The sequence below is a fragment of the Dasypus novemcinctus genome, chromosome 5, assembly GCF_030445035.2.
Source record: "Dasypus novemcinctus isolate mDasNov1 chromosome 5, mDasNov1.1.hap2, whole genome shotgun sequence".
Taxonomy (NCBI): domain Eukaryota; kingdom Metazoa; phylum Chordata; class Mammalia; order Cingulata; family Dasypodidae; genus Dasypus; species Dasypus novemcinctus.
Window position 1 is genome coordinate 21,356,051 of NC_080677.1, and position 1,078,236 is coordinate 22,434,286.

General features: G+C 40.7%; 2 protein-coding genes, 2 non-coding genes and 2 pseudogenes across 10 annotated transcripts; 2 read left to right on the forward strand and 4 right to left on the reverse strand.

Moving 5' to 3' along the window:
• Positions 1-12,152: 12,152 nt before the first annotated feature.
• On the reverse strand, positions 12,153-12,316 carry LOC111763160 (U1 spliceosomal RNA). The gene has a single exon (XR_002796076.1). It is a non-coding gene; the product is annotated as a U1 spliceosomal RNA (small nuclear RNA).
• A 58,945-nt stretch (positions 12,317-71,261) lies between these two features.
• Positions 71,262-73,229, reverse strand: GPR141 (G protein-coupled receptor 141). The gene has a single exon (XM_004454253.5). It carries the CDS (start codon positions 73,223-73,225, stop codon positions 72,308-72,310), a length of 918 nt encoding a protein of 305 aa, XP_004454310.1. The 5' UTR covers positions 73,226-73,229; the 3' UTR covers positions 71,262-72,307.
• Positions 73,230-256,580: 183,351 nt separating this feature from the next.
• LOC101425021 (Golgi-specific brefeldin A-resistance guanine nucleotide exchange factor 1-like) lies at positions 256,581-267,515 on the forward strand (annotated as a pseudogene).
• Positions 267,516-342,450: 74,935 nt separating this feature from the next.
• On the forward strand, positions 342,451-901,605 carry ELMO1 (engulfment and cell motility 1). Of its 7 annotated transcripts, none has more exons than XM_058296771.1 (23): positions 342,451-342,661; positions 438,709-438,858; positions 466,135-466,175; positions 467,163-467,235; positions 501,772-501,822; positions 510,554-510,723; positions 521,555-521,590; positions 533,090-533,189; positions 540,392-540,543; positions 542,413-542,491; positions 546,953-546,997; positions 548,045-548,095; positions 550,802-550,924; positions 552,271-552,402; positions 605,737-605,841; positions 635,396-635,504; positions 723,267-723,403; positions 853,615-853,778; positions 861,910-862,022; positions 872,013-872,120; positions 881,169-881,251; positions 893,996-894,073; positions 900,195-901,605. In XM_058296771.1, exons 2-23 carry the CDS (start codon positions 438,781-438,783, stop codon positions 900,393-900,395), a joined length of 2,229 nt encoding a protein of 742 aa, XP_058152754.1. In that variant the 5' UTR covers positions 342,451-342,661; positions 438,709-438,780; the 3' UTR covers positions 900,396-901,605. The 7 variants fall into 7 exon arrangements, with proteins under 7 accessions (XP_058152754.1, XP_058152756.1, XP_058152755.1 ...); XM_058296768.1 differs by lacking the exon at positions 342,451-342,661 and adding an exon at positions 342,845-343,626; XM_058296770.1 differs by lacking the exon at positions 342,451-342,661 and adding an exon at positions 343,050-343,438.
• On the reverse strand, positions 784,001-784,132 carry LOC111763161 (small nucleolar RNA SNORA38). Its single transcript, XR_002796077.1, has one exon. It is a non-coding gene; the product is annotated as a small nucleolar RNA SNORA38 (small nucleolar RNA).
• On the reverse strand, positions 868,226-869,621 carry LOC139438946 (synaptonemal complex protein 3 pseudogene; annotated as a pseudogene).
• Positions 901,606-1,078,236: the final 176,631 nt, after the last annotated feature.

Consider the following 1,078,236-nt stretch of genomic DNA (forward strand, 5'->3'; position numbering starts at 1 on the left):
CCGCTTGACGTCCTGAGCCCTTTCTTGCTTTCCTTTTTCTTTTCTAAATTTTTATTGAGAAATAATTTGAGTCTAACAAAAACGAAAAGCAAAAATAGTACAGAGTTCCACCCTTCACCCAAGTTCCTTTAAGGTTAGCCCATTAGCGGATTTTGTAATCTTGATACAGTGATGGAAAACAGGGAACCAACATGGATTCCATACTTAACCACTCTGCCCATCTTTCACAAATCTTGCCAGCTTTTCCAAAAATGTACTTTTTCTGGCCCAATATCCAATCCTGGATCCCACATTGCTTTTTTTTTTTTTTTAAGATTCATTTTATTTATTTCTCTCCCCCCCCCCCCCCCCGCCCGCCCCAGTTGTCTGTTCTCTGTGTTTATTTGCTGCGTGTTCTTGTCCGCTTCTGTTGTTGTCAGCGGCACGGGAATCTGTGTTTCTTTTTGTTGCGTCATCTTGTTGTGTCAGTTCTCCGTGTGTGCGGCGCCATTCCTGGGCAGGCTGCACTTTCTTTCGCACTGGGCAGCTCTCCTTACAGGGCGCACTCCTTGCATGTGGGGCTCCCCTACGCGGGGGACACCCCTGCGTGGCAGTACTCCTTGTGTGTATTAGCACTGCGCATGGGCCAGCTGCACACAGGTCAGGGAGGCCCGGGGTTTGAACCGCAGACCTCCCATGTGGTAGGTGGATGCCCCAACCACTGGGCCAAGTCTGCTTCCCCCACATTGCTTTCAGTTTTCATGTCTCCTTTGTCTCCTCCAATCTGTGACAGTTCCTCTGGATTGTCTTTCATAACCTTGACACGTGTAATTTTTATTTCCTTTCATTGATTATATTATTGAAAGAATTTCTGTGAAGAATCTTTTGTAAAAATAACTTTTTTTAAGGATATTGTCCTGTTTGCCCTACAGATTCTATCCTTTACACTTATTTTAATGTCTAACATCTCTTTTGACTTGCTGTATTTTTCCTTGCTTGGGGGATACAGTCCTCCCACTTATTGGGTCTGTTATATGTGTAATGTTTGACTAGAGGTAACCTGCAGCAGGGATTATGTTTCTTGTGAGTCCTGGTGGCCAGGGCTGTGTAAACACACCTGGGTGGTGAGGTACTATGTGCCTTTGCCCGGTCCTTGGGTATTTCGGGTTCCAGACCTGCTTTATGTCAGTTACTCAGCTTAGGTTTCCTGTTTCACATAACAGTTGAAAATCCATGCCGATATGTATGGATGGTACCATTCTGGGACCTGAATTTCTCACTCATGACTTTTTATCCTCATACAGTTCCATACAGATGGCAAGCTTCCTTGCTTCCACCCCTAAGCTAGTGGGAAAAAAAAAAAAGTTTCTCCTCTCACTCCAGAAACAGGGCAACTTGTCTTACTTCCAGTTGTGCACAGTCAGTTCCTGCTGTGAATGTGGACTCTCCACCCTGACGATCATGGGCATATGGGGGTGCAGGTACCGGAATCCCAGACCCACCTGTTAAGAGCTGTTCTCCATTCCAGTACCCCAGTGAGACCTTTCTGAAGCCATGCTCAGAAAACCCTTGGGTTTTGATTTTCTTCTTTGTTTCCTTGGCCTAGACCTTTTTCTTCTCTATTTTTCTTGAGCTTAATTTAAAGCTTTTGAAATTAAAAAAAAAATGAGTTATTTTATTCAGTTTTTCCACATGTTTGGCATTAGACTGGGCATCACTCTGTACTAGCTTGGTCAACCATGTTAACTGGAAGTTGACCTGCTGAATTTTCACCTCAGCCTTGCTTCTCTTAAAAATCAAACTTCCATCGAGTTTTCTTTCTTTTCCTGCAGTAGATAATTTTTGGAAATAACTTTCCAAATTTTCTTCTGAGGCTTTTCTTCTGAGTCTTTCTTTACTACTTACCTTTCTAGTAGTCTAATTTCTTTTGCCCTGTTGCCTATGTGATGCTGCTTTTCTCTTCACCCTTCTTCAGAATAAAGTCTATTCTATTTTGATTGATAAAATGAATGGCTGGCTTGACCCTGGAATTTTTTATCTATATTTACTGGGATAGAATTCCCTAGTAATTTCTATACCTAGGGGACTTGTTGTGGGCCTAACTTCCAGTCCACTTCCCTGTTTATAGCACGATTTCATATAGGTCCCTCTATTCTACTGAGATGGCATCTTTTTTACTACCTCTATTTCCCTGATTTACTGGGAAAAGCAAACTATAGCTATAACTCCCAATATCCCCTACTAGAGTTCTTCCTGTTTCTGCGTAGCCTGGGAACATACCTCCCAGAAAGCAGTGAACCATTAGCAGGTTGTCCTTCAATATGTGTAGTTGTTTCTTGATATTAGGCTAAATGTTGCTTATCTAATTTCTAGAACCTACTTCACAAGTTTCAGTGTTTTCAATCCAGCTTTGTTCATTGGGTCCAACACAAAACTTCTGGCAAACCTCTGAGGAGCCAAACTTTTCCTTTGGACCCAGAGTGACAATACTGGTACCACTAACTTTCCTCTTCAGGAACCAGCGGCATCAACCATTCAATTGAACCAAAGAAAAACAAGATTCAATTTACTGCCCATATGACCCTGGTGAAATAGCAGTTATAGGAAACTGTTTTGTTGTGTTTTGTTGTCTTTTTTTTTTTTAAAGCAACAAATGATGAAGTTAAGGAGTAATAAATGACCTGCCTGAATAGAATAAGGGCTTATTCAGAAATCATTCTGTAGGTAATTCTGCTCAAATATTCGATCCGCTCCAGGAATGAAGGACTTTTTACAAAGATTCATCATGTCCCTTTATCCTATGGTTGCTTCCCATATGTCAACCAATGCGCAGCAGCTGGAAATGTTTTTAAATGAACATTTTCTTGTTAACTCCAAGAGATGTTATTGTGCAGGCACCTATAGGAAGAGTTTGACAAGTGCCACTGATTTTCATGCAAATATTCCTTGCAAATTCTTCCCATAATGGTTTTGATTTTTAAGGCAAAACATTGTTGTACAAAAAGAAGTTTCAGTCTATACTGAAATGAGAACAAACATTTACTAATCGATAAAGACATGCAAGGCAATAGGTGGAAAGAGGTTTTAAAGATCATTCCTTCTAATTACAAAAATATTGAATGTTCTGGCTTTGGAACACAAACATGATGAGCTTTTGATTTGGGTCTGCCCAGAACTGACTTCAAGGACAAATGCACACTGAGAATGAAGGGTTATAAGAAAATATGTTTATATTTTATCTTAGGAAAGGATAAGTTATGAAGTGCCAAAAGGTCTATGATAGATGTTGCCCTGAAGGGGCCCCGCAGCTTGTTTTGTTCCTTGCATATATTCGACACTATTTTTAGCGATCCAGGTAAAGTGATTCCTTACACACTGGCCTGCCCTTTTATGTGCTCACACAGTGCTATCTTCAGTGTTCTCTCTCCCCCTCCCCACCATGTCATAGATCTTTTAGAAACTGTTTAATTTGCATGTTCTCTGGATCTCTAAATATATCTGAATACCCAGAGAAGAAGAATGGTGTTGCAGAATTATTTTTACTTGACTCTCTTCTCCTTGAAACCCCTTCTGAAACCTAGCATCACCATTTGTACATAAACACTAAAAAATTAAGTGGCAAATTAGTGCATTTGGAAATAGCAGATATTCATAGCATATTTATGAATGCCTTCATGAAAATAAGAAAAAAACCTGTTTTTACATGCAGGCAATCTAGGGTAGGGTTGTCCAGGTAATTAGGTAGACTACAGAGAAAATAATGTTTTAGGGACTTACTTTAGACTCATCATTTCTGCTAGAGACAGAAATAAATTGTCTTTTATCTAGGAGACCTTTATAGCAAAATTTTTTTGTTAATTTCCTCTATCTCCTTTAAATTGAAAATGCCAGATTCTGAATTCCAATTTTAAATGTCACCTGAATAATAATAATACTGCAGTAGATATTCTCTTTTCTCATTGAATAATGAAAACTCATAATAATAAGAACTTATACTGAAAGAACCTATTATTGTTGCAATCTATTGGGAACTACAAGATTGATAGATCTGGACATGGAAAAAAAGTCTGTGCAGATTCTGAGTCGGAGCAAATCTCCTGGTCTGAAATTAATCAGGAATAGACTTTGACCATGTCTGCCTTCTGGCCCAAAGATTCAGAGAGTTGCAATAAACCAAAACAGTAACCATCCCTCAGCAGTTCCAGCACTGACTTTAAGGCACTGGAGTATTATTTTCTACCCATCACTGTATTTCTTGCTATAATCATTAAAGACTATACTTCTTGATAAAAAAGACAACAGGAAACAAAGGCAGATGCCAGAGAGTGGAAGAATTAGCTCATGATATTCTCGGAATCATAAGCAGTGATACAGTGGTAAATGTTTAGAAAGCAGCTCTCTTGGAAAAATGTATGTAGATAATAAATTACTATAATTTTTTTGTTAGAGAAGTTGTGAGTCCACAAAACAATCATGCATACCATACAGGATTCCCATATATTGCCTCACCAGCACCTTACATTGTTGTGACACCTCAATAACAATTGATAAAAGAACATCATCATTATATTACTGGAATCTACAGTCCATAGTTTATACTTGGTGTATTTTTCCCACAGACTATCATATTATTAACACCATGTATTAGTACTGTATAGTTCCTGAATGTCTTCATATTTGTACTGTTAAATTATTATAAATTTTATTGCTATCAATGATGTATAGCATATGTACAAATAAAATATGTAAAACTCTATTGCAAATTCCATACAGCCAATTAATTTTTTCCTTTATATAATTAATTTTTTTTATTTTTAAAGAAGCTTTAAATCACATAAATGTTACATTAAAATATAAGAGATTCCCATATGCCCCAATCCCTCCCCCTCCCACAGTTCCACACATTGACAATTTCCTTTATTAGTGTGGTTACATTTGTTACACTTAATGAACTCATATTGTATCATTGCTACTACTAACCATAGACTACATTATAGTTTACACTTTGTCCCACACAAAGTGGGACAAAATATACAATGGCCCATATCTGTCACTTCATATATCTATCAAGTATGGTGCTAATTATGAGTTCAAACAAATGGGTCAGAAAAGCCATGTGTGAAGAACTTATAAAGGGGTCTAATTCTGTTACGCTGGGAAGCATAAATTCCAAAGTAAGGTCCACTAAAAGGGTGCTGAATTCCTGAGCCATCTGCCCTGCTTATAGTTTCTGGATGTCTTGAGAGCCCTCAGGAGCCCCACTATTTGAGGCACTGTTTCCTGTGGCAATCAATGAGATCCTGCATAAGTGTAACCTCTAAAAGAACCTCCCAACTCACTTTGAAAACTCTTAGCCATAAAATCTCATTTGTGTTTATCATTTCCCATTTTGGTCAAGGCTTTTTTCCAGATGCATTGCTAGTTGGCACTTAGTAATAATCCCTTGGTGCCAGGGAGGTTCATTCCCAGGAATCATGTCCTACATGGTGGGAAGGTAATTTGTTTATATGCTGAGTTTGGCTTAGAGAGAGGACACATTTGAGCAACAAGGAGGCTTTCAGGAGAACTCTTAGGTAGTATATAATACTAGCTAAGTTTCAGTTTCACAAGAAAAGGTTCATAAGTACAATCACCAATGTCAATGTCCTGGCACAATAGTCTGTCTTCCTTCACTAGACATTGCCTTTGCACTTGGGGGATTCTTACTCTCCTATTAGAGAATGTGGCAAAACTCCCCAGAACTCTCCACTCACCGAGACAATGTCCCATGAACACCTGAACTTATGCATATGTCTTAGAGGCATGCCCCAGGTGAACCCTTCCCCGTGCATCCCCACACCACTGCACCCCACACACATGATCCTCCCCCGCCACTGTTGTGACCCTTCTGTGATCTAAAACCTCTCCAAAAATGAAGTCAACAAAATAACCAAATAATATTAATAAGAAGATGAAATAATAATTTAAAAAATAACCAATAAATGCAAAAAAAAATTAAAACAATTTGAAATAATAAAAAAAGTCACATAGAGAATACAGGTGATTCCCATATACCCAACATCCCCCCACTTTTCCCCACTTCCTTATTAATAATATTTTACAAGTGGATGGTACACTTGTTAAAATTGATGTACAAATATTGAAGCATTGCTACAAACCACGGTCAATGGTTTACATTTTGGATCATATACTTTAATTGGTTTTGACAAAATATGAAGGGGCCTATATTTGTTACTGCAAGATCATGCTGAACAATTCTAGTGCCCTAAAAATGCCCTACATTCCCTCTATTCTATTCTCCCCTCCCCCCTCCTCAGAACTTATGATAATCATTAAGTTTCAATTTTTGAAAAAGATTCATAGTTATTTGCAATAATATTGAAGGCTTGATATATTGGTCTGTTTTCTTGTCCCTCTAATTGAGAATATAGCAGGACTCCCCAGGATAGGAATTTAATATTTTCTTGTTTATTGTGTGGGTCTCCAGCCACTGATATAACACACTATGACAAGATGAACACTTACATATTCACAGAAGCATGCTCTGTTGCACCCTATCCTGTATACCCTCCACACCTGACACTCTACACCAGTAACCCTCCCCTGCCATATTTGCCAAAAGAACATTTCCATCATTGTAGATTTAATCACAGACCTGCAAATCCCCAGAGTTAATCTTGTCCTTCCCTCAACTCTTCCCCAGTCCCATGGATAGTCCACCCAACTCCCCCATCCTACTCCCAGTCACAGACCAGCACCACTGAACCCAGTCTGATAGAGGCCTAATATCCAGCATATATAAAGAAATCCTACACCTCATAAATAAAAAGAATCCATTTAAAAATTGGGCAAGAGATTTGAACAGACACTTCTCCAAAGAAGAAATACAAATGGCTAAAAAGCACATGAAAAGATGCTCAACATCACTAGCTGGTAGGGAAATGCAAATCAACACTATAATGAGATACCATCTTATATCCATTAGACTGGCAGCTATTAAAAAAACAGAGGACTACAAGTGTTGGAGGAGATGTGGAGGAAAGAGAACACTTAACCACTGCAGGCAAGTATGTAGAATGGTACAGCCATTGTGGAGGACAGTCTGGAGGTTCCTCAGGAAGCTAACTATAGAACTGCCATATGATCCAGCAATCCCACTGCTGGGTATATAACCAGAAGAACTGAGAGCAGGGACACAAACAGATAAATGCATACCCATGTGCCAAAAGTTGGAAACAACCCAAATGTTCATCAACAGATGAATGGATAACCAAAATGTGGTATATACATACAATGGAGTATTAGTTGTAAGAAGGAATGCAGTATTAACGATATGGGATAACATGGATGAATCTTGAAGACTTTATGTTTAGTGAAGTAAGCCAGGCAATGAAGGACAAATAACATGATCTCGATCTCACTGATACAAATTAAGCAAATTGGGCAGACTCATAGAGCAAGAGTCTGGAAGAAAGGTTACTAGTGACTGAAAGGGAGTAGAGGGGGTTGAGCCAATGCCCATATGGACAAAATTTATAAGGTGGAAGGGTGTGGTTGGGAAGTGGATGGGCATGACAGTGGTTGATTTTTACAGAATGCTTTCACTGATTTTTGTGAAACCCCTATATCCATAACCAATTTATAGTCACAATTCAAACATGATTTTCCAGATTGTGAATATGAATAACTTTACTATCTGATTCAGGAAAGAAGTTGCTCATGTCATTGGTGAACATGTGTAATTCCAACAGGAATGTTGGTTGACATTTTTGTTTATGTTAATGAGCTCGACAAAAATGATATAGTGAAGGGAAGTGTCTGTGGCTCAATTAGTTGGGCTCCTACCTACCATATGGGAGGCCCTGGGTTTGTGTCCTGGGGCCTCCTTGTGAAGGCAGGCTCACCCACATGCTGTGGAGAGACACCGGTCTGCAAGCACTGTAGACAGCCAACTCAGCAAGGTGACACAACAAAAAAGGGAGACAAGTAAAAAATACAGAAGAGCGCACAGCGAATGGACTCAAGAGCAGACAGCAAGCAAGCTGTGTGGGGGTGGGGGGAATAAAAAATAAACAAGATACAGTGAAGATGAATGCTGGAACTTGACTCATTCAAAAATGAGGTGAAAGACTTGCTGAATCAGATGTTAGTTTTCAAATACTAGAAGATTTTCTCAGTTTTTGTGCTGTTATAGTGTACTATCTACAGACATTACACATTTTTTATTTTAATCTGCTTTACCAATCAACAAAGCAATAAATCAAGCCCTAGTTTGTAACATTCACAGAATTCCATGGTATAAATATTCCTATCACGACTGATTTCAACTTACTTATTATCAGGATGCCACTGAACAAAACAACAACAACAACAACAAACTATGCACTGGAACACATTAGATAGTATTTTTACCATATAGATACAATATAAATAAATAACCTCAAGACCATAGAAAATAATAAAGTATGATAAAATAAGAAAATGATGATTTGGAGGATTCATTACCTGTGTTGTTAATACAAATAATCTAATTATAAGGTATATAATTTAATTTATTTTTTCTTTTTTAATGAATAGAATTTGATTTTTAGAGCAGATTTAGGTTTACAGAAAAATTGATCAGATATTTCCCATATCTTTCTCCTCATCCAAAGTCCCCATGCTCTCCAATTTTAACATCTTGCCTTAGCGTGGTATGTCTGGTACAATTGATGAACCAATGTTGATACATTATTATTAACCAAAATCCATAATTTACATTGGGACTCACTCTTTGTGTTATACAATTCTATGGATCTTGACAAATGTAGGATGTCATGTATCCATCAGTAGAACATTATATAGATAGCTTTACTGCTCAAAAAATCCCCTGTGCTTAACTTTTTCATCCCTTTCCTCTCCCCTAATGCTTGTCTCCTCCAGTCCTCTGGCAACCACTGATCATTTTACTGTCTCTATAGTTTTTATTTTTCCAGAGTGTCATATAGTTGGAAGCAGGCAGTATGTAGCCTTTTTAGACTGACTTCTTTCACTTAGCAATATGCATCTAAGGTTCCTCCATGTCTGCAACCAGCTCATTTATTTTTTTTAATAAATCAATTTGATTGATACATATTAATAAAGCATACAACTCATCCAAAGTTTACAATCAATGGTATTTGTTAAAATCACATAGCTGTGCATTCAGCACTTCAATCAATATTAGAGCATTTTTATTAATTCAATAATAATAAACAAAAAAACAGACAAACAAGAAAATTCTTCACCTCTCAATTCTCTATGCTTTTCCTGTTGTATATAGCAGTTATTTCTGGTTCTTCTTGTACATTTATTTATTAAGCAGTTTTATTGAGATATATTCACATCTCACATATCATTTCTTTTAATGATTTAATAATAGTCCATCATATGAACATATCACAATTTACCCATTCACCAAATGAGGAACATCTTGGTTTCTTCAGGTTTTTGCAGTTATAAAAAAGAGTGCTATAAACATTCATTGTGCATACGAATGTCCAGTTGTTCCATTCATTGAAAAGACTATCCTTTCTTCATTGAATTGCCTTTGCTTCTCTGTTAAATGTCAGCTTCTGGTCTCTCTATTCTGTACTATTGATCTATTTGTCTATTCTTTTGCTAAAACCACAGTCTTGATTACTGAGCTTTGTTGTAGTCTTGATGTCAGGTAGTGTCAGTTTTCCACTTCTGTCCATCCTCTTCAGTATTGTGTTGAATATTCTGGGGTTTTTGCCTTTTCTTATAAACTTTTGAATCAGTTTGGCTATATCCACAAATTAATCTGCTGGGATTTTATTGGGTCACATGGAATCTATAGACCAAATTGCTGAGTATTGACCATAACAATATTGAGTCTTTCTTTCCATGAAGAGACATATCTCTCCATTTATTTAGGTCTTCTTTTATTTCTTTCATCAGAGTTTTGTAATTTTCCAAATACAGATCTTGTTTTTGTTAGATATTTGAGCCTAAATATTTCTGTTTTCTTGGTGCTAATAAAAATGGTATTGTGTTTTTAATTTCAAATTCCAATTTTTAATTCCTGGTATATATTAAATCAATTGACTTTTATATATTACCTTTCTATCCTGCAACCAACCCTGTTCTAATCTCATATTAATTTCAAGAGGTTTTTAGTCCATTCTTTGGGTTTTTGTAAATAGTCAATCATGTCATGTTCAGACAAAGAGTTTTATTTCTTCCTTCCCTATTTGTATAACTTATTTCCTTTTCTTGTCTTCTTTCATTGGTTAGTATATCTGGTACAATGTTGAATAGTGGTAGTGAGAAGGGACATCCTTGCCTTGTTCCCAGTCTTAGTGGGAAAACATCTAGTCTCTCACCATTACATATGATGTTAGTTGAAGGGTTTTGTAGATGTAACTGAACAAGTTGAGGAACTTGTTAGTTTGCTGAGAAATTTTTTTTTTTACCATGAAAGGGTGTTGGATTTTGGTAAAAACTTTTTCTTCATCTATTGAAATAATCATTTTCTTCATAACCCTCTTTATGTGACGGGTTGCATTAATTAATTTTTGAGTGATGAACCTGCCTTGCATACCTGGTATAAATCCCACTTCATCATGGTGTATAATTCTATTTCTTTATGGCTGGATTTAATATTTTACTCTTTTGTTTAGAATTCTTGCATCTATGTTGATGTTTTTCTTTCTTGCAATATTTAATGTTTAGTAATGGCTGTGATTAACACCAGCTAGTGTAATTCCTGAAAATTAAAAATTGGCCCTCATAAACTGATACAAACTGGCTCTAGGAAAACACTGGGTAATAATCTCAAATAAACTCCAACATGGGGAAAGAGATAGGAAGACCATTAGTAACAACATATTATGATTGCAGTATGAGTTCAGAATATTAGAAAATAGTGGAAGGAGTAGATATCTGACCTCTGACGAGAAGAGCAGCACCAGATGGCTGCCATTTCATGGTTTTATTTTTAATTAATAGACTTTATTTTAGAGTAGTTTTAGGTTTACAGAAAGATTTATCAGAAAGTACAGAGTGTTCCCATATTACCACTCAGACACAGTTTTCAAAGTGCTTTCAATCAGCAGCCATGTGTAGCTGAGTAAAATCAAGAAAACTTAGCACCTTATCATTTGGCAACTAAAAGGTCTAGATAAATCTATGTTCACGCATAAATGAAGAAATTTAACAAAGCAGCAACAACAGAAACTCAACATGAGGCATACGGGGGGGAGTCACCAATAAAGAAAAAGCAATACTGTCTTCATGAATCAAAGAGTCCTTTTTTACTGACAACCATTTTAAGCTACAAAGTTCTCCTTTAGTGTTGCTTTAGTTGAATACTACACATTTTTATATTATAGGTTTCTATTGCCTTTCAATTAGATATATTTTATAATGGGCTGTTTAAAACTAAATTGTTTAATTCTAGATATTTGAGGCTTTCTAAGTGTTTTGTCATTGCTGATTTTCTATTGAACTCTGTTGGAGCCAAAGAACATATTCTGTAAGATTTCAAACTTTTTAAAACTACGAACATTTGTTTAACAACCCAGCTTATGGTATATTTTGGCTAATCTTCTATATGCATGTGAATAGATGTGTATTTTATAGTTATTGGATGTAGTATTTTACAAATGTCATTGAGGATAAGATGATTGATATTGCTCACATCCTTAGTGAATTTTTGGCCTAGTCGTTCTATCAATTCTTTGGAAAGGAGATACAGTTTCCAAATAGATGTAACCCTTTAAATCCAATATATTTCTCATCTTGAAGGAGATTGAAGTATATTTTGACAGATATTAATATAATCACTCCAGCTTTATTATGCTTACTATTTTCTATTCTTTTATTTTCAATCTATTTATTTCTTTATACTTAAAGAATACTTATGAAGAGTATTAATTGTTTCTTGTTTTTTATACATTTTGCAAATCTCAACCTTTGTCTTTTCATTGGAGCATTTAGTCCATTTATATTTAACGTAATTACTGATATGGTTGTATTTAGGTCTGCCAAGTTTCTACTTATCTCATCTGGTTTTTGTCTTCTGTTCCTTTGATGCCAATTTTATTTTGTCATATATTTTTAGTATTCATTTTAATTCTGCTATTGGTTTCTTACCTATATCTTTTTTCTTCCTTTATTTTTGTTTCTTTTTATCAGGAAGAGTACAAACACAGTCCCCCACTACCACAAATTATGCTGTCAAGTTTCCCACATTTGGGGAAATCACAGGGGTCAGCACATCTGGAGTGCAACGGATAAGCCTTGCCCTGGGAAAACCATCTTCATGATCATGGTATCTCTCCTGCCAGGTAAATATATCTATATCTTATAAACATTATTTTTACTGACTAATTTAGGAATTAAATTCTGCATGTACAGCTTATCCCTCCCAAATGAGAATTAATATTGGATTAATGTAAGTAATAAATTTTACTCAAAAACTGAATGTTGTAGATAATAATGTCAGTCTGGTACCAAATCTGAATTCTGCTGCATTACTTTGAACATTTTTATTTAATTGTTGTAGTAGGAAATTAACTTACTTGACTGGACCCTAAGTGAAAATTAAAATACCTCATGGTATGCAGCAGCCAATAAAAAGAGATGCTTTTTAAATATAAAGATACAGGCAAATTGAAGGTCAAAGTATGGGAAAAGATATGATGTAAAGTGTAACCATGAATAAACTGATAGGAACAACAAGTAACATCAGGTGTGGATAAGGGGATTTTCAAATACTTCTTTTAGGAGCATAAATTGATACAGCAGTTCCATTTCTTAATTCTTATTTTAAAGCAACACTTTCCTGTGAGTTCAAAGAAGCATTTATAAAGATGTTTATTCCAGCATTGTTTATAAAAGCAAAGGCATGTTAACCACTCAAATGTTCAACAATGGGAAAAACATAATTTATCCATCTTATTGAATATTACACGGATTACGTACTATTATCATACTACAGAATAATATATATAATGTAATAATATCAAATTACCACCAAGTTAATTTAAATGGGAAAAGCAGATGGCAAAGTGTTATGGATAATATGACACCATTTATGAACAAACAAGCCCCTGTACTCCAAGTCCTGAATATTTCTCTAGAAATATCTATATTTATTCATTTTTCACTCAGTATTTACTAAAAGTCTCCAATGTACCACCATTTTATGAATATAATTATTATAAAAATCTAAATGTTATGTGCATTTAAATATATTGAAAGTCCTAAAATACAGACATAACAAGTAGCAGTGGTTTTTATCTAGAGTGGTGACACAGATTAGGTTATCGGTCAAATGAGTCAGCTTTATGTGTACTATTTGGATGTTGTCACTGAAAATAGTCACGTATTACTTGTATAATTAAATAATTAGAAATAATTACTAATGTCTAATATTATTTATTAGAATGAAAATTATAAGCAATGTAAATCACCACAAAGAGAAGATGGTTAAATTAAATGATATTAATATTAAAGGATTATTAAAGGAGAAGCATACAATGTATACATTGAAAATATATTTTCGGGAAACGGACTTTGGCCCAGTGGTTAGGGCGTCCGTCTACCACATGGGAGGTCCGCGGTTCAAGCCCCGGGCCTCCTTGACCCGTGTGGAGCTGGCCCATGCGCAGTGCTGATGCGCGCAAGGAGTGCCGTGCTACACAGGGGTGTCCCCCGCGTAGGGGAGCCCCACGCGCAAGGAGTGCACCCATAAGGAGAGCCGCCCAGCGCAAAGGAGGGAGCAGCCTGCCGAGGAATGGCGCCGCCCACACTTCCCGTGCCGCTGACGACAACAGAAGCGGACAAAGAAACAAGACGCAGCAAAAAGACACAGAAAACAGACAACCGGGGGAGGGGAATTAAATAAATAAATAAATAAATCTTAAAAAAAAAAAAAGAAAATATATTTTCAATGTCTATCCTTGGTTGATAAAATATTTGTGATCTTTATTTGTATACTTTTCTATAGTTCCCCTAGTTTGTGCAATTATATTTATTTTATAATCAGAAAGAGCAGTAAGTATAATTTTTAATGCATTTTCCTTAATATTTTACAGTAGATTTGATTTGTCACCAGCTCTTTTCTGAAAATTTAAACTATTTTAAAAATAAAGATCAATTTTAATTTTATCTGGTTTTCCTTATTATTTTATTTCCCTTACTAAACTTTAACATATCTCACTTTTCTGAGTACTGCCTTTTTTTCTAAGCTAATAAGAATGGTTTTCATAGACCTTTTGAAACTACTCTGCCTTATCTTTTTAAAAATTTTTGAATTGTATTTTTTGAAGATATATAGATCACAAAAAATGCTACATTAAAAAATATAAGAGGTTCCTATTTACCCCACACGCTACCCCACCCCCCATTTCTCCCACATCTACAACCTCTTTCATCATTGTGGCACATTCTTTGCATTTAGTGGATGCATTTTGGAGCACTGCTGTACCACATAGATAATAGTTTACGTTATAGTTTACACTCTCCCCTGGTACATTCAATGGGTTGTGGCAGGATATATAATGCCCAGCATTTGCATTTGTCCCTGCAATATCATTTAAGACAACTCCAAGTCCCAAAAATGCCCCACATCATATATCTTCTTCCCTCTTCCTGCCCTCAGCAACTACTGTGGCCACTTTCTCCACATCAATGCTACAATTTCTTCCATTACTAGTCACAATAGTTCTATAGTAGAATACCAGTAAGTCCACTCTAATCCATATTTTATTCCTCCATCCCTGTGGACCCTGGGATGGTGATGTCCACTCCACCTCTATATCGAGAGGGGGCTTAGATGACTCATGGCTGATGGATGTGATTCTTCTGATTGCACTCTCAGTTCCCTGGTGTGGTGGTTGACCATCTTCATTTCCCTGTTAGCTGATCTGGGTAAGTCCAACGAACCAGAGAGTAGGAGTTGCAACTCTGCTGAGGCTCAGGACCCAGCTGGCACATAGACAGTCCAGAGATTCAAGTCTCCTGAGTATACACCAACCCAAGTATCAATCACAGGTTCAGTAAAAGTGACAGAAGATGCATGTGTAGAAAGTTCCCATCTGAGTCCAACTCCATCACACTGAGAATGCAAATTCCAAAGTAGGGTCCACTGACAAGGCACTGAACTCCAGAGCCATCTGCCATGACCGTGGAACCTGTGTGTCTCAATAGCACTCAGGAGAACCAGTACCTGGGGTTGTATCTACTTTGGCTATCTATGGGATCCTGCTGAGGCATGCATAAGTGTGATCCCTCTGATGATCTCCCAACTCTTTTTTGAAGACTCTTAGTCATATAAACTCATTTGTCTTTACTATTTCCCCTTTTTATTCAAGGTTTTTTTCCTACTTGCATCACCAGTTAATGATTGGTAATAATCCCACAGCACCAGGGAAGCTCATCTCCAGGAGTCATCTACCATGCTGGGGGGAAGGTAATGCATTTACCTGCTGAGTTTGGCTTATAAAGTGACCACATGTGAGCAACATGGAGGCTCTCAGGAGGTAACTCTTAGGCATCCTGCAGCTCTAGGCCTAGTTGAAATTTCATACCCTGCCTTATCTTTACTAGACAAGTCAGTGTTTTTCCAAAGATGCTTTCCCCTCAGTCTTTGATATGAAAGTACATACATAGACTTTGACATAGGAAAATTTGGGTTTAACCCCTGATTTTGCTTTTTATCCTTAGTGTGGCCTAGAACAAGTTATATAACATTTGTAGCCTTAATTTTCCCATCCTCAAAATGGGGATTGTGGTAGCATGTTTGTGAGATAAATAATCTAAATGAAAGAGAGGGATGAATGGTGAGCATGGCAGGTAGCAAGTGACTCTTCAACCCTGTTCTATTTTCTTTGATGACTTCCTTCTGAAACAGAACCTGATGATCACTATAGAATTTTAAGAGATGTAAGTTATCCTGACTAGTATGACTGCTGAAAGCAAATTTTCTAATAAGAATTTAACAGAAATTCATGTCATCCTATTAGACCCTAATAGACCCCTGATTCCTAAGATGCTAAAATTCTTGACTTCTCAGAATCCTCAACTACTGTTAATTTCAATGAAATCTAAATCACCTCCTTTTAATTTTATCATATTCTGTTCTAAGCCCTTATATAAATTGTCTATTTGCATATTTTCATAAAAACAACCCATAACATTATTTGTTTATTCTATTGTAATTTTTTTTTTAAAGATTTATTTATTTATTTAATTTCCCCCCCTTCCCTGGTTGTCTGTTCTTGGTGTCTGTTTGCTGCGTCTTGTTTCTTTGTCCGCTTCTGTTGTCGTCAGCGGCACGGGAAGTGTGGGCGGCGCCATTCCTGGGCAGGCTGCTCTTTCTTTTCACGCTGGGCGGCTTTCCTCACGGGTGCACTCCTTGCGCGTGGGGCTCCCCCATGCGGGGGACACCCTTGCGTGGCAGGGCACTCCTTGCGCGCATCAGCACTGCGCATAGCCAGCTCCACACGGGCCAAGGAGGCCCGGGGTTTGAACCGCGGACCTCCCATATGGTAGACGGACGCCCTAACCACTGGGCCAAAGTCCGTTTCCCTCTATTGTAATTTTATAATTAAAAATATTTAGGTACAGCTTCTCTGTACGTCCACTAGGTGGCAGTGTGTGCTACTAGGGTGGCGGTTGAGAAGCAGTGCATTTTGAAATCAAACTTTTTTGACACATGCTACTTCTCAGACTCTGAAGCTCTCCTGCTCATAGTAGCCTGGAGCAGGAAGGATATAAAGAGCCCTTGGCTCATATTCTAGGACTTGGCATTGTCTTTCCTGCTGCCTATCATGTTACACCCAGTTCAAAAATGACTCCCCTGTTTGTAAGATGCCCCATCAAGCTCTGGGGTTTAGAGCTTCCCATGTGGTCCTGCAGATCAGGCTTTCCCAGTCTGGGGTGAGCAGGGTTTCCTAGCAGCCTGACAGCATTTTATAGGGTAAGGCTGATAAATCTCTGGCACCTGAAACTTTGCCTGGCCTCCCACTTCTGTCACAGGAATTACTAATAGATCAGCCTCAGAACTTTCTTCAGCGCAAGTCCAAAGGCTTCTACAGAGGAGCCGCATGGTATTAGAGCTGAAGGCCCATGCCCAGATGCTCCTAGGACTCCAGCGTGAGTCTGGAGGTAGCTGTTGCCTGTCAACTAGGAATAATCCCTCCAGGTTCAGTCCTGGACTCCTTGTCCATTTTCTGAGCACAGAGCAGGGACCTCTCTCCTCTAGCGTTAATGTCACCACTTCCTCTGTGGTGACGTACAAATGTCCAAGACTTGTATTTTGCTTTCAGCCAAAATTTGGCATTTTTTCATTAGTATCTGGTTATACCATAACAAAAATTTTCTGCCTTTTCAAATTCCTTTCCAATAGCATTTCTATGAAAGCTCAGTAGTAGAAAAATTGTTCTTGTATAGTCAAAATTTTAACATTTCTCAGGAGTGAACTTAGGATTTTATTTGAGTCTGGTATTCCCAAATGAAACTCCTGAAAGAAGCAAGTTGTAGTTCCAGTTTGGATGATATTTCTACTTGAGACATCTGCCATCCAGAGTGGGAAAGGAGACCTATCAGAATAGCAATATCAGGGGTACCGAGAAGAGAGGAAGAAAGAAAGTTTGATGATTCATGGTAATTGATTTTGCCTTTTCCAAAGAAAGGCATTTGGTTTTATGTTCCTGAGTTGAGAATGCAATCTAGCAGCCCTGCCCAGGATCCAGCCTTGACCTTGGGCAGAGGAGCAAGCTGTTGCGTGATGACAGCGATGGCAACAAACACACCCAGTGACAAGGTGATGTCACTAAGGGTCACTGCAGAGGGAGCAGCAGCAACTACCAGAAGAAGTGGTGCCCAGGCCCCAGCCCACCATGAGAGAAAAAGGAGTCATCACTCGCTCTCCAGAGACCCAGCCACAGCGACTGTTGAGAGTCCCCAGGCGTTCTGCCAAGAAAGTGTTCCCTGTGTGGGAAATAGCTGCATTAGGGGAGCTGGCCTGTGATAGTGTCTAGCTGGCAGAGGCTCAGCAAGACCCTACCAGTTTTGTTCCATTGTGATCCAGGAAATACTTTCTCTAATTATTTTGAATTTAATATTATGTAGAAGAAGAATATTTATATATTCCTATGGCCTTTAGAGGGCAGGACGCTGTTCCTCACAATGTACACTGGTGACAATTACACAGAAATAATTACACAGAAATTAGTTCTAAATTCCTCTTTACTTTAATGTGATATATAACTGAATTGGGATTTTTTTTTAACAATCCCATATTGCAATTTTTACTTCCTCTAGCATGTTTTCAAAATTCCCTTAATCTACACAGCTCTTCTCAGCTGAGTGCCTGTGAGAGAATTAAGCCCAAACATTTATTTTAGTGCTCTAGAAAAACTTTGTAACTCTGGTATTAAAGAAAGTGACAAATCTAGGAATGTGACTCCTGTTACTTTCAGTCCCTATGCTTTAAGATTAGACATACTTTGACCTGGATACATAAAAGTCTTCAAAATAATGAACCTTATTATTATAGGGATTCTATTTTATTTCTGATTTTAGCATAGCCTGGTCTTTTTTGTGCCCTTTCTCTTGTAATTCTCAAATTATTAAATTATATAATATAGCACTTAATTATATTGCATCCATTTAGTATCATTTTCCCCCTAATTGTTTCAACTGTACATGTAAGTAGACTGTAAACTCATGTAGGCAGGAATTTCTAAGCATACGTTCATTTTGTTGACCAGTTTCTAAAAACTCACATTTATTCAACAAAATTTCAAAAGTGACCTCTACTGAGATTTCCATGGAGGCAACTAGACTTCAGTAGCTCCTTGAGTTCTGTGAATTATTTCTTCCTACTATTATAATCCCTACTGAATTAGGCATTACTAGTTTACTTTGAAGGTGTTGCTTTAAATTTAGCCATCTTTATCTAAGCATTGGTTACCCATATCTCCTGGTAGATATGAATTAATTAAAACAATCTGGGATGTACTTTGGAATGTGTGGAAATTATTATTATAGAAAATATTAATACAGAAATCATCACATTATGGAAATTACAGGTTTACTTTCTGTGCTGGGAGTGTTTGGCAGGTGATGTCCCACCCCATGGGCTCTATTCCCTTCCCACAGTAATTCCAAGACAAAGAGAAGCTGCCTCCTTGAGTCACTGGCAGAGGTTTTAGCTGAGCTGCATGTGCAAAGAGCAAATAAACCTTTGCTGGGCTACACTACTGAGATGTGCATTTCTTTATTACATCAGCATGTTGTAGCTTACCCTGACTACCAATTTATATAGAGAAGTGTATTTCATCAGGGTAAATAGAAATAAGGAAAAAGCATTTTACATGAGCCTTGGTCAGAGACCGTAGGCAGAGACACTATCAGAGTACTCTAAATTCTCTCTCTTCTTTGGCATACAATATTCCACAACTTTTTTATTTCTTTGAAGTGGGAGTATGTTATTTTCTAAATGTTATACTATAAAGATCAAATTCTTAAGTGTGTTCGTGCAGCTCAAAAACAAAAATATATTAAGGAAAGAAAAAAAAAAAACACTCATCTAGGTGCCAGATACACTTGAAGTTTTACTTTTGGTTGTGTTTTCTTTGTATATTATAAACATTTATTTAACTTGCTACAGTTTGAAGTAAAACCTTTCCAAAACATTTGCTCAACAAAAATCATTAACAGGTTGCGGTGTAAAATAAATAAATACAAGTAGGCAGGAGAATTAGGAAGCTTTATAGTGGCAAAAAAAGTCTTTCAGTATTCTTTGACTGGAGGTGGATGATAAAGAACTAAACTTACCCATAGCAAAAAAGAAAAAAAAAAAAGTATAGCTCTCTATGTATTTTCTGTATATGTATATGTGAAATTGAGATCAGATTTTATCTGTTAGATTTGTATTTAGCTGCATGTTACATGAAACTGAAATAATAAGGCTTAAAGTTTAGTATTTTTCTCAGGGTATAAAGAAATATGAATGTAGGCAGTTCGAGGATGGTGCATCATCCACAAAATATCATCCTTCTTGTGGTTTCTCCCTGGGGTTGCCTGTTCTCAACAACCTTACCTCTGAGTAATTAGCCAGAAAAATGTGCATCAAATATGGTGCATTGGGGTGGGGTGAGGGGTATGTGGGAACCTCTTATATTTTTTAATGTAACATTTTTTGTGACCTATGTATCATTTTAAAAAAAGACAATTTAATTAAAAGAAGAAGAAGAAGAAGAAGGGGTAAGGATATAAATGGTCCCTATATCATAAAAAACTAACAAACAAATACAGTGCAGTAAGTGCGTGCTGGGGTACTTGTCAGCAGCGGGGGTGTGGGGACTTGAGGGAGAGAAGAGGCTTCCTGAGAAAGTGGTGTTTAAGGTCACTCCTGAAGGACGAAGAGCGCTTTGGAGTCAGGCTCCCCCCCCCCCAAAGAAAGGCTTGTCAAGGTGTTGACTGGAGAGGGACCATGCCACTTTAGGAAAACCCAAGCGATTTGGTGTAGCCGGGCCCAGGTCCAAGAGGTGGCAGTGTGGGCAGAGCGGTGCAGGGTGGGCGAGCTGGGAGCAGGCCCTTCAGGGGCCTTGCAGGCAAGGCAGCCAAGGAGGGGCCTCGGAGGAGAGGGACCCAACCGTGCGACCGTGAAAGGCCTGTTTGGCTGGCGACTGGAGCATGGGTGTAAGGAAAGGGGCCAAGACGGGAGCCCAGAGGTCTAGGAGGCCACCAGGGCAACCTAAGTGGACATGGAGATGGTTTCAAAGGATCCTAAGGAAGGAGTCGACAACAAATTCCACCAGGAAAGGAATTTAAGCTTGCACCCCCCGTTAGGTATATTTGCATATTTCTAGATTACATAGAGCTCCTTTTACTAATAAATTATATTTTTCTTTTTTTTTTAAGGAGGTACTGGGGATTGAACTGGGGACCTCATTCATGGGAAGCAGGTGCTCAACCACTGAGCTAAACCTGCTCCCCTTCTCTACATTTTTAAAGCTCACATAAAAACTGAAATGTTAAAAGGTTAGGATCTACCCATAAGCATCATCCTTTAGATAATTGTGCTTTTTTTTCATATTCATTGCTAGTTCAAAACTCTATAGCCTCATTGAAATATTAATATTAATAATATTATTATTAACTTTTGATGAGAAATGTGATTGAATAAGCTATGCTCTTTTTTAAACCCAGGCTTAATATTTTGTGACAGAGTTATTTAAATGTCTCTTTCTAAGTTTTAAATTCACTACTGGGACCAATCCAATGTCCACAGAGAAAAGGTGGCATTGGAGTGGGAAAAGTGGACATGGTGGCTAATGGGTATGGGGAATGGCAGGAAGAGACGAGATGTGGAGGCGTCTTAGGGACTTGGAGCTGCCCTGGATGGTGCTTCAGGGGCAATCACCAGACATTGTAAATCCTCACAGGGCCCACTGGATGGAACGTGGGAGAGTATGGGCTATGATGTGGACCATTGACCATGAGGTGCAGAGGTGCCCAGAGATGTACTTACCAAATGCAATGGATGTGTCATGATGATGGGAATGAATGTTGCTGAGGGGGGAGTGGTGGGGCGGGGGTGGTGGGGTTGAAGGGGTCCTCATATATATTTTTTTAATGTAATATTTTTACAAAATCAATTAAAAAAATAAAATAAAAAGCAAAAAATAAATAAATAAATAAATAAATAAATTCCCTGCTGGAAATACTTCCTCATAAGCATAAGTCATTTACAATGAAAGAAGTACCTCATTGGCTGTGCTTACTCTATCATGATACTCATCTTTCAATATCATGCAGAAAATTTGCAAAGGCTTTTCCTGAAATTACTCGGTAACTTTTCATTATTGTAGGAAATGTGAATTGGTTTTCCAGGTGAATTAATCAGGAAGTTTTGCATCTTTATTATTTTTAACAAATGACCTAAAAAAAAAAAAAGAAAGGATTTTTTTTTGGAAAAAAGTTGAAAACAGATTCATAAATGTAAACTATGAATCTGAGATTTTTTTAAAGAGTGCAAGTTTGGGAGCATTTATTGGTAATGTGCATTTTCAGCATTAAAATCACATTAATTATAGAAACATTTCAAAATATCAGTTTTCATAGAGGTCTCCCTCATTATTGTGGATTGTTTCAAAAAGTAGTAATTTTCACACTGATTTAAAAGATCACTCTAATCTCAAAGTGACCGATAATGACAAGTTACTTTTCAAATGTATCTGCTAGATATGAAAATACTGACAATTACGTGTCCTCAAATTGAACATTTTCTTTTTGCAAAATACAAATGAATGTATCCATGAAAGAACCAGTGAAATTATATCTGGGACAAAATATTTTTGTAGTTACTCTCCATCCCATACAAAGCATTGCAAAGATTCTGCTTTTTCAAGGTCTTTTGTGTGTTGTTGGTTTTGATACATTTACTCTTGGATGATATTAATTATAACATGACACTCGTATCACAGGGGTTAATCTCTGCTGGTGTGGTTTGACACCCTGGGGCACCGTAGGGGCTCTTGGCCAACACTATGAAACACGTGAAGTAAAGAAAAATGATGTTCTGTAACCATGGGCCAGTGAGTTGTTTCAGAGCGGGCACACAAGCCTGCCAGCATTTTTAACAATAATACTTGGCTTAGGATTTCTACCAGGTTTTGCTGGTGCCCCAGGGTGGGGGAAAGAAGGAGGTTAAGACTGGCACAAAGTTGGACTGTGCTTACCTATGATCTGCCCACTACAAGGGACACCCAATGGACCTTGGCTCCCTGGCGTCTTTGCAGTGCATGCTGGTAGTGATGAAAGACCTGGAGACAAAGTACATCTTGTGTGGCCCAGGGGTGGGAGGACAAAGAACTCTGCAGTTGAGAACCTTTTCAATGCATACCCTTCACCTGCTATTGCTATATTATATCCTTTGCCTGAAAATATGCTGTTTCCTGAGCATAAACTGTTGCAGTTCTGTGAGTCCTTTCAGCAGTTGAATAAACTAGTTAACTTGTAATGAACGCAACAAAATATGTTCAAAACAGAGTAACCAGTAAAGGATCTATTGTGGAGCCTGCCAAGTTATGAAATTCCCACTCTTCACTTTGAATACACAGACGTACCAGACTTGTGCTCCTCTAGGAATCCACTGAGGACACAGCTGATGATCCATTTAACAGACTTTAGTAAAGCATGATAACTTTCAGATTTTTCAGATAAGAAAATAAGCAGAATTAGAAATGCTTAACTTTTTCTTCCTGTAATCTCATGGGTTATTTTACACACATTGGAGATAGTGGACATAAAATTGAGATATCCAGAAGAAACACCTGGGCTAGAGAAATGGGTTTGGGGATAATCAGCATATGAGGGGTATAGGAGTAGAGCAGGTACTCAAGGAAAGAGCATAGTTTGAAATGGTGCAGGCCCAGGAAAGTGCCATTAACATCTAGGAACACACAGATACAGTGTGTGTTTCGTGAAGGGGCTTGAGAAGGAATAGTCAAAAATCAGAAAGGTAGGGGAAGTGGGGAGTGAATGTAGCTCAGTGGTTGAGTGCCTTCTTGCCATGTACGAGGTCCCATGTTCAATTCCCAGTACCTCCTGAAAAAAAAAAGAAGAGCCAGGAGGGGAGATATCTGAGGTATCAAGGAAAGAAATAATCTTAAGGCAGCCACATGAAAATTGTCATGTGCTACAACAGTGGTCAAGTAAAACAAGGAACAATCCAATAAAATGTTGCTCCTTTGGACTAAGCAACAAAGTTGGCAATGTTGGCCTTACATGAATGTTTTCAGTAGAATGTTCTGGGTAAATCACTTGAGGACAGAATGTAACATCAGGAAGTGATGACAAAGAGCATCAACAGCTCTTTCAAGTAGGTATGAAGGAAAGTCAGAAGAAAAGGGACAGTGGCCAAAAGAACATGGGGTGGTGGAGGGCTTTTCTTTCTTTCCTTTTATAACGATTAGTTCTTGAGGAGCTGGAAGGACACAAGCAATGGGAATAGTCTCAGGTGAGAGAAGGGGTCCTCCATCCAGCATGACTAAAGAAAAAATATAAGGCTCTACATTCTGTTATTCTTTGTTTTGCTTAAATACCTTACACTTTCCAGTGACTTTTTTGGCATCTTCATGCAAAATTTTTTTTATGACAAGTATCTTGGAAGATTCCTGGAGTCCAAACATGCTAGCATTTAAAGATTTATATCCACAGGCTATGTTTTTATTCAGTTAATCCCTATGCCCAGCTATTTAAAAATTTCTCTAAAATGCAAGAAAAAGTTAAGAGATGAAATATCTAGTTGATGCTCTTATACACACCCCAGATAAGACTAATATATCTCATTTACAGTTCCTGTTGAGTCAAAGTCATTTCAGGCTTCAATGGAAAGAAATCTACACATTCCTGCCATATTTAGTACTTTGGCCCCTCAAGCTCCTGCCTTTTTAACCCATGTTTTATTCTATGAGGTTATAGCTATATTAGTTTGTCAGAGATGCCTTCACTAACCTTTCATTTTATGTTTATACTTTTATTTTGTGATGGAAACACAAATGTGTCCAGTAGAAAATAGTCAGCTGGGCTTACTGAAGGTAGTATTTCAAATCCATGCCTTTTATCTTTTGTCTGAAGAAGAAAGTGTTATGAAATTGATCAACTTATTAGTTTATGCGTTTACTGAACAATTAGGTTTTATTCTAGAGCCTAAAGACACAGAGAAATATCATACAGTTTCTTCTCTCCATGACCTCACTGTTTGCTGGTCATAGCACACCCAATGAAAGACCCTATAAGAAAAGCATGATTAGAAGTTCAGGGAAGATAATTAAAGAGAAGGTCCATAATTCAGTCTCTGATAACATGGGACATCATGAAGGTCTGATCCCTGAGCCTTTTCAAAAGATAATGGGCGTAATTAATTACCCCCTTCCTCTCTCCATAAAGAATTGGACATGAGACTAAGAGAAGGTAAGCTGGAGCTAAGCGCGTAGCATCAAGTGAGGCATTTGGGGATGAGGGAAAGACAGGAGGAGGATGAATTCAAGGTAGCAGAAACAGTATGTGAGAAGTCCTAGAAGGAGGAGAGTGCACATGGAAATATGACGAGTCTGGGAAGCGAGCTGGGCAGGACCACAGAAGGTGTTGAAAGCAAGCTAATGAATTTGGGCTTTAAATGGAAACAGTGTGAAGCTTCTAAAGGTTTAAAGCAGGAAGATGTAAAACAGACGGATGATATAAAAAGCTTTCAATTTTGGGAAAACCATGCGGATATCAATGTGGCAATTGAAGTAAAAGTTGTTGGAAAAGTGAAATGGTGAGTTGGACTATTGCAGCAAGGCATGAGGGCTGGGTTTAAGGTTCTGAGTGAAGGCTGAGGCCATAGATAAGCAAAAGAGACTATTGAGATATCTGGGGGCTAGTATCAACAGGAATTGGTGGGTAAGCAAGGAGACCACAGAAAACTCCTAAGTTTCAAGTTTAGGTGAATGAATGACTCCTTTTGCAAGAATGGGGAGTGTAAAAGGAGAATCCTATCTGGAGGGAAGATCCTGAGTACCGGATGTGGGGATGATAAAATGGAAGAAGAGGACTCATTACTGCTTTTACTGCTTTTGACAGTCAAACCAGGATGATTGTGAGCCACAGATATGGTTAATCTCCAGGGAACAAATAATCAGGCAAAATTCTTTTTGCACAGTAGCACTGGGCTTGAATAAAGGTATATTCTGGGTCAAACTTGCTCTAGGTGATAAGCAATTGTGAATAAATAAATCTTATTACAGTGATGCTTCTCTCGTCAAACTCTTCACCCACAACCCCCCCCCCCCCCCCCCATTTTCTGCCACACACTCTATGACCTTGGGCAAGTTTCGTAACCTTCCTGAACTTCAATATCTTTATTGGAGATAATAATAGAACTTACTTAATGGCTTCTCTGAGGATTTAATAAAACATGTAAAAGTCTTAGAACAGTCTCTAGCTTGTAGTGAGCTTTCAATAAATGTTACCTATTGTCATGCAAAGATGTTCACTCTAAAACAGTGTGATTAGGATTCCTATGTGGAATTCCAGTCTATCTAAAACTTGCAAAACCATATTTTCACAAAATTTCCTATAACTGTGCAGTAAGAATTGATTGGGAGATGGAAGAGAAAGAAAGCTGGAGAAGGGAGAGGAATTACATGACTGAAATGTTTTTCAGTGATAGATATTGATATTCTTTTATACTGATGATTTATTGATTGATTATTATATGAGAGAAAGAAGATTTAATTACAGCCACATGTATAAAGGATGTCTTAACATTATTATGTCATCTGAAACAGAGCTTAACCCAGAGAATAAGAAAGTAGATCATGAATATCTATGGCACGTAGTTATATATTAAATTCCTGTGGTCCAGGCCAAGATAGAGTAATAGGGACCAGATTTATGCTGTGACCTAAAACAACAAAAAATGGGCAAAATACATGTAAGTGGTTTCCAAGACATTGGGCATCAGACAAAGGAAGACAGTGATCAATGAGAGATGGAAGCAAAAATGAGATGAACCTTACAGTTGCCCTGCTTATTGCCTTATGAGAGTTTTACACTGCAGCATAGGGAAAAGATATCCAGGATGAGCCAGGCAGAATCCCTTGTTTCAAGATGCTAAGGATCCTCAAATCCAGGAAGACCAAGGCAGCTAGAATTTGCAGGACTGGGTAACAAATAGGAGACAGCTGTGTAGCGAGATAAATCCAGAGATTTACAGAGAGCCCCCCTGAGTATTCAGCTGAGTATGATCAGCCTCTGCATGTGAAGAAACTACCCAAAGCTGGGGAAAGAACAATATGAAAGGATTAGTGGGAACTGTGCCCAGTGTTCACAGACTCAGGGATAGTAAATATTCCCACCAGTCAGATTTAAGAACTTCCTGATTTACAGAGCACTGGGCTTGTCTAATAAATCTTAAAAGCCACACCTTAATGGATCAAACAGAATTCCAGAAGAAAATTCAAGAATATTTATAGGAATACAAAAATATACAGCACCAATACATGTAAAACTTACAATGAATGGCATTTAGCTAAAAATTGTCAGGCATGCAAAGAAGCAGGAAAATGTGATGCATAATGAGGAGAAAAATCAATCAATCAAGACTGATAGATACTAGAATTAGTAGACAGGAGCATTCAAGTAGTAATCATAACTATATTCCATATATACAAAAAGTTAAGTAGAGATATAAAAGCTTTTTTTTTTTAATGACCCAATCAAACTTCGAGAGATGGAGACTACAATGACTGGGATGAAAAATACAGTGGATGGGAATGATGGTAGATTAGACATTGCAGAAAGAAAAAAAAGATCAGTAAACATGAAGACATAGCAAAATAAGCTATACAAAATGAAGCACAGAGGAAAAAAAAATAACTTAAAAATGGAAAAGCACAGGGCTAGCTTGGAGAAAAACTTCAATAAGCCTGATATATGTGTGATCAGAGTCCTCGGATGAGGCAGAGAAGAGCCAGAAGAAACATTTGAAGAAATAATGGCTCAAATCGTCCCAAATTTGGTGAAAACTGTATACCCAGAGATCCAAGAAGCTCAGTGAATCCCAAGCACAAGAAAAATTAAGTAAATTATACCAAAGCATAAATTACTCAAAGCAGTGATAGAAGAAAATCTTTAGAGCAGTCAGAAAAACAGGAAATGTTATATATATAGAGGGACAAATATAAGGTTGATGGCAAATTTCTCACAAGAAAGAATACAAGTAAGAAGATAGTGAGGCAACCTTTTTAAAATATGGGGAAAAAATAACTGCCAATCTAGAATGCTATACCCAGTGAAAATATAGTTGGAAAAAAGAAGGTGAAATAAAAACTCCCTAGAGGACGCAAATGTGTATGTTGATCTCATTTTGCTGTGTTTTACAACTCTTATTTTATTCCTAATTCTTCTTAACTCTTTTTTTAATTTCCATATAATGATGTTTGCTTTTCTCAATTCTGACCTCCATGTCCTTTGCCATGTTTCCACAATGTCTCTTCTTTTTTATGATGTTTTCAATATGACCTTCATTTCTGAGGTTTTGCTTTTCCTTGTGTTTTTCAAGATTTTCCAGTTCATATTTTACTGCCTTCTGTTTTCTTATCATATCTAACTGAAACATTTTCTCTCTGCCTTTTTGCCTTTGTTTCAGAGACAATTGTTTCAAAAGGGATTCTCAAATAAATTTTTCTCCATGCTTTCTAACCTATTCTCTACCCACATAGACTAACCTATATAAACTACATCAACAGAATTTCTTGCCTCCTAGCTTCTGGATTCAGGCTATAGAGAACATCCCAAAAATTGCAAGGGAGGAAGGAGAGTGAGGCTGTGGTATTTATTCTATTGTCTTATTTTCTGAAGTGTTGCCTTTGGATGTGTGCATTCCTCAATCTAAAGTCACAGCTTCTTTCAAAGAAGCCTTCTCCACATGCTTCCCTCCTTCCAGGTCCTGGTAACTGCTCCCTCCCCTCTCTCCAGGTCCTGGTAACTGCTCCCTCCCCTTGCCACTTCAGGCCTGGAGGTACTAATAGCACGGCTCTTAACTAGTCCTATATTACTGCACAATGGTTTGTGGTTTCCCAGTGTTGTACCCTACATTTATCCCTGGTCCTTTAATGAAGCCTCCGTTGAATTATCATTATTTGAGTGGACCATCTGTTTCCTGATGGAACATTTTTGATTGAAGATAAACAGCCTGCTTGAGTTGCTGACATCCTCTTTTTGAACCTGAAGCATTGAAGATTCTTGGCTTTCAGTATTAATGAAGTAGGCAGGTAATTTGTTTTCCTTGTAGTTCCAAAATCAAACAGTGAGTGACCTTTTAAGCATAACATTTTATTAAATATTTATTTGCTATCAGGTTGCAAAATAACTGGTCAAGAAGAGAAGAAAATGATCGGGGATTAGTAAATCAAAAGAGAAATTTGTTCTTGATCTGGATAATGTTGAAATCCACTCTGCTCTCCAACTTGATAATGATCATACTAGAAGATTAATATTTGCCATCATCTAGATTGAGAAATACTGTGCACAACCCTCTCTCAGCCCAGGTTTATAAGGTCACTGCCTTATGCTTTGTTACTTAAGCAGCTCCCATCCTGAGCAGAAGGCTCATGAATAAACAACTGATACTTCAGGACAGAACCCCAGATTTGGCTCTGGGGTTCTGTCTGGTTTTCCCCTTGGCTATCTTAAAGAACAGTTTTATTTCTGGCTAGATATTAGAAATATAAAAACAAATAAGTACCATTCCATGCTCTCAAGTATCTCATGGCCTTGGGAGAGGGATTTATGTATAGACAAGAACTGCATAAAGACAAATAGAAGACAGTTTGACAAGGGCACTAATAGGTGTAAGTGCATATATGTTTGTCAGGCATCTAACAGTAATGCCTGGTATGCTTTCCTATGCTATTTTGATTATTGTTTTTAATTTCATTGTTTGCAAAACATTTTGGAATGCAAAAAAGGTCCAAGGGTAATACTGAAAGGATTCATGCAAATATGGAATGGAATTGTGGGCAGTACATGGAGTCGTAGAAGTGGTATTGGATACCTGGAAGATGGAGACTGAAAGAAAGAAGGAAAAGGTTAGAGGACCTAAGAAAGTCTCCGCATGTGCCCAAGGTCTGCCAATTAATGAATATCAAGGGTTCTGGAGTAATTCTCTTTTCTCAAATATTCTCAAATATTTTAAAAGATTCTCTCATATTTATGCTTTTCTGGATTTTCTTGGCTTTTGATTTCTGAGTCAATTGAATTGTTGTTTTGCATCTGGTGGCACCTGTTCTTTTTTCATTCCACTTAGCCCAGACAGACATGTCTGTACCCATCCTCTTAAGCAGCAATAACTCAAAGCCATTGTTGGTATAATGCTTTTGCATTGCAGCCCTGCACAGAACAGGAAGCAACTCAAAATACAGTACATGAAAACAAATGAAGTATTTAATATCTTAAGGTGTGCTTGGTGGTCTGCCTGAGAATCATTTCCTTTAGGTCTACTTTTTAAAATGTTGCAGGCACTTACTCTCCCTAGTAATATGCTTCTCCAGCTCTTTTTAATCACTGAGTCCCTGGGTTCCTTCAAACCACCTGGAAACAATGCCTTAATTTTGGCTACTCAATCAATCACAAAGAGTGGTCCCTTCTACTCACTCATCTGGACTAGCTGGAGAAGTTGACGCAGTCCTCTCCATCACAATGTTTCATCAAAAAGCTTCACTAAACTAAGAACAGTTTTAGCCTTCAGAAAAAGAATGTTGTCATTCCTTTAACGGTCTCCTGGAGCTATGACTTTCAAATTATTTTGACCATGCATCACTTTCAGTGAAATATTAGCATATACCCCCCCCTTTCAATATATGTTTATTCATGATTTATACCCATGCACTCATTCTTGATGATCCATTTATTAAATATCAGTAAAACGAAATTACTTTATTTTTATACAAAATAAATAGAAGCAGAATGTTCACTATTACTGATTTTACATCCCAATGAATTCTTTTGCACAGAGCCACTTAAAGACCAGTGCTCTAGAGGAAATGTATCAGCCCGGGGAAAAAAAATTTCCACATGCAACAGGTATATGATATTTATCTTATGGTCTGGTGTACTTGAGGTCCTGGGTCATTTCTCTTATAGGGAATGTCAATTTTTCTCCTTTTCAAGTAATTTACTTTATATTTCTGCCTGATAGACCCCGTGGAGAATCATGTGAAAATGGAAACTTGGAAGCTTATCTAGTCCTTACTTCCGGTTTCTCTGGACTTTTAAGAGATAAAGGGAAAGAATATTTCTAGGATCAGAGATGTGAGAGCAAAGGAGTAGCGGGGAACATCAAGGGGAAAACTCGGGAAAGCTAATAGCTGTGCCGACCAGAGAAATCCAGCATAAAGAACGGGGTTGAAGTTGAGTCTGGAAGGGTTGGATGAGGCCAAGTTGGGTAGAGCTAGGAGATTAAACAAATTCTTTAGTTAATGGAGAGCTGGTAACAGTTTTCTGATGACAATCAATCCGCATTATCTTTTCATGGAAGAATAATTTTGGTGACTCTTAAGAGCAGATAATTTGAAAATAGTTTGAAATCACAATAGCACACTATCAATTGGAGTGATTTTGTCACAATGTTGGGGACACTGATTACAAGGCAAGTGAGTTAGGCATGTCTCATGAATAATGCCACATATGAAACACAGCATATCCAGGCAACATATGGTAGTTAAAGCAAAACAAATTTCATTATAAAAAACTAACTCAGAACTTCCCATTTCAGAATAATTTTGAATAAAGTATACCCTGAATGCATGGTGGGGTATAAAACAGACAACTATTACTAGGAGGAAGAAGAAGCTCTTGATCTGGGCTCTATATTCTTGATGTGTCCACATGTCAGGCCAAAGAGCCTTTATCATTTGAAGGATAACAGCCATCTGAATCAAAAAGAGGGTCAGGACAGTTGTTAACATAATGATAATCATAACGTAGTTCATTACAACAAACTCCCAGCGACTGAGGTCTTTGTAGAACTCAAAGCATCTCCGCTCTTCAGAGTGTCTTGGATCCATGCCATAATGTAAAAAAAAAATTGGCAAAAAAATGAGACTACCCACCAACCAAATAATAATGCTTAAAACTATTGCATGGTACTTTTGTAACCATTGTCTTTGGAGTTTTTTAAAATAGATGAGTAATCGGAGTACAACGATGGTCACATAGAATACAAAGGAAAAGTACATATGACCGTATACTATGCTGCTAACCAGTCGGCAGGCAAAGGATCCGAATTCCCAGACAGCTAAGATGTAGTAGCTGAGGCGGAAAGGAAGGCTCACCAGCAGGACTGAGTGTAGCACTATGATATTGGTGACAATACTGGCAAATATTGATTGGCTTTTCCTTTTGAACATCATCCGTGACATCAAAACTGTTCCAGCAGTGCCTCCAAACAAAACCAGGCTGTAGAGTATTATCAAAGTCATCCTACAACGTGAGTCATAGACGCATTGGTCTATGTTAGAGGTGTTAGGCAAAGCAGTTGTATTGATCATCTCCATGAAATTCCACGAAGGTCTTAGAAGACCACAAATCCTAAACAAAACATTTCACAAATTAGAATGGAGATATTGAAACTATATTGCAATTGTGCATGCATAGTATTGAATTTTGCAATCCCAGCCAATTCTTTACAAACCTGAAACTATGAATAAAACAAACATTGTCAGAGGCTCCACTTAATTATCCAGATATAGAAAAGAGACAGAGATGAGTGATACAAAACACCAAAAGTAGCAAGTTTGCCTTAATATAAAATCCAGAACTCTGCACTCAAATATTCTATAAGCAGATAAGTGAGGGTACACATACCAAGCCTGGAACTGGCATGAGACAATTTAGCAATAGTAGTAACATGTAAGAAAGAGCCAAACACTTAGTAATCAAAATAAATACCATTTTAATATAACGTTTTTTAAAAAATCTAAATTCATGCAAAAGAATTCATGATTTAAAAAATAGCAAACTTTTCAATAAAGACAGGATCAGATCAGTATACACCCAGTCCATATTCATGGCAAATCTCTAAAGATTTCTCAGGCAATCCTATTTGGGATAGCATAGAAAAAAACCCCCATCTATGTCAAGTATAATTATTAGAAGAAGATATATCAGACTACATTTTTGGGGCAGGGAGCAACATACACTTATTACCTGCACCTTTTTCTTCTTAGCCATGAGTCCTTTTTCTGGACCAGTATGTTGCATTTTGGAGGGAAAGTTGGTGTTTGAGGGCAGTTTCTATTTAGGTTTATTTGTTAGTTTCAGGTGTGGGAGGTTATGGGGCAGTTAGGGTAGAACAAAAAGACAGAGCACTGACAGTTTGCTACCCTGAATAAGTGCACTCTGCCAGTTAATTGCTGGAGGAGCATGATGAGTCACATGGCTTCTTGGAGCTTTGACTGTGAAACAGGAAATGTAGCACTGCCTATATTACAGGGTTGTTGAAAAACGAAGTGAGTTACCAAGCATAAGACCACTATATAACTGAGAAAAAAGCCATGCAAGTGTTATGCTTCCTAAGGTAAAACAATGGCAACAAAAAGACCTTATTTATCTCTTCCTTCTTACTCTCAGTATAGGCCAATACATAGTGAGGTCATGTAAAATTATTGTTGTATCAATAAGTATTTAATAAATACCTGACAATTAAAACAAATAGTTCTCAGACTTTTGCTTTGCCAGAACAAGACCCAGCCAACAACATCTCAGATCTCCCTTTTTGGAAGGTTCTATGTCCATTTTTCTTAAGTATCTCCTACCTACCTAGCCAGAGGCAGGATATGTTCATTTGCACATGAACAAGAAGTTACTCACAGTGGAAATCTAAATATCTTGAAGTTTTTCTTCTGCTACTACTGTATCTTTGTAGAATAGCTAAATTTTGTGTTTTTGAAAACTAATATGGGACCTGGCATATTTACTATCCTTAAATAAGATTTTATTGCAACTTTAAAACATAATCACAATGGGAATCTGGACAAATAGCAAGATGGCAGCAGAGTAAGAAGTTCTTAGAGTCAGCTCATTGTACAGGGAAGTTAGTAATCACCAGAGCTATCTAAAGCACCTGTTTGGGGGCTCTAGGAGACAAGAAGCACATTCTTTTCATCCTTGAAAGAATGGAAGGATGAGACTGCCCATCTACAGAGAAGATTTGTGAGTAGAACACTCCACACTGTGGAGACTGTGTCCATCCTCCAGTGGCAGCACAAGCCACCTCAAGAGCTATTCCAGGGTTGGCATTGGAAGTTTCACTTTCCAAAAGCAGGGGAGGAAGAGACAGTTGGGCACCAACTTCAGCTACTGATTAGTAAATTTGGTGGCTAAAATGTAATTCTAAAAATCGCTGAAGATTGAAACTGACCAAGTCAGAAGGAAGCCAGTAGCCACCATTTTAATTCTGACCCCAGTATGAGGGGAAGCAGGGAAGACTGAAAATCACAGTGCTGGTAGACTGGCTTCTTTCATCCAGATGGGATTGCACCTCTAGCCTAAGCCACAGCCCCACCTCCAACAGGGAGAAAACTGGGGGAACCTGCACCAGCCTTGCCAGGTAACTGCAGGTACATTCAGCTGGCACAGACTGAATTGTTGGAAATCTACCAGGGCAACTGCTGTCATTTTGGACCCACACAGCACAGATTGCTGCCCACACCTGCAGTTACATCTCCACCGCAGGCAGGGGAGGAAGAGGCATGAAGCATCATCAGTCTCACTGGGCAACTACAGTCTAGGTCTCCAAGACTGGATTATTACACATGGCTGTGGCTCTGTCCCTACCCCTGGCAAAGGAGAAAGTTGGGAGAAGCTTCACTGGTCCCTGGGGCAATGTGGGCAACTTGAGTCTCCACAGCTTACAGCACCAACTACATCCTCAGCTTCTACTACATAACCAGCAAAGGAGAAAGGCAAGAAAGCCCTAAAGAGAGAAACTGCACCCAGAATAAATACATCTAGTAAGCCAGATGCCAAGATAACAACAAATTACAATCCATACCAAGAAACAGGAAGATATGGCCCAGTCAAAGGAACAAGGTAAGCCTCCAGATGACATAATGGAATTGGGACAACTAAGCATAAATGTTCAAACAACTCTTCTTAATGAATTCAATGAGATGGCTAAAGAGATTAAGGATATTAAGAAGACAGTGAGTGAGCACAAAGAAAAATTTGAATATATATAGAAATTGTGCAATAAATGATATTAAAAATGCACTGGAATCATAACAGAATATTTAAGGAGGTAGAAGAAAGGATTGGTGAACTTGAAGACATGGCCTCTGAAGGTGAACATACAAAAGAACAGATGAAGAAAAGAATGGAAAAAATTGAACAAGTTCTCATGGAACTAAATAACAGCAAGAGATATGCAAATATATATGTTATAGGTGTCCCAGAAAGAGAAGAGAAGGGAAAAGGGGCAGAAGGAATATTTGAAGAAAAGTTCCCAATCCTATTAAAGGATATAGATATCCATGTCCAAGAAGCACAAGGTACTCCCATTTGAATAAATCCAAAGAGACCAACTCCAAGAACATACTAATCAGAATGTCATATACCTAAGACAAAGATAATTCTGAAAGCAGCAAGAGAAAAGCAATGCATAATATATAAGGGATACCCAATAAGATTTCTCACCAGAAACCACAGAGGCAAGAAGACAGTGGTATGACATATTTAAGAAACTCAAAAGAAAAACTTCCAGCCAAGAATCTTATATCTGGCAAGTTTAGAATATTCACAGACAAACAGAAACTGAGTGCTACAGCCTGAAAAGAAAAGACAGGAGAGTCTTGGAAGAGAGTCTAAACATGAAGATTATATCAGTAAAAGTAACTAAAAGTCTCAAAAGAGTGGTGAAAATAAAATATGACAGATAAACCCCAAGGGTCAAATGGGTGAAATAAGTACTGCCTTTATAGTAATAACATTGAATATAAATGGATTATATTCCCCAATCAAAAGCTACAAACTGGGGGAATGGGTAAGAAAATATGGGCCATTTATATTGTCTCTGCAGGGGACTCACCTCAGATCCAAGGATACCAATAGATTGAAAATGATAGACTGGAAAAGATATTCCACACATGCAGTAACAACAACAACAACATCCAGAGTAACTATACTTACATCAGAATAAATAGACTTTAAAAGATGCTAATAATGAGCAATCTGTGGAGAAAGTTTGGAAAAAAATTCCATTACAATAGTGACTAAGAGAATAAAATATTTAGGAATAAACTTAACCAAGGAGGTAAAGCCCTTATATTCAGAAAACCGCAATGTATTAAGTCAAAAAAGACCTAAATAATTGGAAGAACATTCCATGCTCACAGATTAGAAGAGTAAATATCATTAAGATGTCAATTCTACCTAAATCAATATTCAGATTCAATACAATCCAGATAAAAATTCCACCAGCATTTTTAAAATAAATGGAAAACACAATTATCAAATATATTTGGAAAGGTAGGGATTCTAAATCTCCAGAAACGTCTTAAAAAGGAAAAGTGAAGTTGAAAGACTCTCATTTCTGGACTTTAAATCATATATATTACCTAACTACAGTGGTAAAACAGCATGGTATTGGCATAAAGATAGGCACATAGACCAATGGAACTGAATTGATGGTTCAAAAACCAGCCTGTCAAACTCATTCAGCTCAGGCAGAACAGTCCATTCAACAAATGGTGTTGGGAGAACAGGATATCCATAGCCAAAAGAAAGAAAGAGGACCCCTATCTCATACCTTATACAAAAATTAACTGAGAATGAATCAAAAACCTAAATATAAAAGCAAGAACCATAAAGCTTCTAGAAGAAAATATAGGAAAAGATCTTCAAGACCTGGTAATAGGTGGTGGATTCTTAAAGGAGGTAAGAGACAGATTGAGATGAACTACTGATGCTTAATGTAAATAGGAGTTTTAATTAACTTTACTGTAAAAGTTTGGAAATGTATAGGGGTGGTGGTAACACCTAATGTTGAGTAACAGATAGTTTATAAATGGGAATGTGGCTGGAAAGGGCACTCTAGGGATGTAATTGTCAATTGAAAGAGAGCTAGAGAATAATCCAGGGACTGAATAACACAGTAAACCTAGAGGTAGATGAGAATTGTGATTGATGTACAAATGCAAGAGTGTCCTTTGTGAGCTATATCACTACTGCAGGGTATTGGAAATGTGGAGAAGCTGAAGTGATCTATGGACTGTTGTTAGTAGAATAGTATAATATTCTTGCATCTATGCGAAAGATGTTCTGTGTTGGTAATGAGGCAGAATACAAAATGTGAGCCAAATGCACACTTTGGATGTGGTAACAATCAGATGATATTATCTGTAACAAATGTTCTACCACAGTGTGGTGTGTTGGTAGAGGGGTGTTGTATGGGAATTCTGAACATGTGCATGATTGTTTTGTAAGTTCACAACTTTTGTAGTACAAATACATTTAAAAAGTAATACTAAGGTGAGTTGGGGAAAATACACCAAATGTAAGTTATGGACTATAATTAGTAGTAAGATTTTGATGATATTCTTTCATAATTTGCAACAAATGTCTCACAACAATGCAAGACATTGGTGGTGGGTTGATGTAGGGAACCACTGTATGATGTTATGCATGTTTGCTTTGTAAGTTCACAACTTTTACTATACACTTACTCTTTATGTATGTTCATGTTTAAATGATATAAAATAATAATAATAATAGGGTGTGTTGGGGAAAAACACACCAATTGTAAGATAATTTGGTTAATAGTAATGTTGTGAGGATGTTCTTTCATCATTAGTTAAAAAGGTTTAACAACATGGCAAGGTATTGGTGGTAGGGTGAGGTATAGGAGCTCTATGATGTTTTTGTAAGTTCACAATTATAACTATATACGTATTGACTTATTCTTTATGTATGTTTGTGTATGAGTGATGCTTCAATAAACTTTAAAAATCATAATTACAATGTGTAATATATATAATATGCAATACTTGTAAGCTTATTGTATGACAAGAGTTTTACATCACTTTATCAACAACACATATGATAGTGATTTAATTTTAAAGTTTTTGGCAGTGCTCAGGTCTAAGCAGACAAGATATAGTTTGTAATTATTTTAAAGTAATGAAAACCCAAATTATTTATCAGTTTCACAATTTAAATGGAAAAAATAATCTCCTAAGGAGATGCGACAGTTACCATCATCATATACCAGCTGGCTAATTAAGGTTGTCTCCTCAGCTGTAAAACTGGAAATGATAACCTCTACTTTGCAAGATTTTTGTAAGAATTAAGCCAGACTGCACATATAAAGAAACTAACAGAGTCCCTGACATATTATAAGTCATCAAAGTGTTAATGCCATTTCTCCCCTTTTAATATACACAAAGATAATTCATAAACACAACTCAAGATGCTATTCTTTTTTGGTTTCCTCTCAGAATTGTCCTATGAATATTTATATTTTAGGGGTAAATTCCTAAGGGAAAAAGATGCTCACTTTTCCCTCAAGACTTCTCCCTATGACTTCACTCTCTATCCCACCCCCAAACGTATTCCCCAAACACCTGAAATTTCTAGGTATTTTTCCTTTTTCTCATTAAGACCAAGTACTGAAATTTCTAGATCTGCCCTTTACCGGGAAACAAATGGCTTCTCAAACTACTTACTTGCTCTTTTCCTCCTTATGATTTGGTCCTGGTAGAAATTCAAGGCACTGTGGTCCTCTGTAGATTGTCTGCTTCAGCACAGGTACTACGAGCTTTTCATTAGAACCAAGACTTGGCTACCACCTCACTCAAGAGAAACCATGACTTGAATGACAAACTAGGAAATAGCTCGTTTTAGACTGAAGGATCACCAAATGACCTAGATAAAACCACTCAGAGGAAGCCACAAATAGATGTTTATCTCTATGGCTAGTCCTAGGTAAAAAGTTTCATTTTCACTCTAATGACTGCTTTGCAGGAATTTTTCTATTAAAAAGAAAAACTTGAGTTACTTACAGTGCTTTTTCTTACCAATCGTTTATGCATTACCCAAAATATTTCACATTCAGAGTAAGAATGACTCAGGGGATTGCTTTCTATGAGATTTTCATCTTCTCTGGAGTATGCTCGAAATATTTATATCCCTGACTTTCAATTTCCAAAAGTTCTCTTTCCTTTACTAGCTACCATTTGGAGATATGATTCCTTTGGAAGCTTAACCATCTGGTGATATAACTTCAAAGAGAGGACTCATTTTCCTCAAGTCTAACATCAACCTTCTCTCTTCTGGGCCTAATTTCATAATCATCTTGAACTGTGCTAAGACATCTACGGATAATTTTAAGGAACTATCAGGCTCAGTACATGTAAAGATACCAAAGACAAATACACCTTTAACAGTTGCTGGTGCTCTCAACACCAAATGATATTACTCTTCAGCTGCAGGAATTCAGAAGGACAAAAATGCTATCACTTGTAATATAAGTTCTTCCTGGCTCGCATTTAGGTATCACCTGATAAAATTCTCAATTGCTTTTGAAGAGAGTATTATCCCTACCTATGCCATCTGCTGCACAATAATCCAACAGTGTCTATGGCCACAGAGATATAAAACAACAGAATCTAAATGTAATGGAGCCATATGCTTAATTATTTCAAGAAAGATCTCAATAAAATATACAATTTCAAACTCATTACCAAAAGCAAATTCATACCAACTCATCTCAGCTGGAAATAATTCACCAGTTTTAAAAATCCTTCCTGAAGTCAACTTAATTTAAAAACACAAAATCAGCATTAGAGGCCTGGTTTGGACATGTTATCTGACAGTCCTCATTTTTCAGATAAAATATGTTCCTGGAATCTGCAGGATAAAATATGTTTCCATAGAAACCATGCTATATTCGGGGTTGCTTCTCTGATGAAGGACTAAGTGGAAATAAGTTAGATGTGACCAGCAATAGAACTTAAAAATAAAACTCAAATATATAAAATTCAACACTATGGCTAGCACGCAAATTAATTATCACATTAACAGCATAAAGATTTCAAAGTACTGGAATGTGTGTGTATTACATTTACAGCACAGCTAGAAGAATGCATGTGTTCTATATTTTTCCCCCTCTGTACTCAGAATTCAGCTCTTTTTCCATGGGGAGTGCCAAGGTTTTAAAGAAAAATAACAAAACCTTATGTGAGAGCTTGGAAACCATTGAGTCCAGAAGAGTTAAACCCTCATATTTCACAGACGAAGCCAACACAATTCAGTTTGTTTAGCAAATCACCACAAGGCCCCGAGTAAAGTAGGAACTGATATAGATGAGAAACATGGCCACTGTTTCAAGCCTTCATTCCCACTGTACCACCAAGCATATGGTGCAAGGAACTTGAGATAGTTCTTGTGAGAAACATTAACAACCGGGGGCTTAATTTTTTCACCTTCTCTGTGATATCTGTAATCTTATTTTTGGAACTGACCTTAACCTTTAAATAGAACTATTTTTTTAGACCCTAGAGAATTTAAATTCCTCTTTAAATGTAGTGCTTTAGTTCATCCTCAAACCATTAAAGTAATCCATTGCCATCGGTGATTAGCCTAAGTTAATTTTCAGAAGTCAAAGGTAGTCTGTCTTCGGCATGGGGCAGGTTGGAAGCAGATGCTGCGGAGGTGGCACCCTTCTAGGCTGTTTGAGATTGGCCATTGGCTGGCAACCTGTCCTGTGCCCTGGAGAGAATGGAGTGGGGGAATCTTGTCTTTCTAGCCATGTTAAATTGTTCTTATAAAATATCCTTAGGGAAATGGTCAAGAAATCTGCAAGGGTTACTCTCAAACCCATTAACAGTCACAAGTCATTTACCAAGAGTTTGCAGTGCCATGTGTGGTGGCCTGTTTTGTCCAAAACACCCAGGGACTGAGCTGACCAAGACACCGGAGAGAGGACTGGGGGTTTTGACTTCTCATTCTGGGCACATGAGTTCAGATCCTCTGTGTTTGTGTGTCTCTGTGTCTCTGTGTGTGTGTTTCACTCTGGTCAACAGCACCTTCTTCCAGGGAGACATAATATTTGAAGTGAGAAGGGTGAAAGAGCCCACACCATTCCTTCCCTCTGCTGCACAGATGAGGAGATGGAGGTGCAGGAAACTGGTCCCCTCCTCTCTCGCCTCCCCAGGAAGAAGAGGACACAGTGCAGCATTGGAGCTTTTTAGGTACTGAGCACTCTGAAGAGCACCAAGCAAGCATGTGGCAAGTACTTTTACTTGTATATTTTTAAAAACCTGAATTAAATAACCTCTTACATTTATTTGCCAGTAGAGATATTGTCTCAGAAAATGAAACCAAAGTTGATACACAAAGCGCTTGGATGGGTGAGAGTCATAGACATTCATCTTCAAATATGAAAAACATATATCATGGCCTGACAGGGTGAGCTCTATGTTTGCTGAAAGGATAAATGATTTTAAATGGGGAAAGGAGGATTAGGATTTTTTTAAAAGCTTCCTGACAAAAGCAGGGAACGATTTATACTGGCCTAGAAATCCCTCGGTTATATGTGGCCTGTTTTTGCATCAGTGTCTCTCTGCCTGGAGGGCTTCTCTCAGTTCCACCTGTCAGGCTGCCTCTTGTCATTCAGGGCTCTGTGCTGATGACACCTCCTCAGGGAAGCCCTCTGTGACTATACCATGTAAGGTAACTGCCCATGCACCATCACAATGTCCTGTTTGAATTATTTGCATATGATTTCCCTCCAGATGTTTTTATTGCTTCATTATTTGTTATGGGTTTGTTATCTGCCTGTCTTGTTTGCTGAGATGTGCTATCTTCAGCACCTCAGTTGGCTTAGCCTCTGGCTTTGTTTTTAGATCAAACAAGGCATCAAACCTGGCATTTCAAATCCTTAGTCAATAACTTGTAAGTGCAAACAGGTTTGAGAATTAGCAGCTCCTGGTTTATTTACTACTTTCCTAAGGATATTTCCTTAGGATTGTTTGTTACTTCCCATTGCCCAGAATAGTTCCTAACACAAACCAGGTGCTCAACTGGTACATGTTGAATGAATGTAGAAAGGTGCATCATTTTTCTAACAGTGGTTCTGGAATAATCTTTCCTTTAAAGATAATTATTTACTCCTCTTTAATTTCATTCTTACACGTCTCCTGGGACCAAGGTTGAATATGAAAGTTGAAAGTGACCTTAACGAGGTTCTCTCCAGTCTGAGTATATCATTTTACAGAAGAAGGAACTGGGGTGTTGGGTGGCAGCTTAGGTAGAGGCCACGCAGATGGTGCATTTTGAGCCTCCTGGCCTGCTGCTGCTTTCTCGTGCTGCTGCTTGAAGTCAGCATCTCCAGGCCTGTCTTAACTGGAGGCTCCACGATTGTCCTTATTTAGAGGACCACATCTTTTTCTAAATCCAGAGCATGGGTATATTCCAATAAAACCAAGAGGAGACATTTTGTTAAACATAAACTTTAATTTTCCTAACTTTCCTTTTAGCCTCAGCTCTCTAAATGCTTTGTGTGAAGCATCTCTTATGCCTGTGGGTGCCAGTCTGATGTCAGTACTGATAAAGCAGGGTACCTCTTTGGAGATTACTCTGCAGTATGGCTTAACACTTTTTTTCCTCTTCTTTATTCTGTTCCTCCATGAAAGGAATACCATGTTATCTCAGAGTACAGGAAAGGAATGCAGGATTCACACGGGACTGAAGAAGGATGGGTAACGTGGATCAGTAGATGAAACTCAACTGCTTTCCAAAATGAGAATTATCTTAGAATTTTAACATCCAAAGAGATTTCAATTAGGATGTGATTAGCAGTGTAGCTGATTAATGTGTTAAGGACTTGGTAACCATTCACAGAAAAGAAAAATAGCTTTCTAAAGGGTAAAATAGCTGTGCTAGGATACACGTGTGTGGAGAAATGGCCGGAGGTTAAAATGTTTCCATGACAGGCCAGAGGTTAAAACGTTTCCATGACGCAAATGAGGGTACAGAACTTAGAACATCAGGTCCTTTCAAGACAGAACACGGTCCTGAACAACCCACGACTGTTTGCAGAAAGAAACATTGAGCCTTGCCCTGCATGGGAAAGATATGGGCGTGATTACTTTGGCCAAATGTTACCAAAAGAATAAAAAATGGCTATACTTCCATCCCTGAGATATTCAATAAATAGGATGTGGAAGTTTGGGCCGAGGCTCTTAGTCCTTAAGCCTTTGAGTTCCCTGTTCCCACCTTTCCTACTTCTTGTGTCTCTTTCCTAAGTTCTGCGACGCCTTTTATTTGAGCATTCCTTATGTAGAGCTGGTCTCCACACACACGTGTCTGTCACTGTAAGGCTTTAAAAGGCTTTAAAACAAACTTTAGAGCAGGGGTTCTCAAGCTTTTTTGTTCTATGTATCCTTCTGCCAGTCAGATGAAAACCACGGGCCTCTTACTAAGTCCATGCTGTAGTGTGTATTATTTAATACATATATCATACCCACACCCACATGTCCCCACAAGAATGGTGTTTTCTTAAAATTTCAATTCCAGCTCATGGACCCTTGCTTAAGAACCCCTGCTTTAGAGCAATGCTTTTCAAAGGTTATTGTGCTTAGACATCACCTGAGATGCCATTGACACGCGGGTTCTGCATTAACAGGTCTGGGGTGGAACCTGAGATTTAGCATTTCTAAGGTGCTCCCAGGTGAGGCTGAAAGTGCAGGCCCATGGACCACACTTTGAGTGGCAAGACTAACACTGCCCCCTATGGTAAGTATGTGGTTATTTTAATTCACTTCAATTAAATAAAGTTGAACAATTTAGTCCCTCAGTCACGTTAGTCACAGTCCAAGTGCTCAATTGCAGAGTTATAGTAGACAGTGCTGCTCATTGATGACCATCTTGCAAGAGAAAATAAAAATTTATTAAATAGTTCCTAATCCCCATGATCTCGTCTCATTCCTTTTCTAGCTGTAGGCTGCCAGCTTTGATTTGGAGAACAGCAAGCATTGGTGAGATGAGCAGGTATTTGGAACTGGAGGAGATGGGGTTGAAGAGAACCAGGGAGAAATGTTGTTAGGGGAGTCACCGAATAAAGGAAGTGCAGGAAGGAGTGATGTGCCTGATCTAATATTGCTGAGAGGACAAATAAGTCAATGTTTGTAAGCTGACCATTGACCGTGAAGGGACAAGGAGAGTAAAAGGGCAGTAGCTGGAGGAATATATGAAAAAACCAAGGTTTTTATTGAAGGTGAAAGATTTGTGCTTATTTACATGATAAAATATGAAAAGGCATATCTTGGGTCATAAAGGGGAGTGGCCACTGGGATATTTCGGTTTTCTCAAGTCATATTGGGCCCTGTAATGACTTAGTTCATGCTTTAATAATCAAAGAACTCAAATAAATACCACTGACCATCAAGGACTTCAGTTTCCAATTCTAAGAAGCAGATCTCTGCCTTCAAAGAAACCTCACATTTCCTTCGGCTAAGTAGGAAATAATTACTTTGTCTTTATTACAGGAGTATTCCCTCTCTTGCAGGCTCTCTTTAGCATAAAGAGCAATTCCACAAATCACTTTTTACTCAAAATCTCACCAGACCCTTAAAGATAAACCTTCTTTTCAAGGAGAGGTCAAGCCCTATAGGATTTTGCTAACTAAAATCTGACACCTTGTTCAGAGTGTGAGAAGCAGTTTTAATTAGGTGCACAGACCAGCCTCCTTTTAATGGAAATAAAACTTTTTGAAATTATACTTAATTGTCCTATTATTAGTAAATTAAAAAAGATATAAAAGCTTATAGCACTTGATGGGCAAAGTCAATTACAATTTCCCTCTGCCGCTACAGAGAAGGCTATTCAAGGAGAACAGCATGCATCCAACCCCAGGGCAGACAAATCTTTATTTCCCCAGGGCAGTGTAGTCCCTCTGACACTCTCAGAATATTGCCTTCTTGGTTGTTCCAAATTGCTAACACCATTGCATCATTGCATTTATGTGGTCACAAAAGCAGCTGACACATTACTTGAAATGGACCATTGTGACAAGTGGAATTGCAGAAGTTTGGGCTCAGATTGGTACAGTGTGACTTTGGGCAGGGCTCATTGTCTTTGAATCCCTGTAGTTTTAAAAATAGGTAGCATGCAAGTTTTCCCTGTCTAAAGGATTTTTCTTTTCTTTTTTAAAAAGAGAAACAAAATGCAAAACTGACAGAGACATCAAAAGCATATTGATTTCATAAGAGAATTGTGCTATGCTAACTCATGCTCCCAGCATTCTCGAAGATTATGGCTGGGATGTTTTTTTTAAGGAATTAAAAAATCTCTGAGCTTCTTATGATTAATTAATGGATTTTAGTCCCAAGAGTGTTGGCTCACCAGGCGTTTGGGGGTGTCATAATTAAGACTGGCTTAATTACGGTTAGTGGGGAGAAAGACTGAATCAGGAAGGATGGGATTGAGAGAAATGGACTCCACTCAAGGGGCTTGGCCCACAGGACTGGCTGGGCGGTCCAGTGTCAGGTTCAGAGAGAGTAACAGACTCAGACAGGCTCAACCTGGTGAGAAGGGCAAGGAGGCAGGAGGAAATCCAGGTGATGGGTATAAGCCAAATGCATGTAGGTCGAGGCAGTGGACCTGGCATTGTGCTCATTGCTGTAAGGGACCTGTGACAGGGCAGTCAGAGGTTCAGGTGTTGCTTTCAGCTTTAGCCTGCATCAGAGTGACCTCGGAAGCGTATTACCATGCCACTTCCCAGTGGTCTGTGGGTGGAGCCAGGCATCTACGCCTTGACCAACTACTGCAACTGATCTGAGCACCATTCTAAGAAGGGTGGAAGCAGTCCAGGATAGCACACAGAGGCACATAGCCTAGAAAGGAAGCTGGAGTTCTAGAGAGGAAATTGAAGCAGAACCATGGTGTTATGGACCCCACAACAGAAAGCATCTAATGCTGGGGCCAGGAGGTGTGCTTGCCACACACACACACACACACACACACACTGGCAAAAAATTCCTGTCATGCTTGCTGCTCTGATCATGGGCTTTGCAAGAGCTAGGATGCTAGAGACAGGGCTGTGAGGCAGATGCGAACGGAGAGAAGTGTGGGGTGTGGGAAAGCACCGCATCTGGATTAGCTTCATTGTGGTTTGTAACCAAGAAAGTTTGCCTTCAAGGAATACAATGCCAAAGCAAGTGTCTTGAAGGAGATGTGGGATTATCCCACATTACAGGAAATCCAGGGTGGATGGCTCCAGAGTAGGGTATTCTTTAGCATTCAGTAATGGCAGATTCTGAGCTGGTTTCCCTGAGCTCCTTACAACGTTCCTTTCATGACTTCAGAAGGGCTACTGTTGCTTCAGTTTTCAGAGCCTCACAAAACTTCACTAGGAGATAGAAAAAGCAATGGTATACCTCTAATGACTTTTTTTATCAGGGAGGAAACATTTCCTGAAGACTTCCAGCAGACTGGACTTCACCCTTTATTAGCACATGGGTAATGTATCGACCCCTAAACCCATCAGGGAAGGGGAATGGAATGACAAGGACTAGCCTAGACCCATCATGGCTCATACCCTATGGCTGGGGTATGCGGCAGTGAACGAAGAAGGAGGGGGACCGTCTCTGAAGCCAACAGTGCCTTCACCTTTCCTCCTAGGAATACAACTGAGGGAATTCCCAAATGCCAAGAATGGAGCCATGTAGAATTTACAGCATGAATTCTTGACTGCCTGTCCATTATCAAATGATGGCAGTAAAATTATGGTTGAATAAGTAAGTCCTAAATATAAGTCAGGGAACTGCCAGTCCTACCCCGTCTGCCTTCCCTTGACATGCTGATAAATCCCCAGCACACACCCTCCTGTGCAGGGCCTTATGGCCTTGCCTTTGCTTCAGCTCAGCCCTTAGTTTGAGATACATTATCTCTGTGAGAAACATGGATAACAAGAAACAAGGGCGGGGGATGTTTTCTCACTTTCCCTTTATGAAGCAATAGAGTCTTCCAACCTTTTCATTTCATTTGGATCAAGGCTCATCTCAGAAATTGCACCTGTAACATTTTTCCTTCTTCAAGGGATAAGGTGTTGGAAAATGCTCTGCAAGGAGAGTTAGTCTGGGTTTTGCTTTTGAAATGATAGGCAGTCATGCTTTTCTACAAGCCCATGAACACTTTTATGCCTAATGGTTTCCTGCAAATCACGCCATTTAGAAACATATAGATGTCCTGGTAGATTCCAGCAGTGTTTCATTTTTCATGATTAATTTGCACTTTTTAAAGCTACTAGATAGGCACAGTAAGAACATCTTAATTGACTGGTGTCTTCCTTCTTTCCCTTTTACTTGGCAAAATTAAAATAAGGAAATTAAAATGTGATCTCAATATCAAACAATTTTAAGCTCGAATATTCCAGCACAGCCAGGTCATTTTTTGTTTAGGGACAAGAAAATGATACTATAGAACAATTCATCAGTTTCTAGAGTTTCTGAAGGGCAGAAGTTCTGATGGCTTGACTTTTTTTAATGCCAGAAGACTAACTGTTAAGAAAAAATATAGAATAACAAAACCATCAGTGCTCAGATACATATGTTGATAAGCTAGTGCAGCCACCTAATCTTACCATGAGAAATCAGGAGTCAGAGCCAGAAAGGTGAGGAGCCTTGCCCAAGTTCACCTGAATTAGCATGTAAAGATAACTCAGCTTCCTCAGGTTTAGATCTTGGACCTGTGCTGGCCAGTACGGTAGCCAAGAGCCCCAGGTGGCTACCAAGCACTTGAGACCTGCTTGTAGTATAAAGTACACACTGGATTTCAAAGACGTAGTATGGAAAAAGGATTGAAAAAACACTATTATTTTATATTGACCACAGGTTGAAGTCAATATTTTTGAGGTATTGTGTTAAATGAAATATATTAACATATTTATGTTACCTATTTTCCATTTTTAAATGTGGCTACTAGAGAATTTAAATTTGCAAAAATATAATTTGGATTATATTCCTATTGTACTATGCTAGCATAGATCCTCAGCTTTTTTAGTCCCTTAATATCAAATGAGAAGGGTAGAGCCATTTCTTAATTGCTTTTGCTCATTGTTTATTCCTTTGAATCAAGATGAGATGATCTCATGAATCAATGAAAACAAATCAAGTAATCCACCGCCTACTGGTTTCTGGTGCAGATGATAGTCCCTAGTCGTGCTGAAACTCTGTTTTTGCCTGGGAAAGGTGAGTTAATTAACATTACTGAGAGGTTTTTGGCTTTACCTGGGGGGAAATCAGATTTAACTGATTAGAAGTCACCAGTGTCTGTTTTCATATTAAAGCAATCCTTTCTCAACATCCAAAAGCATCTTAGAAAGAAGTACTTTTCCCTTGTCTTTTTTTTTTTTTTTTTTGCCACCATCCATTACTAAAACTTTTCTGTTTTTCCAACTAGAAACTCTACATTTTAAGCCTTAACTCCCTTGCAGAGCAGAGAGAAGAATGAATTCCCAAGCCAGTTCTTGCTGGGAAATGGAACTACTGTAAGACAAGGTGAAGGAAATTCTGTGCCCATTCAAGGCCATTCTCTGTAAGCAAGAGAAACCAGACTTGGCTGACTTTAAACAGAAAAGGAAATGTTGGAAGGCTATAGTTGGTTTGTTTATAGAACAGCTTGGAAGGTTCAGAACTAGGTTCTGAAAGAAGACATGAACACAAGGCAACCAGAACCACACCTGGAATCAGGACGCAGAACCTGACCTTGAGGCAGCAGACGGCGTATCATTGAACACCAACCAGCTACTGCAGCCTGTCCTGCAGCCACTGCTGACCCTGAGCACGGGAGGATGAAATAGGGTGACCAGCTCATCCCTGTGTGCCTGGGCCTTCCAGGTTTTAAAACAGAAATCCCACATTCTGGGGAACCCCTCAGTCCCAGGCAAGCCAGGACTTTGGTCACCCTTCCCCAGAATGAAGTCCCCTCCATCCCTGCTTCTTCAAGTCCCCGGCTTCTGCATGCAAGTCCGGGGCACCGATGTCCTGCCGCAGGGGGACTGGAGGGACAGAGGCTGGCCATTTGTCTTCCTTGTGGCAGGGAGACTCAACTTTGGGTACAGAAGTAGATCTCTCTGGAGTAGCTTCAGTTAACTCCTGCACATGGAACACAAAGGTAAACAACCACAATTGACAGGAATTAGGTGCTTCTCCTTCAAAGGTGGCATGGTCCTGTGGAAAGTACGTGAGCTTCACTGTCACGCAGCCTTGAGAAAGACACTTAGCTCTTCTGTGGCTCATTTTCTTAATTTGCAAATTGGGAAAAAGAATACTTTCTTGAAGATTAAATGAGATGATGTAAGGAAAGCACCTAGCGTATATTATGTGACCAAAAGATATTTGCCTTTCCCCTTCCTCCTTTTCACTTCCTTTGCAATCCCTTCATTGGACTCTGATATCCCTACTGCAGAAACTAACCCCATATTCCCAGCCATTATTAAAATTTAAATTATTTAAACTTACAATTAAATAAACCATATTAACAACAAAAGTAAGAAATACTTAAGACTCATCACTTACTAATTATTTTACTCTTATTTATGTTCTTGAAGTCACTTGTGCCATTGTAGCTGCATGTTGGAAGTTCTAGCACATCCCTTCTCAGCACTATTCGGTCACATTAATAACTTGAAATTGGTCTAGAGGGAGTATTTACATCACAGGAATCGGCAAATGCTATAGGTCAGGGCAGAATTTATTGGTTTGTTGGTTGTTTAGACTTATGAAAGTGATAGAGGAAATGATAATAAAGCAGATTAAACATACAAATGTGTCGTATCTGTAGCCTTTACATTGTGACTAGCTTTCCAGCATTTGACCTCTAATAACCAATTCAGCAATTGTCGTAGACAAATATATGAAATTCTAATACATGACTTCAGTTGGTTCTCTCTTGTCTTACTTGTTAATGTAAATGGTCATATCAGTTAACAGTCACGTCAAAACTAAGCTCATTCATCCATTGCAATCACAGGTTGATGATGGATATGAGTTCGGCAAAAATCAAAGAAATATTCTGTGAAACTCAATTTACTACATGGAATTTACAATCAAGAGTATTATATATTTTGTTATTATATGTAAATTGGGTGCTACACATCCATTACATGAGCAAAATTTATAATAAAGTTATGTACATATACCTATAAACAAACATGTTTTGAGGAGTCAGGGGAGGGAGGGAGCCAGTTATTAAACATTTATTAGTAATCCCCTGCTACTCTCCCTCTGTGGGGAAGTGTTCTGGTTAACACATGATTTACCTTTATAATGACCTTATTTTCTAAATCAAAACAGAAACACATGGTCTAACAGATTTAATTTCTGAATCATAGAACTTATTTTTTTGAAAATGCTTACATCAGTTTATAATTAATTCACATTTAGTCTTCATTTCCTGGATTGTTTTCATTGAAAAAAAAAACTCATGAAAGTAATACACAATTCTACATACATCACATCATTTAACACATCACTTGGCTATTTGAATTCAACATGCCTCAAGGCAACATACTAAGTTACAAAAGCACCAAACAGGAAGAGAGAATTATATTGTTTCTTTGTTGTTCTGTGATCTTGGGCAAGTTACTCTGAACATCAGTTACCTCATCTAAAAGATTCAATTAATAATACACATCTTTCAGGGCTCAACCCTGAGAGCCCTGAATAAATCTTCAACAAGTATTTATTGAGCCCTAACCTGCACCTCACACTGCACAGACTAATAAGAATGAAACAGACATGGTCATTTTCCTCAAGGAGGATACAGTTTGGTAGATAGATTGATTGAAGAAGAAAAAACAAAACATGTAAAATGTCAAATACGGTACATTCTCAGCTAATTTCCTTCCTCTTCTCCCTTTCTGGGATATCCAAACGATATCCTTCTTGCACTCTGTTAGGTCCTAAAGAACGTATAATTTTCCCATCTTCATCTTTAACCTTTTTAATACACACACAGAGACACACAAAGTTGGGTAATAAAGGTCTTTCTGCTGCAATTGATCGTCATTGGCCTAATGAAACCACAAAGAACAATTACAAGCAGAAAGGAGAAATTCAAAATCCATTTAAGTTCAAGAGAAGGTAGAAGTCACAGTGTTCCTACAGATGCTGAAAACTCTATTTTCCTTGTTTCCCTGTAACAAATTTAACTCACCCCAAAAATCTTTCATGGTCAGAAAATGTTTGGGCATGTAACGTCCCTTTCTTATCCTCGAATTCTAGTCTAGTCTTGTCCAGTCTCATCTATTCTGGACCTCAGAGGTTTTAGATGACAAAATCAGGTCCCCATCTCTCTCTAGTTCCCATTCCTACCAACCCATTCCCAGAAGCAGCAGATGTGGGTTGAGTCCATGGGAAAACTGACCTGTCTCCTGCCCTCAGTTCTCCTTCGTTTATGAAATAAAGACATTGTCCCAAATCTGTGTTTCCTACCCTAAATCATATTGTTGATCAGTGTGCTATCTAAACTCTCTGTAGCCCCTCAATGTACTCTCATCATGGGATATTAACCATTTGGTCTTGGGGGATGAGAAAGGAAGGAGTAGAGGGCTCTTACTGCTAGCTCATCAGTCTACACGCAGCCTGTCCAGAACGAGGTGTAAATAAGCCTTTGTTTCTGGCAAGGTTGACCTATTTTAGTCCAGAGAAATTGAAGAGTGGCTCCTCTCCCCACTTTAGCTCTTCCAAATGAGCAAAGAGCCTTTGTTCGTAATCCTTGGGCTAGCCCTGCGGCACTCGTTTCCCTGTTAGATTTTCCACCATTGCCTTTTTATCCCCCACACCCTCCTCTGGAGTCATTCTCCAGGACTCCTTTTATTTTCTTTGGTCATGGGCAGAGGTTGCCAGGCATTCAAATTCTGCCTGGTTTCTGCTGGATTAAACTGTGAGGATGAAGGAGGAGTTGAAAGAAAGAAGCTCTTGCCTCTTACTTTAGGATCAGGCATCTCCAAGACATTTTCACATCTAAGAGTAACCACCTATTTGAGAACTCTGCTGTCATTCTAAGACCCCCGTGTCTCTGTTCTACGCTTGGACTCACATTGCTAAAGCCCTCTCTTCTGTCATCCAGGCTTGGTGATTGAATTATGTACCCCTTTGTAGCAGTTTGAGATTATTTATGAATCCCCAGAAGCAAAAGATTATGCTTGAAAACTAATCTATTCCTCTGAGTGTGAGAGGTCTTTGATTAAATTACCTGTTGAGATTAGGGTTTTGATTGGACCATGTCAGTAAGGTGTGGCTCAGAGTGAGTACCTGTCCCCTCGGTGGGCTGATATAAACGGATACTCTCTCAAGAGATGCACAGGAAGAGAGAGCTCTGTCATGCTTGATCCTGGGGCCCCGAGGAGGGGTGAGCATTTGCCTGATAGCTTATAGCTGACCTTGTGAAAAGAGCCGAGACTGATACAGAAGTCCTGAGAGACAAGCCCTATGCCAGCCTCTAGATGAGACAGGGCAGAGGCTGGGCCATGGAGCCTCAAGAGGTAGAAGAAGCCCAAAAAGGAGAGACCTGGCAGAGATCAGCCACCATCTTGCTTCAATACATGGCAACTGACTTTGGTGAGGAAGTAGCCTTGAATTGGACTCTTTGGAGCCTTGTAATTGTAAGCTGTTACCCCAAATAAATACCCTTTATAAAAGTAAACAGATTTCTGGTACTTTGCATCAGCACCCCTTTGGTTGACTAAAACACCTTTCAAAGACATGCCCTTAAAACAACAATCCTGTGGGTATGAACCCATTTATAACTAGGACCTTTGTGGAGTGCCTCTCACTCATGAAGGTGGCACAGCTGAATCGGTGTGAAGAGCTACAGTCCTTCATAAGCAGAAGGAATTTGGACACAGTCAGAGAAAGCCAAAGGGAGGAGGCCCAAGCTGAATGTTAGTGGAAACCTCGCCTTGTGACGGGAGGCAGGGGCAAGCCGAGGAACCCCAAGTATTGCGACAAGCCATTCTGGGGAGAGAGCAGGGCCTCCCCCTGCTTGATTTTGGACTTCTAGCCTCTGAAATCATGAGACAATAAATGCCTGTCATTAAGCCAACCCATGATGTGATACTGGTTCACAGCACCTGGCAAATGGGGACAAGACACTGGGCTTGGGGTCGCCCAAGTCCTGGTTGTCCTGCCACATCCTTACTGTACATCCTTACTGTGGGAGTGAGGAACAGGCAGGCCCATGCAGGAGGGAACTTGGTGTAAGGCAATAAAAGTGTGCCATGCGTTGTGTCTTCAGCTCGCCAGGGCTGTTGTCACAAAGTACCACAGGCCAGTTGGCTTAAACAATAGGACTCTCTTTACTCACACAGTTTTGGAGGCTAGAAGTCCACCATCCAAGTGCCTGAATTCTCATGATGGCTTGCTGGCAATCTGTAACTCAATCTCTTCCTCTCTCATGTGGCATCTTTCTCCCCCTGCACCCCACCCCCAGTCCCTCCTCCCTGTGTTCAACCTTCCTCCCCACATGAGGGCTGCAGTCTAATGATTTAAGGCCTGCCCAATTCACTGTGTCCTTACCTTACCTAAGAACATCTTTAAAGGTCTTATTTACAAATGGGTCCACATCCACAGGACCGGGGTGAGGACTTGAACATGTCTTTGTGGGAGACCTGAATCAATCCATAAAACCAGGTTAGAGCATCAGGTTAGCTGCCATGCTGTGCAGTCCCCAGGCTCCAAGATGGACTTTGACCTATGTAAAAATTAAACTGTGAACAATAATAAAGTACCATGGTTTGCAAGGATTTGTTGTTGCTTCCCCCCCTATAATCAGAATGTTCCACTTCAAAATCTGGGATTAAAAAGCATGATCCTGGGGAGCAGATGTGGCTCAGTGGTTGAGTGCCTGCTTTCCACATGGGAGGTCCCAGCTTCAATCCCTGGCCCTGGCACCTGATAAAAAAAATTTTTTTTTTAAATACAAGGTCCTATTTCTCTTAATGTTCACATTATAAAGACAAAGACCCAAATAGGCACATTGGCAGAAAGTCAACTTTTATTCTGGAATTCCTTCCCAGGTAGTTCTAAGAATCTCAGGAGTGTCTTACATTCCTGTATTACATCAGTCCTCCCTGATGCTTGTGTATGGCTGGCACGTGTCCAAAGAGCACAGAAACCAGCTGTCACCATCACAGGTGAGCCCTGTGACTGGTAACTGCTGGACACGTGGCTTCAGGCCCTGTGCCCTGCGGGGACTGCTGTGCTGGCTGACGCACCGTGTGCAGTAAGCCGCCATGATCCCACAGCCCAAGGAATCACCATGGTAACCAAGGTCCAGCCTTCCTTGGAAACCGGGGTGCTCTGGCCATCTTTTTCATGTGTTTGTTGCTACTGCTGATCCTGCAAAGTTTCTCTGCCAACAGACACGGGTGTTCCACTCTCAAATATTATGCTTGGTCAGGGGTATCCCACAGCAACGAGAACAGTAAACAAAATCCAACTGCTTCGGGCTCAGAGATACCAGCTCTCAGAGTACCTACATCAACCCATTCCCACACACACACAAAAAAGATAGAAGGAAAGATTATTGCATCTGTATCAGAAAGAGTTATGGAACCAGGCACAAATTGTGTCTTAACCCAGGCTCCTCTGAGAACGTCAGGCTCTGTTTCTCTCTCTAGATCACCAACCTAGAGGCCCCTTGTGATGATGAGATTCCTCTTTCTCCGTGGCCCCGGGGACTTTTCTTGGTAGCCAGTTTCATTTGCGGCCACTCCAATCCATCAGGGATGTTTTATTCCATGACTTTAAATCTCAAAGAGATGATACTTGTGCTCCTTTTCCCTTTCTCACACAAAGCTCCTTGGCTCCTAAAATAGTTTCTGCAGATTCAAATTGATAGACAAGGGTCACACTTCACCTAACTTTACCCAAGATTTCTAAGTCCTGGGTCCTCGATGAGCCAAAAAGTTATGACACATTCTTCTCTTAGAATGGTTTCTTCCAGAACTTGACCTACAGAGATTTCTTTAAGAGAGGTCACTCCAAGATCATTTGAGGGCAAAAAGCTTTACTCTTATAAACTACAGTTCTCCACCTTACAAAAATATAAAACCTGGTTCTTCCAAGCCAGGAGGAAAAAACTACGTTAGAAACTTGAGGTTTGATAGGTTGCACCTATCATGAAATCTTTTTTGAATCTTTTTATAGTAGAGTTACGACTATAGCACAGAAGTCATCCTCAGCCTCCAGCCTCTCTGGTCTTACATGTACGTATTATATGTACATGTAGCACATCAGACACACTAATACTACCTATAAGCAGTTGAAAGAATCCTTGAGGACTCCACCAGACTACAAATACCTTCCAGGCCCTTCAACTGGCAGGTGATTCAAATGTGGTTTCTATGGTCATATATAAAGATACAGGTAGTTTGCCAAACAGGTATTTTGTAAAATATTACCCTGCATTCCAACATCTATTCATACAGATGGCTTAATCGGGCTCCTCTTTGAGAGCTCTGCCCAAATGGTCTTGGGCAGAGCTGGCCTGCAGTTGAATTTTGGAAATAGGCCCATTTCAACCTCGCTGTCCTGACCTCCTGCTCTTGCACACTTTTCTTCTCAGTGCCCAGCCCTCTTTTACTCAGAGCCCAGTGCTCCAGTTTCCTTGCACTGATTTTCCATCAAAGACTTCCTCCAGAGAGGATTAACCTTCTTCACACTGAAAGGAAAATTACTTGTCAGGCTCAGGGCTATTTTTACAGTGACCAGTCAGAATGGAAACAGGATCAAATAATAACCTGTGAGGCTCCTCATCCTCCAGGTGATACTTGCAAACTCCCAGGTATCTTAGAGTAAGGGCGAATCCTCCAGGCTTTTTGAAAATTAAGAAAACTGTATTTCTTCTAAAACACTGTAAGTGCCAAACTTATGAATAAAATAAAGTAAAATAATAACCACATGGCCCTGTGTTGAGTGTTCATGATATAAGGATTGTTTAGAACTGCCCCTGCTTTTGAGGAGCTCAGGACATAGTAAGGTAAGGAGATAAAGCAAATACGTAACAGCGGTGTACCAAGTGCCTCCAAAGCAGCTTGTAAAGGGCTAGTGACTAGAACCACAGAGACCTAGGGAAGATGGGGTCAGCCTTGTGCCTGGGAACACCCTGTAGACAATTTACAGTCCCACCCAACTGTTGACTGGCTTTGACACAGGTGATGACATCCCTGCAGTAAGAGCTAATCAACCCCTTCTGGAAGCCCTGATTGAAAATCAGGCCAAATGCTGTCCCTGCTCATGACTAAAGAAGACAGGGCTTCCCGCTTCTCGGCTCCCCCAGGGGTGCCCCCACACCCCCCACACAGAGTAAACTCCCCGAGAAGATGTGCTTCCCACAGGGGCCCAATTAATACCCTCTTATCTTGTCCTTGAGTATCCCAAGTTAAGAACTTCAGTTATTTGTCCTTGTACTGAACATGCTCAGGTAGGCACACCTGGGAAATATTTTATTTAAGGAAGAACTATCAAAATGGAAGAACTGTATGGAATGTGTTTACACTTCAAAATTCAGCCTTCCCTGTGAGGTTCCTCTAGTTCCTGCCCTCATTCTAGCTGACAGCAATCGTGTGACTGCCTCCTAACTGAAAATCACCCCCTATCTTTATCTGCAGCATAGGGTTCATTGTCCTTAAACTTCCAGCCCTCACCACAAAAATCCCCTTTTGCAAATAGGAAGAGATTGCCACATGATCTATATTATTTCCTCTCTGCTTTTATAATAACTGTGTACCAGAGCTAGCCATTTCACCATAAAATTCACCTTGTCCAAGATTCAACAGATTGCTTTCTTAAACTTTAAAATATTATCTAAGGAATACAAATTTAGTATTTTAAAGTCCATAGGAAATAAAGAGAAGTAGCAAAAAAAACTGCCCATCAGAGTTAACTATGACCACAGTTAACATCACCATGTAAATCCTTCCAGATAACTTACATGCAAAGGCATAGACGCACTGTATTTGTCATCTACTTATATTCCCTAATAATATATCTATGTCATTTTCCCTAAAAATTCGACATCATCATTTTTCGGACTGCATAATTCAACAAAACACCTATGTATAATGTGACGAGGTTGCAAATATGAAGGAAAGATCAACTCTTGTAGGAATGACTTTATACCCCACCCCCCACCCACCCACTGCTCCCACGTCAACAACCTCTTTCATCATTCTTTTGGATTGTAGACAACTTTGAAAATATAGTGAAAACTTTGGTTACTAGGCCCTGAAAATGCATGTATGCAAGTTGACATAAATAATGGCAAACAATTGCAGGAGAATTGGAGGCCTCTGAAGTTGAAACCAGAAAGGTAATTTAAGCAGGAGAGTGACAAGATCAGACTTGCTCCTCTTTGACCTCTAGTCCCATATACATCCTTTTTCCATTCCAATAACTTTGTGTCCTAAAAGAGAAAAGCAATCATATACTATAACTTCTAATGACTCTGTATAAAAGTGATTTTTCATTTAGGATGTGATTTCATAAAATAGAAACTCATATATACTATGAAACATCTTCCTCTCAAACACTTAACACACATTGCTAAGTCTAGCCCTGTTTTATCCATCTGCTATGTATATTCAAGAACTTTTCCCTTTAGCTATCGACATCCTCTATAAATATTCATAGAATATCTACTAGAGCACTCTGCCAGATAAACATAAAAAGGGGGGAAAGGGCTGGTTCTTGCTCTTGGGAGAAGTAAAACCTTTGGAGAGGTGACAATTCTCTAACAATTGACCAGTTTATCCTGGCTGGTAATTGTCTCAATTCCTCGACAAACTTCAGCTTTCATTGAGGGAGAAATTTGACTTTATTTTCTAGTTGTTTTTTGCTTCCTTATGCTTCATTGTTACGCTTCTTTCCTCTAGTAACACAAGATTTTCCTCCATCTGACTGGCATGGGGCAGAAGCTAAGTGTTCAGCCACTGAGACCTGGATATAATCACATCTCTTTCATGTTCTAGCTGTGTGACCTTAGGACAGTCAATTAACCTCCTTGAATCTCACCTTCATTACCCAAAGTAAGTGGATTATAAGACCTATACAAGTTTGTTTAAAAGCAGTACATAAAGATTTTCAATAAAAGAAAACTCTTGGTACATCAATGAAAAAAGGAAACAACATCAAAACAACAAAATTACAAGATCAATAATCTGAGAACCATGAAGCATTCCTCCTGGGCAAACAACTAGACTATATTTTCTGGTTTTCTTTGTAGTTAGATATGGCCATATGACTGAGTTTTCTTGTGGATGTTGTTGATGGGCATGACTTCATAGCTCTCCATACTGTACACATTTTATTATCACTGGCCAGGTAAACAGCATGGAAGATGGAGTTGAAGGAAAAATTAAACTGACACATCATTTTTATGTGGCATAACCTAAATTTTACCCCACTCAAGGGGATATGGCTAGTCTAGAAGCAGTAATCATCAAGACATAGCAATCCACTTCCTTCCCCCAGATAGCTTCCTCATCTGTGGCTCATTGTTTTTGCTCTTTTTTTTTTCTTCTCGATGTCTGCTTGTTGTTTGTCTTCTTTAGGAGGCACCAGGAACCAAATCCAGGACCTCCCTTGTGAGAAGTGAGTGCTCTACTGCTCGAGCCACATCCATTCTCCAAACAGAAATTTTTACTACAAGAAACTTTGCAAAGAGACTGAAAACTGAGGAGGCATATGCACTAAGAATATAAAATAGCATGTTTCATAAGGGGAAAAATCCAAATCAACAAATCGAAACATTCTCAAGAAAAGAGTCAAGAAACATTGTGCTTGACAATGAAATCCAATCTATGAAGAGAGAAATCCAAATTAAGAGGGCTATCTCCTCCAGCTCAGTTCCACATTTTTCTTTAGTAAATGGATGGCTTCATCTATTTATTATTATAAATAATAATCAGAAAGAAAGAAGTTTTAGGGTTTAGGTTTTTATACCAAGTCAGCAGGGAGGAGGAAAAGTTTTTAAACAAAATGCAAATGAAGAACATAATTCCAATAGGAATTACCCAAAGAAACAGAGGACTCTTCCAGATAAAGTAGCTTCTCATGAATCTCAAAGGAATTTTAGACAACATGAACTCTCTGAAAGAGAGCTCAAGAAAATGCATAGCTTAAGTAAATTACTATTATAAAGTAGAAGAAGAAAAAATGAGTTCTCAGATCTTAGGAAAGAAATGGAAGACAAAAAATTTAAATACTCTGAAGATGAACACCACATTAGAATCAATAAAAATGGATGAAATGAATGAAAATATCATTAAATTTTAAAAATGAACTTGCTTAAGGAAATCATACAAATAAAGGATTTGGAAAAGAATAATATATAATATTAAGAGACTGTAATAGATATAGGAGGCAAAGGAAATTCATATTATTGGTAGTCTGAAGGGCAGAATAAAATGAACAAAATTCAAATATATAATAAGGAAAAATCTGAAGTAAAACTTGAATATGAAAATTGACGCATACAAGCTCCAAGGGAAAAGAAAAGTCCTGAACAATAAATACTAAGCTTTATCCCAGTAAAGCTATTGAAATGATAGTTTAAAAAAAAAATGCATACCTCAGTGGACAATATTTCTTTTTCAACTCACACACAAGTCACACAGAAGTTTTTGGAAAATTTTAGATTGTTCTTACTCTTCTCCACAGCAATATTCAATTCCAGGTAAGGTACAACATTACCTCCAAAGTTCTGAGGGGATATGGAAAGTTACTCAAAGATTTTGTGCCCATTGAGGTGGTTCTTCAGGAATAAAACCTACTGGCTATGCCTACACGGCGTGTAAAAGTGGCACATTAGCACTTAATGGCCATCGTTTCCTTAAACAACCCAAACACTTATTCCAAGTAGAAGAGTGGGCTTGATGGACAAATACACTTTAAGGACAAGTTACTGACTTCTCCCAGATTGCCAACTCCAAACTCCACAGAGACCAAAGTTCTGGAGGTGTCAGTTATAAATGCAAAAGCCAAACATACTCAAATATGCAAGAACTCAAGGAATAATGTCAGATAATCAAGTTTCATTAACCAAAATGATAATTAAATGAAGACACTTTTGTCAAATGACTAGTCATAATTGTTGAATCTATTTCTAAAGCTGTAAGTAGCTGAGCTTCTGGAGTTGAACTGCCTGCATTTACATCCTGACTAGGTCACTGATTAGCTGAGTAACCTTGGTCAAGTTCCTTAACTTCTCCATTCCTCAGTTTTCTCACATGTATAATGGGGATAACAACATTGTTGTAAAGATTAAACAAAATAAATTAATGCTTGAAACAGTGCTTATTATTTATAAATGCTTTAGGAAAAAAGGAAACAATTTGATTGCAGAAGGAAATGTAAATATTAATCTTGACCAAATTTAGCACTAAACTGACTATTAAAAGTTGAAATATGGAGATAAGTAAGTAGCAGTAAGCGTAAGTTTGATAATTTCTTCATCTACTATTACCTGGCATCATTGGATAATATCTGAAGATGAGATGGAGAGCACAATGCCACAGTGATAGAAGCATGGACACTGGAGCCAGATCTCTTAGTTTCAAATAACCGCTCTTCTGCTTACTGCTATGTGGCCTTGGGAAATCTGCTTAACTTACATGTGCCCTAGTTTCATCACCTGTAAAGTTGGAATACTATCAGCCCTTAAGTCACAGAGTTTTGGAAGACTCAATTAAGATCCTTTTCACACTGATTGACACGTAGGATTTGCCTAATAAATGCAGGCTAGTCCTGGCTTGCTCATGCGACCTATTCTAAATGGCAAGAAGAAGCCACTTCCATGTTATGTTTTCAGAGATGCTATGGAAAACCATGGCATTGCTTTGGAGTCAGACAAGGCCCAGAGTTGGAGCACTACCTCTTCCTGGTCCCTGCATCCTCCACTTTTCTACATGCCTGTAGAGTGGTAGCCTTGCCCATCTAATATACAGCATTTGATGATAGATAAGAAATCTAAGTCTAGAAATGTTAAGTGCCTGACCAAGGTCAAATAGCTGAAGGCAGAAGAATGTTTCAGCCTCAAGTCTTCTGACACCTAAACTCTTCCCAATGCACAACAATGGCATTTGTAAACAAGTCCCTTAAATCTTTAAGGTTTAATGCTTAATTATCTAATATGGCAGAGATGTATTAATATTACATATTGCTACATTTTGTTAATTCAATTCACTTCCCTATGAGTTCCTCTTTCTGAAAACCACCAATGATAAGAGAAAAATTTAGCTTAAGACCTACATGTTTACTATGCGCAAGCCACTACCCATATGATATGCCTATGTCAGTCTGTTTTTCCCAGGTAATCTCAGAGAAAGTTTATAATCCTTCTCAGCAGAGTGCTCTGGGCAGACAATGCTTTTCAAGTGGAATAGGTCCTTGAGGTGAAAATGTTTTGACTTCCTGAGCATCTGATCAACCCCTCCCTTAATATAAAGGCCTGAACGGGATAATCTCTCTCCTCCCTTTACTAACATTTGTCTTTTGTTATAAATATTATAAATATTTATTTATAACATTTAAATATTTATTTATAACAAAAATGTCTTTTGTTATAAATATTTAAACATGATACAAATCACTGAGAGAGCCTCTGTCCACTTAAAATGTCCTTAACAATTTTGTCAAAATTATTAAAAACAGGAGCACAAACTGTTAAAACCTAAGATTTATTCTTGCTCTACTAGGGCAATTCAGAAAGTCAAAGAGAGTAGTTACAAACCCATCACAGATTTATAGAATTTCTCCAAGAAAATAATTTATCATCTCTGAAAGAATAATTTTAAATTCTCCAAAAGAGAGAGGAAACTATTTTACAAAAGAGAAGAGCTTTCCAAAGAAACCTGGATATGATATTTTTATCGGAATTTCTGCTAAGTTGTTCATTGAAGGGCAATTTGGATATGTATCTGCTCTGCTTCACATCATTACCAGTATTGGCAGGGCACCATCTCCATACCTTACGTCACCTCCCTTGAGATCTGGAGCCAAAATAAATCCCTGTCCCAGGCAAACAACACCATTTGGGACAAATAATCTTCTCTTTTCCTTTACTAATCAATGCTGAGACAAGTAAAAAACTTAGTTGCTTGTTCCTTGAAATAATTGTTCTCAGGGAAGTGGACTTGGCCCAGTGGATAGGGCGTTCGCCTACCATATGAAAGGTCCGCAGTTCAAATCCCGGGCCTCCTTGACCCGTGTGGAGCTGGCCCATGCGCAGTGCTGATGCGCGCAAGGAGTGCCATGCCATGCAGGGGTGTCCCTGCATAGGGGAGCCCCACGTGCAAGGAGTGCGCCCTGTAAGGAGAGCCACCCAGCGCAAAAGAAAAGTTCAGCCTGCCCAAGAATGGCACGGCACACAGGGAGAAGCTGACACACAAGATGACACAACAAAAAGAAACACAGATTCCCGTGCTGCTGACAACAACAGCAGTGGACAAAGAACACGCACGCAACAAATGGACACAGAGAGCAGACAACGTGGAGGGGGTGTGGGGGTGTGGGGGGGGTCGTGAGGGGGCCTGGGAGGGTCTGGGGGGAGAAGGGGAGAGAAATAAATAAAAAATAAATCTTAAAAAAAAAAAAGAAATAATTGTTCCTGGATAAATAAGTCTCAGTTTTGTTTTCTTTTTTTCTTTTTTCCTCAACTAGTTGCCTTTATTGCCTTGAAATTGCTTTTTTTAATAGAGAAGATGTGGGTTTATAGAACAATTGTACATAAAATACAGGATTCCCATGCACTGCTCCATCATCAACACCTGCATTGGTGTGGAATATTTGTTATAATTGACAACAGCACTTGTAAAAAGTAATTATATTCAACCTACAGAACTCTTTCATATTTCTTGAAGGGCAGGTTTCTTATTGGCATGCTCTCTTTTTTTTTCTTTTTTCAATTGCATTGGTACTTTATTTTTTTTTTTCCTTTTATTTTTTGTCTTTATTTTTTTAATGTTAACATTCAAAAAATATGAGGTCCCCATATACCCTCCACCCCTTCACCCCACTCCTCCCCCTAGTCTCAATTTAATAGCTTTATTCATCAAGACTAACAATTTATTGATCCAAACTAACATCAAGATCTTTATCTCACTGAGTTCACCAACTCAAAGTTCCTACTTTATTACCTTTGCCCAATCACAACCATTTACTACACTTTGAAACATCCTTTTTAAAATTATCTGGCCCAGGCTCTAAAACCTTAGGGATATATCACTCCAACTTTCCATTTTGAGACACAGTTCAGATTCCATCATGGGCTGGCTTTGCTTGACCAATACATATTCCTGGTGGTATTTGGGGAGTTATTTGACACAGTGAATCCTCACCAAAAACTCTCTGAGGGGTAGATGTATGAAGTTCTGAGAAGTCCAGAAACTTGCCTAAATTTCATATGTTAATAAATGGTAGCTTGAGGATCCAAACTCAGTTCTACTGAAAAATAGAAATTCATTCATTCACCGATTCATTTTTTTTTTTCAACAAATTCTTAGTCACTATACTTTAAGTCTGGGCTCACCAACAGGAAACAAGGCAAAAAATTTTCAGCTTTTATGAAACTTTAATTCTATTTAAGGAGATCTGGAAAAACGCATAAAGAGAAAAGAATAAATAATATAATTTTTGAAAATAAGAAATACTACAAAGAAAATCAAGAAGTAGTAAAAGACTTCTAGATAGGGAAATCAGGGTGGTCTTTTCTGAGGAGGTGACATGAACAGATGGGGTTGATATGAAGGACCCAATCATTTGGGGAAGGGTTCCCCAGGCAGAGGGAACAGCAAATACAAATATTCTGAGACCAAACTAAGAATCAAAAAGAAATTGAGTGAAAGGGAGACAGGGGTCTTATCCTCAAGTTCATATTTTAATCTGAGTAGGATGGAAGTAACCAAGGGGGTAGCAGCAGTAGGAAAGATAAGATGGGTTCAGGTAAGGGACACATTTTGAAAGAAGACCATTGTTACTGGATAATAGAGCAGATGTGGGTGTGGATGAAAGATTGGTCATCAATATCTTGCCTCTTGCTCCAAGTATCCCTTCCATTTTCCCTGCTTGTGAAACTGGAAAATAAGCATCATAAGTTCAAGTTTCTGGAGAGACACTAGTGGAGGAATAGCCATTTCTTCTAGAATCTGGTCTGTGATCTCTCTCTCTCAGCAACCTCTTCAAGTACACAGTCACCTGCAGTGCAGGGCGCTTCCCCAAGGGCAGCTTCCCTCTGCACCCCAGAGAGCAATTTCCAGGCATAAATACGTTGGGCAATTTTTCTCCATAGACAGCTTTCTCAGGCAACCTTGTGGGTGGCTTCCCAAAGAATTCCACCAGCACAGCACCTCAGCCAAGGTCTCAGTTATCCAGCGGGTCCCACTGAGCCCTCCCCTGTAAGGTCTGAATTTTAGCCTGAGCAAAGGCAGCTGAGGGGAAGAAATCAAGTGTTCTGCTTCAGAAGACTTAAATGAAAGCTGCTTATTGTAAGTAGAACTTTTAAATTGGCAGTTGGATATGCATGACTGGAACCTAAGAAAACAAGACCAGAAATGTAAAATGGGCATGGGGGACAGGGATAAGCGTGAAGAAAGCATTTAAAGTCACAGAACTGAATGATGTCTTTTAGGGGGAAGTGGAGAGAGGCAGAAAAATTGCTAAGGATGGAGCCATGTGGCTCTCTAACATTTAGAGGCTGGGAAGAGGAAAAGAAACAGCAAAGAGATGAAAGACAGAGGAAAACCAAGAGTGGGTGGTATTTAATTATTAAATGAAGAAAGTATTGCAATAAAAAAGGGAATAAATGCTTAAATTGTACAGAGTTTCTATTTGGAACTGATGGAAAAAATTTGGAGATGGATGGTAGTGATGGTAGTACAGCATTGTGAATGTAATTAACAGCCCTCGAATATTAATTCATATTTGAATGGGGTTAAAAGGGGACATTTCAGGTTGTATATATGTTACTAGATTAAAGTTTTAAAGACATAGGACTGTACAACACAGTGAACCCTGATGTAAACTGACTATAGTTAATAGTACAATTAGAAAAATGTTCTTTCATCAACTGTAACAAATGTACCACCTAATGAAAGGTGTAAAAACTTAGGTGGTATATAGGTATTTTATGCATGATTTTTCGTAAACCTACGGCTTCTCTAATCAAGAAAAGAGATTGGTCACCTATATCATACCTTATTTTGAGATTAAGATGAGGACTCATCATTATCCTTTGGATATGCAAATTGTTCTCATTAATGACCTTGACAAGATTGGTGTGGTAGAGTGAGAGGCAAGAAAACCATGAGAAGAGTCAAAGGAAAGAATGGGATCTAAGGAAGTGGAAATATAATTTGGACAATTTACAGAAGAATGCAAAGCAATGACGTTTATTGGAAAATATGGAGTATAGGGGGTATTTTGTTGTAGTTGCTTTTACAATCTATTTTACACTGATGTGGATGGTTCAGAAGGAAAGGGAGAAGATAATACTGCAGGAAAATGAGAGCACAGCTATAGGAGCAAAGTCCTTGAGCAGACAGAGGGAAATGGGATCAGAGAGCAAATAGAGGGGTTGGCACAAGTGGATATCTATAAACCAACAGGAAAAATTATGATTTTATAATTTTGGAACATTTTTATTTTTTAAAAATTATCTGCACTGATCCTTTATGCCGGTGTCTTTTATTTTAAATATCTTAAAAGATTTTATGGTTTCAAAGTATCACTGTAGAGAAAATCCATTTATATTATGTGCTATAGTTGTTCTGATCATTTTCATTTAGCTCGATAATCTGAATCAAATATGTGAGTCCTCATATTTCCTAATAATTCTGCGTGACTTTCCTGGGCAGACAGGATATTATCTTGGTCATGTCCTTCTGTGAACTTACCCACAATACAGCATATCACATTTTCTGTCAGGTCTTTTTAAAAACGTTCAAACAGACCAACTGAAATAAACTTTGTTTTGACACATATATATAACAATTAAATTGCAGTTATTCTTAATCTCTTGGTAGCTATAAATAATATCTATCAATAACAATTAATAAAAACCAAAGATATCATGTCAGTATTTACAGAACAATTCAGTGTGTGTTGACTTCTTGAATGTCTACAACCTCAGTTTCAAATACAAATTTACTTTGTAAACTTTGTCAGTTGTTCGAGAGTCTATATGCCATCAGAGCTTACTTCACCTGTAGCAACAGCAAATGTAGACTCTTTTTGCCTCCTTGATATGCTGAGATTAGCCAAAGGGCCAGGGCCCTAGACACTTACAGGTATTGTCAAGAAAATATTTATCTTTTAGCACAACCACCATCCTGTAAATCTCTTAATTTTATCGTATAATCAGTGTTTATTATATATCTGTTATGATATAGTACAAATAAAGTGAATTATATAAATATATTTCACAGTATAACATTGAATATATATAAATATTTTTTAAAGATTTATTTATTTATTTCCCCTCCCCTCGCAGTTGTCTGTTCTCTGAGTCTATTTGCTGCATGTTCAGCTCTCCTTACGGGGCGCACTCCTTGCGCATGGGGCATGGGGTTCCCCTTCGCGGGGGACACCCCTGCATGCCAGGGCACTCCTTGCGTGCATCAGCACTGCACATGGGCCAGCTCCACACGGGTCAAGGAGGCCCAGGGTTTGAACCGCGGACCTCCCATGTGGTAGATGGATGCCCTAACCACTGGGCCAAGTCCGCTTCCCTATATTTTGTTTAATGAAAAACTCACTGCATTGTTATTGCTCTTCTCAATTTCCTAGAGAGGTAAAGATTTAATTAGGTAACAGTGCTTCTAATTTATGGACCACCAGGTTACTCACGGGTTTGACGTTGGATGGAGGAGGTCTGTTCACAGGGACAAGGCAGTTTCTTCACCCCAAAGGCATTCTTGGTACACAGGGTTGGTCACTTTATACAATGGCATTAATAACAATGAAGAAGAACCTGAAGATCTGGTTGAGGTTTCCTTGATCCCTATACTCTCTCTACTACCCTTAGGCTGTGGAACCTGGGAACTGTTAATCAATTTTCCTACCTTGATATTTAAGTGAAAACCTCTAACCACATCCAATAATAAAGAGTTGCTGAGAAGAAGCTACTGACACAGTTCATAGGGAAAATCCAGGTCTGGCCAAGCTCTTTTCACTGAGGAAATAGGAAAAATAAAAATAAAAAAGATAATTTGGGACAAAATAACCTCAACTACTCAGATTTCAGGTAAATAGCACATTTGAAAATAATTTCTGAAGGAGACTGAAGGAAAATTTAGACAGTATTGATCAACTTTGAACCTTGCATAAAATTCAAAATATGTGTTTCCTATGGTTCACGAGGTTAAATGTGAGTTCATGTCATTAGCTTTGATTGAAAAAATGGAGATGATGGAGAGGGAGGCAAAAATTTTATTTAGGAAATTTTAGGAAATAAGATTGTTAAAATAAACCTGTAACAGAAATTTAAATACAAGGCAGAAATTCAGAGGTGGTATGAGAAACAGAAGGGACACTCCTTCTTTGAATAGATATCTACTCTCTTCCAATTCCAACTGAAATTCCCAAAGAAATATTAAAATGGGAGTGGAAGGACATGGAACATGAGGTCAAGAAGCTAGGGAAGGCTGCCTTCTTGTTGAAAGAACCATGGAAGAAAAAATAATTGCTAGATTCAGAATTTAAAGGATCATATTCTAAAAACGTTTAGGATTTGCCAGCTACTCACCACCTGAAAAGATTATTTGGTCTTAAGGTAAGTAAGAGTGGCTCTCTATTATGGGATGAATTGTGTCCCCCAAAAAGATATGTTGAAATCCCAGGAGTAGGGTTGTTAAGTATGGCATTAGGCAAGTTAAAATAAGGGTATAGGGCAGAAGTGTGGGCCCTCAATCTGACATGACTGGCATCCTTAGAAGGGAAGAGAGAAACAGGCAAGGGGAGAAGACAGCAGATGACCACAGGAGCAGAGGATACATTGATACTGCCCAAGTCAAGAAACACCAAAGACTGCCAGGCCCCACCAGAAGTCAGGAGAGAGCCACGAAACAGACTCTTCCCTACAAGCTTCAGGGGTTGCAGGGCCTTTTCAACACCTGGTTTCAGTCTCTACCCTCCAGAAATGTGAGAAGATAAATTTCTGTTGTTTTAAGGCATCCAGGTTGTGATACTTCATTACAACTAATAAACAAGATTTACTCTCCAACCCAGAGAAGACCCTTGAGCTTGAGAAGCAATGACTTGGGGATGATCAATCCTGAAGTTGCAAGAAGCTCCCCCAGAAGTCCCTGTTTCAATATTTTGCATGCTTACAGTGTTCTTTGTTCCCAAATTGTCAATCAGAATCTAGTAGGCATTGCCCCAACTGTTTTCTGACATTTAGGCTGTGAAAGGAGAACACTGGATACCTTCTTAATTGTTTTTATTTTATGGGTAAGCTTTTCCCTGCCTGGCTTTTGTAGTATTCAAAATTTCTCCAGGATATGTCCAGAAGTAAAGTCCTTTCCCTTAGCTTTTCCTGGTACTCAGTAGCTCCTCTTGATGTAAGAATTGAAGTCTTTCTACATCTCACAGTGGGATTTTTATTTTTTATACTTTATCTTCTTCAATATGCCCAGTTCTTACCTATTCAAGTTCCTATTATTTATATATTGAGACTCCTAATTTTGACGCCAGTATCTTTTTATCTTTTTGTCCTTCATGTTAATTGCTTTATGTCCCACCTCTGAATCCTGAGAGAATTCCTAAAGCTAGTTTTCAAATGAACGGATTTTTTTAGGAGCATCCCAACTGGTAGATCAGCCTCTACTTACATGGTCTATCTCCCTCCCTATATATTTTTTTATCCTTTTAAATATCAAAACAAAGTTTTCTAATATTAGTTTGATTCATTTTTATAAGTATACTGTTTTATTAAATGTTCCTGAGGATACAAATTAGAAAATTTAATTTTTGTACTTTGTGCTTGAGGTAAGTCTTTTTCTAAGGGCACACTGGTTTTCTCGTTTGATCTATTGACAAAGTTCATGTGTCTTCTGATATTTTTCCCTGCCTCCTTTTTACAAGAAACTTCTCTCATACACATGTACACACTTGCATACACACTGGCCTTCTGCTAATTAATCTTTGTGCCCCACTGCCTCCCAAAACACTATTATTATTATTTTTTGGCCCAGTGTTTATTATATAATTTTTTTTTTACAGCAGTAGAGTTTAAGACAAGAACACAAATGAAATAAAAGATACAAGTTCACTGCATAAAAACACTGAAAACAGGGTTATGTACTTCTATGATCTAATAAAACATACAAGCATAGAAATACCCCCTTGGATCAAATTTAAAATCTCGTTCATTTAACAGTTATTTTCTGAGCACCTTCTATGTGCAAGGCACTATAAAGTCCCCACTCTCATGGAGCTTACGTCCTAGTTGGGGGAAGACAAAGACCAAACCAAACAAAATAAATAAAAACATAGCAGGTAAATGGTTATGGGGGGGAGGGAGGGACATTTGTGTACACCCCAAAGTTCTTTTTTGTTACCCCTGCCCCACCCCAAATTCTTAAGAGCAGCTTGGGGCTGGGTAAAGGTCCTAGCTCAGGAAAATATATGAATTCTAAATTAAATTTTAAAAATTACTTTTATAGATTACAAATTCTGGTCCAACTCTGAGCATTTCTAATTTTCTAATTAGAAGCTACACTAGTAAATACCTTGTGACTATACTATTGGCATAAGGCCCCTCTTTGTAGCATGAGTGCTAAAACACTATCAAACATACTAAAGTCATGAAATTCTGAAAGGTAAAGGACAAATCCAAGAATGCAATAACCAACTAGACTTTGTGAAATAAAAAGTATGTTGTGTTTGCAGAATTAAACATCACCCAGAATGTTCGCTGGCTGTTCCTCTGTACTCTCTTGGGCTTGTAATTCAATAGAACTGTGAGAACATGAGGAGACTTTAAAGAAGTGCTGCTAGGAAGGCAGGTGAAAGTTTGGTGAGTGTCTCCTCTGGACATTGAAGATGATGTTCTACTGAGAACTAAAGGGGAAATCATTGACTCTCTCTATTCTCAATTCCAGAGGATTCATCTCTTGCATAATATGGGATAAACCCAATCACAGCTAGAGAAATTTGTCTAAAATCCCTAGTAAGGCGTGGTCTCACAAAGACATGCAATGTGTCGGTCTGATGTTGGCACCTGTATCTAATATTGAGCTGAATGCAAAAGCTACAGATACTGCTTATAGGTGTATTGTGTTGTATTTTAATACCACAAATCATGTTGCCAATGATGACGTGATATTCCAAAAAAATGAACAACCCTTGATAAACTTCTGAGGAAAAGAGAGTAAAATCTTTCCTCAGTATCTATGATAGCTGTATTTCTGGAACATTCAGAAGAATAAAACCATACCAAGAAAATACTCTACGTTTATGAAAACTGAACAAAGCCTAACTAACTTCTGTGATTATTATGAGCAGATTGCATACTTCTGGCAGAATATTCCAATGCAGAGCAAGACCTGATAATTATTTATTGTTCAGACAGTTGCATAAAAGATAAATTGTCTAGTCCCTGGCTCAGCCATCAAATGCCAGTAGTATTCTTATAATTGTGATATTCAGACATGGTCCTATTGGCCAATGTCATACCTCCACCCCTTCCACATGAGGTTTATTTATAGAGCATAGAGCCAATGAATGGGCAAACTGAAATAGTTTCTTTTATTTAATATTATGGAATGCTACATTTCTATATTTTGGTTGCTAGTCCTTATAGGCCCTCAAGAAATAGGTCCTGTATTATACTATATAACAATACATAGAGGAGCATAATTGCCTGAACTGGACATAACCAAAATCTGGAAGAGGTTATAATACAATCAGTAAGTGAAAAGACATTATGATAGTAAGATATAGACATATAAGCATTGATTAAATTCCCACAAATAATTTTTTAAATTCAAAATTATTTTACCATATTTCTTTTACTTTGTTCTCACAAATTTTATGGGTCAGCAGGAGAAAGAAAAAAAACTAAGAAAATAAATGGAAAATGAAGACAAATGAGAAATAATAGAATTATAACTTTAAAAAAGAAAGAAAATCTGAAACAGGAAAAAAATTGGGAACAAGTCATGTATGCAAAATGCTGCTGCTTTTTATTTCCAGAAATGAATCTCTATGACTCAATAATTTCAGTGACCATAGAAACTTACAGGTGTATTTCATATTCATCTAATGAATTTATGCACCCATAAATGGTAACAAATTAAGAAAAACCTTCAAATTACTAAAGGTTTACATTGCTGAAAAAATTTTCCCTAGTCCATTCAGTGCTAGTCACACCATTAATTGCTTCAGGTTTTCTGTAACATTTGATATGATTTGATATAACATTTGATATTAGACCAGTTCATAGGAACTTTCGAGAGTTTGAAACCTTGAGAACAATAGTAGAAGTATGAGCAGAGAAATAAAACAACAAATAACGAACAACATGCAAGGCATAATCTCACCATTAACAGAAGTTCTTGAAAAGAAAATCACTAACATATCAACTGTCACAAGTTATTTAACAAATATTGGAAAAAAGCTACTCAAAATTGGAAAGAAAATCTAAATTACTTAACATTTTAGTATTATAATTTTATTATTGTCAAGTATATTTATTCATCCATTCCTCAAATATTCTCAGAGGAGTTTCTTCACATAACCTGATTTAATAGAGACTGAAGTAATGGTGTATCTTTATACTTCTCAAAAATTCGTTTTTAAAAGAATTTTATTTTTTTATTTAAAGATGCATAATTTTAAGCATGGAAAGGAACTCTAAATTTAAGTGTAATGCTCTGTCTCCAAGGAAAATCTAAATAAATCGTGGCCCAGGATGTCTAAAAATTCTCTCAGGTGACAGAAAAGGGAAAAAAAAAATCTCCCTTTGGGAACTCATTTTAAGGACTAGCAGCTCATTGGTCAGGAATATTCTCTAAATTACAGTTTCACTATTATTTAGATTGTTCAGTGAACTTTTAAAGTGATTTTTGGAAGGACAGTAAAATGGTGATATTGAGGAAATTGATTCCCATGTCCTCAAATTTGACCTTACAAAGAACTCAAACTAGAAAATCTTGTTATGAGTTCTGTTTCTCTTGATTTTTAGATAAGTTATTTCCCATTGAAACTATGATAACTAACAGCAGCTTCTTATGGAACCACCTTGCTTATCTGTTTTGGGCAGGACTGTGAGTTGAGTCCTAATGCATCCTAATGCACCTAATGCACCCAATGCAAGTAGAGTTTGTATTTTCAGAGCTGGATGGTGGATATGATAACCTACCTAAAGTCAGGTGGAGTGAAAGAACTAGATAGGTGAGTACCAAAAAATCAGAAGGAGTTAATAAAACTCTAGAAACCTTTAGTCTCACAGTGCCTTGAGGAGCCAAGCAGATGTTTTGTATTGAAATACGATGCAGTATCACAACTCCAGGTGGATCAAACATCACTGATCTTTGCATAGGAATCATTTAGGGATCCGTTGGGATTGAACAAGGACTGCAATGAGTGTTCTTGGCATTTTATAGGCCATTCGTTTGGCTGCATAAAGATGTACTTTTCATCAAGTCGCAAATCAACTATTCCTACCGCCCATGTCCATTCTTCACTCCCAATAAGGAAGTAATCCTGAATATTGTAGTTTATGGCTAACAACAGAAAAGGCAATTCCATAGGTCGATTGTCTTTTGCTTAAACCAATGGCTCCCTCCAAGAACAAAGAGCAGTAAATCAAAGCAGCTAATTGCTGTGACACTTAAGAAGATTTCATTGTAAAATGCAATGTTATTGTCACAATGACTTGAGTGTGCCACAACATGCAAATAATAGAACCGGAAGAACTGATAGGGAATGAAGCAAACAAGGATGACTCCTATAAAAAACAGGTTTTTCAATTGGGCCCAGAACTCCTGGTGGGATAAGAAGGAATGGCGTAGCTTCCTCACCATTGATACAATGATGAAAACCTGAAAGACCGAGAGAAACATTGCAATGGCTATAACGACAGAGGCTATCATATAGTTGATGACTTGCACGTATTCACGAGCTAGTTCCTTGTGGAATATGAAACATTGTTGGTCACTGTATGCCTCATGCGACCCATACTGGGAAACAATCAGGGGTACCACAATGACAATCACCAGCAGCCACATGCCAGTGCTAGCGGCCACGGCATGCAGTTTTCTGTAGAATTCCACTTTGTCCTTGCGCTTGAAGAAGATGAGGTACCTGATGACCAGAATCACCATGTAGAAGAGGAACGTGAGGTACATGTGAATATGCAGCATGGCACTCACAAATTTGCAGAAGGGCAACCCAAATGTCCAAGTCTTCTTGACCAGGTAGATCAAGCGAAAAGGCACCGTCAGGAGAAATACACTATGTACCACCACCAGGTTAACGACAGCGGTGGTGGTCACAGAGCGGGTGTTCATTTTCACCAGCAGGAACAAAATGGAGATGATGCCCACCAGTCCTCCAACGAGCACTACGCCATAGAGCCTGGTTAAATGGGGTGTCAGTACAGGATTGCACGAGGAATTCCTGGAAACATTGTTGTCAGCCATATTCCAGAAGCCACCTGAAAGAGATAGAGTGCCAGTGTGACTGAGCAAGTTCCACAGAGCCTTGTTTATATTTCCTCCATGGCACTGACAAGGTGGCTTTGCAGTTTATCAGTTGACCTATGTAAACCTTATGTGTCTTAAGAATGGCGATCACATCATATGTTTATATTCTCTGACCCTAAAACACAACAAGCCATTGATCCTTTAAACTTTAATAAGTTAAAGACCTCTTTGAGATGCCCCTGGAGACGTGCATATATGTACATGGACAAACCATTTTGTACAAAACTTCAGGAGGATTTCAGACTATCTGAAGTTGATACATGGATACATGTACGGCAGTAACCACTGAAAAAGTTTGCAGGATGGATGGAAAGATAAGTGGATGCATTAAGTATGCAAAATATTTTTTTCCTTTAGATATGATTATCATTCTCTAATTCCAACTCACCAGCAAATGACCCAGGAACACTCATATACAATTGATTTTGTAGACTGATTAATTTGGCAGAAAAATCAGTTGTCAAGGTTGCAGCAATCAATAAAAGGATATATCCAAATTTTTCATTATATTATCATCTAGCAGTAAGGCCTTGGCTAAATTCTTCTCATGGTCCCACTAAAAATGCAATATGTCTCCCAATTCTCTCATCCCCTACCCTCAAATGTTTTGCAAAGTAATGAAAGAGCCACCAACCACATGTAAACTAATATCATTTCTTCTCTGAACTCCTGAAAGAATCCTCTCCCAAATAATCCTGTGGCTTTCTAATTTTTTTCCGCATGTAGCCTTAGTAATCTATCTATTACTATATTACTATTAATTAATAGGCTAACTGGGCCATGTCACTTTCCTATTTAAATCCCTTCCATGGATTCCTCTTTCTTTTAGGATAAGGATCAATATCTTTAACATGTCTTCTGAGACATAGTGTGATTTTGGTTACATTGGCAAAATTTGATCTTTTGAGACCCGATTCAGGAAATGATTCAGAGAATTTGATAGATTGGATATGGGAGAATGCAAGAAAGGTAAGTGTCTTGACCACTCCCAAATTTAACAATTGTGTGATTGGAGATCTGTTTCCTGAAACCAGTAGGTGTGGAGGAAGAATACAAGATCAATTTTGCACTCAGCACTTGACCTTTGCAGCACATTTGCAGCTATTCTTATTTATTTTTTTGAATATGTCTTTTTCTATTAGATCTTAACTCCCTAATGTCAGAGATTGGGTCTGTTCTGTTAATCCTGTCTCTGCAGCCTGACTAGATGGCCTGATAAATAGTAAATTCTCCAGCACCCCTTTGGTGACTTACGGCTGTCTTTCTAAGAGATGGATCTTACTTATTTACCCCTTACATTTTGGTCCTGGAAATGTTCGTGTTTACATATCTAATGACTTCTGACTTAAAATTGCCCCTTCCATGCCCTATTTGAATATTTTGAACTTCCCAGTACAAAGATAACTTAAATCCCTGGACTCAGTCAGACATCCTGTGGCCAGGTCCTCCACCAGGTTAATTATCACCAAAGTCACTCTGGTGGGCCAGTCTTCTCCCAGTCTAAGCATCCCCCTCTCCCAGGTACCTAAATGTAACTAAGTCTGGAGCCCCTGGTAACTAGAATTAATTGGAAACAGTGATCATTTTTGGCTTTTGAAAGTTTAAAACCTTGACGGATGAATGCAAAGAGAACTTTGAGGTTTGGAAATTCTCATTATTTAGAAATCAAAAGAACTTCTGAGTAAAATATATGCAAAAATAAGAGTTCAGATTCAAGGAAACATTCATTTCCTTCAGAAGAAATTTGAAAACAGAATGAGGTGATACACAGTTGATTAAAATCAATTGTTGACTGTTACTTCTGGCCAAAATGAAGTAACAGGGACAGGATTTACCTCCTATCAGAAACAACCAAAGCTAGGCAAAATATATAAAACAGTGGTTTGCAAGACAATGTATATCAGGCAGTGAAGGACAGTGTCTATGAAGATGGAAAATCAATGAGGTCTGTCCTTACTGTCTTTAGAGAACTTCCAGGCCACTGTGGCAAGTAGTGGGAACAACCCAAAAACCATCCTCAAATGTTGGACAGGGGAGTGAGAGCCCAGTAGACCATGGTAGATAGACCTCTCAGAATAGAGCACCAGAGAGGAGGGCACTGCACAGAGAGACAACTTTGAAGTTCTGTGGAGGGTCCCCCTTAAGTATTCAACTGAGTACTGATCAGCACATGTATGTGAAGAAATTACTATGAGGCTGGGTTAAGAACCACCCAAAAGGATTTCAAGTAAAGTGTCGGTGCTCACAAAGAGCCAGGAATAGTGCTCTGGTGTGACCAGAGTGGAAAACCCCAATATTCATACAGTATTGCGTAAGGTAGACAGAAAGTTCTTATCTCAGTAGAAGGCAATAATTAACTCTGGACCAATAAGTGTTCTAATTCCACCTAACATAACTTTAAAGCAAAATCTCAGGATATTTTTAAGTGTATCCCATCATAAAGCTAAATAATATTAACAGTGACACAAAAATATTCAGCACTCAGCACAATAAGACTCAATATTGCTAAAATGTTAATTCTTCCCAAAGTGAGCTACAGGGATTGGATGCAATTGCAAACAAAAACCCTACCAGGCCTCTTTCTAGAAATTGATAAACTTATTTGAAAATTTAAGTGACCATGAAAAGGGCTTAGAATAACCAAAATGATTTTTAAAACAGAAGAACAAAATTAGAGGTCTTATTTAAATGCTATCAATATTTTCTATAAAGCTATAATAAAGACCATGTGATTTTAGCATAAGGAAAGACATATAGAACAAAAAGACAGATTTAGCGAGAACAAAAATGGACACACACAGCAAGTAATTTTCAAAGAAGATGTCAAAGTATTCAATGATGAAAGGTGATGGAACAATTGGATATTCATGTGCAAAAAAAAAAAATGATCTTTGATTTTACATCACCCCACATATAAAAGTTAACTCAAATCAGATCATAAAACTAAAAGGAAGAACTAAAATTTAAATCTTGGAGATGAAACTAAGAGAAAAATCTTTGTAACTTTGTTTACAAGCTTCTGTTCTGCAAAACAAACTATTAAGAAAATGAAAAATCACACCCTGTACTGCGAAAAAAAGCTGCTATCTGCCTGGCCAAAGATTTTTATCCAGTTTAACTCTTCCAATCCAATAACAGAAGACAAAGAACCCATTTTCTAAATTGCGCAAAAGATTTGAACAGACATATCATCAAAGATATGTGAATGGATAATATATAGAAGAAATTGTCCTCATTGTCAATGGTCACTAGGGAAATGGATAGGAATAAACACAAGACACCATTACACTCCCACTAGAACATCTAAAAGCGAAAAGACTGACAATATTGATTAATGGAAAGTACATCCAACAATTGGAACTTTCATACATTCCCTGATGGAATGCAAAATATTATAACCACTTTGGAAAAAGATCAGCCATTTCTTATAATGTTAAACATCCATTTGCCATTGTGCCCAGAAGTCCCACTCACATGTATTTACCCAAGAAAAATGAAAACATATTTTCCTCCCAATAATTTGTATTGAATATTCATAAGTACTTTACTCATAATAGACAAAAATAGAAAACAATCCGAAAGTTTTTGACTGTTGAATATGAATAACCAAAACATGGATATTCATCCTATATAACATTACCCGAAAAAAAAATTAATCAACTACTGATACACACAACGACATCAAAAGCATTATTCTAAAGGACGCATTTTCACTGGGGGTGATATTGTCCTCAAAGGGGCAACAATTTATTCTTGGTATGTGAAAAATTCCTACTCTTTGTATGTATAAAGCAGATATGGATATAGTACATACACAGATTTATGCTATATTTTTCATATTACACAGCAGCTAACAAAATATTAAACTTCCATCCTGGGGAAGGCCTGCTACTTATATAAGCCATGCTTAAGGGAAAAAACAAACAAACAAACACCAGAACTATATGCCAAATCCTCAATCTTAATACTCATACATATGAACCTTAGCCTAATTGTAAGTAATTCTTAAGAACCATTGTCTATGAGGTGCAGAGGTGCCCAAAGATGTACTTACCAAATCCAATGGATGTGTCATGATGATGGGAACAAGTGTTGTTGGGGGGGGAGAGGGGGGATGGGGGGGGTGGGGTTGAATGGGACCTCACATATATATTTTTAATGTAATATTATTACAAAGTCAATAAAAAAAAAAAAGAGTTATCTTCTGAAAACCTCCTTGTTTCTGAAATGTGGCCTCTCTTGAAAGCAATCTCAGCAAATAAACATACTACCTGTCCCCCTATGTAGGACATGACTGCTGGGAATGAGCCACCCTGGCACCAAGGCATTTGGAAAAAGACCTTGGACAGAAGGGGTAAACATTAAATAAAAAAGAGTTTTATGGCTAAGAGATTTCAAAGTCAGTCTGGAAATCACTCCAGAGGTTACTCTTATGCAGGTCTCAGACAGGTTTCACTAACTGCCACAGTAAACAAAGCCTCAAACAAGAGTGTTCCCAAGGCCTCCAGGGATGTCCAGACACCAGAGGCAAGGCATGCAGCCTCATGAAATCAATACTCCATGGCGGGCTTATTTGGAAATATATGTAATCTATTTCCCAATATAACAGTTACACTCATTTATAATTCCCCTACTCATGATTCTTCTACTCCTTTTATTTGGGCCTATAATTTTCAATGTGTCTTTTAAGTGTATTTCTTAGAGACTTAAATCTTTAGATTGTTCATATGCTGGTTGAGTCCTGCATTCCAGCAGAGAAGCAGCCTACTCCTACTCTCCAGTTTTTGGGTTTGCTCTGGACAATCAAAATGATGATGATGGGTAAGTCTCATCCCCCAAAACAAGGAGTATTTACAACTGCAAGCAAAATAACTCCTTCTATCTGTCCCATAATATCTAAGTCCCCTCTCAACCTGAAGCAGTCAGAGCAGACATCACCCTAAAGGCCTCAAGATTAAGGAATGAACAAACATAAGGAATGAATATAATCATGAACCAAAGTAGATTCATTGTTATCATACTTATGATCTTGTGTTAATGGAAGAACTTGAAACATTGATATAAAGATAGTGGTTGCTAGGGGTTCAGAAGGCCAGGGTAATGGATGGAACACAGGGAATATTTGGGGTGGTAAGATTCTTCTGTGTGATAGTGCAATGACATTATACATTTGTCAAGACCTATGGAACTGTACAGCAGAAAGTGCAAACCATATTGTAAAATATAGCTATTGATCAGCAGCAATTCTTCAATATTGGTTCATCAACTGTAACAAATGTACCAAACTAATCTAAAACGTCAATCATAGGGGAAACTATGTGTGTGAGTGTGTGGGTGTGGGGGGGGGGGGTTTAATGGAATTCCCCATGCTTTTGGTGTAATTTTTCTGTAAATGTAAATCTAAAAATTCTCTCAAAGTCTAAACAAATTTCATAAAGAGCATGCAAGAATTGGGGGGTGACAAATGTTTTATATCATGTTGCTCACAACTTTTTTGTTAAAGCTTTCTGGTTTATACACTTAAAATTGAATTTAACTGTACGTAAATTATATGTCAGTAAAGCTGATTTATAAAATTAATAGTAATCAGATCCCAGAGATTCTCTGCTTTTGTGAGCATGGAATACAATCTCAAAGAATTGTGAGAGCTACTTAATTGGACATTTTCTGTGGGGTTCCACAAATATTTGCCTCGTGTTATACTTGGTCTATTTGATGTGCAATCTCTGTACTTGCCTTTTTATTTTTCCCCATAGAAAAGTAGTTCCATCAAGTAGACATGAAATTACATTGTGTTGGTATCTGAGTCAAAGATGGACGTGCCACTGTAAGTTCTGCTCCTCATTTTCTTTGGTTATTGACCTTGTATGATGACCTTTGGGGAAAAAAATAGCAAAATGAAAATGCAAATCACTTGTTGTGAGTCCTCTTTCTCTTTTTAAGAAGCCATGACCTCTGACATTCAGATACAAGAAACACAAATTGAATGTCTTCCATATGCCAAGTACGATACTAAATGCTTGCTTGTCCATTGTCTCATTTAACCCTCACAATTTTTTGAGCTGTGTTTGTACTGTATTGAATTTTAGTGCAGAAATTGAGCCCTAGATGGGACAAATTACTTGGCCAAGGTCCCCAAAGTTACACACACACACACACACACACCACACCACACCAAATTCTTCATGGTGTATCATGGAAAAGCAAGTTGTGAGTCTCCAAGGCCCAAGTCTCTCTCTTTTTTTTTTTTTTTTAAACCATTCTTTTTTTTTTTAAGATTTATTTATTTATTTAATTCCCCCCCCCTCCCCTGGTTGTCTGTTCTTGGTGTCTGTTTGCTGCGTCTTGTTTCTTTGTCCGCTTCTGTTGTCGTCAGCGGCACGGGAAGTGTGGGTGGCGCCATTCCTCGGCAGGCTGCTCTTTCATTTCACGCTGGGCGGCTTTTCCTCACGGGCGCACTCCTTGCGCGTGGGGCTCCCCCATGCGGGGGACACCCTTGCGTGGCACTGCACTCCTTGCGTGCATCAGCACTGCACGTGGCCAGTTCCACACGGGTCAAGGAGGCCCAGGGTTTGAACCGCGGACCTCCCATATGGTAGACGACGCCCTAACCACTGGGCCAAAGTCCGTTTCCCCCAAGTCTCTCTTAAAGTAACGAATAGAGAATAGAGAATTGGTACCTCTATTCTGAGTTCATGAAGAAATTTGTTTCCATTCACGTTTGTTTGCCAATATATCTTTAAAGCTCTCTTTTCCTTTTTTTTTGTATTTCTCACTTTCCTGTTCCTTTTATTTAGTTTGGTAGATTCTATAGGTTAGCCCATACAACATCCATTCTAACCTACCCTCCTGTACAGAATTTGTGCAGCTGGTGTGCTTGCTCTTGACCTGGTTTGCACTCGTCTGTTGCACTGCTTCAAAGCTTGTAGGCAAACCTGAGCCATTGTGTAGAGAGAGTGGATCACTTTGTAAGACAGTAGTGCACATGTCTGGCTCTTCTGAAACAGCTATGGCAAAATTCTGGCACCAAAACCACACGTTACAGGTTTCAGAGAGTAAGAAAATCAGTGACATTTCTGGAATTAGGTTCATGGTGTTGATGAGTACTTTCCTAAATTCATGGTTCATGCTTGTATAGCATTCAAGCCCTGTTCTCAGACATTCCCAGAGAGTCTGTAAGCTGTTACCTTTTAAAAACACATTCTGCTTAAAATAGATAAAATTGGTTCTGTTGCCTGTGACTAACAACCCTAGTAGACCTAGTTAATTCTTAGCTCTCCTTCAAGAGCCACTGAAACCTTACTTCCCTCAGAAATCTTTCCCTTATCTCTCCGCTCTCAATTGTGCTCTGTGTCATTCCTCTCTTGCTCCAAAGAACAAACAGTGCTTGACTCTCCTATGGCACTTAACATATAGAAACTTTATTATCAGTTTACACTTCTGCTTTCTAAACAAGATGGTAAGCAGGGTAGAATCCCAGGGTTGACCTGGGAGTGGAATCCTCTTTAGTTGATATTTATATCCACAGACCTTAATACCTTTTTATTTAATGCAAATATACTTATGAAAGGTAATATACACATACATGAGAGCACAATTATACATGTACTGCTCAATGAATTTTAACAAAGTGATTGCACATTTGAAATCAAATCAAGAAATAGAATTATTGCTATAACTCCAGAATATTCTGTAATATCCCTTCTGAACAGTATTGCTCTCACTAAAGGTATCACTATCATGACTGCTAATACAAATAGAATAGGTACCTCTATTCTGAATTTCATTTAAATGAATCATACGCTTAATTAGTTTTTAATTTAACTTCTTTCACTCAACATTATGCTTTGTGATTCATTCATGTGTATAGTTGTCTGTTTATTCTTATTATGTTTTATTGTTCCACTGTATGACTATACCGTAATTTGGTTATCCATTCTATTGTTAATGAACAATTGTATTATTTCCAGTTTGGAGCTGTTACAGATAATGCCACCCTGAACATTCTTACACATATCTTTTGTAAACATATGCATACATTTCTTTTGGGTATTTAGGTAAGAGTGGAACTAATGGATCATAGGGTAGGTGAATATTCAGGTTTAGTAAATATTGCAGTTTCCAATATAAATTCTTACTAGCAGTTGATGAGTGTTTCAGTTGCTCTGCAGTCTCAGAAACACTCAGCATTATCTGTTCTTTTCATTTTCTCTATTTTAGTTGGTGTGTGGTAAAATCACATTGTGGTTTTAATTTGAATTTCCCTGATGAATCATAAAGTTGAGCACTTTCTCATGTTTATCAGGCACTTAGATATCCTGTTCTGTGAAGTTTCCTTTGACGTCTTTTGCCATATTCCCATTTAGTTGTTTGCCTTTTTCTCATTATTTCCAGTAGTTCTTTATGTAACTTAGATATACTCCTTTGTTGGATACCTGTGTTGCAAATATATTCTTCCACTTTATAACTTGCCTATTTGCTCTTTAATTGTGTCATTTGGTAAACAGAACTTCTCATTTTTAATATGCCACAATGTGATCAATTTTCCTTTGCAGTTAGCACTTTGTTGTTGTTCTGTTTAAGAAATTTTTCCTACTCAAAGGTAATAAAGATAATAATACCCTGTAGCACACCCGCAACCCATGTCTCAGGTTGTGTACTTATCTCATTCCTAGTTTTCTTGTTTCTTAATTAAACTATTTACTCCCTTGCCTGAAAAAAAAAAAAGATAGTATCCTGTATTTTCTTCTGCTTACCTATTTTGTTTTGCTTTTCATTTTCACATTGAGATTTACAATCCATCTAGAATCAATTCTTGAATGTAATATAAAGTAGGGGGCCATGAGTCTCCAGTTGATTCAGTATCATTTATTAGAAACACCACCCTTACCCTCCACTAAATTACAGGATCAACTTTGTCATAAATCAGGTGACTATGAGTCCATATTCTGGATTCCATTCTTTTCCATTGGTCTATCGATCAATACATGTCAATACCACACTGCCGAAATCACTGGTGCCTTATAATACTTTTTTATACCAGGTAGTATAAGTCTTACAGCTTTCTTCTGAAGATTACCTAGACTATACTTGATCTTCTGCATTTCTCTATAAATATTAGGATCTGCTTACAAAAACTCCTATTTTTTTATTTTGCCATGAATTTGTAGATCAATTTGTGGAGAATTTATCATTTTTCAATACTGAGTCTTCTAAACCTAAACATAACATATTCCTCCATTTATTTAGGTCTTTAATCTGTCTCAATAATGTTATGTAGTTTTCTATATAGAGATTGCATACATTCATTTTTATATTAATTGGGATAATCATATGATTTTTCTTCCTTTGCCCTTGCATGGCTGTAATAAAACCCATTTTGATGTGATATGTAATTTTTCTTAACATATCACTGAATTTGAGGTTATATATATACACACACACACAAATACAGGGCTATACATTCCTTTAACCACTACTTTAGTTAAATTCTCCAAGTTTTGATGTCATGTATTCATTACCATTCAATTCAAATATTTTCTAATTTCCATTTTGATTTCTTCTTTGACTCATGGGTTATTTTTAATAACATTTAAAAATTTTTATAAAATATAGGTTTTCCCTAGTTATCTGTTTTTAAATTAACAGACTTGATTTTGTGGAACAGTTTTAGGATTACAGAAACTTGAGCAGGTAGTACAGAGAGCTCCTCTCATCTGCACACATTTTCTCCTTTTATTAATATCTTACCTTAGTGTACCAGTCAAAATGCTCCAGAGAAACAGAACCAAGTGAATACATGTATTTTACTTTGAGGAAGTGGCTCATGTGATTGTGGGGTCTGCTAAGTCCAAAATCTTTTAAGGCCAGGAGGCAGGCTGGAAATTCCTGGTAAAACTGATATTGCAGTCTTCAGTCTATAAGGGATGCCAGCAGGGTAGAATCTCAGAAAGGTGTTGATATTGTCGTCTTGAGGCAGAATTTCTGCTTCCTCTGAAAACTTCCATTCATTGCTCTTAAGATCCTTCACTGATTGGATGAAGCCCACACACGTTATGGAGAATAATCCCCTTTACTTAAAGTCAACTGGTTGTAGAGATTAATCATATCTATAAAATACCTTCACACTCCATTTATGTAACTTTTAAATATAAATAAATTTATAGAGATGGAATTAGATTGACCAATATGTGTGGCAGAGGGTGGATAGAGGAATTGAAAGTTAACTGCTAAGGGTGAGTTTTTTCTTTCTGGAGTAATGAAAATGCTCTACTATTGATTGTGGTGAGGAATGCACAACTCTGTGATTCTACTAAAACCCATTGAGTGTAGACTTTTTATGGATTGCATGGTATCTGAATATATCTCAGTAAAATTGCTAACTGAAAATATCTTCATAGCAACATCTAGGCTACTGTTTGAAAAAACAATTTGAATATCAAGGCCTAGCCAAGTTGACAGTACCAATTAGTATGTACATTAGTGAGGTACAATTGATACGTTATTACTGATTAACAGATAATAATTTACATCGTTTCACTCTTTCTGCTGTACAGTTCTATGAATTTTGATAAACATCTGTCATGTATCCACCATTACAGTGTCACACAGAAGAGTTTCACTGCCCTAAAAACCCCTGCACTTCACCTACACATCCCTCCCTACCTCCTCCTAAACCTCTGGCAATCACGGGTTTTTCTTTATCGCTGTAGTTTTGCCTTTTGCAGCATGCCATATAGTTGAAATCTCATAGTATGTAGCCTTTACAACCTTCTTTCACTTAACAATGTGCATTTTAAGTTTCCTCCAGTCTTTCCATGGCTTGTTAGCCCATTTCTTTTTATCATTGAATAATATTTCTTTGTACTTTTTTAATCAGTCACCATCTGAGGACAGTTGGTTGCTTCCACTTATTGGCAATTATGAATAAAGCTCTATAAACGTTATTATGCAGGTTTTTGAATGGACATAGGTTTTCACCTAGGAATGTAATTGCTGGATCATATGGTAAGACTGTATTTGGCTTTGTAAGAAACTGCCAAACTGTCTTCCAAAGTGGCAGTACTATTTTGCATTCCCACCAGCAGTTAGTCAAGTTCCTATGACTCCACATCCTTGCCAGCATTTGATCTTATTAGGTGTTGGAATTTTAGCCACTCTAATATGCATATAATGGTAGCTCATTGCCACTTTAATTTGCAATTCCCAAATGAAATATTATGCTAAGAGTATTTTCATATGCTTATTTCCCAATGAAATATCTTCTTTGTTGAGACGTCTGTTCAGAACTTTTGCCCATTTTTAAATTAGACTGTTTCTTTTCTTATTGTTGAGTTTTAAGAGTTCTTTGTATATTTTGGATAGAAATTCTTTATCAGATATGAGTTTTGAAAATATTTTCTCCAAGTCTGTGGTTTGTCTTTTCATTTTCTTTACAGTGTCATTTTTCAAAGCAGAAATTTTTCTTTTTATAAAGTCCAATTTATTTTTTTCTTTCATGAATCATGCTTTGGTGTGATAGCTAAAAACTCATCACCAAACCCAAGGGTTCCTAGATTTTCTCCTAAGTTATCTTCTAGAAGTTTTATAGTTTTGAGTTTTACATTTAGGCCTGTGGTCAATTTTGTGTGAATTTTTGCTAAAGATGTAAGATCAAGGTCTAGATTAATTTTTTTGCATGGTGGCGGTCCAGTTGTTTCAGCCCCATTTGTTGAAAAGCCTTTTCTTTCTCCATTTAATGTCTTTGCTTCTTTGCCAAAGATCAGTTGGTTGTATTTCTGAGGCTCTGTTCCTGGGTTCTTTATTCTGTACCATTGATCTATTTGTCTGTTCTTTCACCAATACCACACTGTCATGATTACTTTGTTATATTTTTGTTATTGATGTCTAGATTAATTATCCTCTGGTTAGAAAATATACTCTAAATGAATTCAATCCCTTGAAGTTTTTTGAGACTTGCTTTATGACCAAGCATAGGGCAAATTTGGTAAACATTTCACATATATTTAAGTAGAATGTGTATATCATCATTAACAGCTCTAGGTTTCTTTATCTCCAGCTAAGATTTAATTTAACTGTATTGTTCAGATCTTTTTCTTTCCATTCCCTAATCTTGTAGCTATTAAGAGTGATATTTTTAAGTCTCCTACTATTATTGGAGATTCGTGTACTATTCTTTTTTATTCTGTAGACTTTCACTTTTAAGATCTGAAGCTATGCTATTCAGTGCATAGATTTTTGAATAATGATATATTCATTATAAAACGTCCCTTCATATCTACTACTAATTCTTAGGTAAAGTCTACTTTTTCCTTACACAAACCAGCTTTTTATTGCTTAATGTTTTGTATATTTCCATCCTTTTACTTGCAAACTTTATGGTTCTTTTATTTCTAAATTGTCTATTTTTTTTTTCTCTCTCCTCCCCCCCCCGGCCCCAGTTGTCTGTTCTCTGTATCTATTTGCTGCGTGTTGTTCTTTTTGTCTGCTTCTGTTGTTGTCAGGGGCACAGGAATCTGCATTTCTTGTCGTTGCATCATCTTGTTGTGTCAGCTCTCCATGTGTGTGGCACCATTCTTGGGCAGGCTGCACTTTCTTTCGTGCTGGGCTGCTCTCCTTACAGGGCACACTCCTTGCGCGCGCGGGGTCCCCTATGTGTGGGACATCCCTGCACTCCTTGCGTGCATCAGCACTGCGCATGGGCCAGCTCCACACGGGTCAGGGAGGCGGACCTACCATGTAGTAGACGGCGCCCTATCCACTGGGCCAAGTCCGCTTCCCACCAGATAGTTTGGTCTTGCTTTTTAAAAAAAATACACTGTAATACCTCTGTCTTCTAATTGACCTGTTTACTCCATTTACATTTGATATAATTTCTGATTTATATGCGTGACATATCTTAATATCTGTTTTCTATTTGACCCAACCATGTTATATTCCTTTTCTCTTTTTTGCCTTCATTTGGATTATTAAAATATATTTTATTATCCCATTTCCCCCTCTACTAATTTGTTAGTTACGGATTCTTCCACTCTTTTTTTTCATTGGTGGTAACCCTAGAGATTATAACATACATTTTACTTATTATAGTTTAATGCAAATTTATTACTTTTACCACTCCCTTCATAAAGCTGTGACTTCAGAACATTTTAATTCCAGTTACCCTTCCTTCCATCTCTTTTATTATTCTCATACATTTTAATTCTATATATGTTTTCAGTCCTATACATTATTATTATTATTACTTTGGACAGTCCATATTCAACAGTAGTTATTTATTTTTTCTGCCTAGTTTCTGATCCTTTGGACTTTCTCCCTTCCTTTGTACCTGTGTTTTCAGCTGGGATAATTTTCCTTTTGCTGAAGAACTCCACTTAAAATTTCTTTTAGAGCACGTTTGTTAGGGTCAAATTCTTCTATATTTTCTGTATCTGAAAATGTTTATAATTCACCTTCATATTAGAAAACATATTTGCAAAGCATAGAAGTCTAGATTGGCAGTTGTCTTCTCTCTGTACTTTAAAATTGTCTTCTGGCTGCCATTATTAATATTTCAGCTGTCAGTCATGTTTTAGCTTCTTTGAAGTTATGCCTCTTTCTTTCCCTCTTTGTATGTGTGCTTAAGGTTTCCTTTGCTTTTTGTGTAGTTTTATGCCTAGGTATTTTTGTTTTATTTTATTTTACATTTTATTTTATTATTTGGTCTGCATTTCTGCATTTTTATTGCTTAGAGTTGATGCTTTTAATCAGTTTTGGGGATTTCTCAGTATTACCCCTTAAATATTGCTGTGTCCCACTCCATTCTTTTCTCTTAGACCACAATTACATATTTGACAGACATTTTCACTACTTCCCTTTTGTCTGTAATTCTTTTTTTCTGAATTTCCTATCCATTTTTTATCTATTCTTCCATTTGATTATTTTCTATCATTCCTGTTTAGTACTCCTATCTTTGATTATGCCTAATCTACTGTTCAATGTACTAGTGAGTTTTTAATGTCAGATATTGAATTTTTAGTTGTAGAATGGCTATTTAATTCTTTTTATAAATTCTAATTAATTCTTGTGAAATTTTCTCCTCTATTTCATTTTTCCATCTTCTCTAATTTCTTAATTATTTTAATCTACGTTTTTTTAAAGCCTTGTCAGGAACATCTGTGGATCTATTTATGTTATTTAATTTTTTATCTTGGTTTTCCATTATTGGTCTTTTGCCATGTCTGGTAATTTGTTATTAATTGCTAAATATTGTGTTATTGTTTTGTTTTGTTTTTTCCATTTTTTTCTTCTTTGTTTTCTTTTAAATGTTACATTCAAAAAATATGAGGTCCCCATATATCCCCCACTGCACCCATGCCACCCCTCCCACATCAACAAACTCTTCCATCATTGTGGCACATCCACTGCACCCAGCGAATACATTCTGGAGAACCACTGTAGCACATGGACAGTGGTCCACATTGCAGTCCACATTATCCCTCAATCCAGCCAAAGGGGCCAACACAGGACACACAACGTCCATCATCTGTCCCTGCAGCACCACCTAGGACAACTCCAAACCCTGAAAATGCCCCCACACCATATCTCTTCTTCCCTCTCCTGACCATCAGCAGCCACCATGGCCACCCTCTCCACATCACTACTACAATTTCTTCCCTTACTAATCACAATAGTTCCACAGCAGAACACAGGTAGTCCACTCTAATCCTTACTCTATTCCTCCATCCTGTGGACCCTGGGATGGTTATGTCCAGTCCCTTTCTACATCAAGAGGGGGTTTAGATTCCACATGGATGATGGATGCAATTCCTCTGCTTGCAGCTGTAGGTGCTCTTGGCTCCCTGGTGTGGTGGTTGACCCTCTTCACCTCCCTGTCAGCTGGTCAGGGTAAGTCCAAGAAACCAGAGGGTAGGAGCTGCTAGTCTGCTGAGGCCCAGGGCCTGGCCATCACATGGACAGTTCAGAAATTCAAGTCTCCTGAATATACACCAACCCAGTTTGTTGTTTTTTTAAGTAGCATATCCAAACTGTGTTTTTTCCCCATGCTTCATGATTTTCTCCACTAGAGGGCAGAGGTGGATCAGGGATTACATTGGGTCAAGGCTCATTCACAACCCTAGATAGGCTATCTCTGGTTCTCCTTGATCCTCCTGTGTTTTTAAGCAGAGCCTAAAGTATGATCCATTACCCTTTCTTCTGATGGATCTGTGATGACCTCAAATATTTGTCTTATAAAACTACTGAAACGATTGTTGTTTCTCAGAGGGTTTTTGGGTTAGGGTTTTAGCCTCCCACTCCCTAAAAGCCCCAGAATTCAGTTAAATACCCTTGCAAGCCCGTGAAAAGTCTGAATTCTCAGCCCCTTCTTTAGTAGTGCACGAAATTTTTACAGTCCTGAAATTAATTGTATTTTTAATATGATAAAGATAACTCCCTCTCCTTCACCATATACAAAGATCAGTTCTCTTAACTAATCCTGCCTAGTAGGACATGAGCTCTCTCAACTCACCTGCTTGGGGCATTCTCTCATCTCACATCATGCTTTTCTTATTTAATTAATTCATCCAATCATTACAGATGTAACAAACACCTACCATGTGCCAAATAGTGAAGTAGTGCTCACATTATTTTTTTCTACCAAAATTGGGTGTGATATGGAGTCATTGAAAGATAATATTAACTCAAGTCTCCCAAACATTCCATCCAAATAGGGGGCCTTCAGTTCTGTAGCTTTTCAAAGTGTGTGTGTGTCCCAAAGCTTTGAGCACATTTCAGAAGGTGAGCCCGAATATTGATAAATCCAAACTCTTGTCATTTAAACTTGATATCCAGGGAAGAAATAGAGCATCTCATCTATACGAAGTTTGTATATATTTCTTATCTGTAAGCGTTTATTAGGTCACATCTGGTAAGTTCTGGATAGAACCCACTTCCCAGGCATCAGCTGTGCTTGTCTTTGAACACAGCGACTGTGGGCACTGACTCAGCTGCTCCAGGTCCTGGCTGTGGTGTTTGCCTCTCAGACCAGCCTGTCAAATCCCCGCCAACTCACCGCTCCCGGTGTCTCTCAGACATTCTCCAGGCTTTCCCACAGTCTCAGGGACTGTTCTCATTAGCAAGCTATTATTCTGCAGTGAGGCCTTGAGATCATTTCTGAACAATCTTGGAAATGTTTTGTTATTTTGTGTGCGTGCTCCATGTTTTTTGCCATGAGGGCATTTCCTTCCTTAAGCTTTGAACTTTATGTCTTGCACAAAAGTTTGAGATTTCCTCCATTCTTTGTGGTCCTTCCACTCTAACATACGTAGAAAATAATAGATTAGGAAATATTTAACAGTCTAGGTTCAAGTGAGTGAGCTTATTTTGGTGAAATCCATGCTGCCACTAATGGCCATTGAAGTTGACCACGGTAAGGAGAAATTTTTCCTTGTATCTTGCCAGTTCCTTTCCCATTGCCTTGCCCTCCACCTCACTCAGGCATTGGTGATTATTGCTCACAGCTGAGGACTACCCTAATGTCATAAGCGAGACAGGGAAGTGAAGTCTGTGTCTGATAAGGAAACCATGGCTGAGCCAATGTCAAAGTCCTGCCCTTCAGAGTCCTACAAAACGGTGCTAAGCAGGATCGCCCTTACGAGGGGTAGACCTCAGGCCCCAGGACCTCCTCCTAAACAGAAGGGCGGCTAAAATCAACTTTGGGATTTCTCACTTCATTTATTAAACAAATTATGTCACTTCAATTGTCTATTGAGTAGTAGACAATTAGTGGAAACTCTGAGATGAATAAAATGCATCCCTGCATTTAAATTTCCTTCTGTCTGGTAGGGGAAAAAGAGGTAAATAAGTTTTGTACAGGAATATGTATGGTAAGTTAAAAAAAAAAACAAACTACAGGAATCCACAAAAGGGAGTAGGTAGGGAAGCGGCTGTGGCTCAATCAGTTGGGTTCCCGTCTTCCGTATGGGAGGCTCTGGGTTCGCATCCCAGGGCCTCCTTGTGAAGGCAGGCTCACCCACAGGCTGCAGAGAGCCACTGGCCCAGTTGCCACTGAGTGTCACCCAGCCCACAAGTGCCTCAGAGAACCTACTCAGCAAGGTGAAGCAACGACAAGGGAGACAAGCAAAAATGCAGAAAAACATGCAGTGAATGGATACAGAGAGCAGCCAGCAAGCAAGCCACAAAGGGGGAAGGGGGCAGGAATAAATAAAAAATAATAAATATAGACGCAGAAGAATGCACAGCAAATGGACACAGAGACCAGACAGCATGCAAAAAGCCACAGCGGAGGGGAGATTTTTAAAAAAGGGTGTAGGCAATTTAACAGAAATGATAGTGAAGAAATAAAAATGTAATAATGGACACTTGGGCACAGGTGTGTAACAGGTGCCATGCAAAGTGCTGGATCTTGAAGGTTGTACTAAAGTTGCAGATGGAGAGAAGAGGAGGTAGGACACTCCACGTAAAGACAAGAGTTGATCAAAGGTATGGATGCATGTTCAGGGAATTGCCAATGTTGTAATGTGCTTGGAACATTGGATAATGCATGTCAGTGGATGAGGCTTACCAAATATGCAATATGTTGCCTCTCTGAGGGTCTCCTATTTTATCCTGAAATTCTGAGAGATGCAAGGAATTTTAGATTATCAAGTGACATTTTACTATTTCAATTCAAAAGATTATTTGGTCAACAAAAATGGGGAATGACTGGAGGAAGATAAGACAGAGTAATTCCAAGTTGAAATACTCTCAAGGGTTAGTGCAAGCTGGAATCACCTGGGAAAATTATCTCCCAGACTAAACAAAGATTAAAAGCTTGGGGTCGGGAAGAAGTAGTCCCATGCTTCAAATACAGCCATCATCAAGTGATGACATCTTCATATCAAATACAATGATAGGAAGACAAGGAGAAATCACTCAACATTTTAGGAAAATGTCACTAAAGAGAGACACCAGACTTCTCAGGCTAAAGAACTAACAGACTAGTTAGCTCACTGAAAAAAGCAAAGAAAAGCAACTTTAAATATAATTCATGCCTTCAGAGAGAACAGAGTGATATGGAAAAGAATCTATTACAATTTTTAATGAAATTAAAGATATACTGAACCACACAATTTGTGAATGTGTGAGAATGTTCACAAGCATTCTCATGGATAGAACTAAAAAGGGCAAAGAGATGGAAGTTTGTGTTTTTTTTTAAGTTAAAAAACACCTCGGGCAAATCAAGAAGTTCCAACATCATCTGGTAAAAATTAGAGGAGATGGTAGAAAGAATGGAATACTCAGAAAAATAAGTGAAGAACTTTTCCCACACGTGAAAAAAAAAAGATCACATCTTCATGTTGAAAGGTCCCACCCAGGCTGAGTTGAATTAATAGAAAAGACTCACATTTAGGCACATTTGGGTAGAATTCCAAATCACAAAGAACATATCCACTTGGATGTCTAAAAACATTCAAACTTATATCCAAAAATGAACTCCTTTCTTCCCACCCCACCTCCAGACACACACATAAACTTGTTCTTTGCAAAGTCCTCCCCATCTCAGACAATAGCAACTCCATTTTCCATTTGTTTGAGTGAAAAATATTTTGTGTTACCCCTTAGTGTCACCTCTTCTTTTTTCCTCAAAGTTCATCTATACCCCATCAGCAAATCCTGTCACTTTTTCTTCATAGTTATCTAAATAGTGACACTGGACCAGTCTTTTTTCTATAAAGGACATTACTGGGACAACTGGTGAAATTCTGGCAATCTGTAGCTTAGAAAATAGAATTGCATCAATGTTATTTTCCTGATTTTGATTATTGTATGTGATTATATAAGAAAATGTCTTGTTCTTAGGGAATACATACTGAAATATTTAGGGGTAAAGAGCATCACAAATGCAACTTCTCAAATGGTTCTGAAAAAATTTAGTAAGTATACATGGAAAATGCAAAACAAATGTGGTTAAAGTTACAATTGGGGAATCCGGGTGAAGTGCATATTGGAGTTCTTTGTACCATACTTACAATGCTTTGTGTAAGTGTACAATTACTTCTAAAAAATGACAAAATTTAAATAAAACACAACTAGGTTCTGACTCCTCTTCACCACTGGCATTGCTATAACTGTGTACATTATCTCTCACCAAGATCATTATCATAAACTCAGTTTCCCCTTCTTTTTTCTTGTCTGCCCTGATCTATTCTGAACTCAGCAATGAGAGCGACCCTTCTAAATATAAGCCAGAACATGTTATCTCTCTTCTCAGAACACTCAATGGCTTCTCAGTCTTCCTCAGAGTCAAAATCAAAAGTTGGAAAATGGGATCTAAGGCCAGAAGGGATTTGAGCCCTTCCCCCCACCCCATCTCTTTGATCTCATCTCCTCCAACTCTCTCCCTCCTTGATTCGGATTCCAAAGTAACAAGTTGACTCCTTGCTTCTCCACCAGAGGAAGCTCCCTTTCTAGAAGGGCTCTCCTCCAGATAGCTGCCCCTGTGTTCCCTCACTCCCTTCAGGTCTCTGGCAAAGGTCACTTCCTCAGTGATGCTTTTCCTGACCTTCTTATTTAAAATTTCAACACTGTGCCTACCTCCTCTCCCCCCCCACCGCCTTTAGTTTTATTATTCTCCAGAGCGCTTATTGTGCCACACCAGATGTTTTTACTTGTTTGTCTTCTTTCTCCTTCCTTTAGATTTCAGGCACCCTGAAGATGAAAAGTTTTGTTTTGTTCACTGCCTTTATCTCTTGTACCTGGAGCAATGCTTTGCCTCCAGTAGCTTTTCAAAAAATAATTCTCAACTGAATGAAACCAAACATGCTAAAAGAATTCTTAGAAACAAGACAGAATTATCTATAAAATCTATAAAATAATTAGAAAGAAACTGGCATCAGACTGGTGGACATATTGGATAATAGGAAATAATCTTAATGATTTTGAATTTGGAATTCTGCTTTGCACCAAACTAGCATTCTAGAGGGAGAGCAAAGAAAAGGCATTTTCTGATACATGAATACATAGAGTTGACCTTTTTCGCATCCTCCTTGAATTACTATTGTATATTCCAACAAAATGAAAAAGAAACCTAAAAGGAATTTGTGGAATACCAAAAATATCGTTATGAGCAAAAAATATAAGTGAAACATAATTAAATCTAAAAGCAATGATCACATAAAAACCAAAACACCCAATGATTTCAACGTGATGGGCATTAGGGAAAAAATACGGAAAGGTTGTATGGCTAAGATTTCTGTCTTATTGGGGGAGTTCAAAGTTTCTATTTAACTGCAAAGAAACAAAAAATATGAATTTAAGCTCTTGATGAAAATCTCAAGGATATTTTGCTTACGACAATGAGAGGGAAAAATGGAGTCTGGTAAATCTAATCCACCAAACAAATGCAGGAAGAAAAAAGAAAGAAAACAGGAAAACACACAAGAAAAGAGAAAAATTTAAAAAAGTGTAAAAGTGAGTCCAGACATATCTAAAATCATACCTAATATAAATGATTTCTATTTTGTTCTTTCCTCCACATACAAAAAAGGATTTATGTCTATAACTCTGTGAATATCCTAGAAAAATAAAAACAAAAACAAAACAACCTGAACAGTATACTATAAAGAGTGAAATGTATGGTATACAAATTATATCTCAGTCTAGAGGTTATTTACACAAAGAACAGGACAAGGGGAGACAGAGAAGTTGTATCTGGACCAATGAGAAAGGATTGGGAGAAGCAAGATTGACAGGTCCTTCGTTCAGAGCAGCCGTGGGGCATGTGAAGGCGGGAAGGGAACAGAGCAGTGAAGCAGGACTCGAGCACGCCCTGGCCGGACAGCTCAGTGGCTGCCATGCCCAACTCAGGGAGTCCTGGGTGACTGACCCTGCTCAACGAAAAGGCCAACTCCCTTACACCTTCCTCAGGTCGTTTCTCCTTCCTATTTGCTCCCCTTCCGTCCCTGAATTCACTTCCTCCTGCTTCACCCAAAACAGTCCGATTCAGCTTCCTGAGGGAACCAGCATGCTCCACCAGAGCTCCCTGTTCCAGTTCCTTCACAGCACGTATTCCTGTCGTCTCACACTTCCTTGCCGTTCTCCATACCTGCCCCTGCCCCCCAAGTTCAAAAGATCCACAAGGGCGGCCTGAGTTACCACTGTATGCGTAGGGCAGGCGAAATACCTGTTCCAGGGGTCGGAAGACAAAAATCCCAAAGTCTTAACCTTTGAATAAACCTATAGAACATTGTGTGCAAGCCACTCATTTAACTGAGGAAGAAATTGCAGCCCCCCAGGCGACCTGCCTGAACCAGCACAGTCAGGGCTAAATCTCTGGTCCTGTGTTCCAGTCAGAACTACTCCTCTGACACAGAACTAAAATAGGAGGATTCCAGAGGCCCAGAGAGATTAAGGACAGCTTCTACACAGCACAGCAATTCATTCAACCCACACCATGCTCCCTCCTTCAGAGCCAAGACCAACATCCAGCGAGGGAAGGCTGTTGAAGGACAAATGGCTTCCCTGCCTTTGAAATGAAATACACGATTTTATGTTTGCTGAAAACAAATAGGGGTAGTCATTTTAATCACTCTGGGAAAATCAAGAAGTCCTTTATGCAAAACATATTAAGAAAAGACTCTGGAATAACAGCTCCACATTGAGGACTACCTCAGGATAGCTAAAAAACAAATCTGTCTGAAAATATCAGAAGCAGTGTGGGAAACAAGAAAGAAACATCAACGCTAAAGAAATCCATTTGAAAGAGATATATGCCTAAGTAGCATATTTTTAAAAATGTTTCCTTTTTTTCATATTGCACTCTCTTGCATTCATCTTCTTTTGTACATCCTATTTTCTGAAGTTTGAAAGGAATCTCCGGGGTCTTCAACATTTGTTAAAAATGCTTGCTTAGGCGGTTTCAAGTAAAGTAAGATCTGCAGTCTTACTAATAAAAAAAAAAAATCAATTTCAACCAAAAAGCAGCATTCTGAGTTTGACTTATTATTTCTCCAGTCGCAGGAGGAGTTAAAAATTGTCCTTGACTTTATATCTTGGTGATGATACAACTTTTGTTTACCTTATCTGTTTAAGGAAGTGAAAGCTGAGGTCCAAGGCCCATGCAGTGGAAATGCAGAGGCAGTTGAGTTACAGAGTGAGAGCCAGGCTGGTGCTCTGTAAAGAACCCAAGCATGCTATCTCACCACCTGCTTCCTCCCAAACAAAGGCAGTCTCAGAGTTCTTCCCATTTCAAGGAGGGAGTCACACAAATCAGAAATAACCATAGTTATTCCAATGGTATGTGGCTTCTGATCCTCAAATATGTTCCCTATCTCTTAACTAAAAATCTTGCTTCAAAGAAATATCCTGTTGCCCAGGAACTGTGTTCCTGGAATTCCCGAGTGCCCAGTGCCACAGCGACCTTCTTGCAACCTTCTTCAAATGATCTGGCCTGCTTAATCCTCAACTCAAAAGACAGAGAAGCAACATGTAGGATAGTTCAGGAAGGAGGGCTTCAGACAGACCAACCTTGGTATTCAGCCGTGCCAGTGACTTCCTCTCTTCCAAGCCTCTGAGTAGTCCAATGAAGCACAAACATATAAGAAAGCAAGAATAGGATATCGCTAAAGGAGCCCATTTTGCACATTTTCATTCCACATGATTCATATTGAGTGTGTTTCAAGAGTCTCATGGGTGGAATTTATTCCTCACCCCTTCAACCATTTCTTATATTTTACCATCTGCTTGGTTCATTCGTATTCTCCATTATCTTCTTTTCTTCATGATACATACTGGACTTTTATTTCCTTCTCTTTTTCCAGTGTTTCTGTTTTATTATTATTATTATTATTATTACAAAACAGCAACTAAATTGAAGAAACTAAAGAAAAACTATATGAACAGAATTTTCTACTCCTAAATATTTTAGTGTATTCTCTGTTTGTGTCTCTCTTTGCATCTCTGATTTAGAGTTATAATCACCTTGTACCTTAATTTTTGGCCCATACTTTGACATAATGATATATCCAAGTACTTCGCTTTTGATGGTTCGGCAATTTTAAATAACTGCCTAACATTCCATCAAATGAATGAATGTCTCCACCACTATTTAACCAAATTTTTAGGGATGACTTACTATAGTGATAAATAACCCTATGATAAACATTTTTGAGAATTAAGTTTTTTCCATATTTCGGATTTATTTCTATAAGATGATGTCCAGGAAAGAATGCGTCATATAACATGAAAATATCTTCAATATAGATTCATAGTGCCAAAATTGCTTTATATTGACAGATATTAAATATTCATTCATTTTGTTTTTAGATTTGGAAAGCATGAGTGAATATTTTTATAATTTTAGAGTAGAGAAAGTCTGTCTAAGCATGACATGAAAACTGGAAGCCAAAAAATGAAAATATTATTGTTTCACTCCTTAAATAAATATTCATTTAAAGTCAAAGTATATTCCTCCTTTTTGGTTTAGGTTATTCATATCAAGTAGTTTTAAAATATTTTATACAGATGATATCAGTCAGCCAGCAACATTTACTCACTGTTCTTGGAGGCAAAATTATGAAATGAGCAAGGCATAGGGGCATGGGTAAAAATATTCTCAAGTGACACATTGTCTTTCAACCCACAGTGAGTCAAACTGACAATCTAAGAAAATTCTCCTTGAAAATCTAAAGCCATTCTCCTGTTCTAATCATGCCTACTCTTCATGTCCAACTGGAGTCCTGGAGAAATAAGTGACTTCTGTCTTGGGACCCAATATAATCTGCCAACAAGTTAAGATGCTATGGCCAACAGGAAACATGAAATGGAAAATGATTTTTGGAAAGGTTGAGACTTTTTAAGGGAAAAGTGGAATTTTATTTGGAGAATTGGCCGACATATTTGGTGGGAAAACATCATATCTCCAAGGTGACTGTATAATATGAATTCATGCAGAATATTAAGACCTTGCCCACGTACAAGCTACTGAGAAATTATCTGGGCAAATCTGTTGCGCCTCACCCTTCCAGGTACTTCTGAGTATATATGTACCCATCAACAATGATGTGAGTCTTTTCCAGCAGGTTTTACACAATAGCTACTAGGTTCTAGATACCCTCCTCGATTACTGGCACCATGATGGATGGAAATTTCATCTACATTATTATTCCAAATATCCAATAAAGAAATTGAAGCTCAGTAAAGTTAAGTGATTTCCCAGGTTCACTCAGGTTACGAATGGTAGCTTTAAATGTTTCAGCTGCTTGACTCTGAAGCCCAAATATTCTGTGCTACATCACAGAGCTGGGCCAAAAAAGTCCTCCTCTGTGGGGAAAAAAACAGTCATTCCTTCCCTGTTTCACCCTTGCTATCCTTCTGAGGTGAGGATTCTCCTAGAGAGTTGGCTCTTGTTTCACTACTGCACTAATTTTTATCTCTATTACTAGTAACTGAGATATTTTCAAGGCAATTAATGAGCAATAAAAGAAATAGCAAAAGACTTGGGGAAATGATTAAAATAGGCCCACTAAATATTCCCAAGAGCCAATAAGATTTTGAGAAGCAGCTCATAAGATTTTGATGCAAAAAAAGAGAAAAAGTGCATTAAAATTTTTATCAAAATTTATTTTTTTCCAAGAGAGTCCTGAGCCCTTTTAAAAAAATTTTTTTATTTATTTTTAAAAGATAAATATATTGCACAAAATGTTACTTTAAAAAATACAGGCGGTTCCCATATGCCCCTCTCCCCACACCCCCCCCCCCCCCACTTTTCCCACATCAACTTCTTTCATTAGTGAGGTACATTCACTGCAATTGATGAATACATTTTGGAGCACTGCTACACTGCATGGATTATAGTTCATGTTGTAGTTTACACTCTCCCAGCCCATTCAGTAGGTTATGGAAGGATATATAATGTGCTGCATCTGTCCCTGCAATATCATTCAGGACTACTCCAGTCCCGAAAATGTTTCCATATCACACCTCTTCTCTCTCCCTGCCTTCAGCAACTCTAATGGCCACTGTCTCCACATCAATGATGTAATTGCTTCTATTGCTAGAGCCACAATAATTCTATTATAGAATACCAGTAAGTCCATTCTAGTCCATATTTTATTCCTCCATCCTGAGGACCCTGGGATGGCGATATCTATTCCACCTCTCAGTTGAGAAGGGGCTTCGATCCCATACCTGAGCTTTTATCTTAATTAGTTCTCACTTTGTTACCCACAGTCCTTCACTTCCTCTTCTGGATTCTGAAAATCACACTGAAAGATGCAGATGGCACAAGAGGCTGGCATCTGTGCCTGTTGCCCTGTGGGCAGAGAACCTGGATGAGCAGCTGGGGTGCAGCCATCACCTGGCTGGTCCAGGACTGAGCCACACGTGCATTTTCCTGACTCCCTCCACCTGGCTCCTGGCTCACCCTCCAGCCCCCTCTGGGTCTCTAGCTTCCCTGACCCTGTCCATCTCCCCTCACCCTTCTTACAAAGGTGCCTCTCGTATATATATGGAGAAGGGTGAGTTTCAACATTTTTGAGGAAAGGGGCTAAGATGCTAGGAGAATTTTGGTCCTCTACAGAAGAGGGGGAGGACAAGTGTGTCTAGTATTCAACAGAGCATGAGATCCACCACACCGCTTCTTTAGAAGAAGGTACTAACTGTGAATGTTGTACAAAGGAAGACGTGGCAGCAGATATTCAAACATGGATCAGAAAACTTCTTGGCAAATTTTTGTAGAGAAAATTCATCACTGAATCTGGTGGTCAGCTGAGAAAGATGACCATTCCTCAGATTCTAGGATTTGACAGGCATATCCTACTCCTTTTCTTAGCTCAATTTTTAACTCAAATTTCTATGTTCAGCTCAAACAGAACTATCTTGTGATGTTTTTAGCTACCAAGCAACCAAAAGCACTTGTTTCTGGGCCCTGGGTTCACTCTTCAGCCTCTCAAAGTTACCAAATAAATATTCTGCCAGCTTCTCTGGAATCTGGCCACAGAATTTTCCTCAGCACTTGTTGAAGGCGCCATAAAAGAGAATACTCAAAAGGGGCTTAGACCTTACAGTTCAATGAATGACTCAAGGAGAAAGACATTCACAAGATGTGTCCAGCCAACGACACTGATTTTGTCTAATCACTTTTCCCCTAGACAAGGTCATTTCAGATGAGATGTTAGGATTACTGTTAATATTCTATATTCATTTATTTATAACTACCAACTACTATGTACAGTGAAAATAGAAATACCTTGCCTTTCCCATGTATTCTAGATAGGGTGATTATAATTTTAAATAATCATCAGAAGGACGATGCCTTAATTGAGCCCTCCGTCTCTGGAATGCCAGACCTGCTTGGAAATTTTCAAATACAAATTGGTTATACTCCACACCAGAGAATTCCCAAATTGCAAGAGGAAATAAAGATCATCCAAGGAAACTCCCCATGTGCAAACAGTAAAGCTCACTCTTCATGCTCTATAGTGCTCCCCACCTTCACACACAGAACTTACCAGGGCTGCCAAAAATAAGAGGTTATTATGATGTTACAATCTAAGCAAAGGTTTGAGCTTTATAAACTTTGGAGAAAAAAGTCTAAGCCAATCTTGATGCATTGCATCTTCAAGTTCTATGCCGCTGGTGAGGATCTCAGGTTAGAGGATCTTCATCTTCTCTGTCACCTGTATGATTTCAGAAGAGCTGAGACTTATGTTCATCCTTCATTGCTGCACATGCTGTTCAGGTCAAATGTTACGGCAGCTCCTTTTGCCTACCAGTGGCTTTTACATGAAGTTGCATGATGGTGTCACTCTGTGTGCTTAATCAAACTCACCAGCAGAAAAAACTTTCTAAGCTACATTTTTCTCTAAAGCCCCTATTTTACCCTGAATCACTCTTCTTTGCCTTCATGCACTTAATACAATGCCTAACAGTACATATGTATGGTTTTTGCGCATTTATTGACTGAATTCCTCAAGAAACTAGAATTTTCATGAGGGCAGGGGTCAAGACTGTACAGTCCATCCTGTGGGTGTAAACCCGTTGCACAGAGAATCTTTCAATGAGGCTATTTCAGTTAAAGTGCGACCTACCTCATTCAGGATGGGACCTAATTCTATTACTGAATTCCTTTATAAAAGGAATGAATACAGAGAGAGAGAGACAGAGACACAGAGAGAGAGAGAGACAGAGGCAGAGGCAGGGACAAGGGGGCAGGGGAGGCATGGAAGCAAGAAGCTGAAAGCAATGAAACATGGGAGAGAAGGGAAAGACCAGCAGGTGCTGCCAGGTGTTTTGCCATGTAGCAGAGGAGTCAAGGATCCCTAGCTGGTTGTCAGGAAGAAAACATCTCCTTGATCATGCCTTGATTGGGACATACTCATAGCCTCAAACTGTGGAAATTCCCGTTGTGTAAAGCCAATCCATTTCATGGTATCTGCTTTGAGGATCCTCGGAAATTAAAACAGAAGGGGACATGGCAAAGCTATGAGATTATGGGACTGGTTTCCTGGCATATTTATTACCTCTGAACAATTGTGTTCAATTTAATATACAAATGTTTTGACCAAGGGACAATGTAGACATGAGTGAGCTACGCAAAGAAAAAGGCAACACAGTCCCTGCTAGGCTTGTAAACAGCACAGTCAAGCAGCTTATAATTTATGGAAAGAGACAGATGCATGTAGTAAAAATGCATGAAGGTAGAATAAGAGGATACTGTGAAAGCATGGTGGTGGCGGGAGCACAAACATAACTGAAAGAAGGAGGAATCCAGGAAGGCTTCATAGGAGAGGCTGTTTTTGAACTAGAGCTGAAGGATGCAAAGGATTTGACTGACAGAGAGGGGATGGAGGAAAAAGGAGGAGAAAGAAATATCAGGAGGGATTGGGGGCAGAATAGCATAAACCACAAAGGACAGACACCAAATGGGGGAAGGTTTTTTTATGAACAACATGGTCTTTTCCATTATGGTATGACCATGTCAATCAGCAAATGTGAAGCCTCCATGTAAACTTGGATGATCTAATTCTAGTTTTTCAGAGTTATCTTTAATCCAGTGGTGGGAGAGGGGGGGTGATTAACAGTCAGGGAGATATTTGTATCTCTCTTTGTTTGATTTTAGACTAGAGGAAAAACATAGCTTTTCTCTTTCATAGATTTGAAAGCAGCTTCTCATTCTTCCTACAAGTCCTCATCTCCATTCTCCGGGCCGCATTCCCTACTGAGAGTTATTATGTATTTAAGTATTGAAACAAACCTTAACCATATATTCAGACACATGTAATTAGGAAGAAACATCTGTAATCAGATGCACACATGGTTGGATATGGCCTGACTCCCTTTTGATGATATTCATCATGGAAAATTGAGGCTTGCAGGCTGGAGAACATCCCACCTACCTTCGTAGACACCTAATAGAGAGCTCGGTCCTAACGAATGGCCATTATCCCCTTGGCCAGTTACACATCTCTAGTCTGTAAAGGGAACCCTCCCCCTTAATATGTAGATATAAAGCATTTGAGTTGAATATTTAGCTAAAAACTCAGCAATCTTATGACCTCTCTTGGAACAAAAGATATGTAGGTAAATAAGTATAGCTGAAACCTCATTTAGAAATAGAAACTCCTAAGAGGGAACCACAGAAAATGAAAGAAAGTAAGCATTGTAGTATACTGTTTTCTTGAGTTAACAGAGCTACCTTGCCGAAGAAGATACAAGTTACCACTTTGACTCCATGACACTTTTGTTCACACTTTCCTAATTTTTTTGACTATACTTATTGTTCACACACAGAAAAATAATGAAATAAGAAACATTCTGTCCTTTGATATGCTATATTTTCCATTCATGCCCTCGGCATTAGTTATTCTTCTAATCTCTCTGTCCATCTATTCCCTATCAACACTCATTTTTCCTGTGTCCCAATTTCTCTCAATGCTAGTTCACACATGGTCAGAAAAAAACATCCTAATCAATCCCTCATGCTACAAGTCAACTTTCACCTCCTCCAAAAATTTTCCATTATTCCTCTCAAAGAGAAATGATCTTTCCTCCCTAATAGTTAGTTGTATTACTTTTGTGTCACATCATTTCAAGTTTTGATTATAGTTATTAATTTAGCTCTTCCCTCCCCTTAATAAAATATAGTCACCCAGAGCAGAAACTGTCAAGTTACTTTCAGTTCTCCCCACACATTCTCAGCAAGTCTTAAAACTGTTATTTAAATGATTCATTGAAAGAATGAATGATGCTGTGGACAGTTGTGCTTGCCTGCCTCCCCATATTCCATTTCTGCCTTCTCCAAAGTCTTCAATTTCAATTTAGGATCTATGTTACTTGGAAGATGCTTCCATTTCTCAGCTCCAGGTATGTGATTCTTAGCTTAGGCTATGCTGAGCAGTACATTTCATCCCCCACCTCAGCCCCAATCACAAGTATTGGTCCAGGGTGGACGTATGAGCTAAGATGATCCAATCAGAATGAATTTCAGGACTCTCTTTGGGAAAGCTGGACAAAGGTCAATTCTGTTTTGGATAGCAGAATGTACATATTTGAGGTCTAGAACACTGATGTCATTTTTCTGCTACAAAAGAAGTAAAAATAATAAGTTCATACCAGTTAATGATACTAATACCAGTGGGCATTAGATGTTCCAGTATCTGGTGTTAGAACTGGTGCTTTAATATGGAAGAAAACAAGAGGGAAAATCCCCTATCAATTTCCAAACCATCAGATTCTGATAAATTGAAAAAAATTAGATTACTGCTGAATCAGATTTTCAATAATCAAAATTCCATTGTTTCCTTATCTGTAACATGGGAAATAATAATGAGAAAATTATGTAAAGCATCCAGCATAGGGCTGGACATAGAGAAATCACTCCAGAAATAAAAATAGTCTCCCTTTCTTTTTCCTTCCCCTCTAGAGGTATTTTTCTTTAAGGAATCTGAAATATATAGGTGGCCTATAATTCTTGTAGTAGCATGTTTTGAAGAATTTTTGAAAAGACAGATAATACTCAGGAAAGTAAATTTATTTTCCAACTCTGGTAAGGATGAAACTAACCCAAACCAGGACTCCTTTGGTTTTCTGAAACTCTTAGTGCTTGAGATACAGAATAATGGGAAACCATTGCAAAGGACGTAGCAGCTTACATCCTGTTTCTACACACGATAGTTACAAATCATGATGTAACGGTGCTTGCTACACAAATGGCATATCAAAACACATAGGTAAAAAAAACTCTTGTTTATTTAGACCATACCTTTACAGTAAAAAAAACAGTGCTTACTGGAAAATGAGGATAAGGGGGAAAACTCCCAATTTACTTTTTGCAAAATTAGTTGGATAAATTCAAGTTAGTTTAGCTTCTTTCTGGATTATTCTTCAATTTGAATTGCCTAAGAAGTTGTTTAACTAGAAACTAGTTACCAAGAGTTCCAAATTATTAAAATATTCTATTACAAATCTAATTTTAACACACCAGAACCTTCTGACTATAAGATGACATAGTAACTGCCCTTTACCAATTTACTATTTATATTGTTACAACATGAGGTGCACTCACTCTATAATTATTGTCAAACTCTCAAAGAAACTTATAGGAAAATAGAGTCCTTTGGATTCCAAGTTAACTGGCCACTTTGATCAGCAAAATTGTAGACCATCATTCCTTCAACTACCATGATTAAACAGAGTAATTAACATGATATAGGACAACAAAATCCTGAGCACTGAGTAGTAACTTTGCCACTTACTGGCTGAGTAAATCTCTTCACTTCAAAGTATTAGACCACTCAGCTTTATAGAGGATAATAATAATATGCACCCAGTCAAATCCACAAGTCCTCAAGATAGTAAAAAGGCTATCACCAGAGCTTGCTATCAGAAACCCTAGCATAAGATCTATCCTTTGCTATACCTCAGAAGAAAATCTAGAAACCCAGGTCCAGAAAAAGAAAAAAAAAGGTGATGAAACAAAGACAGGCAAATAAGAAAATAAGATAAAAACCATTGGCTTGGCAACCAAATAAAACTGTATTTGAATTCCGATCCCATTACCTATTTGATCTTAAGCAATTTATTTAATTTCCCTGAATTAGTTTCCTCATTTATGCAATGGAGATTATACTATTAATAGTGAAGAATTGTTGAGATGGTTAAATGAAATGACAAACAGATGCCCAGGATAGAGGCTGGCACTAGGGGGTTCCTAATAATGGTAGCTGAAATTACTCAGAATGTTCAAATAGAGAAAAAAGGCCTCTGTCACATAAACATATGAGTGATGGGTATTTTTGCAGAGTGAATCAGAGGCTCTTAGCAACAACACTGGAAATAGTCTACATTTAAGGTGACAAAGCAATGCAGATAACAAGTTTGAGGATTTTCATCAAGTAATAAGGCTCAAGGCAGTTCAGGGTAGCATTAGAACATGTGGAACAGAGGAAAAGAATTTAATGACTCTAGACAGCAAAAGAGGAAAAAACATCTGAGCAAGACCAATTAGATATTCCTTGGACACATTGCTAAAGTTTTGTTTGTTTTTTTAAGTTTATCTGAAAGGAAGTTTTTAAATTAGCATTGGAGTCCAATGGTATTTTAATTGAACTTTCTTATATGTAATAATGTTTAACCTAACTAATAATATATGTATATATTTTTGGTAGAGAGCATTATTTGCCCAATTCTTCACTTCTCTCTGTATTCATTCTCTCTGACATGTGAACACAGTTCCTCCCATTGCAGGAGCAGGATGTGTTTCCCTGCTCCTTGACTTTGTGGTTTGCTATGTGACTTTCTTTGGCTAAAATACTGAGGTGGAAGTCACCACATACCAGTTTTGAACTTAGTCCTGAAATTATACGAGTTTCCACTCATTCTCCTATGCCTATGCCTTTATCATGAGACAAGCATCCTGTGGGAGATGAGAGACACATTCAGCAGATCCCACACACAGGAGCAAGCCAAGCTGAGGTCCCCAGAGCCACCCAACAGAGCTCAGCCAATAAGCAGGTCTGTGAGGCTACACGATTGCCCTTTTATGCTAGTGAGTCTGAGGATGGTTTATTTCATAGCACTTTGCTGGCAGTAGCTAATGAGATACAGTATTCTTAAGAAGGGACTTGTTTTCTAAATTACTGTCCCCAATTGCTTATTATGCCTGGCCTCCAGAAGGGCAACTACTCTTTACAGTTTCCTAGGTATCAGGTTTGCTTGGGGGGGAAAAAATTGGCCTTTGATTCATGATCTGGAGAAGCAGAGGCAGGTGTGAGGAAGCTGGAGTCTATGGATGGCCCAAAAATAAAAATCATTAAATAGTCAGAATGGCTCACCATTGTACTCTTCTTCCCTTTGCTTCTTTCATAGTCTGTAGTATCCTCCCCAGGCTATCTCCCTCCCCAACAATCACACACTGAGACCCTTAACTGTCAGTACTGCCCTTCCTCCTACAATAGCATATACCCCCTATTAGGACAAGTGTACGGTACACAGAGATGGATGTCATTGTTATCAAGGGAATCCCAGGTGGGAATCCAACTACCCTCTTCGCTGTCCTGAAAGTCAGCTCAGTCCCACAGTGACAGCCCCTGCCCCACTATTTTCCTTGGTGCTTCTCTGTAGGGCAAAGCCAGTCTCCCTGAGACCTAGATTGTTTTCATATTTTACTGCTAATGATTAACAAACAAGAGATGAGGAATATTGATCTTAAGAGAGAATGACAAAACTTCAGAAACTTTAAAGTCCTAATTCCTGAATTGTTACCAAATGAAGGTATCTTTTTGCATTTTGGGGTATCTGTTATCTATTTTTATCATACAGAAAGGACTGAGCTTTCTAAAGCTCTGCCACTTCTGGTTGCATTTAATCAAGTCTTGAGACTGCTATTCAAGCAAATCAGTGTACTCTTGTCTTGAGTTGAAAATTTTTTAAAGGACATGATTTTTTAAAAGGAGGAGTTAACCACCTTTAAAAGGAGGAATGAATCTGTGATGATAAAATGAAGATGCCAACATACCAAGTAGATTTTTGGAGGCAGTCAAGTCTTTCCATACATTATACCAGGTAGGTAAACATTTCGTCAACCCCAAATTTATCTGATCCTAGCCCCATGATTAGATTGTTCTAGAACCTTCTCCCAGATTACTCAATGTAGGTTCACTTGTACTTCAACATGTCTGTAGCCAAAAAGATGTTAATTTTGGTTGTTTATTAGATAACTTCAAGAACTAGGGCCCTAATAGTTGATCAGTGTGTCAGTAATATCAGCTCATCAAGACCCTACCCAGACCTGCTACATCAAGATCTTGGTAGTAAGGTCCAACAATCTGTATTTTATCAAGTTCTCCAGGTGATTCTTAGCCATGTTAAAATTTGGGAACCAATGATTTAGGTCACTTTGAATAAGTTACCTCTCTGGTCTTGGCATATTTTATAAAAGGAAGAGGTCCATCTGGATAATCCAAATGTGTCCTTGTAGCTCTGTCATTCTTCAGTTTTAGTCCCAATAATATCAGTTTCTCTTCCTTCCTTTGATTTTTCTTTTTGATTGATGGTTTTGCAGATTATAAAGGAAGATTGGGAGTGCCAGATCATGTGGTGAAGCATGCCACTCACCTTAAAAAAACCTAGAACACCATTAGGAACAATGAACACATATTTGATTAGGCAAGTATGGAATTCTGATGATTGGGAGAAAAATAAATTGTCCTGCTATACACATAGGTAAAGAACAATTAAAACTTTATAGTTAGAACAAAGATGCCATTCTATTACTCACTCATAAGTACTGTCCAGAAATAATGACCATCAGAGTCACCCAGACTGTGGACTTTACATACCATTTCCACTAATAGGAAACAGAGCTGCTTGATAGGTAAAGGTGGAGGGAGGGTATAATTATAGATTTACAAAATGTAATAAACAATCAACAAATGCAATGTACAGACCTTGTTTGGATCCAAACCCAACAGTCCACCTGTGATGATTAATTTTACATGGCAACTTGGCTAAGCTATAACATCCATTTGCTTGGTCAAAACACTAGCTGTTGCTATAAAGGTATTTTGTGGATGGGATCAACATCTTCAATTAGTTGACTTTAAGTAAAAGAAGTTGCCCTCTATAACATGGGTAAGTTTCATCCAATAAGGTAAGGGCCTTAACAGTAAAAAATGAGACTTCTGAAAGAAGACATTCTACCTCAAGACTGTAGCATCAACTCTTATCTGAGTTTCTAGCCTGCCAGCTTGTCCTACACATTTCAACTTGCCAAACCCCATATTTGTGTGAGCCAATTCCTTAAACTAAATATATCTGCATCTACATCTACATCTATATATCTATCCCATTGCTTCTGTTTATCTGAGGAATCCGGACTGACAATACCCACTGGAAAAAAAATGAGGCAATCAGGAATATTTGAGCCATCACTGGCTATTAGATGATATTAAAGAATTATTTTATGTAAGATACTAGTGGTATAGTTACTTTTTAAAAAAATCTTTATCTTTTAATGATACATGCCAAAATATTTATGGCTGAAATAGTAGTATGTGCATTAGTCAGCCAAAGGGGTGCTGATTCGAAGTACCAAAAAGCTGTTGGCATTTATAAAAGGTATTTATTTGGGGTAGAAGCTTACAGTCACAAAGCCCTAAAGCAAAAGTTACTTCCCTCACCAAAGTCTATTGTCACGTGTGGGAGCAAGATGGCTGCTGACATCTGCAAGGGTTCAGCTTTTCTCTTCATCTTAAGGCTCCATGGTACCAGCTTCTTCCAATGTCAGCTGTAGGCTAGGATAAGTCTCATCTTTCTCCCAGGGCTCATTTCTCTTTGGGCTCAGCTGAAACTGTAGGCTATCAGGCACATTCTCTTCCTGAGTCTTCTGCTATGTCTACGGAGCTATCTCTATTCTTCCGTGTTCTTCTCCTGTGTATCTACTTCCCAGGTCTCCAGCATAAAAAAAACTTAAACTCTCTCCTCTGCCATGTCATTTTCTTTCTGAGTTCTACTGATGTGGCAGAATTAAAGCCTTAACCATAATTTAATCAAGTAAAAAGTGAAACCTCTGAATCTAATATAATCTAATATGCTCAGACGAACAAACCTGTTTATAAGCATAATCCAATATGCCTTTTTTGGAATTCATAAATAATTTCAAACTGCCACAGTATCTCTGATTTTCTGCAGTTTTCTTTAAAATTATCCAATGGTGGGGGGATGGGCAGTAAATCAAATCAGAGCAGCCTTGAATCTGGTAAATGTAACTGGTTGTAGCTAGGTGATGAGTACATGGGAGGTGCATTGCTCTCTACTGTGCTGGATGTCTCCAATTTTCCATAACGACATTTTTAATTAGTAATCTGAAAATAAAGAATAAAGGCAGAAAACATCCCCCCCCCCAAAAAAAAAAACACCAGTGCTAAAAATAGATATGTTTCCATTTTCTATTGTGAAGACTGAAGTATAATTAAATCCAATGCCTCCAAAGGAAACGTTGCCAGTGGGATTCCCTCCAGACATTAAAGCACACTTGGTTTCTCTTCTTGGGACTTTCCCTTATTTTGCTTTCTGCGGAGATGGCAGCATGAACAGAGAATCCATAATAAGAAACAAATGCTGAGAGAAAGCTTAGTGCAGGCATGCTGGGCACACAGCAGGCATCCCTCACTGTCCACTCAATAAAAAATGCTCAAAGCACAAGAAAGAGAGGCAAGATGACAAATACGCACACTTTACTTCCTGCTGCCATGTTCCCTGCTCCTATCAGTGCCCAAATTTCCCTGACACTTAAGTACTTATTTCAGCCCATTAGGAGTTACTTGATTGTCTGATCTTTACCTTTGGAGGGAAACATGGAGTTCAAGACTGCTTTTTGCAGGTGCTTCTTTTATCCATGCATTGAATGAGTTGTGTCGGCAAGGTAAAGTGACCTTCTATCAATGGGTGTTTTTAAAAAAGTGAAAATGAAACCTATAAGCTCTTTCTCATCTTTAAAATTAGTGAATTAAAATGCTGTGACATATGTCCAGGGTGCATGGTAATGTTTGGATATACTCATAGTGGCAACAATTAAAAACCACAGCTGGGGGGGTACTGGGTTCCTGGCCAGTGGTGCTCTGTCGTGGTCCCTAGGGGAGCAGCGACAGTCTCCCAGGTACAGTGGCGGGGACCGGGAGGGAGTGAGGGTTCAACAGTGAGCCCCTGATGCTAATGACTATGCTTGTGAGCTGATAAACCTAAAATAAGAACAAGGCCTAGAGCAACATTGTGCCTGGGAATTTCCTCCTGTCAGCCTTCATGTTACTCAAATGTGGCCAGTCTCGAAGCCAAACTCAGCATGTAAATGCAATGCCTTCCCCCCAGCGTGGGACATGACACCCGGGGATGAGCCTCCCTGGCAACGAGGGACCACTATCAACTACCAACTGATGATGCAACTGGAAAAGGACCTTATACGGAAGGTTCAATGCGGATCAGCAGAATATCCATGTCTACATAAAATAACATGACTTTAAAATGCTGTTTGACCTAAAGTAAGGGGGAAATGGAAAGGAGAAATGAGTTTATATGGCTACGAGTTTCTAAAAAAGAGTCTGGAGGCTGGCAGAAGGATTGCCCTCATGCACAACTGAGCAGAGTCAGAGAGACAGATAAAGCAGATACAACCCCCAGATATTGGTTCCTTTGAAGGCTAAAGAGACCCATGGGAGTTATGGTCATGGCCGATGGGGTTAACTACCAGGTCAGATGGCCCCTCTTTGGAAATGGTGTTTATGTGTGATGAATCTGGACTCAGATGGGATCTCCCTTCATAAGACTTTCATGCTAATGTGCTGGAGGTGCAGTTAATGTTGGGGTTTAAGATATATTTAGGGGATTTGAATCTCTGGACTGACAATGTGATAGCCAGGACCTGAGCCTCAACAGATTCCAGCACCTACAATCTGATTTATTGGACTTTCCACACTCAGCTAAGATGGAGTTGAAGAAGGACAACCACCACACCATGGAGCCTAGAATGATTACAACTGAAAATGGGAGGATTGCATCCAGCATCCATATGGAATCTGAGCCTCCTCTTGACATAGAGGTGCAATGGACACAACCAATCCGATGCCCACATAGAAGAGGTGGCATTGGATTGGGAAAAGTGGACATGGTGGACGATGGGTATGGGGAAAGGCAGGAAGAGATGAGAGGTGGAGGCGTCTTTGGGACATGGAGCTGCCCTGGATGGTGCTTCAGAGGTAATCACCGGACATTGTAAATCCTCACAGGGCCCACTGGATGGAATGGAGGAGAGTATGGGCCATGATGTGGACCATTGTCTATGAGGTGCAGAGGTGCCCAAAGATGTACTTACCAAATCCAATGGATGTGTCATGATGATGGGAACGAGTGTTGTTGGGGGGGGGGAGAGGGGGGGTGAGGGGGTGGGGTTGAATGGGACCTCACATATATATTTTTAATGTAATATTATTACAAAGTCAATAAAAAATAAAATAAAAAATAAAAAATAAATGCTGTGACAATCTTCCACTGCTCATTAGAGTGGAAATTGGCACCATATTTTGAGAAATCCAATTTGGTAATGTGTGGCAAGTACACTAATAACAACCATGCTCTTTGAGGCAGTAATATTCCTTTTCTAGATATTACTAAAAGCAGTATCAGGACTATGCACAAAATGTATTCATTATATGCAAAGACGTTTGTTAACAATAGGTTAAGAAAAATATGCTGTACCTATATGACCTGCTATGCCTTTAAATGATGTTCATGAAGAAACATTAAATGAACTAGAAAATTCCTATGATAAAGGAGACAACACTGTATCAGCACTATGACTGATCTCTACTCTATAATACAAATATGTGTATTTATTGACAGTAAATTGCTTTGAGAAGTTGGATCATGATTGATTTTTACTTCTTTCTTTGAACTTTTTTTAATGTTTTCCAAATATTCTGCAATAGTAAAAATACAATTTTCAAAATCATAAAAATATTTTAACCTATTTGTTCTTCTAATATTTCCCATCACAAAAAAATGTCCAATGTTTCTGAAATACCTGATGCTAATGACTTTGATGACAGATACAAAAAAACAGTCTTAGATATATAGAATAAATGCTATGACTTTTGCATTTATACATAGTGTTTCTTGGCTCAGTTGAAAGTATAACTTAATCGCACCTCCATCTCAAAGGCATTTGTAAGGATAAATGAAATACTGTAGGTGAAAGAACATTTATAAGCCTATAAATTCAGTTTCCTTTTTATGTAAAATGTTGAGAAGGCTTGGGTGAGATACCACCCATGAATGTGAACTGCATTTTATTAAGTGTTGTAAAAAATGGGCTCTTGAAGCAAAGTATTTGGGCTTTGGCATCTTGGTGATGATCTAACCCGTTGGGTGTCCCTTACATAATGAAGCCAATGGTTAAGCAAGTAAAGGACCCTGTCAATATCTGGTCACTATCTTGCAGATGTCTCTCTGCTCCCATTACCAGTTCCTGAATAATCTGCCCTTTGAAAGGAGGGACACATGACTTTCTTGAATTCATTCCTCGCTGACATGATATCATTATTCATTTTCCCAAATCTTACAAGGTCAGCTTTAGCTCCCTAAAAATGGCAGTGTTAGATGGAATTTCTCATTGTTGCCATCTTGTTAGTACTTCTATTAAAATGTAGAAGAAGAAATGCATGTTCTTAGTACAAAATAATTTCAAGAACAACAATTATGCTTACCTGAAACAAAGTCTGCTGTTTGGCCAACTTTTTTACCAAGCAATTTGTCAGGAGACAGTTTAAAAGAAATGCTGACAGAATCAGAGACTAGATTCAGAGCTCAGTTCAATGACTAAATCATTTCCATACCTGAGTTCAACCATTTTCCTCATTATACTTAAATGTGGTCACTTAAAACGTTACATCTTTAAATCTGCTGGAGTGTTGTGATGGTTTAAATGAGCTAACATCTAGATCCAAATCATCTTAGAGGTTATAAATTATCTTAGCAGTCACACCCTCTAACCTTTGCTGCAATTCAGGAATTTTTCTTCAGTATCCTGTCATTTACATAATCAGGAAACCTCAATTAGAGTGGGATGTTTACCACTTGATCTAGATATTATGTATTTGAAATTGAGCAAGTGATTTGAGCTCTCAGAGCACAAACTTGCCTTGTTAATAAAATGGGGACCATAGGAGAATCTATTTTGTGTGCTTCTTGGGAGAATTTCAGTAATGCTACAAAAGTATGGTACTAAATGTGTTCAATCATGATTCTAAGCATTGCATTGAAAAAGCAGTTAGAATCATCTTGGCAAGCAGCACATGTTCAGTGTTACCATGATAGGAGAGGGTCTGGGAGGTTCAGAGACCAACTGTCTGCCTCCAGGGACACCATCACTAAAGTTAGACTACCACTGAGCAATCCCACACAGGTGTGACCACAGCTATGCCAGCTCCACCACCAGGTCTTTTAACAGGAAGAAGGTAAACAGAAGAGGAAGAGGAGAGGATTAGAGAAGCACAGGAGAGAAGGATTAAGAGGAAGAGGCACTGAGAGTTTAAGAAGTGTAGAGAACCCCAGAGGAGTATAGTTCTCAGAATGAGGGAAGCAAGGAGAGAAACACCAAGATAAGAACTCTTCACAAGAATCCATGAACAATCATTATGATTTACATGAAAAAAAAAAAAAGCTGTAAAAATTAGACCTTCAGTTGCTTATAGAGAAACAGTGGTGTGAAGAATGAAGAACATGAGCTTTGGTATCAAACCCATATTTTTCTTCTTTTATAGTCACTTTTTCCATGAAATTCAGCAGGGTGAGCACCAATCAAGTAAATGCCTACTTAAAAGCAGTAGGCATCATGGTGTTCTGGCTGGCCCCTCCCCAACCCCTCACTGGTTTGGTGCACAGCCAGCCCATGCTCCCAATGTGTATCGCTGGATCTCAAGTTCCAGAGGCAGCACAATAACCCTCATGCACATCCTGGGAGCATGTATGCATGGCCTGATCTGTCTAGTGGTGGCCAGAAGTACTTGCTGTCCTAGAACTTAGCCTGCATATAGAAGGCAGCTCAGAAAGCTCTCCACAGAATGCTGTGGGAGACTACTCAAGTTGTGCTGCCTGAAACAAGGGACTGCTGGCTGTAGTACATACAGTGCGGTGCCTGGGACCATGACGAAACTGTACCCTAGGAAACAGGGAACATGTGAGTCCATGTAAATGGGGGAATTACTAGGGTAATCATGCAGGCCTAAAATAAGACACATGCACAGAAAGAACCAAGGAAGTCCCTATGCTTTGGCTTTGAGCTATTCTTTAAACTTATTGTATGGATAAGCTCTGAAGGAGAATACTCACAGAAGTCGATCTGCAAAGACTGGGAAAAGTGTTTTCTATTTTTCTCCTCCTCCTCCCCCTCCCCGCCCCCTCCCCCACCTCTCCCCCTTCTGCTCCCTTTCCCTCCACCCTCCCCCTTCCCCTCTTCTTCTTCTTCCAGAACAGTGAGCAAGCATGTTGATTACAAGGAGGCTGGTAGGACCCAATGAAGGCAAATTTGAGGGATTTTGTAAGGGAGAAGGAATTTCTTCTTTATCCTCTGCCTATGCAGAGGTGACTTGCTTTGATTGGTCCTGAGGAATTGGTTCTCCTCCTCCTTCTCCTCCTTCTCCTTCTTCTTCTAGCTCCCGATATTCAAGGAAAGTTCTGTCTTAACACTTGCTGGATACAAGCTTAAGAAACAGATGACTTAGAAACTAAATTCCAAAAATGACACAGTAAAATATCAAAATGTGTATGTTTCAACAAAAGATTACAAAATATACAAAGAAATAGGAATCCAAGGCCCAGGCAAAGGAGGAAAAGAAATCACAAATGAAGATTAGAAATCAACAATGAGGAGACCAAATCTAAGTCATTCCAGATAAATACTTTTTATAAAAGGTACTGAATATGCTCAATGAGATAAAGGAAAATAACTAAAGAACAAAGGAACCAAAGGAAATCAAGAAAGTAATAGATAAACACAAAGAAAATGTCAATAGAGAGATGGAAATTATGAAAAGGAAACAAACAGAGCTGAAAATCAAATAACAGATATTAGAAATTCTGTACAAGGGTTCAGCAGCTGATTGGGCCTGGCAAAAGAATCAGAGAACTTGAAGTCTGAGGAGAATTGAAATCATCTAGTCTGAGGTAAAGAAAGGAAACAAAGAAGACAAGTGAAGAGAGCCTAAGGAATCTGTGGGACATTGTAGTAGTTTGATATGGTTATGAATTCCAAAAATAGATATTGGATTATATTTGTAATTGGGTCTGTACCTGGGTGTTATTAAGTTATGATTAGGGCTTCGATTGGGCCACATCATTAGGGTGATGAGTCCCCAACGTTTGGTGGGTGGGGATTCACAGATAAAAGGCATGGCAAAGGACAGAGTTGAGGGTTTTTGATGTTGAGTTTGATGCTGAAGGCTTAACCTGGAGCAGACACCATCAAACATGCTAATATAATTCTTGTCGGAGTCCCAGAAGGAGAAGAAAGAGAGAAAGGGGCAAAAAGAGTATTGAAAGAAATAGTGGCTGAAATCTTCCCAAATTTAATGAAAGACATGAGTATACACATCCAAAATGCTCAATGAACTCCAAACAGGATAAGCCTAAATAGACCTACACCCCACCATGTAATAATCAGGCTGCCAAATACCAAAGATAAAGAGAGAGCTCTAAAAGCAACAGAAGAGAAGCATGTGTTACATATAAGGGATTCAGTAAGATTAAGTGCCAATTTCTCATTGGAAATAATGGAGACAAGAAGACACTGTCAAGATAAATTTAGGGAAGTGGATGTGGCTCAAGCAACTGAGCTCCTGCCTACCACATGGGAGGTCCCAGGTTCAGTTCCCAGTGCCTCCTGGAGAAGACAAGCAAAACAGTGAGCTGATGTGGTGGACTGATGCAACAAGATGACACGACAAAGAGGAAAAACAATGACAGAGACAACAAAGAAGGGAGCAGAAGTGGCTCGAGCAATTGAGCACCTCTCTCCCACATAGAAGGTCCCAGGTTCAGTTCCTGGTGCCTCCTAAAGAGATGAGCAGACAGAGAAAGCACACAGTGAATAGACAGAGAGCAGACAGTGAGCACACACAATGAAAAGGGGGGAAAAATAAATAAAATAAATCTTTAAAAAAGAGATATATTTAAAGTGCTAAAAGCAATAAATTGCCAGCTAAGAAATTTATATCCAACAAAACTCTTTCAAAAATGAAGAAGAAACATTTCAACCAAGAGGACAATGTCAGAGGGTCCACTGTGTTGTTGCCCCACAGAATTTTTGAACAAAAAATAGCAGATATACTTATATCAGATGATACAGACTTTAAAAGCAAAACTGTTATTAGATACAAGGAAGGGCATTACATATTAATAAAAGGAATGAATCACCAGGAAGAAATAATAATCATAAATATATATGCACCTAACCAGGATGCCCCAAGATACATGAAGCAAACACTGGCAAAACTGAAGGGAAAAATAGACAGCTCTACAATAATAGATGGAGATTTCAATGCACCACTCTCAGCAATGGATAGAACATCTGGGCAGAAGATCAATAAAGAAACAGAGAGCTTGAATAATATGATAAATGGACTAAACCTAATAGATATATACAGAACATTGCACCCCCAAACAGCAGGATATATATTCTTTTCAAGTGCTCATGGATCTTTTTCCAGGATAGACCATATGTTGGGACACAAAGCAGATCTCAATAAATTCAACAAAATTAAAATTATACAAAGCACTTTCTCTGACCATAAAGGAGTAAAGCTGGAAATAAAGGGAAAATTCACATATATATGGAGATTAAACAACACACTCTTAAATAATCAGTGGGTCAAAGAAGAAATTTCAAGAGAAATCAATAAATATCTTGAGATGAATGACAATGAGAATACAACATATCAGAACCTATGGGGTGCTGTGAAGGCAATGTTGAGAGGAAAATTTATAGCCCTCAATGCTTACATTAAAAAAGAAGGAAGAGCTAAAATCAATGACCTAACTACAAAACCGGAGGAACTAGAAAAAAAAACAGCAAACTAATCCCAAAGCAAGTAGAAGGAATGAAATTTAAGATCAGAGCAGAAATAAATGAAATTGAGAACAAAAAAATTAAGAAAATTAATAAAACCAAAAGTTGATTCTTTGAGAAGATTAACAAAATTGACAAACCCTTAGCTAGACTGACTAAGAAATAAAGAGAGAAGATGCAAATAAATGAAATGAAAAATGAAAAGGGGAACCTTACTACTGACCCCACAGACATAAGGGAGATCATAATAGGATACTATGAACAACTTAATGCTAAAAAACTAGACAATGTAGATGTAATGGAAAAATTCCTAGGAATGGACAAATAACCTACACTGATGCTAGAAGAAATAGAAGACCTCAACAAATCAATCACAAGTAAAGAGATTGAAACCATCATCAAACAGCTCCCCAAAATGAAAGGCCCAGAACCAGACAGTCTCACAGGTGAGTTCTACCAAGCATTCAAAAAAGATTTAATACCAATCTTACTCAAGCTCTTCCAAAAAATTGAAAAGGAAGGAACACTACCAAACTCATTCTCTAAAGCCAATATCACTCTAATACCAAAGCCAGATAAAGATATTACAGAAAAAGAAAATCACAGACCCATTTATCTAATGAATACAGATGCAAAAATCCTCAATAAAATACTTGCTAATTGAATCCAACAACACATTAAAAGAATTATCCATCATACTCAAGTGGGTTTTATACCAGGAATGCAAGGCTGGTTCAACATAAGAAAATCAATCAGCATAATACACCACATTAATAAATCAAAGAAGAAAAAACACATGATCTTATCAATTGACACAAAAAAGGCATTTGACAAAATATAGCATTCTTTCTTGATAAAAATACTACAAAAAATAGGAATTGAAGGACATTTTCTCAACATGATAAAGGCTATATGTGAAAGACCCACAGTTAATATTGCACTCAATGGTGAAAAACTAAAAGCTTTCCCATTGAGATCAGGGACAAGACAAGGATGCCCACTGTCACCACTGTTATTTAATATAGTGCTAGAGGTTCTAGCTAGAACAATCAGGCAAGAAAAAGAAATAAAAGATATTCAAATGGAAAGGAAGAAGTAAAACTTTCACTATTTATGGATGATATGATTGTATATCTAGAAAATCCCAAAAAATCTGCAACAAAGCTGCTAGAACTAATAAATTATTTCAGTAGAGTGTCAGGATACAAGATCAATAAGCAAAAATCAGTGGTGTTTCTATACACTAATAATGCACAATCTGAGGAGGAAGTCAGGAAAAAAATTCCATTTACAATAGCAACTAAAATAATCACATATTTAGAAATAAACTTACCAAGGATGTAAATTCCTTGTATTCAGAAAACTACAATGCATTGCTAAAAGAAATTTTAAAAAGACCTAAATAATTGGAAGAACATTCCATGCTCATGGATTGGAAGACTAAATATCATTAAGATGTCAATTCTAACCAAATTCATATACAGATTCAATGCAATCCCAATAAAAATTCCATGAGTGTTTTTTAAGCAAATGGAAAACACAATTATAAATTTATCTGGAATGGTAAGAGGCCCCGAATAGCCAGAAATATCTTAAAAAGGAAAAGTGAAGTTGGACGACTCTCACTTCCAGACTTTAAATCATATTACCTAGTTACAGTGGTACAAACAACATGGTATTGGCATAAAGAGAGACACATATACCAATAGAACCAAATTGTTGGTTCAGAAACAGACCATCACATCTACAGCCAAGTGATTTTTGACAAGCCAGTTGGGGCAGAACAGTTTATTCAACGAATGGTGTTGGGAAAACTGGAAATCCATAGCCCAGTTGGGGCAGAACAGTTTGTTTAATGAATGGTGTTAGGAGAATTGGAAATCCATAGCCCAGTTGGAGCAGAACAGTTTATTCAATGAATGGTGTTGGGGGAACTGGAAATCCATAGCCAAAAGAAAGAAAGAAGACCCCTACCTCACACCTTATAGAAAAATTAACTCAAAATGGATCAAAGATCTAAATATAAAAGGAAGTACAATAAAGCTCCTAAAAGAAAATGTAGGGAAACATCTTCAAGACCTGGTGGTAGGTGGTGGATTCTTAAACTTTACACCAAAAGCACGAGCAACAAAAGAAAACATGGATAAATGGGACCTCCTCAAACTTAAACATTTCTGTGATTCAAAGGATTTCATCAAAAAGGTGAAAAGGCAGCCCAGTTGATGGGAGAAAATATTTACAAGCCACTTATCTAATAAGGGTTTGATTTCCATTCTATATAAAGAGATCATACAACTCAACAATAAAAAAGCAAGCCAATCCAATTAAAAAATGGGCAAAAGATTTAAATAGACATTTCTCCAAAGAGGAAATACAAATGGCCAAAAAGCACATGAAAAAATGTTCCATATCACTAACTATTAGGGAAATGCAAATTAAAACAACAATGAGATATCATCTAACACCACATAGAATGGCCATTATTAAAAAAAACAGACAACAATAAGTCCTTGAGAGGATGTGGAGAAATAGGAATACTCTTTTACTGTTGGTGGGAGTGTAAAATGGTGCAGGCTCTGTGAAGACAATTTGGTGGTTCCTCAGGAAGCTAAATATAGAACTGCCATATGGTCCAGCAATTCCTCTACTAGAAATATATTCAGAAGAACTAAAAAACTATGACATGAACAGACATCTACACACCAATGTTCACAGTGGCGCTATTCACAATTGCCAAAAGATGGAAATAACCCAAGTGTCCATCCACCACTGAATGGATAAACAAAATGTGGTATATATGTACAATGGAATACTATGCTGCAATAAGAAGAAATGAAATTGGGACATATGTGATAACATGGATGAGTCTTGAAGACATTATGCTAAGTGAAATAAGGACAAATAATGCATGGTCTCAATAATACAAACTAAATACAAATAATAAACACATGGAATTAAAACCTAGAGTAGAGGTTATAAGGAGATAAAAGGAGGGTTTAAAGGACTATGGATGCTTAATGTACATAGAAATTTTAATTAACTTAACTGTAAAAGTGTGGAGATGGATAGAGTTGATAGTAACACATGGTAGTGAGTAGCAACTGGTTTATAAATGGGATTGTGACTGAAAAATGTAGTCTGGGGAAGTAAATGTCAATAGAAAGAAAGCTAAAGAATAATCTAGGGACTGAATAACACAGTGAACCCAGAGGCAGTTGAGAATTGTGGTTAAGAGTACAAGTGCAAGAGAGTCCTTCTGTGAGCTAGAGCAGATGTACATCACTATTGTAAGGTGATGGGAATATGGAGAAACATGGGAAAACTACAATTGGTGTGACCTATAGACTGTGGTTAATAGCAATACTATAATATTCTTGCATCAATGCCAAGCTGTACTGTGTTGAAAATGAAGGTGCATGGAAAAATGTGCCAAATGAATGCTATGGACCATGATTGGCAGTAATTGTCTGATGATATTATCTCATAATCTGTAACAAATGTTCCACCAGGGTGTGGAGTTTTATGGGAAATCTACACATCTCTATGATTGTTTTTCAAGTTTACAATATCTGTAACAAAAATATACTTTTAAAAATAATAGTACAGGTTGGGGGAAAAATACACCAAACGTAAGATAAGGAATATAGTTGATAATAATATTTTGATGATACTCTTGCATAGTTTGTAACAAGTGTTTCACACCAATGCAAAGAGCTGTTGGAAGGATGATATATGAGACCCCTGCGTGATGTTATGAATGTTTATTTTGTAAGTTTGCAATCTTTACTATACAGTTATTGTTTATGTGTGTTCATTTATGAGTGAAATAGTTCAATAAAATTTTTTTAAAAAACTAGCAGAGCAATCTTCTGCAAAACTCTAGAAAAGAGTTAAAAAGTTGCGGTAATTGAGTGACGAATCAAGAAAATGCACTTTTAAAAGGTTAGGAGATGCTTGTGTTGCCTGGCTAAGTGTGGAGCCACTCATGCTCCCATTGTAATTTCCTGGCGCTGTTCTGGAGAAAGGAAAATAACCCTCATACGTCTGGATATAGGTGTCAAACTATCTAGTGGTAGCCTAAAAGACTGAAAGGAAATTTGCCTCTGACTTGCTCTTCCAGAACTTACAATCCAGAAAGAAACAGCTTGTGGACAACTAAAGCAGAGTAAGAAACTAATAAATTGAAATAGTCTGAGGCAAAGGCTTACAGGCTTTAAGACATAGAAAAAAGCTGCTAGGATATACTAGTATGTCCTCAAAAAATATTAACAAACTGAATCCAATAGCACAGTAAAAGAATTTTACACCATGATCAAGTGGAAATTATCCCAGGTATGCTGTCTGGTAACATAAGAAAATCAGTAAATGTAATACACCACATCAATAGAACAAAGGAAAAAGCACACAAAAATCTCAGTTGATGCAGAAAAGACATTTGACAAAAAACAAAACCTCTTCCTGATAAAAATACTCAGAAAACTAAGAATAGAAGGAAAATTCCTCAACACAATAAAGATATATGAAAAACTCACAGCTAATATTATACTCAATGGTGAGATTGAAAGCATTCCCTCTAAAATCAAGAATAAAAAAGGATAACCACTGTGACCATTGTAAATCAACATTGTATTGATGTTTTAGGCAGAGCAACTAGGCATAAAAATGGGAAGGGAGAAGTCACAACTTCCCTTCCTGCAGATGACACGATCTTATGTATAGAAAATTCTGAAAATTTCACAACAAAGCTACATCAGCTAATAAACAAATTCAGCAATATGGCAGAAAACATGATCAACACACAAAAATCAGTAGAGTTTCCATACACTATTAATGAACAATCTGAAAATGAGATCAAGTGAAAAGTGTCATTATCTATAACAGCTAAAAAATTAAATATCTAGGAATAAATTTAACCAAAGATATAAAGGACTTGTACATGGAAAACTAAAAAAAAAAAATTGCTAAAAGAAATCATGGAGGACATAAATAAATTGAAGGGCATTCTGTGTTAATGGATTGGAAGATTAAATATTGTTAAGATGCCAATTCTGGGAAGCAGATATAGTCAAGCGATTGGACTTCCAGCTGCCATATGGGAGGACCTGTGTTCAATCCCTGGGGCCTCCTGGTAAAGGCATGCCTACTCAGTGAGCCAGGCCCAAGCAGCAAACCAGGCCCAAGCAACAAGCGAAGCAGCAAGATGATAATGCAACAAAAGAAAGACGCAGGGGAGAGTCAAGGCTAGATGCAACAAAAACCAGGAACTGAGGTGGCGCAAGCAACAAGGCACCTTTCTCCACATTGAAGGTTTCTGGGATTGAATTCCAGTGAAACCTAGAGGAGAAAACAAGAAGAGAAGACAAAAAGAAACAGACACAAAAGATCACACAGCAAATGCACACAGAGAGCAAGAATAAAACAGCAGGGTGGGGGGAGGGGTCAGGGAAAAAAAAGATGTGAATTCTACTCAAAACAATTTACAGACTCAGCACAATCCAAAAGAAATTTTCAACAGCCCTCTTTGCAGAAATGGAAAAGTCAATCATCAAATTTATATGGAAGGGTAAAAGACCCCAGATAGCCAAAACCATCTTGAAAAAGAAGAACAAAGTCAGAAAACACATACTTCATGATTTCAAAATATATTGTAAAGCTCTGGTAATCAAAGCAGTATGATACTGGCACAGGATATATGGACCAGTGGATCAAATAGAGTTAAGGATTTGGCAAAGAAGTCAAGTCCTCTCGATGGGAAAAGAATAGACTCTTCAATAATAGGGGCTTGGAAAAACTGGGCATCCACATGCAAAAGAATGAAGGTAGAGCCTTCCCTCACAGCATATACAACGGTTAACGCAAAATTCATCAAAGACCCAAGTATAACAACCAAACGGTAGAACTCCTGGGAAAGAAATGTAGTGAATTATCCTCAGGACCTTGCATTACCTAATGGTTTCTTAAACTTTATACCTAAAGCACAAGCGACAAAAGAAAAAAATAGGTAAATGGTACTTCATCAAAATTTTAAAAGTTTGTGGGTCACCGGATTGCTTCATGAAAGTAAAAAGGTAACCTACAAAATGGGGGAAATATTTGGAAACCACATATCCAATAAGGTGTTGATATCCAGAATATATTTAAAAATACTGCAACTCAACAACAAAAAGACCAGCAAACCAATTAAAAATGGGCAAAGGGCTTGAATGGACATTTCTCAAAAGAAGATGTACAAATGGTCAGTAAGCTCTTGAGAATATCCTCAAAGTCATTAGCTATTAGGGAAATGAAAATCAAAACCACAATGAGATGACACTTCATATCCACTAGAAGGACTACTATTTTTTAAAAAAAGGAAAATAACAAATATTGGAAAGAATGTTGAGAAATAAGAATACTTGTTCATTGTTGGTGGGAATGTGAAACGGTGAGCATCTATAGAAGACAGTTTGGCTCTTCTTCAAAATTTAAGTATAGGATCACTGTATGATCTGGCAATCCCCCTTCTAGCTATATACTCAAAAGAATTGAAAAGAAGGTCTCAAACAGATACTTGTACACTGATTTTCACAGCAACATTATTCACAATTGCCAAAAAATGAAGCAACCCACATGTCCTTAACAGATGAACAAATAAATAAAATGTTTTATATATAGACAATGAAATATTATTCAAACTTTAAAAGTAGTTAAGTTCTAATAATCTGACAACATGGATAAATGTTGAAGTCATCGTATTCGGTAGAATAAAAAAAGACACAAAAAGACAAATACTATATGTGCTCACTGATATGAAATAATTAGAATAAGCAAATTCATAGAGCCAGAAACTAGAATACAGGTTACTAGGGGATGGGGACTTAATGCTTAATTGGCACAGAATTTTTATTTCAGATGGAAAAATTTTGGAATGGGTGGTAGTAATGGCAGTACAACATTGTGAATGTAATTACCTCAAATTATATATTTGAATGTGTTTGAAAGGGGAAATTTTGGGTTGTATATGTTACTAGAATAAAATTTTCTTTAACAAAATTCAACATAAGATTGTGAACGTTAAGATAAAGTATGAACTATCACTAATAGCATCATTACAATAATATTCATTCATCATTATAACAAAGTTATCACATAAATACAAAATCTTAATAGAGAAAGCTGCACATGCAGAGAGGTATATGGGAACTCTGTATATTCTGCATAATTTTTCAGTAAACCTACACCTTCTCTAATAAAAAGTAAATAAGTAAATAGACAAATGGTTAAATGAATGAGGGACGGGTCAAGTCATTTCCAGAGATACGAAAGTTGAAGGACTTGGTCACTGCTAGACTGGGCCTACAAGAAATGATAAAGTTTCTGTGGGTTGAAAGGAAAGGACATTAGATAATTGACTGAAACCTCATGAAGAAATAAATATCTGATAAGAATAATGGCATGGGTAAATATAAATACCAGTACTATCGTATTTTTGGTTTGTAACTCCACTTTTTACTTTCTACAGGATCTCCAAGGCAAATGTATAAAATGTAATGATAAACCAGTGGTTTTGGGCTAATAATGCATAGCTGTGTGATTTTGAAAAGATGGGGGTACGGAGGGGTATAGAAACAGTTTAGGTATATGCTATTGAAGTTAATTTGTATCAAAGCAAAAGAGATTGCAATTGATTTAAGATATTAAAATTAAACCCATGATTACCAAACAGAAGTTATCAGAGAATATGCTAACACATGGGGTCAGAAGGTAGACAGGTTTCCGGGTGTAGGGGCAGTTTGACTATGGAGAGTCAATGTAAAACGAGTACACAGCACTCCTGTGTGGAGGGAAGGGAGCATCTAGTCACTGCAACATTGTGAATTTGATCAGTCTCCCTGAATGGTTATGCTTTGGAGGGATTAGGATGGGAAAACATACATTTCATGCATGTTTCCACAAAAAGAAGAAAGATAAACCAAAGAGATAGTGAGAATTAAATGCAATACACGATTCTGGGTGAGATCTAAGAATGAAGGAAAAAAGACTCAAAAGGACATTATTGGGGGAAGTGGACATGGCCCAATGCATAGGGCGTCCGTCTACCACATGGGAGGTCTGAGGTTCAAACTCCAGGCCTCCTTGACCCGTGTGGAGCTGGCCCGTGCACAGTGCTGATGCATGCAAGGAGTGCTCTGCCACACAGGGGTGTCCCCCGCGTAGGGGAGCCCCATGCACAAGGAGTGTGCCCCATAAGGAGAGCCGCCCAGCACAAAAGAAAGTGCAGCTTGCCCAGGAATGGCACCGCACTCATGAAGAGCTGACATGGCAAGGTGTCGCAACAAAAAGAAACACAGATTTCCGGTGCCACTGATAAGGATAGAAGCAGTCACAGAAGAACACACAGTGAGTGGACACAGAGAGCAGACAACTGGGGGAGGAGGGGAAAAAAAAGAGGACATTATGGGGACATAAGAAAAAACTGAAATATAGAATATAAACTTTATAGCAATATTAATTTTCTTGAATGGGGTAACTATTTAAAGTGACTACTTAAGCAAATATCCTATGACTATCCGTGTTTGTAGGAAATATACATCAAAGTGTTGTCTTCAAGGACTAGGACTTGTGCAGCCTGCTGTCAATTGTTCAGAAAATAGATGGATAGATGATAGTTAGATAGATAGATAGATAGATAGATAGATAGATAGATAGATAGATAGATAGATAGATGATAGAGAGAGAGGTGCTAGAATGATATGGCTTGGGTTATTTGGAATATGTATTATTTTGGCAACTGTCCTGTAAATTGGAAACTATTTTAAAATTAAAGTTAGAAAAATTATACCAGAAAAATACAGACAATAGGGAAAAAGAGAAAGAAACTTACATGTCTATATTGTCATCATCATAAAACAGGTCTTAAGCCATGTATAATAAATGTTGTAATAGAAATAAGTATAGGTTGTTGTGGGAGAAAGGGTAGTGACACATAATTCTTCTCAGAAAGGTCAATAAAAAAAGATTTTGAAGGGAGAAAAGGAAGTAAACATTTGACTAATATTTGTTGAGCAGCTACTTACTCTTGCCCCTAACATCGGGTGTTTATTTGCATTCTCTCTTCTTAACTCTTATGATGACCTTCTACGATATGAATTATTATCTGAGAGTTCAGTAGTTCGCTAAGGGCACATAAGTGGCTGAGCAGGAAATTGTATCCCGTTCTATCAAACTAGTAAATGCACTATGTGAAAATGCTGAGTCTTAAGGATTTGGATGTAGGTTGACAGATAAAAATAGAGGACACCTGATTAAATTGGAATTTCAGGTAAACAACAAATGATTTTTTTTCATATTTCAACTGTATATGTCACCTTAACTTTTACAGCTTTTTATTACTCTAATAAATGGGATATACTGATGATTCTCCAGTGCCTACTCAGATTTATTCTCTGCCTTTCTCAGTCTTGCTCTGTGCCCCAGTTTGCCTGCCCTCCCTTCCCTGGAGCTGTACCGCTTGATCTCTTTTCCAGGTTTACATTTAGCTCGGGACACTGGGATTCACTAATAGGTGACCAGAGGATGGGAGGAGAGAGATGCCCCTGAAATAGTGTTATCAATGCTTGGAGCAAAAAACAGACTACTCATCAGAGCTCCAGTCATAGAAAGACTTAGCTACTTACAGAATCATACCACCAAGACAGGGGAGGGGTAAGGGAAAAATGCAGGGCCAAATGATTCTTTTTGGGTAAGTATCCTATGCAACATTTGGGACATACTTATATCTTTATGTGCAATTCTGATTTAACTGAACAACCTGTATTTTTATTTGCTAAATCTGGTAACCTTACTCATGTGGGATTTACCAGGTTGAGGAGGCAGGCAGCCGTGACTATGGGTGAATGGGAAGGTTAGCATTACACGGAGTTAATTCATTCACTCCTGCACTGTTTTTCTTCTTTAAGGTAGGCAATGCCATGTTGAGGAAATCCAAGTGGTCTCAAGTAGGATGGATAAGCCATAGTAACAGAATTACAGACAAAATAGAATCAAGGAGGGAAAATAATGAACCGCTCTTACAGTCCTAACCACTCATTCTTCGATTAAAAAAAGGAAGATTCTGAAGTACAAGGCATTTGCCCACTACTAAGTGTCATACATAGAACTCCAGGGCAGGACTTCCAACACTTGTCCAGGGGGTATTTTCACAACACGTAGGAATCATGCTATTGACATGATTCCAATAAATTCTTGCAACAAACAGACAATGACTCTTTCTTGTAGCATTTGTCTGCATCAAATTCAATACACAAAATGTCTGCAGCTGTGTTATAAGTCTGGCAAGGATAAGATTGCCAGATAAATTACAGGGCAAGTTTTGTAAACTCACAACTTCTACAATAGTAATAATAATAGAGCAATAGAGCAGGCAACCAGTTAAATTTGTATTTAAGATAAATAATGAATATTTTCTTAGAATACCTATGTGCCAGATATTAAATGGAACATAAACTAAAAAAAATTATCATTTATTTGAAATTTGAATTTAACCAGGAGTCCTATATTTTGTTTTCTAAATGAGGCAACTCCATGTAGAGGGTAAAATAAAAGGGGGAGAGAGTTGAGCTGATATTAATCAATGCCTCTCAAAGGTCTCTCCCTGGATCATAGAAACAAGTGTACCCCCCATTCCCTTCCCAATGACCCCCTCTAAAATATGGAAAAGAAATATACAGTCTACCATTTTCTATTACTTATTATTTGTTTATATTTATTATTACCATTATGTCACAAAATTACTAGAAGATATTGGAAAAGGGGGAAAGGAAAAAGGTCCAAAAAAATACTCATGTGTTCTCTTCCATATTCCATCTGGAGTGCTTGGAGGACATTTTTAACTCACTCGGTCACAAGAAAATCATGAGACTTATTTTACCTAAGTCAGTAAAAGGCACTCTTAGGAGTCTATTATAACAATGTCCAAGCAAAATGGCATCATTCCATGTATCTACGTGTGCTTTGTGGTATAAAGTAAGGGTACAAATCCTGGTTCAACTGGAAGGATGAATTATAAATATCTAGGCTGAAATTAATCAAAGATTTCCTGGAGCAGGTGAGTTTAAACTAAGCATGTAGGAAGGGAAGAAAATACACTTGACTCTTGTAAGAGAGAATATCACCTAAAGGGACATCTTCATAGAAATATATGGGGGTTGAATATACACACCAAATGTATAAATTAAACTATTCAGAACATGATTTAATTAATTTTCATGAAAAATGATCATAGATGTGTTATTTAACTTCTTAAATAAAATTTTATTGAAATATATCATACATACATGTACATATATAAACAATAATTATATGTAAAAGTTGTGAGCTTAGAAAACAAGCATGCATATCATCATAAATGGCTCCCAGATATCACCCCACCACCAACACTGTTGTGAAACATTTATAACAGACTATGAAAGAGCATTGTCAAAATAATACTACTAACTATAGCCCATATCTTACATTTGCTATTATGTTTTCCCCAACCCAGTTTTATTTAATTTTAAAGAGAAAAGTCATACAAATGCACTGATGTCAGTTACCCAGGTAAATTTGTGTTTGTTCTGAATATTTGCAGAACAAGAGTTTCTGGTTACTTGAAAATTCCTTTTAAGTGAGAGTAGTGGCCAAGCATGGGATTGGAGGGGTACAGAGTAGGACATCTCCCACAACGTGCTTCATCTTATCTTTCCATCCTCAAGACACAAAGTGATCTGAAGTGGTGGTGGTGGATTACGTTTCTTCCAGTTGGGACAGTAAGTTATGCCTTGTTGATGGAGGGAGTTAGGGTGCTGATGCTGGACATGCAGTGCCCCCCTAATGCTATGGGTCTGAATTCCAATTTCCACATTTTGGCAGTTTGATATTATTTATGAATTCCAAAAAGAGATATTATGTTTGTAAACTGGTCTTTCCTCTGGGCGTGAATCCCCTTTGATTGTAGTAAATTTTGAGGTTTCACTTTTACTTGATTGGATCAAGATTAGGGCTTTGATTAGTCCATGTCATTAGGGCGTGCAGGGTTGAGTCCTCGCCCCCTTGGTGGGTTATATAAACGGATGCCATTTTACACATTTTCATTCCACAAGATTCATACTGATGCTCAATCAAGAGCACAGAAGTAGATAAACATACAGAGAAGAACAGAGGAAGAAAGACAGATCCATAGACATGGCAGAGGCCCTAGGAAGAGAGATGAGCCTGAGTCTACAGCTGACCTTGTGAAGAGAACAGAGCAGCTGAGAAGCCCTGAGACAAGCCCTATGGCAGCCTACAGCTGAGACTGGAAGAAGCTGGGCCCCCAGAGCCTTGAAAGGAAGAGGAAGGCTGAACTCTCACAGCATCACCCACTACCTTGCTTCAACCCATGGCAACAGAGTTTGGTGAGGAAGTAATTTTGAGTTGAACTCTTTTGGGCCTTGAAACTCTAAGCTTCTACCCCAAATAAATACCCTTTATAAAAGCCAACAGATTTCTGGTTACTTTGCATCAACACTCCTTCTGGCTGACTAATATACAAATTCACTCCCAAACCCTGATTTTAGCAAAAGTTAAACTGTAACAACCAAAGTTATTCTTATCACATAATCTTACTTTGACCAGTTCAAAAGCCAGTCCTCGGATCTTTTTATGCCCCAAGGCTATGGATTGAAATATCCATTTATTAATTCATTAAAATTGAGAAATAGGGTATAGCAGAAAGACTGTGGGACTTAATGCCAGAATCTTAAAGAATGTAATTAATTATCCAAAGCACTTTCAAAAGTGTGAGATACATTTTCTTTAAAACCCAACTTGATTTGAGATTTCTGGCTACTTATAATCTAGATCAGGGGTATGCAAATTATGATCCAAGGGCCAAATCTTGCCTGCCACCTGTTTTGTAAATAGTTTTATTGGGACACAGCCAAGTCCATTTGTTTACATATGCTCGATAGCTCTGTTTCTGCAACTATGGCAGTTGAGTTGTCCTGACAGATAAGGTGTTGCCCACAAAATCAAAACATTTACTATCTGGTATCTTTCAGATGCATTTAAAAATATATTTTTAAAATCCAAGTTTGCCAACCTCTGATTCTAGATAAAAGGATTATTTTCCCTTGTAAAAGGTAAAGTCAAAAGCAATCCATTTAAAGTGATGGGCAGAAATTTGTTATGTACTCCAATGGTGCCAACAGCATGGATGAGCAGAGAACAGCACACCAGACTGAAAGTTTATATAGTTAGTAGTCAGTTAGATCTGGCTTCAAATCCCACCTTATGTGATAATCATAGTTTTGAGATTGTTGGAAAGATAAAAAGCGTAGTATGATGTTAGGACACAAATTAAGTGCTCAATAAAGGTTTAGTCTCCCTTCTTTGCCCACCTCTCCAAAATTCACATAAATATCAGCTTCTTCCTATACTTTGTTTCATTTCAGATGTGAGAAGGAGAAAAGAAGAGCCATTCTTCTGAGGTGATGATAAAAATGAGACAAATTAAGGCTACTGCATCATTTTGTCCAAGCATAGACAAAAAACTGGCCTCACAATTCTGGAAGCTAGAAGTCCAAAATCAAGGTCTTGGCATGGTCAAGCTTCCTCTTAAAGGGGAGAGTGTTCGTGCCTCCCTCCTCCCTTCTGGTGGGTGGCTGGCAATCCATGGCATTCCTTGGCTTGTGGCAGCATAACTCAATTCCTGCCTCCATCCTTACATGGCCATGTCTCTCTCTGTCTCTCTCTTACTGTGTCCAAATTTCCTCTCCTTATAAGGACATCAGTCATACTGGATCAGGGCCCACCCTAATCCAGTTTTGCCTCATCTTAACTAAGAACATCTTCAAAGATCCTATTTCCAAATATGTTCCCATTCACAGAACTGGGGATTAGGACTTGCACATGTCTTTTGCAGGGACACAGTTTAATCCATGACACTGGCCCATGTGTCCTACTGCAGCAGCTCCCCTGTACAGCTTGCATACTGCTAAGCATGGGGCTCAGGACATAGAGGCTGTCTCTATGAGTATTTTTGAAAATTCTCTATTCCTCCTTCTCTGGGAATGGCCAGGGTCTCTTAGAGTTAAGGCCCTGGAACAGCCATTAGTTATATATCTGGGCTTCACCCTTAAGTTACAATGTTAGGAGCGTGGGATGAGAAAGAACCATTCACTTACCCACTAGCCTTCATAATTGCTTGAGTGCAATTGTTCAAATCACAGAAGCCCAGAGTTCTAGCTAAGACCACTGGAATGGAATCTTCAGGGGATCTGTGAAATTGGGGATGTTCACAAGCTGTTCAGTTAATAGTGATAGGGATTCACCTTGAGAAACACTGTCTTAATGTGACAGTGCCAGGTTCCACCTTGTTTATCCAAAATCATCTACATTGAAGACTCAGTGAGGAGTCTTCACCTTCTGACCTCTCCATCTCAACTGATCTCCCTCCTCCCTAAACCACCACAGGTGTCAAGATCTACAACTGTCAAGGCATGAAATATGGAGGCTGTGGTAGGAAAACTCAGGACTTGGAGTTCACATTCACTCTCCTGATCTTCAAGACTAGCGGGGTGTCTTCAAACCTTGATTTCTTTATTTGGAATATAAAGGTAAAACGGTCTCAAACCTGGGCAGGGACAGAGTTTTTTGGTGTAACCTAACTCACCGCATCTACAGGGAAGCAATTAGCAATCTTGATAAAATGCTTTAAACTTAAAAATAAATAAATAAATAAACCTTTAGTATTAATACCTATCCTACAAAACTAGCTATCCCCCAAATCATGCGACTAATGACCTTTATTAGACACTCCTTTTTCTTTTATATACTCTAACAAAGGCTATCTTACCACTCATTTTTTTTCTATAAATGTCTCTGCCAAGAGCAAAGTCTTTGAATTGACCTGTTTTAGATCTCTTCCTATGAAGTAAATTTGACACTAAACTTTCAAGTTCTCTTAATTAAATTATTTGTAAAAAATAATAGTAAATTAGGAATTATTACACCTACTTCCTTTTTTTAATAAGCCATAAAGCACTTGACAAATACAGATTTTCATAAAGACATGATATATGCATTTGTTTTACCAGATAAATAAATGCATATTATATGCATTTATACTTCCACTTAGAGTATAGTCTTCTGGGCAGCAGAGGCCATAAACATCTTTGACTATTTCTCTATGTATATCTATTTGTAATAATGTAAACAGTGAAGTAGGGACAATAATCCCTACTGCACCATTACATTTTTTTCAAAAACTTAATTAAGAGGACCTTATAAAAGGCTTATGTCAGATTTATTTCATGGGAAGATACCTGAAATAGGGCCATTTAACAATTCTGCTCTTGACAGAGACATTTATAGAACAGACTACATATATATACGTGACATACGGAGATAGAGAGGTAGAAGGCAAAAATGAAGGTGAAATATATTTTTATTTTTGTCATTGTGTCAGTTCTTGCATCTTGTGTCCAAATCCCAACAGAGAGGCTACTTTAAGCTCATCCCATGCATAAAATAAAGGCTACATAAGATGTGGTCACTGCTATGCAAAGAGATCATAACCTAGTAAAAAGATAAGACTTGAACTAAAATTTTACCTTTAGTGCAGGGCAGCATATGATGTACTGTGTGACTGCCATTCTACCATGAGATGTAAAGAGAGAGAGAGTCCATCTGTCCATATCCTGAAAGCCCCTAAGAAGTCACTCTCCTAGGTCTGTTAAGTAACAGTCTACAAAGGAGCATGGGGTGGTGGTGTTCTAGCCACAGTTCACCATATTTCAAAGAAGATGGCATGCAGTGTATGTGAGAAAAGAGATAAAACAAAATGGAGTTACTATGGTTAAGAGATTGAAAATGGAGTCAAGATTATGGATGTAACTGTGATTGAAACAAGGAGTCTAGGAATATTAAATGTTAGTTGGAGAACAGCTGGAGGATGATATGCTGGGAATGTATAACACTGATTTCGGAAGTAGATGAGGATTGTGGTTAATAATATAAATATTGGGATTTTAAGAATGTAGTAATATGGGGGAAATTTTACTAATGTTATTTATGGATTATAGTTAATGACAACATTGTAATGTTTTTGGAGCAAAAGCAGAGTTGCTACTACAGTAATTCTAAAAGTTAGAAAAAATAAATATGGAGTTAGGTTTTGTGAGATATGAATACAATTAAGCATTTTTTCTCATATTCATTTTTTTCTCATTAATAAGAAGACCTTGACTATGTCATTCAACTAATCTGAGTTCATCTGTGTATCTTTCTGAATACTAGAGAAACATGAGTTGGCAGTTGGAATAGGATGAGATAAAAAGTGCCTGAAAAAGAGTTTTTAGAAGTAATGTTTCTGTAACTTGTTGAATTGCCTTTTTCTGTTCTCTCATTTTTGTAGTTGTTAATAAAAAAAGAGAAAGAAAGAAGAAATCAGGCAAGGAGAATTACATCACAGATTCCTGTAGGTCCTGGTGGGGGTCATTTATTATGCTTTCATTCCATTCTAACCTGGTGTCGTGGGTTAAATTGTGGTCCGCCAAAAGTTATGTCCACATCTGAACCCCTATGAATGAGACCTTCTTTGGAAAAAGGGTCTTTATAGATGTAATTAAAGCTCTTGGGATGAGATCATCCTGGATTATCTGGCTAAGCCCTAAATCCAATGACAAGTGCCTTTAGACAGAAGAGACACAGAGACAAACCGTGTGAAGACAGATGCACAGATTGGAGTGATGTTTCCACAAGCCGAGGAAGAGGCAAGGAAGGGTCGTCCCTTAGAGCTTTGGGAGGGAGCATGATCCTGCTAATCCCAGAAGTATGAGAGAATAAATTTCTGTTGTTTTAAGCCAAAGTAAAATAAAATAATTAAATAAAATAATTTTAAAAATAAAATTGTAAAATTATAAAATAAAATAATAAAATAAAAGTAAAAAATAAATAAAATAAAATAATAAAATAAAATGAGTCAGGAAGCCCTTCAGGAGGTTACTCTTATGGAGGTCTCGGCCAAATATCACAAACAGACAAGGTAGCAAAACCAAAAGCAACAATGTTTCTGAGGACATCTGGATGCCAGAAACAACTAGAAGATAAAGGAATAGCAAACTCACTTGAAGATATTTGCAAAGCCCCAAACATTTACCACTCAAAATTCTTTACAAACAGCTAATGTAAACTTCTTTGTCTTTAAAAACCTTTGCTTGGGAGCCCCAAGACAAGACACAGTTTCTTTTGCCACCTGAATCTGTGCTCCCCCAATTGCACTTCTAAGACCCTCAAGTAAATGCTTTTGCTGCCTTGCAGCTCAGACTGGTCTGTAATTTCTTGACATGTGATTGGAGAAGAGCAACATGTCCCCTAGCAGCTGATGGAGGGACAAGTTGGAGAACAGTGAGAGAGAATGCAGGAAAGGCACGTAGTGGGATGTGCTCTGACAACATCTCAATATTTCCAAACCAGAGCTGTCTGGAAGCCAGGCTAGACAAGCAGCTGATTTTCTTTTTCTTGTGACTCCAAGAAGTGAAGAAAGAATTTCTCATTAGGGCAGAATCTCTCTTTGGTCAATAAAGAACATTTTTGGCTAGACTTTTAGCAGTGTAAATGGATGTAAATGCCCACTCATAGTTTTGAATATGCTTCAGACCTCCACGGACCACATTTCCATTCAATGGGGCCTTCCCCTGGCCAGAGAAAATGATGATGAACTTGCTTTTGGCATCTTCTGGCTGGGGCTTAACATAAGAAAGGGAGAAGTGAACTCACAGAAGAGAGGGCAGGGCGAGGAAGCAGCTCCTGCTCAGGCCTGAGGAGCACTGTCCCACCAACCCAGGGCTAAAGTGAGAACGGGCTGTTGGAAACTCGGGGAAGGGGAGTACCCTTGCCTCTAGAAGTGAGCTCTAACCCTGAGCTTCACGTTTCCCTTTCGTAATTTTTTAAAAAGTTGTCTTCAAGCCTTCACTATTTTCAGGGGTCATTACAACACAGTGGGTGGGCCAGCCACCTGTTTTTATAAATAAAGTTTTATCAGAACACAGGCACGCCCCTCTGTGGACGTCCACGGCGTGGTCGACGTCGTGCTGTGACGTAGGGTTAGGGCGTTGCGCGTCTCCCTGCCGCGCCGTGCAGTCCCCTGCGCGCCGCAGAGCGCAGAGCGTTGGCGTGGCCGGGGATCAGCCGCGCTCGCTTGTTTGGAGTAACGCGTCCGGGAGAGGTGGTGCCCCGTGAGCTCAGGGCAGCAGGGTGTTTTCACTGTCAGACCGTGAAAGCGTGCCCGGAGAGTCTCAGAAATCCTCAAGGGAAGAGTTTAGGCCTCCTGTCCTCACCAAGCGAGAGCTCGGATCTTGAGAGTGGGCTTTCTACTTGAGGTTTCAGTGACGAAGATTTGGGCTTTGGGCTACTTCCAAGACAAATATCAATCCTAGAGAGACTTAGTGAGTCCTCGGCACAACAGTAGAAGTGTTGAGCACATGGTGCTGTTTAATATAAAGTGACATCGCACAGGCTCACTCTGTAATTACATCTCAGTAGAATGGTGCGATTTCCCCTACAGCTCCTACAGCTCGGAGGTGCAGAGGGAGTGAGGAGAGGGGAACAGGTGGGGGGGAAACTCTTTCCCAGAAAGGCTGTTTCAGGCTAACACCAGATACATCCAGAGCTGTGCTGACCTTTAATAAAAATGTCTTAAATTTAAAACATTTTAAAATCTTAACCTTCGAAATTTTTTTTAATTTAAATTTCCCTGGAGAAGTGAATGAGGAGGAAGCCGGAAACTGGCTATTTTAGCCTGGAATTTTAAAGAAAAATGGAATCATTATGGGGAAAGAGGGGAGATACATATTGCCTGTAGCTGGGAGGGATCCCCGGAAAACAGTGCTTGGGCTTCAGCTTCATCAGTTGGGAAGGCAACAGAGCTCAAACTTGAACTTATTAGAGAGCAGAATGGTGTCCTAAATTCTATTAGATTTGACTTTTGGATTCCACCCCCAAAAACTACCTTTTTCCTCACATTTATGTAGTGTTCTACCAAGAACAACATTCTACCTAGGCTCAGGATAGGATGGTCTCAGATGCTGAGGGGGTGGCTATCCATCAGTAAAACTTCACTCTCCAGTTATCCCATTCCAGAGGGTAGATTACTGGCAATTTATAAAGATATCTCTCTCTCACATGTGAATTAAATTCAACAAACTGCACTTACTTTATAAAAAGTGACTTAAACCCCAGGAACTGCAATCTTTAGTTGACCAACTATTTTGAAATCATTGTTACATCCAAGTTGAAAAGAGAAGCAATCTTTGGATTTAGCAACCACTGTTTTTCAAAGCATTTGGGTTCCAAGGCTGCCAGGATCTTTGACATATAATCTCAATGTCGGTATCTTCATCTTTACTTTCATTCTTTCATTCATTCATATATACATTCCAGAGATGTTGAGTATTTACTATGTGCCAAACATTGATCTAGAATGCATAGATGGAAAGGTGTATTCCCTGCCCTTAAGGAAATCATACTTTTGAGAGGCAAATCCTGCTGAGATTCAATTTGATTATGATGGATGAATAACACCACTGTCATTCCAAAGCAAAGTCAGGCAACAAGAGCATTTGGCAAATAATTTGCTGTAACTCATAAACTGACATTGAACATACTTTCCAAAGTAATATCTCAGGAATGTTTGACTAATGATTGGATTGTTTTCAAGATTATGACATTGAAGATCACTGACTTGCACATATGCATTCTAAGTTTTAAAAGACATATACTCTGACATAATTTTAGTGATAATGTACCATGTCTCTTGTAGTGCTAGCACAATGGCTTACACGTAGTAGGTGCCCAATAAACATTTTATAGGTTTATTGAATTTTAGGATTGGAAAGCACTTTTAGAAATGAGTTAGTCCAGTGGTTCTGAACTTAATTTATTTTGGACCACTTTGAAAATCTGATATGACATTTATAGACATAGTCACATACACTGAAAACTTTGTATATAATTTCAGAGGTTTGTACACAATTTTAGGAGCTTGGTGGATCACTCTTTTTTGTAGGTTTTAGATTTATCAAAAGAATTGGTAATGTGTTAACAATACCAATAAAATTTATTTTGCATCAGGAGAGACAACTGAGTTAAAAAAATTAATGTGTGTAAAGAGCTAACTGGATTAGGCTCAGAAGAAACAATAAATGTGAGACATTGTTAAGTTGATATATAGCACCCGAACACATTTGGAGTGGCTGGGAGTCAATGCAGTTTCTTTCTGTTCCTTCTCTTCCTCCTCTTCCCAGCTTTCCAATTCATCCTCTTTCCCAGCTCTTTCTCTTCCCACTGATTCTTTTATTGAACTTTTTAAAATTGAAGTTTATCATTCATATATGAACATACATAAACAATAAGTGTACAGTAAAAGTTGTGAACTTACAAAACAAACATGCATATCATCACACAGGGATCCCATATGTCATCCCACCACCAACACCTTGCATTGTTGTGAAACATTTGTTACAAACTGTGAAAGAGCATCATCAAAATATTACTACTGACTATAACCCATATCTCACATTTGGTGCATTTTCCCCCAACCCATCCAGTTATTAACATCCTGTATTAGTTTTAGGCACTTGTTATAGCTCATGAGAGAATGGTCTCATATTTGTCCTGTTAACCACAGTCCATTTTGCAACACAGGATTCATTGTGTTTTACAATACCATGCTTTGTACAATCCAAAGTGAACTCTCAGAGGCTTTCATTTTCATCACAGAGTTATGCTGTTCTCGCCTCAGTCAATTTTAGAACATTTTCCTTTGTCCAAAAGGAAAAATCCCATACCCACTTATACTCCCTATTGCTGTCCCTTATAATTGATAACAATATCTTCTTTGCCATTGCAGGAAAAATATTGCAATATTTCTGTTAACTATCACCCATAAGCTGCATTAGCTGTGATTTTCCTGTGTATCATCATATTCTTAATTTTTGTAAAGGAAGAACATTCTTATACTATTAGCCACAATCTTCATCCACCTTAGAGGATCACTTTTAAGACCTCCATCTTCTTCCTTAGGGTGTTCTACTCTAGTTTACAACTTCCAGGTTATAGTCAAAAATCATTCCTTAGAACACAGGTTGGCAAACTACAGCCCACAGGCTAAATATTGCTCGCCTCCTATTTTCATACATTTTGTAAGCAAAGAATGGTTTTAATATTTTTAAAAGGTTATATTTTCAATGGTTATGTAAATGCCTATGATTGCTATCAATTTTGTCTCTTGGATTGCAAAGTCTAAAAATATTATCTGGAATTTTATAGAAAAATTTTGCCAAGCCTGGCCTAGAATGGTTAGATAATATTTGTCAAATAACTCAGCCAATTACTAGAAGACTGCATATGAGAATTTTACCACCTGATTCTTAATCCATGGACCTTCCCTTTACTCCTTTTGATTGATTAAAATATTGATTGATTGATTTAAATCCAGTTTAAAAAGAAAACCAGGGTCTATAACTGAGGTTGTGGATTATTTACTTATTTTTTAAAACTTTGCAATTACATTCAGTTCCATGGATTGGAAATGCATAACTTCTTGAAAGTAGAAAATGATGGTGTAGAAAGAATTTCACTTATAGTTATTATTTGAACACATGTTGTCTTTAACTTTTACTTATGAGACTTTCAAAGTTATTTTAAGATTGCACCTGTCATATAGAACTTTAAAAATAGAATGTAATGCCTGATTGCTATTGATTTTTTTCTTCTATTAATTTGGGTTGATGGTTTCAAACTATACATGATAATATTTTTTATAATCAAATACAAATGAAACATCATTTAAATGCATTTGAACAATTTATAAGTGCAATGTTAGATCACTTACAGACTTCTATGCTAGTTTTAGCTGGAGTATCCTTTTTGACAGATTCTGAAACCATTTTTGTCCATATTAACCGCTAATAAACACTGAGTTTCATCCTCAAAGTACTATGTTCTACACAGGAGAAGAGCAATTATTTGTGCAAAGGAGCCGTTGTGGTCTGAGTGAATAAACCTGCTTTTCTAATATTAAGGCTGTCTGAAAATTCTGTAATGACAAGTTTGACATGCATTCTTTGTGCACAGTTTTCACTCATGTGCCCATTTCACCCCAAAGCCTTTTGCACATACCTTCAGAGGCCAGATTTTTCAGGGGAAGGAGACGAGATGCACAGCCTGTCTGACTTCCAAAAGCAGATCCTTTTCCAACAGCAAGACTTATGTGGCACTTACATGGACTGTGTGCATTTAAAAAGGCTGTGGATGGCTCGCCAAGCAAAAGGAAGCCTTAAGTTCCTCACAACGTCAACAGCAACCACAAAACCTCAAAAAACCATTTCAAACATGCCAGAGTTGACAAACCGAGCTCTTCAAGATAAGCAATCCAAGTTGCAAAATTACAGGAACAACAACTGTCAAGAACTATTTATTATGGTTGTATGACTACTATAAGATTCAATAATTTTAATATATCATTGAAACTGAATTTTGTAGAGAAGGAGAAAACTAGACACTGCAATATTATTAAAAACAGAAAGAGGAGATAAATTGTGTATTTTGTTTAGGGTAAAATAATATATATAATTTTTCCTGTAAGTAAGGAGAAATGTACAGAGTTGTTTCAGATCCTATTGGGTAGGGTTCCCGCTCTTATATTTTAGTGATTAGCTCAGTCACTGAAAGATAACATCAACTAAGATACAATGCTATAATCAGCTGGTTTACTAAGAATTAAGAGAATATTTAAAGCCAGAGTCTGTTAAAGTGATGGAGGAAGGGAGTGCATTTGTTTATAGCCGCTTGTTTTAGTCTCTCAATATTATCTCCAAAAGAAGTTCTACACAAAGATACTGTGAGAACATTGAAAGAAAAGTATATTCTTCAAACTGCTCCAACTTGCATACCATTTCAATACACTATAAATTAATATTTTATGATTGCTGTAATAACTTTGCATAGCACATAATTATGTTAAGTTTGTGTTTAAAATGCTTATTTGTTAAATATTAATATTGTTAATATATTCCAACTTTTTGTTCCATTTTCACATTTCTGTATTTAAAAAATCATGGGAGTACCAAATTAGAACTGGTGGTGGATTCTCTCTACTCTAAAAAACTCTAACTAGAATTATAATTTTGGTAATTTCTATTGATTTCTGGTCTCCTTTACAATGCTGCAACATTTAATATTTTAGGTGAACTTTTTATAGTTCTTTTTTTCACTTCTCTCATTCCACACATAATATCATAAACGCATCTGATTATCCTTTTTTGTATGTGTTAGGAAAGAATTCTACACCTGAAAAGTCTTCAGTTTCTGGAGGTGTACGTTCTTTTTCTTATAAGAGGGAGTTACACATTTCAAAATAACTCATACTAGAAAGATTACAAATTTTAGCAATAAAAGAGAGGATTGTTGTAGACAAATCCACCTGCTGAGAAAATTCGAGTACAAAACTTACTGATCTTAAGGCCTTAGAATTGTTCAGACAGTGAGAAATTGAAGGGAAGTATAAAAATGTAAACTGAGTTTTTAATTATGCTTTTTTCTAAAGTCACTGCTGATTGACAACCAAAACTGAGCGGCAGAGAAATTGAGCCAAAAGTGGTGACTGAGAAGCTCATAAGTGAAGAATGCCAGGCTTAAGGGACAAAGTTGGAGTGCAGGGATCCCCAGTACTTTGAATCCCCTCAAGTTTTCGGGTGGGACTCCTGAAGAGCTATACGTTAAGAGAAGGCATGGATTAGAAGTAAACTGTCACAAAAGTTGAGGCTCTATTTCAGATCAACAGAATGGGTTAGGTAATGAGATAATCATTGAATAGATTAGGCGATTTGCCACCCTCCTAACAGCTTCCATCTCAAAGGAAAGGAAATACTCTTTAGAGGGCAATAACACTTTCCTGAGCATCAAATTCACTTCAAATTTTTATATACAATGTCCAAAATTGAATAAAAATTAACAGGTGTGCCAAGGGATGACTAAAAACCAAAACCATGAGAATAAAAAAGAAAGTAAAAACAAATACCCAATAACATACAGATTTGTGGGTTATCAGACATGGACATTAAAATGACCATGACTCTTAGTCTTGGGAAATGAAATAACAATACAAAGACCTTTAGAACTAGAATCTATTATAAAAATTAAATGGAAATTCTGAAACTGAAAAGTGAAAGAGCTAAAATTACTCATTTGAGGGGAACAAATAGAAGTTTAGACACAGCTGACAAGAAAAATGAGAGAACTGGAATAAAAGTCAATGAAAAATATCAGATTGAAGCATAGAGACAAAAAGTATGAAAATTACATAAAATCTTAAGAAAGAAATATAGGACATACGGAAAAGGTCTATATGACTATAATTGGTGTCCAGAAGAGAAAGTTAAGTATAAAAATACTCTATGACCCAGCAATCCTACTTCTAGGTATACACCTAAAACAATTAAAAGCAGGGACTCAAACAAATACATGCATGCCAGTGTTCATAGCAGCATTATTCACACTTGCCAAAATATTGAGGCCACCAAAATGTCCCTCAATTGATGAATGGATAAATAAAACATGGCATATATACACAATGGAATATTATTTAGTTGTAAAAAGGAATGATGTTCTGTTACATGCAAAACATTAATGAACTTTAAAGACATCATGTTGAGTGAAATAAGCCAGACACAAAAGGACAAACATTGTATGATCTCACGGATATGAAATAATTAGAATAAGCAAATTCACAGAGTCAGAATTTAGATTATAGGTTCCCAGAGGATAAGTTGGGGATAGGAAATAAGGAATAAAGGCTTAAAATGTACAGTTCTATTTGGAATGATGGAAATGTTTTTGGTAATGGGTGGTGGCGATGGTAGCACAACAATGTGAATGTAATCAACAGCACTGGAATATAATCTGAATGTACTTAAAGGTGAAATGTTAGGTTGTGCATATGGTACCAGAATAAGAGTGGGAAATCGTACCCAATTTGAAGCTCATCTGGAACAAATTTGCATATGGTGTTTGTGAACTTCCAGCTTTCACCTGTTAAATCCGATGTGCAAAGTAAACTCTGGTTGAACTCTGCTGAAGATACTAAAAATCATCTTAATCACCTAAAAGGAAAGATTTCCAATATTGGAGCCCCATGTAAGAATGAGGCTGGTAATGATTCCATGCTGAATACCTAAAGAGCAGGAGAGGGAACACTGAAGCATAGAATTAGAGTGTTAAAAGACACTCACTGACCCTGGAAAGCCCTGTCCAAATAAGCCCCTAGTGTCTCCTTGCTCCTCTTCTGACAGCTCTGCCATTTAAAGCTATTCATTGTTCACAAATTAAATGTCTTTCTATACCATCTCCCCACATCTTCAATCCCCCTCTTATAGCCATAGAAAAGAAGTTTAAGCCCAAATTCTCTCTGAGTTCTGCAAATACTGGATGATGTTTATCTTATCCAATCTGAATCTTCTCTTCTCCATGCCTGGAGCTTTGGTCTTTTACAGTATTCACAGGATGTGGTTTTGAGTTGCTCCATCCCCCCACCACTCTGCTTTCAGTATCTTTCACTTTACTTAAGTTCCTCCTTCTTAAAAGTTAACAGTCAGAACTATGCCTAATGCTTTCAGTATGAGACGATGTCTCTCTCTTGTTATGTGGTGCTTTCTTTACCTGCTGTCTACAAGCCTCATCTTCCACCATTCCCTTGTGTTTGGGGATGCAAGAAAAGACCCTTGCATTGATATATTTTTTTAAGATTTTATTTTTTATATTTTTTATTTCTCCCCACCCCCTCATTGTTTGCACTTGTTGTGTCTGTTCATCTTTGTTTTTTCTTTAGGAGGCACCAGGAACCGAACCTGGGACCTCCGATGTGCGAGGGAGGTACCTACGCACTTGAGCCACCTCTGTTCCCTGCTTTGTTATGTCTCTCATTGTGTTTTTCTTCCTGTGTCTTGTTGTGTCATCTTGTTACATTAGCTTGCTGCAACTACCTGCTGTGCCAGCTCACTGTCTTCTTTAGGAGGCACCAGGAACAGAAACTGGGACCTCCCATGTGGTAGGTGGGAACTCAATCTCTTGAGCCACATCATCTTCCCTGAATTGATCTTTACTAAACTTTACATGTTCCATGAATCTGACCTATGCTCCTTCATTCAAGAAGGAGGGGGTTGCTAGGGTGACACATGAATTTTTTTGGAGACACCTCAAGTCCTTATTTCCTATCATCAAAGGACTAGAAGCAAATCCTCTGTAACTCCCAGGAAATATAGTTTCATGGTGCCACCTTTAAAGCAGAACTTCTGTTGTTTTTATTTCCTAGAAGCAGAACAGCAACTCCTGCAATGTAAGAAACTACTGTCCTATGGAGAAGAACTGTAATGGAATTTTGATTTAGGCAGCAAGTCTTAGAGCATGGAGGCAGAATCACAATTTTCAAAATATTTATTCATCACTACGTTTCAAACACACATTGACTAAACACACGCACTTCTCCTCCTGCCACCCCCCACCCCCCGCACACACACACACCAAATAGACCAAGTAATTGTCTGACCACCAAACAAGAAACTTTATTCCAGGTCAGCACCCAGTTAAAATAAGCTTCAGCCATGCCAACCCTGTTAACATAAACAGTTTTGGCCCTTCTCTCTTGACTATAACCTCAACTTCTTGCCTCACCCTCCATTTGTATTATATATCTACCTAGCTTTTGGCTTTTTTGGCTTTGTCTCCTTTTAGAGGCCTTACGCTTGCAGAATTGGCATCCTCATTTCCAGGCAGCCCCCCACCTGATCAAGCTTAGCCTAGAACTCATCGCCAGTGATAGTTTCCTTGGTTACCAGCTCTCGCCCCTTAAGTAAGAGGTTCAGAAAGTTCCTCCAAGAAGGTCAGCTCTTGTCAGAGTAAGACAGGAGACAGTTACGGTGGGTGTTTGCTTTAGAACCCTGAAAGTTTCACTGTCATTTTAAAAATCCCATGGCTTCCTATTTACTTAACCCCTAGGTCTCCTTCCTCTGTTTTAGAGGCTGCATTTCTGGAGTGCATTTCTTCTCAGTGGATGAATTTATTAATTCATTCAGCTGTTCATTGCACCAGTCATTGTACTTAGCGTTCTTCCAGAAGCTGCCTGTTAATTTGGCTCTGCCTTTCCTGGGGAACTTGCCATCTGCCTGTGCAGTATCACTGAAAGACCCCTTCATGCTGGTCAGTATCCTGCTAGATGCTGTCTCTGTCTTCAAATTCATCCACTTTGGTATACAAGTCTTCCCTCTTACACCCCATCTCTTATTCACTGTCATTCTCAAGTTACACACTAGAACCTTAAATTATCTACCATAATAAACTCATTTGTGGAGATTCAATATCCTTATTTTGTGGACTCTGTAAAATAATATGGGGGTCCACGAAATTAGAGAGTAGAACTTCCCTGTGACTGATTCATCAATATTTAACACAATAATACAAAACACATTGCATATGTTTAATAAATGGTTGCTGGGTGAGTGAGAGGATGAATTAATGGCTTTTTGATGTGCCAGGCAGATATTAAAAATTTCACAAATTTTTCTTATATAATCCTCATAACAATCCCATGGAGTAGGAGTTGGTTTCATTTTATCAATGAGGAAGAAAACATAGAAATATTATGGTTATTTGCCCAAGACCATTGTTAAAAAATGTTATAATTACTTGGTATTATGTTAGCCAGAGTTCCTGAATGGTATTTATAAACGTACTAGCTAGCATTTATTGAATATGTATGTCTTCAATACATACGTTCTTCATGTTTTCTTATTCAGTCCTGAGGGCAACCCTGTGAGAGAGCGCTATTATTATGCCCATCTTATGTATTCTTTATTGTCATTCTATGTGTGAAATGACAGTCTAAGGAAAAGACATCAAACAGTATCTTTCCACTTATACACACTTCTCTCATGGCCAATCTAGGAAGTAGAGTGGACAAAGAACCCATGCTTCTGCTTTCCTGGAACAGTATTACTCAGAGCAAATAAAATCTTTAATGTCTACAGTTGCTTCTCTAGTTCCCCATTATTAAAAAAAGAGGCATCTGAATGACTAAACTCTCCTGGCTAAATTAATTTGAATCTTCATCTCCAATTAGTGGTAGTGGACAGGAAAGGACCACAAGATTCCAACTTGCTATTTAGTATCAAAAAATTGTTTTCTTTGACCCATTTTCTCAGATGATTAAATAGTTAGCTAAATGGGAATTGATTTTTTAATAGGAGGACCCAACCGTGAATCAGGCTCTTCTAACTTTCATTATTCCTGATTTTAAATGTACTGCCCAGATCAATATATTTATAAATTGTTTTCAGTGATTGACCCTCATTAATCTCTACTTGCCTCTTATTCATGTACAAAAAAGTAAAGTAGGCACCAAACACCATGAATCAAAAGCTGTCATAAGAATGAAATTTCCTGTATATTGATATTTATGGCAGACACTGCTAATTACCTACCCAGGCATTTCCCCACTTTTTCTTTTCAAATGGGATGCAATTTTGTTTGGTTGGCAAAGTGCCTAGCCCTGGTCAGTGAATCATGGTTACTCTAAGCCAACTTTGGTGATGCACTTCTCCTTTTCTAGTAATTGATTGGTCTAAAGTTAGTTATATGACCCAGCAAAGCCACTGGAGTTTCATTTCTGTTTTTTTAAAACAAAACAAAAAAAAAAACAAAACAGCAAAGAAAACTCTCTCTTCCTTTTGCAAACTTAGTTGAGTGAAGATAAGCTGCCTGGAACAATGGATGTGGTCATGCGGGGACAAATTTAAGAATCAGTCGTCAACGTGCTGAGGTTGGTATATCAGATAATAATTAAAGAGCTGGGTCTTTGACAACATTAGCTGAGTGACTGCAAAGCCCTTCTCTCAACACAATGTCTATCTCAAGACGTCTTCCAGTGTAAGATGATTTAAGTGTTGGAATTATTTAAGGGACATTTAGTTATACTTTCTGTTTCTTTAAATTAAAAAATGCTGTTAATCAATATAAAATGTTTCTAATTGCAACTGAAAGGAAGAAAGCAGAGTTTTGATCCTAGAGAATCGTTTAAGTTGAAGAAAACTTTGCAGGTGCTCTGGGCAGACAGTCAGGGACTTCCATCACAGCCAGGGAATACAGCCTGCCTCTGGTCACTGGGCAAGTTCCTTAACCTCTCTGCACCTCAATTTCTTCATCTTTAAAGCAGAAATTTATGACTTATTTCACAAGATTACTGTGAAAAGGAAATGTACATATCACACACCTGGTACATAAAGAGTTGCAGGCGATGGAGAAGTGCTAGTTTCTTTAATTTCCTTAAATTATTGCCCCCTGATGATGATGATGATGATTTAGCTGAATTTTCATTTTATGACCCAGGCTATAAGAAAGGCAGGAAAATCACATCTCTCATTTTTCAAAGAACTTCTCTGAAGGGCTTTGCTATGCACATCAACTGTGTCTTTTTCATTGATGCTACTCATTTCAGTTTTTATTGGCATACTTCCTGGGTAGTGTCCTACTACCTGTGTACAAAAACACAAACGAGTTTGGAGTATCCCCATCAGGCTAATTCTACTAGAAATCTGTATAATAAATCAGCAGACATATAAGGTATCTGTTGTGAAATTTCCCTGTTTTTCATCTTCATTTCCTTCAGCATTGGTTTCTAGAGAACTCAGGATTCCAGGAACCACACCTTCATAGAACCAGGCTTAATATAACCAGGCTTGGGCAATATAACTTTGCCCAAGTTATATTGGTCACCTTCTTTAGACTCATTTTCTCTCATTCCTACTAACTGTCAGTTCCAGTGATTGCTTTAGTATGGTTTCTTCAAGGTGAGTATATTTAGAAGAGTCAAATGCTTTTAGCAACAAAGGAGGATTTCCTTCAAATGAAGTAAAATTCTGATAAAGATTTTTATTCATACTTTGTATACCTTCTTCTACTCTTTTGCCTATAGGATAAAGTTCAATGTATCTCACTTTGTATCTGAGATCCTGGCTCTCTTTGTACTTCCTAGATCTGCCTGCTTGATCTCCAATTACGCCCCAGGTCTGACAACAACTTTGCTAATAGCCAGACCTAATTATTTCCTACTCTCCAAACAAATCATGAACTTGTATAACCTGATAGCTTTTCTCAACCTTCTAAAAGTATGCTCCCCTCACTGTCCAACAGGAAGACTTCTATTAATTCTTTTGCTTTGTAACTGGCTTTATTTTTAGAGGAATTTTAGCATTACAGGGAAACTACAGAAATAGAGTTCCCATTTAACCTCCTCCCTCCACCTCCTATACAGTCTCTTATCGTTAGCATCTTGCCCTAGAGTGGTACATTTGTTACAGTTGTTCTGCCAATACTGATATAATATTATTAACTAAAGCCTATAGTTTACTGTATTGTACAGTTTCAGAGGTTTTGACAAATACATAATGTCACGTTTCTACCATTGTAGTATCATGCAGAATAGTTACGCTGACCAAAGTTTGCTGTGTTCCACATACTCATGCCCCTTTCCCTTCAGCTGAACCTTTGGCAATCACTGATCATTTTACTATCTCTATAGTTTTGCTTTTTCCAGAATGTCATATAGTTGAAATCATATAGTATGTAGCTTTTTAAGATGAGCTTCTTTCACTTTAGCAATTTGTATTTAAACTTCCTCCATTCTTTTCGTGGCTTGATAGCTCATTTCTTGGTATAGATGAATAATGTTCCATTGTATGGATACCTCACAGTTTGTGCATTCATCCACCAACTGGAAGACACCATGGTTCCTTCCAAGTTTTTGGCAGTTGTGAATAAATCTGCTATAAATTTTAGTGTGCAGATTTTAGTGTGGACCTAAGTTTTCAACAAATGTGGGCATCTAGGAGCACTACTGCTAGATCATATAGTAAGTTTTTATTTATTGAGTAACAAATTGCCAGACTGTCTCCAAATTGACTGTACCATTTTGCATCCCCACTAGCAATGAATGAGAGTTCCTATTACTCTGCACCTTCATCAGCATTTCTGTTGTCAATATTTTGAATTTTAGCTAATCTAACGGTACAATTTATCTTATTTTTGTTTTAATTTGCAGAACTTTCTTCAACTGGACTACCTCAGTGAGGTGCGACTCAGGCTGAGTTTCTGCCCCTTGCTGGGTCTGATAAGAAAAGAGAGCTCTGCCATTTTTGATCCTGTCATGTGACAAAAAGGAGACACTCAAACAGCTGAGGACCTAGGGAGGGATGAGCCATTTGCCTGATAGTTTATGGCTGAAATTGGGAAGAAAGCGAAGCAGCAGAGCCTGAGAGAAGAGGCCTGGTAAGAGACAAGCCCTATGCCTAGTTGGCCTCACCTGAGCTCTAGGAGATGGTATGGTCTGGAGGGGAAGGCAGAAAATAGGCAGGGACGGCCTGCCATCTTGCATCAACATGTGGCAGCTGACTTTGTTGAGAAAGCACCTCTTATGGTATCTTGAGCTGGAATTTTCATAGCCTCAGAACTGTAAGATTTTACCCCAGATAAATGCCCTTTATAAAAGCCACCACAATTCTGATACTTTGAATTGGCAACCCTTTGGCAAACTAGAACACCTAGGATTTTCTCCTATTTATCTTCTAGAAGTTTTATAATTTCATATTTTACATTAGTCTATGATTCATTTTGTTAATTTTGTGAAAGATGTAATGTCTGTGTCTAATTTAATTATTTTTCCTGTGGATGCCCCGTTGCTCCAGCACAATTTGTTGAAAGATTGTACTTTCTCCATTCAATTGCCTTTGCCCCCTTACCAAAATCAGTTGACAATGTTTGCATGGGCCTACTTCTGGACTCTCTATTATGTTCCATTGATCTATTTTTCAATTTTTACACTATTACCCCACTGTGTTGATCACTGTAGATTTATAGCATGTCTTGAAATTGAATAATGTTAGTCCTTCATATTTGTACTTTTTCAGTATTATTTCAGCTATTCTGAGTCCTTTGCCTCTCCTTATAAACATTAGAATCAGTTTGTCAAATACTTTCTGTTATTTTAATGGAGATTGAACTGAATCTATGGATCACATTGGGAAGAACTGACATCTTAATAATATTAAGTCTTCTTATCCATGAACATGGAATACCTATTTCAATCTTCTTTGATATCTTTCTTCAGAGTTTTGTAGTTTTCCTCAGATAGCTATTGTATATTTTTCATTAGATTCATACCTAATATTTCATTTTTGGTGCTAATGTAAATTACACTGTATTTTTTATTTCAAATTCCAATTGCTTATTGCTGATATATAGGAAACCAACTGAGTTTTGTATATTAACCTTGTATTTTGCATTCTTGCTATAATCAGCTATAGTTGGATACAAGAGTTTTGGGTTGATTCTCTGGGACTTTCTACATAAACAATATATCTTCTGTGAATGAAGACACTTTTATATCTTCTTTCCCAGTTTGTATACATTTAATTTCCTTTTCTTGTCTTATTGCATTAGCTAGGACTTCCAGTATGATCTTAAATAGGAGTCGTGAGAAGGGACATCTTACCTTGTTTCAAACTTAGCAGAAAGCTTCCCTGTTGTAAGTGGGTGAATAAATGCATTCACAGAGCAATGTTTCTATTTTAGACAGATATTAGGAAAGCTGAAATGATAAATACATCTTGGTTGCTTGAAAGGTATATGGTGTCATAAATATATATGATTTAACATACATTTTATCACAGAAATTCATATTCCATAATCAACAAGTATGTCAGATTCTCCTTGGTTATTTGAAGACTTCATTTCAAGACTGCAGAAAAGGAATGAGAGTTACCTGTATCCAACTGCATATTACTTCCCCAATATCAAAAAAGAGAAAAAAAAACATTGAATGCATTTGAAATAGAATGTAAAAGATTAAAGAATTCACAGGAAGTTTTAATACCCAAGGTCTTACAAAGGAAGCATGACAGAAGAAGTCATTTAAAAGTAGAGGTGATGTGCTGTGAAATGAAGTGGACTGATATGCTATACTTAGTATAATTTTTGCATTTCAGCTCATCCTACTGTGGGATTATCACCCTGTCACTGAAGTGATTCTCAAAAATGACATGAAAAATACTTCCTTGGTTTAGACAGATTCTTTTGTTTTGATTTTGCAGAGTTCTTGTGTTTTTGACAGATCTAACACTCATTTTTCTTGCAGATTTAAAGACATTTTAAAAGGTTACAATATCTTATAACTACCTTATTTTATGAGCCTCTTATTTCTGAATTTCAAGTTGTCACTTTTTTAACACATACACATATATAACTAAATATTTATAGTTTTAAGTTTATTTAATAGATAATACAGCCACATGATTCAAAATTTGAAAGATACAAAAGGATATAGAGTGACAATCTCCTTTCTAACCGTTTCTCCGAGCAAAACTGTTTCCTTCTCCAGAAGCCATCAGTGTTATCATTCTCATTCAAAAGATTTTTCCATTTTTGTTCCTTCCCTTCATCCCTCCCTCCCTCCCTTTCTCTATAGGTACATGGTTTTCCATTGCACAGATGTACTATAAATTATTTAAAGACACTCCTATTAATGGGCATTTATGTCTTCAACTTTATACTTTTGCAAATTCCTATTAAAATTCTTCAGATAATGTTCCTTATATCATTTTGTGGGTGAGTTGGTATGTTGAGTTCAAGGATTTCCAGTTAATTAAGGAAAAATAAGGCCATATTACATATTAGGGACATTTGCACTTTGTTTTTTAAATGAAATACAAATAATTTTCTCAGTTTGTTGTATGACTTTTGACTTTGCTTATGGTACTTTTTGCTTTGGAGAAAATTTAATTTTTACATACTCAAATTTATCCACCTTTTCCTTTATGGATTTTAAGTTTTATGTCCTAATTAAAAAGACCATCTTACTGCATACATAATTTCTACCAGCACTTATATGTTTGCATTTTTAGTTTGAATATTTTTTGCATCTATATTTTGGTATGAAATGGATCTACTGATCCAATGACTTTTTTTACAAAAGTCTATCCATTTGTCTATCCACATTATTTTTGAAGAATTTGTCTTTTCCCTGCTAATTTGTTATCTCATGTTTATCATATATTGATATTCCACATACACTTGCTTCTTTTCCTAGACTTTAATCTTATTTATCAATTTGTTCACATATGTTGACATTGCCAGACTATTTTAATCAAACAATTCATTATAACTCTAACATGATTTGGTAGAGCCAATTCCCCTTCATTAATTATTTTTTTAATCCCTATATGTTATGGATATCCTTGCTAACTTATTTTTTCCATTTGAACCTTAGAATCATATTCTTTACTTAGTAAATATTTTTAATATTTGCTATGCTCACTTTTAAATGTATAAATTAATTTAAGGAGAATTTACATCTTTATGATACTGTGTCTCTACATAATAACACAGTATATCTTTGCTTTGTTTACATTTGCTTTTACATTATTACAGCACATTTAAAATTTTCTTTATAATGGTATTTATCATGAACATAAAAGCTTATTCCTTGGTGTAGTAGTTTCTATACTTTGGCACCTACTCCCACCACTTCTAACTTGCCCATACCACAGAGGAGGTCAAGCTGATGATACTCCCAAAAAGCAGAAGTATTCAGGAAAGACTTGGAAGGCAAACATAAGTAATGTGAGGTGACAGCTAGACATGGGGAGATCAAATTTCCATGGAATCTGTGGCAGAGGTGGTACCATCATAAATATTCATAAGAGATGAGGAGTAAATGGTGGCAGCATTAGTGTTTCCAGGAAACAAACAAAAAATTTCACACAACTGTATCAACCCTGCCTGTTTACATGATTTTTATTCTGAGTAAGTGACCTTATGAACAATGGAACTGAAGAAAATAAACTGCATAATAAAGCCTTTAATTATGAGCCTCATCTTCAAGTCCCCAGAGAACCACACATTTTTCTAAAGATTTCAATGCATTTAATGCAACTAAACACACTTCTGAAATTATATAATGCAGAGCTAATGGGCTGAAAATTTTACAAATGGCACACAAATGTTAAGAGCTATTATGATTATCGTTGTTCTCACTATAATGGCGTTGCAATTATTGAAGAACCATCATAATAAACTATCAATTTTCTCTTTCTAAAACTATTGAATAGACAATGTTTTTACTATATTATTAAATGCAAAAGAATTCAGGACATTTTATTTTCACATTAATTGCCTTATTTCTCTTCTTATTTTATTTTTGTTATTACTTTGTGACACAATAACTACTTAGAGGAAATCACAGGTAATATTATTTCCTTGAATCGCAATCCTTTCAGACTGTTTACTTAAAATAAATCCACTTACTCTCCTGGCTAATTCAAGGTAAAAAATTCTGGGTAACACTTGTTTCTAGAACATTACCATTTTGCCTTAAGAATAGTGGTACAATGCCATCTACTTGTTACTTTGGAAGATTACTTACTGAAAACATTACTTGTTAAAAAATTGTCACTAGGAAATGGGGGCAAGGTGATGGCTGAGTAAAGCATTCCAAGAGTCATCTTGTCCCACAGAGCAGGTAGTAATCTAAACAGAATGATCTAAAACATCTCTTTGGGGGACCCACTAGTCCAGAAGAGCATCCTGCAATATCCTTGAAAGAATGGAGGGAGGAGACTGAGACTGCCCATCTGCAGTGAAGATTCCTGAGTTGAGCACTCCAAGCCAGGGAGGCCAGTGCCCATTCTCCACTGGCTGTAGAAGCCACCATCAGAGCTATTCCATGGCTGGAGCTGGAAGCTCCATCTCCCAAAAATGGGAGAGGAAAAGATGGTTGGCCACCAACTACAGCTACTAATTAGTAAATTTGGCTGGCTAAAGTATATTTCTAAGAACAGCTAAGGTTTGAACCTGTCCAAGTCAGAAAGAGACCAGTAGTCACTATTTTTACTCTGTCTCCAGCATGAGAGGAAGCAGGGCTGATTGAAAAGTCACAGCGATGGTAGAGACTGGCTTCTTTCCACCCAGATCAGATTGCAGCTCTAGCCTAGGCTCCAGCCCCACCTCTGGCAGGGAGGAAGCTGGGGGGACCTGCACCAGCCTCTCTGGGCAACTGCATGCACTTTCAGCCAGCACAGACTGAATAGTCCAACCCCTGGGGCTCCATCCTTGAACCCCAAAAGGATACTAGAGGAGTTGTGTTTCCCTGACCTCTCTGGGCACTTTCAGCCAGCACAAACAGGTTTGTTGAATGTCTTCTATTTCATCTCTACCCCTCTGCCCCCATAGAATAGGAGGGGGCTGGTTTTCTTCAGCCTCTCTGGGCAACTGCAGATGCTTTCAAGCCTCACAGACTGGATACTCAGACACCTGTAGATCCATCCCAGCCCTCCAATAAAATAGGAGGGGAGCTGTGTTTCCTTAGCCTCTCCAAGCAACTGCAGGCTCTTTTGGCTTGCACAAACTGGTTTGTTGAGTGCCTATTAATCCATCTCCACCCCTACCCCCCAAAAAGATAGGAGGGGCCTGGTGTTTCCTCAGCCTTTCCAGGTAAAGAAAGAAACTGCACACAGAATAAATACATCTAATAAGCCAGATGCCAAGACATCAACAAAAAAATTACAATCAATACCCAAAAACAGGAAGATATGGCACAGTAAAGAGAATAAGAAAAGCCTCCAGATGACATAAAGGAGTTGAGATAACAAATCATAAATGTTCAAACAAATTTCCTTAATAAATACAATGTGATGGCTAAAAAAAAATTAAGGATATTAAGAAGATGGTGGATGAGCACAAAGAAGAATTTGAAAGCATACATAGAAAAAGAACAGATCTTATGGGAATGAAAGGCACAATAAATGAAATAAAAAATACACTGGAGATATATAACAGCAGATTAGAGAGGACGGAAGAAAGGATCAGTGACCTTGAAGTCATGGCCTCTGAAAGTAACATACAAAAGAAGACATGAAGAAAAAAAATGAAAAACTTTGAACAGGGTCTCAGGAAACTAAATGAATGCAGGAGATGTGCAAATATGCAAGCCATGGGTATCCCAGAAAGAGAAGAAAAGAAACAAAGGGGTAAAAGGAATGTTTGAAGAAATAATGGTAGAAAATTTCCCAGCCCTATTGAAGGATATAGATATCTGGGTCCAAGAAGTACAATGTACCTACATTCAGATAAATCTGAATAGACCAACTCTGAGACACATACTAATCAGAATGTCAAATGCCAAAAATAAAGAGAGAATTCTGAGAGCTGCAAGAGAAAACTGGTACATAACATACAAGGGATAAAATAATATTAAGTGCTGAATTGTCATCAGAAACCAAGAAGACAAGAAGACTGTGGCATGATATTTAAGATACTGCAAGAGAAAAACTGCCAGTCAAGAATCATACCTGGCAAGACTGTCTTTCAAAAATGAGGATGAGTTTAGAATATTCACAGGTAAACAGAAACAGAGAGTTTGTAATCAAGAGACCAGCTTTGCAGGAAATACTAAAGAGTGTGTTACACACTGAAAAGAAAATACAGGAACGGGAGGCTTGGAAGAGATTCTTTTTTTTTTTTTTTAAGATTTATGTATTTATTTATTTCCCTCCCCTTCCCGCTCCCCCCCCCCCCCCACCCCAAGCCAGGTTGTCTGTTCGCTGTGTCTGTTTGCTGCGTCTTCTTTGTCCGCTTCTGTTGTTGTCAACGGCACGGGAATCTGTGTTTCTTTTTGTTGCGTCATCTTGTTGTGTCAACTCTCCGTGTGTGCGGCACCATTTCTGGGCAAGCTGCACTTTCTTTTGCACTGGGCAGCTCTCCTTACGAGACACACTCCTTGCACATGGGGCTCTTCTACACGGGGGACACCACTATGTGGCAGGGCACTCCTTGCACGAATCAGCACTGCGCATGGGCCAGCTCCACATTGGTCAAGAAGACCTGGGGTTTGAACCACGGACCTCCCATGTGGTAGGCGGACGCCCTAACCACTGGGCCAAGTCCGCCACCCGGAAGAGATTCTAGAAATGAATATTTTATCTGTAAAAGTGACTGAAAGTGTAAAAAGAGTGTTGAAAATAAAATGGATGAAGTAAGAACTGCCTTTACAGTCATAACATTGAATGTTAATGGATTAAACTCCCCAATCAAAAGACACAGATTGGCAGAATGAATAAGAAAATATGAGCCATCTATTTGCTGCCTACAAGAGACCCTCCTTATACTCAAGGATACCAATAGATTGAAAGTGAAAGGCTGGAAAAAGATATTCCATGCATGCAATGACCAAAAAAGCTGGAGTAGCTATACTTATATCAGATGAAATAGATATAAAAGCAAAATTGTTATTAGAGACAAGGAAGGACATTATATATTAATAGAAGGGACAATTCACCAGGTAGAAATAACAATCATAAATGTATATCCTGAACACAGGAGATTGTCAAGTATGTGGTTGAGAGTATAATGTTGAGAAAACTTTTTCAAAAATATAATAAGGAAGGTTACCTATTTAAGATGCTTAAAGGGGAGAATCTGACACAGGACAGGCTTCTAGGGAGTATGTGACTGCTCATTTTATGATAGTGGGTTATATCATTGGATGGAGATCCATACAATGAGAGTGAAGGTGTACCCACATCCTGGGGAGGACTGATGTTCTCAAATAGAGGAAATTGTATCTCTCGAGAGAAATGGTAGCTCCCAATGCATTAGGTCAGTTGAGCATGTCAAGCCCTAAACATTGTTGCAAGTATCTCTGAACGTGGCCCTTCAAGCAATGAAGATTGATGGTCGCTGTAGGCCCTGAGGGGAAGGGGAAAAAGGTATTGAGTAGATGGAATCAATGTAACTGTGGGGCAATGGAAGTGTTCCACAAGATTATGCAAGGATGGATATAGGACATGTTAAATTACACCAAAAATGTATAGGGGCCTATAGGCTAAAATGTAAATCATAATGTAAAACATAAGATAACTAAAAATCTAGAAAATTTTATAGTCTAAAATATAAACCATAATGTAAACACAAGTGTAACCTTGTTTGAAAGCTATTGTCTCAATATGTGTACATCAGTTGCAGTAAATATAGTATGAACATGTAAAAAGAATATTGCTGGGGAAGGGACAAAGTGTCATGTGTTGGATATGTGGGAGTACTGTATATTGTATATATGAATTACTGTGATCTAAAACTTCTGTGAAGACAAGCTTAATAATTAGGAAAAAAGAAAAAGAAAAAGAAAAAGAAAGGGCATAGGCACTGAGGAAGAGATAGAAGATATTGCCCTACCAATGTGCATACAGGGCAACACTTATTGCAGTGATGGAAGGCAAAACATCAAAAACAAAGCTTTTACATTTTTAAATTTTTGATACCCCAATTTATTTTTACTTTAATTTTTCAAAATTACTATGTATTCTATATTGAACCTTTAAAACCATCACTATATTCCATTTTACTATTAATGAAACCTGGCAATATATTAGGCTTCATTTTTGAAGAAGTTTTGAATCACAGAGATGTTCCACAATGGCAGGGGAGGAATACTAGGAATACTAGGAATACTGGTGTGGGATGTTATTGACAGGGGACACATGGTTGGGAGGGAGTTCTCCAGGGCATATATCCAGGGTACATAAAAATGTTTGGATATTTTCATAGTGGTTACAGTTAAAAACAACAACCGAGGGAGTGCTAAATTCCTAGCCAGGGGAGCTCTATCACATTCCCTAATAGAACAGCAACAATCCCCCAAGTGCAATGGCAAAGACCAAAAAAGAAGGAAGGTCCAACAATGAGCCCTTGATACTAATGAATATGTTTGTGAGCACGTGCGCCTGAAATAAGAACTAGGCCTGGAGCTGCAGGGTTCCTAAGAGTTACCTCCTGAGTTACCTCCATGTTGCTCAAATGTGGCCAGTCTCAAAGCCAAACTCAGCATGTAAATGCATTACCTTCCCCCCAGCATGAGACATGACTCTCATGGATGAGCCTCCCTGGCACCACCAAGGGATTACTACCAAGTACCAGCTGATGATGTAACTAGAAAACGACCTTGAATATAAGGGTCATTTCAAACCAGCAGAATATCTCAGCCTACATGTAATATCAGGTGTTAAAAATGGTTTTTAACCTTGAATAAAAGGGGAAAATAGAAAGGACAAATGAGTTTATATGGCTATGAGTCTCCAAAAAAGAGCCAGGAGGTCATCAGAGGGGTTGCCCTTATGCACACCTCAGCAGGGTTCCAGAGACAGCTAAAGTAAATACAACCCCAGGTATTGGTTCTTCTGAGGGCTACAGAGACCCACAGGTTCTATGGTCATAGCAGATGGAGTTCAGTGCCATGTCAGTTGGCCCTACTTTGGAGTTTGTGTTCCTGAGTGTGATGGAGTTGAACTCAGATGTGATCTTTGTTCACAAGCCTCTCTTGTTACTTTTACCAGACCTGTGGTTGGCACTGGGGTTTAGTGATTACTCAGGGGACCTGAATCTCTGGATTGTCCATGAGACAACCAGGCCCTGAGCCTCAACAGACTTGCAAGTCCTACCCTCTGGTTTATTGGACTTACCCCAGCCAGCTAACAGGGAGGTGAAGAAGATCAACCACCACACCAGGGAATCAAGAGTGCCTACAATGGAAAGCAGGAGAATTGCATCCAGCATGTGGAATCTAAGCCCCCTCTCGATATAGATGTGGAGTGGACATAACCATTCTAGGGTCCACAGGATGGAGGACTAGAGTGACCCGACCCGCGGATCAGTCGAACCGAGACCTGAGGGAGGGAGTGGGAATGAAAAAGGGACAAGAGACACAAAGAATGGAGGTAAGACAAGATTCTGATCAAGCCTCGTTTATTGAGGGTCAGTCAGGGGTTATTATAGCCAGGGATGAATGAAGTGATACATACTGACAACACATGTGTCAGTAAATAATTGGTTAACTAGATTTTGATTCTCGTGCCACACGCAAGTGCAGATGGTTATTTGGCAATGTCCGGGAAAGACTTTCGTGCTCTTTAGGGAATGCCTAATTGGAGCCCCAGGGAGTGTCGTAAGAATAGAAACTTAATTGCTTCAGCGAGGGTGGGGCAACAGAAACTTAACCGGGTTAGTATCTAAAAATAGCGCTTAGCAACAAGATGACCAATACAGCACCTGTGCCAGAGGCAGCTTCCCACACTAGAGTATGGATTAGAGTAGACTTACTGATATTCATGAACTATTGTGATTAGTAATCAAAGAAAATGTAGCATTGACATCAAGAATGTGGCCATGGTACCTGCTGAGGGTAGGGAGTGGGAAGAAGAGATGTGATGTGGGGGCATTTTCAGGACTTGGAGTGTACTGCAAGACCCAGTCTCTGGGTGGTACTGCAGGGACAGTTATTAGACATTGTGTGTCCTCCCATGGCCCACTGGGTGGACTGGGGGAGAGTGTAAACTATAATGTGGACCGTTGACCATGTGGTGCAACAGTGCTCAGAGATGTATTCACCAAGTGCAATGAATGTCCCATGATGATGGAGGAGGTTGTTGTTATGGAAGGAGTGGGGTGAGGGGGGTGGGGGGTATAAGGGGACTCATATTTTTTTAATATAACATTAAAAAAAAATAAAGACAAAAAAGAGAGAAATTGCTCTATCCGCCCTTTATTTAAAATGGAGATTTAAGGAGAGCAGGGTTTTCACAGAATGACCTTTTGTTTTCTCCTGATGGAGATGAGTGGAAAGACATGATCTTTGGGGGGTGTATAGGGACCTCATATTTTTTTATGTAACTTTAAAAAATTAATAAAGATAAATTAGTTTTTTTAAAAATGTATATGCATCTAACCAGGATGCTCAGATACATGAGGCATACACTGGCAAAAAGTAAAAGGAGAAATAGATGTCTCTACAATAATAATTGGTGACTTCAATATACCATTCTCAGCATTTGATAGAACATGTAGTCATAAGACCAATAAAGAAACAGAGAACTTGAATAATATGATAAAAGGACTAAACCTAATAGACATATACAGAACATTGCACCCAAAAACGGCAGAATATATATTCTTCTCAACTACTCATGAATCTTTCTCCAGGATAGACCATAAGTTGGGTCAAAAAGGAGATCTCAATAAATTAAAAAAGATCAAAATACAAAGCACTTTCTCTGATCATAATGGAATAAAGGTAGAATTCAACAAGAGGCAGAAAAAGGAAAATTTCACAAATATATGGAAATTAAACAACACACTCTTAAATAATCAGTGGGTCAAAGAAGAAATTGCAAGAGAAATCAATAAACATCTCAAGACAAATGAAAATGAGAACACAACATATCAGAACCTATAAATGCAGTGAAAGCAGTGCTGAGAGAGAAATTTATAGACACCAATGCTTACATTAAAAAAGAAGAAAGAGCTAAAAGCAATAACCTAGCTACAAAGCTGGAAGAACTGAAAAAAATAAAACAGAGTAAACTACTCTACCAAAGCAAGTAGAAGGAATGAAATAAAGATCAGAGCAGAAATAAATGAAATTGAGACCAAAAAAAGAGAGAGAGAAAGAACTAGCAAAACCAAAAGTGGTTCTTCAAAAAGATTAACAATGTTAACAAACACTTAGCTAGACTAACAAATTTAAAAAAGAAGATACAAATAAATAAAATAAAAGACCAAAATGGGGACATTACTACTGACACTACAGAAATAAAAGAAATCATAAGAGGATACTATGAACAACTGTATGCAAAAAAACTAGAAAATGTAGATGAAATGGAAAAATTCCTAGGAACATATAAAAAACCTGACTGTAGGAGAAATAGAAGAGCTCAGCAAACCAATGACAAGTAAAGAGACTGAAACTGTCATCAAACCAATGAACAGCCCAGGACAAGATGTTTACATAAGTGAACTCTACCAAGCATTCAAAGATTTAATACCAATCTTACCTAAGTTCTTCAAAAAAAATTGAACAAGAAGAATGTTGCCAAGCTCATTCTATGAAACAAATATCACCCTAATACCAGATAAAGATATTACAAAAAAAGAAAATGACAATCCCATTTCCCTAATGAATACAGAAGCAAAAACTTAAGAAAATACTTGCCAATTGAATCCAACAACACATTAAAAGAATTATTCATTATGATCAAGTGGGATTTTATACCAGGCATGAAAGGGTGGTTCAACAAAAGAAAATCAATCAGCTTAATACACCACATTAATAAATTGAAGAAAAATCACATGATCCTTTGATTGACACAGAAAAGGCATTTGACAAAAATATAGCATCCTTTCCTGATAAAAACACTACAAAAGATAGGAATTGAAGGAAACTTTCTCAATATGATAAAGGTCATATGTGAAAAAATCCACAGCTAACATTATACTCAATGGTGAAAGCTGAAACCTTTCCTGCTGAGGTCAGAAACAAGTCGAAGATGCTCACTGTTGTGATTGTTGTTCTATATAGTGCTAGAGATTCTAGCTAAAGCAATCAGACAAGAAAAAGAAATAAAAGAGGCATCCAAATCAGAAAGGAAAAGGTAAAACTTTCATTATTCACAGATGATACGATCTTATCCCTAGAAAGTCCTGAAAAATCCACAACAAAGTTGCTAGAGCTAATAAACAATTTCAAGAGAGTGTCAGGATACAAGAGCAATATGCAAAAATCAGTGATGTGTCTATATACTAGTAATGAAAATTGGAGGAAGAAGTCAGGAAAAAAATTCCATTGACAATAATGACTAAAAAATAAGATATTTAGGAATAAAAAGGATGTAAAGCACTTGTGTTCTGAAAACTGCAATGCTAAAAGGAATTTTAAAAGACCTAAATAATTGGAAGAACATTCCATGGTCATGGATTGGAAGACTAAGTATCACTAAGATGTCAATTCTACCCAAATTGATGTATAGATTCAATGCAATCCCAATAAAAATTCTACCATTTTTTAAACAAATGGAATACACAATTATCTAATTTATTTGAAAGGATAAGGGGTCCTGAGTAGCCAGAAACATCTTAAAAAGGAAAAGGGAAGTTGGAGGGCTCTCACCCCTGGACTGTAAATCATACCTAGCTACAGTGGTAAAAACATCATGGTACTGGCATATGGATAGACACATAGTCCAATGGAACCAAACTGTTGGTTCAGAAACAGACCCCAGGTGGCAGACTTGGCTCAGTGGTTAGGGCGTCCATCTACCACATGGGAGGTCTGCGGTTCAAATCCTGGGCCTCCTTGACCTGTGTGGAGCTGGCCCATGTGCTGATGTGCGCAAGGAGTGCCGTGCCACGCAGGGGTGTCCCCCGCATAGGGGAGCCCCACGCGCAAGGAGTGCACCCTGTAAGGAGAGCTGCCCAGCACGAAAAAAAGTGCAGCCTGCCCAGGAATGGCGCTGCACACACAGAGAGCTGACACAACAAGATGACACAACAAAAAGAAACACAGATTCCCGTGTCACTGACAACAGAAGTGGACAAAGACGATGCAGCAAATAGACACAGAGAACAGACAACCGGGGTGGCAGGGGGAGGGAAGAGAAATAAATAAATAAATAAATCTTAAAAAAAAAAAGAAACAGACCCCACATCTATGGACAAGTGGTTTTTGACAAGCCTGTCAAATCTGCCCAGTTTAGGCAGAACAGTCTCATCCACTGCTGGGTTCACTATATTATTCAGTCACTAGATTATTCTCTAGCTTTCTTTCAACTGACATTTACATCCCTAGACTTCCACTTTCAGCCACAATCCCATATAAACCAGCTGCATTAGTTACACTCACTATAATGTTTTACCATCAACTCTATCCATTTCCATACATTTACAGTCAAGCTAATTAAAAATCCTACATGCATTAAGCTCAATACCCTTTCTCAGTCCTCGTCCTAACTCTTAGTAACTTATGCTTTGGTTTTAACTCTTTGTATCTAGTTCATATTAGTGACACCATACAATATTTGTCCTTTTGTGTCTGGCTTATTTCACTCAGCATAGTGTCCTCAAGTTTCATCTATGTTATCATATGTGTCCCAATTTCATTTTCCAGCACAAATGGTGCTGGGAGAATTGGATATCCATAGCCAAAAGAAAGAAAGAAGACACCTACTCACACCCTATAAAAAAAATTAACTCAAAATGAACCAAAGACCTAAATATAAAAAGCTAGAACCATAAAGCTCCTAAAAGAAAATAAAAGAAACATCTTCAAGACCTGGTGGTAGTTGGCGGATTCTTAGACCTTACACCAAATGCACAAGCAATGAAAGAGAAACTGGATAAATGGAACCTCCTCAAACTTAAAAACTTTTGTGATTAAAAGGACTTAGTTGGGAAGCAGATTTGGCCCAACAGATAGGGCATCTGCTTACCACATGGGAGGTCCAAGGTTCAAACCCAGGGCCTCCTGACCTGTGTGATGAGCCGGCCCATGTGCAGTGCTGATATGCGCAAGGAGTGCTGTGCCACACAGGGGTGTCCCCTAAGTAAGGGAGTCACACGCACAAGGAGTGTGCCCCGTAAGAACCACCCCATGCAAAGAAAGTGCAGCCTGCCCAGGAATGGCATCGCACACACAGAGAGCTGATGCAGCAAGATGATGCAACAAAAACGAGACACAGATTCCGGGTTCTGCTGACAAGAATACAAGTGGGCACAGAAGAACACACACAGCGAATGGACACAGAGAGCAGACACCTGCGGGTGGGGGCAGGGAAGGGGAGAGAAATAAATTTTTTAAAAAAAGGACTTAGTCAAGAAGGTGAAAAGGCAGCCCACTCAAATCAAAATGACAATAAGATATCATCTCAGACTGCATAGAATGGCCATTATTTAAAAAACAGGAAAAAAATGTGCTGAAGAGGATGTGAAGAAATAGGAACACTCCTTCACTGTTAGTGGGATTGTGAAATGAAGCAACCTCTGTGGAAGACAGTTTGGCAGTTCCTCAAGAAACTAAATATATAACTGCCATATGATCCAGCAATTCCTCTACTAGGAATATATCCAGAAGAACTGAAACCTGTGATGCAAACAGACATTTGTATACCAATGTTCGTAGCAGTTATTCACAACTGCTAAAAGATGGAAACAACCCAAGTGTCTATCAACCAATGAATGGATAAACAAAATGTGGTATATACATACAGCTATGCTGCAGTAAGAAGAAGTGAAATTGGGATTTGATTGCATTAAACTCAGGTGAGATGCCTTTGATTAGATTACCTGTTAGAAGTAAGGCTTTTAGCTTTGACTACCTCAGACAGTGTGATCCAGGTTGAATCCCCACCCCCTTACTGGGTCTGAGAGTCTGATATAAACAGACATTCACTCAAGAAGACACATGGGAAGAGAAAGCTCTGTCATTTTTTGATCCTGCCATGTGACAGAAAGAAGTCTCAAACAGCTAAAGTCCCAAGGAGAGATGAACCAGTTCACCTAAGAGCACAGCTGAGATTAGGAAGAGAGCTAAGACTGATATAGGAGGCCCAGAAGGAAACAAGTCACATGCCAAGAGAAAGAAGATTTCACTTAAGCACGAACCCTCAAGAGGCTGGGTCCATGGAGCCTCAAGAAGAAGAGGAAGCCCAGAAGGGAAGGCAGAGACCAGCCAGAGATCAGGGACCATCTTTCTTCGACACATGGCAACTGACTTTGATGAGAAAGCCACCTCGAGGTGGATTTTTTACAGCTTTATAACTGTAAGCTTTTACCCCAAATAAAAGCCAACAGATTTCTGGTACTTTGCATCAGCACCCCTTTGGCGGACTAATACAATTACCTAAAAGCACTTCACATGGGCTAGGTGCTGCTTTTACGCAGAAAAATGAGACATGACCTCTCCCTAATTAAGTAATTAATGTTTATTCCTGAATTTGGATCATAATAGGAATATACCATTTCAAACAAATACATGGCTTTTGTATGTTTGTTTGACTTCAGTTAGCTCAAAGTAATTTTAGTAATATTTGCATAAACTAACATATTTAGTAAATATGTCAAGCATTTGCAGATAATTTATTTGAACTAAAACATTTTAACTTTTTCTTTTTAAATACGGGTGTAATAATGAAATCCAAATAACACAGAAAAAAATGCATCATAAAGACATCAAATAAAATAAAATGAAAAAAGAATAAAATACATTTGAAGTTGATTAATGCTTTTTAATAAGCTGATGAAAAATAAGAAAACATGAGCAGACCAATAATCATAGAAGAAATGCTAAAGGTAGGCAAAAATACATGCCCCCCCCAAAAAGGTAACAAGTCCAGATATGTTTAGAGCATTTTATTTTAATAAAATGTATTTTTAGAGAACTTTTAAATTTATATTTAAAGAAAAATTACACCAAAAGTATAAGGAATTCCCATATAAACCCCCACACACACCCATGCACACATAGTTTCCCCTATTATTAACATCTTACATTAGTGTGGCACATTTGTTACAAATGATGAACAAATATTGCTCATTTGTTAGAAATGATGAACAATATTGAAGTATTGTTCCTAACCAAAGTCTATAGTTTACGTTGTGGTTTATACTTTGTGCTGCACAGTTTTAAAGGCTTTGACAAACGTATAATGTCATGTCATTGCAATATTATACAGAACAATTTTTTTTGCCCTAAAAATACCCCATGTTCCACCTATTCATCCCTCTCCCACTCTTCTGAACCCCTAGCCACCACTATCTTTATATCAGTGCTATAAGTTCTTCCATTAACACAGGATAATCACTACAATAACAACAAATCTACTTTGGTCCATGGTTACACTCCCTGCTTACATTTGGTTTTACCTCAATCTTGAGGGATTTGGGATGATGTCTGCTTCAACTGCTTCAGGCTGAGAGGGGACTTAAATATTGTCGGGCAGATGGAAAGAATTGTTTTGCTTAAAGCTGTAGATACTCCTTGTCTTTTGGGATAAGACTTGTCTATCATCATTATTTTGTTGGTTGTCCAGGGCAAGCACAAAGACCTGGAGAGTAGGAGTTGACCACAACTCTACTGGGATTCAGAGCTCAACTGCCCTATGAACAATGTGAAGATTTAAGTGGCTGAGAGATATATTTAACAGGTATATTGAAAATTATAGGCTCAAATAAAAGGAGTAGAGGAAGCATGCATAGGGGAATTATAAATGAGTATAACTATAATATATTGGGAAAACAGATTATCATATATTCCCAAACAGAACTCGTCAATGGGGCATTGATTTCTTGAAGCTGTGTGCCTTGCTGTTGGTGTCAGGATGTCCCCAGAGCTCTCAGGAACACTCTTATTTGAGGCTTTGTTTACTGTGGCAGTTAGTGAAATTTGTCTGAGACCTGTATAAGTGTAAGCTCCAGGGTGATTTCCCAACTAGCTTTGAAATCTCTTAACCATAAAAACTCTTTATTTAATGTTTCCCCCTTTTGGTCAAGATTTTTTTTCAAATGCATCACTGGTTAGTTCTTGGTAATAATTCTTTGGTGCCAGGAAGGCTTATCACCAGGAATCATGTCCCATTTGGGTGGAAGGTAGTGCGTTTATTAAAACTTCAAGGAAGACATATGTCCTGTGACTTAACCTTGTTCTAGAGGGAAAAAAGTACTTAACATCTCATTATAGAAGGCTAGCAAACCTATCATAATTCTGATACCAAAATCAGAGGATGAAAGCACAGAGTTATCACACCACCACTGTCTGCCATATGCACAAGAACACACACACACCTATAGATCAATCTTTTTTTTTTTTTTTTTTTTTTTAATGGAGGTACTGGGGAATGAACCCAGGACCTCATTCAGGGGAAGAAGGCACTCAACTACATCTGCTCCCCAGTGACAGTTGTTTATTTCTTTACTTGTTTGCTTGTTTTTAGGAGATACCAGGATGGAACCTGGGACCTGGTACATGGAAAGCATATGCTCAACCACTTGAGCTACATCCTCTCCCTAGACCAATCTTTTTAATGAGTATAGACATAAAAATCCTAACCAAAGTATTTTTAGTTTGAACACAGTAGTGTATTAAAAGGATGATATATGATTACCATTGATATTTTATATAAGGAATACAAAGATGGTTCAATATTTGGAAACCTATTACTGCAGATTACTACCTTAATAAACTACAGAATTAAGAAAAACATGATCATAATGGTAGATCCTGAAAAAAAATTCAACTTGTACCTGAGCAAAATTCTCAGTAGATTAGGAATAAAAAGAAACTTCTTTAATTTAAAAAGGATTTGCTTATAGAAATTCACAATGATGAAATATTGGAAGCAGTTACATCAAAGTCAGGAGAAATACAAGGATGTCTATTGTTATTAGAAGGCAATGAAATAAGAAAATGGATTTTTAAGAAGAGAGAAGAGGTATAAAGATTGAAAAGAAATGTTTTAAAAGTTATTGTTTTCACATGATATGAATGCCTATCAAGACAATTCAAGGAAATTACATGGAAAAGTATTAGCACCAATAGTTTTAAGAGAAGAATTACCCGAATTTTAGCTTCTTCATATACAAGCAACAACCTAAATAGAAAGTATGATAAAAAATGGGGGCATTCTATGGGGACAATAGAAATAAAACTGTACGGAACCCAGAAACAAACACACCCAGAAATGTAAGCTTAGAAAAAACTGTACAAAGTTACTGAAGAGCATAAAAGAAGACCTGACATACCATCGTTCTTCACGAAAAGATTGAACTTTGTAAAGATGTCAATTCTCACCAAACAATCCTATAAATTCAAAGTGATTCAAATCAGATGTCCAATAGTATTTTTCTTGTAACATGACAAATACTGAAATTTCATCTAAAAGAAAAATACAAAAGTAGTTGATTGTACTAGTTATTTCTTAGGTACGTATGTCTGTCAAAGTTATCAAATTGTAACACTTTAAATATGTGCATTTTGTCATATATCAATTATTCTTCAATTAAACCGTTTTTTAAAAAACTGAAGGAAGGAAGGGAGGGAGGCAAGGAGAGGGAAGCAAGGAGGGAGGCAGGGAGAGAAAATTGGTGACACCAAGTACACACAATCTCTTAAGGAGTTTGGCTATAAAAGGAAACAGAAAAATGTTGTAGCTGGAAATGAAAGTGGGGCAAGAGAGGATGTGGGAGTTTTGTTTTTGTTATGTTTAAGCTGGGTGGAATAACAGTTTGCCTGTAGGCTGATGGGAATAATTCAGTTGAGATGGTAAATTTAATTATGTGGAAAGGTAGAAGAAACATTGCTGGGCCAATGTCATTAGTGCTCATGAGGGATGGGAAATGGAGCACAAGTGGAGGAACTGGATTAAATAAGAACAGGAACAGTTTATCATAATAGGAGCAGGGTGGAGTGTATGGGCTCAGACACATCGGTCAACATCATGGTGGCAGATTGTGAGCAATTGTGTCACATCCCAGCCCAAAACACTCTCAAGGAGCCTTGTTGAGTTTAGAATAATAACCAAATCTGGCTGGTCCTAGTCTACTTTTCTGACCCTACCTTCTGAATCACTGGACTCCAGTCACACTTTGGCCTTCTATTTCCTACCTCACCTTGCCTGAGTTTAGTCCTGCCGTAGGAGATTTGCATTTCCTGGTCCCTGTGCATAGAGTTCTTTCTGCAGATCTGAGCTTACTGGCTCCATCTCGTCCTCCATCTCGGTGGCTACTTCCTTCAGGAAGACTTCCCTGACTACTTCATCTAAATTAATTCCCACAGCCAGCCTTCTTCAATCTGTTTATTTATCCTGCTCTGGTTTTGTTATAGCACTTGTTAGTATTTGGCATTTTCTTGTTTACTTGTTTGCCTGTTTATATTTTTCCTTTGCCCCCTAGAAGTTTAGTTCCATGATATCGAAGAGCGTGGCTGGCTTGCTCATCACTGCCTACCTACCCAGCACCTAGGAACAGGGCCTCACTTTCAGCAGCTGCTGAATGTGTTTTTGTTGAATAAATGAGTGAAAATATTTCAAGTCAGTGGGGAAATAATACTGAGAAAATTGAATATCTATAAAGAAAACAATATAAGTAGACTTCTACTCACACCACATTCAGGATAAATTCCAGATGAAATAAAATTTTAGAAGAAAGTAGAGGAGAATATTTTTATAATCTAAGGAGAGAGAAATTCTTTCTAAAGAAGAGTCTGAGCCTAGAATTCATTTTTAAAAGATAGATAAATTTCACCTCGAAATTATTTAAATCTGATCCTGAAAAGATAGAAAGATAAGAAAATCATGGTTAAAGATAAATTAAAGTCTGGGAAATTAAAGACTTCCAAATTAATAAATAGCAGATTAATAAAGATTGCACAAATATATTTAAAATTATCATCCAATAATTAGGTAAGCAAAGAATATTCACAGGCAATTAACAGAATAAATTGAAATGACCAGCAAATACGGAAAGGTACTCAAGTTCATTATTAATCAAATGCAAATTTACATATCAAGGCTTCTCCCTCACAATGGAAAATTTTTAAATAATTAATAATGTGCAATACTAGACCATGGGTAGATAGTTCATTTTTACAGTGCTAGTGTACATACAATTAATAGAGTATTTGAGAAGGGCAATTTGGCAATATCCATTACAAAGTTAGATATGCATACCCTTTGAAATAGCAATTCCAATTCCAAGAGTCTATTCTACAAGTGTGCACAAAGAAATACATATAAACAGATATTTTTGACAGTGTCCAGACACTTCATTTATATAAACTCATTGAATTAGGCACTGCTCTTCTCCCCCATTTCACAGTTAAAGAAACTGAAGCATGGAGGGGCAAAGCATTTGGCACAAGCTCACTTATTTAAGTTTACAGCTTGGGTTCAAACTCATGCCAATTAGGTATAGAGGCTGCATCCTTAACAATTATTCAAAACAATGTAAAGACCATCAGTGGAGAATGGTTAAATAAATTATGGAACATCTAATTTATAAAGTTCAATTTTTTGAAAAGATGTGTTTATGTGCAAAGATCCCAAAATTATGCTATTGAGGGAAAACAGTAAACCACAGAACAATACTTATAGTAGTAGGATCTCGTTTATGTCAAACATTAAAACCAAGAAATGTGTGTTTAGGTGCATTTCTCCATTATAGCCATAGAAAATTGTCTGGAGTCATATAGACGATGATATTGGGGATGGGAGGAGATTTTCCTGGTTTTCTCCATGGTTTTCATTTGTTGGTTTGGTTGTGTTTTTTTGCCTAAATTTTTATAGGATTTTATTAGCAAATATAAAATAAATACACATAATATATAAGTAGAGTTTTAAAATAAAATAGCATCCCTTGTACCCACCAACCTGCTTTAAAAAATAGAACCTGATTCCTCTGAGGGTTCCTTGTACCCTACTAAGCCTGTTACGAAATCATCCCAGAGGCACGGGGATAGATATACATGCCCAGGTAAGTGATTGCTTTAGATTTATTATATTTTATTTTCCTTATCATTACTTTCTTTTTCTCGGGTAGGTGTGAACTCTATAAGAAATGTGCATGTGGTTTTTGCAATTCAATTTATTGTCAAAAACAAGAGCAACCCATTGTGCCTCTGCATTCACATTGCCACATCTACAATGCCATGGTGATGGTTGTCTGTTACAGGAATTTGGGGAAAGCTGCAACAGAGCTGACCTTCACTCCAAGCATGTTAAGAAAAAAAACAACAAGCTAAATATTGTGGACCTGTGAGACATTGCATGGTATTTACGTTTTTAAAAATTTTTATATTGCAATCCAAATGGTGTGATACAGAAAACCAAAAAGATACAATATGAGAGTACTGCAGATTTATCTAGGCTCTAAAGGGGATGATTATTGACTTTCAGATGCAGAATTGGATGTGAGGATTGGATATTACTTAGGACATAATAGATAATAATCAAGACAAGGTTTTACCATAGATTCAGAAGAAGATATATCAAGTGACCACCAGGATGTTGTCAGGCTCCTGCAATTCCTGGTATTCAGCCACAGTAGGCTGAGCAGAGCTTGTGGCTACTTCATCACCCCTGATGTTCCAGAACAGCGTTGGGACAGCCACCAAGCAGCTAAGGCACCCACTCCCTACAACCTCCCAACAGCCCCTCGGGATACTCAGAAAACTGAGAAAGGGGTGCTGAATTCACTGCAAGAAGGAAAGTGGGGGTTAAAATGACAATAGGGAGCTGTGTCTGGGAAGAGTAGAAGTTAGATTAGGCAATTCCAAAAATTTGGATATTATAGTAAACACTGTATTTTGCTTTATAAACTTATCCAGGATGCTAACAGTTTTGGAAGCCATGGAAGCGATGAACTGGAACTTGCAAAGAATCATTTAGAAGTTTCATGGGGAAATAAGTCTGGAAATTTTTGGACAACTGTATTAGCCAGGATTCTCTAGGGAAACTGAACTGACAGGACATATTTGTAAATAGTGTGAGATTTTACAAAACTGTCTCACATGACTATGGGAATACACAAGTCCAAATTCTGTAGAGGAGGCTGCCAGCCAGGGACTCCAGTGAAGGTCCTTGATGAGTTCCCCAGGAAATGCTGGTTGTCTAAAGTAGAGATGGAAATTCTCTCTCTGAGTGCTGAAATCGCTTCTCCTTTTAAGGCCTTAAACTGATTGGATGAACATATCTCATTACTGACAGAATATCCTCAGTTGATTGTAGATGTAAGCAGCCATAGATGCAATCAACTAGCTGATGATTAAAATCCATGAAATGGCTTTGTATTATAAATAGCCCAGTGCTTGCTTCACCAAATACCTGGGCATCACTACCCAGGCAAGTTGACACATTAGCCTAACCATCACAACAGCTAGTCATTAAAGAAGGTTTAAAAAATTCTCTTCTTCCAGAGGTCAAAGCCTGGCAAGATAAATGTTTTGGTATATCCAATTAATTTTGTTAATGTGGTGCAGGACAGCATGGAGTTTATCTGTGCAGAGTTGCTCATGTTAACAGTGGTGGTAGTAAGAACTTTGGGCAGAACGTTTAAATCTATTAACTTTATATTCACATGATCTGCGTAATCAAAGCTGTTTTGGCAGTGGGAATTATTTGGTAAAATGTAGTAGTCACAAAATGACTCAGCCAAAGCTAACTTCCCCCCAAAAATGCTTCATTAGGCCCTGGGTTTTTCTATTCAGAAAAGTAGCATCCAACTGATATCTGTGTTTAAGGGATATTAGACTTAGCTATTATGAGATTACCTAAATGGCAGATGAGAGCAACCATTTTGCTACGTGGATGCCAGCTTGTAATGATAAAAGTGATTTTTGTTCTGTTCTAAACGGATGATTTTGCATTTATGTATGTAAAGTCCTCTGGGTAATGATTACTGAAGGAGTGGGCTGGTAACTGAGCTGGGACCCGTAGGCAGAGGGATCCTCAGCCAACCAATAGGAAGAGGGACCCTGAGCCAACCAACAGGATAAGAGAATTTTCAACCAATAGGATCCATTACCTTAATTAACAAACAACTAGGGAAGCGGACGTGGCCCAGTGGATAGGGTGTCTGTCTACCACATGGGAGGTCCGCGGTTCAAACCCCGGGCCTCCTTGACTCGTATGGAGCTGGCCCACACGCAACGCTGATGCACACAAGGAGTGCCCTGTCACGCAGGGGTGTCCCCCACGTAGGGGAGCCCCACGCGCAAGGAGTGCGCCCCATAAGGAGAGCCGCCCAGCGCGAAAGAAAGTGCAGCCTGCCCAGGAATGGTGCCACACACACGGAGAGCTGACACAACAAGATGAGGAACAAAAAGAAACACAGATTCCCATGCCTCTGACAACAACAGAAGCAGACAAAAGAACACACAGCAAACAGACACAGAGAACAGACAACCGGGGGGAGGGGGAAGGGGAGGGAAATAAATAAAATAAATAAATCTTTAAAAAAAAACAAAACAACTGATCAACACCTCCCATAAACGGCCAATCAACACCTCCCAGTTAGGATACCTTATTTACATAAAATGCTAATCTAGTCTTCAAACCCTAACCAATGCCCTGGTATGGAACCAGTGATTGACCAATCAGAGCATCACAACTGGGGACCCCACCCCCAGGGGTGGTAGCACAATGAACCTATATCAAGCTTAGCCCCAAAGCCCTGGGCATGCTTTCCATCTCTGCCTGGGCCAGAGGAACATCAGGCTGTGATGCCGAACTGAGCCACAATGACAAACACCGAGCCATGACCCCAAGCCAAGCTGTCCAACTCCATTTTCACCCCAGGGACGCTTCCACCGGGGCCTCGGCCAGGCTTGTGCCTCAGCACGCCCTGCAATATCAGGGGGTGTTTCCATCACTGCCCTGACCAGGTTCAAGCTGCAACACTGAGCTGTAATCAAATAAACATTTGATTGTACTGAGGTCACATTTCTTCATTCTGAAATCCGTCCAAACCAAAGAATAAAATTTGATGAAAACAATTACATTTGTGACCAGTGTCACTTTGCTCATGGATGTACACACCAATATTTTGCTCAGTCAGTGCTAGGGGAGAAGATTGCAGAACCCACAACCAGCTGCTTCGTGTGAGGCTGTCTACTTCCTCACACTCTGTTTAAAATGGCGAAAAAAAGGGAGGACTGATGGTGGGGAAATGAGACAGAGGGAAAATAATTGTCTTGAGAATGCTTCTGGAATGTTTCTACCTAAAAACATGAAAGTAAAGTCCTTATTATGAAATTTCTTAAGAGTCGGCTTAAAAATTGGATAAACTCTTATTTTGGGACTCTATCAGAAACTCTAATCCCCCCAAGAAGTGCACTGTTCATGATTTTAACTGTATACAAGGAACTGAGATAAACACCCCAACTATATGTGTACTGCACATCAGCTTAAGAGAAAGTAAGAGTGGAAATTTTCTTCTATAGATACGCTTAGCAGTTTAGATAGAATATATGAATACTGATTTTCTTAGGTATACATGTATCACTCATTATTTAGTGAAGGGTGCTGGATGATTTGACAATTGCTGTGTGAGAAAATGTTCCCCAGTGTTATGACCCAGATAGGAAGTTTATGTCCACAGAGGTAAAAAATTAACCATTACTTTTTAAATTCCCTATATTCCACCTTTAAAGCTGAGTAAGTTTTCACAATTCGTATGATTTATAGGGGGTAAGGGCATTTTCCCCATTTTTAAACACAGTTCAGAATCAAAATTATGTGATTCCTATGTTGGTTCTAAAATAATATGACTCTCAGCATATGATACTATCCAAGAGAGAACAAGTATGTGAAGAGGAATGAAAAATAAGTGGGCACTTGCTCTTCAGAAAGATTTACAACATTACTCTAAACTGGATATTCCGATTTGGAAGAAAGCCTTAAAGAGATTATGCCAAGGTCCTGTATTCAATGTTTCAAATATACAGGTGGGGGTATCATCGCCTGTTCCACAGCACATGTGGAACATGTGTATCTGACACTTGCACCTATTCTGCACATCCACACACAGCCTACAACCTGACACCTTGGCTTTTTCACTCCCAAAAGTGGTAATGGGGGAGCAGGTGTTGCTCAAGCAGTTGAGCGCCTGCTTCCCACATGGGAGGGCCCAGGTTCGGTTCCTGGTGCCTCCTAGATAAAATAAAAACAAACAACAGGGAAACGGACTTTGGCCCAGTGGTTAGGGCGTCCGTCTACCACATGGGAGTCCGCGGTTCAAACCCCGGGCCTCCTTGACCCGTGTGCAGCTGGCCCATGCGCAGTGCTGATGCGCGCAAGGAGTGCCCTGCCACACAGGGGTGTCCCCCCGCGTAGGGGAGCCCCACGGGCAAGGAGTGCACCCGTAAGGAGAGTCGCCCAGCGCGAAAGAAAGTGCAGCCTGCCGAGGAATGGCGCCGCCCACACTTCCCGTGCAGCTGACGACAACAGAAGCGGACAAAGAAACAAGACACAGCAAATAGACACAGAGAACAGACAACCGGGGGAGGGGAGGGGAATTAAAGAAAGAAAGAAATAAATAAATCTTAAAACAAAAAACAAAAAAACAACAACAAAAAAATTAGGGGAGCTGATGTGGCTCAGTGGTTGAGCACTGGCCTCCCACATGCAAGGTCCCATGTTCAATCCCCGGCCCCCCTGACCCCCCAAAAATGTGATACTGACCCATGGTACATATATATACTGGGTTGAAGAGTGAACCCCAAAATTCATATCCACTTGGACCCTGTGAATGTGACTTTATTAGGGTCTAGGTAAATGTAATCAAGTTAAGATGAGATCGTGATAGATTAGACTGGGCCCTAAATCCAGTATGATGTTGTGCTTTTAAGAGGAGGGAAATTTAGACACAGAGGTAGAAATGCACAGAGAGAATGCCAAGTGAAGATGGATACAGAGATGGGAATGATGCACCTATGAGCCAAGGAATGCCCAGGTTTGACCAGCAGAATCTAGGAAAGAAGCACAGAACAGATGCTCCCTCCAAGTCCCCAAGAAAGAACCAGCTATGCTAACACCTTGACTTAGAACCTGTAGCCTCCAAGACAATAAATTTGTGTTGTTTTAAGCTATCCAGTTTGTAGCACTTTGTTATGGCAGCTCTAGGAAACTGAGACAATGTATGTCTGAAGCAATATGAGACTGTCAACCCCTGCTGTGCTTGCTGGGGTGAGCAACTGTCCGTCAGGCTATATTTTGAAAATGATTATGCTATTTTTCAAATTTCAGGTTTCCCCATTGGCTTCAAAGAAGCTAGTCTCAGAGCTTCAAGTTTAAGATTGAGTCTAACTGGAAGACTCACACTTGCTTTTAAAGCCCACTTTTAGGATCTTTTGGGGTGTCAAACAATATCTGTCTACACCAGGTTTCAAAGTCTGGGGAGAAGGTATACTATAGTCTTCACAGTCCTGTATCTTTCAGTGAGTAAGTACAAGGAATATTTTAGAAGGCATCATTCATAAACAAATTGTTAGGGGTTTGCAATAATTAAGCTGTAGCTCAGTTTCCCCTGATATGCACTGGGAAAAGGCTAACCCCATCCCCCATAAGCCTACATGTCCAAGGGCGTGGCACTTTCCCACAAGTTAAATAAAGAAACCACACAGAGACGGGAGTAAAGGGAAAGGAAACCTTCCCTACCTATATATATCAGAGAGAGACAAAATCCCTACAGAACAAAGAAACACCTGCTCCTGCAGCATGCCAAGAAACCTTAACTCCCTAACCCACTATCTTCTTGTCACTGTCAGGGAAAGTTTTCACCTCAACGGCTTCCTATTGGTCCCTGCCCCTCACTCGGACCCTCAGCCCCCTCCCACCATCATTTCCCCACCTGGGAAAGTTCTGTATAAATTCAAGTCCCCCCTCCCAGGCCTGTTCTTCCGACTCCCTCCGTTGGGAGAGCCTCTCAATAAAGCTTTCTTTGTCTATAGTCATTTCAGTCTCCATGTCCCAGTAAGTCCCAGTATTTTCTCCAACACAAATTCTGATCATTTTGAAGATCTTCTGAAATCCCGTTTTGGGTTTTTAAAGGTGAAGTTGTACCAAGCTATGATTTTTCCCAGCCTGGACTCCAGGGTAGGCGGGACACTCTTGTTTGTGCTTTGCCACACTGCTGCTGAGATTTGCCGGCCCACCAAGGGTAGTCACACGAGTGAGGAACATGGCCCAGCAGGGACTGGTGCAGAGTGGAACCAATGTGGTGCTGGGAAAGAGCTCTCAGTGCTAAGATTTATGAAGCTTGGTACTTAAAAGAAACTTCCAGCAAACTCCTTAGTGAACTTTTTGACTATACCTAAAAGGCTTCCACTTGCCCCAGCTGTAAGAGATTTTCAAGTCAAAAGGCACAAATGCCCCGAGGATTAGCACCCTAGAGGGGATTTGTGTGGAATCCTCAACAGATGTATAAGAACCCAGTACGGGAGCAGGCTGCCAAGCTATTTTTCAATTCACTGCGGTGTAAATTTGCCCAAAAGATAAATCTTTCCAATGCCATTTTAAGGAGGATGTCTGTGAAGCCTGACCACCTCCTGTTTTCTCTTTCTTACGCTATGTTCTAGGGCCAATTCATAGATGATTATCTTGTTATGGTTTGCTGGAAGTGCAATTAAAAATAAAAATCACCTATCTAATACAGAACGGGTACTAAAGCCTTCATTGCCTTCTTTAACTCAACATTTGCAGGCAAGGAAGTTTCTCATCCACTTAACTGCTGAAATTAATCTGTTACTCAGTAATATATGATTCCATTAATTTTTAGTAGCAGCGGAAAGGGACTGGGACCCTCCTGTAGTGGATTACCTGATTGAACTGACTAGTAATGGATGTCCGGGACCCTTTGTTGAGATTACCCCAAAGCATCAGGGAAAAGACTTGGTTCCAGTTCAGTAGCCTTACACAGAAAGCACCTGATTTAGGTCTTAAATCAATGCTGTCACCTGAAATATTTTAAATTTGCCCACTACTCAGAAAGGGCAGATAAACCTAAAAACATTTGGAAAGAGAACTGACCATTGTTTGTGATACTTTAAGACAACCGAGTGGGGGTGGAAAATCATTGAGTTGTCTACAACCAGCACGGCTTGGTGGTTTTAAAATACTTCCTCTTGCTGAGTTTCTGGTAGTCCATGACAAGAATCCTTTATGTAAGATTGGACAGGCCCTTTAATTCTGGAGGTAGGGGGAAACTCTTTTGTAAGAATCTGTGGAAAGAAATAAAAATAAGACAGTATCGGAAGTTTCAGAGAAAATGATCTGGTCTCCACCTACTGACAATGAGCTGCAACACTGTTCACCAGATACACTTTTTGGAAGTTCTTGCAGCATTTCACACTAGGTTCTTGTCTGCGTGCCTGTGACATGGTGGTTGAGGATGAGCAAGTCAACAAGCCCGTAATAACAATGAATTTTTCAAAAATCACCTCAACAAATATGTCATCACTGAACCTCAACCTCTTTCGCACTATTTAAAGTGTCTTCTGCCAGGACAAGGAATACCTGCACCATCAAAGAGAAGAAAAAGTCATGGCTCTTTTTGTGTGTGTGAAATATTACAGGTAACACAGGCCATAGAGATCCACAAACCAAACCCTTTTCTCTCTGAAAGCCTTGTATGATGCCACCAAAGCCTTCAGAGTTGCCTGTGGGTAGATGTCTCCATGGACACGAGCTGTGTGCCAGCTGCAAATGGACGTCTTCGCATTTCACTGGCCGGTGGTGACCATCTTCTCTTTGGGAAGGTTTTAGAGATTATATACCCCTAGGGAGCTGCCACCAGCCCCCCCGGAACCCAAGTGGCAACAGCCATGTCTTGCTCTGTGATGGGAAGCCTGAACCTTTTGAAACCACTTCTGCAAACATCCCCAAGACAGAGAGAAAGCATACTGTGAGGCAGGTCTGAGGATCTAGCCTTCTGCAATTTTTGAGATTGCAAAAAGGCATCACATGGGCTAGATTGCAAAAGAGAGGCAGGAATGATCAGAGATTTGGGTGCTAACAGTGCCTTAAAAGCTGTAGTAATGGAAAAACTGAAGAACATACCTGCTAAGGAAAATGTGATCACCACAAATATTGTCATGAAAAAAGCATTGCCCACACTGAGTTGTAAGAATAAAATTTGGAGAAGTAACCGCTTATGAGTCTGTGTTTCAATAAAATCTGACATTGGCTTGCCAGAGTGAGCAAGAAAAAGAGACTTTTAGACTTTTATTTTACTGCAAAGGCAACTGACATTTATCTAACCCAGCATGAATCAGCTATATGAAAATACACAGAAATATTCCTCAACAAGATTGAGCAAGGATAGAGGTTACCATGTGGTCAGAACTGGGACTTTTAAGGTATGGGAGACACAAAATTCCTAAGCCTAACATCAGTGACTGTGTTTGCCAAACACATGGGTGCAGCTAAACGTAACGTAAAGGGGGAAGCTATTTGGAAGAGTCTTATCACAACTAAGCATTCCATCTTGTATCTTGTGGAAGCATACTCAGAGATGGAAGCAGATAGAGCAGATGAAACTCAAGTCATCAGGGAACATTCTTCCAAGCCAAAATGCCCAGTATATGACTCTGGAGAAGTGAAAGACTATTCCAATGTAGAAATATCAGGAGGAAAAATTTTTAAGAAATTTTTCTTAAAAATTTTTAAGAAAAAACACTGGATTTTGTGAAAGATTGAATTTTTCAAACTGTTTGAATGAGAGGACAAGCATGGGAATGGGGAGCAGATGGAGAGGGTGGTAATGGGTTGATGAAGGCAAGAGGTATGGGGTTGGGATGATGGTAGGGATAGAGAAGGGCTCAGTGAACCCTTTCAATAAAGAGCCAGAGAGTAAATATTTTAGAATTTCCAGGCCAGCCTCTGTTGCAACTACTCAACTCTACAAGCCTAGCACAGTATTAGTTATAGACAATATGGAAATGATGAATGTGGCTGTGTTCAATATAACTTTATTTATAAAAACAGGACTTGACCCAAAGGGCTGTAATTTGCCAAGTCCTGCAATAGCATTTGAGAGAAGCAATGATAAGATAATTCACAGAGAAAGAAAAAAGACTAAACAGATTCTATGTTACAAATTGTGATTTTTAAAATGTGAATATTCATTGATGACCAAGCACTTCACTGGTTCCATCTTCTCTACGGTGAAGGGTTCCTAGGCAGTGAATATGTCTCCAGAGTAGAGGGTTCTCTTAGTATGCAGTGGGCGAGGAAAATGTTCAAGATGTTGTTCCATGTATGGGGTGTTTAAATTTAATGACAGTGAAACTTTATTGTCCATGTTCACATACAGTGAAATAATGTCTGGGCAACATCTGCAACAATGTTGAGAACACTACAGGTGGTTATTGGCATTTTAACAGTCAGTAAAAGACAAATTGGGTCTCTGTCTTTGGGTTTCCCATTTTAAACAGAGAATAGTGGTCTGGAGAGAGGAGACAGGAGTTGGTCAGTAGACAGTTCAAAGGCAAAACGTGTAGCCTTGATTTTAATCTTCACAGTTTGCAGAGAGTGCTTGTTCCTGCAGCCTACAAAGGAGTCACTCCTGATTCAATTCCCAGGTTCCCCATCTAGATGCAGAGACCTGAAGGTAATGCAATAATGTTTAATGTTAAGAGGATTTTTTATAATAATTCCCACCCAAGGCATCCAAAGAAACTGTTGTAATTTGCTAAAAGGTACTGGGAGCAATATACCAGAAATGGGTTGGCTTTTATAATGGGAATTTATTAGGCTAAAAGCTTACAGTTCTGAGACTGTGAAAATGTCCAAATCAAGGCATCATCAAATGAGATGCTGTCTCACCAAAACTTGGCTACTGTCAATCCTGGACTGCCTGCCACATGGCAAGACACAATGGCGGCTCTTCAGTCTGCATCTCAGCCATCTTCTCCAGGCCTACTTTCTCCCCGAGTTCAGCTGTGGGAGATCAGGTACATGGCTCATCTCTCCCCTCTTCTCTGGGCCTTGCCCCTTTCAGCCTCTTGGGGGCCTCTTTCTGTAAGTTTGCCTCACTAAAATTCCAGCCTACCTCCTCCAGGACCTTCCTATTAGCATCTTGGTTTTCCATGTTTCTGCTGCTTTTCTCTCTGTGTCCTTTATGTTTCTCATGTATGAAGGATTACAGCAAGAGTACAAGACTCACCCTGAGTCATGTTTCACCCACCAAAATAATTCATTAAATCCAATCAAAGAGTCCCTTACCCACAGAAATGGATTAGCTTCAAGAACATGATCTTTTCCAGGATCCACAAAACCTTCAAGGTGCCCCAGAGCACAACATGAGTCCTGTTAGCAACTGCCTCAGGATCAGGTTTTCCTGTTTACATACTTGACTGACCTGAGATAAGCTAAACACCTTCATACCTTCCCAACCTACCAAGTGTTTAGTATTGACTGGGTACAGAACTCCACTAAGACCCTGATGAATGCCAAGCATCTCCCTGATGAACACCAAACATCATGTCTTAATAAACTGAGATGCTGAAAGGATGTATAGTTCATAGAGTCTGTTGATGGTGTCCTTCCTCCTTATTAGCTAAAGTTTAAACATCCACCATACTCAGCTTTTAAAAATAGTCAGTACAGAAGATCTTTTTAAGATATCTACACCCAGGAGTTGTACGTGAATGTGACTGTTTCTTAAAGTCTTTATTTTGTCCTTCATTTGCTGTTTGTTTATATTTATTTGCTGTGTCTTTGTAAAATCTATCTTCTGTGTATCAGTTAGCCTTTGCTGCATAACAAAACTTCCCAAAACTTAGTGACTTGATTCACATGTCTGATGTTTGGCACACTGGTTGGTCCCATGAGTCTCAGCTGGAATGATTGGGATTGATGGGGTGATTGGAATCTTTCTCCACATGGTCTCTTATCCTTTAAGAGGTCAGGTTGGGCTTGTTCACATGGGAACAGATGGATTCCCAATTGCAAGAGTTGGCAAAGTCTAAAGTCAAAGCACTTTTCAAGGCTCTGCTTGCTTTCCATTGCTAATGTCTGTTGGCCAAAGCAATCCCATGGCCAACATTACAGAGGATTTAGGTGAGGACACAGGGAGATACTAACCAATCCTACCATATACCTCATTCTAATTTGTGTGGACAGTGAATGCTCACTATGGTTAAGCACAGACCAGATGAAGTTCTCCCTAATTTAGCTGATCTAGGATTGATATCGGTGTAAACCAGAGCAACTACAACTTCCCATCCATGTCTGTATTACCACTATTCATACTTTTCTAGGAGTGGCAGAGCAGAGCAATTTTAGTTCCAAATAATCATCACCATTTCTGAAAATATTAAATTCAAAGTTTTTTAAAATCATGGCTTTAGGAGTTATATTGTTAAAAGTCACAAACTCAACTCAGGTCTTTTGAACTTTAATATACAAGTACCATTTTCATGATTTTTAAAAACATACTACACTGAAATAAAAAGAACCTGTGTAGGAATGCTTTGTTTCTCTTGAGGTTCCTTCTCTTCCTCTGCTTGTGTCCCCTGTGATATCTGGAAGGGCTAACATGTTTAATTTGGGATTTTCACTCTTCTGGAGCAGAAACACCTGAGTTTCATCATGGATCATGGAACAGGGAGAGGTCCACCCCTTTCTCTTCTACTTATTTACTGAATGTGGCTTTTTAAGTATGAGCCAACATATTTCCCCAGGATTACTTTTAAAGCTTTTTGGTGATCTCGAAGTCTTTCCTCAGTGGATTGAAAAAAACACATGAAAAGATGTGTAACATCATTAGATATAAAGAGAAGGCAAATCAAAATCAAAACCATGAGATACCATTTCACACCCACTAGAATGGCTGCTACTATAAAAATACATAAATAACAAGTGTTGGTGAGGGTGTGGAGAAATAAGAGCACTAGTTCATTGCTGGTGGGAATGTAAAATGATGCAGCTGCTGTGGAAGACAATTTGGCAGTTCCTCTGTAAGTTAGGTATAGAGTTACCACACAATTTGGCAATTTCACTTCTAAGCATATATACAAAAAAAATTGAAAGCAGGTACTCAAAGAGATATTTGTACAATGATGTTCTGGCATCATTATTCACAGTTGCCAGAACAAGGAAGCCACCCAAGTGTCCATCAACAGATAAGAGAAATAAACTTAACCAAGGACATACCAGGACCTGTATACAGAAAACTAAAAAAACATTGCTAAAATAAACTCAAGAAGACTTAACTAAATGGAAGAAGATCACATGTTCATGTACTAGAAGACAAAATATCATTAAGATCCCTATTCCACCCAAACTGACCTACAGAATCAATGCAATCCCAATAAAAATCCCAACAGCCATTTTTGCAGAAATGGAAAAGACAATTATCAAATTTATTTGGAACGGTAAAGGGTCCTGAATAGCCAAAAAGATCTTAAAAAAGAACAAAGTTGGAAGACTTTCACTTTCTGACTTTAAAGCATATTACTTAGCTACAATGGTAAAAAGAACATGATACTGCATAAAGACAGACAGATTGACCAATGGAACCAGGTTGAGAACTCAGAAATAGACCCTCATATCTATGGTCAAGTGAATTTTGACAAGGCTGTTAAGCCCTCCCAGCAGGGCCAGAACAATCTATTAAACAAATGGTGCCGGGAGAACTAAAATCCATATCAAAAAGAAAGAGGATCCTTATCTCACACCTTATACAAAAATTAACTCAAAATGGTTCAAGGACGAAATATAAAAGCAACCACCATAAAACTCCTAAAAGAAAATGTAGGAATACATCTTCAAGATCTTGTGGTAAGCAGTAATTTCTTAAACCTTACACCCAAAGCAGAAGCAACAAAAGAAAAAATAGATAAATGGGACCTCCTCGAAATTAAATACTTTTACCCCTCAAAGGGACATTATCATAAGTATAAAAGGCAGCTGACTCAATGAGAGAAAATATTTGGAAATCACATATTCAATAAGAGTTTAATATCCATGATATATAAAGAGATACTTTATAACCCAACAATAAAAAGACAAACTACACAATTAGAAGATGGGCAAAAGACTTGAATCAACATTTGTCCAAAGAAGAATAAAAATGACAAAAAAATCACATGAAAAAATGTTCAACATCACCAGTAATTAGGGAAATGCAAATCAAAACTACAATGAGATATCATTTCACACTTATTAGGATGGCCACTATTAAAAAGTCAGAAAACTGTAAATGTTGGAGAGGATGTAGAGAGATAGGAATGCCCATTCACTGTTGGTGGGAATGTAAAATGGTACAGCCACTGTGGAGGATTTTTGGACAGTTCCTAAGGAATTTGAATATAGACTTGCCATGTGACCCGGCAATGCCACTACTTGTTATGTACCCAGAAGAACTGAGAGCAGTGACATGGACAGACATCTATACACCAGTGTTTGCGGTGGGATTATTCATAATTGCCAAAAGATGGAAATAACCTAGGTGCCCATCAACTGACAAATGGATAAACAAATTGTGGTGTGTACACAGGATGGAATATTATGCACCAATAAGAAGAAATGAAGTTGTGAAGCACACGACAACATGGATGAAACTGGAGGACCTTATGTTGAGTGAAGCAAGCCAAACACAAAGGACAAACACTATATGATTGCACTATTATGAACTAAAAATACTGTATAAACTCATGGAGTTAATAATTAGAACATAGGTCACCAGAAAATAGAATGAGATTAGAGAATGGAAAGCTGAGGGTTAATCTGTGAAGAATTGTTAAAAAGGTTGTTTGTAAATCTTTGGAAATGAATAAAATGGTAACAGCACATCATAGTGTTTGTAACTAGCAGAGCTATTATACAGGTATGACAGTGGTTGAAAGGACCTTAGAATTTCCCTTTACTTCTAGCTTTACTAGAAAGAAAACTAAAAAATGTAACATACTGTATAACATAGTGAAACCTCATGTGAAATACAAATACGGGTGATATTGCATATATGACTGTTTTTACAAAATATAAATACAAATAAACTAGAGAGATTGCTGTTATGTATAGCAGAGGAAGCACAGAGAGATCAAGAGGTGGTGAGTTTTTTGTTTGTTTGTCCTTTTTATTATTATTGTTGGAATAACAAAAATCCTCTAATAATGATTGAAATTATGAAAGCACAGCTATATGATTATACCAAATATACTTTGTTTGGATTTATGCTTATTAATATGTATTAATAAAATTGATTGTTTAAAAAAGGCACTGGAAATAAAGCATAATATAGTATAGTATTTAAAAACAAAAAACAAAATTAAAAAATCTGAAAAAAAGATTAATAGATCAGCAAACTGTGGTGTATACATGCAATGGAATGTTATTTGGCCATAAAAAAGGATAAAGTTTTGATACATATGACAACATGGATGAACCTTGAAAATACCATGCTGAATGAAATAAGCCGCATGCAAAAGGACTAATATTGCGATTTCACTAATATGAAGTAATTTGAATAAGTATATCCGCAAAGTCAGAAGCAAGAATACAGGTTACCAGGGACTGGGGTAGGGATAGGAAAGGGGAATTAATGTTAATTGATACAAAGCATCTGTTTGGGGTGATGGAAAGGTTTCAGTAATGGGTGGTGGCAGTAGTAATACAACTCTGTGATTGTAATTCACTTCAATGAATTATAGATTAGAATGTGGTTAAAAGGGGAAATTTTAGGTTGTATATATTTTACTACAGTATTTTTTAAGCCATAGAACGATATAACATATAATGCAAACAGTGAATCCTAATGGAATCCACAGACTATAGTTAAGAGTCAACTATAGACAGTTTTATCCATCTGCCCCCATGGGATCTAAGGCCCCTCTCAATGAGAAACAGAGTAGGCATCACCATCCTAAAATCCTCAAGATTGAGGAATGAACAAGTATAAGGTGGGAATGCAACTATGGACTAAAGTAGAATTATTATTATTCTAACAATGGACAAACTTGAAACATTGATATAAATGCCATGGCCACGAGAGATTCTGAGGGGAGAGAGAGGGAAGAATAGGCGCAACATGGGGCATTTTGGGGGCATTGAAATTGTTCTGAATGACATTGCAATGATGAATACAGGCCATTATGTATTTTGTCAAAACTTATGAAAATGTGTGGTGCGATGTGTAAACTATAATGTAAGCGACTGACAATGGTGAGTAGCAATGCTTCAATATGGGTTCATCAATTGTGACAAATTACCCCACTAATGAAGGATGTTATTAATGGGGAAAGTGTGGGAGTAGGAGGGGGTGGGGTACATGGGAGCCCCCCTATATTTTATATCTGTCATTTATGTAATCTACAGTTTCTTTAAAAATAAAATTTAAAGAAATTAGAACAAATAAACCTCCATAAGATTCTGATTCCAGCCCCACACCTAACTAGGGCCCCACGACAACCTGTCAGCCCGAAACCCTGAAAATGATCTTTTAAAGATCATTTTCTCTTTCAGTTAAATGTTCCACTGCTTTTAGAACCCAATCTAAACGGTATCTCTCAGTCCTGATCAGTCTTTATCGGGACGGAGGTGGGGCTGGGATGGGTGCTTCAGCTATGGAGATTCTCATGAGCAGGAGGCTCACCAGGACTGCCTCCTCCTGCAGGCCAGGGCCTGTCTCAAGAGTGGTATGTGGTGTCTCCCAGCATCTGGCGCTGACACTGCACTAAGCCATGGATGTATGCCGAGACTTCCACCTTCCTCCAGCCGTGACGCCGAGGCACTGCTCTATCTGTGAGTCACACCAGAGCCCGGCCAGAGGTCTCCGGCAGTTACATGACAGTGACCCCGGCAAGCTTCAGACTCTCCTCTGGATGGGATCCCAACAAAGTTTGGTTTAGTTTGAGTTGACTTTAGTATTATCCACAGCGATGTATTCTTTTTTACTACCTAACAGATTGTAATTCACCACTCTTGTGTCCTGGTTTGAACTAACATCTTCAGGGAGTGTGTATCATGTTCTAGGATGCTCCAAGCAAGGGTCAGCAAAACGTGTCTGTAAATGGCCGGATAGTAAATATTTTAGGCTTTGTGGACCATCCCAATTGTCTCAGGACTACGCAACTCCGCCATTGTAATGTGACAGCCATCCAAGGCGCCATAGATAATGCAGGAATGAAAGTGCATGACTGTATTCCAATAAAAGATTATTCCCAAACACACACACACACACACACACACAACTTCAGGCTGAATTTGGCCTGCAGGCTATAATTCACAGACCTCTGCTATAGGGAAAAACTGTAGTTAGAGGCAGAGTTCTAGAGCAAAGCAAACGCTGAAGCATTTCTGGAAAGTGTAGTATAAAATCTAGTTTCATCCATCTACAGATTGTTAAAGCTTTCAAATCTTGATCCAATTGTTAAAACTTTTTAGGCCACCCAAGACAATCACTGTAGCATGGCTACTCTTACTTCTCATCCAGGAGAGTTGCAGGATTGTAGGTGTTGATCTTTTGAAATTCATCTGGGGAAAAAAAAAAACCACATCTCTCTGCATTCTGCACCATCACTATCTTTGAGCATGTAAAGTGTGCTGAGCCCCTTAGTTGAAACTTTTACACAAGAACATTCTTGTATTTGTACTATTAACCACAATCATCATCCACTTCTGGGGTCATCATGTGATTCAGTCCCTAGATTATTCTATAGCTTTCTTTCACTTGACATTTACATCCCTAGACTACCCTTTGCAGCCACAATCCCATTTCTCAACCAGCCATGTTAGTTCTATTCACTATAATGTGTTACCATCAACTCTACTTCTATACTTTTACAGTCAAGCTAATTAAAAATTATGTACAAATTAAGCATCAGTACCCTTTCTCAGTCTCATCCTATATCCTAGTAACCTATATTTTGGCTATTTTTTTTTTTTTAAAGAAGCTTTAGAATACATAAATGTTACAGGAAAAATACAGGGAATTCCCATATGCCCAACCATCTCCCCCTACCACTCTTTCCCACATTAACAGTATCTTTCATTAGTGTTTGATTACACTATGTGTTTGCTCTTCATATTAAGTTCATATCAGTGAGACTACACAATATTTGTCCTTTGGTGTCCTTTCGTGTCTGGCTTAGTTCACTCGACATAATGTCCTCAGGTTTCAACCATGTTATCACATGTATTCTAATTTCATTTTTTCTTATGGCAGCAAATGTATGTCACTATTACAAGGTGGTAAGAATATGGTGATACATGGGAAAATACAATTACTATAACTTATAGACTATAGTTAACAGCAATATTATAATATTCTTGTGTCAATGTCAAAGAAGGTACTATTAATATATTAATGCTAAGAGTCAATAATAGGGGGTATGGGATTTTTTTCTTTCGGACTAAGGAAAATATTCAAAAATATACTGAGGTGATGACTGCAACAACTCTATGATGAAAGTGATAGCCACTGAGTGTACACTTTGAATAGAATATACAAGATATGGGACAGTATAACATAGTGAACCATGTGGTAGAAGATAGACTGTGGTTAACAGTACAAATATGAGAGTGTTCTCTCATGAACTATGACAAATGTACAGTACTAATACATGGTGTTAAAAACAGGGGGTGTATTGAAAATATATACTGAATATACACTATAGGCCATAGTGGTAACAGTCGAATGATATTCTTCCATTATCTGTATGAAATGTTCCACAACAGTGTAAGGTGCTGATGGAGGGGTGATGTATGGGAATTCTACACATTATGCCTGGTTGTTTTGTAAGCTCACTTCCCTAATAAAAAAATATATTAAAAAAAGACTTTTACCAAAAAAAATCTCATTTGAATGTTGTTCCTAACACTTTCCAAATTTCTCTTTTCACTTAGAAACTTCCATCTGTTCATCTAGTACATAGAGGCCGTCACTGATTGTTCTCTTGGTAGCGGGGAGGCATCGAATCTTCAGGAATTTGCCTAAGTGACATCTAGGGACCTTCTGTGATTGCCTTGGGGTTTTAGTCAGCTGGAAAATCTTGAAAGACACTGTGTTCTGGATGGGTTTTAAGCTGTAAACTCGCCCATTTTAAATTCTGGGATCTTGTTAAAACATTAAACAATTCTTACCTTAAGTGAATCATTGAAAACAAAATGGTTTTATTATAGATCAGCTTTCTAAATACTTTTACATGTTTACAGATTTTTAAACCTATTCCCTGATCAACTTTCTAGGCCCTTCCTCAATATATCCCCAACAGCTCCCCAAAAGAGCAAATCTCATTTAAAAATATCTGTACCACAGACATTTCAGAGAAACTTATAAGAGCAATCGCATTTATTTACATAACAAATTTTAGAGGAAAAGCATTCATTTATTACATCAGAGAAAGTTCTTTCACATTAGAGTCACCTCAGGAGTTCGGCAGGTGGCTCTTTGCGATGCTCACTCCGACCCAACCCTACTTTAATGATCTAGCAGAATAGTCCCATAACATCTGCCAAGGCAGCAAACTGGGGTGGGAAATCTTTGCAAATTCCTATATGAATTTCTCATCTCATAAACAGTCCAGAGTTGCTACCATAAAATTAACAATTTCCCTAATGGCAAACACATCTATGCTCTTAAGCTCTTGATCAGTCATAAAATCTTAGCAAAAAGAAAGAAATAACACGAAATGAAATGAATTCCTATGAAATGAAAAATTAAGACATAAGCCCACCCGATTAATACATAAAACACACCTGAGTTGGGTTTCCAAATTACTCATCAGTCCACAGTTCCCCAAGTAGTGGCATGCACAAACTTTGCTGATAGTAGCAGCGCCCCAGATAATTTTTTCCCCTACATCAGGGATCAGTCTCTGCAAACCACTTCAGTCTACTTTTCCTTCTGCAGTGAATTCTGGAAGACTTCTTTCTATCTCTTTGGTCCCTCTTTCTTTCTTTACTTAACAGAAACTTCACAACTTAATTCATCTACTGTTACCTTTTTAATTTCCAAGAACTCTCTCACATAAACAGCTCTGAATCCTCTTTTGTTCATGTTTTCAGGGGATTCCTCCCATTAACTCTGCTTCCTTCTATATTATTTCTTGTGTTTTCATGCTCTTGGGGCCTCTTTTCTATACTATTGGTTTAACTTAAAATTTTGAAGGTGTTGAGCTATGTTCCTATTTTGAATCGAGGGTTTAGCTTAAACCACCATTGATCACAATTCTAAATATACTACTATTCCAGGAAGAATTTTATTCACCTGCTTGTGATGAGAAGTCCTGTGTATGGAGTAGAGGTGTCTGTTGAGAGGAGGGGCTGGGTAAGGGGCTGGGCAGAGCGCAGGTGGCTCGGCCACTAGAATAGGGTTCTCCATTCCTCCTGTCAGTCAAAGGTTTCTCTGGGAATCTCTGTGACAGAACTTTGCAGAAACTCTTATTTTGGTTTTATCCTAGGGGCAAAGGCTGGCATCTTTTCCATTTTTAATGCCCAACTGTCAAAAGTCCAGCCTTATTTCAGCCTCTGCTCCCCTTCTTAGTTCAGCCCATCAACCTCCCTGGAGCTCTCCCCTGGTAGACAGCGTCAGCCAGGAAGAAGAGGGACCCCTGCTGGCCCAGTTGTTTTGAATGCAGGTCTTTAATTGCTTACCCTGATGGTGGCCTGCAGAGCCATCTCCTTGTTTGCACTGGCTGACTCTGACCTTAAAGATTCTCTGGCACTCTTGAGGCAAGAAAGATTCTGCACTGAGAAATTTTTCTCTAAGCTGCGTTTTGGGTTTTATTTTTCAGCTCTGATTCCTTCTTCACTCCAAGGCCTCCAGATTTCTGCCTGAACAATAGCACACTTTATTTTCCGTCATTGTTGGGGTTTATTTCTTCTAAAATACATTTTTCAGATTTGCCAATGAAGTCTGGGACAGAGGAGGAGATAGATGCCAGTGCTGCCTTCTCCAATTTAAAATAGAAAGGTATTTAACCTTCAAAATGAGCTCGTAAAAATTTTTTTATTTAGAAGTAATTTCAAATACACAAAGGTAGAAAAATAAAAATAGTCTAAGGAACATCCATATACTTTTTTACCAATATTTGGCTTTTATTAACATTTTACCCTGTTTTCTTTATCCTCTGTATGTGCACACACACAGATTTATTTAGTTTTTGCAAACCCCAAAATGATCTTTTAAAATATTATGATTATTTGTTAAGAAGAAGGAACTCAATTGAGGCTTAAGAACTATCAATTAACTTGATCTAATTTCAAATGTGTAGGAAACTCTGTACTAAAAGGCTTTTATCTGTTTTAAATATGCCTCAACTAGACTTTGAATGGCATCAATTCAAGGACAGTAGTTTGCTCATCTGTGTTACGGGTGTCTAGTGGTGTCTGGCAGATACATTATGCACTCAATGTATGTTTGAATTAATTGAAGTAAAAGAGCTGAGATTCTAACCAAATGAGCTTGACTACAGAGCTTAAGTTCTTTTCATCACACTCCCCTGTTGGAGCTATGATTGTTCTTAGACTTAAGACACCACTCTCCCAATGCATTAAAAGGAAATTGCATTCTTATGCAATCCCCTTCCTCCAGTCCAAGCTTACCCCAAGTGATCACCATTGTATTGATTATATTCAATAATTGCTCTAGAGTTTCCAGCAGTGAGTTCTAGAGACTAGAAGCCTAGAGATGACAAGCAGCATGTTTCAGTGATATTTGTCTAAATGCTTCCTATTTCTTCACAAACTTAAGAAAATATTCAGTTGGAAATATTAACTAGACATGAAAATGTAATGTTAGGAGGAACAGCTCTGGAGAAAAGCAGGGGCAATAGGCTTAAGCTGAGTCTGCGTCCAATGCTGGAACTGAAGAGTGCCTGGTCATGACTACCAAATAGTGCTTAAAAGACATCTGTCTGCATAATTGACCTGTGCTACGGCTTTTGCTTGGGTTTAAGAGGAGGAAAGAGGCTGTACAAGCAAGTTCATATATATATATAAAGACTTAAAATGGATTGATGGACTGTAGCTTGAAGTATTTCCCAAGACTGAGTCCATGGACCCAGTTGTAAGTCCTGCAGAGAAGTAGAAAGCAGAGGGAGAAAAATCGCATTTTATAAGGAACACTCTGAGACTTGGGCATGGGTTGTGCTGCTTGGATTCCCAAACAGTGACATATAACACTAAGTATGAGTATGGCCCTCACTTCTGCTCAGAAATAGGCTTATCATCATGAGTTCCATCCTGAGAATTAATGCATTGATGATGGGCCACAGAGCAGCGACACAGGATCCATGGAGACCTTGATACCCAGCAGGAGATAGTGGAAGGCCAGTGGATATTTGTGAAAAAAAAAGCAGCAGTGCCAGAAGCAGGTGTAGCTCAGTGGTTGAGTGACTGCTTCCCATGTACAAATTTCCCGGGTTCAATTTCTGGTACCTCCTCAAAAAGTAAAAACAAAAAAAAAAGCAGCAGTGCCTACCTCTTTCTTGTAATTATTGTGAACACACCACGAGCATCCCTCAGAACTCTTGTGGGTAATGCAGAAAGTGGACTTCTCATGGGCCTGAGGTCATGTCCCAAGAGGTAGAACGAGCCAAAATTAATTTAAGAATTAATGTTAAAGTAAGCTCATTTACCACAGGCTGTGTGGGTCTTTGAAGATTCTGATTTTGTTTCTTTGATTTCAAACCTTTCCCCTCATTCCTAATATCTAATCTGGTTAGGTATAGTACCATAGCTTACTTAATAGAATAGCTCTGAAATCTGACTGCCCAGTCTAGACACTCAATTTTGCATTTGCTGGTTGAGTTCCTGCCCTGGGTCTAGGCGGTTCACCTTTCTGTGCTCACTGCATTTACCTGCACAGCAATATCTACCGCAATGCATCACTGTGAGGATTCAATGAAAGAATGGATCTTGTGGACCAAGAAATTACAGGCCGAGCTGCAAGGCAACAAAAGCACTTATTTGGGGTCTTAGAATTGCAATTCTGGGAGCACAGGTTCAGGTAGCAACCCAAACTGTGCCTGTCTCGTCTTGGGGCTTCTAAGCAAGGATTCTTAAAGAAAAAGAAAATTACATAAGTTGTTTGTAAAGGATTATGATTGGTAGTTATTTGGGACTTTCCAAATGTCCTTCAAGTTAGACAGTTTTCTGAATTCTTTATTTTGTTGGCCCAAGGCATCCAGATGCCCTCAGAATCAGTGTTGCTCTTGGTTGTGCCCACCTTGGCAGTTTGTGATATCTGGCAGTCTTATATGAGAGTGGCTTCCTGCATGTCCTCCCAACTCCATTTTAAATCTCTGAGCCATTGTAACTACATTTGTTTTATCTCTTTTCTCAATGTAAATACAGAATCAGGCTCTGTCCACTGTAAGCAATAAGTTAATGTTAGCTGTGATTATTATTGGTGTTATTATCATCATCACTACTACTGAGTTCATCATCCTTTGGGTCATTATATCTACTTGTCCTATTCTGCTTTTCATATTCTCAACACTATTATTTTTGTATAGACTTAAGCTGTTTTCTGAAATAATCATCTGTATCCTGAGACCAGTCTCTCGCTGTGCTTTTCCCTTTCCCCTTTTTTTAGTCTATTTTTTATTGAAGTACATCATTCATACATGAACATGCATAACTAATAAGTGTATAGTAAATGTTGTCCTCAACATACATTTAGCACACATTTTCCATACCCCCCATTTTCAACATAGTACATCTTGGCATTAGTGCAAGAATTTTATAGCATTGTGGTTAACCACAGGCCATAGGTCACACCAATTATATTTTTTCCATGCTTCTCTGTATTCCCACCACTCTACAATAGTGATATATATCTGCTCTAGCTCACAGAAGGACACTCTTGTATCTGTACCATCAACCACAATTCTCATCCACCTCTTAGTTCACTTTGTTATTCAGTCCCTAGATTATTTTCTCTAGCTTTCTTTCAATTGCCATTTACTTCCCTAGACTACTCTTTTTTAGCCACAATCCCATTTATAAACCAGCTGCTACTCACTATAATGTGTTACCATCAACTCTATCCATTTCCACACTTTTACAGTCAAGTTAATTAAAACTTCTACATACATTAAGCATCAGTATTCCTTCTCAACCTTCCTCTTATTTCCTAATAACCTATACTCTAGGTTTTAATGCCATGCATTTATTCTTCATATTTAGATCATATTAGTAAAACCATGCAGTATTTGTCACATTGTGTCTGGCTTACTTCACTTGGCATATTGTCTTCAAGATTCATCCATGCTATCATAGGTGTCCCAATTTCATTTCTTCTTACTGCAGCATGGTATTCCATTGTATATATAAAATACATTTTCTTTATCCTTTCATTGACTGATAAACACTTAGGTTGTTTCCATCTTTTGGCAAATGTGAGTAACACTGCTAAGAACATCCATGGGCAGATGTCTGTTCATGTCATAATTTTTAGTTCTTCTGGGTATAGTCCTAGTAGAGGAATTGCTGGATCATATGGCAGTTCTATATTTAGCTCCCTGCAGAATCACCAAACCATCTTCCACAGAGGCTGGACAATTTTATAATCCCACCAACACTGAAGGAGTGTTCCTATTTCTCCACATCCTCTCCAGCACTTAGAGTTTGTTTGGTTTTTTAATAATGGCCCTTCTATGTGGTATGAGATGATATTTCATTGTCGTTTTGTTTTGCATTTCCCTAATACCTTGTGATATGGAACACTTTTTTCATGTGCTTTTTGGTCATTTGTATTTCTTCTTTGGAGAAATGAATATTTAAATATCTTGCCCATTTTTCAATTGGATTGCTTGCTCTTTTATTGTTGAGTTGTATGATCTCTTTATGTAGAAGCGAAATCAAACCTTATCGGATATGTGGTATCCAAATACTTTCTCCCATTGAGTGAGCTGCATTTTTCACTTTCTTGATGAAGTCCTTTGAATCACAAAAGGTTTTAAGTTTGAGGAGGCCCCATTTACCCATATTTTCTTTCATTGTTCATACTTTTGGTGTAAGGTTTAAAAATCCACCACCTACCACCCAGTCTTGAAGATGATTCCCTACATTTTCTTCTAAGAGCTTTATAGTTCTTGATTTTATATTTAGGTCTTTGATCCATTTTGAGTTAATTTTTCTATAAGGTGTGATATAGGGGTCTTCTTTCTTTCTTTTGGCTGTGGATATCCAGTTCTCTGAGCACATTTTATTGAAATAGACATTTCTGTACCACCTGAGTGGGTTTGACAGGCTTGTCAGAAATCTCTTGGCCAGAGATGTGAGGGTCAGTTTCTGAACCATCAATTTGATTCCATTGGACTATGTGTCTATCTTTATGCCAGTACCATGCTATTTTAACACTGTAGCTAGGTAATATGCTTTAAAGTCCAGAAATAAGAATCCTCCAACTTCATTTTTTCTGTTTAAGATGTTTCTGGCTATTCAGGGCCTCTTACCCTTCCAGATAAATTTGATAATTGTGTTTTCCACTTGCTCGTTTAAAAAAATGTTGTCAGAATATTTATTGGGATTGTATTGAATCTGTATATTAATTTGGGTAGAATTGACATTTTAATGATATTTAGTCTTCCATTCCATGAGCATAAAATGTTCTTTCAATTATATAGGTCTTTTTAAATTTCTTTTAGCAATGCATTGTAGTTTTCTGAATACAAGGAATTTACATCCTTGGTAAGTTTATTTCTAAAATATTTGATTCTTTTAGTTGCTATTGTAAAGGGAATTTTTTTTCCCTGACTTCTTCCTCAGATTGCACATTACTAATGTATAGAAATACCACTGATTTTGTGTATTGATGGTGTATTCTGACACTCTACTGAAATTGTTTATTAGCTGTAGAAGCTTCAGTGTAGATTTTTCAGGACTTTCTGGATATAGGACCATATCATCTGTGCATAGCAAAAGTTTTACTTCTTCCTTTCCATTTGAATATCTTTTATTTCTTTTTCTTGCCTGAGTGCTATAGCTAGAATCTCTAGCATTATACTGAACAACAGCAATGACAATAGGCATCCTTTGCTTGTCCCTGATCTCAGTGAAAAAGCTTTAGGTTTTTCCCCATTGAGTACAATGTTAGCTGTGGGTTTTTTTCATATACAGTCATTATCTTGTTAAGAAAGTTTTCCTTCAATTCCTATCCTTTGTAGTATTTTTATCAAGAAAGGATGCTGTATTTTGTCAAATGCTTTTTTTGCATCAATTGATAAGATCATGTGATTTTTCTTCTTTGATTTACTAATGTGGTGTATTATGCTGATTGATTTTCTTGTGTTGAACCACCCTTGAATGCCTGGTATAAAACCCACTTGATCATGATGAATAATTTTTTAATGTGTTGTGGATTCAATTAGCAAGTATTTTACTGAGGATTTTTGCATCCATATTCATTAGAGAAATGAGTCTGTAATTTTCTTTTTCTTTAATATCTTTATCTGGCATTGATATTAGGGTGATATTGGCTTCATAGAATGAATTTGGTAGCATTCTTCATGTTCAGTTTTTTGGAAGAGCTTTAGTAAGATTGGTATTAAATATTCTTTGAATGCTTGGTAGAACTCACCTGTGAAACTATCTGGTCCTGGGTTTTCATTTTGGGACACTGTTTGGTGGCTGTTTCAATCTCTTTACTTGTGGTCGGTTTATTGAGGTCTTCTATTTCTTCCAGGGTCAGGTTAGGTTGTTTGTACATTCCTAGGAATTTTTCCACTTCATCCACATTTTTTAGTTTATTGGCATAAATTTGTTCATGGTGTCCTCTTATAATCTCTCTTATTTCTGAGGGGTCAGTCGTAATGTTCCCATTTTCAATTTTTATTTCATTTATTTGCATCTTCTCTCTCTTTTTTTTTTTTAGTCAGACTAGCTAAGAGTTTGTCAGTTTTGTTAATCTTATCAAAGAACCAAATTTTGGTTTTGTTAATTCTCTCTATTGTTTTTCTGTTCTCAATTTCATTTATTTCTGCTCTGATCTTTGCTATTTCATTCCTTCTACTTGCTTTGGGATTAGTTTGCTGCTCTTATTCTAGTTCCTCCAACTGTGTAGTTAGGTCATTGATTTTACCTCTTTCTTCTTTTTTAATGTAAACATTGAGGGCTGAAAATTTCCCTCTCAGTAGTGCCTTGGCTGCATCCCATAGGTTCTGATATGTTGTGTTCTCATTATCCTTCATCTCAAGATGTTTATTGATTTCTCTTGAAATTTCTTCTTTGACCCACTGATTATTTAAGAGTGTGTTGCTTAATCTCCATATATATGTGAATTTTCCCTTTTCAGGCTTCTTGTTGATTTCCAACTTTATTCCTTTATGATTAGAGAAAGAGCTTTATATAATTTTTATCTTTTTTAATTTATTGAGATCTGCTTTATGACCCAACATATGGTCTATCCTGGAGAAAGATTTATGAGCACTTGAAAATAATGCATATCTTACTGTTTGGAGTTGCAATGCTCTCTATATTGCTGCATTCAGCTCACAATAGGTTGGCTCGAAGGGAAGGCAACACAGAAATAAAGGTAGAGACACAAGAGGGGAGACAAACCTGGGACCAGGGGACTCACAGCTTCTGGAACTGAGAGCCTCAACCCTAGTTTTCCAATCACATTTATTGGGAAACTATCAAGCAGCTGTTTGCTATCTGAACTGCAACATCATTTACAATAACAGGGAACAACTGTAACATTTAGCAACTGCTACATTTAACAGGTGTAACATTTACAATAAGAAACAGGTAAGCCAGTTTCCCACAACACTATGTGTGTATTAGGTTAAGTCCATTTATCATATTATTCAAGCTCTCTCTTTCTTTATTGATCTTCTGCCCAGATGTTCTATCCAATGCTGAGAGTGGTGTATTGAAGTCTCCAACTATTACTGTAGAGATGCCCAGTTTTGCCAATGTTTGCCTCATGTATCTCAGGGCATTCAGGTTATTGTATATACAATTATATTTGTTATTTCTTCCTGGTGAATCACCCCTTTTGTTAATATGTAATATCCTTCTTTGTCTCTAACCACTGTTTTGCTTTTAAAATCTATTTCAATTTTTAGGTACTGTTACTGATACAATCATCATTTCTAGACTCTCATCCAAGCCTCTCTCTCCTGTCTTTTCCTTTCAGGCTTTAACACTCCCTTTAGTATTTCCTGAAAAGCTGGTCTTTTTGTTATAAATTCAGTTTCTGTTTATCTGTGACTATTCTAAAATCACCTTCATTTTTTTGAAAGATAATCTTGCCAGATTTTTCACTTGCAGTATCTTAAACATATCATACTTCTGCTTCTTGCCTCCATGGTTTCTGATGAGAAATCAGCACTTAACCTTATTGGGTATCCCTATATGTTATGCATTGCTTTTCTCTTGATGCTCTCAGAATTCTCTCTTTGTCTTTGGCATTTGACATTCTGATTAGTATGCATCTCAGAGTTGATCTATTCAGATTTATTCAGATGGGAGTATGATGTGCTTCTTGGACTTGGATAGCCTTGTCCTTCAATAGGGTTAGGAAATTTTCCACCAATGTTTCTTCACATATTCATTCTGCCCCTTTTCCCTTTTCTTCTCCTCTGGGACACCCATGACATGGATGTTTACACGTTTCTTGTGGTTGTTTAGTTCCCTGAGATTTTGTTTAATTTTTTCCCATTCTTTTCTCCATCTGTTCTCTTGTATGAATGCTTTCAGAAGCCATGTCTTCAAGCTCACCAATTCTTTCTTCTGCCTCCTCAAATCTGCTGTTATATGCCTTCAGTGTATTTTTATTTCATTTATTGCACCTTTCACTCCCATAAGATCTGCTATTTTTCTATGTATGCTTCCAAATTCTTCTTTGTGCTCACCTACTGTCTTTTTAATATCCTTAATCTCTTTAGCTAACTGGGTGCAGTTTCTCCCTTTAGGTTAGGGCTTTCTTGTCTTTTCTCCCTTGATGGTTGTATAATAGGAGCCAAGAATGTAGTTGGTACTGTAAGCTGTGGAAGATGAAACTGCTCACATTGCCTCAAGAATTGATGAATCTTTTCCAACCTTTCTCCTCTGCCAAGGATAGGGACAGAGCTGCAGCTGTGTGTAGTAATCCAAGTTGCACAGGACTAGACTGTTTGTAGTTTACCAGGTTAACCTTCATATCCCTTCCTCTCCTACCTGTAATGGAGATGGAGTTGCAATTGTGGGCAGGAATCTATGCTGTGTGGGTCCAAAATGTCGATAATTGCCCAGGTAAACTGATGTAGCACTGGTCTCCCCTCCCTTCTGGGGATGGGGATGGACCCTCTGGAGTGCACAACAATCTAATCTGTGTAGGTCAAACACACCTGCAGTTGTCCTGAGAGGCTTTGGGTATACTGCCCCTTCTTACTTTTAAAGGGTGGGAATGGAACCACCAACACTCAACATTTCAGTCCTTGTAGGCTGAAAGTACCCGCCATTGCCTGAAGAGGCTGAAGAAACACCAACCCCTTCCTACCCTACTGGGTGGTGGGGGTGGATCCATGGGTGCTCAACACTTCAGTTCCTTTAGGCCAAGAGTACCTGCCATTGCCAGAGAGGCTATGGAAACACCAGTCACCTCCTATCTTAGTAGGGCATGGAGTTGGATGCACAGGCACAGCAGTTCTGTCCCTGTAGGCTCAAAGTACCCACCATTGCCTGAAGAGGCTGTGGAGACACCAGACCCCTCTATCCAACTGCGGGTAGGGGTAGGTCCATAGGCATCCAACAGTCCAGTCCATACAGACTGAAATTGCCTGCCATTGCCTGGAGAGGCTAAGGAAACACAAGCCCCCTCCTATCCCACTGGGTGGTGGGGGTAGATCCACAGACATCCGAAAGTCCAGTCTGTGTTGCTCAAAGTGCCTACTCTTGCCTGGAAAAGTTATGGGAACACCAGCCCCCTCCTTTTCTATCGGTAGGTGGGGGTGGATCCACAAGTACTCACCAATCCAGGCTACTGCAGGGCCAAAACACCTGCAGTTACCCAGAGAAACTGGGCAAATATAATCCCTCTCTTGTCCTATTGGGGTTGGGGGTGGAGCCATAGGTGCCCAACATTTGGGTTTATGTAGGCCAAAATCACCTGCAGTTTCCCAGAGAAGCCGAGGAAACCCAGTTCCTCTCCTATCTTATTGGGGTACAGGGATGCACCCCCACATGTCTGGCTGTTGAGTCTGTGCCAGTCAAAAGAACCTGCAGTTGCCTGGAGAGTTTAGTGCAGGTCCCACCATCTTCCTTCCTTCCAGAGATGGGGCAGGAGCCTAGGCTAGGGCTGCAAACCAATCTTGGTGGAAAAAAGCCCATGCTTAACTTCATTAATTTTCAGCCCAGCTTCCCCTCAAAATGGCTACTGGCCCTTTTCCAGCTTAACAGGTTCAAACCCTAGCTGTTCTTAGGGTTATACTTTACCCAGCTGAGTCCACCAATCAGTAGCTGAAGTTGGTGTACAACCATCTCTTCCTCCCCTGTTTATGGGAAATGGAGCTTCTATCTCCAGCCATGGACTATCTCCTGAGGCAGTTTGTGCTGCTAGAGTAGGATGAGTACCAGCCTCTGCAGGATGGCTTGCAGTTTCCCAGAGAGGTGGTGTAAGTTCCCCTACCATTTTCCCTGCCAGAGGTGGGGCTGGGATTTAGGCTAGAGCTGCAATCCTTTCTGGGTAGAAAGAAGCCAGTCCCTACCAACATTGTGATTTTCAACCAGCTTGCTTCCCCTCATACCAGGGGCAGAGTTAAAATTGTGGCTACCTGCCTCTTTCTCACTTGGACAGGTTTAAACTTTAGCTGTTCTTAGGATCATACTTGAGCCAGTCAAATTTACTAGTCGGTAGCTGAAGTCAGTGCCACACCACCTCTTCCTCTCCTGTTTTTGGGAAATGGAGTTTCCAACTCCAGACACAGAATAGCTCCTGAGGTGGCTTGCTCCACAGGTACGGGCTCTACTTACAAATTTTCTCTGCAGATGGGCAGTCTCCTCCTTCCATTCTTTCAAGGATGTTGCAGGTTACTCTTCTGGTCTCCTGGGGCCCCCAAACATGTGCTTTAGTTAGCTCTGGGTGATTACTAACTGCCCTGTAGCAGGAGCTGACTCTAGGAGCTCCTTACTCTGCCACCATCTTGGCTCCACACCCCTCCCTTTTCCTTTTGATAGGTAGACCTGTTCATTTGCCTATTTATTCCTTAACTCTTAAGTGAAATCACTTGCTCAACAAATTTTTTATTGAATGCCTACTATATGCTAATCATATATCCAGAAACTGGGTGTACAGCATTAAGCAGGCTGCTCTCAGGAAGCTCACATTGAAATGGTAGAGTCAAACCATAAAACAAACAGGTAATTTCATGTTAGGTCACATAAGTACTATGAAGAAAATTAAAGCAAATAAAAAGTATAGAGATTTTTGAGGCACCAAATGCTGATGATTGAACCCGGGACCTTGTATATGGGTGCCAGCACTCAACCACTGAGCTCCATCTGCTCCTCTGAGTAGGTTTTTCCATTTGTTTTGCTTGTTGTTTGCTTTTGTTTTTTCTAAGAGGCATCAGGAGCCAAACCCAGGACCTCTCATGTGGAAAGTGGGCTCTCAACTGCTTGAGCCACATCCATTCCCAGATGACGTAAGTTTAAATAGAGAAGTCATGAAAGACACCTCTATCAAGAGGCCAATCTTTGCATGCAGTGAGGAACCTTCCCATGAATAAATCTGGAAGAAGAGAATTTCAGCCAGAGGAATCAGTAAGTGAAAGTAGAGGGTCCTTCATCTGTCCAAAGAACAGCATTCATTCAAAAAGGGTCTTTAAGCACTTATATCTATCAAGCACTGTCATATACTGAAGATACAAAATGCAGGTGAGGAGTACAGGAACCAGATGCACCAGAAGAGGTACTCAGGGACAGATAACCAAGGCCTGATAAGGACGTGAAAGAGTTTTGGTCTTTGTCCTGAGAGCAATGGGAAGCTACTGGAAGGGCTTCAGGAAGAGGGTTGACATGATAAGATTTTGATTTTTAAAACACAGTGGGGAGAAAGCATTCTCAGAATAGTGGTATAAAGAGAACTGTGGACAGTCTCCCCAACAAAATAACCATACCTCATGAAAATTATTTTTTAAACAACCACCATTTAAATTCTTGGAAAATATACTAAGGACACACAGCAAATGGATTCAAGAAAATCTACTAAATCTCAAAAGAACAGCAAGATTCTATGGCTCAAACTCCTGCCCCCACCACCCACTCCATTTCAGTGTGATGGAAGCTGCATTTTGGTAGGTGTGGCCACAAAGATGGGGCCTCACTTTCGCTAGCTCCCAGGATAGGGCTATATTTTCTCCCCAGGATCGGAAGGACACCAGCATTTCTCGTCCCTCCCCATTGCACTGCCTGCCCCATCACCATTCCAATTTGCTAAAACTCTCTTCTTGGTAATCACAGCCAAGAAGTTTGGGGCCTATACTCACAGGACAGAAGCTCTAATTCAGAAATGGCAGAATGCAAATTCTGATCCCAGTTGCACCCACCCCAACTCACTCATAGGGCAGAGGTTCCTGGGAGAGGCAAGCCAAGAAGGCCACCAGTTACTATCTGACCATAGTGCCAGGCTATCATTCCCAGAGAAGTAAGCTGCTCTTTGTACCTCCAACTCTGGATCAGTGATTCTGTCCTGGGAGGATAAGCAGTTGGTAAAAATAGAGAGCTCAAGTATTAATAGCTCTTCCTATGGAGACTGACTTTATTTGCAACAAAATGTAGGTAAGTCCAAACCTAAAAGCACTGTCAAAAATAGTAGATATATTTCTGGTGAGCAATTAAGAGAAGGCTGGTAGCTCCTTGATAGCAACAAGTTAAAAGGTAAACCAGCTAAAAGTTTAAAAGAGAAAACTAGGGAATAATACAGCTAAGGAGAGACCTCCTGGGGTGAGGCAAGCCTCAAAAACTACTCCTGCAAAGGGGCATGTATGTAAATGAACTTAACTGTATCAAAGACCTAGATGTTGGAGGTAAAATTATAAAACTCCTAGAAGGAAGCAGAGCTGAAAATTTTCATGATCTTGGATTAGCCAACGGTTTCTTAAATATGCTACCAAAAGCACAAGCAACAAAAGAAAAAACTGGTCAATTGAACTTCATCAAAGTTAAAAACATTTATGCATCAAAGCGCAGTCAAGAAAGTATAATAAAGACAAACAACAGAGTGGGAGAGAAAATTTGCTTATCGAATATCTGATTCAGAACATATAAATGACTTTTACAACTTAACAACAAAAAGACAAACAACCCAATTAAAAATAGGCAAAGAATTTGAATAGACATTTCTCCAAAAAAAAAAAAAAGATATACAAATGGCTAATAAGCAAGATCATTATTTGTTAGGGAAATGCAAATCAAACCTCAAGGAGATACCACTTCATACCCACTAGGTTAACTATGATAATAATAAAGGTAAATGGAAAATAACAAGTGTTGGAGAAGCAAAGGAGAAATTGGAATGCTCATGCATTGCTGGCTATAATATAAAATGGCATGGAAAACAGTTTGGCAGTTCCTCAAAAAGTTAAACATAGAGTTACAATGCAAACCAGCAATTGTATGTCTAGGTATATACCCAAGATAGCTGAGAACTTATGTTCACATAAAAACTGGTAAGAACTCTTCATAGCAGCTTTATTCATAATTACCAAACTGGAAGCAACCCAATTGTCCATCAACTGATGAATGCAAACACAAAATGTCATAAATACATGTAATGTATATAAAAAGGACTTAATTACTGATACATGCAGCAACACATATAAACATTAAAAGCGTTATATTAAATGAAAATAGCCAGACACAAAAGGCCACATATTGTATGATTCCAATATGAAATGGTTATGAAATGTCCAGAATGAACAAAACCATAGAGATAGAAAGTAGATTAGTGGTTGCTAGGGATTGGAGGGAGAGGGGTATTGGTACTGGGGTATTGGCTTCTTTTTGTGATGATGGAAATGTTCTAGAATTAAATAATGATGATGATTAACAATATGAATATGCTAAAAACCACTGAATTGAAATTTTTCTTTAAGTTTTTGGGTAAGGTTAGGCAAAACTTTCTTAGATACAATACTAAAAGCACAAGAGACAAAGAAAAAATAAGTTAGATGAAAATTACTTTGGGGCATGATAAGGATGTTCTAAAAGTAGATTTTGGTGATGGTTGCACAAGTCTGTAAATACACTAAAAGCCATTGAATTGTACACCTTAAATGGGTCCATTTATGTTATATGGATTATATCTCAATAAAGCTGCTAAAAAATAAAATATGATGGAGACTATGGAGTGGAGAAGAGATGGAGAAGTTGAGTGATATGTGAACCCCAATTCAGAAGCAATCCCACTAGTGTAAGTGAAAGACAGTAATGGTAAAGAGGAAAAGATGTGACTAGATTCAGGAGATATTTAGTAGTAAAATCTGCAGAAATATGAAAAAAAGCATGGGGTTAAATGAATATGAAAGTGAATATGATATTAAAATAATTTACACTAATGAGCTCTTCAGAAAAATAACTACCAGATAAACCTAAATGAATGATGGGCATCTGCTCCACTTTCTACATCTTTCTTGATTGCTTTTAGACAGCAGCAAGAAAGAGACCAATAAGACAAGTCACGGTTTTCTTGCAAAGATGAGTTCCACACTCATTCTCAGGTTAAACCAAAGGGATTAAATCTGTAGATGTCCATTTAATCAAAGTAATGCTGTAATTTACTTATAGCCTTGTAGTCTAGACTGTGTCAACTTTAGTTCCATCAGCAAATTTTGTCCTTTTAATTTATGGCTTTCCATTTAATTATTGATTTCTTTACAAAATAAATCTATCCCTTGGGATCATCTAATTTGAAAGCTGTTTTATCAAATATCATTTTAAAACCTAATTTTATGAATGTTTTTAGAATTATAATGCCTAGAGAGAAAACACTTTGCTGAGCCAAGCATAAAAAAATACTATTTTTTAAAAATCTACTAGCAGATAAAATTTAATTTCATAGCTGATGGTTGTAATTCCTTGATTTTGTATTTTTGAAGTCAAAGACCCAGTTTTAGTTATCTTTTTATTCATCAGTGATTTTTTGTTTTGCTTTATACATAGTTCTGCTAAGTGGGTGCTGAATTCAATATCAATATAAAAACTAATGCTATTTAATCTCATAAGCTCTGCTATGTGCATATGGAAATTTCAAAACCTGAAAATCAGCTATCTCCAGGACAGATAGCTTTTATGTTCCAAAAAATACTTTTATAGCTTACAAAAGTATAATATAGCAGGGCCAGTTAAACTCTAGGTAGGTAAAAATCAGAAAAAGGGTTGAATACTAAAGTAAGGAAAGAAAAGTGTAGACCCTTTACAGGAAACCCTCTGTGAATTTTTTTAGAGCGATACATTACACATTATAGCAAAATATAGCCTCTTAAGTAGACTCTAAGCATAGCCAAGCAACCATGATGGGTCGTTATACTGGCTAGAGTGAGACACTACCTATTGCAATAATAACACTTTGGCTTAAATCATGCTACATATCTTTCTTTGTCAACCAAATTAAGTTAGAGGGTAAAGAGAACATTACAGTTATACTATGTGCTTATGACAGGGCTTGGTCCCAACTTCATAAATGGATTTCTGACATTTAGAACACCAAAAATGCCAAGGTGGTGTTTTTTTTCCTCATTGGTACTATTGGAAATAATAATAGCAACATGGTTGACTCCAAAAACGGCAGGCCAAATTATTACTGCAAATAAAACATGAAATGTCCAGGTTTATAACCAAAAAAATTGAGATAGTAGAGCAAAGGAGTACAGATGAAAAATGTTAATAATTATCACCACAAATAATACTAATTGTAAGGGTCCAGTAGCACAATATATGCATGGACGTTTAATATTCCAGTCTGGTAGTGTCATGGAGGGGAATGGGTATTTTTGTTGCATGCTTTCATCTTGATATTCGTTTTTGGAAAAGTGTTAAACTTTGGCTGCAGCTCTACAAACTAGTGGTCGACGTGATTTGATCTTAGAGGAGCAGGTATTGCAGAGCCTGATAAATTGCTTTCTAAGATATAGATTCTGGTGAGGGATAGATATTTAGAAAGATATATGACACTATTTCTGGAGTGCTTCCTGTGCATAATTACTCCTTACAATAGACGTATTTTTTCCATTTTAAAAATGTTCCAACAGAGAGGTGTATAACTGTACCAAAGTCGTACAGGGGCAGACTAGGAATCCAACCCAGGCTTGTGTGATTCCAAATCATGTGCTTTTTCAAAATTATTATGTCATGCTTTGTTTCACACTACTAAAAATTATATAGGAAATGTTTACTGAGGGTCAGTGTGTTTACTCTTTGATTACAGGTTAATGTTTCAAACATGATTTCACTTGAGGTAGGCTCAGAAAGTCGAAATATTTAATATTTTCGCGTTTGCCAAATCCTAGTGATTCTTTATTGACCATTCAAATGCAATAATTTGGAAAATATATCTTTACTCTTAGTTCTTCTAATAAAAGTGCATGGGAAGGAAAGAGCAATATCTTTTTTTTTTTTTTTTTGAACAGATGAAACAACTGAATCACAAAGAATTCAATGACTTGCAGGTCTCCTTAGCCAGTCAGTTGTAAAGCCAAAATTATAGTTCCTGCATCTGAGTCATGCCGTTTCTCTAGAATGCACCTTACCTGAAGAGCCTGCAATTGGCTTTTGTTGTTCCACTGCTCAAAAATCGAGCTTCTGTGACTTTAACCACTGCTTTGCCCTTCAATGATGGTCTCCAAGGAGACCAGGACGACGAGGCTGCTTTGTAGTAATAGTTCCTCTCTTCTGATGTATGGTAAGACCATGATGGATCTGGGGCAGCGTGGGTTTTCTTCTTAAGTGGATTGTGTATGTGTGTGTACTTGTTTCTGTTTTTAATAAAGGACAGTTTTTGGCATAACATGCTGGCTTAACTTCAGTTTAAAAAATATGTCAGTTTTTCAGCTTGTAATTTAAATGATTCTCCAAAGATGTAAAATTCTGGTAAAAAGCCATGATAAAGAACTCGAGCCGGGGTTGTCCTTGCACAAATACCTGAGGCTTCCAGGATAAGACCAAAGCACTTTGCAAAGCAGAATCTATTAAAAATTCAGCCTTCTTCTGAACATCTGTATATATTGTGAGAACCCAATGATCTGTCTCTTGGCTGGCCTTGCAGAGAAGAATATGGATTCTTGCCCCTGGGTTACGTGGCTTTCCCAGTAAGAAAGTAAGGCACCAATCCCCCGTACTGAGCTACCTGGCCGTGATGTGCAAGCAGGACAAAGACAGCCAAGAAATTTAGGTAATCCTTTTTCCCGTGTGATTAAGTGAAAACAGAGCACACTTAACCAGGTAATCCTGACACTGGCTACCTAGACCCTTAAAGCCTTGATTTCTCTGTCAGTAAAATGATCAACAATGGTGATTTTGAGGGCTGATGTGACGATTTAAAGAAAAAACAAAACAACACATGTATGTATGTGTGTGTATATATATCCCTTAGCACAATATTCATTCATTCATTGATTCATTCATTCAAGTACACAATAAATATTGGTTTCCTAGATTCTTTTCATCCTGCCCTCCTTCTTTATCTCAACCTGATTTTTTGTCCACATATTTGGGTTATCTCTGAAATTCTGTTTTCAATTTTGATTCAGACTTTAAATGTATTTTGGTGGCTTAAAGAAATCATCATCTCCTCTCTTCCATTAGAAAAATAATGACTTAGATGTTTCTGTCAACTATAAGCAACATAAATCCCTTCCAAGACAATGAACAGCAACAATCGGAGGGTTTCCGAAGCTGATTATCTTGCCTTGCAAGGCACAAACATGAAAAGAAAAATAAAAGAGGAGAGTGAAAAAGCATTGCCCCGAATAGGTTCTGCTTTCCTAAAGCTTGATCTTTTCTCCTGCAGTCGCATCTGCTCATCTGCCATCATGTTCCTTCATCTCTGGATTTTTTTTAACCTTTATATTTTGAAATACATTCAAACACAAGACAGTTGAAAAAAAAAATACAAAACCCACACAGAGAAATCCAACATACCCCCAGCCAGATACCCAGTACCCACACCCAAAACTTTTCTATGTATCTATGTATTTATCTATCCACCCATCCATCCATCTAATCTATCCATTATCTATCTAATCATCTCTCCATCAATCTATTTATCTATTTTCTAAAGATTTGAAAGTAAGTTGCAGTCTGTGGTTATGTTAATAACTAAATTGAGTTGGTTGTCTTTCTGTCAGAGTCAAATTATATATCCTAGAAGATGAGATTTTTTTCTATAATCTTACAATGCCTGATATGACAGCACCAGACAATCTCATTTTTGTTCTCTGCCACATACTGTTCTCTTTAAGTTAAGTACTTTGAACACCTTCCCCAAACATTGCCAGCCCCACAGCCACCAAACAGTTTGCCATCTTAGTTAACTCCTGGCTAGCCTCAGATCTCCACCAGCTGCTAAGGAAAAGTGGATTCCCTGTTATATATTCTCAAAATAGCTCTATGTTTCCTCTAAACCCTCATTGTAGTGTGCAAGCATATGCTTGTGTGTGTAGTTATTTGATAGTTATCTAATTTTTCTATAATAGCATAAGAACCAGAATGGTGACATCTGTACCTGTTTTCTTCTCATCACTAAACTCTGAGTGCTGGACCTGGCAACTCATAGGGACATATTCATTTGTTAAATGAATACAATATTGGTAATGTTCACCAAAAAGAATCATTCCCATAGTATTTCTAAGCCTCATCTCCACCCACGATGATGCCAAATAAGCCCCCAAAGAAGGAATATTGATTGGAAATGAGTAGGATAGTCAGGGTCTTAAGAAAAATCAAGGATGTTACTCAGGTAAGTCATAGTCAATGCTTTGATAGGATTTTATAATTAATAGACTTTATTTTAGACAGAAAATTTGGACAGGTATTAAAGTCCCCTTATACCCCCTCCCCTGCATACAGTTTACCCTATTATTAACATCTTTCATTAGTGTAGTACAATTCTTACAATTAAGAATTAAGAACCATTATTATACATTTTTATTAACTAAAGTTCATAGTGTACATGAAGGTTCACTCTTTGTGTTGTGCAGTTCTATGGGTTTTGACAAATATGTAACGTCATGCACCCATCATTACAGTAGCATGCAGAATATAGTCTTATCACCTGCAAAATCCACTGTGTATCACCTATTCATACCTCTACTCCATCCCCCATCCCCTGCCAAACACTGCTCTTCCCATTTTCTCTATAGTTTTGCATTTTCAAGTATGTTATGTAGTTTGAATAGTACGACAGCTTTTTAGTCTGGCTTCTTTCAGTTAACAATGTGCATTTAAGTTTCCTCCACAAAATTTGATGACTTGATAGTTCATTTCTTTTTATCACTGAATAATACCCCATTGCTTGGTTATACTACAGTTTGTTTATTCATGTATTGAAGGACATCTTGGTTACTTCTAGTGGAGGGCAGTGGTGAATAATTGTCATAAACATTTGTGTCCAGATTTTAGTATGGAGATAAGTTTCCAACTCATTTGGATAAACACATAGAAATACAATTACTGAGTCATATATAATAAGTCTATATTTAGCTTTGTAAGAAACTGCCAGATTGTCTTCCATAATGGTGGTACCATTTTGCATTCCCACCAGCAATGAATGAGAGTTCCGGTTCCACATTCCAGCCAGCATTTGGTGTTATCAGTGTTTTGGAGTTTAGCCATTCTAATAGATGCATAGTTTTTTTTTAAGAAGTTTTTTTTTTTTTTTAATGAAGTCCAACTTATCAATCTTTTCTTTTCATGGATCATGGCTTTGGCGCTGTATTTAAAAAGTAATGACCAAATCAAAGGTCTCTTAGCTTTTCTCCTGTTAACTTCTAGAAGTTGTAGAATTCTGTATTTTACATTTAGGTCTATGATCCATTTTGAGTAATTGTTGTGACAGGTATGAATTTAGATCACCTCATTTCTTTTGTTTTGTTGTTATTGTTGTTTTTTGGATGTTTTTGGGTTTTTTGTTTGTTTGTTTTATTTTTGTATATGAATGCCCAGTTGTCCCAGCACTGTTTTTGGGAAAGAATAACCTTTATCCAATTGCCTTTTCTCCTTTATCAAAGATCAGTTGATTATCTATGTAATTACATTCCCGAGATCCTATTCTATTCCACTAATCTATTTGTTAATTCTTTTGCCTAGACCACACTGTCTTGTTTATTGTAGCTTCATAGTAAGTCTGAAAGTCAGTAAGTATAGAGTTAGCCCTGCAACTTTGTTCTTCTTAAGCATTGTTTTGGCTATTCTGGTTCTTTTACCTTTCCAGATAAACCTTAGAATCAGTTTATATATTTTACATAGAAAATAAAATGATGGGATTTTAACTGGGATTTTGCAATTAATTTATAGAACAAGTTGGAAAGAACTGACATCTTAAGAATACTGAGTCTTCTTATCCATTACAAAGACTATCTCTCCATTTATACAGATATTTTTAAATTTCATCAGAATTTAATAGTTTTCCTCAGATGACTCCTGTAAGTATTTTTTTTTATTTATACCTAAATATTTCAATTTTTGGTTCTAATGTAAATGATATTGTATTTTTAATTTCAAGTTACAATTGTTCATTGCCACTACATAAGAAACCAATTGACTTCTGAATATTTACCTTGCATCCTACAACTTTCTTATGATTGCTTATTAAGGTTTTTTTGTAGATTCTTTGTGATTTTCTACATAGTCAATCACAACATCTGCAAAGATAGTTTTATTTCTTCCTTCCCAATCTGTGTATCTTTTATTTCATTTTCTTGTCACATTACATTAGCTAGGACTTCCGGGGTGATTTTGAAAAGGAGTGGTGCAAAAAGACATTCTTTTTTTTTTAATATATATTTTTTTTATATTTTTATTTTTGAAAAGATACTTAGAAAACACAAATGTCACATGAAAAATATAAGGGATTCTCATATGCCCCACTCCCCACACCTCCCACATTTTCCCACATTAACAACATCCTTCATTAGTAAGGTACATTCTTTGCAATTGATGAACACATTTTGGAGCATTGCCACCAACTGTGGATTAAAGTTTACCTTGTAGTTTACACTGTCTCCCACAAAATTCTGTAGGCTATGGTAAGATATATATAATCACCTGCGTCTGTCATTGCAATGTTAATCAGGACAATTCTAAAGTCCCAAAAATGCTCCCATATTACACCTGTTTTTTCCCTCTCCTTGCCCTCAGAACTTTCAGTAGCCACTGCTTCTACATCAATGATATAATTCCTTCCATTGCTACAATCACAACAAGTCTATAATAAAATACCAGTAAGTCTACTTTAGTCCATATTTCATTCCCCAATCCTCAGGATTCCATGATGGTGATATCCACTCCACCTCTAAATGAGAGGGCATGGCAATCCCATGGGGCTAATGGATGGGACTCTTGCTTGTAGTTGTAGACTCTCATGGTTCCTTGGTATGGTAGTTGTCCATCATCACCTCCTTGTTAGTTGTCCTAGGTAAGACCAATGAACTGGAGAGTAAGTATTGCAACTCCATTGAGTTCAGGGCTCAGCTGGCATATGGACAGCCCAAAGATTTAAGTCTCTTGGATGTACACATACCAACTCTAGTACAAATTATAGGTTCAAATAGAAGGACAGAAGAGCCATGTGTAGGGAAACTACAACTGAGTCCAACTCTGTCACACTGGGGAGCATAAATTCCAAAGTAAGGCCCACTGGCAAGGCACCAAATTCCTGAGCAATCTTCCCCGATTATAGTGTCTGGATGTCTCTAGAGTCCTCAAGAGCCAGGCTATTTGGTGTAGTATCTACTTTGGCAGTCAATGAGATCCTGCTGATAGTGCATAAGCATAACCTCTGGAATGACCTCTGGACTCACTTTGAAGTCTCTTAACCATATGAACTCATTTGGTTTTACCCTTTACCCCTTCTGGTCAAGGACTCAAAAAAGTCTTGTCTTGCTCCTGATCTTAGGAGGAAAGCATCTAATTTCTTACCATTTAGTATGATGTTAACTGTAGATTATTTGTACATGTTCTTTACCACTTGAGGAAGTTCTGCTCTATATCCAATTTGCAGAGAGTTTTTATAAGAAATGAGTGTTGTATTTTTTCAATGTTCTTTCTGCATCTATTGATATGATCATATGATTTATCTTAGGTAGCTTGTTGATGTGATAGATTTTATTACTTGATTTTCAAAGGTTGAACCATCTATGCACACCTGAAATAAATCCCACTTGGTCATGATGTATGATACTTTTTATACATTTTTTAATTCAATTTGCTAATGTTACTAGAGGATCTTTTTGTCTACATTTATGAGAGTTATAAGTCTGTAGTTTTTCCTTTTTGTAATGTTTTCATTTCTTTTTGGTATTAGGACAATGCCAGCCACAAAAAAACTGAAAAAGCACATTCTGGAAGAGATTGCAGAGAATTGGTATAATTTCTTCCTTATATGTTTGGTAGAATTCCTTGAGGAAATTATCTGGGCCAGGGGCTTCCTGCTTTGATTCAATAGTTTAGCAGATTTTATATTATTCACATTTTCTCTTTCTCCTTGTGAAGGTTTTGGTGATTGTATCTTTCAAGGTGCTTGTCTATTTCATAGGAGTTGTCAAATTTCTGGGCCTAGCTTTGTTGGTTAAGTATCCTTTTAATGACCATGGGATCAGTAGTGATAGAGGCACATTAGTTTCTGATATTAGCAATTTCTGTCTTTTCTCTTTTTTTCTTTGTTTACTTAGGTAGAGGTTATCCAATTTTATTGATTTTTTTCCCAAAGAACCAGCTTTTGGTTTCATTGATTTTTCTCTATTGATTTCTGTTCTAATTTTTATTATTTCTTTCCTTCTGCTTGTTTTTTGTTAATATTGCTCTTCTTTCTCTAATTCCCCCAAAAAGGGCTTAGACTATTGATTTTAGATCATTTTTCTTTCCTAATATATGCAAACATCACAATTAATTTCCCTGTAAGCACTACTTTCAATGCATCTCACAAATTTTGATAGTTGTTTTTCATTTTTATTTAGGTCAAAATAGTTTTCAATTTCTTGAGAAACATATCTTTGACCATGTAATATTTAAAAGTGTGTCATTTAAACTGTAAATATTTTCCTGTTTTCCAGTTCTCTTTCTGTTATTGATTTCTAGTTTAATTCTATTGTGTCTGAAAGCATATTTTGTAAGATTTCTATTCTTTTAAATTTGTTGAGGTATGTTATATGGGGAAGAATATGGCCTATCTTGGTGACTGCTTCATTTGAGCTTAAGAAGAATATATATTATGCTTTTTTGGGGAGGAGTATTCTATAAATCAGGTCCAGTTGATTGATGGTGCTGTTTGACTTAACTATACCCCTACTGATTATCTGCCTCCTGCATCTGTCAATTACTGATCCAGATGTGTTGAATATTCCAATGGTAATACTGGATTTGTCTATTTCTCCTTGCAGTTCTATCAGTTTTTGCCTCAAGTATTTTTTTTTATTAGAGAACTGTGAGTTTACAAAATAATCACGGATAAAATATACAAGATTCCCATGCACCACCCCATCACCATCACCTTGCATTGCAATGTTACCATTGATGATAACACTTTTTTTTTTAATCATACTACTTTTTAACAGGGGTTACCTTTGATACAATTAATGAAAGATTATTAAAATAGTTCCATCATCCATTATTTTCATTGTGTATTTTCCCATATAGCACATTATTATTATTATTATTATTATACACTATTATTATTATTAACCGTAAAATCATGCAATATTTGTCTTTTTGCGTCTGGCTAATTTCACTCAACATAATGTCCTCAGGATTCATCCATGTTGTTGAATGCATCAGGACTTCGTTCCTTTTTATAGGCGAATAATATTACACATTTTGCTTATCCACTCATTGGCTAATGGACACTTGGGTTGCTTCCATCTTTTCGCAATTGTGAATAATACCACTATGAACATCTGTGTGCAAATATCTGTTCAAGTAAACTGCTTTCAGTTTTTCTGGGTATATGACTAGTAATGGTATTGCTAGAGCATATGATACTTCTATACTTAGCTTCCTGAGAAACTGCCAAACTGTTTCCCACAGAACCTATACCATTTTACATTCCGACAAGCAATGAATGAGTGTTCCTATTTCTCCACATCCTCTCCAACACTTGTAGCTTTCTAATTTGTTAATAGTGGTCATTCTAGTGGGTGTGGAATGATATTTCACTGTAGTTTTGATCTGCATTTCCCTAATAGTCATTTGTGTTTCTTCATTAGAGAAATGTCTATTCAAGTCTTTTGCCCATTTAAAAGTGGGTTGTTTGTCTTTTTATGGTTGAGTATTGTAGAATTTCTTTATATATTCTGGATAATAAACCCTCATTTGATATATGGTTTCCAAATATTTGCTCCCATTGAGTAGACTGCCTTTTCACTTCCTTGATAAAGTTCTGTAATACACAAAAGTTTTTAATTTTGAGGCAGTCCTATTTATCAATTTTTCTTCCGTTGCTTGTGTTTGGGTGTCAAGTCTAAGAAATCATTGTCTTATATCACAAGATTTTGAATATGCTTTCCTACATTTTCTTCTAGGAGTTTTATAGTCCTTATTCTTATATTTAAGTCTTTGACCCATTTTGAGTTAACTTCTTTATGTATTGTGAGACGGGGTCCTCCTTCATTCTTTTACATATGGATATCCAGTTCTCCCAGTATCATTTGTTGAAGACTATTCTTTCCCAGTTAAGTGGACCTGGCAGCCTTCTCAAATATCATTTGCCCATAGACGTGAGGGTCTATTTCTGAACTCTCAATTGGTCAATACATCTATCCTTATGCAAGTACTATGCTGTTTAACCACTGTTGCTTTGTAATATGCTTTAAAGTCAGAAGTGTAAATCCTCCAACTTTGTTCTTTTTCAAGATGTTTTTGAGTATGCAAGGCTTAGTCTTCCAAATAAATCTGATAATTGGCTTTTCCATTTCTGCGAAGCATGCTGTTGGAATTTTATTTGGGATTGCATTGAATCTGCAAATCAGTTTGGGTAGAATTGATATCTTAACTATATTTAGTCTTCCAATCCCTGAACACAGGCTGTACTTCAATTTTTTATGGTCGTCTTTGATTTCTTTTAGCAATGTTTTGTACTTTTCTGTGCACAATTCTTTTATATCCCTGGTTAAATTTATTCCTGGGTTTCTGACTCTTTAAAATGCTATTGTAACTGGAATTTTTTATTGATTTTCTCCTCAGATTTCTCATTACTAGTACATAGAAACACTATTGATGTTTGCATGTCAATCTTATGTCCTGCCACTTTGCTGAACACATTTTTTAGCTCTAATAGCTTTGTTGTAGATTTTCAGGACTTTCTATATATAGGATCATATATAGTGAAAGTTTTATGTGTTCCTTTCCAATCTGAAAGCCTTTTATTTTTCTCTTGCATAACTGCTCTGGCTAGAACTTCTAGCACAAAGTTGAATAGCAGTGGCGACAGTGGGCAACCTCGTCTTGTTCCTGATCTTAGAGGGAAAGTTTTCAGTCTTTTACCATGAGTATGATATTAGCTGTGTGTTTTTCATATATGCATGTTATCATGTTCCTATTTTTCTAAGTGTTTTTTTAATCAAGGAAAGATATTTGTAAGAATACTTCATACCTGGTATTTTGTAATTGCTTATGTACTGCATCAAGAGGCATATAATAAAGGATTGTCTCTTTTTCTGTTATATTAAAATTTTTCAATAGATTCAGGTGTTGTCCATCTCAGCTATTGATTATAAAAATTCCCATTAACTTTTTTCACTAAGGGGTTTTAATAGCCAATGATCTTTATTGCCTATGTCCAGTTTCCATTGAGTTTTTGATATGTTGCTATTCTATCATTCATTCTGTATTTATTACCTATAATTCTTTTAAAAAGAACATTCTCTCCACAACTGAATATGGTTATTCTTTGTAGAGTTTGTACACACATTGAAGGATGAATTCTTACCTTTTGCTTACCAGTTTTCAGTACCAACAATTTCCCTAGCATCGTCCAATAGAGATGAGTAATTTTTTTTCCAAAGTATTATTATGAACTCATGGGTTTGAAAATGTTTGCTATGTTTTGATTCTTTACAAGTATCCTATTGGTGCTCCAATTATTCCATTTCTGTCAGGTGGAAGTCAATTCAAGTTGACTTGAGCATATTTAATAAAATCCCAATTATTTTTAATGGCTTTTTGGCTTGCAAGGAAAGGCATTTGATACCTTTACTGTGCTACACTTCAATAAAACCTAGTCCCTTTTATGGGAAATAGTATTTAGGCAGAACAGTCTGGATGTTAAGGGTGATCATTCCTCTAAGTTGGTAAAATTTTCTGGACATTTTCGATGGAAAAACTTAGAAGATACGTAATTTTTTAAGAGAATATGCAACATCTGTTTCATAAAGTTCGCACATATTTCTAATTCAAATTTAAGACTACAGTGCTTTATGTAATATTTATATCCCTTTCCTCTTACACTGAAAATATAAATCTTAATAACATCAAAATAATTAACATAATGCCTTATTTGCTATATCCTAATACATCTAGGAGAACACAAGTTGGTTTATAATGATAATAGTAATAATATTATTAACAATATACTTTATTGAAAAGTTTGAAATTTTGTTGTTGTTCTTTTTTGTCCTTAGGATATATTACACAAGGGATGTACTATCAAATAATTGTGTTTGAAAATCACATGAAATAATGTTTCCCTACGTGGGAAACATTATTTGTATTATTTTGCATTTTATTGTTTAGATTTCATTTTATATGATTATGTACCACATAAACATGATACCAAATTCAAACCTGCAAAATAAAACACATGCAGAGAAGTCTAGCTTCCATCTTCATCCCTTTGGCTCTATTGTTCCCCTCCTCTTAGAGATAAAATTGTTATTAGTGTTAGGTTTATCCTTCAATTGGTCTTTAAATATAAGCTAACATAGATAAATATTTTTTATCTTCCCCTTTCTTAGGCAAAAGGAACATAGGTATACTTCTTTCATTTTACAGTGTCATTTGGAGATCTTTCACAACCTTTTTTGCACTGCATACTTCCCCAATATGCATATATTAGAGTTTATTCTCATATTTTTAGACATTTGGGTTGTTTCCAGCCTTTTAGTATTGTAAATAGTGCTGCAATAAATAGTCTAGTACACAAGTCTTTTCATATTTTTGCAAGTGTATCATTTGGATACATTACTTAAAAGTGGAATGGCAGGGTAAAAGATAAATGTATATATAGTTTTTCTAGATATAGTCAATATCCCTCCATCTGGGTATCTGCCATTTTGCATTCCCACTAATAATGAATAAGAGTTATTTCTTTCTCACAGTCTTGCCATTAATAGGTCAAATTTTGGATTTTTGCCAATCTGATAGGAAAAAAATGGGTACTGAGTGAAACTTTAATTTTCATGATTGTTATTATGTGTGAAGATGATCATCTTTTCTTCTCCTTAACATTTCTAAATCTTTTTCTAAATGGATGTTAATGTTTCTCCTCTCTTTCAAGAATTTCTTTATACGTGGAGTGATAAAAGTCTCAGTTATTCCCCAGCTGGTCACTTAGCTTTTAACTCTCCTTATGGTGCTTTTTTTAAAAGTTCTTCATATTTTATTGGGTGTTCTTTTGGTACAGGAAAGCTGCAGATTTCCTTTATTAGAAAAGTTGCAAGTTAATGGGAAAGTCATGCAGAAAATATAAAGTTTCCATATATTCCCACTAACACAATTTTTCCTCTTATTAACACTCTGCATTACTGTGGAAACTTCGTTACAGCTGATAAAAATATTGTAATTGTACTATTAAACAATAGTCCATGTTTACATTAGACTTCATTCCTTGTGTTATACAGTCCTATGATTTTAAAAAAATTTTTATTCCATTAACATTATATACAAAATAAAATTTCCCTTTCTAAACACATTGAAATCTGCAATTCAGCAGTGTTGGTAATATTCACAATGCTGTGCACCATCACCACCATCCATTTCACCAACACTTTTTTTTTAAAGATTTTTTTTATTTATTTACTTAATTCCTCCCCTCCCCCTGGTTGTCTGTTCTCGGTGTCTATTTGCTGTTTCTTGTTTCTTTGTCCGCTTCTGTTGTCGTCAGCGGCGCACCGGAAGTGTGGGCCGCGCCATTCCTGGGCTGAACTTCTTTCGCACTGGGCGGCTCTCCTTATGGGACACACTCCTTGCGCGTGGGGCTCCCCTACGCGGGGCACACCCCTGTGTAGCACGGCACTTCTTGCGCGCATCAACACTGCGCATGGGCCAGCTCCACACGGGTCAAGGAGGCCCGGGGTTTGAACCGCAGACCTCCCATGTGGTAGACGGAAGCCCTAACCACTGGGCCAAGTCCGTTTCCCCACTTTTTTTTTTTAAAGATTTATTTTTTATTTATTTCTCTCCCCTTCCCTGCCCCACCCCCCATCCTGTTGTCTGCTCTCTGTGTCCATTCGCTGTCTGTTCTTCTGTGTCCGCGTGTATTCTCGTCAGCAGCATCTGGAATCTGTGTCTCGTTTTGTAGTGTCATCTTGCTGCATCAGCTCTCTGTGTGCGCGCCGCCATTCCTGGGCAGGTTGCACTTTTGTCGTGTTAGGCAGCTCTCCTTACAGAGCACACTCCTTGAGCGTGGGGCTCCCCTACACGGGGGACACCCCTGTGTGGAATGATACCCCTTGAGCGCACGAGCACTGTGTGTTGGCCAGCTCATCACATGGGTCAGGAGGCCCTAGGTTTGAACCTTGGACCTCCCTTGTGATAGGCAGATGCCCTATCAGTTGAGCTAAATCCGCTTCCCTACCAACACTTTTATTACATCATCCCAAATAAAAATTCCATAAAAATGGATGATATCCCCGATTCCTTAATCCTACCCCAACCTCTGGTAACCTATATTCTAGTTTCTGACTCTATGAATTTCCTTATTCTAAACATATAATACCACTGAGATCATACAATATATGTCCTTTACTGTCTGGCTTATTTCATTCAACATGATGTCTTCAAGGGTCATCCACATTGTAGCAGGTATCAGAACATCATTCCTTCTTATGGCTGAATAATATTTCATTAAATATAATACTGCATTTTGTTTATCCATTCATCTGTCAATGGACACTTGGGCGGCTTCCATCTTTTTCCAATTGTTAGTAAATCTGCCATGAATATTGGTGTGCAAATATTGCTTCTACTGCCTCCTTTCAAGTCTTCTGAGCATAGTTTGAGAAGCGGGATTGCCAGGTAATATGGTAATTCTATACTTAACTTTTTGAGGAATCACCAAACTTCTACATTTTGCAGTCCCACATACAATGAACAAGTGTTCCTATTTTGCCACATCCTATCCTATACTTGCAAATTTCCCTTTTTTTAATTGTAGCCATTCAAGTGGGTGTCAAATGGTCTCTTATGGTTTTGATTTGCATATTTATATCAGCTAATTATGGTGAGCAAATTTTCATGTGCTCTTTGACCATTTGTAAATCTTTGGAGAAATGTCTATTCAAGTCTTTTGCCCATTTTTAAATTGTGTTTGTCTTTTCGCTGTTGAGTTATAGGATTTCTTTATGTTCTGGATATTAAACCTTTATTGTATATGTGGTTTCCAAATACTTTGTCCTGTTTTATAGAGTGTTCTTTGACTTTCATGATAAAGGCCTTTGATGCACAAAAGTTTTTAATTTCATGAAGCCCTATTCATTGATTTTTCTTTTGTTGCTTGTGTTTTTGGTGTAAAGTCTAAAAAGTCATTTCCTACACAAGGTACTAAAGATGCTTTCCTATGTTTTCTCTAGGATTTTTATAGTTTTGATTCTTATATTTAGATATTTAATCCATTTTTAATTAATAGGGGTATATAGTGTGAACTAAGGGCTCATTTTCATTCATTTGCAAATGGAGATCCAGTTTTCCCAGCACCAGTTGTTGAAGAGACTATTCTTTCCCAATGGAGTAGACTTGAAACCCTTGTCAAAATCAACTAGCCATGGTTGTGAGGGTTTATTTCTGAACCCTCAATTTGATTCCATTGTTGTATGTGTCGGCCCATGTACTAGTACCATCCTGTTTTGATTACTCTAGATTTGTACAGTAATAAGTTTTAAATTCAGGACATAAGTCTTCCAACTTCATTCTTCTTTTTCAAGAACTCCTTAACATCCATATAAATGCAATGATTGGCTTTTCTATTTCTGCATAGAAGATTGTTGGAATTTTGACTGGGATTTTATGGAATTTGAAAATTGCCTTGGGTAGAATTGCAATCTTAACTATATTTAGTCCCCCAATCCATGAACATCGACTGTCCTTCCATTCATTTATTTCTTCTTTGATTTCTTTCAGCAATGTTTTGTAGATTTCTGTATAAATTTACACCCTTGGTTAAATTTATTCCTAGATATTTGATCCTTTTAGTTGCTAGCATAAATGGAATATTTTTTATTGGTATTCTCTTCAGATTGTTCATTAATAGTGTATAAAAACACTACACATTTTTTAATATTGATCTTGTATCCTGCCACTTTGCAAAATTTTTATTATCTTTAGTAGCTTTCTTGTGGATTACTTAGAATTTTCTTTATGTAGGGCCATGTCATCTGCAAATAGGAAAAGTTTTGTTTCTTCCTTACCAATTTGGGTGGCTTTTATTTATTTTTTTGCCTAATTTCTCTAGCTAGAACTTCCCTTACAATGTTGAATAATAGTGGTGACAGTGGGCATCCTTGTCTAGCTCCTGCTCTCAGAGGAAAAGATTTCAATCTTTCACCATCGAGTTTGACATTAGCTTTGGGTTTTCCATATAAGTGTTTCATTGTGTTAAGGAAGTTCTCTTCTATTCTTATTTTTCTAAGTGTTTTTATCAAGAAAGGATCCTGTATTTGGTCAGGTGCCTTTTCTGCATCAGTTGAGATGTTCACATGGTTTTGTTTTGTATTTTAAAGATTTATTTATTTATTTCTCTCCCTTCCCCCCTGCCCTGGTTGTCTGTTCTCTGTGTCTATTTGCTGCGTCTTCTTCTTTGTCTGCTTCTGTTGTTGTCAGCAGCACAGGAATCTGTGTTTCTTTTTGTTGTATCATCTTGCTGTGTCAGTTCTCCATGTGTGCAGCACCATTCCTGGGCAGGCTGCGCTTTCTTTTGCACTGGGCGACTCTCCTTACGGGGAGCACTCCTTGCACGTGGGGCTCCCCTACATGGGGGACATCCCTGCAGGGCACGGCACTCCTTGTGCGCATCAGCACTGCATATGGGCCAGCTCTACAGGGATCAAGGAGGCCCGGGGTTTAAACCGCGGACCTCCCATGTGGTAGACAGATGCCCTAACCACTGGGCCAAGTCCGCCACCATTCACATGGTTTTAACCTTCATTCTATTAATGTGGTTTGCTACATTAGTTGATTTTCTTACGTTGAACCACCCTTTTATAAGTGAGATAAATCCTACTTGGTCATTGTGTATAATTCTTTTAGTGTGCTCTGTTGGATTCTGTTTAGTAGTAATTTGTTAGGATTTTGCACCTATGTTCATAACAGATATTTGTTTGTAATTTTTTTTTCAACTTTCGGTTTTGCTAATTTTATTTTTTTATTCTCTATTCCATTTGTCTCTAGTCCTTGTTATTTCATTCCTTCTTGTACATTTTATATCACAAACCATGTATTTATCATTATTTTCATGCATTTTAGAACCAGGAAGATGTAAAAAGGGGAATTATATACCCAAAATAAAAGAGTACTATAATTTATAATTATCTATTTGATTATCTTTAAAACAAACCTTTATTTCTATATGCTGCTTCAATACACTATCTAGAGGCCTTTCCTATTAATCTGAAAAACTCCCTTTAGCATTGTTTGTAGGGCAAGTCTAGTGATGACAAATTCCCTCAGCATTCATTTATCTGGGAATGTCTTAATGTCCTCCTCACTGTTGAAAGACAGTCTCTCTGGATATAAAATTATTGGTTGGCAGTTGTTTTCTTTTAGCACTTTAAGTATTTTGTCCCACTGTCTTCTTACCTCCATGGTTTCTGTTGAGAAACTAGCATTTACTTTTATTGGGACTTCCTGGTACATATCATATTGCTTTTCTCTTTCAACTTTCAAGACTCCCTCTTTTTTTTGTCATTTGATGGTTTGACTACTGTGTCTGGAGTGGTTCTCTTTGTGTTATCCTGTTTGGGGTTTGTTGGGTTTTGTGAATGTGTATAATCATGTCTTTCCATACTTTTGAAAGTTTTCTGCCATTACTTGTTTAAATATTCCCTCTGCCTCTTTATTTTTTTCTTCTTCTGAGATTCCCATAATGCATTTATTTGTATGTGTGATGGTGTCCCTCAGGTCTTTTACATTCTGTTAGCTTTTTAAAATTCTGTTTCCTTTCTGCTCCTCAGCCTGAACTATTTCTATTGTCTTGACTTTGAGTTCATTCTTCTGTCATCTCCAATCTGATGCTGAAACCTCTAGGGAATTTTTCATTTCCGTTATTATGGTCTTCAATTCCAATTTTTGTTTGTTTGTTCCTTCTTAGAATTTCTCTTTATTCATATTCTCCTATTGTTCATGTATCATTTTCCTGATATCCTTGAGTTCTTTGCCTTTGTTTTCCTTTACCTCCTTCCACATATTGAGGATTATTTTCTTAAGTCTGTCTAGTCTTCCCAAAGTTTGGTCTTCGTTGTTGATGGTTTCTAGATTTTTATCCTCTTCCTTCACATAGGCCATCATTTCCTGTTTCTTTGTTTATCTCATAATCTTATGTTGCACACTGTATATTTTAATATTTCAAATGTTAACTCTAGTACTTAATTCCTGAGCTGTCTGTTCTTTAAGTTTGTACCCAGTTAGTGATATGTCAGATATTTCCTGGAGTGCCAGGAGGTATCAAAACAAACAAACTAGGGAGCAGATAAAGCTCAGGTGGTTGAGTGCCTGTTTCCCAGGTACAAAGTCCCAGGTTTAATCCTAAGTACCTCATAAAAATAAACAAACAAATAAAAAAACTAACTTATTGGAGAGCAGATGTAGCTCACTGATTGAGCACCTTCTCTCCATGTGTGAGGTCCTGCGTTCAATCCCCAGTACTTCCTAAAAACAAAAACAAAAACAAGAAACCAAGGGGGAAACATCTTTCACAGACTTTTCAAATTAACTCTTTGCTGGTTTGGCGTCTCCTTCAGAGTTTGTCCCTCCTACCAAGAAGATCAGATGACGACAAATATCTCTGTCTATTCTGAAACTCTACCTTTTCCTGGGGCTTGTGTTTGCTCATGGTCTTAGGAATATTCCCATTTATAGGAATTTAAAATCCCCCTCTACACTCCATGAAATAGACTTTCTCCCTGATGTGGGTGCTATATTTTATTATTTAAAGCAGGCAATCCTTGCCCCAGGCCATTTTGACTTATTTCTTAAACTAGTTTAGCTGTCTTCAAACTGTCTGCAGGGTGAGTTCTTGGAGGTCCAGCCTGAGAGGGCGTCCCAGTTGAGTCTTTCAGACTGTCACCCAGTAGACTGGCACTGACACACAGTCACCCCCGCATATGCACATGAGTTACCTGCTCCTTCCAGAACAGGGCCAGGGAGCCACAAAGGAAGTACAGGCTGGCTCTGCACTGTACTGGGGAGGGTTTGGAGAGGGACAATCAAGGGTACCAGGAGCTTCTGGTACCACGTTTAAAGCTGTGTTTCCTTGATTCAGCGTTCACTGTTACTACAACCCTGCAACTTTTCTGGAGTTTTGAGGAAGATGGTTCCACAGTTTTTCCTAGTTGTGCAAAGACTCTGTTGGTAGACAGTTCTCTGGGGCATCTTATTCTGCTGTTTTGGTCAGGCAGAAGGACCTTATTGTGGCTTTTGCCATGTAAAAGCTGCTTCTGGATTTTGAGTCATAATTAGGAAAATATTCTATACTCCTAGTCTATAGAGGAATTTACCCATGGTTTTTCTAATAGGTATAAGATTTCAGTTTTCATATTGAAGTCTCTAATACATTTGGAGATTATGTTCTGCCAAGTAAAGAGATAAATCCCATTTTGTCTCTTCCTAAACAGCTATTTTGTTATCCAACACTGTTTATTGAAATGTCCACCTTACTCTTCCTTTTTTTCTTCCTCTCCCCTTCTCTTCATTTTTTTCCCCCTTCATTTCCTGAAAAAATTCAGTATTAAAGATGCTGACTAGAATGTCCATAAGTGAGGGTGACCTGGCACAGTTAGTCAGGGGCTGAGCAGAGTGAGGAGGTTATACCCATGGAGAAAGGCACTGCACATGCTGTTAGAGCCCAGGCAGGGACAGGAGGGTGTCTGTGTGTGTGTGTGTGTGTGTGTGTTGGAGAAGGGGCAGATGACCCATTTTTGGAAGTCAGAACCTGACAAAGAGAAACATCTACATGTGTGAGATCCAAGAAGAATAAGGAAAGCAAATTCACAGAAGATTGGCCTGCTACAAGTTATCAGAGCCCAAAAAGGCAGAGGAGGATATCCACAGTTGGGGGAACCCCAGCACAGAGTGTCAGAGCACAAGCAGGGAAGGAAGGCATTTACATGGAAGAGGTGGCGGCAGTTATGGGAGATTGTGTATTACAGAGGAATTGGTTAAACAGGTACACATATGAAGGATTTGGGGAGCTGAATTTCTCATTGTTGGAGAAAGGAGTTACAACACAGGGAGAAATCTAAAATGGACCTTCTGTACTGAAAACTAAAAAACATTACAGGGTGAAATTAAAGACTGGTGGTGTAGAGTTGTGTGTGCCCCAGAAAAAACATGTTCTTAACTTAGTGTATAGAAAATTCAGTATTATTAAGATTTGCATGCTTCTCAAAATGTTTAATAGACTCGATACCATGCTGTTGAAAGAATCCCAGTAGATATTCTGGTAGAAACTAGCAATTTGATTTTAAAATTTATAAGGAAATTTAAATGTTCTAGAAACCCAAATGATCTTGAAAATGAAGAAGGAAGTTAGAAGGTTTCAGTGATCTGATTTTAAATATTACTGTGAAATGATAATAATCACTATGTTATTGACCTAAGGATAGAATAAATGGTTATTGGATGGTTACTACAGTGTCATCTGTGAGTGGCATTTCCATTGAAGGAGGAAAGATTGGATTCTTCAACACATAGGGTTGAGAAACTCAGCTAATCATTTGAAAAAAACTACATTAGAACTCTACATCACATATTGCAATAAATAAAAATTCCTTGTGGATAAAAAATGACTAAAACAGAAAGGTCAAAATTATCAGGATAAATAGGTGAATACTCATATAATGATGTAGTGGGTGATCCTTTCTAAGCCCAATGCCATGGGAAGAACCCATCACTGTAAATACTGATGGATTCAATTACTGAAATGTTGAAAACTTCAATGCAACAAAATGCCATGAACATCATTCAAGGCAAACCACTAACAGAAATATTTTCCAAATATGACAAACTGACAACTAGTAAAACTTCTGATGACACTCAGTCTTTGACATGATGTAGAGCAGAAACATACCTGACTACTAGGAGAAAAACTGGACCTTTTTCAGTTAGCAATCTGGGAATATATATGAAAATCTTTTAAATGCCTTTAAAACCACTGCTAATATTTTAGTCTGTGGAAATTTTTAGAGAGCTATGAATGATTTAGCTGTGAAATTTTTATCACAATGTTGTTATTAAGAGTGGAAATTTGAAGGCACATAAATGTTCATAATAGGTGATTAATTAAATAAATGTTGGTGTAAAATGAAACTTCATTTTGTTATCAATCAGGCTGTGAGCAAAATTTTGTGGTTATAGAAATTCTCCCAGGGTATAATAAATGGGACACACAGGTTATAAAACCTTACAGAGACAGATACACAGAGACAAATCTCTAAGTTATAAATGTAGTTATAGGTGTGTGAAGGGATTCTTGGTGTTTTTGTATTTTGCGTTTTTAATTACCTGTACTTTTCTAATTTTTATGCAGTGACTATGAAAGTTTTCGTCATAAACTGTATTATGCCAATCATGAATAATATTACACCAGCATAATAACAATGATTATCTGTGAAAAGACTGCGGAGCTTTTATTTGGTATGCTTTTCTGTGTTTCCTTTAATGAACAGATAAAACTTTTGTAATCTGAAAATAAACAAATGTTATTTTTTGAAAGACAGCACAGAAATTCTCTCTGTTGCCCTCATAATAGAGTCCAAAAGTTATTAGAAGATATATAAGCTCCTTCAGAATTTGGCCCTTGCTCACCTCAAGCTAGGATCTTGCCATCTGCTCTACTGCAGTCCAAAGCTAACCTGAACTACTTTCAGTTCCCTGAAAAGAACAGTGCTCACTCCCCTTTGGGAATTTGCTCCTACCCACACCCCTCTCCCTGACTTCTCACAATTCCTTTTTCAGGAACAGCCCCCCACCTCCACCCTTCACTAGGGGACTTGTGCATACCTACATCGTCGCCTTTATCACATGCTGTTCTCTTTTCTGTCTACATGTCTTTCTCACTCGCTATACTCTAAGGCCCTACAGGACAGCAGCTACTGAATAATTAGCAGTAAGTGCTATCGAAGTTGTTTGAACTAGGAAGAGAAAGAATGGCACCAGTCTCCCACGCGGCCACACATTGCCTTGTGAATCTCAGTTATTTAACCCACCGAATCCTAACCTGGACGTCCCAAGGTAGGCAAAACTATCCCCCTTTTCCAGATAAAGAGACTAAAACCCTAAGAATTTGGTAATTTGGATCATTTTCAGCAGCCCCCAAAACATAATAAGCGCTAATGATCATGACTTGAAATAGCAAGCATTGTCTACTGTCATTTCTCCAAAGGTGAAACTCAGTGAAGAACTGAGCTACTTGCTTTTTTTTAACAAAAGCACCTTGCTATGAAGATGAGCTTGGGAGTGTAAATAGTGCCCAGCTGTTTATTTTCCTTTTTCCTTTTTGTTCTGATTTATTTCAGACAGCTACATCCAGTGACTGAATTCATCTGCATTGAAACCGCTTGAGAATTTTTATGGGTTGAACCAAAAGAGAATAATGAAGTGAACCCTTCTAGGCAGAAGCAAGAGTGAAAGATGATTTCTCCACATTACTTGTCCTTTATAGAAGAAGCCATGATGAGTTTCTAGAAAATGCATTATTGATGTGATGTAATAAGGAAGGCTTTCTTTTTCTTTTTAAATAATAACTTATTTTATATTAACTGTGCTATGAAACATTGCCACTAAAGGTTGTTTTTCAGCACAAGTGAATTGTATTTGATTTCAAACCGTGACTTTTTCATCTATTTCAATAGCTCTCGTGTTTTGTCAATGAGGTTTTATTCATGTTATTATTCATTTTCTAGTTCGGCCTGGATTCAGGATATTTTTCTTTCCTCAGTCACACCCTTTTTATTCTGTTTCCAAGCAATTCTTGGTTAATTCATGCTTATTTCCATATTTCATTTCCTTTTATAAAAATAACATTATTTAATTGTGCTACAATTGAGAAAATAGATATATGTTTGCAAATAATTAAATGTTTTGTTTTTCAAAGCGGTCATTTCTTACTTGCTGTATTGCAAAAGATTAAAATCTGCAGCCTAGTTCTCTTATTGTATATGCAAATTCCAATTGCATGCAAAGTTGTTATCAGAATACCAGGGCAAATAAACTCAAAATCCCAGTAAAGGAATTGCAATTAGAATGCCAGTTTAGAGGAAAAAAGTTATTTTGAATTTCAATATAAAATTTATGAATCCAAATTACACAAACATTATTAATGGTCTTCCTCAAATGCATTTGATGATGATTTCTTTGTTGTCTGTTGAGGCTTTGCTTGACACTAGCACATAAATTCATACTTAGCAACTGAACACCTTTTTTATGCCAAGCACTATGCTAGAAACAACCCCTATTCTCCTGGAGCTTGTGGTCCAGAAGGAAGACAGACACAACTGTAGTCATGAACGCGTAATTACAAACTGAGATGGATGTTCTAAAGCAAAGGAGCACTGTTCCTGGATAAATGCCCCAGGATTGTGCTCTGGACTATGGGATCAGGAAGGCTTCTCTGGGGCAGGAGGGTCAAACTGAGACCTACAGGATGAAATAGCCTCAACAGGCCCTGCCCTCCTGCACCTCCACCCACACTTCACTCGCCACAATCCACCACCATCTCCAGACCTTTCAACTGTGGGTTCTTGCAAGTCTGTGACATCTCTGCCCTTCCTATGACCCTACTGTCCCTACTAAATGCTGAAGGCCTTCCTAGGCCTAATCTGGCCTGCGTTTTAAAATTCAGGGCTGTGTCAGTTAGAAAGTCTTCTGCTTCTACGGCTGATGCCATAGTACATCCCATTTTCAGATTTGAAATAAGAGGTTTCATCTTGTAGGTGGCTGTCCCCCTACCAGTGCTTCCTTAAGAGCGTGTGGCCCAAAGTGCTCCAATATCCACCCCCAGGGGAGGGTGAGGGACAAGCACTAGTGCGAAACCCTCAGACCTGTGGCAACACCTGGTGATTTCTCAGTGGACAGGGGCTTTGGCAGCAGTTCCCAGGATGAAGAGGCCCAGTTTATTCGTTGCTCACAAACAAATTCCCTCATCATGCCTGCCTGAGGGTACCAGAGCTGCTATGACAAATACCACACAATGGGTTGGCTCAAACAACAAACATGTATTGCCTCATGGCTTTGAAACCTACAAGTTCAGCATCAAGGTCTCAGCAGGCCACACTTTCCCCTGAAGTCTGCAGTGCTCTGGTGCCGGCTTGCCACAGTCCTTAAGCTTCCCTGGCTTTGCATCGAAGTGGGATCTTAGAAAATCCCATTCACAAATAAGTCCACACCTTAACTGATGATTCATCTAAAAAGGGCCCCTTTGTCCAAATGGGTTCACACCCGCAGGAACACAGAGTAAGGTTAGGAACATGTCTTTTGTGGGGTACGTAATTCAATCTACCATAATACCCCTACGCATATAAACGCACACACACAACTCACATGAAATGAGGACACTTAATTAGAAACATTAGGAAAAGCATGCTAAAGCAAACTACTTGTGGGTCTAGGAAAACGTAAAGCCTGGGGAGAGACTGAATGAGTAGAATGAAAATCAATTGACATGGTCAAGGTAAACGCTATACTTGAGAATGTCTAAGTGGATTCAAGGTTTGGCGAATTTATGTTCTGCGCTTGGTGAACTCACATGGGGTAAGTATCATCTAACAGAATGACAGAAAAATGCAACTCAGAAAACAAGCCAGGGCCCCTTGGCTTCTAAGTGGCAGAGCCTAAATTCAGATTGACTAATTCAGAGCTCTTTCACATCATTCTTTTCAGAGAAAAATGTTAAAATTTCTAAAGTATAAAGAAAAATCCAAAGCTCATCCTGTGATTGCAGGAAAGTCTCATAGAGAGGATCCAGGGGAGAAAATCAAAGGTCCTATTAAAGGTTTGATTACAGGAGCAGACAGACCAAGCCATCTTTCTTCCAGGAGAACCAGGTTAAAAAATATTTTAATTTATCTATTAAGATTATTTTTTATCCAGTTCTCCGTGTTATAATCTCTGATCTCTCCAGATGGACAGTGATAACTTCATTTTATTTCCTCAAAGATACCCTTGTAGTCTGATCCTTCACTCTCCTATTTTATAATTTTTATTCTGATTCACATAGCAACGTGATTGAAAACTCCTGAGCTAGATATTTATTAAATATTCATTTATTATCCTGATTTCTGTTTCCTAGATGTACCCTGTGATTAATACTATATTATTAACTAGTATTTGGTGATGGATGGGGTAACTGGAGTAGGAAAGAAACATGTGTAAATATTCACTAGCTTCCAAGCAATTGGCACAATAGAGAAAGAGCATTTCATCCTCACCACAACCCCATAAGGTCTATATGATTATCACTATTTTATATATGGCTCAGCAGAGACTCAGAATCAGAGTATCTAGCTCACGTAACCCATGCGGCATTTCACATGAAGTCATTGCATTGTAATATCTAAATCTCCTATAATGTGGGGAGGGTGGTGATGTTACTCAGAAGTGCCACAAAATCAGGGAATTCTTTTCGAGTCTGGAGTTAATCTCCCCATGCTCATCACCAAGCATATACACCAATGAGCCAGCAAGGAGAAAGCAGCTGCTGGGGTGAACCAGCACCAGAGAAGGGGGGCAGGTTACCCTGTAGCATGATGAGACATTCTTTAGGCTAGCAAGTGATAGCTATGTACTATAAAAACGATAATTAGGCAAGAAGAGGCTATTCCTCCAGAAGGAGGGATACGACCAGTGAGATTCAGAAAGAAATGAAATCAGACTCCACCAGAACTAGATTAGGTTGGTACCAGTCACACAGTGAGCATCTGGACATTAATATCCAAAACTCTTGTACACCCTTTAGGGCTAATCGAATAAATTTACGTAGTTCTCATTATAAAGGCAGACACTTTCTAACTGCAAAATCTTCATAAGATCCTAAATCAATGTATTCCATGCAGGTATTGTTTTATATCTCCCAAGGGGTACTCAAATAACTAAAGATATCACCAGATGGCCACTGAAGACAGGTCCTTGATTTGCTGACTGTGATGATTAGGTAGGGCACTGTGACTAGTTGCTGGGACAAGGTTGAATTGCTCTGTTAGATCAAAGAAGAAATTATTATAATGAAAAGGGCAAGGAAGGGAGAAGAGGGGTACTAGCAAATGCCATGTGGGGAAGGGAAGAGAGGCTGGTGTCCAGGGGCCATACGGCCAAGAATTGACTTTAAGGAACAGCTGTGTCTAGTGGGAAGTTTGTAAGTTATCTGTTGTGGGGCATCTAAGGCAAACACCTTCCTCTGCTCCTAAGGACTCTTAAGTAAAGTCTACATTGTAAAGTCTTTCATTTTCCATAAATGATTTTTAGGAAAGGATCAAGGAAGTTCTGAGCTTAACATCTGGGTTGGTGCTGGGCAAAGACACATGTAGGTGCTTGGGGAAGACATCACAGCTGACACCACATGTGACATCTGAATTGGGTATATGCTCCATCACTCCCAGAGTCAAAACTTTGATGTCCCAATAGGAAAAGAAGGAGGAGGAAGAGGAGAAGAACAAGGAGGAGGAGAAGGAAGAGTAGGAGAAAGAAGAGTAGAAGAAGAGGGAGAAGGAGGAGGGGAAGAGGGAGGGAAGCATCAGACAAAGAAGGAAAAATAGAGAAAGAAGAAAAAAGAGAAAGGAGGAAAGGAGGGAGTGAGGGAGGAGTAAGCAGCCTGGTTCCAGGTTGTTTTATTTCTCTTTGGTAGTGCAGGGTGCTGGTTTGAACCCAGGTCTTTCTGGTCTCAAAGTCTTGCAATTTCTACTAAAATGTCAACATACAATACAATCCCCATATCTAACAGTCAGTTTGCTTTATACTCAATCTGTTCTGAATTCAGAAAGCAGAAGAACCTTTAATGGCTCCCTATTTGCTAATGAAAACACCCCTATCCTGCAGAAGGCCTTTATGCCACCCCCTCCCTCCCCAACAGCTCCAGACCTCTCTCTAATCTTACTTTCCCAATTCCCTGGGGCTGAAATGAATCCCTCCTGAGTGCTCTTCACTGTTTATCTCTATCGCCCACCGCAATGTCTAAGGTCCTCTTTATCCAACTCCCTAAGACCTACCACAGTGCTAAGCACATAATTGGTTCCCAATAAGTACTAGTTGCACTGAATTTAAAGATGATGTGTCTGAAACATTGTTTGCAGCTAACCCAAATAATTTGGCTTAACAAAGCATTCCCTCTAGAGGTTTCTCCTGGAAGACAGGGGAAATCACTTTGAAATGGTCTAATACAGAATCCAAGTGTAGAAAACCCAGCAAAGCTGCCTTGAAAATGGCTTCTGTTCAGCTGGCGCCTTGATTTAAGAGGTTGACTGCCCAACAAGATATTGCTGTTAGGTCTAATTCGGAGAATAAAATGATCGCTGGGCAGAAAAAAAGAAAAAAAAGATCCATTGCCTTTGTTTCAGGCACCTCAATCCAGTACAAGAATAACCAGAGGTTCCAGATTTTTTAGCACAGTGGACACATTTCACAGGGGCTCAGTGGTTGCTGTGGGAGAAGCTCCTGGGGAGATGCCATCAGCATTTCAAGTTCCTCCACTGTGGAACCTCAGCTCCAGCAGACACCTGGGGGCTACCTGCACACACACCACCCCCATGCTTGGGGTAGCAGACCCGCTCAGCAGGACCCTAGAGATGAGGGACCACCTATCCCTACATCTTTCAGTGCATGGAGGCAGATTCATAACTCCCGAGAGGGTCATGCCCCAGGGAGACAAGGACCGTGTGTGTCAACAAAGTGTCCTCAGCCTCGAAACGATGCCCACTTACTCCAGAGCACAAACCCCAATGGACGCCCTTAAAGTTTCCAAGCTATTTAGGTCCCTTCCCTTACTCATTACTGTCAACATTATTGTTCAGAGCCACGTACTGCCTTCCGCTTAAAAGCCCCAAAGCACTTCTCAGATGTCGGATGGACACAAACATCCTTAAGCAGGTGTTGGGTGGCATATCCCGCCCGGATTTCCGCAGCCTTCTCTGGGTGCAGCAACATTGGAACACAAGGAGGGGTAAAGGTAACAAGAGGAGGTAGAGATTAGAGAGCGAGAGCGTCAGACAGGCAGACAGAAGTAGGAGAGCCAGAAGGAAAGAGAGAGACAGACAGACAGGCCGGCAGACACACAGAGATGAGATAGAAGGACATTAAGAGGATGTGTCATGATGATGGGAACGAGTGTTGCTGGGGGGGGGGGAGAGGTGGGGTGGGGGGTGGGGTTGAATGGGACCTCACATATATATTTTTAATGTAATATTATTACAAAATCAATAAAAAAAAAAAAGAAGGACATTAAGAAAAAGAAGGACATTAAGAAAGACTCAGAGGGACAGGAAGAAAAAGACATGGAATCAGAGGCACAAAGAGGGGTAGAATGATGTACAGACAGACTCAGAGCAGGCCAACAGACAGACAGAAACACCACCGACATACGTCCAAGACAGCCTTAGCCTAAGGCAGACCTAGGGGCTGCTGGGGGCGAGCTGCTACCCAAGCGCCCTCCCTCCCGGCCCCTTTGATGCACTTCTCTGCCCTTCCCACCTCCAAAATGCATTAGCCCTCTGAGACTCAAATGTATTCGAGTGTGACCCAGCCCAGGCTGTGGCAAGGAGATGCCTCACAGAATAACAGGGTAAGGAACAGACGCAGGAAAGAGGGTCATGGAGAGAAGAAAAAGAGGAAGAGGAGAGAAGAGACTGGGTGAGGCTGTGATTAAGATGGCTAGGTCCTAAGAGGCATCCACTTGCCCATTAGAAAGTGAATCCGATGGGAATGGGGAGGCGGGGAAAGGGGTGTGCTTCTCCGCAGCTTGCTTCGCTGGCCCTGGGAGCCAGACTTCCTGGCAGTGGGCTGGGGGCCCTTTCCTGCTCAACTCGGTGACCTAGATGCTGGCCGCCTGGTTATCTCCCAGGCTCCCAGCCTTTTGGGCCAGCTCTTCCATTTAATATTTGAATGATATTGACTAAAAAAAAAAAAATCCTTACATATGGGAGATACATGCTTACAACCCTAGAGTTCCAGTGGCATGATGTTCTTTAACTTGTATTCAAATTTCAAATAGTTCCACCAAAAATAAATAACTAGAATAAGAGAGGGAAGGAGAACTAAAGCACATCTGGCGAAAGGTTAACAATTCTTGACTTTATGTGGTTGGTATACAGGAAGCCAGGGTGCTACCTTTCAGCATCTCAATACATTGAAATTTTTCGTTAAAAAAAAAAAAATGGCCCAAGCCCCTTTCCCTGGCATGGCGAGAATCCAGTGACCCTCCTTATACTTCTCCCACTCTTTTCTTTCCTGCTCCTCCTTCTTCCTTGCTTTCCACAAAGCTTAACACCCAAGGCAGTTGTACAGAATCCCTTTTACTAAAGACAGGGGGGCAATGTGGAGGTGGGCCTATATTACAGAATTCCAAAGAATATAGAGGAAAATTGAATATTTTGAGAGCCAGCTTTACGAAACTTCAGTTTGTCTTTATGATTTTAAAATGAGTAATATCCTTGCACCTCTTATTCTTGTAGTGAGTTTTTGGTGGTGGTTGTTTTTAATACAGCAAGAACCCTGAAGTGTGGCCATCGCTGTTTTGAGACCTCCGGGGGGGGGGGGGGGGGGGGCCAGCCCCGCACCCTGGAGGGCCACACTCCTGCAGCTGCTCAGCCGATGCTTTTTCCTCCTCTACCAACTCCCTCCCACTATCCACAAAGACTCTTCATTCAACTTACTTTTGTATGCAGAACCACCAGGTCTCTTTCTATCCTGTCCTCTGTTTCCAAATCATGTGTCTTTGTGTTTTAGGAGAAGGGCCTTCACTCTATAGACAAAACTATTAATTTATTTGGCTAAGCAAAAAATCATTTGCCCCTGAGAGTCATTATGTTTCCAGAGGGCAGAAGCATGGACGGAGTGTTTGTATATAAATAGCGATTTTTTAAAAATCTTGCTCCCCTAAAGTGCTGTTTCACCACAGAGCCCTATTTAAAATGTGACGAACACTCCATAGCAATTTGTATGGGAAGTTTGTCTGTGAAGCCTGCAGCAGAGAAGCAGTTCTATTTAAAGTGAATTATAAGAATGCTACTGCCACCGTGTTTTCCTAGGTAATCAGCCTGGGAGAAGACAATTGAGAAAACGTGGAGGAGTCTATCCCACCCCATTTTCTCACCCCCATTATCTGCTGACCATCATTTGTGTTCTTGACTCAGTCCTACTGCTGACATATCCGTTCCATTTCTCTTGACCTGTGCATCTCCCCTCCCCTTTCGGACCTTATTTTGTTCTTTCCTATGCCACGGTCCAAGACCTGTTTTGCATCTCCCTGTTCTGGATCTTTTCCCTTGCCTTGTCCACCGGACAGACCTACACCATCTAGTCTGGCCTCATATGAACAGGACTCAATAACCTCTGTTCCTGGCACTATTTTTTAAATTAAAATGAAAATCAGTGGCATAAAATATAACCATTTAAAATTGAACAAGGCAGTGGCGTTTAGTACATTCCCACGATTGTGCAAAGACCACAGCTACCTAGTTCCAAATCATTTGCATCATCCCCAAAGAAAACCCCATACCCATTAAGCAGTTACTTCCAAGTTCCCTCTACCCCAACCCTTGGTAAGCATTAATCTTCTTTCTGTCTCTATAGCCTTACCTATTCTGAATATTTCATATAAATAGAATCATGCAATGTATGACCTTTTGTGTCTGACTTCTTTCATTTAACAACATAACACTTTCTAGGTCCATTGATGTTTTAGCATGTATCAGAGCTTCATTCCCTTTTATGGATTTGTTTATCCATCCATTCATTGGTGGACATTTGGGTGGTTTCAACCGTTGGGGTCTTGTGGGTAACGCTGTTACGAACATGCACATGTATTTGTTTGAGTACTTGTTTCCAATTCTTTGGGGTATGTACTATATAACTAAGGCTGGAACCTCATTTAATCCCAAATTTTTCCAGCCAACACTAAAATCTCTAGGAACTGGATCCTTCCTCTGTCATTCCTTCCACCACCCCAACTTCCACAATCTATTTTTTGCCAGAGATGCTAATTCCAGCTCTCCACTCTTGGGGAAGCCAGGACACTCTCTGCCCTGTTTCTAAACCTTTGATCCATCAGGCTCACCTAAACACAACTGGTCTAAGACTGGCCAAACGCCTCCTCTCTCAGGAAAAAACCACCCTTGGACTCTCGGTTGCAATGAAATGGAAACCTTAGGACAATAAAAAATAGAAACTTGTAAAAGGGGCTCATTCTCCCAAAGTCTATTAAATGTAGTACCTAGTAATATTTCAACAGCACCTGCACATGCTGCCCTGGATAAAGGAGGGAGTCTTCCAATGGTGGAGCAGCCCTGGCCAGCACTAGGGCACTAAGCAGTGGGCGAGCTCCCTCAACCCAGCAAGAACCTCAGTGAGTAGCAGCACTATGTAGTTTCCTGGGCAGAGGAACCTCTTATTATTTCTTTCAGGTCAAAATATATGGTCATAATTTTATTTTATCAGATTTGGAATACTATGAGCCAAATGTCATCTTGATTTGAGTAAAATAAAATAAAAACAAGTTAAGAGATTTTTAAACAAATTGGCTATAGCACAGGATTTGCAAGAGTTACATGTTCTCCCTCACAGTTGTCATTTACACTCTCTACAGAGGTCTTTAGACCTTATGCTGTCTTCCTTAAAAACTGCCAATACATGTAATCCAAGTATCTTTTTAAAAATAAATTAAAAATATAATTAAAAAAAAAAAACCCTGCCAATTGTAGCCACAACCTATTAATCCTATCTGCTTCCCATAAAAAGGCAAAGCACTATCTGCTGAATTCAGGAGGTATCTGTGACAACTGCAATCCCAGAAACGTTCCTGTTCTGGGGAGACTGCCCCCTTCTCTGAGGGGCTCTTCCTCCCATCCACCGTCCTACCAGCATTGCACACGTGGCCCTGGGTTGATAACTTCTTCAGCCTGGGTCCATTTGAATCCTTCCCTTGGGCTTGTATAAACCATGCTAAGGAGATACAGTCCTTTCCCTCTGGAGATAAGATTTGGAAAATGTGAGCTCAGAGCTACCAGTTACCCCTACGCTCCCACTGCTTGTCCAAAGCCCATCTTGGGAAGAGAAAATGAGCCCAATGCAGACAGAGGAAGCAGAGGCGAGGACACGAGTAGGCACCCATGGTGTGTGCAAGGCCTGGCTTCCCAGGTCAGGAGTCCCAGGAACAGCCTGGTACTGCCTGCCCAAGGCTCTGCCTATTAGGTTGTGCTTTTATTTTTTGATGTTGAATTTTGCTTTCTAAGCCACCCTGATCCTTCCAAAAAATCTTTTTTTAAGGTTTGATGAGTTTCAGCTGTTTTTATATTACCTGGAACTCACAGTCCTAACACATGATGACCCATAACTGATTTATATTGATAATTAATATAATTACTGTGTACCAAGAATTCTGGCAGGCCTTGAGGAAATGCAGTTAAATCGGCTGGCCCCTGACCTTAAGGTACTCTCAATCCATGGGTGGATAGCTGTCCTTTCTCTGAAATCCTGGCATGTTCCACCTCACGTTCCTCATAGGCAGCAACTCCCCCCTCCCCGCCCCCCCCATATCCCTGTGCACCTAGTGCAATCGTAAAGGCTCTATGAATACTTGTTATGGGAAAAATGAAATGCCGTAGTAATAACAATGCTGTTTTGTGGTTTTTAAAGGCCTTTCAGATAAATTAACTCAAATGTCAAGAAAATCCAGTCCAGGGGATCACTATCGTAGAAAGCTGATGTTTATCAGGCATCACAGCCAAATAAAAACATCCTGTAAGGACTTCAGCATCCTTTCCTTTTCTTATCTAATCTGAATTTGGCTTTCTAAATGGGCTTCTTTATAGGGAAAAGAATGAGCTAATGGCAAGGAGTGGGGAAGGAAAATGAGTGATGAAAGTCCCTGGTTAACTTGCTTGCATTTCTTGAAAATAAAGTTAGGTGATTTCTGCTGAAGATAAATCTCAGGGCCTTAGGTCCCCCAGAACCTGGTCTTCCAGTACAGAACAGGCAAGCAAAGTTTGTATCTAAAAAGCTGACGTGCCAACACCTCATTGACTCACTCACTTAATTAGGCCTATTGCATGCCTATTATGTACGGAGCATTAAGGTAAGTGTTGGGACTGTCTCACTGTGAGGGTTTGAAGGCTTTTGTGGATCCCAGAAAAGATCCTGCTCTTGAAGCTAATCCATTCCTGTGGGTGTGGGATCCTTTGATTGGATTGCTTCAGTGATACAGGAGCCAGGATGGGTGTTGGTCCTCTTGCTGGGTATCCTTTATAAATGGGAGGACTAAAAGAACAGAGACGTGCATAAAAAAGCAGAAGAGACAGAGAACCCCAAGAGGCTGATCGAGAGGTCCCAGAGGCTGGAGGCTGGAATCAGTGGAGCACAGAGTTAGGAAAGAAGGCCCTGAGAGGCTAAAGAGACAAGGCCAGAGGAGAGGAGAGAGATATGCCATATGCCTGATTGCCCACAGCTGAGCTTGGGGAGAAAGTAAGCCTGGAGGAGAAAGCAGAGACCCAAACAAGCAGATGCCTCCATGAGCCTTGCCAGGAGGAAGGAGTCCGGAATCATAGCAGCATCTCTGATAATGCCTTGACTCAGACATTTCACAGCCTCAGAGCTCTAAGGTCTTAGCCAAATAAATTCCCATTATAAAAGCCAACCCATTTCTGGTATTTTGTTCCCAGCAACCTTAACCTTGGCTTGTACCCTGGAATCATCTGGAAAGCTCTAAAAAATGCTGATACCTGTCTCCCCCCCACACACACCTGCTTGGAAATCATGATTTATTAGTCTCTAGGGTGATCTGGGTATATGGAGATTTAAAATTTCCTCCAGATGATTCTAACATGCAACCAACGTTAAGAACCCCTAGTCTAGAAAGAGAGAAAGATAAATAGAGTTATCAGCAAGGGTTTAAGCCCGTGATGCAATGAGGTCCTCTGAGCCCAGGTTTAGGACCAAGAGAGGCTTCCTAGAAGAGGGACACCTCAGCCGAGGCCTGGCATGGGACCAGCCAGGTGATCACGTTGGGGAGATAAGAGAAGAGTATTCTGGGCCAAAAGAACAGGAACTGAATGCTGAGAGAAAGTACCCCAACAGAGAGAGAGCCTGGTGTGTTAGAGAACAGAAAATGGCTTATGGCAAAGGAGAGACAGAAAGTGCTCAATATTGAGATGGAGAGGTGAGCAAAGATCAACGCACGAAAATTCAAGTTTTGAGATATAATTCTGAAGGCAATGGTGAGGCATTAAAAGGTCTACAGCAAAAGAATGAAATAATGAGATGTGTTGTAGACAGAGCACCCTGCCATTTTCGAGCCCCTCTTCATCAGAAGGAATCCCGTGGCCATGTCTGTAAATGAAACAAGGCAACAGTGTGGTTAATGCGGGTTAGCAAATGCATTAATGGTTTGTCAATCTTTTTTTTTAATCTCATATATACCTAGCCAGCTGCATCATCTCATTAACATTCACTCAGCATCCAGGGGAGGAGACAGGAAGGTAAATTATATCAGGGACAATTTTAAACACTTAGAGTTTGAAAGGTTTGCCAAAAACATCAGTGCAATAAGCTGAGAAAAACACTAAGCTCTGAGGCTCCTTTATTCCCCTGATTTTCAGGCTCTGATTTTTCTACAAGATGACATTGTCAAGAGGAGCAGGTCAGCTTGGAGCAGCATCTTTGCAGAACAGGGCAGTGCTGAGCTTCAAGCTAACGTGCACTTAGAAAAAAAAATCAGAAGGGAATGAAATTGCATTTTTTTCTCAGGGAAACTCTTCCAATTTCAGTTCCAGGGAAAATAGTTAATTCACGAATGGCACTGTGAGAGAAATGATTGCACTGGGTCTCAGCGGAAAAGGGATCTGGCCAACTCTCCCAATGTTAATAAAAAAATTTAGGTTATTTTATATTCGCTTTCATGGAGAAGAAACTAGATATTGCTTATCTAAAGCTAAAATACTTTGAATTTGGTTTGATTTGTTTGATTTTTGCTAACTCAGCAAGCAAATATTGAGGTTAGTCTATTTAAGTTTTTTTTTATCCCCTCCCCCTTGTGGCTTTTTGCGTGCTCTCTGCTCTCTGTGTCCATTTGCTGTGCATTCTTCTGTGTCTGTATTTATTTATTTTTATTTCCCCTCCCCCCTTGTAGCTTGCTTGCTGTCTGCTCTCTGTGTCCATTCGCTGTTCATTCTTCTGTGTTTTTGCTTGTCTCCCTTTTTTGTTGTGTCACTTTGCTGAGTCGGCTCTCTGTGGCATCTGCAGGCTGGTTGGTGCTCTGCAGCATGCGGGCGAGAGCCTGCCTTCACAAGGAGGCCCTGGGACGTGAACCCAGGGCCTCCCATATGGTAGACGGGAGCCCAACTGATTGAGCCACAGCCGCTTCCCTCCGCTTCAGTTTTGAATCAGTCAGCTGTTTTCCCCAACGAACTGCCACCTCCTGTGAGCCCAGCTCTATTTTTCTGCAGCTTTTGCTTTAAGCTCCCTTCTAAGATTGCCTAAAGAAAGGAGGTTCAAAGTCACCTTTCCATTGAACTCAGCCCGGCTGAGTTCAGACAAAGTCGTAGTGTGCACTATAGCAGTGTTCCTCAAACTGGAATGTACCTCCATGTCACCTGGGAATCTTGTTAAAATGCAAACCAGTAGGTCCAGGTGAGCCCCCAGATTCTGCATTTCTAATAAGCTCCTGAGTGGTACTGAAGCTGCTGGTCCAGTCTATGGACCATACTTTTTCTCTACATGTCCTGAAGCTCTGGGAAGATCCCTCCTCTCAAAGCCAGCTCCTCCATCAGGCTGCTTCAATTTCCACTATTAGAGAAAAAAATCACCTGCATTGGAGGGCTTCTGCCCATCCAAGGCCTCCTTTGAAAAACACTTTCCCTGGAGGATTATTATTTGATGCCCTCTGTCAGCTAACAGCATCAGGATCTAGGTTTCAATTGGTTGAAATCCAAACCAAAATGGAGTGAGTCAGGATTTGTGAATACTAAAGCAACAAAGATAACAGGGAACATAGAAAGAGGTCCATTGACGACACAATTCTCAATGAAAGGAAAACAAACAAACAAAAGAGATTCAGCTCTTGCCTGCTGTGGAGGAGTTACAAACCAGTGAATATTATCTCACGGTTAAGAACAAACTCTACAGAGTCACAGAATCGGAGTTAAATTCCACTCCTGCATTGGAATTGGGGGCACATTTCTTAACCTTCTATACCTATTTCCTAATCAGCATTCTGGAGAGGATGACAATATCAACCCCTGAGTTGTGAGATAAATGAGGTAACGTACCAGGGACATAGAATGGTAGCTCTACTTGGTACTCAAAATATAATCAAAATGTAATTGACCAAGTCTGTAAAGTTTGCAAACTGCAGATGAGCGGGGCTGCAGTTTTAGGAATTAAATAAGCTCCTGTTTGGTGGTGGGGAAGGACAGGTTCTCATGTGATTCCTCAGTGTCCCTTTCTTTTCAGTCCTTCTTTACTTTACAGCTCTCAGCTTTGACTGAGAGTCTTCCTTCCCTCTTTTCTTCGATGTTTAGTCCTGTGTAATTTACTTGCAGTGATTTCCCCCAGGGAAATTTCATGAAAGCACCAGTGGTTATAAGGGACCCCTGTTGAGATACTTTACCTTCGTTTGCCATTTACTAATGCACCTTGAGCAAATAAACTTTCCCACCCTGGGTTTTTTGCTCGGTAAAGCAGAAGCAACAGCAGCTCTCTCATAGGGTTGTTGTGAGATGTAAATGAGATATTGCATATGGTAGCAATGGGCCCTCAATATTCGGAATTGTATCCCCTTCTACCTCAAAGCCCCCCCCTCAATGTGCTTTCACCTCTTTGCATGAAATGACCATGCCTCTCAGGATAAAACAGACCAAGTTAAAGACTGGTGATAGCCTTATTTCTTCAAGTTTTCTCCAAACTTGAAATGTCCTCTTGTTTCTTGCCCAAGATGCTACTGCCAACTTTTCCCCAAATCATAGCAGCCAAAGAATGGTTTTTGGAGAAGCTGAGTTGAATATGATGTTTTTGGAGCTGTTCTTTTCTAAGAACAGTTCTGAACAGGCCAAAATCAAATTTCTACAGCATTCAGCCTCAGATGGGGAATGCACTTGGGAAATGGAGGTGTCAAGGGCAGAACTCTGGCAAGGGCACAGTGACACCTGGAGCAGAGCCCACCCCCCACCCCACACCATAGAAATCAAATGGCCCTGAGCCAAGAATCAGGAGCTAAATTGTCAGCATATGCTTGATTTCCTGACAAATGATATTCAATTTAGGCCATGATTATTTTCCCAAAATTCCACTTAATATAAATTTTGTTTTATATGGTTTAGCAGATGGGCCTGAAAGCTATAGAGCAGAATGGCTGTACAGTATGTAGTAAGTCACGTTGGTAGGACAACAAGCTCCATGTGTCTGTGTGGGGAAGGGGACTCTGAAAAAATAGAAAGAAAATCCAGTAAATGCCTAGGTGTTTTGAAGGTGAAAAAAATTATAACTGGGACTTCTAAAGGCTGTTAGTCTGGTTTTACTTTTAAGATGGAAAAGGGGGGAACAGCTGTGGCTCAACCAATTGGGCTCCCATCTACCATATAAGAGGTCCAGGGTCAATGCCCAGGGCCTCCTGGTGAGGGTAAGCTGGCCCACGTGGTGAGCTGACCCACGCAGAGTGCCGGCCCACATGGGAATGCCCCCCTGTGCAGGAGTGCCGCCGTGCTGGAGAACACCGCCCCGCGCGGGAAAGCCGCGCCCCACAGGGGTGCCAGCCTATGAGGAGAACTGACTCAGCAAGATGATGCAACAAGAGACACAGCGGAGAGAAAATAAGAAGTAGTAGAACAGGGAGATGAGGGGGCTTAAGAGATTAATCATCTCTCTCCCACTCCAGAAGCTCCCAGAATCTGTTTCTGGGGCCACCTAATGAGAATACAAGCAGACACAGAAGAACACACAGCGCATGGACACAGAGCGTAGACAACAGGGAGAAGGGGGGTGGGAGGAGAGAAATAAATTAAAATATATATATATATATTTTTAAAAATGGAAAAGGAAGTATTGAGGCACCACTTGGATAGAGCACAGTGAAGGAGTTTGGCCTTTCTCAATTCTCTCATCCCCTCTGAGCCTCGGTTTTCTCATCTTTAAAATGAGGGCTTGTTTGGGATCAGAGATGACAAAGAGATTTCATTCCATGTGCTAACTCTCATCCCTGGTGGTGGCTGCCTTGATCACTAGCCTAAGAAGTATACGCCTCTTTCCGGGCTGATGCCACAGTAGGTAACCTCTGGCATGCATCTAGGGAAAAGAGTTCTTAGAGTCATGCCAAACACTCTCAACCCATGTGAATGAAATGATCTTCAAAGTTGCTTGCATTCTAAATATAGAGTCTAATTTTCCCACCACAAGATGAAGTGCACAGCAGAGGAGGAGCAGTAGCAGAAGATGGAGCCATGGATGTGGATGAGATTGGGAACCCAGGAGAGGAAGCAGAGAATCACTAAAGATTACCCAGGAGAATGTAGCTCAGTGGAGTGGTTGAGCTTCCATGGGTTCAACCCCCTATTCCTCCTAAAAAAAGATTACCCGCAATGTGGCTGCAGCTAATGGACATCCTGAAAGTTGGTTTGCATTGCCACTAAAAGCCATCCACAAGTTTAATGTGTGTGGCACAGAAACCAAAAGAAAAAAAAAAATTTTAAAGATATAAGTCTTTATAATTCCCTGATTCTCTTGATAAAAGTAGAGGATTGAATGGTGACCCTCAAAAGAATATGCCCCAGTGCTAATTCCCAGAAATTACAAATGAGACATTTGGATAAAGGGTTTGTTGCAGATGTAATTAAGTTAAAGATATTGAGATATTTTAATATCATCCTGGATTGCCAGGGTGGGCCCTAAATCCACTGACAAGTGAATGTATACGATAGAAGAGAAGACACACAAAAAGGAGGAGGCACTGTGACCACTGAGGCAGAGATTGGAAAGATGCAGACGAGGAGTGCTAGGAGAAACCAGGTGGTGGGAGAGCCAAGGACTTGCCCCCGGAGCCTTTGGAAGGAGCACGGCCCTGCTGCCATCTTGACTTCAGGCTTCTGGCTTCCAGAACTGTGAGGGAATGAATGCCTGTTGTTTTAAGCCACCACATGTGTGGTATTTTGTCACGGCAGCCACAGGACCCTAACATCGCAGCCTGCAGGGGAAATGATGGCCATATAATTGGCTCAGTTTGGGGCAGAAGAGGAGCCAAAGTTTTGCGCAGGGGACTTCAGTGCAGATTGCCACCATCCCCTCCAGCCTCCCCTGCCCTTCCAGCCCCTTCTTTGAACGGGATGGCTTCTGCGGCCCCAAAGCAAGGGGCCCTGCCTGATCTCCCCTGGGCCTCATCACTCATCTCTGCCCTCTTGGTCCTCAAATAGCCTTGCCCAGGCTGCCCCTCAGGCCCACCTGACCTCAGCCAAGTTCCATAGGCTAATTCAGTTACCAGTGTGATCATTAACTGCTATTTGCACAGAACACAAATTAATGTTGCAAGAGAACACACTTCCACACTAGACTTCCTCCCCTGTCTTACCTAAATCACAACTTACTATGGCAGACATAAATATTGCTGAGGCACTGCCAGGTTTGGCAGCTGAGGCATGGAACAAAAGAAGGAACACAAAATAGAGCTCCTTCCCTATATTAATGTCTGATAGGAATCTTTCCTCTCCAATTTGCAATCAACAAAAAAGTTATACTACCTGGAACAATTAAACTTGTCTTCCATTTCCTTACAACAAATGGTTTTATACATTTTGTTAAACTGATGGAATGCCAAAGGCAACACATGGGATACATGATGATACTCTAATAGGGAGAAGCATGGGTCATGGGAAAAGGATCTCCCATCCCCCATAAAATCCTCCAGGCAGCTAGAGTTCCTTGGGCTGCTCCTACCAGTTTTGCCAACTATCTCTGTACAAAGGCTTCCCACACCCTCTCCCTCCCCCGCACCTTCACTCCTATCCCTGTGGGGAAGGAAGGGACAAATCCTGACCTTGACTGCCCAGCAGGTCCTGGACAGACCCATCCTCTAATTTATTACCTTTAATCAAAGAGGAACAAAATTACCTTCAATTTGTCTATCTAAGAAACTCCAGAAGGGGATATCTGGCCACATACCCCCTCCTCCTCCCCGCTTGGTCTCTATTGCTAACTTTCTTCCCTCCAAAACCCTTTTCTCTATATATAAAGGAAGAAAGTAACTTTCAGCCTTACAGAAAACTTAACAAAAAGAATAAGTCTTTTCCCAGTTTTGGGGAATTTCAATGTAAAAATGCATTCTTTTTGTAGAGCAGAGTCAGGCGTGTTCACCCTGTCTTCAGTAATGGTGATCCCAGAAAGGGTTGGAAGTTTCCCTTCTAGTTTCATGCTGGACATCTGGCTGGGTGTGTTTTGTGTGATTGTTTCTCTTCTCGTGAGGGTGGGAGTGGAGAGAGCGAGGCAGTGAAGACTCAATTCGTATCTGCCCTAACAGCCCTGGCAACAACTGGTGTCAATAAAAGAGAGTGGAAAGTAACTTTGGATTCCCACATCTGTGAACCAGGACTCTCTCAGATCTGATTCAAAAGTTGAGGAGCAAGTCGGAAAGACTGGGTCTTGCCTTTACAAGTGGGGGTGAGAAACTTCTTGAAGAAATTAAAAAGACTCCCGGGCCTGCATGTTGTCCCACTCCTTTTCTCTGGAAACACAATTCAGAAGAGGGTTGATGCGGAGGTCAGAAAACAATCATTTTAGAGCCATTTGGCTTTTTTTTCAGTGCTCAACCAAAAGGCCATTAGAATTGCAAAAGCTGATACTGAAGGCCAACTCGTTTGCAGGAGAAAACAATGATCACAAACAAAACCCTTTTTGTCTCCCATCAGTTTACCTGCCTGCTTTTCAAAAAAGAAAAAGCAGCCTGTTACTTAAGCTCTGACTTTAACAGGCCTCTGCCCACCCACCCAGTAAAAGAGACTTTCTAATCTTGAGCTAGATGGGCACCTAAGATCCAAAATGCTCGACCCCCCTGACATCAGTTCCCTTCAGTGCCACCTCACCGCCCCAATGAGTGCTTTAAAGGAACCAGGTCTCTCCTAAATGGCTTTCCTTTCAAAAAGCTGGGCAATGATGTCCCCTGGCTTTGTTTAGCTGCAGCGCTAAATCTCAATGTGAACTTGAGAGGCAAGGCTCAGTTGTAGACGCCGTGACCTGCAGACTTGAGCGACAGCCTGTTTACAACCATTAGGAGACTCAGGAGAACTGAGGGCCTGTCTGTGGATTTCTTGATTTTTTTTTTTTTAATACTTAAAAATACAGTGGTTTTTTGAAGGGCATCATTTAGGAATCACTTAACTAGCTTAGGTTTCCTGATCTGTTTGCTTAAACTTCTATATAGGTAATCAATACAGTAGAACCGGATTAACAATGAGAGACCATAAAACTTCAGATGGCTTAGACACATCGGTTAAGGCAAGAGTCTGGAATCAGTCTGAATTGGAACCCTGGCTTTGTGACCTCAGATAAGGGACTTCACCTCTCAGTTCCCATCTATAAAATGGGCATGAGAAAAACATTTAACATGATTGTTGTAAAGATTAGAACAGGACTAATCCACCTGAAAGTTTGACATGTGCTAGCCCATCACCGGGCATGAGAGGTAGCCGCTGCAGGTCAGGGATGGAAGGATGAATGAATTAATAAGTGACACTGGGACAGGTGGTTATCCCTATATGGGAAAAAAATGAAAATCATTCCCTACTTCAAGACATAATGAAGAAATGAATTAAAGATTTATATATGAAAGGCAAAACTTTACATCTTATAAAAGAAATCACTAAAGAATATCATTATGACTTCCAGGTAGGAAAGAATTTCTTCAAAAAGACAAAAATAGGGCAAACTATAATGAAAGTTATTAATAAACTCAGCTACATGAAAAGAAAGTCTTCATCAAAACACCATAAAAATTGAAAAAAAAAAACAAAACGCCACCACCACAAACTGGGAGAAGATACTTGCAACACATTTAACTGACAAAAGATTAAGTATAATAGCCAGAATAAAAGAATGCCTAGGAATGGATAAGAAAAAAGCAAACAATCTCATTTTTTTAAATTAGCAAAAGACTTGAACAGGCATTTCACAGAAGAGGAGACAGGGACAGCCAATAAATATATGTGAAAATTAGGAAAGTGTGCTCAGTGTCCTTAGTAGTCCAGACAATGCAAATTAAAATCACAATGAGATCCCATTCCATTCCCACCAGATTGAGGAAATACCAAGAATAGCAGGAGGATGGAAAGCACTAATCAGGGACTTTAATGCACCATTAGTAAGAGGTGCATAGATGCAACCCCTTTGTAAAACAAATAGGCATTACCAAGTGAGGTTGAAAATGTGCAACCCTACAATCCAGAAAGCCCACACTAAGAGAGGATCTCCTACCTTGCTGCACATTAGAATCACTGGAGTGCTTTTTAAAGTCCCAGTGTCTAGGCTGTATCCCAGACTAATTAAATGAGAATCTCTGGGGGGTGAGAACCAGGCATCAAATTTTTTAAAGCATCCTAGGTAGATCCCATGTGCATCCAAGCATCCCGGCCAGTGCTGTCCCCTGACTATGGCTTCTGAATGCTCATCACCACGTTTCTTCAAACAATGCTTTCGGCAGGAAAGAGATTCTCTCTGTCTGGATGTCTACCTCTGGTGCCCCATGGAAAAGGAGCACAGCCATAACTTCCTAACCTACACATGAGTTGGGTAATTTTACCCAAAGGGTACAAACTGTGCTGCAGGGCTGTGGGCTGGGAAGGTCAAGGGAGACCCCCAGCCGTCGTAGCTCCCAGGCAGGGTCTAAATTGAAAACTTCTGGCAATTTGTAGTTGATGTTCCCTTCCATAGCACCCATACCAGCCACAGGGTGACTATCTAACCATGTAGGTAGACTCTGCAAAGAAGAGCTTCCTCAATATTTTGTAACAGTTGATATAAGATATTTTGATGGAATTTGAAATCTACTCGCTTTATCAAAGGTAATTTCAGCTTGGCATTTGCCAGTGACAGAAAAGGAAGAGATGTTTGATTCTTTAAATATCATTTTCAAAGTATGATTACATTGTTTTAAAACTTTTATTACCTATTTAATAAGATACTATTTTTCCTCAATGGTTACAACCAAAAATTTGAAGAGATCATTTTAAATCTTGATCAAAAATTGTTGGTAGTCATTTTGTTCATAAAACCTGATTTTTAAAAAGGTATGTTCAAGTAATGGAGTTCAAGTTTATCTTTTAAAAATAGAAAAGATTGTACGTGAAAGTTTATACAAATACAATATTTTAATACTTTCCCCAATGCTTTAAATTGCATACTTCTTAACTTAATTATGTTATTAAAAAAAAAAGATTCCTTTTTCATCAAGACCCACTGAGATGCCCCATGTCCCCTCCAGTTTACCAAAGGATGCTAAACAAATACTAGAGATTTCTGTGTGCTATGAAGTGAGAAAGATTGGAAATCATGGACTTAACAAGAAACTTACCCATGAAAAATGTGCAAGAATGTTTATAGTATCACTTTGCATAATAACAACAACAATTAAAACAACTGAAAACCACCCCCATGTCCATCAACATTACAATGGATATGTGGTGATGTGTGCATTCAGTGGAATAGAATCCAGCAGTGAAAATTGGTGAACTTCATTTCAGCATAAGGGCAACATGAATGACTCTTAAAAAAACAAAATCAAATAAAACAAACACACAAAAATCCCTTTAAGCAAGGAAAAAGAAAGCAAGTCATAGAAAGAAACATACAAAGTTCAAAAATAGAACCAGATAATAAATTTAGGGGGCCAGAGAACTTGAAATCTTTAGGGGAAAAATAAAACCATTCATTCATTCTAACACTCTATGGCCTCAGGAACTTTGCACTTGCTGTTTTTCTGCCTGGAACATTCTTTCCCCAGAGTTAATTTGGCTTCTCCTTCACTGCAATTAGGCCTCTGTTTAAGCAGCACCTTATCAGAGAGGCCTTCCCAGAACAGCTGGTATAAAATAGTGCAAGAAAACACATAGCACGTACACTCACACATACCCAGACACACATGTACACACACATAGCATATTAGACATTCTCTATTCTTTTCCTCATCTTCCGTATCTGACTTTCTTCATAGAATGCAACACCCTACATATGTATGTATTTGTTTATTGTTTGTCTCTCCCATCAGACTGTAAGCCCTGTGTTGCCGTTTGATATGGTTATGAATTCCAAAAATAGATATTGGATTATGTTTGTAATCTGGTCTGTACCTGGGCAGGATTGAGTTATGATTAGGGCTTTGATTGGGCCATGTCATTTGGGCACTGGGGATTCACAGATAAAAGGCGTGGCAAAGGACAGAGTTGAAGGTTTTTGATGTTGGAGTTTTAATGTCGGAGTTTGATGCTGAAGTCTTAAGCTGGAACCCTGGGGAAAGAGATAGACCGTTCACCTGATAGTCTACATCTGACCTTGTGGAGAAAGGAAAAACCTAGAGAACCTCATAGTCTATAGCGGACCTTGTGGTAAAAGCAGGAACTGAGCCCAGAGGAATCCAGGAAGCCTGAGCCCTCACAGACATCAGCAGTCATCTTGCTCCAACATGTGGAAATAGACTTTGCTGAGGGAAGTAACTTATGCTTTATGGCCTGGTGTCTGTAAGCTCCTACCCCAGATAAATACCCTTTGTAAAAACCAACCCATTTCTGGTATTTTGCGTCAGCACTCCTTTGGCTGACTAATACACCTGTGAGGGCAAGAACATTGTTTTGTTCCCTGATGAGTCCTCAACACCTACAACAGTGACTGGTATGCCTGAGAATAATCATGTATTGAATACAAATTGTCATTTATTTAGTTCTTATTTTATCCCAGTCTACCAAATTCTAGGACAGCAGTTACGAAATTTAGATTCTCCGACTTGGGTGTTGAAACTTGATTTTGCTATAATTGCACTTTCATTTTGTTCTCAAATCCTAAATTCAACTGATAGAAAAATTACCAATTCAAGGTTAACCAGGATTTTCCCTCAGGTTCTCCTTTCGGTAGTCAATATCACACACACACCCATACCATCCTGCCTCTTTTTCTTCCCCTCTTCTTGAGTTTAGCGCATTTCCTGGGTGGTAGCAGGGCTTACAGTGCAGTGTGAGGGGCCCTCATCTTCTAGTTCTCGATGTCGCCATTATATGCTGACATTTATGACAATGCTACTTATCCCATCAGATCTTTGTTATGGGCATTTGTCTCCACTACAGGCACTGCTGATATATTTGACTCCCCCCTCTGCTCTCTGCTCAACCAGAGCCACCCTCAATGCTGATTATTTTTGTTCTTACTGCAAGGCAGGTCCACCACCCACTCTCAGTCACCTGTGAGCCCCTCTCGGAGGCTGAGGCTACTTGAATTGCCTGCACCACACTAGCTTGCAAGAGACCTAGGAGACGGGAAGCACAGGTTGTCTCCACAATGCCTCTCCCACCGTTTCATCTCTACTACGTCTCTCACATGCTGGTCTATGAATCTGTTGGCTCCTCAGGCTTTACCCCAAAGGAAGTATCTGGGGTGTCTCCAAACTCAGCTGGAGTTTCCCTCTCCCCAGTTCAAGGCTCAGCCTAGGAATAAAGAGTGCCTGTTCCCTTCTCAAGGAATCTCCAGAGTCTAAGCGTTGGCAATGTTCACCTAGAGTGTTCTCTTTCTACCAGCTAGTCAAACTTGATCTCATATCCCACTAGAGTGAAAATGAACTCTTTATTCATCCTGATTTCTTCCCATTCTCTAAAAACTCAAACTTTTTCTCTCTCAAAAGTCTTGGCTCTGGCTCTATATCCAGAGGTTTTCAAAATTGCTGACTCTATTCAGAAATGCCAAAGAGTCCCAATCCACCATCTCCCCGAGCAATAGATGACTCAATGGGTGGAGGGCTGGGGGCAACAAGTAAACTAGAGAAAAGAGAAACATCTGTTGTTTTCACAGAACATTATCTCACCACCGCAGAACCCATGGCACCATAAGAGCGTAGGAAATGGCTCTGCAAGTTTAGATAATGCTTTATTTACCTAATCCTTTGAGAAATCTGCCAAAGTATTTTTTCTCTATAACAGATGCTCACTACCTGTGACTCCCACTTTTTATTTTTAATTTAACAATTCTAGATGGAAATATTTTTATACACCTTTCTAACTTATTAACTGTATCATCCAGAAGATAATGAACCTATTTCCTTAAGAAGTTTACATTATCGAGGCTATTCAATAGCTCTGGGATCCACTATGGATTAAGGAAATGGGCAGGACTCCTTGACTTTACATCCTGGCTGACCTGTTTTTCTTTCTTCTGCCACCTTCCTTGCACCAGCTTTATCCAGGATGCTAGCTTGTCGGTCAGCGGTCAAGCCTGCCACCCCTTTTGATGTTGGTCTCAGTCCTCCATGTGTGGCCTTTGCAGTAGCAGTTTTAGCATCACTTAAGGGCTTTTTGAAATGTAGTATCATGGCTGCCTCCCCAGATCCGCTGGATAAATCTCTACTTTATCAAAGTCCCAAGGTCATTTGTGGGCACATTCAAGTTTAAGAAGTGCTGCTCAGTAGTCCAGTGCTTCTTGAGCCAGTCTGAGCTCCAGCCCTACTCCCAAGACTTTTTTTTTTCAAATATACCGAGGCCAGGTATTGAAACTAGAACCTTGTATGAGGGAAGCCAGCACTCAACCACTGACCCAGATCAACTCCCCTGAGCTGGTTTTTTTCATTTGTTTGCTTGTTATTTTTTGTTTTGTTTTTAAGGAGGCACTGAGAACTGAACCTGGGATCTCCCATATAGGAAGCAGGCACTCAACTGCTTGAGCCACATCCCCTCCCCTCCTAAGGAGTCCACTCAGTCTAAAGTAAGTCTGAAGCTCCCTTCAGGGTGATTCCAGTTTAGCTGATCTGTGGAACAGCCCTTGGATCTGCAGTGTAAGATGAGGTGGGAAAACTGATGAGAGTGGAGTGGAATGGATACAATGAGATCAGCTTTGAGCTCTGCTGAGCCATCAGGATCCTAGGTCAGGAGCATGAGTTCCAGAACTAGACTACATGGGTTCAAATCCTGCCTCTGCCTATAAAATGGAATGACACAGCACAAATCATTTAAACTCTCAGGGCCTCAGTTTCCTGGTTTACAGAATGAGGATGTTGATAATCATACCTAACGTGTGTTAAGTTGAATTATCTACCCAATAGACCCATTGTAGTAACGTGAGGTTTTTATGGATCCCAGAAAAGATCACGTTCTTAGAGCTAACCCATTCTTGTGGGTGTGAGCCTATTGTAGATGGGACCTTTTGATGAGATTACTTCAGTAAGGCAAGATCCAGTGTAACTCTTAATCCTTTTACTGGAGTCCTTTATAAATGGGATGGATATGGAGAGAGAAGGACACAGGAGGTCAGAGAGGAACCCACAGAAACTGAGAGAGAAAGCCACAGATGGAGCAGCCGGAAACTGAAGGCAATGGAGCCTGGAGAAGAAGGCAGAGACTGGCAGACACCGCCATGCGCCTTCCCATGTGATAGAGGAGTCCAGGATCACCCTCAGCCAGTGTTCAGGGAGAGAGCATCTCCTGATCATGCCTTGATTTGGACATTTTTCTCTGCCTCAGAACTGTAAGCTTGCAAGACAATAATCCCCCATTGTAAAAGCCAACTCATTTCTGGTTTGTTACTTTTGGCAGCTTTTAGCAAACTAAAACACATGTCTTGTCAATTTTATTCTGCATCCCTGTGGATGTGAACCCATTGTCAAAAAGACCTCTCGAGGATGTTATTTTTAATTAAGATGTGGCCCAAATGATTGAGGATTGGTCTTAATCCAATCACTGGAGGCCTTATAAAGAGAAACCGGAAGTCACAGAAGCCAGAAAGGAGAAGATATTGTCATGTGACTGAAGGTAGCGATAAAATAAGAAATTTATGACTCGTGAGCAGGCAGCACCAGAACACCCCAGACTTTGGAGTGAAAGCATCACCTTGCTGAGGCCTTAATTTTGGACTACCACTAGCCTCAAAAATGTGATCCCATCAATTTCTGTTCTTGAAGTCAACCCATTGTGTGGTATTTGTGATAGCAGCTTGGCAAACTAGGATACCACCTCTCAGGATGAGCGAACAAATTATATAAGTTAATACATGTAAAATGCTGAGAACCATGGTTGGAATATAGTCAGTACTCAATGAATCATCATCTTATCTTTATTATTATTATCTATTATTATTTTAACCCTAAAGCTACTTTTTTCCTCCTTAAGCCATTTTATTTAGCTGTGAGACCTTGAGTAATTTACTTTACCATCTCTGAGCCTGTTTCCTCATCAGTACAATGAGGATAAAATAGTACTTCCTCAGAGCTCACTGAGAGTTAAATGAGAAGATTTCTATAAAAGAATCTAGCAGACCCCCTAAAATATTGTGGGCACAAATCAAATATTAGCTCTTTTCTGTCCTTTACCATGAGAACCAAATACGCAATACAATTAAATGAGAAGTGTTATTTTACCAGTAATTCACATCCAAGATGTCTGTGCTATAAAATTTCTATTCATCCCTTAGGACCCAGCTCAAATGCCCCCTTCAGTGAAGCCTCTGCTTGCTCTGTCAGGGTCTCATGGCTCTCTATGCATACCTCTTCTAATGCACTGAGACCACTGGATCTTAGTGCATTCTGCTTGTATAAGTAGCTCTCTACTAGGCTGTGCACTCCTTCATATTTTGTTCATATCAACATCATCCCAACGTCCCCAGGCAGGGTCTTACACAGAGTAAAGGCAGTATGTATTTGTTGCATGGATGTGTGGATGAATTGGTGGGTGGATAGGAAGATGAGTGGATGGATGGAAGTCTAGGGTAGCTCCAAAGCCCTCTTGCTGTGGAAAGATCTAGAGACCTAGGGTCAGCCATTTCCTCTTAAAATCCTGTTGTTTCACCGTTGTGTTGGGTGACTTGAGCTGTGTGTTCCATTCAGGTGCATCACTCTACTCCATTATGAAAAATGAACCCTTTTCCCCCACGTGTGGTATAGACAGAAAAGAGAAACATGTTCTTAGAGTTTCGGTGACTTCATCTCCATATATGAAGAGTATGTGTAAGGTCAGGTTGTTCAAAGGTTAGGCAAACCCGTTAGGATGGCATCCTAAGTACTTTATGATCTGGGGTCAACTTCCCTACCGAGTCTCATGTCCCCTCTATCCCTTCACTAGCTACTGGAAAATCCAGTCCAAGATTTTCCAGATGCACCAATATAGTCAATTGCCCCTTATCTGCACACCCAGGCAACATTGATTTTGCACCATTATTTCTCCATTTTGTGGATAAAGGAATTGATCATTAGAGAGATTAAGTAACCTGCCCAAGCTCACACAACTAATATGTAAAAAAGCCAGGATTTGAACTTGGGCCATCTGACTCCAGTAAAAAGACTGTTCAACACTATGCAAATAGTGGGGATGTTAACTAATTTTAGCAGATATGTTGATAATACTCTGAAGAAAAGCATCGATGTACTGGATAGACATGAACCATTACCAAAAAAATGAATGAGTGACCCAAATCAAAACTCTGGGCTACCTCAGAGACTGAACTCTTTATCCACATATTTAGGTTATTACCTTGTAGAGTATGTGATTCAGTATGTAAATATCAATATAGTGTCGGTTTCAAATTCATAATCTGTGTTTCTCTGGGCTACAATAAAGGCTGGAGTTTAAAGCAGGATCAAATTAACAGTAATGATAGTTCTTTCATTAGATTTTGTTCTCACTTGTTATTATAAGACTTACAACCCCCTGCCCAGCCTCCCCTGCACCCATTTATTTTGGGGAATCCCTTGGGATATCACGAACTTTAAGTCCAGTTGGCAACCCATACGTGATGTTGAGCTTTCTCTCCACCTCTGTTCTGGACTTCTTGAATGAGGCTGCTAAGGCCACCTCTGCTGTCATCACTATACTGATAGCACCCTGTTTTCCCCAGTTCAGCTAAGCCACATTATATTCCAAGAAAAAAAGCAAGGGAATGACTATAGCCTCTTTTTATATTTCCCTTAGACCCTGTGGTAGATTGACTCATGTACCCCAACAAAACTTTTCAAGTTTAGGGCAGAAGAAAAAGAAATGCTTTCCAACACCATAGTCCTGAGGACTTAGAGTCAATGTGTAGAAGGTTATGATAAAGACAATGGCATGCAATATTGGGGCAATGTTTAGAATAAGGATAGATGTTCATCTTTCTGGGATTGCTGAAGGGCTCACAGGAGGGAAATAAGTTAGAGCTCCCATAGAATCTTGTGATGTGGGTTCCTTTATGTAATCCACAATTCCCAAGACAACCAGAGAGAAACTGGAGCAGCTTTTTCCAAAGAATGGTCTGCTCTTAAAAAGAGTAGTGGATGACTTGGTCACATATATTTAGGAAATTCTGAGGTAAGCAAAATTAAACAGATTTTTTTTTTGCAAGATATCTTAAGTTTTTACTCTTGGGAAACATTAATCAGTATGAAATGGAAATAGTGTTCTCAATGTCCTCAATGGCTTGTTTACAAATTCCTTTTTCCTAGAGGATTTTGTAGGGCCCAGTTTCACAGAATGCACTTTGGGGAACATTGCCTTTGACTCATTGTGTGGGGATGCCTCTAAAAATGTGTTTGCTTACAAAGAAATTTAAAACAAGGAATGCGAATGATAGTATCAGGTATTTCAATATTTTCATTGGAAGTTTCGGTATGTACCAAACATAAAGCCCCTCCACCGCTGAATTTAGCTGCAAGACCAATGTGTTCTACCCAAGGTGGCCTCTATTGTCATAATCCCCAATTTTTTAGTTTGGTCTTTTTACCTAGGGCCTTCCAAGGCACACTTCTATCCTAAGCCACCCTTCCTTTTGGCCTCTGCCAAGGACCAACAGGGCATCCTCTTCTAGTCAAAGCCTTGAGAGAAGGTGGTGGAGAGTCTGCCCATGAGTTTGCTGCAGCAGAATGCCGAAGGATCCAATTGTGAATAACGTCCAAGCTCAGATTCCAGGGTCTTACACTTCATGGCCCCCTGGCTATGTGTTCATTTTCGTTGGCCAAGCCATAAAGGTCCAAACAGAGTTATTCAACAACTAAGAGCAATTACAGTGCAGTAAAGCTCCCCACAGACATCTTCCCCACAAAATACTTTTCAGAGACACCTGTTGCCCCATGGAATACTTTTCACCCAATGGTTTCTGTATTTCAAAGAGAAGCTACCCTTTCTGCTGCTGTCTTTGAACATTCTATAGTGTATTGATCATCAATCGGAGAGGCACTGCCTAATTTCAGTCACAGAAAGATGTCCTCCAGGGACCAAGGAAGGCAAGCAGAGAGTTTCATTCTCTTGCTGTCTCTGCTCCTATCTGAAAAGGATTCGATGGAGAAAGGACTTACCCCACCTAAAAAAAGTTGCTGAAGCATAAATGTTCATGACTTTCCAATGGATACCATTCAACACCTTAGATGGCACAAACTGGGACATTTTGGCAGCACTCATCTGTTTTACACAAATCATGTTATTTTCACAAGTAACAGGAGCTGCCAAAAGCCCAAGGGATAAAAAAGCCTGGCAGATGCCATGGATAAGACCGAGCATTCAAAGCTCTGGAAAGAGAGCTGGCAGACTCACACACCTCCCCAAGTCCCAACAGGCACAGAGAAGGTGACAGACACACACTGAGCTGCAGGTTAATGCCTCCAGAGTGCAGAGAACAGAACGTGGGAGACACTGGAGCAGAAATTGGTATGGAAGGGTTTTAAATTGAAGCAAAACACTTCTTGCCACTTAAACCACCAAGTAGATTTTCCAATTATTTAAAGGAACAAGCAGTCTCTTAAATGTGTTATAAGAAGGCACATGTACATAAAACATGTATTTTACTGCCAAGAGCGATCCAGTGATATTTAAAATGGTTTATATAATGGAGCTATTTATTTTTAAGTAGAAGACAGGAAAATGCTAATTAGATTCTTTTGAATGAAGGGCTATTGAAACTTGTTTCATTATAATTGGTAGCATCATTTTTGTTGCTATTATTGTTATTTTTTAATTAACAGACTTTATTTTTAGAACAGTTTATAGAAAAATGAGTAATCGTATAGAGATTTCCCATATACCCCCTGAAACTGCCATTCAATTTCCTTTATTATCACCATCTTGCATTAGTGTTGTACATTTGTTACAACTGATGGACTAATATTGATGCAATATTCGTAATTAAAGTTCATTAAGGTTCAAGCTTTGTGTTGTACAGTTTCAGGGTTTTAATAAATCATGCACCCATTATACCCACCATTACTGTATAGAATAGTTTCATTGCCCCCCAAAATCAGTTGTGCCTCACTTATTCATCCATTCCCTGCCCTTGAACCCCTGGAAATCACTGATGTTTTTACAATCTCTATAGTTTTGCCTTCTTCAATGTCATATAGTTAGAATCAGATAGGGTGTAGCTTTTATAGAGTGGCTTTTTCACTTAGCAACTTATATTTTAGGGTATTTCATTTCTTTTTGTGGCTTGATAGCTCATTTCTTTTTATTGCTGAATATACTCCATTGTATGGATATAACACAGTTTGTGTAGCAGTTCACCTATTGAAGGACATCATGGTGGCTTCCAAATTTTGGACATTATGAATATGCACTAGCGAATTTGTATGCAAGCTTTTGAGTGGACATAAGTTTTCAAATTATTTAGGTAAACACCTAGGAGCACAATTACGGCATCACAGAATAAGTCTATATAGTGCTTGGTAAGAAACCGCAAAATTGCCTTCTAAAATGGCTGTACCATTTTAAATTCTCATAAGCAATGAATGAGAGCTCCTGTTGCTCCACATCTTTCCAGATTTGGTATTGTCAGTAACCAGCATTTTGTATTGTCATTGTTTTGGATTTTAGCTACTCTAATGGGTGTATACTGCCATCTCACTTTGTTTTAATTTGCAGTTCCTTAACGACATTTTGTGTTGGACATCTTTCATATGTTTATTTAATACCTGTATATTTTCATTGATGAGGTGCTGTTCATACATTTCGCCCACATTTTAATTGGGTTATTTTGTTTCTTTATTATGAGCTTCAAGTGTTTTCTGTATATGTCAGATACAAGTCCTTTATCAAATACATGTTTTGCAAATATTTTCTCCAGTCTATAGCTTGTCTTTTCATTCTCTTAACAGTATCTTTTGCAGAGCAGAAGTTTTCATTTTAATGAACTCCAACGTATCCACTTCTACAGTCAAAGAGCAAGTTTTTGGTGTTGTATCTACAAACTCATTGCAAAACCCAAGCCAGCTAAGTTTTCTCCTGTTATCTTCTATAAGTTTTATAGTGTTGTGATTTACCCATAGCTGTGATTCATTTCGAGGTAATTTTGTGAATGGTGTAAATTATGTCTAAGTGCATTTTTTATGGCATGCGGGTGTCCAGTTTTTCCAGCCCCATCTGTTACATAGTGTGGCAGTTTGCAATTATTTTAGGAATCCCAAAGAGAAAGAAAGAACTTGCAAACTAATCTATTCCTCTGGGTGTGATACCCTTCGATTGCATTAAATTCAGTTGAGGGGCCTTTGATTAGATTACCTGTTAAGATTGTTTTAGGGTTTTTCAACTAGTCTGTAAGGTGTGACTCAGGTTGGGTCCCCACCTCCTTACTGGGTCTGATATAAACGGACTCACATGGACAGATACACACAGGAAGAGAGAGCACTGTCGTTTTTGATCCTGCCATGTGACAGAAAGCAGGCTCAAACAACTGAGGTCCCAAGGAGAGATGAGCCATTTGCCTGACAGGTTATGACTGAATTTGGGAAGAGAGCAGAACAGCCCAGACTGATATAGGAAGCCCTAAGAGACAAGCTCTATGCCAGTTTAAAGCTGAAATGAGGAAGAAAGTGAAGCAGCTGAGCCTGAGAGATCCAGAAGCCTGGCAGGGAGGGAAAGACCTGCAGAGATCACCTGCCATCATGCTTCAACACATGGCAGCTGACTTTGGTGAGAAAGCACCTCTTATGGTGCCTTGAGTTTAACATCACAACCTGAGAACTGTAAGGTTTCAAATAAACCCAAATAACCCCTATTATAAAAGCCAACAGGTTTCTGGCACTTTGCATCAGTAGTCCTTTGGCAGATGAATACAGAAATGCTATCCTTACTCCATTGAATTGTCTTTATTACTTTGCCAAAAATCAGTTGGCTATGTTTGTCTGGGTCTACTTCTGGGAACTGGTAGCATCTTGCCCTATGGACCCATGAGTACCCAGGAATCCTTCTGGGACTATATGAAATCACCCAGTTGCCAGTCTCAGCTTCTTTGATAGGTCTTCCACACTGCTGCCACAGTGAGCTTTATAAAATGCAGAACTCTTCATGTCCTTCTCTTCCTTAAACCTCACAGTGGTTCCTCTTTTGCCCTCAAGTCATTAGCATGGCCTATGCGTCCCCTCACGATGGCTTTCTGCCTATCCCCTCTGCCTTATCTCCCATCCTCCAACATCATCCTACACTCTTGCTAGTCTGTACTCCCCCTCTCAGGCTTTCCTCCTTACCATAGCTCTGCACATACTGTTTTCACCTCTATTCTACAGATTGAATTATGACCCTTTCTTCAAGGTCTGGATCAAATTTACTCTTCTTTTCAAGGTTTCCCTGATACCTCTAGGCAGTGTTTTCTTCCTTTTTCATACCCCAAGAATACTCCATATGGACCTCTGTGATGAATTTAGGATTCCGTATTGAGATTAGAATGTTTTGATGCATGTGGAGAGGGTTGGTTCAGGATGTGTATGCCCTTCTGATTTCTCTTTGTATCTCTTTGATACTTTCTCTAGGCCAAGCATATTATATGTTGGCCTATAAAGATATTTTCTATTCAAATATGAGGAAAGGAACAAACAAATGAAAAACATGAGATGATTTAGAAACTATCTTGCAGCATATGTAAAGGAAAAAGTTTCCTGAACACTCAGAAGCTATTTTTCATAGTTGAGCTGCTTTTCCCTCTCTTGCTGTGGAATCCTGGCTTCCTCCTCCCCTCCAAGTAGTCCTGCAGGAGTCCCTGTTGCAGCAGCCTTCTGATTTAGTTCGCCCTTATTATGACAGCTACAATTTTCAATCCTTACTATCTGGAAGAATTTAAGCCAATTTAGTGGGTGAGGAGAAAAGCATGCAAGTTAGCTTTTTTGAGTAGAGAATTTGCTGGATCTTGGAGAGTAGATGGCAAAAAAAACTGAAGAAAATAAGTCATTAAAGGAGAGAAAATTATTTTTTAAAGTGAAAATAAAACCTTAGAGTGGTAAAATTAAGAATACATATTTTGCATTTTGAAGATAATAAAAATTATATTTTTATGAAACACATTAGAAAATTTGGAAAACACCCCCAACATATCCTATAAAAACCAAATTTCAAAAGCCACAAGTGTTGATTGTAAAATAGCATGCTGCCTTTCTTGATTGCTAAAGCTTTGTTCTTACTTTGGATGCAATTTGAAACTACGCTCTACTAAGTATGAAGAGCTTAGTAAATTCTGTGTATAAAAAGGAAGTTAAAAAAAAAAAAAAACTAGCCCCAAATTGTCACTATTAACATTGCAAGCTGTATTTTCCCTAAAACTTTCCCTGCTAATATATAGACATACATAGTTAACTATCACATATACACATTCTTTCCTTAAGTCTCTGATGATATTCTATAAAGTAAATGAATCCAGCTGTTACAAAGAATTAAGCCAAAAATCTGCATCTTAAAAGGATAAAACGTTATTGCTTTTTCAGGTCATAGACCATTGCTGCCAACAGAGAGATTCTGCTTGTTGCTCCAAGGCTCCTTCTAGCTTGTGATGCTTAGAACTTGGAGGTAACATCTTCAACACAGAAATTGCATGAGATGATAAGTATTTGTTGTTGTTTTAAGTGACTAAGTTTGGGTGTTAATTAGTTCTGCAGCAATATATAACTGATACAGCATAGATCAACATGTACAGCCTAAAACTAGGCTAAGTTTCAACTTGTCCCTGGCCCCAATGTGGCATGCTAAAGGTAACCTCAATGACTCTCTGGCTGAAACTCAGCAACCCTGAGGCTTAGAGGCAAAGCTGGCAGAGATGGTCCCTCTGTGCATTTCCTGTAGGCCAAGACTGACATCCCAGCCTTCTCATTACTTCCACTCAAATGGCCAGGTAAAGTCAGACCAAGGATAAACATGCTAAGGGGAAGAAGGGAAGAGAAGGGGGATGTGACTCTGACCAAGAGGCCTTTGGAAGCAGAAGTGGACTAGAAGGCAGCTTGGAAGGAGAGGCAGTCCTGTACCCTTTTAAGGAAGAGGTCTTAGGAGGGGGGCAGGCGATGAATTTGCAAAGAGGAAGAAAGAAAACTTTCCATTCTAATAGGGAATCAAAGACTCTTTCCTAGTTTCTCCAAATTCCCTGGAGTGTTCTGACTTAATAAACATACTTGTGCTCAATCCATTCTCATTAGAAATTTTCTGCCCTGGGGCAGGATAGAGAAGTGCCTTATACCACCCCTGGAGGCCAAATAGCTTCCCGCGATTATCCTTCTCCACTTTCTGTTAACAAAGACTAGAGTCTGTTTAATTCTCATTTCTAAAAATAGCCTCTTTTCTCTAGTTCATTTTCACTCAATATCACCATTCTCTACTCAAGTACCTAAAGTCACTCAAACAAATAATCAACAAAAAGTGTTTCCAAATTGAGACCCTGCTAAGCTAGTGTAGCAGACAGAGTATTTTGCACATTAATTGCTTGTATACAGCAATAAATATTAATTGCATAGGTGCATCAATGTCTAATATTAAACAATTTGGTTTTTTCTTTAATAAATTAAAGAATTCCGTATTATTGAATTCTCGGTCTTTCCATCTTTACAGATAGCTCATATTCTGCTCTGGGTGTATTATCAACCAATCTAGAATTTATGTAGCTCAAATTAAAGAAATGTTTCACCAGCAATAGCTATTTTGCTATTGTCAGTCAACTTTATTCCTTGTTTAAAAAACTAACTTGCATAGTGGGCCATTTCTTACTTAGATAAATAGATGGATGATAGATGAGATAGCTAACCAGCTAGCTAGCTAGACACGAAGTAGAGAGATAGATAGGGAAATGGAAGAAAAGACTAAAACATACAGAAAACAAAATGTAATTACCCCCCTTACACTATATATGAAAATTAACTCAAAGGGAATAAGGCATCAAATATGAGAGCTAAAACCATTAAACTCTTTGAAGAAAACATAGGGGAAAATCTTCATGACCTTGGATTTGGCAGTGGATTCTTAGGTATGACATCAAAAGCATGAGCAACACAAGAAAAATCCATAAATAATACTTCATAAAAATTAAAACCTTTTGTACACCAAAGGACATTATCAGAAAAGGTAAAGGTGGTACCAAATCATATATCATTTATCTAATAAGATTTTAATATATATTTCAAGTTGATGAAAATGGCACTGTAAGATGCTCCACAGTCCTGTTCCCATGCAGAATCTTTGAACTAGAAACACTGCAGAACCACCTTCCTCAAAACTCTGTGAAACAGTTAAAGGGCTGCAGTAACTGAAGTAGTGCTGAATAAGGAAAATGTAACTTGAAAAAAAACAGCAGTCGGAGAAACCTGCGTTGCCTTTGCTGGCCCCTGTCCCAGCCCCTCCCCAGGGCAGTGTGGCGCCTCCCTGTGTCCAGCGTGGTGCCTGGCCCCCTTACAGAGGTAGCAGAGTGAGCTCCACATGCATATAGGTGTGCCTGTGTGTCCCTGCCACACTATCAGGCAGCAGCCTGAAAGTCTGAACCAGTTTACTGTCTCTGGCTCACCCTCCCAGAACTTACCCTGTAGGCAGGAGCAGTTTACAGGCAGCTGAAGCAATGTAAGAAATAATTAAGTCAAAGCAGGTGGGGCAAAGGAATACCAGCTTTAAGACATACAAAAGAGCCCCCAGAAATGGGGCAACTGCTATTTCTCAGGGAGTAGAGGGGACATTCGGATTACTCCAAATGGGGGAATTCCTAAATCCATAAGGGCTACAAGCTCAGAACAATATGCAGGCTCAGAAAAGAAGGAGGGAAGCCCGCACGTCCACATTCTTCCTGTCTGTTTCTGTGTCTCTGGTGAGGAATACCGCACCCCCTCCTGGTGGTGTTGAAATAATTCAGTGTAGGTCACAGAGCATAAGAGGGCACAAAGGTGTGGCTGCCATCTCCGGTTCCTGCCCCTCCACTTCCAAAATCAATTGTTCTGCTCCAATAGGAATAGGGGCAGCTCTTGTAAGGATTCCAGTGTTTTAGTGCCCTTGAAGCCCTTCTCTCAGGGACTATGGGGCAAGTCTCTGAAGAACGAGCCAAGGAATATTAGCATCAATGACAAGTTATACACTTTTTTTTTAAAGGTGGTACTGGGATTGAACCCAGGATCTCATACATAGAAGCAGGTGCTCAACCTCTGAACTGCGCCTGCTTCCTTCCATTTATACACCTTTTAATAATGCAAACATTTTGTCTTTGTCTACCCTAAACCTATACTTCCTGAATGGACCCAAGCTCCTGCTAAAATAAAATTGAACTATGTAAGTTACTTTAATATATGAGCACAGGATTGATAAAACCCAACCTGTGATTTGATACTTTATGGTATTTGGCCATAAAGTTAAACCATCAATAGAGCAAAATTCACTCTTTCTCTTCCTCACTTCTCAGAGGTTGGAATGACCTTGACCCTTGCTCTAAGACTGAGAATTTTAATCATGGAATTCCAAGGCCATACCCAGAGCCATCAAATGTTCATCATTTTACAAAGCCCACCCTGAATTCCTGAGACAAGTATAAAGTTAAACTTCCCCAGTACACCCTCACTTCCACCTCCCCAAACAAATGATGTTTTGAAAAGAGCAGGTTCCCTGCCCATCTTTTCCCATCATATCCTCCGCTGACCTGTGGCACAGAATTTTGGTCACAGCGTCACTGAATGAATCACAAACTGTGAGAGCAAGTTTCCACTTCACAAATAGTTTTCAGTGTGGGTGGTACCTTACCTTAGTCGATTTGTCAACTGCTTTTTCTGGCTGAGGAATCATGGCAACCTTTGCAGCAGAGTGCACAAGAAAAATTAGGCAAGAAACCCATTAATGTGATGTAAAACTGCAAATGAACCCCAGGCAGACGGAAAAGAAGGCACACGTGTAATGCTAATAAGGTGAGTCATAAGCACCCAAATACTTTAGAGGCTCTGGACCCAAAAATACCTTTATCAGCATTGCAACTGTTTGTATGGACAAAATAAGTTTTTCACTGGCCAACAGAAAAATGCCCAAAGATTATCACCAACTAGTCTAGTATGGATTTGGGGAGAGGAGGGAAGAATTTCAGGAGAATGTGTGTTTATAATCGCCACCCAGCAATTGATGAACACTAGTCATTTTAAGGTTCTTAATCCCTTCCCACAAGTCCAGGAAGTGCCATCTTCTCCTTTGTCTTCTGTCCCATCAAGAGGAACTACTGACCATCACCTTGTCCACTCATCTACTCCCAATCTTCACTCCAGTGCCTCTTCCAATGGCCACCAGACAATTCATTTATTGAAAGCCACCCAAACACTTGGCAGCCTACAGTGGATTTGGGGAGCGTGAGTTTAGTCCATTGCTGTCCTCACTTTAATGTCTTTTTTTTTTTTTTTTTTTTTGGCCATTGGCATCTCCACCACAGATGATGGATTAGGAAAACCTGGACTTGTGAATAACATATCAAATGGTGGACCCAAATAATTTTGAGATCCTGAAAGGGTATGTCATATTTTAGGATGGGGACAAGACTTTGGTCATCTCATCAGGAGTAAGAGCAAACTCACAACTGCTGGGCTCCAGCCCAGAATTAATGGTCCAAGACCTGGGCTTTGTGGTTCAATAGATTTCTCTACCTTCACTCCTGTGTAAGGTGGATGCTCTTGATGTAGATAGTTGTGATGTGCTGCCCAGACCTCCCTTTGAGAATGAAGAACTATTCCCCCAGCTGATGGGCGTGCTACTGGTCTCAGCACATAGCCTTTTTGGGGAATTGCCTGGGCTGAAGGGAGTCTCCTCAGCCAATTAGCCCACCTCCACTAATCCAAATGGGGACATAAAGACCCAGCCCCTCTGCCCCAACTTAGGACAACTCTGAGGAGCCATTCCTGATTCAAAGCTCCCCGTGGTGTCAGCTGAGGTCTTCATGGAGATAGCATTGCAACTGAACTCCTCCTTCTGTCCGTTCCACTTCCTCCCCTTCCCCCAACAGATGTTAATCCTGACATCATTTTCCAAAACGTTTCCTGTAAACTCATCTCCATGCCGGAATCTGCTTCCTGGGAGCCCAGCCTTTCACATGGCCCCAGTTCATAGTCCTATGGCCCACCTCTGAATTCACTAAAAACTGTGGCAGACAATTTGCAGCATGCCCACACTTTCCTCTCAATACTTCCTTCTCACTTCTTCTCTGCCTGAGACTTTCAGCAATAGAGGAGCTTACCCTTGCATGCAGCTACAACCTCGATAGGGGAGGATAGAGTTGGCGGACAAATGCCCCAGCGGCCCAGCCTTGGGTAGGACAATTCTGAGGCATGTCCCATACAGTTTCTCTGAAAGTTCCTTGTGAGGCTGAACCTGGGAGACGCACAGCAGTTCCTCCCTCAGAGATGCACTTTTTGTTGACTTTTCTCCTTCTTGCTCTCACTTCTCCACTACCTCCTTGTGCTTCCTGGGATCACATCCCAATAAACCACCCTCACCCAAATTCTTGTCTCAATTTCTGCTTTCGGGTGGTCTGAAACTAAGACGTTCATATTTCTCTTACTCATTCTAACTTATGCTTGAAACTAAGCTACAGGGGGCAGAACCAAGAGTGCAGCTGGCGGAGGTGGCCGAGAATCCTCATGCGAGAGCGCGCCTGAGAGGCCACAGCGTAAAAGTGCAGAGGAAACAACGGTTCCACTCCAGCGATGCCAGGCAAATGCCAAAGTGTTTTATGATGAAATTTATTAGAAGAAGATAGAATTAAATGTCACCCTTGCTTCTGTTTTCCTGCTCAGGAACTCTCTAGAAGCCGCACAATGTGGGCGCCCCCACGGGTTGCCTCAGGGCAGTGCCCCTGCCCAGCGCTCGCTGAGCCCTTAAGGGTACCTCTGACCAGACACCACACCGGGCAGGAGCTCACTCTTCCTTCACTTCTCCTTAGGTAAAATCCTCCCCCTGTTCACAGATTTGGAAATCAAGGCCCAGAATAAGAAACTTCCCGAGGTCTCACAGTTAAGGGCCAGATTCAAATCTAGATCAGCTCACTTCTGTGCTGGGTTGAGAATAGTATCTCTCGAAAGGCATGTCCACCTGAAATGTCAGAAGGTGACCTTATTTGGAAATGGGGTCTTCGCAGATAAAAACCAAATGAGGCCATACTGGATTTGGGTGGAACCTAAATCTAATTGGTGGTGTCCTTATAAGGACAGAGAGATGTGGAGAGAGACAGACTTAGAGGAAAGAGATCCAGGTACAGGCAGAGGTAGAAACTGGGGTGATGCTGGAACAAGCCAAGGAACTCCAGAGACTGAAGGCACTACCAGAGGCTGGAAGAGGCGAGCAAGGGTTCTCCACCAGAGCCTGCAGAAGGAGCATGTGTCTGCTGACAACTGGATTTCCAGACTTTTGGCCCCCAGAAACATGAAAGAATACAATTTCTGTTTTTTAAGTCACCCAGGTTGTGGTCATTTGTTACAGCAGCCACAGGAAGCAAGATTTCCAAACCCCAAACTCCTCACCAGGAGGCAAAAGACATCCCAAACCTGTACATGACCTAGCGAGGAAATCCCGGGGCTCCTTGGGGTCTATGATATGAAGAGGAGAAACAAAACATCCTCTGTGCATGTATTGTAGAGATAGGTATGAGGGCTGATAGAAGGGAAAGGGTTAGCAGGGTCCCCCACATCTTAACAGGAAAAAGTATATTGGAGAGAAAAGGAAATGGAAAATAGAAAGAATAAACAAAGATCGTCCAGGTCTTCTCTTTAGGCAGCCCTTGAGATGTGACTCGTGCTGATCTGAGCCATCCAGGGCAGGGGCTCTGGTTCCAATCCTGTGCCACGCAGGACCACCTGGTGCCCTTGTTGAGTGCCTCATCTCTGCCAGTGATGTTCATGGAGCTGGAGACGTGGAAGTGAACAAAACAGGCAAGTGCCCAGCCCTGGAGAGTTACCTGCCAGTCAGGGGAGATGGGCAATCACCAAATGCATGCACATATTCTAGATGTCCAAGAGTTATAAGAGTTATGAGCAATTTTAAAGGGGGCTTGTTCGCCTTCACTGTTGGTGGGAATGTAGAACGGTGCAGCCTTTGTGGATGACAATTTGGTGGTTCCTCAGGAAGCTAAATATAGAACTGCTGTATGATCTGGCAATTCCACTACTAGGAATATATTGAGAAGAACTGAAAGCAAGGATGCAGACAGACAATTGCACATTGATGGTCATAGAGGCATTACCCACCATTGCTAAAAGATAGAAACAACCCAAGTGCCCATCAACCAATGAATGGATAAATAAAATGTGGTATACAATGGAATATTATTCAACTGTAGGAAGAAATGAACTTGGGATGCGTGTGACAAAATGGATGAAGCTTGAGGACATTATGTTGAATGAAACAAGCCCGACACGGAAGGACAAATATTGTGTGGTCACACTAATATGAACTAAATATGATAAGTGTATTGGGAAAAATATTTAGTGAGTATTGTGCAAACCTAAAAGTGAAACATCATGCAGGAAGCTTTGTTAATCAGCAAACCAATGCCTTACTGGTCAGCACTTTTCATATTTCAGGAGGAATGATGAGAACTAGAGTAGTGGGCATACTGGGGAAAGTTTTGTAACAAATAAGAACAGAGAGGGTGCATTCCGGGGAGTGTTGTGATCCTTTCTGGGAAAGCTGGCCACTTGCTTGGGGACTGATGCACAAACCTTGGAATGTACTGCCCAGGGAGTGTTGTGTTTCTTCCTGACAGGGCTGGCCACTTCTTCAGGAATTGGTGCGGTCCTCACTAGTTGTCATCAATATTATCAGGTCCATTGATTATGAGCTCAATAAAAGGGACTGTCCCTGGTCAGGCTAGTAGAAGTCCTACCCTGGAGAGGGTGCTCTGCACAGCTATTGCTTTCATTCAAGACTGATATTGGCTGATGATTTGGGGCTTCCCAGCCATGAGCTGGATGTTGGTGAGTTTGTAGGTAAGGCTATTTTATTTTTCTGTCATTTTGTAACTCTGGTCAATATTGATTTAATCTTTTGACTGATTATATTATACTTGGTTCTCACTCTAATTGTCTGTATAGACCTATCTGCAGTGAGCATTACTGGTACATGATCTGCAAAAGCTAGATGCCCTAGAATGGGAGTCTTGTTTTAACAAGGTGCTATTTCCACTACTTACCAAGCTCTTGGAGAACATCAGCCCTGCAGATGTGGGTGGGATGGAGGAGACCCAGATGAGGGCTTCCACACTGCTTTCTAAGGTCTTCCTGCAGCACCTGTCTCCACTGCTGTCACTCTCCACCTTTGCGGCCCTCTGGCTGACCATCCTGGACTTCATGGACAAATACATGCATGTAGGCTCCAGTGACTTACTGTCTGAGGCCATCCCTGAGTCCCTGAAGAACATGCTCCTGGTCATGGACACAGCAGAGATTTTCCACAGTGCAGATGCACGAGGAGGTGGCCCCTCAGCCCTCTGGGAGATCACATGGGAGCGCACTGACTGTTTTCTTCCCCACCTACGAGATGAGCTCCTCAAGCAGACTGTCCCATGTCCATGGAGCCTCATGCCCCAAAACCTCTGACTTCAGCCCACCTGACTCCTGCTGCTGGTGATACAAGGACACCTGGCCATCCACCTCCCCCAGAGATGCCCTCTGAGCTGGGGGCCTGTGACTTTGAGAAGCCCGAGAGCCCCCGAGCCACCAACAGCAGCTCCCCTGGATCACCAGTGGCCTCTAGTCCCAGCAGGCTGAGCCCTACCCCAGATGGGCCTCTCCCCGTGGCTCAGCCCCCACTGATCCTGCAACCTTTGGCCTCCCCATTGCAGGTGGGGGTGCCACCCATGACTCTGCCCATCATTCTCAACCCTGCACTCATTGAGGCCACCTCACCAGTGCCCCTCTTGGCCACATCCCGTCCTACAGACCCCATGCCCACCTCTGAAGTCAACTAAGGCAGGTCCCTCAAAGATCAAGAACCAGTACTTCCTACCAGGCTACCCCTACCTCCCCCTTCCAGCTGTCCCAGGGGCCAAGATTCTTCAGGTCCAGCCTGAGCTGCTGTAGCTGCCACTTGGATGGGGAACTGAAAATGAGGAAACGTTTTATAGCCCCTCCTGGATCCCACAGTCAGATTGCAGGACCATTTTCCTCCTCTGCTCTTCCATTCCTGGAAGTCCAACCTGAGTTCCCACTCAGGTACCACCTACAGCTCTGCGTCCAGCCTGGAAGCTCTGGGCAGGCTTCACTGTGCCAACTCTACAGTGCTAATGTGTCCCTCTTGCCCATGGTAAGGTGATGAGAGCCAAGCCCGAACTCTGCACTTTGTTTCCCTCTCTCATTCCCACTCCCATCAACCCTGGACCACCTCCTCTAGTTCTTCCTCTTTTATTAACTAGTTGGTCAGTTTGGAGGGTTGATTGGCACCATGGAGAGTGGGCAGGTGGGACTGGACAGAGGGACTACTCACAGGAGTGTGTACATATGGAAAAACAGGATAAAATGGACCTTTATGATATAATAAATGTCTTAGTACCATATAAGAATATGGAGATACATGGTAAAAATACTACAAATGTTACATATAGACTATAGTTAACAGTAATATTGTAATATTTTCACAGCAATGGCAAAGAAGGTCCTATATCAGTTCTAAGGGTCAATAATGGGGGAGTATAAAAAGAAATGGGATTTTTCCTTTTGGAGTAATAAACACTTTCTGAAATGAAGTAAGCAGCTGACAGGACAACTCTGTGATGAAACTGAGTGTACACTTTGGATGAATTGTACAAGGCAGGGGACAATATATCACAGTAAATCCATGGTGAATACTGGATTGTGGTTAAAGTACAAATATGAGACTGTTCTCTCATGAACTATAACACATGTACAATACTAATACATGGTGTTAATAATAGCATGGTCTTTGGGGGAAAAACACTCCAAATATAAGCTGTGGACTATAGATAGCATTAAATTTGACTGTGTTCTTTCCTCATTTGGAACAAATGTGTCACAACAATACAAGGTGGGGGGCGGGCCATGTAAGGAAATTCTGTGTGGTATGCATTATTGTTTTGTTAACTCACAACTTCTACAAAAAAAATAGGTAAATAATAAATAAATAAGTAAGTAAGTATACATAGGGTGTGTCGATAGTGGTGGCAGGTACAATTAAGATTAGGCAGTGGAGGATGTCGCAGTCAGGGAGATGCTTGCAGCCCTTCGGGGAGGGAATAGCCAGTGCAGAGACCAGCGCAGCGCTCCAGGAGCCGCAGGGCAGCAAGGGAGGGCGGGGTGGAGCTTGAGGTCAGTCCTGGCCCCTTAATTAATGAACCCAGCAGCACCCAAGTGTGGGAAAGTGTAAGCCCTCTCCCAAATTTTTCAAGTTCCTATGCACCTAGCACTTTCAAATCTTGCCTTTTCCATCCCCTTTGTCCCCCTTTGTCATCTTGGTTTCACCTGGTGACAACTAAGAATCAGCATATCACAGTATCTACCAGAAACTCACCCCAGCAAGCAGCTCATGGTTAGTATATTTACCAAAGATCTGCAAGTGGGCGAGGGAAGGTTCCCACCCTGCAGCCCACAGCACTCTGCTCCCTTCCTCCACACACCCCCGACTCTTTTCCTCATCTCTTTTGCCCCCAAAGACCATCCTTCTTCCTCCGTTAATTAGCTCCATGTCCCTCCTTTCTCTGACTCAGGAAGCTATTTCTGCCCTAAGTGGAAGCCATAAAAACACTTTCTCATGAAAGGCCCGTCTCCCTGGCAGGACTTCTAGAACAACCGCTAAGAGAATAAAACGCCCTCCCTCTGGTTGCACCTGCCCCGGGCAGGTGTGTGGGTGGGCAGCCTTGGAACCTCACAGCCTGGGCGCCCGGGCAGGAGGAGTCCTTGAAGGGCATCAGCTTCCAGCCTCTGAGACAAGCCTCCAAGGTCTGCATGGTGCGTGCGTCTTTCTCCTGAAGATAAAATTAGGTCAGTTACAAGCGGAGGTATGCAAGCACAGTGAAACCTGCAGGTTTCCTAGGGGATGATCCACGTTACAGCGATGTGGAGGTGCCCTGGAGCGCAGGGGAAGAGGAGAACAGAGAGGGTGCAGTTTGCTTTACTTACAAATACACATGGCTGGACGCCGGGCCTAGGGAAGGTGTGGCTTTAGTGGGGTTTTTAAATTTTTGTTTTGTTTTCATTTATAACTGAGATTTAGTTGTAGGAGAAGGAGTTGTTTTTCAAAGAATAGATAGATCCTAAACAAATGTAACTATTCTGCAGCCTATAATATCTTTGCAACAAAATCTATTTTCCTTCCTCTCCACCCCCCTTGGTTGGCAAAATTGTAATTATGATAACTGTCCTTTATTGCCCCCTGATATATGCCAATATCTTATCTCTAAAGCATTGTAAGAACAAGATAGGTAATTCTATTTCCATTTTACAGGTGAGGAAACTGAGGCTCAGGGAGGGCCATATAACTGAAACAGGGACCTGGATCCTTCTGAGTTGGTTTTCCACTTGCACCTCAAAGAGAAATTCTTGGGAAGCAGATGTGGCTCAACCAGTTTGGCACCCACCTAGCCCATGGAAGGTCCTAGGTTTGGGGCCTGATACCTCCTAAAGAAGATGAGTAGACACTGCACCCACCACAAGGAGACGCCCTAAACGAGCAGATGCCACAAAGCCAGCAGACACCACAGCCCATGGGAGTGGATGTGGCTCAGGCCGTTGGGCACTTGCCTCCCATGCAGGAAGTCCCAGGCTCGAGTCCCAGTGCCACCTGGAGAAGGTGAGCGAACAATGAGCAAACAGACAAGAGAACCATCCGGAGAAGGGGAAGGGATACATTTTTTTAAAAATAATAAAATAAATAAATAAATCTTTTTTTTAAAATTAAGGAATTCTTTGACCTTTCTAGACTCACAGAGAGGAATCAATCTCTCTTTTCTCTAAGACTGCTTTTTGTTATGAATAACTCTGAGGCAGCCCCCGATTGAGCTTGGTCCTTGGCAAAACCAGGGTAATTCAAATCTCCAATGCGTACTGAGCATCAGCAGGTGAAGCTCAGTGGAGTGAGCAGGGGTCAGGTAAGTGGTAGGATGTGGGGTGTTCAAACTTAGGAGGTGGGTCCCACCCTCCCAAAGCGCAGAGCCTAAAAATTTTCATATAGGACTCCTTGGTTATTTTACTCAGCAGCCAGAAGAATCCTGGGGCGGGGAGACATAATTCTCACCCTCCGTGCCCCCGTGGCCCCTTCCCATCCCCTTTGGAGAAGTCACCTGGAGAGCTGGTTGAATAGTATTCTGTCCCATATTGTCCCCATTTTGCTTTTGTGAGGCTCCAATGAGATACTGCCTGTGGGAGTCCTTTGTAGACACTAAATCTCCCAAGATTGCCCATGGAGAGTGTTTATTAAGCCCTACTCAGCGTCATCTATAGGCTGGTTTGAGGGCACTCACTGGGCATGAGCCTCAGTTACAGCCATCACCACAGTCTTCTCCCTCTGCAACATGAAATGCATGTTGGACTCCTACGTTGAGCCAATCTCTGCACCGAACGCTCTCAAATCTAATTGCATTTACTCTTTTAAGCAGCCCCGTGGGTTAGGTGTTATTATCCCCATTTTACAGAAGACGATGTTAGTGTAGCTGCTAAATCAGACTCCTTAGGCTTAGATTTGAACTGAGATCTGTCGTAGTAGCTATATGTCCTTTTACAATTTACTTATTTTGTGATTTGGTTTTTTTATCTTTAAATCATCGTAATAGAGCCTGAGTACTTCTCAAAATGGGGATAGGCAGGTAAAATATTTAACACAGCCTGGAATGTAATGAGTCTGAAAGATGATAGATCTTCTCCTTTTTCTTCATCATCAGCACTCGTGGGAACAGAGGTAAGATACGAGGAAGGCCACAGAGTAGTAATAGTGAAATAAATTGCCAGGATTCGCTAAACTTCCCATCTATCCACTTTATCACTTTATTTATGGTAACTCCCTTCTTCCAAATTTGTTTTAGCTTCCTGGCTGTAAAACAAATACCACACAATAGGTTGGCTTAACAACCGAATATTATTGGCTCACAGTTTCAGAGGTTAAAAAGCTGGCTTCCTCCCCCAGCAGGTATCTTCTGGCTAGCCAACAATCTTTGGGGTTCCTTGGTTTTTCCATCACATGGCAATGCACAAGGCATTCTAGGTTCTGTTGACCTCCAGATTCTGGCTGTTCTTTGTAGCTTCTCTCTCTCCATGTTGAATTTCATTCTGCTTGCACAGAACTCCAGTTATCTGGATTAAAGCCCAAACTGATTCCGTTGACCACAACTGAACTAACATCTTCAAAGGTCCTATTTACAATGAGTTCATAGCCACTGGAATGGATTAAGATTAAGGACATGTTTTTCTGAAGTACATAGCTTCAAGCCACCCCAATATTCTAGTCTTGAAAACTCTGATACATTCAAGTTTCATTGCCCTTCATTGCCACCTATATATTCTTTTAGTGTTTCATTATGAATTTTTAAATTGAGGACCTGACTCAGTCTCACCATATTAATCTACAAGAGTCACCAGAATAGAACTACTGGTCACATCCAAACCAACCAAATTACTGACCTATAGGAAGACTTGAGATGGGGAGAAAATAGATATTTTGTGGGGGGGCACAAAGAGGTTATATATGATACCAGCAGAGGGCAGAAGAGAGCCAAGGCGGTGTTTCCCCCTGAATTTCCTTTTTATGATCATTCTCCTATTTTCTTCTCTAATTTGCTGCCCTAATTAAACGTTGTCCTTAAAAGTGAATGTCTTTCCAAGAGAGCCATGGTAGAGGAGAGAGGATAAATGACTCTCCCAACTGAGTATACTGGTTAAATTATCACATAATTTAAATGATCAAAAAAATGTAATTGCTCAAGGGAACTGCATTTTCTGGTGGAAACAGAGTACTGACCTAATTTTTCTTTTTTTGTTTTATGTTGATTGTATATCATTTACCCAGATTATTTTGCAAAGTACTCCACAAATAATTTTATTGGAGTTCTCACAAAAGGACACCAAGAGTTGCTGTAGGTCTCAATAGAAACCCCATTGAAATATTACTGTAAAATAGATGGGATTCAGTTTTTTCAGGAGTTGTCCTTCCTCCCAGCTGGGGAATCTCTCTATAACTAAGTGCTATAAAAGTGTGGCCACTTTGATGAAATATCTTTTCCTTTCCTTGATTTGCTCCTTATCTCGATTGGCTAGAACATGCTTTCAAATTATCTTTAATGCACTAAAATTACTTTTTGGCTTTAAAGGATATTGCTGTTTTATTATTTTTAAAACACCAGAGAGAATTATATTCAAATAATAAAAGAGCATTTTAACGATAGGGGTTTTCTCTATTCTCTCTTGAAGGAAGTAAAAGTCTTGACTGTCTTCTTTGAGGTTGGAATATTGATTTTTGACTTCTAGTTCCCAGCAGCCCGGGAGCTACTTTGATAGCCCATGGGCATGCATGATAGGTTTTGTTTAATGACAATGAACATTAGCTCTCTTTGCCTTCTCCCTTGGCTGCCACTTGGCATCAGGTTAAAATGGCAGCAGCAGTATCTCAGGCAATTCTGGTTCTTCCATTTATTCCAATAATTTGGATGCAGATAGCCTTATTCCTTTCATGCACTGAATATGATTCAAGTCCCAAATATTCATTACCGGTTTATCTACCTTGCAAGGGGACTGGTAAGCACTCTGATTAGTGATCTGAAAGACACCTCTGTCTGCTATTTACTCACGATTTTATAATGTATAAAACATTATAAAATTCCTTTATGCATATCCCTGAGTAAGTTGATAGCCACCTGCCCCTACATCAATTCTGCCACACACAAAAAAAACAACCTCTTTCTCTGGCAATGGAAGAATACTGATCTGACAAAAGCTAGAATGTGTGAACAATGAGCCTTTTTCTGTAGAAAGACTTGAGGAGTCCATGACAGTGCACTCCAAGATAGGCTTAATTCATTAATTGCCATCTCCAAAAGCTTCGTTTTCTTCCTAAGAATCAAGGTGAGGAGAAAGGAGAAGGCAACAGAGATTTTAAGAACGGAAATATAAACAAAAAACAAAAAACACACCTAAATAACCATACAACAAACTCTTTAATTTGATTAGCCTTTTGTTACGTGCTGTATGAACATTTGTCACACCGTAAAGATATGTCTCTAAGCTCAGTAGCCCTTCTCTCCAAAGTGTTCCCTTTGTAATAAGCTTCAGGAAAATCAGATTTCATGTGGAATTCACCATGTTTAGAGACTCTGTCAGAATTACTTTCATAATCTTAAATCCAGAATTTCCATGGGGAGAATCTAAACAAATTGTGTAGACTAAATAAACATCATCGTGGGGAAAGGAGGCCTCTGTATGGAAATCACAGTGACACATACATTGGCAAGAATTGCATGCTACAGAAAATGAAAATGTAAACAATCTTCCATGGCATAAAATGCCAGGCAGAAAGCAAAACAGGCTGTAGAATCTAGATCACAGAAAATCCACTGGTCTCTGGAATGTCTCAGAGAAATAAAGCTAAAGAAGGCAGTACAAACGCACATGGGTTTTTACCCAATCCATATAGAGAGCATGAACTTGTCCAGTGTTGCACTCCATTATGGAAGACAGATGCTCAATATCTCAGAGGTTCAGGCCAGTGGGTGAGATTTGTTTCCTTGAGTCTTCATAATAGACTCTAAGCCCTTCAGATTCTGGGGAGGGCTATGGAAAAGGATCTTCATCTGAAGTGAGTGTTCCCTGTGTTCAGGGTTTTTTTTTGTTTGTTTTTAGTTAAAAAAGATTAAATATGAAAAACTACAGAAAATAATATGGCTGGCACCCTCACTGGCATTAATATATGTCAACGTTTTGTTTTACTTGCTTCAGACCTTTATGAGTTCATATGAAAGATATAAAATATTCTCGTTAAAGTTGATGCTTTCTTTCCTATCTCAGTACCCTTCTCTCCTCCCCAGAGAAGCCACCATCTTGAATTTGACATGTCAACCCATTTTGCATACTGGACCCCATTATCTCATGTAATCCTTCCAACAACTCTTTGAAATGGACTTTCCCCACATTTTACAAATTAGCACACTGAGACTGAGGGGGTTCAGTTTTTGCCAAGATCACATAGGGCATAGGCGAAGGAGTTGAGGTTCAAAGCCAGGTCACTCCCACTCAAAACCTGTGCCCTTCTACTGCATTTCTACTCCCAGAAGACCTGGGCTTCTTCCTTCCATCACCCAAAGGAAGCAAGGATTCCTCCCTCTGAATCACTTCACCTCTTTGACTCTTGAGTCATGAATATTACTTTCCGATCAAGAGGCAGCTCTCTTTCAAACCATTTTCAAATTTTTGTCCTTTTGGTTTGTAAAGCTCAAACATGAACCTGTCGGAGGAAGGATAAAGCGGGAAGGTGAAACTATCTGTTTACATGCATTTGTGCGTCCTGTTTTTAAATACGTTGCTGGTTTGTGCTAACCTTTCTGAGTGCTGACCATTCAGACCATCCTTCTCTAGCCCCATACCCTTAGGGAGCTATCTACAAAGTGTTTCTTTAAACCTTCCCAAGGTTACTTACCAGTTGTTTTATAGCCATAACATTCAAAAAGGGCTCTAGGAAAGGTGGGACGTAAGAAAGCATAATGGATTCTCAACAGTCACTGCAGTAAAACTCAAAAACAATTTTGCAAAGCAATTTGGTAATATGCCCCACAAACCATAAAACTAGCCATAATGTTTGACTTTAAGAACTACGTATTGAGAATCTATCCAAAGGAAATAATCCAAATAATGGGAACATCTACATTCAAAAGCATTTCCAGGTTCTCTTATTTATTATAGTAAAACTTGGAAGCAATCTAATAGTCCAACAAATACGTAGGGTTACTATTAAAGAACCCCTCAATTGAATCATATGTCATCATTAAATTGGTCATTTTGATGAAAGCCAGGCTCCCCTCTTCATTTGCTAATCAACTGTGTTAAATTTGGTATGTCACTTAACTATTGTAAATTTCAAACTGTCATTTGCAAAAGTCCTTAAGGAACTGAGAAAATTGAATAGGATAAAATGTGAAACAACATATCTCAGTCGCTATCACTGGGTCATGCTCAGTGAATTGTGGCTAATAGAATAATCATCTCTGACAAAGGTATGTACTTATAGCAATTACTCTGAAATATGTCAATAAAAGAGACTAGATTTGAATATACAAAAGTGATAAGAATCTGATCTGGGTGATGGCATTCAAACATTTTCCCTCCCTATATATGAAACGAAGTTGCTGTAATATTGTCAGGCAGGATTACAAAATTGTACAGTGATGTTTTCTATGCTTTTACTGTGCAAACAGAGACAGAGGAAGTCTTTTTCCATCCAGAATAAAAGAGTTTGGGCGCAGTCTAGACATTCCTGGTGGAATGGCAGAAAGAGCCCTAGAGTCGTAACGTAAAGACCTCCGACCATGTCATGAAACGGCGCTCGCCTGCCGTGCCCCACCAACTAAAGGGCTGGGACATGCTGGTCCTTGTAAAATGAGCACAATTGTAATAACATCTAAGCTGGAGGTATCTTAAGAAAAAACTGGATAAGATCTATGTAGGGTAGAAATTCATTTGGTTAACAATGGCTCACTTATGTTAGATTAAATCATTTTCAAACGGTGTGCTCTTATTAATAAGGTGACATTTTATTCATTGAACTATAGAGAGAAGGAATGATGATTAAACTTGGAAATATAAGAAATAAATACGTATTCACCTCCAGAAAATGCCACACTGACATTCCCCCTGCGGCACACTAGAGGCTGTGACTTACAGAAATGCTATAGTTTTACAAACAAATCTGTTTTTCTAAACTGGAGTCAAGCAAGAACCAGAGATCCACAGAGCTAAAACAACAGGCCCTTGAACACTGCAAATCCAATTGTTCTTCAAGAACATGCTGTGCTCAAAACTTTTGGTCTTGTTATAATCCTACCTCAAACCAGAAATGTCAACCTTTCTGTTTATCCTAGAGTCTCTGGTATGTTTATGGCCAGAAATTGACTGACAATCGGTTTGTTTTGGGTCAGATGATGTTTCACTGGACATGAAATTTATCTGCTGATGTAACAAAAATTTCAAAAGATAGCCTCCTCGCCTGTGTGCTCACACACAAACACACTCAAAAGCTATCTTTTATAAAAGAAATTTCCCCAACAGACTTATTTGGGGAAAAACTTAAGCAATTCATCCATGTGGCTATTAGTACTAACTTCAGATTTTCTGCAGCAAGGTCCAAGACAATATATTAACATCAGAATAAAGTATTCTATGCTCAGTGATTCTTTTTGTAATATGCTTCTAAAAATTAAGCTTTTCGGGTGAAAATTGTCAAATATCTGTGTTCATATCTAAGGACATAAATAGCACCAAGATTTCATTGTGTTTCAAAGTTTCAAAAAGAATTGGTTAAAAATCGCATCTGGCTTGCAGACCCTTTCTTATTTCCCACTGAAATACACAGAACAATTTGTTTTTAGTGATAGTCATAGTATAACAATAATAGTAAAGAATAAAACTACTGCCAGAATCTTGGAGAAATGCCTTCTAATTCCAAAGTCAACCGCTTGGAAAAATAGGAGGTCACTACTCAGTGCTTTGCCCCTGGAAAGAATGGAGAGTAACATTCTAAAGTATGAGCAATATCCTTCATCCTTCCCCAACTTCAACCTCCTTGTTCAGACTGTTTTCCACTTAGCTATTTTTCCAATGCTTGGGTTGTACTTTTTATTGTCAGCCACTTCCAAGGGTACTTCTTTCTCCATCTAGCCAGGCACTGCAACACCCAAATCAAGAGAGTGCTTTGCGTTCTGGGAGTTATCATCACTGAAGTGCTAGAGGGAAGAGTAGAAGACCAGTGTTGCTAACAGGACATTCGAGGGATTGTAGGTTTTAATTTTCTTCATTTGCTGGGAGTATCAAAGAGTCTCAAGTCACCAGAAATGCCCTAACTGAAAGCCCACTCAAGTTTAAGATATCTGCCATAAAATTTTGCAGAATGTGATAAAGAACTGAATAGAGGGTGTAGCAGTTTGATATTATTGATGAATTCCAAAAAGAAATATTGGATTATGTTTGTAAACTGGTCTTTACCTCTGGGCATTATTAGATTATATTGGATTCATAGGTTTACTTGATTAAGTAACTATGTAAACCTCTTGTGCCAGTAGGATATTGAGTTCCCACACTTTGGTGAGTGGGAACTCACAGATAAAAGGCATGGAAAAGGACAGAGTTAAGGGTTTTTGATGTTGGAGTTTTGATGATGGAGTTTGATGCTGAAGTCTTAAGCTGGAGCCCCAGGAAGTAAGCTCACAGAGGAAAGAGAAGCAAGATCTGGAAAGAGAGGAACCCAGGAAACCTGAGCCCTTGCAGATGTTGGCAGCCATCTTGCTCTAACACAGGAAAATAGACTTTGGTGAAGGAATTAACTTATGCCTTGTAACCTGGTATCTGTAAGCTCCTACCCCAAATAAATACCCTTTATAAAAACCAACCAGTTTCTGGTATTTTGCATCAGCACACTTTTGGCTGACTAATACAGAGGTAATGGAAAAATTCATCTGGGTTTCAAATCCTAGATCCACCATTTGCTAGTCGTATCATCCTGGGAAACATACTTCTCTGTGCAGCAATGTCCTCATCTGCCAGTTGATAGTAGTTATAACCACTACTAGGTTGTTGTTATCTATTATGATTCTGGCTTTATGGCTTGATCTCACGTGGATGTGCGTATGCGCGCATGTGTGTGTAAGAAATATATAATCGTGTATACCAATGAGTTAAGACTGATTACCTTTGGGGAGCGGATTTGGGGATAAATGAGAGGGGCATGAACTCTTTCTATTTTGCTTGTGTATTTTTTGTCCTGCAATGAACATATATTAGTTTTCACAGTGTTTTTTAACTAAGGAGGTTTACTTTTTAAGAAACTTTACTGGTTTTTATTGTTCCCAAAAGCCAACACATAGCAACAAATCACTTGAAGGGTTTATCAGCAATACAGCTTCCCTTGGCCCAACTAGGCCCCACTGAACCACAATTTCAGGTTGATTCTGAGGTGTCATGATGTTTGAGAACCTCTATATCCAAACTCCTGTGACCTGGCGCCTCCGTGCCTTGACAGTTCACCTCTCCCCTTTTCTTTTCAAATGAAACAAACTTACCATAACATGCCCTCTATACCTCATTCTGTCCCTTTGCCTGGAACAATGCCCCACCTCATTTGATTCGTTCAATCACTAACCCCTAAATTTCAACTCACACCTCCATGATCCACTGACCAGTTCCAAAACGAATTAAATTTCTACTCTTGCAGTTTCCCAGAACATTCTGTAGTAGCAGCTCAAAAACTCCTTCTCCCCCTTCTCAATCAGAAACAGAGTGGGCATCACCATCCTAAAATTCTCAAGACTGAGGAGTGAACAAACATTAGGGGAGAATGCAACTCTGAGCTAAAGTAGACTTATTATTGTTCTAGCAGTGGAAGATCTTGTAACACTGATATAAAGGCAGTGGCCACCAGAGGTTCTGAGGAAAGGAAGAGGGAAAAACATGTGTAACATGGGGCATTTTTAGGACACTGAAATTGTTCTGAATGACATTGCAATGATGGATACTGACCATTATATGTTTTGTCAAAACTTATAAAAATGTGCGATGCAAAGCATAAACTATAATGTAAACTATTGACCGTGCTTAGCAGCAATACATCAGTATGTGTTCATCGACTGTAACAAATGTGCCATATTCATGAAAGATGTTCATGGGGAAAAGTGGAGGATGGGGACAGAGTGGGATATATGGGAATCCCCTATATTTTCAAAGTATCATTTATGGAATCTAAAGCTTCATTAAAAATAAAATAAAATTTAAAAAACTTCTTCACATTACATGTCAATTTTAACTCCCATCCAGCTAAGGGCTTGTGGACAGAGACCATGAGCCAGGTATCTGTGCATTTCTTAAAGCAGACCCAGCTAATGCTTGTGAGATGGAAGATGCCAGTAAGACAGCCAGAATAATTAAGAAGATGGTCTGGACAACTCCAAGTCCCAAAAATGCCCCCACATCACATCTCTTCTTCCCTCTTCCTGCCCTCAGCAACTACCATGGCCAATTGTTCTAAAAGATATTGCAGGGACAGATGCTGGACATTATATATCCTGCCATAACCCACTGGATGGACTGGTAGAGAGTGTAAACTACATGTAAACTATAATCCATGTGGTGCAGCAGTGCTCAAAATGTATTCACCAAATGCAATGAATGTACCACAATGATGAAAGATGTTGTTGATGTGGGAGGAGTTGGGTGGGGTGTGGGGTATATGGGAACCTCTTATATTTTTTAATGCGATATTTTTTTTGTGATCTATGTATCTTTTTAAAAAAAAGGCAATTTAAAAAGTTTAAAAAGAAGATGGTCTGGCACAGACGAGGCATTACCTTAAAAAATTCTTAACTAAAGATTTCACCTTGAAACGATTATTTCAGTTTTGTAAATAGAGTTAAAAATAGAAGGGGAAAAAGCAAACAATATTCTCATATTAACAGTAAACTTCGTAGTAAATTACAGAGCCCTGAGAAAACTTGTTCCGTTTTTTCCAGATTTATGTTTAATATATGCATGCACATCCTATGTGTGTATGTGCATAAAATAATCCATGAAGCCAAGATTTCCCCAAGCAAGTTCCTAGCAACAGTGGTCAACTGAGCTGGTTAATGAGAAAAAAAAGGAGGGGGGAGCGTTCCATGCATAAATGAAGTTAAATACTCTGAGCTATCTGACACTACAAAAGTTGCTGTGTTAAATGCAACAGTAAGAAAAGTTTTTGACAGGAAACCATTTTTTCAAGTACAACTGTGAACATCCAGAGTATGGAGAAGTCTGTGGATACACATTTTGAGAAATTCTGAAATATTCTTACCGGGACTAGGAAAGCACCTGACAGGTGGGGTCCTTACTCCACAACGCAGATGGTACAGGGCGATTACTGTTGGCACAGGCCACTCGCTTGCTATATTTCTACCAGAAGCACTGGACACGTTCCAAATGGTACATCGTCCCTGGGGAATGATCTACCTATCTTTTCCCACTGCTAAGAATTTTGCTCTGCTTTCACAGGCAGTTCTTTTAACTGAATGAATAATGCTTTCTCCTTTGGGGACATGAGTAAATAGATTGTTGTTTTGAATAGCACCTGTCTGTAACCACAGTCATGCTTTGGGGCAACAGTTAATTAAGACAACTTGGGGGATGAGATGATGCCTCAGGAACAAGTAGGAAGAAAGGGGAGGGGTTTCATTGATGGATCTCATGAAATTTATTTATATTTATCATATGCATTGTATTTGTTGTTGTTTTTTTTTTAATTAAGGCATAATTTAGGGAAGGTATACAAAAACACACTTCTAATTTCCATTTCTGGGTGGAACCAGTTCAGAATTTGGCTCGTCTTATTTTATTCCTGAAGCCTTAGCAAAGGAAATGTTACACTATCCATTTGTTTGTGGCTTCATACTCAGCATTAAACTAAGTTTTGTGCCTGGTGTCACTTATCAAGTGAGTATCAAGTAGACTTCTATGGCAATAATTTCCCTGAGTCCTTTGAGGAAGCAAACCAACTTTAAAGCCACAGTGTGTCACATCATCTCAGCAAGCTGTCACTAAGGAGAAGGACCAACGTGAGGGTTGGGAGTTGTAAAGCTGACCAAGCGCAGAGCAAACCATCTGTCTGACCACCATCTCATGACCAATGCAAAGAGTCAACTGAAAACTTGGGTAATAATTCAGAAGTTTGACATTTTGCCTTAAGTGCCATAAAATAGGCATAACTATACTATACACAAAATAGCAGCCGTGTTGAACATACTGACTGTTCACAGGTGCCCAATGCCTTATGAAACATATACAAATCATATAAAAATGACTAAATGCCCATCTAAATATTTAAGAAATTTTAATCCTAAGTAAAGTATTTGTTCCAAGGATAACGAAGAATTTTAAGGAGTCTATCAAATATATTTTTGCCAAATGTTTAGGATTTACAGGTACCTTAGAGAAATTATAGACAGTTCATATCTCTTTAAAATGTTGGACAGAAATATCCCTAGAGTTGTAGAAATGTTCAAAATTATTTTGCGTTTTCAAAAGAACCTGCAATTACTTCTCTTCACACTAGGTGGTGTAACTAAGCCTTAGGTCTTAAGGCCAAGAAAGCTACCAAGCGAATGAATGCTCTTGATTGAGCAAGGTCAGAAGAAAAGGAAAGGATTGTTTTAAACTTGACAAGAGGTAACTATGTTATATCAGATCTCCTATGTGTTGGATCAAGAAAATAGAAACAGTAAGAGAGTGAAGGAAAAGCCTGTTCAAATAGATCTGGGGATATATCTAAATAGAACTTCCCAGAGAGTGAGCCAGACTACCAAGATGGAAGTTAAAATGCAGATTCCTAGCCTCCAGCTTTACTATACCAGAATGGTGGGATAAAGGGACACCCCTTCCTCCCAAGCTATTTCCTAACAAATACTACAGTTGATTGTTATGCAAAACTCTAGAGAACTAGATTTGAATTACTGGAAATCCTCTTTTTTTTTCATTTATTTCTCTCCCCTTCCCCACTGACCCCCAGTTGTCTGCTCTCTGTGTCCATTCTCTGTGTATTCTTCTGTGTCCACTTGTATCCTTGTCAGCGGCACCCAGAATCTGTGTCTCGTTTTGTTGCATCGTTTTGCTGCATCTGCTCTCCATATGTGCAGTGCCATTCCTGGGCAGGCTGCACTTTTTTTGCACTGGGCGGCTCTCCTTACGGGGCTCACTCCTTGCGTGTGGGGCTCCCCTACGCGGGGGACACCCCTGCATGGCAGGACACTCCTTGTGGGCATCAGCACTGCGCTTGGGCCAGCTCATCACATGGGTCAGGAGGCCCAGGGTTTGAACCGTGGACCTCCCATGTGGTAGGCAGATGCCCTATCCATTGGGTCAAATCCACTTCCCTGAAATCTTCTCTTAAAAAACCCCAGTTGGTTGACAAGTTCTTGGTGTTTAGAAACACTTTTTTAGCTCCCTATAGCTTGTACTTTGAGAGTCATGGGTTATAGGTTTCACCGTAAAATCTCAAACTGAATTTTGCTAAGTTACTGTCACTTGAAGAATGCTCAGTGGCAGAGTCAATCCTTTAAATAATTGAATATTTGGAAAATAATTTGAGCCTTACAGAATGGGAAAAATGTATTTTATAGAATATAGTGCAAATGAATCTCCTCTGGAAAGAATGGATGGCATTTATATTTGGGTATTCAAAAGTTGAACCATGCTGATCTGTCTTTTGAAGTAATTACATTGATTTCTGGAGTTTAAAGAAATATACTGCTTATTCCCTGTGGATACTTTCAGAAAAACTTTTTTCTCTTTAAGAAAAGCATTTTCATTTTTTCCCTAGTTTTGGTCACAAAGTGGAGAGTACATCTTGAAGTACAATTAATTATTGTATAGAAATGTGGGCACATGTGCACATGTTTAGGTATGTATGTATGCTCCCTAGAACCACCTGGAATATACCAGAATTTTTTGTAGAATCAAAAGCTTGTTTCTTAAACATACAAAAGTTGACTGAGGCAACCACTGCACAACTCTGTGATGGAGGTGAGAGCCACTGAGCGTACACTTTGGATAGACTGTACAAGGCATGGGACTGTATAGCACAGGGAATTGTATGGTGGAAGATGGACTGCGGTTAGCGGTACAAACATGAGAGTGGTCTCCCATGAACTATAACAAATATACAATACTAACACACAGTGTAAGTAATAGGGGTGTATGGAAAAAATATACCAAACGTAAGCTATGGACTATAGTTAGTGGTAATAGTCTGTTCATGTTCTTTCATAATCTGTAACAAATGTTTCACAACAATGTAGGGTGTTGGTTGCAGGGTGATGAATGGGAATTCTGCATACTATTCATGATTGTTTTGTAAGCTCACATCTTCTCTAATAAAAAATATATATTAAAAAACTTGTTCCTTTCAATTCAATTGTCTTAAAACATTTTTTTAAAGATTTATTTTATTTATTTATTTGTGCTCTCTGGCCGCTCTCTGTGTCCATTCATTGTGTGCCTTCTATGTCTGCACATCTCTTTAGGAGGCACCGGGAACTGAAACTGAGAGAGAGGCACTCAATTGCTTGAGCCACCTCTGCTCCCTGCTTTGTTGTGTTTCTCATTGTGTTCTCTCTTTATGTCTCTTTGTTGCATCATCTTATTGCATCAGCTCGCCACACCAACCCACCACATCAGCTTGATGTTTTGCTCATCTTCTCTAGGTGGCACCAGGAACCGAACCCAGTCCCTCCCATGTGGTAGGCAGGCACCCAAATGCTTCCACTGTCTTAAAACTTTTAAAAATTATACAGTATTCTAAAATATAGGGAAACGGATGTGGCTCAAGCAATTGGGCTCCCATCTACCGTATAAGAGGTCCAGGGTTCAATGCCCAAGTCCTCCTGGTGAAGGCAAGTGGGCTCGGGTAGCGAGCTGGCCCATGTGGAGTCCTGACCTGCATGGAGTACACACAGGCATGCTAGCCCACATGAAGAGCTGACGCAGCAAGATGATGCAACAAAAAGAGACACAGAGAAGAGATAATAAGAGACGCAGCAGAGCAGGGAGCTGAGGTGGCACAAGAGAATGATCGCCTCTCTCCCACTCTGGAAGATCCCAGGATCGGTTCCCAGAGCCGCCTAATGAGAATACAAACAGACACAGAAGAACACACAGCAAATGAACACAGAGAGCAGACAATGGAGGGAGGGGGGAGAAATAAATAAAAAAATAAATCTTAAAAAAAATAAAATGTATTTCCCACCACTCTAACTTCCACAGTGTGTATAGAATAAATTTAACCATTTCTATAAGACTTAAAGCAATCCATGTGAAAATGTTTTCTCCTACAGCACGTGAAAGCAGTATCTTCAAGGGCCCACTGAGATGCTGATGGATTCTCTCCCCCTAGAGTACACAAACCCAGGCATTGCCGTGCCTATGTTTTTAGGGTTTTCTTATTTTTCTCCTTACTTTCCATTGCTACTTCATATTGCTATCAACATGCCAACACAGTAGGGAAGTCCCCTTCTACTTCTATACTGAAAGGAACACAGCCACATTTTGGGTGGGGCTGGTAGAGCAAAGAGCCCACTGCATTGTAATGTGGTAGGGCCTTTGGGAAGTCTACTGTGGCTATACATTTTAACTATTTTATGCTTTCAATGGTCTTTCCAACACGTGAGACTGAAGGTGGTTGAATCAGGGGTAGTTGAACTGTTATTTCCAACAAATCTTTTAATCTATTTTCACTTGTAGTTGTAATAATAACATTTACGGAAAAGCTTCGTGGGCCCCCCATGTTTTATAGATCTTCGTAATTATTTTATTTTTCATATAATAATAGAATGTTGCTTTTATGGTCTCACAACAAAAAATGTCTGAATGTACTTCTGAGGTTTCAATTATGAAGCAGCATATCTGCATTATTCTATTTTCAAATATATATATTTATATGTATATATAAAAATGCATGTACCTGTGTGTATTTAATGTAGGGCAGAGTAAGAAAGGAATTCATTCTGCCCCTTTGGGGGAAAAGCCCCATTTGAATCTGTTTTCTTTGACTTACTGTTACTGCTTAATTATCTTTATCAAGCACATAAAATAGTAGAAATGCTAACAGAAAAAGAAATAATGGTACTTTACAGAGGAACCGTACACAAGGACTGTAGCTGTTTGTTCTCTCGTAAGCAGGGTGGGGGAGTTGGGAACAAAAGCAACAGTTTCCCAGAACAAACAATGGCATTCTCTGAGCCCCGGAATACTGCTTGCTACGCCAGGGCTCTAAAGCATCGACTCCCTCACCAAGACCTGTGCTCAATTTCCTCTAGCCACATCTACAAATGCAGCATCTCAGCCACGTTGGAAGTTCTTGTTTTCTCCTCCTGGTTATTTTCGAAAAAAATATTTTTTCTAATGGATTAAAAAAAAGCATTTTTCTTTTTTTTATATTTTGATCTCACTTTTCCTAGTACATAGCAAGCTTACCGTGTCCTAGGAAAAGTGAGATCAAAATATAAATGGGTTTAGCTTGTGTCTTTTACAAATATTTTTGCTCTTGTTTTCTCTCTTTGAAAACAGACTTTAAATGTTCTGAGGAACAAATTCTGTGTCCCACTATTCCACCTGGTAAACAAACATGTGAGCTTAAATTTTTTTGGCATTTTTAAAAATGTGTATTTTTATTACAGAGGTTGTGTGCTTACAAAACAATCATGCACATGTGTAGAATTCCCATACAGCACCCCTTCACCAACACACCCCACCGTGGCGGAACACTTGTTACAGATTATGAGGTAGTATCGTCAGGCTATTCCCACTACCCAGGGTCCGTAGCGTGTACATTTGGCATATTTTTTCCATACCGCCCCCCACCCCCCATTATTCACATGATCTTAATTTTAATCCTGTGTGAACCCATTGTAAATAGGACCTTTTGAAGATGTTATTTTTAGTTAAAGTGCAGCCCATTGAATCAGGGAGGGTCTTAATCCATTTTACTGGAGGCTCTATAAGAGAAGAAAACAGAAGCTAGAGTCAGAGAGGACCCCAGGGAAGACCAAGAAGCCAGAAGTGAGTTCTTCAGGTGGGGAACCGGAAGAACAGACACAAGGAGAGAGAGACCACCACGTGATGGGAGACCGAGAAACAAGCCAAGGAACCCCAAGGCCTGCCAGCAGCCAGCACCGGAACGCTACATATTTTGGGGAGAAAGCAAGCCTCCCAAAATCTTGATTTTGGACTTCTTCTAGTCTCATAACCATGAGCCAATAAATCTTTGTTGTTTACAAGAACCCATGGTGTGGTATTTGTTATTGCAGTCTACCAAATTCACACTTAATCTTAATTACAGAAAAAAAATAATTCACTGTAGAAAAAAAGGTAAACACAGAAAAATGCATATTTAAAAATTCCCACTGGGAAGCAGATGTGGCTCAAGTGATACAGCTTCCATCTACCATATGGGAGGACCCAGTTTCGATCCCTGGGGTGTCCTGGTGAAAAAGAAGAAGAGAAGAATGCCTGTGAAGTGAGCCAGTGCCCTCATGGTAAGCCAAGTGCCTGTGTGGCAAGCCGAGTGCCCATGCAGTAGCCAAGTGCCCACACGGTGAGCTGAGTGCCCATGTGGCAAGCCGAGTGTCCACACAGTGAGCTGAGTGCCCGCATGAGAGCCATGCGGTGAGCCAAGTGCCCGCATGGGGAGCCAGTGCCTGTGCGGCGAGCCAGTGCCCATGTGGCGAGGTGAGTGCTTGTGCAGCGAGCTGAGTGCCTGCACGTTGGGCCAGTGCCCACTCAGGTGAGTCACACAGCAAGATGATGACACAGCAAAAGAGAGACAAAGGGGAGAGTCAGGGTGAAGCACAGCAGAAAGCAGGAACTGAGGTAGTACAGCTGACAGGAAAGCTCCCTCCACATCAGAGGTCCCCAGGATCACATCACAGTGAATCCTAGAGGAGAAAAGATGAGAAGAGAACACAAAAAGAGAAATAGATACAGAAGTTCAAGCAGCGAATGGACACAGACAGCAAAAACAGCAAGGCAGGAAGAGGGGGAGGAGAAAGGGAAATAAATAAATAAATATATATTTTTAAAATTCCCACAATCTTTCTGCTCAGAAATAACAGCTATTGAATGTTTGTGTGACTTTTTCATAATTTTCTATACTTTTGTCTTCAATTTGTATGTGTTTACATAATCATGATGATATACATGTAATTTCATATTTTGCTTTTAAATTTTAATATTAGTTCTTGTGCATAAGCCATGTCATTAAACATCTCTAAAAACATAATTTTAATAACATGTTGTGTGTCACCTTAGAGAGATGCCCCATAATCAAATTAAGTTCATTTTCTGTTTTTTTAACATTTAGATCATTCAGAATATTTTATCTTTATTCTATACATGAAAGCTTATGAACTTCAGATTACTTTCTTAGAATAAGTTCCTAAAAATAGAAACTTGTCTGTTTTTTTAAGTTTCTGATTAGGTCCTGCTATATTGTCTCCCAGGTTTACCACAGTTTGTAGAATATTAAACTTCTCCCAGTGGTATATGGTATTATAGTAGCCAATAGCAGCTCTTATTTTTTGAGATCTTCTTAAGTGCCAGGCACTACACTAAATGCTTCATGTGTGGTTATGTCATTTAATTCTATCCATAATATGAAGTGGATATTTTATATCCATTTTACAGATGGGAAACTAAGGCACAAAAATGTTACATAGCTTTCCCAAGGTCACACAACAAGGTTTTGGACCCAGATGCTCCAACTTCAGAGCTGTACTGTGTGAATTTTTGTCAGCTTTGAGAGGTACACAGTGTACGCAGTATTTTAATCCTTTCTAGTTTGCTTCCTCTTTGATTGTAACAATACGGCTACAATCTCAGGCAAATGGAAGAAATCTATAAATCAGTTTGGGTAAGATTGACATCTTCAAGATATTCAGTCTTCCAACCCATGAACACAGAATGTCTTTCCTTTTGCTTAGGTCTTCACTGATTTCTGTTAGCATTGTTTTTACAATTTTCTGCATACCTGTCCTGTGCTTCATTGCTTAAATTAATTCCTAAGTATTTGAGTCTTGTTGTTGCTATTGTAAATGGAATTTTCTCCCTGATTTCCTCATCAGATTGTTCAGTACTTGTGTACAAAAACATTATTGATTTTTGCATGTTGATCTTGTACCTACCACTTTGGTGAACTCATTTATTAGCTCAAGGAGCTTTGTTGTAGACATTTCAGATTTTCTAAATATAGTATCATGTCATTTGCAAACACTGACTGTTTTACTTCCTCTTTTCCTATTTGGAAGCCATCTTTTTTTCTTGTCTAATTGCTCTAGCTAGGACTTCTAGCACAATGGAAAATAACAGTGGTGACAGTGGGCATCCTTGTCTTGGTCTGATCTTTGAGAGAAGGCTTTCATCCTTTGCCCATTGAATATGATGCTGGCCGTGGGTTTTTCATATATGCCTTTTATCATATTGAGGAATTTTCCTTCTACTCCTATCTTTTGAAGTGTTTTTATCAGGAAAGGTGTTGGATTTTGTCAAAAGCCTTTTCTGGGCGGCAGACTTGGCCCAGTGGTTAGGGCGTCCGTCTACCACCGCCTGGTCCTGGACTTTTCTTTGTTAGGAGGTTTTTTTTGACTGATTCAATCTCTTCAAATGTGATTGGTTTATATTTCTTGTACTGTCTGTGTAGGTTGTTTGTATATTTCTAGGAATTCATTCATTTCATCTAGGTTGTCTAGTTTGTTGGCATAATATCCACTTATGACCCTTTTTATTTCTGTGGGGTCAGTTGTAACTTCACCCCTTTTATTTCTGATTATATTTATTTGCATCAACTCTCTTTTTTTCTTTGTTTATATTGCTAGGGGTTTGCCAATTTTATTGATCTTCTCAAAGAACAAGCTTTTGGTTTTGTTGATTTTCTCTATTGTTCCTTTGTTCTCAATTTCATTTATTTCTGCTTAATCCTTATGATCTCTTTCTATCTGCTTGCTTTGGGGTTGGTTTGCTGTTCTTTTTCTAGTTTCTCTATTTGTTCAGTTGAATCTTTGCATTTAGCTCTTTCTTTTTTTTTAATATAGGTGTGTAGGGCTATAAATTTCCCTCTCAAGACTGCCTTTGCTGTATCCCAGCAGTTTTGATAAGTTATGCTTGTTTCCATTTGTCTCAAAAGATTTACTGATTTCACTTGCAATTTTTTCTTTGACACACAATTATTTAGGGGTCTGTTGTTTAGCCTTCAAACATTTGCAGATTTACCTTTTTCCTGTCTATTATTGATTTTCAGTTTCATTCCTTTATAATCTGAGAAGGTGCTCTGTATAATTTCAGTCTTTTTATATTTAATGAGAGCCGCACAGTGCCCTAACATTTGTCTGTCCTGGAGAAAGATCCATAGGCCCTTGAAAAGAATGTATGCCTGCTGAGTTTGGATGCAATGTTTTGTATATGTCCTTGTATTAGTCAGCCAAAGGGGTACAGATGCAAAATACCAGAAATAGGTTGGTTTTTATAAAGGGTATTTATTTGGGGTAGAAGCTTACCAATGCCAGGCCATAAAGTGTAAGTTATTTCCCTCACCAAAGTCTATTTTCACATGTTGGAGCAAGATGGCTGACAATGTCTGCAAGGGTTCAGGCTTCCTGGGTTCCTCCCTTCCTGGGGCTTGCTTCTCTTTCCTCTGTGTGCTTACTTCCTAGGGCTCCAGCTTAAGGCTTCAGCATCGAACTCCGACATCAAAACTCGAACATCAAAAACCCTCAACTCTGTCCTTTGTCATGCCTTTTATCTGTGAGTCCCTACCCACCAAAGGGTGGGAACAAACTCCCTACTGGCACAAGAGGTTTACATGATTACACAATCAAGGAAACCTATGAATCCAATATAATCTAATATGCCCAGAGGAAAAGATCAGTTTATAAGCATAATCCAATATTTATTTTTGGATTCATCAATAATATCAAACTGCCAATCTGTTAGGTCTAACTAGTTTGTTCAAGTTCTCAGTTTCCTGGTTAATCTTCTGTCTAGCTCTTCTATCTAATGATGTGAGTGGAATGTTGAAGTCTCCAACAATTATTGTAGAGATGCCTATTTTTCCCTTTAGTTTTGCCAGCATTTGTCATATATATTTTGGGACATCCTGGTTAGGTGCATAGATATTTATGATTGTTATATCTTCCTGGTGGAGTGTCCCTTTTATTAATACATAATGGCCTTCTTGATCCCTACACATTTTTTGCATTTAAAGTCTGTTTTGTCTGATATTAGTGTAGCTACCCCTGCTCTTTTTTGGTTACTATTTGTGTAGAGTATCATTTTCCAACCTTTCACTTTCAGCTGGTTTGTATCCCTGGGTCTAAGGTGTGTTTCTTGTAAGAAGCATATGGATGGCTCTTGTTTTTTAATTCATTTTGTTAGCCTGTATCTTTTGATTGGGGAATTTAATCCATTCACATTCAATGTTATTACTGTAAATGCACTATTTACTTCCACCATTTTATTCTTTGGTTTTCATATGTCATATCCTATTTTTGTCTGTCTTTTTAATCTTTTGGTTATCCTTTCTGCTATTCTTTCTTCTATACTCTCCTCCAAGCCTGCCTTTCCTGTCTTTTTATTTCAGGTTCTAAGGCTTCTTTTATTATTTCCTGTAAAGGCGGTTCTTTTTCGCACACTCTCTTAGTCTCTGTTTGTTTGTGAATATTTTATTCTCACCTTCATATTTGAAGGATAATTTTGCTGAATAAAGAATTCTTGGCTGGTACTTTTTCTCTTTCAGTGTCTTAATTGTATCATACCACTGTATTCTCACCTCCATGGTTTCTGAAGAGAAATCCATGTTATGTCTTACTTGGTATCTCTTATATATGATGTTTTGCTGCTCTGAGAATTTTCTCTTTATCTCTGACATTTGACATTCTGAGTAGTATATGTCTTGGAGTAGGTCTATTTGGATTTATTCTGATTGGAGTACAGTGAACTTCTTGGACATGTAAATTCATTTCTTTCATGAGAGTTGGGAAATTTTCAGTTATTCCTCAAATACTCTTTCTGCCCCCTTTCCCTTCTGCTTTCCTTTTGGAACTTGCATGACACATATGTTGTTGTGTTTTGCATTGTCATTCAACTCCCAGTACCCCCTGCTCAATTTTCTTCATTCTTTTCTCTCCTCAATTTCAGCTGTTCTGTCCTCTGTATCACTTATTCTTCCTTCTATCAGTTAGATTCTGCTATTGTATGCTATTGTATGCCTCTACTGTGTTTTTATCTCACCTATTGTGTCTTTCATTCCCATGAGCTCTGTTACTTTTGTATTCAAGATTTCCAAATTCTTCTTTGTGCTCTTTCAATGTCTCCTTGATGTCGTTTATCTCTTTAACCATATTGTCTTTCAACTCACTAATTTGATTTTGGAAATTTGTGCACATCTTGCTGATTAGTTCTCTCAAATCCTGGGTCTCTTTTGGGGCTTTGATAGATTCCTTTTCCTGGGCCATGTCTTCCATTTTCTTAGTATGGCTTGTAATTTTTTGCTGATGTCTAGGCATCTGATTAGGATTTAGTTTTCTTAGATGTTCAATTTCTTTCTCTTTCATAGGGATTTAGTGGAAGGAGCTGTGTATTAACACTGATCTTTGGGAAGCAGATTTGGCTCAACTGATAGAGCATTTGCCTACCACATGGGAGGTCCAGGGTTCAAACCCAGGGCCTTCTGATTCATGTGGTGAGCTGACCCATGCACAGCGATGATGCACATAAGGAGTGCCCTGCCACACAAGGGGGACCTCATAGGGGAGCCACATGCACAAGGAGTGCACCCTGTAGGGAGAGCCACCCCATGTGGAAAAAAAAGAGCACAGCCTGCCCAGGAGTAGCACTGCACACACGGAGAGCTGATGCAGCAAGATGATGCAACAAAAAGAGATACAAATTCATGGTGCCACTGACAAGAATGTAAGTGGACAGAGAAGAACACACAGTGAATGGACACAGAGAGCAGACAATGGGGGGAGAGGGGAGAGAAATAAATAATAAATAAATAAATAATAAATCTTAAAAAAAAAGAACACTGATCTTTGGTTATTGGCTCAACCTGGATTGTCAGGATTGTCCCTGCTAGTTGCTCAAAACTGGGCACTGGACCCAGTAATAGGCTGTAGACTTGCTTTCTAGGACCTTGGGGAGGGAGGCTATAGAGGCAGGTAAAAACCTCTCCAATTCATTTTTTATTTTCTTTATGCACTTCCTTGGTCTGCCAGCAGATGGTGATCTTTGGCAGCTTTCAGTTCAATGCCTGGTCAGAGGGTGTGTGTTGCAACACAGACGAGATCAAAGACCTAGAGCTTCCTGCCTGCAGGCTAAGAGCTTTGTAATTCAAACTTTCTATGAGACAGTTCTCCACCCTTCTCTGGCAGCCCCCTCCCTTTTCCCCTGGCTAGGAAATATTTTCGCTCCCACTCTGAGTCCTCAACAATCAGCCCCTGTTAGTAGAGGAGGATATTGGGAGGGTCGTATATCTTTAGCCCCTTGCCCACTCTCAAGGTAAACAATGGTACAGCCTGACCCAGCCTGGAAGGGTTCCTGGGACACAGCAGACCCAATTTGTGGGTCAGAAGGTGATCAGCCTTAGGTTATGTCCCTCTTTCTCCTCTTTCCTTGGTTTGTAGATCTGTAGCGCCTCCTTTGTCTGTAGTCACAGGCCCAGAGGCCCGAGAATTCTAAAGTGTCTTTAGTACAGGGGATGGTGCTGGCAGCAGCAGCCACTGGCTTCACCTCACAGTTCTGTCCTCATGATTTCCCTCCTTTGTCCCTTTCTCCACTGGGTTGTGTCTGGCCTTTGTCTGGTGTTAATATGGCCTGTGCATGAACTCAAACTTGTCTAATTCTACACCCAAGTTTACCTAGTTCCCAGAAAGCCAATTAAGTGATACAGACTATATAGACTGAATATTCAGGAAGGATATAGACTGAATGTGTATTCAAACTTACATCCAGATGGAATGTGGGCAATATGTTAATTCAAGGTTACCTGGTATGTGGGTGGTATGTTAATCCAAGCCTGCCTGATATTCAAACAAACCCCTACACTCTAAGAAACTAACAAAGAAATTCCTTTTTGCATCAAAGTGCTGATTGACCCCCATCCTAAATCCTCTGTATAAAAAGCACCTGGAAATATTGCTCCAGGCTTGGTCTTTAGATAGAAATCTGCCAGGCCCAGCCAGCTGTTAATAAACCTTCCTTCTCAGAAAAGTCTCACGTCCTGGCCCTCAATACAGTGATCACTGGACCTTCTTGACAACCACATTTCTGGGGACTCACCTGGGATTGCTGCGAAGGCCAGAGACAGCAACAATTGGTTGCCCCTCTTGGATGCCTCCAAGAAGGACGGGAGGGCCCAGGCGAACCCCAGCCCAGGACACCCCTGGACTCCTTTAGTCCAGAAAGAGGTTGCGGATTGCACTGGAGCCCTACTGGAAGAAACCAGAGGCATCAGAGGGGTCAAAATGACCCCGAGAATGAAGCAAGGACCTTTGCATGCCAGATGGGTAAGAACACTGCAGGCATAAGGCAGGGAAAGCCTAATTCTGAAAAGTTAGGAGGGGAGTCTGATCAGCTCTCAAGAGGACCCTAGTATTCCTGAGTAGAAGGGAGGAAGCTGTCTTCTCTAGGTCCAAGAAAGAAAAGGAAGGATGGTGGTTGTGTGCATGTGATTGTGGAGACTGAGTGAGACTCAGAAACACACTTCTGCAGGGCAAATGTGGAGTCTCAACCTGTGGTTCTGTGGTGACCTCATCTGGTCAAGGGTGGTCTGGGGGGCCTCCCTGCAAAGGGACCCTCTTCCAAGTTGGGGGTTTATACTGACCCTCTAAGGCTAAGAGATGCCATAAGTCCCCACAAGGGGCATGGCCTGAGATGGATGAAGCAAAAGGTTTAGTGAGCATTGTGCAGTGCTGACGCAGGGTGGAAACATGGGGAACACACAAAGTAGAACCCCATGAGGTTGTATGCTGGAAAACTTTCCCCAAGCATTCCATGGAGACGTATACAGCATAAAGTTCCAGCCAGGAAAGCTTAGAATGCTTTGTGAATTAGAATGGCCAACTTTCAGCAAGGGGTGGCCCCAGGATGGCACCTTTGATCCCAGATCATCTGTAAAGTCCATGACATGGTAACTGGAAAACCATGGCACTCTGACCAGTTCCCATACACTGATATCTGGCAGGACACTGAAACAAAGTCTGCCCTGGTTAAGGAAAGGTATGACTAAAAAAGCCAGGATTTGCTGATACAAAAGCCCAGAGGTGCTGTCCAGGGAACCAGGTCCAACAAGCACCTTGCAAAGGGTCCAGAGAAAGTGAGCTTAAAATCTAGTTCCAAACCACCCATTCTAGAAGAACCAGATGAAAATGACCTCCTGCCACTTTATGCAGTTGCTCCTACTGTGCCAGTGCTGAGGAGTGGGGATGAGTCGCTTTTCCTGAGCAGCGCGATGCCGCCATTCCTGCAGCTGCACCTGCCACTGCTTTCCCTGAGCAGTGTGACCTCACTGCTCCCACAGGCACTCTCACAGCCCCTTTCTCCAAGCAATGCCACCCTGCCACTCCCACAGCTGCTTTCTCCAAGCAATACCATCCTGCCATTTCCACAGCTGCATTCTTCAAGCAACACAGCCCCACCATTCCTGCAGCCATTTTCTCCAAACGACGCAGCCTCTTCACTCCGGCAACCACTGTCTCCGCCAGTCTCAGCCCCTGGCAGCATAGTGCTGCACTCCCAGGCACAAGTGCCAGCTTTCAGTTGTCAGATGACAACTCAGACCATGAGGAACCCCAGGGACAGGTGGAGCAGGGAGAAGGGGCCCCCTAGAACTACCTCTCCATGAAGACCAAGCTCCAATTTATTACTATGCTGATGGCTATATCCAAGGAGGAAACCAAAATTCATGCACCAACCCTTCACTACCACCAAACTCTTTAACTGGAAAAAATCACACCCCACCATACTTGGAGAAGCCCAGGCCATGATGGACCTCTTCCAGACCATCATACAAACCCACAAACCCACCTGGGCTGACTGCAAACAACTTCTCATGACCTTACTCAATGTCAAGGAGAGAATGCAAGTCACACAAAGAGCTCTAACCTGGCTCAAAGAGCACCCACCTGAGGAAACCCTGGACAATGACCAATATGCCCACACACAGTTCCCAGATGAGGACCCCAAATGGGATCCCAATGACATGACTGGGCTCAACCAACTAGAAACTTTCCATAGGGCCCTATTTGAAGGGTTCAGAGCTGGGAACTGAAAGGCAGTAAATATGGCAAAGACCACCCAAGTCCTACAGACTCTCAATGAAAGTCCTGCTCAATTCTATGAGTGACTGTGAAAATTGCTTCATGTATATATGCCCTTTAACCTGGACACTTCCAAAAGCCAACCAATGGTCAAAGTAGCATTTGTTGCCCAATCACAGACTGACATCCAAAGAAAGCTAAAGCAATTAGACAGGTTCACTGGTAGAACATTTCCCAGCTCATGGAGGTAACCACCAAGATTTACATCAACCATGATGTAGAAACCAGGAGAGGGGAAAATTGGAAAATGAAAAAGAAAGCAGACCTTCTTGCAGCAGCAATAGTCGAAAGAAGCAACCCCATGTCAAGGAAAGTAAACTGGGATGCTCCTGCCCCAAGGAGGAGGGGCCCACCCCTAGGATGAAATTAGTGCATGTACTGCAAGGAGGAAGGGCATTGGAAGCGGGAGTGCCCCAACAGGTCACTCATCCCCATCTCCCCCAAGAAGGCAGCTAAAACATCAGCCAGGACAACAAGCAGAGCATCACAAACTAAACCCTGGGTTCATAAAAATGCAGAAGGAAATCCTGCAAATCAGCTCATCAGACTTGCGGGAATAGAGGGCTCTGATGAGTCTGAGGACTATTAGGACAGCCTGGGCTCCTAGTCTCTCAGCCCCATGGAGCCTATGGTCAGAGACTAAATTGGTGGACACTGGGGCTCAACACTGTAATGACCAGGCCAGTCAGGCCATTATCAAAAAGACAAGCCACTATCTTAGGGGCAACTGGTAAAAGCACCTAGTGGCCCTTTCTCCAAGCCAGGACCTGTAACACTGAGGGTAAAGAAGTCACTCATGAGTTCCTGTATCTCTCATAATCACCAGGCCCCCTCCTGGGTCTGGACCTGCTGTCTAAACTACAAGCTCAGATTACCTTTAATGCTGTGGGTCAATCCACGCGAAAGCCTCCGACAGAGGCGTTAACCTTCCCTCTGCAGGAAGAATGGAGACTGTTCTGCCTCAGCAAATCCAGCCAATCTAAGGCCACACAGCTCCTCTTTAAAGATGTACCTGAAGTTTGGGCAGAGGACAACCCAATGGGGAAGGCACACGCCATTCCCCCAATTGTTGTTGAAATAAAGCCAGCCCAGTCAGCATAAAACATTATCCCTTTCCACACGAAGTACACGGAAGAATCCATTTCCATATTCAGAGATTGCTGAATGAAGGCATACTAAAGCTGTGTCAGTCTCCATGGAATACCCCACTCTTCCCAGTCAAAAAGGCAGATGGGAACTAGCTCCTGGCCCCAGACTTGCAAGCGGTCAACTCAGTGGTAGTGACCCTACACCCGGCGGTCCCCAACCCTTCCACTCTCCTCAGCTTGATACCCTCATCGGCAGTCTACTTTTCATGCCTGGATCTCAAAAATGCCTTATTCTGCATTCAAATAGCACCCCAGACTCAACCAACCTTCACCTTTACATGGGACAATCCAAGCTCCAGCAAAAAGCAACAACTAATCTGGACACAGCTCCCTCAGGGATTCAAAAATATGCCCACTATTTTCGGGCAAGCTGTGGCCAGTGATCTCCACTCCTTTAAACCAGAAAGCCATAAATGTTTCCTCCTCCAATATGTAGATGACCTCATCGTGGGAAGTTCCACCTACCAAGACTGTGCTAGCGGAACCCATGTTGTCTTAAAACATCTGCAACAAAAGAGTTTCAGGTCTACAAAGAAAGCCCCACTCTGCCTACCTCAGGTCAAATATCTAGGTTATAAACTAGCACAGGGGCTCCACAAACTAGGATCTAAAAGAAAAGAAGCAATCTGTAGCCTCCCTGAGCCCAGCACTTGCCGAAAATTGCGAGAATTCCTTAGAGCAGCTGGATTCAACCGCATTCGGATCCCCAATTTTGGAGTCCTCATGCACCCTTTGTGTGAAGCCACAAAGGGGGAAGATCATGATCTTTTGCTCTGGGAGAAGCCACGGAAAGACGCTTTCACCGCTCTCAAGCGGGCCCTGATGGAAGCACCAAGCCTCAGGCTTCCAGATCTCAGTAAATCATTCTACCTCTATGTTCATAATCACCAGGGCATCGCAATAGGAGTACTCACTCAGTACCTGGGTTCCTGGCAAAGACCAGTAGCCTACCTATCCAAACAACTGAACACTGTAGCCCCAGGATGGTCCTCGTGCCTGCAAGTTGTAGCTGCTACAGCAATGTTAACTCCAGAAGCCATGAAATTAATTCTTGGGCAGCCTATGATTGTTCGGGTTCTGCATGTGGTAGTCACAATCTTAGAAGCCAAAGGAACACACAGGCTTACTAACAGCCACCTGGTTAAATATCAGGCCCTATTATGTGAAAATCCATCCATCCAACTGAAACTTGTAAAAACTCTGAATCCTGCTACTCTGCTACCTGTCAAGCCGGGTTCCAATCTATAACTGCCTGGAAACATTACAAGAGTTGGATTCCAGTAGGCCAGACCTCCAAGACCAGCCACTACCAAACCCAGACATGGAGTTCTTCATGGATGGGAGTAGCTTTGTTCAGGGTAGTGACCAGCAAGCGGGATATGCTGTAGTGACCTCCGAAACCACAGTACAAGCCCAGTGTCTCCTAGATAACACATCAGCACAAAAAGCGGAATTCATTACCCTCACCTGAACCCTACAACTTGTGTCTGGAGCCAAAGTTAACATCTACACAAACTTCAAATAGGCCTTCCTTACCCTGCACGTGCATGGAGGCTTATACAACAAAAGAAGGAAAGAACATTAAATATGGCACACAGATTCTGGAACTACTAGAAGCAGTTTGGGAGCCTACCAAAGTGGCCAAGATGCACTGCAAGGGACACCATTCAAGCCACAGCCCCATTGCTCAGTGAAATCAGAGGGCAGATGCTGAAGCAAAAAGAGCCACATGGGAAGGATCCCTATCTGAAGACCTGGTTACTGCCCTCATTTCCCAATCTCTAAATTATCAGAAACTCTGGTATACACAGTCTGCTTTCGTCCCCCAGCCTCTGAAACACTGGGAGCCTCAACATACTCAAGCTGAGAAAGAATGTATTCTCTCTGAGAACAGAAAACAAGGAGCAAACGGTTGGTGAACATTGCCCAATCACAGAATAGTCATGCCTCAAATATTAGCCACAACTGTAGTTCAGGACTACCATGAAAACACACACTTGGGAAAAATCCATCTTAAAGAAGTGTTAGAAAAATTCTTCTACATCCCAAGTCTAGCCACTATCATCCATGCCATATGCCAGTAGTGCATGACATTTGCAAAGAATAACCCTCACCAAGGACCCATGGGAGCCCCAGGAGTCCACTGAATTGGCAACACGCCTCTCGAGGATCCAGTAATTGATTTCACCGAAATGCCATGATGAGGAGGCTACAAATACCTCCTAGTCCTTATTTGCACATTCTCTGGCTGGGTGGAAACCTTCCCCACTTGGACCAAAAAGGCTGAAGAAGTGGCCAAAGTTCTGCTCAGGGAAATCATTGCTCAATATGGACTACCCCTCTCCATTGGATCTGAAAACAGACCTGCCTTCATTTCCAAAATCACTCAAAAAATTCCCAAAACACTGTGCATCCAATGGAAACTGCACACCGCTTACCATCTTCAAAGCTCAGGAAAAGTAGAGTGAATGAACCGTACATTAAAGACTTAAATTGCCAAACTTTGCCAAGAAACTGGGCTAACATGGGTGAAACTGCTCCCAAGTGCCCTCCTCCCAAGTTCAAGCCCGCCCAAGCTGAAAGCTAAGCCTGACCCCTTATGAAATCCTCTTTGGGATGTCCCCCCTTAATCCAAAATATAGAAGGGGACCTCAGAGAAAGAGGAAACTTATCAATAGCTCAGCAAATGATCATCTTAGGAAAAACCCTACAAAACCTGCATCACTGGGTCCAAGAAAGGACCACTATTAGCTTCAGCAGATCCATACACCTGTATCAACTGGGAAATGTGGTCTGGGTCAAAGACTGGAAATCAGCTCCAGTAACCCCTCGATGGCAAGGATGTCATTTTATTCACCCCCACTGCAGTTCAAGTAGCTGAAGTCACCACGTGGTCAAACGAGCTGCCCCAGAGTCCTGGACCTGTATTCTAGACACCCACAACTCAGTCAAACTCATCTTGCCAAAGAACAAAATACCGAGCCCTGCTCCAGTCACACCCTGGAAGCTGAGGTGTGACTGGTCCATGCACAGCTGAAGGTTGAGGACAGAACACTGAGCTCTGCTCCAATCACACCCCGGAAGTTGATTGGTCTATGCATAGCCAAAGAGTAGGAATACAGTTTAATCCCAGTTACAATGTCCCTTCAGTTATTTTCCCTACTCCTAGCTCTGACCTTCCCCTGGTCCCAGGTTGGCACCATGGAGTGTAAGCCATGTATCCAAGAAGTGTGAACAGGGGCCCATGTCAATACTATGTTAATATATCAGCCACTACACCTGCAAGGGCCATATAACTAGCTGCCTGTTTCAGGGAATCTCCTATAGTGTCTGTAATATATCTGGTCAATAACATGCTTTGACCCCAAGCCCCCAACAGTTTCCCATAAATGGGAAATAAGAGCAGCTAATCAAGACGAGGCACTACCTAAGTCCACCCCAGTCACTAGCCAGACCCAACAAGTGTCCCTCCTATTTGACACATGTCAGGTCATAGACTCCAGGATACCATGGAACACTGACTGTGGAGGGCTCAGCTGGGTGCAGGAATCTACTCATAACAATAAGTATTTGTGCCCTCCAGAAGTGAAAAGTGCAGACCAAGGAGGGGCGGCTACTGGTACAAATACCTAGGTGCATACTACTGCCCCTACTGGTCCTGTGTCACCTGGGACACCTGGGACACAAACACAACTAGACAAACAGCCATCCTTACCAAAGGAATGGCCCCAGCTAACTGTCCACATGGTCAATGTAACAACCCCTTAAACCTCACCATCCTAAACCCTGAATCCTGGTGGACCCTGGGGGTCCAAATGGGCCTCTGCATTGACGGTAAAGGAATAGACCCAGGAGCCTACATCTTGGTTGGGTATCAGGAACACCCACTTACAAGTAAAGCCCACTCTGTGTTCCACTCCCTCTGTGAAGAAATGGAAAGACCCTTTTGCATTCTGCAAGTGGCAAAAAGCCTCTTTATAAACCTAGCTGAGGTAGTAGGGACCGCCTTAAATGTCTCCTCATACTTTGTATACAGAGGTACTAATATGGGAGATCAATGGCCCTGGGAAACTAGATCAATGGCCCTGGGAAACTGGCCTCCCGGCCGTCCCCTGAAATGGTATGTGGCCCTCGCAAACTTTTGTCATAGGAAAATATTGTGCTTCAAGGGTATGCCTAAACTCCTCTAAATCTGTTGGGAACCTAACATGTACAGGGGGCAAGTTCCAAAATCACACCACCAATACAACGGAACCTTGGGGAATGTGGGATGAATCTGACCTCATGCTCATAAATTGCACTTTCCCCAAATTAATCGCAGTATGGAACTCCACCATAAAGGGCCCCTTAACTGCCCCAAATGGTCTATACTAAAAAAAGTCAAACTCTAAGAACTTCCCCAAAATTGGAGCAGTACTTGTATGCTTAGTTCAATAAAACACTCCTTCCTCATTCCCTTAACAGAAGGGAAAGAGCTGAGTCAACCAATATATCAAAACATCAGAGAAAAAAGGGCTGTCACTATCTGGGCAGATGACAATGCCCCTTGAGCATATAGGCCAGTACTATGGGCCAGCAACTTGGGCAGAGGATGGCATGTGAGGTTATTGAACGCCTATCTATATTCTAAACCGAATCATCCACTTAAAAACCATGGTAGAAATAACTAATGAAACTGCCCATGCTCTAACCTTACTAGCCCAATAGCAAATAGCAAACCAAATTCAAAAAATCTATCTATCAAAACTGTCTCGCCCTAGACTACCACCTGGGAGCTGAAGGGGGAGTTTGTGGAAAGTTCAATCTCTCTAATTGCTGCCTTGAACTAGACAGCACTGCAAAGGTTGTTGATGAAACTACAAACAAAATTGAAAAAATTGCTCATGTTCCAGTGCCAACCTGGAATGGTTGGAATTTAAGTAATCCTTTTGGAAAATGGCAGTTAATAGCAGAAAATTTCATACTTCTAGTGGGAATAATTGCCTTCCTCGGAAGAGGATGCACCATACTGCCTTGCCTTTTCCCTTTCATCGTAAACAGGATACACACCCTAATAAATAGTACAATGAAAACACAAACATCCACCCATTTCATGGCTCTATATACCTATCAGTCAGTCCAGAAAGACTCTGACAATAGTGATGCCGAAGCTTAACAACATTAAGCAGGCATCAAAGGGGGAATAATATGGTCTGTGCATGAATTCAAACTTATCCAATTCTGTACCCAAGTTTGCCTAGTTTCCAGAAAGCCAATTATGTGATATAGGCCCAATGGGCTTTGAAATATTCAGGGAGGATGTAGAGTGAATGTATATTCGAACTTACACCCAGACAGAATGTGGGTGATATGTTAATTCAAGTTTACCTGGTATGTGGGTGGTATGTTAATCCAAGCCTACCTGGTATCCAAACAAACCCCTAAACTCCAAGAAACTATCAGAGAAAGTCCTTCTGGCATCAAAGCACTGGTTGACCCCTACTCCTAAATCCTCTGTATAAAAAGGACCTGGAAATATTGCTCCCAGCTCGGTCTTTGGACAGAAGTCTGCCAGGCCTGGCTGGCTGTTAATAAACCTTCCACCTCAGAAAAGTCTCACGTCCTGGCCCTCAGTACCATGATCACTGGACCTTCTCTACTGCCACAACAGTGTCCTAATCCTAGAAGATCTATTTCTAGACTGTTTCAGCCTGTCCTCTAGCTATTTTTCTGGAGGAGAAAAGAGTCCCTGTCTTTCTAGTCTGCCATCTTCCCGGAAGTCTACTTACTTTCTGACACAGTCCTTCACTTGGGTTTGTTCTCTGTGTAAGAAGCTAAAACGCAGTAACTCATGAGGTGCTATTTTGAAATTTAAACTGTAAAAAGAAGTGTTTTCAATCAGAGATACCTGTTTTCTGTGCTACCTCACTGTGGAACAGCCTTTATTTTCACAACTACATAGAATCTTTGCAACAAAATTACTCCAAATGCAACAATTAAGGATCTTTACATTTTGCCAATGCTATTTGCCAATAATTCCTCACACAAAAGCTTGAGCTAAACCAATTTTTTATTCTATTAACATACACCAAAATAATTGAAAGTGCAATATTCTGTTCAAAACAGTAATTCTTCACATAAAGCTTGAGATAAACCACTTTATTCTATTAATTTACGCCAAAATTATTGGAAGTGTAATAGTCTGTTCAAAAGGAGGCATAAGCATGTTTTAAGGAGACAATGCAAAGCTTTTCCATCAACTTTAAAATCTAAGTCTAAAATTACTTACATGCAATTTTCAGTGATTTATTAATTAAATATCAGCTAATGTAGGCCTGATGTTGAAAAAGGGTGGTTTTCTATTGGTTACCAAATAGTCTTTAACTTCTGAGAGAAGAAAACCTACAATTATAAACAAGATGCAGGCAACCATGGTAACAAATAGAATCGCTTTTTACAAAAAATAAAAATTAAAAACAATGTTCCTTTACATGTCCAGACAACTTGTTTGATGAATTGTTAACAAGTAATTCCAATGGTCTCGGTTACATTTTTTAAAGAAATCAATGTCCAGGTAACGATGGATTTAATCATGTTAACTTTAGAGTAGGTTACATGGGTCTAGATTGTATTAACTTCAGACTTTAAAATTCTGCAACTGTTATTTAATCCAATTTTAGACAGCTTTATGATGCAAATAACTTACCAACAAACATCATAGTTAATGAGCTGGCGTTTACACAGTGATTTATAATGTACATTGAGATGTTGCGCAATTACCTTTTAAAAACGTAACTATAATGAAAAGCAAAATGACTTTCTAAGTATAACGAACTGTCCCTCTCTTCCATCTACTTTTCATACTGTAAGGCTTGATGACATCTCAAAAATAATCTGGGCCAGCATTGCAATAAGCCCAAGAAACTGAATGGAATAAAAATAATTTCCCAGTATACCCTGATCAGGGATAATTATTAATAACAACAGCAAAAATTTATTGAGCCCTTACATTTACTCATCAGGTGCTATTAAGGCAGATTAGAACTGGGAAAGAGAAGACTTGGGTCACAACTGAGGCCGGGCAGATGACATGACTGTGAGAACGCGCCTGGAAGCTCCTGAGGGATCCCTTGAGATTCTGACATGGAGAATCTCACTTGGTATGAGAATCCCATTCCCGGTCAAGGGAAAGCCCCAAATACCCTAAAAAAGGCCTCATCATTGGTCCCCTGAGAAATGACATGTGGGGCAACCAATCAGAACAGCAAACAGCTGAAGCCCCTCCCCCAACATTAGGAAGGGGACAAAGGAAAGACTTTAAAATGCCCTTTCCTGGGGCTCCATGTGTTGGTCTCACTCTGCAGCCTGTGGATCCATGCTTCCAGCCATATCCTTTTCTTGTTTTCTTATTTCTTAATAAACTCTTCACTCCCTTGCCTACCCTATGGCATTTCCTTAAATTCTTTTATGCGACATAAGCCAAGAACCTAGAAGCCATCAGGCAACACCTTTATGGATAAGAAAACTGAGGTCTAGAGGAGCAAAGAAATTTGCTCAAAATCAACCTACTGGTAAGGGGGAAGGCTAGGATTTAAACCCTGACCTGTCTGAATACAAGGGTCAAGTTCTTAGTGCTTATGTGATAAATAAATGTCAACCACATTTTGCTAACCCACCCTAGGTCCATAGCTATTAATAAGGCTGGCTTTTCCATTCTTCCTAACCTTCATTCAGCCACTATAATGTCCAAAACATCTGGAGAATTGGAATCTACAATAAGGTGCCAAGAGTAAACCGATTGGCCAAGAACATCTATTTTGGGGAACTACGATTGTTTGAAGGTCCCGTGTTTTTAAAACTCCCTCTTCCTAAGCTCACTACATTTTGCACAGAAGCTTTTGCTATGTGGGAAGAGATTAAGGTGGACTGGGATGGTTTCTAGGGGAATCCTCCTTTTCATCATGCATTGAGAGCCCATGTGGGTCCATGAATGACTAACAGATAATCAGTCTTTCAGCAAATAGTGGACCAAGGCTCCAGATAGTTCAAGTACACCTGAGGCTTTTTGATACCCACTTTCCCTTGCCATAAAAGTGTTGCCAATTTTGTAACTGTGTTAACAGACTATCATTATATAAAGTGTAACATAAGGTATACATAAGCCCGGGAAGCTGGGTCATGAGAACAGACCTCTCTACTATTTTTGCAACTTCTTGTGAGTCTATAATTATTTTTAAAAACTAAAGGTTAAAAAATTGCCAAATTTTCACCTTGCCAGGGAAATGAACTTCCCATTTCTGCATTTGCTAACTTGTGTCCTATCAGATTTCCTCTCAGGGAATTCAACAACAATGTGAAGCAGAACGGAGGTGTGAGAAAGGCAGCACTGGTTACCATACAAGGCAGGGAAAATGCCTGCATGGGGGCATCAGCCTCACCTACCTGAGGGTCAGGCTGTCTCCAAAAAAGCCTCATCAAAAGGAAAAGCCAACCTGTTGAGGAGGAATTTAACCTGCCTCTGGTGGCACTAATCCTCCTGAACAAGACAAACTCGCCTGGTGACAGACAGGATGGCACGGAGATCTCAGCGGGCAGGAAGGAATGCGCTGTGCTCCTCCTCGGGCTGCTGCCTCTGGAATGCGCTGACATTTCCTGACAGGGCCAGGTGGCAGGAGTGCTGGGTTCCCGGAAGGCCACGAGCAACAGGGCAAACAGCGAAGCCCTCTGCTCTGATGCGCAGGGCCGTCCAGAAGGCCTGGACCCCGGGGGGGGCATGGGCCCCTTTATCAGATGGAGTGCTCGCAGAGCCATCCCAAACACTACTCTTTGTAAACCACCTGAGGAACTAGGAACAGTTCCCGAAATAAGAGGCTGATCTGAAGGTCTGATGGAGGTAAAAGAATAATTCTTAAAGCTTCATTTTGATGGCACCTGCCTGAACTGCAATCTTTGCCTGCTTGGGGGAGGAGGGGAAAACTCAAAGGACCCGATAGGATAGCTGTGTTAATAAGGCGGATCCTAGACCCCACTTTGTGGGACCGGAAGTGCCATGACAAATGAAGGAGGTCTATCTCCAGTCAGTATTCAGAGAAACCTGTTAAAAGCAGTATTAGGAGAAAGGGTGAGATGTTCTAAAGGTAGAGCCATGCACAAGCCCGAATAGCCAGGTTGAAGAAAATCTGCTAACAGAATTTGTGAAGCTCAGTGATGGGGCAGGAGGCACCGGGAACCCTCGCAGGAGCCATTTCATAAACTGCCCCAGAGCTGCTCATTCGTCTTCTGCCGTCAGCCTACCAAAGCCATGTCAGTGTCCCTGGAAATAGATTGCTAAATAAGCCGGCGCTTTTATGGTTCATAGAATGGGCAAATCAAAGGGGCAGAAGATTTATCTTGCGCCTCTAAAGATCATTTATAACATGGCTAAGTGGCCCAGGGTAAAAATCACAATAAAGGTGATTCATGCAGGAAACCCCTTCTGTGGAAGCAGAAATGAAAATGCACGTTAAATCACAGTCTATTCTATGCACTCGAGAATTGGAGGGAGGCAGTGGATTCCCAGGCATGCTGCAGGCTGAATGCAATTGTTCTTGTAAAATAGGGGAAATGAGACTCCTTTAAAGTGAGAGCTCAGAATCAGGTTCTGAAAGCACGGAGGTCCTCCTGATGGGGTGGGCAGTGAGCCCTAGAGGCCCTTGGGTGTCTGGGGATGTAGTCCCAGATGGCAGCCAGTCTGGGGATCTATTCAATTACTACAAGTTCCTTGCCAGGAGGTTTTCATCACTTCCACTATTTATCAAGACAATTGGATCTAATGCAAAAACCACCTTTGCAAATGGCCATACGAAGGGGGGTAGGGACTTCCCCTGAAGTCTGTGACTAAGTTAGGGAGCTCTGTTGCCTCTTGGCATTTGAATACAAGTATAAAATTTCTGTATTTTCTCTTGGCTGGGATCACCTGGAAACATGGTCTTCCCTTCTCTTTGTTTCTCTCCTTTCCCCAAAAACCTAACTTATTAGGGAATGGTGTAAATATAGAGTGGGCTCCTTGGACAGCCTCCCCTGGGTCCATTATTTTTTGCATGCCATGTTTTTCATGACATAGAAGTCCCCTCAGTCTCTTTATCTTCCTTCAGCTGGCACTGTATTTCTTCACTCCTTCTAACATCTATCAGTCCTCATTCTCTAAGACAAAGTTAGGTTCTGGATATTGGTAATAACCAAGTGAAATGCTCTCTCAGCCCAAATCCTCACACCTTAGTACTTTTCAAATGAGAAGTTGATTGATCCTGCATCCAAGAACCTCCCATTTTATTGCAAATTAACGAAAAATGTAGACTCCATTTAATACACTTCATAGGGCTTTCTATTTCCCATTGGTTCTTTCCTTTGCATTAGCCTTCATACATACAGTAACGTCACTCCTTAAAGTGCAATTATTCAAATGTAAAGACCAATCTCTGATGCTATATGAAGCAAGCTGGTTGACAACCAGGAAGCCATTAGCCACAAATCAGTGAGGCGCTCGCCATAAATCATTTGCCCTCATCTGTTATCTTCAGTGAACACTGACAGTGGTCATTGTGAGACATTCTAAAGGGTGGTCAAAGCAGCATGTTCAAGAGCTGTGAAAATGGTTGGAATTCCATCCATGACGGATTCAGCAAAACCAAAACCTCATCAAAGTAAAGTCCCTTTCCCTGAAGGTAAGTGCAGTCTATTAACTTGGTATACTTTTATCAGATACATGAGTCTTGGAGGCAATAGCAAGTTATCCTGTCCATTGACAAAATACTTGAAAACTGGATTTATATATCATTGGCTTTCTTCAAAAATAATTCATGTATTTCTTATGCTTCTAAAGGATGCACTGCAAACATCAGCAATAAAGAGGGCTTATTTTATGGCAAGAGCAATCCAGCAGATTGTAGAAAGAGCACTAAAATTGTCTGGTCATATAAATCCTTTGTAAGCATGAACTAAAACATACATGAATGCATCAATTAACCAGCCTGAAGTTTTCTTCTTTCTACAAAAACTAGCTCTCATCCCAATAAAATTAATCTTGTAAGTTGATGCCCTTCTAAAGATGAAGGCAAAAGACATGTTCCTGGTAACTGGCTTCTGTTTATCAAGCTACAGGGAAAAATAATAATTTAAGGAAGAGTTTCTATTTAAGAAGGAGCTGTAGGAGGAGAAGGCAACAATTGGCACTTTCACCAGGCTGGCTAGTGTTTGATATGCTAGAGAAGCAGCTGGAAATTGGGGTGAGAGTTCTGAAAGACGGATGATAAGGAAAAGGTCGATGAGATAGAAATGGTGGGTGGGAAAGTAGAGCAGATCAGAATAAAGCATGCCACAGCTTTTGAAGAACTTATTTCTTTTCACTTCAAGCAGTTTTCTATTTTCCCTGTTGACTAACTGTTTCATGAACGACATAGGCTATTTGCCTTTTTTTTTCTTCCAACCAAATCAATTCCAACCACAAATCTTAAACTTCAGTTTATATGAGAAAAGACGATCCTATTAGCATTGAGTCAAATTTTTAGTGTGTGTCCTCCTGAAGGATGTGTTTTTAGTAAATATTTCTTCTCAAACTACCTTAAAAACAGTGTGTAGATTTCTGAAACTTGCAAACACTGTAGCCTGGAAAATTCCTTTGGCACAGACTCGCTTATCCAGCCACAAATGTTCCTGACTTAAAAGATGAACCAAATAAAACTTGACAGCAAGGCAAAATATTTTATAGGCAAAGTGACATTTTATAATAATGGAATAATAAATGCAGAAGGGAAAATGAACCTAGGTTGAAATATCACCTAAAACTCCTTGGATACTAAAGGGAGGTAAATCCCAACTAGACTTTCCTGTTTTTATTACTCTAATAATTATGTCTATGACTGAAGCACTCTTAAACTTGGAGAAGTTCAGGGTTTCTAATCATGTTGTCACACATCTCCAATCACTTGTCCTTATGAGATCAGGAGGCTACAGAGTGGAAGACTTGGTAAAATGTTTAACTGGATGGGTACAAAACAGAAAGCGATGCAAAAATGATGAGATCACTTTATCAAGCTCTTCATTTTGAAACCAAACCAAATCATGTTTAAGTCATTTTAATAAATACAGTCCAACTGAAAATATGCCTAAAACTTAATATGAAATCAGATTACAAATGGAATAAATAAAGACCAAAACCTCCTTTTTCACCCTACTCCACAATTCAGCAACCAAAGTTAATTTGGGTCAGTTTAGGAAAATCAGCAAGTTTCTATCAGTCACCCTTCTATTCCATAGGACAACAAAGAGGGTAAAAGCACTGGAGTTTAACTCTGAAAAACAGAAACCATCAAGACTGTTCTTAAAATGGTAGTTTAGAGTAAGACACAAAGAAAGCCAAGAGTGCAAGGAAAGTTATTGTGTTTATCCCTGAGTGCCAGTAGACACGTATTTCCTTTGCTGCAAGTCCTGGGCAAATGCTTTTTGGGTTCATCATGGATTGCGAGCTAAGAAAAGCACATCAGTTCCCATTTCCATCACCCAAAAATGCACATTTTCACATGTGAATTGTCATTATATAATATGGAAGAGATGATTCAAGGCAACAAGGAACTCAGAATCATCAAATCAGTAGGTTAAAAAATGATTAAGTAGTTTATTAATTTTTCATTCACCTGACAGCTATTTCTTGATGCTTACTTTATCCAAGGTAGAATGCAAGGTTCTGAAAGACTAGCAGAAGTGATTGAACCACCTCACATAAGGATATTCTGTTTCATTAGGTCTGGAGTGGTGTGGTGGCTTGAAGCTATATGCATCTAAGAAAAACATGCTCTTAAAGTTGCTCCATTCCTACGAGTGTGAACCCATTGTAAATAGGACCTTTCCATGAGTTCACTTCATTAATGGTAAGTGTGGTCCAGCCCAATCAGGATGGGTCTTAATCTTATTACAGGAGTCCTTTATAAGTGGGATGAATTCAGACATGGGAGAGAGAAAGTCACAGGAAGCAAGAAGCTGAAACAGAACCAGGAAGAGAAGGAAGAGACCAGGAGATGCCTCCATGTGCCTTGCCATGCGGCAGAGGATCCAAAGATCAAGGGCAGCCAGCCCCAGAATGCCACAGTCTTCTGGTAGAAAGCATGACCTTGAGGACACCTTGATGTGGGCATTTTCCTGTCTTCATAACCATGAACAAGTAAATTCCCATTGCTTAAGCCAACCCATTTCATGGTATCTGCTTGAGCAGTTTAGAAAAGTAAGACAGGTGGGGTCTACAAACAGGTAATTTTTTTTTATTTGTTTTTTTAAAATTCTAATGATCAGCAAGTTTGGAAATTACTGATCTGAAGGACTGATGCTCAACCTCTGTTGTGCCTGGTAGGTCAGAGGGAGCCATAGGGTGGAATTAGAACTTATGCCTAGAGAATTGTTAATAATTCCACCCCCTATGCCTGTAGGATAGCATCAATAGGTGCATTGCTCAGGAAAAGACTCAGAACTTTTTTTTTTTTTTTGAGGTACAGGGGCTGGGGATTGAACCCTGGACCTTGTATGTGGGAAGCTGGCGCTCAACCACTGAGCTGCTTTGGCTCCTCTGAATTGGTTTTTTCATTTGCTTGCTTGTTGTTTGTTTTGTTTTTGTTTTTGTTTTTGTTTTTAGGAGGCACAAGAGACTGAAACCGGGACCTCCCATGTGGGAAGCATGTGCTCAACTGCTTGAGCCACATCTGCTCCCAAGACTCAGAACTTTTGATGCAATTACTATGTTACTGCTTAGAAAACTGGTGACCATGAACAAGTCACCAAACTCCTCACAGGGGTGATTGCACCCGCCTTTCAGAATTGTTAAGCGCTCTAAATGAGAGCATGATCAGTCCCCTGTCCCATGCCTGGCCCAAAACAACTGTTCTGTGAGGCTTAGCTTCTGTTCTCCCTTCCTCCCATAGGGCATGTCCTTCCTTTTTTCCCTTTTGTTTTTAAAAAGTCTTTCTCATTCTCTACAACCCAGCCCCAACCTACCTTCTCCAGGAATGTTTCTCAGCCCCCAAGGCTCAGTGATCTCTCTTCTCTGTACTCCTTCAGCTCTGATATTCAGGATCACACACAGTTGGACACGTAATTGTTCTCCAATAAATTAGGAGTGTGACTTTGCTTTTCCTGACTTGCCTGGACTCACTATGAAGATGTTTTCTCCCATAGAGGTGCAAAAGAATTACTGGTTCCTAATTATACATACCGGTTATTCTGCCACCATTAAAGACATCTAGAGAAGGAGGGGAAATTCTCACTTTTATTTAGGCATAATGCAGTGGAGACTGGCCAAGTCACCACCGCCTCTGGAAGGCATTAGTATTCTGAAATAATCATCAGAATGCCAGTCTCCTTCCACCCCCACTCACTGATTTTCTTAGAAAAATGCAAAACCTGCATTTTTCCATGAACCAGATCTCACTCTATGCACAGAATGAGTACAATGTCTGTGTTTAGCATCCCAAATTGATAATTATGCATTATGCTTACTCCGTGGCTAAGTCTTAAATTTTTATACTGAAACACAAAGGAATGACCGAAGACTCCCACATGCTGTTTTGCCCTTCTTGTCCACTGTGATTTTTTCTTATCACCCAGTCTGTCCCCATGATGAACAGTGCCTGTAAAATTTGCTGAGAAACCTCGGATGTGTATATGACTTGAAGGTGAATGACAAGAAGAGGTGAATTGCAGGGACATCTGTGCTGGGAAACACATGAGCATATTGGGAATAGGTAGCACTGTGTTTGTATATGTGTGCATGACTGTTTGCCTGTGGAGAAAGCAGATATTTTTTAAAAGGGGAACAAAAGCTGGGTTATGTAAGCAACACTGTTTGAAATGGCTTGTACAGCAAGAATGGAAATAAGTTATGAATATTCATAAGCAAAACTGAAGAAGTGTTCATTTACAAGGAGGAAGTGGGGGTGAAATTCTAAATATTTGACCACAGTTTAAGCCAGGAGGCTTTAGATGTGTAGAACATGTAAGATAGCTGACAAACACAAAATTAACTAATCCCATTGTCTAAATCATATTCCATTTCAACACATTGGCAGCCAGTGTCTTAATATTCTCACATTATTCAACGAATTTGTTTAAACAAATTTGATTCTTGCATCTCTTAATACCTAAAAGAGAAATAGGAAAGAAATAATGAAAAAAAAAAGAAGCACATACCAAACAATCTAAGACCTAAATGTAAGCACAAATATTGCAAAACTTTTAGAAGGAAATACAGGAGGTAAAACTTCATGACTTTGGATTAGGAATTTGGATTCTGAGATATGACTCTAAAAGCACAAGCAACAAAAGAAAAAGAATACATAAGTTAGACTTCATCAAATTTTAAAAAAAACTTTTGTTCTTCAAAGGACACTATCAAGAAAGTATGACAACCCACAGAATGGTAGAACATATTTGCAAATCATATATCTGATAAGGGACTTGTATCAAGGCTATATAAAAAAATTAAAATTCAATAATAAAAAGACAAATAACCCAGCTAAAAAGGGGCAAATTATTTGAATAGGTATTCTCCGAAGATGATATACAAATGCCAATAAGCACATGAAAAAATGCTCAACATCATTAGCCATCAGGGAAACGCAATTTAAAACCACAAGGAGATGCCACTTCACAACCCTAGGATATCAAGAATCATAAAGGTGGATCATAACAGGTATTGGCAAGGATGTGGAGAAACCAGAAGCCATATACAATTGGTGAGAACGTAAAGTTTTGTAGCCACTTTGGCAAACAGCCTGAAAATTCCTAAAAAATTTAGACATAGGCTAACCAGCATTCCCACTCCTTGGAATGTACCCAAAAAAGATGAAAACATATGCTCACACAAAAACTTATCCGTAAATGTTCATAGTTGCATTATTCTTAATAGTTAAGATGTGGAAACATCTCAAATGTCCATTGGCAGTTAAATGGATAAACAAAATGTGATCTATCCATACAATGGAATATTATTTGGCCATAAAATGAAAGAAGTACTGATATATGCTATGACACGGGCAAACCTAGAAAGCGTTATGCTAAATGAAAAAGTCATTCACAACTTCTGAAAAGATAGCAGATTAGAAAGACATGGGACTCTCTTCTCTCCCAGAAAAATTGCTAGAGGACAGGCTAAAACAGCCTGGGAAAAAATTTTCTAGGGTTTAGGACACCAGGTGAAGGATGCACACTGTCCAGAAGAGAGGGAGACAAAGGGAAAGAATCACAACTGCAAAAATGTGAGTTAAAAGTGGCAGCTGCTACTGCTGGCACCCACCCCCATGCTAAAGACACTTTTGAATTGGGCCTCTGAGCTGGCTACAGACAAAGGGGGCTCCAGGAATCCACTGACCTGGGAAAGGGGAGGAGGGGGACACAGCCTGACTTGCTAAGGCTGACTCAACTTCGGACCCACAAATTTGGTCTGTTGTGCCCCACAAGCCCTTCCAGGCTGGGACGGGCTACCCCATCGTTCACCTTGGGAGCCAGCTTGAGACTTAAGAATTCAGGGACTAAAGAGATCCAACCCTCCCAATCTCCCTCTCTACTAACCAGGATTGATTATTGAGGATACAAAGGGGAGTGGAATTATTTCCTACCCAGGAAAAGGAAGTGGCTGCCAGAGAAGGTTAGACAACTGTCTCTGAGAAAGTTTGAATTGCAAGGCTCTTTGCCTCCAGGCAGCAGCCTCTACCACAGTGATCCAGTCTCTTTTGCAACAAACACAGGCCAATCTGGCATCAAACTGAGAAGGTTGCCAAAAAACACCATCTGCTGGCAGTCCAAGGAAGTGCCTGTGAGAAAATTTAAAGTAAATAAGTAAGAGAGGCATTTTCCAGCCTCCCTCTTCAAGGACCTAGGTAGCAGGTCTGCAACCCATTACTGGGTCCAGAGCTCAGTTTTAAGCAACTAACAGAGACCATCCTAATAACCCATGTTGAGCCAAGAATCAAAGAGCAGTGGTAACACACAGCCTCCTGCTGCTAAATCCCTATGAAAGAGAGAGAAATTGAGCATCTGAATAAACTATATCCTAATCAGATGTCTAGACATCAGCAAAAAATGATGATCCATACTAAGAAAATGGAAGACATAGCCCAAGAAAAGGAATATATCAAAGTCCCAGAAGAGATGCAGGATTTGAGACAACTAAATAATGAGATGCTCACAAATTTCCAAAATCAAATTAATGAGTTGAAAGACAATATGGCTAAAGAAATAAATGACATCAAGAAGGCATTGAGCATGTACAAAGAAGAATTTGAAATCCTGAATAGAAAAGTAACAGAGCTCATGGCAATAAAAGAGAAATCAAAGACATGGTAGGGGGCACAGATGTGGCTCAAGCAATTGGGCACCTGCCTCCCACATGGGAGGTCCTGGGTTCAATTCCCAGTGTCTCCTAAAGAAGATAAGAAGACACCACAACCAGCAGATGCTGCAATGGGCAGACACTGCAATGAGCTGATGCCACAACCAGCAAAATGCTGCAACCAACAGACACTGCAGATACCAAAACCAGCAGACTCCAGCAGACACCACAACCAGTAGAATTCAGATGATGCAACCAGCAAAGAGCAGAAGTGGCTCAAGTGGCTGGGCACTCACCTCCCACATGGAAGGTCCTGGGTTCAGTTCCTGGATCCTAAAGAAGATGAACAGCAATAAGCAGACAGATGAGGGAGTTGTCTGTGGTGTGTGTGTGTGTGTGGGGGGGGGGGGTTGTGTGTGAATAAAAATAAAATAAAGTCACTTAAAAAAACACACTAAAGGGAACAGATGAGGCTCAAGCAGTTGAATGCCTCCCTCCCACATGGGAGGTCCTGGGTTTGGTTCCCACTGCCTCCTAAAGAAAAGAAAGAAACAATGCACAGACAATGAACAAAATCAAAGAGCAGACAATGAGCAAAAACAAATGAGCAGGGAGCACATGTGGTACAAGCTGTTGAGCACCCACCTCCTACATGGGAAGTTCTGGGCTTGGTTCCTGGTGTCTCCGAAAGAAAACAGACAACAAGGAGAAAAAACAAGGACAAGGAAAAAACAAACAAACAAGCAGACAATGAGTAAAAACAAGGAGCAGACAATAGAGCAAGAAAAGAGCAAACAACAAACAGATTAGGGAGCCAATTGAGGGGAGTGAGCCAATGTCACTCAGTGGTTGAGGGCCAACATCCCAACTATGAGGTCCTGGGTTCAATCCCCAGTCCTAGATACACACACACACACACACACACACACACACACACAACCCCATTAGAGGCATACAACAGCAGACTCAATATGACAATATGACAGAAGAAAGAGTAAGTGATAATGAAGACAGAACAGCTGAAATTGAAGAGAGAAAAGGCAGAGAGATAAAAGAATGCAAAAAATTGAGCAGGGGCCCAGGGAGTGAATGACAACACAAAATGCAATGACATATGTGTCATGGGAGTTCCACAAGGAGAAAAGAAGGGAAAAGGGGGAGAAAGAGTATTTGAGGAAATTATAGCTAAAAATTTCCCAGCTCTCATAAGTGAAATGATCTTACATGTCCAAGAAGTACACAGTACCCCAATCAGAATATATCTAAATAGATCTACCCCAAGACACGTCTCAGAGTGTCAAGTGTCAAAGATAAAGAGAAAATTCTGAGAACAGCAAGAGAGAAGCAAACCTTCACATACAAGGCACACCCAGTAAGACATGGTGCAGATTTCTTATCAGAAACTATGAAGGTGAGAAGGCAGTGGTAAGATATAATTAGGAGACTGAAAGGGAAAAACTGCCAGCTGAGAATTCTTCATTTAGCAAAAATGTCCTTCAAATATGGAGGTGAGTCTAAAATATTCACACATACACACACACAAAAACACAGAAACTAAGAGAGTTTTTATAAAGGAATCTACCTTTGCAGGAAATGTTAAATGAAGCATTCGAGCCTGAAAGAAAAAGACAGGATAGAGAGGCCTGTAAGAGGGTATAGAAGAAAGAATAGCAGAAAAGGTAAACAAAAGAATAAAAAGGCAGATGAAAATATGACATGACATATGAAAACCAAAGAATAAAATGGTGGGAGTAAATAATGAATTTACAGATGTCATAGAATATGAATGGATTAAACTCCCCAATAAAACATATAGGCTGAAAGAATGGATAAAAAAATATGAGCCATCCATATGCTGCTTACAAGAAACTCACCTTAGACCAGGGATACAAAACAGCTGAAAGTGAAAGGTTGGAAAAAGATACTCTACATGAATAGTAACCAAAAAAGAGCAGGGGTAGCGATACTAATATCAGACAAAACAGACTTTAAATGTAAAAAGTTATTGGAGATAAAGAAGGCCATTATATTTAAAAAGGACAATCCATGAGAAAGATATAACTGCCATAAATACCTATTCACCTAAGCAGGGTGTCCCAAAATACATGAGATAATGTTGGCAAAACTCAAGAGAAAAACAGACATCTTTACAAAAGTCAATGGAGACTTCAGCATACCAATCACATCATTGGATAGAACTAGACAGAAGATCAACAAGGAAACAGAGAATTTGAACAATATGATAAAGGAGTTAGACCTAACAGACATATATAAAACACTGTATCCAAGCTCAGAGGGTTACACATTCTTCTCAAGTGCCCGTGGATCATTCTCCAGGATAGACCAAATGTTAGGGCACAATGCAGCTCTCAGTAAGTATAAAAAGATTGAAATTATACAAAGCACCTTCTCAGATCATAATGGAATGAATCTGGAAATCAATAATAGACAGGAAAGAGGTAAATTCACATGTGTGGAGGCTAAAGAACACATTCCTAACTAATCAGTGGGTTAAAGAAGAAATTGCAAGTGAAATCAGTAAATATATTGAGGCAAATGAAAACAAGAACACAACTCATCAAAACTGATGGGATACAGTGAAGGCACTCTTGAGAGAGAAATTTATAGCCCTAAACACCTGTATTAAAAAAAAGAAGGAAGAACTAAAAGCAAATATTTAACTGAACAACTAGAGAGCTAGAAAAAGAACAGCAAACCAATCCCAAACCTTTTCCCAAGCAGAAGGAAAAAAATAAAGATTAAAGCAGAAATAAATGAAATTTAGAACAAAAAAAGGAAAATAGAGAAAATTGACAAAACCAAAAGCTGATTCTTTGAGAAGGTCAATAAAATTAACAAACCCTATCCAGACTAACAAAGTAAAAAAAGAGGAGATGCAAATAAATTACAATCAGAAATGAAAAGGGGAAAATTATTACTTACCCCAGAAATTAAAGGATCATAAGAGGATATTATGAAAAACTATTTCTAGAGAAATGGATAAATCCCTAGGAAAGCACAAACAACCTACACAGGCACGATAAGAAATACAAGAACTTAACAAACCAATCACATTTAAAGAGATTGAATCAGTCAAAAAAAACCTCTTAACAAAGAAAAGTCAGGACCAGGTGGCTTCACAGGTGAGTTCTACCAAGCATTTCAAAAAGAATTAACACCAATCCTGTTTAAACTCTTTTAAAAAATTGAAGAGGAGGGAAAATTACCCAACACATTTTTTGAAGCCAACATCACCCTAATACCAAAACCAGATAAAGGCACTACAAGAAGAGAAAATTACAGACCAATCTCTCAAGTGAACAGATGCAAAAATTCTCAAAAAAAAAAAAAAAAAACCTGCAAATCAAATCCAACAGCATATCAAAAGCCTTATACATCAAGACCAAGTGGGATTTATTCCTGGTATGCAAGGCTGGTTGAGCATAAGAAAATCAGTCAAGGTAACACACTATATTAACAAATTGAAGGGAAAAAAAACCACATGATCATCTCAATCAATGCAGAAAAGGTTTTTGACAAAATCCAGCACCTTTCTTGATAAAAACACTTCAAAAGATAGGAATCGAAGGAAAATTCCTCAATATGATAAAAGGCATATATGAAAAACCCACAGCCAGCATCATACTTAATGGGCAAAGGTTGAAAACCTTCTCTCAAAGATTAGGCCAAGACAAGGATGCCCACTGTCACCACTGTTATTTGCCATTGTACTAGAAGTTCTAGCTAGAGCAACTAGACAAGAAAAAAAGAGATGTCTTCCAAATAGGAAAAGAGGAAGTAAAACAGTCACTATTTGCAAATGACATGATCCTATATGTAGAAAATTCTGAAATGTCTACAACAAAGCTCCTTGACCTAATAAATGAGTTCACCAAAGTGGTAGATATAAGATTAACACACAAAATTCAGTTATGTTTTTGTACACTACTACTGAACAATCTGAGGAGGAAATGAGGGGGAAATTCCATTTACAATAGCAAGAAAAAGACTCAAATACCTAGGAATCAATTTTACCAATGAAGTACAGGACCTATATGCAGAGAACTTCAAAACAATGCTAAAAGAAATCAATGAAGACTTAAACAAATGGAAAGACATTCCATATTCATGGGTTGGAAGACTAGATACTGTGAAGATGTCAATCATACCCAAACTGATTTGTAGAGTCAATGCAATACCAATCTAAATATCAACATTTTACTTTACAGAATTAGAAAAGGCAATTACCAAATTCATTTGGAAGGGAAAGTTCACCTGAATAGTCAAAAGCATTCTAAAAAGGAAGAGCAACATGGAAGGAATGTCATTGCCTGACATTGAAACAATTTACAAAGATACAGTGTTCAAAACAGCTTGGTACTGGCATAAAGGTAGACACATGAATCAGTGGAATAGAACTGAGAGCCTAGAAATAAACCCTCACCTCGGTGGTCAACTGGTTTTTGACAAGCCTACCAAGTTAATGTTAACAGGACAAAACAGTCTCTTCAACAAATGGTGCTAGGAGAATTATCTATAACCAAAAGAATGAAAGAGAATCCCTGTCTCACTCCCTATACAAGAATCAACTCAGAATGGATCAAAGACCTAAATATAAAAGCCAGGACCATAAAACTACTACAAGAAAATATAGGAAAACATCTTTAAGACCTTGTGATAGGTGGTGGTTTCTTGGACCTTATACCACAAGCATGCACAATAAAAGAAAAAAAGAGATAAATGGGACCTCCTCAAAATTAAACACTTTTGCATCTCCCAGGACTTTTTCAAAAGGGTGAAAAATGCAGCCGACTCAATGGGAAAAAATATTTAGAAATCACATGTCTGATAAGAGCTTAATATCCATGATATGTAAAGAGATGTTACAGCTCAACAATAAAAAGACAATTAAAAAATGGGTGAAAGACTTGAATAGACATTTGTCCAAAGAAGAAATACAAATGGCAAAAAAAAAAAAACATGAAAAAGTCTTCAACATCACTAATGATTAGGGAAATGCAAAGCAAAACTACAATGTGATATCATTTCACAGGTATCAGAATGGCCACTATTAAAAAGAGAACTACAAGTGTTGGAGAGGATGTGGAGAAATAGGAATATTCATTCACTGTTGGCTGGAATACAAAATAGTACAACCATGGTGGAGAACTGTTTGGCAGTTCCTAAAGGTGGTGAATATAGGGTGAATATAGATTTGCCACATGACTCTGTAATACCACTATTTATACCCAGAAGAACTGAGAGCAGTGACACGAATACACATTTGCACACTTATGTTCATAGCAGCATTATTCACGATTGCCAAAAGTTGGAAACAACTCTGGTGTCTGTCCATCAAATTGATGATGAATGATAAACAAACTGTAATGTATTCACACAATGGAATATTATGCAGCTGTAAGAAGAAATGAAGTCATGAAGCATACAACAACATGGATGAACCTAGAGGATTTTATGTTGAATGAAGCAAGTCAGACACAAAAGGACAAACTCTATATGATTGCGTTACTATGACCTAAGTATATTGTGTTTCATATTGTATGATTCCAATTATATAAAATGTAAATATAAATTTTATAAAGATGAAATTTGATTAGTGATTATGTATGGTTAGGGAAGGCATGCAAAGGGGTGTAGAGTTTTCCTTTCTGGAATAATGAAATAATTCTAAAATTTTTTGTGATGGTGAATGCACAACATTGTGATTATACAAAAAGCCATTGATTATACACTTTAGATAGATTGTATAGTATGTGAATATATCTCAATGAGTTGCTTAATTTTAAAAAAAAGTAATTCACAAAGGAGCATATATTATATATTTCCACGTACATGAACTGTCCGGAATAGGAAAATCTACAGAAACAGAAAGGAGATTGATGGTTGTTTAGGACTAGAATGAGGGATTGGAAGGTGACAGCTAAAGGGCACAGGCTTTCTTCTTGAACTGATGAAAATGTTCTAAAATAGACTGTAGTGACAGTTGCACAACTATTAATATATTACAAACCACTGGATTTTATACCAAAAATGGGTAAATTGTATCATATGTGAATTATATCTCAATAAAACTGCTCCACAGGAAAAAGGGGGAAAAAAAGTCTCAGGCACCATATTGTGACCTTTTCATGACAGGTTCTAACGAATGTGAGGTTTTGTTGTTGTTTTTTTTTTTCTCGGATAGAAATATGATCTTCCACAACTCTACCTTGAAAACTGGAAGCCTCAAGTGAAATTGGTGGCAAATGCCAGATGATAAGATAGCATTTATCACAGTGTTCAATCTCTTCAAAGTTTAAACTTATTAGAATCTCCCTTCTACATGAGGCCAAGGACACAGGTTAGGAGTAATTTTCCAAATTTTTTATTAGATCAGTGGCTTTGAATCATTCCAGAAAGAATGAGATCAAAAGACCAAGTTTTAACCTTGGGATTAGATAGAATAAGGGCAAAAACTGTATTTCAACTTTTTCACAGTATCTAGATAATTAACTCAGACTAGAGTTCTACACCAGTCGTTTTGATGCTGTGCCAGGAGGAGGCTTCTATGGGGAGAAGCAAACTGAAAAGAGGGGCTCGGGGCTCTCCCTCCTCCTTGCTTGGACCAGGGAAGTCCTGCTTCTACCTTTTTAAATACTAAGTTTTTGCTTAAAGAAAGGTTCTGTGGCTAAAAACAACTGTTGAAATCTATGAATCTAGACTATTTTAATGCACAGAAGCATCCTGAGTTTTCCCAGGCTCATGAGGTTTGGGGTGAAAAGTGAGATCTATTAAGGGTCAAATTTCACTCATAGAGGAAACCTTATCAGCTTAGAGAAGACCTTTCTCCTGTAAAGGCCCCTCACCTTTATAATATTTCTGGGAGTCTCCTGGGGACATTTTGCATACACTCAAGAACAAGTGGCCATTTATTCACTCAACAAGCATTGACTATATGTGGCATGATGCAAGCATTCGCCAAGATTCAGGTGAGCAGTTGCTGCTCCAACCTTCACCCTTGACTTACTTCTTTTGGTCAGACAAGATCACCACCTCCAACCATGAGGGAAAGGACATCTTTCCAATAACTTTCTTTAAAAAATTAATGGTTTAATGCTTTACGTATTTATTTGTTTTTACTTTTTTTTTTAAGAGCCATTGCAGGTTATAGAAAAATAATGCAGAAAATAAAGAATTTCCATATATTCCTCCATACACAGTCATGTTCAACTGCTGATAAAAACTGTGTTAATATCCTGCTGGAGGAAACATGATTCTCCCAAATCCTCCTAACACAAACACATAACAAGATTTTTCTGGCTGTTTGTTTATTTTTTTAAATCTATACCACTGTAGAGCAAAGATAAAGCTAGATTTTTTTATCATGTGTCATTAGATTATAAGGTTGCAAAAATTCATGGAATTTCACCTGTTTACGGAAGAAACAGGCTTTGAAAACGTCTCCAGATGAGCCACTGCTCGTTTGATAGGGTCTCTAACTAGCGGTCTCTGGGTTGGTCTCACCCAGTTTCTCACTAAGATGTCCATGGGGCCTTGAAGGCCAAAGAACCCTCCAACAGGCAGCATATCCACTACTAGAATACGTACAGAAGCTGCCCTGACTCAGCATGGGCGTTCAGTATTTGGAGAGCTGAAATGGAATTTGGTAGAGCCAATAGGACGTTTCATGATTGCAAAGGCCACATGCCTTCCCATCCTGGCTCAGGGACCAGAGTCTCTCCCGCCCATAACTTGGACAAGTGTTCCTCTACCTCACTCCATCTGGGGGGCCAAGGTGATAGAATAAACTAACCTCTTCCTTTTGGACCTACACAGAAAAGATCAGATGTGTAGAGCAATATATCTATATTCTTTTTTTTTTTTTTTTTTTGCAATATTGCCCCATCACCTTTGGCCCAATAATATGGTGAAACTTATCTTAAATTTAAATTATGATGGATGGAGTTCTGCTTCATACATTGTATGCCCAGTGCCTAGAATAAAGTCTGGTACATAACAGGCACTTAATTAACAGCCATGGTTTGAATATTTGTATGTAATTAGGTTTAAAAAAATCAACGCGGTCACTATTGGCTTCTCATCCCAGCTGCACTTAAAATTGTTAAAGGGAATTTCGACATGAATTTCTTTTTTAGTAAGTAAATAATTTCATAACGAAATTTTATCATGAAACTCAGCAAGAGTTTAAAGGAACAGCAGCAGGGGCTTGTCGTAAGAAGAATAGTCCATTTAATAGCAAAGAAACGAAAATAGACTTTGTGGGTTGGTGACCTTCAAAGAATGAGCACCATGGCTTCTCCCTGCCTACCTGAAGCTGGTGCTAACAAGAGGCTGATTTGCCAGAGCAGAGCTGGGTCCGCTGTCAATGCAGCTGACAACGCAACGAAGAAGAAATAATTACTTTTTAAAGCTCTGCATTAATTTAAGCACTTGGGAAAATTCAATTTGTATAAAAATAAAGGAAAAAAAAGGAAGAAAAAGAATACTGCATTTCATGTCAGAATAGAAGGGTTAGAGAAGAAAGCTCAGTGAAAAGACTAGATGTGTGGCAACACACTGAAGAGAATTTCCTAGGGAAATTCTAACACGGAAGCGTTGTTAGAACGCACCTGGGAATGCAGAGGCTCACTCTATGCCATTTAACTACCCGCCTGTTTCCCTCTACCAGACAAGGTTGAGAATGCTCACCTACCTCATGAGGTTGATTCTAGAAGTACTTGTTTTAGGAAGAGGCATTGAAATCAGGAGTACTGATTGGAGGATTAAATGCACATGGAATGAAAATGTAGCTTTGACAGCATCTGCATCTTTCTCTTTTTCTTCCTGCACCCCCATCTCCATGATTTCTTCATCGAAATTGGTTTCGCTTTTACCTCCTCAGCTCAGAAAAGTAAACATGCTGTAGTAGTCTAACTTTTAATCTACCCTATTTAAATTCATTTTTATTGATTCAGCTTACCAGATTAATAAACCAAACATTTCACCTTGTGACTTCCATCACAGCGTGGTATTCAAGTTATTAGACGTTCAGGCTACCCTTACATTCAAAACCGTGAATGAGGATCCCAAAGTGAAGGCTGGCTCTACCACCTGGGAGCCCTCTTCATCCTCATTTTGGGGGTTTGCCCTCTCTGAGAACCAAGAAAAATACTTCTGAAGAAGGAAGCATTAAACCTTATTGTTGACCATTAACTTGTCACAACATGATGGAAAAGTATGGCTTAGGACTGCTGATGAGAGCAGGGAGATTTTCTCTCTATCACATGGTAGAAATTCAACCTATTGTGTCAATAGAAGTAGCTACTATCACTCAAAAAAAGTTCAGAGCCTAGGAGAAACCAGTCCACAAGAAATTATTTTCACGGAGGAGAAAAAAATGGCAGCACATTATTGACTCCAAAAATGACTTTTTCAAACTTAAAGAAGAGAAAAGAAAAGAAATACCCAAGATTTTCTAGCAGGCTATTACTGGAGTTTGGAAATTTTTTTCTCTAACTCTAAGGCTGATGAAATTGGATTAAAAAACACAATCAGGGAGCAGGTCTAGCTCAGTGGTTTCAGCGCCTGCTTCCCATGTATGAGGTCCCGGGTTCAATCCCTGTATCTCTTTAAAAACAAAACAACAAAACAATCAGCAGTTCATCTACTGGATATAACAAGGTGAGGGGCGCATTCCGTCCTCTTGCACTGTTTATCCCCTGAATGCTGAAATTCAAGATCTGTGAACTATAAATCTCTGTCCCCTAAGATGAATAAGGAAACAAAATGAAGACAAACACAAAATATGCCCATGGGAAAAAATCATTAACAACTTTTCAAACATGTAAACTCCAGAGGAAAAACAAGACTCCAAAATGGATTGATTTCAGAAACGAAAACCAATTTTTAAAAACTGTCAGTCTCAACAGATTGGAAGAAGACAAGTGCTTCATGGAAAGGAAGCACGAGAAAAAATAGAAATAGAGTCTGAGATGAAAAGGGAAATGGATTGGATAAGGAAGGCATTCAAGAAAACTAAAAATATAATAGCAAGACCAAAAACCAAAGCAATTACAGGAAAAAGAGTGTTTTAGTTTCCTGTCTGCTAAAACATATACCATAAAATGGGTTGGCTTAAGAACAGGAATTCACTGGATCAAGGCTTCAGAGGCTAGAAGGCTCGCATCCTCCTGAAGTAGGTATCTTCTAGATGACTGGGAGTCTGGGGTTCCTTGGCTTTTCTATCACATGGCAATGCACTTGGCAGCATCTTCTTTTTTCTCATCGCTCCCCATGGCTTCTTTTTCTGTGTCCAATTTCCCGTGCTTACAAGGACTTCAGTCCTACTGGATGAAGGCCCGTCATCATTCCGTTTGGGGACACGTTATCTAATAACATCTTCAAAGGGCCTTCCTATTTATGAATGGGTTCACTCCACAAGACCAGGGGTTGGTACCTGCACACGATACAGTTCCCAATAAAGAGAAAAATTAGCAATCAGCGATATGGAGGGCAAGCTTAAGAAACACTTCAGGAATGCAAAGAAATTAAAGACATGAAAAATGATAAGAAAGAATTAAGTGTTAAGGTCAGTGGACAGAGAGTCCACCACCCAATTACTTGGTATGCCCAAAGAAGAAAACAAAAGGACCGAACAGAAGCAAAAATCAGACATAAATGTAGAAGACTTTCCTAGACCAAAAAATCCTGAGGAATTAAACTCAAAGAGTTCAAAACAGTCATAGAAAAATTAGGCCCATCTGACAAAATACTTGACTTATAAGAATTAAAAAGCAAGCCTATACTCAAAAAAGTGAGCTGTATACAGAGGATAAAAGTTAAGTTAGCCTTCCTTCTGTGACACTAAATGCAAAAGACAAAATTTGTAACACAAAACTTTGTCACATGCAAGATTGTCTTCTTGCAAAGTGAAGATGACCTAAAAATATTCTCAGATTTTCAAGGATTCTGAAAATATATTAACCCTCTACCCCTATTTTGAAAGGCATATTCCATCTCACAGAGAAAGTAAAATAAAGAACTTGAGTATGATTTTAGAGATAGATTTTTACTTTTTAAAAAGTTAAGAGGTTACAGCTGATAGCCCTTAGTTTAAATAGCTATTGAAAATTTAGTTACAAAACCAAATATAAGAAGTTTTTGATAAAGAGCCTACATACTACAAAATAATAATTTAATTGTCAAACTCTTAGTCAAAAAATTAAAATTACGTTGCAAAACCCAGAAATTGCAGTAATTATGGTAGGAAAAAAAATCTATTTTAAATTCCACATGTTATATAAGGGGGGCCCAGAAGACTGCATTTCCTTCTTGACTTCGACATAATATTATAGTTTTTTTATGATAAAAAAAATGTAACCTATCATAAAATGCACACTGTATAATCTTCAAAATAGTGAAGATAAATGCAAACATATCATGTAATCCTAGTTTTACCTTTCAAAATGCCATTAAAAGTCTAGATGTATTGGTAAGATTTATTTATCCACTTTCCGTATAATTTTCAGTGTTTTCTAACATAAGCATAAATTCCTTTTAACTAAAAAAGATTCTTTAAAAGTGATGCCTCTCATACATAAATGACAAGAAATGCATTGGCATTTTCCAACCAATTCCCAGTAATCAACATTTATTTGTTCTGAGGAATTCACCATCTGAACTGTCCTCCTTTTGTGCAGATTCAATTAAACATTCCAAGAAAAAAATTGGCTTAGTGCAAACTTTCAGTTGGGGGTTAAAATAAAGTAATCTGAATCTATTTAAACAACTATTTGCACATTTAATGAGATTACCTAGTGGATTCTTTTATCTTTTAAATCCTAGCATGGCAATTATTCACGTATCTGTGTCTTTTATTAGATTGCAGTATCTTCGAGAACAAAGATTCTTTCTTTTTCTATTACCATTACCAGCCCAAAGACTAGATATGTTTGTCACACTGAGATTACATGAATTGATAAAAATGAGATTCCTCTGCCAGAAGTTGTTGTCATCAGGATTCTTTAATTGCATCTTTGAGCCATTTCAAACCATTCCTCCCTCTGTACCTTTTTTTTAAAGTTTTTTCACACCTGCAAAACCCAGGTGGTGTTTGTTACTATATATGCTTTTAATTACCAGTACCTTAAATGAGCCATAGCTGTGAAATTGCATTTTCTCTTTAAATTTAAAACTCTCCATAATTTGAGTTTATTCATGTCCTGACCTTTTTCTAAAAAAATGTTCTATTGATCTGCCTTAATTTTACTTTCTTTTTAAAACTTTTTTGAAGCTAACAATTTAAACCTGATGTGATGGACAGTTTCATAGGACCACGTGGGTAGGTTATAGTATCCAGTTGTTTGGCCAAGAAAGCCCTGACCTGATAGTTACCGTAAGGGTGTTCTGTAAGTGATTGCCATCTACAATCAGTTGATTACATCTATGGGTGACGGCATCTATAGCCTACAAAGGCATTTGCCCTCAGCAGAGTAGTAAGTTTCCTCATCCAGTCAGGTGGAGGTCTGAAAAGCTAGATCTGAGGATTTTGTAACTCAGAAAGAATTTCTACCTCTCCTTCAGCCAGCCTGTTTTTCCTGGAGAATTCAATGTCACCTTTATCAGAGTTCCCAGCTTGCAAAAGGTCTAAAGAATGAGGCGATGCAGAGTGCCAGGTAAGAGCAATCCAGATAGGAGAAGAATGTGTGCAAAGGCCCTGAGGATGAAAGGAACTCTCTTTGTTGGAGGAAAAGAAAAAGGCCCATGTGGCTGGAACAGTGGGTGTCATCAACGAGGCAGAAGTGGAATGAGCTGCCGTCAGTTAGGCAGAGGGCAGACAGAATAACATGGAGCCTGGAGATGGGTGAGGGATTTTGATTCAATTTCATTCACAATGGCTTCCCACTCAAGGGTTTTATATAGGGAAGTAGCATAATCTCATTTATATTTTTTAAATCTCTCTCAGGAAGTGGACTGGTGTGAGACATATAGTGAGAGGATGGTGGTGCCATTTACTGCAATGGAGAAGACCAGGGAATGGGATGTGGGGGCGGGGGCGGGGGTTTGAAATTGGAGGAATCAAGTAGACGATTGGATATGTGGAGTGGGAAATGTCTGACTCAGAGATTTAATTCGGGGGATGTCTGCACAGACCTGGTATATAAAGCCAGGAGAGGGGAGAAGACTCGCTACGGAAGGAACTGACATTCAAAAGTAACTGAATGTTTGGAGGCAAGATGGAAGAGGGAAAAACCAGCAAAGGATCCAGCGAAGGAGAAGCAAATAAGGTGCGTGGGTGAGATTTGAAGGAAAACAACAGGAGAGTATCTCAGAGGAGCACAGAGTTCCCTTGTAGAATGCTGCTGGGTGAGTGAATGAGGATAGAGGACCATCCTTCTGATTTGGCAAATCAGAAATGCTGGTCACCTGTCAAAAACAGTTCCAGTGAAGTGGGAGGAATAGAAGACAGATTGGAATAGACTGTGAGGGGGGGCACGGGAGTAAGGAAGTGAAGTGCCTTGAGAGAAATTTTGCAGTGCAGGGGTGCAGAGAAATCACTTTCTGTCCCTCTCTGCCATGCATTCGAGACATTAAGTGTTAGAACAAAGTGTAATACATCTTTCTCCAGTCCACTCAAAGTGTAGGAAGAATCAACTGACCAAACAGCAATATTTATAATAAATAGTATCAACGCGGGAAAAGTAATGTGTTAGACTCTTTTGTTGTTGTTGTTGTTGTTGTTATTTTCTGCACTCTCCTACAAATACAGCTAAATCAATAACAACTGACATTTTGTGAGCAATTAACATATACTATTCTATTCAATACTCATAACCCCTTAAGGAAAGTACTCTGGTCATCTCATTTTTATAGATGAGGAATCCAAGTCCGAGGGATCTAAGAGATTGTCCCAGACTTCAGAGCTAGTAAGTGTTGAGGCAGGATAGGGACCCAAGTGTCTGACTTCAGAGGCCGTTTTCCTCAACCTTTGCAAAGCAAGAAAGAAGAAATCATTGACATAGAAGATGAACTAGATTCTTAGTTATCCCCATTTAAGGAAAAATGGCTTTTCTCAATTGTTGAATAATTTTGGCAATAAGATGAATGTTTTTGTTGAATCATTTCAACAGCAATTTAGATGGTACTGCTGCTGGTAGCTGAGAATAAATGAATGGAGGCAGTAAGAATGATGCATTCTTTTTTAATGCACATGGGAAAAGGAATTAGGAAATGCCATCCACCTCCCACTAAACCTGAAGTTTTTGACTCAATATTTTAAATAAGGTCTCTGACAATATCCCCAAGAAATTCATAAAGGAAGTACTTGAGTAAAAGTGGTCTATACAGGTTGATAGATTAATAGTGCATCCTTTATTTCTGGATTCATGAAAATGTGCTTATGGCAATATCTTCTATACATGTTTTTTTAATAAGATACTTAAGCTTTTGGAACCTTAAGTTTTCTACCAGCTCTGGTTTCCTGGGTTTTGCTTAAATGACTTTAAATTTCTTTGTGTTTTAACATAAATGAAAATATGTAATGGAGCAGAGGGGACATTTCTTCCCCAGAAATAAAAAAGGTAAAGATGAGTGAAGATATCAATAAAATGAAAGCATTTGTGGAGCTGAAGTTAAGGGAGTACATGCTCTTCTTTTTAAAATATAGACCTGTTGGGACTTGGGAATCATTCTGGATGACATTGCAATGACAGATACAGGCCATTATATATATCTTGCCATAACCTACAGAATTGTGTGGGAGAGAGTATAAACTATGATGTAAACTGTAATCCATGCTTGGTGTCAATGCTCCAAAATGTGTTCATTAATTGCAATGAATGTACCACATTAATGAAGGATGTTGTTAATGTGGGAAAATGTGGGAGGTATGGGGAGTGGTATATATGGGAATCCACTATATTTTTTATGTGACATTTATGTAATCTAAGAATCTTTTTAAAAAATACATTAAAAATAAAAATAATAAAAATAAATAAAATTTAAAATAAAATACAGTATAAACCTGTTTGAGGAACATATTTGACCAGAGCCTGGAAATTATATACAGAAAAGCAATGAGAGAGAAAACCTTGAAAGATAGGCTGGCCTGAGAGTGGAAGCTGTTGAATGTAGGACAGAATTTGGAATTATTTGTAGACAATGGGTAACCTTTAAGGTTTTAAACATGATCAAAGTGGCTTTTTGGGAACATTAGCCTGGGAATGTGCCATATGGATTCACAAAAGAGAGAATAGAAGAAGACACCAGGTAAAAGTCTATGGCTTTATTATAACATTCCTGGAGAGCAAATTGATGTATTGTAATATATTTTATGTATCTATCTTTTGACCCAGTGATCATCCCCCCTAGGAATTTATTAAAGAAATAATAGGAAAAGTGCTTAAAGATAGACTCTGTTTATTGGATTGCTATTTATAACAGAGAGAAAAATCTTAAAACTAAATATCTAACAATAATTCATGAGGTGGAATACCATGGAGTCTTCAATTAGAATAATGTAGATCTGTAGTTATCAACCATGAAATGGTTTCATAATATATTAAGAGGAAAACAGAAGGTCACCAAGAAATGCATATTTGGAGTATTTCCACCTTTATTTCCATCCACATATGCCATCTCATGCCCACAGCACGTGTACCTACCACTGCACATCACAATGGCGATTCCTAAACCAGCACCTTTTTTAAAAGTACGTTTCCCCAAATAAAATGATCCAATTTCTTCCTTTGCTATAAGGAAGGTAGTAGACCAGGGCAGGGGCCAGAGCTTGTTTAAGCACAGTGCCTGGTGCAAAGGAGAGATTGATAAATATTTGCCTAATTTTTAAATTAGTGCAGTTTCAGCCTTCTGTAGATCTGTAATATATAGTAATACACTAACTCTGTTTCATGTCAATGATTGCAAAGACACTTTCCCCCAAATCCAATTAATTACAGGAGAGTCTTCAAATGTAAGTCCTCAACAATACCCATAATTTCAGGCTTTAGAAGTATAGCATGGACTTTTGTTGTAACAGAAAAATCATGAGCTGTGGGTTAAGAAAGCTGCTCTTCAATCCTAATCTGCCACTTACTTCAGAGCTGTGTGAATTTGGCAAGTCACTTAATCTCTCTGATTCTCTGTTTCATCTGTAAAAGAGGGATTAAAATATCTTTGTTTTAGTTTTTGAGGAATTGAACACAAATTAAAATCCTTTACTTAATTTCTTACCTATCCAGAATTGGAATTTCAAACATGTCTAGAGCAGATCATTATTGTTTTAATAAAAAAGTAACAATTCCACAATCCACTGTCTAAAATGCTAAAAATATTTTTCCTTTATAATTAGTCTCTTTGGAATAAACCTACAGAATCATTTTCCATAAATATTACAAAGTTGCAATTTACATAAGTGCATATACAAATTAAGAGGCTCTCACCTCACTTATGAGTATTTATGATAACATAATTAGTTATTCATGTAACCTACCTTGAACTTATATCCAAATCAAAAATATATTCTCCAGAAAAGAAGGCATATCTCATCTAAGATAATCTAGAAATTCACTCATCAAAAAAAAAGAAATGCCATTTAAGATTTTGCCTTCAGGCAAAGGAATAAGGGAATCCTACTTGCCCTTCCTTATTTATTCCTTAAACACTAGACCCATTAAGGGAACAAATTACAATTCACACATTCACAAATTCACTATGCTTGGTCATAAATGCTTTTCTTGCATGGCACCTAATGTAGTTGCTCAAAATTTCATCCAAATATTTAGCAAAACTTTTTTTTCCCTAAGATTTAAGGATCACATCAAGTCCAAAGCCTTAAAACCAGCAATTAATAATAAAATTACTGTTTTGTCTTTAATTTTTTTTCACATTCAAGTCTGTTTCTTTTTCTTTAGAAAGGAAAGAAGAGGTAAGGGTCATATTTGGGGACAAACAATATAGAATGTTGACAACAAATTGCAAAATCATTAATATTGACATTTAAATAAAATGTATGTCATAGTGATCATTGGCAATTGAAAGTAGCCTTTCATCAATATAAATATAAATCAATATAAAACATAAATATATAATAAAAATATAAAATCAATGTATATAGAATTATAGACAAGCAAAGTTCCTGAGATATACAAGACTGCCAAGAAGCCAAGCTGGTAAATGAACTCTGGAATGCTGACCCCTGAGGAGTACATGGTGATATAGGAGGGAAGTTGGGAGACAGGATTGTGATTCTTAGCCAGGTGTGAGTAAGGAAAAAGGTAAAAGCATAAAAGTGGCTCAGAGTACCCTATTAGAGGGCCTTGTGTCTGAAAACAAGAGGGGAGAGTGTTTCAGGAAAATTCTGGAGTTGTTCTCTGGAGGATGCAACTGAGTGTTCTACAGATTGAAAGCAGAACTTTTTTTAAAAAATCAACTTGAATGAGACATAGTTTGTGTATATAAAATGAACGCGTATTTTAATTTTAAAAATTTGAACGCATTGTAGATTTATGTCCAGTTGTAAGAAATAATACAGAGATCCTGTACCCAGTTTCTCCTGATGGTAACATACTGCAGAACTGAAGTCCACAACCACAACCAAGATATGGGCGTTGACGGAGTCAATAGCAGAGCATTTCTACCACCACCAAGACAAGGACCCCTCATGCTGCCCTTTTATAGCCACACACACCCCCTCCACCCATTCCCATCTCTGACCTGTGGCAACCACTAATCTGTTCTCCATTTCTATAATTTTGTTGTTTCAGGAATGTTACATAAATAGAATCATACTGCATGTGACCTAAATTTTAGGACTGGATTTTTTTTTTTACTCGGCATAATTATTTGGAAATCCATCTATGTTGTTATTGTGTATGAATAGCTCATTCCTTTTTATTGTTGAGTAGTATGCCATGATAGGGATGTAGCACAGTTTGTTGAACCATTTGTCCATGGAGGAACAAATTCTACTCATTTAAGTGTACATTTTTATGAATTTTGACAAATGAATACAACCATGGAATCATGGCCACAATTTGGGAAAAGGACATTTAGCCAAGAGAAATGAAAACATGTGTGCACTTGGAATTGTACATGAATACTTGGAGCAGTTTTATTTTATTTTATTTTTTTTTAAGATTTTATTTTTCTTCCCTCTTTCCCCCTTCCCCACTGTCTGCTTTCTGTGTCCATTCACTGCGTGTTCTTCTGTGTCTGCTTGCATTCTTGTCAGCAGCACCGGGAATCTGTGTCTCTCTTTGTTGTGTCATCTTGCTGCGTCAGCTTTCCGTGGTGCTGTGCCACTCCTGGGCAGGCTGTGCTTTTTTTGCACTGGGCAGCTCTCCTTGCAGGACTCACTCCTTGCACGTGAGGCTCCCCTATGCGGGGGACACCCCTGCATGGCACGGCACTCCTTGTGCGCATCAGCACTGTGCATGGTCCAGCTCATCACATGGGTCAGGAGGCCCTGGATTTGAACCCTGGACCTCCCATGTGGTAGGCAGATGCTCTATCCTTTGAGCCAAGTCTGCTCCTTTTGGAGAAGTTTTAATCATAATAGCCCCAAACTGGAAACAACCCAATGTCCAGCCACAGATGAATGAATGAGTAAATGAATGAATAATGAGATATCCATGCACTGCAATATGGCTTAGCAAAAAAAAAAAAAAAAAAGATGAACTATTGATACATGCAGCAACACAAATGAATCTTAACACCATCACCCTGAGCATATAAAAAGTAAAACATAGGAGTATAAGCTTTATGAGTCCATGTACATGGATTTCTAGAAAAGGCAAAACTGCCTTAGTGTCAGAACGCAGATCAGCGATTGCTGAGGGCTGGATGAGTGAGGGGGGTGTGGGGAACCGACTTCAGTGGGGTATGAGAGAACTTTTTATGATGAAAGGGAACATTTTAAACTGCAAACCTAAGGATAATCACTTGCTCAGAATGAAGGCCTCTACCTTCACAGAAAACAAGCAAGAAGTAAAAAATAGCTTTGGTTGTGTAGGATAGAACAAAAGAGTAATTTAGGGCTAATAGTGGCCCAAAGAACAAAGACATAGAGGAATAGTTAACCCAAAAGATGAGAACAGAAGGAACTTGGAAGAACACTGAGCAAAGCCTCCACCTGCAGAAAGCCCAGAGGAGAAATGGGGGGCCAGGGACCCGGGCCTGATCTCTTTGCTATCAAGTTTATGATATGAACATTCCTCTTTCTCTGTCTGTGATCTTTAGACAGCTGGGCGTGGTGCCATTTTTTTGGGTCCTGCAAGAGATCAAAGCCCAGGAACGGAGGAAGGCAAAGGGAGTTGAGATTGTAGGAGTGATCTTCAACAGGGAAATTCTCTAAGTCTCTGATTCCACTAACTGGAAAGACATGGGGTTATGTCTAGTAGCAGAAAGCATTTTAAACATTTCCTTTTCTTGGGACTGTTTTAAGGAATTTAGTTATAGGACAGCTAGGCCAGTGGATCCCGGCTATGTTTAGAGGGTGACTAGTAGCAGTGCCATTTACTGCCTAGCTAAAAGTGGAGAGGTGCTGGCTGAAAAATGAGAAATTTTGTCTAGAAAAGGCTGGGGCTCCAGAAAACAGGGGCAGTGAAGTGAGTGGACAAGAACATGCTGGCAGTTTCTGTACGTGGGCACCTTAAAGAGAGAATTGCCCACATCACCTTTCCCCAGGCACAGGCTTACAGGAAGTCCTCCTGAGACAGAATGTCATGAGAGCCGAAACACCCACACTTATACCATCTATGTTCGTAGATACAAATATTACATCTTGGTAATCTGGGATCACTAGACCTTAGAAGAAAAGCACAAGTCCAACACATAAGGACCAAGGTTAGCAAACAGAAAAATGGACCCCAGATTTACTAGATGATGCAGTAATTAGAAGAGAATTTTATTTTTAAAAAATTCCTTTGATTAGAATTTCTGAAGGTATTTAAGAAGATATTACCTCCTTGAAAGAGGAATGAGCTGTTATGAAAAAAGGGACAATCAGAAATACTAAAAACATGATGGCTGATATTAAAAGAATTCAATAAAAGGGTCAGAGGATAAAATCAAGAACAAAAAGAAAAGAAATAAGAAATATGAGAAGAACAGTAGGTGTATTAGCCAGCAAAAGGGGTGCTGACGCAAAGTACCAGAAATCTGTTGGCTTTTACAAAGGGCATTTATTTGGCACAGAAGCTTACAGTTACCAGGCCCTAATGAATCCTACTCAAGTACCATAAGAGGTTCTTCCTCACCCAAAGTCTGTTACCAGGTGTTGAAGCAAGATGGTGGGCCCCGTCTGTGAAGGTTCAGCCCTTGTCTTTCCTTGTAAAGTTCCATGGTCCCAGCTCCTTCCTAGGTCAGCTGTAGGCTGGCATAGGGATGGTCTCTCTTCCTCTGGGGCTTCTTTCTGGGCTCAGCTGCTCTGGTCTCCTCACAAGGTCAGCTGTAAGTTATCAGTCTCGTCTCTCTTCTTGGGGCTGTAGGATCCTCTGTGTATCTTCTCTGTGTATCTACTTCCGCATGAGAGTCTGTTTTATCAGCCCACCCAGGGGGCTGGGACTCAACTCAGAGTCATACTCTAATAACATGGTTGAGTCAAAGCCCTAATCTTAACATAATTTAATCAGACGTCTCAGCTGAATCTAATACAATCAAAGCGTTATCATGCCCAGAGGAACAGACCAGTTCACAAACAAAATCTGTATCTCTTTTTGGAATTTATAAATAATATCAACCTGCCATAGTAGGAAATAAGGAGATTGATGCAGAAGGTCTAACATCAATTTAACTAAAACTTCCAGAAAGATAGAAACATACAGTGAGATGAAAATTTTTAAATGTGGAAAAACATTTTCCCAAATGGAAGAGAGAAAAGTCTTTAGATTGAAAGGGCCAATGTAGTGCCAAACAGGAACAATGATAAAATCTCCACACCTATTGCCATCCTGATAACAGTTCAGAATGGCAAAGACAAAGAAAAATATTATAAATGCTCTCAGAAATGAAAACACACACATACTCAAAGCAGCCCACAAAAGAACAAGATCCCTTGGCCCCAGACGTCTTATCAACTTGCTGATAGAAAACACTGTTGGTTTGTATAATTCTGAGGGAAAATAGTTTGATATTTATAACTAGATAAAGTATCATGCAAAACAGGTATTTTTTCAGACATGCTGGGTCTCAGAGAAGTTTATTCCCCATTAATACTTTTGGAGAAGAAGCTATTTGGTAATGTACTTCAGGGGAAAAGAGGACCTTAGAAATAAGACATGGTGTCTAAGAAAAAGTGGAAGTAATCAGAGGGCAATGAAAAGAAATCCCAAGACAACAGTGGGGAGCAGGCCACAATGGGACAGAAGATTCAAACACTCCATGGAGCATGTCTTCAGGAATACAGTGGGTTCCATTTTTAAGAACATGGAGGATTTTCATATGTTTCAGCAAGTTAAAACTCCAAAGAGGGAAAAACTCAAGAAAGGAATGGTCCCTCTGTGGAGTAAATTGAAATATACCAAAATCTGGGGCAACTGACAGAATGTCAGAAAAAATTAATCTATTTGCTTGACTCAATATTTTCTTCTTCAAGGATGACAGTTTAGTCACATAAGAATTATATTTCTTTTCACGCTGGGCGGCTTTCCTCACGGGCGCACTCCTTGCGCGTGGGGCTCCCGCACGCGGGGGACAATTGGTTCAAAGGAGCTGGAGGATGTCTAATGGCACTCATAAGGCTGATGAACTGTAGGATTACTCTCATCACCACCCTCCACCCTGCACTAAGCAACTCACAGTCTTAGGTTCACATCCAGATAGAGCAGTGACTGTGAGCGCAGGGACTGGAGACACAGGGCTCCGGGCATTCTCTACTCTCCTAGAGGGAGGGAAGCTACCACACTCAGGACATAAACTACCAGCACCTCCCCCTGGCAGCCCACCTCACTCTTCCCCAAGATCATCAGCTATAAGCTATAGAAAATAGAAACAGCATTGATAGGTGAAAAGAGAATCACATATGCAAAGTTAAGCACACAACCAAGGTCCATCAAGCTTCTAATGAGTAAATGCAGACCTAAGGAAATTGAATCAATAGGACAAACATAAGAAGAATGAGAAATAAATATTACAAATATCCTTAAAATAATCCTCTACCTATCCATAAAATGAGGTGATGCCTTAGGTCAAGTTGCCCAGGGAAGAGATCCTGAGACTGAGGTTTGCATAGAGAAGTAAACTGGAGAATGTACTTCGGATTCTTACCTGAGAGGCGATGAGGGAAGCAGGAATGGGCAGAGGGAGAAGTTTGAGCTGTGATGCAGTCACAACAAAGGCCTCAGCTCTGCCTCTGGGGACTTCTGGAGCTGGGAATGGTCCTACAGTGTTGTCCTGAATTAGCCAAAAGCAGACAACTCTGAGAAAGGTACTCAGGCACGAGCCATCATCAGCCATCATTTCCAGCAGTTGGGGGTATGTGTTGGGTGGGAGAGAGAATGAGGCTTGAGTGCCTTGAGCCTGAAGGTACTGACGATACAAAAAGTACCCACTACAGATGATAATGGAAAAGTGCCAATTAGAGAATTTAGGAATTTAAATTATAATCATCAAACCAAAACAGAAACAAACAAACAAACAAATCACTAAATAAAAGCTTAGAACATAAAAAGCCAAAAACTGAATTAGAGACCTGAAAGGGCCAGAGGAGTCTCCCAGAAGACAGTTCAAAAGTTCAAAGAAATGGAAAGAATGAGAGAAGTTAAATGACATGAACAATAATATCAGAAGGTCCACATAATACAAAATCCATAAATTAAATGTGATGATATATAATCCAAAAAATAATAGAAGAACTGGAAGAGAGGGATAAGCAACAAAATTTTTTAAGATTCTTCATAGAAGGCAGTTAATAAATCCTGTCAGAAGTTGCTAAATCAAGAAATAATGGGAAACGGACTTTGGCCCAGTGGTTAGGGCGTCCGTCTACCACATGGGAGGTCTGCCGTTCAAACCCCGGGCCTCCTTGACCTGTGTGGAGCTGGCCCATGCGCAGCGCTGATGCGCGCAAGGAGTGCCCTGCCACGCAGGGGTGTCCCCCACGCGCAAGGAGTGCACCTCATAAGGAGAACCGCCCAGCGTGAAAGAAAGTGCAACCTGCCCAGGAATGGCACCACACACATGGAGAGCTGACACAACAAGATGATGCAACAAAAAGAAACACAGATTCCCGTGCCGCTGACAACAACAGAAGTGGACAAAAAGAAGAAGAAGAAGAACACACAGTAAATGGACACAAAGAACAGACAACTTGGGCAGGGAGGCAGGGGGGGAAGGGGAGAGAAATAAAAACTAAAAATAAAAAAAGAAAACTACTACTGATTTTTAAAAGAATATATTAAAAAAAAAAAAAAAGAATGATGTAAAATTGAGAACCATCACATGGCATTAATCCCTAAACAACTAAAGACAGAAATGACTATGTGTGACTCTAGGGACTGGAACTGGAATGGGAATGGGAAAAGCTTTACTTTTCTTTTAATATTATTTTAAACTTTAAAAAACTGTGGACATATACTTTAAATTTTTAAAGATGAAAATTAGAGAATGTATTTTATGAAGAACATTGGCCCTTCTATCTTGCTGGAATGGAATGAATTTATTATCATTAGTATTGGCTCCATCTGTTGAGTATCTACAATGGGCTACACACTGTTTGGGAGAGTATCATCACCCCCATCATCCCCATTTTACAGGCTCAGAAGAAAATACAATAATTTGTCACAAGACTACTAAGGTCATATGATTACTGAGAAGTAGATCTGGGATATCCATACCTATAGATTCCAAAGCCTGGACATGAAATATTCTGCAAAATTTTGCTATGATGAGATTGATGGGTTGATGTTTTTGTCAGTCTCTATTGTAATACTGGAGGGGTTCCTGGATTTACTGATGAATGCTATTTCTGTGGCCATTGGCCTTTGGGCTATGAGTGGTAGACAGTGGATATATATCTCAAAAGTCTTGAAAAATGACCAACCAAGCAAAAATTTAAAGAGAAGAATAGATTTGGTTAACAGATGACTTCACAGGACATGGAGATAATTTTTTTTTTTTTTAATGTAGAGTAGTTGCCTGGAGCAGAGAGGGTCTGGTACAGAGAATAAAGTTCACATTTTTGAAAAATACTCTTTACTGCTGAATAGTCATATCATGACTATGAGCTGGGGGCATGTTGGGGATGACCCTAGGGTAATGGCATCACAAAAATAGACCAAGAGGCACATAAGAGTGGAGTCATCCCTGTCATATCTTGAGTCTGCCCTTGCCTTGGGGAACAGGTCTCTGAGTGATATCATGCTGAACAGTAACTAGTTACTAGAATGCCAAGCAAACCAAGTTCAGAGTTTGGTCAGGCTGAGGCAGCAAGACAACAGGAAATTACTTGTTTTGTGAACTTCCCCAAGTAGGATGGACAACCACCTGCTCCACATGCCCTCTTCCCCCTTTGCAGAACTTGAATTTCTCCAGTTCTCCCCAACCTCTCGGTTCATAAGTGTCATTATAGGTTCCCATCATTTCTCTCCTTGACTACTGCAATAACTCTATCCGATCTTTCCATATCCATTTTCGTCTCCTCTTCAGCACATTCTCTGTCCAGAAAAATGAACTTTAAACCCCAAAGCTGACCATGATGATCTCCTGCATGAAACTTTTCAGTGCCTTCCCATTATCCTTATTATATCCAAATTCAATAACATGACTCCTTGTCAGGGCTTCCACATTCGGGCTTTCACCCAAGTGATCAAGTTCACTTTTGATACTCTCACACTTTAGCCAACTTGACATTTTGAAGTTCTTCCTACACTATCATTTCTGCAGATTTTCTTTTTGCATGGCACCCTTTCCCTTTATGCAACCCACTCTGCCTCCCCACTTTGTCCTGGCTGACACCTACTCATTAACCCATAGTGTCTCAACTGAAGCAGAGCTTCCCTAGAAGGCTTTTCCCAGGCTACAGATAGATGTTAGCATCTCCTGTCCCCAGGTGATACTCCAACTTTCTGTCCTTCCTTTGTATAATAGTCCTCTGATGTTAATACATTACGTAAAGTCTATCTTCTTAACTAGGCTGTAAGTGCCAGGAGGAGGCACTTCCAGTTCTCTTGTCCACCACTGCAAACTCCTTTCCTCCAACAGCAGCTCACCTAGAGGCCACAGAGCACATGTGGAATTAATGAGGGATTGAGTGAATGAATGCCCTTACTCAGCAGACCACCTTGTTGCTTTGCTTGTCCCAGGGCTGGTGGCTGTGGATTGCAAGGCCCAGACCCCATTATCTCAGCTGTTACAGCTTTCTGGAGCTGAGGCACTTCTCCTTCCTCCAGAGCTGTTGGAAGACTGGTAGGAAACCCACATGATCCTGATTCAAAGAAAGGGGAAGAGAACAGATTCTTCAAGCTATAGATCAAGGAACTTGATGCAGATTTTTGCAGAATTCTGAAGCAAAGTCCTCAATGCATTATTAAACATACAGGGCCCATTTGGAGTCCAGTAAGTATTTTTGAATGAATTAGAAATGAACATTTGTGAGCACTGAGAAAGGAAAGAATTGGTCATCAGGAATCATCACTGATTAAAAATCTAGCAGGTCATTTTTGCAATTTGGGGGGTCATGGTGACACTTTGATAACCTATCCACCCACCACTCCTATCTTGAAGTTCAGTACATGCAAGGAAGGATAAAGATACAGCAAACATAGTGTCCAAGTATTAAAATCTGGGCAACTCCCTCAAAAACCAGAAAGTTTGCAATTTACTTGACCCAGATCCTTCAGAGGAATCATTATTTATGGCAGCTAAATAGCCTTATGAAATGTATTTCTTATATTAAAAGATTTGAAAGTCCAAATGACTCATTGATCTATGGGCTGCAAAATGGGCTGCAGGATAGGCAGGAAACAATATTCAACTCACTGTACATCTCCCTCAGAGCTTTTGGGTGACCAGGTACATTGTCAATGAACAGGAAGATTTGAAAGGAATCTTTTTTTTCTGTGCAGTAGGTCTCAACGGTGGGCTTAAAATATTCAGTAAGCCATGTTGTAAACAGATGCACTGTCATCCAGGCTTTGCTGTTCCCTTTATATAGCACAGGCAGAGTAGATTTAGCAAGATTCTTAAGGGCCATAGGATTTTTGGGAGGGCAAATGAGCATTAGCTTCAAATGAAAGTCACTAGCTACATTAACCCTGAAGAAGGGAGTCTGTCCTTTGAAGCTTTGAAGCAAAGCATTGACTTCTCTCTAGCTATGAAAGTCCCAGGTGGCATCTTCTTCTATAAGAATATATGTTGTTTAGTGTATCCACCTTCATCAATTTTCTTAGCCAGATCTTCTGGAACTTGCTGCAACTTCTAGATCAATACTACTGCTTCATTTTGCACTTTTCAGGTTATGGATATGGCTTCTTTCTATTCCTTATAGAAATGTCATGCACCAAGCTCTGTTAACTTCAGACTTTTCTTCTGTAGCTTCCTCACCTGTCTCAGCCTTCATAGAACTGAGAGTTAGAGCCTTGCTCTGGATTAGGCTTTGTCCTAAGAGAATGTTGTGGCTGGTTTGATTTTCTATCCAGTCCACTAAAACTATCTCCACATCAGCAATAAGGCTGTTTCACTTTCTTATCATTTGTGCATTCATTGGGAGTATTCACTTAATTTCCTTCAAGAATTTTTTCTTTTCATTTTGATGCCAGAGACCTTGTTTTTGGCCTATCTTGGCCTTTTAAATGCCCTCTTCACTTAGCTTAATTATTTCTAGCTTTTGATTTAAAGTGATAGACCATGGGGCTCTTCCCTTTTACTCGTTATTGAGGGGTTATTAATTGGGCTAATTTCAATATTGTTGTGTTTGAGGGAACAGGGAGAGCTCAGGGACAGCGAGAGTGAGAGTGGGGTGGGGTGTGGGGAGGGCAATGGTTGGTCAGTGGAGCAGCCAGAGCACACACAACATTTATTAAGTTTGCCATCTTAGGAGCGTGGTTTATAGCTCCCAAAACAATATGTTGCAATAGTAACATCCAAGATCACAGATCATCACAACAGATATGATAATAATAAAAAGTTTACAATATTCTAAGAATAACTAAAATGTGACACAGAGACACAAAGCGAACACATGGCTGTTGGGAAAAATGGTGCCAATAGACTTGCTCAATGCAGGGTTGCCACAAACCTTCAATTTGCAATATCTATGAAGTGAAATAAAAAGTGAAGCACAGTAAAACTAGGGATGGCTGTAACTTGCATAGGGCAACCCAGCTCATAAATGGCAATGCTGGGGTTTCTACAAAAACCATGTCAAGAGATGGAGCCTTTTCATGACAGCACCACACTGCCCACTCTTCTGTGCCCCTTACAGACCACCAGCTGAGCCCAGAGTGAAGGTAGATTTCTCTAAGGCGCTTGACAACACCTTTAAGATGTGAATATAATGGATAAATGAGGCCAGGCTATAGTTAAAGAAGGCTATCATAACTGATGATCCCGTTTACCCAAAGAATGCTGGTCCCCATTCTGGTGGAAGGAGCCCTGTACTGGGGTGCCCTCTGGGACGTTTGTGTTTGGACTTAGTCTGCATATGCCTGGAGATGCTGTATGCATGAATGAAATCCAGAGACTTCAAAAAGCTGCACCATGGGCTGTGGTCTCAAAGGTCAACTCCGGAAGAATTGACAAGGCCTAATGTAAAATATAAGAAAGAATTTCCAATCTTCCTCTTGTACTTGGATCAACAGTGAGATGTATTTGGAAAACAACAACAAAACTGACAGGACCTCAGGTTGTATTAATTGTGTTTGTTAGTGGTTAATTAGCTAATTAATCTCCATGACAGCTAATTTTTTTTTTAAAGGGCAGAGAGAGGCATCCTTCAAGAGGATGAGAGTGATCTGAACCCCTATCATATGAAGAGGGGTTGGAACGGCTGTGATTATTCAATCCTCGGAAAGGAATGTTTAGGTAGAATGAGAAGCTGTCTTCAAAGATCTGAAAAGTTATCTCTTGGAGGAAGGATGGGACTTACCTCAGGTTCACTCCCTGGGACCAAAGTTTAAGGTGAAGGAGAGTTCAGTTTAATTGCTATACAAGGAGGGACAAAGAGTTCCCTATCAACTTATGGGACAATTGTGACAGCTAACATTTACTGAGCATTCGTGATGGCTGCACTAAGTTAAAGTCTTCATATGCCTTAACTTGAAAGGCATGAATCAAATTCATACTTATTACTGAAAGCATCATTAAGAAAGCCTCCATTTGCTGACCGCTTTTTCAGTTTCCTCATTTAAGATGCCTTGTTGACTGTTACTATCTTATCATTCTCATTTTACAGATGAGGAAATAGAGAAGTTACTTCTTTAAGTTATTGGCTTTTAATGATCAGGACCTAGGTAGTTCTTGCTACCAACACTGCCTTCCAGGATTTACACATCTAACAAGGGAATAATTCAGGACTGTTCAGGAAATATAATGTGATCTGCTAAATGAAAGTCATTTGTGTAATCCTAAATTTTCTAGTGGCCACATTAATGAATTGAAAAAGAAAACTAGTGAAATTAATTTAATTATATACATATGTGTGTACATATACATATACATTACTGTTAACACAATGAGCACAATACCTTTGAAATATTATCTAGGCCTGTAACCAATATAAAAATTAATGAGATATTTTAGATTCCTTTTTCATACCAGACCCTGTGTGGTCTCTCAGAGCATCTCAGGACTAATCACAGTGTTAAGTGCTCAGCAGTCATATGTGGCTCATGGTTCTATCAGACAACTAGGACAGGGTTAACATTTAAAGGTCCTGGGGGGTGGGGTTTGCTTCTTAAAGGGGAGCTATTACCTTTACCCACCTTAGATGCCGATGCCTCCTGGCCCCCAGCTTGTCTACTCAGCCCCTTAAAAAGCAAAGCATAGCAACTGTCTTTGCCTTTCCCGGTGGAGCCAAACATCGAGCATTCGGGGAGGATAGGTGTTTCTCCCTCAACCTTCCAACAACTGTCATTTCGTTCCTGCCAGCTAAGCTGGGAGTTAACGTGTTTGATTTCTGCTCTGAACATGACTCAAGTAGGTTGCATGAATTAAATAATTTATTTTAAATATCAAATCGGGGGTAGATGTCTTGCTTTTATGCAAAGTTATGCAAATTAGAGACTCGCGGGCTTAATTGATTATAAAGACACCGTGTAGTTTCAATTGCAGGGTCGCTAAATGCATGGGTGCCTGGGGAGTGGAGGAACTCTCATTGTTACCATTTTTGCCACGCCGTCCAAGGAGAGCGGCATGGCGTCCCATCAGACGCGGCAGCCAGCCCCCTTTAAAGTATCTTTTAAATGTCCCCACCGAAGTTTCCCCGCAAAACCCCGAGCCCGTTGCCAAAAATGAAAACATATAAAAAGATGCCACGCGCTCTCGTCCTCCCGGAGGTGGTGCTATGAGGGTGACGGAGTTAATTAGTGCCTGCAAAACGCAGTGTGTGAGCTCATCCGAGAAGTCATGCTCTGCACACATATTATTTATAGCAAATCTGAGGCGTGCACGGTGTTTGACATTTTCCTGTTTCTAAGTAGGGGGACTTAAAAAAGTCGCGGGCACCCCCTCAAAGAAAAGTGCAGTGGGCAGGTACGAGGGCGCGGGCGGCCGGCGACGCGCCAACTACGCGCGTCCGGGCGCAGGTGCCGGTGGCGGCGGCGGCGGCCACTCCGCAGCGTCGCACGGGAGCAGAGTTCGCGGCAGATCTCGGCATGCCTTGCAGATGTAAAATGTGTCTCTGGCCAGCAGGAGGAAGGAAGAGGAAGTGAGAGCAGCGGCAGCCGGCGGCGCAGTAGCCGGCCGACCCGGAGTGTAAGTGCGTGTGCTCCAGCCAGCGAGTGAGAGCGGGCGAGGATGGGCACGGGATAGAGGCAGAAGCGCCCACACCACCGCGGCCGGAGCGGGGCGACCGAGCCCTCCGCCCCCCTTCAGTGGTCACGGGTCGCCCGGGCTCTGCTCGCCGGGAGCCCCCGCCGCCGCTCTGCTGCGACCCGGGGCAGGTTCGTAAAGTTTCCTGGGCTGACGCCGCGCCGGGACTCGCTGACCTCAGTGCGGCCGGGGAGGGGGCTGGGGTTAGGGCTGGGACCGGGAGGAGGCGACTTGCTCCGGGGGACTCTTGGCGCCGCGGTGACACTTTTGTTTCCTTCCTGGGGGCGCCGCTGCTCGTGCGGGGGTGGCCGCCGCGCTCCGCGGGGGTGAGAGCTGCCGGCGCTCCGAGGCTCGGGGTGGTCGGGGAAGTCTGGGCAGAGGGGGCGGCTGGAGTGGGAAGGGGAGAGGAAGGAGGGGGCTCCCGAGGTGGGGCGCCCCTGGGATGGAGTGCTGGGCCCGGGAGCGCGCGGAGACGTTTCGGGCAGGGCTGGCTGGAGGGGGCACCGGAGGGCTGTGTGGCTGGCGCTGAGGTGTAGGAGCCGGGGAGAGTGCGGGCTTGGGGGCTTGCAATCAAAATTTGGGCGAGGGGGACCCGGGAAGCCAAGAGGCTGCGTTGGAGACTGCTGGCAGCTCGGACTTGGAGGTTTTCTCCGGCAGATGGGAGGGAATCCCCTGGCGAGCGCGCTCCTGGGAGGGGTCTGTGATGAGCTAGAAAGGGATAGAGGGCCGAGGAGAGGCAATGACCTGTTCGGGCAGTTGTGGACTCCGGCGCGATTGCTAATAAATACCCGCCTCCCGGGGACACGCCGAGGTCCCCGCGGGGACCGGGAAAGGCGGCCGGGTCTCTGGTGGGAAATCCCGGCACTGGAGAGGGGGCGCACCGGGCGCTCCTTGGGAGAGGAGGGCAGAGGAGCGCTGGGGGCCCTGAGATCCGAGTGGGAGCCCTGAGATCTGCGTGGACGGGGGCGGCCGCGATTGCCGGCGTAGCTTTGAGGAAGAGGAAATACAGAAGTGAGGCGGCCCAGGACTGCGCGCTTGTGCTGGTGCTTGGGAAGTCCGTGTTGTGCCGCGAGCGCGCGCGACGGCGGCGAGCTTGTGTGTGTGTGTGTGCGCGTGTGTGTGTGAGAGAGAGAGAAAGAGAAAGACAGGGACAGAGACCGAGACCGCGGGGGGCGAGGGGCGGTGCCTGGAGCCAGCGACTGCGGAGGAATGACCCTCTCCTGCCTGGGGGCCTTTTGAAGTTGGCAGTTGGGGCAGAGGTTGTTGGCGGCCCGACTTGGCAGGGTCTATAGCCGCGGGGCTTGGCCCCCGGTAGTGACCCGGCTCTCGGGGCTCTGGACAGCTCCTGGGCCTCCCAGCACCGCTGGCCATGCAGGATGCGGACTGAATTCGTTCTGGTGAACATTTCAGAGAACTAAGACAGGGGTTTGTGCCTCGGGACCCAAGGGCCAGGTTCCCAATTGGACGCTGCCAATGACTTGGGGGTGTGGGGGGCTGTGAAAGAATATCTAAGGTTTCGTTTTTGCTTTCTTTAACCGTCTTCTGTAAAATAAAAGGAATCAATGGCCTGTATTTATATGCTTAATCTTTGCCTGCAACTTTGGGAACTAGAGGGATCGGATGCCACTCCCCTCACTCGTAGCTTTGCAAAGCCTGGCAGCATCTATTAAGCGCCTCCTATGATCATTGTTTTTCATATGATCTCACCTCCCTATCTACTTCCCAAGGTTGTTTCAAGAATTATTGTCCTGTGATTTACAGCTGAGAGGACTGAGGCCCAGAGAACTTAGGAGGCCAGATAACCTGCTGGCACAAATCTTTTCGCTTTTTTTTTTTTCCCCCTTCCATAGACCTTTTGAACCTCTGCTCTTTACCCTGGTACATTTCCCTGTCTCTTGAAAGTTGTGGTTAAATGTGCATGTTGCCATCTTTCTAACTCCTTTTATTACTCAGGTTTTTCTATTTTTATTTATTTATTTATCAGATGAACTGGTGGTCTCCTTGGGAACTTTCGAGATGATGGCCTACGGAGCTGGAAACCTGCAGTGAGAGTTGCTTCAGGGTAGAAGGGAAGTGGGGAACCAGAAGCTCCATAGTTCTCAAGAGCTGGGCAGCAGGCTGGGAGGCAGGCCCAGATCTGAGCCTGAGGGAGTGCGGAACCGGGAGCAGTCACTGGGCCACTGGATGGGTGGCCCTAATGATACCCCACCGCCACCCCCAGGCCCATCTCATCCCTCCCTCCTGTCAACTGTGACCACTCTACCTCCGCCACCCTCTGTTTAACCCAGTTCTACTGCTACTGCTTGTGCTTGAGGAGCTTTTCTCCTCAAGTCCAGATGGCTCACTTCCTTGCTTCCTTCTGGTCTTTGTTCAGATGTCAGTTTCTCAGGGTCCCTTCCTTGATTGCCCCATGTAAAGTAGCAACTAAGCACTCACTGGTCCCCTTACTTAATTTTTTCCCCCTAGCCTGTATTACCCACTGTCATTGAAAACTCATTTATTTCTTTGATTGTTGTCTGTCTCCCCACCAATAATGGGAACTCCACGGAGGCAGGGACCTTATCTTGTTTACAACCCCAAATCCTAGCATTATTCCTCGGCACATAGTGGGTGCTCAGTAAATATTTGTTGTCTGACTCAGGGAGAGATGCCTCTACTGGGGAGAGGCCCACCAGGGAAATAGACCAGGAAAATATTCTAGCCTCAGTGGCAGGTAGGGAACTCAGGCTTTTGCCTTTTCTCCCCTGTCCTCACGTCCATCCGCAGCCACTCTTTTGTCAAACCCCTTTCTGCCCTGAGTAGACTTCTCCTAGAATTTCAGACTGCTGAAAGGGACAGAAAGGTGATCCCCTGGACAACATGCCCGCTTTATTAATAACGCATGGGCGTTTCTCATCTGGTGTTTCATCACTCTCCTTGGAGAAAGTCTTTTCAAAGTGTGCGCTGCCTTCGCCAAAGAAATAAGCCCCTAGGCAAAGGAGCATTGCAGGGAGCAGAGCGAAGATAGATACATCCACCGTCCCATTCCCCTCTTCCAGAAGATGGAAGTGAAGGCAGAGAAGAGGAGGGAAGGAAGGGAGCCAAGGAGAGGAAGGCAGAAAGAGAAGCTGGGTAGCAGGTGTGGGGGTGGGGGCTGAGAAATGTCTTGAAGGGAAATGGAGGGAGCGGAGAAAACAGACGTGGGGCTTCTGTAAGTGCTCCGAAGTCATAAGCATGTATTAAACTACAGTATGGACGATTAGACAATAGCTGAGTGTTTTAAAAATAATCTCCCCCTCCCCTTAGGGTGTTTCATGTGAGTAGGGGGAGAAGAGAAGGGGGACTTTGAAGCCCTTGCTGAGGATGTGGCTGGGGGCATGGCAGGCGTCTTCGCTGAGCACAGACTTGGCTTACTTCATTATTTTGCCTGACCCTGAAGGTTTTGAGAGGGTCATTGCTATGGAGGAACATCTCCTGTTCAGATCTAAGGCAGGGGAAATCGTGAAGGCTCGTCACCAAAGGCCTGCAAGTGCTTTTGAATGCCTGGTACCATCTAAGTAGGTAGATTGGTTTATAGGACATTCTGCTGAATTTGGAAAAGGTGGGAAATTACTAAACCCTATCTGTATTACAAAGCCTGGAGTGTTTCTTGTTACTGTTGCAACTCCACTTCTGCTTCCTTGAAGTGAACTAGACTAGTGTCTTTCAAGTTTAGGATTGTAACCCAGGAGTGGATTGTGGTTTCAATTTAGTAGGTCCAGACCAGCCTTTTTTTTTTTTTAAAAGGAGGTTCCGGGGCTTGAACCCAGGACCTGGTGCATGGGAAGCAAGCGCTCAACCACCGAGCTACATCTGCTCCCCCAACCAGCAGTTTAAAACCTGAACTAGAAGAGAGTACAATGGGAAATAGTGTTTCGCAAAACATGTGCCAAATCTTAATGTAAAATGTATTGTTCAATGTGGACCAAGATTTTTTTTAATGTTCATTTTAATAATAGTTCTGGGACCCCAGGAATCTACATTTGTAACTAACCAACTCATCAGGGCTTCTGATGAAAATGGTTCATGCAGCTATACTATAAGAAATACTTAGTCATGCCCCCTGTATAAAATGCTTTTGGTGTAAAGTCCTGTAGGAGATGCTATTTCCAAATGTTGAATCAGATGCAGTAAAAGTGTCAGCCATTGACTTACCTTTTAAACACACTGTTCGTAGAACTCCATGGAGAGCTAGACCCTGACATTGCCATATTGGAAGAGCTGGAATTCCCAGTGGCATGTGTTCCACTTCATTCACCCTTTAACCTTGCTTAGAATAAAATCCACTGCATAGACACTTCCCTCGTCAAGTTCCAGTTTAGAGGTTTTGAGGTCTTTGGAAATTTGCTCTGCTCCACTTTTCCTTTCATGTATTATGACCAGTATTCCCTGCATGCATGATTTTAATTACTTTCAGAGTTTTGCAAAGACAGTAGTAATCCCTTTTGGTGGCAGCAGCGCTGCTGTGGGGCCGTGATTCCATTCGCATTTTAGCTGACCTGGGTTTGGGACTGCGTATCCAAAGCAGAAAGACAAAGGCTGAGGACTTCGGCACTGCCACAGTATGGGAATTAGGAAGGGCAGCCACCACAGGGCAGAGCGTGGCTCCTCTGAAATGCCGGTGGCCCGTGAAAGCCTTCATAGGCCTAGCACAGCGTGTTCAGTATAGCAAAATGACCCTTGTGCAGCATGCACATACCAGCTGCATTGTTCAGTTACCTGGATAATTCTGATTGTCTGCATGGTAACACTTGGAACTTATTGCTAATCGCCAGAACTGAACCCTGCAAAACACAATCATGATCCCTGATTAAATCAACTGCTTGCGGCTTTTCAGGATGTTTTCTAACCATTGACAAGATCATTGCAGGTGCGCTTTGGGCAGAGTTTTGTCACTGGCCTAAGGTGGGGTGAACAGCTAAGTATCATAGGAATACGTGTGGGAGAAGGAATGCTGGCTTATCCAACAGAATTAACCACAGCAGCAACCTGGTATAGTGCTGAGTGGAGAAATTAGTCACATGTATAAATAGAAAGCGATGATGATTCTCAGTCCATGTTCCAGGTCCCCACAAGTACTGACTTCAAGAATCTGAGCACAGTTATTATTGGAAGCTCAATTTTAGGAATTGAGGCTACAGTTTTGGCTATTTTAGCACTTACAGTTAGGGAAACAAAACTTTCCTCATCAGAAAACATTGGAAAAGGTGTTACTTCCTTGCTGCGTACAAGGCTGCTCTGTGTTAGATGGGTTCTGTTTGCTGGATAAGAAGCAATGGTTCGGGAAGCGGACTTGGCCCAGTGGATAGGGCGTTCGCCTATCACATGGGAGGTCCGCGGTTCAAGCCCCGGGCCTCCTTAACCCGTGTGGAGCTGGCCTATGCGCAGGGCTGATACGCGCAAGGAGTGCTGTGCCACGCTGGGGTGTCCCCTGCGTACACGCGCAAGGAGTGCGTCCCGTAAGGAGAGCCGCCCAGCGCGAAAGAAAGTGCAGCCTGCCCAGGAATGGCGCCGCACACATGGAGAGCTGACATAACAAGATGACGCAACAAAAAGAGACACAGATTCCCATGCTGCTGACAACAACAGAAGCGGACAAAGAAGAACAGGCAGCAAAATAGACACAGAGAACAGACAACTGGCGGGGGGAGGGGGAGGAAGGGGAGAGAAATAAATAAATAAATCTTAAAAAAAAAAAAAGAAGCCATGGTTTGAGGGGATTTGGTCACTATAGCCCTTATTAAGCTTTGCCTGAGCAGGCTTAGAGCCACAGGATGAACTTGGTATTTTCCTCCACACGCTGACACCCTTCCTCCCTGAATGCTGTTTTGGAGATGATGGGGAACCATCATACTAGTCCACGTAGTGTTGTTATTCCATTTTATAGATGTGGCTTGGAGAGATGAAGTGCCACAGGGGTAGCCGGAAGGTAGATCTGAGCCTTAAACTCGGGCTTTCTGACTCTGTTCACTGCTGCTTCTTTCCCCTGCATCCTGAGGCCTGTTTTGGTTAATTCCTTCTCTTGTTGGTGCTCCTGCGCTTGCCAGCCTCCCAGGCTCAGGACACCATGTAGAGTGATTTTGCAGCAGTGTCTGTGGAGGCTCTTTACTCTGGTATGTGCTGGAGTTGCCTTTGTTTCAGGTAGATGTCACAGGGTTGCCATGGTATCTGAGGATGTGCCCACGACCACTGAGGCAGAGTTTTTCACAGTCAGTGCTCCCTTTTGGCTATCTCATTCCAAAGCTGACCTTTTTAGCCTTGAGAGCCAGTTGGCCGCCCCTTCTCTCGGGGACAGTATGTCCATCAGCCAAGCTCAGGATATTGAAGGACATAAACCAGAATGCAATTTATTAATAAAAGGGAGACTATCTGCCAAGGAGAATAGATATGTTTTCTTTAGCCAACACTTTGTTCCTCGTGGATGAGTCATGGTAAAAGCGAAAGATGGAACCAACTGGAGGAAAATACATTTAAAACAAAGTATTTTTCAGCTAGTCACAACTTTTCTTGACCCACAGATGAAGCCCAGGTAGGGCAACCAGAGATGGAGTCCTCTCAGCAGGATGGTCTCGCCTTTGGGTGGTATGGAGTCTACTTATGCTGTTCTGTTCCTTCTTGCAGGCATTTGTCCATTTTGTGTTGGCCCTCTCTTTTAGGTAACCTCAAACTCAGGGCTATTGACATTTTGGGCCAGATAATTCTTTGTTGTGGAGGGGGCACTGTAAGATGTTTGCCATTATCCCTGGCCTGTACCCACTAGATGCCAGTTGTATCACCCAGTTGTGACAACAAAAATGTTTCCAGACATTGCCAGTTGTGCCCTCAGGGGCAAAGCCCCCCATCCCCCAACTGAGAACCACTGCTTCATTTCCTTGGATAAGTTAAGAACAATAGTGTGTGATCAGACAGGCTAGACTTCTGACAGCCGTTGGAAGTGTTCTGGAAATGCCCATTGTCTGTTTATTCCTTAGACACTAAGGTTCAGAAGGTGGTGAATTCACAGATGGGTGGTCTCACCCTTTTTGTTCCTTTATTTCCTTTTGTTCTCCAAGTTTCTTTTGTAGCTTCTTCCCTTCCTGTATTGACATTGTTTTCCTAACCCAAATTGGTTTCAAGTTTGACTGTCACGTGTGTTTCTTCCTGCTACCCCAGGGCTGAAGAAAACGGTAACTAGTGCGTTTATGTCTGGGTTTCCTAACATGGATTTTGCATTCTGAGCACTGGTTACTGCATTAATTGTAAGCTTTACATAATAGGAATGAGATAAATGAAATGAGGAAGGTGGGTAATAAGACTTCACTGGGCTCCTTCAGCAGCTTGCGCCACAAGATGAAAGACGTCTGCGGGGGAAGGAGTTAGCTGGGTAGAATGGCTCTTGGGTTTTCAAATCTACCATGGCTAGCTGGATAGTAATGGATATTGATATTCCATTAGTGTGACCAGTACATGCAGCAAGTCAGGGGAGAAGCCGAAAGGCACTGCTTACATGTAAAGTCCAGGTGCACGTTGTCCATTAGATTTCTGCCCCGATCTTGCTCCATTAATTTTCTTATGTAATTATCTGTCAACCTTTTATTTACCTTCTCTGTTGGGCTTCTGCAGCAGTACAGAGCAGCATCTAGTGGCTTAGACAATGTAGAAATATTGCCAGGTTGTACCCTAGCTGCGTCTCCCCAAGCCAGCAGCCTCCTTATAAGTCACCAGCCCTGTAGCAACCCTCCGCCCTTCCTTCCGCCCTTTGTGCCTTTTTTTTTTTTTAAGTTTGAAATGGTATTTAGAGCACCAGTGTTTGTTTTGTGTTGTGGCTGGGTAAGCAGGACTGGATGAGCTACATTTTCCAGGCTGCTACATAGTTACCCTTAATTTTGAAGTGTAAGGCTTTTCACAATAATTTTTTCCCCTGTTTTGGGGCTCTTTAACCCAAAATGCATCGCCACAGCTGGCTTTTCCCTCAGCCTTCAGGAGGCATGTGGCTTGGGTGGTAGAGTGAGTGGGGGGGGGCATGGGTCAGACGGTGTGTTGTGGGCTGAAGAGAGTGAATTCCAATAATGCTTAATAAATTTGGGCACTTTACGTGGCTCCTATGCTCAGCCTCCACACCCCCTTCCATCTGTACAGCACTTTTAGAGTGAGCCCTCTGCCCCAGTTATTCCAGTTGTGGGCTACTTTGTGGGAAGTGACCAACTACTCAAGAATTTTGGTTTGGGGGACTGGGACTGATTCTTTCATATAGTAATAAGTATGTGTTTGGGTGTGTGAGTGAGAGAGAGAGGGAGAGGGGAAGAGAGAGAGAAAGAGAGAGACTCATCCATGCAGCCCTCATAATGATAGGTCTTTAGAAGCAAAGAGACTATTATATCAGCTGCTAAATCCTCTTTTCTCCAGTGCTTGTCACTTTTATAGCAAGTCAGCACAAATCCCATTAAATCAAAACTTTTATCAAGGAACGAATGTTTCCATCCTCTCTAGACTTACTCCACTGCTAGGAAATGACTTTGACTCATTAGAACTATTTTTGCAATTACTCCCCATTCTTCAGTTGAGTGTTTTGGGGAAACATTTACCTGGATTTATATGCGAGAAGGGCACTAAAGCTTTATTTATTAATTATATATTTTATTAAAAATGTGGAGCTTACACTTAAAATGCCTATATTTTCAAATCGAAATGTTGCCGAGGCTGAGAGTACCCATCGTAAGGCTTCATTCATTCATTCATTCAGTCAGTCAAAAGCCGCTTTTGATTGCATTTGTTGTCCTGTTGTCAGGGCATTGGCTGGACATAGTAAGACCCACTCCCGATGAGGCAGGGAGGGTGTCAGACAGACTCATTTCAAGATAGTCATAACTGAATAGGCTAAAGGTAGGGTTTGTGTATTTGTAGAGCACAGAGAAAGGAGTGCACAAATGCAGAGACTTCAGCGATAGATCTGGAAAGCTGAGTATTAAAGGAAGAACACGATGTGTTCAAGGAATAGGTCACTGAGGTGGTGGGAGGAAAGTCAGGGAGGGGCCTTGGGTCACTCGCTGGAAGCCGGGCATTTAGACTATAGCCAAAGGGAAAGCCAAGGAAGGATTTTAGCCCAGGACAAAACTCAGTCTCATTTCTGTAAGACTTCTAACTCCTGAGGCAACAGGGAGGATTGAGTAGACGGGGTACACCAGGAGGGAGATGCCAAGGAGAGGTGGGAGCTGTAAGCTCCTCCCCTTCTGGGCCTTCCCAAATAATCACACGATCTTGGTAAAGGGTATAAATAAGAAGCAGTGGGCTTGCTGTGTAAATGCAACTTGAAGACTGATCACCCAGCTCCCTACCTTCCTGTGTGAGTAATGGGCCGTCCCCCTTCCTTTATGGAGACGGCTTGCAGGGGCTGGGAGGCAAGGGAGAGCCAGAGGGGTGATAAAGGAGGAAGGGGTGGACTGAGAGATGCTTATGTACAGATAGTGAGGGAATAAATAAATAAAAGACCTTGTTGAATGATTGGATTTGGGAAGTAAGAGGACAGAAGTTTATAGCTAAAGAAATAGATACGTGTTGATTGAGGGTTCGAGTCTCTTTTTGACTCCGTCAGCTGGGTTGACTTGGGGTAGCTTACGTAATTTTTCTCAGTTTCACTTTTCACATCTTTCAAAATCTCCATTTGAATGATAGAGGTGAGTATCTATCCCTTGGAGTTGCTGAGAGGATTAAATGGAATCATGATTATAAAATTTGATATTCTGTCAACATTGGGATGGGTTTATGATTATAGATGTTATTATTACACTGATTCAATAGTGCCTGTTCAGTTTTGTCTTCAGGTATCATGCCAAAATCATTTAAGGACATGGATTTATGATTTCATTTTCTTTTAAGTGACCTAGGTAATTTTCCCTAAATCTTGATTGGTAGTTTACTCTGTACATTGTTTCTTCAAGGATACAGGAGAAATGAACTGCTGAAATACACAGTTCAGGGTGATTTATGATGGCTTGTGCATGAAAAGAGCTGACATAATGAAGTTTACACAGTATGGTGCTAGGTGTTTGGGGTTCTCTGATAAAGAGCTTTTGTAAATAGATCTCTATCTCCTATTCAATTGGACCTAACTTTGGATTTTACTATTTCACTTAGTTACTATTTTACTTTGGGGAGAGAAAATGGAGGTTACTAATTGGGGCTCTTTTCCTTTCCTTGACTCCAGCCTTTGAGAGCTGTTTGCAGTTTTCCTGTGTGTAAAGGAGCCCTGAAAATAAACGAACAAACCCAGTTACCAAAGGGACAATTGGAAGAAATTTATTTCAGCTGAACTGGACTTCAAATACTAATGTAGCATGGCAGGGAGGTTCAGTGGTTTCCATCATATATGTAATTTGAATAATTTGGAACCTTTCAGTTAGTACAGGAGTACTGGGCTATTCATTGACAGGTGGGTGGTAGTAAAGTGTTAATTTTTCTTCCTTGATATCAACCAGATTAGAAACTACTCTGGAGATAAAAATGGGAGAGTAAAAGTAAGATAACTGTCCACACCTGAGTGCACAAACCCAGTGTGGGCCTGTGGTCCTAGCATCATTAATTGCACCAACTTTCACTTCCAGAAGTGCCCCAGTTTGGGCATTTTGTTTTATGGCCACCAGTAGAAACCATTCATTTCCAGTTCTCCTTTCTGGCCGCTGCCAGTTTGTTTGGGTGCCTTTTCTACTTGATACTCTTTCAGGAAGGAAACAACTAGCTCACAGGCTCGCCAGCTCATTAAGCAGTAGTTCCGGTACCCATTAAATAGTCCCTTAGTGGTGGCTTTTAAGGAGTGTGTTGAAAGAAAAACAAAGCTCATTTTAGACACTAAGAGTGTGATGTGAGAGAGAAATGTGCCAAATGGGAATGACTTCTCCAAACTTGTGCTTTGGAAGTAGTTTAGCCTCCCTGCTCCCATAATTTTGGTCATGAAAAGTCATTTATCTAATCGCCATGTGCAGAGCTTGATTGGTACCTGACAAATCACAGATTATCTTCAGTGTAAAATGGAATTCCTAGTCACTTTCTCTCAGCTAAGATGATAGGTATGGGTTGTTCATCTGCTGGAGTATCAGTTGTGCAACCTCTTTCCTTGTATCAGGATTGATGTGTGACTTTAAATAGGATCCCATGTTAAATATGCTTTTAAAGGCCCATAAAAAGAGTTACGTAGTGAAATACAGGTTTACAATATATCACCAGAGAATTATATTCATAGTAAATATATAGCAGTTTAAAAAATGATTTCAAATCTATGAACTCAACTTACACTCATTTGTGGTAGGTTGAATTATGTGCCCTAAGAAATACATGTTCTTTATCTTAGTCTGTGTCCCTGTGAACCCATTATAAATGGGACCTTTTGAGGATGTTATTTTTTTTATAAGATATGGCCAACAGCATCAGGGTGGAATTTAATCCATATTACTGGAAACCTTATAAAGAGAGCCTGGAAGTCACAGGGCAGAAAAAAGGAGATGTCACCATGTGATGGAAGTTGAGATACAAGCCAAGGAACCCCAAAGATTGCCAACAACCAGCTCTAGAGTGCTATAGATACCAGGAGAAAGCAAGTCTTGCCAATCAAGATCTTGATTTTGGACTTCTAGCCTCAAAACTGTGAGCCAATAAATAGCTGTTGCTTAGGCCAGCTCATTCATTGTGTGGTAATTGTCATAGTACGTAAGGCAAACCAAGGCACCATTTTAGGGATGCCATTTTACTGGTGTCAGAGAGGCTGGCTGCCCAACGTCAAGCAAATTCAAAACCACTGTTGGGCAGCTCACCATTATGCTGTGCTCTCCCGCTGCCAAGTTTCCATCAGTTTGTCAAATTCATTCTGCCTCAGTTGAATCTGCTATTATTGGAGCATTGTGTTGAGAGGGCCATGCTACTTGGTGAAGAGTGGGGAGCAACTTGCTTTGAAAGCTTTAGCATAGGAGCATGTAAAAGAATACACTCAGGGCAGCAGACTGTTTCCCGAGCCATGGCAGATGGCTGGCAACGACAGAGGAGAGACGCGTACAGTAATGGAGGGTTCTTTTATGTTACCCAGTAAGGCATTGTTCCACGGTAGTAGAGATTGTGTTATAATTATTGCCGACTTGTTTAGGACCATTTTGAATCTTTTCAGATATGCTGTGAACAATTCTACCATATGAAAGTGTGCGATGAAAACTGTCTAGGAATTGGTGCCTGGAGCTGAAAATAAGACATAAGAAGGTGTACAAAAATATGAGAAGTCATTGTGAAAATCCCCAGGCTCCTTTTACTTGAACTTATTTTTCGGACAATGAACAGATTTTAGAGTAATTTTTTTGTAACCAGATCAGTACAAGGCCCGGGGAAGTGGCATAAGAGAAGTTTTAATGTTGGATTTAACTTATCTTTCAAAATCCAGAAATTGTATAATGAAGTCAGGCTCATCCAGTTGACAAGATAAGTGCAAAAGATGACATCTAGTGTCTTAGGCAGAGGAGGGGAGAAACTGGAGGACGTCAGTTCTCGGGGTGCCAGGTAGACATTAGAACCTTTACTTTAGGAGAGGATCAGAGTACATTTTAAATTCTTGACTGCTGCTGGGGATCTGAATTTGTCCCCAGGGTTTGATTCTGAAATACTCTCTAATTCATTTGTTCATTCATTCTACAAATGGTTATTGAGCATCTGCTGTGTAAATATGGAAATATATAAACAATAGTGAGCCCCCTTCTTAGAAAAAAGAAAATGGGCCTGTTACTGATTTCCCAGGGCTGTTCATACCCTAGAGGAGGATGCATTCGTTAATCAGAGGATCACCCAAATAAATACACCATTTAAACTGTGCTACGGGCAGTAGGGGAAAGATGCCGATGGCGGGAGGGCCTGCGAAGCAGGGAGATAGACGGAGTCGGGAAGGCCTGGGAGAGGGCGAAGAATTTGACTGGGAAAGAGTGGGATGAGTTGGCATATGTGGAGGTGGCAGTGGGGATGGTGAAATGCTTGGGGTGGGGTGGGGAAGGGGGCTTGGGGAGGAGGAATGAGCCAGATCTACAATCTGGGCTTTTATCCGAAGGGCAATGGGAAGGCAGCCAAATGTTTTACCCAAGGAAGTGGCGTGATCAGATTTATGCTTTGGAAAGATCCTCCGGCCTCAATGGGTAAATGTTATATCATTCAAAATTGACCACGATGTGGCTACACTATCCCTACTTTCAGGATCTGACAATTTCTGAAAGAATCCCTTTAGCCACTAGTGCCTCTCTCAGATTTTAAGCGGCCATCTAAGTGAGTGACTTAACGTGGGTATCGCAACCACTGAAGAATGATAAAGTACCTAGTTCTGTGGTTCTCAGACTTCAAATGCCTAAGAAACACTAGGGAACTAGGAACCTGCCTCTGTACTCCCTCCGGTGATTCTGGTACCAGTGGTCCTGAGCTCCATCCACACTGAGAAACGCCGGCCTTGAGATGGGTGAGGAGTGAAAAGAGAATGATCGATGTCAGAGTCAGACCTTCCCAGGCATCCCGAAAAAGGCAGGACCTCCTTACTGCCTGCCCGGGCTTTCACCTGGGCCTGCTCTCCCAATCCTGGAGGGGTTTTCTGGCAGTGCCCTCTGAAACGGATTCTAAATCCTGTGAGGTTTTTTTCTAAGTTGTTTCCTAATCTTTTCATATGCAGCTGGTTTTCTCAGATCTGCAGCTCACTCCCTCTCTGTCTCTGATATTTTACCTTTCGTGTTGCCACCGTTTAAGTAGAACCTTTTTGTATAAACCCGGATGGGGTCATGAGGGAGGAAGGTAATGGATAAGCCAAGCCTGCTGAGGACGGGAGATGAGCGTTTCCTTGGAGAATTTGCCTCCTTTTGCCCTTGGAGCAGGAGACTCAGCCCATTCTACAGGGGAGCCTGAGTCCTTGATTACCACTACAGAGAATTGTTTTCTGAGGCATGCAGGATACCAGGAGAATTAGTTTTGCAGAGGCATATCCTTTAACTCCCTCTTTCTTAAAATTTTGTTCAGACGTAGACCGTGAAGCGCTTCATGGCTATTCCCTGGTGCGCCCTAGAGCTCAGAATTCCTACTCATGTGAAATTAGGTTAAAATTAATATGAAGGGCAAACTTCAAACATTGATTACAGGAAAGGCATTAGGCAACTTGGTGGGCTTCTTCTGTGAGTGGCATGCCTGGGCCCTCCTCTCCCCTCCTTGACATGACACAACTCAGTTGTCGCCTCCTTGGTTTTCCTAGACACATCAAGTGCTTCTCTGTGCTGGCATTTATCACACTCATTTCTTTTTCCCTGACTAGCCTGGGGGGCTGGAAGGCAGGTGTTCCCAGTGGGGAGCCCATAAGAGACGCTCAACGAGTGTTTGTAGAAAGGAGCACTGATATGCACATATGTGGCCACTTTTTAGCCCCTTTGGAAGAGCTTTGAAGACGGCTTCCTCCTCCTCCAGTGAGGACCCCAGGGACATGCCATTGTTCAGCAGTGCCTGGGGCATTATTCTCATTGTGCCCAGTTTTGCTGAAGACCAGCCCTGCCTGAGGTCCCTGTGGTTGAAGGACTTCTGAGCTGGGCCAGCCCAGATGTCAGATGTAGGAAGGCAAACAGCCCCTTGCCTTGAGATGCCCTAATTCCCTGGTGGCATCCGTTACTGCTTGACTGTCATTCCACTGTGCCCAAATCTAGCCTAGATGAAAGGAGCTTTGCAGAGGAGAAATCCAACATGTTGGCCGTTATCAGTACCATCTGCAGGAGTATTTACCACCCGTGGGTCTCCCTAGAATTCTCTCCTAGTCACCAAAGAACCTAGATTGCATCAACATTAGAACTGTTTTTTTGGGTTAAAATCTTGAAGCTTCTCCCCTCTTTGTCCTTTCATCCCCAGCTCAGCCCTGCGCTGCATCTGGAGTATCTGTTTCTTGCTTGCTTCCTCCCCAGTTCCTGTGGGTGACCAGGCATTCATGACACACATGAGGGGTGGGGATGGGGTTTGAGATCTTGACTGCAAATGTGGTTACCCGCATTCCATTTATTATATTCTGAGCACATCGTGGCCTTGATAATTTACGTTTCGAGGCTGTAATTGCACATTATTTTTCTAGCAGCTATCAGGGGGTTCAGCTAGCAATTGAAACTTGATAGGTGTCTTGGTTCTTCACTGCTGGAATAATTTATCCTGATGTTCAAGTGCTGAGCTGAGCCCATTTATTTTAAAGCCAAACAGCACACACGCTCACCTAGGAAACCCCAAACTTTAGTGTTCTGCGTTCTCTCTGGAAGTGGGGCGTATTTGGGCCCTTGGAACCACATTTTCAGGTTTCTCATACCCCCATTCTCCCTCAAGATAACTGAATGACTCCTTGCTTTGCAAACACTAGAAAGTGGATGATGAGTCAGTGTCCTCGACTGAGACACTTATCAGCTATCTTGGTGGAATGTCAGAGGCAGGGTCCCCAGAGCCACAGGATCCAGGTTGAAGTGACTCACCTACTTGCCGTGTGACTTGGAACAAAGCTGTTAAGCTCACATAGCTTCCGGTTCCTCTTACATGAAGGGAAATAATGCCCATGTGTTGTTGTCAAGATAAAATGAAAAATGTTGCCAAGGAACAGTAAAGTTCTTCGGCCTTGGCTGCTGTGCAGTAGATGTTAAAGGACACATATGTTTTTGAACCTTCAGTCTAAAATCCTGTGGCCAAGGCGATTCATTGCCTGGAGAGATGGAATGAATTAGTAGTCACCAATGAGCTTGCAGGACACACTGATCTTGACTGGTGTTCTTTATCCTTCAGGTTTGCTGATGGCTTTGAAACACGTCCTTGATTTCACATTTTGTAGGGAGAAAATGACATTTAATTAGAATAGTTCGTGTCTACAAGACATTTTCACATTTTCCATTAGACTTACATTTCAAGGTCCCTGCATTTTCCAGAATCAGAGTTTGAGCCCTGAGTCCTGTTTTTCTCTGTTTAAAGAAAATAAGGACTGTCTGAGACAGTTGACCTTTTTAAGGATTTTCCCGGTGCTTTGGGAACTCATTCTTCAAACATCCTATGCCAGTGGGAGACACTGATATCCAGGACGGACTTTGCCACCTGCAGGGGAAGAGGAGGCAGCCGTGTGCACAGCTGTATTCCAGGGTGGCAGGTACTCCCATTCAGGCACAGACCGTGGTGGGCAGTGCAGCAGGGGCCTGCACCCCATTGGTCAAAGGCCTGCTCCTGGAAGAGGCTGGAGCTGGTGGAGCTCTGCTGAGTCCGTGGGCCAGGCCCCAGGTTCCAGGTCAGAGGGCCGGGATCCAATTCCCCTGGCGGATGCAGATAGCAGTCTGCGCTCTCCTTGATGGCCTGTTCTCTTCACTGGGTGATGTGAGGGGAGGGGGCCAGCCATGATACGTGGTTCCCAAAGGAGAACCCACTGCACTGTTGGCTGCATCAGAACCACCTTGCTCCTTTTTGCTCTGCCCCTCATTCTTTACAACTGAAAGACATTTTAAATATCTCCTGCAAGAAGCCTTTTTAACTTCCGAACCGTTAGCCCCCCATAGAGAATTAATTCATGCCTCTGTACAAAAAAAAGAAACAAAAAAGTCACCTCATCGGTTTGCACCTGTTTGCCTTTCCATCTCTCCTCTGGCCTGGGACACATCTGAATGCAATGAGGGGTACCATATTCCTCTTTGCCTCCTCTTTGCATCCTCTTTGCTCGGCCCACCGTCTGGCACACGCAGGACGCCCAACAGGCGATTATTGAAGATTACGAGATGGGAGAGTGGTGAAATTGAAGAACTGCTCTTTTACCTTCCTATTATCACTTCTAGAAAGTTCTTAAAAGAGACATTTCAAATGCCTCATTCCAGTGTATTCAGGATTGCCCGTTGGGTTATTTAATCTGTGCTGTCCTTTTTCTCCTAAATTTATGATGGTTATATAGGCAACTGTGTTCCATCCTCCAGAATGAACACAGAATCACTGAGGAAAATGAGTGGGGAAGAAGATGATTTACGATGCCAACAGTTTAAACTCAGGTGTTTTGCAAATACCAGTCCTTCCAAAATGTTATTTGCATTGTTCTCCCTCTACCTCCTCCCTTCCCCAATTGAAAAAGACAACCCACCCCCTGTGCCCAAATCCTCCTTTGGAAGGAATGGAGTGGCACGGACAACTTCCTGGTTGTCCTCCCACTCACAGTGAGAGCGCTGGGTAGCACCGTCCCACACTATTTGCATTACTGAGCTACACACACAGCCAAGCTGCATCTTAAATTTAAACCCATTCTGATGAGGATAAAGAAAGCCTGAGGGAAACAGTTAACACTTCCCCATAAGAGATGCGTCAGTGCTGTACATCTTACATTTTACTTCTGCTTTTTGGATTAAGGACAGAATGTTAATTAAAGAGTAAAACACTCATCTTCTGTGCAGCAATTAATCTCTACTGCTCTTCTTTCATCTGCTGAGTCCTTGAATTTTTTGAAAATATGAAGAGTGAAAAATATTTCCTAGGGGTCTTTCCAAAGTGGCTTTTCATTTGATTGTTTTGATCTGTAGGCTCGATTGACTCGAAAAACAACCATTTGTTAGAAAAAGAAATGTCACATGGTTCCTGGTTTTCATTTGCGTGACCCCGATATGACTGAGCTCTAAGGTTGAACACTCCTGCTACCTGGTTTGGCCCACTCCCTGTCTCCAGTCGAATGTTCCATTTAGTTAAGACTGCAGAGAAGCAACAAAACCGGATTCATTAGCCTGAGTTCTGAAAGCTCCCCTTAGGAGTTATTTTTGTATTCATATAATTTTAATATTTGGGGACAGGCTGCACCATTTTCCAGGTGCCAAAAGTGATCACTCAGATTTTTTATTAGCTACTATTTTAGCTTCAAAAATATTTTCATTTTTATGCCTTTGTGCCTTTGACCCAATTCTCTTTTCCCAGGGATGGTGTCCTAAGAGGATGAGTATTAGGATAATAATAATATCTGGAATATTAATTCCTTGCTAATGAATTCACAATCCCTGTTCTCCCCCAGTGCTGACACACACACACATACATACACACACACATACACCCCTCCCCAAACACACATACTTAACGTTGATTAAAACGTCTTCAGAGTACATATTGGGAAAACTTATTTTTCTTCCCTCTTCATCAGGGCAAAGAACGCACAGAAAGAAGTCTTGGGGGACCCTGCTGGAGTAACCAGGGCCTCCAAACTGCCAGTCCCACAGACTGCTGTCTTTATTGCACCTCTTAGCAGGACGTTCATGCTCATGAAATGTGCCATTTGCCACAAAGGAGAGACCGTGGGCACCGCAGAGAGGGGAGAGCTGGCTGCTTGTAAAGAAATTAGCTGTCAGCTCTCATCTCCTTTACCTATAATTTGCTACAGCCTGGAAATGAATAAGTGACAGCTTTAAAAAGGGGATTTAGAATAATTGCAGTTAAAAGCAAAGATAACTGGATTCTAGACTACCACACTTACACTCACTTTTGCTCATGAAAAGGGCTGGCTATTTGGGGTCCATAAAATGTTTGCAAAATAACATCCCAGGTCACTTTATTTATGTCTAGTCAGGAGCAATATTTTTGGCATTTTTTGCTACCTCGCACTGGCTTTGGTTTTTCTGGCATATGATGGAAGGCGACATCCTCTAGGAGCAAACCATGACACATTTTCTTCATTAGCTGCTACAGACCCAGGGTGGGGTGACTGAGGGCTGTTGCCCCTGGAGTTCTACAGCGTGTGCTTTCCCTGGGGAGGACAGGCGCTTTTGCTCTTGGCTGGGTGCTGTCATGTCTGTTAGGGGCTTTTAGTGAGTTTTACTTTTAGAATTTGAAAAATATCTTAGCCTAATACGTATCTCAAAGAAAAATGCCTTCTCACCTCTTGGATAATTCAGTGCATCATAGAGATGCTATTCTAGTCTGTCAGTGGAGCTGCAGAAGAGTTGTCCTTGACGACCAGTCCATTTAGTCAAACCAGTTTGTTCTAAATAAGTCCATACCGTAAGGCTTGATGGAGAAAAGTAGCTGAAATGGAGTGAAAATTCTAAATGCCATTCTTCCTTTGGAAAATCGTGGAATCAGCTCTGTGGCTTTGTCATCTCTGATGTCCCTTGTTAAGTTACTTGAATCTCATTCCTGAAAAGGACCACATGGATGTTCTGAATCACAGGATTTCTTTAGGAGGGTCAGATTAGTGCTTGCAAAGGGTTGCTTTGCTTTCTCAGGAGAGATGGCATAGACTCTTTCTAGGTGGAAGGATCTTGGCAATCCCAGTTAATGGTGTTGAAGATGTTATGTTGAGTGAAATAAGCAAGACACAAAAGGACACACACTGTATGAATTCACTAATATGAAATAATTAGAATAAGCCCTCTCATAGAGTCAGAATCTAGAATATGGGTTATGAGGGGATGGGATGGGATAGGAAATGGGAAGTTGAGGCATAAAATATGCAGGGTTCTTATTAGGAATGATGGAAATGTTTTGGTAATTAATGGTGGTGGTAGCACAATATGGTAAGTGCAGTTTATGCAATTAACAACACCAAAATATGTATCTGAATGTGATTAAAAAGGAATATGTTAGATTGTGTGTATACGATAGCAGAATAATAGTTTTTTAAAAAATCCATGGCACTACAGTACACAAACAAACAGTGAACTAACAATGAGCAAGCAAACAAAAAAAGATGAGTTAGGTGTTAATGCTAGCTTTAAAACAAAATGTTAAATAACTGCTTATTCATTTTAATGTTAATGGAAAAAGTACAATAGGCACATCAAACTTAAGCTTTTCACAGATTTTCTTGCTTAGGATGACATTAAGATGAAATAATTGTAAGAGAAATATTAAGTAAATAATAGGGCTGGAAGATGGTCTTTGCAAAACTGGAGTTTGAAAAACTCTGATCTTATCCAGAGCCTGCGCTTGGAATCCGAGCAAAGTGTCTTATTTTTGTGAATAATGGCAAGGTAGGCTCCAGGACTTCATTGAGTGCAGCGTCGTGCTTATCTGACTCTCTCTTCTCCAAAGAAGTCTTCTGGTAGTGAATCATTACTCGAAGGCATTTTTGAGTTTTTATGATCAGTTAATACATTATAAACTATTTTTCTAAATATAGAAGCAAGCGTTGCCTGCTTCATCTGGCTAATAGCAAGGACAACTAACCTTTATTGAGTGTTTAGTTCTCACTACAGTCCTTTGAATTACTGTTATTATTTATTTTATAGACAAGAAAAATGAAAACTTCTAAGAGGTTGAGTAAGTTGCCCAAGGTCAAAGGCAGAATGGAATGGAAAGGTGGAATAAAGATCTGTAGTTCTTAGGTCAAAGAGAATAGTTAGCATCAAAGAAGACCTTGAAGAATGGATCCTTTAGTTAAGAGATTAGAAGGACCTTAGGAATAAATATTTATTGAGAATTTAAAATAGTGTGCTACGTGGCTAGGCACCAGGGGCCCAGAGGCTTATTCTGGAGACTCTTGTGAATTAAGGGTTGTGGCCTTACACGAGTGGGCAAACCACAACCCAAAGAGATTGTCTCTGCATTAGCATGTTAAAGACTGAGAAACTTGCAGTCAAGAATCTGTTTTCTTCTGTACAATTCGTAATTTTCAAACTCATTAACCACAGGTTCCCTTTTCCCCCAGTAACATCTATTATATTTTGCAGAACCAGTATTCTGTGGAGCACCTGTTTGGGACCTACTCTAATCCTTTCAACTCATTCTTCACAAGAGAAATCTGAGTTGCATGATGCCTTGGCCTAAGTCTTAACTAGTTATTGGCAGAATATGTATCATCATTCATTCATGAATTCATTAATGGAAAATCTCTCTCTAGATTATATATAAGAATAATATATAATATATATCATATATATTATAGAGTATAGATCTTGGAATCTTGCTATAATTTGTTTTCCCTGAACTGCCTTATCACCCTTTATCAATAAACTCTTCCACCAATGGATAACTTCTGCCTTACCGAAAACATGTGTGCCTTTAGGACCTGTTTCTTGTAAAAGTCATGCACATATCCTGTGTGCCTGGATAATTATTGTCAAGTCATGTACCTTTGGCGATGCACTGCATTCTTTAGAAGCAGCTCCACTCCCTACTCCCCCAGCTGCATGTAGACATGCCCCATAAAAGACCTCTCTCCTCTGGTGGATGATCGAGACTGGAAAACGCTGTCTCCTCTCCCACCTCCAAGAATGAGGATCCCACTTAAGTCCCCTAAATAAATGCTCACTACTTGCCAAGGGGATTTGTCCAAGTCTTTCTTTGGTCTGACATGTCCCTATTGGTTCGGCTGGAACCTGTTGCTTTGCACAGCTCCTTGCCATACTCGGGACAGCCATGCTCATCAGGGGAGAGATTATTTATGAAGCAATCATCTCCATAGGCTTCTCAGCATTGCTAAGTGGTTTCATTGGCTAGAATTTTCAGATCACATCTGTTTTTTGATTCCTAGGCTTTCGGCCATGTTGATGAAGGGCCAGAATCTCCGAGGCCCTATCTAAATTGCTAATATAGGCAGTTTCCTGGGGGAATATTTTGTTTGTTTGGATACGACAGGGATGAGACACACATCTTTTTAGGCCGTCTTGCTGTCCATAAGTCCTGGGCAATCTGTCTATCTGGCAGATTTCTGAATTAGAACACACTGTGACATGCGAAATCTCTGCCCATGAATATGAAAAGGACTAATGTAAGGATGCACAGCTTCCTTTGCGTCATTTGATTCAGGCACAAACAAAATGGTGGGTGTCGGCATGGTACAAGCGGTCAATGAGTCCAGAGGTTCTGAGCAGCCTAGATGGTTGGCACTCACAGGGAAGGTAAGTCAACAAAGCCAGTGGCTTTTGTACTCATGTGTTTCCTTCTCGAAGGAATTGGTGACTGAGGAAGATGACAGTTCTGCTCTGCAGGCAATGATGATCTGATAGAGGACGCTGGTGGCTGGGCAGGAGGTGATGTGCCTTGCTGGCCAGCATCTTGCTCTGTCTTCCACAGGGCACTCCCTCCTGCCAAAAGGCTTTCTGCCATGAAGTCCCCAGGTTATCAAATGGCACAGCCCTCAGGAAGCACTCATTTAATGCATCTTGAACACAGATCATTTTGCCTAGGAAAGGGTTATCACCAATTTCTGAAAGGGATAAATGCAACCTATCTGATAAAGAGTGCACTTAGCATTTAAAGAAAGTTAAGAGAAAATTTAAAGAAAAGAGAAAGAGAGATGAATCTGCCACTGCTGGTCAAATTCTTGTCTCAGTTTCTTGTGGAAAGCTTGGTTTCCCAACAGAGAATTTCTCAATGAAAGAATTGTTTATTTCATTCTTCACGGCTTTGGGGGTCATAGCGAAATCAAACATTTAGTTTTGGGGGCAAGAGGTAAAAACATACTTCAGGGAAAGATTAGGAGTAAGAGTAGGAGTGTTTGGAAATTAAAATAAAATCCAAAGCTGCAAGTTTTATTTAGCTTCAGACCTGAAGGCAGAACTTTTAGTGGTTAGCTAAGGAGACATGGGCTTCATCATATCTGTAGGAGTTTACAGTAGGTTCCAGGAGGAAACGTCTGACTGCAAAGAGTCATTAAATGATCACTTATTTACTGAAGGGAAATGGTCGATCTTTTTCCTTAGCTTATTTAGGAAATAACCTGTAATGTGGAAAACACTGTGGTGCAGAGAAAAGAGCACGGGATCTGGAAACTGAAAGAGCTGGACCTGAATCCCTCCTTTTCTATTTATTAGATAAGAGAATTTAAGCAGGACACCTAATGGGGAGTGGGTGTAGCTCAGTGGTTGAGAGCCTGCTTTACATTTACGAGGACTGGGGTTCAATCCCCAGTACCTCCTAAAAAATGTATATATATGTAATGTTTTTTGAACTCACTTTCCTGGGTAAACTGGGGATAAGACTACAGACCTTTAAAGGATGTTTTACAGTGCTTCACAAGCCTGGCACATGGAAAATGTTCGGTAACATGGAGAATGTCCAGTAAATGGTAACTATTATTCTGAGCTACCAAAGAAAAATTATTTAAATGGCCCCAGACAAGCCCAGCAAGGATCTCCCAGGTGACCTCTGGAGAAGCCTTTAGACCCAGGGCTTCATTGAGTGTGGCATTATGCTTATCTGACTCTCGTATTTCCGAAGAAGTCTTAAAGTGCTTTGCTACTAGAAGACATATTCGCGTTTTCATGATCAGTTAATAAATTACAAAACCTTTCCTAAATATGGAGGCAAGCATTGCCTGCTTCCTCTGGCTACTTGCACACCTGTTTAAGCCTTTAAAAATCCACCCAAACATTTAAAATCATGAAAGCCAATTGCCTCATGATTAAGCAAAATTCGCTCAGAGTGTTTTATATTCCTTCCAACAGCTGAATCTCTAAAAGAAGCAGGGAAACTGCATGAGCTTTTCCCTTACTGCAGCTGATGTGTAGAGACTTGTATCCGTTCCCTCAGGACAAAGTGAAGCACAGAGGTTGGGGGTGGAAATATCTGATGGATTAAACTAGTAAACATCCAAACTCTTGGCTAATGAGATATAAATTCTTTGTCTAAATTAACAGAACTAGATGTTTTTTCGGGCTGAAAATGATTTTCATAAATGATGCAGATTCATGTTGTCGTTGAATTTATTTCTCTTTGTGCTATGTATGTAACTGCTAATCCATAAATATTGCTTACTTGATTTGTGAAACACTTTCAAGCTGGGAGAAGGTTGGGTCTGTGGTGTCTAAATAGAGGACAGCTAATTTTCTTATGCTGGGATAGGCTTTAATCTTATTAGCCAGATGTTCTAACCATTAGACGTGTCCAGAGTAGGCCACAAATATCTGAGGTGCACAGTGCGATTGGAGCATGAACTGCATTCTTTAAAGGTCGTCGTTTGTATGGGGACAGAGGCATCCTTTCTCTACATTTTGAGAATATAGGTTGCTTCTTGGTCCCACTCAGGTCAGAAACACTACTGCTCATCATTGTGGCTTTCACTCTTTGTGGGTAAATCCCATTGCATGTGTAAACCCTCGCATAAAGGGCCAAATTCGACCAGGGAAAAGTGATTAACTCTTCTGGCTAGCCCTCTCCTGCTGCTGTTTTTGTCACATGGCTATTTTCATCCCTGCCTGTTTGAAGAGCATTCAGAAAATCCATTGCAATTCCCAGTTTTGATCAAGCCTTTAATTTTCTACCCCTTGCTTTTGCAGCTTCAGCCACTTGGAGCAGCCTAAAGAAGCCAGGGTTGAATTGAGGTGATAGCCTCAAAACAGACTGGAGATTAGAAGTTTTGATTATAGTTGAGGATCTCAAGCCTTGAGACTGCTTAGCTTTGAAATCTCAGAGGCCCATCCTTACAGGGAAAGATTTACGGCATTTGGGGTGGGAAAATTAGCTGTGGTCCAAACCAACCATGATATTTTGATTAGATGCTTAAGGAGGGTACTGCATATAGACTAAGGCAGGAGTCTGAAAGGTGCAAGCCATCTTAAGCCCCCTGGCTAATAATTGCAAAACGCGTGTGCACTGGGAGATCGGAAAATAGTGTGGTGGGCAAGGCAGAAAGAGAGTCAAGTTTGGATGAAATAAAGTAAAACAAAAAAAGCTATTAGAGACAGAACTTGGCATATATTTGGTATTTATATCAGTTTTTCTCTTGAGATGGTCTGATGTGTTGGCAAGAAGCTGCTGGCTGTTGTCAGAGATAGGAACATCTGTGCTTCTTTGCAGAAAACTCAGGAATCTAAAGTGTTTGGTGGAAACTCTCTCTTGTCACTCACTCTGTCTCCTCATTAAGGCTCTAAAAGCCTCTACTGCTCAGACTGGGCTCTTAAAAGGAAGGCATGGCTTATGATTTGGGGCTTGATTTAACACCACGTGGCAGCAGCAAGTTTCCAACAATCTAATGCCATCAGATACAAGTGTGCATACGTGGTACAAATCAGCTTTGCTTGTTTTGTTGGATGAGAAAGAAAGATGCCAAGTTAGCAAGGCAATTGTGACATGGGCATCCAAAGAGAGCCATCGACCTGGGCAGGACTCCAGTGGTAAATTCTTTGAAATCTTTGCTTCAGTCATGGTAGTTAATGCTAACTTCTGTTACAAATGACCTCAACATATCAGTGGGTTAATACAATAAGTATTGGTTTTCTTTTTTTTTTTTTAAAGATTTATTTATTTATTTAATTTCCCCCCCTCCCCTGGTTGTCTGTTCTTGGTGTCTATTTGCTGCGTCTTGTTTCTTTGTCCGCTTCTGTTGTCAGCGGCACGGGAAGTGTGGGCGGCGCCATTCCTGGGCAGGCTGCACTTTCTTTCGCGCTGGGCGGCTTTCCTCACGGGCGCACTCCTTGCGCGTGGGGCTCCCCCACGCAGGGTCACCCTTGCGTGGCACGGCACTCCTTGCGCGCATCAGCACTGTGCATGGCCAGCTCCACACAGGTCAAGGAGGCCCGGGGTTTGAACCGCGGACCTCCCATGTGGTAGACAGACGCCCTAACCACTGGGCCAAAGTCTGTTTCCCTGTATTGGTTTTCAATCACTTTAAAGTCCAGTGCTGGCTGATGGAGTCACCCTAACCATCAACATCTAGATTGCCCTTCTCCTACAATTTTTCCTTAATCAGAGCTAAACCACAGATATGGTCCAGTGCAGGAATGACTGGAATGTGGGTTAGTGGTGTGCCCATGGAAAATGCAGTGGATTTATTGAGCATATAACATAGCCCTGGATGTTTGTCCTAGACAAGGGTGGACCATGTTTTGTCGGGCCCAAGGCTTACACAAATTTGGTAGTCCTCTCTCTTAGTTTGTCAGGCTGCTATGATAAATAGCACACAGTGGGTTGGCTTACACATTAAGTATTTATTGTCTAATGGTTTTGGGGGCTAGGAGTCCAAAGTCAAGGTGCTGGCAAGGCTCTGTTTTCTCCCAGGAGTCCTTGGCATCCTGGAGCTGGTTTGTTGCAGTCCTTGGGTTCCATGGTTTGCAGCTCTGGTTCCTGTCACATGGGGCTCTCTCCTTCGGTCTACTCGTCTGCTGACTTCCACTGGTTTCCTGACTTCTGGCTTCTGATTTCTTCCTGTGACTTTCTCTGACTGTGTCTGAGTTTCTTTCCCTTATAAATGTTGCCAGGAATATGGTTAAGGTGCACCCTTATTCAGTTGGGCCACACCTTAACTAAGAATAATGTCTTCCAGAGGCTCACCTTTGGAGGGCAGACATGTAATGACCACATCTGTAAATGGGTCTACACCTGCAGAAATAAGGATTAAGAACCTGTCTCTTGAGGTGGTATTTAAGTCAATCCACCTCACCCTCATTAAGAAAAGAACACAAAATTAGATGCAAACATGAGTATTTATTTAGAATGAGAATGGGAAGGGCTTAATCATTCGAGAGATCCTGACGTTTGAGGCTCCTTAGTTTCATGGTAAATGCCTACCTGCCCCCAGATGTCTGAATATAAAATGTGTTTTTCCCATACTTGCAACCTAATAAAACTGTCCTTGGTCTGTGACCCCATGGAGCACTGGAGGCTGGTGAGGATGTGCAGGGCAGCTGCCCTCACAGGCCATTCCAGGTAAAACTTTCCCCAGCCTCTCTAGGAAGCAGTGGCCTCTGTGTTCTGAGAGTCCGTGACTTCCTTGCTGGTGATTTACCCCATATTCCTTAACTTTTCTGAATCTAAAACTTTCCCCATTTATAAAATGGACATAAGCAGAGCACTTAAGTCATATGGTTGGTATCAAGATTATTTGGGATAATGCATAGAAAGTGCTCTGCATGGGGCCTGGAACTTAGTAAGGGTTTACTAAATGTTGGTAAGTTTTCCTTATCATTCACTCTTGGCAGAAATTTATGTTGGAGGATGTTGAATCTGCATTATTCATATATAAAAAGCTTAATTCATTCTTATTGTCCCATGGCAAGGTGAAATAGGTGAATGAATGTCTTCATATAATGGAATATTGCACAGCAATTATAAATGATGATAAAATGCTTCTTGCAAGAGAAAATGCATGTAATATAAGCGAAAACAGTATGATCTGAATTCTGTAATATAATAACAAATAAATTTTAAAACTTTAAATTACATGAAAATGTTAGTTAGTATTGGTCATCTTTGTATAGTACATGTAGGACCAAATTTTATTATCATCTTTGTAGTTTTTGCATCTTGTAATTCTATACAATTTATTAGATAATGATATTACTGATCATCCCATATAAAAGACAATTTTGCATCCTTAACTTTGCCTAATATTTTACTGGTTTTAATGTGCTATCACATAGATCGTCATATTTAATCTTCATAATAACCCTGAAAGACAACAAAGAAAAAACTTATATTTTCAATGGAAAACAGATAAAACAAAAATCCAACCGGCTACTAAAAACCTTGAACTTAGTGAAATTTCCATGTAGAATATTCCCAGAACTCTCTCCCTGCTTCCCATGCTCCCCTCATTAATTCTGCTTTTCACCAAGCACTCTAACAAAGGTAAAAAGACTCCTCTATTCTTAATAAGTATAATTTCCTATTTAGATTTGCAGTGACACATATCTTAACAGTATTGGTTTGGGTTATTTTTTCATGGAAGTTCTGGAGTACAGCTTGATACTCTGGTGTAGTTCTACCCAAAAACGCTTTCCACATTTCAGTTAACGAGTTCAGAAGTGAACTTCAGTTAGAGCAAGGGTTCTTAACCAGAGGTCCATGAACGCTCAAGGAGTCCATGGAAAGATTTCAAGGGATCCGTGATCTTGAACTAAAAAAATCAACTTCTTAGCTTTATTTTTTCCAACCTCTAACTGAAATCTTGCATTTCCTTCACTTATGACTGTATGCAATAAATTACAGTGCTATCCATTTCTTATCGCGTTACAGTTGTTGCATATTTCAAAAAATTGCTTACGCTCATCCGTATTTTGAAATTATGGTGGTTGTTAGACCCATCGCTGGAGTGTCATAAAACTCTCTGCCGCTACATTCTGAGAAGGGGTCCATGGTTTTCACCTGACTGGCAAAGGGGTCCGTGGGGCAGAAAAGGTTAAGATCCCCCTGGGTTAGACCCTGCCTCCATCCCGAGCCACCCTCTTGCTTCTCCCTGCCCGTGCCCTGCCTGCCCTAGTGTCCTGGGTTTGGGGAACTAAGGACTGCCAGATTCTGTTCACCCTGGACGCTCTCCTACCCTGGGTGACAGGTGTCCCGTACCTGGCTTTCTGTCTCCTTCTAAGTTCCAGACTCCTTGCCGGAGTAAAACCCTGAGAGCTGGCCCTCAGCTCGTTCTTTCCCCTGCTTCCTCCCCCCACCCCCACCCCACTCCTGGCTCTTCACTGCAGAGGCTGAAGTTTTGCCCTCAGTTCCAGGTCTGGTGACTGGCACCCCCCTTCTCATACTGCTTTTGTCAAAACTTCCCTGATTCTGTCTACCTGCCTGTACCTGGAATTCCTGTGTGTTCCTGGCTCCACGCATGGCCTTGCCTGAGATCTTTATTCCAGTTTAGACCTGTAGATACAGATCAGTGTACCTGAGGTGACTCTGCTGATGTTGATACTGGGTGGATACGGAGTTCTAGGGGGGCAGCACACGCCCGGGGAAGCAGCCTCTCTCTTTGTCTGAGGCTTTGTGCACCCCAGGGGCTTGGGTGGATCCAATTCCAGGTACTGGAATCTCCCCATGGACCTTACCTCATTGCAGTTAACTGGGCCAAGCCACTAGATACTGTGCTTTGAAAAGAGGATCTGTTTTGAAGTTAATGAAGTACCTGATGCTGCAGGCTGCCCTAGGGGTTGGAAGTTAGGGAGCAGGGAATGGCTAGTGCTGACCTCGAAAATACTTAGGGGTAGAATACTCTTATCTCAACTGAATAAAAAATACGATTATGGGGAGCAGCAGATGTAGCTCAAGTGGTGGAAGCACCTGCTTCCCGTGGACAAGGTCAGGGTTTGATTCCTGTACCTCCTTAAAACAAAGTGCAAAACAATTAAAGACAGTTCAAACCATGTTGTACTTTCTACCTGTATCAATCGCAGGTCCTGGAAAGGAACTGTGGTCTGGAAGTTTTCGTTTCTTCCTAACGGAAGGGTCAGGTTAAGGGAAAGTCTAAGTGGGGAGAGAGTAGCAGGTCAGTGGCTGGGCTGCCTTTGAGCCAGTGCTGGAGGCACCTTCTTTCCATCTGTGTAGCCGTGAGCAGGACGGAGCTGTTTGGTCTCAGTTTCCTTGGCTGTAAAGTGGAGATAATAATGACACCCTTCTCATAGGGTTGTCGAGAGAGTTCGATGGGATAATGCTGGTGAGCATATAGAGCTCCTAGAAAGTGCTCAGTAGGTCACTTCTAGTCCTTTGGTTTCACACGCTAGCTCAGGTAGAAATTGAGGAAGAAAATGGGAAAATGGATTGTTCTTTCTGCTCACACACGCAAAGTACTGCTGTAGTGGAGCAGAAGGTTGACTCTTCCCATGCTGGGACCCGTGGGCCTCATTTGTATGGGAATTTTGTGTACAAGGCTGTTTTCAGCGCTCATTTAGCTCAAGTATTTGCTTGATTGATATCTCCTAGGCTGCCCTCTAAAGTGAATGCAAAGTAGTCCACTTGGAGAAGTTTCAGAGAAGATGGGCGTCAAGCTGGGCTGAGCAAATGGTCTGCCATTTCAAGGTCATGGAGAAGCACCCGCATATTGTACACGGATTGATTCCAGAGGCATAGTTGGCACTGTGTTCCGTGCGGATGTGCTACGGCTGGGATTCCACAGGGCTGAGCCCGCGAGCCGTGTGCGGTGTCCGTGGGTCCCTCCAGGGGTCAGGAGGTTGGGGAGTAGTGTCGTCACTATGTGAAACTGAACCATATTCTCCTGCCTTAATTATTCCATGGAAATGGGATTCCCAAGAGTCTAAATGTATTTCATAGCTTTGGAGAATGTTTATGTATATTATCGAATCCATCAATGTAAAACTTAGGAGTTTGCTAAGTCAAACTGCTCTTTTCCTCCTTGCTTCGTCCTCGGTGATGTTTGTATCATCAGCCTTACAGTCGGCATCATATCTGACTTTGGAAATAAGTGCCACAAACTGAAGGCCTAAGTGAAGTTTAACGTTAGACTGAAGTCTAATAAAGGAATCACCTGTCATTGGTTCACTTATTTCTGTAGTAAGTCAGTTGAAAATACAGCCTTGAATTTGCACGCTTGTTTAGTGCTGCCGATCATATGAAATGCTGAGAATGAGAAGGGTGAGAGACTTCATTTTGGAATATATGTTTAACTTAATTTGCATGTGAGTCTATTGATGCTCTGGGAAATTTGTGCTAAGAGATATTGAAGATGTGCCGTAGCTGTTTGGTTTATGAGTTGTCGAGGTGCTATTTATTTTTAATATACTCCTCTCTTTCCACTTCCCAAAGCAAATGATCAAGAATTAATGTTTAACTTTAAATTGAATCCATTTACTTTATATTGAGAGTTATCATTACTTTAATTCACATGTTTCTTTTCCCTGGAAACCCTGGTGTATCTTTTGGAAAAGGGCTTTCATTTTCAGTGGTAATTATTATGAGCATGGCAATGAACATTTATTGCACACTTTATGTGCCAAGTGTTGTGCTAAGTGCTTTAGACGGATGATGATAGTGATATGACTTAACCTTCATATTAATACTAGGCATTAAGTACTGTCTGTTATAATTCACATTTTATGAAGGGGACCTGAGGCCTGGGGAAATGAACTTGCCAAAGGTTACACATCTAGAAGGGGGGATCCAGCATTTGAACCCAGGTAATCTGATCCTGGAACCCAAGCTTCTAAACCCTATGTTACGGTGCTACTGGGAGTAGTACTGTTCTACTTTGCATTCAAGGAGAGAAATGCAAGTATAATCAGAAGTTTTCAGTGATTCAAAGGCCTCTGCATTTCCATATAGCATGAATTTTGGGGGTAGCAGATTCCCTGTGTTGAATCTGTTTTACACAGGTGGACATTCATGTTCATTTGCACAGGCAGTACCTGGTGACAATGGGAGTGAACCCAAAGGATTCTAAGTTGCAAGAGAGGTTAGGGTGGAATTTAAAAATCCATGGGGTGGATACACAGATAACTCACAATTGATTCAGTTGTTAACCTAATGAAAACCATGAACCAATTAATATGTTTTAGAATGTAGCATTGTTACTCGGTTTAGTGTAATAAAATAATCCCAAGGTCATATCAAGTTAGATAATTGGTTTAAAACGTTAAGGTGGTTTATTTCCTTCAGAACTTTTTCAAGGTCTTTAATACATGTTGTATGCACTGCAGATCTCCAAGAGGGGAAAAAAAAAAGTAGTATTAGCATTTTCCGAATGAAGTTGAAAATGTCTTTGCTTGTTTATTTGTTCCTGTGTTTTTTCTGGCGAAGTAAGGTTCACAGTAATGCACCCAGGGATATGTTGTTTATATATTTCTGGTGTAGCAGTTAGGATGATTTTGATTGTAACAGTAAACTTGACTCCATTGGCTTAAGCAATAAAGGCCTGTATAACCAAAAAGGTGAGCAGTATTGTGAGCTGTAGAATTAGGTTGATTCATTCACTGCCTAGGTTATTTAGGGTCTGGCTTCCTTTTGTCTTTTTTCTCTGTGCTAAACAGGACTGGACTTGGTTGCTGAGCGTGGAACAGACTCCCACAGCACATGAACAGGGTGGGTGACTGGAGAATGCCAGAACAAAATTCTGATGGATTTTAGGAAAAGTGTTGGGAGCCCCAAGAAGTAGCCAGCAAACCTTCACTGTGGCTGGTGACCCAATATCCCTAATTTAAATCAGTGACGATGCTAATTCTCTTTCTTCTTCACCTTGTATGTTTTAATAATTTCACAGGTAGTGTATACATTTTGTTTTTATTCCCAGATATTTTTGGTGAGTATTTCTAGGTTACTCCTAAATTCCCAGCAGGATTCTAAGAGGTATCATCTGCATATTTCAGAGTTTCCCATATAAAATCCCCACAGACCTTATAAAATATTAGGGGTGATTGTTAACATCAAAGAAATTCTTATTTTCTTAAAAAAAATGAATGCCTTAATGGGATGATACCCATCTGTTGCTATGAGTCATATTTATACCCATTATTATGATGCTATTAAAGTATCCCAGTCCCTGTAAATTGATACCTCCTCATTTACCCTTTTACATTTCTTGTATTTTTCTCTGAAAAGTGCTGATGGGTGTTTTCCTGAATGACAGGCTGGGGCTTTATTTTATTTTTTTAATAATTTTTTTTTTTGAAGAAGCTTTAGATTACATAAATGTTACATAAAAAGTGTAAGGGATTCCCATATGCCCCACTCCCTTCCCCTCCCACACTTTCCCACATTAACAACATCCTTCATTAGTGTGGTATGTTTGTTACAACTGATGAACCCATATTGAAGCACTGCTGCTGACCGTGGACTACAGTTTACATTATAGTTTACACTTTGTCCCGTACAATTTTGTAGGTTATGACCAAATATATAATGGCCTGCAATGTCCTGCAGGACAAACCCAAGGTCCCAAAAATACAGGCTGGGGCTTTAGACAGCAAGAAAAAGAGAACTAAAGGCTGTAGATTGCATGTCACAAGTACACTCAACTTTGGCCACAGGGATTTCTTTGGAGAAGTGAGAAAAGTCTTCACATGACTTGGTTCATTTGGTGGTGACTCTCCTTGCCATGCTGCACCAACTGGTGTTTCCTCCTTTTGTCCAGTAAATTGCCTGCAGGCCTGCTATGTGCAGGGCATTTTGTGTCCATTCAACGTTGAACCAGTCTTTCTTCAGAACTACAGCCTTCCTAGCACTTGCAGTCTACTCAGGGGGTGAGACACACAAATAACTGCTCTACAAAGCATTGAGAGTGAATGGAGGCTACAGGAAATTTACCAGAGGGAACGATGGCTGGTGAGATCAGGAAGTATGTAGGTGAAGGAAGGAAAAAGGAAGGGGGTTTCAGATACAGTGAGTTTAACAGGGGTAAATAATCTTGATTGGCTAGTGCCTACATTTGGTGAAGGAGTTAAAAAAGAAAGAAAATCAGTATAGTTACTTCTTGTATTAGTTATCTGTTACTGTGTAATTAATGACCCCCAAATTTAGTGGCTTAACAATTTCATAAAGCCTGAAGATTATGGGTTGCCAGGAAAAATGGGGAGTCTTTGCTTAATGGGTACAGAGTTTTTATGTGGGATGGATGAAAAGATTTGGTAATGGATGGCAATGATGGTAGCACAACATTGTAAACATAATTAATGCTACAGAATGGTACACTTAAAAATAGTTAAAACAGCAAATTTTAGTATTATATATGCTACCACAATCAAACATTAACTATTAACTAAGAACCAAGAACAATAATGACTTAAAATAACAATAATATTTTGTCATCTTTCACAGTTACTATGAGATGGGAATCTAGGAACAGGCATGTTGGCTGCGGCTGCAGGCATTTGAAGGTCTAGAGCAAGGGCTCTTAACCTTTTCTGTTCCACCAACCCCTTCGTAAGTCAGGTGAAAGCCACGGATCACTTCTCAGAATGTAGTGGCAGATAGTTTCATGACAACTAGCGTCAGGTTTATGACAACTAGTGTCAGGTCTAACAACTACCATAATTCCGAAGTATGGATGAGCATAAGAGATTTTTTGAGATATACAACTGTAATGTGATAGGACATAAATACTACTGTAACTTATTGTATACAGTCAGTCGTGAAGGAAATGCTAGATTTCAGTTAGAGGTCAGAGAAAATAAAGATATTAAGTTGATTTAAAAAAAAAAACAATCTCACAGATCCCCTGAAATCTTTCCACGGGCCCCTGGTTAAGAACCTCTGGTCTAGAGGCTCGGCCCCAAAGGTGGCTCATTCCCCTGGCTGGCAGGTTGGTGCTGGCTGTGGGCTTCTCCCAGGGTGGAGTATGTGTCCTTTTGACATGGCGGCTGGTTTCCCCTGAGAGCTAAAGACTCACAATAGGGACAGTCTGGGGGAGCTGCTTCCTTTTTCTGACCTAGCCTTGGAAATCGCATCCCATCACTTCCCACACATTCTGTGGGTGAGAAAGGAGTCACATTGTCCAGCAGGGACCCTATAATTACCTTGGGTCTGATAACCAGCTGTTTGAAAGCCACTCCTTGGACCTATCCAGGGCCTTCCTGATTTTCCCTTTAAAATTCAGTTTTCCTTCTGAACAAATTGTCCCTGGTGAAGGAGTTCAAAGTGCTTTGCATAATGTATTCTAATTGTAAGAATTATTTACTATCTTTCAAATACATGGTTGAGCGGGACACCGAATGATGATTAGTATTGTTTGTTTCAGAAGGTTTGTTTTGGAGATGAGGGTGGAAGGAGTTGAGAGTGATGGGAAGGGGATTTTACTTTGGACAGAATTTTCCTCTCAGTTCATTCATGCAGTTTACCTTAGTTTAATATATACCTGGCACTGAACTCTAACGAGGCAGTTATAGGAGTAAAAGAGGTGAGCCACTGTTCTCAGTGATGTCAAAACTAAAGCCCTGGATGACGGGCTCAAACCATCACGGTGATATTACTCTGGAGGGGAAGGTAAAGTTCTGAGAAAGGAAGATTCTGTATGCTTTTGCATAAATGTCTATGATAATTACCAGAAGCAATGGGGGAAATTTTAATGAAACAGATAAGGAAAATATGTTCATTAGTCATATGAATATTCATTTTCTCAACATCACAATATGCTTCAGAGATATTTTCCCCCAAAGAAAGCCACCTCTTTAGAATGTGTTCATGAAAAGAGACCCTCTAATACAATCGAGAAATTGGAAAAGCAGATTACGTTACCTCTTTCTAATTTAACACACTTAAAGGGCAAAAGCCAACGAAATTAGATTTTATTTAAAGAATTTGGAGGATTAAAGGCACAAAGGTATTAATTTTCCTCTGCTATTACTTTCCACTTTTTATCACCTGTACAATACACTCTACCCACATGTTCCTGGAAAGAAAAGTGCATACACAGCTTGCTGCGGTGGTTTCTTTTTAAAATAAAAAAATGCTTGTAGTAGGTGTAGGAAGCTTAGAAGAAACCTGTAGTTGGGTGAGAAATTAAAGAAAGGGGATTTTATTTACAAAGGTGTGTGTGTGGAAGTACAATATCGGTCTTTGAATTCATCCATTAACAGTTCGATATTACTACCTGTGGGATGCCTCCTTCAGAATCTCGGTAAGATAGAATTTAGTTGCTGCATTTCCATAATTATTTCTTAAAATGGTTTTTGAACAGCTAGTAAAATGCCAGGTTACTTCTTGTTTTAGCTGTTCCCTGTTTTGTTGTGAACATATTCCCATGCAGCTTTGTCTGGCAGGGCAGGGCGGCCGGGCTGCATTACTCCCCAGGATCCTAGTCAGAGGGTGACAAAAAGTGATGGCTGAAATGGCTTTTGCATTGCCTCCTTTTCTTCATTCAGCTGAAAACTCTCCATATATAGGTTTTCTTCCCCTTGTCGTTTTATCCATTCCTCTTCCTATTTGCCATCCTCTGTTTCTTATTTCTCTGCCAAAACATAACCCCTGTTTCCTTCCTTTAGGACTGGGCCACCAGTCCTCATAATGGGATCTTGCTTCCCTCTTGTATTCCTTTTTTCTTGTTTGAATGAAACTAGTAAACCTGGGTTAGCATTCATTCCCTCTTCACTCATTCATTTGCTGGACCTGACGTTCACGGGGAGCCCACTGTGTAGGATTTTTATGTGTTGGGAGGGGGCTGGCTGGGGAGTGGGCCAGTGAGGGTAGGGTGCTCGAAGGCCCTGGCTTTCTGTGCCGGCCTTTTATTATAGGGGCTTACAATCTGGTGGGAGGTTGAGAGATGGACATGGAAACAAATAGGCACGTTTCAAGCATGCATTTATTAAAACAGCTGTGTGCCAGGAACGGAATCAATTTCCATGTGGATTCCAGGTTTAACTAAACTTGATCCTTTCTTCCTAGGAGTTTACAGTTAAGTGGGGGAGGAAAAACAGGCATCTAATTTTGTAGAGCTTCCTATGTGTCAGTCCCAGAACAGCTATAGTGTGGGAATATTTAAATTTATTTAGAGGTCATTTGCATGAAATAAACCCTTCATATGCAAAGAAGGTTAACACGCAAGATAAAAGCTCCAAGATACCCTGGGAGCTGGAGTCAATACAGGGAATTGTAGAGGAAATGGAAAGAATAGCTCAGGGGGTTAGGGAGTCAGATATGCCTGGATTTGGACCCTGGCTCTGTCACTTAAGAGCCATCTGACTTTGGGGGAAGTTCATTACCATCCCAGTTTCCCCATTGACAAAATGGGCATGGATCGATGATATTTACCCTGGCAGGTTGTATTTTCCAAAGATGGCCATACCAACGTCTCTCATCACACAAGCTTTTCTTACAGTAGCACCTTGCTGCCATCCCGTAGGCTGACACTTCCCAGCCACCCGAGTGAGCCATCTTAAAAGGGGATCCTCCAGCCCTGGCTGATTCTCTCAGCGCAGAGGCTCGTGAACAAGCCATGCCTGCGGTCGTTTCCTGGGCCAAATAAATTGTTGTTTGAAACCACAACATTTGGGGATGGTTTGTCACCTAACATTAGATACCTAGGACACTTGCCGTATAAGGTTGCTAAGAGGATGAAATGAAATGATGCATCTGGAACAGCACAAAATTAGTGCTTTGTTAATGATAGCTGTCTTCATGATTGTTGGGAGTATATGGGAACCTCTTATATTTTTTGAATGTGACATTTAAAAAATAAAATAAAAAAGAGAGGATATTTAATAGAAATCCACATTGGTTCAAAGTGAGCTCACAGCCTGAAGTGCCACCTGTGAACTTTTGGTATCTGTAGGCTTTTAGGGAAGCCGTGTTGTTTACTCTTTTTCATTTGCAAAAGCCCTGTGTCTGTCAGCTTCCCCAAGGCTGTCTTTCATCGGCTGATTATGCTGAGTTTGTGCTGAGCTCTGCATCCATTGTTGTGTCAGAGTTCTATTTAGACTTTCATTGTCCTGGACAGACTTGTAAACAATGTTGAAACCTCCAGATTATGCTGTGAAAGTCATGTGCTCTACCGCTGTTTTTCCCACCTCCTGCCAATAGCAGACTCTCAGTGAAATGCAGTGGAGAGAGGTGGGGGCGTGTCTGTGTTCATTGCCATTTTTTCTCTGACAAGTCTTAGAGAAGTAAACGTAATCAGTTAGCCAGACTGCCCAGTTTCTTCTCGAGGGGTTCAATTTCAAAGTGCATATCGATTGTATAACATAAAGAGTACTGAAATTAAACCTATATTTGTAGGCCTCTTCATTGCTTTCAAAGCAATTTCACAAGTATAATTTTATTTAATCCTTGCTGTATGATGGCCATTTCTTTATTATGAGGAACCTGAGGATACAGTTATCATTGATGGAAACTCCAGTAGAGCTGGTCATATTTACTATGGTATTCACTATTCTTTATAAAAGTGGGCTTCACTTATAAGTAAACTTGACATTTTTTTATTTTACGTTTTAAACTTTGGAAACTCCAGTAGAGCTGGTCATATTTAATATGGTATTCACTATTCTTTATAAAAGTGGGCTTCACTTATAAGTAAACTTGACATTTTTAAATTTTTACATTTTAAACTTTTTATTTTGAACCAATTATAGACTCACAAGGAGTTGTACAAAAAAAAAAATAAGGATAGAGCGATCTCTTCACCCAGTTCCTCCAATGGCAGCATGTTAGTAACTAGAACATTATGGAAATCAGGTAATTGACTTTGTCACAATACAATGAACTAGACTACAGATTTTACTGATTTCACTGCTTTTTTTTAATGTGTGCTCCTTAGCCATTGGGTTGCTAGTTCTTACTGTACTCTTTTTTTGTTTGAATACAGTTCTATGAAATTTTATCTCATGTATAGATTGGTTCCTGTAACTACAATCACTGACCAGATGCAAAACTGCTCTATCACTGCCAAGGAACTCCCTTGTGCTACCCCTTTATAGCTTCATGCTCCCCATCCTATCCCCCAAAGTGACTCTAATTCCTGACTGACATATGTTTTTTAAAAACATTCCTGGAATTATTGATCCACTTGTGTCTCTGAATCAGGATAGTTTGCAGTTATTGATTATTCTTCCTTTTGACTTTGACCTTCATGGATCTAGTCTCAGGTCAATCAGAACCAGCATGTGCACCTTTAAAACAGGAACGCTTTTCTTCTTAGAAGTTGGCTATAAAGAAATTCTGTAGAATGTACTTGCAAGGTCTTGACAGTATTATACAAAAAAGTGCAGCTAAGGGAACTTGAATGAAGTGAGAACACTTCGAGCACTTGGCAGGCTGTACCTTGCTACAGATTCTGATGTATCGTCATTAGTCCTTAATGCAGCCGATAAACTAAGCTGGGGTTATTGTAGCATAAATAAACTTTATAAAAGTTTCATTAGCGAATTCCTTTAAGAGATGAGTTACTTTAGGTCATTTAAAACAAGGGTTCTTAACCAGGGGTCTACAAACTCCTGTCCATGGAAAGATTTCAGGGGGTCTGTGAGCTTGAATTGAAAGAAATTAACTTATTATTTTTATTTTCTCTGACCTTTAACTGAAATCTAGCCTTTCCTTCACGTAGGGGTGTATGCAATAAATTAGTCGTATTCATTTCATGTCACATTACAGTTGTTGCATATCTCGAAAAATCACTTACACTCATCCATACTTAGAAATTACGGTTGTTGTTAGACCCGATGCTAGTTGAGTGTCAAAGAACTATCTGCTGCTACATTCCGAGAAGGGGTCTGTGGTTTTCACTTGACTGGCAAAGGGGTCCGTGGAACAGAAAAGGTTAAGAACCTCTGATTTAGAACAGGATTCAGTTTAACAAAACATTTAATTTAAAATAATTTTCCAGGAGAAATATGAAATTGTATTCACTAGCCATCAAATGATACCACAATTAGAAACACAACAATGGGGGGAAACAGACAAAATGAGTTGGGAACAGGCAAAGAGCTATTGTGAATGTGAGACTGCTCAGGCGGGTAGAAGTTGTTTGACAATAGTGCTGTATCACACAAAAGACCTGTATTTAGGATGTTGGAAACATTTTAATCTTTGAGGTTTCAAGAACAGTAAGAACTGTAAACTTGTTGTGATCCTAGCAATGGAAGAACTTTTATCATGGATGCGGAGGCAGTGGCCACTGGAGGTTCTGAGGGGAGGGAGAGGGAAAATAGATGTAATTTGGGGGCATTTTGGGGACTTGGAAATTATCCTGAATGACATTTCAATGACAGATACAGGCCATTGTATATCATATAATAACTTGCAAAAATATGCAGGAGAGAATGTAAACTACACTATAAACTATGATCATTGCTTAGTGGCAATACCCCAAGACGTGTTCATCAGTTGTGGTAAATGTACCACACTAATGAAAGACATTGTTAAGGTGGGAAAACGTGGGAGGGCTAGGGAGTGGGGCAAAGGGGAATCCCCTAGATTTTTTGTCTAACATTTATATAATCTAAGTTTATTTAAAAAAATAAAAATAAAAAGGTATATATATTTTTTAAAAAGACAGTGAGAAGCCTCCAGTGACTTTTTCTTCTTTTTTTTTTAAAGGAAAAAGAAGCATGGTATATGGTTTCTTTAGCACCCAAATTCCAGCCTGTGGCTGCTTAGGAGGTATATGTATCCTGAGAAGGATTGTGCTAGGAGATTATTTTGTTAAATAGTTTAAATGTAAAAACAACCGTATATCATAGTTCTAGAGCAGGGTTTCTCAACCTCAGTACTATTATCAGTTTGGGTGGATAATTCTTTGTTGGGGGGGCTGTGCTGTGCATTATGGGACTGGTTAGAAATGGGTGGGCGCTCATCATGTGCACATGAATGAGGAAATGAATCCTCAGATGCAACAAGTGAAAGACTCAATCTCAAAGCAGCTTGGAAATACCCCTAACGCTGGGTTTTATCTCCTTTCCCCTATAGTGTGAGTTTGGTTGCCTGACTCCCCCTGTAGCCTCCAGTGGACCTGAGAATTACTGAAAGGAAGGAAGTGTTGACATTTCCCTTTTTTGACTGGTTCCCCAGTGTATTTTGGACCCATGCTGGGGTCCATCCCCTTGGGCCAGCCTAGAGGCCAGCTTTTGGGACTACCAGAATTAACCCTTTCGGGTGGCAGCCTGTGCCCTGTCCTCAAAGCCCTCTTAAGTTCAGGACCCGTGGTTTCCTCTGTAAAGCTTTCTGGAGTATTGAAGGAGAGCTGGCCTGAATCCACTCCTCCAGTCTATGTTTTAACTGCCAGGACAGCTAAGAGGCCTGTCTTCTCCATTCCCACATTCCCATTAACTGGCCCCGCACCGTGAGTCCCAATAAGCATGCCAACATGATTTCCAAGTTCCCAAGACACAGTGCAAGTTTCATTGCTTTGTGGATCCCTAAGATTTGAAATGGGAATTATTGCCTTCAATGGTAGCTTTAGTTATCTGGGTAATTCATTTCACCACAGATATTTGTGTCAGTCAGAACAACATGGAAATGTATTTGTTTTAGTTATAAGGCTTCATGTAATATTTCTTTTGTGTTTCTCTGTGTTTTGGAAGAATAACTACAGATAAGCAGATTTTTCCCCAGGGTTAAATTTAGTGAGCTTATTTTTGTGCCAAATGGTGCACATAATGTATGTTAATATTGTGTCAAGCTGAAAAATATTTCTTGCAGAAGGAGACTTTACTTAGAGGCTTTTTAAAGCTACCACCAGGCAGGTTGGCTATAAAGTTCATTCATGTGTTCAGTTCTTCTGTGATTCGTGTATCCAGGAGACATCTATTGATGACCTACTGTGGGCAGCTCAAGGTCACAGTTGCTGGAATTAGAAGAGAGAGGCCCTGTTCCTGGGGACTCACTGTCCAGTGGCGACGAGACATGCAGACAGTCACTGTGGCAGGGGGTAGGGATGAGAAGGTTCATAGAAGTGCAGAGCAGAAGAATTCAGTAACCACTTTGGGGATTTTGGGTGTCTTTCCAAAGGAAGAACATTCCCTTCGTAGCCTGAATAAGGCGTGTGAGCATGACGGAGAGAGATGGTGTGGGAGTGGGGGGCCCCCGAGCCTAGAGGTGGGCTGGGAGGGGGGTGCATGCCAGGCCGAGGGAAGGGTATATGTAAAGGCTGGGAGTTCTGATAAAGGCTGGCATTTTTGAAAGAATAGTTTGTAATCATTCATTCTTGTTGTTTGGTCTGGACGTATTACAAACACTCCACTCATGGGAATGATTCATTCATGTAAAATCCCATTACCACCAAAAATTCTGCTCCCTAATTTCAGTGCCCCATCTGGTGGTCCACGTGACTAAGCCTCATTGATCGGGCCACAGTGCTTCTTTCCAGGGAACGTTTGCTCAGCCAATGCCTTCTTCCAACCAGTTTCGGTAGTACACACTTGGAAGGAGGACTTCTAAGCTTGTGCCCTTGGCATTTTACTCAGAATAAATAAATAAAAGGTGGGGGGGAGAAGGGAAGAGATTTGAGCCAAGCCATAGCTGAGTTTGTTTGTTGAAACCAAGAATTTTCTTTTTGCATCAAGTAACAATTATCCAGATAGGACCTCAGTCTATTTGGATGTAAATTTTTAAGCTGGTCAAACAATGTCCTGGCTTTAAGGGAGCCCCTACCGAAACAGCCTGGAGAGCCTGTGAATTTGTCGTTTATTAGGTTGTTACTTCCATCAATGCAGAGAAACGACTGAAGTATAATTTCTTTCTCAGTGATATCATTATCTGAGGTAAAAACAATTTGGAAACTGTAGCACTAGACAGCTAAGGGGAGTGGCGGGGAGTGGGCAAGGCTGGAAAGAGAGCGCCAAACATGATTTGAAATAATTGTGCACCAATTTGAAATAATTGTGCACCAATAGGCAGGAGAGGTGCTTTAGGGAAGGGCGAGGCTGGAAGGTGCTAATTCCCATGCATACCTTAAATTGGATTAGTTTCACTACAAGTTTGAGAAGCAAACTTTTATGATTTTAGAGATTATTTTCTTCTACTCCCTTGCTTTTTAAATTCTCCGCATGGTTTTCGTTTAGAAACAGAAGCTTCCACACTTAGAGATAATTTGGGGAAAATGCAGGTGCTGATTAACGTAGCACACTGATTCTGAAATTTCTAGGGAAATGTTTTATATCAGGTAGGAAACAGTGTCTTAAAACCTAACAGTATCTTTTACCATAAGGACATTTATTGTTTATTTAACCTGCAGTTGGGAGGCAGATGGTTTCAGATTCATTAAGTAGCTAAAGGATGTCATCAAGAACCCAAGATCTTTCTCTCCTTCTCCCCGCCAATATGTTGACTCTTTGCCTTTGGCTCTGCTCTTCCTAATTTCAAGATGGCTGCAGTAGCCCCAGGCATCATGTCCTCTTACATTCAACAAGAAGAAAGAAAGAGGAAGGGGCAACACTAGGACCTCTTCTCTCATGTCCAACCCTTCTATCAGAAAAGTGAAAGCCCTCCTAGAAGCCCCCAGCAGATTTCTTTTGATAGCTCATGTGCCCCATATATGTTACTTAGTTGCTCCAGCTGCATCGGGGCCTAGAAATGGGATTTTGAGCCTAATGTCTGCCCATGGTGCCTTCCTGTATGGGGAATTCTCATCCACAACAGGCCTCTCTCACTTATCCAGTGGAATATCGTAGGAGCTACTTGTGCCTTCTTTGGCTTCAGTGTCTTCGTTTCAGCTGTGGTATGGAGATTGGCCTATTCCGGTCCCTTTCAGTCTGTGTTGCCTGGATCCCAGGTTCCTGAGGATGAGCTTAGACATCCCTGCAGAGAGAGTGAATGGGACAGACGGAGCCAGAACGTGGCCTCACCCTTCTGCCTTGGCAAGAACACCTTCACTTGCACCCTTCTTATAGCTTAGGGAGCCTCCAGGGTTTCCTATGCAGAAGAATCCTGCAACTATGACAAAATGTGATTAGATGATGGTAAAGGTCTTTTGTAATTCTAAGAGTCAGACTCTTGGACCAGGGTGAGAGTAGATGAGTTGTTCTCTTCTACTACCTTCGCAAAACGCTCAGGGTTTCTGCCCTGAACACTACCGAATGCTTTGTCTTATGCACAGGTTGGAAGAAAATTAGTTTTGTTCTCTGTCCTGAAGGAGAGCATTATCCTATTTGAAGTGTTCTTTCTTGACAAGGAGGTGACCTGGAGATGGAAGATAAGAAGATGGGCAGCAGTTCTGAGTGTTACTCCTTAAAAGTGAAAGGTTAGATCTTTCCTGATCTTGTCAAATGGACCTTATAAAATGTGCTTGCATAAATGAAAAGGTTCATTTGTTTTCTCTTCTACCCTTTTCTAACCCCCTTCTGTGTTTCTGTGAAATCTGCAAACTTTTCAAGTAGGCATTTTATATTTGATATATTAATAGTATTTCATTTATGCAGGAATATGTCATGGACTTTTAAACTTTATTTTAGTTAAATGCTTTGTAATCGTCCTTTTTGCCCTACCGTGACTTTATGAAATTTTATGAGTAGAAAAATACATTTATACAAACAAACAAACAAACAAATGGGTCTTTGCTCTCTGAAGATGACTCTTCTGCCAGTGCAGCTGATATGTTTGTTTTGGAAATAACTCTAGGAGTTTCATAGTTCACATAGCATACTGTGACATACAGACAACTGTGACATATGGATGCTGATTCTCACCCCTTTGATACTTGAAGGCATGCTGCCTGTCCAGTCTTTCTGGTGCAGTATTTAGATTTACCATCCCTGCTAGGTATGAGACGAAGGGCCTAGGTCCTAAGTGAGCATATGCTACCTGATGTTCTACATTTACTGTGTAATCTCATTTACAAAGCATAACTCCCTCCAAATAAGTGGCAATCGGTTTGTAGTGGAGGACAGGGAAATATGGAATGTGTGCCATATTAAATAGTTAAGAAATGGCAGAGCTGGAGCTAAAGTCTCTCTAGAACCCTGTGTATTTGCCACCGAATTGCTTTGACACTCTAAAATTAATTGGCATTCCTTATATAAATGCAGGGCAAAGAGAATGATCAATTTGGGGAATGCATTTTTGTGCCAGATAATTTGCATATTTTAAATCATTTAAGGGAGCTTATGCCATGCCTGGAGTGGAGGTTACAATATCATACTTATTTTTTGTTGTTGTTGCAACAAATTGAGGACTGAAAATTGCAGAGAAAATGGGTTCTTTAAAAGGACATGTGGAAATTTTCTAAAGATGTTGGAGTAATGGTGCTACAAGTAATTCTGGGTTATAAGGTTTCCAGCTTGCTGTATATTTGTAAAATCCTCTGCTTCCCCCATACAAAGAAAAAAGTCACTGGCTTATTCCTGTCACAGATGGCACCATATCACACATTATCCAAAAGGGTCGTGAATGCATGTCTATCTACCTGAAGATAAAATTTCAGACTTTCCTCCTTACCCATAGTCTTCCACAGTGCCTAACAAATACTTCAGCCTGCATTGGGCTAGCATTGGAGCAGATATGGAAGCGTGTTCTGGTGCCTGGCACAGGGTAGCTGCTCACAGAACTTCCCGTGAGCAGGTTCAGGCCCTGGTGGAATAAAAACTTGGTGCTGGAAGCAATATGGCTCAAGCAGTTGAGTGCCTCCTTCCCACATGGGAGGTCCTGGGTTTGGTTTCTGGTGCCTCCTGAAAATCAAAAAAAGAAACAACAAGCAAGCAAACGGAAAAACCAACTCAGCGGAGTGGCTCAGTGGTTGAGTGTCAGCTTCCCACCTATGAAGTCTTGGGTTCAATTCCCTGCACTGATATCTCAAAAAACAAAACAAAAGAGCAACAACAAAAAACACAACTTAGTAGTCCCTCCAATAAGGACTCACTGCACTGGCTGAAAATCTTTACATGGAGTTTAAATTGAAGAACAACATAGTGGCCTGCCCTTCCTCCCAGAGTCATAGGAAGCCATTTCTCCCCTCCCTTCTTCCTGACATTTGTTGAGTGAAAAAAGGACATTACTGCAGATTCGGACATTGTCTTAATCTTAATCCCATTCATGTGGGTGTGATCCATTGTAAACCAGACCTTTTGAAGATTTATTTTCAGGTAAGGTGTGGTCACCTGAATCAGAATGGATCTTAATCCTATTACTGGAGGCCTTATAAGGAGAAAGGCATGGAGAGGAGGCCCCACCCAGAAGTCAACAGAACCTGGAAGAGAAAGGAGAAGACATTGCCATGTAATGGAAAATCCAAAGAACCCAAGATGTCTAGCCAACCAGAATGCTACGACCTGAAAGAAAGCAAGCCTTGTAGCTCTGAAACTTTGAGCCAGTAAATTCTCATTACTTTCAGATTTCCCTTAGCCTGGTTGGCTCTTTTTTTTTTAAAGATTTATTTATTTATTTCTGTCCCCTTCTACTCTGTTGTCTGCTCTCTATGTTCATTTGCTGTGTGTTCTTCTGTGTCCGCTTGCATTATCCGGCGGAACTGGGAAACTGCATCTCTTTTTTGTTGTGTCATCTTGCTGCATCAGCTCTCCGTGTGTGCAGTGCCATTCCTGGGCAGACTGTGCTTTTTTCATGCAGGGCAGCTTTCATTGCAGGGTACACTCCTTGCATGTGGGGCATCCCTATGCAGGGGCGCCCCTGTGTGGCACAGCACTCCTTGCACACGGCAGCACTGCGCATGGGCCAGCTCACCACATGGGTCAGGAGGTCCTGGGGATCGAACCCTGGGCCCTCCATATAGTAGATGGATGCTCTATCAGTTGAGCCATGTCCGCTTCCCTCATTCATGAACTAGACAGTGAATGGAGCTTCAGAAAACTGAAAATGTAATTAATCTGAATTAAATTGATTACTTTGAATGTTTAATGTAAATAAATACGTAGATTGAATTTTCTATTAGAAGACACTTTAAAGTCCTGGAGAATATGAGAGGAGAATAAAAACAAAAAATTTTCACCTCCTTAATTTTTATGTGACTGGGAATATAATTCAAAGCTCTGTACTGCTTTTTCATGTATTTATAGATTTTAAAAAAACAACCCCGGGAGCAGGAAAAGGTAGAACATATTTACTTGGTGTCTATTAAGTGCTAGGGATTGTGCTAGAAATTGTACAAATGTGAGCTCATTTAATCCTCACAGCAGTTTTAATGGCAGGCTCAGAGAGGTACGTGGGTTGCCCAAGGTGAATTTACCGGTCACTGTCAGTGAGATGTGAAACCAGGCTTGCCTGACTCAAGTCCAGTTCCTGCTTCAAAAACACGTCTGTGTGGCTGTTAGTGCTCACAAGCTACCAGATGGCCTGTCTTAGGGATGCTGTTTATAACCGTTACTTTTACCTTGCATCTACTTTTGGGGGTTCCTGATTGAGTTGATTCAAAGATGACCCTGAAACTTCTATCCATATTTGATGATCCTTTGGTAACTGAAATTCCCAAGTTTTCTTTTTTTGCTTGTTTGTTTGTTTGTTTTTGAATCTTCCTATTTTGAGCATGAAGTATTTTGAGTATTGCTATGCAAAAGAATTGAAAGATAAAAGACAAATGGAATTAAGAAAGTGAAAAGTATTTTGAGTTTTCTTGGGTCTTACTTGTTTACTGTCTTAATGTATAAGTAAATTAACTAAAGTTCAATTCACAATATATTTTTTTTCACATAGTCTATCCTGTTCATTAGAGTTTAACACTCTGGCTAATTCCATATTTCAAGCAAATTTGTTTCTTCTTAAGGGAAATTCCTATATTTAGTCTATACCATTGTATGCTTTTTTTGGGTTCACCTGTCAGATTTAGACTAATAATCCTTTATAACAGATGATGTAGTCATTTATTTTCCCCTTTTCACTTGCTCAATCATGAAAGATTTGATGTGATACATTTTCCTCTTATTACTTCTTTGCCTGAGTTCTATAGGATTTCATCTGTAGCATTATCAAAATCATTACTTTCTGGCTAATTTTCATTGAATACCTGTGATATGCTAATTTAAAGGGAAAAAGAAATATACCAAAATCTTGGAGACCCACAAAAGAATGACTGCTTGTCCCTTCAGTGTCATAGTGGATCATTGTCCACTAGTTTTCTAAGAATATGTATCTTTCTTTGATTTACTATTTACTGTTGGTTAGGTATTTTATAATTCTGTAAGGATAGATGAAATCCTATAGAAAATGGACAGTGATGCAAATGATTCTTGTCTGATAGTCTAAGTCTTGCCCTTTAGGAAAGATAACCCAAAGGTATAGTTTTAATATCCTGTAGGGCATTAACCAATTTTGTATCTGTTTTAATAATTCTATTTCAACATTTTCTTTCAGTACCAATAAATGTCTTCTCTCCTAAAGTCCTTTGAAATAATTTTACACTCATGCTGGCTCCCTCATTGAAATAAATAAATATTTAGTATCTCTTCATTTTCTACTTGTATGAAAGTCATGCTTTTAACTTTTTTAAATATTGCTTTACAGAAGGCACAGTGTTACAGGTTTCACCTACATTTTTCAATTCAATCTTTATATAAATCCTCTTAAGTTTATGATTTTCTCTATTGTACATAAGAAGAAACTGAGGTTCAGAGGTGTTTAAGTGACTTAATACAGGCTCAACAGCTCGTCATGGAAGGGGACAGTGAGCCCAGGTTTATATGAATCGAGGTTCACTGGTTATTACGCTTAACCAAGCTACCATGAACACTCTCATGCCTCTTGCCAAGAGAAGCAGTGACAAAGTGCACTGTGGGCGAGTCAGTATTTTCATAGCTATAACTCATTTAAGGCATGCAAGAAGGAAGAAATAAAAAAGGCTGAGAATTATCTATAATATAATTATGATTCAATTGTGTTTCCCCCACATATTAAAAATACAACAATGTGCAAAATGTCTATGCAAATATTTTTTACTTATTATAGCATTGGAATGATTTAACTTGGAAAGTCCCAGTCTGGTACTTCACACCTGAATTTGTTTATTGGGTGTTTGTAGAGAAGTGGCTTAAAAATAAGAAGTAGCAGAGGTGCTTGCTTAACATCAACAGCATCAACCTTGGGGGAAGAGGAGAAGTGCTGCAATTGCTTCAGGTCTCTAGGCAAACATTGGGTTTTTCTCTTTCAATATATAAACCTATAGTTCTTAAACTTATTTTTTTTAACACACTGAAGTGTTTTTCATTTTTTTTCCTTAAGGATCTCATAAAGCTCTGAAAACAAAAATTGGTTATAACTTACTTTACTTAAAAAATCAATATATGAGGGGAGTGCTATAAAAACAAGTCAAAAAACAAACAAACAAAAATACAAGCCAACAAGAGACTAGCCCCACTCCAAAGTTAGTGGAAATAACTAGGGGAACTTAATTAATGGATGGCAGTGAGCGAGGCAAGTATGAGAAAGTCTTAAAATACAACACACATTCTGTTTTGTGCATGATTTTTCTGTAAAACTACAACTTCTCTAATAAAATTAATACTGCACACACACACTGAAAGGCTGTAAAGTGGGTTAAGTTGTGCCCATAATAATCACTGCAGTAGGTAACAGCGGGCACGCAACTGTCATTAAAACACCAGGGCAGAAGCACAGCAGGCCATGGCAGCCATCATAGCAAACTTTGCCCCTGAAATCCTCTAGGAACCGGGAGGAATATAAACCCACTGGGTCCCAAATACAAGAGGTTGGGAAATTGGTCTTGTGTGTGCTGAGTTACCAACACGAGGTCTTCTCATGTTCTGGATCCTGATGAAAGGCACCGCCACCCTCATCCACTTAATCCAGAAGCTCCCTGGGCCCTTCAGCTACTCTCTTCTCACACTCCCTCAAAATCCTGGGGCTACCACACCTTGGCTTCTGCGGGATCTGCTCCCTGATTGCTCTGCGTTGATATACGCGCTTTTCGACATCCGGTCTTGGGGTCGACTGCAGTTGTCTCCTCACGTCTATCCTTGTGCACGTCCTTCTATTGCCCCTTTCTTCCCCTTCTGTAGAGGCTGCCTCAGAAGGCTGTTGAAATGTCTGTTGGATCTTGCCACGTGGCTTCGGGTTCTCCAGTGGTGCCCCATGGTTTAAGGGGCTGGGTGCAGGACTCTTGCTGAGCATCGAAGGCCCTGCCTGGTTCTGCAATCCCCCCTTGCCCCGAGCTCACCTCTGCTCCCCATCTGACCTGTTCAATTCACATCTGCCTTCTGTCTCCGAACTTGTGAAGCTGTGTTGAGTTATTCCATCTGCTGGCCTGCTTCCCTGTCAGCCTAGGCCAGGCCAAGCCTCTCCATCTCAGCACTGTCCTGTGGCTGTTTATCACATTTCTGTAAAAGACCGTACTCTCCTTTGGGGCAGAGCATTGTGCTATATGGGTTGGTGGCCTTGTGTCTAACAGGGACAGGCTCTCCATAAATGTTTTTCTGTGCATGAATGAATGAGTGATTGAAACAGCACCGTCCCCACGTGAAGAAATTAATGCAACTTACCTCTATTTGGTATTGGAAAAATTGTATGAGTGGAACTTAAGATATTCTGCTGTTTGTCCACAAAACATCATAATTTCTCTTCTGTCCTTTCCGACATTTTATCCCATTTCTAAGTCAACTTGATTGTTATCACCCCATTTCCCTCCAAGGAGGGGGCACGGCATAGAAGGAAGAGAAGGTACAGACCAAGATTTGCTCAGGACCCTCGTTAGCTCAGCCTGTCCTCCAGGTAGCCTGGCCAGTCTGTGTGGGCTTGTAGGGATATGAGTATATAAAAACAAGCTGGGGGAGGCGGACTTGGCCCAGTGGTTACGGCGTCCGTCTACCACATGGGAGGTCCCCGGTTCAAACCCCGGGCCTCCTTGACCCGTGTGCAGCTGGCCCATGCACAGTGCTGATGCGCACAAGGAAAGCCATGCCACGCAGGGGTGTCCCCCACGTAGGGGAGCCCCACACACAAGAAGTGTGCCCCATAAGGAGAGCCGCCCAGGCGAAAGAAAGTTCAGCCTGCCCAGGAATGGTGCCACGCACACGGGAGAACTGACACAACAAGATGACGCAATAAAAAGAAACACAGATTCCCGTGCCGCTGACAACAACAGAAACGAACGAAGAAGATGCAGCAAATAGACACAGAGAACAGACTACCGGGGTGGGGTGGGAGGAAGGGGAGAGAAATGAATAAATAAATAAATCTTAAAAAAAAAACAAGCTTGGAGTAGATGTGGCTCAAGTGCTTGAGCTCCTGCCTCTCACATGGGAGGCCCTGAGTTTGGTTCCTGTTGCCTCCTGAAAAATAAAATATGAACAACAAGCAAAACAAATGAAAAAACCAACTCAGGGAAGCCGATGTGGCTCAGTGGTCAAGCTCCAGCTTCCCACATATGAGGTCCTGGATTCAAGCCCTGGCCCAGGTACCTCAAAAACAAAATAAAACCAAACAAAAACAAAAGCAAAAAAAAGCCAAGCTGATGTAAAAATGTCTCAGTAATGGGACAGTTCAAAACTACCACGTCCCACCTGATAGGCCCCGAGGAGATGCACACAACATCACTTTTCAGTGATATTCCTGCAAAAGAGGCATAGCCTGAATCTTATCAGAGGAAAAGTCAGACAAACCCAAACTGAGAGACATTATACATAATCGCCAGCCTGTAATCTTCCAAAGTGTCAAGGTCAGAAAAATCAGAGCAAGACTGAGGAAATGCTTTAGAATGGAGACCTCAGAGACCTAACTAAAAGCTCTGTGTCATTCATGGCTCCTTTTGCTATCAGGGACACTGGGGCATTTGGTGAAATTTGAATGGTGTCTGAGGAGCCAGTGTCCTAGGTGTCAAGTATTCATTTGATCATGTCATTGAGAATGGCGTTGCTTGTTGGACATACACACCAAAACGTCAGCTGGTCATCAGGTTGGCAGGCTTTGTTCAAGAGGTTCAGGAAGAAAGAAGGTTTCTTGTACTGAAGTTGCAGGTAGATTTTGTTTGTGTTTTTTGTAAATTTGAGATTGCTTCAAAATAAATATTTTTTTAAAAGAAAAGAATAAATATGCTGGGACTTTTCACCCTGGGCAAGTTGGTAGGGTGAGGTGTGGCTCTTGTTCTGTGTCACATACCCGATGGAGATCTGCATATTTGCATGGGGACAGCCGTCTGTATACCTTTCCATGAATGTGGGGTGGAGGGGGTGGTGATGAAGGGATGGTGAAGCTGAGGGGCGTGGCTAAGGGAAAAGGTGCTTCCTGTCTTAACAGTCCTCACCAGGTGGCCTTTTTCACACCTTCAGTTCTGAAAACAGGCTCAGAAGACAGAACTGCCAGCTCCAGGAGAGCAGAGCGACAATCTCTCAGGGGCAGGTGCAATTAGCCAAGCTTCCAGGGATGCCAATTTGATAACTAACTGTGAGAAATATAATCAAGGCCACTGGCATTCTTTGACTAGCAGATTTGCTCCCTGTAGGCAAACTTCCAGGGACACGGAGTTTAAGGAGGAGAGTGCTTAGTAAATATGGGATCCCAGCTGGAGGAGCAGTCCTGAGGCATCCAGCTCGGGGAGCCTGACTCCTTTGTCCTCCATGGGGGGCTCTTACACTTGGCAGTGGAATGTGGAGGCTGCCCCTGCCTTGGAGAGAGCTTGGGTGGGCTCCCAGGCTCGGGTTTTTGTCTGCTTTCACGGTTGAGCACCTCTCTGCTTCTGACTGATGTGTTCTTTCTTCAGATGTGATAATAGCCTCAGTCCTGTCATTATCGAGTTCTGCAGACATTAGAGCCTTGTGGACTCAAACTTCTTTGCAGGTCTGTGATTCTGTGTTGACTCTTTCTGGGTTGATTGTGTAAGTCAATTCTGAGAGGTGCATGCCATTTTGTTCAGCTTTCTTAAAGATCCTCATCATGTTGTGTCATCTATGTATTTTTAAAAAAACAGATAATAAAATAATAATAAAAATAAATAAATTCAACATTGGCTTCAAAGGAGGGGCTGCTAACTTGTATCTTTCTTATGTTTTTTTAAAATTAAAAATTTTTGAACTTTAAAAAAAAAGATCCTCATCAGCCCCTCTCACCACTGCAGAGACCACTGGCCATGTGGGAACTTGGCTGAGAGAGAAGTTGCATTCTAGAGCAGAAACTTCCCTCTTTCTAATTATTTATTTGTTTTAGAGTCTGGAGCCACAGTAAAGGAAGGAAAGACTTTTTTTCCCAAAGGCTTACCATCTTGGACAAGAAATATTCGATTATCCCTAATGTTCTTTAGCTTTCTTACATTGCAGACTTCCCTTTAGAGATTTGTCTACAATAGCTGTTTCTCTCTGAAAACAGTGCGTCTCCCTGCTCTGAGCCAAAGGCACTCAATTCTTTGGTGCAGAGGCCACACAAGGCTGGCGGTAGGTGTGTGCACGCAGGTAATAATTCCCTTTCTACACCCTGAGTACTCTCTCAGGGTTGAGACTCCTTCCCCTGAAGAGTTTGCCGATTTTTTTGCGCACGGGGCCATTTCTTCTCTGGGATCCTTTCAGGCCCCTGGGCACAAAGCCCTGGAATGTTTGTCCCAAAGGGCACCTTTTGTAAAATCCATTTGTCCCCTGAGGGCTTGTTGCGAGATTGAGGCTCTTGAGTGTCAGATCCTATCTTTGAACAGACGGGGAAACCTGAAGTCTGTGCCTGCAAGCCTGCGTACGGCTGAGAGAGGAGGGTGCTGTGTGGCACAAGGGTTAGAGTCGGTCTAAGAGGGCCTGGGTGTTTCCTGAGTAAGGAAGGGCTGTGCCGTGTCTGACGGAAGAAACCCCGTCTTCTTCCAAGGAAGGTCAGACGGTCTGTGTTTTTCATTTCTTTTTGTTTTTGTTTGCTTGTTTTTTGAGGTGCTGGGTCCAGGGACTAAACATAGTACCTCATCTGTGGGAAGCCTGATAGCTCCTCTGAGTTGGTTTTTTTCTTTTGTTTGCTTGTGTGTTTGTTTTTGCTTTTAGGAGGTGCATGGGAAGCAGGTGCTCAACCACTTGAGCTACATCTGCTCCCCTAGATGGTTGTTTTGATTTTTAGAAAAGCAAATTTATATATGGGCTGGCCCACATTGGTCCCATACAGCAGCCCTCACTTTAGTATAATTTTGTATTTTGTTCTATCCTTTGCTGTCCACTTGTAAGTCTTTTCATACAAATGCTCTTATAAATGATCACTGCTCCTTTTCTAGAATATGCCCTGGCTGGGAATTTCCATACTGTGGACACTGAATCAAAGGGGAAGTTCACCTTATTTTACTATGTATTCAGTTTGGGAGAGGCAGCATCTACAGGGGCAGCTGCTGATTTCCTGGCCTGGCCACCCAGATTCCATGACAGAGGTTGTCCTCCCATCTAAAATTGCTACCTCGTAAGAGCGTATGGCCCTTAGCCCCTGACGGATAGAGCAATAAATAGCTGGGAGAATGAGGCGGTGAGTGCCCGCCAGGCTCAAGGAACAGAGATGTGTATGTGTGTATGTGTGTATGTGTAGTGAAAAATAACACCTAACATAAAATTCCCCTTTTAAACCATTTTAAATGGTAAAATTTAGTGGCATTTAGCACACTCACAATGCTGTGCAAACATCACCTCTATCTAGTTCCAGAACAACCTCCTCACCCCAAAAGGAAACCTTGGACCTACTAGCAGTCCCTTCCCATTTCCCCCTCCTTGTAGCCCCTGGCAACTACCAATCTGTGGTCTGTCTGCAGAGATTGGCCTCTTCTGGATATTTCACATAAATGGTATCATACAATATTTGTCCATTTCTTTATATGGCTGAATAATATTCCATTGTATGGCTCTACCACATTTTGTTCATTCATTTGTCGATGGACTCTTGGGTTATTTCCACCTTTTTTACATTGTGAATAATGCTACTATAAACATCAGTGTACAAAGATCTGAGACCCCTGTTTTCAATTCTCTTGGGTATAGATCTAGGAGAGGAATTGCTGGATTATATGATAATGCTCTGTTTATCTTATTGGGGGAGAAATGTGGTTTTCATTTACAAAAAATAGAAATCAAAGCCCTATATGGGGGAGCAGAGGTAGCTCAAGTGGCTGAGCGCCTGCTTCCCCCATCTGAGGTCCGGGGTTCAATCCCCGGTACCTCCTAACAAACAAACAAACAAACAAATGAAAACCTTATACGAAGCCACAGTTCTGGAGTCTTTGCCCTTTATTTGACTTTTACTGCAATGAGTTATAAACTCACAGTGGACAAGTGAAAGGGATTAGAAACAGAATCACCCAACATGCAAGCCTATTCAAAAGAGGGAGGGCCTGCAGTCTACTCAGGGATGGGTAAACTTCACTTTCATTCTGTATTCAACCCCTCCCCGGGCTTTCAGGCATCTGGGAGTCAGAAAAAACAGGGGAGTACCAAGAAATATCCTCCTCAGAGTATCCTGCTAAGCTGTGCCTTCATGGTCAGATTTCTCACTGGATGAAAAGCATTCTGCTGTCGCCACCTCCGTCAGGCGTTCCCCTGGCTGAGGACATGTGGGCTTGGTGTGAACCCAATCGCCTTTTGTGCAAGTGGCTTGAGGCTGACAGCTGCATAAGGAACTGCTCCCTGTAAGGGGCTTCCGGTTCCTGCTCCATCAAGAGGCAGACGTGCTGCTCCCAATGACAGCTGCAAAATACAGATTTATGGTGGGACCCTATTTCTGAATTGCAATTACCATTTGAGTTTCAAAACGGTCTACATTTCCATGTCTGTGTTGCATTTTTACTACTTGCCACTGTGATAGCCTATATACAGCATCCCATTGGTAAAAGTTCTAACAAAATGATTTGCAGAATAGAAGGACAAATGATGTATTCTTAAGGCTTTGCTCTTTGGGGACTGCAAGTGCTGGGGAATCTGCTCTGAATTTCAAGAGGTGAGAAAGGCAGGTGGGATGGGGAAGGTGTTGAGATTTTGGAAGTTGAGTGCCATGTACAGAGCTATGGGAAGGAGGTATTTCTGTTTACAAATGATTTTCTTTCGGAGAGCTGCTCTCTCTAATGAGGGTTGCACGTGACCAGCTGTTAATAAAGGGTCTTGGGATCCTGTGCTTAGTGTTTTATGCACACCGATAGGTGAGGGAAGAAGCATTTGTTCACCTGTACTCTTGACAGCATAGCTCCCTTGGTTGAAGGATGGCTGGATTTACTATTTTTTTCTTAGTCTTTTTTTTTTTTAAAGATTTATTGATTTATTTATTTTCCCCCGTACCCCTCCTCCCGCCCTGTTGTTTTTGCTGCCTATGTTGTCTTCTCTTCTCATTTTCTCTCCTCTAGGATTGACTGGGATTCGATCCTGAAGACCTCTGATGGGGAGGTCAATTGCGCCACCTGAGTTTCTGCTTTCTGCTGTGCTTCACCTTGACTCTCCCCTTGCTCTCTTTTGATGTGTCATCATCTTGCTGTGTGACTCACTTGCGCAGGGCAGTGGCTCACCACGTGGGCAGTCTTGTGGGCACTGATTCACCATGTGGGCACTCATGCGCACACTGGCTCACTGTGCAGGCATGCTTTCTCTTCTACTTTTTCACCAGGAGGCGCCAGGGATCGAACCCGGATCCTCTCATATGGTAGGCGGAAGCTCTATCACTTGAGCCACATCCGCTTCCCTGGATTTACTATTGTAAGAGCAGGACTTGGGGACCCGGAGAGTGGCATGTCCCCCTCCTGGCCTGAGCCCAGAGGGTAGCAGGATGGCAGGTGGATTTCCATCTTGACAATTCATAACTCTTAGAGACTCCAGCCTACTTGAGATGTTTTTGCAATGGATTCAAGTATACAGATTTTAAGTAACAACTTGTTTGCTTCTGTTAGAGGAAATGCATGGGTCTATCTACATGCATGAAACATAATGGAGAGAAGATCTTGACATTTTCAACCATACTTTTTAAAAACATTACCATGACCTGGTAATGTTTTTTGGTTTGTTTGTTTTGGTTTTTTTTTGAGTTTTTGGGGACTGGGGGTTGAAGCCAGGTGCAGAAGGCTGGTGCTCAACCATTGAGCCACATCAGCTCCCCTGAATTGGCTCCCTCACCTTATTGTTTTTCTCATTCTTTACTCATTGTTTTGCTTGTTGTCTGCTGGGTTTTTTTTTTCTTTTTGTCTGCTCATTGTTTTTGCTCATTGTTAATTTGTTTTCTTTAGGAGATATTGGAAACTGAACCCAGGACCTCCCATATGGGAGACAGGCACTCAACTCCTTAAGCCACATCTGCTCCCTGCCTTTTTAAAAAAACCTCCATCTGAACTTTGAAAGTCATTTTCTCTTACATGAAGAAACGGTTTTATGAAGCTAGTTTGCTTACTGTGGACTGGTTTTATTTTGGACTCTTTGGAACCCAGTACGAAGGCTAAAGTTCTGTAATGTGAAGAAGTAAACACGAAAGGAATGGCAGGGCTTGGGTTGTGCTAAATTAAAGTGACAAGGTACAGATAACAGGGTACAGCCATCCCCACAAATTAGCCCTTTCTAATTTGCTGCTGTGGAAAGTAGTGTTTTTCTGTTGCATTGTAATTTCTTTCCATAAATTAAAGTTTAAAAAAGAAAGTCTAGTTTGTTCAAAGGAGGAAAACCTGAAAACTGTAAACCCTCCAATACTGAAGTGGCCCACGGAATAGTGCTTGTGCTCAGGGAATTGTCTGAGGAAGTACGGCTTAAAAAAGTAAACTCTGTGATCTTATTTTTAGAAGCCGCATTTTGGGTGTGTTGGATTATTTGTTGTCCTTCTAAAAAGTATCATTTTCCAAGCCTTTTGTTGAAGTTCAAATTTTATGTTGTGCACTCTCTTCTATAAACAATGTACCATGTCATCTACTTAATGCATTTCTGGTGAATGAACCAGTGAAGAAGGCCAAGATAACTTTCTCTAACTTTTAGTTCTAGACAGTAGCTCAGTATTGGTGGGGAGGCATGGTGACATTTGGCTTCCCTAACCACAACATGTCCTGCCCCAGATGATAATATTCCTTTTCCCCAATCTCAACTTCTCAGAAGGCTGAAATGTCATCTTTCTCCAAACTGTGGTCTGACGTGAGTGATAACATTTACAGAAAACCAACTACATAAATAATAGAACAAAATCAGGGTTTGTTATGACCCTATAAAAAATTACCATTTTTCATCATGATAATTTGTCTTTTGCTTTTAGTTTCTGTGGGTCTTTGTTCAAAGAGGGACCCACAACCCTTCCATCGGATCGCTCTCTCCTCTGTTGGCACTTTCACTCTCCTAGTAGGCTTTCGTTATTCATTTGTCCTCTTAATCATAGCTCATTTTACACCTGGACTTGTAAAGCCGTGTCTCCTCAAGTGTGTCCCACAGGTTAGTAGTAGATGTGATGTTTAAAGGATTCCATGAGTCAAATAAATTTGAGAAACACTGAAATAAACACAGTTAAACAGATTGCTTTACCAAAACACTTTTCCAAGTCTTTAATATACAAATGTGCCTTGTGCATTTCCAGGACAGAGAGTGGAAGAGGTGTCTGGTTTCCTGCCAGTGTTCGGAAGGACACCCCTTGGAGACATTCCCTCAAAGTTTGGCTCTACCTGTCACCCTAAGCTTGAGCTCAGTACCTCACACGTTCTTTAGGGAGTTGCCAGGACCACATCTTTGGCTCCAGAAGCTTCTTAGCCAAACTCTTCTCTGATGCTTTGTTCTGTATCAGGGATTCTTCTTTATTTAGGCTGCGCGTGGTATTTCCCCTAGGACTTTCTTTCCCATTGACCTGGAGCAGTGATTTCTAGCTCTCGCTGCACATTGGAATCATCTGGGGAGCTTACAAAAATACCAATGCCCAGGTCTGGTTCTCACCCCAGGCCAATTAATTTAGAATCTCTGGGAATTGAGTTCATTTTTTTTTTTTTTTTAAATAAAAAGCTTTCTGGGTGATTCTAATGTGCATTCAGGGCTGAGAACCAGCGAAGGAAGCAGAGGCTAAGCTGTGTGTATATGGGTGGTAGAGGGTAGGGGAAGCACCAGTCAAAATTCACCAGGGGGTGGTGGATACCTTGATGAAAGCAAAGAACACTTTTACCCAGGAGTCTCCAGACCAGGGTTTGATCCCCGGACTGCCCACTTACTTGCTGTGACTGTGAGCAAGTGATTTTGCTGCTATGGACTGCAGCTTCCTCATTTAAACATTTGGGGTAATAACGACTACCTAGTGAGGCTGCTGTAGGGTGCAATGCGCTGCTCTGTATGAAGGTATTGAGTCTAGGACCTGGCCTGGCTCAGTAAGAAATGGGGATGCTGGGCCATTAAAGACCATCAGGGCACACCATGGTTCCTGTCCCACGAGGCAGCCCATCTCTCCAGCCTTTTCTCGGTGCCTGTGCTGCCTCATGCCCACTTTCCAAATCTATCCCTTGATTCTTCCCTCCATCATCACCTCATGACAATTGCAGCCTTCAGTGGGATACCATAGCAGAGGAGACCTGCTTTGATTAAGAAAGTGTGCTTGTTCCTTAAGGAAGTGGGCCCTAGGGCCAGTGGTGAGGTCACACCACAGTGGGCTGCAGATACGTCCTTCCTTTGCCAAGTCATTCCTAGGAAAGAGCAGGCCACTAAAACACAGCGTCGGAAACACCACCCGGGACCTCTTGAATTGACATTAAATTAATAGGTAGCTCAGCCTCCTGCCCCTGGTCTCTGGATCCTGGTTCTGGATCAGAATCAGCCATGGAGCCCTACCTCCTGGGCATGCCTGCCGGCTCAGGGTCTCTGGAGTCTCTGGGTGTTGGGCCTGGCATCTGTAGTTTAAAAAGCTCTCACAGGGCTTTTTAATGCAAGGTCAGAGTTGCTACCACCCCTCTGTGTTCTACGTATGTGTTTTTTTGTGTGTGTGTGTGTGTTTTTTTGGGGGGGGGGGATTGAACCCAGGACCTCTTACGTAGGAAGCTGGCACTCAACCACTGATCCACATCGGCTCCCCCAGCATGTTCTGCCACAGGGAAAGTTCAGTGCTCATTCATTTTATTCATTCCACGATGATGATGAAGTTGTTTGTTTTTTATTTTAATTATTTATTTTTTAAATTATCTTTTTAAAAAGTTAATAGATGGCACAAAACATTACGTTACAAAACATAAGAGGTTCCCATATACCCCACTCCCCACCCCCCACCCGATCTTTTTTTTAATTGTATTTTTTTGAAGATAAATAGATCACAAAAAAATATTACATTAAAAAATATGAGGTTCCCATATACCCCCCACTCCTCCCACATCAACAACCTCTTTCATCATTGTGGTACATTCACTGCATTTGGTGAATACATTTTGGAGCACTGCTGCACCACATAGATAATAGTTTACATTGTAGTTTACACTCTCCCCCAGTACATTCAGTGGGTTATGGCAGGGTATATAATATCCAGCATCTGTCCCTGCAATATCATTTAGAACAACTCCAAGTCCCGAAAATGCCCCTACATCAAATCTCTTCTTCCCTCTCTCTGCCCTCAGCAACTACCGTGGCCACTGTCTCCACATCAATGCTACAGTTTCTTCCATTGCTAGTCACAGTAGTTCTATAGTAGAATACCAGTAGGTCTACTCTAATGGATATTTTATTCCTCCGTCCTGTGGACTCTGGGTTGGTGGTGTCCTCTCCACCTCTATATCAAGAGGGGGCTTAGAATTGCATCCTTCATCCATGATGGTTAAGTTTTAACACATGCCAGGCCCTCTTCTAGACACTGGGGGTGCAGCAGTGAGCCAAACATTTGCGCCCTCACGAGTCTTCTCTTCCAATTGGTGATCCAGGAAATAAACAAGTCAGCCAAAGCCTGTGATGACGGCAGAGTCTGAGAAGTACCATCGGGGATGTAAAGCAGGATAGAGAACGGGAAGGGCATGGAGCACTATTTCAGTGAGGGGGTCAAGGTGTGTTTCCCCAGGGGGCCATGTGAACAGAGAGGAGGGAACAGCCACAGAGGGACTGAGGGCTCCGTTCGAGGCAGTGGCACAGCTGTGTGCTCTGCAGACTGGGGAAGGATAAACCTTGTCTGGAGTGCAGGGAGAGACTGGGAATGAGTTGCAGACGGGCCAGAAGCCAAACTGTAGAGGCTTATGGGCCATGTGTAGGACTCCGAATGCTTTTCTGGGATGCTTTGGGCAGGGGAGTGACATAACCTGATTTGTGGTTATAATGGATCACCCTGGAGAATCTACTGTAGTGAGAAAGACTAAGGCAGGAGACGAGCTAAGAGCTAAAGTCTTTTAGGTATTGTCCAAGGAACAGCTACAAAAGGCTTCTCATATGCTACAAAGCATTAAGTCAAACCTTTGAAATAATAAAGTGTTAAGTCAAACATTTAAAATAATTTCTAGACAATGTTTACTAAGCCTAGACTGTAAAAGCAAAGTATGGAATGGATGATTTTGGCACATCAAATAATTGTCTGTTTTCAGACATGATTTTTGCAATGATACTTGAACATGGTCACAAGTTCACAAAATTTGTGCACATTTTTATTCATGTCTTTTTTTTATGTGTGTGCACACTACTCTTGCTAGTTTTATTACAGATTAGAGTGAAGGAAGTAATTTGTTGGGGTCAGACTTCTGAAGCAGCCTGTCAAGTAGATTTAAAATTCAGTGTTTTCCAGACAAATAACCAAATAGAAAATTTCCATTTTTTCCTGCTCTCTAATTATTTCTCTCACTCTTGTTTAGAGATGTTGTGGCTTTTCTAATGACTTGTACTTTTTATTTGCATTTGTATAACTTCATTAATCTTGTTTGAGCCTAGTAATTAAGTGCACACATTAGCATCTCAATCATTCGCATTTGTTTTCAGTCTGTGTTACCAAAATAGGTATGGGCACTCAATAGACTATCTAAGCAGTGTATTCAATACTGCAAGTAAAATATAGAAGATGCCACCCAAAACCTAGGTAGGGGAGCAGATGTGGCTCAACCGGTTAAGCTCCTGCTTCCCACGTGGGAGGTCCCAGGTTGGGTTCCTGGTGCCTCCTAAAAAATGTAAAAACAAGTAAAACAAACGAAAAAATCAACTCTGGGAGCCTATGTGGCTTAGTGGTTGAGTGCTGGCTTCCCACTTATGAGGTTCTGGGTTCAATCCCTGGCCCCTGTACCTCAAAAACAAACAAACAAAAAACCCCACAACAAAACAAAACAAAAAAAAACCCAAACAAACAAACATCAGAAAGCCTATGTAACTCAAAACTTACCTAAACCTTTCAATATTTTAAATGTTGCCAAAATAATCTACCCTTAGGCACTTTTTCTGTAACATGCATTATAAAATAAGTAGGAAAAGTGCTAGAAACATACTCAGTAGTAAAAGGAAGAATTAAAGAGGCACAAAATAAAAGTACCCCCCTAATCAAATCTTTAAAAATGTAACAAAAAGTGCAGACAGTACCAACTATATAAGCGAATCATTTGTAAAGCATTTTGAAATTTTTGCGTCAAACACCCTATACCTGAGTAAAATTCGTGGACATGCCAATCAGACGCCATTTTAACCATATTTTCAAAGTTAGTGTGCCCATTAATGGGACAAACCCATGACTTATGCCTTCCAATATGATGCAGAGCTTCACTTCTGTGTTGTATCTGCCCCAAATCCATAACCTGAGTCTTACAGTGAGGACATAGTAGAAGGACCCAGAAGAAGGGACCGTCTACAGAGTAACTTTCCTGTACTCTTCAAATATGTCTAGGTCTTGAAAGACAAAGGCTTAAGAGCTTCCCCAGATAAAAAGAGACTAAAAGAAACATGACAATGAAATGCATAGTGGTCCTAGACCAGGGAAACAAAATCTTTTCTCTTTTGCCATAAAGCACATTATTGGAACAGTTGGTAAAATTGGACTATGCTCTCTAGATTTGATAATAGTATATCAGTTTCGAATTCCTGATTTTGATCATTGCGCTATGATTACGTAAGAGAATGTCCCTGTTCCTAAGAAACACACATTGAAGTATTTATGGTTACAAGGGTCTCATGTTTAAAACTTATAGTTCAGAAAAAAGAATATTATGAGAAAGAGGTAAAGCAAACGTGGTAAAATGTTAATATTTGGGGACTCTGGATGAAGAACATGTTTATGTTTGTTTTGGAACTTTTATGTAAGTCTGAAATTATTTCAAATTATGAACTCTTAAAATGAGGTTAGAAAAGAGCATTTTATTTTCTTCAAAATTTCAGAACCCCCTCCAGCCTAGTGGTTTCTAAATATTAGAAAGGAGATGACATTTTTTTTTGTTATATATAAGAAAGTATTTTTTTAAGATTGCCTCAACTTTATATCCACTAGCTAAAAATATTTCCCACATTATCTTGTATCCCTGGAACAATGCCAAAAGAGCCAGTTAGAATAAAATGGACTGCTAGGAAGTATTTCTTTTTAATGCATAGGTCACTGAATTCTTAAATAGAAAAAACTAATGTGTAATTGAAAATAGTTTATTTATACTGTCATAAACTTGCAGAGGGATCCCCACCCTTATTACTGAATATTTTCTATAAGAGGAAATAAAAGTTTATTAAAAAGTGATAGGTTTGCTGTAGAGGGCATTTCCTGAATGGTAATAATGATTAAGAACTGGAAACTTGGAGATTGTCCCCTTTCCTCTGGAATAGAAAGAGGAGCGAATGCTGGATTTCTTATGGTTTAGATGCTAGTCTTCCTGTTCTTTGGTCTGTGGAGGGCTCAGTGTTGACATTTACATGCTCATATGTTAACATGGTGAAATCAGCCATTGGTATTATAAGTAGTTGTGAATCATCCATTAGATACTTAAGGAATATTAGATAGGACGAACTCCTTGCAGCTTAACTCTTTAGTAGTCCAGGGTTGCAGACTACTGCCTACTTTTATAAAGACTTATGTCCACTACAGGAGGAAGAGTTTTGCCTCTTGCACTTGTTCCTAACACTTTGGTAAACTGGTAATACAGGAATTTTGATGATCCTGGAGTTCTGATGATAACTGGAGCTATGCTAACCTGTTTAGAAAGGGCAGTTCTTTTCTTGGTAATACTTGTCTAATGAAAGGATGTAGGCTATGAAGTTGAACCTTATCTGGGGTCTGTCCTCACTCAACAGCAGCTGTGTGACCTTAGACCTTTAACGTCTTTAAATCTCAGTTTTAAATCTCAGCTTTCTTGTAAGTCGGGTTCCCATACTCCTTATCATAGAGTCCAGGAGAATGAAAGTGAGACTTTATCAGTATTTACTCCAGGGCAGTGGGTGTAAAGGACTGTCCAAGCAAACTAATTCATAGGTAATATAGAGATTAAAACATCTACTTTTGGTAGCATTCAACAAACATTTGTTGACCATCTCCTATGGGGTCAGGTACTGTACTAGGTAAGGTTATTAGTGGTAAGCAAAACTAACATGCTTCCCACCTTGAAGGAATTTACAGTCTATTGGAAGAGAAGGACATGAAGTCAATAAGCACACAAATATATTGTTACACATTTTGACAAGTTCTGTTAAGGAGAAGAGAGTTGAGGCAGGGGCCATCTCTGAAAAGGAAGATCAGAAGATGAACTTGGGTTTGCCTGGAGAAGACCTATCTGAGTGGAGAGTGAGTTAGGAAGGCCCTGGCAGCTCGAATATAGAGAAAGTGATGCAAGATTAAGGATCCTTGTTAAGGATTCTAGGAGCAATGGGAATCTATTGAGGGATTCCAAGGAAGAAAGTGAGGTGATGTCTTAAAAGTTCTCTGTATTGTAGGAATTGGGAGTGAAGGAATGGCCAAGTTATTAATACTTATGGGGACCGGTTATGAGACCATTGCAGAAGTCTCAGCAGATTTGAGAGTGGCAGAAGAGATAGAAGGGGAAAGATAGGTTTAAGAAAGATATTTAGGAGGTTTTAATCTGTCGGTCTTGCTGATGAGTATCAATGTACAGGTTGAGAGGGAAAAAAACGAGTTCTCAGGAATGATTCCTAGATCTTGAATAGAGGTACCCTTTCTGAAAGGAGAAATGTTCATTGGAATTTAAAAACAATCTCTCTTGATTTCTCTCTCTCTCTTTCTCTGGATTTATGGGTGTTGGGCTCAAACATGGTCACAGTTCTTTCATTTTTCATATCAACTTTCTGCATACTTACTTGCACAAATTAGTCAGACGTTCAGTTAACACCCCCATCTCCTCACTTTTGCTGCTTTCTTCAAACTTTAGCAGTTTACCTGGTCTGAGGATTCTGGACTGCTTCCCAATGCTGCAAGGAAAGAACTAGGACCCTGGGCTGGTCCAGATCTTCATACTGTCAACAGTATTGGAAGCCCAGAATTGAGCTTCCAAACTACAGCTCTTCAGTGTTCACTCCTGAGCTCAGCTATAGCTTCCACATATCCACCCCTGGGCTTCATCCTGGGATTGCAGAAGCTTTCAGACACAGTCAAACCACGAGCTTGACTGACCCATCCCGATGAATCTTCAGATCCTGCTTCTAAACCTGGGCTATGCTTCTGACCTCACCTTCTATTCTTTGAGGCCATGGTTTCCTTTCCACTCCCAGTCCACCAGAGGGTCTAATCAAGTTGAATGTCAAAAGGAAGGGGCTCTTGAGCCCTTCTCTTCCCAGAAGCACCTTCTGACCTTATGCAAATGTATCCACCTTCTCCCCAGTGACCTGCTCTGCCTGCTAAGGAGTACTGAGAGGGGCAACCCTTTACACAGGGGTACCTGTTCACCCCTCATTTGAGTGAAGCCACTCTTTGATGCATCCCTGAGCCCAGATCTGCTGCAAGTGATTTACTTTGTCTACCCCAAAATAGGTGCATGACCTGGTCGCTTCCCTTTCTTAAATGTCTACCACACCAGGCAGATATTGAAGTTTTTAATGAATGGCTAATTAAGGGATGTTATGAATCACAGGCTCACGGATTTCTCTTTAACTTTTTGATCTTGGCTAAATGAAAATGATTAAAAAAACAATGAACACCAAATCAGGCCTGCGACCAAAGGTATAATCCTTAGCCTTGCTAAATTGAGTTGCTGCAGCCCTTCCTTCTGGACTGCATGAATCATGCTTTTTGACTAGGAAAATTTTTATATTTGTTTACTGGTTCATAAAAGCAGGAAGGTTTCGCTTTTTTCCAATTACCTTTTTTTTTTTTTTTTGCCAGAGTTTTATCCAGAAGAGTGTTATCCTGTTAAGAAGTGAATATATCTGCTTTTGACCACTGTTATGCTTCCAAAGAGGAAATTTTAGAGGAATCAGGGAGATGGGAATGATGACCAAAAAGGTATTAGGTAGAAGTTATAGGAACTTTTAAATAATTAACTAATGCCCTTTCTAACTGGTATTAGTAGAGATGATTTGGATATAGTATATCAAGCTATTAGCAAAACTTCTGAACCTTGTTAAATTCTGGACAAAATGGAGAAATGGGAGCTAGACCCAAACGGCTGCACAACAATAGGGAAGCTTCAGCTTCCCCCTCCTCCTCTTTCTTTCCCTGAGGCTGCTTGGGTGTCCATGGAGCTAGTGTTCAGCCAGGACTCAGTGGCACACTGGTCCTTTATGGCCAGTTTCCATTCTGATCAGTCATTGCCCACCCTGTACTGACATTTATTATTTTAAGTATGATCTCAGTGTATAAAAAACTAAAGCTCTCAAGCCAGAGCCAGATTAGCTTCTTGGGATTCATGCATGGTGCCACGTCCCATGTATAATTATAATTTAAAACAATAATGAAATAAGTGTGAGGAAGTCCAACACAGTGAATATTTCCACATGATGATGGCCTCAGTGATTTTAGAAATGTGAAATAGCATATTATGTTTTGTTTTCTTATTGATTGACTGTTCCTGTTTTCCTGATGGGTTAAGCATGAACATTTCTTGAGCTCAGAGTGGGCTTCTCAAGACAGCAGGGAAAGGAAACTATCGGGTATTATGGATTGGTTCCATTTACATTTTGAACTTCAGTCAGTAGTTGTGTTGGTTTAACATGTAGAAATTTTCTCTCACAGCCATTAAGAGTTTTTGATAGCATGCTGAGTCTTTTAGAAGAAAAATACTGCTAAATTAAAAGAGCACTATGAGGGAAGTGGATTTGACCCAATGCACAGGGCAACCGCCTACCACATGGGAGGTCCATGGTTCAAACTCCGGGCCTCCTTGACCCATGTGGAGCTGGCCCATGCGCAGTGCTGATGCAAGGATTGCCCTGCTGTGCAGGGGTATCCCCCATGTAGGGGAGCCCCAAGCACAAGGAGTGCGCCCCATAAGGAGAGCCACCCAGCGAGAAAGAAAGTGCAGCCTGCCCAGGAATGGCACCGCACACATGGAGAGCTGATACAACAAGATGATGCAACAAAAAGAAACACAAGATTCCCGGTGCTGCTGATAAGGGTAGAAGCGGTCACAGAAGAACACACAGCAAAAGGACACAGAGAGCAGACATCTGGGGGTGGGGAGTGGAAGGGGAGAGAAATAAATACATCTTAAAAAAAAAAAAAGAGCACTATGAGCAGATAAGTCTTAGACTTCTTTTTAGTGGAAAAATACAGCAAAATACTCAACAGAGGTATTTACCACAAATGTCTAAATTGATTAAACAACTGCTTTTGCATATTGGACTAGTTTAATTCTTTGGCTTTCTGGTAAATAAGTGTGCCTTGCCCAAAACGGCTTTCCCTAGCGCCAGCTTCAATTTTACACCTACTTCTGCCACCTGCTGTACCCTGATGACTGGCTATGCAGATGGGGTAATGGGATTTCAGGTGGAACCATCTACCTGCCCTAGGTGCTGCTGCCCTGTCGGTATCCACGCGGTGTCCATGGGCAACTGTTTTGGTGGGAAGAACAGCCCTCAGGAATGTCAGGTTTGTTCTAGTTTCATTTACAGTCATTAAGAACTGGCTTGCCTGGGAGAGATGTCTCATGGTAATGGCCTCCTTCAGCTCTGGGCCAGGTTGAAAAGAAAGATAATTATGAAAAGGAGTGCTAAAGAGAAGCCCCAACTGACAGCTCCTTAATTGAGTGAGGAATTTATCTCGAAACACAGCTGAAGATACCCATTAAATGTGTAAACTAGACTGAAGGGATTGGCAGAAGGGAGAGTGATCGTTGTTTATTGAGTTATTGCATTTTTATTAGTTTGAGATATACTTGCATATGTTTCGTTTAGCCCTAGGGGTGGAAAGTAGAGTTTATTAGTAGAATTCAAAGTTGTAAAAAGTGTTAGTTAAATTTCTATAGCTTCAAAAATGAGATATGTGGGTTAGGTGTGCATGAAAAGAAAAACCTATGGAAAACTCTATTTAGAACCGGCTGACTTTATGACCTTAGGAAATAAAAAGAATTACCATTTCCTGAACATTTATTATGTGCCAGGGACTCATCTAGGCACTTGACATCCTTTAGCCATCACACAACCCAATGAGGGATGTGTGATGTATCACCCCCATATTACAGATGAAAAAACTGAGACTTGGTGAGTTGAAGGGATTTGCCCAAGGTCATCCAACCAGTTAGAGACAGAGATGGATTCCACCTAAGGTTCCCCAACCCCCAGTCTTGTGGTCTTTACTCTTCATAATGTTTGTTGCCTCTTGGATTACACATCCCTTAAACTCTGATTTGTTTCCCCTTTCTTAAAATGTGGGGACAGGACTAGATAATTGATAATAAATCAGAGAGTTTGAAACTTTTTTTTTTTCCAGCTGAAATTGAGCAGAGCTAGTGTTCATCATATACTCATTGCAGAAGGTCAAGTGAATGACTAAAAGCTAATTACCAGAAAGTTTTGTAGCAGTTTAAGTCATTTCATGATCTTAGTCTTTGGCAAGAATTTTTTTTTTTTAATTTAGTTTTAGTAACAGGGACATAGAAAGATGGTATTTCTGTGCCTACATCTCAGTTGCTTTTTCATTTCTCTCTGGAGGAAAAGCGTCTCCCTCATTTTCTCACTGGAGCTGCTAAGGTATCAGGTGACAAGCCAACAAAATTCATCTCTAGGTAACACATCAGGGAAATGATGACTAAACGCAGGGGTGAGTGAGAGGAGGGCGGGTCAGCCAAATAATGAGAAACAGTCGGGTGATTTGGAAAATCAGGAAGACACTGCAGTAATTCTATGCTATTCAAATCTGGAAGTTATTAAGTGCTATGCAAATAGAATATGTACTTCTTAGGTAAGAAAAGATTCATTCATTCGCAGATCTTAGATTCCTCTGTATCACAATAATTTCCCTAAGACATAGTAACAAATATATACAGGGAAGTTTAAATGTCTTCCATTATTTACCAGTATAGGAACTCCTTATTCTTTTTCTTATTGGGCTGGAATTTGGAGCTTGACATGAGTGACTGTTCCCAGTAAATACGTGCCAAAACTTAAAATTTATATTTTAAATAATTTAAGATGAAGTTTTGAACTGTTGAGAAGTATTCCACATAGGCAATTGAGGATATTTAACAAATCTGTGTTGTTTAACGAAGAATAATAGAATGAATACCTATGAATTACCACCCTGCTTAAGAACTAGAGTCTTACAGTACCTTTGAAGCCCTGTTCCCTTCCAGCCCCTCCCTACTTCACCCCAGTAATTGTCCTGAATATTTTATTACTTTTTTTTCTTTATAGTTACATACCTATAATAATGTATTTTGAAACTTCATGGAAATTAATTTTTTTAAAATTAATTCTTCTGTAACTTGCTTAACCTTAACGTTATGTTTCTGAGTTCACCCAGGTTGATGGGTGTGGCTGTAGTTTGTGAAAGTGAACTCTCTGTAGTATATTCCATTGTATGACTAGACCACAGTTAATTTTTCTGGTGGTTGACATTTATTTGAGTTGATTCCAGTTTTTTTTTTTTTGCTGTTAGAATGAAGCTATGAATATTTTTGTACATCTCTCCTGATGCAGAGGACCAAGAGTTTCTCAAGGGAGTCTACCCAGGAGAGGAGATGCTGAGCTGTAGGCTGTGCACATTGATAATTTTACAAGGCAATGCCAATTTGTGTCAAAATAGCACTGCCAATCTATTTATTTATTTATTTTGGGGTAATCTTTTATAAAAAAATTTATTGTGTCAACATACATACAATATAAAATTTCCCATTTTAACCACTTTCATGTGTACAATTGAGTGGTATTAATTACATTCCCAATATCATGTTCCCATTACCACCAATCATTACCAAAACTTTTTCATCATCCCAACCAGAAACTTTGTACCCATTAAGCAATAACTCCCCATTCCCACATCCAGAGCCCCTGGTAACCTATAATCTACTTTTGTCTCTATGGATTTGCTTATTCTATGTATTTCATATAAGCAAAATCATACAATATTTGTCCTTGTGTGCTGCCTTATTTCACTTAGCATAATATTTCCAAGGTTTATCCAAGTTGTAGCCTGTATCAGGGCTTCATTCTTTTTTATGACTGAGTATTACTATTGCATTGAGCGTGTATGCCACATTTTATTTATCCATTCATCTGTTGATGGGCTCTTGGGGTGTTTCCACTTTTTGGCTACTGTGATTAATGCTGCTATGAACATTGCTATGCAAGTATTTGTCTGAGTCCCTGCTTTCAATTCTTTGGGGTATATACCTAGAAGTGGGATTGTAGGATCATATAGTAATTCTGTGTTCAAATTTCTGAGGAAACTCCAAACTGTTTCCACAGTGGCTGTACCATTGTACATTCCCATCAGCAATGTATGAAAGTTCCGATGTCTCTACATCATTTACAACACTTATTTTCCTTTTTTTTAGTAGCCATCCTAGTGAGTGTGAAGTCGTATCTCGTTGTGGTTTTGGTTTTCAGTTCCCTAATGGCTGATGATGTTGAACTTGTTTTCACGTGTTTTGGCCATTTGTATATCTTCTTTGGAGAAAGTCTATTCAAATTCTTGGCCCATTTTTAAATTGGGTTGTTTGTCCTTTTTTGTTTTGTTTTTGAGTTGTAGGAGTTCTTGATATATTCTGGATATTAAACCCATATCAGATACATGAATAGGCATATGTATTGTTTCTCAAAAAAAAGTAGCCTCCTTGCATAAAAGGTTAATCACAGACAGGTGCAAAGATATTCCCATGAGCTCTGCCAATTTAAATTCTCATTAGGAGCACATGAAAATTCCTGTTGCTCCCCATACTTGCCAACGTTTGAGACTTTCTGATTCTACACATTTTCTAGTCTCTTGAGAGTGAAATGGTGTTGCATTGGAGGTTTTGTGCATTTACTAATGAGTTTGACCATTTTATTATAGGTTCATTGACCTGTGTTTTCTCATACATGAATTGCTCAAGCATGACTTTTGGGTCACTTACTGTTTTCATTTTGATTTATTGAAGTTCTTTATGTAGTCTATATAATAGTCTTTTGTCAATTATGTTTATGACAAATATCTGCTCTCAATATGTACTTTATGTATTTTCTTATTTTTAAAATATTTTTCTTTTATTTCTTATATTTTTTCCTTGTGGTACCTTTTGATGAGTCCAAATTCTTAACTTTATTGTAAATAAATTGATCAGTCTCTTTCTTTATATTCTGGGCAATTTTTGTCTTGTTTAACACAGCTTTCCTACCCTATGGTAATAAAGGTATTCCTGTGTATATTTTTTCTAAGATTTGCCTTTATTAATTTAAATACATTATATGTGGGATTTTTTCACTTAATATAGATTATGAAGTGGGGGTTCAGTTTAATTTTTCCCCACATTGTCCCAACACCAGTTATAAATATTAAGTGGTTCATTTCTCCCTCTGATCTGCAGTGTCAGCACTAGTATATATCAAGCCTCCATATATGTGTGGCTCCTTTTCTAGCTGTTGTATTAGTTCCATATCCATGTTGACATCTTTACAATGGGATCAGAGAAATAGGTTGAGACCAGAAAACATTGGACTTGTAAGAACTCCTGAAGAGATAGAATGTATTTGTTCTTTTACTCTGTTGAATTCTTCTGTCCATTATCAGATTTCTGAAAATAAGAATGTTTTTCTCCTTGAGAACAGCAATCTGTATTTACTTCACTCTTACCTCAGAATCTCCCAGCCTAGTGACTGGATGAGAGAAGGCCCTAAATAATATTTGTAAAGTGAATATAGAATATCTCATTTTCCCTCAGGGGAGTTTGAAGAACACAGTCACTGAATTTGGGCTGGTACTTTGTACCAAACTGGGAGAGGATGCTGTTAGGCAGAGACGAGGAGGAATGAGTCTTGGGAAAGGGAGGTGTAACTAGATGTCTTCCCAGCCTTGAGTCACCTCTGTTGTAGAAGCTCATTATCATCAAGGCTGGAAACTCTCAAATATCTTCTCTTCAAATAGAAACACTTAGCTAAGCCAAGTGTAGGTGATTCATACAAATAATTCCACAACTTTGTCTTGTTTATGCTACTGCCTCTAAGCACTAAGCGTTAGGAGATTGGAATGACTCTGATTTTGGATTGAGTCTTGCGTTCTCTGCCTCAGTCTCTTATTTATAAAATGAGCTTATTTAACAGTATTTGCCACTCCCCCTCACGGGGATTCCACAGGTAAGGAAAGAATATGGATGCTGCAAAGTATGGTTTATTTTGTTTCAATAGGTAAGGAAGAGTTAATGCCAAAGTCTGATATAAAATATTGGTTATTAACAATGTGTACCTTTGTTGTATGTAGCATTCTTTGACTTTGAAGGAAAAATGTGCTAGGCCTTCCACTGAAAGCTGTAATTTCTTCCTTTGTGTTTTAGAAGAATGGCATAGCTATGGAAATTGAGTGGCTAAAGAAAGAGTGCTCCTTCTGAATTTTCCATCTCGTCTTTAGTCCTTTTGAGTATGATGTTGTTTTCTGCTGAGAATTTGGAAGCAACTTCCAGGTCATTTTAATGACCATGGGAACCTCCTTGGTGGAGAAAATCCATGTGTGGTGGATTAAGGTGAAAATTGTCACCTGGTGATTCACCTCCCAGATATTCAGTGTTATACTTGTGACCTTTAGTAGGTGATACAATGAGCATCAACTATTTTGCATTTTATACTTGTGAAGCATAAAACAATTGCACATTTGTTCATACTGTATAATTTTATTTATGTGAAATTTTAGAAGACACAAGCTAATCTATGAAGACAGAAGGCACACCAGTGGTTGCCGGGGGGAGGAGATTGCACATGTCTGATATTACGACAATACAGGAAGAAGAATGATGAGTCTTCCTAAATCTAACTAGGAAAAGAGAGTAATGAGTTGAAATAATTATTTAAATAATTCAGAGAGAAGAGTCTACTAATGAGGAAACAGGAGAATTTTCAGATTGACTGCACTGATTAATTCGCTGGTTACGTGTTGGCTCTCCACTTTACCTCAGAAGCCACATTTGTTCCTGTGTCTTCATGCTGGGTTTGAACTTTTATAATCACTGAGACCAAAGTTTTGGTCAGAAGAAATAAAGACTGAGACAAGTTGTTCCTCTTGACAGACAGCACTTTGGCAGTTCCACAGGGGAAGACGTAGGAGAAGACGGCTTCTCTTCTGCTTTTTCTAACGCGGAGAACTTCTCCAGGGGCCAGCACTGAGCAGAGGTCCTCCTGACCTTTCCATCCTGCAGCTGCCTTGGTATTGCCACAACACTAAGCCGAAGGGAGCTCGGGGAGTGCCTGCCCTGCTGAGTTCTGAAGCCCTCTCATCTCCCACACTTCAGCACACTCCCCTGCAGCTAGCGTGAGGATGGGTCAGTGTGCACCAAAACAACTGTTATTTTCAGGTACCATTTCAGAGTACCATTTTAGGTACTCTTCACTGTGAAGTTCCACAGCCTTTTATTACTGGATAACTTTAGAACCACATCATAGGATTTAAAAGACTTAGAATTTTAAAACTGCAGGTGGAAAGGTGGACTGAGAAGTTATTTCAGTAAAAGTGGGTGTGTTTTTCAATTGATGGGGGCAACCAGGAGGACTGCTGTTTGCTTACTCATTCCCTACAGGCTCAGATAGAAGCCTTTGGGGGCTAATAGCTTTTCATTGACAAAAGTGAGATAAAACATCCACATTTCTCACCTCTCAAGTTATGACAGTAGCTCACAGCTGTCAAATACAAAGACATTTTTGGACACCAACCAGAGATAATCTTTAACGTGTTCCAGGTGTCAGACATATAAGAATTTATAAAAACATCCTGAACTTTATTTATTTATTTCTCTCCCCTCCCCCCTCACCCCAGTTGTCTGTTCTGTGTCTATTTGCTGCGTGTTCTTTGTCCGCTTCTGTTGTTGTCGGCAGCATGGGAATCTGTGTTTCTTTTTGTTGCGTCATCTTGCTGTGTCAGCTCTCCATGTGTGCAGCACCATTCCTGGGCAGGCTGCACTTTCTTTCGCGCTGGGCGGCTCTCCTTACGGGACGCACTCCTTGCGCATGGGGCTCCCCTATCCAGGGACACCCCTGCGTGGCACAGCACTGTGCATGGGCCAGCTCCACATGGGTTAAGGAGGCCCGGGGTTTGAACCGTGGACCTCCCATGTGGTAGACGGATGCCCTAACCACTGGGCCAAGTCCGCCGCCCCTCTGAACTTTTTTTAGAAGGTGCTTCTGACCCATCTTCACTAGGATTCCCTTTTTGAGTTATTTATCCATCAGTGATGATTTGAAAGGAAATACCCTGTGATAACCTGCATCTGAAAAATAGGGTGTGTCTGCAAAATTGCTCTAGTTTGCTTTCTTTCTCAAGCAAAACATTCCAGTTTTAATTTGGTGAAATGGAAGGAAGAAGATATTTGATTTGACTTGAGTCTTATTTTAATTACAAATGGTAAGAATGCTGAAAAAAAATACAGGCATAGATAAAAATTAAAGCATTAAAGTCACCTTACGGAGCCCTTGAGTAATTTTTCTGTATAGGAAAGGCTTTTAAAATAAACAAAAACTTGAAAAGAAGTCCCTTTCAATGATTGGATTAACATTTAGGTGAAAACAAAAACTATGAAGCATGAATAAAACTCTTCAGGTGACCCTAATTTAAGTATAAGTACGGTTCAAGATTCTCACATGTGTGAAACTTGGAACACATTTCATCATAGATTTTGTATTATATTTAGCAGAATAGCTCTTAGACACTCAGCTGTATGAGGATCTCCTGAGCATCCCTGAAGTCTCATTTTATATTAATAAAGATGTAGATAAAAACTGCTTGGAGACTTTGGTCCTTGGGAGAAAGAATTTTGAGAGTTCCAGGGTACCGGCAGGATGTCAGCCTTCAGCAAGGACAGTGACCCAGAGGTGGTGGGTGGAGGGTGTCCTCTAGTCCTCGGTAGGAAAGGGACTCCTTTATAGGGAAAGATCTGTGGCCTAGGGCAGGGTTTTAGTGCTGATTGAATGAGGGGTACTTTAGGTACTGGGATTAAGAAACACAGAGGCAGGAGTGGGAGGGAGCTGGTGATGGCCTCGGGGGTTAGAGCCCTCCTAAGGTATATTTTCCGGGAAACCCTTGCCTGGCTTTTGTTTCCTAATCACTCTGTTTCATCTCTTCCCCTGATTCCCAGACATGGAAGAAATCTTTCTGTTCATTCTCCTACAGGTGGTTAGATCCTATGGCATCATGAATTCTAGGAATTCAATCTCATGTCTTATCATTTTGTCTCCTTACCCCAAAGCAAGCACATCACCCTAGGGAGATTTTTCAATAGTTGTTTTTCCTCTTCTACTAAGAAATAAAAGAAAGTAAAACTCTGGGAAAGGTGAGAAATGAAAGCAGAGGGAAGTGTTTAGAGTGGTTCCAGGCGGCTGGGGCAGAAAGGAAAAATGGAGAGTAGAGAAGATGAAGTTCCATGGTAGGAGCTTGGCATGTTTGAGCAGCTGAAAGAGGGCCAATGTGAATGAAATACGATGTATGACAGAGAGAGGGAAGTGCAGGGGATGAGTTTGGACAGGTGGGCGTGGGGTGGATTATGCAGGTCTTTGTGGACTGTGTTAAAGTTTTTGGATTTAAGCCTGCATGCAGTGGGGTGCCATTGAAGGGATTTAAGCAGAGGAGCTACTTGAAAATCTTTGTGGTTTCCACTTTGGTGGCATGTGGTGAATGTGTTGGAGGGACCAGATACATAAATAGGAAGGCTGATGCAATAGTCCAGCTGAGAGATGGTGGTTTGGTAGGGAGTCAGTGAAGATGGAGAAAATGGGATGGATTCAAGAGAGTTGGGTTGGTTTGGAAGTAGAGGGTAAGGGAGGAGGAGAGTCAGAACAACTCCCAGGGTTTCGTTGGTCAAGATAGGCTAGATCATGCTGCTATGACAACAGCCACAAAATCTCAGGGAAATACAACAAAGTCTGCTACGGGTCTAGGTGACTCTTCAGGGCAGCTGTCCTCCAAGTTCAGTGATCCTGACTGTCCAAATTTCAACACAAGGCTTCTACCAAATTTGCTGTGGCAAGGGAACAAAGATGGTGATCACACACTACCTCCTCGGTGCTTCTTTCACTGACATTCACATGTGATGGGCACAAGTCATATCTATGGCTCCAAGGAGGCTGGAAGTACTGTCCTCCATTGTGCCCAGAAGAAGGGGAGGAACAGAAAGGCTGGTGTGAAAGTCTACTGCAAACCATTTATTAATATAGGGAAATCTGGAAAAGGAACAGGTTCTGGAGGAAAGAGTCTTCAGATTGGCTAAGTTTGAGATGCTTGTGAGATAACTAAGTAGCTATAACAAGTAGTCTGTTGGATATGTGAATCTTCATTTCAGAAGGAACATTTGGGTTTCGGATATGCATTTAAAGTATATCTCTGGGATTGTAGGAGATGGCCCAAAGAGAGTGTCTAGAAGAAAGAGTCAGACTCTGGAATGAACCCTGTTTTAGTTAAGCTGGGTGAAGCTATGCTGAGGGCACAGATAATCTTAAAATCCCAGTGGCTTACACTGGCTTGCTCATGCTGCATATCCAATGTGCATTAATGCAATGTCCCACCATTTTACAGTTGCACGTCTGGAATGTGTGGCCTCTTGTTACCATGACAGGGGAAGAAAACAGACTGGACAGTCATGCATGGGCTTGTCACTGCCTCGGTCTGAAAGTGACAAGATGTCATTTTTGTTCAGGTTCTGTCTTTCCAGAGCTAGTTACATGGCCCTGACCAACTGCAAGTTCTGGAAAATGGAATCTTTGGTGATCATTGTTCTCTCTGCCACCTGTCTTGAGGAATTCTTAACATTTAGAGACTGGAGAGAAGAGAAGACAAAATTGAGAAGAGATAAGCAGAGAGGTAGGACTGGAGGGAAACTTGTGTAGTATAGCTTCAAGAGACCAGGAGAACACTGTACATGAAACAGGAGGCAGGGTCCAACCGTGCTGATGCCAAATTCACCATTCTGATAAAGGACAGAGTGAAAACCATTCCTCTGGTCTTTCCACTGCCACAGAAGTGCTTGTCCATGAAAACGTGCTGTCCCCACATGTATTTGAGTAACATTCTTGAGTAATGTTAAGATGCATTGAAAATTAATATTGCAGGTTGAATGTGGTCTTGACAGTAATCATAACTTCAGGAGGTGTTTGTTAAGTGTCACCTATTTGTAGGATATACAAAGATCTGTTAAGATTCAGGCACTCTCCAGAGAGAGCTTAAATCAGACATCTGGTAAGTTTGTAGTCTATAAATGTCAGTCACTTTCCAAAATAAAAATGGTCGTACTTGCTATGGTTACTGAGAGCTTACTATGTACCAATCGTTTTTCCAAGCACTTTGCATATTTTATGAAATTTTCATAACCCTTCTATGAAGTAAATACTATTGTTATTCCTGTTTACATTGAGGTCAAGTGCAATATACCTACTCAGTGGACCTACCTAAGTTGTTGGTTTATTCTTTGTATCCCCAATGTGTGTAGAAACTTGGCACTTTTTGTTCAGTGTTGCATCCCCAGCACCTAGAAGAATGCCTGACAGGAGATAATAATTGATAATTAAACAAAGAAAGAAATAAATTCTACATTTTCTTTATTTATTACTCCCTGCCCTCCCCCCCCTTTATGGTCAGTTCATTTAGCTACAATAGCATCAATCGTTTTTATTTAGTGAACTTTGACAAATGTATACAGTACCTTAAACAAGATATAGACCATTTCTATCACCCCAAAATGTTTCCTTGTCCCCCTTTGGAGTCAAACTCCTCCTCCCACCCCCAGCTACTGGAAACTACTGGCATACTTACTAACATAGTTTCACCTTTCTTGGAATTTCACGTAAGTGGAATCATACAGTGTATGGAATTTTGTGTCTGGCTTCTTTTGTAAAGCACAGGCATTAGCGACCTGTTTCTTTCTTGAGGAGTATAGGGTCTTTGTCATAACGGTATAACTCTGCTGTTTGCAGTGCAGGTTCTGTCATAGACAATATATAACTGAATGGATATAGCTGTGTTCCAATAAAACTTTATTTAAAAAAAAATAAATAAAGGGCCAGATTTGGTCTACAGGCTGCAGTTTGCTGATCCCTGGCTTAACATAATGCATTTCAGATTCATCTTTCTTAGTGGGTGTATGGTGGCTTGTTGGTATTGTAGTTGAGTACTATTTCATCAGCTAGAGGTTATTCTACAGTGTGTTCATCCTCATTATTTGATGAACATTGAGTTGTTTCAAGTTTTTGGTTCTTATGACTAAAACTGCTGTGAACATTCACATACAAGTCTTTCTGTAGGCATGTGCTTTCCTTTCTCTTAGGTGAACACCTAGGAATGGAATTGCTGTTTCATATAGTAAATGCCTATTTAAATTTATAAGAAACTGCCAAACTGTTTTTTAAAGTGGTCCTTCTATTTACTAGCAATGTATGAGAAATCAAGCTGCTCTGATGCCTCATCATTATAGGGAGTGTGTAGTGGAATAAATATTTATTAATATTTAAATGTTAATGAGTATGAATGAATCAATGAAAATATCTTGTGAATATCATCTTGTTTCATTAATATTTTTTTAAAATGTGATTTTATACGGCTGCCTAGTCTATCTTATGGCTTTACCTTAAGTGATTAAACCAATTTCCTATTATTAAACCTTAAAAATGTTTATAGAATTTTTCTACTTAAAAATAATGCAGTCACCATCTTTATAGATGGCAGTGAATCCAATATTTATATTTGCAAGCACATATATGTTATCAGTCCGTCGAGCTGGGCCTTGGATCGAAACCCTTTTGAAATCTGAGGACAGCTAATCTGATTCCACTTTGAATAGGTGGCCACCATACCACATGGGTATGGCCCACCCACAGGCAGGTACTGGATTTTTCTCAAAAGCGTAATTTAGTGTCTGTTGGGGCCCCAGAACTTTATACTTTAGTGTCTGGCTGAATTAATTTTAGACTGGGAAATTTTTACACCTACCTCAGGTTTTAAAAAATCTCAGTCAATTTTCATAAACTTGGACTTTAAGCTGTGTATCTTCCCCATGGGCTCTCTTGTACTGAGTGAAATGATTTGCTATTTAGGTTCTTTGCCATAATAACCTCATTAATTGCTGAGGGCCTGCTACCAAAAAGTGATTATTTTAGTTTTGAGTCCTTGTTCTGGAGCTGTGTTCAGACAGAGATGGATGTCAATGAAGATTGTTTCTCGTGAGTGGAAATAAAATCACATTTTTTGCTTCTAAAAGAATCTCTGTTCTTTCGGGAGATGGGAGAATATTTATTCAGCTCACACAAAAGTGGATCCATTCATTAAGCGGAAAGGTAAAAAGATAGATGTTCTGTGGAGTTCTCTGTTTTATCACAAGGGAAATTACAATCCTAGCCGTGGGGTATTTCCCCCCCCCCCCCCGCAGAGCTGTCTCTCAGAGGTAGTATCAAATTGCAGGTTCTATCACAGCATCAAGAATTAAGTCTGTGTTGAGCCTGAAAACCTCAGGCCATAACTGACTCCTACTCAGAGAGTCAAGTCAGAAGTAAGTTCAGGAAGTCACAATCACCCGTGTGTAACTAGTGGTGAGAAGGTGTGACAGTGGCCAAAAATGGAAAATTGCTTAAAGGCCCACTGGCTGGAGAAGCCCAGACTTGCTGTTTGCTAGTCAGCGCTGAGAGTCACCAGCTCTTGCTGTGTGCCAGGCACGGTTCTAAACACTTTGCGTGTATTCAGGTCAGAGGAAGTTTAGTGTAATGGTTCAGAACACAGAACATCCAGGCCCTGCTAGGCTGCTAACCAGCCAAGCTAGTGGCTAGTTTCTGCTTGGGGGACTCCGTTTCCTCATTTTTAGAATGGGGATTGTGACAGCATTTACTGTAGTGGTCTGTTGTGAGGATTAATGAGTTAAGATATGTGAACTGTTCAGTAGGATGCTGAAACAGAAGTCCTGTAAGTGTTAGTGATCATCATTATTTTAGCGCCCATTGTAAGAAACCTATGGCACAGGGGCTGTTGTTCTCCCCGTTTTATAGTGGAGTAATCTGAGGCACAGAGAGCAATTTTTCCAAGGCCAAAAGGTTAGGAGGTAATGAAACAGGGATTAGAATACACAGTCTCAGTCCCGTCTGTGCCTGTGACCCTCATACTCTGCTGTCTTATAATTCGTCAAGAAGGAAATGGCCATGCATTTTAGATGTATTCTGTAGTAAAGCAGATGGGCTTACAGGAAGAGGGGTGCCTGTTGAGTAAATGGATCAGAACTTTCTACTGATTACCTCTAGACAAGTCCACACACTCATCGACTTGGCAATGGTCACCAAATTGACTGCGAGTCAAGTCTTCTATTTGGAGTCGTCCTATCTGAGTAAATGGTATCACCATCCATTTGGTTATGTAAGCCAGAATCCTGGGCTTTCCTTGACTCCAGCTCCTCTTGCATCCCCTGTCTCCAGTCTAGCATCAATTCTTGTTGATTTTTATTTTTTTGAATCGCCATAAGTCCATTTCCAGTACTATTATCCCAGCCCTAAGCCATGATCATCAGTCTGTTCCTTACCAAGCTTCACACGCCTTTCCTTGCCCCATTCCAGTCTGCTCTTCCTGTTGCCAGAGGTAAAACGCACATCTGATAATTTTGTACTCTGGCTTCAAACATCAACTGCTATTGCGTTGAAATCCACATCTGTCTGACTCTAAAACCTGTTCTCTTTCTTATATCATCTCGCCTTTATAAAGTTTAGAGTAGTTGACCCTGATTTAAAAAAACTGAAGAAAGATTCTTAGATGCCAGGGAAAATCTGGTTTTCTTTGACCTGACTCAACAAATTCATGCCTCAGATAATTAGGCCCCAAAATCCACCCCCATTACCAGACCTGTCAGCAGAACCCAACCATTCTACAAGGGTTATAATACTTGATCTTTATTCTAGGCAATGTAAAGCATGTAGTAATGGTAAAATGATAGGCTGCATGGTAGTCTTTTCTATTTTTTAATCACAGTTTCCCTTACTAATTTAGCCAGACTGAAAAAAAAATTTTTTTTAATTGTTATCTTCTCTAAATGTGTACATGGTCTGCCATTTAGCACCTCCAGGACTTATTTTTAAATAACACGTAAGGAATTCCTGGGTACATCCATATATCTGCAGAAGAGTGACACCCCCCCACCTCCAGAAATTGATCCTTTTGTTTATCAGTAACTCCCGCTTGACCCACTGGATCCACCTCCATCTCGTTTGTGTGAGAAACTCTTCAAAGTGTGGCCATATGTCCATTCTGATAGCATGTGCCTTGACAGTGTTTTATCTTCAGATAAATTACAGCAACCTTGTGAGGGAACTCAGATAAGAACTAAAAGGAAGAGATTTCTATCCAAAATCTAGGGAGTTTTCACAGAGCCTCCTAGAATGAAAGAGATCAGAGGGGAAAGTCTGCAGGTTTTTGTGTTTGTTGACTGGTGTGTGTGGGGTTGTGTCTAATTAACCAGAGAGAGAAAAAAAACAAAAGCCTGAAAATGGACGGATTTGTGTTTTCTAAGTTGGTCTTTTGCTGAGAATCATTTCAGGGTGCTTATGTCTAGAATCATGATGAGATAGAGCCGGTGCATGGAGTCGAGTCATTGCTGGTGATGCTGCCTTAGTACCCATGAAAGCCACAGCTTCTGGAGAACAGCAGGCCCAGGTGTGGTGAGCCAAGCTCCTCGGGCGCCTACTGGATCATGCCGACCTACTTGCTTGGCTGAACATCAACACAGTAGGGCTCCTCATTGGCAAGTCAGAACAAGAAGCCAACGAGTGGGATGGTGTGATGGATCCATCCCTTAGAAGAGAGCTGGAGGGGATGTCACTGTGGGAAGATAGGTTTTAGGGGAAGTTGTGCAGTTGGGGCAAGTCCCCTTTGGTGCAGAGAATACCCGTTTGGTACTTTCTTTAGGGACTCATAAACTGCTTCATAACCCAAGATGACATCCACTTTTCTTTAGGGAGAAAAATTCCAGACCAAATCGAACACCAAACACTTCCCTGTACTCAAGAGAATTTTCCTGGGGGAACTGAGCCTGTGGTCAGGAGAGAAAATGCATTTTCTCTGCTCCCTCTTGGTATCTCCTCCAGCAGTTTCTGTGACTGCCTGCCTTTGCAATGCAAATCCACCTTCCCAGAATCTTCCCCCTGACCCTCCCCTTCCAACTCCTCCCAACCCAGTATTCACCTAGAAACTTCTGCTCCTCCTTTAAAATCTAGGAAAAAATGCATCCAAATCTCTAAAAGCTCTCTAGATGCAAGTCAAAGTTATTTCCTCTCTTCTCTCTCAAATAGTTTGTCCAGTTCTATTGTGATACGCAGGGGGAGAAGAGTTTGCGTGCACTGGGACTTCCTTGTGCTTCTCACCCAGAAGAGATGAAGGACTTGTTCCCCCAGTTTTATTTATCCTGGTCCTGTTGCCTGGCAAACAACAACAATAATGTTGATAGCAGATACTGTTCTAATCGCTTTACTTGTATTTCATCTTCCAACAGTCTGATGAGAATGATACTGCTCTTCTCCAGTTCACAGATGGACTTTGAGAGTCAGACTTGTTATGTAACTTGTCCAGGGTCACAAGGCTGATCTCTGACCCTGAGCCCTCACACTTACTCAGGAACTTTTTTATCTGGGGAATGAAACCTAGAGGACAGACAGAGAAAGCAAACAGCAGAGGCTGGTGCCGTTCTGTGCAGTATGACTTGCGCTGCATCATGCATTGCCTTTGGAATGTCTCATTCTGTGCCCGTGAGCTGTCAGGTGGAAGCCGGTGGAGACTTGGGGCAGACTGCCTACTGCAGAAGGCCCCAGCTGGTAATCTGATGCAATCGAATTTTCTAGGGTGGCGCTGAAAGTTCTGCTGCCGCTGCTGGAAAGAGGCAGAGACACAAGTTTTCCATATTGTTTTGCGATCAGCAGGTTTGGAAATTTTGAGTGTTTGGCTGGCGTTTGGACTCCAGGATGGTGGAAACACTCCCACATTTCCTGTGGCCTCAAGTCTGGGCTCTGAGATAGGGAACTAGGTCAAAGCTTTGCCTCCTTCCCTGAGAATGTCAGCACACATCACTAAGTCGGGGGAAGGGAGCAGGGGAGGAGGTGAGCAGCCACTGGCATTCCAGCCATATAAAAGGAACTTGAAAAACAAATCCCCCAAACCAGAAAGTGATGGCATTATATATCCTGCCATAATGCACTGAATGGACTGGGGGAGAGTGTAAACTACAATGTAAACTATAATCCATGGGGTGCAGCAGGGCTCCAAAATTATTTACCAAATACAATGAATCTACCATAATGATGAAAGAGGTTGTTGATTTGGAAGGGGTGGGGTGAGGGGTATATGGGAACCTCTTATATTTTTTAATCTAATGTTTTTTGTGATCTATGTATTTTTTAAAGGCAATTAAAAAGAAAAAAAAAACAGAACGTGCATAAGTTTGTAAAATAATGAACTTTCCAGTTGACATGCTGATACCCAAAGTAGAGCACTCTGAATAGAGGGAAAGAGAACCAGAAGCTCGCGTCTCATCCTGTTGTTGGTAGTTTCTCCATGAGGAAAACGAATCTGGAACAGGCCCTGCTCTCACCTCTGGAAGGCTCCATTTCTGTTTCTGTCTAGTGATAAAAATGAATATCTGCTGCTTGAAGAAGGGCCTGAAGGTTTTCTGTGCAAGGAATTCTGGATTTTAAAAATGCATCATAGACTAGCATAATCCTTCTTCACATTTTTCTTTTTTTCCAAATCCCAGAGTTTGCTTTCAAGAAAAGAGTGATTCATTCATTCATTCATTTATCTGAAAAATATTTATCGAGCTGCTGCTATTTGCCGTGTCATCAGGTCAGGACTAGAGGGTCAGAGGTGACTACAGTGTGATTCCTCCTCTTAGGGAACTCATCTAAAGTAATATGCTAAAATAGGGGAAAGTGGTCTCATGGGTCGTTCTTTGTAAGGAAGCGTGATGGGCATTTACCTCCTGCATGGGAGGCTCTGGGGTCAGGGAAATCTCTCTGAAGAGCTGACTCATGAGATGGGCTTTGAAGTGCAGGTAGGAATTTTGGAAGCAGACCCAGGATGAGGGGAAAGCGCATTCGAGGTGGAGGGAAGAGTATGGAAGAAGACAGGAGGCATGTGAACGTGGCAAGTTCAGGAAATGGCAAGCCGTCGTTGTCCCTGGAAAGAGATGGCAGATATTAGTCGCAAGTGCTCTCACTCTGCTCTTAGATCACAGCACACGGGGATGAGTGATCCCGACTGCAATGAACCCTGGCAGTTGCCATCCTTGAGTCGTGCTCCCAGTAGCCACTGCAAGTGGACTGTCAATGATCTTAAGGGAGAACCTATTTGCCATGTCTGACTTATGGAGTTGTTGCCCCGTGGAGGCGGGGAACAGGGCTGTGGCTGATGGGGAGACCACGGTGGTGCTTGGAGTTGGTTGGAGCCAGGCTAGGAAAGGTTTATGTGCTGTGGGTTCCCAGTCACCATCTCTAGTTTTCAAGCAGGGTGTAAGTTGTTCCTTACCACTCCCCTTCTCAGAGTTTGCACAGTCGAAGCTGCAGTTAATTGAAATTTTACTGCCCTATGTGAACTGGAAAGAATTACTCAAAAGATTTTGTCTTTGGGCTGCTTTTCTGGAGATAATTCCGTAGATGCAGGTGATGATTATTCAATATGGGACTAAAGGAAAGAGTTTTCTCTGCCACTTTCCTCTACATTTCTGGCCAAGAAAATTCAGAAATTATTTTTTTCCTGAGAAGCTAAAGAGGAAAATAGTCTCAAACGGTCATTTCCCAAAGTGTGTCCCATGACACAACAAAATGATCCATGGGGAAAAAAACGTTTTCTGGACAGAAACTTTTGGGAAATATTGTGGATCCCCAGTACACATATAGTATGTTAAAGACCCTGAGAAATCAAGTAGTAAAGGAACTTTTTCAAAGTATTAAATGGTAATTAAAAACATGGGCTATTGAGTCAGCCAATGGATTGAGTTTAGGCTAGGTTTCCTATGTGGTCGTGGGACTCTGAGCAAGTCTGAATCTCAGTTTCTATGTCTGTAAAATGGACTAGTAATGATGCTTACTTCCTAAGATTATTATGTAACATAAGTAGCACAAAAACTAGAACACAGAATTTTAGTTATCATTAGCTATAATTCCATCCAGTGTTTTCCAATCTATTTGACTGTCTTCTTTTTTTTAAATAGTATTTATTAACATCTCAAAGAATTAGTAGCATCAGAAATACTGAACTGAGACTCATTCCTGAAATCTATGCGTGGTTTCAGTTAGCAATACTAGAGCGGAAAGGCAACTACCAGGCACTGAGGGCTACATCAGAAATGCAGACCTAGAGGTATATGAGCTCTAGAATTTGGGGGAAAAAAATCATTTCAGCTTAGCAGCAAGGTTAGGTTGTAGAATTTCATTTGTGTTTTGTGTGCCAGTCATGTCTCAAGGGAACGACAAGATAAAATATTCAGGACGGTGAACAGATATGGTAAGGCTGACCTATTATTTAGGAGCTGTTCAATTACAAGTGACAGAAACCCAACTCAAACTCACTTAGCATAAAGGGAAATTTATTGGCTCATGTATTTAGGTTTCTATTAGTTCATGTATCTAGGGTAGCTCAGAAAACCGAAGGAAAAGTGGCAGGAATTGGAAACAATATTTTTCTGACTCCTGCCCTCTCTTTTGGGTTCTCAGCCCTTTTCCACATGGAGGGAGCATGACTGCCAATAACTTCAGCTTAATGACCCCTGGCAGAGGGAAAATTTTTCTCCCAGCCCTCAAAGATCAATCCCCAGAAATTGATTTTTGGGTGATGTGCATGCCTCTGGGCCAGTCACTGCTGCCAGGGAGAGGGCCGCTGCCGTTGGCCAGGCCTGAGCTCGTACACACCCTTGGCTAGAAGACCTTGGGCAGGGCCTGCTACCTGAGAAAGAGGCATGGAAAGCTTGCTGGGCAGACAGTCAAAGCAAATACAGTGCATGAGGGAAAAGTTCTAGAGTAAAAAGTTAGAAAAGGGAGTTTGCGTTTTACGTGGAATTCCCTGTTCTATTGGTTTTTAGCAATGTAAAACGACTTTGAGTTTCTTCAATTCAGTCTTGCGCTCTCACTTCCATTTTATAGTTATAATAATATATTTATGTCTGTGAATGCCTGCTTAGTAAAATTGGTCTACTTAATGAGGTCTTTTGAAAAAAGGATTGGAGTCAGTCACCTTAGAGCAGTGGTTCTCAACTGGAGGTCATTTTGTCCCCCATGGGATACTTGACAATGTCTGGAGACATTTTGGAGTGCGGTTCCTGGCCTCTGAGGGTGGAGACCATCCTCCTATGCATAGGACAGCCCACAGCAAAGAGTTCTCTGGACTGAAATGACAATAGTGTTGAGAAACCCTGCCTTAGTGGTTTTATAAGAACAGGAATCTGTTGACCAAATTTATTATTCTAAATTTTGAGGATTAAAAATATATACATTTTATATTGTGTATTTAGGGGAAGGGCCTTTGCTTTTTGAAAAATAATTAATTAATTTAATTAATTTCTCTCCCCTTCCCTGCCCTCCCCCCCTCCCCCAAGTTGTCTGCTTTCTGTGACCATTCGCTGTGTGTTCTTCTGTGTCTGCTTATATTCTTGTCAGCAGCACTGGGAATCTGTGTTTCTTTTTGTTGCGTCAGCTCTCTGTGTGTGCGGCACCACTCCTGGGCAGGCTGCACTTTTTTCATGCTAGGCAGCTCTCCTTACAGAGCACACTCCTTGTGCATGGGGCTCCCCTACACGGGGACACCCCTGCATGGCAGGGCACCCCTTGCACACATCAGCACTGGACATGGGTCAACTTACCACATGGGTCAGGAGGCCCCGGGTTTGAATCCTGGACCTCCCATGTAGTAGGCGGATGCTCTATCGGTTGAGCCAAATCTGCTTCTCGCCTTTGCTTTCTATTTATTTATTTCCAAATGGTAACAATGAGAGTGTTATTTTGCCTACATTCTCACCACTCAGTAAACATTCTTTTTTGCCAATATAAGAGGCAAAAATGGCATGGTTTTGTTGTTTTAGTTTGCAGCTCTCTGTTACAGTTGACATTTTTTGAATATTCATTGTAGGTTTCCTCCTCAGTGGATTGCTTGCACATACCTTTTGCCCTTTTCCCTTTTAGGATGTACAATCTTTTCCTGGTGAATTTATGAGATCTTTGTTAAGGATATTTTTGCCAGGTTGGGTCACATTTGTTGCAATTTTTTTTTTAGAGCAGCACAATAATATTGGTGTTTAATATTTATTTCACTACACCAATATTTACATGCTGCTAAGTTGCAAATATTTTACCAGTGCTTTTTGGAATGCAGACTTTTTTTTTTAAGTTTTTTTTTTTTTTTTTGTATCAACATCAGTCTTTTACTTATGGTTTTTGTCTTCACCATCACCTACAAAGGAATTTATCACTCTCAAGAGTCTGTAAATATTTGGGGGAAAGTATTTAAACTCATGAACATTTAGTGTTTAGTATCTTCCTTCAGTGTCCGCATATAGTAACACCTGTCGCTTAGGGCTGACAACGATGGAATGAGGAGGATGTTTCTAGCACCCAGTCCAGCTCCTGCTCTCAGTTTCCACCACTCAGTCCCTTTCTGGACACTGTTCTATAGCCTCCATGATGACAATTCAATTAATATATACCAATCAAATAAATTTTTTAAAAAAGATACTGTAGGAGCAGAGACTTTTCCCTGCAAGTTTCCATAGTATTGGAAACCGATAGTATCTAGAAACACATTTCACCACCTGACAAGTAAATGGGCCAAGTTATTTCTAAGATTATCTTATGTGGCTTTTGTCAACAGCATAGATGTGTACATGGAATAGTTATTCTTTTGGCTTGTGTTCTTCTGAATGCAGATCTTTTGTAGAGTCCCCACCATTCTGAAACCTTAAACTTCCTCCTTAGCACTCTGCGGAGTGACCCTCAGGTCCCTGATGGAAACAGAGAACCTGAAATGGCCCCTTGCCATGTACTGATCCATCTTCACCCTCCTCTGCTGAGGTGGGACACATCCACTTCTCCTTCTTCAGGTTCTTCCTTGACAGTCATTGCTCATGTGTGTCCTCCCTAAAGAGGAATTTCTGCCCCTCCCTGACATGTGTTTGGGAAAGGGAACAAGATAGGGTTCAGCAAGCCTGGAAAATCACAACCTCTTGAAAAATGTTGAGGGGACAGTATTTGTCCCTTAGTGTATTCTTGAACCTAGACAGGAAAGAAGGGTGCTGAGATGTTATCAGTCCATTTGGAATGGGATGCAGCACAAAGAAGAGGAAAACACAACCTTTTGTCCCAAGTCTGTTTCCAAAGGACCTTCCTAAGGCACAGTGAACCATGCAAAGCAATGGCCTCAAAAAGGAAAACTCCTAGAGCCCAAGGAAGGTTGAGCAGTGCTGAGAGAAGGAATAAAAGGACACTTTCATGGGGAGCAGCAGGCTTTCTGGAGGCCCCATCCCTCTCTCCCTAGCCAGAAAACAAGCAGAAAATGTCTACTTTTTCTTGCAGGGACCACTCAACATTTAAAATATGGGAACAGTGACTCCTTCACCACTATCCTCATAATCATTGTGCAATCGTTGTCCATCGCCAGTTGGTAATGGCTGCTGTGGGGCAGAGGACAGCTTACCTGAGGAGAAAGAAACCACAGAGGAGTTGAACCGAATCATTTTCTCCAGCTGTTCTGTGTTCCTTGCTCATTGATCTGCCTTTCGCCCCCTGGCCCATCTGTCAGGCTCTTTCAGTGCAGCTCAGGAGGGACTCAGTTCACCAGGGGGAAGGGTACTAGCTTTCCCATCACGCAGCTTCTTACAGGAGCAGCCTTATAACCGGGATATTATTTTCATTTCTTTTTTGTCTCAGTTGTTTGCTAGTGCAAAACAAAGACTAGAAATAGGATAATGACGTTTTAGGCCACTGCAGGGACCAAAAATCCAAAATTCGTAGAAAAAGAAATGGATCAGGACTTGGGGATTGTTTGAAGCTGCCTGGAAAACCATGTAGGGATGTAACAGATCTGCAGAAAGCCCACACTGAGGTGCGCTGTTATTCAGACAGACGTGGGGACATGTAAGAGGCCTCTGAGCAAGGAACAATGTGTGAGATGAGACTTGAAGAGCTTCCGGATGTGCTTCTCTTTGCTGTCCTAGAAATGTGACCTAAACCTAAAAAGAAAAGCCAGTTTTTAGAATCTTTGTGCCAATGACCCAAGCCATGGACTTGGCCAGGGAAAGATGAGGTAATATATATATATTTTTCAGAATAAAAAATAAATAAATATACATAAAAAGAATTCAGTGGAAGAAAGAGGAAAGGAATTTTCAACTTGCTTGGGAGTTATGGAGTAGCATGTAATTTACAAGCAGAATTTAGAAACTAACTCCCAAGTAAGAAGTGACTCTTCTATCTCATTTAGTTCACTTAGCTGTAAAGAAGCCACTTGACATGTGTATTAAGGTTATAGAAACTTAATCTTGAAATAGAGTAAAGTAACTCCAGCAGGCAAGCTGGAACATTTAAGAATGACCCACGCATTCATTGCCCAGTTGCCTCCAGGGATTTGCTAGTTACCTTAAAAGGCATAATGGCTGGACAGTCAAACCATCCGCACAGACTTCCCTTTTGTTTCTTTCTTTAGTGGTTCTTAAACTTTAAGCTGTATGAAAAGTATTATACCAAGCTGTCTACACAAATCCACATAGCCTACGTTTACCCGGCAATTTAAGGTATTTAGTTGGGTAATTCTGGACACTAGAGTTGGTTTTACTGCTGGCAGCTCTAAGGACATGGCAGTCTGGGAAGGGATTCGTCCATTCAACAACCATTGTCACGACTGATGGGGGCTCTTGGCATCCTGTGGGTGGAGGAGCCTGGGAATGCTGCTAAATACCCTACAATGCACAGAACAGCCCTCACAACAAAGAAGGGTCTGGCTGCACATGCCAGTTGCGCTGAGGGTGCAAAAGCCGGAGCTAGCACCTTCCTCTCCTGTGTTTCATCAAAAGCAATAGCGACTCTGTGGAAGCCTTCAGGGCTAACTGTTCCCTCATGGAAATGCAAATTCAAGCAGATGAAATATGGTCTTCTACGGATGAAAACACAGATTGGGTTAGCACTTCTGCAGTTGAGCATTTGACTCCGCCCTAGGGAGTCTTGCTTCTCCTGTCCCTTGGTGTTAACGTGGGAGAAACTGATGAAGTGTAATTGGGCTTAGGTAAGTGAATCTGAAGGGGAAACCCCCTTTCCTCTGTGCGAGCTCAATGGCCCTTTGTGTGCTGCTCCTGTCTTATTCTCCAGGGAGAGCCCCTGCTATTGTATTCTCACCTGCTCAACAGGTTTTCTTTGAACCTTCTCTGAGAAATAATTACCAGTTAAAGGGAAGGAAAACTAGCTTGGTGTTTGATTCCTGGAAGGATAGATAGATAGTCTCCTTCTGTGTAATTCTAGACTGTTTTATGTAGAGGTAATGGGAAGGTGCTCAAAAATGCATTTTTATTTTTATTATCTACTTTCTTGACCCAAGATTGTGGGCTCTTTGTTTTGAATTCACCTTCTGGGTCCCAAACTTCCAAGGGAAGGGTAACTTTCCAAGAAGCTGAGAAGTTAGAAAATCTTGTTTATTGACGCATGACTGCTAATATGTATGTTTAGTTTTTAAAATGATTAAAAGAAAGCTGAATCACTGAAGACCATGATGCTACCCTCTACCTACGTTTGTGAATGGGTTTGCTGGGGCCTTACTCAGTTATTAATGTGTTAACTCAGCTTGTGAAAAAGAAATACCAGGGTGACTTAAAGTTTGGGTCTTTAAAAAATTGTTAACCCAGCTTTGGGCATCCAGCTCTTTTAAAGAGTTTTTATCATGCTAGAATCCAAAAGACACCTGTCATATGCACTTTCACTTTCAACTCTGAATTCTGGGCATTTCTTCATGGAATGCTCCCTCACAGTATTTCCTTGTGGTTTCCTTTCTCCTCTCTGCTTTGTGTAGTGAACATGTAACCGATTGTGTGAAGGCCAGGGCATCAGAGTTTAAGATGTATCCTTTCATAATAACACAAATTGTATCCTTAAAAATGGTCAAAAGGGCAATTATGTTATATGCATGTTACCACAAGAAGTGTGTTCTTTCACGTGCCTCAGAAATGAAGAAAAAGCTTCTGTGAGAAAATAACTCTTTTTCAAAATTTCTCTTTTAAGATCCCACTTTCTCTATGAAGCCTGCCATCACTACTTAAGTTGAAATTTTTCAGAATAATTCTTCTGAATTCCTGAACTACTTTCTCTGCAATCACAGATAGGCATTTTGCTATCAGGGAGCTACTAAAGTTTTCTTTCATTCTCTCTCTCTGTGGTATGCATATTATATACCATTTTTTTCCCCAAAATGTTTTATCAATTTTGAGGCTGGGTTATTTTGTCTTGAACTTGCTTGTGACAACATATAGAATTCACAGAATCTGGAAGATGCTTGGTACATTTATGCTGACTGCCGTATTGCTTTGGCTGCCATAGCTGGGTTTATGGACACAGATGGATGCCAAAGCAGATGAGTCTGTCATGCCAGTATTTCTAGTGAAAAGTTATAAATCTGTTCCTATACATTTCATTTTAGGTTAGCTCTAGTCCCATCCTTCTAAGATTAGTTGGTCTATTTGCACCATTTTGAAGGAGGGCAAATTATTTGTGAAGACTGCAGTGTGGGAAGTGCAATTTGGCCTTTTGGAGGATGCGTTTGTGTGGATATAGAAATTGTCTTTGAAACTGAGGAAATAATGAACTACATTTTCAGAGTTTCCTCATCCCCAAAGAACTACTTTCTACTATTTGAAAGGTAAACTGTTGGAGTTTCCCTGTTAATTTTCACATTCTTTTTGTAATAAAAATAGAGGGGAGCAGATGCGGCCCAGGTAGTTGAGGCCCTGCTTCCCGGTGCCTCCTGAAAACAAAAAAAAGCAAACACTTCCCACATACTAGGTCTGGGGTTCAATTCCCAGCCATGGTAACTCAACAAAAAAACCAAACCGAACCGAAAAACAAAGCAGGAGAATCTACTTAGTCATCCAACAGGGAGATTAAGAATAAAGAAGTCAAGGATTAAAAACTAAATATATGTATTAGCAGCCATTCAATAAACAAGCTATTCTTACTTCTCAGTTTCTTGAAAAGTTACCCTTCCCTTCGAAGTTAGGACCCAGAAGGTCAATTCAAAACAAAACATTAGAACCTGTTTTCTTGACTTTTATTCTATCATTGAAATTGGATCCTGAATTTAGGTGGCATGATTCTGATGCAGTACATTGTTCTTAGAATTCTCAAATGAATAAAGTATATGGAGACTATTTTTAAAAAGTCCCTAGTGCAGATTCTCTGCGCTATATAATTATATTATAATTATAATATCTCACACATGTGAGATATTATAATTATTTAACAAGTCCCTATTGTTGGATATTTAATTATTTTCAAATTTGGGGAATGATTTTTTAAAAAACAGGGAATAAAAAGTCCCCCAAAAACAAAAACAGCAATTGGTACTGTTATAGTTTGGTTAAGTTAATAATTATTTCTTGAGGATAACATCCTAGAAAAGCAAAATTACTTTTAAGGCTTTAGGTAGAATTTACCAAAAGGCTTTCTGTAAAGTTGTACCAGTTTATACTCTTACTAGTTGTACATGGATGTGAGCTTCTTTCTTTAGAAATCACAAATGCAGGTGGTAGGCATGTCAAGGGGGTTGAGAGTGGGGTGGGGGAACCTACCAAGTTATGACGCAGCTGTTCTGGAGCTCATTCTCTAATTTTCCTGACCTTACTTTGCTTCAGCTACTTTCCTAATCTAGTAACATACCAGGCACACCCCTGCCTCTGGGCCTTTGCACTTGCTGCTCGCTTGACCTTTCTCTAGATATCCACATGGCTCACTTCCTCACCTCTCACAGGTCTTTACTCAAAAGCCTTCTCAGTGGTCTCCCTGTTTAAAATTGGACCCCAACCACACTACCCTTGCATACTCACACACTTCAGCTTCTCTTTCTCTGCTTTATTTTTCCTGGTGGCCCTGTTGCTCTTTGGCATCCACATTGGCCGCTGACACTGAGTAGGGGCTTGATAAATATTTGTTGAGTGAGCGACTGCACCACTGCTCTGTAGATTTGCTCTTGCTGGTGAGCACAGCAGGTTTCCCTGAGTATCCTTGATCGAAGGAGCAGCCATTTTGTTTGGGTTCACTTCCTTTCCTTGTCAACTCTGCTGAAGTTCTATGTAGATATGTTTCTGCTACTAGTGTTGTTGAGGTTCTGTGATGAACTCTGTTCTTTCAACATCTGGGATAGAAACTGAAAAGACCTTCTCTGGTTTGACAAAGAACTAAATGTGTGTGTTTGTTTAAAATCTTCCTACAGAGATAATTTTTTTTTAAAAGACCAGAACCCAGTAGGAAAAGGGCAAAAGCACAGTTGACAGAAAAGCGAGCATGTGACTTTTCTTTTTATGGCCAGTCTCACTTGTAATAAGAGGAATACAAGTTAAAAGTATGCTGAGGGAGCAGGTGTGGCTCAAGTGGCTGAGCACCAGCTTCCCACATGGAAGGTCCAGGATTCAGTTCCTAGTGCTTCCTGAAAAAACGAGAAAACAAGAAGCAAAACAAAGGAAAAACCAACTCAGGGAAGCCAATGTGGCTCAGTGGTTGAGCGCTGGTTTCCCGCATACAATGTCCTGGGGTTCAATTCCAGGTCCCCAGTACCTAAAAAAAAAGAATCAACCAGCTAGGCTTGCAAAAGTCCAAACTGTTGGTTAATTTGTGTGTGAAAAAATAGACAACCTCATACTAGGAGTGTGAATAGTATGACTGTTAGGAGGGGATATTTGGATATGTCCATCCAAATTTTAGAAAGCATATACTCTTTGACATTTCACTTCTGTGACACTATTGTGATGATTTACTTACACATGTGCAAAATTTTACTTGCAGTTATTCACTACAGCATTGTTTATACTAGCCAAAGATAAGAAATCACCCAAATGGCCAGCAGCAGTGGACTGCATAATCAAATGGGATGCAGCCGTACAATAAAATATGTGCAGCTTTAAAAAAGAATGAGGAAGCCCCGTTTGTACCAATATGGAAAGATTTAGAAGATACACTAAATGAAAAATAAAAGTTAGAATGGTCCCTTTTACCTAAAGAAAGGGTGAAATTTGAAAATATATTTTTTGTATTTGCTTTCTATACGTGAAGAAATTCTGGAAGGATATATAAGCTTTCTTGTGTAGTAACCATGGATACCTGGAGGGATGGGGATGAAAGTGGATATTAGGTGGGTGGGGACATTGGGAGGAGGGTGATTTCACACTGCCTATCTTCATATATAAATTTTGAATCACACGAATGTTTTACCTATTAAAAAATTAAGTGAAAAAAAAAATCACCCAGTTTTGGCGCTGGCTTCTTAGCTACAACCCCAGAAGCCTGCTCTGTGAATTGATAAATTGGGCTTTTTAAAAATTGGAAACAATCACGATGCCTTTCCATAGGTGAATGCATAAACAAACTATGGTACATCCATGCAATGGAATGGAATGGTATCCAATGTTAGAAAGCAGTGAGCTCTCAAGCCACAAAGAATCATGGAGGAACCTTAACTGTATATTGCTAAACGAAAGAAGCCAGTCTGGATATACGTATGTATGTATGATTCCAGCCATATGCCACTGTGGAGAAGGCAAAACTATGGGGAGAGTAAAAAGACCATTGGTTGACAGGAACTGAGGTGAGGTTGAGGAAAAGGGTGGAGCACAGGGCATTTTTAGGGCAGTGAAACTCATCTGTATGATAACCATAATGGTGGATACCTGACTTTTTTGCAGTTGTCAAAACCCCTGAGACACAGAGTGAACCCTAATGTAAGTTATGAACTTCAGTTATTAATAAAGTACCAATATTAGTCAATTCTAACAAATTTAGCTCATTAATGCAAGATGTTAATAATAGGGGAAACTGCATGTCTATGTGTAGAGGGAGGAAATATGGGAACTCTCTGTACTTTCTGTACAATTTTTCTGCAAGGGAAGAAATTTTTAGTTTTTTTTTTTTTCCAAAATAAAACTTATTATTTGGAAAAAAAAAATCATCCTAAAAGCTAGTTTGGGAAGAGGCAGTAGAGGCTAAGCTTTATTTTTTTGAGTAAGCAACATTGTGCATTGCAATGAGAATTCAAGGTCTCTTCTAATGCTTGTTCTCACCACATCTGTAAATTCTCTCCCCCTTGGAAGGTGCATTGTGTGAACTGGCCTTGGGGAAGGAGTGTGTGTGTGCGTGCCTATGTGTGAGCATTTCTTCCTCCTCAGATGTCCTGGTTGCTATAGTGCAGAGATCTATTTGTGACACACAGAAAACACTTTAAAGAAACACTGCTTCCTGACTCTGACTTCCTGGGCAATCTGTCCTTCCGGAGCCTGGTGAGCACGAGGGGTTTACATGCATTCTCATAAGGAGAGTGAGCCCAGCTCGTTCAGACTCCGGGGACCGTTTGGAGCAGAACCAGGTGGTAAGGGGCGGCTTTCCGCTGAGGAGTCACCCAAGCTGTCCTGACCCAGGACAGTGTCTGCTCATGGCTTTCTCTCGAGATCGTGGGCACCTCCCCGCCTCTTGCCTCTTAACTCAGGAGCACGACTGTTGGTTGTGCAGTTGGCGCCCTAATGTCTTCAGCACTAGAGCCCTGACTGGGAGCCGTTTTTTGTACCTCAACCACTAGTGAAAACAGGAAGTGATGAAGCAGAATTCATCCTGCATCTGCACTGAGTGACTTTTCTTTCTCTTTTTGTCATTCCTCATTAGGTGCACACGCGTGCGGCTGCTGCGCCGTGGGATACTCAGTCCCCCTGGCTCTGGACGTAGCTGGGCTTTACCATGCCACCGCCCGCCGACATCGTCAAGGTGGCCATAGAATGGCCCGGTGCCTACCCCAAACTGATGGAGATTGACCAGGTTCGTCACGCTGGCAGCGTTTTCTCCATTGCTTTCAGTTTCCTTTCTATAGTGGGATTTTCATAAACTTTGGATACCTCTTCTTTTCTCCCCTTTCTCTCCTTTGGCTGTGTTGAAAAATCGGAGAAATAATAGTTGCATATAGTTCGATTTCTGTGCCACGTACAATGGAGATGGATGGGGTTTTTATATGCTCTTGGCATCTCCCTGGAGTGTGTCAATACAGGGTTTGTGTCCAAAGCTGTGAAGGACCCAAGAGGGACAAGGTTATTGAGCTGTAGACAGTCCACACAAGGGGGCTACCTCAGACCTGCCTGTCAGTGATTCATCAATATGTGCAATTGTTTCCATGTAGGCAACACAACGCTTTGTTTTTGAATCTTTTGTTCCTTTCTTTTACCAAGCACATTGGATATTTGATATAACATTAATAGCCATAACATGAAATTAGTGTAGAAGGTTTCTTTGGATCCTGCCCAAATATAATTTTAGTAGTGTAAAATTCATTGTGTGTCTAGTGTGTTGTCTGGCATATAATAAATATTCAGTAAAAACTGATTGAATGAAAAAGATATGAAAAAGATTTTTAAAAATGGTTTTACCTAAAAAGTCATCCTTTAGCTTGGATCCTGAGTATCTTATGGTACAACTCATGTTTACTAGTTGATTATGGGTTTTCACCAGGAGCTATTTTTGTACTTATTTTACAGTATTCTTTTATTATTCATTCTAGAGTAAATGCTTTAAGGGAACACATAGGGTTGAAACCTAATATACACTATGGTTCTCATAAAACTTATAGCATAGGACTTTAGATGACTTTCTACATTTTCAAAATTAAGGTACCATAGCAACTCCACTTTTCATTCATGTTCTAGATACTGTTTTATGATCATGATTTGCAATTATTCTCCTGGTGGGATTTTATTATTTGGTTGAAGATCACTGCAAGAATTATATGGCATTGTATGAATCCAAAAGAATCATTAAAATAAATTATAAAGGTCAAATGAGAATTAGTTGAGCTTGAATTTAAGACAAGGAAAAATTTTTAGGGTTGTTATCACAAAAGGTGCCACCAGACCAATATATCATTGTAATTTTAACTGTGCCATTGAGGGCGATTTTTTGTGTGATTCTAGAAGCAGCCCATGTTGGATGTGATGCACAGTAGTTCCCTATATATTTGTGTCAGAGGAAAAATTGCTTAGCCTTTTTCATCTTTTTTAAGAGAGGATGCTAACTGAGTTTATCTCCACAACAGAAATGCCTGGGCAAACTTAGGGCAGACTGAATTTAGTTAGGATTAGGTGTGGCCACAACCTAAGAGAATAATGGCTTCAACAAGACCGTGTTTGCCTCTCATGCACACAGTGGTCCCAGGCTGGCTTGGTGGTCCACACTGTCTGGAGTTTTCTCTTTCTCAATATGGGGGACACAGGATCAGACGTGTGGGCAACACCTAGGAACTGATTAGAAACACTCCCACTACCAGACCTCCTGAATAAGAATCTGCATTTTCACAAGCTCCCCACGTCTATGCATAGTCATGTCTGCTGAGCTGGACTCAAAGTTTCCAAGCCCAGGTGCTCACCAGAATTAGTCACCTGAGCACTTGTTCAAATAAATGTCCTCAGTGGCCCCCTCCCGAGAGATTCTAATTCGGGAGTTCTGGTGAGGATATTTTAATCTAATGTTGCAGATTGATTCTGCTGTGGCTGATGGTGCTTGAGAACCTCGACTTCGAGGCAGCAACTTAAAGATATGGACTTCTAGGGGCCTATGAGGTCAGCCTAGTGCTCTCTTCCTTTCGGGATAGTTCTTTGTGTTTTCATAACGTTTTTCATAATACTCTTTCCCCTCTGCTTTTTCCTATTTATGTCTTCATTCATTTATTTGAACGTGGTAAAATGCACAATATAAAAGTTACCGTTAGTGACATTTAGTACATTCGCAAGTTGTGCAACTTTCCCCACTATCTAGTTCCAGAACATTTGCATCACCCCAAAGAGAAACCCCAAGCCCAAGAAGCAGTTACCTCCTAGTCCCTGCTCCCTCAGCCCTTGGCAACCACCGATCTGCTTTTGGTTTCTATGGATTTGCCTATTCTGGACAATCATATAAATGGAATCATACAATATGTGGCCTTTTGTGACAGATTTCTTTCACTTAGCTTAATGTTTTCAAGATTTACTCATGCTCTTCTAAGGTTGTCCCATGTGTCAGTACTTCATTTCTCTTTATGGCTGAATAATAGTCCATTGTATGGATGTACCACAATTCATTTATCCATTCATCCAGTGACAGGTATTTGTGTTGTTTCCGCCCTTTGACTATTGTGAGTAGAGCTCCCATGAATATTCATATACAAGTTTTTGTTGGAATACCAGTTTTGAATATTTTTGGGTATATACCCAGGAGTGGAATTGCTGGGTCATGTTTTAATTCTATATTTGATTTATTGAGGAACTGCCACACTTTATAAACTTCTTACTTGCAAAACTGCATGTAGAGTTCCCACATATCCTTCACCCAGTTTCCCTTAATGTTAACATCTTAACATATAGAATGTACAACAAAACTAAGAAATTAGCATACTTTTAATGATACTGCTACTAATTAAGCTACAAAATTTATTTGGATTTCAAGAGTTTTTCCATTAATGCCCAGGACCTCACTTTGTGTTATAGCTGTCATGTTTCCTTAGTCTTCTCCAATCTGTGACCGTTTCTCAATCATTCCTTGTTTTGAATGGCCTTGATCATTTTGAAGGGTAAATTTTTATTTTAGTACTCTATCAAATACAGAGAAATTGCAAGAATAGTGCAAAGAGCTCCTTTTATCCAGGTTCACTAACTTAATATTTCGCTTCTTTTGCTTTCTCTCTTCTCTCTATAGTATAGTTTTTCTAAATCATATGAAAATGTCTTGGAGGCATCATCCCCTTTACTGCTAAATAATCAGGGTTTTTTTCCTAAAAACAAAGTATTCTTTTACCTAATAGCAATATAATGATAAGAATCAGGAAATTTAACATTGATTCATCACCATCATGTAATTCAAAGTCCATAGTCCTTATTCAGATTCCATCAGTTGTCCCAATATGGTCCATTATCGCTCTTGCCCCACAGTTTAATACTCTGTCCAGGATCATCCACTGGATTCCCTGACATGTCTCTTTAGTCTCTTTAATCTGGTACAGTTCTTCAGTCCTTCTTTGCTTTCATAACATCGACATTTTTGAAGAGGACAGATAGCTATGTTGTAAAATGTTCCTCAATTTATGTTTGTTTGATATTTTCTGTGATTAGATTCAGGTTTTGCATTTTTGGCAGATACAACAGGGACATGATATTGTGGACTTCTCGGTACATCAAATCAGGAGGCACATGATGTGGCTTTGTCCCATTGTTGGTGATTATTTCAGTTTTACATATGAGAATATTGCTGTTCAGAGAAGTTCGGTGATTTGTTAGTCAGTGGTAGAACCCAGACATAAACCCAGGCCTCTCTTACTCCAAAGAGTGAAGTCTTAAACATTTGGCCAAATGGTAGTCCTGATGTGGAGCCCTGTGCAGAGAATTAGAAGCCCAGGCCCTGGTTGCTCTGAAGCTGCTGAAGTTGGAATGAGACTCGTGGCAGTGCTGCTGCTATGTGCTGTTTCTTGATCTAGCTAGAAGTTGGTGTCATTGGAAATATATTTGCCTAAGCAATAAAGTATTGGGCAGTGATTACTTTTTGGGTTTTTTCTAATCTTCTACCTTCAGTAAGTGTCACCTAGCTTGTCTCTTTCCCATTGTGCATCTTTTTAACCGGGATGGCTAATCTTCCACTAAACAGGATTTTCAGAAGTTGGCTTAGCATGGCTACTGCTCAGGGATCTCCAAGGAACCTCGAGTATCCCCCCACTCATCCCATTGTGTTGTCATTGTCTGTTGACTTAGACCGATGGTCCTCCACCTTGAGTCGCACAGGGAGCTTGTGAAAACCACACACTCCCAGCCCCACATGCACAGGTTTTGATTCTGTGGATCAGGCATGGGGCCCTTAATCTGTTTTACTTAGTGATAGGTGTAGCCAGTGCAGGGGATCCAACTGTTCAAGAAACACTCACTAGACTGTGAATGCTTTCGTTCGGTGGTTCTGTTTCTCCAGTGCCTAGTGATCAGCACTGAATAATTAGGATACAGTAGCCCCATGAAAGAGGCTACCTGAGGGGTGTTTTCCTGACCTTCAATTCTATTCAGCCATCCTTGGACAGTGATGGTTGTGTTAAAGAAGATGCCTGCCCACATTGGTCTTGTTTATCTTTTTAAATTTTGAGGAAACAATTTTCTGTTTCCACTCAGCAGGAAAAGCCCCTTGGAGCTTTGCACAAATGGAATTTGCTGTATCATATGAAGCTGATAACTCTTTTGAGAGTTATCAGCTCCGTAGTTCCTGGCTTTTGCTGTGGCCTTCATTCATCTGTTACTGAGTTTCAGTCTCGAGGAGCTACTTGAAGCTGAGGATGGTTGTCTGTGTACATAAAGCTGAACAACTCTGGCATCCACTGTTCTTGTTAACTTACTATTTAGTGAACAGCATGTATTAGGCTTCTCCAGAGAAACAGAACCAACAGGAGATACATATACATACATACATATATTTGTGTAAAGATTAAGAGCTTTCTTATAGGAATTGGCCCATGAGCCTGTGGGGATAGGCAAGTCCAAATTCCATGGGCAGAGACTGTAAGTTGGAAACTCGATGAAGGTGAAATTGAATTCCCCAGGAGAAGCCACAAATTGAAAACTCCAATGAAGGTGCCAGTTAATTCCCTGGGAAAAGGCAGCCACGTTTTCCATCAACTGACTATGATTTAAATCCTCTATGAAATAGTCGTACAGTACATTCCGGCCTGTGTTTGCTTGATCAAACAGTTGGACACCAAAACTTAGCCAAGTTGACATATGAAAATTAACCATCATACCTATTTCTCAATCAAGAGTGTAGAACCATGAACCCTTTGACAAGAAACATTTGCTAAGAGGCAGTGTAGCATAATAGATGCAGTACCTGTTTGGGGTAACAGTTAAACCTGGATGTGCATCCTGGTGCTTCCCCCCTGTACCCTACCCCAGCTTCCTATAAAAGGCTCATGTAGCTTCTTTGAGCCTCAGTGTCTTCATCTTGTGAAGTTAGGATAATAATTTGCTACTTGTATGGTTGTCCTGAGGGTTAAAGAGAATGCATGAACAGAGCAGAGCATGTTGCTTGGCTCAGAATAATTCCTCAACAAAGGCAGCCATGATTGCTATTGTTATTTCGGACAGGGTTCTCACTTAAATTAGTATCTCAGTGTCTTCGGGATGGAGGAATACAATATGGATTAGAGTGGACTTACTGGTATTCTACTGTAGAAATATTGTAACTCTAGCAATGGAAGAAATTGTGTCACTGATGTGGAGACAGTAGCCACGGGAGTTGCTGAAGGCAGGGACAGTGAAAAAGAGGTGTGATATTGGGGCATTTTCAGGACTTGGAGTTGTCCTCCGTGATATTGCAGGGACGGATGCAGGACACTATATATCCTGCCATAACCCACAGAATGGACTGGGAGAGAGTGTAAATTACAACATAAACTATAATTGATGCTGTGTAGCAGTGCTCCAAAATGTACTCATCAAATGCAATGAATGTACCACACTAATGAAAGAAGTTGTCGATGTGGGAGGAGTGGGGGTGTGGGGAGTGGGGTATATAGGAACCTCATATACATATTTTTTAAAAGATTTATTTTTTATTTCTTTCTCTTTCTCCTCCCACCCCCCCCCCCCACCTGTTGTCTGCTCTCTATCCATTCGCTGTGTGTTCTTTGACTGCTTGCATTCTTGTCAGTGGCACCGGGAATCAGTGTGTCTTTTTTTGTTGTGTCATCTCACTATGCCAGTACTCTGTGTGTGCGGTGCCTCTCCTGGGTGGGCTGTGCTTTTTCGGCAGGGTGGCTCTCCTTGTGGGGCACACTCCTTGCATGTGGAACTCCTCTACGCAGGAGACACCCTTGCGTGGCATGTCATTCCTTGTGCGCATCAGCACTGCGCATGGGCCAGCTCACCACATGGGTCAGGAGGCCCTGGGTTTGAACACTGGACCTCCCATATGGTAGGCAGATGCTCTGTCAGTTGAGCAAAATTTACTTCCCTCTTATATTTTTTAATGTAACATTTTCTGTGATCCTTGTATCTTTAAAAAAAAAGAGATAATAATAAAAAGATAAAAAAAAAATAAGTTCGAGAATTAGATACTTTGGTCTTTTTTTACCTGCCCCTCTGTCTTTAACAGCTTTTCCCTTTTCTCCTTCTTTCTATGCCTAACTTTTTAAATGGTTAAGGAAGAGAGAAAATTGGAGGGAAGTCCTCACCTGGTAATAAAGGAACATGCTAACTGGACATGTAGTCTATTCATGCTGTGGAACGTTCATTGGCCCTTTAGTACTCCCCTGGGATATTTTCTTCCATATTTTAGTAACTCACCAACTTTCCTGGGACAGCTCTTCTGCACCCTGCACACAAGGCACACTCTTTGCTACCCCTGCCCTGCCCATTCCCCCTGCCTGTCTTGCTTCCCACAGAGTCCACTGCACCATAAAGCCTCCACTCCTCTCTGCCTCATAACCTCTCTGCTTTAGTGTCTGCAGCTTCCACAGACCTTTCAATGCCCTTATTTTCTCCCTTCTTTTCTTCCTTTTCTACTGTCCAGCAGAAAAGAGTTGCTCCCACTTTCTTTCCAAGGCTATCTCAGTCTATCCCAGTCACCAGTCTCTTCTGCTCCACCTGTTTTTTTCTTAACTTTCTTTGCTTTTTTTTTTTTAAACTAAGTGTAGTAATGTATACATAACATAACATTTCCCATTTTAACCACTTTCAAGCATACAATTCGTGGTATTAATTACATTCACAATGTTGTTCTACCACCAGCACCATCCATTACCATAACTATTCCATCACCCCAAAGAGAAACTCTGCACCCATTGACCATTGACTTCCCATCTCTCTGACCCCTGGTAAACTGTACTCTACTTTCTCTTTCTGTGAATTTGCATATTCTACTAATTTCACATAAGTGAAGTATCTGTCCTTTTGTGTCTGGCTTATTTCACTCAACGTTATATCTCTGAGGTTCACTCCACCTGTTTTTTTAACCCATCCTTTTCACCTTATTTGAGACTCTCTCCTATCAGTCTCCTCTTCATTTGTTCCTTTCTCTTAGCGTGCTTTCAAGTGTAAGCTCTTCTATTTCTATTGTGGAAAATCTTCCTCTTGACCTAATAATTCTCTGTTCCTAGTGTGTAATTTATTCTCTTTCTTTCCTTTCCAAGCTTATTTAAATGTCATCAGTATATGCAACTGAAGTTTCCTAATCTGAATGAATAACAACTTCACTCTCTCTAGATCTGCCCTCCTTGATGAGGCCAGTGCCTTCCTGCTTGCTAAGCCAAATGTGCTGTACTCTGTGTTGGCTTTCCTTGCCCTCTTGGTTCCGCTTGGCAAAGCTGCTCATACCTATTTTCTTCAAAACTCTTCCCTCTCCTCATTAATCTTTAGTGCCTGACCTTCCTTCTCCTCCTCTGATTAGTACTTAGAAGTTTCCTCCATCATTCCATGTCTTCTTCCTTTCTAGATCTGTAACCACCTCAGTGCTTAGCCCTGTGGTTTGCATGCTCGTCAGCCACACTCTTTGCCTCAGATTCCATGTTTCCTCCTGACTTTATATGGCATCTCTATCTGGGTAACACCAGCTCCAGTCACCAGCCTGGCTCATTGATGGCCACCCATTCCGTCTATCTGTTTGATGGAAATATTGCTCCCCTGTATAAACCTTTAATTGCCTACGGACTACAGACAAATGGTTGCTGAAACCATCAAACCAAGGGGGTCTATTCAGTGTTATCAATATGTGAAGTTAATTCTTGTAGCAGAGGGATCATTAGACACGTTATTGATAGCTCCAAGTGTAAGCACCCGGTCCTCGGTGCAAGGAGACAGATCTTATTTCTACCAAGAAAGGCTAATATGGGCTGCCTTGGCAGGTGGGCAACCTCAGTGAGCTCTCCTAAGAGTGCACCAGACAAACTCTTGGGCACGCAGTCGTGCAGCAGATTCAGGCTCAAAAGTGTGCTGGGAAGAGGTTCATGGAGTTCAAACTTATGTCTGCAGATCCTTCTCAAATGCTGCAGGGGAGAGGAAGTATATGGGCTTCCAGGCTCCTACCACAGTCATTTGATATTGAACTGTTTTCATTTTTTGATGCTTTTAGGAAAGGTTTTCTTTGAAGAAAGTGCACCACAATTTTAAAAATTAGAGCACCAATGGATGATTCTTGATGTTTCTAGTGACTCTGAGTCTCTGGAGTTGGATTCCTTAGCTTGGCTCTCAGTTTTCCATGATTTCCTCAAGGACCGAGGTATCTGCAGGTGCTGAGTATAGTTCTCAACTGCCCTTTGGAGTGTATCCCCTGTATGACTATAGGCTTTTCTCCTCTCTCTCTTTTTTTTTTCCCATTGTTTATGAAATTTATTAATGTCACTGATAGTAAAATGTATAGAATTGGCATAAGTAGAAAAATAAATGAACATAAAGCCCCAAAATGAAAGCCATTTTACAATCATCATTATGTTGAGGATGAAAACCTTTATAATCTCTAATAGTATGCCAGCTCAAATTCCTTCTGCCTTCTCTCTCAGTTTTCTACTCCTCCAAATCTTGGCCTTTGCCAAACACTGCAGAGAGCCTCCTTTGTACTCAAACATTTTTGATCACATAATCAGTTGTTTTTCTATACTTACTAATTTCTTATGCCATCTTCTTTGCCTGTAGCTTTTATTTTGTAGTTAATATATTCTGCTTGTATTTTTTCTTTTCTTATTTTTCTTTTCTTACCTCCATCTCTTGAAGTAGATTTTAATCTCCTGATGGTCAGTCTGTGTTTTACAGACATTTGTAATGAGTGGTCCATCACACCATCCTCTATTTCTGTGGGTCTATTATAGATTTGAATTCTGAATGGTGACGATAGTAAAACTTTGTTATGTTCCATTCTTCAAGTAAAAAATTTAAATAGCACCCCTGTCTCATAAATTCTTGGGGATTTTATTTCCCTTCAAAGTCATGGATTGGGGAGTAGACGTGGCTCAAGCAGTTTGGGCACCCACATCTCACTTGGGAGGTGCTGGGTTCGGTTCCCAGTGCCTCCTAAAGAAGATGAGCAAGACTGCGAGTTGATGTGATGGGCTGGCACAACAGGATAATACAATGAGATGACACAGCGAGGAGATGCATGAGAAGACAAAATGAAAGACAAAACAAGCAGGGAGTGGATGTAGCTCAAGCAATTGGGCACCTTCCTCCTGGGTTCAGTTCCCGGTGCGTCTTAAAAAGAAGACAAGCAGACACAGAGAGCCACAAAAAACAGAGCAGACAGCGAGCACAAACAATGGGGGGCTTGGGGGGTGGGTATGGAAAGAAATAAATCTTTAAAAAGTGAAAATAAAAAACATGGATGGGGGAGCGGATGTGGCTCAAGCAGATGAGGCTCAGTGCAACATGGTAGGTCCTGGATTTGGTTCCTGGTGCTTCCTAAAAAACAAGCAAACAAACAAACAAAACAAACAAAAAAACCAACTCAGGAGAGCCAATGTCTCTCAGTGGTTGAGTGCCAGCTTCCCACATATGAGGTCCTAGGTTCAATCCCCATTCCCTGATACCTCCAAAGAACAAAAAACAAAACAAAACAAAATATGAATGCATGTGTTTTTAGATAGGCATGTACAAAAATTTTCCCACAACTATCATATTTCTGTAGTATATTTAAGATATAATTCGATATGCAGAAATTTGATTCACATGAATCCTTTTTGAAGCACATTTTAAGCAGTTGATATTATTAATGAATTCCAAAAAAAGATATGAATTATGAATTACTTTGTAAATTGTTCTGTTTCTCTGGGCATGATACCCTTTGATTGTATTAGATTCAACTGAGATGTCACTGATTAAGTTATGCTATGATTAGGGCTTTGATTCTACCCAGTCAGTAGGGCATGACTTAGGGTATACAAATGGACACTCAGAAGAAGAGGTGAGAACTTGGATGTTTCGGTACTGCCAGGTGAAGAAAGTAGAAGGCTCGGATAGCTAAAAGCTCTGGGGAGAGCTGAGCCACTTGCCTGAGAGCTTGCAGCTGAAGACGCAGAATCCTGAGCAGCTGAGAAAGGCCTGGAAAGAAATGAGCTCCCCAGCCCAGCTGAGATCGGAAGAGGAAGAAGGCGGCTGAACTCTGCAGAGATCGCCAACCATCTTGCTTCAACACAAGGCAACAGACTTCGTAATAAGAGAAAATTACAGACAGATAATAAGAGAAATTACTTCTTATGGTTCCTTGAGTTGGACTCTTTAGGGCCTTATAACAATAAGCTTTTATCCCAAATAAATACCCTTTATAAAAGCCAACAAATGTCTGGGTACTTTGCATCAGCATCCCTTTGGCTCACTCATACATACAGTAATTTCATAGAACACAATTATGGTTTTTGTGCTTCGCATCTTGAAGTTTTGCTCATTCTGCAGGAAGAATAGTAGTGATTACTGTCTAATAAAGCACATACTATGTACTGCCTATGTTAAGTGTCCTTCATGTAGTATTTCATTACCTTACTAGCGCCCTGCAAAGTAGGCTTTAGAATTCCAATTCAGCTCCCCTGAGAGGTTCACTAATTCGCCTAGTATTGGGTAGCTGGAGAGGTTCTGATTGGAATCCAGCCCTGTAAAACCCAGCTGCTTTTCCTAAACCATGCTGCCTTCCTGTTGGGTAGTTCAGCTTTACTTTCTCCATCTTCTATGGACCTGCTCAATGGTTCCCACCAGTGACACCAACCTGGTTTGGGCAGACATTCACCCTTGTTGGCTTGCCCAGTCTTTCTGTTCTTTATGTGACTCCCAAGGACAGACTGTGTCATGAAAACAAAGACTGTCTGCCTTTCCTAGAACATTAGAGAAAATACAGCAAGTGGTCTGAGTTATTAGAGAAGGAGCCCCTCTGAAGCAAGATGGAACTGTGAAAGGCTCTTGGTTTGAGCCTGGGGCCCTGGAGAGTCAGTTCTGCAGGATGATTCTGAGCATAGACTTTGGGGTTAGACTCATAGGGACTCAAAATCTGTCCCTGCCACACTTACCTGCTCTGTGACCTGATGTTTATTTGCTTTGTAAAGAACTGCTGATGATAATCATGAGTATTGTGAGGATTCAGTGAGAAAAATCACTCAGCACTTGGCTCAATAATGGTAACCAACCAAACAAGAAAAGAAACAAAACAAAACAAAACAAAAAAAAAGTAGGAGCCAATTATAATTTTTCAGTCTGGTACATGGAATAGCTGCTTGTGTTTTAGGCAAGACTGGAACCAATAATAAAGACTTTCCAAATGCGTTAAAACTAGCTCGTTAATCTGCAAAACCATAACACCCAAAATATTTAAATATTGACAGCCTGGTGAATGGAAAGACGGTGAGCTTCCAGGCAAGGAGTCTTGAATTCAGATTGGTCTTTAAGATCACATAGGATAAGGAAAATGGGACTGTGTTTTTGGAAAACTGGTCTCTAACCTTGCACTACAGAAATTAAGTCTTGTAACATGGACTGTTCATTCCTGAGGGGTTGGATTAGATCAGGGTTTCTGGACCTTGGCACTGTTACATCTTGGGCCAGATAATCCTTTGCTGTGGGGGGCTGTCCCGTGTGTTGTAGGATGCTGAGTGGCGTCCCTGGGCTCTACCCTCTAGATGCCAGGAGCACCTTCTCCCTCAGTTGTGACAACCAAAAATGTCTTGATACATTGCCAGACGCTCTTTGGAGGTGGGCCAAGTCGCCCCCTGTTGAGAACCATTAGGCTAGATCAGAGGCTTCCAAGCTTTGTTCTGCATCAGCATCATTCATGAAACGTACTGAAAATATAGAGAGGATTATTTTCCGCGGATGCTTCGAGGGCCAGGGATTTCTGTCTTGATCAAGCTCGACTGGTGATGCTCATTCTTGGACCCACACTTAGAAAATACTGTTTTGCGGCCCTCTGAGTTTGTGACTCCATCTGCTGGCGATAGCTCTAGCTCCTGCAGTAACTTCCAGCCAGTCCCTTCAAGGCAGTGCTTCAATTTCTCCGTTAGTAATAGGGTCCTGAAAATGCTTTGCCTCTCCTTAATTTATAGAGAGTGCAGATATGGCACCTTCAAGAGTTCCTTTTGTTTCAAGTAAGAAAGGTGTGAGAAAACCTGTGTGATATTGCGCTATTGCTTTTTGGGCCTTCATGGTAAGGTAAGGGAATATTCATCCCTCATCTGATTTTTGCAACTAATGGATTTGGTAATGTAACAGCTATTTCTTCAACTTCCTTTAAAGTAAATTGACTGGGGTACTTCCTTTTCTGGTTTTAACTCTCTCTCTTTGTACGATAGGGTCTAAATAACCTCATAAAACCTTAGTGTTTGCCATGCTTTGGAAGAGAAAGTCAGCATATTTCTCCCCTGCACTGAGAGCTCAGCTTAATGGGGCACATATGAAATGTAGCATTTTGCTTTTCCTTCTGAAAATGAACTGCAATTTTCATTTAGCTTTCTAGGTAGGTGGGGGTACTGTTCTCTTCCCTTCCCCTTCCCTTTCCCAACACTCAACACTGTCACTAAAGGCAGGTTAGGCAACTCAGGCCCTTTCACCAACTGTGTTTCCTTTAGATTTGGTGACTACGACGTCTTACATGTCTGCCTTTGTGCGTGTCATGCCTTGTGCTTCATTTTCCTATTAGGGCCGTTGGCTATTTGTAGCAGGGTATCTAAATATGCAGATTTTAGGATTAAGAAGGACTCTAATTTTAGGATTAAAAAAGGCAGCTTGTTCTAGGTAAAGGCAGCTTGTTTTTTTCTGTAGGGTATATAAACCTTTGCAGTGTGCCTAGAACTCTTGATTCAGAGCAGCCTCAGTGAAATAGGTGGGGTTTTTTTTAGCATCCTTATGATAGATTTTCATAGTAGTGTAGTGGGTCCTCTAGGACTTTCTGTTGAAGTCCATATGCCATCATCATGCCCCACATCTCCCACAGCCCCTCAAACAGCATATCCCACAGGGTGTACCTCCTAAGTGGCTCTTGATTCTGCCTGCCTCTTTTTCCGTCTTTGTGGTCACTGCTCTTGTTTATGTCCTTTAGCTGACTTCAGTAGCATCAGGGCCACCCTCTTCCTTCAGTCCCTTCTCTCCAGCTCGACATCCTTCAGTTGCACTTAGAGTAACGTCCAGACTTCTTGCTGTGGTGTCTAGGGTCCTGCCATCCTCAGCCCTTGCCAACATCACCAACCCTGCTTAGAGCCCCCGTGACCTCCTCGTGGCCCCACTCCTCCAGCCTCCTTCCTGGGTTCCCGTCATTTGCAACGTTGTTTTTTTTTTAGTGATAAACTTTATTTTTTAGAGCAGTTTTAAGTTTACGTATAAACGGCACTGTAAGTATAGAGTTCCACCCCACCATACCTATGAAGGTCCCCCTCTTACCTTAGTGTGGTACAGTTTTGCCTTCGATGAACCAATGCTGATACATTATTAGTCGCCAAAGTCCACAGTTTGCATGAGGGTTCACGCTCTGTGTGTCCAGTTCTCCAGGTTTTGACAGGTGTGCGATGTCATGTATCCGCCATTACACTATCCTACAGAATAGTTTCACTGCTCATTTAAGCCAAGTCCTTCCCACCTCAAAGCCTTTGCAAATGTGATTTTCTCTTAACTGGAAAGTCCCCCCGCCTCCCTTTGCCTGTCTAACTCTTGTTCATTTTCCCATCCCAGAAGAAACTCCAGTTCCTTAGAGAAGAGAGGGCCTTCCCTGACTCCTCAGACTAGTTGTGGGCTTCTGTTAGCTGACCCGTAACAGCCTGTGTGTCCCCACTTCCAACGCTGTAAATGATCAGGTGGTGCTCTGCCTGGGTCAAGGCTGGTGTCATTATCCCTGTGTTGCCCAGTGCCTGGGAAGCTCACCACCTCACAATGAAAGCTAAGTGAGTGAAGGAAATAGGTGATGTCTATTCTTTTTCTGTCTAGTGATCCAGCCATTTAAATATAGTAATGACCAAGTTCTAGGAGCAAGGGAGGAGCCCTGGTGGAAAGAATATCCCTTCCATGTTCTGCCATGTGCTTTAAATATCTCATTACATTTTATGAATTGACTTCCTCAAGACCTATTCATGGCCTTCCATCAAAACCATCCAGAGTGAAAAAGACAACCACATGGCTTTGTGACAAGCCATATTCATTTTTTAAAAAATGATTCTAGAAGTATCATTATTCTGGGATGAGTTTGGTTGGATTTATTTGTTTTATCACCACACGATGCTCCTGATTTCCGGCTGTCACTTCTTTCTTGAATACCTGACCCATATAAACAATTCTCCATCTATTTGTGTTACCCATCTGGATGTTCCCTGTATCTCAAACTCAACATATCCAAAACAGTTATCTTTGTTCCTCCCACTCCCAAACCCCTGCAATTTGATACTCCTCATATTTTCCTTTTCTTCATGAAAAATGCGAACATACCTCAAGTTTGCTCAAGCTGAAACCTTGTGTTTTCCTAGACTCTTCTCTCTCCTTCAGATTATACAGCCAATAAAATACCTCAGAAAACATGCCCATATCTGGTCCCTTTTACCACTGCTTTAGCTGGCCCCAGTTCTCTCTGGTCAATGTGGAGGAACAGAGAGAACAAGAGAGAACTTAAAAATAAATTTACTGGGAATCCTCAAAGGGAGAACTTTAAAAAAGAAAGAACAATGCCCATACTATAAGGCAATTATGAACACAAAATAGGTGATATAAACTGAGAATAGGTAGACATAAAAAGGAACTACTTACAAATCTTGGAAATGAAAAATATGCATACAGTAAATGAGGTATAAAATGCCACAACAACAGAAACATAAAAAGAATAAAACAATATTTTAACTTATTTACAATATTCTATTTATATCCCCTCTAGAGTGGATGAGGCTAAAGAGAAAATTGGTAAATTGGAGGATGAAAAAGAGAAAGAAATGAAAAATGCAAATACAAGTTAGAATTGTTCTGAGAAGGAAAAATTACGTCTAATTGGAATTTCCATGAATAGATAAGGGAATGAATGGTAGATGGCATATTTGAAGAGATCCTGGTTGATGTCTTCAATTCTAACCCTCTGGAATTGGATCAATATTTCGCAGTGAGAAAGAGCAGAGGCTCTGGATTTGGCTGGTTGGATGGGTTGAGGCTCTGCCATGAGGGTTTAATGGACTTAATATGTTGTTTAAGAATGAAAAAGTAGAAGATTTCTAAGCAGGAGAGTTACATGGTATGATTTGTGCTCTCATTATTATTATTATTATTATTGGTCAAAATCATCTTTATTTGACTTCATAAATTCTTTGCTCTCAAATTCTCAGAATACAAGGGTTATAATATTTAGTACATTAGAAATGAAAACTGATATAACATTTTGGGGTGATTTCTAGCCAATTTCCATTTAAGGCTAGAATTTGATTTACTCTAAAGGTCAATTTTTAAAAAGCCATACATGGAGACAAATGTGTGCCAATTTTCAAACCCTCCACAATCATCTTCAAGATAATATAGCATACACTTTCCCACCTCATATTTCAATGTCAAGGCTTTGCTCTTCTTCTATCTTCAAATCTAAGGTATTTTGGAATTCTTTGAGAATTCTCAAATCTCAGCTACTTTGGAATTCTGTGAGAGTTCTGAAGGAAATACTGCTGAGCTCTGAACTTTCTCTGAGAGTTCTGACTTGTACTTTTAAATGGTCATTCTGAATGTCATTTGAGAATTGTTTTGTGAGAGGTAAAAATGGAATAAGAGAGATTACTTAGACTGCTCTTGCAGTAGCAAGAAATAACCATACAGTGTTGTATAGAATGATGACAGGGAAGATAGCAAGATTTGAGTAGATTCAAGACATATGGGAAGGTTAAATCAACAGGAAATTAATGTTTGATTATATGTGGTAAGGTAGAGCAGATGTCAAGGATGATTCCATTATTTCTTACATGAACAACTAGGCAGTTGGTGATGCCATTTACCAAGATAGAAAACACCAGTAGAGAAATAGTTAGGTGGGCTCATATTCTTCATGAAAACCTTACAAGAGGGTACTAGGAAAAAGGGCATACATCATTACAGTTGGGCCTACTTCTAGATTTCCTTTGGGTTTTGATACATGGACCAATTTGTTCACCTAACTGGTCTCTCAGCACACCTGATTATGTCACTTTTCTGCTTAAAAACCTTTGATAGTTCCAAACCGTCAAGAGTTATCTCTGGCATTGTAGGTAATTTTTTTTGGTCCCTGGCTTGCCTGTTCAGCTTCTCTCTCTTCCGTGCACATGACATTGTCAGCTCCTCTGTATACAATGTGAGCATCCATTTCCCTTTGCATTTGCTGCACCTTCAACCAAAAATGCCTTAGCCAATGCAGCTATCATCTGCTTTTAATTGCTTCTCACATGCAGAATAAAAAGGAAGGTTTAGAGAATCACTTCTGAGATTGAATTGGCAGGACTGAGGATCAAACTATGATATGGAGGATAGGGAGGACTTCATGTTGACTGCAAGTTTATATCCAGACAAACTAAAGAATAGTAATTGATGAATAAAAACACAAAGTTGGGAAAGAGTTTTGTCTGAGGTTATGGAAGGATACGAATTCGAACTGAAATGGTCTGAGAAGGAACAGAAGGAACAGAAGGAAAACTGCAGAGAAGTCAGGGCTAGAGGTGTTGATTTGGACATCAAATGTAAGAAGGGAGCTGGAGCAGAAAGCAGGTGTCAAAACCAATTTAGGGTTGGTTTCATCATAATCCATGTGAATTATGTATAAGGAAGGATCATCTAGGATTTTCCTGGTGCTACTTTAGATAACATTTATCAAGAACTCACTACGTGCAATGGAACCAAGGTACCCCGAGTTCAGGTATCCTTCCTCTCAGATGTTAGCTTTGGGCACTTGAGCTTGTTGTTCATGGTTGCTAGGACTCTGTTCATCTGAGGTGGTGTTAGAGAGCAAGGGTCTTGGAATTATACAGGCCTACATTCAAAGGTTGACTCTGTTGCATACACTGTGAGGCTTTCAGCAAGTTACTTAACTCTCGATCTTCATTACAGTTTGCTCGTTTGTAAAATAATCTTTGTAATATCATCTTGTAGGGGATAGGTGATAGCCACTCAGTAAATAGTAACTATTACTATTATCATCAGGATCAGGAGGACTGGCCAAATTATAGTAGAAGATAAAAGCCTGGGATGATGATGGGTTATGCATATCATTTGCATAATGCAGATACTTTCGGAATAGCCTGTGATGTTCTTCAAGGCTGTGGTTTTGCCTCAGATTGCCACCATCACCAGGTCATTAATGGAACATGTGTCTAAGGCTTGAAAGTCCAAGTACCTGCCAGCCGGTGTCTTAGTATATCCATTACTACTCAAGTAACAAGGATTTATTGGCATTCATGTCTCCACCCACAAACATGAAATCAATGACACAGGGAAGAGAGCCAAGAAGTAAAAAGAAAAAAAATCTAAATAAAAAATGTGAACTCATGTATTAATATTCCCTTTGCCTCCAGTTCCTTTTGGTATTCTTTTTACTGCTGTTTTCTAGCCAATCTCAGCTTCTATGTAGTTGATGAACCTTTAAAACTCTGTGTTTAAATTGGATCTGAAAACTACTTTGACTTCAGAGTTTTTGGCTTTCTCTTATCTGTACACCTGGGCTGGTGATTTCCTGTCCATCAGAGTCAAAGTCATTTCTGTTTATCCTATCGAGACTTCTTGACTTTTTATTTTTAAACCATGCACATAAATAAATTTAAACTTTCACACATGAACTTGGCCTAAATAAGATTATTTCACATGGGTGAAGGTTGGCAGACCATAAGACCTGAATTAATTAACAATGTAAGTTATTCATTTCCACATAAAAGAGAACATTTGCTTGTAAATGAAGTGTTGTAGTTGAACACTTCTTGGAAAAGACTGATACTGAGAAAAAATGAGAGGGATACAAGCGTTCATAAATTGATTTTGCTGCTCTCAGAATTATTGGAATTTGGGGAAAAGATTGTTCCTCACATCTATAACATTGGTATTTGGACACTATAAAAGAGTTAAGGACTAGAAAGGAGAATTTTTAAAAGTCTTAATTGAAGTAAGTGCTTTGGTTTTGCATTGTTCATCTTTATATCTGTCATTTTCTAATATTGCTGTCTCACTTCTACTTGAAAGGAAATAAAGTTTTTACTGAGTAGCAATAGGTTACAGTATTTAAATGATAAAGGAATATCTGCTTGTCTTTAACCCACTGACACATTTTTTGCTCATCTAAATAGTTTAGTAACCCTTATGGTAAAAAAAGGTTGTACTTTACCTTGGTAATTAGTTTCATGAAGCTTGAAACAAGACATTTGTAGTAAAAGTTTTTTGAAACAGATCATTTGTCAAGAAAAAGGTGGCATAGCTTGCCATCTTTTTATTTCAATTCCTGTATGGTTTTACTACTTTGGAGACTGCTGTGAGCCCCATTGTCTTTCCTGACAATTGGTGGAATCTGGTATCAGTGGTTCACATTGAAACTGTTGTCAAAATACATGCCTTCCAAGAACCAGCTGAATTTGCCTCCTCTGGCTTCAGGAAAGTATACCTTTATCATTATCTTCCAGATTATTTATTATTCAGAAAACAGAGTGTTCCCATGCACCTCTTAGAATGCACTGGAGTCTTCCATACTAAAATTACACTCATAGGGGTTGTTGGAAGAAGAGTAGAGCTGTTACGAAATGATGGGTGTCATTAACACAATGTCACGAGGCCCCACTGGGAATTTAAATGGGTTATTGTACATTAAAGTTTCTCCAGATCATGTAGTACAAGTCGTGGTCAACATGCTTATCTTTTCTCAGTGGTGTTCTGAGTTTTGGAAGCTGGGTTTCCTTTCTTTCTGGGCCAATGTTACTCATAACTGCTGTGCAGAATAAGTTCAGTGAATTTCCATCTATAAAAGCAAAGTAAAATCCCAAGTGCTGTGCTGTACTGCCTCAAAGTGTCAGAATAAAGCATCTGTCAGGTTCTTTCAATGCGTTGAGGAAGGCTTTTTATGAGTTCAAGACCAAAATCTTTTAAGTCTTTGTAGAAAGTGGCTGTGCAATTAAAGGGGTGTAAAACTATGGCTATGTAGAAGAGAGGACCCTGGTAATGGTTGGGGATTTCTTCTCTGTCTCTCGCTTTCTGTTTTCCATCTTTAGCCCCTCACCTGAGCTTCAGTGAGTGATTAAGAAAGAGAACAGGAATGAAGGAAAGAAGCCAAAAGTCTCAAAGGAGAATATGTGTTCTTAATGAAACAGTAGCCATTCGTCCTATACCTAGTTCAAGCCTCAGTGGCAGTCTCTGCCTTCAAAGGAAGTATAATCTAGTTGACAAAACCAAGGAAAATGAGTTGAAGAATAAAGAACAGGATGAGGCGAGTGCCAAGGGCAACCCTTGAGGGCTGGTGTCACTTTAAGGAAGAAAGAGGAACTGGATATTCACTCATTGATTTATTTTAAAGTTCTTGTGAAGTGTCCAAACAGGGGATATAAGAAATGAAAGAACATATTAATAGGGAACATTCATGCAATGCTTTACTATAAGGCCAGGATTTGCATATCTCAATCTCATAAGATTATTATATGCTAGGTAATTAAAATTCTTTTTATTGTATTAATGTAAATACAACTTAAATTTTCCCATTATACAATTCAGTGACATTACTTACATTCACAGTGTTGTGCTACCATCACCATCATTCATTACCCAAACATTTCCATCACCCCAAACAGAAACTCCATTTCCATTAAGCTATAGCTCCCTAACCTTGCTGCCCCACCTCCCTCCTCTAATGCCTGCCTTTGGCAACCTGTACTCTGCTTTCTGAATATGAATTTGCATATTCTAGTTATGTCATATGAGTGAAATCATACAATATTTGTTCTTTTTTGTCTGACTTATTTCACTCAACATGATGTCTTCAAGGTTCATCCACGTTGTAGCATATATCAGAACTTTACGCCTTTTATAGCTAAATAATATTCTATTGGATGTATGTGCAACATTTTGATTATTCATGTGTTGATGGACATTTGGGTTGCTTCCACCTTTTGGCTATTGTGAATAATGCTGTTATGAATATTAGTGGATAAATATCTGTTCAACCCCCTGCTTTCAGTTCTTTTGGGTATTTAGAGGTGGAGTTGCCAAATTATATGGTAATTCTACACATAACTTTCTGAGGAACTGCCAAACTGTTTTCTACAGCAGCTGCACCAATTTTCATTCCCACCAACTAATGTATGAGAATTCCCATTTTTCTACATCCTTGCCAACTCTTGTTATTTTCCATTTTTCAAATAATAGGCATCCTAGTGGATATGAAGTGATATCTCATTGTGGTGTTTTGATTTGCATTTCCCTAGTAGCTAATGATGTTGAACATCTTTTCATGAGCTTTTTTATATGTCATTTTTATATGTTGGTCATTTTTATATGTTCTCAGAGAAACATCAATTCAAGTCCTTTGCCCACTTTCAATGGGACTGTTTGACTTTTTGTTGTTAAGTTGTAGGAGTTCTTTATATATTCTGGATATTAAACCTTCACCAGATATATGCTTTCCAAATATTTTCTTCCATTCTGTAGGCTGTCCTTTCACTTTCTTGATAATGTTCCTTGATGCACAAAAGTTTACATTTTGATGAAGTCAAAATTTCTAGATATTACTTTTAATCCTCATTTTCAGTAGAGAAAATGGAAGCATTGAGAGGATAAAGTAATAAGCCTATGGTTATAAAATGAGGTACTGCAGAAGTCAATATTCAATCCCAGGGAGTCTTTCTCTCATACCCTTTAGGAGATCATAGTTGAGGGAAGGTTTAAAAGAGCAAGAAGTGAGTAAAAAGTCAGTATTTTAAGTGCTCTTCTGATGCCTAGTCTTTTAATATCATCTCATGAGCATTTTTTTCCATACCACTAAAAACATTTTGAAGACGTAGACTTTTGAGGAAGCTAGGCTTTTCCCACTTTCAGAGCAGGAATGGCCTGAGCAGTGGATGTCAGAGCAGATAACGGCAGCCCGCAAACCCATAGAAGCCAACGAGTTATATGGTCACAATGGCTGGAGAGTCACCGGCCAGGGTCAAGGCGGGAATGTGGGTAGCAGCAGCACACTTGAGAGCTCCGAGGTGAGCATTAGGACTGGTCAAGTCTCAAAGCCAGGTGCCTTGCCGACAGACAGGAGCAGGTGGTGGGCAGCTTGGGGCTGCTGGAGAGCATCACTGAGAAAGGGTAACAGCTGGGCTCTCCCCTGGGATCAGTCAGGCAGGCTGAACACATCACTTCCTCTTAAATAAACAGCCAGGGGCTCCCTGGGGGTTTGGTTCCTGTCTTAAAGGAGCCATGAGCTGCTGGTGGGATAGTTATGATTTTTTTTAAGAGATAAAAGGGAGGCAAGGAGGATATAGTTTAGCAAAGAAGTAGATGAAATGGCAAGTTGGAAGGGACAGCAGGACATCCACATGGGCCTGCAGGATGGCTTATTGGAAAGGCGGGACCCAGCCTCAGAAGAGGAGGCAGAGCTGGAGTCCTTGAGTCAGGAATTGTTAGGCACATGTTCTTAAAGGCAAGGCAGAGAGCACAGAAAGAAAAGCAAAGGGCCAACACCCATGTGCGGGAATTTAGAGAGAAGAGGGTACTTCCAGGGATGTAGATTAAAAATGAACTATTTGGAGACTTTAGCTGTCAACTTTGGAGAAAGTATCCCAGTTGAACAGTGTTGAGTTGGTATTGTACAGAAATTAACAGCCATTTTGGTCTAGAAATGTTAAGCTTAATTTTTTCACATTGTACATGGGTAATGCACTGTATTAAATATGTAAGGTCTTATCTACATGGGTTTGATTACAGAAACTAATAAAGTATTCTCTAACTAATGGGAAAAAAAGAACTCCTAGAGAATTTGGCCATTTTAAGGACTCTAACTTGTTTTATGAAAAAATAGGTGAAAATATTTTTGCATGGGAAATTTGCTTTCTGGGCTTACAGTCTTCCTTGAGATTAAGTTAAATAAAGGAACTCTTTTGGAGAAGAGGAGTAGAGATACGAAGGGAGGAATAATTCCTTAAAAAAAGAAAGAAAGAAAGAAAAAGCTACTTGTTGAATATAAACTCTTGGCACATGGTACTTTGTCAATCAGACGCATGTGAAAATGCATACTTCATTTGACAAATAAAAATATTCTTGCAAAACAGAAATTTTCCCAGAATAATATAAAGTGAAGAAATACTTCCATGTGCTGCAGGATGATCTCACTGCTGCTAAAGGGGAAGAATGTGGTTTGGTGGCCTGTGATCCCCAATGCCCAGTAGGTAACAAACCTGGTAACTGTCTAGCCCTCCTCATTAACCTGATAAGCATTCCCACTTTTCAGCTCTCACCTCACTGCTGAATCTGAGAAGGAAGTTAGTTAAGATTTTTATCAGTTAGGAATATGTACTCAGGAAGTTAAAATAATTTTACATCAATATTCTAAGTTCAGATATATTCAAATTCAGTAGACAGATTTCTTTTTAGTGCCTTTAGGGTTTACAGAATCCCAGGGAGAAGAAGAATTTGTTCTAGACCAAATTCTCTTTTCTTTTGGGCCTTTTCTCTCAGCGAAGTGGAAAGCCAGTGATTTGGGGGGTCTCCAGAAAGCTCTCCATATGTTGCCCAGGTTGACCATGCATCCAGTTCTTGGAGAACTGGACAGTTAGACAGCAACGTGTTACATAAACTTCAGGGCAAATGTTAACCGAAAAGTCAGAGCAGACGTTTGGCTTGGAATTTACTGGGCAGGCAGCGAGCTCAGGCCAAATGACAAGACCTTATAGAGGAAGTGAGAAAAGCAATGATCTCAGGCCAGTGTTTTCTACTTGGGGCCCCTGTTTACGAGAGCAGCATCATCCACCTGCATGATCCTGGCTTATTGATGGTGATGATCACGGAATAGTATCTGTTTTGTCATCTGTTGAATTGTGTTCTTCGTCAGCTGTCTCTCTCAATACTCTTCCAAGCCATGAATGGCTTAACTCCTACGGAATGGTTCTGTGTAGGGAGTAGTGACAGCTTTCATCTCTCCACCGGCTTACAGCCAACAGCTGCTTGAGAGCTGCCCAGCAGTGTTGCACATGGTAGGAAGTGAGAAATTTGCTGATTAATCCAAGCGACCCTTCAGTAGAGTTTGCTTTTATATTTAGGCCTATGTTTTTGTTTTCTTAAAGGAAAGCTAGTGAATAAAATGGATTTCCCATTCACTAGAAATTTATTGTTTCCCACTAAATTTTATTTGTACCTACACCCTGTGGTAACTAGTATTAGGGGTGGGGAAGGATACAAAGATAAATTAAGATGTCCTTGTTCTCAAGGGAACAAGAAGATAAGACAAAGGCCTTAGGAGTGATTTACTGGGTTAAGTGATTACTTCTAACTGGGGAGATCGGGATCTCTGCTTTGAGTGGGTGGCTTTGACCTAGATACTAAATTATATGTAAGAGTCTAGTGTTAGAAGAGAAAAAAGGTAGGACATTTCAACAGAGTACTGGCGTAAGTGAAAGAATACATATGGATTTTTTAGGAAGGTGAATCACCAATTAATCCAGAAGCATGGAGCATGTGTGGAATTAGTAGAAAGTATAATTTCTTAAGACCCAATTATAGAAGCCCTTGGGTAACAAGCTAAGGGATTTTCACTTTAATGGTATTGAGGATGGATGAAGGATATTGGAGCCAAAAAATGACACAAGCAAAGTTTGCACAGGCAGTTTTTTTGTTTTTTGTTTTTTGTTTTTTTAAATTATATAGTATGATATTGGTGGTTGGAGGGAAAGAGACTAGAGATGAGGAGACAATGCTGGGGTCCGGGGATGGGGTGCCAAGAACCTGTGAAGGACATAGTGGCCCAACTTTGTGCCTTGTCAATGTTACAGAGCAATGTAAAGAAGACAGAGAAGCCAAGGACGAGTTTTCCAAAAAACATGCCTGGAATAGCTCCCAAAGTAGCAGGACATGAACGGGAACTAGAAAATAAGAACTTGAGTTTGCTATGCCAATGGAGCATTTGATTGGAAATTTATGGCAAGAAGTTTCTGAGGAAGCAGGGTTGGCACACAGGAAGGGGGCTAGAGCTGGGGAAATAGATTGAAGGGTGGTAGACTGGCAGGGTATGTGCATTAGAAGCTTAGCCTGACAGCCAGGGTTGGAATAGGGAGAGTCATTTCAACTCTCATCTCTTATTTGAAAATAAATGTTTACCTTCAGTTTATCTTCAGAAGCATGGTTAGGAGGTGAGAAGTAACGATGTTGACATCACAGAGGGGTGGTGTACATGACCTGGTAACTAATTTGGTCTGGGGAGTGAAGAAATCAGGGCTGTGATGATCCCCAGGCAGCAGTGATGCCACCATGAGAGCAGAGAAGTCCTGGGGTCGAGTGGGGAGGTGAGCTTTGGAAGGGGCTTGCTGCTCTTGGGGTCAATCAAGGGCTGGGGAATGATGAGGGTGACAGGTTTTGTTTGGACACATTTAGTAAGCTGCTTGAAGGAGGAGTATTAAAATGCCCTATCTAACAACCGTTGGACTTGCAGGCAAGGAGGTGGGACCAGAATTATAGACTTATAAGTGGTGCTGTGAATGACGTCCAGGAGGAATTAACCAATTAAGTAAAAGCAAGAGAGACAAGAACAGAAACTTGGACTTCGGAAGCTAGAGGTGAAAGAGGAACTCTGAAGGGTCTCTTGGATTTTACTGAGGAATTGGTTATAAATGTAGGAGAACGAAGGACAAATCTCTGGAAAGAGAGGGTTGCAAAGAGAAGGGAGTCAAATACTTGGCCTATTTGGAATTTATGGTAAAAAATAAGTTGACCGTAGAGTCAAATAAGGCAGATGGATTAAGTAAGATGAGAACTGTGAAAAGGTGATTAGACTTAGAGTTTGGTTGGTAAGGACTAACAATTGATTGGAACAGATAGAAGAATGGAGAGGACAGGTATAGGAAGTGGGTGGTGGGCCCAGCCTTGTCCTTTTATAACGTTCATTTTAATGGGCTGGGCTGCATTATGGATTTATGGATGTTCAGTTAACCATGATTCCTTGTCTTCTGTGGTTTAGAGTTTCTCTGCAATCTTTTTATTTGGTGTCTATATTCAACCTCAGAGTATACTGGATATAATAACTCATCATAAACTTCTGCCCTGACTTTATTCCACATCTATGAATCAGACCCGAATTAAAGTTCAAGTTGTTGCAGTAGAAGACCTCAGCTAAGCAGTCTGATAATAAAGTAGTTATTTTAGATGGCTTTTCCTACCTCACTAGCAATACCTATTTCTTTTGGTCTATTGTTTCAGTGTAATTTAAGACTGACTCCCAGGCCTCTGGTTTATGTTTCAGTTCTGAGCGAGCCAGAAGCAAGATCAGGGGCCAGGAGATTGTTGGAAAGGTCTTCTTTAGATTCTGAGAGCCTGGAAGGGTCTCTGACTACTATAAGTAGAAAATCCTCATCTTATGGGAGAAATTTTGTTCCTAAAATCCCTTTGCCATTTTGTTGTGCAGACCCATTCACTCTGCTCCTTATGGCTAGACCATTAACAGTGGGTGGTTTCTTGCAGAGGCCCAGGAAGTGTGGAATACGTAACTGCGTGGTAGAACCCAAGTGCCATTTCTAATCGTAGGCTGAAGGAGACCAACCCAGGATGTGAGGAATCCAGCCACCACGTTTGCATCCCTCGACAATTCAGCACCCTCCTTGCCCACCCCACTCTTGCCTGCGCATCCGGTGGTGGGCAGACGTGCTTTTAAGCACGTGGCGGTAGACTTAGCCATGGAGGCTAGAGCTTCAGAGGGAGGTGGCTCTTTAGAGCGACACAGTGGACTGAGTTGGGGATTTTAGCAGGGGCTGAGGGAGGGCTGTGTAAACAGAGTTCAGAATTCACAGCCGGACAGCCGCGTCTCTAAGAGTGAGGGTGCTAACTGGAAAGGGAGCTCTTTTGCGACATGAAAGTTGGCAAGGAAGCCAGGAAACATTTTTCTGAGCCTTTTGCCCTTTGCAATTCTTCTCATTTTATTTTAATTTCCTTTGATTCTCATAACAGTCCTGAGGAGTGGGTAGGTCCTATCCCCATTTATCAGATAAAGTAGTTGAAACGCAAAAAGTTACGGAAACCGTGGGTCGTTCTGCCGACAAGTTGAGAGAGCTAGACTTGAAGCGGGTTTGCCTGATTCAGAATTTCTTTCCCTGACACCACCTGCCCTTGTTCAGGGACAGAACATGTTGACAGGCACAGGGCTCCTTCGTGGTTTTGTCTGCAAACCCAGGATCATTGTGCTTTGATTTTCCTTCCTCTCTCCCCATTCTTTTCCTGTCTGTGACTTGTTCTTTGGATTGACACGCCACCCCTCACCCCAGGAGACAGATAGAGTCTGTTTGCATCCAAAGCAAAGAGTTTCCACATCTCTGGCTGGGCTTGTTTGTCTCTTTACAGCATTCCTTCTCTCCGGGGACTGGCGGAGCACAGTTGTGGCTTTTGGCACTAGAGCACAGCTGCTGTCTGCCCTCCAGTTGATACCAAGGCACATGGTGTCTTGGTCCCATTGCTGGAGTGCGTCCAGCTCAAGCTGCTGCGCGATTGGCATTTCCCGAGGCCATGGTTGGGCCTGCCCTTTGTAGGAAGAGTTTTGCAATGCCTCATTCTCCATTTGCCACATGTTCTCATTAAAAAAAAAATCATGAAGCCCAGCTTGTTTGTATGTGACTAAACTGCTTGCCTGATGCACGTAGCGCTACTGAGGAATCCTGATTATGATTTGAAATTGCTGGGTGTATTCTCATTCTGATATTGATGTTGTTAAGTTAAATGTGTGTGCATTTTGTTCAACTCATAATACTATGTATGGGATAAAAAGGATCCTAAGGAAAATAAATCGTTAATAAATGTGGAGAGTTTGTAGATTATAGGGGGAAAAAAAGACTCATATACAGCAAATAAAGATAGGGGATGATAGGATCCTTTAATTAGGCTTCTTATTTATTTTTTCCTTAATTTCTAATGACATGAAACTAACAGAAAGTATTTCCTTTTTATTGTTATTTTGCAGAAAAAACCATTGTCTGCAATAATAAAGGAAGTCTGTGATGGGTAAGTCATTTGAAGACACTCCTGGCCACAAATTGATAGGCAAATGAAATATTTCCTGTGCAGTAGTAAAATATTACTCATAAGTCATCACGCCTTGACCTGTCTAAAGTCACCAAGAATTACTTCAGAAGATTTACCCACTCTTTTCCACCCAAAATCCACAGCCGTTCCTCAGTGAGCAGAGTGTCAAATAGCTCCTGTGTACTTGTTGGGGTTGGTTTTATTTATTTTTGAAAAGCTGTGGTCCATTCAACTGACCCAGCAGGGAGCAGTCCAAGGGCTCTTGAGGTTAAACATCTACCTCATCTTGGATAAATTGAGAGGGCCGCTCGGGACCCCGAAGAAGGCAAAGGAATTTAAAAGACCAGTCCGCGGGTAGCTGTGGTGCCGTGTGGAACTTCACCCTCCTGTGGCTTTCCTACTTTGCTTTGGCTGCTTTCACCAACCACAAGGAAAAGCACACATGGAAACTACATGAACTTTTCTGACTTTTAAAGTAGAGCTGTGAATAGAGTGTTTCCTGGGATTTACATAAAGCCTGGAATCCTTAATTGAAATGTTCCAATATGAAGCAGGTTTACTGACTGGGGAGTGCAGGATACAGTGACAATTGAAATTTGCCACTTTTCAAGAATTTAATTTGCCTTCATTTCCTTTGTTCTCCTCTCTCTACTCCTTCACAATAGGGGGGAAAGTAATAATTTATATTTTAATCTCCTCCTGCCCCTCATAAAGACAAAGTGCTTGAAGGTGAGCAATAAGCATTAAATAAGGCCAGGAATATATAATAATATATTATATAGGTAATGATTGGCACCAGGGTAATCAAAAGTAGGCCATTGTTACTTTGAAGAAGTGCATTGTGGTGTACATTGGGACTGGCCCGATTTCAATCACAGAGGATTCAGTTCGTCTACTGCTATAAAAATATGAACAGGAAAATGGCCACTTTTGTTTTTCTGATCTGTTTATGCTTGTATTCTCAAGGTGGTCCCTTGCCAACCATGAATACTTTGCCCTGCAGCATGCCGATAGTTCAAACTTCTATATCACAGAAAAGGTACGTCGACCATGTTATTTAATCTGGGACACGTGTATTGAAGGACAGTAACCACCACTCCTGTTTCCTCCTTCAGGACTAGACATGTGGTCTAAATTTGAGGTCTCTGCCATCCGTGAAAATAAGGTCTGCAAAGCAAACAACTGCTACGTTAGTATTAACAAGACGATATTTAGCCCATTCAAGAGTGAAGACCAAATATGTTTCCAAGTCCTCTTTTAGCAACAGCATTTGCCTTCTAATAGTGAATATACTAATTACTTCTCTTTCTTATTGTTTGGTTAAAGCATTTATTTGATACTCTGTTGACTTAGCCTAGTTCTCCTCTTAGATTTTTTTTTTCCCCCAGAGCAATCTCTAATTCCTGCTTGAAAGTATTTGAAACAATGATAAGAAACTTTTTGCAATGTCCCCCTTGTAGGCACTGAGAGTGTTCTATGATCTTGGGAATGCTGCTTTCGTCTTGGTTGATTTTACTCTCTTTAATAGGGTTGGAGGATAAGGAGGGAGTTGGGAAAGACAGCAGTGGTTGTGGCAGCAGTAAAATGAACATCTAAGACAGGGTTTCTTAGCCAGGGGAGCCTTGGGAGCCCGTGGAAAGATTTCAGGGGGTCTGTGGGCTTGAACTGAAAAAAAAACCAACTATAATATTTATTTTCTCTGACCTCTGATATTGAGTGTCATAAAATTATCTGCCACTACATTCAGAGAAAAGGGTCTGTGTTTTTCACCTGACTGGCAAAAGGAGTCTATGGAACAAAAAAGGTTAAGAACTGCTGGTCTAAGAGACCTCTCATATGGAAAGGAAAGCTAATATCTATTCAGGAACTACTGTGGGCACTTTACATCTGTTGATTTCTTCCTCAGGACAAACCTGCGATATAAACAGTATTGGCTTCCCTTGACCGATAAGCTGAACCATGGAGGTCAAATGGTTTGACCATTGTCTCATGTCTGGCAAACAATAGACTCAAGAAGCAAGTCCACATCTTTGTGATTCTGCGACTTTGTCTTGTGGAAACTTCAAGAAGAATTTAGCATTCTGCTCAGTGATTTTTTTGCAGTCTCACTAAAATGCACAGAAGTTGGTTCTGTCCTCAGGGAACTTAGTCTTGTGAGGCTGAGGAGGAGGGAAAGAAGAGCCTTGTGAATAGTTGTCACTGGGACAAGCCGTCATCATGAGTTTTGTAATACAAGTTGAGTCCAAAGTGCCCTGGGAGGAGGGAGAATCAGGTGACCGGAGGCTCCAGTGTGGGGCAGGCTTTGTCCCAATCAGCATTCCCTAGAGTGACCATGTTTACCCGTGGATCAGTGAGTCCACGATGCTGGGGGCGGAGGCACTAACAAGGGCCCTGTTTCCACTTGTGACTCATTTGCTGTGTGGGTGAGGGCATTCAGTCCAGCCCAGGGGACGATAACCAGAGGCCTGGAAATGCTTCCCAGAAATAAGCTTTGTTCTTTCCCTGATGGACACAGGAATTTTAGAACTGATCAGATTTTCCTTTTCATCTTGATTGCTAGAAAGGTTAGAGTTAGCAAGTGGACTAGATTTCCTGACATGTGCTGTATTATTCATTTCACCTGCTCCATCGAGCCATTCTACAAAGACCTAATTTCTTGATTTTCCTTTTGCTTTTCTTAATGTTTTTCATTTATTTCATATTGTAGTGAAGCAATTTGCACTTTATTCTTGGTGAGACAAAGAGATGAATACATAAATGCAGTTAAATGTGTTATTGTTGATATCCTTAAGCTCAAGGTTGTCTCATTTCAACTTGGGTCACCTTTTAAAGGTAGCTAATACATTTGCGATATTATTGGAAAAGATTGGATGGTTTTCAACTCTTTGGGTATAGTAGGGAAAAGTATAAATATTATTTTTAAGTGGTTCAACTGTAGGACAATTGAAGCGCTACAGGGTTTTGTACCCATTAATGGGTGGTAAGTCAATTTAGTTGGTTGTGAAGTATTAAAAAAAGGGAATATAATAGAGTAAAATATGTCATAGTATATGGCCTGTGCTGATTGTGAAGTATTAACTTCATGTATACACACATGTAATAATATATATTGTACTGGGTTTTACCCTGGGTCATGGTCAAAATGTTTGCAAGCCACTGAGGAAGGATTAGCCATGCCTTTGATTACTCCTTATGTCCGGGTGGGCCGCTTTGGGTTTCCTGTCTTCTGTCATCATTGTCCGCAGACCTCAGCTTATTAGTGATTACTTAGGGTAGGTTCTCAGAGAGCACAGCTACACAGGGAGAACGTTTTTAAAAGCTAGAGCTTTAAATCCCAAGCCCAGTGATTCAGATTTACTGGGCTTGGGCCTTGAATATGGCCTTGACGTTTGCATTTTAAAGAGCCCTCCAGAGAGCTCTGACCGCAGACACCCCAGGGCCCCTCCAAGGAACACCACCCTGAGGATGTCTTTCTAAGCAGGTTGGACAAACGTGCTCAGGGCACCGTGCAGTCCACAGAGGTTGTGTGCAGAGTTTGACTTAGCAATGTGTGAGCGCCTGGGTGTTTACTGGAATAAGTTTTAAAACCATATATTTATGCTTTTTTTTTCTAATTAAAATTAATAAAAAAATTCAAACTACTCAGAACAGTGGGGAAACCATTATTTTATTGGGCGTTATATGAGTCATTTTCTGGGAAGTCCTGGTTAGCCTGAGGAGAAGTAAAGGTCGGGTTTCCAAGGGACTATCTGTGCAGGGGTCTGTCCCTCTTCAAGGGGATTATGCTTTTATCAAGGCTTTAGGGAACGAGAGGATTAATCTTCCCGATCAGAGCCCTCTGTTTGTAAATAAAATGTCTCTGCTCCTTCTGCAGCTGTTACTGGGCGCAGCTGCGTGTGTGACACAGAGCTCAGGAAGCACAGGGCAGGGCGGTGGCGAGTCCTGGTTCCGCAAGATTCAGACTCGGGTCTATTGAGAGCCTCGGGAGCATTGCTAAACATAGAGACCTGTGACTCCAGCACTTTCTCCACTTTTAAAATAACATTTTTAGCACCATCTTGGTTACTTCCAGCCAAAGGAGTTGTTGGGTAACGTTGGCAATACCGTGGTAACCAGTGACTCAGTTTTGAAACTTGTGCACGTGTTTTGTTACTGGTTTTTACTTGTCTGGGTGAGGGTCTCCTTCCCCCTGCCAAAGATAAAAATCATCTGCAATTTCAAAGTAAAAAAAATTCTCTAGCCCTGGCCTAACGAGCTTAAAAATTACTGGAGTGATGGATGCTTGCCATTCTCTTCCAAGATCACCTCCCCTTACTTTTCTCATGCTATCCAAACCCATTTTTTTATTTGCCTATAGGGCCATAAACTTAGGTTTTTCAGGGTGGTGGAGGGGGCGGGGGAATGGGGATCAGGGAGGGGCAGTTAAGCAGAGTTCAGCAGAAGTGTAGCTTGAAACACCGTGATAAGATTCAGCTTTTCACAAGTTCAGAATCTGTCCCAGAAACTATATTTACAAGCGATAAACCTGAAAATGAGGGGGAGAGAGTGAGAGAGAGAGAGAGCAGAAGGAGGGAGAGAGAAAGAGAAGGAAATAAAAGAAAGACTAAAACATGAAAAGCGAATTGCGTTTTTCACTTTGTGTTCCAATGGAATTTGTTTTTTGAAAAAGGTTTGTATATGTATATATAGAGTGAGAGAGCATGTTAAGCATTTTAGTTTGTCACCCTCATCACAGCCTAATGCTGCAGATATTATTAGTATCCCCATTTCACAGATGAGGGAAGTGAGGCAACAACTTGTCATACAGCTCAGAAGTGGCTAAGCCAAGGCTTAGGTGTAGATGGGTCTGACTCCAAAGCTTCGCTATGCTACCTCTCTGCCCCCTGCTGTGGCCCCAATTTGTTTATGATGCCCTTTCATCAGGATCACTGACCTGATGTGAATTTTCTTAGAAAATAGGTACAGGACATTAGATCATGTGAGCCCTGGTTAACAGCTTCAGTCCATGGCTTTCCTCTTCATTAAGAGGGTAACTTGGAGAAAGTTGTAGCAGGTGACCTTCCACTCCCTAGGGAGTAACAAAATGCATTTTTATTTGCCTTGGGTATGGCTTGTGTAAGGCAGTGTTATTGCTCTAATGTCATTCTTTTTAGGCAAACAGGAATATGGCCCTATTGCCCTTATCCCCCTCCATGCAGAGAGGAGGTCACCAGAAAGCGCTGGGCGTGGTGGAGGGAGCTGCTATGAAGGTCCCTGATTGAAGGTCCCTGTGAAGGTCCTGATTGCAGAAAGGGATTTGCTTCCTTCCAGCTAAGATCTATTCCAGAATGTATGAAGGAAAGTGATATATTGGCAGGATCCTATTTTGTAAAGACAGAGATAAGCTACACCTTATCAAGGCTCTCTCTGTGAGGCTGGCCCCAGGAACCTTGGGGAAGAAAGTGGGATCTTTGGAGAGGCACCCCTTTTTGTGCTATTCCCGCTTCCTAGGTGCACTGAGTTCCCAGAATGCCAAGGCAGACAGAACCTGCCTTGGACTTGTGTGTCCCTCCCAGGTTAGAAGATTACTCAGATGGTGTACTGAGTTCACTTAAACTCTCATACTTTTAGCACTGGGCTCTGCAAAGGGCAGAGTGAGAAAAGAGAACGTGACAAACACGTTCGCTTTTCTACATTCACAGAACTCGTGGTCTAGTGGGGGAGAAATGAAGTGGGAAGCCACCATGCAATTTTAGAAGAGAAGAGGGCAGCCACAGGGTCCTGGAGCAGGGTGGGTCTGAACAGAAACTTGAAACTAGATGGGAAATGTATTCATTCCAAGGCGGAACTCCTCTTGTGAGTTTCAGCCCCTTGGATGACCAGCCAGTGGGGGAGGGGTCTGGGGTGGTAACGATGGCCATGAACTTATGTTGGACTCTTGCTCTGCAGTAGGTCCTCTGCAAAAATGCTTCATACTGGCCATTTATTTTATTTGAATCCTCACAGTAACCCCATGAGCCAGTTTTTATTGTGATATGCTCCTTTTTATAGAGGGTATAACTGAGACTCAGGGATGTGAGTAACTGAGTGGAGACTGGACTCATGTTAAGGATTTTGAACTTTATCCTAAACCTTTGGGAAGCCTTGAGGGATGACATTTGACCACATCTGATTAGACAAGAGATTCCCCTGTGATTAGTGTGAATTCAGCATATGGGAAGAATAGGCAATCTATGGTAGGAACCTAGGAAAGCAATGAATTGTGGAGAGGAAAAGAATGAAATGGTGTTTAAAAGTACATGTAGAGACCAGAAACAAATGCCAGATGGCACTTTTGATTCCAAGGAGAAAGTGGGAGTAGATAATAGTTGTCCTTAAAAGTCTGTCTTCAAAAAACTTACTATCTATTAACCTTCCTGACAACTTGTCTAAGAATAGTAATGATACATTGACATTGAATAAAAGTGCTCTTTTTATTTATTTCCAAATTGATATCTTCTTGCTAAATTTGGCAATTTGCATGGCCTGGTGAAATGTTTATATTTAGTTACCTGATTAGCTTATACCCAATTTTAACTTGTCCTTTGGATTTGCCATATTTAGAATTTTCTAACTGACATTCATAGAGAAGTAAAAACAAAACAAAAAATAATCTGCAATGCTTTCCTATGGATTGAGATTTAGGAGTGCAAGGGGAAGAAATTGACTTCCCCACATTTACCAGGTAGCATTTGCTGGGGTTAGAAATTTAATTAAGACACAGTTCCTGACCCCATAGAGTTTTTGGTTTTAGAGTCATTTAGGTTCACAATATGACTCTGTGTGTTTGGTCCCAGATGATTCTGTGCACATTTAAAAAATATATGTATCAACTTCTTTATTTTTTGACATCTTCATTGAGATATAATTCACATACCATAAAATCCACCTATGGGGAGTAGAACTGGCTCAAGTGGTTGAGCACCTGCTTCTCACATGTGGGGTCCCAGCTTCAAACCCCAGTGCCTCTTAAAAATGAAAAAAACACAACAAGGAAATGAAAAAATCAACTCAGGGGAGCAGACGTGGCTCAGTGGTTGAGTGCCAGCTTCCCACACACCAGGTCCTGTCTTCAATCGCCTGTCCTTGGTACCTAAAAAAAAAAAATCCACCCATTTAAAATATACAGTCCCAAGGTTTTTAGCATACTCACGGAGTTGTGCAAGGCTCTATTTATTTTTTTATTTTTAGTGGTAAAGCTCTGTCATTTTCTCCTAGGTATGCTTGTCTTCTCTAGCAGCAGTTTTCCAGCCTAAATGTAGATCGTGGCCTCAGACCTAACGATTCTGAGTGGCATGTCCACGCTGGCATGTGTAACAAGTACAGCTGGTTCTCGTACCGCGTTTGGAGGAATGCGCCCGCTAGAAGGATGAGCAGCCCCTGGAGGGTCCCCCTTATCCCTGCCTCTGATGAAAGCCACACTGCGAATACTTATTCGGGCTTGTAGGCACAGACTCTGATTGCCCGCTTGTTGGAGGCACCATTCTGGTTGGTTTCCACGATTTCTTCTGAGAGAGATGAGGCCCGGCTCCCTTGCTTAGCCTGGCAGTCCCAGCGTGTCCCAGGCTAGTCCTGGTCAGCTACCTGACAAACCATTCTTCAAGTGTACCTTGCTCTGTCTCCCTCGTGCAGCTTTACTAACCTGGAGTTCAGTCCCGGCATCTGCCTTTTCTCCCTCCCATTATATTGCCGATACTAGGTTAGGTCCCTAGATTAGGTCCTGGGGATAAAGAGACGGAATGACAGACTTCTTTCTTCCTGGAGCTGAGGCTGAGAGACAAAAACCAATGTGGAAGCAAAGTCATGAAAATAACTGCCCTGTAAACGTGGTGCCTTTCCTCCTCTCTCTATCAATCCTAAATTGTTTGAGCTGGAAGAAACCAAGGCTACTTGCCTAAAGTAATCCTAACCCCAGTTTTGGAGATTAGTTTCTTAATTTAGCCACCCTCTAAATCTCTACCCCTTCTCTCCCCTGCTGGAGGAGTTAATTGTCTCTCTAGTAAAATGTCTCTTAGTTTCATTTGTTCACTAATCTGGCCGGGCTTCCCTTTGTTGCCACCTTGAACTGCTGTTTAACTGTTTGTGTTAGTTTGTGTTTTCCCTTCAGTGGGATTCTAAGTGCCTTAAACTGTACGGTGGATTCCACGTCGGTGTCTCCCTGCCGTGTCTCACGTAAGCATCATATGGTGTTCCAGGCCCGTGGAGTTTATGTGAGGCAGTTGTTTTTTTTTTTTTTTTTTAAAGATAAAAAGTACAATGAGTTGCTTAATAAATTATGTATAATATTGGGTTAATTAACTTGCCAGAATATTGCACATACACATTCAGTTTACCAGGGAGGAATCGTATAATACTTCTGTTAGTTTTTAAAAGTTTAATTTGGCTTTCAGCTCCCCCACAACCAATTAGTGATCTTTCCCAAAATAAATACAGGCTTGCACACACATACATATAATATCTATGTGAGGCTGGATGCCTACCAAAATTGTTTTAAAGATTCATGAGATTCCATAAAATTATATTTTAACCCAGCCTCCAAGAATCTAAGTACTCCCCATTTGGAATGTAAGTTCCATTTCAGAGAATTTGGTCGCCTGTGGGATTTTTTCTCTTGTGCAAAACAATTCGAAGAGGGCAGGAAAGAAATACTAGGACACTCTTGTACCTTTTAATATACAAACAAATTATGTAGGTGATCAAAGAGCAATACAATTTCGAGGTCCATATTGACATTTTCATTCTCACTGAGCAAATAATTTCCAAGAATCAAAGGCTTGGTTGCTCCAGATAATTTACCGTCAAATTATGTGGTTGGTCAACTCTGAGAAAGTGAGTTTTATTTGGTTTCACCCGGAGGTAGGAGCCATTACTGTCGCGTGGTTCACCCATCCTCAGCTCTTTATGTGAGGCAGTTGGCTCTGGGGAGCAGGGTCATGGAGAAGCAGGAAGAATTCTCGACTTGAGTATCTACTGCAAAATTTCCATGAAGGAGAACATGTGGCATGACTTAGAAGCCTTGTTGGTATTTCCCCTACTTCCCTGCTCAACCCCCCCAACCTTTTTTTTTTTTCCTCAATAAATGAAGGGAAAGTTGAAGATGATCACACAACACACATTTTCCAATAACCACAGCACAATTAATGCAACTGTTTGCACTCAGAACTCTGTGTACCTGTAGTGGGAGCAAGCCACTAAGAGCTGAGGATGGAGCAAGAATTTTGGTAAATAAGGAAAATGCTTTGAAATATGTCACTTTGTGTTTGCTGGCAACATGTGCACAAAGACCCCACATCTTGGGTTTCTCCGAGCCAGTAATCTGAAAGATTATTAGCGTTCTTACTCTTTACTTTAAGTTCATATTAGATTTTTCCCAATTCAGTAGTTGAAGACAAAAGGTCAAGGTTGAGCTAAGGGTCAGATGAGAGCCACAGGGCATTCCTGGGTAGTTGGGACTTCTGATGATGGTTGGGATAGAATTGTAGGTACGCCTTTGGGCCCTCTCAGCCCTTTTGCAATCCATCAAACCCAATTTGTGAAAACTAAAACACCCGTGCACACCCATGCTCACCTCACGCTCCAGGAACCTTTCATCCCTGGCATTGGGATTTAGCCAGCAAGCCTTTACTTTTCTGTCAAGGCCACCCCACTTCCATCAAGGGGCCTTTGCTTGTAGGGACTCAAGCTCAATGAGCAGTAGGCTTTCTGAAGTCTTCTCTAAGAACGTTTTTGGGAGGTTTTAGAATTTTCTAATTAGGGTTTGGGAATTGGAGGGGAGCTATCATTTTAAATCATTTGGGGTTTTTCCTCTAGTGAGGACTTGGAAGAGTACATATTTATTTCAGGAGGAAGAAAAAAAGTCGACTGTCGTGGTTTGAGTCACATAAATGAGAGGGAGTGCAAGACAGTCGGGTAGTGACTGACACCAGAATTACTCAGATGTCGCTGAGTTTTATGACATGTCATTTAATGTTTACCACTGACTGTTGGATTGGGACTATAACAAGATGATTACACAGGCAGCTAACTTTTTTGCTTGTGCTCATGAACTTGTATTTGGTAAGATATGACTGCCTCCAGAATTGCAGGCAAAGATAAATGCCAGAAGTCATGATAATTCCATGTTCTCCAGTTCAGCTATTAAACCAGTGAATAGATTCACCCAAGTTCTAAAACATTTAACTGTGTAATGCTCAAATACAGAAGGAGGCACACTCAGTTTTCCCCTGAAAGCAGGTACTTCTTTACCAAAGCGAACACTTGAAACACCAGAACACCCCTTTCAGACTCTCATCAGCTAAAAAACAACAAACAAACAAAAAACGTCATCAGACATCATAAGCTCTGAGATTGGCTTTGTTACCCTGAGAATGTATTCCAAAGCCAGAAACTTGATTGCAAATTTTCTAAGCCCAAACTCCTTCAGGTTTTATAGTTCAGAAATTACATTTACTTCTGAGTAGCTATTAATCTTTGTTTCTCAAACAAAGAAGATGGAGCCACAGTATGTATATAGTGTGTGTATTTGTATATAAAAATGAGATAAAAACTTCATGAAACAATATTTACCCTCACTTCCTTCAGTCTTTTTGTTGTAGTTGTTTTTTAGCCTATTGTCTTCAGTTTTATATTTTTAATATATTTTCTAGGATCCAGCAGGTTCATTTCTTGACCACTAAAGGAATGTGATCCACGGTTTGAGAATTTTCATGTCTTTCTTCACTCTTTAAGGCCAAAGGTCAAATCAGATTTTTCTCCTCTTTGTTATGTCTGGGACTAGTACAGTGCTCAGTAAATATCTGTTTAATGAAAGAATAAGTACTCATTAAGTTATTATGCCAGGGACCCAAGGGTAGGCTTAAGGTGTTGGCAGGAAAGAAGACCAGAAGGTAAAGGAGAAATAAAAGAAAGGTAGAGAGGTTGAAAGGCAGAGGAAGGAGATCTTGCCCCCACCCAGGAAAGGTAGTGTGCCTTCAACTATTTTTTGGAGTGATGCTCAATGACCCTCCAGTGACAACCCCTAGAACCTGGCCTTCTAGGTTTCCTACTCTTTTCCTTGTGATCAGAGTTCAGTTATAGTAATAGTTATTGTCTGATCATTTCTTTCTGCTCCCTATTGTTCCAGTTATCTATTGCAGCATAACACCACACCCCAGACTTAGTAGCATAAAACAACATCTATTTTATTACACTCACTGATTCTGTGGGTTAAGAATTTGGACATGAGCAAGGGCTTCTTTTTTTTTTTTTTTAATTTTTCTCTCCCCTTCTCCTCCATTGTCTATTCTCTGTGTCCATTCTCTGTGTGTTCTTCTGTGTCTGCTTGTATTCTTGTCAGCAGCACCTGGAATCAGTGTCTCTTTTTGTGCATCATCTTGCTGAGTCAGCTCTCCATGTGTTCGGCACCACTCCTGGGCGGGCTGTGCTTTTTTCATGTGGGGTGGCTCTCCTTGCGGGGCGCACCCCTTGCGCATGGGGCTCCCCTACGTGGGGGACACCCCTGCGTGGCACGGCACTCCTTGCGTGGGTCAGCACTGTGCATGGGCCAGTTCCACATTGGTCAGGAGGACCAGGGTTTGAACCCTGGACCTCCCCATGTGATACTTCTTCTTGATGCTTCCCGGGGTCTCAGCTGGGAAGACTCAAATACCTGGGGGCTGGTACCACTTGCAAGCTTCCTCACTCATGTCTGGCTTGACTCAAAGGCTGGGCTCAGTTGGGATGGTCAACTGGAGTGCCTACATGTGGCCTTTCCATGTAGTTGGGTCTCTCTAAGCCTGGTGGCAATGTTCTGAAGACGATCGTCCTGAGAGGGCAATTCCAGAGAGCAAGTGTTCAAGAGCACCAAGGCAGAAGCCACCTGCTTGTTTATGACCTAGCCTTGGAGGCCACATAGAATCACTTCTGTTGTATTCTATTGCTAAAAGCAGTCACAAGCCTGCCCATATTCAAGGGGAGGGGCCGTAGACCCCTCTTACCCATGGAAGGAGTGGCAGAGAGCTTGGGGGCTTTTTAAAAATCCACTACACCCACATTCCTTTACCTTTCGCTTTCAAGAAAAGGTTGTTTATTATTTTCTGGAAGTTATCCAAAGTCTTTTACTTTTGCTGGATTGCAACTTTTTAAGTTAAGAGGAAGAAAACAGATAGATTAAAAAAAATAAAATAAAGAAAGTTTGTATCATGAAAACATAAGTGCTGCCATTTGGCAACTTTCCACACTGATAAAGGATGCATGGTGAGGCAAGATCTACTTCTGCTGCTTCTTTAGGGCAGGAAGAGGGGATCGTAATAATGTGAACCAAAGAGATATTCTAAGGGACTTAGGAGGGCCTTTATTAGGCATATTGATAATCATGCTTTTTTCTCCTGAGTACAGTTTTTGGGGAAACTGGTTCACTTCCTTTACCATGTCTGAAGATTAAATTAAAAAATAAAAGTGAGTGTTTTTTGCCATCCAACGCATTTGTTAAGTCAGTGACTACTCTTCATTTTTCAAAGACCTTTTTCTGGCTGCTAAGCCTGAAGAGAAGGAGCAGAAAAAGACCTGGTGGGTTAATGCTGCCCTTTCAAGTCTCTAGGAGTGACATGGGTCCAGTTAACCTTGATCATCAAGCACACTCTTCATCCAGTGCTCATATTTACTATTTACTTCTTTCCTTTTCTTAATGGCTGAAAAAATCCCACTCAATTTTTAAAAATCAGGTCTTTTTATCTGGAATTTTAAGTTGTTTTTCTTTCTTTCTGCTTGAAATTTTTTTTGGTTGTTACTTTAAGAAATGCTAAAATGATCACTCTTTAAGCTAATTCTTTGTGTTACTCTGTAACTATTTCCTTACAAAATGTTTGTAGAAGTTGAATGATGAGCCCAAGAAACTGTGTCCTGCAGGCTTACGCAGGCAACATTTATAGAGGTCTCCTTGGGTGCAAGACATGTTCACAGGTTGTTCCATCAAGCACTTGGGGCTCAGAGAGGGGCTTAGGGGTTTGAGGTCACACCACTTCTGAGTATCAGATTTGGAATTATAACCAAGGTCTTCTATGTTACTGTGAAGAAAGTTCCATTGCAGTGGATTTCACAGATGTTTCAGGAAAATCAGAAGTATTTGATTCATACTGCCTCTTAAAAATATTATTTTCCATTATTTAAACATGAGTAAAACAATCAACATAGACTCTAATAATAGATAGTAGCACAGTGAAGGCAAATAACATATTATCTGAAGCTGCTAGGTTTAAGTTGATTTTGGGCAGACCTCAATATGAAGCATTTCATTTCCTCCTCTCCCTGTGCATATATTTACACTCCCTATAAATGTGCCATTGACTAGGAAGGTTGTACTGTTTTTATTTTAAATCAGGCATGAATCCACCCACTCGAGGAAAATCATCCAAGCAAGTTTTCTGCTGTTCTCTCTGTGTTGCTGGGCTCAATGACAGAAAAGCTCAGGCTGCATGGCTTGGGAACATGCTTTTATCATAAAAGTCCATTGTCCAACTGAAAAATTGATTTTAATTAATTTTAATCCTTTCTGTAAGTGTTTGGTGCTTTCTGTCTGACTTCCAGTATTTCTTGTAAAGAGCAAGAGTTGAGATTAGATGTTAGTTACACACATTTGAAAGAGAAGCCCTATTGCTCCTTTTCCAGTCTGGAGAGGCTCCTGAGACTTCACGGCAAGCTCTTAAAAAATGTTCACCACTGATAGCGACGTACCCATGTGTGGTAGGCAAAACTCTGAGATGGCCCCTGTGAGAGTCCTTTATAAGCAAAAGTTCAGTGAGATTAGGAGAAAGCCACTTGGAGGAGCAGGAGCTGGAAGTCAATGGAACCAGAGAGGGAAAGGAGAAAGCTTCATTGCACAGCAGTCACAGCCAGCCAGCCCCACACCCCCACCGTCTTCAGGTTGAAAGCACTGCCTTGCTGCTGCCTGCATTTGGGATATCTAGCCTCAAAATCATGTGCCAGTGAAGTCCTGCTGTTTATGCCAACTCATTGTACAGTATTCACTTTAGCAGCTGCGAAACTAAGACAGGCCCCAAGAATCCTAGCCCTGGTGCCCGCGCCCTGTATAACTGCCCCCCTTCCCTGCTTCCCTCACCTGGAGTGTGGTCTGGACAGTGAATAGGTTGGGATATCACTTCGTGTGATTATGTTACATTATATGGCAAGAGGGGTTTTACAGATGCAATTAAGGTCCCTAATCAGCTGACTTTGAGGGTAATCAGAGATATTATTCTGGGTGGGCCTGATGTAATCAGGTGAACCCTTTAAAAAGAAAGTGGTGCATTAAAGAGATGCTTTCTTTTTTTTTTTAAAGATTTATTTTTATTATTTCTCTCCCCTTCTCCTCCCCCCAGTTGTCTGTTCTCTGTGTCCATTTGCTGCATGTTCTTCTTTGTCTGCTTCTGTTGTTGTCAGTGGCACGGGAATCTGTGTTGCTTTTTGTTGCGTCGGGTCTCTGTGTGAGCAGCGCCGTTCCTGGGCAGGCTGAATTTTCTTTCGTGCTGGGCAGCTCTCCTTATAGGGTACACTCTTTGCACGTGGGGCTCCCCTACGCGGAGGACACCCCTGCGTGGCACGGCACTCCTTGCGTGCGTCAGCACTGCACATGGGCCAGCTCCACACGGGTCAAGGAGGCCGGGGGTTTGAACTGCGGACCTCTCATGTGGTAGATGGATGCCCTAACCACTGGGCCAAGTCCGTTTCCCAAGAGAGATGCTTTCTTGGTGACCTCAAGTAAGTAGCAAACTCCCTTTTTGTGGACAGGGTCACATGACAAGGACCTGAGGGCAACCTCTAGTTTCTGAGAGCAGTCCCTGGACAGCAGCTGTCAGGAAAACAGGGGTAAAGGGGCCTCAGTTATACAACTGCAAGGAAATAAATTCTGCAATAACCTAAATGAATTTGCAAGAGGGCTCTGTGTTCCAAATGAGGATGCAGCAGATGAATATCCTGATTTCAGCCCTCTGAGACCATGTTTTAGTTTGCTTAAGGCTTCCAATGCAAAATACTAGAAATGGGTTGGCTTTCATAATAGGAATTTGTTAGGGTAAAAGCTTGTAGTTCTGAGGCCATAAAAAATGTCCAAATCAAGGCATCAGCAGAGATACTGTCTTGCCAATGGTTGGCTGCTGAATCCTGGACTCCTGCCACATGGCAAGGCAAGATGGCGGCTCAGCCTGCCTTCTCCCCAGGCTCACTTTCTCTCTGAGCTTGGATGTGGGTGGTTAGACACAATGACTCATTGTTTCCTCTCCTTTGAGCTTTGTCTCTTCAATTTCGAGCTGCTCCATGAGTCTAGCCTTCAGGATCTCTCTCATGCTCTTAGGGTTTCTCTGTCTTACTGCAGCTGTAGGTGCTACTGGAGTCCTCTCTCTCATAGCAGGGTAACATGGCAGCAGTTCTCTTTCTCTGTGTCTCTGTTTATATAAGACTCCAGTAAAAGGATTGCGACTCACCCCTGCTCCCGCTGTCTAATCAAAGGCACTTAACTGCAGTAATCTAATCAAAAGCTCCCTTAATGGAATCTAACCCAAAGGTCTCTCATAAAATAGGTTTACATGCACAGGAATGGGTTAGCCTAAGAACATAATTTTTTGAGGTCCACAAAAGACTCAAACCAGGATAGACCCTGACCAGCTAAAGAATGCTGGACTCCTGATCCATGGAAACTGGGAAAAAATACATTTGTGTTATTTTCAGCTGGTAAATGTATGGTAATTTTTAATGTAGCAATAAACTGTGTGAATGAATCTGGATTTTCTTCACACTGAGCAAGAAAACAAAGCACAAAACCAAATTGAATGTGAAAGCGTGTTGTGTTATTGTAATGACTACCCATAATTCCAGAATTCAATAATTTTTATGTTAGTAAAAAGCCTCATTATTCTTCCTGATTACCTTAAAAATATACATTTTATAAACCTAAGCTCATAAAGCATATTAATATAATACCTCTTTGTCTCTTAAGTTCTGGGGTATAATGTGAGGTATTTTTGTTTTTTTGTTTTTTCCCTTTCTAGAACAAAAGGACTCCCTTATTTGAAAACCACTGGCTTGACTAATAGGCACTTTTTAAAAAGATTGCATTTAAGTTGTTTTAAGAATGTAACTGTTGGCAGAGAAAAGAAGAGCAAGATTGTGCAAGGCTAATTTATAAGTCAGCGCATTGTTTTTAAATATATGTTTATCTTTAATTGTTCTTTCATTACAAAGTAATGCATAGATACCAGAAATTCAATTGCTGCTTTTGATTCAGCCAGATAAGCTTTGCAGTAGTATTTTTTTCAGAGCAGAATTCATTTAAATAGTAATTAAAATTTTAAATAATGCCAAATATACCAGAATGTTCAAAGTATAGACAATAATATATCCGATAGCCATATGCCCAAACATCTAGATGTTAATAGATGTTAATATTTTGCCTATTACTTCAGATCACCTTAAATGTTACTATGCAAGTACAACAAGCCTTACTCCACCAATTTTTCCCCATCTCTCCCTCCATTCCTCCTTCCACAGTGGCAATACTAGCTTGGTATTGATGTATATCAAGCTCATGAATGTTTTATAGGTTTTGTATATGTATAAGTATTCATGAATAATGTAAAATTGTTTTGTGTTTTAAAAATTTAAGTTATTTCTAGCCTACTTTATGTATCTTTTTATAATTTAGTTTTTTCACTCAGTTACATTTTGAGATGAAATATTTATAATATTCTATGGCATGAATAAAACACAGTTGATTAATCCATTTCCCTACTGATAAGCAGTTAACCTGTTTCTCCAATTTTGCAAGCACAAATAATATTGTAGTGAGTGTCATTGTACATATGTTCCTAAAAGCCTCTTCGAAAGTGGAATAAAATGTAGAAATCTGTTAGGCTAGGGCGTACAACCATCTTCAACTTTATGAAGTATTGGCAAATTCCTTCCAAAGTGGTTCTACCAATTTATACTCACACCAACCAGGTATCAAAATTGGTATTCCATGGGAAGTGGATGTGGCTCAAGTGACTGGGCCCCTGTCAACCATATAGGAGGTCCAGGGTTTGATTCCTGGGCCTTCTGGTGAAGGCAAGCTGGCCTGCGTGGTGATCTGGCCCATACAGAGTGCTGGTTCGTGCAGAGTACTGGCCCATGCAGGAGTGCTGGCCTGCACAGGAGTGCTGGCCCGTGTGGCAAACTGGACCAAGGGGAGAGCTGGTGTGGCAAGATGATGCAACAAAAAGAGACACAGAGGAGAGACAGTAAGAGATGCAGCAGACCAGGGAGCTGAAGAGGTGCAAGAGATTGAGCACCTTTCTCCCACTCCAGAAGGTCCCAGGATCAGTTCCCGGTGCTGCCTAATGAGAAGACAAGCAGATACAGAAGAACACACAGCGAATGGACACAAAACAATGGGGGGCAGGATGAATAAATGAATCTTAAAAAAAAAACTGTGTATGCCACACATCATTACCTGTGCTTATAGTCATAGTTTTATTACTGTTAGCCAGTTGGATGGGGCTATAAAGGAATGTGACTTTAATTTACATTTCCCTAGTTGCTAAGGCTGAGCATATTTTCCTATGTTTATTATTTATTCAAGTTTTGCTTCAACATACTGATGAATAGTCTTTGTCCAATGCTATGAGAGAGACACTATTCTCATTAATTTATAGGAGTTTTTTGTAGGATATAGGCACAACTTATTTTTTTTATATCTCCACACAATCCATAGATGTCTTTCATCTTTTTATGGTGTCTATTATCAAATAGAGATTGTGAACCATTTTAATGTGATCAGTTTATCATTGTTTCCTTTATCATTTGGGTTTTTAATATTTTGTTTAAAAGCTTCTTATGTACCCATATGTTAAAAATGTATTCTCTTATTTTTTCTTTCAAAAATTAAAAAGTTTTGATTTTCATATAGGTTATTCATCTGTTTTGAAAGTGTGTGTGTTGTCATCCATAGGGATCTAATTTTCCCTTTTTGATACAGACAGCCAATTGTCCTAGCATCATTTATTAAATTATCATTACCCATCTTCATCACCCAAGATTTGCACTGTCACCACTCTCATACATCATTTTCAGGAATGTAGGTGTCTCCTTGGCTCTCTGTTTTGTTTCTTTACCATGCAGTTTTGTTTTGTTGCAGTACCAGGGCTAGGGGTTGAATTTGGGACCTCAGACGTGGGAAACCAGTGTTCAAAAATTGAACCGCATTGGCTGCCCTACGTTGGTTATTTTGTTTGTTTGCTTGTTGTTGTTGTTTTGTTTTGTTTTTAGGAGACTCGGGGAACCTAATCCAGGTCCTCTCATAGGGGAAGCAGGTACTCAACCACGTGAGCCACATCCACTCCCCACCACACAGTTTTGATAATTCACACCATCTTCATAATTAAAATTGCCCTGCCAAGTCTAGGACTTCTGCTCTGCCATATGAATTTTAGCACCAGTGCATCAAATTCCATTAGGATTTTTATTAATATTGAATTCAATTTATGGATTAATTTTGGGGGAAAATTGCTTTCTTTATTATATTGGCTAGCTAATCCTTGAAAACAATTTATCTTTCCATTTGTTGGAATGGTCCTTAACATTCTTCAATAAAGCTTTGCAACTTTTCCCTTAAAGTTCTTGTATAAATGTAGTAAGAAGTATGAGTAGGCATCTCATAATTTTGTATCCATCATAAATGGTATCAATTTGTAAGCATTCCCGTTATTTATAGCCATAGTGCACCATTTACTGAGTGTTCTCTGAGTACAAGGCTCTCTGTTAAGCTTAATTAATTTCTGCAAAAAACTAAGATGTATTTATCAGCATATATCCTCCCTGTTAAAGATTTTTTTAAAACATTAAGTGTCAGACAGATTGAATAACTTATTTATGGTTGTATAACTAGTACATTGTACAGCCTGAACTTGAAACTTGAATTCAGTGATATCTAACTCTTCACCTTTTGCTAAAAGCCTTTACTTTTATATCAGCTAATACTTCTTGGCACGCCATCTTGTTTAGCAAGGTCTTTATTGGTAAAAAAAAAAAAAAAATCTCATTATACGGACTTTATGTGAAAAAGGCATTTAAATCACCAAGTAGAAGTCCCTTAGTACTAATTAGGTAATTCTTCTGGATAGACACATTTATGGCAGAGAGTAAGTCTATTAAAGAAGTGCTTTTCCTGGCCATTATCTTTGGATCAACTCTTAAGGAAACCTGTTCTAATTGAGATAGTGAGGGGTTTTTGTTTGCTTGTTTTTTGTTTTCAGTTGTTCACTGCTTACTAAGGCTCAGCATATGTAGTTCTGATCTCCCCCACGAGACCCCCCTTTTCTGGAGGTAAGGCCTACATGCTGAGTGCTGTATGGATGCTGCAGTGAAAGCGAAGGAGGAGGCTAAGATTCAGTTAAAAGTTTTGAGGACTTAATTCCTTCCTCTTAGATCCAGCATTCTTATATTCCACCAGAAGAGTCTACTTAGGCTTTGATTTTACTTCTGGGGCAATGAGGGAAAAGAGAAGATAGACGGAAGGAGCCTCTAGTGGGATTCAGGCTAAGGCCATTCTTTCTCCAGTGTCTGCTGTTGAGCTTTTCCAAACTTCTGGGCCTCAGTCCTGATGCCACCTGTCCAAGGCTCCTATCTGGCCTTTTCTCATGCCAGGGCCCTTCTTCTCAGGGCTGGAACCGATGAACTTCTTGAGATGGTTTTGTACAGTGATGTGAGCTTCAGAGCACAGTAGGTGTACATGTCTTGGGCCATCGGTAACTTTGCGTATGCATTAGGGCTGCATGATGCTGTGGCTTTCAGAGAACAATAGTGGTGGAATATCTTAAAAAAAAAAAAAACTTAATCATACATGTCCCTGGTATAAGATTAAAATAAATATCCATTGACTGACCAAATATTGTAGAATAGGAAGGAGAAAGAAAGATGGCCTGCAATGTGGGAGGAAGGAAGGGATCATGTGTATGTCTTGGAAGGCATTAAGTGACCATTTAGCCTTAGTTTACAGATGGTTTCTGACTGGTGCTCCAGTTTCTATTATGATTCATATATCCAGTCCATTCACTCAAAAAGCACTTACTGAATGGATTTTATCTAGCAGGCACTCTTTTAGGCACTAGTACCACTGGGATGAACCAAACCTGAAGCTTCCCCCTCTTGGGGCATTCTTGTGGATGGGGAGACAGAGAGAAAGTTTAATAAAAAATGAACAAGGTATTCATTTTCAGATTGTGGTAAGTGCTATAAAGGAAGTAAACAGGGTATCCGCATTAAGAGTTATTGGGGCAGCATGTGACAGGTGTTGCTGTTTTGGTTGAGAGTGCTAGACCAGAAAGAGAATCTCCTAGGTTCAAACTGGGCCAGAAGTACAGCTAGGCTTGGTTCAGGTTTGCAAATAACCAGATGTAAAGAAAACAAGGGTATAGGCCACTGGATGTGGTTTCCAGAATCAGGACCCCAAGGCATTTCTTACTCCAACCATGTGACTGCCTGTAAACAAACTTATACTCTCCTATCCCTCTCCCCAACCAATGTGGCGATTCTGCTGTGAGGATTTGGATCATCCAAACTTCCTGCCTGGGTTCAGGGCCTTGACTTTGTTGTTGTGCCAGCTCTGGGGCAAACTGCATCTGTTCTTTAAGGTGCATGTGTCCCTCTGTGGACCTTGGCGAAGATTACCATAGGGCGTTGGGAAATGTCTCTCTAAAGAGGTGATATTCTTAGCTAACATGGAGGTGAAGAAGGTCAACCACCACACTGGGGAGCCAAGAGTGCCTCCAACTGAAAGTAGGAGAATTGCATCCACCATCCATGTGGAATCTAAGCCCCCTCTTGATATAGATGTGGAGTGGACACAACCATTCTAAGGTCCACAGGATGGAGGAAGAGAGTATGGATTAGAGTGGACTTTCTGATATGCTATTCATGAACTATTGTGATTAATAATCGAAGAAACTGTGGCATTGGTGTGGAGAAAGTGGCCACGGTGGCTGCTGGGGGGCAGGAGTGGGAGGAAGAGATGTGATGTGGGGGCGTTTTCAGGACTTGGAGTTGTCCTGGGTGGTGCTGCAGGACAGTTACCGGACATTGTATGTCCTCCCATGGCCCACTGGGTGGACTGTGGGAGAGTGTGGGCTATGCTGTGGACCACTGACCATGAGGTGCAGTAGTGCTCAGAGATGTATTCACCAAATGCAATGAATGTCTCATGATGATGGAGGAGAATGTTGCTATGGGGGGAAGAGTGGGATGAGGGGGGTGGAGGGTATATGGGGACCTCATATTTTTTGAATGTAACATTAAAAAAAGAAATAAAGAAAAAAAAAAAGGCGATATTTGAGCCAAGACTTGGATAAGGTGGAATCAGATCAGAACGAGGACAAAGGAAGAGCAAGCACAAAAGCCCTGAAGCCTGAAAGAGCCTGGTGAAGTTAGGCAGGAAAAGGGGAGAGCATGGTGAGCTGGGGGTGGGAGAATGGGCAATGTGTAAGTGTAGAGGTTGGTTGGGGCCACATCAGAGTGCATCTTCTAAACCACAGCAGGAATTCAGATTTTCTTCTAAGTACAATGGAACACCCCTGCAGCAAGTGTTTTAACCTGGGCACCAGGGAACTGTAGAGGAAGAGAGTTACAACTTCGTGAAAATGAGACTTTTGCATTACTTCAATCATGTATGTAGGCAACAAGCCAGAGTCATATTAGCAGTATCTATGCTTTTGTTACTAGTAGAAATCATCAATATTTCCATTATTACTGATATTACATCTCTCTCAAAATGTCATTTATGATTTTTATACCTAACTAGAAATTATGGTAGGTGTATTTGTCAGCCAAAAGGCTGCTGATGCAAAATGCCAGAAGTCTGTTGGCTTTTATAAAGGGTGTTTATTTAGGGTAGGAGCTTACAGTTACCAGGCCATGAAGCATAAGTTACTTCCTTCACAAAGTCTATTTTCCCGTGTTGGAGCAAGATGGCTGCCGACATCTGCCAGGGTTTAGGCTTCCTGGGTTTCTCTCGTCCAGGGTCTTGCTTCTCTCTCTTCACAACCACGCTCCTCTGGGTGCTAACTTCCTAGGGCTCCAGCTCAAGACTCCAGCATCAAGCTCCAACATCGAAAACTCCAACTCTGTCCTTTGCCATGTCTTTTATCTGCGAGTCCCCACCCATGAAGGGGTAGGGACTCAATGTCCCACTGAAATGGCCCAATCAAAGCCCTAATCATAATCTAATCATGCCCAGAAACAGACTAGTTTATAAACATAATCCAATATCTATCCTTGGAATTCATGAACCATGTCAAACTGCTACAGTAGATAACATAACTTAAAAGGTATCTTGTTATTTAAGGCAGCCAAATCCAGGCTGGCATCTATTTCTGTAAAGTTTTATTAAAATATCCATAGCCATTCATTTATGTCTTATAGTTGTAATAGAGATCTTGTAGCCCATCATGCCTAAAATATTTACTATATGGCTCTCTCTGGGAAAAGTTTGTCGTCATCTGACTTAATAAAGTAGTACATATATTACTATGATACAAATTTTTAAAATATCTGGATAACTGTTTGGTTTCCTTATAAACTTATATATTTTATTCTATACAGTTAAAAATATTGTTCAGATGAGGGATCCTTAGGCTTCCTCAGACTGCCAAAGCATCTAAGGCCAGATTTAAAAAGAAAAAGAATCCCTGCCCTGTAGGGTTTTAGGGAGGTGAACAAAGTCATCTGACTTGTATTTCCTTTGCCCAAGAGTCTCTTCTACCCCCTTTGGCAGATTTTACGTGCTGTTTCGGTAGCCAGTATTGACGGTGCCTCTTCTTTATGACTAATACATTGAGTTCTTAGTAGGTGCCCAGAAGAGACTCAGTGCAGGCTATTTCACTGAATCCTCACAACACTGTGTGGTGTAGGTAGCGCTATCCTCATCCAGGTGTGAGGGAAGGCACTTACTCTTTTACCCTGTATTTATTAATCTGCTGTGTACCTGGTGCTGTGTCAGACACCCAGGCCACAGAGCTTGTGGTGAGGACAAGGTTTGACTCTGGCCCGTCTGACACCAATGTCTTGCTAGCTCCGTCCATTGCATGCTCAGGAACCATGTGACAGTCCCCTGCTTCTTTGAAGCCTGCCCGCAAGCTTGCTCAGCCCCCCCTTCTCTGGTGCTTCCAGCCCACCTTGCTCTGTTTCATTCCTGTCGTGAAGTTTTACATTCATTTTCTCTCCCTAGACCATCATAGGTATTGATTTTGTCTAGAAGAGGCCATAGAGTCAGAATTTTCCCAGCGGTCATTGTCTATGCCACTGGAATGGCCCTTTAAAAATGTTTTGTTTTTGCAAGCCCAAGCTTCTTTCCTCTAAGTGCAGTTCTTGTCTCCAGCAATTTGTGGCTTTCTAAGACCACGGGCTTTAACTTGCCCATTGCAACCCAGGTTTAAACATTGGCACACGTGTTTGATGGGGGCAGGTTAAAATTGGTGGCAGTGACACTTCCCGTGCCGCTGATGACAACAGAAGCAGACAAAGAAACAAAAGCAGACAAAGAAACAAGACGCAGCAAATAGACACCAAGAACAGACAACCAGGGGAGGGGGGGAAATTAAATAAATAAATAAATCTTAAAAAAAAAAAAATTGGTGGCAGTGGGAAGGGCTGACAGTCAGTTTCTATGTAAAATAGATGAGAGAATGAGGTTGCTGGAGAAGCCTGTTAGAAGTGGTTTGCCTCAGCCTGTGCAGGTTTCTTCTATCCAAAACCAGGGAGGCTGCTTTGTCCCTTCGAAACACAGGCAATGTACATTAGCTGGGCTGGCAGATACCTGCAACATCAGCCTTTTTTTCTGTTTTCTTCCTTTTACATATTGCAACTGAAGAGGATTATTCACGTGATCACCTCCTTGGGCACCAGTATTTTTTCAGTGCATACACACACGTTATATTTTACAAATTTATTTTGCCATCTATTTTTTTTTACTTCACAATACAATGTGACATATCCTCATATTATCATATTATTAAACATTCTTTGATAGCAACACTTTAATGGCGATATCATATATCATTGCCCTGTTTCACCATAATTTATTGAAATTTTCCTTCTTATTAAGGGCCATTTGGAAAAACCTTCAAAGATACTTGATTTTTAAAGGATTAGTAACTAGTAGAAGCTGGTTAACTGTGAGTAAAGGGGTAAAAAAGGGTTCTGGGGGTTCAGAAGAAGCAGTTGCAGAAAAGTAGCTGTAACTTCTAGTCTGTGGACCAGAGGAAAATGTAGAAACTGAAGGCCAGGAGACAGCAACTCCACCCCCAGGACCTTCAAAGAAGGCGTGGCTGCCCTGGGAGCATGCGCAGTGCCAGTGGTAAAGAAACTGAGTCCAGCTTCTGCTGCTGAGGCTTGGGGAGACAGAGCTGCTTAGCCGAGGCCCCTGGTAGGGAGAGCGTGGTCTGAGGGCTTCCCCGCTGAATAGTGACAACGGCCAATCCAGAAGGGAAGCACTTGCTTGCTACTGTACCCTTTATTGGTGAAGACTAATATTTTCCCTGATGGCAAAGGTAGAAATGCTTGTGGGCTCCAGCTCCAGGATGGCGAAGCAAGGCCAAGAACGGTGAATTTCAAGTGGAGAGACAGTAACCTGGTCACTGGAGTATTTGGGTTTGCTTTTAGTTTTATTCTCTGGTATATATAATGTTGCAGTGTATATCCTCTTTGGTATAATGTCTGCATCTTTGATACTTCTGTCGGGATAAATTGCAAGGTGAAGCAGAAAGTGCTGATGTAGTAGCTGCAGCAAGTTAACCGAAAGCTCCAGATGAGATAATGGTTGATGGTGGCCACGCTAAACAACAGGTTTTCAGTGTAAACAAAACAGCCTTCTAGTGGATGAAGATGGCATCTAGGAATCCATAGCTAAAGAGAAGAAGGCAGTACTTGACTGACTTTGAAGCCAGTGCTCATTTACCGTTCTGAAAATCCTAGGGCCCTTAAGAATTATGCTGAATCTACTCTGCCTGTGCTCTGTAAATGGAAATGCAAAGCTTGGACACCAACACATCTGTTTACAGCATGTGTTTGCTGAATATTTTAAGCCCATGGTCGAGACCTGTTCAGAAAATTGATTTTACTGTGGGTAAAATGCTATCAAATAGCACTGCATGCTACAAAGAAATCTTTTGTGAAAGAGTCAATCTATGTGGCAAAATTCATTGTTGCCTTACTTTAAGAAATTGCCACAGCCACTCTAACCTTTACCATCACCTTGATCAGTCAGCAGTCCTCAACATGGAGGCAAGACGTTCCACCAGCAAAACAATTATGACCGCTGAAGGCTTAGATGTTGGTTAGCATTTTTTAGTAATAAAATATTTTTAAATTAAGCTACTGTCATAGTTTGCCACAGGGCTGCCAGTGTGAAGTACCAGAAATGGGTTGACTTTTATAATGGGAATTTTATTGGGTAAAGCTAACAGTTCCAAGGCTGTGAAATGTCCAGATCAAAGCACCATGAGCGATGCTTTCTCACCAAGGTCAGCTACTGGTGATCCTCCCGTCCTGCCATGTGGAGAAGATGGTGGGCTCTCTGCCGAGGTCCCTGCCTTCCCCTCCAGGATCTGCCACATCCCCGAGCTCAGCTGTGGGCAGCCAGGCAGAGGGCTTGTCTCTAATCAGGCCTCCTCGCCCAGTCTTGGCTGCTCCACTTTCTTTCTGAATTCAGCTGGGAGCTATCAGGCATATGGCTTGTCTTTTCAGCCTTGAGCTTCTTCATGGGCCCAGCCTCATGGGGGCTTTGTCCTTAAGCTTTGGCTGCTAGCAGTCATCTCTCACATGGCCAGATCAAAAGTGGCAGAGCTCCCTTTCTCTCTCTCTCTCTCTCTTGCCCTTCTCTCTCTCTTACTCTCTTTCCCTCCCCCCCCCACCCCGTGTCTGTTTATATAAGATCCAGCAAGAGGGTGGAGACTCACCCTGAGTCATGCCTCACTCATGCAGTCTAATGGAAAGCAATATAATCAAGTGATCTAAAGTGAATCTAATGCAATCAAAGTGTACCACACCCAGAGAAATAGATTTGTTTGAGAACATAATCTTTTGGGATTAAAAAAAGAACTTTAAACTGTCACAGGTATGTGCATGTTTTTTTTTTTTTCAGGCGTAATGCAATTGCATATTAATAGACTACATTGTAGCATAAATGTAGCTTTCATATGCATTGGGAAACCAAAAATCTGGTGACTTGCTTTTTTTTGCAATATTCACTTCATTGTAGTGGTCTGGAACCTAACCTACAATATCTCCGAGGTGTGCCTGCACTTACTAGCTTTTCTGATCTTGGCTTCATCCATTGAAGTATTAACTTTGAGGCTGGGCGATGCTCAGAGCCAGTAGTTTTGTGGATGGCCCTTGCCGCCTCGCTTGTTAAGTGCCAAGTCCTGAAATGATTGGAGACAGTCTTGGGCTCCTGAACTCCTCCATCACCTCCCTAATTCCCTTCACTGCATGCCCTTCCCACTTAATTTACTGCTGCTGACAGATTCATTTCCCTAAAACACCCCCTTCATAATTGCAGTCGTCTTGCTCAAAAGCCTTACATGTTTCCTCTTTGTTTATTGTAATTATTGAATGGAGACTACAATAAAAAAGATTTAGAGCTGGGCCCCTTACCTCTATCCTCTTGATGAAGAAACTGAAGGAAACTGGCTGGCCCAGGCTCACCTGGGAAGTCAGTTGGCCTGGTCTGAATCAGGGGTGTCCTTTCTTCCATCCCACTCTACTTTCTGACTACCTCACAGCTGGTCCTCCTCCCTCATCTTCTCACTAGCTATGTGGGCAGAGCTCCTATCGTGAGAGAGATTTTAATAATGCACTCCCTCACTCCCCATAATGCTTGTCCTCGGCCTTGGTTGGTGCTGGGCTCCCTGCCTGGAATGCTAAAATTGTCTCCCTCCACCTCTCTGCCCAAGAGGACTACGACCCTTTCTTAAAGGCCGAGGCCAAGACTCAACATCAAAGTAATTACCTTTCATTACTTTTGTAAACTCAACAAATAGGACTTGGTAAATTCTTATCTTGAGGAACTCTAGGGACATGGACATGGATTTGGTTCTACCCTGAGCTTGTGGTCAGGGGGACTGGATACCAGGTGAAAGGTCGGCGCATGCTTACCCCTGTCTTGTGAAATTTGCCTAAGGAAGCAAGTAAACTCCCTGTCTATTTACAGGGTGTTTTCTTTTTTTAAGCAATAGTGGACATCTAATAATGAATGCTCCTTTAAAGTAAGTGTGGTCTCATCCAGGAGAATATATTGTTCTTTATCTCCGCCTTCTGTAAGTGGTGGATTAAAACATGGAGGGGATGGGCAGTTTCCTTCTCTTTTTCCTCTTGGGCTCACTGCACCCCATTAGACTCTCAGGGCTCCTGCGAGAGTCTGTCCCCCTTCTCTCTGCTCCTTTTTATCCAGATCTTATTACAGACAGCAAGGGGCAAGCCGTTTATTGTGGATTTCATTGTGTTTACAAACAGCAAATAGGGAGTTGGCAGATATCATCCCCCTCCCCTAATGGCTCTCTCATCTGTCTGCTCGTCGTCTCTGCTCATTGTGTCCACTCATTGTCTGCTCCTTAGGAGGCACCAGGAACCGAACCTGGGTCCTCCCATGTGGGAGGTGGGCACCCAACTGCTTGAGCCACATGTGCTCCCCCAGATATCTTTTAATATCTGCCTTGTTCTTTCTTCTTTCAGTGTTGGGTATTGGGGTGAAGGCACCTGGATGCTGTGAAAAGTAAAATGATTAAAGAAAACCACAAACAAACAGAAGAGAATCCAGTTAAGGGCATGAAAAAGAGAGTGGAAAAGAAGTCATACTTTAAGTGTTTCAATAAATGTGTGGAGATGAAATGCTGAAGCTATAAAGGGGATGGGCTAACATCCTCATGATACACAGCCCTGGGGGAAGCCAGAACATTCATTATGGGAAACATAAATTTAGAGCAGTTTGCCAGCTTTTCTTCCTAATCTTTCTTCAACCTGTTTCTAGCATACCTCCTCTAATGTCACATCTGTAGACCTCGGTCTAGAGACATTGTTCTGTAACCTAGCAACCAGTGTATCATATACCGTCCCCCAGTTATTTCATTCAACCTGAATATTTGAAGATCAAGCAATGGACACATAAAGGACCAAAGGGATCAGATTCACATGCAAAATCAACCATTGTGATGGTTAAGTACTAGATCTGGATAATAACCTTATTTTAAAATAATGCCTCCAGGTTAAATGCCTCATACCTGGAGACACCCAGATGGACAAAGATGGAGAGGAGGAGAGACCTAGCCAAGGAGATGGACTCTGGCAGTGGCCTGCCCTCTGGGGACCTGGATGTGTGGGGTCGTTGGTGCCCCCGACCTTGTGTTGTCCTTGTGAAATAACAGGAAGGGAAGGAATAATTGGATTTTTGACCAGGGAATAATTCTTTATTTTGTCTGGCTAGGTAGGAAGTTGGCATACTGAGAAAAACAAATTTCAGGGGGAAAATATGACAATGCCATTTTTTTCCCTGCAGAATCTTATTATTCAATGCATACAGATTCTGAGTCCCTGAGCTCGTTCTGTAAGGAAACACAAAGATGTCCTATCGAGGCGCCTGTGAGTGTCAGAGACTAGTACAGTCTGGAACTGCTTGGTGTGGGTAAATGTGACAGTGGGACTTTAGTTGACTTTCCCTGGGCCACTTGCCATTCTTGTCCATTGTGTGCTGCTGGGACATTTCTCTGCAGAAATATTCTTTCTGCTCTTTTTTCTCCTCTTTGTTTTCAAGGAGCTGGCATGAATCTTGTTTTCCTCAGACTCAGATTATATTAGTCTTAATACCTTGAAATTTAGAATGCTTATTCCAAATGTGTTGGTTATGAATTAGATTGCAACGATTCCCAAACCTAACTACTCATCAGAATTACTTGGGATTATAGTGAAAATGCAGCATCCCAGCCTCCTCATCCCATGGCCATGGACTGGAGCCCGAGAAATCTGTTTTAATATACACCCATGGTGATCCTAAAGCAGGTGATATGAAGATCTTATAAGAAATGGGGGATTAGCACCTGGGTTCCCAGATAGAAACATGTGACAGTTTCCTGACAATGTGAATTTATGGACGCATTCTCATCTTTGAAGAACTTTTGGGGAGGGACTCTCAGCCAGATTTTCTTTCCTTCCTGACGTTTATATGTCATTCAGTGGTGTTCCCTGTCCAGCTTGAGAAATATGACCCTTCCTCAGATGAATACTGCTCAGACTGGCCTTGCCAACCTGTTGGAAGACAGAGCTGGGTAGTTTATTATTCTCCGAAGGAATGGAGAACACCACTGCTTAAAGCTTTGTCTAGTGCTTTGGAGGGAGGAATGTGGACTAGTAAGGAATCAACTAGAGAATTAGAACCCATAGGGAATGTCTGTTAAGATTTTTTTATTGCAAGGAATTGATTATGAGATTGTGGGGTTGGCTCATCAAGTCTGAAACCTGTGGAGGGCAGGCCATCAGGAAGGACAGGAGAGCACAGGCTGAAGCTACTGTCCACAGGAAGAAGGTTTTCCTCCTCACGGAGGTCTCAGTTCTGCTTTCTTCAACTGATTGAATCAGACCCCACTGGGATTATCTGGCATAATCTCCTTTACTTAAACTCAGCCCATTAGGGACTTTCATCACATCTACAAAATACCTTCCCAGCAATGCCTAAATTCGAATTTGATTGAATAACTGGGGACTCTAGTTTAGCCTAGTTGACATAGTCAGAAGGCCATCACAGAGAATTATTGAGAATTAGAAGTGTGATTGAGTGTGTGGGTGACAATACAACAGTCCAGGACTGGTGGAAACAGCAGGGACTCTGAAGGAGGAATTCAGAGAATCTCAGGGTGAACACTGTAGATGTTTCCCACTAAGGAGTTGCTGGGTCTTTAAGGAAATTCCTGTCATGAGTAACCAAATTATTTGCCTTTGCAGGAGACTCTTGGAAGAATAAAATCACTCCAATGAAGACAGAGGAAGGGGACCAAGCCATGTTAATGCTGGTTCTCGGGCTCCAGGCTGAGGGTGGGATAGATGGTTTCTGTTCCCAGCCCTCCTCTCTTGACTCCTTCTTAACAAAGCAGGCCACATGGCTCTTGTTCTCAAAGCATAAGTCCAGTGATTCTCTTCGTTATTTGTGGAGTGGGAACATTGCACACAGCCATGGCTACCCTGTTACCAAACGGCTGCTCTAGAAAGGACACGTTCACTCGCAGCCAAGTTGGAGCTGCAGACTTACCCCCTGCACTCCTGTCCATCCCTCTTTTTAAATGGCTAAAGGTTGGTCTGCCTTTCAAGCCTGACATATTCCCATTTTTTGTGCATTCTCAGGCTCCCACCGGCCTCACAGGACTTTTCCAGGAGGATGTCACGTACCTTCATCCTCAGGGCTTTGAGATGTGTCATTTCCTCCTGTTTCCTGGGAGAACCCACTTAGGTCGAGAGGGGCCTTTTAGGATGTTCCCTCCATCAAAGGCTTTTGCTGAACATCATTTTACGTCCCTCCTCCCCCTCCATCACACATACTCCTCCCCTGTACCTACATCTCCTCCGTGGTAGGGATATAATTATTACATGTGGGTCTTGCTCACTTTGTTGAATTCCCAGAGGACTGAGATTAAGCCTTATTTACCTTTGCATCTGCCCCGGTGCCTCACCAATATAATAGGTTCAGCCATTTATTCAACAAATATTTACTGAGTACCAACCTTGGGTCAGGTGCTGTTCTAGGTAGCAGTGATGTAGTAGAGCTGACATTTCTGTGCTCATGGAACTCACATTCTGGGGATGGGGGTGACAGCCAGTGCACAAGATAAATAAGTAGTATCACACATGCATAGACACACACATACACACACACACATGCACTGCTTACTGAATGCTTGGAGGGTCATATCAAGGAATGCTTCTCAGAAACAGATGTAGAGGACCGAACACAATAAAGGAGCAAGTGCAAGGCTTCCCAGCCTTTGGTGTGAGGTGTGCTGTGTGGCAGAACTCCTTGCGGGCCATGTTGGGGTGCTTAGAGTACAGGTACATGCTTGCTGATACTTGTTTTTCTGCCAGATACCTGCTGCTACCTTTAAGGTAACCTAGATGGTACCATTACTTTTTATTTATTTGATTACATTTGGAGACTAGCTGAGAAAACAAGGGCCCAGCCTTGTTAATTTGGGGTATTATTTTGTGCCTAATCATGATGGTTACTATTTGGAGGTGGGGGCATTTGCTCTTGGCCAGGTACTATTCTAAGCACTTTAAGTAGATTCTTTCTCATATTACTAGGAATGACCTTAGAAGATAGGCACTCTTATTATCTCCATTTGACACAGGAGGAAACTGGGGAAGAGGACAGTTGTGGCACTTGCACTGGGCTTTCCCAGCAAATGGAATGAGCTTCAAACCAAGCCACCCACTTGGAGTACCGCCTCTTAAGCGGTGCTCTCCAATGCCTCCTTGGAATTGATGAAATCAGAGCATGTACAGCCCTTTTCTAATAGAGTTTATATTCCAAGTTAGGAATTGTGTAAAGAGCAAAGGGCATCATTACATGTGGTGGAACACATGCCATCCTTTTGATTTTTCTAATAGAATATTGTCTTTGAAGCAAAGGTCTACCATTGCCTTTTTCTTTTGAGTTTGATCTTCCGTTCACTCAGGAGCTTAAACTTTTTCATGCATCGATTAGCAGCTCTTCTTCTTCTTCTTCTTTTTTTAAATCTCCTTTTGTTCCAAAATACAAAATATTCAATAAGGAACCTGTGGAAAGGAAGAGAGAAGGGGCAAATGAACTGCCCTCTGAGAAGGCACAGGCAGAGTGGGAGTGAGTGCAGCCGTAAGCACTCCCATTTTTGGTTCATTATAGTTCTTGGCTCCCACCCCTCTAAGCAATGACTTGTTCTCCAGAGTGCTCAAGCAGTTTACGCTTAATCCACAGCTAGTGGGAGGCAGCTGTGGAGTTTGAACTCAGGTCTGCCTGTCAGTAGTTTTAATTTTTTTTTAAACAAACAAGTAATCCTCAGGACCCTTTCTTGAAGGAACTTGTTTGGATTCCAGAAAGTAAGATGGTGCTGCAGGAGTCAGCGTGGGGGCATGGAGGCTGATGCTTAATCTCATCCCAGTCATGTTAATACTTTCACCCAGCACCCTGTAGTCCCCAGGCATCACTGTGGAATCCCTAGGAATCTGTGCTGCATTTCTAAACACCCAATTGACTTCTTTTTGCTTTCATGTATCATTAACCAATTGATGAACAAGTCCCTCTATGGATAAATGTAGGACCTGGGCCACCTGACTTTTTCCAGCCTGTACTGTCAGATTGCCCGGGTGCCATGCCCGATGATGTTGGGCAGATAATGTAACGTCTGAGCGGATTTAGTTTCTTAACTTTAAAATGGTTATAGAGTTATTATGATGGTTAAATAAGCATTAAAAATACTTAGTCCAATGCTTTTTTTAAAAAAAGATTTATTTCTCTTCCCTTCCTTTTCCCCCCGCCCCCTGCTATCTGCTCTCTTGTGTCCATTCACTGTGTGTTTTTCTGTGTCCACTTGCATTCTCCGTGCCACTGGGAATCTGTGTCTCTTTTTGTTGTGTCATTTCGTTGCGTCATCTTGCTGTGTCAGCTCTCTGTGTGTGTGGTGCCACTCCTGGGCTTCTTTTTTTTTTGTGGGGCAGCTCTCCCTGTGGGGCGTACACCTTGCGCATGGGGCTCCTCTACACGGGGGACACCCCCGCGTGGCAAGGCACTCCTTGCACGTGGCAGCACTGCATGTGGGCCAGCTCACCACACAGGCCCTGGGTTCCAACCCTGAACCCTCCATATGATAGACGGACACTTTATCAGTTGAGCCACATCCACCTCCAGTCCAATGCTTTTTAAGAAATGTTAGTTTACTACTATTTTTAGAAATGCCTCAGGACCACACCAAAGTTCCATGAGGGGAGACTATCTCTAAACCCTCCTTGCCTTTTCATACCCTCAGGGTCTTCTCTCCTACTCGATTAGAAAATTTGGGGAAAGTAGACTGGCCCCCTTTTCCTTTTTGGGAAGGAGCCTGCCTTCAGTCTTACCAGAGCAGGACTTCCCTATTGGCGGGTTCAGTTAGCATGTCCACTGGCTCTGTGCTGAGCCTTGTTCTCCATTATCACTAATAAAGGGGCTGGTGTGATTCTCCATCTTCTAAGTCCACTTAGGACCTGGACAGAGAAGAGATGTGCTATGTACTCCATTTCCTTCATACTCTCTAATTACCGTTTGCTCTCTTCTTCAGTTTTCACACAGTCATAGCATTCCAATAGAATCTGAGTTGAACAGCAATTTTTTAAAATGGTGTAAATTCATTTTGCCACCTCATTTCCGAGCCTGCCTGCTCACTCAAGACATGGTCCAGTGCCCTGGAGAAGCTCTTGGTTGGACTAGAAATGTTTGCAGGCTGCCAAGGAGAGTTTGAGTCAGCAGTGTCAGACTTTCAGGTCAGCCTGTACTCTGTGAAATGTTCAGATTTGGCTTTCTTTGGGAAAGGAGCATTAGTCTTTTCAGGTAAGTTCTTTCACACAATTCATTTTCCAATAAGTAGTTGGAATTGGCTCAGCGAGCCAGTGTTCCTTGGGTCTTTGACATCTCATCCTGAGAAATTTTCCCATCACTTTATCTGCTGCATCCTGAGCACATTATAGCTGTGGCTTTTCTCTTGTCTTAAGTGATGCAGAAGAGCGATCTTCAAAACACACTTATCAGTTGTAGACTGATAACTATGTTTTGAAGATCGCTCTTCTTCTGCATCACTTAAGACAAGAGAAAAGCCACTGCCCACAACAGAAAACAGGAGAATTGCATCCATGTGGAATCTAAGCCCCCTCTTGATATAGATGTGGAGTGGACATAACCATTCCAGGGTCCACAGGATGGAGGAATAGAGTATGGATTAGAGTGGACTTACTGATATTCTAGTTATGAACTATTGTGATTAGTAATCGAAGAAAATGTGACATTGGTGTGGAGAAAGTGGCCATGGTGGCTGCTGGGGGTAGGGAGTTGGAGAAAGAGATGTGATGTGGGGGCATTTTTGGGGTTGGAGTTGTCCTGGGTGGTGCTGCAGGGACAGTTACCAGACACTGTATGTCCTCCCATGGCCCACTGGGTGGAATATGGGAGAGTGTGGGCTATGGTGTGGACCATTGACCATGAGGTACAGCGGTGCTCAGAGATGGATTCACCAAGTACAATGAATGTCTCATGATGATGGAGGAGGTTGTTTTTATGGGGAGAGAAGTGGGGTGAGGAGGGTGGGGGGTATATGAGGACCTCATATATTTTTAATGTAACATTAAAAAAATAAATAAAGACAAAAAAAAAGATTAAAAAAAAACAACCAGAAAACCATACTTATCAGCCTCCTGGCAGGAGTGCTTCCATGTTGGGGGTATGCCACGGTGACTCCCAAAGGTCACCTCCGGAAGCTGAGCCCAGTGCATACTCTGGTGGCAAAAAATAAAACTGCCAGTGAGATTCTTCCTCCAATGGCACAGGTGCCAAGTGCTGGCTTCAGAACACTCGCTTCAAACATACTTGCCAAGTGGAGTCACATGGATATGGGATCATTTCATATGTAACAAGGAGCCAGCATATGTTAAGAAACCAAGTGCCTTAATAATCTTTAAAAAAAAAAATGGCTCTATTGAGACATAATTCACATACCATAAAATTCATCCTCTCAGACTGTTTAATTCAGTTCATTTAAAGAGTTGTGCAGGCATCACTACAACTTTAAATCATTTTCTTTATCCCAGAAAGAGACCCCATACCCACGAGCAGTCATGCCACATTTCCCCTCCCACAGCCCCTGGCACCATTAATCTACTTTCTATCTCTATGGATTTTCCCATTGTGGACATTTCATATAAATGGAAGTATATACTCTGTGGCCTCTATGTCAGGCTTCTTTCACTTAGCGTAATGTCTTCAGATTCATCCATGTTGTTGCATGCACTGCATTTCTTTTTATGGCTGAATAATATTCCATTGTATGAATAAAGCACATTTTATTTATCTCCTCATTAGCTGAGGATCATTTGGGTTGTTTCCCTTTTTTTGCCTCTTATGGGTAATGCTGCTTTGAACATTCATGTATGAGTTTTTGTTTGAGAACCTGTTTTCATTTCTTTGGGGGGTATGTATGCAGGAGTGGAATTGCTGGGTCGTATGCCCATAACAACCTTCTAAAATTAGTTTTTGCTTGTGATTCTTGGGCTCCATATTCCTGTTCCTTGAGTTAATATTCATTTCCTTTGTTCTGACTACTGTCTGTGACTTGATCTGAAATCAACTTATCTGTGACCTGGTTTAAAATTCCTTGTAGAAATAATTGAAAACTACTCAAGTGAAATTAAACTGAATCATAAGAATAATGATTATGTAGAGTCTCTACTAGATTATATTTTCCTTTGTTTTCTTTACCAACATTCTATTTGTTGACTTACAAAGGCTTATTTTTTTCTTTTCCAGAATCGCAATGAAATAAAAAATGGCACTATCCTTCGATTAACCACATCTCCAGTAAGTTGATATTAGTTTACAGTTCTCTAATAAACTATTTTTCTCCCATATAATAAACTTTATTTATAGAGAAGTTTTAGATTGCATAAAAATTACATCAAAAGTATAGGGGATTCCCATATATCCTATCCTCTCCCCCTACCACATTTTGCCCTATTAATAACATCTTACTTCATTGTGGTACGTTTGTTATACTTGATGAACAAATATTGAAGCATTGCTACTAATCAAGTTTAATTTATGGTTTACACTTTTCACTGTACAGTTTTATAGGTTTTGACAAAATGTATAATGGCCTGTATCCATCATAGCAGAACAATACCAGGGTCCTAAAAATGCCCTATGTTCTACCTATTCTTTCTTCCCCCCTACACAGAATATCTGGTAACCACTCTCTTTATATCAATGTTACAAGTTCTTCCATTACAACAAAAATAAGTCTATTTTGGTCCATGCTTGTATTCCCCCATTATGTTTGTTTATTCCTCAGTCTTGGGGATTTGGGGATGGTGAAAAGATGCCCTCTCTGCTTCAAATTGAGAAGGGGATTAGATCTTATGTGACAGATGGAAAGAACTGTTTCGCTTGTAATTGTAGATACTCTTTGTTTTTTTGGGATGGGCGTTGTCCATCATCATCATTTTGTTCGTTGTCCTGGGTGAATATGATGAACTTAAGGATGAGTATTGGCCACAAATTTGCTGAGATTCAGGGCTCAACTGGCATGGGAAAAGACTGACAAATTCTCCCTTTTGGGCAATCTCTAGGACATAGTTTTAATGGATGTAGTACTTTATTGTAGGTTCAAATGAAAGAGGTAGAAGAGTCATGTGTAGGGAAATTATAAATGTCTAACTCTGTTACATTGGGGAAATAGATTATTAAATATTCTAAATAAGTAGCCCACCAATGGGGTGCTGATTTTATGGGGTTGTATACCTTGTCAATGTGCCTGAATGGCTCTAGAGCCCTTGGGAGCACTGCTGTTTCAGTTTTGTTTACTGTGGTAGCTAGTGAGATCTGCCTGAGAGGTATATAAGTAAACATCTGAAACGCCCTTCTGACTCACTTTGAAATTTTTCAGCCATAAAAAAACCTTTTGTGTTTAATGTTTCCCCCTTTTAATCAAGGTCTTTTTCCAGATGCATCACTGGTTGGTGTTTGGTATTAATCCTTCAGTGCCAGGGAGGCTAATCCCTGGGAGTCATGTCCCACACTGGGGTTGGGTGGAGGGAAGGTAGTGAGCTTATTTGCTGAGTTTTACTTAGAGAGAGGTCCCATTTGAGTAACAAGGAGATTTTCAGGAGCTAACTCTTAGGCAATAATTATTATTATTCTAAGTTTCAATTTTACAAGAATAATGTTCATAAGTACAAGCATTAATATTGTAGGCTTGGCATATTGGTCTGTTTTCCTTTTAATACACATTGCCTATATACTCTAGAGATTCTTGCCACTCTATTTGAAAATGTAGCAGGACTCCCCAGAATGGGAGTTTAATATTTTGTTGGTTATTGTGTGGGTCTCCACCAACTAAGATAACACCCTATGACAACTTGAACACATTCATATTTCATAGAGGCATGCCCCAGGTGTACCCTTCCCACAAAACCCCTCATCACAGGCACACTGGACTGGTGACCTTCCCCTGCCATAGATACCAAAAGACACTCCCACAATTGTACTCTCAACCACAGTCCTCATTCCCTCCAGAGTTCACCTGTTCCTTCCTCCAGCCCTTCCCCCAGCTGTATGGATGGCCCAATCCATCCCCCAACCCTGTTCCTCATACTCCCACACTATCAACCCCACTCATACCACTGCACCCCTGTTCACTGCCAAACTGCCAACCCTGTACCTTATTGTCCAGATTGAGCATCAGCTCACCACTTTCTACTCTCTTTCTATTTCATGGTAACATATCTTCCACACTCTACCTCTGTGAGTCTGCTCAATATCTTTACTTCTTATCTGTGAGTTCATGCAGTATTTGTCCTTTAGTGACTAGCTTGCTTCACTCAACATGAGATCTTCGAAGTTCATCCATGTTATCGCATGTGTCAATACTTCATTCCTTCTTACAGCTGAGCAATACTCCATTGTTTATAAATACCACATTTTGCTTATCCACTCATCCATTGATGGGTACTTGGGTTGCTTCCAACTTTTGGCAATTGTGAATAATGCTGTGATGAACATTGGTGTGCACACATCTGTCCACATCCCTGCTTCAATTCTTCTGAATATATTCATAGTAGTGGGATTGCTGGATCATATGGCAGTTCTTTACTTAGCTTCCTGAGCAACTGGCAAACTGTCCTCCACAGTGGCTCACCAGCAGCAGTGGATGAGTGTTCCTATTCTTCCACATCCTCTCCAACATTTATAGTTTTCTGTTTTTTTTTTTTTTAAAAATAGTAACCAGTCTAGTAGGTACAAGATGGTATCTCATTGAAGTTTTGATTTGCATTTTCCTACTAGCTAGTGATGTTGAACATCTTTTCATGTGCTTTTTAGCCATTTGTATTTCCTCTTTGGAAAGGTATCTATTCAACTTTCTTGTCCATTTTTTCCTTTTTCTTTTTTAAAAATTTTTAAGGAGGTACTGGAGATTGAACCTAGGGCCTTGTACATGAGAAGCTGGCACTCAACTACTGAGCTACACCCACTCCCCTCTCTTGCCCATTTTAAAAAATGGGTTGTCTTTTTATTATTGAGATGTAAAATTTCTTTATATATGCTGGATATTAGACCCTTATCAGATAAGTAGTTCCCAAATATTTTCTCCCATTGAGTAGGCTGCCTTTTCACTTTCATGACAAACTTCTTTGAAGCACAAACGTTTTTATTTTGTGGAGGTCCCATTTATCTATTTTATCTTTCATTGCTTGTTCTTTTGGGTATAAAGCTTATGAAACCATGTGCCAATAATGCTATTTCAACAACAGCGGAGTCTAGATAAAACACTTTAAAGACTTCCAAATAAAGGTAGCTAAACAAGATGATTCAGTATATTCAGACCCCTAGAGCTGTCTGTGTTTCTTATTACCAGCCTTCTGACTTGATTGTAGATACTGCGGATAGCATATTTTAAACTATGTGCTAAAGCACTTTATTGCTTTCCTAAGAATAATCTGCACAAAATACACCAAGTGTTACTATTTTCACGCTGCATATGTGATGAAAACTGTGTCTAACTATCATTTTCAGTTTCCACTGAAGCCATGTGCTTGGTTGAAAATAAATGAAACATTGGGAAAAGCATCTGGCTAAAATTAAGTTGTGGGTTCTGTAACTACCACAAATTCTTCTTGTTGAAAATTACATTAGAGAGACTTAAAAACTCCTAAACATTTCCCCCAATACCATCTTGAATCTAAACAGTGATAAGCTCAATAGAATGCATTATTGTAGTTGGTCGAACCATCTTCCAATGCCTCCTTTTCTACTTGCTGGAAAATATCATGTATCCTTGTTTTTCAATGTCTACATGATGAACTGAGATATTTTTTTGCCTGACTTAATATTGGTCTTCTACTTTAGTCAGCCTGAATTAATGTTCATTTGACATTTAAAGACCATTGCTTCATTTGGTTCTTGTAGTTTTATTTATCCTGCTAAAATTACTCATCTGTTTGCTGGGTAAAAAGAGCACACCTTGTCTTTAACTTCATCTTCTAAATGGAAATGCTCAGCTCTTTTGTCTAGGCCTACTCCAAGTCAGGGAACAGGGTTAGTTCTCTATTTTATTGCCATGTGTTCGTGAACAAAATCTCTGCAGTGTTAGTTACTCCTTGAAAGATGGTTAGGTGATTGGCAAGAAAAAGATTTTTAGCATCCTGAAAGTGAATATACCAATACCACGGGTGACTTGGTATCAGGGATAATGGAGCTTGTGTTCTTCAGATAAGGTCCCTCACCTTCCCCACGTGATCAAATGAAAAGATGCTAAAGCCCGTAACCCCAGGTGGGGCAGCCATCTACAAGACAGTTCTTTAAGTTTTCTATGAAGCAGTATTTCCCAAGCCTGTGCTTTTTTTTTTTTCCTTTCTTTTTCTTTCCTTATTTATATTTAGATAAGCTGGAGTTGCATCTTTCCCCGTAAAAAATTTGTCTTTAGAGAGGTACTTCTATTTATTTAAAATATCATTTCATTCAGTGAAAATACATTATGATCAAACAGCAAAATGAATGCTTTTCTTTCACCGTGCTCTCTTCCAGCTTACCAGAGAGACTGTTGTAGCCACTTTCAAATTAGGGGTGAATAGGTTTAACCATTTTTGCTCAAAGAACAAGACAATGCAATAAAGAGAACATTTCTAATCATATCTCCCTCTTTCTGCAACATATTTATGTTTCTAAGATATTCCACACAGTATGAATTGTCATGTAGAAGAATTGAGCCTGTGCTTGGGAACTGCTTGAAAAATCAGAACTAAGGCTATCTAATTTTTTAATAATGTAGTTTTCCCCCTCTGGATACAGAAACTTTGCAGAGTCATCATGGGAAATTTGAAAAATGCAGCTTGCTGCAAAGAAAATTATGTATAACATCATAATTCCTAAATTTATTTGATTAGTTTCCTTTGGTAATTTTTATGCATACACATATATGACTATGTGTATACATCTATATATATACTCTGTTCATATATATATATATATATATATATATATATATATATATATATATACACACACACTCATTTATTTGTTCATCCATTTAATGAAATTTCATTGAACTTCCAGTAAATGCCAGGCACTGTTCTAGGTGCTGGGAACACAGTGGGAGCAAGCCTGATAAGTTTTCTCTCCTCTTGGAGTCTCCACTCTAGTGGATACCCACCTCCTCACCCCACCCCAACCCCACCCCACATACACCTCTGCTCCCACAAACAATTATATATATATGCATTCTGCCTATTTCTCTTAGTATTCCATCAGGAGGATGTAATCATGCTCTCTTACATTCCTCAGGGTACCTGTGAGAAAAGGGAGATCAAGAGGGGGAAGTGAAGTTCGTCCACAGAGCTTCTAGCCACAGAACTGGAAGCATCCCCTGGCTCTCAGTCCTGGTTCTGTGGGCTCTCCACCTCTGCCCACCTGCGTGTCATGGTACTCTTCTTGAAAAGAAGAGTAAAATTTACTCAGAAGTAAACACCATGGGTGCCAATATTAGTCAGGGTTCTCTAGGGAAACAGAACCAACAGGAGATACCTGTGAATATTACGTGATTTTATAAAATTGTCTCACACAACTATGGGGCTGTGCACAAGTCCAAATTCTGTAGGGCAGATTGCAAGCTGGGAACTCCGATGAAAGTTTTCGAGGTATTCCCTAGGAGAAGCTGGCTGGCTGAAGTGGAGAGGAAAATTCTCTCTTCTCTTCTGGGTTTCATTGCTTCAGCTTCTGGTTTCCTCTCTCCTTCTGAGTCTCATAGATTTCTGCTTCTAGCTTGCAGGGCCTTCTCTCTCAGCTTCTGGGGGGTTCTCTCTGTATCTGTCTCCCTATTCATCCAGTTCTTAAAGGACTCCTGTGAGAGGATAAAACCCACCCTGGGCTACACAGCACTGAAGTAATCTAATCTTAGGGCCTTAGCTGAAGTGATCTGATCAAAAGGTCCCACCTACATAGGTTCAAACCCGCAACAATGGATTAGCTGAAAGGACAGGGTCTTTTCTGGGATCCACAAAAGCCTCAAACTACTGTAGTGTTCTACATTTTTATGGAGCATTAAGTCCTTAGAGGGTAGTACCAAGGGTAAGGAGTAAGGTTTGCCATGAAGGATGAGAACAGCACCATGAGAAGAGGATACATCATTTCAGGCACTGGATGGAATGCAGGAGAAGGGGGAATGATGGCTCATTAGAAACTTTTCAGCTCATGGCCGCACCTTTGAACTTGGAATGGTGCAGCCTGACATAATTTGGAGGTGCCTTTATCACTGCTTTTGGAAGGTACCTCTTGCCTGTGATACCAGCCAGTAGGCTGTGGCTTTGATATGCTAATATGGGATGGTCTCAGTAAAATATTTTCAGTTTCCACAGCAGCAACCCACGAGTAGTCAGGTTTTTGCCTGATTGGTCTCTGTAGGACACTTGGCCTTTTCAAGTGTCTCTTCTCTCTCTTTTCTTTTTAAAAACACTTAAATGATTTATGTATTTTTAAACTTTTAATTAGGTAAATTTCAAGCACATACAAAAGTAGAAAGAATGGTATATTACATCCCTTCTTCCTAGCTTTCACAATTATTGACATCAATTTTCTTAGGAAGATTCCTCCTGAAAAGAGTACAGGGAAAGCAGCTTTGCCTTTTGGTATAATAACCCAGGAGAGGGGCTCATTGGGAAAGACAAGGCGGTAATTAGAAGGCAGAGAATCAGAGCCAGCCTTGCCGTGTGGAGCTGGGCTGCTCATTCCCTCCTTCTTGCAGAGGCTGAGTCTTTAGTGCTGGAGGACATGGCTCTTAGCCTGAGATTCTGGACCAGCAGTATCAGCTGCACCTGGGAGCTTGTTAAACCTACACTTTCAGGCCCCCATCCCTAGCCTATGGGAAACTCTGGGGGTGGGAGCCAGAGTGTTTTATGAAGTCGAGGTGATTCTAATGCAGGTAAAAATTTGAGATCTACTGCTTTAGCACCCATTCTCCAGGGTCCAGCGGCCCAGATGTCAGTTCTAGCACTGTGTGACATGATGTATGTTACTTAACTTCTCTGCATGTCTCCTTCCTTTATAAAAATGAAGATGATAAAGGAACCTACCAGATAGGATTATGGTGAAGATTGAATTATTTCCTGAAGATATTTAGAATAATGCTAGACAACTGTTAGCTGTTTTTATTTACTAGACTGAACATCACCAAACATTGTTAATTAGCATTAGTAATGATCATGAAATTATTTTTGAATACTCATTATAACAGTAAATTCAAACTTCCTATGTGGAGGAAATGCATATTCACATTATTCAAAGTGACTGACTTGAGTTAAATATTCATTTAAGATAACATACCTTTGAAAATTTTGGAGACTAGTTTATCTTTGAACAATTTTTAAAGATTCTCACTCAGCCCTTCACCCGGCTTTTGAAAAATGGGCATTTTGTGTTTGAGTGATTGGTCAGATACATGGGAATCAGTGAACAGGTGGGGTGGGGGTGGTTTCAAACTTTTCTGCTCCTTCCTTGTTCTCCTCCTCCTTCTTTCTCAAGTTCTGGCACAAAGTGCCTGTTTGGGTTTCAGTTGGGAAGTCAGTGACCAAATGAACGATGGGGGCATGGGTTTCTCCCCTGTCCTGGTCCCTGCCTCTCCTCTGGGCTGCTTCAGTGGGGCAGTCAAGAGGGGAGGAGGGAGGGAGAGGGGACCCTGGCTGAAGCGCCAGTGGGTGTGGATACCCTGCCTCCCTCTGTAATCTTAACCCTGTTACAGGTTTAAGACATGCTCCTCAGATATGCTTAACCACTCATGGCAATTTCCTAGCTTCTGTTCAGGAGTGATACCTAACAGTTGAAACCAAAGTGCAGCAACTTACCCTTTCTCTGAACTGTATGAAAAATACATGAGACATATACAAGACATATAAGAAAAAGTAACTGGAAAGGAGAATATGAGGAGGGCAGGGTGCTTTAGCCATTGCATATGCAAGTTAGCTAATAACGACAACAGATGTTTTGATAGCTTTTCCACTAAGCAAAATCACAGGCAGAAAAATTTAATATTTCATTTTTCTTTCTATGCGTTTGAACTGAGGGGTGGAGAAAAAAACCTTTACTGGGTGAATGAGACGTTGAGACCACAGATTATCATCCAGAAGTTCCGCTCCTCCAATGTGTTTCCATTCCTCTCCTGCATGAAGAAGCCAAGTGTGAATGCCTTAAAAGGAGAACTTAACTCTAGGCATAGCTGCTAAACTGGTTTCCCAATTATCTGGCTTGATATTCACCCAAAAGCCAATGCATGTTGGAGAAAATTGAATTTTACAAGCCTCCTTATGTAGTGCTAGAAGATTCTCAGTATCACAGGAAGATTATTTGGGTGTCTAGTGAAGTTTTCAAACATTGGGTGTAGGCAGTTATTACTCATGGGTGAGCATGCTATATAAATGTGTGTAAACTGCTTAACTAAGCAAATAGGTTTTTGTGGTATCTAGACAAATAATTTCACTTTAATATAGTCAATATTCTGGAAGCAGATGTGGCTCAAGCAATTTAGTGCCTGTCCCCCACATGGGAGGTCCCAGGTTCAGTTCCCAGTGCCTCCTGAAAAAAAAACAAAAACAAAAACAAAACAACAAGCAAAATAAATGATAAAGCCAACTCAGGAAAGCCAGTGTGGCTCAGTGGTTGAGCACCAGCTTCCCACATACGAGGTGCCAGGTTCAGCCCCTGGCTCCCGGTACCTCAAAAAAAAAAAAAAAAAGTCAATATTCCCCCCGTTGTTTCCTCCTTTTTGCCATACACTGTTGAGTTCCTGGGGCTTTGCTCTTCATTCGCTCTTCCATTCCTTGAAATAGAAAGATGGGCCCTATCAGTACAATACGACTGATTCCCTCTGGGAAATCAACAGGTGCTGCACTGAAGGTGAAGTCAGAGTGGTGGGAAACCTGCCATGGACGTGCCCACTGGGTAGTATTCCTAGAGTTTCACTTCTCTTCCTTTCTCAGTGAAGCACTCGTCTTCTGTCCTTTGTGGTTCCCTCTGTGGACGCTCTCCCCTTTGCTTTCTCCCTGGTCAGGCTCAGAACGCCCAGCAGCTCCATGAACGCATCCAGTCTTCGAGTATGGATGCCAAACTGGAAGCCCTCAAAGACCTGGCCAGCCTCTCCCGGGACGTCACCTTTGCCCAGGAGTTTATCAACCTAGACGGCATCTCTCTTCTCACCCAGATGGTGGAAAGCGGCACAGAGTAAGTATCTGTTATCCAGACTTCCAAATCCATCCTTTTCTTTCTAGCATTTGAGGTCTTTGTTACATTCCTTATATTTGTAATTTCTAGTTTAAGAGATCTGAAATTTGACTAGGGTCAGGGGGATAAAGGCTTTTAAGACAGCGTCTGGGTGGTAGGTTTGTAATTTAAATAGCTCTACCACCCCCATCCACCAACCAGCTATTCTGAGACAAAGTAGAAATCCATAAAATACCTAAAATGTCAGATTTATGAGGAAAAAAATTAGGTCATTATCTCTAAGGGCCTTTCCAACACTTAAATTGTAATTCTATAAAATCCAGCAAATCCCTCATTTCCCTTGCCTCTTCCCAAGAAAAACTTTCATTTCCTGACTCCATTAAAAAAAAAATTGAATACCTACTGTATTAGTCAGTCAAAGGGGTGCTGATGCAAAATACCAGAAATCTGTTGGCTTTGATATAAGGGTATTTATTTGGGGCCGGAGCTGAGAGATACCAGGTCATAAAACATTAAGTTACTTCTTACTTCCCTTGCCAAAGTCTGTTACCACATGTTGGAGCAAGATGGCTGCTGAGTTCTGTAAGGGCTCTTCCTCTTAGGCTTCGTGGTCCAGCTTCTTCCAATATCAGCTGTAGGCTGAGATAAGTCTAGTCTCTCTCCTGGGGCTTGTTTCTCTCCGGGCTCGGCTGCTCTGCTGGCTCCACAAGGCAAGCTGCAGACTATCAGGCTAAGGTCTCGTCTCTCTTCGCAGGGCTTCAGCTGGGTCTAACGGAGCCTTCTCACCTTCCTCCTGTATCTGCTTCCCTGTGTGTTTACTTCCTGGGCTCCAATATAAAAACTCCAGCTAACTCCTCTACCTTGTTTTCTCTGAGTCCCCGCCCACCAAGGGGGGCAGGGACTCAATGTCCTTCTGACATGCCCCAATCAAAGCCTTAATCATAATTTAATCAGGTAAAGGTGAAACCTCTGAATCCAATACAATCTGATATCCCCAGAGGAACAGACCAGTCCACAAACATAATCCAATATCTGCTTTTGGAATTCACAAATAATGCCAAACTGCTACACCTACCTTATGTCTGAAAGTATTAAACCTGGTCAAAAATATCCTTCCTAAAGTATTTTTTTAAATTCATAATTTAATGATTAAATACATTCCCTTCATTACATTAGATTAAAGGTACTAAATATTTATTGAGTAACTGCTGTGTGCAAACATGTGGGAGGCAGACAAATTAAGAGATGTTATGTCAATTATACTTCAAAAAGTTGTTAAAAAATGTTAAAAAAAAGACATGAGGCTTTTCTTCCAAAAATTTATGGAGACAGTTATTTTACAAGGAGAATTAAATTGGTGTATAATCACTCCTGAAGTATAAAGGAATGGACCAGTGAAATCTTAGAGAGCTTCACAGAGGAGGCGACATGCAAACTGGGCCTTGAAGGAGGCGTTTGAGTTCATCACGAGTGAGGAAGGGATGGCATTTCTGGTTGGGAGCTCACTGTCTTGGTGAAGGCTTTGGTCGTGGTGGTGTGATTGGGGCATTTAAGGAACAAGATGGATTTAACTCTCTAAGTATATGGAGCAATAACCACCACTCGATCCCTGCATGCCAGGGTAGGGTTAGCCTGAAGCTGCCATCCTATATGGACAGGTGCTATTGGAATAAGACTAGTAAAAGGTGTAAATTAGTGGCATAAAAATCATTGGATCAGTTAGCTCTATATTGATAGGTTCAACCAATAATCCTAAAAGTTGGTATAGATATTTATTAGAAAAGAGAAAATATCTTTGAGAATTGGAATTTAGACACGGGTCATTCAAATCTCTCTTTAGTACCAGGTAACACAAAGAATCAGCTGATGGCTACATGTTGGAGACCTGTCTCAGCCCCTCCCTCCCTTCCTTCCTTCCTTCCTTCCTTCCTTCCTGTCTCCTCCTACACATGTCATGATTTAGCCTCTGCAATTGGCATTTATTAAACTTTTTTTTTTTCTCATTCAAAGAGAGGATGTTTTACAACAGCAGGAACATTGGTTTAAAAGGGAATATTCTGTGCAGTTTGGAATTAAGGGGTCTTACCTCACAGATAATTTGGGACCATTTCTAGGACTGAATAGGAGAAAAAATCCAAACCAAGAGGACTGGCAAGCAGGCTTGTGGGTGATCTGGAAAGGGTTGTTATGGGCAGGCATCATGTATTATTTTTAAAATTATGACTAAAACTCTGCTCATGAAGTTTTTGAGGTCTGTCATTTTGGAGTGGGACTAGGAAACTCAAACCCTGGAGATGATCAGAATCCAAAGTGATTACTATAAATTGGAGATGGGTTTTGGAAAGGCTGGAGGAAGTTGAATAAGGTGAGGTTTAGAGGATACAAAGAATTAGCTGAGAGTCCTGTCTTTGATAGAAGCCTCAGGCTGACATTCAGAATTGAAAAAGCTAATGGCCTTCCTTCTTTTCTAGTGACCAGTGGAAGAGTAGAAGCTGTGGGTATAAATATCTTGATTGGTAATTGAGGATTTCTTCATGTACTTGTCAAATAGGGTAGAACCATGTTGCATGGACCCATTGCTTCTGGTGAGACAGTAAGTCCTGGAGGTTTCTGCCTGTGACATTTACTAACAAGTGAAATAGGAATGTAAAAATCTTACCAAATTTATTGATTTATCCTATACTGAGGCAATATTGTAATATTGTAATACAACTAAGATTCGGTGGTTGTGTCACAGATTCTGAGGGGTTTGAGCACTAGAGTCATCCACATAATCTTTTGTGAATACTTCCACCAAATGCAACCATCCGTGTGATATGCACCCTGGTTGTGGGGCTGTGCAAAGCTCCAGTGCCTACAGGCCCTGGGTGGTTAAGGTTTTTGATAACAGCAAAAAATCCATGCTAGAAGGTTTTGTTTTTCAGTTTCCCACCAAAGGGACCCTACCGCTTTTGCTGGAAAAACAAAACAAAACACAAAACTAGTATTTGTGTATTTGCTTGTTAACATTCTTTTTTTTTTTTTTTTTCATTCATTAGTGATATTACCTTACTCTGAAACTCATCTCAACCCCTAGAGAGGTACAAAAGAACCAGCTTCCCTCAGACCTAGGTTTGGGCACAGCATGTCTGAATTATATCTCCATGTTGCACACATATGAATGTGAAAAAAAATTCAATACTGCAGGTACTTTACGTGAACCAAAGCAACTGATTGCCTGATTGCCTTTTTTTTTCCTTGTCATGCGCACTAACATACATAAGGCATCCCAATTTCTGTTTCATACAGGTTTCAGGCAGATAATCAGAACTAAGGATCAGTATTTGGACGAGATCTGTTTGGCATTTGTCTCATACTTTCCCATCAAACTATGCTACTGGGGATTAACAACATCTCTCTGGATCACCTTTGGTGTCCTCGTCAGAGTTTTATGTTAAGTTCAAAGTCCTTCTGCCTTTGGAGATGGAGGAAGGAGTAATGAGCTGCACAGCCATCTGCTTTCCTTCTGCTGGGTCCTGCGACTCATCCTAAGATATTGCCCATTTGATCCACACCTATTTTTCAGATCTTTTGCTCAGATCCAAAAGAAATGGGAAAGACATTTCTTCTTATAAGAAAATCTGGCTTTTTGGTTATGTTTACAGCAGGACTTTAATTAATGAACAGGGAACCTTTGGAATAGAAACCACACAAATTACATAGAGCCTGCAATTTGGAAGTAATTTATTCATGACTTCCAGGCCTGCTTTCAGCTGCGGAGGGCAGAGGCTACCCTCAACAGGACCTATGGAAATTTATAGGAAACCTTGAGGAAACATAGCTGGAATTTTTCTCCTTACATTTGGTTATAATGAGATTTAAAGTTTACTTGCCTGCTTGTCATTACCCCAGGCTGAGCCTTTCGAGGTCTCTCTCCAGCTGGTATCAGGAGGGGCCATGGGACAAAATGAGGAACAAAGGAGCGATGGAGAAGCATCATTTTGGCAGAGGGCAATGTTTAAACTCTAATTTAATTTTCTATCCTTGTGGAATTTTGAAATTCCCTTCCTACTTTCTGCTTGAAACATAGGTATAGAAGAAAATTAGGTTGTGGGGAAACATGTCTCAATCTGAGCAAGGCAATGGTGTCAGGTGAGTCATATTAAGGAATGGCTATTGCATATATGAAATAAAGGGTATTAAAATATTTCTCATAAATAATGTATCTTATTTTATTTGAAAGGAAGGAATCATACCTCTGACTCTACATGCAACGTAGTGAATAGCGTCGAGCTCTTTAGGTTTTGTGCTCTGCCTGTGCTTTTCTGCACACAGACAGTGGGGCAATTGGTCTGGCGTCGTACACTTTGTTCAACAGTCAGTCATAGCTGGGGGCAGTAGAACAGGGGGCAGGAGGGACCACTTCCAAGAGTGAAAAGGCAGGATGCTTATAGTTTCCTTCCCACTTGGCAGCGTGACAGGAAAATCATCCTGTTGGCCTCTGAGTAAGCAATAGCTCCACCTGGGCAATAAAATCAAGAGTGGAAAAAGTTCAAAGACGACACACCGTTTTTCAAAAATAAGTTTTCTTTCCTTAATTACTTTTAAAAAAATCATATTTGTTGTTTAAAAAGGAATACGTAACTAACAGGGAGGCAATAAAATTCATTTATAATCTCCTCTTTCAGAGAAAACCATTTTTAGTACCTTGATGTATTATCTTTTTTTCTTTTTTTTTTTTGAGGTACTGAGGCCAGGGACAGAAACCGAGACCTTGTTTGTTTTGCTTATTTGTTTTTGTTTTTTCTTGGAGGCATCAGGAACTGAACCCGGGACCTCCAATATGGGAAACAGGTGCCCAACTGCTTGAGCCACATATGTTCCCCTATCATTTTTATATATCCTTTTAGATAGACACATGGAGGCTTTACAAGAGTAGAACTATAGTAATAATGCTTTTTATAGCCTGCCTTTTATACTTAACAATTTCCATGTCATTAAATATTATCCCCCCCACCATGGTGGTTGCCTGTATATTATTTAATTTTTGCAGTCTTGTTGAGGCACAATTGAAATACAATGTAATATAATAATTTAAAGGATGTGCTGCATTACATTTCACTGTCCCCCTGTTGTTGGATGTTGATGTTTTCAAGTTTTTTCACCAGTGAACTTTCTCTAATCAACTATTCTTTTAGCAAAATCTTTGTGTACATTTTACAGTATTTTGTTGGAATTAAATTCCTGGGAGGATATGCACATTTGAAAGCTGCTTTTAAATATAAATAGCACAGATGCCTGCTGAAATGTCCCAATTTTTGCTCCCAATTAGTTTAGGAGTGTGTGTCCATTTCCCAGTATCTTGCTCAATATCGAACTCATAGTTCCTTAAGGTTTCTAACTTTTCTAAGAAAAATAGGAGTGAGGTATTTGAAGAGTTCTAACTAGCCTCAGGAGTTCACAAGTACTGTTTCATTTGCCTGGTTGAGATCATTTTTCCAAAATTTGGCTGTATTAGGGACAGTGAAAAGAGTCCCATAGCTATTTTAAAGATATATGAAGCCCTTAATTTGTTGTCTTAAAAAGCAAACAGCATGGGGAGTAGATGTGGCTCAAGCAGTTGAGCGCCTGCTCTCCATGTGGGAAGTCCCAGTTTCAGTTCCCATTGCCTTCTGAAAAACAAGCGAAACAAACCAACCAACCAACCCAGCAAGCAAACGAATGGAGAAACCAACTCAGGGAACTGGTGTGGCTCAGTGACTGAGCACCAGCTTCCCACACACTGGGTTCAGTTCCCAGCCCCCAGTTCCTCAAAAGAAAAAAAAGCAAATAGCAGGGGGCACATGTCACTCTGTGGTTGAGCACCTGCTTCCCATGTATGAGGTCCCAGTTCAATCCTTTACCTCCTAAAAAAAACAGAATAAAAACAAACCACATTAATTGTAAAAATGATTAGTACTCCATGCCTACTCTGAGTCATATACATTTAAAATATAAGGCAAATGGAGACGTTTGATGCTGTGCGTATGTATATGGCTGTAAATATCTGTTTGCATGTGTATGTGTATAAATGCTGCGACTGTTGCATTAACACAAGGACAATTTCACAGTAAAATTTTATTAAAATACTTTTCTCCTGGCCTGAATCAGAGCTGTGACAGTCGGTTAGGAGCTGTGAAAATGGAGGTATGCCTTGCAGTAAGGACCCCCGAAGGATGTCTTAGCTTTGATGTTGCTGGCACGCACACTTGAGAAGGATTTGTCAGTATTACTCTTTTATCAGTGTGTATATTTTTGAGTGCTGCAAACTATTCCTGACACTGGGTCAGAGACGTGGGGAGATGTGGGGAAAACACAAAGATGGTCATGACAGTCCTTGGCCGTGTGTGACCTTTTCTGGAATTTTTGTAACTTTGTTAACTTCCAAGGACACTGATGATGAGCTCTAACTCAGGCCAGTTGCCGAGAACTGGGTGTCTCTCAGGAGCTCCCGCTGTTCGGACGTGCTGGCCGAGCCTCGGAGGCCAGGCCAGACCAGGCCAAATTGCTGAGCCAGCTCACTCTCTGGTAGCTAAGTCCAGCTCCCAACGGGTGTGTCCCACACATCACCTCTTCAAGGCCGTGATAGGAGTGAGCAGCTCTCGCGGCCAAAAAGAAGCTGCTCTGTGTGGTCTTTGCAGAGTCCCCGCCCCAGCTGTAAAGACTGCCTGGCCTTCCCGGCTCCTTTTCTGTATTTTCCTAGAGTGTGCATTCTGCATAACTTAGGGAGGTCCAACTGGATTGTGCATTCTGCATAACTTAGGGAGGTCCAACTGGAACGGGCTTTCTGGGGCCCGACCAGACATTTGCATCACAAAGACCACAGAGGCCAAACGCCAGGCGCTTTCTAAGGGTTGTACGGCAGAAAAATTCCTCAAGCAGGATCTACCCCTTCCCCACTCCCTTGCGCTTTGTGTCTTCGCCATTGTCAGTCACACTAGTAATGGAAATGAGAAGGGGGTCACTCAGCCTGCTTACTGAAAACATTATCTTCTGCTGTGGATCAGAATGCCATACCGTGGGCTGCGGGGTGAGGCTTCTGACCACTCTGAAACATAAGCCTTTCCGGAATGATTTTCTTTTCTGGTCATGTTTCTTCGAAAAATGGGTATACCAAGAGAGAGATCTTCCCAGTTAGGAAAAGAGACAAATATCACAAGTAAGTTCCTCTTCCGCTTATGGTTTTTCTGAAGCCAAAGCATGGATTTTAAAACTTAGACCGAGCTTAACTGCACGGGGGACAGGGAGAAGTGGGCAAGGCCAAGGTCTGCTAGAAGAGGTGGAACACATGTCAAAGCCCGAGAGCACTGTGGAGCCAGCCGGAAAATGATTTTGTAACCTTGCCCTGCCTGTTTTATGTATTACAAACATACATACACATATACTTAAGTGTTTTATTTTGAACCAGTTACACGGTTCAAACGGTAGTGCTAGAAAACCCAGTGTAGCTTAAATATTGAAACATGTACGGAGCCTTTGTAACTGAGGGTTAGGGATTGTATAGATGTCTTTATATTACAAAAAATAGCAAAAGGTTAATATCTTTGTTGCCGGATGGCTCTGGTTTCTGGGGTTCTAAGTTCCTGGCTTATGATGCACAAAAGAATCTGAAGGCATGCCATAGGGTAGGTAAGGGAGTAAATAGTTTATTAAGAAACAAGAAAATGAGAAAAGTACATGGTCCGATGCATGGACCATCTCTGGCCTTCTTGCAACTGAGTCGTAATAAAGAGAAACCTGTAAATGCAAAATTGTTTCCATTCTTCTGATAAAAAAATAGAGTCCTGGCTTTGTGCCTATATTACACTTGGTATTGAAATAATGGATTGGTACTATTTATTACTTTATCAACTTATTTTTTCCTGTCTTTTTTTAAATTTTTGGCTTACAAATGTATTGGCCTTTCCCTGTGGTTAGTTGTGTGGGTAGGGTCTAGGCCAGGACTTTTAAAAGTCTGTTTGCTTTTCTGATTGGTTGCCCCACCTGCCATTTCTTAGGGGGCCAATGGTGACGCCTTTTGAGGATATCCAGGGATTTCCCTCTCATTCCAAATGAGATTCTTGTGGGGTTCTTCTGGCAGCCTTCTTCTCAGGAGGTTTCTGGGCAGGGGCTTACTGCCATGCTATCTGTCAACCATGCCCTCTGTCGGCCATGCTGTCTGCCAGCAAGCTGCCTTCCATCTTTCACTACACTAACCTGCCTCATCTGAAACTGCTGAAACTGGCTGGATTTAACCTAGACCTGCTAAACACCATTCTAAACATTCTAAACACCAAGAGTTGTTCCAGTTGCATCCTTTCAAGCAAAGAATCGAATCCCAGGACAGTGCCTTGCACCCAGTTGTCATGTCTCCTTCAACCTGAAACAGTTCCTCAGTGGTTCCTTGTCTTTCATGACTGATATTTCTGAAGATTGTATGTCAGCCATTTTATAAAATATCCTCCAATGTGGTTTTGTTAAAAGGTACTTTCCAGCAAAAGGTAAAATCACGACTCTCATGCAGACGTAAAAATGAGCATGTGATAAAAGCATTTATTTTACTCAAATGATATGAGGGAACCAGGCAGATGATAGATAGCTGGTTCAAAGGGAAATGAAAAGAGCACTAGTTTATTGGAGTAAAGGAATGTTGAAGTGAAGTGCAAATGGAGAGGGAACTGGTTTTCCCACAGGTGGGGAGGAAGTCAGTTACATCACTACCAGACAGAAGAGAATTTACATATTTATCAGTTACTTAAGAAGAGTTCTGAAATAGTTCAAAGACAAGGAACAGGGAATCTGATAACCCACAGTGGAAAGCTATAGACATGGCCTGGTTTTCCATTGGAACACAAACATTTTTTCCTACAGGTTTGTCCAGTGTATTCTCATGATGAGACCCAGTTATATGTGTTTGACTGGAATATCACAGATACTGTGTTCTTTCTGTTGCATCTAATTGGTGGCACATGTTGTCTCTTTGTCTGGTTACTAGTGATGTTGCTTTGATCACTTGACTCAGATAGCATCTTCCAGGCATCTCTACTATAAAGCATTTTTTCCCTCTTTGTAATTAATTGATAAAGAATTTAAAGGATTGTATTTTGAAAGTGTATAAAATACCGTTCCTCACCCCATATGCATCTACCCTTGTTTTGGCATTGTTTCTTATCTGAATTATTACTAAGATGATTTCTAAGGAGGGATCTTCTAATACTGTCTTTCCTTCTATGTGAGTTGGTTTTCTACTGTAAAGAAGAGATTTCTTTTCTCCCTATTTATTTACTCATTTATATATTTATATCCAGTGGTGTGCGGAAGTTGGCTCATAAGGCTCCCTGAGAGCCACTTTTGCACAACTCTTTCTAACTCTGCATTCAGTGATGTCATGTGAGTACTTTAAATCAGCCATGGTGACATTAATTGAACCATGGGAATTAGTAAATGGTACAAACCAGGCTTGTTTGTTTTCCCCCAGAGATTTATATCGTTTAATATTACCAGCACACCACTCTTTATAACAATGTAGACTCCTAGGTTCCTCTTTCATTCTGTGCATTATAATCTATCACCATCATTACTTCTTTTAATGCTCATTTTGTCCCACACTGGCCAGTGGGAGCTCCTTCAGGCTGCCTTCTGTGACCATTTGACAGCCCTTGCGTCATTCTGTGAGCATTTCCTTTCTGGCCCAACAAAGTGTTCTAGGTTTTTCTAGATCCTTGTCTGAGCCCTGGCATGAGCCACTTCTCCAAGGAGGCCTGATTCCGTTTAGTGCAGATGGGTATCAGGCCCTTGCCAAGGGGCCCAGCCTCTCTCAAGCCTGCTTCTGTCAGGCCACCTCTCTTTTTTCCCATTGCTCAGTGGCTTTTTGGTGAAGGAGGAAAGGATGTTAATAAATATATTTTTTTAAGGATGAGCTGGTAAAGGTGGGGGAAAGGGGAATGGGAAGAGCTTTCTTATATACATCCTAACCCTAACCCCTCCTCTTGGCCTAGGGACTAGCTGGGCTTCCTGTAGTCATGGCTTTCTGAAGTGGTTTTATTTTATGTGGTTAAAAACGTGAAACTTAACTTCTTCTGAAGAATGAACTCATTCATCAACCATTTATTGAGTACCTGGTCTGCTGTGCCTGACATGGTACTAGTGACTCATGGTGTGTGGAAAACTCCTGCCTTCAAAGGGCAGGAGACGTGAGATGTCTCAGGGTGCCTGGGGACTGTAGCTCAGGCCTTGGTGTGCAGACGTGGGCGCCCCCTCAGTCAGACCAAGGAAGGGGAGTCAGAGGTCAGGGAGGCTTCCCAGAGGAGTCGAGAAGGAGGTGAGTCTTGGGTAGGACTTACCCAGTTGAACCAAGAGGGGAGGACTGTTGCAATCCAGAGAGAAGGACATACTTCAGCCAAGGAGAAAGGAAAATCAGTGGGCATTTTATCCAAAGAAAGATAATCAAATATTTCTTCATAGTTGAGCATAATACTTGAGAACAACCACTCTAATTATTTTTGGTTCTTTTTTTTTTTTCATTGAAATTATACCCATTCTTATTTCAAGGGATTTCTCCCCACTGAACATATATCCATTCTGATCCAAATTCTTGTTGTCTTTACTTATAAGTAAATGCAGTAGGGTGGTGACAGTGCATTGATCTTTCTTTTGATTATTTCATGTCATTAAAGAACACCGATTTACTGCTTTGAGTGGAGAAAGTTTTCTTACTTCCTGGCAGTTAAATTTGCCCTATGTCTAATCCTGAGTTTTCTCTAAGAAATATTCTTTGTGTAAAAAGCATTGCTTTCAAACATATTCCTCACACGCTTGTTTTTAAATTTTGCAGACGATACCAGAAATTGCAGAAGATCATGAAGCCTTGGTAAGAATGTATGATTCATTGATATTGATCATTTAGCACTGCTTTCTTCTCTGTATAATTAAACCCTGCCCTCTGATTGATTGCATATTTAGGTATAACTGTACATTTAGATATTTTGAGTGAGTCTTTTTTTCTTCCTGTTATGTAATGTTCTTGTAAACAGGTTCTTTTAAAAATTTATTTTTGTGTGAATTATATATCTTTAAAAGAGAAGATAATAAATTTATTTCCCTTTCCAATTGCTTTGTGGTAGAAAGAGAATTTTACTCTTGCAATCACTGAAATGATACATCAGTACTGCTACCCTTTTTCTAGAGCAAGGCTAGGCATAATTTAATGTATTACTTTAAACAAAAACTTTCCTTTTCGTGGCTTCCATGATGTTCAAAGTCAAAAGTCTTTGATTTTCTTGAATGGCTCAGTAAGAAAAAGACCTACACTTAATAAAATATTCAGGATTAAAGTACGCAATGAATGTATTTACTTTGAGTCTAAGAAAGTGCTCAGCCTCCTATCTATTATGTGAATTAATTGCATGCTAGGTATGTCTGGAGGTCTTAGGACTTCCTTCTTAGAGTTTTCTCTCCTCAGGCCTTTCTTATCCACGAAACAGGGCAAGTGTAAATAGGGTCTAACAAACAGTCTAAAGTAGGCTGCATAAGTTCCCCAGGTGACAGGCTATTAGGCAGATGATTTTAGTTTGAGAAGGAAGACTGAACAGCATTGAAAAATGTGCACTGTATTTGTCAAGCCCTCAGAGAAAACCCTAATCATCTTCGGTGCACTGCATTATGGTACCTGTCTCAAATCATTCATCTCTTCCTATACCTCGCACCAAGAACAATGTTTAGTTCCAGGAACACTTCTGTTTATTAAGTTCTAATAAAGTAGAAAGCAATATTGAGTTTCTAGGGTAAAGCTTCTTAAATTTTATATTGTTTATATATACATATTGTGTGTGATGTACATTTGTGACAAATGATGAAAGAATATTATTATAATTGTACTATTAACTAGAGCCCATAGTTTATATGAGGGTTCATAGTTTGTTTTGTAAAGTCCTATAGCTTAAAATTTTTTTTTTATTCTAGTAACATATATACAACCTAAAATTTCCCTTTTTAACCATATTCAGATATACAATTCAGTACTGTTAATTATGTTCACAATTTTGTTCTACCATTACCACCATCCATTACCAAACTTTTCCATCACTTCAAATAGAAATTCTGTAAATTTAAGCATTAACTGCCCATTCCCTACCCCCCGCCTCAGCCCCTGGTTACCTGTATTCTAGTTTCTGATTCTATGAATTTGCTTAATGATCTCACTGATCTGAAATAATTCATATGTATTTTTAATGTAGTAGAAACTGTGAATGGTAATGGCAGGGAGAAGCCATATTTTAGGAGCATGCACTCGGTCCTGGGCACTATCTCAAAGTTTACACTCATTACTTCTAATCCACACTTATATCCACCCCGCAGATCAATATTGTTAGTATCAGTTGCTTGATGCAGAAGTTGAAATCAGGTGGTGGAATTGGGAATCAAATCTGGTTTTTCCCCATCAACCCTATACATCTTGCTAATGGGTGATACTTTGGTGCTCAAAAACCAAAATAATTTCTTAAAAATTATTGATTTGCTTTGTGTGCTGAAATTTTGGTCTTTCTGTATGTAAGGATGCTGGGCAGTTTTACTGCTGACCATGATTTCCATTTATCAATCATAGACAAAAAACAATGATCAAGGTCCTGTTTTTGCTAATATCAGAGTAGCCTGGTCAGACTAAGTCTCCCACAGGAAGAAATTATAAAACCTTGACAAAAATTAAAAAGTGAGAAACTCCTAAAAACAAGTATTTGAAGACACTGTAGGAACCCAAAGCAATCAGAAATTAGAGGGAAAGCAATCCTTTAAAGAGCTGATGGGCACTGGATAAGATTTATGTGTTTGCAGCTTTACCTGAAGGCGCCCCCTCATACAGGTAGCACAGGATGGTAGAAAGTCTCAATCTAGGCTCAGTCTTAGTAATTTAATAAGCAGATAAAGGGGTTAAAGCAGCCTTTATAAATATGATAGAAGACTAAAGAAAAAATATCAGCATAATGAATGCACAGATGGGCTATCCAAGCAGAAAAATAAAAACTGTAAAAAAAAAGCAAGTGTAAACTAATAAAGTACAATCTATAAATTGAAAAATTCACTCTGTGGGATTGAAAATGATAGAAGAAGAGACAGTAAACTTAAAGATATACCAATGTAAATTATCTAATTTGAAGAATAACAAATTGAAGAAAAATGAATAGTGAGTAATTGACCAATGAGATGCTAACAAGTGTTCTAAAAGTATGTGAAATTGGGATCCCAGAAGGAGAAGAGAGAGAGAATAGAGCAGAAAAATATTTGAGGAAATAATGATAGGAAAGTTCCCAAATTTGATGAAAAATATAAACTTACAGGTCTAAGAAACTCAGTGAAACCCAAGCAAGATACATATAAAGATAGTTATGCTGAGGCACATCATAGTCAAACTTTTGAAATCAGAAGATAAAGAGAATGCCTTGAGGGCAGCCAGGGAAAAACAACTTGAAACATACCTGGGATCAACAATAAAAATGAGAGCTGCCTTCTCATTAGAAACAGTGGAGGCTGGTAGATAACATCTTAACAATGCTGAAAGAAAACACACACGCAAATGCACACACACACACACAGCTTGTCAACTCAGAATTCTCTATTCAGTAAAGCTCTCCTTTGAAAATGAAGGTGAAATAAAATCACTTTTAGGTAGAGAAAATTAAGACTTTCAATTGCCAGCAGACATACACTACAAGAAATATGAAGGAAGTTTTTCAGCCTGAAGGGGCACTGGATAGAAACTGGGATCTTTCAGAAGGAATGAAGGGCAGAGGTCATTGTAAATATATTAAGAAATATGAAAGAGTAAAGGTAGTTCTTTTAAACTTCTCTAACTTCTTTAAAACACTACAGAAAGCTAAAATTATAACTGTATTATGGAATACATAACATGTAGATGTGAAACATACGGCAATAAGAACGAAAAGGACGGGGATGTAAAAGGAACTCTACTTTCGCAAGGCTTCTATTTTATAATCTTCCCTTTAAGAGAGCAATACATTTTAAAAGGTGCATATTGCAATTCACAGAGTCACCACTAAAAAGTTAATGCAAAGAGGCATAATGCAAAAGCCAATAGAAGAATTTAAGTGGACTATCAAAATAATTGATTAACCGCAAATAAGGTAAGAAAAGGAAAACAGAGAACAAAACATAGCTGGGACAAACAGAACACAACATAGCAGGTTGACTTAAACACAAATATTTTAATAATTGCTTTAAATGTAAATGGTCTAAGCATTACAATTAAAGACTTAGATTGCCAGACCAGATAAAAAAGCGCCACCCAAATATATGCTCTTTTTAGGAAACACACTATTTTTTTTTTTAAGATTTATTTATTTATTTATTTCCCTTTCCTCCCCCACCCCGGTTGTCTGTTCTCTGTGTCTATTTGTTGCATCTTCTTTGTCTGCCTCTGTTGTTGTCAGCGGCACGGGAATCTGTGTTTCTTTTTGTTGTGTCATCTTGTTGTGTCAGCTCTCCGAGAGTGCGGCACCATTCCTGGGCAGGCTGCACTTTCTTTCACGCTGGGCGGCTTTCCTTACGGGGCACACTCCTTGCGTGTCAGGATTCCCTACGCGGGGGACACCCCTGTGTAGCACGGCACTCCTTGCGCGCATCAGCACTGCGCATGGGCCAGCTCCACACGGGTCAAGGAGGCCCGGAGTTTGAACCGTGGACCTCCCATGTGGTAGACAGACGCCCTAACTACTGGGCCAAGTCCGCCGCCAGGAAATACACTTTAAATACAAAGCACATTTAGTTTAAAAATAAAAGATGGAAAAATCATATACCATGCAAATACTACTACTGATAAAATAACTAATTTTATTAATTTCAGACACAATACAACTTCAAGACAATCTATTATCAGAGATAAGGAGGGACAGTTCATAATGAGAAATAGCTCATTAGGAAGATATGAGCATGGTAAAGCTTCAAAATACATGAAGCACAAACTGTCAGCTAAAGATAAAACTAGACAAATCCATAATCACAATTGGAGATTTCGACACTGCTTTCTCATAACATAGAAAAACAAGGCAAAGAATCATGAAAGTTATAGAATATCTGATCAACACTATCAACTGTTTTGACTTAATTGACATTTATAAAGCATTCCACCCCCAAACTGCAGAATACAAATTGTTTTCAACTGCGTTTGGGATGTTCACCAAAGTAGACCATATACTAGCTCTTAAGAACTATCAAGAACTTTCAAATGATCAAAATTCTACAGATCATGTTCTTTGACCACAAGGAAATTTAATTAGAAATCAGTATCAGTAAAATTACTGAAAAGCCCTAGATGTTTAGAAATTTTAAAACCACGCTTCTGAATTATCTGTGAGTGAATAAACCCAATCGAAATTACAAAATATTTTGAACTTAATGATAGTGAAAATACACATACCAAAATTTGTGATGTAACCAAAATAGTGCAAAATCAATGATCTAATAACTCCCTCAAGAATCTGCATTAAGGAAATAGAAAGAAGTGAATAACAACCAATGACAGAAAAGGCAAACAATAGAGAAAATTAGAGCCAAAACTGATTATTCGAAAACATTTCTTAAGTAAAAAAGAAGACATGAATATCAAGACCAGAAATAAAACTGGAGATATCACTGCAGATCCTACTGACATTAAAAAAGAACATAAAGGAATATTGTGAACAATTTTATGCAGTTTAGATGAAATGTACAAAAGCCTTGAAAAACAAAATTTACAAAATGTGTTAGCCACGAAAATGTCCTGCACTTTGATCTCCCTTCAAGGAAAACTTACTAGTCAGCCTTGAAGAGTACAGTTAAGCAGCCAGCTTCCCACCACAATGCCTTTAGGATCCATATCTGCTTTCAAGCTACAGCGCTAAGTTTCGGGGACAAGCCCTAGTCAGGGAGTACACAGGTACTAGGCTTGGCCATTTCGGCCAATATGGGACTCTCCTAACAGTTTCTGTTTGCTCTGGAGCTTCTCATTGGGTTGGCTGAGACTTTGCCAGATCTATGTTTGCTTCCTCTCCCCCTTTTCCTTTCATAGACATTCAGATTCACTTCACAGTCTGAAGGCTTTCCATGCCTACTCCTGCTTTCTGGCCCCTTTCTCTTCCACATGCATTGCCCCTCTCTCCCCCAATAAAACTCTTGCACTCCTAACTCCATCTCAGCATCTATTTCTCAGACTAAAGCTGATAGGTCAAAGCTGACTTGTGGTGAAATAGAAAGTATGAATAGTCCATATCTATTAAAGAAATTGACTTCATTATAAAAAAAGTTCATGCAAAAAAATTGATATCACCGGTGAATTCTATTGTATATTTGTAGAATGAATTATCTACACAGATGCTTTCAGAAAATAGAGGAGGCATAAACACTTTCAACTCATTTTTATGAGGCAGTATATGATAGCAAAACCTGGTAAGGACAATATAGGGAATAAAAATATAGACCAATGTCTCCAATGAACAGGGCTGCAAAAAATTCTCAGCTATGTATTTACAAATAGAATCCAGCAATATATAAAAAGGATAATCCAATGTAACCAATAGGGTTCACCACAGAAAATGTTCAGCATTTGGAAATCAATGTGATTCAGTGTTTGGCAAACAAAGGGGAAAAGTTAAGGAGAAAAAGCATCTTAATAGAGGCAACCCCCCCCCCCCCCCCCATTTTGTAAAATCCAACGTCCATTAACATTAGCAAGCTAGTAATAGAAATGAACTTCCTCAACCAGATAAAGGCCATTTTACTTACTGATGAAAGACTGAATTCTTTCTCCCTAAATACTGGGAACAAGGAAAATATGTTTGCTCTCTCTTGTTCTATCCAACATTGTACTGAGCTCTTAGCCATTGCAGCAAGTCAAGAGGGAAAGCAAAGGTACAGTGATCAGAAAAGAAGTCAAACCACTTCTATTCATAGAAACAGAAAATCCTAAGGAATCTACAAAGAAGCAGTTAGATCTAAACAGTGAATTTAGCAAAATATCAGCATTCAATGTCCATTTATAAAAACCAGTGCATTTTTTGTTGTTTTTTTTCCTTTATTTTTCTTTCCAAAACATTTTTATATATTAAAAGCAAAGTGGAAAATGAGCATTTAAAATTTCTATTTACAGAATGTCAAAAGAGAATAGTATTACTAGGAATAAATTTAAGAGAGGTACAATAGCTGTACTCTGAAAAGTGCAGTGTATTGCTGAGAGAATTTAAAGAAGACCTAAATAAGCAGAGAGAGATACCATTTTATGCATTAGATGGCTCAATATTGTGAAGAAATCAATTCTCCCCAAATTAATCTATAGATTCAATGTAATGTCAATGTTTTTTTGGTATGATTTTTAGAAATCACTAGCAGATCCTGAAATTTACATGAATTGCATAGGAACTAAACAATCTTAAAAAAGAACAACACAATTGGAACTTTTCACTGACTTTAAGACTTACTATACAGTTCGTTATCAAGATATGCTATTGGGAAGTGGATATGGCTCAAGTAGCTGGGCACCTGCCTACCACAGGGGAGGTCCCAGGTTTGGTTCCTGGTGCCTCCTAAAAAAGATGAGCAAGATGGCAAGTTGATGCAACAAAATAACACAGATGCAACCAAGAGATACAGTGATGAAACACAATGAGAGACACAACAAACAGAGCAGATGTGGCTCAAGCAATTAGACACCTCCCTCCCACATGGGAGGCCTTGGGTTCGGTTCCTAGTATTTCCTAAAAAGAAAACAAGCACACAATGAACAGACAAGGAGCAGACAGGAAGTGTAAACAATGAGGGGGAGAGAAATAAATAAATTTTCAAAAAAATAAATATTAAAAAAAAAAGACAGTATGCTATTGATATAAAAGGATAGACAAATAGATCAGTGGAATAGAATAAAGAGTTCAGAAATTGACCTCTACTTAATTTTCAATGATTCTGAAGGCTAAGGGTAATGTTTAAGGGTGATTTAGAAATCCATACATTGCAGTGTAGGTAAATTATATATATACACACACATATATAATACATGGAAAACTCAGAGAAGGGGCAAAACTATATCCATTAATTTTCATAATTTAAGGATATATTCAATACAAATTATTGCTTGCTATAAAAGTGGCATTTATTTACATCTTTTCTCCATCCCTGTATTGGGCTTGCCACCCCAATAAATATTTCCCCAAGGAATGGTTCAGAAGCACTATTATTTTATAAAATTAGCAGCCTAAATGGAAACGCTTGTTTGGGGATTGGCTGAGTTTTGTTAGAAGAAAGGTGGGTTTCTACTGAGTTGAGGAGAAACATTTATTTGAATCATTCCAGCACACATGGTATGTTGGCTTTGACAGTCCCTCTCTACCAGCATGTAAAGCTTGCAGCCTGCTTAATTTGTGGCAGCCAGTACGGCAAAATCTTTAGCTTAGCACTTTATGAAAAACAAACAAACAGACCAAACAAATAAACGCCCCTGCAAGGGCCATGTGGTGACTTTATACTTGTAATTCTAGCCTCGATCCTCTGCACCTGGCATTGATTTCAGAGCTAGGACCCTGCCTTCTGCCCTCCCTATTTGGAGCTGGAATCCCTCCTCTAGGAGTAGAAATGAACACCAGTGTCTGGGTTCGATAAGAGCTTTTCAAAAAAAACTCCATCATAGAAACCTCCACCCAGCGAACAGTTATCAGGAATTGTGTGTGTATGTGTGTGTGTGTGTGTGGTCATTAGATGAACCAAGCACACAGGACTCGCCCTCTGGCACCTCAGTTGTGATGTAAAGAAGCTTTTCTCTCAGTTATCAATCATTTACTCTAATGGGTAATGGAAAAGCACAGAAAGCCCTATCTGCGGTCTCAGACATGGTGCTCCACCTCATTAGCAACTGTGGAGTGCGAAATCCTGATCCCAGTCCAGCTTTGAGATATGGAAAGCAAATGATACTTTTTCTCCTTCTCTGCGTCTTTCTTCAATGGTCCCTGCAGCCTGTTTTAGGAGTCTGCAGGCGTAGTAGCTCCGGAGCATCTTAGTTAGAGAAGTTGACTATTCCGATTCTACTGAGACCGTTCGGGTATGGTTCTTTTGAGCAGATAGCTAGGGGGCGGCCATTTTGCCTTTGAATCATTGGAGAGCATACATGTAATTTATCTTTTGCTTCTAACACAGCTCATGAAGACTAATGTCATCTGTATTCTCAGTTTCAAACAGGTAACAGGGGATTTAAAGAAGAGCTTGAGTCCAGTAATGTGCATAGATAGTCCTTTGCAACTTCCGGCTCTTCCCTTGCCGGAATCATGGAGACAGGTTTTTGCACTTTGTGCAGGTGACAGATGCCATCCTCCAGTGTCATGTATAGTGGATCTCTTAGCATTTGAGGCTTTTAGTGCTGGGAATAAGCAAAGGGGGACTGTTAGTCATTATATGAGTTGTTATTCTTCCTCTTTTGAAGTGAAAAAAACAACTGGCTAATAATGTTTGCTATTAATACTATTAATTAGTATATAATAATGATTTTCTAGTAATACTGATGCCCAGCTAGTCTATTAATAAATCTTCCTAATTGCTTTTATTACCTGGCTCTCTTGTTTACCTGCGGCAATTTCTTTTTGTTGTGGTCTGATTTTCTTCTGACTGATTGTCTGTAGACATAGTCATTCTGGTTTTCTTTTTTGCTACTCTTTTTAATTCATTTTTTCCCCACCCTCCTTTCTAATTTTGTTTTCTCCTTAAAGAAAGTTTGTGTTCTGGCTTGAAATTTCTTTCTGAGGCCTGATCCTCTGATGCCATCTAGGGGCACCTGCAGGATTTGGGCTGTCCACCTGTGGCTCTGCTACGCCTGTGTGTTGGCTGCTTTTCAATCAGGCACTGGAGAGTTTAGTGACCCCTGCATTTTTTTTTTTTTTCTGGCTGCAAGGATAGAGAATCTTTGCTACAATGAAGGCACAGGCACTTGAAAGTCATGGGCTTAGTTCACCCTTTAAAAGTCCCACTTTTGAATCTGAGCCTCCTCTTGACATAGAGGTGCAATGGACACAACCAATCCAATGTCCACATAGAAGAGGTGGCATTGGATTGGGAAAAGTGGACATGGTGGACGATGGGTATGGGGAAAGGCAGGAAGAAATGAGAGGTGGAGGCGTCTTTGGGACATGGAGCTGCCCTGGATGGTGCTTCAGAGGTAATCACCGGACATTGTAAATCCTCACAGGGCCCACTGGATGGAATGGAGGAGAGTATGGGCCATGATGTGGACCATTGTCTATGAGGTGCAGAGGTGCCCAAAGATGTACTTACCAAATCCAATGGATGTGTCATGATGATGGGAACGAGTGTTGTTGGGGCTGGGAGAGGGGGGGTGGGGGGGGGTGGGGTTGAATGGGACCTCACATATATATTTTTAATGTAATATTATTACAAAGTCAATAAAAAAAAAAAGTCCCACTTTTGCATCATGCTGATGGCTGACACACACCTAGTGCTTGTGGGTTGGCTCACCCTGGTCTGAGGGTGTGCCCATTTCATGCCCCAGCAGCCAGCTGAGTCAGGGACCTTGCCTGCCACTGTCACCCTTGTCTTCTTCATTTCTGATAAATGAGGAAACTGAGGTGCACAATGCTTATGTAACTTGCCCGGTCAGAGTTGGAGGGGACCTGTGCTGTCAGATGCCAGAAGCTCCCCATTTCACCATTTCCCTAATATTCCGTCTCAGCCCCTCTGATCACAGCTGTCCAAGATCACCAGCCTTTCCTCAGAGCTGTTTCCCCCTTGGTAGGCGTCCTTCAACATCACAGCTTCTGAAGTGATGCAGAATTTCAAAGCTCGTTCGTCAGGCTGGGCTAGGAAGAAGGGAATTGCAAAAATGTTTTACAAGAACCTGTTATCTAGCCTATCATTTGAAAGCATATGGGAAGATTTAATCTAAACGTGCTAAGAGATTGTCATTGTAGGGCAGTACTCCTGCCCTCCATTACTGCCATAAGTGAGCCTGTTAATTAAAAATCTGAATAGCCAACACTAGTTTTTAAAAATCGAGCATTAAGTCAGTGGTTTATTATTATTTTTTTGCATACAGAGTAGAAATCTTGACTGCCCTAATTCAATATACTTGAGGAGAGAATACTTACCTTGTTGAGTTTTAAGTTAATATTTATTATGATAATATTTATTAATAGTTATCAAGGTGAGTTTTTGTTATTAAAGATAGTGAGTATTATAGTATTGTTTGAGAGCTCGAGGACCCAAGACGTTGTCTGACAAGGGCCACTGGGTGGAACAGTCTCAGAAAGACAGTTGTTTTATGAGAGCTCCCCTAATCTATTTGGATTTCTGAATCACACATTAGACCTGCCCCATAGCCTTCAGAATCCCAGCGAGACTGATGGCCAACAAGCACTCATGTCTCCATATATATTCCATAAAGCCAATTAGCTAAAGAAAAAAGTGCTGGCCAGTGCAATATAGAAATGAATGTGTTTTCTTACGTATGTTTGTATCTGTGTGTGAGTGTGTATGCACCCACAGGTAAAGGTCTATATAGACCACCTGAATCCTTTCCAAAATGCTAATACTCCTAAAAAATTATGTTAATCGGATACCCGTGGATAATAAAAGCAGCACATTGCCCTCTCTTAGTTGCTCCCTTATTTGCTGAAAGCTTTTCATGCCTATATGCTACCCACTTTACTTTTTTTTAAATTTATTTTTTATTGTCTTTTTTTTTAAAGATACATTGATCACACAAAATGTTACATTAAAAAATATGAGAGGTTCCCATATACCCCACTCCTCCTATATCAATGACCTCTTTCATTTGTGTGGCACGTTCATTGCATTTGATGAATAGATTTTGGAGCACTGGGACACCGCATGGATTATAGTTTACATTGTAGTTCACACTCTCCCCCAGTCCATTCAGTGGGTTATGGCAGGATATATAATGTCCTGCGTCTGTCCCTGCTATATCGTTCAGGACAACTCCAAGTCTCAAAAATGCCCCCATACCACTTAAAGTGCTCTGCAAGGCTCCCTGTGGTTAGAGAGAGATTACGAGCCCATTTGTCAGCTGAGAAAACAGAAGCTCAGGGAGATGAAGTGAGCTGCCGGATACAACACAGCTTGCCAGAGCACAAGCCGAGGTGAACCCAAGTTGTCTGCCTTGGAATCCCCACCTCATCTCAGTGATGTGGCCATGCCGCCTTCCCGCTCACGGGTGTTTCCAAGGACGTTGTTCTGGCCCAGCGGCCCACCCCCAGTGCTCTTTTTGAGCTCTGCCTAAATGCACTGTTGGATAGCTTTCTTACTGTTGTATCTTGCCTGCTCCCAGCGTTTGAACCCCCTAACTTGCTGTGCTTCTCGTGTTTCCCAGCTTTGGAGACATGCTGTCCTTCACGCTGACGGCCTTTGTGGAACTGATGGACCATGGCATAGTGTCATGGGATACGTTTTCAGTGGCGTTCATTAAGAAGGTAATGCAGATTGTCATCTCCCAGGCTTCAATGACTTCCTTCTGTCACAGATTTTTCTTTCTCCCTGCTTTGAGGGTATTTTATAATTCTTTCCTTTAGTTCATTATGTTAAAAGGTGGGTGTGGTCTGGATAGTATTGTATGTGTGGGAAATCGAGTGCTCAAATTCTATGTGAAAATGACATGTTCTGCTCTCACAGGACTCCTAAGAGAATTCATGAGACTCCATAGTCAAGAGGTGATCAGATTGCCATGCAGTGAATAACCACACAAGCTTCTGCTGCTTCCCTGCAGAGGACTAGATTGGTTTCGAAACCTATGTACAGATCCTACTCTTCTTCCTGAACCTTCTGCTCCCAACCTGCCCTTCAGGGGAAGAGAGAGGCAAAGGATATTGATTTCCTACTTGCTTCGATTTTGAGTAGTGATTTAAGAGAAGGAGGAGTGCTGGGTCCCTGCCTATTAAGGAAGAGTAACCCTAATTACTTGTAATCATGGTGCAGTAAATGTCTTGGGCATCAACCAGTAACAGTAGCTGCTCCTTCTTTGGAAGGAAGTTAATAAAGGGGTGGGCAAGATGTCCTTGGCGTGGGGACAGAGGGGAGAACATCTCTGGCTTTCCTGCAACCGAGTTGTAATGAAGAGAAGCCTGTAAACGTAAAATTGTTTCCATTCTTCTGATAAAAAAATAAATAGCCCTGGCCTTGTGCCTCTATTACACTTGGTATTGAAATAATGGATTAGTACTATTTATTACTTTATCAACATGTTTTTTCCTGTCTTTTATAAATTTATTGGCCTTTCTGTTAGGCTTTAGGAATGAAGAGACATTTGGAACTCATAAATTTATTTTGTAAGTATAGATTCTTGGGAGGCGTCATCCAGAATTTCAATGATTCTGTGCAAAAGATAGAAAACCATAGCAAAATCCAGTGAGCCACATGTGATAAAATGACAGTCCAGTTATCAAAGCTGAGAAATTAACATTGGTACAATACTGTTGCCTTTATTTGATTCCACCAGTTTTTCTATTAATTTCTATTTTTCTTTGGTGAAGGATCCAATCCAGGGTCCCACATTGCATTTAGTTGTCCATTCTCCTTAGGCTTCTCCCATCTGTGACAGTTACTCAGTCTTTCCTGACCATGACACTTTTGAAGATACTGGTCAGTTATTTTGGAGAATAACCTTCAATTTGGTTTTATCGGACATTTTCTCATGGTTAAATTAAGGTAATGCGTTTTGGCAAAAATACCATCAAAGTGATATGCCCTGCAAATTTTAGAGGTCCGCAAGTCCACCCTTACATTTGATACTTTAAGAGACTCCCAGAACTCACGAAATACTCATTTTGGTTTGTGACAGTGAAAGGATGCAGATTAAAATCGTCCAAGGGAAGAGGCACATGAGACAGAGTCCAAGAGAGCTCCATGCTTGGAGTTTCCAGTTGTCCTCTCCCAGTGGAGTTGTAGGCAGCACTAACTTCTCAACAACTGTGTGACAATATGCATAGAGTATTGCCAACCAGAGAAGCGCCCCCAAGCCTTGGGGTTTGGAGATTTTTTTGCGGCTTTGTCATGTAGACATGGTCGGCCACCTGTGTGGCTGGCCTTAACCTCTAGCCCTTCTGGAGGTTGAACACATGACCCAAAATATTATCATAGACTATCTGGCATGACCCAAGGCTCCTAAGTAAACACATATACTTTTCTCAGGCAGGACATTTCAAGGGGCTGAGAAATTGCCTCCCAGGAGCTGAGGACAAAGGCCAGAGCTTTCCCTGGGGGATTCATTTTTTCACTACCCAGCACAGCCCTTCTCTGTGCGTCGCAGTGGGGGTACACGATGTCAATATGTCATAGTAATGGCGACATTAACTTTGCTCTGTCGGTTGATGTGGTGTCTGCTGGATTTCTCCACTCTGAAGTTATTTCTTTTCCCTACAATCATTATCTCAGGGAAGATACTGTTATGAGACTTTTTAAATTGAAGGCCCGACACAGAGCCCCTCCTGTGCCAACGAGAGTGTTGGAAACAATAGGTCCCAGGTTAATGGCCCATTCAATGTTGCATTTTTACTTAAGATTGGAGTGGAGTGGGAACACAGGCCCTTCTTGACATACCGTTGAGTCCTCTTTCCTTACATATGTCCATAATACCAAAGGAGAAGAGTCAAGGGAATCAGGTAGAAAATACACAAAAAAGGAGGAGGTCTCTTTGCCTGTATTTGTCAATGGTATGAATTGGTAAAAGGAAAAGAAATGATTATGAACAAGAAAGCTGAGGAAATTCTGACCCATTATGGAGTACTTTCCTCTGTGGTGTCAAGGGATGGAAGCAGTAGATTATGAGAACAGAAAAGAAAGCTGCTGGATTCTGTTCTAGCGAGGCAAGTCCACATTGGAAGATACTGGGTTTTGTAGATTTTCTATACTTACAGAAATTTTAAACTCTGGATTTAAAGCAGGCCTTTCCGACTTCCAATTTGCCTTGCTTGTCTGTTATGAGCGCTTTTTTTCTCTTATATGAAGCAACAATATGGTGCTTAATGTCCGTTCTTTGAAATTATGTTTACATTCCCCCACATTGTATCTTTTGATGCCCACAGCAGTCCTGTCCAGAACAGAACAGATAGCTTGGTGGCTGCGGTGCAGAAGGAGGCTGCAAGGTAGCGGCTCCAGGAGGTGAAGCAAGGGGAGGGGACATCATCGGTCATCTAGTTCAGGCTCTTTCCCCCACTGCCATGCACCTGTGCTTTCAAGTGGTGGGAAGAATACTTACTGGAGCCTGGTTTAACCAGCCACTGGTCTTTGCAGCACTCCTTGACGTCGCTGGCAAAGCCAAGTGATTTCTACGGGTGTGTTCCCAAAGATCTTGTGGATGCCCCTGTCCAGTACTTACCACGTTTCTGTGATTTTTTTTTTTTTGTCCCTTTAATGGTCTCTCCCTCTAGACAGAGGGCCCTATGAGGGCGGGAGCACATTTTCCTCATGATTTTATCCTCAGGCCCTGGCACCTAGTAAGGCCTTGATGCATTTCTCTGAAATGAATGAATGGAATTTGCTTTAAAAGCCATTTGTGAAACTGTAGAACCTGAAGAAAAGAAGGAATAGTGGCACTATGCTTAATTATAATTCAAGTGAAATCACAGTTTAAAGAGTAGAAAGAAATTACAAAACTGTCTTTAAAAGACATGAAATATGGTCAGAGAAAATGACAATTACTTAATTTCCTAGCTACTTTCATTCACTGGAATTAAAACAAACATCGTGTTAAATATAAGGAAGCAAAGACTACCAGGCAGGGCAGTTTAAATAAAAAATTAAATATTTTCCTAAAAGGCAGTATATTATATATGTTTCATTTCCTCATTCCCAGACATTATACCTGCTTTGCATTACTACTTAGAGATCTCTTATATGAGTTCGAAAAATGATCATCAAAAAATAGCTTGACAATTGATATTTTTTGTAAGGTTAACTTTTTGTGTTCATCAGCTGGACCAGATTCAGCACTTTGACAACCCAGGAATTGTATGCAGGCAACTGTCCTCAAATGGAGCTTTATCTCAACAAAAATCAACTAGGAAATGCACGGACAAAAGATGCCTATTTCTGTGGTCTACACTTGGCTTCCTATTAATGCCAAATTCATACCACTTTGGAGAAATATTTTTTCCCTGCCAGCCCTTCTCCTTCTCTGCTACTTTATTTATTTTATTATGTGTGGATCTAGATACTAGTTTACAAATTTTGGATAAACAAATAACACGTTATTTTATAAATAACTCTGAAATAAATTCCTTGATGCCAGTATGCAGCGTTGTTGCTTTTTAAAAGACTTGGCTACTTAGGGAGAGGGTAGGAAGACATGGAGAAGAAAGAAAGGGAAATAAAAAAGAACTTTCTGTTATGAGCTGGTTTTCCTCTAGCCAAGTATAACATCAGTGCCTTCTCTTGGAAGGAAAATTACATACAAACACTCTTGAAACATTATCTCTGCAGGAGGGCCTGACTCAGTCTGCAAATGTTTTTAGTGCCTAGACAAACACCCAGCCATGGTCTAAGCCAGTTTGGTTCAGAGACCCAGTAATATTTGCCTCTTAAATTTTTGAGAGATTTATGGGCTTTTACGAAGATAACTTAAAATACTGGAGTGGAGTTATGCTATCCGTCGTTCTTATAGATTTTGATAAGTTGAAAGAATTTCAATATCTCATTCTAAGTGATTCTTAGAAGAGTATATGTGATTTTAGAAGTTTGTGTTGTTGATTTGTGATGCCCTTTACCTTCTTAAAAGTCACCCAAATATCCCTCTGCATTATAAGGTAACATTTTTAAGTGAATAAGGAGTACATGAAGGCAGTATATACAATTATAGCTACCTCCTCTTTTCCTTATGATACAGGCCTCCTTTCAAAAAGCTGCACTCACCTGGGCCAGCCAAAAGTGCAGTGATGGCTTTGGGAGAAATTTAAAGGCAAAGGAAGTCTCTAATGTAATCATTTGAGGGATAAGGGGAATTGAAATTTAACCAGACCATTTATAACCTTCTATAGCTATACCAAGGTCTATAGTTTTCAAACAGGTCATAGGGAATGACAGATTGTACATTCACTTACAAGGGGTCTATCTCTAGTGTTTTGGGGAAAGACAGTTATTAATGAGCTTAAACGAGCCCTGATGCCTTGGCTATTAATATTCATTATGTGAAAATATTGGATCCTTTAAATGTCCGGTTAAAACCACCAACAGACAAAGGCAAGAAAAAAAGTTGCTTAGAAAAACAGCTAGTATCTACTCCAGAGGTGTAGCTGGAAGACTCCTGAGTGCCAGGTGTACTGTGTGAAACACTCAATATGGAACACACTTTCAGATTGCCGAAATGATAGGTTCTCTATGTCAAGGAAGAGGCTATAAATGTATAGCATATACAAATAGATTATGGATGTGGGATATAAATATGCCTGGATTAAGCAAAGACCACAGACTATTATTTTACCACGAAGGCACGGGCCCACTGGGGGCAGGAGAGAGTCATACTTTGTAGAGAAGTTTAAAACCCCTTATAGAAGATATCCTTCATATCAAAAGTGCTGAGAATTGTGATTGAATTTTTTGAGAAGGGAAATGTCAAAGGATATTTACAGAAGTAAAGGGTAAATTTCCAGTACAGGGAAAATGTGAATATAGAGGGAACCGAAGAAGATGCTGTTTCAGTAACCCAGGAATGAGTTAGATGAGTGGGCCAGTGTTGCCCATGTCTATGCATCAAGTGGGACACACCTCAAATGAGTCCACAGGGGTAGCGATTAGGAAACCGAGACTATTAATCACTGATCATTACATCACACTTGGAAAAGGGTGCTAACTGGGAAGGAAAGAGTCAGATGACAATGAGTGTGATTTTCAGTCCATTTCATTTTAGGCTTTGATGTCATATCCAAAGGGAGGTGTCCTACTGGATGCCAAAATTAAGCACTTAATGTCCTTCATAGTAATTGCCTTTTTTCTGTGCTAGCCTATAAGTGTCTTAGAGTTAAAAATTACATGTTTCTTGCGTATCCTCTATTTTCAGATCCTAGGAGAACAGGCTGTTGTATGGCATACAATCAGTATTATGCTTGAGTGAATGAGTAAATATAGAATGATTGATAAAAAGGGATGAAGACTTGGGGGAGGAGGAAGTTTGACAATTTCAGCAATAGGCTCTCAGGTAGGAATCCATTTGGTGTTTTAAGACTTAAGGCTCATCAAAATTTAATAAATCATGCCAAGAAGGGGAGCCTGGAAGGAGGAAGGAATTAATGCAGAGAAAATCGGATGTATTTTCAATGAACTTCTTCTTGAGGATCTTTGGTTTCCTAATCCATGTCAAGAATTGTGCTGGGAAAATGGAAAATGGAAAATGGTTAGGGGAAGGGAGCAGTGAAAGAATTTATATTCTTTTTAGACAAGGCATAAATTAAGTATTAAGCCACAAACAGAGTGAGGATAATTGACTTTTTGCCAGAGGTCATTGGTGGCCTTAGCCCAGTAGACTGGGTGTCGTGGAGCAAGCTGTGGGGAGCATGGCAGGGGTGTCAACATGTTGGAAGAGTTTATTAGCTGTGAGAGGAGCTTAAGGAGTCTTTCGAGAATCTTAGAATTCTCATACTCTTCCTGTAGTTTGTATTATAAAACAATAGCTTGTTGGAATATAAAATCATAATGTCACTCTACTTCTTCAGGCCACTGATTTCCTACCACCTGAGGTCTCAGTATACCTGAGGGCAGGCAGGGTTAGCAGGCAGGGGTGTTGGTATCTGCAGCTCCATCGCAGCTCTCACCAGGGAGTCATTGGGCTGGAGACAATTGGGATGGTAAGTGGAAGTTGCCATGGGTGCACTTGGAACATTATCATGTATGGAAATGCAGAGAAGAGATGGATGGAACCATAGGAAGGGAGAAATTAATGTCTACGGAGAGAAGGAACAAGTTTCTATTTGTGATGGAACCTATTGATTTAGCTTTTAAGAAAGCAACCATTATGTTGATATAATAATAGCCTTTTAGTGTGTGTTGTCAGCAGACAGTAATACCATTTAATGAGGCCTCTAAAATAAAAGCTTTATGGTATTCATGTGTTTGGATTGCCATGATCCATTACTCTAGGCTTTTTTTTAAACTTCCCTCTTAACTTTGTGATTTATTATGTTTATGGTTTGAGTGACTATTCTTTAGGTGATCTTTTTTAGAGTTTAAACTATTATTTTAACTTTTAGCACTGCTAGTTTAAATGTTTTCCTGTCTGCTAAATTTGAGAGTGACGGAAATTTATTTTAACTGTGAGAAATCAGAAGAGCGGGGAAAAGAGTTTTTGGTTAAGATATAGGAAGGAGAGTAGCCAGCGACTGAAAAGTTGCCAGTTGAGTTGTGTTGACAAGTATGATTTCTGTAAGGAACATAATATGAACATGAAAGCCATTGTGTGGATGCATGGAAGAGGAATGGTTATTAGTGGAATTATAGAGCTAGGGTGCAAATAGTGTTTTGTAATGATGTCAGGAACAATCAGTGTGGACTCTGTTCTTTGCTCTTCTGCTGTGATTCCAGGGTCATTGCACCTCCAATGCCTGGTTCCCTGTTTCCTTTCTTTGCTCCCACCATGTGTCTCTGCTCTGCTTAGCACGGGCAGTCAATCGTGTCTCACTTGGCTTTTCAGATAGCCAGCTTTGTGAACAAGTCAGCCATAGACATCTCCATCCTGCAGCGGTCCTTGGCCATCTTGGAGTCAATGGTACTCAATAGCCATGACCTCTACCAGAAGGTGGCACAAGAGATCACTATTGGCCAGCTAATCCCTCATCTTCAAGGGTAAGTAAACATACCAACACCCAGTGGGGAGGGGGGCATAGTGCCCCAGGAAGCATTTAGTATTGGTTTCATTAAATGTGCTGGAAAGAATCTCAATTTGGCATGTAACCAAACCGTGTACCGTGCTTGCCCCACTTCACCCTGCAATAGCACCCTGTCTTCCACATGTCCCCACCACTCAATGAGTTCGTGTTTGTTCTTGACACTGTTCTCTCCCCATGCCTGGCCCTTAGTAAACTCTTAGTTTCAATGAGTGTTGGTAGACAGCGGCAGAGTTAACTCTTAATAAGACAAAAATAGGACGGTTTGTTCTCTTAAGTTCTCAAGAGAGTCACTGACCATGTAAGGTTCATATTTTCTCATAGAATGAGTATTTTCAGGTCAATTAGGCTTTTTCGTTTTAGGTATCAGAGAATGAAACTGGGGCCTCATATATGGGAAGCTGGTGCTCAATTACTGAGCCACATTGGCTTCCCTGAACTGTTTTTTTTTTTTTTTTTGTTCGTTTTGCTTGTTGTTTGCTTTTGTTTTTTCAGGAGGCACCAGGAACTGAACCTGGGGCCTCCCATGTGGAAGGCAGGCACTCAATCACTCAAGCTACTTCTGCTCTCCCATCAATTAGACATTTTTAAACACAGGCCATTTTCTTTCTTAGCTAGGCTCATGGTGATCACAATGACCTTCTTTTGTATTTTATAATAAATGTGTTTTCTCCCATCAGACTTGGGCTATTAGGTCGAAGTCAGACAGCTGCCCCAGCAGCCTGCAGACTTTGGGGCATCTTCCCTTCTCCCCTCTCTTAGGTTACTAGTGAGATTGCCTCTGATGATATTGAACTGAGAAGGGCCCTACTGTACAAGCTACATATTAAGTTAAAATATTTTGGGTTGCAGGTAGCCACAAACATCATGGGCTAGTTCACACAGGAAAGGGAGTTTATGAAGAAACCTCCTCTTAGGGCAGGGGTACTTAACCTTTTTTATTCCATGGACCCCTTTGTTGGTCAGGTGAAAACCACAGACCCCTTACTAACTCCACACTATACTGTGCACTATTTAATAAATATATCACACTCGCACCAACATGTCCCCACATAGTGTTGTTGTTTTTTTTGAATTTCAATTCAAGCTCGCTGACCCCGGGTTTGAAACCCCTATCTTGGGGAGACCATATTTGCTTGTCCAAGGCCACACAGCCAGCCTGTGGTGAACTAGGGTTTAAATCCTGTCCTGCCTGACACCAAAGACCTTCTTCTAAGCTCTGCCTCCCTAACCTGCCCTAAGTTATCTCTACATTTAACGCACAAGCCTCTCCTCTTATTTACTATTTGCCATGTGGCTTACAGGGAAAAAGTGCATTCGATGCTTCATTTAGAATTTATGGTTTCTTTCTGGTGAAAAGTAACCTTATAAATACAAATGCCTGTTTCTCTTATTATTAAGAAGTTTTCTAATTGGAGCTATATTTTAAAAATATGAGTATTTCCATGAAGACAAAGCTGTTTCCTTTATAATAAGCCCAGAATTGTGAGGACACCCCAAACAACTCTCGGCTATACTTTATGCATCAGATAGAAAACTACAGACACACATGTAAATCACTACCTCTCCCGAGTTTACGTTCTTAATCCTGATAAAAGAGAAGGGGGGATGGCCAGCTGGCTGCCTGTACTTTCTGAATGCTCTCCTGTGAGCAAGGTACTGCTGAGCCAGTGAGATTAGCGGTGTTCTTGATTGGTGAAATATGTTCTCAGTGCTGACTATAGTTTTCTAGATTCTGCCCTTCTCGCTCACCTGTTTTTAGGGGTGGTGACTTTAAGTTTGACTCTGAGGTAGCCCCTTCTGACTCTTTATTATTCTGTCTTTACAGGACCGATCAAGAAATCCAGACATACACCATCGCAGTGATAAATGCACTCTTTCTCAAGGCCCCTGATGAGAGGAGGCAGGTACGTTGCATTTCCTTCGTCTTAAGAACATTGCAAGGGCGGGAAACCTTTTGGTGCAGAGAAACCCTCTCCTTCCTGCCCTGGGGACGCTTTGGCTTCTCTGCTGCTCTGCCCACCGGTGGTGCTCCAGAGCAGTTGTGCTCTCCCACTTGGCCAGTCAGCCTGAAATCCTTGACAAAGACGGTGGGAACAGGGTGGAAATGGGCAATCACTTGTCTGATGAAGAATGCCAGGGGTATTCCAGTGTCATTTGATCAAGTGAAATGCCCTGTAGATGCTCAGCACAAAGATGAAAGTGTTGCTGCTGCATGGAAGCCCATTTGGAAGCCCCTGTGATCCTCCCTTATTTCAGTGGATCTTCTCTGAGGAAGGGTGATGCTGTCCCCATCTTCCTGATGAGGAAAACTGAGACCTGGGAGGTGTAATGATTTACTGAGGGCAGTGTGCAGTGGCAAGGGGAGGAGGACAGGAGAAGAAATACGCAGATTGCTGCCCCTGATTCAGGAAACTGTTGGTATGTCAGAGGTGCTCTTTGCTTTACGATATCTCTTCTGCTCTTGTGTGGATATGGTTGGGGATGCTAGAGCAGTCCACTTCCCCTCCTCTGTATAAACAAGCAAAGGGAGCCCATTCAATATACAGCTAGTAAGCCTCACCTCGTAAAGACTCTCCTTTATCAAGTAGCTGTTTAGCCTCTTCTTCAACTAGGAGTAGGACCACTGTAGAATAGGCTGTGGAATTTTGTGACGTCTTGGGATAGAACTAAGACGTCAAAATGCATTCATGTTTTCCATTTCACATAACACAAACTGGGTTACCATGGTCACAGGTCATTTCATTTTTAAAACTTGGGTGGAAATACAAGATAGTTCAATCATCAGAAAGTATACTGGGGAGCTCTACTGAATCCTATCAAGAATTTTGCTTTTATTTTTGCCAAGGATTTTAAACCTCAGTGACTAAATAAATGTGAATGTTTTGGAATTATTTAGAACGATTTGCTCATTCCTGGGGTTGGAGGAAGGGCCACATTTGCCCAATGAGCTGAGTCACGTTAGGATTTTCTATGAGTTCATTTTGGTGTTGTTGGCAGCCAGGAGGTGCCTGACCTCCTGGAGATGTACTCAGGCTGGTTTTATTATGTATGTGTGCATGTGTTTGTTTATTGAGGGTGGCTTTGCAGATCTTAGGTGGGATCACGGGTAGGGCTCCTCCTTTGATGTTTGTATCTCAATCCTGAGCTCATGATAACTCCTAAGCAGCCTAGCAGATGGCCTGGCAGCTCTCACTATGTGCAAGAGCAAACCATGATCCTTCTACTGTCCAAACTGGGAACTCTGGCCGAACCACGTGGTGGCTGAGTGTAGAGTGGTGGTCAGGAGACCCATGTTGTGGTTGTACCCTCTCTCCATCTGCAGAAGAATAATTAGGATTAAAGGAAATAAAATTTCATCTCCTTATCCCCAGTGCTATGATTTCACTTGGATTCCCGAGTCTAGAAATGGGTAATAAAATGCATACACTTTGCTCCCAAGTGCTAATTAATTGGTTGAATTGGACTCAGATAACCATGGAAAAATAGGGAATCAGGTGCCAATCTGTACTGACTCCAGGACAATTGATAACCATGAAAATGTAATGAAATGCTGATATAACATTAGGTTTGGTTCTGTGATTCAAATCTGTTTTTTAAAATTATGCATTGAGACTGACATGACACAATTTGCCTATATATTACTATAATAATAATAGTAAACCCACAGAGCAGTCTAATAACTTTAATCCATTTAAAAGAAGAATCCAGCTGAAGAAAGAGTGTATATAATATGGCAGAAAATCTACAAAGTTTTGTATGACTAACTCAGTCTTGGACATAAAGTTATCTACAAGGTAGTTACTTGCTCCTAGAAAATTATTGGATTTTATAAATTGTGTTGAAGTTAAGATGATCTGAAGAATGTTGTTTTTTAAGACAAAAGGAGTGTTTTTAAAAGTGTGTTTTGATTTTCAGTGAGCTGAGAGTTAGCCCTAAAAACGAGTTCAGGTTCATCATGAGTGAAAGTTAGTTTGACATTATTTTTTGAAAGTGAATGGGGGCTTATGAAGATTAAGTTAATTGGTGAGATCACCTGGGTTGCTATAGATTACACTAACAGCTGAGAGTTCCTCTTTTATCTGGACGGCTAAAAGAAGGAAGAAGTGTTAGCTGGCTCAAATTTGACATTGCCATTGTTGTTGGCATATGGTTTGACAAATTAGAAGTTCTGAATTTTTTTGGCAAATAGGAAAATTGACCAGTCTGCCACTGGCGATTATATCAATGAAGTTTACCATGTCCCAGGCAGTGTTCCCTGTTTTACAGTTTTATTTCATTTAATTATTATTTCAAGAGGCGACCTTACTCTCTCCATTTTTAAAATGAGGAAATTGAAGCTCAAAGGGAGTAACTGCGGTGAGAGCTGGTCAGTCAGAGCTAGATTCCAACCCAACCCACACTCTTACTTTCAAAGTACCCCAAACAAGGAGAATTCTTCTTACTCAGGATTTCTTTTCATTTGCCAAGTAAAGAACTCCCTGAAGCCTGAAAGACACCAAGCTCATATTCTTACCTAATTAGATTAAAATATAATCTCAACTGTTACTTTATTGGATTTAAAGCCTTATTTCTTTTAAGCCTTCAGGATATTGGATAGATTCCACTCCAGTCTAAAACTTTTATTTCACCTCGCTTTTCTGACTGGGGGCCAGACCCATTCGTAGAACTCCATTATTTGGGTTTTCACTGTTTTTCAAAACGTTTTCAAAATTCTTCATTTTTCAAAAACGAATGAATTTGAAGGGACTTGAAATGCCCACACTTTTATTTCTGCTTTACTGAAGAAATTTGCCTCCCCAGTCAGCTCTTTTTACTTGGCAGGCAGACTCCGCTTTTTTTTCTCTCTCTCTCTCTTGCGTTCAAGAGAATGGACGTGGCATGGTGCTGGGTCTTGAAGGTACAGCTTCCTGTCCTGCAGAACCGCCCCCCCAACAACGTTGGCTTCCTGGAAGCCAGGGATGGCCCTGGGGACCCACTCCTACAGGTTGTGGGAGATTCTCCATTTCCCTGCCCTGGTTCAGGTCTGCAAAGGAAGAAGGGGGGTGTGCCATTCTTTTGTGGGGCTTGGGGTTGCTAATAGGTGAGCAGGTAGATCTTTATCACTGCTTGCTGTTATTCAGTTTACCATTTTAATGGCATTTTGGGGAGAGGGGGGAGATCCCTTCCCAAATTTCTCTACGAATATTTATGGTTTTGATAAGCATGCTCTACAAACAACTTTTTAGTGAAAAGATTTCGTAGAAAAATCAGAAAATACAGTTTGAAAGGAAGAAGTTTTAAAGACTCCGGTAATTGCATCCCCAGAGAACAATGACAACCACTCACTGGGTAACTTTCATGATGCTGGTTCCTGCTTTGCTCTATGCAGATACTCTCCTACGTTTTACCATTTTTTCCCCACCATATGTGTGCATACTATAAACTCTTTAATAAATTATTTTTAAATAAACAATACTTTGTAGACATCTTTCCATGTCAATGTTATGTCCATATGTACTTTTTATATCATTTTAATGCTATAAAATATTCCCCATGGATGCTCAAGTTTACTCATACAATTTCCTAATATTGGACAAAAAAATTCCATGATGTGGATATGGATTCTGCCATTTTCTCTCTGATCAAGCTCTTTGATCTTTAAGAAGCTAGTATAAAATATCCATTCATTCCTTTATCAAAACGTTTGTTGTCTGCTCTGTGCCAGACCTTGTGCTCTGGACTTGGAATACAAAAGTGAATAACACATTCTCTGTGCCTTTGAGGTGTCCAGTGTCTTATTAAGAAGATAAATATTATAAATAAACAATTACATTTGCTCAAGTAGATGTTGGGGATATATTCTCACCTTTTAACTTATTTTAAAATCTCACAAATCAATAGGCCAAAATAGGCACAGAGTTGTTTTCTTTTTTCTTCCTTATTTCATGGAAAATTTTTTGTTTCAGTTGGGTAACAATTTCATCTTATTAAAGAAAAGAAATTATAAAGAACTCTGTGTTCCTAAGAGCTTTTTGCCTGTTGCCCATCAAGGAAAAAAAACAATGGCTCTTTTTATCTAGACGAGGAAGATAGGAACAGTAATGGGGCACGTTCCTTCTGGATTGCCATTTAATTTGTCTGAATGTGTCACTGCCCTTGCTTTCCTATTTCAAGAGCTTGGATGAGAACCAAGTACTGGATTCGACTTTAATGCCATCAGTCCTTTCTGAACCACCTTTCAGGACGAACGTGATCTGCTTTTCCATGAGTGGGGTCTACAAGGGCATAAAAATAGAACTGTCAACCCATAACAGAGCTCCTCTGAATTTCCGTCCCTATTCTCTCCTGCTTGCCTTTCCTTTCTGTGGTGGTGTTGACGCCATTAGGTTGATGTAGAGAGCAATGTTGACATCCTTGATTGTCCTCTGACTGTAAGTCAACCGTGCTTCCTTTGTCTGCATGGAGTCGGGGCCTGCTCTCCTGGCTGCCTGCCCCCCTGTCCACCCTGCTCGTATGTCTCTCCCATGGTACCTTCCCCCTTGTGTCGTTGGTTCTCCTTGCTTTCTGCAAGTTTATTTTAGCTTGAACAGAACTGTAGTTGTGTTCCTTGATCAGAGCTTACTTTCTTCTTTACTCAGAGTAACTAGAAACACCAAAAGAACCCCACCCCCCAAAAAAACAATATTCAAATGTCTTTGTGAATATGAGCAGTATTTGTATTTTTGAATGTTTATACCAAGACTTTGCTCAATGATTGAATTTTCCCTTTGTATCTGTTTGTCGATACTTAGAAAGGAAACCTGTGAGTCATTGCATTCAATGAAATCACCCCAAATCCTCTGTGCCAGTCAGGCAGGCCAGAGTACCAAAGCACAACTTGCAGAAATGAGGCCCAGTGCTGCTAAGTGTGAGCTCTGTAGCTTAGCCATCTGCCCAGATAGTTGTCCTCCGCTGAAGCACCACTCTCCTCGCTCACGTAGCCTATTTTCATATCCTGGGGCATGCACTACCAGCACATTTTGGTTCTCCATAGATTAAGATGAAATGCTTCTGGATGATTTTGATCTTTAAAGTGGTGGTTCTCTAATATTGGATTCTTGCCTTGTAAACACTCTGCACATACAGAGTCTAATAAAAGCTGATAAGCCTCTCTGATGGAGAACCATTGCTTTTATTTGGAGAGTTTGCTTTTTATTCAGCACTCACCTTTTTCTGGAAGGAGGAAATTCCTTCACAAAAGGAAAGAAAGAAGCATAGGTGCCACATTTCCTTCCTTTGCTTTTGGACGTGGCTTTGTAATCTAAATGGAACAATCAAAAAAATAATTTGAATACTACTTCCTGCTTGAGTTCATAATTTCCTAAAGAAATAGTGCTGATACAGTTGAGAGGCACACCCCCGGATAAAGTCATTTTTGGTCATTTTGAAATGAATCTGTCTAACCTAAACCTTTGTGTGGGTGTGTTTTTCTACAATAGGAGATGGCGAATATTTTGGCACAGAAGCAATTGCGCTCCATCATTTTAACAGTGAGTACCTGCAGTGACTGTTTGTTGGCTTTTCTCTTCTTTGGTGGGGGAGGAATGGCCTGGGACATTTACTTATCTCCTCTTCTGACTATAAACTGTCATTTGCTTCTGTGATAAGCAGTAGGAAGCAAAAAGGAGGAGAAAGTGAGCTTTTGGAATTGGAATAAGTAAGGCTTTCTCCCAAGGAATTGACTCATATGATGGAGAAGGCGGTCCCTGGAGCTGCTTTAGAGAAAATGTAAAGGGAAACACCTTCTGGCAGGACAAGTTGGAAATCTCTCAGTGGGACAGGCTTATTACACTCACAATAGCTTCCACTTTGCAAAAACATTTTAAAACATTTGCATTTAAAATTCATCTAAGGAAATAAGGAGCTCGATGACTTAAAAAATTTTTTTAGTAGCAGAAACTTGTACTGTTCTTATTGAGGAAACTCACCGAAAACCTGAGAGAATACTCATAATATGGTCAGTCTTTTTATTGGCTCTCAGTGAAAATGAGATTTTCACCATCATTTTCCTGAGCCCTTCTGCAAGAGAAAGAAAAACATGTAGGACCCATTCATTTACTGCAATGCTAAAATGACCTTAAACCTAAGTGAAAAAGCCCTAAGTGTTACATTTTTAATTCATGTATATATCTAGATATCTGTGTTTATATCTATATCTATTTTTGAGGTACCAAGGCTGGGGAATGAACTTGGGACCTCATATGTGTGAAACCAGTGCTCAACCCTGAGCCACATCGGCTCTCCTGAGTTGGCTTTTTTGTTTGTATGCTTGTTGTTTGTTTTTTTGTTTGTTTTTAGGAGGCATCAGGAACTGAACCCAGGACCTCCCATATGGGAAGCAGACGCTCCATGCTTGAGCCACATCTGCTCCCCTCCCATGTGTATATTTTTGTTTGATTAAAGTAGGTGCTCCAGTTCTTCAGGGATGCCAAGCCTTCCCCCTGAAACTGAAATCTGTAATGGACCTTAGTGGAGCATCCAAATAGATTCCAAGGTTCAATTATGGCTTTGTAGGAAATGCAGGGGCATTCATAATGTGGATATTCTTTACGTCAGCCTCCAAAAAAAAGTGGAAACCGCAATATTTAAGTGTAGTTCAGCGAAGGTGTTTGTGCAAGGGGAGGTGAGTGGGGAGATGAAGGGTTAGAGACGCTGAGCTAAGAGGGTGGTAACTTACTCTTGATACTCACTTGGTCTAGCAGTCAAGATTAGAATGCCCAGAGAAACAAGTGCAGGGGTTGACTGTAGCCGTCCTGTCTCAGAGATAAGTGGAACTTCCTAAAGTGGGAATTTGATGTCTGGCAGTTCAAGGTTGGTACTCGTAGGCAGAAACTTGGAGTATGGATAATGGGGGTTGTTAATTAAACAGATATCCATGCACTTTGGATGGTAAGTATGTACTATAAATTAACAATGTGTTATGATGAATGAAGGACAGAGCATTCTAGACTAATTTTCCCACTTCATCCCAGAGCCTAGATGCCCATATACCCCCTCACTCCCCATCATTTTGGTTCAGTGACTTTGGATTATGCTCATCCTCCTGGTCCTCTTCCTCCTCCTCCCCATTTGACTGCCCACCCCTCCTGTTAGCTCTTGTGCCCCGGGGCTAGTGCTCAGAGTGATAGTTTGGAATCCAGGTACATTCTGGGTACAGGACCACCCAGGCTGCACCCTAAACCTACACTTCTCCAGTCCTGACTGTAAACATTGCTTTTTTCTTCAAGACTCCACAGTCATCTGTATGGGGCAGCTTTGCCACTTACTGAACTGTCACTTAGAAGTCAGTTTAAGCAATCCACAGAAGCGCAGCAACTGAGTGCCAAGGGCAGAATTCTTGCAAGCAGCAAGACCTTGTTGGGTCTGGCATATTCAAAATAACTGATTTGAATTGTTGTTTCATTGCGTGGGCTGGTCGTTTGGCATTATTTGGGCACCACTGTGTTCCATGCCAAGGAGGATGTGTGTTAGACCCAAGTGTTGAATTAATGGCAGGGATCCCATTGCTGTTCCAGACCCAGCTCTGGTGGGAGCACAGGCCAGGCATCCAGTCTTCCTGTCATTCCTTTTATATTGTTCTGTTTTCAGTTCTTTTTCTATGGGGGAGGGCCATTTATTTTTCATTTAACCGTTAACTGGTTACATGCATGAATCTGTTCTCTGCACTGTTATGGCAGGGGCCCCTTCCTAGTTTCCAGTTGGAATTAACTGCAAACTTGATCTGTACTTGGCTTTCACGTGTTATTCCTAAAACATTTCCCCATTTAGAATTGGGATCACTTGTCCAATTTGTCCTAGGGTAGATAATGGCAAAGATGATTCTGATAGATGACGCACTATTTATTGCACTGCTGTGTGCCAGGAGTGCTTCTGTTCTAGAACGTCATGATGCTTTACAAGACCCTCTCATTCCAGACTTCTTCACTGAGATGGCTGCTATCACCAGCAACTTTCCAGCACCTTCCCCTCTCCCACCCCTTCCTGATCTTTCAACTAGAAAGAGCAGAGGCCCTGGAATATGCAGGGAAGCTGTAATATCCCTGTGTCCCCATATTTCTCCTGAACGCTGTTCCACCAACCCACACTCCTGGTGTCTCCACATGAAAACTAAGGTTCTACTTGGCACGATGATGGATCTTAACTTTGGTGGTCTATTTTCTTTTTTTTTCTATTTCATTTATGAATCATCTTCCCAGCATGTCATCCGAGCTCAGAGGGCCATCAATAATGAAATGGCACACCAGCTATATGTCCTGCAAGTGCTCACCTTTAACCTCCTGGAAGACAGAATGATGACCAAGATGGACCCCCAGGACCAGGTGAGCGCCCAGGAGAGAGCAGCGGAAGCTCAGAGGAGAAGAGAGGGAGAGCCTTTTCCCAGGCTGACCTGAAACCGGGCATAAGAGAATGTTATTGTTTGTTTTTTAATCATCTTTGTGACACGGATTTAAAATTTAAGTGAATCTAGGATTAGAGAAGAAAATGATCGATTCTTCCATTAGACCCCAAACACATGCATACCCTTCCCTTATTGGGTAAGAGAGCTAGACATCTCAAGACCACAGACCTTGGCCCTTGGACCCAAACCTTGAAGGGTAATGGCCTTGGGCACCTAGTTCCCAGACATCTAAGGCCACTTGGTGGGACTATGTGGTGTTGATTCTATAGATTGTGGAAGTACTTTGCATTTCCCAGTGGGCAGGGCCAACGTTGGAGTTTCAGGTTAAACCGGTTTTCTGGGTTAGCATTTGTGTCTCCAGCTATCTGCTATGGTCCTCTGCTAAGACTCAAGTTGTTGTGCTGGGAGGATTTTGCCTCTGCCCCCACAGCTTTTTGAGAACTTTACTGTGTGAGAGTAGACTGAAAGGCAACAGCTGGGAGCCTTACTGTAGCACATTTTCAACTTACACAGTGCTGCAGCTTTGGAACAAGGAGAGCAGTCATTATTGGCACGTGAGGGCTCGATTGATTGCAGATGTGCACTGCACATGTGAAGTGTGTAACCGCCACGGCACTTCATGAATGGCGTGAGGCCATGTGGTTAAGAACGATGGGAGGCTTTGCAAAGCCATGCAATGTGCCCCTTCATTTTTGACAAAGCCAAGGGTAACAGAGAGATGAGACTCTGTCATCTTTCCACTTACAGTGATGGAGAACAATGCATCTTTTTTTAAAAATAATTTAAGAAATGTTTTTAATGGGCAATGCATCTTAATATGGACCAACCTTTCCTGTTGGGAGACTTTTCCTCTTATTTTTATGCTGACTTTGTGTCTGTGAAGTCACTTCTTAGTAGAGTTAAGGATCACTTTATTGCTTGAATACTGTTCATAACTTTCTTTGCCTCTCACTTAGTTTCTAACCCACATTGTTTCTCCCAGATTCTCTAACTTGGTCTTCTCCAAGCCCAGCCCTGCCATCGTATTTGTGGCTCTCATTTAGAACTGCACTAGGCAAGTGGGAGGTTAATTTTAGAATGAGGCTGGGGCTGACGAACAGGGAGAGTGGCAGGAGGTTGGGAAGTGTGTGAATATTGGTTAGCTTTTGTCTGGTTTTCTTTTACCTGAATGCAGTGATTCATTTAGACAAGGGGGAAACGGGAGTCTATGTAATGTCACATTGTAAAAGCCCTTCTCCCTTTTGTTTCGTTTCCTAACTCCTTCAGGCTCAGAGGGACATCATATTTGAACTTCGAAGAATTGCTTTCGATGCAGAGTCTGAACCTAATAACAGCAGCGGCAGCATGGAGAAACGCAAGTCCATGTACACACGGGATTATAAGAAACTTGGCTTCATTGTAAGTGAGCCCTCTCCAGTCAGCTCTCTCCTTCCAACATCCCCGGTTCTGACCTCTGTCTCGTAACTGATGTCTTCTCTGAGCGTGTGGTCCTCTTGCGCCTTACAGAATAGTTTCCACATTTTCCAGATGTTAGCTCGTTTAAACAGGATCACATGAAAGTCTCTTCTGGCTGCAGTGAAATGGAATAACTTGCACAAGTGTGACTAATACTGAGTTTGTTTATTCAGTTCTGATTAATTGTAACCTACAGCGGTTAACCCGGAATGTATCTACACATCTTTAAATCTACTTCACAAAATGCCTAAGGTTCTGGTTGAACTGAAGGTGCGATGGAATCTGTGGGGATAGATCTTATTGGGTTAGTGATTGAATTACTTACATGCATTGAGTTTATATCAAAATGTCATTGAAAAACGTGATTTTTTATTACTTGGAGATTTATGCAATTTATATATTCCTAAAATGTTTGTCTGGACAGCATTGCTAACAAGGTATCTCCTAGTTTTGCTTTTTCTTTTCTCAGCTTGAACATCAGAACACAGCCTGCCCGAAATATAATCTGTAGTTTTGGTTTCTACCTGCATTCTTTCCTTGCCTTTATCACTATCATGTTTCTGAGTGACCTTGGGCTGATCTTAAATTCTGCAGGTATAAAATTGGATTTTCATTTTAACCTGCATCATAATTAGCACACATGTTATTTGGCTTTGGTAATTAGAACTCACTAGGCATTATTTTATAATTTCAAATATTCTTTTCTTGAAAAGATAAATATTAGTATTAACACATATTTTGATAAAAATTCTGTCATGCTTTATGTGTTATTTGGGAAACTTATCTTTCATGAGAATTTTCTTTGAAAATCTTTTCATATCAGTAAACATATAATGTTTTTCATTACCGAGGGTGTTTTTATTATTTGGGTGTATTACAGTCTCTTTAACCAAGTCCTTTATTGCAGCCCAGAATTTACACATCTCCATGATTGCATATGTAGGGTAAATTCGTGAAACTGATTTCTACGGTATGCATTTTTAAGACTTTTTTTTTAGAAGACAAATGACCTGTTTTGTTTTGCTTTTTTTTAAAGATTTATTTATTTATTTCTCTCCCCTTCCCCCCCCTCACCCCGCCCAGTTGTCTGTTCTCTGTGTCTATTTGCTGTGTCTTCTTTGTCCGCTTCTGTTGTTGTCAGCGGCACAGGAATCTGTGTTTCTTTTTGTTGCGTCATCTTGTTGTGTCAGCTCTCCGTGTGTGCAGCACCATTCCTGGCCAGGCTGCACTTTCTTATACGCTGGGAGGCTTTCCTTACGGGGCACACTCCTTGCGCGTGGGGCTCCCCTATGCAGGGGACACCCCTGCGTACAGGGCACTCTTTGCACTCATCAGCGCTGCACATGGGCCAGCTCCACCTTGGTCAAGAAGGCCCAGGGTTTGAACCGCAGACCTCCCATGTGGTAGACGGACGCCCTAACCACTGGGCCAAGTCCGCCACCCCATTTTTAAGACTTTTGATATTGTCAAATTGCTTTCCACAAAGACTGAGTAATTTCTACTTTGACCAACAGTGGATCCAAGTAACCATTTTTTTTCCCCTTTCCAATGATGTTTCTTAATTAAAAAAAATGAACCATCTGAAAATTTACTGTTTTTATAGTGTTAATCTTAATGTCTTTTCTGATAAGAATAATTGTTGACCGTTGCATTCAGTTTTACAACTGTTTGATAGAAGTATTACTTTTATACCATGATATCCCATCTTTTGACCTTGACATTCCACTCCATCTTTTGGTTGAGTCTCCTTTTAAATATTTTAGCAAAAAGTTTATGACCGATGGACCAAGTGGGAGAGCTCCCTCGTGGTTCCAGGGCCCTGCTTTCACCCACATGCGTGTTGACAGAGTCCCATCACCAGAGATACGATAGGGAAGAGGGATGGGATCTACTTTCTACCTCACCTGCAATTCCTTCCAGATTTTACTTTTTTTGTGGTGAGCAGGGCATGTCCAAATCACCTGGGAAACTTGCAGGGCCACCCAATCTCTTGTACCCTCAGGTCATATTGAGTTGCCAACCAAGACCTCAAGGCGCACACATTTCAAAAGAGCTCCCAGTTGAATCAGACCCTGTCCTGGCGGAGAACGTGGTTCTAGCAGACCCCTGTGTTCCTGCAATTTCATCTTCCTCCTTCTGCCACTGCTGGGATTTCTGGCACTTTTGAATTATGTAGAAAATGTAAAACTAGAGTTCCTTATGTGTGCATGTCTCTTTACGTGTAAATGTACATCTTCTTTGCATGTACCTGTCCCTGTCCCTGATGGTAGTGGTTTTGATCGTGGGTAGCTGAATCCCAGAACTTACAGTGCCAGTTCTCCTTTCTGCCATGTTGTGGGAGGAATGGAGCCGAGAGGAAAATGCTCACTCAGTGGGACTCAGAGTGGCACTCTGAATATTACAGGCTCTGTGTCTCTATGAGGGGTACATATCCTGGGGGACAGGAGGCTCTGAAGCACCTGCCTTATATTTTCTGGTCTGTTCTAGTGTAAAATCGGCAGGGCATTCCATGAACAAGTGTCTGCCTAACTTTTCTCAATCTAGCTCCATCTGTCTTATCACTATTGATAATTCCTTCCACAGTCAGTATTAGGTTTTATCTCAGTCTTAATTGTCAGCATCTGGTATTTCACTTCATGAGTAGTTTAAGAAGAACGATATATTTTTTTCCTTAACTAGAAGTTAATTTGCTCTGTTTTTAAGGCCTTTGGCACTTATATGACCCTCCTCCTCTCCAAGGACTTGGAAAGTCATTTTAGAAAGAGCACCCAAACAGAGAATAACCAAATGGGAGTGTTGATTTCCTTTATTTTTTATGTGGTTCTTCTTCAGATTAAAATTTTAGACCATCCCCCACAACTTTTCCTAGGCCATGTTCTTGCATCACAGAACTGAGAAATTGGGAAAACTCCTTCGTAGTGATTGGTAATGCTGGAAATGATCCAACAGCTTTGACAAGAAGATAGTTTCACTTTTGAATACACGGCCGGACAGAAATAGACAAGCCTCAGGAAACTGAAGCAATGCTCATTGCCCCATCTAGAGACCATCTTGCAAAAAATGCGGAACACTGGCAGAAAGCAGGAAATGTCTAGCTACAAAAGCTCTAGATGCTGTACTGTAAGCAGACCTGAGGCAGAATTCTCTCTGTGCCTCTATAAGGGAAATAATCTTGATTGTTGACTTCTTCCTGAACTTTGTCGAGCTCTTGGAGGTGTGGATGATCTTTTGGATCTCTTTGAGGAAAAGTTCAGTTCTTGAGATGACAATTGTTATTTCTCATTTCACCCCTACACCCAGGAGATGTTCAATGAACATCTCCAAGTTGCTGGAATTAAGCAGGCCTGGGTTTCCATCTCAGCTTTCCTCCTTGCGAGCCATGAGGCATTGAGCCAATTGTTTAACCGATTTGGGCCTCAGTTGCCTCAGCTGTGAAACTGGACAGCTGCACTTCTATTTCAAGGTGTCGTGAGGGCGCTGGGAGACCGGCGTGTGACTAGGTGTGGAAGGCAGGATGCAGTGTCACTTCCCTCTCTTTGCTCCCTTCCATTTTGAAGAGCACACATCACAGAACTCATAGGTAGCTTTTCAAAGTTTTCCAAGGTGAAAGGAGTGGTTGCTCCAGCGAGATAAGTCCAATAGTCTGTTGAAGGATAATAAACAACAAAACCTTTGAGAAAGCAAGAAGGGCCTCGTGTCCCTTCTCACACAGCATTCCAAGGCTGCATATTTTTCTGATAAAGTAATTCTGACATCTGAAGAGAAAGTGGTTAGATGGCTTGACTGGTTAGTTGTAACACCGGAAAGCACCTGATTTCAAAACAGAGCTGCCTAATCTTCTAAAATCTGAATGATTTTCTAATTTCAAAAAATGACCCTGCCTTTGTAGGTCCACTGGAAGTAGGGTGGGTTAGCGGAATTTGGGATGACAATATTCTTGTAACTCCTAAGGAAGGGTACATGTAACTGCAATAGATAGAAAGGCAGTCTTGCTTTCAGAATAACTTTATTTTGAAAAAGAGCGAAGATACCTGTATGCAAACTATATACCCTGTAGATTGTACTGGCGCAAAACTATGCAAATGATTTCCATACTCGGTGAAGAGTGTTACTAGCCAGAGCCCCTTCAGAACTTGTCTCTGCTCTGATTTCTAATTTATTGCTTCTCTCTGAATTTTACCTTTGTCCAGTATATTGGACAGGGACTTAAAAAGATGTCTCTGGTTCATTTTTCTTCCTGAATCAAGGCAGATGTTAAAATTGGACAAGGCTGTTTTCTTTTTCTTCTTTTTTTCCCTTTCTTTTAACTTGACGGATGCCAAAATAAACTCATTTTTTAAAAAACTTTCTGAACAATATAATGTGCTTTAATATGAAAAGTTTTAATAAACGTCTTCCTTAACATTTTCAGCTTGTCCAAAAAAAAAAAAAGATTTGAAGGCTAAAAATCTTATTTCAGAATTAAGGTCCATATTCAAATTTTAAGAGAGTTTTCTATCTTCTTGGGTGATAGAAGATAATTATGCATGGATATACATGTGTAATTATTCATAATTAGATATGTAATACTTGGTGTCCCTTTAATGTATTTTTTCCCCAAATATAGATGGCAGGGAATGAACTCAGCTGCATGTGCCTTCATCTCTGTCCCCATCCCTGTACCACAGATGGAAGCCTCTTAGACTAAGTGCTACTGGGATTCAGAGCTTGGGCTGCACGTTCAGGTTGTTCAGGGCTGATTCTTGACTCTCCTGTTTGTAGGCTGAGTGACGTGGGCAAGTAACTGGATATTTTCATGTCTCCACTTTCCTATCTTTACGTGGGGACAATAATTGTCACTATCAGCAGGTTTGTTGTGTGATGAAATAAGTAGACGCTTACAAATCATTCCGAGCAGGGCCTGACACATAGTGAGCAGCCTGTGGATTTAGAAGCTCTTGTGATGATGCCATGGTGACTTGTTCATCTTGTCATTGGTACTGCACCCAGTGCCAGGGGCCACTGTGACAAACTCTCATGGGGAATGGGAGAGTAGTTTGACCTGGGAAGATAATGACAAAAATGTGTAGTATAGAATATGGATAAAGATGAAGGAATGAGGTATGCTGGAGAATACAGCTGGTGCTTATGTTGCATGGGGAGAGAGAAGTCAAGCTGACTTGGTGAGTGTAGGACAGGTTATAGAGAATTTTAAATTCCAAGGGCTTTGAAATATACTTTGAAGTCACTTGGGAGCTTTCAAGCCAGGAGAGCCATGGAGAGGAGAGTTCCAGGCAGCTCCAGGCTCGGCCTGTCCAAGCCCCAGGCCCTTCATGTGACAAAGTGGGGAAGAGAGAGCCCATTCTCAGCTAATGTGCTAGGAGGAGACGCTAACAGAAATCTGCACATTATTTAGTACTGCTCAACACGGTAGAAATTCATGTGGAGAGTATTACAACTGGCTTTGATTTGATTTACTGATTTTAAAACCAGAAACTGCTTTGAAACTGCTGCTACATAAAAACACCAGGTCCTGAAATCTGGCGGATTTTAACCAAAATCATTCTAGGCAGAGGAAAACAGTCTGTAGTGGACTTACATTTCCACACCATTCCCAACAGAACTGTATCGTGAGAGAGTGTCTCTGAGAATGTGATTCAGTCCCTCAGAGTTCGAGGAGGGCATTCGTAAGAGTCTAGAATACATTCATGGGGAGAAGGAAAGTAAATTTTGACATTTACCTCATGTTTGTGGTGTACGTCCTTCTTTTTGCAACAAGGCAGCTCTGGAAATGATGGGATAAAGCAGATTTTTGTCAAGTGAATCACTTTTCCCCATTGAATGATTTCATCCTTGGGACAGGACTCTTCACCAAGGACTTTGCTTTCAAATAAGTTACAGGTGTGACCTATAAACAATAGAGCTGGAAACAAAAGGACAGTAAATATTGTTAAAAATCCTCGTGTCCTGAAATTCCCTAAGGTTTATATACGTGGCATTCAAGGGGAACTTTGGGACTCCCATCTGGGCCAGGGTGGCCTGCCGGGAGGCTCTCACCAGTCCCAGCCATCCCATCCAACTGAGGGACCCCTGGGCAATGTTGGTGGGGGATTACCAGTGACTGAGACCCTTACCCCACCTGGTTCAGGCTGGATGACCTCGTAGGCAGATACTGCGTGTGGAATTCACAGGCAGATACTGTGTGTACCGCCCGTTCCTCGCGGAAGCCAGAGCTTACGTGCTCCCGATTGCGCAGGCACCCCTTTTCCCCGTGATAATGCAGAGGGGCTCCATTCCTAGTCATTTCTAGCTGCAGACTTGCTCCCCCCGGTATAGGGCACTGAACTAACCAGGAGATTGGTCGTTCTGGAAGCCTGCGCTGAAACAGCCACCGGGTGGCACCAAAGCACAGCTGGTGGCTCAGGGTGAGCCCCGCCCTGGGAATGCCTGCTCCCTGCAGCTGTGTTTATCAGGCCTGGAGGGTCTGAATTGGGAAGGACCCAGAGAGGGGGCCTCAGGGTCTCCTCAGAGATTTCTAAAGCCTTCATTAGGGACCCTCCAGGGACTAGGAGCGAACTAAGATGCCCAGCTGGGCGTCCTGTTAAGTCTTGAAAAAGTTAGAGTTAGTGTCATGTGAGCTTTTCAATGGGTCATAAAAATCCATACATATAGTATTTTATCTTAACATGAAAATGCCAGAAAGAATGTACTGGAAAGAGTATATGGTAACTCTAAATGAATATTGACTGCAAAACAGTAATCATAATATTCAGGCACACCTTGTTTTATTGTCCTTTGCTTTACTGCATTTTGCAGATAGTGCTTTTTTAAAAAAAAAACAAATTGAAGGTCTGTGGTGCTCCTGCCTTGAGCAAGTCTGTCGGTGCTGTTTTTCCAATGGCATGTTCTCCCTTCATGTCTCTGTGTCACATTTTTTTTATTACTGTGTTTTCCTGTGTCACATTTTAATTAAGGTACATACATTGTGTTTTTAGATATAATGCTAATGCCCACTTCACAACTACAGTATAATAGAAACGTAACTTTTATATGCACAGGGAAACCAAAAATTTGTGTGCCCTGCTTTATTGCAATATTCACTTTATTGTGGCTGTCTGGAACTGAACTCGCGCTATCTCAGAGCTATGTCTGCATTCTGGGGTTAAAAATATAGATAATTAAAATGTGTGACAATAATAATAACATGGAGGGAGCTGATAACTGGAGTCATCGGGAACCAGCGTCACTGGGAAGTGAGACAAGCTGTCTGCGGAAGTTCGTTCAGGGAAGTAGCTACCTCTGCAGCCAGGTGTGCAGAGGAGTAGCTGGAGCCTTCTGATTTAATAGTAGGGAGTTCTGGAGGGTCGGGAACACTTTTTTCCTTTTCTTCCCCTTCCGTTTTCCCGCAAATATCATGGGGATTTTGAAGGGGAAGCCAAAGGAAGGCAGCCTATGAAGCTGTTGTTACTTTCTGCAAACGCTTCCAGGCAATTTTTTTCTCCCCTTCCTTCATTGACTGGCATGCGAGAGTCCCGCCGCTCAGACAGCGCGTTTGTTCCAGGTGAAGAGAAGTCGCCCACTATCCAGTCCTTACAGCCAGGGTTGGCTCCACGGTGCCTTTCTCGGATGTTTTGGGCAAAATGATTCATAACGTGGTATGCACTGTCTTCACGTTTGGTTTTAAGCGTAGAAACCATATTTGAAAGCTGCGGCGACACCAGTAAGAGAGGAAGAGCTTGCTGTGGCAAGCTCTCTCCAAGCACCCGAGAGCATGAGATCCTGAGCAGAGCGGCTCCGGGCTCTTCCCACTGGGAGCGGAGGCGTGGAGGGCTGCCTCCCCTCAGCTTCGCTTCCTCTTGCTCCCTAGGGGTTGCAGAGGGAGGTCCAGAAGCTCCACTTAGAATCCCCGCACATCTCTCCCCTCCCCGCCCTTCCTGTGCCTCCAGCCAGACGGAGGAAGAACCGTCGGAACCGCTGCACCCGCGTCCTGGAGGGGCAGCCCCGAGATGCGCTCCTGGTCCCTCTCGGAGTCACCAGTCTGCCCCGTTTGGCACCGCCTGTCCCGTGCAGCAGGGCGCGTCTTGCCGCTGCCATTTCCATCGGTTTGAAGTTTTCCCATCTGTGACAAGTTGTTGTCTTTCTTCCTCCCCTACCTGGGGGCAGGGAGCAGGCAGGAGTCCTGCGGGGCGGCGGGAATCTCACTGCAGAAGCAGCCCGCGAAGCTCCAACGCTGACCTGCCGCGCGCGCCCTAGGTCCTTACTCCTGAGAGTAAGGAGGCGCATGAGTAATAGGACTTTCAAAATATTTATGTTGTTAAAGGGAGTATTTTAAAGGAAAACTTAAAAAAAAAAAAAAGAAATGAACAAATTGATCAGTATCATGGCAGTATTTGACTTCGTTCTTTTGTGCTTTTTAAAAAAATGTAGCTAATTTCAATTCTAGGAAAAATTTCTCAGGGATGGTTATTGGAAGTCGGGTGAAGAATCCGATTTCTCCCTCTTCCTGGTTTCCCGACCCTATTTAGCCCCCTTGCTGTGCCCGAGGAGGGACATTGTGAGAAACTTTCTCCTGGTAGGAGTTGCCTGCTTCCTGGCCTCCAGGGGGCGCTCCTAACAAAGGTATACTAACAACTACAGCCTAAGGATACTTTTTTGAAGAGCTGCTGGGATGTCCTTGAGGTGATGGGTTACTTAGCCTTCTTTGTTGGGAAATTTCAACTTTAAGGCACTTCACCATATTCAAAGAATTTCTCCTTCTCTTTTTAGCTTAAAACCCAAGAACTTGGTCCCCCGTACAGCATGGTACAGCATGGCAGTGGCTAAAGGAGGCGCCTTATTCAACACTGTCGATCACTTACTCTTAGTGTATCACATCCTTTCTTTGTACGATAAGACATTGGAGCAAAAGGGCACAATCCAGAAGGTGCAAGGGTAAAGGACGGGACAAGGGCAAGATTACAAGGCGACCCTGTCCAGAGTGTGTTCTAGGGTAGACACTGCCCAGTTGGAGATGTGATGACATGTAAGCAGGGCAATTTTTTTTTTTTTTGATGAGCCCACCCTCTGGAGCCTGATGACCTGGTTTTGCATCCTGGCGCCAGTGTTCCATAGCTGTGTAACCTTGGGCAAGTTACCTAACCTTTCTGTTCCTCAGTATCTTCACTTGATAGTAATAGTTCCTACCTAGGATTGTTTTGGAGATTAGTGAGTTAATAGTTCTTCGAACCATGCCTGGCACTGAACAAATGTTCATAAATCCTAGCTGTTGCTATTGCCATTTGGATCTGATGTCCAAAACGAGACTGGTATCTGCTTTTGCCCTCCTTGTGTGGCCGGAACAATTCCCTTTTTATCTATAACCACTTGGATGAGAAAATAAATATGTGGCTTTGAAAACAGGGCTAATCCTGAGGGGTCACATGTCCCAGACTTCATGAATTTCAGAGAGTTTTCATAAGACTACTTAGCAGGGTAAGACTTTTATGCCACTCAGAGAGCCTCTCTAATGAAGAGGATTTTTCTTTTCTCTAAACTTTTGCTACTCAGGGGCTGGCAAGTAGGCATGTGGTTAATGATGTCCTCTTGGGGGGCCAGTCTGTCAGAGGCATCTGTCCTTGTGGGGATTTTCAAACAGGGAGAGGGCTCAAAACCCTAGCAGAAAGCAAAGAAATTTTGCTAGCCACAGCAGGAAGCACTTTTTAATTGGAAGGCTCTATCAGTGAGAGTGCCTTGGGCATGGGCTGGACTGTGTTAGGCCTGGGGTGTCCAATCAGAGTCTAGAATAGGAGGGCAGTTGTGGGATTCTGGGACCTCCGAAGGATTGTTGTGAACATCCAGTGCCTCTTCTCTGCAGCTCCCTGCTCAAGTGACTTTGCCCTCGGTAGGATGACATCAAAACCACCCTTGAGAACCATGAGGCTCTTCTGGGGTGCAGGCAAGAGGGTGAAGACAGTCACCCTGCGTTGACAGGCAGTGAACAGCTCCACGGGAAGTCAGAGTGCCTTCTATTTTTATACAGCTTCTTGAGACACTGTGCAGTTGAAATACTTTCCTGCTCCTTTCCTCCCAAGCGCTCACCACTGTCACTGTGCCCTGTCCTTCATAGCGCTGAATTTGGTGCCAAGGGGTCTTAGGAGAGGAGGTGCAAGCCCGACGTCCTCACCTGGACCTGTCTGTTTCACGTCTGGGAGGAAGTCACTTCTATACTGGGAGACGGCTCCATGGCGTGGGATTCTAATTCTGGGGATGGCATTTTGTACGTGTAGGAAGACTGTCAAAACCTTTCCAAATGGAAGGACGAGAACCAGAATGAGAATAACATGGTTATATAAAACTGTCCCAGTGCAGGCATCTCGGCATGCTTCTGAAGAGGAGAGGGAGGGGAGCGGGAGGTACTCTCCGCGAACTCCTGCAGACACTATAAACTTTCAAATGAGAAGTGATGCCCACTCCAGAGAAGGGGCTTGGGATGACTTACTTAAAAGGATAATGGGTCTTCATTAATCCTTTGCCTTCTTATTATCCTTGTCCCTCCTCTTTTAAGTATTGACATTACCAAACTGAGCAGAGCCTTGAGAATAGACGGTTTCCACCGGGGTCTCATTGTGTTTCCTGCCCGCCTGGCCAGCAGCCCCAGCAGTCACCCCACCCACCTGCAGCAGTAAAGCCAGCAGCATTTCAATGCTTTCCCTGCCCTGCGTCAAATGGGTCCCATGCGGATCTCCTGTCACCTCCGTGAGCCTCAAGGCGCACACGTCTATTTTACAGATGAAGAAAATGAGACTTCCTAGCTTCAAGTGGTTAAAAACCTGCCCAAGGGACTACAGTGTTTTTGGCAGGACAGGGACCCACGTGCAGTTTCCTGTCTATTTATGGGAAGGTCCAGAATGCGATGGAAGCATGGTGGTGGGAGTGAACTCACATCGCCTATCTTGGCATGGCTTTTTCTCCTGGCTTCTGGGCTTCCTAAGAGGAGGTGCAATACCCAGATACTTCTCCAGTCCTGTAGAGTCCTGCCAGGGCTCAGGACGTAACCAAATACTTGTTACCTGGTACCCTGGAAAACCTTCCCATAGGGTCAGGGCAAGTGAGTAGCGGTGCTTCTGCTCACCTGCAGTGCTCCATCACAGCCTCCAGGTGGTGCTGTCCTGCTATTTAAGGAAAAACAAACTGCCAGATTAATGGTCTCTGCAGATTGAATTCAGGTGAAACAGGAGGGCCTTGTTTCCATTCTCTGCTTGTTTAACCTCGGCCTGCTCTCTCGATGTTTTTCATTCATTTGCATTTCATTGATTTTTGTGGCTGCGTTTTCTTTCCTCCCCTCTCCTACCTCCTCCTAATTTGGAGCTTTTCCCACCCATACGCACCCCTGGGATGATTTCTCTTTACTGCACCACTGTGCACCTTGCTCCAGAGTCCAAACAAAGTAAAGAAGTAAAGCAAAGGTTTTGATGATTGGGGTCCTCACTGCCCATCTTCCCTCCTCCAAGGAAATCCAGAAATTTGCCTAACGGGCTTGCCATTGCTCATGATAATGCTGGGAATTCTCATGTTGGTTCTCTCGACGCCCCAACCCTGGTAAATATTTGTCCACGATGTCATTCATACACTAAAGCTTTTCCTTCTCAGCTCCCTGCAGGGCCTCTCCCCACACGCCCACGGTGGTCGGTCCTCATCATTTGTGAGCACTGGGTAAAAGGAGGGCTGAAGAATGGAGAAGCCCCAGCAGTTTGGCTGCTGGTCTGGTGGGATCCATCCCAGAGGATGCTGGGACTGGGTCTGTTAGAATAGGCGCAGCAGGCCTTGCAGCTAGGAGGGCTGTGGGAGGAGGCGTCTCTCTTCCTTATTTGGGGAGACCGCTGCAAGTCGGGCAACTGCTGTGCGTTGAAGGAACGGATGCCTGCCTCCAGCTGTCTGCACGCTGTCAAGCGTCCAAAATAGGTAGCCCAGGCTTGGGAGAGGGCGAGACTGCATTTCAGCTGTCTGGTCTTTGTGGATGATTGAGTGATGGCATCTTTAGGGGTCACCTGCAGGGCACATTGATATTCATGGATCGTGCAATGGTGGCCGGTCATGTTGGACTTCAATCTGACAGAAGGGATGGTGCTCCACTCTTTCCTTTCCAATTTCTAGAATGAAAATAAGAGACTAATCGGTTGATCTTTTTTTTTTTTTTCCCATGCAACAAATAATTGTGAGCCCTTAATGTAATGAGTGCAGTATGTAAATAAACCACTGGTCACAAAGATGAGGATATAATGTGAAAGAGGAGTGGAAGTTGAGTTTGGTAGCACATTGGATATGGGAAGTGGTGGCATCTGCATGACCAGGAGGCTAAGATTGCCGTATCTAGACAGAGAAGACAGCTCAGGAAAGAGGATAATAAACCTCTTGTGGGGTGTAGGATATTTGAATTACTGGTGGGACTTTCAGTTGGAGATATTCAGAAATCCACTGGAAAAACAAATAATACTAGGACATCTTAACATTTGTTGAGATTCAAAATAACCTAGCAAGTTGTTGTCCTATTTGAAAGAAAAGGAGCTGGGAAACTGTGACTGAAAGAGAATAAATGAATTGCCTACCCTCAGTATAGGTCCACACTCAATCTGTGATAGACCTGGGACCCCTGCACACCTCTAACTCAGGGCAAGGCTTCAGAGAGCATTCTGGGGGACGGGCGCCAGCGTGAGGTGATTTACGCAGGAGGGCGCGCGATGAGCCTACATTGGGTGGATTTCTTTGCTGAATCCCAGGGTTGTACAAAGCAAGGGAGGTGAAGCCATCTGCGTCGGGGACTGGAAAACACCTGCTTTTGGGCAATAGGAGGAGGAAAACAACCCAATGAAGAAAATCGCAAGGGAGCTAGGTGAACAAGGAGAATATTGTCACAAGACCAGGGCAGGGTGGGCAGAGTTGAGCACAGCAGGGAGGGACAAGAAGGTGAAGACTAAGGAAAGGACTCAAGATTTCAGGAAGGGCAGTGAGGGCAGAGCATTGGTGATCTTTGAAAAAATGGATTCAGGAGAACAAATGCGGCAGAGGCCAAACCCTAGTGGCTCATCTGCTGTCTGTCAACTAAAAACCTGAGGGGTTTCTAAGCTCCTTTCTTTGTAAATAAATTGTATTCCTTTCTGCTTATTAAAGAGGTCATAGGTTTTCATTATGGAAAATTGAGAAAGTACTAGTAAGGAAAAGGAATACCATGACCTTTAAATCCACTACTTCCAGAAAAGGTAAATACTGACCTTTTAATGTTTATCTAGTTTTCTGTACACACGCACTGGAACTATACAGGATTTCGCACAGTAGGAGAACTGGTAGAGAACAGCTGGGTTCTTCTGAGCAGAGGGTGTGCAATAGATGTATATATGTGTTCATGGGTGTGCAAGTGTGTGTGTACACGCTTGTGCCCAGCACACAGAGGGAGAGAAGATAATAAGAGAAAATTGGAAAGGGGGTGACCATTCCACAAGGGACTCTGAATTACTTGTAGGATCTAGGAAAGAAAATTGATACTGTGGCTATAAAAAGCCATTTCCATAGTCCTATTTTTAGTTTTTTCTTGTGACACAGCACTGTCTTTACAGAACTGCCTTATTTTCGGTGCTGAGTATGAATGCACTGCTTAAGGCTGCTGCGTAGACGGGCTGCCCTGGCCCTGCGGGGGCCGTGCTGAGCGGCGGCCCCAAGCTCTGCGTTGTTCTCCACCACCCCGCGAGCTGGGCAGAGGGCAGCCCTGAACCAGCTCCATCCACTCTGCCCTCCACTGCTGCTAATAAAACAGCTTTTTGTTTTCATTCACTTTACACGTCAGAAAAATGAATTCCATCCTAAAAGCAATTTTGGTAAAAAGTTGTTCTGTGAACATCAGTTTGTGGGTCGTGCACTGTAACCCTTGGCTGGGCCAGGGGGCTGTGGGCTCGCCTCGCTGCGCCTTACTTTTCATCCTTTACCTGCCCCTGGAGAAATCAAGGGGACAGGGGCGGAAGCACTCAGGAAATGCGCCACCTGGAGTGGAAGGCGGGGCCGGCCTAGGAGATGGGTTGATTGGAAAGTCGAATTCTTCCAATCTGCCTTCTAAGTTCCTTCTCCAGGTCTGTGCTGGCACCTGCAGTGTTGTGTTTTGTTCGATTTTTGTACCTTTTTCTTTCCCCTTTTTAACAGTTTTTTTTTTTTCCTGCTAAACAATGTAGTAATGCCCATTGTGGAAACTTCGGGAGATTAAGAAATTGTGAAACAGCAAAACAAACACCCAAGAAACTACAACAAAATCCTATAACCATATCATCCGGAGGCAAGCATTGCTACCACATAGCTGATTCCTCTGCTTTGTTTTCTGTGAACTCTGTTTTTTCACACTGTTGAGCTTAAACTCTTTAAGATTTCCTATCATGATTTTTGCTCCTAATTTTGAACCATAAACATTTTCCTGTGTCAGCAATAAGTTTGATAAACATTGTATGCAGTGGCTAGATAACGTTTCATCTAGTGGTTGAACAATAATTTATTTCAGCATGCTCTTGTATATTTGATATGTTTGTATATTAAAAAAGGAATATGTTGTACTATTTGTCCATACTTAATATTATTTTCTTAAGAGAGGTTGTAGACAGAGTCTTCTCTTGCTTCTATTTATTCTGTTTTTTTTTTGGAGGTACCAGGGATTGAACCTGGGACCTTGTATGTGTGAAGTAATTGCTCAACAACTGGGCTATACCTGTTCCTATTTATTCATTTTGAGACTCTTTCTCCACCAGTCTGAAAACTCATCTTTCTAACAAGAAGCTCATGTATGTATTAAGCAATTTTCCCATTTGAATGAATGATTATAAGGTAGATCCTCATTTACTAAGAATAGTGCAGTAATCTAGTTCTCGCCCTCTGTAAGTCTTTCGTCAAGTCATGGAACCAGAGGATCTGAGTGTCTAGCTCTTCCTGAGTGGTTTTGGTCAAATTCCTTAATTTTTGAGCCTCAGCTAACTTATTTTCTAAGTGATGATGGTGAGTTTACACACCCTTCTTTTACGAGGTTATTAGAGACCAGATGAGCTAGTGTGTGTTCACACAGTTTATCATTTCTGAAGTACCATGCAAAGGATGCCTACAAATGTTGCCATTGAAAACACGATTTTAATGAGGTTATTCTTTTAAAACTCTGTGAATGGAGCTTCTTGTTCTACGTGATAGGAAGGATTAGACTGAGCAGACCCATGTGACCTCACCTAACAGAGTCATTGAGATCCCCGCTTTGGGCTCAGATAGTGTGGTGGACTGAGTTACAGACCCCAGTTTAGACATGTTTCTTAATCTGAAGACACTTTTCTGTGGGTGGGAACCCATTACAAAGAGGATTTCTTGGAGCTATTTTAGTTCAGATGTGGCCTGACTGAATAAGGTTGGGTCTTAATGTAGATGAATGGAATCTCTTATAAGCAGAAGAAATTTTGACATAGAGAAAGCCACAGGGAGTAGCTGGAAGCCGGAAGTCAGCAGGAACCCAGAAAAGAAAGGAAAGGATTTTGTCGTGTGAAGACAGAAAACAGATGCAAGCCATGGAACCCCAAGGATCACTGGCAGTCAGCACCAGAATATTATGGACTTTGGGAGGAAAGCATCAATTTTGGATTTCTCCCAGCCTCAAAACCATGAGCTAAAAAATTCTCATTATTTAAACCAGCACATTACGTGGTATTTGTCATAGCAGCTTAGGAAACTAAGACAAACATTTCCAGTAAATTAATATTTAGGGAGGTCCCTTGAGAAATGGTTGTATGTTTTCTTAATATTCTCCCCAAGTATTGTGAATTTAAGTGCTCAACAGCTGATATTCTGCAGAAAAATTAGCCAAGGTATTCTTTTGAATTGAGATAGTCAAAATATGTTGTTTCTCTTAAAACCTTGTAATTCAGAGCAACACAGTTTTCCTGCACTGTCAATTTTTTTTGACCTCCAGAATTTCTTTTGAGTCAGTGATCAGTATAAGATCACTGGTAATAGTAGTATCTATATTAAACAAAGTTACCAGAAACAGTGTCCTAAACAAATATGTTATTAGGACAGTGGTGGGATTGGGGCACTTTTATTTCATCAATTTTATAAAATTCACAAAAATTAAAATTTTTATATTTTCTGACAGCTTTATTGATATATAATTCATTGCCTATTTAAAGTATACAGTTCAATATTTTTAGTATCTTTACAGACTTGTGCAACCATCACCTCAATCAATTTTAGAACATTTTCGTTATTCCATAAAGACACTCCACATCCCTTACCTGTCACCCCACAATATCTCCTACCACTTCAACCCTCACTCCCAACCCAGGGCAAACACTAATTTGCTTTCTGTCTCTATAGATTTGTTTATGCAGGACATTTCATGTGTATTGTTAGGAATCAGATGATCCTTATATAGAAATGGAATCATACAATATGTGATCCTTTGTGACTGCCTTCTTTCATTTAGCATAATGTTTTCAAGGTTTATCCATGTTGTAGCATGTCAGAACTTTATTTCTTTTTATTGCTAAATAATTTTCTGTTGTATGGATATACCACATTTTGTTTATCCATTCATCAGTTGATAGGTATTTGGATTGTTTCCATTTTGACTATTATGCATAATATTAAGGACATCCATGTACAAGTTTTTTGTGTGACTGTAAGTTTTCATTTGTCTTGGGCTTCTTATCTAGGAGGAGAATTGCTAAATCATCCCTACCAGAATTTTCCAAAGTGTCTGCACGACAGTATATGATGGTTCCAATTTCTCCACATCCTTGCTAACAATTAATATGTTTTATATGGCAGCCATCCTAGTGAGTGTAAAGTGGTATCTCATTGTGGTATTTCTCTTTATTAGACAGTAGCTTGTTTACAGAACAATCATACAAAAAATACAGGATTCCCATATACCACCCTATTATTAACACCTTGCATTGGTGTGGAACATTTTAGCTATTGTCCATGGTTTAACTTAGGGGACACTATGTAGTGTAGTTGCATGGATTTTTAAACGCTTTTATTCTGCTACCATACTCACAATCTAGCATTTTCCCCTTTATGCACATTCAGATATATATTTCAGTGCTGTTAATTATATTCACAATGTTGTGCCACCATCACAACTATACATTACCAAAACATTTTCATTATTGCAAATAGGAATCCTATATATTTTAAGCCTTAACTTCTCATTCCCTATCCCCACCCTTTCTCATCATAACTTGTATTCTAGGTTCTGACTTTATGAGTTTGCATATTCTAATTGTTTCGAGCCAGTGAGATGATATATCTTGTTGTGTCTGGCTTATTTCACTCAACATGATTGATGCCTTCAGGGTTCATCCATGTTGTTGCATGTATCCAGACTTCATTCCTTTTTATGGCTGAGTAATATTCCATTGTATGTATATGCTGCATTTTATTTGTCCATTCATTGGATGATGGGCACTTGGGTTGCTTCCATTATTTGGCTGCTATGAACAATGTACAGTGAACATCAGTGTGCAAATATCTGTTTAAGTCACTGTTTTCAGTTCTTTGGGGTATATACTGCGTAGTGAGATTTTCATTGTGATTTTGATTTGAATTTCCCTGGTAGCTAGTGACAATGAGCATCTTTTCTGTGCTTCTTGGTTATTTATTTGTATATCCTCTTTGGAGAACAAACTCTTCAGACCCTTTGCCCACTTTCTATTGGGTTGTCTTTTTATTATTGAGTTGTAATTGTTCTTTATATATTTTAGATGTAAGTCCATCATACAATATTTGATTTATAAAATTTGTCTCCCATTCTATGTATTGTCTTTTCACTTTCTTGATTGTGTCCTTTGAAGTAAAAAAATGCTAATTTTGATGATATCTAGTTTATCCATGTTTTCTTTTGTTGCTTGTGCTTTTGGTGTCATATCTAAGAATCCTTTGCCTAATGCAAGGTTATGAGGATTTACATCTGTACTTTCGTCTAAGAGTTTTATAGTTTTCGTCCTTGCATTTAGATCCTTTATTTTTGTAACAGGTGTATGGTAAAGGTCCAATTTCATTCTTTTGTACATGGTTATCCAGTTGTGAAAGTACCATTTGTTGAAAAGACTGTTCCTTCCCCATTGAAATGTCTTGGCACTCTTCTTAGAAATTAATCAATAAGTTTAAGAGTTTATTTCTGGACTTTCATTTCAGTTTGGTTCCATTAGTCTTTGTGTCTATCCTTATGTCCTGATTCCTACTGCTTTATAGTATGTTTTGAAGTAGAATTCACCAAAGAAGCCATACCGTCCTGGACTTTTCTTGGTTAATTTAAAATTTTTTAATGATCTCCCAAATGGATCATGGAATCAGACCCCAAATGGACCATTAAAAAACATTCATCAGCATCATCAAGGAATATTTTCTGTGCATCTTTTATTAATTTCCACACACAAACACAATTGTATGCAGGTACAAACCCAGATTTCTAGGGAGGTCCAGTCCCATTTTCAGACAAGATTCTGCCCAGTGATTCGCTATTGCAGTAACTCTTGGAAGCACTGTGGATTTACATAAGGCACCTTCTAGTTTTCCCCTCAAGTCAGCAGACTAAGACTTCTTTTGACAGATACCCCTTGTGTATAGAATCTCAGTGCCCTCCTTTTGAGAATTGGGAGGTAGCTTTTCTGTCTCAGTCACTGCCTTTCAGTCTTACTTGGAAATCTGGGTTCTAACATAGCTCTTTATGGATTTGTGCTTTTATTTACAAAATATATTTGAGCCTGTCTTCATGAGTTGTCTGTGGAAATCTGCTCCTTGAAGCCTCGGTGGACCCTGAAATTCGGATGCTGTTGTCCCCTGCTCATCTCGTCCTGGTGGTGGTAACATCACCAGTATGCAGTGAAGGCATCTCCATGACTTCTCAGTGTCAAGTTTTTGTTCCTTCTGCCGTTTCATATTGAAATTTGGACCACCTGCATTAATCTTTTCTGATGTCTTAACCAAAGATTAATAAATCAAAAACCAAAACAAACCAAACAAAAAACCTAGAAACCCTCTTCAGTGTCAGCAAGAGGAACAGTCATGAAGGGCTACAAGGGAGCATAATGAAAACTAAAGACAGAAGAAGAGCTGGGCATCACGAAGGTTGGACCGGAAGCCATCGAGTCAGACCCCAGGGCACCTCGTCTTTCCCTCTTGCTCTGCAGCTCTGGACATCGGCCTGCTCATCATTTCTGCAGATCCTTCTCTATTTCAGCATGAACATGGCAGAAAATACCCCCTCTTTGACTTTCCATAGCGTACCACATCCTACACCCAATGACTGATGGTCTCAAAGAGATGGACTTCAAAATGGAAAGTCTTGCCTGGCTTCAGTCACTTGACCACCTTGGCCCAGGTGTGCCCAGGGTTATATGGCCCTTCCAGGTCATATGCAGTACTCTTCTTCCCACAAGAGATGTATGTAGAGAACACAGGATTAGCATGCATACCTCAGTGCCCAATAACAAGTGGACCTTCATTTATAACTTGGATATCACATAAATACCTATTTATTATATATTCAGGAGTATTCATTTACTCTGTGATCATTAAAAAACAGTGTTATTTTAAGGAGCAAAAAGTGGAAAGAATAAGTAATATTAAAATCTTCATCTAAATAACTGATACTGGTTAGACCTCCCTACTAAATATGCTAGATAGACTCAGAATCAAATTCCATTGTAGTCTCTTAGAATATATAGAAATGGTACACTTAAATTTAAAACTGTAGATGGCTGTGGCTGTGTTAAAAAGGAAAATTGACTACAAATTTAGCATAAGATGGAATTTTATTGCCTTTACAGAATTAAATTTGATTTAGAATAAGTTCATTCCTTGGAAAGTGTTAAATAATATGATGGCAGAAGAAACAGGAAATGCCTCACAGTAGCCTGTTCCATTTGTCCACCTTATATAATGGAGAAATGATTCATCTGTTCCAATTTCTAAAGGTGAGAGGGTTTTGACATTAGAGATATGAAGTTTGACCAAAAAAGTAGAATACAAGAAATAATTATAGTGGTTAGTGATTTGTGATGAACTTCTTAAACTCATTTCGAGGTCCCAGCAAAAGAAGGCTGATTTGGGTGATGTGTTGGCCTTGGCTGACCATATTTTTATCCTCTAAGAAGTATGATTTCCCAGGCGATATGTATTTTATTTTTTTCCTTGGCTGTGTAGACCAAGTCTTGGGACCCCATACTGACCGGTGTCTGAATTGCAGCATGGGTGCTTACAGGCAGACCACCTGGGGAGCAAGGAAGGGTGTCCCCAAACTCTGTCTATCCACCTCTTTGACCTCTGAGCCACACTTGCATGGAACTGACTCAGAGCAACTCAGCTCTAGACAAATGTCTGAGCTGAGACCAGAGCTGCAGCTCAAGAAAAGTTTGCAGTTTAAGCATAGCCAAAAAAATATAATTGCTAAAACAAAGGAATCAATACTCTCTGGAGAAAAAGACCAGAATCCTGATTCTCCACAACTTACCATTTACAAGTAAGTTTGGGATATAATAAAAAAAATTCCTTGATATATGAAGAACAAGACAATAGGAAACCAATCAAATCCAACTCCAGAATGAACCAGATGTCAAAACTTACATACAAGGAGTATAAAATGACTTTGATAACTCTCCCCAATGAAGGGAAACAAAACATGTTTTCACTGAATGAAAATCTTAGCAGAGAAAGTGAAAGTTCCAGCAGAAAAAAGGGAAACAATAAAAAAAGAACCAAATAGAAGTCCTGGAACTGAAATTGCAATTTCTGAAATTCCCCATAGTAATAAATATTCTGCAAACGTAAGCTATTATTAATATATTATGAGAAATATAAGATATTTTGCCCTCATTTATTATACTTTTATAATGAATAGTAGCTAATAGGGCAATTTCATTCACTTCTGCATCTTCTAAAGCTGGTTTTCTTTAGCCATGAGGAAAAATAAATAAGTTCTGGGATATGAGGAGTGAAGTGAGGAAGTGGAGAGGGTTGGGGAGTGTATCTTGATCTCTACCATTGTTTTTAGTAGAGCTAATTCCAGTTCATCTCCTTATTTATCTCTCTCCTCTGCTGGGACCTGAATAATTGGAGTTCAGGTTTTAGGTCTTTCTTATCTCTTTCCTTAAATAAGAGTGGAATGAATGTGTACTGTGAATAAATAAAACTTTTTTTCCCTCAATCCCTTGTTATCCTTCTGCCTTTTTCTCTTAAGTATCATATCTTCATTACAAATGCTTTTGGGGTGATTTACAAGAAATTATGTATTTCTAAAACAATATTATTTACTGAATGTATTGATAGAATGTTCATCATTTTTCTTTCTAATCTGGTTTAATTTTTTTTTTTAAGGAGGTACCGGGAATTAAACCCAGGACCTCGTATGTGGGAAGCAGGCACTCAACCACTGAGCTACATCCGCTTCCCAATGAGAGTATTTTTGTTTGTTTTTGTTTGTTTTGTTTTTAGGAGGTACTGGGGATTGAACCTGGGACCTCAAAAGTGGGAAGCAGGTGCTCAACCACTTCATCTGCTTCCCCAGCTTGATTTTTGTATAACATATTTAGTTACTGCAAAAAGTGAAGTACCAATCCCCATAAATAGCCCTGTTCCTCCCCCACTTCGGTGTTACATCTTCTTCTTTAGTGACTTCAATTCCTTAATTAGTCGTTCTGGGAAGGTTTTGTGATGTCCATTCCCTAAAATGGTTCCCTTTAAAACAGTTCTGTAATAGTTTGCCTGCACATAGGTCACTTTTACTGCCAGCATCTTGGACATTGCATTTTAAAAGATGCATTTTAAACCCAACTTCCTTATGTTAAGGGTTAGAAGAAAGAAAAAATGAGAGTAGTAGAAGTCTGAGCCTTTTTCATGAATTTCCAACCTTTTGGGGGAAGAGGAGCTGAAATATTTTTTTTATATATATTTATTATCATGTCCGAGGTCCTTTGCTGGGTGTTTGACGTGCTTTCCTCGTTTAATCTTTGCAACTGGTTTATGAAATAGACAGTGTGCCCCTTATTTTGTATCTGAAACAAACTGAAGTTAAATAACCTGCCCAGCTCTCCTACTCAGTCTGCTGTTTTATTTTCCCTCCACTAAACCATATGCCATACCTTTGAAATAAAAAGGGTAAGAGAACTAAAAATACAAACGAAAACATGGTTGTAGAGCGAGAGTGGTCCTGTTTACCTTCCTACATAGTAATTTTCAACCTTTTCCCACTATGAACACACAGGGCGATCCTCATTTATATTTACTCCCTCCTTCCGGCCTGATGGCTGCTAGGCTCCTTTACTTTCAAGAGCATGTCAGAATTCAAGTGGATAAGTATGGGATTGTTAATGATCACTTTGAATATGTGCCATATTTGTCAGTGTTCACACTGGTGTATATGGTGCATTACCTTTTTTTTTTTTTTTTTTTTTTTGAGATATCAGGGCCAGGAATTGAACCTGGGACCTTGTATGTGGGAAGCTGGTGCTCAACCACTGAGCCACATCGGCTCTTCTGGCTTGGTTTTTCATTTGTTTGCTTGCTGTTTGTTTTTTGTTTTGTTTTGTTTTTAGGAGGCACTAGGGACTGAACCTGGGACCTCCCATGTCGGAAGCAGGCGCTCAACCACTTGAGCCCCATCCACTCACCACCAAGTTAATAAAACTGCTGAGAGGGTGTGAAATTCCCGTCTTTCCTGGGTTGGTCTCACTGCTTCATGGTGCCACTGAGGGCGGGGGCGGGGGGGAAGCACCATCATTCAGTAGTTTTGTCTTTGATGGTCCCGGGTAGTAGCTCTGTCCTTGAAGTCCATCCCAAATTCCTTAACTGTCTCCGTCTTATCTCCCAAGCCTACCAATCCACTCTTAAGGTGGACATAATGAATGCAAGGAATTTTTAATGTTTTTTGGGAGGGTTAGGGTAGGTGGGCAGTGAGAGAGAAGAGATTTGCCTTAGATGTTGTCCTACTTATTTAAAACATTTGGTATATTTTATGAACAGATGTTTCATGTGTGTTTAAGTTTTTTCCTCTACCGAGAGTACCCATCCCCTTTTCAGGGCTTTAGTGTTCAGTGTTTTTCTCAACCACAAGTTAAACCTTATTTTCTCAAAGAAACATTGCAATTAGGGGCCATGGTCCATGGGGTAATACTTTCCATAATATCCACGGTTAAAATATTGGCTCGAGAGGGAGTACACCTGTGTTTAAAGCCTCAACTGGGCGTGTATTGGCTGTGTGACTTTGGGCAAATTATTTAATCTCTCTGAGCATTGCTTTTTCATCTGTGACCTGAAGATTATAATGTGTACTTGCTTTCTTTCATTCAACAGATATTTATTGAGTACTTTTATGTGTAGATCATGGTATTATTTACTGGGTATAGTGGTCCTCTCAATTTATACAACCTCTCAGTTGTATAGATTGACCTCTTGTTTCTGTAACTAGATTTGTATTTCTCTCCCAAACCCTGGATGATGAAAGGAGATTAAAATGTGATATAATCTGGGAGAACAGAGTGGAGCTACTCAGATAGGGCCATGTTATTTAAAGTGCAAGAGTTAATCAGGAGTGAGCCACCCAAGTGGTAATCCTTGTGGTTCTAGGAACAGTAGCCTCGGGGGAGCACCAACTGGAAGGGGTGAGGCAGGCTCTCCCCTGGTGTGTTCTTTTTTTTTTTTTTTTTAATTCATTTTGTAAAAATATTACATTAAAAAAATATGAGGTCCCATTCAACCTCACCACCCCTACCCCACCACTCCCCCCCCCAGCAGCACTCACTCCCATCATCATGACACATCCATTGCATTTAGTAAGTACATCTCTGGGCATTGCTGCACCTCATGGTCAGTGGTCCACATCATGGCCCATACTCTCCCACGTTCCATCCAGTGGGCCCTGGGAGGGTTTACAATGTCCAGTGATTGCCCCTGAAGCACCACCCAGGACAACTCCAAGTCCCAAAAATGCCTCCACATCTCATCTCTTCCTCCCATTCCCCATACCAATCAGCCACCATGGCCTCTTTTCCCACACCAATGCCACCTTTTCTCTGTGGACCTTAGCTTGGTTGTGTCCGTTGCACATCTATGTCAAGAGGAGGCTCAGATTCCACATGGATACTGGATGCAATCCTCCTACTTTCAGTTGTAGGCACTCTAGGCTCCCTGGTGTGGTGGTTGACCTTCTTCAACTCCATCTTAGCTGAGTGGGTAAGTCCAATAAATCAGCGTGTAGGTGCTGAAGTCTGTTGAGGCTCAGGGCCTGGCTATCATATTGTCAGTCCAGAGATTCAAATCCCCTAAATATATCTTAAACCTCAACACCAACTACAATTCCAGTAAAGTAACATGAAAGTCTTGTGAAAAGAGATCCCATCTGAGTCCAGTTCCATCACGCAGAACCTGGTGTGTTCTTAAGACAAGGCATTGACCCTGCTATGGGCAAGGCTGGGTTTGGATTTCAATATCTAAGAGTTTCTGTCTGCCTACTTGTTCGAACTTTGAGTTTGGGCCACTGTGGTCTGTGGAATTATGGATCCTGGAACCTCTGCCAGAACTCTTAATGTATTCTCTAACCTTTATTTTTTTTTTTTCTTTTAAAGATTTTCTTTTTATTTATTTTTCCCCACCCCCTTGTTGTTTGCATTTGCTGGATCTGTTTGTAGTGTGTTCATCTTCTTTTTTGAGGAGGCACCAGGAAATGAACTCAGTACTTCCCCTGTGGGAGGGAGGTGCCTATTGTTTGAGTCCCCTCTGCCCCCTGCTTTTTTGTGTCTCTCATTATGTTTTCCTCCTTGTGCCTCTTGTTGTGTCATCTTGTTGCGTCAGCTCGCTGTCTTGTTCATCTTCTTTAGGAGGTGCCAGGAACCAAACCTGGGATCTGTCATGTAGTGGGTGGGAGCTCAATCACTTGAACTACATCTGCTTCCTAATTTTTATATAATTTTAAATTTAGGGACAAGTTAAAAAGAATAGTACAAGGAATTCCCACATACCCGTTAACCGGTTTCACTAACTGTTTACATTTTATCTCATTTGCTTTACTTGTGCTCATGCTTTCTCTCTCACTTTCTCTCATTTTTCCTGAACCATTTAAGAGCATGTTGGAGATACTGTCTCCTGACCACTAAATACTTTAGTATGTATTTCCTAAAAAGGGCATTCTCTTACGATTATAGAGTGTAATATCAACATTTGAAAATTTAACTTTGGTACAGCCTATTATTTAATCTGTAGTACTAACTCAAATTCCTTTATGGCTTCTTTTCCCCCCAAGTTTGGTATCCAGGTCACAATTATCCATTGCATTTTGTTGTCATCCACTTGGCTCTCCTTTAAATTTCAAGCCGTCTTCTGCCTTTTCTTTGTGTTATTTGACCCCGGCATTTTTGAAGAGTACAAACTAGTTGTAATGTACATTGCCTCTCAATTTGAGTTTGGCCGCTTGTTTTCATGATTAGATTCAAGTTCTCTTTATTTCATATCATTCTTTCCCCTATGGAAAAATGAGCCCCGATTTTGAAATGCCAGATTCATGAACGATGTTTCTCATACTTACCGTTTAGAAATCAGCAAATGTATATAGACTGCATTTTTTAAGCTTGACATTATAAATATGCCCTAACTCAGTGGGATTTGTAATACTAGGTTTAGTTTTTCTGGGACCTCTGAAAATCTGCGGCTATTACCTTGGATTCGGGAATCGTCTATTGGGAGGCTTATGGCCACACAACTTGATGTCACTGAGTGAGAGCCAGGCCGTGTAGCCCTCTGTGTGAAAATCATTGTTCTTGGATACTGTAGAGCCAAATGGAATTTACTATATGTTCATTCGCTTGTCGGATGTTGGATGAGAAAATGACAATTTGCAATGCAAATTGTTAAGATAATTAAGTCAGTCTTCTACTGTGGTGAAGAATCCTCCAGGCACCTGCACCCTTCCCGGGGGATGGAGCACTTCATTTCCTCGGCAGTGTAATCTCCCCCACCAGGGAAAATCACGTCACTACCCTGAGAATATGAAGCAAGTTGATGATGCTAATTTTGATATATGGCTGATTTCTTAGGACTATTTTATTACTATTTACAGCTAGTATTAGAAGCAGACTCAAGAAACTAACTTTGCCTTTCAACTCTTTCTCTCCCCGCTTTATCCAGCCTCTCCCAAATCTTTGCTTCTCCTTTCCCGTCCTGACAACTCAGGTTTTCCTAGAAGTATTTTTGTTACTGTTTTTGCTTTTCAGTTGAAATAAAAAATATATATGCAAATATGTATAGGTCATCTTTAAAGCCAAATGGTCAGTTTCCCCCTCCCCAGTCTGTTTCCCCTAAGAAAACTTTCTCTGTTGCTTTTAGTTTTGAAATAATTTTAGATTTGCAGAAGTGTTGTAAAGATGGTACAGTTATCAAATACTCTTAACCTAGTTTCCGTTAATGACCACGTCTTACATAATCATTGTATATTTATCAAAACCAAGAATTTAATATGGGTGCAATATTATTAATGAAACTAGAGTTTATTGGGATATCACCAGTTTTTCCACTGATGCCCTTTTTCTTTTCCAGGATCCCTCATTGCATTTAGCGTTTGTGTCTCCAATCTGTGACAGTTTTTCAGTCTTTCCTTGATTTTAATGACTTCGAGACTTTTTAACAAGTTCTGGTTAGGTACTTTGTAGAATGTTCCTCAATTTGCATTCTTCTGATATTTTCTGATATTGGGGTTATCATTTTTTGGGGACAATATCATAGAAGTCAAATATCATTTTCTCGGTCTTCTGTCAGAGAATATACAATGTGTCTTTTTAAAATTTTCTTGTTTTCTTCCTCCATTTTGTATGTTTAAATACCTCTTTAATGGTAATAATACTGTTTTCAAAAGTAGAATGTTTTGGTTTTTCGATCAAAATCTTCCGACCTCCTTTGAATTTTCAGTATAATATAGAGTTATCGCCATGGGAGAATACCCAATCAGAGTGCTGCTTCCTCTCTCTCAAATACTTTCTACTTTTCAACTCTACCTAAAAAGCATGGATAGTCCCACTTTATCAAATGCTTAGAGATTCTTGGAGAAACATGCCAAACCTTGAGAGTTCCTTTAGGGTTACTTCATAAATTGGATCAAATAATTCAAGAGAAAAAGGAGTGATTATATCAGTTCTCCAGCACCTAAGCCTTACTGAGGCTAAGCGTTGACTCCCTTGCATTTTAGAGAGAGGGATTTGTGTGGTTCAGGATCTGTGGCTATTTCAGAAAGCCAGTTTTAATCCATAATACCAACCTCCCTTTCAAATACAAGGAGTGGGGAGCCAATGTGGCTCGGTAGTTGAGCGCAGTTTCCCACATTCGAGGTCCTGGTTCAATCCCCGGCCCTGGTACCTCAAAAAAATAAAAATAAAATAAAAAATCAGATATAAAGAGTAACATGGAGGTAGATTTTACTCATCTCCCTTCATTCATGAACTCTCTAGTTCATATATGTATAGTATGCCATACATGGTAATATCTAGTAACCATTAATCATGGAGTCAAAAGGGAAGGGGCTGAGTAATGCAGATCCCATGATCAGTCCATGACTACCCGCTGTAGCTGAAACTACCACTCTCTAGCTTCTCTAATTAGTAGCACACTTTAGAAAGCTTTGTAGCAACATTGTCCTCTCTTGAATATAGAATGACAGAAATGAAATAAAGCATGAAACAAGGAAAAACAAATACTCAAATATTTTCATTAAGTTATTTTTTAGCAGAAAGGTCACCTTTGTTTATTTCCTAAGATTTAATTCTAATTATGGTTCCCAGACGCATTCTAAATGTTTGTGCTGTAATTTGAATATCGCTAATTACTTATGTTTCTAATTGGAAAAAGAAGGAAGGAAATTTAATTAGCCCTGTAGTTTGAGAACTCTTGAAACATGCATTATTCCCATGCCACTTCTCTGTACATTCTTGTGCATATAACGCTTTCAGTTGCTAATATTTCTTGCTTGATGTGTGAATGTGTTTGGCCACAAAGTTGAGTGTCAAGAGCTTTAATAAGCTACATATGTGTGGGTTTTCCAACAGGGCAGAGAAGAGAAATCTCAGATTTGCATCATCCCACAATCTTCCACTAGAACAGGCTATGTTTAGAGTACTGATTATTGGGGGTTTCTAATTAAAATATGTCTTTTATAATTCCTTCAAACTCCTAATTTCAATTCTGGAATTCTTCCTCACGCTATTTTACCAACTTTTTGACAGGCAATGCCTGTTTCTAAGTGGGACTCTTTCCACACTGGAATATACATTTACACTTCTTCCTTAGCATTTTTAATTGCTATACCCTCTCGCTGCTTTCTCTTTGAGCTGTAAACTTCATATTGGTCTGTGCCAGTGTTACCTGATATAGACTGTATACTTTTCTTAAAGATGTGGACTGTTTTTCCCTTCTTTAAGTTTTCTTCCAATTTTTGTTTATTGCACAAACACCAGCCTAAGTGAAATAGGGGGGAAAAAATCAGTTTTATGTTCCCATTACAACTGATCAGCTATATTTCTTTTGCTATTTCTTTTTTTTTTTTTTAATTTATTTTTTTTATTGACTTTGTAATAATATTACATTAAAAATATATATGTGAGGTCCCATTCAACCCCACCCCCCCACCCCACCTCTCCCCCCCCCCCCCAGCAACACTCGTTCCCATCATCATGACACATCCATTGGATTTGGTAAGTACATCTTTGGGCACCTCTGCACCTCATTCTTTTGCTATTTCTTTTAGTTTTTGATCATACATGTTGCTATTTACATAATGGTAATACTAGAGTAGAGATGATTGTATATTTGGTTTAAAGTGTTACGTCAAAAGCACTGTTTCAAATTGTTATATCATCATCATTTTAACGGCTGTTTATTTCATTGTGTTGATCCCTTGTCATATATATATATTCATATTTTTAATCAGTCAATATTGAAGGTTCTCATATTTTACTATTTATAAACTAATATTCTATTGCAGATCTTTGTTCTTATAGCTTGGTGTTTCCTTGGAAGTATTTCCTTGGGATAGGGTAGGGATGAAAGTGTTTGAAGATTGTCCTGGTTCTTAAGCTGTATGTTATTTTCTGTTTTGTTTTGCATTTGTTTTTTTTTTAGCACAGTATTACTTATAAGAAGGTGCTTTGACCATGCCTTGGGATATGGTGATGATAAAGGAAGCCCGTTGTGGAAGCAGCCCTCTTATGTGAAATTATTGCAGGTATTCTGAGGAAGTTCTTTTAGGAAAGGACGGTGAAAGGATAGCAGTCAATGAGTCTTTGGTGAGCTTGTCAAAGTGTTGGGTCGTAAGAGGCCATTTTGCAGTTCATTTGTGTAGTCCACTGTAATCTATACTGAAATTATTTCTAGTAAATAACAAGATATTATTAACAATATCCAAAGAGTATTTGAAAACCTGCCCTGGTCTCCTTTATATCATTCCAAACATCATTTGAAAGGTTTTTTTTTATATGTGAATCTCATACAACTGTTGAAAAAAATGTTTTTCTGTCTTACAGTCTACCTTGCAATGCAACATAGCTGCATTCTTTTGCCTAGAGAATAGAGGCACTGTCCATGCTAATATGGTAGTGGGCTGTTCATTGGATGTTGGGTTGGACAGGGAAGGGGTGGAAGCAAAGTGGCCCTGTAGAGCTCAAGGAAGGGTGTGAAGGTAATCCCTGGTGTAAGCCGAGGGTGGGGCCTTTCTGTCTCCACTCTTGTTTGAGTTCAGGTGTCCTAAGGGGAGGACCTACTCAACAGCCCAGCAAACATGTGATGGGCTACCATGGTTACTCCGTTCCAGTCAGATACTTTAAACATTTACTGAGCAAATTTAAAGAGTAGTGGTTAGTGGCTAATTTGTGTTGTGTGAGATGATGGCTATAGGTGACAACTTGCTCTGAAGCCCATATTCAACATTTGTAAGTAATAAAAACTTTATTAATGGGAAATGGACTTGGCCCAGTGGTTAGGGCGTCCGTCTACCACATGGGAGGTCCGCGGTTCAAACCCCAGGCCTCCTTGACCCGTGTGGAGCTGGCCCATGCGCAGTGCTGATGCGCGCAAGGAGTGCCCTGCCACGCAGGGGTGTCCCCCACGTAGGGGAGTCCCACGCGCAAGGAGTGCACCCGTAAGGAGAGCCGCCCAGCGCGAAAGAAAGTGCAGCCTGCCCAGGAATGGCGCCGCCCACACTTTCCGTGTGGCTGACGACAACAGAAGCGGACAAAGAAACAAGACGCAGCAAATAGACACAGAGAACAGACAACCGGGGGAGGGGGGAATTTAAAAAAAAAAACAAAAACTTTATTAATATGCTCTTCTCAAAGTCTACCTGACCTTTATTGCTCTCTAAAATGATCTTTCTTTGTTCTTTTCTCCTTGTTTTTTCTGTTCTATCTTTGTCCCTTTTTTGATGTTTCAGATGCTGTTTTCTTCTCCATTCTTCCTTTTCTGTTTTCCCTCTTGTTTCCTCCTCTTTTTTCGTACATTACATTTCTCTCCCCCATCCCTTTATCAGTAGATCTCCCTTCCGCCTTGGCGTCTGCCATTCATAATCCCTTTCCTTATCCATTGGGAAAATAGGTTCTCAATTTGGAGTGTGCTAAGAAAAACTGCAGGATTCAGGGACCACATTTATGATTTATTGATAAAAGAGGAACTAGTTCTTACGCTGTGATTTAAGAGTGAAGTCTCAATGTCACTGGCGGACTTTATATTGTGGGACAGTTGGATTCCATTTTAGCCTGATTTTGACCTCTCCTTGATATGTAATTAACAGCGTGCCAGCCACAGATCATAAAGTGAATGCAATTGAATGAATAATGTCACGTCCTGGTGCCGGGATTTTGTCTTACCCAAGGGACGTAGTGTGTTGGGGGTGCCTGTACATCAGCCAGGAGTGACATTTAAACTCAGCTGCCTGATGCTGGATTATGAGAGCATTGACATGCGTCCCCCAGACAGCTGCTGAATACAGATGGTTGATGAGTTCTGAAGTTACAAGCTGGCGTGCCCAGGAGCGCAGGGGCACACTGACCCTTTTCTCTTTAGGCACAGTGTCTGTGTTGACTGTTTAAAAATAATAACAATGCACTTTAATTTCTTTCCAGCTGAAGTTTTGAAGGCTCAGTTTTTGGTGATTAAACTAGACTTCTAAATAGATTTCCCTAATCCCCACATGCCTCGAATAGAAATTCATACAGAGTTCATAGAGTTTGCCTCCCTTGATGAGTGGCACAGTGAATTCAGTCCTTCTTGTGGCTTATGGGTTATATATTGACTAACAGAAGAATGAGTTTTTGACTGCCAGGCATATTCATAGAAAAAAAAATGCACAGAGTGGACCAATCTCAGTTGCTTGAGATGCATAAAATAGTTTGGGGTAGACTGGGGAGGTAAAGCAGAGATTTAAACTCTCCCCATTTTAATTTGCTGAGCTGCTCAAAGCAGATACCATGACATGGGTTGGCTTTAGCAGGTGGAATTTATTAGCTTAAAAGTTTACAGTTTTGAGGCTGAGAGAAATGCCCAAATCAAGGCATCATCAGGGGATGCTTTCTCCCTGAGGACCCGCTGCCAGCGGTCCTTGGGTCCTCTGCCACATGGCAAGGCACGTGGCGGAATTTGCTCGTATCTCCTTTCTCTCCCTGGTTTTGTTGCTTTCAGCTCTTGCTTCCATGACTTTCTCTCTGTCTGAATGACACTCTTTTATAAAGAATTCCAGGGAAAGGATTAAGACACACCCTGGGCCATGCCTTAATTGCAGTGACCTCTTTGAAAGATCCTGCTTACAATAGATTTACACCCACAGAAATGGATGAGCTTTAAGAACATGATTTTCTGAGGATACCTACAGTTCTAAATCACTATGACCCTAATCATGGTTCTATTACTAAATTAAGGCATTTACTTAGTCAGATTCCGAGCAGCAGAAGGAAGTAGGGCTGAGGGTAAAGAATTTTCCAATAATCACTGAGTTATTGTTCAGAATTAAATTAAGAGCACAAAACAGAATCACTTTAAGTGGAAAATGGGCAGTATTGGCCATATAGGGAATTAGTAATTACTGGAATTGCTCGGGGTTGGGGCACTTTTGTCTTTGTCGACCTCATGAAGACAGGCAGAACAGATGGGTTCATCATTTGGGTGATACTTCTATGAGGAGCCTGAATGGGAAGAATCCTTTAAAAGCAAAACACTCCCTTTTTTCTTCTCTAAATATCAAGCTCAGCAGTCTGAGATCAAAGAAGGATTGTGCCTTGGATTTATGCTTTGTGTTCATCTGAGGGAAGACCACGAGGTTGGAGGAGTCAAGGTGGTTAGGGTGGGAAACTCGGTCTGTCCAGAACCCCCTTCAAATTCTGAGTTACTTAAATATTCACTCAAAATCAGTGTGGACCATGAGCTCTATCGGATCTTTTGCAGTTTAATATCACTATTTCCTCCAAGTGAATTTCCTGATAATTCACTCCATCTGTAATCAAAGGCAGATTTGAAATAAAAGATTGAAAGGCAACTCAGCATGGTTTTTCAGTCATCATTCCATAACTTCCCTCCTTTATCAGTACCATTGTGAGTTGAATTGTACTCCTCAAGAGAAAGAATTGTGAGTCCTCATTAATTCTTTCTCTTGGAACCTCAAATGGTGATGCAGGGTTGACAAGGGAAGAGGATGGCTGTAGTCCAGGTCCCCAGATAGCCAGGTCTTAGAAGGGGAGGGGTATTATTAGAGTCACTACCCCTAAATCCTCCCTCCCTCCCTCCCTCACTCCCTTCCACCAGGGATTGAACCCAGGACCTTGTACATGCGAAGCAGGTTCTCAACCACTGAGCTACATCCACTCCCCAGTGAGAGTTGTTTGCTTGTTTGTTTTTAGGTGGTACCAGTGATCAAACCCAGGACCTCGTACATGGGAAGCAGGCACTCAACCACTGAGCTACAGCCACTCCCCTACACCTAATTTCTTTTTTTAAAAATTTAATTTAATTAATTTTTTATTGTGTCCCTTTTTTCAGAGATACATAGATGACACAAAATGTTACATTAAAAAATCTAAGAGGTTCCGATATACCCCACTCCCTACCCCCCCCCCCACTCCTCCCACATCAACAACCTCATTCATCAGTTTGGCACATTCATTGCATTTGATGAATACATTTTGGAACTGCATGGATTATAGTTTACATTGTAGTTTATACTCTCCCTGAGTCCATTCAGTGGGTTATGGCAGGATATATAATGTCCTGCATCTGTCCATGCAATATCATTCAAGGCAACTCCAAGTCCCGAAAATGCCCCCATATCACACCTCTTTTTCCCTCTCCCTGCCCTCAGCAACTCCTGTGCCACTGTCTCCACATCTATGATACAATTTCTTCCATTGCTAAAGTTAAAGTAATTCTCTAGTAGAATGCCAGTAAGCCCCAAACCTAATTTCAAAGAGTATATCTCCAGAGTTAAATGGGTTTGCCTTAAATTCTATAAAGTTACACATCATATAATAATACTTCAGGACATTTTATTAGGCAGATTCAATTAAGATACAGGAAATGCTATTTCATATTTCGTTGGGGAGGAGTGCCAAGTCTTGTGAAAACTGTTTGCTGCAACAGAAGGTTGTTGCTCTTCAGTTTCAAATCAATTTTCTCGTTGTTTCAGGATCTGTGTTTCCTGCTGCCCTCTTACTCTTTGCCCAGTAGAAAGTCCGATCTGCAGAGAGCTTGCTGAGATGAGTAAGAGTCCTCCACCACTTGTGGGAAATTTGAACTTGATGAAAATTGTAAATGGAAACCTGTTTTCTTTATTAAGTACGCAGTAGTTATATACATCCACAGAATCTATTTATTTAGTTCCAGCATTGTAGTTATTGGGGGCAATTTTCCTTCTCAGTATAGCACATAAATGCATTAACTGGGTGGTGATTGAGTAGTTTAGGAGGCAGTTGGCCTGAATTCTATTTCTAGTTTTGTCAGTGTTGTGCCCACAGATAAGTCATTTGACCATTTGCAATAGGCACTAATGTCCTGATAGAGGGTTAGTGCCCCAATTTCTGTGTCACACAGACTCTTACCTTTTCTACACTTAGCTGATGAAGTCTAGAAAAGGAGAGGGAGCATAGTATTATAAACAGCTTTGGGTATTACAGTGTTTTGGTGAGGGCTACGAAGAGGGACTGCATTGAAAAATCTCACTTGGCTTGTTCTCATATTAAAGGAAATTCTCAGAGAACATTTCCTAGATACTGAGAGTAAATTTCTTTTCTAAGTGGCTCAGAAGAGAACTTCAGTATTAGATGACTTTTTTTTTTTTAATGAAAGTACAGACAATTCTCTCTCCACCCTCAATCCTTTTACAGACTTTATAAAGACTGAATTTGAAAGGAGAGGAGGAACAGCAATGAAGCTGACAGGAACAGGAGAACGTGTCTAAAATTAAAACTCCCCATATGGGATAAGTTTCCTTTTTCTCTAGGTATTGTACTCTCTCAAGTACTAGAAACCCAGCTTTGAGTATTTTCTTATGGGATGGCTACTGGAGGCTCTTTTAACCCCAGGCTCCTGTCACTTTCCAATAATTTGTATCTTATAATAGTGAAGATATGTTCTTCTTCCAAATGGTAAATCCTGATTTTAAAAATACTCTATTTATGAGTTTTGTTGGACAATGATAGTATAAAATTCAGAAGGTACGAAAGGCATACAGTGAAACATGTTCCTCTCACACCTTTCCTTCACCCTCCTTTTTCCCCTCCCCAAAGGTGAATACTGGTACCAATTTGTTTGTTTATTTTATTATTAGAGAATTTGTAGGTTTACAGAAAAAAATCATGCATAAAATAGAGTTCCCATGTATCCTTCTTACTATTAACACTGTGCGTATGTGGCACATTTGTTACAATCGATGAAAGAATGCTGTTATATTTGTACTATTAACTAGAGTGTATACTTTACATTAGGGCTCACTGTTTATGTTGTACAGTCTTAATGTTTGTTTTTTAAAAGCTTTTGTTCTATAGACAACCTAAAATTTCCCCTTTAACCACATTCACATATACAGTTGAGTGCTCTTAATTACATCACAATGTTATGCTACTATCATCACATCCATTACCAAAACTCCTCCATCACCTCGAGCTGAAACCCTGTGTAATTTAAGCATTGATGGCCTATTTCCTACCTCTACCTTGGCCCTGGTAACCTGTATTTTAGTTTCTGACTCTATGAATTTGCTTATTCTAAGTATTTCTATGAGTGAGATCATCCGATATTTGTCCTTTTGTGTTTGGCAGATTTCATTTCAACCTTCGGTTTGGATCTGATTGGGTTTAGGAGCCTATGAGGTATAAGTAGCTTTATTGATTTCTGCAGGTCTAAGAATGTATCAGAAGAAAAAGCAAGACCTGGTTATACTAAAGCTAAGGGATTATAATACATTTACCTTGAGATCTCCTAATCATCTTACTTCTCTGTCCACGTTTAAATGCCCAATTTCATTGACTGTAAGAGGCCATCAACTGGTAGGCACACATTTTATTGAAGACTAACAAAGAAAAACCTTGCCAATTAAACTATAACCCAGTACTTCCCATTACTTAGGTATTTTAAAAATTTTTTATTTATTGAAAAGGACTGTTAGACTTGATATATAGATGTTTGTCATATAATACTTTGTACACATGCAAAAAGAAAATATCAGTGAAATAAATTAGATAAGGTCTTCTGATACTGCTACCCGCTGAAGTCTGAATCTTCTGAATCACTTTCAAATCAACTCATTAGTGCCTGCATATTTCCACACAATTTTCCCTCTGTGTCATTAAGAGCATCGGTGATACAGTTTAAAAGAGATCAAAACGGGGATTAAAGGTCTTGGGTGTGAAAGCTTTGACTTCCGTGGCCTGGGAATACAGCTGAACAATTCTGGGTTTCCAATGCTCCAACCATCTTCCCACAACCATTGGGTGCTTGGGTTTAAAAAACCCTCCAGTATTGTCTCAAGGTTTTTTAATTCCATATCCGTTCTGTAAATTGGATGCTGGCATTAGAAAAAAATTACTGTGGTAACATACACATATGTAACATAAACTTTCCCAATTTAACCATTTTCAAGTGTACAATTCAGTGGCATTAATTACATTCACAGCGTTGTAGACATCCATCACTACCATGTATTACCAAGAATTTTTCATCACCCAAAAGAGAATCTCTGCACCCAAAAGCAGTAACTTCCTGTTTCCCGTCCCCCCAGCCCCTGGTCACCTCTGATCTACCTTCTAGCTCTGACTATGCCTATTATAGATATTTAATATAAACGGTTTCATACAGTATTTGTACTTTGGGATCTGGCTTATTTCTCTTTGTGGTGTTGTCAGTTTTGATATGACATATGCCCAGGCAATGAAAATTATTTTATAGCTCGCCAACAGTAATTGAAAGATGCCATGGATTGTAAAATGCTCTCCAAATTCAGAACTGTTAAAATAGGAAAGAAAATGTGCAGCCAAGAATCAATGAAATATGATAGTAATAATCCTGAGTCTTGTTAATTTAAAACAGAATTTCTAGACTTTCTAGAATTATTCAGATTACAATGATCTCTAAATTGTGAAAGTTTGCAGTGCTCATTAAGCAGAAGTCAAATGCACTGAGTTTTGAGATTTTGAAGTGGCTTTGACTCTTAAGTGTGAACCTCTACTTCCTTAGGATGCTCACAAATATTGGCAACAAATTTCTTCTTCAGAACAACTGAAGTGACACAGTTTGCATATTTAAGAGGCAAATTTTTAAAATTAATATCACCTATTGGTTTTACTATAAGAAATCCAGAAATCTGATTTAAGGAGCATTTAATTGAAAAAGGTAAAAACAAAAGCATCTGTATTTGCAATCATCAGTCCAACTTGTCTTAAGTCATAGCTGTTTTTTCCTTTATTTGAAAAATGTAGTATTATTGTCAATGCGTTAAGACAAATTATTTAAGACTTGGAAATAAGGCAAAGGTTGAGCAGTATATCTTTTCAATGTCCTATGCAGCATTTTGTAGTAAACCTGACCGAGGATTATTTCATTCTCCAGGGGAACTTACCCATGTTTGACTTTGCTATCCACTGTAAATTAGAGCCCAGACACTGAGAAGCTAGATGGTAGAGCTGTTCAGAAAAGCTAGCCCACATGTCCTAATGCTCCATAGGTCATTGACCAGCTTTGTTTCTAACCTAGCAATCTTATACATTCTTTTTCCCCAAATGCTGTAAATACATCCCCTCTCACATGTTCTTTGAACCAATTTTACTATCCTACTGGTTCCTTCATTATTGAGTTGACTAAATCTTTGATGCATGTTTATTCTGTATTTTTATGTCATATCTTTAACTTTTTGTTAAGTTTTATGTTATCAAGGCTTTAATATCGCCACGTGAAATGGAGTCATACCAGTCATACTGAAATATAGTTGTAGATTAATTGACAAGTGTGCTTGGTTATATCATAGAGACCTGAAAGCAGGATAGTGCATGTTTACTGGTTTCAAAAGTAGATTGCCAAAGTTGTACAGAAGTTAGACTTCATCTGATGACTTTAGTGTGAGGAAGAAAGGAGTCTCCTCAGGTGGAAGATAGAGCTCCAGGATCCAGAGCTGGGCTTGTGAATGGAATTGTGAGATTTATTTCAGGAGAACCCTCTTGTGGTAAGGCGTACCGCACAGAGGCAGGTGTTGTGTGCTTCCTCCTTTAGCACCTGAGTGGGGTTTTCTAAGCTCCCAACCCCGTGTGTTACTGTCCTTGTCCTTCAAAGCATCTGAGGCCGTTCTTCAGTTTTCAGAGACTCCAGAAACACCTCAACAAGTTATTGGATCTTTAGAATCATCTCTTTAGGAAAAGTTTGGGTATGCCATACATTAAACTTACTTAGTTTAGGTTATCCCTCACTCCCACTTATTCTTTCTCCATCCCTCTCCCTTTTCCATGAATCCCATTATTCTCCCTCCCTCCCTTCTTCTACATGCCTATCCATTCACAAATTCATTCACACTTGGTGTGGAAGATACCATTTTTGAAAACTGAGACAAATATTTATTTGATTACTTCCAGGCCTTAAAGTGCCTTGGTGGAAGGCTTTATGGTAAATTGCAATCAGTAAAACACACAAATCAGTAAAGGGAAATTTCACATGTATTTGAACGTTGCATTGATCACCCTGCCCGGTGTACCTAGCCGTGATCCTAAGATAGTAATTAAAGTATTTCGTATTTCAAGTGGTCTAAGGTCACTGATTTTGAATTGACAGAATAGTCAAAGTACAGCACTGCATTAACACATGTAGCCTGGCATCTGCAAGTCAGGTATAATGTTGCTAAATGTAAAAATGAGTGAAAATGAGAAATGCTATTGAATTTTCTTTGCCAGAAATGCGTATAAATAGAACAAGTTGCCATGCTGGTAGGGGGATGAGAATTTCCATGCTTGACTGCAGGGAGATGGAAAGGTTAGAATATCCCCCAGGATCTTCAGGGGACTTTTGCTTCTGTAATTATTTGCTGTCTGATTCTGTTGGCAGAACCCTAGGATGGGGGCAAGGTTCCAGTTTCAGGAAAGAAGCCGCAGTAGTGCAGTGTTTGCAAGAGCCAGGAGTAAGTGTGGTCTGGGAATGACCTAGCAAATCAGAGCTATGGGGCCAGTGAGAAAGCCAAACTTCAAGTTCATGGCATGTGGCGTCTAATGCCTCTAGGTCGTTTGATACTCTGAGGGAAACCAGGCCGGGAATAAGGACCAAGGCCTGGGAAGCTCTAGCAGAATGTAGGGGAAGGAACTCATGAACATCTTTATGGAAAAGTCCATAATGAACAGTTACTATTTCCCCAGGACTTACTGGTGCTGGGTTCTATTCAAAGGTTTTCCTGCATCATCTCATTTAATCTTCACACCAGGCCAATGAGAGAGGTACCACCCCCAGAGTGTGAAAGATGAAGTGGGTTTAGAGAGGTGAAATTACTTTCTAACAAGCATCAGCACATTACCTGGAGATTGCATTGGAGCCACACTTGGTCTCTCCAAAGTCTGTGCTGCTTACCGCTGCTCACCCCGAGTGCTTCTCCCTTGCTGCCCTTTCTGATGAGGTCTTTCCCGCGGGTGTAGAGCCCAGTGGGGTGGATCTCGGGACGTGCATTGACGACACGAACGTGGTGGGCACGGGGCCCAGGAGAGGTACCTACATCTCCTGATTGGTCCCTCCCATCTCCTGGAGTCAGGGCCACCGAGAGAAGCCCAGTCTAGACTAGAGTGCATCTGAGATGCACTTTGTGAATGAACAGACCCTCCTGCCTGCGGCATTTGACAGTGTGAGGAGCTGGCAAAATCCCTTCCCACATCAGGGTGCCAAGGAAAGAACCGTCCTTGACTAGAGAAGGGTGACTAGGAGAGGAAAGTATGCTCTTCTGTAGATGAGGGAGGATTTTATATAAATATGTTCAGAATGGTTTTACAAGACTGCCTGTATATGCACTGCGTCTATTTGAGAAAGATTCATTTGGGGAGGATTGAAATGTTCTTATTAATATTCCTTATCTAAGAGAAACAGAGGCGTCTACTGAATTTCAAGAAATATAATAAGAAAACTGATCTTCAGGGTCTTCTTTAATATTTTGCTTCCTCGTTTGTGGTTGAAAATATATTTCAGTTCTCCTTTACGTACCAGCACACAGCAGAGGGAAAAAATAATCAGCACGACAGCAGTATCAAATGTCGGGATCCATTTGTATTCTTGGCAACAACTACCTTTGATCTTAAATTGCAAAATTCATAATATTTAAGGTGCAAAGTCCTGAAGTTATTAAATGGACTGACATTTACTCTGGTCATATACTAGCATAGTTATGCTTTTAATTCATAAAATGTAGCCATTTTCAATTAAAATTTTAATGATGAAATATTTCAAACTTAGAAAACTTAGAAAAGGCAGTCATGTGTCTACCGCTCAGATTTAATGGTTATTAACATTTTGCTGTATTTTCTTCAAACGTCTTTATTTGCTAGTGGTTATGAAGGAACTAAAACTTTACAGAGGGAAGTGGACTTGGCCCAGTGGTTAGGGTGTCCACATGGGAGTCTGTGGTTCAAACCCTGGGCCTCCTTGACCCGTGTGGAGCTGGCCCATGTGCAGTGCTGATGCACGCAAGGAGTGCCGTGCCATGCAGGAGTATCCCCCGCGTAGGGGAGCCCCATGCACAAGGAGTGTGCCCCATAAGGAGAGCCGCCCAGCGCAAAAGAAAGTGCAGCCTGCCCAGGAATGGTGCTGCACACACGGAGAGCTGACACAGCAAGATGACACAACAAAAAGAGACACAGATTCCCATACTGCTGACAACAACAGAAGCGGACAAAGAAGAACATGCAGCAAATAGACACAGAGAACAGACAAATGGGGGGGAGGAGGGGAGAGAAATTTAAAAAAAAGAGGACAATATGTATCAAAAAAATAAAATAAAATAAAACTTTACAGATATAAGTGGTGTCAACCTCACCTTTCTTTCTCCTATCGTGATGCCAGCCTGTAGCCTTTCCCTTCAGGTTTCTATACTTAAAAAACAAACAAACAAAAATCAAACACAAAAAAAAACTGTTGTGGAGCTTTTCAGTGACATTTTCTTGAGAAATTTATTTTATAGTAACATTATCATTTTAAAGTCCTGATATTTTTAAAGTTTATTTTGAAAGTTATTTTTCTGTCTGCTGTAATTAATCAAACTACATAGTTGTTACAGGAGGTTGAGGTTGGTAAAATCATGACCAAAAAGTATGTTAGACTTTAAGAAGTTAGCTCCAGTTTCCCCTGCCTGCCACAACTCCGTTCTCTGTTCTCACCTTCTAAGCAGCCTGGCGGATCTTTGTATGCTTGCCTCCCACTTACGTGTGCATGCTGGCATATGGAACTCAGACGTATGCTTACAGCATTTGTGTTTGTTTGGGTTTGGTTTTGCCCCAATACAGCCATTTTATATACATTAAACAAGAACTTGCTTTTTTTACTTCTCAACTCATCGTGGCCATAATCGCATGTAAGTAGACTGAGATTTGACTCTTTGTAATAAATTTATGTAAAAGTTCATATCGTAAATTCCATTAGTTTCTTTCTTTTTTCCTTGTTTTTTTTTAAAGCCCTCTCTCGCACCATCAGATGAAGCTGCCCCTTTTCTTTCCACCCTGTGTTCTTTCATGTAACCTTTGTTAACTACCTGGGGTGTGTTGGTGTGGTGTGCGGACAAATATGTATATTATAAAAATATAGTATATACGTATATTTTGGCCATTTGTATACAAAAATGGGATCAGATCCATTGTGTCACTTCCTACATACTGTATAATAAGTGGGTATTACTGTTATGATTCGAAAACACCAAAAAAAATGTTTTTAAAGGGGGAGAGGGGGAAGGAGAGGCTTTCCTCAGGTGCACTAACAAAACTGGCAGAGCCAGTTCTCCTCACCCAGGCCTCCTCACCCAGTTCTCCTCACCCAGGTCTCCTCACCCAGGCCTCCTCACCCAGTTCTCCTCACCCAGGCCTCCTCACCCAGTTCTCCTCACCAGGCTCCTCACCCAGGCCTCCTCACCCAGTTCTCCTCACCCAGGCCTCCTCACCCAGGTCTCCTCACCCAGGCCTCCTCACCCAGTTCTCCTCACCCAGTTCTCACCCAGGCCTCCTCACCCAGTTCTCCTCACCCAGTTCTCCTCACCCAGGCCTCCTCACCCAGTTCTCCTCACCCAGTTCTCACCCAGGCCTCCTCACCCAGTTCTCCTCACCCAGTTCTTCTCACCCAGGTCTCCTCACCCAGGCCTCCTCACCCAGGCCTCCTCACCCAGGCCTCCTCACCCAGTTCTCCTCACCCAGTTCTTCTCACCCAGGCCTCCTCACCCAGTTCTTCTCACCCAGGCCTCCTCACCCAGGCCTCCTCACCCAGGCCTCCTCACCCAGGTCTCCTCACCCAGGCCTCCTCACCCAGTTCTCCTCACCCAGTTCTTCTCACCCAGGCCTCCTCACCCAGTTCTCCTCACCCAGGCCTCCTCACCCAGGCCTCCTCACCCAGGCCTCCTCACCCAGGTCTCCTCACCCAGGCCTCCTCACCCAGTTCTCCTCACCCAGGCCTCCTCACCCAGTTCTCCTCACCCAGGCCTCCTCACCCAGGCCTCCTCACCCAGTTCTCCTCACCCAGTTCTTCTCACCCAGGCCTCCTCACCCAGTTCTCCTCACCCAGTTCTTCTCACCCAGGCCTCCTCACCCAGTTCTCCTCACCCAGGCCTCCTCACCCAGGCCTCCTCACCCAGGCCTCCTCACCCAGGTCTCCTCACCCAGGCCTCCTCACCCAGTTCTCCTCACCCAGGCCTCCTCACCCAGTTCTCCTCACCCAGGCCTCCTCACCCAGGCCTCCTCACCCAGTTCTCCTCACCCAGGCCTCCTCACCCAGGCCTCCTCACCCAGTTCTCCTCACCCAGGTCTCCTCACCCAGGCCTCCTCACCGAGTTCTTCTCACCCAGGTCTCCTCACCCAGGCCTCCTCACCCAGGCCTCCTCACCCAGGTCTCCTCACCCGGTTCTCCTCACTCGGTTCTCCTCACCCAGTTCTCCTCACCCAGGTCTCCTCACCCAGGTCTCCTCACCCAGGTCTCCTCACCCAGGCCTCCACCCAGGCCTCCTCCCCCAGTTCTCCTCACGAGGGCTTTCTCCCCGCTCCACCCCTGTCCACCAGTAACAACCTGTGAGTGAGGGCCGATGGTAGCATTTGCAAGCCCTGTGGACTTTTCTGACTCTGCCCCAGGCTTTGGGGAGGAATCCTACCTTTTCGACCAAATTTCGGTTGCAGCTTGGTGAGGGGCATGAGGCCCCAGGATAGACGGTTAGTGGGCCCTTCACGTCACCATCCCAGAGGCCGTCCCCCAGGACTAAGTTCTTAACACACGAGGGGTTCACGAGGGCGGCCCAGAGCTTTTGTTTTTGTTTTTAAATAGAATCGTTTTTGACTCTGATTAATCTATTTGCTGGCAAAGGTGAGGGACACCTTTGCATTTACATGTTATTTGCTGTTTCTTGTCCTCTTTCAAGGGTTTTTGCTTCTCTGGTTGGTGACGGTTTCAAACAGATCTTAATTCTTAGGGCTCAGAGAGGGACAGTCACTCTGTCTGCAGATGGACAGACTTGTACGGGCCAAACAAAAATAAGGCAGAAGTTGCCTGCATTTATTCTGGTCCTCACAAGAAGAAACTGCAAGAAGGTGAACAATTCCTCTTTGATATTTGCTGGTTTTATGCATTTTAACATGTTCATTAAAAATTAATTTCAATACTGATTTTCAAACCAAAACTACGGTGCTCCCTTTGGTCCTTTTATCCTTACCTCCAGCTGATCCCCCGTGGAATGGCTTTGGTTACTTCTCAAGAAGGCTCTTTCGTTTCAGGAACTTTGGGGATTATAGGGCATGAACGCATCTACTTAGCTCAGCTGCTGTTAGAAGGAGCCGTGTGAAATGGTCAGGTATTGGCAGTTTCAGTGGTTCAGTCCAGCATGGTTGCTGAACACTGATCATTGGCAAGTGAGAGCGCTTCGGAGCTGAAAGGGTCCATCAAAATCATCTCGTCCAAGGGCCTACATTTTGTGGCAGTCACCCTGGGTTTCTGGCTCTGGATTGCCCTGTGGGTGGTGCAGTGACTTTCCTGGGCTGTGTCACCTGCCAGATGGCGAAGTGCAGAGTGAGCTGCCTGTCTCCAAGAGGTGCTTGCTTAAAGGGTCAGGTGAAAGGATGGGGGTGCCCTCGAGCCCAGAGGGTTGTACCCTGAGCAAGGGGTAGGGGGTGAGGGACTGAGCAAATCCTGGAGCTGCCCAAGCCCCAAAGGCCTCAGGACCTGAGGTCCCAGATTTGGGGATTTGGATCAGACAGGTCCGCTCATTGGCCTCTTCCATCTGAATGGACCCTTCTCACCCACACTGTCTGAAAGCCTGCAGGATCTGATGTAGCCCGCCCTGCCTGCAGTGGTCCTTTTGGGCAGGTAGAGGTGAGTCTGTCTGCCTAGAGGGCCTCTGGGACAGCGAGTCAGCTGGATGTGGCCATGCAGGGGTGCTTCAGCTAACGCCTGAGCAGGCTCCAGGTGGAGAATCCAAACGGTTTCTCGTGTTGTCCTTTAAGATGAATCTATTACCTGGTTAGAGGAGGTGGGCACACCCCTATTCAAATAGAAGTGAAATCACGGCATCGTCATTAGAGAAACGTAGAAAAATAGGGATTAGTAGGAAAAGAAATCGCTCACCTTCCCACCACTAGAAATTACTGTTGTTAGTATTTTGGTAAATTTCTTTCCAGTTTTTAATTGTGTTTTTAAAAAGATATGAGTGTGATAATTCTTTGTCTTGATAATGCTAATACATATGTAGTTCATATAATCAGAATATCTAGAGAATACCCTATGTAATAAATAATTTGACAGGAAATGTAGACTATTGTAGAAATTCCATACAAATTGCAATTAACATACATTTCTTTACCCCTATCCTTCTTACTTATAATAACCCAAGTACTCTAGGAACATAATTTTAAAAGTCCACATAATATTCCTTTGTGGAAATTTTTCCATTTTACCCAGTTTTCCCTTTAATATGGTAAAGAATATGGACTTCGGACTGCTAAGTTCAAATTCCATCTTATACTTCAACTTTCTCTGCTCAGTTTCTTTATGTTTAAAAAGGGGATAAGAAATAAACTTTTTCTGTTGTGGAAAATCACAGCCTCCAAATTTAAAAACCAGGCTTTGGGGCAGTGGAAGTGGCTCAAGTGGTTGAGCACCCACTCGCACAGGGGAGGTCCCAGGTTTGGTTCCCAGTACCTCCTAAAAAAGTAGAAACAAACAACAAGCAAAACAAATGAAAAAACCAGCTCAGGGGAGCTGATGTGGCTCAGCGGTTGAGCGTTGGCTTCCCACATACGAGGTCCTGGGTTCAATCTCCGGGCCCTGGTACCTCAAAGAAAAGAAAGACAAAAAAGCAAAAGCCAGGCTTTGCTATTTATTAGAGCTGAATTGACGGAAAGAAGGTGAATGCTTACCAGCCAAAATCCAGATCCCTAATACGCCAAATTCAGGTGGTCTTTTATATCTGAATGTAGCAAAGGCCCCCTCTGAGGCTTGCCTTTAGGAGGCAAGGGAGAGGGGGCTCCAAAACCGTGAGGTGGGACATTGAGTGGCCCACGGCTGGGGGGGAAAGGTGGACCTTGTTGTCACTAGCTATGGTGACTCCTGAAAACATACCTTTCAACATCACATTGAAGGGCTCAGTGTCCACAAATACATGAGATCTATAAAATCAGAGTAATATTTATCCAGGAGAATAAAGCATTGAACATCTGAAAAAGGAGTCCCGGCATTGTGCAGGGAATAAAACATTAAAGCTTTCTTTATTCATGGGTGTTTTTAGCTTTTGGCTAAAGAGGGGCTATTTTCTTATCTACTCATGGGGTTATGAGAACTAAATGTGTTTCTATATGGGAAATGCGGGTTGGCAAACTTTTCTGTGAAGGTAGTAGGTATATAGTTTAGACTTTGCCGGCTATCTGGTCTCCGGCACAGCTTCTCAACTCTGCAGTTGATTGGGAAAGCAGTCACAGTCAGTGAGAAAATAGAGGAGTGTGGCTGTGTTTACATAAAACTTTGTTTATGCAATTTGAATTTCATGCATTTTTAACATCGCAAATTATATTTCTCCATTAGATTTTCTTTAAACTACTCAAATGGTAAAAATCATTTTTAGCTTACAAATCATGTAAAAACAGGTAGTGGGCCGGATATGTCTGATGGATGGGGCTCTAGTTTACTAACCCCTGGCTTAGAACAGTTCCTGGCACCCAAGAGGTGCTCTGTCAGTGCTAGTTGCTGCTACCACCATTCAGTTGTTATCAGTCTCTAAGTTGTTATGCTACAGTAAACACAGCCCTGAAGAACATCTTTGTATAGAAAGCTCCACCCCCCCCCACCGCCCCGCATTTATTTTGGAATAACTAACTGTATTGCAACCCTTTGCAAGAGCCAGATGGTGCTGGGTGCTGGAGGAAGTAGCCTCTGCATCCTGGACATCCAGCTTAGCAGCTGTAGCTTGACCAGCTCCTAGCTCCACCACAGCAAAGAGCTTCTGCCTCCCTTGCGGTGCTGGTCCCTCAAGTGTGGCAACCAGGAATGCTGTGCTGGGCTCAGAGGGACCTGGCTCTGCCATCCGTTAGCCAGGCCTGCCCTGGGGTGATGGTAGCGCTCAGGCCACATCCTGTGCTCTTCTTGGGGCCGGGTTAAAATGGGAGTGGAGAAACCCATTGTACATGACTGATCCTAGTTCACATCCTGTTTAAAGGTGACAAGAGGTGGGAGGGAAAGGTATTTCTAAAGGGAGTGAGTGGGACAAAAATTAAGGGAAGAAACAATAAGATGCTGTTGCTAGTATAAGCCACAGTGCTTGTTTTGTTCAGAATCCTGCACCTGCTCAGCTTGGTAGAAAAATGGCAGGTACCTTTATAGACCGTGGCAGTGCTAGTTCATTATTCATAAAGATGTGTGTGTGTGTCCATAACCAGCTTCATTTTAAAAGAACTTTATTCCCAAGGCATTTTTAATTGAGCTTTTGAGGTAATTCTTTGTGTTGACTATTGACTCAACATACCACGTAAACTATGTTTGAGTTTACCCTTTTACTCTTCAAGTCTCAACCCTACATCTTTTCTTTTTTTTTAAAGATTTATTTTTTATATATTTCTCTTCTCTTCCCCCTTCAGCCCCCCCCCCCCCCCCCCGCTGCCCGTTGTCTGCTGTCTGTATCCATTTGCTGCATGTTCTTCTTTGTCTGCTTCTGTTGTTGTCAGCTGCACAGGAATATGTGTTTCTTTTTGTTGCGTCACTTGTGTGTCAGCTCTCCATGTGTGTGGCGCCATTCTTAGGCAGGCTGCCTTTGTTTTGCGCTGGGCGGCTCTCCTTACGGGGCGCACTCCTTGCACGTGGGGCTCCCCTACGCGGGGGACACCCCTGTGAGGCAGGGCACTCCTTGCGCGCATCAGCACTGCACATGGGCCAGGTCCACACGGGTCAAGGAGGCCCGGGATTTGAACCACGGGCCTCCCATGTGATAGACAGATGCCCTATTCACTGGGCCAAGTCTGCTTCCCCCCTACATCTTCAAGATAATGAAATGAGAGCAAACTCAGATTTTCACAAGTTGTGTGTCCTCTGGTGGATGGCCTTTTCTGACTTTTGAAGAATAATTTTACAAAGCACATTATTTTTTAAACAAGGAAGCTTGCCATCAGTCCAGAAATTTTGATGTGGGGATCTTCCATTGTGTGCCTAATGACATTACTTATGAGTGTGTGTGCGTTCTTCAAAGATGCATTTTTAAGACGTTTAATGCCACATGAATGAAATAGAAGCTTCCAGAAGGCAGGTACTATTTTTGCTTTAAATTCACCATCAGATGAAATTTATCATTTCTCTTTCCCACAGTGCTTTGCACAATATCAGACATCCACAAGTATTTGTTGAAAGAATGGACCAGGAGTTCAAAGGCATCTAGAAGTCATCTGCTCCCATCCACTTTCCTTTTGTCCTCTCTACAATGTGTCTGAGAAATTTGCTTCCAGCCTTGCTTCGAGATTTCTAAGCACAGGAATACCTTAATCTTGTTTTTAGAAGCTGCACAGGATAATATTAACACCCCTGCAGATAGCTGAAGACAGAAGAGGTTATCTCCACATCCCCATTCCATCTCTACCACCACACCACACACACCTTGATTTTACCCTGGGCTAAATGCCTAAATTTGTCTTCCAACTTTTCTGACAGGGCTTTCTGTTCTGAAATTTCTACTTCCTTGCCACCTTTCTGTACATGATTTCCTAGTGTCAGAGTCCCACTTGAATGTGGTCCCAGAACTGTGTGCTATGTCCAGATGTGGACTAACCTGGGTCCTATCCAATGCAGCCTCCTCTACTCTGTTTGTTGTACTCCTGTTGATGAAACCCAAAATATCAGTGCTTTCTGGCTTCCGTAGGACATTGATTTATATTGGGCTTAATTTCAACTCTAACCCCTAGTTGTTAATAATACGAACAGTTATGGACTCTCTTTGATTATAGAACATCCCCAGGGAGAAGGTCCCCTTAAGTGACAGTGGGTAATTGCAGATGGTCCCAGAGCTGAACTCTACTAGAGGTAAAAGTCTGGTTGTGGAATTGCCAAGCCAAAAAAAGCAGAGCTGAAATTGGAGGCCAGGAGGTAGCAGGTGAGTGGAAAGAATTAGGGGGACTCACAGAGCATGTGTGGAGGAGAGGCAAAGAGAAGAAAATCACCATCCAGGGAGGTATAATGGGGAAATGAAATCATTTAGAATCTATTGACCTGAACCCCAAACATTTTCTCGGGTGTTTCTTTCATGTAGATCCTTTTAATGATTAATTTTAGTCATTAAATCATTAATTTTAATGGTGAGAAGCAGGGCGCTCATGAATTATTTGGAAGCCAGATTTCCCTCATTCTGTAGATGCGTACTTGAATTTTTATATCTTTTTACAAGAATTTACATTTCTCTGACTAAATTCTTCCTTGGTAATGGGTCCCATCCTCCTACTCCCCAAAGACCTTAAGAACCTAAATGGGAATAAAAACAACTACAGAGCTGAGAATTGAGTAGTGACTATTCTACATACGGGCTGTGATCTTGCAGAAGTTACAGATTCTCTGACCCTTGTCTGTGAGAGAATAACTTTTACCTCCTTAATAATAGTTGCTTCATTGGAGGTGAAAAATTATTCTCTCATCTTACAGACGAGGGAGACTAAATGAATGCGCTTGGGGTGCCTGCTGTGATGGGCCCCAGTATTAGCTCCAGTACCTGGCCACAGTTCTTTATCTGCTCCTCAGTGTGTTCCCCATCTCTCTCAGTCTTAAGTCAGGTTTGATAGAATGTCCTCTCTGTCTTCATGCAGACTATTGATTATTGAACTTAACCAAGAGGGGCTAAGGCCAGAGGCTACTTCTAGGAATTCCCTCCTGAAGATTGATCTATTTTGGGGTCACAATGTCAGATGCTTTCAAGGACCCATTAGATGAGTGTGCGATGCAGCCAGCTGAGAGACAATAGAGCAAAGGGCTTTTGTCACCTCTAAGAATGCAGGTGCTGCCTAAGGTAGTTATGTTCAATTGGAATAAAAGTCACTGTCTATCCAAACACCTGGTATGGGGAAGCAAGGGTTCCTAGTCCATCAGCCGGTCGGTGTAGGTCTCTAACACACTCTTGCATTTGGTGACCGTGGTTTAGGACAGTGGATCTCAAAGTGCTATGGATTAAATTATGTCCCTCACAAAAGATGTGTTGAAGTCCTAGTCCCTAGTTCCTCAGAATATGAATTTATTTGGAAATAGGGTCTTTGCGCTTGCAAGTCAAAATGATGGCATCCTGGAATTCGGTGGGCCCTCAATCCCGTATGACTGGTGTCACAAGAAGGGAAGAGGAGACATGGGAGAATGTCAGGTGATGGACGGGGCAAAGATGGAAGCCCAAGTATTGCCTCCAGACCACCAGACGTAAGAAAGAGGCAGGGAAGTACTCTCCTCTACGGACTTCCGACTTCTAGCCTCGAGAACTGAGGCAATCGACTTCTGTTGTTTGAAGCCATCCAGTTTGTGGTACTTTGGTGTGGCTGCCCTAGCAATCCAAGACACAGAGGATGGTCCATGGACATGAGCATCGCCTGGGGACTTGTATGAATATAAATTCCTGGGCCCCACCTTAGACTTACAGAATCAGAAACTCTGGGTTTGGGACCCAGCAATCTGTGTCTTAACAGGCCTCCAAGGGAGTCTGATGCATGTTCAGGCTTGAGGACACTGATTTAGAAAAGTGGTGCTCCACCTGGGCTGCTCATTGGAAGCACATTCAAATCAGGCTGCTTGGTTTCCAACAACAGAGTCTGTCATTTACTTGACTTGGGGTACAGCCCGGCCATGAGGATTTTTAAAAGCTCTCTCAAGGATGCTGAGTTGCATCCCAGATTGAGAAGCACTGTTCTAGGAGCACGTCGAAACTCTCCTGGATGAGGAGGCGAGGGGTAGGTGGCATGTGTGGATTGTGGCATGTGTGGATTGGCAGAGCTCCCCAGGTGGACCGTGGCAAGCATCAAACCCCTTCTCCCTTGTAAGAGCATGATTTTAAACCACTCACATCAAGAAATACCCTTGAATCGGGCTTTGTAGACTAAATGAACATTCACTCTATGTGATTTGTTTTAAAGGTTGTTTTTAATGCTATATTTGTTCAGCAAATGTAGGCACTCATATAGCACAAATATTAACTCCTAAATCCTCAAAGGCTTTCCCCCATCTGCCATCTGGCAGGTATTATTGTAATCATCTCTTTATTATCCATGCTAATGAAGGACTGGCATGGTAATTGAAAAACACCTATCATTTAAAAATCATTCAGGCTAGGGACAGCAACTGCTTCCTCAACCCAGGAACCATTCAGGAGCAGAAAATATTGGCTGATTAGGGCTCCTTACCTTCCCTCTGGAGGTGCTAATAAATATTATTTTAGTCAGAAATTTGAGCAATAGGAGATGTGAGAGGCTTCTAAGTTATAATTCCTTTTCCTGAACAAAGGAGTCTGTTTTGTTGATGGGATGCCTAAGCCCAAAGCAGGTGAGTGGCAAGTCATATTTAATATGTGTTTGTGCTTTGGAGCCAGTGGTTTCAAAGCTTAGTGCAATGAAACTGCGTGGGCATCTAGGGATGGGTGGATCCAGATTCTGGATCTTAATCCGATATTAACCGCATTATTTGAGGTGACTCATTCCATCCACGCTTCTCAAAGTGTGGTCGCCAGCCAACAGCATCTGCATCCCTGGGGAACTTCCTAGAGATGCCAATTCTGAGGCCTACCCCAGAGCTATGGCATGAGAAACTCTGTGGGAGGGCCCAGCAGTTGGTGATTTAATAAGCTCTCCAGGTGCTTCGGTACCCGTGCAAGTTTTAGCTCCGCTGTCCTCCACCTGGGGCTCAGTTTTCTTGCCTGTAAAGTACAGGGACCAACCTGGATTATATTTAAGGTCCATGTTAGCCCCCAAATTGCCTCAGTGTACCGAGATTAGGATTAAAGAGCTTCCTTAGAGCTTTAACCTTTCCTTGGATGTGCTATTGAAACACCTATCACGTGGGAAGCAGACGTGGCTCAACTGGTAGAGCGTCCATCTACCATATGGAGGTCCAGGATTCGATCCCCAGGGCCTCCTTGACCCATGTGGAGCTGGCCCATGCACAGTGCTGCTGTGCGCAAGGAGTGCTGTGCCACGCAGGGGTGCCCCCGCGTAAGGGTACCCCACACACAAGGAGTGCGCCCCGCAAGGAGAGCTGCCTCACGTGAAAAAAGTGCCGCCCTCCCAGGAGTGGCGCCGCACACACACAGAGCTGACGCAGCAAGGTGACGCAACAAAAAGAGGCACAGATTCTCAGGGCCGCCTGATAATGCAAGTGGACACAGAAGAACACACAGTGAATGGACACAGAGAGCAGACAATGGGGAAGGGAAGGAGAGAGAAATAAAAAAAAATAAATATTTAAAAAGAAAAACAACCTATCATGTGGGTAACAGAAGAGAAATTGATGTCCCAGGAACTAAATAGCCAAACTAGATTTGAGTCCACACTGGGCAATAGCATCTGCAGCTACTTGGTACCCCTGTCCCAAAGCACAAAATGCTGGTGCTTTAGAAAGGGGAGCTGCCCCTCTCTCTGTCTCGGGGCTGAGAGCTGTCTGATGTGATTCACTGAGCAGCATTTCTTTAGGAACTAACAAATGGCATTTCAGAAGGATGCACGGAGGTACACAGGCTTTGCAGTAAAACAAGGGAAATTCTCAAGCCGTTTTTCAAAGCTCTTGCAGCTTTCATTTCAAGACAGGTGGAAAAAAATAAGACGGAACAAGAAAATAAAATAAATCAGTATCCAGAGCATGTCATAAATAAGAAAGAAGTGTGTGTGGGGGGGTGGGCTGTTGGCCTTGTGCGGTTCTCAGAGGCTTTTTGTCACAGTGCAGAAGATTTTTAAATCTTCAGCATTTAATTCTTATGCCTTTTTTGTTATCAAAGTCTGTGGTTGAAAATTATTTCGCTGGCTATTACAACCAAAAAGAAAAAGAAATAATTTCAAGGAGAGAAAGGCTGGGAAAATGATACCTGGACTTGAAAAGAAAAATACTGAAGAGCTTAGATCACCCACAACTACAAAATATATATTTTTTCCATATAAAATGCTGTGATGCTTCTAATTTAGGGCAAGTCATTGAAAACCAAGGGCAATTTTCTAACTGGCGTTTGTTTAGGAAAAGCCTATTTGTTGGAGACAATTAGGGCCTAGTTTATTGAACATGAGAGATTTTGGTCTATTATAACATCTGGGGAAGTGGAGACATAATGGCTTTTATTAAAAGGTTGACTCACAAGCCCACTTTGCCTAAAGGAATAATGTTGACCGAGGAGCACCTCAAAACCTGAGGACCTGCTTCGGACGTCTTTGTGATATTCCCAACAATGCCAGGTTGATCAATATCCAGACGGTATACAATCCTGGTTAAAACCATGGGCTCTGGGTTCAGATTCTGACTTTGCCACATCGTGGCTCTGAAACTTTGGGCAAGTTACTAATTGCGTATTACCTCAGTCTCCTTTTCTTGAAAGGATAGTAATAATAGTATCTGCCTCATGAGGTTTTTGTGAGAATTAACAGTATGCACATGTAATGTGCTTTGTACAATGCCTGGCACATGGTAGGAATTATTTTATTGTTAAATACAAGCTCAAGGACTATTTGCTAATTAGCTATATGGTGCTTTATAGGATCCCTGTAAATTAAATGGTAGACGTGTGGCTTCATCTCAGATGTTTCTCCCCAGATGCTGTCGGTTCCCCTTTAGCACAGCCCCTAGAAATATAGTTTTTATGTCATTTCCTTTCCCCATAGAGCCACATGTCAACAGATGACCCTGTTTATATATATATATATATATAGTACATATTTATTTTCAGCTGAGTTTTCTAATCCCAGTTATAAAAGGCTGGCCTTGCCGAACCCATCGAGCTGTTCAGCAACTGTTTACACGGAGGTAGAAAATGCCATCCTTTTTTGATTTTTTGGCGCTCACCTGGTGGTACATCAGCCTCAGCTGACTGGTAAAATCTGCTGAAGAATTAACCTTATTCTTCTGTTTTCATCACAGAACCATGTCAACCCCGCAATGGACTTTACGCAGACGCCTCCTGGCATGTTGGCCCTGGACAATATGCTGTACTTTGCTAAGCACCATCAGGATGCATACATCCGGGTAAGCACTCGGCTCCTTTCTGATATTAGAAGTTCAGTGTTGCATTTTAATCCCAAACACACAAATACGAAGGAGTTATCTTCAGACGAGGGGCCCCAAATGTGGGCTTTTGTTGCTCAGTAAAATAAAACTGTTAATGAAATAAAATCAGTCAGGGTGACTGAAATAACAATTTTAGCTAGCTTTTCACTTCTTTCCACTTGATAACATTTTAAACATGTAACAGACAATGGACATTTTATACAGTCCAATATCAAATTATGGTAAAATTTATTATGAAACGAGGAGCAGAATTGTACTTCTATCTACCAAAAACCCGTACGATCTCTAACGTAGGTGAGACTCTGTGGACTTATCTCAGTGTTACCAAGAGGGCCAGGAGGCTCCCTGGCACTACCTCTGGTCAACCTAGTGCTGGAGCTACAGTAAGAGAAATTAAAAGAGGAACAAGTAGGGTGGGGAGTGGAAGGCTCCGAGGGCGTGCTGCTCGGGGATGCTCAGTCGGAGCTGCTGAACTTGAGCTGGCACCTCTTCTCTTTCCTCAGGGAGGTGAAGGAAGGGCTAGGTAGATCCAGGATTGGGAGCGGGGAGGGCTGTGAATAAATGGGACAAGGTAATTTCAGAGGAATTGTTGCATGGTTAGAATCATGATGAGGGAGCAGATGTGGCTCAAGCCTTTGAGCATCTACCTCCCACATGGGAGGTCCCAGGTTTCGCTCCAGGGTGCCTCCTGAAGAAAGAAACAAACAAACAAAAAACAAGCAAAACAACAGTAAAAGCAACTCAGGGAAGCTGATGTGGCTCAGTGGTTGAGCACTGGCTGCTCACATAACGAGGTCCTGGGTTTAATTCACAGTTCCCGGTCCCTCAAAAAAAAAAAAATAGATGATGAGATAGATGCTTAGAAAATATTTATTGAGCAAATTCCTAAAGCGGGAAGAGGAAAACCAAAATTACAATGAGAATTTCCATTGCTCTGATGTTCTCTGCCGGCTGCCACCAAGTGGCACTGGCTTCCTGGAGACCTGGGTTCGAGATCTGATGCTGCCAATGTTTGGTGATGTGAATGTGGGCAATTCCTTTTGTCTGGGCTAATGCATCTCTTGTAAAGCAGAACAGCCTGGATGCTTCTCAGCTGGGGAGTATCCCCCCAGGGGACTTTTGGAAATGTCCGGGTGTGCTTCTGTGGTTGCCACCTTGCTTAGGGGGGTGCTACTGGCCAAAACCTGTTAGCACGTGGGACAGTTCTGGGCAATGAAGATTGTCCCACTGACAGTGACCCCCTTGAGATACAGTCATGCCAGATCTCTGAGTTCCCTGGAGGCACTGTATTTTAAGTTTTGGTGCTTTCCTGTACATGTAACTTGGGAAGCTTTGAGCCACACCGAAGCATTATTTGTAATTTGATTACATAAAAGATCTATTTATGTGGCAGTTTTGGCATAGTCCTTGGTCTGAAATTGGCCTTTCATAAGAAAATTGTGTTTTTCCATAAAAGTTTGATTTGGCTTATATGTGTGTATATTTTATTGCATAGCATATCTTCTAGGAATGTAATCTGCTTTCACAGTAAGCCAATTAATATTTTTGAGATACCATGTTATAAACCTTGGAGAGTTCAGCATAGAAAGTAGAAGCCAAGGAGAAATTGAATTTAGCACCAAGTGATTAACATTTGTGGATGTTTCTAAAATTAGAGCTTATTGATGCGGAATGTATTGTTAATTGCATAAGAAACATATGTCTCATGAAAGTAATTTAATGTTTTTAAGCCCATTTTCCTCAATGAGTTCTCTAAACTGTTAAAAGTGAAATTACTACTATGGCAACCTGACAGAACTTTATATCTGATAGAGACTTGAAAGAAAAATCTGTTTGCAGAGAAGAATATGGCCCTTTGTTCACATCCATTTTTCTTAATTGGTTAGACAGTCCCATAATTTAGATGTCCATGTTCTTTCCTCAAAAGCATCCCTTCCCTGATGTTTTCTGCATCCCATCTGACTTTGGGGAATTAACCGCTGGATGGAAAGCTAAAGCTGTGTGCAGGACCAGATGGGATTAGTGAATAATGTGTAAGGTCTCAGACTTTCTGCGAGCAAGCTTTGAGGTGACTATGAAAATACTTGTCTACTGTGAAGCCAGGCTGATGTGATCCCAGGCAGCCATCTGATGTATGAGCCGAATCGTCTCTTCTTTATGTTCTGATACATAAAGATGAGTTCATTTTTGTATGCTCATGTTTTGAGAAAATTTGAGCTTTTATGACCAGGTTAGTCTCCTGTCTGAATGCGGTTGTTCATTTGTTGTTTATATCTATCATTCGATAAATCCTTATTCTATACCGGAATATAGACTCACCATTCTCTTTCTTTGCCAGCCAGATTTAGGGTTGAGATTTTTTGAAAAGGATTGCAGCACACACACATCCACGTTCCCTCTTTGCCCCTGGCAAATTCTCTCTGCCCCTAGCTACCAGGTTCCCTCAACTACTTTGTAGCCATATTTTCCATATTTTTCTGGCTTGTGTTCTAACCCACCTGCCACTCACTTTTCTAACTCACCTGCCACTCCCTTTTCAATCCCCGAAGCTGCTCTCCTACCAGATCCAGAGAACTGTCCCTGTTCTTCATCTCATTTAACCTCCCATCGGCACCATTTACTTGTGCTTGCTTCTTGGCCTGCACCCGGTGCTGTCTGCCTTGGTTCTTTCCTCCTTGACAGTTCCTCTCAGTCCCTGGCGGGTGGGGAGCGCGTGAGGGGTGGTTCTCCTGCCACCTCCCCCCCCCCCCGCCGCTTGCCCATCAAGTGCTGATGAGCTCCAGGAACTCCGGGGACTCTTCTCCTCTGGGCCGCTGAGCCAGCACCTGGCTACTAGCACCTCTCAGGTGCTCCAGGGAGCTAGGCGATGGGTTTCCACAGCAAACAAGTCAGTCAGACCAAACATGGGTCCCGACATTGAGGAATTTCCTCTCTAGAGACGAAAAGGAGGAATGGGGGTGGAAGAGGCAAATACTTGGACACTGTTCAAGTCCCTGGGAACGTGTTTTGATTGGGGAGTGGGAAAGCCACCGACACAGATGCAGGCTCAGCTGCCAGAAGCTTGCTGGAGGAAGTGCATCCAGGCTGAGACCTCTTGGCCAGTCCAGGTTAGCTAGGCGCGGGGAAGAGAAAGGGCACATGCCTAGAGGGAATCGTGTGAGCAAAGGCCCAAAGGGGTGTGCTTTGATCTGGAATCCAGAAATAGTCTAGTATGGCTAAAGCATGGAGTGACAAAAGAAAGAATCATCATGACTTGTTGGGCAGCTATGGGCCAGTTCAGTAGGGACCTATTAAGCCATATTAAGGTGTACGTTTGGATTTTATCCTAAAGGCAGTGAAGAACGCCTGAAGTGGTTTAAGCAAAGATGATGAGTTAATTTTAGAAAGATTGCTCCCAAGCAAGAAAATGGATGTGAAGGCACAATAGGCAAAAAATAAAATCTGGGAAATTTTAGCGGTCATTCACAAGAGAAGCAATGGTAGCCAGAAGTAGGGTAGCGGCAGAGGTGATGGAGAGAAGCCACCTGAATGAAGAGTTGTTTGGGAGCTAAAATAAACTAGACCCTGTGTGAGAAAGGGGGAGATTTCTGGCTTGAACGACTTGGTGGATGAAGCTCTGTTAATGAACTAGGAAGGGCAGGCCCTGGAGGGGTTATCATTCAGAGACATCTGGACCCTTATATACATGTGGGGCATCCATCCAGGTGGAGATGTCCAGTAGGCAGTGAGTTAGGGGCAGCAGTGCTTAATCCCATGTGGACACAATTTCTCTATATTCTACCTCCTGAAAATCCCATGGATCGCTTCCAGTCTGTTCATCTGGATTGCTACAATAGTATCTTTCTTTTTTTTTTAAGATTTATTTATGTATTTATTCCCTGCCCTCCCCCCCCTCCCAATGTCTGCTCTCTGTGTCTATTTGCTGCATGTTCTTCTGTGTCTGCTTGTCTTCTCTTCTCATCTTCTCTTTGGGAGGCACCAGAAACCGATCCCGGGACCTTCTGACATAGGATCGCCCAAGCCGCCCCAGCTCCCTGGTTTGTTGTGCCTTTCACTGTCTCTTCCCTGTGTCTCTTTTTTGTTGCGTCATCTGGTTGCACCAGCTCTCTGTGCTGTGCGGGCCAGCTCGCTTTCACCAACAGGCCCCAGGAACTAAACCCAGGACCCTCCATATGGTAGATGGGAACCCAATCACTTGAGCCACATCCGCTTCTCTGCGATATTATCTTAATGACCTCCCTGCTGAAGTCTGGAGCCTTTGAACCTTCTAGGGTGAGCTTTCTAAAATATAGTGCAGAATGCTTCAGGGACCATCCCAGTTCTGCCAGCCCACCCTACAGCTTGAATTCCTTTTCTACCCATCTCTTTTCTCCATCCTCCATCCATACCAATCCATAGCAGCCCACAATGAGCCAGGCCAGTCCCTACTGCTGAGACTCCGCTCACACTATTCCTTCTGCTTGAACGCCCTTCCCAAACCCTCTGCTGCCTGGACACCGCTCATGGCAAAGGTCATCTCTCTGAAGACGACTTCCTGACGCCCTACCTGGGCAACTTGCTTGACTCCTTTCACACCCTGTACACATTTATCATTTAATTTCTGTAACATTTTGTGCCTGTCTTCCCTTATTGATTGTAAAATCCTTGTGAGCAGGCACCAAGGCTCATTTCTCTTCTTAGTCCCTGGTACAATACCTAGCACAAACTGCATTTTAATAAGGTCTTGTTAATTAAATGAATAAACAGTTCTTTAGTTTTATTCAGTTGGCCTTTTGATTGTGATCCATTCTTTTTTTAAAAAATTTTAATCATCTGAGAAACATGGCCTTAGTTCCTTTAAAAGTTATAAAGGTATGTTTTTGCGACATGAAATTATTGATGGGCAGTCTGGTTTCTCATGTAATATTTGAATAAACTTTTTAAACTGCATACTAATGAAAGCAGTGGAAGTAATTGAATTACCCCACACTTGGATGGGTACAGAGCACGAGGAGAATTGCAAATCTGAGCATCCCACTGTGCATGTAGTAAAATCTGATTTCCGACTTCTAAGCCTTATTTACTCTGGGCATAATTGCTTCTACTTTTTCTGGAGATGCTCTGCTCCCCAGCTCTCTCCAGCAAGGCTCTCCCTAAGAGGAGACAGGTGGAGGGCGGGTGCTTGGCTCACGCCCCCCATCCTCCTGTCACCAACTTGGAGGCAGAATAATAGTATGCAACTGAGAGTGTTTGGGTTTTGTTTTTCTTTTTCCTCCCTGAAATGGCAATTTTCACAGCCTTGGAAGAAAGAGGCTCAGTGACTCCATTTGAAATAAAACCTTGGATTTCCATCGTAAAAACTCTCGGTACTTTTAATTATTCAGTGGGAATTACCGAGAAACCCAACAGACTTGGTTTTCCTTTGGTTCAAGACCTGTGCTGGCCTTTGTGAGAGCCACGATTCGGTCATAACATAGAGAGAGATGCCCATGAAAACTAACTTTCCCGTAATTCACGAGGTCAGGTGTTTGTTGGAAATGGAGATTTAAAAAACCTAAGAATCTTAAGAAAAATGTGATAACAAAAGAAAGGTGGTTTCCAGGAGTCAGTAATTGTTCATGGTCCTATTCAGCTTCCCCTGTTTGATCAGAGAAACTGAATACCTGTAGTGGGTTAGCTAACACGCAGGACTCACTGTATAGATTAGCTCAGTCGTCAGGAAACCTGACGGGGTAAGTGTTGTTAGCACCACATTATAAATTTGGGAATTGGGACTTCGGTGCAGTAAGTTCCACTGGGTCAAACAGCCAGGAGTGAGGCAACTAGAATTTTAACTTGGGTCTTCAGACACCAAAATTCAGTCTCTTTCCAGTTCTGCAGGCTCCCGTCTCTGGGCTTGGAGTGTGATTGACAGACCAGTGTTGTCCTTCCTGACATGGAAAAGAAGACAGAGTAAGGGGAGACTGCTCAGAGGGCATGGGAGGGCCAGAGGACCGCGGACAGGTGGTCATCTTCAGTTAGACTCTTCCTAAATCAGGAAGCTTTCCCTAAAAGTGAGAGAGGCTGCACCTTTCCTCTCCATTTTATTACCCAACTTTATGTGCAATATCACATCATCTTTATTAGATTATAAATCCTTTGAAGGCCAAGGTTGTCTCTTTCCTATGTATCACGGAATTACCAAGTATTTGACTGATAGTCAGATGATGCCATTTAAAGGAATAAATGAGCCCGGTGAAGGTATCACACTGCAAGGCCTCCCAAATTTCAGGTGCAGTCTTCGGATTCAGAACTGGTGGCATGAGAAGTGATGTGCAGAAGTATTTCAGAAGGGTGGGGTGGGGACGTTTAGAACTTGTCAGTCTTCCATTCCCCTCTTACTTATTGCAACTTTATCTAAAAAATCAGATAAACTATTTTATTGTGTAAAAATAAAAATCAAATGTATACAAATGAGGTGTTCCTATTACTTGCATCTTTTTCAAAGGTGTTCCTATTACTTGCATCTTTTTCAAAGGAAAAAAAAAGTATTGGTTAGAAATTCTCCTGGAAAATGAAAACCACCCATCCTCTTAGATGCTCGACAGCATCTAACTAAAGGGAGAAAATGGCCTTTCAACATTCATAATCATTCATTCATTGGTTCATTCAGGAAATATCATCAAGCGCACACTGTAAGCCAAGCTGGTGCCAGTGTGGTACACATGGTGGTAAATAAGACAGGCAGTGTCTAGTTCTTAGATGCAAAAAAATAGAAAAGCAAACAATGACGACAGTAGTTCTTGGAGGGGTATGGTGGGGATGGAATAGGAAGATTCCTTGTTTCCTTCTGGATTTTTGTATGTGACCTATATGGAATATTTCTATCAAGCCTATAAAGAATTTGTTTGATAATTCTCTGATGTTTTCCATAATATATTAAACAGGAAAATATTGCACCATTTTAAAAAAAAGATTTATTTATTTATTTCTCCCCCCTCCCTCCATTGTCTGCTCTTTGTGTCTATTCTCTGTGTGTTCTTCTGTGTCTGCTTGTATCCTCATTGGGCGGCTCTGGGAACTGATCCTGGGACTTTCTGGAATGGGAAAGAGGTGATCATTCTCTTGTGCCACCTCAGCTCCCTGGTCTGCTGCATCTCTATTGTCTCTCCTCTGTGTTTCTTTTTGTTGTGTCATCTTGTTCCATCAGCTCTCCATGTGGGCCAGCACTCTTGCTCGGGGCAGCACTGCTTGCATGGGCCAGCTTGCCACACAGGCCAGCTTACCTTCACCAGGAGGCCCTGGGTATCAAACCCTGGACCTCCTATATGGTAGATGGGAGCCCAATTGCTTGAGCCACATCCATTTCCCTGCACTATTTGTATAAGTTATTATATAATTTATCAGAATCACCTAGGGTTTGCTTTCTTCCCCACTGACCAAATTTTAAACAATTATAGTACTTCATAGAGAAATATTCTGGTGCTTTGTCAATATAGAATAAACTGATTCTTCTCCTTTGGGATGTTTTCCTTTGTGTGGTGCTATGTCATAAATAAAACATCGTCTTAATGAGGCTGTTATGGAACTAACTACAGAATTTATGAAATATTGAGGCTTCCAGGAAACAAAATGAAAAGTAAAGGCCAAAAACTACTTACTCTTTACATACCCTACAAATTCTCGCCTCAATGTCTCTCATAATTTATGAAGACCATTTCATCCAGTTGGAATATTTTTGCATACTTGTGACTAAGATAGAATAGAATGAATTTCCTGAAAGAGGAAGAAATGGAAATACCTTTAAAACTAAGATTAATTACAATGGTTCCTTGCAATCTTGAGCTGGGCACGTGTATGTTTCTATTATTATACCCTATCAGAACAGAAATGTTTATAATTTATCAAGTAAATGAGACTATGGGAAAAGATGGATATTTGTACCTAAGAATTGTTTTCATAAGCTTCCTTCATCATAGCTACCTATATTATTTTAAGATTAAAAACATTTTATTGCTTAAAGAGTAACAGAGGGTTGTTGGACATGGGCAATTTAAAATTAAATATAACCTCATGTCACAGCCGTTTGCAGTTAAAGATGAACATGTTATTACTTTTTTTTTTTAAGATTTATTTTATTTGTTTATTTCTCTCCACCCCCTTATTGTTCGCACTTGTTGTGTGCTGTATCTTTAGGAGGCACTGGAAACTGAACCCAGGACCTCCAATGTGGGAGTGAGGCGCCTAATCACTTAAGCCACCTCTGTTCCTGCTTTGCTGTGTCTCTCATTATGTTTTTCTTCTTGTGTCTCTTGTTGCATCATCTTGTTGCATCAGCTTGCTGCGCCTGCCTGTCATGTCAGCATGCTTTCTTGCTCATTTTCTTTAGGAGGCACCAGGAATTTCTGTTCCCTGCTTTGTTGTGCCTATCATTATGTTTTTTCTTCTTGTTATTTTGTTGTGTCATCTTGTTGTGTCAGTTAGTCACACCTGCCCATCATGCCAGCTTGCTGTCTTCTTTAGGAGGCATTGGGAACCAAACCAGGGACCTCCCATGTGGTAGGTGGAAGCTCAGTTGCCTGAGTCACATCTGCTTCCCTTATTACTTTTTTTTAATGGATGAAAATTTGAAAGTTCATTTATAGAATTCAAGAACTTTAAGTGGGCTCTTCCTTCTCATGCTGCCCACATAAGTGTTAACAGTACTTAAAAATAGTTGGGAAAAGTCCTGGTGGGACTTGGGAGGCTGGTTATTGAGGAAGTACTGAAAAGAAAATGCTCCTTTGTGGATGTAGTCTGAGAAATGCTACCATCTTTTGAGCTCCTGCTGTATCTCAAGTATTGTCAGATATTGTTTGTAATCTCTCCTTTAGTGCTCCCAGAGAAGGGAAAATAGGTAACATTTGTACCCTCTACTTTCAGTCTGTAGCTCTTCCCTGTCTATCCAGACCCAACTCAAGTTCAAAGCCATTTAGGGGAAACCCTTTCAATTTCTGACTCCTGTGTCAGAGGTCGTGAACATAGTTATAATAACCTCCACTTACTTGGAGCTTGCTACTGAGAGAAGAACTATGCTAAACACTAAATTTTCACAACACCCCTATGAGATAATCACTATTATTATCTCCATTTTAGAGAAGGAAACCTTGCACAGAGAGGGTAGGTGACTTGCCCAAGGTCACACAGCTAAGTAAGCACCAGAGCTGAATATGGTGCTTCTACCACATTGCCCATATTCTGTGCCTTTTAAGAGTATTGATTCATATAGGGATGGCAGGCACCATTAAAACGAGTCTTACAGATGTGTCTTGTTTACCGACATACTATTTTTGAAAGAAAGAGAATGTGAGTTATTTTCTGGGCAGAGCCTGGACTCCCTCTCCAAGTAACCCCAAGCCCCCCACTCCTTATTGCATTGGTCTGACTGCTCCTTGATTCTAGTTTCCTGCCTGATACTTGAAGGTACTTGAGTTAGTGGCAACTGACAGTGATGGTCTGCAGTGACGTTTGTACAGTTCTGAGTACATTGCCAGCACATAGTAGCTGCTCACACAAATGTAATTGCTTTTTCTTTTTCCCAGTCCAGAAAGTAATATTCATTAATGTACAGTCTCCTGGGGTTTCATATTGATTTGCTCTGTGTTCGTTTTCTTGCGCCTCTGAGTGTCAACTTCAGAGGGCTAGTGCCTTATCTTGTGCTGGGTGTTTATTCCCTTGCTGAGAATGAAGGACTCGAATTTCATTCTCCTAAGATTGGGGGAAAGGGAATAGATAGAGGAGTATGGAGAATAGAGAGAAGGAACAGGCATGTTTCTCCGTGTCTCCTCTTGCGACTTTTGGAGGAGAGAAAGGTCGTCAGAGCTTATTAAAAATAGACTGGGGAAATTTTAGGCTGTATATATGTTGTTAGAATAAAAATTTAAAAAAAATATGCCTGTACAGCACAAACAGTGAACCCTAATGCAAACTATGGACTAAAGTTAACAGTACCATTATAAAAATGTTCTTGTATCTGGTATAGCAAATGTACCACCCAAATGCAAGATGTTAATAATAGGGTGGTATATGGGAACTCTGCACTGAGGGCAGGATTTTTCTGTAAACCTCCAACTTCTGTAATAAAGAAGAAATAGACTGGCCCGGTGCTCTGGGGGCTCCACGCATGGGCTGTCCTCAGCAGAATAGGTCAGACCACACGATCAACCCCTTGCCGTCCACCCAGCGTGCGTTTCAGGGACACGAGCTTCACAGAGCCGGTTGCACTAAGACGGGGTGCTGGAGAAGGCGATGCTGCGTCTTTAAAATAAATTAAAGAACTTTTAACATTTCAAGGGGGAAATTGGCAGTTTCCCAAGCGACATAATTACAGGACAGTGTGTAATGTGTAATTAAACTTAACTATGAAGCAAATGATTGGAATAAAGCTTGGTGGCACATCATTTTTTTCTGTTCCCATAGTGCTGACAGATCCTCCCCTCCCCTTGTCCCTGAAACAGCTTTAGCAGCAATTGCTCCTAATTTTTTTTTTTTTTTAATGAAATTATATGTTGCCAGTTAAACACATCGTTTCATGTAAAGGAACCTTTTTTACTTGAGTGGCATTTTCCCTCTAGGTGATCCGGGGCCCCAGTTCAACTTAAAATAACAAAGACCCCCAGGCACAGCCTTTCTGGGACTTTAAAAAAGGATTCTGTGCCCATAATTCATTTAGACCCTTTATTTCTAGCTTTTATTTTTATTCTTTCTTTGACCAAGGTCCACAGCTTGGAGGCTTGTTTTTTATGTACAGTTTTTCATGTTTAAAAATAGTGGCATTAATTTTGTTGATCGTGAATAACCAAGCTGTTATTGCTAAACAATTGGGACCACTTGAGAGTGTGAATATATGTGATTAGGTTTACTAATTGGGCAGGAAGGCAGAATTGCTGACTTCCAAAGCCAAGGATTTGAATGGAATGCTTCAGGCCTCCGGATGAGATCGTTGTCTAAACATGGACTCAATTTTATCTCCAAGACCCATGATCTGAGGGGGGTATGGGAGGTTACACCTGAATTAATGGACTAGGTCCGCACTAACCCGCCGTGTTGTTTTGGTACTGGATGTAGTATCTGAAATCTGAAGCCGCTCTAAAACAGTCAGCTCTTTCATTCTATCTTGGTACTAGCCCACGGTAGGTATTAGGTTCAGAATTTTTTTCTTATCTAAGCCTGAAGGTCCCCCCTCCCACCATTTTTTCTCTTCCTTCCTTCTTTCCTTCCTTCCTTCCTTCCTTCCTTCATTCCTTCCTTCCTTCCTCCCTCCCTCCCTCCCTCCTTTCTTTCCTTCCTCCCTCCCTTCCTCTCTTCCTTCTTTCCTTTCTTCCTTCCTCCCTTCCTTTCTCCCTCCCTCCTTTCCGTCCTCCCTCCCTCCCTCTCTTCCTTCTTTCCTTTCTTCCTTCCTTCCTCCCTCCCTCTCTTCCTCCCTTCTCTCCCTCCTTTCCTCCTTCCCACCCTCCCTCCTTCCCCTCTTCCTTCTTTAAAGCAGCGGGATTTTAAAATAGCAATGGATTGCTCGAGAAAAAAATGAAACCAAGCTATATAAAGAACTCTGTGCCTTTTATGCATAGTAAACTTAGGTCCTTTGAGTTATAAGGTTAAGAACAACAAGTCTCCCATCGGGCACGGTAATGACACCCTCTCTAGAGTATCAGCAAAGCCCTTGGCCCACAGTAGCCTCTCCATCTTAGATCCAGCTAAAGTCTTTCCATTCTCTCTTAGTCCTGGTTCTCCAAAAGCAGTCCACATTGTCCATTTCTTTGTCTACTTAAAAAATGTGTATACAGTAAATATTTATTGAGTACCTGCTCTGTGACAGGCTCTCCTCCTTCCTTCCATAATTGCTCAGTTAGCGCCCTGCTCACTGTGCCAAACCGTGGGTCACAAAGAGGCCCCTGTCGCCCACCTCCAGGGGAGGGGTCTCACTGCCGGGAGGGGAGCAGAGAGCACAGCAAGGCCTGCCACCAGGTTCCCAGCCCACTTCATGGTTTGCAGGCGTTGGGGTCACCAGCGAAAACGCGACTCACACAGGCACTGGCTGCAACGACGCCTCCATAGAGAAGAGACAGAGCAAGGGCAGCTTCTGGGGTGGGCACAAGTCCCCCAGGGCCAGTGGGTCTCAACCCGCTGGCTGCTGCAGGGGGTCAGTCCCCCTCCACTGTGTGCAATAGGCAGGGGTCCCCACTCCCTCTGCACGGAGAACAGATAGAGCCGCGGGGGCAAGCTGGGTGCCATGAAACGTGTGTAATAAGCCGGGCAGTGTCCAGCAGATGTTTCCATATGCTTGGGACAGAAGGGGAGGCAATGTCCTGGCAGGCCACTGTCTCCAGATGGCCCAAGAAAGGCGTCAGCCCACAGTCACCATCCATCCTCAGCGCCAGGCCAACGCTTCTGGTCCTGAGCACAGGATCTGCGGATGGCAGAGCAAGGAGGCAGGCTGCGCGGGGATGATCCCCTGCCACTATGGGTCCTCCCTCTTCAGGCATTTTCTACCTTAGCTGCTGGGCTGGGGTCATGCCATTGCTCCTCCTTTCTGCTCTAGTTGCTGCACCCCGTCACAAGGCAGGAGTTCTAGGACCACTTCTGCTGGATCCTTTGAGAGGAAAGGGTTCTTGGGGACTCCTTCTCTTCTGTGTTGCTATAGATTGGAAGGTGTTAAAGGTTTCCTTGGCTTTTTAGTGAGAAAATAAACAACTGAAAATAATGGCCGAATTAAAGAGCGCCTGGCAGTTTTGTACCATTGCTCAAAATTCCTTGACTCAATTGTTATTTTGCTGCAAATATCATTCTAGGGAAGAGCCACCTGCCACGGGGGGTTACCTACTCGCTTGGCTTAGCCTACTCAGAACTTTGCCGTTTAAGTGTTTCATGGCACAGAATATGGGTTGCCTGGATAGTTCCTCTCAGTGACCCTAAAAAGCTCTGCTCCTCGTGTTAGGTCTCGTATACCATTGGCAGAACTCCATCGGCAAATCCTGTCGAGTCTATTTTTTGAGACACATTCACCACCTTTCCTCACCCCTGCCCGCTGTTAAAGTAATCCAGTCAGGGGCGCGGATGTGGCTCAAGCAATCCTGCTTCCCACACAGGAGGTCCCATGTTCAGTTCCCAGTGTCTCCTAAAAACATCAGCAACAAGCAAACAAATGGAAAAAACCGCTCAGGGGAGCCCATGTGGCTCAAGTGGTTGAGTGCCGGCTTTCCACCTATGAGGTCCCAGATTCAATCCCCAGCCCCAGTACCTCAGAAGAAGAAAAACAGTATTCCAGTCCATCCGTATCTCTCCCTTGTGATATGTAATAGCCTTCTAATTGGGGCCTCCTGCTTCCACCCTCGCTCTGTGCCTTTTCTCAACACAGCAGCCTGAATGTTAGGAGGCCAGAGTGATCCTTCCACAGTTTCATCAGAACACCTCCCTCCTTTGCTCTCCAGGGGTTCCCCATCCCACTGAGAGTAAAATTCAGAGACCTTGCCATGGCCACAGGGCTCTGCAACAGCTGCCTCTGGGTTCGTCGCCTGCTTCTCCACTCCTCTCTCGCTCGACACACTCCAGCCGCGGAGACCTGCTGGTTGATCCTTGGTCATGCCAGCTGCCTTCCAGCCCCGGGCCCTTCTCTTGCTGCTTCCTCTCCCCAGATTCCTTGCTGCCTCACTTCCTTTAGTTTAGGAGGGCATTCCTCGACACCAAATAAAGATAAAGTAGTGATTTCCTCCCTTCGCTCCTTGTCCACCTTACATCCTTTATTTTCCGACAACTTAACACTATTTTTTTTTTACTTCTTATTTTGAAATAATTTCAAACTTACAGATTAGTTGCAAAAACAATACAAAACCCATACAAAGAATGCCAACATCAACCCCATCCAGATACCTAGATCCACCACTGTTTTCTTGTTTATTTTAAGGAGGTACTAGGCATTGAACCCAGGACTTGTGAATGCGAAATAGGCACCAAAACACTGAGCTACACCCACTCCCCTACCACTTTTAACATGTTGCCACAGTTGCCATATTCTTTTATCATCCATCTACCTACCTATCTACCTATCTATCTATCTATCTATCAATTATTTTTTAAACATTGACGGTAGCACACGGACAATGGCAATTAAATGTAATCTAGGATCCTGGCTGGGATTTAGAAGTGGAGGAAAATATGCCCAGAAGGACATTGTTGAAACATAGACTCTAAGCTTTGTACCAATGTTAAATTTCTGAAACTCAATACCTGTACTTAATCAGGTGGTTACAGAAGTGAACATCCTTGTTCTTAAGAAACATTCTTGGGAGTATTAATGAATTTTGTACATACACCATATGCGTTTATTTCCGGTTTCCCTGTCCTAGAGTGTATGCTCCACGAGAGTAGGGACTGTCTTTTGTGTCACTGCTATAGCCCAGTACTCGGTTCATGTTTTTTAAATGAACGCATGAAAATCTACTGAGTTGCAAGGATTCTGCCAAAAAGTTCTATGCTCTCTCTTCTGATTGGATTGCCAGTCAAGCTGGGGAAATAGTTGTCCATCTGGAATGTGCTATAACTTACCCGGCTATAGCAATTCATTCGGCCTGGGTCCATCCTGGAGTGGAAACCAGATTGGCAGGTACATTGGTGTGCCCCCAAATAGCCCTGCCCCAGATATGCTGATGCTTCAGTGAATCACTGCTGACTTTTTAAAAAAATGTGTTCATGTGACCAGAGCCCAGCCAGTATTAAACACCTGCCTACCGAATCAGAAGGCATTTTGTATTGGTATAATAAAATGTAGGTGGTAATGTTCCCAAATGTACCATTGTATTCAATAAAAATAGCTTCCCCCTTAGGAACGGCAATACACCTGGTGCATGCAGCTGAGTTTGACATTGTCAGGTAATTTTATTTTTATATTGACCTTCATTTTATCAACTTTTTCCCTGCATTGGTAAAACTCAAGATGCCAAAATTTAGTATATATCATAAATAATAGATAGTATTTTTCTTGTATTTTATAAAGCAACCATAAGAATTCTAGGAACAGTAATAGCCCTAACAACGAAATTCTCTGTGACTGGTTTATCAAATGCTCTTCTGAAGCAAGGGCCCTGATACCTGCAGGCTTTCATAGAATTTGAGACCCTGGTGTGTGTCATAGATTCCTGTCAGCAAACTTGTGATAACCAAGATCAGAGAAAAGAGGCTGGCTGACCTTTCAGTTCTTGACTGGTCCTGCGTCTTTGCACATGCTGTTCCACCTTTCCCCACCCCTCCTCCCTTGCCTACTTGATGCCTGTCCATCCTTCAGGACCTCATACTAGGTCAGGCTCCTGTTTTATTGGCTTTGTTTCCATGTTACTTCCTTCACAGCACTTACTCTGCTTGAACTTATACAAGCATATGTCCCATTATTTGATCTTTTTCTCTCTCAAACATGAAATTTTGGCAGGAGCCATGTCTGTTTAGCCTTGTGTCCTCACTCTCTAGCACTGGGCCATTTAAATTATTCATTCAGTAAATGACGAAGGATTGATCTGTTGAATTCCTGACCAGTGTACCTTTTTTTTCTTTCGTTCTCTGAAATCCTTTATGACTATCAGTGATATGCATCAGAGAATCAAAACTGAAGCCAAACTTGAAAGGAGTGTGCTTTTCATTGAGCTGGTGGAACCATCGAAATGGCCACATTGTGTCAAGACTGCTGAGCTACATGATCTTAAGCCTCATGTAAAGTCTGTTACTACAGCCATGAGGATATGTGTACGCAACCTGGGCACTCATGGATTCTATACGAGCAACTGGCTAAGAAGAGCAAAGTTTAATTAGTTATTTGGGCAAAGGGGTCGGTTCTATCGACAGCCTGGGAGCTTGGGACTTCGCTCTGTATATGGTACGGGAAAAAAAAGAAAAACAAAAAATGTGTTGAGTAATTCAAGTGTACAAGGCACTGTTCTGGACATTTTATGTATATTATGTGCTTGAATTCTCACGACTCTATAGGGTAGACGCTATTATGGTATCCATTTTCCAGATGAGAACACCGAGGCTCAGAGAAGTTGCCACTTGTCCTTTGTTACAATACATAGTAAATGCAACCTTGGAAGTGGACCCAGGTGGTTCTATGGGGGGTGACATTTTAGTACTTTAACCCTTAATTCATTGATATACTAAAAAATAATCTTTGTAGTGTGTAATGTTTACCAATTTCTGTAGTAAAAATATTCCCACCCTTGATTTCAAGCTATCAACCATTGATGGTGTGCCAAATTTTTGAGAGGGTGAACTATTGACTGTTGAGCCTGAGCTAGTACCCCACTTACCTGACCTCTCTCAGTGCGGTGCTTCTACTGTCACATGAGTTACCTCATCCTTTCTTCTCAGCAGTATGATGAGGAATGTAGATTATGCGGGGTTAACCTCAGTGTCCAGATTCTTTAAATGGCTGAATGGCATATCCAGTTTACAATGCCATTAAGCGATGGCGTTGGCTCAGTTAGGTAGGAGCCCGAGGAGGACACAGAACTGGCCCAAGAGCTCTGGGAACCTGCTATGGGAAGGGGTGAAGAACTCACAGAAGAACTTCTGGGCAGGAAATGCGGGGCCCCATATGTATGGGCCATCTGGTTGTAGAGGAATGTCTTGGTAGTGAGATGCGGAAACAAAGGACGTGCCAGCTTTTCGGAATCCATAAACATGCATTTGACTTAGGGATTCTCCCCCATGGAGCCTCCCATTCAACCACCCCCATCTCTCCTCCCCCAGCCATGGAAGCAAACACCTGACTCCAGCTAAGGGAATCCTGAGGTCTTGCAGGATTAAGGAGCAGCTGCAGTCAGTTCATGGCCAGTGGAGAAGCCTGAGGCAAGGGGGCTAATTGGGAGGGAAAGTCTGTGGGCCACTGGCCCTCTCCTGTCCCCACCCGAGGAGAAAGCCAAAGGTTCATTGATTTTCCTTTTTCATCATAGTCCCAGATGGGCCAGTGAAATGATTTGAAAGGGAACTCTTTCCACATTTTTTTTGTGTGGTTTTTTGTTTGTTTTTTTGGATTGGGGTTCTATATGAATTGAGACCAGCTGCTTGGATTGTGCTGCATCGATAGATTTTAAGATGCAAAAATGCTGAGATCTCGTGACCCAACATTTCCATTTCTAGAATTGCACTTTAAGGAAATGAGTTTGTAAATAAACATAAAAATGTCTGTGTGAGTCAGACTGGGGTAAAGGGCAGACGTGAGGACCTCGGGGTGGTGGCCCTGGAGACGAGGATGCGAGGGAGAGGCACCTACTCGAGCACCGTCCGCTCCTCGGCTTCGTCACCTGGGTAGCCTTTGGCACATTAGAATTTGTGACTGTTTTTATTTTAAAGACGGAAAATTAAAGTCTTTCTGGAATACAACATCTGTAAGATTACTGATCTCCCTACTATTTGCGTGCTCATGCTATTTCTCTGTAATGCGAAGGCTGACTGAGCCCCAGGAGGAGGCAGCCTCTGCGGTTCCCAGCCATACCTCGTAAGTAGGAGGTGAGCTTAGTCCTCTCCAAAAGGCCAAGGTTGCTTCCTGGGGTGGATCACTACCATTCTTTGCTTTGGCCTGGAACACATTCTCCCACTTTCCATCCATATCTTCAGAGATCTTTGTCGAGTTAGAGCAATGAAGAAAAATTGCCTCCCTAGTCTTGCTCATTTCCTTTTCCCATCTGATGCTGTGGGACTCACTGCCCAAAGGAACACAGTTGACTTTCTTTATTTTCTATTTTTCACTTTCCACATGAGAGCATCCTTGAGTTCCCTGAGACGCAGGCCAGGGACCAGGCAAGGAAGCCAGGGTGCTGTTAAATGACTTGTCTCCAGCCAGAACGGGGGACTTGGGGTCAGAACTGCCAACCAACAAGCAGAAAGGTGGAAGGAAATCCTGTCGGGAAATTATCACCTAGGAAACAGGAGTGGGCTTCTCTTTCCGTACACCAACATGGGATACCAAGCAGGGAATGTCCTTTTTCAGATTGTACTCCCACCCCACACCCCACCACCCCACAGATTCCTGGGGCCTCACTTATTGGTGCCGAGGGGGTGACGAGTGGAGGCAACTTGGGGGAAGAGTGGAAGGGTACATTCGTTTGCAGCGAAAGTTGGCTGCCTTTCCGCTCGTACATTTTCCCTGCTGGTTTTCACTCACAGCATTTACAGGAAGCATTTATAGCAAATACTTGCCAAGTGTTTTCCATAAACATACAACTTAGGACATTTTTCACACATTCCAATGCTTTGTAAATGTTTGTTTTCAAAATGCACAAAGAAGGTAAGTGTGCAGTTTCCCTAAACAAGCTTTTGAAATGTGGGCTTGGGCCCAGTGAGAATTTGCTTCTGCGTTTGTGCCTCAGTGCCGCCTCAGCTTCCCTGGGGGCATTCCAGGCACTGAAGTAGATGCGGGTAGCTTTACAGGAGATTCCCTCCACCTCTTGGACTGAGTGTGTAGATGGGTGTCCAGGCTACTGAGTGGACTTCTGGCTCCTAATCCCCCCTCATGATCAAGAATGAGGCTAGAGGTTCATGGGAGCATAACAAAAACCATTGTTTCCTAAAAGGCTCGGGTGAAATAGACACATCACTTAAAGATACATGTGGACTTAGGGAAATAATGGATTATGGGAATTTCCATGTTAAAATGAAGCAAGCTGGCATTCTGCATGAAGGATGAAGGCCAACTAAACCCTCCTTGGGCACTGCCAGCCCAACCCGAGGCCAGAAGTGGCATTTCTGGGGCTGTCCATTCATTTGCTTAGTAACTAGTTAATAAGTGCTCCTGCATGCTTGCCTCGTCTGCAGGGTGAGACATCCATAGATGAGTAAGACGTGGTTCCAGACCTCAGGGCCTCCACCCTCCCACTTGGGGAGGTAAGACACAGGTACTTCACCACCATTGGGGCAGAAAGGTATAGACATTTCGACTGGGTCTCAGGGGAAGGAAAATTCAGACAGGTAGGGGAGAGGACACGTGGAGGTGAGAAGTATGAGGGGAGGAATCCGGGGGTGAAATTTCTATCCAAGGAAACCACATCGCCCATGGGAGAGCTGGTCAGAGGAGAAATCTCTCCTTTAGTAGAAGTTGCCAAGATTTGGGATTCTTACACAGAATAAGATGTAATAAGATGAATTCCATTTAATGAACTTAGAGGAAAGATTTCCCTTTCACTTCAAGTAAAACAACTCATTGCCTAATTTCTTAATAAGGTTCAATAAAAGATTTTTTCATTATAGCTTAGTATGCGTGTAACCAGAAAATTAACATTTTCCATTTGAAAAAATAATTCTAAGCAGATTTTTCTGTTTGTTCAGATGAGGGCAGTATGAAATTGTTCTTCACCCCTCACTTTTGCATCTCCTCAAGTCCATTCTTCCAAACCAGAGTGAATTTATAAATCTATGAGCTAAGCGAGAATATAAGGTGTGATCTGACTTAGAGGAGCTCATTTTTACCACTCGCTCTCCTGGAATGTGTTTGTTTAGTAAAGTGAGCTATATCCAAATATAATTCAGACACTATCTGTGGAGAGTAACTTAGCTCTAAGACAGCAATAACTGGTGACAATTTCTCAGTAAGAAATCAAGTTTGAGAAATGCCAAGCCTAATTTTTCTTCCAGCAGTGACTGTCAGACAAAGCCAAACATCTTGGTGTCTTTGCATTCCTGTGAAGGAGACGGAAGGCATTTGTATTCAGTAATGTGATGTTGAGTGAGTCAAAACTCTGCCCTGTGAGCTTATGATTTATTACTAATATTGCCCGAGATGCAATGGGGCTTCTCTGCCTTCATTCGGCATCCCTTTCCCAGTTGTAATTAATCTTTCTTGCATTCCCTAGTTCACCTCTGGTGTGGAATGTTAAAAAGATGCCACAGCTGAGGGTCCGGAATCAGTTTCTTTTCTTTCAAGGCTGAACTCAAGGCCTGCCTTCTCCATGAAGCTTTCTCTGCCTGCCCATTGCCTCTCCAACACCTTCATGACTGCCTTTCCTTTGAATGGTGTACTTCCTTTCCAAAAGCTTTTCTTTTTTTTTGAGTAAAATAAAATATGCCCTGCCTTCCACAATGACAGACACATGACATTATACATTTGGCAAAGCCTGTAAACTCTTCAGCGCAATCTGTAAACCATAATGTAAACTATAGACTCAAGTTAGTAGCACCACTTCAATACTGGTTCATCAGTTGTAGCAAATGTACCACACTAATGTAAGATGTTCATAACAGGGGACTGAGAGTGGGGGTGAGGGTGGGGGGTATATGGGAATTCCCAATACTTTCAATGTCATTTTTCTGTAATTCTAAAACTTCCTTAAAAATAAAGTTTATTATTACAAAAAAAGGGCAAGTTTCCTTGTAGAAACTACAAACCGTATAGAAGTACATAAACGAGGTACCTGTCAAGTGAAGGTCTCTCCACCTTACAAATCCTATCCCCTGTGACTTCTAAATGAACCCCAAGCCCTAAAATGGTATTTTATTCATACATGTATTTTTAGCATCTATCAAATTGCTTAGCAATAATAAGTGCTTGAGAAATGTTTGTTGGATGAATGAATGAATGAATCAAAGAATGGAGTATTTCAGGGATAAGGGAGATGGGGCTAGACATCAGATGGGAGATTTGGTACAGGAAAGTGCTTTGCTCTTCAAGCTGTGGTACTTGGCTCGACAGCATCAGCATCACCTGGAATCTTGATAGAAATGCGGGGCCTCAGCCCCATCCCAAAACTATCGGATCAGAATCTTTATTTTAACAAGTGCCCCGAGTGGTTGGTGAGCACTTTAAACACTGAGAAGGTCTGGGAGAGTATACAGCTGCTCAATCATCAAAAACGAGAGCTTTCAAAAACAAATGCCAGGAAATGTGTGAGCGTTGCACTTAAGCAGAATGCAGTGGAGAAGGGGTTCACCATCAGTAGATGCCATAGGACTTTGGAAGGCCTTCCCACTTCCCTTCCCGCACAGACCCAGCACGGCTGCCAGAGGTCTTGTAGGACTCTCATCCTGAACCTGTAGGATGGTTGCTGACCCAACACCTGTGGTGTCCCAAGCTGGAGAGTCCTAAGTCCAAGCTGCGAAATAGAAATGGTCCATATCACCCGAGACAGTTGAAACTGCCGCAGAGTGGTGAGGAGCCTTGTCTGCGGATTCAGCACATCTGGATCCATCACATTTGACCTGCTAGACATTTGAACTTATGTCAGTTTTCTAAGGCCTGATTTCCTCTGATATAAAATGTAGTCCTCCTTTGACCGCTTGCGAGGACTAAGTTGAGCACTTGAGAGTTGGCCCCCGGTCATCAGTCCATATGCTTTCACTCTTTATTACTGATATTTTTTGTTAGTCACAGGTAAAACAGACCCAGAACAGCTGACTTTATTTCTTCTCCCAGCTACTCTTATCATTTTGCATATCTTTTAAAAACAGGTGGTCTGATAGTGATGGAAACTGGGGGTCTGGCCAGGAACATCACTTTACATCCGTGATTCTCAAAAGTGTGTCCCCAGAACTAGCTGCACCCTCATTGCCTGGGAACTCGTTAGAAATGCAGATACTTGGGCCCACCTAAGAACTATTTCTCATAACTCCGGGGATGGGGGAAAGCAACCATGTGTGTTTCAGCAGCGCTCCAGGTCATTCGAATGCAAGCTCAAGTTTAAGTACCACCGCTTTCAAGAAAGACCATGTTGCCAAAGCTGTAGTGATGCGGACAGGTGCACGCCACACGTGTGCCCCGTCCCGGGCCTGGTAGCACGGGTACTGAAAGGAGAGGGGACGTCTTCAGCCGCTTCCCCCCGCAGGCGTCAGCTGGGGAGCCTCCCCTTTTGCCCTCTGGCCTTTGGAATATTCCAGAGATGTCAGGGTTACTGCGCAGGCGTGGACACAAGTCATCCCTGAGGCTCCTTAATCCTCTTCTCCTCTTTGTGCTTCCTCATACGCAAAGGGAGGGCTTTTCAGCAGAGCCCTGGGCTCGCCAACCTGCGTTTCACACATCCTGCTTCGGTTGCGCTGCATCAAAGTGCAGGGAGTGTTGCTTTTTGGTTGATTAATGTTCAACTCGAGGTCTATTATGAACCTCTAGGCTTTAATTACTACACCATTACCCAGTCAATTCCTTGCCATTTTATATTTATGGCCTTTATTATGCCTCTGTGTGTGCAATTGCCTAATTTTATTCTGGAAGGATTTCACCTCATTAGTTGAGTTTTACACCATTCCTCTCACTTGTCTGGATTGTTATTTATCTCAGTTCCCTGTGTGTGTTTTCCCCTTTTGTTTTTTCACCTATCTGACCCCTTCTACACGCTTTTTCTCCTTTTCCCGAGATGCATTTTTCTTTTGCCATTGGAAACAACTCCGTAAGTCTGCATGCTCTGCCCTGGGTTTTCTTTTCCCTGGTGATCTGTTATGCTTGCATTCTTTCCTTGGAAGCTTTCAACTTGCTATGAACCCATCTCAGCTGCTTGGTGAGGCTTGCTTGGCCCTGCCCAAATGTCCTTAAGGTCTGCTTCTTTTACCCTGGATGTTCCATGGACCTCTGCTTCTGTCTCAAGGGCCAATTATGATCAGGGAAGGTGAGAATATGGTGCTTTTTTTTCTTTTCTTTTCAACAGTGTGTAGTTAAAAGTAATTTTTAACTATTCCCTCGCACCTCTAACTTTCCTTCCTTCAATTCCCTCAGTGCCTCAGAAGATCTTCGGGTTTGGTTTTCTTGCTTGTTATTTTCTTGGGTTCCACCCCAAACATAACGAATCAAACTCAGGGGAAGCCACCCAGCAATGCATATCTACTAAGCCCTCCGAGTGATTCTGACGCTGCAGTTGGAAGAACCACCATTCCAAGGGGAGGCTAAAAATCTCAGAAAAACTATACAAGTCAGAAATAATATTTATTCCACTTGAGTGATTGTGTTGCCAAAGAACAAGATTAATAATCTCTTTAGCACCTGTGCTTTGGATTTTGTTTTGTTGTTGTTGTTGTTTCCAATAGTTTTTCTCTAGAGCTCTAAGTCTATTTTTAAAAAAAGCAAATGGTAACACCCTGGAACAAGAGCTCACGTGATCATTATGGCTTTACTAGCAGCATTCGTCTCCATCACTGCATGTCTACAGTGTTTCTAGCTCTAAGAGCTGTACCTCCATTTTCCCTATTTATTCTTTCCGTCCCTTTGCAGATAGGTGATCCTGTCCCCATTTTTACAGGAGAAAAACCCAAGGTTAAGGAATGTGCACAGTTACCAGGCTGGTTAGAAACAGATTCTGGAAGAATGTTTCTGTTGACAGCTACATCTCTATCCACTCCTCTGTGTCCATGTTACTGTCTTTCCCCATCTAAACTTTATGATTGACTGTCTCACTCTGTCCTTTTTCATAGCAAGTGATATAATGTAGTGGCTAGTAGTGTGTGCTTTGGGGTCGAGCCACCAAAGAACTAGTGCTGGGTCTATTTATTTCTGTCCTGTGCGGCCTTGGGCCAATTGTACAGTGTTTTTTGACCTCGGTTTCCCCACCCATAAAGTGGGATGATGGTAGTACTCTGTCACGTGTGTTAGTCTGTGTGCATTAAATGAGACAGATCAATGGAAATACTTGGAACAGGGCCTGGAAGATAAACACACTTGAGCTGTGAGCTGCTATTTCTCTTTCTCTGCGCTCTTGCCTGTTTTTTAAAAGCTATTGAGTGTATTGACTTTGGGGTCTAACTTCCCTTACTGTAAAACGGGAGAGTTGGATCACGTGGACTGTGATTGTGATTTGTTCCATTTTGTATTCCTGGTTGGCATGCTTTTTAAAAATTTTAACATTCCTCTTTCTCCATCCATTTAAAATGATCAGATTACCATAGTAGGGATTTGATACCTCCATTTAATTTTATGGATGCCCCAAATTCCTGCCCACAATTAGCCCCTTGTGTAGCCCCTGAGGCAGCCTGGCAGCCCACCAGTGCTTTTTTCTGGCTTTCTTGGGACCAGTCAACATCACTGGTACCAAGGGCAAGCAGAGGAGAAGTGACTCCCTTGTGGCTCCCAAGTCTCCGTACAAGGAAACACAGTTGGGCTTTGGCTTTGGCCTTGGAAGGCCCCTGATCTTGGTGATGTGGTCCAAGTACAAAGGCTTCTTTCTGGGGTGTCCCATGATCTGTTCCTAATGTGAAAATACCCCTCTGTGGGGATATGGGAGGCCTCAGTGATTCTAATAAGGTTCTTTGTTTATCTGTTGGTTTTACATAGGAGAGGATTGACATTTCCCAGCAGAGGGCCGGGGGTCAGAGTTTGCAGGTCTTGGGAGGGCCACAGGGACTTGGAGGACAGGTGTCCTAGGGTGGCTAGAACTGACTTGGGACTTTATTGCCATGAATGACTTGTTCTTCAGGGCCCTTGCTCATTCTTTAGGCTGGTACCACTGTGTACTCCTGGGAAGGAGCCCTGTTTGAATACAAGCCTCCAGGACTTTCTAGCTTGCATTTCTGGTGTAACTAGAAGTAGACAACACTATTTTATCTACATGTATCTCATGCTACATCAACTAGGAAGCCTCTGCAGACTTTCATGACTTTGGAAAGCCCATCTCATTTTGCTTTAGTTGTTGAGAAAAGTGTTGCATGAAACGTTGGCCAAGAGCCACACAGGAATAGAGAGAGGGAGGGAAATACAGAGATGGTATACACTGGACCTGTAATGTCTGTTTTAGGCCCTTTGTCTTCCTTATGTGACTTAATATGTACAACAATCCTATGAAATCGGCTTTATAATTCTCTCCATCTCACAATGAGGTGAATAACTCATGCAGGCTTATGCTAGTTACTGGCAGCTTTGGCTACGGTCTCTATCTACATCATCGATGGTTCCCATAGCAGCCTTGTGTCAGAAATGCAGCAGAAACGGATAATCTCTTCTCTTTAGAGGGAGCCCAGAATGTTCCTCTGTGAGTTGCAAGATCATTAAGCTTCATCTAACCCTAGGTTACAGTGAAGAACATGAAAAACGTTCAGAGTGGAAAAGAAACCTCAGTAGATGAGAGGTGAAAGCTCGAGCCAGAGCTGCAGAATGGGTTGGCCCAGAGGGCCAAGGTGGACCCAGGAGCCAGACAGGGGGCGGGGCCTTGCACGTGGCTGGGCTTGTACTCAGCCCAAGCCAAATGCATACCTGACTTGCACAGGTGGAGAAGATTAGAAGAAAGAGCATTCAGAGGGGAGCCCCCCAAATTATGGAGGTGAAACCTGTGAGTGTGGTAGGGTGTAGCATTGGTCATCACCCCAGGGAAAGTGTAATAACCTTCAGGAAATGAATGAGATGAAAGAGAACCTTATACCTTTGTCTAGGAAGGGCCAGATTTGAGAGACCCACTTCGAGGCGGTGGAGGAAGTTGATAACCTTTAGCCTCGTCAGACATGAAATCTGTTGACTTCCATGGCAATATGTATAGGAAGGCAATTGTAAACTATGAAGGAGTGGGGAGAGATTGAGGAATTGAAGACCTTAAAATTGAATTCTGTGGCTGACATATGCCAGTTGTATGACCAAAGCAAAGTACCTCCACCTCTTGTTCCAACATTTAAAAAATAATAACAATAATTGGCTCATCAACCTTAAGACTTGTTGGGAATCAGGTGATAGAGCATATGTAATATACTTGTAAACTATAAAGTATTTAAGTGTTTTACATGCAATAGTATACAAATATACATTTTTTAATTTAATAAAACTTGCAAACAGTTACAGCTTCTTTCGGCATATAAAATATTCTAAGATGAGTGAAAATAGCAGGTTTTTATAGTTCGTTCATTTTAGGTTTTAATAGTCCATTCATTCTGGTCCATTCATTTGGTATCTCTTCCAGTATGTTTGCTATTAAAACAAACTGGAAGAGGGAATGAAAAAGAAAAATATAACTTATTTCCAAATGGAGCTCTTCAAATGTCTCAGGCGGATATGGTCAATAACAGAATGTTGATACATCAGTGTATTAAGTTTTTTTAAAAGCCGTTATTCAGTTTAACTATTATCTCTCACTCTAGTAACATTGGATCGGTAATATTCATAATCATAGTCATTTCTAAAATATTTCTACAGGAATGTTGACCTTAAAATTTATACAATTTAACTTTAAATATTGGTGTCTGCTTTGTCAAAAGAAATCCATTAAGAAGGAGTGTTCATCTTTCTTTAGGTAGGTAAATAGGATAAGATGGATGGTGCATTAAGAATAAAAGGAAGGACTTCTCCAGGTTTATTTACATATTGATTACTTAAATTACTACCTAATTTAGTGCCTGCTAATAAACTGTGCCTTGGAAATGTTTCCAGAACATTTATTGGCTGCAGTAATTCTACCTACAGTGTACGCAGATCACATCATCATTAAATATTGATGTGCTCATGAAATGTTAACGAAATGTTAATGTGAAATGCAAGGAGATGTGCTGCCTGGGAGCAGGGAACTGGCTGAGAAGTACCTGTCTCCTGCCTTATCTTGAAGTTCTGTCTTTTCCTTGCTTTGTTTTTCCCAGTCATTTTCTCATCATCAGGAGATTCAGATTTATTCCCTGATGCAGCTGTCTCAGATACACAGTTTTTAAAAGAGAAATAAAGATGCACTTACTGATGGGAATTGAGTTGTCCTCCTCTCCTGATTTTCTGATCTAGAATTCCCTGTTAGAAGCACAAAGCGTTCCCTTGAAAGGAAGAGGGTGATTCATCCCTGGAGTCTGGTGAGGCTCTTGGCGTTAGGCAGGCTGTGGAGAAGAGACCGTGGAAAGGGGATGGGCCTTGCAAGGTCTCCCAGCAATGGTCTTACCCTGCCTGGCAGGAGAGGGGATTTCTTTGGAGTTTATGTTCAGCTTTCTCAGAGATAAAACAACTAACCCAGAAAACACTCTCCCCAGAGAGACGAGTAGGAAGAATTTTTGTAGTAAATCTCAAGGACTGTGAAAGCTATGATTGAGATGATGTTCAGTGCATAATTATTTATGTGTGCTTGTGTTGTAAACGCTTGAAAAGCCTACAAAAGGAGATGGAGGATTCATGGATTTCTTGGATAATCATGAGGTAGATAAAGTGATAAGGATGAAAGACGTAATAACTGCCCATGATTCCACCAAGTGGAGGAGATTGACTGTGCAAGCTATTTATGTTCTGCTTATAGCTAGGTAAAAACGTTATGCTGGAAGGAACATCCCTGGGTGGAAAAAAAAGTTGATTCTGCTATTGGGATATTGTCAGGGCATTTACTAAAGGGTATATTTGTGTGTGTATTATTGTTATGGGGGCTGTACAGAAAACAGTGGGAAAACATTTTTATTAAAAATCCTTTGGTCTTTAACATCTTGCTTTATATTGAGCTGCCCGTATATTACTTCACTGTTTGAACCCTGTCTGTATGATTGATTTTAAATTATTTATTTTTAAAAATTTATTGATTTTCCTTATTCCCTTTTTTCTTTCCTCCTTCGTTCTTCTTCTCTGCTTCCAAATTGTCTTCCCTTCATTTCTCTTTCCTGAAAGCCCTCTGCTCCTTCCCCTCTTTGTTCCTTGCCTCCCTCAATCCTGCCTTTTTTTTTTTTTTTTTTTTTTTGATAATTTCCCAGGTCCTAAGAGCACCTTGCATGGGGCCCAGGCCGAGACAGGTAAAACCATGCAGGCTTCCTAGTTGCACTCTCTCTGCATCTTCTCTCTCACCCCTTCCTGGCCAGTAGATCTTTGTGCTTCGTCTGCCTCCATGTCAGGGCTAGCCTCTCGGGGTCTTGGGATGGGCCCCCTCACACTGCCACAGCCCCTGGCCCTCTGGCTCGTTCTGCTCTGGCCTGGCCCCCTCAGGCTCCTGGAACCCCCGCCACTGCCCTACACAACTCGAGACCCTCTAGACTCGCAGCTGCCAGAAACTCTCCCTGCTCACTTTAGGGGCTTTGCCCTTCATCTTTCTGCCTGCCAGACCTTGTCATGCCACAACCTTTCTCATCCTTTAGTTCTCAGTTCTCCAAGAACCTTCCTTGACCATCAACTGCCCTCCCTTAGCCTTTCCTGTTATTCTTTTTCATTCAGCAAGTTAACTTTCTCCACAACACTTGTGACCATCTCCTTCGTTTTTATCCGTCTCCTTTCATTAGAAGCAAGGCCCCATAAGGTCAAGGTCCTCGTCGGCCTTGTTACCCACTTCACCACCAAGGTCTTGCCTTCTTCCTGGGATGTCATTGGTGCTCAGTTCATATTGCTGGTTAAGTGAATAAGACACAATCCCTTCCCCTGTGGAGTTCATGGTCTAGGGAGACAACAGCGATAAGTCACTGCACAGCATTGTCATAGATGCTCCTGGGAGACACGTATTCAAAGTGCTGTGGGTTATGGAGGAGGTCTTGGGCAACTTTGATTGGAGAAGTCAGAGGCAGCTTCTGAGAGGGATAAACTGGTTCTTGTAAAAGACAAGCAACTTGCTCAGGTACAGGATTTCCCTTTGTCGACCTATGAATTTGGAGCTGAATAACTTTAAAATAGGCTATTATTGTGTAAAATAGGCTTTTGTGTAGAATAGCTCCCTTAGTTGTAAGTGATAGGAACATCTCAAACTAGCTTGAGGAAAGAGGAGAACTTATTAGATGTATGAAAAAATAATATCAAAAAAGGGTCACATGACCAAGCCTCAAGGACAGGGAAGTAGGTGTGCTTCTGGAACTAGTGGAAGCAGTGACTCCAGTGTTCCCAGGACTTTCACTGTCTCTCCTTTGCATGTTGGCCCCATTTTCTTTGTTGGCAGCCCAATGTCCATGCAGCTTCTGAACCCACAGCCCCATCAGCATAGTTTGGCTAATTTTCCTTTTGAGTATGATAAGTCTCAGGGAAGGTCTCTGATTGGTTCAGTTTGTATCATGTGCTTCTCAGGTGTAAACCAGTCAGCTAACACCAGGGGCAGGATCTTCTAAGAACATGGAAACTTCTGTGGGAAATGTGGGAAGAGAGGTTCTCTTCCCAAGTGAGGGAAGATGGCTGGCTGGACAAGATAGTTTTCTCATTTAAATGAGAAGTCTTTAAAATAGTGCTTGAACTATTTTCTTAAAAAGCATTCCATAGGTACCTCTGTGAAAATGGAAACACACAAGCAAAATAGCCTCTTACACTGTTAAAAAAAAAAGGTAGTGGCAATGCTCCAAATGTGTTCATCAATTGCAGGGAATGTACCACACTAATGAAATCAGTTGTTGATGTGGGGAAGGGTGGGAGGTGTGGGGAGTGGGGCATCTGGGAATCCCTTATATTTTTTTGTGTAATCTAAAGTATCTTTAAAATATATATGTATTTTAAAAAAAATAAAAATAAAAGCAAGCAAGAAAACAAAGAGGGTTGATTTAGAAAACGTGAAGATTTGGGGGTTCTTTGTACTTTGAGAACAGTTTTTCCCCCCTGCCCTCTGGCCCCAAGAGCTTTCGTTTGGAGATCTGGAGCACATTTCTCTATTACAGTGGTGCCAACATTCTTGATGTTTTCCACAAACTGAATTCCTTTTCTGACCTGTTCTCTTTCCCACTGCAGATTGTGCTTGAGAACAGTAGCCGAGAAGACAAGCATGAGTGTCCCTTTGGCCGCAGCAGTATAGAGCTGACCAAGATGCTGTGTGAGATCTTGAAAGTGGGAGAGCTGCGTAAGTACACGTGTTTCCCATTTGGGTGTGAAGCATTGGGGAGAACCAGCTTATCGCAGGGTGGTGCCCCAACCTACGACCTGAAAAAGAACTCCCAAGGTGCCGACAGCATCGCACAGCCATCACGGTGGATTGCACACCCTTTGGCTCAGGTTTCCAGTGCATGCATTTCTGCATGGCTGCTCTGGGAGTAAACGCTATTAAAATCTCTGGAAGTGGATAAATTTGAAGGTACTACCACTGAAATTTAAATGTTATGAAAACGAGTGTGTATGAAAATAACCTTGCATTTTAATATCCTGTTTAGGGAAAAGGTGTAGGGGTTTCTTATTTAAAATTCCAGTTTATATCCTACCAGTAGATCATTTTCTTTTCTTTCAAAACAATTTTTCTCTATGGAGAAAAATCGAATAACCTTAATGCAAAGTTCTTGCTTCCACTGTTTCAGTTGTTTGGAATCCAAACTCTAAGAAAGAATTATTGAAGAAAATGGGTAGATGCTAATGAAAAATTGTCTTCGGCAATATGCTTATTGCTGTTTTCTCAGTTGTATTACAAAATTTAGGAAAGGACACCCAGAAAAAGAAGGGCATGATAATCTTCTTCTCTTTTCCTCGTTTGCATAATTTGGCTTTAACCTGTTAAGAAGAATCCTATTTATCCAGTCTCCAATATCAAGTCAATGTAGAGCATGCTTAAAGTGGCTCACTTCCATTCTCTCCAATATCTGTAGAAGAGGAACACATATAAATCTTCTCTTACAGGCTTAATAATGTGAGCACCAGAGAAGACTGCTTATCCCAGTCTCATATGTTGGGGTACTTGGTATTATCAGTAAAGCATAAATATTCAGTAACCTGCTCGAGAGCTTAAAATAAGCATCTGGAATGATTAATGGGAAGGGATTCCATGATTACATTGGAAAGGGGGTTATGTTTTATTTACACTGTGTAACTGACTACAGGTGCTACTGAAACAAATTAGAAAATGCTGAACTTAGTAAAGAAAAAACTAAGAATTTGAGTCTCTCGACCAAGCACGGGAGGCCTTACCATCCTGCAGTGGCGATGGGAGAGGAAATGAAGCTGAAGTTGACCCAGAACTGCTGCGAAAGTTCTGCACACTTTGACATCATTACTTAAAGCCTAAATTAGGGCATTTTGCATGAAAATGTAGCCTAACCTGAGAGATTTCTGCATCAGTCTATGCTATTTACTGATCACCAAACTTTAAGATTTGGATATGAGTTATCCTTCCTGGTCCTCATTAAACTGACTTGTGGAGACTCCTAACTACCTTACTGCTTACTATTTATGTAGTTTAAGGGTGTAAGTCCTAAATCAAGCATATATAAATAATGGAATCCCTCAGTTGGATAATTGTGACTATTTCTTGCTTATCTGAACATTAGGGGGAAATTGGAGAAAGCCACTTGCTGAAAGCATTGCAAGACCATCTCAGATTTGGAGAAACTGGAGAATAGGCATTTCTTGCATTTCTTGATATTTCTTGTGTTCAGGTTATTGCCCCACATTGTCCTTGCCTTGTCACCTCCATTTTCATTTCTGCCAATGGCGTACTTTGGCTCTGAACCTCATCTTGATGGCAGCAGAAGGTATACTCTTTTGTGCTATGACATGCTGCACCTGGTGGTTTAGTTGTCTGGGCTGCTCAAACAAAAATCATGAAATTGTTCAGCTTAAATAATGGGAATTTATTCACTCATGGGTTTGAGGCTGAGAAAATGTCCAAACCAAGGCATCATAAAGATGATGTCTCCCAGAAAACTATGGCATTCTGGGGCTGGCTGCTGGGGACCCTTGGGTCCTTAGCTTGTCAAATGGCAAGGCAAACGGCAGTGTTTCCTGGTCTCTTCCTTCTCTTCTGGGTTCTGTTTCAGCTCTTGTTTCCTGTGGCTTTCTTGCTCTTTTTCTGAATTCCATTCTGTTTATAAAGGAATCCAGGAATAGGATTAAGACCCATCCTGATTAAGGGGGACCACACCTTAACTGCAGTAGCCTCATCATGAGGTCCTACTTCCAACGGGTTCACACTCATAGGAATGGATTAGATTTAATAGCATGGTTTTTTTTTGAGTTATATACAGCTTCAAACCACCACGCCCTGCTTTCTGCTCTTCTCTTTTTCCCAGTAGACTTATGTCTGCACACCTAAAAGTTAACACAAAACGGTGATGTGACATAAGAGAAAGTGTTCGGAGTAAGGGAACTGGGTTCTAGCTCTGCCACCAACACCCTGTTATGGATTGAGTTGTGTCTTCCCAATAGCTATATTTAAGTCCTAATCCCTGACTACATGAATGTGGTCTGACTTGGAAACAGAATCTTTGGAGCAGTTATTAGTTGAGTCCAAATTGGATTAGTTTGTGTCTTAATTCAATATGACTAGTGTGCTTATAAGGAGAGGAAAGTCAGGTGGGGAGAACAGGGAGGGAGGGGGAGAGAGAGACAGAGAGAGAGACAGAGAGAGGAGAAAGAGAGAGAAGAAGCCGTTCAAATGAGGCAGAGATTGAGTTATGCCATGAGCCAAAGAATGGGAAAGATTGCCGGCAAGCTGCTGCCAGAAGCCTCCAGACTTCAGCGGGATCATGGCCCTGCCGATGACCTGATTTGGACTTCTAGCCTCCAGAATTGTGAGTCAATAAGTTTCTGTTGTTTTAAGCCATCTATTTTGTGAAAATTTGTTCTGGCAGCCTTGGGAAACCAAAATGAGACCTCTGTATCCTCAGGTAAATTACTCACAACCTTTACTGGGCTCTTACATCCCCACATTTTTTCCAGAGCAGAATTTCTAGAAATAGATGGGTGGGTAGTATTTGGGGGGATGATTGCAGTAGCTGCATTCATTTGGGCCTTACCTCAGGTACCCTCGGTGGTTGAATATGTAGCATTAGGAGTGAGAGAAGTCCCCTGGGAACAGATAAGATTCAACCCAAGGGTTAACTTGGTGGAAAAGTTGGCCTCCAGAGAGCAGCCAGGAGGGCGACTTCTTGGGTGTGTGAGCAGGGTAAGCTTGGCTCTGATCTGGCCTGGCCTCAGTGTCAACAAGGCAGCATCTAGTGGGCAGAGGGGAAAGGGGGTGGCAGGAGAGTGAATAGTTAGTCTCGTGAGGTCAGGACGGCCTGGCCTCTGGCTGGTGTAGATCAGCCCTCTTGACCTCTGAGGAACTGGTAGTCAAGTCAGGAGCCTGGACAGAAACCCACCTTATAGGTTTAGATTTTAGAATATGGATGAAGGCAAATACCGGGGGCTTCCCGGGGGTACCCCAGATGCTGTTTTGGGGTTGCAGACTGCTTCAGATTTCCCTTGCCGAGTGCTCCCAACATTTGCCACACTAGCTCAGCATCTCGTCCAGCCCGGACTCTGCAGCTGGGCTGGGCTCCGGCAGCTGGGGCCCGACAATGCTATTTCCCTGCATCTAAGATGACAAACGCACTTACTCATTTGTTGCCTAAAAATGTATTGAGTACTGACTATGTGCCAGGGACTGTGATGGACAGTGCAGATACAATGGTGAACCAGCTGTGGCCTTTGCCCCAAGGAGCTCCCATGTCAGCCAGTGCAATGACAAGCTGGACTGGATCAGGGGGCCTTACTCCCCATCCCAGTCATTATAAACCATTATATGTTTTTAAAAAATATGCCTGCTATCTGCTCTAAAGCATAATTTTTCTAATGTCTTGATAGTTTTAAGTTTCAGAGTTTTATCTGTTGCTCACCATCATCCACAAAGGTCTGCATGGATATTTTGCAAGGCTCACAAAGACGTTCACATCCCCGAAGTCTACATGCCCAAATGAGTTGTTTTCTGCTTATAAAATATTAAAGGGTTGCTACATTCTGATTGAGTGCTAGACATTAAATGATAAAACACCCTGTAGTAATAGGAAAATTGCTTTTTAATGGATTGCCTGTTGCCCATTGCCATATTAAATAAGTTACTAATACAAAAAGCAAATCCGAATGCACTCTTATGCTGAAGGAGATATCTGTTTTCTTCTGAAGAAAATTAGTTTCGCAAGCAGATCTATCTTCCTTTGGTTTGTCTGCTTTTCTCCATTTCTGAAGTTCATGGTTCTGAGCACTTCTGAGATTGACCTAAAAAACCATGGTCACTTTATTTCTACAGGTTGTTACTGAGACTAAAGAATTACCCCATTAAGAAGTATCTTTGGTAGAAAAAGAGGATATATACAAAAGTAGAAAGTTTCAATTTTCCAGAAATGATTTTTCTTTTGATATTAATTTAAGGTCTCCTCAGAAAACCTATTTCCAAAATACCAAATACCGACTTTGTTCTGGTGTCTAAAGTAAACCTATTAATGTTCAATTAAATTACTGATACTAAATATTTATGCACAGGAAGGGTGTTGAAAGTTTTATTTTGCTTTTTTTGGTTGTTTTTTTTCTGAAGCATCATTACTTTTCTGCTTCCCGATTATTGATGTTGCAGGAGGCAAATGTTATTTCTAATAGTGTAGTCTAAAATAATGTCTCCTCATATTCCCAGAATACTTTATCAAGGTTATTTAATTGAAGGCTGTGACACCCCTTGGAGTTAATTAAGGCCAGTACTATCCATGTTTATTAATGAAAGAAAGACTTTCACTTACTCCATATTGCCCAGGGTCCCGGAGCTCAAACTGGTATTCTAGATGCCCAAGGACGAGCCAGGTAGAAAGAGACAGGAACTTGGAGTGGCTGGATTTTGGCTTCTGAATGACCCAGCTTCGAATCACAGCTCAGCTACAAATTGGCTGCCTTTGACACATTTCTTCCCTATTGTGACCTTCTGGTTCTTTAGCTATAAAATAAAGATAATTCCTGCTGCATTCACACACTCACTTATGGGACAACTGGATGGAGGCCCTAGAACAGTCCTTGTTTCTTCAAATTACTACATGTTAACTAAAATTGTTCTTTTTAACTTGCTTCCTCCATGAGGCTCCCTTGAGAGCTTGTATGATTGGCAGCTCCAGCTAAAAGAACAAGATTGAGGAAGAGGGAGGGGCAAGTCTTCAAAAAAGAAGTATATTTGGGGGTAGGGTGGGAAGAGGACACCCTTATAGAAGAAAGCAAGCACAGCATAACTGCAGTTTTTGTTATTATGATACTGGTAGTACTGGTCCCCAGAGCTAATAATAAATGGTTGAGGAATGTAAGGAGAACTTGATTGCTGATCCAACTAGGTGAATTACTAATCCTTTGAATATGTCACACCTTACCTAGTAATAATCTAGTATCAGATATAGTTAGATTATTTATTTGTGCTCATAACTGAGGACATGCAGTTTAAACACATCCTCCATCCTCAAGCAGTTAACCTTCTAATCAGAGAGTCCTCCACATAAAGAAGTGATTTATAAAGCATTTCATCATTTGTAACATTACATTCAAGTCACATAAATGGCACTTGGAGGCATCGACTGGTTCTTTTTGTTCAGGAAGAGAAGGGCAGGGCTGAGGTTGGGAGAGTTTTGGAAGGCATGAAAGAGAAGAGATGCTTGAGTGTGCAGAGCTGTGAAGATGAAGAGAAGAATACCTATGGAGGGACTGGTGTAGGTGAGGCTGTTGAAATTTCCAAGCAGTGGAAACTACAGGTGAAAAGTTAAGGAGTTTTGGGAAATTCTGGTTTTATGTGCCTAAAAGCATAGGGCTTAAGAGAGCAAGGAAACGACAGAGGATGCAAGGATCAGATGATAAGTATTTGCCATCCAGAGGAGTTTGGACTTTGCCCTCCAGGCAGCAGAAACCAATAGAAGGAATTTTAGTAATAACTAGAAATAGTTCAGTCATGGGCATGAAACCCTGGAATTGGATTATGTTTTCTGATAGTGATAAGAACTTGTGAACATGATATGTGCAGTGCCAGGACTTGGGAGGCAAGCTCACCTTCACCTAGCCCTGGCAATATTTCAGTTAGGATGATTTCAGTTGAAAGTAGTAGAAATCCTAACTCAAAAGAGCATATTCAAGAGGGACATTTATTAAAAGTCCCAAGTCCAGAATCTAGTCATTCCTAGAGTTGGTTAACCCAACTTTTCAGTGATAATATCAAGAATTCAGGTTCTTTCCATCTTTCTGTCCTGCCATCCTTGGTATGTCAAATTTGTCTTCAGGTTGGTAGCACAGTGGCTGCTATTATCCCTTAGTCCAGAGGAACAAAGAGACCATTTCTTCCAGGGACTCCTTTTAGTTGTGTGGGAAGGATTCCAAAAGCCATCCAGCAAACTTTCCTTCATGTCTCATTGGCTAACATTGTGGCATGTGTCTGTGCCCAAACCAGTCATTGACAAGGGCATTGGACCTGCCCTGAGTTAAGACAAATCATTACCTGACCCTGGCCTGAAGGTGGAACAAGCTTCCTTGAAGTATATAGGTAGTTGAAGAAAACCGAGGTTCCGTTAAGATATGAAAACTATTCACTTGCAGCTCTTAATTCCATCCCTTTATTTTAAAAAGTCTTCTCTGCCTTTTCCTTTCTGATACAGAAAACTGTAACAATTTGAAGTCAGATCACAGCACTCTGTCATTTTGTCTTTATTGGGAATTGGGGAAATGCACTAGTATGCTTTTTAATGTAACTATATCAAAGGTTGCAGAAAAATGGAAATTAAGTTTGATTATATTTCTTTTTTCTTGCACTAAGATGTCAGGCCTCCACTACCTTACTTTTCTCTTAGCAAAATGGATATTTCTACCTCTTCAGTTCTCAGGTGTATATTGAAGGGCAGAATGGACATGTATTTGTGATTGAAATCTTCATATTTCCCTGAAATGATTTTGCCATCTTTACCTTGTTTGACCATGTATAATTAGGTTAAAATTTAATAACTATTTTTCTTTTTTGAAAAGTAAGAAAGAAACCTACAGCATGCACTAAAAATTCTTTCCTTTGTCTCTCAGTGGCAATATTTATTATAACACACCAGTGGTGCTGAGTGGAGTACCTTGTATAATTCATCACCCAGACACCTCTGATTTAGCAAGTAAAAATAACACAGATGAGCAATCTAAAGGACTCTTGGAGTGCAGCAGCAATTAAAATAGACACTTAACTCTGGGACATTAGTGTTTTCGTACATTGAAAAGTACCATCCATCACATTCTGGCTAAAGAAAGCTAAGAAAATAAACTTTTAACAATTAAACCTTTTTTCTCCTTAACACAAACTGTACCCAGGCCTACTGGAAAGCTGGTGACATTCAGATCTTGACTATGCTCAGAATTTGCATATTCTACTTCTACTTTCATATTCCACTTAACCTCCAGTTTAAGGGAAAAATATGTAAATAAATGTTCAAGACCTGAGCCCAGCTTTGGAAAGTCAAGTTCACTATTGATCCAAAGTACAGTTGTCGTAGGGTGGGATATAAAAGTCATTCGGTGGGGATTGTTTAGAATAATTATAAAATCGAGAGCAGTTTTTACAATATTATTATCTGAAGACAGCAGGACAGAATGTAAACTCCTTAGATTTGTAGTCAGAAGTCCTGAGTAATCGGCACAGCTGAAGTGAGGGCATTTGACAAGATGATTAGCCTTCTTGCGGCATAGTCTCCCAGTCCGCAAAGTGGGGACGCTGTCATCATCATCACCATTTTTCTCATCTGAGAACCACATGAGGACAATGTAAGAAGTGAAACTGCTTTGTTAACTGTAAAATAATCTATTGGAGCAAGGAAACAGTATTAATACGAAGATGCACGCAGATTTAGAGAAACCAGGACACGCCCATAGCAAAGCCAACAGTATCTGTGCATTTAGAGGCCACTTTGAGAATCTGAAGTTCTGCGGTGCTTTTTTTGGGGTTTCAGAAAGTAGCGTTAGAGACTATCTTTAAATCACAGTGAGATTTTTATCTCAATTGGAAATGAGTGCTAAAAGAGGTTACACTTGACAGTTTAAAAGGAGACTGTATCAAGGGCATCACAATTATATATTAATGAAAATAATTTTTATTTATCATAGACTCTTTTTTAAAAAGATTTATTTATTTATTTTTCTCCTCTCCGCTCCGCCCCCCACCCCGGTTGTCTTTTCTCTGTGTCTATTTGCTGCGTCTTCTTTGTCCGTTTCTATTGTTGTCAGTGGCATGGGAATCTGTGTCTCTTTTTGTTGCGTCATCTTGTGTCAGCTCTCCGTGTGTGTGGCACCGTTCCTGGGCAGGCTGCACTTTCTTTCACACTGGGCAGCTCTCCTTACGGGGCACACTCCTTGCGTGTGGGGCTCCCCTACATGGGGGACACCCCTGCGTGGCAGGGCACTCCTTGCGCATATCAGCACTGCGCATGGGCCAGCTGCACACGGTCAAGGAGGCCCGGGGTTTGAACCACAGACCTCCCATGTGGTAGATGGACGCCCTATCCATTGGGCCAAGTCCATTTCCCTATCATAGACTCTTTTAGGACTTTTCTGGAAGACACAGAGCTGGAAACGACCAGCATCCATTACTGCTGGCTCTTAGAGAGAGTGGGCTGTAGATTAAGAGGTGGGCCTGGTGGACTTACCCAACCTCATAATAAAGAGAGAGACAGTCATGTTTATAGGCACAGACTTCCCATTGCCTTCTCATTCTACCTTATAGTGATCCTTTTCCTTCAGGTTCATCTCAAATGGTGGGTTTCGAGTGACAGTTCCCCTGACCTCCACTGCCATAACTCATTGTTCCCTCCTCTGAACTTCGGTTGCGCTCTATCTGCATCTGTTTTGTTAAACTCTCTACTTACTAAACCTTATTCTTTTTTTAAGCCTGTGCCCAGTTCCCCAGAACAAAGACCAAAAAGGAAAAAAAAGTAAAATGAAGAAGTGGATTATGAGTGTATACATAATGCATGCTACAAAAGGCCTTTGTGTTTGCAATTGGAGGACCCTTAATTTAGCTCAACAGTTTGTTTGTCCCAGGGAAGCAAGAGATGCTCATCAATCGAAAACACATCACCATTTCACATGAATAGGCTCAATGTGAAAACCCAAATGCTAATTTCAATTGATGCTAGAACGATGCGTGATAACATTTAATACTGTTTGTGAGAAATTATGGAATAGGACACATTCTTAAGTGAATGTAAGCCAGTGTCATACTTAAAATGGTGACACCCAAATGGCTTCCTCATTAAAACTGGAATGAAAATAGGACATGAAAATCAGAATACACCAACAAATGAAAGTACTGTTCATCGATAGAAACATAGTATTTTAAATTGTAGGCAATAAGACTAGTTATCTAAATATCTTGTAAGAAACAAGCAACTGAAAAGCTGTTAGAATTCATGAATTTAGGAGAATAGCTAGATACCAGATCAACCAAAATCAGGAGGTTTTCCATATGTCAGCAGTAATTCCTTAATTACAAAATGAAAAAGGAGGATTTCATTAGCAATGGCAACAAAATTGTAAACTGCTTCAGAATATTTCTAACAGGAAACATCTTAGACTTACATGAAAAAAAAAACTAAGACTTAGCTGAAATATACAATAGAAGTTTCAAATAAATAAAATGCTTTGCTTTTTTTCCTAGTAGAAAAACAACATTTTTAAAAAGATGTAAATTAATACAAATGTGCAGGCTCATATTTCATTCAGAAATACAATGGGATTTGGAGTGGTAACTTCACAGAATGACTCCAGTGTTCATTTGTAAGAATAAAGAGTTGAGAATCTGCAAGGAAGTCTTGATAAAGAAGAGCAATGAAAACAGAATGGAAATGAAAATACTTTTTTAAACTTTTTTTATTTTGCAAGAAAGTCCAAATTTCACATATAGATCATTTCCCCAGGTTCACCTGATGTTTTGGCAACACTGTGCCTTATTTGGGCTTTGGAATAGATTAGAAAGTGGATGCCAGTCAGGTTTCCCAGCCCAGGACACTTCAGCCAGAAACCACTTTCTGACCTGAAGACAGGAGGAAAGAATTTGCTGAAAAAATAGTATGACACTGTCATTTCTTGGGTGCTTGACATGTAACAGGCAATTCACTGGGGCCAGTAGTTTGCATATATTATCTTAATCCACCTTTATAACATCTCCACTGTCCAATGGAGAACCTGGGAGTCCTAGAGCGGTAAAGTAGCACAAGGTCGCACGGGCATTGGATGCTGGTAACTACTGGGGATGATCTTGTGCGGTTTGCTCTTAATTATTGTCCTGTCCTGTTCACCATGGCTTTCTTTTTCTTTTAATCTTCTGACGTCTTTATAATCTGTGAGCTCCTTGCAGACGAGACCTGTAGTAAATTCATCTTCCAGCCTATCCTGCTTTTCATGTAGTCTGCATTTAATAAATATTTGTTACATGAGTATTTGCTTCAGGTTCAGTTCCAGAAATAGTCTTCAGACATCACTGAATTTTTATGAACCTTGTGTTTCACCTCAAACCTGTCAAAAGCATCCTTTTTTCTTCTGAAGTAAGCGAGAATGATTTATATAAGAGGGCTCCCCGCCCCTCCTCCTCAGGGTAATTTAGTTGAGAAGGCCCGCTGCGTCCAAATTTGCATCCAAAAATATCAACACTACAGTATGTTCCCCAAAGAGGGAAAAAATTATCTATTTTCAATCTTGTGTTTCAGAACACACAGCTGTGTGACTTCCTCATTTATTTTGTCTCCCACTGCCTCCCGAGAGCTCTCTGCCGCATGCGTTTTCTTTCCTACCCACGCCCTCAGTACAGAGAACGGGCTGGACCTGAACCAGCCCAGAGCTTGGTCTCTGCGCAGGGCAGAACTCAAGTGAGGATTCAGAAAGGCCCGGCAGCGGTGGTTCTTGAAAGATTCCTCCATCCCCAGCCGGTGCATTCGTCCTCTGGGATGGCTACTGCCGGCTGGGAACCCGGGCTGTCCAAGGCAGCTCCTGCCAGGCGGCGCCACCTGCTGTGTGTCTCTCCTCTCCCTGCCCCCTGGAGAAGCCTTTCTTTCTAGCCTGCCAGTAGGGAGCAGGTGAGTCTTGGCTCCCAGCAAACAATCAAGCCCCGCATGGCTTCCCTTAAAGTCGGTTTTCCAAGGGTGTTGGCCACAAGGACAGATTGCAGCTGTGTCCTGAGCATCTTTAGAAGTGTGAATCATTTTTTTCCCCCTGATGGAGCTATTTTGAGCTTTATAATTGCATATTTCCATGTTGTTTTTTTCATAGAATGAGTAAGGAGAATGACTTGCATTTCTCTTCTTTAAATAAAAATCTGCTGACTTCTTTGGTCTTCTAACCATATAACCTCGGCCAGTGATTATGCTATGTCTCAGATTCACTTAGGGGAGCATTTGTGAAGCACAGGATTCCCTGCAGTGGAATCCAAAAATCAGTATTTTTAATAAACTGTCCAGTGTATTCATCGGAAGCCCAACTGACCCCTTCCAAGTTTGGGAATCTCTTTCCAAACTCTACATTCCACCCCACCATCCCCAACCCGCCATGGTAATTTGGAACACGGCTAAACGGATGTCTCTTTGGGTTGGCGAGCTCTGGAATGGGCATTGGGAGCCCTGGATTCTAGTTCTGGCTCTACTAATGACCAACTGCAGACACCCCCTTTCTCCCATGTGGTTCTCGGTGTCCCTTGGTTTAAAAGACTGTAATTGCCCAGGTTGCTACCAGTTCCAACGCTGCTGTGTTAAGCAGAGTCATTTTTATGTAACCAATTTGGTTGCTCTAAGCACGAAATTAGTTATATTGGAACTTTGCCGTAATCTGTTCTTGATTGAGGAACATCTCTATAACCCAGCTCGGTTATTGGACTCTGTGCAAGATAATTAAAGAAATGCCCCGAAGACTTCGTTACCAGGGGTTCTTAGTGATCAGGCAGCCTCTCGGCATGGGCCCAAAGGACTTGTTTCTCCTTTGCAGATATGGCTCCCCTCACCACTGGAACATATAATTGTCTTAAATGCGTTTTTCCCACACTGAATTTTTTTTCCCTCCTTTGAAATATCAACGTTTATTGCCAGCAGAGAATCCTTTGAGAGGAATTAAACCTTAATTTTGCCAGAACCGATAGTGACAAAAAAATCCTTCTCTCACTTCATTATTCCCTGCCTCGCTGGTTCCACTGCCTGTCTTTCCTCACCTCAACACATTCTAGCCTGGCTCTGGTGCATCTTGCCTCTCCATGACGCCAGTGGTGCTGTTGGGAGCTGAAGCAGCTGGCTGGGCCATCTTTACTTGGAAACAAGAGTGTTTAAATAAACCTGAAAGTTGAACAAATAAGCCTAAATCCAAACAATTCCTTAAAATTTCTGCAAGTCATCTCCATCCCCACACCAAGGTGCCTGCTCAATTTGAGGACTTGGTTTTTTCCTGGATTCCGTTAGAATCCTACTGAAGATATTATTTCTGCATTCTGAATTGCCCAGGTCAGAACTAGTCCTGCTGCTTTTCTGTGTCTGTTAAACCGAGGAAAGTTCAAATGTATGGGCTCACGGGGCTTATTGCTTTGATTTTGTGTTTTGTTGGTTTTTTTTTGGTTAGGAGTTTGCCTCTGTTTATAACTTAATGCATGTACTTAAACATTTTTCTATTCAGTTTTATTACAAAAATGAGCTAATGCCATGCATGTTATTTTATAACCTGAAACTTTTTGGTGAATGTGTTACAGATCTCTTTCCTCTCAGTAAATGAATTCATTTATAGTTTGTTCGCGCTTGCAGCAGGCAAATAGCATTCCATTTTTAAATACGGATCTAAATAGTATTCCATTTTATGAACGTGAATCCTCTTTTGACAGATGTTTATGTTGTTTACAAATTTTTGTTTTTATAAATTGCAGTAGGATGAATATTCACTTTGTAAATACCCTTCACATTTTAGCACTGAGCACTATAGCTATAAAATAGACTACCATCTCTGCCCTTAAGGAGCTTGCATTTAAGTTGGAGGAAAACAGACAATAAAAAATAAAGTATGAAGGACGGAGAAAAATAGAATGAAGAAAAAGAAAACTGGGAGGGGAGCTAGGACCCTGGAGAATGCCTCACTAAAAGGTGAAGTGGATCCGTGGAATGAATTAAGTGAAGGACTGTGCCCACCTAGATGGTATCTATCAGGTGAGAAGTGTACAGACCCTGAGGCAGGAGTATTCAGAAATGGAAAAAGAAGCATAAAGAGGCCATTGTGGCTAGAGCTAAGAGAAGGGGGGACAGTGAGATCACACATATCAGCAGCAGGGGCAGACTCTGCAGGACCTTGTAGGCTATTGTAACAACTTTGCCTTCTACTCTGAGTAATGGGTCTGAGCAGACATGTGACATTATGTGATTTTCAACTGAAAAGAATTCTTTGGCTGCTCTGTTGAGATTAGATTATATAGGAGGGCAAGGATAGAAACAAGGAGACACATCTGAAGGCTGCTCTAATAAGTACAATGAGAGGTTATGGCATCCTGAACCAAGATGGTAGCCTGGAGATATTGAAAAATGGTTGGACTCTGGATATGTTTTGAAGGTGGAGCCAATATTCCTTTCCCTACCGATTGCATGCAGAGTGTGAACTAAAAAGAAGAGTCAAGAATAGTCAGCTAGAAGCATAGAGTTGTCACTGAGACTGATGGAGGAGGATAGACAATCAGCAGTTCTCTTTTGTTCATGTTAATTTTGAGATGTCTTTGGGACAGCCAGATAGAGATGTAGATTTCATAGTTGGATATTTGAGTCTGGAGTTCAGGGATGGTTCTAGGCTGGAGACTTAACTTTGGGCATCACCAGCATGTCGATGATATTTAAAGCCATGAAACTGGATCATATCAGTGAAGCAGCTCGAGGATTGGGCTCTGAAGCACCCCAACATTTAGAGAATGGGGAGAAGGGGAAGAACTAGGAAAAGAATTAGGCCACACATGATGAAGGTAGAAAGAGGACCAAGAGAAGATGAGTGAAGAAAGGGTTTCCTTTCAGGGTGAGGGAGAGATCACCTGTATCAGATGCTGCAAATTGTCGGAGTAAATAAGGATCAAGAAGTGACTGGGGATTTTAGCAACAGGGAGGTCATGGGTGACCCAAACAAGAATGGTTTCTGTGAGGTGATGGGGGAGAAGGATGAATGGATGGTTTAACAGCAAGCCAGAGCAGAGGGATGGGAATAAAACAGCAAGTATAGATGGGTGCAATTCGGTGTGGTGTGTGGCCTGCTTCCTTCCAGAAACTGCAAGAGGTAGTACAGAGTAAAGTTTTAGAAACTTTTATGGCAGTGTGACATTGCCATGCAGGCAAGCACATGACCATTTTTTCTAGTGATAATTTTTATTTTATTTTAAAAGTGTCTGTTTATAATCAAACAGATTAGACATTAAAAACAAGCTGGTCCTTTACCAGGGCTGGTTTGAGGCGTGCTAGTATAAGCAACCCTTTGAAGTAGTCCTGCTTTGTAGTAGAGCAGAAAAGAAAGATGGAAACTGGACAGGAAGTTATAGTCAAGAGAGAATTTTTTAGCAATGGGAGAAATTATAGCCTGTTTATATGCTAATGGAATGATTCAATAGAGAGGGAAAAGTCAATGCTGAAGGAGAAAGATATATCTCTGTGGCTACATCTTTGCGTACAAGTTTTCTCAGCTACATTTCTACTAATGGATCCTTAATTAAACAGTACATGCTTTTAGTGTTTTTTTTTTAAATTCCAAATTAGTATATGCTTATTGTAGAGGAATTCTAAAATGTAGATGTGCAAAACGAATAACCATCAATTATCCTACCACCAAGATAGATTGATATATAGCTTTCCATACTTCCTGGTATTGAAATGAGATTGAGCTATACGTGTTTTTATATTCTGTTTTTTACATTTACTATACTATGGCTATCATTCCACAAAAATATAAAGGCATCATTTTGTAATGACTGCTTAGTATTTCATTGTGTGGTTCTACTATAATTAATTTGACTAGACTTATGAGATATTTAGGATGTTTCCATTTTTAGGGATAGACATAGCATTATGAGGAACCTCTTTACAATCCCATCTGATTATCTCCTGAGAATTAATTCTTTAAAAAAGTTTTCTTTAATTTTAAAGAAGCTTTAGATTACATAAATGTTATGTCAAAAATTTTAGGAGATTCCCATATACCCAACCCCCTCCCAGAATTAATTCTTACAAGTTTCATGTTAAATGGTCTGAAATGTTAAAGCTTTTTATTCCTTTGCTGAGTTTACCTCTAGAAAGGCTGAAGCATTTGAGCTCCACTGAGTGGTCCATGTGGATTTAAATACAAGGTTTAACACAAAGTCTTTTGAACTATTGAAAAATTGGGGGTGGGGTAAAAAATTTAACTGAGATGGGGGATTTCAGTAAATATATAGAGAGAACAAATATTTACAGATACAGATATGAAATGTAAGTATCTATACCAGGGCTGCATTATGATTTTCATGGATCCCACTTTTGCCTTTGTGACCCTCTTCCTCCATAAACCAATACTAACATTTATATATTGTGATCCCATTGGTATAAAGACGAATATATACCAAGCTGGTTTCATTATTATATATCAGTTATTACTATATCCATTTTTTCTTTCAATTTTAATATAAATTAACACTTTTTTGTGGGCCTCTAAATTAGTATCATGGACCTTGCCGTAGTGCCTACTGTGCCTCATGAATAGTATGATTATGCTTATTTATACTTTCAATATTTTCTATAATATCATGAATAGCTATTAGGATATAAAAATAAAAGAGAAAAATACCAAAGGAAATTTATACATATTTATGGTCTCTGAAATGATTTCTCTCCCTTTATCCACTAAGGAAGAGATACATTCTTCTTTTCTCATACGTCGCACCTCAGCTCCTCCCTAGCAGTGGGCTCTAACAGAAAACCTGGCTCCTACTTTACAGAAAAAGTAAGAGGAACCAGAAGGCAGCTCACCAGCCTCCCTTCCAAGCTTTCTGCTACTCCTTGATCCCTGGCATCAACCTTCAACCCAATCGTCTGCCCCTGAAATTGCTGTCACCCTTTGTCACAGCCTCACATCCACAGCCAGTCATCAGCCATATCCTGTCAATTCCAACACTTAAAGATTTATGTCTCTTGATTTCCTTGCATTTCCTCTTCCCCTGTACCCTAATTCAGGTCACCATCATATTATCCACATACTTAACCCTTTTCATCCTTGGTCTTCTAAAGACATAAATGAGATCTGTTTAAAACTTTTCATTGGCTCTTAATCCTTCTCATGACAAAACCCAAACTGCCCTTCACCATCCCCAACTCCAGAAATCCCAATCTGATGTACTTTCTCTTCACCCTGGCCTGCCACACTTCCTACAATGTACTTCTTCCATCAGTCCCTCTACGTATCCAGGTGATGCACATCTCACACCATGTTGAAACGACATATTTACTTGTCTGTCTTTGCAAGTTTTTTCCCTGCAGATCCATCTGCCTCATGATTAGCATCTGTTCCATCACAATACTGGTATAAGGTTGTCCATCAATCCAGCATATATCAGGAGCTGGTGGAGGCTACATTGAGGGCAGTTAATGGTTGCCATGTTGAACTGGCCATGTGGAACCCCCAGTCAGGACAAGGAACGTCTCGTAGGATGATCAAAGGCAATGGGGTGGGTCTTAGCCATGGTGTCAGGTATTGCTTGTCACCATCATCCTGATGGAGCCAGCATTAGGACCCTGGCTGGCCAGGGGCTTGTTTCTGTCTGACTGTGGCCTGTCTTTGGTGGTGGGGCAGCACTGGGCCCACAGGTGTCGCTGGCACTCAGGTGGAAGTCCAAAACCAACAGGAGAGTCCTGGTACTCCTAGAAGCTCACCAACAGCACTCAGGAACTTTGCTCTCTTTATGTGAGAGTGGAATCCAAGTTTCTTTGCTACTCGCGTCCTAGAGGAAAAGTCAGAATATTAGGCAACAGCATTTACTGAGCTATTTGGGATATCTAAGAGTTGATGAGAAATGAATATAAAAGAGAAAAAAAGAACACCGTCTGGCCATTGGCCCATTTTGTCTCTCTGAGAGCACTGGTCTTCATGGCTGGTGAGATGGTAAGAGGGCGCTCTTTAGACTCTTTTCCTTATTTTACCAGATCCTATGCCGTGCAATACCTTAATTTCTGTTGTTGTTGTTGTTTTTTTTTTAAAGATTTATTTATTTATTTAATTCCCCCCCCTCCCCTGGTTGTCTGTTCTTGGTGTCTATTTGCTGCGTCTTGTTTCTTTGTCTGCTTTTTTGTTTCTTTGTCCGCTTCTGTTGTCATCAGCGGCACGGGAAGTGTGGGTGGCGCCATTCCTGGGCAGGCTGCACTTTCTTTTCACGCTGGGCGGCTTTCCTCACGGGCACACTCCTTGCGCGTGGGGCTCCCCCACGCGGGGGACACCCTTGCGTGGCACGGCACTCCTTGCGCGCATCAGCACTGCGCATGGCCAGCTCCACACGGGTCAAGGAGGCCCGGGGTTTGAACCACGGACCTCCCATATGGTAGACGGACGCCCTAACCACTGGGCCAAAGTCCATTTCCCAATTTATTCCTCTTGAGTCGTGACCTTGATTAACTGATTTCTAATTTTGAATAACTCATGAAATGTGGTTGTAGACATTTTATCTCAAGAAATAAGAAAAAAAATATCTGGTAAGGAGGCAGTCAAATGGATTACTCTCTTGAAGTAATTGCAAATAGTGACTCATCAGGGGGTAATGAAATCACTTTCGTAAATTTCTGAATAGTGCTTTGAAAAGAGGAATAAAATAAATGTCTGCGTGCCTCACAAGTAACAAAGGCACGTGTTTCATTCAGTTTTATATATCAGTTTTAAATTTTCCTTTGTATGCACTGGGTTTAATACAAAATGCATTTCTTACCATGGGTCGCAGTTGTGAAAGTTCCGAAGCCCCACTGGAAGGGCAATTCAACCTGAAAGCACTTACTCAAGAGGGCTTTGTCTGTTTTCACACTGGTGTGTGCAGTGCCATTGTTGGGATTCAAATGTGTTCTTTTCTGCCAGATTTTATATTAAGGAATGAGTTGTCGGCCTTGCAGTGATGCAAGGAAGGATGTCTGTGCCCTCCGTTGCCATCTCCTGTGTGACGGGCTCTTGCTCGTATCTCCTGCGGTGATGCTCTGGCTCTTAGTGACAGCCCTGAATTCCCAGGCCTGTTCCTCTTCGACGGCTTCTTTATAGATTTGAAAATGAGCCTTCTGTCTGTGGCATTTCGTCTGTGTACATAAGGGAGCTGCGAGATGTGTCTTTAAAGAAGAGGACAGTGGCGGTCCTTTGTTAGCTGGGCTCATGCTCCTGAAGCTTGACCCTTAAAACAACTCCTGTCTTTCGGATTTATTTCAGTGTGTTGCAAGTGTTTTATCTGAAGGAGAATATTCTGTTTAAAACATATCCAAATGTAAAGCCCTCAGCCACCATTTTGTGTAAAGCCCTGTATCTAAACCCCACGCAGAAATGTAGTTAAATGATAAATGGCCTCCATTCCTTCTGCGCTCCCTTCACACACAATTGAGGGAACTAAGCGGACCATGAGCAAGCAATTTCGAGGGCCCAACTAATACGAAAATCATTGAATAGTCATTCACTCCCACTCACGCAGAGCTCTGTGGGAAACAACCTATGGCTCAGGTTTTTAAAGGCCCCATAATCTAGACTTGGTATGTTTTCTGACCTTATTTTATAATACATCTCAAAAAAAAAACACAAAAAACCTGCCCTCCTCCCCAAAAAAATCTAAGCTGGCCACCAAAACCAACTTGAACGTTACGTAGAGGTAGCCCATTTGCAACTCCCTGAACAAATCAGACTACCTCTTTTGTGCTTCTGCTCCTTGGCAGTTTCTTTCCCCAGTTGCTTTTTTTCTAACATTACCTAGCTTCCATGGCCCAGGTTAGTGCTCACCCATACCACAAAACCTTTGGGGACACCTCCAGAATAATTTTAATTCATTGCACTTTTGTTGAGTACCTACCATAGTACTCAGATATGACGACAAAGAAGATAATACATTTTCTCATCATCTTTCCCTCCCAAGAACCTAAATTATAAAAATTATTAGACAAGTATTTATTGAGCATCTACTATGTACCAGACATTATTCTTGGGTCTGGGACTTTACTTATTTGACAAAGGTAATCTAAAAGTCATTTGTGAAATTTCTTTATGCTACTTCTTAACTTAGGTTCTAACATCAGTGTTGCTTATGATTTCTGTTGTTGGACAATATAGCCTTATGAATGAAAACTACTTCTAGATATGTAACCAAAATGAGTAATACAGCTAGTTTTCCCATAATAATCCTTTGATTTCTTCCATGTTTAAACAAGTGATATCTTATAGGGTATATTTTATTTCCCAGTTTCCTTTATTATAAGTTTCAGAGAGGTTCAGTATTTTTAAAATAATTGCCCTTGGTTTTTCTCTGCCATCTTCTACTAACACCCACACACAGACACACAGAGTAAAACATCACCATGTAACAAATATTGAAATATGTTTTCTTTGAAATTAATATATAAAAAATAAGATTTAGAAAAGCCAAGCGCATGTTCATTGTTGAAAACTTAGGAATTTCAGAAAATGGGAAAAGTATTTAAAGAAGACAATTAAACTCACTAGTCCTCCACCCTAAGATAGCCACTATGCTCCCGGCACAGTGGTGTGTTTCCTTCTAGCCTGTAGTGCATCTATATTTATACCTCATATTATCTGTATATATACATATTTGTATATACTGTACATATAAAAAATGTGGGATCATACTGCCTCTGCAGTTCAGAGTCCTAATGTTTGCTCTTCCCTCAAAATTCATATCAATAACATTTTTCTATATCTTAAAATATTCTACAACAGTATATTCTTTAATGACAAGAGAGCATTTCATTGAGTAAATATATCATAGTTTATATAGCAGATGTCCAAAATTTTACTCCTATAAACACCTCTGGAATGATTATCTTTAAAGATAAACCTTGCATTCATTTTGAATCCTTCACTTTGAATAAATTGCCAAAAGTGTGATCGATAGTCAGTGGTAATATACATCTCTTTCTTTTTTTTTTCAGAAAGAAAACAATTTATTATTGGTTAAGAATGATCATGTTTACATGCATATAAAGTAGCATGCCAGTGATCACTATGTCTGAACAGAATTTCATGCAAATTTACAGAGTAAAGCAGAAAAAAGAACAATGAAAGCGTCTCTTATCTTCTGGAGAGATAAATGATTGTGCTTTGTGATAGTTCCCTGTATACTTAGTGCTGGGAATTGAATTCAGTCCCCGACAAAAGACATGTTTAAGTCCTAACCCCAGCTACGTGAACCTATTTGTAAATAGGATATTTGAATATGATAGTTAAAGAGAAGCCAAACTGAATGAGACTGGGCCTTAATCCAGTAAGACTAAAGTCCTTATAAGCAAAAATTGGAAACTAGAGGAGAAGCCCCAGAAGGAGAAAGAGAGATTTCTGAAGATGGAGAACCATCGGATTCCTCTAGGTTCTTGGCTATGAGGCATAAATGAATTTATGAACATGCCAGCTTAGTTAGGCCAATAAAAGTGAATTTGGGAAGTCAGGGAAAGAACAGAGCTTGCTGCGAAATGGGAAAGATGGAAATAGACGCCAAGACTTGGTGCGGGCTCCTCTAGGCAGAGTGAGCGAGCTCTGCCTCGTGTGATTACCTTTTAAACTGTTAATTATTCCTCCCTCTCCTAATGATAAGGGGATGGGTCCCCGCTGCTATTGGTTACCCCACCAATGGTGGGTGCCATTGGTGAGGCCTGTTTATAATACCTTGGTCCCGGAAAGAGAAACCGGACGCTCAAGGTCACAGTCAAGGTCCCAGTGAGGTCTTGCAGCCAAGTCTGCAGACCCTGTTGTGCCTTGCCTTCTCCTCTGTTACCCTATACTAACCTGATTTAACTACCCCTCCCCGTTCACGCCTTTCTTCTTAAGGGGGTTGCTAAGGGGTAATGGTCATTCTTTTGTACTTATTGCCTGCTGGTTAGGGCAGTAGTCCCTGCCTGACAGGGCCTCTACCTCTCTGGCTATTCTCATATCCATCTTTAAGGTACTGGATATGTATTGCCAGACTACCTCCTGAAAATGTTATTTCAATTTTTATGTTTACCTCAGCAGTGCATGAGAGAAAATCTTTTTTTTTTTTTAACCACATTAAGTAGTTATAGAAACTACTAAATAAACAAAACTAAGAAACCTCTTTGTCAACTTGAGAGTTCAAAATGTTATCTCATTTTTGGCTATCTTACTAGAAATAGTAAAACCTATTAAAAAGTTATTGTCGTAACATATATACAGCACACAATTTCTCATTTTGATCACTTATATGTGTATAATTGATATCAGTGACATTCACAAGATGCACTGTCACCTCCATCCAATACCAAAACTTTTCGTTATTCTAGGTATTTCTTACAGTGAAGCGATGAAATATTTCTTTTTTGAGTCTTACTTATTTCACTAACATCATGTCTTCAAGATTCATCCATGTTGAAGCACGTATCAGAACTTCATTCTTTAGTGACTTACCAATACGCCCTTGTATGTATATATAACCACATTTTCTTTGTCCTTTCCTCTGTTGATGGACAATTGGGTTGCTTCCACCTTTTGGCTATTGTGACTAATGATGCTATGAACATTGGTGAAATGCTTTTGGCATATGTTTTGCCATTTCTGTCTTGCATCTCAAAAGGGTTGGCTCTGATTTAATCCCATGAGAGTTACATATGCCTTATGTTTTTTTCGTTTTTTTTTTGTTGTTGTTTTTAAAAATTTATCTATTTTTATTTTTCGTTTTTTTAATTTCTCTCCCCTCCCCCCCCACCTCCCAGTTGTCTGCTCTCTATGTCCATTTGCTGTGTGTTCTTCTGCGTCCGCTTGCGTTCCTGTCAGCGGCACCTGGAATCTGTGTCTCTTTTTGTTGCGTCATCTTGCTGCGTCAGCTCTCCATGCGTGCGGTGCCACTCCTGGGCAGGCTGCACTTTATTCGTGCTGGGTGGCTCTCCTTATGGGGTGCACTCCTTGTACGTGGGGCTCCCCTACACGAGGACACCCCTGCATGGCAGGGCACCCCTTGCGCGCATCAGCACTGCGCATGGGCCAGCTCCACACGGGTCAAGGAGGCCCGGGGTCTGAACCTTGGACCTCCCATGTGGTAGGCGGACGCCCTATCCATTCGGCCAAATCCACTTCCCTGCCTTATGTTTTATAAATAAGAGAAACCCATGACCCTTCCTCACTCCCTGGCATTGTTACTTATCAAGTGGCATATATTATAATATTTAATTTTTAAATGTCTTAGATTCTTTTATGTCTAATATTTTTGCTAAAAGTACTATTTTATTTAACACACTTTAAATTATTTAGGAATTTAAAAGAAAAAGAGAATGCTCCTCCCTAGTCTCACCTGGTTTCTTTTCCAGTCTCAGCCCCTCGCAGTCACCTTCATTGATGGGCTCTCCAAGCCTTTTTTCTTTACATCTACTTATATATTATTTGTGTCTGTGTGAGTGTACATTCACATTTGTGCATGTGTAATGATACATATGCAACACATTATTTAAATGGCTGGATTATATTTCAGAGTAATATCTAACTTAATACTTGAACTGTGAATGCAAACAAAATTAGGTTTACCTGCAGGGAATCTTGTTTAATTCAGTCTGTAGGAGAGACTGAAGGTCTTAGGAGAGTATCTTTTTAACTAATATTAGTAGAGAAGATATGGTCGAATGAACATTTCCTTTCAGTAATGCCAAATAAAAAATGCTAACAAATGTTTTTGTCCTCTTGATCAATTTACCAAATTTGGGGGACTAATTTTTTTTTGTCAACTTGATATGTGCTATCATGGAGTTTTCTCTGATGTTCTTTTTAGGAAATTTACAACTCTTACAAAGTTGATTCTGCTGTTGCGCAGTCGTCCCACTCAAGGATCTGAAATGCAGAGGTAGAGAATCTCTTGATAGGGAATCCCTTGTTGAGAGCACAAAGCCAGCTTTGGAGAAAATGGAGTATTTTTTCTGCAATTGGAAGTAGGGTGAGAAGGATGAGGGTGTCCATGTGTGTGTGGTAGGAGAGGAAGAGTGATTCTACTCTCGGGTCATGTGGAATCACACAGTGTGCAGTTTTTTGTGTCTTCTTTTTTCACTCATTATTGTGTTTTGAGATTCACTGAGATATAATTTAATACAATAAAATGTACACTGTTCAGGTGACAGGTCATTCATTTTTATGAACATATACCATCTTGTAACCACCATTGCAGTCAAATTACAGACTATTTCTATCTCTCCAAAAAGTTTCCTCGTGGCAGTTCGCTTTGCCTCTCCTGACCAATAATCCTCAGGCATAGGAGACCAAGGGGGAAAAGTGGTGAAGTTAAGTGTAAGCTGATTGCCGTAAGCCTCTTATCTTCTCGGCTTTTAGGATTATACAACTATTCCTTGATAAGAGAGTGTCCCACTTGTGAACCTTATGTAAAAGAATGTCACAGGAGAGAAAAGAGAGTGACAGTGTCCCTCTTACCTAGATTACCCCAAGCCAGGACCCCTTCCCTGACAACAGAGCAAAGCTGGTGGCCGCCATGCTGAAATTCATCACATCCTTTTTAGCTGAGAGTCAGTAATGGCCAGAAAGAAACAAAAACAACTTGCTCAAGAAAATAAGGGGTCATGGATAACAACATGAGAGTAAAGCCAGTTCATTTGCTAACCATTATTCCTAATTTATAGATATTATCCTGTGTTTAATACTTAAACACATGTTCTGAATTCCACACACATGCACCCACAAACGCACGCACACACACTTGCCCACACAGCAGTCACAGATTTCCATAGGATCCAAAAGAGGGGTGTGCTTTTTTTTTTAGTGAACTGACAGAGTTGAAAAATAAGTGCCTTCTTAGGTCCTAGCTTTTTCCTAGAGTGACAAAGAACTCAAGAAGATCACATCTTCCTATTACTACTTCTCAGACTGCCATATCCCCTTTGAGTGTGTTCATCATGTGCTGTAGGATGAAGGGATTTAAGCTGGGTCTCCTCTACTGTAGAATCTTGCCAGGCAGGCAGGCTAATGAGAGTTTAAAAGGATGCAGTCTCCTCTTTTTCACCTCCCTTGATTGCTATCTCCTCACCCCCCGGAGGAATAACTCTCATGGTTAATCGAATGAGGGGAAGAAAAGAAATGACATTTATTTTAAGCTTAAATTTTAGCCAGATGGGAGCCAGCTTCAGTTTCATATGAATATAATATGATTTTTCCTCATCTCACTATCCCATGCTGAGTTGCCTCTGACAACTGATAAAATTCACATTTAAAAGCAAATCTAGGATTTAGATATAGATGTGCAGAGTGAGCACTCTAATTCCTGTTCTCAAAGTTACAAAGGGGGAAATGGGCCTAATTTTACATAAGAAAAATTTCGACATAAGCTGATGAAATGCTTCAAAACAGAATATAACACAATTATATTTCAAAATTCTTCCAATTTACAATTGCAAGTAGAAACATTTCAGCAAAGGTGGATAATAAACTGAGACCCATTTCATCATTAACTTTTAGTATAAAATTGGAGATGGATTCCATTTAGAAAAAATTTTCCCGGAGATTGATCTAAAAATACTTGTTATGAAATAATTCAAATTTTGGGGAAATGTAATGTACGAGACATTAGACATCTGAGCCCCTACTAGCAGTTTGCTTTTCTTTGCTGCACGTGTACATAACTGAGGAATTTTCATTCCAAGGAAGTTCCTTATTTCATGCTTGCAGCTCCTAGAACTTTTCTGCTTTTGGCTGCCTTTGGTTCTGGTTTTTTATTATATCTCATAAGTGGAGGGGCAGGAATTGATGGGGTAATCATTGGTTTTGCTATATAGTCTGATTGAGGATTAACTTTGATTCCAGTGGTTTGGATCTAGAAACAGGTCCTTTACCCTCTATGTCAGTCATTCTTTGCACAGAGAGCATGAATATTAGAGCTTTTGTATGATTTCCTGTCCTTGCTAACTAGAAGAAGGGACCCTTTGGCCAAAGAGTGGAGTAAAGGGTAAAAGATTCTCACAGCTCCAGTTGTTCCTATAACTTGGAGGCTCCCAGCTCCACAGTAGATGTGTGGATTGGGTGTCCTGTAGTCTCCAACTGCAGGAAGAGCAGGTCATCTACAGGACTGTTAGGGTACAGCTCTAACTGTTATTTGGAGCGATCAGCATTTGGGGACAAGTGATCTGATCATTTTTAAATAAAGTCATTAGCACTCTTGTATTTCATATGTCGAATTACATAAATGCAACCTATTTTATAGCTAATTTGCATCAGATGCCTTTATATTTAAGATCTACGTGCTTCAAATAATTTGTTTGAGAGACCCAGCCCTCCTAAAGGGGATATCTCTAGGGACCCCTCAAGATATCCATTCTTTAGTAAGCACCACACTCTACTATTTTATAAATCAGCCTGAATACTCCTGAGTTTCATTACATTAGACAATGTACCAAAAATAGTGCCCAACTCTGTCAGTTCTCTAAGTTTTAAATATGTTGATTTCTGAGTTACCTATTCTAACTATTTTGTTCCTTTGAGAGATTGGTTTTCTTATTTATGTTTTACTCGAACAACAGTTAAATGTGTTCTGTCTAAATAGAGCAGACCTCATAGGTATACTGGTAATCACAGTAGGTAGAAGGTATGGAAGCGTCCTGGATTAATGTTGACGCCAAGTAGCATATACTTTGACTCTCAGCTACAGCATTATCACATATTAGAAGCTCACAAATAATTTGTAATTAATAATGGGTAAAATACCTGAGTTTGTAAATTGTTTCCCAGAGTAAGTTCAAGAATGTCTCTTTAACAGCATCTTACTTGCTAAGGTACTTTCCCCAAATGGGGAGTTTCACTTAGAAAGTGGGGAATTGCCCAGTGGCGCACAGGCCATCTTACCTTGGCCACACCCTTGATTTGAAGCATGCCCTGGGGGAAGGGATGAACTTTCATATGTGACCAAGCAGACTAGATGACCCACACCCACTTGCCGTCCAGTGCAGTGAACACAGGCCATGGCAAACTGTGGCCTGTTGGTCTTCTCTGTTCTCTTATCCAATATTTTGCTTTTAAATGTATAATGCAAATTTGGGGGGACCCTCCATAATACTGAAATTGAGACTCAAAAATGCAGGCAGAGTTTGGGACTGTTTTGTTTGTGAGTGAGAATAACTTATAAGTAAAGTTGACTTTATGCCTAGACTCCATATTTCAAATTCATCCTTCTAAGATTTATGAATGAATCCAATCCAGGGAGAGCCTATAAGAACACATTTGTCAGCCACTTAACCATTGTATCCAGGAAACATTTTAACCTTCATTGTGGTAATAACAGGGGGAAAGTCTTTTTTTTATTTAATGGGAATTTTTAAGCTGTTCCACACTGGCAATTTCTATTTCTGGTTTGTTAATTTTGTGGTTCTAAAGTTAATAAAGAGAGCTTAGAGATAGAGAAGTAAAAATGTTTTAAGATTTTAACAGTCTGAAGCCATTTCTGAAATTTTCTTTTGACTTTTTTTCTTTAAACAAGATTTTCTGTTTTGTTTTGTTTTTTCCTGAAATACCAATTCACAATAGAAAATGAAGTATATAAAAGAAAACCTGTATTGCCCCTATGGACATTAAGACTTTGGTGCATATGTGTCTAGACATCTTGGTCATCACTGTACCTCCAGCCTCCAACAGACCTTCTGACAAGTAGTTCAGCACGTCTTTGTGGACCGAGTGATCTTTGTCATGTTGGATTTTTACTTTCTTTTCCATCGATGAGGAACCTGAGTGTCATACGGGGTCAGAATGTCTATTTCTGAAGGATTTATGTGCAGATGAATGTTTGGGCAGCCTGCCTCCCTCATTACTCAGAGGTCTCTACAAATTTAAGATCTTTACCTAAAAATGAATAGATGAGTCTCTGTAGAATACCCAGGTCCTGATTTTCACGAGGTCCTTTATGAATTCTGAAAAAATTTGCCTCATAAGTACAGTTCATGCAAAATTGGTTCTGCCCCTAAAATTGTCCAGATAGAGAATTTTTTTCCCAAGTCCTTTTTATTGGTATATCTATGCAATCAGCCAAAAATCTTCTTGCAGGTTATTGTAACCTATTACTTTTTCTTAACTGGGTAATGCGAATGGAATTTCCAAGTAAAGGGAAATTGTACTGCCCTCCAGTGCAATAAATTTTGTTCTACCCTAAAATTGATATGAATAGTGGAACCAATTTTCTTAGTACCAGTATCTCTGTGAGGCATCAAGGCCTTCTGACCCGGAGCCACATGCCTTTTTCTAAGAATGGTTCCAGAAAGCTTGGGTGCTGGGTGCTGGGTGCTGGGTGCTGGGTGCTGGGTCCCACTGTAGCAGCTGCAGACAAGGACCAGATATCTAGGAGGCCCTGCATTTGCTCCTGGAGAATCCCTTTGTGCTGAGAGAGATTCCAGTTTGCCTAGTTTGGGGCCTTGCCCTCAACTTGCTGAAGGCTAGACTCAGGTGAGTCGGGACCTGCACTCAGGCATTAACATTTGCTTGAAGGAGACGGGACCTTCCAGGCCTTTTCCCCAGAGCTTTGGTTCAGTACCCCAAAGGTTTAGCATGGCTCTTTCTTCCAGACTTGCCTGGTGGCTGTCTTTTCAGTTTTTCTCTTCCCAGACAGACTGAGCACTATTGGTATTCAAGGCAGGAGATTTTTCTACGCTGGCTTTGCTCGTCCAGTCCCCTGGGATAGGTGTGTTCACTTTCTATATATATACTCAGATCTGAGACTACAGAAGGAAAGCTGGCACTAGAGGAAGTAAGGTGGGAGTCATTGTCTTGTGCGTTGGTGTTAAAGCCATGGAAGAGGTTAAAATTGTCTAGGAAGAGTTTGGAATGGGAAGGACAGGAACCCAGGATGCAGATTTGTGGCAGTCCTTCATTGAGGGGGAGGGGGAAGGAAGAAGAAGGGAAAAGGGGAAGGGAGAGGAGGAGGAAGGGGAAGAGGCGCAGTGGTGGTGATAGAGTTGCTGGAGGGGAAAGGGCAGAATACGAAGGGAACTTTGCTTAACAACCAGGTTAGAGGAGGACTGAAATGTGTCCTGGAGGACCCTGGAGGCCTTAGCCAAATCAGCATCCCTGGAGGTCAGAGATGGAAGGCTGGAAGCTGGAGCATAGTGTGTGAGCACCGCGTGAGCGATTCAGCGGTGGATGACGGCGGATGGAGACCGAGCCTTCCAAGGGCACTAGGCAAGAGCCAAGGCGAGAGGTAGAGCAGTAGCTTGAGGGGGGGAGAGGAACTGGAGTCCTGACAGGTGTTTTGTTTTGTTTTTCTTTTTGTTGTTAGGGATGAAAAGAATTACAGCATTTATCAGCGAGGCACTGAAGCTAATTGTTAGATTTTGCAAAAGTTCGGTAGCCAGAAGTTAAGTAGTTGGCAGCTTACACTAGGTCGTAGTGGGAGTACCGACGCCACGGAAACCAGCAGATGAAGAGAAGCCCCTCCGTCACCACCAAGAGCTGGTTGTTGAACATTACCGCATACCACTGAGCCCATCTGAATGTGATAGACAGGACCGAGACTTGGCGGGAAGCAGAGAGAGATGCTGATGGAGCCTGGTCTCTGAGGATGAGGAAGGAGATGGGGTCCGAGTTCTCGTAGGGGAACTGGCTTTTCAAAGGAGGAAGGTTACGGCCTCCATTTCAGTAGGATGCACAGAAAAAAGAATGGAAAGAGAGAGCTCCAGCACCAAAGCTGACGTGACTGAGTGCCTGTTGCGTGCCAGGCACTGCTCTCTGTGCTTTACCTGGATCATCTCCTGTGACACTCACAGCACTGAGGCAGGCATTGTCATTATCTCTTCACAGGAAGGGATTCTGAGGCACAGAGAGGTGAAGGAGTTTACCTAAAAACCAACAGCTATTAACTCATAGAGTCAGGCCCAATGATGTGCTGCTCCAACCCTCCTACCTGGCCCCTGGGCCCTACACTGCAGCCCAGAGTAGATTCCAGAGCAGGAAGTTGATACATATTCCCTGCTCATGGCTTTTGTTTTCTCTGTGAAGAATGCAGCAGCATCCAGGTAGAGCGAGGGAGGTGTTTAAGGAAACTAGGCTTATATGAAATGACTTGTTGAGGGTGGAAGAGCAGACTGACTAGAGAAAACCGTGAGAAGGTGCCAGGCAGTTGCCGAGGGCTACACTGATGGTTCTAACCATGAATGTGTAGTGAGACCATTCAGGAAGGCCCCTTTCCTTCAGTTACTTCCACTGCTTCTCTTGAGGCATGGAGAAAGTGGCCTTTGGGTTCCATGGTTAGGACTGTGACCAGTGGATGAGGCTGAAGATCAGAAGGGCAAAGGAATTCAGGGTATTTGTGGGAAAAGGGCATGGTTATCATAATAGACCATGGAGGGGGCTGAATGGATGTGAGGTTTTGAAGTCGCATTGAAGAGCTCTAGTGTTGGCGTACTTGAACTAGTTAAGCAGGTAGGATAAGAAGTTGTCTTTGGAAACTTAAATGCTGGCATCATTGATTCTGGCGATAGTGTGCTTTCTTGCTACTGTGAGTTCCAGGGTGTGACTGTGGAAGGGGATAGCTGGGTGGAAAAGGAACAGAGGTGACTGAAATGAACTCAAAGGTGATACATGTGGACCTAAAAGTAGTTGTGGTGAAGAGAAAGACTCTAATTCTAGTTCTACAAAATTTATTATTCAGTAATATGCCTTTTAACTTCTTTGCATGAATGACCTTTACATTTGGCTGATCTTAGTAGACAACTTTTGCAGTTGAGTTACTGTACTAGACTTATATGTTTGTTGTGTTCATTAGGAAGGGAAAGCATATGCATGGCTTATAATATTTTAACATTTTGTTTTAGTATTGAGTCTGGGAACTTTTCATCAGTATCTCTTTTAAAGGTTTAGGTTCCTTACTGAATCTGAAAATGAGTGGTGACATAATACAGAAATCTTAATTGGTTTAATATTAGTCAGCTTTTAGTTATTCACCAAAACCTGCGTGTTGATTTAAAACAAAAGCTACAAGCCTCCTCAGGTAATACAATCAGACTTTTTCCAGATGGTGAATATCGTCAGTTTGAATGACAATCACATAAGACTTGAAACATTGACCTTCACACAAGTTTCAGATCCCTGCCCCATTTCTCTCAGGCTTTCAGTGAAACCCCTTGAAGATAATTCCTGTTCATGAGCAATAGTAAATTACACTGTATTTTTTGTGCCTCCTTTTCTTACTGGGTAAATTAAAAGCACACCTTGTGCCTTGGGGTGAAGAGAAAACACGTCTGTTTATTCTCTCTTTGACCCTTATGGAATTCATGGGCTTTCACTCACTGGACTGTCATCTCATCAGGTGGTGCCGTAGACGTTTCTCTTCCTGAAAAGTAGCTTGTAGTGACTTGCTACTACAAGTGTTGCTTTCCCCTGGACTTCATGTTGAGGAGAGGTTGCTACTCAGTTAATGCAGAGCTCAGCCTAACTATGGTTTCCCTTCTTAGGGGCAGTGTTTCCTCATGCTCTAAGTGGGATTAATTTTCATCACTTAATTTACCAAGGCCAGGAGGCAAGTTGCAGTTGCTATGGGAACGGTAACTGAATTGCCCAGCCTTTGTACGTCTAACACATCAACAATGATGCTATCGTGACATAGGTATTTCTTCTTTTTCCCACTTTCATTTCCTTTTTTTTCCTTTTTGGAAACACTATTGTTGGGGGAAAGAGAGGATTTAATTTCACAGGCAGCTTGTGCAATGAGTGCAAAATTCACCTGGTGAGTGGGTAATTGCACATCCAAAGGATGTATGTGTCTAAACGTTACTTCCCACCTTTGCTACGACTTTTGACAGTGCTTTGTCATGAAGGGCCTTGCAGAAAGAGAAAAATGTTATTTATCCTTATATCTGCATACCTAGCTTAGTGCCCCAAGTTGAATAATGTTTACTGTATTCATCATGATATTGTGTGCTGTGGTAAGTGAACTGCAAATGTAGAATTTTTTGCCTATTCACATTTCATCTCGATTGCCATGAATCATTTCTTCGCTAAAATTGAAAGGCCCTTTGGGTTAGAGATCTATATGCACGTGGAATACGACTGTCCGAGGAGTACTTGCATTGCATTTCTAGGCCACATAATCTTTAGCCTAACATTTGCATATTAATGGATAATTGTAAAACATTATGTAAATTATACATGATGGTGAATATATTATCAAATCAGATGGCCTTTAGGGGTAATCACAGGATGCTGCTGTGTCAACTAAGAAGCTGTATGTTGAATGCTGAACATTTCCCATAGATTGAAATAGCAACCGGCCAGGATTTATTCCCCTCCAATGTCACGAATTGCCCTTTCACTGTGACTCTTCATTTTGTTAGATGAAGCACACTTGGAGTGATATTAGTTGCAGAATATTAGGGATTAAAAAAATAAAGTCCTGATTGAAAAATATTAAAATGTGCACACTTTTTTAGGGTGATAATACATAATGTTGGAGTCACAAGATCCCATGCGTGTATTATGTCTTTCAAAAAATGTAGACAATCTAGTGTGCTCTGTTTCTTTTCCTTCTTTAAAAAATAGTTTAAATAATCCATGCTCATTGTAAAATACACCAGACAGTCCAGCCTCCCCAAGTACCTTTTTCGCTTCCCAGTACTTGGGAGGTAATCAGAATATGGTAAGCTCATTCCATCTCAGTGCCTGGATATTGAAGGCATCCTTCTTCTTAATGTTGGCTTGATACAAATGCAACTGGAGCTCTAATTTCATACTCTCTGGCATTGGTGTTGATTCTTTAGCTCCATTGCTGAACTACTTCATTCATTAAATGACTGTCTTCACATGCTCTCCTTGAAGACCAGTGTCTGATTTATCACCCTCTTTTCCAGTCGTCTGTCACAGTGACTGTTCTATATTTTGTGACCGAGAAAGCATTGGGAAAGGAAGGAAGGGTGGAAAGAAGAGTCGGAGATCCTTTTCTGCTGGGTTAATAAGTGCTACCACCATAGAACTGAATTTTGGACAACTTTAGTCACTTTCTTCTGCCATTTGTTAGACTTGCTGTATTGGGAGAGAAATAAGGTTTCTCTTTAGAACATGCCCTTCCCTTAAAGGAGGTCTATACATTTCAGCTCTATCCAGTGTTTTGAAGGGAGGCCACCTCTCTGTGTTTATGTCCTGGTATTTAACAGCAGGTGACAGGCCAACTGGTAAGTCTTGCCACCATTTAAGTCTGTTCCTTTCTAATCCCTGATGCCTTTGAAAAACACTCCCTCATTTTGGGTAATAATACAAATACAAGAATGTTCTTCTATGAACTAGAACAAATATACATCGCTATTTTAAGATGGTAAGAATACAGTGATGCATGGGAAAAATACAATTAATGTAACTTATGGACTATGGTTAATGGTAATATTGTAATTTTCTTACATCAATGTCAAAAAAGGTACTATATCAATGCTAAGGGTCAATAACAGGAGGGGGTATGGGATTTTTTTCTTTTGGACTATGGAAAACATTTAAAGGTTTACTGGGGCAATGACTGCACAACTCTGATAACTGCAAATGAAAGCGAGAGCCACTGAGTGCACACTTGGATAGACTGTGCAAGGCATGGGACTGTATAGCACTGTATATGCACTATGCACTGTATAGCATAGTGAACCATGCGGTGGAAGATGGACTGTGATTAACAGTACAAATATGAGAGTGTTTTCTCATGAACTATAACAAATGTACGATACTAATACATAGTGTTAATAATAGGGGTTATATGGAAAATATACCAAATATATGCTCTGGAGCACAGTTAGTGGTAATGTTCTGATGATGTTCTTTCAGAATCTGAAACAAATGTTCTACAACAGCGTAAAGTTTTTGATGGAGGGTTGATGTGTGGGAATTCTACACATTATACATGTTTGTTCTGTAAGCTTACAACTTCTCTAATTAAAAAAATGCAAGAAAAACTCTTTAGGTCATAAAAAACAATGATAGTCTAAGAAAATATCACAGCCTAGAGAGGCCTAAGGAGAAATGACAACTAAATATAATATGCTATCTTGGATAGTGTATTAGTCAGCTAAAGGAGTGCTGATACAAAATACCAAAAAGCTGTTGGCTTTTATAAAGGGTAATATATTTGGGTAGACGCTTTTATAGTTACAAGGCCCTGAAAAGTCCAACTCAAGGTAACATACTCACCGAAGTCTGTTGCCATGTGTCGAAGCAAGACGGCAGGTGACCTCTGTCTGGTCTCCCTTCCTTCTTCCACTTAGGGGTCCATGAGGCCAGCTTCTTCTGATCTCAGCTGTCGGCTGGCATAGGGCTTGTCTCTCCTCCCAGGGCTTTAGCTCTTTCAGCCTTCTCCTTTCTGTCACATGGCAGAACCAAAATAAACAAATTCTCTCCTCTTCCATGTCATGACAAAGTTCTCTCCTGGCATCTATGGAGCTCTTTCTCTGTTCTCGTGTATCTCCTGCTGTGTGTGTCCATTTATATCAGCTCACCATGAGTGTGCAGACTCAACCCTGAGTCACACTCTACTGATATGGTCAAATCAAAGCCCTAATCTTGATTTAACCACGTAAATATAAAACCTCTGAATTTACTACAAAGGGTATCATACCCAGAGGAACAGACCAGTTTACAGACATACTCTCTCTTTCTGGAATTCATACATCATCTCAAACTGCCACAGATGGGGTCCTAGAACAGAAGAAGGATTTTAGGTCAAAACTAAGGGCATATATATCAAGTATGCATTTTTGTTAATCATAATTTATCCATATTGGTTTATTAGTTGGGGCAAATATACCAAACTAATCTTAGAATTACACAATAGGGGAAACTGTATAAGGGTACTTTCTGTACCATCTTCACGACTTTTCTGTAAGTCTAAAACTATTCTAAAATTTAATTTAAAAATATTTCTTCCTCCTTTATTCCTTGATTTTCATATAAAATTATTTCCACCAACATTATTCTAAGTATTTTTGGTTCTCTGATTGTTCTGCGAGTCAGTGAAAACTGAAAACAGTTGATGCTAAGACAAATCTAATATCATGACAGGTGTCCCTCTTCCAAAAACAAAATATAAACGATGACCAAATTTGAGAAATCAAAGGCAGTCATTGACAAAACCAGTCTTTGTGATATGTGCTTGGAAATCTGTAAATTTGCCTGAGGAGCCTCTGTGGTGAAAAAGCTTCTATGTCATATTTCCCTTCCCCCCAACCAAATCCGGCCAGAAGCAGATGACTTTGGGACTTTGGCCCCAGTCTTTGACAAATTAATTTTATCTGCCCAGCTAAGCTATACCGTTCATAACATAAAATAAATAAAACCAATGATCTAATATGAGTAGGAGGAAAACTCAAAAGAATTCCCAACTGAAGTTTTTATGTGTTGGTCACATGTACTAGAGTTTTGTCAGCCCATTTACAACTAGACAAAGGCAAAGGGTCTATGCTTACTTCAAAGGCAGTTCTTTTGCCTTTTCACAGCATCAGGATTTAGAGTTAGAGGGTTAAATCGCCACTTTGCCTCTCACTGGCTCTGTGACCTCAGACAAATTACTTAACATAAGCTTTCCTCCATTCATCTTTGAAGGCAGGTAAGAATGCTTATCTCACAGAACTGGTGTGAGGTTAAAAGAAGTGGTAGATATGACAGCCTCTAAAAGAGGAACTAATCCAGAGGACGTGCTCAAACATGTCTTTCCTTGAAGGTATCTGTTCTTGCTTCCAGCCCCTTCCTGTGATCTAAAAGTGATTATTGTCAAAACTAAAATGTCAGCAGGTGGCAGGATGTGTAGGTCTCTACTTGCCCTTGGGCAAGTCATTTAGTCATCAGTCGTTTGCCTTTTCTCCATTTGCAACTCCAATTGGTAATTTGGAGCCATGGGGAACAGATGAGAAAATGAAAGGAATGGTTATCATTATTGCTCTGGTGCATTTGGGGTCTCATGTGGGAAAACTTGAGAGAGGAAAAGGACCATAATGAAAAAAAGAAACCTGCCTAGAAGACATAAGCTGTGCTGCCTAGGGCTTCCCTGAGATGACTTCAAAGCTACATTTCCTTAAATGGGAGTTCAAGGATTAATCTCCTTGCCAGTTAGAAATAATTCCTAATGATTAACACGATAGTGAGTCATTTTTGGAGCTACTATTGATGGCAGTTAGTAATGAAGAGTAGCGAAACACACAGAAGTGGCTTCTGCCATACAAGGACAGAAGAAGATATAATAGCTAATTAATAGGCCATAAAATATTTTCTGCCGCTATATACTAAAGTTTGACACACATAATATTAGTTTTCAACAAAGATGAGGTGTCTGATTTTTATGGTGTTCCATGTGCAAAGAGCTGATAAATTGGCAATAACTTGCCTTGAAATAAGTTTAATCTACTGCTTCTGGCAAATATTGCCAAAGTTTGGGACTTGCTGGGTTCCCTGTGACTCAGAGCTACAGCATCTGCCTTCAAAACTGCTCCCCTGCCCCCAATGTAATTCGAATCTAGGGCAGCTCTGAATTAGCCCCCTTGGGTTCATTAAGGGAATCCATCATATGGAGAAGAGGAGATAAGATAAAGAAGCTATGGTGGTTCATTGGACATTGAAATAGTCACAAAGATTCTAGCATCAAGTGCTCATCTGAGACTCTTCTATGGGGAGACCTTTTAAGTCCCCAGGACACTCTGGTGGGAAATCAGAGCTAGTGGGTGCCTCATGGACAGTAATAGTGTGTCTGGGGGGGGTTCCAGCCCCTCCCCATGGGCACCATTGGTTCTTTCTTGGGGGTCCTCATGAAAGGAAGGAACACACGGTGGTTCTGGAACTCTCTGAGAAATCCTTTTTGGGTATGGATGAAATCAAACCCCCAACTCTAGACTTTCCAAATAGTTCACAATCTTTGAGGAATCCTTAAACCAAGAATCCTTGGGTAGAGGATCTTGCCCCATGTGAACACAGGCTTTGGGTGGGTTTTCTAGAGGTATCTTCAGACCATACTCAATAACGGAGACTACAACCTCAGAGGTTCCTATATTGAAGCACTCTGGAGGAGAGGTCACCACATCACACTCTGAGGAGGTTTAGCCCTGGCCAACCTTCAGGAGTTGTTTATTTGCCCTCATGGGGTACACAGAGTCATTCCCCATCAATTCCTTTGATGAGTTTGATGAAAGCTTGGAGGTAGGAGGAAGTAGCTTTCCTTTTTCTTTCGCTTTCATCCCTACTCCTCTGGGATGAATGAGCCTCCTGTGGTGACAGGGCAGTGAACGGGCAGCATGGGAGTGCTTTAGAGTACAGAAGGAGAGAGAACAGCTGATTCCTCTCAGGTTCAAAGTGAATTTTAAATATACAAGAAAATGTAGTGAACCAGCTGAAAACACTTCCACAAGAGTGGGAATTATTTTGAAGTTTGCATTGATGTTCCTTTGACTTAAGTGATATATCCCAGAGACAAGAACTTAGCATTTATATACAACCAGCCTCACAGACCCAAAGGAAGTCAGCATGAGAAAGGACTTAAGAGTTAAGGGAGTTGCAGGGACTCCATACTGAGAACCCTGCTGGCCTGTGCCAGTGTTCACCGTCAGGGCCAGTGACACTTCAGAGAAGCTGAAATCGTGTGTACATGCGTGTGTGTCAGTGGAAAGTTGCCATCTGTCTTTTCTTATTGTAGCACTGAAGAACAAACTGTCTGGAACTCTCTCTTGCCAACCTCCTTAGGGTTAAACATGCCTTGCCTTTTGTTAAATGTTGATCATAACATTAGAGGATTTTCAAAACGCTGCAACTTGACATGTTATGAATTTGATATTATGATGTCCATTCCCAAATTTAAAAGAAAATGTTTTCCAGTATGAAGAGGCCCCAAACAGTGGTCCTTGTGCTAGGTGAACTGCCAGCACTTACTCCCCTCCAAACACAGCTTTTTACGGGAAACTCAGAACAGTGAGGAGACTTGTTCTCACTGGTAGACAGAGGTAGGCTTTACTGTGTGCGTGTGCATGCGTGTGTGACACTGACTCCCATGCCCTGCTGTCTCCACTGAGCTCCACTGTCTTCAAAATCTCTGTTCTTGCTCTAAGTGTGTCATTGTATCTCTCCTCCTCCCTCTCCACTACCTTATACACATCCACACAAAGTTAAAAATCACCTGTTTTGATGGTAGACAATTCCGTCTGCTCTTTCCAGAACATCTTTCCTCTGTGTCCAATGGTTTTCTACTGTGGTGCCATACAACCCATGATTAAGCTGGGTTAGCAAATGTGCTTGCTTGGAAGGATCCTGAGCAAGGCCATGCTTCTCTCATTTTCCATACCGCCCCTTTCCTTTTTAACAATTGCAATATCAAATAGACCCAGTTTGTGGTAGGGATTTCCTGGTTTCATTTTTCAAACAGGCACTGACATTCCATTTTAATGGACTGTGGATCTGTTTAAGCTTGCATCACAGGGGTCACGCTTGGGCTGAGTGAGATGGTGACTGGAGGAATTCAAAAGGTTGATGCTCCCAGGATGATTTATCTTATTGTGAATTGATGCATAAAAAATTGAACCCACCTGGTGCCCCTGTCAAGAAAGTCACTTAGAAGAAACTGCAACTATTGTCGCTTTTTAATCACTGCATTTCTTTCCTCTTGGGTCTGATGGCCTTGTAAAGAACTGGCTAGGGATAGATAGTCAATAAAAGTAACTTGTGTTTATAAATCACCTTTCTCTCAGTATGTGAGAACAACTACACAAAATTTACTAAAAATAAAATCTTCCTGAAATATTTTTGAAGGAGACAGCAGGGCTATTGTAAATTGTAAATTACTTCTGGGTAGGATGATGCTTTACATTTCTTTCGTTGCCCTCAAAGCACCAATATTTACTAAATATTTTCTGATTACGTGGATCTAGTCAAGATTGGGTCAGTGCTGAATATCACTGCCATGGGCTGGATGGGTGACATGGAAAGTCACATGAAAATCTAGAGCTGTTCTTTCAGCCCAGGCTGTGATAAGACAGGCCCCTTAGAAAGATTGTGGAAACCCACTGTGTCTATCTGGGCACTGTCCAACTCTAGAATGGGCCATTTACATTGACTACAAGGATCATGGTGCCCCCCTAGAGTTGGATGCCATATGTAGTACCCATGACTGACAAGACTTAATACAGACCTGGCGAGCAAGTAGAACCCCTGGACAACTTCTCGCCCCCAAAATCACAGGAGCCCAAACCAGTGAGCCTATCCCCTGCTGAAGGGCTGGAGATAATGTTGTGAATATTGACTCACAAGCTTTAGTTGGGCAAGAGCCTACAAATGGATGGGTAGTGACCATATCCTGTTAGTCCTTGGGAGAATATCTGGACAGTGAGTCTGTAGGGCTTTGGAGCAGAGGTATCTTAATACTTAAGTAGATTTATACTAATACCTTAAATTCTTAAATCAGCATAATTATGGACCTACCAGTCTTTGGCTCCTGCCATGTAACAGTTTTCAAAGAGATGAAGAAACTGAGGTTCAGAGAGGATACTGGGCTTATCTAAATTCACATAGATAAATTCACATAGGTTTTGTGGAGAAGCTAAATGGTAAGCTCCTTAGAAATCTGTTCCCTGGGTAATGGAATATGCTCAGGTCTATTGTTTGTAAGCAATAGCATTACCGCTAGGACAAGAAGTGCAATACATATGCTAATATGTGCATGAATGACTGGAAGGATGTTTGAATCAAAGAAGCTTGTATGTTTCGCATTTATAGCCCATGGAAGTTGGAATTTTTTCAGCAGGTTTTCAGTGAAGATGGGAGAGGTGCCAGAAACCGAAGATTGCTACGTAGTATTGCCTTCCTCTCTATTAATATACACATGCATGATATTTGCAAGGGCTTGGATAAACTGATTGTCAACCTTAGAATCCTATGAATCTGTAAAATAGGACATAGTATATATCATACAAATTCCCAGTTACATTGAGTATGATTTGAATAAACACAACTTCTTAACTTTACCTTGATTTGGGATTATATGAAATGCTAAAATATTATTTCTGTTCAAATGATCTCATCACATTTCCTTGAACAATTTGATAAAATACCACCACACTTTACCTGTTATTACTAAATCCAATGCACAGTTGCCCTTCATTACTTTGCATATGGCTTTATAACAGCACATAATATTTTCCTCCTTGCATCGTTGTTCGTATGCACATAACCAATCCCCCACCCTCCTCAGATCCTTGGAAATAGGGCTTATATCTTATACATTTTCATTGTAGGCAGTTAATCAGTGCATGCTCAGAGACTCAAAAGTAAATGTTATTATTTTTACAAACCTTTAAAGATAGATTCTGAAAGATATCACTGATAACATTTTTTAAATGGCCTATTGAAAAAGACTTGTTTTTGGTATTTACCAGACAAAGTGACAAACACTAGGACCCATTTTGGGTTAGCTAAATTTAATTTCTGCCAAAATGTCACTTTCTTTTCTGCCATCAGTATTAGCATGATAAATTTCAGAGGTACCCTAAATGTAGTATTTCTAGGTTTTTGCACAAAAGCATGTTTTGAGAATTCCTTAAAATCATTCTCTTGGAGGGAAGTGCCAATGAGTCTGTCCTAGGCATTGTATCTTTTAAAGATTTGAATCCATAATCTGAATAAAGGTATGCAAACTATACTCATCAGATTCAGAATATCCCCAAACCAACAGGAGCATTTCACAATTAAACATTTTAAATGTCCCAGTAGGCTATCCACAGGACAAAAATCAAGATTAAATTTAACTTTGGTAAAATTCTACACTTAGGTTTAAAGAATCTGTGGCACAAGGTTAGAACTATAGGAACCTGACCAATAAATCTGGGTAAAGGATATGAGCATTTTAGTTGCCTGCACCATCAGTCTAAACCCGTGGTAAATAGTTGTTTAAGAAATCCAGTGTAATCTCAGACTATACTTGAAGACCTATGATTTCCTCAGATTTAAGGAGGGAGTTAATGGTCCCATGATAAATACATGTGGCTCAGGGAAACAGACTTGGCCCAATGGATAGGGCATCCACCTACCACATGGGAGGTCCACGGTTCAAACCCCGGGCCTCCTTTACCCATGTGGAGCTGGCCCATGCACAGTGCTGATGTGTGCAAGGAGCGCCGTGCCACGCAGGGGTGTCCCCCGTGTAGGGGAGCCCCACACGCAAGGATTGCACCCTGTAAGGAGAGCCGCCCAGCATAAAAAGAAAGTGCAGCCTGCCCATGAATGGCACTGCACACATGGAGAGCTGACACAACAAGATGATGCAACAAAAAGAAACACAGATTCCTGGTGCTGCTGATAAGGATAGAAGCAGTCACAGAAGAACACACAGCGAATGGACAGAGAGCAGACAACTGGTGGGGGGGGGGGTGGGAAAGGGAGAGAAATAAAAAAAAAAAATACACATCGCTCAAATTCTGTATGGGACACTATGAGTCATTCCGGGGCACATATTTCAAGAAGGTGCTCAGCAAATAAGAATTCCTGCTAAAGAAGGCCATGATATCTTTAAGCAACAGTTGAAGAAATGAGGCACAATTAGCTTTGAGTAAAGAAGGCTAATAGAAGACATCAGCATTCTTCAAGTGTTTCAAGAAAGGTCAAGTGGAAAGATATTTCACTTACTGCATATCACTCTAGAGGGTAAGCTAGGAGCAACCTGTACAGAAGTTTGAGGAAACCAGACAACTGTTATCTAAAAAGATACATATGAAAGAAAGTATCCTGCAAAGTTGAGGTTCCATTTCTATTTAGGTTAAAATTACATGACAATCTTTTGTGGATATTTCCAAGACCCAGGCTAGAGTTCCTTTTTCATCTTGTGACTTTCCGTCATGTGCATGTAATACCTTTAAAATTAATCAACATGAAGAAAAAAACAAAACAAAACAATACACAGTTTTCTCCGTGTCTGAAAATAAAGCTTCTTAGAGGAATATTCTGACAATAGTGCCTCCAAGGACGGAGGAGAGAAAAGCGGAGAGCCGGGTTCCCTTAGCCTAATAGTCTAACACCACCTCCCCACTCCCAAGACATCGAGTGTTCCACAAACCCCAGACACTGCTGTGAGGCGTTCTTTATGGAGGAAGCTAGATCGCCATTGTTGGGGAACCTACAGCAAATACAGGCTGTGCTTGATGCTCTCCGTGGTGCTGAATTCGGTAGCGTCTTTCAGCCTTCCTTCCAGGCTTAGGTTTGCTTTTCCCTTTCTCTGCCCTGCAACAATTCAGGTTGCATCTCTTGGTTTATTGATGTGCCCCTGTATTATGACACTAGCCTATAGATACTCCATCTTTACATTAAGCCTTCTTATTATTCTGCCTGTTTTTGTTTAAATGAAACTGACACCTGTCTGCCGTAACCCCTAGTCTACCAACCTGTCTCTCAAGAAAGAGGAGTTATTCAAGAGATTCCTCCTTCAAATGGGGAACTAGAGTAGGTGAAATAACACATTCATAGGTATATCTTGATTTATAAAACAATTAAATTTCTAATCACTTTTCCCCCCAAGGGGTTAAAGAGTTTACTAGGAAACAAGAAAAGAGGTTAAGTATACAACCTGCAGCGTGGGTTGCAGTCCTGCTACAGGGTGAGACATTCTAGTTGCCTTTTTTTTAGTTAGGCCAGTAATTTATTAAGGAAGGGAGGGAAGAGAAATGGGAGAAATAACAGATCATGGGTCACAGGTAGAAAGGAAAGGGGTTGAAAAGAGATTAAGAGGGCTGATTTACAGAGTACAATTCCCCATTCCAGATTACAAATGTCCAGGGGTTTTACTTGAGTGTTGTTCCAGGCAGGAGGGAAGAAGACAAGAGCCAGAGGGAAGAAGACAAAAGCAGGGGAAAGAAGGCATGAGCAGGCTCTAATCACTTTTAAAGCCATCTCAGATGTATTTTCATTGATTCTCAGTAGACTTAGATATAAAAACAAATATTTGATAAGGTGGGTTTGGGGCAGAGGAAGACGGTTTTAAGGGGTTTATGAGGCCACTGATAGGGTAGACATAAAAATTGGAATTTTCTTCTTCAATCTTTTCCTTTATCTCCTGTACATGAAGCATAGTTCTTGGTGGCTGAAGATACCATTTTCTAAAAACTAACCATGGCTTTACATGCAATGAAAAAGCCTCAGTAAAGGGCACCGCATGATATCAAGAAGAACCACACTGACAAAGATCTTGACAACAGGGTGGAGAGCTGATAAATGTGGACTATGCAGGGTGGACAGTCATATTCTGCAGATGAAAGAAGGATAGAGGAAATGATGTGTCTGTCCTACGACAGAGTCTCAGCGTTCATCAAGAAATTGACTTTAGTTGAATATTGTGGATCCCACAAAAATGGAATTGAGCTCAAATGAGAGGACCTTGGAAGACTCAGAACTAATGAGAGGAAAAGGAGCTACTGAAAGAAAAGAAGAGCATGAAGCACAGTGGAAGGAGATGTTTACAAATCCCTGGGATTTAATGATAATTAATTCATATAACAACCTGCATGGAAGGCAAACCATTTAGGGTTTATAAATTTTATAGCCAAATTTTAATGGTAAAATTCCTTGAGGGAAATATTCATTTAAAGCAGTTCACTAGTATAATTTATAGAACACTTATACATGTAGTAAATGCTTTTCATGATACATGTGAATTTGGTAGAGAGAGAAAAAATCCCTTTAAAAATAAATAAATAAAAACAAGAATTTGGGAAATATAAAGAGTGATGCTTTCATCCTTGGACTTCATCCAGCTAGCTTCTATGGCTGAATTATATTTTATCAAAGGAACTTTGAGAGTGAAATAATTTATACCCTTTCATAATTTATACCAGTCTTTTAACACATGATCAAATTCAAGGTCATATCTATTAGTCTTAGAAAAATTATCCAAATTAGGATGAGTTACTAAAAAAATAGCCCATTTATGGACTAATTCTCTTTGAAAGCTTTTTTTTTCCCCTGAGAAAAAATGTTTTCCAGAGCTAAGGTATCCTAGTTTCCACTTCAACACTCTTATTATCATATATCAACCCAGTGTGCTCAAGAGTCCAAGTAGAAAAGGTTCATTTCTCATTATCTTCCCTCTCCTTTACCATTACAGTTCTTTCAAAAGTTTTGGTGCTACTTATATCCACTCTGAAGGAAAACAATATTCATGTGCTTTGTTTCCTGGGAGCTCAGAACAATCCCTCTATAACAGCCGAAAGAGGAAGGGATATGAACACATCAAAGAAAGAATTCCCATGGGGAAGTCCACATTTAAGGCAGGGCACATCTTCTCTGAATCCCAGAATAATAAAGTAAGCCCTCCATAGGTGCTGTCTTCTGGGGCTAAATCATCTCTCTGGCCAGTAGTTAACCTCAGTTAGAAAAAGCTAAAAATCAGCAACAAATGTTTGACTTTCTTCCACCAAAGCATAGATGAGGCTATGATAAGAACACTTCAAGTTGGCCAACCTCTGAATATGGCTTCTTCATCTATCAAATAGGAATTCTAGAGTTACCATAAGATACTTGGGCTACAGGAGGGGCACAATAACTGTTCTCTCCCTTTCTATCTTCTCTTTCAAGGCTATGTAAAGCACTGCTAAAAAAGAGAACTGGGAAGTACATTTTTATTTCTGCTAGTTAGTGTCACAACCCTTAAACACCTAGGATATCATTTGTCCCTGAAAGTTTTAAATCTCCATATTAACTAATGTCTTTGATGGACTCATCTCCTCAGGAAGGGAACTTCCAAAGGGTAGCTTTCATTGACTCCCATGATTGAATGTGACAGATGGGGCTGTTGGCCTAAGCTCTTGGTTTTTCTCATTGTCTTAGAGAAAAGAATAGTGCATATCCCAAAAGAAGCCACCATTAAAGAGGCAAGTGTACACCAATTGATGTGATTCTAAATTTAAAATGTATTAAAGAAAATAAAATCTTTTTCAATGGCCAGAATGACAGAGGTTGGAAAATAAGATTTAAAAGCAAAAGGTGAAGGAGGAGCGACTGCCAATGTGTGTGAGATTTCTTTTTGTGGTGAGGGAAATGTTCTAAAATTACATTGTGGTAATGGTTGCACAACTCTATAAATATGCTAAAAACCATTGAATTGCACATTTAAGTGGGCAAATTTATGGAAATCATGTCTCAAAAAAGTTGTTAACTTTTCAGGAAGGGGGAGAATTGGTATTCTCCAATAACACTTGGCTTGAAGACAGAAGACTTGGGTTGAGGCCCCCATAGCTTTCAAGTTAATAACTGAGTTGCCCTGGGCACTCCAGTTTCCTCCTGTCTAAAATGGAGATGAGAACACCTCCTTGTAGGGTTGTTGAGGAGATAATTTAGATAATATATGTAAAATACTTTCCAGAATACTTAACTTTTAAAAATGAAAGTTAATTTTAAAAATTTATGTATTTATTGTTTACTTTTAGGAGATACCCAGTATTGAACTTAGGACCTTGTACATGTGAAGCAGGCGCTCAACCACTAAACTATACCTACTCTGCCAGATTACTTAACTTTGAGAAAATTCTCAGTAATGTTAACTATTGGGGGAAAGGAAGAGTTGGTATGGATGGCCACAGTAGAAGGAAGTCTTTAGTAGGAAAGTTCAGAGCCTGGATGAAGCACTTGTGAGGGAAAATTTGACCATCCATTTCAGGTTATATTTCTTCCCCAAGAACTATTAATATATTACAAGAAACACTTGATTTTACTGTGTTCCTTCAATGCACCTCTCTTTCTTCACTGTTTCTGTGACTGATATGGAGATGAAATTCAGAAAATTTGCAAGGATAGGGTTGGAAATTAGACAAACTTTATAAACTCTTCAAGGAAAGCAGGGAGTTCTGCAGCTTTAACATCTTTTCCTGGGTTCCCTTAGAGTGGGAGAGCTGAATTGCACAAACGAGAAAGGTGTTGAGCACTTCCTGTAGTAATATTAAAGGGCCCCGGAAGAATTCTTTCTGCAGCAGAATGGTCTTTGGATGGGAGGAGATGCTCTTCCATTCTCTGGAGAGGGTTGGGGGGTGCAGTTAGAGGACAGTCCTTGGTACAGAGCTGAACCAGGCACCCACTGTGGGGAGAGATCTCCAGGTGTCCCAGAAGGGCATGGGCCATGCTAGAGAGCAGTCAGCTACGCCCATCTTCCACCCCCCATTTATTTATCCAGGGGATTCAATAACTATGTATGTAGTGCCTTCTATGTCTAAGGGGTACAGTAGGTCCTTAGCATCAATCTGTTGACAAGACAAAAGTGGTGGTCCCTATCTTACAAGCTGACATTCAAATGGGAAGACAGAGAAAACAAGCTAAAAAAGAAATTAAATCATTGCAAATTGTACCATCTTATGAAAAATTGAAGGGATAAAAAGGACAATAACTAGCAAGTTCTTACTTTGCCAATGGGTCTATCTGACCACATCACTTTCTTTCTATATATATGTAAACTTTCTTTTTAGAGAAGTTTTAGATGACAGAAAAGTTATATTGAAAGTATAGGGGATTCCCATATAACCTGCCCCCTCCCCTTTCCACATTTTCCCCTATTAATACCATCTTACATTAGTGTGATACATTTGTTACACTTGATGAACCAATTTTGAAGCATTACTACTAGCCAAGGTTATAGTTTATGTTATGGTTTATACTTTCCACTGTATAGTTTAATAGGTTTTGACAAAATGTATAATGGCCTGTACCCGCCATTGCAATATCATGCAGAACAATTCCAATGTCCTAAAAATGCCCTACATTCCACCTATTCTTCCCTCCCCACCCTCCCTGAACTTCTGGTAACTACTATCTTTATATCAATGTTGCTAGTTATCCCATTACTACAATACTAATAAGTCTACTTTGGTCCGCAGTTGCATTCCCCACTTAAGTTTGCTCATTCCTCAATACTGAGGCTTTTGGGATGATGTTGCCTGCTCTGCTTCAGATTGAGATGGGGCTTAGATCTTCTGGGGCAGATGGAAGGAACTGTTTTGCTTGCAGTTGTAGATAATTTTTGTTGTTTTGTATGTGAGTTGTCCAACAACACCATTTTGTTAGTTGTCCTGGGCAAGTCCAGTGGACTGAGAGTAAGTATTGGCCACAGCTTTTCTGAGATCCAGGGCTCAACAGCATATGAACAAATAGAAGATTTAAGTCTCTGGGTCATAAATTTAATGGGTATAGTGCTAATTATAGGTTCAAATAAAAGGAGTAGAAGAATCATGAGTAGAGAAAGTATAACTGAATCTAGGCTTACACTAGGGAAACAGATTATCATACATTCCAGGATAAGGCCCACCGAAGAAGTGCTGATTCCATGAGGCTGTGTGCCTTGCCTATAGTGTCTGGCTGTTTCTAGATCCCGCAGGAACACATCACATTCTTTAGGCTCATTGTGAATAGACATTTCCATCCAATTTTCACTGTAATAAAAGCTACCCACATCCTGAAATGCAAACCAAGCCTTTTAAGTGAATACAAGATATTCAGGATGAAATGAACTTTATCCAAATAGATTTTTGCTTAGGCTCTGTTTTTATAAATCTTATAGAAGATTATGCCTCCATGATTCCAAAGTGACTAATGCACAGAAAAGCATTTTGACAACATGAGCAGGCTTATGAAGGGTTCACTCTGATGATTGTCTTATAAAATGTTTTTATTTTTATTATTTTTAAATATATAAGTGGTTTTCTTTTTTTAACTTTTCTATTTCTCTCCCCTTCCCGCCCCCCCCCAGTTGTCTGCTCTCTGTGTCCATTCACTGTGTGCTCTCCTGTGTCCGCTTGTATTCTTGTCAGCGGCACTGGGAAACTGTGTCTGTTTTTTGTTGCACCATCTTGCTGCATCAGCTCTCCATGTGTGTAGCACCACTCCTGGACAGGCTGCACTTTTTTTAGCGTGGGGTGGCTCTCCTTCCGGGGTGCACTCCTTGCACATGGGGCTCCCCTACACAGGGCACACCCCTGTGTGGCAGGGCACTCCTTGAGTGCATCAGCACTGTGCGTGGGCCAGCTCATCACATGGGTCAGGAAGCCCGGGGTTTGAACCCTGGACCTCCCATGTGGTAGGCGGACATTCTGTCAGGTGAGCCAAATCTGCTTCCCATAAAATGTTTTTAAATGCGTGTTCAAAATAAGTCCTTCCATGGGAAGTGGACTTGACCCAGTGGATAGGGTGTCCACCTACCACATGGGAGGTCCGTGGTTCAAACCCCAGGCCTCCTTGACCCGTTTGGAGCTGGCCCACATGCAGTGCTGATGCGTGCAGAGTGCCCTGCCACGCAGGGGTGTCCCCGCATAGGGGAGCCCCATGCGCAAGAAGTGCGCCCCGTAAGGAGAGCTACCCAGCATGAAAGAAAGTGCAGCCTGCCCAGGAATGGCGCTGCACACACAGAGCTGACACAACAAGATGATGCAACAAAACGAGGCACAGATTCCTGTGCCACTGACAACAACAGAAGAGGACATAAAGAACACGCAGCAAATGGACACAGAGAACAAACAACTGGGGCAGAGGGTTGGGGTGGGGGAGAGAAATAAATTAATTAAATCTTTGAAAAAAAATAAGTCCTTCCAAGGCAATTTCCAAATATATGTAATCTTATTTTATTTATTTTTTATTTGTTTATTTTCCAAGAATAACATGAATGATGAATTTCTCTCTCAGGCTCTAGCTTTAGAAATGCCTTGTGAGCTGGATGTGATGGCATGGAGGGCACAGGAGTATTTACCAGTATTTCAAATAACAGAGTGGTCATAACTCTTAGGCAAATCCACAGGAGATTTTTTTCCGATGTCTCTCGTAAAAATATTAGTTGCTACAATGCAAGTAAATTATTCAGTTTTTATAATTGGAAGAAATTTATTTGTAACTATATAACATACATATTAGCGTAGGTCTTTGGCCAGGTTTTCATGCCTAAATAAGTGGTTCCCAACCAGAGCTGATTTTGTGTCTGAAGGAACATTTGGCAAAATCTGGAGACATTTTTGGTTGCCACACCTGGGAAGGTACTGTTGGCAACTAATGAGTTATAGACTAAGGTGCAGCTAATCACCCTATAGTGTGCATCACAGCCCCACACACAACAAAGAATTATCCATTCTAGAATGCAGTGGTGCTTAGGTTGAGGAACCCTGGCCTAAATTGATAGTTTTTTGGTCATAAATTTCAAGATTTGAAGATTTAGTTCTACAAGACAAAACCAATGATTTATGACAAAGTAGAATGGTTTTCCATATATATAAAAGACATAGTAAATGTTTCTTAAGTATAATTATTTCTATTGTGATGAAAAAAGTGAGGGTTCCTTTATCTCAAGATGCTTTATAAAAATCACTATTTTGCAATTTCCCTTTCTAAGAGGATAGGGAAAGAGAAAAACTGTAACATGAATTCCTTTCTTGGGAGCACTTGTCTGATAGCCTCAACTGAATGCAGGAAGATCTCTTGGTGCAGTTCATTAAAGTTCACATATTTTATTAAGGAAAGCCTTTCAAACTCACACACAGATTATGTTTGTTTTTAGTTTATGTATAATTCATACATGTTTGGGTGGCAGACTGTGATTATGCTTATGGCACTAAAATAGAGCGGACCTGATTTTCCAGTTTGGAATAGAGTTTGTAGCTGTGATAGAGCCGAAATTTCCTTTTGGGGGATGATCCTTGAATGTTGATCTTACTGATCACCAGACTACTCGTACCCTTCCTATGGAACAAGTTGTACTTGGGTATTTGTATCCATTCACCTGGGTATTTGCTTTCTTCTGTATCCCTGTGCACCTGAATTGCTCATAACCCAAAATGGGCCCAACCTTAACTGGTGGAAACTGCCATTCTTACCCATTTGTGGTTTTTTTGTGTATTTTTTTTTTAACTTGGACCTACGTTTTGGTCAGCCCAGCTCTCTTGGTTATATATTTTAAAGTTTGTCCCATATAACATAAATCAGATATTTAGTTAGAAGGAAAATCTGTGACAGGTTTTATACCGATTAATACATTATTTCTTTATTTCATGAGCTCTTTTGTTAAATTGGCCTATAAAATTAAATGCCAAACCATTTGCATTCAGCAAACATATATTGCAGACAATATGCTATAGTCTAGGGACCCAACAGTGAGCAAGACATAACACTCTCCCTCAAAACATGCATTTATATGACTCAGCGGAACTTTTTCCTTTGCAAGTTGAATAGTAACAACCACCACCCAAGACACAATGTGCAGTCTTTTTCTAAAAACTGTAATGTCTGATTGATCCTAAGTCATTATTTTCTTATATAGGAATCTGTGGATTATAAACATAGAAGGCCAGTTTCTGTATCATTAGAGCAAATAGTAAGGAGTTCTCAGTGTCTCCCAGTCTTTTCCGAAAACTGAAAGTGTCTTAAATTCGTTTGGGCTTTGTATTGGAATTGATTTGAGATTTCTCAAATTCCCTTTACAAAACCGAAAATGAATTTTTTGTCAATTGTTACTTTACTCTAGAAACTCACTTGATATTAAAGGACTCTCTTCTTGATTTATCAAAATCTAAATCAAGATATTGTCAATCTTCATTATTTGCAAATTCTGTATTTGTGAATTCTCTTACTTGCAAGAATGTATTTGTAACCCTAAAATCGGTACTCTTGGCACTTTTGCCAACTTCCACAGACATGTGCAGAATGGCAAAAAATTTGAGTCACCCAGCACACACATTCTGCCTTTTTGTTTTAGCTTTCATGCTTTGAGTAAGTACCCTTTTTATGGTTTATTTGTTGCTGCATTTTCTTAATTTTTGTGCTTTTTCTTGGTGATTTTGCTGTTTAAAATGGTCCCCAAACGTAATGCTGAAGTGCTGTCTAGAATTCCTAAGCACAGGAAGGTTGTGATGCGCCTTATAGAGAAAACACATGTGTTAGATAAGCTTTGTTCAGGCATGAGTTATGGTGCTGTTGGCTGTGAGTTCAATGTGAATGAGTATATTATTCTGTTTATTAAGCAATATATCTTTGAACAGAAACATACATAAAATAAGTTATGTATTGATTGGTTGATGAAAATATGGCCAGAGGCTCACAGGAACCTAGTCTAGAATTTTGCCTGGGAGCAGTGGTTCTGACTTCACTAATTCATGGAGACTTTATAGGACATAACTACTGCAAGTCACAAGAATCGACTGTACTTATTGTTTCCTATCCCTCGAACATTTGCCTTGTTCTTTGATTTGCCTCATACCTTGATTTCTCGTTTTTTTCATCATTCCCATCCCCCCATTTGATTCATTGATGTTTATATAATATCAAAACATAAAACCTCAAATCCTGCTACAGTGAAAACAAGCACACCAGGGCTTTCTTTTCCTCATCTGATCCAAAACCCAGAGGGACCACGTGGGATGTTCGTACGCTGTCATTCTCCAACAAGCACATTACTGAGCAGAGGCCTGGACCCCTCTACTTTTCCTCACTTGAGAAAGTGCTAATATCTTGGGATTCCTTGTGGGAAAAATACTGACAACGTTTTGGTGGTGTGTCTGGCAGAGTCATCAAAGAGGATTCTGACTTCTAACAAATATTAATTTATACATATGGAAAAGTTTCTTTCAAAGGCTGACCCTAGATTTGTCAGTTAAGATTGTGCATGATTACTGGACAGTTGTACACACCCTCTAAAATTTTATTCATTGTTTCTCTAAAATTTTAAAAGGAGACAAGCAACATATGTTAGAGGCAACAGCAAGCGCTCAACGGGCCCTCGGCTTGTTTATATGCAGGAAGCCTGCAAGCTGTGTGTATGTAAAGGTTGGCACCATGATGGGAAACTTCGGATTGATTTAGGATTGGCCAAGAGTTTTCCAAGGGTTTAATCGACTCAAGGCTGTCCTGTATGAGACAGCCGTGGGTTCAGGGGCGAGCCCTGTGGTGGGGAGGCCACAGTGGGGAGGGAGCAGACTGTGGTGGGGAATTAGCAGGGCTTCTGCTTCCTTCTCTGGAAGATGGGGATCTTTCCAAACTTCACAGTAGTCATTATCAAGATAATGCGAGACAATGGATGGGGAAATGCGTTGTTCATTCCAAAGTGTTACATAAAAAGATACTATTTATGATAAGATAGAGACTATTTCGGGAAACGGACTTTGGCCCAGTGGTTAGGGCCTCCGTCTACCACATGGGAGGTCCGGGGTTCAAGCCCCGGGCCTCCTTGACCCCTGTGGAGCTGGCCCTTGCGCAGTGCTGATGTGCGCAGGGAGTGCCCTGCTACACAGGGGTGTCCCCCGCGTAGGGAGCCCTACGCGCAAGGAGTGCACCCGTAAGGAGAGCCGCCCAGCACGAAGGAGGGAGCAGCCTGCCCAGGAATGGCTCCGCCCACACTTCCCGTGCCGCTGACGACAACAGAAGCGGACAAGGAAACAAGACACAGCAAAAAGACACAGAAAACAGACAACCAGGGGAGGGGAGGGGAATTAAATAAATAAAAATAAATCTTTAAAAAAAATTAAAAAAAAAAAAGATAGAGACTATTTCATAAGCCTAGACTATTTTAAGGAATCTAGGTGAAGGATGGTTTTATTTTTACTGTTTTCCTTTTATCTTAATTCCTTTGTGGAATGGGCATGGCATGCATATATAAATAAATAACTCTTCCTTCCTCCTAAGTTCAAGTAAATGGTATTTTAGAAATTTCAAATATAATAAAGAAAGAGAGATCACTGCTGAACAAAAGCTCAGTAAGAAAAAAATTTATAAAAGGCTTTGGAGATATTTAAGGAAAAAAAATGCACTGTCTTATCAAAATAAAGATGTTTTTATAACAAAGTAGGCTTATGTCGTAATTTGAGGGCAGTAAGTAGACAATGCAGCTTCTTGTACCACTAACAGTTTTAAAACTAATCTTTAGTTTTGAGAATCATTTCAGATATACAGAAAAATTGTGAAAACAATGCAGCAAGTGCCCATATACTCTGCAACCAATTTCCCATATTATTAATATTGTACATTAGTGTGGTACATAGTTATAATTAGAGAACTATTATTACATTATTATTAACTAAACTCCATACTTTACTCAGGTTTCCTTAGCTTTTAAAATAATGTCCTCTTTCTGTGCCAGAGCCTCATCCAGGATTTCATTTTACATTTAGTCATCTCGTCTCCTTAAGCTCCTCTTGGCTGTGATAGTTTCTCAGAATTGCCTTGTTTTTAATAACTATAGCAGTTTGATATAGTTATGAATTCCAAAAATAGTTATTGGATTATGTTTGTAAACTGGTCTTTTCCTCTGGGCATATGAGATTATATTGGATTCAGAGGTTTACTTGATTAAATGCCCTTGTGTCAGTAGCGCATTGAGTACCCACTCCTTGGTGGGTGGGGACCCACAGATAAAAGGCATGGCAGAGGACAGAGTTGAGGGTTTTTGATGTTGGAGTTTGATGCTGAAGCCTTAAGCTGGAGCGCCAGGAAGAAAGCCCACAGAGGAAAGAGAAGTAAGCCCCAGGAAGGGAGGAACCCAGGAAGCCTGAGCCCTCACAGACGTCGGCAGCCATCTTGCTCCAACACGTGAAAACAGACTTTGGTGAGGGAAGTAACTTATGCTTTATGGCCTGATATCTGTAAGCTCCTACCCCAAATAAAAACTCTTTAGAAAAACCAACCAATTTCTGGTATTTTGCAGCAGCACCCTTTTAGCTGACTAATATAGTGACCTTGATCGTTTTGAGGACGACTGGTCGGGTATTTTGTAGAATGCCCCTCCTTTGGGATTTATCTGATGTTTTTCTCATGATTATACTGGGGTAATGGAATTTTGGGAGGAAGACCACAGAAGTAAAATGCCATTGTCAACCATCATTTCATGGATATACACTATCAACATGACTTAACACTGTTGACTTTGACCATCAGCCTGGGGTGGGTGGTGTTTGTCAGGTTTATACTCTATAAAATTATTCTCTTTCCCCCTTCCATGCCATACTCTTGGAAGGAAGTCTCTAGGCACAGTCCGTATTTAAGGATGGGGGTGGGGGTTATGCCCCATCTTCTTAAAGGCAAAAAAAATCACCTTATTTAGAATTTTTTCTGCACATGAGTTTTGTCTCCTCTATGTACTTACTTATTCAATCATTTCTTTTATCAGCATGAACTCAGGGGTACTTATTTTACACTTTGGGTTATAAACCAGTACTACTTTATTTTATTGCTGAAATTGTTCCAGTTTTGACCATTGGGCACTCTTTCAGTTTACTCCTGTGATCCTTTGACCTACTCCAATCATTGTGGAGTTATTTTGTTGTTGTTTTTTACTTTTTTATAAAGCAGTTTCTTACTTTCTAGCACTACAAAATGCTCCAGGTTCATCTTGCATATTTCCTGCCCCAGTTTTAGAATTGGTCATCTCTCCAAGGAACCCTGGTTCTTTTTGTTGGAAAATGGTATTAGAAACCAAAATGTGAGCATAAGGTGTGCTCATTGCTAGTGGGTGTTATTGCTTCTAGGCCCTCTCAGCTGACAGAGCAGTGGAGTATGTGTGTCTACTAACCTGCATATGTACTCATAACTATGATTATTTCTATATGGAACCATCTTCATTTATTATTAAGCTAAACATGAGTGCTTAATGATGTCTCCATTAACACATGGATCATTCTAGCCTTCTTCTTTTGTTTATCTTTAAACTCCCACTCTTGCACTCCAAATTTTAATATCATCATCTTTCACTATTTGATAAAATCTAGATTCTAAGAAGAAGTAAGTGATGCTTAATCATACCATATGTTGATTTGTACTCCAGATTCTTCACAGTTTATTCCTATGTGTAGAATGTGTGTCTTTATATGTATCTCTATGTTAATACAGTTGCTGTTTGTAAGAGTCTCTACTGATAATGTTAATAAAGCATTTATAACTTGGAACAGTAACATTACCTCCATCCCAGAATTCAGTTGTATAGTATGGAAATTTATAACATAACCCAGAATAGCACATCAAAAGCCACAGTGCTACCATATCCATGCAAATTGCTTCCACCACTATTTCTCTAGTTCATAGTTTTTTATCTTACACATTTCTAACTATTTTGATGCCATAGAGTATTTTGAAGTCTCAGCTTTCCAGAATGAGGCTCTATCCATGAAGATATGTGTTTGACTTGAAATTCTAGGATAAATTTCATGTAGAAGAAATTAGTGAGTAAAAATATTATTTTACTGATTTTTGTAGCTTTTGGATTCAGCATAATGATCAGGGAAAAGAGATGCTGTGATAATGATAATAATAATGGCAACAATGCATAAGTGTTCAAGAATGTAGATAACAAAGATCAATGTCTAAATCTAGGCTTTGCATATCTCAAGGAAAGTTTAGAACCTGAAGCGGGGAATGCATATAAACTATGAAATCATCTTTTTAAAAGATGTATATTCAAACAACTAAAATAATGACTGCTTATTATCCCACCTGAGGGGCAGTACAGACCATGGCATAAGGCCACGGGCACTAACATCAGGCAGACCTGAGGTCCCACTGTGTGGCCTGGTACAGGGTGTGTACCCACTAGGAACCTCATCCATTCACTCAACAGATATTCAGTGAGCACCCAAGTGCAGCCCTGTTAGACCCTATGGTTACAAAATGGAAAGAAGAGACAAAGGCTCAGTCTCATGGAGCATAGCATACATTCTGCTCTCTGATGTATTCTATATTTGTGAAAATATATAATATCAGGTGACCATACGAGCTAAGAAAAATCAGCAAAGGGTAAGGTGCATGTTTGACTTCAGCACAGCCAGAGAATTCCTCTGAGATAGATGGTTTCTGGGGGAGTAAACAATACAGGTCTCTGGAAAACTACAGATTCTAAGACCCTGAGCCAGGAGCCACCTTATTGGCACATTGGAGTAAGAGCTGGGAGACTGGTGTGACTGCAGCGGGAAGGGATGCCAAGAGCTGTAGCTGATGGGATCAGAGATTTAGCAGAAGCAGAAGCAAGATAAAGACTTTGGATTGTACACTGAGTAAGGCTGGAGCATTTGCAAAGGACATCAACATAATCTTAATTTAGATAAGAGGAGAATTCCATAAACTATAGGAGTGGGCACAGGTGGAAGTAGGACAAACAGATGGGAGACCACATCATCAGGCAGGAGATAATATGACTTGGACCAGGGGTTAACAGTGGGGGTGGGACAGGTGATCAGATTCTGACTTTATCTGCTGGTAGATTGGACGTGGGATTTGAAAGAAAGGGGAATTAAAGAAGCTTCAAGGGGGAAACGGACTTTGGCCCAGTGGTTAGGGCGTCCGTCTACCATATGGGAGGTCCGCGGTTCAAACCCCGGGCCTCCTTGACCCGTGTGCAGCTGGCCATGCGCAGTGCTGATGCGCGCAAGGAGTGCCGTGCCACGCAAGGGTGTCCCCCGCGTGGGGGAGCCCCACGCGCAAGGAGTGCGCCCGCGAGAAAAGCCGCCCAGCGTGAAAAGAAAGAGCAGCTGCCCAGGAATGGCGCCGCCCACACTTCCCGTGCCGCTGACGACAACAGAAGCGGACAAAGAAACAAGACGCAGCAAATAGACACCAAGAACAGACAACCAGGGGAGGGGGGGAAATTAAATAAATAAATAAATCTTAAAAAAAAAAAAAAAAAAAGAAGCTTCAAGGTTTAGGGTCATTTACTAGGTATGAGGAGGACTAGGGAGGGGGAAGGTTTGAGGATGGAAATCAATAATTCAGGTTTGGGTGTTCAGCTGGCATGTCTGCAACCCATTTAAATGGAGATAGAGGGTAGGTGTTTGAAAAGATGCAGCGGGCTGCGGGGAGAGGACTTGGCTGAGCCACCGGTCAGGATGAGGTTCTCATGACCTAGGAAGTGAGCACAGATGGAGAAGCAAAGAGGTACAAGAACCAAGCCCCAGATTTAGAGGCTAAGAAAATGAGAGGGAACCAGTGCAGCAGGCCATGGATGAAGTGGGAGGAGAACCAAGAGGAAGTGAGATCCTGCCTTCAGGGTGAAGAGAGTGGCCACTGCATCCAACCTGATTGGTAGGTTGAGTAGAATGAGGACTTCCACATCCCATCCAATGCTGTGAGGAGGAGCTGATTGGAAAGCCACACTGTCCTCCTTTTTAATTGAAGATAATAATAGTGTGCATCTCATGGTATCACGAGGGTTAATATATGTAACAAGAGTGACGTTCTTAGCATAGTAAATGTGCAATTCATTAGCTGTTTTAATGGGGTACAGTTTGCAGCTTGCTTTCATGTAAGTCAGCTTTTGTGAGTCTTCCAGTGGCCTGGGGCAGAGGAAAGGCGATCACTCTCACTGACCTTGCTGTGGACACTTACCCTCGAAGAAGTTAGCTGTAAGTCAGAAGGTCACTGGGTCCACAGTTCTTCCCAATCCATGCCTCACTGAGTATTTTCACACTGGCCCAAGAAGAGCCTATTTGTTATATTAGGGGGGAAAAAGCAAATGAACATAACACCTGCTCATCATAATTCTTGGTTCTCAAAATGAGGTTGGGACGCTTTTTCCTCATATTCATACATCCCATGTTTGACACCCTTCTCTGTGTAATACACAGAAAAAAGACTTCTCATTCTTATCAGCCACTCTCTGGGTCGTGGAAACAGCATCATTGTAATGAAGAGACGGGAAGGTGGTTCACAAACCTGGGAAATGAGGGCCCCTGAATTCTAGAGCTGGCAGCACAGCTGGCCTGCAGCCCTGGCCCCTTCTGGCTGGTCTCCTCCTTTGCGTGATCACCCTATTGCCCCACTTTCTAGACTCACAATTTCATCTCAATCCTGGCTGTGTGATAGGATCTCCAGGGAACTTTTAAATAGTATCTAAGTTCTGGCTCACCCTCTGATTTTCTGGTTTCCTTCACCTGGGTCAGTGTTTTTTGTTGTTGTTGTCATTAGTGAAATATAATTTAAGTGCCATACAATCCCCCCTTTTCCACAAACAGTTGAATTGTATGAGCTTTGACATGCACAGTCATGTATCCACCATCCGCCGATCAAGATAGAGAGCATTTCCGTGACCCCTAAACGTTTCTTGTACCTTTGCAGGCAGCCCTTCCCCCTGGCCCTGACAACCACTGCTCTGCTCTCTCTGGCCTCGGTGTTTTTAATAAGTAGGTGGTTCTGCTGCGCAGCCAGGGTTGAGAGCGATGGTGAGAATGGCTACCTAGGCAGCCTGTTAACGGAATGCCAGGACACAATGGGAGGAGAGCTGCGAGGTTCTGTTAATACGTTACCGGCAAGTCACCAGTTCATCTGCTACTTACGGTCCCTTTATGATTATCAGCCAAGAGAAGGCAGGGACTTCTGTCAGCAACTAGCAGTAGGAATTAGGTTTAATATGGAAATATTTAATTAATTGCTATAATACTGCACAAAAATCGGATTTGTAAAAAAAAAAAAAAGAAGTGGCTCTGCATATACCTTTGCAGTAAAATCTAAGGTGAAATATGAAACTCTAAGCCCCAGTAAACATGTAATTCTCTTGAACAAAATAGTGCTGTCAGGAGTACATGAAAACAATTACCTCTGTCCTGAAATGCAAATCATGCCTCTATTTTTGGAAGTTTAATTAACTACAATGTTTCATCGGGAGAGAAAATAAAAGTCAAGAAAACCTACGACCATTTTGGTGTGAACAAATGGGAAGGCCATCCTGTGGTCGCATCTGGACTTGGGAGCCGTTCTGCTCAGCCCTATTAACTTGTTCGTTCTCGACAGCAAGGTTGCCACTGTGCGTGGCGGGATACACGTTTTTACTCTGCTTTCTTGGGCCAGTAATTTAGGGGTTGGGATTTCCTTTTGGTTCGCTGCATCTATTTTAGACATGTCAAAAGTGCATCCTTTTTGTCTCTTGAGTAGTGCATTTCAAACAATGCCCCACCACTCTCTGGCTGAAAATATCCAGGAGAGACCAGACAGAGTAACAGCAAAAACAAAAAAATCACCAAAAAACAAAAAAGTGTCTTCTTCGCTAGGCCTGAAAGAGACACCTTCCTCTCTGCTTTCCCACAGGAACAGGCACACGCCGCTGGTCCCTCCTACCTCAGGAGCACACAGTAAATCAGCAAGGAAATTTCCCACTAGAAATATACCTCGTGTATTTCAGGGTCTCCTAGTCTGTCCATGATGAATACGGCCTTCAGGCTGTTCAGCCTTACGGCTCTACAATGGCAAATGGTCACATTAATCTTTGCATTGTTCTTTGCCCCTAAGGACATTATGGGAACAGCCAAGGTCAGCGCAACAAGGTAACCAGAGTGTTTTACCTTATTTCCTTTCTTATACGGAATGTTGACGTCACCTATTATATTTTCTACTCTGTTCTGCTCTCCCCCACTTGTAGTCCTAAATAGTTTTGCAATTTACAGTATCCTAACGATACAAGAATGAGGGAGCCACAGCATCTATTTTCTGTGCCCACTGTTTAGCTGATGTGGCGGGATACACAATGTCTTACTCGTCCCGCACTGATGGAGAAATGCACTGCTTCACCTTGGCGAATGACTTTTTTGGTTCTAGGGCAGGCTATAAACAAAGTCACATCTTGGGGGGAGAGTAGGGATTGGCAAGCCTTGGAGAGCTGCATGTCATGGCAGTCCCCGATTGACAGAGCCCAGGTGATCTTGCTAGCTATTTCTGTGTTGGTGTGATCATATGGTGTGAAAGTCTTTACACATGGACTCACGTTGGTCTTAGGTAGACTTGATATGCAGGACCTATTTGTGCAGCATCACAGTTCATTTTGTGCTGAGCAGAAGACTGCAATGAGGAAGGAAATGATCCCTGACTGTTTCTATTTGACTTCAGTTTGGGGCTTTAAGAATGGTTTTGTCCTGTACTAGCTATCTAAGCTGAATGTCCATCTTTCTAGGACTGCACTGTCCAGTAAGTTAGCCCTGAGCCATGTGTGGTTTTTACAATTTAAGTAAAAGTAAACGAAATGTGTTAGCCACGTCCTAAATGCTTTAAAGTCACATGTATATTATATATATTATAGAACAATTCCCTTATCACTGGAAGTTCTATGGGATTGGACTAGTATCTAACATCTTTTCTGAGTAACATGAAAATTTTGTCTTTGTATTTCCTAAGTATTCTGGATTGGAGTCTGCATTTAATCTTAAATCAATGTTATGTTGAACATATAGAGAGGAGAGATAAATACATGCGAGCTAATAAGTAAAATCACAAACTTCATTTATTCACGTAAACCAGGTGGATTTGATGGTTGATAGTTAGGAAGAAAAATTAGGTACAGGTTGAATCAGAGTTGGTCAGAATAAAGTTAAAAATGAGGAACCGTCCCTTAAGGAGAAAAGTGCAGGAACTACTAGAATGCTTTCTGCATTTCTGCTTTTGTATTTCCATAATTGATGATATTGTGCTCCTGCAGTGCTGCTTCTTGAGGCTACTTTTTTTCTTTTAACTTAAAAAGTCAAAATTGCTCTCACAGTGTTTTGGTTCCCTCAAAGCTGGGTCTGCATTATGCCAAACTAGAATGATACATTCTCCCCCCAGTTTTATGGGGAAGGGGCCAAGACCCAGTTTATCAAGGGCCTCACCCACCCAAGCCAGCTGGACGTGGAGCCAAATTCACGGCAAGTTCACTGCCACCTAGAATAGAAACTGTACTTGTAGCACCTCTTTCTTGTGCATTAAAGCCACTGTGCTATGGAGGCTTCTGGGGGGATCTAGGAAATGTGGCTCCTATTTTAGAAAAAAAAATTCAGCACCTTTTATCTAGAACCATGACATGACATAATCTGTGTGCCCTACCCCTTGAGAAATATAAGATATAAACGGCCATCCGTTTTGTGAGTATGTGTGCACACATGCTTGTGTCCTGGCAGACTAAATAATATATTTACTGTGGCAGTGACTGTTTTTTACTAAGCCTCACACAGAACTTTCTCATCCATTAAAGGAAAAAAAAAAGGACTCAAGAGTTTCCCAAGGTTGGAAAAGTGATATTAGAAGGAAAACCTCTCAGCAATGAAGAGGCTTGTCATATTTTTCTAATGTCCACCCTCTGCTGCTGAGAATTCAAGGTAGAGAAGGCCCTTGGACTAGTCAGGAAAAGGCAACCAACTTCATGGTATGAAATAAGGGAGTCCAGAAAGCCCATCCCAGAATATCGCAAACACCCCTTGGGTCATGGGCACAGGCTTAATTCATTGTCCCTGCCAGGCTTCTGCTGAAATAAGAATAGTTCTGGGGGACTTGGGTAGCACCTGGGCAGAGCTCCAGTGGACATGAGCTGCCCAGGTGTGTTAGTGACCCAAAGCACCCAGGAGCAGGCTGAAACTGGGGCTGAGTGCTGGTTGTACCCCATGAGGCTGGAGCCAGACAAGGGAAGAGCATCTTGAGCAAGGGAGACCTTGGCACTGATGAGTGAAGGAAGCGCGGGATGTCCATAAAGGAGAAGGCACCAGGGCAGTCAAGGCCGAGGGACTTGTGGCCTGATGTTGTGTTTAGTTCCCAAGGAGATGGGCTGAAAAAGCACAGGGCTGTGGAGGACAGGTCAGTTTAAATTGCTCAGGATTATATTTTGGGAGATAGGGGGGAAGATGAGCAGAGCGGGTGGTTCTCTCAAACACCATGTCTCGGTTAAGTCTGGCTCATGATTTCTGGGGATTTCTGTGGCCATATCCTTGACTGCCATCCCCAGGCAGTCTCTGTCGAATGAAAACAATTTGGTCTTTATCAGATGACTTTTCCATGTTTCCCACCATTCTTTTATTTAATTTTAACATTCTTAGGGGTATCCGACGCCTACTCACCATATCCTGATTCAAGAGGGTAAAGTATATATGTGTGTGTGCATCTCAATACCATTAACTTACACAAAATAAGATGATGTCTTGAATCAAGCAAATAGAAAGCCCCTTTTAAAGTATCCCATGTCATTTCAAAGAATTTATCTTCAATATGACCATATTAGTCAGCCAAAGGGGTGCTGATGCAAAATACCAGAAATCGGCTGGCTTTTATAAAGGGTATTTATTTGGGGTAGGAGCTTACAGATACCAGGCCATAAGCACAAGTTACTTCCCTAACCAAAGTCTATTTCCATGTGTTGGAGCAAGGTGTCTGCTGATGTCTGCAAGGGTTCAGGCTTCCTGGGTTCCTCTGGGCTCAGCTCCTCTGTTTTCTCCACAAGGTCAGCTATAGACTATGAGGCTCTCTAGACCTTGCCTCTCTCCATAAGGCCAGGTGTAGACTTTCAGATGAATGGCTCTATCTCTCTCCCTGGGGTTTCTGCCATGTCTAAGGAACCATCTCTACTCCTCTGTGTTCTTCTCCCAACTCAGGTCCTCTCTTCCGGGGTCTGGCTTCTCTTTTCTCTGCATGCTGACTTCCTGGGGCTCTAGTGTAAGACTTCAGCATCAAACTCCAACATCAAAACTCCAACATCTGAAACTCTCAACTCTGTCCTTTGCCATGGCTTTTATCTGTGAGTCCCCACCCAGCAAGGGGTGGAACTCAACACCCTAATGATGTGGCCCAATCAAAGCCACATCATAACATAACAAAACTCAATCACACCCAGGTACAGACCAGATTACAAACATAATCCAGTATCTATTTTTGGAATTTATAACCATATCAAACTGCTACAATGACAAACATTCAGGGAGAAGCTCAGAACATAACAGGGTGAAGGGGGAGGGAAAAGGAGAGAGAGATACAGAAACATAGAAGAAAGGAGGGAGGGAGGAAGAAGGGAGAGCAAATAAGAAAATATAAGTGCATATAGATATAGATTTAGAATGCTGCTCCCAGTGACCCCTTGTCATCTGTCTGGTTTCGTGTCCTTAGAAAACAGCCCACTTTGGCTTCTTCTGATGACTTAGGACTTGTGTTTGGGGTTGGTGAGGGAGCTAGGATGTTGCAGGTTCTGTTTCAAATTGTTTGTTCCCCAGATCTCTTCCCATTAGCTCCTCCATCTCTTCTCCCACTGTCTCAATTTGCTGGAAAATCTAGTTTGCCTCCCTTATCTTTGCTCCCTGGTCCTTCACCAATGGTGACAAGCTTGTGTCCAATATGCTCCAGCTTTTGGTGGCCTGGTTTCTGGCACTGCTCGCTGATGCCTCACCATAGGAAATGGCTGTGCCTTCCCAGGTAGCACAGCTCAATAATTTTCCAGGTTCCTCTGCTGCAGGGGTTAGTGGACAGAATTGGCTGGAACCCAGCCAAAGAATGGCTGATCAGTTTCTCGGTTGAATTGGGAAAGCAAATGCAAGCAAAAATGTCAACTTGGAGTAAGCAAAAACTCCAAAGGCTTTTGGAAATAGAGGAAAAACATGTGTGTCTCTCCCGCAAATGCACAGGATCTGTTGATATCAAACATATTCCCTTGAGAAAGTTTAAAACTTCTTCATCACAGATTTTCTTTCTTTTGGTTAAAACACTAAAAGGCATATTCTGTTCCATGCTGTCCTTTTTTTCCCTGCATATTTCACTAGTGGATGCAGAAAACTCCATAAAGTAGCTTTCAAGCCCTCATTTTCTTATTTTTTTAGAAGCATACCTTTTATTCTATTATAGCCCCCTTGGCATCTCCAACCAGCACCTCCAGCCTTCCATGGCGAAGTCCAACTTCTCTCCTCTGCCTGGCTTTCCTTCCATATTGGCCACTTCATTCTCCTGTTATTTCTGCAAATTCAGGCTCTCAAAGTGATCTTCATCCCTTTTATCTTCTAATCCATGTTCTGTTGGTTAAACATTTACTTTACAATATTTCTCTAACATCGGAGTTCAGACACTGGTTAAATCACTGTTGGGTTTCTAGATCCTTTCTACCAGCTTTATTCCACCTCAGTTAGCATCTTGTAACTACTTTATGAAGAAGAGAAAATTTCACAACCAAAATGTATCGCTGTCCTTTGTGGACTTTCTACTAATTTTTCATCATTCCCCTGGAATAAGTCCAATTATAACAACCCCTGGCATCTATAGGATACCAGATATCTTGCAAAGTACTTTTTATACATTTTCTCCTTTGATTCTCTCATCTGTTTGAGGTTGAGAGAACTTAAGTAATTCACTCTAAAACATAGAGTTAGTGGGAACCAGAAAGGGGACTAAAACTTAAGCCATCTAACAGTCTAATTTCTTTCCCCTACCCAGTGTTCCCTCTTTCATCCCAAATATAATTCAAAGAGTTACTAACTGTTCACATCTTTCCCTTACCTTCTGTTGTTTTTATTCTGAACCACTGAGTAGTCTTTATCCCTTATCCTTCTTTACCTTGGGTAGTGAATAGTCTTCATCTTATTGTCCTCCATGTATCTTTTCTCCACTGTTTAAATCAACTTATTATCTTGACCTCTATCCATGTCCCTGATACCATGTCATGGGACAAACTCCCTTGGAATTCCATTTCCAAATTCTGCATTCTTGTCAAAAACAAACCCAGTGGTCAAGGACATTACATCTGCCATATTTCTTCACGTATTCAATATACCCTGGGCTGTTATTTTCCTACGTCCTTAGTTGGGACATTCAGGGCCCTGAAAATGGAATGCCTACCCTCTTGAAAGTTACAGTTCAAATGTTCTAAATGTTTTTGCTTCATTTTCATCCAAATTTCATGATAACAAAGCTTTGTTTTCATAGAGTGTTTTCTCCTAAAATTTTCAAAGGGCTTTGAACATTATCCATCCTTGCAATATGCCTCCAAGGAAAGTGGGTGGCAAGTATTTTTATCCCCCTTTTATTAAACTGGAGGCAGAACTCACTGCACAAGGATCCCCTGGAAATTGGAGCGATCTGGAGTTAGCAAATCTCTGCTCTGCCTAATTTATTGGCCACCATAAACTCACTCCTGATAAAACTGCACAGAAGTGTCTCCTATGCATGCATTCAATTAGCTTCCAAGAGACATTGATTATGGAATTTGGAGTCTGAATGTAAATGGAATTTGAAATAAGCCTGGCCAGGAAATTATTCTGAAAGAAAAACGCATTCAGAATGGTGAATTAGATCCTTCCCATCCTTTAGGTCCAATTCAAATGCCGATTCCTCTAAGAAAATAAATCTTCCTCTCCCCTGGACTTTCCTAATCGGCTATCTGTTCTTTGCTGTTGGTATATAGTTTGCTGTACTTCATAGTGTTGCTCTTCAGTACAGAGTCCATGGCCAATTCACCTCACAACAGTGCTGAATACATAGTAAGCACTCAGTAAATGTTTCCTGGGATGGAATGAAAGGAATTAACCTTCGTTTTGTATAACTTTTATGGATCCTAAAAATTCCTTTCTTAGGGAGGTCACACCTGCCTTGGAGGATATATGCAAGATGGCAATAGTTCGTCTGTCACTTTGCTTCATGTCCACCACTTGATCCCAGTGGGTGCTGAAAGAGTGCCTCTTCTTGGCCAAGCCTGCGGGTATGATAATAGTGTTTTAGTATCCCAGCTGCTAACACAAATACCATACAATATGTTGGCTTAAACAACAGGAGTGTATTGGCTCACAGTTCTGAGGCTAGAAGTCCAAAATCCAGGCAATGCTTTCTTCCCAAAGAAGGTAGCTTTCTGGGGCTGACCGCTGGCAATTCTTGGTCATCGGCTTTTCTGTCACGTGGCAATGCACGTGACAGCAGCTTCTCCTTTTCCTTCTGGGTTCTGTTGACTTCCAGCTTCAGGCTGCTCCATGTGTCTTCTCCCTCTGTCTGACTTTCACTCTGTTTATAAAGGACTCCATTAATCTGGATGAATGCCCAGCCTGATTCAGTTGGGCCACACATTAACAGAAGTAGCATCTTGAAGATACCTTAGGTTATCTGGTGGGTCCACCACCAACCAAGAATACCAACCAAGACCGGGAGCGTATCCAAACTGAGGTACTACACTCCACCACAATGACCAGAAGGCTGATCCAACCGGCCATTATATCAACAGGAGCTCTGAGAGATCATGCCAAGCCTGTAGGGGGACATAGAATAGTGTCCTTACCTTCTTCAAGACTTCCTCATTCCCTATTGATTGACAGGGCAGAGAATACCAGCCGGTTACCAGCCTCCTGGGGCCACCGCGAGCTCTGTCTACATCTATGCTGCTCTAATGAAAGGCACTTTAAGAATTCCTAGTTAAAAATAAGCCTTTCCCGTTCTCAAGCTGCCCCCTGTGTTTTCCTTTCCTTTGCTCCCTCAAATGTTTCTAAAAGGCACCCGTGAAGCCTGCAAAACATTGGTGATGAAAAGGAAGAGAGAGCAAGTTCTTTGTGTCATGAGAGTGAACTGTGAGTCATCTCTCCTGACTCATCGTGAACATACAAAGGAAGCCCGCCAGTGGGGTGCACACTTAATAGGACATTTCTCCAGTGACTCATGCAGGCCTGCAATGAGGAGCAGCCTGAATCGAGCCAAACAAGTATATTTTTAAAGATGGGAGGGCGCATTTCCTGGTGCACGATGATGATGAGTCCTACACACTTACACGCTTATTTTAGCCCAGGCATTAAAATGTGTGGGCGTGGTCTCCACAGCGCCTGCTCCTGTGGTCGCGGTTTGTTTTGCTGGTGGGGAAGGGTGCTTAGTGATTAGCTGGCACTAGTAAGAATAGACTGTTTCCGTGCAACGTTTCAAGGTAATGACACGAAGAAGTGCTGAGTGCAGGGCTTCAATAACTTCGTCCCACTGGACCAGGACCCCTTCATACCTAGCGATTCATCCCACTGTTATTTACTAAGCGCCTGGAAGGGGCCAGAAGGCTCGGTGTTAAGGACAGAGGACACTAAAACAGGGAAGACAGTCCCGGGCCTCAGTGGTCTCGGGGCTCCTCTGGAGAGACACAAACAGGCTAAGAATTAGAAAACTGGCCAGAGTGGGATGGGACACAGAACGGTCAGCCTCGAGGAAATGGGAGTGAAAGGGTTCCTTAGAGGTGTAACAGCTACACTGGGTCTTGAGGGCCCTGGAGGGGTTATTACTGAGGGAGGACAAAGAGACTAGGAAGGGCATTGAAGGCAGAGGTAAAAATTTGCATCTCAGTCTTGAAGTCTGACAGACTATTTCGTTTTTGGCCAGTTGGTGCTGTTTTCAATATTTTGAGTTGCTTGCCTCCCTCTACCCCTGACAAATCATTCTAGAACTATCATCTTCAAAAACTGGCCCTGATTCTGAGGTCAGGGAGAGGGACAACAGGTGTGATACGGGGGTATTTGGGGGACTTGGAAATTGTCCTGAATGACATTGCAGTGACAGATGCAGGCCATTCTCTATCCTGCCATAACCTACGGAATGGAGTGGGAGAGAGTGTAGACTACAATGTGAACTATAATCCATGCTGTGTGGCAGTGCTGCACATGTGCTCATCAATTGCAATAAATGTACCATGCTAATGAATCAGGATGTTGTTAATGTGGGTACGTGTGGACGATGTGGGGAGTGGGGCATATGGGAATACCCGGTATTTTTTATGTAACATTTTTGTAACCTAAATATCTTTTTTAAAAAAATTAAAAATTAAAAACAACAACAATGACACACTGGCCCTGATACAGACTCATTCAAGCTCAAACGGGGTCCACATTGTGACGTGATATTAAGGAGTTTGGACTTGCTTTAATGAGTTCATCTTTGTAGACTGTGATGAAAATGGATCCTTCTTTGAACCAATGCCACTGGCAGTGGGAAAGGAAAGGAGCAAAATCTATTTAAGTATTAAGGTGACTGAGAGAGGAGTCAAGACTACCCTGGTCAGTTTTTTTTTTTAATTAATTAATTAATTATTTTTTAAATTACATTCAGAAAATATGAGGCCCCCATATACCCCCCACCCACCTCACTCCACTCCTCCCCCATAGCAACAATCTCCTCCATCATCATGAGACATTCATTGCATTTGGTGAATACATCTCTGAGCACCGCTGCACCTCATGGTCAATGGTCCACATCATAGCCCACACTCTCCCACAGTCCACCCAGTGGGCCATGGGAGGACATACAATGTCTGGTAACTGTCCCTGCAGCACGACCCAGGACAACTCCAAGTGCCAAAAACACCTCCACATCTCATCTCTTCCTCCCATTCCCCACACCCAGCAGCCACCATGGCCACTTTCTCCACACCAATGCCACATTTTCTTCGATTACTAATCACAATAGTTCATGAATAGAGTATCAGTAAGTCCACTCTAATCCATATTCTATTCCTCCATCATGTGGACCTTAGAATGGTTGTGTCCATTCCACATATATATCAAGAGGGGGCTTAGATTCCACCTGGATGCTGGATGCAATCCTCCTGCTTTCAGTTGTAGGCACTCTAGGCTCCATGGTGTGGTGGTTGATCTTCTTCAACTCCATGTTGGCTGAGTGGGGTAAGTCCAATAAACCAGAGTGTAGGAGCTGAAGTCTGTTGAGGCTCTACCCTGGTCAGTTGAGCCAAGGGGGGAGTGAGGAAGGGGTACCCAGCAATATAGCCACAGGTAAGGCCCTTTCGAGTTGGAGGTGACTATGGGACATTACCGTGGACATGGCCAGGAAATATTTGCCTGAGGCTCAAGGGAAAGCTCTGGAATCAAAATAGAGATTTGCCAGCTGTGAGCTGCTCTTTGAAGCTGCAGGGATAGATGTATTCTCTTGGAAAGAGAGTTATGAGTAAAAAAAAAAAAAATAGGTAAAGAACCAGAACTTTTGGGCAAGGGAAAAAAAAAAAGTAAGCAATGAGTCTATGAAGGAGAATAAGGAAGAGTGGTGAGATCGGGAAGAGGAAAAGTATCCATGTATCTCTTCTCCAGAGTCAATGAGATGTTATAATTAATTTTTCCTCTCTGGGGTCTTAGTAGCTGTCAACTAATTTTGAAGGCATTCATAAGGAATCCATGTGACAATGTACACACTAGATATTATATCTTTCTTACCAAGAAACATGGTATAGTATTGGGTATCTTACAGTATTTCCCAATGACCATTTGCAATGCCCTGGGTCATTTATAGATGTAAAAGAATAGTAGTAATAAAAATATTATTCTCTGTTTTTAGAGAGTTGGGCAGTTTTTTAAAATGAAAGTTCCAGAAGGCATTTTTCAGGGGAGAGGGAGAAAATGGTTTCAAAACATTGAGAACAAAATTAAATGAAAAAAAAAAAAAAGAGAGAAGGGATGGGATGGGAAGGGAAGGGAAGGGAAGGAAAAGGACAAAACTGTTTGCAAGGAATGGAAAAGATTTGTCTGAGATCTTTAACTTTTATTTCATATAAGAAGAAGATTTGAGAATTTTTCATGCAAATCATCCTCCCAAGGTTAAAAGCATCTTTTCTTTAATCTCATTCTTAGTCAAATTTTTCATTAAGATGGATGTTGAAATGGATTCTTATCTAAAATGACCTCTTCTCGGTGAAGGTTTAAAAAGAAAACGATGGATAACAGCCAAGAAGCCAGCAGCCCAAGTAGCCCTTGCTGAATTTTGGCTTAGGGCAAATTCAACTGGAGGTCAATTTTGTGATTAGATAATATCTACCTGAAAATACTTACCGGGATTTAATAGAGACCTCTTGGGTTAATTATCATTATATGCCAGCAAAATCCAGGGAAAAATTTACATTCAGTATAAGAACAACTTAGAAGATAATTAAGGGTAAAAATTTAAAATTTTTAAAAAAACTTTATTCATCAATTTAAGACTTGAGTTCTTCACTAACACACATTTCTAAGGCAGAATCTATACACATGTCAATCCTAATGGCCCAGGAGCAAGGAACCAGTGTTTCATCTGCTGGAACACTAATTAGCCTACAGTGTTGTATAGGATGAAAAAACAGTCTCATTCAAGAAGTAACCGGGGTGGCGGACTTGGCTCAGTGGTTAGGGCGTCCGTCTACCACATGGGAGGTCCAAGGTTCAAAGCCTGGGCCTCCTTGACCCGTGTGGAGCTGGCCCATGCGCAGTGCTGATGCGCGCAAGGAGTGCCATGGCACGCAGGGGTGTCCCTAGAGTAGGGGAGCCCCACGCGCAAGAAGTGCGCCCCGTAAGGAGAGCCGTCCAGCGTGAAAGAAAGTGCAGCCTGCCCAGGAATGGTGTCGCCCACACGGAGAGCTGACACAACAAGATGACGCAACCAAAAGAAACACAGATTCCCATGCCGCTGACAACAACAGAAGTGGACAAAGAAGACGCAGCAAATAGACACAGAGAACAGACAACTGGGGTGGGGGAGGAGGGGAGAGAAATAAATAAATAAATCTTAAAAAAAAAACAAAAACAAGTAGCCAAAGTTTAAGCCTCATTTTTATTAGTGCTTTTTTTTTTTTTTACAATGCAAGTTATTTCTATCAATTGCAAAATGAGATTCACTTAGAGAATAGCTGTACACTCATGACAATACAATGCATACTGGGAGTGAATATGCCACATTCGCCTCAAATTTACTTCCCCAAAGACCACCAAAATAAATACTAAAGCCTATTTTTCAAGCCTGCTTCTGTGAATAAAGTGATCCAGTTCTTTATATAATCTCTTAAAAAAATTTTTTTTTTCAGGGTGCATGGCATTGTTTTCAATGATTGGGAGTGACGTAAATTGGCTGTTTACTGATGAGAGATTTTATAACTAAGGTACCTGGGGCGGCTGTAGATATATATGCAGCCGATGAGTGTTAAAGATGCCCGGCAGCTTTAAAAGGTGAACTCTCGCCAAATTGTCTTCTCCCACTCTGTAGCGTTTATGACAGAAGTGGCAATATATGCATAGTTAAAAAGCTTCTGGGACAAGGAAGCCTCCAAGTACATTAGTTAGGCACATAGTTGTTTAAGAGTGGACTCTGCAGGCTCGTCGCTTCCTGCTCTCTGGCTGTGTGATTGCAGGGAAGTTCCTTAGCCTCTCTGTGCCTCTCTTTCCTCACCTGATTAAGATAAAGATCTATAAAACCAATGACAAATAGAAGTTCCCTCAAATGAAGAGACTATGAGTTGTTTATTTCTTTTCCCCCAGGCATTAAAAAACTTACCATTTCTGTGGTAGTGCATGCCTTCTGTAGATAAATTGGAAAGCACAGTGCCATCTCGCCAACTGTAAGAATTGCGTATCTACAACTTAGCTCAATTGGCAAGATTGAGGCTTCATTAAAATAGTGGGTCAGAGAAAAAAATAAGTGGACTTAAATGAGACTTCTTAAATCACAGCCAACAGTAAAAATAGTTCTAGAAAGTGTTCACTTTCTGCTTCCAAAATCTTCCACGGAAGGAAGCCCCTCTATGGTGAGCAGCAGGGTAACAGGCTACTTGAAAAACCAGAGCCTCTGGACTCGAACTAACGTTTCACCCTGGCACTGCCAACTCTTCGCTCTGTGAGCCTGGGAAAGCTGCTTTGCTTCTGTGGGCCCCGGTTTTCTCATCTGCACCTGCCACAGGGGACTGATATGAAGATTAACTGAGATAATATTTGTAAGGATCTCAGAACCGTTCCTGGTGTGTGATGATTGCAATATTCTAAATAAATTAACTTGCCTCTGCAGGCGGCTCAGGAAAGAGTGCCACATATAATTTGCTGAAGCGGATTCTCCCAAGTGTCACGCCGTTTAGATGAGCATTTAAAGCTTGCCAGCCAGCTGTTACTGGTTTGATGTTTAGTATCTTACCCTTTCAAAAGCACTTCCTTTTTTTTTGGTGAGTCTCCATCAAGTGACTGTGTGAAACTTGACCTTTTCCTAAATGATCAGCAGGATGCTTGAGGGTATGCTTTGGGGAGGCTGGCAGCCTGGCGTTTGGGGCAACCCTGCCCATCATGTTCTGTCCTTCAAGGGGACAGAACGGAAACCGTATGTAGATAATAGTATTAGGGATTTAACTCTTCTTTTGTTTATGGATATGAATCTCCATCCTCTGAGATCCACTGTTGGCGAAAGCTTGATTGTCAGTGGATTGTTCTCATAATATCCCCCCCTAGCTCCCTTAGCTCCACCACCCAGGGTTATGGAGCATTAATACTGTTAGCGGTTCTTGAGAACACATATTCATTGTGACAGATACAGGGAGGGGCCCAAAATGAGCCTGGAGGGGCAGGCCAGACCTAGGTCATAGATGGCCTTGGGGCCTTGTTAGGATGCTTGGAATCTATTCTAAGGACGTGGGAAGTCAGGGAAAATTTTAACCAGGGAAGTGATGTGATCTGGTTCGTGTTATAGCCGAGGAATGCCCTGAATTTTCTGCTGAGTATGGGTTAGAGGGCAAGGAAGCGCAGTGGGAGACCAGGTCAAAGGCCATTTGTCGCAGGGATCCAGGTGAGAGGAGATGGTGGTCTAGTCTAAAGGAAGCACCATCGAGTTGGAGATATATTTTAGCAATAGAATCCCAAATTAGAAACTGCTGACTTTTCCCACCAAATATATATTCCTTCTTCCTTATTTTTCTTCTTCATTTGGCATCCAGTAATTCACCAAGGCCTGCCCCTTGTCGCTGCAAGCCACTCCCTTCCTTCCATTCATGCTGGCTTAATTCAGCTTCCCGTCATCTCCTTTTGGGTATCCCAAAGAGCCTTCGAAGCTCCCTCACCTACGAAATCGCTCGGCTTCTTCTGCCAGCCTACTCTCCTTGTTGTATCAGATTTGATAATGTCCTTTGCTGTGCTCCTTCCAATGACTCTTGGCATAAAGCTCAGAGTTGTTTATCATTTTGTACCTGTTTCTTTCTTTAGTCTTGTTTCTTACCTAATTTCTCATAGAATGCCTACAGCACTCCACTTTTTATCCCAGCCTGACTTGCCTTTTTCATTCCCTAAATCCTTGACTCATGTTCTCATACTCTTTGAGACTCTCTTATCAGCTCCTTCTCTGTCTTTAATTCCACTTTTCAGCCCCCATCTTCCCACTGCCCTCTACCTGTTTATGTTAGTTATCTGCTACTACTCAACCCAGTATATAAAACAGGGCCTTAGAACAACAGGTATTTACGGCCTTGCAGTTTCTGTGGGTCAGGGGTCTGGATGTGGTTTTGCAGGGTCCTCTCCTTCATGGTCTCTCACAAGGTGGCAGTTGAGGTGTCAACCAGACCTGGGGTTTCATCTGAAGACTTAAAAACTGAAGGGTCTCCTTCCAAGTGCATGTGGTTAGCAGGACTCAGTTCCTTGCTGACTGTTGACCTGAGGTTATCTCAATTCCTTGCCACACGGGCCCCTCCATTAGGCAGCTTAGGCCATCAAAGAGGAAGGTTCTGCTAACAAGGTAGAAGTCTTAGGTAATCTGCTCACAGAGGACATCCCATCACCTTTGCCACCTTCTGTGGCCTAGAAGCAAGCTGTGGCTTCTGCCTATATTCACAGGGAGGTGCTCACACAAGGATCTGAATACCAGGAGGTGGGGATTAGGGGGGCATCTGTCTTCCACACTTGACTCACTCCTATTGTTTTTAAAAACACAACTTCACAGAAAGGTTCCCAAATCCCACCTGCCTCCCAGGGGTCCCTCATGTGTGCTCCTAGAGCACCCCATGGTTACCTCTTCCCACACTGCCTAGCGCTTGACCCCTTACTTCTCTGTCTTTCCCATGTGAGAGGCAGCTCTGTCTTCTTCTCTGCTCTGTTCCCAGCATGAAGCCTGTTGCACTCGTACAAAGCTGAGCTTGATAAATGAGGTTTAGTGGGATGGGTGGTAAAGGGAATCCCCTTGTCATGGGCAAGTATTGGCAGTTGACCTGCAAAGGAGAATTTCATATCTGTGTTTTAGGGTCATAAGCAATTTTGCTTTTTTTCTTTTCTGTTGAATTCATGTAATAAATTTGCTTCCTTATGTTCTTCCTTGTTCTCTTTCAAGAGGACATCTACAGTCCTGTTTCCGAAAGTTGGGGAAGGTCATTTTGAATGGTAAACTATTTTAAGGCAGTGAGTAAAGCATGTACGGAACCTTCTAAAGTGGACCCTGCAGGAGCGACATGATGTGTGTTGTGTATGACCTCTAAGCATATTGTGGAGCATAATAAAAAATGAAAAACACCTAGAAAAAGAAGGGGCACACGGAGGAAGGAGACCAAGGGTGGGAGTGCAGGCATGGATCTACAGAGGGCTGGCCATGGGACCATAAGGAAGGCAGAATCGATTAAATCGGGGGCCTTGCCTGTCTTTGGCTCATAATTAGGAGAGGAAATGGAAACAGTCAGAAAGGTGGAGAAGAGCAAAGATTTGTGGGAGCGCCAAGGAAGAAGTCTGACAAGGCTTTAGCCATGGGATGGGGTCTGGAAGATAACTCAACGGGCTGCATGAAGAGAGAAAAGCAAGAGCTAAGCATGTCGAAATACAATTGCGTGTGGTTTGATAAAGAGGTAGAAATTATGATCAAATTTAGGGTTTAGTCACAGGGAAAAGTCAGAGGTAGTGAGTAAAATCAGACTGAGAAGTGCTGAATGCCTTGTTTAAAGCATTTGCATTTTGCCCTTAAGTTTATAGGTCATCACTGTTTTTAAGGGGGGTCATTTGCTGAGAACTGAAGACCGGAAGGAATGTGTAAGATGAGCGAGCCTTGGCATGTCCTTTTTCCTTACCTCGTTTACATATCTCCAATTCAGGCTGCCTTATTTTTAGTCCATTTTTACCAGGTCCCCAGCCCGGCTAATGCCCCGAGCCCTGGCTCAAGGTGTCTTGTACTTAGAGGGGAAACAATAACCTGCACTTGATGACTCTGCGTGAGCCCGTTGTCCTTGCCAAGTCATGCACTGTCCTTGCTGGGTCTTCAGTGAGATGCACCTCAGCTGCTCTTAATCTGCCTGTGTCCCAATGTAACCCTCAAGTGCCCAGCTCACATGGTTGGACAGGCAATTATTTACATCCAGGCTAACTTTGCTGTGTAACAGTCTCTTAATGTACCACGTCTCAGAATAATTTTCCTCATAAAGAAAGTTTTAACAAGGGCATGCAGAAACCGCTTTTTGAATTGGCTCTCATTTGCCCTGCCTTAGACTGTTAACCATGTAGCGAGACATTTCCTTTTTCCTAATCTTCCACTGTATCTTTTGGACGCCCTAGCACTGGATGCTCTACCACCCTCAAAAGATAGAGAAAACATATTTAGCGAGATAAATGTAGTTCACATTCAGTTTTTCATGGCTAACACCACAAGCTTGATATTCCCTTCCAAAGAATTCATTCTTCTCCTATTCTTTTTTTTTCTTTCTGTTTAATTCAACAGTGAGTCATTTCTTAGACCTGTAAGTGTCTCCAGAAATGATTATTTTTCCAGCAGTTGAGTTGTCAGGGACTCAGGTCCCATTTTTCCTACACATCTTCATTGTTTCAACCAGAGGACAAAGAAAAGAGCAAATAACAGCAAGACCATCTTTCAGTTACAGCCAAACCCCCGGGGGTCCCTAAGCTCAGCTCTTTTGGCTCTTCTCAGAAATCTTAATTTACTGGAATTTCAGCATATTTTCCCTTTAGGTTAGCCACCCCACCAAATGATCTTGGGAACTCTAGTCTATAAATTTTAAGGGGAACTGGATAGCTCCATATAGAGAAATTTAAAGTAAACATCAGATTTGATCACAAGTTCAACTGTCTATTAAATTGAAACTTTTTTGGAAAAACAAATTACACACTGTATTTGTATTCTATATAGCAACCTTCGACTACCATTTGTTGAGTGCTTACTATATGCCAATCAACATGCTTAGTGTTTTACAGGGATCCTCCCATTCCATTCTATGAGGTACCAGTTACTTTTATTCTCATCATAATAAAGAAAAGTTCAGAGACATTAAGGGTTTGGTTGGGATCACACAGCTAATAAAGTGCAGAGGGATATATTTGCATCAAAAGTTCATTTCTTTTAATTGCTGAGCCATAGTCCATGATATGGCCGTGCCATGGTTGGATTAACTATTCATCCATTGAAGGGCATTTGGAATGTCTTGAGTGGGGCTATTATGTATAAAGCTGCTATGAACATTTGTATGCAGGTTTTGTGCTTTGCGATAAATGCCTACAGTGCAATTGTTGTGTTATATGGCATGTACATGTTTCATTTTATAAGAAACTACCAAATTATTTTCCAGAGTGACTGACAACTGTTTTCCATCCCTACCAGCAATCTATCAGCGATCCAGTTTCTCTACATCCTTGCCAGTATTTGCTTTGGGCACTGTTGTTTATTTTTGATATTCTGATACACGTGTAGTGATAGCTCATTGTGATCTCTCTCTCTCTCCTCTCTCTCTAACATATGTAGAACTTGAAGTGATGTTTTGTTTTTTATTCCTGCTCTTGGTAATTGGTATTACTCTTTTTTTTCTTTTATCTCTCTTGCCTACTTGATTATCAATTTTATCGATCTTTCCAAAGAACCAACTTGCATCCCTGTTATTGTCTCTGTTAGGTATTTGTTTTCAAATTTCTTTAATTTCTGTTTCTCCTTTCCTTCTATTTTTGGTAGATTTAATTTACTTGTCTTTTTCCTCCTTTTTTAAGATAAAAAATTAGACAATTGATTTCCAACCTTGCTTTTGTATGTGCATTTTTTAAAAAGATTTATTTATTTATTTCTCTCCCCTCCCCACACCCCACCCTGTTGTCTGCTCTCTGTGTCCATTCGCTGTGTGTTCTTCTGTGTCTGCTTGCATTCTTGTCAGGTGGCACTGGGAATCTGTATGTGCATTTTAATAAGCATTTTAAGGCTATGAATCCTCCTTCACTGCTTTAACTGCATTCAATAAGTTTTAATGTGGTATGGCTAGAAGCAGAAAATCCCTGTAAGATTTAACTTCAATGAGTTCTCCTCTGGAAAGCTGTTCCTAATGTTTACTAACAAAATAAGTTAACTAGGGGTGAGGGGATTACCTCATAGGTAGCACTATTAACAGCCTGCTGTATCACTTTTATACCCTCTAGGTTTGGTGGGCATGGAGTGTTTATAAACAAAAATAAGTTTTAAAAACCTCCCATGGATTTCACCAACACAAAATTCCTGTGTACCATGGATCTTCCAGAACCGATGCATAAAGTCTTTTTGGAGATCCTGGAGCAGAGAGACTCTTTGGGTGCATGCAGCAGTCAGACACTGAGTTGCAACTGATAATCCCTCACATTTTCTCCACTTACTTTCTTTTACAGCCCCAAAGCCTTTTAAACCTCTGTGTACTAGCGTTGCAAAAATCCATAACATTCCCTCTGGATAAATGACGTAACTTTTTAGCAGAAGCCTGATTAATCAAATGTACTAATTAACATACAAATTGATGCAACTCATCATGCTATTCAACTCACATTAAACTTGTATGGATTAAAAAAAAAAATGGTAGGAAGAGAAAGCAGAGAGGAATGGATTCCAGGAGGCATTTCCCCGTTGTGTTGAGCACCGGACTAGCTTCTTAACGAGATGCCTTCAGATAGCTCTGGAAGGAAGAGCATTGGCACCTACAGAGAAATGCAAGAATCTTTGGCAAAAGTAATTCGGCTTTCTTGCTATTAATGGGTGAATTTTGAGTTTGTGAATAGGGTCAGTGTCATCACATTTTTTTTTTCCAATCACACTTTGAGGACAACTCTCAAGGATCTCCTATATCTGCTCATTTATGTCCTTCCAATATATTGGCATCTGCTGCTCCTTGGTAAAGGAATCTTCTTTCAAGGAATAAGTGTGCTAAATATATCAAGGTACCAGTGGTTCTCCATCCTAGTCAGCATTTGATATTGTTAGTGTTTAACATTTTAGCCATTCTAATAGGTATGTAGTGTTATTTCATTGTGGGTTTAATTAGCATTTTCCTAATACCTGCAAATGTCAAGAATCTTTTCATGTGCTTGATTGCTATCTGTATATCTTCTTTGGCAAAGTGTCTGCTCAGAGCTTTTCCCCATTTTTATTGGGTTGTTTTCTTACTGAGTTTTGAGAGATCTTTATAGATTCCTGGCTGTTGGTCTTTCTAGTATTTTTCTTTCTCCTGGGAAAATTTTGTGTTTACTCAGATAATTTATCCACTTTATTTTTTTTAATTTCACATAGAATAAAATATTATCAAGATATCTTCTATACTTTGTACATGTAAAATATTTTGAATATTTTACTACCTTTGTCATTTCTAATAGATTTCTTTTTGCTGCCATCTTTCTTAATTTTTTCTTCTCCAGACTCTCTTATTCTAGTTCAATGATTTTTCTTTCTTTTCCTCAATAAATAAGTCATGTGCATTTTCCTCTGAATGAAGCATTGGCCTCATCCAATAACTTTCACATGTGTTGCTATTTGTTAATGAGTTTGCATTCATGGTTTTGAACCGAAACTTATTTGAAGTGTATTTTTAAATTTTTTACATCTGTTAGAATTTTTGATTCTAACTAATCTAGAATGATTATAAATTACCAGAGTTACTACTGCATGTCCAAATTGTAAGGCATGTATAATGTCTTTTTTTAATTTTTTGAATTTGTTGAAATTGCCTTATGGCCTCTTTGACTTATTACACAAACAGATTTTTTTAGTAACTCTAGAAAGGATTTTCTTCTCTGTGCAGTATAAATTATTTTGCCTGATACTCAGTGACTTTTTTAGCTCTCAAAATTCAATTACTAGTTGTGCTTGAAGAAATTTTCTTATTTTATTTCCAAGGTTATTGCTTCTTTGTCGACATTATGTTTGCCCTCTGGAATCCCTTTTATATTTATATACTGCATCTTGTGTTTTCTTCCAAGTCTTTTTTCTTTGCCAGTCAGTCTTTGTTTCCTTTTGTTCTGTGTTCCCGAGGAAAGGCTGTTGCAGGATTCCCAAATGGTGCAGAACCTGCTAGGTGGTTCGCTTTCCAACAGTATGCCCTATTTGCCCTTTCTCCAGCTGAATTGAGCGGCCTTTCCCACCACTCCTGGCTGTGTTTAGTGACGTAAGTGGGGTTCTGCTAGGAATCTCTCCCTTTTATCTCTCAGGGAAGCTGAGGTTTGTTGACTCTTACCCCAGACAGATATACAAATTCTGAAGTATAGCAATCCCTTTCTGGCTGCTACGGAGGATACAAGCATATTCCTATTTGTAATCATTTGAGTCATTCTTGAGTGATTTGGAAAATAAAGGGTATATACTCCCGAAATTGAATCACTACCTTTAAGTAGAAGTTCTCACTTATACAAAGTCTAATGGAATATGAAAGTGCAATTGGCAAGGTTCCTGTGTTAAGAAACTGACAATGTTTGATGATTACCCAGTATCATTATAATGCTACTCTTCATTGGCTGTCTTCAGCTTAAGCACTTCGTATCCATTTTTATTTCCTTCTTACAAACAACGTTTTGGCTTAGAACAATGATAATCATTTTGCTGTTCAAACTGATAATGGACGTTTATTGAGTACAAATTTGTCTCAGTTAATATATGAATTGCTTTACATTTAAGCCTAAAAGCATCCTAATGAGATCTTCTTCATTTTTCTTTTCTTTTGGATGATGATGAAATGAGGATCAGAGGGATTGTAAATTGGACAAGGTCACTTTGCTATTAAGTAGCAACCCCAAGATTTGCATCCAGGCCAGCCTGACTGCTGAACGTCTGCTCTTTAATGAACACACACTGCTTGACTGCGATGTGGCCTCAGATCCTTCTTGCTGAATTGGCTGGCTTTTAGTGTTGTAAGCGTGACTTTCAGCCTTAACACTAGTCAGTAATTTTTTTTCTTTCTCCATGTCCTTAAAAAAAAAGGTCCATGGGGAAGGTGAACAATGAGGCATCAGATTAGCTACTGTGTCGATCCCTTGCTATTTTAGGCATCATAGAGGATAGAAAAGAATATGCAGAGTTCTATTAAACCAGACTTCAGGAGCTGGGAAAAGCTGAGAGGGTTCAAAGCTCCTGATCTCCTGTCTTGAAATAGCAGGGGTGGTAGCTTCTATATTAGATAATACATACACTTATATATGTATGTATGTATCTACATACATTTATTTTTATATATATACACAATTGGCAGTGGGGGAACTTGAACTTCTTTGCCCTCATTCTCCTCTTTTCACCTATCCCACCTACAACAGATTCTGAACTTGTAGCATCATCCCACACAGAACCACCCTCCCAAATCAAACCGTTAAAGAATACCATGTCTAAAAATAGAAAATGCAAAGGTCACAAGGGAAAGATGATTTTCAGCAAAGGTAAAAATACACATTTGCACCTGGGAGTTCACGAATATATTATCTAGATGGACCCGACTGAACCATAAATGGTTATAATTTGAGTTTCCATGCAGGGGTAATTAGTAAGTTTCTAGAAATGCTCTGGCTAAGTTTTCAGGTATTGAATGCTTTTGTGTTTATATGATTTTTCTCTTATTTTCCTGTATTTCATAATTTTAAGAAATATGTTCTTTTTGTTAGGCCAAGGCTTGTCTCCTTTTCAAAGTGCACCATTTCCAAAGAAATGTCGGTGAAATAGCCCATAATTTCATGGTAAAAAGAAAAATTGTTCATTATCTGCCCAGTATCTCACAAATCTATATTCATCTAGTCATTTGCAAATGTGTTCAAAGTCTGTATTAGCATAAGAAGGGTTATGGAAAGCCTGGAACCAGAGCTTCTCAGCAACTCAAACTTTGTTTATCCTAGAAAATTCTCATGAAAGAGCCAGAATTATTTACATTTGCCTGTGTCATCTAGTCATCTTGTCAGGTAATTTTCTTATGTAATGGTAGGCATTAGATGGTAGTAATAGGTTGAAAAGGTGTGAAACAACTAACGACTCTCTTATTGAAGAAAATAATAAATACTACCTCTTCAAACTTTTTGCTAAGCCTGTCTATCAAATGCTACTTTGATGCCTTAACCCCCTACAAGAAAATGTGTAGCCATCCTGTCAGCGAAGGAAGTAAAGTAGTTTAGGGACTAAAGTTCAGTGCAGGCACAGTCTCCAAGTTCTATAATTATTGATGGACATTGGGGAGTCAAGAATACATCATCTGGCATGTGTGTGTGTGTGTGTGTGTGTGTGTGTGTCTACACAGTCTTAGAATTTTAGGCTTCGCAGAAACCTTTGAAAGTCAAGCAGCCCATCTCATTTATAGGAAAGAAAACTGGAGCCCAGAGGGCAGAGCTGACCTTTCTAAGGTTATGGGGCCCCACTAGAGCTGGGCTCCCAGATTCCTCCTTCGTTGCCTCTTCACCTGCTACTGCAGACTTGCCCCCGGACATTCCTGTAATGATTCCTCCCTCTCTCACTTCTCCACTAGGAAATAGAAACAAAACTGCTTTGAAAAACGAAGTGCAGGAGTGGATGTAGCTCAAGTGGTTGAGCTCCTGCTTCCCATGTACAAGGTCCTGGGTTCAATCCCCAATGCATCCTAAAAACAACAACAACAACAACAACAACAACAAAACAGAAAAAAAACCATAAAGTGCTACCTAAGTGTAGAACAGTCTTATTTTTATTTTTAACACCTGTGTGTGTAGGTTATTGTTGCTTTCCAAAGCAGCCTATTTATAAATAAATTAGGCCTCAGCATATTAATAGAATTGGTTGTATCCTAGGCCCTGAAAAAGCCTTAATATTCCATATTTAAGAGAGAGTTAATTTGATTCTTTTTTATAAAGCAGAATTTCATTGTGTTAAAAATAGTGGGCTTTAAAACAATTGCTTTTTTTAAAAAGTCTCACTATTTTTATCTCATTGAAAACTTTTTTTCCTAAATTTCATTTATAAAATCATTGCTTGCTAATTCAATGCTTTTTTCCCCTTCAGTTAGTATTTTTGTTTTGCTTTAGAAAGCAACAATAAATCTTCTCCTCCCTGTTTTGGGGAGGACCTCTGAATAAAGGATTCTATTCTTGGGGCTTTGACCATCATTGAAAGCTGATGGAAGCTCAGCAACTGGGTAAAGTTTGTATTGCTGTCCCCATTTAGAGATGAGAAAACTGAGGCATTGCCAGATGCATGACTTGCCCCAGAGCACACAGCCAGTAAGTGACAGAGCCTGGATTGGAACCCAGGCAGTCTGGCTTCTGTATCTATGCCCCTATATGCTTTTGGGGGAGCCATTATGCCTTTCTCCCTATTCTTATCTATAAAATGAGAGGGAAAAACCAGTCAGATAATCTGGATGGGCCCTTCCAGCTTGATAATTCTCAATTCCAAATATCTACATTTTGAAAGTTTTAGAGAAATAACATACTGATACTATTTTATCCTTGCCTCTAACATGGGAGCATCCTTGAAACAGAGAGAAATCCCATAACACATAAAAACTCCTTTCATTGTTTCCTGTGTGACATGCCAAAGACCAAGTTGTTTTCCATTTGCCCTTTGCCCACTCCTCAATGTAAAAGGACAATCTTTTAAAGAAATGTAGAATGACGACAAGGTATTCCCTTCACGTGGTGACTGAAAACACTATTGCTGGAGACCAAATGTTGGGCCTGATTCTTGGACCAGCCACTGCAGGTTACGTAATGTCACCGCTCCTCTGTTTCCTCCCCTGTAAAATGGGAAGAGAATAGCACCTTGATTATTATTGAGTATAAAGAGAGTTAAAGAGAGAACGCTCTTAGAAGAGTACCCAGCATGGAGTTTTCAACAAATGCCAGGGATTAGTATAGCTATGTTATACCTCCCTCCATTACCTCTCTTTACCATATATCTCCAAGGAAGTTTTGTTTTCTATACTGGCCACTTGTAACTACAGAACACAGACTTGACCGTTAGCCCATCTTGGAGATGGCATCTACAGTGACAGTGTTAGAATGCCTACGTGCTCCTATCATGAACAATGGCAATCTTGACTCAGTTTTCTTAGTCACTTAGACCTGTGGATTCAAAACACAGAAGTTAAGGAAAATTGACTACTTTCTCCATCGTCTTTGCTTTTGTGACTCGTGTTCTTCCACTCTCCACCACTTTCCCTTTTGCTTCTCCTTTTTAGGAATGGGGAGTGAACTGTAGGCTAATGCATTGACTTCCAGCATCAGGCCTCAACCCAGTTGACTAGCTCCCTCTGTCTTATATTTCGCATGGACCGTTAGCTAGAGTGTTTTGCTGCCCCCTTCAAAAAGCTGATATGAGACTCGCCTGTGTTTGGAGGCTTGAAGGAGAGGATGGGAATTCAAACAGATTTGCTCTGTATCATGGCCCGGCCTCTGCCGGCACTTCATCTCATGCAGCCCCAAGAGGTCACATTTTCATCTTACCGATGAGGAAGCCACAGAAGGGAGAAACTCAGCATCACAAATCCAGTGAGACTTTCAATCAAGGTTCATTTTGTTCTACAATGTGTCTTCTTTTCATAGCAAAGTGCAGTGGAAAGGAGTCGCGGGCTGTTTTTGTCTGGAGGCAATGTCCATTTGTCATTGCAGCTGGGCATATGTGCCCGCAGCATGTAAAATTTCAGCTTTGGGCTCTGAATATTTCCATAGGTCTTTGACATAACCAAAAGGAAAGATGGGTTATCCATTGGGCCCCAAAGGCCAGTCACCAGATTCCTCCTTCTTCCCTCATCTCCTAGAATTGTAGCTTTTTATTGTACTGATGATAAAATAATAAATTATAGCCCTGTTTACTAAGTCTATACTATGTGATAGGCCTCTTATCATGCATTTCACCTACACTATAATTTGATGCTTATAAACCTTATATATTTTACAGATGAGGAAACAGCTTCAAGGAGTTAAATTGTCCAATGTTCCATAGCATGCCCGGGAGCATGAGATTTGGTATTTGATGCAGGCTGGTCTGACTGAAACCATTACGCTGTCCTGCCTCTTTATGCGCACTTGTGTCACCTCCGGTAATCTTGAGCATATATTCTCCTATGCTAATTTCTGTGTATTTCCATGTATTTAAGTTTGCATATTTGTAGTAATTGCATTTGGCTAAGAATACCAGAGAACTTGAAAACAGTGACTTAAATCAAGTACAAATAAGTTCATGGGTGGGCAGTTCAGGGTTGGGGTGGTGGTTCCACCATGTCATCAGGAGCATAGGCTCCTTCTTCCTCTCCATTCTACCATCTTTAAGGTGTGGCCCTCATTTTTATGCTAACAAAAATAGCTGCCAGGCATCACTCTTGAGTTCCAGATGAAGAAATGGATGTGTGAAAGCAGAAGCAAGAGGGGCAAGCTATCCAAGTTTGCTCCCCTTTTAAAGACCTTTCCTGGAAGCTCCCAGCAATTTCCCACTTATGTTCATTGATTGGGATTAGGTCAAATGACTACTTTTAATCACATGGGAGATTGGGAAATGTGGTTTTTAGCTGGGCACATTATTGTCGTGAATGAAACTGGGGTTCTCTTAACATGGAACTCAACATGTAGGTTCTCAAAATAGATGGAATATGATCATCCACTGTGATTCTTATCCAGTCACTGACTACCTGGACGTGTTATGCTTGATGTGTAACAGAAGCTGAGACTGCCTTGAGGAAGAGGAAAAGGTAAATTCAATAAAAGTTAGGAACCTGGGAGAACTGTCTCTTAGGTACTCAGGAAAATTGTGTCAAGAGTCAGATTTTCCCAGACCCAGAAATAATCTGGATACGATCCATAAGAGGAATGTAACCCAGGTGATTTGAATTTAACTCCACCTGGACCACAATTGTAACAGAAGCAGAGGAGTTCCAAATACACCTTAAGTATTAATAGTTAAGATTATGCCATTTTTGAGATTTTCCTTCATAAATACCTCCTATGGGTGGACAAGCAGTTACTTCTGGTTTGCATGTGTATGGGGATGGGGGGAAGGCATGGGGGGAAAGGAGTAATTGGAAAATAAAACAAAGAAATGAGAGTATAATAGGGAAAAAATGGGCTTTAGAGCCAAGCCGACCTAAGTTTGAATCCCAGCCTTTCTACGTGACCACATCACCCACGATGAGTCACCTCACCTTTGTAAATCCCTCATTTCTGACTTAATTAAAATAAATAAATAATTTATGAGTAATAATGTGCTTGTAATAAGTAACAATGTTGATCAAGTCCCCCATCAGTGCCTGGAACGTTGCTGGAGGCGGTGGTGGTGCTGGCCTTTTCTCTGCCGCGCCATGCCACAGTCCATCGCCAGATGCTGGCTGGGCATTTGTGTGGGGCTCCGGTGGCCTGGTGATCCCCATCACAGTTTCTTTTGAAGGGGGAGTGCAGAAGATCGAAGAGAGTCAAAGCAGCAGCCACAAGGAAATGCTCTATGTTCTTAACGTCAACAAAGGCAGGAGGCTTGCATGCTGGATCAACTAAATTGGGGGTTTCCAATGGTCATATGGGGCCACTTCCAAAAAGCTCATGACGGAAGGTTCTACTTCTCCATGTTTCATCTTCGTCATGTATAACATGAGGAGAGCCAAAGTACAGGCTAATGCCTGTGGACCACGTTGTACAGAATGTACATCACATAAATACTAGCTAGTGTTTATGGTGTTGCTTCCTTCCCTTTCCACTCGAGAAAGAGCCCACCTGGCAGGGCTCAGTTTTGTCTCTCCTAGCTCTAGTAGGCCCACAAAGGGTGTCACTAGGGCATCAAGTACACATACACTCACACGAGGCCAGAAGCAGCTACTGTGATGGTGTGGTTAAGAATGAGTTCTTGCATGGCAAGAGTGTTTGAAGGTGCTTCTGTGGACTTGTAAATTCCATTGGCTTCAGTGCTTATGAAAGTGAGGCTGACAGCTCTTTGCCGAAGGCAACGGACAGCACATCCCACCTGTGTTTATGTTCCAAGTTCCTTAAATAGCCTCATGCCTCCAGTCAGAACTCAGATTTGCCATCTCTCTGCCAGAAATACAGGCTGGGAGTCGGGATGACTTCTGTGCTCTTGCCCCTCATTCCTGAGCTCTGAACAGGACTGGCTAGGAATTGGGGGGAGATGAGATGTAAGCCCCTCTCAATTGAGAGGTGGAGTGGGCATCGCCATCCCAGGGTCCTCAGGATGGAGGAATAGAGTATGGATTAGAGTGGACTTACTGGTATTCTACTACAGAATGACTGTGACTCTAGCAATAGAAGAAACTATATCACTGATGTGGAGACAGTAGCCACGAGAGTTGCTGAGGGCAGGAAGAGGGAAAAGGAAATGTGATATGGGGGCATTTTCAAGACTTGGAGTCGTCCTGAATGATATTGCAGGGACAGATTCAAGACATTATATATCCTGCCATAACCCACTGAATGGCCTGAGAGAGAGTCTGAACTACAACATAACTATAACCCTTGCTGTGTAGCAGTGCTCCAAAATGTGTTCCTCAAATGCAGTGAATGTACCACGCTAATGAAAGAAGTTGTTGATGTGGGAGGAGTCGGGTATGGGGAGTGGGGCATATGGGAACCTCTTATATTTTTAATGTAACAATTTGTGTGATCTATGTATCTTTTAAAAAAAGATAATAAAAAAGATTAAGGAAAAAAAAGAATAAATGACAACTGAAAATAGTCACCTTAATAAAATTCTCTAAAATTGGGGAAAAAAATCTTTAGATTTGCCATCTCTCTGCCAGAAATCCAGGCTGGGCGTTGGGGTGACTTCTGTGCTCTTGCCCCTCATTTCTGAGTCGTGAACAGGACTGGCTAGGAATTTGGGGGGGAAATGAAAGAACACTCATGTCCTGGATGTGGTCAGCTAGTACACGCTCATTGTCATCACCACCACCGCTGCGCGTATTTGTGACGATTTTAACTTCCCGAAGCCCTTTCCCGTGAATCGTGTTATTTGACCCTCTCCTTAGCCTCTGGAAAAGGCAGAGAAGGTATTGTTTCTATTTTAAGTTATGAAAGTCGGGGCTCAGAAATGTGAAGTAACGAGCTCAGACCTGGCCTGGGCTGGACTTGAACCCAAATCTCCTGCCCCCTAGTCCTGCAGCCTCTCCACCTGCTGTGCATCGCTGCTAGCCCGGGCTCTGACACCATCTGGAAGAAAACAGCTTTTGCCTATCTTCTTATGGGGTCACACCCTTCAGGAGTAGTGAGCTCTAGAAACATAGCACCACTTTCTTGTTGTTTTAAATTATTCCAGGGTCTGGACTTCACTGTATTCATTCAGGCTGAAGATAGAAGAGGTTGGTGTATTTTGTGGCTCTGCCCTGTGGCCTGTCCCCCTGGGGTTTGATCAGAGTTCACCTCGCTATGAGGCTGCACCAGAGGATTTTCTTTCATGGCAACCACATGGCGGGCACCAGGCGCTCCCCGAATACGGAGGCCTCTGTTGTGAACCTCCCTCCCACCCTTCGCCTTCTTCCTCTCTTGAAATTCCACCCTTCTGGGCCTTGAAGGCTAAGTGGTCTTTAAGGAGTTTCTAATTAAGATGGAAATCCTTCTGCCACATGTAACAAATAATAGGTGTTTAAAAAACCTTAGAGAGTACGGGTTCTGGAGGATCACAAAGCCTGGTTCCTCGGGCTCCACTGTGTCCTCGCCCATAAGCCATGGGTGATATCAGCTCAGGGGACTGCCCAAAGTCGTGGTAAATATCAGTGAGGTACAATGTATGTAATACGGCTTTGAAAACGTAGGCTTGGCAGCTAGCTGCGATTGTGGAAGGCATGAGACGCTGGTTTGGGAAGGAGGAGGGAAGGGCTGTGACTAGAGTTCACAGCCCTGGATCTGCCGGAGAAAGCTCTGGCATGGGGAAGCTCCCAGGCATCTTGCCTGGCTGTGGTTTTGTCCAGGCTGGGACCAGCCATTTGGTCGCTCTGAGCTCCGGCCTGTCTGTGCCTGGGAATGTAGAACAGATAGTTAAAGGGATCAGACAGTTCATGATCTCAGAAGTCCCCTGCCTGCTGCCACAAGAGGGCAAAGAACCCCCTGCAGAATGATCAAGGAGGCTCTTTACAAAGTTGCAATTGATTGTGTATTCAGGAAAGTCCATCTTCTGCCAGTTATTCTGCTGAGAAAGAGGAAATAAAGGGTGGTGGAGGAATCATGCCTGAGAGGGCAGATTGAACAGGCTTTACAACGTCAAGGAGGCAGAGGCAGGACTGCACCAGGACAGGTCCATCTGTCTGCCCCATGGGATCTGGAACCCCTCTCGATGGGAGGCAGAGTGGACATCGCCATCCCCAAACCTCCAGATTGAGGACCAAACCAACATGGGGTGGGAATGCAACTGTGAACTAAAAGAGACATTCATTATGATTCTGGTAATGGTAGAAATTGTAACATTGATATGGGGGCAGTGGTTGCCAGAGGTTCTGAAGGGAGGGCGAGAGACGAGTGGGTATGGCATGGGGACATTTTTGGGATGTTGGAATTGCGTATGATATTGTCATGACGGATACAGGCCATTGTACATTTTGTCAAAACCTATGAAATTGTGCAGTGCAAAGCACAAACCATAATGTAAACTACAGACCATGCATAGTAGCAATGCTTTGGTATGTCTTCATCAGCTGTAACAAATGTACCCATACAAAATGAAAGATATTGTTAATGGGGAAAGTGTGGGGGGAGCAGGGGGGTGGGGTATATGGGAATCCCCTATATTTTTGATGTAACATTTATGTAATCTAAAGGTTCTTTTAAAAGAAAGAAAGAAAGGGAGGGGGAAAGGAAAAGAAATATACAAAAAAAATTTTTTTAAAAGGACAAATATAGGACCATGTCTTGGGCTGGGTTAGGAGCTGACATTATTTGGTCACAGTAGGAGTGGCAATCTGATCTTAACTTCTAAGTTGTATAGGGGCTGGGGCTATCCTTTGGCTTTTGTTTTTCTTCAAAATGCCTTTTCTCCACTGTTGCATGAACCAAAGATGACTTCCATCGGCTCTCTCTGGGGCACCTCCACTGGGCAGCATCCTGTTACTTCATTGTTTTAGAAACATCTTCCTTGACTTTCCTTCTCTTCCCTCCAGCTAGTGAGACCTGCAACGACTTCCACCCGATGTTCTTCACCCATGACAGATCCTTTGAGGAGTTTTTCTGCATCTGTATTCAGCTCTTGAACAAGACCTGGAAGGAAATGAGGGCAACTTCTGAAGACTTCAACAAGGTAAGGAGGATCTGAGGAACAGGGAGGAACTTCCCGTGTCATCCATGGAGATCCACCCTCAGGTTCACTGAATGACCCCTTAACTGTGTCATGAAGGTTCGTTGGCAAGGTGGGAGAATGAGGCAGACTGATGTTCAAGTTGTTTTGAGAATGGAGAAAGACAGGCATAACTATAAAGAAATGGAGCTGTGTGTCTGTGATGTTCTCCTTTCCCTAGGGACTCACTTGGAGCAGCTTAGTTCCTTTGGGCTAACCAAGTTGGAGCTACCAGCAGAGACCCTTTCTTGGGAAATGTTGTCTGGGTGAATTTTTTCTAATGGCATTAGTTTGGGATGCCTTGTTAATTTGCAAAACATATTGCAGAAAGTGCCTTGCCTGGGTGACTGGCAAGGAGAGCTTAAGATTGGGAAGATTGTTGTATCTAGGTCAGTTGGTTTCCTTGTGGGTTACGAATGTGTTGCGATAATCTTTTTGTCATGTCAAAAGGGATTTTGATCAGAATGAAGGATCTCTTTCAGGGAACTGAATAATCAAGTGCATATGTAGCTTTTTAAAAAATTTTTGGCTTACAGTAGTAGTTTGATTTGTTAAACTGAGGTGTCCTTTATAGATATATATATTAAATATATTGTAATTTCTCACCAGAGTGTGAATTTCACATTTCCATTTGCATGTGAATGTTAGGTGGAGAGAAGAATGTTAAGCAACTCATAGCAAACGGAAAGACCATGAATGCTTTTAGAGACACAAAGTCTTTACCTCTGTGACAAAGCAAGGCCTTGTTAACAGTGATGACCTGGCTAATAATACTTGTTGAGTGGGACAGCTGTATTTCAGCCTCTAATGCCTGTAATTTTCTACTACATCATGGCTTTCAGTATGGGTTGTTCCCATCATCCAAGCCTACCACCTGGTACTAAAGGGTGTCATGTTTCTGAACTCTACCCTCTGTCCAGTCCACAAGTCTGTCCTCACAGCCACCCTGCAGGGACATCACGGAGCTGTGCTTGCTGCCTGAATTCCTTGCTATCCTTGTTGGTCTTTGCCTCCCTGTCACCTTTTCTCTGAATTCACCTTCCAGCCTTCTTTTCCACCCTGTTCTAGTTTCTGGCATCTTAAACCAATACTGGTTGAAAAGAAAGAAAACCAGGAAAGAGAACTGTTACTCTTCCCCAAGCCTCCATCAGGTTCTAACCTGACTGTTTCTATCAGCACAATGGTCTGACATGCAGTGATAGAAGATGCATGCCACTCTGTCTCAGTCATGCCGATGATCTTGACTTTGCATCTTGGGCCATTGGTTTAATTCACTGAAATAGGCTCCCAAGAATGTCCTCCATAAAGAATACTGACCTGAAAGCTACAAGCTAGAGCTGCCAAGTGCCTGAGCAGCTGTACCTTAGGGGGACAGGATTCAAGAAGAGAAGTAGAGGAAAGCAGCTCATTGATTCCCCATGTGACAGAATCCTTGTGATTATCCCTGCAGCCTCTTAAGTATACTCACTTGGTTATGAGAACTTTGTAGTTCAGGGGCAAGTCATCTCTGAGAGATGGTGAAGAAGGAACAGGGAGGCTTTTGTGACCATCAAGCCGAAAAAGATGAGAGTGAAATCCAGAGTCTCTGAGATGGCTATCAGCACTTTACCTCTGGATCGAGTCAACTCTCCATGCCCTGCAGTAGAAAAACCATTGGTCCTCAGCTTTGATGGGTATGGGACACCTATCCTTCCAGAAGAATGAGACCTCACTGGGGCCGTGTGTGCATTAGCTGCCTGCTTTCTGAGGGGATTTCATTCAGCCTGCTTCTCCTGAATTGGGGAAATCTGCATGTTTGTAAATGGTAATAATGCAATTTTTATTGTTGATGGTGGATGCACAAATTTGGTATATGGAAGAACATTATCTAAGTTCTGCAGGGGACTTGCTCAAGGAGATGTGCACTCAAATATTCACATCTATAGAAGGTACAATTCACTGCATTAAATCCCAAACAAAAATGATTTGTTAGCAAAGGAAGGCTAAGGCAGCAGGCTGGAGGAGGTGGGCATGGCTGCAAGAGGTGGGCAAGCTGGAGGAGCTGGGAATGGCTGCAGGAGATGGACATGGCTGCAGGAGGGGGGATCAGATCTCAGTCGGGTTCCTGGGGTTCATCACGGCAGTGTGCTCAGGCGGATGGTGATGGTATTCTGTTTGCTCAAGGGGACATGCTGCCAGCGGACAGTAAGCTCCCCAAAGTATCATTCTGAAACTTTTTGTCGCAGTTAACATACATGGCTACAAAACTCTCTTTTTGCAAGATCCAAGAGCCAGTTTTCTTTCTGTTGGCCTCTTTCTGCCTCGTCTACAGACTGATACCTGTAATATGCACACAGGTGCTGCCAAGTAGTGATGGCTGCCTATGGCTATGGACCGGCAGCTGGAGGCCTGAGAAATGAAGAGTCCTACGCCAAGTTCAGATTCTCGTTAGTCAAGAGTGGATATCAGAGGAGGGCAGAGGATGGGAATGACAAGAAACCTGAATTTTCTGCATTAAATATTTTTTGCCATTTGCTTTCTTTAGTAGCACACATAACTTACTTTTGTAACCAGAAAGTATATCATTATATGTACTTTAATCACATGTGCATTAGTTCTTGTATTACTGCTGTAACAAATTGCCACGAACCTAGTAACCTAGACAATACAAGTTTCTTATCTTACAGTTCTGAATTCAGAAGTCCAAAACAGGTCTCTCTAGGCTAGAGTCAAGATGTTAGCAGGGCTGTGTTCCTTTCTTGAGATGCCAGGAGAGAACCTGTTGCCTTGCCTTTGCCAGCTTCTAGAGATCATCTACATTCCTTGGCCCGTGACCCCTTTTTTCCATCTTCAAAGCCAGCACCTACAGGTCTGGGCCTTCTCAGATCACATCTCATTCCCTCTAACCTTCTCTTCTGCCTCAGTCATCCAATCTTAGGACGCTTGTTATTACATTGGGCCCATGTGGATAATCCAAGTTAATCTCCCTTGCTTTAACTCAGTTGATTAATTCATTAATTCTGCGTGCTACCTTACCTTGCCAGGTAAGGTACCATATTCATGGGTTTTGGGGACTAGGACATGGACATCTTTGGAGGACCATGGCTCCACCTAACACAATTTCTCCTTGATTCAGCATTTTATTTATCCCCCCGCCCCCAAGATGGCTCCCTTCTCTGTTTGCTCATTATATGCACCCATCCGCTCACTGTTTTTTGCTTGTTGTCTGCTCTTTGTTTCTTTTTCTTTAGGAGGCACCAGGAACAGAACCTGGGACCTCCCATGTGGGCGGTGGGTCCTCAACTCCTTGAGTCTTATCTGCTCCCCTGAGTCAGCATTTTAAATTAATGAATCATGGAGAAAGACTCGCTTCTTTTATTTTTGCTTTTCATTGGTGGGCATAATACCAAGACATAGTATTGTGCCAGTGGTTATTCAAATACAAATGTAATCATGTCCCTTTATTTTGTCCTCTGTTCTGCCTGTATCCATCTTTAAAAGAGAAAGCCCCTGTGTGAGGGCCTCTAGCTCAATTTCAAGACTAGTCTGTTTGATTGCCTGCTGCCTGCCCTTTAGCCCTGGCATGACTTCACCTGATAATAAACTGGAGAAGAGAGAAAAGCTAAAAGTTAAATCCATCTACTTTTATTCATGTTTTTCACTTGGTAGCTGAGGACATTGAATTAAGGGATAAATGTGGGTTTGGAGTACAGATAGATTTCATGTTTTTCTTGCTTTCTAACATTGCACAAACTTGGATTCAGAAATATCTTAAAAGAACCCAGCATAAGAGAGAATTTCTACTGAACCTACTTCCTGAACTTTCTTGGCTCTCACCTGAATGAAAGCTTGAAAGGTGGATTTAGTTGTGGACCCTGATTCCCTGGGGTTTGAAAGAAGGGCTCAACTCTCTGCCTTGGCTGTCTCATCATTGTAGAAGCGTTGTCTCTCCCAATTTGAAATTTTAATTTGTCCAACAAAGTAAACCATTTTCGAGCAGAGACCAGAATGGCTTCTACAATCTGTCTGGTTTAGGACCCCAGGTTTGTAGATTTCTAGTTAATGCCACTACTGCAAGTGAGTATTTGGAGAAACAGCTGTCTTCCTGCTCCTTCAGACTTGGGAAGCAGCAGATAGAATGTTTCTTTTTATTTATATAAGAGAAGTAGAATTAGAGAGTGATTAAAATATTTATGCTTTGAAAAATACCTTCTTTCGGTTTCTCGATATCGCAGTCTCTGCAGATTAATCCATTGATTCAGGTCATTGAATTTGTATTCTACATTTTTGCCTTTTATTACCAGTATTTTAGAGCATGCATTATTCATTTTCATGGGTATTATGGAAGGGCTAAATGACAGCTGGATACCTTGGCACGCCAAGTGGACACATAATCATTTCATTGAAGCCCTCATTTTTTGAGCAGTATAGGAAAAAGGATGCAAGTGATTGGGATATTTTAGGTATGGGAATCTCATCTAAAGCTTGTGAGGCTGACTGTTTTTCTTTTAAAATTTCTAGCAGAAGATCCACATCAAAATATCTATCTGTATGTAGCAGTACTCCTTGACTGTGGCTGCATATTAGAATCACCTAGGCTGTTTTGGAAAACTCTATTATCCCAGTGTCCTGTTGCACTGCAGACCAATCCAATCAGAACCTATTGGGGTCAGACCAGGAATTGTGCTTTATAAAGCCCCCCAGGTAATTCCAATATACTGCAAACGCTGTCAATGAATATTTTCATAAAGGCAGATTTGATCACTAACAGGTAATTGTGATCATTAGTTGGCAGAAACAACAGATACCACCAATTAGTTCAAATTACATGCATTGATGAGGTAGAGTGTCCACTGGTCCGTAAGTCATGTTACCCCAATTCTAATTCTGGTTCTGCCACTCAGGAGTTCCTTGCCTAAAAATTTTAAACAATAACTAAAAACACAAATACCAAGAATACCACAATCCAACCGTGCTCTCCTATGGCAGTGTGATAGTACATTGAATTGAAATAATAACTGTAAATATGCTTTGAGGAAATAAAATGTGATATGCAGTTATTAAGAGTTTTGTTTTTGTTTCTTGTCTTTGTATTGAATAAGATAAGTCCTGTCAACAAGAAAAAAATAAATTGCTTCTTTCAGAAGAAGAAATTTTTGGCCATTATGTTAAAAAAGAAAAGTGAAGCTATCTATAAACTCCAAATTAACTCCTGAACTGAATTAATAACCCACTTAACTTTGGCAGAAATCAGCTTTAATGTGAATTTTTTGTGGATTTTGGCAGGATCACTCTGAACAAGTGTATTAGGTACCTTAGTTTTTTCTGTGACTTGTCATGTAGCAGTCTAAAAACCAGCAGGCCCCACAATTCTCATGAACTTAGCAGCTGGTGAGAAGTAAGGCCTCCCCAACAAGCAAGCAATGCCCTACTTGCCCATACCTCTCCAGTGAGGACCGAACCCTTTCTAATATGATTTAAACATGGATTCATATCATGGCACTACCTTAAATGATATCAAAATCGACATTTAAAATGAAGATCAAATTGACCGCCATGCTTTCCAATTACCAAAATGGAAGAAACTAATGAGTTGAAAAATAGAGCCACTTTTGAGTAAAAGTACCGTTTTAAAACCAGCAGCACAGTAAGCAAAGCACACATGATAGATGTTGGAATCTCAGGATTGCAGACAAGGAACCAGCCCCTAAAATGTCAGAGACAGCACGCAGAGAGAACCCAAATTTGCAGCTGCCCCCTGCTAGGCTATGAGCCTCATCTAAGATGTGGAGAAGCGTCTGCATTTGGAAGACAGAGAGTGCAGCGCATCCAGAAACCTCCTGAGAAGTGCCCTGGAAGATTACCCGTAGAAAATAACCACTAACTAGTCACATTTAATGGATGCTTATGGTATGGCATAGAAAAGGGATTTTGTTTGAAAGCTTCAGTGCAGGGAGTGCGTTGAATAAGAAAGTGAACTACACTGCTTACAGCTTACAGACTTTCTGTGCATCCTTTTCAGGGGGCAATTATATATTCAGGAGTCCCCTTGCTCGGTCAGCTCAACTCCATAGGGGTGCAGGTGGCGCTCTGTCACTGTTGCTTCGCAGAGCTGGCCTAGGGAATGAAAGGTGGTCTGTAACTCGCATCATGAATAAACATGAGCCTCCTCATCTGCATGAGGCAGGTGACTGTAAAATATCTTGGAGCAAGTTGTGAAAGGAAGCTTTGTGCGTGGTGCCCAGGGGAAGCTGGGAGGAACTCGGCGCTGTTTACCCTCATTAGAATTCCATCGCAGGCTGTGGTTATTGATCTGAACCAGGCCTGATGTGGCTAATAAAGTAGATGTAGGTTTTAATTGAAACGTGAATATTTAAGTAGAGGAGACGTCTTTTAAAGGACCCTAATGTGCAATGAGGTTATCCTTTTTTTTCAGCTGTCTAGGCCACTGACAAGTATTTTGTTCAAATGGCTTCTCACACTTCACAAAGGTTCTTTAGGTTTGGCACACAACAGATTGAACCTCCTCTAGAAGCAAATGCATTATATGGATAGATCTATTTTTTTCCATTGATATTTCCCATTGGATGGGTAGCAAATGATTTAGTGTATGTGTGTGTGCATGTGTGAGTTTTAATTATTGCTTTGCAGCTCCTCATTTAAGGTGGTGTTACCTTTTGTATGTGATTTGACACTTTCTGTTTGACAAGTAACCAAGGTCTCCCGTGGGGCCTCGTCAGTATCAATTATGCTACCTGGGGACCATAGGAAGACTAAGAAATAGAGCGGACTTTGAACTTATTTGTTCAAAAAGGGCACATGCTTAAAGAGACCCCAGCGTATGTATTTTCTGGAAAGAAAAGTATTATAAATACCATATGCCTGGCCAAGGCAGGGAGGAAACTGGTGAAGAACAGTATCTCTCACCCTCTTTTTCATTATCACCCCATAAGGAGATTTTTTTAATATATTTTCCCCCCAGTCACCCTCCCCCTGAAATTTTAATACCACAGATATATTATATGTCTGTTTGTGTAATATATGTATGTCTGTGCTTTCTACGTAAAAAGTAAGATTTTTTTTTTTTGGCCCACAAGAACCAATTTCCACCCTGTCCTCCAAGCCCCCCTGAGAGTATGTGGCGTGGAGGAAGGAATCAAAGCTGAGAGTCAGCAAGAGCCTGGTGGCAGCCCCAGCTGGGCCACCCACCGGCAGTGTGACCTTGAGCTCATCCTGCAACCCACCAAGTCGATTCTCATCTGTAAACTGGGAGTGGCCATAATAATAAAAATAGTATTTGCCAGAATCACTGCAAGGATTAGGCTCTCAAAGGTTTGCTTTGTAAATTGCCCTATACAAATGAGAGGTGCTAGTCTCAAAAGACAAAACCTAAATTGGCACCAATTTGCACTTAGTTGCACAGTATAATCGAGCTGCTTTGATTTCCCAAGGTAGTTTTTCAAATATCTATCAACCCAGGTTTCTCACACGTCTGTGTGGGAATACTTGAACTTGGGTTTGGTGGCAGAAGGGGGTTTTGACCATGGTGGGGGACAAATCCCTGAGTGAGGTAGAAGCCCTCTAGTGTAGGGGTTCCTAGGGGTGATGGACACTCCTTCCCGCCCTACCCTCAAGGGACTGCAGGTGATGCAGGGGTCTGGACCGAATCTCTAGAGGCTCAAGAGGTGGTTGACAAAACCCCCTCCCACCTTCCTACCCCAGCTGGGGATCCTTGTGAAAGGGATTCAGCCCTGCCAAGCTTCAGATCCTCCCTCTGTGAGATGGCGCTGGGAAGAGGACCTGTGGCTGGGATGGCTCTGAGCTCTGCACGGTGTTAAGTACGTAAACTGCTTGGCTCAGTGCGGGCCCGGAGCAAGCGCCCCATCACCGATAACACAGAGCCAGTAGGCTGGGAACACAGGACCATCTCAGCTTCATATGCCTCTGTGTTAGTCAGCCAAAGGGGTGCTGAGGCAAAGTGCCAGAACTCTGTTGGCTTTTTAAAAGGTATTTATTTGGGGTAGAAGCTTACAGTCACAGGGCCCTAAAGAGTCCAGCTCCAGGTGCCATAAGAGGTACTTCCTCATTCAAAGCCTGTTGCCATGTGTTTGACTCAAGGTGGCTGCCAACATCTGTGAGGGTTCAACCTTCCTTCTTCCTCTTAAGGCTCCGTGATCACAGCTTCTTCTGATCTCAGCTATAGACTGGCTTAGGGCTCATACTCTCCCCAGGGGCTCTTTTCTTTCTGGCTCATATGCTCTGTTCTTTTCACAGGGTCGGCTATAAACTATCAGGCTTCTCTCTCTTCCCAGAGAGAAATGTTTCCCTATGGAGCACTCTCTCTTCCTGCTTATTGGCTTCTGTGTGTCTACTTCCATGTGAGAGTCTATCAGCCCAAGGGGCCAGGACTCAATGCTGAGTCATGTTCTAATGAGGTGGTTGAGTCAGAGCCCTAATCTTAACATAATTTAATCAGACATCTCAGCTGAATCTAATACAGCCAAAGGGTCTCATGCCCAGAGGAACAGACCAGTTTACAAACATAATCAATATCTCCTTTTGGAATTCATAAATAATATAAGCTGCCATAGGCTCTGAACAGGTGGAAGGATGTGCATGGCAACGATGAGGACAAGTATTGTCAGGAAACGTGGACAAGCTCCTCCCTTTGATTCAGTGATTCATTTTATAGGACCTTGACCTGAGGGCTGCCCTAGCACCTCCACTGCACGAGGCCTGGTCCACTGAGAAACACAGTGAAGGTCATAAAGTGGTTCAAGGGGCTTTGCTCACCAGACCATTTCCGGGGACTCTCCTGGGGTCATGCTGGTGGGTCCTCCACATCTCCCTCCCCTCTGCATTAACAGCCCTGGCCTTGTCAACTCATAAAGGGGAAGCATGTGAGGATCAGCATCTCCCAGAAAGAATTGCAGCTGGTTGACCCTGTATAGGTAATTTCCATTAAAAAGTCTAAACTGTTTTAAAGTTTGTTTACAGGGTAACTGCTTAAAAGCCAACAGTTAGTTGGCTGAAAAGACTAACAGGCTTTGCTTGTTAGTCTTGATCCCCTTACCAGGAGCACTTATTAAAATCATATTTACCACAAGGGACTCTCATGAGTAATTTTAAATAAGCCTGGCAATAGTAAATAGACAACTTGGGAGTTCCTTTTGTTCAAGGTCTGGCATAATGTCCTTCTTATTTCTGAAGTATTTCCAGAGCCAGCGCAAACTCTTTGCAAGGGTGACATGTGCTAAATTGAGACTTGCCAATTATGAGAAGAAAATAATTGATGTGTTCCGCTGGACAGCTGTGAGATATGTCAGTCGCATGGTTCAATTTCAGACCGTCCCTGAGCTACAGAATAAGTTAACAGCTCCGCACACACAGTGGCTTCTGAAACTTCTTTTCCTTTTATTAACTACACTTTGGGGGCTCTGTATGAATTGCTAATTGGTTCTTATGACCTGAATTGTATATTCCATGGTGGATTATGTGAGGGATTTGATCATGACACGGAAACCATTTTATTAGTGTACATCCAATTAAAAGGAAATTACCTTCATTTAAAGTAAGGTTTAATGAGATTTAGGCATTTTAAATTAAAGGGCAGGTAGGAATTAAGAGTTGGACAGCCAAGAAGGGTACCATTAGGTGGGAATCGCTCACGATATACCAGTCCTCCTTGATTTAAAAGAAAATATTTATGCTCTAATTGCAGAATAAATTATGTCAACTGGGAGGTTGAGAACACACTTCTAAGGTAGAGCAGAGGAGTATATGGATGCTGTCATTTAGGTGTTCCCACTTGTCTCCTGAGGATACCAGGTGTCAGGGTGGGTTGGGGGATAGAAGGCAAAGAGGGCCCTAGATAAGAAGAGATAAGGAATTAGTGAGAGGGGAGGGCCGGAAGTCATTGGCTAAGACTCTGAAACAAGAGCAGGGAGAATTCAGGTGGCCCCAAGCTTGATTTCCAAATATCCTCTGCAGATATACCAGATCTAGGAGGTCAGGGGTTAAAATACATATATTCAATTATTCAGCTGGGCATATTTTTTTATTACTTTATTTTTAAAGAAGCTTTCAGTCACATAAATATTACATCGAAAATATAGGGGATTCCCATATACCCTACCCCTACCCCCTCCCAAACTTTTGCCCATTAATAACATCATTAGTATAGTACATTTGTTACAATTGATGAACACATATTGAAGCATTGCTTAATATTAACCATGGACTATAGTTTATATTATGGTTTTTATACTTTGCACCTTACAATTTCATAGATTTTGACAAATTATATAATGACCTCTATCTGTCATTGCAATGTCATGCAGAACAATGCCAACGTCCCAAAATGCCCCCTGTTATACCTATTCTTCCCTTTCCCTTCCCTCAGAACCTCTGGTGACCACAGCCTTTATATCATTGTTACAAGTTCTTTGATTACTAGAATAATAATGTCCACTTTAGTCCATAGTTGCATTCCTCCCTTATGTTTGTTCATTTTTCAGCCTTGAGGATTTTGGAATGGTGATGCCCACTCTGCTTCCGATTGAGAGGGGGCTTAGCTCCCACAGGGCAGAAGGATGGAACTGCTTTGCTAGCAGTTGTAGATTCTCTCTGTTTGGAGGGATGGGCCTTGTCCATTATAATTCTTTGGTTAGTCGTCCGGGTGAATTGGAGGGTAGGTGCTGAGATTCAGGGCTCAGCCGGCATATGGACAACCAGAAGATTTAAGTCTCTGGGACACATATTTAATGGTATAGTGCTAATTTTAGGTTCATATAAAAGGGGCATAAGAGCCGTGTATTAGAAAAGTATAAATGAGTCTAAATCAGGTACACTGGGGGGATAGCTTATCATATATTGCAAGGCAAAACGCACTGGCAGGGTTAATGTAATGATGCCTGGGGTCTTTAGTAAGAGGTGCTGCCTGGGCATCAGATTTTTTTTTTTTAGGAAGTAGCAGGAATTGAACCTGGGACCTAATACATGGGAAGCAGGTGCTCAACCAGTGAGCTACTCCCCAGACTGGGCGTATTTCAACTGCCAATTTTTTCTTCTTATATCCCTATTCAAATTTTTTTTAATGTGCTTTTATTTCTGAGCAACAATGAATTATGGGTCGAGATTATCCACATATATTTTGCCACATAGGAAGCTAAGACACTGGACTGATTCAACACTCAGTACTGGTCTACCCTTTCGATCCCCATTTGATCACCTGGTACTAGATCAGTGATCTAGACTGGGTGAGAGAGTCAGAAGCTGGAATGTAGGTTGAGAAGCAAGAAGGAGGGTCTAAGATAAGGCTTATTTTGACAGCAGTTTCTCTGGCTTTCCTTGTGGCAATTGTTAGAGGGGAAAAGTTTTACATTAAAAATTGAAAATGAGGGATGGAGAATCCTAAACTTCTGGTTTCTTCTTCTCCCCTTTCTGCCTCTCCTCCTTCTTTTGTTGAGTCTACTTGTTTCCCATGCAGGTTTGGTAAAATTAAAAAGAATAGGTTCTTAGTGAAACTCTGCAGGAGGAAGGCATGTGGGCAGTCTGTCTTCTTAAATAGTCCCCAAACCAGGCCAACATCTTCCTCAGGAAACTTCTCAAGCCTGCAGCTATCATGTTTGGTAACAACACACTTGGATGCCCTTTCTGTGCTGCCTAGCTGTCCCTTGGACACCCATACCCTAGAACTGTCACAAGGACCTGCAGTTGTCCACCTACTTGTCAGCTTCTTGAGAACAGAACCTCACTTTTTGTTTTCTCTGTTCACAGTGCACGGGGTCTAAGAGGTACTCAGTGTCACTGCCCCATTCCATCATTGACACACCATGGACTCATCAGAGCTGGCGATTTACCCTGCCCAACTCAGTTTTCCTTTTGTCTTCCACACTCAATTAATAGCATCACTGTCCAGCCACCTACTTTAAATTCTATCCAGGTAGGCTGGTTCCTACCTTTGGGGAGCTGACAGGCTGCTCAATTTCTGTTTGGAAGATTAAGGGCTCATCCTTCTTTTTAAAACTACTCATTGGCCCAAGTTCTGTCCTTTCAATCACTACAGAGTCCCTTGCTTTCTCCTCATTGCTTGGGTTCAGATATTTCTCTTCTTTCACCCCAAATGTGGTTGCAATTCTTCACCAACCTGTAGCAGTAGTAGTATACATCCTCATCCTTGCCATGACCTCATGGTGAGTGAAGTGTGTTTCCTGCACCATTTTACTTTTAATTTAAATAGGGAACTTGCTTTGGCCAGTGAGATGTTCATGGATGTGATGTAAGCATAGACCAGACTATTGCATATGTGGTTGAGTTGGGCTTTTGTACGTCTGCCATCATCATGATGAGTAATTGTACTGGATATTTGCTGCCTGTGAATGTGGCTCCCAGGCTGTGACACAAGGAGCAGAACTCCCTCCATCAGCCCACAGAATAATAGAACAGCAGACTGAAACAGAGCCATCGCAACTCTGAGATTACCTTGTTAACTGTTGGGCTGGTTTGTTACACAGCATTAGTGTGGCGATAGCTATTGTACCAACTCCCCAATTTAAAACCTCCCTACTTTCCAAATATCCTCCAATATAGATCTGACCCTGTAATTCTTGTTCTTAATCCTTCTGTGGCTGTCTGTTGCCTGTCTAATGAAGTTTCATCGCCTGAGCATAGTATTCAGATAGCTCTGTAATTAGCCCGAAGAACTTTTTCTACTTTGCCCCAAAATCTTTTCTCTGTTCTTGCTCTAGGCTTTATGCATCCCGAACCACCCACCACTCTTTGTAGGTGCCATAACACTTTCTTATCTCAGGCTTTTTCTCATGCCCATTCCTTCTGCCAGGAATGTCTTCCCTCATCTGCCTTTCGAAGTTCTACTTTTCCTTTAAGATTTTGCACAAGTGTCACTTCAGTGAAATACTTACCATCTCCCTTTCATTCAGAATGAATTGTTCCTACACCTCTGCCCCCACAGCATGGAATTTACATTTACTTTTGGAAAATATCTTCTTTCTGTAGAGTAGTTTATCTACAAATCTTTCTAAATTACATCAATATATCATTGGAAGCAAGAACCATAGCTTTCATTTCTTAATATCCTCCAGATGATTTAAACTATTATCTGCTCATTTACTTTAGGTTGACTGTTGAACGAATGAATTGCCAGAAAATTTTAATTCACTCCTCATTTAAAATGGTCTACCTGGCCATAAGCCTAATTAATTTATACCGTTTTGACAGAGGGTGGTCACTGTACTTCCCGGGGCCGGAGATCCTAAGTGTTCTGCAGTGTGGGGGACAGAATAAAAAACTTGTCTTGCCCCGAAATGCCAACAGGCCTTACTGAGATACAGAAGCTCTTTGCTGATGCCAACACTTTGAGGAAGTTATAAAATTATTTTGCCATTAGTTTCTTAATAAAAATGGCAGTAGTAATTATTTCCCCACATGAGTAACTTTGTATAAGGTTAATGGAAAGCCTCAAAGACTTCGATAAGTTGCAAAATTGCATTTCTCTTTTCTACAGAGCTTGTGGCCTCTAGTTAACATATAGCGTTCTTTTTTTTTTTTTTTTCACCTTCACTCATTTCTCATATCCTTAACGCACCTACCCTGGCCATTTGAGGAGCATTATATTTCACCACTAGTCCTTTTTCCAGGCCAGTGGGAAAAATACTGTCAATAACCGCTCTTATTCTTTCAGGGGATGGCTGCTGGGAGACCTCCTGATGCAGGGGACAAATGTGGCTTCTGGCCAGCCATCCCATTTAGGTGGCTTGTATTTACCCAAAACCCATTCAAGAAATCTGTGCCTGTGTAGCAGGCATATTAAATGGCAAACACGAGCAAGTCATGCAGTTCCCAAAAATTGTCTTGTATTTTACCTTGAGTCCCCAAAGTTTTCTCAAATTAGAAAAAAAAAAAATTGCCTGCCTCCAGAGTGTCTTAAGAGTAGGAAGACTTGTTTCTTGCTACAGCAATGACTTGTTTTGAGTGTTGGAGGCGAGCAACTCCACAGAACTCTTCTGGTCCCATTTTCTTATTTCTCTTTCGCATATCTGTTTGCGTGACTTGGCTGGAGCCGAGGTGTGTGGCATATGGCTTTTTGCCGCTTGAGCTGCCGCAGAAGTAAATGTCACTGGCCTATAATGCCAGATTTCCATTTTGTGAATCACAAAGCATGGAATTCAGTCCGAAAGCCCTTGTCCTCTATGTGTTCTTAAAAGAGAAATAGGGAAAGATAAGGAACCCTGCCTTAGGAGAGATACTGTTCTTATCTAAAAAGAGTTTGTCCTGATAAAGAGTATATAGAGAGGTGCTTTTGCCCTGTGTTAACATGTGTTAGGAAAAAATGCTCGGCTTTTTTTTGTTGTTGCTGTTCATTTGTTTGTTTGTTTTGTTTTATTTAGGAGGTAAAGGGGATTAAACCCAGGACCTTGTACACAGGAAGCAGGCACTCAACCATTAAGCTACGTCTGCTGCCCTTGCCTTGTTTCTATTGTGGTAAGGGCACCAGGCAATCCTGGATACCTACCCCCAAGCCTTGTCCTTAACTAAGCAAATGCTGGACAGTCTGGAATATATAGTTCTTCTTGAATTTTTTCAGATTGATGAGAGTAAACTTGGCATGTACCAGCAAATTAAGACTGTGAGTAAAAGATATTGTGTTTCTTGGATACAAGGTACTAGAATTTCATATAAATGCTCAGGTCCTCAAATGCTTTAAGACAAATTTGGCAAACAATGGAGACACGAAGCCATCACCAGCGAAGCCTTGGCTTTCTCGTGCCCCCCAACCCCCTTTGTGATTTTTGACCCACAAAGGCAACAGTTTATTTAAAAATTGCCCATTGTGTAGAGTCTGATATAGTGACCCATCAACATTCACTGTTGACTTCTGATGCCATCAATTTGCTCATTAATTCACTGTATTTCTCTTCCGTGTACCCTCATTCTGTAATCACTTGAAGTCAATAGGTCAGAATAAAATTTAAGAGCCAAGAGGATTGATGCTGGACCCAAGGAGTGGGGTTCAAACCCTGGTCCCCTCATTTCCTTCCTGGTGATATTTGGCAGGTTAATTACCTGCCCTGTGCCTCTGTTTCTTCATCTGTAACATACAGATCTCAATAGAGTTGTGAGGATTACAGGGGCTAAGATTAGGCTGAACCGTATGAGCTGGCCTATGTTTAACCGTTTTTGGTTTGCAGAATTAGCAATTCTGTATGGGTCCATATGTATATGGAACGTGGTTGGGCCGTGGCTGGCACAGAATGATCACAGAATAAGGCTTGGTTATTGGGAGTAGTGAGGAGAACAACAGGAAGGATTAGACAGTGCTCCAGAAGAGGCGAGGGAGCCGTGGATTCCCCCCGCGCTGTCTCTCCCTCACTGTCTGACTCTGGGCCCTTCTCCTCCATCTGTTCTCACCACCCTCCTTCTTGGGGGAAGCTGAGCCCGCAGGGTGTCTAAAGAAACTTCCTTGTGCTGTGCTTTGGAATCTATCCCTCCTCACCTGCCCTGAGTCTCAGTCCTATGGTGTATCCTTTCTAGCTTTATATCATCACAGTGATAGCCTCTCCCCAGCAAAGAAACGTATCCAAATCTCTCACATTCGAAAGAACCAGTAAATAGCTCTTTTTAACCCCATGTCCACCCCCAAGCCAGGTTTCTTGAAATAGTTGCCTCTATTTACCACCTTGTCTTCTCCCTTCCCGTTCTTTTATTACTCTGCTTCAATTTGTCTTCTACCTTCACCAAAAATGCAACCACAGAAGAGGAAGATGACTCTAAAAAGCACCAATATTTATAGTCAATATTGAAAACCATCCTAGCCACAAATGCTGCTAGTTTTGACAAATTCAAGAATGGCTTCTATGGACATTTTGAAATCCATGTCTTATTTGTTTCCTCTCCATCACTTGTTCCTGTTGACCATTCACTCCTTAAAACTGTCTTATTTTAGCTTTGGAAACATATTCACACATACACACACACACTCATGCAGACACACATCAAATATATACATGATGTACTATTTATATCTTTGTAACTATATAAATTAAAGGGAAAAATAAAATAATTATCACTGGCAAAGTTCCATTTCTAGCAACATAGTTTTTTGATCAGAAAAAAGTAACTAAAAATATAACTAAGCTGAAGAAGAGAAATATGACTCTAAGATGCAATTATATGTATTTTGAATACTTGAAAACCTCTTTAGCCACAAAAGACATGATTTCCAGGAGGCAAGTGGGGTTGGAGAGGAGTGGTTGAGTTGTTCTAATTTAAGACGGGAAAGAAGTCACATTGTTATGAATCTCTGCTCTGATGAAGAAGATAGACATTAAAAAATTTGTAAAAATAAATCTTTTATCCCTAACACCTTCGTGCTTATTTGCATTCTCCCTCTTTCCCCTCAATCTTTTCTTTTCAGCCTAAAAATATACCACAATCTCTCCTATCCTTAAAAAAATATTTTTTCATCCCTGTTCGTCTTTCAAGTTATTATCCAATCTCTGTCCTTCCTGCACTGCCAAATTTTCCAGGAGAGAATGCAATCTCCACTTCCCTACCTCCTCCACTCACTGTGGTCTGATGCTCACCCACGTCCGCCTACTGAAATCGCTTTATTTAGGACCACAGTAACCCCCCGATTGTCAAGTGAAGGCCTCTCCCCAACGCTCATCCTGTTCCTCCGCCCTGAAGCACTGCCTGGCATCCCCATCTGTGCTTCCCGGGATCCCAGGATCTGTGCCACTGCCTCTCACTGACCCCCAACGTACAGGCCATCCCCAAGGCCCTCTGTTTCCCTCCCGTCACTCCCCCACACCGTCTTACATCTTGGACCATCACCTGGTGCAGACAGATGCCACCCTCACTCTCTCCTCCCCTCCTGAGCTCCAGCCTCCTGGTCGGTCCACAGACAGCCTCGAACCCGGCATGTCCAGAGCTCCACTCGTGATTTATATCGCCTTCTACCCTGGCTGCTGCTTCTCTCCTCTCTAACTCTAGGAGCCGCATTATAATCCACCCCTTTCCTAGACGTGGAATCTTGGCGTGATCCCTGGCTTCCTCGCGCCGCCTCCCTATTAGGTTCCCAAATCCTACTGACCCGTCCTCTCTGAGGAGTCGCCTGCCTTCCTGCATGACCACCCCGTACCCTGCTGCCCTCCCCTCTTGCTCAGCCTGTGTATTCTTCCTTTAACGGATCGCCCGAACCTGAGCTTGGTCTACCCACGACTCCTCTTTCCCCCAGCTGCCAGAAACATGCTTCTAGAACACAACTCTTCTCATAACACATCCCTACTCAAAAACCTTTGACTCTCCTTACAGCAAAAAAGATCTCTGTGTTCTGTCCCAAGCCACTTTTCCCATCCTAATTCCTATTACAGTTGCACCTTACCCTCTACTAACCAGTAATTAGCCATACTGGTCCCGCCCCGAGCATGCCATGAACTTCCAGGTCTCTGTCCTGGTCTGTATTCCCTCAGCAAGGGGGACCTTTCATCTTTTTGCTGAAATTCTGCCCATCTTTCAAAGGACCCAGCTCATGGGCCCTGCTTGAGTTATTTTAACAATGGTTTCATCTGCATAGCACTGTTGTAACTTTTTTCTGGTTTATTATGTCTTCAATGCTCCACATTTTCTACACTGAACATATATACTCTTCCCTCTGCCCCCTGCCATTGTCTGCTCTCTGTGTCCACTCACTGTGTGTTCTTCTGTGTCCACTTGCACCCTTGGTGGCACTGGGAAACTGCATCTCTTTTTTGTTGCATCATCTTGCTGCGTCAGCTCTCTGTGTGTGTGACGCCACTCCTGGGCAGGCTGCACTCACACAGGGCAGCTCCCCTTATGGACACACTCCTTGTGCATGGGACACTCCCACATGGGGGCGCCCCTGCATGACACAGCACTCCTTGCGGGCATCAGCATTGTGCGTGGGCCAGCTCACCACGTGGGTCAGGAGGCCCTGGGTATCGATCCCTGGACCCTCCCATGTGATAGATGGACGCTCCATCAGTTGAGCCACATCCACTTTCCCATATATACTCTTAAAGTCATTAAATGTGGGACTGCAGAACTTCCACCAAGCTCCAGGCATGGTCTAATCAGTGGTGCCAGTCCAGAGGGAATTCCTTGGTCCTCGACACTCCACGTTATAGTACATTCCAACTTGTTTATTCTTCCTTGAAATAACACATAGGTTTGGGCCAGCTCTGGTAGTGCCACCAGTGCCCAGCGTCTTTAGCCTGTGGTCGATTGGTACTGAGATCAACAGCCCGCTGAGACTTGAGTCAAGGAAGATGTATTAACTGGATGGGAATTAAAGATGTGACATCCTTGGAAAAAATGAGCCAGAGCATAGACTGGGCAGGTCCCAGCACCCGCCCTGCTTGGAAAATGGGTTCTGAGGGAGGGGGTTTCGGGAGTGCTCTCCAGCATACCATCCTCCTCAGAACCCGGGCAGCACAGGAGTGGGAGGAGAAAGGAAGGGAGACAGCCTAGGATGAATCACTTGGGATGGTTACAGAGAAATCCTCATCTCATAATTTTATCCACAATGTCAGGTAGAAGGTCAGAGAAGTACTCAGAGAGCTTTCATAACTTCTTTTGAATGTAAAGGTTTATAATAAGATTTTGTAATCTTGGCTAAAATGTCAGAAACATCTAAGGTGGCATTTGTGGCATTGTATTGATAAATCTGTCCCTAATGGGTTCACAATACTGAAGAGAGCTCTGGAAAGAGATAATCATGAAATAATATGGCATGTCCAAAAGCAAAAGCACGTGCATTATGTGGAAATCATTCAAAGGAAGAATTACACGGAGGAAGGACTTTACAAGGAGAGCTTTCACGTGTGAGTAGACACTCACCATTAGAAGAACACAGAAGCTCTGTTCTCAAGCAGAACAGAGTCTCCTGGGGAAAGCATGAAATATAATGAAATACATAAGAAGAAAATTTAATAAATGGAGCTTTATTACTTCCAAGATATTAAGCCTGACTTCATGGGTTCCAAAGACGTGAAAGAAACATGAGGTGATATGTGAAAACACATGGTTGACATTTCCTGAATATAAGTGGAAGGAATGAGACGAATCCCTTACTTCCAAACTGGACTTCATCTGGTGAAATACATTTTTCAGTATGTGTGCAGAACAGCTGAGATGACTAATATATACAAGACTCCAAAAATATATAAGCAAGAGCCACTTATTCATGGCTGAACATATGTGATTATTTGAAATATTTGCTTCACAATTCTCATGCTTGTCTGTGTTGAGAGAATTGTAGGCAGTGCATTCTAGAAACCATGTTTCATATCTGCCTTGGGATGATCTGTGGGGGACAGGCTTCATTTTTACATGCAAATCGATTGGTATTGCCCGTTGGGGCCAATTTTTATTCATATTGTCAAATTAACTCCTTCCTGCAATTAGTAGCTTAAAGATGCAGGCAAGTACTGAGCAATAAAATAAAATCATATTTTTGCCTAAATTTAATTTCGACAAAAATTAGGTTGCCGAGCTCTTTCTTTGTGAGAAGTGGGAATATCATTTGCCTAGAGGTCATGGTTCACATTTCACATTTTAATTGGACATATAACAGAAAATAGCTGGAAGCCATCAGGTCTCACAAGCCCTTGCTATTGAAGGACTGAGTAAGGAAAACATGCCTGACCTTGGGATGGTGGTGCTGATTTGTCCTGAGAAGGGACACAATGAGTTGGTTTTCCAAGAGAGGTGATGGGTTGCTGCTAACTTCATTGATAATCTGGGCCCACAGTTGTGATGTGACTGGCTTCTGATAAAGCCATCTTCTTTACCTAAGGGTCAGTGTAAAAAGAACTGGGTATAAAGAGGACTCCGCCTACCATTCCATAGGGCTAACCCCTGGCCCTGGGGGCACCCTCGCCCCATGGCTCTCTATGTGGCCCTGTGTGAACCTGTCAGACTCCCTTCCAAGCCCCTCAAGCTCCCTTCCATTTCTCAGAACATTCTCATTTGTTCAACTAGCAAGTGATATTAAGCACATAAAAGGTTGTTACAGGGGATGTAACTCATTTCAGAGACAACAGACAGTCGACTGCAGTGAGATCAGCCCTGCCGTTTTATCATCTCTCATCTTGTCTTAAACTTGAGTAGTGTTTTTCTCCTCAAGCCATTTGTTCAAATAAAACCTCCTATGTCTGTGCTGGTAAGTACAACATATAGCGCAGGGCTTGCTCTGGTGGAGCCGGGAGCCCAGCCTTCCCGGTGCTCAACCTCCACCCTCTAACTTAGAGTATTCTTTGAAGACACTGACCTTGATGATCACTTAAGTCTTCATTTGCTAATCATCAGTTCATTCTTTGATAAAATATCTGTTGAGAGTTAGTATGTTCTAGGCTTTGTTCTGGTCACTAGGGATACCACAGTAAACCTAATACAATTTCTAACATCATGAAGGATAGAATTCCATGTGCATGTGTAAGAGAAAAGGAGAGCTTATAATGTCATAGCGGCAAATAGTAGCAAGAAAATTCGAGTAAGATAAAGGGATAGAGAGCAACAGGGCTGTTGTTTTGGAAAGGGTTATTAGAGAAGTCCTCTTGAGCAAGCTGTCACTGATGTGTAGGATGAGCCACGTGGAGCTTCATCAAGTATGAAGGATCCAAGATGCAAGCATCTCCCCCAAGAGCTATCCTCAGAGCATAGACTCAGAACTGCCCACACTCGACAAATGTAGCACAAAGCCTTTGTTCACCAAGCCCTTGACTTCATATAGATGCCCTTCTGGCTGTGCAAATCCACATAGTTATCCATTTGTCCAGATTCTGATTTCATGTTGCCCAGATTTTCAGGCATCAGTTACTGATAATTTGCTTACTTTGTGGCAGTCCTCTCCTAAACTCAAGTTTTGATTCTTAGTGTATGACCTCCCTGGAACTGACTGCCTAAAACTCTAGCATTTTCCTTTTCTTCCCTGATCACATGGACCTCCTTGTCTTCATTGATTTTCTTGGTTACCCTCTTGTTCAGCAGAAGCCCCTCCCCCCCCCCCCACACACACACGCAAACACACGTTTCCTTGTCCCTGGCTTCGTCTGTACTGTTAGAGTATAATTCCTCTTGTACCAGGAAACCAAAATGTTCTGCCAGAGTACTGTGAATCTGCGACTGTAAGCATAAAGAACAGAGTGTAGGGCATCCAACATGGCGTACTTATAAAACATGGAGAGTCACAGATTTAAGCTCTGCAAATGACTATAAAATTGGTCCTCTGATTGAGACTATCAAACTCTGTTTTCCTCAAAAAGGTATAATTACTTGCATGTGAAATTGATAACATGTTTCAGAATTAGGAGAGGTTTCCTTATTCATTAGATCTGAAAGCCACAAAAGGTGTGATGATCATCCAGAAGCATCCCCTTTTCTAATGGTGAAGAAGCTGTTTGCCTATTAGTTCCTTCTAAAGGATATCCTACCATAGCTCAGTAGCTTTTTGCCACCATATTGCCAGTGGACAGGCTTGGCAAGGCTGAGCTGAGAATCTTGGCATTTTCCTTTTTCTTTTGGCATGATATTTTATCAGCCTGCAATTCTCGAATGCATTTCCATGGTATATTTGGAAAATCTAAGCTGGAAAGATCATAAGCTTTCAGAATTTCACCAATATTCCCTTTGAAGGGACTCAGTATTACAAGAGATACATCATATCGGCCCTTGCTATTCCGGCCCCTGTGTTCTTCTCAAGTCAGTGCATTCCATTCAGTCAAGTCCATCACTCCCCAAAGACTTTTAGACCTTGACCCTCCAACCCTATGAATGCAAATCATGGTCAGAGATGGGTGCTGTGGAAGAGCGAGGAAAAACATGTGGTTTGGATATCTGTGTATAGACTGGTTGGCATTTTGTTGATTTGGTCTCCGGATTTCACAGTGTTTGTAGGTTTGGCATATATTTTAGGCATTTTCATGGGGAAAACAAAAATAATAAAGCCAGGGAAATAAGCTTGTATTCATGCTTATACTCCATAACTCAGTCTTAGGATGCTGTCTGAGCAAGTCCTGCCTGTTCTCACCTATCTCTGATGGGCACTCTGAGGATGGTATGGTATAGTGCTTGAGATACTCCACTGAGTCTTGAGTTTGAGTCCTGATTCCTCCATTTCCTAGATGATGACCACAGGCAAATTACTGACTTGTCTTAGGCCTTGATTTCTCCATTTGAAAAATGGGAACCCTTGTGGTGTCTATCCCAGGTGTCTGCCTGGCACAGTGTACTCACTGCATGTGCATTCCCTGTTACCATTGCCCTTCTCCTCCTGCAGATGGTGAGACCATGTCATGTAGAGTTCTGCATCCCGGGACCTAATGATAAAGTGACCAAATATCAGATTTTGTACATTCAACTTACAACCATCTAACTATAAGGGTAAAGAAAAGAGAAACAGCTGTCTGTGTGGGGGGATTTTTCAAAGGAATATTATTATGGTTATTGCCCCTTGCACAGAAAAGGAGATATAAAAGTTATCCTGACAATGTTTCTTTGAGTGTTTAGGTCTTAAAATGTACCAGGTCTGGTTGTACAACATTGTGAATGTAAGTAATGCCATGAATTGTACACATAAAATAGTTAAAATGAAAATTTCATCTTATATACATTTTACCAAGATATTTTCTTAATGCATCATGTAGAAACATAAGAGAGAACTATATCCTGGGCAGCCCAAATGAGTAGAGAAATAGCTGAGAGAAATCAATCTGTCTTTTGAATAAAATAAAGCATTTGAAGTGAGCCGATAGTAATGATACTTTTGACCAGTTAGAGGTGAGCCCCTACTTCTGACCTCACAACGGTGAGAGACAGTGCATTAGTCAGGGTTCTCTAGGGAAACAGAATCAACAAGAGATATCTGTCAATAGCATATGATTTTATAAGAGTCTCTCATGCAGCCGTGGGAATGCACAAGTCCAGGTTCTGCAGGCAGGCTGCAACCAAGGGCTCCAATGAATGTCCAATGAAGGTTCTTGACGAGTTCTGGGAGACTTTGGCTGTCCAAAGACAAGCTGGGAAGTTCTCTCTTGATGCTGGAATCACTTGCCCTTTTAAAGGATTCAACTGATTGGGTTAAGCATCACTCATTGCTGACGGCAATCTCTCTGACTGATGTAATTATAACCAGCTGTCTATGATTTACCACTGCAGTAAAGTCAATGGTGACTAAAGTCCAGAAATGCCTTTTTATTACAGATAGTCCAGTGCTTGCTTGACCAAACAACTGGGCACAATTACCTAGCCAAGTTGCCACAATAGCCTAACCATCACTGACGGCCTACTTTCCTAGTGGTCTGCAACAAAGTACCACCCTTGTATGCCTTAAAACAGCAGAAATTTCTTGCCTCACAGCTTTGAAGTCTAGACATCTGAAATCAAGGTATTGGAGGGGCCCTCTGAGTCTGTACAAAAGACTGTGCCATGCCTCTCTTGGCATCTGGCAGTGGTCAGAAATCCTTGGCGTTCCTTGACCTGCGTGGTACTCCATCTCTGCCTCCATCTCACACGGCCGTCCACTCTCGCTATGTCTCCTCCTCCCTCCTTATAAGGACGTCAGTCACACTGGATTAGAGGCTGATCCCGCTCCAGGATGACCTCATTTGAACTTGCCCAATTCCATCTGTAAGGACCCCATTTCCAAATCAGGTCACATTCCAAGGTACTGGAGGTTATGATTTCAATATATATCTTTTTGGGGGGCACAGTTCAACCCTTAACAGGAAAGATGACCTGGTCAGGTCCATTCTGGAGCTGTTAGATGGGGATGAGGGTGAAGTCAGGGAGCAGGGGTGAGGAGAGGGTACCTGGGGAGGGCTAAGCTGTAGTTGGAGGTGAACCTGCTGCTAGATACACCCTACGTGCTCAGAATTTCCTTGACTCTACTGACCTCCCTCACAAGAATGAACCAAACAAACAAAACTGGGGTACAGTACCATCACATGCATTCCCCGCAGCACACCTTTGTCCTGATGAAATGGATGCCAGATGTTCTTAGTTGATTCTTAGTGCTACCTCTCTATACCCCAGTCAATGGACTCCCCCGGCCCCCTTTTAAATGCTTAATATAGATGGTGCTCATTTCAGTTAAAACTAGGGTGGACTAAGAAAAATTTGGATAGCTGGTCTAGCAATCATTCTACAACCATCACTCCATTTTCTGATCCAAAAAGTACATGACAAAATAGAACCAGGATTCTCTTTGCATTTGTTCATTTATTTTTAAGATATTATAAAAATACATGAACTCCATCAGATTTAGTAATAATACATGTGGTAAATCTTGTTTATGGAAAGGAATAAAATTTCATTAGATTGAATCTGCCCCCAAGAATATGCAGGGTAAATGGTGCCGGCAGTGCAGACTGACTCGGAGCAGAGAGCACAGGTTAAAGTATGGGAGCAACATGGGAAGAGCAGGATTTTTCTGATTTTTATTCAGATGCCCAGGTATGATTTTGTGCCTCCTAATTTTTTCAGATACTTACTGCTATGATTCCCTTCTCCTGTGTGTTGATAATAAATAAATCCGAATGTGTTCAGAAACTTGATTATAAGCTACTGAAGATATAGTTTGAGCCTCTGGAGTACAACTCCGCTGATGTATGCAAAGCAGCTTTGCACTAGTTCCTGGGAGTATGGCAGGCACTAGTTCAAATATCAAGCTGATAAAAGCTGGGTCTTTTTTGCATTTCTGTAAACTCTTTTCAGCAGCACAGTCCAAACAGGGTGAAATAATAATGGTGGCCAAATTAGCTAAATAGAGCACCCAGTCTGTGATTTTAGTAACAAAGCCTCCTGGACAAAATTCCATAGAAAAATTGTCTGGAAGTTTCCTCAGAGACCCTGTGTGAACCGATGCCTCTGGAAATGTAGATGATGCTGTTTATGTCTCAGAAGGAAAACCATGATTAGCTAGGTGAACCAGAGTCTGCGTGCTGGCTTTCGAATACGCAAGGGGGGAAGGGTCTATCAGACGGATTTCTAAAAAAAAAACTATTCTCTCACTTGCAGTTTTTCTTAAAAATGAATTTTCTAGGAAAAAAAACTAATCTGATGAAAAAATCTTATGACAATTCATGCAGTGTCCATGACAATACATTATCTCCCTATCTTATTGCTGGCAGATCTGATAGATCTGAAAATATCTAGAGAAACTGTCTTTTGGGACCCCCATGCTCTTTCTTTATAAATCTGCTTACAAGGGAAGCTGCTGAGCCCCACACTGTGCTATGCGCTGACCCTCAATGACCTGTCGTATGATGAGTCTTTTTCATACAACAGGAGTTTGCAGTCCTTCAAAGGAAGGCGACTTTGTTGGGATGTAGAGGTGTCCTTTGTGATAGTCTGGCACAGTGACACCCACCATTCTCAAAACAATGCTCTTTTCCATTTTATATGTTACAGATTATTTTAAGGTCGCACAATTTTTCTTCCTTTATGCAAATACTTCTTAGCATTGATTTTCACACTGGAGTGCTTGGGAAAATATTATCTTGGTAACCTTGGCCAAGTTCCTTAACCCCCTATGCCTCAGTCTCTTCATCTGTCTACTAGGGATGATAATAATAATAATAATAATAATACCTGTTTCACAGGTTTATAGTGAAGAGAAACTTGGTTAACCACATGAAATGCTTACAATTATACCTGGCCTCTATTAAGTGTTCCGTAAATGCTTGGTTAGATCAGTCCAACAAGTTATGGATGCCTACTATAGATCATGTAACCCAGATTGCTATTTGTTAACATATATTTGAGCTCAGTGTACTGAGTTAGTATTGATACTGAGTTATGTTGGGGGAGTCATTTAACGGAATACTTCAGGGATTGCCATTGCTTGTGGGGTAAAAAGCAAAATCTTTAACACAGTCTTTATGGATGTCCCCCAGGCTCATTTCATGCCCTGTCCCCGGTCAGCTGCGTTGACCTGGTTCCAGTTTTCAAAGATGCCATGCTCCCTTCTAGCACCAGCCCTTTGCCCGTGCTATTCTTCATGCCTAAAACACTCTTACCCTCACCTTTCAATTCATTAACTTTTACTCTTCCTTTAGATGTTGGCTCAAATATCACATCCTCCAAGAATTTCTCCCGACCTCATTGGCAAAGTCAAGTATTTTTATTATTGTTCTCAAAGCACCATGGCTGCTCCTTCAAAACGCTTATCACAGTTATACTTTATTTTTTGCTTCCCCTAATACAGTTTATGTTCTGTAAGGCAGAAATCATGTTCATTCGTTTCCTCACCAGCACAATGCCTGGCAGAAAGATGCTCAATGAATATTTGTTGAACAAATTATTAAATTTTTTACTGATGGAAGTCCTGGTTGGAATGACGTATTTTTATATAAATACAGGGATGAGGTTTGAACAGCCTCAAGAGGATGTAAATATGTAGTTATGTTTGGACTTGATGGTAACACATTATAGTGAATGTAACAAGCACTGTTGCTTTATGGATATGAATGTGGCTGAGACGAATAGTCTAAAGAGATTAATGTTAGTTGGAGAACAGTTGGAGGAGAATATTGGGAATGTATAATAATGATTTTGGCAGTAGATGAGGATTGTGGTTGATAATATAAATACTCCTGTTTTTTTGCTACAGGGTATTAAGAGTGTGGTGATACATGGGAAAAATATAACTACTATAATTTATGGACTAGAGTTAACGGCACTGTAATGTTTCTGTAGCAAAAGCTTTAATGATAAAGGTAAAATGAAGAATATGAGAGTTTGGTTCCATGAGCTATTAAGCATTTTTTTCTCTTCGTTTTTTTTCATTAAAAAGGAGATCTTGACTATGTCATTGAACTAATTTGTATACATCTGAGTATCTTTTTGAACACTAGAGAAACAAATGAGTTAGTACTTGGAATTAGATGAGTTTAAAGTGTCTGGAAAGAACTTTTTAAGAGTAATATTTCCATAACTTGTTGAGTTGCATTTTTATATTATTTTTTATTTTGAATTTGAAATAAAGTTATTAAAAACCTTTTTTTTGAAAAAAAAAAAAGGGGTGGGAACAGGGCAATGGGTAGGTGTCCTGTGGCAGGGGAGGCTAGAGGAAATGTTCCAGAAAGGTAGCAGAGAAAATGTGAGATAGCCATGTCCCTAGAGGATGAAGGTAGTCTGCACAGAGCTCAGAAAAATTGCCAGGTTGGGTGCCTGGGAAGCAGAACTTGAGTGATAATCCCTTCCCAAGGTCACAGTGACACAAAAGACAAAATGGAAAGCCAGGTTGCCAGGTTTCAAATTCTTCAACGAGTAAATCCAACATCAAACCAAAGGGCCAGAGCCGAGCCTTTGGAGATGGATGGAAACGGAGTCTGGACTGAATCATTCAGGAGTATGGGGCAGGGGGGAGGGATCCAAGGTCCGTGTTATTTATTGGAGAGTAGGTGTAGGGTAAATGGATACTTCCCCTTGGATTCAAGAGCCAGAGACATGCAAAGAGCAGGTCTCAGCCCCCTCCACAGCCTGGTCTGCTTTGTCAATGGGCTGAGGGTACTAGGTTTGCAGAGATTTTTAGGAAAGAGAGCTTCTTCTTGAGGCAGTGATGGTGCCATGACTCATGATGATGGGGCAGGGAATTATTCCTTTCTCTCTCACTTAAGCCAAAATTATAGACTTCTTTGACACAACATTTTCGGTGGCTCTCTGTAGGACTGAGGGCTTCCCCCTGTCCCAAGTGGGAGATTACTGCCAGCCTACCCGCCTCCAGTGCCTGACTAGCCCATAAAGCTAGTCGTTGCTCAGTGGCGGCCCCTGCTGGTCAGATAGTAGCACATCCAGGAGTCCGGTGTTAACTCTGGTCCAGCAACAAGGAGAATGTGGAGCAAGCAGGGGAGGAGTAGGAGGGGAAGAAATCAGCTAAGGAAATCCAGGGAGATTCCCTCAAGCTCTGGGTGCCTCGTTGATGTGCTAATGCAGGGCAGAAGCCAGGTCTACAGACTTTGTGTTTATAAAATCTTCCATGCGTCTCCTGGTTTAATTGCTTCAAGCTAAATGTTTGCTTGGGACCACCTCACTGTTCTCTGAACAATGCAAACTTTTGCAGGGGAGTGCCTTCCAGGTTGTTAGATGACCAATATTTAGAAACATACCCCACTAATCCTTTCGGTTAGAAGTTCCTGCAGATTGTAACGAGAGGCGGAGGCACAGGAGGGGCTGTTTGTGTTTGTTTACAGCGTGAAGAAGAATTAGAGTATCGATGCTGCCCGTGCCAGCCCTGCTGGGATACACTGTGGCATGCATGCATTTCTGGGTCTCTGAGCACCCCTGGCGTGCATGTTGTGTGTGAAAAGTGAGGCGGTTCCATGACATTTCTGGACAAAACACTGCCTGTGAAGAGAAGCAAGGAGAAACAAACAATCAAATAAAAGTAAGAAGAGGGGAAGAGATGAGATTGCAGTTGATTATGGTTCTGGCAGCAGATGTTCTACACGAATCCAACTCACTGCAGCCAGTCTGTTTCCATGGCAACAGAATCAGTAATTATTGAGCCCAGGCGCTCTCTCCTCCTTTCTCCCAACAAGGTGGAGGCTGATGAATATGAACTATCTCCAGCCCATCACCAGTTTTCTTTTTCTTCTGCTTTTATTATTATTATTTTAGTTCTTAATAGGAAAAAGTGGGCGTATAGAGGAGTACTGAGTTGGGGAGCTGTACATTTACTGATGGAAGGACATAGAACACTGTAAAGGAAGTTATTTTTCTCTTGTGGTACTGTAAGAGAAACGCTTTCCCTAGAAAAGCCGATGATCTCTGAAGATGCTAAATAAATGAGCAGGAGTTTCCCTGGAATGGAGGCTCCCTTTGATTGGCTGTGCTTTGCCCGGTTCCTGCCAATCGGAGCACCCCTGGGCTCCAGCTCCATAAACATAAGCAAAGCTACATGCTTATTCTTCTGGACTTGAAGCGTAGACATTCAAAGGTGTGCGGCGGGTCTCTGTTCACATGGCTCAACTGGAAATCTATTTCATGAACAAGCTTACTCGGGAACCCAGTGGTATTCCAGCACATTGTTCTTCTGGGGGACGACTCTAAGTTCTTTTGCGGAGGCAGCAGCTTAGGAGCAGCATTTGTAATTGGGAAAGATGGACTTACGGGAGCTTGGTGAGTAAACCTCAGTCTTACACATCTGTCGGCCAGTATTAGAATCCCGAGCTCAAATGTGGCTTTGTCCTATTGTCTGCCGAGAAGACTATGAATTGGAACGGGCACTTGAGCATGCATTCCAGGGTTCGCGTGGTGTGGGAGACTGTATTCAGAGGCTGAGTGCATGGCTTGGCCATGATTGGATTTCTAGTTGACTGGGTATTATCCTGGGATATTGGTTTGTCTAGTTTGGATTAGTGTGAGGAGTGGAGTTCTGCTTTGTCTCCCTGGATGTTGATCCATTTCAAAAGAAGGTGCTTTTAAAACTAAATTCACAAGCGCCAACCCTGTGCATTGCTGGGAAGAGAGAGAAAGGTGCAGACGCGGAGTCGTGAGCTACTTCATTGTGCTGCTGGTGTTTGCCTTGTGGAGAGAGAATTTATTACAGTGGTCTGCCAAACACTTCTTCAGACCCCCAGCCGGGGAAGGAAGCTTCTCTTCCCCGGGCGCTGCTGCTTTCTGCATGGGAGATGTGCACCTGAGCTAGGTCGTGTCCCTTCCTTCTTTTATGAAACCAGTCTCCAAATTGAAATATGTTTGGTGTTGTTTTTTTTTTCTTTTAATTAATTGGAAAGAAGAGTTGAAGTGCAATCAGAAAGATTTTAGCAGTCAAAATCATGCCTGGCAATGACACTGGTATCCTTTTGGATCTCTGAAAACCAGGGAGGGTGTACAAAGTTATATTTAAAGATTGGCCCTTTGCCAAGGAAAAGATGTTCTGAGCTATTGCTCTGTTCCTTGGGGTTTAATTTTCTGACACTAGTGATGAAATTTTCATTCGGGTAGAATCGGCAGAATCAGAGAGCAGTGCTGTAAACAGGCAGTGGAGGGGCAGCACGGGGGAGGATAAACTCTTTAGCTTTGGGCACCCTTCGAGCCACAAACTTAGAAATATGTACCACAAGCACAGCGTAGCGTTCCAGAGGATCTGTAGTCCTTCCTCGCATGGAGAGGAGAGGTATTGCCTTCTGCCAGGGCGTGAGGAGTGGGCGCTGAACTTGTGGCTTCCATCTCCTCTAACAGCCTCTCTCCAGCATCCTCGTCTGCTTGTTTTGAGGCTTCATGACTGTTGCTTTTCTTGGGGGAAAAAAAAAGTGATTTCTAGTCTTTTGTGCAGGGAACAGTGATAAGCAGACTTGGTGTCTTCTATTTCACCATTCACTTGGGTTCAAATAACTGAGAGAGAAGGAGAGAAAACAGCATTATCATCTAGTTATGAAAAAATCTGCTCGGAATAGTCTTACACAAGACATCTATGGATTGTCCTTAAGAAAGGAAACATTCTTTTGACAGAGGAGAGTGCTGTGGGTCTTCACATGGAGGTAGAAAGGTTTCACCAGTAGAAGACACCTATCAGGGCAAGGGTGACGGGTGTCTGAGAGACCATGTCCTCTGTGTCCGTGCAAGTGGGCTGGCACTGCAGTAAGACAGTGTTTTCTAAGTGTGGGTTACAGTGCATGGGGAAAACCTACAGGTCAGCGACCTGTTCATTAGCAGAAGGTCTTTCTAGACAGGCAGGCTGGCTCTGACCTCGGGAAGTACAGGATGGTCTGATAAATTGAGGAGTTCACTGATTGGAAGCACAGGTGTGCATGTTCCACTCTCTGTCGCCTCTCATACCTGGTGCCTCCACAATTTTGGGGCAGTGTGGTGTCTAGTAGATGTGCACTCAGAGATCGTCATCTTGGTAGAACAACCTTTCATCATCTCTTGGTTCCTTTCTCTCCCTGACTAATGTCACTTTACATGAGTGAAGTGCTGGCACCTGTTGGTAAGAGTGAGTGAAGAAACCAACCTTTTATAGAAGCAGTGAAAATATATTTTTAAAAAAACTAAAACAGTAGTGTTCAACCTATTTTTTGGATCATGGTGCTCTTTAAGAATTTGAAAGCTATGAAGCTCCCTCTGTCCTCCAAAAAAATATGTTTATGCATAGTCACATAACACTTTGATGACAAATCACTGCAGGGCAAAGGAGGCTCCCTGTCTTAGGGGAATGCCAAGAATTTATTATACCCTGAAGTTCATCATCTGCTCCTTTATTCAAATGGCTACACTGCCTGCCCTAAGCAGTGGCACCAGATTCCTGAATGAGGGCCTGGGCATTCTCAATTCCGGTTCAAATTAAGAAGGCTTGGAAATGATTCTAGAGCACGGTGGTTTTCTCTTGTCTGAGCTTGGGAGATTGAGTAATCTAGAGTTATGAGACTTGAAATGAAAGTGCCCTTTCAGGTCCCAGAATTAATTGTGCCCTTGTTATTGTTCTGTTCATTCCTGAAAGAGAAGCCTCTTCCTGGTATTTGTAGGAGGCAGGACCTGTTGGAAAGATCAATGTAAAGATAAAGTAAAATGAATTCCCTTACATGTTCAAGTTCATATAAGAGTTGCAGGAATATAAGTCCAAGGGAATATAAATATGTTGAATCCAATCACTGAAATTAAACTTTGGGATGATAAATCAAGAGTTGGAGTGATAAAACTCCTCAATTCTCCCAGGAGTTGGAATGAAATCAATCACAGCAATAATAGTTGACATTTGTTATGTGCCAGGCACTATTCAAAACACTTTTGTGTATAGGTAATAACTCTTTGAATCCTCATAATAGTCCTAACAGGACTGTAATTGTACTATATTATAGTCTAATATGTGTTATAGTATGTTCATATATAGATATATAATGTATATATATGGCATGTATAATATGGCATACTATACTATGTATATAGTATAGAATATAGAATACATGAAAGAAATACTATGTAATACATAACATAGATAATATAAAAATACAAAGTACTGTATGTTATAAATGAGGAAATCAAGTTGCCAAAATAATTAAGGCACTTGCCCGTGTTTGCACAGCTAGGAAATGGCAAGTTCCTGTTGTTTTCACACACATCGATTTGCTTGTTTGCTGTATTTGTGGATAAAAGGCCTGTGAGTGGGTGGGAGGGGGAGGTCTTGTCTGTTTATGGTTTATGGCTCAACCTAGTAATCCATCTAGTAGAGTCAGCCCACAGTTGAATTAAATTATCATCACAATAGTTAAAGTCAAATCAACAAGGCACTTTGGAGTGGTGGAAGGTGAATTATTAATGCCCTTTAGGAAAAGAAAAGTAAAACATCATCACCAAAATGTCCCGTTTGGTTGTCCCTGGCGCTGCTGTGTGATGCACCACCTCGTTCCGCAGAGCGTTTGTGCGACTGGCATGAGGCAGGTCAGTCTCAGTCCTGGGGCACCCGGGAGAGGTGACAGGACACCAGCGTTCCGTGACCGCCCTCTGCTTCCATTTGCCAGGAATGATCTGCAGTGGCCAGAGCAACGAGGGGGGTCAAGGAAGAGTGGGAGCACCAGGGCATCCACTTGGGGGTGTGCCTGCCCCATAAAGACTGCAGACCTGCCAGGCCTCCTCTGCTTTCTGAAGGCCTTCAGAGTAGGAGCAAGGGACCAATTCAGAAATAGATTCCAGGTACCGATGGTGGACATTATCTCCTTGATGGAGCAACCATAGAATCATAGAAGATTCGGGCTGGAAACCTTCGGGTAAAGTGATGCTGTGCTCCTCGAGGTTTTTTTGTTTGTTTGTTTGTTTGTTTGTTTTTTAATTTATTTCTCTCCCCTTCCCCTCCCCCCCAGTTGTCTGCTCTCTGTGTCCATTCGCTGTGTGTTCGTCTGTGACCGCCTCTATACTTATCTGCAGCACCAGAAATCTGTGTTTCTTTTTGTTGCGTCATCTTGTTGTGTCAGCTCTCCGTGTGGGCGGTGCCATTCCTGGGCAGGCTGCATTTTCTTTTGCGCTGGGTGGCTCTCCTTATGGGGTGCACTCCTTGCGTGTGGGGCTCCCCTACGTGGGGACACCCCTGCGTGGCAGGGCACTCCTTGTGCGCATCAGTACTGCGCATGGGCCATCTCCACATGAGTCAAGGAGGCCCGGGGTTTGAACCTCCCATGTGGTAGGCAGATGCCTTAACCACTGGGCCAAGTCCACTTCCCCTCTTTAGGGGTATGGATGGCTGAGGGTACTGTGCAGCCGGTGGGTGTGGGAATCTTCCATTCCCCCTTGAACCAGAGCTTCGTCATTTTTGTCTCCCTCAGAGACTGGTGTTCCAATCAAAGATTTATTAATAGAAAAGGCAGGAGAGAAGGCTCTTAAAGGAAAAAATAAAAACTGTCAATACTCTTAAAATTCCCTATTTTGCAGATAAGGAAATGCAGGACCAGAATGTATGAACATATGAGCAAGGTCACATTGTGAGATGGAAAAGGAATCTGTAGGGATTTTACCAGCAGGTTTTAAAGACACAGGTTATTAGTTCCATATGCCTAACATTAAGGATTATATTAGGCATGTATATGTGTAGAAGACAATTTTAATAACTACCCAAAAAATGTCCTGCAGGAATAATATGCCAGGTCTCTTTCCAGACCAGCATTACCCAATGGCAATATAATGCAAATGACTATATGTGTAATTTAAACTTTTTAGTAGTCACATTTTTAAAAAAAGGAAAAGGAAACAGGGCAGTTCATTTTAACAGTATCCATTGTTTAACATTATTTAGCCCAATATGTTTCTGTATTAGTCAGGGTTCTCTAGCAAAACAGAACTAGCAGGAGATACCTGTAAAGAGTACGCGATTTTATGGAATTGTCTCACGCAGCCATGAGGATGTTCAAGTCCAAATTCCGTAGGGCAGCCTGCAAACCAGGGGTCCAAAGAAGGTCCTTGATAAGTTCCCCAGGAGAAACTGGCTGCCTGAAGTAGAGATGGAATTCTCTCTCTGCTGAAATCACTTCTACTTTTAAGGCCTTCAACTGATTTGGATAAGATCTCTCATTGCTGAAGGCCATCTCCTCATTGATCGTAGATATAATCAGCCATAGATGCAGTCAACTCACTGATGATTGAAGTCCACGAATTGTCATCACAGTAACAGACCACAGCTTGGTCGGCAAGCAACTGGGCACTATGACCTGGCCAAGGGGACATGCGAGCCTAACTGTCACAGTATCATTTCAACATGTCATTACAAAATTAATAATGAGATATTTTACATTCTATTTTTCATGTTAAATCTTGGAAATCTTATATGTATTTCACACTCATCAGCCTATTTCAGTTTGAACCCTAAAATTTCATAGGAAACCTTTATCTAGAGTTGATAAAATCTACCGTTGAAAAAGTAGATTCACATGCCCAAACTCTTCCAAACATACTTAAAAGTTTTCCAGTCACTGAGCTGAGCCATCAATGCTTAAGTTTAAATGAATAAAATTAAATTAAATTTAAAATTCAATTGCAAAGTCACACTGGACGTTTGTTTCTGGGGCTTAGCCATGCTTAGACAACACAGTACTAGATGTTCAAGGAATTTCCCTCGCACAGGGGCCCTTGCTATCCACATACACCCATCATGCCGTGAGACCTTCATCTCTTTTACCTTTGGAAGGTACCAGAGGACTTGCCCTGGTGGCAGACAGAGAAACAGAACATTAGAATTCTCAGTCATGTTATCCTTTGCCCTTAACCATCAACTCAGAACAAAATCAAGATGTAGCTAACTCTTGGTTTCTTCACTACACTGTTTCCCTGGGGGAATAACAAGATGTGTCATTTCCCATTGCAGAAGGCAGCACACACTCTCTGTGGCATTTTTCAGTCCCTGAATATCTTGGCCTTGCCACTCGTACATTGGGGTCACCTCCCTTGCCTCTCAGTATGTCCAGAGAACAACAGGCTTAATTCTCATCATAAGTTTTAAGGAAATCACAATTGAAGGTGCTAATTCTGCTGCAGAGAGAAAATTCTTTATGAAGACACGTATAAATTAAGGCTAAAGGGTAATTTAATTGCTGTCATCTTATCCAGTTCTGGTAATTTTGTTGAACTAAAAAATATCGACTGAGTAGTTCTTTCAGTTAATGTGGTCTTAAAATCCTTACCTTCAACCACACTAATGCAAAATGTTAAAAATGGAGGAAGCAGTGAGTGGATGTGGCTCACGCAGTTGGGCACCTGCCTCCCACATGGGAGGTCCTGGATTCAGTTCCTGGAACCTCCTAAAGAAGACAGAAAACAATGAGCAGACAACAAGCAAAAACAACAGGCAGATGATGAGAAAAAATAAAGAGATTAAAAAAAAAAAAACCACAACCCAGCAAAAACAGCAAGCAGACAAGGGAGCCATCTCAGGGCCAGAAAAATAAATGGGTGCAGTATAGGGAAATTCTATATTTTCTGCATTACCTTTCTGTAAACCTACAACTTCTCTAAAAAAAGTAAAGAAATAAAGGAATAACATCAAAAGATAAACCAAAAGAATCCTTACCTTCTACAACAGATATTATCCTATTTATCCACTCTTTTTTTTAAAAAGGTAAAACCAGCCATGATAAAGTAATTAACGTTTTAAATAACAAGCCAAAATCATGCCATCAAGCCGTCTTAGACACCTGTGGTCACAACCTCCTAAAGATGTCCCAATCTTTAAGATTCCGACAATATCTGGCAAGTAGAAGGAGAAAGCTCACTCTTAGTTTGGTCCCTTAAACTTCTTTTAACAAAAGAGCGGTTTTAGAAATTTGATAAAACGTTGAGAATGAAAAAAGATTCCATACACACGCATCCGAGAGTTGAATAGCATTTCCAATAGCAGGAATGCCTTCTGGTCCAACCTTCCCCATTTCCTGCATGTTAGAATTTCTAAGGGGAATGCCTTGTGCACTTAAGCATTCCACAAATGTTTATTGGAGTGAATTATGTGAATCCTTTGCAACTTCTTTCTTTTCATAGCATATCTTACCCTTCTTCACAGAGGCGGCACTGACAGACCAAGTGGATCAAACCATATGCAGGGGTTGAATCTAAGAACACGATGACTTTCCTTGCACATCTGCTAGTTCGCCATGCCAAGAACTGATGCTCTCAATCATGGACAGAAAGAAGTGGTTTGGGATTTCAGTTAGTGCAGAGACCCCATGAAATAGCTGTGCATGACAGAAGTAAAATATCATTGCAATAAGTACCTTTGAATTTCCGCAGGATTCTGAAGTCCTCTAATTTGCTATCTTTTTTCAAGCAATATGTGAAGTTCTGAATTGTGGACAAGGAAATTATTATGGATATATAATCTAGACATTAAGACCTTGGATGGTTGTCTTAGTTTAGCAACTAAATTTTGCAAGTAACTTAACCCAGGTGCCCCTCAGTATCTTCACATGGCTTAGGTAGAGTTTGGACTTGGTGACTTCCTTGGTCGTATATGCTTCCAGCTTTCTAATAATAATCTACCCTCCAAGGCCCATGTTCCAGTGATCATAACAATATTTCCCTCCATACCTGTATAGAGCCTCAGAATCCTTCTGAGCACAGCACTAAGCCAGCTACTATGAAGAACTGGCTGCAGCTGAAACCAATTTGATAGCCCTTTCCTGTTTTTCCTCTGCTCTGTGCCTTGCACAAGACTTTGGAAAGGAACACTGAGAGAAGTGCCAGTCAGTTTTGTAGGTTCTAGCAATAAGGGAACGACTGCTCTCTGCGGATCCCCTTGCTCAGCTATTCCATGGAGGGATTGCCACCTGACAAGGAGGCCTGCAGCCTGGCACTTTGGGAGCTCACTTTTCTTTTCCTTTGAGCTATAAGTGAAGAGAGACATGTCAAGGAGAGCAGTTCCCTGGCTTCATTCCCAGATCTGGAAGCATGATGAAATAAAGTTTCATTCCAACTCTTGGAATGCTTACAGGGGAACATTTAAGATAGCATCTGCGGCGGTTCTAACATCCATTTGCCTGGTTGGAAAGAAGCACCCATCAGCTAATGGCACTCAGGCCTTCTTACGGGCAGCCCAAGTCAGGGCTCTCTGGGGTAAATCATTTCTAGCCAGAGCCACAGTCCTGGGTACCAACAGGCAAGATGGAACCCCATTTCACAATGGCAACAGCAATGTGAAATCTGCATTTCAGCTTTATTGTATCCCAAGAGTGATATCAAAGCAGTACCTGGTCTGAAAGCCACCAACACTGATTCTGCCACCCTACCCTAGACTACTTCATGTTCAGGGCTTCATAGGAGGCTCAGGTTTGGGGGGGGGTTGATGGTGGTAAATTCATTTGCACTCTTTCTAGTTTCAGTTTGAGGCGATGAAAAAGTTTTGGTCGTGTCCATGATTGAGGTAGCAGGACCACACGCTTTCAGGTTTGGAGAGTGGTGGGCCAAGGGCAAAAGGCCCCATGCTAGAGCCTGTGAGCCAGGCTCCGCCATCTCTACAGGTAGTGACGAGAAGTTTAGGGAAGGTCACCATATAGACGATCCCCTGTCCTCTCTAAAATTTCCAGAGAAATGGGTAAATGGCCTATTTAACCTCTGTGAACCTTAGTTTCCTCATCTGTCAAAATGGAAGTAAAGTTACATTCCTTACAGGGTTGTTGAAGAATAAAAATGAAATGAGTGATGTGGGTGTAAGTGCTTGGTAAACTGTAATATTCTAGGCAAGGTGAAAGTAGTATTTTTGCTTTCCTGGGAAGAAGCCATTTTTTAAAAATTATTGAGGTTTTACATATATATTTATTTATACATATATATATCATAAAAACTGCCATTTTAACTCTTTTAGGTGCACAATTCAGTGTCATTAATTACATTCACAGTGTTGCCCCTACCATCACCACCATCCATTACCAAAACTTTTTCATCACCCCAAATAGAAACTCCATACCCATTAAGTAATTACTCCCCAGTCCTCTCTGGTAACCTCTCATCTACTTCTTGTTTCTATGAATTTGCTCCTTCTAGATAGTTCATGCTTACTCTTTCAATCAGCATAATGTTTTCAAGGTTCAGCCGTGTCATTGCAGCTATCAAAACCTCATTCCTTTCTATGGCTGTGTAGTATTCCATTGTCTGGATATGCCACATTTTGTTCATCGTGGATGGACAGCTTGCTTCTACCTTTTGGCTATTGTGAATAACACTGTTATGAACACTAGTGTACACATACCTGTTTGCATTTCTGTTTTCAATTCTTTCAGGTTTATTCAAAGGAGTGGGAAGCTATCCACTTTTCATATCTTGCAGAATGTCTAGCTCAGCTCTTTTGCTAGGGAAGTTTGTCTAAATGAACTAGCCATCAGAGTGCTAAGAGGACACACACCATGACTGTTCTCAGATCGCTCTCCTAAATCCTCAAAAACTCCCCAGTGCTGCCAGCACTGGAGCTGCCCCAGAGAGAAAGGAACTCCACACTTAGAGCCCACAGCCAGAGGTCGAGTCCAAGCGCAGCACCTAAATTAGATTTAGGTCTCCCCATATTACCTCCAATATTCACTTTTTTTCTTGTGAGTAAAATATAGATACTACCTACTCTGCCTGACACAGAAATGTTCAGAGATCAATTGAATTAATATATCCCAAGTACTTTGTAGACTGAAACTTTCATGAGGCATTACTATTACTATTTCAAAGCTAAATATCCCCTAAAAGCACACCTCTCTTTATTGAGGAAACATGTTTCTGGTGCCAGAGTTCTGAAAGTTCCAGGACTATGAGGCATACTTCTTTATTTTGGAAGCCAGTCAAGATCAAATGATACTGTATTTCTAAGCAGATGTCTTGTGGCTTTTGGGAAAGCTGTGACCTGTCATAAATAATTGGTGACTTTTACATTTGTAAGTTAACATGTCCATGGTCTCTGAAGATGGCCCATAAATCTTTCTGGATAGCTGAGCCTTATTCATCCTATCCCAACTCTGTCTTCCTTCTTCTTGAAGGCAAAATATAAGCTTTGAAAAATATGTAGATTTTTGGTTCTTTTAAATGCAACAACCCAACCATTTCTCAGTAGCTCTCTTCCCCCACCACACTCTTCACACCCCTGAAGCAGGCATATTATCAAGAGAGAAGGGGTGTGTGCTGGTTTGGAGCTGTATGTACCCCAGAAAAGCATGTCCTTAACTTAATCCACTCCTGTGGGTGGGAACCTTCTGATGAGGCTGCTTCAGTTAAGGTGTGGCCCACCTCAATCAGGATGGCGCTTAATCTTATTACTGGAGTCCTTTATAAAAGGGAATGGAATTCAGACAGAGTAAGAAATAGAGCAAGCAGCCAGAAGCTGAACATGGACAGAACCTTTGAAAGAAGGGAGAGACCAGAAGACACCCCCATATACCTTGCCATGTGACAAGCTAAGGACCAAGGATCACTGGAAGCCAACCCCAGAACGCTACGTATTCAGGAAGAAAGCATCGCCTTGATGACACCTTGACTTGGACTTTTTATTAGACTCAAAACCATGAGCAAAGAAATTCCCATTGTTTAAGCTGAACCACTGCATGGTATTTGCTTGATCAGCCAAGGAAACCAAAACAGGGTCATTTATTCCCTTGTTACACCTAGGTTTTCATTTACAATGAACCCATTCATAACATCCCAGATCTTGAAGAAACTTAAGTCTTAGAGTGGCAAAGAGACTCCATCTCATGACGACTAAGATCCTTTGCTTGTGGCTGCTGAGGGCTCTCCGTCGAGCTCAATGGGCCCACCATCCGGGAGGGCTGAGAAGAAGAAAACGGGACATACACTTCCCATCTCCCAGCTAGTCACAACTACTTCCTATAGGGGAAGAAAGTAAGGCCCAGAGAAATTAACTTGCCAGTATGCCGTGGTCAGTAACAGATGAAGTTCACATTCCCTTGGCTCTCTTATTTTATTCAACACCAATATTTACTGAATGTCTGCTGTGTATCGGGTACTGTTGTAGGCCTTGGGGGTACAGGTTGTGAACACCTGTGGATTAATGCGTATGAAGATTTATTTCTCAGGCAATCATAAGCCTCAATGATGGAACTGCACAGGATGTGGATGCTGCGCAAAGGAAAATTTCCAACTCACCACAAATGTCTGTAGATTCACTAATTCACTCATGCATCCAGTGTTGAATTCATTTCCATACACACTTCCAAAAGTGGGCTTTCTATATGAGTTGTTTTCAAGTAATTAATGAGAACAAATGAGCCGGCAACGTTCCGCGTCTTCTATATTCCATCCCTACAGCCCACTTCTTTATATGGCAGAGCTGAAAACACCTAAGAGAAACTGAACCATAAAAGCAAACTCAAGAATGGCAAATGATCCTGGTTTTTCAAAGCAATCCGTAAGATAAAAATTTTGTGAAACAAATTTTTCCACTTTACTAAAGGTTTCTCAACTATGGGAATTGTCAAGGGAGAAAGACTCTGCAACTGTGATGATCTAGCACTGTTGCAATTCCATATGTCCTGGGGAGAAGAATTCCTAAAGGTATGACAGTTGATTAAAAAGAAAACAAAAACCAACTATACTGATGATCTCCTAGCCCAAAATATGAGTACTGTAGGTAACTATACAATAATCACACCAACCAGGTATGCCGATCGGTCTCTCTCTCCCATCCCTTGTATAATTTTCCTTCATGAGCTCGCTCCCAATCACCTGCTTCAGGACAGCAACGTCGGGTACCGAAACCCTTACCTGGAGCTAGAAGAATGGTGGCCTCTCTGTGCTAGACACTTCATTTTTACAGGTAAGGAAGCAGAAGCAGAGAGAAGGGTAGCTTATTAGCCAAGTGGTAAGCAGCAGAACTGAAGTTCAAATCCAGATCTGAGTCGAAGGCCCAAGTTGTTTTTATTCAAACCTAGAGCCTGCATTTCAGCCTTACCACCTGTGTGTTGATTGACAGCTACTGTTCTAGAAAAGCAAGTTTCAACCCAGGGTGCTCATTCCCCTGAAGGTTAGTTTACGGCAGTCCATTTTCAGATGCCCGGCTTCCACACACCCCCTCGAATTGATCAGCTTGAGAAAGCACCCGGGATGCTCCACCTCCCCTTTCCTAACCACTCCTTTCCTCTTTTCCTTCTTGACAAAAGAATCTGACGATGGTCCGTTGCTCAAAGTGCAAAAACCTTCACTGACAGCCACAGGTCCAGATGATGGGTCCTTTAACCAAGGATGCATAAATGAGTTTCCATCTCATTAAGGGATGCATTCCCAGTGAAGATTTTCTCTCGTGTTTAATTATTCTGCGCTTAATATTTATCAAAATTTGTAATATAGTTATGTTTTAATCAGTGTATTATACTACTAATGATTAGTTAATGTTAAACACAATCTAGAAGAAACATTTTAATATTTAGAGCCTTCTGTTCACAGGAAATGTTTTTCAAAATTAGATTTTAGTATGTATGTTTTTGTTTCAGAGGAGTATGGCAGGATGAGTAATATTTGACTCTTAAGCATAAAAGCCTATTACAGTACAATTCTGTATGAATAGAATAGGAAAAAGGGAAGTAGAATGAAAATCTGAGTTCTTGGCAAACAACAGCCCATTGGTAAAATGCAGCCCACTGCTTATTCTTGTAAATAAAAAATTTTTGAAACACACTCATGGCCATTTGTTATGGTTGTCTCTGGCTATTTTGATGCTACAACATCAGAGTTAAGTAGTTGTGGCAGAGACTACATGACCTGAAAAGCCTAAAATACTTATTAGTTGGCCTTTCATATGATAAGTTTGTCAACCTTGTTCAAGGAGAAAGAACAACACTGTATGATTTCCAACTATATAAGAAGAGCTTATTCATGTACTATTAAATGAGTAACTATGGGTATCAAATCATGATTGTATGATACATTTAAAATAGTGACATATGAGTTTTATTTTTTAAAATATCAATATTGTAATACACTAAAAATTATACCCTTTGTAACTATTTCAACTTCGATAAAAAATTTCAGTGGTCACATTAAAAATCTGTGAGGGACTACATGGATTAAAAAAAAGAAAATGAGTCAGGAGACCCCTGCCCTGGAAGACAAGTTCATGGAGATGACTTTCCACAGCACAAGACCATGCTGATGATGGGCAGGGAGCCTCTTCCTTCTAGAGCCCAGAGCCCCGTGAGAGTACCACTGCCCCGCTCAGGCTTTTCTCAGAACGGGGAGGAGGAGCTGATGGGAACATGGGTGTCTAGAGGACATGGTCAAAGGGTGGGCTCTTAAAAATCTGGTCTCCGTCATACAGGTCATAACAAGTCTTCAGGACTCCCAACTGGGACTCTTCCTTCTGCCACCTAGGGGGCAAAGAAAGAACAGCTGTGCCCGCCTGGGTCATTAGGATGAACCGGCAACTGCTGAGAGCCTGCCCTGGGCTCCAGCTGCACTGACTGCGGACTTAACCGACGTGGCACGCTCACCGCACTCGGTGAACACATTTTGGGGCACTGCTGCACCACACAGATAATAGTTTACCCTGCAGCAATGATGAGGGAGGCTGTTGGTGTGGGAGGAGTGGGGTGGGGGGTGGGGGGTATACAGGAACCTCTTATATTTTTTAAGGTAACTTTTTTGTGTGATGTATATATCTTCAAAAAAATTACAATTTACAAAAATGATGGGGTGGGGGGTGGGGAGTGGGTTATATGGGAACCTCTTATGTTTTTTTGTTTTTTTATGTTTTTTAATGTAACATTCTCTGTGATCTATTAACTTTAATCTTTAAAAAATTTAAAAATAATAAATAAAAATAAAAAATAAAACAATGTATTATACAAAAAAAAAACCTACGTGGTAACTTCAAGGTATTCAAAAGTACAGGTTCTTTTAGTGGACTCCCCAAAGCTCAGTGATTTTTATGTTTATTATAGCTAATTTTTTTAAAAAATTACTGCATGGAATGGGCCATCAGGCCACAAGTAGTTAGTCAAGTGCATCCCTCTGTACTCAAAGGACAAAGGCCTGGAATCAGGCACCAAGGTCCTGGCATCCAGTTTCCCCCTTTGCCTAAGACAATGCAGTAGTACAGTTAGGAGCAAAGACTCTGGAGCCAGAGCTTAAATCCTAGGAGCTGTCTCACCCGGAGCAAGTTACAGCAGCCTCTGTGGCCTCAGAGGCCTCATCTGTAGATGGAAGGAACAATGGCACCTTCCTCACTGGGTCATCGTGGGCACCCAGGGGGCTAACGACATGGAAAACGGCTTAGCCCTGGGCACACGGCGAGTGCTCCACAATTCACGGCATTATTGGGGAGCCAAAAAGAGCACCCTCTGTCTATGGCCACCCCAAACCCATGAATCACCCAGCAAGTATACCCGGTGTGCACGCTGCCCTGGAATTCTAGAAGTTTCATTTGTGAAATTACCATATAACTGTTTGAAGGGGGCTTTAAAAACAAATCTCTGATTTTTACTTGTGTTTTACTCTGTCCTATTCTTGGAAAAGTTAATATTTGAGAACTAGCATGCCTTATTAATCCTTTTTAAAAAAAAAAAAAAGAAAAAAGGAGCAGCTCTGGCACCAGTTGGCAGTTAGATTTCCTCAGTCACTCAAGATTATGGATTAACGCACTGATCTTTTTACCCTTCGAGCTAATTAGCCTTTGGACAAATACAGCTAGTCACAAAGGCCAGCCACAGCTGACCAAACACATTTCGAAGAGTAAATTCGGTGTGTAAATAATGGCAGGCTTAGATCTCTGGGTAATATTGCTTTTCTGAATCACTGGAATCTCAAATAACTGGCCCAGTTTGACTCTAAGCAGATCCCTTGGGCCCCTGCCGGCTGGTTTAAAAGACCTCTCTGGAATGGTGGTTTCCCTATCTCGCCAGCCGAAATGTCATTTTTCTCAATTTAATTTAATTACCACTACCTGCCAAGACTTTCTCACACCTCCGTAAAGCACCTTGAACAGTTCCTCACCTTGGTGCTAAGGCCTGCTAAGCATTTGCAGATAATTATCATTCCTCTTAGACAGTGTCCATGAAACCGGAGTTTCAGGCCTTTCCTTCTTTGTCAGAGAAGATAGCTCCAGCTCCTTTAAAGCTGAAAGTACGTCGTATCACATGGTACTGTTGCAGACTCAGGCTCTCCGGGAAGCCCTGCTAGCTGGTTTGCCTGGTAGAAGTGGGGAGAGCATGTCCTCGGGGACCACGCCGTCCCTTGCGGGGCAGCTGGGCTGACGCGCCCCACCGGCTCCGTCGGGCAGAAGCGGGCCAGGAGGACAGAGGCCCCGGCCTCTCGCCTGGCGTCTCCTCCCTCACGCAGCCGCACACTGGACATCCATGGCTGGGACCGAGCAAATGTGAGCTCCGTCTCCCCATGTACCTTAAAGACCAATTCCTGAGGCACCGGAGCTCCAAAGAGAGAAAGTTAGTTTGTTGCAAGCCAAGGAGGTTGGCCAGGGGCCTAGTGGCCCCCAAAACTATCTCCTGGAGCTGCATTTATTCTGACATTTTATAACATCAGGATGCTAATGAATATTTGGAGTAGAGCTGGCACAGTTTCCTTCATTAATGAACATTAAGGGGCTGAACAATATGGCGGTGGGTACCAATCCAGGGTGAATCCCAGGTTCTGGGATAGGGGGACACAGAACAAAGGTCCCTTACAAGGTTTTTCATAGGGAGTTTAACAGAGGAGGGTGGAGCAGTTACCATCACAATCGTGAGCGTCCACAAGGGCGAGGCTAAGTGTAGAGGGACCATCAACAGGGATGAGACCAGTTTAGAATGACCATTGCAATAGCAGGTACAGGCTAATATAGCCAGTTTCAGTAATTTCAGATATTAAATTTTGTCTCATTTATAATATAAAGGAATCTATATAATGAATTATTTGCTAATTCTTAACCCTCGGTTAAATGGTCTTTGGGTGCTGGCTGCCTCTTCCTCCTCCCACAGTGCAGAGTTCTGAAAGAATGAAATATTCCTGATCAAGTGACCAGCTCTGACATTTCATGAGCACATAACTTAAGTAGCTTGTTTTTGGTTAGTTTTGTTCTTAAGTTCAGGAAAATAGAAAACAGAAAACTATTTCGCTGTTGTGTCAGAAAAGTAGTAAAAGTGTGGTCATTTTGCATTGTCATTGATGTTCATTGATTCAACAAAACATTTATCAAGAGACTCTTACTAGTAAATGAGATAAATCCAGAGAGAATACATCCAACTTTTGCTCTCAGGCATCTTAGAAAACAGTGGAAAGCTTATAAGATAGTGAGAAACGGAATATTATAAATATTATCCAGTTAAGTATGTATTAGCTAGTTAAAAACAGAACTGTAAGCTTGGAGTACTGTGAGCAAGGCCACCGTTCTCTAGCTAGCACCTTTGGAAAAAAGTCCACTTTGGAGAGCACTGCGTGCCCCTTCTCAAACCAGGTTGTCACATTTGCTATCTAGGGGCAACTGGCTAAATAAATTATTATAATATCAATTTATTATTCAGAGTGAAGTGCATCTCTGTGTATTTGACATGGGAAGATGATCAAGAAATATTTTTCATTGAGCAAAGAAGATAGAAGAGCGATGTATAGTGTATGATTCCCAATGTCAAGAGTGACTAATGCTGGTGGGTGAGACTGGGGAATCCAGAAGAGGACGTTTATTTTTAGTGATGTTCTTCTGTGTATATTTTTACTATCAGTATGCATTGACTTTTGTAATAAATTTAATTTAGTCATCAAAATGAATTCTTAAAAAATATACATCTTGATAAAACATTAAGAAAACAGTATTATCAATGACAGGAAAGTGAATAAAAGAGGTCTCACAGTGTTTTACTGTTGACTATAATTTTTAGAGAAATATATCTTAGAGTTTGTTTTGGAAATCGTTAAAGCAGTAATTCTCGTCCTTTGATGCACATTATAAGTTTTATAATGTTGAGTGTTTCAAAAATTGCCCCAAACTTTCTAAACCATAATTGCAAGTGGTTTATGCAAGTGTGTTTAAAAAGAACACCCAGGTAAGCAGATGTGGCTCAACTGATACAGCATCCACCTACCATATGGAGGTTCAGGTTTGAACCCAGGGCCTTCTGGCCCATGTGGTGAGCTGGCCCACACTCAATGCTGATGTGCACAAGGAGTGCTGTGCCACGCAGGGGTGTCCCCTGTGTAGGGGAGCCCCACGTGCAAGGAGTGCGCCCCGCAAAGAGAGCCGCCCCTGGGCGATAAAAGGCACAGTCCGCCCAGGAGTGGCTCTGCACACACAGAGAGCTGACGCAGCAAGGTGACGGAACAAAAAGAGACACAGATTCCTGGTGCTGCTTAGTGGACGCAGAAGAACACACAGCAAATGGACACAAGAGAGTAGATGGGGTGGGGGAGAGAAGGAAGAAAAATTAAAATAAAATAAAATAAAAAGGACAGATACACAGGGGAGCAGATGGAGCTCAGTGGTTGAGCACCTGCTTCCCATGTTCAAGGTCCTGGGTTCAATCTCTGGTACCTCCTTAAAAAAAAATCACAGTGAAATAAGCATGACACATAAGGAAAAATATTATTTGATGTCACTTTTAAAAGATGTCTAAAAAGTAGCAAATCCACAGTCAGAAGGTAGATTAGGTGTTGCCAGAGGAAAAGGTAGAGGAAAACGGGGAGTGTATGTTTGGTGGATATAGAGTGTGTGTGGATAAAATTAATGATAATAAAAAAGAATAAACGCATTCTTCCAACAATAATAACAACAAAAACTCCAACAATAATAACTTCCTGATGCGATTCTGATGTGCACCAACCTAAAGCATAGAATTAGAAAAGTTCCCTTCTAGGCCTTTTGGCTAAGGTCAAATGTAGAATTAGAAAAGAGGCACAAGGCGGTAAAAGACTACCCACTGAGGCCATAATCCTACTGGGGTTAAAGTTTCTTTGAAAATATAGAAGTTTTAGATTGGATTTAAAAATAATATGTGATCACATACTACTCACAAAACAGCAAGCAAAATAAATGATTAATAAATTAAAAGACAAGATATAGCACACAAATGGAAATAAAAGAACATAGGCGGGAAGCAGATGTGGCTTAAGCGATTGGGCTTCCGCCTACCACACGGGAGGTCCCTGGTTCGGTTCCTGGTGCCTCCAGGAGAAGGCAAGCTAGCACAGCGGTCAGGAGTGGCAAGCTGACACAACAAGATGATGCAACAAAAGAGACACAAAGAGGAAAGACGAGGAGAGGCACAACAAACCAGGGAGCTGAGGTGGCTCAGGTGATGGAGCACCTCTCTTCCTCACGGAAGGTCCTGGGTTCAGTTCCTGGTGCCTCCTAAAGAGAAGATGAGCAGACACAGAGAGCACACCGTAAATGGACACAGAGAGCAGACAGTGACCTCGAACAACAAGTGGGGTGTGGGATAAATAAATAAAATAAATCTTTTAAAAAAAAAAGAACATAGGAATGGTAATATGAACATCAAAGAAGAAATTGGGCCAGCCAGAAAAAACTTTCAATGGGGCAAAGAGAATCATTTTATGGATTAAAAGTTCAAACCATAATAAAACATATTCATGAGTATGAATCTCTATGCACAGTAGGTCAATATCATCAAAGTTTAAATACAAAGATAAAAATGCAAGGAAAAATGGATGAAAACACAGCTATGATGAAACATCATTGCATTATTACTGTATTATATTTAAAATAAATATATAGTTTAATAATATAATTATTTAATAATATAATTAATGTGCTGACTAATAGGTACATATTGAATTGTTGGTATGCCTTCTTTTTAAATCTATGCAACTTAAAAAAAACTGTATCACATTACCAAAAAAAACCTCACTAAATTTTGAAAAATAGCAGGCTTCTAAATAATTATTGAATCAAAGAGGAAATCAAAACTACTATTAGAGGCTATTTAGAAAATGATGAGAATGAAAACGTGGTGTGTCAAAATTTATGAGACACAGCCATAGCTGTCTTCAAATGGTATATTTATAGCTGTAAAATCATTATTTTTATAGAAAGAATGAAAATAAACGGACTAAGGATTTTAACTTGAAAATAGCAACAGGAATTATTGGTATTCTACTATAGACTTTACTTATTGTGATTCTAGCAATGAAAGAAATTATATCATTGATGTGGAGGCAGTGGCCACTGAAGGTTCTAAAGTCAGGGAGAGGGAAAAAGGGGGGGCATTTTCAGGACTTGGGATTGACCTGAATGACATTGCAATGACAGATATAGGCCATTCTATATCCTGCCGTAACCTACAGAATTGAGTGGGAGAGAGTGTAAACGACAATGTAAACTACAATCCATGCTTAGTGGCAATGCTCCAAAACGTGTTCATCAATTGGAATGAATGTGTCACACTAAGAAAGAAGTTATTAATGTGGGGAAAAGTGGGAGGTGTGGGGAGTGGGGCATATGGGAATCCCTTATATTTTTTTAGGTAACATTTTATGTAATCTAAATACCTTTTAAAAATAAATTAAAAATATCTTAAAAAAAAAAAAAGAAAATAGCAACAGAAGAACCCAAAGAGTGTAAGAAGAAAAACAATGAAAAACAATAAAAAATAAACTAGAAAATAGAGAAATAATAAAGTAAATAATGCACCCAATAACATCTATTAAAAAAAATAGATATTTTTATATTCCTGGTATAGTTTGCCATTTTGCAACAAGAGTATATTATATATACCTTAATAAGCAAAGTATGAAAACTTGCTTTACTAGTGTTTTATATAGTTTGTATAAAAATGGGGAAAATATTTGGGGATATGATGTGTCAGAAATCTAATGTTCTAATAATTCTGAAAGACAACACAGAGTGATATTTGAGTGTAGGAATTATAAGTTATTTTTCTCTTCTTCCTCAGATTTTTTGTGTATTTTCCAAATATCCTTCAATTAAGTTGTAACCTTTTTATAGTTACACAACACAATAAAATTACTAACATAAAAGGAAAAATTTTTATATAAAAAATAATAGAATGATATTTAACAGAAAAATCACATCAAAGGCATATGTTATAACAAGTCTAAGGATGCCACAAAATCCGTATGTTCACTAGGTAGTTCGTATACTTTCCATTTCCTTGAAAGAGAGGTGGGTGAGAGGTGGAGGGGGTGGATGATAGCTAGGATGCTTTCTCTTTCCAAAACCTGAGTCCTTGGTGTCCCCTTTTGCTTCTATGTTGGGTTTTTGGGTCTTTAATCCCTAAGAAGTCAATTCTTCATTTCCAGACACCTGAGTCCCTAGCGACACCTCTCGTAATGACCCACGCAGCGGCACCACCTTCTTTCCTCCCCGTGTCCCTCTCTCCTCTCCTGAGTGGGAGCTCCTGGAAGGGGTCGGCACCCACCCCACACCAGGGAACAAAGTTTGGCCAACACTCCCCCTAGCAGCAATTCCACAAACCTCCTCATGACCTATCCCAAAAGACTTGACTAAACTGAGGCCAGGCTAGGTTAACTGGGGCACTTGTTAATAACACACACTGCTGGACTCTTCTTCGGGAACCCAGAAATATGGGTTGTTTTTTTTTATAACAAGCTGCTCAGATGATTCAAACTTACAAGTCTGGGATCTATTAACCTAGGTAATACATCCCTGCACATTTTAGAAGAGAGAAGCAGTGTGATCAGAAACCTTTGTAAACCAACTCAGTGCTAATTCACAAAAAGAATTGAGACCAGAGGTGGTGGTTGTTGATTTCCTACAGCAAACACCTGTGAGAACTCAGGCTGCTACTTTTATTCCTAATACCACCTCTACATATATGGGAGCATGAATCACAAATAAGTGAGAGCTGCTTGAGCAAAACGTTGTTTTATTATCCTCCATTCATATTTCTAAACATCTTCCGTGCCTTCGATTTTCTCTCCAGACCTTCCAGAAAGTCATTCCATTTGGAACAGCCGCCTGCTGATTTAATCAACGTGCTGCTTATCGTGTTTTCCAGATGGCTAATGGGTCGCTTATATAAAACTGGCCCTAATTTTATTCCGGTCCCTTTTGTGGAGTACTTTGTTTTATGGTAAAAGTTTCTTTCCATTATTTTTCTGTAGTCTTTGGTGATCCCTTTTCACTACATCTTTGCTCAAGACTGTCAAATGGCACATTAATTCGATTCAGTGATGGTAATCAATGCTAATCAAATATGCAGGAAATCGGAGAGACTTCATATTAATGTCGATACATTACCAAATAATTGATCATTTCATCACTGGCATGTAAAGTTTTAGGGAGCTGGTTTGTCTGCATTACTGACTGAGCGAGAGAAGAGCCGTCTTGTTGCAGAACCGTAGATCAGTACTTCTCATTGCCACTTCTGCCTTAGGTGGGAGTGTCCTTGTCACATAAAACAGCGTTATTCCGTGAGCAGGATATATGAGTTGATTTTTCTGGGGTCTCTCTTGAAAACCTGTGGTCCTATTCCTCAGCACTATGCAAAGGATTCCAAATATAAATAACCTTCCAGCTGACCCATAGAGTCAGGTCTGATTCACAAATGGTTTCCGAGGGATCCGGGTAGGTCGGGTGAAAGTGACGTTCAGACTCACGTTGGCAGAATGCCACTGAAGCTGACTTCTGCAATAATGAATGGCTGAAAATAGGCAAGATAATACAGGATTTGAATGGGGCTGCATTCTGAAAGGAAGGCAGTCAGAGGTCCTGAGAATTACTGGAGGAGCTGCAGAAAAATATGGCTCTATTACAGCAAGCACTTTCCTCCACTCCTTTCTGTTGCCTGCCTGAGATGATTTGGCAAAGTTTAAAAATAAATGAGGTGTATTCATTTTTTCCTTTACAGTTTTGCTTTGAAGGCATTCTGTAAGGAAAAAAATGAAATACTAACCTAGGCAGGATGGGGAGGAATTGAGACACTGAGGGGTAAGCATTAGATCCAGCAGTAGGCATTTAATAGCCCAGCATCCTTGGATGGGGAGATATGCCTGATTCCAATTATGGTCATATCATAGAGGCAAAAGTGGTGCTTCAGAGTAGTGTTAATGATCTTCTGTGTAACACAAAAAGGGAATGATGGTTTCAGGGGGTTTCAGTCACACTTGAACCTTCCACTTTGTCTTTGCTCTGCAACATGTAGTGATTGGGCTTAGGTTTTTTTTTTAATAGAAACTTGTTTCCTTTGCCACTGCCAACTAGAGACAGGATTCTCTTGTAGGCCTATCATTTATGATGATCATGGCTTTTTACATTTAATTTTAGCTGCAGAGCCCTTATTTTAAACAGAGCAGAGTCGTACACGGACAGCACATGAAAGTGGAACTCTTTGGTGGGAGCAAGGCTGGACATCTCAGAGATTCTCCTGTGAGCTTTTCTTGCGGTGCTTGTCTTGTCTTCTTCCCAAAGTGGTCACTTGTGAAAGCTGCAGAAAGAGTTTGAAAAACAGTCTTCTGGAAATAAAATGTTTCTTTTCTATACTCTAGGGGGTGAGGTGTGTGTGTGTGAATTCCTGTCGTTATTCATTCCTTCTTTGATAGAACAAATATTTATTCGGTGCCTATTCTGAGTGAAGCCCTCTCCTTGGCACTAGGATACAGCAGTGAATAAGACAGAAAGAGACAGCCAGGCAACAAGCAAGCCCGTGAGTACAGGAGGGGTTAGAGCCCTAAGGAAGGCAGAAGAAGGCAGGCCAGCAGCGCAGAGGGTCTTTATGTAAGGAGAATGGTCAGGTAAGGCCTCTCCAAGGAACCTGGATGCTGAGAAAAGTGGCCACAGCAAGAGCTTAGGGAAGAGTGTTTCGGGGAAAGAAACTTCCTGAAAGCCCTGAGATAAGTGTGTTAGCGGACGTCCCTTGGGCAGGTAGCTGGAACACAGCTAGGATGTGAAAGTCCTGGGACCGATGGCTGGCAAAGAGGTCAGGATCATCAATCCAGATTACTAAGCACTGGAAATTCTGTATTTCTCATTAAAAAAAAGAAAACAATTGGTTTTACTCTTGGCTTTGTTATTTATTATTAAACGCCTTATGATTGAATTCTTTGTATGTTTATTCCATCTACTTGCAGAATGGCTTTGACGTGACTCACACGTATGGTACTTATTAATAGGTCCATTCATAGCTCAAGACGGTGTAGAGAGATAATGAAGTAAGTATATTTAAAACTATGGGATATGATAACAGGATTGAGAATTAAAAATGTAGCTCTGTGTTTCCTTAGAGCTGGGGGAGGAAAAAAAGAGAAATAATAGCTTTTATAATTCTGATTAGGTTAAAAAGATATCACTTCTTAAGGGAAGAAGCATCAGTACTAAATTCTAAACAGAATGTATTCCATGGGCCTTATGCAAAGAAATATCAATAATTCTCCTCCTAAATATTGAATACCTAATATATGCAAACTATTGCCACTCTAGGGAATACAAACCTCAATTGGACATAAATTCTACCTTCTAGGAGCTTGCAATTTAATAGTGTCTAACAAATAGACGAAAATAACCGTAGCACAAGACAAGAGATGTAACTCTAAGATTAGTGCTCTTAGTCTCTGGAAATGGTTTGCATCAACTTTGTGTCAATCACAGATGTAGCATTAAAGTGTGGCTTGGGGAGCCTTTCGGGGTGAAGGGAAAGGTTAAGTAATCAATCAGGTTATAACGTTTTCGTAATCCAGCATCATGCAAGAACTTGGTGTGCAGTACCCAGGGGAAGGGCACAACGTGTTCCTTGTGCAGTCTCCCTCTCTCACTTGTCTCAGACATAGGAACTGGCTCTTGCCCACTTCACCATTGACTGTGGGGAAGCAGCCTAGGGTGCAGATACTCTGCACCAAGAATCAAAGAGACAGATACGTGTTTGGATATCAGATGTGTAAGTGCCAAATTGACATTTTGTGAAGAAAATTCAGACAGTAGTTTGTTTTCTCCTCCAATTAAAAATACGTTTTATATAGGTCTAATATTCAAGTTGATGGGGGAGAATTAGAAAATATAGGCATCACCAAAGGCAAATGCTTACCCTCCATCCACCCAAAGGAAAGCACTGTTAACATTTTGGTCTATGTGCTCTCAGACACTTTTCTACGTCTGTGTGGAGAGGTATCACACCATCTAAACTGTTCTGTGAGCTCCTTTTCTCACTTCTTTTCACATCAAAACATATAGTTCATTGATTTCATTATTAACTGCAACATGACGCTCCAGTGTATAAATGTGTCACAATTTATTTAACCAATCTTCTTGAGTTGACACATAGGTTGTTCCCAGTTTTTCACTATTATAAACAATGCTGGGAAACACATCCTTCAAAATACATCTTTTCTCATTTTGCCAGTTTTCTGAAAATATGTTTCTAGAAGCAGAGAGAATAATGATTTGGGGTATCTATCCTATTTCTTACTGAGTCAGACCACATTCAAAGCTTTCATTTAAGAACTTCCTCGCTGACTTGACTATAAACATTGCACAGCTATCCTTTTGTCTAGAAGGGGAATTTCCAAGCCCCTAATGAGCCCATGGATTTTACTCTCATCTGTTCTTCCTTCTTCCCTCTTCCACCCCCACGTATTCCCTTAAGTTTAATAACCCAGGCCGAAGCCTAGAAGGCATTTTCAGCTCCTACTGTTTGTTTACTCAGCGCCTGTTACATCAAATTAGTCACCAAGTTCTTTAAGCTCTGCCTCCTAATAAATCTTCCAGCTCTTCATGCTTCCCTCCCTCCCACTTGGGTCGTGTGCCTCTTATCCTTTACTGGGATGACTACAGCGTTTTCTGAATGCCCTTCTCCCTTGAACTTGGCTCCTGCTCTGATCTCTCTTCCACACTTGTTTTTAATATAATTCTGATGATTTGGTGCATTTGCTTCAAAGTTTTCAATGGCTCCACGTGGTTCTCTAGATAAAAAGTCAAACGCCTCAGTCTGACGTACAGGGTTCTCTTTCTGGGTCAGGTCTCCAGGGTTGAGCCCTGAAAATCTTCATTTTAAAAACCTCTGCAGTGATCCCAGTCTGCAAGCAGCCTTGGCGGTTCCCAGCCCCATCGTGACTGCTTAGGAAGCACCAGACTCCTTGGAACTGACTTCAGAGCAGAAGGCCAGCTGTAGCTGGAAGCCTGCCTCAGCCATCGCTTAAGATTATTCAGCATGATCTGGTTATTTTAGGAAAAATTTCAAAAGCATTCCACCAAAGAACAATGACAGCATGCTTGCAAGTATAGATAAGAAAAGCATTTCCATTTAGGAAGCCTAATTTAATTAAGTGACACAATTTTTAAGGTTTGAAAGATTTTCCTGTTGAGCTGGGATCTTTTTCTTATAGCTGATGCAAAGCAGGTATTTGAAATTAGTGACTTGCTCTCTCAAATACTACGTACATGTATCAAAAGTCAGAGTAATAGGTATTGTTTTTTTCAGGACAGGGGCAAAGAGATATTTTGTTTAAATCTTATTAAAGAACTCAATCATATTTTTACATTAAGGCATTTAAATTTTAACTTTTTTAGAAAAGTACTTAAAAACCATTCAGTTGTTTATGTTTCTTAAAGGAAAATGTTATAATTCATCTAATTGTTAAAAAAAAAAAAAGAAAGAAAAAAGAATTTTGAGCAGTTGTATGTTTCCTTGGAAATAATGATAAAGTTTTTAAGAAAAATGAACATTTGTGATACTGAAAAAGATGCTGCAATAATAGCATTTTCTTTTATCCCATCTCTCATTAATCCTAAAGTAGTTTGTTAGTCTAACTCTCCCTATTTTCATGCCATGTAATCTGAACTCCCCACATGGTCACTCATCATTACCGTAACTACTGAAAGATACACATTTGAGATTTTAAAGGAATTTTGATTACTTTTCTTTGTTTCCTCCACTAGAATGTAATTTCAAAGTAGGCAGAGTTTCTGTCTTGAACATGTCTTTTCTCTGTAGGCACAGAGTAAATGCCTTGTGTGCCAGTGGATGAAGATTTTGTAGAACACATCCCTCTGAGAAGATTTAAGGAGAAAATTGATCTTTAACTGTGAGGAGGTTTATAATAGTAGAGAATAGTTTTCTTTTTCCTGGTTCCTAATTTATCAAAGTATTATCATTCTGTGTATGCTGCAGCATCATGGTTTTTTATACTTAGGATTGTCAATAGAAAATCTGTCTTGTCTTCTCTCACATCTATCCCTCTCATAACCCTTGAAACACATAATTAATAAATACATTCTGTTTTCGTGAATGTGCTTATCATATGCATATGTGTGTGATGGGATCAGGAGAGAGCAATTTCTTCTTTAGCATATCTAATTGCTGCCAAGAATGTTGAAAGATTAAAAAAATATAGTTCTCAAAACCATAGGGAAGGAATTGAGGAAATAGTAGGCAGAATGCTATGAATCAATGCTATTCAAAAGACAGGTCAGTATACTCTTTGTAAGTGGTCTACAACATGATAAGGAGCTTGTACTAGCATGTAAATCAACCATGACCCTAAGCATACTGTTCATGTCTTTTTCAGAGTAAGACTTTCTCAATGAAGGAAGCAGTATGTTGATTAGCATTCTGATGCAAGCTCTTTATCTTCTTGTATGCTGATCTCACATAATTCATGGACCAGCACTAATCTGTGAGCACACTTTAAAGTAGCACTGATCTTCCTCAACATATTTGCTAATCGGATAAATCTCCAAACTGTGTTGTTTTTTTTAATGAACAAAATGAGGTACTTTCCTTTATTAGAGGGTTCTAGGTTTACAGAACAATCATACTTGAAATACAGAATTGCCATATACTATCCTATTAACACTTTGTATTGGTGTGGAACATTACATTGGCTGAAAGCATATTTTTATAAAAGTGTCCAAGCTGCCTTTGTAAGGTATCATTTTCAGTTTGTTAAATGGTTATTTCTTAAAACACACTATATGATTAGTTCTATATAGAGATTGATGGGTAGATAATGTTACATCAGCACATAATATGGAAAAAATAAGTAGATTAAGGGGCTACTGCAAGGTAGAGGGTTTTTTTTGTTTTTTGATTTTTTTAATATATTTTTTTCTCTCCCCTTACCCCCCGCCCCAGTTGTCTGCTCTCTCTGTCTATTCACTGTGTGTTCTTCTGTGACCACTTCTATCCTTATCAGCGGCACCAGGAATCTGTGTTCTTTTTGTTGCATCATCTTGTGCCAGCTCTCCATGTTTGCGGCACCATCCCTGGGCAGGTTGCACTTTCTTTCGTGCTGGGCAGCTCTCCTTATGGGGCGCACTCCTTGCACGTGGGGCTCCCCTACGTGGGGGACAACCCTGCGTGGCACGGCACTCCTTGCGCACATCAGCACTGCGCATTGGCCAGCCCCACACGGGTCAAGGAGGCCCGGGGTTTGAACCGTGGACCTCTCATGTGGTAGGCGGATGCCCTATCCATTGGGCCAAGTCCACTTCCTGAGGTTTTTTTTTTATTAGAATGCTCATGATGACCTCTCTGAGGCGGTGACAATTGAATTGTGAAGTGAGCTATGTAACTATGAGGGAAGAGCATTCCAGGAAGAAGGAAGAGCAGGGTTTAAGAGCCTTGACTTGGGGGCAAGCTTGATGTGTTTCAAAACCCACAAGGCTGTCAAGAACAGTAAACAAGGGGGACAGTGACAGGGGGACTTGTCAGAGAGCTAACTAGGATCCAGCTCTTGCAGGGACCTTCTAGATCATGATGAGGACTTTGGCTTTTATTATGAGCAAGAAAAGGGAACCACTGGAAAGTTATGCGCACAGAAACAGCATTATTTAATTTAGGGCTTAAAGAATGAGAGAGTTGTGGAGGGTATTGCTGCCAATCAGACAAGAGTTGATGATGACTTAGACTATGGTGGAAGGGTTGGAAGTGGTAAAGAGAGGTCAAATTCTGAATTTACAATATAGCCAGAGATGACAGATGATGGATTCAGATGTGGAGAGAGAGAGAGAATGAGTGAAGTCAAAAGATGACTCCAGGTTTTGATGGTACCATTTATAGAAATGAGGAGGAATAGATTTAGGTGATGAAAGAGGAAGAAAGAGTTGAGTTTGGACCTGTTGAGGACAGATGCTTGAGAGACATTCAAGTACACATGTGGAAAGAGTGGAATATATGAATCAGTTTCGAGGAATAGATTGAGACTAGAGATATAGTTTGGGAATTGTCCACACTTAGATGGTACTGGATCAGATCACCTAGGGAGTGAAGATAGAGAAGAGGTCTGAGAACCAAACCTTATTCATTCCATCATTTATGGGTCAAGAAGATGAGAAAAAACCAGCAAGGCAGACTGAGAAAGAGATGCTGGAAGATAGAACACAAACAACAATGAAAAGTGGAGTGTTGTGCACACTAAGGAGAAAGTCGCTTGAGGCAGATTCAGTAATCAGCTGATTTCAAATGCTATTTTAAGATGAAGATTGTAAATTAACTCTCAGATTTGGCATAAGGGAGGTTTTTGGTACCCATGATTAGAGCAGCTTTGGTCTAATTCACTGCCTGACTAAAGTTCTCTTGTGACTGGTTTTAGTTTCTTCATAAAATGAGAAATAAAATAATTTGTCGAATAGTGAGGAGGTGGGAAGAGATCCTGGAGGTATGAGCAGAGGGGAAAAGCTGTGACATAGTCACCTAGAGAGAGAATCAACTAAAGAAATACCAAAGGACTGCCAAACAGCACAGAAACCATACATTTTAAGTGACACCAGACAGCACCGTTATATGCTTTTCTCAAGCCGAGTTGAGCTGTGCAGTTGCAGTCTCAATGGAATCAGAAAATAGACTTTAACCAAGGTTGGTGTTTTGCTAGGCAAATACAATGGAGGGCAGAGGTTCTGGGGGGGAGAGTAAATGTAAGGGAGTGATTATAATGAAATCTAACTTAGGTAAAGAGGAAAGAACATTTCAGGGGCTGATGGACAGTGAAAAGGTGGTATAGTGAAAGGCCACAGTGAGATCAAAGAATTATTGGGATGAGGATCCTAGAAAGAATAGATTGGAAAGACATAAGACAGCAGCAATAAACTTGAGACTTTGGAGATGGTTTTATATTGGAATGACAAAAATTAGGATATGATCATACAATAAATGATTTAGGGAGGTATAAAGGACAAGACCATCAGACTGAGGCAGTCACAGAACTGAGACGCTGGATGTTGGATGGATCGTGTGAGGATATTGACATTACTAAGAGTGATGAAAGAATGGTGGTAAAGAAAAAGAAAGGTCTGAATATTTTCAGCGAAGAGTGGGCATCACCAGGAGGAGAATAATAACATAAGGAGAGGTAATAGATAGTATGGTCTGATGGTGGGTGATTCAAAGGAACTGAGGAGGGGGCAGGGGTTGGATGATAGAGATGGAGAGGACAGTGGTCTGGAAGCATCAAGGGAGGGGACATGAAGGACATTTACTCCACCTTCAATATGTTTGGTACCAGTGTGGGGGAGGAAAAAGAATGACCACTTGAAATGGTGGCAAAAGAAGCAGTATCCTAGAAAAACAACCAGGTTAGCACCAGAGCAAGAAAGAGGAGCAAATGCTTAGAGAAGATACAGAAGAATTTATTAATGACAGACCCTGAGTTCCAGAGGGCACCCTGGAAGGGTTTGGGGAAGGAGACAGATGAAAGCTTCAGTCAGATTAGGGAGAATGAAGAACTTGCAGGATCTAGATCTATGGGAATCCAGGGGATATAAGATGAATTGGAGTCTTGGGTTTCAGCTCATGACTGAGATACAGGGGAATGAGAGGTGTGGAGGTGTTAATTCTGGCAGGGTCATAGAGAGAGTATAATACTCAGCACCAAATGTAGCTCTTAAGACTGGTCTCTGGTAGTTCTTGTGATAAGATGGAAGTACAGGAGAAAGGAGAACATAAACTATACCAGGAGCCCATGGCATTATGAGAATCCATGGAACCAAGGGAGAGGTGATCTGGAGACACCTAAGCTCTATGGGTCTCACTTCAGTCCTGTCATGGGCAACCCCAAGGTTTACCAGGGTCCATACTCCTTCAGCCATCCAATACCTTCTCTAAATTGGAAAAGCACCATCTGGTGATTGGGTCTTTGCCCAAATGTGTTTCAGAATTACTAGGTGTGTTGATCACTTCAACAAATACTGTTTTCTTGGAGAGCACTTCAAATTTACATTAGGAAAGAGCTGATGCCATCCTGGCCACAAAAACAAGGCTGACAGCACTTAAATAGCTTTGGCTCTTGGGCAGATCACAGCTGGTGGGAAATTGACAACATTACTAAGGAACATAACTTAGAAATGATATTTTTATTTGCTTGCCACTAAACATTTTAGACATCAAAAACTCAGACAACCAAAAGAGTTCATTAATGTGTGAGGGTAATGGGTACTTGCTTCAGCTAATGATTTCCTGCCATTTTTCTCACATTATAATCAAACCTATAGACCACTCATTATTTACCTATTATAAGTTCAGCTTTATTGTTTTTCCAGTTTCAAAGTAGTCATTGAAAAATTTCCCCCTTTTTATATAGGAAAAAGCATATATTTTATGATAGTCTATCTAACAATTTACTGAAAGCTTTGTCACTGCAGGCTGTTGCAAGATGGCCTCACTTGATCTAATTAGTGTTTTCGTATGCCTGGGTGCATTTTTGAGCCTTAAAATAAAATCTGTTGAATAAAGTGACCTTCTTTCCTATAGGCACTCAAGCCAATTTCAGAATTGTCCTTTACAGATGCATAACGCATTGATTGATCAGATGGCATTTGGATCTAAAATTACTTCTAGGATACAGAAGAGAACAAAGACTTGTTTTGAAAGTTTCTGACTGAACCATTTTCTTTTAAAACAGAGAAGGGCAAAGTCAGAGTTTTAAGAGAACATAGATTTTGTTCTGGTGGGTTCCTGAATAGAAATGTTCATAGCCTTAACAATACCCTAGACAAGTGGAGGGTTTTAGAAAGGGAACAGATACTGAGATAAACAAATTGGAATCAGGCACCTATTGTGCATTAGGTACTGGGTGAAGAAGAGATAGAGGTTCAACAGGGAAAAAGAGATGTTGTCACAAGCTCTGAGTGGTCCAGCAGGAGAGGCAGACATGTAAACCAGTAGCCCTGATGAGTTGGCATTAGAGCTTTAATAGAGTGTTGCAAAGAGCTTGTCCTTTTGGGAGAGGAAAGAGGAAAGGTTTGGGATGAGTTTGAGGGAGCTGGGAATCTACCAAGAGCAGGAAATATTTTTACCAGGCTTTGAAAGATGATTAAGAATTTACTACACAATTTGGATAGAAATGGGTTGGGTGAGAGAGTTCAAGGAGACAGAAGCCTGAGCAAAGAGACATGAATAAAGTAGCCTTCAAAACCTTGGGGAGGTGGCAAGGGGCAGAAAGAAGTCCCATGATGAGTTGGGTCCTAACCTATAAAAGGCCCTAATTTAAAGCCAGACCAGCATGATTTCAAGGCACCCTACTTTTGGTAGATTTAGAGAGACTAAAAAGCTGTAGATGTGTTTCCAAGGCATCATGGAAATCTCCAGTGTTTTGGGGGATTTTTGTCACATATACTCAGAGCCATTCAGAAATTGATTCTCCTACCAAAATAATATGGCACTGAATCATTTTCTTGTGGTAAGTCTAAATTATTCATCTTTTGGATGTTTTCTTTTCTTTTTTTGTTTTTTTCTGTGTGGGAAAGGGTGTTCTTGAGCCTGCAGGGAGCAAGCTGGCTCCAGACTTCTCCAAGTCCACATCTCTATGCCTCCAATTCTTACGTGTCCAAGGACAGGAGATCACAGACACGCCTTTGTAGGAGGGTTAGATGTTTTCTTAAAGGGAGGCTTTACATATGATTAGTGTGTTGCTTTTCCAAGTACACAAATTTTCAAGTTTGTTCCTGAAAGTGGAATTCTCTGTCTTTTGGTGAATAAGGGTCAGGGGCTATAGGGGTGGAATTAGGAGAGAGAAGATGGTGTCGAAAAAGCAGAGAATCTGAGTTGAGAGGGTTGGTTTCCTAGTGTGACCAGTTGGTAGCTATGTAAGTTTGGACTAAAGTGAACTCACCTCCTGGAACCTCGTTCCTTCCTCTGTGTGTGTGTGTATAGGGGGGTGGGGGTGGGTCTGAGCCTCAAAAGATAACACCTGTTATGGGCACTAACCCACCCTTATGTTCTATAAAGCGCTATAGAAACAAGGCATGACATTCATTCTAATCTCTTGTACTTTGCTTGCTTTGCTTTGTTATAACCCCCAAAGTCATAGATCTTGGGGTGAAATTACAGAATGGTTCTCAAGTTTTGGGGTCCAAAAACATCTGTCATCTGGTACACTTGTGGAAATCTCAAATCTTGAGAGCCACCTCCAGAACTTCTGATTCGGTGGGACTGTGATAGGGTTTGGGAGTCTGCATTTTTAACAAATACCCCATGTGATTCTCAAGAAGCTGATCCAAATTTTTTAAGAAACTGGCCCAAAACATCTTAAAAGATAATGCATATGGTAAAATCAGGCCAGAAAGTATACTCCCACACACACATACCTATTAATAAAACTTTGGACTCTTACCATCTGAGAGAAAGCTCAGATGCCCCTTGTTTACCTTCTGAGGGTTCTCTGGTAGCCTGCAGGCACCCCAATTTGAGGTTTGCCTCATGACCTGACACTGAATAAAGAGGTTCTTGCCTTCTTGAAATCCTGTGGTTGTGTTTGGAATGGAGCATTGACAACCCAGCACTGTATTTGCTGTTGAACTTCTTCTCAGGGCAGCAGAGGCTCATGCCCCAGCTCCTCATTGTTCCTCCCACCACTTTGATCCTCCTTTTGGCATGTGAGCTTCCGAGGCGTGAATTAGTCTGCCTCCTGCTCCTGTTTCTTCCCATGTCTGCCTCTTGGGCATCAGTGATGCAGTGGAAGATTCTCCCAGTGTTTGGCCTGAACCCTAATTCTGTTCTTAATGGCTCTGGGCCTACCTTGCCTAGTTTTGGTTTCCTCCATTATAATTGAGGCCAACATCTCTATCTCATAGCACCACCAGGAAGCTGGACCGAGAATGGTGCTTGATGCCCCAGATGGTCCCTAAGACTGTTCAGACTGAGACGAGCGCTTGCCTAACAGGATCACGTGTGTTCATGCTTTGCTGAGCAACAGCAGTGTCTTTAGAAATCCTGCCTAGAAACCAGAGAAGAGTTCCAAAATTTAGGCATGGAGTCAAGAGCAGCAGACAGTGTTTAAATTTTTATTAAAAGTCTATTACTGTGTGTTTGGTAGTTTTGGAATGTGTGTAAATAATCTATAATAAAATAAAAAACAATTATTTTTAAAAATAGAGTACATACTACCTTTAACAAGTTCACTTCAGAGTAAAGGTGGTCATTTGGGGATCAAACATTGCGTTCGCCTACCTCCAAAATTTTCAATGAAATGACCAACACATACACGTGCACACATCATACTCTACCAGGATTGGAGCAAGGAAGAATGCAATCTGTTTATTTATTCAGGAACACTTAAAACATATACTTCTTAAGCACCTATTGTGCCAGACCTTCAATGCATTCATTTTATAAAGGCCAAAATTGCAAATATCCTACATGTTCAACAATAGGGGAGTAGTTGATGATGTATAAACCTAGTTATCTCTATGGAAATAGAAGTATTTAGGTTGTTGCATAAAAGAGGTTTGAAAACAGTATATACAATATTACACTAAAACCATGCTTAGAAAAATTTCTGGAAAAATAATGCACCAAAAATTTGACAGTGCTTTTCTGTAGGTGGTAGGATCAGAGTTCATTTTTAAAAATTTTGCTCCTTTCTTCTTTCTAATTTAATTACATTGAATTTAACATTTTGGTAAACTAAACAGACATCTCTAAGAGTCTATAATAGGGCTTTTGGACATTAGTTGCAGACCTAAAAATAGTACACAGCTGATTTGGAGTTTTTGTGTGATGTCCATCTTTATGTCGAGAGAGCAGTATTTTCTGTATTTGGCACTTCGACATCATACTGAAATATCATAAGAGTCCTATTACTTCTGTGGGTTCCCTAAGAAATGCTTTGAGGGTAACAAAGAGATTTTTATCTGCCCAGAGCACACACCAGCAGAATTCCTCTTATGGAAGTAAATGTCTCCTGGGACTCTCTGTGATGTGAAAGAATGTGTTCAGGTTTTTTTCTCTTTTATTTTTTTAAAGCACCATCACAATTCCCACTTTCCCTCCATTCATTTTCATACCTGAGTCTAGTGTGATTTCTTTTACTTTGAACCTTGCTGGAAAGTTTCCTGGTCCCTTTACAAGGGCCCTTTAACCTGGGAGCGTCGGAAGGTTACCGTGAAAATATGGCAGTGCTCTCCTATTAATCAAACGTTTTCCCCGGGCCGGGTATTAATCACACAAATCCTCACAGCTGGAGGAGATTCATTCATGTCATCTCACACGCACTCGTCCCCACCCCCTCTGCTCTCCACGGCATTCGTTAAAATGCCACCATCGCTTCCACCGCTGGCTCCATCGATCTCTCTCGCCTCCTGTGGGCAGGTGCTGTGTTTGGGCCCCCAGGTGCAGGCAAAGATCACCAAGAGATTACCAAGCAGAACATTTAATTAAGGAGCCTCGGATGGCCTCTTTGACTGATTTCCTTTCACACATGCCTAGATCCCCTGGGAGCTCCTTCTCAGGATACAACCGTGTTCTACACCGAGCCCAATGGCAGCCCGCAGGAGTGGGGATGGCCCAGCGTGAGACTGAGCTAGCATCTCTATGGTGTTGGATTGTGAGTTTGTGTCTCTTTAACTCACAAACATGCCTAACAGTCTTTCACCAGTCGCTGGCCCCCACCCTGCTGGGGCATCCTGGGGGTGCCCAGACCCTCCTTTCCAGTGCCCACTTCCTGGCTTCCTGGCTTCCATAGAGGTGTTTGAGTTCAGCATCTCTTGCTCTGCCCTTTAGACCCCCTGTTTTAGTTTCCTGGTGGCTAAAACAAATATCATGGAAGGGGCTGGCTTAAACAATGAGAATTTATTGACTCATGGTTTTTTAGCTAGGGGAATCTAAAATTGAGGTGTCAGCAAGGCAATGGTTCCTCCCCAAAGATCGAGGCACTCTGGGGCTGGCTGCCAGCCACCCTTGGTCCTTGGCTTTTCTGCCATGTGGCAGTTCACATGGCAGCACCTTCTCCTTTCTCTTGTAGGTTGTCCCTTGACATCCAGCTTCTAGCTCCTCCCCATGGCTTCTTACCCATGTCCAATTTCCTTTGCTTATAAGGACTTCAGTCACAATGGATTAAGGCCCCTCCTCCTTCAGCTTTGATACATCTCAACTCAGAGCATCTTCAAAGGTCCCATTTACAAAGGGGTTCCCACCTACAGGGCCAGGGGTTGTGACCTGACTATGCCTTTTGTCAGGGGCATGATTCAATCTCCAACACCCCCCTTCGTTTAGTCATCCTGTCAGCAGATATTTATTGAGCACCTGCTATGTGCCAGCCCTGCTCCAATCACTGAGGACACAATCTAAGCAAAACTAACATGGTCCTGCTGACTTCCCTCTTCCCTCACCAGAGCAAAACTGAACAAGGGTAAACAAGGCAAAATGATCTCAAGTCATAAGAAATAAGTGGAGAACAGGCAGAGACAGAATCCATTGGGGGCAGGAGAGGAGTGGTGAACAAACCTTATTCTGTGTAGTGAGGTCAAAGAAGGCCTTTCCCAGGAGGTCTGGAGACACCTTTCAACTCTGGGGTGGGAAAAGGGGGAGTACTACTGGCATCTGTTGAGCAGAGACCAGAGACGCTGCTAAAGATCCTACAGTGCACAGGTCAGTCTCCCTACAAGAAGAATTATCTGGCCCAAAATGCCAGTAGTGCCAAGGTTAAGAAACCTGGGGCTAGGCCAGTTGAGGTGAGCAGAGTAGGAAAGCATGGTCTGATGCCTGCCAGCAGAAGTAGGTAGGGGTCACACGGGGGAAGGACACTCTTCAGCTATTTTGTCATCAGAGGAACTAGATTCTGAAGACATGCAGAGTGAATTCCAGCTTTTACCTGAATCTCCCTGGAAGTCAGCAAATGTTTACTGCCCTCCATCTGTGTACAAGGCATAAGGCTAGATGATGTAGGGGAGACACAGGGGATTAGGAGCTGGTCTCCACCCTCAAGGAGCTTACAGTCCAATGGCAGAGGTCATCATACAAAGTAGATTAGTGAAAAGTCTTTTATGGTAGGATAAACAATGCATTGTGGGAGTTTTGAGGAAAGAGTGAGCAGTGCCCTTTTTGAGGACTTGTCCTAGAGGCTCTGAAGTTTGTTGGAAACATGTTTGAAGACCTACAGATTTTAATTTGCATGTTGGTGGTGAAGAACGGGGATTTAGGAACAGCAAGAACTGGTTTGAGTCCCAGTTCCTCTGCATCATCTCCCTGATATTGGTCAAGTAATTCTTAGGCTCAATTTCCTCATTGATAGGAAGGAAACAAATATAGGATTATGTTGAGGAGTAAACAAAATAATGTCTGTAATATGGTTCAAACAACTCTTTTTTTTTTTCTTTCTCTCCCCTCCCCGCCCCCCGCCCCAGTTGTCTGTTCTCTTGTCTATTTGCTGCGTCTTCTTTGTCCGCTTCTGTTGTTGTCAGCAGCACGGGAATTTGTGTTTCTTTTTGTTGCATCATCTTGTGTCAGCTCTCCGTGTGGGTGGTGCCATTCTTGGGCAGGCTGCACTTTCTTTCGTGCTGGGCGGCTCTCCTTATGGGGCGCACTCTTTGCGCATGGCACTCCCCTACGCGGGGACACCCCTGCGTGGCACAGCACTCCTTGTGTGCATCAGCACTGCACATGGGCCAGCTCCACACGGGTCAAGGAGGTCCGGGGTTTGAACCGTGGACCTCCCATGTGGTAGATGGATGCCCTAACCACTGGGCCAAGTCTGCTTCCCTCAAACAACTCTTGACACAGTGCTCTGTGTATGGTGAAAAATGTTGTGGTATGGAGGACCTTACTGTTATTAGGAGGAAGAGTGTGTGCATTTATTCAATAGTAGTTTCCTAAACCTCAATTTCCTTATCTATTAAAGGGGATGGTAGCATTTCCTTTGTCTAGCACCTCTGTAAGGATGAAGTGATAATGTATGTGAAGTCCCTAATATGTGACTGATGTGCTAACCGAATGCTAAATCTTCTTGCTCCAGAGCTTAGCTGCAGGAGGGCCTGGGTTCCAGCTTTGCTTCTTCTGCACACAATTATGGGAACTTGGGCCCCACATGTCACCCTAGTAATCTTCACCTTCTCCACCAGTGAAAGGAAACAATACACCATGGCTAGCTCCCCAGATGGTTTAAAGGTCAAAGTAGTGTTGTCCTCTAAAAGTCCTTATAAGCTGCTCTAAGTATTTCTGATAAAATCAAGATTCTACTGATTATAATTATGCTCTTCACCACTTCTGTATTCAAAGAGCATTTATTAAGCATCTCTACATGCCTATCTTGGAAGTTGGGGATAGTAAGTCAACACATAATACCTACTTGACTGTATTTATTATGGACAAGTGTTTGTTCATATTCTGTCATTTTGATGTGGGCTATGGGTGGGAGGCTCTTTGTCTCTTCAGAGATGACCTAAGCTGTCTGACTTGTGGGTGTGAAACCATACGAGGCTGCAGTCCTGCCCTTGGTGACAATGGAAACGATCCCAGGAAACAGTTTAACAATGCAAGGTCTATAAACTTTAAGTATTTAGGGGAAATGCAAACCAAATATGCTAAAAGCTTATCTAGAATGTATGGTCCATGCTAAAAGCTTACCTAAGATGTGGAAGATATATATGCTAATTCAAGCCTATTGAGAACTGAAACAAAGGGACCATTTAACCTTTCCTCTCTGTATAAAAGAAATTTGAAAGTCTTGTTCTGGGCTCGAGATTGAAACAGAAAGCTCCCGAGTCTGGCTGGCCATCAATAAACCATTTTTCCTTCTCAAAATCATTCCTGAGTCCTGGCCTCTCTATACGCAAAAAATTGAACTTCTCTCAAATTCTACAACAATTTGAGCACTACTATTGTAAATTTTGCCTTTTTATTTAGTTTATATAATGGGCTACATACCAAAGGAGGACAGGGAGTTGGCCAGAGGAAGAGTCAGTGAGAAGGCAGACCAGGCAGAGGGAGTAACCTCCCAAGTGGAGCCCAGAGGAGAAGAGGAAGCTTCCAGGTCATTGGCCAGAGTGTGAGTAGGGCGAGGAGCAAGAAACACAGCTACAGATGTGAGCCAGATCAACTCAGGGAGGGCATTATCTAAACTGGTCTCTCTAGCTCTCTATCTATCTATCTGTATGTATGTTTGGGCTTTTTCTCAAGGTTATTGAAGGCTGCAGAAACATTTTAAGCCAAGGAAAACCTCATCAGATTTGTGTTTTAGAAAGAGGACTCTTTGAATTGAACAGACACAGATTATTGGAGAATAGTACACTTTTTAGGAGGCTATTGCCTAATCTAAGCAGGAGGTAATAAGCTCCTGAATCAAGGTAGCAGAGAAAAATGGGGTCATTAGTTATTTAGGACATGGAATCAACAGATTTGGGTGAGTTGTTGGATGTAATTAAGAGGGAGTTGGAGAATGAGAAATTGAAGATGATTTTGTGGTGGATATTGGTACCTCCAACAAAGATAAAGGATTGAGGAGTAGAGAGAATGAGTACAGTTTATAAATTGGAGGCAAAGTGCCTTGGGTACATCCAAATGGAGATAATGTCTTGTGCAAAGCTAGAGACTCTAGAAAGCAAAAGTGAGTGCGATGGGCTGGAGATTCAAAGTTGAAATCATAAGCACTCAGTAAAATTGTAAGTCAACTGAATAGATGAGCTCCCACAGGAAGTAACTGTAGAATAAGAAGGTAAAGAGAGCCATGTGCTGTGCTTCTGCATTGGAGGAACATGTAGAAGGAAAAACTCCCTAAAACACTGGGGAAGATAACCAGGGAGGTAGAAGAGATGGCTGCTTTCTGTAAAAAATGGGGAGCCCTGATGACTTCAGAAGAAGGAGTGTGTGTGTTCTATGGAAAATTACCCCCCTCCCCACTCCCATTCTCATTGTAGAAGCCAGTCTTCCTTTGAAAAACAGAGAGTGGCGCACACACACACGCACATGTTGTTGCAGAAAACACCATCCCAGTTTCAGCCAGGGATGATTGGGGAGCTACAACCACAAAGAAGCAATTGGAAGGATTTGGTTTTTCAACCTGACAACCTTTATCTTTACAGCATTGCAGGAGAGCCCAGTGGCCACTTGGATGGCAGATGCACTTTCCCTATAACTATTAATACCAGTCATTCTCCTCTCTACTGGGAAGAGAGCATAGTTCTCATAGCTACCCCAAGCCTCCCTTCCTAGTGATGGAAATTTCCATTATTGACGGGGAAACAGCAGGCTAATGGCACAGATGAATTGTAAATTCTGACAGCCCCGACAGGTAAATATTGGCTTTGCACAAACAAGTTTCTATAAATAACCTGTCTGCTGTAGAAACTCCACAGATGGCAGCAGGGCTGCCCAAGCGTTTGATTTTCCCAGGGTGCTCCATGCAGGAAAGCACAGCTGTCAGCTTTGCTGTCCCTGTTCCGAGCTCTGGCCGCCTCTGCTGTGCCTGCGGATTGTGTGTCCTCGTCCCGTCCTCCTTTGGCAGGTAGAGGCAGGGACGGGTGGAGAGCATTCATTTCAGGAACGTTCCTCCAGTGCCTCTCATCAAATGTCCCTTCAGGTTTTATTGATAAAGTGGGAATTTGTCTGATGTGGGGATTTGTTGGCCCCTTTTGATTCAAGTTGGTCCTATTGAAAAGAATCAGGTGAAGGGAAATATAGTAATGCTGGCTGTGAACCACATGGCCATGTTGCTAAAAATAGTGCTTTCAAGGACTCAGGGTAGACCGTGGGGCTTTTGTACCCAGGGACACTGTGGACACTGATAAGAGGAATATGTGCAGTGTGGAACCGTTCACATCAAGAGGGTCGGCTCACTGGGAAAGTTTGCCCAGCAGCCCTATCGTTCAGTCCAGGGAGCCAAAGGAAATGTGGGGAGCTACTGTTGGAAAAATGCAGAGGCATTCTTATTTTTCAAATATTGGACTGAAACCCCCTAAATGGAATAAAGCTCATGGAAGTGATGGAATTCTAAATGATCATTCGAGGGATGCCCAGAAAGCTTAGTGCTAAAGTAAATACTCCATTACTGTGGCTGGGTCTATTTGTGTATGCCTATACCACCCTCATGGTTATTTTCTGTTTCTGTATATTTCTGTACATTCATTGATTTGGTGCATTTCATTGTAAGCCCCTTCAAACCCCTCTGGAAGTGGATGAGGTGTAAATCATATAGGGTGAGCCAAAGGATTCTAGAAAGTGCCTAAGATAGTGATGGTAATCAAAGACTATTATTTATTCTCCAACTCCTTCTACAAAGACTTTGAGAAAACATATGATAATAATAGACATTGTGCAATTAGACAATTCATAATAGCAAATTAGGAGGGGAAAATGTTGTGGAGAGCGGCAGCAGGAAATAACATGTGCATAATGAAGCCATAATGGTGTCATATCCAAAGCAGAGTGTCTGCTTTTTTCTTCAGTCGTATTCCAAGAGACTAGAACAGAGCTGCCAGGACTCGGCAATCACTGTCAAGTACATTTCCCAGTGCTCTGTGATCGGGGTGAATTCAGGACCCTGTTCTCCTGCTCCTAGGCAACTAATCGCCATGGCATAGACTCCTTTGCTTTCAGGTGGGGTGACCTCCTGTAGTTCTAATTCCACGTTCAGAAGGAATATTGGTGCAGTAGGGTTTTGGGCTCTTCTTCCCAGGCTTTGTGTCCACATATAAGGGCCTGTGTTTGTAGTAAGGACCGTGAGTGCCTCATGGGCAGGCCTACATCCAGTGCAGGGTGTTCCCAGGCACCGTATATAATGCCTGGCATACGGCAGGCAGTAGGTTAATATTTGTGGAGTGGATTCAATGAGCATTGGTTATCAGAGAACCTGATTTCCATATTATGGGGGGAAAGCAGAGAAATTCTTCGTAGGCTATGTTAAAGTTTAATATTCAAGGAAGACACTGAGCATCAAAAATAATGAGTTATCTTCCATTGGACCTACAGGAAGAACAGAACATATTAAACAGGGAAGTCCCGGTGGTATCATAAAAAGAGTGTGGGCGTCAAAATCAAGCAGACATCATGTTGAACTGTGCACTCCTTCATGTGAGCGCTGGACCTCAGTCACATTATTGATTATCTCTGAGCCGCAGCGCCTTCATTTTTAAAATATAGATAGTAATCATCTAACTCTCAGGCCTGTCATTTCCAAGAGGCAATATAATGTCGTGGTGAAAAATGAACTGCCTATGTTCATTTACCTGCTCTATTTCCTAGCTGAGTGATCTTGAACAGATTACTTAACCTTTCTGAGCCCAAGTGTCCTGGTTTTTAAAGTGGAGATGAGAAGGGCACTCCTGCGCTGGCCGGGTTGCTCTGAGGAGTGAATTGTTAGTATGTGCAGGCTGCTTAGCACACTGCAGTGTACGAGTGCTTCCTGAGTGTTCACACGGTATTGGATGGCACTGGACAGAGCTCTCCCTGCCTCTGGCATTCTCTTCCTCCCTTTCTCACTCTCACCTTCGCCCCGTGCTTTTCCGAATAGTTTCTTGATCATTTCATTAATCGTGAAGCTAAGTGCATTGCTGACATTTTGAGGGCTCATTTTCAGAAAAGATTGCACAGCTCTTGTCTAATACCCATCGCATCCCTAAGAGGGGACCCCTTGTCAGCCTCCACATGGAGCCAGGAAGGAAGACTCGAGGTCCCCGGAGAGAGAGGGGTAGAGCGTTATTGTGCCGAGCTGGAGTTAATATTTTTGCGTTTTTTGTGATTATGAAAACATGTTCTTTTATTATTGGGGAAAAAAGGTGCAAAGGGTTCTGAAAAATAAAGCAACATGCATGTTTATTGAGTAGGGGGTAATTGAAATATTTGGAAGCATATACTATACTTTACTTGTTCAATACTTTAGATAAATACTTCATCCCATCCATTCATTCATGCATTCAAACTTTGTTATGTAGCTGTTATATACTAGCTCCTGTGGCAGGTGCTGGGGATAGATACAGGCACAGGATTGTCCTTGATCCTCAAAACTCCAATGAAATTGGCAATTTCAGTGAATTAGATTTGATGATGTAAGCAATTGAACAAAGGTATGTTCACGAATGAAAATCCAAAATACCAACTGGAAGAGCATATACTGGGGATGGCAATTCATCAGTGCAGTATTCTAGCTGGGGCAGAGCTGAACAGACAATGTGGGAAAGAGAAGACTGGCTTTATACAAACACCTATATTACTTTGTAATGCTTAAAAAATAGGGGAAAAAAGTAAACAAAAAACGCTGTTGACAATCCCAAGAGTGCTCAACCAAAGTAAATAAGTGATGACAAATGTGTACAATGAAAGGACTTTGGTGAATTTGTTTCATTCACATTTGCCTGTTAATTCTCCTCCACCCCCTCTAGGTGGTCAATGTTGTCCCCTCTGAACAGATAAGAAACTGAGTCTCAAAGAGAATAAGGGATATCACTTATAGGGAGCACATCTAAGATTGAAATCCAGGTTCCTCAGGCACCTGTCATCTGTGTCACAGAGCACTGTCCCCATGCCAACCACTACATACATAATCTGAAGGTGGCTGATCATGCCAAGTTATCCGTGGATGAGAACTCTTGGAGCTCACAGTAGCAGGATATAATGGCTGCCTTTTTCCTTCTGGTTTCTGAGGTATCTTTTCTCCTCCTTCCTGAGCATTATATAATTTACTATAACAGTCTTGGCCCTTTTTTCTACCATGTATTTCTTTTCTCAGAAAGAGAGTGCATCATATGTTTTTCACTTACATTTCCTGGTTGGAGCAGTATGTTTCCTCGGGATCATGTATGTACTACCATGTATGAGTTTGCACTATAATTCCTTCAAGCTAGAGCACAGCTAACCCACCATTAAAGTGAGCACTTCCATTGGGAAAAACTCAGAAACACTGCTGAGGGTCTATTCCATTTATCCAGATTTACTCCTCATTATGTCAATCTATTGTTTCATGTAACCAGACAATCCATGGTCTACACCAAAGAAAATGTCCCCTCCATTTCCCTCCTGGGATCTCCACCCCATGCCACAAGCTTCCTCAGAGGGTGAAGATGCTCACCTGTCTCCTGAGACAAAGTAAACACTGCTTTTGAGCCTGAAAATGATTTGAGGGTTGTCACTTGTAATTACTTCATGTTTCTATTTTGAGGGCTGTTGACTGATGCTCCAGTAAAATCGTTTTGTTTCTTCCAGATATAGCTAAAGAGCCTGAGAAGTAACAGGCAGCTGCACTTCCTTCTAGAAGAAGAGAGATTTTTCTAGATGTGGCAGAGAGGAGGGACGCTGCTTAGTGAGGTGGGACTCAGTGACCTCTATTTGTCTTTGGTCATTGTCCACCAGCCTGTGAACTGGGTGTGTGAAGATACAGGTATCTAACCTAACAGGGGAGTGCTTTGGGCTGTTGTACCTTTAAAAATGAATCCACCACACCAAGGAACTGAGAGAGTCTACAACTGCAAGAGAAGAATCCCATCCATCAGCCATGTGGGATCAAGCCCCCTCTCTATTTAGAGGTGAAGTGGACATCACCATCTCAGGGTCCACAGGATGGAGGAATAAAATATGGATTAGAGTGGACTTACTGGTATTCTACTATAGAACTATTGTGACTCTAGCAATGTAAGAAATTATATCATTGATGTGGAGACAGTGGCCACAGGAGTTGCTGAAGGCAGGGAGAAGAAAAAAGAGATGTGATGTGGGGGCATTTTCAGGATGTGGAGTTCTCCTTAGTGATATTGCACGGACAGATGCAGGACATTATATATCCTGCCATAACCCACTGAATATCCTGGGCGAGAGTATAAACTACAACATAAACTATAATCCATGCTGTGTAGCAGTGCTCAAAAATGTATTCATCAAATACAGTGAATGTACTACACTAATGAAAGAAGTTGATGTGGGAGGAGTTGGGGGTGTAGGGAATGAGGTATATGGGAACCTCTTTCATTTTTTAATGTAGTATTTTGTGTATCTATCTTTAAAAATAAATAAATAAAATGATGAAAAGGAAAAAAAAAGTATATGCTCCAAACTGGGGGGGATGGGAGGACATACAGTGTCCGGCAATTGTCCCTGGAGCACCACCCAGGACAACTCCAAGTCCCGAAAATGCCTCCATATCTCATCTCTTCCTCCCATTCCCCGCACCCAGCAGCCACCATGGCCACTTTTTCCACACCAATGCCACATTTTCTCAATTATTAACCACAATAGTTCATGAATAGGATATCACTAAGTCCACTCTGATCCTTACTGTATTCCTCCTTCCTGTGGACCTTGGCTTGGTTGTGTCCATTCCACATCTATGTCAAGAGGGGGTTTAGATTCCACATGGATACTGGATGCAATCCTCCTGCTTTCAGTTGTAGACACTCTAGGCTCCATGGTGTGGTGGTTGACATTCTTCAACTCCATGTTAGCTGAGTGGGGTAAGTCCAATAAATCAGAGTATAGGAGCTGAAGTCTGTTGAGGCTTAGGCCCTGGCTATCATATTGTCAGTCCGGAGATTCAAATCCCCTAGATATATCTTAAACCCCAGCACCAACTACAATTCCAGTAAAGTAGCATGAAAGGCTTGTGAAAAGAGATCCCATCTGAGTCTAGCTCCATCACGCAGAAACACCAGCTCCAAAGAAGGGCCAACTGACATGGCAGTGAACCCCATCTGCCATGACCATAGAACCTGTGGGTCTCTTTAGCCCTCAAAAGGACCAATACCTGGGGTTGTATCTACTTTATCTGTCTCTGAGACTCTGCTCAGGTGTACATAAGGGCAATCCTTCTGACAACCTCCAGACTCTTTTTTAGAGACTCATAGCCATATGAACTCATTTGTCCTTTCCATTTCCCAAACAGCAGGGATATTCTGCTGGTCCGCATTGAACCTTTAATTCAAGGTCATTTTCTAGTTACGTCATCAGCTGGTACTTGGTAGTGATCCCTCAGTGCCAGAGAGGCTCATCCCCAGGTGTCATGTCCCACACTGGGGGGAAGGCATTGCATTTACATGCTGAATTTGGCTTTGAGACTGGCCACATTTGAGTAACACAGAGGCTGTCAGGAAGGAACTCTTAGTTACAGTGCTGCTCTAGGCCTTGTTCTTATTTCAGGTGTATAGGCTCACAAGCATAGTCATTAGTATCAGGGGCTCACTTTTGGACCCTCATTCCTTCCTGGTCCTTACCATTGCACCTGGGGGACTGCCGCTGCTCCCCTAGGGACCACAACAGAGCCCCCCCCCCCCCGATGGCAGTGTAATCTTAGGCCAGTTGGTTCGCCAGTCTGAGCTTCAGTTTGCTTGCTTAAAAGGAGAGGAATAAGGCCCACCCACAGGATAGTTGAGAGAGGGCATATAAGGAGGTTATGTAGAGTATAAGCAGTGTCTTCTGAATGGAGAAGACTGGTTAGATCCTTTGGAAGTGTGTGCTTTGATCATGGCTCAGGAGGGGTCCACCTCTTTCTGAGTTGTCTGCTTTACGTGAATGGCTTCAGGTTTGGCATCTATTCCAATGACCTTTGGACAATGGCATGCCAGTCGCTCAAAGCAACAATTTTCCTAGTGAACTGGAAAGTTAATAGGTGTTATGCTAAGAAATAAAAGGTCTTGCATAATCAAATATATTTGTGATATCCTAGATGAATAGAATGAACTTAATATGCATGGCAAACCTTTAAGAGGGATACATAGTAAATGGACTTTCACAAAACGTTCCATCATGGAATCCTTCTTCTCCCACTTCTCCTCATCTCCCTTACCCTGCCTCGCATCTCTTGGAACTGATACAATGCAGAGAATACTCTGAGAAATGGTCAGGAATTCTAAAGTGACTACCCTCAGGTCCTGGCTATCTATCTAACAAAAAGGTAACATGTCATAGAATATGCCAAGTACTATATAAAGTGCAAATATATGACTTCTGAATATACTATAGAGTAATTGCAGGTGATTAGAGAAATAGGCTCCAATTGATTTGCCTTCTCTAGAACCAATGTGGATAAAAAGAAAGGGAAGTTAAACCCGAGAAAGTACTGTATAATTGGAAACTAACTTGGAATTAAGTTTTCATCAATTAAGGATATTTCATACAACACATGGCTGGGGAATAGATGTAGCTAGCAGTTGCACACCCACCTCCCACATGGGAGGTCCTGGGTTTGTTTCCTGGTGCCTCCTAAAGAAGATAAACAATGAGCAGACATCAAGCAACAACAACGAGCAGACAATAAGCAAAAACAACAAGCAAGACAATGAGCAGACAACAAACAAGCAAAAAAAAAAGCAGAGAGCAGATGTGACTCAAGCAGTTGAGTGCCCACCTCCCACATGGGAGGTCCTGGGTTCAGTTCCTAGTGCCTCCTAAAGAAAAAACAGACAGACAACAAGCAAACAATGAGCAAAAAACAACAAGCAAACAATGAGGGGGAAAAAAAAAACCAAAATGAACAAAAACAGATGAGGGAGCCATCTTGGGGAGGGGAAAAGGAAAACATGGCTGAGGGCCAATGCCTCCTTCTTCATGAAGCTGCTCCAGGTTCCCCAACAAAAAGTCTATTTTCTTCCTTCTACCTCGTCACACACTTTATCTGCACCTCTTCTGTGCATTTATAATTTTCCACCTTATCTCCCCTACTGACGAAGGAACTTCTCTTGTTAAGTGCTTCTTAGGGTCCTGAAATGCCTAGTAGAGAGCTCGTATGAGCTAGACACTTACGTTGTTGTCTTGGTGAAAGTTTCTCATATTTCCCTAAGATTATTTAGTTATTCTTGTTCTTATGTATTAGCTAACATTTTGGGGGCATTTGCTAGGTGTTAGGAACCTTGCATTCATTATTTTATTTAATATGCCTGACAAAAACCTGAGGTAAATACTTGCCCCCTCCTCTATTTACAAATAAACTGAGGCATTAAGATGTTTAGAGATAACTTCCCCAGTGTTGGAACTAGCGTTCCAAACTCAGGCTGTCTCTCACCCAACACTCCAGATTGCTAAACATTACCCTCATAGGGGCTAAGGAATACCCAAATACTCTCTTCTTCTGTAAGGCACACTGAAGAGGAAATCACCCCCGGAAGAGAAAGTCTTGTAGGCCTGTAGCCAGTTCCTTTTTCTCATATGGCTTGAATATGGAAGCCTGGCCATGGACAGTTCTACCTGAGGTTGCTTTCACCAGATGTGCCCTGCTGTGACTGCTCGCCCTCGTTAGGCTTGGGTTAATTGTGAATTTAGGCAGGGTTCTCATTTAAAAAAGCCCTCCAGAGAGAGCAGCCTCAGGACTAGGAGATGGTTGTGTGCTTGCTCTCCACTTGCCCAGCTGCTAATGGGGGTTAGGTGGATGCCAGCAGCATATGTCACTCCAGCTTCTTCTCATTTACAAAGTCTGAATGATTTCTGCACTGGAAATTCAGCCTATTGCCCCCTGTGGAGTCAGGAAATCCAACCAATATTTACTGGGCACATGCCGTGTGTAAGGATGGGACGGAACTGTGAGCTTATTCGCACTGGTTTTGAGTCCCCTTCCTGGTTTGCTTTGGTAGGGAACACAGCATGGTGAGAGGCATGCAACAGGGGATTTGAGTTCTCATTTTGGGTCAAATGCCACCTCACGGGTGCCGTGAGCTAGCTAGTTGGCCCTTCTGGCCCCAGTGTCTTCAGCAATAAAAGTAGGGGGGTGAGCTGTGGCACTCCCTGCTCTCTCCTTCTCCGTCTGACTTTCCAAGAGTGGGTGCAGTTCCCCAGGAAAAGGGTGTACCTACAACCCGAATGGCAGGGGGACCCTTGTATGTGTGTTGAAAGGTCCAGAACTGCTACCGGGTCTTATTCACCACGTCCCCTCTGAAAACACTCAGGAAGCACATTTCTTGGAAAGTGAATAGAGTCAAACAGGAAGCAGAGTTGGATTGCAGGGTTTGACGTGTAGAAGGTGAACCATGCATGTCCTGCTGGTAGAACCTTTCTAAGGGTAGTCGAGCCCTTGGCCTGAACGAATAGGTCTTGGTGATGGTTCCAGGCCCCTGTCTTCTGTAAGTGGCCCAGTCTTTGGCCTAGATATGATGTGTCCCTGAGACATTTGGTAAAATACTCCTTTTTCTGGATTCAGGAAATCAGCAAAGCCCTGTCAGAGATTGTGTCTAAATGCATAATAAGATCCACAAGATGATTTATGAAACCTTTTCTATTTTTTAAAAGTCTTAAAAGAGTACACAGGGAGGTGGACTTGGCCCAGTGGTTAGGGCGTCCGTCTACCACATGGGAGGTCCGCGGTTCAAACCCCAGGCCTCCTTGACCTGTGTGGAGCTGGCCCATGCGCGGTGCTGATGCGCGCAGGAAGTGCCCTGCCATGCAGGGGTGTCCCCCGCATAGGGGGGCCCCATGCGCAGGGAGTGCGCCCCGTAGGGAGAGCCGCCCAGCGCGAAAGAGGGTGTAGCCTGCCCAGAAATGGCGCCGCCCACACTTCCCGTGCCGCTGACGACAGCAGGAGCGGACAAAGAAACAAGACGCAGCGAATGGACACAGAGAACAGACAACGGGGGGAGGGGGGGAATTAAATAAATAAATCTTTAAAAAAAAAAAAGAGTACACAGGTAAACACATGCATTTTCTTTAAATTAGCAATGGTTAAGATATTTGGCATCACTAGAATATTTCAAAATGAGTGTCAGTGAACAAAGCAGATGAACATCCCTTTTCTCACGTGACTTACATTCTAGTCACCATCAATGACAACTGAGGTGGAAAAATGGCATTTGCCCATCCAAAAACGCAGCCATCTAAAAAGAAGCAACTGTAGTAAAAGTCCTCTTACCCCAGGCAACTTGAGCTGATTGCTGATTAATCAATTGAAGTTTATGAAAATGGTTAATCATAACTTGATATATACATGCCTTAAATATTTTATTTTATCTTAAAACATACGAAAGCATATCGATTCACCAATTTTTTTATGTAGGACCAAAACATTTTCTTAGGTTTGTTTATAGAGTTTTCTTATTATCGTTCCTAGGTAAACCTTGTCTAAAAGGCATCATCTGTGATTTCCAGATTCTGTTTCCTAAAAGCAGAATAAGATCTTGAAGACATGGGGGAAATAATCTAAGTACCGAATCTTCCAGACTTTTACAACTGACCTTCATTTGCCGAGAGATGTGGTTTTGTTTGCTCAACTTGCTTTGGCCCAGTCTTTCAAAGCATTTGGTTTAGAGCTCTTCTTTTCACCCTCATGTTTCATCACTTTGTATAATACGCAACCAAATGGCAAAATTACAATAACAAATATAGCTGACATAAACAGGTTTGGAAACAGAAACTCCCACATCTCACAATTCAACAGGTAGAAGCAGAACTACAGGGGCAAACCAGAGACTGGACTGGTTAGCTTTGTGGTTTTAGCTTGGGCATTAGTCCACAAACTTTACAGAAAGAGCAGAGAACGTTTCTTAACCTGCCAAGTTATGTAGCAGTCAGTGCTATTGCATGTGGCCATAAGCTCCTGTTAATTGCATCCCCCAGTTTCTCAGGCTGAGTGCTGTGGAACCCTGGGGGCGCCACAAGGAGTCTCAGGGATCACCAGAGGGATTGGCAGCAAGTCTGAATCTCCCCAGCTCCCTCAACTTTAGGAGTTCTACTTTTATCTGGTTTTATGTATCTGACTTTTGAATTTTAATGTCATTTAAAAAATTAAGTGGGAGCAGATATGGCTCAAGCAGTTGAGTGCCTGCTTCCCACATGGGAGGTCATGGGTTCAGTTCCCAGTGCCTTCTAAAAAAAACAACAAAAACAAACAACAAGTAAAAAAAATGAAAAATCCAACTCAGAAGAGCTGATGTGGCTCAGTGGTTGAGCACCAGCTTCCCTTATACAAGGTCCCAGATTCAATCCTTGGCCCCTGGTATCTAAAAAATTAATTAATTAAGAAGAAAAAGTTTTTCTCTTTTAATAAGGGATATCGTGGCTATAGGGATGATTTGCAAGGAAATTTTAGTCCTTTGGCAGCCTGGCATAAAAGACATGTGATAACAGTATTAAATATTTAGCAAAAAAACCCCAGGTGATTTAAAATCTGGCTTTCCGCTTGATTTCTTTCCACTAAGTGTTTCTGAAGAGATGCTAAGGAGTTTTTGAATCTTGCTGTTTTCAATGTTTCAATGCCCTGCACACCCTCAATCCCCAGTATAAATGTCTCCCAACATTTATAATGCCAGAGATGACCCCGTGCTTGAATAAAACTGAAATAGAGCCCCTGAGAGAACCACCTAATTGAGATGAGGCAGTGTGGCCCCAAAAGAAGCTAGAGTGAAAGGGATTATGATGTTTTGAGTGTTTGCTTTATTCTTATTCCTGTGTGAAGCACAGCACATGCTTTCTTTTTTTTTTAAGTTTATCCTCCCCCAAATCCTAATAAGTAACCTTATCACTTCTTATACTTTCATTTGCAAGTAATAGAAAACCCAACTTTGTCTTTAGCAAGAAAGAAAGGTATCAGCTCACATAACAGAAACCAGAAATAAATCAAGCTTCAGGACTGGCTTACTCCAGGCTCCAGATCCATTTCTCTACAATCCACTGGCTTATCCCTCTTTTATGTGGCAGCTTTACTGTCCAGATGCTAGTAGGTGGCTGCAGCAGTGCTGGACCCAAGATTTGCACACCACAAAACACCATAAAAGAGGCAGGGGTCACTGTAGGACATGAGCCCAAAAGGAACAAGAATATTGATGGAAACACACAGCCACCCCTTCTCGTGTCTCCTCATGCATACATCCATTTCTGAAACAAATACTGTCCAAGAAAAAGGGGTTACACTCAGATCCTTCAGGTCTATTTCTGGAGGCAGAGCATGGGGACAGCGTCTGTCAAGCTAAAGGACTACCAGAGGACGGATGGAAACCTGAATAAAAGTAGGGCTTCTTTAAAAAGGAGAAGGAGACAACCAGATCAGCAACCAACCATGTCCACCATAGCATGCTCTTTGTACAGATGAAATAACTGATATTTCCAAAATCACACAGCCAAGAAGTGTCAGACTAACACTCAAGACCAAACGTCTTTGATTTTTTCTTCTACAGCATGCTATCATCAATTTGCTTACTGGAGAAGCTAACCATCTACTAAGTTTTTGGGAATAGTTACATAATTTCAACATCTTGGGACATTGGTCTTCAAATCTTTGGTTTGAACCTTCTATAGTAAGAGCCTCATAATGAGATGTGCCTCTTTGAGTGAAAAATGCTGTTGCAGTATCATGGAGGATTGAAAGAGAATTAGGGGAAAGCCCATGCTGGGAGGCTTTCCCACTGGAATAGGCAGGCTCAAAAAAACCACTGAGCAGTTAGTTTCCCTTTTGGGTTCCAACGTACTTTGATCAACGTACTTTGATCAAGGCTGAGTCCAGACTAAGAACATCAACAAGAGTCCCCCTCCCCAACACTTGGCAATTAAACCAGATGGTTACTTTTTTAGATGAGACAGAATAATACCCAAATAGCCTTTCAGACAAATTTTGCTTTGGTGGAGACCATGGAGGGGGTAATTAAGGATGGCCAGTAACAGAACATCTGAAATGGAAAAACTTAAACACGCATGCCTGGCATCTCACTCAAATGATGAGAAATAAGGAACAAGTTTCCTCATGTGCAGCCCTTGGGGACAGCCTGGGTCATTGGCACTGACCTTAGCTGAGCTGCTGCTACACTTTTTCTTTAGAATTTCTCTGGCCATTGACTTTTTGAAACTTTTTCTAGTGTGTCACAGGTGGGGTGCCAACTCTCAAAGTTTTTCAAGGACATTTCCTTTCGTGAACATCTGACGTTTTGTCAAGGAGAAAAAGTATTTTGCCTCTTATTAGCCTTCATGCTAATTTTTCTTTGGTCTTGTCCTAATCATCCAATGCACATGTTTTCATTTCCATTTCAATTCATTTTGATTACTTGCATCCAAAGCAGAAACAATCCCAATATTACTAATTTTTATAATGCCCAAAAGTTAACAGCTCTCAGCCTTGTCTATCAATGCCTGAAGGTCCTGTTTTCCCTTGGAGGAGACGCCTATCAGGTTTGGTTCCAGAGTCCATGTGTACAGGGAGAGTGAAAAGAGTGCGGATGCTGCTGAGCCCTTGCCCTTCCCTACCAGCAAGGTTTCTGAAGTAAATGCAGGTCAGTCCTCACTTCATTTTTCTAGATGTGCTCCTCAGACCATTCTCGCTCCTGACCCACTCACGAAAGTATTTCAGCAGCCTTAGTCCCATTGTCTTAGTTGGAGGGTAGTCTGAGCTATAAATTTGCAGGCAATGAACCTCATTTTCAGGATGCCAGGACTGTGGCTTGTCATCTATGTTACCCCCAGTGCTCCACCTTCCAGCCCTGGTCATGTTGACCCAATTTCCATAAAACCTTGCTTGCCCTGTCTGGGTGCTCCAGATTTCCTCTAGAACTGAGAACCCTGCCCTCAAGCCTGACACTGGGCTTCAACTCCCCGAGGGCTCTATCCAACTCCTGAAGCCCCTCAAGGCTGCTGGGATCTTTCCAAAAGAACCTAGAGCCACATACTTCAAACGTTTCCACAGTCAAACTCTTACTTCCAGGAAAAACAGGCCTTAGGGGAAACTCAGTAAGTAATGTAGATAAAAGAGTTTTCCCATTCAAGTGGGAGTGGGGAGCTTGATGTCCTCTTCCTGGAGAGCCCAGCAGCCTCTCTTCAGAATCACTGAACTGCTTTTGAACACAGCACCTAAAACCACAGACCTAAAACCACAAGGCCTCTGCCACCTGTCTTGGAATCTCACCTGGACTTGTCTTCTCCTCTCTCCCGCCACCCTCTCTGCCCAGCAGTTGGAGGCCCCAACCCTCCCTGAGTTTGTTGTATATCTGGAAGAATCCCATTAGGTGACCCTTCTTCCTACAGAGATGAAGCCCCTGCAAGCAGAAGATAATTGCTTTCATCCTATCACCTGGCCCTGAATTTCTCTCCCTCCCAACCAAGGGCTTGCGTTTTGTCAAGATCCTGGCATGCCTCACACTCTAGCTTACCCCAATCTAAGACATTTCACATGGAGCTTTTCAAATGTAGGTGGATAGGCAAGCTTGGGTCACTGCTTCTATTAAAATTGTGATTTCACAGCTCATTTCTCACCTTGGAGGTTTGGCCAAAGCTGGATTCATCTTGCCCCCCACCCCCACTCCCACCCCCAAGGTCCAAGAGAAGACCACAGACTTAGAGCCCTCCCAAATCTCCAACTAGGAAATGACCTTGTCTTGGGCCAAATGGATAAGTGTTCATGAAAATGCCACAGTTGTGCTTTGCTTCTGGGAACTTTTAGTTATAGAAAGTTTGTGGCATTATAAAAAGTCATAGCTAAGCAAGCTCTGAATACAGTCATCTGAGCCTGTAGCCTGGAGTTCCATAGTGTCTTCTCAGATAGAGGTGAGTGGCATAAACGGTATTTCCTAGCCTCAAATGCTCTGAGCTGCTTGGAAGCAGGGATTAGTCAAATCAGGTGACTCTCCATCACCCACGGAGGCTCCCATAGAGTGAGCTGCAGGCATTTGCCATTCATCTGTAATGTCAACAAACATTTACAGATGCCGGAGCTGGGCACTCAGCAATGAACAGAGTACACCAAAGGGTGTTGGCAGGCTGAAGAGTTATGAGGCGCTCCCCTCTCAGAAACATCCCAGAGGTGACTGGCTGTTAGAGGCACAGAAGGAAGAAAGAAAGCAGCTCTTTGCTTGGCCCTCCGTCTCTCTCCCTCTGGATCTCCTTAGGCTTCTCTTCCTTCAGTGAACAGAAACATATATTCCTTAGAACCTTACAGCTTTGTTTTACTTATTATTCCTTAGCAGTCTTCTCCACTCGCTCACCTCCACCCTTTTCTAAATTACAAGGACTTTCAGTATTTTTTTGCAGGTATTTTAAGATTTCCCAGTGGGAAGTAGATAGACCTCCTCAATCCTAACAAGCATTTTCTCTCCATCCACAAAACACTTATCAGCTAGTCCTTGAATCGATTGTCAGTTCTGTCTCCCAATTGATCAGGGAGTTCCTTGAGGGAGAAAAAGAAGGAAATGAAGGCTTATCATGATCGTGGAGGTTCAGGGAGCCAAGTACTGTGTGGGAACCCTCTCTGATGTGGACAGGAGCCACGTCTTATTAGACTGTGTTTCATAGTACCTTGCCCGCCACATAGCAAGCTCACAACAAATGGCTCTATAAGTAGCAGGTCATCTTACATGTCAGCACATATTTGCCACCCAGTCCTGTATGAATTCTCATGTGTAGTATCTGATTACCTGAAACAATACCTTGTACTGTGCAGAGCTTTCTGATTCCCATACACACCCTCAGAGAGAGATGCATATACGCATAAGTCCCTAGCACATAAAATTTGCCTAATTAATGGTTGATACAAACAGATGGCCATTAGAAGGTCTCTGTGCCTTTTCATGGAAGTAGCTCTGTGGGCCCAAGGTCACCCTGCTGAAGATTTTGTGTTCCTATGACAGGTTTGTAATTTAATCCTACAACAATTCTGCAGAGTCTATATCTGTGTTTTGATATGGGAGATTATGAAACTGAGGCCTCAAGAATAACTGAAAATTTTATTTAAGGCCGCAAGTTCTTCATGACAGAGTCCTCCTCTGGAAGCACCTGTAACAGCTCAAGCAGCTAATACTTGTCCCAAAGGATTGACCTTCCAGGATGAATCCAAAAAGCTACCTTAGCTATTCTGAAGGAAACACTTTTCTTTCCAAATTTATGCCCATCTTTTCCATGATGGGGTGGTGCTCCATAGCATCATATAGTGGCCAAAGTTTCCCCCTTATTCAACTCTGAATTATTGCAGGCCAAATGCCTCAACTATGAAATTAATGGATCCAGTGCAATAGGAAAGCCACAAACTCAGTTCCATTCTGATCCCTTTCAGTGACTAAGATGACGGAGGTGGAGGTAGTAAGAAAGAGACTACAGGTGCCCCTAGTCCCAGCTCACATATGAGGCTGTTGGAAAAGGTCCACTGAATTTTTCAGCATGCCTTTTGTGCAGAAGGGGAGGAAACAGGCTTTTCCTACCAAAAGAACTTTCTCTGATCCTTTTTTTTCGCACTTGCCTGATTAGAAAACAGCTGAAATTGCAAAGATGACATGGGGAATGATGGACTTTCTCATTGGAGGAGGAAAACAGAATCACGTAGATTTTAAAAATCAGTGAGGTGTGTCTAAAAACCCAACATTAAAAAGCAATGTACCTGTGCGTACTCTGTGGAAGAGGATTTTATCTTGTCTGGGGGGGAGGGTTCAATTATGGCTACTCTGGTGGGGGCAGTGCCCCAGAGCTCAGGACTGAGTGTAAGAGCACAGCGTGTGGCTTGGGAGGCTTCCCACTAAATGCGACTCAGCAAATTAAAGGCATAGGAACTTTAATGACAGCATAAGAGAAGTGAACCTTCAAAGGTTAGGAAATTTTAGCTTTATCTTGGAGAACTGGCACAGAGGTAGACTTTCAACTCTTTTCATCTTCAAAAGGCATAATCTCAAATCTTATAGTAGATGCGTGTGGAATAAAATTCCCTGAATCTGTAATTTGGGAAAACAAGGTTAAGCATTTCAATTTCTTAACATTTGCTGCTGTTTATATTATTAACATAACTTCCTTGGGCCCAAAGTAGCCACCTTAGAATTTCTAGGCAAACCCAGAATTCATAACCCCTCCCTGGTCAGGGACAGCTGGCCCAGTGGACAGGGAATCCTGTACCAGGGTAGTCAGTTCAGTTGAATTATACGTAAGAGTCCGTGGCTGCTCAGTGACTAGATGTGTTTCCCACCTCTCGCTGCTTTGGGTGGACCAGTTTTCCTCATGGCAGGGGTCCTACCTAATGAGCAACATAATCCCCAAACATAATTGAGGCCCTTGTGGAGATGCATTATCTCATTAGGCCACTTAGATCTCATGGCGCAGCAGACTATTCATTTAATCAATTGCTCCCAAAGGGGTGTGCCAAGCTGGTGAACCTCCTTACTTCCACTTTAGGAGTAACTCATTGACCAGACACGCTCTGGCCCACATCCAGGCAACTCACTCAGGAGGGGCATTTTCAAGTGCATTTAAAAGCCGGGACAATAGCTGTGCCCATCACAGACCTTAATAATTAATACTTCAGTACACCCCGCCAGCCGCTTTCTTCTTATTCCACTGGAAAAACTCTAACATACACCCTCTTTTAAATGCATTGATTGGCTGAGCCGTTCATTGCATATTCATTCACCAACTATCGACCAAGTACCTAGTTTATGATCACACTGTTCTAGGAGGTGAATACAGTAGTGAGCAAAACAGAAAAATTTCCGCCCTTATTGCATTACCTCCTCGTGAGGCAGACACAAATGAGTAAGGTACAGATAGCATGTTTGATGAGAAGTGATAGGGAAGCGGGAAATAGGGTGGAGACGTGGCCAGGGAAGCCCTCCCCAAGTCAATGTCACTTGAGTAGGTGTCTCAAGAGCCGAGAGACCGAGCCATGAGGATAACTGGGGGAAGGCATTTCAAACAGAGGGCGCAACTGATGATGGAAAATAGTAAGGCATAGCTCACAGGTGAGTGGCACGAGACACTGGCAACCAGGAAAGGAAGTATCCGAGTAAAGACTCAGGTTCAGTCTGAGCACATTCTCCATCATCCAAGGCAAAAGGAGATTTTGATTGATGGTGAGACTCAGATCAGCAGCATTACGGATGATCTGTTGGGTGACAGGAAGAGAGGAAGCTTGAGCAGTATGTACCAGCTCGATAGTCAGTCCTGGAAAGATTGCACGGCGTAGCAGTGCCGGCCCTTTGGAAGGCTGAGGTGGGATGATGGAGAGCATGTTTCTGCCCCAGGATTTGGCCTGTAGGTGGGCTGGCCTTTGTTGGGTGGGATGTTGTTGCCCTGGTGCTTTGGGCCTTGGCTTGCAAGCACTTGGCCTCAACCCAAGTATGGCAAACAGTTCTTCTCTCATGCTCTAGAGTGAATTTATAGCTTGTTGGAAATTAAAAGTTGAGTGGTGGCTACAAAATCTAAGTGGCTCTGCCAAAAGCTGACCATGTGAGGCTGGGGGATTGCACTGAACACAGGGCTAGAGAAACCCTTAAAAGTGTTTAATAAAGGTTTGGGGGGGGGGCAGTGCTGAAGGTCATGGCATATTTGCCCAGTGAGAGATAGTTATATGAGAGTTTGAATTCCAACTGAGAATGAGAAATTTCCTATCTAATGCCTTGAAATTTATCCAAACAGAAAACTCAGACCTGGGAGGCAGAAGTTCAACCGGGGAGAGTCAAGTTAGGGAATAAGGAGAAGATGACAGCACCTGCTCGTTCATCCACGTGGGTGAAGAGTTGGTGCAGTGCACCCCGTGATCTGACCAGCCTCTAGATGGGCAGGGAGCCCAGGCAGGACCCTGCATCCCCATCTGCAGCTGCATAGGCTGAGCTAAGCCCTTGGAGGCAGGAATAAAGGGCGTGGGTGGGCTTTGGTGACTCATGCACCCTGTGTTTGGGTCCCAGGTCTGCCACTTACTAGCCCTGTGACCTTGAGTGAAAGTCTTCTCTTCTCCCAGCCACCTTGTCTTCATCAAGTGGAGAAAATGTCTCCACCCTCAGGGCATTTCACTCAGGGGCAGGCCATAGAAAACTTCCCATAGGTGATGGTGCCCTGGCCAGTTCAGCTAGCCTGCTGCCCCGTCAGCCTCTGCTGTGGCTGTGGCCGGCCATCACAGCCACGTACACGCACCCTGCGTGGCTCTGGAGGCAGCAGGGATCACACTTTTTGGTGCATTCTCACCTTTCAGAAAAACGACCTTTCACACTGAGTCTAGCACAGAACAGCCCCTAGTTCCCTGGCAGGGGCTTTCTGGTTCCCTAGAGCCTCTTTGAACAGAACCAGCATAGCTCTTTAGAGTCTGGAGTAGGGAGAGGATGGGGGCTGCCTGACAGACCCTTTGGGGGTGGCTTGATTAACCAGGCAGTAAGAACTGAGCAGGACCTGAAGCAGATGCCAGCATTGTGTTTCCTTGTGGCTGGGTGGCACTGCCCCTGCTGCTTTTCTCATCACTGCTTCCTGGATAGGGGTGAAAAACGATGCCATAATATACTGTTCTTATGAGCAACTCAACCATTTGAATACAGAATGCCATTTGTGTGTTGCTGAGGTGGTTTTAATTGCCTTCTGCACACCTGATTTACAAATGGTTCTTTTTAACTGGTTACACCAAATGATTTACTTAAAGCCCCAATTGATTGGATGGGGAAGGGTAAGAAATGCTGTCAAAGTCCTGTTGAGTCTACAAGAAAGGAGATGGAAGGAGCCTCAGAATGTCTTAAAATAATCCTATTTTTGGATAGAAGTGCAGGTGGCGAGAGACAGCCAGCTTACCATTTTCTGGGGCAGAGGAAAAATGCATTTATGAATCCTGGAGTTAATCCTAAAGCCTCACTTGAATCAAAGGAGCTTATCTTCTTGGTTAACAAGTAGCAAAAAATGAAAGTTTTGAATCGTCTCCTCCCACATTTGCCTTTTGAGATTTTCAGAGATTTGCTGACACCCAAGGAAAATAATATAAAGTGCAAAGAGATATGAATTGGGTTTCTGGATAATCAAAAGTTGACTGGCATAAGTTAATAAGGTTGATTCCAAGGCTGGCTCCCCAGGAGGGTGGAGAAAACAGTCACCTATTTTCTCCAATTTGACCCCCCACATCTGTCCCTGTGAAATGACAATCTTTCAAAGTAATCAGTTTCATTAAAAATGCCATTGTCAATCATTCATACTCTGGTGCTAACTAGTTCCTTCAAGTTTGGTTCCTTATACTAAACGTCTGGGGGGATAGGGATATATGTTTCACCAAAAAATAACATATATATATCTCACAAAACACCTTGATAATGTCTGCCAAGGGTAGGACTGGCTCTGGATGTTGTACCACAGTGGAGAGTTGTCAGTTCTGGGTTCCCTTGTATACTACAAGCTTTCCACTCTGCTACTTCAGCCAGAGAAGCCTGTCACCTCACTAAGATACGCTGGGGAATGACTGGATGCTCATAAACATAGGTTTCATCATCCAATAAATATTTTCTCCCTGTGGTGGTTTGTTTTTGTTTTTTAATTAGAGCAATTGTAGGTTTACAGAAAAATCATGCCAAACATAAAGAGCTCCCTTCTCACAAAACAGGTTTCCCTATTAACATTTTGCAATAGTGTGTTACTTTTGATACAATTGGTGAAATGATGTTATTACAATTATGTTATTAACTTTAACCCACTGTTTACATTAGAGCTCACTCTTTTTGTTGTACAACTCTATGTGTGTGTGGCTTTTTTTTTTCTTCCCATGACAGTGCAAATAGGAGTTTGAACCTAACAGTTTGGGAACACCAAAGGACAGGTGTCTGAGCTTCAGAAATTAGTGTGTGGACGAGAAGCTCCAGCGTCAGCTCATCCCGTTCCTGTGCACACCTCCTTGAGTTTATCGATAGACATGTGAGCGTGCCCTCCATTGGTGCAAGCCCGCGTCGCTCGGAACGGGTTTCCTTGCCATCTCTTGCTTCCTCCAGCTAAGAGGAGAGGGAGAGGAGAAGGTTTAACCCCCACGGGAGGTTTAAGTTCCTGTTCAACTCTGAGTGTGCCCAAAGCTGAATAAGTGAAGACCCGAGACTCTAACCTTAGTTTGGGGGGGTCATTCCCCCGGGTCTGGGGGCCCAGGCAAAAGGGCTAAAGGAGCCTAACCCCACCCCACAGGAGGAAAAAGGTAAATTGCCTGCCTGGGCTTAGAAACTCACAGCCATACTCTTCCCGGAGATGGGAGGCGGGTGAGCCCTGGGCCCTGGGCCTCACCCAGCCCCGACCAAATGAGTGACCTTGAGAGAGTCACTCCTGAGCCCCAGCCTGCTCCTTATCAAGGGGACAGGGCAAAGTCAGTTCTCAGTCTTACCCTCCACAAGTCCTGAGGACAGGGAATGGTGCTGAGACCTATAAAGCATCAGGTGAGGAGGGGATCCTGCCTGGAATTCGGGCGTTCTTCCCGCCCTCCTTACCTTGGGATCTTCCCTTATGGAACACATTCAGGAAAAGGAGGGCGGGAAGGTAAAAATATTACCCCGCAGGTGCAGCCTAGACTGTGTCGTGCTGGGTTCTGGGAAGGGAGAATGAAGACGAAGGAGACCCGGAGGGAAATGGGAAGGAACGAGCACACGTAAAATCGAGATTGATCTCAGGGCCCGGCGCTTCGTCCAGATCCCATCCCGGTTGGAGCTGCTGGGTCTGTGGTTGGAAGAGAGGACGGGGGAGGGCTGGAGCGGAGAGGCATCCATCACCGTTGCTCAGAGGGTTTAATTTCCAGAGACTGTCATTAAACAAATCTCTGCTGCAGCCTGGCAGCCCTCACAGACGTTTGTTGGAAGGAAATTACGAGCAGGTGATTTGTCTGAGGTAATAGCCGGGCTGGGCTCGGGCTTCTTAATGGCGCTTGGACCTTTTGCCTTTTAAAAAAATTGCTCCTTAGGAAATCCATTTTCCGGCCTGTCTTTGCAATCAGAGTCGGAGGGGTGGGGGGCAAAGTGAGAAGAGAGAGCGTGAACAGTTGCAGGACTTTGAGGTCCCGGTTTGGGTCCAGGAAAATTGAACAGGGGGCCGTAGGTAGGTGGCTATCCAGGGGCCAAGTGCTAGGGGTTGGGTAGTAGGAAAGACGGACTCAGGTCATAAGCACGGGAGCCTTTAATGGAACTTTCTGGCCATTACCTGCCAGGAAGAGCGTCCTTCCAGAAACAACGAACGCCTTAGCTCTTGCTGCTGCAGCTAGTCCAGAGAGGCCCAGGAGAGGCAAGGCAGCCCCGAGGGGCTGAGAACTGTGCACAGGCTGCAGGGCTGCTCTCCCCAGGCTTTGGGGATGTCCCGCCACTCAGAGAGTCACGAAATATGCTCTGTTTGTTCTTTGAAGTATAAAAATGGTCTTATTTTTAGACATTCCAGTGTTGTTTTTCCCCTTTAATCTGCTGGCAGTTGTCTTCAAAGGCAGTCAGGGAAAGCAGCAGGGCGCGGGCAGGGCTGGCCCAGGCAAAAGCTCTGGGAGATGTCAAGGGTTTCTCGGCCGTGGCTCTGCCCACACCTGGGCTGGATGATTCGGTGTTGTGGGAGGCTGCCCTGGGCAGGCTGAGCTGTTCAGCAGCACCCTTGGCCTCCACCCACTGGATGTCAGCAGCACCTCCACCTCGAGTTCGAAAACTTTGCCAAATGGCTCCCGGGGGTCAGAATCACCCCGAAGTGAGAAGCCACTAAACTAACCATCAAGTCATCGACTTCCCTTCCTCAGCAGAAAACAGCGAAGGCAGATAATGCATTTCCTACGGCCCTTGCCCTCAGGTCTTCTTCAGTTGGTTATTTCCTCACACCACTGGTTTCCTTGGGATCTTTCATGAGCTATTCCCACTCAGCTCGCCGGTGGCCTCTATCAGGTGAAATGCATTCCACCCTTGTCCCACCCCCACAACATACCGTATGTGCAGCAGACACTGTTCTTGTCATGAATTGCTGGCATTGGATTCACCAAATAAGTTTTCTTGAAGTAAAGGTTTGCCAAATGCACTGTTTCCACACAGTGTTTCCATTTGTCTTTGGTTATGTACGTGTGTGTGTTTTTTTTAAAATTTATTTCTCTCCCCTCCCCCCGTCTGCTCCCTGAGTCCATTTGCTGTGTGTTCTTCTGTGTCTGCTTGTATTCTTGTCAGTGGCACCAGCAATCTGTGTCTCTTTTTGTTGCGTCGTCTTGCGGCGTCGGTTCTCCATGTGTGCAGTGCCACCCCTGGGCAGGCTGCACTTTTTTCGCATGGGGCAGCTCTCTTTATGGAGCACACTCCTTGCATGTGGGGCTCCCCTACATGGGGGCACCCCTGCATGGCACGGCACTCCTTGCGCACATCAGCACTGCGCGTGGGCCAGCTCACCACATGGGTTAAGAGGCCCTGGGTTTGAACCCTGGACCTCCCGTGTGGTAGGAGGATGCCCTGTCAGTTGAGCCAAATCCACTTCCCAGTGTGTGTTTTTCAATGTGATCTCCAAGAGGACTTATTAGTCCTGAGATCTCCTTGGTTCTCTTTGGGGGGGGTGGGGAAGGGTACAACGTTAGTTTTCTTTTGCAACCTCCTCAGCATTTGGAGACACAGAATGAGAGCAGAAAGTCATGCTTTGCCAGCAGAAGAGCCCTAATTCCAAAGGCTGACATATTAAAGTGGTGGTGATGAATACTGATTGGGCGCAGACCCCAACCAGACTTGCAAGCCCTTGAGCCCAGAATCCTGCACACCTCAAAGAAGGCGTGTTTCTCCAAGGAGTGGTGAACTAAGCCATTAAGCTAAGGCCATGCCTGCTGGACAGTAGTCAGAGATCTAAATGTTTAATAAGATCTAAATTTAAAATTTGACTGGAACAATTAGTATTTAGAAGAACAAAAACACAACATCCATGGGCCTGTCACTCCTTGTTCCCATTCCCTTAGTGGTTCCTGCAGGCTTGATCCAGGCTCCTCAGTCTGGTGTGTGGGCTCTGTGATCTGCTCCTCTGTGCCTCACCATCAGCTTCCTCAGTGTCTGTGTTCCAGATACACAGAAGTATTCTCCGGTTCCCAAATATGCCAGGCTAGTTCACACCATTGCTTGGAATCTCCTCCCTGTTCTTCCCTTCTGCCTGGGAAATTCCTACTCATCATCCTTGACCCAACTCAGACATCTTTCTCTTTGGCCCTACTGATCTGCCCTGTACGTATGGTGTACTGTGGGCCTTCTCACAATATATTGGAATTATTCATTTCTGTTTCCTTCTGACTTTCCAATACTTTGTGTAGGGTAGTCACTCCCTAAATGTAGCTGAATAAATTAAGGAAATGAATTAATTTAGAATTTGCCATTCTTAAGAAAATATCAGAAGAAAAATCAATTCACTAAAATTCTAAATTCCATAAAGTGCCTTGATAATTCCAGGGTCCCCATCCAACCTTTTCCTCTGGGAAAGACCTGGCCAATCCTAAGGCTATGAACCAGACGCTCTGCTGCAAAGGAGCCAATGAACAGAGAGGGTATTATCCAGGTTTCTCTCCTTGCATCATTTGCAATTATTATGGCATTTTGGGGACTATTTTCCTGAAAGTGTGATTGGTTTTCCTGTTTACCTTTAATCTCTTACCCAAGGACATGATATTGACATACAATGTTTTCCTGCAAGATGTGAGTCCAATTTCAGAAAATATTTCACTCATCATTAGGTTGTTAATGAACTGATGGGTTCTATAGTTGTGTTCTGTGTCCTATGAATTTGACTGGTCTCACTTTTTTTCCATTAATGAATGAATGAATGAAGTGACATCTAGGGGCTATAGAAAAGAAAACATAGTGCCACCACCAAGGAGCCAGTCCAGTGAGATACACTAACTTGGCTAAGACCCACAATGTCCTCCATATGGGCTTTCATGGAATCATGGACTGGGAATTGGGGAAACCTAGTGGAGGGAGAAAGAGCCTGTAGCAAGTCCAGGCAGAGGGCACAGGGCAGACCGGACTGTGAACGTGCAGTTGTGACGTCGCTGCATAGCTTGGCTATTGCCATCTTGATTTCAGTCTCTTGTCATTCATCCCCCTCCCTCGTTAGCTGTGGTTATTTCTACTTCCTTTAAGAAAGCCATGAGGTATATTGGCAGGCTCTGTGAGCCCTTTCCGTGGGAAATGTCATTCAAATGAAGCGTTAGGCTAACGTGCATCAATTTTTAAAAAGCCATCATGGAAGGGAATGTGGAATGAAGATTTTCAGGCCTTGATTCGTGCTGGCAGCCAAATGCAGCATCCTCAACAGAAGCACTTCCTTTTGCCTGGAATGCAGCCCCCACTTCTCCTTGATACCCTCCTGGCAGTAGCAAGTTAATTGTTAAGTCAAATTCTCTTAGGAGATGGAAGGTTTCAGTTTTTTATTTATCTTACTTGTTTTCCTTCTCTTCCCCTTCTCTGAAAGTCACGTTTAGGAAGGTTTCTTAACTGTCAAAGGGAAAAGACCCCCAAATCCAAGAATAAAACTAATTATAATGACAAATTGGCCCAAATGAGAAAAATGACAAATAATCTGTGGGCTGAAATTTTTCCAAAAGCCAAGAATAAATAAAATGTCTCTGAAAGTGCCTGGTGGAGGAGGCTGATAAAAGAAACTCAGCTATCTGTTTTGTTTTTTGAAGAGTCTGTGATATCTGACTTTAAATGGAAAAAAATGGTAAAATGTTTAAGGATATAAATAAAGCAAAATAAAAATAGAATTTCATGGGTTTTTGTGAATTTGGAGTTGAGAGAAAATATATTCATAGTAAAATAGCTAGTGAATCTGTAGGTTTGCTTTCAAGAATAGCATCACCCCACAGACTTCTTTTCCTTTTATGTTAAGTTGGTTCGGTTGACCAACTGGATACCTGACCACCTTTTTATTTGTATTGGTTTTATTGTAATTGGAGCTTTTAACTGGTTTGCTGTAAATAGGTACAATACCTTCTTTCCCTGAAATTTGCTTCATCCACATAAGAAAATAGAAATACCAAATAGAAGGGAGCAATACATAGAATTCTCAATGTTTGCAGTAAAGGGGGGGACAGGCAACAGGGAATGGATCCATGATAAAAGGGAAAGAAAGCTAGACCATGTTGACTAGGCATGTACAGAGGAGCCCTGTCATCCCTTGGAATGATGTGACTTTTCCTGGGACACTAGCCAATATCTAAAGCTCAGCACATGCCCCAGAAATAGATGCTATCATTTCTCGTGTAATGGACAACCATGAAAAGACAAAAGGGTTCCAAAATCATGGGAGGTTTTGCAATGAACCCTTTCCAATCCTCTCTCCGTTGAAGAGCATTTAGGGAACTTTTCTGTATTGAAAATTAGGAGTTCTAGAGAATTCATTTAACAATTACTGAATACTTGTGGTATACCTATGGTATCTGACCCTTGAGCCACATACCCTAAAGAGGCCCTCCTTTAGCTGTCACAGAAGTCACAGATGAGCTGGGAAGTAGGTTGTCTTAGTCTGCCAGGCTGCTATGGCAAATATCACGCAATGGGTTGGTTTAAACAGCAAGAATCTATTAGCACATGGTTTCAGAGGATAGAAGGCTTCCTTCCTCCCCAGGTTGGTAGCATTCTGCCTGGTTGGCAATCTTTGGATTCCTTGGCTTTCCCATCACATGGTGATGTCCTCTCCTTTCTGTTCTGTGTTCCCGCTGACTTCTGGCTTCTTCCCATGGCTTTCTATGTCTGAATTTCACCTGCTTACTAAGGACTCCAGTAACATGGGTTTAGGCTTACCCCTCATTCAGCTAGACCCCTAAATATAACATAAAATAACATCTTCAAGAGGACCTAATTATAATTAACTCATATCCACAGGGATAATAATGATAATACAAATGGTAATAATCGTTGTTATGGTCCTAATATTTCTAGTGCCTGGACATATGTGCCACGTAATTTTCACAACCCTTCAGGGTGTGGTACTAATACCCTCATTTTGCAGTTGAAGCAACTGAGGCCAAAAGAGGTTAAATAACTTGTCAAGGCCACACATCTAATAAGTGGCAGAGCCAAGTTCTGCAAGCAGGTCTGTTGCAGAGCCCCTGCTCTTGACCAGAACACTATTCTGCTTCTGAAGGACAGAAACAATGAACTGATAATCCACATATGCTCAGAGAGACCTACGCTTTGAGTCTATAGAGAATAAAGTAACTCATGGGAGTCAAGAAGAGCTTCTCAAGTGAGGTGATGTTTCAGAAGAGGCAAGGTGATCGATTTAAGAGCAGAAAATGAAATTGGCAGTAGAAAACAATGTGGAAAACGATGTTCTTATATTACTGTTTTGGAGTGACTTCAAATTGGGTATATTTTACGCCAGGTTTTTAAAAAAGCTTTTCCATGCATAAAACCATAGTGATCTATTGATATTCATTAAAAGATGTCTATGTGTGTGTGTGTGTGTGTATATGCATGAATTTCACTATGTAGCTATGTAAATTAATATATTGAGAGTTTATATTTTAGAATTAAACTGAAAGCCATATTATGATTATATTTTAAAGAACCATATAGTTTTTGACATTGTAGCACTTGTTTTTTTTATTTTTTTTTATTTTATTGACTTTGTAATAATATTACATTAAAAATATATATGTGAGGTCCCATTCAACCCCACCCCCCCACCCCACCTCTCCCCCCCCCCCCCCCCCCCAGCAACACTCCCTCCCATCATCATGACACATCCATTGGATTTGGTAAGTACATCTTTGGGCACCTCTGCACCTCATAGTCAATGGTCCACATCATGGCCCATACTCTCCCCCATTCCATCCAGTGGGCCCTGTGAGGATATACAATGTCCGGTGATTGCCTCTGAAGCACCATCCAGGGCAGCTCCATGTCCCAAAGATGCCTCTACCTCTCATCTCTTCCTGCCTTTCCCCATACCCATCAGCCACCATGTCCACTTTTCCCAATCCAATGCCACCTCTTCTATGTGGACATTGGATTGGTTGTGTCCATTGCACCTCTATGTCAAGAGGAGGCTCAGATTCCACATGGATGCTGGATGCAATCCTCCCACTTGTTTTTAATATCCACAAATCAGCTGAGTGGGGAAGCATGAACCCTTTGGTACTATATTAGGTTTCAGCATCTCTCTCCAGAGGCAACACCAAGTGATAGTTTGTTGCCTGCACTGGGCAGCAGTCCAACCATCCAATCAATCCAGATCTCATTTGGCAATGAAGAGCAACTTCTTTCTTTCACTCATTTATCCATTTTCACGGACTCATTGACTTTTTCATTCAACACATATTTTCTGAATAGGTCCAGAGCCCTATATGTTGACTCTTAGGTGGCTTAGCAAGGGACATTTTGCTCAGGAAGAAGGAGCTTGCAGGCCAGCCTAGCAAGCTGAAGTCTCCTGTCCCCTAGAGGAGAAAGCTATTACACATAAGTCCAGTATAGAATGCCCAAAGGGAGAGCCATATCATCCCTGATTCAGGCTACTGTTGATGTCTAAAGGGGTGGGGTTCTTGGCAGCCCATGGAGAGTTCCCAGTTATGACACATAGCAGTTGCAGATGGTTCACATAATTTAAGACATTAATTGCAGACCTTGACTGGAGTCTGGTGATGACTCTACAGAGAAGAGGGTAAAAATTATTAGATAGGTAGTTTCACTTGCAGCCAAGATGGCAAGGAGGCTTGTAGAGGGTTCCCATTCTGATGAGGGTTTTGGATTACAAAAACTCTTCCAGATAAACTGAACATCCATAACAGAGCACAGGGATATGAGCTAGAACTCCTCATGGAAGGACTATATCTGAGTTTACAGCCACACACTTGGATCAGCAGTAGCATTCCTTCCACTTTCCCATACCCACTCTGTTCTAGGCACTGCATATGTGTTATCTGATTCTCACTACCACCTAGCATGGTTGATATGATTATCCCACTTTATACACGAACAGACCAAGGCTCAGCCAGCAAATGATAGAGCCAGGTTCCAATCCCAGGGCTATCTGACTCCAAACTTATGTTTCTTTACTTTTCTTATTTTGCTTCCCTTGAGCAAGCCCAAGCCTCACCCACTGGCAAGGGAGTTTGGTTCAGGAATTTATCAAGGAAAGCCTTAAGGCTCAAGAGCAGTGCCAGAGAGGTAGAGACTGACACAATGCTAAATGTTATGGGAAACAGAATAGAAATAAAGGAGTGTTCTGGTCAATATAACCAATGGAGCACTTAGTGACATCCAACAGAGAGAGTTACATACCCTGCCTTCAAGATCTTCTAACCCAAGGTCTCCATTTATTTGCTCGAGTAATGAGCTAGGAGAAGGAAAGTCACTGAAATTGTACAAGTAATTTTTGTTATGGGCTCTAAACTACTGTAAGCTCGCTGAGCCAGCCTTAGAACCAGCGCTTTATTTTAGCCCAGGATTGGACTGAGTAAATGCATGAATGAAAGTATGCTTGCTTGCTCTCATGGATTAGTTTCTCACTAAGGGTAAACCAAAGGAAAAACTATTTTTCCTTACCCCTAAAGCAAGTCTACTTTGTTTTGTGGGAGGTAGCAATTTATAGACCTATCTACACATGAATTTTCAAAACTCAAGTATTTTGGAAGAGCAGATGGAGTAGCATACTGTATATACTAGTCATGTATTTTGAAATGTATTTCTTTCTGAGCAATTCAGAGCTGCTTTATTTAGCAAAAGCCATTGGCACTTTTGAAAGCAGTGATCCAAAAGCCATCAGTGGCCGAGAGGGTGGGGGACGGACCTTCTGGCACAGTACCATCACTTCTCAGATCTGACCTGCAGACCTAAGCCCCACTTCGTATTGCCTTTTACCCCTAGAGATGATAAGCCACTTTGCTGTGGGGCTTGGGAATATGGAACCTGGTTATATATGTATTTTTTTTGCAAATCCTCTGGGTGATTTTGATGTCCACCTAGGGTTAAGAACCGCTTTCCTATATCCATATCTGAGTGCTTCTCTTTGTACCCCATTTTCATGAGACCCAGAATTTCTTCTCATCTATAAAACATTTGAGAAACAAAGGAAAGAGGAAACTCTGCTCCTTTGACATATACTGAGTTTCATGGGGGAAATGAATGGGTGTTGAGCACCTCCTGCGTTGCTTGGAAATTTGACGTATAGGTGTCATTTCATCTTCACAAGACCTCAAAAATATCGTACAAACTAATTGGCCCTCAGATAAAGAGTTGAGCTCTGCCTAGGTTCCAGTCATCGTTTACTATCGTTATAAGCCCACACAAGGCCCTCTCTGTATTTCTTTGTTATTTCTCTTCACCCTGATCCCCACACTCATTCCCATCTCCCCATAAATAGTTAAATAAATAGGCATGTCTTTATAAACTATATATTGTTATTTTGTGTATGTATATTTTAATTTACATCCATGATAAATATCTGGAGTAAAAATGTACTATAAAAAGTAAGAATGTTTCTTATTTTTCAATTAACATGTTTTTCAGACACATCTACATTGCTCTATATACTTCCAAATTTACCTAGTATCTCATTTCATCTGACTTCTATCTTCCTCCTTTGATAGATACCCATGTATCTTCCAGCTCTCCACTGCCACAAACTATTCTTCAACTGACATCCTCATTTGTGATGCTTGGAGATGTATGTGAGAATTGTTTCTGGGATAAGTGCCCTGATTGGAATCCCAGGATCATATGATGTTGCATATTTAATTTCACACTGATTTCATGAATGGTGACAGTGCGTAAGAGTTCTCATATCCCTATATCCCCACCAACATTTGGTGGGATCCTGTCAAATTTTGGTCATTCTTGTGACTAAGGGTGGTATTTTACTCTTGCCTTAAGTTCCATAACTTGGATTACTAGGAAGATCGAGTATAATTTCACAAATTTTTTACGCATTTGGACTTCGTCCATTTTTCAATTTCTTTTTCTTTTTCCAGTATTAATCCCTTGTCCATTTTCAAAGCTGTGATAATTAACTCCAGGTTCATAATATGTCTGATACCTTATCGATGATTTCATTTTTGCATGGAAAAATATCCTGACTCTTTAATGTAGATAAACTCAACAGTTTTTCATCTTGTGGTCGGTGATTTTTAGGGTTTTGTTAATGATGTATTACCCCACAAAAAATAAGGATTAAGATTCCCATTTTTGTGGATAAGGAAACAGGATCCCAATATTGTTGCCTGAGGTCTTGCAATCAGTTAACAGCAGAATTGGAAACTTAATAATAATTAGATTTAACAAATTAAATCTGTAGTGTTCAGCTATAATTTCTTAAAGTAATCAAGCATTATTTTCATTTAAAATGTTCTCCAAATGCAAACTCTCAAAATTCACAGTCTATAGCTTCTATCAGTCATATTCTAGAGCAGAGCATTTCTCCACTCACTGAATGTTCTTTTCTGCCCCCAAAATGTTGCAAAGTGTCTCTAATTGCCCTTCAACCAGGCTGGTGAAATTACATGGTTGACCATTCATTAAGCTAATGAGTATTTGTGCCCAAATTAAGCCATCTTGCTAAAAAACTATACATCAGTACTTTCTCACTATCTCTGTGATTTTTCTGCTTTATCTCAGAAAGTAAGAGGCTGATATCAGAGTTCCATCTCTCCTGAGAAGAGTGGCTTTCAAACTGTGTTTTTCTAAGGATCCCTAGGAGGCAGCTCATGTGTCTCAAATGCATGTGAGAGAAAGCGGGGGAGGAAATTGAGAAACTAAAGAGAGGCTGAACACACGACCCTTCTCCAATTTAAATCATACACGCTCTGCCTTTGTTTGTTTTATATATTGGTTACCATGTAAGATCTATTTGAGAAAGGATTCTACTGCTTTAAAAAAAAAAAAGCCTCAGAGAAGTAGACTACTTAATATAAACTGATATATTTTAATCTCTCTGTTTGTTACATTGATATAGTGCTTTACATTTTGAAAAAACACTCTTACATTGTTTGAATTTATGAAACCTCATAAGGTAGGCATATTTTAACAGCCTCAGTAAAATTTTCTCACAATTACTGTTCCGTTTCACCGAACCTGTTTTAGTAGACAAGCTGAACAGCTGTCAAAAGCATAGCAGAGATCATCACCAGCTTGGGCAGAAGGCTGAACTGCGTGATCTTTAATCTCCCTGTTCAGGCAAAGATGTGATGATTCAAAATGATTAGAGGAGAAATCAAAAGAATTGCCTAAACTAAGCCTCTCATCTATTAGGGGAAGGGAGGAGAAATTCTCTCATGTATTGAATACCTGTTTTGGTCCAGTCTCTGTACCAGGTACCTCATTTCCTTTAATCCTTATGACTACACTGGGAGGGAGGCATTATTGTAGCCATTTTAAAGGTGAGGAAACTGAACTTCTTAGTGTTTCAGTGCAAAACTTAGCTCTGCTCTCAGAGCTATCCGGCTCCAAAAACTGCATTTTCCACTACATCCTCGTAGCCCCACATAAGCATTGTGTCGTTTAAAAATTATGCTTCCAGAATTTCATTTAAGCTGTTGTTATTTTTAGAAGGAAGTTTTCTGAAAGTAGTTCTTTCTTACCCTGGGCATCGTTGGGATGCTTCCGTTCTTTTTCCTTCTCCCTCTAGTCCTTACCTCCTGTTTTTGACTAAAGCCACACTGTCATTTACAGCTGAATTCAACCTACTTATTGATGAGGTCACTTGCCGTGACTCAACCACTGGCATCTTCCTTGTTTTGATTTCCTGTATTGCCAACACAAACGCATGCTATTTTTGGTTCTGCCTCAGATAGGCGTATTGGAAGACAACTCTGCTTTCTGGCTCCCCCGAGTTGTTGATTCTACTTGGCGTCCTCTCTTCATTCATGAATTCTATCCAGGCATCAAGCTGAAGAGGTTTTCATGATTGAAAGGCTCTTCTCTCCTCATTGCATGTGCATCTCTGGGACACAAATGGGGACTGAACGCCACGTCAGCTTTGGCTTTCCTTTCTGTTTTCACTCTTCCAACTAGACTCCCTCCTATTTTTGAAAGAAAAGAATAAGTATATTGAATGATTCTGTTGAATATTTTAATTTCAGATATGCATGTATTATGACTGCTGTCCTGAACAAACTAGAATAATTACTAAAAATTGGTGTATTTAAGTTTACCCTTTATACTAGAACTAATTGTTTAAGAAGCCGTGCTTTGTTAAATGAATACTGTCTGGATTTTACAACCTGAACTTATGGAATCTTGCATTTCATACCAGGAATAAGTCTACGTAAATACTTCTGATCAGTCTACGACAATGGAGAGGAAGAATGTACATTTGGACAGCACTTTACAGTTTATGAAGTGCTTTCGAATGCATTAACTGATTTTTAATTATTACCCTTGGGGTGGGTGTTATCCATTTTTTGCATAAGCAAACTCAGATGCCAAAAGCCTTAAACTTTTTAGATTTGAATAACAAATGTATGCATAAAGATTTAGCAGAATCACTTAGGTCTAGCATATGCAAGTAATAGTTTTTTGTCCCTCCCCACACACACACACACATACACACAAACATGCTGTGTTGACAAAGAAATAATGCTGTATTTTGGAGAGCTCATGCATAAGATAAATTGTCATTCCACTGCTGATGCTTGTCCGTTTCATGGGCGCAAGGGTCTTGGAATTGAGCTTTGTTTTATGCACCACATGGGAAGAGGCAGGGCCTTTGTTTGTGAACTGTTTTTCTCATTAGTCTTTCCTTTCAGGACAGCTTCCTGCAGTTAGCTACTGTTGGCCAGCTTCAGTTATCCCTTCCTCTCAGCCCCCAGAGCGGCCATTCCTTTCAAACCTTAACTTTGGCAGCTAAATGTCTGTTCAGTGATGCTTTCATAATCTCCCAACTAGAAGAAAACGACTACTCCACAGGTTCCTGAGAGGCCAGGCAATAGTATAAGTACTGGGAATAGTGCAATTAGTAGAAAATGTCTGTACCCAAAAAATCTAACGTGCTGGGGGAGATGTTCACTTAAAGTAAAGCTTTTAATGCGAGATCAGGGCTGTGACGCGGTGAAGGACGAGCATCAGTTCATCTGGTAAAGAGAGTGCATTTCAGGAAGAGGTATCAGCATGAAAGAAACAAGGAGTATGGAGGAAATTACCAGTAGCTTGTTATTTCTAGAAAGCAGCATTGGAGCTGGGAACTGGCAGGCGCAGAGACTGGAATCTACAGGCAGAAGCCCAGTGAGGCAGGATGTGTTTTCTGTATTAAAGAGTTTGGCCTTAATGCTTTTGAGTCCCTGGATCCACAGGAGGACTTTAAGCAAAGAACATGGTTAAAACTGTGTTGAGCCAATGTCTTTGTTCCCTCTGTGGAGGAAGGGATGGGGGCGTTGAGCCGGGAGGTAGAAGTATAGGTTAGGAGGCTATTGAAGTAGTTTAGGGAAGGGATATTGAGCCTCTATTTAAGGCAGAAGCAGCAGGGGTGGAAAGGAAGGAGCAAAACTGAGAAATATTGAGAAGGTGGAATGCATACGACTCAAGGATTAGACTTAGAGGTTAAGGAAGAGAAAGGTAGCAAAAATAACTTCACTATTTTTGACCCAAATAAGGATTCCATTAACTCATACGGTCAATGTTCTAGGAAGGGCAATTTTAAGGGGAAGTTACATTGAGTTTTAGAAATGTTGAGTGAGAGGAGTTTGTGGGGCACTTCTAGAAAGAAATGTCCAGTAGACAAAGGAAGGCATTTTTAGCTCCGAGCTAGAAATCCTAACCTTTGCCATGATCAACTTTGAGAATCTGATGACAGCAACAGGATTCCCTGGAGATGGAAAAACACACATGCCCATGTTCACAAAACATGACACACAATTTCAGGTAGTTCAAAGACCTCAGAGTTAATAATCCTTGCTTCAGATGGAATGGAGTTTTAAAACTCCAGTATCTGGGCTGATATATTCAGAGAAAGATGAGGATCCTGTACTATTAGCTGTTTGATTGTAGGAGTCTAGTTACAACCACATGATTTCTTTTTCAACACAAATCAATAGAGGATCAATAAACAATTGTATGTTACCCAGAAAATGTAACATACAGGCTCATTTTAACTCTTCTTCTATACATTCCTCAAAATCTTTTCCTCATGACCTCATTCTTTTCCACAAATTCCTCCCAGACTTTCCTCTGAGACTTCAGGCTCTGTTACCAGGTACTGGTGTGTATGTGGTCTTTCTTGCCTAATACATTATCTTCATAAGGCAGGGATCCCATTGTGAGGACAATCACAAGTGTACACACTTCAATCTCTTCTGAACCCTCTGTTCAAGTTGCTCAAACTCTTACCTGTGTGCACTATTGTTACCACAAGAATGTAAATGTTCTGCATTTTTTACCTCCTTATTTTCACTCTTTTTCCTCAAGCTCTGTACAAGTTTCTCTGAATTAAGCTTTTTTATGCTTCTTTCTTCTCCCTAACCTAGTGGTTGACGTTCCCCTCCTCTAATGCAATAACTTGTCCTTCTGCTCAAAAGACTCCCCCAAATAGATACAAAAGTTTATTAGAATGTTCCTTTATTTAATATGTATTGAGAACTTGCCATATTCTAGGTCTCTCTTGAGGAAACCTGTCTAATGATTAAGGCAAATGTGAATTTATAAATTACATGCAGTATAGCGCTGGGATGCCCCATTGTGCAGGCTGTGCTGCCCCTTTTCTGATGGCTTGAGTCATTCAGTCATTTGTTCAGTGAGCATTTGTTGCACCCTTCCTGAGCAGTTTGCTAGGTGCTGCAGAGCTAAAGAGGTCAAAAGACGAATCTTGACTGTGATAAACTTGTACATTTTAACAAAGATAAATGACATGAGCTATAATGGAAGGTAAAGATGATGCATACCATAAATGTGAAGAAAAACTAAGAGGTAGCTAATATTTTCTGAGTACCTACTGCTGCCAGGAATTATTTCAAGTGCTTTCATTTATATTATCTCATTTGATACTTCCAACTATGCTTTGAGGTAGGTATGACCCCATTATACAGAGGAAGAAAGTAAGGCTCGAAGGTGACAAGCCACTTGTCCAGGGTCTCCTTGTTTCTAAAGCCCATGCTGTTTGCACTCCATATGGCTAAAGTGCCTTAGGAAATATATGAAAATAAAAGAGTGAAAAAGAATATGACCCATTTACTTGCTACTCATCGTTCTAGTTTTCTCTCAACCTCATTTATCTCTTTGCCCTGCCCATTACAGGGAAGTATATACACTGGAACATCCTGAGGCTTTGTCCCATAACAACTCTATTCTGCTAATTTCAAAAAATAAACATTTTGGATGGATCCCAGAAACTCTCCCCTACCTTTCTTCTATGATGTACCCAATCCCTGGTAGCATTCAGTGAAGAGATCACTAAATGTGCTTCCTTTACAGGATGATTTTCTATGGGCATGTCATTTTTTTTTTCTAAAGCATGAGATACTACTAATAAGACGTAGACATGGAAGGCACCTTTTCTGGTAATTCAGAGGCCTCTCCTGTCCTTTGTAACAAAGCTACTGACAAACCCACCCCTATGGTTTCCTTTTTTTGGATAGGGATATTTACAGCTCAGATACATCTATTGAATATCACAGAAGTTATTGGATATACTCCCTAAATGACCCAAATTTCATCCTTCTCACAATTTAACATTTTATATAAATGCCAGCAAGTTTCACCGCATTGGAAAATTACTATATGCCTGAAACATTTTGAATATCAATATTTGTCATATGGCTTTCTAAGGTGTAAAGTCTAAAGCAACACTCATTTAGCTGACTCGCATTCTCTGTGCGGTATTTACCCAACAGTCATCACTCATGTTAGTTCATTAGGTGCTGGGGTGATGAGCCAAGCCACTGTATTCTCAGCTGGGCCTGGAGCCTGTTTAGTTTGGCACTGATTAATGATGTGCAGGGAGCGAGCCATTTGCAGAGCCACCTTAGAAACCCAGTTAGCCAAAGACAAATAGCTGGAAGTTGACTGATTGGAGTGCAGGAAGTGAACTCTTTGAAAGGGGAATCATTTAGAAACACCAGTATGACTTTTGGATATCCTAACAGGGAAGGGACAGATAGGTCCATGGTAGAGGATTCTTTGGTTTTTGTACATACTTTCAGATCTGATCTAAGGTATGTTACTCATCTATTTATACAATTGCATCATATCTTTGTGCTTTCGTTCTCACCATCTATAAATTTGGTTATGGAGCCCACCTGCTTCCCAGTTATTCCTGGAAACAAAATACACTTGTATCACTAAAGTGTCTTGAGATGTTCCTTTGGAAGTTATGCCACAAAAGCATGCATTTACAATCATACTTTTTCTGTACCAGATGAATTCTACACTGAAAATGATTTTAACATAGCTTCGTGTAATACCTATTTTGTATTAGGTGTTTCCTATCTCTTGTTTTTTCTTCTCATTTCATCCAACTGTTACACTATTTTGCTTTTTTACTAGAAAAGTTGTAGAAAAATCATGCTGAAAACTACAGAGTTCCGATACACCTTTTTCACTCACACAGTTTTCCCTATTAACCTTTGTGTTAGTGTGGTACCTGTGATTCAATTGATGGCACACTATTATTACAATTATGCTATTAACTATAGTCCTTAGTTTATATTAGGGCTCACAGTTAGTGTTGTGTAGTCCCATGGTTATTTTATTTTTTTATTCTACTAACATAGATACAACCTAAAATTTCCCATTTTAACATGTTCAAATATATAATGCAGTGGTATTAATTTCATTTACAGTGTTGTGTTACCATCATTATCAAAACTTTTCCATCACTCCAGAGGGAAACTCTGTACCACTTAAGCATTAACTCCTCATTGCCTACTCCTACCCCAGTGTCTTGTAACCTGTATTCCAGTTTCGGACTCTATGATTTTGCTTTTTCTAATTATTTGATATCAGTGAGATTATACAATATTTGCCCTTTTGTGTCTGGCTTATTTCACTCAACATGATGTCTTCAAGGTCCATCCATATGTCACATGTATCAGAACTTCATTCTTCTTTATGTATTCCACTGTGTATATATATATATACCACACTTTATTTGTGCATTCACCTGTTGATGAATACTTGGGTTGGTTCCATCTTTTGGCAATTGTGGGTAATGCGTCTATGAGTACTGGTGTTCACTACCTATTTGACTCCCTGCTTTCAATTCTGTTGGGTATATATCTACAGGTGGGATGGCCAAGTAATTATGTAGCTAGCTTTTTTATAGCTGAGTTTTCCACAGCAGCTCCACCACTTTACATTCCCAACAAAAATGTTGAGAACCCTTATTTTCCATTTTTTAATAGTACCTGCTTATAGTGGGTATGAAATGGTATCTGATTGTGATTTTGATTTGCATTTCCCTAATGGCTAATGATGTTGAGCATCTTTTCATGTGCTTATTGGCCATTTGCATGTTTTCTTTGGAGAAAAGTCAATTCAAGTCTTTTGCCCATTTTTTAATTGGCTAGTTTGTTTTTTCATTGTTATGTTGTAAGATTTAAAAAAATATATTCCGGATATTAAACCCTTAAGGAATTTTTGGTTTCCAAATATTTTCTCCCATTCTGTATGTTGTCTTTTTACTTTCATGATAAAGTTCTCTGCACAAAAGTTTTTAATTTTGATGTAGTCCCATTTATCTGGTTTTTTTTTTCCTTTGTCATTCAAGCTTTTGATGTAAAGTCTAAGAAACCACACCCTACTACAAGGTAGTAAAGATGTTTCCCTATGTTTTCTTTGAGGATTTTTATAGTTTTGGTTCTTGTATTTAGGTCCTTTGATCCATTTTGAGTTAATATTTATAAGGTATGAGGTAGGGGTATACCTTCATTCTTTTGTCTGTGGATAGCCAATTTTCCCAAGACTATTTATTGAAGAAATTGTTCTTTCCCCATTGAGAACTGGCCTAGATGTGAAGGGTTATTTCTGAACTCTCAGTTCGATTTCATTGGTCAATATGTCTATCCTTGTGCCAGTGCAGTGCTGTATTTTGATTACTGTAGCTTTATAATCAGTTTTAAAATGGGGAAGTAAAAGTTCTCCAAATTTGTCCTTCTTACTTAAGATCGATTTGTCTATTTGGGGCCTCTTGCCCTTCCATATAAATTTGATGGTTGCCTTTCCATTTCTGCACAGAAAACTTTTGGAGTTTTGACTGGATTGTATTAAATATGTATATTGCTTTGGGTAGAATTGATTTCTTAACAATATTTAGTCTTCTAATCCATGAATATGGATTGTCCTTCCATTTATTTAGGTCTTTTGTGGTTTATTTTACCAATGTTTTATTATTTTCATGTTTAACGTCCTTGTTAACAATTATTCCTAAATATTTGATTCCTTTAGTTGCTGTTATAAATTGATTATTTTATTGATTTCATCTTCAAATTGTACTTTAATACTGTATAGAAACACTACTAACTTTTGCAAGTTGATCTGTATCCTGCCACTTTGCTGAATTCATTTATTAGTTCTAGTGACTTCGTTGTGGAGTTTTCAGGATTTTCTATGTATAGGATCATGTCATCCTCAAATAAGGAATGTTTTACTTCTTCCTTTCAAGTTTAGATGCCTTTTCTTTTCTTGACATTGCAGTACAATGTTGAATAACAGTGGTGACAGTGGGCATCCTTGTCTTATTCCTGATCTTAAAGGGAATGATTTCAGTCTTTCACCATTGAGTAAGATATTAGCTATGGGCTTTTCATATATGCTCTTTATTGCATTAAGGTTTTCTTCTTTTCCAAGTTTTCTGAGTGTTTTTTTTTAATCAGGAAAGGGTGTTGCTTTTTGTCAAATGCCTTTTCTGCATCAACTGAGATAACCATTTGTTTTCTCCCTTTATTTTTTAAATGTGGTATATTACATTAATTTCTTTTCTTATGTTACCACCCTTGCCTACCTGGAGTAAATCCCACTAAATCATGGTGTATAATTATTTTAATGTGCTGTTGGATTCAGTTTGTTAGTTTTTTTTTTAGGACTTTTGTATCTATGTTCTTAAAGGATGTTGGTCTAAAGTTTTCTTGTGGTATTTTTATTCTGGCTTTGGTGTGAGGGTGAAGTTGGCTTCATAGAATGAGTTGGGAAGCATTTCCTCCTCTTCAGTATTTTGGACGAGAAGAGTTTGAGTAGTACTGGTGTTAATTCTTCTTAGAATGTGTGGTAAAATTCACCAGTGAAGTAATCTAGTACTGGGCCTTTCTTTGGAGGTTTCTGATTACTGAAGAAATCTCTTTACTTGTTATTAGTCTGTTGAGATCCCTTATTTCCTCTTGATTAAGTGTAGGTTGTTTGTGTGTTCCTAGGAATTTGTCTATTCCCTCAGGTTATCTAATTTTTTGGCATACAGTTGTTCATAGTATCCTCCTATAAACTGTGGGTCTGAAGTAATGCCACCCCTTTCATTTTTACTTTAGTTATTTGAAGCTTCTATGTGTGTGGCATTGTTTGGTACTTTATCTTTGTCATAGTCCCTCCTTCTGCTCTCTTTGGGTGTAGTTTGCTCTTCTCTTTTTAGGTCCTCCAGTTGTAAGATTAGGACTATGAGTTGAGAACTTCCTTCTTTTTTTAATGGAAGCATTTAGAGCTATAAATTCCCCCTCTTAGCACTGCCTTTGCTGAATCCAATAATTTTGGGTATATTGTTTTCAGTTTCATTCCCCTTAAGATATTTCCTAATTTCACTTTTGGTCTCTTCTTTGACCCATTGGTTTTTTAACAATGTGTTACTTAATTTCCACAGATTTGTGACTTTTCCAGTTCTCCCTCTGTTATTGAGCTCTAGCTTCATTCCCTTGTAGTCAGAAAAGATACATTACGTAATTTCAATATTTTTATTGAGACTTGTTTTGTGACCTAATATATGGTCTATAAAAGATATAATATGTATTCTGCTGCTGTTGAGTGAAGTACTCCATATATGTCTTTTAGGTCTGGTTGGTTTATTGTACCATTCAAGTCTTCTATTTCCTAATTGATCTTTTGTCAAGGTGGTCTATATGTTAATAAAAGTGATGTATTGAAGTCTTCTTTTATTAATATACAACATACTATTTCTCCCTTCAGATATGTCAACATTTGCTTCATATTTTTGAGACTTTGCAATTAGATGCATATAAATTTTTAATTGTTATGCATTCTTGTTGAATTGACTCTTTTATCAGTGTATATATTGACCTTCTTTGTCCCTCATAACAGTTTTTTACTTAAAAAAATTGTTTTATCCTAATATTAGTATAGTTACCCCAGCTCTCATTTGGTTATTGTTAGCATGATGTATTTTTTTCTATCCTTTGAACCTGCTTGTGTTTTTGAATTTCAGGTGATTCTCTCATTAACAGCATATATTTGGGCCAAGCTTTTTAAATCCATTCTGCCAGTCTCTGCCTTTTGACTAGAGAGTTTAATCCATTTACATTTAACTATTGATAATGTAGGACATTCTTCTGCCAATTTGTTATTTGGGCTTTGTAAGTCATATCTTTTTTGACATTCTTTCATTATTACCTATTTTCATACTTATTTGATTTTGTAATGTACCATTCTGAGTCTCTCCTCATTTCCTTCTCTCTATATTTCTTCAGATTTTTTCTTAGTGGTTACCATGGGTCTTAAATTTGACATCCTAAATCTGTAACAGTCATATTTGATTTGATACCAGCTTAACTTCAGTAGCCCATCCTATGCCCCTCCACACCCCTACCTTTTTGTGAAAATTCTTATAAATTATATCTTTATGTATTTTATATCCAAAACAATAGATTTATCATGAATTTTTTATGCACTTGCAACTTAGAACCTGTAAGAAGAAGAAAAAGTGGTGTTACATTCTGTAAAACACAATACAATAGTAACTGACATTTATAATTATCCATCTGGTTGCCTTTACCAGAGGCCCTTTTTTATGACTTTACTTCACTGTCTAGTGTCCTTTATTTTATGTCTGAAAAACTCCCTTTAGCACTGCTTATAGGGTGGGTCTAGTGGTGACGAAATCCTTCAACTCTGTATATATGGGAATGTTTTTAATCTCTCTCATTTTTGAAAGACATTCCCTCTGGATACAACATTTTTAGTTGTCAGTTGCTTTCTTTTCAGCACTTTAATATCTCCTAATACTGCCTTGTTGACCTCATGGTTTCTGATGAAATATAGGCACTTAATGTTATTGGGACCCCCTTGTATAGAAAATATTGCTTTTCTCTTTCAGCTTTCAGAACTCTTTCCTTGTGCTTGGCATTTGACAGTTTTACTATTCTGTTTCTAGATATGGGTTTGTTCAAGTATATTCTGTTTGATTTTGTTGGGCTCCTTGAATGTGTATATACATGCCTGTAGTTAAATTTGGGAAGTTTTCTGCCATTATTTCTTTTAATATTTCTTCTCCTTCTAAAAATCCCATAATATATATACTGATGTGCTTGATGACATCCCATAGGTCTTTAAGGCTCTGTTCACTTTTTTTAATTCTTTTTTTCTCTCTGTTCCTTAGCCTGAATCTTTTCAATTGTCTTTTCTTCAAATTCACTATTATTTCCTCTGCCAGCTCCAGTTTGCCAATGAAAAATCTTCTATGGAATTTCCACTTCATTGTTGTGGTCTTCAATTCCATTATTTCTTTTTGGTTCCTTTAAAAATTTTTATGTCTTAGTTGAGATTATTATATTGCTCTTTCATTGTTTTCTGATATTCTTTCATTCCTTCTCTGTGTTTTCCTTTGTCTCCTTGAGCATAATAAAAATCTTTTTTTAAATTCTTTGTCTATTTTGTCCAAAGTCTTGTTTTCTATGTTGATGGTTTCTGGAATTTTATCTCATTCCTTTGGATGGGTCATCATTTCCTCTTTCTTTGTCTTGTTACATTTTAGTGCACACTGTATATTTTAATAAAGTGTTAACTTTGGTAAGTAGTCCATAACCTGTGTATTCCTTAAGTTTAGATCCAGCTAGTGGTATGACAGAGATTCCTTTGAGTACCAGGAGCTAACAATGAGAAACAAACTAAAGAAAGAAAAAACAAAAAACAAAAAAACAACACCATGCACTGTCTTTGCAAATTGGCTCCACAATGGCTGGTGCTCTCATTCAGAGTTGAGCACTCTAAAATCCAGCCTGAGGCAAAAGTAAAGTGCAATGTCCTCCCCATCTTTTCTAAGCCTGTGTCTTATCTTGGGCTCATGTTTGCTCTTGGCCTTAAGAATTCCTGAATACCCCTTCTACTCTTTATGAAATAAATGTCTCCCTTTTCTCAGGCAATCGATAATATATCTTAAAGCAAGTAATCCTTTGTCCCAGGCCACTTTGACTTATTTTTTCTTATACTACTTTAGCAATCTGAAAGCTGCTTCTACCTGCAAGGGCAAGTTCTGTGAGCGTGAGCCAGAGAAGTGTTTCCTTGTTCAGTCTTTCAGGCTGTCACCTGATAGACTGGTGCTGACACACAAGCACCCCAATATGCACATCAGGGTTGCTCTGTTGCCTTCTAAGCAGGACCAGGGACCCACAATGGGAGTGCAGCCTGGCTCTACACCAAGATCAGCACCAGGAGCTTCTCCTACAGTTTTTTAAAGCTGCACTTTTGGTTCAGCCCTCACCTAGTTAGTACAACCCTTTAACTGTTTTCTGGAGTTCTGGGGAAGATGATTCTGCCAGTTATTGCTAGTTGTTCAAAGATTCTGTGAGGTGAACGAGACCCTGGAGCATGTTATACCACCATCTTGGTTGACAAGTCTTGCACCATGTTGCTTTAACATCCTTTCCTTCACTCAAAATTTCCCATTTGTGCCTCTTGCCATTATTTAGATGGGGCAATAAGGAAAAGATACGTTGATCTTGAAGTTGCAGAAAAAAATATCTCAGCTCCACTTAGGGCACTATCCTTTTAGTGGCATGTCAAATCTGAGCACACATCAATTTTATTTTTCCTTTCTATAATATATCCTTTCTGCCTAATACCTCATGTACAGTTGTTACTGACAGCCACCTTTCTTTCTCTTACAAGAAGTTCCATTGGCAATTGGCCAGAGACTTTAAAAACATCTGTTTCCTCAAGATACATAACCCCTTGCTTTAGAGTTCTTTTTCTCACTTGTCTATCCGCAATACACAAATCAAAAGTTACAAGGGTGCCCAAACCCGTTTGGGGGACTAAAATTGAGAGAGGTGAGAGGCGATGTCAGAAGAAAGATACAGCAGCAGGTGGTTGCCAGTTATCCTGGCTTTGCTATTCATCTTTGACCCTTATCACTTCATTTTTCTGCTTGAAGATCTTGGATTTTCAACCCCTTTCTGCAGGATACACATCAGACTCTTGGCAGGTGAAGGCGACCACAATTTGAGTCTTCCAGTTTACTTCCTGTACCCCTCTTGCTACGTCAATGATGATAATGAGAAATACTAGCCATCCAGTCTGTCCAGCACTGTAAAAGCTGCTTTACAAACATTATTTCTTTTAAGCCTTACACTACACTGCAAGGGCCATACTGTAATCTCCACTTTAGAGATGGGAAGCCTGAGGCCTAGGCAAGTTTAGAAATGTGCCTAATGACACATGACTGGTAAGGGAGGGAACCGAGAGTCTCACCTGGTTCTCTCCAACTTTGTGCTCACCCTCTCCTGCTACCTTTCATGAAAGCTAAACTGATCTTGAGCAAGTGCCTGTCCATTGACTTGGAAGGGCATTGGTAGAGCTGTGAGACATATAGCAAAAGAGCAGAAAGGAAAGCAGTACTGAGTGGAGAAACACAAGAACCATTTCAGATCTTCCCCGGGCTCATTGGCTCCAAACCACTAAGTGAGTCTCAGGATTTTGCAGAATCAGGGCATTCTGGGCTGTTTTAATTGTTTGAGCTCTGTGGATGTGTGTTTGTCAGGTTCCCTTTTAAGGATAATAAATGGCCCACAATTACTTTAGTTTCGGAAGTGCTTCTGCCCTGGGACACTGCAATAACCGGCCATGAGAAAGAAAAAATCTGGGGATTTATGAGCTGTCCCAATTTACAACCATCTGGGAGAAATGGGACATTGGTATCTCAGTGTATTAACCATAGTTAATCTATCATTGTTACTGTTAAAAGCTCTCTCTTTCCTTTTGCTTAAAACTATGACAATTTGTCCTCAGCCTTTACACAAGCTGGCCAGAAATCTTTTTTTTTTCCCAAACATGTAGTTTTAGAAATACAATGTAGCTGACCTTCGGTTTACTGAACTAAGGGGGAATTCTCCAGGTATGAGGGATTTTAAAATCCACTAGTGTTAAAATGACAAATGAGGCATAGTCTCTTCCTTTCAAAGGCTCAGGGTCCTACTGAGGAGACAAGGAGTGAATTAATAATATTAATACACTATGAGAAATGCAATTGCTGAAGCAATGGGGTAAGATTAGAAATACATTTATGTGCAAACACACACAAAAAGTGGTGTGCTCAGTAATCACTTTGTTTTCTCCACCCCCAAATTATACTGATCACCTGTACCCATAACAGCCCTTGAGTCCCACTTTTGTCATTTGTTTGCTCACCTCACTCCCCCTGTCTTTGAGTTTCGCATGTGTGGCCCCTCAGTCTGGCTCTTCCTTATGTTGTCAGCACCTAATCCAGCACCTAGAACAAATTAGATGCTGATAACCGAGTGAATACAGGAATGCTGTATGTCTCAAGTTTCTAAAACAACTTATTGCATAATATTTAGAAAATCAAAACATATGTACTCTTAAGATATTCCATTACTAATTCAGCTAAACATATTTGGAAATTAAAATGCATACCATTGTGTATAAAATTTCTCAATAAAGAATGGTATCCTTAAAATATCACGCTGTTAGTCTGATGAGTACTAAAAAGATATATATCATAAAGTTTAGCCCAGTAGACTCTTCGTAATGTTAACTCAAACGTCAAGGTCTTCTCCCCTGTCACGTCTATCTGCTGAGGTGCCTCCATCAATAGTTCCATCAATTTTGATTGCACCCTCCTTCTGAAGTGATTTTCTGAAGCAGTAATTTAGATTTACTCTGAATTCAGCAGCCTTGACTGATGGTAGAGCTAGTATGCGAGTCAGACCTGGTTTTTCCCATTGCATAGCTCCTACTATCTTGCCTGAGCCATCTGCCTAAAAGTTTATAGGATCTTCTTTCCAGAGGGGCAGATTGTCCCTTTTCATTTGTCACCCTATCACAGGTTATGCAAAACATGCCATAAGATCTAAATGTGCAGGACTTTAGATTTTACCCTTGATATGAGACAAATAGTTTGTTTATTTCTTAGTAGTGACTGATTTTAGAATGGTTTGAGTCTGATTTATCCAAGCTTGCAAATATCCCTCGCTCCATCTTCCTTTTAGCTCTTTCATTCATTCACTCCACAGATATGTGTGGAACTGACATTGGATGCTGGAAACAGAGAGATAGATGACTTAGGCAAAATGCCATAATTTGTAGAGGTTGAGACATACCAGGGTTGAGCAACACATGAGCCGATTGTTACCGTTGACTCCTTTTTCACACCTTGCCAATGACTGAGCAAAGAAGGGCCCGTGAGTAGGTCTGAGATTTAATGGGAAACATTCCATAACATTTAAAGGGATAGTTGTGGATGCTGTTTATCCCTCAAAAAAGACAACAAGCAATTGCTTTATTGTTCCTAGCACCTTATATTTTGGCATCATTATTGTGTAACTTCAAGAAAAATCCTTTGAGGCTCAGTTTCTTCTTCAGTGAAATTCCTCCTCTGCTCGTGGGGACTCCCAGGAAAGTCAGTCTCCTCCCCCAGCAGCCGCATCTGCACGAGCACAGCCCCGTACTAGCTGTGCAAGTTTGGGAGATGACTGAGACCCAGCTCCAACACTGATGTCATTGATTTCTTCATAACTGCAAGGACGTTTGCAGAAGACTGCTTTCAATCCCCTGGCGTGGCAAAGTATGGCTAAGTGTGGTGAATGGCATTAGAAAATCAACGGTAGCATAATTTTTAAAACTCTGTTGCCATTTCATTGGGGAGAAAAATTCAAAGGCTCTTTGCAAGACAATCAGCCCCTTTGTTTCTGCCTCTCTGTGCTACACACAGTCCCATGTTTTGACTGACTTGCTTGACATGTTGTTTATTTAAAGCTGTGGATTAAATGCCACCCACTAATGTGATCCCGGCTCGGCTCGGCGACTTGGCTTTGCCTGAGGCAGGCTTTGTCAGACCCTGGTGAAAATAGCTTCCTATTGTCCAACCAGACCCTTCAATTAGCTTGCCAGCAAATTTAGCCTGATTGCTGTATGAATTTGGCTCCCTGTTTCAATGGGGGAAAGAAGACTTGTCCCACAACTGTTTGCCTCTTGATTTCTCTCCCCTCAAGGGCAGGCTGTAAAGAGAAGGCAGCGATCCCACCCCTCATATTTTCAGGGTCCTCTTTTGGATTGAGTCCTGCAGATACTAAAGAAAATGAGAAGGGTGTTTCTTCCATATCCACTGTTCTTCAACAAACCCAGCATTAACTGATTTTAAAGATGAATTCCTGGTTGAAAGGTTTATTTTTTACTCGTCATAAAGATGCCTTAAACCTAAAATTAAAATGCCTTCTCTTGAGGAGCAGGGCACCTGTTAAAGCTGAAATCACCCAGTTAGCACCTGTGCTGAACTCCAAGGTCAGACATTATACTGAGTTATTTGGGGGGCTAACGTCGAAGCCCTCTAAGCTCTCAGTGTGGATTACGATCGGACTCTCAGGCTGATTGAAGGTTTCTGAGCTTCGCTCCTCCCTGCCATTAGATTCCTGTTTCATTAGCCGCTAAAAACCACGGAACGTTCTCCAGCGAGGGAATGGCAGTGCTGAGCAGCTGGTTCCCTTTCAGACTGCTTCGGTGCCATCTGTTTTGCTCCCAGAGTAAGTTTACGAAGTCACCTTTAATATCCTCTCTCATAAGAGCCAGCCACCCTGGGGTTCCCCGGCTCCTGCCTGCTCGCTGCCAGCTGCCCAGCTTGCCCGCTCGGGGTTGGCACTCTGGCTGCTGCCCTGCACCACTGGTGGCTGGGAACACTGACCTGACGGGCCCCCAAGGAAGGTGTTAGCTGCCCTGGCCAAAGCCGACCCCTCCACAAGACCTGATCCAGGTGAGGCAGGTGCCCACAACACGGGGGCTGTGGCTGCCTCCGTGACATGCCGCCCAGGGAGAGTGGGCAGTGGTGTGTGAGGGACCTACCGGAGCATGCTTAGAACGCGACGGCCCCCTCCTGACTGGCAATTAGACGACTTCTCAGGCTGTTCCCTGGTGAATGCACTAATCCTGTCCACACTGTAGCTAGTCCCTGCGGACCAAGCTTTGGGGAACCACTGGCAGTAACAGGTGAAGGACTCAGTTCCCCAGGTGCCTTCTGTGGGTTGCATTAGGCAGTTTTGGGGGAAGGGAGCATGCCTCTCCTCTCCTTTCCCTGGAATCGCAGCACTCTGTCCTTACTACCTCTTCTGTACATTGGCATTTACATCAGGGGTCCTCTTCCCCTGCTGTGTATTAGCATCCCCTGGGGAGCTCTGTAACCCATGACCAGTGCGCCGGACCCACCTCAGACCAAATGAGTCACAATCTCGAGGGGTGAGGCCCCGGCAATGGCAACGGTTTACATTTTTTTGCACGGTGATGGTTGAGAACTACTGATTTTACAGGCAATTTCTTTCCTTTAGTCATTCAGTGAGCCATCCAGTCACAAATCAAACACATAGTGTCTCAGTAAGTACTATACAATCTGACTGTGCAGTCTCTGGACATAAATGGTGAAGAAGCAGGACACAGTTTGTTATGTGATCACCATCATCCACGGCCAAAATTTTTCCGTCACTCCAAACTGAAACTCCGTACCAATTAAACTTTACCTCCCTATCCCCCACCCAACCCCCGGTGACCTGTATTCTAGTTTCTGAATTTACAAATTTGCATATTCTGCTTATATCATGTAAGTGAGATCAGACACTATTTGTTCTTTTGTTCCTGGTTTATTTCACTCAACATGACGTCTCCAAGGTTCAGCCTTATCCCTTATACTTTCAGTGTAACTTTTCTGTAATCTAAAATCTCTTAAAAATAAAGTTTATTATATTAATAAAGGTTTCATCCTTGTTAAAGCATGTAGCAGACCTTTATTTCTTTTTATGACCGAATAGTATCCATTGCATGTATATAAAACATTTTGCTCATCCACTGATGGACACTTGGGTTGCTTCCATCTTTTGGCAATAGTGAGTAATGCCACTACAAATATTGGTGTGTAAATATCTGTTCAAGCCCCTGCTTTCACTTCCTTTGGTATATATAATTAGTAGTGGGATTGCCAGCTCATATGGTAACTCTATACTTAACTTTCTGAGGCATCACCAGAGAGATCGTTTTAAAATTCAAATCTTCTTACCTCTCTCCTCTCCTGGTTAGCTTCATAGTAACTTCAGGGTGGTGGTGTGGTCTGTGCTATGAGGGAAGAAGAGGGGGATCTAACCCAGACCTTGGGGGAAGGAAAGCAGGTCAGGGAAAGCTGCCTGGAGGCGGTAGCTTTGCAGACTAGCCTTGAAGAATGAACAGGTGTTAGCAACAGGTATCAGTAGGAAGAGGGCTTTAGGTGGAAGGAAGGGGCAAATGAAGACAGAGTAGTGAAGTTCAAGGTGCTGAAGGAACCCTAGTGTAGCTAGGTAATGAGGTGGGAGGGGTGGGGTTCAGGAAAGAAGGTATGTGGTAGAGAGGGGCAAAGTCAACGGTGAGGAACCATGTCCCTCTCTTTGGACAGACCGGTCTTCCTTTCTCGGCAGCGCTGAGCCATGGTCGATTTGAGGCAAATGAGAGATGTGCTCAGATTTGCATATTGGAAACACACCGGCTGAAGTACAGAGGGGGTGTGGGGACAGAATTGAAGTCAGAAGCCCATTGGGAAAGCAGGGAAGATGATGTGGCAGGAGGAACAGTGTGAGTGACATGACGGGGACAAAAGGAATGGGAGACTCAAGAGGTCAAGGTGACACTGTGACCCTCCTCAAAACAGATGCCCAGAACAAAATTCCTGACTTTGATGCACACGCAGGCACCCCGGGGTTTCTATTCTTTTGATCACTATTGCACAGTTTTCCAGCATTTACCAAAGGCACCCTCAGAACTGCCTTATGGTCGTAAGTGCAGATATATTTTAGCTCCTGGAGAAAAGGTTGTCAGCCGTTTGCATTCCAGAAATCTAACTTGGGTGGAGGAAAATCAATAGGAAGTTTCTGTCTGCAGTGAACTGCTCTTTTTTCTGAGCTTGAGTACATTTCTCAGCTTGGGTACATATCTTAGCTTTGGTTGCAATGTACAAGCCTCACATTTGTTGGGTTCCCAAATGCCACCTTACAGCGAAATAGCTAGTGACCTCATTGTCAATATCAAGGATGGCACTGGCTTTGGTTCTGAATTAGGTCATCTCCATCCCTTCAGACAGATGCCCACAGGAGCTTAGAGCGGAGAGGGCCGTGAGAGACACGCTGAAGAAAGAGGCTGGGAGAAGTGAAATGACTTGCTGATTCTCATTATTACTGAATGCCAAGATTGGACTATGCCCTTTGTGAAACGCAGGGAAGCTTCTTCGCACTTATTAATGAACAAAATGTTTCAAATCCGTCTTGTACAATTTAGGACACAGGATGAAAGCAAGAGGTGCCAAAACTTGCATTGCTGCCTCATCTGGCCCTCTGTGATTTCAGAACATTTTCTCTCATTTACATTAAATCTGACCTCACAGGGCCCTGGGAGGGCTGGGCCCCTCACCAGGGGATTGCACAGGTAAAATCTCAGCGGGAGGCATGGCCTAGGGTAACAAGGACAGACCAGAGTGTCTCCCAAGACCCTGAAATGACCCAGGACATTCAGGGCAAACGTTTAGAACACTGTCTAAAAAGAAATAAACCCCTCTTTTTAATCTGCCAGAATCAGACTTGTTCAATGTGACCTAAATAGAACTTTGACTTGACTTGCACATGCTACAGACATTCTGAGGCATCGTGTGAGATTTATGCAGGCTGTTAGCAGGGTGCAAGGGAGACTTTTTCCTCTGGATAAGACGTCTTTATTACCGTGAGTAAGAGAAAACATCACAATGATGCGTTCGGTATAGTGGGCCAAACACTCTGCATTTTCTAATCCTGACTAAAGATTATCACCTCTGCTTTATAGTTAAGGAAACTGAAGTTCAGGGAAGCTGCGCCCTGATTCGCCCAGGGCCACCCAGCTTGTGAGTTGTGGAGAGGGACTTTGAATGAGGACTGCCTGACATTGAAGCCAGGCTCTTTCCCTCTCTGCCAGGGGTTGGCAAACTAAGGCCCCAGCCAAATCTAGCCCACCATCTGGTCTTTGTAAATAAAGTTTTATTGGAAACAGCCACGCCCATTTGTTCATGTCTAGCCTGTGGTGGCTGCTTTGGCACTGCCATGGCCAGATTGAGTAGCTGCAGCAGTGACCATATGGCCCACAGAGCTGAAAATATTTACCATCTGGCCCCTACCAGAAGAAATTTGTCGACCCCTGCTCTGTTCCACACTGACCCAAAATAACTATGCAAAACTCAACTTCTGTTCCTTGTGTCCAGAGAACACCTTTTTTATTTTCTTCGTACTCTTGGCTCCCTCAGCACAAACTCCCATTTGAATGGACCAACCACTCCCCAACTCTGACAAAGTGAAATCATCTTGAGTTTTCAGAAGCAGACCTGATTTTAAAGATCTTGGGACAGGGTGGAGAGGAGGGGATATGATTTCTATAGCCTGCTCCTGGTCGATAATTATCCCTGCCATGTAAGTCACTGACTTTTACCCTAACTTCTCGAACTTGGACAAGCCCATCTCTCCACATTCTAAAGTTCGGGTGCAGCCCCCCAACGCGATCTCCAGCCCTTGGGAAATTACCCTGCCCACACATGAACCCTTTGGCTCCTCCCTGCTCCATACCCCTCCCTGGAGCAGAATCCCTCCAATTTTTTGGTCATTATGAACCTCATTCATTTTGTTTCGTGTAAGGAACATTCCCGGGAAGAAAAATGGTCAGTCCCGAGGCCCAGGAATGAAAACTCTCCTACACGAGTTATTTTTATAGTGGATTGTGCCTTCCTCAAGACAACCCTTTCTCTTCATTATGGTAATAAATCAGCCTCACAGATTGGGGTAAATGGCACTTTCTTCAGTACTTTAGAGGCAGTATCCAGTAGCATGTGCCGTTGGGTTTCTCCTGACCCCTCTGCTCAACTGTAGCCTTGGAAGGAAGCCAGGCTGGACCCCTGGAGCCCAAGACTCCATCTCAAAACCCCACACTTTATGCCCCAGGCTCTGTAAAAGTCTGCTTTAAACGAGAGCAAGTCTTTTAATTCCGTAAGGACTTACTTGCTGTTGTTTGATTCTACGGAGGATAGGTGGGAGCCTGCGAATCTTTGGCGTGGAACGTATCTGTTCTTCTTACAGTATGGAAAATACTACACCAAGTACCAGAGTCCACAAGACAAATTAGAAGCAACCCCTGCCCTCCAGGGATTTACAGTCTAGTTGGGGTAAAAAACACAAAAATAACTAGCTTCACTGCCTCGTATGAAAAATGCCATGTGGGGAGCTCGGAAATGGTGCTGCATGTTGCTGAGAGCAGTGGTTCTCAAATTTGAGCATCCAAAGAAAGACCCAGAGGGCTGTTTTAAAACAATGGATTTCCAGTCCCACTCCTGGAGTTCCTGATTCAGTAGGTCTGGGGTAGGCCTTAGAATTGACATTACTAACAAGTTCCCAGGTGATGTAGATGTGGAATGGCAATACCCTGTCAAGGATATATTTAAAGGTGTAATCTCTGGCATAAGTTATCTCCTTCTGGGAGGGAAGGGTAACCCACATTGGCTAAGTTCTGTGTTTCAGTGTATACCTTGCACAGGTAATGCCTTGGTAAATTTTCACAACCACCTTGGGAATTCAGTAAAGTTGCTTCCATTTTATAAAGAGAAAACTAAGGCTCGGGGGGCGGGGGGTTGCAAAAGACTCAAGTTTGTTAAGGATCCACTATGTACCATAAAGGGTTTTTCTACTTGCAACAGCCTGACGCATTCTGCATGCCTAGTACTTCTCTCTAAGAGGTTGGGTCTCTTAAAGGAGGTCACAGCCCTAGGAAGTGGACAGCTTGGCTTCAGAACAAGGTGTGCCGGTTTCTGCAGGCTGAGAAACCACGTTGCAACCAGAGCTCATGCAATCACTGATAGCTGCTCAGGTAGATGCCAAAAGCTTATTTTCTTTAATGACTGAAGCTTGCATGAACGACCTCCCCACTTTTGCTCTGCTGGTCCCTCTGCCTGAAATTCCCTTCCCCTGAGTACTTCCATTCATCCTTCAGGTCCAAGCACAAATTTTTGTCTCCACCATGCAGATTTCCCTGACACTGCAGCCTGACTCCAACCACAAAAGGAATAATGACTCCTTGTACGTGCTGCAATGTACTCCATACCACTGAATTCCATCGCATATCCCCAAAGCCTCTGGTGCTTCTCATTAGTTACAGAAGGAAAAAAAAAGCCCCATATTTTTATAGCAGCCAAGGAAGACACCCCCCCCCTCCCTAATCTGGCCCTAGCCTGGCTTTCCAACCACACCTCCCAGCCCTGCCTCTTCCTCTAACTAAATAAGGCCTGTCCCCAAGGGGCTCCACTACCCTCCCTCCAAGCTTTTGTTCACATTCTTTCTTCCACCAAGAACGACCCCCTCCCAGGCCCCTCCTCGGACCCATCTCTGGCCTCTCCTTAAGCCACCCCCTGGTGTTGGGTGCTCATCCCACCAACACTTGAGAGGGCTCAGTAAATATTTTGGAATGAACGCCCTGTCCCTTGATCCACCGTGCTATTACTTCCTACTTTGGGTGAGGCCTGAAGTTAGGTGTTGCATCCTCTTTCCCAAATCATAAAGCCATTTAGCATAACATCTGGAATGTTTCACAGTGCCTGGTACATAATTAGTAGCTGGTAGATTTTGTTGAATGGGTGAGTGAATGAGGGTAGATAAAAATTGTGGGTATAAAGCCAGGATCAGAGAAGTGAATAGAATAGGAGAATCAGTAGGTCTTGGAATAAAACCCAGAAACATATTTACATTTAGCAGCCATGATACCAGGAACATGCTTGACTCAGTTTGGGGATCACCAATGCTTACAAGTATAACCCAGTCTTCTAAGAAGCCAAAATTTTATATTCACGTCCAGTGGAAGTATAAGTATCATGTTGGGCAAGAACTGTGGCTCCCATTTCTTTTGTACAGTGTGGCATTATCACAGTGAAGGATTCACTTGGAAGACTCCCAACAACACACACCACCAGACACATTTCAGACATTGCTTGAATAATCACTCAATACCAACAGTGAATGCAGATTCTAAAGCACATTCTGCAACTAAGAAGTTTTAACTCCATTGATTTGCTGATGCCTCTGTTACACCATCTGAGGACTTACCAAACAAATGGTATAAGGTCTTCTGATATTTTCTAAAGAGGACAGAGTTAAGGATGGTGGTTTAATTGTCTTGATTTAAATTGTACACATGGAGCATTAGCTGAAAGTTAAAACCATTAATTATAACCCTCGTAGAAACTACTTTGTAAAGGCACAGAGGAATATTTGATTTACATACTGATCTGTCTTCCTAAAAAAATCAATGGCACCTTTCATGTGGGTTTCCTTGGCACACAGATGAAAGAAGGAAAAAAAAAAAGAGGGGCTGCAGAACTTCGTAGAGCCAGTATTATGCAGAATTGTGAAGTGAAGTATGCAAAGCCCATATTTGGCTCCACCGACTCTCTTCTACACTTTATACCCACTGCTTGCATCCCTTCCCCAGGGCCTGGGTGAAGGATTTTCTCCCTTCTCCCTAGCAAACTGCTCCTGGGAAAGACTCTATATATTCTTCAAACTGAAATTTAAGGGATTGTTGAGAATTGAAAGGATTTGAGACTTTAAAGGATTGTTCCACTTGTGGATTCTTGCATCTAGCGAGGATCCAAGTCTTAAGCCAGAGGAATAAGGCTTTAACAGTGGATTTTAAGCATGAGATGTAAGTAGGAACTGAAGAGCTTCCCACACTACATAAGAGATTATTGCATTTTCATGCAAAGGTACAACTATAAGCATACAAGTGAAAGTGAATTCTTAAAAAGTCATTTCTTATAGCAGTAGCTTGGGTCTTTCTATCCAGCTTCTCTCTCCTGCTCTGCCCTTACCCAGGCAAACCCATCCCCACAGCTGGTAGTCCTCTTGCACTGCAGCATCTTATTTATTAAGATTCTTCGATTGCAAGTGAGAAGAATCCCATTTAAACCAGCTTAAGAAAAAGATTCATGTAACCAAACTACTAACTGTAATGTTTGAACTGACTTTACGGCTGAGGAGAGTTTTAAACATTACCAATGCTTTCACACACATTTCTTTCTTCTATCAGATTCATTGGCATTGGTCTTATTATCTTAGACTCTCCCCCATATTAAAGGTCATATTGTCTTATACTTCTCAATTTGAGGGAGAAAGACCATATTTTATTTCTATCTTCAAGTGAGAAGTCTGGTGGAAGGATGCTCATTGGTCAGTTTGGATCATATGCCCATCTTATAGACAATTCATTGTGTCTAGGCAGATGTGGTATGATGATCGTCATTTCAGTAATAGCCCCATAAGAAACAAGGGAAGATTGTGGAAAGATGGCAACAGACTAATAGGCCACAAAAGTAATGGAGAAAGAGCCAAAAGCTGTCTGAGGGACCTGCTTTGGGAGTCAGCAGACCAGGACAGTGCTACACAACTTCCAGGAGGGTGAGAGACAAAGAGATGAAGAAGCTAGAATGACAAACGTGTGTTACCAAGCCCCCATGGTGACTGGGAAGGGCTCCCCTCCCCCATCCCCAAGATATTAAGCTGAGGTAAAATACCGGGCTCACTGCATCTAATGGAGAGGGAAGCAGACATCTTCCTCCCTGTCAGCTGCTTCAAGGAAAAAGGAAGGGGAAGTTGGGTGATTTTCTGCAGTGAATTTGGCCAACAGAGCCTGCTTTGAATTTCCAATCTGGAGATTCAACACAAGAACACAGGAAAGCAGAGGCTGAAACACCTCCATGGAAAGGGGCACTGACTAGTCCCATCTGCTGGCAGCTCTGGAAATTGCATGGAAAAAATTGTTAGTGCTGCTTGTACCCAACCCTGGGAGATAATTTGCGCCCCACTAGTGAGTCCCTAGCCTGATTTTGAAAACTTAAGCTGGGAAATTTTAAAGACTGAGAATAAGTCAAACCAAATATCAAAGAAGAGCTGTGGGGGGAAAAAAACCAAAACAATAGGCAAGAGAGAGGAATTAGCCATCAGAGAAAATTCAGGAACATGTTCATATGCCTAGACATTAGCAAAAAATTACAAGCCATAGTAGGAAGCAAGAAGAGTTGGCCTAGCCAAAGAAACAAACCAATATCCTGAAGAGATACAGGATTTAATATAATTAATCAGTGATAATCACACAATGCTCCTAAATCACTTCAAAGAACTTAAAGAAAATAGACTAAAAGAAATAAAGCATATTAAGAAGACATTGGGAGAACATAAAGGACAATTTGAAAGCTTGCCAAGAAAAGTAACAGACCTTATGGGAATGAAAGACACATTGGATGAGATTTTTTAAAAAATACTTTAAAAGCACATAAGGGCAGATTTGAATTGCTTGAAGACAGAATTAGTGATTTTGAAGGCAGAACATCTGAACTGAAAAAGACAAGAGAACAGAAAAAGAAGAGAATGGAAAAATGGAGCAGAGTCTCAGGGAATTGAATGACAATGTAAAACACACATACATTCACATTATTAGTATCCTAGAAGGAGAAGAGAATGGATAAAGGGCAGAAAGAATATTTGAGGAAATAATGAACAAAAACTTCCCAACCCTTATGAAGGGCATAAATATCAATATCCAAGAAGGACAATGCACCCCAAACAGAATTAATCCAAATAGACCTACCCTGAGACATCTGCTATCCAGAATTGCAAATAATAGAGTTAAAGAGAGGATTCTGAAAGCAGTAAGAAAAAAGCAAAGCATCACATACAGGGAAACTCACTAAGATTAATTGCCAACTGTCATCAGAAATCATGGAGGGAGAAAAAAGTGATATGATGTTTTTAAGGTACTGAAAGAGAAAAACTGCCAATCGAGAATTCTGTATCCAGCAAAGCTGTCCTTCAAAAATGAGGGTAAGTTCAAAGCTTCACGGACAAACAAAAACTGATAGAATATGTTAACAAAAGACCAGATTTGCAAGAGATACTAAAGGGGGTGCTGCAGCCTGAAAGGAAAAAACAAGGGCGAGAGATCTGGAGAAGGGTTTAGAAATGAAGATTATTAGGAAGGGTACACTAAAGGAAAAGAAGACCAACAATAGAACAATAGGAAAACAGAAAGCCAAAGGACAAAATAATGCCTTGTAGTAATAACACTGAATGTTAATGGATTGAACTCCCCAATCAAAGTACATAAACTGATAGACTGGATTAAAAAAGTATATGAGCTGTCTATATGTTGTCTACAAGAGACCCACCTCAGAATAAGGATACAACCAGGTTAAAAGTGCATGGTTGGAAAAAGGTATTCCATGCAAATAGTAGCCAAAAAAGAACTAGAGTAGATCAGATAAATGTTAAATAACATTATAGTATATGAACAAGAATTACTCAGTGTAATTGACAAATTGTTCTTGTGGTCAGGATTCTGTAATTTTTTTCATACAAAATAAACACTTGCTTTTTAATTGAGGAGGACTGGAGAAGAGATGTATTTTTAGATACTTCATTTTTCTTTAACCCTTTCTTATTCATACTCTTTAATTCTTGAATCATTTAATTCAATAATGATTTAGCATGAATACTTTTGAACAAAACTCATAAAATTATGAGTTGGCAAATTGTTGTTGGCTGTAATTCATTATAATAAGATGTGAATAATTCTCAAATAGGAATTTGATTATCTAGAAAAAATTATGGCCTAAATGGAAATTAAATAACCAAACCAATAGTTTATTTCATTCTTAGAGTTTATTATGTCCAATAGTTAGAGATGTAATATAAAAATTAGAATTGTTATAATTAATTTCTATTATATTTGAATTAGTTTTTATATTTAAAAGTGTTTATTGCTATGCTAACTATTTTTTTATAATTGATCATATTAAATCTAACCTGGCCTTGTATTCTCATTTAAAATTTGTAATTTTTTTCAATCTGTTTTTCTGTTTATTTTACAATTTTACAATAAAGGACTTTTAACAGCTAAAAAAAGTGCCATTGATTATATACTTTGTGGGGTTTTTGTGTTTTTTTAAAGATTTATTTTTTATTTTTCTCCCCTTCCACTCTGTCTGCTCTCTTTGTCCATTTTCTGTGTATTCTTTGTCTGCACACATTCTTGTCAGCGGCACCAGGAATCTGTGTCTCTTTTTGTTGTTGTTGCGTCATCTTGCTGCGTCAGCTTTTCGTGTGTGCAGTGCCCCTCCTGGGCAGGCTGCACTTTTTTTGGTATGGGGTGGCTCTTCTTGAAGGGTGCACTCCTTGCACATGGGGTTCCCTGCTTGGGGAACACCCCTGCGTGGCATGGCACTCCTTGCACACATCAGCACTGCGCGTGGGCCAGCTTACCACATGGGTCAAGAGGCCCTGGGTTTGAACGCTCTGTCAGTTGAGCCAAATCCGCTTCCTTGATTATACACTTTGGATAGACCATATGGTATGTGAATATATCTCAATAAAACTGCTTAATAAATAAATAATTGTGCAAGATTAGCCAGAAATAGCAGTAATGTACAGCAGGGGAAACAGAGAGATTGAGAAGTGAGGCATTTTCTTGTTTGTTTGTTTATTGTTTATTATTATTGAAATAATGAAATGATTTAATAATGATTGAAGTGATGAATGTACAACTATGTAAGTATACTGAATACCATTGGTTGCACACTTTGGATAAACTGTATGCTTTATTAATATGTATCAATAAAATTGATTTGCTAAAAAAAAGAAGGCCATATAAGAAGTGGTAAAATCGTCTGGTCCTCTAAGCTTCTATTTCTTCATCTATAAAATGAAGGGAGCGGATATATCTCTGAAACTCTCACAGCATTAACCTGATTCTATTTAAAAATTTCTTCTTCCATATCTGGTATTCTAACTGCTATGTCTTTTTTCTTTCTCACGTGTCTTCCCTCCCTGCAGAAGGTCACATAACATTGGGAGACAATAATTATCTCCTTGGTTCAAATGTGATTTCTCTAAATGGGGAAAAAAGCATCCTGCAGTGCCCCTCACATGAAATAGCAGAGTGTTATAGTTCAGCCTTGGTCAAATTGAGCCACCATTTGTAATGCATGATATAAGATGGTCACAATTTTAAAACTTGTTAAGTATCCCAAATGTAGCCGTTTACCGGAGTAAAGAAAGAAGGTTAACTGGAAATTTTCCTTCATGGAGTTTGGCTGGGAACGTGGAAAGATTCTATTATAACTGTTACCAAGTCAGATGCAGCCCAGGTTTAAAAGGGCTAATGTGTGATGCCCTGCAGACCCCACCCCGGGCCCTGCGTAGGGGTGGGGGCAGGTGCTCACATTGGTACGGGGCCATTCTCCACCAGGCACCAGCCGAGGATCTCGCAAGTCCCGTGGATCCCGTTCAACTCCACGCACTGGCCTGTTTTGGTGCCCAGGTTATTCATCTCTTTCCATACCAATGACCACCTGTTCTTTCCTCAAAACCCATATGAAATGTCTATTTCTCTGCAGTGCCTTCCCACCTGCTAACAAAATCCATCAGTCCATCTCCTCTATCGCTTCCATACTTGTAATGACTTTCGGCCATGTATCTCTCTCTTATTAGTCCATTCTTTCACAGAAGGCAAGGACCATATCCTACTCATCTTTGAATTCCTTGTGACCAGCACATGTAGACACATGGTAGGTTCTCAGTAATGTTTGTTGTGTTGACTTTGCAAGTAGCGCCTCTTACGCAGATATTTGTTAATAGCTTCCATCAGTACAGTCTCACTTAGGGTAAGCTAATAACCAGTGGATGAATGGACTGCAGGGAGCAGCCCAGCCATGGCCCTGTGTACTCCTGTGAGTCCAAGTCCACAAGCCATCTGCCTTTCTGGCCTTTACGGACTGTTCTACCAAGCGAAAATGCTTCTCAGGGCAGCTGTGAGGGGCAGGTCCTCTGAGAACAGTGGTGCCCACTGCATGAAGCAAAGCTGTGTGAATGGAAGCAATAGGCCTGTCTGCCCCCCAATTTTCTTCTGAAGTTTCCTGCGATTTCTTTTAGCCTTGTTTTTGTTTGTGATTTTATTTGTTTTCATGATAAGGTACTGCCTCCCTGGAATTCCCTATAAAAATGCAAATCTGTTACCTAGTAGAGGAAATACTTACTGTGAAAGTAGTTCTTAAAAGTCAAAAATATATAAGGAAGAATGAGGATTGATACCAGGTAGAACTAGATAGATTTGTTTTTCTTCCAGCTGACTGTGGCTCATCTCACCCTCATATCAGCCGTTTTCTGTTGGCTAAAGGAAGATGTGGTTGATGTGGGGTCCTTGTGGACATAGATGATGTAGAATATGGTGCACTGCAAGGGATGGGTATGCCGGTGACAAAAGAGCAAAGGGTGCCTGCCAAGGGTTGGGAGTCATGGGCCTGTGGTTTCCACTGAGGTCTGATGGCTCCACTCAGGTTTTCCCAAGGGCCAGTTTAGTTTGACTGGCAAGGAGTGTTCACTTTCTTCTTCAGCTACCCAACATCCTCTAGTCCTCGGAAGATCATTGGGCAGGACCTGATGTGGGTAGAACAAATAGGTAGGAGTGACCGACACTTGGAGAAAGAAATTTAAGCAGGTTTCATAGCCATCTGTACCATCCCTAAATAACACTCATCAAGTACAGAAGATTTCAAGTGTTCAGCAACAGGAGGACATTTTGACTCACTGTTATTCACTGAGGCCATGAGATGTTTGCCATTGTCTAGCAGTCAGGTAGACTTGGAAATCCTGATCTCCATGGTCTTCTCCATGCTATAAAATTGTTACCGCGATGAAAATGACGTTTCATGAAAATGGTATTTTGGTGGAACTAGACAGTGAGCAGTTGGTAAGTAGTTACTATGTGTGAATTATTGAATGGAACACTAAAAAGAAGCCATAACGATTATACTAGGATCACATTCATAGTAATAAAGGATAAGAGATACCCCAGGGCTGTTGAATATCAAGTCTATGCTGTATCCACCATGCTGTGCCATGTGGCATCTTAGAATTGAGCTATATATGTGTGACCTTGGGCAAGTCATGAATCCTTTCTTAATCTCAGTTTCCTTTTCTTTAAAATAATGGTAACACCTTCTCTATTATACTGGAGGAAAGAGTAAATGAGCTGATGAATAACAAAGCACCTGCCACAAAATAGAGCATACAGAGGCACATGTGTAGATTTGTCTCACTGTTAAGTTAATAATGACACCAAGAATGTCAGTATGGGCAGTAGGATAGAAGAGCATTTAAAATCCTGAGTTCAAATCCCAGCTCGGCCATATACCAACCTGCTGTGTGATTTTGAACCAGTTATTTTATATTTTGAAACCTTAATGGTGATGATGATAATATCTACCTCACAGATTTGAGTGGATAAAGAGAAAAGAACATATTTAAGTACCTACCATAATATCTTGTAGGTACTTATAAACTGTGGCAATTGTTCTCATCTCTAGTAGAAGCTGAGAAAAGAAGCAGCAAGATTACTCCAAGTTTCTTGGATGCATCTGGCCTTTTCCTGCTTTATATATTCAGAGAAAGATGAATCCACATTAATAGAGGCAGTGGTTTATTGCCTCCTTCTGGGCTAGACTTGTCCTGTGGTGGCAAATTACCATGTTCTTCTGTTTTCTTGGGGCTTCCAATGGGATATGTCTGTTCTAATTTAAGAAAGCTCTTTTTTAATGACTCAAAGAGGTATAAACATTTCTAAATGCATAATTTGTATGAACACTGAGGGCCTAACCATATGTGGAAAACAATCTGGGAGGGGCATATGTATCTCTGTTCACGTTCATTTGAACTGGTGCCAACCAAGCTTCCACAATCAATTGTGCTTTGGTGAGTATCTCCTGGGGAAAAAAAATTAATAGGGAGGCTTCTAGATGTTGCTTGGCCTTCTTTCATTCTTGACTCTTGAGTTCTCACTGTTTACAGTGTGGCTACAGCAATAGTCACAAAATATATCCAGAAAATGGAGCACTCCTCCTTTCCCAAGCTTTCCTCCCCCCACTCATTTCCAAGTTAGTCTTATTTCCTTCCTTGTGGTCCCAACAGTATAAGAGAAAAAGGAAAGAAGGTGTAATGGGAGTTTACTCTTCCTTAAAGTATGTTCAAAGTTTAGGCTGAGAATGTCTGCATAGGGGATTGGGTTTAGGCATGTAGGGAACCATTACCTGTGAAAGAGATTTCCGAATAGGAAATGGCAGCCCCCAGGAAAATTATGATTTTCCTTTCATCTACAGGTAATGCAGGTGGTGAAGGAACAGGTTATGAGAGCGCTTACAACCAAGCCTAGCTCCCTGGACCAGTTCAAGAGCAAACTGCAGAACCTGAGCTACACTGAGATCCTGAAGATTCGCCAGTCTGAGAGGATGAACCAGGAAGATTTCCAGTCTCGCCCCATTTTGTAAGTTATCCCTGCCCTCTGTCTCCCCGAAGGCTCCATTTCTAAGGACAACCTGTCACACAGCTGAGCTGGGATGTAAGCGCTTCGGGGAACGCCAACAAAAGGCATTCCACGAGATCTGAATTCCGTTAATGAAGTCTCCACAGCAACGTGTGGAGGCCGAGCAGGAGTGGGGAGGGGGCTGAGGGTGAGGTAGGGACAGGTGCCGGCAGAGTGAATCTAGACCAGAAAGTGGCCCGGTTAATGCAAGTACTGGACCTTTTCTGACACTTGGGTCAGTGTTTTTGCCCATGAAACCCTATTCTGTGCGGGTGCTCTTGAGTGGCCAGATGCTCTGGCCCAGTCAGAATGAGGCCCCCTGGTGATGAACACAGTATGAACATTTGCTCTAATAAGGAGCCTGAGAGGGAGTGAGTGGGATGGAGAGAGGGAGGAGAAGTGGAGAAAAGAGAGAGCAGCCTTCTCCCTGTCCACTTGGCTCTATTTGGCATCAGAGGATCTCATATCACCCTTGTGACCATTAATTAACCTACAGAAGGTCTACAGTAGGGACGCAGCAGTCCTTTTTCTTGGACTTTGTATCAAATGCCACTTGTCACAGTTGCACAATTTCATGTACCTCCATCTTTAAAATATTCTGAACCTCCATCATGAAGCTTGAGGACTACTGTGTTTTCTTTTTTCACCTTCTCTTACAACTGACCTGTTCCCTTCCCTTGGCCTTTTTTTTCTGGAAGCTAGGTCAGTTTTGTTACCCTTATATTTGAAAGGGAAGAAGATAAGGGTGGGATGGGTAGTATTTCCCCCAGAAGATTGGATAATCTTTTGAACTTTCATATGAAGCAAACTTATAACCTAGGTGTGACGCTGAAATCCATCTTAAACCTCTCTCTGACACACTCTCTCGCTCTCTCTGCTTCTGGTCTTTTTTCTGCCCTTCTCTCTTTTTCTCACTCTCAAATATTTGACATTTTTAATACTTGGCAGTATTAAAAGTGCTCCTGCCCCCATGGTATTTCATTCCCTTTCATCCCTTCAAAGATGAGGATGGAGCATAGAGAGTTGAAGGAACTTGGTAGTGAGGGGAGGATCCAAGACTTGAACTTGGGTCTGCTGATCCCACCCCACCAGAGCTCCTTTGCTCTGCTCAGGGCTAGGAAGAGATTAAAACCTGCACAAGTCTGAAAGGACAATAGCTAGTATTTAACATCTATGTATGTGTTTGTTTTTAGATCTCAAGGAGCACCAGTAGAGAGAACAGACTTTAATTGGGATGAAGTTAGCAGGAAAGGGAAAATTCTTCCTAAGTGCTTTTGGCTTACACCATTGTACAACCTAAGTTGTAACTGCACTAGCACCAGCCAACTCTTATGAAAGGCACTGCAGGGATTTTGCATTGGTCCTCAGCCAGAGGAAGGCAGTAGCCAAAAATGGAAAGCATGTTGGATAAATGACTGGGCTCCTTAGAGATGCAGTTTCTCAGCTGCAAGGAGGCAGAGTTGCCTTACCCCATCCCAGGGCCTACTTTCCTGAAACATCAGATTTCATAATATCTGTCTTAGCAGATAGGTAAACACAGGGAGACTTTATTATGCTTTTGCAACAATTCTGAGACCTGGCGGGATATTTGAGGGACCACTTCTTTGAAAGCCAAGTGATTTCTAAGTTAGTGTTTGAGCATGACTCTGTCCCAAGTAGGAACGTTAACTGCTTGTCAAGTGTGAACATTTTGCTCCTGCTTTGGCTTGATGACTGTACTTCCCAAGGCTCTGCATGTGACAGCCAAAGGTTTCATTTCCCTTTAGCATAAGAAGCTCTAATCTTTGCATTTATTACATAAGGAGAAGCAATACAAACAGAGAGAAAATCTCCTGTATGTTTCTTTGTGTCCTCATTTAAAAGCACCATGGCCCTCTTGGAGTTCTTGATGTGATTGCAGGAAAGTTACAGAGTTGTCAGAGGCTCCAGCATCTAAAGAGGGAGGCCCCAGACCTTCTGATCATAATCCCAGCCTTTAAAGGAGGCAGGTGTGAGCTGGCCTCCAGCTGCTACAGTGATGGGTTTTGCCTGCTCTTTTCCTATTAGAATGAGCTATTAGGTGGGATCTCATTGTGGGGTAGGATGGGAACCTAACTGCTGCCAAACTGGCTCTGGGATAAAGCAAAGATAAAGGGATGAAACATGTATGCTGGTTTTCGTTCATTCATTCCTTCATCTAACATGGACTAAGCAGCTCCTATGTCCCTTAGGTGCTAGGACAGGCAGTAAACCAGAAACACTTGGTCCCCCTCTGTCCTAGGCTTTAAAAGTTCATTGGGCAGTGGGGGGGGGGGGGATGCAGAAACTGACCATAGACTGTGCTTAGCAGAGGAGGTGTGTGTTATCCCAAGAGCACATGGAAAATGTTTCTCACCCAAGCTTGGGAGTTAGAGCTAAAAAGAACCTTTAAGGTACCTGCATTAAACTTCCATTTGCAGACAAGGACAAGCACCTTGGTTGGGGCTGGCCACTAGTGAGGACCAGGCTGGCCATTGGCATCTCTCCTGCCCCTTGAGCCCTGCCATGCTCTCACGCCTTGCCTGGCAGTCTCTGCCTGCTGCACACAGCAGGGTGGCAAACCCCACTCAGCAGCAGACCCCCCGAGGCACATGCACCATTTTTATAAAACCTTTTTGCTTCCTGAGAAGAAAAATGTGAACCCGGAATGAACAAATATTATTTGGGGAGAAATATACATATTTGGCAGGACGGTGAAACTGTTTTGTTTCTTAGCACTTAACTAATTATTTCAAAGGGGAGATATTTGTTTTTTGTTTTTTTTGTTACTTAGCATGATTTAACAGGGGAGACAAGTCCAGTCACAAAATTATCAAAGTTAATGAGTATAAAAAGTTTAAGTGGGGAAGCAGATGTGGCTCCAGTGATTGAGCTCCTGCCTACCACACGGGAGGTCCTGGGTTCAGTTCCTGATGCCTCCTAGAGAAGATGAGCAAGACAGCGAGCTGTACAGTAAGCTAACGCAAAATAAAATGATGCAATAAGGGGACACAAAGAGGAAGCACAATGAGAGACATAAACAAAGCAAGAAGTGGAGGTGGCGCAAGCGATTGAGCGCCATTGTCCCACATGGGAGGTCCCAGGTTCAGTTCCCAGGGCCTCCTAAAGAGAAGAGGAGCAGACAAAGCACACAACAAATGGACACAGGGAGCAGACAGCAAGCGCAAAACAACAAGGGGGGAGGAAATAAATAAATAAAATAAATCTTTGAGGGGAAAAAAAACTTGAATAGCCCAAAATTAGGTCACTTAACACCAACCTGATGGGGGGATGGTGAGGGCAGGTGCAAGGTGAAGTAGAATAATGAAATGTATAAAAACTGGGCTCTGGGAACCAATAGAGTGGGTTCAGAGTTCAATGCAGTTCTTTAGGCAATTTACTTAACCCAACCTAAGCCTTGTTTTCCTCTCCTCTGAAAATGGTGATAAAAGTTCTTTATCCTTGTTATAAGGATTCAGCAAATGGTGCATCAAAAGAACATAGCTTTCTGTAAAGCTACAACTTCTCTAATAACTTTTTTAAAAAACACAAATAAAAAGTGCATGGGGAAGCAGACTTGGCCCAGTGGTTAGGGCATCCGTCTACCACATGGCAGGTCCGCGGTTCAAATCCCGGGCCTCCTTGACCCGTGTGGAGCCGGCCCATGTGCAGTGCTGATGCGTGCAAGGAGTGCCATGCCATGCAGGGGTGTCCCCTGCGTAGGGGAGCCCCACGTGCAAGGAGTGTGCCCTGTAAGGAGAGCCGCCCAGTGCAAAAGAAAGTGCAGCCTGCCCAAGAATGGTGCCGCACACACGGAGAGCTGACGCAAGATGACGCAGCAAAAGAAACACAGATTCCCGGTGATAAGGATAGAAGTGGTCACAGAAGAACACACAGTGAATGGACACAGAGAGCAGACAACTTGGGTGGGGGGGAAGGGAGAGAAATAAATAAAAAATAAATCTTAAAAAAAAGAAAAGTGCATGGCACATGCCTGACCCATAATATCCACTCAAAGAAATGCTCACTCTTATTATTAGCTGCTTGGAGCCACTTATAAGTCTATAAGGCCTACCCTGAAAATCATCAGCCTCACTAAAGATGGGCTGCAAGCTTAGCTCAAAGCTTTCTGTAACCAATGCCAGTAGGACATTCTGGTCAGTTATATGATTTTCAGTCTTCAAAACACTTGACAATTATTTCTCCAGGGGCTGCCCCAAGCCAGGCACTATTGTATGTGTTGGTGATGTCACAGTGAAGAAAACTTACACAATCCTTGCCCTTGGGGTGATTGTATTCTACTGGGGAGAAACAGGCAGTAAACATGGTAAATATGTTATTACATAGCATGCAATGAAAACGTTAAACAGGATGAGGGAAATGGAGTGTTCACACTCGTAAACAGAGTGGTCAGAATGGACCCCTCGAGTTACCGTGGTGACATGAGTAAAGACGTGTGAGGGCTTAGGGGAGAAGGCCATGTAGGCCTTTGGAAGAAGAGCATTCCAGGCTGGAAGAACCACCAGCACCAAGGCCCTGAGGTGGGAGCAGTGTGTCTACAGTATTCACTATTGTTGGGCGAATAGCAAGGCCAGTGTGCCTAGAATGGAATAAGTGGAGAACAGTAGGAGGTAAGGACAAAAAGGTGCAGGGCCCTGGTTTCATGGGGCCTTGTTGGCCATAGCAGGCCTTCTAGCCAATAGGGAGCCATTGGAGGGGCTGGAGCAGAGGAGTGACGTGATCTGACTTGGTTTCTTAAATGACCCCTCTGGCTGCTGTATTAGGAATAGACCCTAGGGAGGTAAGACTGGAAACAGGGAGATCTGTCAGGAGGCTATTTTAATAATGTAGGCAAGAGGTGAGGAGAAGTAATTAGATTCTCTAATATAGATTAGATATATTTTGAAGATAAAAGACAGTGGTATTTCCTGATTGATTAGATGGTGGGTATAGGAGAGAAGAGTCAAGGGTGAGCTCACGGGGAAGACCATGACTGGAGCAGTGTGGACAAGGGGCAGGAGTCCAGCTTTGGCCATGTCCAGTCTGAGGTGTCTGTGAGACATCCAAGTGGAGGTGTCAAGCAGTTAGACAAATGAGTCTCGAGTTCACCAGAGACGTCTAGAGTACACATAGATATTTGGGAGTTGTCAACATGATATTCAAAGCCCTATGTCTGTACAAAAGGAACCAAAGAGGATGAAGGACCAAGCCCTGAGACGCTCCAGCGTTGAGACAGAAACAGATCGGTTTCTGTGAAAATGACGGTGTCACTCAACCCAAAGTCTCTGGTAGGCTGTTCTAGATCAGAGCTTGCAAACTATGGCTTTCAGGCCAAATCCATCCCGCCACCTGTTTTCGTAAACAAAGTTGTATTGGGACACAGCCACATTCATTTGTTTGCATACTGTCTGTAGCTGCTTTCATACCACAATGGCAGAGTCAAGTAGTTGTGACAGGCACTGTATGGCCCACAAAGCCTAAAATATTTACTTTCTTACCCTGCAGAGAGAAAGTTTGCCTCCCCCTGTTCTAGATGAACACAAGATAGTAGCGCAGTGAAGGCATTCCCGGGTTGAGGAAGGTTATCTCCTCAATCTAGTGGTGCTAGCTGTCTTCTGTGGGTAGCAGTGAACTGGACTTGGAATTGTTTTCTGGAAACAGTGTTAGACTTTGGATTGCTCTTGGCACGTTCTTTTACCCTCCCTCCTTTCATCTCCTTCCTTTTATTTATTGACAAGACTTCTAGATCGAATTAGAGGAATATTTATATAAAAGCAAAGCCAGTGAGCCCATGAGAATTTCAAAACCCAGTTACAGCCCCTGATGTTATTATGTGGATTGCCCCAGAGGTCAAATCTCATCCACAGAAACATAATGTTGGATTGCTCATTTTTTCCCAGTATGAGTGAATTTTATAGCCACCGTGTCCATTCTTAGGGAAAGAAAAAGGAAATGCTGTCCCATAGCCCTCATTATCATTCACGTTCTGGAGTCCTCTGGGGTTTATAACTAAAAAGGGGAAACTCTTGCAGCAGCAGAGTCACTTACCTTGCCAGACTGCCCCTGGAAGACAGTTCCATAAGGGAGTGGGTCGTGACTGAGCACACCCAGACTTACGTTCCTCCTTCTTGGCCCTTCACTCTCTCTCTTACTCTTCATTCAATAACTCAGCCCTAGCCCTACAAACTGCTATTAAAGACAATTATTTCACTTGGTAGATAGAGAGTGGTTGTAAATAAAAATTCGTTTTAGAAAATATATGTAGATAATCAAAGAATTGATGAAATTCAACAACTTTCTCCATCCTCCAGTGCTGTCTGCCCCTCTCCTCCCCGTGGTCCTGCCTTGGAAATCGGCAGCAGTGATTTTTTTGTCATGGGTGACTCATTGACAATTCTCCACCTTCTTTTGCTTTCAGAAAAGTGTTCATCAAAGCTGCAGTTTACTGAGACCATTTTATAAAAGCTGACCGCTGATAATAAATGGTTTTAGTGATCTGAAAGCCTGAGATGAAACCCTATGAGACCTGCACAGGAAAGGCTTTCCTCGTGTCCCAAGATGTATTATTGTGGCTGAATTTCCATGTTATGTTCCGTAAAATGTCCACATGGAACAGTATCCAATGACAGGAGGTTTGAAGCCTTTTAAGCCCATGCAATGTATTAACTGAGTACTAGAATACACTGTACAATGGCCGGATCCTTTTGTTTAACTTTTTTTGGTCCTACTTTTCTCATGTGTGAATGGAGGCAGGTTGCACATGGGAGATTTCAGTCTGTAACCCCTGCTGTGCACTTAACCTCCGTGAGCTGTTTCCCCGTCTGTAAGATAGGGATGATGATGTAAACACCTGTCCCCCCAGGTAGTACACCAGATGCTCACCGGGTGTTAGTGCTTTCCCCACCTGAGACTGGAACACGTGAGAGCAGGGTGCCTCAAATCCCAAATTAAGGCTGAAGCTGAAAAATATGTGAGGCTTGTCTTCAGTGTAATAGGACATATGGACTGTTGAGCCTGAAGAAAGGAGAGAAGTATCAAAGCAAGTTCAGAACTCCCAAGCATGCCTGCTTGTCCTTGTAGAGCACTTCTGCTCACACTGTCTCCTTGGGAGTCACAGCAGTTGCCCAGGAAAGATTCTTCTCCCTGTTTTACAGATGAAGAAACTGAGACTTAGCTGAGCTATGTGAGCTGGTAGTTACTGGCAAGTCTAGACTGAAACTTCAGTCTTCAGACTTCTGGGTCTCTTCTGGCCAATGCTCTACCCTGCTTTGAGAGCTGGACCCTGGGTCTCCTTGTCCAGTTTCAACTACAACAGCTCTGCCTTTACTAGTGCTGGCAGGGAAGGGGGTGTTATATAAAATTTCATATGATAAAATTCTCTACAGAAAGAAAAACAATGTGAAAACCATTGCACTCTACCATAATGTCTTTGCAGCATAGTGCGTTCAAACTAAATTACATTATATTAGCCTGAGATGAGATATAGATAATCTTTAATTTATTCCGTCATTATCCTGATCTCTGTGGGCTAGAATCTGGGACAGTGTTATTGTTCCCCTTTGTGAACGACTGAATAAAAAGCAAAATATGGCCCTCAGGGTCCCCCATGACACAGAGTTTGCAGTGGACCTGTCATTTCATGGCTGCCCAACATTCCTCTTTGTTCAGACGATGAATGTAATCTAGGAGTTGACCCATTGCAGAGAAACAGCATCTGGGAAAAAGAATGTGATTAGGGATTTATGGACTTGGCAGAGCTGAGTGAATCTTTACATAGATCAGTTATAGCAGTGACTTTGTGAAAGAAAAGAAGAATTATCTCTCAGTATGCTTTGGTCTGGAAAAATATCACTGAAATGGCTGGTGCATTTGCGGATGTTCTGTAAATGTCACAGAATCTATAGTGTTATCGTAACAGATAACCCTGACTGACGAAACTTAATAAATGTTTCTTCAAAGCACCAATTTGGAAGGTATCAGGATATTCATGAGATGATGCAGCTTACCCTTCCCTGCCCCATCTGCCCATGACACTTTTCCAACCAGGCACTGTTTCTCAAGGCATGCTGTAGAATATGTGTTTATCTTTTAACAGGGAACTCAAGGAAAAGATTCAGCCAGAAATCTTAGAGCTGATCAAACAACAACGTCTGAACCGCCTCGTGGAAGGGACCTGCTTTAGGAAACTCAACAGCCGGCGGCGGCAAGGTATGGTATAGGGATACTCCCAATGCTGGCAGGGTGAATGGTGACCTGCTCCACGAGGCGTCACAAGGGCATGGGTGTTGGTCTATGGGTGGGCCACAAAGCAAGTTACTTGGACTTGGAGTCAGAATCCAGGTAAGTTCTGGATTCACATATGTATCTAGAGAAAAGCAAAGTCCAAAATTATCCAAAGTCCCACAGAACCACAGAGCCATTCTTTGCCACTCAGTGTACCAAGGCAGCTGGTAATGGTGTCAACAACAGCTGATGAATGCTGAGAGCTGACTCTTCTCTAGACATTTTACTTATGTTAAGGATTTTATCCTCATGATAACCTGTAAAGTAGGTATTGTGTTTATATCCAAATTATAGATGAGAAACTGAGGCGCTGAGAGGTTGAGTAACTTGCCCAATGTCACAGAGGAGCACAGTTTCACACCCAGTCAGTTCTTTGGCCCTTACTTTTATTAACTCACTGTATCAAGTGAGCTGACATTTGTAGAATTTGATCTTGGGACTTCTAGCATAGATGGTCCTTCTTCTCAATTCACCTTCACTGAATCTCTTCTAACTCAGAATTATTCTATTTAGGGTAAGATCCAATGCATCAAGGTGGGGTAGAAGCTGTTTTTATAATCCTCTAGGACAGATTTCTGAAATGGCCCTATAAAATTCTGACCCCAAAATGTTATATCAAAATGGGTGCCAGTAGACCAGTTCCAACAGGTGGGAAGAATTTCCAGTTTTTCTTTGCTGGGGAAGTAGAGTTACTTGATTATTTTCTTGTCCTCATGACATGCTGGTGATAACAAAGTCAAAGTACTCAGATCACACTGTTCTAGAAACAACTGCCCCAACCCACACACACACAAACACAAAAACCCTGAGAAAATCAAGGTTTGGAGAGAGAAGAGACTAGGGATGGGCCAGGAGCTGATGAAAAAAAGGAATAACAAGCATAAGCATTAGCAACTGTCCTAAGAACAAATACCTGTTATGACCAAGGAGAAACGTTGATAGGTATTTCCGAAACACAATGGAGGCTTAACTAGACATGCAGCTCATCTCTACTGACAGACATTCAGGATTTGTGCCAAGCCCATCCCACTGGATATTATTTTAAATGTGCTGAATTTTCAGCAAAATCAAAATATGTCAAATATTACCATAAAAAATCATATTTGGGGACATCCGAAGGCAGAAATTCCTCAATGAATGAAAATGCCAGTTATTCATGGGGGCTTTGCAGCCATGACCGTGAGCTTGGAGCTGGGTCTCTGGAAAGAACAATGGTGGAATAATAAAAGGCAGCTGAGTTGAAAGGCTCACATTTAAAAGAGCAGTGAGACAGGTATCTCATCACTCCCATTTGGTAATTTAAGGATGAGTTGGCTCCCTCCTTTTTCAATACATGCCTTGAACTTGACATCTTTGTCAGTCTAATTTGTATTCCAAGAAGATGGTGTGGCCCATTGGTGAGGATAAGGTCCAGGAGCCAGAAGATGTGGGTGGAATGTTGCCTCTACCCCTCTAGCTGTGTGACTTTGAGCCGTTTCTCCTTGTAAAATGGGTATACTAATGCCAGTCTTTTATGGTTATTGTGAGGTAGAAAGGAGATTGTGAATGTAGCTCTTGGAAGGCAACGATGAAAGGTAGCCGTTATCCCAGAAGAGTGTCTAGGGGAAAAACAGCTGTGAGCAAGGGACCAGTAGAGTTAGCTCTGGGCTTCTTAACTCTGTAAATGATGAGCTAGGTGTCTTTAGGCAGGACATGTGACCTCTCTGGGCCACATTTTCACATCTATAAAATAGGAGAACAGGAATAGACAATCTGTAAGCCAAGAGTCAACCTGTATGCCCCGATCTCTTTGTAACTATTGGAAAAATAAATACTCAGGATACCTTGTCCCATAAAGATGACTTCAGATGTTGGTTTTTTTTTTTACTGGACTTTGAGGAAAGGGCCAAATTATGGGGGGAGGTGTTGGGTGACAAACAAGACACCTACCAACCAAATGCCACCATTGATGTCCAACTAGTCCTTCAGAACCTAATTTATACAACTAAATTTTAACCTTCCACTCTATTTCACTGGGAGATTCACCTTTTATAGGCTAACACAGTAGATTCTACTAGAATATTCCTGTTTCTAGATGTAATCGTTCCAGTTTTTTTTTTTTTGTTAAAGAAGTGTTAGTCCCTTATCTGTAAGCCGTTCCAATTTTCTAAAAATGAATTACCTAATGAACAACAAAAAATATTAGCTTCTAGATTATAAATATATTAGTTCAGCTCCCTTGGAAGCATGACCATCTGTGTTTAATGTAAAATCATCCTTCTGTGTGCAGAAAGGAGGACTTTTTGGTGTTTGGTAAATGGGTTTCAAATCTGGTGACTGGTTCTCTGTGCTTAAAAATAGGAATTCAAAACAGACCGTGCTGAAATTAGTTTCCTATCACCCCATCAAAATCATTTCATTTAGACTTACACAGATTAATGATAACGTGATGTAAATCATTTTTAATCCTTTCGCAAAAGGTGCGTTTCCACTTGACAACCTAGTCCGGAACAGACAGTAGCCTGCCATGTGCCGTTAGAAGACAGAGGAGCAGGGTTCGCCATCCAGAAGCCGATACACACTCCCTTTAAACTTGTCCAACACCTAGTAGGACATGGATGAGTGACTTTAAGCTAGGTTCAAATCTCCACGTCCCCATTCTCTAGCTGGGTAATCTCAGGCAACCTTCTCAATATCTCTGTTTCTATTTCCTCATCTCTAAAATGAGGATGAAGTAAGTTGCTACATCAAGTAGTTGTGAAGTTTAAATAACATTATGCATTCATATCACTTAGGACAGTGCTCAGCACATTATCAAACATTCAGTCATGACCCTTACTAATTTTAGCTTGTAGTTTCTCCACACATAGGTTTTTAGATGCAGAAGGTACAGTGGCATTCGATGCTACATACTTGCTTCCTTCCATTCTGCCCCCTCCACAGAATATAAGGTTCTAGTTGCAGAATCCTTCACAATGAAACCTACCTGAGATTCTGCGGAGAGAGTGGAGGTGAAATCCCAGAAGCTTTCTGTTATCAGCCGCACTAAGAGGACCTGCAGACTCAGTGACTCCCCGCTAGTCTTCTTGTATTTCAGAGTCAGCTGCGTTGAATTGCCTTGATGAGTGCCCAGAGCTAAACATTGGAGAGTCATTTCAAGAAAGGAGAGCGTGGGGCATTATCTTCTTGCTGGGGGCATTATCCATTCCATGACCAACATCCCTCCTCTAAGTGCTAACATGACAAATTCATTTTGGAATTCACTGCTTGGCAAACATTGTCTCCCCTGAGGATCTGTATGCTTCTACATTTCTGCCAACAACGACTATGTACTTTACATTTCTCTTTTGGCTCTGTCAGAAAACCCCACACCAAATGGGGTGTTCAGGCGCAGTAACCATGTAAACCCTTTTTGGGAACAAGTTGTTTCTTCCTTTATTCTGGATTGAGATTGTCTTTCAACATTTCACTAAACCTAAAAATAACTCATTTTTAGAAAGAAAGCAGGTATAAATAAGTACATATTTTCAAATGAAGAAGAGCTAGTTTATTTTCAGGAAAAAAAAAGTACTTTCCAATAAATCAAAATAACGTAATCATTGCCCCCAAAAGGTGGAGGGCCCAGTAGTGTGGATGAGAGGTACTCCATGGACTGAAAGATACTACCATTTTTTGAGAGCCAGCTCTGTGAAAGGTGCTTGATGGATACCTTAGACACATTTTATTCATTACTTAATAACAAAGAACAAGGATTCCTAAGGGTTTTTTTTGTTTTGTTTTTTCCATTTCTGATCATTTTATTCATGGTCTTCTAGACTAATCTTATATGTGTGTGTGTGTGTGTATATATATTACATATTTATATAAAACTTCATTATTTTCTTTTTGGCATTTGCAACTTTTGATTTCCACTGATCCCGAAAATATTTGGTAAATCCTTTTTTTTTTTTAAGATAGTTTAATCATAAATTTTTATAATTTGGCCAAAGTTCTGCAGCTAATAAATGACAGACCCTGTAACCCAGCTATATCCGACGCTAAAGCCTGTGCTTAGGCTAAATCCTCTAAAAAGAATTTGACTCTGGAGTCTCCTTCTGGGAAGCACACTCCAGAGCAGTAGAATTCTGAATCAAAACATGCATTTCTCATTTTGAAGAATATACAGTGACATGAGGAAGATTTGAAAGGCAGAATGACTTTCACCTGTATCTATAGTTGTTTCCCTTTCCTGAATCAATAGAGAAATCTTAGCTCTCATCACCTGGAAGATATTTATTTCCCTTTAGAGACATTACTGGGGCCTGCTATGTTTTATAATTTGAAAAGTGTCAACCTTAAACAAGAAACAGACCTTCTCCTGAACACACTGAAGACTGCACATTTTAGGTCAACTTGGGAAAAATACGAAGTCATAGTGGAAGTGCATCCCAAGGAATTACTTCAGAAAATGCCATCCAGCCTCCAAACACAGAACGCTCAGGGCCTTCTGGATCAGCAGCTGGCTGTCCACTTTGGAAGTGAAGCACAAAATTGTCTCGATATTCCGAGTTTCTGAATATGTGGATGAAGAGATGGCTACCAATCTACTCTCCTCCATGCTCGACTGGGAGCCCGCCATCTTAACTGCATTTTGTCTTTAAAGGCTAGTAAACAGTCTTTGATAATGTTCTCACTGCTTCCTGCTAATTGTTTCTAATGACCCAATCCACCTACTCCTTGCCCAGAGGGATTGAGGAAGTAGTAACTTCATGCTGGATTTTGAAAGGAAACTACACATTTTTCTTACCACAGAAAGAAACTGCAAATCCAACTGTCGCTCATGCCCAATTCTGAAACTGTCTTTCCCCAACATGCTGGGAGTGCTCTCCTGGCCAGAGCTTGCAGCTCTACTTTCAAGATCGAAATATGCACACCATCATGCCTCTAAGCCTTCCCAAAACTAAGATAGTTGAGTATCCGTCCATCTGATTAAGGGTCAAGACAAACTTCTGAAGTCTTTCCCTTTCTTTCAATATTTTGCCATCCATCCAAGACTTCTTGTTCAATGGAGAGGAGTTGTCCACATCACTTTCATTGGTGACGCACTGATCTTTCTTGTTTTCTACCATTTTAGTAGTGGACAGAGAAAGAGGACCTTCTGCAGGAGAAGAGAAGAATTAGCACAAAGTAGCAGGAAAACGAAGGGAAGGTGGTTTTGTAAAAGTCAAGGAATGGAAGCTTCTGGAAGGAGGGATTCTGTCAGCCATACAACATATATTTTTACGACAGAGGTCCAGGTGACCTTCTGTGTTTCTTTTAAACAAACGTTGACTGCAACCTTGCAGGAAGGTAGCTGTTGCCTCATGGACCCCTGATAAATAGCCGCTGTTCTCCAGGAGTTTATGATGTGAGAACAAGTTACACAAGGGATCTTCCACCTTCCCATTTTTCCCTGTGGTATTACCAGAGCTGCTGAATTCTTCCTGCCCACTTCCCCAAGTGTTTGCTCTCTCTCCCCTAATTGCCATTGAGAACTTAGAAAACTCGTTTTTCTTGAACATCTTGGCTTTGTCTCTCATGCCTGTCTTTCATTTTCCTTCTTACAACTGATATTTATATATTCTGTACAGCTGTCTTAGTGATTTGCAGTTTAATTTGTTCTAGAACACAAACTTAAGTTGTCTTTGATAAATTTTGTAAGTCAATACAATAGATTTTGTTTTGAAATCTTATTTTTATTAGAATTGGCTCTGTAACTTAGTAAATATATACAGAAGGGTATACATATAAAATGGATTTTGCATTCTTTAATTTTTTAATAAGAACAATATAACCTGTTCTACTTGTGCTTTCTACCTTTTACAACTGATACAGATCCAATGAGGCCAAAATCTAAAATTAAGCAATCTGACAGTGTTAGGGAGAAAGATGCACTCTCACTACCAAAGAACTGAAAGTTTGATATATGTAACTATGGAATTGCTGCTACTCACATAATTTTTTGGATTTTATTGGGAGATTAACAGAAAGGGTGTCTTGCACTTAACAAAAAGCTATTGATTAACAAGATAATAGTAATTTAAACTAGAAATTTCAAGCCACTATAAAGGTTTATATGTCCCTTACCTAATGTTATAATTGTATCATATTACTTAGGTTCAGTTCTTCCTTCAAAGAATCATCAGAATAACGTGAAGAGACTTTCTAATATTTGCCATCTCTTGTTGTTGAATGTCCATCGTAATTGTTTTTTTGCGACATAACCATTTCCTTTCTAAGTTCATTTTGTGTACCAGTAAAAAATTTTCATGATTCTTCTCCAAGTCCTCTGTGCTGTTTAGGAACTGCTCACACAACTGCTTCATTATTTTCATTCTCTACCTCTAAACAATTCTAGATTATTGAAAAACCTTTTGTTTGCTGTCAGAACGTACTAGCCAATTTTCTTTTTGTTCCTCAGCTTTCTGCACATCTGTATCCCACTGCTGAAACAGAGTCAGAAACTGCTGAGAATATTCTTGGTTAAGTTTTGCCTTTGCTCTTGTTGTGCTTTCCAAACATGTCCAATTTTCTGGTTACTGGTTTTGAGAGAAGCCTTGGTAAACATTTCCAATCTTTTTCTCTTTGCAAGAAGAGCCTTGTTTAATGTCAGTTCGAAATCTTTCTAACACATTCTGTACTTCACTGCTCCCCCCCGCCCATATCTTCTTCCTCAGTCATTCCAGTGCAAGGCCTTTTCTCCCCATGCTTGTCAATTACTGGAAGCTTTCCTTCTCTAATATCCTCCTCTGAGCCACTCAGGTCTTTTTTATCTTCTTTCTCAAAGTCATAGACTCATAAAACCTGATCCTCTGTTGCTGGCTTCCCAGATTTCCTGCTATGCTTTCCTCCAGAGGCACCAAAATTAGATACTTTCTGACTCACAGGTCACAAGCTGTCACTGGTCCAGATCCTGAGCTGGACAAACTCCTCCCTGACCTCATGCCTGAGGCATCAGCTTTGCACGGCTGAGCTCCCTGCCTTTCATTTTAATGACTTTTTTCTCTTTAGGAGGCCCCGGAAACCGAACCCAGGACCTCCCGTGTGAAAGAGAGGCACTCAATCCCCTGAGCCACCTCAGCAATCTGATTTGTTGTGTCTCTCATTGTCTTTCTTCCTTGTGTCTCTTTTATTGCACCATCTTGCATCAACTCATCACACCTGCTAACCACACCTGCCCACCGCTCCAGCTCACCTTCTCCAGGAAGCACCGGGAACTGAACCCGGGACCTCCCATGTGGAAGCAGAAGCCCAATTGCTTGAGCCACATTCGCTTCCCTTAATGACTCTTTTGTCACATCCACTTAACAAATATTCATTGAATGAATAAACTTCATTGAAAGTACAAGCAGCAGAATGTCTATGAGGGCTGATGTTTTATCTTATCAATGAGTCTAAATTGTGCATTTGACTCTATAGTGAATCTGCCTGAATTAAACTATTTACCATACAAGTTTCCAAATATTGAGTGTAATTTATCTCTGGACCATAATGACCCTTGGGCTTCAAGTACCACTGCTTACCCATGGAGCTTATCTCAGCTTGAGAAACAAGGGATTCCTGTAAAGAATGGGCTAAGACCTTTCACAAATAAGGCCTGCATTTCCAGGCATCACATCTCATTAACTCCCTTCCTGGCTGTCCGTCACCCTTCAGTCGCTCTGATAGCCAAAAATCCTGCCTCAGAAGTAGCCAGGGAGAGGGCAGCTTTTTAGCACATTTTAAACTGGCTTCATGGTCATCTCGGGCTATTTAGGTGAGATAAAAGGTCATTCGGGGAGAAGGAACCACCAAAGTCTGCTACATTGGGCCCAGAGAGATTTCATCAGGAGTGCCGCTGATGCTCACTCCCCCAGCAGCAGCCTCCTTTGGAAGTAGGTTTTGTGAATTGCAAGTCACAAATTCTCAGACGTGGTCTCCTCATGGAAAACTGGTAATTTCACATTCACCTAATTAGGATGGCTATGAATTACGCAGGCAATAAGAGTGTTCCTTACCAGGGAAAGTCTCTGAGAAAAATGGCCTGTGTTTGGTGTACATATAAGACAATTTTGAACATTTAGAAATTCCAGATATTTTCCTAGCCATCAGATAACTTTTTTTCCCTCAAACGTTTTCTCCACAATTCAGACTTTGAAACACACGAATTGCCATAGTCTAGGTACATGTCAGAATTCCTGAACCTTATTTATAGATGAAGAAAATGGAGATCACAGAGGCATTCTTCTTATGTAGATAAAGCTCATTGTATGGCTTTTATTTTCATTTTTAAAACTTTTTTGTCTATTATAAGAACTGTAGTTAAAACATGGTTGTGCAGCTGTAGACTCTCTCAGTTCCCTGGTATGGTGGTTGACCATCGTCACCTCCCTGTTAGCTGACCCTGGCAAGTCCAACAAACCAGAGAGTAGGTGTTGCCACTCTGCTGAAGCTCAGGGCCCAGCTGGCACATAGACAGTTTGTGTGATCTAAGTATTAAAAATACATATATAATAAAAAATTTTAAAATTAAAAAAAAACATGGATTTGCCATGAAAGCCGTTTAAATGGGAAAAACGCTTTTCTTCAAATGTCATGGAGAGCTTTTGATTCAGAGCAGTTTCAAAACCATTTGTGTTTGTAGATGTAATCATGAGGTGACTTGACCAAAGCCACAGAGTGCACGATGGTACAAAGGGGCTTACAGGTAAAAATAGACTTTAGGAGCCTTGGGTGTTTTGTGCCTTAGGTGTTTTGACCAAGTCCCTCTTTAACCATCACAACTGTGCAAATTCTTTGCACCAGGCACAGTGTCAAAGGATTGGAACAGTGCAATTATGATGCCTGTGACCGTCACAGAGAGCCCCTGCCTTCTCTGCACAACAGGACTGACAACTGTCCTGGAATCTCACAGTATAGCCACTAAGGCAGGTTGCTTAGCTAGGTCCTGCAGCAGACAGTGGAGAATACTGCGATGGTTAGTGTGTAGACATCAGTCCGAGACATGTGAATGGTTCAAAGATGCTGGAGCAGCTCAGAGGATGGGGAGAATCCTTCTAGCTGCAGTAACCAAAGAAGGCTTCCTGGAGGAGGCAGCATCTGCCTTGAACTTTAGGAGTTACACAGAGATTGCTGTCACTGTTCAAGTTCCTTACTTATAAAAAGTGTTCTTTGCTTCCTCCTCTGTACTTCACAGGCTTGTTCACTGTATTTTATTATACGTGGGTGAGAGGAGGGAGTGAGCAGGTAAAACTAAGGGAGTTATTTATAAGAATGATCCTAAGGCTCTGGTCATGCCTATTCAGAGAGCTAAACTCTAAGAATTAAAGAGGAGAATGATTGGGAATGCCCTCTCTGTGGATAAATCCCTGAATTATTTGCATTATTTCCTAAGGAATTCCACCCCTTGTTAGTACCTCCACCATCCTAACAATCGTCCATTGATTGATTTGTGTGTATGAGATTTAGAGGTGGGGTGTGATGTGTCAGGGTCACTGAGATATGGCCTTGCCCACAACCATTACAATAATCTTAAAATCTCAGAGAGGAAGAGAGAAACAGAAAAGTTCCAGGAAAACTTTTTTTTTTTTATCAGACCTAAGTGAATAAGGAATAGATCCCATAAGGTTTATAGATAATGGCAAAATACCTTCTGGAAACCATCACTTCAGAAAACCTATTGCCATTGACCTTGAGGGAGTTAATACCCTTCCCAAAGGTCTCACCATAAAAACCAAATTTACACCAAGCAGGACTGGTGCCAACAAAATATCAAAATCCAAAGGGAACTAACTGCCCACAGTGTTAGAATTCATTCCTTCCAGCAAACCTAAGGGCAAATAAACTGCTTATTTCTCCAGGCCAAGGGTATTAGGAAATACGGATGTTGATATTTTTGGAAACCAGAATCACTTACCTTGTAAACTCTTTTTTCCCCAGACAAATTCTGGTATTGTCGACTTTCACCAAATCACAAGGTCCTACACTATGGAGACTTGGAAGAAAGTCCTCAGGGAGAAGTGCCCCATGATTCCTTGCAGGACAAACGTAAGTGACTCTCCTATAGAGCGGGCCTGAGTTTGGGGTGGTCGGTTGCTCTTTTAACCGCAAAATATCATGGAGAAAAACTTTCAACCCGGATAAACATTTGGATATGTTTTCTCCTTTGTAATAAGTCTTGGCCTGAAGATTCTCATCAAGCTCAAGACGTTGGTGGATTTCGGGTCTGGAGCTGAACGGGGAAGAGTATATTAAGGGATATTCACAGAATTTTTCCTGAAAAATGTAAACTTGGGGTTCAAATGGCCCCTTTGGCATTACTACCCTGATGGTTTCAAGGAGCAAAAGAATATAAAAGTGATTCTAACAATTGTCCTTTTTCTGACAAAACAAAATAATTTCATATGAATTACATGCTTGATTCCAACCACATCTATTCATTATAGTTTAGTGTACCGTATAATTACAGTGCAGAGCTAATGGCAGATCCAAAAATGGCTGACTTACTCCAAAGAAGCAAGTCAGATACTTTGAAAATTTATCGTCGGTGACACCTTATTGTTTGCTAAATATTACGTGAATTGTTGGTATTGAGTTGCTTTTTCCATATGCTGTCTGCTTTAACATGTCTGCTTTTGAGGAGCCGATAATATGCTGGACTTTCTTATCCCAACACCAAGCCAGGTGCCAGGTTTGTTGAACGTGTTTGGGGTACAAAGTAAACAGAGCATTAAGGAAACATTAACATATGCAAGGGTGATGAATTCATTCGGAAGAGGAACGAAATGAAGTGAACATAGCCTCAGAGGACATCCCAGGTAGAGAAATCAAAGAGTGAGAAAACAAATCAGGACACTTTTAATTTTGAATAACCTTGAAAAGTCACATCGACACTGCAGTGAGTCAGATAAGCATGTCCTAGATAAGACTCTTTACCCCCAAGTCTTAGCACCTGCTCTCCACACCCATCAGAGTCAAATCTGGACTGCTTTTCTTTTTTTAATTTATTTATTATCTTTTTTTTAAAGATACATTGATCACACAAAATGTTACATTAAAAAATATAAGAGGTTCCCATGTACCCCATTCCCCACACCCCCAACTCCTTCCTTCATTAGTGTGGTACATTCATTGCATTTGATGAATACATTTTGGAGCACTGCTACACATCATGGATTATAGTTTACTTTGTAGTTTACTCTCTCTCCCAGTCCATTCAGTGGTTTATGGCAGGATGTATAATGTCCTGAATCTGTCCTTGTAATATCATTCAGGACAACTCCAAGTCCCAAAAATGCCCCCATATCACACCTCTTTTTCCCTGTCCTGCCCTCAGCAACTCCCATGGCCACTGTCTCCACATCAATGATATAATTTCTTCCATTTCTAGAGTCACAATAATTCTATAGTAGAATACCAGTAAGTCCACTCTAATCCATATTTTAGCCCTCCATCCTGAGGACCCTGGGAAGAGCGGGCTTAGATGCCACATGGCTGATGGATGGGATTCTCCTGCTTGCTGTTGTAGATTCCCTCAGTTCCTTGGTGTGGTGGTTGACCATCCTCACCTCCTTGTTAGTGGACCTGGGTAAGTCCAACGAACTGGAGAGTAGGTGTTGCAACTCTGCTGAGGTCCAGGGTCCAGCTGACAAATGAACAGACCAGAGATTCAAGTCTCCTGGGCATACACCAACCCCAGCACCAACCACAGGTTTAGTAAAAGTGACAGAAGGGGTATGTATAGAGAAGTCGCATCTAAGTCCAATTCAATCACACTCAGGAGTACAAATTCCAAAGTAGGACCCACTGGCAAGGCACTGAAATTCAGAGCTATCTGCCATGACTGTAGGACCTGGGTGTCTCCATAGCCCTCAGGAGCACCACTACCTGGGGTTGTATCTACTTTGGCTGTCTCTGAGATTCTGCTGAGACGTACGTAAGTGCGTATGTTTCTGATGAACTCCCGACTCATTTTGAAGACTCTTAACCATTAAACTCATTTGTCTTTACCATTTCCCCCTTTTATTCAAGATCTTTTTCCGGTTGCATCACCAGCCAGTGCTTGATTGTAATCCTTTAGTGCCAGGGAGGCTCATCCCCAGGAGTCCTATCCCATACTGGGGGGGAAGGTAATGCATTTATATGCTGAGTTTAGCTTAAAGAGTGGCCACATTTGAGCAACACGTAGGCTCTCAGGAGGTAACACTTAAGCACTCTGCAGCTCTAGGCCAAGTTGAAATTTAAAGCACATGGGTTCATAAGCATAGTCATGAGTATTAAGGGCCCATCATTGAACTATCTTTCTTCACTGGTCTTTACCCTTGGACTTCAGGGATTGTTGCTGTTCCATTGGAGAATGCTACAGAGCTCCCCAGGATGGGAACTCAGCACTCCCTCATTTGTCACTTGAAACTCTACCCACTGTGTCAATACCCAACGAACATCTGAACATATCTATATACCCTATATGCATGCCCTGGAAAACTCCCTCCCACCCATGCATCCCCCATCAATGACACTCCATACCAGTGCTCCTCCCCTGCCAAAGTTGAACCCCTCTGTAATCCAAAACTTCTTAAAAAATGAAGCCTAACATATTGCCAAATTGAATAAATAGGAAAATGAAATAGTAATGATAGATTTAAAGATTAGAAATAAAATACTTAATTTAGAAAAACTAAAATAAAGTAAAAAATAAATTGGGGTATTAAAAAATGAAAAATATCATAAAAACTTTTTGACGTTTTGCCTTTTATCACTGTAATAGGTATTGCCCTGTATGTACATTGGCATGGCAATCTCTTCCATTTCTTCCTCAGTGTCTTACATCTTTTCTTTTTATTATGTCTTCAAAAAAGTTTTAGGTCACAGTCAAATCACGTATAGAATACAGGGGACTCCCACATACCCAACATCCTCTCCCTCCTCTCCTCTCCCCAGCAATGATCTTTTTACGTGTGGATGTTACATTTGCTACAACTAATGTACAAATATTGAAACATATCTACCAACCATGGTTATGATATGGTTTATATTATGGTTTACATTTTAGACTGTACACTTTTATAAATTTTTGGTTACATTATGGTTTACATTACGGTTTACATTTTAGACCATATACCCCTACAAATTTTTGGTGAGATTTGACATGGCTTCCATCCATCATCGCACAATCATGCAGAACAGCTCTATTGCTCACCAGTTAATCCCCCCTTCCATCTACTCTATTCATCTCCCCATTCCCCACCCAGGGGCCCACCTTGACAACCAAGCTTCACTGCCTGAAGGATAAGACAGACTAGTGTGTCAAGCCCTCAGCCTTGTTGCAAGAACTGCCTTCCCTACAGCTCACAGCCATCGGAGGTGAAAATAAATCCTTCAGTGGGAAACCTCTGGACATATTCAGCCTCTTGCTGACAGACAGCCAGCTTGGAACATCCACTCTTCCTCCCGCTTAAAAATAGGACAGTCTGGTCTTTGCAGTGTTATTTCGTTCAGAAATCATTCTCATTTCCTTTCATAGAAGAGCCTCCCCAACTCCCATGGGTACTGCAGTGAAGAAGAAAAGAAATCTGAAATTCTTGGCTGCAGAGGACCTGGGACAGCCTCTGCCCCACTGCTGTGTGGGAGGGTCCGGGCTTCTGCCTACTGATGAGGACTACCCCCTCCACGTCTCAGAAAGCCTTCCTAGCCCCGTGGTTCTCAAAGTGCAGTCCCAGAACCGTCAACAGCAGCATCACCTGAGACTGTATCTGAAAGGCAAATGCTCAGGGCACAGCAATCTGTGTTTAAACGGACCCTCCAGGGATTTTGATGCACAGTCAGGTTTGAGAACTGCTAAGCTAGGTTTTGCCCTGTATCCCACACAGTGATTCCCCAACTTGGCTTTCATCAAGGAGTTAAAAGAAAACAGTTAAGTTAATTGATAGAAGGTTGCCAACCTTGACTTTGGCAAATGAGAATATTAAAAAAATCTAATGAAAATTTACTATTACAATCATTTCATAAAGGAAAGGTCCCTTGATCATGAGAATGGTCAGAAGGACCTAATCTTAGAATAAAGGACAATCCCTTCTGCTGAATTAAATTAGCTTAAAAAAAAGATACCAGTGTTCTCATTTTCTTTATTATTAACTGATGAAAAATCCTCATGAACTAGGGCTAGTTCATAGGCCAGTGATTTGAAATCACAGTTGTACAGTGGTAAAATGAAAAAAGTTAGAGGTGATCATTGATTGGTGCAGCCAGCTTCTTAGGTGGCCCCACAGCCCCATTCTTAACTTGATGTAGAGGTAGGGAAAGTAGTCTGGACAAAAAGAACACAACTTGATTCATTGCTTTCCACATGGCCTAATGACTCTGCTCTCCCATTCATTGGGGCTATTAATTATCCCCACATTTATAGGGATAGAATCCATTTCTCAACCCAAAGATTGGCATTCAATCAGTAGGCGCTCACTTTATACATGGCACTCCCATTTTAACAGGTCTTGATGCTTAGGAAGCTGATGGCCCTGCTCCCAGAGAAGGCTCAAGGGGTAGACAACACCTGAACCTTGTGTCCTGTGCACAAGGTAATGTCCCCAACCCTACTAAGGTGTTCACTCTAAGACCCCAGGCGTAAAAATATGGGGTTAAGAACCAGGAGCCTGATATCAGGGAATCCAGGTGGGGCGAGGGGAGAGCTGGCTTGCCAGAGTGGTTGCAGGAGAAGAGGGAGGTCAGAGCTGCCTATCTCCACGTGGCATTTCCAGTGGTTGTGTAGTGATGGGAAAGGGTTACACAGTCCCTCCTGCTAGTGCCTCCAGAATTCCTGTATGTCCTTTCTTCTGCAAGGTTCAAAGCGACAGTATAAATTTCCAAAGGACCATTCCATAAAGTTTCTCCATTGCAAGATAAACCAAGAATGCATACGGGAGTGAGTGAGAGTACAGGTGTGTCCATTTGGAGGGAGGGGCAGGTATACATGTGTGACTCTGTTGGTAAGATTATATCATGTGTGCCAGGCAGGGGCTATTTATTCATGTAACACAGTCACATAAAGATAGTGTGTGCCCCCAGCCTAGGAAAAAGTTTGCTGTTTCCTGCCTGCCTCTTGGTTTGCATTTAATTCCAATTTGACATTCTGCCTGGAGCAAATAGCCACCCTCTTGGAGCCCCTAAAAGCCAGAAACCTCATTCCACTAGAAAAATGCAACATGCCTTTAATTAACATTAAGTGCCATTGCTCATGCCATGTACGATTGCCCTCTCTCGAGACCAAGGGGAAAATTGTCTTCCGCCCCTTGAGTTAATCAGTACTGAATATTGAGATATTGATGAATCCAAGAGTATAATTGCATCCTTTAAATATACTGGAGCCAGGGAAGATTGAGGGTCTCTCCTTAGCTGTCTTCTTCCCTAAAGGCATAGGAAATCTCTCTTCTCGTGTTCCTTTTTTTGGCAGGAAATATGGTCCTCAAAAATCCACATAACCTTCCATCCCCTTCAGCCCACCTCCCTCCCCGCAGGGTTTACAGCCTGTCACCACCCCCACTGAACGCCAGGCTCCTTGATTTCCAGCCGTGCTCTGGACCCATTAGGGCCTCCCTTTGAAAGAATCTAGGCCAGCGCATCTCACTCCCACATCAAAGGGACTGGGGAAGAGAAGCACAGCCTCACCTCCTCAGTGAGGAGATTAAGCCCGTTACTGTAGATGAAGAGAGCCAGCTAATGCGCGAGGCAAAGTGGGTGATTTGGGTCATTGAAGCGTGGTGAATAATTCAGGTCCCGCAATCTGCAGAGAGAATTAACTTCTACTCACAATCAGCATTTGGGACGTACTGTATGCCAGGTGCTGCACCAACAGCTCTACAGCAATTCTCCTGTCGAGGATCTGAAGAGGGGCGTATTTGTGCCCTTGCTTTACAGATAAGGAAACTGAGGTACAGAAGGATTAAGTAACTTGCTCAAAGTCACATGGAGGGGAGTAGTAGAACAAAGAGCTGAAGGAACCCTCTGGCCCTGTGGCCCGGATGCTCACCCACTACTCCAATATAGCCTAGATTACAAGCCAAGTGTGAGTGTCACTCCAGCATTGGGAGCTAATTCACCAAGCAACTCTAGGAAGTCATTCCCCCAGCAGAGAGGAAGCTGAGGCTCAGAGAAGTTAAGCCCAGAGTACTACAGCCAGCGGGTAGTTCTCAAATCCCAGCCCAGGCACTCTGATGCCATGCACAGCCTTCCCACCCTTCTGAGCTGCTTGGCTGCCCTGCCACGTAGAGAGGCCAGATTCTTCCTGAATGCACTGAGGTCAGCCTGTCCCTCCTCAGTACCTGTACACAGAGGTGCTTCTAGTTCTGGACTACACACACAGCAAGTGCTCGCAGCTTAATAACTTCTTCCTAGGACTCGTTTCTGTCTTGATCTGGCTCCCAGTTATGAAAGCCAAAGCTCTTTCCATCACGGTGGCCCCATTTACTTTTGCAACCACAATTTTGTTTTAAATCACAATTAAAGTCCCTTCCACTGATGTTAGCAACCAAAAGAGTACATGGGTGAAGTGAAAGCCACAGTTGGGCTGTGCTCAGCATGATCTGGGGGTATTGGCACCTTTTTAACATTGGGAGAAGCCATGGGCCAGCAATCACCTGGCGGGGAAGAGAGAGCACCAGTCCCAGCTCTCTCCCCCACTAGCAGTGTGATATAGCCTAATTTATTCCCTCTCTTTAGGTCTCAGTCTCCCCACCTATGAAATAAGAGCCTGGAATTAGATCATGTCAGTTCCAGCTCAGACTGAAGAAAGCTTTGCAACCATTGAAGACTTGCCCCACATAGTCATTCCCCTCTCACATCTTACAATGAAATGTGAGAATAAGTGGGGGTACAGGAGGAAAGGGGAGGTGTGCTTCCTTCACCTGTGACCTTCCTTCACCTGGCTCTTTATCTTGTCCCCATACAAAAAGGTCTGATCTAAACATCAGCCAGGCTTTGGAGTCACCAAGTCTCCCCTTCCTGCTCCTCCTTAGCTGCAGAAGATTCAGGTCTTAGCCTCTGCTTCTGCTTGTGGGAATAGAGAGGATGGCATTTCAGCCCTGCCAAAACCTAATCTCTTAAGACAAAGTATGCAAAGAACAACCTCTAAAAACTACACTATATTTTTAGTATTTTGTATTTTCTTTTTAACCATAATTTTGAGTGATATAGCAGCTTGTCTCCTTGACAGGGGACAATGCATGTAAAAAACATAAAATATGTCCTGCAACAAAGCCCAGTGGAAAAGTGCCTTTCTTCCCCTGAAGGCTTCCATTAGAGATGCTGAAGTCTGTCCCCCTGACTGACTCATGTGTTACTCTCATCCCACTCCATATGATGCCGTTTCAAAGCCAAGGGATGCCTAACTATTTATAGATTACAGACACTCTGTCTAGTTCATCGGCCATGTTATGTATTATATAAGATTATGTATATCTTATATAATACAATGCAATTGTGACTCACATACCATTTGAAGCTTGGGAATGTTTTTGTAAATTCTTATGTTAATGATATCACAAAGTCATTTCAATGGTAGATTTTCCAATGAAAAGTAAACCAACTTCCCAAAGCATCTACATTTCCCCTCCCAAGGTAGTAACTAGGCAACTAGATAGGCCACTGGAGGGAAATAGGGCCAACTGGTTGTGAAAATGGACTTGAGGAGAAGGAAGTCAGTGTTCAGGGTCAAAGATAAGTTCAGGAATCACAGGGGCCACCAATAGGAAGATGCCAGTCCAGAAGGGGTCTGAGGTAAAGGGTTCTACCAGTCAGGATGGGCTACATTATGCTGCAGGAAAAAACAACCCCCATTATCTCAGTGGCTTAGCACAACAAAAGTTTCTCATGCACATCATATAACTCACATGGGTTGGCAAAGAACTGTTCCACACAGTTACTCAAGGATTCCAGCCAGTGGCTACTTGGTTGGGGGTGGGGTGTAGATGGCAGGGAGCCTGCAGAGATTCCTTGAAGCTTCACCACATTCCCCCTCCACCCCGTTCTTCTACAGGGTTAGGGCAAGCTCTAGGGGTTTCATATTCTAAAACCACCCCCAAGATCCAATTCCATAAGAAAAGTCTGTGAACTTATGAAATCTCTCATTATCGTCATCATTCAGGAAATCTAAGAAATTGATTACTTGGAGCTCTCACAAATCCTCAGTTGCCACCTTTGGTAAAGCTGATCCAGGTGCTCAGGTCCCTGAATTCAAAGTCCCTTCTTGGACCTAAGGTTTAGGGATTGCAGTATAGAGGAAGACTGCATTTTTAATTAAAGTTCCAAACCACCCTACTTCCTTCTTTCTCAGATAATCTTATCAAAAAGTTTAAATGCACAAACCTTTCCACTTTTTCCTTCTTATCTCCCGAGTCCTGAGTAAGACATGAGATAACATCATTTTATTGAAGTTTGTTATTTCCAGAATCTCCAAAATAGCTGCCAGCTACCATTTCCCCTTCAGAAAGGAACATTCCTTTTGTTTAATTCGGTTCAATTTCTTGTCTGTAAAGTGGGGATAACAAAACCTGCCACACTGAACTGTTAGGAGAATCTAATGAGTTGGGGAATGAGAATTCAGGAAGTATTTAGATGCGGATACATTTTTTGAGATGGGTCTGCTTTCCTTTATTATCCAAGACTCAGAAACCAAGTGGATTTAGATACTGTGGCAAGAGATGCTGTATATGCAATGTACTTGGCATTGCTCCTGGCACATAGAAGCCTTCCATACTGTCGGCCCCCACAGCACTGTTATTATTACCGCGGCTTCTATTGCTATAACATTATCACTATTATGACATTTAAGTGGTCTTTGTTTTTTTTTTTCTTAATTGTTTTACTGACCCCAACTCACCTATCAACACAGCTTTTCTCCCCAGTGATGCTTTTGACTGCAGCATGTTTTCGTTTCTAGTCCTGAGACACGGCCTACCTTCTCCCCTTTTCACTACTTTTCTTTTTCTATAGTGGTTTCTTGGGACAGTACCTGTGGTAGCAGACTCAATGTTTGGTCCTCCTTTTTTATTGACATCTACGCTTTCACATGGTTTAGTTACTTTCATTTTCTTTTATGAATTACAGTGCCGGTGGCAGATATCAAAGCTGTAGTGACGGGAAAGGACTGCCCTCATATGAAAGAGAAAGGTGCCCTTAAACAAAACAAGGTATGATTTTGATATTACTTCAAATAGCTCTGTCGGCACAGTGCAATCGGGGCCTTTGGTGGAGCCAGCCTTTCTTCGTTAGCAGTGAACGTGTGTGCGTGTGCGTGTGCATGCATGCAATCACACACCTCTTACTCAGCTCTCCTTTCCCTCTTTCCTGATTTCTTTTACATCCCTTAGTCTTATTCTTTCTCTCACAGATTACTTTGCTCATCCCCACCATCTTCTCTTCCATTCTTACTCTTCCTGTGTCTAGCAACTCCAGGAATTGCCCTCTTGTTACCACCATCCAGTCCTTTCTCAAGCCTTCCCTGCTCATCCCCAGCCCTTCCCCATGCCTTTCCTCATCTCTGATTTTTGCTCATATACTTCCTTCTCCCATCTCATTCCCAGTCTCTTTCATTTTCTTCTGCTGTTGAAGCCTCCCTGAGGTCTCAGTGAAGCCTGGGAAAGGCAGGGATCAGCTGGTTCAAGGAATCCTAGAAAATTTTAAGGGCCTGATCTCCTTTGGCATCATGAAAAGCAGACTGTGAATATCTCAAACCCTGCTCAAAGGAGAAAATTTTCCCCCAAAACGTGTATATTGCTGTAGCAGTTTGATATTATTGATGAATTCCAAAAAGAAATATTGGATTATGTTTGTAAACTGGTCTTTTCCTCTGGACATGAGATTATATTGGATCAAGTGAACCTCTTGTGTCAGTAAGGCATTGAGTGCTGGCCCCTTGGTGGGTGCGGACTCACAGATAAAAGACATGGCAAAGGACAGAGTGGAGGGTTTTTGATGTTCAGGTTTTGATGTTGGATTTGATGCTGATGCCTTAAGCTGGAGCCCCGGGAAGTAAGCACACAGAGGAAAGAGAGGCAACCCTCAGGAAGAAAGGAACCTTGAACCCAGAGAGGAGCAAGACCCTGGAAGAGGGAACCCAGAAAGCCTGGACCCTTGCAGATGTCAGCAGCCATCTTGCTCCAACACATGAAAATAGACTTTGGTGAGGGAAGTAACTTATGCTTTAAGGCCTGGTATCTGTAAGCTCCTACCCCAAATAAATGCCCTTATAAAAACCAACCAATTTCTGGTAGTTTGCATCAGCACCCCTTTGGCTGACTAATACAATTGCTAAAGCCCATTTCATATTGCAATATTTTCCATCCCCTCCTGGTCAACTGATCATCCATCACCATAACATCCCGTGTTCCATCACAGAGGGTGTGGGAATGAGAAGGAATGGTCTAAAGAGATGGGAGAGATATCTTGCCCCCAATTTGGAGGTTCTTGCCCTTGGAGGGACAATCAGGGAGCCAATGCTTTGTTTATACTAATTGGCATCTTGTGATACATAGTGCCCATTCATGGGCAAAAGTGTCCAGGTTTATCTGGGTACTCCAGATATCTCCACACCAAAATATCACATAGATCAATAAGTCACGTCCTTATTGTCCAGCTACAGTAGCTAGAGGAGCACCAAAATTAAACATATCCTACTGACTGATTAGAGTTAAAGTTCTAAGACAAAGGGGAAATCAGGTCTTCAAAGGATGGCCCTATCCATGGTTAAGGAATAAGAGAAGGACTGTGGAAGTACTATTCAGGGAGACAGGAGGGAAGGATACAGGAGACTGGGAACAGATCTTTGCTTCTGAAGTTACATAAGTACAACTCACCTGAAGTCCATATGAATTCCTTATTTTTAAGCCTATCACAACATCTATCATATAGTACACTTCACTGACAACATAATTTTGTAATGGCTTGCTTAAGAGGCCAGGGCCTGTGGGTCATCTGTTTCACAGCACATCTGGGGCTGTCTGTTATGCCCTTCTCCATGATGTGGGAGGATGGGATTCTACTGCTCAGCAGATTCCTGAGGAGCATCCTTAACTGTGGCAGTAAATCCCCCAGCTCACACAATTTGCCTCCTGTGACTTGTCTTCCTTCAACACCAGTAGGGATTTCCATATTTTTTACTTATCAGGTGTTCCCTGCAGTCCAGAGCCAGAAGCACAGGCTCTGCTTGTCTCCAGCCAAGGTCCCCATGGTTATACTAACAACTAGATCTGAGCAGGAAGCTATGCAGGGAAATCCACAGCAATACGGATATATAACCCAGAGACAGCCAGGAGGAATTTAGTTGGAGGGCAGGACTCAAGCCCTCCTTGGTCCTCCTCAAGATAAAGGAAAGTATGTAAAATAAGTATGGAGATATCATCTCCAACATGTGAAAAGCTTGGAAGTCATCACTTCCATCCTTATAACAGGAGAAAGCTAGACAAATTGAAAATCAACAACTTTTTTGGACCCATTAGAAAACCAAGGTCACAGGACAAACTGCCACCCTGAAATGTGGAGAATCAAGAACATCAAGAGAGTCCCAGCCAAGATCTGATTACCTGAAGCAGAATCTTCAGGAGACATAAATTGGTAGGAACATTTAAATGGTAATTTTGATGAATTGATGGGAGCTGAGTCAGGACTAGTATGAGAGTAAGATATTTCCAGAAACCACAGTCTTAGGAGGTCCCCTGCATGGCCTTTACCTCAAGAAAAACTACCAGATCTTCAAGGTGAAGATACAGGAAAGATCCCTTCATAACTCTGGCATTGTGGTGTGGGGAAGTAATTGTAAAATACCCGAGTTTCCCTCATAATGAAGTCCTGTTTTCCAGAGTTTTATTCCAAATGGGGAAAAGGGCTGCCTCCATTCTATCCCCCTTCTACCCTGCTGATATCACCTAAAGCAGGGGAAACTTAGTCAATGGGGATCAAGACTTCATGAAAATAGTTTGGGAACTTTATAACCAAGGAAAAAGTCGGGGATGTAGGAGGGAGGGGGACTATACCACTGGACAGCACTTGTAAAGGTCACAGTCTAAAGACACAGGCCTGCTAGAAGATTGAGATTTAATAGGAATATTAAAGAACACTACTCTTCATCCACACGTTACCACCATAGCAACAAGACTTCAGTATAATAGCAGTTGATTATAACTGAAAGCAGTATAAGACACAGACTCTCTCTGAGGAGGATTTAGGGGAGCATAAAGTCAAGAGGGGAGATAAAAACAAGGATACCACAGGAATTTTAAGCCTCTGGAACATATAACTAATATGAAACATAGCCCAACTCCTAGCCAGATGAACACAAATCCTCATACTAAAGGCCTATTTACTTCAGTTTGTATTACTCAGCATGACATATCCAGCTTTCAACAAAAAATTATAAGGCATGCCAAAAGTCAAGAAAAAACAGTCTGAAGAAACAAGGCAATCATCAGAACCATACTTAGATATAACACAGATATTTAGGATTACCAGACAGGGAATTTAAAATAACTATGAGTAATGTATTAAGGGTTCTAATGGAAAAAGTAGACAACATGCAAGTACAGATAGGTAATGTAAGCAGAGAGCTGGAACTCTTTAAAAAATTTTAGAAAAACCTAGATATTAAAAGCACTCTAACAGAAATGAAGAGGGAAGCAGCCTTAGCCCAGTGGATAGGGTGTCCGTCTACTACATGGGAGGTTCATAGTTCAAACCCCAGGCCTCCTTGACCCATATGAAGATGGCCCACGCACGGCGCTGATGCACACAAGGAGTGCCGTGCCACGCAGGGATGCCTCCCGTGTAGGGGAGTTCCACACACAAGGAGTGCGCCCTGTAAGGAGAGCCGCCCAGCATGAAAGAAAGTGCAGCCTGCCCAGAAATGGCACCGCACACATGGAGAGTTGATGCAGCAAGATGATGCAACAAAAAGAAACACAGATCCCGTGCCGCTGACAACAACAGAAGTGGACCAAAAGAACACGCAACAAATGGACACAGAGAACAGACAACTGGGGCGTGGGGCGGGGGGGTGGGGGGAGGGGAGAGAAATAAATAAAATAAATCTTTGAAAAAAAAAAGAAATGAAGAATGTCTTTGATAAGCTCATCAGGAGACATGACATGGTCAAAGAAATTATCTATGAACTTGAAGATACATCAATAGAAATTTCCCATACTTAAACGCAAAGAGGAAAAGAATGGAAAGGGGGAAAAAGCAGGAAAGACCATCCAAGAGCAGTGAAACAATTGCAAAAGGTATAACATACCCATAATTGAAACACCAGAGAAGAAAGAGAATGAAGCAAAAGAACTATTGAAGTAATAGTGACTGATATTCCAAAACTAATGAAAAACACCAAACTACAGATCCAGGAAACTTCAAGAACACCAAACAGGAAAAATACAAGAAAAATACAGGTTACAGCTAGGCATATCACATTCAAACTGCTGAAAACCAAAGACAGCAAAGAGAATCTTCAAAGAAATCAGAGGCAAAAAAAGATACCTTACTTATAGAGGAACAAGAATAAGAATTACATTGGACTTCACAAGCCATGCAAGGGAAAAAAGAGTGAGTGAAATATTTAAAGTATGGAAAGGGAAAAAACCCATCTAGAATTCTTTAGCCAGCAAAATTATCCTTCAGAAGTGAAGGAGAAATTATGACTTTCTCAGGCAAAAACTGAGGAAATTCATTGCCAGCAGATCTGCTCTGCAATAAGTATTAAAAAAGAAAAAGTTCTTCAGGTGGAAGAAAAATTATATAGATCAGAAACTTCTATCTACATAAGGAAAGGAAGAGCATCAGAGGAGGAATAAATGAAAGTAAAATTATTTTTATTCCTAATTAATCTAAGAGATAACTGCTTGTTTAAAGTAATAATACTTTACATCCAATATATGGGGATGATTACAGCAGATGGATAAGTGAAATGAATTACAGTAAAGTCATAAGGGATAGAAAGGAGGAATTGGGATGCACTATCATAAAGTACCTGCACTACAGGTGAAGTGGTATAGTATTAATTGAAGGTGGGCTTGCACTAGTTAAAATATGTATTTTAAACTTGAGGGCCACCACTAAAATTTTTTAAGTATATAATTTTTATGCCAGGAGAGGAGATAAAATGTAATCTTAATAAATGCTTGTGTAAAACAGAAGAAGGCAGAAAAAGAGGGGGAAAACAAAGGACAAGCACAACAAAAAGAAAAAGGGCACAAATATGTAGATATTAATGCAACTCTATCAATAATCACTTTAAATGTAAATGATCTAAATATACCAATTAAAAGAAAGAGATTGTCGGAGTGGATGAAAAACAAAACCCAAATTTATATATTGCTGACAAAAAACTTCTTTAAATATAAAGACATAGATAGGTTAAAAGTAAAAGGACAGAGAAAGATATATCATGCTAACACTAACCAAAGAAAGTTGGAGTAGTGTTAATTTCAGACAAATCACACTTTGGTACAAAGAAAATTAGCATAATAATAAAGGGGTCAATTCTCCAAGAAGATATATTAATAGAATCCTAAATGTGGATACTTCCAACAAGAGAGCATCAAAATATATGAGGCAGAAACTGATGGAACAGAGAGAGAAATAGACATATCCATTATTATATTGGAGACTACAGCATCCCTTTGTCAGTAATCAATGATCAAGCAGGCAGAAAATCAGTAAGAATATTGATGACCTGAATAGCAACATCAATCAACAGATCTAATTGACATTTATAGAATGATTCATTCAACAACAGCAGAATACATATTCTTTTCCAGCTTACATGGAACACTCACCAGGTAGGCCACATTCTGGGCCATAAAACATGTCTTAACAAATTTAAAAGAATAGCAATAATACCAATTATTTTCTTAAGCCACATGGAGTTAAATTCAAAATCAACAACAGAAAGATAGTTGGAAAATCCCCAAATATTTGTAAATTAAACAACACACTTCTAAATAACCCATGGTTCAAAAAAGAAGTGTCAAGAGAAAATACAAAATATTTTGAACTAAGTGAAAATGAAAATACAACTTATCAAAATGTGTGATGCAGCAAATGCATTGCTTGAGGGAAGTTTATAGAATTGAATGCATATATTAGATAAGAAGAAAGATCTAAATTCAGTAACTTAAGATTTCTCCTTAGGAAACTAGAAAAAGATGAGCAATTTAAGTCTAAAGGAAGCAGAAGAAAATACCTAATAAAATTTAAAATAAGAAAACAATAGAGAAAAACAACAAAACCAAAAGCTGATTATTTGAACAGATCAATAAAATCAGTACACACCTAGCCAAACTAACCACGAGTAAAAGAGAAAGACAATATAAAACAGGCATAGATACTATGACCTTTTTGGAAAATGTGGCCTGTGTGAGTAAATTCAGCCCACCTATATCAGACTCCTCTCTTCTTAAAAGAGACTAACAAAACAAAGTAAACTGGTCTTTACCAACCTATTTTTATTGTCAAGGCACTCAAGGAAAATTGAATGTATGGATGGGTGGATGGATGGATGGATGGATGGATTAAATAGATAGATGATGGATAGATACATGAGATACAGAGAGAGAGGGAGGGGCTGGCACACTGCTGTTACAGAGAGGTAAGATTGCAACTTAAGGCTAGCACCTGGTGTCCCAGGCCTGGATATTCCAGCCATACCATGTTCTTCCAGGCTGCCTGGAGGCCTGAGAGAGGCCGTACGTTAGCCTGCCTGGCTTACATTTTCATATTCATGAAAATTGTTTGTCTTGTAATGTTAATAGTATTCATACACCTGGCTCATCAAGCCAAACATTGAAAGACAGAAAGCCTCAGTTCTAAAAATTTACCTCCTAAAACTCTCCCTCTCTCCCTGTACCCTAGAAGCCTGTTCCTCCCTAATTCAAAGAAGGACTTCTAGATAGGAAAGGAGAGAGCTGAAGCTTGAAAGGTCAGAGAGTTGACAATATGTGTCCATAGGAGATCTTCCAGGTCACAGCAGACAGGCAGCAATGAAGGTATGTTGCTGGCTCTTCAGATAACTTTTCCAGTGGTGGAGCAGCACCTACCATTTTCTGCAGCAGGACTCTTGGTTCTGGGAGCTTAATGACTGAGCATGGCACACTGAGACATCCATAAAGGAGACATGTGAATCTTATGTACAAAGCATTCAAGTAAAAACCATAAATCTTAAGTAGCAATACTCATTCAACATCTGGCACTGTCCAAGGTCTTGGGAATGGAAAGAGGAAAGGAACTGATCCTCTCCTTGAAGATTATCTACTGCAGAGACATTTGTGCATCGGGCAGCCTTGGAGCACTTGAGTTGTGATGACTATGGCCATAGAGTGGTGAACAAGGCAGATATGACCCTGTCCTGAAGCTGAGAGTCTGATATGTTCAATAGGTTTGGGCAGCAGGTAAATTACTGTGGTTCTTCACGGAAAATTTAGAAAATTTTTCATTGTAACCTGATAAGCATTGTCAAGGGTGGATGAAAATTCAGTTGGAAGAATTTGATTTTGAATGATTAAGGATTCTAACTTCAAGCTCAGTAATTTGTAAAATAAAGTTGATCTGTTGCTGTGTTTTCTGAAGTAGGTATTCTTGATGATTATTCCTCTGAATTTGGAGCTTATAGTTAGATAACCTACATGAAATCACCAGAGGAAATATTTGCCCAGATCCCACTGATTCAAATAAGTATTTATTTGGTATAAGAGAAGCTTCTCTCTTACCATGTATCCGAATCCAGCCTTTATTTTCCCAGTGTGATTCTTGAACTGGAAATCAAAAGCAAATTATACTAGAAGCTGATGTCCCAACATCAGCTTGAAAACCCTGGCCTCAACTAAAAAGCCCTTTATTTCAGATTTACTTGATTGATCATTCATTCTCTAAATGTATTGAGCAGCTTCCTTTGCAAGCCTGAGCCAGGTGCTAGGAATCCAAAGACAAACACATCCTGGCCTTGTCCAGTAGGGAAGACTTATGCAAAAACAAGCAATTGGAATTCAGTGTCATCTATGCCTCAGTAAATTTAAACACAGAGGAAGGAGGTGGGGGAAGGGTCATCCGGGAGAGTTGAGAAAGGCCATGGAAGAAGTGGAGGCTGACCTGGGTCTTGAAAAAGAATTGACCAGGCAGAGAACCAGGAAGAAGATATTCCAGGTATAGGGAACAGTGTGTGAAAAGGCACAGGTGCCTTTCACTATCTGAAAGAGGAAGCTGTGATTGGGAAATATTGAATTCAGAGTATAAGAATGATGGGGATGGAGAGAAGAAAAGGGGATGGAGAACCACTGGCCAATAATACTGCTAAAGTTATTGCTGATGAAGTGGGTAATTAATGGCCTATATTACTTTATACTATATGAATGAAACCTTTATGTCTTCTAAAAATAGAAGTGCAAATTCATAGTTTATTTAGGTGAGTGGGAATTTGGTAAAGCTATGTAATCTGCTAGTTTCTATATAGCCATATTTAATACGCATCCACATGCTGAATATTTTCTTGTATCTTTAGTCAAAATGTTTTGCCCACAAGATGACCTGGACAGCTGGTAGAAAATTAACATAGTTGATGTGGATACTGGACAAAATGACCAAATGATACAAGTTACATCAGAACAATATAAGGAATGGTAGCCAACACTGTGGACTGAAAACACAGTATGTGAAACACTATTCTTGTATTAAATTAGTCCATCATTTGACCCATGGAAAATGTTAATCCCCAAATGGAGGTGACATTTATGCCCAACATTTTTCTGAGCACCCCTGACCTGGCATGCCTTCTCTCTTGTCTCAGGGCCAGAGTTGAGTGTAAGCTCTGTTCCAGTTTCCTGGGGCTTCCATAACAAAATAAACAGACTGGGTGGCTTAAAACAGCAGAAATGTATTGTCTCTGTTTTGGAGGTTAGAAGTCCAAAATCAAAGTGTCAGCAGGGCCATGCTCCCTCTGAAATCTGTTGGGGAGGGAATCCTTCTTTGCCTCTTCCTAGCTTCTGATGGTTTGCCAGCTTAGAGTGTAGCTCTTCAGCCCCTGCTTCTCTCATCACATGGCATTCTTCCCCCGTCTGTCTGTCCAAATCTCCCTCTTCTTTTAAAGGCACAAGTCATATTGCCTTAGGGCCTAATCTACTTTGGCCTCATCTTAACTAATCGCATCTTCAACAAAGATCCTATTTCCAAATGAGGTCACTTTCATGGGACCAGGGGTTAGGACTTAGGGGGACACAGTTCAACCCATGACAGAACCAGAGACCTAGAGACACTGAGGAGTTTGCAGTGCTTTTCTCCTCTTCCCCCCCCACCCCAACTCAACCCATCCCATATCTTCCTCTACATGAAAGACACACAAGGTGTTGCATGTGAGTCAGTAGAGCAGAGGATGGAGACAAGCTGCTCCTAGACATAATTTTTCACTGAATTAAACTCAGAGGGAATAAAAGACCTTCAGCAGTGAGCAGCAAGGCCCCAGAGCATTAGCCATCTAAGGTAGTGTTGTAGTGTATGACAAGAGATCCCCGTGGAGGGCCTTGCCCCAGATCCCTGGCTCCTTACTCCACCTGGCACCTCTCTCCCTCATGGACAGTTTGGTCTGGTGGCAGCTGCTGGGGTGTTAACTTGAGAGGTGCTGTTGCTTCCAGGTCTGCAGCGTCCCTGCCCCAAGTACCGAAGAGCTGACCTTCATGAATGACTCAATGACAGCAAGCTGGAGCCATCAATCAAACCCTTTATAAGTGATAGCACCTTTTAACGCAGGCACGCTCTTCAGAGAATTAATTCCTCCCACCCCCTCCCAGCCAACCTTGGTGAAATTAAAGTGGGATTGACATTCTCACGAATTTCCCATTTCCTGCCTGTGTTTATCAGGAATCTAGTATGTGACAGTTCTGATCCTTCACGTCTTAAGTGACAAATGCCATAGAAGGGCAAAGCCAAAAGTTTGCTTGCCCCCTCCTTTTTCTTCCTTTCCTCCTCTGTCCCCTACAGAAGAGAATGTGTCACATGGTAACTCTGCGATGACTCACTGGTCTCAAGTGACATCAGCACCTAGCCAAGGGAATATATCTGAGCTCTGGTGGTGATCAACACCTGCTGTCCTTAGCAAGGGCATCATTAGCCATATGACTTCCCCAAGCAAAGCAGTGTCATCCAGTGTCAGCCTGGAAAGTCCTTAAAGAATTTCACCTTTCCTTCTTGCCTCCTAAGATCACCCAGTGCTCTATAACATACAGACTGATTGTTCAGAGGAGAAGCCAGTCATCTCCTTTCTTTTGCTGCCTTCTAAGGCAATCTCCCAAGTACGAGCTCAGAGAGTATCCTTCATTCTTAATGAATAATACTAAGACAAGTAAAGAAATCAGTTGTATCAACATTCCTAATCTTTAAAAAAAAATGAATTTTTATGAAATTACAGCATAGTATTTTATTGAAAAAAAAATGTTTTTAGAAAAAAAAAATCACCCATTATCCCAGCACTTTACATAATTATTTTCATTTCACATATTCACTTCCCATCTCTGAGCACATGCAGGGATTATTCATAATTGTGATCAGTATGTACATAGTGCTTTTCTCTCTAGCTTTTTTCACTTAAAATTATATCTGCATAATTATCATATTGAATGGCTGGCTGAATAAATCTCTCTAGGTTGCTAATTTGTGACTTCTGTAATGGTTTATTCAAATGACAGAGGACATGTAGTTTCTCATATTATGTTCTTACAGTAATAATATATGGCTTTTGCATTCTTTTGGACTTTTTAGGAATGGGATCCTTGGTTCTTGCTTTGTATCACTTTACTGATTTTCAAAAAAAGGATAACTTTTAATTCTAAATTAAAAGACCTTAGAGAGATGATTATAGAAACAGATGCCAAACTTAATGGGAAAAAATAGTTTGTATTTGTTTTGTGCACTCCCTCTTTGACACTATTCGTCTTCACTGGGCAATGTCTGAATGAAGACCCAGGGAAGAAAAAGAGTGAAAAATGATGAGAAAGGTATTTTTGCCTGTTAGCTTCCATTCTATGACTCAGCATTCTTGCCTTCACTTGTGTCTATTTCTGGCAGGGTGAGGAGGCCGTAGGAGTGTGAGATACTGGTAGATCTAGGCTCAAAATAAGAGCTGCTCCCTTTTAATGAGGGGACAGCTGGGGACAAGCTAGTCACAGACAAGCTCCATGAAAGCCAGAAATAGCCTGATGGTTGACTGTGTCAGGAAAGGCACTTAGCTAATGCATTCATTTTAGAAGAATCCTTTTACCCATTGGAAATTTGGAAATCTGGAGGCATTTATCTCATCTTTTTTGCCCTCCATCCTTTTTCTGGGAAATTCTTAGTGGGAGTAGCTAGCCAAAGCCAAACCCTCCAACAGATATTAAGGAAGAGAATGATATGGAGAGACCTGCCTATCCTAGCAAAGAATGTTCATGGGCATTTACTGAGCTGTACAGTCTCCAGATCACAGCAGGAAGAGAAGAGTAGTCGTCACTGGTCCGTAATAAATGTACCGAGAAGGTAGGCTAGAACATGTGTGTTATAGCAGTGCAGAGCACTTGGCCCTTCCCCTCCAGATTAGGAGCCAGGAGGGTATTGAGATATACCAATGGCTTACCTCTTCCAAAGGTTGTTCTCTGCTAACTGCTCAAGACCAGTAGAATAATCATTGTACCCAACTATAGCAGGTATATATTAGTTTCCTGGACTGCTGTACCAAAGTACCACAAACTGTGTGGCTTAAAACAACAGAAACTTACTTGCTCACAGTTCTAGAGGCTAGAATTTTAAAATCATGGTGTTGCCAGGGACATGCTCGCTCTGAAGTTTCTGGGGAAGACTCCTTCCCTACCTATTCAAGCTTCTGGTGACCCCAGGCATTCCTTGGCTTGTGGCAACATCACGCCAATCTGTGGCTCCATCTTCACATGGTGTCTCTGTGTCCTAATCACTGCCACCATCTTGACATAGCTGCCTTCCTCCTATGTCTCCATCTTCATATGTTCTCCCTATGTCCCTTCTTTTCCATTAAGGACACCAGTCATATTTGATTAGGACTCACTGTATTTCAGTATGAATTCAGTACAATCTCATCTTAACTTGATTATATCTGCCAAGACCCTATTTCCAAATGAGATCACATTCACAGATCCCAGGAGGTAGAACTTCAACGTATCTTTTTGGAGGAACCCAATTCAACCCCTAACAGCACGCAATTGGAGAAATGTATTTTAACATACATATTAGAGACATCACTTAGTCCTTTGGGCCCTGCTCCTAGTCTGCACTCAATAGAGTGAACCCACGAATGAACCCCGGTGTTCTGACGCTTTCTCCTTTATGCCGTATCACCTCTATGAAATAAAATGTAGGTTTTGCCTTGCCTTTGCTCCACAGTAGTTCAAAGATCAGAGACAAGCATATTGCCTAGTAGGTTCACTCAGAGGCTTCCTGGCCTAGGTGGCTTTCAGATTTAGGAAGTTCCCACCCCTGGGGATATCCCTCTGTTGTGGGGTGATCAAAGATAAAGCGGTCATTCGTGATGCTGATTGGAAGGATATTTACTGCTTTTTGCAGTCTACCTGGAAGAGAAATGCGGAAGGACAGAGCGTAGCAAGGCTTTGGAGCTGTGCGGCCTTGGACAACTCATTTAACCTCTCATAGCTCCTCCCCATAAAAGGGAATGAAAATACTTGCCACATGGGCTGTCATGAGAATAGGCAGGTTGGGCAGAAGGCATCCACCATCATGTGTAGACCATGGAAAGTATGGGTCTTCCTCCAGCCAGCCCCATCACAGTTCCTCCAGCCTGGACACACTGTGGTTCTCACTCTGCTTTTAACCTCCAGCCATTTGTCACAGCAACGAATGTGCCAGTATTCCTTAAAGGTGATGTTTCCTCTACTCTCTTATAGGAGGTGCTTGAACTTGCTTTCTCGATCCTGTATGACTCAAACTGCCAACTGAACTTCATTGCTCCTGACAAGCATGAGGTAAAGGTCTCGGTGGGGCTAACTTATGTGGCAATATTACCTTTTCTCTAGAAAAGCTGAAAGGAGAATACTGGAAAGCAAGAAAATTCATTTTTCCAAAAAACCCCAGGAAATTATGAATGGAGGTGCACCTTACTAACATAGAATAGAATAGAAACTTCTTGAAAAACTGCCACTTATTGCAGTCCAATTTTTTAAGAGCTTGACTTATAGTTCATGGTGAAGAAAAAGGACAAGTTGAGAGAGACACTGGAATGCTATACAAATACCTAAAACTCAGCAAAGGGATCATTGGTACCAGTTAAACTTTGGTTTTCATTGAAAATTTGGTTTTGGGTCTCTTCTTTAAAATATCTGATGAAGTCATTTTTCTATCAGACTTCTTTAAGCTATTTTAAGAGGCTCAGGGCTGTCTCTGCTGTTGGGATTTTATTTTTGAGATACTTTTATTCCTTTTTGACATCTTGTTATATGTATAATTTGTTTCTTCTTCTTGAAGCACGCTGTCAGCTATATTTAAAATGTTTAGCATAAAATCTAGGAAAATGCATTTGTAAGATAAAGTAGCAGTTATGGTTGATTTAACTTTTTCTCTTATAAACTAGAACCCAACATTATGCTTCAAAGTTTTATTTTTAGATGATACCATTGAAATTTTTGTTTTGGATGTGGTTGTATAAACAGCTTTGAGAAAAGAATGGGGCATTTTAGTAGACTTTTGTTCACCATTTCCCCTAGGAGATTCAGCTCATTTAGAAGTTATTCAGTATCTGGTTTTCACTGGTTTGCAGCTTTTGAATAAAATTGTACTTCCCAAAGAGAAAGGAGAGATTAAACGCAAATCCTGCATTTAGAATGGTGCTTAAATATAATTCTGTGTTACTTGACATTTAGTTTGCAGAAGGAATAAAACTTAGTCTTCATCTTTCTGAAAATAGATACTGTGTCCTACAGTTTCTGTTTTTAAATGAAATTGTGGTTGTACACAGGCCACCATAGTCAAATCATATAGAGTTGGAAAGAAAACTACCTAAAAGAGTATTAATTGAATAGTGGATTCTATTTTAGTCTATGCAAAGCCATTTCCCTCTTGGTGTACATTAGTTCCAGATAAGGATAAAATGTGGAATTGCCACATTTTAATCATACCTGACACTTCTTTTATAATTGAGAAGAAAAATACCTTATCCTTGTAAACATTTAATTGCTTCAGACCACTTTCATATCATTTAGTTTTCATAATCACTCCATAAAATAGAAAGTTCCATCACAGATCTCATCATTTATCACACAAAGAAGGAGAGCCCTCCCAAAATTGAGGACTTCAACTATAGTCCGGATAACAATAATTATTTAAACTAACCTGGCTTCCTCTGCCCTGGGCCCCATTAAATACCTTATGGATTTCAAGTCACTTAATCCTTATATTGCATGAAGAGAAACAAATATGTTTATCCCCATTTTATGAAAGAGGGAAATGAGGCACAGAGAGGTTAAGAAGTTGCCCAAAGTCATACAACTATGGAATGATCAAACCTGGATTGAAAGCTTGGCAGATTCTCTCCAGAAATCTCTTCTCTTTAGCCCTTACACGCATAATGAGGAACTGAATCACAACATTCTGACAGACCAGCTTCAACCATTGTCAACTCAAGGCCACTCTTGTGTCATTTACACCCCACTCATTCTTCCCACCCCATACCCAGCTGCCATGCCCAAGATTATTCTGAAAGGAAACCCTGCATATATCATCTGTTTTATCAGAGAATAGTCCTGTTTGCATCTCTAAATAATATAGATTCTATTTTGAAACCTAACTACAAAACCATTATCACCCTCAAATATTAAGAGTGTTTTAATATCATCATATGCGGTCAGTTTTCAAACTTCTTCAATTGTCCCATGTGTTTTTTTTTCTCTTTCTCTTTCTCTTTTTTTTTTTGTTTGTTTGTTAAAATCAGAATCCAAATAAGATCTATATGCTGTAATAGGCTGACAAGGTTTCCTAAGTTTCTTTTAATCCATAGGTCCTTTTTCCCTCTTACTATTTCACGAGCATTTGCATGTACTTCCACTCCTTGTAACATATTTATTGGAGAAACCAGGTCATTTGTCCTGTAACATTGCTTATAGTCTAGATTTTGCTGATTACAAATCAGTGTAACGATTTACTGATGCTGCTGGAAGGAATTACCACAAACTTAGTAGCTTAAACCAATACAAATATATGTACAGTGACATTTTTTTCCATACAGTCCCCCGGTATCTTATTTTCTCATTTTATCTTCAAAGAAACTTTAGGATACAGAAAAGTCACATAGAGAATACAAATGATTCCCATATACCCAATGCCCTCCCCCTTCTTCCCGCTCCCTTATTACTAACATTTTACATGTGGATGGTACATTCGTTACAATTGATGTGCAAATATTGAAGCATTGCTACTAACCATGGTCAATGGTCTACATTATGGTTTACATTTTGGATCACACACTTTCATAGTTTTTGATGAAATTTGAAGTGGCCTGTATCCTTTATTGCAAGATCATGCAGAACAATTCTAATGCCCTAAAAATGCCCTGCATGCCATCTATTCTATTCTTCCTTCCCCTCAGAACCTATGTTAACCACTAAGTTTTAATTTTTGAAGAATAAGATTCATAATATTGAGGGCTTGACATATTGGCCTGTTTTCTTTTATTAAGTACTACCTGTGATCTTGTGAGGACAGTGATGAAAGACAATATCAAAAAAAATTTTTCAATAGTTCAATTTTTTATTTCTTTTCTATTTTATTAGTTATTTTAAAATTATTATTTCATTTTTTATTTAATTTATGTGGTTATTTTGTTGGCTTCATTTTGGAGAGGTTCTAGGTCACAGAAGGGTGATCCAGTGGCAGGGAGGATCTCTGGTGCTGGTGTCAGTGATGGAGAGATGCATGAGAAGGGGTTCACCTCGGGCATACCTCTAAGTCATATGAATATGTTCAGATGTTCATGGGACATTGTCTCGGTAGGTAGAAATCCACACAATAACAAAAAGGATATTTAATTCCCATCCTGGGGAGTTCTGCTACATTCTCTAATAGGACAGCAAGGATCCCCCAAGTGCAAGAGCAGTGCCTTGTGAAGGAAGACAGACCATTACACTAGGCCCTCGATATTGATGATTGCACTTATGAACTTTTTCTTATGAAATTGAAACTTAGTTTAATATTATATACTGCCAAAGAGTCATCTTCTGAAAGCCTCCTTGTTACTCAAATATGGTCTCTCTCTAAGCCAAACTCAGCATATAAACACACTACCTTGCCCCCAGTGTGGGACTTGACTCCCGGGGATGAGCCTCCCTGGCACTGAGGGATTATTACCAAGTGCCAACTAGCAATACATCTGGAAAAAGACCTTGACCAAAAGGGGGAAATGGTAAATACAAATGAGTTTTTATGGCTAAGTGATTTCAAAATAAGTCAGGAGGTCACTCCAGAGGTTATGCTTATGCACAAGTCTCAGCAGGATCTCATTGACTGCCACAGTAAACTGCCTCAAATAGCTAGCAAGGCTTCTGAGGGCTTTAGAGACATCCAGAAACTATAAGCAGGGCAGACAGCTCAGGAATTCAGCACCTTGTCAGTGGGGCTTACTTTGGATTTATGCTCCCCAGTTTAACAGAGTTAGACTCAACCTAACTCATAGTTAGGTTCTCTATACTTGGCTCTTCTACTCCTTTTATTTGAACCTATAATTAGCACTATACTTGATAAATATATGTCCCAGATACTTAAGTCTTTGGCTGTCCTTGTGCTGGTTGAGCCCTGAATTTCAGCAGAGTTGCAACACCTACTCTCCAATTCACTGGACTCACACAGGACAACTAACAAGGAGATGATGTTGAACAACACCCATCCCAAGGAACAGAGAGTGTCTGCAATGCAAGAAAGATAGCTCCATCCATCTGCCCCATGGGATCTAAGCTCCCTCTCAATTAAAAGCAGAGTGGGCACCACCATCCCAAAATCCTCAAGATTGGGGAATTAACAATGAGCTAAAGTAGACTTCTTATTACTCTACTATAGACTTATTATTATCCTAGCAATGGAAGAACTCTTATCATTGATATAAAGGCAGTGGCCACCAGAGGTTCTGAGGGATGGGAGAGGGAAGGATAGGTATAATATGGGGAAATTTTCAAGAATTGGATTTATCCTGCATGACATTGCAGTGACAGATGCAGGCCAATGTATATTTTGTCATAACCTACAAAATTGTCCAGGACAAAGTGTAAACTATAATGTAAACTGTAGTCCATGGTTAGAGTAGCAATGTTTCAATATGTGTTCATCAATGGTAACAAATATTCCACACCAGTGAAGGATGTTGTTAATGTGGGAAAGTACATGTGTGGGGAGGGGGCATATGAGAATCCCCTATATTTTTTTATGTAACATTTATGTAATCTAAATCTTCTTTAAAAAAGAAATACAAATATATTATCTTACAGTCCTGGAGGTCCAAAATCTTACTTGGGTCTCATGGGGCTGAAATCAAGGTACCTTCCTTTCTGAAGGCTCTAGGAGAAAATGCTCTTCTTTGCCTTTTCCATCTTCTAGAGACTGCCCTAACTCCTTCACTTCTAGGCTCTTCCATCTTCAAAGTCAGCAGAATCCTTCTCACATAGCATTATTCCACGCTCTTATGTATTCAGATCTCCTTTTGCCTTTCATTTCTCTGTAATTACTTTGGGCCAACCCTGATAATCCAGGGTAATCTCCCTATTTTAAGGTCAGTTGATTAGCAACCTTCATTCCCCTTTGTCATGTAACCTAACATAAGCTCAGGTTCTGGAGAACAGGACTTAGAAACTATGGTGGGGGTGATCTCTTAGTACATTCATACAGGCATCTTCTATCATATTCTGGAACAGAGTCAGGTAACTGCTGTGCAAAAGACAGGCTAAGTAAGGTCCAGAATTGCAGCCTGACTCGGGGGGGGTAGAAGATGAAGGGAATCTAGAACTTATACTAGAAGGAAGACTAGCCAGACAGAAGAACAAAGCAATTGATATCCTAGTAGTCCTTTATAGGACCAGGGACATCCTACCAGGATGAGCACAGCATGCAGAATGTAGACCTTTTCCTGAGATGCCAGCAGCCCGGGTTTACTCTTTCACCAGAGACCACACCCTATTTCCAGGTCAGGGCAGGACCTGAGTGTCTGAGAGGAAAGCTCACAAGAGCAAGATAGGTCCTCAGATAAATAAGGTGCGGTTCCTTTCTTTAAGGACTTCTTAATCCCCTGGAGGGATAAAGGTTGTGATTCAGTTTGTGAGAGAGGAACCTAACTCTGAATTGAGTACTGTGGAAGGCTTTCCAAAAGAGGTAATTTCACCAAGGGGCCCAAGCCCCAGGGATCTGAATCAGAGAAACCCTGGGAACTGGAGACTCAGGCCAAAGACCAACCCATGTCCCATTAAGGTCACCCAATAATTTTAGCCATTTTGACTGTCCAGTATTGGGCAGCAGAAGACTCCTTCAGTTCCTTTGGCTGAGTAATGGAAAGGCTGCACTGCCATTGGCTTCAGGGTTGGACTGGGCTGTCATCTCACATGCTAGAAATCAGAGAGGATAAACAGAGATTAACTACCAAATCAGGAGCCATGAATGAAGTTGAGGAAGAAGCAAGCATGACTTGATGTTGAATAAGGTGTATTGAGACACATTCCACCAATACCTTTAAATCATAGACCCACTGGCAGGATGCTAGAGATATATCTGGGGGCTAAGCATCAAGAAGATGCTTAGAGTTTATTTTTCACAGTCATGGAAATCACTAAGCCCCTTGCTACAGAGAAAAGCTTAGGCATAGGCATCAAGTCGCCTAGGTGTAAACCCCACCCACACCACTTACTACCAAGTTACTTCACTTCTCTGTGCTTCAGTTTTCCCAGCTGTAAGGCAGAGATGATAACAGAAGTGCCAACTTTGTAGAGATTTCATGACTTTGAAATGACATTGTATGCACAGCACTCCATGTGGAGCCTAGCACACAATGAACATGCAGTAAGTGTTAGCCGTTATTACTATGATTGTATTTGTCATTGTCTTCTCCTTTCCCACCAGTACTGTATCTGGACAGATGGGCTGAATGCACTGCTGGGGAAAGACATGATGAGTGACCTGACGCGAAACGACTTAGACACTCTTCTCAGCATGGAGATCAAGCTCCGCCTCCTGGACCTGGAAAACATTCAGATCCCCGATGCGCCTCCCCCAATCCCCAAGGAGCCCAGCAATTATGACTTCGTCTATGACTGTAACTGAAGTGGCCGGGCCCAGAAACCCCCTTCCAAAACTGGAAAATCTAGCTCACCTGGGAGAGAGGAAAGAACACATGCCTTTGCCTTGGAATCCTCTTGGTCAAGGAAAGCTGTGGGTGAACACTTGGCCTCACTTCTAGCCTCAGCATCTTTCTGCCCCTACCTGGCACCCTGCTCACCCCCCTGATGCTATTTCTAGACTCTGTTGCTTTAGGTCACTTACCATTGCTGCAGTCCACCAGTGGGAGAAGAGCAAAACCCACCCCCAGTCAGAAAGCTGCAGGGTCCTCCCATGCTAATCCTCACAAGGAGGTCCTCTCTCCTTGGAGGATGAAAGCCAGCAGCACTAGACTGCCCCAAGGCTTGCCGCCAGACTGCAGGGAGTGCTCCTAGGCCTGTCTCAAGAGGAAGGGACCTGGCCACTTGGTGAGAAGACCAAACACCACCGCCTCCTTTCCCTCCTCTCCAGAGTCAATTCCATTTGAATTGAGATCTGCTTTCAAATCCCCTCCCTCTTTGCCCCCCGCCTTGCTTTGCCCTGTGCCTCTCTGTCCTGAGAGCAGCTGCCACCTCATCATAATTCTCACCAGCATCTCCCAGCCTATGCCCCAACCCCCACCCCGGGCACACCGTCCACAGGCTCCATGCCCGCTTCACCTCTGCCCTGCAATCATGGCCGACTTTCCCTCCTCACTAGCTAGTCTTGGGCTTCCTCTCCCTGCTCCTGGCCCAGACCTGCCTACCTTTATCTCCCTCCCAGTCCCTTAGTTGAAAGCACAAGTGGTGAAATCAGCAGTTATGCTCCATCTCTAATATACTAAAATCTAAATGATGCCTCCACTCCAGGCTGTTGCTATCCAAGGGTTGGGTGTTACCTGCTCCTGGGGGGTCCTACCACAACACAGGTTCCACGGGATGGTCAAGCTGTCGGACATCCACGTTTACAGCCTTGTAATTGATTACAGGTATTTCCAATTTGCAAAGAGTTTGGGGTTTTGTTTTAGTTTAGGTTTTTTTTTTCTTTTTGCCTTTGTTTTTGTACAAAAGAGTCTAACGTTTTTTGTTTGCCAAACAGATATATATTTAATGAAAAGAAGAGATACATAAATGTGCATACTTTCCAGTTTTTTTTTTTTTAATTATTTTAATCCCAAACATCTTCCTTAGAATAACATTCCCTTAAACACGCTGTGGAATAAAATTAATTGTGACGAGCTGGGGAGTCAGTGTTTTGATTTGGAAAACTTGGGTTCCTGCCTCTTGGTAGAAATGCAGAATCTTAGCCTGCCTCCCAGGCTGCTGAATCAGGTGGTTCGCATGCACCCTAAGGTTTGAGAAGCACTGACCCAGGAGGCACTTGACCATTGCTAGGTCACTGTCAGCTCTGAGGAGAGGTAAAGAATGTTGCTTCCAAGAAGACTGTCTCAACTCGTCCAGAAAATTATATCTGCTATGTAAAACTATGATCTATTCATTTTATACCAGTGCCTCCTGATTGTGACTTTCTCTTTAATTTTTTCTTCCATGCCTTTATATAATTTATAGAACCAGTCAAATTACACACATCACGACTTTAGGGAGCACCCTTAGCCATGAAACAGAAGGCAAACCCAGAGACCTGAAATAAATTAAGCCAGAGCTAAATAAGTCTAACTATGGATTAATAAAATACAGGTCACAGCCCAGCAAGGCATCTTTTTTAGGTTAGTTCCACTGGAGGCATCAGCCAGATCGTAAACTCCAAGGGCAGGAAGGGATGTCAGAAAGGTCCAAGACTACAGAATTAGACATGGGATGGCACAAATCCTTCTGCAATAGCAGCACAATTCTTAGATGCATTCAGGTCACTGATTGTGACCCTCATTAAGATGTGCAATTACAGATTTACCTGGGTTGAGATGACATGGCCCAGCATCCTCTATAAATTGCAGGGGGAAAGTCCTTTATAAGCCACAGTAACTCAAAGGAGCACTCAGCACGTTGTCACGTTGAAGGTTCTTTTCTCATTAAGTTTCGACAGTATTAACACATATGTCATTAGCATCAGGAGCATTTATTGATCTACCCATCATCATGATGAAACAATAAACATTAAGTAAAAGAAAGCAAAAGTCATACCATTTTTTACTTAGGGGTTACAGGCCCCATTCCTGAAAAGGGGAAATCCCTGGTCCAAGATATCTGAGGTCTCAGACTCTGAGTTTAAGAGGTTGATCTGTACTAGAACCCTTGCTGGGAAAAACCATCCTCTCTTTTCTTGGTCCATTAAATAGGAATATTAATCATTTCAAGACTCTTAGTGTATATACTCTCCTTCCTTTCACTAGACCCTCTTCCCTCTGACTGGTGAGATCCTGAGAGTATGATGTCATGGCTCTACAGCCCTTTAATTTTTTGTTTTGTTTTGTTTTTGTTTTTAAGGATTTTTTATTGTATTTTTTGAAGACACATAGATCATAAAAAATGTTACATTAAAAAATATAAAACATTCCCACATATCCCACACCCCACCCCACTCCTCCCATATCAACAACCTCTCTCGTTGTGGCACATTCATTGCACTTGGTGAACACACCCTGGAGCAATGCCACACCACAGGGATTTAATTTTGTGGCAATAGGGTTGTAGGGCTGCTGCCCAGATCCGGCCCCTTCATGTTCTCTCCCCACTTGCCCATGGCTGTTTTTCCATGAAATGAATCTGCCACCTCAAGCTCAACTCCTGTTGCCCAGTTTTCTAAGCCTGGGCACATAAGCCAAATCCAAGAGAAAGGTTAAGTAGAAAGCCAGTCTTTGTCATTAAATCTCAGCTATATTCTTCAGTCCAGCTTTACCTGAAATAAAGCTGATGACTCAATTTGCATCTGCTGATATTTTAATTCCTATCTGATTCCTATTCAGAACCTGTAGGGGAAAAGGTAATGAAGTAGCCCTCTCGAACCCCAGTGACAGGTTCTAAGGGTAGGAAATGCTAATGGTAATTGCAAACAAAGTGCAAGGTTGAACTATTTCTGGAATCTATTTGCGAGTCCATTCTAAATCATCTTCCATTTAGTAACTAAAGCATTTCTTGTCTACCTTCTCCTGAAAATAACTGGACAGGTTCAGTTGGTATCCCCAGTGACATCATCCCTTTCATCCATTTTGTTTTAGTGATGAAAATATTTTATAATTAGCATAAACATTTAACATTAAGGAAGTTTTAAAAATCATTTTTCATTTTTAGAGCTGGATGCTAAGAATGCAAAAAGAGCAGGATCAAAATCCTTGTACTCAGAAAAGTTACAGTCAAGTAGTTAAGTCAAATAAGAAACCAAATAATTGCAACACTCTGGTAAATGGTATTCTATAAATATACATAAGGCAGAGTAGTGGAAAAGGAGGTTGTGATCAACACTTTAGAAGATAGGGTAAGGGAAGACAATAGAGGAGCAGAAGCTTGAGAAAGAGGGAAAGAGTTCACAATGCAAGAAAGAAATATTCTGGTAGGACCAAGAGCACCAGCAGAGGCTCAGCGGCAAGAAAACCCGTGACTACTCAAGTCTGTGGGTAATTCAGCCTGGCTGGTGTAGGGCACATATGGGGAAGTAGTGGGACATGACACTGCAGAAGTGAAGGCTCAAATCCTGAAAATCCCAATACAAATGGCAAGGGATTTTTACTTGAGGGCGAAAGAGAGTGCATTGTGAGGAGTGATGGGTAGAGATTCAGACATATCACAAAGGCAAAACAAACATGTAGGGGAAATATTGAAGTGGGAGAAGCTGGAAGCAGAGATATTAGCAAGGACACTAGTGAAAGAGTCCAACTAAGAATGGTGTGAGAACAGATTTTGGTATCAGCAATGGAAGTGAGGAGGAAGGGATAGCTCTTAAACAGGCAGAATTAACTGGGAAAAAAGGAGCAAATTAGGCTTGGGAGTGAGGTAAGGAGAAGAATACAGAATGATACCCAAGCTTCTGGAATGGTTGAGTAAGCAGATAATAAATAGTGCTAGTATCTAAAATTAGGAATAGAGGAAGAACTGGAGATTTTAGGAAATGGTGACTTGAGAATAAGATCTTTCTCCAGTTGGAGAAATAAGACCTTGGGCAAGTCATTACTACTCTGAGCCTCTTGCCTAATTATTGTAAAGTGGAAGTACCATTACTTCAGAGGACTGTAAATGATGCGGTTGGAAACTGTCAGTGCTCACTAAGTAGTTCCCTTCCCATATTTCCCCTGGCTTTCCTCTCCCTCCCCTTTCCTTTGTGAACCGCAGAGGGCTGAGTGAATGATCAAGAGGGCTGAGTGAATGATCTTCAGCATAACTTAACTAAATGAAGTATTTCAAACAATTCAGCCTGTTTTGGAAAGAGAAAAAAATGGAGAAAAATGGAGAGGAAGAAAGGGAAAATTAAGGATTTTAATGTACTTTAATTCTTGAAATAAAGATTTGAAGTAACTTGCAATAAAACCAAAATTAAAAATAAATTGGTGGGAGAGAGTTTATGGCATAATCTCATATAAAAATATACTTATACTTTGAGTTTTTCTTTTAATGTAATTCTTTCTGACAGTGAACATATATGTAAAATAAACAATTTCAAATTAAGGGTTGTTTGTTTTTGTTTTTATTCAGAAACATAATCAGAACACATTCAGGTGAAAGAAAGATAATTCTACCAGAAATGTGATATAAAGTCAGTTGCTACAATTGAACATTACATCTAAATCTGGGCTTCCTGGAAGCCAATGTAAGAAAAGAAATGGGATATACACAGTTCTCACTTTTTGACAAAAGTTGTATTCCCTCATAGGAAAGTATCCTTTCCCAGGTACAAAATTTTCGTGATGGCATGATTAAAACTACATACCTCCTTCAGCAGAAGCTTCTGAGCAGATGATATTTGTCTCAGTCTGTTTTGCAGAATGAAGCATGTTGCCTCTGCAGCCCCTTGAGAGACAGAAGCAAAACAGGAGCCAGAGAAGGGGCCATTTGAGTCCAGGAGTGAGTTTAGGGACACAATAAGAAAAGAATCGGAAGAGGAAAGTGGTTGTAGATCAACCAAGGAAAGCTTAATGAGAGACGAAGGTAAAGAAAGGCATGGGATGGGTGGGTCCAGGTCTAAAAGAGGTGTTTGGTAAGGAGAACAGGGGCCTGGAGAACAAAGGAAAGAATTCAAGTGAACTTTTTTGGGCACTCACTACACACCATGCACAGTGCACAGGATATAGAAATAAATAAGCTGTGGACTCTGCCCAAGGAACTCAAAGTCTAGAATAGGAAACAAACAGAGACCAATAAATGCAACCCATGCATAAAAGGACCATTAAACATCTAAAATACTGAGATAGTACACAGGGGAGGAGGCAACTGCCTCTACCTGGAGGACGTAAGACCTGAGAGGCAGCTGGAGGGACAAGCAAGAATCCATCAGGTGACAAGGAGAAGGCCTCTGGTGCATTTTTGCCAGACTCCATCCTGACTGATCCTTGGCATCTCTGTTAGGTCATCACCTCCTCTGGCAAGCATTCCCTGGGTCAAAGTCATCTGTGCTCCTATAGCCACCTCTACTTACTCTGTGTCTTAGTTTGCCAGGGCTTCATAATGAAGTACCACAGACTGGGTGGCTTAAAACAGCAGAAACGTGTTGTCTAACAATTTGGGAGGCTAGAAATCTGAAATCAACATGTCAGCACACTGCCTCTGAAGTCTGTACAAGAGAATCTGTTCATGCCTCTCCCCTAGCTTCTGATGGTATGGCAGTCCACGGCGTTCTCTGCCTCAGTTGTCCCACGCATGCTCCTCTCCCTCTCTGTCCCCTCTGCGTTTCTTATAAGGATACCAGTCATATTGCATTAGGGCCTCATCTGAACTAACAACATCTCCAAAGACTCTCTTTCCAAATACAGTCACATCCACAGGATCTGGAGTTAGCTCATGAGCATGCTTCTGGCAGACACAGCTGTTCAACCCCTAACACCCTGCAATGTAATTGCCTAACTATTTCCCTGTCTTCTTCATTACCTCTGAGCTCCATGAAAGGAGGAATTTTGTCCACTGTTTTCAGCACTGTAATGCCATAAGTTTAACCCAGTATCAAGCACTTACCTGTACTCTATAAATATTTGAGAAATGAATTGATAAAGGGCATTTCAGTAAGAGATCACAGCAGGAGGCAGTAGAAAGAGAAAACTTGTTAGAGGTGTATGGGCGAGAGAACATTAGAGATGAACCTGGGAAAGAGGATGAAGAACCTTGAAAACATGCCAAGAAGCTGGAAGTGCATTTTTATGCAACTGGGAGCTGCTGACATATTTTACTTGGGTGAGTAGCATGACCAGATTTACATTTTAAGGTCACCTTCACTTTCTCACTGGCAGCAGGATGGAAGACTAGTTAGGGGAGAATGGGACAATAGACAGGGAGACCAGACTAAAAGCGGCTCAAAGCATCAAAGATGCTACACTTTTAGAAAAAAACTTGGTATATCCATCAGTTGTTAAATCCCAGCCCAGATTACTGGGAGCACGTTATGAGTTTAACAGATATTATATATGGGATGCTGAAAAGTTCATGAAACTTGATCAATATTGAAAGAGACAGAACTTTAAAAGACAAGGGATCCATTTTTTTTTTTTTGGTTTGTTCATTTATTTATTTATTTTTTTATTGCCTTTGTAATAATATTACATTAAAAATATATATGTGAGGTCCCATTCAACCCCACCCCCCCACCCCCCCTCTCCCCCCCTCCAACAACACTCGTTTCCATCATCATGACACATCCATTGGATTTGGTAAGTACATCTTTGGGCACCTCTGCACCTCATAGACAATGGTTCACATCATGGCCCATACTCTCCTCCATTCCATCCAGTGGGCCCTGTGAGGATTTACAATGTCCGGTGATTACCCCCGAGGCGCCATCCAGGGCAGCTCCATGTCCCAAAGACGCCTCCACCTCTCATCTCTTCCTGCCTTTCCCCATACCCATCGTCCACCATGTCCACTTTTCCCAATCCAATGCCACCTCTTCTATGTGGACATTGGATTGGTTGTGTCCATTGCACCTCTATGTCAAGAGGAGGCTCAGATTCCACATGGATGCTGGATGCAATCCTCCCATTTTCAGTTGTAGGCCCTCTAGGCTCCATGGTGTGGTGGTTGTCCTTCTTCAACTCCATCTTAGCTGAGTGTGGTAAGTCCAATAGATCAGATTGTAGGTGCTGGAGTCTGTTGAGGCTCAGGACCTGGCTATCACATTGTCAGTCCAGAGATTCAAATCCCCTAACTATATCTTAAACCCCAACATTAACTGCACCTCCATTTTTAAAGCTAAAGTATAAATAGAAATAAGACTATGGTCAACTGATTTTAGACAAAGTTGCCAAGTACATTAATTAGAGAAAGAACAGTATTTTCAATGAGTGGTGTTAGAAAAAAATGCGTATCCACATGCGAAAAAAATGAAGTTAAACCCCTATATCACACCATATACAAAAACTAACTCTAAATGTGTCAAGGACTTAAACCTAAGTGCTAAAACCATGAAGCCCCTAGGAGAAAACATAGAGGGAAACCTTCATAACCTTGGATTTGGTAGTGATTTCTTAAACATGACACAAAAGCACAAGCAACAAAAGAAAATATAGATAAAATGGACTTAATCAAATTTAAAACTTTTGTATACCAGGGGACACTATCAAGAAAGTGAAAATACAACCTACAGAATGGGAAAAATCATCACAAACATTATATCTGATAAGCGTTTAATATCCAGAATATAGAACGAACTGCTACAATTCAAGAACAAAAAGACAACCCAATTAAAATATGGGCAAATGACTTAAACAAACATTTCCCTAAAGAAGATATACAAATGGACAGTAAACACATGAAAAGATTTTCAACATCACTGATCATTAGGGGAATGCAAATTAAAACAACAAAATACCACTTCACATCCCCTAGAATAGCTATAATTGAGGGGGAAAAAACAGAAAATAAGTGTTGGTGAGGATGTGAGTAAGAAGGAACCCTAATACATTGTTGGTGGCACTGTAAAATGGTTCAGCCCTTTGGAAATCATAAAATTAAAAATAGAATTACCATATGACTCAGCAATCCCACTTCTTAGCATATACCCAAAAGAATTGAAGGAAGGAACTCAAGCAGATATTCGTACACCAATGTTAATAGCAGAATTAGCCACGATAGCCAAAAGGTGGCAGCAACCCAAATGTCCATCAACCAATGAATGGATAAACAAAATGTGGTATATATATATACAATGGAATATTATTTTACTGTAAAAAAGGAGTTCTGATGCATGCTACAACATGGGTTGAACCTCGAAGACATCATGATGAGTGAAATAATCCAGAGACAAAAAGATAAATATTGTTTGATGTCGCTTATATGAAATACCTAGAAGAAGCAAACCTCACAGAGATAGACAGTGGGTTATAGATTACCAGGGGCACAGGTGGTTGGATAGGAAGAGGGAATTATAGCTTAATGGGTGAGTAATTGCTGTTTGAGGTGATGTAAATAAAAAGAGGGGTAATCAATGTCATTGATGGTAGCTCAATACTGTGAATATAATCAAAATTATGAATTACACACTTGAATGTGGTTATAACAGAAAATTTTGTGCTCTATATCAGTTGCTACAATAAAAAGTTTTTAAAAATAGAGAGGTCAAATGATTTGGTCCCCCTCAAATTCTCCTACTTCTGCTTCAAAATTTCTCGGAATTTTCAGTCATTCTCTTTTCTTTCATGTTTAATGGAAGAAGTAGCCCTGTCCCCTTCCAAGTTATCTCTTCTACCTGAGTGTTCCTTAAACTATTTCTTTCAGTTTACTCTGGAAAATTGTAAAATATAGCAAAAAGACTAATAAGACTAGATACATCACTTATCACACTTGTTTTAGTTTCCCAACAATGGGGTGGCTTAACAACAGAAATTTATTGGTCTCACAGTTTCAGAGGCTAGAAGGCTCACTTCCTCCTGGGGTTTGATTGACTGGCAAACTCTGGGGTCCCTTAGCTTTGCATCACCTGGCAACAACATGGTGATGTCATCTCCTTTCTCCTCTAGGTTCTGCTCCTTTCTGGGTTCTGGCTGCTCCCCGTCATTTTTCTCTCTGTGGCCTTTCCTATAAGGCCTCTTGTAATAGGATGAAGACCCATCCTGATTCAGCTGGGCCACACCTTTACTGAAGTAACTTCCTCAAAAGGTCCTACTTACAACAGGTTCACATCCTCAGGAAGAGATTAAGATCAAGAACAATTATTTTCTAGAGCACATAACTCCAAGCCACCACAATAGTCAATGACCATTTTTCTCAGACTGGCTGAAAAAAACAAAATCTGGATACATGTTGGTTACAAGATATGTACATAAGACAAAAAGACTCAGAATGATGAAAAATACAGATATGGGCAAGATATGCCAATAAATTCAAACAAAGTCATTGGGGGTTGAGAGCAGGGAGTGTCAAAGAAGAAAATAAATATCAGTGGAAGGAAAGGGTTAAGCTTAGTTTTCACAAGTAAGGTGAAGCCAGAACCAGCTCTGCAGGTGGAGGAGATAGGGAAAGGGGTACCAGCGGCTTAGACACCAAGAATGTGAAAAGAGGCGCCAAAACGAGGGGGGCCAATGGTGAGAAGTGAGGGTGGGGTTAATAGTGAAAACGGCACTGAATTTGAAAAAGTGACACCAGGAGTGAAAGTAGGTACAGAGCCCACCCAGCTTGCAGGAATGTAGGGAACCCGGAAGCAAAGATTCAGAGCAGGAACTGGGTAAGTTAGTGAGATCTCTTGGATAGGCTGTACCCCTGAAGTACCCAATCAGTGGGGAACAGGGGAGGGACTTGCATGTTAGGTTTAGGATATAAATATAATTGTTTCTTGGTGTTTGGCACACCGGCCTTTTTATCCAGATAACACACCCTATCTCGCAAGATCGTTAATAAAATTCTTTTCTCCTCCACAATTGGGTGAGCCTTTGTTCTCTTACAGGTGCAGCTTTCTTTATAACATCAGGCAATGTAAAATTGAAGATAAAAAGTCATCGGAAAATAAAGCCATTTACACTGCATCATTTACACTGATGCAATTTATAAATGTTGGTATGACTGCCAAAAATAACTACATGCCAAATAAAATTGCCCTGGAATATATAAACCAAAATGTTATATATATATATATATATATACACACACACACACACACCAGAGAATTGATGAATACCACACCTTAGTAGAGACTTTAAATATTGATACATAGATTTTAACTAATATTATTAACTGAATTCAAAAGATGTTCCAAAATTTATAATCTACAAAGAAAATGCACTTTTTAAATATCTTTGGAATATGTTCGAAATTAATCCTCTAGTTGGCCACATAGAAACCCTTTACATCATATGATAGAAAATATAAAGGACTCCTGGTTCCATGATGATATCCAGAAACTTTTCTCACAAAAATTCTTTTCAGGGCAACAAAATATTTAAATATAATAAGCATGAGTTTAAATGATTTTACCTGAGCTTGAATTAAAGAAAGGGAAATCCATAGGAGCCAGAAAAAGTGAAATCCAAAGTGTAAAGCTGTGACTGATGTTGTGGCTTGCCAGGGCTGTTACTGGTCTTAATAGGCATCTGAGCTTTAAAGTGCAATTGGAGATGGAGACAAAGTCCTAATTTCCATGACAGTGGGGACTAGAACTGATGTCTTTCCATAAAGACCAGGATACACAGAGGGCTGTACCATCAGCTGAACATTAGATTGGAAGGAAAAGAAAATCTGCCACTGGCACAGGAAGATAACATGAAATCTAATGTACCTGACTGGGCTCAGGGTGAAAAGAATTCCCTTAAGAATTTGTAACTTTAGACTGTGATTCATGTGATTATAGGTTTCAAATTTATACTGCATCAATATGCCCTGGAATACTCTAATGAAAAAATAACAGAAAATAATGCCCTGGGATGGATGGAACTGGAACACTTAGTAAAAGTAAAAATAAACCTACTTTAAAAGTGGCCCCTAGAAGCCAAGTACAAGGGATTTCCACAGAAAAGCCAAATGCCTTTCAGAAGTTGTGCTTACAATCAAAAGCATTTCAGGACATATGGGAACAATCTACAATGAGTAAGAGAAAGATTACACACCCCCAAGCTGATGTAATAGAATAAAAAATTAAAATAATGTATAATATTATTTTAAAAGGAATTGAACCCCTTAGAATAAAAAATGTCAAAAGAAATAAAATATGAGAAAATATGACAACAGAAACAATTATAACAATAATTGTATACAATTATTATAACAATAACAATTATAATAATATTCTTTCGTCAGTTGTCACAAATGCACCACACTAATGCAAGGTGTTAATAGTATATGGGAAATCTGTATTTTCCACATCATTATTCTGTATACCTGCAACTTCGCTATAAATTTTTAAAAAAGAACTCATTACAAGTTGAACACTGATTAGACACAACTAAATAGAGAATTAATGAGTGGAAAGATAGATCTGAGAAAATTATCATCCATAAGGAGCTATAAAGAAATGAGAAGTGAAAAAAATCAAAGGTTAAGTGGTATGAAAGACAGAACACTAATAATGAATGGTTAAAACACAATATTTTAGGAAATGATGGCTGAGGATTTTCCAGGAAGACATGAATTCTTAAATTAGGAAATACAAAAATTTACCCATGCAGGATAAATCTACATTGATAAATATCATAGTGAAACTGCAAAAACCAAAGACCACAAGAAAATATAAAATAGAGAGAAGGGAAAAAAAACAACTATTCTTCAAAAGAACAATTAGACTAACAGCCGTTACCTCAGCAGCAACAACAGAACATTTTTCAGGTCGGAGCATACTTTGAAAATTATGACCCTAGTACAGCACAATGGGTAAACAGATGAGGCTGCTCACCAGGAACAGTCCTGCCCTGACACCCTGATGACAAGTGACTGATAACCCAGCACACCAATAACCCATCCACAATACACCAGTATGTGCTGCAGCAGTTGAAAACCTCTGGACTGGAAGTTGGAAGATAAAAGGATAATATATCCAAAGCACTGATATAAGGTAATTTATAATCCAGAATTCTATTGCCAGTTAAACTGTACTTGAGAATGAAAATCTAAAAGCATTTCCAACAAGGTTTTGGGGACTTTGTCACTCAAAGACCATCTCTAAAAGAACTACCAAAGAAAATACTGCAGGAAGAAGGAAAATGAACATGAATTGAAGAAATTTTATATGGGAAAAAAGTGGGGAAAATGGATAATTTTGTGTTAAATATAAACAAGAGATGGCTGTGTGAAAACAATAAAAAGATTTAATCTAAGTTGTATAAAAACAATGTGGAATTAAAATGCAGAACAAGAATATAGTAATGGAAAATGGAAAGTATAATGTAAATTAACTTCCTTCTACTTTTCAGGAAATTAGAAATATTGATAATCATTGGATTTTTAATCAACTATATGTCAAAAACTTGAGAATAATTTGAAAATATTAGAAGCAAAATATGCTACTTCCCTATCAGTAGAAGGAAAAAATGTAATGAAGAAAACTAAATGAATTTTAAAATGAAAGAAAGAGCAAAATGAATGAATGTTTTGATTTTTAAAAATGTAAAAAGGAAACTAACAGGCAATTACCAAATATAAACATAAATCACCAATTGAGTAATGAAAAAATATTCACCATCACAAAACCTTGAAGAAATGCATATTAAAATGAGATACATTTGATACATTGAATTGACAAATGGCTACGTGACCAAATATATAAATGCTCTAAAGCATCAAAAAGAAAATATTAATCCCCTCAAAGGAATATGGGTTAAAAATAAGAGTTGATAAATCCCCAAAGAATGATGAATATCAGATAAACAAAAAAAAATTCAAGGTCACAAATAATGTTAAAAAGGCACACTAATATATTAAGATATAATTTTGTCTTAAGTTTTTTTAAAAATTCAGTGGTAGTAAAAGAGTGATGAGACAGGCCCTCACAATTTTCCTGGGAAAAATTTGGTGATATATTTCCAAAGTTTAAAGAGTATGACAGAGTCTTGAGCTTGCTATTCCACTCATCGAACAGAGCTACTCAGTTTTGTTTTGCTTTATTTGTTTTGCATGCTAAGTCCTTTGTATGATGTTTAGAGAAAAGATTCCAGTGTTTAAAAATAAAATTTTTAAATGTCGAAGTTAAATAAATTATGACTAGTATTAAAAATTATGTAAAGCATTTCATTAAAAGGAAAGATGTTAATTAAATATTAACTGAAAAAAAATAAGTTACAAAAAAGTGTGTGTTTGCATTTTATTTTTAAAATATATATGGATGTATAATATATACATAGAAAGGGATTTAGAAGAATACGTCCTGAGGTGTTTTTAATGACTTTCTCTGCTTGGATGAAATTCTGGAAATTTATTATTTGTTGTCTTTTTCGTCAATTACAAGTCTGTGATTCAGACCGTTGTAATAAGTATGCTTCATCTTTGAAATAAGAAAAACTTATTTGGATTTTTAAAATCCAATCTCAGTAAATTTGTGACCTAAGTGAACTTCATTCACTGCTTCAGACAGTGAGAGATTGAGAATGTATGTGTATGTAATAATCAGTGATTGTTGAGGAAAAAGTTACCTTTTGAACAATGTCACAGTTATATGGTGTATTAGTCAGGGTTCTCTAGGGAAACAGAATCAACAAGAGTTATCTGTCAATAATATGCGAGTGATTCTATAATAGTCTCTCACGCAGTCATGGGGATGCACAAGTCCAGGTTCCACAGGCAGGCTGCAACCAGGGGCTCCAGTTAAAGTCCAGTGAAGATCCTTGATTAGTTCTGGAAGATGATGGCTGTCCAAAGACAAGCTGGGAAATTCTCACTCAGTGCTGGAATCACTTCCCCTTTTAAGGCATTCAAGTGATTGGATAAAGCATCACTCATTGCTGATGGCAATCTCCCTGACTGATGGAATTGTAATCAGCTATCTATGATTTACCACTGCAGTAAAGTCAATGGTGACTAATGTCCCTAAATGCCCTTGTATTATATTTAGCCCTGTGCTTGCTTGACCAAACAACTGGGCACAATTACCTGGCTGAGTTAACACAATAGCCTAACCATCACATATGGGTATTTAAAAATATAGGCATTGGTGACCTGTGGCAAATTCCAGTTTCCACACCTCCTGCTGTGTGACTTCAGGTAGGTTATGACCCTCAAATTTTCTGGTTTGTAAAACCTGTCTGTAAAATCCTTTCCAAACAACTATTGAATCAATTATAGTAGGTCTTATTTATGTTTTATTGGACACTGTCTAGCACATGGAAAATATTCAATAAATGGTGACTATGGCAAGCATAGCTAGACCTCTCTGCTGAAAAATGAAACATATGTCCACTTTGAGGTCCCTCTGAGCTTTAGTCAGATTGCTCTTGGCCCCTCCCAGGTTTGCTGATGACAAATGGACCTTATTTAATTGAAACCATCACATCTTTTGTGCCTCATAAATTACTGTTTGGCTGCATCTTCCCTGTACAAACCTCCACCAACACCCTTCCTATATGGTCGTGCTGCAGGTTGAAAGAATAGGTCAGATCCTGGATGTTACCTGGAAAACGATGATCAGTGGTCAAGCCCTCCCAGCAGGAATGGAGCTGAAAGTGGAGACATGCGGGAATCAGGCAGAGCTATCAAAGAATGGCAGCAAGGCTGGAAGCTAAGGAGTATTCTGTATGGTCCCAGGAATGACTGCGACATCTCTGTAACTTGCCTTTTGGCCACTAGTCATGTAGTACCTGTGTAGTTCTGGTTGCCATTAATAATAGTGGCTACTATTGCTGACAACTTTGTGCCAGATGTTGTACTAATGCTTTCCTTGCATTCTATCATTTCACTCTCAGAAAACACACAAGAGATGGATAATGTTACCTGTTTCATAGCTTAGAAGAATTCAGGTCATTTCCTGTAGCAGTTTGCTATAATTGATGAATTCCAAAAAGAAATATTAGATTATGCTTATAATCTGATCTGTACCTGGACATGATTGAGTTATGATTAGGGCATTGAGTCCCCACCCCTTGGTGGGGATAAAAGGCATGGCAGATAAAAGGCATGGCAAAGAACAAAGGTGAGGGCTTTTAATGTTGGAGTTTGATGCTGAAGACTTAAGCTGCAGCCCAGGAAGTCAGCACACAGAGGAAAGAGAAGCCAGCCCCAGGAAGAAAGGAACCTTGAACCCAGAGAAAAGCAAGCCCCAGGAACATAGGAACCCAGGAAGCCTGAACCCCCGCAGACATCGGCAGCCATCTTGCTCCAAATAGACTTTGGTGAGGGAAGTAACTTATGCTTTATGGCCTGGTATCTGTAGGCTCTTACCCCAAATAAATACCCTTCATAAAAACCAACCAATTTCTGGTATTTTGCATCAGCACCCCTTTGGCTGACTAATACATTCCCCAAAGTCACATTTAAGAAAGTGGTTGAATCAGGGGTTGAGTCAGGCTTTCTCTTACTACATTGTCTCTACTGACCATTTGTGGTGGACATTCACCTTGTGATCCTTTGATTTTTTTTCTTTCCAAGTTTGGGATTTTACGTCTCTCTCTTGGATTGGGTTATGCTAGTGGAATCCTTCCCCTCTGAGCAACAGCCTTCTCTGTAAGCTCTAAGAGCAGTACCTGTGTAGAGTCCTGCAATGCCTGTCCTTGTCCCTCAGCTCCATGCTTTGCCTGCTCAACCTCACATCTAAGCAATTCTCTCCAACCAGGCAGGCTCTTCTAGACTTTTCACCAAGGATTTTTAATGTCTGAGTCTGGTCATATGGGTAAGCAAACTTCTTCACTGTTCTCAATATTCTCTACCAGCTGGATTCATCCTGGGCTCAACCAACTCTTCTCTTTCCAGCCCATCTCTTTTTTTTTTATAGTTGCTCTTAGTTAACCTGTTCAGGTTTCTCCCATTTTCTTTGGGATCATTTGGGTCCAGAAAATTGCAGTCCTTGAAACCTGCTGAGGTAGCTCTTTGAGAAGGTTGGTTTTCAAAATATCTGTCCAGAAGTTATAATGAGGTGCTCTGGGCAAGGGCAAACACAAAAGAGCTATTCATGCACCTTCTGTGCAGGTATTATCGGTTCACTTCTTTCAGTTTGCTAAAAGCAGGTGGGAGGAAGTGGACTTGGCCCAATGGATAGTGCATATGCCTACCACATGGGAGGTCAGCAGTTCAAACCCCCAGCCTCCTTGACCCGTGTGGGGCTGGCCCATGCACAGTGCTGACTCACACAAGGGGTGCCGTGTCACAGAGGGGTGTCCCCCACATGGGGAAGCCCCATGTGCAAGGAGTGTGCCCCGTAAGAAGAACCGCTCACTGCAAAAGAAAGTGCAGCCTGCCCAAGAATGGCACTGCACACACAGAAAGCTGACACAGCAAGATGACACAACAAAAAGAAACACAGATAAAAAAATAAAAATAAAAAAATAAATAAAAGCAGCTGGGAGCAATATATCACAAATGGATTGGCTTTTACAATAGGAATTTATTAGGTTAAAAGCTTACAGTCCTGAAGCTGTGGAAGTGTTCAAATCAAGGCATCATCAGATATGCTTTCTCCCCAAGTTGCAGCTGTGGGTGATTAGGCACCTGGCAGGGCACAATAGCAGTGTCTGCCAGTCTCTGCCTTCTCCTCCAGGCTCCATTCCTTTCTGTTTCTGGCTTCCTCCCTCAGCGTCTAGGAGTTTTTCTCTTTGTCTGAGTGACCTTCTTTCTGTATCTGTGGCTTTTTATTCCAATGTTTATAAAGGATTCCAGTAGGAGAAGACCCACCCTGGGTCATGCCCTACTAAAGTGACCTAATCAAAAGAAAGTTCCCTTAACTGAATCTAATCAAAAGTTTCCACCTACAATAGGTTTACATGCACAGGAATAGACTGGCTGTAAGAAAAGGATTTCCTGGGGCCCACAAAAGACTCAAACTGCCACAACTTCCTTGTGACAAGGAGCATCAAACACCCTTCCTATAAATAGCTTGCAAGCATTTCTCCTGCTATAGACTGATGGCTCTTTGAGAAGTAAGACTATTCATTATCAAGACTGGAATTTGCAAAATTTGCAAAAAAAAGTTTGTAATAGAATGCAATGATTTTACCACAACATGCAAAGCAGTAAAGGAAGTAAGAGCCAGGGGCAGGAGCAGAGCCTCAAGCCTCCACTGAGCATGCTGTGTGGCAGGGTTGCTGTGTTAGTGCCTTTGCCAGCTACACTGCAGCTTTCCAAGAATAAGTGCCCAAGGCTGGCATTGCCCCTCTGAAAAGGAAGGAGATATCACATCACTCCTCCAGCACCTTCTTGGGGCCATCTATTTCCCATGCCTACTGTGAGTGAAGTGAGGAGAAATGAACAGTCATACAAGCAATTTCATTTGCCCAAGTGATTTCAGCATCTGTAAAGCAACCAAGAATTCATCCATCACCAAATAAAGTCATTATCAAAGCAGCTGTTATCCAGACATCACTCTCAGCTGGGGAGGTGGAAGAGCAATTTATCTCTTAGCAGCAGCTTGCCAACATCTAAGTTGCAATTTACAGAAGAGGAGAAAGTCTCAGAATAGAAGAGTCACGCAGACATGTTGAAAATGTCTGTTTAATTCTTTTTAAGTAATGGTCATAGTTTTCAATGTGTAAAATACTTAGAAAATTTGGAAAATTCAAAAGCATGTGTACAAGAAAACAATGACCTCTGATGAAGAAGATAACCATTGACAATATTTAGATGTATTTCCTTCCAATCATTTTTCCATATATTATGTATATCATTTTTTGTATACTTGAGAGTATACTGTATAGATTTGCATGTATATTTGTATCAACAACTTATTCCAATAATATTTTGAGGCCAGGGAAAATAACTCTTCTCAGAAGATTCTGCCCTAGGTTAAATGGGTTTCCTTGGGGATCTAACCCAGTGATCTTATTTATCTTTTTAGGTCCTTGACATCTTATTTCATGTGGCCACTCCCCATGACCTCTGGAAAAGTCCCAGGGCAGGACTACACACACCAAGATATCTTTTAGATCTGTGAGATTTTTCTCAAGGTCCTTGTATTAATAGATGAGGACACCAAAATTAAATGAATCCCATAAATAAGATGGGGAAAAGTTCAAGGATATATTCCAAGACAAAAGGAAGAGAGAAAATGCAGGATGCTAGAGAACTGTTAACAGAGCCTGATTTAAAGAGGGATGAGGAAAGAAATAAAGGCCAAACCAGCCTGTTTAGATCTTTTCCTTAAATGCTCAGTAGTTTGAGTTCATAACAGTTGCATTTGAGTATTTTCCCCCAACCCTCTCTAAAACTTTCTTTTAAGGGAAAGGAAGATAATGTAAGGTGCAGTCAAGGAACTCATGAATAATATATATATATTATATGTAATATTCAAGAGTCAGGTTTCTCAGCCTCAGCACTGCTGACATTTGATGTCGGATAGCTCTTTGTTGTGGATAGACATCCTGCGCGCTCCAGGATGTTTAACAGCATCCTCTGCCCACTAGATGTTGATCGCACCTCTCTGCCCAGTTGTGACAATGTCTCCAGGCATTGCCAAATCTTCCCTAGGAGGCAAAATCGTCCCATTGAAACCAATGAACTAGAGATAGGGAGCAGGAGATGGAGAGAGGGGACTTTTCTCATGTTGACATAAAGCAAAATCATCCCATTTGCAAGTCACAAAGAATTTCAGCAGCAAATTCCCTGGAAACATTAGGGCATTAGAGAATCTGTAACTACTTGTATTTGGGAAGGAAATGGAGAAGGGGAAAGAAATGGAACTCACATATCTCATGTAGTTTAATCCTCCAACAACCTTTCAAGTGGGCCTCATTTCCCTTCTTTTACAGGTGAGAAAACTAAGGCTCAGAATGGTTAAGTAACCTGCCCAAAATCACCCAGCAGGTAAAGAAAAGAGCTACTTCCCCCACAATGGAGGAGTCACCAAGAAAAAATAGTTCCTGAACTTTAAGCAAGGCAAATCTTATAAATTCTAAATTTATAAATTGTAAATCAGAGAATCTAGGGCACAAGGAGAGGGACTTGGATGGGGGTGGGCTTTAGAGATATCAAAGCTGAGTGACTGGAATTGTGAGAACATGACCATCAGGTTAGGCAGATAAGGCTCATTTCTCACGAAAACAAGAGAGAAAGAGCAAAAGTATGCCTGGGGAGGGGGGCGGGGGGGCTGCTTTGGGGGCCAGCAGACCAGGATAGTGCTTCTCAACTCCCAGGATAGTAAGGGACAGAGAAACAAAGAAGCTGAAACAACAAACTAAGTTAGTAAACTTCCCAGCTGCAAGGAAGGGCTCCTCTCCCCTATCCCTGAGATGCTGAGCTGGGGTAAAACCCCTGGAGCATTGCAGCTGACTGCCAGCTGTTAAAAAGGAAGGGAAGGGTGAGTCAGGGGACCTTTTCTTAAGTGAATTTGGCCAGCAGATCCCATGTTGAATCTTGGCTCTGGCCTGGAGAAAACAAAGGAAAACTGAGAGAGATATATCTCTGCAGAAAGGAGCACCAATGAGTGGCATTTACTGGCCAGTCTGGAAATTACATGGCCAGAAACTGCTTTTAGGGCTCTCTTTATCCCACCCCTGGAAGAAAGTCTATGCCCCATTAATCAGACCATGGCATGATTTTGGTAACTTAAGCTGGGCACAATTTTAAAGACTTAGGATAAGTTGAAACAAATATCAAATAGCTGTGGAAAAATAATAACAATAGGCAAGAGAAAGAAATGGGCCATCAGAGTAAATTCACAAGCATATTAGAATGTTAGACATCAGCAAAAAGTTACAAGCTATACTAGGAAATAGGAAGAGATGGTCCAGCCAAAGGAACAAACAAATATCCTCAAGAGATTCAGGATTTGAGACAATTAATCAATGATAATCACACAACTCTCCTAAATCATTTTAAAGAATTGAAAGAAAATATGACTAAAGAGATAAAGAATATTAAGATGACGCTGGGTGACATAAAGAACAATATGAAAATCTCAGGACGCGGACTTGGCCCAGTGGTTAGGGCATCCGTCTACCACATGGGAGGTCCGCAGTTCAAACCCTGGGCCTTCTTGACCCATGTGGAGCTGGCCCATGTGCAGTGCTGATGCGCACATGGAGTGCTGTGCCATGCAGGAGTGTCCCCACATAGGGGAGCCCCATGTGCAAGGAGTGCACCCCATAAGGAGAGCCGCCCAGTGCGAAAGAAAGTGCAACCTGCCCAGGAATGGCACCACCCACACGGAGAGCTGACACAAGATGATGCAACAGAAGGGTGCTGCTGACAACAACAGAAGCAGACAAAGAAGAACATGCAGCAAATAGACACAGAGAACAGACAACTGGGGTGGGGAGGAAGGGGAGAGAAATAAATAAATAAATAAATAAATAAATAAATAAATAAATAAATAAATAAATAAATAAATCTTTAAAATAATATATGAAAATCTGCAAAGAAAGTGACCTTTTGGGAATGAAAGTCATGATGGATGAGATTAAAAATACATTAGAGGCACATAAGAGCAGATTTGAACTGCTTGAAGACAGAATTAGTGATTTTAAAGACAGAACAGCTAAACTGGAAAAGACAGGAGAACAGAAAGAGATGCAGAAAGAAATAACTATTCTAAATATTTATGCATCTAACCTCAGTGCCCCAAGATACATGAGACACACACTGGCAAAGCTGAATGGAGAAATAGATGTCTCTACCATAATAGTTGGAGACTTCAATACATAGCTCTCAGTATTGGATAGAACATCTGGACAGAGGATAAATAAAGAAACAGAGAATTTGAATAATATGATAAATGTACTATATCTAACAGATATCTACAGAGCATTGCACCCCGAAAGAGCAGGAAATACATTCTTTTCAAGTGCTCATAGATCCTTCTCCAAGATAGACCATATTTTGGGTCACAAGACAAGTCTCAATAAATGTAAAAAAGATTGAAATTATACAAATCACTTTCTCTGATGATAACAGAATGAGCTGGAAATCAATAATGGACAGACAAAAGGAAAATTCATAAATATATGGAGATTAAACAACACATTCTTAAATAATCAGTGGGTCAAAGATGAAATTACAAGAGAATTCAGCAAGTATCTTGAGAGGAATGAAAATGAGAACACAACATATCAAAACCTATGGGACAATGCAAAGGCAGTGCTGACAGGAAAATTTATAGCCCTCAGTGCTTACATTAAGAAGAAAGAGCCAAAATTGATGATCTAACTGCCCACATGGAAGGACTAGAAAAAGAGCAGCAAACTAATCCCAAACCAAGCTGAAGGAAAGAGATAGTAAAGATCATTGCAGAAGTCAATGAAATAAGAACAACAACAACAACAAAAAATAGAATCAACAAAACCAAAAGTTGGTTCTTTGAGATGATAAACAAAATTGACAAACCATGAGCTAGACTGACAAAGAAATGAAAAGAGAAGACACAAATAAATAAAATTAGAAATAAGAGGGGGGACATTACCACTGGTCCTGTAGAAATAAGAGAGACCATAAGAGGATATTATGAACAACTGTATGCCAAGAAACTAGACAATGTAGATGAGATGGACAAATTCCTAGAAACACACAAACCACCTACACTGATTTTAGAAGAAATAGAAGACCTCAACAAACCAATCACATGTGAAGAGACTGAAACGGTTATCAAAAACCTCCCAAAGATGAAAAAACTAGGAGCAGATGGCTTTCCATGTTAATTCTATCAAAGATGAACTAATAATGATCTTGCACAAGCTCTTCAAAAAAATCAAACAGGAAAGATTGCTACCAAACTCATTCTATGAAGCCAGCACTACCCTAATACTAAAACCAGATAAAGTTACTACAAAAAAAGAAAGTTAGAGACCAATATCTCTAATGAATATACATGCAAAATCCTCAACAAAATACTTGCAAACAAAATTCAAAAGCACATTAAAAGAATTTTTTTTTTTTTAAAGATTTATTTATTTATTTAATTTCCCCCCCTCCCCTGGTTGTCTGTTCTTGGTGTCTATTTGCTGCGTCTTGTTTCTTTGTCTGCTTCTGTTGTCGTCAGCGGCACGGGAAGTGTGGGCGGCGCCATTCCTGGGCAGGCTGCTCTTTCTTTTCACGCTGGGCGGCTCTCCTCACGGGCGCACTCCTTGCGTGTGGGGCTCCCCCACGCGGGGGACACCCTTGCGTGGCACGGCACTCCTTGCATGCATCAGCGCTGCGCAGGGCCAGCTCCACACGGGTCAAGGAGGCCCGGGGTTTGAACCGCGGACCTCCCATATGGTAGACGGACGCCCTAACCACTGGGCCAAAGTCCGTTTCCCCACATTAAAAGAATTATACACCATGATCAAGTGTGTTTTATCCTAGCTTTGCAAAGTGGTTCAACATAAGAAAACCAATTAGTGTAATAAACCACATTGATAAACTGAAGAAGAAAAATCACATGATCCTCTCGATTGATGCAGAAAAGACATTTGACAAAATATAGCATACTTGCTTGATAAAAACACTCCAAAATTTAGGAATAGAAGGAAGTTTTCTCAATATGTTAAAATGCATATATGAAAAACCTACAGCTAGCATTGTACTCAATGGTGAAAGAATGGAAGCTTTCCCACTGAGATTACGAACAAGACAAGGATGCCCACTGTCACCATTATTATTCAATATTGTGCTAGAAGTTCCAGTTAGAACAATTAGGCTAAAGAAGGAAATAAAATGCACCCAAATAGGAAAGAAAGAAGTAAAACTTCCACTATTTGCTAATGACATGATCCTGTATCTAGAAAGTCCTGAATAACCCATGGCAAAGCTACCAGAATTAATTAACAAGTTCAGCAAAATTGATTTGTTAAAAAACACACACACACACGAAAAACTACAGATTTTACCCACTTTGTAACCCTCCAGATTATTTAGACTCACTTTGTCAGCAAAATGAAAATTGTCAGTGGAGCATGTTGTGTCCTGATTGGGCCCTGCAATTAAGCCTCCTTGGATGAAGGCCTGTTAAGGCTAATTTTAAATCTGATTACCATCAGCACAACATCAATTGAAGCTGTTTTTCAAACAAGCGGCAGTGATGTTCTGGGGGATGCCAATGTCAGAGACATTTGCTATGTTAAAACTCTCTGCAGTCACATCTTCCTCTCCTGATACTTGAGGCCCTCCTTGAGACACTGTCAGTTCACAGCGTGTTAAGCTCAAAGTGTCTTCAAGCAAAGAAAAGTCCCAGTGCCTGCCTGAGGAGCCTGGAAATGCCGCTGTGTTTAAGTGTTGGTGTGAATCAGATAGCAACAGAAGATTGTCAGGTCGGATCAACGAGAGAAAAGGCTCTCTCAGGCCGTGTCCTGCCAGTCCCTTGTCTTGAATCCTCCTGCATCAGTAGCCACGAGATGTGACCTGTGCTGCCTCTGCCCCGCTGTGCAGGGGTTAAGGAGGATAGGGGCTGACACAGATTATTAAAAAGCTGCTCGGCCCCCAAGAATCTTCCCCTGTCTCCCAGCACTTCTGATCTTCCTTTGAATAAAACATGTTAGCAAGACAACTGTGAAGCCAGTCTCCCCAGACCCTCCGCGACGAAGAGCGAAGCTGCCCAGTCCACCTCTGCTGCTTGACCCTAGTGCGAGGGTGTTCATTCTGGAATCTGCACATCTCCCCTGACCCAACACTCATCATCCCTTTACTGACTCAATTTTCTCAGCTCTGCCCTGGTAATGGAACATATCGCCAAAATAACTATTGTTTATCCGTGTAAATTCCTGACTCCAGCACAAGGAACTGAAAGTCCTTCCTACTCAGGCCCTTGCTGATCTCTTCAGCCTCCTTCCACTGACAGCATGGGCTTGAAAAGGTGAAAGACAGAAGATACGTTTTGGAGCTAGAAGAGAGAGCACCTGGTGGCTGATTGGATGTGGGTGCATGTGGAGGGTGCAGTCCAGAATGGCACTGAGGGGCCTGCTTGGTAGATGATGAAGAACATTTAAAAACGGGAGAGGCAGGGGTCAGGCCTGGGGGAAGACAGCTGGTTCAACTTAGGGAATGGGGAGTTTGAGCATCTATGGGACACTGCAGGAAATATGGAATGAGAGAAAGGAGCTCTCCTGGTCACGCCCCTCACTGCCCTTCCATGCGCCCAAATCACCAGGACATGCCCCTTATCTTGTCCACTGTCTACTCAGATTTCTTCTCATTGGAAGGTGACTTCCAGGGAATGGCAAATCAGGCTTTTAAACTAAGATTATTGGTGATGGAGGAAAGGGAGGAACAGGAAGGGGGCTACTGGTTTCCTCTTTGCATTTTGTTTGCAGTCCACACAGAAACATGTAAAGTCACTTTAGTCCAAATTCTGGAAGGGCTGAGCTGCAGCTTTGCTCCCCTGGCTCTGCTCTGAAGGCCTCAGTTCTCTACCCTGCAGGCCCTCCACCCCGGGGCCTGGTGGAGGATGCAGCCTCCACACACACAATTTACTCATTTGCTTATACTTTTCATTATTGCTATGCTTATTTTTAATATCTCAGCTTTAAAATGCTTTTTGATGCCATTTTGGTGTGCTTTTTCCTTCTGGTTTTTATTCCTTGCAATAACTGTGTTTTCTTCTTCTGAAGTATCTAGTCTTATTTAACTGCTCTCATTCAAACTTTAACTTCTGGGATTTAGAGCCAGAGCTTCCTTTTTTATATTTTTCATGTTTTCATTTTTAATTGTCTATATTTCATAATTTTGGATTGGCTTTTCATTTTTGCTTTTTGAGCTTTAGGCTTTATTTAGAATTGTTTACATTTTATTTCTAACCTTTATTCCTATCCGTTTGAATTTTCATTTGTGTTGTTTTTACAGTAATCCTTTTACTGATTTACTTTAAAAATCTTCCTATTAAGTTTTCAAAATTTATGCCTTAAATTTTAGCCTGTCCCTCCCAATCATTTTTTACTAGTTTTTTTACTTTTAATTTTAAAAAACATTATTCTTAACTTTAAGTTGTTTATTCCTCCCAATGTTTTCATTGTAACTCATGTTATGCAATAATCTAGGCTATAGATGAATATTCTGGATATAATTCCCCGACCCCTCTCCCTAAATGGAGATAATGTCTTTTCCCAGAGAAGAGAGATGAGCCCTATATCAGCCTACAGCTGAGATCGGAAGAAGCTGGACCCAAGGAGCATTAAAAAGGAAGAGGAAGGCTGAACCCTTGCAGATGTCACCCACCATCTTACTTCAACATGTGGCAATGGAGTTTGGTAAGGAAATAACCTTAAATTGGACTCTTTAGGGCCTTGTAACTGTAAGCTGCCACCCAAATAAATACCCTTTATAAAAGCCAACCGATTTCTGGTACTTTGCATCAGCACCCCTTTGGCTGACTAATACCAGGGTATTTGAGATTGACTAGAGAAAAGCCAGGATGGAGACCAAGAGGTCAAGAGAGAGGCTGGTCCCAGAAGGACTGGGAGGAGGGAAGGAGGATTGGGGCCTAGTCAGCTGGGAGATGGTATACAGAGAATCCCAGACTCTAACCTTGGTCTGGAGGTGAAAAGCAAAGTGACAATAACAACCTGGAAGAGCCTGCAAGAATCCATCTCCAGATCCTGTAAGTGTGTAAACTGTGACTGTACTTTAGAATCCCCTGGAATGCTATAACGAGTCCTGATGCCCAGGCTCCACCTCTACAGAGTCTAATTTAATCAGTCTGGGGTATATTCTGGGTTTTGGGGTTTTTAAGTCTTCTCAGGTGATTCAAAGTGCAGTTGTAGTTGAGAACCAGCACCTGCAAGCATTTACAGGTGAAAAGTCCATAAGGCTCCAGTATTATTCATAAATTCAATCATGGCGGTGGTTTTTTCTCATACAGCCTCAGATTTTGGAAGCTATTAAATTGTGGTGAAAGGTGCTCTGGACTGGGTTATACACCCAAATTTTAGTTTCAACTTTCTTCTCACTATTCATATATCTTCTCTGAACCTTGGGTTCTTCATCCATAAGTAATGGTCATTCTATCCAGGGTGAGATAATATCTCACTGTTGTTTTGATTTGCATTTCCCTAATAGCTAGTGATATGGAACATTTTTCATGTGCTTTTTGGCCATTTGTATTTCCTCTTTGGAGAAATGTCTATTTAAGTCTTTTGACCATTTTTTAATTGGACTGCTTGCTCTTTTATTGTTGAGCTGTATGATCTCTTCACATAGAATGGGAATCAAACCCTTAGCAGATACATGGTTTCCAAATATTTTCTTCCATTGAGTGAGCTGCCTTTTCCACTTCTTAGTGAAGGATTTTGAAACATAAAGCATTTAAGTTTGAGGAGGTCCCATTTATCCTGTTTTCTTTCATGGCTCATGCTTTCAGTTTAAGATTTAAGAACCCACCACCTACCATGAGGTTCTGAAGATATTTTCCTACATTTTCTTCTAGGAGCTTTATGGTTGTAGAGTTTATAGTTAGGTCTTTGACCCATTTTGAGTTAATTTTTTGTATAAGGTATGAAATATGGGTCCTCTTTCTTTCTTTTGGTTATAGATATCCAGCACCATTTGTTGAATAGATTGGTTTGCCCCAGCTAGTGAGTTTGACAGTCCTGTTAAAAAGTCACTTGACTATAGATGTGAGGGTCTGTTTCTAAACCATCGGTTTGGTTCTGCTGCTTCACGTGTCTATCTTTATGCCAGTACCATGCTCTTTTTACCACTGTAGCTAGGTAATATGACTTTAAACTCAGAAGTGAGAGTCCTCCAATTTGCTCTTCCTTTTTAAGATGTTTCTGGCTATTCGGGGACCCTTAACCTTTCAAATAAATTTGATATTTGTGTTTTCCATTTCTTTAAAAAAAAACGCTGGTGGAATTTTTATTGGGATTGCTTCGAGTCTGCATATTAGTTTGGGTTGAATTGACATCCTAAGAATATTTAATCTTCCAAGTCATGAGCACAAAATGTTCTAAAATATGTAACTGTTTTTAAAGGGAGGCTAATGGGATCAATAATATTATTTTAAAGCAGTATCCCTCATTAGTTATCTATTGCTGTGTAACAAATTACCACAAAACTTGGTGACTTCAAACAATAAACACATTGTTTCACACAATTTCTATGGCTGAGGAACCCAGGAACATCTTAGCTGGTTGGTTCTGGCTCAGAACCAAGGGGTTGCAGTTACATGTCAGCTGGGGCTGCAGGAAGACCTACTTCCCAGGTGGCTCCCTCATGTGCCTGGTGCATTATTGTAGCCGTCGGTGGGAGGCCTCAGCTCGTTGTCACAAGGACCTCTCCACCAAACTGCTTGGGTTTCCTTATGACACAGCAGCTGGCTTCCCTCAAAGAAGATGAGCCAAGAGGACACCAGGAAAAATGCTACAGTGATTTTTACGCCCTAGCCATGGAAGTCACTGCAATAGTCTATTGGTTACAAAATACAGCCTATTCAGTATCACTAGGGAATACTCAAGGGCATGAATACCAGGAGGCTGTGTTTTTTGGGAGCCATTACAGAGAATCATCTGCAACCACCTGCATCAAAATCATGCAGGTTATTCATTAAAAATATGCATTCCTGGGCCCCATTGCATTTTTTAATATATTGTCTTATTAGAGCAGTAGTAGGTTTACAGGCAATTCATGCAGAAAATAGAGTTCCATATAGACCTATTATTAAAAGCTTGCATTTTAAACTGGCTTCCCAATTGATTATATGATCTATACTTAAGTTCAAAAACAATTGCTTTATTGTACTAAAGCATGTCTGTATATAAACTTTCAACTAAATGATTTCTAAAATGATATTATACAACCCCTTTAAATGTTGTCCTCTGTTATCTGAATCCTTTTGACTTTAAGATAGAAAGTAGAACAGGTTATAAGACATAGCCTCTAAATATTGACACCAAAGTTAAAATTCCGTGGGGTACCACTAAAGGAAATTCACCTATGTCCCTGCCATGTTCCTCTTCAAAGAATTGGAAGGTAATCAAGGAAGAGCCAGGTAGCCCAGCTTCCCTTCCTTTCCATTCCTTGCCCTTAGCTTCCATACATATTTATAGGATAGAGATCACACATTTTGGTAGAGAATTCACTGGTGCGAGTGAATGAGGATGTCCTTGTTTTAACACAACTACTTTCATTGTCCTATTTCTAAACATTTATTTACACAGCCCGAAGTCACTTCGAGAGATGTTTTACAGATCAAAATTACCCAACTGATTTTAATTGGTTAAGGCCAAAAGCTGATCAGTGTTCTGTTCAGGGACTTTATTTTATTTTATTTTTTATTTTTTTTATTTTTTGCTTTTGCATACATATATACTTTTTATTTTATTTTATTTTATTTTACATTATTATTTTTTTATTGACTTTGTAATAATATTACATAAAAAATATATATATGATGTCCCATTCAATCCCACCCCCCCACCCCACCTCTCCCCCCCCCCAGCAACACTTACTCCCATCATCATGACACATCCATTGCATTTGGCAAGTACATCTTTGGGCACCTCTGCACCTCATGGTCAGTGGTCCACATCATGGCCCATACTCTCCCCCATTCCATCCAGTGGGCCCTGTGAGGATTTACAATGTCCGGTGATTGCCCCTGAAGCACCATCCAGGGCAGCTCCATGTCCCAAAGACGCCTCCACATCTCATCTCTTCCTGCCATTCCCCATACCCATAAGCCACCATGTCCACTTTTCCCAATCCAATGCCACCTTTTCTATGTGGACATTGGATTGGTTGTGTCCGTTGCACCTCTATGTCAAGAGGAGGCTCAGATTCCACATGGATGCTGGATGCAATCCTCCCACTTTCAGTTGTAATCACTCTAGGCTCCATGGTGTGGTGGTTGTCCTTCTTCAACTCCATCTTAGCTGAGTGTGGTAAGTCCAATGAATCAGATTGTAGGTGCTGGAGTTTGTTGAGGCTCAGGACCTGGCTATCACATTGTTCAGTCCAGAGATTCAGGGATTTTAGCCACAGTCAGGCCCTGAGCAACTGAAATAAATATAGAAAGAAGAAGGAATGGGAGAAAAGAAAATGGAGGAGACAGAGAAAACAGCAATCACAGTCCTGGTGAACCACCTGGATTAGTGTCTTGGACATACCTGGCTTGGTATTGTAATATCCCATTATCTACATTTCTCAATTCTCCAAGAGGTATAGGGTGGGAGTCAGGGTGGGAAGACCAGCTTGGGGATGGGAAGAGGGGGGACGCTGACTCCCTTAGACTCTGCCCAGAATCATGCTGTGTGCCAGGAAGCCTTGCCTCCAGCCCTCTTTGTTCTTGCCTTATTATTTGGGCACTTCTGCTTCACTATGAAGACCATGTGGCGAACAACCTTTAAATTAATCTGGGCAAGCATTAATAAGTATGTCTCCAGGGTAGATTCATAGGAGTAGAATTATTAGTTCAAAGATTATGAACAACTTCAAGTACCTTGATTCATACCCATTCATTAGACAAGTGCTGGCCTTCTCCTTCTAGATGGCCTATTACAGACAATGCTCTGTGACAGACATGGATTTATGGGTTCATGAAGAACATATCATTAGAAATGCAGGGTTTTAATGCTCCTCAATGCACATATAATTTTACTCCCTCTGACCAACTGGTTTAATTTATAATAGTTAAAACCATTTGCTCACTGGTGGGCCACAAAGTTTTCAATGCCTATGCCATTCTCTACATAAAAGCAAAGTTGACCCAGAATAGTCAAACAAATGTGGAATCTAGAGTTCAGATGATCCAGGAAAGCTGTGTCAGCTGATGACTAAACTAAAGAATCCATATTAATTTTTAGTTTTGTTTTCTCAGAGACTTTTATTTTCTTGATGGTTGTAGAAACATAGGACCATGCATACAAGATACTAACATTGTGGAGGCATTTTGCATTTCTAATTTGAGAAATAAGTCACATATTATAAAATTCATCCTTATAAATGTAAAATTGAGCGGTTTTTAGTCTATTCAGAGCTGTGCAACCATCCCCATGATCTAATTTCAGAAGCTTGTCATCACCCCCAGAAAACCTCAACCCCCTTGGAAGTCACTCTGCGTTCCCCTTCCCTCCAGTCCCTGGCAACCACAAATTGACTTTCTATTTCTATGGATTTGCTTCTCTAGATATTTCATATAAATGGAATCATACAGTATGTGCTCATATCTATTTGTTTTCTTTAACTTAGCCTAATGTTTCTTAGTTCATCCATGATTTAGCATGTATCAAAAACTTCACATTCCCTTTTAAGGCCAAATAATATCCCACTGTATAGATATACCACATTTTATGCATACGTTCATCTGTGGAGGGGTTTTAGTGTAAACATTTTATTTTAGCTGTATTAAATACACCCAGAAAAGCATGCAGATTATAATTGTATATCTTGGTGAATTCTCAATGAGTGAACAACCAGATCAAGAAATAGCACATTACCAAAACCCCAGAAGCTTCTTTGAATCCTTTTCCAGTTACTATCTACCTTCCAAGTATAACCACTATTCTGATTTCTAACTCTGAAGATTGGCTTTGCCTGTTTTGAAATTTATACAAATGAAGTCACACAGTATACAATCTTTTGTATCTATTTTCTTTCAGTCAACTTTATATTTATGAAATTCAACCACGTTGTTGTATATAACTGCAGGTGATTCTCAGTGCTGTATGATTTTCCATTTTATTATGATATATTACAATTTATTTATCCATTCAACCTTCAGTGGATATATGAAATGTTTCCAACTTTTGCCTATTTATAATACAGTTGCTCTGTGCTCTTGTACATGTCTCTTGGAGAATATATGTACATATTTCTGTTGACTATATACCAAGGAGCAGATTTGCCAGCTCACACGATTGCCTATGTCCCATTTTAATAGATGCTTCAGAAGACTTTTCCAAAATTATTGTACCAAATTGCAGTCTCATCAGCAATATATGAACATTTGTCAACATATGCCAGTACAGGGTATTACCTGTCTTCTTCATTTTAGTCATTCTAGTGGGTAAATACTTGTATTGTATTTTAGTTTTAAATTCTTTCCCAAATGGCTAATGAAATTTAATACATTTTTCCTATAGTCATTGGCCATTTAAAAGCTCTCTTTTCTGAGGTGTCTATCCAATGCTTCCGCCATATTCCCATTGAACTGTTTACCTTTTAAAAATTAATTTGCAGGAACTCTTCATATTTTGAAATTGAATCTTTTGTTGGATACAGGTAGTAAAAATATCTTCTTTCACACCATGGCTTGCCTTTTCACTCTAATTGGGTCTTTGGATGAACAGAAGACTTTAATTTTAATATTGTCTGGTTTATCAATGTTTTCCTTTATGATTAAGACTTTAACAAACTTTTCTTACTCCAAGATCATTGAAATTGTATTTTGATAGCGAAATGTTTATTACTTACCCAGATGCATACTAAATGGTGAATATATCTCTGTCATGTTCCAATAAGGAGAGGTACACAACCTATGAGAGATATTCTGAATGGAAATACGAACAAAGTAGCAATAACATGCACTTTTCCAGCACCTAACAAAGATCTGCGTGCCTCTGTCTGTTAGCCTTTCTCTGAAGAAAGCCTCCTCATCCAGGGTTGTTCAACTATTGTTCCTTATTGTACCCTTAATTCTTTTCCCAAGGGTACATCATCCTCATCTGCAGCAATAATTAGTTTAGACTCATTAATCTCTGTCTCTGCATCTAAATATAAGCCACACTTCATGACTCTGTTAAGTGAGTCGTAACCTGTCCAGGCAGAAGTGCAGAACTTTCTAGGAAGGACAGTTCAACGATGTTCTGATAGATTTATCTCACCATCTGATCTCTTCTCAGAGATGCCAAATGTTCTTTCAATTACCAATCTGGTGACACTTTGAATGGCATTATAATTTATATTGCAGGGAGTCTAGGGGGCAAGAAAGAGAAATTAGCCAGATTGTCGATGGCATTGCACTGTCACATGAAGTAGAAAGATTGTACACAGGCTAACTTCTATCCCAGGGTCATAATGCCTTCTCCGCTCACCCTGATGCCCACAGCATTTGCAGCAAGCTAACAGTGATGATCGGCCCTGACACTATCACACTGCATAAGGCAAAAAATTCTTTCTCCAAATTAATTGCTGCTAAATTTAATGATGAATCCGAGTTGCACATATTTTTGCTTTCTCAACGGGCATAAGGAGACAGGGGAATTGGAGCCCCCCAAACACTATGGAATAGTTCTTCAACTGTAAAAGGGCTTTGTTATGAGAAGAAGGGGGAAAGGAAAGCAGGACAAACAAATACAAATGCGTGCCCAGGCACGTCAGCATGAAGTTGCCAACTGCCACCATTAGACATTCATCTGTTCGGTAGGTGGCTTTTATTAGTGTAAACCAGCTCGGAAAGAGGAAGAGATAACAGGTGACACCACCTCTGCCAGTCTCTTTTGCAAGCTGGATGATAGATATCAAGTTGGAAAGGAACAGTGTTACCCCAAACCTCTGTCCTGGGCGAGGTTTAATAGTGCCACATGGGAGGCATCTTGGGGCCTGTGTTTCTGTACAACCAACTCCAAACAAGGAGTCATTTTATCTCCAAAGGGAATTCAAAACATCCTTCAGCTTGCTACAGTTTGCTGAGTGCACAATCGTGAGTGTAGCAAGCACCAATATTAACTAACAGCAGAACAAAGAATCACAGACCCTCACACCCACAACCCGCAATGGCCAAGGGCATGGCGGCTCGCATTGCCCACCCTAGAAATCAGCTGATCAAGATTCAGGATGTAAAAACAGTATTTGTAGCAAATCTGACCAAATGCTAAGACTTCTTAATAAAGTTTAAGAACAATGAAGTACATTTGGTTACTCTCTTTATGGCTTAAGAGCAACGTGTGATACCCAAAAGGATGGTTCGCTGTGAGAACCATCTAGGAGAAGGATTCAGAGGTTAGCATCAAAGTCATTATCAGTTTTCTGACGTTTGTCCTACAGCAGTATACGTGGTTTCCATCAATGGGGTGAGTTCCGATTTTCTTAATAAGATGTTAATTTCCATGCAGTCTCAGCTAAAGTGCTCCTCTGCGGACTGTGATAGGGAGTCCGAAGGCTAGCTGTTTCCCGGCAGACTTTGAGAGTCAAGATTCCAGGCCTGGAGTAGATGTGGCTCAAGCAGTTGAGACCCTGTTTCCCACATGGGAGGTCCCAGGTTCAATTCCCAGCGCCTCCTAAAATCAAAACAAAATAATGAACTACAAGTAAACAAACAAAGGAAACAACTCAGGGGAGCTGATGTGGCTCAGTGGTTGAACACTGGCTTCCCATTTACAAGGTCCAAGGTTCAATCCCTCACCCTGATACCTCAAAAAAAAAAAAAAGATTCCAGGACTCAATCAGGTTGCTACTTTCCTTTCCATAATTCTGTCTTGACAAAGCTTGTTTCTGGGAGAATGAAACAGTCTCCCACACTATGCAACCACACAAATCTTTATAAAACAGATGTTCATTTTTTAATCAACCAAATTTATATACTTTGAATACAAATTTTCTTTTTAAAAATATCAGATGGCATTTAAATATTTACTTCCTTCAGCACGTCTTTCATTAATTTGTTCCAGAAAGTGAGAAGAGCTTGTGGTTAATTGTATTTATAAATTTTGTAATGAATAATAGATTGTTTTTAACAATGATAAGTATCAGATTTCCTATTTATAGAAAATGAATGCAAAACCAAAAGAAACCCAAAACACAGTGATTTCCATATTATCAATTATTTCATCTATGCAATGTGTGTACATTCTAAAAAAGAACTGTTTAGTTAGGCTTTTAAAACATTAATGTCTGCTTACGGTTCCTTTATTTTAGGTTGTTTCTTATTTTCCTTCAGAGGCATTGCATTGTTTACTCTCTTGCTGCTTATAACCCTGTCTGCATCAATATGTATGGAAGTTTCTTCCTTCATTTCAGAATATACTAAGTGACCAAGCACATCTTACCAGGTCCAAATATACAACATATGCACACCCATGCAATATACATGCATGACCACATTTAGAAAGAATGTGTCTCCCTTGATCAGTCTTGAAGTCCATACAAAACAAGAAATTACCAGAGAAAAAGAGGATATTGTCATTGATCTTCACCAGGTCCAAATGCCAGAATATTTTGCTTTTGCCTTTATTAAAGTTATACACCACCAGGATTACTACCAAAACCAAACAAGTCCACTCCCTGTTCCCCACCCAAAATGTCAAGTTTCTGTCTCTAAGAGGCCACCATTAAACAACCCCCTAGGAGCAGATGTGCATCAGCTAACTTGCAGAAGAAACATACAGCAACGATTTTTTAAATCGCTGTTTTCCTTTCTTGCCTGCATATTGTTAAATAACATACTTTTAGTGCTACTTGCTGATTTTTCAGTATTAGGCATCATAAAATAACTTCCCACTGTGAAAGAGAAGGATTTAGCTCTTTTTTTACTCTTCCCTCTACCATTTTTACCTCTCATTTTCTCCTTCTCTCCCTTCTTCCTCTCTCTCATGCACATACACACACACACACTTGCCACATTTCTCTTCCCCTGCAACTTCAGTTATACTATGTACACAGTTTAGTTAATTCAATATTTAGCAGTGACATTATAACTCTATAAACATTATTCTCTGTTGAGCCATGTAGAATTTGCACATTTGTTTTATATGAAATTAATAACTACCCTGTTTTTATATTTACTTAGTTTTGTTTGTATTTGCTCAGACTCTCCTCAGTTCTGTAAATCTCCTCTCAGTACTTTCACACACATTAGAAATACCATCGCTGACATCTCTTCACGGACATTCTCTCAGAGCCTCTGAGCTGGTTGCTGTCTACCTCCATGCACAGCAAGTATTTAGAATTCCTTTGTCCTAAGATCCTGCAGAATTTTCTGGACTCTCTCCAGGTGTATCTCCTGTCTCCTGGATCCCATGCCTTTTGTTTCCTTGTTTTTCACCTTCGTTTTGGACTTTATTTTTTAAGGTAAAGTTCATATAAAGTTCGCCATTGTAACCCTCTTAAAGTGAATAATTCAATGGTTTTTAGCATTGTCACACTCTTGTGAACCCATTACCATGATCTAATTTCAGAATGTTTTCTTCAACCCCTTGGAAAACACTGTATCCTTTATCAAAAGAAACAAAGGCAGCAATATAATCAAAGCTTCAGTTCTATTCAAAGAGAAACTGTTCAAACAGGGATAAATCAAAACCAAAGCAAGTCTCAAATGATGAGCAAGTTACAATGGCTTATAAAGGCAATTGGGGGACTTCCAAAGGGAAAGTTACAATAATTGGTTGACATTTAAATTCCTTATTACAAAGGAGGTTCTCACAAAGCGGGGAACAATTACAGATTGGTCATTATAGCACACTTGTCTATTTCCAATGGGTTATCTCCTTTGGATCAAAACCAGTTCAGCCCCAAATGCTGCTGCCAACCTCATCAGTCAGTGTCAAGTGGCGTGTTTAGCCATCTCTTGCCACTTAGGGCAGGGGATTACCTGCAGGTAAATGGGAGAAGACTAGTAGGGTTGTTGTGAAGATTGGAGTTAAAGTACAAAGGTGCCTGGGAACACAGAAGATTTAAAAAAATAAAATTAAAAGGTTGATCTCATTATCCCTGATGTTGGGCAGGTCTGGCAGATGACATCCTTCTGACTCAGTGGGTCACAGTGAAAAAGCTCATGGACTTGAGGAAAAAGTTATATGTTCAAACTGAAACTTATGAGCTGTGAAACCTTGGGCTGTTCAATGTCTACCAATACCGATTTTTGTAAGTTACGTTTTATAACCCAAAGTGTCATTATATTAAGCGGGGCAATGTAAAAAGCTGTAGAGTGCCAGGAACGTAGGCACAAACTCCATCACCGCATCTTATCCTGCTTGTCCAGGTCACTGAGGGAGACACTGAGGCATGGTGGAGAGCAGCCAGCCCCTTAAAAGACCTAGTTTGGAGAACTTGGATCTCATTTTCCTTTTCTGTAAAATCAAAGGGTCTTTCAACACTACCTTTGATTACAGCTGTGCCTCTGGCTGTGGTCTAGGCTAGGGAATTTCTTATTCTGGAGTCTTAGAACCATTTGGAAAGGTGGTTGTCGGAAAGATAACATGCCATTTTTGGGTGGGTGGAGTTTATTACTGCATTTCATACCTGTTACTCCACTTAAACCTCACAGCATGCCTGGAGGATGAGTACTGCTCTCTGTGAGGAAACAGAATCTTCGAGGTGGTGACCCACCCAAGGGTTACACAGTGAATCAGAAATAGGTCTCTGCTCTCAATAACTGGCTCGGTTTCCTCCAGCCTTTATCTTTTTCTCCTCACATTTTCTGTCTCCCTGAGCTCAACACCAGTTCCTTGTGAATATCAAGGTTACCTGTATCTCCACTCTCCCACTTGCCTGTGGCGCTTGGAAGTTTGGTCTGTGCCATTGATTCCCCGAGGGAGCGCAGACGGTCCTTCCAGTAATCAGGAACGTGGTTAAGCAAAGTATCAGGCTCTGATTGGGCCTGAAATAAGCCAACTGTGAAGGCTAAATGCTTTCATTTGTGGAACATGAGCTGGTTATTCAGAAGATGAAGAAGATTCACTGTTGTGTTTGGGGGAGAAGGGGGAGGGAGTGCAGCCTGCTTTGGAAATTTCTAATTAATCAGATCGGTTCATAGTCTGTGGGTCTGGCTTTGTAAATAGAAAGCAGATGCCACTGTGGGGGTTACCAGAGTAAGGGAAAAAGCAGAAATGGTTTCAAGCTGTGAAAAATTCAATGAAGAGGATTTGAAGAAATGATGGGTAAGTTTTCAGACATTTTAGTAAAATTAGGAGGGTGCATGTATAGCCCAAATGCCTCATTCCTTTCAGAGAAAAACTGTCTGAAATACATTTCAAATAAACTCCCCCAATCTCCTTGCCAAAAGCAAACAAACGAATATTTGGGAATGTAAATAAGTATCTACAGGACTTGCAAAACCAACCTAAGTGCATTCTTGTTCTCTCAAAAGTAAGATCATTCAGAGCATCAGTTACGTGCCAGGTGCTTTACAGCTCTGACCTCATTTAATTCTCATGAAAACCCGGGGAGGAAGTTGGCTTCTCTGTGTTTGTGGATTTTTTTTTCCTCCTAATTATCTTATAATAAAGAAAAGGAGGCAAGGAATGTTCAGCGGCTTGCTCTGGGTCACACAGATGGCAAGGGAGCGGATGGGAAGTGGACCTTGGTATAGCCTAGTGACTCAGCAAACTGCTCACCTGGGTCCCAACCCAAACTCTGCCCTTACTGGCTACAGTGCACTTAGCCTCTCTGTGCCTCAGTTTCCTCAGCTGCAAAATAGGGATGAGAGACTAAATATATAAACAGAAAATGGCCAGACCATACATGACCGCGCAACTCTGACCCCCAGCAGCCACCAGCCCAGGAGGCCAAACCATGACCCCTGCAGCAACGAGACCGAATGGTCGAAAGTTGGTCAATGACTGCCAGCGTCCCTATTTGTTGCATTTGCTTCCAGCTCAGGACCCACCAGAAAAAAAACAGTATGCTCCCCAAACAAATTACAGAAGACACCTGTATTACTCAGTTCTCCACAGACAGAACTGACAGGATATGTATATACACATAAATGTTAAAAGATTTCTTATAGGAATTGACTCATGCAACCATGGGGATTGGCAAGTCTGAATTCCGTAGGGCAGGCAGCAAATTGGAAACGCCTACTGAAGGGTGTGATAAATTCCCCGGAAGCTGGCTGGCTGAAGAAAATGCAGACATTCTTTCTAACTGCTGAAATCCCCAGTTCTTCACTTTAAGGCCTCAGACTGATTAGATGAGGAGACTTCCCACATTGCAGAAGGCAGTCTCCTTTGTTGAGTGTATGACACCATCAGCCATAGATGCAATCAACTGACTAATGGTTTCAACCCATCTATCTATGAAATATTGTCAGGGTAACACTCAGGCCAGTGCTTGCTTGACTAAACAACTAGACTTCATAACCTTGCCAAGCTGACACATGAAACTGACCATCACAACACTACACTTCTAGTCAGCCTGCCTCCTGCTTCCCCTTGCCAGCAATTCCCAATGAGAGCATACCTGAAATGTTCCTTTCCTGAAGCTTCCCCACCCCTCTGCCAGTCTTTGAGTCTTTACCAAATGCAAGATAGGGCAGCTAACTCCCTTGTTCTCGCAAGCCCTGAATAAATAGGCTTTTTATGTTCTTGCTTGGGTGGTCTTTGTTTATTTCTACAGGGATAATATTAGCAACAATGCACAGGTATGTTACCAGGATAAATGGATTAAGGCACATAAAGTACTTCAAACAGACCTGATACAAAACAAGTGCTCCAAAAGATAGTTGTCATTGGTTTCACAATGGGATGTGGAAAGGCAAGTTCCAACAAATTATTTGCTTTTGAAAAAGTGTGAGAACAACTATAGGATGGCGATTGGGGTAAATATTTAGTTGAGGCTCTTCACTGACCTATCCTGGATAACATTTTTATTCCTACTCTATAGATGGGAAACTTGAGAGTCAGCAAGGCTAGACTATTTGAGAAAGAAGTTTCTCTCCAAAGTCCATGTTATTTCCATTTCTTATGCTAGCTTTCCATGATAATTTTCAAGATGGATTTCCTTGGCGTATCTACTTCTTAGGGGGTTATGCAATCATGTCCTTCATATGTGAACAAAGTGGGTAGACCACATGATTCCCTGATCTGTGCACCCACCAACTGTATTATGTCATGCAGTGATCTTGCAGCAGGACTTTCTGAAGAGGTAGTAAAAGATGTCACTGGGCTGAAATGAAATGGGCACTGGGTTAATCCAGGGCAGTGTAAGACCCAGAGCAAAGTAATTTCCAGTCCCTGGCACAGTGATGGATGGATGTGAGTCAGGAAACCAGCTTAACTTGGTGTAATCTGCGTTTTATTTTTATGAATGGTTTCAAAATATAGAAAAAGCAATATAGCCCTGGTCTTATGGACAGGCTTTATCATTCATCTAGATGCTGTGAGAACCCAAAGTAGGGGTCGTTGGAGAGAGGTGATGTGCATCACCAGGGAAACAACAGAGGGAAAGACGGGGGCAAGTCGGAAGAGATGATGCTTCGTACTTCAGGTACTCCATGTTTCTTGGAAAGGAAAAAATAAGAAGTATTTGAGGATGTTGGAGTTCAGTGAGGAATGAAACTGCATAGGGGGAACAATGAACGCCTCTATTGTACAGAACACATTCACTGCTATAGGGGAGATGATGAACTGTGGGAATGGCCTAGGGCAGCCCAAACATGGGGGAAAACGAACAAGCAAATATTATAAAAGAAAAGCTTAAGCAGCCAAGTTAGTAAGGAAACTTGCTATATACGGGAGGTTTTCACACATACCTGAACTGGAGTATTGTATACTCCAGTTTTGCTAAAAGCGAAAGCTCTGGCTCACTAATTCAGTTACATTTTTATGAATAAATAATGTTTCCCTGTTTAATGTTAAACTTGATAAGGACTGTGGGAGCCAAGTATTTAACTGACTTCTTTCCCTGATATCCATGACAAAGAAATAAAAAGAAAGGAAAACATAGGAAGGTGGAGAGGACAAGTCCCAAGCCCATCCAACCCATAATCTCTGCAGAGGCAGTCCTGGGCGGACAGGAAGTACAAATCTCTTTTGGAAATCCAGGGCTTGCAGTGCCATCACCTCCCAACTGAAGCTCTTACTCCCTGCCACCTTTGGAATGCCTATCTCTTTTATTTGATGGGCACTATAATTGCCCATCCTGAAGAAAAAAAGAGACTTTTCTCTGCTAGGACAAAGCAAACAAAGGAAAATCACTGGGCATTTGGCAAGTTTTAGTGGTTCTAAGAAAGGAACTTTCTATAAGGAGGCAAAGAAAGTATCTCCCTACCCAACTTTCTATAAGGAGTCAAAGAAAGTATCTCCCTAACAGCCACAAACAAAATCTTTGAAAAATATGTTTTCAGTGTCTTAGGATTCGAGAGAACGTTGTACTTTTGAAAGGGGGTGAACAGGATGAGAGGAAAAATGGCTTGAACAGGAAAAACTTGCCCGGTGGATTTTTAAAAGCAGGGGCTGATTCAGAAAATGATCCTCATGTGGATGAGACCATCAGAGGAAATTTGATAGGAACTTTATAAGGGAGAGATGAGGCCGATGTGGAACCCACCCGCCTTCCTAGATCACTAAAAATCCCTCCTCCAGACATGGCATGTGGTCTTCGGAGATGCCTTGGGGTGCACACAGCCCAACCTCTGAGGGATTCTTGCCCAAAAGGTGGCACCTTTAAAGTTAACTGTGAATAGAGAACATGGGCCTGGGGGAAAAGAAGGACAAATCAATTGAACTACAAGGAAGCAAATCCTGAGTGTAGAACACGTTATAAGATGCATGACAGGCAGAAAACAAACAAACAAAAAAGCAAGGAGGGAAGCCCTTCTAGATCCTCCTTCAGAATCAAGGGACAACTTCCCCAGCTGCCCTTGGGTTCTCAGAGCTGAATCCCTGCCCCCAAATTACACTTGGCCAGGGGGCTGCCTTGCCAAGGCCACAGCCCCTCTTCAGGGAAAGCCGGCCTCCAATCTTGGGTCCCTGTGGGGTAAAGGCCCCCTCGTCTCAATTTGGGCAAGTCTGACGGCCAAGGCCTGGGCTGGGGCCGCGCTGTGGTTTAACGTCTTCTAATCAATCCCACGCCCTTTGCTCCCCCACAGGTGTTATTCTTAGGAGCCAAAAAGCCTCCTACTTATACGTCTGTTTCTGTTTCCCAGGAAACCCGACCTGCTAACTGAAAAGACCTCCACTACATACTGTTGAATGAAGAAAATAAACTGCAAAACAGTATAAATAGTAAGTTTCCATGTAAACAGTGGAAAAATCAAAAGCATACTTGTCTCTATGTAAATGAATATGGTTATAAATAAACAGAAAAAGGTATGGACCGGGAAGCGGATGTGGTTCAGGCAACTGAGCTCCTGCCTACAAACGGGAGGTCAGTGGTTTAGTTCCCAGTGCTGCCTAAAGAAGACAGCGAGCTGGCGTGATGGGCAGGTGCAGCAAGCCGACACAACAAGATGACACAACCAGAGACAAGAAGAAAAACATAATGAGAGCCACAACAAAGCAGGCAGCAGAGGCTCCAAGGGCCTCTTAAAGAAAAAGAACAAGCAAGACATTGTCCTGGCATGACGGGCAGGCACAGCAAGCTGACCCAACAAGATGAGATGCAACAAGAGACACAAGAAGAAAAAACATAATAAAGCAGGGAACAGAGGTGACTCAAGCAATTAGGTGCCTCCCTCCCACATCAGAGGTCCTGGGTTCAGTGCCTCCTAGAAAACACAGCGAACAAGGAGGGGGAAGGAAGAAAGGAAGGAAGGAAGGGAGGGAGGGAGGAAGGAAGGGAGGGAGGAAGGAGGGTAGGGAGGGAGGAGAAAGAAATCTTTTTTAAAAAGGTATGGACAGATACACAGAACTTTTTACTTTGGGGAAGGGTAGTGAATTAGGAAGATGTTAAAAACAGATTTCAGGTGGCGGACTTGGCCCAGTGGTTAGGGCATCCATCTACCACATGGGAGGTCCGCGGTTGAAACGCCAGGCCTCCTTGACCCATGTGGAGCTGGCCCATGCGCAGTGCTGATGCGTGCAAGGAGTGCCCTGCCACTCAGGGGTGTCCCCCGCTTAGGGGAGCCCCACACACAAGGAGTGCGCCCCGTAAGGAGAGCAGCCCAGCCCCAAAGAAAGTGCAGTCTGCCCAGGAATGGTGCCACACACAGGGAGAGCTGACACAACAAGATGACGCAGCAAAAAGAAACACAGATTCCCATGCCACTGACAACAACAGAAGCGGACAAAGAAGACAGAGCAAATTGACACAGAGAACAGACAACTGGGGTGGGGGGCGGGGGGAAGGGGAGAGAAGTAAATAAATTAAAAAATCTTTAAAAAAAAAAAACAGATTTCACTTATTTGAAATTCTCATTTTTAACAATAAGATAGGATTAATCTGTTATTTGTATTATTAAAAGGAAGTCAAATGTTTGTTCTTTTTAAAAGCATGTAGTGGAAGTAATATTAAACAGACTGGATGTGGCAGTCACTTGTGAGATTATAAGACTAGATTAAGAAATTCTCCCAAAATTCACACAAAATTCTAAAGAAAGAAATACAATGAGAAAAATATAAAAGAGATGGAGAATAGACCCAAAGGATTATATGTGTGTGTGTTTCATATGTAAGAGACTTTCCAGAAGCAGGGTAGAGCAACAGGGGAGAACCAATAATTAAATAAATAATAAAAGAAAAACCCTTGGTTTGAAAAACAAGCACCAGGCTAAATAACCAAAAAGAAATCATACATATATGGTAGAGTTTTTAAACTCAAAGGCAAAGAGAAAAATTTTACAGATATCAGGGATTATAAGCAGGTTGTCTTCCAAATATAAAAACAGTTTCTCTGACACCAAACTTCTTTAAAAATGTCAAATGCCAAAAGTCAAAAGGAAATAATCAAAGCATTTGAGAGGGAAATAGCATGGCCTAAGTGTTTCATACCCAATAAAATTATATTTGACATGTACAGGAGATCAGAAGAGAGTCTCATACATGTGAGGACTAAAAAGCATAGCATCCACGTGTTTTCCCATAATAAAAATAACTTGGACAAATGCTTCAAACCAAGAACATAAGTCCAGAGGATTAACATGAAATAAGACAATAAACTAATCAAATTTTGACTGAAGATATTAGCTCTGAGTGAAATAATGCAAATATCAAGAATAACTCTTTAAAGTTAATGTAAATAATATAAAAAGAATGTAATTATCAATCTGGGTGGGAACTCTAATCTATATTGACAAAACGCAGGGGCAGATGTTAGGCAGGAAGAGAAGAAGGTAGGAAAAAGCTTGAGTGGGCAAATCTCCCATAGTTTACAGAGCTATTCAAAAGATATTATTTTATCCTTGCCATTGAGAAATACATATTGTTTTAGTTTAAAAGTTATCATTAGCAGAGCAAAATTACACATTTTAATTTCTAAAGAAATAGGGAAAAATTAAGAAAACTAGGCAGGCTTAATAAAAGGTAGGAAGAGAAAAGTGAAAGAGGAGGGAAAAAAATTTAAAGCACAAAATAAAATGGCAAAATCAGGGTGAGAAAAATTAGTTAGAAAATAAATATGAAGGTATTAAATAACCCTATTAAAAACGAAAAATCTTCAAATTTGGTCAAATGAAAAATTCAATTAATTTGAATTTTACCAGATACCCAACTAAAATTAAATGGTGGTGAAGGTTAAAAAAAATAGTGAGGTGGAGAAAAACATCCTGGGCAGATGAAAACAAAAAGAATGAAGGGATGGCAACAATAATATCAGATGAAATGGAAATAAAGATAAGGTCTATCTATCTATGCATCTATCTATCTATCTTATCTACCTATCTACCTGCCTGCCTATCTACAGTGAATTCACATTTCTATCAACTATCCACAGTATATTTATACAAATTAATATCTTAGTCCACAAAGCCAATCTCAATAAATTCCAAAGAGCCATTATACCAATCAGATTCTCCACCATGATTCAATAAAACTGCAAATTAATTAATGGCAACTGGTAGTTTAAAATTCTACTTGGAAACTAAAAACACACACACATACAAAACACAGCAAAACAAAACACCAAGCACTACTAAATAACACTGGTGTTAATGAAGAAATGAAAACTACAATTAAGGATGATTTAAAAAGTGATTATAATGACTAGAATAAATTTCTAATTTTAGTGAGGTATGGTCAAAGCTGTATCAAAGACATTTCAAAAAGAAAAAGAAAGATGAGATAAAAATATATGACCTATATACTTTTACCAAAATTGACCCAAGAAAAGGAATAATAGAGATAAAAGTTGAAATTCATAAATTAGAAACAGGACAAGTGATAAACAAAAGAAAGATATTTAATTCTGACAAGGTTATATAAGGAAAACAAAGGAGAGCAAACACAAATACAAATCATTAAGAATGAAAAAGCATAAATTCCGACAGAAATAAAAAATATATAAATTATTAGAGATGACAAGAATGAGATCAAATAATGGATATAAATTTGTTAAGTTAGCCTATTATAAAACAAAGGTACTCAAATTATATAGAAAGAAATTTTTAAACATGAAAATGAGGCAGGGGGCAGGGAGGCAGCAATGTACCAAGTGAATACAAATACGCAGAAAAAGTGAGGGTAGTTAACATTATCTGACAATGTAGAATCCAAGGAGAAAGTATTAAAAAAACAAGGAGGCTTATTTTTTAAAGGATGAAAGTACAATTTATAACAGAAATATAAACAGACATCACCTTTACATATCAATAGGAAAAAAAGCCGCACTTGTGATATGCTGTAGAAATATCCTTAGAAAATTTCTTTTTATGGGCTAGGGGCTCTTTAGTATTGCCATGTGGAAAATAATCCTTCTCTCTGAAAACAAATGGAACTAATAAACTGTGGCAGCTTTTCCGAGCTCTGTATTCCTTCCCAGAGAGACTACATAATGTTTGCAAAACTCCTTCAAGCACTCTTTTTATCTGGAAATGATGCTTGCTTGCTGTTTAATGTTTCTGTTAGAGAAAAAGAAAAACAAAGATGGTCCCTTACTTAGCATCTCAAATCTAATTGCATTGTGATTTGTCCTTATGGACTCTAATTCCACCCCAGGAGAAATTATTAAAGGGGCCCAACACTCCCCCCTTTTAAACTAGCTGTCTGGCAAAGCCCATCACCCTTAGTTCCTTCTGCCCACCCTTCATTTGAGGGAACAAGACTAACCTGGGAGAGTGAAACTGCATGGAAGTAGGAAAAAACAGTTATTTTTCCTCTTTAGCATAGGGAAGGAAGAAATTTGGGTGACATCTGAATGTTGCTTACCCTTGTCTTGGTTTGACTGGGCTCTATCTTTTGCTATCATCCAACCTCCTCATTGCTTTTAAAAGACTCGAAGGAAAGTCTAAACTAGAGAAAGCAATCATCCTTACTTTTGGCAAGGTTGAAAACAAGATGGAAGAATTTCAGTGATTTTCTCATAAATTGAAAGGTCAAATTGAAAAAATATGAAATGACTCAGGGACTCTGAAACATGCACGTAAGTTGTTTAAATGAAAACAAAGCTGTTTACCCTACCAAAAAAATTATCCAAGGATAAGCCTCTTAAATTATCCTTGAGACATTTACAAAAATTTATAAAAGTTGGCTAAAATTACATCAATAAATTCAGGAGTAGAAATTCTATGGGCCACATTCTCTGATTCATTCATTCAATATTTAATGAGCACCTGTCATTTGCCAAGTGAGATGCTGGGTGCTTAAGATACAATGAACAAATTTTAACAAAAGAAAAAACAGAAATATTAAAACTTAACCGTAAGTGTGTGGAAACTAAAAAAAAAAAATTCTCCAAAGTAACTCTGTCATAAAGAATAAATCAAAAGAACAATCACAAACAACTTAGACTATATTAATGATAATGCCACCACATTCTAGTGAAAACAGCATTCAGGAGAAAATTGTTTCATGCTTTTATTGAAAGAAGAAAGATTTTTTTAAAATTAAATGTTTCTGTCAGATCTTTCTACCTGCAAAAAGAAACTAAAAAATTTGATCCTGGAATTGATTAGAAGTATCCCTCAGTCTCCCATGATTTGTCCATTGGATGATTCCAATTTTTCCACTGGAGTAGGTTACAGAATCAAGAAAATGAAGTCAAAAATTAGCACACACCTTTTCCTCAATATGCTGAAATTAGGGTGACTTGGTTGTAACTGTTATACACCAGTGAAAGTCTCCACTGCAGATTTAAATCCCTAGGAGAAAACGTCTCATTGGGCTAGCCTCTGTCACGCCCTCAAGGTGGGCCAGGATCCCGTTATTGGGAGCCCTCTAGAATGACGGTAATGGAGGAAAGAACAGTTTCTTGGTGAAGAGGACTCTGGGTGGGCAGAATAAACAATAGATGCCCACTGCACTAAGCATGCAACTCCAGATTCTTGAAAAATAAAGCAAAATAAGCCATAAGAAAGCAAAAATAAACAACTAACAAAATGAGGGCATCTGTTAATATCCAGCAGAAACTCTCTTCCTTGACACAATCAGAACCAGTTGACTAAAGTATTCAAATAAGGCCAGCAATCATAAAAAATAACACATTTTATGTGAACCTAAAATGATCAAATCTGGTTGCAGAGTCTTTTCTTTGAGTGGGGTTTGCTGATTGGAGTGCTGCCATATCTTGTATAAACCACTCCTATCATACATCAGCTCTAAGTGGTAGTTTCAAATTCTTTAAAGTAGAAAGCGAATTTAAAAACCCTTGAGAAGTAATATAAGAACAAAAGAATAATGCTTTAGAAATAAACACCTATGATCAATTGATTTTTTTTTCATTATTTATCTTATTTAAAAACATTTTCATTAGAGGAGTTGTAGGTTTATAGAAAAACCATGCAGAAAATACAAAATTCCCATATACTCCCTTTCACACTGTTTTCCCTATTATTAACACTTTGCTTTAGTATGGTATCATTGTTATACAATTGATGAAACAATATTATTATACTATTAACTGCCCTTCACAATTTACATTAGAGTTAACTGTATTGTACAGCCATATGTTTTTTTAAAAATTTGTTCTAGTAGCATGTACAACCTAAAATTTCCCCCTTTTAAACACATTTTAATGTATAATTCAGTGATGTTAATTACATCCACAATATTGTACTACCACCAGCACCATCAATTACCAAAATTTTTCCATCAATCTAAACAGGAACTCTATATCAATTAAGCATTAACTCCCCATTTCCTACCCCAAACCTGGCCCCTGGTAATCTGTATTCTAGTTTCTAACTCAATGAATTTGCTTATTCAAATTATTTCATATCAGTAATATTATACAATATTTGTCCTTTTGTGTCTGGCTTATTTCACTTCACATGATGTCATTAAGGTAACATGATGTTGTAACATGAATCAAAACTTCATTACTTTTTATGGTTGAATAATATTCCATTGTATGTGTGTATGTGTGTGTGTGTGTATATATATATATATTGTTTATCCACTCATCTGTTAAAGGACACTTTGGTTGTCTCCATCTTTTGGCAATTGTGAATAATGCTGCTATGAGCATCAGTGTGAAAATATCTGTTTTTTAGTCCCTGCTTTCAATTCTTTAGGGTATATACCTAAAAAAAGGAATTCTTGGTCATATGGGCATTCTATACTTAATTTCTGAGGACCTGTCAAATGGTTTTGCACAACAGCTACAACATTTTACATTTCTACCAACAACGAACACGTGTTCCTACTTCTCATCCTCTCCAGTGCTGTTATTTTCCATTTTATAAAATAGTAACTATTCTTGTGGGTGTGAAATGGTATATCATTGGGGTTTTGATTTGCATTTCTCTAGTGGCTAATAATACTGAGCACTGTTTCTTATATTTAATGGCCATTTGTGTATGCTTTTGGAGAAATGTCTTTTTAAGTCTTTTATCCATTTTTTAATTGGGTCATTTGTATTTTGTTGCTGAATTATAAGATATTCTTACATATTTCAGATATTAAACCCTTAGTAGATACAGGATTTCCAAATATTTTATCCAATTGAGTAAGTTGTCTTTTTACTGTCATGATGAAGTCTTTGATATACAAAAGATTTTAATTTTGATGAGGTCCCATTTATCTATCTTGTCTTCTGTTGCTTATGCTTTGGGTATGAAATCTAAGAAACCCTAGATCAATGTCCTGAAGGTGCTTCCCTATGTTTTCTTCCAGAACTTTTACAGTTATGGTTCTTACATTTAGGTCTTTATTTTTTATTTTTTTAAAGATTTATTTATTTATTTAACTTCCCCCCCTCCCCTGGTTGTCTGTTCTTGGTGTCTATTTGCTGCGTCTTGTTTCTTTGTCCGCTTCTGTTGTCGTCAGCGGCACGGGAAGTGTGGGCAGCGCCATTCCTGGGCAGGCTGCTCTTTCTTTTCACGCTGGGCGGCTTTCCTCACGGGCGCACCCCTAGCGCGTGGGGCTCCCCCACGCGGGGGACACCCTTGCGTGGCATGGCACTCCTTGTGTGCATCAGCACTGCACATGGCCAGTTCCACACGGGTCAAGGAGGCCCGGGGTTTGAACCGCGGACCTCCCATATGGTAGACAGACGCCCTAACCACTGGGCCAAAGTCCGTTTCCCACATTTAGGTCTTTAAAGTATTTTGACTTAATTTTTGGATTTGGTATAGAGATCTATCTTCATTCTTTTGTCTGTGGATTATCCAGTTTTCCTAGCACCATATGTCAAAGATACTATTCCTTCCCCCATTGAATTGACATCCTTGTGAAAAATCAATTGGCTATAAATGTGAGGGTTTATTTCTGAACTCTCAATTAGATTCCATTGGGCTGTATGTCTGTCCTTGTGCAGGTACCATGATGTTTTGATTACCTTAGCTTTGTAATCAGTTTTAAAATCAGGAAGTGTGAATCCTCCAAATTCATTTATCTTTTTGAGATAGATTGAGCTATTCCTGGCCCCTTACCATTCCATGTAAATTTGATGGTTGTATTAGTCAGCCAAAGGGGTGCTAATGCAAAATACCAGAAATTGGTTGGTTTTTATAAAGGGTATTTATTTGGGGTAGGAGCTTACAGATACCAGGCCATAAAGCATAAGTTACTTCCCTCACCAAAATCTATTTTCACATTTTGGAGCAGGATGATTGCTGATGTCTGTGAGGGTTCAGGCTTCCTGGGTTCCTCCCTTCTAGGGGCTTGCTTCTTTTTACTCTGTGTGCTTACTTCCTGGAGCTCCAGTTTAAGACTTCAGCATCAAACTCCAACATCAAAACTCCAACATTAAAAAGACCCTCAACTCTGTCCATTGCCATGCCTTTTATCTGTGAGTCCCCACCCACTAAGGGATGGGGATTCAATGCCCTAACGACGTGGCCCAATCAAAGCCCTAATCATAATTTATTCATGCCCAGGTACAGACCAGATTACAAACATAATCCAATATTTATTTTTGGAATTCATAATCATATCAAACTGCTACATACATTTTTCCATTTCTAAAAAGAAGGCTTTTGGAATTTTTGTTGTGATTGCATGGAATCTGTAAATCACTTTGAGTAGAATTTATATCTTAAAAATATTTATCATATATAAATGATATAAAGATAATAATAAGATTGGTTGGGGGGAAAATACTTTAATAGTAATATTTTGACAGTGCTCTTAATCATTAGTTTAAAAGGTTTAGCAATGATACAGGTTGTTGGTAGTGGGGTGAATTGTGAGAGTCCTGTATGATGTTATATATGTTTGTTTTGTAAGTTCACAACTATTATTATACACTTATTGTTTATGTATGTTTATGTATGAGTGATATACTTCAATACAATTTTTAAAAATGAAAATTTTTTTTTTTAAAAAGAGGCAAAAAAAATTTAGTCTTCCAATCCGTGAACACAGAATGTCCTTCCATTTAATTAGGACATCTTTGATTTCTTTCAACAATGTTTTGTATTTTTCAATGTATACGTAGTTTAAGTCCTTCGTTAAATTTATTCTTAGATATTTGATTCTTTTAGTTATTGCAAGTGGTATCTTTCTAGATTTACTTTTATGATTGTTTAATACTATTGAATAGACATATGACATATTTTTGCTTGATGCCTTATACCCTCCACTTTGCTGAATTCATTTAGTAAATCTAGTAGTTTTGCTATGGATTTTTCAGGATTTTCTGTGTATAGCATCCTCTCTGTAATTAGGGAAAGTTTTACTTCTTCCTTTTCAATTTAGATGGTTTTTAAATTCCTTTTCTTGCCTAATTGCCTTACTAGAATATTCAGTACAATGCTGAATAACAGTGGTGACAGTGGGCATCCTTATCTTTCTTGTTCTTGATCTTAGTGGGAAAGTTTTCCATCTTGATTATGATGTTAGTGGTAGGGTTTTCATATTTGTTCTTTATCATGTTGAGGAAGTTTCCTTATATTCCTAGTTTTCTGAATATTTTTATTGCAGGGTGTGGGGCTGGACTTCGTTAAATGCCCTTCCTACACCAATTGAGATGATCATTTTTTTCCTTCATACTATTAATATGGTGTAAAATTGATTTTCTCATGTTGAACCACCTTTGCATAACTGGGATAAATCCCACTTGATCGTGGTGTGTAATTCTTTTAATGTGCTATTGGACTTGGTATGATAGCACTTTGTTGAGGAAGTTTCCACTATGTTCACAAGGGACATTTGTCTGAAATTTTCTATTCTTGTGGTATCTTTATCTGGCTTTCATATGAGGGTAATATTGGTCTCATAGAATGAATAAGCAATATTCCATCCTGTTCAATTTTTTAGAAGAGTTTGAGCAGGATCAGTATTAAGTTTTTCTGCAATGTTTGGTAAAATTCATCAGATGCCATCTGGTCCTGGGATTTTCTTTGTTTGGAGGTTTTTGATTAATGACTCAATCTCTTTAACTCATTATTGGTCTGCTGAGATCATTTCTTTCTCTTTTTTTTTAAGATGTGTTTATTTATTCATTTCTCTCCCCTTCCCCCACTTTGCCAATCAATCCATTGTTTTGTCAATTTTATTGATCTTTTTAAAGAACTGACTTTTGGTTCTGTTGATGCTTTCTATTTCTTTTTCCTTCTCTGTATTATTTCTCTCTGATAATTTTTGCTATATCTTTATTTCTGCTTGCAGTGGTTTTAGATTCCTCTTCTTTTTCTAGATCTTCCAGTTGTGAAGTTAGGTCTCTGATTTGATACTTTTCCTTTTTTTAATTTTTTAAAATTCAAATATATCATTCATACATGTACATGCATAAAAAATAAGTGTATAGTAAAGATTGTGAACTTGCAAAATAGACATATGTAACATTATACAGGGGTCTCATACATCACCCTTCCACCAACACTTTGCATTGTTGTGAAACATTTGTTACAAACTATGCAAGAGCATTGTCAAAATATTACTACCAATGATAGTCCTTACCTTACATTTGGTGTATTTTTACCCTAACCCACACTATTTTTTTAAAATATATTTTTGTTACAGATGTTGTGAACTTGCAAAACAATCATACAGATGTGTAGATTTCCCATTCAACACCACACCATGGTGGAACATTTGTTACAGATATGAGATAACATCATCAGACATTATCACCAATCATGGTCCATAGCATACATTTGGCACACTTTTTCCATACTCCTCCATTATCAACACAGTACAGCTTTGGCACTGATGCAAGAATATTATAGTATTGCTGTTAACCACAGTCTATAGGTCACACAAATTGTAGTTTTCCCATGCTTCTCCATATTCCCCATCACCCTGCAATAGTGATGTACATCTGCTCTAGCTCACAGAAGGACTCCCTTGCATTTTTACCCTTAACCACTACCCTCATCCATCTCAGATTCACTGTGTTATTCAGTCCCTAGATTATTCTTTAGCTTACTTTCTACTGACATGTACTTCCCCCGACTACAGTTTTCAGCCACAATCCCATTTATAAACCAGTTGCTACTGACTATAATGTTACCATCAACTCTATTTCCACACTTTTACAGTCAAGTTAATTAAAACTTCTACTACATGCATTAAGCATCAGTAGTTCTTCTCAACCCACCTCTTACCTCCTAATAACCTATACTCTAGGTTTTAATTCCATGTGTTTATTATTTGTATTTAGTTCATATTAATGAGACCATTCAATATTTGTCCTTTTGTGTCTAGCTTACTTCACTTAGTATAATGTCTTCAAGACTTGTCCATGACATCACATGTCCCAATTTCATTTCTTCTTACTGCAGCATAGTATTCCATCACATGTATATACCACATTTTGTTAATCCACTCATTTATGGATGGACACTTGGGTTGTTTCCATCTTTTGGCAATTGTGAACAATGCGGCTATGAATATCAGTGTGCAGATGTCTCTCTGTGTCATAGTTTTTAGTTCTTCTGGATATATTCCTAGTAGAGGAATTCTTGGTCATATGGCAGTTCTATATTTAGCTTCCTGAGGAACAACCAAACTACCTTCCACAGAGGCTGCACCATTTTACACTCCCACCAACAGTGAAGGAGAGTTCCTATTTCTCCACATCCTCTCCAGCACTTACTGCTGTCTTTTTTTTTAAAATAATGGCCGTTCTATGTGGAGTTAGATGATATCTCATTGTTTTAATTTGCATTTCCCTAATAGCTAGTGATATGGAACATTTTTTCATGTGCTTTTTATCCATTTGTATTTCCTCTTTGGAGAAATGTCTATTTAAATCTTTTGCCCATTTTTCAATTGGATTGCTTGCTCTTTTATTGTTGAGTTATATGATCTCTTTATATAGAATGGAAATCAAACCCTTATCAGATAAGTGGTTTCCAAATATTTTCTCCCATTGACTGGGCTGCCTTTTTACCTTTTTGATGGAGCCCTTTGAATCAAAGAAGTGTTTAAATTTGAGGAGGCCCCATTTATCCATGTTTTCTTTCATTGCTCATGCTTTTGGTATAAGGTTTAAAAATCCACTACCTACCACCAGGTCTTGAAGATGTTTCCTTCATTTTCTTCTAGGAGTTTTATTGTATTTCCTTTATATTTAGGTCTTTGAAACATTTTGAGTTAATTTTTGTATAAGGTGTGAGATCGGGGTCTTCTTTCTTTCTTTTGGCTATGGATATCCAATTCTCCCAACACCATTTGTTAAATAAACTGTTCTGCCCCAACTGGGTGGGCTTAACAGGCTTGTCAAAAATCACTTGGTTCAGGGCCATGTCAGTTGGCCCTACTTTGGAGTTTGTGTTCCTAAGCATAATGGAGTCGGACTCAGAAATGATCTTTCTACACTTGCCTCTTCTGTTACTTTTACTGGACCTGTGGTTGGTGTTTGGGTTGGTGTATACTCAGGAGACCTGACTCTCCAAACTGTCCATGTGACAGCCAGGCCCTGGGCCTCAGCAGACTTGCAGCTCCTACCCTCTGGTTTGTTGGACTTACCCTGGCCAGCTCACAGGGAGGTGAAGAGGGTCAACCACCACACCAGGGAGCCAAGGGTGCTTACAGCTGCAAGCAGGAGAATTGCATCCATCATCCATGTGGAATCTAAGCCCCCTCTTGATGTAGAGAGGAACTGGACATAACCATCCTGGGGTCCACAGGATGGCATAATAGAGTATGGATTAGAGTGGACTTACTGGTGTTCTGCTGGGAAATTATTGTGATTAGTAAGGGAAGAAATTGTAGTAGTGATGTGGAAAGGATGGCCACAGTGGCTGCTGATGGTAGGGAGATGGAAGAAGAGATATGGTATGGGGGCATTTCCAGGATTTGGAGTTGTCCTGGGTGGTGCTGCAGGGACAGATGCTGGACGTTGTGTGTCCTGCCATGGCCCACTGGGTGGACTGGGGGAGAGTGTGGACTACAATGTGGATCACTGTCCATGTGATGCAGTGATATTCCAGAATGTATTCGCCAGGTGCAGTGGATGTGCCTCGATGATAGAAAAGGTTGTTGATGTGGGAGGGTGGAGTGGGTGGGATGGGGATATATGGGGACCTCATATTTTTTAATGTAACATTAAAGGAAAATAAAGAAAAAAAAATCACTTGGCCATAGATGTGAGGGTCTATTTCTGAACCATCAATTCGGTTCCATTGGTCTATGTGTCTATCTTTATGCCAATACTATGCTGTTTTTACCACTGTAGCTAGGTATTATGAATTAAAATCTGGAAGTGACAGTCCTTCAAATTCACTTTTCCTTTTTAAGATGTTTCTGGTTATCCAGGACCTCTTACTCTTCCAGATAAATTTGGTAATTGTGTTTTTCATTTGCTTAAAAAATGCTGGTGGAATTTTTATTGGGATTGCATTGAATCTGTATATCACTTGGGTAGAATTGACATCTTAATATTTAGTCTTTCAGTCCATGAGCATGGAATGTTCTTTCAATTATTTAGGTCTTTTTAAATTTCTTTTAGCAATGCATCATAGTTTCCTGAATACAAGTGCTTTACATCCTTGGTTAAGTTTATTCCTAAATATTTGATTCTTTTAGTTGCTATTATAAATCAATTTTTTTCCTGACTTCCTCCTCAGATTGCACATTATAAGTGTATAGAAACACCATTGATTTTTGTGTGTTGATCTTATATCCTGACACTACTGAAATCATTTATTAATTTATTAGCTCTAGCAGCTTTGTTGTAGATTTTTTCGTACTTTCTAGATATACAATCATATCATCTGTGAATAGTGGAAATTTTAATTCTTCCTTTCCAATTTGGATGCCTTTTATTTCTTTTTCTTGCCTGATTGCTCTATCTAGGACCTCTAGCACTATATTGAACAACAGTGGTGACAGTGGGCATCCTTGTCTTGTCCCTGATCTCAACAGGAAAACTTTTGGTCTTTCACCATTGAGTACAATGTTAGCTGTGGGTTTTTCATAAATGGCCTTTGTCATGTTGAGAAAATTTCCTTCAATTCCTATTTTTTTTGTAGTATTTTTATCAAGCAAGTATGCTGTATTTTGTCAAATGACTTTTCTGCATCAATTGATAAGGTCATGTGATTTTTCTTCTTTGATTTATTAATGTGGTGTATTATGCTTATTGATTTTCTTGTGTTGAACCAGCCTTGCATGCCTCATGTAAAACCCACTTGATTATGATGGATAATTCTTTTAATGTGTTGTTGGGTTTGATTAGCAAGTATTTTATTGAGGATTTTTGCATATGTATTTATTAAAGAAATGGGTCTGTAATTTTCTTTTTTTGTAATATCTTTATCTGGCTTTGGTATTAGGGTGATATTGGCTTTATAGAATGAGTTTGGTGTGTTCCTTCTTGTTCAATTTTTTGGAAGAGCTTGAGTAAGATTGGTATTAGATCTTCTTTGAATGCTTGGTAGAACTCACATGTGAAACCATCTGGTCCTGGGCTTTTCATTTGGGGGAGCTGTTTGATGACTGTTTCAATCTCTTCACTTGTGATTGGTTTGTTGAGGTCTTCTATTTCTTCTAGCATCAGTGTAGGTTGTTTGTACATTCTGAGGAATTTTTCCATTTCATCTATATTGTCTAGTTTTTTAGCATAAAGTTGTTCATAGCATCCTCTTATGATCCCTTTTATTTCTGTGGGGTCAGTAGTAATGTTCCCCTTTTCATTTTTTATTTCATTTATTTGCATTTTCTCTCTTTTTTTCTTAGTCAGTCTAGCTAAGGATTTGTCAATTTTGTTAATCTTCTCAAAGAACCAACTTTTAGTTTTGTTAATTCTCTCTATTGCTTTTTTGTTCTCAATTTCATTTATTTCTGCTCTGATCTTTGTTATTTCATTCCTTCTACTTGCTTTGGGATTAGTTTACTGTTCTTTTTCTAGTTCCTCCAGCTGTGTAGTTAGGTTATTGATTTTATCTGTTTCTTCTTTTTTTAATGTAAACATTGAGGGCTATAAATTTCCCTCCCAACACTGCCTTCACAGCACCCCATAGGTTCTGATATGTTGCATTCTCATTGTCATTTGTCTCAAGACATTTATTGATTTCTCTTGAAATTTCTTCTTTAACCCACTGATTATTTAAGAGTGTGTTGTTTAATATCCATATATATGTGAATTTTCCTTTTTTTCACTTGTTGATTTCCAACTTTATTCCATATGATCAGAGAAAGTGCTTTGTATAATTTCAATTTTGTTGAATTTATTGAGATCCACTTTGTGAACCAACATATGGTCTAAACTGGCAAAAGATCCATGAGCACTTGAAAAGAATGTATATGTTGCTGTTTGGGGGTGCAATGTTCTGTATATGTCTATTAAGTTTAGTCCATTTATCATATTATTCAAGCTCTCTGTTTCTTTATTCATCTTCTGCCCAGATGTTCTGTCCAATGCTGAGAGTGGTGTATTGAAGTCTCCAACTATTATTGTAGAGATATCTATTTCTCCCTTCAGTTTTGCCAGGGTTTACTTCATGTATCTTGGGGCATCCTGGTTAGGTGCATATATATTTATGATCATTATTTCTTCCTGGTGAATCATCCCTTTTATTAATATTTAATGTCTTTCCTTATCACTAATAACAGTTTTGCTTTTAAAATCTATATCATCTGATATAAGTATAGCTAACTTACCTTTTTTTTTTTTTTTGGTTACTGCATGTATGGAGTATATTTTTCCAACCTTTCACTTTCAATTTGTTGGTGTCCTTGGGTCTAAGGTGAGTCCCTTGCAGACAACATATAGATGGCTTATATTATCTTATCCATTCTGCCAGTCTGTGTCTTTTGAGTGGAGAGTTTAATCCATAAATATTCAATGTTATTACTGTAAAGGCATTTCTTATTTCATCCATTTTGATCTTTGCATTTTATCTATCATTTTATTTTTGACACTTTTAGTTACTGTTACTGATATGGTTGTCATTTCTAGACTCTCTTCCAGGCCTCTCTCTCCTGTCTTTTCTTTTCAGGCTGTAACATTCCCTTTAGTATTTCCTGCAAAGCTGGTCTTTTTGTTATAAACTCTCTCAGTTTCTATTTATCTGTGAATATTCTAATCTTGCCCTCATTTTAAAAATATAATCTTGCTGGGTATAAAATTCTTGGCTGGCAGATTTTCTCCTGCAGTATCTTAAATATATCATACCACTGCCTTCTTTCCTCCATAGTTTCTGATGAGAAATCAGCATTTAATCTTAATGGGTATCCCTTATATGTTATGCATTATATGTTATGCATTGGTTTTCTCTTGCTGTTCTCAGAATTCTCTCTTTGTCTTTGGCATTTGACATTCTGAATAATATGTGTCTTGGAGTTGGTCTATTTGGATTTATTTGGCTGGGAGTACATTGTGCTCCTTGGACATGGATATCTATGTCCTTCAATAGGGTTGAGATATTTTCCACCATTATTTCTTCATATATTCCTTCTGCCCCCTTTCCCTTTTCTTCTCCTTCTGGGACACCCATGACATGTATGTTTGAACATTTCTGCTGTCATTTAGTTCCCTGAGACCCTGTTCAATTTTTTCCATTCTTTTCTTCATCTGTTCTTTTGTATTTTCGCTTTCAGAGGTCATGTCTTCATTCTCTCCAATCCTTTCTTCTGCTTCCTCAAATCTGCTGTTATATGCCTTCAGTGTATTTTTAATTTCATTTATTGCACCTTTCATTCCCATGAGGTTTGTTATTTTTCTATGAATGCTGTCAAATTTTTCTTTGTGCTTATCCAATATCTTCTTACTATCCTTAATCTCTTTAGCCATCTCATTGAATTTATTAAGGAGATTTGTTTGAACATCTCAGATCAATTGTCTCAACTCCTTTATGTCATCTGCAGGCTTATCTTATTCCTTTAACTGGTCCATCTCTTCCTGTTTCTTAGTATGGATTGTAATTTTTTGTTGGTGTTTCTGCATCTGGCTTGCTAGATGTATTTATTCTGGGTGTGGTTTCTCCCTTTAGTTTAGGGATTTCTTGTCTTTTCTTCCTTGCTGGTTATATAGTATTAGCCAGGGATGTAGTTGGTGCTATAAGCTATGGAGGCTGAAGCTCCCCACATTGCCCCAGGAATTAATGAAGCTTCTCCCACCTTTCTCCTCTGTCAGGGGCAGGGACAGAGCTGCAGTCATGTATAATAATCCAAGTTGTGCATGTACTGTCTGTAGTCTCCCAGAGACACTGATAAAGCTTCATACCCTTCCTCCCCTACCTTAGGCAGGGATGGACCTATGGTTGCAGTCAGCAATCTATGCTGTGTGGATCCAAAATGACCACATTTGCTCAGGTAAACTGATGTAGCACCAGACCCTCTCTCTGCCAAGGGTGGGAATGGACTCTCTGGCATGCCCAACAATCTAATCTCTGTGGGCCAAATACACCTGCAGTTGCCCTGAGAGGCTGAGGGAGTACTGTCCCTTCTGCCATTTAGGAAGTGGGAATGGAACCAGCAATGCTCAACAGTGCAGTCCTGTAGACAGAAAGTATGGAAACACCAGCCCCCTTCTTTCCTATTGGGGGGTGAGGGTCAGTCCACAGGTACTCACCAGTCCAGGCTGTGTGGGCCAAAATCACCTGCAGTTACCCAGAGAGGCTGGGCAAACACAGTCCATTTCTTGTCCTATTGAGGATGGAGGTGGAGACACAGGTGCCCAATGGTCAGGCTTGTGCAGGCCAAAACTGTCTGAAGTTGCCCTGAGAGGCTGAGGGAAGACCAGCCCCCCCTCCTATCCTGTGGGAGGACAGAGGTGGAGATGGTCTCAAAGGCATTCAACAAACCTATTTTTGTGGGCTGAAAACTCCTACCATTGCCCAGAGAGGTCAAGGATCCCCAACTCCTCTTCTCTTGGGGTGCAGGGATGCAGCCCCAGGTGTCCAACAATTCAGCCTATGCCAGCAGAGAGCACTTGCAGTTGCCTGGAGAGCCTGGTGCAGGTCCCACCAGCTAACTCTCTGCTGGAGGTGGGGCTGGAGCTTAGGCTAGGGCTGCAGTCAGATCTTGGTGGAAAGAAGTTTCTAACTTCACTGGATTTCAGTCAGCCTGGCTTCCCCTCATGCTAAGAGGTGGAGTCAAAATGGTGGCTACTGGACTCTTTCCCGCTTGGACAGGTTCAGACCCCAGCTGTCTCTAGGATTATACTTTAGCCAGCCAAATCCACTAATCAGTAGCTAAGGTCAGTGGATAAATGTCTTTTCCTCCACCATTTATGGGAAATGGAGCCTCCAACCCCAGCCACAGAATAGCTCCTGATGTGGCTTATGCCCCCAAAATAGGATGGACACCAGCATCTGCAGTGTGGCTTGCAGCTTCCTTCAGAGTTGGTGCAAGTCCCCCTAGCTTCCTCCTTGCCAGAGAAGAGACTGGGGTTTAGGCTAGATGTGCAAACCAACCTGGGTAGAAAGAAGCCGGTCCTTACAAGCACTGTGATTTTCAGTCAGCCCCGCTTCCCCCTATGCCCAGGGCAGAGTCAAAATGGTGGCCATCGGCTTCCCTCTGACCTGGACAGGCTCAAAGTTTAGTTGTTTCTAGGATTCTATTTCAGCCTGCCAAATCCACCAATCAATAGCTGAAGTTGGTGCCATACCATGTCTTCCTCCCGTTTTTTTTTTTTTTGTTTGTTTTTTGTTTGTTTTTTGTGTTTTTTTTCAAGAAATGGAGTTTCCAACTCCAGCCACAGAATGGCCACAAGCACCAACCTCCATGGTGTGGAGGGCTCTACTAATGAATCCTCTGTGCAGATGAGCAGTCTCCTTCCACACTCTCAACAATGTTGCAGGATATTCCTCTGGTCTCCTGGGTCCTCCAAACAGATGCTTTAGGTAGCTCTGGGTGACCATCAACTGCCCTGTATCACGAGCTGACTCTAGGAGCTCCTTACTCTGCCACCATCTTGGCTCCCCTCCTTTTTTTTAATGTAAGCAACTAAAAATATAAATTTCCTTTTCAGGACTGCATTTGTGGCATTGCATAAGTTTTGTCACATTATGTTTTGGTTCATATTCACCTCAGGATATTTTCTAATTTCCATTGTGAGCTCTTCTTTGATCCATTTGTTTTTTAAGAGTATGTTGTTCAATTTCCACATATATGTGATTATTTTAGTTTTCCCTCTGTGATTGATTTCTAGTTTCACTCCATTGTGGTGGTGAAGATACATTGTACAGTTTCAATATTTTAATTGTATTGAAACTTGTTTTGTGACCTAACAATCTGTTCTGGAGAATGACCCATGTGCACTAGAGAAGAACATGTATTCTGCTACTGGTGTGTAAAGGGCTTTATGTATGTCTCTTAGGTCTAATTGGTGTTTAGTATCATTCAAGGTTTTTATTTCATTATTTTTCTTCTATCTAGATGTTCTATCCATTATTGAAAGTGCTTTATTGTACTCTCCTTATATTAATATAGCACTGTCTATTTCTTCCTTCAAATCTGTCAATATTTGCTTCGTATATCTTGGAGCTCTACCATAAGGTACCTATATATTTATAATTGTTATGTTTTCTTGTTGTATTGACCCATTTTTAAGTATATAGTGACCTTCTCCATCCCTTGCAACTGTTTTTGCCTTAAAGTCTATTTTATCTGGTATTAGTATACTTGACCCAACTGTCTTTTGGTTACTATTTGCACGGCATATTTTTCTACATCCTTTCACTTTCAACCAACTTGTAACTTTGAATTTAAGGTTAGTCTCTTAAAAACAGGATATAGTTCAGTTATGCTTTTTTATTCATTCTGCCAATCTCTGCCTTTTGACTGAAAAGTTTAATCCATCTACATTTAAAGTATAAACTACCGATAATTCAGGACTTTCTTCTGCCATTTTTCTAGTCATTGTAAATATCATACTTTTTGTGTCTCTCAGTTCCTCTGTTAATGCCTATTTTCATATTTATTTGATTTTTTTTTGTAGTGTAATATTTTGAGCCCCTTCTCATTTCCTTCTGTATATACCAACATTTTCTTTGTGGTTACCATGGGGCTTAAATTTCACATTCTAAATCTATAGCAATCATGTTTGGTTTGATTTACTACCAACTTACTTCACCAACATATACATATGCTGTTTCTATACCCCTCCTTAGCCCCACCTCTTTGTTATACATGTTAAAATTATATATCTCATAAATTGTGTGTCTAAAACCATAAATTTATCATGACTTTTTATGCATTTGCATTTAATAACCTGTAATAAAATAAAAAGTGGATTTACATACCAAAATATAATACAATAATATTGGTAATTTATAACTACCCATAAGGCTATATTTAACAGAGGTCTTTATTTCTTTATACTACTTCAATCTACCATCTGGCTACTTTTCCTTTCAATATCAAAAAATCCATTTAGAATAAATTGTAGATCAGGGCTAGTGGTGACAAACTGCCTTAGTGTTTTTTTAAATCATCGAATGCCATAATCTTCCTTACTCTTAATTGGTTACCAGCACTTTCAATATTTCACCCCACTTCCCTCCTTTTGCCTCCACTGTTCTTTTTTTTTTTTTTTTTTTAGGAGGTACTGGAGATTTAACCCAGGACCTTTTACATGGGAAGCAGGCACTCAACCACTAAGCTACATCTGCTCCCCACTGAGAACTGGTTTTTCAGTTTGTTCTTTTGTTTTTGTTTTTAGGAGGTACCAGGGATTGAACCCGGGACTCATACATGGGAAGTAGGTGCTCAATCACTTGAGCTACATCCACTCCCCTCCACTGTTTCTGATGATAAATTGGCACCCAATCCCACCGGCACACCCCTGTATATAACATGTTGCTTTTCTTTTGCAGCTTTTAGAACACCCTCCTTATTCTCAGCATTTGACAGTTTGACTACTATGGGTTTAGGCATGGTTCTCTTCAAATCTATTGGGGATTGCTGGGTTTCTTTAATGTGTACATTCACATCTTTTATTAAATTCAGGAAGTTTTCTGTGCTGTATCTTTGAATAGTCCTCTGCTCCTTTCTCTTTTTCTCCTTCTGATACTCCCATAACATGGGTATCGGTATTCTTCATGGTGTCCTACTGGTCTCTTAGGCTCAGTTTACTTTTATTCAATTTTTTTTTTCTTACTTCAACCAGGATTATTTTGGTTGCCTTGTCTTTGATTTCACTAATTCTTTCTTCTGCTGGCTCCAGTCTGCTATTGAAACACTCTACAGAATTTTTCATTTCATTTACTGTGGTCTTCAACTCAAGTATTTCTGTTTGGCTCCATTTTAAATTTTCTATTTCTTTACTTAGATTCTCATATTGTTTATCTATAATTTTCCTAAAATCCTTTAGTTCTTTCTCCATGATTTCCTTTATTTCCTTGAGCATATTAAATATCACTTTTAAAAAATATTTGCCCAATATTTCTAGTCTGGTCTTCTTTGTTGATGGTTTCTAAATTTTCATTTTGTTCCTTTTGGTGGGTTATCATTTCCTCTTTCTTTGTTTGCCTTATAATCTTTTGTGCATGTTGTACATTTTAAGACTTTAAAGTCTAGAATTTAGTCCCTGACTGTCCACTAAACCTGTATCTAGCAAGTGATATGACAAAGAATTTCCTGAGTCCCCAGAACTAACAAACCTAAGCAAAAAAGAACCTTTCATAGCCTTTGCAAATTAGCTTTGCATTGTTTGATGCTGTCCTTCAGGATTTCCCCCCTATCAAGATCAGCCCCAGGCAAAATTGAAATGCCGGTCCCTCTCTGTCTTTTTTGAGTCTACACCTTAGTTTGGGCTTATGCATTTTCATGGTTTTAGGAATGTCCGCTCTGATTCCTATGAAATAGACTTTCTGCCCTCCTGGGTGCTCTATTGTATTTTTAAGGCAGGTAATCCTTTGCCTCAGGCTGCTTCAACCTAACTGTTTCTTACACTGCTTTAGGTATCTACAAACTGTGGGGTAAGTTCTGGGAGAATGACCCAAGAAGAGTTTCTAGTGGATTGGTACTGACATATGGACACCCAGTATGCACTTAAGGGTTACTCTGCTCCCTCTGGTACAGGGCTGGGTACCTAAAATGGGAGCACAGGTTGGATCCATAGTACATCAGGGAGCATGTCAGAGAAGGGCCAGCAAAGTCTCCACAAGCTCCTGTCATTTTTAAAATTCCATTTTCTTGATTCATTTCTTGCCCAGTTACTGAAACCATTTTAACTATTTTCTGGAGTTGTGAGGAAGATAACTTTGCCAGTTTTTGCTAATTTTTCAAAACTTCTGTGGGGGAATGGTACCCTGTTGTACCTTAGACTGCCATCTCAGTCAAGAAATCCTAATGGTTTAATTTTTATAACCATGTATAAGAAAACTTGAACAAGATTAACATCCAGATTCTCACCAGAAATGGTAAAGGCCAGAAGGAAGCAGGTCAACATAGCCAAAGTGGATCTTGAGGCTAGAAGTCCACAATCAAAATTACCAGTAAGCCAAGCCTTGCTTTTTTCCAGATTGTGCAGTGTTTTGGTGCTGGCTGCCACAATCTTATGGTTCTTTGGTGTATATCTCCTCCTCCTATCATATGTTGATGTTTTCTCCTTTAATCTACTCTCTGGTCAACTGATTTTTGATGAGGGCATCAATACCATTGAATGGGGAAAGAAGAATATAACAGATGGTCTGGGGTAACTAAATATCTACAGGCAAAAGAATAAAATTAGATCCTTACCTTATGCCATATACAAAAATCAACTGAAAATGGGTTGAAGCCATAAATTCAGAGCTAAAACTATTAAACTCTTTGAAGAAAACTTAGGGACAAATCTTGACAGCTTTTATTTTGCAATTGTTTCTTAAATATGACACTAAAACATAGGCAACAAAAGAAAAATAAGTAAAATTATTAAAATTAAACTTTTTGTACAAAGGACACTATCAAGAAAGTGAACAGAATACCGACAGAATGAGAGAAATATTTTGAAGTCGTATATCTGATAAGCCCAACAACAACAAAAAAGAACAACACAATTAAAAAATAGGCAAAGGACTTGAGTAGACATTTCTCTGAAGGAGATATACAAATGACCAGTAAACACCTGGGAAGCAGCTCAACATTTAGTTATTAGGGAAATGTATATCAAAATCACAAGCCACTACCTCACACCTACTAGGATGGCTATCATGTAAAAAAATAATAACAGAAAATTACAAGTGTTGGTGAAGATGTGGAAAATTGGACCTCTCGAACTTTGTTAGTAGGAATGTAAAGTTGTGCAGCCACTGTAGAAAACAGTTTGGCAGCTTCTCAGAAAGGTAAACACAAAATTACCATATAACCCATTGTGGCAGTTTGATATTATTTATGAATTCAAAAAGGAGATACTGATTATGTTTGTCAACTGGTCTTATCCTCTGGGCATGATACCCTTTGATTGATTTAAATTCAAAGGCTTTACATTTATTTACTTGATTAAATCAAGTTTAGGGCTTTGATGTGACCACATCATTAGGGCATGCGGGGTTCAGTCCCCACCCCCTTGGTGGGCTATATAAATGGACATCCACAGAGAAGATACACAGAAGACAAGCGGCAGCTTCATAGACACAGCAGAGGCCCTGGAAAAAGAAATGAGCCATTTGCCTGGTAGTTTACAGCTGACCTTGTGAAGAGAAGAGAACAGCTGAGCCCGGAAAGAAATGAGACCTAGGAAGAGAGATGAGCCCTATACAGCTGAGATGGGAAGAAACTGGACCCACGGAGCCTTAAGAGGGAAGAGGAAGACTGAACCCAGTCATCAGGCCTGCCATCTTGCTTCAACATGTGGCAACAGAGTTTGGTAAAGAAGTAACCTTGAGTTGGACTCTTTAGGGCCTTATAACGGTAAGCTTTTACCCCAAATAAATACCCTTTATAAAAGCCAACAGATTTCTGGTACTTTGCATCAGCACTCCTTTGGCTGACTAACACACCCACCAGTTTAACCCCTAGGTATACACACCAAAGAATTTAAAACAGGGACTCAAAGCAGTGGCTTGTATTTGAATAGTCATTGCAGCATTACTCACAATAGCCAAAAAGTGGAAGCAACCCAAGTGTCCGCCAACAAATGGATGGATAACCAAAATGTGGTTTATTATTTAGCCATGAAATGATGAGGTTCTGATATATGCTACAATTGGCACAAACCTTGCAAACATTACGCTAAGTGAAAGAAGCCAGACACAAAAGGACAAATACTGTATGATTCCATTTTTATGAAATATCTAGAATAGGCAAATTCATAGAGATGGAAAGCAAATTAGAAGTTACCAAGGGCTGGGAGTAGGGGGTGGGGGATGGGGTGTTATTGCTTAATGGGTACAGAATTTCTGTTTTCAGTGATGAAAAGGTTTGGAAATTGACAGTGGTGATGGTTTCCACAACATTTTGAATGTAATTAATATGGCAAATTTTATGTTACATATATTTCATCACAATAAAAATATCTTAGTGTTTTGCAGTTCTTTTCTAGACTTTAGCAGCTATCTGTTCCACACATAATTCAACCGGTTTGTAAGCACTTTTATAAAAATGAAGACTTTCCAAAACATTCAACCTACTTTTCCCAGAAATGACTTTTCCTTCCCCACTCATAGTTCATTGGTTTATAAAATATTTAAATAGATCATATAGTTACAATAATATTGACAACTGAAATAAACATTTTTCAGAGCACTTGGTTGGTGAGAGAGGGATTTGAGCCTAGAAAGTCAAGTTCTGGTTATGAACATTCTAGGAAGAGTGAGTCAGGTGTTACATTTTACACCTGAGACAAGGAGCTTTGACTAATTTGGTGAGTTGGTGAAGAGTGGTTAAGAGAGCTACAGTGTTAATAAGAACAACAACTCTCATTTTTCCTCACCCCTCCCCCAAACACCCAGGTACCAAAAGGGACAAATTTGGAACTCTCACCTTCTGTCTTTATCTCCCCATTAAATATAGGGGAAAAAAAATACATGAAGATTGAGAAAGTTAACCACAGACATAGTGGAGATAAAAAACATTATAAATGGATTAAATAGAACAATATGCCGATGAATTTGAGAATATGAATTAAAATGGATTTTTTAGAAAAATATGAATTCTAAGATATGATAGATAACTTGAAGAGAACAGTAGCCACTAAAGAAACTGACCAGAACAACAATCATTCAATGCTCCCCACCCCAAAGGCCAGACAATTATATAGGAAATTTTTATCAAGCCTTCAAGATGCAGCTGAGTCCATTTTATTTGAGCTATTTCAGAAAATAGAAAGAATGAATCCATCTCAATTCATTTGATGAAGAAAATATAATTTTTATACCAAAACCTGATGACCATAATTCAAAAAAATTAAAACCTCAGATCAGTCCCCTGATTTACAGGAGCAAACATTGTTAAAAAAAATATTGGCAAACTGACCCCAGCAGGGCCTTAATGGATTGAACCACTGAGTAAGTAAAATTTATTTCTAGAATGCAAATAATGGAATGTAACATTGAAAAATCTATTTGTGACCCATACATCAATTAGCACCATCCTGCTTCTCAGAAATTTGTACTCCATTTCCTGATTATGGGACCAGTTTAAAGCTACTCTCAGGATTACCAGACTTTATTTCATCCTCTTCAGGGCCTTTGACCAGCCATCTAAATTTGGCCACATAGCAAATCCTGATATAATGCTTCTCTTCTTTTCCATTTTCTAATAGAAATTCAATTTCACTATTTATGTTGTGACTTTTCTTAAATTTCCTATTACTTAGTGACTTTACTAGAAAATTCTAAGAGTGTCATGGATGAGGGATTCTACCCCACAGGAAGAGACATCCAAATTTTGTGCTATTCCTCATCAAGCTCCACTGCCTTTGAGAGCCAGTGCTCCCAAGGCAGGACTCTCCCTCCACCTGGAAATGTAGTCCTGATACCAGCTCCCACTGCTCCTTTCATCCACAACCCCACCCCCCAGATAACTTTGGGAATTCAGGTGAAAAAAAAAAAGTCCTCATGTTGAAATATTAATTAGCAGGTTAAACTGGGAAAAACATATAATAATCCCAATAAATGTCAAAAAAAATTTGATAAAATTCACTTGATCCTAGCCAAAAGGCCAAGAAGCGATTAACATTTGATAAAATTCAACCTTCACTCTTGATTAAGAGAAAAAAGGAAATCTTGACAAATAGGGACCAGAAAGAAGAATTTTATTAAAAATAAATAAACCGAGGTCATATATGGATATATACTTAATACGTAAACTTACAGGTAATCTAATCAAAGTTAGGCATAAAACACAAATGCCCATTATCACCTCTGTCCCTGGCCATTGCTCTGAGAGGGCCTGTTAATGCAGTTGAATAAAAATACTCAAAGGGGAACTATGACAATTGGAAGCAAATTTACCATCATTTTCAGGTAATATGACTGTCTCTCTGGAAAACATATGGGAATCAACTGAAAACTATTAGAACTGATAAGATCGTTTAGTAAGATAGTCAGTTACAAATAATAAAAATAACGTCCCTATAAGTCAGTAACACCACCATTAACCTATTATAAGAGAAAATGTAACAGAAAAGGGATACTGTTCACAACAGCCACACAAACAAAATTTTCAAAATTAAATTTCATCCAAAAAAGTGTTAGACCCATCTAAAGAAACTAATTCTTTTCTGAGGGATGTAAAGGAAGAAAATACCTGACAAGGCTGTCTATGTCATGTCCCTGAAGAGGAAAACTGATAAAGACTGCATTTCTACACCAACGTAATCTGTGAGAAGCAAAATGTTCCATGCACTTTTATGCCATTATTGTAAAAGTAAATGCTCAAAGACACATGCACACATGCATACACGCACATTTATACACCCCACATACACATCTGAGATTATGTAGGAAGTCCAAAATCTCAAGTGCGTTTCCCTCTGGATGGTGACATTGTTGATGACTTACCTATTCACTATGTTTTCATTTTAGATTTCAGGACTAGAATCTAGTATTTTCATGAAAAATACCTAAATATCTTTGGGGGGAGCTGACTTATTGCATTTTTCTACATTTTTCTCTTTTCATTGAAAATAACCCAGTGCAGCCTAGTGCTTCAAGTAAAGCACCGGCACTAACTTTGCTATTTTTTAGAAGCCTTCTCAGGTCACTTAAAAAATGCTTGTTGATTTGGACGTGATTTCTGCACTTGGTTATGTTTCCTAACTTCTCCTCAATGTGTGCTTATTATTGTAAAATGAAAAAGGTTGTGAAACATTCATGTAGGGGCTCAGTGATGGGATTGCTGCTTGTGCAATGCAGGCACACCTGCCACGCCTGCTGCCTCCGCCTCTTGCACCTCCTGGTGCCGACTGAGAATGCCTGGAAAGAGCTGGGAGCCAAGACCCCATTCAACTTGTCCTGAGACATCGCTTGCACTTATAGTGGCAGAGCGACCACAGCGTAGTGCTTATGGGGTTCAGGTGAGGGAGGCAGGTAGGCAGGAGGATGGGGCAGGGTTCCACTGCCATTTGTCTCCGTCTTCTCCCATGATCAGCCAGCCTCCCTGTGCACAAACACACACACACACACACACACATACACACACTGACTCCAAAGGAGTTCCTCGGGCCTGACTCCCCACACCATAGCCAGGCACCCATGACTCTCCTGGGCAAAGCCTGGTGGATAAGCATGAGTGTCCAGCTCATGGTCACCGCAGGCTGGAGTGCAAAGCTCCTGGAGCTCTTGGAGCATCAGACGGGCCTGGGTTCAAAGTTTAGCTCCATCCCTGGATGTACAGTCCTTGGCGAGTCATTCAACTCCCCACTGCAGGGCATGGACATATTCAATAAAATATCTATTATGTGCCAGTCCCTGGAGCTGCAATGATGAAAAATGACAGATTTGGTCACTGCCTTCATGGAGCTTACAGTTCAGCGGGATCCAGGCGGTGGGAATGGGGCTCCCTGGCAGGGCCATTGTGGGAGCTTAATGGATTTAACACCTGCCAAGCATCTAGCATGATGCAGAAGAGGGGCCGGCAATTGTCCCATTCCCTCTTCTCCCTTCCCCTCACCACCTCCTTTCCTTGTTTCCTTGGAACACTCTGTTGCTCACCAGCTTCTCCAAATGACAGAGAGCCCAAATTAGCAAAGTTTTCTATGGCTAAGAGGCTAATTAAAGTACTGATGAGGGTGGGGACTGGACAGACTCCCTAAGACTCAGCTAAGAGTTGTCTGTGCAGTTTACCTGAATACAAGCCCCTCTCCCCACCAGTAAAGGATTCTGAGGGTTGAAACATCATGCATTTGTCTGTAAAAAGTGGTGATGGCTTCAGAGTCAGGAGTTAAAATACATGTCACCCCAGTGTTTGTTCAAACTCTAATGAGAATAAGTACTTAGAGAGCTGTGTGTTCAGACTTTGCTCTCTCCTGGAATTGAATTTCATACAGACCTCTAATCTCAGAAGTCATATTAAAGACGATGAGCATGCAGTTTATTTCAAATACATGATGGGTAAGCTGGCTAATGTAATTTTGATTATTTCTCTGTACAGCTTTGTTTCCTGCTTTGCAGTAATAACAATATACCTCATTATTATTTGACTTATACTGTATCTCCCCTCAGATAATGCACGTTTCAAGCTTCCCCATCTTTATGACAACCCTTAAACATATCCCATTAGGATCACAAGCTTTCCCAAAAGACAAAGGTGAGAAATTTTTCCAGTAAAATGATCATTTGAGAAAATCCTGAGAAGTGAAGAATGATGTTTTACCTAATGAGCAGCAGGTGATGAGAGGAGCTGTGGAGGTGATGATATCCTACAAACGCACAGCCACAATCAACCCAGCACATTGAGTGGAGAGGAGCGGGTGGAATATTCTATTGGCCACCATTGCAGAGGGGCCCGGGTGAATTTGGGGACACCAGATTTGGTCTTTTTAAGGAATTCGCACTAGAGCAGTTCTTCTCAGTGGAACTACCGACATGGATCCAACCCCCCGAGATGTCTGATTTAATACCCCTGAAATGCAGCCTGGACATCAGAACTTCTACAACTATCCAGGTGCTTATAACGTGCAGCCAGGACCAGGAACCAGAGCTCAGAGACTCATTTGCTAAATGGAGGAATGCCCCAGGGCAAGACCGAGGCCCAGAGCTGCTGGGATGTAGGAAGACCAGCATCCATTGCCTGCCAACATTCCCAACTAGTAAAGAGGGAGCTGACCTTGGCTGCTGTCACTCCCAAGCAGAGGTGGGTCTATGCACGTCCATCCATTGGCTTCATCAGATACGAGGACGTTAATCAGACTCACAGATTCTGTAACCTAAGTTCACCGTGTGTTCGGGCCAAATATAATTGAACTTTATACCAGAGATAATACTTTTTTTCTGGTTTTCAAATTTTTTTATTCCTCAGCACTCCTCCACTCCCCAAATAAAATCCCCCGTGGAATTCCGATCTATACAAAAGGCAGGGCTGCTGGGCTTCAAGTTGGGAGTAGGACCGAGAGGAATGCATTAGTCTGCCTCCCCTTCCTGCCCCCCGCCCCAGGACCCTCACAGCATATTTACTTATCTCCTCGAGGCACCTTCTAGGGAAAAGAGATTAAAAACGGTTGCTACAGACCAAGGCTCAGAGCAGTTGCTTTGTCTAAGCTCAGTCAGTAAAGAGCCCAGCCTAGTCCAAAACCCAGATTTTCCAATCTCCAATGCCAAAGGTCTGAGCTATGCAAGAAAAGATAGGCTTCTAAGCGTCACTCACTCCAGTATCTCTTAGGAAATATCCAGAACAGAAGAAAAAGGACCTAAGGTTCAAGACCCTCAGAAAGCGGACCTCTTCCAACTCTGTCCCAGGCCGCTTTCTTGGCCAACATCCTGAAATCGTACGGGATTAAGTGGGAAGTTTTAAATGGGATGTCGGGGCGAGGCCAGCCTCCTCCGTCCCCTGAGCATGCAGCTTCTCGGTGGCAGAGGTGGAGGTCTTCGTTGGTTGATGCACACCTCCTCTGTCTCCCCTTCCTCAATATTGCTATACTTCATGCCCTCCCTGGTACCCATATTGCCCATCTCTTAACAACTTGATCTCATTGCTTCTCCCCGGCCATCCCTTTGAAGTCCCAAGTGACCCCTTCTGCTTGCTTTCATGGCACCAGTATCTGGTCATGTTTCTTTTTTTTTTTTTTTTTAAAGATTTATTTTTATTTATTTAATTCCCTTCCCCTCCCCCGGTTGTCTGTTTTCTGTGTCTTTTTGCTGCGTCTTGTTTCTTTGTCCGCTTCTGCTGTCGTCAGCGGCACGGGAAGTGTGGGCGGTGCCATTCCTCGGCAGGCTGCTCCCTCTTTCGCGCTGGGCGGCTCTCCTTATGGGTGCACTCCTTGCGCGTGGGGCTCCCCTACGCGGGGGACACCCCTGTGTGGCATGGCACTGCTTGCGTGCATCAGCACTGCGCATGGGCCAGCTCCACACGGGTCAAGGAGGCCCGGGGCTTGAACCGTGGACCTCCCATGTGGTAGACGGACGCCCTAACCACTGGGCCAAAGTCCGTTTCCCTGGTCATGTTATTATTACTATTGTTACTATGACTACCGCAATTGCCTTGACTACTGACCATATTCAGCACCCACTCCGTGCATATCAACTAATGCATTCCAGGCATCAGTTTGGTTCTCACCACCACCCTGGGTAACTGGAACTATTATTGGCATAATTTCCCAGAGAAGGGACAGGTTCACATATTGTAATAGTTTTCTATTGCTTCTGTAAAAAATTACCAAAGAAAAAAATGACTTAAAAACAATGCAAATTAATCTTACAGTTCCAGAGGTCAGTAGAACAAAATGGGTCTCACTGATTAAAATCAAGGTGTTAGCAGAGCTGCATTCTTTCTGGAGGCCCTAGGGGAGAATGTCCTTGCCTTTTCCCGTTTTCTAAAGGCTACCCACATTCTCTACTTCATGGCTTCATGCCATCTTCTAAGCCAGCAAGGAAGGGTTGAGTCCTTCCCACATTGCCTCACTCTGACCCCCACTTTGGCCCTGATCTTCTGCTTTTAAGGATCTTGTGATTGCATTGGATTCACCTGGACAATTCAGGGTACTCTCCCTCTTTTAAGGTCAGCTGATTAGCGCCCGTAATTCTACCTGCAACCCTAATTTCCTTTTGCAATTTAACAGAACATATTCACAGATTCCAAGGGTTAGGATGTGGACATCTTTAAAGGGTGCATAATCTGCCAGTACAAATATTTTATATAAATTGCCACAAGTGACAGAGCTAATAAATAGAATTTGCTAGATTCAGATTGCAGTCTTTTGGATTCCAATAACTCTGCCATTAACCCCACTGCCGCCCAGTAAAATTCTACTGACAAACATCATTTCCTAAAACCCTCTTTTGTGGCAGGCACTAGCCCAGACACTTGTGGTTCATATAAGAATAAGATTTAACCCCTATGTCAGAAAAGCTCAAAAACTTGTGGGGGAAAGAAGTTAGTAAACGTTAATAAATAATTCTAATGGTAAGTGAGAAAGAAGTATGTGCAAAATGGTGTAGGATAACAGAGGCGGGAGGGATTAATTCTTCAGGAGTGGAAGGCAGTGTGGGGTAGAGTTGGAGAGGACATCTGAAGAAGAGCCGAAGGATAATTAATGCGCCAGGCAGAGAAGAAGGTGAAGGATGCTTCATGCATAGAGAATGAAGTGGAAAAAAGCTGAACTATAGAAGGGACTGGATGTTTGCAGGAAAAATAAATAGTAGTGGTGGGCCAGATGAGTGGTATAAGGCAGAAAAGCAAACCTGGCGATGAAGGGCTTTGGGAGCCATGCCCAGGTGTTTAGGTTTATTATGGAGAAAATGGAGAGCCAGGAAAGGATTTGAGGGAAGAAGAACTGTGACCAGTCTCATCCATTGGATGTTTTACTCTGGTAGCTTCTTAGAAGACAAATTAGTTAGCAGGATAGCTTGAGATGGAAGGGGCTAAGGTCAGTGTCCAAGAGGGAGATGGTAAGGGACAAAGGATGGCCAGAGGCCATGGGAAAAGAGAATAAAAGGCATATCCAAGACATGTCTGAGAGGAATTCAAGAGACGTTGGTGGGAAGTAATGAGGAAGGGTTACAGGATGGGGGAAGTAAAAAAGGTGGAGTCAGGGATTCCCCATAAGGCTCCATGTGGTAGAGTTTCATACAACTCCCTCCCATCTTGTGTTTGTGCATCTATATTTGTGTGTATGTGTGTGAGCTTATGTGTTCATGTATTTCGTATTTGCTTGTGCACGTTGTGTGTTAATGTATAGCCAAGCATGTGTCTTTCTGTATGTTTGTACATGTGTATACATGTATTTTTGTGTGTTTGTGTGCATATGTACTTGTGTATGCTTTCATGTGAATTTATGAAGGATCCGGGTTGCAGGAATCTTATCAAGGGGTTTTCTTAGCCATTTAGGCCCTGGAAAAAAATAGAATTCTGAGATTTTTTTTCTACTATTAATTACTTTTGACTTTGAACTAGTCACTGGAAAGTGAGGAGGTTGAGCTGGACTCATTCATTTAAATATTTATTGATCATTCTAGGGACAGAAGGTACCAAGACAAATAATTCATAGAGGGCTCACAGTCTGGAGAGAGGACAGCTATATACAGCCCACGAGATAATGGCATTGTAAATGCCACAGCAAACCAACAAACAGAGACCCGATGACTGTGGAGGTACCTGCCAGTTCTTTGTGTCTGGGAAGCCAGCCCTGCAGTGGAGGCAGGCAGACAATTCAGCGTGATGCTTTTTATCACTTAGCATCTTTAAATTATGGCTATTGGTAGAAGCATGCGAGTTGCTCTGCTAAACCAGCAACGGCACAAGCATCAACCCAGGGAAGCATTGCTCTATCCATCAAGTTTGTTTGTTTTTAATACTAGCAGTATTCATGAAAGCCAAGAAATGTCACCGGCTTCTGCATTTATAGTATTTTCTTACCACTCCTCCTGTCATCTTGGGCGAAGCACCTTGCTGCTTGTACAGGACCACCTGTTTCCACCGCAGGGTATCCGAGTCCCTTCAGACTTGGTCCCCGACCCAATGTCTCGCCCTGTTTTCACCCTTCATTTGCTCACCCACCATTTCCAGGCTCTGTCTTTCAAAATAAAATTAGCTGGCAAGGCTAGGTAACAGCCATTCTGGCTAGAAATCTGTCTCAAGTGAGCTTTCCCACTCCTGCCGAAAGCTGCCCTAAGATCAGAATTGGGGAATAACGTAGGAGTTTCTGAATCCGATGGTGTATAGTTAAAATACGGGACAAGCTGCTAGAGCAAAGAGACCTTGGCGGCTGCGCCAAGTGTTTCTCACATACCTAATAATCTGAGCCCAAGCTGTCCCCATCTGACTTGGCAGGCCCAGAAAGACGAGGAGCCCATTGCTTCTGTGGGCTGCTCTGCAGCCTGTCATACCTGGCTGCCAGTTCCCGGCCGAAAACACTGCCCTAGCTGCCCCCCACTATGCCCACATCCCAGCTAGCAGAAAAAAGGCAAGGCAAAGAGGAGCAGAGGAGCGTAGGTCCAGTTCCTTTAAAAGAGGAGACCTGTAAGTTCCATGCTTCTCCTCCCCCACAGCCACAGGTGAGACCTCAGTCACGTGGCTGCCTTCCGAGGAGGCCCAGCAATGCAGTCTCGCTAGCGGCAGTCACAAAGGCCGTATCCCTATGGAAAAAGGGAAGAGTGGCTATTGGGGACAACCAGCGAACTCTGCCCCAAAGATCGTTAATTTAAATACTTACGAGCACTCCGGGGGAAGCGGATGTGGCTCAAGCAATTCCCAGTGCCTACTAAAAGGAAGACGAGCACACAACGAACAGACACAACAAATACAAACAACGAGGGGGGTGGGGAGAAAATAAGTAAATAAAATAAATCTTAAAAGAAAAAAAAAGAGCACTCAGGGCAAACAACCCTCAGAATACACTGCTGGCTTATTGCCTGGGGGTGCAAGGGCCAACGCTCACTGAGCATCCACCGTATTCCAGACACGGTGAGAATCAGTTAGCATGTGTTACTTTATTTATGATACTTGATGCTGACAGCTAGGAGCGGCAGAATGCTTTGCCCATATGATTTGCACACTGATAACCACAGGTGCCCGAGCGAGCGTTTGGACCCGGGACCTTCCCACCTATCACCCTCTGGTGACTGCACGCATCCCTTGAGCTGTGTGCTGGGTTTTCGGTCGTGGTCTCAGCATGACTACTACCGCCATCCAAGTCCCCCTGCGGCATAAATCAAACAGGAGAACTACATTTCCCAGAACGCCATTCCCTGCAAGGTTACAGAGCGCCAGTGAGAGGCAGGCCTGTGGGAGGCGTAGGACCCGGAAGGTGGAAGAGAAGCGGAAGAGGCAGGATGTAGATGGTCAAAAGGCGGAGCGTCTCAGCAGCTTCCTGCGAAGCCCCTGCCTTAGTGCTTCAGGCTGAGATTCTGGCCGGTGGCTCTTCCGACCTTAGCGAATCAGCTCCTCCCACAGCTGCATAAGCCGCTGATGGTGAGGTCAGGTTCTCGGTACGTGGACCACGCGGAGGGAAGGAGCTCCAGCAGAGACAGAATGCATCAGGCGAAGACCAGTTTGTACAGCAGAAAGAACACTAAAATTGGAACCAGACAAACTGGACTTTCTTCCAGGCTCTGTCACTCACCAGGCTTGCCTTTGGCCATTTCCCTTAAACTACATGAGTGGCAGCATTTTTCATTTGTCAAATGGGATTAGCAATAACTACAGACTCATTGGGAGGATCCCATGTGATAAAATATTTATTTAACAACCATTAGGGCAACAAGAAAGTGGTATGTTGTTATTATTGCTGTTAATAAAAATAACCAAGCATTTTAAAGGGGGACACGGGGACTGAGAAACAGAGAACTGAATTAGCTTGTGAACAAGCCCTCTGCTTGTTACTTACAAAGCCAGAATTTGAACCTAGGCTCTTTAATTCTAGAGGCCGCCCTCCTAACCACTGTATACTCTGCTTTCTGTTAATGTTTACACATTTCAACTAGCCCGTTCATGTCCACCGTCCTCAGCAACAAAGAGATTATCAGAGTTGCAAGTACAAAGACTAATGAGGAGAAGCTATGGGGGCATAAATATATGTGTATAATGGAAAAACCTTATAATTTCAAGACTCCAACACAGAATTGGGCTATCTGGGGAGGTGCATGGTCCCTGGGTGTTTTCAAGGAAAAGCTTTACGAGGACTCACTTGAAAGCAGTGAGACAGTTTAAAGCTGAAGGGACCCCAGAATATTATGTTCTTAAAGTTAGTCCATTCCTGTGGGGGTGAAACTATTGGGGGCGAGACCTTGTGATTAGGTCACTTCAGTTGAGGCATGGCCCAGGGTGGGGCCTCTTACTGGACTCTTGTATAAACAGGATGAATAGAGAGGAGAGAGAGAGCCAGAAGCCAGAAGCTGAACGTGATGAAACCTGGGAAAGGAGGGAGAGACCAGCAGACACCACCATGTGCCGTGCCATGTGGCAGAGGGGTCCAGGATCACCAGCAGCTGGTCTTCGGGGAGGAAGTATCACTTTAATGGCACCTTGTTTTGGACATTTTCATGGCCTCAGAACTGTAAGCTTGTGAGTTAAAACATCCCCATTGTAAAAGCCAACCCATCTCTGGTATATTACATTTCAGCAGCCTAGCAAACTGAAAGGGGCAGAGATTCTTCTCAGCCAGGGTTAATTTTCCTCTCCATTGTAACGACTGGGGGCAGGAGGCTGTCACTGATGGCATCTAGCGGGTAGAGACCAGAGATGTTGTTAAACACCCTACAACGCACAGCCCTACAACGCACAAACCAGCTCCTCTCCTCCACCCACAAAGAATGAGCTCATTCTAAATGCTGATAGTGTTGCTGTTGAGAAACCCTGCCATGAGAGGTGCTGTATGGGATTTCCCACTCCTAACATAGATTTGAGGGGACGTTCCCTGAGGTTGTGCCATCTAATACATTAGTCACTTGCCACATGTACCTAGGTATATTTAAATTATTTAAAATTAAATTATTAATCCTGTTCTTCAGGCTCACTAGCCCCAATTCTAGGACTCAACACCCTTATGGCATACTAGACAGCACAGATTTCTAGAACATTTCCATCATCTCACAAAATTCTTCTGCATAACGCTGCTACAAGATCTCCTTCTTGTCCAAAATTCTCTTAAATGCTTCAATCTGTAGTTTCTTGTAGTGTGAGAAACCAAATATTAAAACTGATTTTTAAAAACAGATAAAATAGGAGGCATTTAATCTGTTTTGGAATGCTTTTAATGTATTTGATGACTTATCCCCTTGTTAAGATTCTGCTTTAGTTGTTTTATAGATTGTTAAAACTGGGAAGGGAGTAGAAACACAAACCTAGAATTGGCAAAACCACTATCAATTGAAGCTCAGGAAAGGAACTTTGAGGAAACTCTGCAGTTATAATTTTAACTAAAGGAAGGTTTTGTTGGAATTATAGCATTTTTTAGCTTATTTTTTTCCCTGATAGGTTTTAGTTTGGATTTATATAATTCTTTTAGGGGCCACAAAGGTCTTGGGTAATCTAGTCAAACCTACTGATCTCTTATTCACATGAACAAACTGACACATAGAGATACGATTTCCTATACAGTTTCATGCAATTAATGATATCCCAAAGCCTAGGCAAATCCCTTATATTCTAGTAGAACCCTACACTCTACCACTGATATGGCCGGTAAATAAATTCAAACTTATTCTATATCCAAGTATGCCTAGTTCCCTGAAAAGCCAATTGAGAAGTATAAACTCTATAGGTTTTGGATATTCAGGGAGGATGCAAGCCAAATGTGTTAAAAGCTTTCCTGGAATGTGGGGGATATGTGGTTAATTCAAGTTTACCTAGAGTATCAGATAATACCAGATAACCTATCTGATACTCAGATAAAACACTTGAAGAAACTAACAAAAGTGGCCTTCAATACTGCATACACCCAGTGTCTCTCTGCTATAACACCACCATTTCACAGGTGAGGAAATTGAGGCCCTGAAAAATTAAGTGACTTGTCCAAAGTGTATACAATGGCAGAGCCTGGATCAGAATGTAGATATTCTAATTCCCAAGCTTTATAAATTCTTTTAAAAGTATCAATTCATATAAAGTAGCTAAGGAACTGCAAAACAGGACAGACTGTACAATTCTGAATTCTTCTGCTTGGCCTCTATGAAGGGCGAGTGTGGCGTAGGCTTAAAAAACAATGGCGTGTTCCCCAAAGTTGCCAGATGGTAGAATAGAGAAATATATGCTGATTCGACACTTCAGCCTGGAGTATGAAGTTCTGAATTAAGAAGCATGCACTGTAATTTCTGATTTAGAATTTGTATCAGAATGCTTTTCCTTTGATAATCCATTGTCTTTCTCCATTCAACACCTTCCTGGTAATAAAAGGAACTCCCTGCCTGAATGCCTACACCTTTGTCATGAAGACTCCAGGAAGCACAATTTGTGACTTTCCCTTTAACAAGCTCATTAAGTTATTTGCTTTTGTTCCTGTCTCCGCCTTCTGTGCTTTGTGCCCTTATTTGTGCTTTTTTTTTTATTAACGCCAACGAAGAGCCTAGATAACTCCCTTATGTAAAATTCCAAAATTCAACTGAGTTTTTACCCCTAGGTTTAATTAGGAGACATCCTGTCTGTGCTATACCTGTGGCTTGTCACAATGTGCCATATGTACAAAACCTCATTGCAAGTCAATTCCGCACAGAGCTATCCCTACCTATTGAAATGCTGTAAATAGAAACAATAGTCAAGAAGAAGCCATTGCCTCTATGGCCATGTGCAGCAGATGTACTTACAAAGCCCAAACAAAGCTTAGCAAGTCAATTACCCTTAGCCCAGTGTCTGGAACCTAGAATATTTGTTGGGTGAATAAACTGATTATTCTCATTTTTCCCTTCCCCGTTCCTTGTCTGCTCTTCATCCTCCTGTTCCCTTCCCTGTGCTGATCTCTGCAGTCTGAGTCCCCAGAGCTCTTTGCTGGATGCCTTCTAATTGGCTTCTGGCAAAGGGAGCTTGTAGGTGGAGAGCCAGGCAGGCGGGTGCCCCATCCCACTCCCTCCCTCTGCATTTTGCTCTGGACTGGCTTTGCCCTCCACGAGGTGACCCTTCTCTATGGCACCAGTTCTCACTGGGCTCCAGAAACATTTCCTCTAGTTGAACCTTCAGGTCTAGGGCTGGAAACAGCTTCCTAAGCTGCTTCTTCCTGGATGTCCCCAGTTTCTTGTTGATTCCTTCAACCCTGCCCAGATCTCACGATATCATCTCTTCATTAGACACTTCAATTGAACCAGAAGAATTAAGGTTTGTGTTTTTGCCAAGGTCCTGACTGATGCAGTGAATAAGCAAAATAGATATATAAATGAATAGATTTAGAAAACCAGCTTTAAAGTAATTTTGAATGTATTAAAACAGTAAGGAATGAAGCTATAAACATAAAGCTTATTTCCCAAAATAATAAAATCTCAGTTACTGAAATAATAATTAGATTTAAGTTATAACACATAAAAATATACATTAATATTTGTAGTTATAAAAATACAGCATATATTTTTATATACATCTGCATTTTATACGATATGTCAGAGGCCACAGGCAGGTAATGTAATTGAGAAAATTGGTCTAGGTGTCAGAGGAAAAATAATAAATGGCAACTGACAATTAGCTTATATACCCATTTTAGACTGGAAGTTTACTATATGTCTATATGTATAAAAAAAGTTCAAATCATTCAAAAATTGGTAGAAGCAGCCTAGTACATCATCTATGGTTCAACTTCTCTCTTAGGGCAAAAATCGTTTTATGTAATAACTACATGGTTTTAGGGAGGCAAGCTGGGGTCCAAATAGGGCTGGGGCATAGGCGTGAGTAGGTCTAGGGACACAGGTGTGGGTCCTATGGAGACATCTCATCATCAAAGATCTAGTCACCAGTCAGGAAACAGGGCTTGAATGACTTCAGTTTAGCAAGTTGAAAACCAGGGTCATTGGCAGGGGTGACCACTGGAGACACTCACCCACCCCCAGTGCCAACCCTGAATTAACGAACTTCTTTCTCTTCTCTCGCAGAAGCTATGAAGTTGCAGATACCATAAGACAGAGATAACCATGGGAAAGTCAATGTAAGCCACAGTAAAGGTAGACAGAGGAGCAGAGGGTGACAGAAGGTGGCCATGAAAATGCTGGAGCTATCCCGGAAAGTGCTCTAATTCTTCCTGGGGTGTGCCTTGCTCAGGCAAGTCCCCATGTTTCCTCAATTCCATGTGTGATTTTTCTGGGGTAACCTGAGTAAAGCTGTGCTTCTTTCAGTCCTAAATAGCCTCCATGGGATGATGTTGTGATGCTAGCTGTACAGAAAAAGCTTTAATCTTGACCTTTACCTCACACCATACACACAAATTAACCGGAAATGGATCAAAGACCAAATGTAAGCACTAAAACTAGAAAACTTCCCCAAGAAAATATAGGAGAAAATCCTTGCGATGTTGAGTTTGACAAAGGTTTCTTACACAGGACACAAACAGCATGAACCATTTAAAAATCAATAAAAATGACCATCAAAATTTAAAATATTGGAATTGGAAGGTCACAGTTAAGAAAATTAAAAGAGAAGCCACAGACTGGGAGAAAATATTTACAAAACGTATATTTGACAAAGGGCCAGACTATATATTAAAAACAAAACAAAAAACTCTTACAATTCAATAAGATGAACTATACATTAAAATGGGGCAAAATATTGTAAACAAGACACTTCTACAAAAGTTATACAAATGGCCAAAACTCACATGAAAACATGCTCAGCATCATCAGTCATTAAGGAAATGTGAATAAAAACCTGAACACACCTGCTAGAGTGGCTAAAATTTTAAAAGACTGACAATTCTAAGTTTCAGCAACAGTGTGGAGCAATAGAACTCGCATCTCTTGCTGTTGGAAATGCAAGGTGGTACAGCCACTTTGGAAGACAGTATGGCGGTGGCCCATAGTTAAGCTTACTCTTACCATAACAACCCAGAGATTCCACTCATATTAGTAAATATAAAACCATATGTTCACACTCATATGCTAATGTTCTTACAGCATTATTCGTAAGAGCTCCAAACTGGAAACAACCTGAATGTCCATCAGTTTGTCAATGGATAAATGGCAGTTTGTCCTTACTATGGAATACTACTCAGAAATAAAGTGAAACACAAAACTGATGTCGACAACAACGTGGATAAATCTCAAAGCATTACGCTAAATGAAAGAAGTCAAACACTAAAGATTATATGTACTATGATACTACGTATATTAAATTCTAGAAAAACATAAAACTATATGTAAAAGCAGGTCAGTAGTTACTTGAAGGGGAGATGAAGGAAGAGGAATGAAGGAACGTTTTAAAGTGACCACAGTGGTTTCTATCTTGATTGCAGTGGTGGTTTCATGGTCATGTACAATTGCTAAAACTCATTAAATGGAACAGTAAAAATGGGAGGAGTTTATTGTGTGTAAATTAGTCACTAATAATGCTGGGGGAAAACCTGATTGCAAAAGAAAGTGAAAAATCCTAGCATTTAAGTGAAACCCCCATTACTGTTCTCTACTGCTTAGGTAATTGCATGTCACAAGCAGATTCCAGAAAGGAATTCAGTTATGATAATATCAACAACAACTACTGTTTATTGAGCAGTTATTTTGTGCCACAGGGCTTAACATGGTTAGATCATTTAATCCTAACAACTTGGTCATGAGGCTAGCTGGTAATAGGGCCAAAGCTGGAACCCTGGTGTCATACGCCAGACTGTTTTCCAAATGCCACCAAGCAGCAAAGAACACTGGGGAATGAAATCTGAGTGTATATTTGGCAGGGGAAAAAAAATTGATCTCTGCTAAACACTTTTTCATGTCTCTGTTCCTTTTCAGATGGAGTTCCATATTTCTAATGTTCCCTTCTCCTTCTTTTATAAGCATTTAATTATGCTTGTGTCACTCACTTGATAGTAAACTCTGTGAGGGAGTGAAGGAAGACAGAAAATCAGTGAGTGCCTGCGATGATCCAAGCATTGTGCTGGGAAATTCACACACATCATTTTGGGTGTGCAGGAAACAAGTCTAATTCATCTTTATAGACTCAATGCTCATTATACTCTGTGGTTTTGCAGCCTTTAGCCAAACACAAACTGCTTCTTTGTTCCTTCACCTCTGATGCACTTAGTTGTGGGTATGCATATTTACATTTTCAAAATCACATATTAATCAACTTGGTGCCATAAAGCAAAGTCTGAAACTAAGAGCCTAGTGATGTAATGCAAAAGACATAGTGAAGATACTAAAATGAAATTAGGATATAGATGCCCAAAGCTCCTGAGGGAAATGCTGTAGACAACAAAGTAGAACTCGGGAAGGTAGGAAAGCAGATAAGGATGCCACAGGCAGAGGAACAAATGCAAGGAAGTGAGCACATCATTAAGATGACTTAGGACAGAATCCACTTCAGGGGGAAACACTTGGGGGAAGAAAAGAGAAATGGAAGGAAGCAAATCAACATCATCCCAATGCATCTTTTTTACTGCTAAGATCATTCTGGTTGTACCTGCAGGGAATTAATTACATCTTACCATGAATACTTAGCTCACCTGACACTGTAATCTTCCCTTGCAGTTAAACCCACTAATCCCAGAAGACTGTCTAACTATGCAGGGTATGATTTATGTCCTGCATCTGGTCCTGACTTTCTATACCAGGAGTAAACCTTTAAATGACTAATGGACATTTCTGCCTTTGGTTTACTTTCTTCTTCCTCTCGGCTGACTTTGATCTCCTCTGTGGTGTCTTCCCTCAATCTCTCAGCTGAAGGCAGAAGTACTCCATTGCATAGGACTGAGCTTGTCTTCTTTAACTGAACTGATTTCCTCCTGTGGGTCCTGGATTCTCCCTCTTTCTAAACATGTTTCTCCATTAACTATTCTCTTGTTCTCATTTGTCTTCAATCATTCCCTCTCCAGGCTCTTCCATGTTAAGAAAAAGAAAGGGTTAGTACCCTATATGTCTTCTTCCTTTCATAGGCAAACATTTGGAGAATTGTCTACATTCCTTATCTCCAATTCCCAATGTCTTTCTTACCTGCAACCTGTTGCAGCAAAGCCGGGAGTTCTGAGCAGAAGAAAAACCCAAATGGCATTTGGAGAGGTGGAAGAATGGATTTATTACATGAGGGCCCAGAGAAGAATCGGTCTCCAAATTCTGAGCCCTGTTTTTCAGTTTTCATAGGTTTATATAGGATTTTATGCAGGACTAGCATGGCTCTCACTCATTGGCTAACACATTGCTAGGCAAAATTTTGCAAGCAGGATTACAGAAGCAGAAGGCAGGAGCAAGGTCATGCTCTCATGGGCTGATTTACAGAATTGGGGAGCAGGAGTGGCTCGTTAGATAGTTTTCTGCAAGGTTATGCTCTTTATTTCTCAACAAACCCACTTATAGTCTGGTTTCACCTCAACATTCCACTGAAATTCCTCTCCCCAAGCTCACCAATGACCTCCTAATCACCCAACCCATTGGGTGAATTTCAGTCCTTCTTTGACTTGGCTTCTCTGCAGTATCTGAAAATTTAGCATATCCTCATTTGTAAAACATTCTCCTGTATCTGCTTCCACGAAATGCTGTCTCCTGGTTGTCCTCCTGTTTCTCTTGAAGCACACTCTTAAGTTTTCTTCATGAAATACTTTTCCTCAGTGTTGCCTCCTTGAACATTTCTGTTCCACAAATTTCATCTCTGGGTTCACTTGATCTTCTCTCCTCAAGACATATCATTCAGGCTCATTGGTTCCAGTCACCACTCACACTTTGGGCACAGTCACATCTCTGTCCTCAGGTGAGACCATTCTCTTTAGCTCCACAGAGCAAACCTAATTGCCTCATCATATTTCTCCTCTGCCCAAACATTTCTCTACTTATATTAGACATCTTGATGACACGTGTCCTCTAGTCACTCTTTTTCTCCAGAGAGAAATTTTAGAATCTAAGAATGTGGTAACACATGGGGAAAATATAACTGATGTAATTGATGGGTTAGAGTTAAGAACAATATTGTAATGTTTTTCTAGCAAGTTGGTACTACCTAGAATATGGGGTTTGGTTTTTAGAGATATGAATATGATTAATCATTTTTTTCTCTTCTTCATTTTTTCATTAATAAGGAGACCTTGACTATGTCAATTAGCTAATCTGTGTTCATTGTTCATCTGTGTATCTTTCTGAACACTAGACCAACAATTCAGGTAGTAATTGGAATTAGATGAAATAAAAGTGCCTGAAAAAGAACTTTTTAGGAGTAATGTTTCCATGACTTGTTGGACTACCTCTTTCTGTTCCTTTATTTTTGTGAATTTGAAAGAAAAAAAAAAGCTGTTAAAAAATGAGAATCAGGACAACCAGCAAGATGGCAGTGAAAGAGGAGTTCCTAGAGTCAGCTCTTGCTACAGGGCAGTTATTAAGTACCCAGAGCTACCTGGAGCTAGCTGAAGCACCTGTTTGGGGGCACTAAGGGACCAGAAGAGCATCTTGCAGCATCCTTGAAAGGGAGGAAGAAGGAGACTGCCCATCTGCAGAGAAGATTCGTAACTAGAGTACTCCACACCATGGAGGTGAGTGCCCATCCTCCACTGGAAGCACTAGCCACCTTGGGACTTGTTCCATGGCTGGAATTGAAAGCTCTACTTCCCAAAAATGGGGGAGGAAGAGATATCTGGGTACCAACTCAGCTACTGATTAATAATTCAGCAGACTAAAGTATAATCCTCAGAACAACTTAAGTTTGAGCCTGTCAAGGCCAGGGGCCACCATCTTAACTCTGCACCTGGCATGAGGAGAAGCAGGGCAGACTGAAAATCCCAGTGCTGGTAGGGACTGGCTTCTTTCCATCCAGATCAGATTGTAGTGCTAGTCTACGCCCCAGCCCTATCTCTGGAAGGGAGGAAGCTGTGGGGACCTGTGCCAGCTTCTCCAGGAAATAACCAGCCAAGCTGCAGAGGCCAGTGATCATCCTACTTTGGCAGTGCAAGCAGCCCCAGTAGCTATTCTGTGGCTGGAATTTGAAGCTCCATTTCCCAAAAGAACAGGGGAGGAAGAGACAGTTTGGCCACCAATATCAGCTACTGATTAGTAAATTCAGCTGGCTGAAGTATAACCCTAAGAAAAGATAAGTACGAATCTGTCCAGGTTGGAAAGAGGCCAGTAGCCACCATTTTGACTCTGCCCTCAGCATGAGGGGAAGCCAGGCTGACTGAAAATCACAGTGACAGTAGGAACCAGTTTCTTTCACCAAGATAGGCCTGCAGACCTAGCCTAGGCTTCAGCCCCACCTCTGACAGGGAGGAGGCTGGTGGGCCCTGTATCAGCCTATCCAGGCAACTGCAGGTACATTTGGCTGGCACAGACTGAAAAATCAGAAATCTACTAGGGCAACTGCAGTTAATCTTGGAACTGCACTGCATAGATTGCTGCCCACATATGCAGCTCCATCCCTGCCCCAGGCAGTGCAGAAAGGGGCATGAAGCTTCATCAGTCTCTCTGGGCAACTATAGGTAGGCCTGCACAACTTGGATTATTCCACACAGCTGTGACTTTGCTCCTACCCCTGGCAAAAGAGAAAGTTGGGAAAAGCTTCATAGGTCCCTGGGGGTAATGAGGCACCTTGAGCCTCCACAGCTTATAACACCAACTGCATCCTTGGCTCCTATGGCACAAGTGCAGGAAGCCCTAAACGAAAGAGAAAAACTGCACCCAGAATAAATACTCCAGCAATCCAGATGCCAAGACACCAACAAAGTATTATAATCCACACCAAGAAACAGGAAAATATGGCCCAGTTCAAGGAACAAGATAAGCCTCCAGATGACATAAAGGAACTAAGACAACTAATCATAGATGTTCAAACAAATCTCCTTAATAAATTCAATGAGATGGCTAAAGAGATTAAAGATATTAAGAAGACATTGGATGGGCACAAAGACAAATTTGAAAGCATACATAGAAAAATAGTAGATCTTAAGGGAATGAAAGGCACATAAATGAAATTTTTTAAAAAACATTGGAATTATATTATAGCAGATTTGAGGAGGCAGAAGAAAGGATTGGTGAGCTTGAAGAAATGGTCCCTGAAAGTGAACATATAAAAGAACAGATAAAGAAAAGAATGGAAAAAATTGAACAAGGTCTCAGGGAACTAAAAGACAGCAAAAGACATGCAAGCATACATGTCATGGGTGTCACAGAAGGAGAAGAGAAGAAAAAAGGGGTAGAAGGAATATTTGAAGAAATAATGGTAGAAAATTTCCCAACTCTACTTTAGGACACAGATATCCATGCCCAAGAAACACAATGTACTCCCATCTGAAAAAACATCTGAATAGAGCAACTCCAAGACACATATTAATCAGAATGTCAAATGCCAAAGACAAAGAGAGAATTCTGAGAACAGAAAGAGGAAAGCAATGCATAACATATAAAGGATACCCAATAAGATTAAGTGATGATTTCTCACCAGAAACTATGGAGGCAAGAAGACAGTGGTATGATATATTTAAGATACTACAAGAGAAAAACTTCCAGCCAAGAATCTTATATCTGGCAAGATCATCTTTCAAAAATGAGAGCAAGTTTAGAATATTCACAGATAAACAGAAACTGAGAGAATTTCTACCAAGAGACCAGTTTTTCAGGAAATTCTAAAGGGTGTGCTAGAGCTTGAAAAGAAAAGACAGGAGAGAGAGGCCTGGAAGAGAGTCTAGAAATGAAGGTTATATCAATAAAAGTTAACTAAAAGTGTCAAAAGAGTGGTGAAAATAAAATATGACACCTAAAACTCAAATAGGAATAAACTTAACCAACAATGTAATACACTTTTATTCAGAAAACCACAGCTCAATGTTTAAAAAAATCAAGAAAGTTCTAAATAACTGGAAGAACATTCCATGCTCATGGATTGGAAGACTAAATATCATTAAGATGTCAATTCTATTCATATTGATATACAGATTCAATGCAATCCCAATAAAAATTCCACCAGCATTTTTTTTTTAAATTGAAAACAAGATTATCGAATTTATTTGGAATGGTAAGGGGTCCTGAATAGCCAGAAACAGCTTAAAAATGAAAAGTGAACTCTCATCACCTGACTTTAGATCATATTATCTGGCTATACTGGTCAAAACAGCATGGTACTGGCATAAAGACAGACACATAGACCAATGGAACCAAATTGATGGTTCAGAAGCAGACCCTCACATGCATGGTCAAGCAATTTTTTACTAGCCTGTCAAAAGCACGCAACTTGGCCGAACAGTCCATTCAACAAATGGTTCTAAATGAACTGGATATTCATAGCCAAAAGAAGGAAAGAGGACCCCTATGTCACACCTTATCCAAAAATTAACTCAAAATGGATGAAAAACCTAAAAATAAAAGCAAGAACCATAAAGCTTCTAGAAGAAATTGTAGGAAAATATCTTCATGACCCAGTGGTAGGTGGTGGATTCTTAAAGGAGATAAGAAGATGACTGAGATGGACCACTGATATTTAATGTATGTACGAGTTTTAATTAGCTTTACTGTAAAAGTGTGGAAATGTGTAGAGTTTGGTAACACACAGGGAGTAACAGCTAGTTTATAAATGGGTATGTGGCTGAAAATGGTGGTCTAAGTATATAAATGCTGGTTGACAGAGTTCTGGAGAATTATCTAGGAATTGAATAGCACAGTAAACTAAGAGGTGGATGAGAATTGTGGTGGATGGTACAGATGCAAGACTGTCCATTGTTAGCTAGAGCAAATTTACAGCACTACTGTAGGGTGGTGGGAATGTGGAGAAGCATGGGAAAAATTCAACTGGAGTGACCTATGGACTAGAGTTAGCAGTAATAAAATAATATTCTTGCATCTATGCAAAAGATGTACTGTAATGATAATGGGGAAGTATGGAAAATGTGTGCCAAATGTACACTATGGACATGGTAACAATCAGATGATATTATCATATCTGTAACAAATGTTCCACTGCAGTGTGGTGTGTTGATAGAGGGATGTTGTTTGGTACTTTTACATATATTTAAAAATGATAATAGGGTGGTTTGGGAGAAAAAGACACCAAATGTAAGATAAGGACTACAATTAGTAGTAAGACTTTGACAATATTCTATCATAATTTGTAACAAGCATCTCATGACAATGCAGGGTGTTGGTGGAGGGTTGATGTCTGGGACCCTTGTATGATGTTATGCATGTTTGCTTTGTAATTTCACAACTTTTACTCTACACTTATTGTTTATGTATGTGCATATATAAATAATATAAAGATAATAATAGGGTGGTTTGGGGTAAAATAGTTTGGTTAGTAGTAGTATTTTGACAATGCTCTTTAATAATTAGTTAAAAATATTTAACAACAGTGCAAAGGTATTGGTGGTAGTGTGAGGTATGAGAGTCCAGTATGGTGTTATAAATGTTTATTTTGTAAGTTCACACGTATTACTATACACTTGTTGTTTATGTATGTTTATGTTCAATAAGTTTTTTTAAAAAAATAGAATCATTCTTAACTCCTCTCTACCCCAATCTTTTTTTAAATTTTTTAATTAAAGTTAATAGATCACAAGGAATGTTAAATTAAAAAACATAAAAAAGCAAGAAACATAAGAGGTTCCCATATAACCCACTCCCCACCCCCCACCACATCATTTTTGTGAATTGTGTTTTTTTAAGATATATACATCACACAAAAAAAATGTTACACTAAACAATATAAAAGGTTCCTGTGTACCCCTTAGCTCCCCACCCCACTCCTCCCACACCAACAACCTCCCTCATCATTGCAGCACACTCATCGCACTCAGTGAACACATTTTGGGGCACTGCTGCACTATACAGATAATAGTTTACCCTGTAGTTTGCACTCTCCCCCAGTACATTCAGTGGGTTATGGTAGGATATATAAGGTCCAGCATCTGACCATGCAATATCATTAAGGACAACTCGAAATCCCAAAAATGCCCCCATATCTCATCTGTTCTACCCTCTTCCTGACCTCAGCAACTACTGTGGTCACTTTCTCCACCTCAATGCTAAAATTTCTTCTATTACTCGTCACAATAATTTTATAGTAGAATATCAGTAAGTCCACTCTGGTCGATGTTTTATTCCTCCATTCTGTGGGCCCTGGGATGGTGATGGCTCCTCCACTCTAGATCAAGATGGGGCTTGCATTCCACATAGATGATGGATGCAATTCCTCTGCTTACAGTTGTAGGCACTCTTGATTCCCTGGTGTGGTGGTTGACCATCTTCACCTCCCTGTTAGCTGACCTGAGTAAGATCAACAAACCAGAGAGTAGGAGTCACCACTCTGCTGAGGCTCAGGGCCCAGCTGGCACATGGGTGGTCCAGAGATTCAAGTCTCCTGAGTATGGACCATCCCTAGCACCAACCACAGGTTCAGTAAAAGTGACAGAAGAGGCATGTGCAGAAAAGTCACATCTGAGTCCAGCTCCGTCACACTCAGGAGCACAAATTCAAAAGTAGGACCTTCTGACATGGCACAGAGCTCCAAATCCGTCTGCCATGACTATATATCCTGTGGATCTCCATAGCCTTCAGGAGAACCAGTACCTAGGGTTGTATCTACTCTGACTTTTTCTGGGGTCCTGCTGAGATGTGCATAAGCGTGATCCCTTTGATGACCTTCTGACTCTTTTTGGAAGACTCTTAGCCATATCAACTCATTTGTCTTTGCCATTCCCCCCTTTTATTCAAGGTCAAAGAGCAGTTTTTAACACTTGATCCAACATATAGGCTGAGATAGTCTGCTGGTCTGAGTTGACCCTTTTATTCAAGGTCTCTTTCTAGTTGCTTCTTCAGTTAGTGATTGGTAGTAATCCCTCAATGCTAGGGAGGCTCATCCCCAGGAGTCATGTCCTACATTGGGTGGAAGGCAATGTATTTACATACTGAGTTTGGCTTAGAGAGTGGCCACATTTGAGCAACATGGAGGCTCTCAAGAGGTAACTCTTAGGCACCCTACAGCTCTAGACCTAGTTCATATTTCAGGTACACAGGCTCCTAAGCATAGTCATCAGTATCAAGAGCTCATTATTGGACCATCCTTCCTTGTTGATCTTTGCCATTGCACTTGGGGGAGTATTGTTGTTCTATTGGGGAGTGTGCTAGAGCTCCACTGGGTGGGAACTCAGCACTCCCTCAGTTGATATTTGTAACTGTAACTACTATAAAAATACCCCATATATATCCTAACATATTTATGTTCCCTATATACATGCCCTGGAGAACTCCCCCCCACCCATGTGCCCCCCATCAATAACACCCCACACCAGAGTTCCTCCCCTGCCATGGTTTAACCTCTCTGTGATCCAAAACTTCTTCAACAGTGAATCCTAATATATTGCCGAATTCAATTAATAGGAAATTGAAATACAGGAATGGGTTTAAAGTTTAGAAATAGAATACATAGTAAGTTAGAAATACTAAAATAAAGTAAAAATAAATTGGTGTATTAATAAAATGAAAAATACTATAAAGCTTTGTTTCTAACATTTTCCTTTCATCACTGTAATAGGTGTTGCCTTGTATGTACAGTGGCAAGGCACTTCCATTTCTTCCTCAGGGTCTACATCCTTCCTTTTTTTTTTTCCTAATTTTTAATTTTGTCATCAAAAAAGTTTTGGATCACAGTAATTCACATACACAATATAGGTGATTCCCAGATATCCAACATTAAACCCTTTTCACCTTTCCCCAGCAATGATCCCTTTACATATAACATGTTCATGTTATATTTGCTGCAGCTGATGTACAAATTTTGAAACACCTATCAAACATGGTTCCATTTTGGTTTACATTGTTGTTTATATTTTAGATTGTTCAAATTTCTAAATTTCTAGTTTCCTTATGTTTTACATTATAGTCTACATTTTAGTTTATAGACTTTCATACACTTTAGATTTAAGTTGACATGTCCATCATTGCATGATCTTGTGGAGCATTTCCATTGCCCCCAGTTCCCTGCTTTCATCCATGCTAAACCTCTCTCTCCCTCCCCTCAGGGCTCACTGTGACACTCAATCTTCACTACTTGAGGAACCAGATTTACAGATTCTGCACCAATGCTGAGGGCTTGACATACTAGACTGCCCTAACTAATTGGGAGCCAGAAATCCTCTCAAGAGACACAATTCCCTCTCTTTGAGAACATTGGGTCTCCCCAGGATGTGGGTACACCTTCACAATCGTTGTTTGGGTCTCCACACAATGATATAACACACTATGACAAAATGAGCGCTCACATACTCCCTAGAAGCTTTCCCCTGTACCAGATGCCCCCCCCCTTAAGCACCTTAAACATGTGATCCTTCCTTATTATATTTTCTGAAGAGTTTTCTCAACAGTATAGTTTCAAACATATACCTGATGTTCTCCCATATTCAATGGTTCCCCCCAGCCCTCCCCCCAATTCCTTGGGTCATACGACCTATCCTCCCAACCCTAGCCTCTCTCAAACCCACAAAGCCCCACCCAAAGGTATCCCTATACCCCCATCTTCTCCTTTCCCTTACAAATATTTACTTCCAGCTTGTCACAGACTTCACCCATGTCTCTCTACCCCAATCTGTACAGCAAAAGCAATCACCAAGTCTTGTTGATTCACCAAATTAGCTTTCAATTCCATATACTCCTTTCCATTCCTAGTATTTCTCCCTGGATTACTGCAAAAAGCATCTTAACTGGGTTTTCTGCTTCTTAGTCTTGCCTTCTTCCAGTCCATTGTCCTTGCTTATGCCAGAATTTGAATTTTGGAAGTTAAATTTGGCATCCCTTAATGACATCCCATTGCTTTCAGGTTAAAGTTTAAATGCTGTCACATGGTCTTTAATGCCCTCCTCATCTAGCCCTCCCTTCCTCTGTTTCCATGCCAGACTATTTGTTGTCTCCCAAATCCAATCTCCTCTTGATTTTCAGTAGCTGTCCAACTAACACCTACCCTTCCCAGAAGATTAGCTGTGGCCATGTGATGAAGTTTATGCCTTACTTTCTTAAAAGGCTATTGCATGCCCTGGACTACTTCATTTTCTTCTTCCCTCAAACCAGAACACAGACATGACCATGACCTGTCCTCAACCACATAAAGACAGAGGAACAAGAGGGTTCTCAGATGTCCTCAGTCAGCCAGTGTACATCAGTCAGACAGTTGAGTTTTGTGAGAGAGAAATAAAAACCTATTTTATTTAGGCCACTGTATTTTTGGATCTCTTTATAGCTCTATGCTAGCCTTTACCCCAACTAGTAAACATGCCTTTTCATGTTTGTTAGAGGTTCCCCCTCACTAGGCTTGCAATAACAAGCTGTGACTCAGTTTCTTTTGACATGTATTGATGAAAGACTAGCTCCCCCACCCCAAAGTGTACATGTCTGAAAGCATGGCACTTACCCAAAGGTTGAACAAAGAAATCACATGGAGATGGAAGTAAAGTGAGATAGAGACCTTTACCCTTTCAGATCAAAGCACCACTTGCTCCTCCAGCATTCCAAGAAAACATAACTCCTTAACCCACTACCTTCTAGCCATACAAGGGAAAATTCATATTCTCCTTTCCAGGAATGGACTGAAGCCTATTCTTCAGACCCACTCTGTTGGGAGAGATTCCCAATAAACTTTCTGCCTTCAATCATCAGTCTCCAGGACACAATGAGCACCACATTTTCCCCAACATTTGGTGCTGAAATTTAGGAATGGGGTCACATTGAGACTGATTTACTGGTAGGAAATCTCCCCTGCCATGACTGAACTCCCACCCAACCCCAGACATAGAATCTTGGATGGATGAGTTAAGGATTTCTCCATCAGAAGATCCTGCTCTCTCTCCTTTTTCCATTGTCCAGGACAACCTGCAGAAAATCCTATTGGTAGGTCAGTGATCCTCACAATTGCCAAGGGCCACAGCAGGTGGAAGGCCTGCATCTCTGGAGCTAAGGGGAAGAAACCCCATAGCTCTGGATACATCTGGCTCCAAGCGTGGTTTCCGTGGAAATTTCTCACTGATTTGGGGATGTCTATCTTACTCAGAATCTCCCCTGTCCTAGAGATCCTTAGTCTTGCCCAAGCCACCTAAAATGGGGAATTCAATTTTGTTCTCCTCCAAAACCACCTCTCTGGGCTCCTTTATAACCTTAAAACTCTGTACCCAGAAGGAGACATCAGACTTGAAAAGCTCATTTTCTATTCAATCTCATGTTTGGCCACAATATAAATTGGACAATGAAAGTTGATGCCTGGAAAATGGCACTTTTGATTTCCAAGTTCTCTGAGACTTAGAGAATTTTATCCAATGCAATGGCAGGTGGTCAGGGATCCCTTACATTCAAGCCTTCTTTTATCTTCACAATCTCCCCTCCCTCTGCCAATCCTGTTTGTCCTACCAAATTCATCTTTTACACCAGAAACCTCCTCAGAAAACTTCCTCCTCATCACTTCCACCCCCTAAAACTTCTGAACATTCTGACTTTGATCCTTCAAATCATGTCCTGGCCCCATTCCTCCTCCATAAAATCCTCCAGTGTTATCTCCAAACTCATCCTCCATGCCTTCCTCCTCCCCCTTCATTATCACTGCCTTCTTCCCTCTTCATACTCACTCAAGGGGACTTCCTCCCCCTCTTTCTGCACTGCAGCCCTCCACCTTCACCAGCACACAGGCTCCTAACCCCACACAGACACCAGCTCCTCTCTTACCCTTCCAGGAAGCAGCAGGAGCTGAAGGAATAGTTAAAGTGCATGTTTCTTTCTCACTTTCAGATTTAAGTCAGATAGAGGACTGCTTAAAATCGTTCTCTGAAAACCCTACTATATACATTCATACATTAAAGAATATCAACACCTCACTCACTCATATGACCTCACCTATCAGGACACATACATTATCATTACCTCCTCTACAACTCCAGAGGAAAAAACCACATTTGGGCTGCAGCTGCTGCTCTCACAGATTCCATGCATACCCAAGATCCCAATAGGCATCCATCAGGCCCTAGTGCAGTTCCACTCACTAACTACCCCTGGGATTATCAACCCAGTCTCTACTGACTTTGCTCATTTGGCCCATTTCTTAACCTGCCTAGTAGAAGGCATGAAGAAGGCTGCCCTTAAGGCAGTTAATTATGATAAAATGAAAGAGATCTCACAGAAACCTGATGAAAACCCAGCTGCCTTCATGAGTAGAATAACCAAGTTTCTCCTTAAATATACTAATTTAGATCCTGACTCAGATTCTGGTCAACTGTACTTACACACTCAATTCATCACTCAATCTTACCCCAATGTTAGAAAGAAACTACACAAGTTAAAGGATGGCCCTCAAACCCCTCAGAAAGACCTGATTAAAGTGGCCTTCAAGGTCTTTAACAATAGAGAAGAGGAAGCCAAATTGGAAAAACAAAAGCAAGATCAGGTTAAAGCCTCCCTCCTTGCTGCTGCCTTAGGGTCAATTCTTGAAAACCCAACCCCTCTTCTTCCCTTCAGCCACCACCCAGACCCTGTTTCAAATGTGGAAAGGAAGGTCACTGGGTATATTCTTGCCCTGATCCAAGGTCCCCAGCAGGGCCTTGCCCAGTGTGTTGGCACAAAGGTCATTGGAAGTTGGACTGTCCTGAAAACTCTGTTTCCAGAAAAGTTCCTCCAGCACAACCTACAGATCTGGAGCCAAAATCCTCCTTCCCAGACCTTCCTGAACTGATGAAAAACAACTGATGGGTCTCTGGTTCGAAACAGTCCCACATCTCCATCAGTAGTCCAAACCGACAGTTATCATCAAGGTTGGAGATAAGCCAATCTCCTTTTAAGTTGACCTGGGAACCACATATTCAGTCCTCCTAGAACATTCAGAAACTTTATCTACTTCTTCAAACTCTATTGTTGGTTTTATATTAACAGAACTGTACAGGTAGAAGAAAATCTTAAAGTCTTGAAAGAAAACATAGAAATTATTCAAAGAGCATGAGATAATAACTATGAGAATCAATCACAGCTGTCTCCATTCCTCTCATTTTTCTTCACCCTTAAAATCAATCCTTTTACCCATTATAACGCCATTACTGATAATATTGTTGCTGCTTCTTTTTGGTCCTTGTCTCTTACAACTTCTCTTCCAATTCATGCACTGAATTGTGCAATGAAAAACTCAGGAATATGTAAATGGCATCTTTCTGCTGCAAGAGCAACAATATCAAACTCTGTGGAACCTTCAGGAATATGTAAATGGCATCTTTCTGCTGCAAGAGCAACAATATCAAACTCTGTGGAACCTGAAACCACAGCCCACTGGACAGTACAGAAGGGAACTTTTCTCTGCCCCTTGACAGCAGGAAGTAGCCAGATCAAGTTGATGCCCCAAATCCCCTCACCCACCCATCCTGCCCCATACTCTATACCCCAATACCCATGTCTGCCAACATACATATAATCAGCTAGGAATGTTAGAGGTTCCCCCTCAATAGGTATGTAATAATTAACAAGCTGTGACTCAGTTCCCCCTGACATGCATTGAGGAAAGACAAGCCCCCCCCCCCGCCATGGCTTACATGTCTGAAAGCATAGCAGTTCCCCAAAGATTGAACAAAGAAATCACATGGAGATGGAGTAAAGTGAGATAGAGAACTTCACCCCCTCCAGATCAAAGCACCACCTGCTTCTCCAGCATTCCAAGAAAATATAACTCCCTAACCCACTACCCTCTAGCCATACAAAGGAAAATTTTCACCTCTAAAACTTCCTATTGGCTCCTGAACCTCACTTGGACCCTCGAATCCCTCCCACTGACTATCATTTGCCTGCCTAGGAAAGTACTATATAAACTCATATTCCCCCTTCCAAGGGTAGGCTGAAGTCTATTCTTCAGACCCCCTCCATTGGGAAAACTTCCCAATAAACTTTCTGCCTATAATCATCAATTTCTGCATCCCAGTGAGCACTGCCTTTTCTCCAACAATGTCATTGCCGTCCTCTTTTCCAGTGGATCCAAATGCTGCACATGTGCTAACCCCTCCACATTATGCACTTACTGTTCCTTCTATCTAGAGTCTAGCCTCTTTGTCCTCTGCCTGAATAACTCCTATCACTTAGGTGCCAGCTCCCATTTGAATCCTTCTCTAACGTGCTGATCCTCACCTGCTCCCCTTAACTGCCACAGCTTCCTATGCACTTTAAGATCTTGCCATCAGGATTTACCTGTGCATCTTCCTGATGACTAAGAGCATCATGATGACAGGGTCTACCTTTTGTCTCTGGTAAATAGTTGGTACTCAACAAATGTGTACTGAGTGAAGAATCAGTGATGCTAATGATGTTCAAAGTTTCCCTAGAAAAAGTTTGCATGTATCTGTGAATTTGTGTACATGTGTCTGGGATGGAGCCATCATACCTGAAGTATCAGGAGCCTAAATAGCCAGAGACTAGGATTATAGTCAGTATCTACTGAGAATGCCAAAGACCCATGCTGGGCTTAGAGGTTCAAATGCCAATGCCAAGGATCAGAAGCAAGGAAGCAACTGGAAGAGTCAGGAGTGGGGTTGCCAGGATAGTATTGTGGTAGATGGAAAAATGGCCCTCTCAAAGATGTCCAGAGCCTGTGAATATGTTAGTTTGTATGGCAAAACAAGTTAATGTGCAGATGGAATTAAAGTTGTCAATCAGCTGACCTTAAAAGAGGGAGCTTGTCCTGGATTAGTTTAGTGGGTCCAATGTACTCACAAAGGTTCTTATAAATGGAAGAGGGAGGCAGAAGAGGGAGAAGCAGAGAGGTAGCAGCATGCGAAGGCCTTGGCCTGACATTGCTTGTCTTTGAAGACAGAGGAAGGTGCCATGAGCTAAGGAATGCAAATAGCCTCAAGAAGCTAGAAAACACAAGTCAATAGATGCTCCCCTAGAGCCTTGAGAATAGTATGCAGCCTTTCCAACACCTTGATTTTTAGCCCCATGAGATCCATTCATACTTCTGATTTCCAGAGCTGTAAGATAATAAATTTGTGCTGTTTTAAACCACTAAATTTGTGGTCACTTGTTCCTTAGTAAAAGAAACAAATACAACTACTATCAGCTCAAAGAACTTGGACAAGGTATTTACTCTTCCTAAACTTCAGTCTCCTGCCAAATATGGTAGTATAATTGTGAAAGTTATACTAGGTTTCATATCCAAAGAGTTTAGCAAATTGCCTGGCACATAGTATAATACAGTAATAATATCATCATTGTTATTATTGTTCACTAATTGGCCTGACTCTTCACTTAGTACACATTTGCCTAGTACGTCTGGGGTGGAAAGGAAAGATGAGATGGAGAAAAAGCAATAGAAGCAGTATAACAAAAGTCTGCTTAGGGAGCCTGCAGGCATACTTGGTTTTAGCTCTTTGTAATGTGTCTTCTTAACTCACAGAATGTACTTCCTTTCTCTCTGCTCTCACTCTCTTGCTTTAGGGATTAACATCTATTTTAAATGTAGTCATTTTGAAGTTTCCTTGGCATTGCATAAATGTTCCACCATTAAATATATATTCATTGAGTGCTTGGGCAGGTTGGCTTCCCCGCCAAGAAATGGGGTCCCAGAGGTGGGCAAGGAGAGGGCATCCAAATCAAGAAGTATGGTCTAACAAATACCTTTTCTCCTGAGCTCTAATTTATTTTTATGAAAAGGCTTTCACAGGTATTAAATTAAGTCACATGAAATTTATTGAATAGTCTTTACTGCAAAGGAAAAAATCTCATGTGAAAATTCAGGGGAAATATATATCACTTTTAAAATATTGAAATTTGAATTATCTGTGACTATCCAGAATGGAAGGCTTGGTTGACATCTGTGAGGTTTGGGTTTTGTTTTGTTTTTGCTGTAGGAAGTCCCTTTCTCCCTCTACTCTCCTCAGAGGAACGCTTCCCCATTCTAATCAGATGCTCTTGGTGAACTGCCAGACTCAGAACCCCATCTTCTGGGTAAGGAAAAGACACTTGACACTGACCTGGCCCACGGCCCCATCTCCCTGTCCTCAGTGATTTGTCCCATGAACTGAGAAATGACCTACATAGAGCTAATTTCACACAGACAGATGAAGAGCATGATTTCCTCTCTTTCTTCTTGACTTGCGAGCTATGATGTTGGTCTGTGAGAGCTGTTGTCCTCCACACTTGCTACCACAGAAAGAAAACACATCTGCAGGAAGTGACTGAGGCCAGAAACCAGAAAGAGGCTGAGCCAAGAAATGAAGAAGAGGAAAAACCCTAATGACTTCACCAAGCCCTCAGACCCAGCTGTGTCTGACACCACTTACCCCCTCTTCCTTCTCTGTATATGAGCCAATAAATCTTTCTTGAGTGGGATTTCTGTCACTTGAAATTGAAAGAGCCCCAGCTTCCACACAGGGTCATTGGGAAAATACCATCAAAAAGAGACCTTGGGTAAAAGAGCCCTGAGGTGAAAGAAACAGGAACAGGAAAGAAAGAAATGATTTAGTCGATAATAAGGTAGAGTGTGAAGAGAATAAAGTTCAGAGTCGGAACACTGTGGTTTATGTCCCAGCTCTGCCTTTACCAAAGGGCAACCTTGGGCGTCACCCTTCACACGTTCGTTTAATCATTTGCAGAGTGAAAGACTCTGACATGCCTGCCTTACACAACACAGCATGTTGTGGGAGGCTCACCTGAGGTAAGAAATGTGAGTGCTCTGGGTAAAATGCTAAGTGCTTGCATATAGCACTTCTCCTTACACAGAAGACAGCACATTTGAAAATACCATAGCCTACAATGTGGACTAGATACAAAAAGATAGGTGAACTCCTGAGAGAGGAACATGGAAATTAGTTAATAGCAGGATCTTCTATAAAGTATCAAAAGGGCAGATTTGCTACTGAACCTCATTGGTTTGATTTAAAACATATGCACAAAATAGAAAACAATTCTGAGGCTGTGTGTAAGGAGGCATGGGGAGAGAGAGAAGAGAGGACCAACATTTGTGGAAGTTGTGCTGTATCTCAGGCCCCGGCTGTCACACATTGGCTCGCATATTCCACAAAGGAGCACTACAATAGTCAGGTATTCCTGTCCCAATTTCAATTTGAGGAACAAAGCCTCAGAGCTTCCATTCAAACCAAGTTTTTATGATTCAACAGCTGTATCACAAGACTACCCCACTGCCCAAATAGCACATTTGAAACTAGAATTTGGGACTTTAGATGAGGATGTTAGGTTTCTTTCCTGAGTGTAAGAATCAGTCAATCAATTCTTTAAGGAAGGCTATCTTAGACTTTATTTATATTTTTAAAAGTTGGATTTCTGCTAGATCCAAAATCTTGTACTTTCAAAAGTTACTAGAAATTTCTCTTCATCTGAGAGTCATGAATTATAAAGGGTCTACAGTCTTACCCTACATATAAGTTAATAAACTAGCCTGTTTCTATTTGATAGATGCAGACAGAAGAAATAAGATTCCTGGGTCAGATATAAAGGATTTTATTACTCATGGCAAAGGTAGTAGCCAGAGGTCCACGTGGGTTTGTATTGGTTTCCTGTTCCAAACCCCATGTGGGTGACATAGAGCATGCTAGTAGTTGCCTGAACCCCCATTGGTTTGCATTCTAGAAGAGGAAGGCTGAATTTAGGGGACTCACAACTTCTATAGAAAATGGAAGCGAGTCTGCCCTTTGGAGAGAGATGTTACCTCATCCTTCAAGATTGCCTACTGCAAACACAACTCAGAAATGTTTTGCATTTCTTGCATTTTTGCATTTCTTGCATTTTTGGCACACCCGGCAAGAATGTGTGGGAAGGCTCAGGACCTGTGGCAGATTGCCTCTCCCAGCACTGAGTTCTTCCCTTGGCAACACTTAGGTCTTGCTGCCTACTTATCCTCTCCTCCCACAATTTCATTCTTTTCCTCTTCTTTGGATTCATGCTTTGCACAGATTTCTTTTAGATGCTTATTTTTCTAACTAAAGACATCTCTCACTTTATCCCCAAAGTTCTCAGAAGCCGTATCTTTATGGCTTCACCAATTCAGCCCCTGTGTGAAGACTTCGTAATGTGTCAACTTGGCTGGGCTGAAATACAAAGCCCAGAATTCCCTTTCTAGTATGTTTCCAGTTAGGGCAGTTTACAAGGGATGTTCTCTTATGAGAGCTGGAGGATGAAAGGGAGACAGCTGCATTTCCCCACCTTCTCTAAGTGATTCAATCAAACACTAATCTGGGTGCTGCTGTGAAGGGATTTTGCAGGTGTAAAGTCCCCAATCAATTAGCTTTAAGTTATTCAGAAGAAGGTTATCCTAGATAAGCCTGATCCAGTCATTTGGAAGTCCTTTGAAAAAGGGCTTAGACCTTACCTGAACTCTAAACAATTGCTCTCCTTTTTCTTTAGATCTTATTTCCTGATTGCCTATCTGTGGACAAGAAAGTCCTGCTCCTGCCCATGGAATTGCATCCTGCTCCTGCTCTTCCCTTCCTGACTGCCTGTTCTAGAGAATTAAGGCTTGCTAAGCCACCCCCATAGCTTTGTACACCAATTTCTTGTTTTAAACCTCTTGATATATATATATATAGATAGATAGATAGATAGATATAAATTCATATACTAATATTTATAATTAATAAGTTATGTGTTTATATCCTATTGGGTTTATCTTCTCTGACTGAACCCTGACTGATACAACCTGCTACTTCTTGGAAATGATTCAGTTAGTGAGTCTGAGACTTCCCTCCTTCCAAATCCAGTGCATTTCTCAGTCTTCCCTTTGCATGACCCCTCTACCAACTATCCCTCTTTAAATCACTTTTCCTTTGGCTTTGAAAATATCTTTTGGATTCTCTTCCTAATCCCCCTTCTCTCCCTCATTTGATGGTTCTGTTTTGTTCCAGTCCTCTAACCTTACTCATCTTCCTAAGACTATCTGTGCCCTGCATCTTATCTCTTCCTCCTCAGGTGTTCTTCAGTCTTCAGAGCTTTGACTGTACTCTAGGCCAATGAATCAAGTATATACCTTTCATTATGACCAATTTAGAAAATTAGTATAATTCTACTAGTATAGCTCTGGTAACTTTTTGAAAGATGCATCAAAAGGAAACCAATCCTTGCTCCATTATCCTAGAGAAGCTATGTACAACCAACAAAAATTGGCAAAGATATCTTTCACAAATCTCCAGAAAACACATAAAGACTACAGTAATGAGGTGAGTGCCAAATCAAGAAAAAGGCTATTTATAAGTGGTAGGATCTCATAGCACCCTGGCTGGCCCCTCCTTTACCTCTCATCAGCTCAGCATGGAGCCAGACTGTGTTCCCAGGGTGGAACGCTGGTCCCAGTTCTGGAGGGAACAGAGTAACACTTGTGTACATACTGGAAGCATGTATGTCTGGCCTAACCTGTCTGGTGGTAACCTGAGGGACTCACCGTCCCAGAAGTATTTGCATAGAAAGTAGCTCACAGAGTTCTTCTACAGAACACTGTAGGACAGCAATCAAGTGGTTGCCTGGGGCAAGGGGCTGCTGGATGTAGGCCATACAGTGGAGTGCCTAAGACCATGAGAAAACTGTTTCCTAGGGAACAGAGGACATTTAGAACCATGTAAATGGGAGAAATTCCTAGGGCCACATGTGCATGCCCGAGACAAGACACATACACAGAAAGGATCAGGGCAGCCCCTACAGTTTGGCCTCATGCTATTCTTTTAACTCATTGTATGGATAAACTCAGAAGGAGAGCACTCACATGGGTTAATCTGTGAAGATTGAGAAAGGTGTTTTCTTTCTTTCCTTCTTTTTGTTAGCTCCTTGGCATTCAATGAAAACCCTGTCATAACACTAGCTGGATATGAGTTTAAGGAACAGACACCTCAGAATCTAAATTCCAATAATAACATATGAAAATGTCATAATGTCCAGGTTTCAACCAAAGAATACAAAACATGCAAAGAAACAGGAAGTGATGGCCTGAGCAAAGAAGATTGAAGCATTAGAAACCATCAATGAGCAGGACTAGATCTGTGACATACAGATAAAAACTTAAAAAAAAAAAACAAAAAACAAAAAAAACCACCACCAAACCAACACCACAACAAAAATAGGTCCTAAAGGAAACGTGAACAAGAAACTAAAGGAATTCAGAAGAACACAAAAAGACTATCAATACAGAGATGGAATTATGAAAAGTAACCAAACTGAACTGAAGATCAAAGTGACAGAAAGGGGTACTCTAGAGAGATTTAACAGCTCCTGATTCTTTTTTCTTTTTTCTGAAAAAAGCCTGAGAAACCTGTGGGACACCACAAAATGTACCAGTATATGTACTGTGGGAGTACTGAAAGGAGAAGAGAGAATATTCAAATAAATAATGGCTTAAAATATCCCTAATTTAAAGAAAGACATAAATATACACATCCAAAATGCCCAATGAACCCAAACAGGTTAAACCCAAATAAATCTACACTGTGATTTATTATAATTAAACTGTCAAATTCCAAAGATAGGGAATTCTGAAAGCTACAAGAGAGAAGTAACATGTCACAAAAGGGAGCCTCAACAAGATTTACTGCCAATTTTTCATTGGAAACCATGAAGGCAAGATGGCAATGGAATGATATATTTAAGGTGCTGAAAGTAAAAATTCCTAACCAAGAATTCTATATCCAGTAAAACTATTTTCAAAAACAAGGGAGATTAAGATATCCAGTGACAAACAAAAGCTGAGAGAGTTTGTCACCACTAGACTGGCCCCACAAGAGATGCTAAAGAGAGTTCTTCAGGTTGAAAGGAAAGGACAATAGACAATAGATTGAAGCAACATAAAGAAATAAGGAAATCTGATAAGGGTAATGACAGGGATAAATATAAATGCCAATACTATTGTACTTTTGGTTTGTAACTCCACTCTTTATTTCCTACAGGATATAAAAAGCAAATGCATAAAATATAATGATAAATCAATGATTCAGGACTCACATTGCATAAATATTTACTTTGTGACAATAACTACATAAAGGTGGGAGGGGAGAAGTAGAGGAACATAGTTTATGTGTATCATTGAAGTTAAGTTGATATCTAAGCAAACACGTTTATTATAGATTTAGGATGTTAAATTTAAGCCCCATAGTAACTACAAAGAAAATATTGAAGAATATGCAACCCTCATAAAGCCATAAACCAGAGTACAAAGTTGCCAGGGGTGGGGAAGCACCAGGGATAATGGGAAGATAATGCATAATGGATGTAGGATTTCTGTTTGGGGTGTTGGGAAATATTTAGTAATAGAAGGTAGTGAGAGTACCATACAGTGTAAATACAAGTAATCCCACTGAATGGTATATTTGGGAGTGGATGAGATTGGAAAGCTTATGTTGCAATTTTAAAAATGATTGAGCAACTAAAGAGATAATAAATTAAATGTAATAAGCAATCCTGGGAAGGATCGAAGAATGGAGGGAAAAATTGGAATATAGACTGTAAAGTATATATCAATGTTAAATTTCCTGAACTTTGTAACTGCACTTAAGGTGGTTACATAAGTGAGTATCTTTATTCTTAGGAAATGTGCATGGCAGTACTAAGTACTCAAGGAGCATGATGTATGCAATCTATACTCAGGTGTTCAGAAAATGGATTGATAAATAGGCAAACAGATATATGGATAGGTAGTTAAATGGATTGATAGATTGATGAATACATAGAATGATTTTGCAAATGGGGCAAAATATCAAAATTGGTGGATTTGGGTATCTCAGTGGATAGGGGCATGTTAGAGCTCTTTGTATTGGATTTGTATTATTTTTGTAACTGTCCTATAAATTTGAAAGTGTTTCAAAATTTTTAAAAAATTTTTGAAAAGAAAGAGGAAAAGGAGACTAATCTAAAGCTGTTTTGAATCTTCTGTCCCTCTGAATTCTGGAGAAACTGCCTTCATCAATCATCGCTATCATCATCATCACCGCCACCTCTGTTATTTACTGAGCTTTGCTATTCACTAGGCACTGGAAGGTACTTTACAAACATGATATCATTCTATCCTCATAACAACTTTGTAAAGTAGATATGACTAACATTTTTCTTAAAAGAAAACCAAGAATTCGGAAAACATTTTAAAACTGACCTTGGGTTGCACAGCTAGCAGTTGCCAGAGTTAAGATCTATACACTTAGCCCAAGCTCCAACCAACCGGCAATATTGCCTTTGTTAAAGGTGTGGGCAGTGAAAGCATAGTCAGTAAAACTCATTTAAAGTCATAGGATTTGACCAAGATAGCTTAAAATTGACAGAATTCCTCAGGCAACTATTGGAATCACTACAGCCACAGGCTCCTTCTAGCTACTCAATTCAAAATTTCCTTTACTCTTTTTTTTTTTAAGATTTTATTTATTTATATTTATTTCTCTCCCTCCCCCTCAGTTGTCTGCTTTTCTGTGTCCATTCGCTGTGTGTTCTTCTGTGACCGCTTCTATCCTTATCAGTGGCACCAGGAATCTGTGTTTCTTTATGCTGCATCATCTTGTGTCAACTCTCCATGTGTGCGGTGCCATTCTAGGGCAGGCTGAACTTTCTTTCATGCTGGGTGGTTCTCCTTATGGGGTACGCTCCTTGCATGTGGGGCTCCCCTACACATGGAACTCTCCTACACGGCGGACACCCTTGCATGGTAGGGCACTCCTTGCTCACATCAGCAATGCACATGGGCCAGTTCCACACGGGTCAAGGAGGCCCAGGGTTTGAACCACGGACCTTCCATATGGTAGACAGATGCCCTATCTCCATTGGGCCAAGTCTGCTTCCCTCCTTTACTCTTGATTCCTAATGCATCCTTGCAGGTTTCCTGGATACCTCCCATATTCCCAGACAAAGGACAACCAGATTTTCCCTTGCCAGGCTGTCTCCAATGAAGGACAGCAATCTAGCTACTGGACCATGCTGTTATCTCACAGATTCTGCTCCACCATGCCTGACCCCATGACCCTGACACTCTTAAACCTCAATCACAGTATGTCTGGCAGACAAATATCCCATAGGCCAAGGGATTTGGTAATAATTTTCACTGAAGTCAAGTTAGTGCAGCGTTATCTCAGAATGATGGTGCTTAAAACATCTTATAATAGAGAACAGTAAAAATTGTTGCCAATGGAGGAAATATTGCCTTCTTCCTCAAACAAGAATTTTTGGCAAATATATTAGTGTTGGCTCAAGTCTGTATGCTTTTGGCATGATGTTTAGTTTATGGGCCAATCATCAAACTCTGATGTGGCTATGAATAAAGATTATTTAGAATGTGAAGAGCAAATGACAGAGATGGCCATGGAAATTTTGCAGCTTTCAAAGGAACATGTGCCAGGATGGGAGAACATTTGGCAGACACATCCCTTGGAAGAGAAGGAAAGGAATAATTACTAACTCTTGGAACTTTTATCCTCTGCTTCTCTAAAGGAGAAGAAATCCTTGGTGATATACTTTTACTTTACTACCTCCTTTTGTGGTACATTGATGGCTTCAGTTTGTTGAACACTTATTTCAGTTGATTGTGAACTTATTCCATTATTTTCAGAAGTTGGTTTGACAAGTTCATTGCATCAATTTCCCCAACCAGTACAGTGACAACCCACTCATTCTCTGTTAGTTTAGTGGCAAGTGGAGACCAAAAACTTGCCTGGGAGTAGTCTCAGCTTCAAGTTTAATTGACCTATGTCTCTGCTTCCTGGTAGAACATTCCTTCATAGGGCACAGAGCTCAAGATTGTGGCGATAAAAGCAAACATTACTATAGTCACTCTCATTCCCCCTTGGCCCCTAGCCTCATGCATCCTGGTTAAAGGGAAGATGGTGCCACATATGGACTGCTGGCTTAAAGCCCATGCTTTAAGGAATTGTCTTCATCATACCATTCCAATCATCCATCAAGCCATACCTTCTTCACCACCAAATAAGTTCCTTAGATGGATGCAATATTTTGTGAGATACCATGTTAATGGATGAAGTCTTCTGTAAGTCCACAAACAGTAATGATGGTGGAAGGCAAATTTGTCTCTCAATATAATTCTATTCCTCTGAGGATGCCTCACTGCCTGCTCCATAAATGGAGCTTTATTAGGAACTCAGAGTTGTACTCTGCTCTTGGAAAGCTGGGCAGTCAGTCGTTACTCTAGCCACATCAACCTTGAGGATGAGAAGTCCATGTTAAGCTCCATCTTTTTCTCTATGGTCATTCTGTACATGGGCTCATTGAACAAGCACCACTTTGGAAAGAGGCTGACTGACAGCCACCTCCCCGACTTGCTATTGAAAGCTTTTGCAAGTCAATAGTTGAAAACCAGGTGCCAGAAGTGGTTATTAATTTCCCTCAGTAAAGATATCATATCCAAAAACACAGCTGTGATTGCCATAAATGACCTGATTAAGTCTAGTACAATCTGCAATTATTCTCCAAGACCCATCTGGCTTTTGCACCTGCCAAACAGCTAGCGAAATGGAGATGTGGTAAGACTAATCACCCTGGCATCTCACAAGCCTCTGATGATGTCATTAATCTTTGTATTTCCTCCAGGGATGCCATATTGCTTTGGGTTTATTATTTTGGGGCTTCCATTTGGCTCTTTCTATCAATATAATCCTCATTTCACAGGGCAGGGAACTAATGTGATTTTTCTGCCAGTTAATAAGTATATTGGTTCTCACAATACACTCCCCCTGCCCCCACCACAGTAAAGAACTTATCCATGCACTCCTCAAATATGTTCAACCCAGTCACAGAATCTCATTTCGAGAGGCTGTTTCCAGAGACCACTCCTCCCAGTACTAATTACTATGTAAGTCCAGGTTCCAGCAGAAACAAATAGTACATTCATGTGGATTAATTGGAAAACATAATGAAGGGACATTTCACAAAGATGCAAGTAGACTAAAAGGAAACCAATAAGGGATAGTGACACACCATGGGTTTAACAACAGTAGGGAGGACTTATTGAAACCCAAGGGGAGAAAGAGCTGTGGCTTATAGCTATGGCTGTAATGCTTGCTATAGGGAAGGGTCACCCAGCAAGAACTGTAACCTTCAGTAATGAGTGCAGTCACTGCCAGCCTGAAGTCTGTGAAGGAGGCTGTGAAGTCTGTGAAGTCTGTGAAGGAGACCTGAATACCCAGACTTCAATATTCTATGCCTTCCAATGTCCTGCTGGCATCACCCATTTGCCCAAACCAATAGGAACCCAGAGATGACAAAAACTTATTGGTGCAGTCCACAGAAGTTATCCTTCCAGGGTACAGATCAGGGTGAAGGATGATGAGAGGATCTGGAGGGGCTAATGAAGACTGTCCAGTAGACTGATCTTCACCAAGACCCACCCTGAGCAATCTAATGCATCAGCTTGTCCCCGGGCCTGGGCCTTTCCTGTCCTCTCTACCCTGCTCTATTTTTTCTTTTTCCATGGCAATCATTGCCATCTACCATATGTAATTTAGCTATTTATGGTTATTATGGTTCCCTCTCTCTCTAGCTCATAAAAAGTAAGCTCTCCTAGGACAGGCATCTTATATCTTCATCTGCTTTGCTCCCCAGTACCTCCAAATTACTTCATGCATAGTAGATGTTCAATAAATATTTATTGGAAAATGAATTGTGGAGAATGGAAAGAGATGGCAGAGAACAATACAAACCTATAAGCTTATGTACCAGTGATGAATCTCCAATTTTTGAAATGTCTTCAGGAGAGGAGTTGGGAAAGGCAGACATAAAAAGAGGGAGAGGAAGAGTGAGACATCAGGAGAGAATTTTTATCAGAAAATGAAAGGGAGCCAATGAAGACATTGTTCAGTTGTTTCTAGTTAATCTCACAAAAGCATCAATTTGTTACATAACCTGTGTGGACAGCTGAGGATTATCTGAGGAAAAACTGACCAAATGCTTGAAATGGACCCAAGACTATCTATAGATTTGTGTTGAATTAGGGGAGTAAATGTAGCTCAAGTAGTTGAGCGCCTGATTCCCATGTATGATGTCCCAGGTTCAATCCCTGATACCTCCTAAAAACAAACAAACTAATTAACTAGCAAAAAGAGTAACTATGTAAAAGCCCTGTAATCAATAAACAGCCAATAAATGGCACAAATGCTATGAAGAGAAGGGAAATTCCCTTACCTGCTTTACATAGTGTGGAACTTTTAATTTAATTCTTTGTAACAATATAACCTTGGGCAAAACTGAAAAGCACAGTGAGAAATATACCAATATTAGACTATTTTGAAATTATCTTGTTAGATCTTCCAGAGCTGACTTATCCCTCTGTCATGGGGGCGACGTTTTCCCCAAAGGTGGGTTCTCCCACCATTGTTCCTCCTGGCAAAGGATTAATCCTTGGATAGAAAATGAGGCCCAGGAAAGCAAGCATTAGACTCGGGTAGAGATAGACTTCCAGTCTGGACCAGGATGCTCCCAGTGCTACGGAATAAGCTGGCCCAGAACACCAAATCCAAGCAGGAATTTAGGCAGGGGTCCTTCTCGGTAAGTGTCTCTAGGCAGGGTTGGGATTAGACAACAATTATGAGTTATTCTCTACATCATCCCATTTTATTCATTAACTGATCACTCAGGTAAAGCATGGAAGGCAGTGACAGCTTAATTTGAGTTGTGCTGAGGAAAAGGGTCTGTGTCATGCTTGGGGACACATGTAACCCTTGACAGGAGAGAGGGTGGTGGCAGCTGTGGTGAGTGGCATAGGGCAGCAGTGCCCAGGAAGCATGACCTCATGATGGTCAAAGGGGGCCATCAAAGCATGATGGTCGGGCAGAAGCCAGCATGGAAGCAAGAGCCTGCAGGTCTCATTGCCAAAAACATATGAGGCAAGAGACCAGAAAATGCCAGAATACCTGGGGACGCTTGGAGGGAGACTCATTTTTAGCAATCAAAAATCAGTGAGGCTCATCTGCCATGGTCTGCCATACACTTTAAAAATCTGGGTTTTTTGTTTGTTTTTGGTAAATCCTTCTGTATGGATAACAAGTTACAATCCCTGAATGGCATTTGGAAAGATGACAGTGACACTTTTAGGATGCTGGAGTAAGAGAATGATTGTGCCTAACAGAACTATGATGAAGCAGAAACTAAAGCAACCCTATAGGTTCCTGGAAGTCTCTGGACAGGGGTAAAAGGCTTGGCTGAATACTCAAGAGAAAAGAGAATATTACAACATGTTTTTTGACCCAAGTAAATACTTAGATTCATTTATGATATAGCAATACTAATTCTACTAGTAAGTGAGCTTCAAGCATATGCTTTGAAACCATATGTCATTAATGGTCTCAACAGTCCTATGAGAGGGTATCTTGATTCCCATTTTACAGATGAAGAAACTGATTTTGAAAAAGGAAGAGTTCCTGGTCTGAGATCACTCAGCTAGTTGGCATATGCAACAGAACATGCATTGGAGTGTAGGTTTATCTGATTCCAAAGTCTTTGTACTCTATCAGTCTACAATGTGTTCTAGAAAGGTCATCCACTAAGGATGAATAAGATGGCATGCACACAGTCCAGTCAAATTATCCCAGATCCACCCCCAAGCTTCCTTTCTTTCCCTACCTTGCTCAATAACTTCTCCTCCTTCACCCAGCTCATTGTATTGCACCAGTGGAGGGGATGAATGGATCAGATGTTAACTGGGGAGAATCTTCACTCTGTTAGGCATCTAAATCACCTCTCCTAACCCTAATACATTCATACCATTAAAAAACAAAAGCAAAATCATACCAGCAGGAGTGGGGGGTGAATAACATAGGTGGAGCAAGCACTTTTGTGTTTATCACGAGAGTCCAGAGGAGCAGAAAAAAGGCACATTTTGCTCTTGCCTGCGTGGCAGCTCTTTCCTCTTCATCTGGGGACAACATCACATTTTACTTTGGGGAACAAAGTCTCTCCCATTACACATTATCTGACAAAATTACCATATACCACTCACCACCAATGCTAAGCCCACAGCCCTCCACCTGCAACCCTAGCTAGACAAATTCTTTCTCTTTGGGGAATTTTAGTTCCAGAAAGAAGGGCTGGTCAAGCAGAAACATTACTAAGACATCATTCAAAATTAACCATTGTTGAGCACCTCCTAGACTCTCAGGAGTTGCCCTGGTCCCACACTTTCCAATGTCCAGTGGGTCAGCTTTCTCCAAAATTTGTTGAGCTACCTGACCTCCCACTATTTTGTTCTTCCTTTGTTCTCTCTTGCTTAAATTAATCAGAATCCTTTCTAGTACCAACAATAATTACCACATGATTCTCAGGTGGCCCGTAAAGAAAAATGTTTCCCCAAAGAATCTCACTTCTGTTCGAGAATCAATTCCATTTCATATTTCCATTCAAATCAATATTACCTCACATGCACAGTGTTTCGAGTGATGCATCCCAGAAGATGAGGCAATATTCAAAAGGCCTGGAGGAGGCAAGCATGACAATCTGCACTTGGCTTTCTTGTAAACTATAATATAAGCCATGAAGGTTATAAAGCAAACCTGCCTGCATCAGCAGTGCAGTGACTTCTGTCACTGGGCTCATTCTGATGAACCTGTAGAAAGAAAGAGAAAGAAGGAAAGAAGGGAGGGAGGGAGGGAAGAAGGCAGGCAGGAAGGAAGGGAGGGAAGATAGGAGGGAGGGAGGGAAAGAAAGAGAGAAGGAAAGAGAAAAGGAAAGAAAAAGAAAGAGAATGAGAGTAACAAGAGAGAAAGAATGAAAAAGGAGAAAGTAAAGAAAGAAAAAGAAAAAGGGAAGAAGGGAAGGAAGGAAGGAAGGAAGGAAGGAAGGAAGGAAGGAAGGAAGGAAGGAAGGAAGGAAGGAAGGAAGGAAGGAAGGAAGGAAGGAAGGAAGGAAGGAAGGAAGGAAGGAAGGAAGGAAGGAAGGAAGGAAGGAAGGAAGGAAGGAAGGAAGGAAGGAAGGAAGGAAGGAAGGAAGGAAGGAAGGACAGTAACACGAAATCCACAGGTAGTTTCTGAGCATGGCTCTTCCAGACTGTGCTCATGAAATGGCTTTTAAGTGACATGAGACAAGATTAACTATTTCTAGAAGGATCACTCTAACTGCAAAGTAGATGAGAGGTAAAAAGACTGGAAGGAGGGAACCAACTCCTGCTGCTGAAGAAGAGGTTAAAGCAGGGTAAGGCCAGGGGAGGGACACGTGTGTGTGCCTACAGGTTGATGTTGGTGTTTCTATCAGGTGATGATGTGGCCAGTGAGGATAATTTCTGTCATGGCCCCTCTCAACTGACACAAGCAAGAAGATAGCTCCTACTGTGCTCACTCTTCCTTTTTACCTTCATGAAATGTGCTTATTTAACTCTGTAGACATAAAAACTGGGAAGATCCTAAATACCTATCAATATAATTAGATAAGTTACAAAACATTACAATCATGCATTGGAATACTGTGAATTAACAGGGAGATCTTTATCTGTGGGAAAATGGCCACAATATTTAAATGAACTAAAAGCTGCTATTTATGTAGAGAATGCTAGTAGCATTTTGGAAAGACCAAAATAGTAAAATAAAGTGCATATATGTGTTTGTCCCCTATATATAGGGGCTCAAGTGCACATGAATGAACAAATGGCAGGAAGGATTTCACAGAAACTGGGAATTACTGGGCTGGAGACTACTAATTTCTCCTCTCTCTAATGTTTTATTTTTTAACCATAAGTATGTTTCATTTTGTAGCTGAAAAAAATCAGAAAAGATATTTATTCTCTGGAATAACAAGAAAACTTAAACAAGGCCCTTGCACAGGTTTATAAGCAAAGTCCCATATGGACATTACATGAAAGATTGCTGTGGAACAAATACAAGGAGGGGTTTCACAGGCAAAATACAGAACAGAACATTCTCCTGGTAATAGCCAGACTAAGGCTTATAACCAGTTCCCCAGTGAAATTAATATCAGAACCAAATTACCCTCATCAGCCACCTCATCACCTGATGGCAAACAGCATTTAGCTTAATGGTATAAGTGGGTATGATTTTCACTACTCACATTTTATATCTGCAGGACCCTGAGTTTAAAAATATACCCAGGTCCTGTAACATGTAGATAGCTGTGTTCTACCTTACCACTACTATCAAAATCTGGCAGGTAAAATCAGGTCTTGCTGTCAGATTTCTGCTTGGGTATGTTCTGCCCTCAGAGCTGCCTCCATGGGCAAGTGAACTGTGCAGTGACACAGGGTCAAGCTCAGCAGGACCCAGTGCTTGGTTTTATGTTCTACTGTGCTACCTTGAAATTCTCAGTAATTTTATCTTTGAACTTTGTAAGTTAAGTCACATGGGACAATGGACCATGCACATGAGCAAAGAAGAGGCATATAGTAAGTGTATCTGCCATCCCTTGCTGGCCCAGGAGCACAGAATTCTAGTGGATGCATGGGAGTTCAGCAAGACCCAATGCAAATATGAGGTAAGGGTGCTGTGCCTACAACAGGGAGGGTGGCAAGGGTGGAGTGGGGGGAGTACTAATGGCTCCAAGAGGCCACAATTTCTGTCCAACAAAGAACTTGCTTCAGACACAAAAGGAAGGCAATGGCCTAAGAAATGTGAGTGACCAAGGAATCCTATCATATCCTTTCTTACTCTTGTTACTTTCCTGTAATAGCCAACCACGTACTGAAAAGGATGACATAGAAGGGAAAGTAAAGATAAGGTACCCCAGAGTTCCTTTTCCTTTTGGTCCTTCCAGTCAGTAAGTGGAAGGCAGAGCAGATGGAAAATATGCAGATGAGGAAGTGAGATAAAAACAGTTGAGGGCTGTGTGTTTGTGTGTGCAGAGTTTCCAGTGTTCTGGTAAGAATGAAATACATATGCATTTATGAGTTATGAAATATGAATGGAGGGAAACGGACTTTGGCCCAGTGGTTAGGGCGTCCGTCTACCATATGGGAGGTCCGCGGTTCAAACCCCGGGCCTCCTTGACCCGTGTGGAGCTGGCCATGCGCAGCGCTGATGCGCGCAAGGAGTGCCCTGCCACACAGGGGTGTCCCCCCAATAGGGGAGCCCCACGCGCAAGGAGTGCGCCCATGAGGAAAAGCCGCCCAGCGTGAAAAGAAAGAGCAGCCTGCCCAGGAATGGTGCTACCCACACTTCCCGTGCCGCTGATGACAACAGAAGTGGACAAAGAAACAAGACACAGCAAATAGGCACCAAGAACAGACAACCAGGGGAGGGGGAGAAATTAAATAAATAAATAAATCTTTAAAAAAAAAAAAAAAAGAAATATGAATGGAGGAACAGCAACAATCCCCCAAGTGCAACAGCAAAGATCAAAAAAGAATGAAGGTCCAATAATGAGCCCTTGAAACTAATGACTATGCTTGTGAGCCTGTGCACCTAAGAACAAGGCCTAGAGCTTCAGGATGCCTAAGAGTTACCTCCTGAGAGCCTCCATGTTGCTCAAATGTGGCCAGTCTCGAAGCCAAACTCAGCATGTAAATGCGTTGCCTTTCCCCCGGTATGGGACATGACTCCTGGGGATGAGACTCCCTGGCTCGGAGGGATTACTATCAAGTACCAGCTGATGATGTAACTAGAAACTGACCTTGAATAAAAGGGTCAACCCGGACCAGCAGAATATTTCAATCTACATATAATACCAGGAGTTAAAAATGCTTTTTGACCTGAATGAAAGGGGGAAATCGAAAAGACAAATGAGTTTATATGGCTATGAGTCTCCAAAAAGAGCCAGGAGGTTATAAGAGGGGTCGCCCTTATGCACACCTCAGCAGAGTCCTAGAGACAGATAAAGTAGATACAACCCCAGGTATTGTTTCTTCTGAGGGCTACAGAGACCCACAGGTTCTATGGTCATGGCAGATGGAGCTCAGTGCCATATCAGTTGGCCCTACTTTGGAGTTTCTGTTTCTGTGTGATGGAGCTGGACTCAGATGTGATCTTTGTTCACAAGCCTCTCCTGTTACTTTTACCAGAACTGTAGTTGGTGCTGGGGTTTAATGTATACCCAGGGGACCTGAATCTCTGGACTGACCATGTAATAGCCAGGCCCAGCTCCTCAACAGACTTGCAACTCCTACACTCTGGTTTATTGAACTTACCCCACTCAGCTAACATGGAAGTGAAGAAGGTCAACCACCACACCAGGGAGCCAAGAGTGCCTACAACTGAAAGCAGGAGAATTGCATCCAGCATCCATGTGGAATCTAAGCCCCCTCTTGATGTAGATGTGGAGTGGACACAACCATTCCAAGGTCCACAGGATGGAGAAATAGAGTATGGGTTAGAGTGGACTTACTGATATTCTATTCATGAACTATTGTGATTAGTAATTGAAGAAAATGTGGCATTGGTGTGGAGAAAGTGGCCATAGTGGCTGCTGGGGGTAGGGAGTGGGAGGAAGAGATGAGATGTGGGGGCGTTTTCGGGACTTGGAGTTGTCCTGGGTGGTGCTGCAGGGACAGTTATTGGACATTGTATGTCCTCCCATGGCCCACTGGGTGGACTGTGGGAGAGTGGGAGAGTGGGCTATGATGTGGACCATTGACCATGAGGTGCAGCGGTGCTCAGAGATGTATTCACCAAATGCAACGAATGTCGTATGATGATGGAGGAGATTTTTGTCATGGGGGGAGGAGTGGGGTGGGGGGGTATATGGGGACCTCATATTTTTTTAATGTAATATTAAAAAAATAAATAAAGACCAAAAAAAAAAGAAATATGAATGGTGTGACTTTGGTGATTCCACATAAGAGTGAAATGCTCTTATAGTTACATTTAAATCTGACATAGTACAATATAAAGATGAAGGGTAAAATTCATGTTCATATTTAACATTTTTAATTTTTCTTTACTTAGAATAACATTAAATGGCAAATTTTAAAAATCATGGCAAGGCAAGAGAGAGAGATGATAGGAAAAAGTTTTATATTTCAGTACTTCTAATACTTTTCTCCTGCATTTTAGAATACAAGGTCCCACATTTACATTTTGCATAAAGTCCTGCAAATTCTGAACCTGGCCCTGCCCACGATAGCACAAGCTTTCAATTCATGTGGCTCTGGGACTTGAAGAGGGCAGGAGTGGATGCCGAGAAGAAATTACACAGACATCCTTGAGGGGAGCACAGGAAGAGAAAAAGGGGTTTGGAAGGGAGGGGGGTGGTATTAGCCAGTGTCTTTTAGTGGTATATTTTGTGTACCTGCCAGGAACGACAGGGATAGCACCCCCTGAATGAGGGATGCTTAATGTAAAGAGGCAGGTTCCTCCCTTTGAACTGCATGGATAAGAGCAATTTAGTGTGGAGAAGTGTTGTTAGAGAAAGGCTCTTTTCTCCTATGATAGCTGATATCGTTCTGTCTATTACTTGAGCTCAATACTGGGATATGTTTGTGCAGAAAAGCTGAGAACTTGCTCTCAGGAAGCCCAGGGAACAGCGTAATAGATCAATCGATTTGTCAAGCCCAGCAGACAGAAATAATTTCCTTGGCTAGACTTAGTTAATGCGGAAGGCTGGTTCGTTTACCCTTTAATACTCATACAAGCCATGGATCATGTTTCCAGGAGGAGGTCATGATCTTCCTGGAAAGCTCTGGGCTTCTTCTTTAGGCGGTTTGAAAGAGGAGCTGAAACAGCACAGCAAGAGCCTGAGAAAGCCATTAGCATGAAGCAGGTGTACCTGGGAGAACAGTTGGCGAGTAACATGCCTGATGGAGGCCATGTTAAAACCGGGGTCCTACCTCCTTTTGGGTGTCTGGTCGCGCACTGGTGCTTAAGAAACTCGAGGGAAATGCCAAGCAAATGCCCCTTCTGTATACCTGGGGCATCAGCTCTGTGTCTCTGTTTGAGCAACTGTGATGGTGACTTGTCAGGGAGTGAAAGGAGATGATGGTTGTCTAGATCGCTGGGGCTTGTGTCACCAGACTGGAGCCTGATCACCCTGCTCCATGCCTCTTCTTCCCTGCACCGTTCTGATATTAATATTACTGCTCTTACTACTTTAAAGGCAGGGAAGAGAAGAGGAGAGAGAGTTGATCTCCGTCCCTTCTGGCTAGTTCTTTAAAGATTCTTTTCACTCTTCACATATAAACGTTCCCGCCATCTCTAGTCCTACACAAAGTGTGGGCTGAGTTACTATAGGCCTTCTGTCTGTAAACTCTTTTTTGGTGGGTCAAATTAGATACCCCAGAAAGAAAAGATTGACTTTTTCTTAATCTTAATCCCATTCCTGTGGGTGTGAACCCATTGTAAATAGGACCTTTTGAAGATGTTATTTTCAGTTAGGGAGTGGCCAACTAAATCAGGATGGGTCTTAAATCTTATTACTGAAGGTGTATGGAAGTCATTGGAACCCAGAAGAGATAGGAGAGGGCATTGCCTTGCCATGGGACTGCCAAGGAACCCAGGGATTGCCCGCCCTCCAGAATGCTATCTATTCCAGGAGGCAACAAGTTTTCCAGCCTCTGAAACCATGGGACAGTAAACTCCTGTATTTAAGCCAACCCATTGTGAGGTATTTGTCATGGCAGACAGGAAACTAAGAAAGCTCTCATTTCCTTAACCTCTTCTGACATCTCCAAGTATCTTATAGTTCCCTGTATACATCATAATATTTTCCCCTCCTTGCCTTTGTGCCTTATACTGGAATGCCTTCTTCATTGGCTGGTGTTCCTCAAGCCCATTTCCTCTCCTTTCTGGACACATAGCTAATACTACATTTCCCAGGCTCCTTTGCTGTTAGTTGTGGACGTGTTGCAGAGTTCCAGCCAATAGGATTTGAGCAGAGGTGGGGTGAGACTTCTAGGCCTGACCGATAAGAACTTCCCACTCAAGGCCCTCCAAACCCTCCTACAAATTAATGCAGAGAACCGCAGGAACCATGAGTGTCATGTGCTGAAGGTGGTGAGACCACAAAAAGGAAGCAAACTAGTTTCTTTAATCACCGCTTGGAGGAGAGTGAGCTGCTAATGAGCAGGAGCACCCATTTTGGACTCTACCCAAGTGAGAAATAAACATTTATTATGTTTAGGTTATCTGTTTCAGCAGCTCGTGTTACTGTATCTGATACAACTGCCTTCTAATAACATTCCCTTTCCTCGTGGGGAATGAGACAGCTGTATTCCAGATGTTAACTGCTCAGATGTCCTCCCACCAGCTGGAAGCTACCCCTGCTGTATTGTTTATTGCTGCTTCCCCTATTGAGTAGTTGTCACAGAGAACAATGGTTCACCAAGCCTAAAATATTTACAATAGAGCGCTTTACTGAAAATGTTTGCCTGGTTGAGATACTTTTCAAGGAGGGAGACCCCCCAAGAACACTAAGTTTCTCCCATGTTGACTCCTCGCCCTCAGTTTTGTCTTCTGCAATGACACTTGTCTACAAAGCATTTCCCAACTGGGCTCCCCAAAGTATGTATAGTCAAATCAGTGTAATCCTGGGGTTTGAGAAAAAGCATACAATAATTTCCTTACTGCACATGATTTCAGCTTTTTATGTGCTGTGATCATCCAAATTGGGGATATTAGTTTTAGAATTTCCCAACCTCATTTCACCACTCAATTTTTTTAAAGGGGTATCTATTATCACCTCATAAGACTAATGTTCCATACAATATAGTTTTGTCAGTGTTATGCTACACCTTCACCAGATATCAGGTGTCTTCTAATTTGGGTCAAATAAATCCAGTTTCTTAGTAAAGTTCCCTCAATCATTTACTCCTCTCTTTGGGCATAGGAATTTACTCTGGCAATTGCGCAAACCACTCCTTCTTTCATGACACGCACTCTTTCACTCCCACATCCTGATCTCATTTTTCCCTTGGTATACACAGCTCTTCCTCAAAGACACAGGAAGGCAGGAACTTTCAAGCTGCAAATTATAACCCAGGACTGGGTCAGGAAATCAATTTAAAGGGTCAGTGACCAACACTTAAAAAAATTTAAAGTAAAAGAGGACATACAACATCAGGGTGCATCTCTATTGTACTGGGCAAAATTCTGCCTGGGTTCTGAGTCATGGCATAAAATCTATTTCGTGCTATCAGTCATGGTCCAAAATGTTTAAAAGCCACTGTTTTAGTTGCCCAACTGCTAAAACAAAAACCACACAATTGGTTGGCTTAAACTGTGGAAATATATTAGCTTACAGGTTTGAGGCTGTAAGCCCAAACTTGAGGTGTCAGTAAAGCGATGCTTTCTCCCAGAAGGCTGTGGAGCTCTGAGGCTGGCTGCTGGCAATCCTTGGCCTTGGCTTTTCTAGCACATGGCAATGCACATGGCAGCCCTTTCTTTTTTCTTATCTGGGTTTCATTGACTTCCAGCTTCTGGCTGCTCCCAGTGGCTTTTCCCTGTCTATTACTCTGTTTATAAAGAACTTCAGAATCTGGATTAAAGCCCAACCTGATTCCGATGGGCCACACCTAAAGTGATGTAACATCTTAAAGAGATCTTATTTACAATAGGTCTGTACCTTCCAGAATGTTCTAGTTGAGTACCTGTCTAAACTAGAGTACACAGTTCAGTCCCCTACAGCCACTATACTAAGGTGCAAACAAAATAAAAGAAGATAGCAAAGCCTTGTCAATAACATTTGATTAACAAAAGCAATATGTCTGTTCTACTGTTCTTTCTTCTCATGTGCTTCCATCCCAGTGTGTCCATTTTAAATTGTAAACATAGGAACCCAAGGACTGTGTCTTTTGCTGAACCTCTGCATTGTCTACCCTATGGGACTCACTTCTGTATGAAGGCTGCATAAATAGCTGATGTTGATAATAGAATGGAATTAAAAGTTAATAGGGGGAGGGGGAATGGATGTGGTACAAGCAGTTGAGCACCCACCTCCCACTTGGGAGGTCCTAGGTTTGGTTCCTGGTACCTCCTAAAGAAAAACAAACAGACAACGAGCAAAAACAATGAGCAGATAACAAGCAAAAGAACAACAAGCAGACAATAAGGGGAAAAAAACAAGGAGGAAATGAGCAAAAACAAAATGAGGAAAAACAACAAGCAAACAAATGAGGAAGCCAACTCAGGGAGCCAATGTAGCTCAGCAGTTAAGCACCAGCCTCCCACATAAGAGGTTCCAGGTTCAATCCCCAGTCCCATTACCTCAGGGAAAAAAAATTTAATAGGGGGAGCAGATGTGTCTCAAGTGGTTGAGCACCCACCTCCCACATGGGAAGTCTCAGGTTTGGTTCCTGGTGCCTCCTGAAAGAACAAAACAATAAGCAAACAATAAAAAAAAAAATTCCCTCAGGGAAGCAGATGTGGCCAGTGGTTGAGTGCTGGCTTCTCACATTGAGGTCCCAGGTGCATTCCCTGGCCCCTGATACTTCAAAAAAAAAAAAGTTGATAGGATAAGTTGCCCAGTTTCTACTGTCAATGGTCATTAAAGGATGCAGAAGCAGCCTTTTATTCTATATTCCACCTCTGCATGGTGTCCCAGGGCCCTCTCTACACACAACCATTGATGACCCAAGAGGCAGTGCTTCTCCTTTCTTCAGCAGAAAATACACACACACAGCACCAACCTCTTGACAAGCTCTAGTGTTCCTACATTTCTCGCCTCAGCCCTCTCTTCTCTGGCATGGCAATCTCTGCTCCAGCAACTACCTTCATGAAGCCACCTTATCTCTGCATACACTATTGCTCTCTCCACTTCGCCAGCTTCTTTTTCCACACTTTCCTCTAGTAGAAATCCTTCCTACCTGTAAAAGTCCACGTTCCATAGACGTTTTCTCTATGAATCCTTTCCTGATACTCAATTTGCAGTTACTTGCATTCTTTTCCATGGCCCCACAGGACAGGGAACAGGATATGTATAGAAAGGATGGCACTGAATTGTAAGTTTTTTATTTGCTAATTCCCCATTGACTCCTCTGGGGTAAGGGCTGTGCTTTATTTATCTCTAAATCACCCATGCCTACCATGGCATGGCACAAAATAGATACCTAATAATGTTTTAAGTGTAACTAAAAAAGAAGAAACAAAATGAAGTATCAGAAAGATGCAAAGGTACGTAAGTAGACCCTATAACTCCCTTATCGTGCCCTTACCCCCTATCCACACCTAGGACAATGTTTGCTTAGCATGTGAAGATTCTTTAGACTTCTTTGTGGAACTGATGAATGGAGGTCAGATAAATGCACACTTTTCAGGTAACAGGTAGAGAATGAAAGCCGCTGCCTCTTCTACATGGCTAACTCTTCTTAGATTTATAAAATCAGGCCATTCTTACACGTAAGGGAGACTTTTTAATTGCTTGTGGGGCACTAATGGAATCACAAGTCCAATACAGAAGTAGTGGATGATTAATGACTTGTGGAATTAACAGTCTACATGTAAGCTTTGTAATAGGAGTGAATATTGGAAACTTCAGGATTAAGAGGTGATTTTTGTCTTGAATTTCCTGCAAGCTTTTCTATTTAGATCCCTCCCTATCCAGCCATACCCCTTACCCACCAACCCCCTTGTCCTGGCTTCCCCCAGAGCTAGAATGTAGTTTCTCTCCCTTACCAGAGCTGAGCTGGATGGGCAGCAGCTCTCCAAACCTTGCCTGAATGACAGCTGCATTTCATTCCTTTGTTGATCTGGAACTGTATCATCCCTAAAGATTGTCCAATTCACTTGAGGCTGGGGGAAGATCCACAATGAGCTGCTTCACCTGAACCCCAGAATGGTTAGGAAAGACTGAAAAGGGGGAAGAGCAACTTCTTGTGGTCTACAAGAAAATCCGTGCACAACTACACATTTAACCTTAGTCAGGCGGTCAAAACCAACCCCAGCACAGAGAAGTAAAAGAAACCAAAGACCCTGGGAAAGTTCTGGCCCTCAGCCAGATGGAAAAATGTCATTTGTGAGCTTTTATCTCTAAGTGGTCTGTGGGTTCCTAAGAAGCAGAACTGAAATAATAAAATTAGTTGTAAAGATATTGGTACCAGGCCACAGAAGTCAGAAGGCACTGAAGAGGAGAGCATCGTACTTGATTGAGGCTGTCAATGAATTCCTTTCAACGAAACTAGACTGACTGGACACTGCATGATGTGCCAGGAACTACTCAGCTGTGGGTCTCTGCAGGCAAACTATACCTGAGTATTTTGCAGGTGCTGCAAACGCAATAGCTCTAATGTCATCATCTTCCTTCCAAAGCACACTTGCTTCTGTCCGGGGTCCTTCACTCAGTTAAAGGCAACACTGCCTTGGTCAGAAATCTGGGTGTTTTCCTTGCCACCTCCTTTTCTCTCACATCCCTTATCTAGGCACCAAAAGCTGAAGACATCACCTTGTAGATACTTTAAAATCCATCCCTCGTGTTTATCACCTTTCTTCTCGTTCAGACCACATCTTTTTCTCACCTGGTGTCCTGTGTTACCTGTCAATCTGACTGATGGGAGTTTCTCCCCATAGATTCACCTGATAGACTCCACTGTATCAAATATGATCCAGTTGCTCCTCTACTTAAATCCCTCCAATCGTCCCCAATTTCAGCACCACACCTGGGTCTTTTGTGTGGCCAGCCAACCCTTCAGAGACCTGGACTCTATCCAATCTTCAGTCTCAGCTCTTCAATCTTCATCCTCTTGTCGGAGGCTCCTGCTCCACACCTTCAGCTTGGAGTTCTGCCCATGCTCTCCTGTGATGCTCCACAGAGCTGTAACAGGAAGCACAGCCACCAGCAAATGACGCACAGAGCACGATATTTATAACACACATGAAAATCCAGTGGTTCTAAAGCAGCTATGTCAGAGCAATAAGAAAAACATGAGCAGTCCAAAAAGTATAAAAGATATATACAGGAATTTGAGAAAAAGGAAAATACAGTGTCTACATGGCCAATAAACATAAGAAAAGCACCCAGCCTCACTAGTAACAAAAAGAAACACAAATTAAAACAACAATGCGGACTTCCGGCAAGATGGTGGCTGAGTGAGCTTGCCTTGCCGTCTCTCCTGGGAAGAGGCAGCTGGGCACCGCTGGAGGTTCTCCGGGACCAGGCTTTTTCAGGATTTTTTCAGGGCAGGAAGTGTCTGGACATCGATTTGGTGGGAAGGTAACGGAAAGGACTGGTCTATAAGATATAAATTGGGACTTTTCAGGAGGGGGAGGCAAGATGGCGGCTGAGTGAACTTCCCGGTTACTAGCTCCTGGGGGGAATTGGCTGGGAGGCGTCGGAGACTCTTTGAGACCGGCTGTTTCGGGATTTTTCCTGGTCCGGAGGTGTCTGGACATCGATTTGGAGGGAAGGTAACAGAGAGGATCCATCTGTGAAATATACACGGAGATCCCAGCTACGTGTGGAGGATTCCCTCCTTGGGTAGGTGGAGCCGAGGCAGCTAGCACCGCGCGGAGCCCCAGCGGGCGGCGGCCAGGGTAGCCGAGTCCAGCCGAGCCCGGCTGAGCCGCGGCGGGCGGAGGGGCGGAGCCCAGCTGAGCTCGGCCGAGCCCAGCCGCGCCGCGCCGGGCAGCGAGCGGGAGAGCCGAGCCGCGCTGCGCCGCGCCGGGCGGCGGGCGGGAAAGCCGAGCCCAGCCGAGCCCAGCCAAGCCCAGCCGAGCCGCGGCGGGTGGCGGGCGGGGGACCGGAGCCCAGCTGAACCCAGCCGAGCCTGGCGGCGGGGTTTCTGTTCTTTGGTTTTTTTTTTTTTTATTTTTTTTTTATTTTTTATTTTTTGTTGTTGTTGTTGTTCTTGTTGTTCTTTTTTTTTTTTTCAATCCTCTCTTTCTTGTCCCCAATATTCTTCTTATACTATTTTACCTTAACAATACAATAGGTCCTACAGGAAATACCTCACATTTGCTGGGTTTCCTCACCCTCCACTGCTTCATTTCTCTGTGAATAGATTTAGCCTATCTACACTATCCCCTTTCCCCTACAACTTGATATCCTCGACCATCTGCTATCTCTCCTATATTCCATCTCCCTTTCTTTGATCCACAAAATGTCTAACTCTTAATTTCTAATACCTTTGTTTACTTTTCCATCTGGTATTCATCCCTGAAACTATTACCTTTCTTTTCTCTTTCCCTCTCTCACAAAAACAATAGCCTCTTAGTACGTACCACATTCCTCCCATATTCAGTCGTCTACCTCATTATAGGTACTTTCCTACTACTATAACTCTACACAATTTACATGATCTAACCTCCATCCTCCCAGAACTCATATTGTTGCTTTGTAAACATATATCACCAATACTACTTCACACTTTTTCCTTCCTTACACAATTGACTTTCCCCAGCACTAATACTTTCCTTTAAAGTGAGCTTAACTAGCAATAAGAAATTGGAATAAGAAGAACAAAGTGACAAAGAGAAGATATAACACTTACGCAAAAACAACAGCTAATTAATCTCCAAGACTAGACAAAGAAGCTAAGGAACTGATTAAACCCGTCAAGAAAAATGTTGACAAGACAGCAACAAAAATCTACAAACCAAACCAGTAATCAGGAAAACATGGCTGAATCCAATCAACAAACTGAAAATCAGGAAGGGGGGCAGGACTTCGCACAAGCAATGAAAGATCTCAGAACATTTATCACTGACAAATTTGATGAAGTAATGAAAGAGGTTAACAGCGTGAAGACAACACTTGGAGGGGAAATTGCAGACATGCGCAAAAAAATAACAGATATGATGGAAATGAACACCACAATTCAAGAAATCAAAAATACACTTGCAGCAAATATCAGCAGACTAGAAGAGGCAGAGCAGAGAATTAGTGATGTGGAAGACAGTGCATTGGAAATCAAACAGATAGTAGAAGTGGTCAATAAAAAGGTAGAAAAAATCCAGATAGGACTTAGGGACCTGAATGATAACGCAAAACGCTCAAACATACGTATTATAGGCATTCCAGAAGGAGAAGAGAAGGGAAAGGGGTCAGAAGGAGTGTTGCAGGAAATAATGAATGAAAACTTCCCAAATCTACTGAAAGAGACAGATGTACATATCCAAGAAGCACAGCGCACTCCACTGGTCATAAACCCCAACAGGCCCACCCCAAGACATATACTTGTCAAATTATCCAATGCTCAAGACAAAGAAAAAATTCTAAAAGCAGCAAGAGAAAAGAAAACCATCACATACAAGGGAAACTCCATAAGATTAAGTGCTGATTTCTCATCTGAAACGAAGGAGGCAAGAAGGCAGTGGTATGATATAGTCAAGGTACTAAAGGAAAAAAATTTCCAACCAAGAATACTCTATCCAGCTAAACTAGCATTCAAAAATGATGGAGAGTTCAAAATATTCACAGATAAACAGAAACTGAAAGAGTATATCAACAAGAAACCTCCCCTTCAAGAAATTCTTAAGGGAAATCTGCAGGAAGAAAGGAAAAAACAGGACAGTCAGAGAAGGAGGAGAGTGTAAAAGCAACAAGAAAGACAAAAATAGAAGGGGAAAATAAAATAATACAAACAAAATATAACGAACACAAATCCAACCAAAATATGGCTACCATAAATTACTCTCTAAACGTAATAACACTGAATGTCAACGGATTAAACTCACTTATCAAAAGATTCAGACTGGGACACTGGATAAGGAAATACGACCCATCTATATGCTGCCTACAAGAGACACATCTTAGACCCAGAGACTCATGGAGGTTGAAAGTGAATGGCTGGAAAACAATCATACAAGCAAACAACAACCAAAAAAAGGCAGGAGTAGCTATATTAATATCAGACAAAATAGACTTTAAATGCGAAACAATTGTGAGAGACAAAGAAGGATACTATATTTTAGTGAAAGGGACAATTTGTCAAGAAGATCGAACAATCATAAATATTTATGCTCCTAACAAGGGCGCCTCTAAATATGTGAGGCAAACACTGGAAAAACTAAGTGAAAGAATAGATGCATCTACAATTATAGTGGGGGATTTTAATACACCACTATCAACTCTGGACAGAACATCTCAAAAGAGAATCACTAAAGAAACAAAACATTTGAACAGTATATTAGAAGAGCTGGATCTAATAGACATATATAGATCATTACACACAAACACAGCAGGATATACATTTTTCTCAAACGCACATGGAACATTCTCCAAGATTGACCATATGCTAGGCCACAAAGAAAGGCTTAATGAATTCAGAAAGATCGAAATCATACAAAACAATATCTCTGACCACAGTGGAGTCAAGCTGGAAATTTGTAAGGGACAGAGACCCAGACTTCACACGACAATTTGGAAATTAAACAGTACACTCTTAGAAAAACAGTGGGTCAAAGAGGAAATCTCAAAAGAAATCAATGACTACCTTGAAACAAATGATAATGATAACACAACATACCAAAATTTATGGGATGCAGCAAAAGCGGTACTGAGAGGGAAATTTATAGCCATAAATTCATATATCAAAAAAGAAGAGCAGAAATTGAAGAATTAACTACACATTTGAAGGAATTAGAAAAACAACAACAAAGTAACCCAACAGGAAGAAGAAGGAAGGAAATAACAAAGATAAGAGCAGAACTAAATGAAATAGAAAATAAGAAAGCACTTGAAAAAATAAACAAGACCAAGAGCTGGTTTTTTGAGAAGATCAACAAAATTGACAAACCTTTAGCGAGACTAACAAAGAAAAAAAGAGAAAAGATGCAAATACACAAAATAAGAAATGAGAAAGGTGATATCACCACTGACCCCACAGAAATAAAGACTATCATAAGAGGATACTTTGAAAAACTATATTCCAACAAAAATGACAATTTAGAGGAAATGGACAAATTCCTAGAAATACATAAGCAGCCCATACTGACGAAAGAAGAAATTGATGATCTTAACAAACCAATCACAAGCAAAGAGATAGAATCAGTCATTAAAAATCTCCCAACTAAGAAGAGCCCAGGGCCAGATGGCTTCACAGGTGAATTCTACAAAACATTCTGGAAAGAACTAACACCAATCCTGTTGAAACTATTCCAAAAAATCGAAACAGAAGGAACACTGCCTAATTCCTTCTATGATGCCAACATTACCCTAGTACCAAAGCCAAACAAAGACACCACAAGAAAGGAAAATTACAGACCAATTTCTCTAATGAACCTAGACGCAAAAATACTTAACAAAATACTTGCTAATCGTATTCAACAACACATTAAACGAATTATACACCATGACCAAGTGGGATTCATTCCAGGTATGCAAGGATGGTTCAACATAAGAAAATCAATCAATGTAATACACCATATAAACAGATTGAGAGAAAAAAACCACATGATTATATCTATAGATGCAGAAAAGGCATTTGACAAAATACAGCACCCCTTCCTGATAAAAACACTCCAAAAGATTGGAATACAAGGAAACTTTTTGAACATGATAAAGAGTATATATGAAAAACCTAAAGCCAACATTGTTTACAATGGCGAAATCCTGAAATCCTTCCCTCTAAAATCAGGAACAAGACAAGGATGCCCATTGTCTCCGCTCCTATTTAACATTGTCTTGGAAGTACTGGCTCGAGCACTGAGACAAGAACCAGATATAAAAGGCATTCAAATTGGAAGGGAAGAACTCAAAATTTCATTATTTGCAGATGACATGATCCTATATATAGAAAACCCTGAGAGATCTACAACAAAGCTCCTAGAACTCATAAATGAGTTTAGCAAAGTCGCAGGTTATAAGATCAATGCGCAAAAATCAGTAGCATTTCTATACACCAATAATGAGCACGATCAGGAGGAAATCAAGAAACAAATACCATTCACAATAGTAAATAAAAAAATCAAATACTTAGGAATAAATTTAACTAAAGAGGTAAAAAACTTATACATCGAGAACTATACAAGATTGTTCAAGGAAATCAAAGAAGACCTAAATAAATGGAAGAATATTCCCTGTTCATGGATAGGAAGACTGAATATTATTAAGATGTCTATCCTACCAAAACTGATCTACACATTCAATGCAATCCCAATAAAAATCAACACAGCCTTCTTTAAGGAACTAGAAAAACTAACTATGAAATTTATTTGGAATAAAAAGAGGCCCCGAATAGCCAAAGACATATTGAAAAAGAAAAACGAAATAGGAGGAATCACACTTCCTGACTTCAAAACATACTACAAAGCTACAGTAGTGAAAACAGCATGGTACTGGCATAAGGAGAGACACACAGACCAATGGAATCGAATTGAAAGTTCAGATATAGAACCTCATGTATATAGCCATATAATATTCGATAAAGCCACCAAACCCTCTCAACTGGGAGAGAATGGCCTATTCAACAAATGGTGCCTGGAGAACTGGATAGCCATATGTAGAAGAATGAAAGAGGATTACCATCTCACACCTTATACAAAGATCAACTCAAGATGGATCAAAGACCTAAATATAAGAGCCAAGACCATAAAGACCTTAGAAAGCAGTGTAGGGAAACATCTACAGGACCTTGTAATAGGAAATGGCTTCATGAATATCACACCAAAAGCACGAGCAGCAAAAGAACAAATAGATAAATGGGACTACCTCAAAATTAAAGCCTTCTGCACCTCAAAGGAGTTTGTCAAGAAAGTAAAAAGGGAACCCACACAATGGGAGAAAATATTTGGCAACCATATATCTGATAAGAGACTTATAACTTGCATATATAAAGAACTCATAGATCTCGAAAACAAAAAGATAAACAACCCATTTAAAAAATGGGAAAAAGATTTAAACAGACACTTCTCCGAAGAAGAAATACAAATGGCTAAAAAGCACATGAAAAAATGCTCCAAATCCCTAGCTATCAGGGAAATGCAAATCAAAACTACAATGAGATAACCATCTTACTCCCATAAGATTGGCAGCCATGAAAAAAACAGTAGAATACAAATGCTGGAGAGGATGTGAAGAAAGGGGAACACTCATCCTTTGCTGGTGGGAATGCAGAAGGATCCAACCATTCTGGAGGACAGTTTGGCAGTTTCTCAAAAAATTATCCATAGATTTGCCATATGACCCAGCAATACCACTGCTGGGTATATACCCATCAGATCTGAAAACAAGGACACAAACCGATATATGTACACCAATGTTCATAGCAGCATTGTTCACCATTGCCAAAAGTTGGAATCAATCCAAAAGTCCATCAACAGATGAGTGGATCAATAAAATGTGGTATATACACACAATGGAATACTACTCAGCTGTAAGAACCAATACACTACAATCGCACGTGATAACATGGATGAACCTTGAGAATCTTATGTTGAGTGAAGCAACCCAGGCATTGAAGGACAAATACTATATGACCTCAATGATATGAAATAAGTTAACTGCCTCAGAGAGCTAGAGTCTGGAAAAGTGGCTTACTAGAAATCGGGGGGTGGAGGAAGGCTGTGAGTTAATGTCTGTAGGGGTGGAATCTGTGATGAGCTGGGGGTAAGTATGAGCACAAAGAAGGGACAAAATGGGGGCAAGGGGTTACCTTCGGGTGGGGTTTTCTGGGTTTGAGGGGGGCTGGGGATGGGAAGAGGGGTAATATGGTCCAAGAAATAGGTGGGAGGGAGGGGCAACATACAAACATGGGAGAGTGCCAGAAGTTCATTGAGAACTAAATGTTGAGTAAAACTTATCAAAGTATAAGTAGGAGGGTTACCTGGTTAGGACGCTCAGGGGGTATGGTCTGATGCGGGACGGACTCCGGAGGGAATAGCTGAAGGCTCATTTTGCCAAGGTGGGTTCTACCAGTGGGTGGGGTGGACCCATATCCTGGGGAAGACTAATGCCATTGAATAGAGAGAACTGTATCTCTCGTGAGAAAGGATGGCTCCCAGGGCATTAGATTGGCAGGTGTTGTGGGCCCTAAGGGGAGGGGAAAATGGACGTGCAATGGATGGAACAAAGGTAAATAAGGGGGCAAAAGAGGAGTTATGTGAGAGTACACGAGGATGAATATAAAACAGCTAATATTACACCAAAAACATATAGGGGACGACAGACTAATAATGAAAACCATAAGACAAAACATAGGATAACTAAAAAATTTAGAAAACTGTACAACCTAAAGTATGGACCACATAGTAAGCACAAATGTTACCTTGTTTGAAAACTATAGTTTCGGAATCTGTACATCAGTTTCAGGAAATATGATATGAATAAGTTAAAAGATTATTGCTGTGGAAGGGAAAAGGTTTTATGGTGGATCTGGGGAAATACTGTATATTGTATATATGAATTTTGGTGATCTAAGACTCTTCTGAAGCTGACATTATGTTGGGATTCACTTTACGGGAAGTTTTGGATCACAGAGTGGTTCAACAATGGCAGCGGAGGAATACTGATATGGGATGTTATTGACAGGATATATATGGTTGACAGGGAGTTATACAGGGCATATGCCCAGGGTATATGGTAATGTCTATATATACTCATAGTGGAAACAATTAAGAACAACAGCTGGGGGGGTACTGGGCTCCTGGCCAGGGGGTCACTGTTGTGGGCCCTGGGAGAGCAGCGGCAATCCTCCAGGTGCAACGGCAAGAACCAGGAAGGAAGGAGGGCCCAACAGTGGGCTCTTGATACTAATGGCTACACTTTTGAGCCTATGCACCTGCAATAAGAACAAGGCCTAGAGTAGCATTGTGCCTGGGGGTTTCCTCCTGACAGCCTTCATGTTACTCAAATGTGGCCACTCTCACAGCCAAACTCAGCATGTAGATGTGATGCATTCCCCCCAGCGTGGGACACGACACCCGGGGATGAGCCTCCCTGGCACCGAGGGATCACTACCACATACCAGCTGAAGAAGCAACTAGAAAATGACCTTGAATTAAAGATTCAATGCGGAACAGCAGAATATACCTGTCTACATATAATAACATGACTTCGGGAAGCGGTTTGACCTAATGTAAGGGGGAAATGGAAAGGAGAAATGAGATTATAAGGCTGTGAGTCTCTAAAAAAGAGTCTGGAGGTTGTCAGAAGGAATACCCCTATGTACAACTGAACAGAGTCTAAGAGACAGATAAGGTAGATACAACCCCAGGTATTGGTTCTTTTGAGGGATAAAGAGACCCACGGGTTCTAAGGTCATGGCAGAAGGGGTTCACTGCCATGACAGATGGCCCTTCTTTGGAGCTGGTGTTTCTGCATGATGGAAATGGACTCAGAGGGGATCTCTTTTCACAAGACTTGCATGCTACTTTATTGGAATTGTAGTTGGTGCTGGGTTTAAGATATATGTAGGGGATTTGAATCTCTGGACTGATAATATGACACCCAGGCCCAGAGCCTCAACAGACTTCAGCTCCTACACTTTGACTTATTGGACTTACTCCACTCAGCTAACATGGAGTTGAAGAAGGTCAACCACCACAACATGGAGCCTAGAGTGTCTACAACTAGAAGCGGGAAGAGTGCATCCAGTACCCATGTGCAATCTAAGCCCTCACTTGACATAGGTGTGCAATGGACACAACCAATCCAATGTCCACAGAGAAAATGTGGAATGGGTGTGGGAACGGTAGCCATGGGGGCTGCTGGGTGTGGGGAATGGGAGGAAGAGATGAGATGTGGAGGCGTTTTCGGGACGTGGAGTTGTCCTGGATAGTGCTTCACGGACAATTACGGGACACTGTAGATCCCCCCAGGGCCCACTGGATGGAACGTGAGAGAGTCTGGGCTATGATGTGGACCATTGACTATGGGGTGCAGTGATGCTCAGAGATGAACTTACCAGGTGCAATGGATGTATCACGATGATGGGAGAGAGTGTTGCTGTGGGGGGAGTGGGGGGCGGGGGCGGTGGGGTTGAATGGGACCTCATATTTTTTTTTAATGTAATTAAAAATAATAATAATAAATAAATATTAAAAAATAAATAAATAAAACAACAATGCGACATCTTCTGCTTGTGCTGGTGAATGGGGAGGGGGGTGGGAATTAAGACTAACTGCTCCTGCACAGCTTATAAAGTACAAGTTGGCAAATAATTTCTCATGGGAAAATCTTGCAGTATGTATGCATAACATTTTGTCAGCAATTCCACTGCTAAAACTTACCCTAAATAAATAACAGCAGACGGATAGGGAAATTTTTTCATATTAGGGATGTATAATATAGTGTGGTTTATAATGGCAAATAAATGGAGATAAATCCATAGTTCCAACAACAGGGTGTTTTTAAGTAAATTGCGTACATAGAATTCTACGTAGCTATTTAAAACAGAACTGTGTACATGTAATTGTTGGCCTGAGAAAAAGTTTTATTTGTTAACTTTAGAGAAAATAAATTATAAAAGTGTATGTATAGCATATCTTTATTAAAAATATATATGCATATAGGGGAGTAGATATGGCTCAAGTGGTAGAGCACCTGCTTCCCACATGGGAGGTCCCAGGTTTGGTTTCCAGTGCTTCCGAAAAGTAGAAGGAACAAACAACAAGCAAACAAATGAAAAAAAGAAAAGAAAAGAAAGAAAACCAACTCAGAGGAGCTGATGTGGCTCAGTGGTTAAGTTCCAGCTTCCCACATACAAGGCCCCAGGTTCAATCCCCAACCCCAGTACCTAAAAAAAAAGTATATGCAGGTATATGAATAAAAATGCCAGGAAGAGTATTACTAAACAGTAAGTACAGGCTATAACTAGAATAGACTTACTGGGAGGATATTTTGGGGGAGCTTTTCACATTTTCCAATGGTTTGATAATAAAAGTGATTTAGCTTTATAATAAAAAGTGGTTTAAAAAATAAAGAAAATCACTAAACTTAGAGTTGTTTATTATTGAAGGCAAAGACTTGACCAACTTAATTTTCAAAACAAAGTCAGCAATTTACTTCAATCCAAAAGGCATTTATTTACCTTCTAAGAGCCAGGCATTGTTATGTGCTTTGTGTATGCAGAGTTGTATTAACATGATAATTCACACAGTTGCTCAAATGAATCTCCTGAAATTCCATTTTATGAAAATTTGTTTTGATTTATGAATTTTGACTATCATGACAAACAATTTTATTGTTGATTAAGTTAGGTAATATAAAGTACAGTTAAAAATAAAACGGCAGAGTCACATGAGTGTACATATTTGTCAAAACTCATCAGACTGTACATTTAAGATCTGCACATTTTACTATATGGAATTATACCTCAAAAGGGTGAAAACAGACTAATAAAAACATATCGACAGTGGTCAGAACTGCATTGCGAGTTGAAGGCTCTTGCAGCCCACTGCTGCTCCCTCGCCCCTTGTCCACCACAGGTGTCACTCCCAATAAATCCCTTGCACGTGCTTCTCTGAGGACCCAAACTCACATAGCACCAAACTGGGTTTTCTTCTTGCCATAATCAGAATAATTAAAAGAGATTAAAAGGCAGTAACTTGGGGGAACTGTGGGAATGGGATGATGTATTAGGCTGAAAAGGCACAGCTCTCACAAAAACAACAGAGAAATAGCCAAAGGCTGCCTCGGGGACCTGCTTTGGGGGTCAGCAGACCAGGACAGCACTTCACATCTCCTGGGAGGGTGAGGGACAGAAAGACAAAGAAGTCCAAACAACAAATTGTGAGTTACTAAATCTCCTGGCTTCCAGGAGGAGCTCCCGTCCCCCACCCCTGCCCATTTCAGATAACTGAAGGGGAACAGAAGTCTTCCTCCCTGTCAGCTTTTACAGGGGAAAAGGGAGGAAGTTGGGGGGCTTTTCTTCAGTGAATTCTGTGAGCAGAGCTCCGTCTGGAAATTACATAGACAGAAAACACTTTTAGGGTTCTCTTTACACCACCCCTGGGAGAAAGTCTGTGACACATTAATGAGTTCCTGGTATGATTTTGGTAACTTAAGGTATATCATTTTAAAGATTTAAGGTAAGTTGAAACAAATATCAAAGAACTGTGGAAAAATAATGATAGGTAAGAGAAAGAAATGTGCCATCAGAGTAAATTCAGTAATGTTTCAGAGGCCTAGACATCAGCAAAAAATTACAAGCCATACTAGGAAACAGGAAGAGATGGCCCAGCCAAAGGAACAAACCAAATAGCTGATGAGATTCAGAATTTGAGACAATTAATCAATGATAATCACACAACTCTCCTAAATTATTTTAAAGTTTGAAAGAAAATATGACTAAAGAGATAAAGGATATTAAGAAGACAGTGGGTAAGCATAAAGAACAATTTGGAGGTCTGCAAAGAAAAGTAATTGACCTTATGAAAATGAAAGACATGATAGATGGCATAAAAAATACATTAGAGGCACATAAGAGCAAATTTGAACTGTTTGAAGACAGAACTAGTGATTTTGAAGACAGAAGAGCTAAACTGGAAAAGACAGAGGAGCAGAAAGAGAAGAGAATGGAAAAAATGGAACAGGGTCTCAGGGAACTGAAAGAAAATGTGAAATGCAAAACATACCAATCACCAGTGTCCCAAAAGAAAAAGAAAATGGAAAAGGGACAGAAAGAATATTTGAGGAAATAATGGCTGAAAACTTTCCTACCCTTATGAAAGACATAAATATCAATATCCAAAAAGGACAATGCACCCCAAACAGAATAAACATGAACAGACAACCCCCAGGCACCTACTATTCAGAATGACAAATATCAGAGACAAAGAGGAGATTTTGACAGCTTCAAGAGAAAAATGAAGCATCAATTACAAGAGAAACTTGAAAAGATTAAGTACTGAGCTCTCATTAGAAACCATGGAGGAGAGAAGGAATTGGTACCATGTATTTAAAGTATTGAAAGAGAAAAACTGCAAGCCAAGAATTCTGTATCCAGCAAAGCTGTCCTTCAAAAATGAAGGGGAGTTCAAAGTCTTCACAGATAAACACAAACTGACAGAATATGCTACTGAAGACCAGAATTACAAGAGATACTAAAGGGAGTACTGCAGCCAAAAAGGGTAAAACAAGAGTAAGAGACTTGAAGAAGAGTGTAGAAATGAAGAATATTAGAAAGGATAAAAAAGACAAACTATAGTATGATATGACAAACAGAAAGTCAAAGATCGAAATGGATGAAGTAATGCCGTTATAGTTATAATATTGAATGTTAATGGCTTGAACTCCCCAATCAAAAGACACAGACTGATAGAGTGGATTAAAAAATATGAGCCATCTAAAGGTTGTCCACAAGAGACTCACCTCAGACATGAGGACACAACCAGGTAAAAGTGAAGGTCTGGAAATAGATATTCCATGCAAACAGTAACCAAAAAAGAGCTGGAGTAGTGATTTTTATATTGACAAAATAGATTTCAAATGCAAAACTGTTATAAGGGATGAAAAAAGTCAATATATATTAATAAAAGGGGCATTTCACCAAGAAGAAATATCTATACTAAATATTTATGCACCTAATTTGAGTACCCCAAGATACATGAGGCACACTCTGGCAAAACCGAGTGGAGAAATAGATGTCTCTACGATAATAGAGACTTCAGTACACCAATCACAGTATTGGATGGAACATCTGGATAAAGGATAAATAAAGAAACAATATACTTGAATGAAATGAAAAATGAACTAGACCTAACAGACATCTATAGAGCATTGCACCCCAAAACAGCAGTATATACATTCTTTTCAAGTGCTCATGGATCCTTCTCCAAGATAGGCCATATGTTGGATCACAAGACAAGTCTCAATAAATTTAAAATGATTGAAATTAAACAAAACTCTTTCTCTGATCATAATGGAATGAAGCTGGAAATCAATAATAGACAGAAAAAGAGAAAAGCCATAAATATATGGAGATTAAACCGCACACTCTTAAATAATCAGTGGGCCACAGAAGAAATTGGAAGAGAATTCAGCAAATATCTTGAGATGAATGAAAAGAGAACACAACATATCAAAACCTATGGGGGAGGCAGATGTGACTCAACTGATAGAGCATCTGCCTACCATATGGAGGGCCCAGGGTTCAAACCCAGGGCATCCTGACCCACGTGGTAAGCTGGCCCACGGGCAGTGCTGCCACATGCAAGGAGTGCCATGCCACACAGAGGTGCCCCCGTGTAGGGGTGCCCCACACGCAAAGAGTTGTCCCCACAAAGAGAGCTGCCCTGCATGAAAAAAGTGCAGCCTGCCCAGGAGTAGCACTGCACACACAGAGAGATGGCACAACAAAAAAGAGACACAGTTTCCCAGTTCCGCAGGATAATGCAAGTGGACACAGAAGAACACACAGCAAATGGACACAGAGAGCAGACAATGGGGGGAAGGAAAGAGAAATAATTTTTTGTAAAAACCTATGGGACAGGGCAAAGGCTGTGCTGAGAGGGAAATTTATAGCCCTCAATGTTAACATTAAAAAAGAAAAAAGAGCTAAAATTGATGATCTAACTGTATACCTGGAAGAACTATAAAAAGAACAGCAAAGTAATTCCAAATGAGCCAAAGAAAACAAATAGTAAAGATCAGAGCAGAAATAAATGAAATGGAGGAAAAAAAAAAATCTAATCAACAAAACCAAATTCAGTTCTTTAAGAATATCAACAAAATCAACAAACCCTTAGCTAGACTGACAAAGAAAAAAAGAGAAAAGACACAAATAAATAAAATCAGAAATGAGAGGTGGGACATTGCCACTGACCCATAGAAATAAGAGAGATCATAAGAGGATACTATGAAAAACTGAATGCCAAAAAACTAGAAAATGTAGATGAGATGCATAAATTCCTGGAAATACATGAATTACCTACACTGACTTTAGAAGAAATAGAAGACATCAACAAACCAATCACAACTGAAGAGATTGAAACAGCCATTGAAAACCTCCCAAAAATGAAAATCCCGGGACCAGATGCCTTCACAGTTGAATTCTACCTATCACTCAAAGATGAATTAATACTGACTTTGCTCAAGCTCTTTTAAAAAATTGAACAGGAAACAATTTTACCAGATTCATTCTACGAAGCCAACATCACCCTAATACCAAAACCAGAGAAAAATCCTACAATAAAAGAAAATTACTAATCAATATGTCTAATGAATATACATGCAAAAATCTTCAACAAAATACTTGCAAACAGAATCAAAAAGCACATTAAAAGAATTATATGCCATGATCAAGTGAGTTTTATCCCAAATATGCAAAGGTGGTTCAACACAAGAAAATCAATTAGTGTAATAAAACACACTTATAAACCAGAAAAGAAAAATCACATGGTCCTTTCAATTGATGAAGAAAGGGCATTTGACAAAATACAGTACCCTTTCTTATAAAAACATTCCAAAAGATAGAAATAGAAGGAAGCTTTCTCAATGTGACAAAGTACATATATGAAAAACCTACAGCTAGCATTGTACTCAATCGTGAAAGACTGAAAGCTTTCCCACTGAAATCAGGAACAAGATAAGGAGGCCCACTGTCACCATTATTATTCAATAGTGTGCTAGAAGTTCTAGCTATAACAATTAGGCTAGACAAAGAATTAAAATGCACACAAATAGGAAAGGAAGAAGTAAAACTTTCACTATTCGCTGATGACATGATCCTATATCTAGAAAATCCTGAAAAATCCACAATAAAGCTACTAGAATTAATACGTGAGTACAGCAAAGTGGCAGGATACAAGATTAATAAGCAAAAATCAATAGCATTTCTATACATTACTGAAGTGCTATCGGAAGAGGAAATAAGAAAAAATTTCAATTTATAATAGCAACTAAATCAATCAAATATTTAGAAATAAACTTAACCCAGGACATAAAAGATCTGTATTCAGGGAAGCGGACTTGGCCCAATGGATAGGGCATCTTCCTACCACATGGGAGGTCCACTGTTCAAACCCTGGTCCTCCTTGACCCATGTGGAGCTGGCCCATGCACAGTGCAGATGCGTGCAAGGAGTGCCGTGCCATTCAGGGGTGTCCCTCACATAGGGGAGCCCCACACACAAGGATTGAGTGCGCCCTGTAAGGAGAGTCCCCAGCATGAAAGAAAGTGCAGCCTGCCCAAGAATGGTGCCGCACACATAGAGAGCTGACACAACAAGATAATGCAACAAAAAGAAACACAGATTCCCGGTGCCACTGATAAGGATAGAAGGGATTGCAGAAGAACACAGTGAATGGACACAGAGAGCAGACAACGGGGGAGGGGCAGGAGAGAAATAAATGAATCTTTAAAAAAAAAATCGGTATTTAGAAAATTACAAAAAATTGCTAAAAGAATCCGAAGAGGAGTTAAATAAATGGAAGGACATTCTGTGTTCATGGATTGGAAGACTAAATACGTTAAGATGTCAATTCGACCCAAACTGATTTACAGATTCAACACAATTTCGGTAAAAATCCCAACAGCCTTTTTTGCAGAAATTGAAAAGCCAATAATCAAATTTACTTGGACGGGTATGTGGCCCTGAATAGCAAAAATATGTCTTAAAAAAGAAGAAAGGAATTGGAGGATTCTCACTTCCTGACTTGAAAGCATATTACTTAACCACAGGGGCAAAAAAAACACACACCAAAACCCAGCATGATACTGATGTAAGGACAGACAGATGGACCAATGGAACTGAATCAAGAACTCAGAAATTGACCCTCATATCCACAGTAAAGTGATTTTTGACAAGGCTGTTAAGCCCACCTAGCTGGGCCAGAACAGTCTATTCAACAAATGATATTGAGAACTGGATAGCCATATCTAAAAGAAAGAAAGAAAACTCTTATCTCACAACCTAAACAAAAATTAACTTAAAAGGATCAAGGACTTAAATATAAAAACAACAACCATAAAACTCCTGGAAAAAAAAAATGTAGGAAAACATCTTCAAGATCTTGTGGTAGGTGGTAATTCTTAAACCTTACACCCAAAGCATGAGCGACAAAAGAAAAAGTTGATAAATGGGACCACCTCAAAACTGAACACTTTTGCACCTCAAAGGAGTTTGCCAAAAGAGTGAAAAGGCAGCCAGCTCAATGGGAGAAAATATTTGGCAATCACATACCTGATAAGGGTTTAATATCCATGATATATAAGGAGATCATACAACTCAACAATAAAAAGACAAACTATCTGATTAAAAAGTTGTGCAAAGTACAAGAATAGACAATTGCCCAAGGAAGAAATACAAATGGTGAAGAAATACATGAAAAGATGTTCAACGTCACCAGCGATTAGGGAAATGCAAATCTAAACTATAATGAGATATCATTTCACACGTATTAGATTGGCCGCTATGAAAAAGTTGGACACTTTAAGTATTGGAGAGGATGTGGAGAGATAGGAATGTTTACTCACTGTAGGTAGGAATGTAGAAGGGTACAGTCACTGTGCAGAACTGTCTGGCAGTTGCTACGGAAGTTAAATATAGACTTGCCATGGGACCATTGCTAGGTATATACCCAAAAGAAGTGAGAGCAGTGACATGAACAAGTATCTGCACACCAATGTTCATAGCAGCATTAATCATGATAGCCAAAAGTTGGAAACAGCCTAGGTGTCCATCAACTGATGAATGGATAAACAAATGATGGAGTATACACACAATGGAATAGTATGCAGTGGTAAAAAGAAATGAAGTTGTGAAACTTATGACAGCATGGATGAACCTGGAGGACATTATGTTGAGTGAAGTAAGCCAGACACAAAAAGGCAAATTCTATGATTGCCCTATTATGCACTAAATATGTTATGTGAAATATAAATATATTACATGAAATGTGAATATGGGTAGAATTGCATATATAAGACTGTTTTTCTTTGAAGCTGAACAATTGTAAGTCAATAGTACAAAATATTAATATAAGATAAAAAAAAGTGTGCAAAACATTATACTAACTGGGGAAATCAGACAGAGTACTACATATTGTATGATTCCATTTCTATAAAATGTAAATATAAATTAATTTTAAAAGATGAAAGTAAATTAGTGGTTATGTAGGTCTGAAGAAGGAATGCTAAGGAGTATAGAGTCTTTCATTTTGAAGTAAACAAATTGTTCTAAAATTTTTGAGATGATGAAAGTACAACATTGTGATTATACTAAAAGACGCTAATTATACAGTTTGATATAATAGTCAGAAATAGCAGCTCTGTTCAGTGGAGGAAGCATAGAGGGATTGAGAGGTGAGGAACTTTCTTGTTTGTCTGTTTTATGTTTATTATTATTATTATTATTGAAATAATGAAAATGCTTTAATAATGATTGACATGATGAATGCACAACTATGTGTTAATAGCAAATACCATTGATTGTAGACTCTGTATGACTTGTATGTTTATTAATATGTATTAATAAAATTGATTTGTTATTAAAAAAATCAAAATGACTGAAAATATTTTACATTTTTTGCCTTGAATTTTTAATGGAACTCTAAGCCTTCTATATTGAATCAATTAAAAATCAGCAAAAGGCTGGTTGACCAAGATAGTTGCATAAGATGCTCCAGGGTGCCATTCTCCTACAGAATCTTTGAACAACTAGCAAAAATTGACAATGACATCTCTCTCAAAACTCCAGAAAAAGTTAAAACGTGTAGTCACTGTCAGAGTGCCAAATGAAGAAAATGTTGTTTAAAAAATGGTAGAAGTTTTTGGTTCCCTTGATGCCCCCCTCCGCATCCCTTCTCTGGCATGGTGTGGAACCAGCCTGTGCTCCCCTTGTGAGTCCTTGGCCCTGTTCCAGAGGGAGCACAGTTACCCCTTTGAGCATACTGGGGTGGCCGTAGGTTGGTGTCTATCTATTGAGTGGCAGCCTGAAATTATGAAGCTTGCCATCCCAGAACTTAGCCTGCATAAGCAGCTTGCAGCTTGCATAAGCAGCTAAGGTAGTATAAGGAAGAACTGTCATAGCAGTCTCAGATGAAGGATGAAGGACTTTAGATATACAATAAAGCACCCACGAGGGGGAAAGTCTGTTTCATAGGGAGTAGAGAGGACACTATGATTCCTGTAAAGAGGAGAATTCCCAAGACCACAAGCAAGCACAAGCCTAAGACAAAACACAGGTCAAGGAAAAATGAAGAGTACCTTACATTTCACTTTCACCTCAAGTTGATCTTCTTGAGAGGAGGGCTAAACTCTGAAAGAAAGAACCAGCCAGGGCAGAACCAATCTGCAAAGACTCTGAACATTTTTTTTTTTTTTTTTGCTTTGGTTTGTTTTCATTAGGTCCTGCCATGCTAAGAAATCTCTGTCATATCCGTTAGCTAGATATAAACTAAGTGATAGACTTCTCAGGGACTAAATCCCAGAGTTAACACTTTAAAATTTTAAAATATACAATGTGGGGAAGCCGATTTGGCTCAACTGATAGAGCATCTGCCTACCATATAGGAGGTCCAGGGTTCAAACCCAGGGCCTCCTGACCCATGTGGTGAGCTGGCCCATGCACAGTGCTGATGCACACAAGGAGTGCCACGCCACACAGGGGTGTCCCCCACATAGGGCAACCCCACGTGCAAGGAGGGTGCCCTGCAAGAAGACCCACCCCATGCAAGAAAAGCACAGCCTGCCCAGGAGTGGTGCCACACACATGGAGAGCTGATGCAGCAAGATGATGCAACGACAACAAAAAAATAGACACAGATTGCTGGTGCTGCTGACAAAAATGCAAGTGGACACTGAAGAACACAGAGCAAATGGACACAGAGAGCAGGTAACAGGGGTGGGGGCGGGGGGGAAGAGGAGAGAAATAAATAAAAAAATAAAAATCTTTTTAAAAATGTACAATGTGCAATAAAAGATTATAATATAAAAAAAGAAACAGTAAATGATGGCCCATCAAAAGGAACAAGATAAAAAGTCAGAAACTACAGACAAAGAAGACCATCTGGAAATACTGGACAAAGTTTATTTTTAAGTGATATTTAGAATGCTCAAGGAAATAAAGGAAATCATGAAGAAAGAACTGAAGGATTTCAGGAAAACAATGAATAAACAATATAAGAATCCCAATAAAGAGATAGAAAATTTAAATGGAACCAAACAGCAATAATGAAGCAGAAGACAACAATACCAGAAATGAAAAATTCCCTAGAGGGTTCTGGAAGCAGATTGGAGCTGGCAGAAAAAAAAAAATCAGTGAACTTGAAGACAAGACTATTTAGATGATTCATGCTGAAAAACAAGGAAAAAAAAAGGAATGAAAAAAAAAAGTGAAAGAACCTAAAAGGTCAATGGGATAATATCAAGCATACCAATATATGCATTATGGGAGTCCCAGAAAGACAAGCAAAAGAGAAAGGTCTAGAAGGAATATTCAAAGAAATAATGACATTAAAACTTCTGAAATATAATGAAAGACATGAATATGTACATCCAAGGGGACCAAAGAACCCCAAACAGGATAAACTTGAAGATAACCACATACCCAGATACATAGGAGTCAAACTCTTGCATGCCAAGGACAAAGAGAATTCTGAATGCTACAAGAGAAAAGCAATATATTATGTACAGGGAGCTCCAATAAGATTAAGTGCCAATTTTTGGAGGCAAGAAGACAATGAGCCAAATTATTCAAAGTGATGAGGGATAAAGTTGCCAACCACAAATTTTCTATCTGGAGAGACTATCCTTTAAAAATAAGGGAGAGATTGTCCTTCCCAAATAAACAAAAGTCAAGGGAGTTTGCCACTACTAAACCTGCCCTACAAGTTGTGCTAGAGTGAGTCTTTCTCACTGAAAAGAAAGAACACTAAACAGTGGATTGAAGCAGCATAAAGAAATAAAAACCTCCTACAAAGATAACCATATGGGAAATTATAAATGCAAAGATTAAGTATTTTACATTTTGTTGTCTAGCTCCATTTTCACTTCTCATAGTTTTAAAAGGCAAATGTATAAAAAGTAATGATAAATCTATGATTTCGGACATACAATGTTGGGAGATATAGTTTTTAACAAGAAAACCAAAAATGTGAGGGATAAGGGGTTCAGGAACAGTGTTTGTGTATGCTATTGAAGTTAAATTGGTATGAAATCAAACATGATTGTTACAGATTTAGGATGTGAAATTTAAGCCCCATGGTCACCACAAAGAAAATATCTGTAAAATAGAGAAAGAAGGAAATAAAAAGGGACTCAAAATGTTACAAGACAAAAAATCAAATAAATATGAGAATAGGCATGAATGGAAGAATTGAGAGATAAAAAATGTATAAGACTTACAAAGACCAGATAGCAAAATGGCAGAAGAAAATCCTGAATTATCAGTAATTATTTTATTTTTTTATTTTTTATTTTTTTTAAAGATTTATTTATTTAATTTCCCCCCATCCCACCCCCCCGGTTTTCTGTTCTCTGTGTCTATTTGCAGCGTCTTGTTTCTTTGTCTGCTTCTGTTGTCATCAGCAGCATGGGAAGTGTGGGCAGTGCCATTCCTGGGCAGGCTGCACTTTCTTTCCCACTGGGCGGTTCTCCTTACGGGCACACTCCTTGCGTGTGGGGCTCCCCTACGCAGGGGACACCTCTATGTGGGGGACAGCCCTGCGTGGCAGGGCACTCCTTGCACGCATCAGCACTGCGCATGGGCCAGCTCCACACAGGTCAGGGAGGCCCGGGGTTTGAACCGTGGACCTCCCATGTGGTAGACGGACGCCCTAACCACTGGGCCAAGTCCGTTTCCCATCAGTAATTATTTTAAAGGTAAATGGACTCAACAGTCCAGTCTAGAAAACAGAGATTAGCACAAGAATTTAAAAAATCATGATCCAACTACATGCTGTTTACAAGAGACTAATCTTAAATTCAAAGACCCAGGCAGGTTGAAAGTGAAAGGACGGAAAAAAAATTGCCATGCAAAAAGTAACCAAAAGAGTGCTGGGTTATCTATGCTAACATCAGATAAAATAGAATTTAAGTAAAAAACTGTTACAAGTGAAAAAAAAGGTCACAGTATACTGATAAAGGGGTCAATTCAACAATAGGGTATGATGATTATACATAGATATGCACCTAATGCCAGAGCCAGAAAATATGTGAAAAAATATTGACCCATTTGAAGGAAGAAATAGACAGTTCTAAATTAAGAGTAGGAGACTTCAACACACCACTTTCAATAATGGATAGAACACCTGGACAGAAGTTCAATGAGAAAATAGAAAACTTGAATGACACCCTAAATCAACTAGAACTAACAGACATATAAAAAGCACTTTACCCAATAGCAGTAGAATACACATTCTTCTCTAGTGCATATGGGCCATTCCCCAGCCTAGAGTATATGTTAGGGCACAAAACTAGTCTGAGTGAATGTAAAAATATTTAAATCATACATGTCATTATGGTATGAAGCTAGAAATCAATAATAGAGGGAGAACTGGAAAGTTCACAAATAGGTAGAAATTAAATAATACACTCTTAAACAATCCTTGGATCAAAGAAGAAATCACAAGGAAAATTAGAAAATATCTTGAGGTGAATGAAAACGAAAATACAATACACCAAAATTTATGAGCTTCAGGAAAGGCAGTACTGAGAGGGAAATTCATAACTGTAAATGCTTATATTAAGAAGAAGAAAGATCTCAAATCAGACACCTAACCTCATGATCTATAAAAAGAAGAGCAAACTAAGCCCAAAGTGAGAAGAAGAAAATAAATAACAATGATCAGAGTGTAGATAATGAGGTTTAAAAAGCATTAGAAAGAGAAAATGAAACCAAAATTTGGTTCTTTGAAAAGATCCACAAAACTGACAAACTTTTAGCTAGACTGACAAAGAAATATCATATTCAATGGTGAAATACTGAAAGCCTCCCTTGGAGTTCAGGAACAAGACAAGTATGCTTGCTGTCACCACTGTTATTCAACATTGTAATGAAGTTCTAGTCAGAGCAATTAGAGAAGAAAAAGAAAAAGAACTTCAAATTTGAAAGGATGAAGTGAAACACTCCCTATTTGCAGATGACATGATCCTATAAAAGAAAGTTCTGAAAAAGCCACAACAAAGGTACTATAGCTAATAATCAAATTCAGCAAAGGTCTAGTTAATTTATCATATTATTCAAGCTCTCTGTTTATTTATCCTCTATCCAGATGTTCACTTCAGTACTGAGAGTGGTGTATTGACATCTCCAGCTATTATTGTAGACATCTATTTCTCCCTTCTATTTGCCAGTGTGTGCATCATGTATCTTGGGGCACTCAGGTTAGTTGCATAAATATTTACTATAGCTATTTTTTCTTGGTGAATTGCTCCCTTTATTAATGTATAATGACCTTCTTCATCTCTTCTAGCAGTTTTGCATTTAAAATCTATTTTGTCCAATATTAGTTTGGCTACTCCAAATGTTTTTGCTTACTATTTGCATGGAATAACCTTTCCCAACCTTTCACTTTTAATCTGGTTGTGTTCCTTTTTCTGAGGTTGGTCTCTTGTAGACAATACAATGACTCATATTTTTTTAATCCGTTCTCTCAGTCTATGTTTTTTAATTGGGGAGTTCAAGCCATTAACATTGAATGTTATTACTATTAAGGCACTATACTTACTTCATCCATTTTATCCTTATCTTACTATTGTCATATCTTACTATTGCATTTCTTTTTATCCTTTAATTTACTCTTCCTAATAATCTTCATTTCTACACTCTTCCCCAAGTCTCTCCTCCTTGTTTTTTCCTTTCAGGCTGCAGCACTCCCTTTAGTAGCTCTTGTAATTCTGTCTTTTGATAACATATTCTAGCAGTTTTTGTTTCTCTATGAAGGCTTTGAATTCACCCTTTTTAAAAAAATATTCTCTTGCCTCCTTTTTTATTTACTTATTTATATATTTTGTTTCCCCTCCCCCCTTGTGGCTTGCTTGCTGTCTGCTCTTTGTGTCCATTTGCTGCACACTCTTCCGTGTTTTTGCTTGTCCCCCTTTTTTGTTGTGTCACCTCGCTGAGTCAGCTCTCCATGGCATTTGCAGACTTTTTGGCACTCCACAGCACTTGCAGGCCAGGCAGCACTCCATGGCACTTGTGGGCCAGGTGGGGCTCCATGGCATCTGTGGGCCAGGTGGCTGTCCCCAATGTGTGGGTGAGCCTGCCTTCATGAGGAGGCCCCAGGATGTGAACCCAGGGTCTCCCATATGGTAGACAGGAACCCAACTTTTGAGCCACAGCCACTTCCCCACCCTCATTTTTGAAGGACAATTTTGCCAGATACAGAATTCTTGGCTGACAATTTTTCTCTTTCAGTACTTTAAATACCATACCACTTTCTCCTCTCCTCCATGGTTTCTGATGAGAGGTCAGAACTTAATCTTATAGCGGTGCCCTTGTATATGATGCTTTGCTTTTCTCTTGCTATTTTCAGAATCCTCTCTTTATCTCTGATATTCATCATTCTGAATAGTAGGTATCTCAGGGTGGGTCCCTTAGGTTTATTCTGTTTTGGGTGTGTTGTCCTTCTATGATATTTATATTTATGTCCTTTATAAGGGTTGAGAGATTATTGGTGATTATTTCCTCAAATCTTCTTTCTGACCCTTTTCCATTCTCTTCTCCTTCTGGGACACTGATAATGCAAATGTTTGTGCATTTTGCTTGTCATTCAATTCCCTGAGACCCTGTTCCATTTTTTCCAATATTTTCTCTTTCTATTCTCCTGTCTTTTCCAGTTCAGATATTCTGTCTTAAAATCACTAATTCTGTCTTTGAGCAATTCAAATCTGCTCTTATGTGCCTCTAATGTAGTTTTAATCTCATCCATCATGACTTTCATTCCCATAAGGCCTCTTACTTTTCTTTGTGCTTTCAAATTTTACTTTATGCTCAATCAGTGTCTTCTTAATATCTTTTATCTCTTTAGCCATATATTCCTTCAATTCTTTGAATTGATTTAGGAGGGTTGTGTGATCATCATTGATTAGTTGTCTTAAATCCTGTACCTTTTCAGGATATTTAGTTTGTTCCTTTGGTTGGGTCACCTCTTCCTGTTTCCTAGTATGGCTTGTAATTTTTTTGCTGATGTCTAAGCAAAAAATGAATATCAGAATATGTTGGTGAATTTACTCTGATGGCCAATTTTTCTCTCTTGTCTGTTGCTTTTTCACAATTTTTCTTTGATATTTCATTCAACTTATTCTAAGGTTTTAAAATTTTGAAACTTAAGTTATCAAAATTGGACTAGGGACTCACTAATGGGGTGCAGATTTTCTCCCATAAGTCAAGTTACAGAGAGGCCTAAATTCATTTTTTGTCTGTGCAAATTCCAGACCTGCCAGCAGATCACACTTGGCACACTTTCTATGGAGGTGTTTAGATCTCTGCATTTCTGTATTTTGGTCTGGCCAGAGCCAAGATTCAAAAGGGCTCAGCTGGCCAAATTCACTAAAGAGAAGCTCTGGATTCCCCCTCCTTTTCCCCTTGTAACAGCTGACAGGGAGGAAGATGTCTGTTCCTCTCTCAGTCAGCTACTGTGAGCCAAGGGTTTTATCCCAGCTTAATATCTTGGTGTTGGAGGAGGGGTGCTCTTCCCAGCTGCTGTGGGGGTTTAGTAACTCACATTTGTTGTTTCCGGTTCTTCATCTCTCTGTCTCTCACCCTTCTGGGAATTTTGTAGCACTATCCTGGTCTGTTGACCCTCAAAGCAGATCCCTCAAATAGTTTTTCACTCTTTCCCCATTGCTTTTGTGAGAGTTGAGCCCTGTCTACCTGCTCTAATACCATCTTCTTGGAACTCCTGACATCTCGATATTTTTGCTTCTCCTAGTCTCAAAACTGAACACTAGAAAATTCTCCTTGTTTATACCATCCCATTGCATGGTATTTGCTTGAGCACCTAAGAAAACTAATATACAAAAGAAATGGAGAGATATTTCTTTTCATGGCCTGGAAGGCTAAATAGTGGTTGGAAGTCTAAATAGGGTTAAGATTTCACTTCTACCCGAAACAACTTAAAGAATCCCAGTCAAAATCCCAACAGTCTTCTTTGCAAAAATGACAATCATTAAATTTATACAGAAGGGAAAGGGGCTGCAAATAGCCAAAACCATCATGAAAGGAAGAATCAAGTTGGAGGATTCACACTACCCAATTTTAAAAACAGTAGTTACAGAACTACAGTAAATCAAAACATCCTGGTACTAGCTCAAGAACAGACATATAGACAAATGAAATCAAACTGAAATATCGGAAATAAACCCTCACATCAGTGCCCAATTGATTTTTGACAAGAGTGCCAAGGCCACTCTAAAAGGAAAGAACAATTTCTTCAACAAATGGTGCTGGAAAAACTGGATATCCATATGCAAACAAATGAGGTTGGACCCCTACTTCACACCATATACAGAAATGAATGCAAAATCAAAGACCTAAATTAAAGAACCAGAACTATAAAAATCTTAAAAGAAAAGTTAAGGAAGCATCTTCAGGATCCCGTGTTAAGCAATGGCTTCTCAGAGCAACAGAAGTACAAGCAACAAAAGGAAAAGTAGATAAATAGGACTTTATGAACATTAAAAACTTCTGTGCATTTAAGGCTTACATCATCATAGTAAAAAAGAAAAAAAACGTACAGAATGGGAGAAATTGTTTGGAAACCACACATCCAATAAGAGTTTAACATTCAGAATAAATAAAGAAATCCTCCGACTCAACAACCAAAAGAAAAACAGCCTCACTACAAAAAGGGCAAAATACTTGAGTATACATTTCTCCAAAGAAGATATATAAATGACCAATAAGATTCTCAACATCATTAGCCATTAAGGAAATGCAAATTAAAATGACAATGAGATGCCATTTCACACCCACTAGAATGAAAAATAACAAGTGTTGAAAAGGATGTGGAAAAATAAGAACACTCATTCATTGCTGGTAGGAATGTAAAATGATACAGCTACTGTGGAAAACAGTTTGGCTGTTCCTCAGAAAGTTAAGTATAGAACTATCATATGACAAACTCACTTCCAGGTATATACCAAACAGATATTTGTACACCAATGTTCATAGCAGAATTATTCACAATAGCCAAATTGTGAAAGCAACCCAGTGTCCATCAACCAATGAGTGAATAAAATTGTGGTATATACAAACAATAGAATATCATTCAGGTGTAAAGAGGAATGAAGTTCTGATACATGCAACAACATTCATGAACCTTAAAGACATCATGTTGAATGAAATAAGCCAGACACAAAAGGACAAAATTGTATGTTCTCACAGAGATGAAATAATTAGAATAAGTAAATTCACTGAGTCAGAAACTAGAATACAGGTTACCAGGGGCCAGCGTGGGGATAGGAAATGAGGAGTTAATGCATAATTGGTACAAAATTTCTGTTTGGGCTGACAGAAAACTTTTGGTAATGGATGGTGCTAATTGTAGCACAACATTGTGTATGTAATTAACACCACGAAAATATATATATGAATGTAGTTACATGGGAAAATTTTAGATTTGTATATGTGACTAGACTATTTTTACAAACCATAGCAACATAAGCAGTGAATCCTAATGCTTATAGTTAAGAGTATAATTATAACAATATTGATTCATCTGTTGTAACAATGGTATTACACTAATGCAAGGTGTTAGTAACAAGGAAAGGTGTGTATGTGAGGGCAGTTATTTGGGAGCGATGCATTTTTGTCACGGTTTTTCTGTAATCCTGCAGTTTCTCTGATAAAAATAAAATGAAATAAGAAACACAAGAAGGCTTCTATTTCTGACTATGATAGAATAGTTGCTATCAGACAAACCTCCCACTGAAAACATAAAACAGCAATAACAATCACCATTTAAAAGCATCAGAGAGAAGCGAAAGAAGAGAAGTGTCCTTGAAAAAGCAAAGTTTCCAAGTACAAAGTAAAGATCCTGTAGAGAAGTGACATGCATTGAGGTGAGATGGACATTCTGTAACCAAACACCTCTTGAGGCATTTTCTGCCTCCTGAGTTGTGCTTACAGGGGGCTAAATAATGAGAAACAAAAAAGAAAGCAGCTGCTGAGAGGACAAAATCTAAGTAGAAATTTTGATTTCTTAAGCCACCAGAGAGAGAGAAAAGAAAAAGTGATTTGAGAACATGCAAGGGAGAAGGGACTGTGATAAAACTCCAGGGTTTGAGTTGAAACTTGTAAAGGACACAGCCTATATCTAAGGGTAAACCAGAAATAGTTCAGAATCAACAGGATCCAGATGATAGGCAGGATTCATCTGCCTACTAGAAGAAGCCAAAATCTTACCCAGAAGAAAATAACACCATCCAGAGCTTGTATACTTTTTCAGGCATTCCTGGCATTCGATAAAAAATTAGCAGGCATAACAGGAAATAGGAAGAAATCATTAAAAATTTGAAGACAAAAGGCTTGGGAAATAGAATGTCACCCAGAATGGCATAGATATTTGAATTATCAAATATCAACTTTAAGATAACTATAACGAATATATACCAAAAACTCAATGAAAGATGGAGAATTTCTCCAAAAATTTGGAACTGCTGGGAAAAAAATCAAGTGGGAATCCTAAAACTGAAAATATAATAAACGACATTAAGACTCCAGTAGGTGGTTTAACAGCATGTTAGACCTTGCAGAAGAATGGAGTCATTAACGGGAAGATAGCTAACTGAAAATCTATGGATTGAAACACAGAAAAAAAAGATGGAAAATGAAAATATGAAAGGATCAACAGAGACCCAAGGTGTGTGTGATTGATGCTCCCCCAAAAGAAAAGTGAGATAATGGGGCACCACAATATTTGAAGATAACAGGCAAAAAATTTTCCAATACTGATAAAAAATATATTAAGCCAATTTCATAAAGCTCAGCAAGTTTGCATAGAATAATATGAAGAAAACCAAGACACAAATAATTATACACCTGAAAACCAAAGACAAAAACCTTCAAAAGAGCCAGGGGAAAAAAGATACATTACCTTCAGTTGAACAACAGTAAGTATGATCACCATTTTATAACAGAAACTTGGAATCCAGAAGATAATGGGATAGCATTACTAACATACTGAAAGAAAATAACTGTCAACTTAGAAAATTTCTCCAAAAATGGAAGTTAAAAACTCTTTTAAAAATTGCGGAAACATCTCAGAAGCACTGAGATTATATCATCAGCCCAGTGGAGGTAGACTGCACAACACTGGAAGTAACCAGGTAAATTGAAACTTCTTCTTTGTCCTGGTTCTATATACATATTCAGTCTTAAAGGGCTAATGAACATTACTAAAATCACATGCTGAGATGTTTGCCAATAAATAAATTTAAAATGATTGAAATTATACAAAACACTTTCTCTGATCATAATGAAATGAAGCTGGAAATCAATAATGGATGGAAAAAGGGAAAACTCATAAATCAATGGAGATTAAATAGCACACTCTTAAATAATCAGCGGGTCAAAGAAGAAATTGCAAGAGAAATCAGTAATTATCTTGAGATGAATGAAAATGAGAACACAAGGTATCAAAACCTATGGGACACTGCAAAGGCAATACTGAGAGGGAAATTTATAGCTCTCAATGCTGATATTAAAAAAGAAGAAAAAGCTAAAACTGATGATCTAACTGCACCCCTGGAGGAACTAGCAAAAGAACAGCAAACTAATCCCAAATCAAGTTGAAGGAAAGAAATAGTAAACATCATAGCAGAAAAAAATGAAATTGAGAACAAAAAACACACAAAAACTAAAGAGAGAATCAATAAAACCCAAAGTTGTTTTTTTAGAAGATCAACAAACTCAGCAAACCCTTAACTACAGTGACAATGAAAAAAAGAGAAGGTGCAAATAAAGAAAATCAGACATGACAGCAGGGACATTACCACTGACCCACAGAAGTAAGAGATATCATAAGAGGATATTATGGACAACTATATGCCAAAAAACTGGGCAATGTAGATGAGATGAGCAAATTACCTAGAAACACATGAATGACCTATAATGACCCTAGAAGAAACAAAAGCTCTCAACAAACCAATCACAAGTGAAAAGATTGAAATGGTCATGAAAAACCTCCCAAAGATGAAGATCTCAGGACCACATGGCATCACAGATGAATTATACCAATCATTCAAAGATGATCTAATACCAAACTTGCTCAAACTCTTCTGAAAAATGAACAGGAAAAAATGCTACCAAACACATTCTATGAAGCAAACATTGCCCTAATACTAAAACCAGATAAAAATATTACAAAAAAGGAAAAATACAGACCAATATCTCTAACGAATATAGAAGCAAAAATCTTCAACAAAATATTTGCAAATAGAATCCCAAAGCACATTAAAAGAATTATGCACCATGATCAAGTGGGTTTTATCCCAGGTATGCAAGGGTGGTTCAACAAAAGAAAATCAATTAGTGTAATAAACTGCAACCTCCAGGGGTGCAGTTAGATCATCAGTTTTAGCCTTTTCTTTTTTAATGTTAGCATTGAGAGATATAAATAAGTTGAAGAAGAAAAATTCATATGATCCTCTCAATTGATGCAGAAAAGATGTTCAACAAAATTCAGGGTCCATTCTTAATTAAAAAAAAAAAACTCCAAAAAATAGAAATATAAGGAAGCTTTCTCAATATGGTAAAGTATATATATGAAAAACCTACAGCTAGCATTTTACTCAATGGTGAAAGACTGAAAGCTTTTCCGCTGAAATCAGGAACAAGATAAGGATGCCCACTGACACCACTGTTATTCAATATTGTGCTAAAAGTTCTAGTAGAGCAATTAGGCTAGATAAAGAAATAAAAGGCACCCAAATAAGAAAAGAAGAAATAAAACTTTCACTATTTGCTGTTGATATGATTCTATATCCAAAAATCCTGACAAATCCACACAAAAAAAGCTACTAGAACTAATAGATGAGTTCAGCAAAGTGGCGGGATACAAGGTGTTATGATACAATGATTATTATGAAAAAGCAATAACATTTCTATGCAGTACTGATGTGTAATCTGAGGGGGAAATCAGAAAAAAAAGTACTTATAATAGTGACTTAAAAAATGAAATATTTAGGAATAAACTTAACCAAGAACATAAACTGACTATATTCAAAAAATTACGAAACATTGCTAAAAGAAACTGAAGAAGACTTCAATATTCATGGACTGGAAGACTAAATATCCTTAAGATGTCTTTCTATCCAAGCTGATTCATAGATTCAATGCAATCCCAATAAAAATCTCAACAGTCTTTTTTGCAGAAGTGGAAAAGCCAATTATCAAATTTATTTGGAAGGGTGAGGGGTCCCTAATAGCCAAAAAATATCTTTTAAAAGAATGACATTGGAGGACTCTCACTTCCTGACTTTAAAGAATATTACTTTGCTATAGTGGTAAAAACAACACTTGAGCTACATCTGTTCCCAGGTCAAATGATTTCTTTTCAAAGATTTATTTTATTTATTTATTTCTCCCGACCTCCTCATCTTCTTTTTAGGAGGCACCAGGAACCAAACCCAGGGTCTCCCACATGGAAGGGAGGCACCTAATCACTTGAGCCATCTCCACTCCCTGCTTTGTTGGGTCTCTTTTTATGCTTTCCTTCTTTTGTCTCTTGTTGTGTCATCCTGCTGCATCAGCTCGCATGCCAGCCCATCACATTAGCTCGCTGTCTTGCTCATCACCTTTAGGAGGCACTGGGAACCGAACCCAGGACCTCCCATGTGGTTAGACTTAATGTTTAATTTTAATGTTTGATCTTTTAAGCCTTATTACATGTCTCTTGGTAGTGAAAGATCTTGCCTTAAGTCTAATTTGTCTGCTATTAGTATCAAACCAGCTTTCTTCAGTGAATGTTTTCATGGTACATATATTTCTATTCTTTTATATTCAATCTTTTTTTTTTTTTTTTTTTTTTTTTGCCTCTTCCGTCCCTTATATTGAACCCATAGTTGGCACTGGAGTTGGTAGGTGTATGTCCAAGAGACTTGAATATGTGGGCTTTCATCTGCCAGCGGAGTTGCCACACCTACTCTCCATTCCTTGGGCTCACACAGGACAACAAACAAGGAGGTGAGGATGGACAACCACCACACCAAGGAACTGAGAGAGTCTACAACTGCAAGAAAGAGAGTCCTATCAATCAGCCATATGGGATTGAAGCCCCCTCTCAATTAGAGGTGGAGTGGGCATCACCATCCCAGAATCCTCAGGATTGGTGAATAAAATATCAACTAAAGTGGTCTTACTGGTATTCTACTACAGACTTAATGTGATTCTAGCAATAGAAGAAATTATATCATTGATGTGGAGACTGGCCCCTGGAGTTGCTGAAGGCAGGGAAGGGGAAAAAGAGGAGTAATATGGGGGCATTTTTAGGACTTAAGAATTGTCCTGAATGACATTCCAAAGACAGAAACAGGACATTATATATCCTGCCATAACTTACGGAATGAAATGGGAGAGAATATAAACTACAATCCATGCTGTGTGGCAATGCTCCAAAATGTATTCATCAATTGCAATGAATGTACCACACTAATGAAAGAAGTTGTTAAAGTGGGAATAGTGGGAGGTGTGGGGAGTGGGACATATGGGAATTCCTTATTTTTTTTTGTAACATTTTATATAATCTATGTATCTTTTAAAAATGAATAAAAATATATATTTTTTAAAAAGGCCAATGTGATTGAAAGTTATAAAATTGTATGCACTTAATAACATTGACCTTAAAATGTATAAAGCAGAAACTGATAGAACTAAAAGAAGAAATAGACAAATCCACATCTGGTAGTTGGAAATTTAAATATAGCTTTCCCAATAACTGAGGGAACAATTAGCCAAAAATAGCAATTAACAAACTTGTCCTAAGTGACATGTATAAAAAGTCATACATAATATGTACAATGTTTTCCAGTACACATGGAATAGCAAATAAATTAGATCATATGCTAAATCAATGAAGTTCAAAAGTTGTAATTATTCATAATGTGCTCTCTGATTATAGTAGAATCAAGGTAGAAATCAAAAATATAAGCAGAAAACTCGCATATATATGAAATTGACCAATATGCTTCTAAATAATCCATGGATCAAAGTAAATCAAAATGGAAATTAGAAAAATATATTAAGTGAATAACGATGTAAATACAAATATTAAAGTTTGTGGGATGTTGCTCGAGTTGTGCTTAGAGGGAAATTTACAGACTTGAATGCTCATATTAAAAAAAAGAAATACAGAAAAATCAATGATTAAATTATCCATCACAAAAAGCTTGAAAAAGAACATATTATCCCTAGAAGGAAATTTCCAAGAAAAAAATAACAAATATAAGAGCAGGAAACAATGAAAAAAACCAAATATACAATAGAGAAAATCAATATAGCCAAAAGGTTGGTTTCTTAAAAAGATTAATAGTATTGATGTGTATGTCATGATATTCATCAAGAAAAAAGAGAAAAAATAAGTACAAATTAATAATATCCAGAATATGGCAAGCAGGCTTGGCCCAATGGATAGGGCATCCACCCACCACATGGGAGGTCCGCGGTTCAAACCCTGGGCCTCCTTGACCCGTGTGGAGCTGGCCCATGTGCAGCGCTGATGCACACAAGGAGTGCCCTGCCACGCAGGGGTGTCCCCGCATACGGGAGCCCCACACGCAAAGAGTGAGCCCGGTAAGGAGAGCCGCCCAGCATGAAAGAAAGTGCAGCCTGCCCAAGAATGACGCCGCACACACTGAGAGCTGACACGACACGATGACGCATTAAAAGAAACACAGATTCCTGGTTCCACTGATAAGGATAGAAGCGTTCACAGAAGAACACACAGCAAATGGACACAGAGAGCAGACAACGGGGAGGGAGGCGGGGAATAAATAAATCTTTAAAAAAATAAAAATGAAAAATAATATCCAGAATTTAAAAGGGATAGCTGGGAAGTGGACTTGGCCCAGTGGTTAGGGCGTCCACCTACCACATGGGCGGTCCGCAGTTCAAACCCTGGGCCTCCGTGACCCATGTGGAGCTGGCCCATGCTCAGTGCTGATGAGAGCAGGGAGTGCCCTGCCACACTGGGTGTCCCCCGCAAAGGGGAGCCCCATGCGCAGGGAGTGCACCCTGTAAGGAGACCCACCCAGCACGAAAGAAAGTTCAGCCTGCCCAGGAATGGCACCACACACATGGAGAATTGATGCAGCAAGATGACGCAACAAAAGGAAACACAGATTCCTGTGCTGCTGACAACAACAGAAGTGGACAAAGAACACACAGCAAATAGATACAGAGAACAGAGAACAAACAACGGGGGAAAGGGGAGGAGGAAGGGGAGATAAATAAAAATAAATCTTAAAAAAAAAAGGGATAGCCAATAGATAGTACCAAGGTAGAAAGAGGATATTATAAATAATTCTATGCAAACAAAAATGTTAAATTTAGATGAAATGGGTCAAATTCCTTAAAAGACACAACATTCCAAAACTTTTACAAGAAGCCAAAATATGAATATCATTTCTATTAGAGAAATTCTATTCATGATTTAAAACTTTTTGCACAAAGGAAATACTATAGCCCCAGATTCTTCACAAGTAAATTCTTCCAAACATTTATCGAAATTAATACCAATCTTATACAACTCTCCCAGAAAGTAGAAAAGGAGAAAGAATTTCCCAGTATAATCCTGATACCAAAACCTGAAAAAAACTGTAAAATATTGAAGTCTTTTCAGATGATGGTGGTGGTGGGATATGGGGGTGTATGTGAGAGTTCCCTTATTTTTGATTTACCATTTATATGATCTGAAGCTCCTTTAAAAATGAAGAAAAAGTATTTTTTAAATTAAAGCCCTTTGTATATTATCTCTAATGGAAAATATTAGCAAGTTGAATCTAGTAATATATACAAGTGATAATACATCATGACCAAGTTGTTTCCCCTCTGTGAATGAATGATTAGGTTAACCTTCAACATATATATTGTAATATACAATATTAACCAAAGGAGAAAACCGTATGATTGTCTAAACAGAGTCAGAAACATCACTTGATAAATTCCAACATCCATTTATGAAAAAAAGTTGCCTTTGCAAATTAGTAATCAAGTTTCTCTAACTTAATAAAGGATAGCAAAAAAAAAAAAAGCATTAAAAAAATAAAGCAAACATCTCACATACTGTGAAATACTGAAAGCTTTCCTCTGAGACCAAGAATAAGGAATCTTGCTGTACAAGCAGCATTCCCTTGTGCCCAACACAGAAGAGGATAAGACAAAAGTGAGAAAATTATGTTCCTCACTTACATGTGAGACAGTGTGGTTATGATACCTCAAAGCTGCCAATTCAGTTCTTTTCTATTCCAACGACCACCACCCTTGATAGTATTTCTCACCAAAACCACTGTTAGAGCCACCTACCTGTATCCCCGCCTCTAGAACTCCTCACCCCAAGTCCCTGCTTCCAGCTTCTACGAAGTTGCCAGAATGATCCGGCTAAAACACAAATCTCGCCTTGTCACTTCCCTGCCCAAGCTTCTCACTGAGCTTTAGTGACTCTACTTTCCATGTCCTCCTCCATGACTTTCTTGCACAGCTCTCCTGAACCTCAGCTCCCACCACCTCCTGCGCTATATTTTACCTCAGCCCTTGTCTTCTCTTCCCTTCCTGTTTCAATCTCTGACTTTGCTCTAGCGGCTCCTCCCACCTGAAACACTCATCTCCCACAGCTAATGCTTAGTCATCCTTGATGACTCCAATGAGCCATCACTTGACCCAGAAGGTCACACCTGGTGCCCCCCCCCCCCCCGCAGGTTTAGATGTTCCTACTCTGGCACTCCCATAGAATGCTGTCCAAACTTCGTCATAAAACTTCCCATTTAATTTCAAAGTTATCTCTGCATATGCTGTTGCTCTCATGGTATGTGAACTGAGTGAAATGAAATTGAACCCCTTGTCTGAAACACAGACTCTTAGTGTTAAAAAGGATTCCAGGGACCATTTAGTCCAGTGATTCCAAAATTCCCCCTGAATCAGCTAAAAACACTGATTCCTGGACCCTGCACAAATCTTCAGAAAGTCTGGAGGAGAGGGTCAGTATACTGTACATTTAACAAGTGCTGGCAGATGATACTTATCTTCAGGTAAGTTTCTGGTACAGTGACCTAGTGCATTGATTCCCAAAGAACAAGTGCTCAAGTAGCAGCATGACTATAACCAGAGAAGCTTGTTAAAACGAAAAACAAAAGCCAGACATTTGGGCTTCATTCTGTGGGAGTCTCATTTGGTAACTCACTATGGGTGATTGCCATGCTCAGGTAGGTTTGGAATCGTGGGTCCAGCTCACTTCTCCCAACCTCCTCAACTTCCATTCAGTGATTTTCCAGCCTGCCCTTGATGATTCATGGAGGATGAGGTGGGCTCTTGTATTAGTCAGCCAAAAGGGGTGCTGATGCAAAGTAGCAGAAATCTGTTGGCTTTTATAAAGGGTATTTTTGAAGGGTAGATGCTTACAGTTGCAAGGCCCTAAAGAGCCCAACTCAAGGCATCACAAGAGGTACTTTCTCGCCCACAGTCTGTTTTTGGGTTTTTTTTTTAAGATTTATTTATTTATCTCCCCTTCCCCCCCACCCTGGTTGTCTGTTCTCTGTGTGTCTATTTGCTGCATCTTCTTTGTCTGCTTCTGTTGTTGTCAGTGGCATGGGAATCTGTGTTTCTTTTTGTTGCATCATCTTGTTGTGTCAGCTTTCCGTGTGTGCGGCGCCATTCCTGGGCAGGCTGCACTTTCTTTCGCGCTGGGCGGCTCTCCTTACGGGGCGCACTCCTTGTGCGTGGGGCTCCCCTACATGGGGGACACCCCTGCGTGGCACGGCACTCTTTGCACACATCAGCACTGCTCATGGGCCAGTTCCACACAGGTCAAGGAGGCCCGGGGTTTGAACCACGGACCTCCTATGTGGTAGACGGATGCCCTAACCACTGGGCCAAGTCTGCCGCCTCTGCCCACAGTCTGTTGATCCAAGATGGCAGGCAATATCTGCAGGGGTTCAGCCTACCTCTTTCCTCTTAAGGCTTGGTGTGTCCAGCTTCTTCAGATTTCAGCTGTAAGCAGGCATAAGGCTCATCTCTCAGGGCATCTCAGCTGCTCTGTTCTCTTCACAAGGTCAGCTGTAAACTATCAGGCGCATCTCTCTTCCCAGGGTGACAGGATCCTCTGTATATCTTCTCTATGTGTCTACTTCCTTGCGAGAGTCTATTTTATCAGCCCACCAAGGGGGCGGGTCCTCAACTGTGCACGTCCTAATGACATGGTCAAATCAAAACCCTAATCTTAACATAGTATAATCAAAGCCATCTCAGCTGAATCTAATACAGTTAAAGGGTATCATGCCCAGAGGAACAGACCAGTTTACAAACATAATCAATATCTCTTTTTGGAATTCATAAATAATATCAAACTGCCACAGCTCCCAAAACCCCTTCTTTGATCTTGGGATCACTGCCAGAATAGTATTCCAAATCTTTTGCCCCATACCCTTTCAACAAACAAAGCTATGCACACTAACCACTTAGATAGCTCACATTCAGAATTAAGATGCCAGAATGAGACTTTCAAATGCAGCTCATTATGGTGCCACTCTAAGAAAAGACTGCTTTTTCAACTGTTTGGTAGGAAAATGGATTTTTACCACCCCAGGTGTCATTTATGTTTACAGGATGTTTTAGAGATGGATAGCTTCTACAGGAGCCAACTGAAAACCACCAATTTGCTTCTCAAAACCCCCAAGTGATCACTTGTTGCTCTATTAAGAAAGAAAAATTTTTTTTTTCTGGAGAGGAAATTTAAAAGTGGTCCATAGCCAACTTAGTAGTACAGAGCATGGCATAAATTATTCATAGATACCTCCACAATCTCATAAATAGAAGGGGTGAAAAGGCAGCTGTAAGTAGGAATATTGGCTCATCGATTTGACTCCCTACATTGGCGTACGATGTAGGATTTCAGTTTTGCCCATAGATAGCTGGTGTTGATGGAGTTGAGAAAAGCAAATTCAAGGTAATAAAGTTCCAAACAAAAACCTTATTTTTCTTGAAAAATTCATAAGCTTAAGGGAAGGCATGTACCATTGTGAAGCAATCTGCTTGAATCCTGCTTTTACCATTTACTAACGAGGAATTTTATTTCTCTAATCCTCACTTTCCTCATCTGTAAAATGGGACCACAGCAAATGGAATAAGAAATATAAAGTTTCTGATGCATAATTGTCATGAAACCATGGTAGCCATTTTTTCTAAATGCTACTAATATGCTGTCCTTCCATGTCATCTTCAGATGCTTCTGAGCAAAGGTCAGCCAGGAATTTCTTTAAAGTGCTTAGAAAGGATCCAGGACCATCAGCCTCAGGGCTAATCCCATACTAATGTTATGAAGTAGTGGTAAATGGGCTCCTAGCCTGTTTGCCCTGTGCCTCAGTCCTTTTCGTTTCCATCTCTCCGTGGTTTTCCATGTCCTCTGGGAATTTTCTCCTATGGCATTTCTTCATACAGCATGTTATCCCTGAGCAGGAAGCAAACCAATGGACTATGTATTTGAGAATGGAACATCCCATGGAAAGAGTAAAGTTGAACATTCTTGCTTTCCCAAAGAGTAACTCTTTGGGTTGTTTTTTTCCATCTTGGCTCTTTGGGGACCTCTCTTAGATTATTTCCTCTTCATTGATTGGATTGTCTCTCTCTCTTTTGTCTCAAGAATGGATGTGAAAAATGGGCCCTGTCCTGCCTCCTACTTGAAAACATTCCCTCAAACATAGAAAGGCTGCAAAGAACAAAGGTTAGGTACAGAGCACAGAAACACACCCAGTACCCAGTACCTTTAAAATGTCAACCCCATCAATCCCTCCTGCGACCCATCATCTTCCTCCTTGTTGGAGAGCTGATAACTCTTCTAGGATCACCCTGACTCTGACGTCCTGCCTGGATTTATAACTTTTGCCTGCTATTAGGGCTCCCAGGCCTGCTCTCACCACTTCCGGTATCTAGATACCATGAATGGTCCTTCTAGCTACGTACTGAGTCCCATAGATTAGTCGGCATGAAGTATACTTCAAGAACTCCCAACACAAGTATTATAGAGTGAGAAATTTTGAATTTTCCACCCCTTATAAAAAGTTGTTCCAGCCATTCCAATAGATTCTCATGGCATTTGTGCTCACTTCCGTCTGGTTCTGTTTATGATGAGATGAGTTCAATGGGATGAGGGGAGAGTTTATAACCCTATTTTGCAACCCACTTGATTGGAAAACAGTAGACCATCTAAAACCTCTGCTAAATATTCTTGAAGGGAAGGAATAAAAGAAGAGAAAGACGACTTTTATCTACACTGACCCTGTCCTTTGCACAGCCCCTCAGACAGCCAACAAGATAAGCTTTCAGGCCATCCCTTGAATCATCCTGTTCTAACATGACCCATCTCCTAATCTCAGCCTCAGGCCCTGTGGCAGTTTGATATTATTTATGAATCCCCCAAAACGAGAAAAATTATGTTTGTAAACTGGTTTTTTCCTCTGGGCGTGATACCCTTTTATTGTATTAAATTCAAAGGTTTTAAGTTTACGTAATAAAAGACAGGGCTTTGATCTGACCACACCAGTAGGGTATAGCTCAGGTTTGAGTCCCCACCCCCTTGGTAGGCTGACATAAACAGACACTCACTCAAGAAGACACAGGAAGAGAGTGTGCTCCACAGATGCCAGAGGAGAGAAGGCTCAAACAGGGAGTGAGCCATTCACCTGATAGTTTGCAGCTTAAGAGAACAGAGCATCTGATAAGGCCTGAAAGGAAATAAGCCCACTGCCACACTGATACAGGAAGCCCTGAGAGATGAGCCCTATGCCAGCCTACCACTGAGACTGGAGGAAGCTGTGCCCATGGAGACTTAAGAGGAAGAAGGAAGGAGGGACCAGGCAGAGGTCGCCCACCATCTTGCTTCAACATGTAGCAACCGATTTTAGTGAGAAAGCAGCTTTGAATTGGACTCTTTAGGGCCTTGTAACTGTAACCTTTTACCCCTAATAAATAGCCTTTTAAAAAGCCAACAGATTCTGGTACTTTCATCAGTACTCCTTTGGCTGACTAATACAGGTCCCATTCTGTGCCACTTGACCTGGCATACAAATGTGGTTTCCTCATTCCCAATGTTCAGCATCCTCTAAGAACTTGGACTTGTGCTACTTTGTTGACTCTTCCTCTGCTAGACTTCAGGAGCCAGCTCCAGGAAGCAGCCTGCCATGCTGAAGTGCTGGACAGACCCTCCTAGCCCTCTGAGGAAGAGTGACAGAGAAAGAGAGAGAATAGTGTTTAGAAGTCATATTAGGTTCCTGATGTGGTTATTTGCTGAGCTGGATTGTTTGTTCAATCTAAGACATATTGCACAGTTACAGTGAAGACTCATGATGAGGAAAGTATCAAGAGAAATGACTTGTTACACTCTGTTTGTGAGTCTCATTTCTAATTCTCCATTGCAAACTAAAGGAGAAGGCATCTTTTAGGAGGTTACTCAGCCATCAGGCTCTTGATATTGTGCATTCAACGTGTGAGTAGATTGACCTCATCTTTGGAATAAAAACAGTGACAAATGGGAAAGGACTCTGCTGACAGCAAGGCTGGAGTGGAGTGGGAATAGAGAGTTAAAACAGAAACCACAATTTGCAGAACATAGACTCACTTGCAAAACAGAAAAATTGTGCCAGACCACGCCATGGTGCACCTCACAGACTATGTAAGCTCATGTTCTTGAAACACCAGTTCCTTCAGACCCACATGTTCCAAGATAAGACCTCAGATATACCTATCTGTAGCTCCACACAGACTCATGTGTTTCAAAGATAAGACTACTCTTCTTAGCTCTTCTAGGAACTCCCTAATTTACAAAATCTTGTCAAATCCTTCCAAGACTATCCTATGACTAACTCCAGCTCCCCAAACCTTATTAAGTATGCCTTCCCTAAACCTCCCTTTTGAGATGCTCCTAAGTTCCCCGTGGTATGAAGTCTCTCTTGATACAGCAATTAATAAACCTAACTTTAGTTACTGTAGGTGTGTTTCCAGTTGTCTTAGGCTACAGGGCATTGATGAACGTCAAATTATACATAACATAAGATTTTGTGGTTCGAAGTATAAACCATAATGTGAACGATGGACCATGGTTAGTAGCAATGCTTCAATATGTGTTCATCAACTCTAAAAAATGTATCAAAATAATGAAAGATGTTTTTAGTGGGGGAAATTGTGGGGGGGGAAGGTGGGCTCTATGGCAATCCCCTCTATTTTCAGTGTACGTTTATGTAATCTAAAGCTTCTTTAAAAAATAAAGAAAAAAATGCAAAAAAAAATTAAACATTATGCTCAGTCTGGCTCTCTGTAACTGCATGCTCCTGAAAAGGAGCAAAGTCACTCTTTCCTCTTGCTTCTCACTCCCCTTCCCCTCCCATTGCCCCAAGTTCTTTAAATTCTAAACTGGTAACCCCAGTACTTAACACTTTTATTTATGTTGGCTTCTTATAAAAATGAATAATTTAGCATCATTAGAAATTTCTCCAGCTGACCTGAGAATAAAGCAATTAAAATCACATTAAAATTATATCAATTCTTTTCATTAAGGAGCTGTGAGAAAATCACTACACCAATGTCTTGTGAAATCCCAGCGTATCGGCTAACCAATTTTCTGTCTTTGGAAATATCCCCACCATTAATTTTCTTTTTCTTTACTGACAGTTTCACTTTATTTCTTTACAGTGATGTAATGAAAGAATGAAATAAAATGTACTGGGTGGTCCTGTAGGTACCCCTCTACAACTCTCTTTCCTGACTTGTGGCAGGGCAAGTGTTGACATTGCTTTCTCAAGTTCAAGGGGAGGGTCTCTTCCAACCACTCCCCCTGCCCTTCTCCAAGGCATCCTTCCTTCTCTCTAGAATGTGGCTTCATCCATGGAGAGAAAGAAAGGTTCCTCCTAGGAGCCCAGAGAGAAGAGACCAGACCCTTATTCACACCTCACTCCTCCCCTTCCATCCACACCACTGCTTTAGGAGCAGTTGGATACACTCAGCCTCCCTTTCTCCTGGCCAGTGTTGGTGGGTCTACAGGAGGCAACCAACTCCCCTCGTTTTAAACTGAGAGGGAAAGAAACTGAAGCCTGTAACTCGTCAATTCAGGAGCTGCTGATGGCCTTCCAGGCTGGAAACAGGAAGGAGTGGATAGTACAATGCAAAAGAGAATGAAGCAGAGGCTCAGAGGAAGAACAGGACCCACCCTTCCTGGACTTGTTTTAGTGACCTGGGCCCTGTCCCTTCCCAGTGCCCCATGGCATCTCTAGTTTCTTTCCCTCAATAACTACTCCGTCTCCTTGGTGAAGTCCAGCTTGTTCCCTGAGAGGAGTTAGCCACGCTTGACTCTGTGCTTCTGCGGCTTTCCTGACATAGTTCTGCCACAGTCCTAAGCCCTTCAGCCTGTGGTTGCTCACAACCCTGGACTAAGATCCTGTTCAAAGTCAAGGTTAGGGCATCCAGACTTGGTATTGCAGCCATGTACTGGGGTCAAAGGCTGAACATACCGCCAGCTTGCTTATGTTAATAAAATGTAGCTTCTTTATTTTCTCCTAGTAATGGAATCTTCTTTTCATCCCCTGAATAATGAGCATGGAGGTTATACTTTAAACTTGACTAATTAACAATATCTAAGTCTTTCTGGGTTTGAATAGCCTCTTTGGGATGGTGGACCACTTTGGGGTAAATGTTCGTCTTTCAGATCTCCCCACCTTCTCTTTTTCAAGTTGATGTTTGGGTCTGGGGAAGTGGGGAGGCTTGAGAGTTCTTGGGGTGCTAAAGAAGAGTTTACTCTGACTCCACAGGTTCAATTCCTGCAGTGTCCACTAGGAGTTCTGCTCTCCCCGGAGATGTCTTCTGCTAACCTCTGGGGCTGAAATCTGTGACTGAACTTATCAATTTCTGGGCTCCATCTCAGCCCTGTGGCCCTCCCAGCAATTTTGGCTCCACCTTGGCCCTCACTGGTGCCCCAATCAGGTCCCCTTTGGCTGCAGGTTCTCTCTGCTCCTATAGTGGCAAACCTCACCAGCCACATCATCAGCTAACTTCTGCTTCTTCCATGGCCTAAGTGTAAATTTCTGAGTCCCCTCTACACCATACTTAAGCCAAGATAAACTGAGTGTGCTAACTCAGGCTCTCTCCCTGTCCAATTAAGCTGCATGCACTTTTTTTTTTTTAAAGATTTATTTATTTATTTATTTATTTATTTCTCTCCCCTTCCCACTGGCCCCCACCTCGGTTGTCTGTTCTCTGTGTCTGTTTGCTGCCTGTTCTTCTTTGTCCACGTCTCTTGTTGTCAGCGGCACGGACTTTTAACTTTGCTGCAGGGACTCCATACAGGAGAGGTTCCTCTGTGAGATGGTCCACTCCCAGAGTCCAAAACAAAAAGTAAAGTCAAAACCCCTCTGGGTTGCTTGTTTCACCTATTTCCTATCCTCTTCCTCCACTTTGCTGGCTCAGAAGAGACAGGTTTCCTCCTTCCCCTTCCTGCGTGACCTGAAATCCTTTAAGTCATTTCCTTCTCCCTGTATAGGGCAGTAAGTCTCGTGGCCTGGTCTATGGGAGAAACCATGTGCCCAATCCACCAGGTGTCAATCAACATGAAGGGGAAGAGTTAGCATGTTACTGGAAATTGACATATTGTACAGCTAATTCTTAAAGGTAGATGTCATTAGCCTCACGAGGAAACAAAAGATCAGACAAATTAGGCTGTAAGTGCACAGAGGCAGGATTCAGACTCTAGAATGTTTGTCTTCCAAATCTGTACATCATAACACACCACCTCCTGGCCATCTGGTATCTTCACCAGCCCTAGACCTGGGACATGATTTGTGTTCAACTCATATTAGCTGAATGATAAAAGAATGGATGAATGATTTCTATCCAACAACCAAAAGAAAATCTTGATATATCCAAACACTGGTATACTTCTACAATGCTTTGCAGCTAAAAAATAAAAGGACTGCCTATATTATCTGGGTGGAATCTTACCTGGCCATCATGAGGGTCTAATGATGAGAAGGAGAGAGTGGTGCTCTGAAGTCCATTTTACAGTGGGACAAACTGAGATTTTGAGATCATTTGGAGGTTCAAGGCAATACTACTGGAAAGCAGCCTTCCAATTAATTTTCTCTTAACCCACATATGACATGACACTTTAGTAGACATAAAATAACTTGTGAGATATTTGTCTAATGATATAGCAATAATCACATTTATTTGGGGTCATGTTTATCCAGAACACTCAACTATCATGAACACAAATGAGAAACAGAATTTAAGCAAAATAAATAACTGAAGAGACATCAGGATCAAGACAGATGCTACAATATATCCCTTAAATCTTATGTGATCCTTTCATAAGAGTTTTCCTCAGATTCTCAAAAGAGTCTATTTTCTCTTTAAAGCCAATCATATCTTGTTTGGTTTTCATCCCACAACAGATGGGAGACATCAAATGAGAGCAGGGAGGCATGTATACTGTCTGCAAGAAGACAATGAGGGAGGAGACAGACTATAAAAGCCTACAGAACTACAACATCATAACAATTTGGATCATTCAGTGAGAAAAAACAACCATAAACACTTTAATGAACTCCAATTACAGATATTTTAGGAGACAGAACAAAAATGGGCTCCTTGGGAGGTTAGATCTTTCTTCTACTTTAACTTTTATCATTTTGAATGAAACTGTTCATGACTGTGTTAGTTTCCTATTGCTACTGTTACAAATTGCCATAAATGTAGGAGCTTATATATATATATAATTTTACAGCTCTGGAGGTCAGAAGTCTAAAATGAGTCTTGCAAGTGAAAATCAAGATGTTGGCTGAGCTGAGTTCTTTCTAGAGGTTCCATGGGATAATCCATTCCCTTGCCTTTTTTAGCCTTTAGAGGCAAACTGCATTCCTTGGTTCATGGCCCCTTCCTTTTATCACTCCAAACTCTATTTCTATTATCTCTTCTCCTTTTCCCCCTCATACGAATCCTTGTGATTACATTGGGCTCACTCAGATAATTGAAAATAATCTTCACATCTCAATAAGCATTACTTGATCACACAGGCAAAATTCCTTTTGCTACATAACGCAACATATTCACAGGCTCTGGGTATCAGAGCATGGACATCATTGGGGGGGGGCATTTTTCAACCTACTGCAATGACAAATGGATGGTATGACCAATTTCAAATTAAGTACACCATTTTCCCCTCTACAAGCATTCCTTCCATGGCAAGGGAAAGGAAGACAACTAACACTGGGTGTGTCCTGTTCTTTCTCTGAAGAGCCAAGATAGAGTATTTGGTAGATTTTGCAAAAGGAAAAAAAAAAACACAAAATTACACAAAAGAACTCACTCACATTTTATGTAAAGCAAATATACAAAGGAACTTTGATTTTATTGCTACAAACTAGAAAGAAGAAATGAAAGCCAGTACAGGATATATAGTTTGGGGAAAGGAGACCAGCCCTTGGAATGGGGTATCCCACACATACCTCATACTGAGGACCTTGGTCAACAAGAAAAGCTTATGTTACATCACTAATGTGGAAATGAGTGGGCCTTAAGCTATTCACACAATTTCACAATCCACATTTCTAAATTTTAAAAAGTAAGCTTCAGTTTTTGGAAATTACACCGTAGCAGAATACATAAGAAGAACTTGAAAAAATTAGGGCTTTCCGGATCAGAGGTTAGTGAGCTGGGATTCATGAAAGACTTAGAAGATTAAAACAATGGGTTTCAAGGGTCCATGAATGTTTTAAATTCATATCTAAAATTTAGTGTGTTTGTATTATGTGCAATCTTTCTGGGAAGAGGGTACATAGCTTTCTTCAGATTCTCAAAGGAGTCTGTGACTCCATATGTAAGACATTTTATATATGGTCATCAATTAAGAGCTGGCAAAAAAGACCCCATATCATTAATTTCCTGAATCAAGAAGTTGTTTCATTCTCTCTCTGAAATGTTCTTAAAATTCCCATAGGGACCAACCTGTATGCAAGCCTGAAGACCCAGCCTTAGCAACCACTCAAAGGGTAATGTAATACAAAGCGATTTAGTTTTCTGCTTCTCGGGAATGGGGGAGCTGTGATTTTTCAAAGGAGAAACTTTGCATGCAGCTGCCTGCTCTGATCATGTGGATAAATGATGACAAAAAGCAAAAGTGATTTAATTCAATTTAAATAAATTGCTTTGCCAGATGGCACAGTGAGTCAACAGTGATTTCACCAAATCACTAGTGTAAACACTATGAGGGCAGAAATCTTTGTAAGTTTTCTTAAATTCCATGTCTACAACAATGCCTGGCATAGAGTAGGTGATCAAGCAATATACATTGGATGAACAACTAAATTAAGAGTTTTCTAGAACCCTTTAAAGAAAGTGGGTTCAATTGAATTGGGTTGACTGTTTAAATTTCTCTTACCATTAATAAGAAATTTGCTTTTATTAAAAAGCCAAAACATTGGCATGGAACCAAAAATCTTAACAATTTTATTTTTAATTGTTTTAATGCTGAAATTTTGAAAACTGTTTGCTGAAACACCTTGATTTTTACTGAAGCATTATATATTTATATTTTAAATTCACATATGAATGAAAAAAGAAAAGGAAAAAGCCAGTACTTGATTCTTGCTGTTCACAATCAAATAATTTAAGACACCTGACTCTACTGAAAGGCAAGCTCTAAGTTTCAGAGTTAATTTTGGCAGGATAAAAAGTTGTTTGTTTTTTTTGGAGAATTAACTGTTTTCCTGTATGGTGGAATTCAGGTATGCCCTTCAGAGGTGCCATGTGCTGACTGGACTGTCCTCAAAATAACCGTGACAAATAAGCCTCGCATGGATCACAACCTCAAGTGGATGTCTCGAGGTAGCTGCCCCTCCCCACCCCTAAATTGCACTGTTCTAAAATGAGTCTGTTTTGAAGTCTGAGAAGTTTCTCACACCAAAATAATAGTCGAAGGGAAGTTCATGAGTTAGAAGTTAAGTCGATTGCTTATATCACAGCCTGTAGCCATGAGGTTTTCTGACACCTCCAGGTGGCTTGTTACTTTACCTTCACAGTCAGTTTGCGGAGAGATGACTTAGTATAAGCCTTGCTGCAGAAACATCTGGCTATATAATCCTGTTCTCTTCTGGCTTGAATTCTGGAAGAGAAACGTGCTGGTGTCACAGCGCACTGAAGAAGGTGGTGGCTTCCACTGCCTGAAATGTATTCCACAAAGTTGTGAATGTAGGTGAGTGACTGGTCTATTGATCGGCCTGTGAGAGTCTAGTCTCAGGAAAAGATGAAGATGAAGGTCTGAAGAGAGGTCATTCATGGTCAGTACAGCTGGGTGGGTGAAGACAGCTATGAATGGTGATAATTGACTTTTGAAAAATCCAAGATGTTGGCTGACTTTCTAAATCTTACCATACACTTCATGGGCATTTGCATCCTTTTCAGGGGGTGGGAGGGAGTACTAGGATGATTCAAAATTCTGGTTCTACCCTAGAGTGACTCAAAATCTGGGACACCATAACTCAGTTGGCCTCAGCTGCAAAACCGGCTGGACATTAGCCTTGAAGGCCAGGGAGACAGGAAAGATTGCAAGACCAAGATGGACAAAGTAAAGGTGACCCCAACACTGCTACTGAGGCTGGTCATTATCAGGGCAGATGTAGGATCCCATGCTCAGGGTCCAAAGAATACAGAGATCCATGACTTAGTTCAGGCAGTCACCAATAGCCCAAAAGGTGCAGCCCAGGAGGGAGGGCATCTAACTCAGGCGCAGGCAATAGGTGATATCCAAAGTCAGGAACATAGCTTGAGTGATCAGTCCACCCCCACTGAGACTCCAACACTCATTTGTGGGGTGGAAGAATGAGGTCATTCTAGCTCAACAGGGAGCTCATAGAGAGCAAGAGCTCTCTGATGTTAGGAGCCTAGAGAATAAGTGTATTGGATGAGAATTCAGATCAGGTGGGGGCCTGGAGAGCTGGGCAGGGACCTGAAGCCAAAGTCAGGCTCAGACACTGAGCCAACTGGCAATATGGAAGGCCATGAGCAGCACACAAAGCAAGCCCTGAGATAGACCAGCCCCTAATTTCAGACCTCTCTAGCTGAAGGTAGCTGGCCTCTTCCTGCTCTAGGAAAAGTTAGATGAAGACCTGGTAGGACTGTCCATTCAGGGAAGAACTCTCAATCCCATCAGCCTGGAGCAACTCACTGGGTCTGTTTGGGCCTACCTCAAGGCCACAGCCACACTCAGACCTACTGAAGGGATGAGGAGGCTGAAACCAACCTGCACCTGGAACTTCACCCACGAGTTGCTCCTTAATACATGGGAATAGAAGAGAGGAAGCATTGTTGTAGCAAAACACATGGCATAAATGATTAAGACAAAAAAGTATTGGAGTTTAAAACCATGTGACTATACTAGAGCAAAATTATTTTATCCTGATTATATTTTGACATTTGGTCCATATTCAATATTTTTTTATTTTAATTTTATTTCTTTTTAAAGATTTATGTTATTTATTTATTTCTCCCCACCCCTTTGTTGTTTTTCACTTCCTGGGTCTGTTCATCTTCTTTGTTTCTTTAGGAGGCACTGGGAGTCAAACCTGGGACCTCTGATGTGGGTGTCTAATTTTTTTTTTAAGATTTATTTTTTATTTATTTCTCTCCCCTCCCCCCCAATTGTCTTTTCTCTGTGTCCATTTGCTGTGGGTTCTTCTGTGTCCGCTTGTATTCTTATCAGCAGCACTGGGAAACTGCATCTCTTTTTTGTTGTGTCATCCTGCTGTATCAGCTCTCCGTGTGTGCGGCGCCACTCCTGGGTGGGTTGCACTTTTTTTTCACGTGGGGGAGCTCTCCTTTTGGGGCACACTCCTTGCATGAGGTGCACCCCTATGTGGGGGACACCCCTGGGTGGCACGGCGCTCATTGCGTACATTAGCACTGCACATGGGCCAGCTCACCACATGCGTCAGGAGGCCCGGGGTTTGAACCCTAGACCTCCCACAAGGTAGGCGGACGCTCTATCCATTGAGCCAAATCTGCTTCCTGGAGGTGTCTAATTGCTTGAGCCACCTCTGCTCCCTCAAAAAAATTTTTAACACTAACATTCTCCTGAAAAAAATGTTTAGTAAATTAAAATACAAATGACTAATATCCTAACAAGTAACATGAAAGGATTTGGAAAGAAACAGCAGAAAGGATTCTGGATTCTGAATCAGTAACAGGGACATCATCTTGGGGGTGACTTGAGACAAATCATCTTGACCTCTCTGGACTTCTGCATGTGTTACCTGCTTCTAACCCAGTTTGGGAATCATGGCCTCCTTTGTTTCCTAGAAAATGAAATCAAGGCAGAACGCAGTCCAGCTTGTCAACTCTGGAGAAATTTTGTCAACCTCATGGGACATGAAAGTAGGTAGTAGGTTATCTTAAAGCCAGCTCAAAAGGGTAAATATTGGCAAAAGATTGTAAGTCTCTCACTCCACATTACAACTTGTTCATGTCCAGGAGACATGAAACATGTGAGCCCAAAAATGTGGTCTTTCCTTAGTTTGAAGGTATTTATCATTGAAGATCTTGGGTAGTCCTATCATCTTCTGAGCTGAGTTCTTTTCCCCCTAGGGACATGCAGAGACCACCTTTGCTATGGAAAAGATCAGTACTTTTGGACTGGCCTGATGCAAAATGGACCCTGATGCCCCCAAAATCATGGCACCAAAGAAATAGCCAGATCTGTCTTAACTCTTACAATCTAGATGATGCAGACCGGCCAATCACACCCCAATCTCCCACACAGCTCTCATTAGCTACTGTTATGTAACAAATGACCCCAAAATGTAAGGGCTTAAAACTATCACCATTTTATTGTATCTTTTATTAGCAGGCTCAACTGGGTGACTCTTCTGATCCATGTGGCCTCAGATAGAGAGCCTCAATGGTATTTGGCTGGCAGTTGGGTTAGTCTGGAGGATCCACACTGGCTTTACTCCATTGCTTGGAGGTGGCCTGGAAGGTCAAAGTTAGTCTGACTTACCTGCCTGAAGCCTTTGCAGGGATGGCAGAGTCAAAGTACCCCTTCTCCCCACATACTCTCAGGGTCTGCATGCATGTCTCCAGCACAGGGATCAGACATCTTCCATAGAAGATCAGGGCTCCAAGAGACCAAAGCAGCAGCTACCAGTCCTCAAACAGCTGGGCCCGGCACCCAGCCCAGCAATGTGTCCACCAGATACAATTGGTGAAAGCAGTCATGGGCCAGTCCCAATTCAAGGGGTAAGCAAAGGACTCCATACCTTGATGGTGGAAGAGTCAAAGAATTTGGGATGAATTTTGATCCAACATACATACACACCCATGGACACACACATACTTACTCTAAAATTCTGTAAAATGAGAGGGAATGCAAGCTGATAAAGCGAATTTTTAAAGCACTCTTTGGAGTATGGGGGGAGGAGGAAAAGACAGGTCAATCAGGCTGACACCCCAGGCTTCAGTCCCTGCACGCATTTTGCGCCGTCCTCCACGCATTTTGCCAACTCAGTTGTCTGCATTTAAATCCATCATTCTCTTCCTACTTGAAACTCATCTCAGATCATGGCATGAAGTAATTTGCCCAGCTCAAGACATTTCAGGCATGTTTGAATTGTTGAAAGAGGACCTGATATTGCAGGGGCAGAAACAAAGGCTCCTTCTCTCCTGTATGTCTGCAGGTCAACGTAGATTTGGCAGAATCTTTCCTTATTCTCCTGAGGGAAGCTCTCACTCTGCAGGTGTGAGCTTAGCAAAGTGACCTCAGGGCTGCTCCTTCTCCACTCTCCTGGGCTGGGCCAGGTCCACAGTTCTTCAGGGAAATAAACTTTGTAATCTTATTACAAGAATTGTGACAAGCTGGGAGGAAATTGCAGGATTTTAAACTTTACACCTTGACAGAGGGTGTTTCTTGTTTCTTTGCCTGAGTCATGGCAAAGTCGTGTTGCCTTGCAACATCTAATGTCCTGGCCCTGATCACATCTGCCTGCCCAGCATTGTGAAAGAGCCTTCCTGTGAAGAATAGGCAAGGTTATATGCCTCACCCCACCTTCCAAAAACTCATAATACAAGGTAATCAACCTGCTTAATTCAGAAGGGAAAATATTTACATAAGTTTATGTGTGTATGTACATTGTCATACATACACATATATAAACATATGTAAATATTTACACACATCATATCCCATTTCTCCCTTTTTTTAGAACCCTGATTTTAGCTAAACACATTGCCACCAGAATAAAGACCAACTCTCCCAGGTTCCCTTGCAGATAGGAGCAGTCATATGACTATTTTCCAGCATCCCTTGGAGCTAAATGTGTCCAATAAGATATAAGGAAAAGTACTGAGGAAGAATTCAGGAAACTTCTTATAAGGGAAGATATAAGCTCCACTATCCTTCCTCTACTTCCATCTATCACGGGCCTGGAACATAGGGCTGTTGGATCTCAAACACTCACATTTGACCTTTAGCTGATCTTTAGGATGTAAACCAGCTCTAGGTGGGACAGAAAATTTGGAACTGAGGTAAGTATGTGCACAAGGAAGAGATAAAATGGGGGCATAGGGTTACCTTTGGGTGGGGCTTTGCAAGTTTGAGGGGGGCTAGGGATGGGCGGATGGGTAATATTGCCCAAGAAATTGGGGGGAGGGTGGGGCAACATACGAACATAGGAGATTGTCAGGTGTTGGTTGAGAGTATAATACTGAGAAAACCTTTTCAAAATATAATTAGGAAAGTTACCTGTTTAAGATACTCAAAGGGGATAATATGACGCAGGACAGACTCCTAGGGAATATCTGAATGTTCATTTTGCCAGAGTGGGTTATACCATTGGGTAGAGACCCATATAATGAGAGTGAAGGTAGACCCACATCCTGGGGAGGACTAATGCCATCAAATAGAGGGAACTGTATCTCTCAAGAGAAAGGGTGGCTCCCAGGGCATTAGGGCAGTTGAGCAAGTCAAGCCCTCAACACTGTTGCAAGTATCTCTGAACATGGCTCCTCAAGAAATGAAGATTGACTGTCACTGTGGGCCCCAAGGGGAGGGGGAAATAGATATTGAATAGATGGAACCAAAGTAAATGTGAGGGCAAAAGAAGTGTTTCACAAGAGTACACAAGGATGGATATAAAACATGTAATATTACACCAAAAACATATAGGGGATGACAGACTAATAATGTAAACCATAATGTAAAACATAGGATAACTAAAAAATTTAAAAAACTGTATAGCCTAAAGTATAAACCACAATGTAAACACAAATGTCACCTTGTTTGAAAGCTATTGTCTCAATATCTGTACATCAGTTTCGGTAAATATGATATGAATAAGTTAAAAGATTATCACTGTGGAAGGGAAAAGGTTTTATAATGGATATGTGGGAGTACTGTAAATTGTATATATGAATTACTGTGATCTCAGGCTCTTGTGAAGAGAAGCTCAATAATTAAGAAAAAAGAAAAAGATAGGATGTAGAATTTTTCCAAATCAATATGTATTCTATATCTAACCTTTAAACTCATCGCTATATTCCATTTTACTATTAAGGGAACCTGACATTATATTGGGCTTCACTTTTCAGGAAGTTTTAGATCACGGAGTGGTTCAACAATGGCAGTGGAGGAATACTGGTATGGGATGTTATTGACAGGGGACATATGGTAGACAGGGAGTTATACAGGGCATGTGTCCAGGGTGCATGGAAATGTTTGGATATACTCATAGTGGAAACAATTAAAAACAACAGCTGGGGGGGGTACTGGGTTCCTAACCGGGGTGGGGAGGACTCTGTTGTGGTCCCTAGGGGAGCAGCAGCAGTCCCCCAGGTGCAACGGTAAGGACCAGAAAGGAATGAGGGACCAACAGTGAGCCCCTGATACTAATGACTATGCTTGTGAGCCTATACACCTGAAATAAGAACAAGGCCTAGAGCAGCACTGTGCCTACGAGTTCCCTCCGGACAGCCTCTGTGTTAGTCAAATGTGGCCAGTCTCAAAGCCAAACTCAGCATGTAAATGCAATGCCTTCCCCCCAGTGTGGGACATGACACCTGGGGATAAGCCTCCCTGGCACCGAGGGATCACTACCAAGTACCAGCTGATAACGTAACTAGAAAATGACCTTGAATTAAAGGTTCAATGTGGACCAGCAGAATATCCCTGTCTACATATAATAACAGGAGTTAAAAATGCTGTTTGACCTAAATTAAGGGGGAAATGGAAAGGACAAATGAGTTTATATGGCTATGAGTCTCTAAAAAAGAGTCTGGAGGTTGTCAGAAGGATTACCCTTATGCACACCTGAGCAGAGTCTCAGAGACAGATAAAGTAGCTACAACCCCAGGTATTGGTCCTTTTGAGGGCTAAAGAGACCCACAGGTTCTATGGTCATGGCAGATGGGGTTCACTGCCATGTCAGTTGGCCCTTCTTTGGAGCTGGTGTTTCTGCGTGATGGAGCTGGACTCAAATGTGATCTCTTTTCACAAGCCTTTCATGCTACTTTACTGGAATTGTAGTTGGTGCTGGGGTTTAAGATATATCTAGGGGATTTGAATCTCTGGACTGACAATATGATAGCCAGGCCCTGAGCCTCAACAGACTTCAGTTCCTACACTCTGATTTAGTGGACTTACCCCACTCAGCTAACATGGAGTTGAAGAATGTCAACCACCACACCATGGAGCCTATAGTGCCTACAGCTGAAAGCAGGAGGATTGCATCCAGTATCCATGTGGAATCTAAGCCCCCTCTTGACATAGATGTGGAATGGACACAACCAAGCCAAGGTCCACAGGAAGGAGGAATACAGTAAGGATTAGAGTGGACCTAATGATATTCTATTCATGAACTATTGTGCTTAATAATCGAGAAAATGTGGCATTGGTGTGGAAAAAGTGACCATGGTGGCTGCTGGGTGCGGGGAATGGGAGGAAGAGATGAGATGTGGAGGCATTTTCGGGACTTGGAGTTGTCCTGGGTGGTGCTGCAGGGACAATTGCCGGACATTGTATGTCCTCCCATGGCCCGCTGGATGGAACGTGGGAGAGTGTGGGCTATGGTGTGGACCACAGGCCATGGGGTACAGCGATGCCCAGAGATGTACTCACCAGATGCAATGGATGTGTCATGATGATGGGGGAGAGTGTTACTGTGGGGGGAGTGGTGGGGTGGGGGCAGTGGGGGTGAATGGGGACCTCATATTTTTTTAATGTAATATTTTTTAAAAAATGAAAAAATTGAGTAGAATTTGGAAAAAAGAAAAAAGAAAATTTGGAACTTAGATCCCTGTTGACAAACAGGGATAGCCATAGTAATTCTAAAGTGTCTTTCCCTGGACTTCTTTTATGTATTAATAAATAAGTTTTAATATTATTTAAATCATATTTATTTTGTTTTATTCTCTTACGTGTATCTGAACTTAACTCTATACCTTGAAGATCTAGGAAAAAGAGGATTAGCACCAATCCCCCAAATCTATAGCACATGGGAGTCTAAAGCCCTCCCCAAGATACTTTGCATCTGCTTATGTGCATTAGTAAAATGGAAATTCCTTTTAATGTCCTGAGACAATATCCAAAGCAAAACTTGTTAAAATTCCCATGTTAATTGAGAAGGATGTGAATTCAGTGTCAGCCCTAAATTTATCTGATATTTACTGTTAGGTTTTTGCACACACATTGGCTCTCTAATCTCCACAAATATCCTACAACATTGGCTAATTAATATATGTTCTGAGAGGCAGCCTACCTTGTCCAAGGCCACACAGCTACTAAGTGGTGAAGCCACAATGAGGATTAAGCTCCCCTGATCCTAAGTCCAGAGCTCTTTTATGAGCCTAGTGCATCCTCATCATGGATTAATTTACCATTTCCCTAGAAGATAACAGAGATAAGACAGAAAGGAACCCTGCTCTGACAGGGGAGGAGAGGGTCAGCAAAGGGCCTGGGTTTGGTAGGTCTGGGAATCCTGGGCAGCCAGGAGCCATGAGCATGCCCTGAGAACCTGGATGTGAGACAGAGGAAAAAGTCAAAGACAAGAGGCACCTTTTGACATGGCTGGCTTTTACAATACCTCCCTCTGTCCAGGTAATTTTCCCCCCATTAAGATACTTGCTGTAGGCTTGCAGCTCCTACCCTCTGGTTTATTGGACTTACCCTGGCCAGCTAACAGGGAGGTGAAGAAGGTCACCCACCACACCAGGGAGCCAAGAGTGCCTCCAACTGCAAGCAGGAGAATTGCATCCATCATCCATGTGGAATCTAAGCCCCCTCTTGATGTAGAGGGGAACTGGACATAACCATCCCAGGGTCCACAGGATGGAGGAATAGAGTATAGGTTAGAGTGGACTTACTGGTGTTCTGCTGGGGAACTATTGTGATTAGTAAGGGAAGAAATTGAAATATTAATGTGGAGAAAGTGGCCACGGTAGCTGCTGATGGTAGGGAGAGGGAAGAAGAGATATGATGTGGGTGCATTTTCAGGACTTGGAGTTGTCCTGGGTGGTGCTGCAGGGACACATCCTGGACATTGTGTGTCCTGCCATGGCCCACTGGGTGGACTGGGGGAGAGTGTAGACTACAATGTGGACCACTGTCCATGTGGTGCAACAGTGCTCCAAAATGTATTCACCAGGTACAGGGAATGTGCCACAATGATGGAAGAGGTTGCTGATGTGGGAGGAGTGGGGTAGGGGGAGTGGGAGGTATATGGGGACCTCATATTTTTTTTAATGTAACATTTAAAAGAAAAGAAAAAAGAAAAAAATAAAAATAAATAAATTGATTTAGGAGGAAAAAAAAAACGATTCTTGCTGTGAATAAGATGGTCAAGGCCAATGCAGGGCAGAAAATAATCAGGAAGTGTATTCATGCTGTAAAATCCAGAATCAGAAGTGCAACATTTGGAAATTATAAACGTCAGCCTCCTGCTGTAGCGAGAAATGGGGTGATTTGAATGGAAACTTCCAGAGTAGAAGTAAGTAGCAAAGTGCTTTCAGAACATGATCTCCTTCCCAAGAGCAGATTTTGAGAAAGTCAAAATCATACCGTCTGCTAGCAGAGGTCCCCTCAGAACGTTATACAGAGCCTGACTACTTGTTATGACCCACCGGGAGGTCCAGGGCCCTTCAGCGAGTTGTCCAGAGCTCGCTGCGCTCACTGCTCGCTTTTTTTTTTCTCCCACCTCTCCAGCCCTGCTGTTTTTGCTGTCTGTGTCCATTCACAGTGTGATCTTTTGCATCGGTTTCTCTTTTTGTCTTCTTTTCTCGTTTTCTCCTGTAGGATTCACCGGATTCAATCCTGGGGACCTCTGATATGGAGAGAGGTCCCCTGTCAACTTGTGCCAACTCAGTTCCTGGCACTTTGCATGAAGAAAGGCAGAGCTGTAGGAGAAACCATAACAGGCAGTCTGAGCAATGTGTGTGTGCGGCGCCCGCCCTCAACCTCAGTGACAGTGGTGACGGGGAGGGGAGAATTTGTCTAGTGGTTTAGGAGCACTTGTACTTTCTTTCAGCATCAATTGGCAAAATCACTTCCTGACTTCTGTGTTCCTCTTTGAACCCTGCCCAGTAAGAACTTACTCTCCAAGCATGAATGCAGCTTCTGTTTATTGATAATACATTGTGTGTCAGGTGTCACCATGAGAGTAATAGATACAAGGTAGGTAAAAGATACGAGGTGGATAGTCTCATCTCCTTTATGCAGCTAAGAAGTCTCATTCAACCTCCCTGGTAACGGTAAGGGACTGGCTCAGTCCTGCAGAGATAAATCAGCCATGCCTGACATGGCCACCAAAGACTGAGCACACCAGATTGTTCCAGGGGATTGTTCCTAGGTATGGGTGTGGGTGCAACTGCTGAACCCCTCCTTTTGGTCAAGGTCTTTTTCCAAATGCATCACTGATTAATACTTGGTAAAAATTCCTAATTGCCAGAGAGGCTCATCCCTGGGAGTCATGTCCCAGGTCAGGGGGAAGGTAGACACACTACTTTTTAATACCAAAAGGATATGTGATCATTTTAAAAAACATTAAAATGTAAAAATATACAAAATAGGGTGAGATTCTTCTCACCGTAAGGTATTACAGGCTTATCCCCAGCTAGACATCTAGACTCAAAGAATCTCAAGAGGCCCAGTGTTCTTCTAGAAGCCAAACTATGCACTAAGCAAATAAGGCTGTGCACTCCTGGGGCACTGGAGACCCATAGGAGGTGTTCAGTAGATGCTGCCTCTTC

What these genes read in the sequence shown, in the direction of transcription:
- GPR141 (XM_004454253.5), bottom strand. Translation starts at nt 73,225, where the DNA reads ATGGCTGACAACAATGTTTCCAGGAATTCCTCGTGCAATCCTGTACTG.
- ELMO1 (XM_058296771.1), top strand. Translation starts at nt 438,781, where the DNA reads ATGCCACCGCCCGCCGACATCGTCAAGGTGGCCATAGAATGGCCCGGT. An exon ending in CTAATCCCTCATCTTCAAGG is followed by an intron (nt 540,544 to 542,412) that starts GTAAGTAAACAT and finishes CTGTCTTTACAG; the next exon opens with GACCGATCAAGAAATCCAGA. An exon ending in CTTGAAAGTGGGAGAGCTGC is followed by an intron (nt 635,505 to 723,266) that starts GTAAGTACACGT and finishes TCTTCCCTCCAG; the next exon opens with CTAGTGAGACCTGCAACGAC.